The sequence below is a fragment of the Lepisma saccharinum genome, chromosome 7 (genome assembly GCF_977018435.1).
Source record: "Lepisma saccharinum chromosome 7, izLepSacc3.1, whole genome shotgun sequence".
Classification (NCBI taxonomy): Eukaryota; Metazoa; Arthropoda; class Insecta; order Zygentoma; family Lepismatidae; genus Lepisma; species Lepisma saccharinum.
The window spans coordinates 86856194-88009626 of record NC_139235.1 but is presented as its reverse complement, the minus strand read 5'-3'; the positions used below and the strand labels follow the sequence as shown (position 1 = coordinate 88009626).

General features: G+C 39.1%; 5 protein-coding genes, 2 long non-coding RNA genes and 1 other non-coding gene across 11 annotated transcripts; 5 read left to right on the top strand and 3 right to left on the bottom strand.

Annotated features, from left to right (window-relative positions):
• The first annotated feature begins 28073 nt into the window (after positions 1–28073).
• On the top strand, positions 28074–51855 carry LOC145990328 (uncharacterized). 2 transcript variants are annotated; one of them, XM_083126019.1, is made up of 7 exons: positions 28074–28168; positions 29376–29458; positions 35772–35873; positions 40263–40353; positions 44303–44385; positions 48786–48930; positions 51661–51855. In XM_083126019.1, the coding sequence occupies exons 2-7, from the start codon at positions 29420–29422 to the stop codon at positions 51720–51722; spliced, it is 522 nt and encodes a 173-aa protein (XP_082982145.1). In that variant the 5' UTR covers positions 28074–28168; positions 29376–29419; the 3' UTR covers positions 51723–51855. The 2 variants fall into 2 exon arrangements, with proteins under 2 accessions (XP_082982145.1, XP_082982144.1); XM_083126018.1 differs by having other exon boundaries at positions 44300–44385.
• A 4382-nt stretch (positions 51856–56237) lies between these two features.
• LOC145990548 (uncharacterized) lies at positions 56238–67630 on the top strand. Its single transcript, XM_083126240.1, has 5 exons — positions 56238–56389; positions 62142–62223; positions 64018–64129; positions 66268–66357; positions 67626–67630. The coding sequence occupies exons 1-5, from the start codon at positions 56277–56279 to the stop codon at positions 67628–67630; spliced, it is 402 nt and encodes a 133-aa protein (XP_082982366.1). The 5' UTR covers positions 56238–56276.
• Position 67631: 1 nt separating this feature from the next.
• LOC145990327 (uncharacterized) lies at positions 67632–71710 on the top strand. The gene is made up of 2 exons (XR_014441969.1): positions 67632–67779; positions 71583–71710. It is a non-coding gene; the product is annotated as an uncharacterized LOC145990327 (long non-coding RNA).
• Positions 71711–97384: 25674 nt separating this feature from the next.
• On the top strand, positions 97385–189240 carry LOC145990545 (pickpocket protein 28-like). Its single transcript, XM_083126239.1, has 9 exons — positions 97385–97575; positions 100116–100215; positions 102019–102170; positions 102817–103015; positions 104082–104352; positions 142120–142179; positions 147302–147464; positions 151256–151347; positions 188985–189240. The coding sequence occupies exons 1-9, from the start codon at positions 97385–97387 to the stop codon at positions 189170–189172; spliced, it is 1416 nt and encodes a 471-aa protein (XP_082982365.1). The 3' UTR covers positions 189173–189240.
• Positions 189241–192610: 3370 nt separating this feature from the next.
• Positions 192611–216209, bottom strand: LOC145990325 (uncharacterized). Its single transcript, XM_083126017.1, has 5 exons — positions 216151–216209; positions 201251–201466; positions 198019–198125; positions 195133–195253; positions 192611–193567 (listed from the first exon to the last, which is right to left on the bottom strand). The coding sequence occupies exons 2-5, from the start codon at positions 201436–201438 to the stop codon at positions 193000–193002; spliced, it is 984 nt and encodes a 327-aa protein (XP_082982143.1). The 5' UTR covers positions 201439–201466; positions 216151–216209; the 3' UTR covers positions 192611–192999.
• A 27409-nt stretch (positions 216210–243618) lies between these two features.
• LOC145990324 (uncharacterized) lies at positions 243619–264350 on the bottom strand. Its single transcript, XR_014441968.1, has 3 exons — positions 264232–264350; positions 247394–248196; positions 243619–244997 (listed from the first exon to the last, which is right to left on the bottom strand). It is a non-coding gene; the product is annotated as an uncharacterized LOC145990324 (long non-coding RNA).
• Positions 264351–321318: 56968 nt separating this feature from the next.
• On the bottom strand, positions 321319–991878 carry rho-5 (rhomboid-5). 3 transcript variants are annotated; one of them, XM_083125574.1, is made up of 18 exons: positions 991001–991878; positions 891017–891183; positions 742798–743853; positions 457698–457934; positions 415448–415637; positions 382445–382591; positions 371655–371789; positions 369038–369186; positions 367747–367902; positions 365802–365985; positions 358739–358813; positions 355403–355564; positions 343357–343377; positions 338234–338325; positions 334718–334961; positions 330067–330167; positions 326659–326812; positions 321319–324931 (listed from the first exon to the last, which is right to left on the bottom strand). In XM_083125574.1, the coding sequence occupies exons 3-18, from the start codon at positions 743823–743825 to the stop codon at positions 324494–324496; spliced, it is 3513 nt and encodes a 1170-aa protein (XP_082981700.1). In that variant the 5' UTR covers positions 743826–743853; positions 891017–891183; positions 991001–991878; the 3' UTR covers positions 321319–324493. The 3 variants fall into 3 exon arrangements, with proteins under 3 accessions (XP_082981700.1, XP_082981698.1, XP_082981699.1); XM_083125572.1 differs by lacking the exons at positions 891017–891183; positions 991001–991878 and adding an exon at positions 836461–836641; XM_083125573.1 differs by lacking the exons at positions 343357–343377; positions 891017–891183; positions 991001–991878 and adding an exon at positions 836461–836641.
• Positions 483192–483266, top strand: TRNAT-UGU (transfer RNA threonine (anticodon UGU)). The gene has a single exon. It is a non-coding gene; the product is annotated as a tRNA-Thr (tRNA).
• Positions 991879–1153433: the final 161555 nt, after the last annotated feature.

The window sequence follows — 1153433 nt, the reverse complement described above, 5'->3', positions numbered from 1 at the left end:
GTAAGTGTGACAATTCATACAGTCGATTAGTGATCAGTCAGCGTCCTCTGGTTGCTTTATAAGATATAGTGATTCGAAAATGAATACATTGACGACAGCAGAATTTCCGGGGCCTCAGTGTAGTGTTAGTTCGGGTCGAGGGCCGAAGAGATCAATGCCTCCCCTCTCTCTGTCTGTCTCTCTCTCTCTCTCTCTCAAGTGAATATTTCAGCAGTACCGGATATTTGAGTGGTTTATTAAAACAGAAATAAGCTGCATAGATCAACTGAAAATCAAAGTTTTGAGTGATGATTTAGTTTTGCCAGAACTAAATTTCGTATATGCAGTTCGAGAATTTCATGGTATAAAGAAATACTTTTGTTTAAGCCTACTGGGTTCGAAACACATTCAAACAATTAACTACCATAAAGAGACAGCCGAAAATTTTATGAATGTCGAGAAGGGAAAGCAAGAAGATGTTGCATATATAGACATTTTAGGCGGATGTTGCAGGCTCTACCAGGACCCGAATCAGGGCTCTACCAACTGAGCCACCTAGCCATCCTTGACTTCAACCGATTTTTCGTTAAAATGTCTACATAGTACATGTCCTGTGTATATCAAATCGTAAGGTGTTGCCTGTATAGTGAACAAGCACAGAAAATATAGGAGAGAGAAGAAAACTGAGGAGCATTCCCACTGGTTGAGGAGAATTTTTTTCTTCTGTGGTCAACAAGAGCTACTACCATAGCTACTACTTCGAGGTGACAATGACAGTGGCCTAATACAGGAGATTTCACACCGTGTCGCCTGAAGATTTCACAATTCGAAATTAGGTTTGTGCGGCCATTTGTGTCGCTACGGTGTGAAACGTTGCTGTTGATTGGCCCATTCCAATCGACATGTATCGCCTGTCCCTTCGGTTTGAAACCTTCCTAAGTCTTGAAAATCCAAGTCACAAGGATGGAAAATTAGGGCCTTGTTAAGGTTATATTTGAAGGTAGGCAGACAGCACCCTAAAGGATCATATCCAAAACTGCAGGAAGAGCGCATCTTACTTCAATCTCCAATACGGAATGATAAAAACTTCTGGTGAGTTGATTTAAAAAAAAATGTGTCCGAGATAAAGAGTGGCGTGCCCAGGATTTTCGGAAGGGAGAGGGGTTAGGCATACTATTTTTGGTGGTCAGTCCTGATTTTGACATTTTTTTTCCTGTCTTTGACGTTCTTCTTTTTTTAAAGAAAAGGAATACTGGATCAAATGGGGTTATGACCTCACCAACCCTACCTTGGGCACGTCACTGGAGATAAATGAATAAGCATTTGATCATACTGGGAGACGAAACATTAGATGTGTTGGGAACGGAAGCGTTTTCACTGTGCATTAATTGTTTCGTGATACAGCTGTATTCGAGAAGACTTCCTTTGTTTCGTGCCGATATATGACAAGACAGCGGAAGCTGTGACAGGCATTTTTGAACATTTGTGAGTGCTAAGGCCTGAATCTGAACAATTTGGTGGGTTTATAAGAGCTGCAAACATGAGAGGACAAGACATGTTAGTGGTGTTCAGGCTCGAATCAGAGATACATATTCGAGAGCTGGCTGCGTCCAGTTGGCAGCCCACAATTTGAATCTCGCGTTGTCGAGTGGATTGTCCATCCCGTGCATGTGTAACAGCTTCGTAAAAACACTCAAAGACACCATATATGTTTTTATGCCTGATGAGAAGAAATGGACAAACACACATGCTGAGATGGTTCCAGCACACAATGTTAATGCATGGAAACAGAGGAGTCAAGTGGTAAAAAATGTTCCGATTTCACGTTCTGATAAAAATGACAGCCTTACAGTGGCGACGATTTAAGGGATAGTTGCTCCCCATTTTTTTGCCTCAACATTATGGCCTCTTAACGTTAAGCCTTGTCTACCAAGAGAAAGTAAACTTTCCTTGCACCGCCCCCTCCCCCTCGTTTTTGAACCCAATTGCCACCACTGGTCTTAAACATACAATTGTGAGGTTCTTACTATACCCCTTAAAAAAATTGAGTTCAGCCCCCCCCCCCCCCCCGAAAGGAATTCCTGGATGCGTGCCTGCATGTGGCGACTAATACCATAAGTAAATTATTAAGCAAGAAAGGGCCGACTCTTCCTTCGGACTTGGCGTTCCCACCCGAAATGTCCATGCTACGCCACTGGTCGTTGTACAGATTTCTAATTATTTTAATTCGTTCCTCGAAATAGCGACGAGTTTGACTCGTAATCATTGCTCAGACCTTGTCACCGTTGGATTTACGGGGTGATCCGGACGCAACCCGAGAGTGTCGGTAGCAGGTGAAGGATGTTCAAACTCCCGGACCCCCACTAGTTACGCATATGCCTTTAATAACTGATTTGGTATTGGACTGTATTTTTATCACTTAACCCGGAACAAATAGCGATTATTCCTTTGACGTCTAATGTAACTACCATCCAGCCATACGCCTACATCTTAACTATAAATCATCAATTAACATAAGAATACATTTAATATCTAATGAAAGCATATGATAACAACTTATTTGAACTAGTTTCTAAATTCAAATATTTAGGAGTAATATTAATAAATGAAAATTATATTAAAGAGGAAATAAAATAAAAAGTAGGCTTAATTCAGGAAATGTATGTTACTTCTCTCTAAGAAACTAAAAGTTAAAATATACAAAACAGTAATTTTACCTGTAGTATTATATGGATGTGAAACTTTGTCTATTATATTGAAAGAGGAACATAAATTGAGAGTATTTGAAAATAAGATTGTTAGGAAAATATTTGGACCTAAAAGGGATGAGAAGACAGGTTAGTGGAGAAGGTTACATAATTTAGAACTACATAATTTATATTCATGTCCAGATATTATTAGAACAATTAAATAAAGAAGACTTAGGTGGGCAGGCTATGTGGCACGAATGGGAGAGGAAAGAGGAGTTTACGGGATTTTTGTTGGGAAACCTGATGGTAAGAGACCTGTAGGAAGGGCAAGACGAAGATGGAAGGACAACATTGAGATGGACCAAAAGGAAATCGGTAGGGATAGAAAAGAGTATATAGATCTTTTTCAATATAGGGACAGATCGAAGGCTTGTGTTGTTGCAGCTATGAACTTTTGGGTTTAAGAAGGCTAGAGAGTTAGTTAGTTAGTTATGAAAGCACATGTTACTCTATAAACTATAAAAATTACATCTCTGGCATAAAATGAATTTTAAAATATTACTTAATGAAATGAAACTTATTTCCACATAATGAACTTCAACCTATAGTATTGTACATTTTTTTTCATTCTGTAGTATTTAAATGAAACAGACTTAAATAAGAATTGGGAAGCACGTACATAGTAGAATAGAATCAACAGTTAAATAATGTATAAACCAAGAAAAAAGTAAGCAATGGTTCGCATAACCTAATAGAAATAGACTTAGGTGGTTAAAGAACAGCATGTTTAGAAGTAACCCGGAACAAATAGCTTGAAAAGTAAAATTAACGCAATTAAAATAAAAGTATCATAGGTGCAAATGTTTTTAGAAAGGGCTGGCAACCTAAAGTAAACTTGATAAAAAATGGCTGACTCAAGCGATATTTTAAATAGATGGAAGAATTGCTTTAATGTCTTTTTAAATGTTCGTGTAGGAGAAATAAATGAAGTACGCACAGCAGAACCTATAGTTCCAAAAAACTAACTTGATTGAAGTTAAAGAAGCTAAAGAGATAAATTATTCGAATTTGGAATACCTAAGAATCTTGTTAAAATATCTGAAAAATATACAATTTATGATGGATTAAAAAAAAAGATGCATTATCTCCATTGCTCTTTAATTTTGCCTTAGAATATGTTGTTAGGAAGGTAAAAGAAACTAACGAAGTACTAAAATTAAACGGTTAGTATATGCAGATGATGTAGACTTACTGGTGAATGATGTAAATACAATTAAGAATAATGCTAAAATATTTTTTCAAAGCAGATAAAGAGATAGGTTTGGAAGTTAGCAATGAGAAATCTAAAAATATGTGCTTACAGGCTAAAAACTAAGTGATAACAACTTGTGTGAACCAGTTTTCCAAATTAAAACACTTAGGAGTAATACTAACAAATGAAAAATGATATTAAAAAGGAAATGAAAGGAAGGCTTAATTCATGTTACTTTTCTGTGTCTTCTTGTTTCACATTTAAGGAATTAAAAAATTAAAAATATATATATATAGATAGATCTTGCTTAGGATAAGGATAAATTGAATTGTAACTATGAACTTTTGGATTCAAGAAGGCTAGAGAATTAATTAATTAATATTCAATGTAATATAGTTTCACATATTTAAAAAAACTAAAGATAGTAACATGATATTTATATTGACAAGGAAATTCCTACAAAACATATTTTCCTCGTAAGTTAACCAATATCAGTTTCATTCTTGTGACATGTTTGACTAATCGCGAAAATGATAATGACAGAACGTTCCATCGTTCTTATATAAACGTTTCAACGTTTGTTGAAGGACATTCCGGATTAGGACTTCCAAGCGTGGAAAACTCGTTGGCAGAAGTGTGTCGACGCCCAAGGGTCCTATTTTGAAGCTTTTTAATGGTTTGTAGCGATATCTTCAATACATTTTTCTCCCGAATTTGGTCTCATTACTTTTAATACAGCCCCGTATACCCATCAATGCAATAAATCTAAAAGAGTGAGATAAAATTAGGTTTTTCTTTCCCAACTGAACCTCCATCAAGGCTTTTGCCCCCCCTAATCAGAGGGTCTGCTCGCCTATGCTTTTTTACAGTCACGTGTCTCGTTCTCGTCTACACAAACCTCCAAGGGTCTGATCTCGCTCTGGTCTTTCTTAATCTGTGTTCTTTGTCTCGACCCATTTTCTAATTCTGAGGCGAGGTCGACACTATTTCTTTCTCAGCACAATGCCTTCATCATAATTTCAAGATCGAAAGAAAAGTGGATTATGTATCTCTGGCTGTTATGCATTTGCAGCTTGGGAACGATTCCGTCTTGTTCCTCAAGAAGAGGACTTCATTTCGAGTCCAACGAACTTTCAACCATCCTCCTAGCTCAATTAGGAACGGAGATATGGTGATTAATTTTTTTAAAAAAAGTGAAAATTTTATAAAACCCCCAAAAAATTTCAAAGGAACGCTGAAAGCGTTTGCAGATTCGGAATCAGCACGTCAAGACCTTTCAATAGAGTATATAGTAGACGACCCCTTCCATAATTTAAAATCGCCATATCACGGTTTCTAATTGAGCTAGGAGGGTGGTTGATAGCTCGTTGGACTCTGAATGAAGCCCTCTCTTTCCGATTCTACAATACAAAATGGGGTTTCCATTTAAAATTTCAAAGTTGGCACCCGCCTTAGCCCCAGGGGGCGGGGGTGGGGAATCAAATGTGATATAATTGAATATCTTTCTTTCACTTATTAAACACGTATTTTTTCGTTTTCCGATTCGATGTGTATTTCTCACGATATGTGACCGTTCCGGGACTTTTGGACCACCCGGTATATAAACAAACAATCGATGAATTTAGGGATACTGATTGTTCACATTTATTGCTAATCGTGCTTTTCTATACCCAACAGCAAAATTTGATTGATTGGTTTGCTTTATTTTACTTGGCTTTTGTGCCACTTTTGGCTAATTTGCGAAGATGGGGATGAGTGATGATATGATGATATGATGAAATTGATGAATGGACACTCACAAATATCCATGCCCAAGCCGGGATTCAAACCCAGAACCCCTGGCGTCCAACAGCAAAAGAAATAGTAGGCGAATTGTCTACCACCATTTCAGTCTGTTTTTACAATGTCATGATAATGAATAGAAATTAAAACATGAATCAGCAAAGAACAACAACTACTTTGCATCAACATAATTCCCTTCCTTAAAACAACACGGAATGTGGACAACAAGTAATAAACATAGTGACGGACAATTTGCATAGTATTATCTTTGCTGTCGACTGTACTCTAAATAGTCACCCATAAACATTAATGTACCATACCACTCAGTGGCGTAGCGTGATTCTATGAAAGGTGTAAGGCCTCCTTAGATAAACCTGACCTGAATATTGGATAAAGAAAACCTAAAAACATTTTAACTAGCATTTGTATTACTTAATGAAAATTCTCATTTATACTGTAACTCGATCCGACGATCCTTTAGTCTGAACACTTCCATCACGTCGTCGTAGAATCGGGAGTTTCTGGTCAATTTCTTTAGCAGCTCCTTTTCAATGGATATCAGTCCCAAGTCAGATTTCCTTGCCTGAGTCTGTGTGCTGCGTTGAAATGTATTAATCCTCTTCAGTGCAGAAAACGACTTTTCCACCGACAAGCTTGAGGCAGTAGTAGTGAGGAACAATTCTGTTAGTTTGTACACTTGTTCAACAGCTTCATTCAAATGGGTAGTACGCAAGTACTCATGAAGTTCAAACAAACTCTTTACTCGATATTCGGCTTCAGTAGACCCAAATAGAGAGTTCTGCGACCGAAAGTGAGGCTCGGTGAGGCTCGCCTTAATAGTTTGCTCTTGTAAGGCATAAGCCTCATTTTCTCGCAGTGTTGCCAACACCTTACTCGAAAAAAATCACCAAGGTTTCTCTCCACGTTCCGCGCCTTATTTATTGCGCTGACACAGCGTGATGAGTAAATGTACTCTCTCATCCTTGAAGGATGAATGCACCTTATCGTAATTTTTTTCCAAGTCCCGGGGACCAAAATGTTTATATATCGTGACCTTTGTAAACCTCTCTCTCTTGGGGGGGGGGGGGAAACGATGTGCCACACACGCGCGCGTATGCCTCTCATTATTTCCGTATTGTGACGCAAACCAAACAAATAATAATTGTTTTTTTTTTAGGATCCCTGGCCCCTATATAACCTCGCCAGGGGTGCGTGGTGCCCAACCAAAAAAAAAGTTCTAACGGCTGCGGTTATAGATTACCACACCTCTGTAGAGTTTCACGTGTCTCTTTTTTTTTCTCTCAAACTTCCATGAAACTCTACAGAGGACCTCCGTAATGCATGCAACGTGTACTAACGACTCTAGTGTTATTTTGATGTTGTAATTTTTTTGGATATAGAGTTTTATTGTGAGATAGATAAAAAAAATTATGTTTATTATAATATTTTCTTGATGAAGATGGAGAATATGTGTGTGTGTGTGTTACAAAATAAAGTTGCATGCTTTTTTTTCTAGTGTGTGTGTATGTGTATATGTTTTTTTGATGTTCGACAGCATCTGAAACGATAAAAAAAGAAAGAATTTTATTGTTAATTTTTTCTCGTGTAAAAAAAATAACAAAATTTTTTTTGTGCAAATTTCTGATTGTCTTGTGCTATAGTGATGTAACTGATAACTGATGAAATTGACATTGTAACTGATCTGAACTAGTGAAATTCGTACTGTGCCATTGTAACTGATTGTGTTAGTACTAAAAATTCCTTATTGTGCAAGAAAAGATGTTAAAAACCTGTTAAAACTGCTCTGTGACCCTCTCGTTCTTCACGTCGTAGGCGAAGGACTTCTCTGCAATCAGGATGACACTGCATAGGGTATCCTCGGGCAAGGCATCGTGGAACTCGCAGACGATCTTGATGTTGGTTCGATCGTTGACCACCACCTGCTTTCTCTTAGATGTGTTGATGACGGTCATGGGTCTCCGTGCTTTGAATTCGCTGGGCGTGTAGTACATGTCCACGCTTCCCTCGGTCACGCGTTTGTAAGCCGAGAACGCTTCGTAAAGTTTGAGGTAATCGTCTTTGGTCATGTCGAGGTTGTAATTCTCGCGCGGGAACACTTCGTTCCTACCGTTCTTCAGATAAACGTTCTTGATCTTGCAGTCGTCGAACTTGCTGGAATCTTTTTCCTGATTCTTGTCCCTCCCGGTCTGAAAAAGCACTACGACGAAATCTGGCATGTCGAACTGTATGTTGTTGAACTGCGTCGTCACGTCGAATTCCATGTGTCTTCCCGACGCCATCTTCTGCACGCACTGGTAACCGTGAAAGTGAATCGGCACCTGCGGACTTTTCAAGATCTCCGCTTTGTACTTGAGGGCGTAGTTCGTTTCGTATTCCACCACCGGCATTCTCAATTCCATGCTCCGGATGACGCATTTCGCTGCTTCGGGTAAAGTGTTGGCTATCGGCGTGGTGCCGTCCGGACCCAAAGTAGCGTATCGCATCAGTGCGTCGTTGTCGTTGGCCGCTCTTCGAAACGTGATCCTCAGTCCTCCCTTCCACATGATCTCCTTGTAGTCCGAGAAGAAACCAGGCAGCAGACGCATGGGAAAGAGCACCGTGTGACTTCTCGTCGATATTTTGGTCCCGGCTTCGAATCCCCCGGCCTGGTAGTACGCTGCGTCCGTTTTGGATAATTTCAACGTTCCCACTGCCGTCGACGTGATGCCTGGATAATCTATTCTGTCGATGACGGTGTTGTGTTTTCTCACCTCCACCTGCGAGAACAGGTGAGGCACGAAGTTGTCCACGAGTATTAAGTTTGCTGCTGCGGGAAAGGCGTCTCCGCTTTCCTTCTTCACCACGTCGAATTGAAGGTAGAGGTCCGCTCTGTGAGGATGAATGAACCCGTCGCCTACGTCCACGTCGTATTCGATCTCCCTGTTCGCTTCGTTCAGATTGGCGAACGTGCGACGGTTGGGAGGGAAAGATTGCAATTCGTAACTTTCGATTTGCTCCATTTTACATGTATGGTTATTTATTATATGTTGATCTCCACGATGGCCGTCGTAGTGGCACCTGCGAAATCCACCACGTCTCCTTTCTCGTTCGTCACCACCAACTCTATGTCGTCTATGCGGTTGCGACATACTGGGAAATAGATCGGCGAAGAGGGCGTGTAGATGATCGGTTCCATGAACTCGGAACTTGGTTTGAAAGTGGCTATGATTCCCGTCTGCTTGTGACTTCCTAATAATCCGTCCGAAGATTTCGTGATCATGCCTTCCGCCACGTTGCAGTGTACGTTCAGAGTCTCTATGGCCAAGAATTTAGGAATGTTGGTTGCTACGTGCTTGATGCCAGCTTCGAGTTTTGGGTGGTTGTTCTCGAAACCTAAAAGTTCTCCCATGGTGCCCAGGTCCACGGCCTCCGTCGCGGATAGGATTTCCACTCTGTGCGTGACCGAATTTTGAGAAAGGTATGTGCCTTTGGGTAATTGAGCTTGCAAAGTGGAAAGATTGTATTGTCCTGGCGTGACGACGATGTGTTCGCTTCCGACGCTAATTTTGTTGTTGTGCTGCGTGACGTTAGGTATGAGGTAGATGCTGTAGAATGCACGCAGAGCCACGGATTTAGGATAGACGATGTCGTCGTGCAGCGTGAGTTTCAAGATTGAAGATTCGCTCGTGAGATGGAACACGCCCATCCTAGTGATGCTGTTTGAGGTTCCACAATGCTTTCTGGAAATCCTCGATCGTAGGGTTATTTATTTTAGAGAGAAACGCGAGCACGGAGAGGCAGAGATGACCGCAGTTCACGTCTCCGAAATTTTGAATGCGTTCGTCGTTGTAGTATATAGAGGTTTTGTTCGTTTTCAGATAATGAATTAAATTTGTAGGTGGAACACCTCCGAAAGAATCGAAAACGAATGCTTTATCATCATTTTTGTGGTAACATATCCAATGCGTGCCTGGATTTTCTTGACCGTCCAAGTTGACTACTCCGCATTCTCTTCTTTTAACGCTTGAAGGTAACGAGTCGGACATGAAAACTCCTCTGAAGTGTTTGATTTGTAACGGTTCGATCAGAGATTCGATGTCTCGGTTGGTGAGTGCTGTTGTTTCTTTTTTTAAAACTTCTTCATCACGCCCTTCCCCCCTTTCTTCTCCATGGCCAGGTTGTGACGTTTCTCTTCTTCCAATTCCGCCTTGTTCTTCTTCGAGTCGATGACGGTTTTCGCGATGGCGGCACTTCCGCCAGCCAAACTTCCAACGGCCCCCAATGCTGCTAGGATGGCCGGGATGCTGAATATGAAACCTCCGATTTTTTGCTGTTTCCGCGAACGCTAGAAGCGTCTCAATTGAGGTGTGCTGAGAAGTAATTTCATTCCGTGTCCTTTGCTCAAGCAAGAACGTTTCTTCTCGCGTTGTTTCTTGGTGAGTTACCCATCGAGGGCACCTAGATTTTTAAGATTGGAGTATGGTATCTGGTACACGACACCCTTGGGCTTCATGTTGATGCTCTATGTGTTATTTTCACGGTATGTTATTTATATATAAATGTTCTGAGATTTTTTCTCGTGTAGTTTTTTTTTTTACGGTATGTTATTTATATATAAATGTTCTGAGATTTTTTTTTCAAGGCCTCGCAGTCGTTACACAAATTCTATTACGTGCTTCGTTTTCTTGCCAAGAAGTTCCTTTGTCCCCTTGTACACGATTCGAGTTTTGTTCTCGATTAAAATAGATAGCTTCTCGTCGGATAACATGTTAGCGTATCGATCTGGTAAAAATAGACTGTATTGTGCGTTGAGCAACAGGCGTACCTTGGGACCATACTGGGTAGAAACGATTGAACCGGAAGTTATCGTGTAAGGTTTGTCGACTTCCAATTCCTGAATTTTTACATAGTCGACTGACAAATTTAGCATTTGTTTTAATGCTTGGAGATCACTCATTTTTTCAGTCGTCATATCGAAGAGAAAAATTTCAGTGTTTTAGAGAGAAATTTAATTGTTTTTTTTTCACGATGTGTGTTATTTATATATACCGAAGATTATTTTTTTTTCACGATGTGTGTTATTTATATATCAAGTTTTTTTTTGACACGTATATATATTATTATTTTTTTTTAACAGAGGAAGAAAGTCCGTGCTTCGGAAAACGCGATGATGTGCGTAATGATATCTTCCGTCTCCTGCTTAGACTTGCGCCAATCTACTGTGTACCGTCTTCTTCCCTGCCTTGCCTCGTGCAATTCATCTAACCTATCGTTTAATTTTTCCCCTGCAGCCGAAAGCAGAATGTTGAGATCACCGCACCTCAGGCCGCTGATCTCCCGAAGATGGTCCTTGAGAACCATTTCACAAGGGATGCGAAATTCCGGCGTCGTTCTTGCTATGATTACAAGTTTCCCTACATCCTCACAATCTCCGTTTACTGCGTGTTTAAATATTTTACATAGTAGCTCGGGCGGCAAATCAGTTATACGAGACATGTTGTTATTATTATTATTTTTTACTCTATGTTATTTATATACCCCACCCCAATTTTTGTTTCGTGTTCATGGCGATGGTGGTACCCAGTGCGGCGACCCTTTCACCCAGCGATGCGTCTCTGCTCACGAACCTTTCGAAAGCTGCGTGCTCTAACTTTCTGTCTGCTTCGTGACGTGCATTCAGATCCGTCTGCGTGGTGTTGTAAGCGATGTCGTGATCTTTGCATGCGGCGTCCAACGGATTCACACCCTTGTCTCCTCTCTCCAATTTTTCTCGAGTTTGGTACCCGATCCGCAGTACTGGTAGCCAGGTAAATGCATCTCGAAAGGTAACTTGTTGATGATGTCGTTCACGAGTCCTTTTCCTTCGGCCACGTTCCAGAATCTCGGAGGCAGCGTGTTGATGATTTTGATCAGGTAACCTATGCCCTTGTCGTCGTTCACGATGAAGTTGGAAAGTTTCGTGCTGATCATGTCCACGATGCCAACCTTCTCGTTGTAGAAATTACGGTTGCCTGCATTCTCTTCGCCGGCTATCACCAACAATCGGTCCACGAGCTTCCTCACGTCGTCCACCCAAACGAATTCTTTGGGTAACGTGTTGTAGCGTTTGACGCCGCTGCCTGTTTTGACCTGGTTCCAAATCGGTTTGATGAGATTCCTGTACTTCTCGCCGCTGCTCGATTTCACCCTATTCTGCGAGGCGTCGTTGTTCTGGTACAAGGCATCCGTCATGATCAGAATTTCCTTGTAACGCTGGTAATCTTCGTCGGTGTAATCTTTCGGCTGCTTTTTGGCAACGAGTTCCCACAGTCCCACCGTACCCGGATACCTGGTCCAACTATCCTTCTCGCCTAAATTAACTTTAATGTCGTTGCCTTCGAAGGTCACCTTCGATTTCCCAATCTTCCACACCACACTACCGCCTTCGTTGGTTTCCATGCTAGGATACAATCCGAACACTTCATCCTTGTCGAATTTCCCCGTACTCAGGTAGTCTCGTGCCAAAGGTCCCAACTCGATTTTATCCGAAGACGACGTGCTACCAATGGCTCGACGTCGTGCCGGTGCATCCTTCAGTTCGAACGGTGTCGAAGGAATGCTCGAAATGGGCGTGGGTACAGCGTAACTTTTAGCTGCGAGCGGTACGAGTTCGTTGATCAAATTTTTATTTTGTTCCGTGACACTTTTAATTTCTTTACCTAGACCGCTGATGGCATCGATCACAGGTTGATCCTGACGTTTCTTCTCTTCGTAGAATCCGCGATTCTCGGATTTCCAACCTTTGAAGCGTTTCGCGAGGTAATCGCGAAGCTTGAGATTTTCGTCTTCGATTTTTCGTTTCGTCATAACGTTTATTTATATACGTCGTTTCTCACAACGTTGCAACGTTTAGAAAGTCGTTGATTTTGTTTCTGTATTTTCCGTCGTTGGGTTTCCTCGTCATGTCGATCGTCGCGAATCCGAAATCGTCACCGTTCCAGCAAGTAGAGCAGCAGCGTTCCGAAAATTGATTGTAGTTCATGTCTCCGCCTACGTAGTCATCGTACGCGTGCTTGAGGTTGGTGTGATCTTGACGAAACAAACATATGAAATTAGCGTTGTCGCGTACTAACTGTTTTGGAATTTTGGAAAACGTTTGAGCTAGGTAGAAGCAATCCATTCCTTTGTGACGACCTTGCGTGAAAAAGTTGCGAATTTCATTTTGATTTTCCAGGATGACGTCGTCGAACACAACGACTGAATTTTCACGACAATCGTCGAGTGGTTTTATTTCCGAGGCGAACGTTGCAATGTCCAGACCATCGTACAGTTTCATCAGTTGCTGGTATTTGAATTGCTCCAAACTTTTCGAGAACACGTACAGGTGCCTGTTCTTCCAATCTAACCAATTCGGTGCGAGGAGAAAATTGTCCACGAGCAGTGTCGTTTTCCCACACCCCGAAGGACCTACGATCAGACAGCGGATGCTGTCGGGAAGCAACTCACCGTTCTTTTTTTTTCTCGTTTGACTTTCCGGATCCGGTAGACGCTTCACCACGTTCCACGTACTCACAAGATCACTTCGTTCGCGTCGATCCAACTCTTTTCCGGAAGTCCCAGCCATTTGACAAACAGTTTGTCACCTTTCCTACGCAATACTTTCTAGATGAGGTACGTGTCGGGGTGTTTCGTTTTAGAGAGTTCCTCTTCGTAAAATCTTCCTTTCAAAATCTCGCCGCTACTATCTTTTATTATATACGTGTGTCGGTTTCCGGGTAAAACTCGAACCACCGTAAAGAGTTCCGTGCTCCAATTTTTTGTGAATCCCTTCTCGAAGGTGCGTTTGAATTTGCTGATCCTCACCTGGTCTCCAATTTTGTATTTAGCTTTTTTGTCGTGGGTGTGTATTTTGGACAGTAAACTGTAGAAATTAAACGCTGCTCGTCAGATTTCGTAACGTCAGCTGGCTTCATGCCTATCGTTCTGTGTACCGTATCATTATAGGTGTCGACGAGTTCCGGCAGGATGTCGACCCATTTGTAATTTCCCCGAAGCGTGAATCGTTTCCACATGTGTGTTTTCAAGGTTCGATTAAATCTTTCCACGATGCTGGCTTTGATGTGACTGAAGGTCGAATAATGTCGAATGTCATGTTTTTGAATAAACTTTTGGAATACGGCGTTGTAAAATTCTTTACCGTTGTCCGTTTGCAAAAACCGAGGTCGTCTGCCGCCGCTTTCGCGAAAAATTAATTTGAATGCTTCCGTGACGCACGATCCCGTTTTCGCTTTCAAAGGTAGAGCCCATGCGAATTTCGAAAATGTGTCTATGACGGTGAGGAGGTACTTGTTGCCCTTGTTCGATTTATGTACGTTTTTCAAATTGCCGCTGCTCATCTCCACGAGGTCACTTTGCCAGAGGTCGTCGATGCCCTTGGTTACCACCGCCAAACGTTCGTAGTTGCGGCGTGCAGGTTTATGCAATTCTTGGACGATGGCTTGCCTAGACATTTTTTTTTTTTTTTTTAGAGATTACGTTTGAAGAGAAGCACCAGCGTGATGGGATTCAAAGAGGGTGGCACCTCGCTCGTGTTTTGAATGATCAGCTTATCGCCGGCACTCACGTCGAAAACGGTAAGATCTTCGTCTTCGTGTATTTCATATATGTTGCGCGTTTCGTTCCAACGTGCCAGAGGAATGTTTCCTGCTTTCTGGACACCACGATTCGATATTAAGGTCATGGTGGGAACGCTAGCTTTTCTGCCGTGAGACCAGTACGAAAATTCGTTTATCTGAATTGTGCCATCGAGGAGAAACTTGTAGTACGGATGATAAGGATGCAACATGTACAGTTTGTTACCTTCGACGAACGTGGAGATTCTCTGTTGATTGGGAACGCTGTTGATTTCGATGGCTTGCAAGGTGAACAATTTGGCGAATTTAGTGTCGAAGGTGACGAGATTACTGTGAACTTGTCCGAGTTTATTTTCGATGGGCAGCAAATGCTCGATTATGGTATCCGTTACGGCAGAAAACGACGGTTTGATTTTCACTTCCACGTTCAACTGCTTGTAGTTTTCGTTGAGTTCTTGCAACTTGGCACCGAAAGAGGCCAGCGTCGATTCCTGCGTGGATTCCAGCACTCCAACTTGATCTCTGATGTTGACGACAATGTTCTGAAGGTTCTCGACTTGATTCAATTTCGAGCTCTTCTCGGTAAGATCGTTCACGATGCTTCGCATCTCTGTAAACTGCGTGTGAAGGTCGGCGACGCTCTGCGAAGTGGGCAGCGTCGACACCAGCGAACTAATTTCGTCTCGAATCTGTTCCACGTTCGACGTTTCCGTTTCTAGTCGTTTCAGCATTCGAGATATGTTTCTTTTCAAAGCGTGCAATTCTTTGGAGGTGGGGAGATTGGCCACCCTACTCTCGAGATCGCTCAATGAACTTTTGATGTCGCTCGAATCGGATAGTGCCGTCACCGCCGTTTTCAATTTTTTCAAATCTTCGCTCGAAGGCACGCTCGTCCGTAACGATTCCAAGTCACCCTGTATGTTGTCGAGTACGTGATGAAAATGAGCGAGATTCGTTTCGACGTTCAAATTTTCTAAATATTCGATCTTCTGCTGAACCGTGCTTAACGTGTCTTGAATGCTCGTCAACGCTCTTGCTTCAGCGTGAATATTTTTAATTTCTTCGTTGATCAATTCCAAGGACGCCTGAAGCGTAGCGATGGTGGTTTGAATGTGTTCGAAATCTCGATACGCCTCCAATTGAATTTTTATGTTCGCGACGCTTTTACCGATGACCTGCAGTTCGTCCGACGATGGTAGGTTCGTCATTGTATCTTCCAAAGTCTGCAACTTGGATTTAATTTCTTCCAACGTACTGGTGAATTCTTCTTGTAATTTGGAAACGACGACATGCAAGCGTTCTGCGTCTATATCGTTCACGACGGTTTGAAGTTCAGAGAAATTCTTTTCTATTGCGGAAGTTCGTTCTTCGATTTCGAGTTTCAATTTTTCCAAATCTTCATTTTTCGATTGAAATTGCTGTAATTTGGCCAAATCATTTTGAAGCGAATCCACGCTCAACTGTATATTTTGAACGTTGTCGTAAGAAGGTACGTCGACATAATTTTTTATCAGCGTCTTCAGTTCGGAATCGATTTTCAGAATGGGGTCGAGACATTGCGTTTGGAGCGTAGCGATTTCCGACTCTAAACTTTTGTTTAAGGTCTCCTGCAAAGCAATCAAATCGGTCCTCAACTTCTTAACTCGAATGTCCAACATGAGAATCTCTTCTGCGTGGTCTACACGCTTGGTGTTGCCGAAAATGTCGTTAGGCATTTTTGGTTAACGGTTATTTATAATAGGATAGACGATTCGTAATTCTACGAAGAGAGGAATGAGTTTGTCGTAATCTCCGAGGAGTTCCATGTAAAGATAATCTCCTGCAGAAACATCGTACGTAATGTTAGAAAGCATCTTGTCGTGCTTGATTCGAAAAATATTCTTGCCGGTAGAAATTTTGATTTCGCCTGCGTTTTCCGGATTCACGGTGATTTGAAGTTTCCCGTCGATCGGAATTTCGTAGAAATGTAAATTGTTATTAAAAACATAAAACATCTTGCCCACATCGTCATTCAGTTTCGTCCAAATGCTGTTGAGATGAACGATCAGTAAACCATTGAGTTTAGATAACACGGAAGGTAAGAGGTTATTGAAATTTGGTGGTGCAGTCTCCATGTTGATCTGTTTGCGGAAGCCAAAAAGATTCATTGTCCTTGTTAGTTATTTAAGAATACGGTCATAGTTTTTTTTTGTAATGACAGACAAAGTTTTTTTTTTTTTTTTGTAATGACTAACAAAATGATTTTTTTTTTGTTTTGTTTTGTTTTTATGAATCTTCTGTTGAAGATGGACATATGTTGCAGGTTTTGCTTTCTGCTAAGCGATAGTGCCCCCACGGCAGTGTGTGAATTCCGCACTTCAGGATGCACCTCTTATCATCGTGCGCATCCAAAGCAATCTTCCTGACAATGTTGGTTGTCAATTTATGGTTGACGCTCTGGATTCGATACTCTTTTCGTAGAACAGGTGAGCGAGTTTTCAGGCATTCAACATAATCCTCGAATGCGAGATGCTTTTGTACAACCTGCCTACCTACACCCTTGGCCTTCTTGGTGACAGACCCCTCGGCCCGAATTGCATAGGCTTTGGCCCGAAGTCCAGCAAACTCAAGAATAACATCCCCGTCCTTCTCGTCCTTGAGTTTACCAGGCACTTTTTTGTTTCGGGGCAGGATGCCGTACTGGTTCGGTTGGGGATAGCCTGATGTGTCGAAAAGCTCGATGAAAGGTGGAATCAACGCTATATCCTTATATGCATCAACTGTGCGAACATGGTAGACCAAGCTGTCCGTATCTGTATATAAAAGAGAAATGCCACGATCATAATGTTTGCACAGTGTACCATAATGTGTCTTAAACATATGCAACTTGCTCAAGTCCAGAATCGTGGCACCAACATAGATTGGCTTGTTTAGGTGCACCACAGGTTTATCCATGTGGACCAGAGCCAACTGCTCATTATAAATGGTCCTTGATTTAAACAACGGGCTTGCAATCAGCTTACGACATCGCTTCGCATTGGTAACCAGCCTAACGTCCACGCGATTTCTCACGTTCTCCATCGTTTTACCGAACACAGCATTGTTCATCAGCTTGAAGAAGTTTTTGTCAAGCTCCGAGGTTGCAGCGATGCGGTGTTCGGTATTGGCTTTGATGTAGGGTACTAACCAGTTACTGTGCTCGAACCTGAGGATGCGATGAATTTTACCAATTGTAACACCTTGCCTCATCAACCAAGCAAGATTCAGGTAATGTACCACATACCTCTCTTTGGGCTCAACATCCATGATGAGCTTGGGTTGATTCGAGTTAGGTAAACGCTTAAATTCTGGAGCAGGTGGTAACTCGCTGAATACATCATGGAGCTTCTCGGGGAATTTAATGTCCACCTCGGCAAAAAATCCGTATGTACAATCTTCGAAATTTTTCATGTCGAAATCCGAAGGATTAACCCACTCGAATCCCTTGTACGGAAGTTTCTGCATCATGGAAAATCCATACAGGTTGTTTACATCTGTGTGGAGGATGTAGCTTGTTGTTTTAGAGGGATCGTAACCGGTGGCCATGTATTGATTGTTAGCACGTGCATAGCGTTGCGTCACCTGGACCATACCGCCTCGGATGCCTCGTTCCAAAAAAAGTAACTTTTCCACATCATTAAGAAGCTGGAGTTTAATCCTGGTCATGAGCAGCATGGCCGACCATGCCAGTCCGGGGAGGCTGTAGAAGTAGGCAGGGTCTAGGTGGTAGATGTTTATTGCTGTCGCGCGAAACGCCTGCAAAACGTCCGCGAGAAGCGTCACGTCAAGCTTTAAATATGCGTCGTGATAATCTCCAAAATTTCGACAACCTAACTCTTGCCACATGGACTGGGCGTGCTGGTATTCCTCATTTGTTATGCTAGAGCCTCTCAGCCGACTGTAGAATTTATCCTGTGGAGGAAGCGATGTTTCCTCGAACTTGTCGGGGTCCGTTACGTACTCGTATGGGTAGACCCCCTTACGTCTGATGAGCCCAACATCCAAGTTTGGAAAACTAGCTGCAGTGATAGTCAGCTGCTCGTCCCTAAGCTTGCCTGCAAGAGCATCAAGGCTTGCATGGAGGAAACGCAGCGAGTCAAGAAACCGAAGCTCGATAGTTGCTTCCAATTCGGGGATAGACACCCACTTACTCACGCTAATATAGCGCTCCTCGTTCTGTGCTAAGACCCTGATACGACTATCATCGTAGCCGAGATGGGGTACCAAGTGATGAAAATCGTATCCCGAGCCGTTGTGAAAGAAGATGGGAATAAAGCGCGGGTCCCTAGCTTTTAAGTTGCACGTGTTGCACCACGGACCGATGTAGCTACCAGTACCATAATGGTCGTGGTGGTGCACTTTACTGTTATCGTCGGTGAAGACCAAGTTGCAAACAGGGCAGTTGGTTGCCTCCTCGTGCCTACGCTTATTCTTAGGAGAAAGTCGTTGCATGCGCTTGGGGGACAGCAACACCTTTCCTATCTTTTGGGCCTCCTCTACCATCCTCTGCAAGAAGTGCTTGACCGGGTCGGGACCGCGATAGACATACGGCTCGGGGGCAACACGTTGGTCTCGCCGCACTACAACGTAGGCGTAACTTGAGGCCTTGTGGAGTTGGTAAGGGGTGGTGGAAGAAACTTCGGGATCGGGATAGCAGGTGGAGAGAGGTTCGAGGAAGGCTTCGAAGTCCGCTACAATGATGGCAGGATGCTTTGCCATGGCGCTGTGCATGCTAAATTTTTCTGTCGCATCAGGATTGGGTAGAATAGTTCGTGCAGGTTTGTTGGTACTGCAGTAACGCATGTGGCGAGCGAGCTTTTCGGCAGCGATGTTTTCTCCTTGTAAGCTCTGGTGTTTTTGTTGTTGGTTGTCAAAAGTGATCAGACACCTTCGACAAACTTCTATCCTACCATGATGCTTGCTTTTTTGACTCGACACCAACCGGGAGAGCGAGCGAATAAGGGTGTAGTGGTGTTGTGTCTCGTCCTTGATGAGCAGGAGGTTGATTTCTCGTACCTCGTTGTTGTTGCTCACGTTGCTCACCCGGATGGGGTGGACCTCATTTTTGTTCTCGGTGAGACCGTAAACGTTTATGGCTAATTGTAAGTTGCGAGCACGTGCCTCAAACTTGCCAACATCCGAAAGCGCCACCGGGTAGTGGATTCCCACCATTGCATCCTCCAACTCCGACTCGTACTGCTCGTAGTGGGTAACGCGTTTTGGACTATTTTTTCTGTCGACGGGGTGCAACGCTGCCAGCACCGACCAGACGAAGCACTTGTTATCCCTGTTCTGAATATTCAGAACAGCCTTCTTTGCTGCAACATCTGGTGGTAGAGGGACGTAACTAGACCCGGACATTGGTGCAAACTGACTAAAAGTAACACACAATTTATGGGGTTCTCCACACAGCGAACCGCCTCGTGGCCTCGTGCTCCTCCTGTTTAACAAGCAGCTCCTCGGTAAACTTGTCGTAAATTTCCCCAATGCTGTCACCATCCGCCAGATGCAGCGTTTTTGCTTTCGTTGCATGAAAGAAAGTGTATCTTTCATCGGTCGGTTTCTTGTATGTGCAACATAGCGTACCGTAGAATTTAGTGGAGGAGTGCGTAGCCAGTGCATTACTAAGAATAGAAACTATCTCTGCTCGCTTCTCCTCTAAAAAGCTACGAACATCGCAAGAGCCGTCCGACAATCGGACATAATCTTCTAATATTCCTCCGAAAGCAGACCGGTCTGCTTTCGTCGCAGGCTTGACGCGTTTGGTGGGTGGTGCATTGATGGGGGCTGCTTCTGCCTTTCTCTTGGTGGAGGTCGAAGGCTGAGCCCCAGATGTATTTTCGCTTAGACAAGTAAGCTTATGCTTCTTGGCATACGCAATTGTGATGTGTTTATTGCATCCGGAACATAGTTCGGTGGCAGCCAAATGCTTGCCTGGCACGCAGGTGCGACAATGTCTTGCAAAATTTTTGCTTGATATGGTTCTTTTGCACACAGGGCAACTTTTCATGGAGCGCATTTTTTTTTCTTTTTCGGGGTATGTTTATTTATATGTGATCTGTTGGTGGTAGAGTGTTTACAAAACAAAAATGCCTTATGAGAAAAATTTTGTAAGCTAATTCTAATTAGTGTTAGTTTGAGGGGTTTATTTATATATGGGTGGTGTTGTCTTCCTCAAATATGTGCTTTAATCAACCCTATAAAAATATAAAAAATAAAAATATATAAGAAAAATATGATTGTAGATAGAAAAAACACAATAAATATTGTATGCATGTGTAATTCTATTTAGCTTATTTTTGCTAGACACGAATCTTCCTCAGATTTTATTGCCTACTAGTATATTTTTTCTACCAATCTAGTAGAGGTGTGAAACTATGAAAATGTTCTTGTTTAAGCACTAATCATTATGTTTCCAATAGGACTCCTATGGGACGTAGAACCTTGTAACTTTGCTCTATGTATATACTAGTGCTTTTCCAACATGTTCACAAAACCTTAGAACCTTCACAGACAAAAAGATAAAATTTCCCCCTGTGTACATGTATAATTCGAATCCCACTGTAGGTCCAGTTTCGATTAGCCTTACTGTGCATAAAGTAGAGTTAAAACAACAAATCCAACCCAGAGTATCAACAAATTCAAAAACATAAAATTTCCCCCCTGTACACTTGTATAATTTTAAACTCCAAGTTCGATACCCGGCGAATCCCACTGTAGGTCCAGTTTCGATTAGCCTTACTGTGCATAAAGTAGACTTAAAACAACAAATCCAACCCAGAGTACACGCGTCAATACCATCCACCATGAGTAAACTAACATGATCATGATCATCGTCCCTCCCCTCCCTCCGATTGTTACCTCGCTTTTATGTTATTCGCGATGAAGAATAGTTTTTTCAAGCGCACGTTATGTATGCTCATATTTTTTTTTGTTTAGCGTAAATTTCGATGTTTAATCAAAACACCACTTCCTGTTCACTAACGCAACTCGCAATTATTACACACACATGCAAAAGAAATAACAAGAAACAAAACTTACCTACAAAAAGCTGCTAGCAATTTAACACACACAAAACGGTTGTATAATCGCGTGCAGTTGCAAAAAAACGTTACTCTTCTCTACAGAAACTTTCACGCTACTGTGTTTGATCTGACCTACATCCACACCACAGAAACGAAAGTCATCTCTCCCCCTCCCGTCGTCGCATCCGGTTGCGATGACAATATAAGCAAAACTAGGTCGTGTCAGTATTGCCAACTCGCTAGGCCTCTGAGTTTAGGGCGACCCGACTTGTGCGAGGGTTGGGGTGCAGCCGAACACCGTCGCCGCCCACCATCAACTCGAACTAGACGGCATAGAAGTGGTGCGTTACCTTTTCGGGAACCTCTCCTCGTACACGCTGAAGTACGTTTCGTTGTATTTCAACCTGGGGGAGAAGATGATGCCCGAGGGCGAAACCGTGCAGACGCTCTACGAGAAAAACAAGATAGACGATCTGTTGCAGTACAACGTACAGGATTCGATGCTTGTGAGGGACGTGTTTCTGAAAAACGGACTCGTGCAAACGATCGTCTCCACGTGCTGCCAGAGCGTGTTGCGAGCGGACCAGGTTCGAGGGCATCAACTCAACTTGCATCTCTCGCATTACTATTTCAGCGAAGCGTTGCAGAACAAGCGATGTTTGTGTTTCCCACGACAGCATCTCGAGTACCACCACAAGCTGGTCGGGGGTTACGTGCACCGTAACCCTCACATGAACGTGGCGCTCAAGAAAAGGACGGAGGACGAGATTATTTTGGTATTGGACTTCACGTCACTCTACCCGAGCGTCATGGTCGCAGCCGGCCTCTCCCCTTTCAACGTGAACTTGGGGAGTGGCGCGAATTCCACGCCGGAACGTCCGTTCCGCCCGGCACGGAAGTTGATGTTTATCGCGGCGTTACGAATCCAACCGGTTGCACGGAAGCTGATCTTCACGTGTATTTCTCACGGGACACGCTCAATGCCACGTGCATACGCAAGATCATGGCCTTGCGTAAAAAAATCAAAGAATTTAAAAACAATAAGACTTTACCGCCGGGCAAACTGCTCGAAATGGACGCCAAACAGAACACGGCTAAATTGATGATGAATAGCATGTATGGTCAGATGTACGAATTGAAAGACATTCCGGAAGAGATTCGCCCGCACGTCAATCAATTCTACGTTCGAAGGCCGTACGGGAAAACTTGGGTCTCGTTCGTTTCGAAGAACCCCGCTTGCGCGTCCCTTGTTACTTTTCTGTCGCGAAGTTTGAGAGAAAAAAAAAAGAGACACGTGAAACTCTACAGAGGTGTGGTAATCTATAACCGCAGCCGTTAGAACTTTTTTTTTGGTTGGGCACCACGCACCCCTGGCGAGGTTATATAGGGGCCAGGGATCCTAAAAAAACAACAATTATTATTTGTTTGGTTTGCGTCACAATACGGAAATAATGAGAGGCATACGCGCGCGTGTGTGGCACATCGTTTCCCCCCCCCCCAAGAGAGAGAGGTTTACAAAGGTCACGATATATAAACATTTTGGTCCCCGGGACTTGGAAAAAAATTACGATAAGGTGCATTCATCCTTCAAGGATGAGAGAGTACATTTACTCATCACGCTGTGTCAGCGCAATATATAAGGCGCGGAACGTGGAGAGAAACCTTGGTGATTTTTTTCGAGTAAGGTGTTGGCAACACTGCGAGAAAATGAGGCTTATGCCTTACAAGAGCAAACTATTAAGGCGAGCCTCACCGAGCCTCACTTTCGGTCGCAGAACTCTCTATTTGGGTCTACTGGCTTCAGAATAAATTACCTGTAGCTCAACTTTCAACTGGTAGCAATTGACAAATTTTGTATACAGCTTAGTTAAGGAGACAAACTCTTCTTCTGGAAAGGTCATGTCATATTTTTATTCTTCTTATTATTTTTCTTTCACTAAAAAAGGCATTTGTGGGAAATGCGTAGAATACAATTTGCAAATGCAAATGCATTCGAGAATATTACTCATTATCATGGTTACGATGTGTGCGCAAATTTTGAAAAGCATATCAAGCAACTTAGTGAAAGGAAAAGGTCAAAAAAATTCTGTAAATCATAACGCTAAGTATTACGCGCATGCTTTAACATTACGGGCAACTGGGATGCACGCGCCAAACTTTGCGGGCGCTGCCAGATCTAGGATTGCCAGACATTCCTCTTTTATCGTTAACTTCGCTGCTTCTAATAGAGGTAATATCCAACATTATACCATCTCGTTTGTGAATTTAATAGTTAGTTTACACATTAAAAATGACACCCGTTTTGTTACATCTCCGTCAAGCACATGGGCGTCCGGAAGGGGGGCAAGGGGGGCCGTGGCCCCCCCTGGGAAATGAAAATCAATCAACAATTATGTATTTCACTCATATAATTTCATTTTAGGCACATTAATATGTGTTAATTATTGCATTAACATCATAAATTCAAATTTAAGCAATGTTTTTTTTTAGGGAACTACACTATTTTGGGAGAAAATGTGACTTGTTTGCCCCCCCGGAACAAAAATACCTTCCTTGCCCCTCCCTGGAAAAAATCCTGCGGACGTCCATGGTCAAGCATTGTTGAAACAACACGGGAGTCGAATGTCTTTGTTCTCTTCCAACCGTGGCAAGCATATGAGTCATACACAGCGGCAACCATGCCAGCGTAAGCTTCGCCTGCCTGGGGACAGAAATTCTCGCCAGTTATAGTTCTTTTCAGTTGCTACGGCGTGCGCTCTAGAAGCTGGCAGGGGAAGTGGAGAACGGGGAAACGACCTATCCAGCGCAACGAGACAGGCCGGTTAGAGAGAGAGACTGCAGCGTTGCCAGAGTAGCGGGAAAGTTGAAATCGAAAGAACCATGAAATACAGACGTCCCATTGTTCGCGTATGGCCTGAGAATGTGTATTATCCCCATCTTGTGGTCAGTAGAATACCGATAAGTGTATGATATCAAGTGTATATGTTGTAGGAATTCTTTCCAACTGTACCGAATGGTAGCTAGCATTGTCCATTACAATCACTGCGTCTTTGATGTTCCTTTCGTCAAGCGTATCTAAAAACTGCAAAAAACCACTGAAAACTAATTTACATTCCTGTAGAAAACCAGTGTGACTAGAACCTACGTGACAAACAATAATGCGCTCTCCTTTACCTACGGGCACTTTTAAACCCCCTGTACCCTCTTTATTTTGCCAGATTTTCGTTGGAGCGTAATTCTGATGTATGTACGTTTCATCTAAATGAAATACCTATATAGGGCAAAGGTTCCTTATTTTTTAGAAGATGCATTTTTCGCAAAAACGTTACTCTGGCTGTAACTATATCGGCTCTCTCCATCAGAAATCGTCTACCGTCATTGCTCTTTTTGTACTTGAACCCCCCATATACTTCAGTATCCTCCACAACGACAAAACTCCCCACTGAAAGCTTATTTGTGTTTGCAAATCAACGAAAACTTGTTCAGTGTTGGATATTCACCCTTTACATAATACCCGAGGATAATTCTTCTTGTTATATCTTTATCGCAACCGTCGATTGCCTTTGATACTGTTCCTTTTGATTCGTTTGCGCGGTGATTCAAATGACGTGGAACCCGACGCCTCAAGACTGTCTTTGCCTTCCCTAACAATATGCTGCACAGTTCGCGTCACTCCACAAGCTTCCGATACTCTCTGTAGCACTTTGTGCACACTTACCAAGAGACCAGTGTTTTCTGCTTCCTTTTGAAAGTATTCATGAACCCTTCTGATTATTTTCCTGCCTTGGCTACGAACTACCTCCTTCCTGTTCGCCATCGTACGATACTTTCCTGCGTTGATAAACACAAAGCTCCCAATGGAACAACGAGAGTACAAATAAACGTCACATCACATGCCACATACACGTTTATCGAAGAAACAATGTAGTTAGGCAATACACGACGCGACAACAATTACTCCCACGTATGTTATTCCTACATTCCGCTCATAACAAACAGGAATCAACACTGGGGCAAAAGACCATCAGCAACGCTGTGAACTGGCAACACAGCAACGTGCAGAACGAAGTTAGCGCTGCAGCTTTCTCCCGCAACTGCGTAACTCTCGGCTCCACCGCTAGGTGGTCTGTTCTCTGGTTGGTCAGCGGCATGTTCCCCGCTCCCCACTTCCCCTGCCAGCTTCCTGAGCGCACGACGTAAGAACTGAAAATGGCTTTTTTTATAGCACCCACTCGTATTGCGCCTTACATCTGGCTCAGAATCGGGGTGCCCTGTCATTGGTTGAGAAGATACTACGTAAGCAAACACACCCGCCATGGGCGAGTCCAAATCATTTCTTCCATTCACCTATAGTGGAACCACAAGGAAAGAAACCTGCGCACACCCCATCGCGCTGGTGGGTGGGGGAAAAAGACAGGGAGAAGGAGACTTCAGCCCGGCTCACGTTAGTGTTGCCAGACCTATTGATTTCTCGGGAGAATTCCTTAATAAACTATTGGTATGGAACCTCCAACGGCTTGCTCAAAAACACGTTTCCTGCCCATCTTACTTGAACATGGAGGGGAGATGTGGAGTGGAACTCCACTCAGCCGTGAAAAGTGCTGTTTGAGCTGTGAAATTATGTCAAACGCTACTCAATTGTGATAGGACATTATTTTATTACTTTTACTACATTACTATTTTTAGATGGCTGTATTTTATCCCACCCTAAACTCTATTTCTATTTTAGTTATTTTACGTCGCTTTTGTGCCTCTACGGGTAAGTACGACAACATGGATGAATGAAAAACTGATGAAATGGATGGAGTGACACAAACACAGTGAAACGTCCTTGCGTTACTAGGTAGAAACACTGACTTCGTAGCGAGGGCAAATTATTTTATACATGTGTGTGTGTGTGTGTGTGTGTGTGTGTGTGTGTGTGTGTGTGTGTGTGTGTGTGTATATTATATAATGTAAATATATATTGAATGCGGCAACATACAGGCAGCATAACTGACGAATAAAGCATGTGAGTGTTAATAACAAGAAATTTGCTAGAGAACGAAGCGGCATAGTTCAATCACAAAGGAAATAATGCACCCCCTCGCCTGTAGTTGCTTGAAAATTCTTAATTTTCTATCCTTAATATACTATTCTATACTTAATTGTCTACAAAATTATATAGCGGCATGGACGTCCAGAAGGAAGTGCAAGGATGGTCGCCACCCCCTCCCCTTCTGGAAAATGAATGTTGACATAAAAGTACCTATTATTTCAGACGTATGAGTTGATTTCAGTCGCAGTAATTTACATCCATTATTATAATAGGGATGTAGGAACGTGATAATTTCAAACTCAAGTAGTGTTTTCTGAGAGGGCAACATTATTACGGGGTAATATGCCTCGTTTACCCGCCTGATAAAAATATATTGTTTCCCCCTAGCTGGGAAAAAATCTTCAGACATCCCCTTGCCCCCCCCCCCCATCCAGTGCGCACGCCTATGCCGCCCCCAGAAGGTCGTTCATCCGCTACTTTTAGATCATCGGATATTGTAGCAGATCTTCTGGTTTCCCAAGGAACAATCTCCCGATTTTTTTAAGTCTGACCTGGTAACACTGCACCGAGCACCGATAACGGCAGAGAAGATGCGCGAACGCTTTTGAGGGAAGGTTTTTAACCTTGTGGTCGAGCTATACACGTAAGTCCTCTGAAGAAGCCTTACAGAGAAACAACTCGAATCAAAACAAGTCCTCGATTGTTTCTTTAAAAGTTCTACTTGCAGTCTGATATTTCTGTGTGTGTTCTATATAAATACGGGAATGAAATACGTTTTCTTCAATAATTTCAACTTGTAAGGTGGACTTACAAGCCTTACGTGGGCACTACGCCGCTGATACCACTCTATATGAGCATCGACGGAATTTTTTCTAGTGAGCTCAGGCTATTTATAAAACATGAATAGTAAAAATAATAATAATCCGTTGCGCAACAGCCCATGAAGGGCCTAGGCATACCTACCGACTGCCGATCTCCCTCCCACGCTTTCCTTCGTCACCTCTAAGCGTGGAGATCTTCAACCAGTATTGGAATAGTCGGGGGGTCAGCCCGACGTATCCCCAGCCGTTATAGTAGGTTTTCTCGACCGGATTACGCTCACTCACTCGGAGCTCCCCAATTTCCTCACGATGGTGGGTTGCCATTATTATGATTATTATACAGCAATAACTATAATAATCTAATAAAAATAAACCTTTTTTATTCCCAATTTATTATCATAGTCTCGGGGAGACGTTATCCAGAATAGGTTCCTTTTTTTTCTTTCTTTTTTTCATATATTTTGATTGTAACTTTTACATACTTCGAAACTTGGGGGAAAATTTAGTCAAAAAGTTCTCACGTAACACTCGATTTTTTTGGAAATTTGAAAACTGTGATATTATTTAATCTTTGGATTCTTATTTTGGTTCTTCAGTTTGAATAGTGTTGTTTACAATAAAAATAACAATCTTTCTGTCTTTTGTGTACTATGTAAATTTCCCGTGCCGGTTCGACATCTCCCCCTCCACCTCTCGACGTCCATACCACTCTACCATAATCAAACAATAGCAAAGATTGAACAGTAACAGAAAATAATAATAATACGTGGAATATTCATATATTATAGTTTGATCTTACTGTTGAGTCTATACCATGGAAACTGTGTGTTTCATTGTTAAAATCTACATATTCTTTAAATTATTTTCTACATAAGAAGTGTGTAATGCTATCGAGGATTGTGAAAACAATCACGTGCAAAATTCTTGTTTGATGTGATTCCCAGCAAATAAGTAAGACGCAGTTCCAAAAGTTGAAACACCGTACATAAGCTAGCATGAACGCTCCCTTTGCCTTCTAAAGCTTACAAACCACAAAAAATAATATTCCTTTCGATCTTCACTATAGGAACCCCACTTTCTTATCTTGTAAGAATTCAGAATATGTTGTTGATCGATGAAAAGGCTATTCTTATAGTCTACGTGACGCAGTGGACAGCGTCATGTTCTACAAAGCCAGAGGTTCCAGGTTCGAAACCTGGACAAAGCATAAAGGTATCGTGTTTGTTCCATCATGTGTTCATGATTCATCCTCATCGTCGAGATTAAGGCAAGAGGTGGAAATGCGACGTAAAATAGCACATGACTACAAGCATGACTACATCGATCATATTCAGCATACTTTTGCTTTTCAAGTTATGAAGAACTTCCTTTTACACTATAGAAGCTTTTTCTACACTCTGTCTCGAGAATCTGTGGAGCAAAGCCGCGCATTAGGGTAGGGAAGGGGAGAAAGTGAGTGGGTGGAGCAAAGCAGTGCGCGCTGCTGCAAACGACTGGTAGCTGAAGCCGCGCGCTTTCCCTTGCACGTCGTCAGTTCTCTCCCGCGTTCATTGGTTGAGACCTACTTGTTCGCTTGTTCCAGATATTCCCTGGACAGAGTGTAGGTACAGTGGGATCCATAAGTATTACCAAACAAATTGTCCATCACCACGTTTACTCCCTTTGTTTTATGCAAGGGGAGCTTCAAGAACTGACACAAAACATCAAACAATCTGTTTACAACCTCTGAACCAGTATACGTAAAAACACAGTTCATTACGTAGGCTGAAGATAAAACCAACGAAAATAGTCATGGACAATTTGCTGAGCAATACTTATGGATTCCATTGTACAAGGCTTTGTTGGCTGTCCCCACAAAGTGAACTAAGAAGTATTAGTGACAAAATATCCCACCACATGTTATTGATATTTGGAGTAAAGTAGTCCTACATATTTTTCAAATTTCATAGTATTTTTTTTTACCTATGACTCGTTTTTCTTACACAAATATTTCATCCCATTAAGAGAAACAATTTATTAATTAGTAATCTATATTGTATTAGGACAATTCCTTTCACACTTGTGGAAATTTTAGATCATAATTTTATTTTTATTTGACATATTTTGGTTATTTATAGGTCGTAAAGATCACAAACTAGTTGTTTTTTCTTGTTTTCAGGGATTACGGATACTTTTCTCAGAAACTTCTCTGATAGTGTAATAATGATTCCATTCTTCTTTTCTTCATCGTCATTTCAAGAGGTGTGTATTATATACTAAAATGTAGAAGAGTAATTATTATTTTACAGTAATTACAAAAAAATCTTCGGTAGAATCTTGTTCTTAAAACATTTTGCATGCATGCATGATATAAACTTACTTGTAATTCATATCAGTGTTTGGAAAATAACTAAATTACTGTTAAAGTTACTTTGCTTTAAAAGTAACTCAGTTACAGTTATAGTTGCTGATTTGGAAAAGTAACACAGTTATTTGGCGTGTTTTGCTAATTTTTAAACCATAAAATCCATAGCATTATTTCTTATATTATAGGTAGGGGAAACTGGCCTAAAATGACATAATTTTTGTAGACGCCTAAAAATAAGACAAGACTACAGGTTAGAAATCTGATTTTATTGTAATCCATTCCTACATTCTTTAGCTACAATATAAAAATAATTAGAATGATGTATGCTCAAAGAAGAACTAGTAATAATCGTTTGAAGTGCTAGATGCAATTTTTCAAGTACTGAAATAGTAGGGGAAGGGTAAAATGGCCATTGCGGGCAAAGTGGCCATGTGAGTTTTCTTCTCTGAATAGCGCTTCCGCCGCGCGGGAGCCGGGCGAAACAGTCGCCACGGATGCTGTCAGTGTTGTCTGTGACTTTAAAGCGGGAGGCTGCACTTTTCTAGATGTGAACTCATTTTATTGGGTTTTCGCAAGTCTGATTTTAGCTAAGTGGTACAAATTGTTGATTATAACTAAATAATAGTAAGTGTTATAAATATATGCTCTTGTGCTGTTTGATCAGCGTGAAATAACCTTTTAAATGATGTGTGTTTGAAAACGCTAAGTCATGTAGGTTAGACGTTAGACCACAGTTTTTGTAATGGCGTCATTCCGGGCAAAGTGGCCACGAAACGGACCGGGCAAAGTGGCCACGAAACAGACAGACTCGAAAGGCAATGAAGGATGGATTACATGTTTAAAATGTAAGAAGTGGGCACATGAAGAGTGCGCCGGTTGTGACGAAGAAGATGATGAGTTTGAGTGCGAATTTTGCAAATAGGCGTACGCCTAATCTTTTATTGATAGACTATTGATTACGAATTACTATTTACTTTATCTTGTAAAGATTTAATACTTAAGATAATATTAAAAAATATAATACTTATTCTTAATGTGTATTACTTCAGCTTGTGTTGATTAAATACACACTGCTACGACCCTCGTAGCGGTGCACTTCACAAGTACACTTACCTTGTAAGCTCAGCAGAGCATGCTGGATAATCCCAGGGTTCATGTTGAATTACTGCGTTCCTTTCCCTTGGATCCACAGGTGAAGTCCAATGACAACCTACGAGGTAGTTCTCCTGATGCAGGTATCCACAAGTACGAAATACACTTTCGAAATAAAGAAGAACCGCAATATGTTCAACTTTACGTTTATTATAGACACGCACGTATTTCACGTAAGACTAAAATTACAACTAAAATACTTTCGAACGGTACAGCACGAGATGCGTAAGCCTATCTTTCCCGTAACGCGAAGCACCTCTTACTACATGAAATCTCTCCGCGCAACTGCTAACCGTTTTTCTGGAAGTCGATTATACCTCCCCAGTTACACAGTGTTACCAGACGCAATAACCTTTTAATACTAGGAAGTTGATAAGAGCAAACAGTAATATATTAGAAATGTACAGTAATCTGGCACAGAGAATCTAGGTATGTGGTGGTAACAATGCAATGAAAAGCTCGTGATCTTCTCACACCACAAGAGTTTAAATAAATCAACAATGGCTTTCAAAATATAAGTAATAAGAGAAACGAACGGCGTTTGCCAAAAACATGAAACAACATATAGATATAAGGAATTTAACTCAGAAATTAATAACTTAGGATTCACTAACTTGATTAAAATGAAACTTACAACAATCTTTAGAACATTTAAAGGCAAATCAAACTATTAATGTTGAAACTATATAAATTGCTAAAATTTGCCGCTATTCATACTTGTAGATATATCAGTGTATAATGTTAACGATTATAAAGGCGGCCATATTGGAAAATTGACTGAAGGCATTAATATAATATTTATGGATATATATGAATTATTAACTGTATAATACGTGCTACTATAATTAGCATGAGATAATAATATAAGATATAATAATAATATAAAACCACGAAGTAATGGCCAACACGGGGTCATTACAACACACTGAATCAATGTGATTTGTTCATTTACCTATGCAGGTAAAATGGGAAGGGGCTGGCCACTTTACCCAACCTAGGCGGGCAAAGTGGCCACTTCGTACTTTTTTTAAAAAACGTAACGTGTACATTTCTAAACAACAAGAATTAAAAAATAATAAAATAGAAAGTTATTATACTTACTATTGGTCTATGTTTCTATAACTTTGCTGATTAAAAAGGTATGATAAGAATTCATCAAACCTTAGAGTGGCCACTTTACACTTCCTTCCCCTACGCCTAAAATGACATAGTAAGGGATGGTAAAATGACATATTGTGTAGTGTGTATGATTGAATTGTTGTTTTAAGTCCACTTTATGCACAGAAAGGCTAATCGGCATTGGACCTACAGTTTAAAGTGTGAACCGAACCACAGGGTATCGAACCAGGGACCCCTTTATTTCAAGGCGACGACGGTAAGTATAAGATAAAGTTTTCCTCATTTTCTCTATTAGGGGAAAATGACATACTGTAATTTTAGACTTATCAGTAATGTGCCGTTTTACCCGACAAAATGAAAAGAACTTCTGAAGTGTTTTTCTCAGACGCCAATAGAACATTCCACGCGACAGTACATTCTCTTTTAAGAAATTGAACACTATGCACAGACATTTCTATTGTTAATCCGATAGAGTACAGTTTAAGATGTGCAAATACATTTCCCGTTACTTGCACGAGAAAACTTCACCACCTACTTTTTCACAAAATCACTTGCATAGGCGCCGACTCCATGGGGCTTGGGGAGGCTCGAGCCCCTCCACAATGTTAACGATGTGGGGGCAGAGCCCCCCAAATAATTTTGCTTAAGAGAATCTAATGTATTATTTTGCTTCTCTTGTAAAGTTTACTCTGAATTGTGCCACATGAACATAACTTTAAATACACATTTGAAATGTTCTAGATTATCAACTTTGGGGGGGATGAGATCGCTAAACCATCAACTTTGGGGGGGCAATGACCAGAGACAGCAAAACACATGATTTATTACTATATACTAAGTATGTAATTATGAGTATTGTTAAATTTTTTACTAAAAAGAGTTTCAAAAGACGATTTGCATGAACTAGGGTAGTGGATGGGACGTTCGGGCTACAAATGGCTCTCGCATGACATTCAGAACGAAATCATTGATATATTAGGGAGATCTGTTTTGCGCTCCGTGGTAGCAGATATTAAAAGTCGGGAATATTTTGCTTTATTATGGTTGATGAAACTTGTGACATATCCATCCGTGGACAATTAATATTCTGCATTCGAACTGTGAATAAAAAGTTTTGATATTTTTGAGGAATTCATGGGCTTGTATGATATTCCGAACACTGAGGCCAAAACTTTAAAAAGGGAGAGAGTGAGTCATTCATTATTTTATTTCAGTGATCAGAGGCCCCCACCCAATAATTTTGACAACTCGGCGCCCCTGATCAGTTGCTAACAACAGCACATTCGTCGTACACATTGGCCATTTCACAGGTTCCCGTTTTTTCAGACTGTGCATCGGAAGGACTGAATTGCCCTCGCCTGTAGACCTCCACATCCGAGAAACACGCACTATGTCATTTTTACCTGAGTGTGTCATTATAGGCCACATTTCCCTACTTGTTTGGAAAATTACATCAGTATTTTAAAAGCCTACGTACTCTACCTTTGACTAGCCCACTACTCTATCTTGTGGGGTAATTCTGTTTCAGCTATTACATGCCAAAGTTAGTTGATATGGATAAGTTATAGAGTGACCAATCATTTCAATCAATATGTCAGTTTTTCCGGGACAGTCCAGGTTTTTTCTAGAGGTCCCGGTGTCCCGAGAAATATCATCGGGACACTTAATTGTTCAATCGTATCATTCTACAGAATGATGGGGATCTAGACCAGTCACTCCCACAATAAATCAATGGGTGATGCTTATTCATCATTCATCCTCAATGATGAGAGCACTCGTTATTGACATGACAAGTCAAATGCTTGGCAGTGCGAAAGGCACAACTAAAAGTAAATATCTTAACAACTAGAAAAGACAATGGTCACTCATTGGGTTTTATGAACCTTCGAACCTGAATCATGGCTGGGGTAGGATAATTACCTGTCTATCTGACTAATGAAGATAATTTCGAAGAATAAAATAAACTAAGTCCTCTGTAGGCTTCGTTGCAGGTTGACCAGGCTTCGCTTCACTTTCCCTCAACTCCTTTCTCTAAGCTCCTCTCTCTCCTCAATCCAAATCAAAAGTCAGTCCCTTCTCCGTCTGCCTCACCTCTATATCACCCAGGCCATGGAGACCTTCCTCCATGCCGAATCGTGATTTTTACTATTGCAAACAGCTGACTCCATAGGCTGATGGAACTTCCTATATCCTGAATACCTCAGGAAGTTTGCATAGCACAACACTGTGCTTTATTGACATACCACAGAGGTTGAGACAACTGAAGTAAACAAGTGAATGCCCTGGTCAACATGAAGCATCCAGAGAGAGTTTAAATAAAATATAATCTTATAGATTAATACGCTATCTTTAACCAAGAAGCGAAATACATCACATTTTCTAAATGATTTCATTTTATTATTCTCATCAGTACTAGATTTGGGGTGGTGTGCTATTCCCATAATTCTGGTCCATTCAAGCATCTATCCCCAAACTCAACCAAGCATACACTAAGAATTTCCACTTGGAACACTGATAGTCATCTGATAAAAATAACAAATTTTACCTTCTTTTCGTGTAAGATTAAGACTTTTCAATACTTCCTTTGTAGTGAACGTTGTGCAAAAATGAAGCAACGCAACGCATTATACCTAGGCATTAATATTTTACTTTCTAAAAAAATTAACTATTGTTGAGAAAATATTTGTAAACTCTTTTTTGTTTTATTTCATTTTTGCGTAATACAGTGGAACCTTGATAACTCGAACTTCAGGGGGAAAAGAAAAAGAATCGAGGTATCAAGGATTTCGACTTACCAAGGTTCGAGTTATTGAGGTCCTAAATCTCCGACTTCGAGTTATAGAGGTCTAAACACATTATACTCCATGAGGCCTTAAAAAGATCGCTTCGTGGGCTTGCAGCAGACGACAATATGGGGGGTGTGTCTGCGAGAACCAATCAGGTCCGCGAATGAGCTAGCCCGGTTGCCACAGCTAGCGCGCTGCTGCACCCTTCTGGAAGGGTGAGTGACCTCTGCTTTTGCTTCCTCGGCTTCTTTGTTCGGCTGAGGAGCAGACGACACGAGAGTATCGGCAACAGTGTGCGAGCGAAGTCTGCGGTTAGCTCGCAAAGCGTTCTTTCTAAGGCCTCCTTCAGTATAACAATGATGGTTACATACACGGCAGGATGGGGGAGTTCAAGTCCCGACACGATTGTTGATCACCTGACATTGTACGTACGCACCCTACACTTCGACTTATTGAGGTCCGTGCGACTAGAACTTCGAGTTATAGCGGTGATTAGAATTTAACTTCGACTCATAGAGGTTCTTCATACTCTACCTTCGAGTTATTGAGCTCGAACGGCATCCCACAAACTGTACAAAAATTCATCTTATCAAGGTTTTATCCGAGTTGCTGAGGTAAAATTAGTATTGGGTGTTATGGACAATTCAAGGGGATTACAAAAGATTCGACTCATCAAGGAATTCAATATGTTAAGGTTCGAGTTATCAAGTTTGCACTGTATAGATTTTCCTTGTGTACTTAGTCTGGTTTTGCAGCCGCTGAATTAAAATATTGAATGTTAAGCACTAAAGCAAAGTACGAATATAAAGTGAAGCGTCCAGGTAGAGAATATGGTCAGCGTAACAAGTAATGCTAACGGAATTTGGCAAGTCGGCCAGATCCTAGCCAAAGGTTCAAGTGTAAATATTTCTTCTCAAAGTTTTAAAGTCAATATTGTACTGCAGCTAGTTATTCTTCAAACTTGTAGTCATCACAACACTACACTATATGTTCTTGCAATGATTCTTATGCTAATATTTCTTGCAAAATCAAGAATAATTCACTTTCAAACATCCGGCAAACGGTAAGAGAAAATTAGCAACTTTAGAGAGAGAGACGTTCTATTTTGACTAGTGTCAAAATTGAAATGTGTCATTTCATATAATTTCAGATCTTCCTTTCTCCAAAGTGGTACGTTGTAGATAAAGATGCCCCTGCATGTTTCTGGACGTCCAGAGAAGGGCATATCATTGCTTTGGGTTTTCTGTGCCTTGTAAGTAAAAAAAAAAAATATTTACTTGCTATTATGATGTCTTATGTTAAGAGTCCTTCTATAGATTGTATTCCAAGGGGGCAAATTTTGTTGGTTCGCTGTGAATGAAATTATACGTTTGAAAGTTGTTATTTACATTGTAATAATATAATTTTGCAAGGCAGAATTTTAGAAATGTATGCATATTATTTGTATTTATGTTTATCTTAAGTTGCTTTTCTACTTTTTTATTTTAATCGTGGCAATGAAGATGACTGAAAATATCAAAGTTTGCTTTAAATCCACCATTTTCTCAAATCAGCTAACCACTGTGCGATTTACCTTCACCAGGAATCGAACCCGGACCCAGTTACTACTAGGCGAGGGCCTTACCACTGTGCCATTGTGTGATTGGTGAAGGGACAAACACACGAAAAGATTTATTGTTTAGATTACATACTCATGTATTGATCACAATTTCTACTTGATCTATGCCATTCTTCTGTATAACCACAACATTACACTAATACCAGAGATCATACTAATACTATATTGTAAAACTTTTTTTAAATTGGAAAACTTTTACTTCGACACTTTCAGAAATGAGCTTGAAACTAGACGAATTGCCTCACACCATCTTCAACCAGCCGCCACTTTTTTCATATAATGTAACCCCTTTTCTACTACTTCTGTGTCAAATATTTTTTTACATATTTCTCATTATAATTTTTTATATTTTTGCGCAAACACTCCTTCATATATGAACCGATCATCTCCCATAATAATTTATTTAAATTGCACATTCTGCTCTGCCATCTACAGTTTGTTTTTGCTCTGTGGCTTGTAACAACAATACAATTAAAGAATTTGAAGTATCTCTTCCTGGTTATTCGGTGGGGCATAGGAGTCTTGGGGGACATGGCCACCTCGATCGTTAGTTCTTTGTGGGAATTATGACATGATATTAGGGGTGAGTGCACTTTTCTCTTCATAAACTTTTATCTTCTCAGTTTAAATATATAAAACAGTAATTTTGCCTGTAGTATTATATGGATTAAAAATTGGTTCCTTATATTTAAAGAGGAATATAAGAGTATTTGAAAATAAAATCCTTACAATAATATTTGGACCTAAAAGGGATGAGGAGACAGGTGAGTGGAGAAGGTTACATAATTTAGAACTGCATGATTTGTATTCATCTCCAGATATTATAAGAATGATTACATCAAGAAGACTTAAGTGGGCAGGCAATGTGGCACGAATGGGAGAGGAAAGAAGAGTTTGCAGGATTCTTGTTGGGAAACCTGATGGTAAGAGACCTGTAGGAAGGCAAAGACGAAGATGGAGGGACAACGTTGAGATGGACCTAAAGGAAATCGGGAAGGATGGGAAAGATTGGATTGATCTTGCCCAGAATAGGGACAGATGGAAGGTTTGTGTTGCTGCAGCCATAAACCTTCGGGTTTAAGAAGGCTAGAGAGTTAGTTAGTTATTGGGAGGATGCGCCATTTGCTTTGAGGGGATGCATCAATTGCCTTGGGCGTGGAGCCAGTAAAGGTGATTGGGTCCCAAAACTGTGGGGGGAGGGGGAACAGTTTACTTTCCGTGGTAGATAAGGTTTAGCCTGGAGCAAAAGTGGCCAAAACTGGGGGAGCAACTACCCCCCCTCGCCCCCTAATCGCCATTGGCCTGGATGGTGGACATCCGTGATTGAATTTCCCAGTAGTTGCCAAAGTTTATGTTTGCCTATTTTATGCTCAGATAGGCTAATCGGGACTGGACCTACAGTTCAAAATGGAATCCGAACCGCTGTGCAATGTTTGACCGCATGGCTTTAATGAGTTGCATTTAGTCCAGCAAAATCGAGTAGCGGAGTGGAACTTGATACGTTTTTAATGTGCTAACTGCATTATTTTAATGGAATTAATGCACTTTTTACGATAAATGTATAATGGATTATAAATGTTAACATTCAAGTCAGTAGATTACATTACTTGTCTGCTCCATTTCTTATCTGTTTCTGCTAACTCGAAATCTGACCAATTCTTGTAAATGTTTGCACCACTTTCTTTCCATGATCTTGCATGACAATCCGAGTCCTCTTTTTGCCTACCACAGTGGAGGGGTAGTTATCACAGCGCGCTACGACGTCAGTTGTCCTAGATTCGAATCCCGGCCTGGCATCAATTTCATCATATCATCACTCATCCTCACCGTCGTGATCAGCCAAAAGTGGAAGAAAAGCAACAAAAAATAACTTAATTCAATCGATCAATACCGAATACTCTTTCGACCTCTTTCCCAGTATTCCCGTAGTGGTACTACAATCTGTCCCAGGAATTTCTGGAGCTAGCGAACGAAACCAAGCCCCTGAGTGGACCAATGGACGAGTGAGATGGGATGTGAGTACACAGAGAGTGAAACGCCCCTCCAGCTACCAGCCGATTGCAGTAGCGCGCACTGCTTTGCTCCGCCACTAGCTCTCTCCCCTTTTCTACCGTTATGCGCGGCGTTACTCCACAAGTTTCCTGATACTGTCTGCAGCTTCTCATGGATGGATTTATTAAGTACATCCACGTCTAGCTTGTCTTACCATAGTTGCAAGATATGATTCATTTACGAGCCAATCTGTGTTGAAACTAATTGATAATAGCCTCATCTAGTTGTCTGCACTTCGCTGTGACTCTCTTTGCACTCTCGCGTTTAGTTGGTTACCGGCCAGCGATTCCACTATTAGGGTTGGGGGAGTGCACCCTGGGTCAGAAACAAGCGCTGTGGTCTCGCTGTAAGCTTTAAGGCTTGATTCACATCTACGCTCAAATCACTGTCCGCGCACGGTCAGGGGGTATCCACATTAGCGGTAAAGATATGATCTTCGTCAATCTGGTGTTGATTTCTTGACAGAGTGCACCGATTTTTCTATTTTTTTTAAAATAAAGAGCCTGTCGGTTGTACTAACTATAACCTTTAAGATATTTTCAACGACGGAAATGTCTGTTACGGCACTGGCGTTCGAAGCAAATGGCAAAGACAAAGAGATAAACAGAGTTGCGAAAGCGGAGAAGGTTTATTTGCACTTACAATGTGCAAAGCTACAAATGTCAACAATGTCTAGGTGTGGCATGAAAATTCTCGGGATGATTGTTTCATATGGACATTGTTGATCATTTGTTTTATTCGAACGTTTCCGACAGAACACGGCTAAATAATGTACAACTACCATAACTCTTACAACACCACGAAAACCACGAAAAATGCCAAAGAAATCACAATTAAACACCCACGCAGAAGCACTTCCACAACGACAATGACTGCAGCAGAAGACTTCCTGCTACCCCTAAAATCTGCAAATAGACCGGTTTTCCCCTGTCCCTCTGCACGCCCTCCTCCTCATTTGGAGATCTTCTCGTGAACGGTGAGCTGGTTGAACACAATTTCCTTGCGCCTCCCCGATGGCGTAGTGTTAGCGTCGTCGCCTTGTAGCCTAATAAAAAAAAGTCCCGGGTTCGATACCCGGTGGAGGCACAAGTGGTTCGGATCCCACTTTAAACTGTAGGTCCAGTCCCGATTAGCCTTACTGTGCATAAAGTAGACTTGAAACAACAAATCAATCAATCAATCAACAATTTCTTTGCACCAGCCTGATAGTGGGATTCACCTGCACAATACCTAGTGTCAAATAGTGTAGCGAGCAACTGTGTCCGCCTCTCTGCCAGTCTTCTGCAGCAGATATGTGAGTGTGTAAGAGAGAGAGCGTGTGTGCGTGTGCATTTGAATATGTGTATGTATCTGATGTGTGTGTATTACTGATTACTAGGGCTCGTAAGTTGAGGAAAAATAATTTTTTCCCCTTGTGTCCGAAGACGAGGCCCAACATAATATATGTTTATTTTGGGTCATTGGAGGCCAGAAAAAGGTGGGTTTTATTTGTCGTTTTTTGCCTTTTTCGGCGTTTTTTGGCTTATTGGTCCAGTTTTAGATTTTTTTTAGGTCTTAACGGCTTCTTTCTGCAACTTCACCTTCTTCTGTAACCCTAGTGTGGTTAGGCCAAATATGATTCTTCAAATATGAGTTTTCAAATTATGTTAATCTAAAAAAATATATAATGTCTGAAAGATGATGCATTTCCTTCATATAGATTTTTTCGCACTGTGTGTTTCATACCACCAGAATTTTTTATTTTTTTTATTCATTAAATATGTAATTAAAACTGAAGTTATTAATTAATTTGGATCACATTTATACGTCCTTGTTTTCCGTTTTTAGGTTCTTTTTTGATATTTTTAGGTATTGTTATAGTTTTTTTTTGGCAATTTATAGGTCTTCAACTTCCGAGCACTACTGATTACTTTTATAGACCATATGTTCCTCTACTTACTACTACCACCACAATTATTATTATTATTACAGTTTATCAACATATACCAAGAATTGTCAGTTCTCATCGATGATATCATTGCAGAAACGCAAGACGCAGCCACACCTTCGAATCGCGAAGCTGGTGAGATTTCGCAAATAGACAAACAGTGCACTGCATATTGGTCTTACATACATACACAGATAGCAGTGGTCTAGTCAGTTCGCGTGACTGCCGCACGAGAGACCCGGGTTCGATACCTCACTCTACAGCCCACCCAAACATGGGCGTACCCAGATTTTTTTTTCCAGAGAAAACAAAACAATACTTTTTCCAGTTGGGAGCAAAACAAAACTTTATTTTTTTTTCAGGGAGAAAGCACACTTTCCCTGGTAGAGAAAGAAGTATGTACTTCGATATTGTGGCAATGCTTTATTTGAATTACTGGAGAAGGAAATAATATTTATTTTGCTTTGTCAACATAAGAAAAGACACAATGAACAAAATGAACATTTCTCACTACTCGTTTTCCAGTGGGGGGGAGGGAGGGCAAGTGCCCCTTGCTGGATACGCCCATGTACTCAAATATACTGCATGATAAATATTTAAAATTATTTAGAGTGAAGGTAGATCCACGAGCACACACTCGCAAAGTGATACAGAGAAAATAAGGAGGTAGGGAAATGGAGTAAGAAGAAAGAGAATTAGACAGAGAACAGAGAAAGAAAAAGAGAGAAAAGGAAATACAGAGAAAGAAAAAGAGGGGGAAAGGGAATAGTGAAGAACAGAGAAATAAAAATAGGGAGAAAGGAAATAGAGAAGAACAGAGAAATAAAAATAGGGGGAAAGGAAATGGAGAACAACAGAGAGAAATAAAGGGGGAAAGGGAATAGAGAAGAACAGAGAAGGAAAAAGAGGGGGAGGAGGAAATAGAAAGGAACAGAGAAAGAAAAAGAGTGGGAAAGGGAATAGAGAAGAACAGAAAGAAAAATAGGGGAAAAGGAAAGAGAGAGAGAAAGAGAAAGAACAATAAAGAAAGAAACAAGGGGAATGAACGACAGGAAGAAAGAAAGCTAGCAGCAAAGAGAGAACCAGAGTAAGAAATATATGGGAGGAAGGAAAGAAGGAGAAAGAGAGATAATCATGCAATCATAACCATCGAAGCAGAACCACCCTTTGGATATTTACTACCGGATCGTGAGTTCAGTTCTCTAATCATAGTGTAATAGTGATATTTTTTATTGTTATTACAAGTGTATAATTGTTAGGAAACGGATTTCAAGATGCAGCAACTTTTCAAAAATATAGCTGTTTTCATGCCGATCATTTGAGATATGTATTTTAGGACATGAAATCAAGTATAATGAACATACGTTGTTACACCTTTTCGTGATATTAGCACATTTATTCCCTTTTTACTCCCTCTTTGATGCTTCAGCTTCCTTCATTTTCTTTCATGTTTTGTTAAAAAAAATTGGACAGAAAAATAAATTATTTTCATTCTTCTTGAGCAGAACGTAAAATCCTATAGTCTCATTTTGTAGAGCTGAACGAGAGCTATAAAATGGTACAATATAATCACTGCAGCCCAAATAGTTCCCAAGATAATGTAGCAAAACCCGCGAGAGACAACAAACTTCAACAAAATCTATTCGGCAGAACTACAGTTCTCTATTCTCTATGCGGTCCGCGTGCATTATATCAAGAAGGCGTAGAAAAAGACAGCATTGAATAAAGGCATTTTACCAGCACCTTTTTTTTTTCTTTCCCGAACATAATTTTGCACCTTAAAATCCTTTCTCTAATAATAATAATTATTAGTATTATATCCATATTAATGGCGCTCCGTGAGGAAATACTATTAGTGCGAAATTTAAATTGAGTTTAACATTTGTTAATTTCAGTAACTATAAGAATAACTTACTAGCTCCACAGATAATCGATAATTGTAGGCTTATCCCTTCGCAGGCCTGACATTTAGCAGTGCCATCTATTGGTGATTATTACAAGTACAATTATAGAAAGAGTGCAAGTGGCGCCTCTCAGCGGATTATTGTGAACTTCTTGCGGAGAGTAATTCCCAGTAGAAGGCCAGCGCAGAGGTTTTCCTCAGTTCAGAATCTGCCTATAATACGTTTATCTGTGCTAGCACACATCGGATTAATATTAACTTAGTGAAAAGTTGGTGAAAAATTCAGAGCTCAACAAGGGATCTAACTTTGGTCTGTAGCAATACATGACAATGCTCTACCGTGATTCATCAGAAAATATTCATTAACTTTTCAGTAAGTTAATATTTATTTACTTATTATGTTCATCATTAATGAAACCTTTGATAGAAAATGTGTTTTTGACCCGAATGTACGTAATCCAATGTAAGATCAGTCAATTCAGGATGTAGTAAAATCGGTTAAAGTGAACATTTGGCCATAGTGAACCAAGTTCCGATCCAGATGCATTACATTTCGTCTATAATGATTGCTCGACTTAAGTGAACTTAAAAGCAAAATGTCCATGAAAAATTATCATACAAGTACGGCACAGTACAGTATAAATGTTCCAGATTTTTTAGTGTGTGTGCAAATGTCGAATTGAGTATAGAGGAAGCTACAGTACTAAAAATGGATTTTATGATCATTGTATTTCACATTCGGTGTCAATCAAACTAGTGCTACCTTAGGTCTTATATTTCCTCTGTTACTATAAACCTCAATTCAGTCTAAGAGAAGATATTTAGGTTTTATTGAACTTCGGATCGTATCACGCCGCAGGCGTGACTCGAACCTAGGACCCGGGCGTCATAAATAAATAAGCTAATCATGTTATAAAAAGGGGTTCCGCTAAGCATTGGAAAAGAGCTTCCTAAAAGCAAATCACGCCAGCGACCTTCAGTGGAGATGCGAAACTCCGCTGACATTGCACTAGGCCGGAAGAATATGAAAATCAGTAAATCAGCGTTTATGCGGTCGAGTCAACGGATTTAGCGATCAAAAGTTCGAATTTCAGTTAAATAGCTCGCGTGAGAAAATATCGCCCAGTTGCCATCAGAAATTTATATCGTGCACAGTCGTTGCCTCGGAATTATACTAGCTGTTGAAATAAGAAAGTTATGACGTGAATACACTGCTCAACAACAAAACTTAAGGGACACCAAGGGATTATGAGAGCAAGTAGAGGATTAGAGAATATTGCAAATCTTGAGAATAACATTACAATGACATATGCACATCATCGTCCCAAATTTATTTAAGCTTTGTCACGCTACACTGGCGTACGCAGATAGAGGTTGATAAGACTACAGCTCCTCCGAAATAGAGAAAAACAACCTTTGCGTTCATATATTCGCAATTTCCGTGGAGCATTTGGTCCATAGTTCCTGATTATGGATGAAAATGCTCGCCCGCACTGTGCACGTATTGTGTCGGAATTCCTAGAAACAGAAGACATAACCCGTATTGAGTGGCCTACATGCTAACCGGACCTCAGTCCTATCGAGCATGTTTTGGATGCTCTTGGTCAGGGCTTATGAACACCAATAAGGTACAGGTGCAACATGCAACGAAAATGACCAGCAACATTGCAGAATGGTATACAGGGTGAACCCTGTTTTTGTGTTTGTTTCCTTCTTTTCACTAGGTGTTCCTTACTTTTTGTGGAGCAGTGTAGCTGTTGCCTCCGACTTAAAGTCGGATTATCGATCGAAACTGAGGAGTTAAAGTGAGGGGTAGTGTGTTATCGAAGTTTAGTGCAGGAATCAGCGAGACGACCTTCACATCGAGATACAGGTAAACGAACATTCCTATGTCTTTCCTCACGCCGCCTGTACAGTCAAGTGAATTGTTTAAATCGAATGCTTGGTGTTGTCTTTATTTCACAGGGGCTAGCCCCCTTTTACAGGTACGAAGTCTCTCTCGCTTAGCGAGTTGATCGAGGCTGAATTAGCCTATCAACGATCCCCAAATCGCTTTAGATTTAGACGGAAGTAGTGAACCAATCACATGAATCCGTGGAGATTCATTATGAGCCGAGTTGAATCTTGTTTCTATAATATTGATTTCAACTGGAATATGATACATTTCTATTTTTTCAGAAGATATGTTCGACGAAGAGTTTAGGAATTTATCTCGTACGCTCCTTCTGATCTATGCAGTTCTGATTCTGTTCGGAGTTACACTGGTAAGATAAAGTTATTTAATGTAGGTAGTGTCATGAGAACTTTTGATTGCTTTCCTTTACATTACCACGTATGATTCTTATCAATCATTAACTTTAAATATTCAAATCAGTTTGCCTCAGTGATACGACAAGTTACACATGTTGACAATTAGCCTTGTATAGTTCCCAAAATTCAAAAATTGCACAAGCAAAAGCGCTATGCCCTCATAAGGAATGGGAATTTTGGATAGTAAATTTTAACTCAACGTCTGGCAAAAATTTATACATAATACATCAAGTTGCAATTCACTACCTTACAGAAAAATTCATTCTGTTAACTTACTATATTTAGAGGATTAAAAGTGGTAAACGTTGTAAGTGCCAAAAGCGAAAGTGTTGGGTAATCGTATTGTTCAGCACATCAGCCCGTAAGAACGTTCACACTAGTGACCTCTTTACACGCCCTTTCAACTACTTAGAGGGCTACCAGCCACATTTCACGTTTACCACATTATAAAGCATGGCACATTTCACAGTTTAACGTGAAAAACGGTATTTGAATCATTTTGGCACTTACAGCGTTTGCCAATTTTAGTCTTCATTTGTATTTTCTGAATTTCATTAAAGAATATAAACTATTTTAATAAGTAACTCATATTTAGGGAGACAAATTTATCGTAAATAAAAACTGAGGAGAGCGGTAAATAAAATGTTAGATCAGCGGTATATACCAGCGGTGGAAAAAAAATTGGCACACACTTTTTCATCAGGAGAGAAAACAACATACAAAAGAGCTATAAATTGATAAATTACTTCTTTTTTATATACTGTACACATACACAAGTACTTAGCTGTCCAACCAAAAAGAAAACATCAACACAAAATCACTTCATTTCTAAATTGCATATCTCAAGTGATTTATTCATTGTATGTATTTAAAGGATATCCTTGCTGTCCAACAAATAAAATAATCACTACTGCACATACACAAACACATGCTGAAAATCACATGATGACAAACAAAATTCATTCATGACTGGACACAAATGACACCATTGTTTCCCTTGATGTGCGGGAACAGACTAATCTTATCGCTGCTACAGCTAGCAAGTACAATGAAACTGGAAGTTGAGTAGACATTCGGGGGAAGAAAATAATGCAGCTTGACAGGGAGCGAAGTTTTCGAACTGAGATTATGTGCATGGGAAATCCCAATTTGCAGCGTTTCCTGATGTGATCGAAGATAAAACGTTCCTCAGCTGCAAGTGCTAGGAAACTTTAGGCAAACGTTTCGTTACAAATCGACAGTTTGCGAGCACAACCTCGAGCCGGTTTTTGCGTGTTTTCTACTTAATTTGACGATATTTCACGGTTATTTCGCGAAAAAGCGTTCATTTCGTGGAAAAGGACACATTTCGCATTACTTCGCGAATAATATGCATAGTTTATCATTGGGGGTGTAGTTACGTGCAGAATGTTCAAAATTGCATCTTCTTTTTTCATATTTCGCGATTTCGCGCATCGCGAAAAATCAATGCCTCTACTCATATTCAAGCTTTTAAAATCTACGTATATATACAATTATAGTTTAGTTTGGCCAAACAAATATATAGCAGCCTTCAACAATTAATATATACATATTTTGATCAAAGTCTTGACATATCTTCCATGATTTTTCAGATGTATGGGTGTCTGAAACTTTACTTAAAAATTCATTAAAAAAATTTTTCACTTAGAAGAGTTGAATTAAAACTATAAATTATTTTTATTATCAAATACGATACACTTCTGCTTTTATAAAGTCTATTAGAACTCAATTACTATGTATTTAGAATTTTTGAAAACTATTGACTTTAATGCTTCACTTACTTCTTTTTCTACAAAAAGAAAATTAATGATACTGTGCTGCCACCCATGAACTATAATACAAGCTTGCTATTTTAAGAGCTTTATTTCATTATAAATTGTTTATTGATTTGCTTTATTTTACTTCGTTTTTTGTGCCAATTTTGGCTAATTTGCGAAGATGGGGATAAGTCAAGATATGATGAAATTGATGAATGGACACACATAAATATCCATGCCCAGGCCGGAATTCGAACCCGGGACCCCTGGCGTCGTAGCCCGCAGTTCTAACCACTCCGCCATGGGTGCCGACTATTCCATTATAAAGAGTAGATTCATAGAGAAAATGGCGTCTATAATGTCAAATGGCAAAAGTGCTGTGGCGGGAATAAGGTATAAATGCCAATATATTCTCACGTATCTAGTGGCTTCTGTTTCTTGTTCAAGCTTATTTATTCGTACTCACTTACATTTTCTGTCTTTCCTTTCTCATTTTCTTCTTCATCCTCTCTCTCTCTTATTCTCGCACTCTTGTTTCTTTATTTATCTTCTCTCTCTCTCTTATTGTGGCACACTCTAAGAAAAATATCCTGTTGGGGGCTTTGCTTTAAATCCCTTTCTTAACTTTAAGGTAAGAGCTGTATATATGGGGATATTTCCTCTCATACTTAGAAGGGTGCAAAATGGCCATACGTGGCGAAACACCCAAAGATTTTAACTCAGTCAATGAACTGAGGACTACAAGTGGTAAACATAGTAAGTGCCAAAAGCGAAAGTGTTGGGAAATCGCAGAAAACTGTTTTTCCACATATCTGGCACTGACAACGTTTACGATTTTCACTCACCCTCAACGTGAAACCTCTTTTTGTACCTGAAATAATAAATTAAGTCTATTTTTATGAAATGTTCATTCTTGTGTATGGAAAAGCATGTTGCATTGCCTGTTCCTGTTTGTATTCTTTTATCTTGTTAATGTTGTTTATTTAAATTACACACAGTTGTCTCTCTTGTTATGTCCGTTTTATTTCAATTTATTGTATGTGAATTGAGGACTAAAAGTGGTAAACGTTGTAAGTGCCAAAAGCGAAAGTGTTGGGAAATCGCATCGTTCAGCACATCAGCCCGTAAGAACGTGCACACTGGTGACCTCTTTACACGCCCTTTGAACTACTGAGAGGGCTACCAGCCACATTTCACGTTTACCACGTTATAAAGCATGGCACATTTCACAGTTTAACGTGGAAAACGGTGTTTGGCACTTACAGGGGATGGACAAAAATATGGAAACGCCTGTGAAGAAAAGACAGAATGATGTAGCTAATAAGGTGCAGGACCACCTTTAGCTTCCAAAACGGCCTGCAGTCTCCGAGGAATGGACAAATACAAGTCGTGGATGGTGGATAATGGGATCTCGCACCATTCTTCATGGTCACAATCCTCCTCAGTGTCCTTCTGTCTCGGTCACTCAGTGTACATTTGCGTCCACGCAGGTGTTTATCTGATGATGTCTTTCCGGACACACTATTATGTCATCATGATCTTGGATAGAGTCCCCCTCGGTACGCCAAATAACATGGCTACTTTGGTAACAGAGGCCCCTGCAAGGCGGGCACCAACAATTTGCCCTCTTTGAAACTGCACTGCACGCTATCCACAGTGCAGCGGTGTTGCCAACCACTTTTCGACAATGTCCCTACAGACGTAGTCAAAATGTCCCTACAACTGACCAAATGTTCCTACGCCAAGTAAAACGACTAAAAAAGCAACAACACTTCATGCAAAACAAGATAAAATATACACATTTACTTATCAAATCTTTCTGCTCGATGCTTCCACAATTTATGAATAATGTTGAGTCGTTTACTGTTATTATTTATTATGTTATTTGAAGTCATACATGCTGCTGCTGTGAAGAGTTAGATGTTAGTTGATGATGCTCTATTTCCTGAAGTCTTCTTTATGTGCCTTAAGGGAAGAATTTATCACTAGCAAAGAATTTAACAATTCTGGTCTAATTTTATTTCTCTTCTTTTGTTTTTGTATCACTTAACATTGAAAATATTCTTTCCGTTTCCGCGTTAGAATGTGGCAATGTAGCACTATTTTCGCGAGAGTGGAAATGTTTTCAAGAAAGAACTTGCCTTCAAAGTTCTTGGTAACCGATAACATGTTCCAAAATTCTGATGGAGATTTGTTAGTTAGTTCTTTTTTTTCTCCTCCTCGCTAAAGTATACATACACAAAGGAAAACTGAGCGCGATGAAAGTGCAAGGACCGGTGAGTAAGCTTTGCACCTTTGCACAATAAAATGTTATTTTCCAACATTGAAAAAAGTCCCTATGCGTAGGGACATGTCCTTACGGTTGGCATCACTGCAGTGCAACTGTCGGCTCCTACCAGTCCGACAGGGTCCTATCTCACGGCACAAAACAAAAGAATGTCGCACCGCGTCCGATTTCAAGTGGAAAAATTGCGTCGATATCACCCGTTCCGATGTCGTGGTGTTTCCATATTTTTGCCCATCCCCAGTACATCGTTTACCAATTTTAGTCTTCAACTACTCTTGTTGTTTCGCAGCAAAGCCCATACCTCATGATGCCTTGGATTGCGTCGGCTACAAAGTCCATCACGAGGCACATCTTGGTGCAAGTCCTTTGCCTCTTGTGTTCAGAGGAGCCCTCGGTGCAAGGAAGAGATATTATTTGCTGCTTCCCCTTATTGGGTAAGATTTCCTTAAACTGATTTATAGCTGCTGCCAGCAATGCACCTAAACGACCGCATTCTACATCTATGCGTAGACAATGTAGATTTAGCCGTAAGGCAAGTATCCTGTCCAGTTTACTCCGGGGGACTGCCGAACAGCCTCGGTACTTGGTAGGGGAAGGAAGGGTAAAGTGGCCACTACTAGGTTTGATGAATTCATGTCATACCTTTTTAATCAGCAAAGTTATAGAAACATAGACCAATAGTAAGTATAATAACTTTACTTTTAATTTATATTTTATTTTTTTAAATTCTTGTCGTTTAGGCTTGTAATTTCACTCAGATAGTATGCACTTTATTTATTGTATTTTATATATATATATATATATATATATATATATATATATATATATATATATATATATATATATATATATACAGGGTGACCGGTAATTAGATGCATTCCCTGAAAGGGGTTAAAGTAGAGACAATTTGCAATAAATTTGACCATATGATACCCCGTCCGAAAATTAGTAGTTTTCGAGATAATCGAATTTCAATTGTTTTTTTTAAAAAATTACAATTTTCCACATAAAAAGATGAATTGAGAAAAAACTGCTCATTGTATGCCACTTATTTCAGCGTTTTCTGATAGCTAACAAATAAGTGGTTCGTTAAAAAAAAAGTTTTTCCCAAATAACAATCACATGTAAGTAACGGCTGGGTCTAAACTTACAAGTGATGATAAAAAAATGCACTCTTAGTTTACTTGGCAACGTATTAATAACAAAAATGGTATGACACGAAGCGTACAAATTACTTAAATTACTTCCTTGTGACATCTGCTATCCAACAAGGTACAAATGTTGCTAACATTCACATTGTGTACAAGAAATAATACTTCATTCATCTTCATGTGACTGGAATCAATGAACAATACAATTAAAGAACATTACACGTCTTGCTCAAAGTGGGCACCTCCATTACGAATGTAGGCACGCAGGTTTTTACGGACATTTGTTCTCTTAACTCGTGATCGATGGTGTCTTTGATGTGTTGACCAGCTGTTGAGATCCCCTCCCTGAGCTCTTCTTGCAAGTTTACCGTTGTCTTGTCATGTGGCTCCAAATGTAAAAGTCGCAAGGTTTCAAATCGGGGGATCGAGCCAGCCAGGGAACCGGGCCGCCTCGGCCAATCCATTTCTTTGGGTAATTTTCATCCAGCCACTGTCGCACGACCAGGCAGGAGTATGGATGGGCGTAATCAACAATCATCATTTGATCGAGCCATTTTTCCTGCCCCAAATCTTAAATGGCATCACTTATGAACATTTTTTGAGGAAAGGGATGGCAATGTTGTTGGAGGATGTGCCTCTATCTACAAGACGTGACATGATTTATCAGCATGATGACTGCCCAGCTCGATCCCCCGATCGATTTGACGCTTTGCGACTTTTACATTTGGAGCCACATGACAAGACACCGGTAAACTCACAAGAAGAGCTCAGGGAGAGGATCTTAACAGCTGGTCAACACATCAAAGACACCATCACATCACGAGTTAAGAGAACAAATGTCCGTAAAAACCTGCGTGCCTACATTCGTAATGGAGGTGCCCACTTTGAGCAAGACGTGTAATGTTCTTTAATTGTATTGTTCATTGATTCCAGTCACATGAAGATGAATGAAGTATTATTTCTTGTACACAAATGTGAATGTTAGCAACATTTGTACCTTGTTGGATAGCAGATGTCACAAGGAAGTAATTTAAGTAATTTGTACGCTTCGTGTCATACCATTTTTGTTATTAATACGTTGCCAAGTAAACTAAGAGTGCATTTTTTTATCATCACTTGTAAGTTTAGACCCAGCCGTTACTTACATGTGATTGTTATTTGGGAAAAACTTTTTTTTTAACGAACCACTTATTTGTTAGCTATCAGAAAACGCTGAAATAAGTGGCATACAATGAGCAGTTTTTTCTCAATTCATCTTTTTATGTGGAAAATTGTCATTTTTTAAAAAACAATTGAAATTCGATTATCTCGAAAACTACTAATTTTCGGACGGGGTATCATATGGTCAAATTTATTGCAAATTGTCTCTACTTTAACCCCTTTCAGGGAATACATCTAATTACCAGTCACCCTGTATTGTTTCTTTATCTTTGAATTAGATAATAATTATTTATTTATTTATTATTATTATTATTTGTAAGATTCAGTTTTATGCCACAGACCTGGCCCCCTCCCCCCCCACACACACAATTTCTGACGACGCTCGTGGTGTTGCTTTCATCTTCGTAAGTAATACACCCTTTAGATAAATTGAAAATACTGACTTCCGAATGGGAAAGTATTATACACGTAGTTAGCATAATACAGGAAATCTATAGTTTATTAATGACATTTTCTTTATTTATGCATACGAAATAAAACTTGCTTGCCCATTGTGTTTTCTATGTTTAATCTGGAATTTTAAAACAGTTATCTCAAATGTTGTCTTAGTTCAATAAACTCACATAACTGGTAACATTGAATTTTAACCTTGAAAACATTTGGATTCATGTGTTTGTGTGTACATATTGCAACACTGTCGTGTCGTATTACTTTAATACATTACACTTTACAGTCCCCTTTCTGATCCTTTAGTATGGGCTGAGTTTGGTAGAATGACATGAAGTGTATCTGCAAAATCTCTGTTGTATAAAGAAGGTTATTTACGTACATGTTTTGTTTTTCCTCTTCCAGGGATGAAAATTGCTCTTCTGGTGTGTTCGATTTCTTTCACGACAGAACTGGCAAAGAAGTAAATGTTTGAAATTAGCAGGTTCTACTGAAAAGATAATGGATATCAACATTTTATTTTCTTAAAAAGGGGGATTTTGTTACGACAATTGAATTTAGTTTTTTCTTCACAGTGAACAAATGTTCATGTAGAAGACAGCAAGGCTTATAACAATAAAAACATTCTTGTCAATCTTGTTTCGCTTTATTTGTCGAAGTTTATCTTGATTAGTCACACGGTGTGTCCATAGCGTGTTAATAGTTCCTTCGTTGTCCGACAGGTGGTAGTAGTAATCGTGTACCGTTGGTTAAGCATATATAGGATAAAAATTGCCGCTATCCAATGATACTTAGCAATGAAACGAGTGTTCAAAGAACAAAGCTGTATTAAGAAAAGTTGTTTATTCTGATGAAAGATTGTTAGAGGTGTATGGTGACAACCTGTATTTACCGCAAGGAAGTAGTGATTAGATTAGATTTATTCTTTCATGTGCGAGCCATAAGCTGTACGCAATACCTCCCTTTTGATTTTTCTTCTACAATACATATATACAGGGTGAGCATAAAGTCTTTCCCTCATTATGAATATTTATCTCTCAACTTCCACGGTAGATAGGCAAATATAACCTATGGCAATAAGTAGTACAATACATCAATACTTTTTTTCAATTCTTTGTTTTGTCTGATTCTTATTCTGATTCCCATATCATGGCCACCGCGTTCGCCGGATATAACCCCTCTTGACATTTTTTAGGGGTTACGTTATGGACACAGTGTTTAGTTCACCAGTTCCTGATATGCAAACTCTTCAGACACGAATACGGGATGCTATAGAGCCGGTGACGGAAGAGATGTTGGCAAGACAAAGACATTGAGAGAAATTAAGTATCGCCTAGACGTTCTAAGGGCAACATAGGAAGCACATGTCGAAGTGTACTGATAAAAAAAAAAAAACTTTATGAGTTAAGCTACCATTTCCAACAAACCGCATATGTGTATCTAGCATAGTTCTTTAGCAATAAAACTTTGTAATCAGGGAAAGACTTTATACTTAGCCTGTATATATTTTGCATTTAGTTTATCTTTTATGCTGTCTCTTGGTTTGTCACCTATGTATATATTCTTTCCACTCCCGTAACAGCTCATTCACTCCACCCGTTCTTCCTTCTTTCTCTCCTCACTTCTCTTTTCCTTCGCTTTCACCAAAAACACTCCCACTTTCTCCAACTTTTCAACACTAGCTGAACTCTGTTCCACAACTAATTTGAGTGCTTCTTCTTTTCCCACACCCTCCAGTCATTTGTCCTGCAGGGCGCGCGTTCCCGGGCACGCAAACAGATGATCCGTCCCGTCATTCTCTATACGTATTATACATTCATATGTACCTCCTTCTCTTTTCAGCGCACTGTGTCTCCACCCCAAGTCTCAGCCATACTAATCCCTCTCTTGCTTACTTTATTCATATAATTTGCTTGTCCCCATTCCCTTATGTCCCTTGTCTGGAGGTCTAGTGATATTTTAGTTGCAGTTTCCATCATTAATTCTTTCCGATTTATATCTTCTAGTCCCTGTTTAACGAGTTCAAGTGTTCCTTGGTCTTCGTGCTCTTCTTCCCATACCCATCCCAACCCGATCTCGAACAGTTTACCTTTAACTTCTTTTGCACACGAGCCCATTTCCCCTCCCCTTACTTGTTGTATGAGAGCCTTCCCTTTGATAGTGTCTCCCAATATTTAACCCTTCTCCACATTAGCCTGGTGCTCTCCTTCGCTAGCCCGAGTTCCCGTTGCACCCCGCTGTTTGCGGTGCCCCTGGCGACATGCAGGGCTTTTTTAAAGTAGCTACACTGTATTTGGTTGATTATGTTTTCCCCACTTGCCCCCCAGATTTCGCACCCGCACCCAACGGAAGCCATTAATAGGGCTCGATATAGCTTTTGGACAAAGCTCATTTCATAGTTTTGTAGTTTCCCTCTTATTCCCATTATTGTGCAGTTACAGCTCGCGCCTTCCCCCTCACTGTTTGTAAGTGCCTCGCCCATGTTCCTGTCATAGTGACTGTTAGACCCAAGAAGAAAATAGTGGAGAACAGGGGAGATATACTGTATTTTGTGAAAGGGAAGTTCGCCTTAAATATTGCAAGCAAATATTGTACATTGTAATATAGTTACTTTAAATATGATTATTGTAGTGTCTGCTGCGGGGTCTCCTGATGGCATAGTGGTAACGTCGTTGCCATATAATCAAGGGGTCTCGGGCTCGATACCCGCTGTAGGCAAATATTGCTTCGGATCCCATTTTAAACAGTAGCTCCAGCCTCCATTAGGCTTTCAGTGCATGAAGTGGACCTAAATAACAAAATATTGTCTGCTAGGATAGGTCGATTGGCAACAGGAGCAATCCAATCCCCACATCCTCCATTGCCGTTACTCATGCCTATATATATGTGTGAGACTTAGGAAATATGCAAAATAATAAAATAGACTTCACAATAACTAACTTGATCTTACTGAATTGAAGACTAAAATTGGTAAACGCGTAAGTGCCAAAATAATTCAAGCACCGTTTTCCACGTTGAACTGTGTAATGTTCCATGCTTTATAATGTGGTAAACGTGAAAAGTGGCTGGTAGCCCTCTAAGTAATTCAAAGGGCGTGTAAAGAGGTCACTAGTGTGAATCTTCTTACGGGCTGATGTGCGAAACGATGCGATTTCCCAACACTTTCGCTTTTGGCACTTACAACGTTTACCACTTTTAGTTCTCAATTATAGGCAATTAGGTAGATCTAGTGTACTTCAATTTTACTAAATTTAAGTACGGGAAAGAAGTTCTATTTAGAGAGTGCACAGAGTGACTGCAGTCTCAGCCAATCGAATGAAAATATTTCAGACTGTAAGATTCCACGTGATGTCATCAGCAAGATTACATTTCTACGCAATTAGGAGAAGATTGTGCAAGAACAGATACTAGGGTTATCACTAATTATTTTAAATAGTGTTAAATGTTCATAGATGTAGACGTAGAACCAACTATTCAAGAATACCAAGGATCTGCTTTTAATATATAAAAAAAATGCCAAAACCAAGAGCTTATCTAGAATTTTCTATCTGAGGGGGGAAAGTTCGTGGAAGGTGTAAGGGTACGTTTAGAGTCAAATAGACTCTATCTTCTCTTCATTCTCTCTTTGTTCCTTTGCTTTCCTCTCCCTTTCTTTCTTGCTATCTTTTCCTATCCCTCATTCTATGTTCTCTTATCTTCCCTATATTCTCTCTTTGTTCCTTTGCTCTCCATTCTCTCTTTGTTCCTTTGCTTTCCTCTCCATTTCTTTCTTGCTCTCTTTCCCTATACCTCATTCTATGTTCCCTTATCTTCTCTACGTTCTCTCTTTCGTCTCTTCCTTCCTTCCTATCCATTTTTCTCTTTCTTTCCTGCTCTGATGCTCTGTCTTTCTTTATGTTTCCTCATATTTTTTCTTCCATTCTCTCTTTCTTCCTCTGCTTCCCTATCTATCTATCCCCTTATTTCTCTGATGCTCCCTACCTCTAATGAGAATTGTGCCTAAAATGTGGAAATGTTAATGACTAATTTGGTTTACCTTACTTCTCCTTTCTACCACTTTTAGATAATCGCAAAGATGAGGATGACGAAATTTGTGAAGGAACACCCATATACAGACCGGGATTCGAACGCAGAACCCCTGGCGTCGTAGCGCATTGCGCTAACCATTCCGCCACGGAGGTCGGTGTGAGAATATTAATATATTTAGTAATATGTTCTATATCTTATTTTCTCATGTGTCACGTTATATTTTCCATTGGAAGTTGAACCAATGTGGTGTTAAGCACTTAAGAAAGAGAGAGAAAACATATTTCAGATCATGACTAGGGCACGGATAGTTATGCACTAAAAAAAACGAAAAATATGCACTAAAAAGTGTAAAATATGCACTTAAATATGCACTTTAAAAACACGTTTAATTGATAAATGCATAATTTATATATTGCAAACTATGAAAGATTACATGCCAGGCAATGAATATGCATTATTCTGAATGCTCATTCGCTACACAGATTTTATTTTTAATTAATATGATTCTGCGTTAAATGAAACACAATACATTACAGATCAAGAGCTAAACATATCGGGTTTCGCTCGCAGGAATTAACCTACATGAAATTTGTAAGCGGCGTTGCCAGCTTAGTCGTTTGTTGAGGTGAGAATGACGTACTTGCCACATTTCATACAATCCAGGAAAAAGGAAAGACGAAAGAGAAAAAGTGAAGAAAAGAGAAGCGAAGCGAGGAGAAGAAAAATAAATACAGTATATGCTCGGATGTGAGTACAAAAATATGCACAACATCAACTTTTTTTATACAAATATGCAGTTTTAGTTAAAAATCCTTAAATATGCATTTGCATATGCAAAATGCATAATTATCCGAGCCCTAATCATGGCTAAATTTCCACTAAGTAACAATAAATGATGCATTTCAAAGATGCATTGTTTGTTGCCTAGTGACTGATATTTGGGTTGAGAACACGCCAGCTAATCAGTGCAAGGAATCTAAATTTGTATTAGCATGTGGTCCCCGATCTGCCAGTACGTGGTGTCGTTTGCGACATGGGTCTATTCATGCATCTCTGGATTTTGGAGACAGAGACGCCCTAAGGAGGAGGTTTTGGACCCGGACAGGTTGTTTATCCTATATCTGAAAAACCGTATTATTTATATACAGGGAGGGTGATTCCTCGCACAACCGTTTGCTCGTGGCTCGGCGTACCAGGTATCGTGAGGCCAGCGGCGGTCTTTAGCATGCCCAGATGGGGTGTGAAATCCCGGGGAAGCGAGGTTTCATTTTTCAAACCAAGGACCTCGCCCTAAAATATACTCCCAACTAAAATACCACCAAATTTCTATAATCATTCCCAACCGGAGAACTAAAATTCACTCCCCTTCTGATTGATTCAAATTTTTTGGGTGCGCTGACACTTTAGTTCGTTTTGCACCCTTCAGTATATGTGTACGTGAGTAGAAGATCCCCTTATCTAAAACCCTTATCTCAAAATTAAAAACAAGGGGTGTAAACAGCTCAGAAACAGTGGAAGACGCCTGCTCTTCTCAAAAAGCTAAAACCATGGGCTAAAACAGTCATCGTCTCCCAACATAGATGACAAATCGTTGGGAAAGGCGAAACCCTACCTGCGGGTATTGAAATCGGCACATTCAAGAAGAATGTGTGAGTTGCAAGTACGGCATAACGGAGGGTACTTGCAGCAAATGACGATGTGAGAGACGGCTGTGTCCAATTCGGAGCCACTGAGAATGTACGTAATACTGCGCAACGTTGATAACTCGAACCTCAACATCTCAAATTCCTTGATAAGCCGAATTTGTTTGTAATCCCCTTGAATTGTCCATAACACTCAATACTAATTTTGGTAACACTTTACTATAGAGGTGACGGATTTCTTACTTTTTAGAGGAGAGAAAGTACTTACGCAAATCATTTTCTGTAGCGTTGTGGAAGTTCGTGAATGTAGTTTTGATCCATTTTAATGCGAATGCATGTTGTTTTCTGCGAAAATCTCTGTCCGACACGCTGTTCATGCTACCGTCATTTGCTTTCTGCACGAGAACACAATGTTCCGTGTGATAGATGACGTAAACCCCGTAGTCAGTGTTTCAAACTCGCCGTGTTTTCACTAAAACATGATGTGTCCAGTATTTTTAATTTTTTTTTTAACTATGCTTGCCTAACCTAACCTAACCTAACCTTACGGAAAATAGTTTGTGGGGCTAACGTCAATGGTTTGTGAGGCTAACGTCAATGGTTTGCGAGGCATTAGCATAATTTCAAATCCGGGCACGAAAGTAGGTATTTTCCGGTGAACAAGGTTGCAACACTGCATAAATCGACAAAACACTCGCACAACGCGCGATGAACCAGTACGCTATCGCCATAATGTGTGTTACAGAATCTAAATAACGAGTAACAGTAAGTACTCGTAAATGTAAGAAATATACATTATTTTCGTTAGAAATTCATTATTTCACCTAAAGAAATGTTCCGCATTCCAGAACAGTACGTTAGCAATGTAAAAAAGTGCGAAAGAAATGATATATAGGTGTCACCCCTATAGTAAAGTAGTACCCTAATTTTACCCCAACAACTCGAATAAAACCTTGATAAGACGAATTTCTGTACAGTTTATGTGATGGCGTTCGAGCTCAATAACTCGAAGATAGACTATGAAAAACCTCTATGAGTAGAAGTTAAATTCTAATCACCTCCATAACTCGAAGTTTTAGTCGCACGGATCTCAATAAGTCGAAGTGTAGGGTGCGTACGTACAATGACAGGTGATCGACAATCGTGTCGGGACTTGAACTCCCCCACCCTGCCGTGTATGTAACCATCATTGTTAATGTGTTTAGACCTCTATAACTCGAAGTCGGCCATTTTGGCCCTCAATGACTCGAATCTTGATAAGACGAAATCCTTGATGCCTCGAATATCTTCTTGTTCCTCTCAGGTTCGAGTTATGAAGGTTCCACTGTGAGCGATGCACAAGTATCGCTCGGCAAATTGTCCACATTAATCCTTCTCTTGCATCCTCCCTGTTGTGGGCATTCCAATGGAGTTGTTGTAGCGTCGCAGTCTGGTAATCAAGAGATCCCGGGTTGGATACCAGATGAAGGCACATGGTGGTTCAGATCCCACGTACGGTCACCGGCAATATAAATGAGACATCTAGATCCTGAAATACTCGCAATCGTGCAAGCCTTTATGTCTGTTGCCTAACTCTACGGCTGTGGCACAGTGGGATCCATGAGAATTACCGTGCAAATTGTCCATGACTATTTTCATTAATTATTCTCTTACATCCTATGTGTTTTTAAGAGATGGATTTATATGTGTTATTGCGTCAAATAAAGTGCACGAACATGGTGATGGACAATTTGCACGGTAATACTCATGGATCCCACTGTACATTACCATTGAACATTTGCTATTAACATCCACATATCGTCGCAGAGGTAGGTAAAGGTAAAACACCTTTCAGGGAATAGGGAATAGAGTATTTGAGTATGTCAGGAATTAGGTGTTCGTTTTTTATTGCCGGCGAGTGTACTTTTAAGATATTGATGCTTACGTATGCCGGTGTACAGGTTGTGAGCAGCTTGCTTGGCGCTTTGTTTCAATTCTTGAAACCCTTGTTGTGTGAAATAATGAGAATAAACAGGGCCATGGGCGCCCGGGAGGGGGTGAGGAGGGGACTTGCCCCCACTGGGATTTCTGGAAAGAGTTAATATAATTCGATTGGTGAAATTGTAGCGATATTTCATAACAAAAAAGTATTGTTTTCTGTGACTTACAGGCCGTAAGTTACATCTACTAATATTATTATTATTAATAATAGGTTTACATTTAAGCTTACAGCCCATTATCTAACTATAAAAAACAGCTTTTTGTCCTACATGAATTAATGTTAAGTACACAGTTCTGCACATTGTACATAGCTATACAGAATATGGGAATTACAAATGTATGTAATTTAAAAAAAACATAAGAAGTAGTAGAAGTAGTATGGCGCCGACTTTGGGGGGTCAAGGCACTTTCTACCCTCCAAAATTCAAGCAGAGGGAGAAATTATACTGTGTATATAAATGTAAATACTATATATATACCAGGTGGTTATAATTAAAGTGACGGTGTTCAGAGTGGTACAGCACGGGCTGTAATGAGAGTAGCAGTCTGAAACTTCGTAGATATGATAATGAAGCAATGCGCTCGCGAATTATGCAAAAAAAAAAAAAAAAAAAAAAAATAGTTCCAATTCTCGCCACCAGGGTAAAAAACGGCGCTGTAAGCAGTCAAAATGTGGAAATTTCCATAACTCTGACGTCAAAGTCGATGAAATTGCCTAACCATTGTGTGAGCTCCCTGGTTGTTGTTGGTGACGCTTGTTGCTTTTTCCTTTAGTAATGTTCATGTAATTCGAATAGTGAAATTGTAGCGATATTTTATTACAAAGAGTATTGTTTTCTGCGATTTATAGTGTTTTTCCTGTAACTATACCAAGTTTTGACTGCTTACAGCGCCATTTTTTACCCTGGTGGCGAGAATTGGAACTATTTTTTTTTTTTTTTTTTTTTTGCATAATTCGCGAGCGCATTGCTTCATTAGCATATCTACGAAGTTTCAGACTGCTACTCTCATTACAGCCCGTGCTGTACCACTCTGAACACCGTCACTTTAATTATAACCACCTTGTACTATATATATATATTGTTTAAGCTAACCTTGCCCCCAAAATTTATCTAAAGTTGAGTAGTAATAATAGTAGTATAATAATAATTAATAACAGCAATAAAGAAATTAATAATAATAGCAGTAATAAAAGCAATAATAATAATACGTTTCTGTGACTCTGCCCCCCCTGAGTAAAAACCTTGAACAGGGTGAAGGACAGTTTGCTTGATAATACTTGCGCATTCCTCTCTTGTGGGATAGTTTGTTAGACCTATGCATGTTTAGGTACACAGACGATGATAGGCGAGTGCCATTGTTGTATCAGATATTTCTTACAAGGTGTGACGTATCATACAACAATACGCGCCAGTTACCAAGGATAAACAATTTCATATAATTAGCGTTTTCGATATTATGTGTATTATGAATTCGACTCCTATTAGGTTTGTTGTTTTGATTTTAAACATATCTGTAAGTTTTGTTAATGGATTGATTGCTTTGGATTATTTCACTTCTCCTTTCTGCCAATTTTGGCCAGTCGCGAAGATCAGGATGAATGATGAAGTTGAAGAGAACATCCATGCCCAGCAGGATTGAACCTGGGACCAATCACGTAGCCACAGGGAGGGCTAAGGGGGTTGAAGCCCTATCACAAAATCCTAGAAATATCTCATTTAAATATTATTTTTATTGTTAATAACAGAAAGCCAGTTATAACCACAGTAAAATCTGCATTACATCGAAAAAAGTTTAGTGTATAATAGAGGAACCAGGCCATATTTTTATATTCTACCATTTAATCCAAAGAGTAAATGAATCCACAGCTTCCAAAACTTATAGTTTTCTTTGTGAGAGGTCACAGAATATAAACTTTATGAGTAAAATTTACCAATAACTGTTATAGCCTCTTTTTTTTAACGATTGTGTAAAAGTTAATAACAAAATACAATAACTATGATTTTCAGTACACTAACTGTACAAAATATAAGAAAAATAATGAACAGCAATTGTGTTAGTTATTCACTGATATGGTGGATCGAGTAGCAAATTATCTTCATTTATGTAATAATTACAATACAATTGGATTGAAATTGGTATATTTTAATAACTTATAAAATAATAATTATTATTATTATTTGTGCTAATCAAGTTTTATCTTTGGCCTGACCCTCTCTACAAATTTTTCTGGCGACGCCCGTGCTGATAAGGGATTAGCCCCCCCGAAATAAAATTCTTGCTACTGGCCTGCCCGGAACAGCTGGTGTCGTAGCGTGCTGTGCTAACCATTACGCCATGGAGGTCGGCTATTAGTCTGGTTAAATTATTATATGTATTCTTGTTAGTTGTTTATTGCAAATACTATGTAATTCAATGTAGATAGAGGAGGGGGATGCATAAGAATTACACATTTCCCATCAGAATGTTTATTCTCTGTTTTAACGAATGGGTCATTCCATGTCAAGTGGGCTCGTGGTCTCTGATCGACCCTCTTCAACAGCACATATTCATTAGCAAGCTTATCCAATCCCGATTAGAGGATCTTAACTCTCAAAACAAATTTTGAATGAAAGTTTGTTTGATTTGGTGTTTTAAATCCACTTTATGCACAGAAAGGCTAATCGGGACCGGACCTGCAGTTCAAAGTGGGATCCGAACCACTATGTGCCTCCACCAGGTATCGAACCGGGGACCCCTTGATTACAAGGCGACGACGCTACCACTGCGCCACCGGGAGGGCCCTTGAATGAAAAAATATTCCTAGGCGGAAACTTCCACATTTCCTTTGATTTCAGTCTCATACCCGAGAGGCCCCCGTGGCGGAGTGGTTAGCACAGTAGTCCCGGGTTCGAATCCCGGCCTGGGTATGGTTTGTGAGTGTCCATTCATCAATTTCATCATGTCATCATTCATCCCCATCTTCGCAAATTAGCCAAAAGTGGCACAAGAAGCAAAGTAAAAAAAAAGCAAATCAATCAATCAACCGAGAGGATTCAAAGTAGGCCATCAGAGTCTGAAAGCTTTGAGCAGCAGGAGAGCAATGAACAGGCCCGGATTTATATACGTGAAGCAGTGGTGGCAACAACATCAGTTCCCCGTGTACCCAATTTCAACTTTTTAGGCAAAGTTTTGTCAGCTTCACAATAAGTTTCAATTATCAGGATCTTTATGTCATGTTTTGAATATTTTCAGTGTCACCGAGCCTCCACCCCCTCCGCCCCCACCTCCTAGGCTGAAACGCCATGCAACGTTTCTCTTGTGCTTTGTCTGCCTGGTAAGTATACCTACCATAGTTCACACATGTAATGTTACAGTTATGTAGTATTCAGATTCGCATTTAAAAGTTATCGGATAATTTGAATGGCGAATAGCACCAAGGTTTCTGAAACCTCTGAAAATATGCGAACGCAGGCTTCTCCTGTCTCAACCTGGCGACACTAGCGCCGCTGCTTCCAAGACATGGTTTCATGGATTTATTATTAATGAGGTAGATATCCGCCTGGGATATTTTAAGAAGTCTCATCGAAACCAGGAATCTCGGATACTAAGTCTCGGTCTCGTGCTCGCCTCAAAGTTCGAGACAAAACTGCGAGAAAATCGAGACTTGTATCTTCTCGGTACCATCTCTAATTAAGATTAACTTTAGCGTCAATATCCTAACGAAATATGACTTTTCGTCAACTTCAGAGATTATAATACGCATTTACTACATTCAATTCACATATCATACAAAATCTGAACGAGGTAACTCAAGGGAATACTTCTACAATTCACTTCTTCACGTTTTCAAAATAATTGAAGATGTAGGACATAATAGTGGTCCAATTTAATATACCCTTATAATTTTAAACAACTAATCTAATCAAAATTGTTCCTTCTTACATTTTAATATTCGAAGAGGTTCAAAAGCTGTGCGACTCTAAATTTATTAGCATTAACTTTAAAGTCGAAAGAGATTTCAAATTTTTATTTTTTGTAGAAAGAAGTATCACCTACTGAGCTAAATGTTAAGAACTGACTTGCAGGAAAGAGTTTATTATTGTTCAAATATCCAAATCAAAGTAAAGTAGATATTTTAAGAAATTCTCTGACATAATTCAAAGTTTCTGACTGGTGCCATTTAATGCAGTGAAAGACTTCCTTCGACTGTCTTGGCAAGCATTGTATCATTTTAGGACCATATATTCTAGGATATAAACACTGGACGCTTTCCGAAAGTAGCACTAGTTGAAACTGCTCTTTCCTTAAGTTCTCACGTGAAGATTGTGAAGTTCGTTATGGTATTCCTAATGTCCATTTCCGTGCAATGAGTGATGTTTGTTCTGACAAACTGTGAGCCTCGTTTTTACGTGAAAATCGTCTGCTACTTACAGACAACGAGCATGCATGAAGACTTCAAAAAACCCTTGTTCGGAAAATACAATATACTCGTACATAAAACAGGAAGCGATATTAAGCAACATTCACAAGATGAATGTGACCTAGCTGAACTGCTCTTAATGTGTGATTAAAATGAGCAAGAATGCCTTCAATAGAGTTTATTCCCACCGAAAGGGCTGATCTCCTTCTGAACGCTAGCTTTTCACAGAAATTACACTTGCTTCTTAGTCTGCGCATGGTTTTAGAATCGAACCATCGCATTAATCCAAATATGTGCTTAACCACACTAACTGAATGTTGCAAGTGTTAGATAGGCCTATATTCTGACTTAGGTGCCGCGGAGAATTCTTGAAACACAAAGGGAGCATAAAAAGTTTGGTTTATTCGTCAAGTCGCTAAAATAACTGGTTTCACGAGGTTCGTGTAGTCAGGTGTTCTCTTATGATTCGTGCGTTTCGTTAGGATTTAAAGAACTCGTCCACTGGTAGTCTAGATATTCGTCCGCAGATATGGGAAACACATTTCTTTATACCGACATTATACGTACTTGCACTATATATCGTATACATTACATGTAAATTTCCAAATGGAATCCTCGCAGTTTCATGTTTTCTTTCACGTATATGCTCGCAGTGTTCAACCCAAAGGACCAACCGATTACAAGTTTTGTTCTGTTTCTTTGTCGCAGCTCTGCAGTTCATTGAGCATATTGGCTTTCAAGGTTATGAAGATTGGAATCAGTCCTCAAGGCACCATCACCAGTGTGCACTACTTGGATGAGAAAACGGACGATAAACCAGGTACAGAACAATATGTAAGCTGACATTTCACAACACACGTATTAATAGGCTTACCATATTTTTTTGGGTCCAACCCAGGACATATTCGCCATCAACTCATTACTGCTGAATTTCAGTTGAAGCCTTAACATTTTATTGGAACATTAAACTATAAATTGTACAAGAAAAAAATATTAACATTATTTTATAAAATCAATCAATTAATTTTCAAATCTTTAATTGAATAATATATTTTCTGATGTTTAGGAAGTCTCTCTGTTCTAGGTAGCATTCTCTGTTCGTTGACTCAGTTGTACTTTTCACTAGACATGACTTTCTCAGAAATGGCTTGTTTGTTTTAATAACATCATAAAATTCACAACATGAAAGTTCTGAATTAATTTGAACATTCAGCAGATATTTAACTGTAGATACTAGAATCTACCGCTTTCTGCAGACCAAATATTCACCATAATTGAAAATACTTTCTCAACTGGAGCAGATGTTCCAGGCAAAAACATAGCAAACTCGACCATTTTAGAAATATTGGTACATTATTTATCAGTCTTTTGAAACACCTTAAAATTGCTTGCCACTTCTCTTCAATAGTATCTGCTACTTTTTCAGAACTTGAACCACAACCTACCTTTTGGTTTTGAATTACCTTGTTCAACAATGTACGTTAATCAAATAGGTCATCAATATTTACAGCATCTTTTACAATTGCATTAATAACTTGTGCACTCTGTTGTAAATCAGAAAAGGGATAATCGATCCTTATAATCGATCGATCCTTGCCGGTCATAAATTTTGGTCGTAAATATTCTATACCGGTAGCTATTTTCATGTTGAGATTCTCAAAACCCCGGACATTTTGCAATCCCGGACATCACCCTGGAAAGCACTAAAAAACCAAGACTGTCTGGGCTAATCCCAGACGTATGGTAAGCGTATTAACATTCCAACCATCTTTAGCTTCTGTAAACGCTCTTCTTCATAAGCGTGTGCAGTCCTAAACACAATATTATTCTAGATTAATAATAATAATAACAGGGCGTGTTTCGGCATCAAGGATTGTTATTACAATGCAAAGATGGAATAAAGCGCATACATTGAAAAAATATGAAAAGGATTACATGTAAGCTTAATAGATCTAGCTTGAATACAAAAACAAAAATATATATCAAAGCAAAATAGGTTTACATGAAAATTGTTGAACATAGGTTATCTGGAAAAATTAATATAATAATAATAATATGGCGAAATAAAAAATTAAGTTTATAAAGTTAATATGCACACAGTTGTAAGTTGTTACAGTGGATATTATTATGATTAAAAAGTTGCTCGTGAAAATGTGACCTAAAATATATCAGCTTAGTTTATGATCACAGATCAACGTATGGTATGACAAGACACTTGCAACAATTTGATCAACTTATTCTCGAAATTTTACTCATTACAAAAAATAACAATTTTTTTGTGTGTGTAGCCCTAAATATTTTTACATTAGGCCTATGTCTACAGATGCAAGCATTTAAGCAAAACTTTATGTACATTAATTCATAAAACCAAACGTTATTTACTTTTCTGCACAATTTGTATTCGACACACCATAAGTTTATCTTTTCTGTATCCTTTTCCGATGCTTTCACTCTATGTTCAAATTGTTAGTAAATGTGACCTTTTTAAAGTTATTTAATCTATTGGTATTATTCATTTTTGTACTTATTACTGCAAGTTAATTGAATTGAGCAAATTTGAGAAATTGACAAGTAAATTTATAAAGCTTACTTTAGAGAGAAGAATCAATCAATCTCTTATATTGGACCTTACAGCTTTTAAGCCGCTTTATGTCCATCATTTATTTTTGGAACATGTACATACTTACTTTACATTTAAGTAATCGTTATATCTTCCGCCTCCATTATTTCACAGAAGTTGTATTAAAACTATTTTGAACAAAAGTAAAATAATTCCCTTTACAATTTCATGTTACATTTTCTCAAGAATGTTAGCGAACTATATCCCACTTGAACATCTGGATTGGCCACCAAACTCATCAAGTTTATAGGAAATTGAACTTTTAAATTTAGAGACATGAAACACCTACGTATTTACTTATTTCAATTATACTAAACGTATCCTGTATGTCATTTCAGAGATTGCCATAAGGTTGCATTTGCCTCCGTCCGGAATCCTTATTTCAATAATGACGTCAGTGTTAGTGTGGATGGGATCAATTTATGTAAGTGAGAGGATAAATCTTATTGGCAACGAATTTTCCCTTTGGGAAGACTACTGCACCATAAATAGAATAGAATGTACACCTTACGGTGTTATATAACTACTTAAACAACCTTATATTTGTGCATAGCATTCTGTGAAGGAGGAAATGTAATACCGGGTGTCCCATAAGTCTTGAACCATAGGAGAAGAACCAAACAAGTTCATGTTAGGAATTTATTTTTGTACAACACAGTTCAAGAATGTGTTCAATGTTCCTACCAGCAAAATAACTTGGATTTTCTCCTCCTTCGTCAGTGCCATGGTTTACCTATAACAGATATATGAACAATATCTATGGTTCCAGACTTATGGAAGCTGTGTAGTCAGCTATCTACCTAAATAGTATGACATCATTTGGTGTGTATGAGCACTATATTTGCAATTCTCAGTCAACATGGGATAAGACCCTTACCAGTATATCCTCATTAGCGTAAGGGTTAACGTTGCCATTGATTTATTCGCACATCCCCAACCAACATCTACATAACACCCCTCCACAAATTTTCTGCAACATATCCCAATTTTTTAAAATTAAAAGTCAATATATGGTCATTGTGACACCAAATTTACATTCATACCCTTCTAAATAAATATTACACCCCTCTACAAGGGTGTCAACTTTTGAAAATCATTGAGTGGGCTCAAACACTTGAATTATAAGTTCACAAAAAAATCCCTTAAATCCTCCCTTCCACGTATAATACACACCAAAAATTCATCCTTACATATTTTTCTTTAAAATCTGTTATTTACTGATTTCAATAAGCAATCCACCATGAATCACGATGACAAATATACAATAAAAACAAAAAGTTATTGGAAGGGCTCAGGCCCCACTGCCCCTCCAAATGGAAAATTCTTGATAAATCCTCGAACGTTGTGGTCTTATATGTGTTCAGAGTTACACAGAAGACTGGCGCAACAGAAGATTTGCCCCTTTAAGCGCGGATAAGACAAAAAATGAAAAGAAAAACCTGTTGCAACGTTGACTCGAAGTACAACCACAAAAGTACTTACATTCGAACTGAAATTCCGAGCGGTTTTGGTAAAATCTGAAGCTCGTAAATGAACAACCAGCTCAACAAACACAATATATAGTATATAATACCCCTCAGATTATTCTCACCTGTGGTTCCAGATATTGAGGCCCCGTTGACCTTCAACAATGCATTTTCAGTGATTTCATTAATGAAAAAGAAATGATTTTAATAAGTATTTGTATTCGTTTCAGGGTAAACGGATTTTGTTGCTTCCTTGGTTAGGGTTCACAGCTTATAGCCTCCTCACTAACCTTCTGCCCTCTCTGTTTCTGGCGACCCTGGACTTGCTCAAGTTGGAGCACCTCATGGCGATCCCTGTATTAGTCATTGGTGTTTGCTGTGTGAGTAAGTAACAAGAGGTTCAATTATGTTGTAATTACTACTATTACAGGGTAAAGATCCCATTATTTCAACACACTTTCGTTTTCACTACCATCATTAAAGATACACCAGCCATCTTTCAAGGACCAATTACAGTTCTCCCAGTCGATTTGGAACTATCTTTATTTGGCACTATATTCCACTTTGGGAACCGTCACTCTGTTCTTAGTTTAAACATAAGAGTTCTATCATATTCTTGTTTGGAACTTTATCTCATCCTACTATTTTCTTGATTGGAACTTGATCTAGTCTAACAGAAAATATTGCATCTCCATTTTAAATGTAATTCCACACGGTAGTACTTACTTGATAGCAGAATCCTTCTTTGGAACATATTCCAATCTGGTTTGAAACACTGTCGCCAGATTCACTTATTAAAACGATATTGCCCTTCAAAACTTGTTAAACTTCATGAGAACGTAGTGCAATTGTTTTTAGCCACATTCCTCAACTTCATCCTGTTGTTTCCATATTTTAAGCTTCATTAAGCCATTTTCTCTAAGCTTCCATGGCGGTGAATGATGAATCTTTCAGGGTATTGAGCAGGTGAGTTCTAGATGATAGGCTTCTGAGCTTCATTCCCTGATGAAGAGTGAAGTTAGCTCTAGAAAGCTCGGAATACTTTCCAGTACTCCAAACATTGATACCCAGATCTTCATTTCATCCATTGAAAGCGACAGTGACATTAGCTCTGAGTTCGGAAGATTTTACAATACGAACCACGTTGATAACCCGATCTTCATTTCATTCCCTGAATTGATTGATTCATTGATTGATTTGGTGTGTTAAGTCCACTGTAAGACTAATCGGGACTTGAACTACAGTTTAAAGTGGGATCCGAACCACTATGTGCCTCCACTTCATTCCCTGAAGATGAGAGTAACGTTTCCTCTAGATAGTAGTTAAAATACTAACCACGTTGATAACCAGATCTTCACTTCATTCCCTGAAGATGAGAGTGACGTTAGCTGTAGAAAGTTCGGAAGACAATACTCACCACGTCGATAATTCGATCTTCACTTCATTTTCTGACTACGAAAGTGAAGTAAGCTCTGGAAAGCTCAGAAGCCTATCACACCTGGTCTACAGCCTCATCTTCACTTTAGCTTGAACATCTGTGTAACGTTAGCAGCCTTTCCAACAGTCACCACGTTGATAAACCAATCATCACTTACTTACCTAAAGATGAGAATGACGTCAGACCAAGAAAATTCTTAGGCATTTTCAATTATCACCACTTTCATATTCCGATCATCACTTCATTTGCCGAAGATGAGAGTGACAGCAGGTGAATTTTGGAAATTGGGAATCCTATCCATTACATACCGAGAAATTCTCTTCACATATCAAACCCAGTGGGGAGGGGTGGGCAGTCACCCCCCCCCCCCACTTAGTGTGTGTCCTATCCACTTCCATTTTCTTCTTTTCATTTCATTTTTAATCTGATGCTCGTGTCAAAAGTTCTTGATTTGTGATTACTTCTGGCCAATGTACATTTAATACGAACTTGTAATCTGTTTTTGACTTTCCAGGATTCTGCTCCATATAGCAATACTGATTTAACGTTGACATCAATAGGAACGCTTTACTCTTATTTAGAAATTATCACATCTAATTGGGATTACATCACAAGAATGGTATGAGATACAAAGGTTGACGCAGTAACAATAGCTTGAATTACATTAATGGACTCATTATGTGATGCTTCATAGAAGTGTGGAGGCCGCGGTGGCTCAGTCCCCCCCCCCCCCCCCAGCGTCGAATAACATGGGTACCTGGGGGAAACCCTGGGGGGTAAAGGAGGTCAGGGGCGTGATGCTGATCACATAACCCCCACTCACGACCAGATCAAGAAAGTGTGGGGCGTTACCCCCACACCGCCTATACGCCTTCATGGCGTGGGGCACAGGGGAACACTTTGCCTTTTTTTTTTTTTTCAAAGAAGTGTATAGAAGTGATGCAGTGATTTTCCTTTGGAAAATGCCGTAAAAAATAGGTGTAGGAAAGTTTGTGGTAGAATGAAGATCCCTTGGAGAGAAAAATGTAACTTCAATAATAAACATAACAACCGATTGTATTGGGTGATTTTTTTAAAACTCGTGGTTTTCTTTGTTGTGTAAAATTTGTAGATGAAGTATTATTTCCATGCGGTTTGTGGCAAATGAATAAGGAAGGATGGGAGATTTATTGGAGTATGTTTACCGGTTTATATGCATCCCGGGTAATATCGCCCACGCCTCAACAAAAACAGCAAACATTCACCAGTGTACCTTTCGTGTCTATATGGTCTGGGGGTTTGGATGCAGTGCGGAGGTTTAAGTTTCCTCCTGTAGATAGCACCGTTCTCATTGTCAACAATAACCAGGAAACTGAGCTGTTATATTGTTGTGCTGGAAAGTTGTGTGCTTTTGCGTAATTGTTGTGCTGAAAAGTTGCGTTATTGTGATCAGGACACACAGTAAAAATGGTGTACTCCTTGCAAGAACGTGTGTTTATCGTGAAAAGTTTTTGGAAAAATGAATCTGTTGTTGCTACGCAAAGGTGTTGTGGAAGATGTCAGTGCTAGACTCTTGAGGTCGCCCAAGAAATATCTCCGTCGTTTGTCACAAGAAACCGGCTATAGCTATTCAACATGTCAAAAGGCAGCGAAAACTACGAAACTAAGGGCGTACAAAATTACAGCTGTTCAAGAATTGAAGGATCCAGATAAAGTTAAACGTGTAGATTACTGCAATTGGTTTTTAATGTTTATTGTGCGTAATCCTGATATTCTGAAAATAACGTGGTTTACTGATGAAGCCTGGTTTCATCTCTCTGGGTATGTTAATTCTCAGAATACACGGATATGGGCAGCTGAAAATCCACATAGTGTAATCGAAATTCCGTTGCACTCACAGAAAGTTGGGGTATGGTGCGCTGTCTCAGCATCACGTATAGTGGGTCCAATCTTCTTCAATGAAACAGTGAACACAGAGCGGTACAGGGCAATATTCATGGAATTTGTTGAAAGTTTGGACGACATTGAACTCACACAGGGTTATTTTCAACAGGATGGTGCTACATGCCATACATCGCATGACAGCATGGCACTGATTGAAAGTTTCTTTGCGAATAGGGTTATTTCAAAGGGATTGTGGCCTCCGAGGTCTCCAGACTTAACTTCACTTGACTTCTTTCTGTGGGGCTTCCTAAAGGGACGTGTGTACACAAACAACCCTACATCCCTGGAAATGTTGAAGCAGAACATTATCACTGAAATTGCGAACATTAGCGCAGAAACACTATGTCAGACAGCCTTTAACATGGAGCGGCGTGTTCGACTTTGTTTACAGGAAGGAGGTCGACACTTTCAGCACCTTCTTTAAAGGTGAGATGTTATGTCATATGTCTGTGCCATAATTTTTATGTTTTATTTATGTTTGAGTGAATACAAAAAAAATAACTCATTTTCATTAATTCAGTTAGCAAAAATCCAATACTTCAATGTTATTGTAGGGTACGCTGGTGAATATTTGCTGTTTTTGTTGAGGCGTGGGCGATATTACCCGGGATGCATATAAACCGATAAACATACTCCAATAAATCTCCCATCCTTCCTTATTCATTTGCCACAAACCGCATAGAAATAATACTTCATTTACAAATTTTACACAACAAAGAAAAAAATCACCCTGATATTAATATTCTATGCAAGTTTATAAATTTATTTGTTTATTTCTGTTATTTGAACACATTTTTCGTAACGATTTTCTGATTTTCCATTCCAGTTACGTGTGTACTGTGTTCCAATGTCCTCGTGTTGCTGTATTGGATGCTTGGAAGGTAGCCATGACAACAATGTATGCGTATGAAGAATTTTTTTTATAACAATGGAATAAAATTACTTTCAACTGTTCATTGAATTTTTGGTAGTCATGGAAATGGAAAAAGTTCGTTCATGATTAACAAAAATAAAGGGCCAAGGGGAAAAATATATACGGGAAAATCTGCTTAAAGCGGCAATCTCAAATAAAAGTAAATTATAAGAAAGAAGGGAAAAAGAAACAGGTAAGTAAATTTTCTGTCGTAGGCGAGGTAGTGGTGTCATTTCATGCTATTCTGGATTTATAACACACTTTCTTTTGACACTTCCATTTGCATATGTTTTTTGTACCTTTTCATTTACATATCGAGTAAGTTTTGCTATTTAAAGTACATTTTTCTGGAATTTTTCGAGTTCACTTACATGTGTTTCTTTCCCCTAACGCTTTAAATGAGAACAAATCTGTAGCAAATTCGAATTTAGGCAACATTTTTACTCAGAAACTGCCTGTACTCTTTCTCTCTCTCCCTCCTGAATTTTCTCTTCTTCTTTCTCTCTTTGTAAAGTTTTCTATCTTAATCTCCCTGTAGCTTTATTTCTCTTTTTCTTCGTTTGCGTTCCCTTTTTCATTTCTCGCTCTCCCCCTTTTCCTAATCTTTTCCCTTCCTTATTTCTTCGTCTCGTTTCTCTTTCATTTCGTATTGTTCTTTCTTTTATCCATCATTCTATCTATGCCTCTCTATTTCCCACGCTCACATTCACCTTTAATTTATTCCAATGCCTCTCTCTCTTTCTCTTTCTTTTCTTTTTCCACTTCTTTCTGCCTGTCACTCCTGCACAAAGGAAAGTGTGGCGACACTTCTGTCGAAGTACATTGCCTGATTGGCCAGTGTAGATGCGTAATCAGGCTGTGGAGGTCTATGCGCATGCGTCAATTGTGGGAAAAAAGACAGTTTGCTATGCGACGACAGTCACAAGCGTTTCTACATTCTAATGTCTTCATATAGGAGAAGTATTTATTTTACACGAGAACTCTGAACTAAGCTTATATCACATTTCTTGGATATGAAGTGACGCATGCTTCAATTGTGGGAAAAGAATTATTACTTTCTTTCACTTCAGATCCAAGAAATGTAATATAAGCTTAGTTCAGCGCTCTCGTGTAAAATAAATACTTCTCCTATATGAAGAAATTAGAATGTAGAAATGTTCATGAATGTCGTCGCAGAGCAAGCTGTCCTTTTTCGCACAATTGACGCATGCGCAGCATGCACCGCATGCGTTCACGAGACACCTATGGTACCGCGATGCAAATTTAAACTTGTGCAACAGCTACACCCAGAGGATAAGGTTCTGCCTGATGTTATTTTCAAAGTAGAGACATGATTTTATATGCATCCATAATGGCAATGTGGTGTGTCTGTATTGCACAGCCATGAATATATTTTGTGCATCATATATACCCTACATTATTTAATTTCGCCGTTTTATTTTGTACTATTTCCCTTGTGCCACTTTGTATGTATATATACTAGTGCTTAGCTGATACCGATACGACAGAATGATGGACATCCAGGGTTCGAAATCCTGGGGGGACGAGGAGGATTTCCCCCCACCAACAATCTTGGGCTCTTGGGACAGTTTTTGTTACAACAAACAAAAGATAAGCAATTACTTTTAATTTCAAATATACTGTACTAAGAATAATATCGAAAACATACACAAATTAGTATAGTTGTGAGTGTTCAGTGTTTTTTCTCTCTCCAGAGATCGTTAACAAATCTACATCAATACTCACTATAAAAGTAGAACAAGAATGCAAAACAATAATTACTATGAAATGTAGTTGATTTATATTAACATAAAGCAAAATCTAAATAAAAACTTACACATAATAAAACAACTTAAATTATTTCATAATTTATTAACATCTTTAACCAGTTAGTAAAGGACGTAGTTTACTACATTACATGAAAGTAACAACAGGAATTGTAGCTTTCCTGGCGACGTGATTCGAACAGGTGTTTTCGGATTACCAACCAGGTGATGAGAGCAATGTATGCTCTCGAAACGTTGGAAACTAACTCAAATCTAACCTGGTTGGTTAGTCGAGAACACCTATTCGAATGAAAGTAACAAATTGATTTCTTTGCGTGTAATTAATAATAATACTATTTTTAATTACTAAATTTAGTAATTTAGTTTTACTTTTAATAACATTATAAATATGTGTATCGTATAATTTATATGTATGTTTGTGGGGGAAGGGTGTTTGTAGACTAAGATCATTCTCCCCCTCCACCAGTTATAAATGATTTCGCACCCTGTGGACATCATTCCATAAACAGGAGTTATTTTGATAACGGTATTTGCATATACTTTTACCTCGGTTTTCTCCCTCTCCAGGTTAATGAAAACGACAAAAATGAATTGCCTTAAAGATACAAAATCCACTGTTTTTTTTTTTTTTGTAACTGTAACACGTTAAAAAGTCTTGCAACATTTCAAAAACTTCTTTCTTTGCATCAAAAGATTCCCAAATGTCACAAGGCATTTTAAAGTACGCTACATGAGAATAACCTGGGAGTTATTTAATATCATTAAAGGAATGTGATGTGATGAGTTAGTATGACTTGGTTACTAGCCTTTATTATTTCAAAATCGAATTTTACAAGTATCAGTACCGGCATCGGTATCGGTGGGTATCGGTGAGAGTATCAGCATCGGTTAAAAGTGGTATCGGCACAGCCATATACCATATTTGCCGGCGTATAAGACACACTCTTTCCCTTTCAAAATAAGTCTGAAAAACAGGGTGCGTCTTAAACGCCGATACTCAGGAGGAAGGCCCGATCTTGACCCTGGGTTTTTTATAACTTTGGAAAGGGGATGAGTATGGAACACAAAGTCGGGTGAGACGGAAGGGAGAGTGCGAGAAAGCAAGGCCGTAAGCGGCAAAACTGTTGTTCGTATCGGGCGCGAGTGGCGCTGCAGAACGCGAGATGCGCCGCTGTTCCCTGATCGCGTCATCTCGAAAACTTTGGCCACCGAGGTCGCCTGATCTTTCACCCCATGATTTCTTCCTGTGGGGCACGTTGAAAGTTAAATTGTACCGGAGCACACCACGTAGGATTGCGACACTGAAAGAAAAATTCATTTTTCGCGAAATTGAGCTTCTGATTGTCGAACTGCTGATACGAATCTTTGTTAACATGAAACATCGCGTTCAAGAGTGTCTGTATGCCAACGGCAGGCACTTTCAAGTAATCATCAGTCAACTAATACACCAAGGTTAGTACACCTATAATTTAACTTCCATGCATTGGTTATTTCGCACGTTATGTGGAAGAAACCGGGGTCAATAGCGAGTGTGACACCCGTTATTTATTACTTTATTTGCACTTATTTTCTGTTCTATTATCAAAATAAATATTAATATGCTTACTCTGTAAACAAACCGTCTCACCGATTCGATGTATCACTGAACACGGAGACCTTCCCGCACGTATAGAACCATTACCTTCTCTATCTGAAAGCCTAATGGCTTGCTCCGGTCACATGACTAAGCGTCATCAACTGGAGGCGAGATAGTCGCCATGTTTGATTTGTTTCTTCGGAATCAATGTTCAACCTTTTTAGTGAATATGGGATTGTAATGCAAATTTAAGAACTGTAATTGAGTTTACATGACGTGTAAATATGCTTAAATGTGCAAGAGGTCTGGTGTATAAGTGTTGTGTACTCAATTGCAGAGGCAATTATCATGAAAAAGGTAAGAGTAACGGTCACATTTCTTCAAGATGTTGTTGAAAATGAGAAATGTTTAGGGCAATTCCATGCCATTCGGTCCCTACGAAAAGATACAAGTTAAGTAACAGAGGTTTTATACTCATAAATAAATAAGAGTAATAGTTCATGATGTAAACATTTCATGTGTCCGGAATAGGCATGCAATATACTCTTAAATGTGTTCATGTTTTATCTCTTGTCAATAATTTTTTTAAAGTTTACCCTGAATTACAAACGTTGGTTGACGTTAAGATGCGTTGTTGCTTATGATTGCAAATCAATTTCAAGATTTAGTCAACGTTTAAAATATACGTTCGTGTCTACAAGCAGTTTGTTAGTGTAACTTTTATGCAAGCATTCGATAACATATTCATATTATTTGCACAAATTTTCAGTTTCGAAATATGCTTAATGAAAGAAAGCTATACGACAGGGCAAAGTTGATACATGTGTACATTTACATTCTTATTTTAGCTCGCTTTATGTTTCTTGAGGCTAATCGGAGGCTAATGGAAGATATGTTGTGCATTCAAATAGGAGGGTGCGATGTGTAACAAGAACTTCGATGAAATATTCGTGTGTAAAATTATCTATTCAAACACAAATGTTTTCACACAGAAAGCATTTTGTAACCTAGCTATGTTAATATGAACTACAAATGTATTAAATTTAATAAAACTTTCATATGAACTGCTTTTTATTTTTTGTATTTGTGAAGCTTCGATGTTCGTAACTTTGATTATTAAATCAGTGATATTGTTTATTGTTTCAAATTTTTTTAACATTCTTCACGATTTTATTAACAGAGTAAAGACAGTGTGAAGAAATATTCCAAATGTTTATTTCCCAAGTGAACGCTAAGATCGAAATATTAATCTGCTTTTTTGTTTTCAATGAAAATGTTGGAAACTCTAGTTATTGTCACAGATCTTAATAACTACAATGAAAAGATTCAATTCGCTTATTATCTTTCGTTCAATTAGTCAATAGGGTCGAAATTACAATGTGTAAAATGATTAACGTTTAGTCTTTATACACAGAAATGTAACATTGCCCTTGTACCAATAACTTTCGCTTTTGCTGCAAGGATATAGAAATTAAGTTTTTGTATTGAGATTGTATAGCTACACAGAATATCTGCATTATCTGGTTGATTAATTTGGTAAAGTTAAAGACAATTTAATTGATTAGGTAACTTGGAAAGTTTGCGGTCAACCTAACATGCGGGGTTTTGATTTAATCAATTGATTTTTACATACAACAGTCCATACAAAAGGGATTACGAGTTTTATTGTAGCTAACCAATTTCCCAATAATATTTTTCAAAGATATACAATGTTTAAATTTTTCCGCCAGGAAGTTTCTAACGGTTTTCAACCCGTTCTTTGTGCTATGCTAGGAATTTTTGTGGTGGCCATAGTGACTTCCTGAATGAAAATTTTGGTATAAATATTCAATATTCTACTTTTCTCTTCTAACTATATTCGTCGGGAAGGTAAATGTCAAAATTTAACTTCATAAAGGAAATAAATATAGCTTAATTCTCTATGATAAAAATACGACAAGGCGTTTATAGCGTTAAGACGATCGCCTCCAGATGATGACGTCTTGACTGAGCGCTGTGGCCTGAACCTCAAGATGGTCTTGATAGAACTCTGTGGTGAATCGGGACTTGTATATCCCGTTTCGCTACATTCTTCGGCCCACCCTGTATAGAGGAATTAGACCAATGCGCGAGATTGTTAGTTCGCGAAGAAACTTCGTTTGTTTTCAAAGAAACTCGCATGGCGGCGACTAGACTGCCACCTACCGAGTTTCTCGTAGTTCAAGTTTTTCCTTGTTGAGCGAACCAGTGTTCTCTCCGGGCCGATTCCGATAACAGGGAGCTTATTATTGAAACTCGTTACGGTAGCTAGCTGACGAGTTGGTGGCTGAAGTCGGTTGCAAGACAAACGACATCGAATATACCGTATTATTGAAACTCACTCGTTCGCTGGCTCTCGAGTCGTTCCGTTCGCTAGCACTCGGCAGCTCATACCCAACCGAGATCAGTCGTTCGGTCGAGTCGTTACCAAAATTGTCGAAGATGGATGTATATATATATGTTTGCTTTTGGTACTTGAGACAAGGATAATGTGAGATGCAAGAGAATACTTACATTCCGGGCCATCTTAGGGTGAGTATGTTACGATTTGTATTATTATTATTATAAACTTGCACATTAAAATAACAGTAATCAGCGATGTAAATATGCCGTTGTTAGTCAATGCATTTTTTTCGATTTCTTAAGGAAATATTGGTTTCCGCGTACGCATGCTTGACTTTGTTGAAGACATATTTGTCAATGTATATTGTATTGCAGTAGTACAAGGTGTAAATAAAAATATATTTAAAAAAATACAATAGGTTTTTCCAATGTTCTTCTAAGTTGCCTTCATGACACGGTGCTATATCCACGGAAAACATTGCCTTTGCCCTTTTCTTGTGTAAAAAATAATATAAAAGCACTTTAATGCTCATGGGGTAAGGCGTTAATATATGATTGTCTCATCATATATATGTCATAAGTTCGCAGTTCTTGTCGCGATTGATCCATATGATAGAAAAGCGGTGCAACAAAAATTAAATTGAAAATACAGAAGCACTTTAAAGGTCATAATTGAGAAATACAACACTAGCAGCTAACCTGAATTATGTTTAACTACAAGAACACGTTTCGTGTTGATCAGAGTTACAAATTGTATAGAGAAATTTTGAAATAATGGAATGGATATAAAATGCAAATGTATACACACTTACTACTGAGTACTGATAATGTAGAACTAAATTCGAACATTTTTAGAATGTTTAGTGATGTTTATATTTGCTTTTTTGCAACAGGCAGCTACTAGTTGGCAGTGGCAAGAGATTGCAGAATTTCCATTTCCTAGGCCAGAGTCAGGAATTGCATCAAGCAAGACTTTCTCCCAAGAAGAATACAGTGGAGAGGGTGAGTGTCTTTTTAAACACATTTATTCATGATTTCCAAAATTTAAGAAATGTTATTTTTGAAAAAGAAATGTAGAAAAAAATTATTTACCACACATATGTAGGCATTCTATTTTTCATTGATATGTGGTAAAATTTACATTTAGAGGTGTTCCACTAATTTATAACCATTGGTCCAATACTGACAATTTCAGAGGCCAACAAAATTAAAAATTAATATATACACATCAGTAATGTAAGTACTAATATAATCTGCATTTTTAAAAATATGTAGCAAACAAAACATTGGAACGTCAACTTATTCCTCTGTGTCTGACACATATACCTTGTATTAACAAAACCTTCCATGTCATCATCACTAAAACCCATAGCAGCCTCCCCGATGGCATAGTGGTAATGCAGTCACCTTGTAATGAAAGCATCCCAGGCTCGATACCTGGTTGGAGGCATATAGTGTTCCAGATTCCACTTTAAACTGTAGGTCCAGTCCCAATTAGTCTATCTGTGCATAAAAGTGGACTTAAAACAAAACTCAATCTCAAACTAAAGACCTCTAAAAGTTACAATTGAATGTATTACATAAATCATGACACCAGTATTCACTAGACTTTAAAAACTGAAACAAAATAAACAAGAGAAGGTAACGTCGATGTCTGAACTTATTCTAAGCAGTTAAGAACATGGTTGACTGGAAGATACTGAGAATCCTCTCTTCTATGACTATGAGACTGAACTAACTAGTGTTGCCCGTGGGACAGGCTTTTAAAAATTCGAGACGAGACGAGATTAATCATGTGTCCCGAGACAAATTAATATTTTTGAGGCGAGACAGGCCAAAGTCTCGTCTCGTGGGCAACACTAGAACTAACATGAAAGTTGGATGGTTAATGTAGCTACATAACAAGTTAGTGAATAACCACTGATTGAGATTTGCTGTGTTTATAACTGACAATACTCACAATACTTTGCTGCTAAAAAAAATCTGCTTCTAAATAACAAATTTCTTGCTGATTTACAATATCGGAGATGAAATGCATGACATTATTTTAGAAAGTATTTAGAAAATGGCTCTGTGAAAGTAACTTCCCTTTTGAGGTCCTTAAGTTATATTCAATCTTAAGATTTTATGTTCATATGAACTTGATGCACACCTAAACTCCCCTTGCCTTAACAATATCATCCAATTTGTATTTACTGCGCATGTAACCACAGTAAAAAAAAAGAAAAAAAAGTGTTCCCCTGTGCATAGCACCACGCCATGAAGGCGTATAGGGGGTGTGGGGGTAACGCCCCACACTTTCTTGATCCGGTCGTGAGTGGGGGTGATGTGATCAGCATCACGCCCCTGACCGCCTTTACCCCCCAGGGTTTCCCCCCGGTACCCATGTTATTCGACGCTGGGTGGGCGCCGGGGCCGCTTCCACCGTTAGAAAAGTTCCCGGATTTGAACCGGCCGGGGATCGAACCCGGGACCTTGAGCATGGTAGTCAGACGCGTTACCGACTGAGCCACCGCGGCCACCTCATGTAACCACAGTTAATATATATTTTATAATGTCAAGTTTCATGGATTTAGAAGGCCACAATTCTTGTTCTAGTACATAATGACACACTTATGCCATAAATGATTCCAGTAAATGTTTGAAAAAATCAATTTTTTAACACGGTTGTGGGATTACGGTATTGATCCACTCGTTTATTTTCACATGCTTCTGTAGTTTGGCAACACTAATCACTTTGACTCCCAGTGCACAGTGGGATCCATGAGTATTACCATGAAAATTGTCCATGACTATTTTAATTAATTTTTCTCTTAATCCTAAGTGTTTTTAAGCGATGTATTTTCATGTATGCTGGTGCAGAAGTTGTCAACAGCTTGTTTTGACTTTTCTTTTAATTCTTGAAGCTCTCATTGGGTCAAAGAAAGTGAACGAACATGGCGATGGACAATTTGCACGGTAATACTCGTGGATCCCACTGTACCTTTGTGGAAGAGTGCAGAAAGTCTGTTCATCCATTATGTGAAATATATCCATTGTTGACTTGTTATAAAGCTCACATTTCAGTGGAGCACAATAGGGATCCATGCAACCATTAACGGGAGTGTTTTCAGACACACAGTATTTCTACATATACTAGTAATAGTTTCTAATATCCGTTATAAATGTATGAAATCCAAACTACGAAAAGCATGTATGAATTTTGTAGGGAAAAGTAACAATAAATGTAACAAACTAAGTTGTTATTTTCATCATATTGAAATGTAATTCATTAGATTTAGAATTTCCTTACCTCTGTAATGTATTGAGTGAAATGACTTTTTTTGCTAACGAAACCAGAATACTATTCATAGGACATTATTGCTGTAAAACCATGCTAGCATTTCACATGCTGCTGTTATCAAGCTGGTGTGTGTGTTTCTTTTTTTTAATAATCCTGTGTAAACAAAAATGAAAAATCCAGAGATCAGTGGGAAAGTTTCTTTTTCCCATGACATGACTGGTCGTGAGAAACCCCTGATCATTGTCGTGGGTTTCCATGACCAGGTTACGCTACTCTTTCTTAGCTCCCAATTTCCTCACGACGGCTGGGGACCATGGGTTCCATACACAGGCTGAAATCTTGGGAAAATTTGTTATGTTTCCCCCAGGAGACCCAAACCTATGCATATCCCATAGTCGGAACCAAATGCATGACACAGTGCAGATTAAACTTTTTTCCATTTATGTGTATGATATATATTTTTATAATCACAGTTTGTTACGAATGGGACAGCCCTAACAGTTAAGCATTAGTAGCAGCCAACGTGAGCATATCACATTGGTCCACCCCAACCATATATATATTTTTTTTTCATTTGTCTCTTTGTGATGCATGTACTATTTATACTCTTTTATTTTTTAGGATTTGAATATACTGCATGGCAGACAGACATGACCCTGGAACATATTGACACTGTGATGTCAGATTACAGGAACTTGCAAAGTATTTCAAGTGTCAAAAAGCAAATTTTACTGAAGACTTTCAATGAGAGTGCAGTTTTATAGTGGTCCCAGCAAGTTAACCATTTTAATGGCGGTTTCCCTGTGTTGAGTGCACATGGGAGTTCTTCAGCATCCTGAATAGTAGACAAGTGGTCAAATGTCGTGTATATATGACTTTCTATCTGCAATACACTAGGAAACTGGCAAATTTCAGAAAACAAGTCGAGCAGGTGATTGGATATGTTTGTTTGATTACAGAAAATATAGTATCCTGATATCAACAATACCTGCCCAATTTGTCAGTGCTAAACCAGGTGATGTAACACAAACAAAATTTTTCAAGTGTGTTGTGCTTTAACAATTTTTTGTTTGTCAGTGAATAGCTACGAATGTTGTTTTGACAACAGTGGAATTGCTAAACCCATGCAATGAATTCAAACTAATCTATTCTCTAAATATACTATTGTGTATGGTGCACTTTGGTTATTCACAGATCAACCCATATGCATAAATATTTCTAATAATTGTAATTTTTTTTCTCTCTGGAAAGTGTGTATGTCTCTCCATATGAAATATTTTTGGATACAAATAAAGTACTATTATAGAAAAGTAGGATTTATTAATTTATATAAAAATAACAATCCTGTGCGTAACAGCCCATGAAGGGCCTTGGCTTACCTACCGGCCTCCCTCCTATGCTTTCCTTCATCACCACTAAGTGTGGAGATCTTCAACCAGGATTGGAATAGTCGGGGGGTCAGCGTGACGTATCTCCAACCGTTGTAGTAGGTCTTCGTGACCGGATTACGCTTACTCATTCGGAGCTCCCCAATTTCCTCATCATGGTGGATTGCCACCGGCCGAAAATTCCTGGAGACTGAACTTGGGATCGAACCCATACCCATACCCATCGAACCCATACCATCCCGCAGAAGGCACGGGCACAGAGGAGGACTTAATTTATTTAGGTTCACAAAATTAATATAATTGCAGTAAATTACAGACTATTTAGAGAAATATTGGATTGGTAAAAATATCTAATTTTACTTGAGAGTATAACTGCTCTAATGAAAGTTGAGGTTGGCAGTGTGATTGGTATCTCTGCACACTAATGTAAGTTATTTTTTTCTGTAAAATATATTTAAATATGCCCCCAGCATGGCAGTCAATGTCAAGGTTTAGTTGTGTGTGACCAAGAGCGGCTCTGCTGTAGTGCTTGTTAAAATATTGACCAAAGTGCTGCCTACAATGAAAAAAAGGTACAGCAGGTTTAGCTTAATTGCTTGTCAGTTTTGATTTGGTGAATCCTGCAATAACTGAACCGGTTACACGAATGCTCCCTTCATCAGACATTTATTTTTGAATAAATGTAAATAAAACTAAAAATAAGTCTGATTAAGGGAGCATATGATCTGCTGAAACGTCACAATGAAAAACTGTGTTTTTATGCTTGTAATGACTGTAGACTACAAGAGAAATAATTCTACAATGCAAGCAATGCGTACATACAAGAAAAATTATTTTCCAGAATATAGTAGTGGCACATTTTATGAAGAGATGGAAAAGTTTTCGGAACCATGGAACTTCCTGTTTGAGGTAAAATGTATAACAAAAACAACATGGGTGATAATTGGTTTTCTTGGGATATCAACATGGGTGATTGTTGTGCTGTTTCTGTGGCATTGGGTTTTTGCTGAATACAGCATTCATTGTGTGACCAACTCACCTCATGCAATTAAATTTCAAGTACATATACTCAAGAACCTTCATTTCCTCTCAGTAGACCAAATGAATATGTTACGTTTAGTTGTTCACAACCAAATAAGAGCCCTTCAGCTTCTATGGTGCTTTCCACAACCATTAAGACTGAAGGGTGGCTGTGTAAACAACGCTAACTGATAAAGTATCAGGGGGAGGGAAATGGTGACAGAATTAACTTTTGCTAAACTGATAAAGTATCAGGGGGTGGGAAATGGTGACAGAATTAACTTTTGCTAGCCAAATTAGGATGAAATTTCATTTCACATAGACGATGGTTCACCAAGTAAAATTTTAAGCAAAAAATACAGGCACGACCAGGACTCTATCAGAGCTACCGAAAGAAAGGTTCACCATGTATGTCAACCTCATCTATGATAAATGTCAGCACCTTAATTGTAAAGTACATTTCCTTCCTTTTGATGCACACAACAATCACCACCAGAGATCTTTCAGAAAAGCCATTCACGAATGTCTCGCTTCTCATGCCAGCAGCACAAAGACATCCAAGCAGATTTTCATCCGCACCCATAGGATGTCAGCCAAAGGGTTGCAGGAAGCTTTGAAATATATTTTGCTTGTGAATTATTGTATGTTTGAAAAGAAATTGAGAACACTTTCAAACACAAATAGAAACATTTCGTATAATTGAAAGGAACAGTCCACATAATTTGTCCTTTCAAGTTCCAACAAATGAATGAAGGTAGCTTTGTTACAGAAACCATTGTCACCAGAAAATAAGAAGAAATGTACTTTTAAACCATTGTACCACTTCGAGAGTTAATATTTTTCTTTTTAATCAACCAATTTTGATGCTTTACGAAATATATAATTGATTATTGCATGCAGAAAACACAAATAACAGATATTTGAACCCAAATTATGGCCAGCACAAGTAGAAACCTGCCATCTCCGAATACTTTTGCTGCTTTTTATTAGTAAAAAATGCTTGTATGCACACTAAAATAATGAAAAACATGGAACTTTCTATAAGCTCCAAACCTAAGGCCCCCAACACAGTTGTGGAATGTCTTATTGGGTGCTATATTCACTGCCGGGAAGTCTTTGGGCTGTGCTCCTTCACAGTAAAGTAACACGTTAAGGTATCAAATGTACTTTACTTCACAAAAACATGTTTCCGAGAGCTAAAAACAACTGAAAATGTTCACAGCAAAACATTTCACAGGTACAGAGGGTTAAGGGTACCAAACATACTTCAAATGAAGGAAGAAAATACCCAAACAAAATTTCTACTTTAGCAAACACTTTTATTGTACGTAATAAACTAAGTAGAAAAGATTTTTTTTAAAAAAAATTACTGTTTTAGTTATGCACGTTTCTGCACTTTAGTTTATTTTTGTGGGTAGACAGGTATCAATTGTATTTATTTTATTTTGTTTCAATGAATGTGATGGTCACATAAAAAACCTTATGTATCAATAGCACTGTTGAAAATTTGATTGAATGGTTGCAGCAACAAACTTAATTTTAAAACCAGTTTTCATTTTTAAAACATCATCAGCTAAAGTGAACATGTTAACAGCTCAAGAACATTCTTGTGATAAACAAAGCAACTGAATAAATTCACATCATTCCACTTGAAATCCCAGAACAAAACTGGAGCACATGCTGCATTAAGTAGATGCTCTAATTTTCTACATTACCGAAAACTATGTAAACTCACATTTATAACAGCCAGTCTCAGTGGCGGAGTGGTTAGCACAGCAAGCTACAATGCTAGGGTTGTCGGATTTGAATCCCAGTCAAGGCATTGGTGCTCTTTTTTGAAAATCCCTTCATCAATTTAATCTCATTACCATTCATCCTCACCTTTGCAATTAGCCAAAATTGACCGAAAAGCGAAGTAATATAAACCAAACCAATCAATCACATATATAACGAAAACGAGCACTATACTTATTAATGGTAGTGTCACAGCACCCTTGCTGACAAGACAATATCTATGCATGTTTGATTTGGAATGCCTGGTCTTTTAGTACAGTACACATTTCAACATCCCCCAGAATCCTACATATGAACATTTTCTTCTCTGTAAATTTGTCTTTGTACCTGAAAGTAATAGGGATAATCTAGTTTCAACTTCATGAGATCATTGTCTTTAGTTCAGCAAGATGATTTCACAGAGCAAATCTCATTCACAGTAAAGTTTCTCAAACTATGGGCACTTTATTCCATATACTCCCTTTCCACAGCATCAGCAAATACTATTAACCATTCCATCTAGTATTGCGCCCATGCAAGGACAATTTTTGTTTAGGAATAACAGACATGTAGACATTAGTAGTAAGACCTTTGACTGTGTTCATACTCTCTCATGGGTTATACCTTAGTTACAAACTTCAGGAGAAAGGAAGAACTTGGTCTCAGTAGCTTAAAAAAATAGCGAAACAGATGGTGAAACTACCAGTTGTTTGATACAGTGTTCATCCCTGATTTGTACTGAAATCACTTTGAACTTCCTGCTTGACCACAAAATATAACTACATTTATTTTCCAAGTCTGAGCACAAATACAGGTAGTTTGAGTGCAACCTGGCATATTAAAGCACTTTTGATCACTAAATTTTGGCCAGGTGCCTAAATTGAATAACATAATTTTGAAGAAATACATCTCACTAGTCTTTTGTAGGTTTCGGAATGTTTACAAGAGACTGATATTCATCGGTGATTTCGGTATCACTTGTCATGTCCAACCTTCTTTTCTTCTGCACGGAAGCAACGAAGTCCATGATACTTATTGAAATGGTTAGTAGTGTTTACATATGAGGAAGCAGCCATGCATTTTCTTTTTCAATGCATGATAAATTATCCCTTTATTGTACATCAGGTTCAAGCATGAAGATGATTGCAGCAAGATGAGACCTCTCCAATACCAGCCATACACAAACACAAGCCATATGTTACTTCCCCATCCTCTTTCAATTGGAGTTCTGGGAATGCTTAATCTGAAACGCTGAAAGAAAAATGAAACGAATTAGAATGAAAAATATATACATAACTATCTGAAGTAATACACTAGACAACATGGTAATGATTCAGATTGTGTAATGAAATTTGCAAGTTGTACAGAAAGATAAGAAATACATTTAGAATACTGAAAGTAAATTTAGAGAAACTGGTAACAGTTTAGTATATCGGAGACACATTTCTTCAATTTTACAGAAGAAACTACTTACGGAAATGAGTTTTTCCAAGGTTTACAATGTTCGTCAAGGTATTTTCTTTCATCGTGGAATATATTTGAGCAAGAAATCATGTATTTTTTAAGAGAAATATCTCACCAATGCACAATTGCCATTGCTTTCATTTGCTTGCCCTACGACAACCGGATGCTGCGTACGTTTGATAACGTAAGCCCCTGTCAGTGTTTCCAATCCCTTTTTTTTAAATATGCTTGCCTAACCTAACCAAACCTAACCTTATAGGAAATGGTTCGTGGGGCTATCCGTCAGCTACCCGTGCATAATGTACAATTTGCACAAGTGACAAACATGACAGTAGGTATTTTTGGTGAAGAAGGTTGGAAACACTGTATACCCACTACAGTAGTCAACCTCAGCCCGCCATATTGTGTGTTACGAAAGCGAAGAAATGAATCAAAAGAAGTACTCTGTATGTGATTTTTTTTTCTTTTCATGTAAAAAGCATAATGGCACCTTGAACTATGTTCCGCAATACACAATTGGTAAGTACGAACCATTCGAAACAAAATATTCGATTTAAATGTGTCTCCAATATACTAAACTCTTACCGAGAAACTAATTTGTACATTTTAAATATGAAGAATGCATTAATTCATGAGGAATTGTGAAAAGTAGCTTGTGCAGGCTATTCTGCCACAAATCACTGATGTATGAAAAATGTTCTATATTTGTGTAGCACATCAAGGAACATGTGGAAATGTTAAAGTATCCAAACACACTTAAAATGTAAAATTAGTGATACTGTATGTGTATGCACATAGGAGTATAATTATAACGCTAAGGGCACCAACCCTAACCTACTGATGTAAGCCTACAGAAACATGTTGAAAAATCGATCTGCACATAAAAACGAGTTAAATAATAATGAAACATGTTCAACATGTGCTTATAGTGATGTACGGAATTCGATTCAAGTAGAAAATAATGTGTATCATTATAACAATGGAATTGGAAAATTGGAAAAACACAGTAACAATAATGAAAATCATTCTTAAATACAGGTGGAGATTCAAAGTACGTAATACAAGCTTTCACGGTAGAATAACAAAATTAGGCTAAAAATGAAGAAAAGTGGCTTAAAATAGAAAAGAAGCAAAATACAGACACACATAAGCACAAGTTGTATTTTTTTGTGGTTACTTTCTGCTTGGAGTATTTTTGTGTCGAGCAATAATAGAAATGAGGTCTGTGAGTAACACAACATCCAGACCTGAATAACGTTTGTGTACCAAACTAAACTTTTTCACCACTAGGCACCGTTTTATTAGATTGTGCGTCTTCGCACAATTTCGCATGTTCGCAACAATTTAAATTAGATTAGATCGAAGACATCCTTGCTTATGAATGGTGCATACGGTTTTAATAAACTCATAACTGTATTTCCATTCAACAAATACAATAATTATTTTTATATTAAAAATAGAATGGATACTTGCCTTTACGCAGCAACAGAACTTCACTTATTCTTCATATCTTTGTCAACCGTGGAAGAGTTTTACTGCTATTTCCAGATGGCACAGCACGGTCATTAATTGTATGCGATGTCACCCACATTTAACACTTAACACATCCGTGCATTAAGATCATATGTGAAAAAGAGTATCGATACATCTCATTCTGTATTTCATTGCAGACGAAACAAAATTGTCCGCGATCAGCTGTGCATGACCGAGATGGAAAAAGTCGCAACGCCATTGGCTGATGGTACAGTAGCCTCTCTTGCCAGCCAACATTTCACTCACATGCAACTCGAGACCCCGAATCCGTTAGCTGCTCAACTCGTTTAGTTTCAATTATTCGCTTTTCGGCTGGCGACCGACTTGGCTACCGAACGAGAAAACTCACTCGTGAGCTAGGTGTTGACTTTCAATAATAAGCTCCCAGGAACTCCAGCAACGGTGTTCCACGACGTGATGGCAGGCTGGGTCAAAGTGGCGTGACTCAGCTTTTATCTTTCGATACACCTGAGAGCTCTGGCTAGCACGTGGAATCCTTGCAAACACGGAGTTAAGTATTATTACTAGAATGTTTTAGTTATCGAGTTACTTTAATAGATATTTTTTTTTTTGAATCTTTCATTTTTTTTTTTTACGTAAAAGATCTTTTTGGGCGAATATTTCTAACTTCATTCTTGATTAACAATTTCTTATTCCTCGGGTCTAATTCCTCCAAACTAAAATGTAGTCAAAAGAAGTGATGCAAATGATAGTGGGAATCAAAAAAGGAATTTATGACGTGGATCGTCATTGTAAAAAAAAAAAAGGTCTGTTTTTGAGAAAATCTGTTAAGAAAAGGGAGGGGTATTTAGTAACTGTTCTTTTCTGGAGAGAATGGAGTTTTAAATGAAAATACATTGTTAATACTGTTGTAAGCAATCAAATAACTGTGCCACTTGTTAAGCAAAAAATAAAAGTTATTTGTTTGAGAAATTATCTAACTTTAATTTCATGTAATTACGCAAAGCGCGGGGCGCTTTTTAAGATAAGTCCACCCCTTTTTCAACATAACTTCTTGTGTAGCAGATTTATTATATTTTCTTTTGGCAAAGGGTCATAAAAAGGGGGGGGAGTCGTATTTTTTTTGATTGCTCATATACATGTCAGTTCGTCGGGAGTGGGACTAGACGAGCCCGCTATAAAACTCCCGACAGCTGGCGGTATATGGAAGATATTGGAGCGACGCACTACTTAACACCAAAAAAAAGGTAAAACTGGGATTAGTAATTTTGACTTGTGCCCATTATGATGGTTAGGTCCTTTTGGTTTTCTCCCTACAGCACCGAAGACACCCGAGGTTGAAAAACTTAATATATATATATATAGTAAGTATATAAGTGGAGGGTGTGTTTTTTCTTTGTTTTACAGGGAGATAGCCAGGCAAAAAAAGCACGTACTTCCAAAAAATAAATAATGGCTTGTGACGGATTGTTCCAAACAACACCGAAAGCGAGCAAGACGTCACAAACTATATGGTAGCAGGCACGGCCACGTTTCCCGTGTTGCTTTCGCTCCAGTGTTGGACTTCCGCCTTTGACCAACTGCGTTTAGTTCTGTTAAACAGGTTTGCAGTGAAATTTTTTGGGGGAATTGAATTTATTAGTGATTTGTTGCTAACTTAAATGTATTGCCTTGCCGAATTGCAGAATTTTCCTATACCCACTATCTTTGATTATTAATAGATTTTTTTTCAGGGTTTTAAATTGTTTAAATTTCAGTTCCGATTCCCATTATTTCCTTAAAGTTTGACCTTATTTTTTTTTTTCATTATGTCACAGCTTCGAGGCAATGTCCAATTGGACCCGTCCACTACACCCAAGAGGGTGGATTATGTCAAGGTGCCTAAGGTCTTGTTTGTTAGCCCCGAAAGCGGGGGAGAACCTACAACGGACGGCAAAACGGAGCAATCTGTTTCTCAACCTTCTTCTTCATCAGATAAAGTAACCTTACGTAACCTTGATGCCGAAATTGATGAATTGCCTTTATGTGATGGGGAAAATGTTGATTTTTTGTTTGACTTCGTTTTACGTTTGCAATTACTTTTTAGTTTCAATATATATCCTGACCAACTTGTTCTCCGTAATGTCATTAGAAAGACTACGGGACTTTTGAAGACACTTTGGCGTGAGGCACTTGCCGCCTCCGCCTCTTGGTTTGCTCTAAAATGTCACATATGGTCAACCCTGGTTCCATCAAACACTGTAGCTTTACTTATTAATTCTCATGTTTGCAGAGTACAACACGCTACAGAATCATTATCTGCTTACGTTTCTTCGGTCATTGATTGTGCCAATGCCTTGAATTTGGTCTGGGAAGAAACACTTTTGATTGATGAAATTTTTCAAAATTTGCACCCGAATACACGGGGTTTTCTTTTGTTTCAAACCAAGCCAAAGAACTTAGCTGAATTGCTCAAATTGGCACGGGACATTTCTCCCATGGAGCGAAAATTTTATAGCTCTCCGCCATCGGATGAAAGGAAAATGAATACAAATACACATAGGTTAATCGCGACGACTTCAAATAATCAATTGGCTTCAGGCACCAATTTTAGAGGTGGTAATTATAATGTAAGTGGTATGTCTAGGCGTAATGTTCAGTGCCCTCGCTGTTCGAAATGGGGACATGTACAGGCTACTTGTAGAGTTCGCATGCCTAATGAAACCCCCCAAAATGTTCGACGATAAGAGCAGTTTTGTTAACTTGTATGTCTTGCTCTGTAGAATCTTGTTATTTCTACCTGTTCAATATTGTTTTCCAGAGTGTATATTTTTCTCTATCTGTTCTATATCTTTTCTTCCTTCTTCTCTTTTCTAATTAGTAATTTTGGTTAATTTTATTTTTTGCATGTACATTTCCTGGAGAATTTGATTTGTTGATGTGGCTTACCAACCCGGTTGTCAGTGACCAGTGCCACTAGATTCTGCATGCTACGCTGCGCCTTCTGTTTCCACCTGCTTCTCGTCGCTGCTATGGTTTTTTTTCTTCAGTACATCTGTACGCCCCTGCTTCCTGCTATACTGCATGGCTATTGCATGTTTGGATCTGGACTGGATTTTTGGATCTCCGCCTGGAACGGTATTTTGGTGTTCATGGATTGCACCAACCCGATGAATTTTTTGGGAATTCAGGTATGTCTGAAGGAACGCCTGTGGTTTTTATGTGTGAATTTTGGCTCGTACTCTCCTTGGAGTCACACAAGTGAATATTTAGTGCTTCGATCGTGGTGGTGATCCACCTTCTCCTGTGTTTTTGGGCAGTGCTACTTATATAAATTTTTGCCCTGGTTATTGTGAGAAGAATTTTCGCATCTTCGTCGTTGCGATCTTCAGTATGGTGTTTTGGAAAGTGTATTATTGTCTTGTTTCCTTCGACATGGTTTGGTCGAAGCTTGACTAGATTTCCAGCACCCTTTATGTTCTTCGTCTGAGCGTTGCTCTACGTTGTTTTGTTCGCAAGATGACGCTGGACTTCCATATTTATTTCCCTTTGCTGCGGGATGCGCGAAGATGATGGAAAAGCAGATCGACTGATAATTTCTTCATCCTTCGATGGATTCACCATGATGTGGAATTTTTGGGACTTGAATGCCGACCCTGTGGGAGTGTTTTGGTGGTCACCGCTGGATAGTTCTGAGATGTCATTCATGCAGAAACTTTACGGTGCACTGGACACTTCTTTTCCTTTTCAGGTGGATCGTGCTACTTTGATGATATAATATATATCCATATATATGTGTGAACTTAGATATTTGGCCACAATTTGTTGTTCTCCCTTGGAGTTTTTTCCTTTTGTTATTGCTCCAGGACGATATTTTAATCAGAGTATATATTATGCATGTAATCTTTATTATTATCATCATGTTTTGTCCAAGTGTCAGTTTTCAGCATCATTATGTGTTTGCAAGGCCCTTGCTTCATTTGTATTCATCATATTTATTGACATATTATTGTGCTCATTAGTTATATTTTTGCCTTGGTATTTTTTCGTCTCAACTACTTCATATTAATGGTTTCACTTATGCCTATTTTTATCTTTATTGGATATATATTCCATTATTTATTATACCTTGTTTCATATTATCTTTTAATTGGGCTAATCGGGATATCACAAAATATTGGAAAAAAACAAAAAAATTGCAAAAAACAAAATCAAACGAAAATAGTTTTTTTGAAGATATATGATATATGGCTATGGGTTTATACGCCTTTTTTGGCTTTGGTACAAGTGTATTGTTTGCTATTTGGTGCCTGAGTTTTGCTTTTTCGAAGGTGGGGGAGGTTGTGGTGAATCGGGACTTGTATATCCCGTTTCGCCACATTCTTCGGCCCACCCTGTATAGAGGAATTAGACCAATGCGCGAGATTGTTAGTTCGCGAAGAAACTTCGTTTGTTTTCAAAGAAACTCGCATGGCGGCGACTAGACTGCCACCTACAGAGTTTCTCGTAGTTCAAGTTTTTCCTTGTTGAGCGAACCAGTGTTCTCTCCGGGCCGATTCCGATAACAGGAACTCCAGCAACGGTGTTCCACGACGTGATGGCAGGCTGGGTCAAAGTGGCGTGACTCAGCTTTTATCTTTCGATACACCTGAGAGCTCTGGCTAGCACGTGGAATCCTTGCAAACACGGAGTTAAGTATTATTACTAGAATGTTTTAGTTATCGAGTTACTTTAATAGATATTTTTTTTTTGAATCTTTCATTTTTTTTTTTTACGTAAAAGATCTTTTTGGGCGAATATTTCTAACTTCATTCTTGATTAACAATTTCTTATTCCTCGGGTCTAATTCCTCCAAACTAAAATGTAGTCAAAAGAAGTGATGCAAATGATAGTGGGAATCAAAAAAGGAATTTATGACGTGGATCGTCATTGTAAAAAAAAAAAAGGTCTGTTTTTGAGAAAATCTGTTAAGAAAAGGGAGGGGTATTTAGTAACTGTTCTTTTCTGGAGAGAATGGAGTTTTAAATGAAAATACATTGTTAATACTGTTGTAAGCAATCAAATAACTGTGCCACTTGTTAAGCAAAAAATAAAAGTTATTTGTTTGAGAAATTATCTAACTTTAATTTCATGTAATTACGCAAAGCGCGGGGCGCTTTTTAAGATAAGTCCACCCCTTTTTCAACATAACTTCTTGTGTAGCAGATTTATTATATTTTCTTTTGGCAAAGGGTCATAAAAAGGGGGGGGGAGTCGTATTTTTTTTGATTGCTCATATACATGTCAGTTCGTCGGGAGTGGGACTAGACGAGCCCGCTATAAAACTCCCGACAGCTGGCGGTATATGGAAGATATTGGAGCGACGCACTACTTAACACCAAAAAAAAGGTAAAACTGGGATTAGTAATTTTGACTTGTGCCCATTATGATGGTTAGGTCCTTTTGGTTTTCTCCCTACAGCACCGAAGACACCCGAGGTTGAAAAACTTAATATATATATATATAGTAAGTATATAAGTGGAGGGTGTGTTTTTTCTTTGTTTTACAGGGAGATAGCCAGGCAAAAAAGCACGTACTTCCAAAAAATAAATAATGGCTTGTGACGGATTGTTCCAAACAACACCGAAAGCGAGCAAGACGTCACAACTCGCCATGTTGAAAGTGGCACTACTTCCTTGCTGTTCACACGATTATTTTTAGAAAATAACCAATGTTATAAAATATCATTATGTACACAAATCTCTAAGTTCATTGAAAGTTACAATACATATTCCTACAAAATGTTCTCACTTATCTCGCCTTGCCATGTCACCAAGTTATTTTACGAAGTGCACTATATTTGGCGGAACAAAAATCATTATTAGGATGCTTGTCAAAGTTTCCAACCGCAATAAATTTACGAATTTTCTTTGTCTTGTTTTGATCATCACCATCAATATATTTATTGGACTTACAGCATTGAATAGGCTATGGCTGTTTATGCCCATTATATATTTTATTTACATAAGATACAATTTACATAAAATCTACAAACAAATTTCAAATACACTCCTATCTATATCAAACCTTAGAAATATACATTACCATGTTATATCATTTTGTCTAAAAAAATGCAAGTAAAATATATTCAATTCGCATGCAAGAAAGAAGCCAAATTTATGGGAAATGATTACTGGTGCAAAGAGTTAACCATAAAGATGAAGCAATAAGTACAAAAGACAGAGCATTGGGTTTAAAGTGAGACGTCATTTGCGGCAGCGTATCACATACTACAAATTGGCCGTTGTTTTACCTTACGTAATGAATCCTGTAACAACGCTGGATTTTCGTGTGGATTATTTTACTTCTATGAGTTTGCAATGCTTTCTGCATGCACGCGGTTTTGTTTACAAAAGGTCTCAGGGTTGGTGATTTGAACTTTAATTATATTATTCCAAACGTTACATAATATGAAAACATTGTTGTAGATTTTCCAGTCAATTTGTAAAAATATTCTTACGGGATAGAATAAAATGGTTATTATTTCTCAAATCAAAAAATCTTAATTAATAAAATTCTTGAATTAAACTAAAATCAACTGGAGGTCAGTGCTAAAAGCACTTTTTCTGCTTCGAATATATAATGACGTGTTTAATTCTCGTCACGTGTGTGACATTTTTCAATTTTGCAGTCTGTGCATCGAACCCTATTGAATTCAATCAACGTTACAGTACTTCATAAATGTCAACGACGATGTATCATGGGACTCAGCATTCTTCTTGAGTCTGAATTATAAACTACTCCATTTTTGTGTCTGACAACTTTGCAATAGAATAGGAACCCTTGAAGAGACATCCGTCCTAACAACAATCTATAAAATATTGATTTCTCAAGTAAGGAAAACATCAACCCAAGAAGATTTTTACATTTTTTTTTTTTAGGCGGAAAGAATTAATGATATGCTAACAAGTTGTCTCATCACAGTCACCTAGTTACTGAACAAACACAGCATTTTTACTCGCTATTCGTTCGATACTAGATCTCGGTATTTCACTGCTGATGTAATTAAGACTGTCGAATTTCAGTTCGGAAAATCTAAAACATGCGATTTTCTTGGAGGCCAGGCACTCGATCCTTAAATGTTTCAGACTATCTGAAAGAATATTTCAGATGTTCCAGTTTTCACGGACTCCAGTACCTTGGAGAGGAAGGAAGACACTCCGTTGAAAGGTACAAATTTGCATGTCATTGGTACAGAATATTATGTAATTAATTATTATAGATTGAGAAATTATCTGAAAGATAACATGATCAAATCAGAGCCTCCGTTAACTTTCCATCACTTTGGTTGGCAGACCCCAGAGCCCCCACATTAACAAACTTTAAAATCCTGAAATTATGCCTTGTCTATATGCAACACATCAACGCCTAATGTAAGTTGGGTTGCCTGGCATAAAATGAAGTTGCCCCGAAACAATTGGTGAATGCTTTACGCAACATTATGATAAATAGAGCTGGGAAGTTGATGAAAAGTCATATTTTTTTCTGAGCCTTGAAGACGATACTAAACCTGATAGTAGTCCTTACACTTCAGTTAGAACCAGAAAACAATGTTGCTTTTTTATTTTGCATATTTGAACTTTTTTCGTCTTTAGGACATTTTTCAGTATTTTTTCCGATTTTTTGTTGCATTTTTATCATTTTTAAGTTTATCTTCGCTCCTTCGCTGTTGTTTCTTGAATTATAAATGAATTTGGTAGCATTACTTACATATTTAAATTTCCTAACTTAATCTCTAGCAAGTGCGCTATTAATCGAAAATATGGTCAATGCAAAAGCACAATATTATTTTATCTAAAATCTTTGGCGGTGTGTTAAATAATTAATTGCGGTAAATTTATTTTTCTTCCAGCAAACATAAAATATTTTTGGTGAAGCCTACTGTCATGTTCCCTTGATGGCCACTATAATCGGTTTAATCTGTGGATTTAAAGTAAAATTAGTCAAAACATTATATATATATATATATATATATATATATATATATATATATATATATATATATATATACACACACACACACACACAGGGTTATTCAAAAAGAATGGTACAAATTAAAGTTAATTTATTTTTAAGTTAAAAGAGATACAAAATCAATTTTGGTGGGAAGGAAGAAATGAAGGTTGTACATTTACCTGGGCAATTACAAATGTTGGATATGAGCACCCTGGGTAACACAGCAGATGTCAAAACAATAACCCATTTCTTGCCAGACACGTTCCAACATATCATTTATGGTTTATAGCATAGACACTTTCTTAGAATACGCCATACAGTAGGTTGTGGCACATTAAGTTATTTACTTCCTTGGGGGTTGTTTCTTGAATTTCGCACGAAAGTGTCTCTGAACTGTAACAACTGCCCCTGTTCGTGCAAAGTCCATTACGCAATATGCTTGCTCTACCTTCGTTGTTGCCATTTTAGCTATCAACTGCAAGTAGCGCCTCTAGCGGATTTTACGTCAACTACAACCACAGGCTATAAATTTACAACCTTCCTTTCTTCTTTCCCACCAGAATTGCTTTGTACCTCTTTTCACTTAAAAATAAATCAACCTTACTTTTGTACCATTATTTTTTAATAAATCTGTGTATATATATATATATAATCTGATACATGAGAAACACAACTGTATTCTCAGATGCTTCCCACCTAATGTATCGGTAATAATTAAGAGAACTACATTAGCTCATAATTGCTTTTCCCATTTGCTTCGATAGTTTAAACCACTAAACTTCGGGTTTTATCAAATTATTCAGCAAATCTCTTGTAGTTTGTGAAATGAAACTTTCATTTTAAGAGCAAAAATTATTTTTAGGTTATTTCTTTTAAAAAAGGTAATTCTATAGATCATTTTTTTGAAATTTTATAGGTCATCTACTTCTGAACACTAATCATTCTTCTTCTTCTTCTTCTTTGTGACCCTCACCACCGAGTATGTGGCAGTCTTGGTCAAGAATCGGTGGTGTAGAACACTGGGAATTGGGGAGCACAATAAAATCTAACTCTTAGAAATAGTTGTGGTTGTAGGGATATGGCAATATTATTCATAAACCAATAATACTATTTTCAAGCAAGCAAGCCTATCCTTTGACTAGATATTACTGATTGATGAAAGGTTTCACTGCAGGCGAAGCTCCAATACCAATACTTTCACAGGGTGTAGCGAGGTCAACATTTTTCCAACTTTTTCCTTCTTATGCTCATTCTGCGCCCCTTCTGATTCGACTACCGCCCCCTCGCCCCCACTCCTTTCTTTTCTCCCTAGCTACTGCCCTGCACACCAGCTCAGCATAACAAAATTGTCCACCGACGTCGCTAAGGTAAACACTGTTTCAACATTATTCACTTTGCCTTCCATCGCTGACAGTCCATGTAATTGTTTACGTGCAAAATAACAATGACCGAAAACCCGGGAAACTGCCATTGCACGTTTCAATGTGCCATCAAATATTTGGTAATTGCTGTTTCAACTCGTGTCACATTTTATGTTCATTTCCAGAATCTGGTGGATCGTGGCGATACTCACGTGTTCCGGAGTGTGTGGATACATGATACGCAGAGTGTGGGTGAAATGGGACACCTCCCCTGTGATGGTGACATTCTCCGAAATGTCCACACCTGTGTGGGACATCCCGTTCCCCGCCGTGACCATCTGCAGCGAGAACAAAGTTCAGCAGAATGTGTTCAACTACACAGCGGCAAGCCTCGAGTTGGACAACCACGACAAAAGGGAAGATCTGTAAGTATAGTTACCACTAAGCCCTGCGTCAGGTCAACCTTGCAGCAGGTTTTAGCATATGTAGATCCAAACGTGCGCGCAAGAATATAGTTCCACTGAGACGGGTTCTATTCCGACACAACTGCATACTTGCAAGAAAACAGTTATTTAATTTGTAATATACAGACAAAATAATACATTGATTAGCAGGTATGGACTTAATTGGTTGCAATCACTGTGCAGACGAACTTAGAACCGCAGATTCGCCAACTCGAATCTGTATTGCGTTGAAGAGACATTGAAACTTTAGAGCGAGTCGAGCGAGACTGAATGCGTTGCAGAGCGCGTGAAATCGCTGATACCAGTGTTGCACCTCCCACTATTTTAACCCTATGTTTATTGTAGAGCGGCGAGAATGGCTGAATCTCCTGTTCAGCGCGCGGTTTTACCCGAATGTTATTTTGGGCTTCATCCGAAAGGAAATGTTCTTCAAAGTCAAGCAAGTTGTTTTAAATGCATAATCCTCCTTGCGGCAACAATATCAAAGTAAAACAGGGCGTGAGGTGATTTGCCGTCAATGTGCACACGAATTGTATCACGGGTGTTGAATGATTTGCGGTTTGAGTTTAGCAAGAGGAAACGATTGTTTGTTGTTTGACGACAAAAGAATCTCCGCGGTATTAAAATATATCGCAGTGAGAAGAAACATGTTTATTATTTGGACGAGACGTCCTTCAACTCGGTGAGTGGGGGAAGGGGGAATAAACCATGGAAGGATACCACCATGCAAAACCACCGCCAGGGCTGAAGAAACCGACGATGAGGGGAAGGGGGAGGCTTATTGTTTCACCCACTGGCGGCAATGAAAGCTTTGTTGAAGGCGCATATTTACTGTTCCGCGCAAAGAAAGGGAAGGGTGATTATCAGCAACAAATAGACAGACCAAGATTTGAATCCTGGTTTAGTGAAGTGATTCATAAATTGAAACCAGAGTAATAGCGACAGACAATGCACCTGATTGTATATATCACCAATAACAAATCATGCTTTTTTGGTGGTACAACTTGAAGTGCGTGTGTCTTACAGTAACGGATGTATTGCGAACGAAGCAACCAAGTTTTTCATAAATCTATTTCTTTCTAAACCAAAAACAATAATTTGTCATTAAATTCAAGAGGGGCCTATCGTTGTTTACTTTTATATTTGTTTATTTTTATTTTTGCGTGCTCGAAATATACACACATGCTCTCATGTTTAGAAGTTGTTTCGCTCTTATATTAATGACACATTTATTAAATAATATATGCGCAGAAAGTACTTTTAAAATGTTATGTTTCAGGAGACAAAGAGAAGCAAAAATACAATCCACTTGACATGCATGCGGGTTTTGATGTGTTGTGCGGTTGGCAATACTGTAGATTTTCTCAGTGTCTCCGATGTAAGCAGCTCGGCGGTTGAGGAAAGACTGGCACGGAAGATTCTGAGCTCAGTTCTCGCGCGGATTGATACATAAAACCTGCTGCAAGGTTAACCTGACGCTTGGCTTAGAGCTGTGTTGAAAGTGGCGTATACTCAAGAGAGCCCACAGGGAGGGGCCAGGGAGGCATTTGCCCCCCCCGAGATTTCTGGAAAGAGTTAATGTTATTCGAATGGTGAACTTGTAGCGATATTTTCTAACAAAGAAATGTTTTCTGTGACTTACATGCCGTACGTTACAACTATTATTATTATTATTATCGAATAAGTTTAAAAAAATTATCAGGTTATTATGCACAAAGTTTAAAACAAAATTACTATGACCAACATTACTCTGAGTGGTTAACACAGTTGAACATGTTTACCTTAGAAGAAAGAGTATCTCAATTCTTACATGTCTAAATAAGGCCAGAGGTTTAGTAGCTGAACTTGTTGAAACCTACAATTTGAATTTGTGATGTGGTTGTGGAATCCACTGTATTATGTTATAACTATGTATTCAATTCTGTAATTTTGTATGAGCAATTTTGATATAGTGCTGTACCTGGTTGTCAAATCGTGCTCATCACTTAAATAAACAAATATTATTATTATTATTATGTGATGTAAGGTTACATTTAAACTTAGTCTATTTTGCACTGATTATATAACTATAAAAAACAGTTTTTTTGTCAATATACAGTTATGTAAATTGCATGCAGATATACAGAATATGGAAATTACAAATGTATGTAATTTAAAAAAAAAACATAAGAAGAAGAAGAAGAAATAGTAGTAGTAGTAATAAAAATAATAGCAACAGTAAGAGCAGTAATAAAATAATAATAATAATAAAAGTTTCTATGACCCTGCCCCCTGAAAAAATTCTGCTGGCGCCCTTGCAAATACTGAAAAGTTTACTGTTATATTTGCAAAAATCATAAACATTACTCCTTAATTTGTCCCTCAGGTTCCAGGGGGTTAATAAAAGTACCATTAACTTGTAGATTTTCATAAACCTTGACCCCCCCAATTTACGCCTACGCTGTAAAAAATACTAATTAATGCCTTTATGACATTTGTGATATATTTTCTGTTACTTTCAGGTGGAAGAACGTTAGTTATCTCTCCTTGGTATGTATAAAACCGTACATTGCCAGAGAAAGCACATTTCCAGATGACGAAGTTCTTCTGGTGCTGAAAGAGGTAAGATGAATTTGTGAAAATATTTCTGGCGCAACCGAAAGTAACGATTTTTACTAGTTTAAAAAATAAATTTTCAGCATTCACTCAAGTATTTCAAGTCAATAAGATAATTTGACACGTTCTTTTAACCAAAGAACATTATTTAAGTAAAACACAAGAAAATGTTCACATGAGAACTCACAGCACTCACTTGATGGATCTCAGGGTATGGGTTATTGAAATGAAAATCCAAGTGAAGTTTTTACTAAGAAGAAGAAGAAGTATATTTTACTTCTTACCAAGATAAATGCTTATATGTGCAATTCCATTGTAATTTAGAAGAAATAACAGCATCTTACAATTCAGCTTGACCACTCCTTACTTCTAATAACCTTGCTCCTTACCAGACTAACCAAAACTGAAAACAAAACACAGTCCCAACTCAACTCAACTAAGATTTATTGGACTTACAGCTTTACAGGTGGCTGTTTATGCCCAGCATACATTATAAGTACATAAGATACATTTTTAATATAAATTTTACACACAAAGTTCATTAACGCTCTTAAATACAATTTTATATAACTACATTAACTCATTCAGTAACAAAAATATATTATAATTTTATATCAGCTTTTCTCAAAAAAGCAAGTATAACATATCCAATTCTAACATCTGGAGCATACAACATTGAAGTCATATTAATGGGAAAAGGAACATTAATTTTTGACAAAGTTTTATATAAGGTCTTTCTTTTCTCTGAGTGAATTGGACATTTCAAAATAATATGATAAGCATCACCCCTTAAATCACCTCAGTCACAATTCGGAGATTTCAAAATGTGTATTTTAAATAAATGATGATATGTTCTCGCGTGACCACTTCTTAGTCTATTTATTAAAACAATTGCATTTCTTGAACCTTTACAATTATAAAACCAAGGGTTTTTCTAGTGTAATCAACATAAGGACGATAACTTTCACCAACACTTTGTAATGAATTATTACACCATAAGTTCCATTCTTCAAAAATTTTCTTCTTAACCCTCGGCAAAAGATCTGTGTAATGTAATGGTAACTGGATTGTTTCATTCAATTGAGCAGCTTGTTTTGCATATCTGTCTGCTTGTTCATTTCCGTAAATATTAATGTGTGATTTTACCCACACATAATGAACTACTTTTCCATTGCTTATTAAGCTATTAGTTGCACGAATACAATTGATGACATATGGTGATATTTTAAATATTTTTTTTTTAAACTAGATTGTATTGCTTGTAAAACACTTTGCGAATCAACCAGTATTAGACATTTCTGTTCAGGAACTGTACCAATATAAATCAAAGCTTGATATACCGCATATATTTCTGCTGTAAATATGGATGCCTCCACTGGTAACCTAAACATTTTTGATATATTTCTTTCAGTATCATAAAGAGCTGCTCCTACCACACTTTCAGTTTTAGACCCATCTGTATATATGTGATAAAAGTCTTCCCAAGATTCTCTAAACTCAGCTGAATGATTATATTTCGGGAAATATATATTTTGAATTGGTTAAAACACAGTCCATAATTACTACCGCAACATGTTTTTCAAGATATATACATACAGGTCATTCACTATTCTGTGACATCATCAGTAAGAGTAATATATAAACACAGAAATTAAGTTACAGAGATTAAAAATAACAATATATATTTGTACAACTGGAAAGAACAATATATATTTGTACAACGAGAAAGGAAAATAAGAACAATAAATATTTGTACAATTGGAAGAGACGTGTCAAATTATAACTTTGAAATGTATTATATGTTCACAGGTTGGATACAGCTGCAAGCAAATGCTGGCACAGTTGAAGTGGGGCGGGAAGAATTCGAACGCCTGCCAGTTTTTCCACTCTGTTTTCACTGAAGAGGGACTTTGCTACACATTTAACATGTTGTCTCCAGAGGATATGTACACAGAACAGGTGTAAGTAATCTTCTTATAATTTTTTAAAGCATTTTTCCGTTACATTAAGTACAGGATGATTCAAAAGTCCCTTAACACCCCCTATAAAATGTAAAGGAGTTGAATATACAAATAGTCATAATAGAAACAGTCTAGGCCTAGGGGGAACCATATTGTTTTGTACAAAGCGGACGTCCGCCATATTCAAGGGGGTGATGTGATATATCAAATCAGGCTAGAATTTCCCGAGGAATTCAATGGTGAAGGTTTCTTCGACGTATCTTGAACCAGTAAAAAGTTATGACTACATGATTGTAACAAATGCAAATGCCTAATTTTCAATGTGTAAGAAAAGGTGCTCTGTCTTAGAAACTGGTATATATTATGTTTTTCTTACTTTGAATTATTTCACCCATTGTTCTTGTTTTCTAAAACATGCTCAAATACTATGGCCCATCTGGTAGAAACATATATGTATTGAACTTAAACATCAACATTTCGTTATATCCCTCCTTTCAGTTCCATTGCTGTAGTTCCTCAGACTCATGTTACTTGTGGTCAGTATGGTATTGTAGTCCAACTATATGCCTAGAGAAAATAGCTTGGTTATCCTCACACGATTGAAGGTGTAACAATGGAAAACAAAACGCCTTTTCTACTTCAACAGATACACAGTGGAAGACGACAAATCATGGCCAAGATCGAACGAGTGGTCTCCTGAATCGGGGTACCAGGAAGATTTAGAAGTCGAAGCGTTTCCCAGGAGGAGTTCGGGAACTGGATCCAAAATAGGGCTCATGGTGCAGGTTAATATGAACCCGACCTACATTGACACCATCTGCTGTGGTACAAATTATGGATTTAAGGTTAGTGCACTTTGAAAATGTGTTTTCTCTCTCATGAAATCCCATGGCTAGCCCTGCTTTACATAGACACCTGTGCAATGACCTCGTTTTCGAAATGATCTGCAAATTATAGATATTTGATGTAAGGAAATCAATCTCTGTGACTGCGTCATCTTGCTATAATAGGCTTTGCTGGTCATCCATCGATCACTATTGCTGATCGTCCTTCACTATTTCTGGTCACTGATCACTAGGTCTAGGATTTTTGTGACCAAAAAATCACCAAAATATGCAAAATAAAATATGCTCTTATGACCTAAAATTTTACAAAATTAGCACTATAATTTGAAAAATATGCCCTTATAACTAGACTGCTTCAAACATCAATATCTAACTTATACTGTAATATTTTCATATGCATACTATTTTTAGTTCACTTTATGGGCCCTGATGAGTTGCAATGCACAATGAATACTTTCTGTAAATTTTCAATTAAAAATGAAAAATATTTTGCTGCAGACCAAAAAAAACAAACAAAAAAAAAAACTGGAGTAAACATGGGAGTAAGAACGAATCCACTTGGAAAATGACTGTATATTTCTTGAAAAAGCGAAAATATGCTGAATATGACCGAAAATCCATCAAAATATGCTTCATCACGTAGAACTGGGCAAATATGCCAAAATATGCCCTTGAATAGCACCTTATTTCAATTAGTTTCTTCACAATATGAATTTCTATATATTTAGGGAACACATCACGCTTACCAAAAAAAATATGCTAAGTCATAAAAATCCTAGCTCTCTGTCTCTGTGCTTCGATCACTGTTGATAACTTGAATTTATTGCAAGTCCGGCCTGGGCAAGGTTGTTCTTTGTGAGTGTATCTCATTTTCATCATATCATCTTTCATCCTCATTGTCGCGATTATCAAGAGTTGAGCCTATGATTTAGCATATGAAGTTAGTATGTCATTCAAATGAAATGACTGAACCTGTTGAGAGCGCCATTGCGTCCATATTTTTCACTTCCATTGCTGGTAGCCTTCCTTTGTTGAAACTAACAGTCAAGTAATTTCTACATTGCAGATTCTTTTACACAATCCAGCTACGTTTCCTCAAATTGGACAACAATTCTTCCGCATCCCCATGGACAGCAATGTCGTAGTTTCCATAAAACCGGATGTGATGACCACCAACCCCAACCTTCGAGGTTACCCACCAGGGCGGCGCTTGTGTCTCTTCAATTCAGAGCGCCAATTGAGGTATTTCAAGATCTACACGCAGGCCAACTGTCAAATGGAATGCGTCACAAACAACACGTTAGAGCAATGCGGATGTGTCGAGTTTTATATGCCAAGTAAGTTAGTGTTCAACAATTCTCAACCAGTAGATCTATCTTATTTGTTTATTTAATGAAATGCCCAGTACAACTGAAGCCATTTTAAACCGAACAATACTAAAACAGTAGACCGAACAGGGTGTGAAATCACGGGGGACAGGGGGAAATTCCCCCCACCAACGATATTGTCTTCCCCATACCAATTTTTTTTTCCGGGGGGAGAGATTTTGTTCTAACTACAAACAATTAGCTTGGGAGTCAAATATACTTTACTGGAATAACATCGAAACCATATATAGGGTGAGTCAAAAGTCCCTGACCACCCCTTATAAGATGAAACGGAGTGTAGATTACAGCAATTGGTCATGGTAGTAATATGTTACGCCTAGGGGGAAACTTTTTGGTGCATGTCATGAAAACGTCCGCCATCTTGGATCCAATTTCATTTCTTTAAATGAGAAGGGGGGGCATGTGGAGTATGGTATCATTACCTTTGAAATATTACGTGAACACAGCACGTAATAGACCAATTTACAATTAAACTATAATCATCTTTGTTCAAGGTCAAGATATGGCGTGTCATTAGAATAGTTTCAGTTGCAAAAAAACTTAGAAATGTGCGTCGAGGTAAAGTACATAAATAGCCGATTCCTTGAACTTTTCATCTTCATATTCAAACATTGCTACAAGTTTTGTTATTGTAATGCAAATATTACTATTATTGTTAAGATAGATGAACCGAAGGTGGCCCAAGTTAAAATTCTAGGGCAATTTACAAATATCTAATGAGAGACAAATTTCTGAAATTAAAAGAGATAACTCCTATAAAATTAACAACGTGTACGAAATGGGTATTTTGTAACATTGCTTGTAACTTTTAAAAAAAGAATTACAAAACCGTTACATCTGTTCCCAAGGTGGCCCACGGCTTATAGTTGGCTTAGAAAATGATGCTTGTGCTCAAGGAAACATATTTATACACTGGTGTCCAAAATTAAGGTGACAAAGGAAAGAAGTGGGAAAAGTCGCAAATACGTGTATGAAAATGGACAACACTTTCGGGAAATATGCAACCAGGGAGTCGTAACGTACCCAATTTGCGTTACACGGTACGTTCCATTTTGTAGGAGGAAGAGTATGGTTCAACTGCTGGTACCCATGTAACGTAACGAAATGCAATATCTTATAGATTGACGTTACAAGGAACGTAACAAAATGTATTGTGGTAGATATTAACGTTATAAAGGAACGTAACGAAATGAGCTCATTGGAACATAACGTAATATGCAATATGGTATATACTACCGTTACAAGGAACGTAGTAACGAAATGCAATATGGTATATACTAGCGTTACAAAAACGTAACGAAATGCAACATGGTAGTAAATAACGGTACATAGGAACGTAATGAATGCAATCCTCCGTAACGGAATGAAGTGAAAGGCAATATGGGTAATTAACGTTACATAGGAATGTAGCAAAATGTAAACCACTGTAGCGGAACGGAACAAAATGCAGTTGGGTACATACCATCTGCATAAAGAACGTAAATAAATTCAGTATGGTAGATGTTAACGTTACAAGGAAAGAACAATTCACAAATGTTGGCTATTAACGTTATAGGCGCGTGACGAATATAATCTATTTAACATCAAGGAAGAAAAAGGAATAGCCAAAATCTCTTACCTTTCATTGGAACATTGCGAAAAATAACTCAGTATATCGTATGGGATTAATGTGAAGTAGCCGTGAAAAATATGGTTGTTTGTAAAAAAATGAATTTCAACCAGGGTTGTTAAAGGGTCAGGAATTTTAAATCAATTCAATTCCTGTTCAGCAGGGAATATTAGCAAGCATAAATGGATCTGGACTGTAAAGAGCCTCTTTATGTATTTCAATTCGTTCCAGGGACATTTTCTCCTGATCAGTTGAAATACGGCACAGGGACCTTCCTTCCGGATCAAATTAAAGACGGTCTAAGTTCCATATTGAAATGAAAGAATACGCAACTTGGGACCGGTCTTGTTGCGGAACCCAATAGAACCCACTAGAATCTATGGGTTCGTGGACGTTAAACAACCCTGATTTGATATTAAATTACATTTTTAGCTCGAAATTGAATAAAGCTTCCAACTAGTGTAGAAATGAGTAGCAATAGGCGTGCGCACGGGGTGCAAGGGGGAGAATGCCCCCCTCCCTCGTCATGGACATCTTTCGATATTTTAGACGCAGGGAAATATGCCATATGCAATTGCATATTAACCCGATAATAGTGTTGCCCCCTCAAGAAACACCACTTGAATTCGAAATTATCGCATTCCTGCATCCCCATTATAATAATTAATGTAAATTACTATGACAAATCAAATTATACGTGTGAAATATATACATTTAGCTGACATTCGTTTTCTAAAGGGGAGAGGTGGCCATCCTCGCCCCCCTTCCAGATTTCCATGCCCCTATATTATTATACTTTATTCCAGAAATTTAGGGTAGAGGAATCATATCACCGGTTATTAAACGATATTATGCTCTTGAAGAAAATGAAGTATTTTGAAGCCGATGAAAGTTCACAAAGGAACAACGGCGGAAGAAGGTGCAGTGGCACAACCACAGGGGGCAGGGGAGATTAGCCCTCAAACTTATACAGGAATCAATTCTAAAGTCGTTTTCACGTTCAGAAGACACAACGGCGCTTATGGAGAAACCGCACAGTGTTGCCAATACAGCGCTAGCTCATGTCGCCGGGAAATGATGACCTTCCTTCACAATGAAGGTGTTATATATTTTGCATATATAATGATAATTATATGTAATTATTAATATTAATATTATACTGTGAACGTTACAGTTACCCTTTTTACTATGATCCATTGCGATCACTACACACGCGAGTGTAATGCACGAATATGACACTTCAGAAATCACTTAAAAAAGTAAAAATCACTCAGAGCTCACACAACTGAAAACACTTTTTCGAGAGAGGGAAAAAGTCTAAACAGACCAAAGCAGATCTCTCACTCAAGTAAGGGGACCCTGGCACATGGGTTAGATTCACGTTAAAACCCAAACAAACAAATGAGTTATGGCCCACGTGAACTGATAACACGTGAATGACTCAAGCAAGGCATGTCATATTTCTATCTTGAAGCCCCATATTTTGTCACGTGTTGGAAAGCCTTTCAAAGGTTAATATGGTGTCTATGAATTTATGTGTACGTTGGAAACTGAAAGGTGATCTTCATTTCAGTATTAATGTAAACAAAAACAACGTGTATTTGCGACAGCACTAATGTTGCTCACAACAGCAGCATTGGAAATAATTGTCAATTATTAAATTTAAGTAATTTCAATTCTATTATAACGAACTGCATGAAGTTCATATTTTTACTGAATGGAAATAAAATGACAACTCGAAAACTTGGTGGTGATTAGCCGGAATGCTTCGGCGAGTCAGCTCAAGTTTGCCAGACAACGTCTCCTTACTTCGCGCGCGGTTCGGGTTAAAAAGAAACTCCAAATGCATGGAAGTAATATTTCTGGGAACCTTTGAGTGGTTATAAAAAATAATTTCATTATTTTCTCCACAACTTTGTCGCTGGAAGTTTTTACTTGGAATTACAGAACAAAAAATGGCCAGCGACGACATTTTCTACTGCACGAATATAAAAAATCTCCACATACAAGTACTTTATTTGAATATTTTTTAATGCAAATATGCTTTAAAGTATTGATAAATTCTGAGTACCACCGTCACCTATGACAATTAAAAAACAGTGTCAATTTTTTTAATAATGAATGCTTAAATTTTACGGCATGTTTCAACGTTAGGAATGAAAACAATGTAAAAATTGTGTTTTCACAGAAAATTTGCGTTTTTAATTTATCTAAAATTATGTAAGCACGTTACCAGTTTTTTCTGTTCACCATCGTATTCTCTACAAAATTTCCTGCAAAACTGCAGGTACCGATTTTACTTAAGCTAAATTTGTAAATCCAGAAATTTAACAACAGCGCGCTCGTATTTCCCATAAGAAAAGCATTGCCCATAAGAGCCCATTGTGTCTTCTGAACGTGAAAACGACTGTAGGAGGTAAGGAAGGCAAACATTGGACTATAGAAAGAAAGGTTGCAGAATCTAAGAGTAGCAAGACAAAAGGATACTCAAGATGGATTTAGTTTTCACGTCTTTCGTGCACTATTTCTTCCAGACGGCCAAGAGCACCTGCAAGGGGGCACAGAGGGGCAATTGCCCTCTCTCGATTTCTATCTTTATACCAATTTAAAAATAGTTATATAAACTTGGACAGTTGCTGCTGATTACGGTGTACGTTTTGCCCGTGTAAGGTAATAAATAGATTTATTAATAATTTTTGAAGCCGCACCGTTCATTTATAAACACACTGTATATGAGCCATTGTGAATTCGAGTCAATTTAAACATTTTGCGTTGTTGCGAGATTATCTATTAGGATAAAATTTGGACATAAATAATCTAAGTAGAAAAAGTGCAACTTGTGTATCAAAATTGCCATGTCCATCTGATCTCCGAAAGTAGTGTTTAGCACGTCACATTTCAAGTATATGATTGATTGATTTGGTGTTTTGAGTCCACTTTATGCACAGTAAGGCTAATCGGGACTGGACCTTCAGTTTGAAGTGGAATCCGAACCACTTGTGCCTCCACCGGGTATCGAACCCGGGACCCCTTGATTACTAGGCGACGACGCAACCACTGCGCCATCGGGGAGGCCATTTCAAGTATAGTCCATGATTGTATCTAGTATATGAACGAGATTTGTCCCTCCTCTCAAACAATTCGTGGCTTGTCCCCACCGAACGAAGTGTGTCACTTATAAATTAAGTTTCCGAAAGCAGGCATTATGCATGAACAGAACAAAAAATACTCCTGAGAAATTACAAAAATTATAAGCCAGTTCGTGACCGGGAGTTATTGACGGTCTCCCCCCCCCCCACCTATCCGCTTTAGATTCCGGGTTCGAGTCCTGGTCTGTAAATATCTTTTTTAGGTGTCTCTTCATCAATTTCATCTATTTATCATCCATCTTCATAGTTTAATTATAAAGTGACATAAAAGCAAAGCAAAATAAAAACAAATAAAAATAATTGCAAAATGACTACAATGTCAGAACTACATTTGAAAAATAAAATGCGAGCAGAAGATTCATTTTCAAACAGGTATTTGTGTAGAATTGTGTAGACAGACAGCATGCTCCCGAAAGTTGCCGATCCACGTGTAGCATGACCTTCGATACTGGGGTTGCGCTTTTTCAGGAAAGTTTTCTCGACCCTCCTCAGGCGTCTTATCAAGAATGCCTCGGTGTTCGCAGCATTGCCAACTTATTTTCCGTCGGAAAAAGTCTTTTTCCTCCTATTTAATCTGCGGTTGGCTCTACAATACATCATATTAAACAAGATACAACAACTGAATTACGGCGAAGTAGGTTAGAAACCCTGCGTGCTCAAGAGCAGCTTCGATAAGGCACCTGAATTGTTTCGAGCTGAACCAGGAAATGGGCGATCTTTATTCCCGAAGGCCATTCCGTAAAACTAATGCCACAAGAAGTTTTCTGTGTGGATTTGAGAGCATGAAATTGTAGGTTGATGATAGTACTACAAGACGTCAAGTGGATTTTTTTTTCTGTTTCGTTATTTTATATAGCTTTGCTACCTACATAGTTTGAATAACTAATCAATCATTTGATGAGCAGACAAACACGAAGAAGCCGATCCCGTGGCAAATTAGTTAGCGTAATACACTGCGAAGTCTAATGTCGGATTAGAAAATATGGATGGGTCATTTGTCTTTATACCACTTCCATCACCTATCACATCCATTATCATCGCGATTAACCGAAAGTGGTAGACGCGAAATAAAAATAGAACCTTTGCATGAATGTCCGAAAGAGAGGCAAGGGCACGACCCACCTGGAAAAGGAAAGTCAACCAAAAATTATATATATCGCGCAATTGCATTTTAGCTATAATAATATATGTTAATTATTGCATGAACATGATAACTTCAAATTAAAGCAATGGTTTTTGAGGAGACAACACTGTTATGGGGGAACATGCACCTTGTTTGCCCCCCCCTGGAAAAAAAACTACCTTGCTTGCCCCTCCCTGGAAAAAAAAAATCCTGGAGACGTCCATGAACCTTTGGTATCGACTTCGGAGTATAAACTTGCAACGTGCCACCACTCGTAACTCCAGGGTATGCCGAATTGGCAACATACCGCTCCTTGCTCCCGCTGGTCAGTTGGGAGCACCAGTTCTCACCCAGGGATCGGGATTAAGACGATCCACCCTTCCTCCAGGAAGGAAACCACCGAATTGCGACACGTGACAGTAAATAAAATTCCAAATACTTTATAATTAAAATGTCCAAAATCTTTAATCACGAATCGCGCGCGTACATACTGATTCGCACAAGTTAAAAGTTATAATTTGTTGGGTCATGCACGCTCGCAGGCAGTCATAAGCAATTTATTTAACACGAGAGTCCGCGCACCGCCTTCACAGTTAATAGCAAGACCTCAACTGCTACCTCAAGCGCGAGGTGCAGCATAACAGATTGTTCTAACGTACAATACAAACTCATAACATAAAATAACACAAGAAAAACTGATAATTATATAACACTAACTAACTAACTAACTAACTAACTCCCTAGCCTTCTTAAACCCGAAGGTTCATGGCTGCAGCAACACAGGCCTTCCATCTGTTCCTATCTTGAGCAAGATCTATATACTCTTTCCCATCCCTACCGATTTCCTTTAGGTCCATCTCAACGTTGTCCCTCCATCTTCGTCTTGGCCTTCCTACAGGTCTCTTACCATCTGGTTTCCCAACAAGAATCCTGTAAACTCCTCTTTCCTCTCCCATTCGTGCCACATGGCCTGCCCACCTAAGTCTTCTTGATTTAATTATTCTAATAATATCTGGACATGAATACAAATTATGTAGTTCTAAATTATGTAACCTTCTCCACTCACCTGTCTCCTCATCCCTTTTAGGTCCAAATATTTTCCTAAGGATCCTATTTTCAAATACTCTCAATTTATGTTCCTCTTTCAATGTAAGGGACCAAGTTTCACACCCATATAATACTACAGGCAAAATTACTGTTTTGTATATTTTAACCTTTAGTTTCTTATATAACACATCAATGTTAATTAGCGATAGTAAGCTAAAGTTCAGGTTGGCAACAATTAAAAATGCCAAAGTGGAAGTTTTTACATCGCCAAGAACACGAAGCGTGGTTCGCCTACTCCTAACAAACAGCCAATAGGAATACGATATTTTATTGAAAACGAGGGAGAAATACTTTGCTATAATATTACAATATTAAACTATATAGAAATAACTAAACTGATTTTATCAAATAAATCATATTTGCCCTTGTACATAAAAAAATAATTAAATAAAGATTTAGTTTATAAGGAAGACAAATTACTTCAATCTTGTACATTGTTGAACAAAAATCGATATTAAGAAGAAATGTATTTAACTTGTGCTTCAAAAACAATTAAAACGTTGCATATATTATTTGGGATCCTATAAATTCTGAATAAATGTTGCAAAAATACGCGAAAAAGAAAGTCAAAAAAATACGTGAATAATATTATAAAATATAAAGAAACGTAATATATACATGAATTATAAAAACAATTAACTATAAATAATTTAATCCAAGTTCTTAACTTGAAAATATACGAATAAGATAAATGCCAATATACAACTGAAATCTGCCCAACATGGCGGTCGTTAGAAAGCATTGTTTCTTCAATGTATTGTGAAACGCCCTCCCTTGCCCGGGAAAACAAATGCTACCACTACCTAGATAGAGGCGGCAAAATCTCCCTCGGACAAGCGAAATAGCGTTACGGTCCAGGTTGAGTTCGTGTGTAGGAACCGGTGACCAACAGTGCATAGTAATTAGCCGTATCGAATAAAAAACATATATACTTTCAAATTACCACCTCTTTACCTGTAGCCGGGAATCGGCTAGCTGCATACCTGAAAATCACGGGTAGCGACATGCGTACGAAATGATATAGCCCAAAATTAACATGAAAAATAAAAAGTATATTTTATTCATAACCAACAAACGATGGAATTATTACAGGTCCCCACTCTTGCATTCCACACACATTCTCTCACAGATTCTCTCTACGGGGTCATCAACACAAAAATGATACATAGCATGTACAGGTTTATATGACGACAAGCCCTAATTATCGCATTCATATTTAAATTTACCTTGAATTTTTGTCTAATCAGGTCATTTGTGATTTTGCTCCAGTGCTACTCAAATCCTAGCCAGCCCTTACTTAAGTTCACCTTTTTAAAAAAGAAACTAGGTCGGCGCGGTGACAATACATTATTTGACCAGCATAAACAAAGGCGTCTCAACGGCAATTACATTCACGTGGGCGGACGTTTTCCTTTTTACAAGCCCGACCCTGTGGCCGAGTGGTTAGCACATCGCGCTGCGACGCCAAGGGTCCCGGGTACGAATCCCGGTCGGGTATGGTTGTTTGTGAATGTCCATTTTCATCCATTTCATCACTCATCCCCATCTTCGCAAATTAGCCAAGAGGCACAAAACGCGAAGTAAAATAAACTAAATCAATCAATCAATCAATCCTTTTTACAAGACCTCACGTGGTTCCAAACATAACAATAACCTCCGTTGAGTGACGCAAACATATACTCTCTAGCAGGCGGGACTTAAACACTTCGCCGCGACGAGCAATTCATATTACCAGGCAAATACTTTAACAAATAATCACATATGCGACCAGACGTAGCTAGCAGCGACACAGCACTGACACAAAGAAATGAACAAACCTCAGGTAGATTAGACAATTAAGTGGGCGGCGCTTTACTCTAATAGTACGCACTTTAAACAAATACAAAGGAGCACAAACAACAATGAATTTAAGATCATTAAAAAAATATCACAAGGAATAAGAAAAATTGACCTGAGACGAACAAATTACAAATGGCAAGCGCAACGGGAGTTTGGTATGACGTTTCGAGCTGTGTGGGCGTTTTCAAAATGTTGACGAATTTTAAGGGCGTTCTCTAAATCAATCGGGCCGTCACGTGCTGACAATCACACAGATGAATACATTACCATCTCTCAGCTTCCGAGGTGCATCCTGGCGTTTTTATGGGCGATTGAAAACACATAGTATTCACACGAAAGGTTTCCTTGGTCGCGACGATGAAGATGCGAAGAGCGTTCATACGTCTGGTTCCTCGGCTTCTCTTTCTCTCGGGATCGGTGTACATCTCCATGGTCTGGGCGTCGGGACATCAACATGGCGACGTTCAACATCTCTCTCTCTGTGGCGGCTGGTAGGCATCATCGGCGTATCAACAGGGCGGGGTTCGTCGTCGTCGTCTCTCTCTCTCCGTGGCGGCGGGTAGGCATCATCGGCGTAGCTCGTCGTTTCTCTCTCTCTCCGTGGCGGCGGGTAGGCATCATCGGCGTAGTCTCTTCTGACATCGGGCGAATCGACGGTAACGCCCTCATCTCTCTTCTTCCTCTAGCCCGCCATAGTTTCCGGTGTTCCTCGTTTCTCAAAAATTATAAACGGCGTAAGGTAATCTCGGAAACACGGTCTCGCTTCAACTTCCCCCAGCGGTTGAGGTAGGCGCACTCGTGTAGACTTACTGCCTATCACACACACTGGTGTTCACAAAACAAAACAAGGTCCACTGTACACGAAGAGGTAGGACGAAGGTGCTCTCGTTACAAGAATCGCGGCAAAACTGTATACGGAGAGGTAGCACGGAGGTGCTCTCTCTACAAGGATCGCCGTAAGACTGTGTATCGAAAAACCATGTCCTTCGTTTTATTTGGATTTTGAAAAATGACGCTAGGCGCTCGTTGAAGTGACGCTCCCCAAGAGGTCATTCCACTTCGCTCTATTGTCTCCCAACATGGACGGGCCGTGCTCGAAGTTCAGTTTCTGCGGATTAAGCCTCCGCCTCGCTGTCGCCCATAGCTCAATTGCTATCGTTGCCCACAAACTGATCAATTACAACCGATTTGATCTGGCGTCCGTAATTGTTGCTTGATCGCGACGAAACTCCACACATCCGTCCTTGCACACATGCCGCTGCGCTGGTATAAGTTTCACATGAATCTGACCGCTGGAAACCGAGATATTTAAATGTCTGTCATTACGGTCGAATTTCCTAAGCTTCGGACGCATTACGTGACCCTTCAGGTGCTCACCCTTAAGACACGCGAACGTCTCGTTCCTCCCGTCGGCTTGGCAAAAATCAAATATGTATTCTTACAAATTAAAACACTCAACACTTTGATTCAACACATTTTTTACCGCTATGGATATGAATAATAATAATAATAATGACGTCGGTAAATCTGACTGTCACAGTATAGCGCGGGAATAGACCGCGCCAGCCTCTTATTTGCCAGGAAATATCAACACAAGAACAGGGATAGGAATTCCTCTTATTTTAGATTTTCTCAAACTAATGGAGTGCATACATTGCTCTAAGCAGGATGCTCTCTACCTTATGATGGGAGCAATGTATGCGCTCGAAACATTGGACGCTAACGCCGTTTAAGCTGGCTCGCAAGCCGAGAACACTGTTCGAATCTCCACAGGAATATAATAAAAATGTATCATACACAAATGACACATCTGGTGTAATACCTAACGTGCCAAATTTTGGAAAATAGGAGCTGGTAGCGCCACTTCCCCAGGATTATTATCCGTGGCCTGCAAGCAAGGTTCTTGTATGTGTGACTTTTCTGTTTCTCAGACTGCGTGTGACTACCTACAAATTATGTGAAACAATAACAAACAACTTCCCGACCGATTTCCAAGGCTCGTTTCACCCTAGCTACAAACTACCACTTCGATCACTGCATGCACGAGTGAGTAGTGGTATTCGCGTGTCTTCCCTTTAAGGCAAAACCACAATTTGCTCCACAGCATGCTAAGATTTTCGAAAGCAATACTTGTGTGTTAATTTAAATTTTGCCCTGTTCATTCATCTATACAGTATTTACTACTTCCAAATTTGTGTGCCTGTCTTGAGTTTGCATTCTCGTGGCTGCTGCCATATTGCGTAGATGAACGAAAAACACACTCAATATACCAAATTGCTTGTATGTAGACATCAGACGATAAGAGATCAAACAATTGCAGCCTACAATTTCCCTCAATCAACTACAATTGCCATCTGAGTATGAGAAACCACTTGCATTCTAACCGGGTTCGATTCCTGGTGGAGGCACAGTGGTTCATTTCCCACTTTAAACTGTAGGTCCACTCCCAAATAGCCTATCTGTGCATACAAGTGAACTTAAAACAAGACAAACTTTCATTCTAACCTCAGTCAATTGTGGGAGCTGCTTAGAAGTAGTAGTGTTGCTGGCATGGTGGACTTCGGTTCTTACTTTTGCTTTTAACAGATAGATACATTTTGAATAATAGTGAAATCAAAGTAATCGATTATTTTACCGAATGACAAAGTTATAATGGAATTGTGTTATCTCCATTACAGAACAACTACCTAATATCATTCAATTCCAGTGTTCTATCTGGTAGATAGATATCAACCTTTGCAATGATGTAAACTTTCAGTGCAATGGCAACAAAGGTCCAATAACTATAATGTCAAACTTTAAAGGTTTCCTGACAAAATAAAAAATGGACAGATCATTTACATTCTCAATGGACATGTTGAAAAAAAGACTAATATTGATTTTTTTTTAAATTTCTTTTTTTAGCGTAGGTAAAAGGAAGTCACTTGAATAAAGTGGGAATATAATCAAAATGTCCATCAGGTATTCATTGATTTAAAAAAAGCATATGATTCGGTCAAAAGAGATAAATTATATAATATATTAGTCGAATTTGGAATACCTAAGAAGCTTGTTAATATGATAAAAGTATGCACCAGTGAAACAGAAAGTAAAATTCGTGTGGGTATTTATGTGCCTGACAAATTTACAATTCATGATGGGTTAAAACAAGGAGATGCATTATATCCATTGCTCTTTAATTTTGCCTTAGAATATGCTGTTAGTAAGGTAACAGAAACTAACGAAGGACTAAAATTAAATGGTGTGACTCAGTTGTTAGCATATGCAGATGATGTAGACTTATTAGGGGATGATATAAATACAATTAAGAATAATGCTAAAATACTTTTCAAAACTGCTAAAGACATAGGTTTGGAAGTTAACAAAGAGAAAACTAAATATATGCTTACAGGCCGAAACCAAGGGTTAGGTAATAATCAAAATCTAATTATTGATAACAACTCGTTTGAACCAGTTTCCAAATTCAAATACTTAGGAGTAATATTAACCAATGAAAATTATATTAAAGAGGAAATAAAAAGTAGGCTTAATTCAGGAAATGCATGTTACTTCTCTCTTCATAAACATTTGTCTTCTAGTTTAATAACTAAGAAACTAAAAGTTAAAATATACAAAACAGTAATTTTGTATGTAGTGCTCGTATTATATGGGTGTGAAACTTGGTCCCTTACATTGAAAGAGGAACATAAATTGAGAGTATTTGAAAATAAGGTTCTTAGGAAAATCTTTGGACCTAAAAGGGATGAGGAGACAGGTGAGTGGAGAAGGTTACATAATTTAGAATAATTTAGAACTACATAATTTGTATTCATGTCCAGATATTATTAGAATAATTAAATCAAGAAGACTTAGGTGGGCAGGCCATATGGCACGAATGGGAGAGGAAAGAGGAGTTTATAGGATTCTTGTTGGGAAACCGATCTTGCTCAATATAGGGACAGATGGAAGGCCTGTGTTGCTGCAGCCATGAACCTTCGGGTTTAAGAAAGCTAGAGAGTTAGTTAGTTAGTTAGTTTAAAAGGAAGTAGCTAAAAATGAGTAAATAAAAATATTACGTGGCAGAGTGGTTAGCACAGCGCACTAGGACGCCAGGGGTCCCGGTTTCGAATCCCGACCTGCACATGAGTGTTCTCTGTGAGTGTCCCTTCATCAGTTTCAGCATTCGTCGCTCATGCTCATCTTCGCTTTTTGAACTGCCAGGTGTACAGCACGTGGCGTAGCGTTTCGCGTCCGAATTCCAGGAACAGACAACTTACGGTTACCTGACCAAGTAGCGTTTCGTCTGAGGGCTACCATCCTAATAGTGTTTAATGAAGCAAACTCTTGCTAACACTCTTAAATGCTCCATCGAAGAAAATATTTTTTTTTTTGTTTTAATATTTCTTTTTCTCTGGAAATTGCAAATCTCACCTTCGTAGTTGTCAGATAGTAAGAAAGTGTTGCCATCTGCCATGACTAAAATTTCTAGATCCAAGTTCACTTCCTCTCGACGATTTGTTTTGATTTGATTTGTTGTTTTAAGTCCAGTTTATGCACATTAAGGCTAATAGGGATTGGACCTACAGTTTAAAGTGGGATCCGAACCACATGTGCATCCTCCGGGTATCGAACCCGGGACCTCTCTCTCGACAATTTGTCTTGAGTCTCACTCCGCTGTCTATGCAATGTAGTTTTAAAAGTTGCAAGTTGCACAGCTGCTTTCGGAGCTCTTGGTTTGGAAAGGGGTTAGGATGAGGAAAGGGTCTTGATTTTTTATACTGAAGCTCGTTCATTTCGTTCTCCTATTTCTCTTGGTTGAATTTTCTGAGATACGGAATCTACCTCATTTTGCTTTTCATTACGTTTTATTGCATCACCCACGGTACGCTTACATGTACTACTTAACATTTTCAATTTCCCTGTACCCTTTGGTTAGGTACGGTAAAAATAAATAGCTGCCATTCGTCAAATGTTGTATTTTTGTTTTTGTTACCCATTTTTCTCTTACTTCAGTTAGGGAGCAATGCAGCTACTGGTAACAAATGTAGTCAGGAAGTAGCATCAATTGTTCCTTCCCCGCACTGTAGTTGACCAGTAAAAAAAAACTATGTAAAGCCTCGTTTCTATTACCACAAATTTGCCGTGCAACATGACGCGCGGCATGCGACGTTGCATGTGCCAAGCATTTGTTGAAATGGAAACTGTCTGCAACATGCCGCGGCGCAAGTGCCGGGGACAAAATTGCCCCAACAATTAAGACGCTCAACATGCGCTGCGGACAATGGAAACAGCCTGCAGCAAGTTCCTGGGGCATGCGCACTAGAGTAGAAACAGACGACGCGACTACAATCTGTGGTCCAACAAGATTTAATAACAATGCAAAATCACTTACAGTCATTCTTACAAAGTTTTCGTATCTACTTTGAAGACGTAAGTCTCTCATCAACGAGTTATACGCTCCTTCCGAATTTCTTTTCGCTAGAAAACTTCTAATCCACCATCTAGGTCGTTTTCGCCTCTTATTTTTACAAGTTCATGGTACGCGCCTGCCATAACCACAAAACCCGCCATAGTTGTATTGTTCATCTTTACACAAGTTAAATCACTACCAAATTATTACAGTACAAGAGAAGAAACACTGACTACTCTAAAGCACAATGGAACAACGCTACACTCAAGTCCTGCACTCCGGTGCTGTTGCGGGCGTATTTTGCAGAAGTAGTTTTGAATTGGAAACAGTGCACTGAATGACGCGCAACATGCGCCGGCACATGTTGCGCGTCATGGGTCTGGAACTTGTCAGAATGGAAACGTAGCTTAACAGAAACAGAAGGCTTTCACGATTTGTCTGAATATTAAAGTGATCTCTTTTTTCACACCCAAACATAAATAACTATTTTCAGATTTGAAAACGTAACAGGGGTGTAAGGGGTGACCTTCCACGTATTACATCCAATCCTCAACTTCATTCCACGTAGCACACCCTGGACTGCCTTTTTCAGACTAACGAGACTCTGGCGACTGGCCTATGGCTATTATAATTCTGTGTGTTCTCCTGCTATCTGTCATATGCGCTGAGTGTCTCTTTACAGCCTCAGCTTTTAACCTGTCAGAATATTTTAATATTTCAGTTATGCGACATTACAGTTATGTTATTTGTTATGGTAAGGGGCTGCACCCCGTATAACGTGGCGGGTGCAAAATAGCCTAAGTGCTGACGCACCCAAAATTAAAAAAAAAGTTACATATAACTTTAAGAAATGCGTATAAATATTTCACCATCGTTTATATTTATGTACATGTTGTTAATTTTCAAATATTGTGAAGAAATGCAGCAAGATGCTATGTATTTGATTACTAATGTGAGCCACTGTATATGTTATGTTTTTATTTCATGAACAATGTATGGTCAAACATTACTTTGCAGAGCTCCGTGGCGGAGTGGTTACCACAGTGCAATACGACGCCACAGGTTCCGAGTTCGGATCACAGCCTGTGCATTATTTTCTTTGTGATGTTCTTTCATCAATTTTGTCATTTCATCACCCATCCTCGTCTTCGCGATTAGCCAAAAGTGGCATAAAACCAAAGTTAAATATAGCAAATCAAAATCAAACATTACTTGGCATGACAAGAATGGATAGGTTATTTTGAAGCTGCTGTTATTAAAAGCAAATTGTATGTAGCTTTCCTAGACAGAAGTTTCACACACAGAAACTGATCGATTGGATAACGGCTGTGGATTCCTACTCGAGCAGAAAATATATATATTTCAATTTATTACTTACAACAATAGCAGACTGATTTCCTGCTAAATCAAAGAAAACTTGCATTCACAGTTACAAATTGACATGTTGAATGAAGTTAACTACAGATTTCTCTCACTCCAATTCTGATTAATCGAACAGCACACCACAACGTGGGTCATTATATATTTCCAACTTACTCTCGAGTTCCTCAACTAAAAATAAATTGACTGCGAGACAAAAACTCCTCTCCGATAACACATTATATGCAGAGTATACGTAAGTTGAAATTCCATCATAATAATAATTTGAATTCTTCAAGTAGTAGCTACAAATATAATTTTTCATACATATTTTCTTAGCAAAATATGAAGTTCCTCACTTCACAAGGATAACATATAAACAGTATTTCACAAGAGTTTTTAGTTCGAGCTAGTCGTAGGCCTAATATGAATATAAACGTCACTTCATTACTTAGTTAAAAAAAAAAAGTGCCAGGCAATCAGAATTCGAGGGTTTGCCTGAAATTATTTGTAGTATCTCATGTATCAAGGGGGCTTTTTAAGTAAAATGAAGGATACATACTACATGCTTTGGTCAATTCAGAGTAGTAGAAACGTAATTATACTGCATGTTGCAACTGAAACCGTAGCCTCGAAGGCCGAAGTCGTTTAGTGATCCACTCATACACTCGGTACCAAACATTTCAAGTTCGAGTAGACATCTGGGCATGGCTGTTTTTTTTTTGTAAGCATCCCTTCATATATTTAATATGATCATCATTCATCTTCATCGTCGCGATTATCTACAAGTGGCAGAAAAGCGATATAAAACATGAATAATACAAAAGTATAACAAACAAAAGAGGATAAAAGGATGAACTGAGTTTGAGTTAATGATAGGAAGTTTTATAAAATTACTGTTTCTTGAATAATCTTGTCCTTTGTTCCGATTGTATTTCTCAGTCACACGTTGCTCAATGTCCATGTCGACTGCTGTTCTTGCGTTCTTGAAAATTACTTTCTTGTCTGTCTATGCCCTTCTTTCAAACGTGGTAGGTACGCGGGCGTTCTGTCTGTTTCTACACCAAAAAGTTTAATGCACCTCCTGTCCAAGAAGACAAGCATTACTGAAAGTAATTTTCAAAATTGTAAGTGGATGAGGGCCCTTGTAAATGATAAAATATACTGTCCTTTTATTCGCTTAGTTTTGAGAATCACTTTCCATACAATTCTTGCCTTCTTGAGAGTCCAATGGCCCTGTCTAGCTACAGACCAGTTGCACAAACGCGGTTTCGTTTGTTTCGTACAACAATTCCATCTAACATTTCGTTTCTACGTATTTTCTACTTGCCAAAAGTGCCTTTCATATAGCCCCAAGGCGTTGTCTACTCGGATGCTTCGTGATCGAAGGTCACGTGTACAAAGTTTCAGGATTCAGATTTTCCGATTTTGCATGGTGCTGCTGCTATCAGTTCGGTTCGCCTTCTCAAGGTCGCGCAACAAGCAATTATTTTTCGTCTTCCGATAGGAGAAAGCTTGCCTCTGCTTAGGTGGACGAACGCGTGACACGGATGATTCTTTGGTTGGTCCTTTATGTTTCGTCCTTCAGCAACTTAATCTAAGCACGAATCATTCTCATCGCCAAACAACTGTATTTTTTAAAAAAAAAAAATGATATAATACATGTAAACAGAGAGAGAGAGAGAGAGAGAGAGAGAGAGATATAAACGTTTTCCTTCAACAAACGTTTGCTTTGCTATCGTATAAAGTGAACGTACATGTTAAAATTCATCTAGCATAAATAATCAAATTAGAACAAATTCACATAAAGCGATTAAGTATGCAGAAAAGAAATATATTTGTGATAAATACATAGTTAATAAGTAAATTCCAATAACCAGAACTTTTGTCACGCCGAATCTTATTTACGGATGTTTTCAAACGTTTTGTTTTACAATTTAATTTTTTCACTGACATCCAAAACGAAAATACGTATTATAACTTAGTGACTTTCAAGGGGTCAAAGTACTGTAATGTTAGTATGCTGCCGATCATAATTATGAGGCTTCTTCGAAAACGCCTTCGATAACGGTATTTGCTATTCGTAACGGATATGTGTATCACTTTTTCGAAACAGACTTTTGTGGAGGAAAAGAACTGTAACGTTACAAAAGTAACGAGCACAATTATACGAGAGACCTATGTTATTCTCTCCGGAACACGGCATCGGACACGGTATTGCACATCGGAACGTCTGTATCATACCAGCTATAAATAACGTTGTTGCTTTGAAAAAAGGAGTGTAACGTTTTTACAGCCGTGACCTCAATTAAGTTACTGGTTAATTGTAACGTTACTATCACTTTCCACACACACTAAAGTTACTAGTCAATACGTGACGAACCTCTTTCTTACCCTGTAACGTTACTGGTTGCCAGCAATGGATGTAACGTTAAAGTGTCACGTGAAGACCTACTCCTTTAGAGATCAGTTATGGTTCGGTACCGTTATGCACACCTGTAACGTAATGTTCATATACCTGAGGTAACGTTTCTGTTCACGAAAAAAGTTATTCTGTTTCTGGTTGTAACGTAACGGAAACCGTAATTGAAAATACCGTTCCATTTCGTTACGTTACGACTCCCTGAAACCAAGAGCTCCGAAAGCAGCTGTGCAACTTGGATCAGGCATTGGGACTGCTGTACGGTTCAGTAGCGTTTCGTCCGAAAGAGAAAATTCTAGAAAAATGCTACAGTTCGTCTGCGACGGTTTAATGAGTTGCGTTTCGTCCGTGCCTGGCTGATGATGAGTCACACCTTGACTAACCACTAGCAGCGATGGAATTGGTGACTAGTATACCTCGGTTTACAACTTTTAAAACTACATTGCATAGACAGCGGAGTGAGACTCAAGACAAATTGTCGAGAGAGAGGTCCCGGGTTCGATACCCGGAGGATGCACAAGTGGTTCGGATCCCACTTTAAACTGTAGGTCCAATCCCTATTAGCCTTAATGTGCATAAAGTGGACTTAAAACAACAAATCAAATCAAAACAAATCGTCGAGAGGAAGTGAACTTGGATCTAGAAATTTTAGTCATGGCAGATGGCAACACTTTCTTACTATCTGACAACTACGAAGGTGAGATTTGCAATTTCCAGAGAAAAAGAAATATTAAAACAAAAAAAAAAATATTTTCTTCGATGGAGCATTTAAGAGTGTTAGCAAGAGTTTGCTTCATTAAACACTATTAGGATGGTAGCCCTCAGACGAAACGCTACTTGGTCAGGTAACCGTAAGTTGTCTGTTCCTGGAATTCGGACGCGAAACGCTACGCCACGTGCTGTACACCTGGCAGTTCAAAAAGCGAAGATGAGCATGAGCGACGAATGCTGAAACTGATGAAGGGACACTCACAGAGAACACTCATGTGCAGGTCGGGATTCGAAACCGGGACCCCTGGCGTCCTAGTGCGCTGTGCTAACCACTCTGCCACGTAATATTTTTATTTACTCATTTTTAGCTACTTCCTTTTAAACTAACTAACTAACTAACTCTCTAGCTTTCTTAAACCCGAAGGTTCATGGCTGCAGCAACACAGGCCTTCCATCTGTCCCTATATTGAGCAAGATCGGTTTCCCAACAAGAATCCTATAAACTCCTCTTTCCTCTCCCATTCGTGCCATATGGCCTGCCCACCTAAGTCTTCTTGATTTAATTATTCTAATAATATCTGGACATGAATACAAATTATGTAGTTCTAAATTATTCTAAATTATGTAACCTTCTCCACTCACCTGTCTCCTCATCCCTTTTAGGTCCAAAGATTTTCCTAAGAACCTTATTTTCAAATACTCTCAATTTATGTTCCTCTTTCAATGTAAGGGACCAAGTTTCACACCCATATAATACGAGCACTACATACAAAATTACTGTTTTGTATATTTTAACTTTTAGTTTCTTAGTTATTAAACTAGAAGACAAATGTTTATGAAGAGAGAAGTAACATGCATTTCCTGAATTAAGCCTACTTTTTATTTCCTCTTTAATATAATTTTCATTGGTTAATATTACTCCTAAGTATTTGAATTTGGAAACTGGTTCAAACGAGTTGTTATCAATAATTAGATTTTGATTATTACCTAACCCTTGGTTTCGGCCTGTAAGCATATATTTAGTTTTCTCTTTGTTAACTTCCAAACCTATGTCTTTAGCAGTTTTGAAAAGTATTTTAGCATTATTCTTAATTGTATTTATATCATCCCCTAATAAGTCTACATCATCTGCATATGCTAACAACTGAGTCACACCATTTAATTTTAGTCCTTCGTTAGTTTCTGTTACCTTACTAACAGCATATTCTAAGGCAAAATTAAAGAGCAATGGATATAATGCATCTCCTTGTTTTAACCCATCATGAATTGTAAATTTGTCAGGCACATAAATACCCACACGAATTTTACTTTCTGTTTCACTGGTGCATACTTTTATCATATTAACAAGCTTCTTAGGTATTCCAAATTCGACTAATATATTATATAATTTATCTCTTTTGACCGAATCATATGCTTTTTTTAAATCAATGAATACCTGATGGACATTTTGATTATATTCCCACTTTATTCAAGTGACTTCCTTTTACCTACGCTAAAAAAAGAAATTTAAAAAAAAATCAATATTAGTCTTTTTTTCAACATGTCCATTGAGAATGTAAATGATCTGTCCATTTTTTATTTTGTCAGGAAACCTTTAAAGTTTGACATTATAGTTATTGGACCTTTGTTGCCATTGCACTGAAAGTTTACATCATTGCAAAGGTTGATATCTATCTACCAGATAGAACACTGGAATTGAATGATATTAGGTAGTTGTTCTGTAATGGAGATAACACAATTCCATTATAACTTTGTCATTCGGTAAAATAATCGATTACTTTGATTTCACTATTATTCAAAATGTATCTATCTGTTAAAAGCAAAAGTAAGAACCGAAGTCCACCATGCCAGCAACACTACTACTTCTAAGCAGCTCCCACAATTGACTGAGGTTAGAATGAAAGTTTGTCTTGTTTTAAGTTCACTTGTATGCACAGATAGGCTATTTGGGAGTGGACCTACAGTTTAAAGTGGGAAATGAACCACTGTGCCTCCACCAGGAATCGAACCCGGTTAGAATGCAAGTGGTTTCTCATACTCAGATGGCAATTGTAGTTGATTGAGGGAAATTGTAGGCTGCAATTGTTTGATCTCTTATCGTCTGATGTCTACATACAAGCAATTTGGTATATTGAGTGTGTTTTTCGTTCATCTACGCAATATGGCAGCAGCCACGAGAATGCAAACTCAAGACAGGCACACAAATTTGGAAGTAGTAAATACTGTATAGATGAATGAACAGGGCAAAATTTAAATTAACACACAAGTATTGCTTTCGAAAATCTTAGCATGCTGTGGAGCAAATTGTGGTTTTGCCTTAAAGGGAAGACACGCGAATACCACTACTCACTCGTGCATGCAGTGATCGAAGTGGTAGTTTGTAGCTAGGGTGAAACGAGCCTTGGAAATCGGTCGGGAAGTTGTTTGTTATTGTTTCACATAATTTGTAGGTAGTCACACGCAGTCTGAGAAACAGAAAAGTCACACATACAAGAACCTTGCTTGCAGGCCACGGATAATAATCCTGGGGAAGTGGCGCTACCAGCTCCTATTTTCCAAAATTTGGCACGTTAGGTATTACACCAGATGTGTCATTTGTGTATGATACATTTTTATTATATTCCTGTGGAGATTCGAACAGTGTTCTCGGCTTGCGAGCCAGCTTAAACGGCGTTAGCGTCCAATGTTTCGAGCGCATACATTGCTCCCATCATAAGGTAGAGAGCATCCTGCTTAGAGCAATGTATGCACTCCATTAGTTTGAGAAAATCTAAAATAAGAGGAATTCCTATCCCTGTTCTTGTGTTGATATTTCCTGGCAAATAAGAGGCTGGCGCGGTCTATTCCCGCGCTATACTGTGACAGTCAGATTTACCGACGTCATTATTATTATTATTATTCATATCCATAGCGGTAAAAAATGTGTTGAATCAAAGTGTTGAGTGTTTTAATTTGTAAGAATACATATTTGATTTTTGCCAAGCCGACGGGAGGAACGAGACGTTCGCGTGTCTTAAGGGTGAGCACCTGAAGGGTCACGTAATGCGTCCGAAGCTTAGGAAATTCGACCGTAATGACAGACATTTAAATATCTCGGTTTCCAGCGGTCAGATTCATGTGAAACTTATACCAGCGCAGCGGCATGTGTGCAAGGACGGATGTGTGGAGTTTCGTCGCGATCAAGCAACAATTACGGACGCCAGATCAAATCGGTTGTAATTGATCAGTTTGTGGGCAACGATAGCAATTGAGCTATGGGCGACAGCGAGGCGGAGGCTTAATCCGCAGAAACTGAACTTCGAGCACGGCCCGTCCATGTTGGGAGACAATAGAGCGAAGTGGAATGACCTCTTGGGGAGCGTCACTTCAACGAGCGCCTAGCGTCATTTTTCAAAATCCAAATAAAACGAAGGACATGGTTTTTCGATACACAGTCTTACGGCGATCCTTGTAGAGAGAGCACCTCCGTGCTACCTCTCCGTATACAGTTTTGCCGCGATTCTTGTAACGAGAGCACCTTCGTCCTACCTCTTCGTGTACAGTGGACCTTGTTTTGTTTTGTGAACACCAGTGTGTGTGATAGGCAGTAAGTCTACACGAGTGCGCCTACCTCAACCGCTGGGGGAAGTTGAAGCGAGACCGTGTTTCCGAGATTACCTTACGCCGTTTATAATTTTTGAGAAACGAGGAACACCGGAAACTATGGCGGGCTAGAGGAAGAAGAGAGATGAGGGCGTTACCGTCGATTCGCCCGATGTCAGAAGAGACTACGCCGATGATGCCTACCCGCCGCCACGGAGAGAGAGAGAAACGACGAGCTACGCCGATGATGCCTACCCGCCGCCACGGAGAGAGAGAGACGACGACGACGAACCCCGCCCTGTTGATACGCCGATGATGCCTACCAGCCGCCACAGAGAGAGAGATGTTGAACGTCGCCATGTTGATGTCCCGACGCCCAGACCATGGAGATGTACACCGATCCCGAGAGAAAGAGAAGCCGAGGAACCAGACGTATGAACGCTCTTCGCATCTTCATCGTCGCGACCAAGGAAACCTTTCGTGTGAATACTATGTGTTTTCAATCGCCCATAAAAACGCCAGGATGCACCTCGGAAGCTGAGAGATGGTAATGTATTCATCTGTGTGATTGTCAGCACGTGACGGCCCGATTGATTTAGAGAACGCCCTTAAAATTCGTCAACATTTTGAAAACGCCCACACAGCTCGAAACGTCATACCAAACTCCCGTTGCGCTTGCCATTTGTAATTTGTTCGTCTCAGGTCAATTTTTCTTATTCCTTGTGATATTTTTTTAATGATCTTAAATTCATTGTTGTTTGTGCTCCTTTGTATTTGTTTAAAGTGCGTACTATTAGAGTAAAGCGCCGCCCACTTAATTGTCTAATCTACCTGAGGTTTGTTCATTTCTTTGTGTCAGTGCTGTGTCGCTGCTAGCTACGTCTGGTCGCATATGTGATTATTTGTTAAAGTATTTGCCTGGTAATATGAATTGCTCGTCGCGGCGAAGTGTTTAAGTCCCGCCTGCTAGAGAGTATATGTTTGCGTCACTCAACGGAGGTTATTGTTATGTTTGGAACCACGTGAGGTCTTGTAAAAAGGATTGATTGATTGATTGATTTAGTTTATTTTACTTCGCGTTTTGTGCCTCTTGGCTAATTTGCGAAGATGGGGATGAGTGATGAAATGGATGAAAATGGACATTCACAAACAACCATACCCGACCGGGATTCGTACCCGGGACCCTTGGCGTCGCAGCGCGATGTGCTAACCACTCGGCCACAGGGTCGGGCTTGTAAAAAGGAAAACGTCCGCCCACGTGAATGTAATTGCCGTTGAGACGCCTTTGTTTATGCTGGTCAAATAATGTATTGTCACCGCGCCGACCTAGTTTCTTTTTTAAAAAGGTGAACTTAAGTAAGGGCTGGCTAGGATTTGAGTAGCACTGGAGCAAAATCACAAATGACCTGATTAGACAAAAATTCAAGGTAAATTTAAATATGAATGCGATAATTAGGGCTTGTCGTCATATAAACCTGTACATGCTATGTATCATTTTTGTGTTGATGACCCCGTAGAGAGAATCTGTGAGAGAATGTGTGTGGAATGCAAGAGTGGGGACCTGTAATAATTCCATCGTTTGTTGGTTATGAATAAAATATACTTTTTATTTTTCATGTTAATTTTGGGCTATATCATTTCGTACGCATGTCGCTACCCGTGATTTTCAGGTATGCAGCTAGCCGATTCCCGGCTACAGGTAAAGAGGTGGTAATTTGAAAGTATATATGTTTTTTATTCGATACGGCTAATTACTATGCACTGTTGGTCACCGGTTCCTACACACGAACTCAACCTGGACCGTAACGCTATTTCGCTTGTCCGAGGGAGATTTTGCCGCCTCTATCTAGGTAGTGGTAGCATTTGTTTTCCCGGGCAAGGGAGGGCGTTTCACAATACATTGAAGAAACAATGCTTTCTAACGACCGCCATGTTGGGCAGATTTCAGTTGTATATTGGCATTTATCTTATTCGTATATTTTCAAGTTAAGAACTTGGATTAAATTATTTATAGTTAATTGTTTTTATAATTCATGTATATATTACGTTTCTTTATATTTTATAATATTATTCACGTATTTTTTTGACTTTCTTTTTCGCGTATTTTTGCAACATTTATTCAGAATTTATAGGATCCCAAATAATATATGCAACGTTTTAATTGTTTTTGAAGCACAAGTTAAATACATTTCTTCTTAATATCGATTTTTGTTCAACAATGTACAAGATTGAAGTAATTTGTCTTCCTTATAAACTAAATCTTTATTTAATTATTTTTTTATGTACAAGGGCAAATATGATTTATTTGATAAAATCAGTTTAGTTATTTCTATATAGTTTAATATTGTAATATTATAGCAAAGTATTTCTCCCTCGTTTTCAATAAAATATCGTATTCCTATTGGCTGTTTGTTAGGAGTAGGCGAACCACGCTTCGTGTTCTTGGCGATGTAAAAACTTCCACTTTGGCATTTTTAATTGTTGCCAACCTGAACTTTAGCTTACTATCGCTAATTAACATTGATGTGTTATATAAGAAACTAAAGGTTAAAATATACAAAACAGTAATTTTGCCTGTAGTATTATATGGGTGTGAAACTTGGTCCCTTACATTGAAAGAGGAACATAAATTGAGAGTATTTGAAAATAGGATCCTTAGGAAAATATTTGGACCTAAAAGGGATGAGGAGACAGGTGAGTGGAGAAGGTTACATAATTTAGAACTACATAATTTGTATTCATGTCCAGATATTATTAGAATAATTAAATCAAGAAGACTTAGGTGGGCAGGCCATGTGGCACGAATGGGAGAGGAAAGAGGAGTTTACAGGATTCTTGTTGGGAAACCAGATGGTAAGAGACCTGTAGGAAGGCCAAGACGAAGATGGAGGGACAACGTTGAGATGGACCTAAAGGAAATCGGTAGGGATGGGAAAGAGTATATAGATCTTGCTCAAGATAGGAACAGATGGAAGGCCTGTGTTGCTGCAGCCATGAACCTTCGGGTTTAAGAAGGCTAGGGAGTTAGTTAGTTAGTTAGTTAGTTAGTGTTATATAATTATCAGTTTTTCTTGTGTTATTTTATGTTATGAGTTTGTATTGTACGTTAGAACAATCTGTTATGCTGCACCTCGCGCTTGAGGTAGCAGTTGAGGTCTTGCTATTAACTGTGAAGGCGGTGCGCGGACTCTCGTGTTAAATAAATTGCTTATGACTGCCTGCGAGCGTGCATGACCCAACAAATTATAACTTTTAACTTGTGCGAATCAGTATGTACGCGCGCGATTCGTGATTAAAGATTTTGGACATTTTAATTATAAAGTATTTGGAATTTTATTTACTGTCACGTGTCGCAATTCGGTGGTTTCCTTCCTGGAGGAAGGGTGGATCGTCTTAATCCCGATCCCTGGGTGAGAACTGGTGCTCCCAACTGACCAGCGGGAGCAAGGAGCGGTATGTTGCCAATTCGGCATACCCTGGAGTTACGAGTGGTGGCACGTTGCAAGTTTATACTCCGAAGTCGATACCAAAGGTTCATGGACGTCTCCAGGATTTTTTTTTTCCAGGGAGGGGCAAGCAAGGTAGTTTTTTTTCCAGGGGGGGGCAAACAAGGTGCATGTTCCCCCATAACAGTGTTGTCTCCTCAAAAACCATTGCTTTAATTTGAAGTTATCATGTTCATGCAATAATTAACATATATTATTATAGCTAAAATGCAATTGCGCGATATATATAATTTTTGGTTGACTTTCCTTTTCCAGGTGGGTCGTGCCCTTGCCTCTCTTTCGGACATTCATGCAAAGGTTCTATTTTTATTTCGCGTCTACCACTTTCGGTTAATCGCGATGATAATGGATGTGATAGGTGATGGAAGTGGTATAAAGACAAATGACCCATCCATATTTTCTAATCCGACATTAGACTTCGCAGTGTATTACGCTAACTAATTTGCCACGGGATCGGCTTCTTCGTGTTTGTCTGCTCATCAAATGATTGATTAGTTATTCAAACTATGTAGGTAGCAAAGCTATATAAAATAACGAAACAGAAAAAAAAATCCACTTGACGTCTTGTAGTACTATCATCAACCTACAATTTCATGCTCTCAAATCCACACAGAAAACTTCTTGTGGCATTAGTTTTACGGAATGGCCTTCGGGAATAAAGATCGCCCATTTCCTGGTTCAGCTCGAAACAATTCAGGTGCCTTATCGAAGCTGCTCTTGAGCACGCAGGGTTTCTAACCTACTTCGCCGTAATTCAGTTGTTGTATCTTGTTTAATATGATGTATTGTAGAGCCAACCGCAGATTAAATAGGAGGAAAAAGACTTTTTCCGACGGAAAATAAGTTGGCAATGCTGCGAACACCGAGGCATTCTTGATAAGACGCCTGAGGAGGGTCGAGAAAACTTTCCTGAAAAAGCGCAACCCCAGTATCGAAGGTCATGCTACACGTGGATCGGCAACTTTCGGGAGCATGCTGTCTGTCTACACAATTCTACACAAATACCTGTTTGAAAATGAATCTTCTGCTCGCATTTTATTTTTCAAATGTAGTTCTGACATTGTAGTCATTTTGCAATTATTTTTATTTGTTTTTATTTTGCTTTGCTTTTATGTCACTTTATAATTAAACTATGAAGATGGATGATAAATAGATGAAATTGATGAAGAGACACCTAAAAAAGATATTTACAGACCAGGACTCGAACCCGGAATCTAAAGCGGATAGGTGGGGGGGGGGGAGACCGTCAATAACTCCCGGTCACGAACTGGCTTATAATTTTTGTAATTTCTCAGGAGTATTTTTTGTTCTGTTCATGCATAATGCCTGCTTTCGGAAACTTAATTTATAAGTGACACACTTCGTTCGGTGGGGACAAGCCACGAATTGTTTGAGAGGAGGGACAAATCTCGTTCATATACTAAATACAATCATGGACTATACTTGAAATGGCCTCCCCGATGGCGCAGTGGTTGCGTCGTCGCCTAGTAATCAAGGGGTCCCGGGTTCGATACCCGGTGGAGGCACAAGTGGTTCGGATTCCACTTCAAACTGAAGGTCCAGTCCCGATTAGCCTTACTGTGCATAAAGTGGACTCAAAACACCAAATCAATCAATCATATACTTGAAATGTGACGTGCTAAACACTACTTTCGGAGATCAGATGGACATGGCAATTTTGATACACAAGTTGCACTTTTTCTACTTAGATTATTTATGTCCAAATTTTATCCTAATAGATAATCTCGCAACAACGCAAAATGTTTAAATTGACTCGAATTCACAATGGCTCATATACAGTGTGTTTATAAATGAACGGTGCGGCTTCAAAAATTATTAATAAATCTATTTATTACCTTACACGGGCAAAACGTACACCGTAATCAGCAGCAACTGTCCAAGTTTATATAACTATTTTTAAATTGATATAAAGATAGAAATCGAGAGAGGGCAATTGCCCCTCTGTGCCCCCTTGCAGGTGCTCTTGGCCGTCTGGAAGAAATAGTGCACGAAAGACGTGAAAACTAAATCCATCTTGAGTATCCTTTTGTCTTGCTACTCTTAGATTCTGCAACCTTTCTTTCTATAGTCCAATGTTTGCCTTCCTTACCTCCTACAGTCGTTTTCACGTTCAGAAGACACAATGGGCTCTTATGGGCAATGCTTTTCTTACGGGAAATACGAGCGCGCTGTTGTTAAATTTCTGGATTTACAAATTTAGCTTAAGTAAAATCGGTACCTGCAGTTTTGCAGGAAATTTTGTAGAGAATACGATGGTGAACAGAAAAAACTGGTAACGTGCTTACATAATTTTAGATAAATTAAAAACGCAAATTTTCTGTGAAAACACAATTTTTACATTGTTTTCATTCCTAACGTTGAAACATGCCGTAAAATTTAAGCATTCATTATTAAAAAAATTGACACTGTTTTTTAATTGTCATAGGTGACGGTGGTACTCAGAATTTATCAATACTTTAAAGCATATTTGCATTAAAAAATATTCAAATAAAGTACTTGTATGTGGAGATTTTTTATATTCGTGCAGTAGAAAATGTCGTCGCTGGCCATTTTTTGTTCTGTAATTCCAAGTAAAAACTTCCAGCGACAAAGTTGTGGAGAAAATAATGAAATTATTTTTTATAACCACTCAAAGGTTCCCAGAAATATTACTTCCATGCATTTGGAGTTTCTTTTTAACCCGAACCGCGCGCGAAGTAAGGAGACGTTGTCTGGCAAACTTGAGCTGACTCGCCGAAGCATTCCGGCTAATCACCACCAAGTTTTCGAGTTGTCATTTTATTTCCATTCAGTAAAAATATGAACTTCATGCAGTTCGTTATAATAGAATTGAAATTACTTAAATTTAATAATTGACAATTATTTCCAATGCTGCTGTTGTGAGCAACATTAGTGCTGTCGCAAATACACGTTGTTTTTGTTTACATTAATACTGAAATGAAGATCACCTTTCAGTTTCCAACGTACACATAAATTCATAGACACCATATTAACCTTTGAAAGGCTTTCCAACACGTGACAAAATATGGGGCTTCAAGATAGAAATATGACATGCCTTGCTTGAGTCATTCACGTGTTATCAGTTCACGTGGGCCATAACTCATTTGTTTGTTTGGGTTTTAACGTGAATCTAACCCATGTGCCAGGGTCCCCTTACTTGAGTGAGAGATCTGCTTTGGTCTGTTTAGACTTTTTCCCTCTCTCGAAAAAGTGTTTTCAGTTGTGTGAGCTCTGAGTGATTTTTACTTTTTTAAGTGATTTCTGAAGTGTCATATTCGTGCATTACACTCGCGTGTGTAGTGATCGCAATGGATCATAGTAAAAAGGGTAACTGTAACGTTCACAGTATAATATTAATATTAATAATTACATATAATTATCATTATATATGCAAAATATATAACACCTTCATTGTGAAGGAAGGTCATCATTTCCCGGCGACATGAGCTAGCGCTGTATTGGCAACACTGTGCGGTTTCTCCATAAGCGCCGTTGTGTCTTCTGAACGTGAAAACGACTTTAGAATTGATTCCTGTATAAGTTTGAGGGCTAATCTCCCCTGCCCCCTGTGGTTGTGCCACTGCACCTTCTTCCGCCGTTGTTCCTTTGTGAACTTTCATCGGCTTCAAAATACTTCATTTTCTTCAAGAGCATAATATCGTTTAATAACCGGTGATATGATTCCTCTACCCTAAATTTCTGGAATAAAGTATAATAATATAGGGGCATGGAAATCTGGAAGGGGGGCGAGGATGGCCACCTCTCCCCTTTAGAAAACGAATGTCAGCTAAATGTATATATTTCACACGTATAATTTGATTTGTCATAGTAATTTACATTAATTATTATAATGGGGATGCAGGAATGCGATAATTTCGAATTCAAGTGGTGTTTCTTGAGGGGGCAACACTATTATCGGGTTAATATGCAATTGCATATGGCATATTTCCCTGCGTCTAAAATATCGAAAGATGTCCATGACGAGGGAGGGGGGCATTCTCCCCCTTGCACCCCGTGCGCACGCCTATTGCTACTCATTTCTACACTAGTTGGAAGCTTTATTCAATTTCGAGCTAAAAATGTAATTTAATATCAAATCAGGGTTGTTTAACGTCCACGAACCCATAGATTCTAGTGGGTTCTATTGGGTTCCGCAACAAGACCGGTCCCAAGTTGCGTATTCTTTCATTTCAATATGGAACTTAGACCGTCTTTAATTTGATCCGGAAGGAAGGTCCCTGTGCCGTATTTCAACTGATCAGGAGAAAATGTCCCTGGAACGAATTGAAATACATAAAGAGGCTCTTTACAGTCCAGATCCATTTATGCTTGCTAATATTCCCTGCTGAACAGGAATTGAATTGATTTAAAATTCCTGACCCTTTAACAACCCTGGTTGAAATTCATTTTTTTACAAACAACCATATTTTTCACGGCTACTTCACATTAATCCCATACGATATACTGAGTTATTTTTCGCAATGTTCCAATGAAAGGTAAGAGATTTTGGCTATTCCTTTTTCTTCCTTGATGTTAAATAGATTATATTCGTCACGCGCCTATAACGTTACTAGCCAACATTTGTGAATTGTTCTTTCCTTGTAACGTTAACATCTACCATACTGAATTTATTTACGTTCTTTATGCAGATGGTATGTACCCAACTGCATTTTGTTCCGTTCCGCTACAGTGGTTTACATTTTGCTACATTCCTATGTAACGTTAATTACCCATATTGCCTTTCACTTCATTCCGTTACGGAGGATTGCATTCATTACGTTCCTATGTACCGTTATTTACTACCATGTTGCATTTCGTTACGTTTTTGTAACGCTAGTATATACCATATTGCATTTCGTTACTACGTTCCTTGTAACGGTAGTATATACCATATTGCATATTACGTTATGTTCCAATGAGCTCATTTCGTTACGTTCCTTTATAACGTTAATATCTACCACAATACATTTTGTTACGTTCCTTGTAACGTCAATCTATAAGATATTGCATTTCGTTACGTTACATGGGTACCAGCAGTTGAACCATACTCTTCCTCCTACAAAATGGAACGTACCGTGTAACGCAAATTGGGTACGTTACGACTCCCTGCTTGGTTTGGAAAGGGGTTAGGATGAGGAAAGGGTCTTGATTTTTTATACTGAAGCTCGTTCATTTCGTTCTCCTATTTCTCTTGGTTGAATTTTCTGAGATACGGAATCTACCTCATTTTGCTTTTCATTACGTTTTATTGCATCACCCACGGTACGCTTACATGTACTACTTAACATTTTCAATTTCCCTGTACCCTTTGGTTAGGTACGGTAAAAATAAATAGCTACCATTCGTCAAATGTTGTATTTTTGTTTTTGTTACCCATTTTTCTCTTACTTCAGTTAGGGAGCAATGCAGCTACTGGTAACAAATGTAGTCAGGAAGTAGCATCAATTGTTCCTTCCCCGCACTGTAGTTGACCAGTAAAAAAAAACTATGTAAAGCCTCGTTTCTATTACCACAAATTTGCCGTGCAACATGACGCGCGGCATGCGACGTTGCATGTGCCAAGCATTTGTTGAAATGGAAACTGTCTGCAACATGCCGCGGCGCAAGTGCCGGGGACAAAATTGCCCCAACAATTAAGACGCTCAACATGCGCTGCGGACAATGGAAACAGCCTGCAGCAAGTTCCTGGGGCATGCGCACTAGAGTAGAAACAGACGACGCGACTACAATCTGTGGTCCAACAAGATTTAATAACAATGCAAAATCACTTACAGTCATTCTTACAAAGTTTTCGTATCTACTTTGAAGACGTAAGTCTCTCATCAACGAGTTATACGCTCCTTCCGAATTTCTTTTCGCTAGAAAACTTCTAATCCACCATCTAGGTCGTTTTCGCCTCTTATTTTTACAAGTTCATGGTACGCGCCTGCCATAACCACAAAACCCGCCATAGTTGTATTGTTCATCTTTACACAAGTTAAATCACTACCAAATTATTACAGTACAAGAGAAGAAACACTGACTACTCTAAAGCACAATGGAACAACGCTACACTCAAGTCCTGCACTCCGGTGCTGTTGCGGGCGTATTTTGCAGAAGTAGTTTTGAATTGGAAACAGTGCACTGAATGACGCGCAACATGCGCCGGCACATGTTGCGCGTCATGGGTCTGGAACTTGTCAGAATGGAAACGTAGCTTAACAGAAACAGAAGGCTTTCACGATTTGTCTGAATATTAAAGTGATCTCTTTTTTCACACCCAAACATAAATAACTATTTTCAGATTTGAAAACGTAACAGGGGTGTAAGGGGTGACCTTCCACGTATTACATCCAATCCTCAACTTCATTCCACGTAGCACACCCTGGACTGCCTTTTTCAGACTAACGAGACTCTGGCGACTGGCCTATGGCTATTATAATTCTGTGTGTTCTCCTGCTATCTGTCATATGCGCTGAGTGTCTCTTTACAGCCTCAGCTTTTAACCTGTCAGAATATTTTAATATTTCAGTTATGCGACATTACAGTTATGTTATTTGTTATGGTAAGGGGCTGCACCCCGTATAACGTGGCGGGTGCAAAATAGCCTAAGTGCTGACGCACCCAAAATTAAAAAAAAAGTTACATATAACTTTAAGAAATGCGTATAAATATTTCACCATCGTTTATATTTATGTACATGTTGTTAATTTTCAAATATTGTGAAGAAATGCAGCAAGATGCTATGTATTTGATTACTAATGTGAGCCACTGTATATGTTATGTTTTTATTTCATGAACAATGTATGGTCAAACATTACTTTGCAGAGCTCCGTGGCGGAGTGGTTACCACAGTGCAATACGACGCCACAGGTTCCGAGTTCGGATCACAGCCTGTGCATTATTTTCTTTGTGATGTTCTTTCATCAATTTTGTCATTTCATCACCCATCCTCGTCTTCGCGATTAGCCAAAAGTGGCATAAAACCAAAGTTAAATATAGCAAATCAAAATCAAACATTACTTGGCATGACAAGAATGGATAGGTTATTTTGAAGCTGCTGTTATTAAAAGCAAATTGTATGTAGCTTTCCTAGACAGAAGTTTCACACACAGAAACTGATCGATTGGATAACGGCTGTGGATTCCTACTCGAGCAGAAAATATATATATTTCAATTTATTACTTACAACAATAGCAGACTGATTTCCTGCTAAATCAAAGAAAACTTGCATTCACAGTTACAAATTGACATGTTGAATGAAGTTAACTACAGATTTCTCTCACTCCAATTCTGATTAATCGAACAGCACACCACAACGTGGGTCATTATATATTTCCAACTTACTCTCGAGTTCCTCAACTAAAAATAAATTGACTGCGAGACAAAAACTCCTCTCCGATAACACATTATATGCAGAGTATACGTAAGTTGAAATTCCATCATAATAATAATTTGAATTCTTCAAGTAGTAGCTACAAATATAATTTTTCATACATATTTTCTTAGCAAAATATGAAGTTCCTCACTTCACAAGGATAACATATAAACAGTATTTCACAAGAGTTTTTAGTTCGAGCTAGTCGTAGGCCTAATATGAATATAAACGTCACTTCATTACTTAGTTAAAAAAAAAAAGTGCCAGGCAATCAGAATTCGAGGGTTTGCCTGAAATTATTTGTAGTATCTCATGTATCAAGGGGGCTTTTTAAGTAAAATGAAGGATACATACTACATGCTTTGGTCAATTCAGAGTAGTAGAAACGTAATTATACTGCATGTTGCAACTGAAACCGTAGCCTCGAAGGCCGAAGTCGTTTAGTGATCCACTCATACACTCGGTACCAAACATTTCAAGTTCGAGTAGACATCTGGGCATGGCTGTTTTTTTTTTGTAAGCATCCCTTCATATATTTAATATGATCATCATTCATCTTCATCGTCGCGATTATCTACAAGTGGCAGAAAAGCGATATAAAACATGAATAATACAAAAGTATAACAAACAAAAGAGGATAAAAGGATGAACTGAGTTTGAGTTAATGATAGGAAGTTTTATAAAATTACTGTTTCTTGAATAATCTTGTCCTTTGTTCCGATTGTATTTCTCAGTCACACGTTGCTCAATGTCCATGTCGACTGCTGTTCTTGCGTTCTTGAAAATTACTTTCTTGTCTGTCTATGCCCTTCTTTCAAACGTGGTAGGTACGCGGGCGTTCTGTCTGTTTCTACACCAAAAAGTTTAATGCACCTCCTGTCCAAGAAGACAAGCATTACTGAAAGTAATTTTCAAAATTGTAAGTGGATGAGGGCCCTTGTAAATGATAAAATATACTGTCCTTTTATTCGCTTAGTTTTGAGAATCACTTTCCATACAATTCTTGCCTTCTTGAGAGTCCAATGGCCCTGTCTAGCTACAGACCAGTTGCACAAACGCGGTTTCGTTTGTTTCGTACAACAATTCCATCTAACATTTCGTTTCTACGTATTTTCTACTTGCCAAAAGTGCCTTTCATATAGCCCCAAGGCGTTGTCTACTCGGATGCTTCGTGATCGAAGGTCACGTGTACAAAGTTTCAGGATTCAGATTTTCCGATTTTGCATGGTGCTGCTGCTATCAGTTCGGTTCGCCTTCTCAAGGTCGCGCAACAAGCAATTATTTTTCGTCTTCCGATAGGAGAAAGCTTGCCTCTGCTTAGGTGGACGAACGCGTGACACGGATGATTCTTTGGTTGGTCCTTTATGTTTCGTCCTTCAGCAACTTAATCTAAGCACGAATCATTCTCATCGCCAAACAACTGTATTTTTAAAAAAAAAAAAATGATATAATACATGTAAACAGAGAGAGAGAGAGAGAGAGAGAGAGATATAAACGTTTTCCTTCAACAAACGTTTGCTTTGCTATCGTATAAAGTGAACGTACATGTTAAAATTCATCTAGCATAAATAATCAAATTAGAACAAATTCACATAAAGCGATTAAGTATGCAGAAAAGAAATATATTTGTGATAAATACATAGTTAATAAGTAAATTCCAATAACCAGAACTTTTGTCACGCCGAATCTTATTTACGGATGTTTTCAAACGTTTTGTTTTACAATTTAATTTTTTCACTGACATCCAAAACGAAAATACGTATTATAACTTAGTGACTTTCAAGGGGTCAAAGTACTGTAATGTTAGTATGCTGCCGATCATAATTATGAGGCTTCTTCGAAAACGCCTTCGATAACGGTATTTGCTATTCGTAACGGATATGTGTATCACTTTTTCGAAACAGACTTTTGTGGAGGAAAAGAACTGTAACGTTACAAAAGTAACGAGCACAATTATACGAGAGACCTATGTTATTCTCTCCGGAACACGGCATCGGACACGGTATTGCACATCGGAACGTCTGTATCATACCAGCTATAAATAACGTTGTTGCTTTGAAAAAAGGAGTGTAACGTTTTTACAGCCGTGACCTCAATTAAGTTACTGGTTAATTGTAACGTTACTATCACTTTCCACACACACTAAAGTTACTAGTCAATACGTGACGAACCTCTTTCTTACCCTGTAACGTTACTGGTTGCCAGCAATGGATGTAACGTTAAAGTGTCACGTGAAGACCTACTCCTTTAGAGATCAGTTATGGTTCGGTACCGTTATGCACACCTGTAACGTAATGTTCATATACCTGAGGTAACGTTTCTGTTCACGAAAAAAGTTATTCTGTTTCTGGTTGTAACGTAACGGAAACCGTAATTGAAAATACCGTTCCATTTCGTTACGTTACGACTCCCTGAAACCAAGAGCTCCGAAAGCAGCTGTGCAACTTGGATCAGGCATTGGGACTGCTGTACGGTTCAGTAGCGTTTCGTCCGAAAGAGAAAATTCTAGAAAAATGCTACAGTTCGTCTGCGACGGTTTAATGAGTTGCGTTTCGTCCGTGCCTGGCTGATGATGAGTCACACCTTGACTAACCACTAGCAGCGATGGAATTGGTGACTAGTATACCTCGGTTTACAACTTTTAAAACTACATTGCATAGACAGCGGAGTGAGACTCAAGACAAATTGTCGAGAGAGAGGTCCCGGGTTCGATACCCGGAGGATGCACAAGTGGTTCGGATCCCACTTTAAACTGTAGGTCCAATCCCTATTAGCCTTAATGTGCATAAAGTGGACTTAAAACAACAAATCAAATCAAAACAAATCGTCGAGAGGAAGTGAACTTGGATCTAGAAATTTTAGTCATGGCAGATGGCAACACTTTCTTACTATCTGACAACTACGAAGGTGAGATTTGCAATTTCCAGAGAAAAAGAAATATTAAAACAAAAAAAAAAATATTTTCTTCGATGGAGCATTTAAGAGTGTTAGCAAGAGTTTGCTTCATTAAACACTATTAGGATGGTAGCCCTCAGACGAAACGCTACTTGGTCAGGTAACCGTAAGTTGTCTGTTCCTGGAATTCGGACGCGAAACGCTACGCCACGTGCTGTACACCTGGCAGTTCAAAAAGCGAAGATGAGCATGAGCGACGAATGCTGAAACTGATGAAGGGACACTCACAGAGAACACTCATGTGCAGGTCGGGATTCGAAACCGGGACCCCTGGCGTCCTAGTGCGCTGTGCTAACCACTCTGCCACGTAATATTTTTATTTACTCATTTTTAGCTACTTCCTTTTAAACTAACTAACTAACTAACTCTCTAGCTTTCTTAAACCCGAAGGTTCATGGCTGCAGCAACACAGGCCTTCCATCTGTCCCTATATTGAGCAAGATCGGTTTCCCAACAAGAATCCTATAAACTCCTCTTTCCTCTCCCATTCGTGCCATATGGCCTGCCCACCTAAGTCTTCTTGATTTAATTATTCTAATAATATCTGGACATGAATACAAATTATGTAGTTCTAAATTATTCTAAATTATGTAACCTTCTCCACTCACCTGTCTCCTCATCCCTTTTAGGTCCAAAGATTTTCCTAAGAACCTTATTTTCAAATACTCTCAATTTATGTTCCTCTTTCAATGTAAGGGACCAAGTTTCACACCCATATAATACGAGCACTACATACAAAATTACTGGCTCACCTACCTTATTCTTTTTTCCTACTCTATGCATAGGCGTAACTTGGCGGGGCAAGGGGGGCGCTTGTTTGATTATGCCTCCTCAAAATTAGGCCCAGTTTGATTCTGCCTCCTCAAAATTAGGCCCAGTTTGATTCTGCCTCCTCAAAAATTAGGCCCAGTTTGATTCTGCCTCCTCAAAAATTAGGCCCAGTTTGATTCTGCCTCTTCAAAATTTAGGCCCAGTTTGATTCTGCCTCCTCAAAAATTAGGCCCAGTTTGATCCCGCCTTTTCAAAAATTAGGCCCAGTTTGATTCTGCCTCCTCAAAATTTAGGCCCAGTTTGATTCTGCCTCCTCAAAAATTAGGCCCAGTTTGATTCTGCCTCCTCAAAAATTAGGCCCAGTTTGATTCTGCCTCCTCAAAAATTAGGCCCAGTTTGATTCTGCCTCCTCAAAATTTAGGACCAGTTTGATTCTGCCTCCTCAAAATTTAGGACCAGTTTGATTCTGCCTCCTCAAAATTTAGGCCCAGTTTGATTCTGCCTCCTCAACATTTAGGCCCAGTTTGATTCTGCCTCTTCAAAATTTAGGCCCAGTTTGATTCTGCCTTTTCGAAAATTAGGCCCAGTTTGATTCTGCCTCCTCAAAATTAGGCCCAGTTTGATTCTGCCTCCTCAAAATTAGGCTTAGTTTGATTCTGTCCCCTCAAAATTAGGTCCCAAGTTACACCCATTACTCTATGTATGATAAACGTAAGGTAGTATATTTTCATCAATTTAGAGTGGAAATTAGAGTGGGATTAATGTACAGAAAATTCCCATATCTTTAATTTGCTGATTATTTCAATTTTTTAACAGGATCATCACTGACGCCAATATGTTCAAGATTGAAGTCAGAGTGTATCAACAACGTTTCAGGTATGTGTGTACATTTCTCTATCAATTTATAATTGTTCGTAAATAGTCATAGTAATTTAAATAAAATAATATACAGTGGACTGTGTTAATTCGAACTTCAAGTGGACAGGAAAAAGTTCGAACTACTCAAAATTCGAATTAACAAAAACGTTACATCATTAGAGATGGTTTCAAGGGAAATAAAGTTTTGTTCGAATTAAGGAGTAATTCGAATTATCCAAGTTCAAGTTCGAATTAAAGAGAGTCCACTGATTTTTTTTCTTTTTGAACTGCTTCACATTAATTGCAACACTACCTCATGACAAACTCCTCGAAATATACCACTGGCGTAAAAAAGATAGGTAAGATACAGTTAGTGCCATATGCTTATTGTGCACATCGCGCTGCGACGCGTGGAGTCCCGGGTTCGAATCCCGCTCGGGCATGGTTGTTTGTGAATGTCCATTCATCAATTTCATCATTTCATCACTCATTCCTATCTTCGCAAATTAGCCTAGAGGCACAAAACGCGAAGTGAAATAAAATCAATCAATCAATCAACCTATGCTCATTGCAGAGTGCCTAAAGGCTCAGGATGTGGGAAAAAATATTTTATGTAAAATAAAATAATTTATGCAAAATAAATATAACAACACCCTTCAAAGTACTCCGCAATGAGCGAAAATTAAAAATTGTCACAATTTGCAGCGGAAATGTGTTCGTCACCTACAAAAGTGGTAGCTTGCGCAGTCATGAAGACGTTTGCTGCCAGCGACGTTGTACCATTACAAGCGTTTGGTAGAGTACTGGTGTCAGGCTGATATCAGGTTTAGCATTGTTTTGAAGGCTCAGAAAAGAAGATGATTCATCAACTTCCAAGCCCTAGACATCATATTTCTTGTTTGACCAAATACCTTCTGTTTGATTATGACAACACAACAATTTTGGGTATTTTTCGATTAAAATTGATGAAAGTTCCTATTGTTGTTAAAAGATAATAATAAAAAAAGAATTGCTAAGAGTGAATGCTAACAATAATGAAGGACATGTTATGCAAATTAGTTTAAAAATAATTGCAGCAGTTGACGAGAATTCGAGAGAGAGTAAGGTGTGCGGATTGTGAGAAAGAAGCAAAGTGGAGATCGATTGTTTGACGATGGTGTGTGATTGGATCGATGTCTGACAGGGAGGTCAGACAAGTGATAGTTGAGAGGACAAGTGTAGGAACAATCTTCATCTATTTGTAAGGCAAGTAATATCCTTTTCTAAACCAATCCATATCGGTTCAGTCATGGAGAGTATAAAACCCATATCTAACCTAAGTTAATTTCTATCGCCATTCCTTTAAAAGTAACCTCTTGCATTTATCACATTTAGGCCAAGCGAGTGATAACCATCTGAAAGATGAATGAGGAATAGCTACATCACCCAATACAATCTAGAGGTTCTTGGTTCGATCCAAACGCAGCATGGGATCTAACATGCCTAGATCGAGTGGAAAGTTAGTGCTTTGAAATAAATCTCATTTCTGAATTGCCTTAATGCCAAGAAGAATGGGTAAACACAAATATGTTGAGCAAATGGAAACATTCGTGGAATTCTACACTGAATCAATTATTGCGAACATTCTGAAACAAAATTTTTCAACTAAATTCCTAAACTCCATGCTCAATGTACCTCAATGGAAAAAAAAAAAATTGGAGATCTTTGGATTTGAAACCGCGACCCTTCATTCCTTCGAAAAAAATGATAACTCTGGCGCCAGTACTCTACAAAATGCTCTACAGCGTCGCCTGCTGCAAATGTCTTGAAACGCATTCATGACTGCGCAAGCTACCACTTTTCTAAGTGACGAACACATTTTTGCTGCAAATTGTGAGAATTTTTAATTTTCGCCCATTACCGAGTACTTTGAAAGGTGTTGTTATATTTATTTTGCATAAACTATTTGTAATTACGTCCCATTGTGTTCAAACTTGAGAGCGATTTCCTCCAGGTGAACAACTAGCGAGTGCAGTGCTTCCAACCTCACAACAGTTTCTCTAATCCGGCGACAACACCCATCTCAATAATCCACCGATGGTCGTATGAAATCGAAAGTAGAGGATTCCCTGATAACAATATTATGTCAATTCACGTCAACACGGCGCTATATATAAAGTAGCTGGCGATATAAGAGGATGTGGGGCGAGGAAGCCAATATAACAATATCACGTCACGTGCATAATCATGGGAAGAGTTGGTCCATGTGGGCCAGAACCAGTGATGGCATCATAATAGGGCACGGGGTCAGGCGCCTCAGTTCACAGCCAAACGAGTGCAGGAAAGAGCCAAATCTGGCTCCAAGGGAGCTAAGTTGGCAACACTGCCACGGGGGAAGAGCCCCGTGGAAACTGTCCCGCATGCCCTTAAATAAGAATGTAAATGTTTCACCACAGTGTCTGTCGCCTAGTAGAGGGGCCTGTAGTACAGTTGGCTAATCACTCCTGGTGATCAAGAGCTTTGTTGCCAAATTAACGGTTTCAGGACTTAGAAATCTTTCAGGGTGGTCAGATAACATTTGGAGAAGTGTACCTAGAATAAATATGTCCTGTAGTCTCATCTCAAGTAAAATTTTGTTGTTGCTTTCTTGAATCGTACAAAAAATACAAAAATACCGCAAGTGGGCCCGCGGGATTTTTTCTCAGGGAGGCAGAGTAATATTTCATGTTGTGTCTTTCAGTCGTAAAAACTTACATTTTACGTTATTATTATTATTTTACAAATCATAAAACTCAAATTCAATTGAAAATACTTTGGCGTTGTAAACAAGTTCAGAACTGGAGTCCACTATTTAAATAGAAATTGGATTCACCTTGCTTTCTTTTCATAAGTATATATCACAAACAGTTGATGTGCACTTCTTTGTCTTTTGGTACTTTTTCACGATGCATAGATTTATTTATTTATTATTTATTAACCAGTCGCCTATAACAGAGCGAATGCTCCAATTACAATAAGCATTACAATTTGCTATATACAATATAATTTACATAAATATATAATACATGATACAAACATATAGTAATTATTACACAAAACCTTAGATAAAATCGAATACAAAAAGTTATACAAATACAAAAGTTACACAAATACAAAAAATTACATACATATATTACAAATTTTGAAAAGAGGAGAAAACTAAAGGACAGAAAAAACAAAACATAAAAGAGTAACAAACTATAAAAGCTTGAGAATAATAAAGAAATTATACGAATACCACTATTTAAATAAGAAACAGGAATAATCAATACAAAGCAAAAGTTCAAATTTGAGTTCGTTTATATGTATACAAAATTTAAAAAGCTATAAATTGTATTTGAGACTATAAATATATCACTCTAGAATTGGATCTGCTTTATTTGTATATCATATCTAATATGTTATTTAAACTATATAGAAAGTTTTAATATTAAAGGCAAAATCCAAATCAATTCCATTCGAGACAATATTATTATGTTTACTTAATAATCTAATGATTGGAGAATTTTGATGGAATTTTGTGTTTGATATATTGCAGTAAAATGGTTGTCTTACTCTTAATACCTTATAATTGACGTTAAAGTGTATCAACTGTAAAATATTTTCACACTCAAGTATACCATTGATAAGTTTGTATAGGAATATATGGTCAGCCGTTTCGCGTCTTCGTTGAAGTGTATCACATGAGAATTCATTTGGTAATTTAACATGGGAGATGCGATCTGCATATGAAGATCTCTTGTATTTTTTGTAGTAAATATGTCGTAAAAATTTATTCTGAACTTTTTCAATTTTATTGATATGGCATGAGATGTATGGGTTCCATACCGTACTCCCGTATTCTAATTTTGCTCGTACAAGATTATGAAATAAATATACTAAAGAGTTCATATTAAATAAATCTTTGGAGTTTCTTAAAACAAAGCCAAGTATTTTATAAGAGTCTTAATCTGCTCTCCTTCAGGATACCACTGATCTATGTTTTTACGCGACGAAACGTATTTTAAGAATCAAAATGACTGCACGTGAATTGTCAACGTTAGACTTCGGGAAATGTTTTCCTAACTTTTCGGAATCCCGAACTGATGACAAATTTAATTCTTGGTATTTTTTCTGCATTATAAATGTGTGAAATTTCTTGAAATTATTAACAGTTTTTATTCCATAAGACAAAAAAAATCACTTGGGAAAAATAGTGTGTAGAATTCGAGATTTTCAAGGCATCGTGAAATTTTGAATATTTCCTGTGCCGAAAATGTCCTGATCTGTTCGGAACATGGCGATTTTTTTCAGTATCGAACATCGGGAATATGAAAATTCCCCTTCCAAATCTCCTCCCGAACAAAAGTTTTTCGTCTCGCTCACCTTTAGTTACGGCAGTCTACATGATTCTTGTCTCTGGTGAAAACATCCCTATGGGGATAATTTCACGTTACGCTTCATTTGCACGTGAGTTTGATCTGTGTATGGATCTTTGTGTCACGTACTGTTCACGGAAAGTTGAGTACAGGTTCATTTAACAAATGCACAACAATTTTTTTTTCAAAACCAAAGGTAACTTGAAAAAAGGTAAACGAACCCTTGAAAAGGAACAAATCTTGGTTTTGGTCACACTTCTAGCGACTCGAAAACAATGGTATCGGCTAGTATCGATGCAAAAATATCAACTGATACTTAAATATCGCTACGATTTCACAATTTATTTATTTATTTATTTCGTCTTCTTTTACATGGCGAAGTTAAGGCTGTGGAGCCTTTTCTTCCACTTGACCATGTTGACAAAAAAAATTGAATATGAAATAATTAAAATATTGAAAAAGAAAAGAAAGAAAAAAATATAAAAATTACAGAGAAATAAAAAATACAAAGAAAAATTACATATAAGAAAGGTAATCTAACCTATAGATACGGGAACACACACTCACACTCACATATACATATACATATACATATACAATTCGAATTATATGTTCTTTTTACAGATCTCAAGGGGGAAACAAGTACCCTCTTACTGTCCTCTGTGGGCGCCTTTGCAGCAAGTCGATGTATATGAAACCTGTTACATTATCCATCCTGTTAATCGAACAAAATTTATAAATCTTGTTTCTTTTTATGTATCCAGTGAAAATTATTCAGCGAGATACTATGATCTATTCAAATGATGATATGGAGAATGAGAATTTGCAAATTCCTGGCTGTGGCTGTTTCCCATCATGCACTGAGATTGGCTACGACATTGAAATGTCAATGTCAGACCGCAAGTCACCGGAGAGCGATGAAATCCCGTAAGTTTCCTTTGTTTGTTTGTTGTTTTTAATTTTATTGATTACACCCGACTTGTATAAACAGGAAGCTCCGAATTGCCTTGACTAAACCTACCATCCTTATCTCTAGAGTCAGTGGTTGTCAATCTGTAATACGCGTTCCCCCAGAGGTACATGAACGACTTGAAAGGGATATGCGATGTGCTGGGAAGAGAAATGCCGATAATACCCACACGACAATATTTTTTGCTGCAAGTGTGTAGAGCAGACTTCATAGCATTGTTTCAAACTTCATAGCTTTAACACTCAACAGGAAATAAAGGCTCATTTTATCACTTATCTTTGCTTTATATGTTTTGAAATAAAATACTCGTTCGAAATCTCTCGTTTCTCATGTAGCTACCGCGCAATAAAGTGTTTGGTCCCTTTCTCCAACACATACTTATGTGACAGTGTTGTTTCATCCATGGTGTACCTAAAAGACAAGTACCGAAATGGACGGAGCCGAATCTCATCTCCGCTTGAAAGTTTCAAGTGCACAACCTGACCCCAAGAAACTGTCTCAGGCTATGTATGCAGGCATATCCTTCTCACTAGAAACGTTGAGGATTTATAATAAAAACTTCAAATTTGTGCTTGATAGTTTGTTTACAAAATTATTTTTGTTCTTTACTTTTTTTCAATAACTCTGAAACAAATATATGAAAATTAGTTTTTTATATACTTCTTAGCATACATGTGTTCCTCCTTCAATTCAGTAAATCAAACTAGCACTTAAGCAACAAAAGAATGGGAAAGCAGCTGGAATAGACCAAATTCCACCAGAGATTTTGAAGGTAAATGTAAACTTGATGGCAGAAATATTATATGAAGTGTTCGGGGCAGTTTGGGAAAAAGAGAAAATGCCAGAAGATTGGAAAAGGTGTCTTATAATAAAAATTCCAAAAAAAGGCGATATGACAAATTGTAATAACTGGAGAGGAATCACGCTGTTATCGGTCCCAAGTAAAATACTAACTAGGGTTATATTAAATCGCATTCAAGATAAAGTAGAAGCCAAGATTAGGAGAGAGCAAGCAGGATTTCGTTCTAGTAGATCCTGCACAGATCAAATCTGTACATTAAGGATGATCATCGAGCAATGTATAGAATGGAATACTAGATTGTATACCATCTTTGTAGATTTTGAGAAAGCCTTTGATTCTATAACAAGGGAAAAAATGTGGCAAATATTACAGAAGTTTGGAATACCACTTAAGATAATAAGGATAATCCAGGAGTCACATCGACAATACAAGAGTCAAGTTATTCACGAAGGAGATGTTACGGAACCCTTTGAAACAGAATCTGGAGTGAGGCAGGGATGTATTCTATCGCCTCTTATTTTTCTTCTCGTAATAGATACAGTAATGAGGGAAACCGTAAAGGGAAAAAGAAGAGGAATGCAATGGGGCCTTACGGATAGATTAGAAGATTTAGATTTTGCCGACTATGTGTGTCTGTTGTCAGAATCTTATAGAGATGCAAAAACTAAATTGGAAGATCTGGTTGTAGAAGCTAAAAAATTCGGACCGACATTAAATAAATCAAAGACTAAAACAATGCGAATAAATGCAAGAATCCAAGATTATATTCAACTACAAAATGAAATATTAGACGATGTAGACAATTTTACTTACTTAGGAAGTGTAGTTGCAACAAATGGAGGAGCAGAACATGATGTAAAACAACGCATCAAGAAAGCAAATGGGGCCTTTGTACAACTTTACCCAATATGGAAAAGTAGGATTATAACTACAGAAACAAAGATAAAGATTTTTAGAAGTAATGTTAAATCAGTATTGCTGTATGGAGCAGAATCCTGGAAAGTCACAACTGAAATCACAAATAGACTACAAGTTTTTATTAACAGATGTCTCAGGAGAATATTAAATGTACATTGGCCAGAAGTAATCACAAATCAAGAACTTTGGATACGAGCATCAGAAGACCAGATCAAAAACCAAATTAAAAGAAGAAAATGGAACTGGATAGGACAGACACTAAGGAAAGCAGACAACACAATTGAAAAACAAGCACTTTACTGGAACCCTCAAGGTGCTAGAAAAAGGGGAAGACCCAAAAGTTGAAGAAGAAGGAAAACAACAGGGGAAAAGTTGTAAAGAAATGAAGAAGATCGCATGCAACAGAGTGAGATGGAGACACTTCGTGGATGCCCTATGTTCCAATAGGAACTAAAGGAATTAAGTATACATGTGTTTCACATTTTTATTTTTGTAACTAATCTTAAAGATTGTAATTTTTTTTGTTTACCATCTTTCCACATACAGCCCGAATTCCATTTTTCTCTATGGCAGACACACCCCTCCAACATATAAAAAACGCCCCACCAATCAGACAGCCAAAACAATTCCCCAAAACCCACTATTCGGAGAAAACTTATGGTGGGGGTACATTAGACGTTTAATTACGACTAAAGGGTACAATGAGGAAAAAGGTTTGAGAACCGCTGCTCTAGAGGATATGTGCACTAACAATTCCAATATAATTACTTATTTAACAAAATATGCACTTAAACAAAAATAAAGAATGACCGACATCCTTGACGGAGTGGTTAGTACGGCGCGGTCGCCAGCGGTCCCAGATTTGGATCCCGGCATCTGCATTCTTTGTGAGTGTCCCTTCATCATCAATTTCATCATATCATCCCTCACCCTCATCTTCGCGATTAGCCAAAAGTGGCAGAAAAGCGAAGCGAAATAAACCAAACCAAATCAATCAATCGAAAAGAAAAATCCAAGGTGTGTTTTAAAATGCACGTTACATAACGAAATGAAGGAAACTGGCAAGTGATTTCTTGAACATTACAAAATATGAAGGTATTATTGTTGTGTATCATTATCACAGCAAACGTTTTACAACTTATGTTGCTACATGACTGCTACCATATTGAGATTACATTATGTGATTTATTTAAATACTTGGAGAATAAAATAAATACTTGGGAAGTTCAAATTTAGTGAAATTTTAGTACCTTGGCCTGGAAAAGTTATCTTTGTGCTTGTAGCCTGTCTCTACTCTAATCTAATTTGAAAATTTGTTAATTTCTGGCATTTAGGAAGGTGGAGTAATCCAATAATTATCCGTACGTGTTTTAGAGATGCGTAGAACTTGAGAATATTATTATTTTGAAACTACTTTCCAGAGCTTATACAAATATTTGTCTTAATATAACTAGATTTCTAACTTCAATTGTAAACTACAAAGATTTCGAAAACTGGCGGAACTAACAATGACCGCTTTTATACTGCTCGAATTTTCAGCTGGCGGCTGGCAAATAACGAATCAGCGATAAGTTGAATTCTCTTCGTCTGACATCGGGCATTTTCGTGTCACAAGGCACAGAAAGTTGCCGGCGTAATGAAACAAATGAACAAACGTACTGTAAAACGGGGGGGAGAGACAGAGTTGATCAGCTCCGTTACTGGATAAAAGTTGTACAATAGCATGGAAAATTAGTACCCAGAACACCAAAATACTGCACAAAGAAGCTAATAATAACAACTGACAAAAACAGACGTACGCTTGGCAACGTTGTAACGGGAGAGTGAGGTTGTTGACACATCTTCGAAGACGATTGGTAGACAGATATAGCAAAAAGGATCAGCCGCCATTTGGATCCGCGATCAGTATAGCGTCATGTCTAGTGAAGCATTGAATGAGTTTGGAAATTGAAATTTTATGGGTGGAGCTAGAAAGTAACGTTTTAGTGGCATGTGTGTAACATATGCGTTTTTTTTTCGTTTTTTCAGGAAGTCCAAGGCATCCCTGAACATTTTTTTCAAGGAGACCCAGTTCCTAACTCGCAAAAGGAGTGAAAGATACGGATCTACAGACTTTTTGGGTTAGTTCTTCAATGCAAACAACTTGTATACTTTGCCCCTGGAATCTATTGAGCAAGAGAACTAAAACAAGTCTCTGCGAAACAGGCTGGTATCTAGAAATATATTTCGAGGCGGGGGGTTCGAACCAATTGTCTCATAATAATAATAATAATTATTATTATTAAGTGATGAAAACGATTTGACAACCTGGTACATCCCAATGTCAAAATAGGTGATACAATATTACAAAATTCAGTATATAATTATAAAATAATACAATGAATCCTTATACATCATTACAAGTTCATATTATAGCTTTCCACAAGCTTGCTTGTATATTGTATATGTGTATAATAAAAAAAATAATGTTCAAGTCCTGCAAAAAACTAAAACTCTATAACTTTTTAGCTGTTGCGTTTAACAATACATATTTTTTGGGTGAGAAGGGTGGAAGTTTAAAGTTTTGTTCTGGCCACACTGCTCAGTGACGCTTGCACTGGTAATCACGTGATCATGTGACTTAAGATGGCGTCCATCCAGGAAAAGGAACAGTGTGTTCTGTCGTTTGCAGACTTAAAATCTTGTGTTTCAGTGCAGAGAAATTTCCAGACAACATATGGGAAACCACCCCCAGCAAATTCAAGTATCAAGAGATGGTATGAAGTGCAAACTCTGGGTAGTCCCAAAGTGAATGTGTGGTGTGCGATTTCAATGGACCACATCATTGTTCCATTTTTCTTCGAGGAAGACACGGTAAATGGCAACAACTATCTGAACATGCTACAGACATTCCTTGTACCAGAACTTGATAGGTTAGGCATCATCAATGACGTCCACATGCAACAAGATGGGGCGCCGCCGCATTTTGCCCTTGAAGTTCGGCAGTTTCTTAACGAACAATTTCAAGGTAGATGGATTGGCCGAAGAGGGCCCACACCTTGGCCTGCAAGATCACCAGACTTGACACCTTGCGATTATTGGTTGTGGGGACATGTAAAGACCGAGGTGTATTCACAGAAACCAGCTAATTTGGATGACCTAAAAGAAAAAAAATAAGAGATGTGATTCTGAATATCCCAGGAGAGCACCGTCAGCACGCAATTCTCCGTTTCACAAAAATACTGCAACAGTGTTTGGACGTGAATGGTGCACAATTAGAGGTTTGGCGATGAACCTAACAAGCAGGAAATAAACTTTGAACCTTGATGTTAAGTAGACACAAAATATTTTGTTAATAAACTTAATAGTTTTCAAGTTATAGAGTTTTAGTTTTTTGCTGGACTTTATGGACTTCCTCTCTTTCTGGCTCTACAGCCCTTGGTGGGCCTTGGCTTCCGCTACAATCAGCCTCCATTCCAATCTGTTATCAATTCTTCTCCTCCATCCTTTAGTTGTCATCGTCCTCCGCAAGTTTGCAGCGACGTCGTCTATCCATCGAAGTCGTGGTCTGCCCTTTCTTCTTGCGTGGTGAAGCTTTTCTTTCAACATTCTTCTTGGCATCCTGTCTTACATCATTCTCTCCACATGCTCTAACCACTTTATACTCCGGGCTTTGACAAATCTCACTATATCTTGGCATTATATCATCTAGCTCTGCATTATATCTTATTCTCCAGTCGTCATCTTCCCTCAGAGGTCCATATATATTTCTTGATAATCGTCTCTCAAATATTCTGAGGACATTAGTAGTGCAGGTTAGGGCATTCAACGCCCGAAAATGAGGCTCGGTGAGGCTCGCCTTAATGGATTTCTCTCGTAAGGCATGAGCCTCATTTTCTGGCAGTGTTGCCAGCTGCTTACTCGAAAAAATCACCAAGGTTTTTTTTTGGGTCTAACCTAGTCTCAAGCAAGGAGCTGGCAATCTTGCTTGAGGCTCGCCTTAATGGTTTGCTCTTGTAAGGCATAAGCCCTATTTTCTCGCAGTGTTACCAACATCTTACTCGAAAAAATCACCAAGGTTTTTTTTGGGTCTAACCTAGCCTCAAGCAAGGTTGCCAGCTCCTTGCTTGAGGCTTGCCTTACAGTGCATAAAGCAAGGAGCTGGCAACCTTGCTTGAGGCTTACCTTATAGTGTATAAAGCAAGGTTGCCAACCTACTGGTACTTTTGCCATAGCCTTTTACAAAAAAAAAAGAGAGAGAAGAGAGAGAGGGAAGAGTTAAACAACCGACAGCTGCCAACACCCACCTACAGCTTTTTTTTTGCTTGGTCTAACCTAGCCTAAAGCAAGGAGCTGGCAACTTTGCTTGAGGCTTGTCTTACAGTGCATAAAGCAATTTTTACCAACCTACACACACTAAACAAGGAGAGCCGGCAACAAATATGTACTGCCGTAAAAGAGAGAGAGATGGGTGGATGGTAATATAGTATGTGTGTGCGTGTGTGCGTATAATATGTAGCATTATTAACTAGAGTGTGTTGGCAATTTACTTACAACTAAAAAAAATAGAGATGCCAACTTTGCTGTAAGATGAAGAGAGAGAGAGAGAGAGAGAGAGATTTATGGCTGGCAACAGTGGTGTGCGAATGCGCCATATCGTAATTTTCCAAGTCCCGAAGGCCAATGTTTATATATCGTGACTTTTGTAAACCTCTCTCGGGGGAACGATGTGCCACACACGCGTGCGCGCGTATGTATTGTGACGCAAACAAACAAACAAAATAATAATTGTTGTTTTTTTTAGGATACCTGGCCCCTATAACCTCGCCAGGGTGCGTGGTGCCCAGCCAAAAAAGTAAAGGTTTTCTAATGGCTGCGGTTATCTACAACCGCACCTCTGTAGAGTTTCACGTGTTTTTTTTTTTTCTCAAACTTCCATGAAACTCTACAGAGGACCTCCGTAATGCATGCAACGTGTACTAACGACTCTAGTGTTATTTTGATGTTGTGATATTTTTGGATATAGAGTTTTATTGTGAGATATAGATAAAAATAATTATGTTTATTATAATATTTTCTTGATGAAGATGGAGAATATATGTGTGTTACAAATAAAATTGCATGCTTTTTTTTCTAGTGTGTGTATGTGTTTTTGATGTTTCGACAGCATCTGAAATGATAAAAAAAAAGAAATTTTATTGTTAATTTTCACGTGTAAAAACAACAACAATTTTTTTTTGTGCAAATTTTCTGATTGTCTCGTGCTATAGTGCAAAAAAAAGATATTGTAACTGATAACTAATGAAATTGACATTTGTAACTGATCTGAACTAGTGAAATTTGTATTGTGCTATTGTAACTGATTGTGCTAGTACAAAAAATTTCTTATTTGTGCAAGAAAAGATGTTAAAAACTTGTTAAAACTGCTCTGTGACCCTCTCGTTCTTCACGTCGTAGGCGAAGGACTTCTCTGCAATCAGGATGACACTGCATAGGGTATCCTCGGGCAAGGCATCGTGGAACTCGCAGACGACCTTGATGTTGGTTCGGTCGTTGACCACAACCTTCTTTCTCTTAGATGTGTTGATGACGGTCATGGGTCTCCGTGCTTTGAACTCGCTGGGCGTGTAGTACATGTCCACGCTTCCCTCGGTCACGCGTTTGTAAGCCGAGAACGCTTCGTAAAGTTTGAGGTAATCGTTTTTGGTCACGTCGAGGTTGTAATTCTCGCGCGGGAACACTTCGTTGCGTCCATTCTTCAGATAAACGTTCTTGATCTTGCAGTCGTCGAACTTGCTGGAATCTTTTTCCTGATTCTTGTCCCTCCCGGTCTGAAAAAGCACTACGACGAAATCTGGCATGTCGAACTGTATGTTGTTGAACTGCGTCGTCACGTCGAATTCCATGTGACTCCCCGACGCCATCTTCTGCACGCACTGGTAACCGTGAAAGTGAATCGGCACCTGCGGACTTTTCAAGATCTCCGCTTTGTACTTGAGGGCATAGTTCGTTTCGTATTCCACCACCGGCATTCTCAATTCCATGCTTCGGATGACGCACTTGGCTGCTTCGGGTAAAGTATTGGCTATCGGCGTGGTGCCGTCCGGACCCAAAGTAGCGTATCGCATCAGTGCGTCGTTGTCGTTGGCCGCTCTTCGAAATGTGATCCTCAGTCCTCCCTTCCACATGATCTCCTTGTAGTCCGAGAAGAAACCAGGCAGCAGACGCATGGGAAAGAGCACCGTGTGACTTCTCGTCGATATTTTGGTTCCGGCTTCGAATCCCCCGGCCTGGTAGTACGCTGCGTCCGTTTTGGATAATTTCAACGTTCCCACTGCCGTCGACGTGATGCCTGGATAATCTATTCTGTCGATGACGGTGTTGTGTTTCCTCACCTCCACCTGCGAGAACAGGTGAGGCACGAAGTTGTCCACGAGTATCAAGTTTGCTGCTGCGGGAAACGCGTCTCCGCTTTCTTTCTTCACCACGTCGAATTGAAGGTAGAGGTCCGCTCTGTGAGGATGAACGAACCCATCGCCTACGTCCACGTCGTATTCGATCTCCCTGTTCGCCTCGTTGAGATTGGCGAACGTGCGACGGTTGGGAGGGAAAGATTGCAATTCGTAACTTTCGATTTGCTCCATTTTACATGTATGGTTATTTATTATATGTTGATCTCCACGATGGCCGTCGTAGTGGCACCTGCGAAATCCACCACGTCTCCTTTCTCGTTCGTCACCACCAACTCTATGTCGTCTATGTGGTTGCGACATACCGGAAAATAGATCGGCGAAGAGGGCGTGTAGATGATCGGTTCCATGAACTCGGAACTTGGTTTGAAAGTGGCTATGATTCCCGTCTGCTTGTGACTTCCTAACAATCCGTCCGAAGATTTCGTGATCATGCCTTCGGCCACGTTACAGTGTACGTTCAGAGTCTCTATGGCCAAGAATTTAGGAATGTTGGTTGCTACGTGCCTGATGCCAGCTTCGAGTTTGGTGTCGTTCTCGAAACCTAAAAGTTCTCCCATGGTGCCCAGGTCCACGGTCTCCGTCGCGGATAGGATTTCCACTCTGTGCGTGACCGAATTTTGAGAAAGGTATGTGCCTTTGGGTAATTGAGCTTGCAAAGTGGAAAGATTGTATTGTCCTGGCGTGACGACGATGTGTTCGTTTCCGACGCTAATTTTGTTGTTGTGCTGCGTGACGTTAGGTATGAGGTACATGCTGTAGAATGCACGCAGAGCCACGGATTTAGGATAGACGATGTCGTCGTGCAGCGTGAGTTTCAAGATTGAAGATTCGCTCGTGAGATGGAACACGCCCATGGTGTTTTAGGTACCACAATGCTTTCTGAAAATGTTCCACCGACGGGTTATTTATTTTAGACATGTATGCGAGAACGGAAAGGCTTTGTCATCGTCAATTTTGAGGTAGCATATCCAATGTGTACCAGGATTTTTGTAACTGTCCAGGTTGACCACGCCATACTCCTTTTTCTTCACAGCAGAGGGTAGAGAATCGGACATGAAAACACCCCTGAAGTTCCTTATTCCCAACGGTTCGATCAGAGATTCAATATCGAAGTTGGACAGGGCTTTTTCTTTTTTTTATATTTCTTCAAAGCATCGAGGTTGTTTTTTCGCTTTTTGGTCACACCTTTCCCCTTCTTCTCCATGGCCAGGTTGTGACGTTTCTGTTCTTCCAGCTCGGCCTTGTTCTTCTTCGAGTCGATGACGATTTTCGCGATGGCGGCACTTCCACCGGCCAAACTTCCCACGGCCCCCAATGCTGCCAGGATGGCGGGGATGCTGAATATGAAACCTCCGATCTTTTGCTGTTTCCGCGAACGCTGCAATCTTTTCAATTGAGGTGTGCTGAGCAGTAATTTCATTCCGTGTCCTTTCGACAAGCAAGAACGTTTCTTCTCGCGTTGTTTCTTGGTGAGTAACCCATCGAGGGCACCTAGATTTTTTAGATTGGAGTATGGTATCTGGTACACGACACCCTTGGGCTTCATGTTGATGCTCTATGTGTTATTTTCACGGTATGTTATTTATATATATATATTCTGAGATTTTTTCTTGTGTAGTTTTTTTACGGTATGTTATTTATATATAAATGTTCTGAGATTTTTTTTCAAGGCCTCGCAGTCGTTACACAAATTCTATTACGTGCTTCGTTTTCTTGCCAAGAAGTTCCATTGTCCCCTTGTACACGATTCGAGTTTTGTTCTCGATTAAAATAGATAGCTTCTCGTCGGATAACATGTTAGCGTATCGATCTGGTAAAAATAGACTGTATTGTGCGTCGAGCAACAGGCGTACCTTGGGACCATACTGGGTAGAAACGATTGAACCGGAAGTTATCGTGTAAGGTTTGTCGACTTCCAATTCCTGAATTTTTACATACTCGACTGATAAATTTAGCATTTGTTTTAATGCTTGGAGATCACTCATTTTTTCAGTCGTCATATCAAAGAAAAATTTCAGAGTGTTAGAGAGAAATTTATTTTTTTTTCACGATGTGTGTTATTTATATATATATATTTTTTCACGAGATTTTTTTTTTGTATCGAATATTTTTTTTAACAGAGGAAGAAAGTTCGTGCTTCCGAAAACGCGATGATGTGCGTGATGATTTCTTCCGTCTCCTGCTTAGATTTTCTCCAATCATCGGTGTCCCGTCTTCCCCCCTGCCTCGCCTCGTACAGTTCGTCCAACCTCTCGTTCAATTTCTCCCCCGCGGCCGACAGAAGAGTGTCGAGATCACCGCACCTCATTCCACTGATCTCCCGAAGACGGTCCTTGAGAACTATTTCGCATCCCATGTGAAATGCCGGCGTCGTTTTAGCTATGATCACAAGTTTATTAACATCTCCGTTAACTACCTTTTTGAATATTTTAGATAGTAGTTCGTGCGGAAAATCAGTTATGCAAGCCATGTTGTTTTTTTTTTTACTGGATGTTATTTATATACCCCACCCCAATTTTTGTTTTGTGTTCATGGCGATGGTGGTACCCAGTGCGGCGACCCGTTCACCCAGCGATGCGTCTCTGCTCACGAACCTTTCGAAAGCTGCATGTTCCAATTTTTTGTCTGCTTCGTGACGTGCATCCAGATCCGTCTGCGTGGTGTTGTAAGCGATGTCGTGATCTTTGCATGCGGCGTCCAACGGATTCACACCCTTGTCTCCTCTCTCCAATCTTTTCTCGAGTTTGGTACCCGGTCCGTAGTACTGGTAGCCAGGTAGATGCATCTCGAAAGGTAACTTGTTGATGATGTCGTTCACGAGTCCCTTTCCTTCGGCCACGTTCCAAAATTTCGGAGGCAGCGTGTTGATGATTTTGATCAGGTAACCTATGCCCTTGTCGTCGTTCACGATGAAGTTGGAAAGTTTCGTGCTGATCATGTCCACGATGCCAACCTTCTCGTTGTAGAAATTACGGTTGCCTGCATTCTCTTCGCCGGCTATCACCAACAATCGGTCCACGAGTTTCCTAACGTCGTCCACCCAAACGAATTCTTTGGGTAACGTGTTGTAGCGTTTGACGCCGCTGCCTGTTTTGACCTGGTTCCAAATCGGTTTGATGAGATTCCTGTACTTCTCGCCGCTGCTCGATTTCACCCTATTCTGCGAGGCGTCGTTGTTCTGGTACAAGGCATCCGTCATGATCAGAATTTCCTTGTAAGTAGACCTAGTGTCCGGGTACTGAACCCTCAATTGGCGCTCGAATCATCATTTGGCGCTCGATCGCCTTAATGGATTTCTCTCGTAAGGCATGATCTCCACTTGATGGCGCAGTGTTGCCAACTTCTTACCCGAAAAAAATCACCAAGGTTGTGGCGCTTGTTGTAGCCTTTTATGATGTACATTTTGAGGGCAGAGTTGGCAACACTGTGGGCTCACTGTAGCCTTTTATGAGGGGGGGGTCTATCCCTCTGTTTACATCTGGCAACACTACCGTAGATTGACAGTGTTGTTAACCTACTGGGTTTTTTCACTGTAAATTTTTATCAAAGGACCTGAGGGGTCCATGTATTTTTTATGTCTGCCAATACTGTTGGGGGCCTAGTGTTGGCAACACTGTGGGTTTTTACTGTAGCCTTTTATGAGGGGGGGGTCTATTGCCCTCTGTTTACATCTGGCAACACTACCGTAGATTGACAGTGTTGTTAACCTACTGGGTTTTTCACTGTAAATTTTCATCAAAGGGTCTGAGGGGTCCATGTATTTTTTATGTCTGGCAATACTGTTGGGGGCCTAGTGTTGGCGACACTGTGGGTTTTTACTGTAGCCTTTTATGAGGGGGTCTATTGTCCCCTTTTTATATTTGGCAACTCTATTGGATGTTCTTTTTTTTGAGGCTTGGGTTTTACCAACCCATCCGAAGAAAATTCCACTATATGATCTTTTACTGGCTAAGCTAACCTACAAATAGAAATTGGCAACACTGACGAGGCTCGAATTATTATTTGAGGCTCGAAATCATCATTTAATGCTCGTCGGTGTTGCCAACCCACTCTACAAAAATTCCACTATATAATATCTTGAAGCTTTTCACGGTGTATGTTAACCTCACAATCAGTGTTGCCAACTCGGGGCGAGGCGTAGTCTTTTATGGTGTATGTTAACCCTACCAGCAGTGTTTCCAACTCGTCGTAGCTTTTTACGGTGTATAATTTTTACACGCGCGCGCGTGTATTGTGACGAATGTACTCTCTCATCCTTGAAGGATGAATGCATCTTATCGTAATTTTCCAACTGTGGGACCAAATGTTTATATATCGTGACCTTTGTAAACCTTTTTCGGGAACAATGTGTCGCACACACACACGCGCGCGCGCGTGCCTGTATTGTGACGCAAGCAAACAAAAAAAACTTTGCCTGTCATTACAAAAAAAACTTTGACCGTATTCTTAAATAACTAACAAGGACAATGAATCTTTTTGGCTTCCGCAAACAGATCAACATGGAGACTGCACCGCCAAATTTCAATAACCTCTTACCTTCCGTATTATCTAAACTCAATGGTTTACTGATTGTTCATCTCAACAGCATTTGGACGAAACTGAATGACGATGTGGGCAAGATGTTTTATGTTTTTAATAACAATTTACATTTCTACGAAATTCCGATCGACGGGAAACTTCAAATCACCGTGAATCCGGAAAACGCAGGCGAAATCAAAATTTCTACCGGCAAGAATATTTTTCGAATCAAGCACGACAAGATGCTTTCTAACATTACGTACGATGTTTCTGCAGGAGATTATCTTTACATGGAACTTCTCGGAGATTACGACAAACTCATTCCTCTCTTTGTAGAATTACGAATCGTTTATCCTATTATAAATAACCGTTAACCAAAAATGCCTAACGACATTTTCGGCAACACCAAGCGTGTAGACCACGCAGAAGAGATTCTCATGTTGGATATTCGAGTTAAGAAGTTGAGGACCGATTTGATTGCTTTGCAGGAGACCTTAAACAAAAGTTTAGAGTCGGAAATCGCTACGCTCCAAACGCAATGTCTCGACCCCATTCTGAAAATCGATTCCGAACTGAAAACGCTCATAAAAAATTATGTCGACGTACCTTCTTACGACAGCGTTCAAAATATACAGTTGAGCGTGGATTCGCTTCAAAATGATTTGGCCAAATTACAGCAATTTCAATCGAAAAATGAAGATTTGGAAAAACTGAAACTCGAAATCGAAGAACGAACTTCCGCAATAGAAAAGAATTTCTCTGAACTTCAAACCGTCGTGAACGATATAGATGCAGAACGCTTACATGTCGTCGTTTCCAAATTACAAGAAGAATTCACCGGCACGTTGGAAGAAATTAAATCCAAGTTGCAGACTTTGGAAGATACAATGACGAACCTACCATCGTCGGACGAACTGCAGGTCATCGGTAAAAGCGTCGCGAACATAAAAATTCAATTGGAGGCCTATCGAGATTTCGAACACATTCAAACCACCATTGCCACGCTTCAGGCGTCCTTGGAATTGATCAACGAAGAAATTAAAAATATTCACGCTGAAGCGAGAGCGTTGACGAGCATTCAAGACACGTTAAGCACGGTTCAGCAGAAGATCGAATATTTAGAAAATTTGAACGTCGAAACGAATCTCGCTCATTTTCATCACGTACTCGACAACATACAGGGTGACTTGGAATCGTTACGGACGAGCGTGCCTTCGAGCGAAGATTTGGAAAAATTGAAAACGGCGGTGACGGCACTATCCGAATCGAGCGACATCGAAAGTTCATTGAGCGATCTCGAGAGTAGGGTGGCCAATCTCCCCACCTCCAAAGAATTGCACGCTTTGAAAAGAAACATATCTCGAATGCTGAAACGACTGGAAACGGAAACGGCGAACGTGGAACAGATTCGAGACGAAATTAGTTCGCTGGTGTCGACGCTGCCCACTTCGCAGAGCGTCGTCGACCTTCACACGCAGTTTACAGAGATGCGAGGCATCGTGAACGATCTTACCGAGAAGAGCTCGAAATTGAATCAAGTCGAGAACCTTCAGAATATTGTCGTCAACATCAGAGATCAAGTTGGAGTGCTGGAATCCACGCAGGAATCGACGCTGGCCTCTTTCGGTGCCAAGTTGCAAGAACTCAACGAAAACTACAAGCAGTTGAACGTGGAAGTGAAAATCAAACCGTCGTTTTCTGCCGTAACGGATACCATAATCGAGCATTTGCTGCCCATCGAAAATAAACTCGGACAAGTTCACAGTAATCTCGTCACCGTCGACACTAAATTCGCTAAACTGCATTCTCTGCAAGCCATCGAAATCAACAGCGTACCCAATCAACAGAGAATCTCCACGTTCGTCGAAGGTAACAAACTGTACATGTTGCATCCTTATCATCCGTACTACAAGTTTCTCCTCGATGGCACGATTCAGATAAACGAATTTTCGTACTGGTCTCACGGTAGAAAAGCTAGCGTTCCCACCATGACTTTGATATCGAATCGTGGTGTCCAGAAAGCAGGAAACATTCCTCTGGCACGTTGGAACGAAACGCGCAACATATATGAAATACACGAAGACGAAGATCTTACCGTTTTCGACGTGAGTGCCGGCGATAAGCTGATCATTCAAAACACGAGCGAAGTACCACCCTCTTTGAATCCCATCACGCTTGTGCTTCTCTTGAAACGTAATCTCTAAAAAAAAATGTCTAGGCAAGCCATCGTCGAAGAATTGCATAAACCTGCACGCCGCAACTACGAACGTTTGGCTGTGGTAACCAAGGGCATCGACGACCTCTGGCAAAGTGACCTCGTGGAGATGAGTAGCGGTAATTTGAAAAACGTGCATAAATTGAACAAGGGCAACAAGTACCTTCTCACCGTCATAGACACGTTTTCGAAATTCGCATGGGCTCTACCTTTGAAGGCGAAAACGGGAACGTGCGTCACGGAAGCATTCAAGACAATTTTTCGCGAAAGCGGTGGCAGACGACCACGGTTTCTGCAAACGGACAACGGTAAAGAATTTTACAACGCCGTATTCCAAAAATTTATTCAAAAACACAAGATTCGACATTATTCGAGCTTAAGTCACATCAAAGCCAGCATCGTGGAAAGATTCAATCGAACCTTGAAAACACACATGTGGAAACGATTCACGCTTCGGGGAAATTACAAATGGGTCGACATCCTGCCGGAACTCGTCGACACCTATAATGATACGGTACACAGAACGATAGGCATGAAGCCAGCCGACGTTACCAAGTCCGACGAGCAGCGTTTAATTTCCACAGTTTACTGTCCAAAGTACACTCCCACGACAAAAAAAGCTAAATACAAAATTGGAGACCAGGTGAGGATCAGCAAATTCAAACGCACCTTCGAGAAGGGATTCACAAAAAATTGGAGCACGGAACTCTTTACGGTGGTTCGAGTTCTACCCGGAAACCGACACACGTATATAATAAAAGATAGTAGCGGCGAGATTTTGAAAGGAAGATTTTACGAAGAGGAAATCTCTAAAACGAAACACCCCGACACGTACCTCATCGAGAAAGTATTGCGTAGGAAAGGTGACAAACTGTTTGTCAAATGGCTGGGACTTCCAGAAAAGAGTTGGATCGACGCGGACGAAGTGATCTTGTGAGTACGTGGAACGTGGTGAAGCGTCTACCGGATCCGGAAAGTCAAACGAGAAAAAAAGAGAACGGCAAGTTGCTTCCCGACAGCATCCGCTGTCTGATCGTAGGTCCTTCGGGGTGTGGGAAAACGACACTGCTCGTGGACAATTTTCTCCTCGCACCGAATTGGTTAGATTGGAAGAACAGGCACCTGTACGTGTTCTCGAAAAGTTTGGAGCAATCCAAATACCAGCAACTGATGAAACTGTACGATGGTCTGGACATTGCAACGTTCGCCTCGGAAATAAAACCACTCGACGATTGTCGTGAAAATTCAGTCGTCGTGTTCGACGACGCCATCCTGGAAAATCAAAATGAAATTCGCAACTTTTTCACGCAAGGTCGTCACAAAGGAATGGATTGTTTTTACCTAGCTCAAACGTTTTCCAAAATTCCAAAACAGTTAGTACGCGACAACGCTAATTTCATATGTTTGTTTCGTCAAGATCACACTAACCTCAAGCACGCGTACGATGACTACGTAGGCGGAGACATGAACTACAATCAATTTTCGGAACGCTGCTGCTCTACTTGCTGGAACGGTGACGATTTCGGATTTGCGACGATCGACATGACGAGGAAACCCAACGACGGAAAATACAGAAACAAAATCAACGACTTTCTAAACGTTGCAACGTTGTGAGAAACGACGTGTATAAATAACGTCATGACGAAACGAAAAATCGAAGACGAAAATCTCAAGCTTCGCGATTACCTCGCGAAACGCTTCAAAGGTTGGAAATCCGAGAATCGCGGATTCTACGAAGAGAAGAAACGTCAGGATCAACCCGTGATCGATGCCATCAGCAGTCTAGGTAAAGAAATTAAAAGTGTCACGGAACAAAATAAAAATTTGATCAACGAACTCGTACCGCTCGCAGCTAAAAGTTACACCGTACCCACGCCCATTTCGAGCATTCCTTCGACGCCGTTCGAACTGAAGGATGCACCGGCACGACGTCGAGCCATAGGCAGCACGTCTTCGGATAAAATCGAGTTGGGACCTTTGGCACGAGACTACCTGAGCACGGGGAAATTCGACAAGGATGAAGTGTTCGGATTGTATCCTAGCATGGAAACCAGCGAAGGCGGCGGTGTGGTGTGGAAGATTGGGAAATCGAAGGTGACCTTCGAAGGCAACGCCATTAAAGTCAATTTAGGCGACAAGGATAGTTGGACCAGGTATCCGGGTACGGTGGGACTGTGGGAACTCGTTGCCAAAAAGCAGCCGAAAGATTACACCGACGAAGATTACCAAAGTTACAAGGAAATTCTGATCATGACGGATGCCTTGTACCAGAACAACGACGCCTCGCAGAATAGGGTGAAATCGAGCAGCGGCGAGAAGTACAGGAATCTCATCAAACCGATTTGGAACCAGGTCAAAACAGGCAGCGGCGTCAAACGCTACAACACGTTACCCAAAGAATTCGTTTGGGTGGACGACGTTAGGAAACTCGTGGACCGATTGTTGGTGATAGCCGGCGAAGAGAATGCAGGCAATCGTAATTTCTACAACGAGAAGGTTGGCATCGTGGACATGATCAGCACGAAACTTTCCAACTTCATCGTGAACGACGACAAGGGCATAGGTTACCTGATCAAAATCATCAACACGCTGCCTCCAAAATTTTGGAACGTGGCCGAAGGAAAGGGACTCGTGAACGACATCATCAACAAGTTACCTTTCGAGATGCATTTACCTGGCTACCAGTACTGCGGACCGGGTACCAAACTCGAGAAAAGATTGGAGAGAGGAGACAAGGGTGTGAATCCGTTGGACGCCGCATGCAAAGATCACGACATCGCCTACAACACCACGCAGACGGATCTGGATGCACGTCACGAAGCAGACAAAAAATTGGAACATGCAGCTTTCGAAAGGTTCGTGAGCAGAGACGCATCGCTGGGTGAACGGGTCGCCGCACTGGGTACCACCATCGCCATGAACACGAAACAAAAATTGGGGTGGGGTATATAAATAACATACCGTAAAAAAACTACACAAGAAAAAATCTCAGAATATATATATAAATAACATACCGTGAAAATAACACATAGAGCATCAACATGAAGCCCAAGGGTGTCGTGTACCAGATACCATACTCCAATCTTAAAAATCTAGGTGCCCTCGATGGGTTACTCACCAAGAAACAACGCGAGAAGAAACGTTCTTGCTTGTCGAAAGGACACGGAATGAAATTGCTGCTCAGCACACCTCAATTGAAAAGATTGCAGCGTTCGCGGAAACAGCAAAAGATCGGAGGTTTCATATTCAGCATCCCGGCCATCCTGGCAGCATTGGGGGCCGTTGGAAGTTTGGCCGGCGGAAGTGCCGCCATCGCGAAAACCGTCATCGACTCGAAGAAGAACAAGGCGGAGTTGGAAGAACAGAAACGTCACAACCTGGCCATGGAGAAGAAAGGAGGAAAGGGCGTGATGAGAAAGTTTAAAAAAAAGAAACAGAAGCACTCACCAACCGAGACATTGAATCTCTGATCGGACCGTTACAAATCAAACACTTCAGAGGAGTTTTCATGTCCGACTCGTTACCTTCAAGCGTTAAAAGAAGAGAATGCGGAGTAGTCAACTTGGACGGTCAAGAAAATCCAGGCACGCATTGGATATGTTACCACAAAAATGATGATAAAGCATTCGTTTTCGATTCTTTCGGAGGTGTCCCACCTACAAATTTAATTCATTATCTGAAAACAAACAAAACCTCTATATACTACAACGACGAACGCATTCGAAATTTCGGAGACGTGAACTGCGGCCATCTCTGCCTCTCCGTGCTCGCGTTTCTCTCTAAAATAAATAACCCTACGATCGAGGATTTCCAGAAAGCATTGTGGAACCTCAAACAGCATCACTAGGATGGGCGTGTTCCATCTCACGAGCGAATCTTCAATCTTGAAACTCACGCTGCACGACGACATCGTCTATCCTAAATCCGTGGCTCTGCGTGCATTCTACAGCATGTACCTCATACCTAACGTCACGCAGCACAACAACAAAATTAGCGTCGGAAGCGAACACATCGTCGTCACGCCAGGACAATACAATCTTTCCACTTTGCAAGCTCAATTACCCAAAGGCACATACCTTTCTCAAAATTCGGTCACGCACAGAGTGGAAATCCTATCCGCTACGGAGACCGTGGACCTGGGCACCATGGGAGAACTTTTAGGTTTCGAGAACGACACCAAACTCGAAGCTGGCATCAAGCACGTAGCAACCAACATTCCTAAATTCTTGGCCATAGAGACTCTGAACGTACACTGCAACGTGGCGGAAGGGATGATCACGAAATCTTCGGACGGATTATTAGGAAGTCACAAGCAGACGGGAATCATAGCCACTTTCAAACCAAGTTCCGAGTTCATGGAACCGATCATCTACACGCCCTCCTCGCCGATCTATTTTCCAGTATGTCGCAACCGCATAGACGACATAGAGTTGGTGGTGACGAACGAGAAAGGAGACGTGGTGGATTTCGCAGGTGCCACTACGACGGCCATCGTGGAGATCAACGTATAATAAATAACCATACATGTAAAATGGAGCAAATCGAAAGTTACGAATTGCAATCTTTCCCTCCCAACCGTCGCACGTTCGCCAATCTCAACGAAGCGAACAGGGAGATCGAATACGACGTGGACGTAGGCGACGGGTTCATTCATCCTCACAGAGCGGACCTCTACCTTCAATTCGACGTGGTGAAGAAGGAAAGCGGAGACGCGTTTCCCGCAGCAGCAAACTTGATACTCGTGGACAACTTCGTGCCTCACCTGTTCTCGCAGGTGGAGGTGAGGAAACACAACACCGTCATCGACAGAATAGATTATCCAGGCATCACGTCGACGGCGGTGGGAACGTTGAAATTATCCAAAACGGACGCAGCGTACTATCAAGCGGGAGGATTCGAAGCCGGAACCAAAATATCGACGAGAAGTCACACGGTGCTCTTTCCCATGCGTCTGCTGCCGGGTTTCTTCTCGGACTACAAGGAGATCATGTGGAAGGGAGGACTGAGGGTCACGTTTCGAAGAGCGGCCAACGACAACGACGCACTGATGCGATACGCTACTTTGGGTCCGGACGGCACCACGCCGATAGCCAACACTTTACCCGAAGCGGCGAAATGCGTCATCCGAAGCATGGAATTGAGAATGCCGGTGGTGGAATACGAAACGAACTACGCCCTCAAGTACAAAGCGGAGATCTTGAAAAGTCCGCAGGTGCCGATTCACTTTCACGGTTACCAGTGCGTGCAGAAGATGGCGTCGGGAAGTCACATGGAATTCGACGTGACGACACAGTTCAACAACATACAGTTCGACATGCCAGATTTCGTCGTAGTGCTTTTTCAGACCGGACGCGATAACGATCAGGAAAAAGATTCCAGCAAGTTCGACGACTGCAAGATCAAGAACGTTTATCTGAAGAACGGTAGGAACGAAGTGTTCCCGCGCGAGAATTACAACCTCGACATGACCAAAGATGATTACCTCAAACTTTACGAAGCTTACACGGCTTACAAACGCGTGACCGAAGGAAGCGTGGACATGTACTACGCGCCCAGCGAATTCAAAGCACGGAGACCCATGACCGTCATCAACACCACGAAAAGAAAGCAAGTGGTGGTCAACGATCGTACCAACATCAAGATTGTATGCGAGTTCCACGATGCCTTGCCTGCAGATACTCTGTGCAGTGTCATTCTTATTGCAGAGAAAACATTTGTGTATGACGTCAAGAATGAAAGAGTGACTGAACAGTTTTAAATAAATAAAAAAAAATAGCACACAATAAGAAATGTGGAATTTTATATATATAAGTACAAATTGCAATTAGCAGTTTCCAGAAGTTTAATTTTGCTGTGCCATGCATGCATGTAATCGAGGAAGTGGAAGTAAATTAAAAAATTTTTTTTTCGCATTGCCTATTACTTTTTGTTGCACTCTGGGCAGGCCTTACTAGTTTGGAGGCGATAGTGGCCCCACGGAAGTGTATGGACCCCACATTCAAGAATACACCTCTTGTCGTCGTGTGCATCCAGAGCAACTTTCCTGACAATATTAGTTGTAAGCACATGATCGACGCTTTGGATACGATGCTCTTTTTGTAGAATGGGCGATTTTGTTCTGAGGCACTCGAGGTAATCCTCAAACTTGAGGTGCTCCCGAACCACTTGCCTGCTTACACCCTTTGCCTTTTTTGTTACAGAACCCTCAGCCCGGATCGCATAGGCTTTGGCACGAAGTCCAGCAAACTCCACAATCACATCCCCGTCTTTCTCGTCCTTGAGTTTGCCGGGTATTTTTTTGTTCCGGGGCAGAATTCCATACCGGTTTAGCTGGGGATAGCCCGATGTGTCGAAGAGCTTGACAAGAGCTGGAACTTTGGCTATATCACCATACGCATCGGCCGTGCGAACATGGTATACCAAGCTGTCTGTGTCTGTGTAGAGGAGCGAGATATTGTGGTTGTAGTGTGCACGTAGTATGCCGTAATATGTCTCGAACATTCAAAACTTGCTCAGATCCAAAACTGCAGCTCCCACATAGATGGGCTTGTTGAGTAGCACCTTGCCCCGGTTCATGTGAATCAGAGACATCTGTTCGTTGTAAATTGTTCGAGACCCGAACAGCGGGCTTGCAACAAGTCGACGACACTGTGTTTTCTTCGTCACCAACCTCACATCAACGCGATTTCGCACATTCTCCATGGTCTTCCCAAATACCGCATTGTTCATTAATTTGAAAAAATCGCGATCAAGTTCCGAAGTGGCAGCAGTGCGATGGTTGGTGTTCAGTTCGATGTTCGGCTTCAACCATGGAGACTGCCTGAACAAGAGCACGTCGTAAACTGCTTTGACCGAGACCCCTTGCTGCATTAACCACTGGAGGTTCCGGTAGTGTAGCACATAATGCTTTTTGGGCTCCAAGTCCATGACGAGCTTCGGTTGATCCGAGCCAGGTGGACACTTGACTTCCGGAGCAGGCGAAAGGTCACAGAATGTATCCTGCAGCTTCTCGGGGAAGTCAAGGTCCACCTCGGCAAAAAACCCAAACTCGTCGCACTCTTTTTCGATGTCGTGGTATAAAGGATCAACCCACTCAAACTGTCCTGTTGGGAGTGGCTGCATCATGGAGTGCCCGTAAAGATTATTCACGTCAGTGTACATGATGTAGCTTGATGGTTGGGAGGGGTCGTAACCAGTGGCCATGTGGTGATTGTTGGCGTGTGCGAAGCGTTGCGACACTTGGACCATGCCGCCCCGGATAGCTCTCTCGATGAAAAGCATGATATCATTATCGGAGATAAGTGAAAGTTTAACTTTAGTCAGCAGGAGCATGGCCGACCATGCCAGTCCAGGAAGGCTGTAAAAATATACAGGGTCCAGGTTGTAAATTTTTATCGCAGTCGCCCGAAACGCCTGGAACACATCGGCAAGAAGCGTCACATCAAGCTTCAGGTATGCATCGTGGTAATCACCGAAAGTTCGGCAACCCAACTCGACCCACATAGACTGAGCATGCTTGTACTCCTCGTCGGTAATACCAGAACCTCTCAGCTGGCTGTAGAACTTATCCTGGGGAGGCAGCAACGCTTCTTCGAACTTGGAAGGGTCTGTGACGTATTCGTAGGGGTAGACCCCTTTACGTCTGATGAGTGCGACATCTAAGTTCGGGAAACTTGATGTGGTAATGGCTAGTTGGTCGTCTCTGAGCTTCCCAGCAAGAGCATCGAGGCTTGCCTGGAGGAACCTCAGAGAGTCGAGGAACCGAAGCTCGATGCTGCTGCTTGAGTCGGGGATCGGCACCCACTTGCTGATGCTAATATAACGCTCCTCGTTCTGTGCCAGGACATTGATTCTCGCATTGTCGTACCCTAGATGTGTGACCAAGTGATGGAAATCATATCCCGAGCCATTGTGAAAAAAGACCGGTATGAAGCGCGGGTCCCTGGCTCTCAAGTTACATCTGTTGCACCACGGGCCAATGTAGCTTCCGGTCCCATAATGGTCATGGTGGTGGACCTTTTTGTTATCGTCAGTGAAGACCGAGTTGCAAACAGGACAATTTAGAGCCATTTCGTGCTGATGCTTGTCTTTGGGAGACAGAGGCAGCATGGGCTTGGGGGCCAACAGCACCTTCCCTATCTTGATGGCTTCCTGTTGCATTCTCTCCAGGAAGTGTTTGACCGGGTCGGGACCGCGATATACATAGGGCTCGGAGGCAATATGTTGGTCTCGCCACACCACAATATAGGAGTAACTCGAGGCCTCGTGGATTTGGAAAGGAATGGTAGAGGATGTTTCGGGGTTGGGCTCGCAGTTAGACAGAGGTTGAAGAAAGGCCTCGAAGTCTGCTACAATATAGGCAGGATGCTTCACCATAGCACTGTGCATGCGAAAGCACTCTACTGCACCAGGTTCGGGCAGGATAATTCGTGCAGGCTTGTTGGTACCACAGTAGAACATGTGGCTAGCTAGCTTCTCAGCAGCAATGTTGGGACCTCTGATGCGCCGGTAATCCTGCTGTTCTCGATTATTAAATGTAGCCAAGCACCTGCGACACACCTCGACGTGGGTTTTGTCTTTGCTCCGTTGGCTCGAAACAAGCCGAGAGAGGGAACGGATAAGGGTGTAATGGTGATGGGTTTCGTCCTTGATGAGCAGGAGGTTGATTTCTCGTACCTCGTTGTTGTTGCTCACGTTGCTCACCCGGATGGGGTGGACCTCATTTTCGTTCTCGGTGAGACCGTAAACATTGATGGCTAATTGCAGGCCCAACAAGTCACGAGCACGAACCTCAAACTTGCGAATATGCGAGACTTCTACAGGGTAGGCAATCCCGGCCATTGCATCCTCCAGTTCCGACTCATACTGTGTAGTGGTTAACACGGCGTGGATTGTTTTCCCTAGGTATAGGGTGCAATGCTGCCAGCACCGACCAGAGGAAGCATTTGGTGTCTTTGTTCTGAATATTGAGAACAGCTTTCCTTGCTTCAACCTCGGGTGGCAGGGCAATATAGCTAGACCCTGCCAGTGGCAGGGACTTGCTAAGTTTCAGACGAAGTTCGTGGGGGTCGCCACACAGCGAATCGCCCGAGCCTTTAGCCTGATGCTCCTCGTGCTTTGTCACAAACTCCTCGACAAACTTGTCGTAGATGCTGTCGAGGTCAGTGACATCTGCCTGATGCAGTGTTTTTGCTTTTGTGGCATGGAAGAATTTATATATTTCATCAGACGGTTTCTTATACTTGCAGCATAGCACAGCATAGAATTTAGTGGAGTATGTAGCCAATGCATCGTTGAGGATGGATATTATCTTAGCTCGCTCGCTCTCCAGAAAACTACGCACATCGCAGAAGCTGTCTGATGTTATGTTAAAGTCTTCTAATAAATGCTCAAACGCAAATCGGTCTGCTTTCTTCGCCAGCTTGACGCGTTTGGCAGGTGGCGATGCATCGAGGGAGGTTACTTCTACCTTTCGCTTGGAAGGTTGCGGTAGAGATGTTCCAGTGCTCTTGCAAGTAAGCTGGTGTCGCTTGAAGTTGGCAATAGAAAAATTTTTTCCACACTTAGAGCACAGTTTGGTTGCACATATTCGCTTTCCCGGCACACAAGTACGACAGTGCCTTTGAAAATGTTCACTTGACATAGCAATTTGGCACGTAGGGCAATTTTTTTCAGAACGCATAATGCAGAGATTTTTTGGGGGTATGTTATTTAATACCGAATGCTGTGCAATGCAAAATATAATTGTTCACTTTTTTTTTAACTATTTTCTATGATCTTACTTGGTTTTTTTTTTTCGCCAAATTATATGCTTCTAGTCTCCTATACAATACAATATACGTACAATATTGTCAACAGTATCATATTTGAGCAGGTCGCTTGTCACCTAAACACTACAGCTCACAGGTTGGTAAAATCTGACATGAAAGCAGATAATACGCTTATGCCTTATTTATATGTAATTTTCACGGGCGTACAATATTGTCAACAGTATCATATTTGAGCAGGTCGTTTGTCACCTAAACACTACAGCTCACAGGTTGGTAAAATCTGACATGAAAGCAGATAATACGCTTATGCCTTATTTATATATAATTTTCACGGGCGTACAATATTGTCAACAGTATCATATTTGAGCAGGTCGCTTGTCACCTAAACACTACAGCTCACAGATTGGTAAAATCTGACATGAAAGCAGATAATACGCTTAAGTCTTATTTATATATAATTTTCACGGGCGTACAATATTGTCAACAGTATCATATTTGAGCAGGTCGCTTGTCACCTAAACACTACAGCTCACAGGTTGGTAAAATCTGACATGAAAGCAGATAATACGCTTAAGTCTTATTTATATATAATTTTCACGGGCGTACAATATTGTTAAGAGCGTCAGTTTCCGTAGAGCTCTCTTTTTCCATCTTCCCTCTATACAGTGAAGCTGTAGAAGACACAATTAGCTAACCTAGCATACAACATACTTTCCTAATTAATATGGATATTGTCACACATTCCTCTTATTTTATACTGTTGTAAATGGAAAAGATTATGTACGGTAAATGTTTTGTACATTATAGGGAAAAAATGCAAAATATCCCCCAACTTTAATTCGATCCACCTCTGAATCGAATTTTTACATATTCTCACGCCGGCACATATGTTGTTCTATTTTGCTTCTTTTACTTGCCTTGCTTAATTAACTCTCGCTAATTAGCATTTTGTACACGCAAACATTCACATGTGCTTTTTATTATTTTGTGTTCGGTAAGTACAAGTATATTCTTACATAAATTATTGTTTAATTTAATAAATTGTAAACTCCGAGCCTGCTATACTAACACTCCTTCTGTCTATTGAAAGCAAATGTTGCATACATGCGGAAATAACACAGAAAAAAAAGCGGATGGAAGCAATTTAAAATCAGTGGAGCAAGGTTAGTATTACGAGAGCGTAAAAACATGTGCTTTCATTCAACTTCGAAAAATAAGAATAAATGTGTGCATACAGAACACATATGCTTTCTTTTCACAGTTGTAAAATCATATAAATTGTACATGAAGTAAGTTGCGGGAAGGCTCTCTCTTTTATGTCTGTGTATATGTTGTACAATTAGGTACAAGTATTGTACAATTAGGTACAAATTGTTGTACAATTATTTCCCCCAGTTGCCCAGTTGGAGTTGGGGGCACAACACTGGTACTATTTGTAATCACAGTGCTTACTCATGTATTTTGTTTAATATTTTATTTCAAATTCACTGTCAGAAACTAGTGTTGCCAGTTCCTGGATGTAGGTTTACCTACTCTGTTGGTTGTCACTGTCAAGCTTCCAGTATTCGTACAGCATAAAAAAGCTATAACCCCCCTCTCAAAATATATACATTGTATACGCCAAGATGCTCAATAGCCTAGCAACACATCATGAAAAAACATGCCAAGAGAACCCAGTGGGTTTATAAGTCAGTGCTGCCAACTCCTATTTGTAGGTTAGCTTAGCCAGTGAAAGATCATATAGTAGAATTTTTGTAGAGTGGGTTGGCAACACCGACGAGCATCAAATAATGATTTCAAGCCTCAAATAATAATTTCGAGTCTCAAAAAAAGGAACATCCAATAGAGTTGCCAAATATAAAAAGGGGGCAATAAACCCCCCCCCCTCATAAAAAGCTACAGTAAAAACCCACAGTGTCGCCAACACTAGGCCCCCAACAGTATTGCCAGACATAAAAATACATGGACCCCTCAGGTCCTTTTATGAAAATTTACAGTGAAAAAGCTTTCATTTTTCATGATGTCAAGAGCATCTACCTCTAGCGCAGGTTGCTTGTTGCTGACTTACAGACTGATAAGAGCTTATGCAAGAGCACCCTGCTTGGCGAGCTGTAGAAGCCACAATTACCTAACCTATTTTTTTAAAAATATATTTGTAAAATCCATCTAATGTCTGAATTAAAAAAAATATATATTATATTTGTTAACTGTTTAAGGAAAATTTTTTGCAAAATACCCCGACAACGTTTCAGCTACTAGGACCTCATTACCATGAGCCTAATCCTAGTAAGCCACATACACACCTGTTCTTCGTATCGCATATACTAGTAAGTCAGATGACATCATGGGAGAATCACATTTCCCCCAATGATCCCACCACAACAAACGTCGCACATGCTAGAAGAAACAGGATCAGGATATTTTATGCTAAATTTACGGCTGCCTGTATGCAGTTATAGGCAAATCATTAAAAGAGCGCTCTAATATACAATGATTTCTCCTACCATGTACCCTAACATACAATTTAACATAACAAATAAAATTTCGATTCGTCTATATATACCCAACAAAACTCAAAAACTGTCATACGCGAGAGCTAATATTTTGCAACAACTATAATTACCCAACACTAGCAACAAGAACAAAAAAAATATATCAATTACTTGTATACTAATGATTAGTAACTTTAGATAATATTAATTATTAGTTTTCAGTTGTAATTAATTTTATAAAACAATTAATAACATGTTAGGTGATGATAACCAAGTGCAAAAAGCATTGCACACACAAACAAAGCACCACTTAGTTCACATAACCTCTAACAGATGGCAGATAGTTACATGGTTCTAGTTAGGATGATGATTTTTGGGTTGTTGGATTGGGGTTGAAGAAGACTATTTGTTGTAGTGACCACAGTATTGTTTTTTTTTGTGTGTGTGTGCTTTCTGTTCTCTTACGAGAATTAATATTGGTTGTCATAGAACCCTCCAATTCATGACTTAGGAAAAATCTGTTTGGTGATTCATCACGTACACCTATATGTGAGAAAAAGTATGAATAGTGGTAGTGTTGCCAGATGTAAACAGAGGGCAATAGACCCCCCTCATAAAAGGCTACAGTAAAAACCCACAGTGTCGCCAACACTAGGCCCCCAACAGTATTGCCAGACATAAAAAATACATGGACCCCTCAGACCCTTTGATGAAAATTTACAGTGAAAAACCCAGTAGGTTAACAACACTGTCAATCTACGGTAGTGTTGCCAGATGTAAACAGAGGGCAATAGACCCCCCCCTCATAAAAGGCTACAGTAAAAACCAACAGTGTTGCCAACACTAGGCCCCCAACAGTATTGGCAGACATAAAAAATACATGGACCCCTCAGGTCCTTTGATAAAAATTTACAGTGAAAAACCCAGTAGGTTAACAACACTGTCAATCTACGGTAGTGTTGCCAGATGTAAACAGAGGGATAGACCCCCCTCATAAAAGGCTACAGTGAGACCACAGTGTTGCCAACTCTGCCCTCAAAATGTACATCATAAAAGGCTACAACAAGCGCCACAACCTTGGTGAATTTTTCGGGTAAGAAGTTGGCAACACTGCGCCATCAAGTGGAGATCATGCCTTACGAGAGAAATCCATTAAGGCGATCGAGCGCCAAATGATGATTCGAGCGCCAATTGAGGGTTCAGTACCCGGACACTAGGTCTACTCTTGTAACTTTGGTAATCTTCGTCGGTGTAATCTTTCGGCTGCTTTTTGGCGACGAGTTCCCACAGTCCCACCGTACCGGGATACCTGGTCCAACTATCCTTGTCGCCTAAATTGACTTTAATGTCGTTGCCTTCGAAGGTCACCTTCGATTTCCCAATCTTCCACACCACACCGCCGCCTTCGTTGGTTTCCATGCTAGGATACAATCCGAACACTTCATCCTTGTCGAATTTCCCCGTACTCAGGTAGTCTCGTGCCAAAGGCCCCAACTCGATTTTATCCGAAGACGTGCTGCCTATGGCTCGACGTCGTGCCGGTGCATCCTTCAGTTCGAACGGCGTCGAAGGAATGCTCGAAATGGGCGTGGGTACGGCGTAACTTTTAGCTACGAGCGGCACGAGTTCGTTGATCAAATTTTTATTTTGTTCCGTGACACTTTTAATTTCTTTACCTAGACCGCTGATGGCATCGATCACGGGTTGATCCTGACATTTCTTCTCTTCGTAGAATCCGCGATTCTCGGATTTCCAACCTTTGAAGCGTTTCGCGAGGTAATCGGGAAGCTTGAGATTTTCGTCTTCGATTTTTCGTTTCGTCATGACGTTATTTATACACGTCGTTTCTCACAACGTTGCAACGTTTAGAAAGTCGTTGATTTTGTTTCTGTATTTTCCGTCGTTGGGTTTCCTCGTCATGTCGATCGTCGCGAATCCGAAATCGTCACCGTTCCAGCAAGAAGAGCAGCAGCGTTCCGAAAATTGATTGTAGTTCACGTCTCCGCCTACGTAGTCATCGTACGCGTGCTTGAGGTTGGTGTGATCTTGACGAAACAAACATATGAAATTAGCGTTGTCGCGTAGTAACTGTTTTGGAATTTTGGAAAACGTTTGAGCTAGGTAGAAGCAATCCATTTCTTTGTGACGACCTTGCGTGAAAAAGTTGCGAATTTCATTTTGATTTTCCAGGATAGCATCGTCGAACACAACGACTGAATTTTCACGACAATCGTCGAGTGGTTTTATTTCCGAAGCGAACGTTGCAATGTCCAGACCATCGTACACTTTCATCAGTTGCTGGTATTTGGATTGCTCCAAACTTTTCGAGAACACGTACAGGTGCCTGTTCTTCCAATCTAACCAATTCGGTGCGAGGAGAAAATTGTCCACGAGCAGTGTCGTTTTCCCGCACCCCGAAGGACCTACGATCAGACAGCGGATGCTGTCGGGAAGCAACTCACCGTTCTTTTTTTTTGTTTGTTTGACTTTCCGGATCCGGTAGACGCTTCACCACGTTCCACGTACTCAAAAGATCACTTCGTTCGCGTCGATCCAACTTTTTTCCGGAAGTCCCAGCCATTTGACAAACAGTTTGTCACCTTTCCTACGCAATACTTTCTCGATGAGGTACGTGTCGGGGTGTTTCGTTTTAGAGAGTTCCTCTTCGTAAAATCTTCCTTTCAAAATCTCGCCGCTACTATCTTTTATTATATACGTGTGTCGGTTTCCGGGTAAAACTCGAACCACCGTAAAGAGTTCCGTGCTCCAATTTTTTGTGAATCCCTTCTCGAAGGTGCGTTTGAATTTGCTGATCCTCACCCGGTCTCCAATTTTGTATTTAGCTTTTTTTGTCGTGGGTGTGTACTTTGGACAGTAAACAGTAGAAATTAAACGCTGCTCGTCAGACTTGGTAACGTCAACTGGCTTCATGCCTATTGTTCTGTGTACCGTTTCATTATAGGTGTCGACGAGTTCCGGCAGGATGTCGACCCATTTGTAATTTCCCCGAAGCGTGAATCGTTTCCACATGTGTGTTTTCAAGGTTCGATTGAATCTTTCCACGATGCCGGCCTTGATGTGACTGAAGGTCGAATAATGTCGAATCTTGTGTTTTTGAATAAACTTTTGGAATACGGCGCTGTAAAATTCTTTACCGTTGTCCGTTTGCAAAAACCGTGGTCGTCTGCCACCGCTTTCGCGAAAAATTGTCTTGAATGCTTCCGTGACGCACGTTCCCGTTTTCGCCTTCAAAGGTAGAGCCCATGCGAATTTCGAAAACGTGTCTATGACGGTGAGAAGGTACTTGTTGCCTTTGTTCAATTTATGCACGTTTTTCAAATTGCCGCTACTCATCTCCACGAGGTCACTTTGCCAGAGGTCGTCGATGCCCTTGGTTACCACAGCCAAACGTTCGTAGTTACGGCGTGCAGGTTTATGCAATTCTTCGACGATGGCTTGCCTAGACATTTTTTTTTAGAGATTACGTTTCAAGAGAAGCACAAGCGTGATGGGATTCAAAGAGGGTGGCACTTCGCTCGTGTTTTGAATGATCAGCTTATCGCCGGCACTCACGTCGAAAAACGGTAAGATCTTCGTCTTCGTGTATTTCATATATGTTGCGCGTTTCGTTCCAACGTGCCAGAGGAATGTTTCCTGCTTTCTGGACACCACGATTCGATATCAAAGTCATGGTAGGAACGCTAGCTTTTCTGCCGTGAGACCAGTACGAAAATTCGTTTATCTGAATCGTGCCATCGAGGAGAAACTTGTAGTACGGATGATAAGGATGCAACATGTACAGTTTGTTACCTTCGACGAACGTGGAGATTCTCTGCTGATTGGGTACGCTGTTGATTTCGATGGCTTGCAGAAAATGTAGTTTAGCGAATTTAGTGTCGACGCCGAGCAGATTACTGTGAACTTGTCCGAGTTTATTTTCGATGGGCAGCAAATGCTCGACTATGGTATCCGTTACGGCAGAAAACGACGGTTTGATTTTCACTTCCACGTTCAACTGCTTGTAGTTTTCGTTGAGTTCTTGCAACTTGGCACCGAAAGAGGCCAGCGTCGATTCCTGCGTGGATTCCAGCACTCCGACTTGATCTCTGATGTTGACGACGATGTTCTGAAGGTTCTCGACTTGATTCAATTTCGAGCTCTTCTCGGCAAGATCGTTCACGATCCTTCGCATCTCTGTAAACTGCGTGTGAAGGTCGGCGACGCTCTGCGAAGTGGGCAGCGTCGACACCAGCGAACTAATTTCGTCCCGAATCTCTTCCACGTTCGCCGTTTCCGTTTCTAGTCGTTTCAGCATTCGAGATATGTTTCTTTTCAAAACGTGCAATTCTTTGGAGGTGGGGAGATTGGCCACCCTACTCTCGAGATCGCTCAATGAACTTTTGATGTCGCTCGATTCGGATAGTGCCGTCACCGCCGTTTTCAATTTTTCCAAATCTTCGCTCGAAGGTACGCTTGTCCGTAACGATTCCAAGTCACCCTGTATGTTGTCCAGTACGTGATGAAAATGAGCAAGATTGGATTCGACGTTCAAATTTTCTAAATATTCGATCTTCTGCTGAACCGTGCTCAACGTGTCTTGAATGCTCGTCAACGCTCTCGCTTCAGCGTGAATATTTTTCATTTCTTCGTTGATCAATTCCAAGGACGCCTGAAGCATAGCGATGGTGGTTTGAATGTGTTCGAAATCTTGATAGGCCTCCAAATGAATTTTTATGTTCGCGACGCTTTTACCGATGACCTGCAGTTCGTCCGACGATGGTAGGTTCGTCATGGTATCTTCCAAAGTCTGCAACTTGGATTTAATTTCTTCCAACGTGCTGGTGAATTCTTCTTGTAATTTGGAAACGACGACATGCAAACATTCTGCGTCTATATCGTTCACCACGGTTTGAAGTTCAGAGAAATTCTTTTCTATTGCGGAAGTTCGTTCTTCGATTTCGAGTTTCAATTTTTCCAAATCTTCATTTTTCGATTGAAATTGCTGTAATTTGGCCAAATCATTTTGAAGCGAATCCACACTCAACTGTATATTTTGAACGCTGTCGTAAGAAGGTACGTCGACATAATTTTTTATCAGCGTTTTCAGTTCGGAATCGATTTTCAGAATGGGGTCGAGACATTGCGTTTGGAGCGTAGCGATTTCCGACTCTAAACTTTTGTTTAAGGTTTCCTGCAAAGCGATCAAATCGGTCCTCAACTTCTTAACTCGAATGTCCAACATGAGAATCTCTTCTGCATGGTCCACACGCTTGGTGTTGCCGAAAATGTCGTTAGGCATTTTTGGTTAACGGTTATTTATAATAGGATAGACGATTCGTAATTCTACGAAGAGAGGAATAAGTTTGTCGTAATCTCCGAGGAGTTCCATGTAAAGATAATCTCCTGCAGACACATCGTACGTAATGTTAGAAAGCATCTTGTCGTGCTTGATTCGAAAAATGTTCTTGCCGGTAGAAATTTTGATTTCGCCTGCGTTTTCCGGATTCACGGTGATTTGAAGTTTCCCGTCGATCGGAATTTCGTAGAAATGTAAATTGTTATTAAAAACATAAAACATCTTGCCCACATCGTCATTCAGTTTCGTCCAAATGCTGTTGAGGTGAATGATCAACAGACCGTTGAGTTTAGGTAACACGGAAGGTAAGACTTCATGATCTAGTATGGTTTCCATAATGATCTGTTTTTTGAAACCGAACAAATTCATAGGCATGCTGGTTATTTAAGAATACGGTCAAAGTTTTTTTTTGTAATGACAGTCAAAGTGTTTTTTTGTTTTGTTTTGTTTTTATGAATCTTCTGTTGAAGATGGACATATGTTGCAGGTTTTGCTTTCTGCTAAGCGATAGTGCCCCCACGGCAATGTGTGAATACCACACTCGAGGACGCACCTCTTATCGTCATCGGGATCCAGCGCAATTTTTCTAACTTTGTTTGTGGTCAACACATGGTCGACGCTCTGGATGCGCTGTTCTGCTCTTAGAACCGACGACCTGGTCTTGAGGCAATCGACGAAGTCCTCGAATGTGAGATGCTCCCGAACCACCTGTCTGCCGACACCCTTGGCCTTCTTGGTAACGCTGCCCTCGGCTTTGATGGCATAGGCCTTGGCGCGAAGACCCGTAAACTCGAGAATTACATCACCGTCCTTCTCGTCTTTGAGTTTGCCAGGCACTTTTTTGTTTCGGGGCAGGATGCCGTACTGGTTCGGCTGGGGATAGCCCGAGGTGTCGAAGAGGTTAACCAAAGCTGGTACCGTGACTATATCCCTGTATGCATCGGCTGAGTGGACGTGGTACACCAAGCTGTCCGTGTCCGTGTAGAGAAGCGAGATGTTGTGGCTATAATGTGGACGTAATATGTCGTAGTACGTCTCGAACATGTGCAGCTTGCTCAGGTCTAATACTGAGGCACCAACATAAATTGGCTTGTCGAGCCTCACCTCACTCTTCCTCATATGCACCAGAGCAAGCTGCTCATTATAAATGGTCCTCGATTTGAATAACGGGTTTGCTACGAGCCTGCGACATTGTGCTTTCCTCGTTACCAATTTTATGTCCATGCGATTCCGTACATTCTCCATAGTTTTGCCAAACACCGCATTGTTCATAAGCTTGAAGAAATCCTTATCAAGCTCGGACGTGGCTGCAGTGCGGTGTTTGGTGTTGACTTTAATATATGGACGCAGCTCGAACTTGAGGATGTGGTGAACTGCGTGGACCGCGACCCCTTGCTTCATCAACCACCGGAAGTTTTGGTAGTGCAGGACGTAACGCTTCTTGGGCTCGAAATCCATGACGAGCTTCTTCTGGTTGGAATCGGGTGGACACTTGAACTCGGGTGCAGGGGGAAGATCGCTGAACAAATCCTGCAGGTTCTCGGAGAACTCAAGGTCCACCTCGGCGAAGAGCCCATGTTCCGAATCGTCGAAGCTTTCGATGTCGAAGTTGGAAGGGTCAGCCCACTCGAAGCCTCTAAAGGGGAGTGGCTGCATCATGGAGTGTCCGTAGAGGTTATTAACGTCCGTGTACATGATGTAGCTGGACGGTTGTGAGGGGTCGTAACCGGTGGCCATGTGGTGATTGTTGGCGTGCGAGTGTCGCTGCGACACCTGGACCATTCCACCCCGCACGGCACGTTCTACAAACAGCATCATGTCCACGTCCGAAAGAAGCTCCAGCTCGATCTTCGTCACCAGAAACATGGCCAACCACGCCAGTCCAGGAAGACTGTAGAAGTAGGCAGGGTCCAGCTGGTAGATCTTCATGGCGGTCGCACGGAACGTCTGGAACACGTCGGCGAGGAGCGTCACATCAAGTCTGAGGTAGGCGTCGTGGTAGTCCCCGAGAGTTCGACAGCCCAGCTCGCGCCACATGGACTGGGCGTGGTGATATTCTTCGTCGGTGATGTTCGAGCCTCGCAGCTGACTGTAGAAGTTTGCTCGAGGAGGTAGCGTCGTCTCCGCGAACTTGGTAGGGTCTGTGACGTATTCGTAGGGGTAGACACCCTTACGCCTGAAGAGACCTGCGTCCAAGTTCGGAAAGTTCGCGGAGGTGATGAGCATTTGCTCGTCGCCAAGCTTCCCTGCGAGAGCATCGAGGCTTGCTGGGAGGAACCTCAGAGAGTCGAGGAAGCGAAGCTCGACGGTAGAGCGTAATTCTGAGATCGACACTCGTTTGCTCACACTGATGTAACGCTCCTCGTTCTGGGCGAGAACGTTGATTCCCTCGTTGTCGTACCCAAGATGCTTGACGAGGTGGTGGAAGTCGTATCCCGAGCCATTGTGAAAAAACACAGGGATGAAGTGCGGGTCCCGGGCCATTTGGTTACATCCGTTGCACCAAGGACCAACGTACCTACCGTTAAAGTGATCGTGGTGTTGGACTTTACGGTTGTTGGCGGTGTACTCCTTGTCGCAGACAGGGCAAGCGATGGACTCGTCGTGTCTACGTTGATCGTCGGGGGACAGTGGGAGCATAGACTTGGGGGCCAACAGTACCTTCCCTATCTCGATGGCCTCGACAACCATCCTCTCGAGGAAGTGTTTGGCTGCGTCGGGACCACGGTACACGTAGGGCTCGGGGGCGTCGTGCTGGTCACGTCGCACCACAACGTATGCGAAACTGGATGCCTCATGGAGTTGGTAAGGGGTGGTGGAGGAAACTTCAGGATCGGGATCGCAAGTGGACAGGGGTTTGAGGAAGGCCTCGAAATCCGCGATGATGATAGCGGGGTGCTCTACCATGGCACTGTGCTTGTGGAAACGCTCCACGACGCCAGGTTTGGGCAAGACTGCCACACCCGGCTCGTTGGCATTGCAATAAAATTTGTGGCGAGCGAGCTTCTCTGCAGCGATGTTGGGACCTCTGATGCGCTGATAATCCTTCTGTTTTTGATTATCAAAAGTTGACAAGCACCTTCGACAAACTTCTATGCTACTATGATGCTTGTTTGTTTGGCTTGACACCAACCGAGAGAGCGAGCGAATAAGGGTGTAATGGTGATGGGTCTCGTCCTTGATGAGCAGAAGGTGAATTTCCTGCGCACCATCGTCCTCTACGTCGCTCACCCTGATGGGGTACACCGCATTTTCGTCGGTGAGACCGTAAACGTTGATGGCCAACCGAGGGTTGTGTGTACGGGCCTCGAACTTTCGAATGTCCGGGACCTCCACGGGATAGTCGATCCCAGCCATCGCAACTTCCAGCTCTGGCTCGTAGGGTAGGTAGTGGTTAACCCGGTGTGGTTGGTTTTTCCAGTGGACAGGGTGCAACGCTGCAAGCACCGACCATACGAAGCACTTGGCGTCACTGTTTTGAATGTTCAGGACAGCCTTCTTTGCCACAATGGCAGGTGGTAAGGGGACGTAGCTGGAGGCGGAGAGAGGCACGAACTTACAAAGTTTGACGCACAGTTCGTGAGGCTCGCCACACAGCGAACCCCCCCGAGCCTTTAGCTTGATGTTCCTCCTGTTTTGCCATCAGCTCATCGGCAAACTGGTTGTAGATGACCTCGAGGTTGTCGACATCCGCCAGATGCAGCGTCTTCGCCTTGGTGTTGTGGCAGAAGCTGTAAATTTCATCAGACGGCTTCTTGTACTGGCAACGTAGCGATGCGTAGAATTTGGTGGAGTGCATTGCAAGCGCATCGCCGAGGATGGAAATGATTTTGGCTTGCACGTTCTCCAAAAAACTACGCACGTCGCATGAGCCCTCCGAAGTGATGACAAAGTCCTCTAACAAACGCTCGAAAGCAGTCTGGTTCGCTTTCGCCACAGGCTTGACACGTTTGGCGGATGGTGCATTGATGGAGGCTGCTTCTGCCTTCCTCTTGGTGGAGGTCGAAGGCTGGGCCCCAGATGTATTTTTGCTTAGACAATTAAGCTTATGCTTCTTGACATACGCAATTGTGAACTGTTTATTGCATCCGGAACATAGTTCAGTGGCAGCCAAATGCTTGCCTGGCACGCAGGTACGACAATGTCTTGCAAAATTTTGGCTTGATATGGTTATCTTGCACACAGGGCAACTTTTCATGGAGCGCATTTTTTTTTGGGGGGTATGTTTATTTATATGTGATCTGTTGGTGGTAGAGTGTTTACAAAAAAAATGCCTTACGAGAAAAATTTTGTAGGTTAATTCTAATTAGTGTTAGTTTGGGGGGGTTTATTTATATATGGGTGGCGTTGTTTTCCTCAAATATGTGCTTTAGTCAACCCTATAAAAAAATTTAAAAAAAAATATATAAGAAAAATATGATTGTAGATAGAAAAAGCACAATAAATATTGTATGCATGTGTAATTCTATTTAGCTTATTTTTACTAGACACGAATCTTCTTCAGATTTTATTGCCTACTAGTATATTTTTCTACCAATCTAGTAGAGGTGTGAAACTATGAAAATGTTCTTGTTTAAGCACTAATCATTATGTTTCCAATAGGACTCCTATGGGACGTAAAACCTTGTAACTTTGCTCTATGTATATACTTGTGCTTTTCCAACATATTCACAAAACCTTAGAACCTTCACAGACAAAAAAAATAAAGTTTCTCCCCCGTATACTTGTATAATTTTAATCTCCAGGTTCGATACCCGGCGGATCCCGCTGTAGGTCCAGGTTCGGTTAGCCTTACTGTGCATAAAACGACAAATCCAACTTAGAATATCAACACATTCAAAAAAATAAAGTTTTCCCTGTACACTTGTATAATTTTAATCTCCAAGTTCGATACCCGGCGGATCCCGCTGTAGGTCCAGGTTCGGTTAGCCTTACTGTGCATAAAACGACAAATCCAACTTAGAATATCAACACATTCAAAAAGATAAAGTTTTCCCCTGTGTACATGTATAATTTTAATCTCCAAGTTCGATACCCGGCGGATCCCGCTGTAGGCCCAGGTTCGGTTAGCCTTACTGTGCATAAAACGACAAATCCAACTTAGAATATCAACACATTCAAAAAAATAAAGTTTTCCCTGTACACTTGTATAATTTTAATCTCCAAGTTCGATACTCGGCGGATCCTGCTGTAGGTCCAGGTTCGGTTAGCCTTACTGTGCATAAAACGACAAATCCAAGTTAGAATATCAACACATTCAAAAAGATAAAGTTTCTCCCCCGTATACTTGTATAATTTTAATCTCCAGGTTCGATACCCGGCGGATTTTACTGTAGGTCCAGTTTCAGTTAGTCTTACTGTGCATAAAACAACAAATCCAACTTAGAATATCAACACATTCAAAAAGATAAAGTTTCTCCCCCGTATACTTGTATAATTTTAATCTCCAGGTTCGATACCCGGCGGATTTTACTGTAGGTCCAGGTTCGGTTAGTCTTACTGTGCATAAAACGACAAATCCAACTTAGAATATCAACACATTCAAAAAGATAAAGTTTCTCCCCCGTATACTTGTATAATTTTAATCTCCAGGTTCGATACCCGATGTTTAATCAAAACAACACTTTCTGTTCACTAACGCCACTCGTAATTATTATTATTAACACACACACACATGCAAAAGAAATAACAAAAAAAAAAAAACTTACCTACAAAAGGCTGCTAGCAATTTAACACTCACAAATGGTAGTATAATCGCGCACAGTCGCAAAAACTTCACTGTTCTGTCCAGAAACTTCCACAGAAACTAAAGTCATCTCTCTTTTCTCTCTTCTCTCCTCCCGCCGTCGCATCCGGTTGCAGCGACAATATAAGCAAAAACTAGGTCGTGTCAGTATTGCCAACTCACTAGGCCTCTGAGTTTAGGGCAACCCGAATTGTGCTGCCAGAGCGTGTTGCGCGCGGACCAGGTTCGAGGGCACAAACTCAACTGGCATCTCTCGCATTACTATTTCAGCGAAGCGTTGCAGAACAAGCAATGTTTGTGTTTCCCACGGTAGCATCTCGAGTATCATTACAAGTTGGTCGGGGGTTACGTACAGCAGCTGGCCTCCCCTTTTTCAGCATGAACTTGAGCGTGGCGCGACTCCCACGCCGCCAGAGCGGACGTTCCACCCGGTACGGAAGTTGGTGTTTATCGCTGCGTCACGAATTCCACGTCGCCGGTGGCGTGAACTTGGGAGTGGCGCAAATTCCACGTCGCCGGAGCAGACATTCCGCCTGGTACGGAAGTTGATGTTTATCGCGCCGTCACGAATCACCGGGTAAACTGCTCGAAATAGACGTCAAACAGAACGCGGCTAAATTAATGATGAATAGTATGCACGGGTAAATGTACAAATTGAAAGACACCCCCGAAGAGATTCGCCCCCACGTCAATCAATTTTACGTTCGAAGGCCATACAGGAAAACCTTTACTTTTTTGGCTGGGCACCACGCACCCTGGCGAGGTTATAGGGGCCAGGTATCCTAAAAAACAACAATTATTATTTTGTTTGTTTGTTTGCGTCACAATACATACGCGCGCACGCGTGTGTGGCACATCGTTCCCCCGAGAGAGGTTTACAAAAGTCACGATATATAAACATTGGCCTTCGGGACTTGGAAAATTACGATATGGCGCATTCGCACACCACTGTTGCCAGCCATAAATCTCTCTCTCTCTCTCTCTCTCTTCATCTTACAGCAAAGTTGGCATCTCTATTTTTTTTAGTTGTAAGTAAATTGCCAACACACTCTAGTTAATAATGCTACATATTATACGCACACACGCACACACATACTATATTACCATCCACCCATCTCTCTCTCTTTTACGGCAGTACATATTTGTTGCCGGCTCTCCTTGTTTAGTGTGTGTAGGTTGGTAAAAATTGCTTTATGCACTGTAAGACAAGCCTCAAGCAAAGTTGCCAGCTCCTTGCTTTAGGCTAGGTTAGACCAAGCAAAAAAAAAGCTGTAGGTGGGTGTTGGCAGCTGTCGGTTGTTTAACTCTTCCCTCTCTCTCTTCTCTCTCTTTTTTTTTTGTAAAAGGCTATGGCAAAAGTACCAGTAGGTTGGCAACCTTGCTTTATACACTATAAGGTAAGCCTCAAGCAAGGTTGCCAGCTCCTTGCTTTATGCACTGTAAGGCAAGCCTCAAGCAAGGAGCTGGCAACCTTGCTTGAGGCTAGGTTAGACCCAAAAAAAACCTTGGTGATTTTTTCGAGTAAGATGTTGGTAACACTGCGAGAAAATAGGGCTTATGCCTTACAAGAGCAAACCATTAAGGCGAGCCTCAAGCAAGATTGCCAGCTCCTTGCTTGAGACTAGGTTAGACCCAAAAAAAAACCTTGGTGATTTTTTCGAGTAAGCAGCTGGCAACACTGCCAGAAAATGAGGCTCATGCCTTACGAGAGAAATCCATTAAGGCGAGCCTCACCGAGCCTCATTTTCGGGCGTTGAATGCCCTAACCTGCACTACTGACATTTTCATCTGACAATTCCAAAGTCCAATTCTCTGATCCCTAAGTGACAACTGGTCGTACCAGTGTCTTATAAATTTTATGCTTTGTATTTCTTGTGATCAATCTATTTCTGAACAGCTGCTTATTTGCAAAATATGCACGATTGCCTACCTGTATTATTTCCTTTATTACTTTACTCATATCATTGTCGTTACATACCATTGTCCCCAAATATTTAAAACAAGGGACTCCCTCAAACTTATTATCTCCAATTGTCAGATCTTGAGATGCTCTTCTGATCTCAGAGTTAGACATTCTCGTGTACTTAGTCTTCTTTTCATTTACAGTAAGTCCCATTTTTATTGCTTCCCTTTCCATTTGCACATAAATTTGTTTAAGTGTACTTATTGTTCTAGAAATGATTGTAATATCATCTGCATATCCGCAGATTTGACTGGACTTTCCAAATATTGTTCCCTTCTGTCAACTACATTTATTACTTTGTGCAATGCTAGATTAAATAATACTGCCGATAGGCCAATCCCTTGTTTCACTCCTGTGTTGAATTCAAATTCTTCACTCAAGTAAAACTAACTTTCACTCTTGCTCTTGCCTTAGTATAACACTCATAGTCAGTCATTCATATTAGTCTTATTATTTTGAGGGGAATATTATACTCCTCAATTACCTTAAACAGTTCATTCCTTTTAACACTGTCAAAATTACATTTAATTAAGTATTCAAACTAATTAATATTATAATTTTATTACATGAATAGATAAAAGGACGGTATTAGGATAGTGATGTAACAGCACGTATTCATTATCTAGCTTTCGTATAGTAAAGGTCGGTAAAATTTGTAAAAGAAATAACTGCCGTGGCAAGGACATTAAGGTCAAATAGATAAAGGATTGAATATCAAAAAAGGATGCTAGATCAAGTTGACGGAAAGTAAAGTTCCTGGTAATGTTTTATGCATGTTCTTATAAGTAGTAATACATCTTATTTTGTACTGTCATTCAAAATCATTTGATCCAAACATAATCCTTGCCTTCCAATAAGTTTGGCGGGAAAAAATAACACTCGACTAAACAACAAGTATATTTTCATGAATCAATTTTAGTTATTTTCTTAGTTCATTATTTTCATTATTTAAATTTTGTACCTACTAAGTCTTTCTGGGGGGGGGGGGTCCGGACCCTCTGCACCCTCCACTAAATAAGTCCTTGCTGCTCAAGTAGTGACTCAAGATTGCTCGACCAATGAACGCGCGAGGGGGAAAGTTAGTGCATGGTGGGGAAAACGCAACTGCAGCTACCAGTTTTTGCAGCAGCGCGCACAGCCCCGCCCATGCGCTTTCTCCCCTTCTGTACCGTTATGCGCAATCTTGCTCCACAGCTGTCGAACCGTGCTGATATAGAAGTTTGATTTCTCTATTATTTGTTTCAGCTAACTGCGGAGGTCTCCTTAGCCTGTTTCTGGGGTTCAGCTTCCTCAGCGCTGTCGAACTGGCCTACTTCTTCACTCTCAGAGCCGTATGCGAGTCTACGAAGAAGAAGAACGCTTCAAATGTTGTTTTCATCCACGTGTCTCCTAAGCAACAACTGACAACACCCACTTTTAGGTTTGTACACTGAGAATGCAGTTGGTATGGATATACATTTCTTCACGTTCGGCAAGAGATCCGTGAACAATGCAAACATGTGTTTGGTGTACCCACTTATCTTGCAGCCACATTTCAAAACGAAATCTCTGCCATGCTTCCCATCGCCCCTTGAACTATGAAAAACAGTAAAACCTCGTTAATCCGGAATAATGTGGGGGGGGGATAAGTTTAATGTGAAGCTATGAAACCCTACGAAAAAGCATAGATGATTTTCCAGATTTTGCAAGGATTTCGATTTTGTCGATGCATATAAAGGAATGAGCAGTGGCGGCGATTGGGTTCCAAAATTTGGGGTGCAAGGTACCGTAACTTTGGGGGGGGGCAAATACAGTATATTTCCGTGGGCGTCACCAGAAAGTTTTGCAGGGGGTGACGGGCAAATGATTAAAGTTGAATAGTAGAAAAATAATAAGTATTATTACCACGGTTATAAATGTTATTATACAATAATAAATATTATAAACTAACAAAAATAAATTTCATTCGAAATAATAATAATAATAATTATTATTATTATTATATAAATATAGAGACTCGATCCATCAAACGAGTGAATACCAGTACAACTATTTTCCATTATTTATTTTGCATTTTATGCAGTTAGTATCTGAAATGCATCTTCATATTGACTTTTGCACGTCTCGTTCAAGAAAAGACTTTTTATGTTGGGAGATTTTTTTCCATAAAGTTTGTTGTATGACCTCTCACCTACAACTGTAATTATTTTGAAAACTGTTCTTTACATGAAATTGTTAAATATAACTTTGTTCCTCTAATTTTCAATCAATGTTTTCGATCCAATGAAATTTTACTTTGATTATTCCCTTCTAATACTGATTAAATTAACTTTATTTCTGTTCTTAACAAAAAGAGTAACAAACTTTCAGCTTTCTTGTATCTTTAAATCAATTTTCAGGGGGTCCACCGACCCATTAGACCCCCCCTCCCGACGCCCATGTATATTTCCCTTTGTAGATAACGTTTAGCATAGTGCGGGGACAAAAGTGGCGAAAAGTGGGGGCAACTGCCCCTCTCGCCCCCTAATCGCCGCCATTGGGAATGAGTTATGGGGAATTTGTGAAATAAATCGATCACCCTCTTCGATACTTCTGCAATTAACGATCACTTAACATACAAGGTTAAATGACAATAAAGGCCACCTTGACATCTAAAATTAAGCGATCCCCTCCCCAGCTGTCTAAGATGAACATTTAGATTGCAAATATATCCGGATATCTAAGCGATCAGCCTCTACCTAGATGTGTAAAAATTACAATAAATTGCCCTTCAGCATGAGTATGAATGACTATTGTCTACAATTTTTTGCCTAAAATTAAATAGAGCAACCCTGGACATTATCTAAAACTGACAAATGAAGACTAAAATTGGCAAACGCTGTAAGTGCCAAAAAAATTCAAACGCCGTTTTCCACGTTAAACTGTCAAATGTGCCATGCTTTTTAACGTGGTAAACGTGAAAAGTGGCTGGTAGCCCTCTAAGTCGTTCAAAAGGGCGTGTAAAGATGTCGCTAGTGTGAACGTCCCTGCGAGCTGATTTGGTGAACGATGGAAGTGCCAAGAGTGGTTACTGAAATTCTCCAACAATAAATTGAAAAAAAATGTTATTTTTTCTTTAATACTTTAACGTCGAAAAAAAATGATCCGAATCCACGAAACAAGACCGTTGATTCGCAAATATATTTTACGCCATTACTTTAACACCTTACGGTCGAAAATGTAATCTAGCAACCAGGAGAGAAAGTCGTCAATCCTCTCTGTAATTTACACTGATACTTTAGCACCTTAACGTTGAAAATTGCCGTCTGACCACAGGAGAGAAGGTCGTTAATCCTCTATTGTATTAGGGTGGATCAAATGAAAACTAAACAGGGCCTCCCCGATGGTGCAGTATTCGTTGCCTTGTATTCAAGGGGTCTCGGGTTCGATACCCGGTGGAGGCACATAGTGGTTCGGATCCAACTTTAAACTGTCGGTCCAGTCCCGATTATCCTTACTGTGCACAAAGCGAACTTAAAACACCTAATCAAACCAAACCGGAACAGGGGCCACAGAATGAAATCAACAAGGTTTATTTCAAACGTAATCTGCAAAGTTAGACGAGTACTTGTCCCACTTTTTCAGCAAGCGGTGAATACCCTGCTCGTAGAACTCCTTTGGCTGAGATCGGAACCGGTTGCGAACGTTGTCCATGACTTCATTGTCCGAGTGGAAGCGCCGACCCTTCAATGCATTTTTCAACGGACCAAAGATATGGAAGTCGCATGTCGATAGATCAGGGATATACGGTGGGTGTTCCAACACTGTCCACGCAAACGTCGCCAACGTGTTCATTGTAACAGCTGACGTATGTGGCCGCGCTTTGTCATGCAGCAAAACCACTCCAGAGGACAACAGGCCGGGCCGTTGTTGATTGCTGCTCGGACGATACTGCTAACCGACCGCCTACGCAATGATGTGCTCACGTGCGACTATCTAGAGCGAGTCCATTATGCAGTAGGGGTTTCCTTTCTTACTTCCGGCTCTACCTCTACACAGGGTTGTCGCCACACACATACATAAATGTAACCAAATATATCCACTGTTCCGTTTTAATTTGATCCACCCTCATATTTTATACCTTACCTTAGCTTAACACCTTAACGTTGAAGAAGATCGTCCGACCACAGGAGAGAAGGTCGTTAATCCGCTTTACATTTTACACTTTATCTTAGCTTAACACCTTAACGTTGAAGAAGACCGTTCGACCACAGGAGAGAAGGTCGTTAATCCGCTTTACATTTTACACCTTACCTTAGCTTTACACATTAACGTTGAAGAAGACCATCCGACCACAGGAAAGAAGGTCGTTAATCCGCTTTACATTTTAAACCTTACCTTAGCATAACACCTTAACGTTGAAGAAGACCGTCCGACCACAGGAAAGAAGGTCGTTAATCCGCTTTACATTTTACACCTTACCTTAGCAAAACACCTTAACGTTGAAGAAGACCATCCGATCACAGGTGAGAAGGCTGTTAATGCGCTACTGTTGTTTTCGTTCTTACTTGAACACCAAAATGTAAAAATTATTCGACCTGAAGAGGGAAGGTCGCTGTATTTAAAACGGTTACTTTAAAGTCTCAACGCCAAGCGCTACATAGTAATCTAAGCAGAAGTTGACGCGGAAGATGTGGTGTTACGTCATGATTCGGAAACATAAAAGGCCTATCACGTATTGCATAATGCTAGTGGTTCTTTGTAAGAGCACCGAAGTATCATTTGTTTCGGTACAAATTTCATTGCGAATACTGTCGATAGGGTACCTTTCCATGTCATACACTAATCAAGAAGATTATTTTTCAAAGGGCTAAAGCTTTTTTATTTACCACATATAAAGTAGTTTACACACCTTCTAATTAATATTTACACCAGTTTATAATTAGTACCAAATATGAATATATTATCTACCACAATCAGAGTGGATATGGGCGCGTACAGGACAAGGTAAATCCAGTGGAATATGGAAAATTTTATTTCTTATGTTTTTTTTAATCTCCTTTACCTCTTTCTGTCCTTTTTGTATCTTACTTTTTCATCTTCCTTTACCTTTCCTCCCTGTTTACTTTTATTTTATATATCTTTAGTTCTCTCAATTCTTTTATTTATCTTTTTACTCTATCTCTTGATTCTCTTTCTCTATGTCTGTCTGCTTCCTTTAAATATATCCTATCCTATTATCCTATTATGACCTGTAGGCACCCACATTTTTCTCATTTGTACTATCTGCAGGCGAACGAATCTATTCTACGGGCTCACGAATTGTATCTGCTGGCTTGTGATTTATTTCATATCCGCTTTGTTCTATACTGAATATCCTTTGATCCATTTGCATAAAAGTAGTAGGTGAGACTATCCCCTCTTTTTTCCTTTTACACAAAACAGCCACTAGCATAAACAAGTAGGCCAAAAAGCTAGCAAGAGTTTTAAAAATCCCCAATATAAGCTGTATTTTTAACTGAATTAAGTTTCGTAGCAAGCTAGAAGTAACTTTGAGTGTTTCTACGACAAGTGGTGTCAATTCATGTACTAGGCTGGAAACGCCATTGAAAAATCCCACAAACATCTTAATGACGACATCGAATATCCCCAAAACGAGGGGCGTGAATGCACGTAGCAGAAACGCAACTTCCCTGATAAATTTCACCACGAAATCCAAAATGATTCTCAAGAAATCTAAGGAACTCATGGTGCACACTAGTAGAAACTGGAAAATATAACCATGAGAGGAATTTTTCAATTTCGCCAAGGAAGTTCTTCCTCTTCCGCCAACGGGTTCCTCCTCTACGCCAGTCTCTGTTGTGACACGTCTACAAATGTAAGAGAAAAAGATAATAATAATAATAATATTTATTTAAGTGATGAGCACAATTTGACAAGCAGGTGCATCACAGTGTCAAAATAGGAGATACAAAATTACAAAATTAAATATATAATTATAAAATAATACAATCGAATCCTACAATCTTACACATCATCATAAGTTCATATTGTAGCTTTCCACAAGTTCAGTTATTAAACGTTTGCCCTTTTTGAGACATGTTAGAATTGAGATGTTCCTCTGGGAATGTCTGGGAATTTTATAAGATATATTATTAGAAAAGTAATCACTGTCTACATGGAAAGATATAGATCTTCTGTACAAAATTGTTCCATTTCATTTTCTTCTTTCTTTTAAGGTAGACATATTCAACTCTGTTAACCATTCAGAACATAATTATTTTTAAACTTCGTGCATAGTAACCTGATAAAAAGTTTTTGAAATGATCCAACTTTTTTGAAGGTAAATCTTGGCTGTCAGAAACCACAATTCATTAGCATATTCAAGAATAGGACGAACTATCGTTTTATACAGGTGCTTTCCTTTTGTAAAACTTCCCATGAGAGAAACCAAGCATCTTCTTTGCTCTTTTGTAAATTTCAGAAATGTGCTCATCAATAGGACAGGCGAGTCTATTAATACTCCCAAATCTTTATGGCTATCGCACACTTGAACACTCTTTACATTTCATTTTTATATTTAATAATAATAATAATAAATTTCTTTATTGAGCGGGCGAGGTTCATCCTGTAGGCTGCTCTGCTACCTAACCCTTGTCATTGTAATGTTGCATATGTGATAAACTGAATATGGAGCAGTAAACTACATGTAAAATGATACACATATGCACAAAATTAAATGAATACACAAAATGTTTCTGTCTCCCTCTGTCGTTCTCTCTGTCTCTAGCTCCTCTCCTTTCTCTCTCACACACTTTCTAACTGTTTTGGCACTTCTTGTTTCTTGTGTCCTTTACAATACCTTTCTTAGATTTAACTACGATAGTTTTTCTTGTATGTACGCATTGCTTTCATTGTAGAATTATTTTCCTGTAGTTTACGGTTATTACAAGCATAAGAAAACAATTTTTTGAAGTGGAAAAATCATTGTTATAACTGTATCTTTAGTCAAAATGAAAATAAATGTCTGATGAAGGGAGCATGTGTTCTCCTGAAACGTCACAACGAAAAACTGTTTTTTTATGCTTGTATTAACTACGATAACATGGTTGTTCATTGCCTCAGATACGCAGCACCTTATTTCAGTAGTAGTAGCACAGATAAGGGTATATAAGCAGATCTGGAACTAAAGCAGGAAACCGGTGCGCTGACCTCCCGCTGAGAACCTCCCTTCGCAAGGAGTTCTGCAATAATCCACTAAGAGGCGCTGAGAGCCATCACTCGCACTCTTGCTTCCACTTTTTCTGCCAAAAGGAATAAAGAGATGGCGCTGTTGAATTTCACCGCTGTCGAGGTCAAAAACTGTAGTAGTAGTAGTATAGCGCAGATAACTTCGCAGATAGTAGGGGTACTCTATGGTATAACTGAAGCTCACCTGATAACTTTGACTTCCAAGCTTGTTTGTCCCTTGTAGAACTGAGGTTCCTTTATTTCAAACAAGTAGGAGCCTAAGGTCACGGGCAGAAAGGGTACCAGAAGGCGATAGCTACCACTCTCTGAAAACAAAAAGTGAATAAAAATGAAAAATTATCGTATTTTGCTCTGTATGGCAGGGATCAGGTTGCTACAGATCATTCACAGGCAATAAACAAACGTTCGCATTCCTTGGGAGAATAACCTGCTGCGGCACAAAATTTGGTTGCTTGGTTGGTTACGCTATGCAACATGAAAGACTTTTTCGAAATTACATCTCTTTTTGAAAACCCGCTACGATAGCCCAAATTGTGGGGAATAAATGCATCTGTTTATACCTTCCACAGCAGATTTGGGCAACTGAAACCATTTGTGGAAGCGCGCTCTTGTATGCACGCGTTTTAAGAGGACAGAATGGGGCAGGAAGCCTTCAGGCAGTGTTGCCACATGCAGTGCAATTTACTTTTCGTAGGGATTTTCCCTTTTTGCAAGGAAAATTCCATTTTGAAGGGGAAATCGGACCGAATATTAAGCAAAAACGGAAAATGAATGAAAAAAACAACAGGGAAATGTGAATATACCAGACTCAATACTTGTACAGATTATATTGGGTTACAGTTTTGTATCCAGAACTTTAAGCTGTACTTTCTATTTACAATCAAATCTTTATGACTATATATTTATGTATTTTTATTTTGCTTATTTTAAATAACTTTTTTGCATCTTCTGTTAATATCGACTATGCGGATGAATGATGAAGAAATGGGCGATGCAACAGACACAACTGTACGTTCGTACCTGAGACCCATCTGACCCATTCAAAGCATGTATGTAATTAATTTATTTAAGGTTTGCATGTTCCAAATACGAACATGTGTGAACGAGAATAATACAGGGTGTTCCACTCGCTCTCGGCTCCTGATTTTCGCTTATAATAACACTGTCCAACAAAATTGAAGTTTTTGTCTGTTAAAAGATAAGTTGTGGGTGATTCTAATTGAATTTGATGTGCTGATTTCATATCTAATTACAGAATTTTTCCATCACCCATGAAATTTGAGTAACAGGGTACATGCAATATATCAGGTACATACAAATCTTATATAGCTTTATAGTGACACGATGCAATATTATTTACAATGGCATATCAAGAATGACTTCTAACTTGATTTTCGGCTGTACTTTGCCTGAGGAACATCACTTTTAGTGTCCAGCAATAATCTGCCAACATATTTGGAGTCCATTTTCCCTGGTAGCGCCTTTCCATTTCACCAATTTCCTGGTGGAAACGTTCTCCATGTTCCTCGCTCATTGTCCCAAGGTTTTGCGGGAAGAAATCGAGGTGGGAGTCTTGTAAAGTGTATCTTCAGAGACATATTACACTCCAGAGCATGATAGTTCTGAATCAAATTACTGACAAGTTCTCTGTAATTTTCTGACTTGTAGTTTCGGAGTAAATTTATGCTTACTTCCTTCAAAGATTGCCAAACAGCCAATTCCAGCTCATTTAGGCTCTTTTCAAAACCATTATCTTTCATTAGTTTCCTGATTTGAGGGCCAACAAATATTCCCTCTTTTAGTTTCGCCTCAGAAATTCGCGGAAACTTCTCTTTGAGGAACATAAATCCACTACCCTCACGGTCCATTCCTTTTACAAAATTCTTCATCAGACCAAGCTTTATGTAGAGAGGAGGCAGTAAGATTTTGTCTGGACTTACAAGTGGTGGATGAACAACATTCTCCTGTCCTGCGATGAGTGACTCTCTCTTCGGCCAGTTCTTTTTAACATAATGATTTTTTCTATCTCTGCTGTCCTATTTACACAGGAAACAGCAAAATTTGGTGTAACGTAGTTGCAATCCTAAGAGTATAGCAATAACTTTTAAATCTCCACATATCTGCCAAGAGTATTTACAGTACTGGATATTTGATAACAGTTTCATGTTTTCATAACTTTCCTGCATGTCCCAGGAATATGCTACGGGAATGCTTGGATATTTATTTCCATTGTACAGTACAACTCCTTTCAAACTTGTTTTCCAAGAGTCTAAAAACAAACTCCATTCTTCACTTTTATGGACAATATCTAGTCACTCTAATAGACCATCGATGTTACAACAGAAAACAAGGTCCTTATCTTCAGCATACATATCTACAAAGTATTTTTGGCGTTGCCTGAGAAAGTAACTCTAGTGTCACTCTCCAATAAATGCCATCCTTTTAATAGCGATGCAAGCAGTTCTGCTTTACCCTTACTTAACTCTAGATCTCAAACTAAATCGTTAAGATCCTCTTCAGTTATTAAGTCAGGTTCAGTTGAAACACTCCCCACAAAATCAGGATCATTATGCAATTCACTACATTCATGCAGACATCAATGGCCTAAAGTTACTAGTGTATTGTTGGAGCAAAGACATAAAAATATTTTAAATATTGCCTACCAATCAGCTGGACTGCATGCTGCAATAATAATTGTTATTGTTACAATAAAATGGTGGGTGATTGGCAATTTCTGACTTCATTTTCGAAATCAGCAGGTGGCAAAACATAAAGAACCGTTGAAATTTTACTTTTAACAAAACCATTGTTGGACAGTGTAATTGGTCATAATGTAATGAAATTTGCTCTGAACATACCTTGGTGGATGAGAAATATTGTGTATCACTAATGTGAAGGGAGGAATCTATGATACTCTGAATACATGTATATGTTTCAGCCCTGTACAATGCACTAAGCAATATTCAGCTCTGTTTTGTATGGATGCGGTAATATTCTCCATATGCTGCACTCTGAAATGTGATATCTGCAGTCGAACTTTGTAAAACTTCATTTTGCTTTTTCAACGTACCTGTAATATCGACCCATTTGAATCCTCTCAGTGAATTGGTCATTCCATACAAGTTCTCCAAATTATTGATGACGTCATCTTCTTCTGAATTCACCACAATGACATCTCTGGAAAGCAAAGTCACTCCAATGTTAGTCACTCAGAAGAACACGAAATTACCGTTCCTATTTATTTATTTACATTTTACTTGGGATTACCGCTAAGCAGTTTTTCCCATATCTATATACATATGTACTGTACATAAACTTACATTTTTTAGTACATTATTATTAAAGGATACTATGAACAATTTTTTTTCTATTAATAGTTAAGCCACATTTTCTAAAAAAAGATAACAATATATATCCAACTGTAAGGTTAGGTTCACAAATCAAAGATTCCAAACACTGAGGAAAAGGAATTTCACAGTTTATAAGAGTTTTATAGAATGTCTCTCTTTCTTGTGTGTATCTATTACACTCAAATAGGATATGGTGTATATCTTCCTTGTTGCCACATGTACAGTTTGGGTTTTGTACAATCCGGATCTTTTGTAAATGACTTTTAGTAGTTGTATGTCCTGACCTAATACGATTTAGTAATACTATCACATTCCGTGAACCTTGAACTTTTGTAAACCAAGGTCTCATTCTATTGAAATTAGCTATCCTCTGATAAAAGCTGCCTGCATTTTGAAATTCACCTTTGCACCATTCCGTCCAGTTTTCCTTCAACTTTTTCTTCACCCTCGGTAGAAGGTCTGTGTACCAGGTTTTCAGCTCCAGTACAGGTTGAATTACCCTAGCTTGTTTTGCATACAAATCTGCCATATCATTTCCTAAATTTTGACAATGTGCTTTAACCCAGGTTAAATGAATTATCTTTCCCCTGCTCCTTAAATTTTGTAAAGTTTTTACACAGTTTATAATGTATGGTGAGCATTGAAATAATAAATCATAATTGGACTGAATTGAATATAATACACTTTTGGAATCCGTTAATATTAATATATTTTTTTCTTGCAATTTATATGTATATATTAGTGCTTGGTAAATTGCATAAGCTTCAGCTGTAAAAATGGAAAAATCTTCCGGTAAATGTACCATAATTGATTCCTTCTTCTGTACATCATAAACAGCACATCCTACATTTTGACTACTTTTTGAACCGTCTGTATATATAAAGTAATAATCTTTCCATCTTTCCATGTAATCATATTTTGTATATTGTTCAGGAAAATAAATATCTCTATATTCACAAACAGGAAAATCTAGAGTATATATGGGCTTACTCCTTACTTTCAATAATTTTTGATGATCCTCATAGTACTCATTATATAATTGCACCCATCCTATATCTTCGCAGTTATTAATTTTGCCTGTATCATATAATTCAACCAAGTCGAATAGAATGTCGTTAAACGGATGATTAACTTCTGACATTGTTTTCGACGCAAGTTAATAAATGAGTATCCTAGATACTACCACGATTGTTACAACAATCCTGCTGTGTATATTTGCAACAATGGGCAAGGTCATGGTGAAACATGCATGCAACGATAAAATGAAAGTATGAATTATTACAATGTCGATTAAAAATCGTAATTGATTAGGTATCGCAAATGTGAATACCAACGTAACAGAGACGTATCCAGTGGCGTACGGGCATTTTTGATTCTAGGGGTCGTGCTGCGACACCAGGGGGTTCCGGGTTCGAATCCTCGCCTGGCCATGGATGTTTGTGAGTGTCTATTCATCAATTTCATCATATCATCACTCATCCCCATCTTAGCAAATTAGCCAAAAGTGGTATAAAGGGCAATGTGAAATAAAGCAAATCAATCAATCAATCAATCAAACATTCACAGGTGTGATAGATATGTAAGTAGTATGAGTCTGTATGTGTATATTCCATTCTAAAACAGGACGTACACCTTTCAATTTAAAAATAAAAATGTCAATAAAAAGTAATTTTCACAAAATGATTTTGGTATTTTTATTTTTAAAACGAATAGGGCAATGACTATTTCCAAAAGTGTGTTAACAGTGTCTATAAACATGTACAGTTCCGGAACAAATGAGGCTCTCGCCCTATTTTGGACTAATTTCAATTTTGGATTGCATATAAAGTGTTCCACGACCATAACCGACGTAACGAGTACCACAACGTTGTATTAAAAGGCTCACCGAGGTTTGAACGGTTTTCGACAGGTGGATAATGTACGCAAGTGAACAGTGGCGGCCATTGGGTTCCAAAACTCGGGGGGGGGGAAAGAGGAATGGGGCAAGAACAGTTTAATTTCTTTTGGTACATAAGGATTGGCATAGTGCGGGATCAAAAGTGGCAAACCGGGGGGGGGTGGGAGAGGGGTAATCGCCGCCACTGCAAATGAAGCTTTACATTTAGCTTACTTAAGACGAGATATTTTTAAACCACGGTATGTTTCGTCTTTGAGTTTGACGATATTTCGAGGGCTTAAAACTCACAGACCATTCTCCACTGATATATCATAATGTCACAGCGGCATTTATGACAGATCATAAGTTCTCAAGTCGAAAATGTTGTATATAAAAAAATAATCACGCTGTACAAATTACAACTTTACCAGCAATGTGCAAAAAGCCACAATGGCAATCACGCTGTATGAATTATAACTTTGACAGCGATGTAAAGAAAAGCCATTTTGGCAATCGCATTGTATAAAACAGAGTAATAGCAGTGGGGAGATATTCTGTGGCTTAGCTTAATGGAAGCCGTGGTTGTAAGTTTTTGCGATGCATGTCAACCGGATTGTTTTCTAATAAATTGCAAGCATGTTTGCATGTGAAAATTAATCAAAACCTGAAATTACTAACCCCAGACTTGTTTTTGACATTTTGCATGAGTAAGCGTATGTGGTTTAAGCCTGAAAGGTATAAATCCCAGTAAGGAAGTTGGTCTCCTGCGATTCTCCAGTTGCCAGAAGTGCTACGAGAATTGGTAGGGGTCACACAGTGAAGGGGGGCGTTGGATCGAGGAGTGGTTTATTTAATATTCCTGGACCTTTAACAATCCTGAGAAAAACATAAACTCTAACTCATACCAAACTTCGATTTCCCACGCTCACATGTATAGCCAATTAATGAACATGACATTCAATTTATTAATTCATGTCTTCCTCAATCTTGTGCAGTGGCGTGCACAAGAATTTAGCAGGGGGGTAAATGCCCCACCCTCAATCCCTCTTTTCCATACCATTCTGGAAGAAACTAACCTATAATCTTGCAGCGCCTGAACGTAAATTCTGTCTTCGTATTTTCCTAGGAAAGTTTTCTTTGTAAGTTGGTTGAAAAAACGACGAATGCATTCTTCTTCGTCGTTGCGTGCAGCACGTGAATCCTCATCATTCCAAAACTCTCCTAATGCCTTACCGCGGTTTCTCTGTCTATTATGTTGATTCATCACGGCTACTAAAGCAGTACCTTACAACCTGGAAGAGAGAGAAGAAAAGTCATTTTCTGTATTGGTGCATTTGTAACAAGTTGGATATGGACTGAAGAGTAGGTTATTATCGTTACGTTACAATAAATTGTGATGTAATTGGAAAACGTATGGAAGATAAAAATTTGAATCATTTGAATACAATTTTCTTGAGTTATTTCGTACACAGTACAATCCTATTATATGTAGTACCTGAGAGCTTGGCTTCTGTGGCGGAGTGGTTAGTGTCACACGTTACGAAGCTAGCGGGCATACTCCATAGTTTAGAACCCTGTAATGATGCGATCATTACTGGATCCTTTTTTACGTTATAAATTGTGTATGTCTATGTATTCCTGTACGTTTGAATCCTTGGCCGTTGGGGTAGGTAGATGTGTCGCTGGACAGCCGACCAGCTGTAAGTTTCCTGTAACGGGTTAGGTCATTAGCGGGGCCTATAAATAGGAAGGGCAGGGGAGCAGTGGGCCTCAGATGTTTGGCGGAGTACAGCGATGTAAGAGGTATTTCTTCTCTAAGGGGAGCGGCTGGGCGAGCTTTCTTTCCTTACTATGTGAACCGACGGGGATATTAACTTTGTTTCTTTTAATACACACACTTCCTTTTTCACATTATTTCAATAGTTTATTTCATGTGGGAAACCGGGTATACACGTACACATACCTTCAACCACCTTTTTTGGTACTGAAGGGTCATTTTTTTTACTCGTGGAGCCAGTGGCTACGCGAGTTCACACACTCTCTTCTGGAAGGGGGGACAGGGTACACCGAAATGTAGATTTTTGCGAATAACGGCCAAGAATTAACTTATGTAAATATAATATGAATAAACCTATATATATATATATATCTAAAAGGAAATGGGCGTTAAGTTATAATTTGCAGAAGTACGTGTCTATTGCCTAAACTAGCATCCACATAACTTCCGGTACTGCAAGTTTTGAACCTAGGGACAAGGATTCAAAAATGTATGGTTGTGTATGTTGCTGAGAATCGTCTTAAAAGCACAAACTATCCCTATACAACCCTGATTATTTTTTTTGACGTCTTCCTGCGTCTGTCTGTTTCATTAATTTATCCTCATATGTCGTAAATAATCCAAGAGGTAGAAAAGCTTCAGAGAGAGAGAGAGAGAGAGAGAGAGAGAGAGAGAGAATTTGAAGAAGATAAGGAAGATGGAGAGATTTTGTATGTTTGTGTGTGTGTGTGTGTGTGTGTGTGTGGGCGCGCACGTGTAAAGAAGATAGATAGATAGATGGAAGGAGAGAGTGCGAAGAAGATAGAGAAGAGAGGAAGAATAGGGAGATGGAAAGAGAGAGTTTGAAGACAATAGAGAAGAAAGTAGAGATATTGTGTTTGTTTTGTGTGTGTGTGTGAATAAGATATACAGTATAGATAGATGGAGTGAAGAAGATAAAAGGATGGAAAGAGGAAGCATGAAGAAGAAAGAGAGGGAAAATATGGAGACGGAAAGGGACAGTGTGAAGAGAATAGACAGATGGAAAGAGGCAGTGTGAAGAAGACAAGAGTCTGAAGAAGATAGATAAGAAGGTATAGATATTGTGTGTGTGTGAAAATGGACAGATAGGAAAATGGAGTCAAGAAGATAATAGGATGAATAGAGAAATGGAAAGAGAGATATGAAGGAGATAAATAGAAGATGGAGTGAAGAAGACATGAACAGAGAGAGTGTGAAGAAAATACAGAGTGAGAAGAGAAAAGTGGGGAGCGAGAATGTGAAAGGATAGATGGAAAGAAAGATAGAGTGGAGAAGATAGAATAGATGGCAACAGAGTGTGTGAAGAAGATAAAGAGAGCAAAGATAGAGGAGATACGATGATAGAAATTGGGAGAAAGAAAATTACCAAAATAGGATTAGGTTTCACTCTGCCTGGACAAAGAGTTCGAGATGATTTACATTGAAATTTTTCAAGGACTGCATTAAACTGGTAGTTTATAAAAATACATATGTAGGCTATATTTTTCTGTTTTTCTGATAACTTTGTTTTCAAGTTATCAGCTTGAATAAACGGGGAACTTATTATAAAAGTTAGTTATCTTGTCACGTTGTAAGGTGGTTATCTCCTATTTCGCCGAGTTCACATGGCTTCTTCAGGAATAGATTACGAAGCAGAAGCTGTAGGTTCCAACGTATGTGTTCTTCAAAAATCTAGCAAGGTGAGTAAGCACGTTTTATAATATTGAAGTGTCGTCACGTGGCGTGAGTTAAGCTTTAAGGGAAATAGCTTGTGTGTAAATGATAAAATATTATCAGCTAATTGATATAGATGAAAAAATAGGATGCTATCGAAAAGATAACTCATATCAATACGTGAGTTCTTCCGTTTTCTGTAACTTTCGTTCGCTTCCCTTGCTGCATCAAGAAAAAGTTGGAAAAACAAATGAAGTTAATAAAACGGCAAATGATCAGCACGTGCGCGTCCCCTCTCTGACTAAGCAAGTTGAGAGGTCGATTCATTCATTGTCTGCCTGGGCAATGAATGTTCCTCTGTGACTGTCCCTTCCAAGGGCTCCCGTAAAGGGGGCAGGGAGCACTTGCCCCCCTGAGATATCTGGAATTTTATTTTAAATTTCCTGATGCGGCGAAAATCTCGAATTGTATCCACTATTTTCCCCTCGAGTGATTGATTTTGCACTTCCGGAATATATATTTTTTAATTCAAAATTAATTGCAGAAAATATCAAGAAGATCCTTTCGAATTTTCAGGCCCTTCGAGACATGGGCGGAACTTGAGACTTAACTTTTTTTTGGGGGGGGGGGGGCAGAGTCGAAAAGTTTTTCATCCCATAAAAATAGTGTCCAGGATTATTTTATAAATAACTGTTACATTTGCGAAATCACCAACATTATTATTTATTATATAACTCCTCAGGTCTCAGGATGCTAACAAAAGTGAATTTTCGGAGGGCAAGTGCTCCCCATTCACCCGCTAAGTTACGTCTATGCTTCGGGATTACGAAAAGTCGGGAAATCATTTCCCAAAGTGGGGATCTGACTCATGGCCGTAGGCAGGAAAACATTTCGGGGGATTCACTCATAATTGTTCCCATGTGCGTCGTAAGAAATTGAATAATAGAAATAATAACAATAATAATTATTAAATAATAATAATTAAAATTTTCTAATAATAAACTGTTTTTCCAAATGTATTATTATTATTACTTATTATTGCTGTCCTCATATCCTTGAGGAGACTTTTTCTACTCTATTCATCAGAAGTGTGAATATGCAGCACAACTGGGTTTTTTTGTACGTTTCATGGAGTGTGTACTGAAATGCACAGTTATTATATTTTGTTATTAAAATGTAGATACCTTCAGGAAAAAACGTTAAAAGTAAGAGAAACTTTAGTCATAAAGTTTATGTTGTTTGAACTGTGGAACCAGTTATTGTTTGAATTAAATGATAAAACATAAGCTGGTGCCTGTATTGTAACCTCAATTTTTCGATCTAACGCTGTTTTTCTTTGGTTATTCTATTCGAATACTAACTAACTGGACTTTATTTCCGTTATTAACAATAAAACTAACCAACGTTCTTCTATTTTGTAACTTGCAATAAACGATGTCAATTCGGGGGAGGGTGAGAGGTTCTATGGACCAGTTCGATCCCACTTTCCGAGGCTCATATTGTTGCTATGTTTACTAAACAACATTATATAAAACCACTATGCAATATACAAGTACGTGCTTTATAGGACTGCATATGTGTTAAATGTATGTACTACATCGACCGCTGGGAGAAGGATAGTGAATGTAACGCCCTAAAAAGCTGGATATCCTAGGTTTGAACTCGAGGGGGATTTAAATCCATATCAAACAGGAAATTAAAAAGTTGGAACGAAATTTTGGTAAAAAAATGAAACATTCAAATGCTAACCAAGGCAAATTTATTCTATAAAAAAAATATATATGTTCTTTAGACAAAGATTCGCAATGAATTGAAAGAGATCTTTGTCTGAAGAAGACCCTGTTAGAGGTGGAAGCGTTACGTTTTTAGTGTATATTTTTTATACAATAAATGTCCCTTGGTCAGCATTTGAATGTTTTATTAACATGGAAACAATGTTTAACAATGTTACCATTGGGAATTTTGGAACAATCACAAGGGAATTTTCAGTCTGGACCAGGAACAGCACAGGAAAGAGGACAGCAGAAGTGGACATGAAGGGGTTGCAGGTGAGCTGCAAGAATTAAACCCGTTTCCCTGAAATTTCAGAATTCAAAATGTTTGAAAATTCTAGCTCGATCATTTCCCTGTTGTATATTTGTAAAACTGAGAATAATTTTTTGAAAATGTGTTACAAATTTTGGTTTCTGAACTTCACTTAATCCAACATGCCAGAAGTTTCGGGGGGGGGGGGTGAACCCTAAAACCCCCCTCTAAATACGGCCATGATCTGACCGTCATTTTGAATTATTAGCTGTTGTTTGTTATTTATCTGTGCATTGTGAAAAAGTGCAAAAGGACAAAAACTGTTCATCAACAAAGTGATAGATGTTCATGGAAAGGAAACAAGGCGAATTCAGTTTCTATCTAATGGTACACTCAACTCAATTTGACTTCTATGGTTTATAAAGTAGTAGTAGCAGTAATAGCATTAATAATAAAAATAAAAGCTTCTATAACTGAAGGGCAAGATATGAAATCATTGTCTGCCCACCCTGAGAGAAAATCCGTGCGGGCGCCCTTGGTCCCTTCCTGACTTTTACGTAACCATCATTTTATCGTCGTTGTAGGCATTAGTCAATAATAGAATACGACGTGAAATAAGAAATGTCAGTATCGGTGATTTGGTGCAAAAACTAAGGGGCAAGGACAGTTTACTATTTCTTGGTATAGACAAGGCTAAGCATTAAGAGGCCATAGTTAATGCAAAAGTTGAAAAAAAAGGGGGCAACTGCCCTCCCACGACCCCTAATCGTCACCACTGCTATCTGTTCTAAGACTGTTCGCTAAATTTATTTCCAGTAATCGCAATGCCCTTTACACACTTAAAATTACTGCAATGAGATATGCATTTTGAGAATTATGACTGTTGAATTTGTAGATTCCAAAACAAAAGGTGCATTGATGCTTGCTTAAATATTACATAATTGTCTTTTATTGGCTTTCTTCTTTTCTTATGTATTTTCTTATCAGTAATCTCTCCCCTTTATATTTATCTCTCTTTAGTTTCCCCGTTTGCTTCTCTTTTTAATCTTACTGATTAATCTCAATGATGGCGACAGAGGGGCGGCCACCCCCTTACCCACCACATCCCAACAAAATATAAGAACCATACTCCGTCCCAGAATCTGTGTAGCAACGCAGCACGTAAAGGCAGAGAAGTGGAGAAATCGAGTCGGCGGGCAGAGCAGTGCGCATGATACAAACGGCTGGTAGCTGCAGCCTCATTTTCGCCTCCAGGCACTCACTTCCGCTCTCACGAGTTCATTGGTGGAGCCCTCTCGAGCCACTACTTGCGCAGAAGACTCACTTTCGTTCGCTTCCTCCAGAGACTCCTGGAACGAAGTGTATATAAATGCTCTTTCAGCCCAAACTTTCCATTATTTCTGGTGTGGTACTATGGCACAAATTCAATCTGACGACTCTTCCATTAAATATTCCGCCCTCTGCCAATTTCTTCAGCATCAATTTTTTCTCATGTTTCTCTTTCCATGGTTACTTTCTTGTGCATCTATACCCTGTCCCATGTATCTGTGGAGCAGAGAACAAGTGTCTAGAACAAGTGTCTGCGCAAGTAGTGACGCGAGACGGCTCCACTAATGAACAGTAAAAGGAACGGGATTGTGTAATGGAGGGGGGAGGCGACTGGAGTTACCTGCTTCGCTCTGACCACTCGATTTCCCTCCTTCTCTGCCGCTATGCGCAGCTCTGCTCCACAGTCAGCTGGGACAGGGTATAGCTCCTTTTTCTGTTTTATGTAGTAGATTTTTCCTCTTCTGTCCATTCTTTCCTAGCTTTCTCATCTATTTTACATGTCCTTATAACTTGTTTCGGTGTCGTCGTGATTTTAGATAGCTGGATGTTCATCTAAAAGCTATATATTCTGATTATATTTTGACGATTTAAGTTTATTAAACAAATTTATCTGATTCGAAACCGGAAAACATATGATTACCCATCTAAACATGACTTAAACAAACTTATAGTATTCCATTTCGGGATGCAATCGCGATTATGATGGCTTTAGAAAGCTGCTCTATAACTATAGCTGCTTTCCAACGTATTCCCAACAACCTTTTTGCGTATCATGAGCATGCTCAAAATGTTCAATATGCATGAGGATCATGCATTAATTTGTTTAATATGGAATAAAGAAGAAATCCCTCAACAGTGGAAAGAATCCATAATTGTTCCTGTGTTAAAAAAAGGTGATAAAATGAACTGCAATAATTACCGTGGAATTTCTCTACTCTCAACAACATATAAAATATTATCTAAAATTCTTTTAACAAGACTAACCCCATATGCTAATGAAATTATAGGTGATTATCAATGTGGATTTAAACGTAACAGATCAACTACAGGTCAAATTTTTCACATTAGACAGACACTTGAAAAAAGATGGAATATAATCAAAATGTCCATCAGCTATTCATTGATTTCAAAAAAGCATATGATTCGGTGAAAAGAGATAAATTATATAATATATTAGTAGAGTTTGAAATACCTAAGAAGCTTGCTAGTATGATAAAAGTATGCACCAGTGAAACAGAAAGTAAAATTCGTGCGGGTATTAATGTGTCTGACAAATTTACAATTCATGATGGGTTAAAACAAGGAGATGCATTATTTTATTTATTTATCGAACTCAACAGGTACATCCCTAATTACAGAGCCCATGTGAAGGATACATAGTGAATACAATTACATATATTTCTGTAATATATATATATATACACACACCTACATAAAATACATTAAAATTATTTCCTATATATATATATACACACACACACTTGATCACATATTATTTCATTAGGAAATTATGTGTTTAAGCTTAGGTTATTGTGTTAATAGTGGCTTTACTGAGGTCCCTTAGGTTCATAGAAAAGATGTCAATGGTGTTATTCTTGATTAGCAATTTATTGTAACTGGTGCACATTCTCCACAATGGAGATTTCTTTTTAATTTCCGATCTAGCCTTCTTTATAAGAAAAATTTCGTTCTTGAGTCTAGTTTTCGACGACGGGATTCGAACATTTATCTGGCAGAGTAGATGTTCAGCATCTACCTCGTTATTTAACAACTTCCACAAGAATACTATTTCCTGTAACGTTCTTCTATGGCACAGCTTTGTAAACCGACTTTCATATATTAGGTTGTCGTAGTGTTCAAATGTGGGGTAAACTTTCTGAAATTTGTATTTTAAAAATCTTAGAAATCGTGATTGGACTCTTTCAATTGCTTCACTGTACTTTGCTGTGTCTGTATTCCATATAACAGATGCATATTCGAGTTTTGGTCTTACATACGAATAATACAAAACTTTTAGTGTCTCTATATTCTTGAAATCCCTCCCCATTCTAAGAATGAACCCAAGGTTCTTGAACGCTTCACTAATTATTTGTTCTACGTGTTTATTAAAAGTAAGATTTGAATCAAAAATAACCCCTAAATCCTTGACTAAAAAATTTCTTGCTAGAGTATGGTTGTATATTTGATACTGAAATTCAACTGGGTTTTTCTTTCGAGTATATGATACAAAATGGCATTTATTGATATTTAGTGTTAAATCATTGTTTATTGTCCACGTTTCTAAATTTGTAATATCATTTTGAAGTTGAACACTATCATCTTGTTTGCTTATTTTCCTGTAGAATTTCAGGTCATCTGCGAAAAGCAATTTGTGTGAATTTTCAAATGAATCAGGCAAATCGTTAATAAGTAACGTGAAAAGAAGTGGCCCAAGGTTAGACCCCTGGGGTACTCCAGAGGTGACTCTTATCTTTGAAGATGTGTGGCCTTTATACGTCACGTACTGCTTACGGTTCTGCAAATAGGAAGCGAACAATTGGCGCAGTGGTTCAGAAATATTGAAGCATGCTAATTTACTTAATAAGATATCGTGGTTAACCAAGTCGAATGCTTTGCAGAAGTCTGTATATATTGCGTCAACTTGACCTCCTTCGTCCAAGGTTGAACTTATAAAATTGGTAATATCGGAGAGATTGGTCAACACTGATCTACGTGGTACAAAGCCATGCTGAAACGATGATATTACAGGTTTTACGTGAGTAAATATGTAACAGTGCATGATTTTTTCGAATATTTTTGCTGGGGCTGATAATATACTTATTGGTCGGTAGTCTTGTACGTCATTAGTGTTATTGGTTTTGGGAAGTGGACAAATTGCCGTGGCTTTCCATTTTTCAGGGAATTGGTGCTTTGCAAGAATTAAATTGAAAATTAGATACAATGGGTATTTCAACACATCACTACAACCTTTAACTACATAGGGAGGTATCTTGTCCGGTCCGGCTGATTTCTTAGGTTTTAAATTTTTAATGGCTTTTTCTATGTCTTCAATTGCTATCTCTGTAATATTAAGATTATCCAAAGTTTCATATTGTTTATGGTTAGGCAATACTTTCATGTCGTACCTAGGGGGATCTTTTTTATACACCGACTGAAAATGCTGTGCAAAAGCTTCGACTACTGAACGTTGGTCTGACAACACTTTATCCTTGAACAGTACAGGATCTTTGTTGCTTTTCTTACGTTTATTTGCAACAAACGACCAAAACTGGGTGCTATCTTTTGCAATATTTATTTCCGAATTGGCAACATAACTATTGTATGCATCAATAATTTCCTTACTAACTATTGTTCGAAATTCGCTAAATTTATTGTAGTGGTATCGAAAGTCTCCCGCCTGTTTTTTCCACTTCTTGTGGTGGTAATGTTTCCTACTTATACTTTTAATAATGCTGCTCGTAAACCAACACGGGTACTGTCTTTTGCGGCTTTTCTTTAAGGGGACACATTCATCGAATATTTTATATATAATTTCATAAAACACGTCTGTAGCCTGATCAACGTCATTATTTGTTTTCAATACATCCCAGTTCGTGTTAAGCAGTTTGTGATAGATAGATGGAAAGTCGGCCTTACTGAAATTGTACTGTAGATTACGACAAGTTTCATAGCGGGTTTCTTTGACATGATTAACATCTACTAGCAGCGAGGGATGGTGTGTGTCTTCAGGAACTAGTGGCTGTGTGCTCCGTGTCACTGTTATTCCCTGTCCATTTGTCAAAATCAAATCGAGTGTCTTTCCGTTATTATTCTTTACGTCATTTAGGCTTATTAAGTCAGAGAAGTTTATGAAATTGTGTAATTCTAAATAAGGTCCAGTCGAAGTCGTTAAGTCATAATTGGAGTCAGTTATGTCAGGGAGATTAAAGTCGCCGGCCAAGAGGAGTTTAACTTTACCAGGTTGACAGTGCATTTCTATGAACCTAAAGAATTCGCAGTAAGTATTGCAGTTGCTACCTGGTGCTATGTACACTACACAAATATACAACATCCCAATGCCTTGAATTAACACTTTAACGAGGATGCAGTCTATGTTTGGATCCAAACGCGGAGAGTCGACTAACACACTCTTAAATTTACATTTTATCGCTACAGCTACCCCTCCCCCTTTTTCTTTTCCTGTTGTTATTGCGTTTCGATCTGACCTATAAACCACATAACGATCATCAAAAAGTTCACTGTCCATGTGCGATTCGGTTAACCAGCTTTCTGTTATCAATATTGCACTATAGTTGTTCGAAAGCAAGCTCTTATAAAATTCATTTGTTTTAGTTCTAAGTCCGCGAACGTTCTGGTAGCAGATTTGAAATACCGAGAAATCATAACCGGTTGCTGTGCATTTGGAACTGTTTGTACTTACTTTACTGATGTCTTGCTTGGCGAATCCGTCAGTCCTTTGTCAGCGAGGTTGCTGACCCCTGAGTTGGTAAGATGAGGGTCTCCGTGTATTGGGCCTAGGGGGTAGTTGATTGTTTCTGAAGGAGGGAGGGGGAGGATTTCGCGTCGCTCTGTCCCGAATTCCTGCTGGAGATACCTGGTCTCTGTTCCGCAACGTTGAACGTGGGTCCTGTTTCCTTATCACCTCGCTGTAGGACTTTCTATTTCCCTGTTGATTCTCGTAGGAAGGGGGAAGGGGGTGATGGCTCGTGACACACTGCGCTTCTGTGCTGGTGGATTCCTTCGGCACTTCCAGCGGGGGGGACAATGTAGAAGTAAAATCGACCGTTTCTTGCATAGCACCGAGGGGAATGTCACGCCTGACGTCGGAAAAAATACTCACTGTATCAGTAATAGACACATTTTCTTGCAACACGTTGTCCTTTACACATGGCAGTCCATTTGCGACTAAATCACTTAACGTATGGACTGTACCTTCTATCACCAGCTTATCGTACTTTAGTTTTGCAAATAGGTTTTGCTCTCGTGCCCGTTGCATATATTTTCCCAGCTCCCGTCGGGTATCCCGCACACGCTTTGAGAAATCTTCCTGTACACTGATGCCTGTTCCCTTGAAAAAGCGAGCTCGCGCAAGGATAATTTCTTTCACTTTGAAGTTTGCAAATTTTACTATAATGGGTCTCGTGGATCCTGATCCCAATCGGTGCGCTCTCTCTACATCGAAGTCACTCGTATTTATTTCGAGAATATCCCATAGAGCATCCCTCACCAGCTCCTCCGACATCGCCCACGTTTCCCCTTGCATTTCCCTGAAGCCGTGAAATACCAAATTGTTTCTTCTGGAGCGGTTTTCAAGATCGTCCAGCTTCGATTCACAAAACACTAATTTTTCTTTCAAGAAAGAGTTCTCAGCCTTCAGTTCTCGTAATTCTGCAGATAACGACCGTATATCGCCCTGTACACTAGTGGTTGTTTGAGACATGCTATCGAGTTTTTCGTCCATCGAGATTAACTTCTGAATAACATCCTCTGTTGTATATGGACCCGGATTTTGTTCTATTCCAGAGATAATTAGTACTATGGTGGTCACAAGTCCTAGGAAAAACAGACTACTAATGTTTAGACTGCCTTTGACCGCCATTCTTGTCATTGTCGACTTCCTGATGACCGCATTCCATGCCCCGATCGCACCCCGCCACTGTTCCAAGGAATTTCCCATCTTCACTCTTCACGCTTCGCTGAATACGGGAGCTTCGCGAAAACACGTCTAACCACTTCGTAACCACTCAGTATCTCCATTGCTCTTTAATTTTGCCTTAGAATATGCTGTTAGGAAGGTAAAAGAAACTAACAAAGGACTAAAATTAAATGGTGTGACTCAGTTGTTAACATATGCATATGTAGGGTGACCAGACATAGACATTCAAAAAAGAGGACAGAGCATGGTGAAAAAGGAGGACAAGGTCATAAAAAAGAGGACACTAAAAAAAATGGCAACTCATTTTGCCATTACTCAAAATGTAATCAATGTAAAAACAAACAACCTACCAACACTTTGCTCACATATAATTCTGATGATTTTTTCAATGATTTCTTCTTACCTTTAAGCAACGAAAGCAATCTCCTAATCTACTAATTAACACATGACAATCATAACTAAGAATATCTATATTTTGAAGCACAGAATTTTAATATTTTTCCAATTCTTGGATATTAGATATCCCCATAAGTGAAAGCAAATGTAAGAGCGATTTAACTTATTTCCAAAACCGAATTTAAAGTTTAGATTGGGTCAAGAAATATGATTTTATTGCCACGAACATTTCTATCACTCTTTCAACAGCAGGAGAAAGTGACAGCGCTCTTGCAATTTACCTCATATTCGTTTCTTCCATCCTTTAAAAACTAGATATTTTCTTGCAAAGATCATTCATGAATTTACACTTTCGCTTCGTTATTTCATAAAAGTAAACTTAATAGTCAAAATTCTCACTACGCGTTTCTCTATCGCCAATGTATGACTCGAAATTGAACTGGCCGACATCTGTGACGGAATGGTTAGCACACCGAGCAAGAAACGCCAGAGGTCCTGGGTTCGAATCTCAGAATGGGTATGTGTGTTCTTTGTGAGTATCCCTTCATCAAGATCATCATATCATCACTCATCCTCATCTTCGCGATTAGCCAAAAGTGGCAGAAAAGTGAATTAAAATAAACCATATCAATCAATCAAAAAGAACTGCTCAGACTACATGTGTTTCGCAAGTCTCATACAAGTTGGAATAATACGTACTCATGACTAGGGGTGTGAGGAACAGAACATTTTTTGGTTGGGACGGGAATTTTTTTTTTAAATTTCGACCTTCAGGACGGGAAAAATTCGCAATTTTCAGACCAAGTCGGGAAATTTTCGGGACGGGAAATGTTAAAAATTTCCCGATGCTGGGGAAATCACGAATTTTACACGTAATTTTCCCTTAAGCTTTTTTTTTTAAATTTCTTAAACAAGAGCTAACAATTTCTGAGAAGTGTCAAGACACTTACAATGCAAAAAAACATCAAGAATTAACCACTTTCAAAAATGACTATTTGGAACTTCCCGACTTTTCCGGATCCCGAGCACTCGGAAAATACCGAATGGTCATTTTAAAAAGTCGTTAATTCTCGAAGTTTTCTGCATTGTAAATGTCTGGAACTTCTCGGAAAATGTTAGTTTTTATTCCAGAAATGCAAAAACAATCACTTAAGGTGAAAAGGACGTGTAGAATTCGAGATTTCCAGAGCTTCGGGAAATTTCGAACATTTTCCGTCCCGAAAATTTCCGAGAAATTGCTAGTTTTTCCTGTCCCGAATATCGGGGTTTGAAAAATTTCCAGTCCAGATCCCGTCCCTACCAAAAAGAAAAAAAAATTGTCCCGCACACCCCTAGTTACTGATGACTCAGTCGGGAAGTGATCTTGTTCAGCTCCCAGATGCTAGGTGAGCGAGCATTGCTTGAATACTTAACGCGCCGCAAGTGATATGATGATCCTTATGTGTGGAGGCATTCTCTATGCAGCACATTTGCTACGGTCGATGCTATACTCTTCGCAAAAAAAGGAGGACATTTACCGATTTCTAAGAAATCCGCCCGGACGCCGGACAGACATCTAAAAAGGAGGACATGTCCGGATAAAAGAGGACGTCTGGTCACCCTATTACCTAATATAAATACAATTAAGAATAATGCTAAAATATTTTTCAAAACTGCTAAAGAGATAGGTTTGGAAGTTAACAAAGAGAAAACTAAATATATGCTTACAGGCCGAAACCAAGTGTTAGGTAATAATCAAAATCTAATTATTGATAACAACTTGTTTGAACCAGTTTCCAAATTCAAATACTTAGGAGTAATATTAACAAGTGAAAATTATATTAAAGAGGAAATAAAAAGTAGGCTTAATTCAGGAAATGCATGTTACTTCTTTCTTCATAAACTTTTGTCTTCTTGTTTAATATCTAAAATACTAAAAGTTAAAATATACAAAACAGTAATTTTGCCTGTAGTATTATATGGATGTGAAACTTGGTCCCTTACATTGAGAGAGGAACATAAATTAAGATCCTTAGGAAAATCTTTGGACCTAAAAGGGATGAGGAGACAGGTGAGTGGAGAAGGTTACATAATTTAGAACTACATAATTTGTATTCATGTCCAGATATAATTAGAATAATTAAATCAAGAAGACTTAGGTGGACAGGCCATGTGGCACAAATGGGAGTAGAAAGAGGAGTTTACAGGATTCTTGTTGTGAAACCTGATGGTAAGAGACCTGTAGGAAGGCCAATACGAAGATGGAGGGACAACGTTGAGATAGACCTAATTGAAATCTGTAGGGATGGAAACGAGTATATAGATCTTGCTCAAGATAGGGACAGATGGAAGGCCTGTGTTGCTGCAGCCATAAACCTTCGGGTTTAAGAAGGCTAGAGAGTTAGTCAGTTAGTTATCATGCAACTTTCTTGTGAGGACTCTCTAAAATTTTCAAAATGGTTCTATTTTTATGTGGGTACTAAATATACCTTCAAACCCCTTTGATTGATTGATTTAGTTTAATTTAAAATGGAAATGAGATGAACTAAATCAAAGGGGTTTAAATTGAACCATTTGAAAATTTTAGACAGTTCTCACCAGTGGCTTACGCAGAGGGGGCTAAAGGGGCTACAGCCACCTCCGGAATTTTGAGAAAATCAACATTTTCAAAAAAAAAGCAGTGAAGAACTCGGGGAAAAGGCAGAGTGGTAATTACAAAGTCCCTTAAAATAAACCTACTCCCGATTGCCATTTTGATAGAGGAAAAATCCAAAAATACGAAATATCTTATTGTGTATGCAACCCCCATCTCCCACTAGAAAGCATCTATGAACTATCCACCCCTACAATTTCAGCCCTCCCAGAAAAAAAAATCCTGCGTAAGGCAGTGGTTCTCACAAGAGAGTTGCATTGGGTTGTAGGGGTGTGTGGATAAATCACTAGGGAACCTTTTCCTTGTTGGGATAACCTGAAGGTAAGACACCTGTAGGGAGGGCAAAAAGGAAGAAAGGGATGAACCTAAAAGGGTACCTTTCAAGGATGTTTTTCAAGATAGGTCCAATAGCTGCGGCGATAATCTGTCGGGTTTAGGGAGACCAGAAAGTTAGTTATACAGCAAAACGTAAAAGTTCTTTACTTACTTCCTACTACCACAGACGAGCTGCATCAAATGGATTTATTTAGAAGAGCAACGGATACCTGAAGCGTTTCCTGAGAAACGCACAGATAACGCAGCATCACTTCTCTAATCTTATCCAATACAAACAGGTCAGATGTTAGAACGTATTTCTATGATCGAGTGTACATGGAGAACGGGAAATTTTACTCTCAGGATTATTGCGCAACAGCAATTGATGGGATGACTCATAACCACACAAGTCTTGAGTAGATCTTGACAAAATCAATAAAAATATTGATGTCTCTTGAAAATACCTGGAAACGAGATATTTTTCGCAATGACATGTTCCGTCAGGGAAAGAAAACCCTTATTCCATCGCATTTTATTGTATTGAAGGGCATGAAACAGACATGTACAGAATGTCTCCGGACCCACCGATAAACCCATTAGTGTAATTTAGTGTGTCCCAATCGCTACTTTATCCGGAATTTTGTCAAGACAGAAGACATCACAACGAAACAAGCTGCACAAGGTCATTCCGTAAGGACGGAAAAGGAAGGGGTGCTACTTCCATTTGGTGCAAGGTACATAAATCTTAATTTTAAACCTCAGCTAGAATATCTACAGGGTAGGGTTCTTTGTAGACAACGAAACCAGACAGGATGCCTTCCAATGGAGACGTTTAACCGTATATATTATTCGAACACAGGATTCATGGAATCAGAATATTTACATGATGAGCTACATTCTTCTGTAATTTTCATTTACAGTCAATTTTCATCTTAATATGCTTTTTATTATTTCTTTTCTCGATTTGAATATTCTTCTATATGGACTTCCTTCTTAATGGACGGTCTGGATCTGGACTTTCTTCTTAATGGAATATCTGGATCTGGGCTTCCTTCTTAATGGAATATCTGGATCTGGGCTTCCTTCTTAATGAAATATCTGGATCTGGACTTCCTTCTTAATGGAATATCTGGATCTGGGCTTCCTTCTTAATGGAATATCTGGATCTGGACTTCCTTCTTAACCTTTTGAGTCCCAAGGCCATTTTCACATGTAACCCCCTTGGTCCCGAGCCGATTTTGAGCAAAATGCAGAGTTTCAATTAAATGAGTGTAGATCGGAGACTAATTGCCCTAGAGAGATGAGTGATATACCGTTGTATGCGGAATGAACCAGAGATTCAGACTATATGACATTTAAGCAAATTCGGCGTATATGTGGCGGTGGGGAGGGGCTCTCAAAATTTCTAGGAAAAAATTGGGGTCCCTCCCCCCCACGAAAAAATACATGACAGTGTCGACATGGACATGGAAATGATCGCTGACATGTAAGGAACACATAAATTTTGGCATTATTGTCATATGACTAATGTAACGTGAGTTGTACCCCAAAAGGAATGGTCGGCACGCCACTGATTCAAGCTTCAAAATGCACTGGTACCTTGAAATGGCTATAGCTCAGAGAGTATTTGCCCTGGAGATATGAACGTGAAGCAAGCCTTTTACTTGAACTTCAACGAAGCATCCTAGTATTCACTTTTCAAAATTGCAATTAGGATTTTGATAACTTCAATGAGACTCGGACGTCATTATTTAACATTTCTATATATTTTTCACTTATTGATCTACTGTCTTTTGTTTTTCGTTGCTATGCTCAAAATAAGTATAGAAATTTATACATCGCAATTTCACATTATCAATAATTAATTATACATCTTATTAATTCAACAACGTTTTGGAACATAAGAAAATAGTAATTGATAACAACACAAATATCATAATGCATGTTAAACACAAAATTAAACAATAAAAAAATAAATGAAATAAATGAACATCTTTGGGTCAGTCACAATACGCACCCCTTCCGGGTGAAAATTTTCGACTTATTTAAGTTCTGTAAATATCGAAAATTTTACATTTAGTTACAAACTTGTGAACATTGCATTTTTAAATTACAACATAAATTATATTTTTTCAAACAATATTAATTCAGTTCACTATGATCTCCGTGAATCAAACTTGACTGACATATTCTTCATTTTGTTTTAGTTGCATGGATTCAGTACATTAAATGAATAAACAATATTATTGACTATGCAAATATCTAACATTTTTCATTGTAGAAGTGTCCGTAGTTACCTTAACCTAACTACATTCAAGAATTATTTAGGCAAATTCAAGCAACTCTGTTTTCCTGTCAGCTGAACAATTAAACTTCTTTACATTAGACAAATTTTGCTTATTTACAGATTTCCTTCCATCTAGAGACATAAGTTCCACATAATTGTTCTTAACATTTTTAACTAAGTAAGGACCTAACCATAAATCCAGAAATTTGTGAATTTTCTTATTAAGAAAGCTGCTCTTCTCGTGGTTTTTAACAAGAACAATATCGTTGACTGCGATTGTTCTTCCATCCTCTTTCTTCATTTTGGTTATAGCCCTTTTCTTCATTCTTGTTTTTGCCATTAGACATTTTTTCTGCTATATCACCTTCTCCAGTTCAGATGGCCAATTAATTTGATGAAATACTGTATTCTTGACATTATCATGAAGAAACAATTCATTCGGCGTAAATCCTGTAACCTCAGATACCGAACTGTTTAAAAGTCCAATGATTACACTTAAGTGTTTAAACCACTGCTGATGATTATCCTTTGTGTACAGTCTTACTAGCCTGATTATTTCCTTATTGTATCGCTCAATTGGGTTGGCGAAAGGTGAATACACTGATGTTGTAACATGTTTTATTCCATTCGATTCTACAAAACTCTTCCACTCAGCTGATCGAAATTGAGATCCATTGTCAGACAAAATTACTTTAGAAAGTGGATAGTGATAAAAATATTGCTGTTGGAACTTATTTATAATTTCCTTGGTTGTAGCTTTTCTCAAAGGGTAGGCCATTATAAATTTCGACATAACGTCCACTATTGTTATAATAAAGCTATAACCTTGTGATTTCGGTAAAGGTCCAATAAGGTCTATAGAAAGCATTCTGTGAGGGGTTGTAGTATGTACATGCAAAATTTCTTTATCAATTTTTAAGACTGCCTGCTTAGTCTTTGCACATGTTAAGCAGTTTCTGAGATATTTCTTAATAGTATCTTTCATTTTTGGCCAATAAAAACAATCTTTGCATTTATTATGAACCTTAAAATATCCAAAATGTCCTTGCTTATCGTGAATCGATGTAAAATTTTAGGTACCAACTCCCTTGGAACTACGAGTTTCCACTTATCGTCTGGAAAGTGCTTCAGAAATAGGACCGTCATGGAATGTGTAAATCTCTTTGGATCCTTTCGGAGTATTGCCTTCCTTTAAATGCCATATAATTTCAGAACAGCATAGATCCAGTCTTTGACTCTCCTTCCAAAAGTCAACTGTGTCCTCATCAACAATATCTAGATTCAAATAATTAATGTATAATTCATTGATGAGAGGAACGCCTGTAGATAAATCAGGATACCTACTAAGAGTATCGGCAGCTTGGTTACAAGTTCCAGATATATGATGCACGGAATAATCAAATCCTTGTAGTTTTAAGGACCATCTGTTTAGTCTCTGATTTAATGACTTCGCAGACTCCAGCCATGATAATGATTTGTGATCAGTATACAAATGAACTTTGGTTCCAGCAACATATATATAAAATTTTTCAAAAGCAAAAAGAATTGCCAAACAATCGATCTCGTGCGTACTGTAAATCACCTCATTACCACGAAGAACTCTACTTGCATATTGTATAATCTTGGGATCCTCTCCTGAAGTGTCGCCATTTTGCCATAAAACCGCACCGATCCCCTTCTTCGAGCCATCTACATTTATGTTGAAAGGTTTTGAAAAATCAGGTTGTGCTAAACCCTCGGGAGATATAACTAACTCACGTAACTTCTCAAATGCCTTTGAATGCAATTCCTTCCACATCCAAGGAACATCAGATTTCAGAAGTTCATAAAGTGGCTGAGCAGTTTCTGCAAATTTATTTATAAATTTTCGTCTCCAGTTGACCAAGCCAAGGAATTTGCGAAGAGCTCTTTTGTTATTAGGTGTCGGAAAATTTATTATTGCAGAATTCTTGCTTGGATCAACTTTAATTTGGCTTCCAGAAACTATATGGCCAAGAAAAGAAATTTCCTTACATGAAAATTTACACTTCGAAAACTTAATTGACATATTAGCCTCCTTGAGTTTCTGAATAACAGCTTCTCTCTCTCTTTCTGGCTCTACAGCCCTTGGTGGGCCTTGGCCTCCTCCACAATCAGCCTCCATTCCAATCTATCATCAATTCTTCTCCTCCATCCTTTAATTTTCATTGTCCGCAAGTTTGCAGCGACGTCATCTATCCATCGAAGTGGTGAAGCTTTTCTTTCAACATTCTTCTTGGCATCCTATCGTCCATCATTCTCTCCACATGCCCCAACCACTTTATTCTCTGGGCTTTGACAAATCTCACTATATCTTGGCCTTTTATTAAATCATCTAGCTCTGCAGTATATATTATTCTCCAGTCGTCATCTTCCTTCACAGGTCCATATATCTTTCTTAATATTCTTCTCTCAAATATTCTGAGGGCATTTTCATCTGACAATTCCAAAGTCCAATTCTCTGATCCATAAGTGACAACTGGTCGCACCAGTGTCTTATAAATTTTAAGCTTTGTATTTCTTGCGATCAGTCTATTTCTAAACAACTGCATATGTGCAAAATATGCACGATTGCCTGCCTGTATTCTTTCCTTTATTACTTTACTCATATCATTATCACTATATACCATTGTCCCCAGATATTTAAAACAAGGAACTCCCTCAAACTTATTATCTCCAATTGTCAGATCTTGAGGTGCTCTTCTGATCTCAGAGTTATCATATATTTTGTCTTTTTTCATTTACATTGAGCCCTATTTTTATTGCTTCTCTTTCCATTTGCTCATAGATTTGTTTAAGTGTTCTTATTGTTCTAGAAATGATTGTAACATCATCTGCATATGCACATATTTGACTGGATTTTCAAAATATGGTTCCCTTTTGATCAACTACATTCATTACTTTGTGCAATGCTAGATTAAATAATACTGCCGAAAGGCCATCCCCTTGTTTCACTCCTGTATTGAATTTAAACTCTTCACTCAGTTTACTACAAACTTTCACTCGTGCCTTAGTACCACTCATAGTCATTCTTATTATTCTTATTATTTTGAGGGGAATATTATACTCTTCAAGTACCTTAAACAGTTCATTTCGATTAACACTGTCAAAAGCCTGCCTGAAGTCAACAAATAAAAAATGCAAATCCACATCATGTTCATAAAACTTTTCCATCATCTGTCTAATTATAAAAATCTGATCAGTAGTGCTTCTGCCAGGGCGAAATCCACATTGGTACTCTCCCAGTATGTCTTCTGTGCAACATTTTATTCTCTCACTGATCAATCCTGACAAGATATTATAGACCACACTAAGAAGTGTGATGCCTCTGTAATTTCCGCATATCAATTTATCACCTTTCTTATAAATTGGGCATATTATTCCAGATTTCCATTTATGTGGCATTGTTTCATTTTCCCATATCATTACAATCAATCTATGTATTGCTGCCAACAATGCGTTACCACCAAGTTTGATAAGTTCAATTATCACCTCATCCTCGCCTGGAACTCTATTATTACTCATTTTCTTCATTACAAATTCAACTTCTTCAATACTAGATACTTGTACCTCATGACCATCCCTATTTTGTATATTCCTATTATACTGCTCTTCTTCTTCTTGGTCTTCCACTTTACTCAAAATCTCTTTAAAGTGCTCTGCCCATCTATTGAGTATCTGATTCTCTTCTACAATTACTTTCCCATTCTTATCCTTACATACTTCTATTCTTGGCTCAAATCCTATTCTCATTCTATTTATAGCTCTATAGAATTTTCTTACTTCACTTTGCTGATTTAGTTCTTCTATTTCTTGCATCTTCTTTTTATACATCATTTTCTTCTTTTCCTTGCATACCCTATGTGCTTTCCTTCTTAGTTCTTTATACCTCTCAGTATTACTTCGAGTTTCCCTCGGTAGCATTCTCTCTCTAGCTTTATTCTTCTCATCTATAACCTGTATGCACTCTTCATCAAACCACTCATTCCTTTTAGTTTTCTCTTCTCCAAAAGTTTCTTGTGCTGCCTCCTTTATCACTCCTTCTATTATTTCCCATTCTTCCTCAACCACTCGAAGTCTGTTATTCTCTTTCTCCTTCAGTTTACTCTGTACCTTACTTACATATTCACTAATAACTTCTTCGTCTTTCATTTTTTTCATATTCCACTTCTTTCTCTTGGCCATCTCGTTTCTTTGCACCGCTTCAATTTTTCCCTCATTACTAATTTTACCAGGTAGTGGTCGCTATCACAATTGGGCCCTCTGCAGCTTCTCACATCAATAACAGGATGAGGCATGACGTGCATGAACCAGTATATGATCAATCTAGCTTATTGTTCCGTTAGGTGCCTTCCATGTACCTAAGTGAATTCGTTTATGTTCGAAACAGGTACTTGTTATGATCATGTTGTTCCTGACAGCAAACAGCTTCTATATGCCGTAAATGTTCCTGCCAAGTTTTACTGAAGATCAAGAGGTCATCCAAGTAGAAAACAACATAATCATTAAATTCCCTTGTGAATATCTTATTCATTCTGTCTTGGAAAACAGAAACTGCAGATTTTATACGAAAAGGAAGATATCGAAAGAGATACTGCCTTCCACGATATGAGAAAGCAGTATAAATATATGAATCCGGACTTAACGGGATCTGAAAATATCCACAAGATAAGTCAATAGAAGAAAAATACTGAGCTCCCAAAAAGCGTTGCAACATTCCATTGATTGGTTCCACTCTAACTTGCGGACTAATAACATGCTTATTTAAATTCCTAAAATCCACAACTGGCCTCCACAGACCCCCCTGTTTCGGGACTATGTGCAAGGGATTTAAATATGGCGAAGATTCTTGGTAAATTATGCCCCAACTTTCCCATTTGGCAAGTTCTTCTTCCAAAGGTTTTCTTCTAGAAATCGGAATGGGATATGGTGCAGTAGATACAGGTATTTCCGTGTCCAATTGTATCTTATATACCTCTACATTTGCATGTCGTGGTCTATCGGAAAATTGGTTATGATACTTCCATAAAAGTGAAAGTAAATCTTGTTTTTGTACTTCATTTATGTCGTTAATTTCAAAAACTTTATTGTAAATATCGCTCTTAGATGGCATGTATTCGATATCTGATACAGGCACATAATTTAACAATCCACAACACTTCAATTTATTTGCTTTGGATTGAGGTTCATTCTTAATCGCAGAGCTACAATATTCATCACATTTAGAGTGTAACAAATTAGAATCTTCATTGTTTAATGTCGCACAAATTTCCTTACCTGAAGAGCTTACTAAATTTATGTGCTGTGTTCTGAGATCTACTATAGCTTTATACTTTCGTAAAAATGGAACTCCCAAAATAACATCAGCGTTAAGTTCCTTTAGAATAAAGAATTCCATTCGAAAATATTCATCATCAATTTGAAGGCTTATCGTTTTGCAACCAGCAATCTTGCACCTTTTACTTCCAACAAATCCAGACAATCTGATATCTTCAACCTTGTCTAATCTAAGATTACCAATCAATGATGTTATTTTGCACCAAACTTTGTAATTTAAAACATTTGCTTGACTTCCAGAGTCTATTATACAAGTAATAGGTAATTTACGTATGAGTCCATGTATGATTGGAACTTCCGTTACAGGAATAGGAACACCATCCTCATTAAAAGTTCAGTCGGGTTCATCGTCGAACCATTCTAACAGAAAGTTTATTTCAAACGTTTTGAAAGATGAACTCGCATTATTTACAACAATATTATGACCTTCTTCACTAACACTATCATCAATTGAACGTTGCCTCTTAACAGAACAGCAGAGGGACTGAGGCACTTCCTTCTGCGCAACTAATTTAAAGATGCTGAGTTAGGAATTTGTTGCTGTATCGATCCTTGTACTTGATCTATTCGCGAAGTATTTTGTTCACGTGCCATTCTTGTAGAATCAGAATTAATTTGTGATACCAAACCTGCTGCTTCTGGTTGAGAATTTAATGAATTTGAATTTGCAGGAAACTCTGATATGGCATTGTATTATTATTAGCACTGCGATTTTCATTCCTGTAATAGAATCGCGATTGATTGAGCAAATTTTCATCATTAAATTGTCCTGGAGCTGAGCGATAATTATCTTGCCTGTAATTATTTCGGAATTGTCCTCGGTTTCTAGATCCCAAGCCATTATAATTGTTTCGTGCAGTAAAATTTCCATGATGTCCATAATTACTAGAGGTTCGCCTAAAATTGTTGAAATATCGACCTCGAAGATTGTTTCCCTGCCGATTTTCGTAACCTTGATCGATAACAGCATTGGCTTCTAACTCACTACTAGTTGGAGTCTGAGTACAAACACTAGTGGTCTTCGAACGTCGAACATTAACTTGCCGCACATTTAACTTGCCTCTATTTTGTTCAGAGTTCTTAAAAATCTTTGGAATCTTTTCACGTTCGTTGTCTTCATTAGGAAGAACAACAAGCCCCTTTCTACTAAATTTTATTACATCTAATCTTCTTAACATGCTAGTCAGTTGATCTACTGAATGAATTTCGTGACAAGTAATGTGATTGGCAATATTATCAGGTAATTTGCTAAGTATTAACTGCACAACATCTATATCTTGAGGATTTTCAAAAAAATTACAATAACTGGAGTGAGTTTTTAAAGCAAAAGTCTGAAAAACTGCCATGTACACTGGGATCGTATTTGCGATTCCTCAATACGGAGAGTTGTGATTGGATAACTTCCGAAGAAGCAAACTGATTAATGAATTCTTGTACAAACTGATCATAAGAATTAAAATAATATTTCCTTAACCAATAACCAGCTCTTCCAATGAAGCATTGTTGAATACTTTGCAGTTTCATTTCTGTTGGCACTCCTACAACATTTAATATGTTATCCAGCTGTTCAATATATTCTCTCGCTGATTGTTGCTCTATCTTTCCCGAGAACTTAGGCAATTGAGATAATTCACTTAATTTTAAACGTCCACTTCTTGCATTTCCTTCTCCATTGCATGTATTTCTAGTTATAGGATGATCACTTCTTCCTCTCGAACTATACGGTCGATTATAGCAAATATGAGTTGCTCCGTTTAACCCTGTGTTACTACAGTTATGCAATCTCGAACCATTTACAGAAGAATGAGGATCATCGTGATTGTTCGAAACTAAATATGGTACACTTGCATCACGATAGATATTACTAACACAATCATTTTGTGGGTTAGGTTCTGATATTTGTGTGTTAAAATCACACCACATACAAGGAGAATTAACGCTTTGATCCAGATGACAATGTGGATTATTATGTACATTACTAACATTGTCATTATTAGATGTAAACAAAGAACTAGAAGTAGGATGTGCATTTGTACCAAACAGTTGATAGCAAGCATCAGTGTAGTTATATTTCTCAGCACCTAACTCTCGTTTTTGGAATGGACCTTCTGCGTCGTGACTTCGGAATTTCTTTACGAAAGTTTCTTCAGAGCTAGATCTTAAAGATTTATTATACTTGTGCTTCCAACGGACATGTTTACGAGCACGAGTGTTAGTAACATTCTTCTTACCGGAAACTGTCCTAGAAGAATCATCTGATACATCACTAGACGAAGTACTGAGTACAACATCACACTGAGTTCTTCCATTCCTACATGTATTAGATTCTGTATTATCCACAACAATTGAGTTTGTTCTACTATTACTATTTGTAACAACAGAATTATGAGCAGAGGAATTATGTGTAAGGGCTACGCTACCTTCATCATTATCGTTAACCTTGACTATTAAATCCTTGCCATCAGCTTAAAGTTTTTTGATATTTTGTTCTATACCTTCAATATGGGAATTAAACTGTTGGAACCTTTCTGTACAATGAGAAATATGCTTATGTACATCAGCATTAACATCGCTTTTACTTTCTAAAATAGTGACTGTAGATATAAGATCAACTATATTAGCAGAGCAGTCATTACAATTTGAATTGAGATTATCTAAACATTGGTCATAATCAAGAACGTGTTCTTTCAATGATAATTGCACATTTTCAAATTCAGATAGTTTGATATCAATATTACGACATTTGTTATCAAACACAGATTCAAGACGTGTAGTTGATTGTAAACACGCTGTACTAACCGCATCTATTTTGTCGTTAAATTCAGACATTAAAATATTGAGCCGATCGTTAACATGACTAATATCATGACTAACAGCTTCAAATTTGACATCAAGCTGTGAAGATAACTGTGTATGTGCACTAGATAATTCAGCTTGTTTTAAAGATATACCGTCAAGTTTAACCTGAATATTTTCATTAGACAGATTTAATTCTGATCTAAGTTCCTGATTAGACTGTTTAAATTCCTGATTAGACTGTTCAAACTGAGTCTTAAGTTCCTGATTAGAACTTACAACAGCTAATTGTATGCTTCTAATGCTGTTTAGTATGTCATTTAAATTGGGATTTATACTTTCCATATACACTGGCAATTGGCAAGGATTGAAACTGGAATCACATTTGTTACAACAATATTTTTCCTTAGTGGTTGAATAAATTGTCCAATGTGTGACGGAAAGCTTCAAACATGAAACATGATATCACGAATGACACTCAAAACATTGCACATACCTCAGGTCATTATCAAGTTTATCACAACACGCCACTCCTTCAATCTTACCTGACTGTACATCACAAAAGTCACCATCGTGAGAATTACTACTAATTAAGTAGGTTCCTTCATATGCAACATTAGATTTTAGCCTACGTGAATGTCTAGGCTTCGGTTCTTTAGATTTATCTGCCATGATTGCACAGAATAATAATAAACTTAAGAAATAAAATATTTAGGGTCGCCAATTTTGCCTTCGCAACATGTTCAACAAATTGCAACTCGAAGACAAAATAAAATTTTAAAAGTCTATAACAACCATTGCGCAAACCTCAAACCACGCATCAGAAGATTGTCCTTTTCTTCTTGAATCCTGGCTGTAGGCGTCAAATTATTGAAGCAAGCCTTTTACTTGAACTTCAACGAAGCATCCTAGTATTCACTTTTCGAAATTGCAATTAGGATTTTGATAACTTCAATGAAACTCGGACGTCATTATTTAACATTTCTATATATTTTTCACTTATTGATCTACTGTCTTTTGTTTTTCGTTGCTATGCTCAAAATAAGTATAGAAATTTATACATCGCAATTTCACATTATCAATAATTAATTATACATCTTATTAATTCAACAACGTTTTGGAACATAAGAAAATAGTAATTGATAACAACATAAATATCATAATGCATGTTAAACACAAAATTAAACAATAAAAAAATAAATGAAATAAATGAACATCTTTGGGTCAGTCGCAAACGATATACCGTTGTACGCAGAATGAATAACAGATTCAGACGATATATAATTTATGCACATTCGGCGTACATATGGAGTGGGAAAGGGTGGAAATCCCCTGAAAAATATATTTATTTAAAGAAAATAAGGGGTTTCTCCCCCGCTGCCGCCCCGAAAAAAAGGATATGAAAAGTTCAAAATACACATAGAAATTATCGCTGGCATGTAAGAAACAGAAAAATACTTTCATTTTTGTCATATGACAAATATTACGCGAGTTGTACCCCTGAAACGAAAGGCTTGTACGCAACTGTCTCAAGCTTCGGAGGGTGTAAGGGGGTGACCTTCCACATAGTACACCCAATTGTCAACCTCACTTCCACGTAGTACACCCTGGACTGCAGACTAACGAGACTCTGGCGACTGATCCCATGGCCAGTATAATTTTGTTTGTGTTGTCCTGTTTTGTCCTTATTAGTGAGTGCTAAGTGCTGAGTGCTCCTTTACAGCCTCAGCTTTTAACGAAAGTCAGAATAATTTAATATTTTATGATTTTAGTTCTGCAACGTTAGAGTTGTTATGTGTAACGATAAGGGGCTCAACCCCGTATAATGTGGCGGGTGCAAAATAGCCTTAGTGCTGACGCACCCACAATTTTAATATCAAAATCAAAATCAAATCAAGGTTCGGAATTGAACGAACTGCAGAGTTACATTGAAATGACTATAGCTCAGAAACTAAATGCCCTAGAGATATGAAAGATACACCGTTGTACGCAGAATGAATCACAGATTCAGACGATATATAATTTATGCACATTCCGCGTACATATGGAGGGGGAAAGGGGAAAATCCCCTCAAAAATACTTTTCTTTAAAAAAATGGTGTTTCCCCCCGCCTCCCCCGAAAAAAAGAATGTCAAAATGCACAAAATGCAAAATTTATGCAGATTTGGCGTATATATGGAGGGGGAAGGGAGAAAACCCCCAAAAATGATTTTAAAAAATTATGTCACTTCACCCAAAAAATGTCCTCGCACTTGGGCACAAAACGACACCTACGCACAACATTCACGGACGAAAAGCTAGAACGCAGTGAAAAATGAGGGCCGATTCTTGCAGCTGCTTGAAATTCTATTTTTAGACAATGCAGGGTAACCCGTGTTGCAACTTGTGGACACTTGTGCTTCGAAATTCCATTCTCACAACGCAGATTCAACAACCAGTCTTCCCTCTCCCCCACCCCCACCCCCTGCTTGCGCCCTCACGGAAAACTTTCATTTTGACATCGGATACTGATAAACAAGCTTCCTTCGAATGCAGTTACCAGGCAGGAGTGAAAAGCATTGCTTTAGAACAACAAGGACCGTCTTCCTTTGTCGGTAAAAATTTCCTTGAAAAGAGATGCAAAAGAGAAGTCCCTTTTCCCGCCTTTTCCCATCCATTTTCATGAAGAAAAAAAAAGGTGCAAGAAACATTTCTGTTAAATACATGTGTTAGGAACAATATATATATATATATATATATATATATATATATATTAGGGATGTGACGAAGCTGAAAATTTACCGATGCCGATGTACTCAGCGATAATTTTTGGAACCGATACCGATGCCGATATTTAACCGATTCCGACACATAGGAATATTAAACAGAAATGGGATGTTATTTTCTGCATGACAAAAATAAATTTGGTATGTACATTTCTATTGCATATCATATGTATATACATATATATTCTCAAGAGATGCGAATGTACATTTGCATCTCCAAAAGGTTATGTGAACCTAGAGATTAAACATTAGTACACAAGCAGTTCTTTGAAATGCAAAATGAATTCCTGTTCTGCCAGATTCAACTTCAGAAATACGAGATTTGGAAGCATTTCAGTAGGTAACCTACTTCTTCTCTTATCTCAAATCTGTTCAGCAACACTGAACACTCAATCACTGAATACTGATGCAGCAGGTAAGCTCAAGTATTTTCTCAGCACTTGCTTCAGTTTTGAATACTCTTTTTCGAATTTCCAATACAACAGCAGATCCTGGTTCAGCAATGTACTGTTTCATTTCTGATTTATAGTTAGGTTGATCCTCTTAATGAGAGTTTGCAATAATTTTATTACAAAAACTCTACAATAATGACAAATCATAACCAAATTTTCAATAAATCTTACAAAACGAGAATATAAAACTTATTAGAAGGTAAAACTCTAGTATAATCTGTACCGGTTTAAATATCGGATTTTTGCCGATTCCGATACCGATGCCGATATGTCAATTTCTGCCGATTTTCATACATCTGTAATCGGCTTCGGCACATCCCTAATATATATAAAATCGAAATTCTAGCCAAAAATAGAAAAGTTATAACGTAAAAACTACGACCTTGACACAGCGTCTCGATCGAGAAGCTTGGGACCCAAATTAATGGAATATCTAGATCTGGACTTCCTTCTCAGTGGATGGTTTGGATATGGAATTTCTTCTTTATTTCTTTCTATTTCCGCTTTTTATACTATTTGGGAATTCCTTTATCTTTCTTACAGCTTTTTCCTTCAGACTTTGGGAACTATACTAATTTCCTCTCTTGAGACTGCGATTGAAAAGCGAAAACACTAAATATGTCCAACCTAGTGAGTACCTGGAGCCAAACGATTGACACGCGCAAATAAGTAGGTGCCACGGCTGAAACGTGCAACCAAAAGTGCTGTGGGGCGTCGACTGGAACGCACCGCCACTAGGGTAGACAAAATTTCCACTATTGGAAAGGTAAATGAAATCAGACAGATTCAAGATCTGTTCAAAGACACAAATTTGTCTCAGTGCTTTGCCTTCTTTAGTTTTCTGATCAATTTACACATCATCACTAGTTTAATTTATCGAGAGTAGTTAAGTAGTAGCTTGGGCGCGATAATCAATCAGTATCGATTACCGTAATTGTTTTCAAATAATCGATAAATGATAAAATAATTTTTGGGAGGGCAAAAATATTTTATTTTTTTGTAATTTTTTGTATATTTTAGGTAAACAAGTGTTGCCAACTATGGTTATTGATTAATTTCTATGTTCGGTTTCTTTTCGCCAAACACAGGGTGCTGGGTTTAGCACCATTGTTACAAAAGTGTATGTGACGTTTACACCTTAAACAACGCGCGCCACTGCAGCAGGGGGCTTTTATTGTGACCCTTTGCTTGGCAACTCTAGGTTATTAACAACCTATATCGTTTCCTTCCCTTCTGGAAAATGAATGTTGACATAAATGTACCTATTATTTCAGACCTATGAGTCGATTTCAGTCACAGTAATTTACATCCATTATTATAATAGGAACTTGGTAATTTCAAACTTAAGTGGTGTTTTCTGAAAGGGCAACGCTATTACGGGTCAATATCCCTAGTTTACACCCCTAATAAAAAAAACCCGTTGTTGTTTCCCCCTCGCTGGAGAAAATCTGCGGACGTTCCCTTGCCCCCAAGTGCGCACGCCTATGCCACCCCCCCCCCCAAACGTCGTTTATCCACTACTATTAAATCATTGGATTTTGTAGCAGTTCTTCTGGTTTCTCAAGGAACAATCTCCTGATTTTTTTTAAGTCTGACCTGGCAACACTGCCCCGAGCACCGACAATGGCAGGGAAGATGCGCGAACGCTTTTGACGGAAGGTTTTTTTTCCTTGTGGTCGAACTATACCTATGCCATTCCCGAGGAAGTATTGATTGATTGATTTAGTTTATTTTACATCGCGTTTTGTCCCTCGTGGCTAATTTGCGAAGATAGGGATAAGTGGTGAAATGATGAAATTGATGAATGGACATTCACAAACAACCAAGTCCGAGCGGGATTCGAACCCGGGACCCTTGGCGTCGTAACGTCCGGCTCCTGAGGAAGTAGATTTTCACTTCCATAGCTATTTAGAAGTCGGTCTTTCGCACACTGAACTGAGCAGAAATAAGCCTGGGATATTCTTCATTAGGTATTAATGTAAGAAGGCTGTCTGCTGCATTCACCAGATGTACAGTTTCCTGATTCATTCATTCATTCCTTTATTTTGGACCTAACAGCTTTTATACCATTTTTCGTCCATTAGAAACAGTTTCCTGAATGAAACGTACAGTGGGGTCCATGAGTATTACCATGCAAAATGTCCATGCCTATTTTCATTAATTCTTCTTTTACATCCTATGTGTATTTAAGCAATGAATTTTTATGTATGCTGGTGCAGAAGTTGTCAACAGCTTGTTTTGAGTTTTCTTTTAATTCTTGGAACTCTTATTGCGTCAAAGTGCACGAACAGGCTGATGGACAATTTGCACGGTAATACTCATGAATACCACTGTACATCGATGATGAGAGAGCCAAGAAGGGGCAAAGTGTTTGTACATTGAATTCTTCTTGTTTGAATTGAACTGGATTTAATTTAGCCACGTATCATCACACTGTGGTATCATCTAATCAGCACCGTTTTCTTTTGACTAGAGAAATTTCTTCATCCAACATATTTCAGTGGTGTTTTTGAATGTGGTTCTTCATTTTCTTTAGAAAATAATATTGTTTAATAGCCAACGTCTATGGCGGAGTGGTTACTACACGACGCCAGGAGTCCTGGGTTCGAATAACGGCCTGGGCATGGGTGCCCCTTCATCAATTTCATCATATCATATCAGTAATTCTCATCCTCGCGATTAGCCAAAAGTGGCAGAAAAGTGAAATAATATAAGTCAAATCAATCCAGGCCCGGACTGGGACTGTTAAGACAGCTGTGGCAATTTTCCTCAGCAGGGTGCCGATTCCGAGCAGTTGAGAGAAAAAGAAATGGCGCCGAATGTGTGTTTTCGGAACGACACAGAGAGCGCGAAGGGATTTTGCCCGGTGGTGCAGTCTGGCCTCCTCACTAAACTTCTAAGTGAAAACACAGTGTAATGTACTATGTGGTGAAAGTATGGAGTGAGGCAGTCAAACGGGAAGATTTAACAAATTCACAAAAAATATATAGAGGAAATATTAGTAAATTTTTGAACATGAATGTACTGTACATGAGTTGAAATTACTAGTGTACCTGAAAAATGTTCATTTTTTTAATATGGTGTCAGTAAGATGGCGTCCTAGGTTTTGCACACATTCTCGGATTCTCAGAGTAAATCCGCTCATGACGTTGAGTAGCATCTCCAACGGAATGTTGTGGATCTTTTGCCGAATTCGTTCCTTCAAATTATCCCTGGTTCTTGGAGGGTTGTCTTTGAATACTTTGGATTTGAGGTAACCCCAAAGGAAAAAGTCAGGAGCCGACAAATCGGGTGAACAGGCAGGCCACGGAACATCGCCAAATGTGCTGATGAGACGACCATGAAATGCTCTGGCAGTATAGCTAGTTGCACCATTTTGCTGAAAGACTGTTTCTTCATCTGGGTCATAGTCATCGAGGACAGGCAGGAAAAAGGTTACCAATATGTCAGCATAACGTCATGGACGGATTTACTCTGAGATTCCGACAATGTGTGCAAAACCTAGGACGACATCTTACTCACACCATATTCAAAATATGAACATTTTTCAGGTACACTAGTAATTTCAACTCATGTACAGTACATTCATGTTCAAAACTAAATAATATTTGCTCTCTCTATGTTTTGTGATTTTTTAAAATCTTCCCCTTTGACTGCCTCGCCCTGTATTAAGGTGACAACTGTTCCCCCGTATGCATGCTCCCCTCCAACCCTCATCGCCATTCCAAACGCTCCCTTCTCCTCACATAAAAATTACCACACCAGCCACCGAATAGCGAACACTCCTCTCCCAACCCGGCATACACATGGACGTCCACAGGATTTTTTCCAGGGAGGGAAAAGCAAGGTACTTTTTTCCAGGGGGGGGGCCGAAGAGGCATATTTTCCACCATAATAGGTAATGATATCCCATCAAAAAACACTCCTTCAGTCTGAAATTATTATGTTCCTTCAACATCCTTATAATAATTAAAATTAACATAAATTATAAAGTTATGTGTAAAATATATAGCTACTTTTCTAGTGGACATTCATTTACCTGGGGAGCCGTGTCCCCCCTTTTCCCACCCTTTCCGGGCATCCGTGGGCATATATATGCACCACAAACCCAGGAGGAGACAACAAATTACCACTACAGTTTTCGACAAACGAGAGAACTAGGAGTGTGCGGGATTCCCATCCCGACTTTCCGACTTTTCGGGATCCAGAGCAGTCGGGAAATACCGAATGGTCATTTTAAAAAGTTGTTAATTCTCGACGTTTTCTGCATTGCAAGTGTCTGGAACTTATCGGAAATGGACATTTCCACTCAATGTTTTTACAACAATTTTAAAAACTACACCCTGGAAAAATGACCCCTGCAAGTTCTCGCGTTTCTCTGCGTCCAGTTTAAGGCAGAAACGAGACTTCCAAAGTTGCGAGGCTAGCGTTGCCCCTAAAACACGCCGCCGCCATGTTACAACGTCACTCCTTAGGGAGAGCACGTTTGTCGTCTGCTTCGAGCGTCCAGTTCCGGATGGGTAGCCCACGGTGAGCGAACACGTGCAGCAGTTTTACAAATCTGTACCGATTTAAATAATGGAAGAAGGAGCGATAGGAGAAAGGAAAGCTATGCTTTGTAATGATCATTCTTCTATGAAATATCCCTGCTGCTCACGTGCAAGATAAATGAAAGGGTTCAGCTGCGTGCGTGTACTCAGGCCATGCGAAAAATATTGCTTATAAAATTGGTTGCTGACTAGACACTCAAAAATATTTTTTAAACTTATATTTATCGTTATTTACCGCAACCTATGTAGTGCAAAATAAGAATTTTCACATTCTTCACTTTATTTATAAAGCCTATTTAACTTTATTTTCCATAAAGCAATTTTAGTTTGTGTTCCATTTCTGTTGCGCAAATTATGATCAAATATTTTTGTGCAGACAAGAGAAAATACACTGAGAAGATTACATTAGTTTCACAGTACATATCTATACTTAGTTTATGTATAATTATTACAAGGAAATAATGTGTATAACCATGGGCGTATTTAAGGGGGATTCAACGGGTCCGACCCCCACTTTTTTGGTTCACTAAAATTACCAGTTTCCTTGTTCTATCCGCTTGTTCATAAAAAATTCCTTCGGACTTATTTCATTCTCTTAAATTAGAGACGTATAGGACGGGATACGGATGTGAAGGAAATTTCGTAATTCCACACACCAGATAGGACTGCAGACTAATATCTGCAATTTCCTGATAGTTTCGGAATTTCTGCGATAAGAAACTACATTGAGACTGTCAAATCAGTTATTTTTTCCCCCTCGAATCATATTAAAGAAATTTGGTTCTTAAAAACGTAGTGTCACAAGATGAACAGAAAAGTATCAATACTAGTAAGTAGTGTGACTACATACACACAACTTTGTCGGGCCCAGCACCTCTTCCCCTCCCCCTGATCCCCAACAAGCTTCCGGCCAGCAGCGTCTTGGATTTCCACTTACGAAATAAAGCAACCCTAATCATACCAAAACTTGATCCATCCCTCCCCCACCCCCGTGAACTATATATACGCCCATGTGTATAACAATATCCCATACTGAAATGGTACGATATAATTATTTTGAATTTTGTACTGCGAAAAAAGCCGCCTCATCTCGTTACCCCGAACGCATTAATTGGTTGGTTCACAACTTCACCACTAAGGATCCTATCGAGACGAGACATGGCAGCCTTGGTCTCGTTCTCGTTGAGAGTTGTAAATGTCTGTCTCGTGTTTATTTGTAAATGTCTCATTGACAGTCTCGTCTCAATTTATAAACATCCGTCTCGGTTTGGGAGGGCAATTCTCGTTCTCGTTTCAAGTCTAGAAAAATATAGAATTAACAACGTACGCAAAGGCTTATCATTATAAATACAAAAAAACTTTCTTATTTATCTATTTTTTTTTTATTTATTATTTTTTTTTGAGAGAGAGAGAGACTCCTCATTTCGACGGTACAGCCCTCGAAAACTAAATATTATCCTGCTTATATATGCAAACCAAACCGCAGATTCAGAATTACCAGGAATGAACTGGCGTTGTAATTATTATACACAAAATTCATGATTTTTCTGAGGAAGTCGCATGTTCCAGGTTTGACTCAACCTGGGCATGACTGTTTCCTTGTGAGTGACATTTCATTGAACTGGATTGTGTAAATTGGAGGATGTTTGCTCGAGACTTTGGGGACAGCTAGGGGATGCTTCTATTGTTAATGTTAGTGTTGCTCACGAGACGAGGCATGTTCCGTCTCGTCTCATAAAAGGAGATGGGACAAGTGAATGATTTCGAAATGAGATGGGACAGAAGAAAAAGTTCGTCTCTTATCGTCGCAGGTTGGGTGATACTTAGATTGTGCAGTTGGTGGTAGAGTGTGGGGGGGGGGGGTGTACTCCTGCACCCCGACTTCGAATACTGCTTGTAGTTATTCATCTTCATTGTAGCGATTAGCCAAAAGTGGGAAGAAATGTGATGTTAGAGATGATACATAATAAATTAACCATGCGTTCTCATCGTTGCGGTTAAACAAAGTGAACGGAAAAGCGAAATAAAAGTAGGCTAAATACAAAAATTTGCAATATATATTAACTGAAGAAAACTGTCATTTACTGCAGGAAATTTAAAAACTCACCGTACCTATTTATACCGTATCACCTCTTATATTGCAGAAATTGGCGTGTAAACCAGTGTGTTCTAAAAGTATTATCTTAAAATTTGTGAAGAAAATATTATGACGAAAATAATTGTAATTCCAGAAAAGGCATTCCTATAACATTAAGTTCTTGCCAGTCAGAACTAACCTATGTATTCGCAATGAACAAGGCTGTTCACGTGTTCAGCCATGGACTGTTACAAGGTTTGCTTTGTCACCCTAATTCGAAAACTCCCTACCGAGTGGCTGAATTATAGTAAATACTACTATACTGCTAGGGCATAATTCATCTCCAAGAAATGGAGCACAGATTTTTGCACTGGAAGTTGTAAGATACTTGTTTTACACGGTAACAAGTGAATTTTCTGTCGCTTCCGCGGCTCATGCTAAGTTGACGGGACGAGCAGAAGCCCCGCCTGCACGCATTTCTAAGTGATGACGTCAGAGGACCTCCTGTCTGTGGAGAGGACGTTTTCAAATCCGTGATGTAGGAGATGAATTTCAGCGGTGTTTGAAGGCGTGTTTCTCGAGAACCGAAACAAATATCGCCGAGATATTTCGCACATCTCATGTTTGTGTCATTATCTGTAAAATGAATGGATTTAAAACGTTTTTCATGTCAAAGTGGAAATGTCCATTGTTTGTTTTTATTACAAAAATGCAAAAACAATCACTTAAGTTGAAAATGACGTATAGAATTCTTCGGGAAATTGCGAACATCTCCCGATCCGAAAATTTACCAATTTCGTCGGGAAATGGCGAATTTTTCCCGTTTAACACCCGCTTTAGACGAGAGCATTTTTCTTAAAATGTATGCCATGACCAAAATGCTACCGTGTAAAGCGAGAAATCTTATGGCATTTCAGATGCCATGTGCACGTATGGAATAATATTTTAGTTTTTCAATTGTAAACACCGCGCACTCGCCTAATATGGCGTAACCATAGGCGTAACTCGACCTGCCTTTCATGCTGTATATGTTATGCATTATAATCGCAAAAGATAGACGAAAAGTTACATGGAATGTTTGCGTTTCGTGTAAGGTACTATCTGCTATAAGATTTTTGGAAGCTTTTACATAGCATTTATGCTAACGAAAATGCTTTCGTCTAAAGCCGGTCTAAGAAAATTTCCCGTCCCGACCACAAAAATTATTTCCCGCACACCCAGCTATATTGGACCTGGCAACTTTGCAGAGGTCGAACACTCACTTCCGTTTCCGACATTTTTTTATCTGAAGAAAATGATCGCTGCGCGAAAATTAAATAAAATTTCCAGTGTCTGGTAAGTGTTTCCTATTTTCGTGTGCATGTTTTTTTGTAATTTGTGTTACCTCATTCTTACGGGCGTCGAACTGGTTCGTTATCCTCTCCTCTGCAAATAGACATCGTTCATTTCGGGCAGATAGCTTGTTTTTAATATTATTACAGAAATGACGTGCCTCTAATAAGTATGCCAACAGAATAACCAAAGTAGAAAATGCATTAGATTAAAAAAATCTAACGTAAATGCAAGGTTCAGGTCAGCAAAACTTCATGTTTTCATATTCTACCATTTAATCCAAGTATAAGTAGCCTAGTTTCATAATTTTCAAAATTTTAAAAAATTGAGTTTATGTGAAAAGTCATACAACAAATTAATGACTAAAATTTCCCAACTAACTTTTAAGGCTTTTCTTTGAATGCGGTGTGTAAAAGGGTAACACTTTACTATACCGGAGACGGATTTCTTCACATTTACAGTAGAAAGTACTTACGCAAATCATTTTCTGTAGCGTTGTTGATGTTCGGTAATGTAGTTTTTATCCATTTTAATGTGAATGCATGTGGTTTTCTACGAAAATCTCTTTCCGACGCGCTATTGCTGCTGCCGCCATTTGGTTTCTGCATGAGAGCACAATGTTCCATGTGTTTGATGACGTGTCGTTGTCCGTATATGCTAAATTGAACGAAAGGAGTGCTAATGGAACCTAACCTAACAGGCCTAACCTAACCTAGTAGGCATACCTCGCCCTGTGGGGCTATCCTGAATTTTTGGGCTAACGTCAGTGGTTTTTGGGGCTAACGTCAATGGTTTAATAATTACTCGGTAACAGTTTCATGCATCGGAGACACATTTAAATCGGATATTTTGTCTTTCTTGTGGTTTGTACTTACCAATTATGTATTGCGGAACATAGTGGAAGGTGCCAATATGCGTTTTGCACGAAAACAAAAACTTTTTCTGCTAAAATAAACCATTTTCCTTAATGCTACGGAAAGCACGTCACGGTGCGATATCGCTTGCTTTGCGAATTGTAACGCTTCTTTTGTTTTCGAATATCAATGTTTCCAACTCTATTGTGCATGAAAGTTGTAAAAAACCGGGGATCAAAAACCATGCACGGGTAGCCCCACAAACCATTGACGTTAGCCCCAAAAACCATCCACGGGTAGCCCCACAAACCATTGACGTTAGCCCCAAAAACCATCCACGGGTAGCCCCCACAAACCATTGACGTTAGCCCCAAAAACCATCCACGGGTAGCCCCACGAACCATTCACACGAGGTTAGGTTAGGTTCCATTAGCACCCATTTCACCCCTAAATTCATCGAAAAACCATTTTCCTTTCTCGAAAAAAAAACGCGCGTTTCTCGAATAAAAAAAACTCGCGTTTCTCGAAAAAAATCGCGCGTTTGGAAACCCTGATTCCACTAGCGAGATCGCGTGACTTCCGACGCTAGAGCCATCTGCAGGTACATGTTGGAAACAACGGCATGATGTTGTCGATTTTCACAAAATGCGCAATATTATTACATGAAAAGTGATTATTTATTGTTCTGCTGCATTGTAGGATGAAGTTTTAGGAAGAATATATATCGACGGAGGTTGTAAACCTTGGACAAACTCATTTCCGTAAGTAGTTTCTTGTGTAAAATTGAAGAAATGTGTCTCCGATGCATGAAACTGTTACCAATTACTCTTTATGTCAAAAATTGAACTTTTTTCGTGAGTATAGCAACCAGTAAAGTAATTACAGAATATCTCTATATTGTAAATTCGGTAAAAATTTACTATCCTTCGGACACCTCTATTTTTTTGGTTTCGTCAATTTTTGACATTGATACTTACGTATCTGCTTCGCGGAACATTCCTGAAGGTGTATTAACGTTGTTTTGATGAAATTAATTGCAATTTTTCACATTACCAGAACGTCTTTCTGGTAGGTGTTTTCCCTTGCCTGAGACACAATATCGCGAGTACACCTTCCTACATAATTGCGCGTCCGGCTTCTCTTTTGCCAAATTTTTGACATTCAAACTTACGTATCTGCTTCGCGGAACACTCCTGAACGTGTATTGACGTTGGTTTGATGAAAGTAAGAGCAATTTTTCACCTTACGACTACTTCTTCCTCCTACCTTTCCGTTTGCCTCACACACAACATGGCGCGCACACCTTCGTAAATAATAACGCGTAGGAATGACGCATCGGCCTTGTTTTTTCTCGATTTTCAATTGTTATGCAGTGTTTCAACCTTCGGAACCCAAGAAAAGCCCGTCGACAAACTTAATCAAATCTATTTCTTTTTAACTTTATTTTTCGCGTTCTGACACCAAATTTTAACTATGTATCCCAACCTAAACAACTAACCTATCCACGCACCAATGGTTCGTGGGGCTAGCGCCAATGGTTTGTGGGGCTAGCGCCAATGGTTCGTGGGGCTATCTTTTTCACTATTGAAACCTTTGCGTGGCCTACTAACCTATCCACGTGCCAATGGTTCATGGGGCTAGCGCCAATGGTTCGTGGGGCTATCTTTTTCACTATTGAAACCTTTGCGTGGCCTACTAACCTATCCACGCGCCAATGGTTTGTGGGGCTAGCGCCAATGGTTCGTGGGGCTATCTTTTTCACTATTGAAACCTTTGCGTGGCCTACTAACCTATCCACGCGCCAATGGTTCGTGGGGCTAGCGCCAATGGTTTGTGGGGCTAGCGCCAATGGTTCGTGGGGCTATCTTTTTCACTATTGAAACCTTTGCGTGGCCTACTAACCTATCCACGCGCCAATGGTTTGTGGGGCTAGCGCCAATGGTTCGTGGGGCTAGCGCCAATGGTTCGTGGGGCTATCTTTTTCACTATTGAAACCTTTGCGTGGCCTACTAACCTATCCACGCGCCAATGGTTTGTGGGGCTAGCGCCAATGGTCCGTGGGGCTATCTTTTTCACTATTGAAACCTTTGCGTGGCCTACTAACCTATCCACGCGCCAATGGTTTGTGGGGCTAGCGCCAATGGTTCGTGGGGCTAGCGCCAATGGTTCGTGGGGCTATCTTTTTCACTATTGAAACCTTTGCGTGGCCTACTAACCTATCCACGCGCCAATAGTTTGTGGGGCTAGCGCCAATGGTTCGTGGGGCTATCTTTTTAACTATTGAAACCTTTGCGTGGCCCTACTAACCTATCCACGCGCCAATGGTTCGTGCGGCTAGCGCCAATGGTTTGTCCACACCCGGCACAAACTTTACAACACACCCACCACACGTCATTCTCCAAACCCTCGATCCACAGTTCTAACTCTCGTCGCAAACGCAGGGAGTTCGAAACACTGGATACCAACAAAACACAATCACGACACGTCATGATAGTCACGACGGTGTATGAAGGTGATGGTGTATGAAGGTGTACGAACTTCATGGTATACGCAGATGTACGCGCCAAACGCTATCTCCGTCGGAGAATTAATTTTCAACGAACAACATGAATTTCAGCTCTGAAACATTCCCAAATCACACAAAACACCTTCCTGATGTTCGACAATGCTACAGGAACTAATTACGGTAAGTAGTTTCTTCTGTAAAAATAAATAAATGTGTCCGAAGGATAGTAAATTAGTACCGTAAATTCTTACCCTCCAAATCGACAAAACACTGGCACAACGCGCGATGAACGGGTAAGCTATCGCCATATTGTGTGGAAATAAGGAAGAACAGTAAGTACTCGTAAAGATAAGAAATAGGCATTATTTTCGTTAGAAATTCATTATTTCACCTAAATAAATGTTCCGCAATGCAGAATAGTATGTTAGCAATGTAAAAAAGTGCGAAATAAATCATTGACAGGTGTCTCAGGTAAGTAAAGTAGTACCCTGAAATAGATTATCAGTACAATTTATAAAAAAATCTTTTATAAAATACTTGAAAGTACTTACGTTGGTGAGTATATAATTTACGTGAAACTACGTTTCGGGATATAACTAATCCCTTCATCAGGAAGACATACTATGCCAATTTAATTACGACATTGGCTGCATCAGACAATGCGTGGATCAAGAGGTATGGTAAAATAGGTAAAAATGTTATAAAAATGACTTAAGGCTGCTGAACGCATAATAGTGCCTTATTCCTACCATTACGTTAAAATTCTGATGGGTGTTTCCATAAAAACACTAAAACAATCATACTCGTAACATGTTAAAAACCAAATTTTCAGGAGTGGCTCATTAAGATGCTGTACACTAGACTGAGGAGGCCTCTCATGGAATGTCAGAAGTTGTGCGGTGCAGTGCATTCCCCCTCTTACTTCCTTTCCCTCCCCTTTACTTCCGTTGGGTTACATCGTATCTAACTTGAAATCTATTATTTCGTGAGACGCGTTAACCATGGCCAAGGTGTACTGATAATTTATACTACGGGAGTAAGTCGCACCTGCATCAACATGAATACTAGAATAGATGCAGTTTTCTATTTGATTCTTAACCTGTTCAGAAAGCCTCTGCCTTACATGCCTTTTCATTCATAATAGTTACTAACAGGCTTCCTATGTCTTTCATATGTTGTAATTAAAAAATACAATACTTCTAATTGCATGACAGTTCATTAAAATGTAAATATTTCTTTGTAACTTAAATTTGCCTGCTTTTGACCAACTTCCCACCTGTTGTAACTTTATTAACCATGGAATATCAGTCCCGAAATGAGCATTCTTAATGAGAAAACCAATAACAGATCTCAATATTTTCTGCTAAAATTTGGGTGTATATGCTTTCTCTAAAAAAAACAACTTATAACTGATATTAAATTACTTCCCTACTAAAAAAATCTTAAACTTTGATTTTTTGGTCAAAACTTAATATCACTTTTGGGCCTAAATTTCAGACATTTGCATCAGAGATGGTGAAAAAAGGTACGGAACAAACAATGTTTTCATGCCAGCTTTCCATCGTTACCATAATTATTACAACTGTCTGCAAAGGCCAAAAATGTCATGAAACAAGAATGACTGCCATTTTTAAACAAAGTTAAGTTTTAGAAAAATAATGCTAGTTTTGAACTACCTTTGCATAGGGATTACAACAACAAAAATATGAAAATTTAAAAAATGGTGAAGCAACCAGTGCTGGACCATTTGGGTTGACCCAAATGCAAGAAACAAAAAATGATAGCTTCAACTTGTTTATTAGAAGAAAACTTTCATTATTACAATTCATACAAAAGGTGTACCAGGAACATCATTATTTATTTACAGAAGAATGAGATGGTCGGTACATTTTGGAATGTGTAAAAATTACTTTTTCCACTTCTTTATATGTGAAATATGATAACCGTTGGAAAAATATTTGTCTCAAACTAAAGCTGTGCTTCAAAGTAAAATAAAAAAATGCAGTCTTATAAACAGTCTCTCTCTCGTGAAAAACTAACCATTGTACATCTAAATTATGTATTCTATACTAATATGAAACACTTTGCACAAAAATAGAAGACAATATAAAAGTTTATTTGGGAGTAAGAACATAACTAAAATAATATGGTTCATAAGAATATGTTTTACAAGTAATTATTAGGCCTGAGATGATGCTGATGCATTTTTTTTTATAAGAATTGCATTGACGGACTTCAAATTAATCATAATACTTTTCCACATGTCACTTTCTTGAAGCCTAAGATCCTAGAACTTTTGTAAAATGCATAATTTTCATTATTTTGTCAAAAGCATTTGTCTGCAAATTTATTGCTATTTTAAAGCAAAACTCTGCTAGATTGATGTGACTTAGTTCCAATTTTTTAAACTATGTTTTAAATTCCAAATATTGACATCTATATCAGTTGGAAACTGTGTACTGGGATCAGCTCATCTCAGCCCAGTATTTATACAACTCTTGAGTAATAAATGCATGCTTTTCATCTCATAAAATGACGAACAATACTGTAAATCTTTTTATCATTTTCTGCAATCGTGCAAACAATTTTTTATTCAATCAGTCAAGCAAAGCACGTTATCATGAAGTATTTCATATAATATGAGAGTCATCCAGAAAAAAAGGAACGTTTTGGTGCAAAACACACACGAGAAATAATGTGTGCAAAAAAAAATTATGGTACAGAAACTACAAACCCCACTCTACTTTTCCACATATTCGGTATACCCATTCAAACACTTATCATGGCATGATACCAGTTTGTTGATACTGTCATTGTACACATTGTACTCTGTTGCTGTCAATGTGCTTTCCAGAAAGAAACTATAGCACACTCCACCTACGTCCCCTCAGTTTGAGCCAAGCAATGAGATGTGCACGGTATCGTGCTGTGAGCCCTGAATATGACAAAATTGAGAATCCTACCAAGTGTGAGGTGTGGAGTGTGATAAGGTTTCTGAATGAGAGAAAAGTTCGTGCCTGGGAAAATCATAAGCAAATAATATAAGTGTGCAAAAATGACATGATAAATAAAAAAAAGTCTTCTTCGCCCTACAAAGGTGACATCATTATACCATAACAAATAACACAATTCTCACTCTTGTATTTTCAGTCAGCTTTCTTGTGAGAAAGTTTTAAGAGTTGAAATACTGCTAAGTGAAAAACTGCAACATACAAAACATGATCTTGGCACTTTCAAGCTAACGAACAAACACATACAAATGATCAAAATGAATAATATATCTATGAACACTTGGCCAAAAAAAGGAATTTTACAGAACCATGGGCACGTGGAAGAAAAATAATAATAATAATAATAAAAAAATAATGGCGATGTGGAAAAGACAAATATAAGGATTAAAGATTGTCATGTTGAAACAGGAAATTTTCCCATAAAACTTAGTGACACTCTTTTGTACTGTTCACTTCCCTGAGTAATTATACTTGTTACTTTTACCATATTTTATGTTTGGAGTAGTATGTCCTCATGCTCATAAATCCCCTGAAAAAGCAGTTTTGGCCAAATGTGTTTTCTTTTCCTTAACACATGACTAGAATAAAAAGGAACTATATGCTTAAAAGAAGGAATGTACTCCAGTCAAGAATGCCAGATAGCACCTGCAAAGGACCTTGATGTGCTGACGACCCATTGCCCTACAAAAAGTCACTTGTCTCCTACTCGATTTCAATTGTATGTTGAACCATACAGGCATTCCTCTCATTTTCAAACAGCTATTCACCTCCACTTGGAGCAATGATATTCCTTATTCAATGACGGAGCAACATGCAGTTTGTTTTAAAATCAACATTTAAAATGTTCATATACTGTTCATATATCATGTAAATTAATACGGGTTATGTATGAGGTTATACAAACATGATTCTAGCTGTAATTTCTTTGCATAAATTCTTCAGATGAGTACAGCTAATCTACCATGTATTGAATGTGGAAACAATTCTATTGGCTCCATTTCCTTTCAATGGATAAATACTTGAAATCACTGGTTCTGAAAGACAAAATGAATTAGATGTACTTCTTTCATTCTCCCACAAAATGTTTATTTTAAGTTTAAAACTCAGAAGTTATCATTACTTAAGACATATTAATTTTTCCCAGGTAATAATAATCTGTTGACAAAAATATGAACCATACCTGATCATTGCTTACACTATTGCCTTCATATCAAAGAGTTCAAGGTTCAATCTTTGGAGGAGACATATTGGACAGTGGTTCAGATCACACTTTAAACTGTACTCCGGTGCAAGAATTAATTACATTTAATCCAATCTTGTATTAGTTAATAAATTAAATGTTTTAAGATAACATTTCAAAATTTGTAGCTATATTTTAGTTGGATTCACGGCTTTCTTAGCCTGCAATTAAAAAAAAATTAAAAGTTAGAAACAAAATGTTGTTATTCTGGGCATATTACGCATTGATGGTAAGCCTGTGGTGCAAATGGAAAAGTGCACCTCTACATCTCTCAAGTGGAGCCAAGCATCTCTTGAAGATGTCCCTTCGGCATTCTGGTGACACTAGGATAGTACAGTCACGGACACTGCCAGCTTGTAATGAATACACTGACTTTCAATGGAATCGTTACAAGCTGGCAGTGTCCGTGACTGTACATAATTAAAGTTTATATTATCACTTTGTTCAAGATCAGACAATATCCCTTCTCAATAACTGAACCACAGCATGTATTAGAGACAATTCAGCTATTAAGATTTCTACCTAAGATAGCTTTTGATATCATGCATTACAGTCTAACAATCAACACAACCTATGCACATCCAGTGGGCAAGTAGGCTTTCAAACTTTAAAGAATCAGATTCCGGGAAATTTTTTTGCAGGCTTCATATCCTTTAGATTAAAATTTTCTGGAAGGCTAATGCCCTGAATATCAGCTATTATCTCTTTGTGGTCTTGCTACCGAGAATACAAAATTGTAAATACCTGATCAAAACATTGAAAGTGTATTTTGTCGACCTCCGTGGTGGAGTGGTTAGCACAGAGTGCTTTGTATGCCAGGGATCCTGGGTTCGGATACCAGCCTGAGCATGAATGATCTTTACTAGTGTTCATTCATCAATATCGTTATATCATTACTCATTCTCATCTTTGCGATTACCCAAAGTAGTAAACCAAATCAAACAATCAATCCTTTCTTTTCTCGTGATTGCAACTTGACATGACAATATGAACACCGAATTGTATTTAATCCCACTGTAACGTACTATGAATGAAATCTATATGTGGGTTGTACCGAAAGTAATGCAAAAGTGGTCATAACCTCTTTATTAACTGATGTAGCTTGTTCAAATTGCACATCTATACAAACCAGCTACTCAACATAGTCTCCATTTAAAGCAATGCATTTGCACCATCGTTGAACCTAACTCTAGAATTCTCTTTGAAAAAAGTTTGGTGTGCACTTTCACTTTCACCTCATCTGTGTCATCAAATCGTTGTCCCCGAAGACTGTCCTTCATGGAACCAACCAAGTAGAAGTCTGAGGGTGCCAGATCTGGCTGTCCGGTGGATGGGGGACCTCGGACCAGCCCACTTTGCCGATCACCTCATTTGATGCCAAAGAGGTGTGTGGTCGCACATTGTCATGGTGAATGTGGATCGCTTTCAGATTCTTGTGCGGTCTCTTCCTCCTAATGGATTCTCTAAGCTTATGGAGTGTCTCAATGTACCGCTTGCTGTTGATGGTACGGCCGCATTCCAGGAAATCTAGGAGAATGACGTGCAATCAACTCATCCACTCACTGACGATTCGTGTCAGTGGTCGCAGTTAATGGTCTCCCACTGCGCGGTTTGTCTTGAATGCTGGTTTCCCCTTCTGTAAACATCTTCATCCACCTGTGCACATTGCTCTTGTCAATGATGTACACATTCTGTAGCCTTCTGTGGATGTCTGGCAGTGCACACCGGACTTTTTTTCAAAGAGGATAATAGAGTGGGGTTCAACAATGGCGGAAATGCATCGCTTTAAATGGAGACTATGTTGAGTAGCTGGTTTGTATAGATGAAGAGTCACTCCAACTACACGTGCAATTTGAACGATCTACATCAGTTAATTAAGAGGTTATGATCACTTTTGCATTACTTTCCGTATGGCCCTCGTATAATGAAGCAAAATTGGGTGGAGGGAAATTAATAAGTCTCAAGAGTTTGCCACAGCTGGCTTTGATTTTGTTCCCTGCAGCTCATGTGAAGATGCTTTGGCACAACAATGTGTGTAAACTTTGTTTCTTTCTGCTCCACTTATAAGAACAATGACTCATTTTCAAGAGTCTTCAAAATAATATTGTGAAGTTTTCACAACTTCTTTTAAAGCAAATTTCATTCTACATGCACATAAACACCTGAAAATTCAAAGAATAAATAATTTACCTTGAGTGATATGGAGCTGTGGTTATGGTGTGAAAGGTACAGTTTCACCTGAAATGTTATTGCTGATGCATCCTGTTAGTGTATCCTCCAATATGTCTGATGTCACTGACAGGAAACCACCTGCTGCCTTCACCTCACCGTAATCCAGTGTGATAGATTGCATCTTACCAGAAAACTTGTACTGATTTCCGCCTATATCTGTTAGTGTAATACTACAGTTAAAGTCTCCTTGGGGTGATACTAGCTGGCACCAGTATTTGAAAGTACCATCCTTTGCTGCATACGACTGATAGATAAATGTTGCAAATTCAGGAATTTTGTAGATGCATATATGATGTGGAGCTGCTTCTTTTGTAAATTTCCACACCCATTCAACATTGCCTGAATCTGAACGATTCATGATTCTCGTTGGTGTCTCGTGCACAGTGCTCAAATGATCAAGGACAGATGTTAGTGTAATGTTTTCACTGCAACCAAGAACTGGACACTTGAAGGATTGAAGTGTACACCACTTTGCGTGAAAGTCCCTTTCATTCAGCATCATTGATTCCCGGCACCCATTTGCCCTAAAGGGACATGGTAATGGAATGGCACGTACAATACATTCCATCCCATAGTTTCTTATGTTTGTGCTCTGACCTCTGCATTGTGGACACAAAGGGCACCTTATGTTACATCTGCTGCATATGTGGTGTCCCTGTTCACACATGTATGTTGGTGGTGTTACTGTATTGTAACACACAGGGCATTCCAACAGCTTCCATAATTTTTTTAATGGCATTGTAGGATGTTTGTCTTGAACCCTGTAATTAAAAAAAACGTATGAGCTTACCAGAAAACAAACAGTACAATTTATTATGAATTGCCATATTGCATTCATAGAACATTTTGATTTGTGTAGCCAGTTGTGAAAATACACAAGTCTCCCAATCCACAGGCAATCCTTTATTTCTATAAGGGACTTTTTCCACGTCAGCAAAATTTCAGAATGATACATACAGATGGGAGACAAAATAATACAAACACCTGTGAAAAAGTATGCCACATTTCACACTGGCAGTACAGCAGCACTACCTGGCACTGAAGTCTGCCACCTAGTGGCCGTGAAGGGGAAGGTATTAGTCTGTCAACAGCAGTCATTGGTGGTGCATTCATCTATCGTACGCTCTCAAGAGACGCTGCAATGTCAGACCTGACAGAGTTCCAAAGAGGCATGATTGTTGGAGCATGCTCAGCTGGAGCCACGGTGACGGAAACCGCAAACCTTGTGGGGTGTGCAAGGAACACAGTATCAGGGTTATGACAGCGTACACAATACAAGGTAAGATGGCGTCTTAAAAGCACAACAGTGGATGAAAGACAAAGCTTGCTGCTCGGGATATGAGGGTGTTGAAGCATATAGTGGCCCGAAAGCACAAACAATCGTATTCCGAGATAACATCTGAAATGAACAGGCATCTCCAGGACCCCATTTCAACCAAAACTGTCAAAAGGGAACTCCATGCTGCAAACATTCATGGCAGAGTGGCAATTTGTAAGCTGTTGGTGACATTACGTAATGCTGTCAAGCGACACCAATAGTGCAGAGTGGCCCGAAAGCACAAACAATCGTTATCCGAGATAACATCTGAAATGAACAGGCATCTCCAGGACCCCATTTCAACCAAAATTGTCAAAAGGCAACTCCATGCTGCAAACATTCATGGCAGAGTGGCAATTTGTAAGGTGTTGGTGACATTACGTACTGCTGTCAAGCGACACCAATAGCGCAGAGCTCACAGACGTTGGTCCCCACAGCAGTGGCAACAAGTCATCTGGTCTGATGAATCAATATTCACGTTATTTCAGACCACCAGGCACATTTATGTGTGGAGAACGCCCCGAGATGTGTTTCATCCTGACTGCCTCTTGACAACTGTGAAACATGGAGGTGGGTCCATTATGGTATGGGGTTCGATATCTTGGCATGGTGTGGGACCACTTGTATGGGGTTCGATATCTTGGCATGGTGTGGGACCACTTGTTTTTCTGCATGGGAAGATCAACACCAATCACTATCGGAGCATTCTGGGGGATCATCTCCATCCTTTTGTCCAGACTTTATTTCCTGCGGAGCGGCCGCTTTTTCAAGACGACAATGCTCCTATCCACACTGCTGGGTCTGTCCAAACATGGTTTAAAGAACATGATGATGAAGTAGGACATCTTGAATGGCCCCCACAGTCTTCTGACTTGAACATTGTAGAACATTTGTGGGGATATTTGGAATCCAAACTGCGTGCTCGAAGTTCGCCTCCAGCCACACTTTAGGAATTAGAGACTGCTCTGGAGGAAGAATGGCTCCATATTCCCTTAAACATTGTGCATGACCTCTATGTGTCCATCCCACGCATCATGGGCATTTTCTGGGGGGACACAATTTTATACCAATTCTATATGTATATCTTAACACAAAAATGGGGGGATCGTTTCTTTGATTGACTTCTTATTGATTTTTAGTTATGGTTATTATATACAGTTGTTCTACCTACCTGTGAGTGATCGCGGCAATTGGGTTGAAATGAAACACCACCTCTTATGCCTTTAGAATCAGTTTGAAAGGGGGAGGGGGCATGCTGTTCGCATTAATACAAGATTAGTCAAGCGGACAAACTATTAAGAATAAGGGTGATCAGTACACTAACAATGGCAGTGACCCTGAGCAATTTTGCATGTTTTATGTTAGCAAACATGAAAGTAAGCCGTGTTTTTTGTTTATTTAGTCTTTTAATTTCAACTGCAATGAAAGGAATCGAATTTCATGCACCTTTCAATTGTTGGTATCTTGGCAAGTGGTAAACTGTCCGGTGTTTCTTTGTGGTAGTTCCAAGTCTGCTCACAACTTCAGTTTCAGGAACGATTTGTTTCGTTGTGTGTGTTCCTGTGCTACAACTGACTGGATAATTGCAACATACTGTCAGCTTTCGTTGTTTAAAACTTACGTATTTCAAAAAATTAAATCTAATTATTCACAAACAAAAATCAATTACTGCATGTTTATCCACACTATATTTGTGTGTGTGTGTGGGGGGGGGTTATGATAAACAATTCTTTTAGGGGGGATTTTGATGAATGATTTGGGGGGGGAGATGGGCACCTCTGTATGTATGTGACATAAAACAAAGTTGTCACCAAGATTCCTTTGCACTGTGAGTCAGAAAAATTCTTGTAATCCATATTATATTTTTGTGTCAGTGTCTCATGTTATTAAATTTGTATAATTACTATAAGACACTGCAGTTACCATGCCAATGTTTTCTTTTAAAATTAAAGCTTAATTTCTCGGTTCTGAAAGGCTATGAAATAAAAGTGTATGCACTACTTCTATTAGTAAATCTTCTTTAACCCGAGAAAGCCCATGACTTTATTTCTGTGAGTTTTGTGATCATATTAACAGGGTTTATTGGTTTTGCATCAAAATGGAATAAAATGAAGAGAAAAAAAAAGATTTTATTATCCTGCTCGAAAATACAGGGGTGTCACCTGTAGGTGACATCGGGCATTCAAGGTACCAAAATGAACATGACGTTGGACATCTCTGTTTTATACCTCCCTTTTCATTTTTATGTAACACAGATGATATTAACAATGTCAGAACTTGACATAACACTGTTACACTTTTTCCTGTTCATGTATGTGCATGAAATTCGTACCAACAGTGTATGTGTAATGCTACACCGCACCTCATACATATTATCCGTGTCCTCTTGTGGCAGTGTTCACATGTTCTTTGAGAACACTCTACCTGTACATGTTCGGCAATGTTGATGTCTTGTCTGACTTCATTTGGTACACGCAAGGACACAGAACCAATTTGGGGACTTCTGTAAGGAGGTTTTCCATGTAAACGGCAGTATGATTCCACCAGTGATCGTCGGAAATCACAATATGTCACACTTTTGCCATTCACTTTCTTGAAAATCAACCATGCATTGTGGCATGCTGCATCTATTCCAAAGGCAAACAAGGAGAACCACCAGTTTTTACCCCTGAAACTGACCCTCAAGGAGTGAATGTTCTGGTCGAAACGATTGACGCCACCCATGAACATGCCCTCCCGATTCCACTAGCATCAATTGTTGTCTCTTCAATTGTTGTGGTCTCTTGTGAATCATGATAACTTCTTGTGAGAACTTTCGCCTCGGCGAGGAGCATTGCTGGAGGAAGGCGATTGACATCTGTGCAATTCTCATTCCCACTGTCTTCATCTGTGAATCCATCATCATCAGGTGGGAAAAGAACCTCATCAATGTCATCATCATTTTCTTCAATAAGTTGTAATGCTTCATCAAAATTCAACCTGAAATGATAGTAGATTCCAAGTTCAAAAATTTGTATTATTTTTCTATTAGTACTAGACTGTAATACACATACCACAACATTACAGTGTATATCAGAATAAGATACTATAGTATTGTTTTGCCCCCAAGATTTATCATTATTATTGATGAGGAAAGCATTTTCTTTGTGTTTATTTTTCAAGTCTCAATGTTTTTATTGTTGTTGTTACAATAATTATAAATCATTACTCACTGGAGGACTAAAATTATTAAAATTAAATTTTATTATTATTATTATTATTATTATTACATCATTGTTACAATATTATATTGTAATTATATTATTACTACAATTATAATTATTAAAATTAACGCTAAAATGCAATTATGTCCTAGTCCTTTATACATTTATGACTTCCAAAGCCCAATGTCACCTACAGGTGACACTACAAATTTAATCAACAATTACACCAACTAATTGTTCAGGGAGAAAATTTATTTTTACCAGACATAAACCTTAAACCTTTAAGAGTAAGTAAAAGTAATAAACTTCTAATCATCTTACCATTTTGATGTTTTTGAATGTCCTTCTCCAGGAGCAGGTGATGTGTCGTCCTTCCTAAGGGCAACCATATTTACTTCAATAGTTCCAGAAAGTTCCACAAGATGTCCCTCAGTTCAAAAGTGCAACAATTCAGTTGAGAAAGAGTGAATGAACAGTTTGACATAGAAAAAATATATGCCCGGCCACAACATACAATAAAAAATAATATTAAAAAGCTGTCACCTACAGGTGACATTGGGCTTTCTCGGGTTAAATAAGTTTTATGAACATGCATATGGGGTCATTCCAAGCCAAATCATCACAAGAAATTGAACTTATCAACCTGACCATTTCAAATTTTCATGAAATTTGGTAGGATGGTAGCTAACTAAGTCCAGATTTGAAGTTGATCAGTCAGTTTCACTGCCGCTGTCGCGACGTTAAGACTGGCCCCTTTGCTTTCCTTTTGCACCAAAGACAACCGCGTTTATTTTTTGGGTCCAGAGGTGTAGAGAAGGCGAAAATCCATGGAAAATTTTCAGCATAATACATGAACAGTGTGTGGCCACGAAAGAGTGTCTATGAATGGATTGAAAAGTTTAAAAATGGTCACACAAGTATTAAGCATAAAGAAAGAGCCAGAGGTCTGCCCATTGATTAAAGTATCCATCACCCATGTGACATTGTTCTATTTGGCAGACAAGCGAATACTGATTAAGTGGCAAATCTTTTGCAATTTAGTCACAGTTCTGCTCAACAATAAACATTGTTTGCTCCTTCCCAAGATGAATTGATTTAAAGCAAGTTGGTTTAAGCCGTGATTTAAATCACTTTTAAGAAATAATTTATAGAATAATGTACATAAGGGTTTTGTAGATATCAGAATCACTTTTGGTGAAAGTATATTAATCTCATAATCATTTAATGTTTATTAGGCTATAAGAAAGGAAAAAAGAAAACACACACGAGGTGAAGCTCATACGAAAGGAAATGTAATATGTAAACTGTAAACACACGTAAATTCTCTTGATTTAAAATTCAATAATATTTACAGGCAAAAATAGCAAACATTTTGTGTAGAAAAATGTTCAAAATACTAATCATGTTAAACTGTAAATAGTGTCATGGTAAAACAATCAAAGCCGGGAATCGGATTTCTTCAAATTTAAAGGAGAAAGTACTTACGGAATTGAGTTTCTGTGTAATTTCGGAAGGTCGTAGAAGTGTTTTCTCGCATTTTTCAATGTATTTGGCCGCTAATTCATGTATTTTTCTATAATAATGTCTGTCCGATGCATGAAAGCTGTTGCTTGCATTTCCATCCATGTACTTGAACTGGATGTTGCGAGCATCTGATGACGTAATCCCCGGTAAGTGTTTTCAAACACACAGTTTTTTCACTATATTGCCCAACCGAAAGCAACCTAACCTAACCTTACCGTTATGGTGCGTGGGGCTATCGTGATTGGTTTTTGGGGCTATTCGTGGATGGTTATACGATCCAGAATGGTTTTTGGGGCTATGCGTGAATGGTTTTTGGGGCTATGCGGTAATTTTTCTGTTAATAATTGCCGTTTGAAACACAACGCTAGTCAAGATTTGCCCGCCATTTTGCGTGTTCAGGAAGCGAGAAAAGAACTAATAATAATTACTCGATATGTCGACAATAGATACTTATTTCGTTAAAAAGAGCAAAATCCCTTCTTAAACAATCTTTCGCAATGCAGAATACGTAAGTACGAATGCCAACAATTACATAATAAACGAGTTACAGCCGATTCCCGGCTTTGACAGTTTTACCTAATGTCATTATCATTAAACTCTAAATAAAATTAAGTTAAAATTATAGAGTTCAACTGAAATTATTATAGTTTCATTAACACACTCAACAAACATTTCCACAGTAGGTTCATGCATACAGTATCAGAAACACAAAAATGTATATTTACATATAATATTTTATTTGCTTTAATCAAACCTGTTCAAATATTTTACAGGCCTGTTTACTAGATAAAGCTTTTCTATGAAAAACATATCTATATGCATGATGTCAAAAACCATACAAGCAATTTTAAGAATTTTTTTTAAAAATAAAAAAATCGATTTAAATTTAAAAATCTATTTAAATACAAAAAATCACCGAAATTGATTTTTTAAATAAAATCATGATATTTATCCACCCTACTCCTTACAGTGAAATGCTTGCAATTTGGAACATACGCCAGAAAATTATTGTGTTATTGTTTGACAAGGTCCATCTGTATCCTGATGTCCACACTGTTAAAAATAACCTCCAGATACTTAAGGTTGATATAGGGGGCCTTCCCGGTGGGGTAGTGATAACGTCAATGCCTTGTAATCAGGGGTTCCCAGGTTCGATACCTGATGGAAGCACACAGTGGTTCGGATCCCACTTAAAACTGTAGGTCCAGTCCCAGTTAGCCTCTCTGTGCATAAAAGTTAACTTAAAACAAAAACTCAAGGTTGTACCATTAGTCTATCTCTTGTTTGGTACACTCAAAGAGGCACTGAGTTGCTGTCGATTCATGTTGAACCACAAACCTAAGGAAACGGTGCATGCAATTTTTGCTACACAATCTAAAACGTTTTTCCTGAGGGTATTTAGATCTCTTGCAATGACGGAACAAATGCATTCAAAAGCAAGGAAAATATGTTGAAAACTAATTTCATGAAAAGTTGTGTATTTTAATTGAAACATTGTTCATAGCTGCAATGCAGATAATTGTTGACTTAATTTTATACATTTAACACTGAAAGTAACCACCATTTTGAACTTCACACAACCAAATATGTTTAATTATGTGCTTGTTTACATTTTTCAGAATTGCGCCCAAAGTAATTTTTGCCTATACAGAAGTTTCTAGAAGAGAGAAACATTAGAGGATATTTTTTTTAGACCAACAAATTCAAATTAATATTTCTGAAAGCCATTGGCATTTGCTAGATGGGGAGGGGGGTTATGAAATTAATAAAAAAAGTATTATATGCAAAACATAGGAAATAAAAATAATTATTGTTATTATTTAATGCTGCTTCTTACCCTTGATGAAGATGACAGATGGTGGATGAAGGAATGAACACAGTGACCATGCTTAAAGTTTGAAATGTTGGGAAAAACAACTTTTTTTTAAAAGGAAGATTTTCTCTACAACAGTTTTTTGGTTTGGTAATTTCCGCCATTTACTCCCATTTTTAATACCAATAACTCTCATTTCAGAACCCGCTAAACTCTTCAATGGACAAATCTTGTGCAAATATATTTCCAAACATCCTCTGGATTCATATCCATTCATATTTTATTCCCTTAACATTAGATACGGAAAAGATAGCTAATGTAACTTACACAGATTTTGTTTGATCGCGTTCATCATAGCATACTTCTGCAAAGCTTTATTATTATAACCGGTGGTCCTCGGAGAAGTTTCAGCATTATGTGCAAACAGTAGCAACACTGCTGCTACTCATAAATTGTGTTGGTCCATCTCTTAGGCAACTCAATCACACACTGCTATGTGAGATCTTGGCTGCCCAAAGGTCACCACTCAGCTGACGACACCGCAAGCTGGAGAAGGAGATAAGAAAATGCGTACCAGCATTTACGGCAATTGTTATAGGACCTTGGAGTATTATCATTTTCATGGAGTGGAGATGCAGTTAGCGTGAATAGTAACAATCTTAAAGTTTTGACAAATATTTATGCTATGTATGATTCAGGAAAGCATATGTCAAACAAAACCTGATTATCCCTCTATAATGCTGCGACTGAGCTAGGCAAGGTGGTGGTGGAGTCCACCAACTGTATTATAACTTTTGTGGCTTGTCCTGTTTCAGGGTGGCTACTCTCCGGGAATTATGCGTAAATTCTATGTGAATTTTTCTCCGTAGATGTGAAAAGTTGCAACTTCCACCAGTCCAAATCCCATTGAATTTATACATATTTATTAATACCCTGAGGCAAGTTTCTCACAGTTTAGCTTTTATTTTTATCAAGGAAGGAGAAGAAAGTTGCGTCGAAAATAAAATAGAATTATATCAACCCGTTTGCTTTGTTAGTGTCCTTTGCAGAACAATCTATTTGTTAGTGTCCTTTGCAGAACAATCTATCTGACAGATGAAAGATTATTGCAAGATATCTTGAAGTTGATTAGATGAATTTGAAATTCTTATACAATTAACCATTTTTCATAGATTAATATATCCCGTAACATTTGTGACTTGTGTGTGTAGATCTATTCCGACTCTTGAGCATGTGAAATGTCAAATGTAAACTCCGCAATTTTATATATACACACACACCATTTAATTGAATTAGAATTTTTTGATAAATTGGAATCACACAGGCCCTTTATGTTGTTAATACACTTGTGTGTGGGGGTGGGGGTGAGGCAGTAATACGTAAGGAAAAATAGAGAAAATAACTGCTTGCACCCTTGAATGTTTGGAAAATTCTCCTTGAAAACCAGGAATTATACTTGAATTTTATCAAGGTCCTAGAGTGGTCACCCTGTGTTTGTGATCTTTGTGATTGACGTGTGTCCCTTGGAAACTCATTAAGCAAAAGAGTATCTTGTTTGTTTATAAGTTGGAGACAATTACGGAGTGATGGTACTGCAACCAGCACACCAGCTGCAGTGTTAATTTTCCTTTTTTTGGTGTTTTTCTGTTGTCTTATTTGTGCCGATTAACCCAAATGTAAAATTTCCAAGACTGCCAAACAATAAATCCAATCCTTGATCAGGCCCATAGCCAGAATTTTATTTTGGGGGGTTCATCTCTTATCAGCAGCTGCAATCTAAAGGCAAAATTTCTCAGTATGTTGCAAGTTATTATGTAAGATATTTAATCAGGGCCTCCCCGATGGCACAGTAGAAATGTTGTTGCCTTGTAATCAAGGCATCTCTGGTTCGATACCTGGTGGAGTCACATTCCACAGTGGTTCGGATCCCACTTGAAACTGTAGGTCCAGTCCCAGTACAGCACCTTGAATAGGTCGTGTGAAAAACAGGACGGTTCTGAGCTCTCTGGTGGTTCCTCTGAATTATGATCCGCTAGAGGTGCTGGTGTTGGCACCACTATATGGTATTTGTCTATTTATAATGGAAGTAAACGGAGTCTCGCTGCAACATCTGGAGTCTCGCTGCAACATCTGATTCTTTTACATGAAGCATTTCTATGAATGTGATAACTGCTATGATATTTTGTACAATGCTCGTGAAGATATATCCGAACATTCTAGACATTCTGTTATCGTGACTTTCATTAATAATACGAGAGAAAATATATGCGTGGAATGCTCTTGGTAACTCTTAAATATTTGTGTATGTATGAATTAGGTTCATTATTATTATCATCATCATCACACACTGTTATTATCATCATTTCTTTTAAAGCAATACACACTGAAGGATTTGTATTTTTGATATTTACTGTCGCTTTTCTTCCACTTGAAACTAATCGCAGTGATGATGATAACTGATGATTGCATGAAACAACAAAGGAAAACCTACAAAATTCCCTTAGTGCCATCAACATGTGTGTAAGGAAACTCTCTGACCAATGGGACAAGTGACATGGGATGTTCACACTGATATGACTAGTGACACAGACACTTCCAGACTGTAAAATAGCATTCATTATGCATGAGGGTCCAGCAAACCATTCAGCAAGCGACAAGTTAAGCAAACGTTACTTTGGTTGGAAAGCTCCTTAAAAGAAGGGTACTCAGACCGAAGCGACGTGCCACGGGGGGGGAGTTCCCAATGAAGTGACAAGCGACTTGGTACCTTTAGTCTATTAGCAAGCATTTGCTGCTAATTGTGCAAACAACAGATCTAGGTGACACGATAAGCTGCACATTACAACAACAGATCTCAGCGACATGATAAGCTGCACGTGTCACTTTGTCACTTGCGTGTCGCTCAAACTGGGCCATTTCCTCAATAGCTTGCAGCGTGTTGCAGTGGTTTGTTTTTTGCACATGCACGATATGATGAGGACTTGCTTTAGGAAGATTGTGCACCGAAGCTGCACGCGACACTTGTCACTTGAGGATTTCACCAACAGAATGCTGGCCTGTGCTGCCTGTCATGGCGCTATGGTGTGAAACATTGCTCTTGATTGGCTTGATTCGCTTCGATCTGAAAGCTGCCTTGGACCGAAGGACCAGTGTCGCTTTGGTGTGAAATTCCCGTATCATTTGTCGTGTGCCGCTTTGGTCTAAAATCTCCTTGAGGAAACGGTGCAGTCAGAGCTTGTGTCCCTACAGTTCGAAAGGATGCATTGATTACCGACTGCTCGCTTCCAAGCGACACTTGTGGTTTGTCAACTTGGTATGAAATACCTCTCAGGATACTATTTATATTCTAATAACATAGAAAAATAAACTCTAGTACACAATCCAACACCTGACGTCTGGAATCACATTGCAATGTTACTTCTTGTGTTATGCATGTTATTTATTTATTTTATTTTACTTTTCTTTCCAACTTAATGCCATTTCATGACTGCAAATCACTCCACAAATATAACTGTTTCCATCAATTCACTTACCACCTTTCAAGGCAATCAGATCTACACAATATATTCCAAAAACTAACTAAGCTGTATTACTTTCATAAGAAAATTAGTAGTGGTACTGATTGGACTGCCATCTATGTTGTCATCCACCTCGGAAACCAGTTTTCTTTAGTCATTTTTCCACACTTCCTATTCAAGGTGCTTTAGTCCCAGTTAGCCTATCTATGCATAAATTAAACTTAAAATATAAATTCAATTCAATAAGATGTTTAATCCTGCTAAGGAAGTAAAATTAATTACCACTATGTACTATATCCAACGAAATATTCATAGGATTTCAAGGGGGGCTCAGCTGTATGACACCTGTATGTGCAAGTAAACATAATTTAAATTTTATTTTCGTCTCATTTGTTCTGCTCTATGCTAATCGTGACGATGAGAATGTATGGAGAATGATTTAAAGAGGATCAGGAAACACTGACATGACCACAATTAGGTCACCTGGCTTCGTAACATGTTAGGATGACCACTACGGGGCTTTCAAGAAAAAACATAGGTAAAGGTGACCTCTCTCATTCAGAGTATATACTTCGCAACCTAGTGATAACCTTTATGTGATAATAGAACATAGGATCCTTGTTTGGGACCTGGTAACACAACAGGTTACTATGTAACATATAAAAATGTTACAATAAATGTAGTTGCTTGAGAGAATAGAATTCCAATTTTTAGGCGCAATTTAGCTCTTTTCTGCCAATCCAATGTGACAACACTGGCCTGTTCCGCCAGACCTGAAACAGACTTGGCCCACGCAATAATCCCATAACACTCTTTGTCCTAAACCCAAAAAAGTCTTCCCTTGCATTGTACTCTCATTGCCCACCCTCTTCTCTTGTTATCCCTTCAGGGTAAACAAAACTTCCTACCTCTTCGCTTGTGTCGGCTGCATAAAAAAATGTCTGCTTGCAATATCTATTCGACGACAGTATTAACGCATTAAATAATGTTTCAACAACTTCCAATTTTTTTAAAATTTTGCTTGCCACTGCTACTTGCAAGAAGGAAACATGAAAGACCAAAAGTGGGTCCTACCTTACCGATGATTACATCTTCACTCAATTAAGAACTCCATTGTTCTTGTATTTCAGTCCAGCACTTTCTTCCATAAATCTGATCGCTATGCACGACACGAATCACAAACAAAGCTCTACCGCCACGAACCTCGTGCTCCGAGCCACGCTCCCTTGTAGCATCCTGAGCAGTGAAAGTAAAACTATTTTGTAAATATAATGCGTACCTAGCATTTTAATTTACATAATTTGGTATGAAGACTTACTTTACAAATATAAGTTCTTTAGACTTTCTGTTTACGCTATGGTGTTGGGTGAATCGACAAGACCATCAGCACTCTGACCAGAAAACGAAGTCAGAACTACAGTACTCCGTAACTTTCAATTTCACTTACACTTGTCGATGAAAGGAAGGAAAACAAGTTTCGTACACGATATCGAGAATGTACAATGAAATAGAAATATCTCTGCACGAACACAGGCTAATGTTTATAAAAAATGCTGGTACACCACAAATTTCCAACCCTGGCGGAAATGCAGTGTTGCTGGTATTATGTTCTTCCTAGTGGGTCGGCCTCATCAGCACGTTATAAGCATACGTACAGTACTCTTAAGATTAGGTTTCCCAGATATACAACCGTACGGCAGAATGTGAAGAGGAGAGGCTCCAGTAGATGTGTCTCACTCCGTGGAAAGTTCGTATACTGGACAGGGTTAGAATTTTTTTGTAATTATCATAAATGAATATACCAAATTTTTGCATTGCATTACATATGTTTTGACGAAATAAGTAAATACACCTTTAAAAGAGTAATGGCGTGGGTAGGCCCGGCCTCCTGGCCTCATAGGATGCTTCGCCACTGCATCGAAACCAGTGCTCAGAGTGGTTTGCACACTGAAGAATGCTATCTCCCAATTAAGAAAATTTCCCTAACCTCACTAGGATAATTTGCGGAGCAATTACAGAATACCGGAAGTATCTCAGATTGCTTTCAAATTTGGCATTCTCACTAATTTTGGCATCCTAATCACAAATCTGCAGTTAAAAATTGGCGGTCACGTCTAGAGAATGCAAAATAAGTAGAAACGAAGTAAACACCAGTGATTTATGAAGGAAACAACAATTTTTTGCAATTGATGAGCGTTCAAAAACTATGTTTATGAATACCCTGAATTTTAAATATGCTTGCCTAACCTAACCTTACATGAATGGTTCGTGGGGCAAGTACAGCTCACCGCCCAGGAGATGATCCCCAACGGAAGTGCAGTGATGAAGCGACTCCACTATTAGGGTTAGGGGAGTGCACCCTGAGTGAGAAACATATGTGGGCTCGCTGTAACCCGTGCAGCAATACAAGTCGTTTAAGGTTAGATGTCCTGTTTTACCTGGGCTAATCCTCTTTTTCGAGTCCTAAAAATGGTCCGTCCAGATTTTTAGGAAAATTTGGAAATATTCTCTTTTCTGTTATTTGATAATAATAATTAATATTCTTTCCGTCTTCAATTTCAAAGTAAAGAAATACGACACACTCAGTTGCAAGCGCAAAGAAAAGTTGTTGAACTTTTGCGTCTCTTTTGTTGTCGCTGCTCGTCGTGTAAGGTTTTGATTTCAAAGCATTTCTGATATCTACCGTGGCTCATGGTGATCAGCAAGTATCTAACAATAGGTAAGAATATGCGATACGCCGCGGCTTTCTTTGATTTGAGTTTCACGACATCAGAATTCAGAAATAAACAATAGTTTTTAACTGCTGTTCTCCTAGTTATTACATGTCAGTGGAGAAGTGAAGTAATGTGAATCAGCTATCTTAACCACGGAGATCTGAACCATGCCGAAACACAAATGTGATTTTAGTAACGACTTACCTTACAAAAATAGTTTCCTGACTTTAGGCCTGGAAGAAACACTCCAAGGCAGAATGTCTTGCAGAATGTCAATTTATGTTATTATTTTAAAGTAAGAGACCGAGTTTCACAACCGTATAATATTACGGGCATAGTGAATATATATTAGAATATTCAGACATATGCCTATAATGAGGCCTATTATTAGTTATACGGAAACGGTGTGAAATTGTTTTACAGGGGTGTGTGATCTATAAGCTCACCAAATGCCGTATATTATTTTTAATATTCTTTGAAATACAGTATAAATAATGCACAGGATAAGCAATACAAAAGTGTTCTGGCCACTGAAAAAAACAGCAAACTGTTGCTGCGGACACGCGTGTGATTGACGCAATCAACTCTCACCCACTTCGAAAAGGATACTAGACCACAGCGGAAGGCTTTCTGTGGTAACAGTTCGTTATATCGGAGACACTTTTCTTCAAATTTACAGGAGAAACTACTTACGGAAATCAGTTTCTGTAGTACTGTCGAAGTTCTTCAAGGTATTTTCTTTCATTACAATCTGTTTCAGCCGGAAATCAATTCCCGGTGCTTCAATTTAAGCGAAAACGTAACCATGCCGTTTTTTAACTATGTTTGCCTAACCTAACCTTCCGTGAATGGTCCGTGGGGCTATCCGGGAATGGTTTTTGGGGCTATTCGTGGATGGTTATACGATCCCAAATGTTTTTTGGGGCTATGCATGAATGGTTTTTGGGGCTATCCGTGAATGGTTTGTGGGGCTCGCACCATGACATGTGTTCCGTAACACTTTGAGAATGGCTTATTTCACTGTAAAAAATGTTTCTAATCGTGCGAAAACCTTAATGGCACCTTCAAATATGTTCCGCAATACACAATTGGTAAGTACGAACCATACAAAACACAAAATATCAGATTTTAAAGTGTCTCCAATATAACTAACTGATACCCTTTCTGCTACCCCTAAAATCTGCAAATGAACCAGTCCTTCCCTTCACCCCCGCTCCCCGTCTCCCCTCGTTTGGGGATCTTCTCGTGAACGGTGAGCTGTATGTTTTTCACATTTACTAAAGACGCCATATTGTCACATGTAAAGCAACGCTCCATGGAACGGATAGCGAACTTCACTTGTTCACATCATCAAACATTGCGACCATATTAGTGTATGCGATAATAGTGGTAATGTATGCATGATATTTCGCATTTTCTAGATGTGACTGCCAATTTTTAACTGCAGATTTGTGATTTTGAGGTCAAAATTAGTGAGTATACCAAATTTGAAAGCAATCTGAGATACTTCCAGTATTCTGTAATTATACCTAATTTGCACAGTATCCCTACTCCCACGTACTGTATGCTCCAACAAGCATCCACCACCTATCCCCTAACTCGAAAAACATACACCCAGCTAGGAATTTCCACTTCTGGCAGTGATCTAAACTGCAAGATTGATTTATTTGCTTTTTTTTCATAACTTTTCAGCAACTTTTGGCTAATTAGGACGATGGGAAGAATGGTCACAAACGCATATGGACGACACAATTCCTATGAAGAATTATCCTGGCTGCAGGTCCAGTCGCCAGAGCCTTGTTAGTCTGCAAAATGCAATATGTGGTTGATCTAAACAATACAGTTAGCAGTCTACTCTCTGATAGCAGTCGGTCAAAGTTTACATCCAGGACATGCTAATGTTCCTTTTTCAAATGTTAGTTTTTCAAATAGTCTCATATATAAAAAAAATATCGAGTTTCTTGGCTACATTTGTCCAATTTTTTTTGTCTGACTGCCCACCATCTTAAGAGGAGAATACAACTCAATATTTGGTAATCTCTGTATTTTCTACGTGATGGTTATTTTTAGATATAGCTACACACGAGAAAAAATACTGACCCTAATTTTTGGAAATTTGACGCCACCCAGTAAACGAACCTGCTCTGGCCAACAGACTATTTTTTTTTTTTAACTAAACGCGCATTTACTCCAAATCGTCGTTTTGCATGTGGATATATTAAACGTGACCTTGAAACGTCACTGCCACGTCACAAAGTTGAACCTACTTTTCCAGACCTTGTCATCTATCCTTGCCTTCTAAGTCATTGATGTTCATTGCTGGGTATTCACGATAAGCCCACAGATGCAGTGAAACATTTTAAAAAGGGAACAAGAATGGTAAGGATGATAATACACTTTTCCACGTCTCTGCTAGCTTCACTGCGTACACTTTTTTGTAACATTGCACGCAATAATACGAACATAAGCAACTTTTAATAAGAAATATTTTTCTCGTAAGAATTATTCCAAATCCTTTAATTTAATGCAAGGAAACACCATGTTAACTGCTGATAGCATATTGCAAATGTTGAGGATACGCAGCATTGCTTTCCTGATAGATGTGTCTAACAGCAGCTAGCTTGTAACTAACAAAGTCGGCTTACATTTACGGAATTAAGAAAACTTGTCAAAACTTTTGTAAATCATGAATGAATATTTGCTAACCTTAGATTTCGGAGCACAATATTTCGAAGCATTTGCAAAACACGAACACTGCAAAATGTTTGACTGTTACATTCGGCACATTCACAGCTGCTTCTTCCACTTTGTATAAACACCTTTGTTCTGGAAGCTTAACGTAACGAGTGTTACCATCTCGTAGACAAGGGTGTCCCAAGATATTATTTATTGTGGTAAGAATACCCCTGGTGGGTATTTTCGTTAGACGTGTCAGCGATTTGTTCCCACACTTCCAAAACAACCCCACCCGAAATTGTCGCGACTTGTGTGGATACAACACATTAACGGCGCCAGGAAAAAAAAAAAATATGGACATAGAAGTCCGGAAGAAGAGAAGGGGCAAGGGGTATCAGGACACCCCCTTGTTAAAGAAAGTTCATCTAAAATTATATATCTCGCACATTATTTTCGTTTCATGGAATGCAATTTATATTATTATTGCAGGAACATGATAACTTGGAACTGAAGGAATGGTTTTTTGAGGAGGTAACTCGATTATGGGGGGAAATATCTTGCTTGCCCCTCCCTGGACAATATTCTGCGGACGCCCGCAGAATATTGTCCATATTCTATATATATATAATATATATATATATACAGTGATCAGAACGCTACATTTTAAAAGTAGCTTCGCTACAGCTACAGCTACTCTTCCAAAATGTAGCTTCGCTACAGCTACAGCTACATTTACCAAAAAGTAGCTCGCTACGCTACTCATGTGCGCTACTCGCTACTTCGCTACTTTTTGCGCTAATTCTGCATAAAAAAAAGAAAACAACCATATGGGTATTAAAAAAATCCCCTACTACTGGTAAATAGATTCTCTTATTTATTATCATGATTCCAGTCATTCGATAATTTTGATAGCAGTGTTACTTCTGTTACTTATTTTTACTATAGTTTCTGAGAATACCATACCTATGCAAGTGGCATATCAATTCAAATTTGATATATAAATATTGCAATTAGGGTGTTACCCAAATTCATTATTACAACTATACAAAATAAAATTTGGTAGGATTACGTATTTATATTCACATCAACATATTTTTCTTGAGAATAAATATTTCATTTTTTATAGACTGATATGAAGTCAGCATTTTGAATGAAAAGTACCTGGAGCCTTTTGACTACAAAAGGGCCCCAGGTTCGATACCCAGCGGAGGCACATAGTGGTTAGGATCTTGTCTCAATCAGCTTATCTATGCATAAAATGGACTCAATACAAAAACTAGAAAAGACGCCAAGTTGGGAGGATGAGATCCTCCTGCTCCTCCATTCCCCACACTGCTCATCATTCATCATTCTTCCTCATTCTCACAATTAGCCGAAAGTAGCAGAAAGCGACTATAGATAAGAGAGTAACTAAAAAAACCATTCATCCTCATTGTCATGATTGAGAGAAGTGGAAGAATAGATGAGGAGGTAAGCAGAAGAAGACAAATGGTTGGTGGACTACATCAAAGCATCCGAAGATTAATATGGAACATTGATGTACCTATGAAATGCAAGAAGGTAGTATATAACACATACTAGTAGAATTGAAACGAGTTAAAACCTAACAATAGACCCTTTAATTGACATTAATGGCTTTTTTATTCATTTTCGAGGGGTGACGCTATTGTTAATTAATCTAGCGCCACGTGGCGACACGTGTCGGGGGTGGAGGAGGAGATGAGTCATCGATGACTCATGCACACGTGTGAGTTTGAAATTAATGGTTTTCCATTAGTGCACAAAAGATACTATTATGTATTCCGTTTTTGACCTAAGCTAACCTTTTGTTGTATATTATATATGCGTTTCTGCCGGATATGAGTCACAGATGATTTATACAGACGTTGGAGTTTGGAATTAATGGTTTCTCCATTAAGGTACAAAAGACACTATTGTGGAGTTCGTTTTTACTCTAACCTAACACTATTGTTGTATATTATATATGCGTTTCTGCCGGATATGAGTCAGGGGTGCTTTATGCACACGTGGGAACTTGGAATTAATGGTTTTTCCATTAAGGTACAAAAGACACTTTTGGCCTATTCTGGCCATTTTGGCGTCGGTGGTGAGGCATATTTGGTATAATTAAGGATCTGGATTTACCCGAATTCAACCGGTGTCGACGCGTTCGATCGGAGGTAGAAGATATTATAACACATGTTCGCTTTAAAGGCGAAGAAATTGAACGATGTATTCTATATGAAAACGAAGTATGCGAGCGGAATCCATGTTATTAATATTAACCTGTTATGGAAGAACCTGTTATGTGGTTGCATTCATCGGCACCCTCAAACCGCGCGCGTTCATGGATACGCGTGGCAGGAAGAAAGGGTCGCCATTGTTACGGCCCCCTTCGCTTGGTCTTCTTCCGAAGTTGAATGGAAGTCAAGTGTCGCCAAATTTTTACACACGAGTATTGATTTTCTTTGAGGTTCCAATTTTATTTGGTGGAAGTAATCTACGCGGTATTTCTGCCGCCTTTCGTAACATTGCAAAGACTATTTGACCAAAACCGTAAGGAATTTGGCTGAACTAAGAACATTCAGTTCCAGTATCTACAAGTTAAAGTGGATGGCATCCACTATTTGCCCTTATTTCGGGGTTGCGAACCACGGATCATTTGATTATTGCCTTATATACATCAGGATTCACGTAAAATTGACCAGATGTTTTTACTGTTAGGGACAATATTTCGCATTTTTTGTGTATTTTTACTCAGAAAACGCTATTTGAACGATTCAAGCAAGAGTTCGCATGGCAATTTAGACACACAAACTGTGTTTCTTCAACTTTAGCTGAAATTTAGGTTTATTTTTTACTCTAATATCACAATTTCTTCTATTCAGACAACATTTTTTATTAAATTTTGGACTCACAAAGACATTTTTCAACTTTTAACTTGTTATTTTAAAAGTTTATTTCCATTTTTTACTCTAATATCACAATTTCTTCTATTCAGACAACATTTTTTATTAAATTTTGGACTCACAAAGACATTTTTCAACTTTTAACTTGCTATTTTAAAAGTTTATTTCCATTTTTACTCTAATATCACAATTTCATCTATTCTGGCAGGAGTGTTTATTCCAGTTTAGACTTGCAAAGATAATTTTTTCAACTTCTTTTATTAATTTTTCTATTTATTGTCTTTTGTATCTTATATTTATTAATTCTTAACTTTGAGTTTTGTTCTTTATTTAAAGAATTTCTCTAATCACTAAGGAAGAAGTACTTTTAAGTAAAACTGTACCCACAAACTTTATTATTACTATTATTATTATTATTATTATTATTGTTGTTTTTTGTTTTGATGTAGTTGTTGAATCTTGTTGTTGTTGTTAGGGTTTATTGACTTCCACTACGGTATTTTTGGTTTGCTTCGTAGGAAAGTTTGTTTATTTTAGAGTTTCCTCGGTATTTTTTTACTGTTAGGGTAGGTAAAGTTTCCTAAATATATGAGTAGGGTTCCATATATTCTTGTTCTTGCATGTTTTTCATATGATGTGATCACCACAACTCTCCAAGTGCTTTTACTGCATGTTTCCATTTTTATTGAGGCTTAGTGATTCCTAGAGCCACTTTATGCATGAGAGAAAGCTTGAAAATTTTGATCTCAGATAGCCGTCAACCTTATGTCAGAGTATTTTCGAGTATATTTTAGTCTTATTATGGCCCACTAGAATATCACGGCTTGCTTATTTTTTAAGTATGTTGCGCAGTTATTGTATTTTTGCTTTTGCTTTCTAGATAAACTGTATGAAATGTTTAATATTTGTACTTTTTGCACTTATAAGAGGCCAAACTTTTACTGTAACTAAAATTATTATGTCTCTAGGCACTGAAACCCCTTTACCAAGAGTACTATAACTGCATGTTTATTAATATTGTTTCTTTCATCCCTCAAATATAACAATTTAACAATATAATGACTAATCACAGGACAAGTCGATGTTAGCAGATGACTACGTGGCTCTTAAGTCCACCTGCCAAACTTTTCTTACCATGCTATTTACTCTTATAGTTTTTTATTCGGGGTACATTTCAAGTACTACTTGACTTTTTGAGTGTTTGATTAACACCAGGGGTTATTTGTATCTGTTATGCTGTATTATTTGAGGCTTCTAATTTTTATTCTACAATCACTATATGTCCATGAGAACTAAATTCCACTGACTGAAGCTTAAAGCTTAGGCTCTGCAGCATGTTGAATGGTTAAGCACTGGGCAATATGAATTTTACAGAGGCTAGTAGGAGGCATAGGAACACACGCCAGAGCATTATTAGCATGCAAGAAGCACTTTCAGGGAGTACTACGAGGAAACGAAGTTGATTTTTTTGAGGGCTTTACCAGTTACACAGCCAATATTTGCTATTTCAAGTAACTACATGTACCAGAACATTTTACAGCCCATCACTAACTAGACTTCAATTTATACTATATTAGGGGCTAAATGTAGCAAGAACACTGATTGTACATACTTTTGAGAATCCAACTATATCAGGATTTTTTCTATGTAAGTATATTTTTATTGATTACTAACTTTAACAGACCATTCAGGAAGACAACAAAATTCACTAAACTTAGTACTATAGTGTAGGTGATTGCATGAAAAGTAGAAATTATAACATCCACAAGATTTCGCTTTTTTTGCTTTTGTGACTAATCGTGACGCTGAGGATGAATGGATGGCCAAAAATCTTAAGGACTGGATGTATTTTACCACTACAGACGCCTATGTAGAAACACTAGAGTACTGTTAGCTTTCAAAATTGAGGATATACTGTACTGTTTCTTAAATATTTTGTACTTGGCACGTTACAGTTATATCCATTTCAGGACAAATATTGCTAAAACTCTCAAATTTACTGGTACAAGTTGATATTTCTGCTATCAGAGGAATTAACAACCCTATTTTACAAACAAATGGTATTGTTTACACTTTATTTACTTCAATCTGAGACTAATATTTTACAGTAATTGAATCATTCAGCCCTAGTCAATACTTTACTGCATCAGAAAGTTTGTTATTAATCTAATAAGTATGCTATTTTGTGATATTCTAATGCAAACGTTGTTTAATTCACTGGTTATAATGCAAACTTTTGCACAAATTCGATATATTCACTACCTTCAAACCAAACAATTGTACTTATTTAGCGCATTTCATTTATATTTCTTGTAATTAACTTATGTTTCTTATAATTAACAAACTAAACTAATTACTTTGGCATGTTAAAAACCTTATTTTTTACTATTTCCTATTCTATCAGGTTCTATATTGCTGTTTTTATCAATTATGTAAGACCACACTCTGGTAAATGCACATAGAGTATTAGTAATCCCAAAGTGGTGTTTTTGGTGTCCAAGTTCAGATGAGAGTCTGCTATGTGCCTTTTGCAGGGGATTGCATGTGAAGTGTATGCATATTGAGCATTATTGAGTGTGTAGGCTTCCAAGTTTTGCTGTTATTTTCCTATAATTCTGCGAGACTGTAGAGAGTTCTCCCTTTTCAACCAGTTTTCTTTCATTGATTGGATACTTTTTGGGAACTTAAAAGTAAAGTAAAGTGTTCCCCTGTGCATAGCACCACGCCATGAAGGCGTATAGGGGGTGTGGGGGTAACGCCCCACACTTTCTTGATCCGGTCGTGAGTGGGGGTGATGTGATCAGCATCACGCCCCTGACCGCCTTTACCCCCCAGGGTTTCCCCCAGGTACCCATGTTATTCGACGCTGGGTAGGCGCCGGGGCCGCTTCCACCGTTAGAAAAGTTCCCCGGAACTTTTTGGGAACTTAGCAGTTTTTTATGTTATGAAGCAGATTGTTGTAGAATATTTTGCATGGTCTTTTGTGATATTAAGTGCCTGCTGTAACGGAAGTAAATATCTTTCCTTCTTGTGTTGATGTTCTCGTGTAGGTTTCCTATTTTCGGTCAAGTTGCAGTAGGGAACTTAACAGTTTTTTATGTTATGAAGCAGATTGTTGTAGAATATTTTGCATGGTCTTTTGTGATATTGAGTGGGTGCTGTAATGGTAGTAAGTATCTTTCCTTTTTGTGTTGATGTTCTTGTGTAGGTTTCCTATTTTCTGTCAAGTTGCAGTACTTAGAATAATCGCTATTGTCTTATTGATCTACGAAGCTCCTTTGAATAATCATTTGCATGTGACCCTATACTCCACGCTGTACTTTGTTCTGGGAGCTATCTTTTGAAGCCTTGGCATTCTGCTAGTACAGTATTATTATCGTAGAGGTAAATTAGTTCGTGAAAATATGTATTTTTCTGATTAACTATAGTCGCTTAGTTGTTCTAGCAGGTATAAGTAGTTACTGCTGATGTTGTTAATTTTCTATTCGCAGGGGCTATGTATGATGTAGCGTATTTGTGTTGGCTGTCCCTTTTATTCCTATGTTGTTGAGTTTCTCCATAAGCATGTCCTGTTTTACTCTATTCTATGCCTTGTTGCTGCTAGATATCTGAGGTATGTTGCTGGTTCATATCTGAGGTAGCTTGTTTGACTATCTATTATTTTTGCTATGGCTGTGGCTATTGATGTCCCTTTCTGAATTCCATGTTGGTTTCTGTTTATCCTTGTTGCTGCTTGTTATCTGAGTTAGGTTGTTTGACTTCAGGACTATCCTTTTTTAACTTTATTGTTGATTGCTGTTTTGTTTATTTCCTTATTTGTTTTTATTTGTTTACTGAATCTATTTGTTTTGTGTCTTGTAATATTATTTACTATAGTAACAAAATTATTTTTAAAAATTGATATTTATCAACATACTTGTATATTTCTTGTTCAGTATTTGTCAAAGTTTAATTTATTTTGTCCGCTATCTTTAGCAAATAACACTATTTTGAAATTTAATATATAAATTCATGAAAATTTACTGTAATTTTATATCATCTAACATATTTATTTTAACAACAATAACAAAATTGTACAAAAGTTCAAATAGCAGAAGAATTGTACTCTTAAATTATTAACTTTGAAAGAATAGTATTTTTAAAATATTAACTTTGTAAAAATTGTACTTTTAAAACATTCACTTTGAAAAAATTGTACTTTTAAATTATTAACTTTGAAAAAATTGTACTTTTAAAACATTAACTTTGAAAAAATTGTACTTTTAAACATTAACTTTGTAAAAATTGTACTTTTACACCAGAAATAATCAAATATATGGGAAAGAAGGAGAAGTTCTGTTGCTCAGAATAATAAATGTTGGATGGAAGAAAAATAATTTTGTTACTATAGTAAATAATATTACAAGACACAAAACAAATAGATTCAGTAAACAAATAAAAACAAATAAGGAAATAAACAAAACAGCAATCAACAATAAAGTTAAAAAAGGATAGTCCTGAAGTCAAACAACCTAACTCAGATAACAAGCAGCAACAAGGATAAACAGAAACCAACATGGAATTCAGAAAGGGACATCAATAGCCTTTTGCAGACTCTCATCTGAACTTGGACACCAAAAACACCACTTTGGGATTACTAATACTCTATGTGCATTTACCAGAGTGTGGTCTTACATAATTGATAAAAACAGCAATATAGAACCTGATAGAATAGGAAATAGTAAAAAATAAGGTTTTTAACATGCCAAAGTAATTAGTTTAGTTTGTTAATTATAAGAAACATAAGTTAATTACAAGAAATATAAATGAAATGCGCTAAATAAGTACAATTGTTTGGTTTGAAGGTAGTGAATATATCGAATTTGTGCAAAAGTTTGCATTATAACCAGTGAATTAAACAACGTTTGCATTAGAATATCACAAAATAGCATACTTATTAGATTAATAACAAACTTTCTGATGCAGTAAAGTATTGACTAGGGCTGAATGATTCAATTACTGTAAAATATTAGTCTCAGATTGAAGTAAATAAAGTGTAAACAATACCATTTGTTTGTAAAATAGGGTTGTTAATTCCTCTGATAGCAGAAATATCAACTTGTACCAGTAAATTTGAGAGTTTTAGCAATATTTGTCCTGAAATGGATATAACTGTAACGTGCCAAGTACAAAATATTTAAGAAACAGTACAGTATATCCTCAATTTTGAAAGCTAACAGTACTCTAGTGTTTCTACATAGGCGTCTGTAGTGGTAAAATACATCCAGTCCTTAAGATTTTTGGCCATCCATTCATCCTCAGCGTCACGATTAGTCACAAAAGCAAAAAAAGCGAAATCTTGTGGATGTTATAATTTCTACTTTTCATGCAATCACCTACACTATAGTACTAAGTTTAGTGAATTTTGTTGTCTTCCTGAATGGTCTGTTAAAGTTAGTAATCAATAAAAATATACTTACATAGAAAAAATCCTGATATAGTTGGATTCTCAAAAGTATGTACAATCAGTGTTCTTGCTACATTTAGCCCCTAATATAGTATAAATTGAAGTCTAGTTAGTGATGGGCTGTAAAATGTTCTGGTACATGCAGTTACTTGAAATAGCAAATATTGGCTGTGTAACTGGTAAAGCCCTCAAAAAAATCAACTTCGTTTCCTCGTAGTACTCCCTGAAAGTGCTTCTTGCATGCTAATAATGCTCTGGCGTGTGTTCCTATGCCTCCTACTAGCCTCTGTAAAATTCATATTGCCCAGTGCTTAACCATTCAACATGCTGCAGAGCCTAAGCTTTAAGCTTCAGTCAGTGGAATTTAGTTCTCATGGACATATAGTGATTGTAGAATAAAAATTAGAAGCCTCAAATAATACAGCATAACAGATACAAATAACCCCTGGTGTTAATCAAACACTCAAAAAGTCAAGTAGTACTTGAAATGTACCCCGAATAAAAAACTATAAGAGTAAATAGCATGGTAAGAAAAGTTTGGCAGGTGGACTTAAGAGCCACGTAGTCATCTGCTAACATCGACTTGTCCTGTGATTAGTCATTATATTGTTAAATTGTTATATTTGAGGGATGAAAGAAACAATATTAATAAACATGCAGTTATAGTACTCTTGGTAAAGGGGTTTCAGTGCCTAGAGACATAATAATTTTAGTTACAGTAAAAGTTTGGCCTCTTATAAGTGCAAAAAGTACAAATATTAAACATTTCATACAGTTTATCTAGAAAGCAAAAGCAAAAATACAATAACTGCGCAACATACTTAAAAAATAAGCAAGCCGTGATATTCTAGTGGGCCATAATAAGACTAAAATATACTCGAAAATACTCTGACATAAGGTTGACGGCTATCTGAGATCAAAATTTTCAAGCTTTCTCTCATGCATAAAGTGGCTCTAGGAATCACTAAGCCTCAATAAAAATGGAAACATGCAGTAAAAGCACTTGGAGAGTTGTGGTGATCACATCATATGAAAAACATGCAAGAACAAGAATATATGGAACCCTACTCATATATTTAGGAAACTTTACCTACCCTAACAGTAAAAAAATACCGAGGAAACTCTAAAATAAACAAACTTTCCTACGAAGCAAACCAAAAATACCGTAGTGGAAGTCAATAAACCCTAACAACAACAACAAGATTCAACAACTACATCAAAACAAAAAACAATAATAATAATAATAATAATAATAATAATAGTAATAATAAAGTTTGTGGGTACAGTTTTACTTAAAAGTACTTCTTCCTTAGTGATTAGAGAAATTCTTTAAATAAAGAACAAAACTCAAAGTTAAGAATTAATAAATATAAGATACAAAAGACAATAAATAGAAAAATTAATAAAAGAAGTTGAAAAAATTATCTTTGCAAGTCTAAACTGGAATAAACACTCCTGCCAGAATAGATGAAATTGTGATATTAGAGTAAAAATGGAAATAAACTTTTAAAATAGCAAGTTAAAAGTTGAAAAATGTCTTTGTGAGTCCAAAATTTAATAAAAAATGTTGTCTGAATAGAAGAAATTGTGATATTAGAGTAAAAAATGGAAATAAACTTTTAAAATAACAAGTTAAAAGTTGAAAAATGTCTTTGTGAGTCCAAAATTTAATAAAAAATGTTGTCTGAATAGAAGAAATTGTGATATTAGAGTAAAAAATAAACCTAAATTTCAGCTAAAGTTGAAGAAACACAGTTTGTGTGTCTAAATTGCCATGCGAACTCTTGCTTGAATCGTTCAAATAGCGTTTTCTGAGTAAAAATACACAAAAAATGCGAAATATTGTCCCTAACAGTAAAAACATCTGGTCAATTTTACGTGAATCCTGATGTATATAAGGCAATAATCAAATGATCCGTGGTTCGCAACCCCGAAATAAGGGCAAATAGTGGATGCCATCCACTTTAACTTGTAGATACTGGAACTGAATGTTCTTAGTTCAGCCAAATTCCTTACGGTTTTGGTCAAATAGTCTTTGCAATGTTACGAAAGGCGGCAGAAATACCGCGTAGATTACTTCCACCAAATAAAATTGGAACCTCAAAGAAAATCAATACTCGTGTGTAAAAATTTGGCGACACTTGACTTCCATTCAACTTCGGAAGAAGACCAAGCGAAGGGGGCCGTAACAATGGCGACCCTTTCTTCCTGCCACGCGTATCCATGAACGCGCGCGGTTTGAGGGTGCCGATGAATGCAACCACATAACAGGTTCTTCCATAACAGGTTAATATTAATAACATGGATTCCGCTCGCATACTTCGTTTTCATATAGAATACATCGTTCAATTTCTTCGCCTTTAAAGCGAACATGTGTTATAATATCTTCTACCTCCGATCGAACGCGTCGACACCGGTTGAATTCGGGTAAATCCAGATCCTTAATTATACCAAATATGCCTCACCACCGACGCCAAAATGGCCAGAATAGGCCAAAAGTGTCTTTTGTACCTTAATGGAAAAACCATTAATTCCAAGTTCCCACGTGTGCATAAAGCACCCCTGACTCATATCCGGCAGAAACGCATATATAATATACAACAATAGTGTTAGGTTAGAGTAAAAACGAACTCCACAATAGTGTCTTTTGTACCTTAATGGAGAAACCATTAATTCCAAACTCCAACGTCTGTATAAATCATCTGTGACTCATATCCGGCAGAAACGCATATATAATATACAACAAAAGGTTAGCTTAGGTCAAAAACGGAATACATAATAGTATCTTTTGTGCACTAATGGAAAACCATTAATTTCAAACTCACACGTGTGCATGAGTCATCGATGACTCATCTCCTCCTCCACCCCCGACACGTGTCGCCACGTGGCGCTAGATTAATTAACAATAGCGTCACCCCTCGAAAATGAATAAAAAAGCCATTAATGTCAATTAAAGGGTCTATTGTTAGGTTTTAACTCGTTTCAATTCTACTCATACTATGTGCCAATAATTACGTATGGAGCAGAGACTTGGACAATGACAGAGAGAGACAAAGTAAAGATGCAGGCGGTGGAGATTAAATTTTTAAGGAGACTTATGAGGAAGACTAGAAGGGATAAAATAAGAAATGAGGAGATCCGACAGACAGTAGGTGTGGTGAAGCTTCAGGACAGGATAGATCAGGCACAGATGAGATGGTTCGGACACATGCAGAGGTTGGATGCAGAAAGACTACCAGTAAGAGTTTACAATGCACAAGGAGTGGGAATAAGGCCAAGGAGGAGACCAAGATGCCAATGGAGAGAGCAGATAGTGGAGAGTGTTAGGAGAAGAGGACAAGATTGCAACACCTTGAAAAGAGAGGAGTGGTGGAAGACCTGGAAAACTATGGAGAGGCTTTACTTCTATGCCGACCCAGCCAGAGGCAGGAAACAGCGAAGGATTATGATGATGATTTCATGATTAGCAAAAGTTACAGAAAAGTGACGCAAAAGTAGAAGAAATACATAAATTTGAAAACTGTATATTAACTAAACAAAATTGTCGTTTCTGCAGGAAAGTCAATATCTCGCACATACCTTTTGCAATATGATGACATTATTGAGGAAACTATCGTGTAAAACTGAGTGTTCTAAACGTATTGTAATTTTAAAATTTGTGAACAAATACTATCGCGAAAATAATTGCAATTCTAGAAACTCTATCATTCTTGTAACAATAATTTCTTGCTGGTGAGATCCTATATACTGACGATGATCAATGCTGTTAACGTACTGAGCCATTTATTGCTGACACTATTCCCTTGTCAGTCGGGTGGAAAATCCATCGCTCGTTTTTGCACTGCAGGTTCTGTCTTACACAGCAATTAATGATATTTTGGTGTCTCTTACACCATGAATATCCACAGAATTTGTTCCGGGGGTGACGCAAACGAGGCACTTTTTTCCAGTGGTGCAGCAAACGAGGCATGTTTCTCCCCAAACTAGCGATGCAGATAAAAAAAACTTAGCTGTTAGCAGAGTATATTCATATATGTCAGTTAGTTATCTGGATATCTGAATTATTCAGATACTAATTAAATAAATTACGGAGATATCTATAATCTACAATCTAGATAATCTGTATCTCCATGTAATAGACTGTCTTTATGAACCTCCAGCAAAATTAAGGGTTATTGTCGATTTTTTCTGACGCTGTTGCCACATTCAAAATTCACCTCAAAACGCTGAGAAATAATGTAGCTGTAGTGAAATTTCGCTACAACTACAGGAATTTTGTAGCTTCGCTACCGCTACAACTACAATTTTCAAAATGTAGCGTCGCTACAGCTACAGCTACAAATTTTGTAGCGAGCTACAGTAGCGACGCTACAAGTAGCTCGCTACTTCTGACCACTGTTATATATATATATATATATATATATATATATATATATATATATATATATATATATATATTCAGCTAAAGGAGCAATAAATTTAACCGATTTTTCTGGGTATCTAGGGTGGTAAAGGGTGCCGGGGGTTGAACGTCTTTTAAACACCTCCCCTTTGATAGGACACTGACGTCAGATGATACACACAGTTTTTCTACTGTCTCTATATTCTAGCTTTCTCCCCTTCCTTTTCTCTCCGTCTCTTTTTCATTTCCGTGGTGAACACCCATATACCCAGGGGTATCGCGACGTTAGGGTTGAAATGAAACACCACCTCCCAGTGGTGGCGGGCAGTTGCCCCCCCTCACCTTTTGCCACTTTTGCTCCTGCACTATGCTAAACTTTATCTACCAAGGGAAAGTAAACTGTTCTTGCCCCCCTAGGTTTGGAACCCAATCGCTGTTTAGGGGATGGGTGGTCAGCTGCTGAGTCAAGCACTCGCCACCAGGTTTCTGTTCGCTTGAATAACAGCAAATTTTGCATAAAAGTTGTAATATTGAATTTCAAATTAGGGGGTGCGTGGGTGTAGCTTCCGCTATTCCTGTCTGAAACAGTGTTCAACACTGCCTATAGATATTGATAGACCCTATATTTTGTACTATTCTTTCTCTGCTCGTATCAGTGGTGCCCATCCCCCAAGGCACTCCCCCCCCCCCCAAGAACATTCGTCCCGCCCACCTTATGCCGAATTATTTACTCAAATTATTTTGGTAAGAAAAGAATTGCGGTACAATATAATACAGACATATTTAAGCAATATATGTTAACTTTAGGCTCACTTTCATGTTTGCTAACATAAAACGTACAAAACTGCTGAGGCTCACTGCCATGTTAGTGTACTGAACCTTATTCTTAGCAGTTTGTATGCTTGACTAACCTTGTATTAATGCGAACATGCCGCTTCTTACCCAAACAGGGGGTTACGGTAGGCCTAATTAGGTATTTGACCGCGAGTTTAAGAGCGGCAACAGCAGATGACAGCTATAAATGCGGTTCCCGTGCCGGTTATTATCCTAGCCTAGGTATATACCCTGTCCCAGGATCTGTGGAGGAGGCGAACGAGAGCAAGGCTGTGCGCAAGTAGTGACGCGACACATTCCACCAATGAACAGTGAGAGGAACGGAATTGCGTGATGGAGTGGGGAGGCGACAGGAGTTGCCCGCTTTCCTTGCTATGCTCTCTTTGCCCACTCAATTTCCCCATCCCCTTCTCTGCTGCTATGCGCGGCCCTGCTCCACAGTTAGCTGGGACAGGGTATTGGTGGGTATGCTTCCCGATCCTGGCCTACCCGTCAACGTTTGAAATACTCAGGAGAACCAGGGCAGATTTAAATTTTGGCCTCGTAGGTCTATTTTAATTTTGCTTCACTATTTTGTACTTTTAATTTTCATCGATCCAGTCGGTATGTCTACCTCTGTGTGTTTTAGCGTATAACCCGCCAGGGGCCCCGGTTCGAGTCGTGAGCAAGGCATAGATATGTTTGTCCTGAAGAAAAATTTAAGAACGAAGTGGAACATGCAGTGCTGCATGGTGACCATACGCCCCGTTTTGGCAGGGACAGTCCCATTTCAAAGGTGTGTTCCGGTTGTCCAGTCGATATTATTAAAAATCCACCATTTGTCCCTTTTTATAAAAGTCTAGGAGTTCTCTTGAAAACCAAATCTAAAGTTTGAGACACATTTCATGCTAAAAAGATATATTGTTTTGTATGTGTTCCGTTATTTGTAGAACAGTGAATAAACATTGCGAAGAAGCGTACATGTATTTTCAATACGGAATTGCAACAAGAATTTAAAGTTCCTTGGTCTGACACAAACACAAAAGAAAAATCTCGCGTTGTGTGTCAGATATGTGGGGAGATTTATAAACGGTTGGTGAACAATAAAGCTGCTCTCAAGAAGATTGGTTCTTCTGATAAATACTTCTGGCACTCAACTTCAGCGTAGGACTAACATCAAAAGTTGATCAGAAGGCACCAGAAACAATGTGTAAGTCATGGCGAGGACAACAGGCCTAACCGATATTTCAGGAAGAGGGGTAAACGGATCTCCTTGGGATGTCCCGTTTTTGGGTCAAAATATTATGGTCACCCTACTGTTCAAGCGGCTCCGGCGTCCACCCAGCGTCGTATAAAGTGGGTACCCGGAGGAAAGTGTGGGCCGTGATGCTGATAACATCACCCCCACCTTCGGCCGTGATCAAGAAAGTGTGGGGCCCTAACCCCACACCCCCTATACGCCTTCATGGCGTGGTGCATAGCACAGAGGAGCACTTTACTTTTTCACTACTGTATAAGGATGGTCTGGGGATAACCCAGCCTCTGATCAAAGGGTGCCTCCGGGGGGTTAAAGGCAATCGGGGCGTGATGGTGATCATGCCATCTCCACTATGACAGAGATTGGGAATGTATGAGTCCCTATCTCTGCAATTCTTATGTGACTTCATGGCAAGGTGTTTTAACTTGGCATCCTTTCGAACAAACTACAAACGAGGTTTCCCGTTTCAGGTGTCAGCAATTTGGCAAATGTTCGATATATTTTTTTTTACGACACTGGTTTGCCAAGGTATATTTACGATAGGGATCATAAACAGTGGCGTGCTATAGATTTTCGAAAAGGGTGTGAACGGTGTTCCGGTTTGTGAATATCTAAAACTTTCCCGTTCCGTGTCGCCAGTGTCGTATTTGGAGACAGACAACAGCATGTTTCGCTTCGTAAAAATCACAACTTCGTTCGAGCCCTGGGAGGTAGATAGGTCTTCTTTTTCTTGGCAGTCAGGCCTATATTTTGCTGCCTATTCCAGAATTCAACGTTTCTTTGCTTAAAGAATAACCCGAACCACTCCTCCACCCTGGATCTCCACAGCCGGAAATGTTTTGAACTAAACTGAATTCCGTATTGTTAGAATGTAGAATTTGTTTCATTTACCCCTTTCCAATAATAAAAGGGGCCATTGTACCTCTGTACCCCCTTCGCCACTGTTTGTATGGTATTTCAAGGTACATTAAAACTGACTGCTCCATCAGAAAACATTCCGTCTCTCTACTAATTTTTTTGAGTCACTAGCCTAGTCATAACCCACACCCCCTTTACAAAGCTCCTGGGCACCAAACTGAAAGCATAATGAAAGGGAAGATTAACATTCACCTGGTATCATCAGGAAGCTTCCTATAGGAATTTTTCCCACCTTCAACCGATATTGTGTATTTGAGCTCAGATTTAGTAACCTCAGTTTCGAGTTGGAAACACTTTTCGCGGGGACCCCCTTTCCGCGAAGGTCGCGTACGTGCTTGGCCATTGTGCAAGCATGTCGCCAGCCCTTGTAAATCCTACGCCATATCTTTTGACATCTTGTTATGACTTCAGTCAAAGAAAAGAGCGAGCTAGGCATAAAACTATATTTTATAAACCCGCTTCAAAATATGACTTCTGCAAAAGTTTCCTTCCTACCATAGAATAGTTAGGTTCATACATTCAAATTCTCCATGACCTTGAGCTGTCCTTTTGCTAGGACTGAAAGCCAATATTTCTAGCTTCCGTGGTTTAGTGGTTAGCGTACCGTGCTGTGCAGGGACGTCGATATCGGACGAGCGAGAGGTGGCCTGTGGCACTGATTTTTACGCCCCTGCCCCCACAAAATTTTCCAACTGGGGCTTAATTTCGTATTTAGGGGGTGTAAGGGCATGGGCTTCCGGAAGGGGAGTAAGTGGGGTCAAAACCCTCGTGGTGGAAAATTAATGTCAACCTTGAATTATATATACATTCCACATATAATTTAATTTTATTCACAGTATTTTGTTAATTATTATAATGGCGTCATAAGAGTGTGCAGACCCTCTGATTAGGGAGGAATGAAAAGCCTTGATGGAAATTCAATCGAAGAATGAAAAACCTGTTTTATTGTATTGATGGGTACAGTAGCGTACACAGGATTTCATCAAGGGGGGGGGGTTATTTCTAAAACTTTCTCCAAATTCACATTACCATTGTTTTATTACACTTTAATTAAATAATAATAGTCATAATTGATTAATAATACTTATAATTAATTAATTAGTTGAATTACTACTAATAATACTACTAGTACCACTACCACTATTAAGTAGTAGAGATCTATATAAATATAGTATTTATGAAAGCAATAGACCGAAATTAGTTTCAAGTCATTCGATTTTTGACAAGTTCTAGTTTTTTTTGTTTCCTTGTTACGAAATAATTGTCTAGTTAACGAGGTGAGACATTTTAAGTGTGAAGGAAATCCATAAAAACAAGAACATATATTTAAATAAATTGAAATAATCAAAGTATGGAAATCATCCAAGGAGCAGCGGTAGTCTGGTCGGTAGGGTGTCTGACAACCACTCAGGAGATCCGTGATCGATTCCTGGAATTGGTTGTAATTTTTCCGGCTTTGTCCCCGCATAAATGTCCCCGATAATTCACATCTGGATTGTCTTGCTGTTCTTACAAACAAAACATTTTACAATAGTTAAAATTGTTGTAAATTGAATTTAGAAATTGAAACGTGCCGCGGTAAACAATGGGAAAGTGGATTGGTTACAGTGTAGCTATTCTTGTCTGCCTAGCCTTTGTCTATACATTAGCCACTTACAACGAATAAAAAGAACTTTCTTTAGTTAATGCTCATTCTTCACACACACAAAAAAAAAATACATGTTCATTGAACATTGTTGCAGATGAGATACAAAACAACTTTTTTCTCTTTTAAATCATAGTTGCCGTCATACGAGGGTCACTATTTATATTTTGAGCCTAACAATGAAAAAACAGGAATTTGGCATTGAAAACTGCTTTATTGTTTTTTGAAGTATTCTCCTTTATGGTCAATACACTTTTGCATTGGTTCGAACCATTTGTCAAAGCAGTTTTTCCAATCTTCTTGAGACACCTCCATAATATGGTTTTTGAACGCATCAACGGCGTCTTCCGCCGACGAAAATCGTTGTCCACGCAATTTATTCTTGACATTCGGGAACAAGAAGAAGTCATTGGGTGCTAAATCAGGACTGTACGGCGGATGACCCATCAATTCGATTTTTTGACTGTTCATAAAGTCGGTTGTTAGACGAGATGTGTGACAGCTGGCATTGTCTTGATGAAGAATGATCCGACGGCGTTTGTTTGTTTTCCGTATTTGACCGAAGACCTCTGGCAAACAAATTGTTGTGTACCATTCAGAGTTGACCGTTCTACGTTCCTCTAAAGGCACAGTTGCCACATGACCAGTTTTCCCGAAAAAAAAAACAACAGGCGACCATTTGTTTCGATGTGCTTCGAGCGCGAACAACTTTTGTTGGATTGGGTTCATCTTGAAACACCCATACAGTCGACTGCTGTTTACGTTCCGGCTCATATGCATATATCCATGATTCGTCACCTGTTACAATCTTATATACGTCTTCTGAAGCACCACGATTGTATTTATTGAGCATTTGTTTGCACCAATTGACGCGAGCGTCTTTTTGAGTTTTTGTCAAATTGTGTGGGATCCAACGAGAACATAACTTTCTCACAGCTAAATGATCATGTAATATTTTATATATGCTGGTGGAACTAATGCCTATGGTTGCCTCAATCTCACAGTATGTCACATGACGATCTTGCATTATTAGGTTTTGCACAGCATCAATGTTTTCTTGAACAACAACTGTTTTTGGACGACCTTCGCGAATCTCGTCGGTGAGCGAATGGCGGCCACGATTAAATTCGTTATACCAGCGTTTCACAGTGGCAAAGGATGGGGCTTCATCGCCAAATGTGGAAGTAAGTTGATCGATGCACTCTTGTCTTGATAATCCACGTCGAAAATCGTAAAAAATCATCGCACGAAAATGTTCACGAGTTAATTCGATTTTATTGTTGTCGCCCAATCTCCAAGGCAACATAAACAACACAAATGAAGCTATTGACAAAACATTTGAAGTACGTTATGGTCAATAATGCCAGACGATTCCGTGCAAACGTCAAATCGCGCCTAACTTCAAAATATAAATAGTGACCCTCGTATTTTATTTCAAGAATTCTGTTTATTTTCAAGGCATTCACTCTGAAAGACGCGTGTGTTTGGAATGCTGTGCTTTTCTCAGTGCTGCATGCGAATAATAATTCAAATTATTAGCTATTATTTTTATTATACTACCAGCGTCGAATAACATGGGTACCTGGGGGAAACCCTGGGGGGGGGGGGTAAAGGCGGTCAGGGACGTGATGCTGATCACATCACCCCCACTCACGACCGGATCAAGAAAGTGTGGGGCGTTACCCCCACACCCCCTATACGCCTTCATGGCGTGGTGCTAAGCACAGTGGAACACTTTACCTTTTTACCTTTAGTAGTAGTATTGTCGCAGATCTTTGACTGTGATAAATCGGCCATTTTTATTTTTTTCCACAGAATTTTTCATAATATTTCAAAAGCTCAAGGGGGCGGGTTAAACCCCGTAACCCCCCCTTGAGTACGCCACTGGATGGGTACGAAATAGGGGCGTACATACAGTGTGTCCAGACCCGACGAAAATCACTGTATATTAGTATAATTCAGACTTTTCGAGGCACTAATGTTCTTTGCCCCTCTTTTTCATTTTTCCTCTCTGAGACTGATTTACCTATAAACAGAGGCGCAACCACTAATTTTTGTCTGGGGGGCAAGTACCAGGATAAACGTGCCACTGATAATAATAGTAGTAGTAGTAATAGTGGTAATAAAAGTTTGGAGCAAATGTACAATACCGGAAGTATCTCCGATTGCTTTCAAATTCGGCATACTCACTAATTTTTTCCTCGTAATCACGAATCTGCAGTTATAATTTGGCGGTCACGTCTAGAAATTGCAAAATAGGCCAAGGCGAAAAAATTGGGTCCGTGAATGGAGTAAACCGCCTTGATTTATGAAGAAAACAACTATTTTTTGCAATGATTAGCGTTTGAAAACTATGTTTATGATGTCCCTTAATTTTAACTATGCTTGCCTAACCTAACCTTACCGTGAATCGTTCGTGGGACAAACATTTTCTCCTCCTTTACAGGAGAAGGTCTAAATATGGGCGGAGGTTTAAATATGGGTTTTGGCGTTATCAGCGCTCCCGGGTGCTGCAGCCTGGCGGAGGCTATGGGAACTGGTTATCTGTCAAGGACAAAGGTTCCGGCGCCAATTCGCAAGAGAAAGTGGTGGTTAGTATCGGCCTTGGACGCTGTTATAGAATTTCGACCTTCGAAAACGTTTTGCAGGTATGTTTTAACTCGGAGTTTTCTGAATTCTCATCTCCTTTGTATAGGTTATGATATTAGCGGTACATAAAACAAATGTGGGCTTTTATAATGTCATGATTTGTTTGTGAAATATGTACCACAGAGAGCGAAAATAAATTCAAGAAGAAAAATATCATGATGGTCTAAATATGGGCTATGGCATGAGGTCTAATGTTGAGATCACATTTGCAACAAGTATTTGGATGTTTTTCTTAATTTAGATTTTTCCCATTCCGCGTGATTTTCAGAACAACAGATTATTCATAAATATGAATTTTATAACGTTTTAGCGATAAATGGCTGTTTTTTTAAAAATTTTAATTGCTTTTTGTGATATTGCCACTAGTAGCCCATATTTATACCACAATTTTGAAATACATTATTTTACCATTTTTTGGAAATTGCTTTTTTTTTTAAAAAAAAGGGGGGTGACCTTCTATACTTAAGCATGTTATTACATTTAAGTATATATTTCATAGATATGCATTTTAAAGGTAGGTGCTTGATATATTATTTTTTTTCCTCCGAAAATGACTAAATAAAGAGGGGGGCCCATATTTAGCGCTTTTCCTCTACGCAAGATGCCATTTTCTCACATGCAAATCAACGCTCTCACTTATTGCACAACACTTGAGCAACTTTGGTAGCAAGACCGTTGTGCGAAAAAGAAGACGTCTTCATATCGTTGCCATGTTAGTGTATGGAGATTCATAGCGGTAATTGAAAAGGTTATTTTGCAATTTCTAGACGTGACCGCCATTTTTAACTGCAGATTCGTGATTACGAGGCCAAAATTAGTGAGTATGTCGAATTTGAAAGCAATCGGAGATACTTCCGGTATTGTCAATTTATACCAAAAATTTTAATAATAATGTTATTATTATAATATTGTTATTATTGATTTGCTTTATTTTACTTCGCTTCTTGTGCCACTTTTGGCTAATTTGCGAAGATGGGGATGAGTGATGATATGATGAAATTGATGAATAGACACTCACAAACATCCATGCCCAAGCCGGGATTTGAACCCGGGACGGACCAACATTATTATTATCAGTAGTAATGTGCGTTCATTTCGATCTTCAGCCGAGAGATCGGGAGAAGCGTGGCGGGCGGCGCTGACGGAGATGCCGACATTTGCGGCCTGTAATGCCCGCTTATTTTTATGGACATATGCAGACATTTATATAAATATTGCAAAACGAGCACTAACCTGTGTTATAATTCATCATCTGTAATTCATCCAAGTTCTGCCCTTATATACACAAAAAAATACGCTTTAGAAACGATGTTAAGAGTCACAGATATTAAACATTTTAATCATAGTTTTGACCAGTAACGTCCTGCTTAAGTTTATATCCTTGAAAGAGTTTTGTGTCGATGGGGATCGTTTGGAGGTTTCGAAAGTGCAACACTGTATCAAGATTACGTTGCAGACGAAACCGTTAAAAGTCGATGGTTTTCATGAGCTTCCTTGCAATCCAAAATCTCCGAGCTCGAGTTTTTTTTGTTCCTTCGCGACTAGATGAAGACAGAGCTGTGAATATAGTGGCGAGCAGATGTAAACCAAGAGCGTGTTAATTTCGTATTGTGCTCAAGAGTGTTATTCTTGGTTACTTGCCGTTACTTGTTTGTGTTAATGCAGTGTGTATGTGTGTTGTGTCAGTGAGACGATTGGAATTTCAGCCGCAAGGTTCACGTTACGAGGGGTGGGGGGGTGATAAGTTCTCGGCCCGACCCAGAAGGACTTCAGCTACAGGCACGAAAGTTGCAGGCTATTCAACGTATTCTCCCCGAAGGTCTACACACTTGGCACTTTGCTGCTCCAACTTCTCTAACCCCTCCGAAAAAAAAAAGATTTCTCCTGGGCTGCAAAAAACTGTTCGGCAGCTGCTATGACCTTGTTTTCACTTCTAAATTTCTGTCCTTTCAGAACTTTTTTCAGTCTAGGGAAGAGATAATAATCAGAGGGCGCAAGGTCTGGTGAGTAAGGTGGGTGGGTCAATGCACTGAAACCCTAGGTCCTTCAGAAAATCCATTGTTCTTCCAGAGCCTTGTTAAATGGAGCATTGTCCTGCAGAAACAACACACTTCTTCTTAATTTTCCCCGGCGCTTTTCGTTAATGGCGTCCTTTAACTTAGCCAGAAGGCTGCAGTAATACTCTGATGTTATGTATGGTTTGTCCCTTTGGAAGGCGGTCTGATAACAAAACACCATCCTTATTCCAGAATATTGAGGCAAGCAGACCTGCGGACCTCTGTGCTTTGAATTTCTTTGGCCTGGGAGATCCTGAGTGGCGCCACTCGCATGATTACTGTTTGATCTTAGGATCAAAGTAGTGGAACCAACTTTCATTCTGGGTAACAAGCCGATTCAAAAAATCGTCCATAGAGTTCGCAAAATACCCAAAATCACCTGAGAAAATGCCACACGTTTGCATTTCTCATCGGCGTTCAAACGTTTAAGCACCCATTTCGCGGAAAACTTTTGCATGTCCAACTGATCATGGATTATTGACCAGACACGTTCTTTGGATATGTGCAAGGTCTCAGCTATGACTTGAAGACAAATTCGTCTGTTACTCAAAATCAGGTCATGAACTTCATCCACTTTTCTCCAGAGTTGACACTGACACTGGCCTCCCACACCTTCCATCTTCTGTGGAAAAATCACCACGCTTAAAGTTTGAGCACCATTTCTTCACAGTGGAGTGTGAAGGGCAATGTACACGCAATGTGTCTAGCATGCAACCATAGATTTACTTCGGCGACTTCTGTTACAGGAAGAACAACTTCATGACACCTCGCAACTCTTCGACACCTCGCAACTCCTCCTTGGTAAATTCCACATTTGGCTGCACCATGCTTCAATCAATGGCCTGTAAAGGAAAAACCGTTAGTGATACGATCATCCCAGCTGGCATTTAAACTTCCAAACGATCAATGGTTGAAATGCAATGCATGATTTCAGGATGACATGTGCGGAAGGGGGTCAGGCCGAGAACTTATCAGCCCCCCCTCGTAGAACAAAGAATTTGTTTGTATGACACTTACGTGAAAACAGACTCGTGTCGAGACGTGTGTAGGCAATTTGTACAGACAGAGATACGGTTAGACATCTTGTCCTTATATTACGAGAAACTGGATCGTTTAATTGTAAAACACCTAAGCAAAAACGACGGATTCTAACCGAAGCAAAACTCGATGAAATTGGTGCAGCGTTAGAACGTTCTCCAAACAAACCTCTTCACCGTGTTTCACAGGAGATGGGCGTGTCAAAATCATCAGCACATACAGCCACTAAGCTACTAAAATTAAAACCGTACAGAGTTTCTATCATAGGCGCCGACTCCATGGGGCTTGGGGGAGCTCGAGCCCCCAAATGTTAACAAGGTGGGGGCAGAACCCCCAAATAATTTTGCTTAAGAGGATCTAATGTATTATTTTGCTTCTCTTTAAAAGTTTACTCTGAATTGTTCCACATGAACTTAACTTTCAATACACATTTGAAATGTTCTAGACCATCAACTTTGGGGGGGGGGGGCTGAGATCGCTAAACCATCAACTTTGGGGGGGGGGGCTATGACCGGACAGGGCAAAACACATGACTTATTACTATATACTAACAAGGGAGGTTATCTAAGTGTCCCCCTCCGATTTCCATGAAACTTGGCAGATGTATAGAGGGCCCCAAAGGAAGATATACGTGTTTTTTTGTATGTGAGTATTGTTAACATTTCTACTAAAAAGAGTTTCAAAAGACGATGTGCATGAACTAGGGGAGTGGATGCGACGTTCGGGCTACAAATAGCTCTCACATGACATTCAGAACGAGATCGTTGATATATTAGGGAGATCTGTTTTGCGCTCCGTGGTAGCACATATTAAAAGTCGGGAATATTTTTCTATTACCTATATTTGACAAAACTTGTGACATATCTATCCGCGAACAATTGACATTCTGCATTCGAACTGTGAATGAAAATGTTGAGATTTTTGAGGAATTCATGAGCTTTAACGGGATTTTGAACACTGAGGCCAAAACTCTTTTTGACGTTGTAAAATACATTCTGGTGCGTCTGGACTTGACCATACAGAATCTGAGGGGACAGTGTTACGATGGTGCCTCTTGTATGAGGGGAAGATTTAAAGGGCTGCAAAAGTTAGCTACAGATCTGTAGCCGCAGGCTATTTATGTACACTGTGCAGCTCATATCTTGCGTCACCTGCCCTGTATCAGAGACATAATGAATTTAGCCAACGACTTGTTAAAAACTGTTAGGGAATCCCCTAAAGGAATGCAAATATTTAGGAATATTATTGATGTGAACGAGAAGACTGGCAATACTGGACTGCGACCACTTTGCCCTCATCGGTGGACGTTGAGAGCCTCCAGTATCAAACAGATCTTAAAGAACTTTGAAAACCTTCTCAATTTTTATGAGAAATTTCTGAAGAAGATTCTACTGACGCAGCATCAAAATGTGCTGGATACCTGGAGACAATGCTTGACTTCAAGACATTTTTCTTTCTCTTCCTCTACTGCAATGTGATGGACCCAATAGAAGAGGTAAACTGTGAGATTCAGTCTCCACGCATTGGTGCTACAGAATCGAAACTAAAATACTTGACTGACATCTTTTAAGAAAATCGAATGGGTTTTGTGCAGTTCTGGCAGAAATGCACAGAGGGCAAACCCAGCCTTGTTGATGAGCCAGTATTGGCCCGGCAACGTCACGTCCCTAACAAGACTTGAAAGTCCTGATGCTGCCAAACCTCACAAGTTCTACACTCCAAAAGAGTATTATAAATCAATATACACTGACGTGTGCGTGACACAGTAAAATCATGTGTTAAACAAAGACATGAATCTACAGGACTACAAAAAGTAACAGCCGTAGAGAAAGAATGCATCTCAGCTGTGAACAGTTGCACAACAAACTTTGAGCAAACGCGAGAATTCTCTCGCCAAGATTTGGATGCCGATAGGCTCTCCTTACACCTGTCCATGCTTGGTGATATCGCCAAACAGAAGAAAGTGTGACATAAGGAAGACAGCACCCTCCAGGAGCTTCTGCCTGAAGTTACCAAATTCATGATGCTCCTCCGCACTGTGCCAGTGACGACAGCCACAGCCGAAATGTGCTATTCGCCGACTAAAGACATATTTGAGATCTACAATGGGGCAGTAGAGACTAAGCAGCTTAGCGTATTCCACATACATCAAACTGTGCTTGATAATTGGGACCTGAGACCGCTCGTTAGTGAGTTCATAAGGAATAACCCACTGCGTAGAGCAACTTTTGCTTTATTTTGAAATCATGTTCATCTGTTTTTGTTGTGTACGTCACTTTATATCTTAGTGTACATGCTAGGTATTTTTTTATTATTGCAAAATTAAATTTAAAAGTAAAATATTGTAGCAAGAACAAAAAAGTAAAAATATTTTCCTGCGATTTGTGTTAGCATTTATGTAAATAATTAAATAAAACTGTTAAATATTGTAAATATTCGTTATTTGTATGGGTACGTCAACACTAAGGTTATTTGCATCCCTCACATGTCCTTTCTTTACAGGTCTGTTGGGGACATTAAAACACACCCATGCTCTCGCCGGGACTAGAACCCGAGACCACCGAATCAAAGCGAGTTGAGTCGACCACCCAACACGCTCGGCTACCGAGGCCGGCATCAAACTGTTAGGTGTGCCTCTTAATGTATATACACACTTTTCACTAAAAATGTTAATTGTTATCCAAAAAACATATGAGCAGACACACAAGACATAAAGAGACTTTGAAACATTTTCTAAACTTTTTCATGTTACATTTCATTTGCATGAGGAATATAATACTGCTTAACAACTGCTATACGAAGACGTAATTTTTATTTTTAAAAAAGAGAGGGAGTGAGTAATTCATTTATGTATTTCAGTGATCAGAGCCCCCCCCCCCCCAATAATTTGGTTTCTATAGTGCAAGAATTACGGCTCCCTGACAACGTAAGTAGAGTAAATTTCTGTAATTGGGTTTTGCAGAATATTGTAGATGGTATTGTTGATCCACAGTTAATATTTGTTTTCGGATTATGCATTTTTTCACTTGCGTGGTCATGTTTGTTCACGGAACAATAGATACTGGAGCACTGAAAATCCCCGAGTAATACACGAAGTTCCGTTACATGATGCAAAAATTAGTGTGTGGTGTGCTGTAAGTGCAAAAAGAATAATAGGGTCTATATTTTTTGAAGAAACAATAAATTCAGAGAGGTACCACACACAAATACTCGCGCCGTTTTTTCAGTTGTTATCAGATAATGAGACACAATATGGATATTTTCAACAAGATTCGGCCACAGCCCATACCGCCACTGATTCTTTGGACGCTATAAGGGAGGTGTTTGATGACAGGATAATTTCTAGAGGTTTATGGCCTTCACGTTCGCCAGATCTTACCGTATGTGACTATTATTTGTGGGGAACCTTAAAAAATAGAGTATCGAAATGACCCTCATAGCATCGACGAATTAAAAGACAATATAAGGGAGAACTTGGAAGAATTACGGAAGAAGAACTTTTGCGTGTGTATCAAAATATCATCAAACGATGCCAGGAATGTGTGAATGTAGGTGGACATCACTTTGAACAACTCTTATAACACAGGTTAGTGCTCGTTTTGCAATATTTATATAAATGTCTACAAACAGTTTCCAGTTTCTTCAAACAATGAACCCATATTAAACCTGAATACCGTCGTTGATGAATTTGCGAAATACTTTCAATCTGTGTACGCAAACAATACGGCAAAGTACAACCTCGAGATCATGGCGGGGCACACAGAGTGCAAAACGCTAGATTCACTCAACATTCAGATGATCAGTATGTCTGAAATTGAAGCAGCTGTAAAAAAATTAAAGCCAAAGAAGTCGGCGGGGCCAGACAAAATCCCACCCTACATCTTCAAAGGATGTGTAGACATTTTAAAAATTCCACTCTTTATTATCTACAATGCGATATTATCTTCTATGCAGTTTCCCGAACGGTGGAAACTTACTGCTGTATGTCCAGTACCGAAATCCTCGGAGAACAGAAACATACAAAACCATCGTCCTATAGCTCTTTTATCTGCCCCTGCTAAAATATTTGAGCAAATCTTATATTGCCACATATATAACCATGTCAAAGAAACTTTTTCTGAATACCAGCATGGCTTTCTGCCCAACTCCTCAATAGAAACAAACCTTGGCGAGAAACTGCATTATATAAGCACGGTGTTAGATGATGGGGGGCAGGTGGATGTAATATACACGGATTTTTCCAAAGCCTTTGACACCGTAAATCATGATGTACTACTAAGTAAATTGGGCACTTTCAACTTTTCCCTTCCCCTCAGGAAACTTATGGCGTCATATTTAATGAATAGAAAACAATATGTTTCGTATAAAGGCCACACATCCAGCGAATTTCTAGTACGTTCCGGAGTACCTCAAGGGTCCAACATGGGACCTCTTCTATTTCTTCTATTAATCAACGACTTACCAGAACATTTGATTAGTTCTAGGAAATTGTTATTTGCAGACGACCTGAAATTCTTTCAAAGAATAAAAAATATTGAAGACTGTGTGTGTCTACAACAAGACATAAATAGGTTGAGTGCGTGGTGCTTGCGCGACGGTCTTTCTCTTAATGCAGCAAAATGCTATTCCGTTACTTATTCTAAACAAAGAACGATCTTAAATTTTCAATATAAACTTAATAATACCAATCTAAAAAATCTGAAACAGCAAAGGACCTAGGAATATATTTTGACTCTAAGCTAACTTTCACTCACCATATTAACAAAGTAATAGGCAACGCTTACAAACTTATCGGGTTCATTATTAGAATGGGCAGAGACTTTCGAGACACCCACACACTTAAGGTATTATATTACTCATTAGTGCGTTCAAAACTTGAATTCGGGTCTGTTGTATGGAACACTGACAGTATAGTACAGACTACAAAAATAGAGCGAGTACAATCAAAGATGTTACGTTATATGAAGTATAAACTTGAAGGTACTTATCCAATATATATAAAGCCCCAATCCCACCACTCACTGACATAAATGTTCTCCGTGAAGGAAGCCCCGGAGGCCGAAAATGCCCGATTACGACCCCCCATGAAATCGTTCCAAAAGTCCGAGAAAATTCAAAAATCGCTCAATCGGCCCTTCCTTAAGGGCGAAAATGCCCTTTTTTCACGTCCTTAGCAACCGTTGCCACGGGCATTTCTTTTGCACACATTGTTTCCTTCAATTCTTAATTGTCTAGCTACATTATATTTCTCACAGATCTACAACACACAGATGAATCAACTCCTGGCTTTGAAAAGATGGCTCAAACAAGGGTGACATCTACATAATAAGGAGTTTCAGCCCAGATACAATTACGTATATATTGTTATACTCAATGCGTAAATATCTACATCGTGCTTGTTTTAACTAAATGTTTAGGGGGTATAATGACATGCAATTCCTTAGAGCTTGCCGTGCCTGTTGTTGTCCATGGAAACGGACGTTGCTAGGGAACTTAAAGAATGTTTATTTTTACCCCGAAAACTACTGTAAGGGAATTATGCTAGACTCTTCGAATTTCAAAATGCGAGCATCAGAATTTATTACAGAGGCAAGGTAGGCATTTGAGGGGAATGACGGAAAACAGTTATTATCCAATTACGTTCAAAAATGTGAAAATGACAAAAGAAGTAAATATAACATTTTCAATTTAGTGTCGCAATTTAATTCGTAAATGTAAAACATCCAACTAATTATCTTTAAACGGTTATTACTTACTCTGTTCATTATTAAGAAAATAGACAATAATAGTTTGAATATTTGTACCTTATTAGAGCCCATACACACAAAGTTACTTTCTAAACTTTTCAAAGTTATATGTTCCCCATCATCCAATACAACATGCAGACATTTTCGAAGTCATTAAGATCATTGAGGAACCCCATGTATAACGTGATTGCATTCACAACGTGGCCGAAGGTCAAGCCTTCGAGCGTACAAGACGTGGCCAAAGGCCACGTCGAAAGTACGCGAGTCCAATATATATAAAGCCCCAATCCCACCACTCACTCACTGACTCACTGACATAAATGTTCTCCATGAAGGAAGCCCCGGAGGCGAAAAACGCCCGATTACGACCCCCCATGAAATCGTCCCAAAAGGCCGAGAAAATTAAAAAATCTCTCAATCGGCCCTTCCTTAAGGGTGAAAATGCCCTTTTCTCACGTCCTTAGCAACCGTTGCCACGGGCATTTCTTTTGCACACATTGTTTCCTTCAATTCTTAATTGTCCAGCTACATTATATTTCTCACAGATAAGTAACACACAGATGAATCAACTCCTGGTTTTGAAAAGGTGCCTGAAACAAGGGTGACATCTACATAATAAGGAGTTTCAGCCCAGGTACAATTACGTATATATTGTTATACTCAATGCGTAAATATCTGCATCGTGCTTGTTTCAACTAAATGTTTAGGGGGTATAATGACATGCAATTCCTTAGAGCTTGCCGTGCTTGTTGTTCACCATGGAAACGGACGTTGCTAGGGAACTTAAAGAAAGTTTATTTTCACCCCGAATGCTACTGTAAGGGAATTATGCTAGAGTTTTCGATTGATTGATTGATTGATTTGGTGTTTTAGGTCCACTTTGTGCACAGTATTAGAGTTTTCGAATTTTAAAATGTAAGCATCAGAATTCATTGCAGAGGAGAGAGAGAAATTTGCGAAGAATGAAGGAAAACATTTCTTTATTTCAATTATGTTTAAAAATGTAAAACTGACTACAGAAGTAAAATGTTACTTTTCCAATTTAGTGTCGCTATTGAATTCGTTTACATAAAACATCTAACTAACTATCCTGAAACTGTTATTACTTACCCAGCTTATTATTAAGAAAGACACCAATAATATTTTGATTATTTGTACATATTACAGCGCATACACACATAAATTTACGTTCAAAACTTTCCAAATAAGCGAACCACGTCGGCGAGCGCACGAGACGTGGCCACAGGCCACGTCGAAAGTGCGCGAGTCCAATATATATATAGCCCCAATCCCACCACTGACTCACTCACTGACATAAATGTTCTCCATGAAGGAAGGCCCGGAGGCGAAAAACGCCCGATTACGACCCCCCATGAAATCGTCCCAAAAGGCCGAGAAAATTAAGAAATCTCTCACTTTGCCCTTTCTTAAGGGTGAAAATGCCCTTTTTTCACGTCCTTAGCAACCGTTGCCACGGGCATTTTTTGCAGCACACATTGTTTCCTTCAATTCTTAATTGTCGAGATACATTATATTTCTCACAGATCTACAACACACAGATGAATCAACTCCTGGCTTTGAAAAGGTGGCTCAAACAAGGGTGACATCTACATAATAAGGAGTTTCAGCCCAGATACAATTACGTATATATTGGTAAACTCAATGCGAAGTTATTATCTACATCGTGGTTGTTTTAACTAAATGTTTAGGGGGTGTAATGACATGCAATTATTTAGAGAGTTTGCGGTGCTTGTTGTTCACCATGGAAACGGACGTTGCTAGGGAACTTAAAGAAAGTTTATTTCACCCAGAAAACTACTGTAAGTGAATTATGCTAGACTTTTCGTATTTTAAAATACAAGCGTCAGAATATATTACAGAGGCAAGGTAGGAATTTTAAGGGAATGACGAAAAATTTTCTAATTACGTTTAAAAATGTGAAAATGACAAAAGACGTAAATATTGTTTTCTCAATTTAATGTCGCTCTTGAATTCGTTTATACAAGAAATCTAACTAATTAATTTGAAACGGTTATTGCTTACTATTAAGAAAATAGACAATTTTAATATTTTTTACATTTGTACCATATTAGAGCCCGTACACACACAGAGTTACGATCAAAACTTTCCAAATAAGCGAAACGTAAACTCAATGCGAACATATTTACATCGTGGTTGTTTTAATTAAATGTTTAGAGGTATAATAACAAACAATTATTTAGAGTTTGCCGTGCTTGTTGTTCACCGTGGAAACGGACGTTGCTAGGGAACTTAAAAAAGTTTATTTTCACCCCAAGAACTACTGTGAGGGAATTTTGTTAGACTTTTCGAATTTCAAAATACGAGAGTCCGAATTTATTACAGAGGCAAGGTAGGACTTTGAGTAGAATGACAGAAAACAATTATTATCCAATTATGTTTAAAAATGTGAAAATAACAAAAGACGTAAATATTGCATTTCCAATTTAGTGTCCCTATTGAATTCGTTTATGCAACACATCCAACTAATTATCTTGAAACTGTTATTACTTACTCAGTTTATTATTAGGAAAATAGACAACAATATTTTGAATATTTGTACCTTATTAGAGCCCATACAGACATAACGTTACTTTCTAAACTTTTCAAATTAGCGAACTTATACACTTGTTTGGCTTCATCCAATAAAAAATGCAGACATTTTACCCCATGTATAACATGATTACGCCCACAACGTGGCCAAAGATCACGCATGCGAGCGTACAAGACGTGGCCAAAGGCCACGTCGAAAGTACACGAGTATGAAGTATAAACTTGAAGGTACTTATCCCAAATTTGATTCGTACAGTAATCTAATAGAGGAGCTCCGAATGCACAGGCTCGACGATCGAAGGACAGTGCGCGACCTGCTGCTGCTCTGGAAAATATATAATGGAAAACTTCGCTCTCCTCTTTGGATCTCACAATTTAAATTACGCGTTCCTAACAATAAGACGCTACCCAATCATCAAACCTTTTTTGTGAATACAGCGCGAACAAACATTGTCAAGAAATCCCCTATCTGGAGAATGAGTATTCTCTACAATGCCTTAGAAAAGCGTAACAAAAATATTGATTTGTTCTCTATAACACATATACAATTTAAAAACTGTGTAATGAAAACAATATCAAATAACAGTCACTGAAGCATGTATGAAAACCTGTATCTCTGAACTCTCTAACTGGGGGCCAGCCTGTTGAGTTCATTATTGAAAATAAATAAATAAATAAATAAATGTTCATAAAAATAAGCGGGCATTACAGGCCGCAAATGTCGGCATCTCCGTCAGCGCCGCCCGCCACGCTTCTCCCGATCTCTCGGCTGAAGATTGAAATGGACGCACGGTAGCAGTAGTAGCAGCGGTAGTATCAAAGATGTTATTACCCTCGTAAATTAATGCAAAAATAGGGCGCAAATAATTTCACGAGACGCCAATGGATTCACACTTACAACTTTTGTGCCTCACCGATGGTGTAGTGGTAACATCCTCGCCTTGGAATGAAGGGGTCCCGGGTTCGATACCCGGTGGAGGCACATGGCACAGTGGTTCGGATCCCACTTTCAACTGTAGGCCTAGTCCCGATTAGCCTTTCAGTGCGTAAAGTGGACTTAAAGCCAAAAAATCAATCTTACATTTTATTTTCATTTAGATCGTTCGGCGCCCAGGGCCGACTCCCGCCGCCCCCTAGCTACGGTTCTGAACTTGATAAGACCAACAAAAACAGGCATTACGAGCGAAGCGAGCAAGAAAGTTTTACGAAAAGTATTTTTATTTGCATAAAATTTGAAGTTGCGGGCGGTAATTGCCCCCTCAGGTATACTTGGCCGTCAATGTTTGCCCCCCAGAACTCATATCAGTCCAAGGTTGGGAAGGCAATGTCCCCTGCCCCCCCGTTGTTGCGCCACTGCATATAAACATGGTTTTGTATATCCGATTCAAAACAACTACACAATTTATGCATTTTCTACAGTCACGGCCATTAGGTGAAGTAGGGGTGTAACCCAGTGACGACGCCAGAGGGGGCAGGAGGGCGGGCGGGCGCCCCCCAGTCATACACTTGTTTCCCTACTCTGGCAGTTTGTTTCTTTATATAGCATATTTGTAAAAGATACAATTCAACATACAAGTGTTTCCATATACAATCTCTAAAACACAACTTATAACTTATTACTAACTTCGTTGACCCTGTACACTCTGCAGTATTTATTTAGGGGATGCAGTGGGTCCGGAATCCCCCGAAAGACATACTAGGTAAAAAAGAAATAATGAAACAATAAAATAACTAAAATTAAATAATGGAAATATGCTGTAGGGAAGTATTAGATTAGGATCATATGACTATAATTAAGTACAGGGTGAGTCAAAAGTCCCCGGACACCCTTTTAATTCGAAAACGACTTGACGGAGGACGATGAAATTTCGGATATGGGTAATTGGGGTGGGGGCACATCAGATGGGGCTAATGTCTATCGTGGCGGCCATCTTGGAATCAACCCCGGTCGGTAGCTAAGGAGAGCTTCAATTTTTTTTTTTTTCCTTGCTTGTGATGTATCGTGGGATCAAATCTTCAAATCTCACATACGATAAGCGTGTAATGTTCTGCTTAAACGAAGATTCATGAATGAAAAAGTTCATTCTGTGTTAATTGCTCGTAACGAACATTGAAATCGAAGTTGAAATATGATAAATTTTCCTTCGCGTGATTAATTTGCTTGGTATTTGATTCTGAAAATTGTGAATATTTGTACTGATGCATTTTGTGGGAACGTTTCGTATTTCACAGCATGTATGGATTAATCAACCACAGACAGAAGAGAAATGCACAATGCCTGATCCGTCGTTCAATCTACTTTATAAAAAATACACACTTTTCTTGTTTCTAACGTCGGACAATTATCTGATACGAAATGTAGGACCACTCTTTTGCATTGAAGCATGCATTTCTACATGTCTGTGAACATACCTACAAGATGTTAAAGAACAGTGTTGGAAATATGCACGTAAAAAGAATAACGAACACAGATAATCGAAACAAATGTGAGAAACATGCTAATAGCAAAGAGTTCATTCACGTACTTAATGTTAATAGAAAGAAGTAATATTTTCACCAGACCTGATATATGAAATTAACGTTGCTGGATTTTAATAGGGAGAATGGCAGACGTTCAAAATCTTTTTTTAAAAAATCTGTTCCTATTTTGGGTCGGGTGAGATTACTTACACTAAAAAAATATATTGTTTATTTCCCTATCAGATCTCTTACTCAAATCTTTGCAGATGTATATCTTGTAACATATTAGATTTCAATGTCTTGAAGAAGATTACTGTACGGGTAATATATTTAAATGTTACTAAATTAAATAATTCAAGGCTTATACAAAATAATATTATTTGTTAATCTGTTACATTTAAGCTGTTTTGTGTATCCAAAATGATAATTCACAATAACTGCAATTTCGTATTTATTTATTTATTTATTTTATTCTTGTGCATGACTTTCTCGGAAGCTAATATACAGTAGTTGTTTTTAAAACGTTAATACAAATGGATGTCTTGTATTCGAATGAAGTTTCGATGGCTTAGATGTGTTATTACATTTGAATCAAGGTGTCCCGATTCGATTCAAAGTTTTACTAGGGACGTTCAATATATAAGTTTCCCTGTGCTATAAAATATTGTATAACGCAATGCCGTTAAAAAGAAGCACATGGTTGACAATCGCCATCCTTCGTCTACAAGGAACAACAATCGATTCGTTATCAGACGTGAAGGCGCATGCGCTCAAGGGCGAAAAGTAAATGCTTGTTCGGAAAACGCGGGCTCGCGTCATAAGGAGTTCAGAAGCATGTATGCTAAGGGCGTTCTGCTTATGGACTTTTTGGAAGAACAATTACTGCTGACCGTTATTGTCAAACATTGGATAAACTGAAAAACGCAATTCGACATAAGCGACCAGGTCTCCTGTCAGCTAGTGTCATTCTTCTTGACGATAACGCTCGCCCCCACTCAGCAGTGCAAACACAGCACAAAATTGAAGAATTGGGGTGGGAACGGCTGCCCCACCCTCCATACAGCCCCGATTTAGCGCCGAGTGATTTCCATCTTTTTCCGGTGTTAAAGTCTGAATTGCAAGGTTACCGTTTCGAAACAGATGAAGAAGTGAAGCGGAATGTGAGAATAGTACTCAATAGCCAGAGCTCTGATTTTCTTGCAAAGGGTATGGACAAATTGGTGCAACGGTAGGACAAATGCCTGAATCTCTATGGGGATTATGTGGAGAAGTGAGGAAGGATCCTCCTACACATCTATGTATAGTTTTCTAATGTATCTTAAAAATAAAAAAAATTACAGCATACGGAAACTTATATATTGAACGACCCACGTATATCCTAATTTAAGCTGTAAGTAGAATACCGATTAAACTATCGAAGAGAAAGGCGAGCTTAAATGGGGAAGAAGTTGTTATTAAAAAATTACGGAATGAATTGGGAAGTGACTAGGTTCATTTATATGCAGTGCAGGCGCGGCTCGTGCATTATTTACCCGGGGGTTCACTGAAGTGATGTGACATATATTCACTTTCCGCAAAATATACTTCCTTCGCCCAACAAAAGGATGGGGGAGGGTTTAAAAGCTTTGTCAAGAATTCTTTTTATCTGGGAGTATAAGGTTTTGTTGTAGGGGTGTGCGAATAAATTTAGGGCTGAAACTACAATAAATTGTGCCTTTATGAAAAAAGTTGAGTTTTGTTGGAATATCATGGACGTCCTCAAGTAGGGGCAAGTAATATATTTTTTCCCCACGAGGAGCAAAAAACACTCCTTCAGTCTGAAGTTACTGCAACGCTTTTATAATAATTACCAAAAATTGCTGTGACTGAAATTAAATTATATTCGTGTAATATATAATTTTTGGTTTACATGCAATTTCCATGGGGGGGGGGCGGCCCCTTTTTCCCCTTCCGGACGTCCATGCTGACTAATCAGAACTGGTCCTACATTTGTTAAAGGGAAATGGCAACTAATGGCATGCGCATACTAGAAATCGAACCTGAGACCCTTTCATTTATACGCGACAGGTTTGTTCAAATTTGGGGCTGGTCGACCAGCACACGCTTTTTTTCAGTGGACAAGGAAGTTTGTTTACGTTAATTATGTGCATTTCTATCGGTCATTTCTTACCTGCGCGGACAGCAACGCCTACACTGCATCAAATGACATAACCTAGGTAAAGTCCATCCCTCGTTTCACTCGCAGCATCACTTAATACTTTCCAACAAGTATCCAAGCACTTCAAAAACTAAAAAAACTTGAGACTTTGACACCGAGCGACAGCGAGTCACGTCTTCGCGCCATTCTTTCTCTTTCGCGAACCCGAAGTGTTTCCACCTTTAAGGAAAAACCTCAGAATGCATGCACAAGGTATTTTGGTAATGTATCTCCTTTATTTTAATTCATCGCATCTAATTTCAGCTTCTATTTGTTTCCACTCATCCATCTCTGACACAATCTTGCATTTATTCCAAGAAGTTCGGTGCAAAAATGATACAAGAGAAGATTGAATATGTAATGTGTGCGCTTCAAACTTGAACCGCACACAGCAACACTGGAAGGGAGGAAGCAGCGAGAAAGGAGCCTTGTCCCGCGGCTTCTGCGAGAGAACGAACTGCGCATGACCGTTGGGTAGAGACATAGGTTCTGGAATCTCATCTCCCATGTATTTTGTCCTATACCCTCCTCGCGCTTCTGCTCCCGCACGAAGCTTTCACAATGGCACGAGCTGTCCTGTGGGGGTTCAACTGAGGGTCTGTATCAGGGCGGCCGATTCGCGGTTTCTTCTTCTCAGCAAGAGAGTTCGCCGTGTTACGGGCACAAATACATGACTTATTGTGTAGAATTTTTAGCGAAATAATGTGAAAATTTAAAGACATTGTTCATTGTTCATTCTCGAGGTGATTATCGTATATTACTGGGGGTTCACTGATCCTGTGCGCTATAGGGCCAACCGCGCCTGATGCAGTCGAAAAAATTTATTCAAAGCTAGGCGCCAGCTCTGGAAATCAGGCGCCAGGAAATTACCTACTAGCAATTGTGCATACTACAGAGTGTTTCAAAAGTCGCACAACCCAAACTTTGAAAATGTATATCATGGAAACCGTAAGAGGTATTTACACCAGGTTTTCTGCACTAAACTAATCATGTACGCTATCACTGGGTTAATAAATTTATGTTAGCATGTATCCAAATAAAAGCAATTACATTATTTTAAAACAATATTGTTAATTTGCTGAAAACATCTGAGAATTGATTTTCAACAATATATACCAACGTAGAAATTTTAAGCGAAAAAATGCAGGTTCGACCAGGACTCGAACACGGGTCCCTGATATACCGTGCTATTGCTCTAACCACTAAGCTACTGAGCCGGCCTGGCCTCGCCTGATTTTTCGCTGTCGCTGTTTTACCTGCGTGGAATCTTCTCTGCCAGTGCTACCGCAACGGGGTCTGTTGCCTTTGAAATACAGTAGACTTCGACGTTGCCTGGTTCCTCCCAGCGTAGAGATGTTAATTATTGGAGATCAGGCACACACAGGAAATGTACTACGTAGAAATTTTCAGCGAAAAATGCATGAACATCTCTACGCTGGGAGGAACCAGGCAATGTCGAAGTCTACTGTGTTTCAAAGGCAACGCCGGCTCAGTACTTAGACAAATCGTACGGTATGCCAGAGACCCAGGTTCGAGTCCTGGTCGAGCCTTCATTTTTCGCTGAAAATTTATACGTAGTAGGTACATCTGTGTGTGCCTAATCTTCAATAATAATACCAACTCTTAACAATTTGTGGGATCATTTGTTGGTGTTTGACTAGTCGTAAAACAGTTGCTTTGTGAGGTACAGCAGAAGCAAGTGATTTTTCTTGGAAAACCTCTTGCACACGAGTGTAAGAATGAGTAGTAAAATTCTCTTCAGCAATGCACACGCACTGCTCCAATGTATACGCCATGCTGAATCAATTAAAAGAACAGGCATAGTAGCGTCGAAAGTGAGCGAAGAGAATTCAGTGTAACCAGAGGCAGACAAGGATTCTCTCAAGAGTCCAATTTCGGCACAAAATCTTGGTTTATGATTTTTCACATAAATGTATAGCCAATACTTAGGCACATGTGGCGTGCGTCTGTTGACAATATTTCGACCTACTACCATTGCCATATCTGTCCCAAAAATGGTACTTTTTCACTCAAGCCATAATATCGCCAATAAAAATCCATCAAATGTTGACATGACCAATATTGGTCGCAAATGACAGATTGACATAGCATCAGTCATCAGACATCTAATTATCACCCTTCGATAATTTCTTACGTATTTTTCTAATTGAAAAGTGCATTTCTGGAAAAATTTTAACGCTGCCTTCCGCCAGTTATTAATTTATCTAAATTTTCTGTATGGAGAAAACTGATAATTTTAGGCATTGAAAAATATCTTAATGAATGAGACTTTATAATGCAGAAAACCCGGTGTAAATCTCTCTTACGGTTTTCATGATAAACATTTTCAAAGTTTGGGTTGTGCAACTTTTGAAACACTCTGTATAAGAAGCTGAGCATCACGGTATTCAAAACATCGCTACATCATTCGAGAAAACAGGAAATGGGGGACAAAGGGTAAGAAATTGTTACTGACACTATGGAATGTTCACAACGTTGATAAAAATAATAATAATAATAATTTGCTAACTTACGCTGTACTGCAATTTGAACTTAGAATCATCAAAATTTCGTACATATTACAGCATAAGATCACAGTCGCCAGGCTGAAATTTCTAGTCGCCATTTCGACCTGGCAACCGGGATTTTTCGAGCCCTGTTTATATGCTATATTTAAAATTTATTTAATGCACAATGATCTTGTTAATAATTTGCGAATAGACTCATCATACAAAACGTTAAAAAAAAACAACAATAAAACGACTTTGTTGGCGTCAGCCAATGATCTAGCTTAGCTTTAAGTGCTTCTCTAAATTAAATTATCACCTATTTTATCCCCCATAACTTAAAGTTATTAACTTTGTCAAAAGATGTCCGGAAAACTTACTTTTTGGCCGATGGAGATTTTTTTGAAATTAGAGATGGAGAAATCTGTCCCCCCCCCTCCCCTGTCCCTTCTCGAATTTTGAGACTAGTTGTGATGATCTTTTAGAACTTGAGACGAAAATGAAACAAACCTTTAGAGAGTTTTTGAGATGGGATCGAAGAGAGTCCCCCCCCCTCTCTCTCTCTCTCTCTCCTAGCTACGTGGAGTCAATGCTGTTCGCATTTCCTGTGAACACATGTTTACGGACATAATGGAAGGTGAACAAGTCTTATTTAAAGAAGGCGTTTCTTGACCGGCATTCGATTTTAAAATCATCTTAGGCGCTAGGACGTTTAGATTCCGCCACTGGTGTACGCAGAGGGGAACTGATGGAGCTACAGTCCCTTCCGAAATTTTGATTGATTGATTTCATTTATTTTACTTCGCTCTTCCGCCACTTTTAGCTAATTGCGAAGATGGAGATGAGTCATGATATGATGAAATTCATGAATGAACACTCACAAACAACCATGCCCAGTGACCCTGGACATCTGGTGTCTTGGCGCGATGTACTAACCACTACGCCAAGGGGCTCGGTTCCGAAATTTTGAGAAAATTATATAAAAACAAAGTGATAAATGCAAAGTCCTCTTAAAGTGACACCAGATAAGCAACCATTCTTGTCTTTGAACAACTTTTAAGATGAAATATTTTATTGTTGTATCCTGCCTCCCATAATTACACCTTTACAATTCCAGCCCTTCCGAAAAAAATCCTGCTTCGTAAGTCTCTCGTGGAAGATTCGGACTCCCTGGACACCCCGCCTCCCCTAAATAGTCCTTGGCTCTCAGTTGTATTGCGATGTTCGTCAATGTGTGTTTTTCTTCTTACAGACACTCGGAAAAAGTTTTGTCTTGTAACAGGAAACCTGTTATGGTCAGACTCTTGAGTGGGGGGAGAGAAGCGGACAGGGAACCTTGTGGTCTGCTTCTTTCGACAGAGCAACCCCTCCCTCCAGCAAAGGTCTCCCATGCAATGGATTTGCCTTCGAAGGGGGAAATGGAATCAATATTGGTAAGACTAGGAAGAATAAATGACATCTGTCCGCTGCTTTTTTCGAGCGACGCTGATACGGGCTCTTAAGCTAGTAGACTCCTCACATAGTCTTCTGCATTGAAATATAAACTTAACGCATTTTTGCATGTTTTATATTGCTATTTAAAAATTTTGAACAATTAAAAAATGTAAGTATTGTTTTCAGAGTCCTCCTCCGTGACCGTGCGGTCTAAGGAGCTGTGTTTTGGACTCCGACTGTGGGACAGCATGGATTTGATTCCACCTGGGTTCAATATCCGGCTTCTCGGCATGTTTATAGGTCTGGTGGCAACCCACCATCGTGAGGAAATTGGGGAGCTATACTCTGTCCCAGCTAACTGTGGAGCAAGTGAAGAAAAACAAGTCTCTGCGCAAGTAGTAACGAGAGACGGCTCCACCAATGAACACATGAGAGGGACAGAATTGCATGAAAAGGGGGGGGAAGCAACTGCAGTTCGAGCAGCGTGTACTGCTTCACTCTGGCCACTCGATTTCCCTTGCTTCTCTAACGCTATGCACAGCCTTGCTCCACAGTTAGCTGGGACAGGGTATACGATAGCGTAACCCGGTCTCGGAAATCTCCTATAACGTTTAAGGATTCGACGTGCTGACCCCACGTCACCGCATTACCGGTTGAAGATCTCCACACCTAAGTAGTACCAGAGAGGAAGGAGACTGTCAGTCGAGAGATAGGCCAAGGCCCTTCAAGGGCTGTCGCACCACAGGTTATATTGCTAATATCTTGACGCTTGCAAGCACAAATTCACTGGTAACAAAGGAGACGAATCCTTTGGAATATTACTGTACGAAATGTTTGTTTCTTTGGACCTCAACGGCAGAAACTATATTATAACGTAACCATATAAATAAAACTGCTCAGTATATTTATAAGCACAATACAACTTTTCTCATGTGTAAAAACTGCTTATGAATTCTTTGTTATGGAATATGCTGCTTGAATACTCAGGGTGGCGACAGACCTGGAAAACCGGGAAAAGTCAGGGAATTTGTGGTGTCAAAAAAAGTCAGGGAATTTCGTCTTCATTAATTTTTTTTTCTTTTTTAATTTATTTATTTAGATATATCGTTGTAGAACTCTGCACGGGAACATGAAATCTCGTTCTTAAGTTTCGGCCTCAACTTTTAGACCCCTTTTATGCTCAACACAACCAAGGCGCCAGAAACCAGTGATGGCAGGAGGAGGAGGAGAGAGAGAGAGAGAGAGAGAGAGAGAGAGAGAGAGAGAGAGAGAGAAATTTCTCTCGCCCTGGCTTCTCGGCGGGAATTTTAAATTGGAACACTCTTTGGAGGAAAATTGTTATAACTCGGGCATTATTGGAGCAATCTACTTCGAATAAGTTTTGTTTTGCAGCTAAAACATCAGCGCATGCAACCGTGTACAATTCAGAACGCCGGACCGAGGTAGGGGGCTTGGGGGCACGACCCCCGAATTTCAATGGAAAAAACATAAAAATCTGGAGTTTGCCCCTTCTTCCCCCGCTATTTTGGAGAAAGGGCGCGAACTTTAGTATTATTTTCAAAGAATGGACATTTCTCAAGAGAACGTAACATGTTTCATGTTCTTGGGTGCCATACAAGTTCAATAATAAGCCAAAATGTGATATATTTTTTTTTTTTTTACAAAAAATAGGTAATTTGCATTTTTGGAGGAAAATCGTTATAACTCTGGCACTATGGGAGCAATCTACTTCGTCTAAGTTTTATTTTTCAGCTAGAACACCAGAGCATGCAATCGTGTACAATTCAGAACGCCGGACCGAGGAAGGGGACTTGGGGGCGCGTCCGCAGAATTTCAATGAAAAAAACATACAAATCTGGAGTTTGCCCCCTCTTCTCCCGCTATTATTAGTATTCTCTTCAAAGAATGGACGTTTCCAAAGAGAATGAAACATGTTTCATCTTCTTGGGTGCCATACAAGTTGAATAATAAGCCAAAATGTGAAACTCTGTTTTTACGAAAAATAGGTAATTTGCTTATTGCTCAGAAAATTGTTATAACTCTGGCACTATGGGAGCAATCTACTTCGGATAAGTTTTGTTTTGTAGCTAAAACAGAGCATGCAACCGTGTACAATTCAGAATGCCTAACCGGTGAAAGGGGTTTGGGGGCGCGACCTCCGAATTTCAATGAAAAAAACATAAAAATCTTGAGTTTGTCCCCTCTTCTCCCGCTATTTGGGAAGAAGGCGCAAACTTTAGTATTCTTTTCAAAGAATGGACACATCTCAAGAGAACGAAACATGTTTCATGTTCCTGGGTGCCATACAAGTTGAATAATGAGCCAAAATGTGAAACTCTGTTCGGATATGTTGCAGAGAGGGGGGAGGTTGGTCATCAATATGAATTTCCCAGGCTTGCTGCAGACCTGTATCAGAGTTTCCAACCAAACATAAGAGTATGAAGGTCCAAAAAGCACATTCATTTCGTAATCAGAACCATGATACCATATGGTATCATCGGGTGAGTACGATCTTGCTCTGGTGATAACCATATGGTATCATCGGGGAGTAAATATTACGTGGAAAATTCATTGAATTATATTTTTTTCTTGTCCGTAATGGGAGTAGTAAGGGGACTTGTTAACAGATGGATGGGATAAGAGCGGGTGGCGCCGTCCGATAGTTGTCGAACATCGTAGTAAGGCATTTTGTTGGGCAAACTGAAGGAACATGGAAACAAATAGGTTCCATTGATACATACGATTTTTGTCGAATATCGCCACCCGACAAAGATCTCACTCCAACATGCGACGGAAATTGCATGGACTGCAACATCTAACAAAAATCGCATGCATAAACAAGAAGAGCTTTAGACTGCAAATATGCTGCTGGAATTTTATTACTCTTCTGGCTCACTTCACCTTATTTAATGTAGCAGTGCTTACGAAGGTTTTCTTTCATCATCCTGACGTATTACCGGTTTCTCACAAGTTAACATACGTTTACAATGACATTGCAATATTCTTAGATATCAAGAAGAATCCAACCAAACGGGATATACGAGAAATACTATCACGAAAAAGTGAAACATAAAAAAAAAATTGCATTGGTGAACGTTTTAAAAATTGGCAAGTGCATACTTCCAACCTCAAATTTACTGCAACACTAGTATTGCAATGAAATTCACGCCACTCTCTGTCCTGTCTGTTTAAACTCGTGAGAGATGGTCATTAATAAACAGAGAAAAGTGGCAGGGTTCTAACAGGAGATCGAGTGCGTATCTACCGTCACATGGGAACCACATCTTCGTATTTGTCGCACGGAATATGTTTTGAATTACCAAGCTAAGTGCGCACCATCGACATTTGTCGAGCGAGTAATAATGGAGCTCAGTCGTTAGGGCGTCTGACTACTATGCAAGAGACCCGGGGTCGATCCCCTGCGGGGGAAAACCGGGATGTTTTCCACCTATTCAAACAGGTCCGGCGCCCACCCAGTATCATATGAAGCTGGTACCTTGAGGAAACTTTGAGGGATAAAGGTAGCCAGGAGAGTGGTGCTGATCACATCACCCCTACCTTCAGCCGTGATCAAGAAAGTGTGGGGCTCTAACTCCACACCCCTATACACCTTCATGGAAAAGTGCAGGGGAGCACTTTACTTTTACTTCCTCAAAAATCTGTTCCAACATATCAAACTGTCACGAAAATACGCAGACCATGTTACCTACAATTTAAAATAATAGTTTAGAAGCACAATGGAGTATTAAATTTCGGTATATTTGGCAGAAAAATGTTCTAAAACAAAAACGCGAATTTTGGGAAACGTAACACTAACAAGTCAAAAAAAGATAATGCCAATTTTTGGTGCCATAATATATCGGTATATGTCACGTGAGATTGATTGATTTTAATTTTTTGGGTGCGTCGCCCCTTATGGTCATTATGCACCCTTCAGTATATACGGAGAAAATTCCATTATCTAAAATCCTTACCTTAATATTTAAAGAGGGGAATTGAAAAATAACTTTTCCAAAATAACTTTCAAGATATCAAACTCTCACGAAGAGGCGTAGGCCATGTGACTTACAATTTGAAACAGTAGTTTAAAAACATCGTGAAGGTATAATTTCAGATATTTGCCAGAAAATGCGCTAAAATGATTTTTTGAAAAAATAACACCGTATAGTAAAAAATAAAAAATTAAAAAATACACCAATTTGAAAAAAAGATATCAAGGTCCCTACCGATTAGGCCTAAATACAACAAGAATATCAGTTGTAATTTATTGCATTAGTAACAGTGAGTCCAAACCTAATTTTCGGCATAATCACCACCGTTGTTCAAGGCCAGGGATGTACAGCGAGTGGTCCAAGATCTCTCACCTGAAGTGATGCAAAGGGCCCGTGTGTACTCAGCTGTATGGGGTTGTGCACATTCGATTGGCCTTCCGTGAATTGTCTGCACACCTCACACGATTGCTGGTGGCTCTGTGCCAAATTCTGAGCGTGCAATGTAGGCTACATCGCAGTCGGTGGGAGACTGTATGAGAGCTGCAATCTTTAACCTATAACTAAACTAAAACAGCTGCATTGCAACTGTACCAGATTACAGCTACATGCCACTTCTTCTTGCCTGCGTGTGTGTGTGTCGCTCTCCGACCACTAGTGCTGCGTATAGCACCATTGGAGCTTCTTTCAGGATGCCCCTCGTGCATGAACTTTCAGAAGCTTTTATTATTAGAGTGTTCCTGGTTTAATGTGTGGTTAGCTAAATCAGGTACCTATACAATGCAACTCTATAAATTCATTGCGTTAGATTTCTAATACCTACATCCCCTATTCGTCAGCATTAATGGTATAACTGCATGTTGTCAGTTTCACAGTACTTCACTTGGATGTACTGAAGCAGAAATCCCATTGATAATGTAAGAGAATATGACACTTTATTTTGTTCGATTCAATTGTTTCACTTATATACAAGAGTTAAGTTGTTTGCTTTACAGAGAAGAAGCTTTATGCATTGAAAAATGAGTCCGCACTCATGGTTCTTGCAAGCAGAGGGTTCCAAACCTCAGTGGAAATATCAACATATAATACCGAGAATGTATAAGGCAGGGACCTGTAACGTAACCCAACTTGTAACGCTGTCAAGTTACGAACGGAACTATCGATATGCGTTACAATGGCATTGGCGTTCCACACAGTACCGGACAGATTGGACCTACCTACAACCTGGGTAAATTAGGCGTACCGTTACTCAACGACCCATTCGCTTCAGGTACTGAGTGGAACGGGTCTCGGATGGAACGGGTACGATCGTACCCGTACATACTGTACCTGAACGGTGGCTACCGGGTACGAAATGGAACCACAAGTAGGTAACCGGTACTGAAGCACTATGACCAGCGCTTGTTATTAAAATACCGGTACGTGGATAGAAATGGATGAAGCGGGTAACATTTGTAACAGGAACTTACAGTACGTATCATAACAGTTTACTGTCAATCAAAATTCCACAGCAGAAAATGGAATACCGATAAATATACACTTCTTTGTTTAAAACTAATTATAATAACTTTAGAAAAAAGTAATTCGTGATCTTTCTGGATTTTATTTATCCGAAAAATATGTATAAATGCTATCTAGTTTATCTTTCATTAATTTGTTAATAATGGTATCAGCTATGCAAAAATTTTGTAGACCGTCACTCTGGCAAACTATTAACAATAGAAACAATTAGTTTCAACAAGCTCATGCATATTATACTAATTACAACGACCTGCGCAGAAGGTCGATATTCGTCATTCAGGCAACCTGTTACTAGGAGGCATGTGCAGTAGGCCCCATTACTTTTAAAATAGGTAGAGAAGTGAAATTGAGTTTGAAGGTAGATTATGCTAATTAGAGCACGGCAAATAAACATGATTGTGGAAAACCGGAAGTCGATGGACGCCATATTGAAAAATTTTACCTTTTAAGATATAGAAGTGAAATTCGGTTTGATGGTAACTTATGTGAATTAGAGCATGGCAAATCAACGTGATTCCGGAAAACCGGAAGTTGGTGGACGCCATATTGAAAAAATGTTATTTTCTAAGACAGAGAAGTGAAATTCGGCTTGAAGGTAGCTTATGGGAATTAGAGCATGGCAAATCAACATGATTGTGGAAAACCGGAAGTTAATGGACGCCATATTGAAAAATGTTACTTCTTATGATAGAGAAGTGAAATTCGGTTTGGTGGTAGATCTTGCTAATTAGTGCATGTTAAATCAACATGATTGTGGAAAACTGGATGTTGATGGACGCCATATTGAAAAATGTTACTTCTTAAGATAGAGAAGTGAAATTCGGCTTGAAGGTAGCTTATGGGAATTAGAGCATGGCAAATCAACGTGATTCCGGAAAACCGGAAGTTGGTGGACGCCATATTGAAAAATGTTACTTCTTAAGATAGAGAAGTGAAATTCGGCTTGAAGGTAGCTGATGGGAATTAGAGCATGGCAAATCAACATGATTGTGGAAAACCGGAAGTTGATGGACGCCATATTGAAAAATGTTACTTCTTAAGATATAGAAGTAAAATTCGGTTTGACGGTAGCTTATGTGAATTAGAGCATGGCAAATTGACATGATTGTGGAAAACCGGAAGTTGATGGACGCCATATTGAAAAACGTTACTTCTTAAGATAGAGAAGTGAAATTCGGTTTGACGGTAGCATATGCTAATTCGTGTATGGCAAATCAACATGATTGTGGAAAACCGGAAGTTGATGGACGCCATATTGAAATATGTTACTTCTTAAGAAAGAGACGTGAAATTCGGTTTGACGGTAGCATATGCTAATTCATGTATGGCAAATCAACATGATTGTGGAAAACCGGAAGTTGGTGGACGCCATATTGAAAAATGTTATTTTCTAAGACAGAGAAGTGAAATTCGGCTTGAAGGTAGCTTATGGGAATTAGTGCATGGCAAATCAACATGATTGTGGAAAACCGGAAGTTGATGGACGCCATATTGAAATACGTTAATTCTTAAGATGGAGTGAAATTCGGTTTGATGGTAGCTTATGGGAATTAGAGCCTGGCAAATCAACATAATTCTGGAAAACCTGATGTTGATGGATGTCATATTTAAAAACGTTATTTCTTCAAATAGAGGACTGAAATTCGGTTTTATAATATTATGGATATTACTGCATTTGAAATCAACATGATTAGGGAAAACCGGATGTTAACGGAAAAAAATTACTTCAATATTCCTCTTTCCTTTGGTGGTTGCTGATGTTAATTAGAACATGGTGAATTTATATGATATTATAAAACCGAAAGTCGATGGACGGCTTAATGAAAAATGTATTTTATTAAGATGAAGAAGTGAAATTCGGTTAGATTATTGCGCTTGCTAATTCGAACATGGACAATGCATATGCTGTCTGTAAAACTGGAAGGGGATAGACGCCATGTTGAAAAAGAAATACATTTGAGTGTCGATTTAGTTTTTATTTATTAAAAATTAAATATGAATTCCATCAAACTCAGGTTTTCCAGAATCATGTTCATTTGTCATGCTCTAATTCCCATAAGTTAGTACCATTAAACCGAATTTCACTCGTATATCTTAAGAAATAGCATTTTTCAATATGGCGTCCATCAACTTCCGGTTCTCCACAATCATGTTGATTTCACATGCACTAATTAGCAAGATCTACCACCAAACCGAATTTCACTTCTCTATCTTAAGAAGTAACGTTTTTCAATATGGCGTCCATGAACTTCCGGTTTTCCACAATCATGTTGATTTGCCATACACGAATTAGCATATGCTACCGTCAAACCGAATTTCACATGTCTTTCTTTAAAAGTAACATTTTTCAATATGGCGTCCATCAACTTCCGCGTTTCCACAATCATGTTGATTTGTTATGGTCTAATTCCCATAAGCTACCACCAAATCGAATTTCACTTCTCTATCTTAAGAAGTAACGTTTTTCAATATGGCGTCCATGAACTTCCAGTTTTCCACAATCATGTCAATTTGACATGCTCTAATTCACATAAGCTACCGTCAAACCGAATTTCACTTCTCTATCTTAAGAAGTAACATTTTTCAATATGGTGTCCATCAACTTCCGGTTTTCCACAATCATGTTGATTTAGCATGCACTAATTAGCAAGATCTACCACCAAACCGAATTTCACTTCTCTATCATAAGAAGTAACATTTTTCAATATGGCGTCCATCAACTTCCGGTTTTCCACAATCATGTTGATTTAACATGCACTAATTAGCAAGATCTACCACCAAACCGAATTTCACTTCTCTATCATAAGAAGTAACATTTTTCAATATGGCGTCCACCAACTTCCGGTTTTCCGCAACCATGTTGATTTGCCATACACGAATTAGCATATGCTACCACCAAATCGAATTTCACTTCTCTATCTTAAGATGTAACATATTTCAATATGGCGTCCATCAACTTCCGGTTTTCCACAATCATGTTGATTTAACATGCACTAATTAGCAAGATCTACCACCAAATCGAATTTCTCTTCTCTATCTTAAGAAGTAACGTTTTTCAATATGGCGTCCATCAACTTCCGGTTTTCCACAATCATGTCAATTTGCCATGCTCTAATTCACATAAGCTACCGTCAAACCGAATTTCACTTCTATATCTTAAGAAGTAACATTTTTCAATATGGCGTCCACCAACTTCCGGTTTTCCACAATCATGTTGATTTAACATGCACTAATTAGCAAGATCTACCACCAAACCGAATTTCACTTCTCTATCATAAGAAGTAACATTTTTCAATATGGCGTCCATCAACTTCCGGTTTTCCACAATCATGTTGATTTAACATGCACTAATTAGCAAGATCTACCACCAAACCGAATTTCACTTCTCTATCATAAGAAGTAACATTTTTCAATATGGCGTCCATCAACTTCCGGTTTTCCACAATCATGTTGATTTAACATGCACTAATTAGCAAGATCTACCACCAAACCGAATTTCACTTCTCTATCTTAAGAAGTGACATTTTTCAATATGGCGTCTAATTTCTAGTTTTACCAAAATCATTTTGATTGGCAATGCCAGGTCAACCCGAATTTCAGATCTGTAACTTAGATGGTAACATTTCTCAATATGGCGTACATTAACTTTCCCTTTTTTCCACATGTATTATTAGTTAGTAATATTCTAATTACATAAACTATCATCATGTCGAACTTTCAATATCTTGCTTGAAAATATATTTTTTAAATATGTTCACCTTGCACCCAATATTACGTGTATTGGTTATATAAAAGTAACATTATTAATAACAAATCTCACGATTCCATATTTATTTATATATATACAATTTATATTTTATTGCCTACAACCTCAATTAATATTAGTTCTTATCGATTTTTCAAGAATTCAACAATGAAAGTTTTAAAATGAAGAGTTACGTGACATATATTTTCTGATCCATTCAATACCCATTTGATTTGTTGAAAATAGGTTTTGTTACAATTGTACCCGATCCTAAAGTTCAGATATACCCATCATGAATTTGTACCGGTATGATTCTAAGGAGAGGTACGTACCGTAACGGAACCGGCATTCAGATAAGGAACAAGTTCCATGCTTTCTGGTACGGGTATTTTAACGTTCCACTCTGTGTACCCAAAGCTGTCGTCCCCGAAGCACTCTCGGGTACGAACGGAACGGTATAGCAGAAGCGTTACTGTTCGCCTTACCAAGAGTTTCTGGTATTTTCCTTGGAACGGTCCACAGCACTTGGGCCGGTACGCGGTACCCGGTACGGAAATAACGCGGAACGGTGACAAATACCAATGAATTGCGTTACGTTACAGGTCCCTGGTATAAGGAGACTGATAAATTACAAATTGTGTTTCTTAATCATTCGATCTTATCTCATTTAGTCGTAACTTTAAAAATAATCAAGTATTTTATTTTAAACTTGCTGTGTATGACAAAATTCCGTAATCCTTCCCTAGCTTGTAAATTGTAATAATTTTCCAAATTCACTATTTTGCAGTTTGAATTCAAATCATAGAGAATAGAGAAATTAAGTCAATTTCATAGAAGATAATATTGGTACTTAACAAAACCATACATGGATCTGTATGAGTTTATTATTTCTATTTGCAAAAACATCGATTTTGTTTAGTTTGTAATTGTCAGGGAAAAATGTAAATTTTGTCCTGGAAAAGTCAGGGAATTCCATTTCTGCTTGTTTGTAGCCACCCTGAATACTGTAAAAATCACATAAGCTTTCCTAATTCAGATGAATCACAATTTTGATAGTCTTCTATGTCGATAGAAATAAATTAAATGCTATTTTATGACACAACAGAAAATATGTAAAAACTTTAGTAGACTAATGTATTTTTCCTCAGTTGAAAGATTGCATTCTAAGACATCATTATTTTTTGAGAAATGATGAGGTTTTAATTTCACAATTACATAATGTTATAATTTTTCAAGATTCAATAAATATTGATCATTTTAAAATGGATTCTTACTTACTAATCATGATACAAATTATTCATAAATTATTTCTAACAGTTTTCACTAAAGTAAACACATATTTAAATTTTTCGAATTAAGTGAACCATACGATGTTTCATGAAAATATCATGTTATGCGATACGGTTAAAGTGACGAGGAATCAGAATGAGCAAAAAAAAAAAAAAAAAAAATCGCTACCGGATTCGATCTTACAACCTTCAGATTGTGAAGCAAAAACTGATATCACTGGACTAATTTGACACTACAAGATATACGAGTTATGAATCGAATATATATACTTCCACTGTTTTTAGGTTTGCACTAGGAATCAAAATACACTGCTTTATCAACTTATAATTGCTTTTCAGTTTAAAAACTTGCCTTTGCATGTTATTTTGTTTAACGTGTAGTACTAATTGTGTAAGAGAGTGCCACAAACCATTCATTCTGCAGATCTGAAATGTTAAAGCGTGGCCTCGGGTTCCACATTAGATAGCTTGCATTTAAATCTGAAAATTAGCAATTTAAAGCCCTTTGAAGTGAAAACCTATAAAGATTGTTAGTCATTAGGAAGCATAAATGAACTGGCGTATCAAGATATAAGCATTTCTGTACTCCATTTCAAGTTTTCACTTTGTGCTCTTTTTTTATATGTGGATAATGCAACACTTTTATGAGAACTTTCGGGGGTTAGATTCACTGGATCCCACGATTCATCAGATCACTGCATTTTGAGTAAACAAGCTTACGCCCCAACCTTATACAGGGTAGCACACAAAAATCTGGCATGAGTCTGCAGCATATGCTGCTGACCCAGGCCAGTTTTTTGTATGCCACCCTGTATAATTCTAATAACCTTGGTTATGGTTATTTCCGGGTTACACCAGCTCCCTTGACAAGGCTTTGGTCAGCTCTAGGGAAGAGACACTGCCATCTGGAAAATGTCAAACTGACCTCTCACTCTCCTGCCTGGGAGCACATACCGCACACAGTGTTGGCAGTTCAGCGTTTGGATACCTACATAAATATTTCTTAAATACGTTACAGATTTGTAAATTCAACCCCTGAGTCAATGAAATTTACATTTTGTTGCATTTTCCTTTCGATTCATTCATGTGAAAAGTTTATGATAAAAGTAAGGGAAGATTTGATTGATTGATTTGCTTTATTCTACTTCGCTTTTTGTGCTAATTTGCTAATATCTCACATATTTTGTATACACATGCAGATACAGACAGGCAAGCACACATGCACCCATGCAATCCATTCTAACTAATATTTCATCGATGAATTGGGCACCCCCAAGATATACGAGGCGCATCCAGAAAGTAAGTTTCCCTATTTTTTTAAAAAAAACAACAACACAGTTTCAGGAAACCATTTATTGGCAACACGTACAGCAAAGGTTCAGCTATTTTTCAACATAGCAAACACCAGAATTGAGACACTTGTCGTATCGTGGTATCAACTTTTGGATCCCACTGTCGTAGAACTCTGCCGCCTGTGAATGGAACCAGCATGTGACAGACGTCTTCAGCTCTTCGTCGTTGCCAAAACGCTCACCTGAGGACAGGAATTTCTTGAGGTGCAAGAAAACGTGAAGAACGCTGGGAGCCAGATCAGGACTGTAAGGTGGATGATCAAACAACTCCCAGCCAAATTCCGTCAAAACAGCTGCTGTGCACCGAGCCGTATGTGGACGAGCACAACACCTGCAGTAAGCATGCCACGCCTCTTGTTTTGAATGGCACGTCGCAATTTCCTTAGTGTTTCACAGTAATGGTCAGCGTTCACCGTTTCACCTCTGGGGAGGAAGTCAATGAGCAAAATGCCCTTCCTGTCCCAAAACATGGTGCACATCACTTTCTGTACCGACAGTGTCTATTTGAATTTCTTCTTGACTGGAGATCCACTATGCCGCCAATGCATTGACTGCTGCTTGGTTTCCGGGGTGAAGTGCGAAATCCACGTCTCATCGCCCGTGACGATCCTGTCGAGGAAATCATCGCCGTCATCATGGTACCGTTGCAGGAATGTCAGTGCTGCTCCTGAACGTTTCATTTTGTGTTCAGGTGTCAGGTTTTTCGGCACCCACCTGGCACACAATTTTTTGAACAGCAGGCACTGCGTGACAATCTCATGCAACACGGATCGCGATATCTGCGGAAAAAGGCTACTCAACTCCGTAATCGTGAAGCAACGGTTCTCTACGATGCGCTGCCGCACCAGCTCAACCAGATTATCAGTGATGAGGGACGGACGCCCACTGCGCTCTTCATCATGGACACTTTGACGACCTTCCAAAAACTGCCGACACCAGCGACGCACCATCTGCTTACTCATAATGTTCGGCCCATAGACCTCACAGAGCTGACGATGAATGTCAATTGGCGCAATGCTTTGTGCATTCAGGAACTTTATCACCGACCGAACCTCGCATGCGGTGGGAGAAGGAATACGAGCTTCCATTTCGGACCACTGCTGCCTCGCTACTGGCATGCGGCGGGAGAAGGAATACGAGCTTCCACTTCGGACCACTGCTGCCTCGCTACTGGCGCCGGGCGGGATCTGTCCACCTGGCATATTATTGATACGTCTTAGCTCTGCTGCGCATGCACAATTTACACGGCTCATTATGTTTACTTTCACGGGAAAAAAATAGGGAAACTTACTTTCTGGATGCGCCTCGTACTCCGAATTACACGAATGACAAGAACCATACAAATACAGTTAAAAAATATTGCTATTGCTCAAGTGTTCCAAATTTCTCTATAACTAGGTAAGAATTGCACGAAATGATTCCTGGTAATAATATGTTATAATTTTGTGATTTTCAGTGTCATCTTTTATGTTTTGTCTAACGATTGATTAAATCAAGTACTGAACATTATCGGACATCAATACTTGAAACGTAAGACTGAAATGTTAACATTTTCATAAAAATAAATCTACATGCATTAGGTGGCAGAACAGCTGCAGACTGAACCTCACCACTTAATAAAGAATAAGGAATTGAATAATACAAATTCTCCATAGCTATGTACATCCAGTTCGTTTAAGATACATAGTACAGTGGTGTAATTAAAAGAGAAACCTCAACAAATCAGAGGCTGTCCTTTTTTCTAGCATCAGTACAATTCATTCACATGCAAAGAAACTAAGTACACTGAAGTTGTGATGGTCAGTTTATCGCATACATAACACCCTCCCAGGTATGACTTTACAAAGGAAAAGGGTGGTGTTTATTTCTTAGCAATAGGTCACAACTATCTATTGTCCATCTTTTCCTACATTTGGCATATTTTTTCTTTCGAAATGTTACGTGAATGGGGGAAGGTTATATCTGGAAACAACTATGAACAAATTGAATTAGGGTGAACATTTTAAAAACGGTCCAAAATATGCACTTAACATCCCCAAACTTATACCCTCCCCAAAGTTTCCAACAACTCCACAAGGGAAAAATCCTGGATAAACCCCTGAGGTATATAACAATGTAAATTATTGAATTTAATTAAATTCAATATACTGAAAATATATATATATATATATATATATAGCAAAAATTCTTGACCACAAGTATAATATCCTGACTTTCTTGACCTACCTGTTGATTTCTTGACTGCTAGACACCCTGAGATTGTATTTAACGGAGACAATATTTATTCACCTTTGATTTCGTCTCTTTACATGCATTGCAACTGTAGGTTATGTGCTACTCCTCGTAAGAAATCCTGCATTGTTCTTTTGTTAGCACCGTAGTTGCATGTGGGTATAAATTCTCTTAGTTTTCTTATTTGTCAGTTGTCCTCTCTCAGCCTCCAGAATGACACTACAGATGACAAAACACTACAGATCTCAACAAGTGTTCGAACAAGATTATATGACAGTGACCCAACATATGTCACAAACACAGCCAGTTTTTAGTATCCGATACAAAAGTACTTGTGAAAACAAGAAGTCTGAAAATATACCGAACACATGGCATCTAAAAGAGAGGCAGCCAGTGGCGACAACTTTTCAAAAACGTTGGGTGGTCTCAAACAATTATTAACTTCACAAAAAAATATTGGGAAGTTTTGGGCCCATGGCACCACTGTACACAGTTGCAATAACTTGCGTAATGAAATTTTAGTATGTAGCTATGGTGCGGTCAACTTAATAGGAGCACCATAAGTACGATATAGTTTACAAAAGGATTGGATATAATGATTCTTGTTTGAGATGTACCATTCATAACCATAGATTTGATGAGTAATACAAATTAGTGCTGGGGGTAGATAAGGGTTAGTTTAAGTCATAGTAGTAACAAATACGTGAGATTTGTCAGCAGGTGTGCACAAGGCGTAAACTTGTTTTCAGCCAAGATGAAAACACCTACTATGCTTGCCTCAAAGTTTCATTATACAAGTTCCAAAATATTCACAAAGATCATCTTTTATTAAAACGCGATTCTATATCGACAGCAACTCTTGCCAGATTAAAGAATGAAGAATGGCATAATAATTATATTTGGAAACATTAAATGCAATGTGCCCGTTGAAAGTCAATTTAGTGTTAAAAGACACCAAAATTATATTCAGTTCTTATTTCAAATGATAAAATGCGGGGCATATAATTTCTCAATTTCCAGGTAAAATCATAATATGTTACATTTGCCATTTTTTCCGTTTGTCACTTTCACTTAGCTATTTTTTCTGTTACCATTTTTACCTAAACTCCCTCTCTAGGGTGCCTAAAGATAACAATAGATCTGTGAACATTGCAGCTTGGCAATTGACACTTAACACACTCCCGTCTGTAAATGACCATTGTCGTTTTTAAAGTATGTTTTTTTGTTTTGTTTTTTTAAAAAATAATTATTTTGACATTGATTGGCGAACGAAAAGGGGTCACCATGTGACTTTAAGGGAAGGAGTGATGCTGTACCTGTGAGCATGTCTGGGGTGCCAAATTACCAAGGGTTCCAGGGGGTCCAACACATTCTCATCCTTGGAAGACCAATGGGGGGTCATTGGTAGTGGACACCAGCAGGAACCCTCGAAGAGGTCAGGTTCCTGTCTGCTGGTGTGAAAAGTCGACAAGAAAGCACCATTTGCAACCTCCAGGGTGCCTTTTGAAAAACCCAAAAATTTACGATGGTGCCACATTTTTTCATTAGGTAAGTTTGGATTCAGAAAACATTTGGGCTGGCTGTTTAAATGCCCCTCCCAGAGTTGGGCATGAATGTGTTAATAAAAGCTTGTCAAACTTCCACCAGAGATCTTTAATCTGCTTCGTATAAAGTGTGTGTCAGTGAAATATGAGACTCTGCGAAGGCTAAAAAGTAGCAAACTAGAGTTGCAACATTGAAAATTGGATTGCTAAAAAGAAGACATGCTCACAAGAATGCATAAAATGATATTATCATGAGTAGCGAGTACACCAATCTTTCAAGCGATTAGGGCATTTTTAGCAAGTGAAGTTCGTCTCTTGAGGATGATAAGTATATAACTAACTAACTCTCTAGCCTTCTTAAACCCAAAGGTTTATGGCTGAAGCAACACAAGCCTTCCATCTATCACTATTCTGGGCAAGATCAATCCAATCTTTTCCATCCTTACCGATTTCCTTTAGGTCCATCTCAACGTTATCCTTCCATTTTCGACTTGGCCTACCATCATGTTTCACAACAAGAATCCTGTACGCTCTTTTCATCACCCATTCATGCCATGTGTAATTATGTCATTATCTCACCCCACCACAACCCCATGCATTCCAAAACTTATAAATACAGTGCACAAGCAGGCTTTTTTGCGAACGCTTGAGGTCCGTGCTTGGTTTCGTGTCACGGGGGGAGGAGCAGGTTCGTTGGGTGTGTATATTCCTGATAGCGGGAAGCCAGATTTTATTGAGGGACCTGGGATTAGTGTTAGGTCGGCGGGCATGGTCACTATTGCATAGGTTTCTTTTGAAAACCTGCGCACGTGAACAAGCACCATACCCACAAAAGCAGACGATGAGATCTGGCGTACAGCGCCAAAACCTCGATGTGCGGTAAAAGAAGGAAGCACTACACCCACACGAGAAGGACAAAAAGTGAAAGGGCTGCATCAACTAGCGCCGCCATGTGCACAAGCAGAAGAAGTAGCAAAATCGATCGCGAAAAAAACTTACATGGAAAAATGAATAGTAAGCTTATCAGAGTTAATTATATTAGGGTATTGTTCAGCAGTGCACTTTTTTCGGTAAATCTTGATCTATAATCTATAATATTTATTCATCCATTGACCCATTTTTTTTATATATAATATACAGGTATAATCATTATTTTATACTCAATCCTTATGTTTTTATTATTGAAGAATTAACTTTGTCTCAATTTTCTCAGAAATATGGATGGACAGCCAGCCCAAATTTAAGGATAAATATATATATATATATTTTTTACATAATCATAAACAAAACCAACTAAACTTCAAACTAGTCTATTTTGTAACCTATTACTACAAGTAAGAGTGGAAATAGACAAGAAAATAGCAACTTTCTTTAATATTTGTAATAATGTTTATTCATCGTTACACAAAAATTACCCCTTTCATTTTTCATATAAAAATCTAGGCTGGGGGAGAGAAAATCACAATATATTGTTTATCTTGATTTCTTAATACTAAAAGTCTGTGAACTCTACTAGAAATACAAAAGCAAATGTACATCAGTGTTGTCAGTTCTTTCATACAATAACATCATCATAATCAGTTCTCACTTAAGTCATGTCAAGATTATATAGATACCTGCATCAGGACAAAGATAATGTACAAGAAGACCTCTGAACAGATATTTTCATTGAACAAATCATCAAACTTCTGAACATTTCCATTCCAATAAAAGACGCAATGCACAAGATATATATGTATATATAAACAAAGTTGTATATATATTTATACAAATTGTATAATTCTGCTTGAGTTTATTTTTATTTTTCACAGGCCCATTTTTTTTTTTTCAAATATCAAGTCTAACATCAACATGATACAGGTTACACTGCAAGTTTCCTACAGGACATAATCCGCAGGAAGGTTCATTTTTTAAAAAGTAAACACGTAGGACAAAAACAGCTACATGTAATGCTCCAAGAGGGATAAGATTTGAAGTTAAAATTTATGAAACAAAGAAAATAGAACAGGAAGCTCCTTTCCTAAGATATAAAAGTTTGCAAGTCTAAATCTACCTCTGTAACAATGATTTAAGTATACTTTAAAAAACACAAGCAGAAATCATTATCTAAGATAAAAATGAGATCAAAATTTGTCGAAAGGAACGAATGAAATGATCGTTAGTGTCAAAAAGGCAGGAGCTTCTTGTTCTAAATCAGTCTCAATGGATATTACATTCCATTATTTCCTCTGAGTATATGTTACGTGGAAAATCCAGTTTTCAGTAAGGCACCTCCAAATATACCACTTCATGTAAGTTGGTCCACAAAATGAAATTAAGAAGTTTCATCACACTGATGGAGACAAAAATATGAAAAATTGAAGGGAATAGAAAAAAAAATCAACTGTTACAACATTTTGTATATTTGATATTACTATGTGTATTTTTCAAATCAACACATCACTACTTTTTTTTGGGCTAAAACACTGCTACCTCCTATTCATGGATTCTTTATTTTCACCACAATTACCTAGTGATGATATTAATGTTATTATATAACACACAAATAGCAAATGTTACAAAGTATAATCATATGAATTGTTTTATTTGATTTTTTAATTCACTACATTCCTTATGCAGTTCTTTTGCACAATTCCACACTGAAAAGGGCATATATTTTCTTTTCCAAATGTCAGTTTTTTTTACTTTTTTGAAATAACATCCACTTTCCATGACACTATCCCTTAGAAATTCGCCTCTTATAGAAAAATAATTTTCATGTTCATTAAAGCAATTGCAAATTGTAGTACATGGAGGGGCCTCTTTTGATAACCTCTTTCAAGAATAAACTTGAATGTATTTTTTTGTTTGTATGTATGTGTTTGTGTGTGTGTGTGTGCGAATGTTAAGTTTTACTTAGATATATATGTATATATTATATATTAATTTAATATTCTGCAATTGATAACAGTTCGAAGCATTAGGACCACATCTGAATTCAGCAGCAAATATGTACACGTTACATCTTATTAGCTACACAATTGCATGTATTCTTATGGAAGACTCTTGACCTAACCTTCTATAATTTGCCGTCTTTCATTACAGCCATTTGTCAAAGATGCTGCACAATTTTCATTGTAAATTATCATGCATAAACTTTGTTAACATACATACACATAAAATGGTGCAAGAAAGAAAAGAAGTACTTGCGTACTAACATAAAGTTTGGAAGATTAGTATTATATCGAGTATTACTTGCTGATTTTACAGTTTTTAGAAATTTGCCAGTAATTATGGTAAGTCGGAACACACAGAATAAGCTGTGAATAAAACAATGTCGAGAAAATATGAACACTTATGAAGAAAACCTGTTCTAATTCACAGCTCTTTCAAATTTATGCTACAGGCATAATTGCCTCAATTTACTTGGTACAAAAAAAAAAAATCTTACCATCACTTTCACATATGGATTTGCTACCAGAAAAAAAAAAATTAACCGAATAGTGCAAAGTAGCTTCCTTTAAAATGCAAACAGAATGATGCAACTATATAAACATGTATGTACACAACAGGTAACAAATAAATGTGAAAACTTAAAGATGTTAAAACATGTATTCATGGCACAGCTGCAATTTATTAGCATCAAAATGATTTGGCACTTAATTTATTATTGTTCACTTAAAATTCGTTCTGACACATTATGACAATAATCTCATGCGAAGAAAAGGGGTATAAACAAACATGAGTTTCCTTGCATTCTGTGAGTATATTACTTGTGTTAAAGTGGTTATCTGAGAAAAACGAAATGAACCAATAAATACAATCTCTGGAGATCTGGTACTGTTAACATTTTATGTGTTTTTATGAGCCCCAATGCATCTTCACAATAGGTATGTACATATAACAAACTGCAAGAAAAGAATCAAAGTTATCTGCAAATGAATTTCACTCAATTCATATAGATAACATTGGTTTCTTTCTCTTTTTTAAATAACATTAACTAACAACATCCATTGATGTTTTATCAGAAGGTTGATGATTTTGAGTGTGTACAGAGACACTTGTAAGGAAAAGAAAACAACCTTGGAACTGTTCATTACATTTCGTCACTACATCACATCGTTTGGTCCAAATGCACAATTGTGCACTAAACTCATTTCATCCCATCACATGCTCCTAAAGCATTTCATGCTTTGATGGTAAGTACGTTATTTGATCTTTTGTTTATTGACACGGTGTTGGAAAACAGTAAGACGAAAAAAGAACACTGTTCAATTGCACATTTGTTGTTAGTGTGCACTTTAACCACGTCCTTATGAAATGTATGTATGAATGAAATTTTTTTTTGTTATCACACGCTCAAAGCACTATGGATGAAATGAAAATTATCACAAAATTGTTTATGATTCTTTTACATTTTAGACACTTGTGTGTTTGAAAAAAAAGGACATTATAGACCTCATACGAAGACAAGTTCTGGAAAGAAATTTCCTCAAATTGTGAGGCTATCCAGAGCATGCTTTGTAATGGCAATATCACAAGTGAGATCTCACCAACGCACCAAAAGAAAAGTACGAATTTCCCACTTCGTCATACACCATCTATGCCTCTGTGCTTGAAGTTTATATTCTGTTCAGCGCAGAAGTCCCTCGTCAGCGGTAGACAGTTAAAATTGTTGCATACTTCACAATCATACACGGGAATCACATAAAATAACACCACAAGTGCTGTAAATAGAAAAACAACCGACAAGAGACACACCCATATGAGTACAATCTTTTTTCGTTTGTCGTATGGGCCAAATGAAACGAACGGGAGGAGGGCATAAGCTAAAAGGAAGCCAAATACAAATCCAAACAGGTGGGCGTAGTTGTCCACCCATGGTAAGAGGCCAATTAAGAAGAGCATCGTGGTGATACCGATTAACTTCAAGAGAGCCTGGTCGGGATGCCTCAGCATTGGCCAGACATTGATTACTTCAACTATGACGCACGCGAGTAGGCCAAACTGTGCTCCGGCTGGACCAACCTATAAACAATTATAAAATTGTATTAGTTTTTACCGCTTAATAACAATTGTTGATTAGTTCTTACAGACAGTGTGCATTTCTTACAAAAATTAACATGACTTTCGATACATCATGCAATTCATCATCAAGGTTGTAAATGTTTACATCTGCAGAGACGACACTAGTGGGCATATTTCATGTCTGAATTTTAGCTTTGGTGCACAGGATACTTATTTGATACCACCTGATCTTTCTGCATGAACACATTAAATTTAATTTTAACCCTCCATAACCCGCATGGTGGCAGTGTGCTGCCTTTTCTAAATTTTGAATTATTTTGCTTACGAGAAATAATGGTCAGGAAAGTACTAGGTAACCTATCTACACTATTCCCACGAAAACATTGAGGCGTTAGCACCTATTTTCTGGCATGCTTTTAGTTGATTACACACCTCTGAATGACCGGTCCCCCTTTGGCGGTACTCAGTACCATGCGTGGGAACGTTTCCTACCTTAAATCATAACATGCCAGCCTTGAATTTAGTGGAAATAAGAAGAATGAAATGACGGTACGTTGTTCGGAATGCAAATTATTTGTATGCAGAAACCATTGCAGTGCCCATATGAAATATCAGAGTTGTCAAAATAATGATATTGAAAAGTGATAACATTCGGTACCTTTTATTTGAGTCAGTACGTCTTCTTTTATGTATATCTTAAAAGTAAGAGAAACTGATTGAGATTTGAACATTCTAAAAATATTGTGTTTCTTCTAGTTGTATTTTATAGATTTCATTGCTTTTTCTGCAAGTCAGTAAGATTTAGACTGAGAATTTTGGAACAAATAGTTCCTTACTAAGCCCATATAAGTTGTATGATTTCAATTCATTTTGAAAAGTACGTTACAATTTTTTTCAAAAATACATTCATTTTTTTTTTTAAATAAGTTGACAATTTTGTGAATGGCGAGTTAATTTTTTTAGTTCCCTCATTACATGCTCTCTCTCTCTAGCCTTCTTAAACCTGAAGGTTCATAGCTGCAGCAACACAGGCCTTCCATCCATCCCTATCTTGAGCAAGATCTATATTCACTGTTTTCCATCCCTACCGATTTCCTTTACGTCTATCTCATGGCCAAGTTTTAATTATTTTTAGAATAATATTTTTGTGCATTTGCTTCAACAGTCTAAGCTTGTAATTCTATTAGACACTTTAATAATTTTTTTTTAGTATATTTCCATTAATAGCTAATAAAAATGGCCAAAATGGACATGTTTGCGTTCATATATATATATCGCCTGATTTCTAGTAAGAGCTAGTGTAATTAAACATCGATTTGCATTGATAATTCATGTAAATAATGTATATTTTGATAGGTCGGCACTGAGTGCTGCACACGGGACATTTGGGCTACTATGAGGATGCAGATGACAGTGAGTTAAATTAAATATAAAATGTTGTCCGATACCAATAACCGATATTCAACCGATCCGATATAAAGTTTCAAATGGTATGCACGCATGTTTCATGTTTTCTTTATTTTCAACATCTCAGCACCCCTATATGATTAATTCTGGCACTGCCACTACATTATAACTAATTAGTTGCCATTTGCTAGAAAATCTTTCCCCAAAATTCCATTTTAGAATGAACAACAATGCAAGGATATTAATCTGGCATCAACTCTGATCTATTTTTTAGACCTATGTATTTATTTCCATGCAGAGAAACACTTATAGCTACTTACCTCTGCTCTGTATGGAACGAAAATTGCACTTGCTAGGTTTCCTGCTACTCCAGAACCAAGATAAATGATACCAATTCGCAATGGTCCTGCCAACTTTTCTAAGTCTCTCATAAGGAAGAACTGAACTACCAAAGTGATTAACAAATGAACTAGCCTGTAAGAAAATGAAAAAAGATATGTACACACTGATGCAATTTTTAGTCTTAATATATTTTACACAAGCACAACATAACAAGTTTACATCTGGTAGATGACTGTTCATGATGGTAACTTTTTTTCTTCTTTTTAGCTGTCACCTTATGGGTTTATTCAAAGGAGTTACTGGATGCCTAATTTCAAACATCTTTGGAAAGTTACTTTTGAAATGTATCTGACTTATGTTACTTTGCTCAAAAAGTAAGTCCGTTACTTTTACAGTTACTCCCTTCATGATAACCTATAACTTGCAGAATGTGTTTAATGCATGAACTGAAAGCAGGCTGTCCTTTTCTTTAGTGATGACCATCCAAATTTAACACTAATTTTTAATAAATTATAATAATCTTCATATGTTTAGTTATGGAAATACAGAGGCAAGATACAACAAAATTCAAACTAACCTTTATACTTAAAAAAATTACACCATGCAAAACATTTGCTCGTAACAAATAGGTATATATTTTAACTGAAATGTTTGGCAATGCATTAAATAATTTATTGTGGTAAATTTATCTTTCCTCCAGCAAACTTAAAATACTTTGTGCAAAGCCTACTTTGAGGTTCCCTTGTAGGCCACTATTAACGCTTTAATCTGTGGTTTTAAAGTATAATCTGTGGTTTTAAAGTAACATTTGTCACAATATTTAAAATAATATAATGTGATGTATGGGAAACACAATGGTATTTTCAGATGCTGGCCAACTACTGTAACATGGAAGGTTCATTCTGAAAAAAGATGAATGATTTATACAGAAAAACCTTGCAGTATTTTTTTATGTAACCCTGAAGTAAAAATAAGTAAAACTACCTTAGCACTCAATTGCTTTTATTCCTTTGTTTCACTAGTTAAACAATGGGTTTTATCAAATTATTCAACTACTCTTTGTAATTTATGAAAAAATCCAGCTTTCATTATCATGACGAAAATCATTTTTTTGTCATTTTTTAAGAATTTTAAGGTCATTCTATTGGTCTTCTTCTTCTTCTTTTTTTGTTGTAAGTCATTGATTATCAGTTCATTAACTTCCGAGTCCCAGTCATAACTCTTGTCTCTTTCCTGCCAAAATAGCAGACAACAGTTTGAGGGTGCCAACGAAAACCAATCACGTTGATAGACTGCCCACCACTTTTGACAAAGCTTACTGCACCCCTGCATGATTGGCAACAGTGTTCAAGTGACTTAGTACTAAGTGGCAGGAAACTGACAAGTGCGTTGGAAAAAGGGTGGGGGGGGGGGGGGTGGACTGGTTCATTGACCCCAGTTAGAATTTGGCAACGTTCATTTCAAGTTACAAAAAAACATAAAGCTTGTTATTTATATTGTTATATTAATAACAGAAATAAAGTTAAATTACTTAGTATTCAAATGGAACAATGAATCAAAAAATACAGGGCTACTATAAATGATTAATTCGATTTCAAAAACACTGTATTTTCCAAAGTATTGCACATACAGATATGCATGATACAGGAAAGTAACTGTAAACTCACCAAGTTTGCATCGTGCCACACCAGATGGCAGCATGAGTGCAGTGCCTGTACAAAATGCCTACAAACCGAGAAAAGAGTTTTTGTGTGTTGGAATATGCGAGATGTTTGTTTGTTATTGCACTGCAGCGTGCATTCAGAAGAGAGTACAGAAAAGAACCACCATGTAAACGGAGCATTTTGCGGTGGTATCAGCAGTTGAAGAACACTGGTTGTCTGTGTAAACAGAAAAGGAGCAGAAAAGGTGAATATTTTCTGTGCGATGTCACAGACAAAGCTGTATGGGCCGTTTTTCTTCTGTGAGAAGACTGAGAGTGGTACCTCTTAGCTGGATATGTTGCAGTTGTGGTTGTTTCTACAACTGAAGGCTGATTCCGGGAATTTCATCTACCAACAAGATGGGGCACTTCCCATTGGAACATTCATGTTCGTCGCTACGTAAACGACAAACTTCCACATCGCTGGATTGGCCATGTTGGTCTGGATGACGTAGCTCTGTTCGCTTGGCTCCCCAGGTCGCCTGATCTAACGTCATGTGACTTCTTCCTATGGGGGTACGTTAAGGACTTAGTTTACATTCCCCCCACTGCCAAGAACACTGGTAGAGCTCAGGGAATGCATAAATGCTTCTATGATGACCATTGACAGGGGATTGCTACAAAATGTATGGGTGAAACTCTACTACCGCTTGGATGTGTGTTGTGTGGCTAGGAGGGCACACATAGAACATTTGTAGAAATGTGAGGAAAACTTGGTGAGTTTATAGTTATTTTCATGTATCACTCATATCTGTATGTGCAATACTTTGGAAAATACAGTGTTTTGAAATCAAATGAATCATTTATAGTAGCCCTGTACATAAAATTACGAAAGTCAAGTGTAAAATACAGTAAACAGTTTAGTTTTTCATATTCTACTGTTTAAAATAAAGAATTTCACAGCTGTAAAATTTCCGAAAATGTTAGTTTTATGTGAAAGGTCATACAAAAGAACACCATGACTAAAATTTCCCCCCTAATTTTTAAAGTTTTTTCTTGAAGGAGTTAAGTTAATAACCAAATACAATCTGTTGGATCGAATACAAAAGGGGATAAAAATAATAATGGAATTTGGAATAAAATTGGGTTACTTTCATTACTTTACAATAAATGATAAGCATAATAATAATAACTATTATCATTATTTTTTATTTTATTCAAGTTTTATTAATGGTCTGATCCCCACCCCTACAAAAATTTCTGGCGACGCCTATGTCATAGAGTTTTCTTAATCCCATATAGCATGACTACTATGCAAAATAGATCAAGTGAGATTCTGTAAGTTGTTCCCACTCTTTACTACACCCATCTGAGGGTTTTAACAAAATACTGAGTCTTTTTTGACTACAGAAGTTGACTTGGTGGATGCATGAAAGGATATATTAATGAATCCACCCATAATTACACAGATTCGGTGGGTCTGAGCGATGTGATTTTTCTCCCTGTGTTCCACTTTTTTTTTTAGTATGGATGGTGCAACCTACAAAACATCAAATTCCCTCCCCTGTCTGCATGAGTTGTAGTGTAGCACCCAGCTAAACATGTAGTGCCACCTGTGATGTCAACCACAGTAATGAGCAGCTAGAAAATTGGAGATAGAATGCCAGAAGTGGTTGTTATCATATTTCCATGCTACCTTGATTCAACACAACCAAGAAATTCATATTTAATGAATTTAACTTACCCAGCATGTAAAAATAAGGAAGTCCAAAGGCGATAAAACTGGTCAGGGACTTCAGGGTTATAGAAGGGAATCATACCGCACACATCATCGAGACAAGATACCTAAAAAGCAAGAAAAGAAAATGGATTAATAGATCTGTATCTATAGAAGGTACATATCAAAATGAAGATTACGCTTCCTCATTATGAGTAATGTTACATACGGATATAATTAATTTACTTATAAGTTGTTATTTTCTGCTCAGATAGCTAATTAAAACTGGAATTTGAACAGTGTTTTTTTTTTTGATTACAGAATAAAAATTAAAAAATATTTAGGTGGGTTGTAATTAGGACTGAGCCGATACCACTTTGAACTGATACCGATACTCTTACCGATTCCCACTGATACCGATACTTGAAAATTGCAATAATTAAAATTTGTGCAAAATATTGATCAATATCGGTGTGTAAAAATTCTTGTCCAATCATATGCATCAATTTACCAAGAAATTTGCTTTAGAATATAAAAGAATTACATAAGAATATTAAAATAGATATTATCTAATTACAAAATATGTTTTTTCTTGCAAAATTGGTGCAAAATAAAAAACAAGTTTGAATGTTGCATAATTTCCAGGATAATTAGACTCCGCGAAAGTGTCACGCAGCATTTTTTGCAGACCCCGTGAAACACCAATATGTCGGGAAAAGTATTGGCTGGTATCGGTAGATGAATTCCAACCGAAACTTTCTGATACCGATATATCGGCATCAGTATCAGCTCAGCCCTAGTTATTTGGTCTAGGAATTAATTCATGCGCCTGGGCAAGAGATGGCGTAACGAGCGTATCGTCCCACAGTTCCGTGTAGCCACACATGCGTTGAAAACTCCTGTCAGCGCAACATCGTTCGTAGTATAGGGCAGTTGATTGACGTGCCAACAACAGCATTTTGTAGTCAACTGAACATGGCGCAGTTCGTGCCAGATAAAGTGTTTTTGCAGGGTGTTCTGCTTCATTACTTTAACATGCAGAAAAGTGCTACCAAAAGTCATTGTATTTTGGTGGAAGTGTATGGTGACCATGCGCTAGCTGAGCGAACGTGTCAGAAGTGGTTTGCACGGTTTAGAAGTGGTGATTTCGGCCTGGAAGACCAAGAGCGACCTGGACAGCCAAAAAAATTTGAAGACGAAGAATTGAGAGCATTGCTCGATCAGGATTCGTGTCAAACGCAGGAAGAACTTGCAGAAGCATTAGGCGTTGATCAAACAAAAGTTTCCAAACGCCTCAAAGCCATGGGAATGATTCAAAAGATGTCACATTGGGTTCCACATGAATTGAAAGACCGAGACGTTGAAAGACGAAAAACCATTTGCGAATTGCTGCTTCAAAGACAGAAAAGAAAGGGATTTTTGCATCGCATTGTTACTGGCGATGAGAAGTGGATCCATTACGAGAACCTGAAACGAAAAAAAGGCCTGGGTGAAGCCAGGTGAACCAGGTCCATCACAACCGAAACGAGATATTCACTGTGCAAAGGTTATGCTGTGCATATGGTGGGATATGAAAGGTGTGGTGTACTATGAGCTGCTGCAACCGGGTGAAACTATTAATGGAGAACGTTATCGACGACAATTAATGCGTTTGAAGCAAGCTCTGGCCAGGAAACGACCAGAATGGGAGAACAGACATGACAAACTTATTTTTCAACATGATAACGCTCACCCACATGTCGCAAAACTGTTCAAAACCTATTTAGAAAATGTCGGATGGGAAGTTTTACCCCACCCGCCGTATTCACCAGACGTTACTCCTTCGGACTACTACTTGTTCGATTGCATGAATAACGATTTGATTGGACAGCGGTTCACTTCTTCAGAAGATATCGAAAAATGGGTCTCTGACTGGATCGCTTCAAAGGATGAGGACTTCTTTCGCCACGGAATCCGTAACTTGCCTGACAGATGGGCGAAAGTGGTGGCTTGCGATGGACAATATTTTTCTTAAGGTATTTATGTATTTTGTGTTTCAACTACAGCTTCAATGTGTGCGTAACAACCGCACGAATTAATTCCTAGACCAAATATAATCTTTAACTTGTGTTAAGATAGAGGTTCAGCCGACCTTCATGGTGGGGTGATTAGCGCAGTATGCTAGAGAGTTCGAATTCCAGCCTGGGCATGAGTGTTCTTTGAGTGTCCCTTCATCACTGATCCTCATCTTCATGATTAGCCAAGAGTGGCAGAAAAATGAAGTAAAATAAATCAAATCAATTAATCAAATATAGAGGTTCACTCAGATTTACAAATTTTCAATTACACAAAGTAACATAAACACGTCAGTTCAGGATAAACTTCCAAGTTTTCAAGAACAAACCTCACTATTATCTTCTGGGACTAAAGTTGAGATTCAGAAATAACCCCACAAATGTCCTGAGATAATGTCTTCATTTGCTGCTGTGAAAGCTTATGGTCATTTATTAGGGTGAATCAAAAAGTAAGTTACACCCGACCCATGTTCCTGTACTGAGAGAGATAAAATAATCACGCTTGGTGCAGCACTGTCCAGAATGTATTCTCCCCATACCCAAAGCAGCCATGCTGCAGCAGCTTTAATATGAGTGCAGTCACCGTGTCAGTATGGCGTGTTCTACTGAGGTGGCATCCAACATTGAGTGCACTCAGTCGTCCGATTTTTGTGGACACGGAGGCATAATCACAGTGAAATCCATCGCCAAATTGTCGAGGTGTATGGTATGAATGTAATGTCACATCCCATGATCAGTAAATTGCCAGATGTTCGAAAGAACGAACGTGAACGATGTGTCAGGCAGCCTGCAACTGGAACACTATCGACAAAACGGAGCATGTGAATGCAATCATCTTGCCAACCACCATGTGAAAATTAAGAGAGATTGCAAGTGAACTGAACATATCATACAATAGTGTGTGTGTGTCTATGCTGATTCATGACCAGTTGGGTGTATAGTACACTGTGCTCTCACTGGGTGCCACGATTGTTAACCGATGAGCACAAAAGTCAACTGAATTGAAATTTGACGTAAGTTTTACACACAAGAAATAAACAAACTGGTCACATGATTCAAAAAGTTTTTGGAATACCTTGGTGACTATGTCGAAAAAAGTTAGATGTTCATACATTTTTGTCCAATAATTATTTTCTTTCAAATGTGTTTTGATTGTTTTTTACAGGGGGGTGTAACTTACATTTTGATTCACCCACGTATAACCATCTATAGTCCCCCTAACAGCCTTAGTTTCAATCACAGATGTGCACCAGGCTCATGACTTTAGAGGCTCAATCTCGATTACCAAATTCCAGTAATTTGATCTACATGCAGTAGCATGCCTGGGGTTTTTATCATAGAGAAATATGATTCCCTGATGACTCAGTGAGTACTGTATTTTCCAAGTTTTCATGCATATAATTTAATTAGAATTACATGAAACTATAATGGGGACAGGGAGGGCATCTGCCATTGAAAGCAATGAGAATATAAAAATAATATCCCACCATTTCTTTTAGTAAGTTGTAAATCAGACCAAAAATATATCCTGAGGAACTGTTATTATTTTTGACTTTTTGAAATATGTTTCTCTACAAAAAATTAAGTCTATGTGAATTAGAAGAAGAAAAATGTTCGGAGGCACTACAAGGTGAAGAAGAACCAGATGGTATTGAAGAAAGTGACCATCCTACAGACACAGAGAACTCTGCTGAATCCGAAAACAAAGTATGTAACTTTGTAGTATGTTTTCTACTTTAACTATCATTAAAAAAATTTACCTATTAAACTTTTGTAAAATCGTGTTTCTTTGGCATATTATATTCTTACAAAAAAAAGAACAAAACGTTATTTTAAAAAGGTGTATTAAACTTTTGTAAACTCATGCCGGTTTATTATATATTGTATTATAAAAATGAAAAATAAACAAATAAAAGACACAAAAAATACAAAAACTAATTAAAAATATGATAAATTAGACCAATAGACATAAAATATTCGCATGGTCATTTTCACTATTTGCACCTCCTCACGTAAGATGTTGCAGTGCATGTTCTTCCAGGTTAATACACATATATACATGACAGAATGTATGGCTCAATACAGAGCCTTGAAATTGTCCACTCAACAATTGCTTCTCTGGAAAGGTAAAAAGGTAAAGTGCTCCCCTGTGCATAGCACCATGCCATGAAGGCGTATAGGGGGTGTAGGGGTAATGCCCCACACTTTCTTGATCCGGTCGTGAGTAGGGGTGATGTAAACAGCATCACGCCCCTGACCACCTTTCCCCCCAGGGTTTCCCCCAGGTACCCATCTTATTCGACGCTGGGTGGGCGCCGGGACCGCTTCCTGGAAAGTGTGTATTGTATAGACTGAAGACACACACAAATTGGCACCACATAGAATATGATATAAATAATAATAATAATGAAACTTAACTCCCTTTTTCAAAAAATGAAATCATAAATGTGTCAACAATGGTGTCCGAGAGTCATCTTGGTGGTAAAATGCACAGAGTGTTCGACTCAATCTTCCTATGGAAACTCTGGGTTTGAATCCTGGTCTGGGCATATCGATACATCAATTTTATCTAATTATCATTGGAGATTAGCCAGAAACTGATATAAATGAAGAATAAACCATACCTGAGCGCAAAGAGAAGCTTCCTCATGGAAGTATCCCTTTACAAAATCACAGTATTCCTTTGTGGTGATACGGCATTCACCATGAATGCCAATGCAGCAGGGGTGGCCGATTACTTCGCATATCATATGTTCTGCGGTCTTATCTTTAAAAAGTGGGATGGAACTGGTTTTCCTGCAGATAGGCCACTTGGTGATATCATCCGGCCACTCGTAGGGAGCTATCGAAGCTGGAGCTTCACAAAATCTATAAAAAAATGGATTCACACACATTAAAAAGATTACATTAATTTACTTATCAAAATTCCAAATATAGCACTTGGTCATTTTACATGTGAATGTGATAACAGTGAAAATATAAAGACACCAGAATTTCTACGAGATGTAACAACACACAGTGTCGTATTTCACTGCATAATCGTCACAGGCTTTATGCCAATTTTTTTGCAAAAAAAAAAAGGTGGGGTGTAACCATTATGTGAAGCTTTTTGAAAAAAAAAGTGTTGGTATTACCAGCACTTAAAAATAATTTATTACTAAACTGTTTTTGGTGCAAGAATAGTCCAAATCAATGCATATAATTTCTTCATGACAATTTAGCAAATATCTTTCTGATCTGAAAAAAGTTAAAATATCAGTTGTTATTGATTTGTGCATTACAGTCTAAATATTTCACTTGAGAAAATTTGCTACAGTGTTGTGAAACGAATTTTTGGATGGAAAAAAAGGATGCGATGAATATGTGGTGAAATACGGTATGAAAGTAAATTTAAGATTTTTCACAGCAAATTGCTTGAAAGGTTGTTGTATTGCCCATGGCAACAGTTGAGTAGTTCATGTAATTTGAGAAGGCACCAGGCACTCACTTCTTAAGTTACCAGCAGCTACTCTGGAGAGAAATTTGTGATCTGCCAGTTTGGGTGTTTAATGTTTTCACGAGCATGGACTTTTGCAGATAGGACACGTTGTCGGACATTAGCTAAGAAGAAATTAAATACAGAGTTCAATCTAGTTAGGTTTGACAGACACAAATTCAAATTTGGGTGCAAATTAAAGATTTGCAAAATGTACTGAGTAGAGAGAGATTATTAATTTTTGTAAGCTGATAGAGCAAACATTAGCATAGGCACAGAACCTTTCGTAATTGAACAGATACAGAAAAGGAAAGCTTTTCATCAAATGTAATGCCTAGATGCTTCTGTGTGCCAACTATTTGAATACAATTATATACTATCATGTATTTTCTGTTGAGTGTATTGGTCTTTAGAGAGAACATTTTTGAGGGTTTAGTTTCAAGTTTCATAAACCACATCATTTTATTGGAGAATCTATATTATTTTGTAGATGTGCCATATCAGTGAACCATGCGCATCATGGAGCATGGAAGTAAGATTTAAATTTTGTTTAATACGACATAGGAAAAGCAATACAAAATGTGAGCATTTTAAGATTATCTTTCTCGTACATATAATCTACATGAAAAATACATTTCAGACATTAAAAAGGTTTGACTCAGAGGAAATTGTATGACTTGAATGACTGTAACATCACTGAAAAGTAATTCCATGAATTATTTAATCATATTTATGTTTAATTATTGTCAGCATATAAATGGTGTGATTTATTAAACTTGAAACTAAACCCTCAGAATTAAGTCTGCTATGATAATACTTTGTTAATAAAATGTTGAGGATACACTTAAAATTAACTAAAAATACTCAAGCATCATTCTTAAACATTACAATATTTAAGAATCACACACAAGAAACAAATTTTTGGAAGTATGAAAATGTTGTGCAATGTTTGGAACTTAATGGTTTTCTAAACAATATCTTCATTATTAACGGGTGCTTAATTTCATAGTAAATATGTAAAAATTAGTTAATATGCACTTCATTGTTAGTTGCTTTAAGAAACATTTCTGCATTACGCTTAATAGTACTGCATACACCGTCTCATTATGTAACACGCTTGAACCCTTGTTTATGAAAATCTTGTAAGAATTACCAAAATTAAGCTTTAATGTTGACCAATGCAGCCAGGCCACTCATGACATAACTGATAGCTTTCAGATCGCACCCAAACCACAAAAATTTGTTTCCACTCCAAAACTACAACTAGGTTCACTTCATGGCCATATTTAGAGGGGGGAGGTTTAGAACTCACCCCTCCCCCAGAAACTTCTGGCATGATGGATTAATGGACATTCAAAAACCAAAATCAATAATTCATTTTCAAACATTTCTTTAAAGCTTTACAAATATACAACAAGGAGACAATGCTGAGACAATCGAGCCAGAACTTACACTTGTAATTCCTGAAACTTGTGTGAAACAGGTTTCATTCTCAGAGTTGCACCCCACCCGTGTGACCCCTCCACATTCAGTTCTGCCATCCTCTATCCAGTCTTGTTCCTGTTGCAGACTGAAAATTTCCCTAGGATTGTCCCAAAATTCCTTTCCCAACCTTTAAATTCCCCTTGACAGAAGTTACAACCTAGGACGTCCAGCTTCGCAGCTCGTTACATTCACCACCTTCCACCCAGAGGTCAAGGCAGTATATGCATATACTTGTATAGTGCATAGTGACTGCATATAACACTGGTTGGTAAGTATAGAAACAAATATGTGCATCGGGAGGGGGATCGAATGAGACCATAGACACCCCTGGAATTTTCATTACTTATTTCGTTGCAAAATAGCAGAAAGTTTGTTATTTTTATTGACAATAACAGAAATAAAGTTAATTTTGTTAGTATTCAAACAGAACAACGAAAGTTAAAACTGTGTTGGATCAAAAAATTCAAGTGTACATACAGGAATCAGGTTATATGTTATTTTCTTTCATATTCTACCACGTAATCCAAAGAAGGAATGGTTCCACAGTTTTCAAAAATTCAAAGTTAAGTTTTATGTGAGAGATCAATGGAAATAAACAAAAATGTTAATAACAAAATAGAATAACTATGCATTTCAGTAAACTAACTGTATGAAATATAAAAATACAATAAAAACAGCTGTGTTGGATATTCATTCATCGGGTGGATCAAGAAAAAAGTCTCCTGAAGGATATAACAACAACAATAATAATAATAATAATAGTAGTAGCCTGCCTCCATGGCAGAGTGTCTATTCATCAATTTCATCATGTCATCACTCATCCCCATCTTCGTAAATTAGCCAAAAGTGGCACAAAAGTGAAGTAAAATAATAAATTAATAATAATACATTTGAAATAAAATTGGTTTATTTTATGAGATGTTAATTATTATTGTACAATAATAATCATAAACACACTAATAATTATTGTTATTACTTCTATTATTCAAATTTTATTAATTGGCAGATCCCTCTTAAAAATTTCTGGCAATGCCCATGGGTGAACCCCCCTGAAAGTTTTTTCCTGTCTACGGTCATGGTTCACTTTGGTAAAAAAAAGTGTTAAGACAAATTCAAGAGACTATTTTGAAGACCAAATAGAAAACTAAAACGTAAATAAGCAACTGCGATATGAACTTACTTTGGATCCAACCCACACACAGAACCCGATATTCTTCCTCCTCCAGCATGGTTGTCCTGATCCAGCCACTTCTGCCACGTGGATATTGTTTTCTGAAAATCACAACAAGAATACATTGTATTATCACCAGAAAATGGTCCCTGTGGATAATGATCACTTAAAATTTTGAGCTTGGCAGCTACAAGATGGAGAGAAAACTAATGATAAACATTCCTTCAATTGTTTTCCATTTACTTAATACACATACTTTCTTTGCTATTGTGTCAACAAAGCAAACCAAACACAAAAATATATTATTTTAAAGATTATATATTTAAATAGTAGCAATATATTCACAAAATAATAACAGCCAAGTCAATGTGCCCTTATTAGATGATGGCATGCTGCTTTGATGACAACATTGAAGCCATAACATGCACATTTTTCTTGCAAAAACCAGAACAGAATCAACAAAACACTTTCAGTCAACATTAACATGCTGTTTTTCCCCACTCTCACAATAAATATGTTTATGTTTTAATTTCTTTTATAATCTCTGTACTTCAAAATTTTTATTCCCTAATTTGTATATGATCTTACTTTGGTTCTCACCAACTTATAATAATTGTAAAGAAGGGTAAAGAAATAGCTGCAAAACGAACGAACATGTTTTAAACAAATCACACAACATAGTATTTATATTGATCTAATTTATTACTTATTATGAATGTTGAATATTGCTGATTCACAGCTCATTCATCTTTAACAATTTTACCAGAATTCTTCTATCTTATGTAAATTATGTTTAGAATTCTTTCCAGAGAATTCATATGAATCTTCATGTGGTTTGTTCTTGCTCTTGCCTAGATAGTATCAGTAGTTTCGTGGCTATGTAAGTCTATTAAACTATTGGTAATATCTAGAGAACAATGAAAGAAAACAACATTAAGGTTCACGTGAATGCTCTGGAAAGAATTAAGGAGATGTAATTTTTTTAGATTTTGGAATGTCATAGCGGTTTTCCAAAAGGAGAGGAAAATTTGAAAACAGCTGCCATGGTGTTGGCCAAAGGTCTAACGAAACATAAAAGGGCAGGAGATTTTCTGTCCTGTTGCAGTTTACATACATAGACAGTGCATTAATAGTGAAAATAACTGTAAAACGTAAAATGTAGTAAGTTGACATTTTCCATGCCCTTTCAACAAGGGTCTATGGAAATTAAATAAATAAAAACTGAACTTTTCAATGTTCACAGTTTCATATCTTCCCATGCTTTTCAGAAGTAACTGTTATCATCTAGCTGTTGTTTAAAAACATGATCACAAATGAAACCTGTTAATAAAATCAGAACATTTTGTGGATAAAAATGAAAAAGGAAATGAATTGAAAAAATTACTGAATGTATTATGATAATAGTTCTATCATATTAAATACTTTTCTACATGAAAAGCAACACATGCCTTGATCAAGTATAACAAAATATGCAGCCTTAGTTGTACAAATTTTGCACTATTTCCTTTCTTTATGTTTACACGGTAGGTACTATCCGAGGGTAAAATACGACAACTGTTACCGAGTTCAAACATTAAAAATCTTGCTTAATATGTATTTTGTTTTCAGTGGAGAACTACAGTATGTACATTATATTAAACTTGATTTGCATAAATTAAAATTAATATTGTGCATTTATTGCTTGAGTTTTTACTTCCTTGATAGTACAATCACACATATTGTTGCCTTTGCATTAACCCTCTCCCAACCCCACTTCTCCCTCACTTCCAACCATGGGCATAACAGATGTTTATATTGGTTTTCATTATTTAATATTTCTTTTCTACCTTCCTAAGTTAATTGCAAGATGATATGCATATGTAAACCATACTGTAACAAATAGTGCAAAAAACAGTTAGCTTGGACAGTTTCATTCTACATGCCATTCCATTTCTTCAGCATTCAAGAAGGTTGCACAAAATGAAAACACTGCTATGTTTCAATTTAATTATTTACTAGGCATTAAATAATATTCTAAAATGATAAACAAGTTCTTCAAAGTCATCAAAACAATGGAAAATCACTAATCTTACTTATCAGGACCGAAATATAGATTCTTCTGAACTAGCTAATGAAATAGCATCAAGTTTAAATAAATTTTAGGGAGGCAAGATTTACATAGATATATTAGTATATGTAACTTTTCGAGAGCAAAAAGTGCCTTGGTCTCATAAAGTTGGTACCTACACAGAATATATTATAATTACATGTGAATTGTTGGGTCAGATGTTGGTTCTTAACTCATTTGTAGAACACTACCATGGAATGCCAAGTATCCCAATTGAATGAAAGTTGTCACATGAATTTTCAGTAAATTATAATGAAAAATAGACATTCAATATTTTTCCCCTAAATTGCTAACTTTATTTTAGAGAATCGTGAAGAAAAATGTGCATTCAACAATCACAAAAGTAATTATAGATGCAAGAAAAAATAAAGAAAAATCAAAACTTTGAGAATACTATATTTTTGGCTAAAAAGCATTTGTAAAGAAATTAATGTATATAATTCAATACATGTTCAATACTGGAGTGAAGCATTTTCTATTTTACATATCATACCAAAGTATAATTTAATGACAGTAAGGGAACAAAATTTAACATTTCAAGACAAGCAGACGAGAAATATAGCAAATATTTGAATTAGTGGGAAAGTGGCAATACTACTCTTAATAATAATAATAATAATAATATAGTTCACTTTGGATGAAAAAAAAATTAAATACACGAGAAGGCATACTTTAGAAACTGGAAGAGCACCAAGAAATATATATTGGGTAAGAGGTATTATGCAAACTTCTAGTTACTGAGAAGAATATTCATATGAAAGAACACTTAACTTAAAATATCCTTGTAAGATGAGCAATCATTTGTGGATGAGACAAACAGAACAGGCGTTTATTCAAAATTGTCAGTCTTCCAGAATGACCAGAAACTAGGTCTTTGTGAAAAACTTTGGAGGGGACGTTATGAAAATTTCGGATGGAGGGCAGAGACAGCTTCTGCCTATGTGCAATGCAATTAATTTTTATTTACGTATTCACTGAATGGATCTCCTTCAAAACATTCTTTCCACACCACTTCTCCATTTGCTTCCATGCTTCACCAGTGTTTCTACCTGTCTCTCACATCAACTGAGGTTCATCTTTTTCGTTCCTTGTTTTCAGCAAGCAAGTAGAGAAATCAGATATGCTCCTCTGACTCAGGTTAGTGGGATTTCAAAACAAACTTTGAACAAAAAAATTGTGAGTGAGTACCACAGACATACGCTTGCATCCCTTTTCCATCAAGTAATGTTGCAACCTGTTCCGTTCAGGACTGCTTGACGAGTTGAGAGCAATCTACACATCACTGGGAATTGAGGGAGTTTTCTCTAAGAAAATATCTTCTCCATATCATCCTGCTCCGATCGTGGCAGCGGCTTAAGAACCTGCGAGTGCTTGTTATCTTGCCTTCAATGCGGAACAATTTAACAATAGAGGAGAAATCAACTGACAGTGAATCCAGGGCTGTAAACATCATCATGTATTGCAACAATGAGCTACCTTTTTTTATTAAAAAGAAAGAACAAATTAATTTTGACGACCAGTTTGAGGTGAACATATTTTCTTGTCCTATGAGAAGGAGCAATTGTAAAAAATGAACAAAGGAACTTTGTTCAAAAACAGAAGCTTAATATTTTGAAGCAAACTGTGGAAAAAGAGAAAGAAATTAATTTTTCACTTTGCCTTTGAGAGCAGGAAGATAGGTTACAATAGCATAAGGCTTTGATATATGCCCATTTGTGATATGTAGTGATGCAGCACTTCATAAAGGTGACTGCATGTTTAAATGCCATTTTGCATATTGAATGAGGCGAAGTTGAGAATATTTCACAATTCTTGGTGCGTTTGGAGTACGGTTGTGTGATAAACCTGAGAAGAGTGGTGGTGGCTTTGGGTTTCAATTTCTACTGAGATTGCCTGGGATTCTGGTGGGATGTCATGGATGTCATGGATACCTGAAGCTTCTTGGATGTGAGAGAGAGCAGAATCTTGCATATGAATCAAATGCACTTGTCCTTGTGATAGAGAATAGTATGGTACTGGAAGTAATGTCTCAATTTTCATTACTGGAAACACAACAATGGGATATCACAATAGACTTATTTCTCAATGTAACCCCCTCTATACTAATACACATATCAGCATGCCAGAGCCCTTGTGACATTATACATGCTAAGGCCAGGTAGATACAATGTGAGACCCAAATTATGTATGTGGCTGATTGTAAGACAAGGCATGAGCATTGATCTCCACCATACAAAATAAGATATAAATAAATAAATACACCAAATCACATGAATTATGATGGTTAGGACATGTGTAGAAGATGGAAGACAGTTGGATGCCTAAAGCAATTTAAGAGAACATGTATGTATTAATGTCAAAAATAGAAAGAATTTAATAGATGATGTTTTTATTGAAGAGTTAGAATTTAAAAGGAATTAACAGTTTCTGAAACTAATGACTAAATTCTAGAAGGGTAATAAACATAAAAAATAAATGGCATAGAATCTTAAAACTACATATGTATGAACAGTGGCGGAGATTCGGTTCCAAAACTGGGGGGCAACTACCCCCTAATCGCCGCCACTGTGTATGAACAATAAAATGTTGTTGATACCACTTCGGCAACACATTTTACTTTTCAAGCTGACAAATATATTTTTCCCAAAAATTCTTTTTAAACAATATAATAACTTTAAATATTGGTCTATTAATCTTTCTCACTATGATGTGAGTAATTTAATATGTGAAGGAAAGAAATATAAAATCCACTTTCTAATTCCTTGATGACTGTAGAAGCAAGTTAATATGTAAAAGAAGCAGTTCATGCAGATAAAATGGCATTTTAATTACACAAGTACAGTTAATAAAGAAAAAAAAGAATTAAAAAAGGAAAATCAATCCACAAACACACTGACATGCAACAATTGCATAAGACTTTCTTCAACACAAATGCCTATTTGAACTACAAATGCTGAAACAAAACAGAACCAAACAGAAGTCCTACTATCAGGCAAGGTTTTACTATGGAAGTATCGTGACGTACCGTTGGTAGTAATCCTCGCACCAGTTGGTTGGAAAAGAAACAAGAAGGCATGGTTACACAAGAGTGTAGAGAACATGTAGGATTCATTATAATGTTCCTCTTTTAATCAATGGTGTTGCTACAGAACATTGACATCAAAATAGATTAAGTACACACATAGAAAAGTACACAATCATACAAACTTTCCTTCCTTGAAATTTGTCTAGTGATGAATAACGAAGAGATTCTCTAATGTCAAACATGTGTTCAAGGTTTTTGAGAGTTTAATATCCCGTCATTAGGGAGCTTTCAGACTGAAGCAACAAATGGAAAGCAACATGAGCCCTTCCAGTCTGTGAAAAAGGATTCGCTGGGCATGTTCAATCAACAGACTGAGGCAATGTGGTGTTCTCTTTTGAGAAAGTAGCTCAGTTGAGTGACATTGCAAGTCAAGCACTGCTTGTAATGTCATTCTGGCATGGAAGATTACATTTATTTCTGAAGATTCATTTCCAAGTGACACGTGTCGCCTTGGTGTGAAAGCTACCTTAGGGATTGATGTACAGAAGACAGTCAATTTAGTTACATTAGGGATGGTCAAACCTAAATAATTTTCTACCTGGATTTCAAATATCCAGATTATCCAAATCATCTGGATATCCAATATCAGGTTACTTGGATTATCTAAATTATCCAGATATTTGGATTATCCAAAATGTCTGGATATCTGAATGTGTGCATTATCTGGACAGTTTCATCATTTAAACATTTTACGGGCTATCCACATATTCTTATTCTTCATGTTCGTATTTCACTGTACGGATTTTCCATAAATCCTTCACCAAATTTGTACTATCCGGATATTGGAATTATCTATACTATCTGCATATGAAACTGATATTGGATAACTTGGCATCCAGATATCGATTATCCAAGATTGGTGGCCATGCCATACTTTACATGTATTTGTATTGATTAATTGATTGACTTCTTGCTTTAAGTCCACTTTATGCACAGAAAGGCTAATTACGACTGGACTTACAGTACAAGTGGAATCCAAACCATTATGTGCCTCCACCGGGTATCAAGTATGGTCAGTGGGGGTGATTTGGTCCCAAAACTGGGGGGGTGGGGCAAGGTGCTAAAACAGGGGGGGCAAAGACAGTACATTTCCCTTTGTACATAAGATTTAGCATAGTTTGGGGACAAAAACGGCAAAAATTGTCCCCCCCCCCTCTCCGCCACTGAGTATGGTGTGCTTGCAGTAATCTAAATGTAGCTAATTGGCTAAACTGTCCTTTGCATGTGTGAGCTCTAGGTAGACCATTTTAGTTAATGTTCTACTTTTAATTGACTGCTAGTATTACAGCAGGTTAGCAATAATCGACTTTGAACTGGGGTAAATTAGCCTTGCACCTACACTGGGCAGGACTCCCTGATGGCATAACACTCTCTGTTTAGACAAACTCTACTGGGTCTCGGAAAACTACAAAAACCTTTAGTAGGTCTAACGTACAGTTATAGTGCATGTATAGTAGAGGAACTAAACGTGAAAATATTCTCTTCAGTATTATACACCCGCCGCAAAATGACTTCGGACCTCATAACAAAAGCACAAAAAATACAGAAAATTTATGTGATAAGCTATTATTAAGCTATTAGATACAGCAAAAAATGCATACGGAGTCATGTTGCCTTTGCTTTTGAGAACCATTTGGATGCGCTTGGGCATCACTAAGACTTCGGAAGTAATATAAGTCCTAAAAATGAGATTCAACTTCCCATTGTTAGAAAGGTTTCCATGGAAATGAAGCCTAAATATTGGACATGGAATGAAATTTTCTACGGAATCCAATAGAAGGCATCGAGCTGAATCCATTGCGTGCAAAATCATTTCTCTATGTTAATTAGCAACGGATATATGGGCGTTTGAAATTAGGTAATTGTTTATTTCAAATCATCTCCATGGAAATAACAACAATGGCTAAAAGTGAGATTCAACTTTCCATTGTTAGAAAGTTTTCCATGGAAACCAAGCCTAAATATTGGACATGGAATGGAATTTTTTTACGGAATCTGAAATAATAGCTTTTCACATGAATTTTCTGTATTTTTTGTGCTTTTGTTATGAGATCCGAAGTAATTTTGCGGCAGGTGTATATAATAAATTATGTAGCATATATGTGTGGTGGCTGTAAATATAGCTTTTTTATTCCTCTTTATTAGCAATTTTTTTATATCTATTTAAAAATCTGAACACAGTATACAGAGTTTTCAGCCTGTAATCAAGGGGCCATGGATTTGAGACCTGGGGGAGGTACACCGCATAGTGGCTCAGATCCACTTTCAACTGTAAGTCCAGTACTGATTAGCCTAACTGAGCATTAAGTGGACTTACAACATTTTTCTTTATTTGACTGGAATCCTCCACCTAACACATACAAAATGTAAATAAGCAATGTCAATCCTGTCTACTAAACATTCATGACAATAAGAATGAATTCACATGATTGATATCTGAGAAAAATCTCTTCAATTCATTCCTTCTTTTATCAGTGAATTTTATTTTCTAGATGTTTCACCTTCTCTTCATTCTTAGTATTTTTAAAGAGTTTTATAAGTTTTAGTTCAATGAGGACAAATGTTTAATTTAAATTCAAAAGGATCAAATACATTAAATTCAACTTAAAAGTGAAAAAAATCAGAATTTTTGATCGTATTCCGTTGTAATCTTCTTTTCAGCTACTAGATGCTTGAGCTTCTATGTAAAACAGAACATTACAGCTTGTATGTGTTATTTGAAATAATATACCGCATCATTGCATAACTTTGGCTAGTTTTAAGCATGTATATCTTTAATATTAAATACAGTTGATTTAGTTAAAAGAAATATCATTCAGCCAAATTTAATACCACATTTCTGTGTTATTCAGTAATTTCTAAACTTTTAAATCAATTTGTTTCTAGATTTTTCACTTAGTTTATTTTGATTGTTTGAGTCTTAATTCAAAAAGGTAATACAAAATTACAGCGTAAAAGGCTCTGTACTCCTAAAGCAATAATATTTTTCTTTTTAATTGCAACTTGGGTTGATCATGATATTTGATTAATATACAATTTAAAAGCAATATATCTTTGTGGTATTATCTTTTCTATTCAATAGCTTTTCTTCATTGCTACAGCGAAAATAAGATGCATGTGGTAGAGAGATAAATGGACTTGACTTTAGAATTCGAAAAATTTGCTGTGTAGGAAAATATTTTGCCCTCATTTTCTGGCAATATATTTTCCAGTCCACACTGCTTTCCAATTGATTGAATTGTTGTTTTTAAGTCCACTTTATGCACAGAAAGGCTAATCGGACTGGACCTACAGTTTAAAGTGGGATCCGAACTACTATGTGCCTCCACCAAGTATCGAACCCGGGACCCCTTGATTACAAGGTGATGACGCTACCACTGCGCCATCTGGGAGGCCCTTGTTTTCCAATTGGTGCAGCATCCGAGACACAAATTCACATTCAATGTATGGATTGGCAGTCAAATCTTTCAAGATTTGGATATCTATTCCTAATATCATTGAAGATTTGGATATACAAGGGGCATTCAAATCAAACTAGATCTTTTGATTTTCAGAATTTCAGAATTTGGATATCTAGAAAATACTTTTATTTCTTAATGTAATTAGATTTGATTGGACTGCTTGCTTCACCTCTTCATTACTACTGACATGCTGGCCTCTGAGGAACTGTGTCTTGCAGAAACAGAACGCTCCTAGTGATTGAAACCAGGCTTTTTTTTTTTCTTTCTTCAGAGGGTCATGCGCATCTTGAAAACCTGACAGCCGTAACACTGTTGGTGATTACACCACTGGGTGGCATGTTACTCATCGATTTTCAAAGGACAGGAGTTCCACTTGTAGAATGTTCATGGGAACGACAGCAGTAACTCCAAGCTGCCTCGACCAGGATTATCTTGCTCTTATCTATGGCCGCCTTTCAACCATTTGCAACATTGAAATGTTTTACTGCAGATATGGACCCCATCATCATACTGTGCTTGAAGTCTTCTGTGAATTTCGCTCTGTTTTACACCTTCATTCACAAATTTTTTTCACAGTATGTTCCATTTTGTACTCAAAGGTTTGAGTGTCATCTTGTTTAACAAGTGACTCATGTTGCCTGCGACATTAGCACTCCATGTCGTAACACTTGTCTCTTATAAGTAAAGTTGGTAACACTTGTCTCTTATACGTAAAGTGTTCGGGTGTGTTCCATTATTCTGAAAAACCAATATTCCTAGTTTGACTTGAACGATTCTCGTAGGATCCAGGATTTGGGATTCAGAACCAGGGTTCGAGATTTGGATATCGGATTTTGGATTCAAGATTAAGATGTTGGATCCAGAATTTCAGATTCATATATCAGCTCCAGAATTCAAGATCCTACTGGATCTGGATAATTTGAATTCAGATTCAACAAATTCATTCAGTTTGAGATTCACACCGACTTAATGAGAAATATTCACTACTGCATCAAGATAGATTTACGTCCCAGTTTTGAAATATGCTCAAAGTTAACAATTTCTGGCAAGGGCAGAGTTATTTATATATATAAAAAAGCTTCCCATTCTTTTTAATAATAAAATTGCTGCGCAAGTTGTGCATGAAATGATAAACATATTTACTTGTATTGCTTAAAACATAATTGTTTGTTTGATTTGTCATCTTAAGTCCACTTTATGCACAGAAAGGTTAATCGGGACTGGACCTACACTTTAAAAAAGGATTCGAACCACTGTGCCATGTGCACTTAAAATAATTGTTGTGTACAGTTCTCAGTTCATGTTGATTGGTGGGTGAATCGAACCAAAACACTTCCCTTGTCAGAGGATATTTTAATTTTTCAGATGAACTCAATAATGAATTATTACCATACTAGATAACTTATGCATTGCCTTCATTATGCCTCAATGTTATTCCTGGAATTGAGCCAATAGTATTGAATGAAAGTAAACATGAAAAAAAGCTTATATGACGGTAATAGTTCTATATAAATATTAAATTTCAAACCATGTTAGTCAATACATATGCGTTTAGTATCTGGAAATAATTTACACACTAAATATTTATTTTAATGTTTATCAACATTGCTACATTTTTCAAATAAAATACTTATTAATTGTTAAGAAGGGTGTGTTAGTGTAAAAATATTTCGATCATTAACTGATGCTATGTAATTGGAGTTAGACTAAGTATATGAAAATTATGAAATAAATTAATAATGTTAAAAGAGAGGATGTCACAATTTCTTTTCTTTCCATCCATAACATAATTCTCCCACTGGATGTAAAAATTAATACTGTTACACTGACCTGTAGTTATGCAAGAGTTAAAGCAGTGGTGTTGCCTGATAGTACATGTTAGTGAACAAAACACTGCCATAGCACAAGTTTTGATGTTCAATGATCAAGAACTATTTATTTTTTACTGTATAAGGATTTGCATGTGTAATAACAATATGCTCATGCACACTAACCAAAAACTAGTTTCAAGTGCCAGGTTGACATTATCAATGATAACTAAGAAAGAAACGGAACTGTTCGGAATAAATGTTACAATGAATTAGTATTTAAAAAACATTCCATAAATGTTGCAGATATATCAATATGCCACTTGGAATCAATATTGCATCACACAAAGAATGAACTTTATATTTTTTTTCAATCTACCACACTATAATTTTGTCGAACTAGAAGTTTATGAAATATCTACAGTTGACCTGAACAACTGGACAAATTTCACTGGATGTAAGAGTAGTTAAATAGAGTTACTGATTAGCCCAATCACAAATAATTGTAGTAATGGTGAAATACAAGAACAATACATTCCACAAATATCCTTCCCTTATTTGATGCAATGATTGCAAATTTTTTTGTCGTATCATAAAGTTATAAATTGTTTACAGTTCTCAAAAGGAAAACTGAAAATAATTTCTGGAAAACAATATAGATATATAAATACTTTTAAAAAAATAGATCTTCAAACTTTTTATAATTTCCAAATTTCAACTAAACTACTCCATTACATAAATATTAGAAAAGTGAGACAAGTCTTATATTTTTAAAACAAGTTCACTCACAGTATTAGTAGCATTTATTCCTTTTCCACTCAAATTGTGCCACATTTATGACATGTTACACTGACTTGCACAATTTCAGCAGTCTCGGTGCCTTTAATTGTGGAAGTATATGCTCTTTTACAAAATATATGCTCAAGAACAAAACATAAAGTGACAAAAATTTTGGAAGCCAAAGTGGGACACTTTATGTGCGCAGCCGAAAACGTCATAAATGAACATCATTATACATTATTTGCAATGGCGAGTAAACAAACTATATTCAAACTGACTTATGATATGGTAAACCCATACATCTTCTGCAGCTTCCATCTATAAATCCTTAGTTTTTGTAGTCAATTTTTTTTTTTTTTTGATAGTCTTATTTGATTTGATTTGATATTTGTTATTTAGCATCACTTTTCTGCCAATTTCGGCTAACCTAGGATGAGTGATGATATGATGAAATTGGTGAAGGGGCATTCACAAAGAATACCTATGCTCAGCCTCGGATTTGAACCTGGAACTCCTGGCATCGTAGAATGATGTGCTAACCACACCACCAAAGAGGCTGGTGGTACTCTTACTTGAGATTGCACCGGATTCTTGTAGTTTACGTTGGCTGCTGTTTAAATGTTTATTTACATAAAGTGAAGCACCATGGGGAACACAAAAATCTGCACCACATGTTTCACATCATACATAACTTTCTGATATTGTTTTCTTAAGGAAAGGTTACTTGCTTTGTAGATCGTCATTTAAGGCACACCTCCACGTTGGCATTTTGTAAAGTATCTACAATGGATTACAGATGTGCCTCACTATACGTGGTGGAATATGGGACAAGAAAGAGCTATGTAAAGGAACACCAAGTGACATTCGATGTCAATATCATGAATTGATACCAATGATTGAAGCTTGGCATTTCTGTTCTTCATGGCAATGACCAACAATAACCTACAACAATCACTAAACTCTTCTAAATACTATTCTCGTAAAGCTGCAAATTTAGAGTAAATTTTGTGGAAAATAAGACAATTCTGCATCTAGTAGTTCTGTGGACACAGGAACATTTATACTAAAAGTGAGACTGCAGAAAAATTATGAAGAGATGCTGGAAAATGTACCGTAGAGATGCAAAGAACTAGATGAGTCATGTACCCATGGTACAACAGCTTGCAAGACTCAGGGCCTACCTAACAACTGGCAGCCTAACTCCCACATAACTCGGCAGAGATGGGCAATCATCCAACCAGTTGTGGTCAGCACAATGAACCCGTCATTGTTGAAGGTTTCCATGATGGGCTTTGCTATTCATTCATAGCTCCCCAATTTCCTCATGACAGTGGGTGGCCATTAGTCCCATACACTGGCTGAAATCTCAGGGGACCCGAATTGCCATGCATCCCTTAGCCTGAGCTCAAAGCCTGATGGACTAGTTATGTATGGACACTGATATTGAAAGAGGAGCAGTGAATGCACAATACAACTGCATGTAGGTTTTTCATTTAGCCCAGACTTCCTCACTGCTGACACAATACTTACAGGTTTATTTCACCTGCCAGAGGATTTATATGAAGGATCCTACGATTTTCTTGATCAAACGTGTGCTTAAGGTAGTTTTTGTAAAATGGAAAAAGGATAATGTCATAGAATTCAGATGTCACTCTTGTTTCCTATGTAAGTAAAAAAAAAAGTAACGTTCTCCCCTGTGTTTTTTACCATGTCATGAAGGCGTATAGGGATCATGGCCAAAGGTGGGGGTGATGTGATCAGCACCATGCCCCTGGCTGCCTTTACCCCTCAGTTTCCTCCAGGTACCCACTTATACCCCTGCCGGGGATCGAACCTGGGTCTCTCGCATGGTAGTCAAGATGCCCTAATGACTGAGCTACCGTGGCTACCTATGTAAGTGTAAAGGAAGATAAATCAAAGATAAATTGCGCAATGGAAGCTGTTGAATTTCAAGTTCAAAAACTAGCTTGGCATTTGCAACCATCTCCATGAACTTTGATATTTATATGTGAAAAAATGGTCTCCCAGATGGCGTTGAGGTAACATCGTCGCCTTGTAATCAAGGGGTGGTGGCACATGGTACCCAGTGGTGGCACATGCTGCAGTGAGTCGGATCCCACTTTAAACTTTAGGTCCAGTCCTGATTAGCCTTTCTCTGCATAAAGTGGACTTAAAACAACAACTATATGTGAAAATACGAAACATCAGCTACTACTTTAAAGATACAAGGGCAGATAACACATTAATAAGTGAAATGTTCAATGCAAAACACTCTTGAAAAGTATTTGTTTTCCTTGGTGCTTGACATGCTCTTATGGAGTACTTGTTTCAGATTTAGGCTTCCTTCGTTAAGTTGATGGCAAATTGTGTTTAAAAAAATGGCCTGAAATATTACTGATTGAATTACCCTTGTATGAAGGGATTTCAAAACATGTTTTTCTTATATATTTAATTTATATTAATTTCAGGATTTAAATTAATTTACTTTGGCATTTCATTATAAATTAACATAAGGGCATGGGTAAAATTTTCCCCATACTGAGGAGAAGTTTTTGTTTGTTAAACATAAGTTCCTTATTGATAAGTTACACTTCTTTTTCTCAATAACAATCTGCCTTAATGTTAAAAAAAAAATTATATAACTCTAACAAATGTGACATTTTTTTTTTAATGTCATAATTTAGTAAAGATCTCCAAGGTCTTACTACCCAGTACTTTGCACTAGTGAGGGGAAGGAAAGCTTGCATGTGTGTTTCAACTGAAATCCTACATCTTGCATGTGGAGGCTATGAACACAGGCTTGTGCACTTCTTTTGGTAATTCTTCATTTCTTTTTTATGAAAATGTGCTTTTACATATACATACATATACATCTATATGTACACTTAACTGAAAAACAGATCATATAGTGAACATTGTGCATAATTGGTGCATATTGGGACACAAATTCAGGCCAAAACCACTCTCACACTCACTCTCACCTCTTTCTCTTTCATTCGTATATTACAGACGTGATATCAAATTATATATTAAATGTATTGAAATAAACCCAATGCACAATGTGTATGCTGTGAAGTGTGGATAGCTTGCTATGACATATATTGTAATGCATGTGTTTTGTGCACGTGATTTCCATCAGTGATACTTTATTTGCACAGACATAAGAAATACACAGATATTGTATATATTGTAGCGTCAGCAGAAAATATTATATTGTAAAGTAAAAAATATATACCATTGTAAAAAAAAAAAAAAAAAAAACAATTTCTGACAGTTGAAAGTACACGATAATAGAAGCAAAGAAGTCTCAGTAAATATGGGTCTGCAAATGAGCCATTTGAGATAATTGCGAATATGTGGTTACAAGCTGACACTGACTTCAATGTTTGTAAACATCATCCTAGTTGGTAAAATGCTAATAATACAGTAAGAAAAGTCACTGGAGATCTCATTGCTTTTATTGAACATTCTACTTACTTTAACAAATGTTAGTATGTTACATGTTACAATTACTGTACACTCGTACCTGTTAAAGGAGGTGTTCAAAGTGTCGTCCTTGCATCTGGATGCAATACTGTACGCGATCCCGTATTGAATTTCGAATTCTTTTGAACACCCCCAGTTCATTTCGGAATTTGTCACAAGCATGTACAATTCTCTGTACTGATTGTATCCATCCTGTTTGATTACAACACCACCTCTCGGTTTTGTTCTGCTTTGTAAACAAAGAGCAAACCTCAGAAGAAGTAAAGCACTCTGTGTTTACAAAATACAATCAGTGACGGCTTCTAACCGCACATTCTCACACATTATTAACATTTTACCAACTAGGATGACGTTTATAAACAATGAAGTCAGTGGCAGCTTGTAACCACACATTCGCAATTATTTCGAAAAAGGCTCGTTTGCAGACCCATGTTTATTGAGACATATTTTTGCTTCTATTATTGTGTACTTTCATCTGTGTCAGTTTGCGCTATTACTTATGATACACCCTGTATACAGAAGAGAAGACGCACAGTGATGAACAAAATGCTTTAATAATATCCGACTCATTTTATCATAACCCTTTTTACAGCAGATGCTTATATAGAACAAGATGTAAGTAGAAGCACCATACCTCAACCATCATTTGCACAATGATGAGAAACCAGTCAGTAGTATTGATACACATTTTAATAAAAAACGTGATGCCCAAAGAAACATAACATAATTTGTTTCATTATATTATCTATTAACGTAGTTGGAATACATGTGGTTCATAAAGTAACGTAATAGCTAAGGATGATTATCAAAGGTCACCTATGTGGAGAATAAGTGTGTTCTACAATCCCGCAAGAAAAGATAAATAAAAACATCAATATGTTCCCCCAAATCATTTATGAAATTTCAAGGATCAGTAATAAAAGCATTGTAACAAAGCTTATTGAAGAATGTTACAAACTTGTACAATAATTTATTTTATTGTATTATGTATTATTAATTGCAATATTGACTTCTTAACTGTTGAGTTCACTATCTCAACATAAATAAATGACCCGACTATTGAAGGAATGCCGACCCAGCCAGAAACAGGAAACTGCGAAGGATGATGATGATGATGATGACTATTGAAGAAAGAGTATGAAAGTATAATAAATGAATGATTGATTGATTAGTTTATTTTACTTCGCATTTTGTGCCTCTTGGCTAATTTGCAAAGATGGGGATGAGTGATGAAATGATGAAATTGATGAATGGACATTCACAAACAACCAAGCCCGAGCGGGATTCGAACCCGGGACCCTTGGCGTCGCAATAAATGAATGAAAAAGGCATGGAAAAATACATCATCATCTCTGTTGGTGTCCATCAATTTTCTCATTCATCCTCATGGTTGTGATTAGCCTAGAGGTACAAAAATGACAAAGTGAGAAAAATACAGAAAAATGGAAAAACAACAAAGGAAATTGGAAATGATATTGGAAAATTAGAGATTAGAAGTTCCACTTCAAACTAAATGCAGTCGTGTTTTTTTTATTTGATTTCTAGGGAATTTATAAGAATTTTTGTGTGTGTTACCAGTGCTTGAAGGGGGAAATTCCTAGGTAGGGAGATGCTTAGTTGTGTTTGGAAATAGTTGGCGGGATTCTTGTATGGTTCAACAAGGAGACCATGAGACAGGTTGGTGGTGGGATTCTTTGTTACACCATTTGTAACAACAATTACATGTTTGGAGAGTAAATAATAGGGATACCGCAGTGAACCAATAATGCTACCGATGATGATTCTCTTATTGATTCCAATACATGAAACAATTTGATATTTCTTTAAGGTTTCCTGGTGGCGAATATTGAAGAGGTTTTCTTGGGCAATCAACCAGGTGATTTCCGGATAGGTTTCCGAGCTTTCGAGAGCTAACGTCACGTCAAGTTTAGCACTTCAATCCCTGAAGCTAATATTGATGTTAGCTCTCGAAACCTCGAAAGCCTATCCGGAAATCACCTGGTAATTGCCCGAGAACATCTCTTCAATTTGATATTGTTCAGAATATTTATACATTTTAATATGTAAGCATTCCATTCAAACTATACCATATCAATCTTCCTAAATTTTATTTTAAATATTTATAATTTCACAATGAGATAATCAGAATAATTAAATAGCAGAGACTTGATCAGAAAATCCATTTTTTCACACAGTATTGCAAATGTATTCTCCAGACTCCGTAAGGCAACCAAACTCTGGAAAAGTATTGATTAAATTTGAACCAATGCTTTCAGATATCACTTATATTGGCCCAGCTCTAATAAATAACACATGTATTACATTCCTCATATTTCTATCTGCAGAACACATTAAACTATAAATAGTTTCAGGCTAGTTTATACGGAATTTTCCCCTCATGTACAAACTAAAAGATTTGTGCATTCAAACTTAAAGGAGATAAATACTCACTGAGCAATCGGCACGAGAAGACTGCACACAGCCGGAATTATCATTTCGTATGCAGCATGCTGTATCCCGCTCCTTTTCCCTTGCATTTTCTATCCCTCTTATGATCTTATCGTCTTTCCTCATGCAGGGGGCGAATTTAGCACCAAGGTGAATTAAGTCTGCCTGTAGATATATGAAAAAGGATAATTTAGCAGAAGCCCAAAACAAAAAACAATATTTGGTACCTGAACTGCTCTAATCTTACAAAACATAAGTGTCTATCAGAAGACAGCAATCTTTCGTAACTACAGAGCTATCAATTGAAGTATTGACCGCCGCATCAGTGTTTGCGCTATCGGCAAGCAAGGTGCTTGCGGCCATATGTCGGCACTGTAGACTGTCTGTGAATCAAGTGAGTAAGTTTCCGTAACTAGTTAAAAAGTGATTTATTTACGACATGGAACTTTTACACACGGGAATCATGTTTCAAATCACCTTTGAACTTCATGTGCCAATTGAGTTAACACATATGAATCGTAAATAAATACACACTGTGTAGTAGAAAACATTTGCAGAGCCAAACACACTTTGTGGTTGAATACACTAGAAAACACACAATATGTAGCAAGCAATCTATTATTTTACAGTCGCCTGACTATGAAACAGGCCACACAATACTAAACAAGGACCCTTATCACTAGGGAACGGAACTTTATGTGCTAAAAAACTCAGAAATATTTATTTTTTATGTCTCATAAATGTTGAAAATATGTGATAAAAACAGGAAAATATGTGACAAAAATAAAAACATTTGGTAACAAAAATGCTTACCTCTTAGTGAGCTATTTTTTGGAAGAGTTGCAGTGGATCACCTTAGTTTTTCCAAATTCTCCATTGTAAATCTGTGACGATTATCTCTAAAAAGCATCTTATATTGTGAGAAAGATCGCTCCACGTCACAAGAAACAATTCTTGCATATTTGAAGCACGAAATGCCACTAACGCTGAAGTTTTCCAAAGCTTCCTCTTCCTCTACTTCACCTTCCAAAACATGTGCAATTTGGCACAAATTTTGAACACCTTGGTTTTTCCCAAAAATTTCTGTACATTTAGACATTAGCACTTGTGCGTTAGATCCAGCGGGGGTAATATTTCCCCCCCCCCCAATAGGATCGTAGGCGAGGCGCCAGAAGTTTGCCAGCGAGCGTGTTCAAAGACAAAACAAACCTAACACTCTCGATATGAAAGAGGTGCTGAGAATCAACATTTTTCCTTCGAGGATTTCGAGGTAGCTGAAGTCAATGAGCGATTTTATGTATTTAAAATGAAAATTCGCAAAATATGTATTTACATACGGAAAACTGGAAAATATGTGTTTTTATGTAAAATAAAATTTGCTGTGTTGACATATAAGGCTATGATCAGAATTTTGACAAAAACGAGCGTCTCTATCTTATCGCAGAAAAAACATTTATTTACCTAAAGTTCCGTTCCCTACTTATCACTTCACAGTCTCCTGTCTACATTCAGGACCTCCGTAAAAACCAGTTTCTAGCCCCCATCACCAGCTTACTTTAGTGGGTGTCTTCATAAAGATGTATCAAAAATGTGTGCGCATTGAAGGAGACTAGTTTGAACATTTGTTTTTATAAATCTGGTAAGGAATCACTTTTTAAAATAATTACGGAAACTGTTGTGCGCTTGTTTCATCGACACTATATGATGCTGACAAACGGCCATGAGTGCCTCCCTTGCCAATAGCACAAACACTGATGCGGCAGTCTACACTTCAATGGATCGCTCTGTAGAAATATAATTTGTTGTATTATCTTTTTGAAATTCTTAAAATTGTGAAATGCATTGAAATATATATACAAAAATAATTTTGAAAATGTACGTAGCAGTAAGAATTCAAGACGAATGAAAGATAGTATTAATATGCATTGTCACATAAGCCAGCTATACGAGGGGTAGTCGTAAAGTTTTAATTATCACCTCGAAAAAATGAAGTTATGTAATTAATTTTTTGTATGTTTGCAGGTGCATGTCTGCAGTCCTGGAACACATTGAAATCTCCGTGCCACAGTACCGTAGCATGCCGCTAGAGGAGCCAAAACAAAATGGTGCAGCCCATTGATAAAGTGGAGTATTGTGCGGTAATTCGTTTTCTGCATTTGAAGGGGAACAACGCTGCAACAATCCATGCTGAGCTGGTGGAAGTGTGCGGCTGCAATCCACCATCATATGACACAGTGGTTAGGTGGCGCAGACGCTTCCAGTGTGGTCAAACAAGTCTGAATGACGAAGAACAAAGTGGCAGACCATCTCTCTCTGAAGAACCTGGAATCGCAAGAGAAGTGGAGGCCCTGGTGCTCGAAGACCAGTGTATCACAATCGAGGCGATAGTGGAAAAAGTGAAAATCAGTCATGGATCAATTTTCAACATCTTGCACAACATTTTGAAAGGTTGCCGCTCGCTGGGTCCCGTGACTGCTTACACCCATTCAAAAAGCCCGCCAAACTGAGGCAGCAGCAGAAATGTTGCAGCTGTGTCAGACCAATCCAGATTACTTCTTTAGCCACCTAATCTCCATGGACAAGTGCTGGAGATGTATCACTATGACCCCAAGACAAAGGAGCAAAGCAAGCAATGGAAACATGTGGATTCACCACCGCCGAAAAAGGCGAAGACCCAACCATCATCGGGCAAGGTGATGCTGAGTGTTTTTTGGGACTGCCATGGTGTGGTGCTAACAGATTATGCTCGTAAGAGGCAAACCATCACAGGAGCATACTACCGAAATCTCCTGACGAGGTTACGGGAGGCTGTCAAGACGAAGCATCGTGGGAAGCTGTCCAAGTGGTCTTTTTGCTCCATGACAACACCCCAGCTCATTCTGCACAGGACACAGTCACACATGCTGCTTCTTTGGGCTATCAAATTTTGCCTCACCCCCATATTCACCTGACATGGCACCCAGTGACTTCTTCCTCTTTCCTCAGATAAAGAAACCATTGCGTGGCAGGCATTTCCAGAATGACGACGAGGTGATTTTCGAGATGGAACGTTTCCAGAACAGCCAGAATGCAGACTTCTACAACCAAGGTCTCCGCCAAGTCATCCATCACTGGGAAAAATGCATCGCATTGAAGGGTGAATATGTAGACAAGGACTAACACCATCACCAAGTTTCATGGTCGCAGCTTGATTTTTTCGAGCTGATAATTAAAACTTTATGACTACCCCTAGATATAATGCATAAGAATCTTTGGATACATTAGTCTTTTATTATCACTTGCACATTTTTTCGTTGAATATTGAGAAATGTTTTACTACATTAAAAAAGTTCTACTTACTGGCCGTGGTCCTACCCAAAAGTTGGCAGGTTCAAAATAATCCACTTGCTGAAGAGATAGACTAGTAACAAGTACCTATAATAAACAGTAAAGTAATTACTCATTTTATAAACAAAGAATAATTAATTTACACAGACATAACATTAGAGAACAAAACACACAAATGCCAATGTTTTCATATCAGGTAAATAGAAGATAGGGAAAAAAAGTAAGGTTTGTTCAAAGTTGCAACATTGGGTCAGATATGATAATGGTCTTCATTTCCCAATATTTTATAAGAAATCAATAAATATTTTAATGTTATTATTGCACATCATAATGTACATTCTACAAGACTTTAAGATTGTTGATCAAGTATTTAACTATTGTGCTTCACCTGAAAGTGATAGGGGATTCATGGAACTATGAGAAAAGTTGGGAGATGAAGAATACAGTGAAAAAATGTAGTTGAGAATAGATAAGCTGCAATTTGTCATTCACAATGAGTTATAGACAATACTCATCAATGTTCTAAATGCTTAACTTACTATCATCATGGTATAAACCTATCGGTAGCATACCCACAGACTTGATAAGACAGAAGGAAAGGCAGGGATCTTCCTTTTGACCACTTAGTACAATATTTTAGCAATCTTTTCACTTATCCGATGTTCATTTATTTTCACATGAAGTTGTGTCAATAGGGAAGGGAATAAACCATAGACCCATACATGTTTATAACTATATATATTCACACATTACTAATAGAACAAAGGATTTAAATACCGGTAACAAAAGTGCATATGCTTCTTCTAGAGGAAACACTGGAAATAGTACAGGGTGATTCTTATACATAGAACTGGCCCGACAAAATGACTTGTAAAAATATACCATATAGATATTAACCTAATTTATTTAATTCCAATGGTGTGTTGGCCATCGATTGTGTCACCCAGTATGTGCGCATGAGAAACACTTGCTGTTCTACAGTGTACTCTGTGACTGTTACCTGGGTATTGGAAACATGTTCATACATGCACCTCTACATGGCCTTGAACCTTGCAGCATAAGTGCTTCCACCTGTCGGACCATCCACACACCATTCCACTCAGCACGGCACATGGATTATTATGTAGTAATTGTGAGCGGTTACATGTATCAACTGCAGTACTATTAGCAAATTCATCAGATCTGTTCTATAAGATTTGATTTGTTGTTTTAAGTCTACTTTGTACAGAGTAAGGCTAATCGGGACAGGACCTATAGTTTAAAGTGGGATCTGAACCACTTGTGCCTCCACCGGGGATTCTATAAGAATCACCCTGCATACACTATGATTTAATTGAACTAGCTATACAATATTAAGTCAATATACGGAAATCTTGGATTTTAATTGTTTTGATAATTATGGCTTGACTATTAACAGTAAAATCATGCACCATCAACCTAATTTGAGCTATTATGTAACAAAAATCACGTTTCACACCACTTTCAAAATTGGTACTTACAGGGTTGTTATTTTTTTTAATGCTGTCGATAATCAGCAGTTGTTAAATGAGATTGCACTTTTGACCCCTGTTGTTTATATTTTGATGTTTCTGAGACTTGATCTGTCTCCTTCAAGACATGGAGGAGACTTGGACACCATTAAAATTATTCTTCTATACTGTTTACTACACAACACTACATCCAAATCCATGAATACAGACAAATCAAGCCTCCGAAAAGTTCATATAAACAACAGTTGAAACAAGACCAATCAATATCAATGATCATTAATGATATTCTGCGATTTTGCCCCAAACATTTAAACTATTTCAAGGTGTCTACCAAAATAACAAATCCAAAATTCTTGAGTTTTTCATAACTTTCTCTTGACCTTTCCTTCCTTTTCTTAACATTATTTAATCGCCCCTGTTTAGGTATAATTGCAAATTAAGAAAAATTTATTATTTTTTTTCAATGAAAAACCCCATTCCACAAGGCCGGTTAAGATGAAAACTGAAGCTGTAATTATTAATGCATGTAAAATGTAATGATTCAGATTTCATCCTAGATGGAGAATGGTCATATTACGTTATTTAATATTTTTTACAAAACTTCACGCATACAAGATTTAAATTGTTAAGAAACAAAGTAAACAAATCTTAACAACAACCCAATACAATTTTCAGTTTCCAAATATTCAATTTTATCAAACCCCAGTACAGTTATAAAACAATCGAAACTCACTATACTGTAAAGAAAATAGCAAATATTATTGACCACAAGCATAAGTTCTTGACTTTTCTTGACTTTCTCGATCTACCTGTTGACTTCTTGACTGGTAGACTGTATTTGTTGTTAATGTTCCATCCCTGCTTCAAGCACTGCCTTAAACACTATTACAATCTTAGATGATGTCACGTGACATTACAGAAACATTTTTGTACATACTACACTTCTGTGTACCTCTACTAATCTACTAGGATCATCAATTCTACAGGAGCTCTGATTATAACTAAATGTAAGCAGTTTCTCCTTCTAGACACATGTCAATTTTATGAAAATGTGACACATGATTTGATCCTTCTAATGAACAAATAAAACTTTATTCTTGCTAATACAAATGCGTTTAGTCTCAGAAATTATGAAAAATCTATAAAATCATGATTTGTTAAAAACAACAAAAAAACACGATAAGAAACACTTTAGGAGTTCTTCCAAGCTTTCAATTTTATCTCGGAATCATCAGGGTTAGTCGAGCGAAGACGAACGGAACATGGTCGAAGTTCCACTGGCGGTACTTGTTGTATCTTACGGAATATGTGTCATTGCAATCTTGCAGTGTTGGTAAGTTCTTGTATGTTGGGATTGTTGGCTGGGGTTGGGTGAGATGGATTTTTAAGTTTTACTGTGTTGTATCATGCTAAATAAAGATTTCCACATAAATTGCCATTAAGATTATTTGTGTTTTTCATCATGTATACACCTTCCTTAACATCCCGTTCTATTTTTCCTTTCACCTGTGCTTGTATCATGGTACAACAGAGTAAAACTTAACATTCCATCTCCCTCAGTCAAGAATCCCAACATACAAGAATTTACCAACACTGCAAGACTGCAATGACATCTTCCAGAAGATACAACAATAGCATATTGTAGGTTAGTCGCATGTTACTCACAAATCCAAAATATAAAAAAGGAAAGTTAAAAATTGTACTTACGTATGTGAGTATATTGTTCCTCCTGTAGAATGTTTCAGAGATTGACTATCTCCTTCTTCAGGTTCATAAAAAAACTAGGTACTTGACATAGTACTGCGTCAAAAATGTAATATGAGGTTTGTGGTTAAGGGTTGGTTTGGATACATTTAAAATATTATGTTTTTTCTATTAGAAGTACGTAAAAAGCATGGATAAGATCGCGGGAAGAGCACAGAAAATTATTAGGAAAGAAACCAAAAAAGACGATGGGGATCAAAAAGAAAAGGAAAAAATCGAAAATAGGAAGGTAAAGTACGTTGGCATCCCTTACCATCAAATTCTATCGGAAAAAATCGGAAAGTAACGAGAGATTTTGGAATCATTTGTGGGATGAAAGCACCAAAGAATTTAGAAAAATACTTTACCGATTATAAGAAAGGAAAGACAACTAGGGAAATACCGGAAAAACAGAAGGGGGTTTATCGAATAGAATGTCAATGCGGGAAGGAGTACATAGGACAGACGGGTCGAAATATGGGTAAAAGATGGGGCGAGCATGAAAATGATATAAGGGAAAAAGTTCCCAAAACGGGTCTCTCAGAACACATTTTGGAAAGTGGGCATAGAATCGCAAAAAAAGAGATAATTAGAAAAGAAAGGATGAAGTTAGGAAGAAACGTGTATGAAACAGCGAATATTTGTAGGGGGGGGGAAGAATAATCTTAATAGGGACGAAGAAAATTTGGAAGAAGGGTGGATCAATTTCCTCAAAAAATGGGACAAAGCCTGGAAGATTGAACCCAATATCGGTTTCCACGTCACTCCGGAAGTTATGCAAGCTGCACAGGAGGAACGTGAATTTACGTTGGATTTGTGACGTAATAAGGGGAAACGAGAATATTAAGGGGAGGGGAAACACTCGTAGAGAACTGACCTTCATGTGGATTAGGATGCACAGTTGGGTAGGAATGGCCGAACCTGCAAGTTGCTTTGTTTTTCAAGCAGGTTTTTTTAGATTTTTAACTTTTTTTAAACTTTTTACATGTGAATAGGTCTATTGTACAAGTTTTCTTAGGGAAAGACATGCTTTTTACGTACTTCTAATAGAAAAAACATAATATTTTAAATGTATCCAAACCAACCCTTAACCACAATCCTCATATTACATTTTTGATGCAGTACTATGTCAAGTACCTAGTTTTTTTATGAACCTGAAGAAGGAGATAGTCAATCTCTGAAACGTCGTTCTACAGGAGGAACAATATACGTAAGTACAATTTTTAACTTTTCTTTTTTATAAGATACAACAAGTAGCGCCAACAGAACTTCAACCACATTTTCTTCGTCTTCACTCAACCAGCCCTGTTGATGATTCCGAGATAGAATCGAAAGCTCCTAAAGTGAAGAACTCCTAAAGTGTTTCTTATAGTGTGTATTTTTTGTTTTTAACAAATATGTTGCTGACACGTGACGTAAGAAGTTTTTTACTGTCAAAAATTATGATGTAAATGACTAAGCTACAAATAAGAAAGAAAATCCTTCATGGAGGACTCTGAACCACAGTTGACTGGCAATGTAATCATCTCTTCATCATCAAGTACAGACTCAGTTGATGCACTTGGAACAGTCATAATGTCATGTTCCATAGGCCTCATGGCAGATGACGACATTATGGCTTTTGTATGTTCTTTGTAAGCACCTCTTCATCAATTTCATCATACCATTATTCATTTTCGTAATTAGCCAAAAGTGGCAGGAATGAAAAGTAAAATAAACCAAATCAATCAAGTAATAATTTTCTGGAAAACAAACATATATACCTAGGTATATACACAAAGGCTGTCGCAGAGAAGGAGAGACAGATTTTTTCCTGGCTTGGCAACACTGCCTATGGTTTCGGCACTAGTCGCGTCGTGTAGGATGACCCATTCTGTTTCCGTAGCAAGTTGTCACATGTTGCGAAACCACGTTAGTGAGCAGCTGTGTTGATTTACGTGGAACGTGTTTCGTTTACCCCTCCAGGTTTTTGTGTATAACATTGCTTTTTGCGATGAGTATTTCAAGATGAACAGCGACATGCCATAAAATTTTGTTGGCGTTTAGGGAACAGTGCTGCGGAAACATATGCAATGTTTCACCAGGCATATGCCTATCAAGACAGACTGAGTAGAGCCACAGTATTACCAAGGAGTAATTGAGACTCTGTACCAGCACGTAGCAAAAAAGAGGCCGCATTTGAAAAACTCCTTCATATTGCACCACGATAACGCACGCCCGCATACCTCGCGGGCTTTTCAAGATTACGCGACGAAGAGAAAAATAGAAATTTTCCCGCATCCAGCATACAGCCCGGACCTTCCACCCTGCAACTTTTGGATATTTCCATTATTAAAGGCCACAAAGAAGTGATCACCGCAGCGCAAGTTCTCTTCAGTTCGCTACTTTTCAAAGACATTCACAAAGTGGCAGGAGCCTATGGTCGCTTGCTTAGCTGTCAATGGTGCCTATTTTGAAAAAGATGTACGTCTACTCGATATTGGCTGATTCTGAATAAAAATTTTGTGGTTTGTAATTCTTTTGTTTCATTTTAATGATTCTTGGAGGGGTCCATGTAAATTCTTGTCTTTTAACTGCTACGCAGTCACGACTTTTTGACCTATTGCGCTCATTTTGGTCTCAATCGGCAGCTACTGAACCAAATTTTCACCCTAGCTAGCCAATGGAGGTAGCTGTTTTCCTATACAGGAATTAGTCTCACCTTCTCTGAGACAGCCTTTGTGTGTGTGTGTGTGTGTGTGTGTGTGTGTATATATATATATATATATATATATATGAAGTGCTTTCATGTAAGTAATTGTTGATGCTGGTGAAAAATCTACTGGAATTTAAACACACACTAAAAATCTTATTTTCTATTTCCACCTCATGGGTTAATTATGATGAAGAAGATGGATGATAAACTGATGATATGATGATGGGACAAACACAATGATACATCCCTGCCATGACGAGGGTTCGAACCTGGGACCTCTGGATTCATAGTACAGGGTGTTCGAAAAGTCCCCGTACCCCTTATCGTGTTGCAACAGTGTTGAAAATTGGTCAGCATTCGGTTCCTAGAGAATGATTTAGTTTTCGTGGTTGGCAACCCCGCTCTAAAGGTCACATGGGACGGTCGCTTGAATTCATATGCGAGTTGTTGCACCATGAATGATGTGAGCGGACTTAATAAATATGTCATGTAGAGATACGGAAACTTCTCGGACAACGTGTATGTTACACTGACCACTACCACAGAGAATAACAATATACAGGGTAAGTAAAAAAGAATGGTACAACTTTACACAGTTATTATGACATGACTATTTGCGATAGAAAATTAAACAAGGCTTCAATATAAAGAAAACCTCTGGGAGTTTTATTCCCACTTATTCTGCCTAGCGGCTGCTCAACCAGAATCGCCAGTGTCGCAAAATGGCTAATGACCAGTAGAAGGCATATTGTGTGTTGGAGCTATCAAGAACTGATTCAATTACAATGGTGCAAAGACATTTCCGCATGCATTTCGGTAGTAACGCACATGTTTCATCCTTCCGAAAGATCTGCCAAAGTTACAACTGCAAATTTTTAGTGGACGACGACTTGCTGTATCATGCATAGCAAGTACTTGATTATCGTTTAAGACATTTTCTGTATTACACGTGGTTTCTATTTTGAATCTTTGTAGTGTGAGTCATGTGAGTTAAACTTCCAGAGTTTTTCTGATTTTCTACCATATAAATAGTAATGTCATAATAAATGTGTAAAGTTGTACCATTCATTTTGACTTACCCTGTATATTAAAAAGAAAAGGAGCTGATAATTTAGGGAAATAAACACAGGACATTTGCGATACGTACCAAACCAGATCGTGGCTGCATATTAAATCCTATTGGTCCAAATCCATAGCATACTAGTGATATGATCATAATCAGGACCTGTACTGTTGTGACCCAATATGTGAAAAATGGGCGATGGTCCTCTATGTCATCTAGCTGTCCTTTAACATCTTTGCTCTCTACCACTGACTTTCGAAGTGATCTCCTGAAATAGTGGAAAACATTCTTTTGTTACACATGTACGGCAATATAATACATATAATTTGCGGTTCTGTTGAATGGAAAAACATTATTCACCAATAATGTGATTAGCAACTTTCCATGCTTGAGTTGATCTAACAGCTATAATACCTCTCCTAAGCACATAATTATTAAGATAAAAGTCAAATATAGAGAATAAAACAAAATACCTAGCCTAATATAGCAAACTTATTAAATTAGTGTTTTATTTATACAATCTGCAAAAGATTTAATTTCTGAAAGACTTCCAGATATATCACACATTGGCTATTTTGCACTGCAGTTAGTGTAAACACATGTATTCTTTGTGCTTTAACCCTGACACTCTTCCTAAACTGTGCACTATTTAGCACAAATGTACACAAAATCAATTACATGGCATATTGAGTTTTATGAATTTCAGTTTAAAACCTTTAAACTGTCTATAATTATCATGGTTACAATATTGAAGTTTTTGCCATTTTGATCTCACACATCGCCTAAACTACAAACTATTTTACAAAGATTTTATTGAATATTGAAGCTCAGATGATGATATAAAGTTGTCAGGAATTTCACATGTGAATAGAATTTTATGCATAAAAATGCAGTCCGGGATTAGTTGAAACGTCGAGTGATACCACAAAGTACTTTTTTTTTTTTTAAACTTCCTTTATATTCTTGATTTGTTACATTCAACATCTTTTACTTTGAAAAATATTAATTATATAACAGGCATTTTTATTTAGAAATAAAGTGTGTTATTTAAATAAGTTTGGTTTCTGATGAAAAGATTCTCTTGGGCTATCGACCAGGTGAGTTGTGGAAAAGATTCCAAGCTTTCGAGAGCTAACGTCACTTTCATCTTCAGAGTACAATCACCTGGTCGATAGCCCAATAGAATATTTTCATCATTCGTCACCAGGAAAGCTTCAAGGGTTACTTCAAGTTTGACTCCATTCTTCAAAATGTATCATACCTCATATTGATGATGCCACAAAATAAAGTCTTTGTAATATGCAGGGTTGTCCTGCACCATGGCTGTGCAGCCTAAGGCATAATGCTTTGGGCTCCGGCTACAAGACACGTGCAGGTTCGTGTCTCCTGGGGGGAGCGTAATATGTTTTCTTCTGAGATTTCAGCCCGTGTATTGGACCGGTGGGCGTCCACCATTGTGAGGAAATTGGGGAGCTACGATGTGTAGCATAACCCAGTCATGAAAACCTATAACAATGACTGGGGGTTCGTCGTGCTGACCACACGTCACCCCATAACCGATTGGATGATATCCCACCTTGGAGGAGTGAGTGGGTAGGATCTGGTGTCCATCGGTAGGTAGGCCGAGGCTCTCAATGGGCTGTTGCATCATGGGTTTTAAATATACAGGGTTCTCACACACCTTTTCGTTAATACCACTACCTGGGAAACCTCAATGTAGCTAAGAAACATTAAAATGCTGATAAAGGCAAAACTTATTGTATATAAAAATATACACTAAAGAAGACCCTGTTAGAGGGTGGAAACGTTACGTTCTTAGTGTATATTTTTTATACAATAAATTTTGCCTTGGTCAGCATTGTAATGTTTTATTAACATGGAAACAAGGCTCAACCGTGTTGCTCATTGTAGGATATTTGATTACTTGTGCTTACAGCAACAGGGACAAGGGTAATTCCCCAGAGGTATGTCGCAACTTCTTTTCATGAATCTACATTTTATGTTGTAGTCTCAGAGAAGATGAAATTACCTGAAAAGCCTGCCAACAAAGCCCATTCCATACTGGCGTCTGTCTGAGTTGTCAAAAGCACGATCTAATACACGACTCCATATCCTCGACATGCCAACCTCAGGACCTGCTTCGTTAACTTCCAATCCCTCTTGCGCACGACGCCAACTAGGTGGTCTGAAAGTACAGGCAAATTTGTTTATAATAATTATTAATTATTACATATATAATAAAATATTAAACATTTATACCACAATAAAACCTAATATTACAAAGAAGAAGGCCTATATTACATAATAGGCCAGAATTACATAAAGATTACCTTGCAACAGTTATTTAGTTTTAACACTGTACTTGGGTCTAATATAGATTCATGTGGATACATAACACATCTGTACTATATCACTTGAGATTTATAGTGCCAATCAGTGGCGTATTCTCCCATGTTATCTGGTTTACTGCCGGTAAACCAACTTTCTCCATATACAGTAAAACCTCATTAATCCGGACAGGCAAAAGGCCAAAGAAAAAACAAAGCAGAATGCAAGGTTTTAAATATGGCTAGAAGTCAACAAGAGAAGTTCCCAAAGAAAAGGCAGTCAACCACTGATGAAATTCTGTTTCCCGCCGACTTTGTACTGTACTGTATAGTGTATTTAGGCCTATGCCCTTTAAATACACCATAATAAACGTGTTTTGTTGTTATAAACGGAGTTTTAATGCACTTTCTACTGTTATTTTAGATTATTTCAGTTAATCCGAACTTTCGTTAAATCGTCAACTTATCCCCCTTATTAGTCCGAATTAACGAGGTTTTACTGTATTTAGAAATTGCCACAAAATGTGAAGTTGTCGGACTTCTGTATTTGTTTTACTTGTATGCCTGCATTGGTATTTTATTTGTATTTAATAAATATATATATATACAATAAATAATTGTTGGCGTAAACCAGGTCAAATATTCCGAATATGCCACTGGTAGTGATATATCAACTTAGAAGATACAGCAACATCTCAAACTCTTACTGAAAAATGTAATTGTAAACAAACTATAATGTACTGAAAAAAAAAGTTTTATATTTTGAATTCATTGGTGTTTGGTCTTTATTAATTGAGATATAATTTGGTTACTAAGTTTTCAACATGGTGACTATGTTTGATGTGTTAGAAGTTGAATTACACCTAAGTGTCATGGCCAAGTTTCAAACACATATGTTAGAAGCTATCAAATCAAGTTAGTTGGTCGCAAACAAGTTTCAGGTTGACTTGAACAACAGCACACAATTTTTGGAAGAATTTATCAGCACTTTACCTATGATACAATTCTCTGATGGGTCCTAAATGTTCCCTGCTGGAGTCTGGTGATCCAAAACCACCATGGTCTGGTTCCAGGGCACCACTATCCACATAGTCTGCTGGAGTGACCGGCTGCTGGGCACTTGTGGGTCTATCGAAAAATACCTGGAAAGAAGCAAAGAAACATTTCGTACACTACTTCTAATTTGTCAAACATGCATTTATAGAACTCCATATGAATATTACAAAAGGAAAAGATTTAGCTTGCAATGCTGAGACTTTAAGGAATTTGATTCTAATCAATGTACACACAAGGTACTTTGTGTTTTACCCAGGGTGCGAAATCCTGGGGGGATCTTGGCCTAAACCCCCCTCCCACCAAAAATTTCCAGGGGGGAGAATTTTTGTTACAACAAAAAATCAGGAATTACTTTTAATTTCAAATATACTATACTAAGAATAATATCGAAAATATCCACAAATTAGTGTGGTTTTGAGTGTCCAATCCTTCTCTCTCTCAAAAGATCTAATCAATATCTATATCAATATGCACAATAAAAGTAAAACAAGAATGCAAGGCAGTAATAATTATGAAATCTAATTGATTTGCATCAACATAAAGCAAAAACTAAATAAAAATTTACATATAATAAAACCACTTCAACTATTTCATAATTTATTAACATCTTTAACCGGTTATTAAAGGAATTATTTGACACTTTATAATATCTGATATATATAAAGGTAACAAATTGATTTCTTTATTTATAATTATAATAATAACAATATATATATATTTAATTTAGTATTTTTTACTTTTAATAACATTATAAATATGTATATCGTATAATTTATGCATATGTTTGTGTGGAGAGGGGGTTGTAGATTAAGATCTTTCTCCCCCCACCAGTTTTCAATGATTTCGCACTCTGGTTTTACCCAACAATAACAAAAAAACTGCTGGAATAAAAAAGTTATTAATCATTTTTTGTTTTCAATAACATGAGTCTTTCTGTCTGTGCAATGCATGCCAAATGAACACCCCAGAAATGACTAGAGCTACAAGACCATCTTTATTGTATAAGGCTAAGTCAAATGAAAGTGAGCCAACCTTTCCCTGGAGCGAATGGTTTCATCCAGTCACGTGGCATTAGGTGGGCAGCCTGCAGCATCCCCTGTGCTATCATTCTTGCGCATGTTCGCATGGCAAGGCATAGCAGCACTGCAGTTAGTGCATGTTTAACTCTGGTCTATCATCGAACAAGGGCTCCAAAAAAGGAACAGCGTGGTGTGGTGAGATTTTTTACAGCCGAAGGTGTGTCACAACACAAGATTTATCTCCGCATATGGTGTACTCAAGAAGAAGCTGAAAGGTCACCGGTTTGCTTCAGATGAGGATGTCCAGGAGGCTGTCACAGACATTCTCACCCAGCTACCTAGGGAGTTTTATGAGGCACATTCAACAATGAGACAAGTGTCAAACTACTGTACATATGTTTCTGTATGTGTATGGTTCTCTTGCAGTACTGTATCAGAATAAATATATTTGTATTCCAGTATAAAACATCGGCTTGGCTCATATTAATTTCACTCGCCCAGAATTCACTATTAACCACACACACCCTATGGGCTTCAGATATGAACAATAGGAATATGTTCAGAAGCAGTCATTAGGTAATAAAACCAGGTAAAACAAAATACAAAGACAGAAGATAGATATATAGAAAGCGGGAGGAGGGAGAAAAATAACTTCCTGGAGGTGGGACTCTGGTTGTGACTTCTGCACACTTTGGGGTGTGCAGTTTGTGAAATGTCTGTTGCAACTTTCTTGTTGTAATTGGAAGTACAATGTCCTTGCCATTTTGGTGTGTGAAGTTTGTGGTGAAGTGTCCCTTGCAACTTTGGTATGTGCAATTTGTAGTGAAGTGTTCGTTGCCACTTTGATATGTGTATACTTGTACTTTGTGGTGAAGTGTTCCTTGCCGCTATGGTGTGTAAAGTTTGTGGTGAAGTGTCCCTTGCCAGTTTGGTATGCGCAATTTGTAGTGAAGTGTTCGTTGCCACTTTGATATGTGTATACTTGTACTTTGTGGTGAAGTGTCCCTTGCCGCTATGGTGTGTAAAGTTTGTGGTGAAGTGTCCCTTGCCACTTTGATATGTGTATACTTGTATTTTGTGGTGAAGTGTTCCTTGCCACTTTGGTATGCACACTTTGTTGTGAAGTTCCTTGCCGCTATGGTGTGTGAAGTTTGTGGTGAAGTGTCCCTTGACACTTTGATATGTGTATACTTGTAATTTGTGGTGAAGTATCCTAAGTCACTTTGGCATGTGCAGTTTGTGCTGAAGTGTCCCTTGTCACTTTGGTATGCACACTTTGTTGTGAAGTGTTCCTTGCCACTTTGGTATGTGAAGCTTGTGGTGAAGTGTTCCTTGCCACTTTGGTATGTGAAGCTTGTAGTGAAGTATCCCTTACCACTTCGGTATGCACAGTTTGTTGTGAAGTGTTCCTTGCCACTATGGTGCGTGAAGTTTGTGGTGAAGTGCCCCTTGCCACTTTGGCGTGAAACCCTCGTGTCACATGAAATCTCCCCCAAAATCACATTTCTAGCTGCTCCAAATGTGGGAAGACTCACCTCTTCCACGAGAGAGGAACCGCGGTCCGCTGGCGTGCTTGCGATCCGTGGTTCCCCCTGAACGGAGGAGGGCACATAGCTCCGGGACCACTGACGACCACGGGATGTTCGTCTGGGCCGTCGCCTCGTTAGCGTCTGCAGAATTGAAAGAAAAATGGGTAACAATTAAAAGATCAGAAATCACAACTCAACAGTACAATACATCTTATGATTATTAATAATTGGGATGGTGTTGGGTGGTGTGTGTGTGGGGGGGGGTGTACCTTAAACTTTCTTTAACTCGTAGACCCTAATTATATAAAGTTTACACCAGCAGTAGGTCTCCTGGGTTAAAGTCAAGAATATACATATAATCTGAACCTCTGGCTGTGTGGTTTAGCCACATCTAATGTTAACAACTTTGTCCACAGCAGTAACGCATACAGTTTTGTGCGTGAGTGTCCGGAAGGTGGCAGGGGGTTGGGGGAGACGCCTTGAAAACTAAATATCAGGTAAATTCTAGGAGTTTGTGTACGTAATTTCAGTTGAATAACAAACAGCACATTGCAATAATTATTACAGGAGAAAGAAGTCGTGGGTAAGATTAATACAAGTTCGTCGCAAAAACGTCAGAATTTCAAATCTGAAACAGTGTTAGGGAGAAAAATGCAGTGCTTATGCCCAGTGGAAGTGACGGCGATGGGGGGGGGGGCAGTTGCCTCCCCCTACTTTTGCCCCCGAACTATGCTAAACCTTATGTACCAAGGGAAAGTATACTGCCCTTGGCCCCCACTTTTTGCACCTTGCCCCCATGGTTTTGGAACCCAATCGCTGGCACTACCCAGTGGCGAGCCTAGGGTTTTCGAAATGGGCGGTACGCATACTTTTTTTAATAGACAGGACTTATTTTACCATCTTTTCATTTTAGTTCTTTTCTTTTCTAGAAATACTGGGGCCAAAGGGGCTATTGACTCACCAATTCCCCCCTTGGGCACGCAACTGCTTATACCTGCCTGAACCACTTAAAGGACCTGTCAGCAAGCGCGTATCCAGGGGGTGGGTCCAGAGGGTTCGGACCCCCCAAGTTCTTATTATATATATATATATATATATATATATATATATATATATATCAGACACTTGATGTGGCAGGTGTAGAAAATTCTCTGTGTGGACGGTTGTACTCTGTGAAAAGGTTTTCTAGTTTTACTGTACAGTTGTCAAAGTATTTAGAACCCTCATCACAACTGCTTCAGAAACTTCGTGAGATGTCAGATGAATAGTTCAGCCAAATATTTCAAAGTGTTTCTGAAAAGTGTCAACAGACATTCAATTCTGAAATTACGATTCCAAGAAGAAAAAGAAAGATAATTATAGGAGACGCGCCATTGGCCTTGGGGGGATGGGCACCTCTGGCTGGACCCCCCCCCCCTCCCCAATTTACTTTCTGGATACGGCTCTGCCTGCCAGCCAGTTTTAAGTGGAAAAGAATAAACTTACTCGACAGATCTTGCCTTTTCCCTTCTCAAGACCAAGTCTGGAGCTTGTTTTCAGTTGATAGCATCAACACGGAACTCTCTAAAGACACTGACATGTTACGAGTACGGCAAATGCCACTAACGTTCACTTGAATGCTCTAAAATGAATTCTAAAAAGATGTAGGGGTATAGTCGACGCGCTAGCTACGTTAACGACCGGCTGGCTTTGAAGTCGACGGAGCGCGACCACCAGCTCCAACAATCAAATTCACCGCACAGTGTTGCCACACATCTACCCTCCGCCACCTTGTACCTCCGCGCACAACAACCTTTCCACGGCCTCCACATTGAAGTTGCAAAGTACGGCAACAGTGTATCAGCAGTCATGTGACTGAGACTCCACGTGGATTGGACGAGCAGAATGACAGCTGCGCCCATTGGCTCAAGGACTCCACGTGGAGTAGACGAGCAGAATGACAGCTGCACCCATTGGCTGAAGGTTGAGTGTAATTGGACGAAAACAACTCGCCCGCTATTTATCCCCACCCACGTTTCTGGCGGCGGGTTTCTTTAGTCTTCGACGTTAACGAAGTAAACACGTGGACTATATCTGGGGATATTCTTTGCGAAGACACCCAAATATCAACCTCTCTTCCACATAGTAATCTGGACTGCATTTTGCACACTAACGAGGCTCTGGCGTCTTGTCTTTTAGCCAGTGTAATCGTCTGTGTGGCTTGTGTTTTGTTCTGTCCATGTGTGTTCGTGATTATCCCTTCGGCTTCATCCATTTCATTTTATCACCATTCATCGCAATGGTAGTGATTATCCAAAAGTGGCAGAAATGCGACGTTAAATAAACTAAATCAATTAAAAAGATGTATTTTTTTAGGATTTGTAACAGCTTAGTGGATTTTCGAAGGAACATACAGGGGATGGACAAAAATATGGAAACACCTGCGAAGAAAAGCCAGAATGCTGTAGCTAATAAGGTGCAGGACCGCCTTTAGCTTCCAAAACGGCCTGCAGTCTCCGAGGAATGGACAAATACAAGTCCTGGATGGTGGATAATGGGATCTTGCACCATTCTTCATGCAAAACATGGTCACAATTCTCCTCAGTGTCCTTCTGTCTCTGTCACTCAGTGTACATTTTCGTCCACGCAGGTGTTTATCTCGTGATGTTTTTCGGGACACATTATTATGTCGTCATGATCTCGGGTAGAGCCCCTCTCGATACGCCAAATAACATGGCTACTTTGGTAACAGAGGCGCCTGCAAGGCGAACACCAACAATTTGCCCTCTTTGAAACACTGTCAGGTCCGACATGATTCAGTATCAACTGCACAGCACGCTATCTACAGTGCAAATGTCGACTCCTTCCAGTCGGACAGGGACCTATCTCACGGCACAAAACAAAAGAATGTCGCACCTCATCCGATTTCAAGTGAAAACATTGCGTCGATATCACCCGTTCTGATGTCGTGGTGTTTCCATATTTTTGTAGGTTTTGACCAAATAGTGTTTACTGGCACAACCTAAGGCCGGAACTCTCCGATGATGTCACGTCGTTGCCTTGTAATGAAGAGATCCCGGGTTCGATACCCGGTTCGCATCCTAATTTAAACTGTGCTCCAGTACCGATTAGCCTTCTGTGCATAAAGTGGACTTAAAAACTAAAACTCAAAGTCAAGGGTATCTTGAAGTGCAAAGCCTTGATTAGAAGAGTCTCAGCATCGTGCCTTTCACTGAAGAGCAGAGAAGCGAAGATGAAAAATAAAATCCAATCTCTTGCAGATCCAAGACCTTCAGAGGAAATCCGGGGCAGCTCAACAAATCCCAGCCCTCGCAGAAGACGGCAAAACACATAATGGCGGTTCCTCTCGGAGCGACTCGCACATTTTCCGTCGTCAATCTTTAACGAAGGTTCTTGGTTCAATTATTCGGGTCAGATTTTGAAATCAGGGGCCTCTGCGTCACGCTAAGAGATTTGCGAGGGGGTGGGGCTGAGAAGGAAAAGTTTCATGAGTTGGAATAATGGAAAACGTTCCCACGGTCCATAAAATGTCACCAACGCAGAGAGAGAGGGCGCTAGCCGACCGATGGGTAATTCCCAGCGACTTCTACCCTTTACCTACTCTGGCTTTCAGCCAACGTACCAGTAACCCCCCACCCTCTCTAGCCCCCCTTTCTCTGTCGTTAACGCCGATTACGGTCCTTCAGGCTGTTCTCCGCAATTCGAACACGCTGAGAAGTCGAACAAATGATTCCCAGAACTTCCTTTCCCCCCCTGATTTACTCACGGATTAGTTTTCAGTATTTCGGAATTAAACAGAGGAAACTCGTGGACGTTCTTTTGCGAACGTGAAAGCCGTACATGACAACTGTTGCTGCAATAAGACCCACTGCAGCCCCGGAGGAGGATAAGTCGATCGGAATTTATGAGATGTGCAACACGATTCTGCTCCGATGGTGGTGTTCAAACGTTCAGAGAGAAACTGAGTCCTTTTGTTACGTAGGGCAAGAGGATGTTACGCACCCACATAAATTACTAATTCAGTGTTGAATATGTTAATAATATAAGAAGAAATACCTACTTGTGTGCAGTAGAGCTCAAATATTTTCTGCCAAAACTTTGGATGCATATGTTGCATCTAAATAAAAAATATAGCTCCTACATTATATTACTTCCCTACTAAAAATAATCCTAAACTTTGACTTTTGTTCAAAATTGAATTCAATTTTGGCCTTAGTTTTCAGCTATAAGATGATGTAAAAAGGCACAGAACATAAAACAATGCTTGAAATGTACTGAAAACAATGTTGTTTACCACAGCTTTCTATCATTTTTCTTTTTATTTATTTATTTACTCAGAGTTTCACATACAGTCTTATTTGGCCATTTTACACTGAAACAACATAAAGTAGAAACAAAAAATAACAAAAGATAAAAACAATAACAAGATGGGACAGATTTACATGTTCTTGGTCAGTAATATACAAAAATTACGTTCTGGAAGGAAAATATCTACATTGAGGGGACGTTTGTTGTAGAGCCTGTAAAACAAGGAGCGTTGTAGAAGGGATAGCCTAGTGGTTGGGTTGTGGAAGAGTTGCAGGTTGCGCGTTTGCTTTTGGGGTACCCTAAGTGTCAATTCACTGATTAGGAGATTTGTTCTGATTTTGCCATTTATTATCTTGAAAAATTTCATGTCAGCTAGATCACGACGAAAGGATGGAGTGTGAATATTCAGAGCAGCCATGGTGTCTGATTTGGATACATGTCGAAAGGAAGGTATTCCATGGCGAACAATTGCAAGAAAGAAACTGAGAACAGAATCTATTCTGGTGAGATTGGCTTTTGAGGCCATTGCCCAAATTGGGGAACAGTATTCAAGGATGGGTGAGATGAAAGATTTAAAGAATAAAGCAAGAGATGATGGGTTTTGAATTTCGCTAAATCTGTATAGAAGACCGAGAAGGCGCATGGCTTTTTTAGTGGTAGCTATAATATGATAATTACAAGTGAGATCTAGGTCCTTTTGGGTGGAGACGAGCTATCATAATTATCGCAACTGTCTGCAAAGGCCAAAAATACCCGAAGTCATGGAAAATACAAATATGGCCAGCATTTTTAAACAAAGTCAAGTTTTAGAAAAATAATACCGGCTTCGAACTACCCCTGCATATATTGCATATATGTTAAAACAACAAACATATTGAAAATTTTAATTGGTCAAGCAACTAGTGCTGCAACATTCGGTATGGACTGACCCATATCCATTCTGGACAAAAATTCTACTCCTAGTACAATTTCTATGAACTCAAAATGGATTAACATCATAGTAATGCTTCTCCCACTTATTCAACATTTCTAATAATATTATGTGATCTCACATTAGTGGTAATTTGTTAGTGTTTTAGGACCATTTGTCAAAAATATAGCTGTATGCCAGTGAAAAATTGGTTCATACACTTTACTAAAAGCTGTGATATTTTTACTATGAAAAATATTACCTCCATGATTTTTTTTAATATTGTTTGACATGTATTGATTATGCTGCGCAACAATTTTCATTGTGATAAAACCTGCGACTCCCTATCAAACAATTACCTGAAATAGAGTGTTTTTTTCATCACAACATATTACTTTACTAAAAGATTTTTCTACTTTCTGAGTAGGTAAGAGTGGTACTATAGTCATTTTCTGTTAGGACTCTTCTTCTCCTCTCCAAGAATACCTAAATAATCAAAATACTCAACATACTTTCCGAGATATTACATGTTTTGGGTCACATGGTGCGTTCGTTCGTCCACCCAATTTCTGAAATTCTTCCAATTTTTAAAAAATTCGTAACTTTCAAAATATTAGATTGGACAAGTCTAATATTACATATTTGTCATATTGGACCAAGCATCTATCAGTAAAAAAATATGAATCAAATCCATGACTATGAAGCAACTTTTTGTCTTTCAATTGGGTGATTTCACGTGGAATGACCCAGAGGGAAAAAAGGTAAACCAACAAAAGCGCCAAAGAATAATAAATATACTGGAAAAGGAATTTTAAACGTAATAATGAACATTGGGGTAAAAAAACCACTAAACCTCGTAAGCGAAAAAATAATAATGAATAAACTTTAAACGAATCAAACGTAATGATGAACAATGGGAGAAAATTACATGGTGTGAATGGGAAAAGGTTAAAAAAAACTTTTTAAAACGCCAAAGAATAATAAATAAATGTAAAAATGAACATTGGAAAATAATTTCCAGCCGGCCCCCGTGGCGGAGTGCCTATCACATCGCGCAACGACGCAAGGGGTTCTGGGTTCGAATCCTGGCCTGAGCATAGATGTTTGTGTGTGTCCATTCATCACTCATTTTCGGAAATTAGCCAAAAGCGGCACAAAAGGCGAAGTAAAATAAAGCAAATCAATAAACAATAATAAAAGAATTTCCTAGAAGTGACTGTGAAAAGGGGGAAAACGCTAAACCAAATAAGAGCCAAAGATTAATGAATATACAAGAAGAGAATGTACCAAAGGCACGAAAATAAATTCATGTTACAAACCGTTCTCCTTCGTAGGAGGAAAAAATGGTTGCACGAAGCAGTGCGAGAAGATAAAGATTTCTTTCTTCGTTTGCAGAAGACGAAGGGAGGAGCGGAGAGATAAGAGCGGAAAAATGAGAGAACTTGGCATAGCAGAAGATGGGGAAGAGGTGGGCCTATGATGGATGTGGCTCTTCATCGCAAAGAGCCCGGATCTACGCTACATTTAGCCGGAGGAGGTTGAGACGGAACCTTCCCTCCCTGTCCAGCAACACCGACGCACGGGATTTCTCACCCAAACAGCGGCGTCTGCCAACAGCCATCACCCAGGAGAAGGAAAGGAACATCCATCCTGTTCTATGGCGCGAAAAGACACCCTAGGAACGAAAACACATTTTATTGTCGTGGAATATGCAAGCATCGTTCGTGCTGTTTCCAAACATCTAGTATCCTGAGACACACGCAACCCGATACGTAAGAGTTGAGCGGGTTGTCGAGAGTACAGGATATCCATCTGAAGTTTAACGGGAGGGCATTCTGAAGGGACATATTCACATGTTGCATGCTTGCACATACCAAAAAAACAAATCCTGTTGATTTTTGTTGCGTTTTTCCACTAGCGTGAAAATTCCAGAAACAAAGATAAGGAGAACAATATTTTCCTTCCTGCTGCAAGCGTGTCTTTACGTAGTCTTATCAAAAAATTCCCGGAATGGCTTGCTGTGTGTCTAAAATAAAGAGATGACGCAAACGTGTTACAGGGTGTTTCATATAAAACTGACACATTTCATTATAAATGTATTTGAACAAGTATGAACTAGCAACAAGCTATTACATCTGAAATGTAGCATGGATATGGGAATTTCATAACCTTTACATTATATGCTACAAATGTCCCCCTCCCCTTTCCATGAAGTTACAGCTGGACACGTCGTTCCATGTTCCTAGTCGTTCGTTGGATCATGTTGTTGTCACCACCGGTGACTTAGATTCTAATGTTCTCCTTCAATTCGTCAAATGTCCGAGGTCGTGTATCGTACACTATTTCCTTAAGATACCGCCACAAAAAGAAGTATTGGGATGTTAAATCAGGTAATATTGGTGGCCATACGTTTGAGAACATTATTCGGTCTTTAAAGAAACTTTGGATCAGCGCCAAGATGAATCACTCTGTACGTGGCGTGGCTGAGTCATGTGTGAGAGAGAGTCTGCTGAGTGAATCCTGCACCGTGCGTGAGGTGGATTGTCGTAATGCATAGTTCCGGCGGAAAAACACGTCTCATTAGTACCTCAGCCACCTTACTCGCCAGACCTGACCATTTGCTACTTTCACGATGGCGCTCCACAGCAAATGTTTCCAGGCGATCGAAGACATCAGAGCGAATACGGAAGCTACTTTGCAGTCAGTTCAAAAAAGAGACGTCTCGAAATGCTCTCAGCAGTGAAAGAGGAACGTTTCTTTGCATACGTCTTGTGGAGGAATTCGAGATATTTTTGATAATACCTCGCATATACTTTAAAAGGAAAAATAAACTTTCCAGGCGAGAAGAAGGAGAAATACTTTGAAATTGGAAAGTTTAGGTGTTCTCGGGATGTTTTGTGGAGTCCCTGCTTCCTTCTTCGTTTCACCCTGTTCATTTTGGTTACAATAAGTTTCAAAATGCCACCTTGAACGTTAGAGTTCTTTATTATCCCTTAGTCGGACATCCAAAATAATTATCCCACCAAAAGTTCCACAATGAAAATATAATTTTCTTTTACCTTTGCACATGTGCATTATTGTCGACAAAAATATGTCAGTTGCATGGGCGTCGGGAGGGGGGCTCGAACGGGTCGGTCGACCCCCCCCCCCGAAAATGACATCCTTAATTTAAAGATACAAGAACGCCGAAAGCTTGTTGCTCTTTTTGTTAAGAATATAAATAAAGTTAATTTTGTTAGTATTCGAACAGAATAATCAAAGTAAAAATGCAGGTCCATTGAGTGAAAAATACACAGAAACAAGGTTATATTCTACCATTTCATCCAAAGAACAAATGGTTTCACAGTTTTCAAAATTCTAATAATTACAGTTATAGGTGAGATGTCACACAACAAACTTTATGAAAAAAAAAATCCCCCTAACATTTAAAGCCTTTTCTTGAACTAGATGTGCAAAAGTTAATATCAAAATGATTTTCAGATACAAACTGCATAAAATGCCAAATAAATAATGGAAAATAGTTGTGCAGGTATTCACTCGTTTGGTGGATCGAGTCTCCCCATTTACATAATAATAACAATAATTATTATTATTTCGAATAACATTTATTTTTATTGGTTTATAATATTTATTATTGTATAATAACATTTATTACCGTGGTAATAATACTTATTATTTTTCAACTATTCAACTTTTATCATTTGCCCGACTCCCCCTGCAAAAATTTCTGGCGATGCCCATGGTCAGTTGGCAACAAATAGCACACCCTGTGTATAAAACATGGATAATGATATGACAATAGAAAGAACTGTACTGCGCATGCGCTAAGTTCTGCGGTACACAAATCCCATGGTATTGATATCATGGGTTTGTTAGAGTTCAAATTTGTTTAATTTGCTCCAAACGTTTCTAGAAACACACAGAATGTATGCGCGCATATGTTTGTTCATACGACCCTTAAAGTAAATAATGCAGAAAACTACAATCAATGATGAAAAGCGTACAGAGAAAAAATGAATACAATGAGAGATTAACTTTTTTTGTTTGCATTTCCACGTTGCACGAGCATAGAGACGAATTGAATTAATTAAAAAATGCAATGTGGAAAGTATCTCGTTCTCGACAGGTACCTGGATGTTAAGGTGACCGGAGCGCGGTGCTCATCATATCACCTCCACTATACCCGATTTCAAGCATGGCTCCTTCTTAGGTTTATTAAAATTTACAAGTTAACCTTTGTTAACCTCCTGGGACCTGAAGAGCAAATTAATAAAGAGTAATATTTTGTGTTTTTTGTATTATTTGGTTCTGATACCCATATCAACCGCAGGTCAAGTTCCGGTTAGCCTATCTGTGCATAAATTGGATTTAAGGTGAAGAGTGAAAGTTTCGCAACGGATGTGAATTTCAATATCGTCGGAATCGGTAATGCAACTAAAAATAACCCCACCCCGACTATACAAGAGAGTATGAATTTCTAACCATGTTGCAAGTGGAAGATGTTTTTCAAGTTGATTATTAAGCTAGAAACGATGTTTGAAAAATATGATGAATAAGTAATTTCAGAATCGGAAGTTTTGGACTTTTCCGGCGACAAATAAAATCTTCAACGTGACCTCTTTCCGTTCATGTGTTTTTCTACGTCATCGGAAGTTTGATATTACCAAGAGAACAAGTAAAATAATACTCCCATAAGCGTAATGCTAAGATATCTCCCCCTCTCATACAACCACTCAGCGCACATAACTCTCTCCAACTCCACGCAGGAAAATGTCGGTGGGGGAGGGACGTTTTAGGGTATTTCCACTGAAACTGTTCCTCCTGGCCTTAAATAACTATGTTAACTAGTACAAATTAAATACTTTGATTACTAAAGTGACCATTGAAGTAATTCTTTAATAATCCACCCCCACACAATTCATAAACACTCACCAGAAACAGTATGGGAGGGGCGACATTTTCATGCTGGCACGGCAATGTTCAACAACATAGCATAGATGCATATCACATGATCTGGGAGCTCATCTTGCACCATGATTTTATTTTGGACAATGCTAAAACACAAGCACAACAGAAAAAATCAAAGTTTCAGCTATACAAAAACCGTACTGGTACAGTGAGATCCATAAGTATTGCTCAGCAAATTGTCCATGACTATTTTCGTTGGTTTTTATCTTCATCCTACGTATTTTTAAGGACTGTATTTTTACGTATACTGCTTCAGAGGTTGTAAGCAGATTGTTTGGTGTTTTGTGTCAGTTCTTGAAGCTCTCATTGCATAAAACAAGGAGAGTAAACGTGGCGATGGACAATTTGCTTGGTAATACTTATGGTTCCCACTGTACACCCAACGGCGAAAGAAACAGTAGGCGAATTGTCCACCACCATTTTCATTCGGTCTGAATTACACAGTGTGATTACAATGAATTGAAATAATGACGTCAATAAGCAGAGAACAATGGTTTCGAACCAACATAGTTTCATTCCTTAAAACAACACAGGATGTAGAATAAAAATGTAATGAAAATAGCGGTGGACAATTTGCTTACCATTACCTTTGCCGTTGACTTGCACTTACCGTTACTACATATGCAAGGCCACCCATGGTCATACTGGCCACCGATTCTTTCCGTCGAACCGGTGGCTCCGCCCAGCGGGTTTGTCCGGAAGCTCCATCGGGCACATCACTCGGAAGGCGGTCGGGTCGGGCGTAAGGATCCCGGATCTGCAAATTGAAAAATAAATCCGTTGTAATCCTGCCTTTTTCAGTGTAAAAATTGCGTTACAGCACTATAAATTAAAAATAAAAGGGAAAACGAACCAAGATATATGAATATATTTGTTTCATTTATAATATTTTGTGGCAATGTTTGCACAAACTTTAAAGACACAGATTAGAAAGTGACGCCATGTCATCAAAGTTCGAAAATTATTTAAAACCAACAAAGGACTCATGTAAAGTTGGTGAATGAGATAAAAATTTACCCGATTATACACAGAAACATTTAACCAAATATTAGAAATGTTTTTTTTTGTTGGTACGTCCTTTTTTGTTTAAGAGTAACACGCTTATACAGAAGGTTGTTTCACGTTGATGGTAACGATTTCGATCACCAGGGAGCAGCACGTAGGCACAGCACATAGCAGCCAGAGCCAGTAAGACGAAAGTACTGTGTGTTGACTTTCAAAGACGATGGTTGGTGTGTGAGTGAGTGTTTATATGGTACCAAAAATTCCAGTCTTTTGGGAGGGGTACATCTGTGCCTTTTCCGACGTTGGTTATAGTTATAGCCAGATAATTAAACAGTGCCACATGAAAGCATTCCATGTGTCAAAGAAGGGCATCAATGCAGTGTTGAATTGCCATAAAGCCTGCACTGTACCTGTTGCTGAAACCAGTCAAAGTGAGCTTCGGACATATCGGAAGCCCAAGCGTTCCTCCTATGGTGTGCGGAAAGTGAGATCCTTGGTGTGATGTGAAAACCCTGCAACGCAAAGAGTGATTGCACAGGCAGTGCAATGTTTCCCTGCAACTGTAAATTTCATCATAGCCCAAGATTTACAACTTGTGCGGAAGCACAAGCCTCAAGTTCATAAGTTGCGTGCCTCACATGTCCAGGAGAGGAAGACCAAAAGTCGGAAGCTCTACGAACGCCATCTGGCAGGGGACCGCTGGAAGTATGTGGTGTCCCTGGATGAAGCATGGGTGTATCTGTCGGGATGTGGTAATAAAAGGGCCATCTACTATCGTCCACGTGATGCAAGAGGTCGATCTGAGTGGGTACGTGAATGTGCTGAAAGTTTTCCACTTGGGTTCATGGTTGTTGGTGGTTACTGCCATAACGGCAAACTTCCACTGCGCAGAGTGAGAAAAAAGGCTAAAATAAATGCAGCCTATTACCAGACAAATATTTTGGAACCACTTTACAGACATGATATTCCTTCTCTCTATGGCAGCGACACATCTCGTGTTGTCATCCACCAGGACAAGGCTTCCAGTCATACGGCAAAGTCCACGCAGGCATACATGGATCGGATGGCACGTGAAACGGGCATTGATGCAATCCCCTTTACAGACATCCCTGTGAAATCCCCCGATGCCTCTTCCATGGATTTTTGTGGGTTTCCGTTGTTGAAAGGAGCCTTGGGAAGCAGACGGCCCCGCACAATTGAGGGTCTTTGGAAAGCTTGTCAGGAGGAATATGATCGTTTGGACCAATGTGTTCTTCAACGCAGTCTCCTCCAATGGAAACTCCGCTGCAGGGCCATTGTTGCAAGGCAGGGGTATCACGTGGAGCAACACCGCTCGTGGCGTCACAGTTTTTCTTAATGTGAGGTGGGTTCTAACTTTGTTACCATGGACGTGAAACGACCTTCTGTAATTGAAGAATAAAGAAAATGTGCATTTGTCTAACAAACATTGCAAATATGTGTGTGTTTTATGTGGTATAGAATTTGGTAAATATGATTTAGTTACAGTGTTCAGAATGTATGGCTTAGCTATGGGCTCATATACAAATGATAATATACAGGGTGGTGCAAAAAAAGGTAACTGAAATTCTGAAACACGCACTAATTCATTTGTCTGCTACTTCTTTGTTCACGGATTGTTGTCTAAACATGCCACAATATACTTTGGAACAACCACCTCCACAAACTATACACGAGCTTCGCACAAACATTGAATCAGTTCTCTCTGACATAACGCCCGAACAGTGCTCTGGAATGGTTTCCAGAATAACCGAACACATGGAATATGTTATTCAAAAGGAAGGAGGACATGTAGAACATGTAATTGTACGGTAGAGAGTTGTAACTTGAATAGTAGAGTGTATAAATTCATATAACACAAAGTAAAATTTCGGATACCTTTTCTTTACACCACTCTGTACTTGCAAAAACTTGGGAGTCCCAACAAACATGAACACTAAACACTTTTCCACACTAGAAGTCATAAACAGTGAAAACCACGAAAAGGATGGTTTTAGATGGTTTAGAGGGTCCGTCTATCTATCTATCTGTCCATCCTGTCAATTCATGGAAGTCCCAAGTATCAAGTGAAACGACAAACAACCAACTAGTACGTTCTAGTTGATTAATTGTTTTTACTAAGCTTTTCTTTCACTTTCGTCTAATGGCGAACATGTGATACGATGAAATGGGTGAAAGGACAGTCACAAACATGCAACACAAACCCGTGAGACCAGACGCCCGAATCCCGTTTCCAGGCTCAAGAACGACGCCAGAGGTCATGGGTTCGAATCCCGGCCTGGGTGTTCGTCGTGAGCGTCCCTTCATCATATCATCATTCACCATCTTCGCGATTAGCCAAAAGGCAGAAAAGCGAAGTTAAATAAATCAATCGAGAAGGGCATCCCCGATGGCGTAATGGTAACGTCGTCGCCTTGTAATCAATGGGTTCGACAGCCGGTAGAGGCACATAGTGGTTCGGATTCCACTTTTAAACTGTAGGTCCAGTCCCGATTAGCCTTACTGTGCACAAAGCGGACTTAACAACCACAATTCAAACAATTTATTCAATTCGAAACTAGAGATGAGAATGGTTTGATTGAGTTGGTGTTTTAAGTCCGCTTTGTGCACAGTAAAGCTAATCGGGACTGGAAATACAGTTTAAAGTGGGATCCGAACCGCTATGTGCCTCCAGCGGGTATCGAACCCGGGACCCCTTGATTACAAGGTGTCGTTGCTATCCCTGCGGCATCGGGAGACCCCAAAAGATGAGAATGGGACAGAGTTTCAGAAATCGAGAATGATTTAGGTGCTTGTAACCGAGACGAGACGGGAAATGAGGCGGGCATCTCGTCAGCACTACCCCTCTCTGTCACTCACCCCCTTCCCTGCCTTGACACTCATCTGCAGCGACAACGCTCGCAGCAGAAGAGGCGAGGAAATTCGACACTTGACAACAACGTGGGCCTTGCGATCGAACGAAGAGCGGGACAAAGATACGGCGCTCCAAAAAAAGATAAGATACGAGAAAAGATCTCCCGGTGCAGCGTGGAAACTGAATTTACCGTCGCGAGAGACGCCACTCGGAGACGCTTAATAGGCCGTAACGCTGCACGAGCGTCGGGCAAGTGATGTGATGAAGTAATGGGTACCGTCTTCCCTGGTTGGCAAATGCGTCCCGCAGGAACATTCGGGAGGAGGGGATGCTGAGGGAACGACGGATAATTAAGAGAGTTGCTTCTCCAGAGAGAGAGAGAGCGAATGAGGCCACAGAAAAACACACACACACACACACACACACACACACAAAAAACGCCGAAGGTCTCCGAGTTAATTGGAAAAAATTGAAGGTGGTGCAAGAGGATCATTGAACCCGCAGAAGCAAAAACGGTCGTACGCTCAAAGAATTATAGTGGTGCTTCTCCTAAGTTAGTACACTCGAGTTGAGTTGGTGGTTTAAGATGCACTTTATGCACAGAAAGGCTAATTGTGACTGGACATACAGTTTAAAGTGGAATCCGAACCACTATGTGCCTCCACCGGGTATCGAACCCGGGACCCCTTGATTACAAGGCGACGACGCTAGCACTGCGCCATCTGGGAGGCCCGGTTAGTATACTAGTCTTTCCTGTTGTGCGATTGTCGACCTCAGTGGCGGACTGGTTAGCACAGCGCACTACGTGTCCCTTCATCAGTTTCATCATATCGCCGTTCATCTTCATCCTCATTGTCGCGATTAGCCAAAAGTGGAAGGAAAGCGATGATAAATAACAATAATGAAAAAAAAGTGTTGTACAATTGCGTGGACAAAACATATGCTAGTGCAGTGGTTCCCAAAGGGGCACCGCGAAATGTTCCAATATGTGCTTACTTAGTACCGTGTGAATTAAGCTTACTTCTTTGGAGGAGGATGCCAATCAGTGGCGGATTTATAATTTTACTTCGGGGGTAGATTTTTTTTAAGGGTATGCAAATTTGTATACGTTACCAGCCAGTAAAATAAACCGAGGGGGATATAAAACATCTCTGACAGGGATTAAATTAAATTTATTTTGCCGGGGATAATATTTTTGTTGCGGGGGGGAAGGTGAATTCCCGGCATCCCCCACATGAATTCGCACAATGCTTTTTACATATAAAATGTTTCTGAATTTGAAATATGTGTTGGTTTTGTGACTTAAGGCAAGCAACCTAACCACAATAAGTGAGCGTTACAAGTGTTAGAAAGGTCTACATTCTGACTTGGATGCCGTGGAAAAATCTTGAAACACTAGAGTTGACGAGCTGTATCTTTGCGGGTGGCCTTGGCTACTCCGCGCAGAGAGTGAGAGAGATACGTTTATGTAGTTGCCACCTAATCGCCCTTTGGGTGGTCGACAGCAAGAACAGAACGCAAGGATAATGACGCGCAGCCGGTAGCTCCTCCCCCTTGCTACTGCGCAGCCGTGCTTGGGCAGGGTTCACCCGCAAAGATAAGCTCGTCAACTCTAAGGGTGCCGTGAAACCAAAATGTTTGGGAACCCCCGTGCTAGTGTGAAGGAGGTGCTTAGTAAAAGTTGATAAGTTCAATATGAAATCATGGAAAATTATTTTTGAAACTAGGCAACCAGGGATGGTATCGATACGAAAGGTTGTGCCATCAATTTCCTGTCAGTGCAGAGAAGCTAACCAAACACTCAACCATTTATTTTTCGAATGTCCCTTAAGGCAACAACACCGAGAGTCTTTATATAAAAACTTACACAACACGCACAGGTTCCGTTTTCGATAACCTTATCTATCTGCAGTTATTTGGATACTCACGAGGCGTCGATACCCGGTCTAGGCAAATGGCACAGTGATTCAAATCCCACTTCTAACTGTATGTCCCAGTCCCGATTAGCCTTTCTGTGCATAAAGTGGACTTAAAAACAACAATCCAAACAAACAAGACAGACAGTGTAGCCAGTACTTACAAAAGACTGAAATCGTGTAGTGCACGCGGAAACTTCTCGTCCGGGAATAGCGTAGTGTCCTCCACGTTAAACTTGCACGTGGCTGCTCGAAAAATGATTTCCAGAACGCCATATTTGCATTCAGGAAAAAGGGCGGAGGGTTTCGTCTTCGCTAATAATTCCTTCCGATTCGCCAACCTTCTGAGAGAACCCAATTCGATGGAAAAGAACAGGAACGTGTATTCTTCCGCGAGTCTGTTTCTTTCCATTTTTCATCTTCCGAATGGCCGGGCGCCCCTCTCGGGAGAGACTGACGGTGGATACACTCTCTTCCAGATACCGAGCTTCACCACTCAGCTAACAACAATGCCTGTCTCCTCCAGTTCCTTTTCTATTCTTTTTCTCCCTCGCTTTTCGCCCTGTCTTATTTGCCAACTTGAACCCAACGTCTGCTAAGAAGCTCCCTTGAAGTTTGCATCAGAATGGAAACTCCAGAATAAAGCACGAACGGAACAGTAGCAAACTTCAGGCCCAACGAACAGGAAGGAATAGAATGCATGCAATATCACATATATAGAGAATACATGCAGCATCACACACACACACAGGGTGATTCAAAAGTCCGGCACCACAGAACAACTCCGTTATTAGTGCAGATAGCGAAAAATGGAAATAGGGGAAAGTTGTTGGAAATATGTGGTTTTCAATCTAATGTGCTTGTATTTTCAATGTAGAATGCACTGTTGTGGCTGTACACTGGCTTTTTAGTTTATAACAATAACCGTGCTTGAGGGGCAGGGCCTATTTACCGACTGCTGCCCTCACACCCACATGCCTCAGCAGAGGTGGGCGATCATCCAATCGGTTACGGAGTGACGTGTGGTCAGCACGACGAACCGCCCAGTCGTCGTTGTGGGTTTCCATGACCGGGTTACGCTACTCATTCGTAGCGAGTCCCTCACGATGGTGGGTGGCCGCCGGTCCAATACGCAGACCGAAATCTCAGGAGAAAAGTTGTGACGCTTCCTCCACTAGGAGACTCGAAGCAGCGCGCGTCCCGTAGCCTCACCCCTTAGATCACACGGCCATATTCCGAAAACAAGTGTCTCATAAACATCGACTATGGAAAAAGTTGTATCTCTCTGCGTATATAGTTGAATTTAAACGATAAAAATTGTATGGAATAATTTTTGTACTTATTTTCTTATTCCAATAGTTTACGCTATGAGAGTACAATATTACTGTGTCTTAAGTCCACTTTATGCACAGTAAGGCTGATCGGGGCTGGGCCTACAGTTTAAAGTGAGATCCGGACCACTATGTGCCTTCACCGGGTATCGAACCCGGGACCCTTTGATTACAAGGCTACAACGCTACCACTGCGCCATCGGGGAGGTCCATGTGCTTGAATAAGTACATTTTTAATTTCAATTAATAATAGTACTAATTTAGATGGAAATGATGATGATGCTAATGCATTTTGTTGCACCCCTTCGATACCTCCAACACCACACTTGAACATTGTACAGCACAAGAAGCGAGGAGATGATGTTTTCCAGCAGATTTCCTCTCCCTGTTTGACTGTGACTGTACGAGTTCTCCCATCGCTGCGAGTTACACACGCACGCACGCACACGACACAAGCCACACCACATTAAGGTCAGGTGGTTAGCAATTAGAACAATCAACCGACCAAAAAAGCATTCTGAGGTGTCTATCAATACCCACATTAGCAACAACTCTGAACTCACGACGGGTGTAACGAAAGGGGGCGAGATTGAAACGTGTGCGTCTTTGATAACGTGTCAGCCACCGTTGTCAAGATCAATGAGATTTCTGGGAAAGAGGAACTCACTCTCACTCTATCAGCTTGCGACGTGCTAAATGAAAATTCAACCGTCATTCAGTTCGAATGTCTTTTTGTAAGACACGTTTGAATCACAAGGTTAGACTCATTCCTCAGATTTGTCATGGCATCAAGAAAAGTACAAACTCTGGTTTGATTTGTAGACAAAATGCATAGTTATGGGCCAACGAAACTTAAGTGGTTTAGTACGGTAAAAAACATACCGCGAAAAGTTCCAAATAAAATTACTGGAGCGTCGAGGTTCGTAACGTGTTAGCGGTAACTTCTCCAGGTAGGTTGATCGCGCGACGGGGCCTTATCCCCTGACCACCTCGTTCCCCTGATATCACACCCCTTCAAGGATTTGATATCCGGTTGAGGAACATAGTGGTTCGGATCCAACCTTAAAGTGTAGGTCCTGTCCCAATGCCATGTGGTATGTCTGGAAGATTGGACGGCACAACCCGTTGGACGTAGGAAATAACCACTGGGGGGATAAATCTGGCGAGTAGAGAGGATGATTCAACACACTCACTTGTTTTTGGACTAGAAACACCTAGACAATCATAGCTCGCCGCCCGGTTAATGCATGATGAATAATGCCTTTGCTGTCGTTAAAAAGCACAACATTGTCTTCACCCTTGATTTTTGGAGCTTCTTCTACGTTCTACGACTTGTCGTTTCGTAGGAGGATCGTAGCGAAAATGCCCTGTTTCGTCCTCCACAGCAATGGAATCCATGAAATGTTTGATCCCGCACCTCCTCCATGGCGATAATGTGACGTCATCCCTACACCTCCCTCACGACATGGCGGCATAATTCCTAGCATGCCCATCGCAAGTGCATGAGGTGTTACGAGGTTGTGGATTACGGACCACACTACACCATTAACACGTTAATCCGGAAAGTCTGTTAACATTTTTAACAAAGTGTAACATTGTAAAGGGGAATGTTTTTATTTTCGAATCTAATGTCTGTGAAATAGGGGGGGAAGACTGATATTTGTAATGTAAAAGCTGTTAGGTCCAAAAATAGAATAATAACAATACTTCACAGATAGAATGCACACGTGGGGCAACATAAAATAAGTCTCATTACTTAATTGTCGGACTGTGTAGAATTGAATTTATTAGCAAGCATATAATTTACCTCCTTACGAGTGTCTACTTTCAAGTTTTTTTTTTAAAAAAATGTAATTCTTCTTTACGAATAATAATGAAAGAAAGCTTGAAACGAGGTCGAAATTTTCAGACCAGATAATCTTCCGAGCCAGATCAACTTGCATATCTTCTCACGCAAACATCGCGTCGTAAATATTAACATGACCTATATTAGGCAAACAAAATGCTAACGAGAGGCTACGGCGCATTCATTTATGGCACATTTCCATAATATGGCTCGGTGCATCTCATTCTCCGTTTCAACGATCAAGGGAGAAGGTTTACGATTTGAAAAATAACGTTGAGAAACTGACAACTGAGCAAATTAACTTTTTTCTTTGATGTCTGTGTTTGTGGGGGGGGGGTATGTAAGATACATTGCTATATTCAGGTATGACCGAAGAATAGCGGGTGTTTCGTCAACAATTTTGGGGTTACATGCAAACTATTGAACTTACGTTAATGAAACCAGTCCAGAACGAACAAGGAACTCAATTTTTTGTACACCTAAAGGGTGTCCCAATAAGAGCGACGGATTTAATATGCTTCAGAAAATACTGTATATTTACAAAATGACAAAATTTACATCATTACAACGGGTAAATGTTCCGATTTAAGAATGCCAAGTTTGATTTTCACAACATGTCTTGTGGTCGGGTTGGTAACACTGTTCTTACAAGTTTCTGTATCAGTGATTGGTGCAGCTTAGTGGACGTGGAGCGTTAAACAAAGGAACAACGAGTTTTGATAGAGAAAAATCCTTACAACAATGGCGAGTGTTATGCAGAGAGTGTTAGGAAGCTTCGTGCAATCCTTGGACGTTAAAGTGCGACTAGTGAGAGAGTACATTTCGCAAGTTGGTCAAAAAATTTGAGACAGACATTAAAACAACGCGCTCTCGATATAGTCTGGGGACATATGTCGGCTGTCATCTTTCGTTCTTAAATCGGAACATTTACCCGTTGTAATGATGTAAAATTTTGTGTCATTTTGTAAATATACAGTATTTTCTTAACCATATTAAATCCGTCGCTCTTATTGGGACACCCTTTACAAATGTGCAACATGTGCACCATGGGTGACAAGGCATACATCGACACGGTAGTCTAGTTCTTGCCACACACGCATTAACACGGGCCTGTCGATAGTTAGACATCTGTGAGACGAATACCCTGTACGACACCCCAAAAAAGAAGTCACATGGTGATCTTGCAAACCAAAACATTGCACGAAACACTGCGAGTGATGTGAGTGATTTGAGTGTCGCCTAGCGGCAGGGATGTGAACTCTCAGCTTAACAAAACATACACGCACAAACTGTTTTCGTTCCTCGACCGTTCTGAACTAGTATCATTAACGTAAGTTCAATAGTTTGCTTGTAACCCTTCAATTATTTATGAAACACCCGGTGTATATATACTAAGAAGAAAATACATGTACACATTATATACACACAGGCCGAGACGAATGTGCCCTGAAAGACTGATGTTGCTCGGGATGGGAGCACATGGACAATTGCTTTAGCAGTACACCTTCGGGTTTAGGAATGCCGAGAGTTAATTACTTACACTTTAATAACTGCGTACAAAAGGTGCGATTTAAGTCTGTACACGTTATGCTCTTGTATTAGCACAGAGGAAAAAGTTTTCCCCTACAGCATCCTTTCCAAAGGGTTCCTCTCTGGACCCGATGTGTTTCTTATATCGTGCGGGGCTATTCTGCTTGCTTCCTTTCATCTTTTGTCTTCCAATTCTCTCCCTCGGATTCCCTTCAAGAGAGAAGATCCCTCGCCAGACAATGCCTCCCTTTCTTTCTCTCGCAAACCCACTCGGCCGATCCACCGTGGACCTTTCTTTTTTTCCCCGCGTGACGTCGTCTGCACGGTTAAATAGCATCTTTGTGAACACACGGCTATTCGCTGCCCAACTGCGAAACTTGTCACACTTAGGCAACCAGGAATACAGCAATGTTGTTTTGGGTTGCGTGCGTCAAGGATAAAGCAAATTTGAGTAACGGCATGATGCTGAGCCCCTTTGGGCAGCGGCGTGTCGAGGGAGGTCGGTTGAGGCTCTGGGATTCTTAACCCAAAGGATGGACGTGCTAACAAATGGAAAACATATATGTAGACAGTCCCAAAAGACTCCCTCCCGTTAGGAAAATCACGGACAAACTACCAGGGTTGTTAAAGGTCTGGGAATTTATAAATAGATTCACTTCCGGTCCAGGAGAGAAAATCAGGAAGCGTAAATGGGTTTTGGACCGTAAAGAACCTTTCTATCTGTAAAGTATTTCAATTCGGTCCAGGAACCTTTTATCCGGATCAATTTAAATACGGTCCATTGACTTTTTTCCATCTGAATTTCAATTCGGTCCAAGAACCTTTTATCCGGATAAATTTAAATACGGTCCATGGACCTTTTTTCCAGCTGAATTTCAATTCGGTCCAAGAACCTTTTTCCGGATAAATTTAAATACGGTCCATGGACCTTTTTTCCAGCTGAATTTCAATTCTGTCCAAGAACCTTTTTCCGGATCAATTTAAATACGGTCCATGGACCTTTTTTCCAGCTGAATTTCAATTCGGTCCAAGAACCTTTTTCCGGATAAATTTAAATACGGTCCATGGACCTTTTTTCCAGCTGAATTTCAATTCGGTCCAAGAACCTTTTTCCGGATAAATTTAAATACGGTCCATGGACCTTTTTTCCAGCTGAATTTCAATTCGGTCCAAGAACCTTTTTCCGGATAAATTTAAATACGGTCCATGGACCTTTTTTCCAGCTGAATTTCAATTCTGTCCAAGAACCTTTTTCCGGATAAATTTAAATACGGTCCATGGACTTTTTTCCAGCTGAATTTCAATTCGGTCCAAGAACCTTTTTCCGGATAAATTTAAATACGGTCCATGGACCTTTTTTCCAGCTGAATTTCAATTCGGTCCAAGAACCTTTTTCCGAAAAAATTTAAATACGGTCCATGGACCTTTTTCCAGCTGAATTTCAATTCTGTCCAAGAACCTTTTTCCGGATAAATTTAAATACGGTCCATGGACCTTTTTTCCAGCTGAATTTCAATTCGGTCCAAGAACCTTTTTCCGGATAAATTTAAATACGGTCCATGGACCTTTTTTCCAGCTGAATTTCAATTCGGTCCAAGAACCTTTTATCCGGATAAATTTAAATACGGTCCATGGACCTTTTTTCCAGCTGAATTTCAATTCGGTCCAAGAACCTTTTTCCGGATAAATTTAAATACGGTCCATGGACCTTTTTTCCAGCTGAATTTCAATTCTGTCCAAGAACCTTTTTCCGGATCAATTTAAATACGGTCCATGGACCTTTTTCCAGCTGAATTTCAATTCGGTCCAAGAACCTTTTTCCGGATAAATTTAAATACGGTCCATGGACCTTTTTTCCAGCTGAATTTCAATTCGGTCCAAGAACCTTTTTCCGGATAAATTTAAATACGGTCCATGGACCTTTTTTCCAGCTGAATTTCAATTCTGTCCAAGAACCTTTTTCCGGATCAATTTAAATACTGTCCATGGACCTTTTTTCCAGCTGAATTTCAATTCGGTCCAAGAACCTTTTTCCGGATAAATTTAAATACGGTCCATGGACCTTTTTTCCAGCTGAATTTCAATTCGGTCCAAGAACCTTTTTCCGGATAAATTTAAATACGGTCCATGGACCTTTTTTCCAGCTGAATTTCAATTCTGTCCAAGAACCTTTTTCCGGATCAATTTAAATACGGTCCATGGACCTTTTTTCCAGCTGAATTTCAATTCGGTCCAAGAACCTTTTTCCGGATAAATTTAAATACGGTCCATGGACCTTTTTTCCAGCTGAATTTCAATTCGGTCCAAGAACCTTTTATCCGGATAAATTTAAATACGGTCCATGGACCTTTTTTCCAGCTGAATTTCAATTCGGTCCAAGAACCTTTTTCCGGATAAATTTAAATACGGTCCATGGACCTTTTTTCCAGCTGAATTTCAATTCTGTCCAAGAACCTTTTTCCGGATAAATTTAAATACGGTCCATGGACCTTTTTTCCAGCTGAATTTCAATTCTGTCCAAGAACCTTTTTCCGGATAAATTTAAATACGGTCCATGGACCTTTTTTCCAGCTGAATTTCAATTCGGTCCAAGAACCTTTTTCCGGATAAATTTAAATACGGTCCATGGACCTTATTTCCAGCTGAATTTCAATTCTGTCCAAGAACCTTTTTCCGGATAAATTTAAATACGGTCCATGGACCTTTTTTCCAGCTGAATTTCAATTCTGTCCAAGAACCTTTTATCCGGATAAATTTAAATGCGGTCCTTGGACCTTTTTTCCAGCTGAATTTCAATTCGGTCCAAGAACCTTTTTCCGGATAAATTTAAATACGGTCCATGGACCATTTTTCCAGCTGAATTTCAATTCGGTCCAAGAACCTTTTTCCGGATAAATTTAAATACGGTCCATGGACCTTTTTTCCAGCTGAATTCCAATTCGGTCCAAGAACCTTTTTCCGGATAAATTTAAATACGGTCCATGGACCTTTTTTCCAGCTGAATTTCAATTCGGTCCAAGAACCTTTTTCCGGATAAATTTAAATACGGTCCATGGACCTTTTTTCCAGCTGAATTTCAATTCTGTCCAAGAACCTTTTTCCGGATAAATTTAAATACGGTCCATGGACATTTTTTCCAGCTGAATTTCAATTCTGTCCAAGAACCTTTTATCCGGATAAATTTAAATACGGTCCATGGACCTTTTTTCCAGCTGAATTTCAATTCGGTCCAAGAACCATTTTCCGGATAAATTTCAATACGGTCCATGGACCTTTTTTCCAGCTGAATTTCAATTCGGTCCAAGAACCTTTTCCGGATAAATTTAAATACGGTCCATGGACCTTTTTTCCAGCTGAATTTCAATTCTGTCCAAGAACCTTTTTCCGGATAAATTTAAATACGGTCCGTGGACCTTTTTTCCAGCTGAATTTCAATTCGGTCCAAGAACCTTTTTCCGGATAAATTTAAATACGGTCCATGGACCTTTTTTCCAGCTGAATTTCAATTCTGTCCAAGAACCTTTTTCCGGATAAATTTAAATACGGTCCATCGACCTTTTTTCCAGCTGAATTTCAATTCGGTCCAAGAACCTTTTTCCGGATAAATTTAAATACGGTCCATGGACCTTTTTTCCAGCTGAATTTCAATTCTGTCCAAGAACCTTTTTCCGGATAAATTTAAATACGGTCCATGGACCTTTTTTCCAGCTGAATTTCAATTCTGTCCAAGAACCTTTTTCCGGATAAATTTAAATACGGTCCATGGACCTTTTTCCAGCTGAATTTCAATTCGGTCCAAGAACCTTTTTCCGGATAAATTTAAATACGGTCCATAGACCTTTTTTCCAGCTGAATTTCAATTCGGTCCAAGAACCTTTTTCCGGAAAAAATTTAAATACGGTCCATGGACCTTTTTTCCAGCTGAATTTCAATTCTGTCCAAGAACCTTTTTCCGAAAAAATTTAAATACGGTCCATGGACCTTTTTCCAGCTGAATTTCAATTCTGTCCAAGAACCTTTTTCCGGATAAATTTAAATACGGTCCATGGACCTTTTTTCCAGCTGAATTTCAATTCGGTCCAAGAACCTTTTTCCGGATAAATTTAAATATGGTCCATGGACCTATTTTCCAGCTGAATTTCAATTCGGTCCAAGAACCTTTTTCCGGATAAATTTAAATACGGTCCATGGACCTTTTTTCCAGCTGAATTTCAATTCGGTCCAAGAACCTTTTTCCGGATAAATTTAAATACGGTCCATGGACCTTTTTTCCAGCTGAATTTCAATTCTGTCCAAGAACCTTTTTCCGGATAAATTTAAATACGGTCCATGGACCTTTTTTCCAGCTGAATTTCAATTCTGTCCAAGAACCTTTTATCCGGATAAATTTAAATACGGTCCATGGACCTTTTTTCGAGCTGAATTTCAATTCGGTCTAAGAACCTTTTTCCGGATAAATTTAAATACGGTCCATGGACCTTTTTTCCAGCTGAATTTCCATTCTGTCCAAGAACCTTTTTCCGGATAAATTTAAATACGGTCCATGGACCTTTTTTCCAGCTGAATTTCAATTCGGTCCAAGAACCTTTTATCCGTATAAATTTAAATACCGTCCATGGACCTTTTTTCCAGTTGAATTTCAATTCTGTCCAAGAACCTTTTTCCGGATAAATTTAAATACGGTCCATGGACCTTTTTTCCAGCTGAATTTCAATTCGGTCCAAGAACCTTTTTCCGGATAAATTTAAATACGGTCCATGGACCTTTTTTCCAGCTGAATTTCAATTCTGTCCAAGAACCTTTTTCCGGATAAATTTAAATACGGTCCATGGACCTTTTTTCCAGCTGAATTTCAATTCGATCCAATAACCTTTTATCCGGATAAATTTAAATACGGTCCATGGACCTTTTTTCCAGCTGAATTTCAATTCGGTCCAAGAACCTTTATCCGGATAAATTTAAATACGGTCCATGGACCTTTTTTCCAGCTGAATTTCAATTCTGTCCAAGAACCTTTTTCCGGATAAATTTAAATACGGTCCATGGACCTTTTTACCAGCTGAATTTCAATTCGGTCCAAGAACCTTTTTCCGGATAAATTTAAATACGGTCCATGGACCTTTTTTCCAGCTGAATTTCAATTCGGTCCAAGAACCTTTTTCCGGATCAATTTAAATACGGTCCATGGACCTTTTTTCCAGCTGAATTTCAATTCGGTCCAAGAACCTTTTTCCGGATAAATTTAAATACGGTCCATGGACCTTTTTTCCAGCTGAATTTCAATTCTGTCCAAGAACCTTTTATCCGGATAAATTTAAATACGGTCCATGGACCTTTTTTCCAGCTGAATTTCAATTCTGTCCAAGAACCTTTTTCCGGATAAATTTAAATACGGTCCATGGACCTTTTTTCCAGCTGAATTTCAATTCTGTCCAAGAACCTTTTATCCGGATAAATTTAAATACGGTCCATGGACCTTTTTTCCAGCTGAATTTCAATTCGGTCCAAGAACCTTTTTCCGGATAAATTTAAATACGGTCCATGGACCTTTTTTCCAGCTGAATTTCAATTCTGTCCAAGAACCTTTTATCCGGATAAATTTAAATACGGTCCATGGACCTTTTTTCCAGCTGAATTTCAATTCGGTCCAAGAACCTTTTTCCGGATAAATTTAAATACGGTCCATGGACCTTTTTTCCAGCTGAATTTCAATTCTGTCCAAGAACCTTTTATCCGGATAAATTTAAATACGGTCCATGGACCTTTTTTCCAGCTGAATTTCAATTCTGTCCAAGAACCTTTTATCCGGATAAATTTAAATACGGTCCATGGACCTTTTTTCCAGCTGAATTTCAATTCTGTCCAAGAACCTTTTTCCGGATCAATTTAAATACGGTCCAGGAACCTTTTTGCAACGAAACAATACGCAACTTGGACCGAATTTAAATTACGCGAGAAAAAAAGCTTCCGGTCCTGTAGCGGAACCCAATAGAACCCTTTAGAATTTATGGGTTCTTGGACTTTTAACAGCCCTCCAAACTACTACTATTAGTTAACCACGAGCGTTTACCTGGTAGAACGGTGGCCCGACTCCGTAGGGTAATGGTTGTATAGGCACTAATTCTACACATCATACAATGATAACTAATTACACTAATTATGCATGATAATGGTGAATTTGCAATAATGGGTAAAATACAATATGCTGTGAACAAGAACGATCTCTGAATAGTTCAAGTTTGTACGTGTTACATGTAGTTTCCTTACTACTCCACACACACACACACACACACACACACACACACACACACACACACACACACACACACACACACACACACACACACACACACACACACACACATAATGCTCATTGCCTTGCTCGTTTTATTGTATATATGCATGTATGTGTGTGTGTGTGAATTGAAAAAAATATTCTGATACAGTCAATGACACTTCTGGATTGTAACGATCCAATTGGCTTTCCACGGGATCGTTACAATTCAGAAGTGGCCGCGGTGGCTCAGTCGGTCCAAAAATGTATGAGTATTTTGGAAACTACCTCAGTGTTGTTTAACAATAATTGTATACTTGTGGTGTGAAAGTGTAAACAGGTATTTAATATATGAAGAAACGTATATTTGTATTACAAGTACAACTGCATGTTTACGCCAAAAATCTTGTATCAGATAGCGAAAATGGGACTCTTACTATATTACTTACTATGTTAAAAATTCTATACAATACTTTTAACAGAATTTATGTAAGAAAGCAGATCTATTTTGTATATATGCTGATAAAAGAAAAGTTTGTTAAAAAAAAAAGTCGGTAACGCGTCTGACTACCATGCTAAAGGTCCCGGGTTCGATCCCCGGCCGGTTCAAATCCGGGAACTTTTCTAACGATGGAAGCGGCACCGGCGTCCACCCAGCCTCGAATAACATGGGTACCTGGGGGAAAGACTGGGGGGTAAAGGTGGTCAGGGGCGAGTAGTGTAAAAGTACCTATAACCAGGACGAGAAATGATGAACCCCTCTCAGGCAGATTTGCCTACACTTAAAACTAGCTCAACATGCCTATATGAGCTTTTTGCTCAAGTGTGGTACCCTGTCTAATCCAAGATTTTTGTAAAAATGCCCTCGGGAAGTTCCTGTGAAATGATGAGCCCCCTCAGATTGATTTGTCCACGCTTGCAAAAGGCACTTCTGTCAGATTGTTGTCCATAATCCTGTCAAAAATATGCCCCTCTTGATATTTTTTTTTGCCCACACCTAAAACTAAGCCACCCTCACCCACACCCACCCACATACACACCCACACACACCCCTCACACACACACACACACACACACACACACACACACATATTTACTTCCGGTTTAAGTTTAATTATACACCAGGCTCAACTTGTGCAATATGCAGAAATCTTCTAGAATTGCTCTGTGACTCTCTCATTTCTTACATCATAAACATATGATTTTTCACCTATAAGAATAACACTACATATGGTGTCATCAGGGAGTGTATCGTGGAATTCACAGATAATTTTAATGTTTGTCCTGTCATTAACCACAACTTGTTTTCTTTTTGAAGTGTTGATGACAAACATGGGTCTCTGTGCTTTGAATTCATCTGGTGTGTAATACATGTCAGTATTGCCAGTAATGACCCTTTTGTATGCTGTAAATGCTTCATATAATTTAAGAAAATCATCCTTGGACATGTCTAAATTATAATTTTCTCTAGGAAATACCTCATTTCTGCCATTTTTAAGATATATGTTCTTGATGTTGCAGTTATCAAATCTACTTGAATTTTTTTCCTGATTATTGTGTCTTCCAGTCTGAAACAGTACCACCACAAAATCCGGCATGTCATATTGTATACTTGAGAATGAATTTGTAGCATCAAACTCATAATAGGTACCAGCGGCAGGCTTCTGTACACATTGATATGTATAAAATTGTAAAGGAATCTGTGGATTTTTTATTATATCTGCTTTGTATTTAAGAGCATAACTGGCTTCATATTCAACAACCGGGATTCTTAGCTCCATAGTCTGAATAATGCATTTGCCTTCATCAGGTAGGGTATTGGGCAGAGCTTCCCCTGTAGAGTTTAATGTGCTGTACCTCATCAAAGCATTATTATCATTGGCAGCTCTTCTAAATGTGATTCTTAAACCACCCTTCCACATAATATCTTTGTAATCTGAGAAGAATCCTGGCAACAGGCGCATGGGGAACAGCACTGTGTGGCTCTTAGATAATATTTTATCACCAGCCTCAAATCCACCTAATTTGTAGTAAGAAGCCTCGGTTTTGGATAATTTTAGTGTGGCCAAAGCTGTGTAGGTAATGCCGGGATAATCCACTCTGTTTATAACAACACCATGCTTTCTGATCTCAATTTCAGAGAACAGATGCGGCACAAAATTGTCTACCAATCTTATATTTGAATTTGCCGGATAATCTGTACCATCGAGCTTTACAACATCAAATTTGATGTATAGATCTGCTCTGTGGGGGTGTATAAAGCCATCCCCTACATCAAGATCAACCTCAATCTCTGTGTTGGGTTGATTTAAATTTGCAAAGGTCCTCCTGTTTGGGGGGAATTATTGTAGCTCATAACTCTCAATATTTTCCATTTTTTTTTGTATGTATTTTTATTTAAATATTAATCTCTATGATAGCAGTTGTTGTGGCTCCAGCAAAATCAACTAATTCTTCTTTTTCATAAGTGACCATCAACTCAATATAATCTATTCTATTATGGCACACAGGAAAATATAATATTGGGGATGGAGTGTAGATGATGGGCTCCATAAATTCAGAATTAGGTTTGAATGTTGCAATGATGCCAGTTTGTTTGTGAGTGCCTATGCCATTTGATTTTGTGATCATACCCTCAGCCACATTACAGTGAATATTCAGAGTCTCTATGGCTAAGAATTTAGGTATATTAATAGCAGTGTGTTTGATGGCTGGTTCAAGTTTTGTGTTGTTCTCAAAGCCTAACAGCTCTCCTATAGTACCCAGATCCACTGTTTCTGTAGCAGATACAATCTCTACTCTGTGAGTGACAGAATTTTGAGTTAATATTATACCTCTGGGTAATTGAGCATTTAGAGTGGACAGATTATACTGCCCTGGAGTGATGACAATTTTTTGATCACCAACTGCAATTTTGTTGTTGTGGTGTGTAATATTAGGGATCAAGTACATGCCATAAAATGCTCTGAGAGCTATTGTTTTGGGATATACTACATCATCATGTAATTTGAGTTTCAATATTGAATTTTGGCTGGTGAGATGGAATACCCCCATGATGTTTTAAATACCACAAGGCCTTTTGAAAATCTTCAATTGATGGTTTATTTATTTGAGACAGATATCTGAGAACAGATAAACACAAATGTCCACAATTAACATCTTTGAAGTTTTGAACACGGGCATTATTGTAATAAAGATTAGCTGATTTTAGATATTTTACTAAATTTTCAGGTGGAACACCTCCAAATGAATCAAACAGAAATGCCTCATTGTTTAAATATTTAAGATAACAGATCCAGTGAGTGCCCTGATTTTTGTACTTATCCAAATTAACAATGCCACACTCTTTGTTGAGTGGTTGTTCTGGTAAAGAATCAGACATGTACACACCTCTAAAATTTTTGATGCCCAGTGGCTTGATTAAAGCTTCAATATCTTGGTTTGTAAGCGGCTCTTGTTTTTTTAAAACTTATTCATGGCTCTCTTAACACCTTTGCCTTGTTTCTCCATGGCCAGGTTATGGCGCTTCAATTCATCTAATTCTGCCCTATTTTTCTTGGCATCTATTACTGTTTTTGCTATGGAAGCTGATCCCCCAGCCAAGCTCCCAACAGTCCCAAGTGCTGCTAAGATGGCAGGGATAGTAAATATAAATCCACCCACATGTGATTTTTTCCTGGATTGCTGTAATTTTTTTAATTGGGGGGTACTAAGCAACAATTTCATACCATGGCCCTTGGCAAGACAAGAGTTTTTTTCTTGCGCTGCTTTTTGGTTAAAAGGCTATCAATAGTTTTAAGAGATTTAAGACCTGCATAAGGTATTTGATACATAACACCCTTGGCCTTCATTGTAGGTTTATTATATACATATTCACAACCCCCACCCCAGTTTTTGTTTGGTGTTCATAGCTATGGTGGTCCCCAATGCTGCTATTCTCTCACTCAAAGAAGCATCTTTGCTTACAAATCTACCAAATGCAGCCTCTTCTAATTTCCTGTCTGCAACATGTCTCTTGTCAAGATCAGAATGTGTGTTGTATGCTATGTCATGGTCTCTACAAGCAGCATCTAGGGGATTAACACCAGGATCACCTCTGTTTAATCTATGGTCCAATTTTGTACCGGGACCACAATACTGATAGCCTGGAATATGTAGTTCAAATGGCAGCTTGTTTATAATGTCATTAACCAACCCCCGACCCTCAGAAATATTCCGAAATTTAGGTGGTAGAGTATTAATAATTTTTAAAAGATATCCAATCCCCTTAGTGTCATTCACTATAAAATTAGACAATTTGGTGCTTATCATGTCCATAATTCCAACCTTTTCATTGTAAAAATTGTGGTTGCCAGCATTTTCCTCACCAGCTATCACCAATAACCTATCTACAAGTTTCCTGACATCATCAACCCAGACAAATTCTTTAGGCAGGGTGTTGTATTGTTCGATTCCACTGCCAGTCTTGATCTGTGACCATATGGGCTTGATTAAGTTGTTATATTTTGCTCCACTGCTAGACTTGACTCTTTTTTGTGTGGGATCATTGTTCTGGTATAGAGCATCTGATTTTATTAATATTTCCTTGTAGTGCTCATAGTCTTGATCTGTATAGCTGCCAGGCCTTTTCCTAGTCATCAGTTCCCACAATCCAGGTGTGCCGGGATATTTAACAAAACCACCTTTTTCTCCAAGATGAGATTCTGAATATACAATGAGATCATCTCCCATAAATGTTACTCTGAAATTGCCAATTCTATGTATGATGCTACCATCACGCTCTGTGTCAGCATATAAGCCAAATACCTCATCTTTGTTGTCTTTAGGTGTGCTTAAATATTTTTGAGTAAGAAGACCCAATTCAATAGGATCCAGAGTAGCTTCAATTCTTCGAGGAGCAACAGGACTAGGTGTATGAATACTAGTATGAATTGGATAATCTAATATGTTCCTTGCAGCTACAGGTACAAGCTCTGTGATCAAATTTTGATTTTGCTCTGTAACAGTTTTGATATTTTTACCTAATTCACTAATAGCATCAATAATAGGCTGTTCTGTTTGCTTGTGTTGTTAATAAATTCCTCGGTTCTCTGATTTCCATCCCTTAAACCTTTTTACAAGATAATCTCTTAATTTAAGATCATCAATAATTGGCCTTTTCATGGTTATTTATATATGTTTCAATGTCTAGAAAATTGTTAATTTTATTTCTATATTTCCCACTATTGGGTTTTCTTGTCATATCAATTGTGACAAACCCATAACTGTCCTGGTTCCAGCACCTACTGCAAAACTTCGAAAAATCATTGTAGCTCAAGTCCCCACCTACATATTCATCATGTATGTGTTTGAGGTTGGTATGATCTTGATGAAACACACATATAAAATTGCTCTTGTCTCGGATCAGCTGTTTCGGTATTTTAGAAAAAGTCTGTGCCAGGTAGAAGCAATCAATGTTTTTGTGTCGGCCCTGTGTAAAGAAATTTCTAACCTTGTTTTGATTATCCAGTATAATGTCATCAAACACAACAACAGAGTTATCAAGACATTCATGGAGTGGCTTAACATCTGGTTCAAAAGTGGCAATATCCAATCCATCATATAGCTTCATCAACTGCTGATATTTTAATTGTTCCAAGCTCTTAGAGAAGACATACAAGTGCCTGTTTTTCCAGTCTAACCAGTTGGGTGCCAATAAAAAAATTATCAATCATTAGTGTAGTTTTACCACAAGCCGATGGCCCAACAATAAGACATCTAATATTTTCAGGCAGCAACTTGCCATTTCTCTTAATCTGCTGTTCAGGTTCTGGCAGCCATTTTATAACATCCCAGGTGCTCATATTATCACTTTGTCTGCATCGATCCAGCTGTGTTCTGGAAGTCCTAGCCATTTGACAAATAACTTGTTGCCTTTTCTGCGGATGATTTTTTCTATGAGATATGTGTCAGGCTGTTTAGTTTTGTTGAGTTCTTCTTCATAGAACCGGCCTTTGAGAATTTCTCCTCGGTGGTCTTTTATTATATATGTGTTAAGGGTCCCAGGTTTAACTTGAACCACTGTAAATAATTCAGTGCTCCAGTTTCTTGTAAAGCCTCTTTTGAATAAGTACTTATATTTGCTGATTCTTACTTGATCACCCACCTTGTATTTGGCTTTTCTTGTTGTTGGCTGGTATCTAGGATAATAAACAGTCCTGATCAATTTTTGCTCATCAGATGAAGTTACTTCAGAGGGTTTCATGTTGATTGTGGAATGGACCGAGTTGTTATATTTATGTAGAAGTTCTGGAAGAATATTAAGCCATTTATAATTACCTTGAAGTGTAAATTGTTTATACATAAGATTTTTTAGGGTTTTGTTGAATCTCTCTACAATTGAGGCTTTGAGATCACTGTAACTCGAATAATGTTGTATTGACTGGCTTTTAATAAATTGTTGGAACACAGAATTATAAAATTCTTTGCCATTATCTGTTTGCAAATAGCGAGGTGATCTTCCACTCTGATTGATGATTGTCCTGAAGGCTTCTGTAACACATTTTCCAGTCTTGGATTTGAGTGGCACAGCCCAGGCAAATTTTGAAAATGTGTCTATTACAGTAAGTAGATACTTGTAGCCCTTGTTGATTTTGTCTAAGTTTTTCAGCTGTCCACTTGCCATCTCAATCAAGTCGCTCTGCCATAAATCATCTATGCCTTTTGTGACTACTGGCAGTCTCTTATAATTATGTCTGGCTTGTCTGTGTAATTCATCAACAATAATTTGTCTAGACATAATATGAAAACAAGAATATTGCAACTATGGGGTGTTCAGCAGCTGATACTACAGGATTTTCTAAATATAATTTGTCTCCTATTTGTATATGAAATTCCAGAGAGCCATCATCTTCAGCATAAGATGTTTCTAATGTATTGGGATCTGTAAAATCCTCTAACTCTACACTGGTGATTTTTGGTTTGTTGTCAGCATTTGTTATTGATAAGGTGGGGTAGTGATGTGCCTGTGGTTGAAGCCAATATTTGATCTTGATTGGTCTCAGTGTGCCCCCAACAAAAAAATGGTAATAAAATTGTGCAGGGGACAGCATATATATTTTGCCACCTGGTGTAAATGGTGAATCATATTCTTTGTTGGGGATGCTGTACAATTCAAGAATTACTGTATGTTTTGGATTTTCAATTATGCCTGTTATTTCTTTTTCTGCTGTAAGCAATCTGCTTGTTACAGATTCAAGGTGCTCATTGATGGTCCTAACAACATCATCATGGCCTGGCTTGATTTTTATGTCCACAACAAGTTTCTTGTATTGTTGCACAATCTCTTGAAGCTGGGTGGCAAAAACAGACAAAGCATTTGCTTGATTGGATTCCATGGTCCCTAGCTGTTGCTTGATATTAGCTACAATTTGTTGCAAATTTTCAATAACTGCCAATTTTGAATTTTGAGCAGTAAGATCATGGACCTGTCTTCTGATATCCTCAAACAGGGCATGCAGTTCATTAATATGTTGATTAGTTGGTAGAGTGGCCACTGTCTGAGTAAGTTGTTTGATCTCTGTCTGGATATTCTTGATATCTTCTGATTTCAATATGCGATTCACAGCTCTCTTAATATTTTTAAGTTCCTGTGATGTAGGCAGATTTGTTACAGTATTTTGCAAAGATTCAAGTGCCAATTTCACATTATTTAATTCAGAAGCATCAGCCACATTTTGCATAGCATTTTGGAGCAGGGCTATATCTGCCTGAGTGGGTGTTGATTGTTGTAAAATTTCAAGCTTTGTTTGGATATCATCGATCAAGTGATGAAAATGAGATAGCTCAGATTCAGTGTTGAGGTTTTCAAGCTTTGTGATCTGATGCTGGACACTGACAAGTGTGTCTACAATACCAGGCAGGCGGGATTCTAGAGATTCTTGTACATTTGTCAAATCACTTTGCACTGCTGCTATTGTACCCTCAAGATGGGTTATGGTACTTTGAATTTTTCCAAAATCTTCATATGTTTCAAGTTGCAGCTTAATGTTGGCAACACTCCGAGTTATTGCACTCAAAGCATCAGAAGAGGGCAAGTTGTTCATAAAATTTTCAAGTGTCTCAATTTTTTCTTTAACCTCGGCTATGGCATTGTTCAAGGGGTCCAGATTAGGTATCTGGAGTGATTGAATCTGTTCCTTTAGAGTGGAAATCACTAGATCAAAATCTTCTTGTGATTTTATGCTTTTGACAATTGTTTGGAGCTGTGTCTGGACATTATTTATCTGCTCTTCCAATTGCTGTTTCAATTGCTCAGAGTTGGTGGCCTGGGTCTTAAATTTGGCTTGAAGAGCTGCTACAGCTTCTTCTAAATTTTGAAAATTATCCAATGTGGCCAAGTCAGTATATTTCTGAAGCAGCAATTTGAGTTCAGAATCAATTTTAAGAAGAGGGTCCATGCATTGTGATTGTAAATTTGTAATTTCTAGTTGAAGACTGGCATTGAGTGTGGTTTGTAAAGCTTGTAAATCACTTCTTAATTTCTTGACTCTGACATCAAGCATCAGAATCTCATCACTGTGATCTTCATGTCTTGTATGGCCAAATATATCATTAGGCATTTTGATTTAGTGGTTATTTATTATTGAATATCTAATTCTTAATTCTATAAAAAAAGGTATAAGCTTGTCATAGGATCCAGGGACCTCAATATATAAGCAGTCACCAGCAGAAACAGTATATACAGTGCCAGAAATCATGTTTGAGTGCTTAATTCTATAAATATTTCTCCCTACTGAAATCTTGACATTACCCTCAGGGGTTGTAATAAATTGCAATTGACCACCTACAGGTAATTGGTAATGATTTAAATTATTGTTAAATATGTACAATATTTTACCTGTTTCATCATCAACATCTGTAAGTATGCTGTTCAGATGAATAATTAACAAAGCACTTAGTTTAGATATTATATCAGAAGAGGGTTGTGGTGTTGGCAGGTCCATAATAGCCTGTTTTTTGAACCCAAATAAGTTCATAGGCATGTTTATTTATTTCAAATCATGCTCTGTAATTGGGCATTGATTGCCACTTTTCAAATCACAATGATCCCATGGTAGAGTATGTATGCCACATGATAAAATGCATCTCTTATCATCATGTGGGTCCAGAGCCACTTTTCTTACAATATTTGTAGTCAACAAGTGATCCACACTCTGAATTCTGGATTCTGATGTTCTGATTGTGCTACATAATTTGAGGCAATTTTTGTAATCTTCAAATTCAAGCTCTTTGTCTACAGTCACTCTGCCAATGCCCTTGGCCATTTTGGCAACAGCGCCACTACATGTTTCAAAACTGTACATCCTGGCCCTTAACCCAGCAAATGCCACAATAACATCACCAAGTGTCTCATCTTTTAACTTGCCAGGCACCTTTTTGTTGTGGGGTTGAATCTTTGTATGTTCACTGGTATCAAAATATTCAAGCAATTCAGGCTGTGTTATATCTTGATAAACATCTTCTGTTTGAATATCAAGAACAAAACTATCTGTGTCCATGTACATCAGTTTTACACGATCCTTATAAAAAGACTTCAACACATCATAATACAATTTTAACATGTGTAATTTGGCCAATTCCAATATCACAGCCCCTACATAAATAGGCTTATCAAACTTAATCTTTGTTTTTTCAGGTTGAAAAGTGCCATATTCTCATCATAAATTCTTTGAAGTTGGGCTTTGCAATCAATTTTTTGCTCCGGCTGGGGTCAGTAATTATTTTAACATCAATATGTTTTCTGACATTTTCTATTGTTTTGCCATACACAGAATTGACCATCAATTTAAACAAAGTTTTATCAAATTGGCTCAATGCAGATGTTCGAAGCTCTGTGTTTGTATCAATATATGGTTTCAACCATCTTGAGTGCCTGAACCTCAAAACTTTTCCAACTTTGGTCACTTGAACACCATGATGCATCAGGAACTGGAGGTTTTTGTAATATATGACATAATCCTGTTTCGGCTCTAGAGTCATCATCAATTTCTTCTGTTTACAGCCAGGTGAACACTTAACCTCAGGAATTGGGGGCAGATCAGAAAATGTGTTGTGTAAATCATCAGGAATTGTCAGATCAACCTCTAAGAACAGGCCATAGTGACTGTCATCAAAATCCTTAAGATCTTCAATGTTGAAATCTTCAACCCACTCAAGCCCTGCCTATGGCAATTTATCCGTCATAGCATAACCATAGAGGCTGTTGGCATCTACATACAGTATATAATTTGATGGCAGTGCTGGATCATAATCAGGAATATATTTATTTGCTCTGGCATATCTCTGAGAACATTGCACCATGCCTCCTCTTATACATTGTTCCATAAACAGATACATATCTTGATCCTGGATCAGATCCAATTGCATTTTAGTGTTTAAAAACATTGCAGACCATGCTAGGCCCGGAGCACTGTAAAAATACATTGGATCCAGCTTATAATTTTGCATGGAAGATTTTGTAAATGCCTGAAGTATATCAGCTAAGAGAGTGACATCAAGTTTTAAATATGCCTTGTGATAATCACCAAATGTCTGGCATTTTAAATTGTTCCACATCAACTGGGCATGGTGATAATCTTCATCAGTGATTCCAGATCCTCTGATTTTGCTGTAAAACTCTTGTATATCATATGGATATACACCCTTCCGCCTAATTAATTTCAGCTCCTGATTTGGAAACAAAGCACATGTGATTTTGAATTGATCATCAGATAATTGAGTGGCCAGTGTAGCCAGGCTAGCAGACAGAATTCTGTATGAATCAAGAAATCTTAAGTGAATAGGAACACCATTAACTTTAATTATTTTGCTAATGGCAATATATTTCTCATTATTTTCAGCTAAAATATTTAAATTCTGCTTGTCAAACCCCTCGTACCTGATCAAATGATGAAAATCATAATTGGATGCACCATGGCAAAATATAGGGACAAATTTTGGTCTCTGGATCTTAATATTACAGCTATTACACAGGGCCATTAAGAATTTACCATCTGTATGAGAATGGTGATGAACCTTGATATTTGTATCTGAAAATTCAGAACCACATACCGGGCATTTTTCTGCATTGTTGAAATCTTCAATCTGTTTCTCTGTTAAAGGCAACATAGGTTTTGATTTTAATAAGACATTAGATGCTATGTCATGGCACTCATTTTCTATTCTATCTGTAAATTTTTTGATGGCATCTGATCCCATGTATAAATCTTCTTTACTAACAACCCCATCCTGTACAACCACATAATAAAAACTAGAAGGTTCATGTAGCTGGTATGGTGTAATTGAAGATTCCTCAGGATCTGGACTGCAGAATGCAAGGGGTTTGAGGTTTGATTCAAAATCACAGACTATATATGCTGGGTGTTCCAACAAGGCTTCAAATTTTTTGAATTTGGCATTTTCACTTGGATTAGGCATCACCATATGAACAGGTTTATGGTTGCCACAGTATTTCAGATGCTCAATTAACTTGTTTTTAGCAATTTCTGCATTTTTTCACGGACCCCATTTATTATTTTTTTAACATCAAATACAATTAAACATCTTCTACACAACTTGAATATTGTATTGGATTTGTCTAGTTGTGTTCTGACTAAAGCTTCAAGATTATGTATCAGAGTATAATGGTGTGTATCATCCCCTTCAATTAAGAGCAGATCAATCGGAACAGCAGAATCATCATCAAATGTACTGATTCTGAGAGGTGCTATCAAGCAATTGCCACGGCCAGTAGAACAAATAAATACATTAATAGATAATTGTTTACCATTGATATTCCTGGCCTTTTTTTTTCAAATTTATCAATATTCTGAACAGACATTGGATATTCTAAACCCTCCATTGCTTCATCAAAATCATTTTCATGTTGTTTATAATAACTTATTCGCTCAGGATGCCTTGAAACTGGATACAAAGCAGCTAAAATACACCACAAAAAGCATTTCTCATCATTATTTTTTATATTAACCACGGCTTGTTTGTTTTTAATATTGGCAGGTAATGGCAAATATGTAGATCCTTGTAATGGGCTGAATTCAGAAATATTAACATATAACTTGTGTGGAGATCCGCATAGGCTCCATCCTGACTCTTTTCCAGCAAATTCAGAGTGTTTAATATTCAATTGATCTATCAAACTGCTTATTATTTTGTCTGAATTTGCATTTGAATATACAGCTACAGTTTCTGTTATGTGGGGCTGTGTAAATTTTGTGCCATTTGACTTCTTATATTGTGTAAACAATTTGAGGGACAGCTTATAAGAGCCATTTTGTGCATTTAGAATTGCCTGCACAACTGGTTTTATACTGTTCAAAAAATTCTTAATATCACATTTTGGCTCTGATACAAACCGGTGATCCCTAAGTTGGCCATTAAAACTGCTATGGATGGGTTCATAGCGTGGCTGCTTTGCTGGTCCAGCATTAACAGGTGTTTCATGCTTCCTTTTCAGACCAGATGTAGATGGTTGTGGGGGCAATGTTGATGACTGTGCAGAACAAGTACCTTTATGTTTATATGTGAAATATTCCAGACTATATTTTCTATGGCATTTACGGCATATTTTTGTGGGAGTTCTGCATTTGTCTGGATTACAATTCTTTTGGTGCCTGGCCCAATTGGGGCTGGTTATATTCTTATTGCATTGATTACAATATTTTTGATTTGGCATTTTAGTTGTTGTTTATTATATAAGATTTCCTGGGGTCCAAATCAAAACTTTATACTTTAAAAAAAATATCAGTTGGGTTCAGTAGTGTGATTTGTGTGTGTGTGGGGGGGGGGGTGTGTATGTGTGTTAATATTTTTGGCTTTGGTATTTATATAAAATTTCTTGGGGTTCAAATCAAAACTCTATACTTAATAAACCTATGACAGGTTGTCAAAAATTCTGTATATTAAATCAAATAGATTTGTAATTCAATTTATACAAATCTGCAATATTTTTGTGTTTAAAAATATGAGCAGCACTGCAACAACACACCCTTACTCTTCAACAACTCTCACAATACTGGCTGATATGCGAAGCAAAATCTCTTTATATAGCCTAAGCACATACCGCATTGAAAACATCTGAAACAATAAGCCAATCAGAATATAACACATCATCACATTATGTCATAACCAACCAATCAGAAAACAACACATGTCTAATAATTTATTGCATAATAATGGGTAATAATTTGTTGCAAAACATGATGCAATATAAATAAACCAGAAATAGGCCACAAGTGGACCGGAAGTAAATATGTGTGGGTGGGTGTGGGTGTGTGTGTGGGTGGGTGTGGGTGTGTGTGGGTGTGTATGGGGGTGGGTGTGGGTGTGTATGTAGGTGGGTGTGGTCAAGGTCAAGGTCATCTCAAGGTCAAGGTCAATGTCAAGGTCATCTCAAAGTCAAGGTCAATGTGGGTGGGTGTGTGTGTATGTGGGTGTGTGTGTATGTGGGTGTGTGTGTGTGTGTGTGTGGGTGTGGGTGGGTGTGTGTGTGGGTGTGGGTGTGTGTGGCTTAGTTTTAGGTGTGGGCAAAAAAATATCAAGAGGGGCATATTTTTGACAGGATTATGGACAACAATCTGACAGAAGTGCCTTTTGCAAGTGTGGACAAATCAATCTGAGGGGGCTCATCATTTCACAGGAACTTCCCGAGGGCATTTTTACAAAAATCTTGGATTAGACAGGGTACCACACTTGAGCAAAAAGCTCATATAGGCATGTTGAGCTAGTTTTAAGTGTAGGCAAATCTGCCTGAGAGGGGTTCATCATTTCTCGTCCTGGTTATAGGTACTTTTACACTACTGGGGCGTGATGCTGATCACATCACCCCCACTCACGACCGGATCACGTTACCCCCACACTCCCTATACGCCTTCATGGCGTGGTGTTATGCACAGGGGAGCCCTTTACCTTTTTTTACCGTGACTGTACATATCGTGTCATTCTATAGAATGAAGGGATCTGAACCAGTTAATTGATGGGGTGATGTAAACTACTCATCATTCATCCTCTTGATGAGACCACTCGTCATTGACATGACGAGTTATTGCTTGGCATGCGAAAGGTACAAATTACACAAAGGAATTAAACTACTGAAAAAACAATGGACACTCGTTGTGTTTTGTGAACCGTTGAACCTGTATCATGGCTGGGTGTAGGATAATTACCTGTCTAACTGAAGTCTCTTAGCTGAATGAAAATAGCGAAGTCCTCTGTAAGCTTGTCTCCTATTTGTTGACCAGAGCCTTGTAGTACTCCTCACCTACTGACTTGCTGACCACCTTCACTCTCCCCACTCAATCTCCAAAGTCAGCCACCTCCCAGCTTGTCTCACCCCTATATTCCCTGGCCATCGAGCTCTTCCTCGATGCCGAATCGCCGAATCGTGTGATTATCATAATTGCTACCATGCAAACCGCTGACTCTAAAACCAGAAGTGTTACCTGTTCCTGAATGCTCAGGAGGTTTGCATGGCACAACACAATGCATTGTAAACATGCCTAAGAGGCTTGAGACAGCTGAGAAAAACAAGTGAATGCCCTGGTCAACATGAAGCGTTCAGAGAAACTTAATAAAATAAACATACAATCTTAGGGATTGATACGATATATCAAACTACATAGCAACCAATGGATGCTTGATGCTTGTCCCGAGCAAGGTATTGACGTTTCTGTTTCAATAGAAACAAAAATATTTTCTGTTGATCTCTGAACAAAGAACAGAGGAAAAGACGACATGCTTTGTATGGAGTGTAGCTCTATATGGTGCGGAAACATGGATACTGAGAACAAGTGAGAACAAGTGGAAGGTCTGGAAATGTGGTTATGGAGACGAATGGAACAGGTGAAATGGACAGAAAAGTGAGCAATGAAAGAGTGTTAGAAAGAGTTGGGGGAAATGCTGAAGATAATCATGAAGAGAAAAATAAATTGGTTGGGTCACTGGATGAGAAGAAACTGTATCCTAAGAGAAGCTACTGAAGGAATGGTCAAGGGAAAGAAAATCCGTGGTAGAAGAAGATACCAGATGCTTGACATCAAAATAAATGGGTCTTACACTGCTACAAAGCGAAGGGCTGAAGATCGAACAGCATGGAGGTTGCAAGGGGAGACGTGCCCCCGGGCAGAAAACAATGAATGAATCCATGATCATGAAGTGGGTGTAAAATAGTGGTCAACCTTGTTGCCTTCTAATAAAAGGGTCCTGAGTTCTACTCTCGGTGAGGGGACATTACAGCGATCCTGACCCAACTTTAAACTCTATACTCAGTCTCGATTATCTCGCTGTGCATAAAATTTAACAGCCAATAGGCGTACGAGAGTTGTAACCAAATAGCTTACGCTTGCTGTCGTTTCCAATTCAGTCAACAGTAAAGTACACTGCTCCACAAAACTTAAGGAACATCAAGGGCAAGCAAGTAGATTATTAGAGATGGAGAATAATGTAAATCTTGAGAATAATATTACAATAAAATATCTCTTCTCCACATCATCGTCCCAAGTTTATTTAAGCTCTGTCACGCTACACTGGCGTACGCAGAGAAGGGTTGATGAGGCTTCAGCCCAATCCGAAATTGAGAAAAACAACATTTTGCGTTCATATGTTCGCAATTTCCATGGAGCATTTGATCTACAGTTCCTGTTTATGCATGACAATGCTCGCCCGCACAGCACACGTATTGTGTCGGAATTCCTGGAAACAGAAGACATCACCCGTATTGAGTGGCCTACATGCTCACCGGACCTCAGTCCTATCGAGCATGTTTTGGATGCTCTTGGTCAGGGCTTATGAACATCATTAAGGTACAGATGCAACTTGCAACGAAAATGACCAACAACATATTGCAAAATGGTACACAGGGTGATCCCTGTTTTTGTGTCTGTTCCCTTGGTGTTCCTTGAGTTTTGTGGAGCAGTGTATTCCGTTCTTAGTCGTTCTGAACCCTGCTTAAAGGAGTGTCTCTCTGAATACACTCGAATGTTGCTCCAGAGAACCCACTCAATTGGGAAGAGTTAAGCTGTTGTGAGTTAGCACTGTTATCGTAGCAGCCGCCATGTTTCCCAGCAAACTTATTTTCGCTACCTAAAATGTGTGCGTACCCTACTTTCACAACCCTTGTGAATGGTCTCTCACTACCAGTCAAGAAAAGTCAAGAAAAAGTAAAGAAATTATACTTGTAGTCAAGAATTTTTGCTATCACAATGACTGATTCATTGATATAGTTTATTTTACTTCATTTTTCTGCCTCTTTGGCTAATCGCGAAGATGAGGATGAATAGTGGTAACATAAAATGGATGAAGGGACAATCGCAAATATATAGGGACGACCAACACGCCAGAGCCTCGCTACCCTGCCAAATGCAGTCTAGGATGCATTAATAGACAAAGAAAGTCTAATTCTACTTTTAAATACAAATTTTCATATTAACTGGCCTATAAATATTAATTTCTTAATTGCTAATTTCCAACTTTACTTCTGTAGGGGTCGTATAAATAAAGGTTAAGAAAGGAGAAAAATAGTAAAGAAAAAGTCAAGAATTTTGGTAGACACCCTGTTGTGCCTTCAAGGTGTATGGGGAACTTTACCTTTTACCTTTACCTACAGACTCAAATTGGTGCTAACGATCCATTTCAAGTACCTTTAGGTGCCCGCTGGGTGTCCCTTTCAATTCATTGAGCAGGCGTCAGCGCTTAGGTCTCAACTGTTCGGCTCGAGCACTCAACCGTGATCAGACAGTTGGGTGTCTCTGGATGCACCCATTGCGATTTCCCATTAAAACGCACAGAGTAACAGTAAAAGCCTACCTGTTGAGCTGCATAGGCACTTGATTGGCGTGGGAAGGTTTGGGCGTGGCCGGCGCCCAGGAACTCGTCTCGTAACGGGCCATATTTCCGATAGGCGTGTCTTTTCCGTCGATCCAACCATCGGCATTGCTGCTCCTGCTCTGTCTCCTCGTCGAGACCGAAGAAAGCCGCGGTGCTTCGCTTGATGTAGCTGGAAGAGAAACAGATGAGAAATTAGTCCAAGAGAAACAAGTCCAACATGTGTACAGATATCTCTTGCATCACTCTTACTCACATTCCACAATACATCTCACAAGTAATACCATCCCTCACATCGAACACCTGCTTAATACAGTGTGTTTCAAACGCATTTTGTACAATATTAACAAAAATATTTTGTACATTTATCTGCCAAAACCAAATATCGTTTTTTGGTCTAATCGAATGATCTTGCTAAAAATGTTAACGCAAAATGATAATTACTTAAAAGACACTGGAGTACGATGGGGGCTGATGGGGCTACAACCCCTCCCGAAATTTTGAGAAAATCCCAATTTTCAAGCGGAAGCGGTAAAACTGCAAAAAAATGGTGGTAAATGCAACCGCCCCTTTAAATTATTGTCGATTACCAGTTTGTCTTTGAATAAATTTAATAATTAAGATTAATTACGAAATATTTTATAGTGTATAACGCCCCCAGAAAGTAGCTATGGAATATCAATCTTTATAATTCCAGCCCAGTACTTACAGGCATTAAAATCTAAAAGAAAAAGTATCTATTGCTATATACTCGTAGTAAAGATAAGTCTTAAATCGTTTTTTAATTGTTTTAATCTTTCTATATATATATAAAAATGGATGTATGTGTGTATATATATGTATGTATGATTGTTCCCGCATAACTCTCGAACGCCTGGAGCAATTTCAACCAAACTGGGTACACATATGACTTACAATCTGGAAAGAAATACTGTGGGAGTAAGACACCCCTGGCACCCCTAGGGGGTGGGGGTGGGAAGGGGTGACATGTAAAAATAATCGAAAACGACCGACATTAGAGTGGAATCCATAGTTTTCGGGGTCGCTAAGATGAATAGTGACACCCACAATGCCGTTCAACTCCAAGTTCATCACCTATCGGCATGGGGGGGAGAGAGGGGGTGAAAAATAAAATGTCAAAAATGACCTACATTAGTTTCGAATCCATAGTTTTCGGAGTCGTTAAGCTAATTGGTGACATTCACGATGACATTTGAGTGAGTGAGAGAGAGAGAGAGAGAGAGAGAGAGAGAGAGAGAGAGAGAGAGAGATAGAGAGAGAGAGATATGTTAATATAAAATCGAAAATAAAGGATTCCCGGATAATAATATTGTCATCTTCACCTTAGCCACAGCGCTGTATATAAAAATATATGGGGAGGAAAGAGGGGTTGGGTGACGCAGCCTATATATGAATATCACGTCGCTTGGTACACTCATGGCAAAAGTTGGTCCTTATGGGCCGGAGCTAGTGGCGGCATCATGGTGGAGCAGAGGGCGGGTGCCACAGTTCACAGTCAAACGAGTGCACGAAAGAGCCAGATCTGGCTCCAAAAGAGCGAAGTTGGCAACAGTGATCGGCAGCTGCCCCAGTGAGAAAGACCTAGGGGAAATTGTCCCTCCTCGCCTTAATAGAAGATTGCGATAAATAAATACCCGGGCAACGTCGGGTGATCAGGTAGTTATCCTTATAAATTACCTTATTTAATGAAGTGTACTTGAAATGCACTTTGATCACTCTTACCAAAATATATCAGCCTTGCACTTCTACGAAATTTCAGTTGCAAAAACCAAATATATTAAGGTTTTTGAAAAAAACAAAACAAATAGCTCTAATTACGAAATTAAAACGGATTAAAATTTGCATCAATTTGCATAAAACATAAAATAGTTTCTTTTGTGCGTTTTCATGTAGTCTAGTACGAGTACATAACTTTTATTGTATCATTAACTATTACCAAGAATATCAACCAACTTGCGAAATGTAGTTTCTCTAAACCAGTGCCTTGTAATTGCTGAATGGACAATAATTGCGAAACTGACCACAATCACTAATAAAAACATTCGCGATATTGTTGGGTGTCTTTCGAGAAGGCTATGGCTTAATATTGTGAGCACCCTGTATTTGACAGTCTAATGAAACAAAACTAATAAATGAAATATGACACAACTGCCCTTGAACGTAAGAGACAGAGATTTTGCTGAGCAGAATGTGACAAGGAGTTCAACGGAGCACCAACAGATGGCACCACACTCGTCTTCCTATGGGAAAGGTCTTTTCTCTCCACAACCTTACGGTACTTCCTATAACGGCCACGGTGAAGTATAATGTCTTCAAGAGCTGATAACATATTGGCCTGTCAGTTTTCTCCTTTCATATCGCCTTTGCATGCTGAATAACAGTTATTTTCAAGGTTATGAAAGCATTCCTGTCTTGATCTGGACTGTAGAAGGTGATTAATTATTAAACTTATGCTAATTTTGGTATCATCTGATCAAATACCAACCTGGTTTATAAATATCTTCTCAGTATGTTGAACAAAACGGTGGGAATGTTAAGTTACTACCGCCTGTAAGATATGCCTTTGTTCCCGTCCCGCCAAAATAATGTCACGTGCATCAAGTAGCCAATCGCCTGCTACTGAAGCGCTTTCCGATTGGTTGTCCCTGTGGCGCGCTTGCTCATGAAGTCACTTTTGGGCGGGAATAACATTATGGTAATAATTAGTTTCGTGACTGTTATAAGACCAGTACGTCATCCAACAGATGCTCCTTAAGTTTATTAGAAAGATTTACACCGAAATCATATCGTGGAACAAGGAAAGACTGCGAAGACGGGCATACACAAGGGGAAAAATCAAGAACCAAAAGAGATTAAAGTCATTTAAATTCGTCGCATGCATCTGTTCGGCCGTTATTCTTCCGGGAGACGGAGGGGGGGGGAAGGAGGGAGACATGTTGATAACAAGTGAATTAATGTTGCTGCAGCTTAATCATTCCCTTCTCCGAGTCATTTTTTTTTCATGCACAGGGAGTCTAGAAAGAACGTAGTTTATTTTAAAAATACCTTCCACTACCTTCTCCGAACAGTGTAATTACTAGAGTCTCCATAAGAATCTCCACTTGGCAAACACATGATTTAAATTCTCTCTCTCTCACACACACTAATAACAACACAACGAGAAGAAACATAAACCGTTGTCAAGTGCTGATGCTTTTTGCTCCCAATAAGATTCATGTGTAGCCTACTGCACACAAAAAATTCAATGCATCAGTTGAAACAAAAGTCTAGCTCAGACCAAATGTTTAATTGCATCATCGAGAAAGATGCAGGCAGCTGCATCATAAACGGATCAACTGATGCATTAAACAACAGTTCGACATAGAAATAAATACTCACTTCCATCATATGATGAATTTGGCGTTATACCTTTACAAACGACATACGAAAATGCATCACACAGTCAGTAAACCTGATTCTTCGGCAAAGGACAAAAAATACATTTTAGTGCATCAATGCATCAGATAAAATTGATGCTTTTTTTTTTCAAGTGTTGCAAACTTACCAATACAGACTATCTATGGTCATATTCGTAATCAGTAGGTAATATACTACATCTTATAACATTTTTTATTTGGCATCGGATCGAATAATGGGGTGAGATCTTTACGTATCTGATGAAAATCAGCCGAAATAGACGAACTTGATAAGGCATATTTTGACATATTTTACCAATTTCGCGTTTTTTACAACATATTTCTTCTATTTTCTCGTAATAAGACATATTTCTGTATAATTTCGTAATAGTCTTGCACATAGTCGGTTATTTTATATTTTTTTCTTCGTACCTTTAGCGCAACGGATAGTTTATAGTATCGATGGCAGGATAAGGAAATTACGGACGAACAAATTAAAAGCAGATGCCGTCTTTTCTTACCAATTAGTTCAGAACAATAATACACCCCCCCCACTTTATTTATCCCGTGGACAATTGATAGCCTTGCTAACATTATTGAGGAAAAATGTTCCCCGTCATTGTTGTGTGGGCACAAGAATCACCGTAAACAATTTTAAATTGTTCTAATTTACAGTAAAACCTCGTTAATCCGGACTAATGGAGGGGGGGGTAAATTGATCGGTTTAACGAAAGTCCGGATTAACTGATATAACCTAAAAGAACAGTAGAAAGTGCAATGAAACTCCGTTTATACCAACAAAACACGTTTATTATGGTGTATTTCAAGGACATAGGCGTAAATACACTAAAAGTCTGCGGGAAACAGAATTCCATCAGTGGTTGACTGCCTTTTCTTTAGAAACTTCACTTGTTGACTTCTAGCCACATTTAAAAGCATTCTGCTTTTTTTCCTTTGTCTTTTGCCTGTCCGGAGCGAAGTCCGGCTTATCGGGCTCCGGATTAACGAGGTTTTACTGTATTTACCTTTTCTTCGCTTCTCACAATAACCAGTCAAAAGTAAAAATAATATTCGGTACACTACAGCCCCTACTTTATCGGCAATCGAGTATGGGAGTTTTAAGATCGCTTGTCGTTTGAGCCAAGCACTTATCAGTGTGTTTTTGTCTCTGGAGCAGGCGAACTCTCTGCGCAAGAAGTGACGTGAGACGGGCTCCACCAATGAACACATGAGAGGGAATGGGATTGCGTGGAAGGGGAAGCGACTGCAGTTACCAGCCTTCGCAGGAGTGTGTACTGCTTCACTCTGCACACTCGATTTAACCACCTTCCCTGTAGTGCATATTTTTGACTTGACTGGGAATATTTCTGCATTTTTAACTTTTTATGATATATTTTTCAATTTATGTGACATATTTTTCAATTTCTATGACATAATCACATACATATTTTACAGTTTTATAGGACACTAGATGATTATCCGGTGTTGGCCGGGTATTTATTTATCCCAATCTTCTATTAGACAGGAAAATAATGAATTCTAACTATAGTGTAAAATGTAACTAATTTTATTTACAGATATTTAAAAGTATAAGTACAGTATACGAAGTATGAAGTGAAATCTTTTACAAATTCACTATAATATTAACCTAACTCAAAACTTGATTATACACAACATTTTTAGTTTCACTTCCAGGAGCAAGAATAAACAAATTGAACGGCATTGGGAGTGTCACTATTCATCTTAGCGACCCCGAAAACTATGGATTCCACACTAATATCGGTCGTTTTCGATTATTTTTACATGTCACCCCCTTCCCTCCCCCCACTCCTAGGGATGCCAGGGGTGTCTTACAACCACAGTATTTCTTTCCAAATTGTAAGTGATATGTGTACCAAGTTTGGTTGAAATTACTCCAAGCGTTCGAGAGTTATGCGGGAACAGACAAACATACATCCATTTTTATATATTAGAAAGATAAAGTCGGGGGGCCTAGTAATCAGCAACCTAGAATTATTACGCCGACAATTGGTTCCTCGGACACTAAATGTCTGTGGTACAAGTGTAATTGGAACTAAAGACTGTACTAAAGGTAAAAACGGTGCGTAGAAACAGAACGTAGATGCTATTCACGGTTAGAAATGAGGTAGCGCGTGGGCGCAAAGAACTTAACAATCTCTAGACGTGGGCGGGAGGAGCAGTTAATTGGCAGATGCAACGTGATGTGCAGCGTTGTTTATTTACGCGCTGTCAACGCGTGGTACACAACGGGAAGTAATTTATGCAATCTACGTAAACAAGCAGCCCGCTCGGCTTAGCAGTAAGCCTTGCAAACACATTCAGAACCCAATTTTCAGCGCTGACATGTAATGACACCATCAGCAACGCAGATTCGAATTAACTGTGAATATTTTCCACGGTGCAGGAAGGAACATGAAGAACACTCGTGGTGCGGCAGACTCTAAACAGTTTGGGACAGTGTTTACAGTGAGGGTACGGATAACAGTGCATTCCGAGAAACTGTTAAGTCGCATAGTATACGCTGGACACGACGGCACCAATTGAGATAACTTTTTCTATACTCTAAACACTTGTAGCGTTCAAAGGATATTTAGGCTGTGAGGCTCTAGAAGGTCACTTTATACATTGACAACTCAGGCCTCTCGGATGGCGTAGTGGTAAGGTCGTCGCCTTGTAATCAAGGGGTCCCAGGTTCGATACTCAGTGGAGGCACATGGCAAAGTGGTTAAGATCCCACTTCAAACTGTAGGTCCAGTCCCGACTAGTCTTCCTGTGCATAAAATGGACTTTAAAAAAAACAAATCGATCAACCATAGTTGACGTTAAACTGATTGATTCATTTGGTTTATTTTACTTCGCTTTTTTTGCTACTTTTGGCTGATCGCGAAGATGAGGGTGAGGGATGATATCATGAAATCGATGAAGGGACACTCACACCGATGTCCAGGCCGGGATTCGAACCCTGGACCTCTGGATATTTTATCTTGGGACAGGTTTATTTGGGCATCATTCGTAGAGGGCAACGTCATCAATTTTTGAAAACACTGATTGTTGTACAATTAAAGGGTTCTTTTAAACTGTTCGCTACGACGACAGTGCCTCCTCGATGGCGTAGTGATCACGTCGTTGCCTTGTAATCAAGGGATCCAGGGTTCGACACCCGGTGGAAACACATAACGGTTCCTCTTCCAGTGTAAACTGTACGTCCAGTCCCGATTAGTCTATCTGTACATAAAGCGGACTTTAAAAAACTCAAGAGGAGTCCCGGGTTCGAATCCCGGCATGGGTATGGGCGTTCCTTCATCATATCATCACTCATCCACGGGATTTGCCAAAAGCGGTAGAAATGCGAAGTAAATTAAACCAAATAAATACATCTTTCAAACAGTTCTTTCTTTCGTAGGTGTCTGGACAAAAGGGATCTTAATATCTTACTACATTTATTTTAACGACCGAAAAAATCTAGGTCGAACTTCAGATAATCTTGACGTGTAACACGCATGTCATTTCACATTTCGCATGCAACATTTTCGCCGATCAAGTCTTCGAAACGACGCCCGTAATTGCACCGATTATGCCTCAGGAGGAGGAAAATTAAAATTCAGACGGATCGGCAGGGTAGGGTAGTTTATCTTGATGAATGCATCTAAGGGTAAAGACTATCGCATGCGGCTCAGATCACGTACGGTCCACCTCCTTGCGTATCGTTTTACGGAAGTTTGTGTGTGTGTGTGTGTTCAGAAAGACCAGGACGGGTTCGTGTCTAGCCATGTATATATATTTTTTTTAACCCTTCGGGTTCTCTTGTGCAACTGGTGTCAGGGCTACCATGAAAAGTTTATAGCGTGTTTCATATCTGCTAATATTATGTTTCGCTGAAGTTCAGAAAGGATTTTCCAGAGGAAAAATAAAACGAAAACGAGAGCACGCAATGCAAGAAATCGATAAAGAACAGCCAGACTTTAACGCTGGGTGCAAAAAAGTTGCAGCACAAGAATGGTAATTTACCATGGGTTCGCTGTGTACAGCAAACATGTTACCGTGTTGCGTCCTCATTGCAGTGGTCGATACGTAAATAGGCTGGCTTAATGTTTGCATTTAGCCCATGGCCGGCACCCGTGGCGGAATGGTTAGCACGTAGCGCTACGACGCCAGGGGTCCCGGGTTCCAATCCCAGCCTGGAATGTCCCTTCATCGATCATTCCTCATTCTCACCTTCGCGATTAGCCAAAAGTGGCAGAAAGGCGACGTTAAATAACATAGGTAAAGTTCCCCGTGCATGTAGCACCGTGCCGTGAAGGTGCATTTAGACAATGTGGGATGGTAGAGCCCTAGACATTCTCCATCTCGGCCATTTTGGATCTGATGTGACCAGCACCACGCTCCAGCCCCCTTTACCCCCCAGGGTTGCTCCCAGGTACCCATTGATTTGATGCTAGGTGAGCCCCAGAGCGGGGACAAGGCCGAAAAAATCTGACTTTAGATCGCCCACCACGAGAATCGAACCCGTGACTCCCGCGTGGCAGCGGACGCCCTACCGACTACACCACCGCGGCTCTAAAAAACAATTGAATCAAACTCTCAAGTAAGCATCTAGCACATGGATAGCTTTCTCGGTACAGTTTACAGTGGGATTCAGAGCTAAGAAATGAGACAGTGTCGGTAATCGTCACACTGTAAAAAAAATGATAGTGATTTTACAGTGAAATCACTAGGTCACCGTAAAATTAGCATGATATCGCCGTAAAAAAAACACCAAGGGTGCGTTTCATAAGTCCCCACCTGACACTCATCGGACGAAAACAACTGACCTCGTGAAACTAGGGAAAGTAGTTTGCGCGCGCGTAAATACACATGCCGGCTCTGTGCCGGAGTTGTCAGCATAATGCGCCTGGAAGCCGTACCGCCCAAGTTCAAACACTGGGTACAGCAGTGGTTCATATTTCTAGAGGGTTCAAGAAAAGACACAAGGCGCAAACTGCTATTTTTGTTGCTTTAAGTCACAAATTGCTATTTTTTGTTGCTTTAATTTAAGTCACAAGTCACAAACTGCTATTTTTTGTTGCTTTAATTTAAGAGTCACAAGTCAAAAAACTGCTATTTTTTATTTCTTTAATTTAAGAGTCACAAGTCACAAATTGCTATTTTTTGTTTCTTTAATTTAAGAGTCACAAGTCAAAAAACTGCTATTTTTTGTTGCTCTAATTTAAGAGTCAGAAGTCACAAACTGCTATTTTTTGTTGCTTTAATTTAAGAGTCACAAGTCAAAAAACTGCTATTTTTTGTTTCTTTAATTTAAGAGTCACAAGTCACAAATTGCTATTTTTTGTTTCTTTAATTTAAGAGTCACAAGTCAAAAAACTGCTATTTTTTGTTGCTTTAATTTAAGAGTCAGAAGTCACAAACTGCTATTTTTTGTTGCTTTAATTTAAGAGTCACAAGTCAAAAACTGCTAATTTTTGTTTCTTTAATTTAAGAGTCACAAGTCACAAACTGCTATTTTTTGTTTCTTTAATTTAAGAGTCACAAGTCAAAAAAACTGCTATTTTTTGTTGCTTTAATTTAAGAGTCAGAAGTCACAAACTGCTATTTTTTGTTGCTTTAATTTAAGAGTCACAAGTCAAAAACTGCTAATTTTTGTTTCTTTAATTTAAGAGTCACAAGTCAAAAAACTGCTATTTTTTGTTTCTTTAATTTAAGAGACACAAGTCAAAAAACTGCTATTTTTTGTTGCTTTAATTTAAGAGTCACAAGTCACAAACTGCTATTTTTTGTTTCTTTAATTTAAGAGTCACAAGTCACAAACTGCTATTTTTTGTTTCTTTAATTTAAGAGTCACAAGTCAAAAAACTGCTATTTTTTGTTGCTTTAATTTAAGAGTCACAAGTCAAAAACTGCTAATTTTTGTTTCTTTAATTTAAGAGTCACAAGTCACAAACTGCTATTTTTTGTTTCTTTAATTTAAGAGTCACAAGTCAAAAAAACTGCTATTTTTTGTTGCTTTAATTTAAGAGTCAGAAGTCACAAACTGCTATTTTTTGTTGCTTTAATTTAAGAGTCACAAGTCAAAAACTGCTAATTTTTGTTTCTTTAATTTAAGAGTCACAAGTCAAAAAACTGCTATTTTTTGTTTCTTTAATTTAAGAGACACAAGTCAAAAAACTGCTATTTTTTGTTGCTTTAATTTAAGAGTCACAAGTCACAAATTGCTATTTTTTGTTTCTTTAATTTAAGAGTCACAAGTCAAAAAACTGCTATTTTTTGTTGCTTTAATTTAAGAGTCAGAAGTCACAAACTGCTATTTTTTGTTGCTTTAATTTAAGAGTCACAAGTCAAAAACTGCTAATTTTTGTTTCTTTAATTTAAGAGTCACAAGTCACAAACTGCTATTTTTTGTTTCTTTAATTTAAGAGACACAAGTCAAAAAACTGCTATTTTTTGTTTCTTTAATTTAAGAGTCACAAGTCACAAATTGCTATTTTTTGTTTCTTTAATTTAAGAGTCACAAGTCAAAAAACTGCTATTTTTTGTTGCTTTAATTTAAGAGTCAGAAGTCACAAACTGCTATTTTTTGTTGCTTTAATTTAAGAGTCACAAGTCAAAAACTGCTAATTTTTGTTTCTTTAATTTAAGAGTCACAAGTCACAAACTGCTATTTTTTGTTTCTTTAATTTAAGAGTCACAAGTCAAAAAAACTGCTATTTTTTGTTGCTTTAATTTAAGAGTCAGAAGTCACAAACTGCTATTTTTTGTTGCTTTAATTTAAGAGTCACAAGTCAAAAACTGCTAATTTTTGTTTCTTTAATTTAAGAGTCACAAGTCACAAACTGCTATTTTTTGTTTCTTTAATTTAAGAGACACAAGTCAAAAAACTGCTATTTTTTGTTGCTTTAATTTAAGAGTCACAAGTCACAAACTGCTATTTTTTGTTGCTTTAAATTAAGAGTCACAAGTCAAAAAACTGCTATTTTTTGTTGCTTTAATTTAAGAGTCACAAGTCACAAACTACTATTTTTTGTTTCTTTAATTTAAGAGTCACAAGTCAAAAAACTGCTATTTTTGTTGCTTTAATTTAAGAGTCAGAAGTCACATCTGCTATTTTTTGTTGCTTTAATTTAAGAGTCACAAGTCACAAACGGCTATTTTTTTGTTGCTTTAATTTAAGAGTCACAAGTCAAAGAACTGCTATTTTTTGTTACTTTAATTTAAGTCACACTGAATCAATGATAGAAAACGTTAGAAGGATAATATTATATTGGGCTTGTGTAAAGATTCTTAACAGTAATGATCCAACACGTATGAATGTCTGTAGTTGATGGATTTGGTTTACTTTGCTTTTCTGCCACTTTTGGCTAATCGCGAAGATGAGGATGATATGATAAAACTGATGAAAGGACTCACAAAGTACACCCATGCCCAGGCCAGATTTCGAACCTGAGACCCTTGTCATGTCTGTAATGATTGCTATTAAGTCTCGACTAGACTTTTGACAGCCGTAAGGGCGAATGTTTTCAAATTTTTCTCTCCATTCGAAAAATCTCTTTGATATTCCAAAATATGAAAAATTACATGCACTTAGAATTCCTTCTAGAGCATTGACGTGAATTTTCGTGTAGTTTTCTTCCACTGTAATCTAGACATTATCAATAGTTTAACAGTAAAATTGCATTTCGTGGCTTACGTGCCTTTTCAGGAACAGCCTAGGAATGTGTTAGTTCCGTCGTCCATTTCATCATCCATCCTCATCGTCGCGATTAACCAACGAGATAAAAAGTGGCGCAAAAATGACCGAAATTGAAAATTAGAACAGGGTCTTTGCAAATTAAATTCAATAGTGTAACAGTCATCTATTTGCAAAATCCAGAAACCCTCACAGCACGTCATAAGGTTGTGCATTCAAGGCTTGTACTTGTTACGCAAAATCAATACTGTGAACAGTGGTACGTGCAAATGAAGACGCCTAAGATATAACATTCCGCAGTGTCGCGTGACTTGAAGATGCTTCCTATTCTCGGTTATGCTAAACGTCCCGCCGAACAGCAGGGTGGTAGCGATTATTTAAAGGCCTGAAGAAACGCAGCCCCCCTTCCCCTTTGCAGGATTTTCGCCAGCCACTTCTTTTACACCGTCCGTCGCGCCTCGCTTCTCCGTCTTTCTTCTTTTCGTAATTATGGCGTTGCCAGAATTAGTGGCCTTCAAATACGAGCCGCGTGATTTACGGCGCCGGGAGTTGCCTTATTGAGGACAACTTTTTGATTTACGCCCTGGTCCTCGTACCCTTTTCTTTCTCTGTACGTTCTCATGGTCTCTCCATCTCGCTGCCTCTCTCCCCCTCTCATATTTCTCTTTAGCTCTGTCTTCACTGGCCTTCTATTCAGTCTTCCTATTCCTTCTCTCAATTTCTACTTCCTCCTGTCTCTCTCATTCCATCTGTCTCTGTATTCTTCCGTCTCCCTCGCCCTTTCTGTATCTCATTTACCTCCCTTCCATTACTCTCCCTTCAATCTTATTCTCGTTCCTTCCTTCTCTGTCCTGCTTTCCAAAGCTACTTCTCCTTCCTTCTATCACTTTACCTTCTACCTTCCTCTCTTTCCATTTCTCCTTACTTCAATCTCTTTCTCTCATATCTTCCTTCTACTAGTCTCCTTTCTATCTCCCCCCGTTCCTTCCTTCTACTTTGTCCTTTCCAAAGCATCTACCTCCCTCTCCTTCCCTCTATTTATCCCTTCTGATATCTCCTCACCCTTCCCTTCTCTTATATTCCTTCTATTACCTACCCTCCTTTCTAGTCTCTTCCACTTTCCATCCTTCTATCACTGTCCTTCTTTCCAAAGCTTCATCTATTTCCTTAGCTTTCCCGTCTACCTACCTCCTTCTATGTTCTATTTCTCGTTTCTTCTATCTCCTTCTCACTCTTTCCTCCTCTCTCTTACCACCCCTCTCTGTTCCTCATTCCAAAGCTTCTTCTTGTTCCTTGAATCACCTTACCTTCTGCCTTCCTCTCCTTCGATTTCTCTACTTTTATCTCCTTCTCTCTAATCTTCCTTCTACTAGTCTCCTTTCTATCTCCCTCCCGTTCCTGCCTTCTATCTTTATCCTCCTTTCCAAACCTTCTTCTCTTTCTTTCTATCTCTTGCAGTTCTATTTCCCTCTCCATCTCTCTATTTATCCCTTCGTATGTCTCCTAACCCTCCCCTTCTCTCATATTTCTTCTATTACCTAATATCCTTTCTAGACTCTCCCACTTCTATATCTGTCCTTCTTTCCAAAGCCTTATCTATTTCCAATTCCCTTCTACCCCCTCCATCTATGTTATATTTCTCGTTTCTTCCATCTCCTTCTCACTCTTTCTTCCCATCTCTCACCTTCATTCTACTATTCTCCTAAAGCTTGTTCTCTTTCCTCTCTATCTCCCTATATTTCCTTCCACGTCTACATTCTTTTTATGTCTGTCTTCATTCTCTATCATTCCATCACTTTATTTTTCTCCTCCCTATCCCTTCTCTTTATATTCTCTCATTTTCCACGAATTCTTTCAATTCTCACACCTATGTCAAAAATTCAATTGAATGAAATCTAGCACAAAACTAAAAAAAAAATCACCCTTACGTGTTTCAGTTCACTTGAACCATCGGTACTCCACAAGCTCAAGAGACTACAGAGACAGCATTTGGTAAGCTAATCTCGTACCTTAACTTTAACATTTACGTTGCTCATTGCAGCATACATTATCTCAATCCGCTCATCGGTTTGTCCGTCAGAGGAATCAATTAACACGTGATCTAACCCATCATGTTCTAGGAATTCAATGAAAACCAATCAACACGTAGACGTTACTCAGAAAAAATAGTCACTCAATTCCGACATCTGCACGTGCAAACTACTTGCTACTAGTGTAAATGGTATCAGGTATCTGATCTGGAATTAGCTCTCATGTTGCAATATTCAAGTGAACCTATTTTCTCGCAATCACAATGTTTGTAGCTCTATCACAGATAAGGTATTTTACATTTCGCGACGATGAGTATGAATGATGATTGGATGAAGCTGCCATTTTTCCTCCCCCCTCTCTCTAAAAGAAGGCATCTCACTCTTTCTACCTCTCTTCTCTTTTTCAGGAGGAGGATTGTGAAATACAAAGATAGAGAGAGAGAGAGAGAGAGCAGAGAAACAAACTCTCTCTCTCTCTCTCTCTCTTAAATTATTTCTCTCTTTTCACTCTTTCTTCCGCATTTTATCTTTTAGAGAGAGAGTGTGTGTATGTGGGCGGGGGGGAGAACATTCAATGAAATAATTCTAGTAAGTTTCAAGCAAAGAATTAACCTAATGCATAGATTTAACATTCAGTTAAATAAATCTAACAATTTTTCACTTAAGGAATTACATTTCTTGCAATAATCAATTAGTATCTACACTGAAAAGTTCCTTTTGTATAAATCATTATCATAGCGTTAGCGTATTTATAGATTTCATTTGAGTTTCGCTAATTAGCGTCGCTTTTCTTCCAGTTTTGGATAATCGCGAAGATAAGGATGAATGATGATAAAATTGATGAAGGGATACTCACAAAGGACACCCATTTCCAAGCCCAGGATTCGAACCGAGACCCCTGGAGTGGTAGCACGCTGTGCTAATCATTCCGCCACGGCGTTCGACAGCATTTACATACCTGAAACATTTTCAACAATCAATCATTGCATGCGCGTGTTTCTGAATTTTTTCAGAATTACGGACTGATTTCAATTTTTCCCAGCGAGAATGAATATCAAAAAATTCATCTTGAATACCATGTCGAAAACATTCACTTCTTAGTTTCCGTCGAAAGAAGTGAGAAATTGAATCTTCCTCCAAACAAACAACACTGTAGAAAATATTACCCAAATATTTTTTCCAGTACTTTCATTAATTCATCTCACAGTTTATTTCCATCAAATGTCTTCCTGCGCATATACATAGAAATTCAGCAATGCTGAATGAAGGAAAATCTAGCCCGAAGCTTCACTCCGTTGGAAGAGACGTGTTCGGAGGGGGAAGGGGGCTGTTTCCAAAATCCTTCCGATTAAACTGATGCCGAAACAAACTGCAGAGAGAGGAGATTATCACAATTATCGCTTGGCGACAAGTAACGTTGCGTCTCGCAAATTAATCATCCGTGCTTAAAACGTAGCCGCAGATGGAATCAATTCACTTCAAACATTCTGACATTTATGACCAACTTTTGGTACTTTTTTTTGCCTTTCAAAATGAAAAAAAAAAATACTTGTCCTAGCTAGTCGTAATATCAGAGGTGTATACGGATGCAAGGCAAGAGCTACACATACATATTAGCGAAATTAAAACCGTGAGAGAACAGCGTGCCACGGCGGAAAAAGGTCCCGGGTTCCAATCCCGAACTAGACATGGCTGTTCTTTGTGAATGCCGCTTCATCAATCTCATCTCATCACAGAGAATAGCAGCACGTCAAACGTATCAAGATAATGTTTCATTATAGCAAATGTATCCATGAAGGGAACTACCTGGAAGTTATGCAACCCACACAACTCTACATTGTTGCGGGTTTGCATAAGATGCAGGATTCCTAAATTTTCAAACTCTCAGGCCAGCAACGTATAGATCAACGACAAACAAAAGAACCTTCGACGAAAAGTTTCCGCGCAGCTTTCACTTCTTCCGTTCAGCTCGGGCCATGAGGAAGCTTGCTCCCCTCTGCCCCTCCCCTCCACGCGGGAATAGGATGCACAGGAGTCGCGGGTCTGCGCAGGATTTTTTTCTTGTGGTTCCACTATAGAAATTTCGGAACATTATTCTCGAGAATTTAACAAAGATTTGAAAGAGGATTAATTCATTTGGATTTGAAATAATTTTTAAAAATTGATTTAATAACGTCTGCTATTGATACAATTCGGTGAATCGCGACTGACCAAGAGGTGAAAGGTCAATAAGGAAAGTGGAAAAAAGACGATCGTAGTATTGACTTCGAGATCTCAATAAAAAACGGAGGATTTTTAGTCACGATGAGCAGCCACAAGATTTTATACCCGTGTACATCGTTACTCACTCTAATAACGCTTGGGTCTTTTGAAGTTTCACTTCGAGACTTCGACAAAGCCATATTTTAATTATACAGGGTGACACACATTGTACCGACCATTGTCACTTTGCAACCCTGTCCTGTGGACAAGAATATCAAATGCTTGAACAACTTCTGGGCTCGCAATCACTCTGCCATGGGTTGTTGCCGGTTTGAACACGAATCACGACAGCGAAGGTGTTCAACCGAACAGGTTCGATTCAAGAGAAGCCGCGTGAACAGGCAGGGTCCAATGTGGACAGCCATCAGCCCTTGCCAGAGTGGCACAGCAGATTGATTTGCTTTATTTTACTTCGCTTCTTGTGCCACTTTTGGCTAATTTGCGAAGATGGGGATGAGTGGGATATGATGAAACTGATGCATGGACACTCAAAAACATCCATGCCCAGGCCGGGTGCCCTGTACACAGCAGAAAGAGGTGTGGGGAGAGTCAATGGCAGTATCCTTATACCCTAGAAGATTTAATCTGGCACAGTTGGCGCCAAAACGTAGATTTCCTTCTGCTAGCCGACTTTCTCGGGTATCACGTGGGTGATTTCATCCACTGACAGAAGGTTTGGAGGTAGCACGTGCTTTCTTTTCTGTCTACCACGGAGCGTCCTTTCCTTCGCGTGGGGAATCCGAGTCCTTTGTTGCCACATTGTCATGGTCAATGCTAGTGGTTGTCACAATGGAAATAGATAACTTTGCTTTGTTTGGTGTTCATTGCGTTCGTGTTGTGTGTGGTTTTAGTTGGGAGTGTGAGGAATCCTTTCCTTGCATTCAGACGACCGTGAAATAATTGTCAATGTGTACAGGTTCTTTGAAGAAGAATTTAAATGTCACGTTCTCGCGAACCGTTCCCGTGTGTGAGCCTCGTAATGGATAGGACTGTGAAAGCCACGGCGGTGTCCAAAAGGAGTGGGTGCCGTATCTTCATTAGAATATTAAAAGGTCAAATACCTTCTTAGATAATTTATTTTTCATCAACTGATTTTTTGATTTGATTTGATTTATTTCACTTCGCTTTTTGTGCCACTTATGGCTAATTTGCGAAGATGGGGATGAGTGATGATATGATGAAATCCATGAATGGACACTCACAAATATTCATGCCCAGGCGGGATTCGAACCCAGGACCCCTGGCGTCGTAGCGCGATGTGCTAACCAATCCGCCACGGGGGCCGGTTCAGCAATGTTAAGTTCAATATTTCATTGTACAGAAACTGCAAGAAAAATGTTGCTTAACTATCATAGAATAGTTACTTTAATATCAAAAATGCAGTCAGCGTGTCCCACCGCGAGAATGGAGAATGATCCTGCTAAATGGATTAGATCGTTGCGTTCCAGTCGTAAACTCATTCCTGTTACGAGCTTGCACTCCCAACTGACTGCTCGCAGCACAGCCCGTCTCCACGTTTGATCGCTTGGTCCGAAATCAGCCGCAACAACGCCCTGCACACGACAGAGAAGGTTTTGGCAGGAGACTTGTCAGGTTAAACCTTTTACCCTATAGCCAGAAGTCTCCGGTTCGGTGAAGGTGCATTCTCCGGCGTCTTGATACTCCCCGCGGTCTCCGAAATGGAACCTGTTCGGATGAACGTCCACCTTCAATACGTGATCGAGAAATAAAAATACGTCAGGTTCGTTCTCGCACGAAACGCACCGAGAGGCTGGTGTGTTCGGTGGAAATCGTCTGCTACTTGGAGACAATGAAAATGCATGACGGGACTAGTTCGGAAAATAAATTATAATTCTACTTTACAACCTTCCTCTTCTCGCAGCAGCAGATACACATTAGCATCCATGTTGAAAATGAAACATCTACGTTCCCACTTTCAGCTAACTCGATAGATACCCCCCCCCCCCCCGTGTGACTGGATTCCAGTCGATTTCGTTCGCGCCTTTGTCACCTTACACGTTAACGAAAAGTGGAGACTGCACTATTAAAGAGGGTGCATAAAGAATTCATGTTCTTCAAGGAATATTTGCAATGTTTGATTTGGTTTATTTTACTTCGCTTTTCTGCCACTTTTGACTAATCGTGAGGATGAGGATGAGTGATGATATAATGAAATGGATAAAGGAACACTTAAAAAGGACACCCAGACCGGGATTCGAACCCGGAATCCCTGGCTTCGTATCGAACTGTGCTAACAACTCTGCCAAGGAGTGCACTGGATCAGTAGAATGTTGGATAAAGATATCTTCACATGTGCTTCATTGACCAATTAGATGATATTCGCTTTCCAGGTGTGAGGGAACCACATATGCACACTATTTGCACATTGTGATGCAACTCTACACCACTGGAGAATTACTCCACTGCTCCTCCTGCACTAAGCAAGAGGACTGAATAGGTCTACACGGAGCGCTCTCGGGTAGAAGTAACAACTAATCGTCCTCTACATACAACTTAATCTTCCTCGATGTTAACTTTACTAGCAATATTGCAGATTTTTATCTTTTCTTTGAGTGGAGACGGTTAAGGTCGGGGGTGATGGAAAGTCAGCATCATATATTTTTTCATCAGCTTATAGTTGTAAATTTCTAATGATGACACCTCGCTGACTTGAAGATGCACAGATGTTGACACATTTATATTTTCCAATGTGCGTCGTTGGGCGGTTACATAAAGGATGGTCCATCTACTTTGATTGGTATACTGTACGCATGACGTCACCAGATGTCATGTTGCCTTTTAACACAGCAATTGAGTAGCATTTCCTTCTAAATGCAAATCTCTGTGACGTACTTAATATTTTCTGAAGTAAAACGAGTAGAAAATTAAATAAACTTTTCAAGAAACTTTAAATTGTTGCGGATTTTTTTATGTTGCGTTGCTTTTCTACATCTACAGTTGAAGATGAATGAAGAAGGGACGCACGCTACGTTAAACATTTCCCATGGAGGCTGACCGACTCATGATACAGGGTGTTCACTCGCTCTTGGCCCCTGATTTTCTCTCATAAAAATCAAACTACTGGTCGTAATGTAGTGAAATTTGCTACGGACATACATTGGTGTGTGAGAAGCATGGTGACGTCACAGCAGTGTTGGAAGTGGTCGCCATTAGCATCAATGCATGCCTGCACACGCCTCTCCATGTTACAGAAGGTAGCCACCAAAACATCAGGAGTCACAGCGTCAATTTTCCGCCGAATGCTGTCTTGCAGTTCTATAGGAAGATATCCGGTGGGGTAAGGTCAGGCGACCTGGGTGGCCTACGTCCTTTGGAAATGACACGATCTACAAAGGAGTAAACAATTTCTTGCATGCTGGCGATCGAAGTGTGGCAAGTGGCGCCATCCTGCTGAAAATAGCCATTATGTAGTTCCTCGTCATCCAACTGCCAAAAACTCAGACTGAAAGCACACGTCCGTACGATTCGCATTTAACGCCAGAATCGCCCGGACGCACGCGCATGCCCACGCAAGACTGTGGCGCCATCTCCAATGACGTCACCTTGCTTTGCATACACCAATGTGTATCCGTAGCAAATACAACCAATAGTTTGATTTTTACAAGCGAAAATCAGGGACCGAGAGCGAGTATAACACTCTGTACTAATTCCATCCAAAGTTTCCAAGCTCCAATACCTATACACCCGTGCACAAATGAATGTTAAGTAAGAAACTACAGGTTTTTCCGCAGCATGGCTGCGTTTAGGGGGGTGGAAGAGGCGCTAAGAAACGAAATGGATGTAAATGGTCGCATTGTGCTTAGGCAGAGCCAGGCCTTTTCCGCATCCTCGAGAAAGCGCGGAAGACGAAAATTTCGAGGACTTTTCATCTAGCGCGGAGGAGATCAAAGGGAGGAAGGAACTCAATTCATCTCCCGAAGTTTCTGAGAGGCAAACGCAGAGCATCTCTTTGTGATTCGCCCGCAGGAGACAATGGATGGCAGATAGAGCGAGAATGAAAGGAGGGAGTAAGAGCCAGGTGATGGAGGCGGCCATACGTTCTCGCGACGTTCCGCATTTAAAGGATTATGTACAACACGCCGAGAGATTTATAAATGCATTAGCAGTGGCGGGAAAGGGCGCAAATATCGAATGGGAAGCTTCCATTAGACATTTCAGTGAGTGTAATTTCTTCACATTTCATCCTGCTCAAGTCCCTGCCATTACGAACTTCTTGAAAGACTCCATTCAGAACCCTGGGTTCCTCCAAAACCAGGTATTATTATGTTATACAGTCGTGAGCAAAAACCACGGCACAGTTCTGAAGCAAAGCAATAAAGAAAAGTGAACTTTATCATTAGAGTTATGCAACCCGAAAGACATAACGAATTGGAAAATTGCATAATATTCAAGGATAACAATGAAATATTAACGGATACTTTTTTGTATTTAATGCTTCATTCCAGTATTTACAGTGGATTGCACGTAATATCTGTACTAAGAAAGTCACGTCGAAGGTCAAAATTTTGGAAGCAATGCTACAAAACAAGACTACGATGTGAAAAATGCTTTTGTAAGTCTCCTCGAAGGTCTGTAATTCTAATACCGTCAATATTACAATACATAAGGAAGGTTCCGTGTGGTTGTCGTTGATATTTGAACCAAGACCAGTTGAATAGTGGAAAAGAAAAGACGCGTGGTCTAGTTTGACATACTATGTACGGTCACCGGCAATGAAAATTGGACACCTAAACCATGAAAATACTAGCTTCCCTGAAAAGTATTATGCGGGTTGCCTAACTCTACGGCGGTAGTAGAAGTTCCCATTGAAAATTTGAAATGCATTGCATATAAAGTGGTAATTTAGGATTTAGGTGTTCAGTTTTTTTTTGCAGATGACTGTACCTTTGGTCAATGAGTAAACAATAACATTTTCCGTAGATATGTTTCCATAATCGAGACTACTTCTCACCTAGAATGTTATTAATTAACACCTAAAGCGACTCCAGTGTCGTTATTTTGTGTATTTTTCCCATCTAGATAACTTCAACCGCTAGGTTACCAGAAAGGCTATGCCACAATCTGCCTGGAACTTCGGGTGTAGCGTTCGAAGATTAAAGAACCTTGTGGTGGAGAAAAACAAAAGTAGATCAATCAAGGCCATTAAGACACTACGCTCTGGCATCGGTGACCAGATGTGGAACGAGGCTGAAATAATAGCAGCGAGGACATTCAATGGAGTTGAAGACGCGATGAAAAATGCATCCTTCCATTTTTCCCCCAAGGTAAGGAATTATCGAGGGAGCATAATTTATAAATTTCTAACTTTATGCGGTTAGTATGAGGGAGAACGAAAATTAAAAATATGTCCTTCATGGCAACCGAAAACCCTCGAACATTTTTCAAAATACTAAATGGCTACTTAGAGATAGCGTGGGTGTGCACAAACTTAAGACTTGAGCAACAACGTTCCATAGATAGTTCTCATATATTTCAGTCAAGTGGATGTTTGTAATGGTTTCGAAGATGAAATCTGACAAATTACAGATAAAGTTTCAACCCATGTGCATGCATGGGTTCAAGTACAAGGGAATGCCATTTTTTGGTGAGAAAAATATGTAAGAAGTTATCGAAGGGTCATAATTAGACGCCTCATGATTCATGGCATGTTAATCTACCACTTACAAGCAATATGGGTCACGCGCAGCATTTGATGGGTTTGGGACGTGCGATTATATGGGTTAGGCAAAAAAGTGCCATTTTAGGGGCATACCACCGTAGCTGGCAACACTTGCAGACATCTGGAAAAAAATAAGGCTTACTTCTATCACTTATTAACTTTTGGAATTGTCTGTATAGAATAAAACTGCTAATGTTAAGCATTGAAAACTATGGCTCTATAATGTATAAAACTGGTGTAAATACCACTTACGGTTTTCATGTTATAATCGGTCAAAATTTGGGTTGCGCGACTTTTGAAACATACTGTACTTCCGTTTATAAAATTGAATCATCATTCTTCCTCCACTAATTAACTGAAAACGGTAGAAAATAGAGGAAAAGATGTTGGCAGTTTAATGTACTTTGTGCTCCACAGCAACGGAAATTTCTTACTGGAACCTTACTATAATTAATATAGAATCCGGCAGAACCCTTCTTACAATTTCCAGTAACCAATTAACTCTGTGGTGTTGCTAATACCGGAGCTTTATTGCCATAACAACGCAGGCTTCTCCCTGTTCCTATGCTGAGCAAAGAGATTTATCTCAACACTGTCTTTCTATCCTCATCTCGACCCTCCTGTAAATCTTACAGTTAGCTTTCCCGTATTTTTTCACATAGCTACCTAAATTTTTATTGTGATAGCGTTACAAAACTAGACGGAACAATACTAATTATTAGATCACCGCAAAAGTCGTAAAAATCGTGAAATTTGCTTCGGTGGTCTACAAGCTGCAAGCCGTGAGCTTCGTTCCCACAAGGAGACAATTGTTTGCTAAGGCGTTTTGCAGGTAATATGGCAGTTTCAAACTTGCACAACCTAAGAAACTGCAAAAACAACTGTAAGAGTACAATACTGTAAAGCAACATTCACAAGAGTAGTCTCAATCAAAATGAACAACATCGTCTGCGGTGAATTTGACGATTGCGGAAACAACATACTGCACCCTGACGTATCACGACGTTTCCTTGGAGAGCCATTTAATTCGGTTAGAAATCATGCATTTACATCGAGTCTTGGATGATGTTACGTACGTGTATTATTGAAGGTACAATTAAGTAACTTTACAGTTTTGTAGAGAAACTAAGCAAGTTTTCAAAAACTCAATATGCTGACAAAGACACAAATTAATTACGTTTTAAAAACATAAACTAAGCGCTACGTTTTAACCTTCTAGCAAGCACATGATAGAAACAGGACATGACATAGAGTGGGATGAGGCTAAGCACATAGGAAGGGAAAAGTGAGTACTAGTGAGAAAAGGGAAGGAGGCCAAGGAAATAGAGAAGAAAGGAGAAGAAGACACAATGAACTGGAATGGGGGACTAAAGATAAACAAAGAATGGAAGAAGGTGTTAGAGTGGAAGGACAAGAGCGAAGGAGGAGAGAAGAAGGAAGAAAGGATAAGGAAAAAGAGCGTGAGATAAGGAGTCCAACCACGTTCCAGATGAAAGGAAATGTTTATCTAAATCGCCTGTCAGGTGAAACTAAAACAACAGTTGACAGGAAAAGGCCATCTGCTGGAAAACCTGGAAAGGAATGTTTTAGATAAACAACTTTATAATAATCTTGTGTCTGGAGGGGGGTGATTTGTGTGTGTGTGTGTATAGATATATACCGGGTGTCCCAGAAGTCTTTCCCTGATTACAAACTTTATTCATACCCGCTATATGCAAGGTAGAGATGTGAAAGTGGTGCCAAAATGTTAAAAAAACTAACCGGTTTATTTGTTGCAGGTTTCAGCAATGTGGCTGTAGTGTAGCAGTGTCAGTGCCAAGGAATCCGGAATTAATGCTCTTGTATCGGGTAACATCTTTCCATACAATGTTTCTTGGACTTGACAGAATTTGGGAATGAAGATAAATTCCATTTCTTAAATACCAACTTATTGATGGCAGATATTCTAGACGAAATAATTTTGTACATTTGAAAGTTCCTCTGCACTGTTATTGGTAACCGGGTCTCGTAATACCAGAGGACATGCTGAGCTTCTTCCTGATTTGAGAACATTTCCGGTTTTCTGGGCACTGACACTGCTACACTACAGCCACGTTACTCAAACCTACAACAAAAAAAACTTGGTTAGTTTTCTAACATTTTGGCACCACTTTCACATCTTTACCTTGCATATAGCGGATATGAATAAAGTTTGTAATCAGGGAAAACTTCTGGGACACCCCGCATATCTTCCTGTTTTGTACCTTATTTAATTTGTATTTGGTACAGAGTCTGAAGAAAACTTTGCTAGAAGGTTGAAACATAACGTTTAGTTTATGTTTTTTAAATATACGAGGGTCACTATTTATATTTTGAGCCTAACAATGAAAAAGCAGGAATTTGGCATTGAAAACTGCTTTATTGTTTTTCGAAGTATTCTCCTTTATGGTCAATACACTTTTGCATTCGTTCGAATCATTTGTCAAAGCAGTTTTTCCAATCTTCTTGAGACACCTCCATAATATGGTTTTTGAACGCATCAACGGCATCTTCCGCCGACGAAAATCGTTGTCCACGCAATTTATTCTTGACATTCGGGAACAAGAAGAAGTCATTGGGTACCAAATCAGGACTGTACGGCGGATGACCCATCAATTCGATTTTTTGACTGTTCGTAAAGTCGGTTGTTAGACGAGATGTGTGACAGCTGGCATTGTCTTGATGAAGAATGATCCGACGGCGATTGTTTGTTTTCCCTATTTGACCGAAGACCTCTGGCAAACAAATTGTTGTGTACCATTCAGAGTTGACCGTTCTACGTTCCTCTAAAGGCACAGTTGCCACATGACCAGTTTTCCCGAAAAAACAGGCATCAGACCAGATCAAACTTGAAAATACAACCATGCCTTACTTGGAATTACAGCTCAATTTAGTTCACTCTTCAGCCTATTCGCTAATTGGGTAATTTTGTTGTTTTCATTGCCTCTAAGCATACTCGCTTTTAATGGTGAGCGGAAAAAGAGATATAATCAACACGAGGACGTCAGAGTTTTAGTACTGTAAAAAGGGAAAAGGTTTCTTACCAACCAGTCTCCATGCTAAGTCTTCCAAATATCAGTAGGATCTCTATGTCTGCCTGCTCTTTCTGACATTGCAAAGTAGTGCACACTACTACAACCAGTCTGTCTGTTTCCCTCACACCTCGCTCCAGGTTTAGCGCCTGAGAAGCTGTCTCTTCTTTGAACAGAACAGAACAGAAACAGCCACTGTTTTGTCTCCGAGGTTGTCCCTGAGTCGACCCTCATACCTGGCCATAGATCTCACCGTGGGCGTAAGGTTAAAAATCGCAGGGCGTCTTCTACAGTGTTACACTGATCGCAGGCCCATCTGGCGGCTGACCTACGTAGCTCTATCTGTCCAGCAATTGTTTGCGGAGTTAGGGGGGGCTCGATGGGTGTAAACAATCTCAGTTGAGAAGTGAAAGCTGTAGGGGTAACATCGCTCTTCATTTACAACGTTGCCAAGCGTACGTCTGTTTTTGTCAGTTGTTGTTATTAGTTTCTTTCTACAGTGTTTGGGTGTTTTGTGGGAGCGAATTTACAATACTGGAAGTATCTTCAATTTCTTTGGCGGTCACGTCTAGAAATTGCAAAATAAGTAAAAAAAAAAGTGTGTCCGTGAACGGAGTAAACACCCTTGATTTATGAAGAAAACAACTATTTTTTGCAATGATTAGCGTTTCAAAACTATGTTTATAATTACCCTTAATTTTAACTATGCTTGCATAACCTAACCTAAATTAACCTTCTCGTGAATGGTTCGTGGGGCAAACATGTTATCCACCTTTACGCAAGACGCCATTTTCTCATATGCAAATCAACGCTCCATCCAACGGGTCTCACTTATTGCACAACACTTGAGCAACGTTGTGTTATGACTACGTCAGAACACACGGTAGCAAGACCACTGTGCGGAAAGGAAGACTCTTCATATCAGAAAACATCGTTTCCATCTTAGTGTATGGAGAATCATAGCGGTAATTGAAAAGGTTATTTTGCAATTTCTAGACGTGACCGCCAATTTTTAACTGCAGATTCGTGATTACGAGGCCAAAATTAGTGAGTATGCTGAATTTGAAAGCAATTGGAGATAGTACTTCCGGTATTGTAATATTATACCGTTTTGTGTACTAATTTGCGTGCTTTGTGTACTATTGTACAACGTTTATCCAGTAACGGTGCTTATCAACTCAACTCTCACCTCCCCCCATGTTTTACAGTACGTTTGGCAACAGCCTGTGTATCCTACGCTCATTTGTTTCTTCCCGCCAGCAACTTTCGGTGCCTTGTGACACGAAAATACCCGATGTCAGTCTAAGAGAATTCAACTTTGCTGATTCGTTGTTTTCCAGCCGCCAGAAATGCGAGAAGTATACAACACGAAACAATTCAAATTCTGTGAATTGTTCCGATTTCTAGTGATAGAGAGAAAGAATGATTACGTCAGAGAAGAAATAAGGCAATTATCTAACTAGTTTGGTGAGGTAATGAATATTTTCACAACTTTTCATGGCATATAAACTCAAGAAACGTGTGTATTTTTAACGTTTAATAATGTAGATATTGACACCGTCAAGTCACCCGGAAGGACTTGCTCTCGCTAATCTGCCAACTTATCTTCGGATAGAAAGACGAAAGGTAGGGAGGATATGACAAGGATCCTGTGCGTTATGCAAGCCCGCACAAGTGTAGAGTTGTGTGTGTTGCATACGACGCAGGTAATTTGCGTTCTGTACTGTTTTCACCTATTGTTTACCGTTTTATTGTAAACTCCAGCTTTCCAAAATGGTTACTTTCCCAATTGTCCGCACTTGTTACTCAATGAGAAGTCACCTGCTATGAAAGTCCGCAGGGAGGGTTAAAGTAAGTCACTTGACATGCTTCCTCCCCCCCACAAAATAAAGAAAATTGTCTGCTTATTCTCCCTTCCTCTTTTCACACCATCTAAATTTTGTGCTTCTTTCCATTTGGATCATATCCTTTCTATTATTTTCTCCCTCATTTTCATCTTTATTTTCTCTCCCTTGCTCTCTCTCCGTGTATGTGTGATCTCCTCGTCTCCGTCTTTCTCTCTCCATCGACTCTGTTATTTCCCTTAATTACATTTCCCTCTCTCTCTCCATCTGCTTTCCTTCATATTTCTCTTTCTCCCTTCGTCTTTCTGTTTTTCTTATGTTCCTTTCTTATATTTCTTTGTTTATCTATCTTCCCCTTCCCCTTTCTCTCTCTCTCTGCCTTGCTTCTCTATTTATACTCTCTTTCCTTTCTCTATATTCTTTGATTTTTCGCCCCTTCTCTTATTCTCAACGATATCTTTCATGTCTTCTTTTCTCTCTACAAACAAAGACATGTAAGAAACATACCCACATGACAACCCAAACATTCAATTCTGACTCTTCTTGGAAAAATGTTTGCCTGCCTCCCACGTACTTGGCAACGCTTGGTTCTCAAAGATCTGTTCTCTTTTAATACACCTACGGTCGGTCGTACCGTGTGCCCAAGTTGAAAGAAAATAGTATTCTCCATAATGACAGTTGTGACTGTTACTTAATTTTTCGTGAGAGAAATACTAACGTACTTGAAGCTGATTTCGGTGTAAAGATGCACCAGGCTTTGAAAAGTTGAATCAGCACGAAAGAAAGCAACTCGCCCTATTTGTTGAAAAGATCGGGACATAAAAGATTCGGCTTCAGTGCGGTAATGCACTATTTCACTTCACTCAGACTTTGTAAAACATAAAGTGCAAGTTTCCCAACCACGAATTATCAATATTTTGCGTTAGCGCGTTGAAGATGATATTGTTGCAATTCGTGAAGACAGCAGCTCCATAGGAAAAAGAATGATCAGGTAGGACTATTGGTATTAAATTGGAAAACGTATTAATACAATGTGCCTTGATTACTCTGACATATTGGAAAAGACGAAGGAATGGTGCAGTATTGTGCTACGACGGTGTTTTCAAAAGATATAAAGAATGAAATACTCCTGTACGTAACAGGTGCAACGTCCTTCAGTTGGAGACCAGTCACAGAGATAGTCCGCTGCTCCTTGTGTCGGGAACATGAGACTCCTTGTAACTCATCAGGGCTTGCTGGGTACAAAAAAACACAATATGGTTTTCAAACTTAGACACAGTTTTATAATCACTTATATTTCCTATCGTATGTGGACTTACAAGCAATGTACAGACCTACTCCTGTTTCTTTGGTTTGCCTGAAAAGGCGAAAAGAACAATTCTTACAGCATTTCAAATCACAATCATTAACACACAACTTCATATAGTGTTAACGTTGGACAAAACAAATAAAAATATACGAACGTTTCTGCAAGTAGGGCCTCCCCGATAGCGCAGTGGTAGCGTTGTTGCCTTGTAATCAAGGGGTCCCGGGTTCGATACCCGGTGGAGACACATGGCACAGTGGTTCGGATCCCACTTTAAAACTGTAGGTCCAGTCCCGATTAGCCTTTCTGTGCATAAAGTGAACTTAAAACAACAATTCAATCAATCATTCAATCAATGTTTCTGCAAGTAATCAATATTTCAGCGTATCGCCAAGAAGAAACTAAATTAATGGAAACCAAAAACACTATTTTGGCATTCCATTTTCCGTTACCACGTTTCTGTTGATTCCCCTACCTTCTCTTGTTTTCCAACACTGCCCATCGTGTTCAAAATATTCACTTTTCTCAGCCGTGACGTCAACACTAACAGATTATGACGTATTTCAAATCGTATGTACAAGTTTCAACAAGAACTTTACCAGTCAAATATAGTTGTCTGTGATATTCTGAACATTATTTGAAATAACAAACATTTAACATTTTACAAATATAAAACCTTATACACTCAGGTTCGTTACACAGCGCCAAGGGTCCCGGGTTCGAATCCCGCTCGGGCTTGGTTGTTTGTGAATGTCCATTCGTCAATTACATCATTTCATCACTCATTACCATCTTCGCAAATTAGACAAGAGGCACAAAACGCGAAGTAAAATAAACTAAATCAATCAATCAATCGTTACACAGGGTAGTGAACACAGCGTACGCAGCTGTGTGGCCAGTCAGTTTCTCCCTGCAATATCCGTTTCAAAAATGTACCGACAACTGTGGAACACTCTGTACATATTTCTGGCTTTGCGCGTCGACATTGTGCACAAGTGTCGCTGACACCCATTAATTTCAACATCGTGGATTATGATGATAAGGACATGCAGACATCTGGTGATAATCGACCTCCCATCTCCTTGATTCTCAATTCAATAACTACGAAAAAAATTGAGAACTTCATAAATCTCACGATTCCAGGGGCATCGAGGTATCATGAACAAGTTCCGGAAAATCTTTATTTAGGGGAGAACAAAGGTGGAAGTGGGTGGGGGGAGGCGAGATCCTCCATTTTCTCCAGAAATCTCGGCCAGAAAGTAAAATGGCATGAGATGAGGGTGATGAAAGAAATGTCCATGCTCGTTTGCGGGCTTTGGCGCGGAAAAGAGCCGGAACTGCCAACTGTCACCGATCAATAGGACTTCTCCTATTCCCAACTTCTGCTTCCTTCCTTTCTTTTCCTCTTCTTCTTTCTCTATCTTTCTCGCCTTCCTTCGTTTGTTTCAGAAGCAGAAACACTTCCTAAAACTTTAGGTGGACCTTATAACGTCTCCCCCTTCTCCCCCCTCGCGAACCTTTTCCTGGACTTCAACTTTTATTCGCTTTCAGTGTTTACAAGGAACGGAAATTAACAGAAATCTGCCCTGTACAAAAAAAGTTCTACCACTTCCAGGAAAGTAGCATTTAACATTTTATGCGATCAATTAATGGAGCACATGTACTTAGTGATTCAGTGAGCACCTTCAGTTAAAAAAACGACAGTGAGAAAGAACGTATCCAAAAAATGAAAATTGTTTACTGTTTTCTCTTTGCATCTTTACTAACTTTACAGAAGCACACAGACTGTAAAAAGCGAGTGCAAAGTAGCACCAGGCTTGGTTCTATAAATACTCATACTTGGTGTAATAGAAAGCTCCCTTAATATGAAACCGGCTTTGTTCGACATCATCTTTGGTGCGTTTTTACGTCACTGTCTGACAAACAACATGTTTATCTGACATCCGTGGTGGAATGATTAGCACAAGCGCCATGACGACAGGGGTCCTGGGTTCGAATCCCGGCCTGGATATGGGTATTCTTTGTGAGTGTCTCTTCATCAATTTTATCATAACTCATCTTCATATTCGTCGTTAGACAAAAGAGGCAGAGAGAAGCGAAAATAAACCAAATCACAAGTGTATAGGAATTAAACCCTTGATAAGGTGTTGCGTTACACCTGTTGTAGTGGCAATTCCAATGTGTGTTTAGAGTATAGAGTATACATCATTTTTGTCAATGCCTCCTATTTTTTTGTGACGGTGTAAATACATTTTGGATTTTGAGCAACCATGCATTGTACTCTTTAGACTTCTCCCCTTCTCCATTCCAAGTTTCAAACTTCTATCACCATGGGTTGCTGAACTAGAACGAGGAAATTGGAAGCATGTAACCACACTCTGTCGGTGCACTTGAAACTGCGTGTGGTGACCGAGTTTTTAACTGCAGACAATGTGTCCCCCATTTCACATTCATCAGAGAATGAAGGCTTTTTATGGCAATGAATGTGTAACGTGAGTACTGTATGATGTTGGGCTGTTCATGCTCACAATGAAAACCCCTGCTGAGGAACGCTTAACTCTCAATAAGTATCTTGTCACACAGGTTGAGAGTTCCTCGACAGGGGTTTTCATTGTGAGCATGAACAGCCCAACATCATACAGTACTCACGTTACACATTCATTGCCATAAAAAGCTCTGATGAATGTCAATTGGGAGACACATTTTCTGCAGTTAGAAACTTGGTAAACACACGCAGTTTCAGGTGCACCGACATAGTATGGTTACATGCTGCCATTCTCCTCGCTCTAGTTCAGCAACCCCCGGTGATAGAAGTTTGAAACTTGGAATGGAGAAGGAAGGAAGTCTAAAGAGTACAATGCATGGTTGCTGAAAATCCAAAATGTATTTACACCATCACAAAAAAATAGGAGGCATTACCTTTCAGCACGCCCTCGTATATTGACAACTCCGGCCGCCTTTACCCCAGGTACTCATTTATTTGGAGGCTGAGTGAATCCCTTAGGCACTCCATGCAGCGACATTACTTTAAAAATTCCCTACTGAAATAATCAACCATCCCGGAATCGAACACGGATATCCTGTGTGTGGAACAACGTATCCTCAATATGACATATGAGCATGGCACCGCGGCCAGCTACGTATGTATGTGTGTGTGTGTGTGTGTGTGTGTGCATGGTGTAAGTATTCGCATGTCAACATTCTAATTTCTCTTTCAAATGATTGATTTGGTTTACTTTATTTCACTTTTGTTCCACTTTTGGCTAATCCCGAAGATGAGGATGAATGATGAATTGCAATTGATGACTCTCAAAACCAATGCCCAGGTCTGGATTCGAACCCAGAACACCTGGCGTCGTAACCCGCTGCTCTGCCCACTCCGCAACTTGTCTTTCAAATGTGTCCAAATTGCTCTTTATAGGCTACCGTTTCAACACTTTACTAGGTACAGAAAACAGACTGGAAAGAGGATAGAGCATTATTTCAGAATCATCATCTGTTTCTGAAGATTGGAGAAAACGATCACAATTTAACTTTCCGAAAAAGACATCATGAAACCAAGGAGAAGGAATGAATACATTTGGCACCCATTTTGCTACCTTCCTTGCTCCTTAGGTTAAAAATGTTATCATTCTGCCATAACATGATAATGATGCTTTCTATCCTGAATGGGAACAATCTCTGTTCCTCTCATTATCACGTCCAAATTTAACTCACTCCATCCAATTCCTTCTCAAATTCTCTCTTCCTCTTCAAACTTTCTTTCCCTACGTTTCTAACTTCACCTTTCAATGTTTCTCTCAGACACTTTTCTTTCTTTTTTGGAACTTCACTGTAAAGGTTAACTTCAACAAGCTCTCTGTAGTTTCGCTGTGGCTTCCTCTGTAACCAAGCGCTCAGGGCAAATTCCTCTACTTAGACCTCTCTGCGTTCACGTGCTTTGAGCAATCACCTTGACTTGCCTATTATCCGAAAACAACTTACAAATTCCTCAAAACTCAATTTAAACCTTGTAAAGTTCAAAACCCTCTTCTGTAACCCATCGCTACTTGCGATGTCGTATGTGTTCATGAACTTTTACCTTTAAACTTATTATGAAGAATTCTATGACAAAGCAAGATGTTCAGGAGAACAACGGAACTCAAACAAAGATGACAGGAGGAATATACTCAGTAACTACATGCAGTATCATTCAATAAGTAACGTTATAAGTAGGGAAAGGATTTTAAGGTGCAAATTATGGTCTGAAAAGGGTAAAAAAGGTTCCGAAAATGATTTTTAAAAGGTACAAAAGAATGTGCTAAAATGCCTTCATTCAATGCCAGGGCTCGATGTCGCCATGGTGACTAAAGTTTTCAGCCTGGCGACTGTGATCTTTTGCTGTCCACACAGAAAACTAAATGCATCATATCGATTGATGCACCAGAATGCATCGATTGATGCACTAAAGTGTGTTTCATGACTTCTTCAAAGAATCAGATTCAGATTTGATGCATTTGTGTGCATTTTTGTAAGTCGTGAAAGAAACACCAAAGTGCATCATTTGATTCAAGTGAAGATTTATTTCAGTCGAGATGCACTTCAATGCATCAGTTGATGTTCCTTGATGCATCAGAATGCAACGTTTAAGTGCATAATCAAAAAGATGCATTCTGGTGCATCAAAACGCATCAACTGATACATTGAAGTGCATCTCGACTGAAATAAATCTTCACTTGAATCAAATGATGCACTTTGGTGTTTCTTTCACGACATACAAAAATGCACACAAATGCATCAAATCTGAATCTGATTCTTTGAAGAAGTCATAAAACACACTTTAGTGCATCAATCGATGCATTCTGGCGCATCAATCGATATGATGCATTTACTTCTCCGAGTGTAATATGTACGAAATTTTGAAGATTCTTTATTTGCGTGAGCGAGGTTCAGCCTGAGGCTGTTCTGCCACATAACCCGTGTCATGGAGTATGGCTAATATTTAAGCACGTCTTGCCTGCGTCTGTTCACAAAATTTCGACCTGCTAGTGTTGCCATATGTAACAAAAAATGGCACTTTTTCACTCAACCCATAAAATCCATCAAATGCTGCACATGATCAATATTGGTCGCAAATGACAGGTTGACATGGCATCAGACATCTCATTATGACCCTTTGATAATTTCTTACATACCTATTTTTCTCACTCGAAAATGCATTTCTGGAAAAATTTTAACACTGCCTTCCGCCAGTTATTAATTTATCTATAATAATAATAATAATAATAAAGGAAAAACCCCGCCCACAAATGAGCTCGAGGAGATGAGTGGTGCCCGACCTGAGTCAACCGGCAACTACCCCTTTCCAGCTTTTAACCTCGCCTAGGGTCTTAACTTTGCCCCGTAGGGCTCATTAAGGCGGCCGGATTTGGTTGCAGCCAGGGGGCAGCCCTTCTGGGAGAGTCAAATCCAGGTTTAGCGCTGGATGTGGCCCCTTTGAGGCCATTCATGCAGGCATGCACTAGCAGCTAACTACCTACAGGATGTCGGATATCATGCTTCCTGGTTTATAGTCTTGCTAAAGAAGACTTTTACCAAGTGTCGAAATTAGAAAAGATATTGAAAAAACTAGACGAGAAAGAAAAGGGAAGCTCCGAGGATAAAAACCAGCGAGCCAGCAAAAACCTCGCCTGCGTCTGATTTATTAATGTATCTAATTTTCTGTCTGGCGTAAACTGATATCTTTTTAGATTTGAAAAGTATCTCAATGGATGACGCTTTCTAATTTTGTAAATATCTCTTACGGTTTTCAAGATATATATTTTCAAAGTTTGGGTTGCGCGACTTTTGAAACACCGCAGTATGCACAATTGCTAGTAGGTGGTTTCCTGGCGCCTAGCTCTGAAGAAAAATTTTCCAGCACTGTTCAATGCTCTCTCTTTCTGCGCCTTCTGTATATAATGCGCGCGGACCGCGTAGAGAACTGTGGTTCTGCCGAATAGGTTTTGTTGAAGTTTGTTTTCTCTCGCGGCTTTTTCTACAATATCTTTGGAACCATTGAGGCTGCAATGATTATATTATACCAACTTATAGCTCTCGTTCTGCTCTACAAAATGAGACTATAGGATTTTAGGTAGCTGCTCACGAAGAGTGAAAATCATTTTTTTTCTGTCCAATTTTTTAACAAAACATGAAGGAAAAAGGTGCTGAAGCATCAAAGAGGGGATAACTGTGCTAATCTCACGAAAAGTTGCAACAAAGAGTGTTCATTTTACTTGATTTCATGTCTTAAATACATATCTGAAACGATCGGTGTGAAAACAGCTATTTGTGGAAACACTTTCTGGAAAAGTGCTGCACCTTAAAATCCGTTCCGTAGTTATCAGAATATTTTCAACCACGAAGATATCCTCTTACTAATGTCATTACTGCATTCGATCAAGTCCATACACGTGTCATTTTGCCCACTAACTGTTTTCTTGCAGGTTGACAACAGCGTCAGGGCGTCCTGATGGCGAAGTGATAGCGTCGTCGCCTTGTAATCAAGGGGTCCCGGGTTCGATACCCGGTGGAGGCACATAGTCGTTCGGATCCTACTTTAAACTGTAGGTCCAGTCCCGATTAGCCTTACTGTGCACAAAGTTGACTTAAAACACCAACTGAATCAATCAATCAACAACAGCGTCAGAACAGAATTTGTCTAAGTAGTAAATCAAAACTAAAGGCAATTTTGTGTTTTCGCTGGGAATGCTGGGTGTGTCTGACGTCACCACATGTATACTTGGAGTGACGTAGAAGTAGGGGTATCCATCACTGCCCCATTCAGTCGAGTGTCGCGGACCAAAAAGGTCGCACGTATGGACGCACCAATCCACGAATGCACCATCAAGGGAGAGCGTGCCATAGTGCGCTTTCTGTAGGGAGTCAAACCGGCCGAAACCCACCTTCGGCTCTTAGCACAGTATGGAGCAAGCACCGTGACTCAACGAAAGGTGTACGAGTGGGTGGACCGCTTTAAAGCGAGACGCACAAGTGTAACGGACGAAAGTCGAAGTGGACGCCCAAAAACATCCCGCACAGAAGAAAACGTCCAACGCGTGGATACCATTATCACGGACGATGGAAGAATCACAATAGCACAAGTGGCGGAACTCTTGGACATCAGTTTCGGATCAGCATATGCAATAGTGAATTAGGGCACCATAAAGTTTGTGCATGGTCATCGGTTCAGGTCAGATGACGAGGTCTAGCAGGCGGTGCAGACGTGGCTTCGTGAGCAAACAAAAACGTTTTTCGCGGATGGGATAGAGAAACTGATTGCACGATACCAAAAGTGCATTGCCGTGTAGGGGCAATATGTGGAAAAGTGACATATGTTGTTCTTCTTGTGTGAAAATAAAGATGTTATGTGAAAATTGCCTTTACTTTTTGATTTACCTAGTATATTCTGCGCGCACGAATAACTCTTGGCTTGCGAAACGTCACTGCAGGGTTGACTTGTCTCGGAGCATAGGAACCCAGGCTTCATGGATATCAAGGAGGATTCATTCGGAGGAATGTGGCACAACAGCTACTGGGAGGGAGGGTGTTACGAGAACGACAGGGAGAGCTGGGAACAACAAGAAGTGAAATCGTGAAATATGGGAGCATCGTCTGGCAACATGGCCCCGACTTATTTCCCGACGAGTCCGTGCATGGAATGGAGGCCATGAGCAGAGTTGTCGCTCGGAATTCTAATGCCCTTGCCCCCGACTATCTATCACAATGCACCCTGCAGTTCCTGAAGGGAAAACCAATTAGTATGAGGGAAGGGAGACGGTTCCCATATCGTATGCAAGGAGCGGCGCTAGTTTCGCGGAGGATCGCTGGAAACGCCGTGAAAAGTTCTTGTCGGAGAGAAGTGAATGAAAAGAGGCGAATCGCAGTCAGCACCATCTGTTAACAGATTTTTAAATTATCCTTTGTGGACGCTGTTCTCGACATCTGCCGCTTTAAGGCGTGCTGTACAAAAATTGTCGCTCGTTTAAAAGCTCTGATGAGATTGTAAGGATGGATTCTGTATTGTTTCTTTCTACTTCCGTTACTTTATGCTGACTTTATATTCATGAGGTTAATCGCTACGATGATTGATTGAAATTGTTGGTGCGTCGGCACTTAGGCTATTTTCCAGCTGTCATCCTGTCACATGTCTCTCAGGAATAAAATCTCCTTGCCAAATTAAAATCTGAGGCTGAAAAGGAGCACATATGACAACACACACAGCTCTACAGATGATTATACTAGCCGCAGGTCAAGACGCCAGAGCCTCGTTGACCCGCAACTTTGCATTTGGGCACCTCCTCAGAAGGTCACCCCTTAAAACTTCTTCAGCACGAGCAGTGAACACGCTAAGCTGCTTCAAAAGTAGTTATCGTCCGATATAGTCTCCCAAAAATTTCATCGTTTGAAATACAGGGTGATTCATGTAAAACCAGCCCGACAAAATCAGCTGTAATATGAAATATACCATACAGATATTAACGTAATTTATACATGACGTACCTTTAATAGTGTGCCGTTCATTGTTCATTGTGGTCAGAGCATGTGTTCAAAGTGTCCGCCGTTTTCAAGAAGGCAGCCTCCGTCCGCGTTTGCATATTCGCTGTGACTCGTTGATGTTCCTGATTTCAGTCGAATTGTTGCCTTCTTAAGTTTGTTACGTACTCGATTTGTTTGCACACACCCTGTCCTTCAGTAAACCACAAAAGAAAAAAAGCCATCTTGGGGGCCTGACGCCTAGACACTGAGAACACATTCGTATGTGCCCTTGAAACTTGCAGCATAAGTGCTACCACCTGTCAGATCATCTGCACACTATTCGACTCAGCACAGCCTACGGATTATTATGTCGTAATTGTGAGCTGTTGTTTGCATCGCCTGCAGCATTATTAGCAAATTCATCAAGCCGGTTCTATAAGAATCACTCTGTATTTCTCTTTCAGTTTAAATTGGGGCGAAATGGGAAAAAGACGAAACAGGAAATCCCATTTAGATTAAAATGGCTATTGAGTCATAAATCACAATACCGTGCAAGGCATAGGCGTAACTTGGCGGGGGCAAGGGGGGCACTTGCTCCCCCAAAAGTTTCATGTTTATTAAAATTTAAAGAGGTCGTCCTTTTTGAATGACCACTTTACATCAAAGAAACTTACAAAAAAGATCAGTTTTCCCCCTAACAATCAGATGTCCCTCAAAAGTAGGCCCAGCTTGATTCCACCCCCTCAAAATTAGGCCCAGTTTGATTCCACCCCCTCAAAATTAGGCCCAGTTTGATTCCACCCCCTCAAAATTAGGCCCAGTTTGATTCCACCCCCTCAAAATTAGGCCCAGTTTGATTCCACCCCCTCAAAAGTAGGCCCAGTCTGATTCTACCTCCTCAAAATTAGGCCCAGTTTGATTCTGACCCCTCAAAGTTAGGTCTCAAGTTATGCCCATGGTGTAAGAATAAACCATTAGGCAAAACTAGAAAACACTGCTTTAACCATTTCATTCAATTATTCATAGTTATAAATAGGGCCGGATACTTATGCATTTTACATATGCAAATGCACACATGAATCATATATATGAATTTTTGGCATATCTTAGAGCCAACAACCAGTACTAAAATTGTATTTTACGTCTGTGCGTTGGGCGTGTTGTCTTCTTCATAAAAGAACTTCCTATTTCCTTCCACGATTGCTATTTATTCTCCACTAAAACTTGAAATGACATTAGTAGGACGATATCTTCGTGGTTGAAGACAATCTGGTAACTAGGGAAAGGATTTTAAGGTGCAGCACCTTTCAAAAGTAAAGTTGGTTGTATTTTAGGACATGAAATCAACTGAAATTAACGCTCGCCGCCGGACAACCGCCAGGGGTGTGGGTGGAATGGGGAAGGAAACTATACTTTGATACGTGTACGTACCAGCAAAGAAGTGGACTTGTCTGGTTCCTGCTAGGGAGGTGGACGCAACACAAACTCAAGGGGCCGGACGGTCTTGCCATCTACACGCTATGTGGCGAAGAGGATACCCCGGTTGACTACCCTGTGGAAATTTCCATTTATTGTTTTCAATTTATGGCAATTTATAAACGAAGCACTTTATTCACCTCATTTTGCGTCATTTTGTTTAAAAATGGTCTTCAGATATCGAATTTGGTACGAAACTTTCATAGTTTGCAACAATGAAATTCTGTTAATTTGTAACTTTCATATGTTTTGAAGTTTCTTATACTATTGCGTTTTCTGCTACTGCTCCTAATGCTACTAATGTTAGAAGAAACTATTATGTAATCTTGATTGTAACAAGTACTATATTATCCATATAATAACAAGTACTATATTACTCATACAGTATAATAAACTTATTGGATGCTAAAATAACTAAACTAAAACTGCTACTGCTACTACTAGTAGTAGTAATAATAATAATAATAATAATATTATTATTTAAAATACTGATAATGCAATAATTTTAAAAATGAACCCCTCTTTAACAAACTTATGCATATGCCACTGGTCTGTATGATAATATTTTTGAGGAGAGGGGGTGTTCTCGACATATTCGATTCGACCCTTCCCCAGGAAAATTTCTGGCGACGCCCATGAAGACGAGAGTTCAAATCCTACTTGAGTGTGCTTGGTCGGCGCCCTTCAGACAACGCAAATAGGGGGACAATGCAAGGGACAGCATGGAGCAGACAATCCAGGCAGTGTCTAGGGAGGAGTGGGGGATAGAACGGATGAGAACATCAAAGCCCTGGGCTCCTATTTACATGCAGTCTGCAGGGAGCGCAGAAATATGCTGCAAGGTGTATGTGAAAGTGAAGAGTATAGAACAGTGGCTCAGGCATAGGCTGAGAGTGAAGTGCATAGTTGTGATGGTGAGCAATTTCAAAAATTAGAAGAGTGACATATTTCCATTTATACATGTACATACCAGGTGGCCAGAATTAAAATTACCCAACTCAGAGCCCTCTGTAGCCTGTTTGAGGCATCGTAGAACTCTGAAATTTGATGAATCCACTATCCATGGGGAAGAGGATGGCCATAATAAATAGTTCAATTTTCCGCCACCAGGTTGAAATGTGGCGCTGTACTTCCATGATGGTTTGTAATAATGACGTAACCTGCTCCAAATGGTTATGGATTTGCCTTTACCTTGCAATCTTGCAATAAACGAGAGATTATTTTCTCGCAAACTTCCAGCCACTAACAAATGTCTTTCTAATTAATAACTCAGCTAAATCACTTAACGTGATTATTTGTACAACCCATCATGGAAGTACAGCGCCACATTTCAATCTGGTGGCGGAAAATTGAACTATTTTTAAAAAAATCGCCATCCTCTTCCCCATGGTCTGCATAGTGGATTCACCAAATTTCAGAGTTCTACGATACCTCAAACAGGCTACAGAGGAGTCTGAGTTGGGTAACTTTAATTCTGGCCACTCGGTATATATGTTTTCTAAATGTTTCTGTTTATAAATGTTTATCAATGTAGCATCAATGGGATATAGATTGAAGGCCGTGTGTGCCATGGACTTGTATCTTAAATGGTAATAAATATCATATCATATCACCCAATGACTATTCCTTTTGAGAGTGAAATGACAACAATGCAATGGACGCGTCAGATACTGTTGCCTTAAAATGTTGTCCAACTGTATCTTGTGAAGTAGAGAGGGTTTTTTTTTCTGAGTATAAAAATATTGTTTCAAAAGATAGTAGTTTCAAGGTTGAAAATTTCAGATATCTTGTAGTAATCAAGTTCAATCATGATGTGTAAGGAATGAATTTTTTCTTTCATTTATAAAACATCAGTGTAAAGGAAACAATAGTGTGTGGAAGGATATATACGAGGGTTAAGTCATAAGTCATGGCAACTATTTTTTTTCTCGCAAACAGGGGACAACACGAATAATCTAACATGTACGTTTGAAAGTGTATGGAAAGTACTTTCGAATGAAGCCACCAGATGAAGTCTGGATGCAGGAGACTATCGTAGGGTAGAGGCAGAACACAGGATATTGGACAACAGTGTTTTATTATGAGGCAGATCGGCAGTTGACACTCTGCCCGTTTGAAGGCCTCAACCCACCTTACCACTTTTCGACAGGGCATGGCATGCACACCCAGAGCTTCCCGTAGCTCTGTATGGCATTCCCGTGCATTTCTGCCATGGAGAACTGCTATTTTAACGTACGAACGTTGATCCTGCTTCATGACCTCCATTTTCGAATGCTGTCACTCACCGACTGAACTTGGGTGCGTGCTTACTACCCCACCGTTGTTCACATACACCATCTGGTGGCTTCTTTCGAAAATACATTCCATACACTTTCAAATGTATATCTTAGATTTTTCGTACTGTCACCTGTTCGCGAGAAAAAAAAATAGTTGCCATGACTTAACCCACGTACATTCTTGACATGGTAAATTGTATGAGCTGAAAAAAAGAACAAATATCGGTTTACATGTAACGTTTTTGAGGTAACTGAAAAAAACATTTAAAAAAGGTAATGTGCTCTTTTAAAGGGTATATTTATTTGCATATTTTTCACCTGTTTAAGGCATGTAAATAAGGATTGAAATGTATATCGGAGTTCCGAATGCAGACTCGAATCTGAGCCCCCCCCCCCCTTGGAAAAGCCCTACACGCATCATCGTCCGTGCATCTCCGATGGCAGAGAAAGTGGATAAGTAAGTAAGTGTACCTCAAGTACACTCATACTTAACAGTCTTAGTTTTCACCGTGTCGCTCTTTGTAGCGCTCGAAAAGAATGAAAGCCACAGTACACTTTTCTGTGCAGAACAACATACGAAAGTCCTCCTGGTGGAGAGGTCGGGAAACATGCTACAAAACAATAGAAGCTCTGGAAGGATTCCACGCATCGAACGCAGCACTAAATGCCTTGGTGGGCCACTTCAGAAATTCCAGGAATGCTTGCGAAGGTTTCCTTACGAGTCTGTGGGAGGAGAGAGAGGAAGGAAGCAGAAACCCGAGAGGGACAGAAGGGGTTAATGCACGACCGGAACAAAGCTATCCGATATAAACCCAAAACGTTTTTTTTCTTCACAAAATACCGTCACCCGTACCATCAAAAGCAAGAGAAGATTTGGCCAAGTTTAATTTTCTCGCTGTGAAATATTTTTGCTGATGGTTATTACCCAACTATCCTGTGAACCCGCGGCTACGAGTAATAGATGATATTGTAGCCCTTGGCAACATATCTGACAACATAATATCCGAATTTGAGAAGAGTAATTTCTATCACATTTTCAAAGTGAGTTTTACCGTTTACGAATGGATTGGATTGGATAGATTTGTTGTTTTAAGTCCACTTTATGCACAGTAAGGCTAATCGGGACTGGACCTACAGTTTAAAGTGGGATCCGAACCACTATGTGCCTCCACCGGGAATCGAACCCGGGACCCTTTGATTACAAGGCGACGACGCTACCCGTTTACGAATGCGACCACTCCATTACTTCTAACTATCCACTCGCTGCTACGAAATAACACATCATTGCGGTTGATGCAAGGGATATATCATATTCAGATACAAATGAATTTGTATATATACGAGAGAGTGTCAAAATGTTCGTGCAAACACCTTGAAGAAGACGAATTAGAAACTCCCGATTGTATGTGTATTGTACGCTGGTCCTTCTAGGTTAAGCACACAAATTTTTGTCTCTTTTTTGTGTTTAAGCCCCGCGACAGGTTAAGTTTGCAGCAGGTTTTATGTACTAAACCGCCTGAGAACGACGCTCTGCAAATCCCGTGCCAGTCTTTCTTCAAGCATCGAGCTGTTCATATAGCAGACATTGAGAAAATCGTCAGTATTGCAGCAGAACTATATTCTGCGTGCACGTTTGGGTCTATATATGCAAAACGTTGCTGCAAACTTAATCTGTCGCGGGGCTTACTTCTGTACTTCTTGTACAGGTGAATACAGGAAGGTGTCGTGCTTGACAAAAATTGAGGCACGGAGCAGCGAATAATGGCACTCCCCTTATCGTCAAGTTTGTCTTGTCCAAATATTACGATGGCGGTACCTTTGTAGTTCAGGCAGTGTCTGTGGAAGTTGATGAACGTAAACACTGTCTTTGATGAAACCCCACAGGACGAAATCGCACACTGTGAGGTCCGGCGACAGAGGAGACCACTATCGGAAACGTCACACAAAGCATGCTTCAGAAGGTTTGGCGAGATTTGGAGTACCGCTTGGACATCTGTCCTGCCGCACGTTGGGCACACAACAAATGCATTTAAGGTCTGTGTGAAACTTCAAATATTGATATTTCAAATGGTGGTATTATCATGTATTTCTGTGCAGCATTAGTGAAAATATGGTCTTACAAAATCGTCCAATAATTTGAACTCACCGTGTACTTACATCATTCTTGGTATGTATCAGTGATTTAATCTACACTTTTCACATGCTTTAACTACAGAAAAATTCTGTCCTTTGATATTTTAAACATATATGTTCATAAATAGAGGATCACTAACTGTTAGCCCCGGGTTCGATACCCGGTGGAGGTACAAGTGGTTTGGATCCCACTTTAAACTGTAGGTCCAGTCCAAATTAGGCTTACTGTGCATAAAGTGAATTAAAATATCAAATCAACCAACCAACAAACTGTTAGATACCTCTTTTCTACGTTTGAATCAACCATAGGAATGGTTTTATCTGGTTCCATTGTATAGAACAATTACCTAACTTATTTTGGCGCCAAAATTGCATATGGCCATTTTATGCGCGATTGAATCACAAAATGGCAGCGACGGATAAAGCATACCACAATAAAGAGACACGCAATCTTTATATGTGCAGAAAACCATCAAACAACAAAAAAAAACCTTGATAGCTGAAAGCGTATGACTACCTAAGGATAGGTAAGAAGGAGGAAAAATGCCTTTTCACACTTACTTTTTGACAGCTTCCGTCCTGGACAGCGACCTGGACACTCGAGGTGGATCTTGTACGCGCGGTGTCACCTGTCTGGTTGGGGCGGACACAGAGCGGTGCAACTCCGGGGGTGGCTGCTGGGGGGTGGGTGGCGTGGACGATACCACCTGACTCCCAGGGGTGGAAGAGTCCGCATGAGGAATCGACACGGGGGTTGCCACTTGAGGGAGGGACTGATTTGACTGGGACACCGCCCTCCTGTAAAAAAAGAAGAGAAATAGTGGATATAGTACATGGCAGAAAAAGCAACAATACATATATTTATATAGTAAGTAAAGATAAGATGCAGTTATATCATATGCGAGGTACCATCTTACTTAGATTTAAACTATACTTGGAAATATGAAATTAGTCGGCGGGTAGAATTTTTCGTTGTTGCCACGTCGCTGCTCGCAACTGGATTTATTCGGAGGTTTGCAACAATGTATGCTGTCGCTTTGCGGCATGTCTCAGTAACGTAGTACGGCTACTTGACCCAAAATATGGCATCAACGTCTGTTAGAAAAATCATGGATGACAGCGGTCTATTTTCCTTTGGAGAAAAGATTAGCACTAGGAGTAGGCAACACTGCGTAATGAACGTTGCCACATCGTGTACGAGAACCAACGATTCTTGAACTTCCCTCACTTTGCCATTCCCATATATGGTACAGCCATGGACACATTTGGGTTGTAACACTCCCATTAAATTTCAATGGATTCATTCCTTATGTTTATTTATTTATTTATTTATTTCACCTATAACAGAGCTTTGGCTCCAATTACAATAGGCTTACATACATTATAAACAATTAAAAATTACAATTTCAATAATACAAAACAAAAAAAGAAGAAAGAGAGCAAAACTACACTAACCATTGATTAAATAATACTAGCACAAATTTTATAGAAAACACAAATCTAAAAATGACATTTACAGAAGTGTAACAAGATGCATCTGTAGGGTAGGAGAAATGCATAGTGAAAACGCACAGGTCCACACAGTTGCTTCGTTATTGCTCAGGAGGTGAGCGTAGTGAAAAGTGTGTTCCTCCAGCATTGGAAATGGAGGCAAGCAAAGAAGAGCAGAGAGGTGTGGTTCGTTTCTTGGTGGCTTAGGGTTCTGGAACACCCAAAATCAATGGTCGATTCATGGAAACGCGTCGATTCTCCCCCGCCAAAGAAATCCAAAGCTGTTCATACGAGTTTCGGTAAAGTCATGATGAGCTTCTTTTTGGATTGCAAGGGCCCGCTGCTTGTCGACTTCCTAGAGCATGGAGCCACAATCAATGCGCAGCGCTATGCAGACACGTTGCAGAAACTGCGACGCGCCATAAAGTCAAAATGCCCTGGAATGCTGTCGGACGGAATCATCCTTTTGCATGATAAATCCCGTCCCCATACTGCCAATCTGGTGAGGGATAAGCTTCAGACATTTGGCTGGGAAACGCTTGAACATCCTCCGTACAGCCCAGATCTTTCCCCCTTGTGACTTCCACATTTTTGGTGACCTGAAGAAAGACATTCGTGGACGTCGGTTTCATTCGGACGAGGAAGTGCAACAGTGGGTGAGGTTGTGGATCCGTCAACGACCTACCTCTTTCTACAAAACTGGAATTGATCGCCTCGTCTTCCAGTGGGATAAATGTCTTAACACTTGTAGCAATTACTTTTGAATAAAACAAACTCCATTGCCACTTTTTAGCGGGTGTTCGGTTTTTATTTGACTGCCCCTCATACGGGCATACTTATATATATAAACATATCCATGTACACAGAAAACATCTATAACTGTTTGACTTGTTCATGACGTTCTTCGAAGGACAGACAGAAATTGCTTGAATGGCATAGCGAAATCCAAGTCTCCACCGTTTCTGACTATGTCATTGTGTTTAATACTTAGTCTTAGAATGGGTGAATTCTGGTGTACTGTTGAGTGGGATTTGCCGTAATAAAGAGGCTGCCTGAACCGTAACATGTCCCTCTTAGCATTAAAGTTTAATGTTTGGAGGAGACTTGGACTGTCGACTAGCCCGTTGACTAACTTATTTAAGAATAATTGATTTGATACCACTCTCCTATTGTACAAAGGTGTAACACTGAATTCTCTGAGTAAATGTTTATATGATACATGATCCTGAAAAGAGGATCTTTTGAATTTTTTGTAATACAAGTAACGAACAAATTTCCTCAGAATGCCTTCTATCTTCTTGCTATTACATTGTGTGTAAGGTGACCAGACTACACTTGCATATTCTAATTTTGTTCGAACAATGCAACTAAACAGGCTTGTCAGTGCTCTTTCACTATGCATGTCTTGTAAATTTATAATTAAGAACCCTAAAGTTCTGTAAGCATCATTACAAATCTGATCAATATGTGTTCCAAAAGATAATTTATTATTTAATGTAACTCCTAAGTCATTTATTCTGTTTACTCTTTGTAATGCATGATTATTCATTGTATACTGATAAATATTAGGTTTGGTTTGCCTGGAAAAAAAATATTGAAAAGCATTTTGTGACATTAAAGTTTAATTTATTCTCGGTGCTCCATTTTCGTGCATTTTCCAAGTCTTTTTGCAAATTAAGTGAATCGTTTTTGGATCTTTGATTACTTTATACAATTTTAAATCATCAGCAAAAAGTAAACAATTTGAGTATTTAAAAATTGCGGGTAGAGAAAGAATAATGGTCCCAAAATTGCAGCCCTGTGGAACACCGGAACAGACTTTGTATGTGTATGACTTAGCTTGATTATATATCACAACCCAGAAGTGTCCGTGACTGTACAAGGGCACTTCTGCTCAGCCGACTAATATTGGGACCCCAGCTATAGTTAATATAGGTTTGACTGAGTAATGACGTAATTTCTGACGTATTAACTCACGTCTAGGAAATGAAGGAAGGAGAGCCTTTTACCTATCTATACTCTGTCCCGGGAATTTAGGTGAGGGAAACATCCACGACATAAATTACGCCATCTGGCGGTTGGCAATATTGCCATTTGATTATATATGAACGTTTTGCATACAACACAATATTGCATAGCTAGAGCAACTACATCTTGTCATGTTGACTTTATAATCTTAATACTTGTCAAGTCTTTAACACATGCTATATCCCGCGTTTCGTTACCTTGTGCGCGTCCCTATCACCTAACAGTGGTAATTTTCTCCTGAATGTACATTAAATTAAGAAAAACTAAATATGCTGACCAAGGCAGTAATTTATTCTATTAAAAACATAAACTAAACGTAACGTTTCAACCTTCTAGCAAGGTCTTCCTCAGACTCTGTATCAAGTACAAAAGTAACAAGATACAAAAACAGGGCATTATATATATACACAAACATTACTCCCTCCAGGCTATTTAGAAAGTTGTTTGGAACTTTCTAGCAGGTGACTTTCACTTTCCAACTTTACTTTCACCTAAAAGGCTAAACACAATTACTACCATATAGAATGTGGTTGGACTTTTAATCTCACGCTCTTTTCCCTTCATTTTTCTTCTTTCTCCTCTCCTCTTTCTCTCTTGTCCTTTCCACTCTTTCTAACATCTTCTTCCATTCTCTGTTTATCTTCAGTCCCCCATTCCAGTTTATTGTGTTTTCTTCGCCTTTCTTCTCTATTTCCTTGGCCTCCTTCCATTTTCTCACTAGCATTCTCTTCTCCCTTCCTATCTGCTTAGCCTCATCCCACTCTATGTCATGTCCTGTTTCTCTCGTGTGTTTAAATATCGCATTTCTCTCTCTCTTAAGTCGTACATCATCCCTATGTTGTTTCAACCTGTCTTTCAGTCTCTTTTTCGTTTCTCCTATGTACACACTCTGACATTCTTTACATTTCACTTCGTAGATAATCCCTTCCTCTTCCTCTTCCTCTTCTCTGTTTTCCTTTTTCTTGTTTGCATTCCTCACTATTCCTAAGATGCTTCTCCCTCCCTTCCTGTAAGTTTTAATTCCCGCTTTCTTAAGCACTTTGCATATCTTTTCTGTGGTCTTCCCCATACTCCTTATTCCAAACCTTCTCTCTTTTTCTTTCTCTTCCTCTTTCTTTTATCTTCCAATTCTCTTCCTTCTTCTGTTTATGTCCAGTCTATCCTGCTTCTCATAGCCATTCATAGGCTGAATGCAAACAAGAAAAAGGAAAACAGAGAAGAGGAAGAGGAAGAGGAAGGGATTATCTACGAAGTGAAATGTAAAGAATGTCAGAGTGTGTACATAGGAGAAACGAAAAAGAGACTGAAAGACAGGTTGAAACAACATAGGGATGATGTACGACTTAAGAGAGAAAGAAATGCAATATTTAAACACACGAGAGAAACGGGACATGACATAGAGTGGGATGAGGCTAAGCAGATAGGAAGGGAGAAGAGAATGCTAGTGAGAAAATGGAAGGAAGCCAAGGAAATAGAGAAGAAAGGTGAAGAAGACACAATGAACTGGAATGGGGGATTGAAGTTAAACAAAGAATGGAAGAAGATGTTAGAAAGAGTGGAAAGGACAACAGAGAAAGAGGAGAGGAGAAAGAAGAAAAATGAAGGGAAAAGAGCGTGAGATTAAAAGTCCAACCACATTCTATATGGTAGTAATTGTGTTTAGCCTTTTAGGTGAAAGTAAAGTTGGAAAGTGAAAGTCACCTGCTAGAAAGTTCCAAACAACTTTCTAAATAGTCTGGAGGGAGTAATGTTTGTGTATATATATAATGCCCTGTTTTTGTATCTTGTTACTTTTGTACTTGATACAGAGTCTGAGGAAGACCTTGTTAGAAGGTTGAAACGTTACGTTTAGTTTATGTTTTTAATAAAATAAATTACTGCCTTGGTCAGCATATTTAGTTTTTCATAATCATGGAAACAAGGCTTAATGGTGTTATAATTAAATTATATGTACTGAATCCTGCAATGACCATTTTAAGCAATGCCATTGGCTGGTATCTGCACGAATCAAATTGAAATTCAATTTATATTGAACTTTTACTTCAAAATGTAGTGGAGCTTGCAATTCTCAGCACAGGCTGAAAGAAGAATATTTTGACCTTAGAAGAAGACGACGAAAGATGCAAGTCGTTGTAGCAGAAATAACGACCTACAGACCTGTAAATTACAAAAGGTATAACAAGATATCTAAATTTCAAACAATTATCATCTCTATCTAGTTGCAACATTAGTATTCACTGCAAGTTTTCAGCTCTGAAATGGGATTTCTACACAGTAATATCAGTAAGTGTGTGTGATGTGAGGACATCACCCGGCTCATCTGGGCACAATTTTTCAGGGAATTTGGCGCAACGGACATTTGATCACTGGAGCAAAAAAAGAAAAAAAAAGTAGGGCACAACCTTAAAGCTCAAATCAAAGACAAGTTTAATGAGAACTGCCAGAGAGCGGATAGGGAGGCTGTTGCCATCTATTATTCACGCTCCATATCACAGCCAGAAGAATTAGCACGGAGTAACATATCGATTCGGAACAGAAAGCAGGGGAAACTCTACAAAAAATACTCTACAGAGCAAGATCGAGTATAAGTTTCCAGTGCGGTTTACACATCTGTACCCAGAGAAGAACCTGCCCCCTCCCCCTCCAGCCCGAAAAATGAAAAATAATTTTGTACACTTTATACGAATAGTGAGTGTGTCATGCATCCAAATCAAAATTAATGAGTTGGACATTGTACAAGGTTTCTAACTATATAAACCCTTCTATTGATTCATTTGGTTTATTTAGATTGATTGGGTTTGTTTTGATTAATTTGGTTCATTTTGATTGATTGGGTTTGTTTTGATTGATTTGGTTCATTTTGATTGATTGGGTTTGTTTTGATTGATTTGGTTTAATTGAGTTTGTTTTAATTGATTTTGTTTATTTTCATTGATTGGGTTTCTTTTGATTGATTTAGTTTATTTTGATTGATTTAGTTTGTTTGGATTGATTTGGTTTATTTTAATTGATTTGGTTTATTTTGACTGATTGGGTTTGTTTTGATTGATTTGGTTTGTTTGGATTGGTTTATTTTGATTGATTCGGTTTCTTTTGATTGACGGATTAATTTTCTTTATTTTACTTCGCTTTTCTGCCACTTGTAGATAATCGCGAAGATGATGATAAGTAATGTTATGATGATTGATTCATTCATTCATTTGCTTTATTTTACTTCGCTTTTTGTGCCACTTTTGGATAAATTTTGCGAAGATGGGAATGAGTGATGACATGATGAAATTGATGAATGAAAACTCGCAAACATCCATGTCCAGGCCGGGATTCGAACCTGGGACCCCTGGCGTCGTTGCGCGATGTGCTAACCACTCCGTCACGGAGGTCCGCATAAACCTTTGTAGCTCGCATTATTTAACGCCAACAGTGCATATGACCTGTAAGTTTTTACATCAAACATCTAAATACATGAGATACGGAATATACATGCACGAAAATGTATGTTTTTATATAAACATTCTTCCAAACAAAACTAATGAATTATTACAAATCTACCCTGATGCTTAGAAGAGAGTTTTCCTTTTCGGAAAGTGGCCAAGAAATGTTATACATGGCATAACATATTAAATGTTAGTAATTTTCAAGTTCTTGTTTGAGAGATCTGCTTTTCAGACCTTAGAAACAAATTAACAAGAATGGAATAATTGAAAAAAGGCAAGGAAAAATAAACCATTTGAACTAAGAAGGAACGGAACGCATAAACGCAAGGAATGGCATTAGATTTTCCATCAGTACAAAAAAGCATTACAGGGTCAGTATTTAATGTATCAATTGATGCATTTTTTCCTGCGTGTTGTTACTGGATCAATCAAAATCGTTGCACACGCTATAAAAGCGCAAGATTTGGTATAAGTCAGACTTCTCTGGAAACACTCTTAGGTAGGTCTTGAATGTATGAAATAATCTGTTTTATATTACGAGAGATTCGTGTTTTGTTTTTTAAGTTTAAGCCTAAACAACATCATGATTCGAGGTCATTACTCTGCCCAATGGACAAGGTTTTTTATTGTAGCGTTTCTGACTTCGTGCCTTAAGTTTCCTAACAGCAAGGACCCATCTAACTTAACGCCATTCATGTTTGAGGAATAAAAGACGCAGTTTTATAACAAATAACGTAAACGAGTTACTGACTTTATCCGCGAGACATATTTTTTAAAGATTCTATTAATTTCGGTGGCCCTCGCCACCATGCACTTGGTAGCGCCATCTATGAGTGGATACCTTATTCATTCCAGTAGCCCTTACTTCTAGCCATCTTACAGGAGGCAATTTCTAGTTCTGTTCTTTATCATTCCCAGCCACTAAAGTGAATCGTTAGATTATTTGGGGGGGAAGGGGTTTGTGGAATCGTAAAGGTGGATATTAAATAGATTGGCTTTTTCCAAGTTCTTTACAACATTCTTTAGAAAATATTGATTTTCTCAAAATTCTGGAGAGGCTGTAGCCCCATCATCTCCCCTACGTGTATGCACGTCCTTCCAGCATTACTTTGCACCTTTATTTCAGTCTTTATCTGTACATTTCACATGCTCTGTTCTTCCTCATAATCACAATTCTAAGGCTACTATTCTTCGTACACTGATACAATGAAGTTATTGTAAACAAAAGGCACGTGACTTCAGAGAAATAGTTCCTGTGCTGTTCTGGTGTTATTTTGCCCATGAATACATTGGTCGTAGCTCTACAGATTTTAATATAAGGACCCACAACTTCTTTATGACAGCTACGTTGAGTGGTGCGGTTTTATCACATGTACTATTTTCCTACGCGCAAGAATCCTTCACAGCTGCCATTCGAACGACCAATAGGATTTACCAGAAGCCAAGTGTAGAGGAGAGCCGTTCAAAATGGGGAGACTAACATATTTTGGCCCATCAAAAGCAAATTCATCGATGAAAAAAATGTTTCAAACATTTTATTTTCTTAGTATGGACTAGGCTATCAGGAAAAAAGGTTGTTTGTGTAAAGAAAGCATTAGGAGAGGCAGAAAAAATATGCAATGTACCCGCTTTGGACAACCGGTTGGGTTAAATGGGTTATTCATATGAAGCAACGTACATTCAAGAACTAATGCAAAATGTTGTTACAAAAACTTTTTTGAAAGAACAAAAGTCAAGTTTACCATGAAAAATACAATAAAATTATATGACAGGAAGTACTTTTGTCTTTTGTCATTTTTGTTTTATTTAAACACCTAAAATAACAAATAATATCTTATACTCATTTAAAACACTTAAAAAAACAACATAATATCAAAGATTTGTGCGAGAATTAAAACATAGGTTTAGTAAGTAAAACATATTTCGATATTAGTTGGTGATATATCAAAATCTAACGAATAACTGTAGTGTCGTCGCCTTGTAATCAAGTGGTACCGGATTCGATACCCGGTGGAGGCACATAGTGGTTCGGATCCTACTTTAAGCTGTAGGTCCAGTCCCGATTAGCCTTACTGTGCATAAAGTGGACTTAAAACACCAAAGCAAACAATCCATCAATCTAACGTATAACTAGAAGAAACAATGCTGCAGTTGTCAAAATTGAATGTTGAAAGGTGGCTCAAGATAATGATACGTTCTTGCAATTACTTCACGCGTCGTATTATTTTATTATTAATATTAACTTAATAATACTCAGCGGTGAACGATGAGACTCAGTGAAGTACACAGACTCCTCTCAGGTACAGGGATAATGTTAGGCAAAGACAATATTCACAGCACAGAGAAATAAAACCACATTACTGCAGTATGTATAAACTGAAAGGGTTTATTCTTTATTTATTGCAATTATAATGCAAATATACTTGAGACGAAGGCGAGGACTTCGCTTTGTCGATGAATTTACTCGATTAAAACGCATAAACTCAATACGTGGCTATCGGCAAGCCTATGATCACATAGGCCTAGCTTGCGCCCCGAACTACCACACCAAGATGTATGCACAACACCGAGGAGTTCCTTTTAAGTTTAAAAGCTTCGTCGATCCGGGGCGAAAGAGTGTGATGATTTCGTACGCGATATCCTCGCTTTTATACTATTTTCGAGAACACAGATTAAAGTACAGATGAATCACTCACTATCTACAAAAGGATACTATCAACAAAACTGACATCTATTCATCTTTAGAAATACAAATTCGTATAGTGCACTCTTGCAAACATGAAGATACATTAAACCACTCATAACAGAGCATACAATACAATAAACATTAAACAAAATATATATATATATATATATATATTACAAACTGGGAGCAATATTACATATAATAACACAACAGTTACGCGTCCTTTCATAAAAGTATAATATATCAGTGACATATTTTAAAGTTGTGACGTCACATAAAAATATGGATCATATCAATAAAAATAAATTGGGTTAACACAAGGGAGAAGAGTGAAGAACCTATTGACAAAAAAATTCATAGAAGAGAAATTACAGAATTCTCATGCAATTCTCGTTCCAGGTGAGTTTGGCGATGATGGAGTAGGGGGCAAAATATCGGCAATAAGTTATGCTCGCACGCATAACATCCCATTTTTTGGAATGTCTTGGTATGCAGTTTGCGGTCATTGAATTTGCACGCAATGTCGTTAAGCATATAGTATAGAGGCAAAATATATTCTTTTTTCACGAAAACTTTAAAACTTCGTACAAAATAGAAGGTCGGACAATCCACGATGCGATTCAAACCGCCATCTAGACGGCCACGAATGGTAGTACCCCGTTGGGTCCCAGGTAGCAGCACTAATCAATGAGAAACTGAACGTCCCCATTTGACCCGCCGTCTCCGTTTTAGACGATTCTCCCCTGTTTGTTTGCATCGACTTTGACCGTGCAGAGGACAGAGAATAGTTGCATTTCCTCACTTCTTCGCAACATCCAGGTTTCTGCGCCAAACATCGGTGCTATTAAATTACTAGAGAATTTATTTCACGAAACTACGGCGCAATACAGTGGAAACATAAATTGCATACACATTAAACTATTGCAATTCAGTCGGTTCCCTGCTTCTCATTGCATGGTCAACCACTACCGTCGAGGTCCATGGGTCCGAAACTCGGTTATCAAACGCATACCTCCATAATTATTGGCTGCACAATACAGCCGTATGGAACACACTTGGAAATCGACGTGTCGCCATATTGTGACACTACCGCCATCTGAAACATTTCGAATGGGGCTGCTATAAAGATCTTGTTAACAACATTAGGTCAACACTGGTGATGCTTAATCGATTTTACCAGTGGAAAGTAAATCACAGACTAGGAACTTGGAAAAAAAATCATGCAACAATAGCGAGCAAAACATAATTGGTTTTCGAAAGTTTTATTAGGTGTTCAAACCTGAGGTAGAAACGTCGAATTACTTTCGGAACATCTCCAGCGGACTGCGCGAGTCTGTCTAGCGAGCCTAGTGGGCGTGTAGAACCTGAGCAAGGGGCATAGCGATAGGTTCTGGGTTGAGAAGACGTCAGCGGCTCGCTTGGTTAATTAGCTGGTTCGAGAGTTGTGACTCGTTCCGAAGCTTCAAATGCATAACTGCCAAAGATGTTATGGAAAAACCTCCCTCTAAGCCGCATTTACGTTTTCCTCCCGCTTGAAGAGTACCTGATTGTAGAAGCTTATTTTAAAAAATACCACAGTTTTCATGTTATGAAGTACGTGGCACGTGAAACTTTAAATGAAAGAGTCGAAATTGTCAATGTTTACCAGATAGAGAAACTCAGATATATATATATTTTGCACAATAGTATGTACATTATGGAATAGTGAATACATGAATATGGAAAATTCATGCACATCATAATCTTTTTCCCGTTAAATTTAATACAAATTAGAAGTACGTATTTAAATACATTAAATATTTTGTTGCACAAATCAAGTTTTTACAGCATTCTCACTCCATTTCCGGCAAGCGGACAATTCTCAATAACGGGTATTTTTACGTCTCTCTGTACCTATATACAACAGAGGTAAAAAAAACATAATGTCAGGTCAATAACACGAAGTAAAAACTTTTTCTATTTTTTGTGAGATAAAAAAGAACAATTTCACACTCTTGAGATACAGCAGTCTTATCTCAAGTTGTACTGATCCACATTTTGTGCAGCTGACTGTCAATTTATTTTGCACAAATGAATAGTTGCTACACGTTTGAAAAGGGAAAAGTAAAATGGAACATTCTTATGTTACAAAAATTGCACATACTCCAGTTTGCTAACCTCATGCCATCTAACGTCTTAGTTTGGAACTAAGTTGGCGAAATAAGAGCATGTTTTATTCGGCAAAAAATAGTTGAAACGTGATTTGAAAAAAATATATATATATATATATATATATATATATATATATATATATACGTGTATTACGCCAGTTTCAATTGTTTCAAGTGTTGTTCGGATCCCACTTTAAACCCTAGGCCGTCCAACCAATCAATCAATTCTTTCAAGGAGCCGCGGTAGCTCAGTCGTTAGGGCGTTTGACTACCATGCGAGAGCCGGGTTCCACCTGTTCAAGCGGCTCCGGCGCACACCCAGCGTCGTATAAAGTGGGTACCTGGAGGAAGCTGGGGAGGGGGGGTAAAGGCGGCCAGGGCGTGGTGCTGGTCACATCATCCCCACCTTCGGCCGTGATCAAGAAAGTGTGGGGCCCTGATTCCACACCCACTATACGCCTTCATGGTGTGGTGCAAAGCACAGGGGAGAAGTTTACAGTTACTTTTCTTTCAACTGTAAAATATTCAAAGTTCACAACAGAACAATTAAAGACAATCCTACACTCATGTGTAAATAAACAATAAAAATAAGCAAGATATGTTACTACTTTATTTGAAATGTGTAACCTATTTAAAGACTTCTCTCTTCAATTTTTTACATGAATGCCGAGAGATGGTAGTCGAGGCATAGTATGTCAACATCTTATATTCACCATGTGTCCGCAGCGATTGGATAACACTGAAACAGCTGATTGAGATTTAAAAAAATGTTATGCAAGTATTGTATAAGTATACAACAATGCATTGGAGCCATGGACGATATTAACTACAATTTTCCTTGAAAAGGGTATTAGATAATGTACAATTAGAAGTAATATGTGGATTTTATTTTAAGGTGTATTAGTGTGTGGGAAGTCGAGTTGAATCGAGAGAAAAACCCCGGAAACCTCTTTAACTACAGTGGACAGTCATTTGTTTTCTTCTCGGCTTATCCTTCGCTTGTTCCCGAGTGCCCCTGCGTTGCCATACACACAACTTCCCTCTCTTGCTTCGTGGCTAAAAAAACAACTTAACAACGTTAAATATTACGTCTCTGCTTCGTTGTATACCATTTTCCCCTTCACTGCACTGAATAAAAGTGACGACGATGTATTGAAGAACGCCGTGGCAACGCAGGGGCAGGATTGCATGGTAAGTAGCCGATTGCATCGTCCACGCTCCCTCCGCTCGCTTACGGTTGAAAATTCTACTACAGCCCCACTAGGATATATTGGTCACGCTGCATCTGTTGTTGAAAGAATCATATATACGAGGGTTGGGGCATAAGTCATGGCAACCATTTTTCTTTTTTGAGATAATGCGGGACCGGCACGAAAGTCCGAAATATACAAATGGAATAGGGGAATGTTTGGTATTGTGGAATGTATGAACAATGCAGATTATGATTACCATGTGTACGATAGGGAAGCGAGCACACATCCTTAAAGATAGTACTGTGCCATGTGTGTTTACAAGTCTTATAACATACATTAGCATTGCAGGAACAAAAGAGACGCATACTACGGTAGGGCACTATTACTCACAGTTTTCACCAGCTCCCTGTGGCATTCTCTGACATTTCTCCCCTGAAGAAAGGCTATTTGATACACGAACGCTGTTCACGCAGTGGCACGCCGTTTGACTCAACACTGCCTTCTGAACTATAACCGTTCGTCACACATCCATCTACTATCCGTGACAAAAATATTCAGCCCTCGGTTTGCGTGCTTGTAAAATTGTACTCCGTGGGAGGAAAAAAGTCAAATATACCTCATTGGAAAGCTACAAGTGCCTGCTTTTAGACAAGAGCAAGACAAAGGGATTTTAACTCTCTCTGTTTTCTATTCAGACAAAAATGTTCTTAAAAGTGTAGTTTTTTCGGGTGTTTTTTACATAAGTCGAATTCAATTGTGTGTAGCTTCGTGTAAAACCGTCGAAAAAATATGATTTTTTTTTGTGACTGAACCTTGTTTATGTGGAAATATCTCGGCCAAATATAATAGTGCTATCATGTATGGAACAGTCACAATTAATGATTAATTATGATGTTGGAATTTCGGTAATTGTCAGCCCCATGGTCATGAAATGCATATCAAAATGATGACCGTGGAATAAAAATCAAAATTTTCATATTTCATTCTTGCACACTGTGCGAATTGAAAACAACATAGAGAATTGTTTTCTTGGCAACCGGTTCCCGCGCAATTCACATCGTTGCTAAGTACGCATGTAGAGCGTTGCCAAGCGTCGCCGCTTGCCCTTTGAACTCCGCGTCCAAGCAGCTTTGACACGGGAAATGAGCCGAAACAATGTGTTGCGCAAAGGAAATCATTGTAGAGATGCCGAAATTTTATTTTGCCACTTCTGTGTTTACATTCCTGCCATGAATGATTGCCTGAACTCCCACATAGCCATAATAATTCTTACGTGCATTCTATCCAGGCAGTCGGTTTCTCACAAGTTCGCATGTTTGTTCGTACGCACTGTATTGAGTGATGGCGGTTCTGTGAAGTGATTTATTTCTTGCATGAAAATGGCAAGACGGTAATATCATAGTGGTGCAAAAGAAATTATAGTCAGTGCCAAGAAATATTTCGACCAGGGGAAACGAATAGGCGCATATCACGACATAAACCAAGGTGTCAAGTGCACGGCGGAGTGTTTGGGGGTTACGTCAGCACAGTATGTAAAGAAAAAGGGAACAACAAAAATTTGCATCGACCCAATATTTTATTGGGCGAGTTTTTCCAAGGTGTGGTGAGAAGAAAGATACACGACTTTTATTTTAATTATCCAGTTCAACAGAATCCATTATGAACAGCATTTTATACTTTTACCTTTCACTTATATTTATTGAAAATTTATTAATGTTTTTAGTCTTTTGTCTCTCGTAATGAACCCACAACTCCTTGTTTACTACAAGAGTTGCAGCTGTGAAACAGACCAAAATATAAAAGCAATATTTCAGGTGCGTTAAATGCTGAAACCACAACCACTACTCGACACGATGATTAAGTGAATTTTGCGAGATAAACACAATTTACATGCGTTTTTGCTCGAAATATATTTTATTAAAATGTTAGTTGCCATGAAGGCTTCAAATGCGCAATTTTTAAAATATAATTTCTATGCATTGCTATCGCTAGTATACACCTCGCTCTGTTTCCCTTTCTTATGAAATCGCTGTACACAGCAGGTGCGTTATCATTGTATACAGAGAAGACTGGATCTCTCATCGACTTCATTCAAATCGTCCTCATCGTACATCGTCTTAGTCAATATAACTGTTTAAATGTGCGACATAAAATAATACTGGGAAAATGAGGTTCTATATAAGTCCACTTTATGCACAGGTAGGCTAATCGGGAGTGGACTTAAAGTTTAAATTGGGATCCGAATCACTATGTACCTTCGCCGGGTACCGAAGGAGACGATGTTCATATGAAGATAAAAGCTAGAAAAAATGGGGTGAGAAAACCTGCAGTACAGCAGTACTCCATTTGCAATATGATAAATATTTCATTCATTATTTTATGCTGCGACAATACTTTGTACCGGCTCGACGGAACGCACCTGCGCGATTCTCGCAGCGAAGCGGCAACGCTGTGGAAATCGCCTGCTGCCCGCGGGGTCTGAGATTGGCCGCATTCCGCCATACGTCATGCGCCCGTTTACCATATTGGGAGTGGTCAATAATAATTTATATCTGGAACCATATTTGATGTACAGTCAGAGAAAGAATTACCTGGGCCACGGGACCTAGAATTTCGTAACGTCTTAAAGCCTGTTGTTTATGCAACCCAAATAACAAAATATTCGCTTAAGTTTGTCTGGTGGATCAAAGTTCTCGGCAAGGATTGAGCATTGATAGCATGCGTCACATGACTCATGCCCCAGCCACAACACACAACTGGGTGCTACGAGTCCTCCAGAAGAAAATTTCAGGAACTGGTTTCTTAACAAGAGATACTCGTAAGGAAATAGTCTTTCCTGTATTATTAGTCATTGTCAATAAGTTTCACTGAAATGATGGTTCTCATCACAGACCACATACCACACGCTAATTGTTTAAGTCCAGTTTATGCACTGGACCTACAGATTAAAGTGGGAACCGAACCAAGTGTCCCTCCATCTGGTATTGAATTCCTAAGCCTTTGATTACAATGGCGAAGACGCCATCGGAGAGGCAATGGAACGCCTTGAGAAAGAGACTGAAACCATATTTGGCGTAAATTTTAAAAATAAGAAAATAATTTGTGGTCACAGGTTCGAAACGTGGGAGCGGCATAGATTTTTGTGCCATCGTCCATTTCACGAGTTTATAATTCTTCTTCACCGACACGATTAACACGAGTGGTAGAAGAAAAGCGAAGTAAAATAACTGAAACAGAAATAAAAGGAAAAAGCGAAACAAATTTTATCTATAATATTCTGCAGTCACTTCAGTCGTATTCACGGAATGCCGAGGTCTCTAACTTGTCTTTTCCCCTTCCTTTGTGCTCTCGATTTCCTCTGTCACGATTGGTCTAAACTAATTAATGCGACGTTAATTAAGCAACCCAAACAACGAATGCACAATCAACTGCACAAAACAACATTCCAATTGTTTTCGAATCGGAAAACAATTGAGATGCTGTAAAATGAAGCAAGATGCAGTAATAAAGTGGGATTTTGGTACGGTATAGAATTAAATCGGTGAAGATGTTCGATTTGATTGGATGCTTGTTATTTAGTGGCACTATTCTTTCACTTTTGGCAAATAGCGACGATGAAGATTAGTAATGAGTGATGATATGATGACATTGATTAAGGGACACTCACCAAGAACACCCATGGCCAAGCCGAGATTCGAACCAGGGGCCCATGCTGTCGTAGCGCGCTGTGCTAACCACTGCGCCACGGAGGTCGGTTAGTAGTGGACATTATACCATATTTTGTGTGCGCAATTGGGATCAATCAATGAAATGACTAGGCATATTATATTATTAATACATTCATTTCATAATATCACGTCATATTATTCGGCACGAAGTAACATCAGAGACATTCAATCTTGCATTTTTGCCTTTCAGCTAATTCTTCGACTTCAGATTAATCACATCAATAAGATAAATTATGAAACAAATGATAATGAATGTGGGATATTGGCAGTTATTACAAATTGTCTGACACAAGCAACATTAAGCAGACTCGGTGGGCAAGCTAATTAAGTGGTCGACATTCGATCTCGTCACCAAAGTTCCCGGGTTTGAGTACCGTCCTTGTCACAGGTGTTTTGAGTATTTCGTCATTAATTTCATGTATTGGTCACTCGTCTGCGACTAGGAAGAAAAGTGATGTTACGTAACAAAAATAATAAAAATATACAAGATCGAAGGGTACTTATTTCATCTCTCACGAAATCTCCTACAAAACCGGGATATATGAAATAGTATATGTATCTTTACATACGTTTTCGATTTCTATATTTAACTAGTCGAGACCGAGAACGAGACAGCAATTTTCAATTCGAGAGACCGAGAGACGGAGACACTGTCAGGTCTTGTTTATTTCTTGACATCTTCCTAATTGAGTTGTTGTTCTGTTTGTTATTGGCTTTGTATTGGCAATTATTGTCATTATTCTTCCCCTGTAGGTAAACCATTACGACGATTTATGATAAAATAAAGCAGATAAAAGGGAAAGAACAAGAAAGTCATGTCTGCCCGGGACTTCAACCCAGAACCTTACGTAATGAGATTTGAAATTCTGGAGAAGGCATCCGTGTTTTCCTTGGCTTTCTCTTTCCTCTACTTCTGTTATTTTATCATACATGTATAATCAAAATGGATTTGAGAAAATATGTTGCGATCCATAACTTTGTTGATTAGATGCTACAAATGTGAACTCCAACATGGAATAAATTATTATTTTTTGTTTCGTATGTGGTTGAATATGAAATTTTCTTACACTGTTACAATTTATTACTTTAGTTTTTGTTTTGTGCACAGATAAGCTAATCGGGACTGGACCTTCAGTTTAACATGGATACGAACCACTACGTGCCTCCACCGTGTATCGAACCCGGGATCCCTTGATTACAAGGTGACGACGTTATCATTACGCCATCGAGGAGACTCCGTGACAAAATGTTATTTACTCGATCTCTACAATAATTTATTTCAACATTTACATTTTCGTTTTCTTCTTTCTTTTTGTTAACTAATCTTAAACGGCTCTTTTTGCGTCTTGGAATTTCTTCTTGTTTCAGGAAAAGAAAAATAATACATGCAGGCTGTATAAAAAACACCCGTTCAAATAGATAGAAAGCTCACTCTCGAGAACTAATTTATAAATAGCGTAACCATTAGGAAACTATTCGAACGTTAATTGATATAACTGCAGATGAAACAATACTTACAGACGCTAACGAAATATCTATTCTTGAATAAGCTCACAGGCAACAAGTATCTGGTGAGTCATTCACTCTTGCTAACTACGAGCGAAGGTCACTGAACCAAAGGGTGGCAAACAAGCGTCTGCTCTGCGAAACTAGGGTTAGCAGACGAGGCCACGTGTTCCTGTTATCAATATCGTACGAAATAAGGAGGAACACAGTACGTTTTGGTCCTATCATTGCACACTTTCTCGTCGTGGCCTTGAAGGCCTACGTAAAGGCTTCTCTGCAAGAAGGATAGCTTACCATTGAGGGAAGAAAACGTGTGTGTGTATCGAGGTCCTTCCACTTTCGTATTCTTCTTTATTTCAGAACGCGTGCTGTATCGTTGATTTAATACAATCTATCCGTTGTAGTTTTTAGGTTCTGTTTCTGTTCGGTAATTTTACATTGTGTTCCAGCTTATGTTATTTGCGACGAAGGTTCTGGATTCGATAATCTGGACAATAACGGGATTCTGTTGGTTGGTTGATTTTATGTCTTGAGTCCACTTTATGCACAGCAAGACTAATCGGTAATGCACCTACAGTTTTAAGTGGGATCCGAACCACTGTGCCTACACATTACTTTGCTACTAGATATTTGCATGCTAAGATGTAGGAAGTGCTACATTTTCAGTGTGTGGAATTGAGAGTTATTTTGGATACGAAGGATCTGACAATGGAGTAGTGGGAAAGGATCACTTTACATGTTTGAATTATAACCCCCCCCCCACACACACACACACAGGATATCGCCCGTGGTTTTTATAACGAAATATAAAATGGATGAATTGGGTCAAGAAAAACTGGAGCCTATTTACATCCCTACGGAATTTGGAAGAAAGTCCACGTAGAGATTAGAAAGTTCTGTTCCGACAAAATCTGACGTACAGTAAATGAAAATGCAAAGTGCTGCCTTGTGCTTTGCACCAAGTCATGAATGCGTGTAGGGGGTGTGGAATTAGGGCCCCACACTTTCTTGTTACGGCTGAAGGTGGGGATAATGTGATCAGCACCACGCCCCTGTCCGCCTTTACCCCCCCCCCCCCGAGTTTCCTACAGGTACCCACTTTATACGACGCTGGGTGGGCGCCGGAGCCACTTGAACAGGTGGATAAAAATTCCAATTCTCCCCAGTCGAAGATCGAACTCAGATCTCTCGCATGGTAATCAAACGCCCTAACGAACAAGCTACCGCGGCACATATAGTACAGTAGCCTTTGTAATTAAGGCAATAATTATTTTAGCGTTTCGTTCAACGCTTTTAGGCGAATCATTTTCGGACATGTAACATGTAGTTCATTTCGGTTCTGCGACTTGGTTTGAGAACAGGCGATATTCTGAAGAACAACATTTCACCTGACAAGTCACGTGACTTTCCTACATTTCCTGTGTCTGTTGGCTATTGCATGAAAGACGAGTTGCTCTTAAGACAGACAGAATCACCCGATCACCTAAACGTGCAATGTGTGTTGCCTACCTTTCCGGCATTATTTACTACCATTAAAGTCTTATGGGGAAGAACTTTTTTCCACCACTGTACACACGCCAAACTTCTGGAATTTGTTCAAATGCGTTATATGAACAGTTTTTTGCAATTTCATTGAATTTGTAATTATCTATTTCAAGAATGCAAGTTTCCCTAAAATTTAATTTTTGAAGTATCTAGTAAAAATGTGCATTTGATTTTTCTACAGAGGTGCAAAAATAATCAAACTTCAAATTCACAAAATCTTAAAATTTTATGTACAGTCGATTATGAACTGTGTGGTGTTACGGTAAGTTCCCCGTTCGTGAAAATTTGAAGGAAAAACTACACTTTTCAGTGAATTTTTGATTATAGCAAGAAAACAAAGTTAAGAAAAATTTCAGTTAACGCTTATTAAAAAGTACATACTTGAAGCTTTCCAATGAGGTATATTTGACTTTTTTCTTCCCACTGAGTACAATTTTACAAGCGCGTAAACCGAGGGCTCAATATTTTTGTCGCGGATAGTAATCACATAATACGTGTACAATGCTCATGTTCTCCGTGGCGTACGATCATATTATGGTACCCAGAGGGCTGCACGAGACCCGGAAGAAACCCGTCCACAAGGAGTCGCGCCTACAATAATATGCAACACGCACGTCGAACCAGGTGCGCAATCGAGCTTCCCCGAACAAGGATTCACAGGCCTCTACGACGGAATATATCTCTGCAATGGTGAACATTTCAAGTGCTCCTTGAACAGTTTAGAATCTATTAGTTGGCAACAGTGACTAGATGACTCACGTATCTGAGGACTGTGGAAAACCGGAATGAGCGTTCGCTGCAGATAAGCGAGCTGGGTCTTGCAAGGCCTGCCAGTTATCCGTAGGCTTTCGATGCTTGACGGTCCAAACCCCAGACGTACTACTCGCTCACTCGCCAGCCGGGCGGGCCTAGGAAGCGAATCTTGCCGATGTGCAGCGCTCTGATGGTACCGCATTCTTTCGCTCTCTCTCTCCCCCTCCCCTGTCCTTTTCTCTCTGTCTCTCTCTATCTCTCTCTATCTCTCTGTGTGTATTTATCCTCTCCTCTTTCCTTCACTTTTTCTCTATCCTCTCTCTCTTTTCCCTTCTTTCCGAAGGAAAGAAAGAGAGAGGAAAAAAGGGAAGAGAGAGAGAGAGAGAGAGAATGAGAGAATGAGAGAAAGAGTAGAGAAGAAGGAAGAAGAAGGAAAGAAAATGTTTCCTTCTTTCTTCTTTCATTCCTTCTTCCTTTCCTTTTTCTCTTCACACTTTTATTTTAACTTTCTCTCTCTCTTTCTTCATCTGCTCTCTCTCCTTCTTTCTTTCTTTTTATCGGAGGAAACAGAAGAGAAGAGAGAGAGAAATAGAAAAGAGAGAGAGATAGTGAGATAGTGAGAGAGATTTCTTCTTCTTTTTCTCTCATTTCGTTCTCGAAAGAAAAAAGAAGGAAAGAAAGAAAGAGAGAGAGAGAGAGGAGGGGTGAGAAAGAGAGAGAGGAGGGGTGAGAAAGAGAGAGAGAGAGAGGGGAGGGGGTGAGAAAGAGAGAGAGAGAGTTCTTCTCTTTCTCTCTTAGCCACGACTTATGCCCCAGCCCTCGTTTTTCGAAACCGCACAACCCTCTCCGTACATTTCCTACCAAACATGTAAAAGCATGTTAGCCGTGACAAAATCGTTCTCAGAAAAAGTAACCTTTTTCTCCACCCCGGCGACAATACAGCGGATTTGCGCCATCAAGTACAGCTCCGTGTCTGCCCTTTTTGGTACTCTGTCAAAGTAGGGCAAAAAGAAAGGGCTGGAAAAAAAGTAAAAAACAAAACTTTTGCATCAATAGCAGCTCTCCAGCAGCCTTTCCAGCTTACTCGTTCCAGGAGAACGAAGGAAGACTTTTCCAGTTTCCTGGAAGAGAGAGAAAGGTTCCATTTTTCCTCCAGGTTCTCGTTCCCAATACGGGGCAGACAGGGAACGTTTTAAAATATTGAAATATTCGTCCACTTACCTGACGTAACGTTGCTAAGCAACAGTCTCCCTCTCTCAGAAGGACCGGTGCTCATCTTGAGAAGAATCAATTTCGGAAATGTGGGGGCTAAATTTAATACTCCACCCTCCCCCCCCCCCCCAGTGCTTCCGCGCTCACGATAATTTCACTTCCTATTCTTTTATTAAATCCAAACTGCAGGGGTACCCGTTGTTGGGGACAAAAGGAACTGCCATGTATAAGTGAGGGGACATACAAGTAATCGGCCCTGTAACCATGGCGATGAATGGCGAGTTGAATAGGAGGAGACATTCTGGGTTTGACGCGGGGAAAAAAGCGCTGAACGCACTACTCCGTGTAAAACAACGAGTCATCTCTTGCAGAACGAACTGGTGGTTGAAGTGCGGTCATTTGGCGAGTTTCAATACTTGCCGTATGTTTACGCTAGCTACTATGGGGCTTTGTGTTAACAGCTCTTCTGTGGCTATCGCTATGAAGAGTTTAGAATCAGCACGTTCCACATTGACAAGAACGTTACAGAACTGCAAATGATATCTTAAATGATCGTCCGTATATACAGTGTGTCCCAAAATAGTGTTTACAATGTTTGCAGGGGCGGCACCAGGGTGACCCGAAGGGGGTGCTCCCCCTTCAGCACCCCATGTCCAAAAACGATATTCTTCTGAAAACATTACTTCTTACAGTGTCATATTATGTCATGTCGTTGCCATATTGAGGGCCGAATGTTAGGTACTGAAGTGAGACTGCTGTTATTATATACAACAGGCAAGCATGGATTCTACTCTCAAAGAGATTCCGCATTTAGTACCCTGTACTGTCAGCAGTCTATAAAGATCATACCGACTACCCGCTCTTGCAATACTGCCACAAGGTTTTGAATGTAATAACAGAATATGCTTTGATATGTTGTAACTAACTAACTCTCTAGCTTTCTTAAACCCGAAGGCTGGCTGCAACAATACAAGCCTTACATCTGTCGCTATCCTGGGCAAGATCAATCAAGTCTTTTCCATCCTTACCGGTCTCCTTCAGGTCCATCTCAACGTTATCCCTCCATCTTCCTACAGGTCTCTTACCATCATGTTTCCCGACAAGAATCCTGAAAACTCTTCTTTCCTCTCCCATTCGTGCCACATAACCTGCCAACCTAAGCCTTGTTGATTTAATTATAATAATAACTGCACTGTTGCAACACCCCATGGATATACGTTAAACGGATATATTGTGTACAGAAAGCACTAATCATTGTTCAAAATTACCACCTTTGCACCGTACATATGCCTTAAGTCTCTGTGGCCACTGATCAATTGCAGTACGCTCTGTATCGAGAGGAAAATCAGCCACTGCCCTCAAAAGAGAGGGCTTCAGACTGGGATGTTCTTGCAGGACATATCTTGAAGTACAGACCCCAATTTGTAGCTCAGAGGGTTGTGCTCTGGATTGCCAAATGGCTAATATGAAGGGAGAAATTAATTTCGGCCACATTCGTCTCAAATCACTATTCGAGTTGGTGCATGATCCTGCTGAAAGCTCCATGGAAAGAGAGTGTTGCTGAGATCATTGACCATTGGCTTCAGGACTGCCTCCTGGTACTTTCTCGCAAAAATGGAGCTCAGTAGTGCCATCACAAAGAAGAATTGCGAGATTTCATTGGTCAATTCAAAAGTTACCAATAACAGAACAAGGACTTTTTGTTGAACCATCAGCTCAAATTTGAGTGTAATTTAGATATTTTATAATAATCCGACATGGCAACACTGAACGCCCAAAATCAACCTATTCGCTACGCAAACATTTGGAGCGATGTCGTTTCGTTTGTGCTCCTTCGCTGCCTCTTACGAACACCCGTCATGGCGTATGATACATTAATGTTCACGATTGAAAATTGCACGACCACCCTGAGGCTTGGTTGTAATTGACGATGCTCGGAAGCAAAGCGAATTCGTGTAATTGGATTGTTCATTGCTCTCTTGGAAATGCAATTGTTGCGTGAAATATTAATCGGCAAACAATAATGGAGGCTCGGATTCTTAGCTATTTGATTAAAATATGAGCTGCATGAGGTGTAAGGTGGGTAATGTCTCCACAGCAATCCAAACGAATTTGATTTGAATTTACACATTATACACAAACTATTGTTATGTACAATGATAGAGACAAACCCCAGAAAACAAGATAGAACCGATAAATAAATGTTCTTCGAGTCCATTAATGACCATTAATTGTAAAAAAAATATATATGTAGACTCACATGTGGTTTATTTATGTCTCCGATACAAAAACCCTGACGTCCTCAAGTGCAATTAGATAATCGACGAATTGCAACAGAGTGTGGATAGTTTAAAGTTAGCATGCAACAAAGCTTACCTTTCTTCTCCTGGGAGATTTCACGAAAACACTTTCACCTCAGCATCCAGAGAAGACACATAGTTAGAAAAACTGGTGCAAAATTTAGCTCTTCCCCGGAAGTTACAAATTTTCAAGTTAACAATTTTAAGTGTCGCAATGTAATCGCTGAAAACGTGATTTCTATTTTAAAAAAGGAACTAAAGTATGATCTAGTTACTTTTAAAAGTAGCTAAAGTTAGATTTCCTATAAAAAGTAGCTGCTACATGCAACTGTGTTAGAAGCAATTTGTTGGGGTCTGCCCGGTGGCGTAAGGGTAACGTTGTCATCTTGTAATCAAGGGATGCCGGGTTCGATACCCGGTGGAGGCACATAGTGGTTCGGATCCCATTTTAAACTACACAGGGTGAACCAAAAGTCCCATTACCCCCTGTTTATTTTTCACATATTGACGAATAATATTCATGGTCCAGTATAGTACCGGGTGTCCCAGAAGTCTTTCCCTGATTACAAACTTTATTCATATCCGCTGTATGCAAGGTAGGATATGTGATAGTGGTGCCAAAATGTTGTAAAAATAACCAAGTTTTGTTGTTGCAGGTTTCAGTAATGTGGCTGTAGTGTAGCAGTGTCAGTACCAAGGAATCCGGAATTAATGCTCTTGACATCGGGTGGCATCTTTCCATACAATGTTTCTTGGACTTGACAGGATTTGGGAATGAAGATAAATTCCATTTTTTAAATACCAATTTAATGATGGCAGATATTCTGGACGAAAGAATTCTGTACATTTCAAAGTTCCTCTGCACTGTTATTGGTGACCGGGTCTCGTGATACCAGAGGACATGCTGAGCTTTTTCCTGATTTGTGAACATTTCCGGTTTCCTGGGCACTGTCACTGCTTCACTACAGCCACGTTACTCAAACCTGCAACAACAAAAAAAACTTGGTTAGTTTTCCAACATTTTGGCACCACTTTCACATCTCCGCCTTGCATATAGCGGATATGAATAAAGTTTGTAATCAGGGAAAGACTTCTGGGACATCCTGTATAAAAGGATATACATTTGATCAGATAAGGTTATAGAAAACTTGTTCCAGTGTGTCTGTGTACGCCATCATTTTCATAACAGAGAATTATTCGCCTCCAAGTACGATGAGAAATTCTCCTCAGCATTGCTGGAGTGATTGAAGCAAATGCATTAAGAGCGGCTTCTTTAAGTTTGTCAGTTGTCTCGTAACGTTTGCTAGTCACCTTCTGTTTGATCTAACCCCACAATGCATTATCACACGATCACAGACAGATCCGGACTTCTGGGTGGCCACTTCAGAGATGCTGGCAAATGTTCAGAACCTCTTCCAATCCATTTGTTTCCAAACCCTTAATTGAGATATTCTCATACGGCAATACCATAATGTGCTGGTGCACCATCCTGCTGGAACCAGACTCGACCGAGAAGTCCTCAATTGTGCCGTTCAGCAATAAACCAGTCATGTGACATGGTGACATTGTTTAATTAGGTTCACAGCACCTACAAAGAAATATGGACCAAACAGGAATGTGGTAGACATTGCAGCCCTTGAAGGTGAATAATTCTCTGTTATGAAAATGATAGCGTACACACAGACACTCTGGAATACGTTGTTGTATATAGCCTTATCTGATCAAATGTATCTCCTGTTATACATGAATATTATACATCAATATGAAAATAAATAATTGGGGGAAATTGGACTTTTGGCTCACCCTGTAGGTCCTGTCCTGTCCGGATTAGTCTATCTGCGCATAAAGTGGACTTAAAACAAAAAAAACTCAAACAAATAAGTAACTTCTTGCTTCCAAACAATGCTCCAAATTAATGTACAGTCACCGTCAATAAAAATGGGACACAGAGATCCTGAAATACTCGCTTCCCTGCAAATGTGTTATGTGTGTTGCATAACTCTACAGCGATTTTCAATGGCAACTTGGGGCCTCCCCCATGGCGCAGTGGTAGCGTATTTGCCTTGTAATCAAGGGGTCCCGGGTTCGATACCCGGTGGAGGCACAAGTGGTTCGGATCCCACTTTAAACTGTAGGTCCAGTCCCGATTAGCCTTACTGTGCATAAAGTGGACTTAAAACAGCAACTCAAAGCAACTCAATGGCAACTTCTTCCATTGCTGTACAGTTAGGCAACACACATAACGCCTTGCATAGAAGCGAGTATTTTTTTGCTGGCGACTGTACACTGTTCTCATATCTAACACAAAACATTGATACTAACTGGACTGGTATTATTCCTAACAGCAAATTCACACGTGACATTTCCATCACCCAGTTGTCCATTTAGCAAACTGACCCTTTCTCTACCTGCACAATTGACCAGACAAGTAGTAATAGTAACTCGATAAAAAGAATCCACGTCGTTGTACAGCGGTCAATCCTTTTGAATGCCGATGGTGGTCGACTGCAAACAAAAACCTGCATGTGAAGTTGCACACGGCCCATTTCACCAACAGTCCGGGATGGAAGCTGCAAACAATGGATCCTCTGCGAGGATAGGTCAACAATCGACCTTTCATTCGATCCTCAACAATGTGCCGGTACTGGTATCGTTTGTTGAAATAATCTGTTCTAAATAAGCATTTATGTTATCCAACTGGCACAATCGTATGAAAATAAACTGAGATAGAAAATAATCTAACTTTTGTAGAGAGAAATCCGAGGGGGTAATGAATTCCACACACACGGGGGAAAAACCGTGCACTAAATGAACTATGTTGGCAGTTGGTAAGGGTTTTCCTCTAAACGGAACATGTAATAGTGCGAATGCACTATTGTGAAAACGTGAAAACAAATTTTCTATTGAATAACATGGCTTTGTCTTGGCATTCTACTATTCTGAACAGTTATACATATTTTTGAATTTCTTTCGGATGTTGCCTACCTCTATACACATTGTTTCTGGAAAATAACATAGTTTTAGACAGCATTGTCAATGTTAAGGGATTAGGCAAGAATGCATAAGGGCTAGATTCAGCATATGATCGTTACATTCGTACCTTGAATCGCTGCCACATAGGCTATAAGCGCAATTCTCATCAAATGTGTTTACTACACGCTCCGAAACCTCTGCAGAAAACATGGCGGCGGGGCGTGATTTCGCGCAATGAATAATGGGGGAAGTTGCACATTGAATATCTTATTTGTTGCTTTGTGTAGTTTGTTCTTCCCCAATTTTCATTCCTTCTGTTAATGGAAAACTAATGCATGTGTGTGTGTGGACCTCGTATATAATCACAACTAAACAAATACACTATGGATGTCAAATCACGGACGATCGGCCACACCATCTCTGTCCAATTTTAACCACATTTGCAAGATGTGATCCATGTGCTACATATTATCTATCAGGCTCCAATTTTGATCCTACAAGTCATTATGAGCCAGAAGATTTATCCTGGTGCAAGAAATGGTCTATCGTCTATGGACCAATGTTGACAAACGTATGTTTCGTGCACACACCATGGCTGGTTCGTCATCTGAAATGCCTCCTCCCCGTGTGTTGGTTGCCTTCCCGTTCACTTCTCTGTGAATGTGGCAAACCAAGTGTTCAAAGTCCCCTCGCATGGGAAGCGCCGAGCTCTGGTTGGCTGAGAACAAAGCGCATGGAGTTTCCAGCGCTCCTCTCAGTGGCTGGAAGCACTCACGTGATGGCTACAAGGTCTTCCGGCATACGACAGACGAGTGGCGGGAGCGGTACCATACTAAACCTTCTGGGTTTGGTCATTGTTATTGTTTTGTTTTATTTGACTTCGCTTTTTGCGCCACTTTTGGCTAATTTGCGAAGATTGGGATGAGTGATGATATGATGAGATAGATGAATGGACACTCACAAACATCCATGCCCAGGCCAGGATTCGAACCCTGGACCCCTAGCGTCGTAGCGCGATATGCTAACCACTCCGCCACAGGGGTCGGCATTGCAAGTCTTGTTGTATAAATAAACAGGACTAGCATTCCTCCTAAAAATATTAGGAACAACGCAGCAAAATCATGTAGATTTTTGAAATATAGATATAGTTAAGCAAGCTATAATGCTTTGTATAATTAATGTAATTCCTATTAATAGTGGATGTTTTATCTGCAGCAGTAGTACTGTGGAAATGATTTAATTGAATTTTAATATCAATAGTTTAAATAGATTATTGACTTTGGGAGTTATTGGTGGTATCGTTAACTCGTTTGGCCCAGCCGAGACTTATGACCAAAAACTCAATATGCTGACCAAGGCAGAAATTGATTTTATTATAAAACATAAACTAAAAGTAACGTTTCAACCTTTTTTTTTTTGTACTTGGTGCAGAGTCTGAAGAAGACCTAGCTAGAAGGTTGAAACGTTACGTTTAGTTTATGTTTTATAATAAAATCAATTTCTGCCTTGGTCAGCATATTGAGTTTTTCATATCATTATCATAGAAACAAGACTTAATGGTTATAACTGGGGCTCGGAAGTTGAAGGCCTATACATTGCCAAAAAAAAAGACCTAAAAATATCAAAATAAAGGACACAAACGAAAAAAAGGACGTATAAATGTGATCCAAATTAATTAATAACCAGTTTTAATTACATATTTAATGAATAAAGAAAATACAAAATTCTGGTGGTATGGAACACACAGTGCGAAAAAAACTATATGAATGAAATGCATCTTCTTTCAGACATTATATATATATTTTTTAGATTAACATAATTTGAAAAATCATATTTGAAGAATCATATTTGGCCTAACCACACTAGGGTTACATAAATAGGGTTACAGAAGAAAGTGAAGTTGGAAAAAAGAAAAAGCCGTTAAGACCTAAAAATAGGCTAAAAAAGGACCAATAAGCCAAAAAACGCCGAAAAACGCAAAAAAATGGCGTATGCAGAAGTTACAGTTGGGAGGGGCGAATTTCAGTCGGTTACCATATCTCACCGAGAATCAATTCTAACGTACAGTTACACTGTTCTATGTAAACAAAATATCCTACTGTAAATAGGAACCAAGCTGACTTCCATGTTCAAGAGATCAGAATATTGCTTTGCGAAAATAGAGGTCCAGGACTGAAACAGAGTTACATTATTGTATGTCGTTATCAGTGGCGTATACTCAGTCAAAGATCTGGGCTATCTCACTATGTCACAAGGTCCTAGGCTATGAATAGAAATAAGTTTACAAACTCCTAAGAAATCAGGTTGCCAACTCTTAAGCAATCAGGTTGCCAACTCATAAGAAATGAGGTTGCCAACTCATAGGAAATCAGGTTGCCAACTCATAGGAATTCAGGTTGCCAACTCATAAAAAATCAGGTTGCCACCTCATAAGCAATCAGGTTGCCACCTCATAAGCAATCAGGTTGCCAACTCATAAGAAATCAGGTTGCCAACTCATAAGAAATCAGGTTGCCAACTCATAGGAAATCAGGTTGCCAACTCATAGGAAATCAGGTTGCCAACTCGTAGGAATTCAGGTTGCCAACTCATAAAAAATCAGGTTGCCACCTCATAAGCAATCAGGTTGCCAACTCATAAGAAATCAGGTTGCCAACTCATAAGAAATCAGGTTGCCAACTCATAAGAAATCAGGTTGCCAACTCATAAGAAATCAGGTTGCCAACTCGTAGGAAATCAGGTTGCCAACTCCAGAATCACCATCATCATTTCACTGATATGAATAATTTTATTTACAATTTATGATAGATTTTTCGCCTGTATTTTATTCTCTAGACTTCAGGCTTCGCAGATAGCCTAGAATATACGCTCCTGGTCGTTATCATAATTTCCTCTATTACCATTGCACGGTAAACTGAACGATCAGATTGGAGTAAAATGAATAAAGAAAGGGGGGACTATTCTCTATAGGAGTCTAGGGTTCGATGCCCTTTTGAGGCATATTACAAGTGGTTCGGATCCAAAATTTAAACTGCACGTCCAGTTCCGATTATCCAATCGTGAGCATAAATTGAACTGAAGTTTTAAAGAACATTCTCGAGCCTTGTAAACTTGGTGATAAAATAACAATTGAGTCGACAATAATATATCCTTACACTTGGGAGAGGAGATCGCCCCTATCACCCCCCCCCCTCTTGGATCAGCGCCTGCCTTGGAAGGTCAGGGGCTGACCCCCTCCCTCCAATATCCTGGTCTGCTCCAACCGTATTTTATGCACGCCAGCATGCTCGCATCGCCGCAGAAACCCTAAGCTGGTGCCCCACCAGAACAATGGACAAGCGGAGACTAAGTTCGTTGAACAAGAACCCAAGAAGATAAGGAACGGGGGGGATGGGGGGGGGAGCAGAGGATGAAAATAGAAAGACGACGAACACGTGTGATTAATACCGGCGAAACTTCACGAACTAGCAGCGAGAAGGAGAGGGGGGAGGGACCTCCCACAGTTCGGTGCACTTTGCAACCCATCTTCTCCAATCTGGGTCCGACATGGTCTAGCGCGGGAGGGTGAGGAGAGAGAGTTGGGGCTTATCCTGTAATTAGTCCACCCGCTAGACCCACAACTTCCCTCCGGTAATAATCTGCGTTGGACGGGGAGGAAGTTTCGACTAACTGGCCTCGGCCAGGAATAACTAAATGATGGCGGAGGGCTCTAATCTGAAGGATTCTGGGAAATTTCTATTCCAAATTTCCGCTTAGAGAACTTTTCTTTTTTGTCAAATTTAAAATTCTAATCCCTGGGTGTCTCCTCCCACCTATTATTATTTTTTTAAAAAAATCAAAAAAAATCCGCACTTTTCGCAATACCCAAAGGCGATCTTGAGTTGTTGAGGACCAAGAAGAGGAAGAAAGTTTTCAGAAAGTCCACTTTATGCACACGTAAGTAACACCAGAGTAGAAACCGAGGTGTGGAGTAACTTCTCACATTTGAAGATTCAGGACGAGTTTCCAAAAGGTGCACTGGATTTCTTGGTTCATAACTTTTAAATGTAACAGACAGACAGAGCAATACCTTTTGTAGTGTCAAATTTCAATTTGCAAGATTTGCAACTTTTGAAAATGTTATATCTTCACGTTCATTAGTTCCGAGATGGATTGTTGTCTTTTACGGCCAGACAGAGGGCGATCGCTTCATTTTACGTTGCCTTGAATTCACCAAAGTTCATCTTCATAGCCCTTGTAGTTACTAAGATAGAGTGGAGATTATATTCATAACATCTCTGGCTGTTATGCATTGTTAGCTTTGGAGCGAGTCGTAACTTCCGTAGCCACCAATCAACGAGCGAGTCGCTGACGTCCTCTCAACCCTGTACCAATCGCAAACGCTCTTGCTAGCGCGCTACGCTGTTCGTAGGCTCGCTAGCAAGACGCGCGAAAATATTAATACTCCAGCCTGTATTTGATTTAGATTTATTCTTTCATGTGCGAGCCATAAGCTGTACGCACTACATAACATACTGCATTTAGTTGATCTTATATGCGGTCTCTGAAAACATAATTAACCAAATACAGTGTAGCTACTTCCAAAAATCCCTGCATGTCGCAACAGGCACCGAAAACAGCGGGGTACTACGGGAACTCGCGCTAGGGAAGGAGAGCACCAGGCTAACGTGGAGAAGGGTTAAATATTGGGAGACACTATCAAAGGTAAGGCTCTCGTACAACAAGTAAGGGAAGGGGAAATGGGCTCGTGGGCAAAAGAAGTTAAAGGTAAACTATTTGAGATCGGGTTGGGATGGGTATGGGAAGAAGAGCACGAAGACCACAGAACACTTGAAATCGTTAAACAGGGACTAGAAGATATAGATCGGCAAGAAATAATGGCGGAAACTGCAAATAAAATATCACTAGAACTCCAGACAAGGGACATCGGGAATGAGAACAAGCAAATTATATGAAGAAAGGAAGCAAGAGAGGGACTAGTATGGCTGAGACTGGGGGGGGGGACACAGTGCGCTGAAAAGAGAGGGAGGTACACATGAATGTATAATATGTAAGGGGAATGACGGGAAGGATTACCTGTTTTCATGTCCGGGAACGCGCGCCATGCAGGACAAATGGCTGGAGGGTGTGGAAAAAAAAGAAGCACCCAAATTGGCTGTGGAACAGAGTGCAGGTAGTGTGGTAAAGTAACAGAAAGTGGGAGTGTTTTTGGTGAAAGTGAAGGAAAATAGAAATGAGGCGAGAAAGAAGGTAGAACGGGTGGAGTGAATGAGCTGTTAGGGGAGGGGAGATAATGTGTACAGTCATGGAAAAAAGTTCTTCCCCATAAGGCTTTAATAGGAGCAAGTAATGCAGGAGGGTAGGCAACACATATTGCACCCTTCGATGATCGGGTGATTTTGCCTGTCTTAACACCGAGAAATGTGTTCCACGCGAAGGTCAACATGACAGGAAAGCAAAGAGGGTCACGTGACTATTGGTTACGTGGAGTGTTGTGCTTCTCCACGTCCCCAGTTCTTGAATCACATTGCAGAAAAAGTAGAGCTGCATGCAATATATGAAAATAGGTTGTTTTCAACTACACGCTTAATTATGATTTTCCCAATTGTAAATCTATCAGACGTGTCTCCCGATTTAGTCGGGACAGTCTTTTACTTTGAATTCCTGTTTGTCATAGGCGTAACTTGACGGGAGCAGAAAGGGCATTTGTAACCCCCCCCCCAAAAAAAAAATCAGGTTTCTTAAAGCTGCTAAAACAGGAATTAAATACTATGATTTGACGCGTCCAAAAAAAGTATTATATTGAAAGATTGTTCCCAAATACGTAGATAGCAATTTAATACTTTGAAAGTGTCTCAGATTTGTTTATTATGTCACATCTTAGTGTGGCACAGGTCTACTACAAAAGTGGAATTTCGTAACAGAAATATGAACCCACTCCTTTTATTTCGTAGCCGATTTCATCTTGAAACTGAAATTAAGAATATTAGTTAACAAGGTAAAAAGGTAAAGTGTTCCCCTGTGCATAGCACCACGCCATGAAGACGTATAGGGGGTGTGGGGGTAACGCCCCACACTTTCTTGATCCGGTCGTGAGTGGGGGTGATGTGATCAGCATCACGCCCCTGACCGCCTTTACCCCCCAGGGTTTCCCCCAGGTACCCATGTTATTCGACGCTGGGTAGACGCCGGGACCGCTTCCAGCGTTAACAAGGTCATTGGTAAACAATAAAAAAATGTGTTAGACCCAATTCTTTAATACCTTATCATAATCTTTATCGCAATTTTAAATTTTGTTGTAAGTCCACTTTATGCAAAAAAAGGTAAAGTTCTCACCTGTGCTTAGCGCTACGCCATGAAGGCGTATAGGGGGTGTGGGGGTAACGCCCCACACTTTCTTGATTCGTTCGTGAGTGGGGGTGATGTGATCAGCATCACGCGGCCCCATACATTCTTGATTCGTTCGTGAGTGGGGGGTGATGTGATCAGCATCACGCCCCTGACCGCCTTTACCCCCAGGGTTTCCCCCAGGTATCCATGTCATTCGACGCTGGGTGGGCGCCGGGGCCGCTTCCAACGTTAGAAAAGTTCCCGGGCTTGAACCGGCCGGGGATCGAACCCGGGGCCTATAGCATGGTAGTCAGACGCGTTACCGACTGAGTCACCGGCACAGATAGACTAATCTGAACTGCATACAGTTTAAAGTGGGATCCGAACCACTATGTGCGATCACCTGGTATCGTACCCGAGACCCCTTGATTACAAGGCCTTACCACTACGCGATCAGTGAGGCGCACACAATCTTTGTATTTCGACCTTTTTAAACCTATATGTATCATATAAGAGGTTGTTTAACGTTGCTATGCCTCTATGGATTATATATAGCCAGTATTCGAGCACATAGCGTCAGGTTTCATAGAATATAAGCTTCTCTTGCATGTTTATGGTTTCCTGTCTGCAGTAGAAAAACTGGCAGGTTCCCGTAGCTTTTCTTTCAATAGTCTTCCAATGGTTGCATATCATATCACTCAAATTTGATTCATTCGTTGCGAACACAATCCCCGATGGCGGAGTGGGATCGTGGGCGCCTTGTAATTAAGGGATCCCGGGTTCGATACTCGGTGGAGGAACATAGTGGTTCGGATCCCCCTTTAAACTGTAGGTCCATTCACGATTAGCCTAACAGGACATAAAGTGAACTTAAGACACCAAATCAAGCAACCAACACAATCCCGTTATTGTCCAGATTATCGAATCCAGAGTCTTCGTCGCGAATAACATAAGCAGGAAGACAACGTGAAATAACCGAACAGAAACAGAACCTAAAACCTACATCGGATAGATTGGATTAAGTCGACGATACAGCACGGGTTCTGAAATGAAACAGAATACGAAAGTTGAGGGACCTCTATACGCACCCACTTTTCCTCCACTCAATGGGGAAGATATCCTTCTAGCTGAGAAGCCTTTACGTAGGAGTGCCCTGAGTGAACTTCAAGGCCACGACGATAAAGTGTTCTACGTGCAGCGGCGTATACTCTGGGTCATCTAGGTAATCGCAGATGACCCGGCTGTATTTCTTTTTTTTAAATATATATATATATATATATATATATATATATATATATATATATATATATATACATATATATATATATATATATATATATATATATATACATTTCCTCGCAATATTCTTCCAAACCAATTTTGATGCATACATTTCCTTGCTTCCAGCGCGCGAATACTTCAAATCGTTTGCAGCCGAATGTCCGGGAACCTTTCTCCAGCCGGTGGAATGACTTCAGGGAATCTCACCCTGACGTCATTCCTCCCGCTTTCCTTACAACCCTTGGCGAGGAGGGAGGAGAAAGGAAAGAGGGGGAGGAAACACTGCTTTTCAGGCGCGGTGATTCCGTGCCCAGGGTAAGCTCCTTCTTGTGAGAGTCCACCGGTCGCACTCTCAACCTTGAGAGCCTTTACCGTTTCCTCCGCTCAACTTGGGAAAACATACCCGGTAGAGTGCGAAGAACAGGAAAACTGAATAACATGGGCAAACCAATTCTACGCTAATTTTCACTTTACATTTGCTTCTGTCTTGCTGGTTTCTGTTACTTGAACATAAATTTATCAAAAGGGAAAAGCTTAAATATTGAAGATGAAGCAAACTGAATTAAAATTCAAGGCTTAAGCAATTAAAGCACCTATTTGCTGACTCCCCCCATCCTTGTATTTACAAAAATAGTGATTGTTTCTCCTCTCTAATCTTCAAAAGCAGCGAGAATACTTCTCTCACGGAACTGAATATTTTTTTAAAGGGAAACCCCCCTCCCCGAAATCCTACAAATATCTAATTTAAAAAGTGTATAGTGGTAATTCATTTTACTTCATTAGCAGGATTAAACACTTTGCTTAATACGTTGTAATAATCTGAGATTCATCTTCAGGACTTCTAACCCCACTGTTTCAAATTTATGTGGCGGCTGCTAATAAGGGATGATCCCCATCCCGAAATAAAATTCTGACTCTGACCTGCAATGATTCGAACTTTTAAAAACCTGTCATTTCGAGCTCGGAAAGGGATTTTTTTTTATTATTCATAGGGAATTTCATTCTGAGCCAGGAACACAACAACAGAAGTTTGGCGCGTGAAACTGAATGCGTGTAGTCGTTGGCTTCGTGCTGTGCTTCGTGTTTATTATTTATTTAGGTGTTAGTGTTTGTCGTGATAGTGCTGTGTTAAAGGGTAATGGATGTGATACAAGATTTGCTGGTGAAACCTTTTGGAACAAGATCTTTTCAGGAGAAGTTGCAAATTGTTAATACAGGTAGGCCAGTGTCATCGCTTGAACTTATTTCTACACACAAAGACAAAATCGGGAATATGTGAGGCATTTTCGCAAGCAAATTATGACAAAACACCATGGTTGACAGGAAGTATAAATGTTAATAAGCTTTGCATTTTTGTTCGCCGTGCTTACTTTTCGGGGCTGAAAAGAATGTATGGACGCGTGACTGTAATCTTTGCAACACTTGTGCCAAACATGAAAAATCCGAAAGTCACATAACTTCCTTTGTTAAGCTGCAATCTTTCGCCCAGACACGTATTGACGTGCAACTGGACAAACAGCGTGCTTTGGATGTGGTACGGCACAAGTAATCGGGTCCTGGAGTAAGTTGAATTTTGCACTTAAATTAATATTGCGGGTTTTTATTTCACTAGTGCACGTCTTTCATTTTTATATTTCACAGGCTGTTTTTTTATAGCTTTATAATACTGTCTTGTTTTATTATTTGAAATTCTACGCGTATAGTAAACTGCAATAACGAGAATTAATTGATTGTGATCGTAGCAATAAGACAAACATTCCGACACAATATTCCTAAATCCAATATGGAGCGTGACATAAATTGCACGGAAACTTTTGGAGTTTGAGGATCAAAAGGTCGGAGATTACCCACTCGTTAGAACCAGCATACGCCACTGTCTACGTGCAATGACGGGACCAAAACATACGTCAGATAGCTGTGTTCCTCCTTATTTCGTACGCCATTGATAACTGGAACACGTGACCTCGTCTTTGGTAGAGCAGAAGCCTGCTTGCTTGCCACCACCCTTTAGTTCAGTGACCTTCGCCCGTAGTCAGCAAGAGTGAATGACTCACCAGATACTTGTCTGTGAGGCTACACAAGAATAGATATTTCGTTAGTGGCTGTAAGTATTGTTTCATCTGCAGTTATATCAGTTAACATTTCAATAGTTTTCTAATGGTTACGTTAGTGATAAACATGTAAATTAGTTCTCGAGAGTGAACGTTTTATCTATTTGAACGGGGGATTTTTATAGAGCCTGCATGTATTATTTTTTCCTGAAACAAGAAGAAATTCGAAGACGCAAAAAGAGTTGTATAAGAGTAGTTAACAAAAGGAAAAAAGAAGAAGAAAACGAAAATGTAAATGCTGAAATAAATTATGGTAGAGATCGAGTGAATAACATTTTGTCATGGGGCCTCTTCGATGGAGTAGTGATAACGTCGTCGCCTTGTAATCAGTGGATCCCGTGTTTGATACACGATGGATGCACATAGTGGTTAGTATCCCACTTTAAACTGAAGGTCGAGTCCAGATTAGCATATCTGTGCACCAAACCAAAACTAAGAAAGAAATTGTCACAGTGTAAGAAAATTTCATGTTCAACCAGATACGAAACAAAAGGGAATAATATATTGCAGGTTGGAGTTCACATCTGTAGCATCTAACCAGCACAATTATGAATCGCAACATATCGTATCAGATCCATTTTTATTATACATGTATGATAATATAAGAGAAGTAGAGGAAAGAGAAAACCAAGCGAAACACGGACGCCTTCTCCAGAATTTCAAATCTCGTTACATAAGGTTCTGGGTTGGAGTCCCGAACAGGCATGACTTTCTTGTTCTTGCCCTTTTATCTGCTTCATTTCATCATAATTCATCGTTATGGTTTACCTGCAGGGGAAGAATAATGACAATAATTGCCAATACAAAGCCAATGACAAACAGAACAACTCGATTACGGAGGTGCCAAGAAGAAACGAGACTTGACAGTTTCTCCGCCTCTCGGTTTGTCGAATTGAAAATTGCTCTCCCGTTCTCGGTCTCGACTAGTTAAATATAGAAATCGAAAATGTATGTGAATGAATATACATGTATTTTATATATTCCGGTTTTGTAGGAGATTTCGTGAGAGATGAAATAAGTACTCTTCAATCGTATTTATTTTTATAATTTTTATTCCCTGTTCGATGATCGCGACGATAAGGACGAGTGACCATTACATGAAATTGATGACGAAATAGTCAAACACCCCCGACAAGGACGGTACTCAAAACCGGGAACTTTGGCGACGATATCGAATGTCAATCACTTAATGAGCTTGACCACCGAGCCTGCTTAATGTTGTTTCTCTCAGGAAATTCGTAATAACTGTCAATATCCCACATTCACTATCATTTTCTTCATAATTTATCTTATTGTTGTGATTAACCTGAATTCAAAGAATTAGTTGAAAGGCAAAAATGCAAGATTGAATGTCTCTTATGTTACTTCGTGCCGAATAATATGACGTGGTATTATGATATGAATTTATTAATCATATAATATGCCTATTCATTCCATTGATTGATCCCAATTGAGCACACAAAATATGCTATAATGTCCACTCCATGGAGGAGTGGTTAGCACAGCGCCCTACGATGCCATGGGCCCCTGGTTAGAATCTCGACTTGGGCGTGGGTGTCCTTGGTAAGTGTCCCTTCATCAATTTCATCATAGCATCACTCATCTTCATCGTCGCTATTTGCCAAAAGTGAAAGAATAGCAAATCTAAATAACAAACATCCAATCAAATCGAACATCTCTACCGATTTAATTCTATACGGTACAGAATTCCCACTTTATTACTGCATCTTAAGTCATTTTACAGCATCTCAATTGTTTTCCGATTCGAAAACATTTGGAATGTTGTTTTGTGCAGTTGATTGTGCATTGTTTCGTTGTTTGGATTGTTTAATTAACGTCGCATTAATTAGTTTTAGACCAATCGTGACGGGGGAAGCAAGAGCACAAAGAAAGCGAAAAAGACAAGGAAGAGACCACGGCTTTCTTTAAAGATAGCATCCCGTGAATACAACTCAAGTGACTGCAGAATATTATGAATAAAATTTATTTCGCTTTTTCCTTTTATTTCTGTTTCAGTTACTTTACTTCGCTTTTCTTCTACCACTCGCGTTACTCGTGTCGGTGAGGAAGAATTATAAACTCGTGAAATGGACGATGGTACAAAAAAATATATGCCTCTCCCACGGTTCGAAACTGTCAGTACAAAATATTGTCTTATATTTAAAATTTACGGGCAAATATGGTTTGTCAGGTAGCAATTTTCACTTATCTCTTTCTCAAGGGGTTCCATTGCCTCTCTGATGTCGTAGTAGTAACGTCTTCGCCATGTAATGAAAGGCTTCCGAATCCAATACCAAATAGAGACGCATTTGGTTCGAATCCCATTTTAATCTGTAGGTCCAGTGCATGAACTAGACTTAAACAATTAACGTGTGGCATGTGGTCTGTGATGAGAACCATCATTTCAGCGAACCTTCTTGACAATGACTCTAATATCACTTGATAGAATAGTATTTCCTTACGAGTAGCTCTTGTCAAGAAACCAGTTCCTGAAATTTTCTTCTGGAGGCATCGTAGCACCCAGCTGTTTGTTGTGGCTGGGGCACGAGTCATGTGACTCATGCTATCAAAGCTCAATCCTTCCCGAGAAGTCAGAATCACCAGGCAAACTTAAGCGAATATTTTGTTATTTGGGTTGCATAAACAACAGGCTTTAAGACGTTACGAAATTCTACGTCCCGTGGTCCAGGTATTTTTTTCTAAGACTGTACATAGGGGACAAACTAGGAGACAGCTTGTATTTGGTATACGTAGCGTCGTATAAAGTGGGTACCTGGAGGAAACTCTGTGTGGTAAAATCGGCCAGGGGCGTGGTGCTGATCACATCATCCCCACCTTCGGCTGTGATCAAAAAAGTGTGGGGCCCTAACTCCACACCCTCTATACGCCTTCATGGAGTACTGCACAGGGGAGCACTTTACTTTTAATTTTACTACAGCTAATGTTGAGTTAATATTAACTGTTGTCGTAACGATTTTCATATTTATTACATATTCGCAAAGTCTAAATGGACATTGACACTCTTGTAATTCCATATCATTTTTTTTAAGGTCATCTTTTTCTAAGACGTATAATATCTTCGAAACTAAGTCGTAGAAGAGTGGGATTCCTATTCTTTGAAAGTATTATCGCATTAGGTTTAATAACAATACGATACAGCGTTATGAAAACTATAATAGCCACACGGAGGGAGGGGCAAAGGCCAGTATGTGTCGAGTTATATTGTGGTTCTCTTGTGAGCGTAGTATAAAATATAGAAGATGTTTACGCTCGAAATGTTTTTAGTCCAAATATGCATCAAATAAGGTAATATTTAGCTTCAAGATAGCAAAAAGGGATGGCTGAAAAGAGCTGATGGTATTTCCAATTTCCGCTTACCGGAATGGTACCCCCCTACTATTCGTTGGTCTAGCCTATATTCTACTAACCAATATACAATTTATTGACATTAATAACCCATAATATTAACATCGTAAATAAAAATAAAACTGGAAAAGTAATTAAAACAATGAATGTTTAATTGACTTAATTAATGGATGTAAAGAAAAATGCAATTGGTGTAGCCGTAGACTGAGGGTGGGGGGGGGGTATTTGGGAGGTTAATTCTTGGACATATGGTGCAGGAATTACGTATTCATGTTAACAAGAGCAAGAGAAAGAATATTGTGTGCTCTTTACGAAATACACCGTTAAAACTGTTTTGTCAAAAACTGAATAAAAATTAATCATTTTAAAAATTTAATCGGATAGTCAGAAGTAACAACCAGTGTTTACCACGTAAGGTAAAAAAAACCTTTGAGGATCCAGGATGGTAAACTCGATGGTAAGATACCTGAAGGAACCCCAACACAAGGATGAAAGAGTGTTCTGACTTTCCTGTAGGAAATTGGTAAAGACAATCAAGAATTGATTGGTCTTGCTCACGATAGAGACAGATGCTGCGTTAATAAACTTCGGGTTTAGGAATGACAGAGATTTAGTTCCTTATAGATTGGCTACCTACATATTTCCCGTGGCCATTGTTATCAGGTGTCACGACAAGAACGTTAAATCGGGGTGTCGCTGTATTTCGTGGCAATCTAAACCACTGCGGATGACCATGGGAGTCTGGAGGCAGTTCCTCTCACGGTTGCCAGCCCAAAGTCAATGAATCGACTTCCTCTTTTAAATGCAAATAGCCCACGCGGTTCCTTCCACCGTCCAAAGTGTTCGATAAAAACTCTCACCCGGTTCGCGAGGGGAATTATGAAAGAAGAATGAGGATCTTATGGGCAGAGGAAACGTGCTAGGGATCTTCTTAAAAGGGGTCGAATGCCGCCTTATAATTGGCACGGAAATTAGACCAATCGGAAAGTCCCTGAGCGACGTCCATTACCCGGAGATAAAAAATGGCCGACCCTCGAATCGCGAGGTTCGGAACCAGCTAGCGACTCCCCCCCGTATTTCACGAATGGATCCGCCCATGGGGACTCCACCCTGTTCTGTGACGAATGTGCACTGTTCAGATGAATTTCGGGGATTCCCCAGAGGGAGCGAAAGGTTTCCTTCGTTTTCGGCGCTCATCTATCATCATTACAAGCCGACTCGAATCTAGGCTTTAACCGCGGTGGAACCACGACGCTTATTACGTCATGAGAGCCACAATCACTTAGTAGGAAGGAATGGATCGCTACGAATCGGGAACACAACTGACATTTTCCCTGGCTGAGTGTTTAGCGTGGCATGCTATGCAGCCAACGGCTGTACATTCAGTACATACGTTCCATTCTGTTAGTTCACCAATCAGGATGGCCACTCTGGGACCATCATAAAATTCAAGTATAATTACAGGCAGGGTTGCTAAAGGTTCAGGAATTTTAAATAATTTCAATTCCGGTCCAGGATAGAAAATCAGCAAGCGTAAATGGGTTCTGGACCGTAAAGAACCTTTTTATCTGAAAAGTATTTCAATTCGGTCCAGGAACCTTTTTACCAGATTAATTTAATTACGGTCCAGGAACCTTTTTTCAATGAAACAATACGAAACTTGGACCGAATTTAAATTGTGCGAGATAAAAATGTTCCGGTCCTACAGAGGAATCCAATAGAACCTATAAGATTTTATGGGTAAAGAGGAAATAAAAAGTAGGCTTAATTGAGGAAATGCATGTTACTTCTCTCTTCATAAACATTTGTCTTCTCGTTTAATATCTAAGAAACTAAAAGTTAAAATATACAGAACAGCAATTTTGCCTGTAGTATTATATGGGTGTGAAAGTTGGTCCCTTACATTGAAAGATGAACATAAATTGAGAGTATTTGAAAGAAGATCCTTAGGAAAATATTCGGATCTAAAAGGGATGAGGAGACAGGTGAGTGGAGAAGGTTACATAATTTAGAACTACATAATTTGTATTCATGTCCAGATATTATTAGAATAATTAAATCAAGAAGACTTAGGTGGGCAGGCCATGTGGCACGAATGGGAGAGTAAAGAGGAGTTTACAGGATTCTTGTTGGGCAACCTGATGGTAAGAGACCTGTAGGAAGGCCAAGACGAAGATGGAGGGACAACGTTGAGATGGACCTAAGGGAAATCGGTAGGGATGGAAAAGAGTATATAGATCTTGCTCAAGATAGGGACAGATGGAAGGCCTGTGTTGCTGCAGCCATGAACCTTCGGGTTTAATAAGGCTAGAGAGTTAGTTAGTTAGTTAGTTAAGAATTTATGGGTTCCTGGACCTGATTACAGGTGTTTAAGGCCAACTTTCCAAGAATTCAGGGGTACAAGTAGATACTTTCTCCATTTCAACCCTCCGTATTAACGCCTCTCACCATCCACACACAAATATTACTAGGGAAAGGAACTTTAAGTAAATAAATGTTTTTTTCATAGCCTTATATGTCAACACAGCAAATTTTATTTTACATAAAAACACATATTTTCCAGTTTTCTGTATGTAAATACATATTTTGCGAATTTTCATTTTAAATACATAAAATCGCTCATTGACTTCATCTACCTCGAAATCCTCGAAGGAAAAATGTTTATTCTTCGCACCTCTTTCATATCGAGAGTGCTAGGTTTGTTTTGTCTTTGAACACCCTCGCTGGCAGACTTCTGGCACCTCGCCTACGATCCTATTGGGAGAAAATAGCTGTAAGTAGCTGGGGCTGGCTACACGTAACGATAGCAAGGCTTTTTAATGAAGCAATGCAGCTATTGTGGCCAGAAGGCATAAAATTTGACAATGTTCTTCTCTTGACAGATGCTGCAGCTTACATGCAGTGGTCTTGCCGTTAGCTACCCCAAAATGGTGCACGTTACATGTGTGGCGCATGCATTGCATAGAATATGTGAAAAGATAAGAGCTCTTTATCCCGATGTCGATAAACTGGTTTCAAATGGGAAGAAAGTTTTTATCAAGTCGCCTAGAAGAATAGACATTTTTAAACAAAAATGTCCTGAGGTTCCCCTTCCCCCTACACCTGTAGTTACGCGATGCAGATGTTATGCCCAGAACTTTGAAAAAAATTGTATCTGTTGTAAATGATCTCGACAAAGAAGAATTCTGCAAGAACTGTTGATGGAGCCCTCCTTAAAAGTCGAATTGGCATACATTTCAACAAACCTGTCCATTCTCTCTAATTCCATATGAAAGCTTGAATCGTCCGCGAACACTTTGGCTGCTTCCATTGGTGAAGTCCGTATAGTAGAAACGAAACTGAAAGAACTCACTGGATCTAAATGTCTAAATGTACAGAATTTTTGGGGAAAAACCAAGGTTTTCAAACAATGTGCCAAATTGCATGTGAGGTGAAGTAGAGGAAGAGGAAGCTTTGGAAAACTTCGGCGTTAGTGACATTTCATGCTTCAAATATGCAAGAATTGTTTCTTGTGACGTGGAGTGATCTTTCTCACACTATAAGATGCTTTTTAGAGATAATCGTCACAGATTTACAATGGAGAATTTGGAAAAAACTATGGTGATCCACTGCAACTCTTCCAAAAAATAGCTCGCTAAGAGGTAATCATTTAGAAACTAATTTCAGGTGTTTAAAATGCATGTTATAGTTTGTTTTTGTTACCAAATGTTTTTATTTTTGTCACATATTTTCCTGTTTTTATCACATATTTTCAACATTTATGACACATAAAAAATAAATATTTCTGAGTTTTTTAGCACATAAAGTTCCGTTCCCTAAATATTACAATCAATATAAAGGGTCTGAGCGATTCCAATGTATCCAAAAATTCTAATTCAATTCAAATAAACGGCACATATTTAAAATGTTAATTTAAGGCGAGGAGTTTACATTTGCCATTTCACATACTCAGACTCGAAGTAGGCCTCCCCGGCGGCGTAGTGGTAGCGTCGTTGCCTTGTGATCAAGGGGTCCCGGGTTCGATACCCGGTGGAGGCCTACAGTGGTTCGGATCCCACTTTAAACCGTAGGTCCAGTCCCGATTAGCCTTCCTGCGCATAAAGCGGACTTAAAACAACAAATCAGACTCGAAATACATCTACAAACGCAAATAAAAAATCTGCAAAAAAATGTTAATTGCATTACAATTTGAAACTCAAATTTTACTAAGCAGCTTCAAGGTATCTTATCTTCCAATAATCTTCTGTCTGTCAGATAGATTGTTCTGCAAAGGACACAAACGAAGTAAACTGATTGAGAGAATTCTGTTTTAATTTCCATGCAGCTATCATTTCCTTCTTCGATGAAAATAGAAGCTAAACTGTAAAAAACTTACCTCGGAGCATTTATAAATATGTATATATCAGTGGCGTGCGGTGACATTTTCCGTTGGTGAAGCAGATCCCGAAAAATTAAGAGAACCAATAATTCATTGCTTCTACATGGTACGTTATAATGAATACTGTTTCCATAACGTCTCTAAGGGAAAGATGAATGTCCTGGCGCAGTTGTTCATTTTTCGAATTTCCGTTGGTCTGTTGTCAAACGTATTTAATGCAACAGAAGATCGCGGATGACTGAAACAATCTTCAAGATTTTCACACATTGCAATATTCACAAATCCACTTTGGCACCACGCAGTTCTTTCCGCAGTAAATAGTAAACAATGGCAACACTAAAGTTTTTGAAGCAAAGAAATAGAAATTCACCCGCCTGAAAAAACGTAACTTTTCACCTCGCAAAGCGCTCGAGAAAAGTGTAAGCGCGGCCAGCGAGCTTTACCAACTCTATTTGGCGGATGTGTCCATGGGCATGTTAGTTGTATTAGTAGACCGAACGCTCGGAAACTTTTATCTTCACATAGGTCATCCGTATGCGTTTCTCCTGTGTTTTGAGACATTATAGTTTAATTTTGAATATAAATTTAAACTAGCTTGGTGGATATGCTACATCGCTGACAGTATACAGTACACTTTGACACTTAATCGTGCAGTTCGCAACACTGAGGACATCAGTACACTGAAGCGATGGCACTTTGGCTTTCTTTCGGAGTTACCGGTTGGAAAACAAAATTTGGCTCCACGCAACCTACTCTCTCATTGGACCTTCAAGGTTGCCGGGGTATTTTTCGGGCTTCTGGTGGCATTGCCAGGGTGATACACTACGCAGATGTTTTGTCAACACGCCGCGAGAGGGTGTTGATGGCCCCACATCGGAAAAAGACGAACCTTGGAGGCTTGCAGGTTGATTCTATTGAGGCAACACGGAAGAAATAATGAAAGATCAAAAGTTAAAGAATTGATTTGTAACAGTTACGCTGTGTGCCACCACTGCTGACCTTGCTGTACCGGAGTGCACACGCATGGTATATATGGGGTTTGGAAGTTGCAATTTTTCACGTCTACGGAGAAAAAATCAAGCATAATTCCCAGTAAGTGGCTACCCTGCCAATTCAACAATCGTTGCGATTAAGCTGTAGAAGTAAAAAGGCTAATAACGAACTATAACACTTACTTGTTTCCTGCTGCCACAAGTCTGGCTTCCTTGTGCACCACTGAAGCGTATGTCTGAGTGGTGTAGTCACCCTAAGTACAGTAAAACCACGTTAATCCACGTTATATCGTCTCCACGATATATATCGCTAAAATATCGTGACGATATATCGCCAACACGATATATCGCCGACACGATATATATCGCCAAATAACGTGACTATATATATCTCTGACACGATATATATCACTAACATATACTGACGATATATCGTCTAGTTGATATCGCCTGGACAATATTTCTTTAGTATCACGATATACCGTCTGGACGGTATATCGCCTAACACTAAAGACTACTTAACTGGCCTCGGAGATCACGTAAGTTTCTACCAGTTTAGCGGAAACTCAACAGATGTCTCTATCTTAGGCATCTCTTTATAGGTACATTAAAAATTAAAATGCCCCACCTCTGTTATTTCTCAATAAGGTAAGATAAGAAAGAGTCATCTGTCCAAGTGGCAACGGTGGAAAAGTAGGTGTTACAACTACCAAACTGGAGGATTTCTGCAATGGTTGCGTAGCATTATTCCTCTATCTCACTCTTCCTCTGGTCTTTCACTTTTATCTCACTTAGTCGACCACTCTCTTTATCTCTCTTTACAATTTTCTTTCGTTCTTTCACCCTTTCTATCAATCTCTTTCTCCTCTGTTTTCTAAAATCTACCTCTCACCTCATCCCCCTCTCTACTTTTACATATATTTTCTTTATGTCACTCTAGTTTCTTCTCTATCTCTCTCTCTCTCTCTCTCTCTCCTCTCGCTTTCCTTCTTACTTCCCCTCCTCCTCTCTCTACCTTTACCTTCACACTTTTCTTATCTCTACATATCTCTCTCTCGCTCTCCAGTAAATTTAAACACCAGAAAGAGTAAAAATGCGTGCAGGGCAAACTTGTTTCAACAATTAATATTTCACCTGGCAGTCAAACTCCATTATATACGAAACATGATAACAGCTGTCACCTTGCAATTGTTCATCCAAATGCCCATCAATCGCTTTTGAACCATTATGGAATGGAGAAACAATAACCAAAAAGCAAGAGCTGCGGCATACATATAAATAGTTTCGCGCCCAGGGCACAGATGGCAGCAGTGAAAACATGATGCGCTCAGGTACATAGAATCACAGCGAGTCGAAGCGTCTTCTTACTCCATGCACTACTGGTCTTCCCTTAAGAACAGACTTAAGGCGCCTCAATAAGTTTCCAGAAACGACAACACCGAGTCCGAGATTAAAGGAGTTTCCACTTCCGCCGTCTATACGTGACAGTTGAGTAGAGGGGAGGGTTTTTTTTTCATATTTTTTTTCTGGGAAATCTCAAGCTGTCAGACCCACACTTCTGCGTTGTGGCACGACTCCACTGGACGTCCCCGCACAGCAGCTGGCCCTGACACTCTCTGCCGCAGGGAGGTCCGATGTCAACCGGTCCCCTCTGGCTGAAGACACGACCCGCTACCAAAATCCCCAAATTTCAGTTTCTCCAGAGGGAACAGAGAGCGTTCTTCTTGATGCGAGCAAAACTAACCTTGGGAACTTGCGGACAGATTCTCGCACCAGAGCCTTGTCACGAGAAGCTATGTCGGGGAAGATTAAGATGCAAGGTGTCAAGTTGAGTAAATGAAGAAGCATTCCTCGTTCTCCGTCTTCTCGATATTTCAATTCTTACCTATTAGTTATTTATTTAGTCACTTGCTATAACTAAGGGCCAAACAATCTCGATCTACGTTATTGATTTAATTATAATTGTTATTAACCGTGGCCGCGGTTGCTCAGTCGGTAACGCGTCTGACTACCGTGCTAAAGGTCCCGGGTTCGTTCCCCGGCCGGTTCAAATCCGGGAATTTTCTAACGTTGGAAGCGGCCCCGGCGCCCACCCAGTGTCCAAGACATTGGTACCTGGGAAACCCTGTGGGGCGTTACCCCCACATCCCCTATACGCCTTCATGGCGTGGCCCTAAGCACAGGGGGGCACTTTACCTTTTTTTAATTTACCGTCGTTTTCGTGCCAGTTTTGGGTAATCACGACGATATGATGAAATTGACGAAGAGACACTCACAAATAACACCGATGCCCAGGCCGGGATTCAAACCCGGGCCCCCGTCTTTCTTGGTTACATTGTACGTGATGTGATCAACACCACTCTCGGTACGCTCCGGCTGCCTTTACCCCCTCTTCCCCACGAAAATATAAATTACAGGCAGAGTGACCTTGCAGTCGGTTTAAGCTGGCCAATGTTGAATGTTCCCACCTGATATCAGCCACTCCCGGTTTCCTGCAAAAGGAGAAGGTTATATTTCGATAATTGCTAGGAATACATACATTTCTGACTGTACATGCAGGGCGTACATCGTATACCCTCTGGGTATCCTTACTCAATACCGTATACCTACCACTTTCGGTTACTGTAGATTTTATCTTTAAATTCAATACGGTGTATTACACCGACAATGAGAACGTGGATTTTTCTTTCGATTTACCCGTTGACTCCGAAACGAAGAAATATCAAATTTTCGTTTGCAAAACCGATAGTAATAGCCGCTTGACAACAGCTTGCAAGCACTTGTTAGTAGACTGTTCTAAGCCTTTTGGAAAACATTGAATTCCCCAGCACACAAACGAATAAGAACATCTGCCTCTGGGGGCTGCTTTTAACATTGATTAGCCACGTCCGATATTGAAGATTCCTTCGGGCGATGGCTTCCAGCATCGGAATTCATGAAGACAGACCTGTACACTCGCAGTCTCCCCACCCCAATGCTTCTTTAAGCAAATGAATGCTGCCATTGCTGGAATTTTGCGAAATTTTCGAGCGGCTTCGCTTGGTTTCGGCCCCCTCGAGCAGAACAGCCGGTTCCCTTCGGGTAATGGGGAGGAATTCTTATAATGTGCTGTCTCCCTAGCTCTGAACAAACATCGATCCTGGTTACGACTTCCAGAGAAGATAAAACGATATTCCCATCAACGGAATGGTCTACCTCTCTCTCTCTCTCTCTCTCTTTCATTCTTCAATCTATACTATTCTCTCTCGTCTTCTATCTCTCTTTCCACATTCATTCTCTTTCTCACTTCCAACTTTCTCCATTCTCTTCCTCTCTCCTTATATTTTTATTTCTTTATTACCCTCCTTCTATCAATCATTTCCACATCTCTCTCTTTCAACATCTACCTCTCATCCTTCTCTCTCTTCATCATCATCTCTCTTTCCTTATCTCTCTCCATCTCATCTTCTCCCTCTCTCTCCTCATCGCCCTCTCCATCTTTTCTTTATTCTTCTACGCCGTTTCTCCGTTTTCTTCATCTCTACCTCTCCTCCTTTCACTACATCTATCTTTCGGTCTCTCTCATTCCCTCTTCAGTTATTTTCATTATTTTCGGGATGAACTGCTAAAGGCACCGAAGTACAGCCTCACTTTCACGTAGTACACTCCGGTAAACTGCATTCCTGCAAAATTAGCGAGGCTCTGGCGTGTGGACCTGCAGCCTATAAGGTTGTGGGTTGTCCTGGCATGCGCTGAGTGCTCCGTTACAGCCCAACGTTTTAACTTCTGTATGGAGATTTTAAACGTCGGAGAAACTTGTTGGTCTTACTTAAAGTAAGTTGTTTGGCCTTGTATAATGCGCAGTCGAGCACTAGCTTCAGGTCTGACGCCGGCTTCACAGACGAGATGCTTTGTCGGACCTTTTACCTCCTAGATCTGATGCTTGTTCCCGTTTGCCTTTCGGGACAGCATCGTTTCGTGGGACCCCTCCTATTTCTCAGCTTTTAATGAGTGCAATTTAGCGGGATCGCGTTACACAATAGTGAAGTGGTTAACTAACACTGTAGCATTGTAATCAAGAGGGCCAGATATAGATTTCTGGTGGAGGTATGTATAGTCACCGGCAATAATAATGGGACACATATATCCTGAAATACTCGCTTCCCTGCAAGGCGATATGCGTGTTGCCTAACTCCTACGGCGGTGGTAGAAGTTGCCATTAAAATTTCCTATTAAAATCTAATTATCGCCGTAGAATTAGGCAACACAACGCCTTTAGGGGCATGGAGCGGGTATATCAGGATTTAGGTCTCCCATTTTTTATTGCAGGTGACTGTACATTGCCCGGTGGTCTGGACCGAACTTTAAGCTATAGGGCAGAGTTGCCGATAATGGACCGGTTTATAAATTGGGCCACCCAGTTTCTGAGGAAATGGAGGTAGCGAAAGAAAAAAATGGCAACGCTGCTGCCAGGAATGTCGGGTGGAAAGTTCCCGACCGGTTGCAGAAGGAGTGTGGCCAGTGGAGCTGAGTTCTCGAATGTTGTGCAGGTGGGACACTATTTGTCGTGGTATTGCCATCGATTGTCCAGTAGTATCGGGTAGGTACTAATGTTTTCAAGTTTACTAGTTGTAAGTGTAATGTTTGAACGTGAATATGATGTACGGGATGGTCTATTGCATGTGAACGTATGTCTACAAACACGTGTGTCATGTGCCACCTGCGAGTTGCCGTGGTTCGACTTGGACCACAATGGAATTGGAATGGTCCATTGTAGGCAACCATGTCCTGTCACATTTGTCTGATGTGACGTAGTACGTCGTATCATGCTTAGTGATTCACAACTAACGAAGAACGTGTTGTAAAGTTTTTCCGTTTCATAGTTGTGTTTGTTTGTTCCAGACTCAGAATGGCTCGAAGGGGAAAGTATGGGCTGTGGACAGGGATGGAAGCGCAAGACAAGTTCTTGGCCACATTCAAGGGCCATCAAATCCGACAAACATATCAGCTCTCTTGAACGAAGCCTACGGCCGAGCGGCTACTGTTGGCAACGCTCACAGCGCTTTGAAAATGCAGCGATTTCGCCCGTTCATCGCAACGAATTTCAAGATCATCACTTCGCTCCAGCGGATGCTCTGCTTCCTCCTGAAGCCAACATCCTCTGCAGCTCAACATTCAGGAAAACGGAGAGAGACATCACTAACACCATTTGCCTCGGATTCCGACGATATGGATGACAGTGACAACGATGAAGATTATGTGCCAACTTCTATTAAACTTAAGCGCATCACAAAGACTTCAGCAGATTTCTCCATTGCCGAGCCCTTCTGGAGATCCACGACCAACATTACCACGGACAAGGCAAGGACGAGCACAGAAAGCAGTTGTCACCACTAGCAGTCCTTATAAACGTCAGCTCCAACTTTCGCAGAAGAGAGGAAAGAAGACTACACAAAGGGGAAACGTATTGGTCCAGCCCAAAGATGCTACCAGTTAGGAGTCCAGTTGGTTTTGCTTCCTGTGTGATAACATCCAGGAAGAGGACATGATCCAGTGTCTACAGTGCCGTAGCTGTGTCCACACTCGCTGTGCAATGGTGAAACCCACTAAAAGCAATTCTATTGCCCACAGTGTACCAGGGCTTAGGGTATTTGCTTCTTACAACCCCTGTCCTGCGGCACATTGTTGTTTTGCTGATTGACCTATTTCGTCTCCATTTGTTTGTCTGTTATGTATCATCTTTTCTATTAGGAATGTCTAGTTTCGTTGTTCCACCTTACATTGTAGTAGTTTTGCACATTTTGCCTAATGTTTTGCTGAAGAATCAATGCCTTTTGTGAGCGGTCCAACCTAAGCAACCTGTGGTCCCAGTTTTGAAACCTGTTGCCTATAATGGACAGATCCCACTACTTTCGTTTATGTGCCCTACTATATTGGTTCCGGCATTTTTTGTTGAAATACATATATGAAGTGAAAGCTAATAGTTTGTTCATCTCATACCTACAATTTCGTTCTTTTTCTTGTCTTTTTTTGATGTAGAAGCAAAATCGTACCAACTGGTCAAATTTCGGCAACTCTCCCCTTTGTCTTTCTCAGTCTATCTGAGGAAGTAATAGGCTCCAAAAAAACCCCTTTCTCTCTCTCTCTCTCTCTCATATATATATATATATATAAATGTATGTATGTATGTATGTATATGTATATGTGTGTGTCCACAAAATGTTATTTGTTTGATTGAACAAAACACTTTTGGTTAAGCTATTTGGTAATCATAAAAAAGATGCCTTTGGTGCATTTACTAAATCTGATAATTTTGACTATTTTTTTTGTAACTAAACAAATGTGCATGATTTCTAAAAAGCATTTGATACTGTGAACTATAATTTTTTGTCGAATCTAAACGAATGTTTGTTTACCAGAAACTATTTTTTGGTAATTCCAAACAAAGCTCTCTCTCTCTCTCTCTCTCATCTGTGGGTGTGTGTGTGTTCCTGTCTTTCTATCATGAGGAGGGGGATGGGAAGAATGAGAGACTATAATAAATATATATTTTTAATGAAAACAGATAAATCATGATATATACGAGCTCGTAGCTCACTCGGGTGAACCGCAGAGAGACCAATAAGACAGCAGAAGGCCTGTTCCCACGGCATGCCCCAATTCGGAGGTCCACTTTAGTTTTCGCCCACACAGGCCACGAGCAAACGGACAATGGTTGGTGTTGGGGGGAAGGGGCAGAGTGGAGGATCCTGTATTAATTATAGGAATGTAATTATTCTCATCCAATGTGCGCAACGCAGTGTCTGGCGGAGTGAAACTTCCGCACGACGCTGATTAACAAAAGCACCATAATCACCGATTTCCTCCCTCTGAATAACAATATTGACGGTAGGGGGGAGGGTTCGAAGCGAATGAATATCGACGTTTGCTGCATTTCGTATCGGTTGAAATCGCACGGCGGTTGTTGAGGAGTGTCGATTGAATATCCTCGTATCCACTGTTGGTGGCATAACCATTCGCCAGGCAAGTCGTCGATTAGCAAAAACTATTTGTAAGCCTTGGTTCACATTACGAAATAGCGTAACGTTCTACCCTGTAGAACTGGAGATCGAACCAATTGGGTTGTAGTCCATCCTTAAATTACAACACTTGCTGACTGCGATGGCCCTAAAGGGCCAGATGAGAGATAAACTAAACTACTAAGCAAGTAATAACATGACAGATGTTGAAGCCCCAAATCTTCTGACTAAGAATGGCAGATTACAGGAAAAGGGATACCTTACCCCTTTCGGTACGAGCAGGGTCTCCCCTAGCAGTGTTACTCCTCTCAGCGATGACAAAAGACCCCTCGCTTGCTAGATTACCTGATTTTGTTCCTCTTTCCCCGACCTTCCATTCACCTTCCTCAAGGTGAGCCACGGCCGTTTCCTGTGTAAAAAACCTCTCTCTCAACAAAATCTACAAGCATGTCAAGCAGGTTCTGACAAGTCTGGACAAGATTCTATTCGTACCGATGGGGTTTTCGGAGTTTAATTTGTGTCGAAAGTTATGTTAGGACGTGTAATTCTGCTTCTGAAGGAGGTGCTGGTTGGTCAACGAGAAACCAAGTGTTGCCACCATAGAGGTATAATTTCCCTTTCCAAGGGGCAAAATTTCCCTTTTTGCACTCAGTTTTTCCCTTCACTAAAACCTTTTAAAATAATAGTAATAAATAAAGGCTGTTCCGTATAGGACGTCGAATTTGAATCGAGTGCTATTGTTTTGTTTTGAGGTTGGCAGACCTGTTCTTACCAATGTTGGTATCTGTTGTCATACCGATAAATGTAGCCTCAATTGTTTTGACTCGTTTCTTGGTGTTACGATACGGAACAGTTTACGATTGAGCAACGTGTTCTCATTGTGAAGACATTTTACCAAAGTGGTGAAAGTGCAACGCAGACAGTGCGAAAACTTCGTACGATCTTCGGAAGGAATAAACCTCCTAACGAGTCTACAGTTCGCAGACTAATGTTGAAGTTTCAGTCAACTGGTTCAGTGTCAACGGTGACAAGGAATGGCTGACGATGACTCTTACACAAAGAAGAAATCACAGGGTGTAATTTTGTGGAGCGTATAAATGCATGCAGACTCAGTAGGGGTGGACATATGCCTGACCTTGTCTTTCATACGTCATCAACCGCCACTGGTCATAATGTCTTTGAGAATCGATGCTAAATTGTTAGCTTGATTCTCGTCAAGTGTGGAGTACCTATCCTCGCCACAGACTTGCAATATTGCCAACTACAGTAATATATAATGTACACAGTTCCGATTTTATATAAAACAACAACTTAACCAATAACTAGAAACCTTACAGCTTTACTTGACACATCAACAAAATAATTGAACACGAACTTACAATAACATTCTAGATGTTCAACAATCAATCCTATACAGTTGACAGCCATGTTAGAGAGAGAACACCCTGGGAACGGTTCATTTTCATTGAATTGCAGTGCAGTTGACTTCATATGACTTTTGAAGGGGGCGCTGGTTCCCTTGGCGGAGTGGTTAGCGCTATGACGTCAGGGGTATCGGGTTCGAATCTTGGCCTGGGCACGGATTCTTTGCGAGTGTCAATTTCATCATGTCATCGCTCATCCCCCATCTTCGCAAATTAGCCAAAAGTGACACAAGAAGCGAAGTAAAATAAAGGAAATCAATCAATTTTGAAGGGGGAAGATTGATAAACTTATACACACGTGCTATATACATATATAATATTTACTTGGCGGGTCAGTTACGTTAGTATGGTCATGGAAGTAACTCATGTAGGGGGGCAGAATTGAACGTAGGTCTTAGCTTCTAAGGGGGGGGGGGGGCAAAATTGAAGAGAAGTTTTCTATCACATAAAAATAATATCCAGGATACTTTGCTAAATAGCTGTTACATTTATGAAATCACATATAATACTCTTTATTACTTTGATCCTCAGTTCTCATTAGGTTAACTCAAGTACCCTTAACTTGTTAATTTTAATAAACCTAACAATTTGGGGGAAGGCAAGTGCTCAGCCTTGCCCCCGCCAAGTTATACCTATGAGTATGGTTGCATACAATGGCTTTCCACCGACAGTTAACCTAACTTATCTAGATTCAAAAATGGGTCTTAGCTCTACGAGTATTTGTTCAAGAATGAGTTGTGTTGATTTCCAAGTACAGACTTGAAGGGAAATGTCGAGCCTCTAATATAGGCACTGGGGGGGGGAGGGGCAACACTGGGTCGGGGAGGGAGTACTGGTCCCATTACCTCCACAAATATGAATGTTTGAAGCCCCAACTCCACACCCTCCCCCGCAAGGGTCTCTCTTATCGCACGAGCCCCTAGCAACTTCGACTTCTGACGTCATCGCGGAATGCTTTCCTTGTTAGGCTAAATGCCTTCATTGTTAGGTTTAGTGTACATGGTGAGCTTAAAATAAACAAGACAGATTAAACTCTTCATAAATCGAAAACTGCTTTATCAGGAAGAATTTACCGTAGTACTGTTTTATAGAGAAAGTCTTCAAGTTTACGATCACCACTTTTCGTTCGTCTTCGTGACGTCAGCATCACGTGAGCACCCTTGACGTCAGTCGAGCAACATGGCCGCTAGCCAGGTAGAGAAGGCTTTCCGCGTGCTTGAATGTGCAAAAACAAATTGCGTTACTGTCGTGCAGCGTCGCTTTAGAACACGGTATGGCAGACAACCAACCTCAAGGCAGTCCATCAACGATTGGAGCAAGACATTTGAGGAAATTGGTTGTCTGTGCAAGGAGAAAAGTCATGTTTGGGGAGAATTGGACTATCGCATTGATATCCGTCGTGTTACAAAAGGGTCGCACATTTGTAACTTAGCCCTGTAAACTTCAGGGCATACTCTTCCAACCATTATATTTTCAGCCATGTTATTAAAACCCTTGTTTCTGCAAAACTTTGAAATTGTCTATTTCCTTTAGGCTCACCCTGTATTTATGATAAACTGAACCTAACATAACAACGAAGCCATTCCGCGCTGACGTCAGAAGGCTTGTGCGATAAGTGAGATAACCTACAATATGCCTTCACGTCAAGTTGCAATATACAGGGGATAGCTTCACCATTTACCTAATACTAATTAATACTTTATTACGGTCATGTTATTTACCGTACTTTTATGGCGGATATTGACGGTATTGGACCGTCATTTAACTGCCAATTTTACAGCGTAGGCCTAAAATCTCGCATCTAGCGGAATTGGGACTCCCATAAATATTTCTGATAGCAAAAACAGCCTAAAAAAAGGCAAAGGTAACGACGTAAAACATGCTCGCACTCAAACCGCTTTCCTCGCTAGAATACGGCACAAAAAAGACGCGGAATTAACCGAACCGTGGGGTCCTTTGTTCAGAAAAACCCACAACTTTCCACACATCTTTCCTGCCGCGAAAAGGTCGAAGACAGGACCGGCATATTCTTTTTTTTTTTCTTTCGGGAGGGGGCAAGAAACGTCGTGGATTCGCATTTATGAGTTATGCCGTTCAGCATCCAAGAATAATGCTTCTTTCGGGCGAAGGTGGGAAGGAAGCAGAGAAGTGGAGCAGAAGAAGCAAGGGAGGCAAGGAATGCCATATTTCCTTGTATCGACCCGCTCCGTTCCTTTGGCGCGGATCGTCTTAAATCTCGCGAATGTGGAAAGGAGCAGGGGGGGGAGAGGGGAGAGGCAGGAAGATTGGGAAGAAGTGTTGCGAACGGAATGGAAAGCCATTCCTCACGATCGGTTCTGATTTTTTTCCTTAACTTTTTACTAGTACTATAAAACACACAGAGTACAAGAAAAACCTTTACTTTCTATTATACACACACACACATACATACATTATATATATATACACACACACACACACACAGGGTGTCTCATAAGTAGGGCTCGGAAGCTGAAGACCTTAAAATAGCCAAAAAAAGACCTAAAAATATAAAAAAGGACGTATAAATGTGATCCAAATTAATTAATAACTTCAGTTTTAATTACATATTTAATGAATAAAAAATACAACATTCTGGTGGTATGGAACACACAGTGCGAAAAAACTGAAAGCTTCAAAACAAGAGAAAGTTGCCAGTTACAGCGCCACCTTCCAGACAACTTACGGTTTAAGGACCTTGTACCGTACCTGCTTCAGTCGTCCAAAAATATATTTATTTATTTATTTTTTATTATTTCTTTACTGCAGAAAGGATGTTTAAGAGGTGATGAACTGATGATGATTCGAACTGAGAATAGACAGTAAAAACGTAGTCGAAAAACGGTGAAGTTGCAAAAAAAAAGGCCGTTAAGACCTAAAAAAGAGCTAAAAAAGGGACCAATAAGCCAAAAAAACGCCGAAAAAGGCAAAAAAGGACAAATAAAACCCACCTTTTTCTGGCCTACAATGACCCAAAATGAACATATATTATGTCGGGCCTCGTCTTCGGACACTAGGAAAAAAAAGGATTTTTTCTCAACTTGCAAGCCCTACTCATAAGTAATAGCGCAAACTGACCCAGGTGAAAGTACACGATAATAGAAGCAAAAAAGTCTCAGTAAACATTGGTCCGCAAACGAGCCCTTTTCGAGATAATCGCAAATGTGTGATTACAAGCCGCCAGTGACTTCATTGTTTGTAAACGTCGTCCTAGTTGGTAAAATGCTAATAATACAGTAAGAAAAGTCATTGGAGATCTCATTGCTAGTGTGTGTACTGATTGTTTCCATCCTGTTTGATTCCAACGCCACCTCTCGGAAATGTTCTGTTTTGTAAACAAAGAGCAAACCTCGGAACGCGCAGGGAGTAAAGCACTCTGTGTTTACAAAATGCAATCAGTGATGGCTTCTAACCACACATTCGCACACATTATTAGCATTTTACCAACTAGGACGACGTTTACAAACAATGAAGTCAGTCGTGGCTTGTAATCACACATTCCCGATTATCTCGAAAACGGTTCGTTTGCGGACCAATGTTTACTGAGACTCTTTTGCTTATATTATCGTCTACTTTCACCTGGGTCAGGTTGGGCTATTACTTTTGAGACACCCTATATATATATATATACAGGGTGTTGCAAAATACCTGTTACAACGCTTGGGAGGTGATTCTACAAGTAAAAACAAGGAAAAAATGTCATGTGAAAAAATGTCGAAATCGGCACCGTTTTCGAGTGACAGGCGTGCGAAAATCGCCTCACACCATGTGTAAAGTACAATAACTCAAGAAGGAAGAAATATATCAATGTCGGAATAAAATAATACAAACAAAATCGTACCTGGTGAATACAATGGTGCATCAATTGAGGCCCAGTGTAAATTGCGCAAGGGGACTCTCAAAGAAAGTGGGGAATCCCCTGATGGAAAATACAAGAAATTTACTACTATCTTCTACATAATGTTGAGATCGGAATGTAGCCAGTAAAAAATGGCGACGTATGTCCACATGTCCCACTACTGCTGGGACACCGTCCCACACCCGGGAAATAGGAAAATAACTGCAAATCTCCTGTTGTACACGGTTCACATTGCGGTTCGAAGAAAAGAAACCAATTTGTCGCATGTCTCACTACTGCTGGGACACCATCCCAAATGGAAAAAAATACTGGAAAATCATAAAAAAAAGTTTTCAATCCCTTAATGTTGACACACTACTTTGCAGTACGAAAAACAAAAGTTAAACAATGGCCACATGTCGTTAGGCTGTACATATACTACAAGAGAGCTCCCCAAAGAAAGTGGGTAATCCTCGAAGGAATGAAGACGGAGAATGGCGAGAAAACGCACACAATGGCATGTAACATTTCCAGGCACAGCATATCTGGAAGGGATTCCACTGAGAAGCGCACAACCTCCGCACATGCAGATCGACGGTATGAAGTACAGCGATATCCAGCATCTTCACTCGTACCTTTCACTAAAGGACACTATGTGGTGCTGATAGGGGCTCACACAAACACCGGTATACTCAGAGACGTTGTTGAAAATGTCCGCCATTGACTTCAAGACAAAGATGGCATCGGCGAAGCACTGATTGTCTGGTACGTGCAAATACCTCTGGCATGTCACCAATTGTCCCAGCAGCGGCACTAACACGAGCAACGAGATCCTCAGCACTTTCCACAGGGGTTTCATACACGAGCCTTTTCATTTCTCCCCACACAAAGAAATCCAGTGGTGTGAGGTCGGGGGAACGAGGTGGCCACGGTAAAGGTCCACCCCTGCCAATCCAACGATCGCCGAAAATATCGTTGAGTAAGGCTCTGGCTCCCCGGTCGAAATGTGCGGGGGCGCCGTCGTGTTGAAACCAGATACGTTGTCTACCTGCCAGTGGCACGTTTTCCAAAAGTTCAGGTAATACGTCATGTAGAAACACCCGATAATTCCCACCACACAAAGTAGATGGCAAAATGTACGGGCCTATCAAGTGGTCACCTACTACGCCACACCACACATTCACTGCGAACCTATGTTGATGATGGCGCACAATGATTGCATGCGGATTGTCCATATCCCAGACGTGGCTGTTGTGGCTATTGAACATGCCGTCCCTGGTGAACATTGCCTCATCGGTCCACAAAACTATTGTTGGGAACTCTGGAATGGAAAGAGTTTGTTGCACGTACCATTGGCAGAAATCCATGCGTAGGGGAAAGTCCGTGGGCAGTATGTGGTGCACCTTATGCAATTTGTATGGGTGCAATCCCTCCTCTCGAAGAACGCGGAACACATTGCTATGGTGGGTTTGTTGAGTACGAGCAATGACACGTGTGCTGGTGTCAGGACGGTCTCGTATCGCGTCCAACACGTCCTCTTCAAATTGCACAGTGCGCACAGTGCGGGGTCTTCCACAATCCCACCTACGGGGTAGTAGAGATCCAGTTTCACGCAGTCGAGCATCAAGTCTTTGAAAGAGTGCATGTGCTGGTAATCGCCTATTGGGAAAACGTTCGTGATACAAACGACGTGCTTCACGGCTGTTTCGGTTTGCCTCTCCATAAACGAGATGCATATCAGCAAGCTCGTGGGTAGAGTACTCCACCATTGTCTTGTTCGAGAACTGCCCAGAAACAGGGGCACTTTCCCTCCGAGTGACGGATCACAACTACCGTGATTAGCACCCACGTAATGTCACACAGGTGTCCACGCAGTTGTTGCAAACCGAGAAAGAACACGGGAATACGTACTCTACGTACAGTATTCCTTAGCGCAATTCAACCATACACACACGCCAGACTAAACTCCACGCTGCGAGACGCAGAACAAGACAGGAAAAACAACGGTCGACTACAGTCTCTACGTAGTATCCACCAACACTAATACGTAACAGGTGACCTACACTCACAGCGCCTCTAGTGGAGCTTTCTGTACCAATTAGCTGAAATCAATCTGAGCGTAATTTGACGGCATAGCGTCATTTTCGAGTGAATTTCCTATTTCCCGAGTGTGGGACGGTGTCCCAGCAGTAGTGGGACATGTGGACATACGTCGTCATTTTTTACTGCCTACATTCCGATCTCAACATTATGTAGAAAATAGTAGTAAATTTCCTATATTTTCCATCGGGATTCCCCACTTTCTTTGAGAGTCACCTTGCGCAATTTACACTGGGCCTCAATTGCTGCACCATTGTATTCGTCAGGCACGATTTTGTTTGTATTCTTTTATTCCGACATTGATATCTTTCTTCCTTCTTGAGTTATTGTACTTTACGCATGGTGTGAGGCGATTTTCGCACGCCTGTCACTCGCAAACGGTGCCGATTTCGACATTTTTTCACATGACATTTTTTCCTCGTTTTTACTTGTCGAACCACCTCCCAAGCGTTGTAACAGGTATTTTGCAACACCCTGTATATATATATATATATATATATATATATATATATATATATACACACACACACACACACACACACACACACACACACACACACACATACATACACACACACACACACACACACACACACACACACACACGCACAGGGTGGGCAAGAAATAGGTAAACGATTTTAGCGATGCTGCCAATTCCTAATAAATGATCTTAAATACAGTAATTTTGCCTGTAGTATTATATGGATGTGAAACTTGGTCCCTTACATTAAAAGAGGAACATAAATTAAAGAGTACTTGAAAATAAAATCCTTAGAAAAATATTTGGACCTAAAAGGGATGAGGAGACATGTGAGTGGAGAAGGTTGCATAATTTGTATTCACGTCCAGATATTATTAGAATGATTAAATGAAGAACACTTAGGTGGGCAGGCCATGTGGCACGAATGGGAGAGGAAAGAAGAGTTTACAGGATTCTTGTTTGGAAACCTGATGGTAAGAGACCTGTAGGAAGACGAAGATGGAGGGATAAAGTTGAGGTGAACCTAAAGGAAATCGGTAAGGATGGAAAGGATTGGATCGATCTTGCCAAAGATAGGGACAGATGGAAGGTTGCTGCAGCCCGAAGGCTTTAAGAAGGCTAGAGAGTTAGCTAAATACATAGATTCTTTAGTGATGAACAACAACTTTAAAAAACTTGGTTTTTTTACAGGTAAGCTGGTTAGAACAGCGAGCTACGACACCAGATGTTACTGGTTCGAATCCCAGCCTGGCCATTAGTGTTCTTTGTGTTTGCGAGTGTCTCTCATCAATTTCATTATATCGTAACTCATCGTCAGGATTAGCCAAAGTGGCAGAAAATCGTTGTAAAATAAACAAAAGCAATCAACCTCTCTTTCACATAGTACTAGTAGCGAGGCGCTGGCGGCAAGACTAACAACCAGCATAATCGTTTGTCAAGCTTGTGTTGTATCCTTTACATGTGTGTTTGCAATACGAACCAGCGTCCACCCAAAGACATCCAAACTAAAATGTAACACTTCATTCACGGAAAGGGAGCCATCATTCACACGGAACGCCAGCCATCATGCACAAAGAACGCCAGCCATCATCCACAAAGAACGCCAGCCATCATTCACACGGAACGCCAGCCATCATTCACACAGAACGCCAGCCATCATCCACAAAGAACGCCAGCCATCATTCACACGGAACGCCAGCCATCATCCACAAAGAACGCCAGCCATCATTCACACGGAACGCCAGCCATCATCAACAAAGAAGGCCAGCCATCATCCACAAAGAACGCCAGCCATCATTCACACGGAACGCCAGCCATCATTCACACAGAACGCCAGCCATCATCCACAAAGAACGCCAGCCATCATTCACACGGAAAGCCACCCATCATTCACACGGAACGCCAGCCATCATCAACATAGAACGCCAGCCATCATTCACACGGAACGCCAGCCATCATCCATAAAGAACGCCAGCCATCATTCGCACGGAACGCCAGCCATCATCCACAAAGAACGCCAGCCATCATTCACACGGAACGCCAGCCATCATTCACACAGAACGCCAGCCATCATTCACACAGAACGCCAGCCATCATTCATACAGAACGCCAGCAATCATCCACAAAGAACGCCAGCCATCACACACGGAACGCCAGCCATCATCCACAAAGAACGCCAGCCATCATCCACAAAGAACGCCAGCCATCATTCACACGGAAAGCCAGCCATCATCCACAAAGAACGCCAGCCATCATTCACACGGAAAGCCAGCCATCATCCACAAAGAACGCCAGCCATCATTCACACGGAACGCCAGCCATCTTTCACACAGAACGCCAGCCATCATCCACAAAGAACGCCAGCCATCATTCACACGGAACGCCAGCCATCATCAACAAAGAACGCCAGCCATCATCAACAAAGAACGCCAGCCATCATCCACAAGGAACGCCAGCCATCATTCACACGGAACGCCAGCCATCATCCACAAAGAACGCCAGCCATCATTCACATGGAACGCCAGCCATCATCCACAAAGAACGCCAGGCATCATCCACAAAGAACGCCAGCCATCATTCACATGGAACGCCAACCATCATTCACACAGAACGCCAGCCATCATTCACAGAGAACGCCAGCCATCATTTACACGGAACGCCAGCCATCATCCACAAAGAACGCCAGCCATCATCCACAAAGAACGCGAGCCATCATTCACACGGAACGCCAGCCATCATCCACAAAGAACGCCAGCCATCATTCACATGGAACGCCAACCATCATTCACACAGAACGCCAGCCATCATTCACAGAGAACGCCAGCCATCATTCACACAGAACGCCAGCCATCATTCACAAAGAACAGCAGCCATCATTCAATCGAAACGCCCGCCAGCTAACAAACTATTCGTCCGCCCTCACGAGAGAGAGGAAGTCGTTAATCCACCACCGATTTAAGTAGGTACAATCGAGTGCCGATCTTAAAGAAAGCGCCGCAAGAGGCCACTGTGTGCACAAGGGCAACATCGACTCTGCAACCGTGTCGCAGAGGCAAGACGGGGAAAGCCCAGCATAGAGATAAAAAAAAGGTTTGACGTGAAGGCGGAGGGCTGAAGGGCCCCATTAAGTCGCCCCAAGTGAGGCTGTGGAGTGGAGGAGGGTCTTCGGGGCGGCAGTTTCCAAAGTTCTTTGTTCACAAACAACTCGTCACTCACCTCGGCTGATTCGATTTTTGGTGCCGTCCAATCGAAGGTGTCCAGGAAAAAGAAGGCCTCTTGCACAAAGAGATGGAAGAAAGTACTCCGACGCCAGAACAAAGAATCCAGCCGAAGCCAGATTAGTGAAGAAAGAGTAACATGGTCACAAACAGTGAAATGTGTATTGAAAAGTATTTATTGTAGGGATCGAGCAGAATAATTGGTAATCTATTGTTAATTTTGCACATGTTAATATTAATAATTATTATTATATGTAAAATTGAACAGTATCTGTTATTAATCCAATTGCAATTTAAATTCCTGTATCCTTTGTGAAAATATTTGGCATCATTATGATCACACAGTTTCTCTTACATTTATAACAATCAAATACATCACAGTTCTTTTGAGTTTTCCATACATCTTACTTTGGAGAAGAAAATTAACCTTCGTTGCTGGTAATATATTTATTTCTATTGTTTGCCATACACACTGCCATCTTTTGGTAGAAAATGAAATTGTACGAGTGCAATTTCAAACCTTTCAAGATTTCGAATAAAAAACGTTGTTTCAATGCCTTACAATTGTTCATCTTGTTTTCAATGCTCTGTTTCTTGACCATTGAATAGAATATGGACTGATTGAGACATTTTGACGTCGAGGTAGAGTAAGATTATTTCCGTAACATCCCTGACTGTTGTGCATTTGCAGCTTGGGAGCGAGTCACAACTTCCGAAGATCCAATCAACAAGCGAGCTACTGAAGTCATTCCAACCAATCGCAGACACTCATCCTCACGCTCCTCGCTGTCTGTAGACTCACTAGCTAGACTCGCGCAGTCAGCCAGAGCTGTTCCGAAAATAATCTGACTCTACACACAATCACGAAAGAAGCTGCAACAATTTGGTCCTTGTTTTATTCATAGTAAAACATACTAAAGGCAGACTAGAGACTAATCCAAGTTCTCAATTTTCATTAGTGTTGGTATTATTTATGTCCTCCTCCGTAGCCGTGCGGTCTAAGGTGCTGTCCTTTGGACTCCGACTGCGGGAAGACATGGGTTCAAGTCCGCGTGGGTTCAGTCTCCGGGTTCTCGGCCTGTGTATAGGACCGGTGGCAACCCACCATCGTGAGGAAATTGAGGAGCTACAAGTGAGTAGCGTAACCCAGTCGTTGAAATCTCCTATAACGGCTGACATGCTGACCCCACGTCACCCCATTACAAGTTCAGATCAAGTGTTGGTTGTATCTTACAAATTTGTATGGTTTGTTTATTACACGTTGTATAAAAGCAAAGTAAAAAGCAAAAGAAACAAATTTAATCAAACTAAATAATACAGGGTTATTATAAATGATTGACCCGATTTCATAAATTCACTGTAGCTTTATTATTTGACATATTGTCAAGAAACTTTGCAGACGTATAGAAAAACTCAAAAAGTTTTTTTGTGTTGCAGGTTCGCTTCTGATTTCTGCCACGAGAGCGCAACAGTGAGTATTTATTCAATATGGCAACAGACAGAGAGAAAGCTTATGTTGTGCTCCGGACCTAACCCCATACGATTTTTTTATGTGGGGTTATGTGAAGGATACAGTGTTTACACCTCCGCTAACAACACACCTAACAGAACTGAGAGCTCGCATCAACAGTGCTTTCCAACGGATTGATAGGGACATGCTACACCGAGTGCGGGAAGAACTTTATTATCGACTTGATATTTGCAGAATTGCTAGGGAGGGGACATATAGAGCACTTTAATATGTCCCAAAAAAGAAACTTTTTGAGTTTTTCTATACGTCTGCAAAGTTTTTTGACAATATGTCAAATAATAAAGCTACAGTGAATTTATGAAATCGGGTCAATCATTTATAATAACCCTGTATATTGTAACCAAGGGGAACCGAGTTTAGATACCCGGTGGAGACACACAGTGATTCGGATCCCACCTTAAACAGTTGATCCAGTCTCGATTAGCCTTACTGAGCATAAAGTGGACTCAAACACCAACTCAATCAACAAATCAATCGAAACCAATAAGTATTTGTAGTGGTGGAAGGGTTGGAGGAATTTATGTGCAATTAAATTATTTATTTATTTACTTAAAGTTTAAAGTAGTGGGGGAGACACGAGGACGTGTCCCCTTTCAATAATCCAGAATCATGAATTATTTATGTACGTGCTATGTCGTGTATTATATACAGGGTACACTGTCTCTCCTCTAATATTCAAAGCTGACGGTTCTGTGTTCCCGAGTGTGTATCTACATGCGGAACCATTTCACTAGTATGGTGATGCTTCAGCATAAACTAGAATTTGCAAATTAAAGCCATGATGTAATGATGCTTACAGAACTTTAGAGTTGAACTATAAATGCACATAGGATAGTAAGCATTTAATCTTCACAAACATATGGACATGAAAATTGTAAACTTTGGTTACGTGAATTCGATTTTCGAAATCCCTCATAAAAATTTCCTTCACAAAATATCCAAAACTCAATGTTATAATATAGTGGGTTGATTGAAAGTAACGTGAAGAAAAATCCTGATCTAGGGAGAAATTCTAACGCGATGGGAAGAAATTTATGTCATATCCGTGATCAGCATTCAAAATACTTCCAGAATCACTATTGGTTTGTAGACAACCTAAATTTCCCTTGTTTAAATTTATTTTGTTGCGTTCAGTAATAGCGAAATGGAATGGCGAATATGAGAATTTTGATTCTGAAATTGTGAAAAATCCTGACGTGATGGGAAAAAATGGATGTCATTTCCGTGACATGTCATTTCAACTATTCATTTTAAATCATCCATTTTTTTTCCACAAAATGCAGGGCAATTATTAGTGTAGTTATGTTTTCTCTCTTTCTTTCTTCTTCTGTTGTATTTGCATTATTATAATTGGTATTTTTGAATTGTTATTATTCTATCTACACCTGTTTTATTGGAGCCATAGTTCTGTTATAGGTGACAAATAAATAAGTAATGGGCTCTAGTATTGTAATACAAGTTCTGTCATACTATGAAATACCTCTACACTAAGGTTGTTCGTTCAGAGGAAGAGATGGAGAAATTGAAGTTTCAAAAACAGATAAAACGTCCATGCGTGTAGAAATAATATCATCTCCCTCGCGAGTGCGCAGCGGATATGAGTAAAAGTCTGCAAAAAAGAAAAAAATTGCAAGTTCACATGTGTTTTCGTTGCAGAAAATCCAGTGCATGGTAGTTGCATCTCTTATTTTCTTTTAATTAACTTTTCCAATCGATATCTCTATTAAAAACTCCAGTTTCCAGATTCTAGAGGCCTTTCTCGAATTTCTGGAGTTGTATGTAAGCGCTGGACAATGTTAAAAAACCAACATTGTTGTAGTATGCTCAGTATAAAAAAAAGGTATTGCCCGGCTCTTTAATTCATTTGTATGATGTAGACAGTGCAAATAATGCTATCTCAGTGATTTTGTTGTACAAAATACACGGTTTTCATATTTTTAACTATAAAATCACGGGTTTTGTAACATTTGTGTCACTCCGTGGAAAAGTATAAGTTCATTAAAAAGTATGTATTTCACATCTGCAAGCTGTGTTGATATTGGTATCAACTTGAGACTGTTCCCTATAACGACCGACATCCATGGTTCATTCAGGTCCCATTGCCGCTGTTACCTGGCTTTCCAGACCGCATTATAACTTTTTTTTCCTTCCCAGTAGACCTTCAACTGTCCTCAGCCACGACCAGCTCTATTACAGGTCGGAATCGTTAAATTTGGCAACACCGTCTCTCCGGCCTAAACATCAAGCTACATAACATGGGCGCGAATAGCAAAATTGATGTTGACTCTTAAAGAAACAAGGAAATCTGTGTAAAATGTTTTTCTTTTTCCAAATCTGGACAGCAGATTCACAAGTGATTACTGGATGAATAGGCTACATAAAATTATTACTTTTTTTACATCTGTAAGTTCGTTATCTAATGTTTTTTCCGAGTAGCATCGGCCGGCTGATGTCACGGTTTACAGGGTTGCCAAATTGAAGGCACCGGCCTCCAATCAAGCTGGCCGTGCCTCAGCACGTTGGGTCGAACAGGAACTTTTGGGTACTCGAACCCTGGACCGCTCGTACCAAAGGAAATTAAGTTATCTAGGAGATCGTGTTGTTGCATAGAATTTCTGCATAAACCTAAGCCAAACCAGTAATTAGTTCTTTGGTTATTCTTATACCAGGATGTTTATGTATATGCCCATGATGTGGCAACGTTCACCGTGCAGGGTTGCCAATCACAACTGTTAACCCTCCTGCCATAACGGAAAGAGAGCGTTCCCGCACACGATGTGGCAACGTTTACTGGACAGAGTTGCCAAGTAAAAGCGTCACAAAACAATCAAGCCAATGTCATCTCCGATTTTTTCGATTTCTTTGTTATCATGTACGTACATTACAAATGTGGACCGTGAAAGGAGAATATACAGCGTGTCCACAATGAGACTCCAACATTTTGAAAGTCTATAACTTTTTCATTTCAGATTGTACAGCTGTGATTCCGGAAGAAGCAGAAGCAGAAACTCAAATAGTTTATGTGGTAACGTTTTAGTGCGCACAATAGCCGTAGTGGCGCTGCAACAATCGATTGTTTGAAAATGGAGATTCCAAACGAGCGTGCACAGGCTGTGTGGTGATATGCAGAAACGAAATCAGTTTGGTGTACTATAATTACTATACATAAAAATGATAATGTAACTCATCAGGTTTTCAGTGTAACTCACAAAATTCAGTTCAGTGCACTTGTACATGGGCGCCTCGGTCGATTTCACGCCGTGGGTTTACCACCACCGTGTCCTTTCAAAACATTGCCGGTCGCCAAAAACTGATCGCACCACTTCTTGATAGTCTTGAATGTCGGAGGATCCTTATTGTACACACGAAGAAAGTTTCGTTGCACTTGAATAACTGATTTTGTTTCTGCATACCAGCACACAACCTGTGCACGCTCGTTTGGAACCTCCATTTTCAAACAATCGATTGTTGCAGCGCCACTACGGCTATTGCGCGCACTAAAACGTTACCACATAAACTTTTTGAGTTTCTGCTTCTGCTTCTTCCGGAATCACAGCTGTACAATCTGAAATGAAAAAGTTACAGACTTTCAAAATGTTGGAGTCTCATTGTGGACACGCTGTATTGTTGTAAACCTGGGAACAAACCAGATGCAGAGGAACCGGTTTGGCAACACTGCAAATTCTGCCTGCCGCCTAGTTTCGTGAGCACAAGTGTAGTTGTACAGTCGATACTAACAAATACGATGATCCCTGTATAGAAAATAAAAAAGCTAAAAAAATAATAATAATAAAGAACTTTCAAAGGAAGCACGTGGAAACTGTATGGATTTAAGGATCTCTGGGCAGAATACTCTTCGACCAATGGCAAGAGACTTCTCTGTGCCGGTTGCAGGGCTTTCGCGATCGACAATAACAATGGCGCGAGATGAATACCGAATGGCAAAAAAGGAAAGAAGAGGAGAAAAAGAATCAGTGAATTGTTTGAGGAAGTAGTTCAAGGGAATGAAGAAGACTGTCAGATATCGATTCAAAGGCTTTCTAATGCTTGCAGATGTGAATGTTGAAAGGTGCACAAACAGATTTCCAATGAAATCAAATGTGTCTTTTGTGTGCAAATAGCCTCTTGTATTATTTTGTTATTGACAACTTCATTCCATTGCATGCAATGTCCCAAAAGTAAATTCGAACAGATCTACGATTTCCTTTATTTTAATACCATTAGTGTTCAGTATTTTCCAGATTTCGAGATGTCGCATGTATGTATGTGTGTGTAATATTCAGGGTAGTATTTGTATGGGAGGAATGAGAAATTCCCTCCCTGGTTGCAATTTTTTTGGCCTTTTGGGGGTAATTCAAAAGTATAATTCATATACGTGGGTTGGACATTTAATAGTGGCAACACTGCTGTATATACGTCATGAAACGGAACCGGTGTTTCTCACTTATACCACACGTTAGTTTGATACCTAACCTACCTCCCCGTAAATGGACTCTTCCTTCCAACACTAGGCGCATGCGCAGTGACGAGAGGAATAGAGTATTGTTTGAGTTGACGGTCTAAACTTGTGTAGTCACAACAATGTTTTCGAAGCAGGAACAGCAGAGTTGGATAAAAATTGAATGTGGCTGTGCAGCACTACATCAAGGTCCTCGTGAGGCGTGCGGGGAATCTGCGTTGCCAAAGAAGAGGCTACACCTTCTGCAAAATCCTCCCATCATTTGGCAAGACAATGCTCGGGCGCATGTGGCACAACCTGTGGCTGATTTGTTAGCTCGATGGGGCTGGCAGGTGCTCTACCATCCGCCATACTCGCCGGACTTAAGTCACTGTGACTTTGATTTGATCCCTAAGATGAAGGGCATTCGCTTCCGGACTGTTCCAGAGATCCTTTAGGCAATAGACCGCTCCATTGGAACCATCAACAGAACAGGCACTGCTACAGAAATACTATGACTTCCACATCGATGGCAATGGGTTGTACACAATGCTGGTGACTACATCAAGGGGCTGTAAAAGTTTCACAGATATATCTATTTTGTATCATTTGAGAATAAATAGTTGCCACTACTAAATCTCCAACCCACGTATTATCCCGGTGCTTTACAGATTATGTTCAGGTAGACTAACTAAGATTGGACGAACTTCTCTACAGCAGGAATTCATCTAGAAATATCAATATAGGCGTCAATAATGACTTTTTTTTTATTTGAATGAACATTTGAGAAATTGATGAAGGACACTAAAAAAAAAACACCCATGCCCAGATCGGGATTCGAAGCCTTAACCCCTGGGGTCGTAGTGCGCCGTGCTTACCACTAGTACTAGCTGACTGCCCGGCGTTGGCCGGGTATTTATTTATTCCAATCTTCTATTCAAGTTGTCCGTTGGAGAGACATGGCAATCTTAAATCCACTCCGCAGTACTTAATAGACTGCCCCTGTGACTTGTTGATCGTGATCGAGAAAGCAAGTTTTTCTCTCTCTCTCTCAAATGTCATCGTGAATGTCACCAATTAGCTTAGCGACTCCGAAAACTATGGATTCGACACTAGTGTAGGTCATTTTTGAAATTTTATTATTTTTCACCCCCTCTCAACCCCATGCCGATAGGTGATGAACTTAGAGTTGAACTGCATTCGTAGTGTCACTATTCATCTTAGCGAACCCGAAAACTATGGATTTCACACTAATATGGGTCGTTTTCGATTATTTTCACATGTCACCACCTTCCCACCCCCAGCCGTAGAAGTGACAGGGGTTTGAACGGTATTCGTAGTGTCACTATTCATCTTAGCGACCCCGAAAAATATGGAGTCCACACTAAAATATGTTCTTTCGATTATTTTTACATCTCAGCCCTTCCCACCACTACCCCCACCCCTAGGGGTGTCAGGGGTTTGAATGGTATTCGCAGGGTCACTGTTTATCTTAGCGACCCCGAAAACTATTGATTCCACACTAATATCGGTCGTTTTCGATTATTTTTTCATGTCACCCCAGCCAGCCCCAGGGGTGCCATGCCAGGGGTGTCTTACCCCCACAGTATTTCTTTCCAGATTGCAAGTGATACGTGTACCAAGTTTGGTTGAAATCGCTCCAGGCGTTCGAGAGTTATGCCGGAACAAACATATATACACACCCACACACATCCATTTTTATATATGTACCTACGTAGAAGATACGTAGAGATAAAGTTAGTTCCAAAATAGACATAGATAAGATCTTCATGAAAATTTTTGAGGGAGCGTCGATAAAATCACTTCTGTACAACGTCCCTCCACCGTGAACTAACCTAGAACCTCTACTAGATTTCCTGCTGGATTTTCCAGTTGGACTAGTTGCTCATCTGCTAGTTTTCGCCTCACACGATATTCGTTACCGTATTTGTCGGTACACTTTCGTTCCCACAAGGCATTGCGCGGAGCAGACAAGCTAAAATGATGAACGAGCGATTTGAAGAAAGTCGTAGGAGAATACATAGTAACTGTTCTTATTAAAAATGAAAATTAAAAGAAAAGTATGGGCTAGAAATTAGCTCGAAAGAGAATTTGGTAATCAAGGATATGCATATTCACACATGAGAGTCACAGGGTTCGTTCATAAAAAACATATTTTTTTCTCTAATATGTCAAACATTTAATAGATTGGTGATAATAATGGCACGAATGGGAGAGGAAAGAGGAGTTTACAGGATTCTTGTTGGGAAACCTGATGGTAAGAGACCTGTAGGAAGGCCAAGACGAAGATGGAGGGACAACGTTGATATGGATTTAAAGGAAATCGGTAGGGATGGAAAATAGTATATAGATCTTGCTCAAGATAGGGACAGATGGAAGGCCTGTGTTGCTGCAGCCACGAACCTTCGGGTTTAAGAAGGCTAGAGAGTTAGTTAGTTAGTTGGTAATAATAAGGATTTTTATTATCGGCTAATCACATCTGTACAAATCTCATCGCTTTCGATAATTCCAAAATATTAATGAACACGTATGCACATCATCTCTTTTTTTCCATCATCGAGCATCGAACAAAAGCAGCAAACACACGGAAACGACAGGGTGTAAAAAATACTCTTTTGCTTTTCCAAGCTCACAGATTATCTTCACATGATCAAACCTTCGCTCAGGTTGACTGTTCCACAGAATGTAGCAGAGAAAGCCAGTTGCAATTAGAGCACGGTCTAGTTGTCAAAACTAGTCTAGCAGTCAACCTATCAGACAGCATTTCCAGCCAGTCCAGCGAAAATTCCTACTGGAAATCCAGTTGCGTGTGATTCGGTCTTTAGACACTGCCCTATCGGAGAGAATTCCATTTCAGTTGCATCCACTGGAATCTCGTAAGGTGGGGTGTGTCCGTAAAGGAAGTAGGGGTTGTTCTCATGGGCATAACTTGGGCCCTGACTTTGGAGGAGCAAAATCGAACTTGGGATTTAACTGGGGGGGGGGGGGGTAAAACTTTGGACTTAATATTGGGGGGCAGAATCAAACTTGTGATTTAATTTTTGGGGGGCAGTATCAAACTTGGGACTTAATTTTTGGGGGCAGAATGAAACTTGGGACCTAATTATTGGGGGGCAGAATCAAACTTGGGACTTAATTTTTGGGGGGCAGAATCAAACGTGGGACTTAATTTTGGGGGGCAGAATGAAACTTGGGACCTCATTTTTGGGGGGCAGAATCAAACTTGGGACTTAATTTTTGGGGACAGAATTAAACTTGGGACTTAATTTTTGGAGGCAGAATCAAACTTGGGACTTAATTTTTGGGGGCAGAATGAAACTTGGGACCTAATTTTTGGGGGCAGAATCAAACTTGGGACTTAATTTTTGGGGGGCAGAATCAAACTTGGGACTTAATTTTTGGGGGGCAGAATCAAACTTGGGACTTAATTTTGGGGGGGCAGGATTAAACTTGGGACTTAAGTTTTGGGGGCAGAATCAAATTGGGACTTAATTTTTGGGGGCAGAATCAAACTTGAGATTTTGGGAGCCAGGATCAACAAGTTTTCCATCCTGTAAAAAGTCCAGGGCTATTTTGATAAGTAACTTACATTGCGCAATCATAAAATATACTCTTCAATTCTTTGCTACTCAAGTCCCAGGAGGTTAAGAAAAGTATCCTTAATTTTTAAGTTTAGTAACTTTAATATTTTGGGGGGAGGCAAGTGCCCCCTCTCCTTGCCCCCGCCAAGTTACGCCTATGGTTGTTCTTTCTTAGTACCGAGTGCCCAGTTATCATTTCTCATATATTGGGTGTTCATTCTCTGTAGGAACGTGCGCAACAAGCTACGTATGTAACCCGAATCGTCCTCCATCCATTAAACAAGATCAAATCATTTAATAGCGAGCGAAAATGATTTGGAGTTTGTCTCTGATCAACGACTCCTCGTATGTCAATACACCGTCAAACACGCAAATGGGGCTAGTATTTACAATTCTCTGTTTTACAATTCATGGAAGTTGATAGTACTTTAATCGCGTCATCGTTGAACAAATAATAAGCAAGCATGGATGCGAGTGACGCCATTTACAATGTGCTTTCATTTACTAATAAAAGAAAATGAACAACCACGTTTTTTTTTAGTTTTTTTTTTAAATGAAAACAATCAGGTTGAAATTTATGATTTTGAAAACGCAGAGAGACCCACTTGTATTCGGGGTAGTAGCGAGACGGCAATGTGACAGATGTCTGTAAAATCGACACTGAAGGAAAAAAAAACATTGTGAAAGATCCAGTCCAAAATTGTGAAGGAGAGCTTATTAGTTCGTGGTAGTTGGAAATTTTGAGAAAATGAACTGAAGTGGTAAATGCAAAATGGCCCCCCAATTACCTTTATTAAGTACTTTCAAAGCGAAGGTTAAAAATAGTAATTACGAAATATTTTACAGAGTATCCCCCCCCACCTACAATCTATACAATTCCGGGCTCCTAATGAAACATATCCTGCATACGCTACTGGCTACAACTGTTGGAAAATATTAATATCGCAAGGATATTTTAAGACAAAGCTTCCGGTAAGCATAGAGTAGGATACTTAGAAAGTTACTGCTGGAAATTAATAAAATATTTACAAAAATGTGGTGCTAAGGGGTATGCGCCTTCGCGTGTGATGGCGTCATGAAAGGAACTTGTGCACTGTTGTGTTAAACTGTGCGTTCAGTCCCGATTAGCCTGTGCGAGCATAAAGTGGATTTCAGGCAAACTTAGCGAACCTCGTCTTGCCTCAACTCCCACCTTGTTTCAATATTGATTGATTGATTGATATGTTGTTTTAAGTTCACTTTATGAACAAGAAGGCTAATCGGTACTGGCCTTGTTTCAATAGCTGGTATCCTTAAATATCTGTGCACCTGCTTAAAAGTGAAAAATGCTGCATGGTTCATGAAGATTATGTTGTTTACGAATATTTTCTGTTTGGTTTGAGCTCGCGTAGATGTGTTGTGGTGAAGTAATGTACCTCTGTTAACTTAGCCTGAAACAGCACATCCCGAAAGCTACGCGCAAGTGAATATAGCACCCAACAGCGCAATCCAAATAACACCGAAAGGGACGTTGACTACGTTGAGCTCGCGTAGATGTGTTGTGGTGAAGTAAAGTACCTCTGTTACATTAGCATGAAACAGCACAGTCCGAAAGCTACGCGCAAGTGAATATAGCACCCAATAGGGCAATCCAAAACAACACCGGAAGGAACGTTGACTACCACTTCATAAACCTAATACAATAATAACAAAAGCCAATAACTGAAAAATTATTAATAACTATTTTGTATTGAAGTGTATTATATAATAAAGAATCAAACACATACGATTGAAAACTTACGAAACCAAAGCAGGAAAGGAGTGTTAGATTTATTGGTGTTCATAATTTTTAATTGTTAGGTTTCACGCTGATGAACATTTTCAATGCTTTTCTTACGGTGTCTTCCGTTATATGAGTGCGCATACAACCAGTTTTACGAATAAAAACGGCGAGAGTACTGAGAGATGAGAGGTTTTATACTTCTGCGGGGTCCCGCACCGTGGCTGTGCGACCTAAGCTGTCATGCTTTGGGCTCCGGCTACGGAACACGCGCATGTTCGAGTTACCTAGGGGAAGCGTAACAAATTTTCTCCTGAGATTTCTGGCATTGTATGGGACCGCTGGCCACCCACAATCGTGAGAAAATTGGGGAGCTCCGAAGTAGCAGCCTATCCCGGCCATGAAAACCTAAAACAAGGACTGGGGGTTCGTCGTGCTGATCACAAGTCACTGGTTGGATGATCTCCCACCACGGCAGGTGGTAGGTAGGCCCTGGCGCCACGGGTTATTATTGTTATTATTATTATACTTCTGCGGGCCATACATTTGGATCAAATATCTCGAGAACTTGTGGTTTCAGCGCTGAAACACATTTTATATTGAAATCAATTAATAAAGATTTCCACAAAATTTTCGTTGGTCTAGGACTCACAATAGCTCCTAGCGACATTTAATAATTTAACAGCCGGCCAAGGGTTCGAATCCTGGCCTGGGCATGGATATTTGTGAGTGTCTATTCGTCAATTTCATCATATCATCACTCATTCCCATCTTCGCAAATTAGCCAAAAGTGGCACAAAAAGCGAAGTAAAATAAAGCAAATCAACCAAACCAATAATTTAACAAATATTTTGTTGCTGCAACCAAGACAACGATGTTTTCACTGTGTCACGTATCGCACATTTCTCAAACACCTGTTTGGTCCAGCCCCGCCCTTCATCTTCTGACGTAAACGTGTGTTCTTTTCGTTGTTAGGTTAGGCAATTTTTCGGAGCTTGACGAAATGGTTATTATTTATGCTAATAAATCCAACAAGGAAAGCAATCCGCGCTTACGTCAGAAAACGAAGGGCGAGGCTTGACTCAAAAGGTGTTTGGGCATTGTGCGATACGAACAAGTGCCAAATCGGACATTAGCTGCGCACTGTACTTATGTGAAGTTATACGTATACACATATGCTCTCCCTGCGCAGACTCTCACGTGAATCAAAAAGCCCCACCAAACCCACTTTCAACGAAGCGTGGAACAAAGCAGCGTCCCGATTTATGAATAACAAACCGATCCTCGGTAAGCGACTACGAGACAAATAGCATCAGATTCTAACGAACATCTGTAAGCCCATTACGGAACGTGACGCCCTCGCAATATATTGATTCCCAGGCTTCATCTGTCGCCTCACACAGTTATAAAACCTCGCCGAGCTCCATCGTCGAAATCTGTGCTATCGGATGACTTTTTCCGCAACATCACCTTCCGATCGCATGATAGTAAAGACTGCTAGAACGTTTCGGGGAAATATGGATGTAAGGTGCATCAGTGCGTGACGTCACGCCAAGACTTGTAGGAGTGGAGACAACCACGTGTTGTGGTAGAACGGCATTTTCTGTCAACAGCCAGTGTGTGTGTTAAAGAGAGAGGGAGAGCGAGGGGGGAGGGGGAGGGAGAGAGAGAGAGAGAGGAAAGATGGAGACGAGAGATAAAAAGATAAAGAAAGAGAGTTGCTGTGTTTGTGTACAGTTAGGGTAATTTGGACTGGACCTACAGTTTAAAGTGTGATCCGAACCACTATGTGCCTCCACCAGGTGTCGAACCCGGAACCACTTGCTTACAATGCGACGACGTTAAAACTGCGCCATCGGGGAGGCTTAGAGGAAAAGGGAGGGGAACAGAGAGATAAGCAGGGGGGAGAGAGAAAGGATATATAGTATATATACTATATAAAGAGAGAGTATTCAACGAACATTTCCAAAACACAGTCCTATTGATATATGTAGTGATATCACTGTGATTGTACACCAAAATAAAGTGTAGATAAATAAAGTGGGTGTCGAAATATATAAATCAAATACAAATAAATAAATTATCGTTCACTAGCGCTAGCTGTTAGAAGTATGTTTAGAATTACTAAATAAAGTAATTAGTCAAGATGATTAAATTTGGTAAAAGTTTAAATAGTCAACCAAACGTTGTTCCGTTTTAAATTCAAATAAATGCACGGTAAGAGTATTCACGAACACCATAGATAAACGTATCTGTGTGAATAGTAATGATCTGTGAAAAATTCGAAGCATCCTCAAAATTTAATAATCTAGGGAGCAAGGGTGATACTTTTAAACATACATTTTTCTAAGAAATTACAGTGACAGACTCAAGGTCAAGAGAGACTAAGTTTTCTGGCTTATCTCTCTTGTTTTTAAGATGGACGAAACAGAAGATTAAGTAAGGAATAGATTTACCGAGGGTGAAGAAAGAAGTCCTGACATGGCTATCGGAGGCTACACGCGATGTTCCCATTTGGCGTTGGAGAACAAGCACACAAAGAGTCCGCCAAGGTCATATGTAGGCGTGTGATTACGCACAGTAAGTATTATTAACACGTTTTGAGACACGAGGTAAAATAAAGGAAGACTTGCGTTATGTCCATGTAAAATGTATGTCCGCATTGCATCAGACAAGCTGAATTGAGTAGCAGGAGAACGAGGTGATTGCAACGTTCGATTCAAAGTCCTCCTCGCGCACAGATCTTTACAGGGGTACAAGATGTGAAGACACCCAATGTCAACCTCTCTTCCACGTAGCAGACCCTGGACTGTATTTAACAGACTAACGAGGCTCTGGCGCCTCACATCCAGGAGTTTGTGTCAACACCATGAAACCTTGTTTCCATGATAACCAAAAATCAAATATGCTGACCAAGGCAGAATTTATTTTATTTTAAAAACATAAACTAAACGTTACGCCTCAACCTTCTAGCAAGGTCTTCTTCAGACTCTGTACCAAATACAAGTGAAATAAGGTACAAAACAGGAAAATATATATATACACAAAAATTACTCCCCTCCAGACACAAGAATATTAAAAAGTTGTTTATCCGGAACATTTGTTTCCAGGTGTTCCAGCAGGTGGCCTTCTCCTGTCAACTGTTGTTTCACCTGACAGGCGATTTAGATAAACATTTCCTTTCATCTGGAACGTGGTTGGACTCCTTATCTCACGCTTTTTCTCCTTATTCCTTCTTTCTTCATTCCTCTTCTCCTTCGCTCTTGTTCTTTCCACTCTTTCTAACACGTCCTTCCATTCTTTGTTTATCTTCAGTCACCCATTCCAGTTCATTGTGCCTTCTTCCCCTTTCTTCTCTATTTCCTTGGCCTCCTTCCATTTTCTCACTAGTACTCTCTTCACCATCCTATCGGCTTAGCCTCATCCCACTCTATGTCATGTCCTGTTTCTCTCGTGTGCTTAAATATTTTCCTGTTTTGTACCTTATTCATTTGCATTTGGTACAGAGTCTGAAGAAGACCTTGGTAGAAGGTTGAAACGTAATGTTTAGTTTTATGTGTTTAAAATAAATAAATTCTGCCTTGGTCAGCATATTGGACCTTTGTGTTGTGTCGTCCATAATATGTTTGTGATTTCCCCTTCATCCATCTCATCATATCATCATCGCCATCGTCGAGATTAGCCATAAGTGGAAGAAAAGTGACGTAAAATAATCTAATTCATTTAATCAAAGCTTAACTGAAACTAGAGCTACAGTTTACTGTATGGATCACTGGACAATGTGCCTCTAGCGGGTGTAAAACCTACTGGCAGATTAAGCTTAATGCCAACTGAGACGCAATAGAAGCTGACGCACGCTGTTGTCAGCTTCTATTGAAATCAAATGGTGTGACGCCCATTACAGGGAAACGAGCAGACGAAGCGCGGAATTTCCGTGCCAGAAGTCTGTTATCTTAAAGGTTATCGATAGACACCGGATTTTTATATATGTACATAAATCTATCTATCTTATATATATATATATAAATATATATAAATGGATGTATGTGTGTGTGGGTGGGTGGGTGTGTATATATGTTTGTTCCAGCATAACTCTCGAACGCCTGGAGCAATTTCATCCAAACATGGTACACGTATCACTTGCAATCTGAAAATAATATTTTTGGGGTAAGACACCCCTGGCACCCCTAGGGCTGGGGTGGGAAGGGGTGACATGTAAAAATAATCGCGAACAACCGATATTAAATTCCGCACAAACAGACATCCGTGACTCTATGCTATCCCGCACAACAATAGTGTTTATCGGGTTGCCTAACATTCAGGCTGTTATGACTTTGTGTTCCGAATATGACCGATATTAGTATGGAATCCATAGTTTACGGGGTCGCTAAGATGAATAGTGACACTCCCAATGCCGTTCAACTCCAAGTAAATTTGCACTTGTAATGATAGAATCACTACAAGATCCTTTTTATTATTAGTTTTGCATATGATTTTCGTTGTGTACTGCAACTTGGTACTCAAAGTGTAAAAGATGACGAAAAGTCAACTTTCTTAGTTGTACTACCACACGCAATGAACATGTGATACATACTGTAACGTTAATTTGTAATTTGAATTTCTCTTGGTAGTTTATAATATGACAGATCATAAGTTCTCTAGTTGAAAATGTTGTATATAAAAATAATCACGCTGTACAAATTACAACTTTGCCAGCAATGTGTAAAAAACTACAATGGCAATCACGCTGTACAAATTATAACTTTGACAGCGCTGCAAAGAAAAGTCATATTGGCAATCGCATTGTATAAAATAGAGGAATAGGAGGGTGGAGATATTCTGTGGCTTGGTTGAATGGAAGCCGGGGTTGTAAGTTTATGCGATGCATGTTAATCGGATTGTTTTCTAACAAATTTCAAGCATGTTTGCATGTAAAAATTAATAAAAATCTGAATTTACTAACACCAGACTTGTTTTTGACATTTTTCATGAGTTAGCGTATGTGGTTTAAGCCTGAAAGGTAAAAATCCAAGTAAGGAAGTTGGTCCCCTGCGATTCTCAAGTTGCGAGAAGTGCTACGAGAATAGGTAGGCGGTCATAAAAGATTTTATGAGACTCAGTACGCTGTCTCAAAGATTATTCGTCTAAAGATTATAATGTGAAATATTTTACATTATCATCGCAACTAGTTTGCAAAAACGAAATATGTGATTCCACGATTGTGATAGTGTTCAACTAGTTCTTGTTTGGTGCAAAGTGAATTTAAGTGGTTTTACGTGAAAAATAAGAAATATGGAGCAAATATTGGCTGAATTGCGAGCTATCTCGAAGTCACAAGAGGAACTTAAACAGGAGTTAGGACAAGTGAAAGCAGAATTTAAGAGTGATCTAAAGAATCTAGAAAAAAATATAAGAGCTGATCTGAACATCCGACTGAATGTCATGCAGAAAGATGTGTCCCTATACAGGCAAGAATGCATTTCTAGGAATGAGAAGGTTAGGAGTGAAACCCATAAAGTTGACATGGAAGTGAGAAAATTGATAGAAGAAAAGGATGAATTGCGTCAGGAACTGGTGGTTGTGAAAAACAAACTTTTTGAACTGGAAGAAAGAATAGAAAACAATCAAGCCAAGACAGTATGGTGTCATCGTCAAGTACAAGTACCAGAGGCTGTCAAAAAGAAGCCTGCATTTTCACCTGTAGATCACCAGGAATCTACTGAAGAGCCATCAGAAGCTGAAGAATGGTTTAATTTTATTGCTGGTAAATCCCACACAAGTGAAAATATTCCCATCGAAACTAGTGAATTACAAAATGGTAATGTTTCCCATGAGGTAGAACATTTAGTGGGTATTGTGAACAATACAGTGTTGCCCGTTTTGTCAGGTGTAGCTCAACAAGTTAAAGTTCTACAGAATTCAACTACTACCATGCTACACAGGTTTCGGGAAAGTGACTCAGATAGTTCACCCAGCACAATTAGCTGTCATTCATCTGGGCTTAAGAGTAGAAAAAAGAATAGGTCTAGGAAAAAGTCTCCCTTAGTAAATGTGAATAATAATGATAGTGTAACAACACTTTTCCCTAATGGAACAAGTAAGAGTGTTTCTAGGTGCAAAGAAAATCAAGTTTCCTCACATGTTACTAAAATAAATTTCTTGAAGTCAGATCAATTAAATAGGTTTCCGAAATTCTCTGGAGTTTCTAGTGAACTAATCCCATCTGAATTCTTAGATGATGTCGAAGAGAATTTCGAGTTATTTCAAATAGCAGAAACAGATTTTATGACTTATGTACCAACACTGCTAACAAAGGATGCTAAGCAATGGTACAAGATCTCAAAGCAAAAATTTTCAGATTACCAATCTTTCAAAATTCAGTTTCTGAATCATTATCAAAATTCTAATTGGAAAACAACGATGCTCACCAAAATCTTGAATTCCCAGTATCAAAAGTCTGTTCATGGGTCACTGCTAACATTTTTCATGGACCAATGGAAAATTTTGCAGATTGTTCAACCTACCACTGACGAAGCACAAAGGCTAGCTCAAATTGCTACTTTGATGCCTTTCAAAATTAAGGAAATTTTCATAATGAAACCTGTTACCGAGCTGAGTGAAGCCATCACGGTAATAGAAAATTCCGAAGCCCTTAGCAAAACTTCATTACGTGAAAGGCCACAGGCAGTATTTAACAGTAGAACTAAAAACTTTGATAGTAATAGAAACGTAGCAGTTATTCAAACTAAATGTACTGATCAGTCTAAAGACAGAGGTGACAAACTCAAGTGCGAGGTTGTTGATCATTCCAGCACACAGCGTAACTCAAAAAGAAATGTAATCGCCATTGCTAATAAGTCTACTTTTTCGGGAAACGAGTAAGTCGCTCATGTCGAGAGGGAGGTGTCATGAGTGTACCTGCTAATCCTCCTTTGCAACAACCCAACTCTAGTAATCTTAATCACACACACAAAAAATTTTACAATTCAGTCAAAACAAATACCGAAGCACAGGTCATTCAACCCTTGTACAATAATGTCCATTTGCTAGGTGATTCCATGATGATCCGCGTAGCAGAAACCTTGGCAAACTACACTGTTTCATATGATTCACTAGGTAAACGGAACATAGGGTTATGTACTAGCGGCCAAACTATTTCCAACCTATCTCAAAAAATCTGTCCAGATACCAAAGTTGGTAAAAAAGTGATGTTGCTTATTGGCACCAATGATTTTTTGAGATATACAGAGCTACACAAAATGAAAAGTGACCTCAAAGGTTTAATACACAAGTTATTACCTTTAACGAATCAGTTAATATTACTCACATTACCACCAATCCCAAAGTTATTAACTGCTGACAATCCTGATTTGTGGAGTAAGTGGAGTCAGTGGAATAATTTTCTAATGGAGTTGGGGAATGATGAGAATCTCATTGTAGTGAATATTAGTCATCTGTTTTTGAATGCAGATTCCAGTATAAAATTGGATCTATTTGAAAAACACTTGGGAAATCCAAGGAATGGCCGAATTGATTTAATTCATTGGTCAAAGTCTGGGATGAATGTAGTTTTTGATTTCTTGAAACAAAAAGGTCTGTTCAATGATGTCAATCAAAATGAAATCACAGTCCAGGCAGACATACACCAGTTTAACTCGTTAAACTAGTTACGAGCTCATGTCAAAAAGCAGGTGATGTGAGTGATGCGATAAATCCTGCTATTCATTTTATAAACTTAAGTGAATGTGATGAAATAGATTGCAGTGCAGAAGTCAAAAATTGTAAGCAACCCATAAATACTAATAGCAAGCGTAAACCTTCTGCTCACATAAAAGTAAGAATAAACAATAAGGAATATACTTCTTTACTCGATAGTGGCGCTGAGGTCAGTGTTCTCTCGGAAACCCTGTGGAAGTCTATTTGTACTCAGGCTTCTAAACCACGGCTATTGCCAGTTACGGGAATTAAATTAGTTGATTATACAGGGAAAAGGAAAGACAAACTAATAGGTTCCACTCATTTGAACGTTGAAATTTGTGGACTTTCTTTTTACATTAAATTCCTGGTAGTCAGACATTTAAAAGTAGACATTATTCTCGGTTTAGATGTCCTATACAATATTGATAGTACTTTAGACTTTGTCCAGCGAGGCTTACTCTTGGAATCGAGCGAAGGAAGCAAATTCTCCAAATTTATCGCTGTCTCAAATGAAAGTTGTCCGGAAGAAGAGTTAGATTTCAGACCTTCTGTATCTAACATATCCCCACGGTCATCCTCTCATCCTTCTGATGAAGACTTGTGGAGAAGGGTTAAAGAGTGTGAACATTTAAATGAGTCACAAAGGATAGCTTTATTTCAGTTGTTAAAACAATATAAAACATTGTTTTCTGAATTACCAGGTCTCTGTAACAAGTATACACACACAATAGAACTGGATACTTCCACACCAATAGTTAACAAAAACTATCCAATACCATTAGCATATAGGGATGAAGTTGGCAGGCAAATAGAACAAATGTTCAACTTAGGCATTATTGAATATTCTGAATCAGAGTACCTATGTCCTCTCCTAGTTGTAGTCAAGCCCGGAGGAGGCATTCGTCTCTGCTTAGATCAAAGAAATATCAACAAACATGTCAAGCTTGAGCAATTACATCCTATGAACATAAATGAACTCTTAATGAGTTTCCATGGATGTCAATGTTTGTCCTCCCTAGATTTGGTTAATGCTTTCTGGCAGGTCCCCTTACACCCCAAAGCAAGAAAGTATACTGCTTTCAGTTTTCAGGGAAAACTTTACCAGTTCACAAGGGTAGTGTTCGGATCAATCAATGGAACGTCTGCTTTCATTAATGCTCTGACACGAACCTTGGAAGGTACGGAATCTTTTACAGTATGTTATGTAGACGACGTAATTGTCAAAAGCACGTCTTTCGAACAACATCTTTTTCACTTAAGACTTATTTTTGACAAGTTACAAGATGCCAACATGACACTGAGACTGGACAAATGTAGGTTTTGTCAAGTCAAGGTGGAATTTTTAGGGCATTCTATCAGTGCACAGGGTTATGAGAAATCTCCCAAGTATGTTCAAGCCATAAAAGACTTACCTGTCCCTTGCAATATCAAGCAACTGCAGAAAGTCTTGGGAAGTTTCAATTGGCTATCAAAATATGTTAAAGATTATGCCATCATGGCACATCCCTTGTACCAGTTATTGAAAAAAGGCAAAAAGTGGGAATGGGATGAAAGTGTACAATGCTCCTTTGAGTTGTTGAAACAGTCCATTATTGCAGAAACAATGCTTTACCATCCAGATTTGAACAAACCATTCTTTGTTCAAACTGATGGATCAAATATAGGCATTGCAGGATATTGTTTTCAACTGGTAGACAACAACATGCGTCCGATTGGATTCGTGTCAAGGATTTTGAAACCTTTTGAGAAATCATATACGTCCACTGAAGTAGAAGTGTTAGCAATACTCTTTACACTGGACAAATTTAAATCACTGTTGTTAGGTAGAAAATTTACTGTTATCACAGATCATAAATCCCTCACGTGGCTAGAATCTGCACACACTTGGAACAATAGGCTGACTAGATGGTTTATTCAAATACAACAGTACTCATTCCATGTCGAGTATTGTAGAGGTAAAGAAAACCTCTTGGCAGACCTGTTGAGCCGATCTTTTAATGACCATAATAATGAACTCATATTCATGAATAACTTTGAGTATCTTGATGAGTCATTAATATGTGATAAAAACAATTTTGTTAATGAACAAAACAGTGATCCGTATTGCAGTGGTGTTAAATCTGTTCTCGCTGGTTGTGAAAGTTCACAACAGAGCAAACATCGAAACTGGAAAAATATATACCTTATTCACAATGATCTACTTACAATCAAAGATTTTCACAATCCAAACCGGATAAGAATATGCGTGCCTCAATCATTAGTAAATCTTGTACTGCACAAGTATCATGATCAAGGTGGTCATTTTGGTACAGACAAGACACTCGGTAAAATTTACCAAATATTTTACTGGCCTCATATGAAAAGAGACACAAAGTCTTACATCACTGATTGTGAAATTTGCATGAAAAATAAACCAGATAAACATCCTCCTAAGTATCTGGAAATCATGCACAAACCCTCAAAACCAGGTGAAATATTATTTATTGATTTACAAGGTCCATTCATACGTTCCTCCAAAGGTGAAAAATATTTACTAACAGTATTAGATTCTGCTAGCCGTTATCTTGTGGCATATCCTATTGGCAATAGTACAGCTTCCATCGTAACTAGAAAACTAACACATTCTTACTTCATCCATTTGGGAATACCAACAATCATTATATGTGACAATGGTCCACAATTTCGTGCAGAACATTTTACAAAAGGTATGCATGCTCTCAATGTAAAAATTTTTTACATACCCAGTTATCATCCAAGTGCTAACTTAGTGGAGAGATATCACCAGGAAATAAATAGATTGATGCGTATATTTTGCAATGGTAAACATAAGCAATGGTCTAGCCATGTTGCTGCCATTTTACATCTGTTAAATAATTCAATTTGTTCCAGTACAGGTTATGCTCCTATAGAACTCAGGCTAAATATTGAACCTCAAAATATCTGTAAAAAAGTACTAACGGATCGCATTCCTGATGTAGAGATGTGGAAAAATAAGCTGCTTATGGCAGAAACATGTAGTTTCAATAAGAGACAAAAACATATTATAAAACAGCATGAAAAACAAGCAACAAAAAATCCAGTAAAGCAAGGCGATCTGATCTTCATAAAACTGCATCCTCAAAGTGACACTATCACTTGCATTATAAAAAAATATTGTAATTTATACCAAGGTCCTTTTGTTTGTATGCAAATTCATGATGATAACACAGTGAAAGCCATATGCTGCAATACTGGAAAAGACATTGCAAATATTTCCGTAAAAAATATCAAAGCTTGGCATTGTTCATTGGACAAACAAAAACTTTGGATAAACAAACTTTTAAGCATGCGTAACGATTTGCAACTTCATGAGTTAGGTTTGGAGCAGTTGCATGATGCTGTCTAACGATATTTATTAAGAGCATGATAAGAAATTGTAAATTATAGTGGTACCATATTTGTGATATGTGGAGTTTGTGCATACATGTTGTCTATTGCATGTTATGAATGTATGCATGCTAATTTATGTATGCGAGATGCATATGTTATGATTTTATCTCTGCATGCAAATTGTACATGATGTGTTTTCTTTTTTTTTACTGATGCATGTAAACTGCACGTGTGTTGTTTTGTGTTTATTCTTGAAAATTGTACAAATTTGGTTCTGCGATTATGCATACAAACTGTACATATGTGTATTCTGTTTTGTGTTTATGCATGTTAAGTTATTTAATATATGAATCTGATATTTTGTCATAATCTTACATGTTATATCTTTGTTTATGTGGTGTTTGTTTTGTAACTAACTTCTTGCATGTAGACAATGTCATAATTTTAGTAATGCATGAAGTATTTGACATTTCTTCTTGATTCTCAGTAAGAAAGTCAAATTTCCCAACCCCGGGGAATTTATGACAGATCATAAGTTCTCTAGTTGAAAATGTTGTATATAAAAATAATCACGCTGTACAAATTACAACTTTGCCAGCAATGTGTAAAAAACTACAATGGCAATCACGCTGTACAAATTATAACTTTGACAGCGCTGCAAAGAAAAGTCATATTGGCAATCGCATTGTATAAAATAGAGGAATAGGAGGGTGGAGATATTCTGTGGCTTGGTTGAATGGAAGCCGGGGTTGTAAGTTTATGCGATGCATGTTAATCGGATTGTTTTCTAACAAATTTCAAGCATGTTTGCATGTAAAAATTAATAAAAATCTGAATTTACTAACACCAGACTTGTTTTTGACATTTTTCATGAGTTAGCGTATGTGGTTTAAGCCTGAAAGGTAAAAATCCAAGTAAGGAAGTTGGTCCCCTGCGATTCTCAAGTTGCGAGAAGTGCTACGAGAATAGGTAGGCGGTCACAATAAATTTGTTATACAAATCCTTCAGAATTTTTAGGTCATTTTTTAAAGTTTATAGGGCATTTTCTTGCATGTATTAGGTCATAAATGCATTTTTTAAAGGTCATTTTTTTTGGCAATTTTAAGGGCATCAAAATCCGGGCTCTCGTTACCGCCCACTGAGACGCCGAAAACGCGTCTGTTACCGTGGTTCTCCGCGTCTCAGGGGGCGCTAAGCTTTATGTGCCGTACAATAAGATTTGCACGCAGCTCCGGGGTATCAATCAATCCGTGAACTGCCTCGTGACGGGAATACTTTGAGAATAAGTAGTAAAACTTCGGTTCCTCTGGTACGGACATTTCTTGGTACTAAGCACGCGAGCAAACAATTAACCAGAAGGAAATTTTCTCGCCGTGTTCTTACAGGTTACTTGGCCCTTCGTTTGTTCCCGTACACATTGGGTTAGGTCGACACGCGAGATCGGCCGGCCTCGGTGATCAATATCCACTACCAAAGGGTTGATCTCACTCCCGCGCCTCGCAAGGGAACGTTTCTGGTTACGACAGAGGCTGAGTCGATTCCAGAGCTAAAAGAAATCCGAGATACCATTTTCCCATCTTTCTCTCATTGTTGACACTTTCAAAGATCTGGGATGCACATATCGTAATATCCCTCATAAAACTGAGACACTTTATGAGGCGTGAAGTTCATAAATCCGATCGTAGACATCTAGAGTTGACGAGCTGTATCTCTGCGGGTGACCTTGACTAATTCGCGCAGATACATGTCCGTAGATGCTACCTACTCGCAGTTGAGTGATCGACAGCTCTTACAAAGTTGGAGGAGAATGACACCCATTGGCTAAGGTAGCCGGTAGCGCCTCCCTTTGCTACTGCGCAGCCAGCCGTGGTCAAGATTCAGCCGCAAATTTACAACTCGTCCACTCTAAGGAATGCCATGTTAGAAGTTAACCAACCTTCCTGAATTAGTGGTATTGCAACAGATAAATAAGGTGCTGAGCCAAAAGGTATTAGAGGGCAATGACTAGGCATTATAGAGAAAGGCGAGGAAATACGTATTTGAGTGCAATGGGCGGTGAGGGGAGCAAGCAACAGGGGTGTCTTGGGAGAACTGTACAGGTTCACGCCAAAGTGTTCACTCTGAAGATCAGAGCTATGAGCAAAGACAGGTAATCACCTCATCAAACCATGTGTGATCCAAACTTGAAAGTGTGAAATCCAAATACTTGTGTTTTCCATCTCTTGAATATGTTTTTCACCTCCTTACCACCGAGATATCAGATAGCAGGGTCGTTAAAGGTCCAGGAATTTTAAATAAATTCAATTCCGGTCCAGGAGAGAAAACCAGCACGTAAATGGGTTCTAGACCGTAAAGAACCTTTTTATCTCTAAAGTATTTCAATTCGGTCCAGGAACCTTTTTTCCCCGATCAATTTAAATACGGTCTGGGAACCTTTTTTCTGAATGAATTTAAATACGGTCTGGGAACCTTTTTTCCGGATGAATTTCAATTCGGTCCAGGAACCTTATTTCCAGAATGAATTTCAATTCGGTCCAGGAACATTTTTTCCGGGAGAATTTCAATTCGGTCCAGGAACCTTATTTCCACAATGAATTTCAATTCGGTCCAGGAACATTTTTTTCGGGAGAATTTCAATTCGGTCCAGGAACCTTATTTCCACAATGAATTTCAATTCGGTCCAGGAACATTTTTTCCGGGAGAATTTCAATTCGGTCCAGGAACCTTATTTCCACAATGAATTTCAATTCGGTCCAGGAACATTTTTTCCGGGAGAATTTCAATTCGGTCCAGGAACCTTATTTCCAGAATGAATTTCAATTCGGTCCAGGAACCTTATTTCCAGAATGAATTTCAATTCGGTCCAGGAACATTTTTTCCGGGAGAATTTCAATTCGGTCCAGGAACATTTTTTCCAGAATGAATTTCAATTCGGTCCAGGAACCTTATTTCCACAATGAATTTCAATTCGGTCCAGGAACATTTTTCCTGGAGAATTTCAATTCGGTCCAGGAACCTTATTTCCAGAATGAATTTCAATTCGGTCCAGAAACCTTATTTCCAGAATGAATTTCAATTCGGTCCAGGAACATTTTTTCCAGAATGAATTTCAATTCGGTCCAGGAACATTTTTTCCAGAATGAATTTCAATTCGGTCCAGGAACCTTATTTCCAGAATGAATTTCAATTCGGTCCAGGAACATTTTTTCCAGAATGAATTTCAATTCGGTCCAGGAACATTTTTTCCAGAATGAATTTCAATTCGGTCCAGGAACCTTATTTCCAGAATGAATTTCAATTCGGTCCAGGAACATTTTTTCCTGGAGAATTTCAATTCGGTCCAGGAACATTTTTTCCGGGAGAATTTCAATTCGGTCCAGGAACATTTTTTCCAGAATGAATTTCAATTCGGTCCAGGAACCTTATTTCCAGAATGAATTTCAATTCGGTCCAGGAACATTTTTTCCGGGAGAATTTCAATTCGGTCCAGGAACATTTTTTCCAGAATGAATTTCAATTCGGTCCAGGAACCTTATTTCCAGAATGAATTTCAATTCGGTCCAGGAACATTTTTTCCGGGAGAATTTTAATTCGGTCCAGGAACATTTTTTCCAGAATGAATTTCAATTCGGTCCAGGAACCTTATTTCCAGAATGAATTTCAATTCGGTCCAGGAACATTTTTTCCGGGAGAATTTCAATTCGGTCCAGGAACCTTATTTCCACAATGAATTTCAATTCGGTCCAGGAACATTTTTTCCAGAATGAATTTCAATTCGGTCCAGGAACATTTTTTCCAGAATGAATTTCAATTCGGTCCAGGAACCTTATTTCCAGAATGAATTTCAATTCGGTCCAGGAACATTTTTTCCGGGAGAATTTTAATTCGGTCCAGGAACATTTTTTCCAGAATGAATTTCAATTCGGTCCAGGAACCTTATTTCCAGAATGAATTTCAATTCGGCCCAGGAACATTTTTTCCGGGAGAATTTCAATTCGGTCCAGGAACATTTTTTCCAGAATGAATTTCAATTCGGTCCAGGAACCTTATTTCCAGAATGAATTTCAATTCGGTCCAGGAACATTTTTTCCGGGAGAATTTCAATTCGGTCCAGGAACATTTTTTCCAGAATGAATTTCAATTCGGTCCAGGAACCTTATTTCCAGAACGAATTTCAATTCGGTCCAGGAACATTTTTTCCGGGAGAATTTTAATTCGGTCCAGGAACATTTTTTCCAGAATGAATTTCAATTCGGTCCAGGAACCTTATTTCCAGAATGAATTTCAATTCGGTCCAGGAACATTTTTTCCGGGAGAATTTCAATTCGGTCCAGGAACCTTATTTCCACAATGAATTTCAATTCGGTCCAGGAACATTTTTTCCAGAATGAATTTCAATTCGGTCCAGGAACATTTTTTCCAGAATGAATTTCAATTCGGTCCAGGAACATTTTTTCCAGAATGAATTTCAATTCGGTCCAGGAACCTTATTTCCATAATGAATTTCAATTCGGTCCAGGAACATTTTTTCCGGGAGAATTTCAATTCGGTCCAGGAACATTTTTCCAGAATGAATTTCAATTCGGTCCAGGAACCTTATTTCCAGAATGAATTTCAATTCGGTCCAGGAACATTTTTTCCTGGAGAATTTCAATTCGGTCCAGGAACATTTTTTCCGGGAGAATTTCAATTCGGTCCAGGAACATTTTTTCCAGAATGAATTTCAATTCGGTCCAGGAACCTTATTTCCAGAATGAATTTCAATTCGGTCCAGGAACATTTTTTCCGGGAGAATTTCAATTCGGTCCAGGAACATTTTTTCCAGAATGAATTTCAATTCGGTCCAGGAACCTTATTTCCAGAATGAATTTCAATTCGGTCCAGGAACATTTTTTCCGGGAGAATTTTAATTCGGTCCAGGAACATTTTTTCCAGAATGAATTTCAATTCGGTCCAGGAACCTTATTTCCAGAATGAATTTCAATTCGGTCCAGGAACATTTTTTCCGGGAGAATTTCAATTCGGTCCAGGAACCTTATTTCCACAATGAATTTCAATTCGGTCCAGGAACATTTTTTCCAGAATGAATTTCAATTCGGTCCAGGAACATTTTTTCCAGAATGAATTTCAATTCGGTCCAGGAACCTTATTTCCAGAATGAATTTCAATTCGGTCCAGGAACATTTTTTCCGGGAGAATTTTAATTCGGTCCAGGAACATTTTTTCCAGAATGAATTTCAATTCGGTCCAGGAACCTTATTTCCAGAATGAATTTCAATTCGGTCCAGGAACATTTTTTCCGGGAGAATTTCAATTCGGTCCAGGAACATTTTTTCCAGAATGAATTTCAATTCGGTCCAGGAACCTTATTTCCAGAATGAATTTCAATTCGGTCCAGGAACATTTTTTCCGGGAAAATTTCAATTCGGTCCAGGAACATTTTTTCCAGAATGAATTTCAATTCGGTCCAGGAACCTTATTTCCAGAACGAATTTCAATTCGGTCCAGGAACATTTTTTCCGGGAGAATTTTAATTCGGTCCAGGAACATTTTTTCCAGAATGAATTTCAATTCGGTCCAGGAACCTTATTTCCAGAATGAATTTCAATTCGGTCCAGGAACATTTTTTCCGGGAGAATTTCAATTCGGTCCAGGAACCTTATTTCCACAATGAATTTCAATTCGGTCCAGGAACATTTTTTCCAGAATGAATTTCAATTCGGTCCAGGAACATTTTTTCCAGAATGAATTTCAATTCGGTCCAGGAACATTTTTTCCAGAATGAATTTCAATTCGGTCCAGGAACCTTATTTCCAGAATGAATTTCAATTCGGTCCAGGAACCTTATTTCCAGAATGAATTTCAATTCGGTCCAGGAACATTTTTTCGAGAATGAATTTCAATTCGGTCCAGGAACATTTTTTCCGGGAGAATTTTAATTCGGGCCAGGAACATTTTTTCCAGAATGAATTTCAATTCGGTCCAGGAACCTTATTTCCAGAATGAATTTCAATTCGGTTCAGGAATATTTTTTCCGGGAGAATTTTAATTCGGTCCAGGAACATTTTTTCCAGAATGAATTTCAATTCGGTCCAGGAACGTTATTTCCAGAATGAATTTCAATTCGGTCCAGGAACCTTATTTCCAGAATGAATTTCAATTCGGTCCAGGAACATTTTTTCCGGGAGAATTTCAATTCGGTCCAGGAACATTTTTCCAGAATGAATTTCAATTCGGTCCAGGAACCTTATTTCCAGAATGAATTTCAATTCGGTCCAGGAACATTTTTTCCGGGAGAATTTCAATTCGGTCCAGGAACCTTATTTCCACAATGAATTTCAATTCGGTCCAGGAACATTTTTTCCGGGAGAATTTTAATTCGGGCCAGGAACATTTTTTCCAGAATGAATTTCAATTCGGTCCAGGAACCTTATTTCCAGAATGAATTTCAATTCGGTCCAGGAATATTTTTTCCGGGAGAATTTTAATTCGGTCCAGGAACATTTTTTCCAGAATGAATTTCAATTCGGTCCAGGAACGTTATTTCCAGAATGAATTTCAATTCGGTCCAGGAACCTTATTTCCAGAATGAATTTCAATTCGGTCCAGGAACATTTTTTCCGGGAGAATTTCAATTCGGTCCAGGAACATTTTTCCAGAATGAATTTCAATTCGGTCCAGGAACCTTATTTCCAGAATGAATTTCAATTCGGTCCAGGAACATTTTTTCCGGGAGAATTTTAATTCGGTCCAGGAACATTTTTTCCAGAATGAATTTCAATTCGGTCCAGGAACCTTATTTCCACAATGAATTTCAATTCGGTCCAGGAACCTTATTTCCAGAATGAATTTCAATTCGGTCAAGGAACCTTATTTCCAGAATGAATTTCAATTCGGTTCAGGAAATTTTTTTCCGCGAGAATTTCAATTCGGTCCAGGAACCTTATTTCCAGAATGAATTTCAATTCGGTCCAGGAACATTTTTTCCGGGAGAATTTCAATTCGGTCTAGGAACATTTTTTCCACAATGAATTTCAATTCGGTCCAGGAACCTTATTTCCACAATGAATTTCAATTCGGTCCAGGAACATTTTTTCCGGGAGAATTTCAATTCGGTCCAGGAACCTTATTTCCACAATGAATTTCAATTCGGTCCAGGAACCTTATTTCCACAATGAATTTCAATTCGGTCCAGGAACATTTTTTCCGGGAGAATTTTAATTCGGTCCAGGAACATTTTTTCCAGAATGAATTTCAATTTGGTCCAGGAACCTTATTTCCAGAATGAATTTCAATTCGGTCTAGGAACATTTTTTCCGGGAGAATTTCAATTCGGTCTAGGAACATTTTTTCCAGAATGAATTTCAATTCGGTCCAGGAACCTTATTTCCAGAATGAATTTCAATTCGGTCCAGGAACATTTTTTCCGGGAGAATTTCAATTCGGTCTAGGAACATTTTTTCCAGAATGAATTTCAATTCGGTCCAGGAACCTTATTTCCAGAATGAATTTCAATTCGGTCCAGGAACATTTTTTCCGGGAGAATTTCAATTCGGTCCAGGAACATTTTTCCCCGCATCAATTTAAATACGGTCCAGGAACAATTAAAAAACGGTCCAGTGACCTTTTTTCAATGTAACAATACGGAACTTGGATCGAATTTAAATTGTTCGAGGAAAAAAATTTCCGATCCTGCAGCAGAACCCAATAGAACCCTTTAGAATTTATTGGATCCTGGATCTTTAACCACCCTGTCAGATAGAGGTGAGTGCTCTTTGTCATGAGGATGAATGGTGATCGAGCTACGTCACCCATCGGAACAACTAAACGTCCCTGGTTCGAACTCCGTTCCTAGGAGAACGTTACGTGGTGGAGGCGTCCGATTTTCACGTATTTCATTTCGAAATACGTGAAATTAAGAGGTTCTATCAGATCAAATTTTTCACCATATCACTATTGCTCTACGGGACATTTAGAGTAGAGAACCTGTAGAGTAGAGAGTCTTTGGAAACGAAATCACAAGTGGTTTAGAGCATCATTTTGGCTACAATTTGACAATAAAATCTTTAAAAATAATGAGCTTATCCACGATAAGTACCTTTTGAGCTGGATTAGTAGCTACATAGACCCGCCGTCTACCTTGGAAGTTGAAGATTGCAATTTGTTTTCATTCTTTCTAACTTTACGTCAGGTTTTCGCATCTTTAGTGCCTTCCCGAATGATTTTCTTTGATTTTTCTTATCTAGCGTCGCTTTCCTGCCACTTTTGGCAAATTGCGACGATGAGGATGATATAATGAATTTGATGAAGGGACACTCACGAACAACTTCCCTAGGCCGGGATTCGAACCCGAGACCCTTGACGTCGTAGTGCGCTGTGCTTGCCTTCACGAAGATGAAGATGAGAACTGTATGAAAGGACAGTCACAAGGAAAACCCGGGACTCGAACCTGGAAACCTTGGATGCGGGATCCTGACTCGACGCAGTCCGCCACCGAGGTGAACCAAGGAACAAAATTAGATTTTTCTACGCGTTGCATTAATGAGTGATTCAATTAGATTACTTGACGTCTCGTATCTGCCACTTTTATCTAATCGCGACGATGAGGATGGTTTATGATGTGATGAAATTGATGAAAGGACACTGACAAAGGACACTCATGCCCATGCCGGGATTCGAACCTGTGACTCTTGGCGTCGTAGCGCGCTGTGCTAATCACTCCTAGATATTTAAAGATTTTAATATGATAGCTTCACATTAAGAATTGTGCACTAGTAATGATAATTGTATGTCATACGAGGGCTGCTGGAAACTTTCTGCAATCAATATGAAAAAAGACATGTGAAATTCTGGGAATGGCTTTATTGGTTTTCAAAGTATTCACCTTTAAGATCGATAGACTCTTGCATACGCTCAAACCAATTTTGAAAGCATTTCTTCCACTCTAAAGCTGATACCGCAGAAACCGCTGTTCGGAATGCGTCAACAGCTGCTTCAGGCGACACAAATCGCTCACCACGCATCTTATTTTTCATGTGTGGGAACATTAGGTGATAAATCAGGTGAGTACAGACAATGAGTTATTAATTCGACGTTTTTACTGGACAAAAAATCAACAGTTTGGTGTGTTGAGTGGCAACTGGCGTTGTCGTGGTGTGAATTATGCGACGATTTGAGTTTGTTTTACGCAATTCATCCATGCCCTCTGGCAAACAAATTGTTGTATACCACTCAGCATCTACAGTCCTTCGATCTTCTAAAGCTATTGTTGCCACATGTCCGGTATAACCGAAGAAACAAGCCATCATTTGCTTGGCAGCACTCCTCGAACGAACAACTTTTGTTGGTTTCGGCTCACTTTGAAACACCCGAACAGTGGAGTGCTGTTTAGTTTCGGGTTCGCATTAATAGATCCAAGTTTCGTCCTCTGTAACGATGTAGTACACCAAATTTGACTTCCTTTGATGGAATTTTTTGAGCATATCTTTACACCAATTTACACGAGCCTGTTTTTAAGCTTCGGTCAAGTTGTGTGGGATCCAACGGCTTGAAAGTTTCCGTACGTTCAGATGACCATGCAAAATCGTATGTATTGCTTTCATGTCAATGTTCAAGGATGTCTGAATCTCAAGGTATGTCACATGCCGATCTCTTTCAATCATTTCACGCACAGCATCAACATTACTGGCAACAACAGACGTGGATGGACGACCTTCACGAAATTCATCACTGAGAAACGTGCGACCACGCTGGAATTCGGAAAACCAATTGTACACATTCCTATCGGATGGTGCTTCATCCCCAAAAGCCAAATGAAATGAAGTCGCTCGATGCATTGTTTCGGTGTTAAACTACATTTGAAATCATAAAAAAATCATTGCCCGAAAGTGTTCACGAGAAATTTCCATTTCTCACACGAAACTACTTCTTCAAACTGCTGTGAAAAATAAACGAATAGGCTTAAACAAACAATCAAAGATAATTTGAACATAAAAAAGGTCTATTCTTCCGATTTTCATAATAGCGGAACACTAGCGCCACTGTTGGTGGTAGCTTGCAGAAACTTTTCCAGCAACTCTCGTATAACCAGCACTGTCTAAACAAACCTACTCTCAGTAAACTAAAAGAAACCTTGCACAGAAAAAAAACTGATTTGGTTAAATTAACGTTTCGGTAACAAAAAAAATGGTACTCTTTACAAAATTTCGTAGTTTTGACTAAATGTTTGGTAAGAATACACAAATATGCACGATTTCTAAAAAGCATTCGTTTTAGTGATGAGAATATTGGTTATGACCCGGGACTTTACGTCCTATAAAACTGTCAAATATGTATGTAATTATGTCATATAAATTGGAAAATATGTCATGAAAAATTACAAATATGTCAGAAAAATGCAGAAATATTCTCAGTAAAGTCAAAAATATGTACAACAGTACTCTCGAATTTCTCCCATACCCGATAGAGTAGAGTAGGGGCTGAAATGTACAGAATGTTATTTTTACTTTTGACTGATTTTTGTGAAAAGCGAAAAAGGAAAAGAAATGAGAACGAAACTTCTTTACTTCCCGTGCAACAATGAGAGAGAACATTTTGCCTCAATAATGTTTGCATGGCTATCAATTGTCGGCGGGATAAAAAAGTGGGGTATTTGTGTTCTGTACTAAGAAAAGACGGCACTTTTCTTCCTCCGCAATTTTCATATCCTGCCATCGACAATATGAAATATCCGTTGTGCTAAAGCTACGAAGAAAAAAATATGAAATAACCGATTATGTGCGAGAGAATTACGAAACTATACAGAAATATGTCTTATTACAACAAAATTAAAGAAATATGTTGTAAAAACGCGAAATTGGTGAAATATGTCAAAATATGTTATGTCAAGTTTGTCCATTTCGGCTGATTTTCATCAGATATGTAAAGATCTCACCCCAATAATAGATCCGAAACCAATTGAAAAATATGTTATGACATCAAGCCCTTATGAGAAACTCTCTTTTGGTTACTCCAAACAAACCTTTTCCTCTGTGCAAGCCTGAAAAGCGGTTTTTCATTGAATAACGCGAAGTCAGAGCGTCGATGTTTTCTGGCCTTCGAGACAGAAACCGTTACTTCTTATACTCTGTCCCAGCTAACCGTGGAGCAGGCAAACGAAAACAAGTCTCTGCGCAAGTAGTGACGCGAGACGGCTCCACCAATGAACACGTGAGAGGGTAGAATTAAAAGGAGTGGGGGAAAGCGCCTGAAGTTACCAGCCTTCCCTCAGCGTCTACTGCTTCGCTCTGGCCAATAGATTTCCTTCGCTTCTATGACGCTATCCGCGGTCTTGCTCCACAGTTAGCTGGGACAGGATATAGGCGGCGATTCCTCGCGATGTTGAATCAACACCGAATTGAACCCAGGACCTCCCGCACCAAAGACGAGAGCGCTTCGCAGGAGCACTTCGCTAGAGTGCTTATAATTAAGCTATCGAGGCGTTCCATATTATCTGCATGTCCCATATTACCACCATCTCCTTTTCAAATAGTGACGATAAACGCTGGAATATACAATATCATTTAGGCATGTGTGATGTGGCATGAGAAGTGATCTAAACTGTAGTTTCTAGGCGCTGGTATCTGAAAGAAATGGCGACAATTAAAAGATGCGGTTTGAAATTACATGCTTCGCGGTCGCATGCTCTCTTTATCGACCTGTTTCTATATTTTTGCGCATGTTCGTTGACATTTTTTTCACCGGCAGCGCCATCTTTGTTAATGTCTCTATTGAGGCTGGGATAACCCACCTGGGAAAGGTTATCGTGGTCGTTGAACTCGCACTGGACATTAACAGAACCTTTTTGCTAATAGCCTGGCCACGTGCATGACGACCAGATCACACGCACAGATACACGGGAGGCAAGTTATGAGGTGATATGCTACATATATACACACACACATGGTAATATTTTTGTAGCGATCACTGTGGTATGAGACAGCACCACTAGCTGTAGTGTTTAGCGTAAGGATCTGCGACACAGAATCTTGCCCAGGTACTATTTGGTGGGGGGAGGGTGGTTCAACCAAGAGCGTAATATATCCACGTGTATGAAGCCCCTACCACGTGTCTTGCGAGTTTTTCTTCAGCCCACTTTATGCACAGATATGCTAATTGCTACTGGACCTACAGTTTAAAGTGGGATCTGAACCACTGTGTGCCATCTTACATGGCGGAGTGGTTAGCAGTGCGCTACGACTTCAGACGTCCCAAGTTCGAATCAGGTTTGGGCAGTTTCATCGTATCATTCATACTCGCCTTCGCGATTAGCCAGAAGTGGCAGAAAAGCGAAGTATAATAAACCAAATCAACCATTTTCGAAAATATAGTTTAGAAAAATATATGCACAGTAAAGTAAAAAGTAACGTTCTCCCCTGTGCTTTGCAGCACGCCATGAAGGCGTATAGGGGGCGTGGGGTTAGAACCCCACACTTTCTTGATCACGGCCGAAGGTGGGGATGATGTGATCAGCACTACGCTCCTGGCCACCTTTACACCACAGTGTTTCCTCCAGGTACCCACTTTATACGACGCTGGGTGGGCACCGGAGCAGCTTGAACAGATGGAAAAAATCCCGGGTCTCTCGCATGGTAGTCAGACGCCCTAACGACTGAGCTACCGCGGCTTAAAAATATATTATTTAAAAAAATGTACCTCCCCAAATGTTGATGTAAGTCGTTCCCTGTGTAAGTCAGTTGTGTGCTCATATTTATGTGCAATAATAATAATATAAAAAATTATACTAAAATATCAGAGCCATGGTAATATTTATTATTGTTTGTTACCTAGGGAGCCATGAAAAAACAGAAACAATAAAAGCGTGATGCACGGAACTAAAAATGACAACTGTTTTAGACCTTCTAATAACGGCACACCCTGTACATGACAGTGGAGCAAATTTGAACATCTACGGAAGAGAGGACTTCCAAGAATAAATCTCGCTGTTATCTCCCGATTCGGAAGATTACGTGGCATAGCAATAATGAAATCCCTTCCGACAAGACGAGGTCGGCCCCTGGAGTCCCGTGATCGATCATCGGAGGGAGCGGGTATTTTGACTGCGCGTCACGGCCATCTGGACAGCCGGGTCGATCGATGGGGTCAAACACAATCCTATATTACGCTCGTATCACGAGCAGGGCCGGGATCCGTAAGAGGCATCGCGGGGTCGGTCGGTGACATCTCCGCCGCAGAGAGAGAGAGAGAGAGGAGAAAAATTTAAGGAGCGTCGTTCCGTGTATCCCGGACGATCGCTTCACGGAGATGGACTGCTGGCTGGATGCTGGATGAGGACCTTCATCTTCTCTCTCTTTCTCATTTCTCAGTCTCCCTGTTCCTTTTTCGATTTCCTTTTCTCTTCGTGACTTCTCTTTGTCATTTCTCAGTCTTTCTGTTCCCTTTTCCTCTTTCCTTTTATCTTCGTGACTTCTCTATCATTTCTCAGTCTTTCCGTCCCTCTTCCTCTTTCATTTTATCTTCGTGGCTTCTCTGTCATTTCTCAGTCTTTCTGTCCCTTTTTCACTTTCCTATTCTCTTCGTGACTTCTCTTTGTCATTTCTCAGTCTTTCTGTCCTTTTTTCACTGTACTTTTCACTTCGTGATTTCTCTTTGTCATTTCTCGATCTTTCTGTTCCTTTTCTCTTTGTGATATCTGTCTCTCTTCCGTTTTATCTTCGTGGTTTCTCCTTTTTATTTCTCACTGTCTGTTCCTTTTTATCTTTCCCTTTCTTTCGTGAATTCCCTTTGTTATTTCTAAGTCTCTCTCTCCTTCTCTCTTTCCCTTTCTCTTCGTGATTTCTCTTTGTCATTACTCTCTTTGTCATTACTCAACCTTTCTGTCCCTTTTCCACTTTCCTATTCTCTTCGTGACTTCTCTTTGTCATTTCTCAGTCTTTGTCCCTTTTTCACTTTCCTTTTCTCTTCGTGACTTCTCTTTGTCATTTCTCAGTCTTTCTGTTCCCTTTTCCTCTTTCCTTTTATCTTCGTGACTTCTCTGTCATTTCTCAGTCTTTCTGTCCCTTTTCCACTTTCCTTTTCTCTTCGTGACTTCTCTTTGTCATTTCTCAGTCTTTCTGTTCCCTTTTCCTCTTTCCTTTTATCTTCGTGACTTCTCTATCATTTCTCAGTCTTTCCGTCCCTCTTCCTCTTTCATTTTATCTTCGTGGCTTCTCTGTCATTTCTCAGTCTTTCTGTCCCTTTTTCACTTTCCTATTCTCTTCGTGACTTCTCTTTGTCATTTCTCAGTCTTTCTGTCCTTTTTTCACTGTACTTTTCACTTCGTGATTTCTCTTTGTCATTTCTCGATCTTTCTGTTCCTTTTCTCTTTGTGATATCTGTCTCTCTTCCGTTTTATCTTCGTGGTTTCTCCTTTTTATTTCTCACTGTCTGTTCCTTTTTATCTTTCCCTTTCTTTCGTGAATTCCCTTTGTTATTTCTAAGTCTCTCTCTCCTTCTCTCTTTCCCTTTCTCTTCGTGATTTCTCTTTGTCATTACTCTCTTTGTCATTACTCAACCTTTCTGTCCCTTTTCCACTTTCCTATTCTCTTCGTGACTTCTCTTTGTCATTTCTCAGTCTTTGTCCCTTTTTCACTTTCCTTTTCTCTTCGTGACTTCTCTTTGTCATTTCTCAGTCTTTCTGTTCCCTTTTCCTCTTTCCTTTTATCTTCGTGACTTCTCTGTCATTTCTCAGTCTTTCCGTCCCTCCTCCTCTTTCATTTTATCTTCGTGGCTTCTCTGTCATTTCTCAGTCTTTCTGTCCCTTTTCCACTTTCCTTTTCTCTTCGTGACTTCTATTTGTCATTTCTCAGTCTTTCTGTCCCTTTTTCACTTTCCTTTTCTCTTCGTGACTTCTCTTTGTCATTTCTCAGTCTTTCTGTTCCCTTTTCCTCTTTCCTTTTATCTTCGTGACTTCTCTGTCATTTCTCAGTCTTTCCGTCCCTCTTCCTCTTTCATTTTATCTTCGTGGCTTCTCTGTCATTTCTCAGTCTTTCTGTTCCTTTTCCACTTTCCTTTTCTCTTCGTGACTTCTATTTGTCATTTCTCAGTCTTTCTGTCCCTTTTTCACTTTCCTATTCTCTTCGTGACTTCTCTTTGTCATTTCTCAGTCTTTCTGTCCTTTTTTCACTGTACTTTTTCACTTCGTGATTTCTCTTTGTCATTTCTCGGCCTTTCTGTTCCTTTTCTCTTTGTGATATCTGTCTCTCTTCCGTTTTCTCTTCGTGATTTCTCCTTTTTATTTCTCAGTGTCTGTTCCTTTTTATCTTCCCCTTTCTTTCGTGAATTCCCTTTGTTATTTCTCAGTCTCTCTCTCTCTCTCTCTTTCTCTCTTTCCCTTTCTCTTCGTGATTTCGCTTTGTCATTACTCAGTCTTTCTGTCCCTTTTCCACTTTCCTATTCTCTTCGTGACTTCTCTTTGTCATTTCTCAGTCTTTCTGTCCTTTTTTCACTGTACTTTTCACTTCGTGATTTCTCTTTGTCATTTCTCGATCTTTCTGTTCCTTTTCTCTTTGTGATATCTGTCTCTCTTCCGTTTTATCTTCGTGGTTTCTCCTTTTTATTTCTCACTGTCTGTTCCTTTTTATCTTTCCCTTTCTTTCGTGAATTCCCTTTGTTATTTCTAAGTCTCTCTCTCCTTCTCTCTTTCCCTTTCTCTTCGTGATTTCTCTTTGTCATTACTCTCTTTGTCATTACTCAACCTTTCTGTCCCTTTTCCACTTTCCTATTCTCTTCGTGACTTCTCTTTGTCATTTCTCAGTCTTTGTCCCTTTTTCACTTTCCTTTTCTCTTCGTGACTTCTCTTTGTCATTTCTCAGTCTTTCTGTTCCCTTTTCCTCTTTCCTTTTATCTTCGTGACTTCTCTGTCATTTCTCAGTCTTTCTGTCCCTTTTCCACTTTCCTTTTCTCTTCGTGACTTCTCTTTGTCATTTCTCAGTCTTTCTGTTCCCTTTTCCTCTTTCCTTTTATCTTCGTGACTTCTCTATCATTTCTCAGTCTTTCCGTCCCTCTTCCTCTTTCATTTTATCTTCGTGGCTTCTCTGTCATTTCTCAGTCTTTCTGTCCCTTTTTCACTTTCCTATTCTCTTCGTGACTTCTCTTTGTCATTTCTCAGTCTTTCTGTCCTTTTTTCACTGTACTTTTCACTTCGTGATTTCTCTTTGTCATTTCTCGATCTTTCTGTTCCTTTTCTCTTTGTGATATCTGTCTCTCTTCCGTTTTATCTTCGTGGTTTCTCCTTTTTATTTCTCACTGTCTGTTCCTTTTTATCTTTCCCTTTCTTTCGTGAATTCCCTTTGTTATTTCTAAGTCTCTCTCTCCTTCTCTCTTTCCCTTTCTCTTCGTGATTTCTCTTTGTCATTACTCTCTTTGTCATTACTCAACCTTTCTGTCCCTTTTCCACTTTCCTATTCTCTTCGTGACTTCTCTTTGTCATTTCTCAGTCTTTGTCCCTTTTTCACTTTCCTTTTCTCTTCGTGACTTCTCTTTGTCATTTCTCAGTCTTTCTGTTCCCTTTTCCTCTTTCCTTTTATCTTCGTGACTTCTCTGTCATTTCTCAGTCTTTCCGTCCCTCCTCCTCTTTCATTTTATCTTCGTGGCTTCTCTGTCATTTCTCAGTCTTTCTGTCCCTTTTCCACTTTCCTTTTCTCTTCGTGACTTCTATTTGTCATTTCTCAGTCTTTCTGTCCCTTTTTCACTTTCCTTTTCTCTTCGTGACTTCTCTTTGTCATTTCTCAGTCTTTCTGTTCCCTTTTCCTCTTTCCTTTTATCTTCGTGACTTCTCTGTCATTTCTCAGTCTTTCCGTCCCTCTTCCTCTTTCATTTTATCTTCGTGGCTTCTCTGTCATTTCTCAGTCTTTCTGTTCCTTTTCCACTTTCCTTTTCTCTTCGTGACTTCTATTTGTCATTTCTCAGTCTTTCTGTCCCTTTTTCACTTTCCTATTCTCTTCGTGACTTCTCTTTGTCATTTCTCAGTCTTTCTGTCCTTTTTTCACTGTACTTTTTCACTTCGTGATTTCTCTTTGTCATTTCTCGGTCTTTCTGTTCCTTTTCTCTTTGTGATATCTGTCTCTCTTCCGTTTTCTCTTCGTGATTTCTCCTTTTTATTTCTCAGTGTCTGTTCCTTTTTATCTTCCCCTTTCTTTCGTGAATTCCCTTTGTTATTTCTCAGTCTCTCTCTCTCTCTCTCTTTCTCTCTTTCCCTTTCTCTTCGTGATTTCGCTTTGTCATTACTCAGTCTTTCTGTCCCTTTTCCACTTTCCTATTCTCTTCGTGACTTCTCTTTGTCATTTCTCAGTCTTTCTGTCCTTTTTTCACTGTACTTTTCACTTCGTGATTTCTCTTTGTCATTTCTCGATCTTTCTGTTCCTTTTCTCTTTGTGATATCTGTCTCTCTTCCGTTTTCTCTTCGTGGTTTCTCCTTTTTATTTCTCAGTGTCTGTTCCTTTTTATCTTCCCCTTTCTTTCGTGAATTCCCTTTGTTATTTCTAAGTCTCTCTCTCCTTCTCTCTTTCCCTTTCTCTTCGTGATTTCTCTTTGTCATTACTCTCTTTGTCATTACTCAATCTTTCTGTCCCTTTTTCACTTTCCTTTTCTGTTCGTGACTTCTCTATGTCATTTCTCAGTCTTTCTGTCCCTTTTTCACTTTCCTTTTCTCTTCGTGACTTCCCTCTGTCATTTTTCAGTCTTTCTGTCCCTTTTCCACTTTCCTTTTCTCTTCGTGACCTCTCTTTGTCATTTCTTAGTCTTTCTGTCCTTTTTTCACTGTCCTTTTCACTTCGTGACTTCTCTTTGTCATTTCTCGGTCTTTCTGTCCTTTTTTCACTGTCCTTTTCACTTCGTGACTTCTCTTTGTCATTTCTCAGTCTTTATGTCCCTTTTTCTGTTCGTGACTTCACTTTGTTATTTCACAGTATTCTGTCCCTTTTTCAATTTCCTTTTCTCTTTGTGATTTCCTTTTGTCATTTCTCGGTCTTTTTGTTCCTTTTCTCTTTGCGATTCCTGTTTCTCTTCCATTTTCTCTTCGTGATTTCTCCTTTTTATTTCTCAGTGCCTGTTCCTTTTTCTCTTCCCCTTTCTTTTCGTGAAATCCCTTTGTTATTTCTCAGTCTCTCTCTTTTTCTCTTTCCCTTTCTCTTTGTCATTTCTCAGTGTCTCTGTTCCTCTTTCGTTTTCCTTTTCTATTCGTGAGTTGTCTTTGTTATTTATCGGTCTATCTGTTCCTTTTTCTCTTGATTCGTCAAGATCCAACAGAGAGAAGCAAATGGGTATTGTAACTGACGAATAACAGTTTGCAACTTCACAATTCAATTGACATCTTCCTACGTCTGTCCTACATAGCAATATGTGTAAAAAGAATGTCATAGTCACGCCACATTTCGCATAGAGATTCTTTCCTCTTCTCTTCATGGAATTTTCATGTCTCCTTTATGGGACCTAGGGGGGGGGGGGGGGGGTACGCGAAAAAACGTCTTGCATTCAAGCAGCCATATATTTACGACATGCAACTGGAAATGCTCATAGGAAGCCTGCGGCAAAAATGTGAGAATAGAGAACGCTCGCAAATTCATTCCCAGCTGAAGAGATGCAGCATCCCTTTTCGTCTCGTACATCATCTCCAGAGGGGAAGGAGGGAAGGGTGCTCTCTCCGCTGCAGCGTGGAGGCAACCGCTTAAGTTACAGCATCTACAAATTTTTAAGATAAAACAGCAGCGTATTTCATCTCCTGAGAGACTCATTAAAAGGAAACAGGAAGAGCTGAGAGCAGGAGGATGGAAACAACAACCTGGAGATCAAGAGGCAGCCGCAACATCCGAGCGTTTCTTTCTCTGTTTTTTTCCCGGGCACTCAAGAGCTCTGGCGCTTCCATCAACAGGAAGAATCAGGACGAGCTCTACAGGAAACGCATTGAAAATCACATCCCTGTAACTATCCGTGACGCACGAAGCTCAATCACGTCGCTGCTAGGTGAGTTCAATGACTCAATCACACGACACGAGGCTAGATTTCATGCTGGATTCTCCAGTTGGACTTGGACTAGTTGTGTGGTATTGACTCATCTGCTAGTTTCGCCGCACACGAGACTTGTTACAGTACAAGGCACTGCAAAGAGCAGACAAGAAATAAATATGGATGAGCGATTTGAAGAACGTCTAGGAATATAGCTATTGCTTCTCTTCCTCTATCTCTTGATCTCTCTACTTGTCTTCCTCTCTCTTTTTCTCTCACTGCTTCTCTTCCTATCTTTTTCTCACTGCTTCTCTTCCTCTATCTTTTGCTCTCACTGCTTGTCTTCCTCTCTCTTTTTTCTCTCACAGCTTCTCTTCATCTCCTCTTCTCTCACAGCTTCCCTTCCTCTCTGTTTTTCTCTCACAGCTTCTCTTCCTCTATCTTTTTCTCTCACAGCTTCTCTTCCTCTATCTTTTTCTCTCACTGCTTCTCTTCCTATCTTTTTCTCACTGCTTCTCTTCCTCTATCTTTTGCTCTCACTGCTTGTCTTCCTCTCTCTTTTTTCTCTCACAGCTTCTCTTCATCTCCTCTTCTCTCACAGCTTCCCTTCCTCTCTGTTTTTCTCTCACAGCTTCTCTTCCTCTATCTTTTTCTCTCACAGCTTCTCTTCATTTATCTTTTTCTCTCACTGCTTCTCTTCCTCTCTTTTTCTCTCACTGCTTCTCTTCCTCTATTTTCTCTCACTACTTCTCTTCCTCTCCTCTTCCCTCACTCCTCCTCCTCTTCTCTCTTTTTCTCTCACTCCTCCTCTTCTTCTCTCTTTATCTTTCACTGCGTCTCTTCCTCTCCTTTTCTCTCACTGCTTCTCTTCCTCTCTCTTTTTCTCTCACTGCTTCTCTTCCTCTCTTTTTCTCTCACTGCTTCTCTTCCTCTCTCCTTTTCTCTCACTGCTTCTCTTAGAAATTAAAAGAAAAGTATGGGCTAGAAATTGAACCCAAAGGAAATATGGTGATCAAGGTGTACTCATTAAGCTTTTTAATGAACTCGGGTATGTATATTCACACATGAAATTCGCAGGATTTATAAAATAGCAATTTGTTCAATTAAATATGTCAAACATTTAATACACTGGTAATATGGATTTTCATTATCGGCTAACCACATTAATTTCACAGAATTAGGTAAATATTAATGAACACGAATGTATATCCTGTCGGTTTTTCCTTTCTTTCGCGAACGAAAACAACCAACACTCGAAAACCACAGACAGAAAGCTTCCCCTTGCCAAACCCACAGATTATCTTCACATGACCAAACTTTCGTTTTTATTGGCTGTTACACATAATCTAGCAGAGAAAGCCAGTTGCATTTAGAACACGGTCCAGTCGTGAAAACCAGTCAAGCAGCCATTTCTAGCCCGTTAACGAGGGAATTCCCACTGGAAATGCAGTTCCGCGCATGAAAAGGTGACCGTTGATATGATGAGAGGCTGATTAGTATTGAACCTTACCCAGAAAAACATTGAGCTGGGAGACTGAAATTTGCAGGGTTCACCGATCAATTCCTCTATATGTAATGGTGCAAAAATATACTTTCTGTGATTTTAACTTCCCTTTGTTTTTCAGTTCCAAAATGAAAATGGCAGCAACTTAAGAAAAGTTGTCCAAAGGCGTTATTCTGTTGCATGACAATGCCTTGCCCCACACTGCAGGTGAAATATCCTTACGCTTTCAAGCGTTGACCCATCCACCCTATTCGCCTGACCTGGCTCTGAAAAACACCTAAAGGGACAACGAATCGGGAGTGTTCAGAAGGAAACTAATGCTGCAAATGAGTGCTTATACCAGCAGTCGGAAGAAATTTATTTGCAGTGACTTAAGAAGCTGCACGACAGATGTCGTAAGTGCATCGACTTCCTGGAGGATTATGTAGAATAGTGTGGCACTTACAGCTACCTAGCTTATTTTTTTTCTGGGTAAGGCTCAATACTTACCAGCCTCCCCTCGTATCCAAAGTACAACGATCACACCTCGTGGCGGATAAAACTACAACAACTGATCGGCCCCACTCGCGATGAATTTCTCACCATGTTGCAAGTGGAAGCGATTTTCCAAGTTAACAATTAAGCTGGGCACGTTGTTTGAAAAATGTAATACCGGTAAATAAGACTTTACAGATTCCAATGCATTTCATATGGAAAGAAATACAACGCAACAACTTTACGTTACGGCTAATCAAATGGGCGTTTTCGACTCTTTCCTACGACAAATCAAATCTTCAACGTGTCCTCTTTCCGTCCATGTACTCTTTCTACGCTAACAGAAGTTTGGTATTCCCAAGAGAACAAGTAAAACAATACTCCCGTAATGCTAAGTTTTCTCTTTCTCGAGCGCGGCTCGGGGAAAGGTCGGTGGAGAAGAGCAGTTTGGGGTCCTCCGAACTGCAGCGTGATTTTCGGCCGAATACAGAACCACACCGCCCAGATTTGCCGTATGTTCGGGGATATTGCCTACTGCTTAGTTCCACAACGAAAGCCGGAAGTACACGAAGATAACCGAAACGACACGAGAGCGTATTCGGGTGCTCACCAGAACAAAATCTGCAAAAACCTCCAGACTTCTGGCATGGAAATTCCACACATCACCTCGGCGAGGAGCCCGGGTTCGAATCTCGGCCTGGGCACGGGATCTTTATGAGTGTCGCGTCACCATATCATCCTCATCGTCGCGATTAGCCAAAAGTGACAGAAAAGCGACGTTAAATAACAAGGAGGGCTCCAGTATAATCTGCCACTCTTCACACCTAAAACTCTAACCAGCACAACACAGCTCGGTGGTATATTTTTTCAAGGTCGTTGCCCTGTGCCTAATTTGTTGTTAGCATGTAGTGACACCTTAGTTCGTGTCCGCGCCTCCAGAGGGCAGGGGGGAGAGGATATGTCACGCAATGGAGCGTGACCAGCAACATGCAGCCGCCAGGTACCGCAGCGATAAGGGGATGTTTGTGGCTCCGCGGGATGACATCACGAATCTGTGCAATGAACCTTCCCTGCAATCGATACAAAGCCGAGAGAGAATTGTATGCACTGGTCGAGATTAAAGGATGTATTCGCAAACACTGCCAAAGAAACATTTTGCAGTATGCAACTCAAGGAAGCCTGCAGAGGGGGCACTTGTCTCACCTGAGATCTGGAAAAAAAATATGAAATGCCAATGGTGAAAGTGTAGCAATATTTTACTACAAACGATGTGATTTACAGGCTGTAAGCAACTAAAAGAACCTGACATGTCTGTTGTTTAATATCATAAAATGAAATGTAATAATCGGTGGTCTTTGTCACATTTGCCCCTATAAGTGCCTCATTATTGTGCGGCCTCCTGAACTTGTGTCGCCTAGGTTATAGCCTAGAATAGCATATTCGCATATCCACCTTGCGTCTTGGTATCATTCTCGCCTCTCCCTACCTCTCTGTCTCTATATCACTTTCTATCTATTTCACTTTCACTGCTTCTCTTCCTCGCTCATTTTTCTCTCACAGCTTATCTTCCTCCCTTTCTCTCTCGATGTTTCTCTTCATCTCTTCTTTCACTCACTGCATCTCTTCCTCTCTCCTTTTCTCTGATTCTCTTCCTCTCTTCTTCTATCACTGCTTCTCTTCCTCTCTTTTTCTCTCACTGCTTCTCTTCCTCTCTCTTTTTCTCTTACTACTGTTCTTCCTCTCTTTTTCTGTTACTGCTTCTCTTGCTCTCTCTTTTTCTCTCGATGCTTCTCTTCCTCTCTTTTTCTTTCGATGTTTCTCTTCATCTCTTTTTTCACTCACTGCTTCTCTTCCTCTCTTTTTCTCTAACTGCTTCTCTTCCTCTCTCCTTTTATTCCTCTATTTTTTCTCACTGCTTCTCTTCTTCTCTCTTTTTCTCTCACTGCTTCTCTTCCTCTCTCTTTTCTCTCACAGTTTCTCTTCCTCTCTCTTTTTCTCTCACTGCTTCTCTTCCTCTCTCTTTTTCTCTCACTGATTCTCTTGCTCTCTCTTTTTCTTTCACTGCTTCTCTTCCTTTCTCTTTTTCACTGCTTCTCTTCCTCTCTTTCTCTCACTGCTTCTCTTTATCTCTCTTTTTCTCTCACAGTTTCTGTTCCTCTCTCTTTTTCAATCACTACTTTTCTTCCTCTCTTTTTCTCTCACTGCTTCTCTTGCTCTCTCTTTTTTTCTCACTGCTTCTCTTCCTTTCTCTTTTTTCACTGCTTCTCTTCCTCTCTCTTTTTCTCTCACTGCATCTCTTCCTCTCTCTTTTTCTCTCATTGTTTCTCTTCCTCTCTTTTTCTCTCGATGCTTCTCTTCATCTCTTTTTTTTCTCACTGCTTCTCGTCCTCTCTTTTTCTCTCGATGCTTCGCTTCATCTCTTTTTCTCTCATTGCTTCTCTTCCTCTAATTTTCTCTCACTGTTTCTCTTCCTCTCTCTTTTTCTCTCACTGCATCTCTTCCTTTCTCTTTTTTCACTGCTTCTCTTCCTCTCACGCTTCTCTTCCTGTCTCTTTTTCTCTCATTGTTTCTCTTCCTCTCTTTTTCTCTCGGCGCTTCTCTTCCTCTCCTTAGCTCTCGATGCTTCTATTCATCTCTTTTTTCTCTCATTGTTTCTCTTCCTCTCTTTTTCTCTCGATGCTTGTCTTCCTCTATTTTTCTCTCGATGCTTCTCTTCATCTCATTTTCTCTCACTGCTTCTCTTGCTCTCTCTTTGCTTATCTTCCTCTCTCTTTTTCTCTCACTGCTTCTCTTCATCTCTATTTTTCTCTCACTGCTTCTCCTCCTTTCTCTTTATCGCTTTTGTCTTCGACTTTCTTTATCTTTCTTTCATTCTGTTTCTATTTCAATCTTCTCTTCTCTCTTCCTATTTCTTTCACTCTTTCGCTTATCTCTTTTTTCTCACTCTCTTTCTCTCACTTTGTTCCTATTTCCATATTTCTACCTCTCTCTTTTCTTTCTCTATCTCCCTATAGGAATCTCTCTCTCTCTCTCTCTTCTCTTTTTCTCTCTCTCGTTGTTTTCCATTCTCCCTCTCTTCTTATCTCTCAGTCTCTCTATAGCTTTCTATCGCTCTCTCTTTCTATATATATATATATATATATATATATATATATATATATATATATATATATATATAATTCTCTCTCTCTGTCTCTCTCTCTCTCACACACACACACACACACACCCACACTAAAAGACCGCGATCTTGTGTGGTTTTCAAATCCATAAGTGATATTGTATTTCACGTACACTTTCTTGTCGTATTTGAACCTACAGTTAGAAATAGGTTTCCGAGCTTTTAAGCTTTTCACACTTTTAGTCGGAAATACGAATACTGTCGGAGATACGTGCAAGGGTAGCAAGCAGGTGTACATCGATATTTAGATTATGAATATTATGCTTTTTTTTCAATTTTCTTATTTTGCTCACTTAATTGGATCTTTTTGTAGAAATTTTGGCTTACAGCTGTGAGAGCGCGTTCCAATCGCAGCACCACTGCACTTTGGCTGCGTGTCCCAGCCGCTGCACCGAGTTTACACTTGTGGTTGATACAAGTATAGTTGGGGGCGCGTTCCAGCCGACGCCGCAACGTTTGGGAAAGTTAGTTTAGTGGAATCTTAAAGAAAAGTAGAGGAACTGAAAGTAACGCCCCCAATATTGCTAGCGGATACATTGGGACTTGCTTGGGATGCAGAATATGAAAGTCCATTCATAGAGGTCGAGGATAGACCTAAATGCAGATTACAACCTTTGGAGTTAAGTGACGTCAGGAAGAATATATACGAGTACCTGCCAGTAAGTAATCCAACAGATCAGGAGAAGGAAGTTCGTCCCAAAGGAGGAAATCCCTCCGTCTGTAGAGAATTCCGTCCGGAAAAGGAAGGATTAATATATACGAACAGTATAATAAGCAAAGTGAAATTAAAATGTTAGTGTAGCGAGACGAATACTGGGAATATGTAAATATTTCAAAGATTATGATATATTTAATGGACATATAATATCTTAAATGAAAGTGGTTAATATATACATAGATGCAGCAAGATAAGGTTAATACTCGTATAACCGAGTTATATAAAGAAAGAAGATCATATAATAGATTCTACTTCTTGTCTCCATTGGAAGATATGTATAGGAAAAGGTCTAAATATGGGACCCCCCTCTTTATTTTGTCATTTTCGAAGGAAAAAAATAATATATCAAGCAGGTGCCTTTAAAATGCATATCTATGAAATATATACTTATATGTAATAGCATGCTAAAGTATAGAAGGTCTCCATGTTGTTGTTTTTTAAAAAAGCCATTTCGAAAAAATGGTAAAATGACGTATTTCAAAATTGTGGTCTAAATATGGGCTACTAGTGGAAATATCACAAAAAGCAATTAAAATTTAAAGAAACAGTCTTTTATCGCTAAAACATTATAAAATTCATATTTATGAATAATCTGTTGTTTTGAAAATCACGCGGAATGGGAAAAATCGAAATTAAGAAAAACATTCATATATTTGTTGAAAATGTGATCTCAGCATTAGACCTCATGTCATAGCCCATATTTAGACCATCAAACTATTTTTCTTCTTCAATTTATTTTCGCTCTCTGTGGTATATATTTCACAAACAAATCATGGCATTATAAAAGCCCACATTTGATTTATGTACCGCTATTATCATAACCTATACAAAGCAGATGAGAATTCAGAAAACGCCGAATTAAAACATACCTGCAAAGAGTTTTCGGAGGTCGCAATTCTATAACAGCGTCCAAGGCCGAAACTAACCACCACTTCTCTTGCGAATTGGCACCGCAACCTTTGCCCTTAACAGATGACCAGTTCCCATAGCCTCCGCCAGGCTGCAGCACCCGGGAGCGCTGATATCTCCAAAACCCATATTTAAACCTTCGCCCATATTTAGACCTTCTCCTCTACTGTTTGATTCACAATCCTACAAAGAACCAATTACCCTAGAGATTTAGCCGTGGAAAGGATTTGCACCTCTAAAGGGTTCAAGGGAGGTAGCAAGGCGCCAGAGCCTCACTAGTCTGCAAAATGCAGTCTAGGGAGCTACGTGAAAGAGACATTTGGGTGTCTTGTCAAACAATAGCTCCTTACACTCTAACCGCGGCCAACACTATCAAATAATAGTAACAACGGAAGTTACAATAGAGTATCTAGTCATAAACAAATATGTACTCACACATATGACAATTACTACCCCGTCAAACCTTCCGTTCGATGTATTCCACGGGTACATCCTGTTAGTAACATAAAATTTTCTTGCCATCACCGATCCCCATCAGTCGTCACTTCCTTAGCACCTCCAATGACCCTGAACCCCATCGTCAAACCTTCCTCAACATTATTCGAATGTTTCACATATCCCCAAAGTATCACATTCGGCACGGCGGTTAAGGGTATTTCTCCACTTTCAGCCGGCCGGATACGACCTGTTTTATATTCCTCCGGCGGGTCATTAAGCTTAAAATGAAGCAACCCATATTTGCAGAAAATTGATTGAAATCACAGCATACGCTACCGTTCTTTTTGATGGCCCTCGTGGCGAAGTGGTTAGCACATCGCGCTACGACGCTAGGGGTCTCGGGTTCGAATCCCGGCAAGGGCATGGATGTTTGTGAGTGTCTATTCATCAATTTCATCATGTTATCACTCATCCCCATCTTCGCAAATTAGCCAAAAGTGGCACAAAAAGCGAAGTAAAATAAAGCAAATCAATCAATCAAACTACCTTTCTTTCCTCCTCCACACCTTTTTCGCAATCCTCTCAACTATCTCGACACGATCGAATTTTTCAACTTTTAATCAACATTATTTCAATCATAATCATTCTTGCCACTTTCCTTCTGGCTCTCTTTAACACTTTCATTCAATCTTCATCTTGGTTTTCCTGCAGATCTCATCATTTTTTGAAACAATCCAACAAGGATGAGTACTTTACGCCATTTCCATCCAAGTCTTCTGGATCACATATTCATATACAAACACATGCACATACGTATGCACGTATATGTGATAGTGTATATACAGGGTACTTCAAAATGAATGGTACAACTTTACACAGTTATTATGACATAACTATTTATGATAGAAAATCAGACAAGGCATCAATATCAAGAAGAACTCTGTAAGTTTTATTCCCACTTAGCAGGCTTATTCTGCTTAGCCGATGTTCCACCAGGATCGCCAGTGTCGCAAAATGGCTAATGACCAGTAGAAGGCGTATTGTGTGTTGGAGCTATCGAGAAGTGATTCAATCACAATGGTGCAAATACATTTCCGCATAATTTTCGGTAGTGATGCATATGTTTCACCCTTCCGAAAGATTTGCCAAAGTTACACTGCGAATTGTTAGTGCCTTCGAAACCACTGACAACGACTTGCTGGAAGGGGAAGGGAGGTTGAACCGTGCCACCGCCCGAGTGGCAAATTTTCAGGGCGGCAAAATTTGAAGAAATAAAAAAATAAGCCTATTGAAAACTTGAAAGTTATAATATTATATTATATAACTTGGGAGTTAATATATGCCGATCCACCGTTTTGAAGAAACATATCAGTAGTCTCACTTTAAAACCATGAGTGCCACAAGAGGAGAAAGCAGATTCGATGCCTTAACTCCGGTGAGATATGATGCGCCCCTTCAAATAATTGGCGACAATAAAACTGTTAAAATGGTCGCACATGAGGCTCAGTGTATTGCAAACCAGTTGTGTGGTTTACATTCCTTTGACCACTAGTTATCTGGTATGACTTTTTAATCCACGTAATGTAATGAGGAAATGTCTTGAAAACATTACTCTACGATGTGTTAGATGCTGTTAGATGATTTCTTGCACACATATCAGCGCTTTGAAAAAAGCAAGAGTAATGAAAAGTTTCTTAGACGCCACTTGGCAGCCTGGCAGGGCCTGTCTGCCTCCACTCGTGGAGGCGTCGGGGGGCGGCGACCTGTGAGTCCCGGTTGATGAGAAAGAATTGACATCAAATTTAGATATAGATGATCCAAAGATAGGCAACACTGTACAGGGCCGAAATCGAAAGAAGCAGTTTCAGTATGATGAAACTGTTGAAGATCCACAAAAACGGTAGAAAGTTGATTTTTATTACCAGGTCCTAGACGATTATTTTAGCTATAAGAGAAAGATTTAAGCAGCTTAAACATCATAGCGAATTTTCAATTTATTTTATGATATTAGTAAGCATAAAGACATGGCATCTGATCTTTTGTTTCAAAAGTGTAGAAAACTCCCGGAATGTTAACACATGAAGGCTATTGAATTAAAAGATGAACTAAAAGTGCTTTCGGCTATAATATAACAATTACACCAAAGGAGAGCTTAAACTGATAAAGGGTCATGCTCATGATTTTGCACCTAATTTGAGTTTAGAACTTCGAATTTATTAACTTCCTCGGTAACCGTGGCAAGTGGCGAACAGAGTTTTTTGTTGGAAATTAAGAGTAATAAAAATACTATCTTCGGTCAATCATGTCTGAAACTGCTTGTTTCCATGTTAAAAAATATAGCATTATACAAATGAGAATATTACATCAAAAGGTAAAGTTCCCTGTGCATATAGCACCATGTCATGAAGGCACATTTAGAAGATGTGGGGGTATGGCCACACAAATTCTCGATCTAGGCCATTTTGAGGGTGATGTGATCAGCACCACTCTCCGGCTGCCTTTACCTCCCAGGGTTACCTCCAAGCACCCATTAATTTTAGGTTGGGTGAACGCCATCACCGCTTTATCGGGAACAACGCAGGAAAGAATTCAGACCTCAGATTACCCACGCGGGAGATCTGGGAATATTCATGTAATTCTTTTAAAAATCCAATCATATATCACAGACCTACAACGGTAAACGTATGAAGTGAAGCCTTCATTTCTTTCCTAATACTTGTTACATTTAACATACGTTTAAGAGAGAGCGAGAGAGCTTTCACAAAATATAATAATAATATAAAATTAGTGTGGCATTTTTTAAAGATTAACTGTGGTCGAGCGATGTATCCTTTTGTGCTTAATAGTATTGAAATAGCGTAACAAGTCTCATTATTTATTTTATAGTTTGATGTTTTACTTAGTAATATATTGATTTTCAATATCCCGTTGCTGCGTAATGACGGGGGGGTTGAAAAAGAGCTGCGTATAGCGTAAAGTGGAATCGCAACTACTGAAATGTACTCCTCCAAGGAATCGAAAGAGGAACTCCTTGATTACAAATCCATACTGATGATCACGCTATTATAGAGGTTTAGAGGCTGTTCATATCAACTGGTAAGGGGAAGCAGTACAGCTACACAGGGTGTACAGTGTACACTAACGAAATTAACATTATTATTGTAAAACAGTCTTGAGAAACATTAACAGGGTGTCCACTAAAATAACAAATCCAAAATTCTTGACTTTTTCTTAACATTATTTAATCGCCCCCTAGTTAGGTATTGTTGGAAATTAAGAAAATTCATATTTTTATTCAATGAAAAATTCCTACCACAAGATCGCATAAAAGCTGTACTTTAACAAGAGATTTAGACTTGCTTTAATTATTACTGCATGTAAAAATTAATGCCTCAGACTTCATTCTGGATGGAGAATGGTCACATTACTTTATTTAATATATTTTATAAAACTTCAAGCATACAAGAATGTGATTCTTAAGAAACAAAGTGAACAAATCTTAAACACAACTCAATACAATTTTAGATTTCCAAATATTCAATTTTATCAAATCCCAGTACAGGGATATAGCAATATAAATTCTCTGTACCGTAAAAAATATTTTAAAAATCTTGACCACAAGCACCATTTCTTGACTTTTTTTTTTTTTTACTTTCTTGACAGGTAGACACCCAGATTAAGTAATGAATATATGTGTACGTTCCACAAGTGGAAGCAAGGTTTTGATATCCCTTGTATTTTTTTTAATGGGACACACCACCGTTTTTACTAATAACGCTAGCACTGAATTCTAATTGTGCCTCGTTTTCGCTTATACATCCTGACTTATCTCCGAAAACAATTTTCTTTTTTTAAAAATCTCCAAAAACCAAAGTAGCTGCTTTGTCAAGAGTACGAACTGTTGTCCTTGACTCCGGGCTTGTCTAGAAGTGAAAGTAGAGTGAAAAGCAGGAGTGAAAGTGCAAGGGCGATTTTTAAAGAGGGACTTAAACGTAATTCTAGTGTCCAAATAACACTAAATTAGGCCTTTGGAAAACTACCCCATGTCCCAGGTACTCTCTCTTCGTGCACCAAGCGCAACTGGTACAGTGGGATCCATGAGTATTACCGTACAAATTGTCCATCACCATGTCCGTGCACTTTATTTGACCTAATAAGAGCTTCAAGAATTAAAAGAAAACTCAAAACAAGCTGTTGACAACTTCTGCACCAGCATACATAAAAATCCATCGCTTAACAACACATAGGATGTAAGAGAAAAATTAATGAAAATAGTCATTGGATAGACAATGTGCACGGTAATACTCATGGATCCCACTGTACAGTACGTATAGTGTGCGCTTATTTTCAAAACAACAAAAATAGGAACCCGGCTCGTCGGTGATGTTACATTTTATCTTTTTTAGTGTCATTACTTTTAATTTTTATGTTTCTTGTTTACTGTCCCTCGTGACTAAGAGACGATTAGAATGGCTGGTAAGTTTTCTGCATCCACTGCAAGAACGTGTTGGTATTTTTTGTTATTTAGCGTCACTATTCTTCTCTTGGCTAATCGTGACGATGAAGGTGAGTGATGATTAGATGAAACTAATGAAGGAACAAATATGTCCAAGCCGGGACTCGAACCCAGAAACATCAGTGGCGAGTTCGAAAGTCGCGCTTAGCCACTGAGTAGGCTACACTGCAAAAGAGAAGTTAATGTTAAGCAGCCCATGTGATTGTTTATGTTACTTCATGCTTACAGCGCGCACAAAATATATGAAATTTAAGACCGGTACTAACAACCGGGATTCGAATTCGGATACTTTAAGAGTTGACCATGGAATGGACTCGATAACCGAGGCGGCTATAATGATTTTTAACTGGTACATGTTATGCTTAAATTGTAAATCCTTTAGACATTGTATTTCAATAACAACAATTTATTGTCTGATAAAGACATTTAAGTTTGCATCAATTGTGTTATGGCGTTAATTTCAGTAAATAGTTTAAACAAAACATGGGTATTTAATAGTTATTGTGCTATAAAAAGAGAAACATGTTACACCTCGTGACAAGCTGGAGTGGCTCACAAAAATAACTAAAAACGTTTGGACGTAAGAATATAATTACAAGTTGGGATATGATTTTTTTGTTGGTAAGCTTGATATATTCCTGAAATACGAGAGGAATTCATGTTATGAAAATAATACTTTATTAAGGTGTATGCATATTCGGTCGTTCTGTACTTGACGAGCATATTTTAACTATTTTTCAGTCATATTCAGCATATTTTTGCTTTTCCAAGTAACAAAGAACTTTCTTACTTAGTTATTGAAGGAGTGGATTTCAATCTGCTCTTCTTGTGAAGGTTTTGTGAAGGTTTCTCTAGACACAAGGCTTTTGGTGTTGACAATGTGTCTCGTTTACATGTGAAAACCAACAATGCAGTCACTGCACATTGCAAATCGATGTTCTTAAACTGTACCAACAACAATTATAAGAAAATATTCCAAATAGACGTTGAAAATTTGGAATATAATAGTCCTACGTGTTTTCATACCATTCTTTTTTACTCGCTTCATTTCAGTTTTTCTAATCTTTCATAAATAGTTCAGCAGAAGAAAAAATACTATCCATTAATTCAGAGTTTGTTAGGACATACTTATGAACATTTTAGGTCATAAAAACCTAACTAATAATAAGTAACAAGGGGCTACACTCTTACCTTATTGGTATAAGAATAGGATCCTTGACGTCAGGATATCCTGTAGCAAGAAATAGCGCCATGTTCTTTTACTACAACACGGAACACTCACTACAAACCATCTTCACATCAGAACGTGACTTGAACAATTCATCCACCTTTACTCACTACTTTCACAACAACACGTCGCAGTGACACTTAAAATCCACACTGAATGTTTTCCACTCAGGAACTTGTTCAAGAAATCCATGCTTGGATATCAACACCATAGCGTGAAAGCTTTAGTAGAGTACGTGCAAAGGTACCCACCTCGTCCTGCATCGATAGAGTCATTAGCGATCATTAACGACAATGGAAAAGCGTTAATGATCTGCTCACTGTAACAGCAATGCTGGGAGTTTGTCATCGAACCGAATATGAATCTATTTCTAAGCATTGTTAACGTTTCGAACACGCCTAATGAACGCTGTGATTTCTTCATTTTTGTAGAATTAAGGTGTTTTAACCCAGAAATATTCTTAAGAACACCTCAGTGTAGTTGTCCAGTTAATATTGTTTGAAAGGACAACTCTCTCGATGAATCTTCATTCACAATAAATAGCTGTGTCGACAAATGTACATGATATGTGCCTGAGACTATGCTGTTGATAGAAAACGTTTATACTTAAACAATCTACATATTTGTTAGTGCCACTTTTTGTAATCAATCCAGCTTTTTCAAAGCATCCAAATCTACTTTCGTTTTTCCTGTTATGTAGTGTGCAAGGGCAAATTCAAAGCGTTTGTTTGGTTCGCTGAAGGCCATTTTTGTAAGGTTGTGAATCATACTAGCTACACAAGACGGTAACGTGTCCTTGTAATCAAACTTCTACACAATCAGGTGTGGAAGGTTTCTTGTCAATTCATTAATCTCTGGCGCAACAAATGTGTGTGTAGAATGTTATTATCCTTTCAGCCACTAATTCGAACTTTAAACTACGTATCCATTGGACTAATTTAGAATACACATTCGAAATACTTGAGGTAATCTTCGAGTTGTATTGTGTTGAAACACTAACTTCATAAAATCACATTCAGTAGAAGGTTGTCAGAAATTTAAACTCGCCGTACACGTTTGCACACCATGATCGCATACTCCAGATGTTTCAGATCGTATAAAAACCATGGGGAACATCCAATTCCACCAACTCTTTTGTTCTTTTAACACCACGTATTACGCACTAACGAACCACACACGACGGACACACGCCGAACAAACGTACCGCGTACCGTACTTCGTCATTTCCGCAATCGTAACGGAGGTGTTCTGGGTTCGCATCCACGTCTCGATGGGGGGCCGTTGATCCTGTTCCGTCGTCTCCGAACAGAATTCTCGGTGTGACCCAGTACCCGCTACTCGCCTTCTGGCCCCCTGTTTGGTCCGGTTCGTGGCGGCCCGTTGTAGTCCGGGATCGATACCCGACGTGGGGAAGGAGTAGCGGCACTCGGCACGGCCCGGCAAGGCCAGACCAGCAGAAGCATCCGAAGAATGAAGCGTGCCTGGTTCCACGCCAGCGACCATTCGCCGAAAACCAACGAGAACACAGTCATCCTGCTTCCTTCTTTTAAATGTAAATATACTAACTCTGTTACTAACAATAATGATCCTGTACTAGGGGAACTCTTTTGATCCGTAGACAAGCATGTTTCAATATCGTTCCTCCTGACTACCACAGGAACACAACATCCCTTTTCTTATACGTTTGGGCTAATCGTGACTGCAAGAATGAATAATATTAGATACGGTTAGTGAAGGAACTCACAAAAGAAGCACCCATGTGCATGCCAGAACAAACCTGGAACATTCGGTGAGCTGGCCGTTCAATGAATGCTCTCTATCATCAAGGTGGAACTTATTTCAATCTGCTCTATCATCAACGAACTTATTTCAATCTGCTCTATCATCAAGGTGGAACTTATTTCAATCTGTTCTATCATCAAGGTGGAACTTATTTCAATCTGCTCTATCATCAAGGTGGAACTTATTTCAATCTGCTCTATCATCAAAGTGGAACTTATTTCAATCTGCTCTATCATCAAGGAACTTATTTCAATCTGCTCTATCATCAAGGTGAACTTATTTCAATCTCTCTATCATCAAGGTGGAACTTATTTCAATCTGCTCTATCATCAAAGTGGAACTTATTTCAATCTGCTCTATCATCAAGGTGGAACTTATTTCAATCTGCTCTATCATCAAGGTGGAACTTATTTCAATCTGCTCTATCATCAAGGTGGAACTTATTTCAATCTGCTATATCATCAAGGTGGAACTTATTTCAATCTGCTCTATCATCAAGGTGGAACTTATTTCAATCTGCTCTATCATCAAGGTGAACTTATTTCAATCTCTCTATCATCAAGGTGGAACTTATTTCAATCTGCTCTATCATCAAAGTGGAACTCATTTCAATCTGCTCTATCATCAAGGTTGAACTTATTTCAATCTGCTCTATCATCAAGGTGGAACTTATTTCAATCTGCTCTATCATCAAGGTGGAACTTATTTCAATCTGCTCTATCATCAAGGTGGAACTTATTTCAATCTGCTCTATCATCAAGGTGGAACTTATTTCAATCTGCTCTATCATCAAGGTGGAACTTATTTCAATCTGAAGCATATGAGCACTGAAGTTACGTTAGTTATTCGTACGTACAGCGGAAATATCGCCTTCTTAGATTTTATGCGTACAAAAGATAAGAAGGAGATTTGCGACCTTAATACATTTAATGGTAAAATGTGTTTCTAACTGTAATTATATCAAGTCCATGTTTTCGGACGGTTTATCTTTTGTGACCGTCCGCCAGATAATCGGAACTCTACTCCAGGTGACCATGTGCAGGCACCAAAAAACTGACTGAACATGATACTAATGTAACCGTTTAACATAACTACTGTCACATGACACATGTGAGAAATGCATTGTCGTTTCATCGCAAACTTCACATGTTTAAAAATTCACTTCTATTACACTGTGAAATGTGATAAGAGTATAGTTGGTTTCACAGTCAGCCTTGCCAGGCGTGGCACGACATTGGTTGGTTATTTCTGGTAAGATGCATGATTTGTGTAGGAGAATGCGTTCGCATAATGAAAATACTGTCATGAAGTTTCGTGACATCCTGCATTTCTACAGATGCCTTGCGAATAGTTCCATCACGTTCGTTGCAGTTCTTCTGTTATCGGAGCGATTGCGATATTCCACAGTGTCTGCATCATGATAACACTTAATTTACACTATTTTGTCAACATTGTTGTGCTATGGAAACGCGGGAATTCCCGGGATAAATTACATTTATTATAAACTCACAGAGAACGTACAATTTTACACATTATGACACTATATTCAGACTTTGTTTGCACAGTTTTACATAGTAGCAGTTGTGTGATTCTGCTTCCTCTAGGTGACAGCACTACAAACGTTTCATCCATTTATGAGTAGGTGAACTCACACACCTTCCATGCAATTTTTTTTTTCGTCTGTATAAGTTTTGCGGGTTAAGTGTTATAGCAGGGAAAAAGTCGAACTTTGCCCACGAATAAATAATTTCTAATTCTAATTTGTAATACAGTAGGGAAGCGGTCCTCAAACTATTTTCTCATTGTACCCTTTAGTCGCAACTAAACTTCTAATGTACCCCCACCTAAAGTTTTCTTTGAATAGTGAATTTTGGGAGATTTTTTTTGGCTGTCTGATTGGCGGAGCGTTTTTGATATGTTGCAGGCGTGAATCTGGAATAAAGCAACAAAATGACATTCAGGCTGTATGTGGAAAAATGGTAAGCAAATAAACATTAGAATCCTATCTTTATTATTATATTGGGTGTTCCTACGTTTACAATCTTAATGATTAATAACAAAAATAAAAATGTGAAACATATATGCTAAGAAGTACATAAAAAAACTATAATTTTCATATATTTTTCACAGAGTTTGAAAAAAATAAAGAACAAAAATAAGTTTGTAAACAAACTGTCAAGCACATTTTTTTTATTTATTGTAAATCCTCAGAGTTTCTAATGAGAAGGATGTCCCTGCATAGCCTGACACAGATTCTTGATAATCTTGTTGTGCACTTGGAACTTTCAAGCAAAATTTCGGCTCCAAATTTAGTCTATTTCGGTGGTAAATTTCACCAACAATATATCCAGTCTATCTCGTGACGTTTTTACACTTTAATAAATGAACGTTTGTGGGATTTTGAGTTGAAGAATAAAATGGGTACACATTTCAAACGAGTATTTTATTTCAAAACAAATGAAAATAAGATAAAGAGTGTCAGTGACAAACAACCTTACTGTCGTGTTGAGTGTTAAAGCTTTGAAGTCTGCTCTACACACATGCAACAAAAATGTTGTCGGGTGGATATTCTTGACATTTCTCTTCCGAGCTGATCGCGTACACCCTTCAAGTCGTTCATGTACCTCTGGGGGTACGCATACCACAGTTTGAGAACCACTGCAGTAAGAGAAACTCTTAAATAATGAGTCAAAAATTTTATGTACCTTCAGATAACTTGAAATGCACATTATATTTGTATTCTAATACTTTTTTTTCCAAATATTTCGTTTCTTCGTCTTAATGGGAGTGTGTTGAATGTTGGAGTGCATTTAACGATACCATTGAAATTTTCACCAGCTGAGAAGTTGGTAAGCTGTAATCATTACTCTTTATGATGAAAGTTTTTTCTTCTTCAGGCTTCAATCAGTCCAAAAAGTATACACGATATAGTAGAGGATGTTGAGTTGATATCCCAATCGTTGAGTATTCAAATATCCGAGAAGTGTTGAAGTATTCGTGAAGAAATATTCGAATTCAATTCGTTCTGATGAAATTGTAAAATCTTGTACGTCTGGTCAAACCTCTTAGAGGAAGACTTCTGTGCAAGAACTTTCTCCTTAAAGGAATCCAATTTCACCTAGCAGCTTCCCTCATTTACATATCCTAACGTTCGCGTAGCACGTTCGAACCTGCCACATCTAGTTTATAAGGAAGCATTAGCCCGCATTCTCTTCAGAAGGAATGCACGTCCCAAATTAACTCCACCTTGGATGTCCAAATATCCTTGTTGTAAATAGGATGACGTGCTTGCGATCATTTCCTGGAGACAATTTAGGTGGAAGCAATGCGCACGGGGAGATCGGCTATACTTCATTACATCCCCAAAACAATGCCTTGTGGTATAGAAAGAAGAAGTTGGAGCTGAGTCTACCGGTTCCTGCTTTCTCATTTTAGTGTGAGGACCAGTGGTGCCAACTTTATATAACTTTTAGGGGGAGGCAACACTGACAAACATCGTGTGTAGGGGGGAAGGGGGTAAAAATGTAAACTACCCCTACGCATTGCAAGTATACTGAGTGTTGGAAGTCGAACGGCGTTAGTTGGAGAGCAAGAGGAAGCCCTAGAGCCAACGGCGTTAGGAAGGGTACATTTTTACTCTTTCCGTTAGGTTCTTTCCCATTTTCTATATTCTTCTGCTGCTTCTGAATCTCTCCCTTAGGAGATGATTATTGGTTGGCAACTGAGCACCAACTGCCTCTCCGGATAATAAACCTTTTCTCGAGCAGGCCTTATCTCCAGGAAACTATCAACTCGGGGCAAGCCCCGGCACCTGACGACCTGTTCGGTGAGATGAGTCAAGGCAAATGTATTACAGACCTTTTCCTGCTCCCACAAAAATAGGCAATAGTTAGGCTGGAGAGCTCAATGAACTAACCGATCTCCTACCGACTGCCTCTCCGAGGCTGTGCATGCTCTTATATAGCATTCTGTGTGGCGCTGATGAGCGGCGCTCCGCGGAATTACTTGCAGGAGAGTATCGTGCGCGGAAAGATGCGCACAGGCATAGAGCGTACAACGCGACCTCAATCTGAACGAAGTGGAACTACATGTTCCATGTAATCCACAACCAAATAAAACGTGTTGTAACTGGATACCAAATGGTATAGAATACACGATAATAGTATGGATCGCACGACTTGAATATAATGCAAATAAATGCACTCCATTATAAGTAGAATGTAAGAATAGCAAGCCACTTGGGATTTAACTAAAGCACTATCTTTTAGGTTGCCTTCTTAACAATTAAACACTCAGTTGTAAGGTAACAAAATACAGACTTTACAGAGGTAAACGAAGCGATGGATTTATGTACTGAAATAAAAACTGTGCGTCCTTGTAACGTCTTACCATTGGTTAAAATTTACGATGGTCGAAACAAAGAATGGCATAATAATGGCATCGAAATGAGACAAGAGGGGTGGTTAGCAAAGAGCGCTACGGTCCCAGGTGCCCCGGGTTCGAATCCCGGCCTGGGCATGGGTGTTCATCATAGCAACACTAATAATCATTTTCGCGATCAGCCAAACGTGGCAGAAAATCGAAGTTAAATAAATCAAAACAATCAATCAGACAAGGCGACTGTTTCAACGCTACGAACCCTGGAAAAATGAAATTTTATCCTAAATATATACAAACATGCAGCACAGACTCACAATTGCTATCAACAGACTGACTTCTCAATCAGTGTAAACAAAATGCATGATGTATAGCCTATATAAATAATTAGGCAGATATTTGTTCACAATGTATGAAAAAGTCTCACAGTAAGGTAAAGGTAAAATTTTCAAGTATTGTGCCAAAGTATCGAACAATACTTCCAGTCTCGTCTCGATTTTAAAGAGATTTATCTTGTTTTAAATCTTGTCTCGACAAGTTTGGGAAGGTCTGGTCTTGTTCTCGCATTTCACAAGGTCGTCTACGTCGCGTTTCACTCGCTTCGTTTACTCGCGACGATGAGGATATAATAATGATTAGATGACACCGATGAACTGCTCAAAAAGGAGTCTCCATACCAGAACTGAGAATGTGAGTAGACTAATACACGCACGACCACTAAGGTGGCAGACAGGAAGTAAATGACACCCCACGTAGGAGCATCAGGACGTAGAGAAAAATTGCAAAAGAAAAACGACCTCCTTTGAAAATGCACTGACGCTCTGGTTTCCCTGGAGGGTGCTGCCATCTATACGTGACGCCTGTCATAGCGGATTAGACGACAATTTTATCAACGTCCGCGCAGAAATGTTTCCCTGCTGCGAAAGAAGAACAATGAGCCACAGTCTCTCACAGGCGACCTCTTTCGTTCGACGTTCCGTCTCTAACTCATTCCTCCTTTCATTGTTGTATGATATATGCTTCTTTTCCTAGCATTATTAAAAGCAGAAGATGTCTACGGTGGCCTGCATTCAGAAAGTTAACACGCTACCTTTATGTTAGGTACAGTCACCGCCAATAAAAATGGGGCACCCATATCCAGAAATACTCGCTTCCCTGCAAAGTGTCACGTGTGTTGCCTAACTATAAGGCGTTGACTTTGAATATTTGCTATTAGAATCCACTTATCGCCGTAGAGTTAGGCAACACACATAACGCCTTGCAGGAAAGCGAATATTTCAGGATCTAGGTGTCTCATTTTATTGCCGGTGACTGTACCTACCAAATCCTCACGTATTTCAGAAATCAGTGTGTTAAAATATGTGTTCTACATCCATATGCACGTACACCCAACGGCAAAAGAAACAGTAGGCGAATTCTCCATCTCATTTAGTTTGTTTCCAAAATGGCACGATTAAATAAAAACGTTAATAAACGAAGAACAGCATCAGCTTCGCATAAACAGAATTCAATTCCTTAAAATAACACTGAATGCAGAATAAAAGAGAATGAAAATAGTTATGGACAATTTGCTTACTTTGCTGTTGGCTGTACCTGCCAATTTCGTGTGTGTGAATCATATTCACAATTATCTATAATGCTTTCTTGCATCAACCAATCTTTGTTTTCCTACCAAATCCACAAAAATCCACAATATCTATGCACCCAATAAATTATTGGGGCGTGTGTCAAATTTCCACACAACTGCTATCTTTGCGTGCACCTAACAAATGTGTATGCCTCTAGCCAATTTCTGGGCTACTATTATCTTCGTGCGCTCCTACTAAATGCATATATATCTATCTACCTTTCTTTTCCACACCTTCCAAATGCGTATATATCTACCATTTTTGTCTTCTTTTGATTCTGCAAAAGTCTTGTATCACTACAAAACAAATTTGTACATGCCAAACGCTGCTTATCTGGCCAATTTCTGTGCACCTACCGAATTTGTGTATGTCTGCTAACTTTTGGTGGACCTACATAACTCGTGCAGTATGTCTACCAAATTCTTAGCACATCGCGCTACGAAACAAGGGTTCCCGGCCTGGGCATGTGTGTTCTTTGCGAGTGTCCCTTCATCAATTTAATTGTATCATCACTCATCCTCATCTTCGCGATTAGACAAAAGTGGCAGAAAAGCTATCAATGGAACTTACGAAATTCATGTATTGATCCGCCAAATTTTAGTGCACTTACAAAATTCGAGTGTATCTACCATATTTTGGTTCATCTACCAAGCTCATGTATATCTTTCCGTGTCAAACGTGACCATTAATGCAACTGCGCATGCGCGAACTGGACGAATCCACTGGCAAAATAGAGGCGAAGGCTGCAAGTAGAACGTTGAAATAGTATTTGTTCCACTTCGAGATGGTCTGTTAGGAATTGTAACAACCATCGTAAATAAAAAACGAAATAATAATAAACAATAGCACGCTTACAAGAGATATATTAATCTGAAACCAACTGGATAGTTTCGTATTTTCCACCTATTTTACCTTTTTTGTTTGAATTCGTCCACTGGAGCTAGGTACGTCTTTCGTGGTCGAACAGTACCAAATTCTTGTGCACCTACAAATTCTTGTTCACCTACCAAATTCTTGTGCACCTACCAAATTCGTGTGTATCTAACAAATTCTTGTTCACCTAACAAATTCGTGTATATCTGCCAAATTCTTGTTCACCTACCAAATTCTTGTTCACTTACCAAATTCGTGTATATCTGCCAAATTCTTGTTCACCTACCAAATTCGTGTATATCTGCCAAATTCTTGTTCACCTACCAAATTCGTGTATATCTGCCAAATTCTTGTTCTCCTAACAAATTCTTGTGCACCTACCAAATTCGTGTTTATCTAACAAATTCTTGTTCACCTACCAAATTATTGTTTATCTGCCAAATTCGTGTGCACCTACCAAATTCTTGAATATCTGCCAAATTCTTGTTAACCTACCAAATTCTTGTGCACCTACCAAATTCTTGTATATCTGCCAAATTCTTGTTCACCTACCAAATTCTTGTGCACCTACTAAATTCGTGTGTGCCTACCAAACTTCTGTGCACCTAGCAAAATCCATCTCTGTTACAGTGGGGTTCCACGGACGTTCTATTTGCGCATTTTCTTTTCGTTCCTCCATCCCGCCGCCTTTATGCTCAACCGAAAACTCCGAGGACAGGCTCTCAGGAAATGAGAGTCCGAAGAAAAAGCCCCGATCTGCCAATTGCGCCCCCGAACCACTTTACATGCCTCGACCATACCTCGAGAGCCGAGGGTCCCCGGTCCCTTCGACGAGTCAAAAGATCAAAACTCGCCCCGCTCTCGGGGGACCCGGGGTTCAATTCTCAAGCGAGATAGTGGAACGGTTCCTTCCCTTCTCCCCCTTTCTCGGAGTACGAGAGTGGCTTTGAAGACTTGGTTTTTGAAAACCCCTGGGGGCATACTAGGTGAATACTGAGCATCCCTCGCTCCTTTTTTCTTCCGAATCCAGTCACACGAAAATATCTCCAACCGTTGCCATGGAGACCAAGTTTCATCTTACCGTTCTTCCATCTTGTGTATTTACCCTCTTGTTATATCGCTCCAAACAAAAGAACCGAGAGAGAGACGAGAGGGACATTATTTACTTCTCTTGTTGTATCCTTTTTACGTATGCAAGACGGAGGGTTAGGGAGTGTTGCTGGTTTGTCTAATCTCCCAGGGGTACATCTGTGCAGCGCTACTTTTGCACAGAACGGTATAAAAGAAAACGAAGTTCAAGTAAGATACTATAGAAACGGAAGAGGATAACATGTCAAGAAACTAAGAACCATATTTAGCGGGGTAGAGAGGAAGTTACTACATTTCTACGTCCTCTTATATGTATCTGTGCATTTGCAAACCTTATTATTCATACGAAAATTTGAAAAAAAAATCCTTGTAACGCGGCAGATGTTTTCTCTGTTTCAGCCTTATGTATTACCGCCTCTCACCACCCACACACGTATATTAATGTAAAGAGTACGTGTGATTCCAACATATCCAAAAATTCTAATTCAATTCACATAAACATTGAATAAATTTAACATATAAAAATGTAATATATATTTGAAATACAGGGTTACTATAAATGATTCATTCGATTTCAAAACACTGTATTTTCCAAAGTATTGCACATACAGATATGAATGATACATGAGTGGAACCACGGCCTGCTTTATAAAGGTCGGAATCCTGAAATGTGGCAACCCTGTCTCGCCGGCCTAATCATCCAGCTATATAGCATGGGCGCGAATAGCAAAATTGATGTTGACTCTTAAAGAAACACGGGGATATGTGTAAAATGTTTTCCTTTTTCCAAATGTGGACAGAAGATTAACATTACGATGTAAGTGGAAAGCACACATTAACAAATATAAATTTGCCGTTAAATAACTTGAAATAAGCAGAAAATACAATTCCAACTTTGCATTTCATACGCAGTATCAAGTATGGAACTTTCCAATAATGTGTAGCTTGCCCTTATTTTATTTGCTAGCACTTCGGAATGACATTCGAATCTAACAACTAAATATTTAAATGATGGAAGATCTAACACACTGGACTTAAAGTTCCAAAAGTAAGACGTACAAAGTAGTTGTGGATGTGATAAACCAGTATGAACGAGTGTTACATTCAGAGTTTAAATAAATGTTATGTAGCCTACCTATTTCTGTACAACGTCTTCATTTTAGCAGTCTATGACATAATTGCCAAGATTTTGTTCAACAGACAGTACATTGTAATTACGATGTGCATATGTACAAATATTTGTTTTGTTTGCATATAGCCCATCTATGTACAACACTAAAATAATGCCGACTGCTGGTGACTATCTATAGTCCCTGCAAGAAAGTGGATAATTTTGCATGGGGGTCATTCCATGTCAAATCATCCAGAATTTTGTGAAAATGTCACCCACCATTCCCGATTTTGATGAAATTCGGTATAATTATAGAACTTTTGATGCTGATTACAAAAATTACAACTTTTTTAAATTGGTAAAGGGGTTCAGAAGTTACGCGCTTTTTAAGATCTCCGTGTACGCCACATGCGGGTCCACTTTGAATGACACGCATTAGGTTATAAACGATCGTATCTTCCCTCGGGTTTGCCGTAGAAACTTCAAGTTTGTTTTCTTTTGTTCAGAATAGTATAAGCTTTCATTTAAATAACGTTTCAGATGAATGCATCAATAAACATGTATTTTTATATATAGTTTAATGTATTTTTTTAGAAAAATAAATGACTAACTTCAAGAGCGAATTTCATGCAATGACCCCCCTTCAATTTTCCCCCAATTTTATATGTAGGTAGCTCAGAGTATGTACTAATGCCTGATGAAAAAATTGGGATGGGCGGTTCAGAGACAGGGTGATAAAAAATAATTTGCATAAAATGACATTAAAAGTGAATCTTATTAAAAATGCTTATGTATTTAGCACAAAGGCTGAAGTACAATATGTTTAAAGTTACAATATTCAAAATTTATGTTCACTATGTGTGAATGTAAGCATAGGCGTAACCTGGCGGGGGCAAAGGGAAGCACTTTCCCCCTCCAAAATTTATAAGTAAAATATATTTTGTGATCCTCCTGGCACTTGAGGAACAAACGAATAAAGAGTAATAATTGTGATTTTTCAAATGTATTTATCAAATAATTCTGGACACTATTTTTATGCGATGGAAAACTTTGTGATTATCTCAACCCGAAGATAGTTTCCAAGTGACCAATTAAGATAGTACCTAGAAATTGTACTCTATGCATTGCCAAAATTTCATGTACTATAAATTGTGCCGTTCACATTTTAGATGGATATTTTGACCATTTCAAACACACTAAAGTATTTGACTTATCACTAAGTACATATGTCCATCCATTTGTGTTGTTAATGTCCACTGGACAGAGCATACTTTTTGGCCAGTAGTGGGAAGTTGATGGACCAAGTGGATGCAAGAATTTAATAGCTGCATCGCCATTTTCACGTGGACTTTTGAAGCAATCCTACAAATAAGTTTGAGTCACGCACACACATGCTACTACATAACTGTTTACTGTTGGAATTCGGAAAGCTACTTCTTCACAAAAGTCAAACCATACAGTTATACAAAACATATTACATCAGCACTTACTATTTTTGCTCTGACTGTTAAACAACTAGTGTTTCGAAGTAAATAGTTACAAAGTTACAAGTAAGGTTACTTTTTATTTAGGAATTCTAACTGTAACTAGCTACTTTTAAAAGTAAGTACCTGTAACGTTAACAACGGTAACAGAGCTACTTTTTGCAGTAGGGAAATAGCTAAATTGGACAATTCTGTTCCATACTATAAAAATAAAATATGTACCTTCTCCGGATGCTACGTGAAAGGGTTTTCTTGGAATTGCTGGCAAGGAAGCTATACTTTGTTGCATGCTAAATTTAGAACATCCACGCTTTACTGTAATTCATTTCTAATTGTATGTGAAAACTCCATTGTTTTTGGTAGACTGCTGCGTTCGTTTTGGAATGTTGTTGTCCAGCTAGGAAAAATTCATTGTCGAGTGAGTGGATCTTTGGATATTGTTGAACTTGGAATGGAGGAGAAGGAAATAGGTGCAAGTGGAATCAATGACACCATATTCAAAATACCGTGGTCAGCATACAAATGATTTTTAATTATAATCGTTCAAGCAAAGCTGTGTTTTCCATAATTCATTAGCAGTAATAATGTAAATATATGAATACATATTATGTACTAGAAACATAAGTAAAACATGGAAGTCTTCATGATCATTGATTGTGTGTAACGTTTACTCAAATCAATGATCATTAAAAGTACGTTACTGTTACAGTAACTGTAAAAGAAACTGTTACTTTCAAAGTACCAGTAACAATAACTTAGTAACTTTTTTAATGATTGACTGTAACTCAGTTACTTGTAAAAAGTAACCTACGGAACTTGTAAGTTCAAAATAGTGCATACTTCCTGGTACTGTTGTAGTACTTTGCAATCGCTGACACATTGTACTGTGGGTTGTTGTCATTTCACTCTAGATGATTACTAAGAAATTTATGCCTTGAATACTATTTCTACATAATTACCGTACTTGTTGCTTTATACTATAGAAGTCTTTACAAGTATTTTTACTGCTCCAACCATCCAGTCAGAAGGATATTTCCTGTGGTATGTGGCGAAAAAGCTCCATTTGAAAAAACTTCAATCAGCACAAATGTGTAGTATTAATTCTTACTTCATATTACGTATCCCCATGAAGAGTAGCCAAACAAGAACTTCCGTATTGAGATAAAATGCACAAAAAGAATGAAAAAATATAAATATGCTGACCAAGGCAGTAATTTATTTTATTAAAAACATAAACTAAACGTAACGTTTCAACCTTCTAGCAAGGTCTTCATCAGACTCTGTATCAAGTACAAAAAGAATGTTCTCGAAGATAAATTTGCTAAACTTGGGAATGTTAATAATAATTATATATATAATTATATAATATATAAGATTTTAAAAAATGAAGACTGTTGAAACTAACTCAGATACAGTGGAATTATACGTTATCCAGGAGACCAAGCTAAAAAAATTTAATACGCGGGAAAATATAAAATCTTGGAAAATTTCTAACCAGACCATCAAGATTGAATGCAAAATGAAGGAAAATGTAAAATCGAGGAACTTAAATCGGGGTTCCACTGTAATTATTACTTGCAAATTTTAAATTAATCTATAAATTTGGGAGAGGGCAAGAGCTTCCCTTTGCCCCCGCCAGGTTACGCCTATGCTTAGTGAACATAAATTTTGAATATTGTAACTTGAAACATATTGTACTTCAGACTTTGTGCTAAATACATAAGCATTTTTAATAAGATTCACTTTTAATGTCAATTTATGCAAATGATTTTATATAACACCCTGTCTCTGAACCGCCCATCCCAATTTTTTCATCAGGCATTAGTACACACTCTGAGCTATCTACATATAAAATTGGGGGAAAATTGAAGGGGGGGCATTGCATGAAATTCGCTCTTGAAGTTAGTCATTTATTTTTCTAAAAAAATACATTAAACTATATATAAAAATACATGTTTACTGATGCATTCATCTGAAACGTTATTTAAATGAAAGCTTATACTATTCTGAACAAAAGAAAACAAACTTGAAGTTTCTACGGCAAACCCGAGGGAAGATACGATCGTTTATAACCTAATGAGTGTCATTCAAAGTGTACGCATATGGCGTACACGGGGATCTTAAAAAGCGCGTAACTTCTGAACCCCTTTACCAATTTAAAAAAAAAGTTGCCATTTTTGTAATCAGCATCAAAAGTTCTATAAGCATACCGAATTTCATCAAAATCGGGGATGCTGGTTGATATGGCCTGGATGAATTGACGTGGAATGACCCATGGTTTAGAAATTAGAAGGTGTTACATTTTCGTTGTTTTTCTCTTGCAGAGATATATTGCAGTGAAGGAATTAGTGATTTTGTGTTCTACAGTTTTTGTTAGGTTAGGCAATTTTATGCTCTTAGAGGTTTGTTTGAATTTGTATTGTTTACCGAATTCTTGTTTGGTGTTGTAGTATAACCCTTGTACTTAATACAAGTAAAAGCTTAGCGTGTGGTGCCTAATGCACACAACTTTTCTCAGCGTGGAATTTGCTTTCATTCGTAAACATGTTTTAAGCCTCCATGTCATGGTTATAGCTCTTCGATGTCGCTAATTTATTTTGCACATGATAATTAAGAATGTTAATGACATCAATATGGGATATTTATTTGTATATTCGATGATTCACCACATGTGAAACGTACGGAATGCTCCGTGAAATACTGATATGCCGCTCAAAACATGTAATATATATTTTTAACAACTTGATAACATATTGCTTTACTTAGGAAAAATAACGTTCAATACACTAGCGAATACAATTTGAGCCAATGAAGTTATTACGGGATGAATAGGCTACATAAAATTATTACTTTTTTTTTTTTTTTTTACTTTTGGACGTTCATTCTCTAATGTTCCTTCTGAGAAACATCGGCCGGCTGATGTCACGGTTTACAGGGTTGCCAAATTGAAGACTTCGGCCTCTATTAAAGATGGCCGTGGTGCAACTCTACTACCACTTGGATGTGTATCGTGTGGCCAGAAGGGCACACAGAGAACATTTGTAGAATGTGAGAAAAACTTGATGAGTTTACAGTTATTTTATAGCCATTTCAAATACTCAGGCTCGAATTTCGAAACACAAGTCACAAATGTTATGGGATATACTAATCCACGAAAAATTGTTAATTGTATAAGAATTTCAAATTCACCTAATCAACTTCAAGATATCTTGCAATAATCTCGCGTCTGTCAAATAAATTGTTTTGCAAAGGACACTAACAAAGTAAACGGATTGAGAGAATTCTGTTTTATTTTCCACGCAGCTTCCTTTCCCCTTCTTGTGAAACTGTGAAAAATTTGCATCAGGCCAAATTGAATGGGATTTGGATTAATAAAAGTTGCCATTTTTAACGTCTATACGTAGAAAACTTTACGCAGAATTCCCGGAGCCAAAAATTCACGCATAATTCCCGGAATTCAAGGAGTTTCCGGCGAGTAGTCACCCTGTTTTAGCATACCACTTGTCGTGGATAATAGAAGTTCATGGATATAGGAGAAATATACAACAAAATACTATAATAACTGTAATACAACTGCTCATTATTTGATTATCACATAATGTCAACTACAAAAATTAATTAAAAGGCGAAGATTTTGCCCTAAATGTTCATTTTCGTCCAGTGACGGGCTAAGAGATAGTTTATTTACATAGACTACTTTGTGTTCTAGCAGATGGTAAGGGGGGTAAGCTGATTAACCGGAAGGGGGACTACTCCCTATGCTGTCGGCACTGATAGAAACTATTTCGAACTGATACTAAAAGGACAGATACGACAATGGTTTTGTAACCAAGGGCTCCTGGGTTCGATTATTGATGTAGGAACATTGAACAGTGGTCTGGATCCCACTTAACTGGGACTCAATCTATAGTTCAAAGTAGGAGCCGAACCAATGTGCCTCCACTTGGAATTGAACCCGCGTCCCCTTGATTAGAGGACGAAAGTGTTGTTCCGAATTTTAATAAGAACCTTTGTATGGTTAAAAAATGTACACAAAAAGACAATTTTAAAAAGTTTTTTCTTCAGTTAAGGCAATTCAATTCATACAAGAATAATCGTATTTAAAAACTCTTAATACTCTAATATTATTATTATTTAAAAGGCAAAAAATCTCTACGTGGCGTAATGTAATAGTGCTTGTTGATTATCTCAGGACGGATACACCTATATGAATTCAACCTTCCCGATTGTAAACTTCCTTTACCATTAAATGACTGTAATTTTATCTAATCTCTGACACACACACAATTTGACCTCGTTTTAAGCAGTTGACATACCAACTGGAAAATATTTGTTATTCAAGTTACGAGAAACATTAGGAATTTTTTAAAAAAACTTGAGCGAGACAATTATTATCTACTTTTTCTTACTTCAAACTTACTTAACTAATGTTAGAAACAAAATATGCACACATAATTAACATAATATATGTACGATTGTAAGCACTAACCTTATAAGTAATGAACTTTTAAAAACTCAAAACTTGAGCTCCCTCTAATTTCAAAAAAAAATATATTCATGCAAAGGACTTTGTAAACTTGAAAGATGTAACTACTCACAAAGATAACATGTATTTTCCAATGTTCCACTTCTGCGCAATAAATCTTGTACTTACCTAGAAAGAAAGAGAAAATTTTTGTTATTTACAGCGTGTATAATGAGAGAGAAAGGAATTGAATTTTAAAAAAAAAACGTCCACATTAAGAAAACGTACAATAATTTGAATACAGCATCCAAATAAGACATTAGCATATTATTATTCATTATAATTGAAACTACAAGTATTACTGAAAAAAGTACAACTCTTGAAAGATATTTAACATCTAAGTACTTTGAACCTATTACAATTTATCGATTTTGATCACTGGTTAAGACAACGAGATTATTTCCTCACGTAGGCTTATTTCAGGAATTGATTCCCATCACTACGGTTATTCTAGGCTAGCATGCCGACCTTCGTGGCAGAGTGGCTAGCATAGCGCGCTACGACGCCAGGAGCCCCGGGTTCGAATCTTGGCATGGGCATGAGTGTGAGTGTCCTGTCATCAATTTCATCACATCATGACCCACTCTCATCTTCGCGATTAACCCAAAGTGGCAGAAAAGCGAAGTAAAATAAACCAAATTAATCAATAAGTCTAGGCTAGCTATGCTACTTGCGAACCCCGATGCCAAGAGGCTAAATTACGGATGAGAAATGGAAAATGTGCTTAAAATTGTTTATTTCAATGAAAAGATGAAGGTGCTTCAGGAGTTGGGAACCCTGATTGTTTGGGAGTTGACAACTTATCTGCCGTTGGCATGGCGACATATCTTCCTTGAGGACGCCGAAAAAGAACGAAAACGCAGCCCTGGTCATCTCCCTTCCTCCATAACCTAGAAGCAAGTTTCATTGAGGTAATCCAGATCATAGCTTCGTGATACGCCACTGATAGGCAATAAAGCAACCGAAATAAAATACGCACATTGCAAGAAATTAAACAGGCAACATCGAAACCAAACTATAGGGTGTCCAAAAAGTCACGCAACCGAGATTTTGAACGTACGTAACTTTTGGACAAAAAGCGATAGACACATGAACCTTTAACTTTGTCTATGTGGATATTTTTTTTAACATTAAACAAGAAAATTATTGTTGAAAAGATTCTGTCGGGCTATCGATCAGATGAGTTGTGGAAAAGATTCCAAGCTTTCGAGAGCTAACGTTACTCTTATCTTCAGGGTAGAATCTTGGAATCTTTCCACAACTCATCTGGTCGACAGCTCGAGAGAATCTTTTCATCATACGTGACCAGGAAATCTTCAAGACTTACTTCAAGAAAATTATTCTCTACATGAACGTTCAGTATGGAGGAAAGTCCTTCAGGTGTACAAAAGTTATTGTACAAAGTAAAAACAAGCATGAATAAAACACAGTTATGGAGTAGATCGAAATAATTTTCGATGTATATCTATGGTCTCCGTTGGTATTTTATCGAATTCATGAAAGAATTATAATTTTTAACATGTTTTGTGCATTTAAGGGGTTAGTTATGTCATTCATAAAAATGTGTCTTTTTTTCGAAATTACGAAAGGTACTGGCAACATTGGTCGTGTCAGAGGGCAGTACCAGGTGTGCCAGATATCTGGCTGTTATTCAATCAATGTTAAGATGATATAAAATATTAGAAATTTATCGTACAAGAAGATAGGTGGGTTAGTCTTATGTACTATAAATTTCGACTACAAGACTATAAACATATATGTTCTAGAATGAATTCTAAGGATATGTAATTTTTAGCAATTGAAATATCATAGCGGTTTCTCGGAAGGAGAGGATTTTCGTCAAAAGGACAGTTCACCAGGATCAGCAGCCTGGAAGAGATGAAGGTGAACCTTCGAAAGATGTAGAAAGCAATTACTTAAAGAGGGAAGAGAAAACGACCAATCGGGAAAGAGTTGACGTCACGCTCTACGTCACAAGTCTTGACAGACATCAGGGAGACATCAGAGGGGGAAAAATCTCCGAGAAAGGGAGAGAGATTTCTTCTTTCGATTTCATCTCCCGGGAAGAGAATCGTGTTGCAACGATTTACTTCGACTCTGCGTGGGAGATCGGTTAGATTCCAGGTACTCTTACAAACCTCAAGAGGGGCCTGGAGATTCCTAATACCCTTTCTATCGCTTTGTCTGCCCGAGGTTCTTCTCCTTGAAGCTTTCCGCTGGGTCTCGGGATAACCCTACAATGTGTTTATTTACGTCTTAGAGAGTACCTCTGGAAAAAAATGTTCCTCTTCCATCTTCGTTAAAGGTCAGGCTACTAGCTGCATTACTTTTTATTTGTACTTCCTTATTTTACGTCGCTCTTTTGCCTTCTCTTCTTATTTTACGTCGCTCTTCTGCCTTCTCTTCTTATTTTACGTCGCTCTTCTGCCTTCTCTTCTTATTTTACGTCACTCTTCTGCCTTCTCTTCTTATTTTACGTCGCTCTTCTGCCTTCTCTTCTTATTTTACGTCGCTCTTTTGCCTTCTCTTCTTATTTTACGTCGCTCTTCTGCCTTCTCTTCTTATTTTACGTCGCTCTTTTGCCTTCTCTTCTTATTTTACGTCGCTCTTCTGCCTTCTCTTCTTATTTTACGTCGCTCTTCTGCCTTCTCTTCTCATTTTACGTCGCTCTTTTGCCTTCTCTTCTTATTTTACGTCGCTCTTCTGCCTTCTCTTCTTATTTTACGTCGCTCTTCTGCCTTCTCTTCTTATTTTACGTCACTCTTCTGCCTTCTCTTCTTATTTTACGTCGCTCTTCTGCCTTCTCTTCTTATTTTACGTCGCTATTCTGCCTTCTCTTCTTATTTTACGTCGCTCTTCTGCCTTCTCTTCTTATTTAAGTCGCTATTCTGCCTTCTCTTCTTATTTTAAGTAGCTCTTTTGCCTTCTCTTCTTATTTTACGTCACTCTTCTGCCTTCTCTTCTTATTTTAAGTCGCTCTTCTGCCTTCTCTTCTTATTTTACGTCACTCTTCTGCCTTCTCTTCTTATTTTACGTCGCTCTTCTGCCTTCTCTTCTTATTTTACGTCACTCTTCTGCCTTCTCTTCTTATTTTAAGTCGCTCTTTTGCCTTCTCTTCTTATTTTACGTCGCTCTTCTGCCTTCTCTTCTTATTTTACGTCGCTATTCTGCCTTCTCTTCTTATTTTACGTCGCTCTTCTGCCTTCTCTTCTTATTTAAGTCGCTATTCTGCCTTCTCTTCTTATTTTAAGTCGCTCTTTTACCTTCTCTTCTTATTTTACGTCACTCTTCTGCCTTCTCTTCTTATTTTACGTCGCTATTCTGCCTTCTCTTCTTATTTTAAGTCGCTCTTCTGCCTTCTCTTGAAATGTTGTGGTTGAATAATAAGTAGAGAGTGTCCTAAAATAGTGTTTACACTCTCTGAATGTCAATAACAGGAACATTAATAAGATCAAGCACGAACTTTTTTTTGTGTTACATACCTTAACGTTATAGATGTTCAAAATGACCAGCATTGACAGTAATACATTATGTGCAATCTGAACAGATCGATAAACAGCAGATACGGTTTCTGCAGGAATGTAAATCTAGATTGTCTCAATCGCATGTCACACGTCACTCAATGTATTTGTCCTTGTGGCGTACACAGCATGCATCACAGTTCTCCACAGGTAGGAATTTAACTGTGTTAAATCAGAAGATCTGGATGGATAATCGACTCTTCTTACGTTTTTCTGAAGAAAAAATTCTCACCTCTGCCATTTTGGCAGGCTGTGACAAGACTAAAACCAAAAGAAGGCTTATATGCTCTCACACATGCTCAACACAGACATTGCAGCTTCATTCAAGTAATCTGTAATAGTTTATATGTTATTAAAGTTCAAAGAGTGTAAACATTATTTTGGGACACTCTGTATAAGTAAAAATGACTAGACAATGAATAATTAACATTGCATGCTAATAAAGAACTATAATCACTAACGTTCAGAAAATTATTCTACATGATCACATGTGCTGTCCCGGGAATCTATGGAGGAAGTCCGCGCATCACGGTAGAGGATGAGAGAAAGCGAATGGGCGGAGCGAAGCAATACGCGCTGCTCCCACCAGCTATAGCTGCAGCCGTATTTTTCTCTTCATGCACTCAATTCCCCTCTCGTGTGTTCATGTAGCCCTATCGAGTCACTATAAGACTTTTTTTTGTTCACAGGCTCCATAGATTCCCGGGATAGAGTATACCTGTTTTGCTTTTGTTTGTTATTCTGTTGAAAAGATGGATGAAGTCAAGATAGAAGCTATGGTGTTCGGCACTATCATAGTAGTGTTCGTTTTACATTTCAAGTATACGTGTGTATAATACGTGTCCATATTAGCCTGTGCATACAAGACAGCTTCCACTGTGACACGGGATACCAGAATAATTCCAAGTTTGTTCAAGTATTGTACAGTCACGAACATTTCTGACTATTTACTTTCAATGGAGTCGTTACAACCCAGACGTGTCCGGACTGTACTATGATTGCATATTTGGAAAGATATTAACAATTGAACTAAGCACGTTACATCATAGGATAATGTTCCTACATTGATTATTGTAATTGGATCACAACTGTGGCGGTGATTAAGGGACATGGTGGGCAGTCCCCCATTCACTTTTTGCCACTTTGGTCCTGCACTATGACCTCTTAATGCTAAGCCTTGTCAACCAAGAGAAAATAAACTGTCCTTGATCCCCAGTTTTTGCACCTAATCGCCGCTACTGGATCACAACCTTATAAAGTTCTTTGCGAATTGTTTTCTCACGTTTTACCGGAAGCCAAGATGCACGACAACCAAGTAGGGATAAATAGCAACTTAGCAAATACAATTACAACTTTCCAAGGAAAAAAACAATCCTTGGTTCGAGAATGATTATTGCAAAACCATTAAAACTTTGGAATTAATTCCTCCTTCAGTCGTCAAGATACAGTACAACTTCTCCTAACGAACACCTCTGAGTAGCGGACACATCTAAATTACGCTACCTCCCCAACGCAAATAAAACTTCTTAATAACGGACAGCCTGAAAGAAGACGGTCGCAATTCCTGGAATTCGACACAACAATGGCCAGTATTTTGAACTTGCGCGCATTTTTTCATGTTACACCGAACGTCTTTTTAAAAGTGCAAACAGTAGACAGTATTCTTTGTGGTTATCTTGAGAAGTGTGTCATTTTGAATGCAGTAATTTAACAAAGGATTACACTACGTGTACTGTATATTTTTTTTTGAAATTTGTAATGTATGTAGGGATACTTTAGTAAATTTCAATTCACCGTATGTAGTACAGTATTTTGTTCTTTGAATGTAGGGGAAAAGAAACATTATGTTCAAAAAGTACCTACCATAATATGCTTATCCTATTGTGTAACATCCTACACTTCTATCTGAATAGCGGACACTTCTTAATAACGGACATTTATTTTTCCCCAAGGCCTGTCCGTTATTGAGAAGTTTTGCTGTAATTAGTTCATTTTAGGGATTAAAGATGGCACTGTGCTCCTACAGAGTCCACATAACTATTATTATAATTTTATATCTTCGATGAGGAAAATCAAAATCTTTGATTAATGGTGCCACTTGTTTTCTCTAACCCTAATATTGGCGACAACTACATATGACATCCTGAACAGATGAAGGAATTGATTAATTTTGCTTGCCACAGAAAGAAGGAAGGGGTTCTCAATGACAAATGTGATTTTGAGTACATTTTTTAATTGTTGGATCTGTTTTAAATGAATCATGAATGAACAAAATTTAATTTCCTGTGTAAATAAATTCCTGTGCATTGATCTGTTGCAAGTTAATCATCTTTTATAATTTGTGTGAGCGAATGGAGTTTATATATATTTGTCTCCACTGATTACGTTACATGCAATATCACTGTTTGGGGCACATCAAACCAGATATGTTTCAATGTTTTGGACAAAATTAACGTAGCCTATTATTTCAAGTAATCCAGATCATTTTTTTGCGGAATTTCAAGGCTCAAATGTGATTTTTTTATTATTATTATTAATAATAATAATGTTGTTCTTGCTATAATATAGATTGACTCATCGTTGATCGAAAGCAGTTCACGAGGATACTTTCAGGGATTCATGAATGGATGTTTACTCACTACAGGTGATGGTTTTAAAAACCAACCTAAAAAGCATTAAAAACACTCAAAGGGAGGTTTTTTTCCTCAGAAAATTTGTAAATTATTGCTTTAAAAACTTGACTACCTCACTTCTCCTCTTCACTCTATTTATCTTCATCTCCTCCCTCTATCTCCACTCGTCCTCCTCTGCTTCTATCTCACATCACCTCCTGTTCTTGCCCTTTGTCTCCACCCCACTCCTCTAACTTCCTCTCCTGTCTTCGATTCCCTAATTCACTGCACCCTCTCCTCTTCGTTCTTCCATTTCTCCCTCTTTTACTCTACTCTCCACTTCCCTCTTCTTGTCTCCTCCTCTCGTCTCATCTCTTCTCGTTTATTCACTCTCTTTTCCTCTTTCCTCTCTTTTCTTCATCTTTCCTTGCATCTCTTATCCTCTCTTCTCATTACTTCTCCTCTCCTCTTCTATTCTCTCCTTTGTTTTCTCCTATACTTTTCCTCCTCTGTTCTCCTCCCCTCTCCTCCCTTTTCCTCTTCTCTCTTCTTTTCCTTAGTAGAAAATCGATTTTCTTAACTAGACAAACTCTATTTTTTTCACAAAGAATATCTTCATTTGCGATATAGTACTGATTTTTATTCCTTTCGCGTATTTCACACATATCTATTGTGCACGTGGTAACCCTGAAATTGAGCCTAACTCTACACGCAACCCAACAACGCCTTGTGTAAGTTGGGTTGCCTAGTATCAGATGTCGCTGTCCTAAGACTTTTAAGATACACTGTACAAGGGTACAAGACTTGCGAAAATGTTGATCCTCTGTAATCAACAGAAATCAAGATTACTTTGAAAGTCTGCAAAGATGTAAAACAATTTTTACGAAAAAAATACTTGCGTCCATGAGTTTTGAAATTACCCTCGTGTACTTCTCCCATCACTTATTTTTGCCAAATGCAACTGTTTACATGCAATTGGCTAATTACGATGTCTTGTTAAGAGAAGTTACTTGTTTCAGATAATAAAAAAGAGAAGAAACGTATCACTTAGGCTGTTCACTTGACAGTAGCTGTTATCGTCCACAGGTTATAAAAGTTTGGTTCTTTTCGTGTCGGCGATTTGCGAAAGCACGAACATTGGAGACCTCTTTCTAAGATTTCGCTCCAAGAATAGTTCCCTAATTACACCGCTGCAAGTAGCAAGTGTCACGGAAGCGAACCCTAAAAGCTATAAAAATCTCTCTCTCTCTCTCTCTCTCTCTCGTCAGCATCACGTAACTTACAAGTACTCTGTAGACATTCAATCAATACTGACAAGGTAAGTAATGGTACATTTATTTCAGGAGCAATTTAGAAATCAACTTTTACCCCTCCATTCTCTGACTTTGTTAAAGCAGCATCTCTGTTCTCTAATGCTGGATTAATATGCTTACAAGAAATATTAGAATGTTAAGTGTAACTGTAAAATAAGTATTAGGATTTTGTATTAAATCTCACATTTCACCATATTTTGTTACATATTTATGTACATAAAGGGTGTTCCGTATAGGACGCCGAATTTGAATCGAGTGCTATTGTTTTGTTTCGAGGTTGGCAGATCTGTTCTTACCAATGTTGGTATCTGTTGTCATGCCGATTAATGTAGCCTTAATTGTTGTGACTCGTTTGTTGTGGTTTCCTTCCGAAAATCCTCGAATAATCCAGGAGCGGAAATCCATCCATCCGCTGAGAACGATTGTGCGGTGTGGGTTTTGGCAGGTGGAGTGTGATCTTCCACCCTGTGATTTCTTCTTATGGGGATTTGTGAAATCACAGGTGTAGAGTCCAGCGCGGATAATTCTGCCGTGCGATGCGCGAAACAACTAAAGAAGCAGTGTTGCTAATGGAGCAGATAGAAAAATCGCTGCAGTGCGCCGATGCACAGCTGTTACGTACAACAATAAAATTAGAGAATTCAGGTCTATCTAACGTTGAGTTTTAAACGTCATGCATTATACCAGGACTAGGATTAATATGTACTAACAAGTGGCTTTGTATGTAGCTACATACATATGGACTAAAAATTCGCAAAATATGAACTAACACATAAGTAAAATTACCAAAAATGCTGCAAAGAAGACTTCTTCATACGATTTATTTATTTGAGTGATTTCAAACAAAATAAAAAAATATATATATTATTTTTCATTGCATTAATGCACTGGTGGCGTTCTAACTTTTCACTCCCAAAACCCGTATACACTGGTATGGAACTGCAACGGCAGATAATAACATTCCAACGTGTTAAACCGCTACAATTGCACCATAACACTCCTCCTGAAGCAGTATTATTATTTCCTCTCTGAGATCGGCGACAGTCGGTTGCCTTTGTTGTACATTTACAAAGGATGCCGGCTTCCACAACAATAACAAGTACATATACTGCCACTAGACGATAAGCTACGCGGCTTTTTCTTTTGTTATGAACCAGGGCCGGCGCCAGTCATTTTGCCTCCCTGGGAGGTGGCGGCAGATGCCGCTCTATTTCGACCCCCCCCCCCCCGGTCATTACGCAGCAACGGAAAATTGAAAATCAATATATTCCTAACTAAAACATCAAAATATAAAATAAATAATGAGACTTCTTATGCTATTTCAATACTATTCAGCGCAAAAGAATATCTCGCTCGATCACAGTTTTCAATAGGCTTATTTTTTTTCTTCTCTTCAAATTTTGCCGCTCTGGGCGATGGGACGGTTCGCCCTCCCCTTCCGCCGGCCCTGCTATGAACTTGGTCACCCATCAAAGCATGGCAATTTTAACACAGAAAACAATATGTATCGCATTAAGCAGCAAAAATGACAGCCTCCTCTATGCAATTTCTACAAGAACACGTGCCGGAGCCAGAGTTGAAATGATGTTGGAGCCACATAATTTATTTATTTAGAATAATTCCAAAATTATGAAATATGAACAATTTGTTGCTGCTGTTCGCTGCTCTCTTGCCAAAATGCTTTATTGGGATGCTAACACCATGACTGACTTCCTCCTTCATGAACTCGTGCACGTTGCTTAGAATTTCCCGAGCTTGGCTATGCAAGGTTTTTGATTTCAACTTCGACAGAACTGGAGGCATTATGGAATTTAACGTTCATTAGCAAACACACACTTTTACATACACACACGCAATACACGCACACAACGTCAAACCGGTCAAATACTTAGTATAAAATAAAAATATGGTGCTTCCAATCCAACAAAACTCACCGCCACTTTACCTGCCTTTTCCCCTTCCGTGACAGAAATAGAGCTTCATTATTACAGTTGGCAACACTAGTTACTAGCTAGCCAATGAACATGCACTGCATAAAAGAAGCAAGCACTACGCCGTGCTATATTGCCACATTAGCGTCCCTACCGAACGGTGGGAACCGCGAGCTGGAGCGCTATTCAATTGTTTTCAATGATGTTTGCACGAGTGTGTCCAGGAATGGAATGACAATGTGGCAACAATAGCGAAGGTTTTCGAGCAGGGTAGAACACATGATGCTAAGAGAGAGGGAGACGAAACGAAAATTCGTTTCTACGCAACGGCAAATTTACGTGTGTGGCACTCTACGCCAACAAACCACGAACCCTTTTGGAAAGGAAGGCGGAAATCATACGGGTAATTGGAGGCATCGGGACAGACATCTGGGAGAGGGTTATCAATAATTTTGTGGAGCCTTTAAATGCATGCAGACTCAGTAAGGGTGGACATATACCTGGCATTGTCTTTCATACGTACATGGGATATATTACTGCTTACATATATGTGAAATATAACTATTTCCATGATATTTTCCCTATTTTTATTTAATTTTCTAATTCGGCGTTCTATACGAAACACTCTATATTAGGTAAGCTAGTAAATTATGCATTCTGTTGCCGGAGCTAACGATCCATATAATAAAAACTTTGTATGTTTTAGGCTGGCAATTGTATTGGTTTATCATGCTCCTTATTGTTAGCTTAACAATAGACCATAACAGTCGCGAAAAGTAGAGCTTGATTTAGTTTTTGAGAGAGAATGCAACAATTCAATCGTTGCATGGAAACATTTATTTATAATTAAGCAAAGTAAACTTTATCGATTAATATGTACCAACGAAGAATATTAGAACAATGTTGCTGTTGGTTTGTTTAACTTTGTTGATGTAATGAAACTTATGGTGCTGGGATATATTCCAACAATTTAAAGGTTTCATACGTAAACAAACAAAGCATTTTAAAAAAAAACTATAAAGTTAGCAAGCAGTCTTAACGAGAGATGGCAGCACCATACAGTTGCAAGTTATTGTCCGTGGTTAAACAGGGTGTATCATAAGTAATAGCGCAAACTGACACAGGTGAAAGTACACGATAATAGAAGCAAAAAAGTATCAGTAAACATGGGTCTGCAAACGAGCAGTTTTCGATATAATCGCGAATGTGTGATTACAAGCCGCCACTGACTTCATTGTTTGTAAACGTCGTCCTAGTTGATAAAATGCTAATAATGTGTGCGAATGTGTGGGTACAAGCCGTCATTGATTGAATTTTGTAAACACAGAGTTCTTTACACCTTGCGCGGTCCGAGGTTTGCTCTTTGTTTACAAAACAGAAGATTTCCGAGAGGTGGCGTTGTAATCAAATAGGATGGATACAATCAGTACACAGTCTAATCGTACTGTGGGAGTCACTTTTCTTACTGTATTATTAGCATTTTACCAACTAGGACGACGTTTACAAACAATGAAGTCAGTGGCGGCTTGTAATAACACATTCGCGATCATCACGAAAACGGTTCGTTTGCAGACCCATGTTTACTGATACTTTTTTGCTTCTATTATCGTGTACTTTCACCTGTGTCAGTTTGCGCAATTACTTTTGAGACACCCTGTATATCGAGGAAAAAATATGACATTGACAACTTTCTCCAGAATTTATGTATCGAGGAAGTTCACGTTAATAATTTTTTGAACAATATTTGGAATAGGTTTGTGCTGTTTTTTTCCTTTATATTGCTAACCTATACAAGACAAATTTGTTCTCGACGTTATAGAGAAATCGGCAAAAACGAAACTATTTAGGGAATTAGTGTACTGTGTTGGCCAGCCTAGCTGCATTTTTATTTTAGAGGGGGAGTAGAATAATGCTAAACTTGTCTCATTTTCACTGATATCGCAAATGACTGGGGGTGGTATTGTATCTGGACAAAGCCAGACGGAAAGTTTCAAAATTCTGTTAAAAGTATAATGAAATAAACCCACAGTAGTATTAGGGCATATATTTGAAGAAACTTTCTCGTATCGGACAAACGGCTGAAATTTGTTAGTTCATTTAATATGAATATTCGTACTTACGTATTCTGCATTGAGAAACATTGCTGAAGGTGTCATTTCGCTTATTTCATGGAAATAAGCTCTATTTGCGACATATCGAGTAAGTTTTCTTAGTTTCTTTTTGCCTTTGGTAACACGCAAAATGGCGGTCACAATTTCGCTACCGTACTCAGCATGCAGTGTTTCCACCCCACTGCATCCAAAAATACCTACGTAGCCCCACAAACCATTGACGCATAGCCCCACGAACCATTCATACATAGCCCCACGAACCATTTCCGGTAAGGTTAGGTTAGGTAGGGTCACGTATAGGTTACAATAGTTAAAAATTGGTTTCGAAAAAAATATGCGTAGCCCCACACACTATTCTCGCATAGCCCCACGAACTGCTTCGCTCTGGCCACTCGATTTCCTTTGCTTCTCTGACGCTATACGCGGCCTTCCTCCACAGATAGCTGGTACAGGGTATACCATATTTTTCCTTTATCTTCATTTATGTACCGAAGCAAAGTATTTCACTTGTAGCTGGCTGTGATCTCACTTCTGAGAGTTCAAAAGTTCTCGTAAGATGGCACAGCCGCTCGCGAATTATTCATTTACAAAGCAAGTTAACCACCAGCCGGCCATCTTGGATTTTATAGCGGCCATTTTGAAATATTGGTATATTATCAATATCTCGGCTTCTAAATCACTTAGGACCACAAACTAGGTGTCTAAGTATACATATTTGGGGTCAGAGCAAATAACTACACAATATTTAAATGTATCATACTATATATTTATTCACTAATATATGTACCAATTACAAACTATTCACCGATTGACTGTTTTGTCCGGTGTGTCCACATTTAGAAATAGAAATAAGGAAGGGCTGCGAGAGGTAATCAATGTCTACTCATAGAGGATGAAATAGGTGGATGTTCACCTTTGCAAAAGGAACGAACATACACCCACGAATTTAACCAGAACACCTACGTAAAAACGAGTGGCATCAAAATATAGGATAATAATTTCTGTACTAAGCAATGTTAACCAAGTTTGTTTTTTTCGGGTATGCTTTCGATGTTTTATCGCCGTGAGAACAAAAAAGTGCCGGATTTTTGTGTTTTCCAAACGATCATTCTTTTTGAGATTCTATAAATAAAAAACTTGAGGTCCGACCGTGATGAAATTTAAATACAGCAGGTTTTAAATACAATTTCTGTTTTCCTGATTTTTTTTAATCGGCCAAAAAAAGAAAACTACTTTTTCTTACCATTGGATAGTCCTACAAATACGATATTGCTCTTCTTTTGAAGCTATTTGCTGCTGTTTTTAAAACCCATTATCATTGTCAATTCACGTGGAGAAACCGCACGCAGCAACAGCCCGCAGTCTCCACGGTTCAACGTGCGAAAGCACGTGCGGTGTTGCCACGTTCAACACACACAGGTAAAACTGCGACAGCGAAAAATCAGCTCGGTAGCTCAGTGGTACGTGGCAGCGTTGGCTTGTGGTTAGCGGATCTGTTCCATGTGCGCATGTTCAAAGGATCGAATCCCTGCATCGAAGAATGAATTTTTGTCGACATCCGTGGCGGAGTGGTTAGCACAGCGCGCTACGACGCCAGGGGTTCCGGGTTCGAGTCCCGGGTAAGGCATGAGTATTTGTGATTGTGCAAATGAGAAAAACCGAGAAATGAAAATTTGAGAAAAAAACCAAAGGCATCCTCGAAAAAATTGCTTACCATAGCTTAACTCGTTTTTATGTAGGTTTACTGGTTAATTTTTAATTGAAGCCAAACTCTAGTATCCATAATGTTTAATCCGACAGTAGACAGGCTACCCTTTCAATCTGTTCTAATCGTCTTCTCTTATCAGAGGAGTAAAAAACAGTGTCGCCACAACAGAAAATTCACCTTCCTTTACAGAGGTACAATAATTCCCTCTTTCATTCATTTTCCCTTCACCATAAAAAATTTAAATCGCCAAACTTTATCAACTATTATTATTATTACTATTATGTGGGTATCACAAAAGTCGATACTAGGACCAATTTTATTTACTATTTTTATCAATGATGTTACGTTTTAAATGAAGCATAGGTTTGTCATCTACAGATGATACTTTTTTATTTGCAGATTTTCAGGTACCACCTTTGAAATCTAGAAGATTAATAGCTCAATATTTTATACTTTATAAGATTATGAATTACTTAATAGATTCACCTGAAGTGTTGCAATATTTTAAACTTAATGTTAAGTAAATAAATTTTAGGTGTTGGCTTCCTTTTTTTATTGATAAATCGGGAAACAATGTACACAAATTTTAAGTTGTTATCAGACTACGCACAAATTATAACAACCTTCTTCAAAAAGGAATTAAAGTAGACTTCGCGCTTACTTTTATAACATATAGCTCAATAATAAAAAATACATACGAGGGTCACTACTTATATTTCGAGCCTAACAATGAAAAAACAGGAATTTGGCATTGAAAACTGCTTTATTGTTTTTCGAAGTATTCTCCTTTATGGTCAATACACTTTTGCATTCGTTCGAACCATTTGTCAAAGCAGTTTTTCCAATCTTCTTGAGACACCTCCATAATATGGTTTTTGAACGCATCAACGGCGTCTTCCGCAGACGAAAATCGTTGTCCACGCAATTTATTCTTGACATTCGGGAACAAGAAGAAGTCATTGGGTGTCAAATCAGGACTGTTCGATTTTTTGACTGTTCATAAAGTCGGTTGTTAGACGAGATGTGTGACAGCTGGAATTGTCTTGATGAAGAATGATCCGACGGCGTTTGTTTGTTTTCCGTATTTGACCGAAGACCTCTGGCAAACAAATTGTTGTGTACCATTCAGAGTTGACCGTTCTACGTTCCTCTAAAGGCACAGTTGCCACATGACCAGTTTTCCCGAAAAAACAGGCGACCATTTGTTTCGATGTGCTTCGAGCGCGAACAACTTTTGTTGGATTGGGTTCATCTTGAAACACCCATACAGTCGACTGCTGTTTACGTTCCGGCTCATATGCATATATCCATGATTCGTCATCTGTTACAATCTTATATACGTCTTTTGAAGCACTACGATTGTATTTATTGAGCATTTGTTTGCACCAATTGACGCGAGCGTCTTTTTGAGTTTTTGTCAAATTGTGTGGGATCCAACGAGAACATAACTTTCTCACAGCTAAATGATCATGTAATATTTTATATATGCTGGTGGAAATAATGCCTATGGTTGCCTCAATCTCTTAGTATGTCACATGACGATCTTGCAGTATTAGGTTTTGCACAGCATCGATGTTTTCTTGAACAACAACTGATTTTGGACGACCTTCGCGAATCTCGTCGGTGAGCGAATGGCGGCCACGATTAAATTCGTTATACCAGCGTTTCACAGTGGCAAAGGATGGGGCTTCATCGCCAAATGTGGAAGTAAGTTGATCGATGCACTCTTGTCTTGATAATCCACGTCGAAAATCGTAAAAAATCATCGCACGAAAATGTTCACGAGTTAATTCCATTTTATTGTTATCGCGCAATCTCCAAGGCAACATAAGCAACACAAATGAAGCTATTGACAAAACATTTGAAGTACGTTATGGTCAATAATGCCAGACGATTCCGTGCAAATGTCAAATCGCGCCTAACTTCAATCAGTGTTGCCAAGGCTCAAAATATAAATAGTGGCCCTCGTATATTGTCATTGCCTAATCATTTAAATTCACAGTAAATTTGATGGAAGTTATGTTTGTGTTATATTATTTTTATCGATACTATGTATATAAAGTCATGCCTTATTTACTCTCATATGGATTTGATATTTGAACAAATTGTGTAATTAATCTTAGTGTTCATCGACTGTTGTGCGATGTATAATATGTATGTATCTGAAAGTATTTAGCAGTACTCTGTTGTGATTGTACTATATTGTGTTTGTATTTTGTTCTGTTACTTTGTGTAACATACCTACTGACATTTTTATCTTTTTATCTTTTTCTTATCTATTGTATTTTGTAATATTGTAATTCTGTAGTTTTGTACTTTTGTATTTTTGTAATTTTTAAAATGTATATTTAATCTTTATTATAAATGTTTTAAATATGATACTTTGTAATTGGAACTATTGGATCTGTTAAGGATCTTTTGCTAAATAAATAAATAAATAAAAAATAAATAAATAAATAAATATGAAACAAATTTTAAGAATATTTTAATAAGTTATGATGTCGTTAAACTACAGTCTGACTAAAAGAATATAAATTAATTTAAATAAGTGTAAAGCTTCAAGATATACTAGGAAAGTTCGTTGCATAGTGTGTATTACATTAATGAACGTAAAGTGCAAGTCTGCGCTACCTATTAAGAATTGGGAGTGTTATTAGACTCCTCTTTTCTACTTTGTTTTTTAATTAATTCTCTCACTATCTATTTTTCATCAGTGGTGTGTTATCATTTATTATTCTGTGAATTTTTGGTGATTCATTCTACTCCTATTTTATCCCAGTTGAACAATCTGCATCCAGTTTTCTTGCATATTGTGTTTCACCTGCCACGTCGTTTCTCTCACTGCTTCCTTATTTTCTTCAACATTCTCTTTCACTTACCACATCTTTTCCATCCTGCTTTCTTACTTTCTTCCACATTCTCTTTCACTTACCACATCTTTTCTATCCTGCTTTCTTATTTTCTTCCACATTCTGTTTCACTTACAACATCTTTTCTCTCCTGCTTTCTCAATTTCTTCCACATTCTGTTTCACGTACCACATCTTTTCTCTCCCTACTTTCTCATTTTCTTCCACATCTTTTCTCTCCCTGCTTTCTCATTTTCTTCCACATTCTGTTTCACTTACTACATTTTCTCTCCCTGCTTTTTCATTTCCTTCCACATTCTGTTTCACTTACCACATCTCTTCTCTCGCTGCTTTCTCATTTTCTTACACATTATGTTTCACGTACTACATCTTTTCTCTCTCTGCTTTCTCATTTTCTTCCACATTCTGTTTCACTTACCACATCTTTTCTCTCCCTACTTTCTCCTTTTCTTCCACATTCTGTTTCACTTACCACATCTTTTTTCTCCCTGCTTTCTCATTTTCTTCCACATTCTGTTTCACTTACAACATCTTTTCTCTCCCTCTAATTTTCTTCCACAATCTGTTTCACTTACCACATCTTTTTTCTCCGTGGTTTCTCATTTTCTTCCACATTCTGTTTCACGTACCACATCTTTTCTCTCCCTACTTTCTAATTTTCTTCCACATCTTTTCTCTCCCTGCTTTCTCATTTTCTTCCACATTCTGTTTCACTTACTACATTTTCTCTCCCTGCTTTTTCATTTCCTTCCACATTCTGTTTCACTTACCACATCTCTTCTCTCGCTGCTTTATCATTTTCTTACACATTATATTTCACGTACTACATCTTTTCTCTCTCTGCTTTCTCATTTTCTTCCACATTCTGTTTCACTTACCACATCTTTTCTCTCCCTACTTTCTCCTTTTCTTCCACATTCTGTTTCACTTACCACATCTTTTTTCTCCCTGCTTTCTCATTTTATTCCACATTCTGTTTCACTTACAACATCTTTTCTCTCCCTCTAATTTTCTTCCACAATCTGTTTCACTTACCACATCTTTTTTCTCCGTGCTTTCTCATTTTCTTCCACATTCTGTTTCACGTACCACATCTTTTCTCTCCCTACTTTCTCATTTTCTTCCACATCTTTTCTCTCCCTGCTTTCTCATTTTCTTCCACATTCTGTTTCACTTACTACATTTTCTCTCCCTGCTTTTTCATTTCCTTCCACATTCTGTTTCACTTACCACATCTCTTCTCTCGCTGCTTTCTCATTTTCTTACACATTATGTTTCACGTACTACATCTTTTCTCTCTCTGCTTTCTCATTTTCTTCCACATTCTGTTTCACTTACCACATCTTTTCTCTCCCTACTTTCTCCTTTTCTTCCACATTCTGTTTCACTTACCACATCTTTTTTCTCCCTGCTTTCTCATTTTCTTCCACATTCTGTTTCACTTACCACATCTTTTTTCTCCCTGCTTTCTCATTTTCTTCCACATTCTGTTTTACTTACCACATCTTTTCTCTCCTTGCTTTCTCATTTTCTTCCACATTCTGTTTTACTTACCACATCTTTTCTCTCCTTGCTTTCTCATTTTCTTCCACATTCTGTTTCACTTACCACATCTTTTCTCTCCCTACTTTCTCATTTTCTTCCACATTCTGTTTCACTTACCACATCTTTTTTCTCCCTGCTTTCTCATTTTCTTCCACATTCTGTTTTACTTACCACATCTTTTCTCTCCTTGCTTTCTCATTTTCTTCCACATTCTGTTTTACTTACCGCATCTTTTCTCTCCCTGCTTTCTCATTTTCTTCCACATTCTGTTTCACTTACCACATCTTTTCTCTCCATGCTTTCTTAACATCTTCCACATTCTTTCCCTCCCTGTTTTCTTATTTTCATTGATATTTTGTTTCACTTACCATATCCATTCATCTCCCTGCTATCTTATTTTCTTGCACCTTGTGTTTCACTTCTTAACTGTATCATAGCTTGTATACCATTCGGAAAATATAAGCCAATATTTTTTACTTTGGCGCCAGAGCACTGCAAATGATCACGAAACACTAGTTTTCTAGTTCTTCCCGGCACAACGTAAAACTATCACGTACAGTAGGAAAGAACTCGTGAAAGACTAGAAACAGGACACTTGCGATAGATACTAAAACTTTGCTTAAGAAAACCGTCATGTAGGTAACAGCATCAAGCAAAAGAAAGAAAAGTTCCCAACTTCACGTGGAAGTTGCTTCGTTCTTTCTAACCAAATATTTACAGCACAAAAGTTTCGCGACTGGATTCGAGGAAGAGAACGAGTGGTTTATCGGCCGGAAAACGGTTTATGCTGAAGTTCCACGGATGAAGTTTCCGGAAGAGGAGGAATGATAACTTTCAATCCCACATAAATTTGAACGGGAACATCACGGGGACGCTGAACCAAAGAAACACAAACTGAACAAAGAAGGATTCCTCGTCAGTATACACAGCACTTCTGAATTCTACAGCCTCAGTAAAAAGTATCAGCAGCGACTGCAAAGGAAATAAAAGGTACATTTGTTAACTGAAGATACATTCGGTGGAATGCACAACATTCCCACAGGCTCAATTGTATTCTTTGTAAATACTCAAAGAAGTTGTGTTACATCATCGCAACATAAGCGAAAGTGCGGCAAGATGGACACTCACATACGTACACACCCTCATGCATACATACTTGTATACTTATATGTGTGTGTAAGGGTATACGTGTACAGGGTCAACGAAGTTAGTAATAAGCTGTATTTTACACAGCGTATATTGATGCACTTGTAAGTTGAATTGTATCATCTGCATACGTATATGCTGTATAAAGAAACAAGCTGCTGGAGTACTAATTGAGGCGAGTGTATGTTTGTGCATGTGTGTGTTTGTACGTGTGTGTGTGTACTATACAGGGTCCGATAATATATACTTACCACTTTCAAAGGTTGATATTTCCTACGGCCCCGCAGTATGGATGAAACCTAGCACGCTGGATAAGAGCAAGAGGGACGCAATTTCTGTAGTATTGAAGCGTTGAATCTCTGAACACCGTGCTATTGTGGTAGAGGTGTATTTTAAAATTAATGATTGTATGGTAGCTGCGCCGCGTAAATGTCGACAGCAGTTTAACACTGGGAGACATGGAAGAGTACCAAAACGACACACAATACAGAGCTCATTATTTCCAACAAGATGGAGCACCTGCACATATAGCTCAAGAAATGATGGCAACATTACATAACGTGTTCGCAGGAAGAATCATCTCACGTTTCGGGAACATAGTGTGGCCTTCGAGATCACCAGATCTGACTGCTTGCGAGATCTTTCTCTGGGAGTACCTCAAGAGCCGAGTTTTTGAACACGTTACAACATGCCGTGATGTGGAGGCCATTTGAGAAGGTGATGTAAACAGCACCACTAGCAGACCGCCTTTAACACACAGAGTTGGCTCCCAGGTACCAATTTACTAGAGGCTGGATGAATCCAGGAGCTGTTCCATGCTCAGGGGAATTGCTTGAAAAATTCCCACAAGAAGTGATCCATACCGGGAATTACCCAAGTGGCAGTAGTGCAACCTACCGAATTGAATTCTGCGGTGTGTGTGTGTGTGTGTGTGCATGTAATGATAATAAAAAATGTTAATAAAAGTTAAATATATTCATGTAGTCTACCAACAGTATAAACGCAGGTGGAACAAAACAAAAGTCTTCTAGGAGAAACACAACGTTGTTTACTCATCTTTAAATATGACACCTACGGCAAAATATTCTAATGAATCTTTTGTATGAGTAGCTACACTGATTGATTATTTGCTTTATTTTACTTCGCTTCTTGTGACACTTTTGGCTAATTTGCAAAGATGGGGATGAGTGATGATATGATGAAACTGATGAATGGACAATCTCAAACATCCATGCCCAGGCAAGGATTCGAACCCGGGACCCCTGGCGTCGTAGTGCAGTAGATAGCTACACTGATATTATCCACTAAACGATTACGTGATTTAGAGAAGGAAGGTTACCAATGGTTTTGATACATACTGTATTCCTCTATATACATTAAAAGTAAAAATTCTTAACCAAGGGTGAAAATTTGGGGCGGCGCCTGCGTGTACTTCCGCTGACACAGTATCCTTCAGCCAATGGACTGGCGGCAAAAGTGTATAACGAGGGTATACCAAAAGTATACCGATCGCGGTCTCAACTGGCACCTGACCTACATAGCTCCATCTGTCCACCAATCGTCATCGAGGGTGTGTGGCTCGATTAGTGTCAACAGCCTCAGTTGCGAAGTAAAAGCTGTAGGTGTAACATCGCTCTCCGTTTGCTAGGTCGCCAAGTGTACATCTGTTTCTTTTTACAGTTGTTTCTATTAGCTTGTTTGTAGTGTCTGGGCGTTTTGTGTACTAATCTTCCGTGCTTTGTGTAGTCTACTATTGTACAACTTTGATCCAGTAACGGAGCTGAACAACTCTCTCTCTCTCTTCTCACTTTTACAGTACGTTTGACAACATGCTGTGTATGCGACGCTCATTTGTTTCGTGCCTCGTGACACGAAAATGCCCGATGTCAGTCGAAGAGAATTCAACTGATCCCTGATTTGTTGTTTCTCAGCCGCCAGTTGGAATTGCGAGCGGTATACTATACCGGTACGATAAGTGCCTCAGTGCCATGGGTGCCTATGTGGAAAAATAGCTCAAGGCTTGTACTTTCAGAGTAAAAAGGGTTTGATCAACTAACTTCTTTATCTTATTTTTGTTACTAAACGGATACTACTTTCTGAACGTGCCTCGTATATATACACAGACGTGCACATTCAGCTGCCACATCTTAACTTCCCAGCAGCTCTCACCGTTCCAGAGTTGTGAATAAACAACATACGGTCAACACGTCCATGATATAGGGAGATTTTTTTTATACCTCCTTCCCCACGTATACCCTACAGGGAAAGCATATTTAATTGAGCGCAATAATACATCCCGACACGGGCCCTGCACTTAAATATTTTAATATCTAATTAACTCGCCGCGGGTAATAAAATAATAACAGGTAATGTAAGCCAGACAAGATTGCATAATGACATGAGCATGTAGGCGAATCAATACATTCGCATATGCAGCTCACGTCCATACATGAGGTGCGAAACACGCAGGCACAACGCTCTGTCTGAAATATTAAGAGAATTCAACGCATCAGTTTTATATAGGTATATTTATTTATTTGGAGATCTGCAACGTGTTTCGGCAATATCGCGCATAACATGAGCTGTTGGAAGTGTCGTATGTGTGACGCTTATTGTGTAAATAGTCTGTATGGTTTATAAGACCTTTGAAATTGTCGATATGTGGATAAAAACAGATTGTGTTTTGTCTTGTACGTATAAATGGAGTTCGTTACAGTTATTGAATGGTAAATTTGAGGTCAATTAAATAATGTTGAATTATGCGTGCATATCATTTATAATATATTCGACACCTTGAGTGCGATCTGCGTGTGTTGCAATACACAACAGATGTATTAAATGGCGACGATAAAAAATATTTAACGGCGCAGTACAGATTTAGGTGAGTTTTGTTTATAAATTAATTGGATTCAATCGTCGCTGTAGGCTTCATGTCATACGTGCCAGGATTTGACAAATATGATCCAGAGGAAGGATCCATAAACTCTTATTTGGAAAAATATGATAATTACTGCCGAGTGTTGAACATATCTGAGGAAAGCAAAGTTTATCGATTCATATCTGTAATTGGCCAAAAACCTTATGAAGTTTTACGCGAGTTATTCTCTCCAATACTACCAGAGAAGAAATCGTTCAAGGAAATCTCTGATAGGCTCATTTCTTATTGCAATCCTAGTTGTAATTTTATAGTTCAACACCTAAAGTTAAGAAAATGTACGCAATTGGATGTGGAGAAGGTTGAAGATTTTACAAGAAGGCTCCGAAAGATAGGTGAAGCATGTGGATAGGGTGAGTGTTTACCTATTGCTTTGTTTGACACGTTTGCTAGCGGCTTAATGTCTGAAGCTATTAGGAAGAAAGTAACAGCAGAAAACATCATGGAATTCCAGAAAGCTTTTGAGTTAGCTAGACAAATGGAAAAACACGAGAGTGAAATGAAGGATTATTACCGTGAAGTGAACTTACATGGCACAATGACTATTAAGTGCAAGGGCAATGACAGAAGATTTCATGAAGCGAATAAGATTTCACGTATTAATGAGAATGATTCCAAATTTAGGGATCAGCAAAGTAATCTTCATGGTCAAGGTAATAATTCAAAATCATATGAATCTAAGTCCAAAATGCAAGGGCATTATGAAAGAAATTACTGCTCGTTCTGTGGGAAGCAAGAGCATACTTATTTGAAATGTTTTAAAAGGATTAACACTGAACGTAGAAAGTCCACAAATTATGAACACAACAACTGATTTAGGATCCGCACCTAACTCTGAAGCTAATCCAACAGACAAAGTTGGCAGTCAAGATTTATTTATTGCCAATATTTTTACGCATTCCAATGATGCACAAGTCAACGGTAATAGTAAAGTTGATAAAGAAGAAACCGCGGATCAGACATCCAACCTTCCATCATCAAAACATGTGATCAACGATTCGGAAAATGATATAAAAGTGTGTACAAGGGAACTATTTTCCAACATTAACCAGCACACATATTTAGTAGAAATTAATGTACATGGACATGAAACAAAGTTTGAGATTGACACTGGATCCTATGCATCTGTAGTTACTAAATATTTTTATCAAACGTTTCTGCAAAATGTACAAATGTCTGAACCTAACTGTACATTGAAAGGTGCTGGTAATAATGTCATACCTTTACTGGGAAAAGTTAACGTGAATGTTGCGTGGAGAAATCAGTTGTATCGTCTAGATTTGTACATAATTAACTGTCATTTAGAATATCCGCTTTTAGGAAGACGTTGGATTCAAATTATGATCCCTAAGTTACATTGTAATTTGATTGAAAATTGTGCAAGGGAAACTTGTTCTCCGCAGTCTGATATTATTGCACGCAATGTCACAGGAAATAATGCAATGAACTCGGATGTTCGTAATGTCATGCGTATATTAAATGTGGCAATTGTATAAAAACTAATAATATACAAGGGATCGTTGATATTCTAAAGGGGGGGGGGAGATGGGAACAACACTACCATGCAATGGAAGGGAACTATCAAAATTCTGAGCCAAATCTTAAAATAAAATGTATTTTGATATTCAAAATGCTATTACGAAAACCCAACGAGGAATGCTCCCACAATGTTTATAATTATTTATACATTTTCATCTTATTTTTCCCGTGGCGGAGTGGTTAGCACAGGGCGGTTCAACTCTAGTAGTCCCGGGTTGGAGTCCCGCTCTGGTGTTCTTTGTGAGTGTCCCTTCATCAATTTCACCACACCATAACTCATCCTCATCGTCGCGAAGACGATGGTGGAAGAAAAGTGACGAAAAATAAACAAATGAATCAATCCATGAACCAATCAGGTTATTTTTATCCTGATTTTAGGCGATTCATGGCCCATCATTAGCGCCGCCTATCCATCAGGTGGTGTTAAGAGAGTCGCGCGTACACCGTGGAAGCCAGCGACGCCTAGGAGAATGTCCCATGCGGGGAAAACAGGTCATTTCCATTCCGGTACTTTCACACGACGTGGGTTTTTCTTGTCATCATGACTCGGAAGACGAAACTCTCTCAAGAGAGAACCAAAAACATTGTTACTAAAAAGGAAGGAAAGAAAAACGAATCTAATGCACTAAATTTATTACAAACTGAGACAACTTTTTTTTTTCCACGTCACGAGAAAATACTGAATGTCCTTCAGAACCGGAGCACAAATGTCTTTGTTTACCTTGAAGAATGCCGAGACTGCCATCTCGTGCGCGACATATGCATTCATATAGTCTTCTCAGCACTGGAGGAGCCACATCCTTTGTCAAGAGGACTATCTGCCTTTGTAAACATCGCAGAGACCGGCACAAAACAGATCTATTTAAAGGGAGACACTGGATAAACATAAAGATAACGGAGGGAGACATAAGGAACGCTGTTACACGTGGACGAACGGCCATAAAAGGGAAGGGGAAACAAAATTGAAAAATTGAAAATGGCAGAAGGTTGGAAGTCGTATCCATTGGCTGGGGGTATATTCCAGGGCTCATTTCGGACCAATGCGCGCAGGCGACGGTCTCTTGTTTCATCTCCCTTCTCCCCAATCGTGCAGTAAAACAGAAAACAGTAAAGGATGTGGTTCTTGATGTCTTGTGTCGGATGAAGGGTGATTCGTCTTCTTGCGGTTTGCGTATGCTGAATAGCATTCGACGTTGTCTTTTTTAGGCATAGAGAAGTATACCACGGATTGGGGGGAGTCGAAGGGATTGGGGTGGGGAGTTGAAGCGGGTGCAATATACTTTGGATGGTAGGCAATAACATATTATACCTATATAAATACACACACGGATGCCCGTGAAATATTTTAGAAATCTGCTATAATCTATCTCAGGAATCTCTGGAGCAATGTCGCCCATTACGGCAGGAAAGGGGAGAAAGCGAGTGCGCGGAGCGATGCTGTGTGCGCTCCTGCAAACAGTTGTTAGCTGCGGTGGCTTTTTCCCCTCCATGCAATCCCGTCCCCTCTCACGCGCTAATTGGTCGAGTCCTCTCGATTCATTACTTCCGCAAAGATCTTTCGCTCGATCCAGAGATACCAGGGACAGAGTATACATTTATAAAAGATACAACTGACAGTGGTCATTCTGGTGCCGATAGAAAGTTCTTTTTTCACACGTCACAAATGTTCTATATGTGACCACCTTTTCTGATGTGGCAGATATCTATCCGAAACTGCATTTCGTTCCACACGCGTGTTAGCATATCACAGACAGCCTTCATCTCAGAATATCTCATTCCACTTCTTCATGCGGTTGTACACGCGAACATTTTGAAATTCTGCTCGAAATCGTCCCCTCAGTCATAGCGGACAAGGTTTTTGCGAATATCAAGACGAAAACGTCCTCTAACGTTAACTTTACACCATATTTGATACACTGCGTCCTAGCGGTAAACCATGCTAACTATTCGCTCATGCGGTTTCATACAAAAACGTGGAGAGTTATATATAATAATGCTTCGTAGAGAAACGGTACATAAATGGGATAAGATTATCCAAGAGTCAGCGGATCGACCAGCTACATTCTGGGAATTAGCCAGACAACTGCATGAGAAGAAAAAGAGACAAAGAACACCTGTACACGCGGGAAATGGACTTACATTCCAAACACGTCAGAAGGTTGAGCAATTTGCCAACAGATGTCTCCCAACGCGTGGCCATACGACGATGAAACCATTGAAGAAGTGGACAACTGGGCAGATGATTTCTTCCAGGAACACTGTTTACACGGAGACAAGTCGCAGCGGTGTTTTCAAAAATAAAAATCCGTCGTGCTGCTGGAATAGACCAGATAAAATCGGAGGATCTCAGGCACGGAACTAGGAAATTGCTACTTTACGTGACCCGAATTTTCAATGCCATGCTGACCCGAATCTACTTGCCGCAACAGTGGAAAGTGGCAGTAAACTCCGTACCAGCTAACTGTAGACCAGGCGAACGAGAACAAGTCTCTGCGCAAGTAGTGACGCGAGACGGCTCCACCAATGAACAGTGAGAGACATGGGATTGTGTAATGGGCGACGGGAGTTACCCGATTTCCTCCTTCGCTATGCAGCGTTGCAAACTTTTGAAAAGGATGATACAGAACGCACATGGCAAACGGACCGTATTTTTGTCTCCAGGTCCGTACGATTGGTTTAAGAATTTCTTAGGGAAATATTAGGGATAAAAATGCAAGAGCAAATTTAGTGTACGGACTAAGGTGTGGTCAGGACTGTACGGTTGGCAACGCTGCGCTTTCACCACTTGATTTTCCTCCTCGTCCTCCTCTGCCGATATGCGCGGCCCTGCTCTACAGTTTGCTGAGACAAGGTATAGTGTGCCCCGTACTGAAAGATGGAAAGAGTCCTATCTTCCCCCCATAAGCCTTCTCAGTCATCTAGGGAAGGTTTTCGAACGCCTGCTCTTGCAGAGAATGTAAGGTTTCACTCTAGAGCAACAGCTGCTTCCGGATTTCCAGCACGGCTTCAGACCGAGGCACAGCACGGAAACGCAGCTCCTCAGAGTTGTAGACGTAGTGACTATCAACTATGTACAATAGGAAAGCATCCACGCTAGGGGGTTTTCCTGGACGTGGAAAAAGTATTCGACCAGGTCAGACACGAAGGTCTCCTGTACAAACTTCACCGCCTTGTTTTCCCTGAACCAGACACCTATTTTATCCACTCCTTTTCCCAAAAACGCCAACTACTATCCCTGACAAAAATATTGAGCCCTCTGTTTACGTGCTTGTAAAATGTATTCCGTAGGTGGAAAAAAAATCAAATATACCTCATTGGAAAGCTTCAAGTGTCTATTTTTCTAATAAGCGTCATCTGAAAATTATTCTTCATTGCATTTTCTTATTATAATGAAAAATTTATTAAAAAGTGGTTTTTTCTTCCATTTTGCAAGAACGGGGAACTTAACATCATAGAGTTCATAATCAACTATTGATATAAAATTGAGATTTTTTGTACTTAAAGATTGATTATTTTGGCACCTCTGTGAAAAAAGTCAAACGAAGATCTTCACTACATTCTTCAAAAATCGAAATTTTAGGCAAACGTGCAATCTTGAAATGCATAATTGCAAATTCAATGAAATTGTAAAAAGCCGTTCATATGACACATTTGATCCAAGTCCAATAGTTCAACGTGTGTTTCTCAAGTATGACCACAGATATATATATTATTATCGACTACTCCTAATATGGAAAAAGCGCGGATGACGTATGGCGAGATGCGGCCAATCTCAGACTCCGCGGGCTGCAGGTGACTTGCACAGCGTTGCCGTCTCGCTACACGGCCTGTGGGAATATTGAAAGTGCGTTCCTTTTGTCCGATCCAAAGCATTGTAGCAGTGTTAAATAATGAATAAACAATTTGTCATATTATGAATGAAAAACATTTTCTTTGTATACTTTAGTTTTTGTTACATTTTCTAGGTTTTTTTCCAATATTTATAAGAACGTCATTTTCTCCGATTCTGTATCATTTTATGTCGCTCATTTCAACAGAGTAAGTGCAAGGAAGAGCACGATTTGATGAAGGCGATAAAAGATCTTAACAAATATTCGAACCCGTGACTTCTGGCTTCGCAGTCTCCTCTGTATAAAGAACATAACGTGGCTATATGTATAGCAACTGCATAACAAAGGAAAACAGAAAAGAAAAAGTGCATGTAAGGGATCTTATGTATATGTGCGAGTTCAGGCAAGAATTCATGGTAGGAACACAAGAGTGATAAAAAAAAAAATTGCATTCGTCAATTACAGTATCTGAACAATGCTTCCCTATGAACAAAAATTCGCTTTGTAACCAAAACTTTCGGCTTACTTTCCGTGTCAAAGATCAGTCTGAACAGAGTTTAAAGAGCTGCCGGCGGCGTGTGGCAACAAAGCGCACTTCGTCGTAGCAACGAGAAGGAAAACGCGCGAACCGGTTGCCAAGAAAAACAATTCTGTCTGGCGTTTTCAATTCGCAGAATATGAAAAGATAAGGGCATCGAAATTTGATTTTTATTCCATGCTCATCATTTGCATATGCTTTGCATCGCCATTGGACTAACCGTTACCGAGATTGCAACACTGTTATTAAACATTAATTGTGGCTGTTCCACAAATGATAGCAACATTATATATGGCCGAGATATTTCCACATAAACAAGCTTCAATCACAAGAAATGTCACATTTTTACGACTGGTTTACAAGAAGCTACCCACAATTGAATTCGACTTGCATAAAAAACACACGAAAAAACCACACTTTTATGAACATTTTTGTTTTAATAGAAAACAGACAGAGCTAAAATCAATTTGTCTTGCTTTTGTCTAAAAGCAGACACTTCTGCCTTTCCAATGAGATATATTTGACTTCTTTCCTCTAACGAAGTACAATTTTACAAGCACGTAAACAGAGGGCTCAATATTTTTGGCATGGATAGTAGTTGTCAGATTTAATCGCGAGGCGAACAATTACCGCAGTAGTGCCTCAGGACTCTTTACTGTCGCCACTATTATATGCACTACATACGCATGATATGCCAGCGCCACCCTCCAACCATGGTTGCAGTCTACGCAGATGACACCGCGATATTTGCTTCCAGCTTAAGAGACTTACATGCAACGCTACCTGCGGTTGTATGAAGATTGGACCACCAAGTGGAGGATAAAGATTAATCCGGACAAGAGTTCTGCAGTCCTCTTCACCAAGAAGAGAGATATTCAACCCACAACAACAGCTTCACCAGAGGAACATTCCATTGCAAACTTCAACAAAATACCTAGGAGTTCTACTAGATAAAGGGCTAACATTCCGATCACACATACTAGAAATAACCAACAAAGGATCGAAACGCATCGGACGACTCTTTAGCTTATTCAAAAGTCAAGTGCTGCCTCTGAATACCAGAGTGTCTATATATAAAATAATAATAACATCCATGCTAACCTATGCGTGCGTGATGTGGATCATGCAGCTCGGTGTGGATCATGCAGCTCATAGCACACTGCAAAGACTGCAACTGTTCAAAATCGGGCACTCCGAATTATTTCGGGAGTTGACAGGTACACTAGTAATGTACAACTCCACGAAGATCTAGACATAGAGACGGTGTATGAACGCACAAGGACAAAAGTTTGGGCGATGCTGCCGCGCCACTTCAACCCAACTATGCACCTTATTGGCCAAGTCCAACCTGCCAGACACGTACACCAAATACCAAGACTCCAATGAACATACATAAATTCAAAAATGTACCGAAACACAGAACTAAACTCTCCGGACTACAATTCAATTTCTACAAACCAGAACCCTCCGACCCACACCTAAATCCCTACGACAGGTGAAGGCTATGACAATCGACTGTAGAAAAACCGGCAAGAAGAAATGACAAAGGGTATGGCAATCGACTCTAGAAAAACCGACAAGAAGAAATGACAAAGGATATGACAATCGACTCTAGAAAAACCGACAAGAAGAAATGACAAATGAAAAAGGGTAAGACAATCGACTCTAGAAAAGCCGACAAGAAGAAATGACAAATGAGAAAGGGTATGACAATCGACTCTAGAAAAACCGACAAGAAGAAATGACAAATGACAAAGGGTAAGACAATCGACTCTAGAAAAGCCGACAAGAAGAAATGACAAATGAGAAAGGGTATGACAATCGACTCTAGAAAAACCGACAAGAAGAAATGACACATGTTATGACATTCGACTCTAGAAAAACAGACAAGAAGAAAATAACAAATGACAAAGGGTATGACAATCGACTCTAGAAAAACCGACAAGAAGAAAATAACAAATGACAAAAGGTATGACAATCTACTCTAGAAAAACCGACAAGAAGAAAATAACAAATGGCAAAGAGTATGACAATCGACTCTAGAAAAACCGACAAGAAGAAAATAACAAATGACAAAGGGTATGACAATCGACTCTAGAAAAACCGACAAGAAGAAAATGACAAATGACAAAGGGTATGACAATCTACTCTAGAAAAACCGACAAGAAGAAAATAATAAATGGCAAAGAGTATGACAATCTACTCTAGAAAAACCGACAAAAAAAAATGACAAATGACAAAGGGTATGACAATCTACTCTAGAAAAACCGACAAGAAGAAATTACAAATTACAATATACAAAATACAGAGGCATAGTCCAAAAGACTAAAACTCTCCAGATATCAGAACCGTCAGATACAATGACTGACTGACTGAGGCTACATTTAAAGCACACATCATTTTTTCAATGATCTCTTTTAAAAATACTACTGTGTATCACACAGTAACGCATTGTAAATTACGCAGTAGAACACAGAGAGAGACGTGTATACATTTCGCAGGGCAGTTTGATCTTAATGAGTGAACTTTGCTCCAGATAAGACGCAAAGAGTTTTGCTATAGAGGAGTGCTCCTATCCGAGAGAAACTTGTTACCTTTTTTGCCAAGGATTCCTTACGGGGTTGGGGACTTCCTGTTTACCCGCGAATATTAAAACGGAAAGTAAACAAGAACAATGGTGCTTGTATCAAGAAGGGGAGGGGAGGGGGCTGAATTCTAGTCTCGTCCCGGGCCATAGGGGTCTCTAGCTACGACACTGCAGGAGACCAACTCAAGCAATTGCAGATTCGTCTGTTTCAAGAAACTACTACATTGAACATTTCCGTTTTGCATAAACAGTAAGAGTCTTCGTCGAATCCTTATCGTACACAGTACTTTCTTAATTCGTGGTTTCCTCTCTATTTATATAATGGCATTTCCAGTTCAGCAGAGGCCATTTTAAACCGGAAACAGACAATAGTGAAACAGTGTTAAAAAACAAAACTAAATCAAGGTTTAACAGAGCTTCGTTTCACAATACTATTACTTATGTACAATTTTACTGTAGGTTGGTGATGAAAGACTAGTAAGAGTTCAACATACGTATTTATTTGGTTTGAGATGTTGTTGAACTGATTCGGTAGCCTGTGGAATAAGAAGCGTTGTACACCCAACGGCAAAAGATAAAGTAGGCGAATTGCCATCACCATTTTCATTCGGTTTGTATTGCACAATATGATGATGAATGGAAATAAAGACGTCAATAAGCAGGGGGCAATGGCTGTTTTGCACCAACATAATTTTATTCCTTAAAACATCACAGGATGTAGAATGAATATAACGATGAACAATTTGCCTATCATTATATTTGCCGTTGACTGTCCGAGTGAGAGTCTGAGTTGCAGAGTGGAATGTTTCCATGTTCCGTGTTATATTTCCAGGCACTCTGAGGGAAAGTTAATTTTTAAAATATTACGTCACGTTCTATGTCATTATATTAATAGTGAAAATGAAGATGCATTGGTGAAACCGATACAGTGACAAAATGTAAAGGAAATACACGTGCCCACAATTTTTGAAGTTACCATAATATTTACATAATTCTACCGTTAAGATTTAAAATCTGGCTGCTAATTTTTAAAAAAAGACAGCACGCAACCATTTTTTCATTAGCGGATGCGCATCCATGCCGTCACCTCTCTGCTAGGCTGAGAAATAAACATGACGTCGTTAATATTAAACTCAAACATACACTTAGCTATGAACGTTATATACAATCACTGGCGTACGCAGAGGAGGGGCTGATGGGGCTGCAGTCCTTTCAGAAATTTAGAGACAATCAACATTTCAAAAAAAAAGAAAGCAGTGAAGGACTCGGGAAAAATCAGAGTGTAAATTTCAAACTCCCCATAAAATGATCTCCGATCACCCTTTCTGAGAGTAGAAAGTTCTAAACATAGGAAATATCTGATGGTGTATACCATTTTCTCCCTAGAAAGCAGTTACGTACTATCCACCTTTATAATTCCTCTTCCTCCAAGGGGAAATAAACCTGCGTATACTTGCGTACAATAGGCTTAGAGTAAAGCTTTTGAGATATACAAGAAAGAATTTCCAAATTTAAATCTGATTATTATGCATAGTAACAATTATGAACTGCAGTTATTGGGCACAATAAATACATTATTATTTTTTTAATGTAGGATTAATTCATTACATAATTAATGTAATTTACACAAAAATAAGAACATTTTGTTTTTTAATTTTGAATTACAATGAATGTTCTGTAATCCTAATGCAATCCATTCAGCTAGATGAGTAGTGTTGCTCACGAGACGAGATACGAGAAGGTACAGGCTTCTGGAAATTCGAGACGAGACTGAATACCTCGTGAAAAGTCTCGTCTCGAAAAAATATAAACAAAATATTAGAGTTTGAGATCTGGTTTTAAGTGCACAGGAAGGCTAATCGGGACTGGACCTACAATTTAAAGTGAGATCCGAACCATTTGTGCATCCAGCGGGTATCGAACCCGGGACCCCTTGATAAACAAAATATTTACTCGGATTACAGTGTTTTCCTTGTTTTAAGAAAGTGAAAAAAGGTAATGTGGGCTGAAAAACTTGTCAATCAAGGGTCTAGATAGGAAAATGGTTTTAAGAAAGGGAAAAAACGGAATGTGGGATGAAAAAGGGGAGTTAAAACCATGTAATCTTGCTGGTTGAAGATAATTATCAACACTGTTGTTATATATTCTATGATCGTGTTGAAAAATATAAAAATTCGGTCTCTTAGTGATTATCAATCAAAGCAAATGTAATTCTCCGTACACCACGCTCTGGTTAGTATAATCTGAAAACGGCGGTAAGGGAGGAGGGGGGGGTTGCTATAGATAGAAGCGCCTAAGGGAGACGCCACAAACCCAAACGGGAACATGTCAAGTCTAGTCAAAACGCTCCCAGGTCTGCAAATTTGCACTGCGCGAAATGAAACGAGATACAACTCTGCCTCCATTCCGTTTGCACTTCAACGACTGCCTCTTCTCTTGGGAGGCAGAACAGTGGCTTACTTCATGCGCCTCATATTCAACTTCAACTTCCAAAACTCCAATAATGATAGATCCGACAGTCTCTAATCCGGGAAGCGAAGCTGCGGACTTTATCACTAGCAAGATCAATAGGCCATGAGAATCCAGTTCCTCAAGCTTAATATCTCCCGAAATCCTGACAGGTTTCATCCTCGAGTCTTTCAAACTGCCAAATCCCTATAATTCCGTGGTCTTTCTCTCAATTTCCCATTTCTCCCGCTCTTTCGATTCGTTGTTTTTTCTTCTTCTTCTATACCCTCGGCCCCCTCCTGTACCTTCTGGGTCAAAGATATACATTATCTGATGAGATTTTCAAAAGTAATAAAACCAAGATGGTGAGAGAATCGACAAATAGCTAAAGAGAACACGGATCCGCAAATTGAATCGGTCCAGGCTTGCGCAATGAGAGATGAAAGCATAATTTGCATCTGGACATTGCTTCAGCAACTGTTGTTATGTACAGGGTGGTGCAAAAGTAGGCTGACAAGTCTTTCATTTGCATTTTACAGGTTGGTGATTCGTAATGGCGGGCGACCAGACAGTCCAGGACTGAAAGTGGATCCTGAAGAATTACTGGAAATATGAAAATGTCGAAACGGTGCGCCAGAAGTGGAGAAAAACCTTCCACACTATAACAATACTACTGTCAATCTACTTTTGCACCATCCTGTATTTCTCTCTATTCAAGACGAGATTGAGATATCGAGACGAAAAGAAGAACGAGACAGCCTTGTGTAAGCCAATCTCGTGGCGGAGTGGTTAGCACAGCGCGCCACAACGCCAGGGGTCTTAGGTTCGAATCCCGGCCAGGGAATTTGTGTTCTTTGGGAGAGAATACTCTCATCAGTCCCACCTTATCACCATTCATCCTCATCTTCGCAATTAGCCAAAAGGGGCAGAAACGCGAAGTGAAATAAATACATTCACAGTCAACTCAACATGTGCCATGAACACAAGTTAGACGATATTTCACACATGGGCATGTGTGAGCAATATCGTTCCGCTAACTCAAAACTGCACGCTACAACGTTTCTTTAAACACTACACATTATTCTAAACAAAGGGCTAACGTAAAAAGAGGTGGAACAATCTTCTGGTACAAACCGGTAGCCGGACAATTGCGATGAACACATTTAGAAGTGAAAGGGCGGGTGGGCAATTGCGATGACATTCTAAATCTTCTATCAAATTGAAGGATGACCCCGCACAATACCTCTTACAAGAGAATTATGTGAAATATTGATATTTTCGAAATGAACCCTGATTCCTCTCACACTTTCTCCAAGCTTGAGACTGGCAAGGTAGCTTGGGTAAAACTGTCATATGCGGGAAATCGCTCTAACTCGTTTATTCTCTACTTCTTTACATTCGTACATACCTATTCTGCATTGCGAAAGATTGTTTAACAAGGAATTTAGATTTTTTTCAACGAAATTAGTATCTATTGTAGACACATCGAGTAACTATTGTTCGTTCTTTTCTCGCTTCCGGAACACGCAAAATGGCGGGCAAATCTTGACTAGCGTTGTATTTCAAACGGTAAAGCAGTGTTTCAACCTTCTTAACAGAAAAATTCCCACATAGCCCCGAAAACCATTCACGCATAGCCCCAAAAACCATTCACGCATAGACCCAAAAACCATTCGGGATAGTATGAACATCCACGAATATCCCCAAAAACCATTCACGATAGCCCCACTAACCATCACAGTAAGGTTAGGTTAGGTTGCTTTAGGTTGGGCAATATAGTGAAAAAACTGTATGTTTGGAAACACTTACCGGGGATTACGTCATCAGATGCTCGCAACATCCGGTTCAAGTACATGGATGGAAATGCAAGCAACAGCTTTCGTGCATCGGACGGACATTATTATAGAAAAATACATGATTTAGCGGCAAAATAGTTTGAAAAATGCGAGAAAACACTTCTACGAACTACACAGAAACTCAATTAAGTAAGTACTTTCTCCTGTAAATGACATTTTTACCGTAGCTTGTAAACGTACTTGCATTACAACCACTTTGACGTGTTTAAAACCAGTGTTACTCCACACATAGTCAGTCATAGTAGTTCTCGTATTCCTGTTATTTCTTTTCTGTCTTCTCTTATTTCTTGTAAACACGGAAGTGCTTCGTCAAACTTGGCTGGGAATTGGTTCAATCAAGTTTCTGAACATGGGATTGAGCCAACAGACACCTTTTGAAGTCACCCGTCCGTTTCACCATACGTGCGAATACAGTTTCCAACTCTCTCGTCGATTTTAATGTCGCGCTTCTTCCTTTTCTGACCTTCTAGATTAAGTTCCATCCGCATGGACTTGATGTTGGTGTATTCTGCTTGGCTCTTGAGGCAGGCCAGAACGTCATGAATTTTTGGATGCGGTCTCCCAAGCCACCTATTTATTTTGTTGTTCCAACCTTCTACAGCATTGTTAGTTCTGTGGAGACTTTGATTAAGTTAGGTTATGTCCTGATCGTCGTAATTGTCCTACTATTAATTTGTAAAATGACCTTCAGCGTCAAAATCATCGCAATTGTCCGCGATTTTGACGTCATCGCAATTGTCCTAGATTCGTACAAACCAACCCTGAAAACTAAAGCATTATAACCTTATCTTCTAAAAAAGAAAACAATAACCCGTAGGTAACCACTGCAAGAACCACACGAACTCAACCGAAGCTTAACACGCAAAGGAACCCCTTCCACCTGCATTTAGACGTGCGCAATCTCACCTAACTTATTTATCAGGACCTGTACATGGGATAGGGAAGAATTTCGCTTTAAAAATGATGTATCACGCACATCGGTCTGCGGCACTTAATATATAAAAAAAAATCTTGCTTCAGATCAAAGGGATCGGATCCAACAAGGCAAATTAGGTTATCAGGTGACTACCCGTTCGGCACTGCATATCTCTCTAGAGATCAAAGCTATGCAATCAGGACCCGACCTCTGTTAGGGCTTGTGTACGCCTACGGGATGCTTGATTTATTTATGTGCATATTTATCATCCCTTAGTTCTGGAATATGCACATAATAAGACGTGAAGTTCGTCGTTGAGGCAAAACTCCATGAAGGTAATGAACTGAATTATTTTTTAAAGTAACTCTAATGCATGTTACTATCCCTCTGCAGATTTGATTGAATCTTTCAGTCCTCGTCGTCGCGATTAGCCAAAAGAGGCACAAAAGCGAAGTAAAGTAAACCAAATCAATCAGGAAACAAAGAATAGGTTTTATTAAGCAATGGAGAATTCCATTTGCCAGACATTCTTGTACAGGGGTGCCCGCCCATAGGGGGGGTTGCGCCTGCGTCATGGAATTTTTTTTTTGGGGGGGGACAAAATTTTATACCAATTCTATAAATGTTCACTCAAAAATGGGGGGATCATTTCGTTTGATTGACTTGTTACTGATTTTTAATTATGGTCAATATGCTCAGTTTTCTTACATGCCTGTGGGTGATCGTGGCGATAGGGTTGAAATGAAGCATCACCTCTTATGCCTTTAGAATCGGTTTGGATGGAGGGGGGGTGTTATTCGCATTAATACAAGGTTAGTTAAGCAGACAAACTGTGCAGAATAAAGTTCAGTACACTAACAATGGCAGTGAGCCTGAGCAGTATTGTACGTTTTATGTTAGCAAACATGAAAAGTGAGCCACAGTACCTAAAGTAAACATATAGTGCTAAAAAGCTATATTATATTGTTCCGAAAATTTTGTCTGACCAAAATAATTTGAGTATTTTTGGGGGCGGGACGAATGTTCTACCTTTCTTGGGGGGGGGTGCGTCATAGACCTTGGGGGTGATGGGCAACCCTGTTCTTGTATAATATTGAATAAGCTTTTCTGCGAAGGAAAACGATTCATCGTGACGGAGAAAATTCCTCATTAACTCGCCCCTCGTCCGAGAACAACATGGAGTTAAGTGCTCTGATTAGTGTTGCCCACGAGACGAGACGAGACGAGACTTTGGTCTGTCCCGTCCCGTCTCGTGAAAATGCTGTCTCATCTCGTCTCGAAAATATTCGTTTGTCCTGTCTCGTGTCCCGTCTCGAAGGGTACTGTCCCGTCTCGTCTCGTCCAGTCTCGTTTTGTCTCGTCTCGTCTCGTAAAAGTGATCCGGGATATCATGCCAACAAAAGTCAAAAGTAGCAGAAACACGAAATATTTTTCCGGAAAGTGGGATAAATCTCCAAATATTTTACCCATTGCGTGGTGAGAATAAATAAGGTTCGTTAATCATGAGGACATTAATATTAAAAATGCAGTTTCTTGGTTACTGATTGCTAGGTATCTTATGAAATCTACCTTGTGGTTTTTCTGGCTTCCTTACAAGAGTGCTCTTTTCATTACTGCTATACCTTTTGGAAGTCTTGAAATGTTTTCCACTAGACCTTCTTTCTTTCTGAATGTCGAACTTCCGTGCACTATGAAAATTTACATTTCTTCTTTAAATTCTAAGCTTGGCGCTCGGGAGCAACAAAAAAGTTTTTAAATGTGTAGTACGAACACAAAAGACTATTTAAAATTTCAATACTTAGTATATTACAAATAGAAAGCATTTATTGTTTTTAATATTGTTAAACATCTTCTATGACATAAGTTTCAAAAAGTGTTTCTTTGTGATATTGTGCTGTTTCTTATGCTCAGCTTATGACGCACATACTTCTTGTTTTCCCTTTAGCCTCTAAGTCCGGTACCACCACCGCTTGATCTAATTTATCCTTCGGCAGGCACGCATCTAGAAATATATGTCGGGGGAGGGTGTCCGAGCCAAGTGTTTCAGAAAAAATGATAATAATAACATTAAAGACAACAATTAAGCAAATGTTTAAATTAATACATTAATATAATTCACTTGAATATGTAAATTAATCAATTCTATCATTGTTAACTAACTAACTCTCTAGCCTTCTTAAACCCGAAGGTTCATGGCTGCAGCAACACAGGCCTTCCATCTGTCCCTATCTTGAGCAAGTTCTATATACTCTTTTCCATCCCTACCGATTTCCCTTAGGTCCATCTCAACGTTGTCCCTCCATCTTCGTCTTGGCCTTCCTACAGGTCTCTTACCATCACGTTTCCCAACAAGAATCCTGTAAACTCCTCTTTCCTCTCCCATTCGTGCCACATGGCCTGCCCACCTAAGTCTTCTTGATTTAATTATTCTAATAATATCTGGACATGAATACAAATTATGTAGTTCTAAATTATGTATCCTTCTCCACTCACCTGTCTCCTCATCCCTTTTAGGTCCAAATATTTTCCTAAGGATCTTATTTTCAAATACTCTCAATTTATGTTCCTCTTTCAATGTAAGGGACCAAGTTTCACATCCATATAATACTACAGGCAAAATTACTGTTTTGTATATTTTAACTTTTCGTTTCTTAGATATTAAATGAGAAGACAAAAGTTTATGAAGAGAGAAGTAACATGCATTTTCTGAATGAAGCCTACTTTTTATTTCCTCTTTAATATAATTTTCATTTGTTAATATTACTCCTAAGTATTTGAATTTGGAAACTGGTTCAAACGAGTTGTTATCAATAATTATATTTTGATTAATACCTAACACTTGGTTTCGGCCTGTAAGCATATATTTAGTTTTCTCTTTGTTAACTTCCAAACCTATCTCTTTAGCAGTTTTGAAAAATATTTTAGCATTATTCTTAATTGTATTCACATCATCCCCCAGTAAGTCTACATCATCTGCATATGCTAACAACTGAGTCACACCATTTAATTTTAGTCCTTCTTTAGTTTCTTTTACCTTCCGTACAGCATATTCTAAGGCAAAAATAAAGAGCAATGGAGATAATGCATCTCCTTGTTTTAACCCATCATGAATTGTAAATTTGTCAGACATATTAATACCCACACGAATTTTACTTTCTGTTTCACTAGTGCATATTTTTATCATACTAACAAACTTCTTAGGTATTCCAAACTCTGCTAACATATTATATAATTTATCTCTTTTGACCGAATCATATGCTTTTTTTAAATCAATGAATAGCTGATGGACATTTTGATTATATTCCCACTTTTTTTCAAGTGTCTGTCTGATGTGAAAAATCTGATCTGTAGTTGATCTGTTACGTTTAAATCCACATTGATAATCACCTATAACTTCATTAGCATATGGGGTTAGTCTTGTTAAAAGAATGTTAGATAATATTTTATATGTTGTTGAGAGTAGAGAAATTCCACGATAATTATTGCAGTTCATTTTATCACCTCTTTAAACACAGGAACAATTATGGATTCTTTCCACTGTTGAGGGATTTCTTCTTTATTCCATATTAAACAAATTAATTTATGAATTTGACATATTAATGAATTTCCACCATATTTAATTAACTCAGCTGGTATTAAATCAATGCCTGGTGCTTTGTTATTCTTTAGCCTTTTAATAGCATCTTTAACTTCAGTCAAGTTAGGTTCTGGAACTAAAGGTTCTGCTGTGTGTATTTCATTTACTTCTGATTTATCTCCTACATGAACATTTAAAAGGTCATTAAAGTAGTTCTTCCATCTATTTAGAATATCGCTTGGGTCAGCTAGAAAATCACCGTCTTTATCTTTTATCAAGTTTACTTTAGGTTGCCACCCCTTTCTAAACTCATTTACACCTTTATATAAATATCTGATATTTTTATCTTTGCAGTTTGTTTCGATTTCGTTAATTTTGCTTTTCAAGTAATCTCTTTTTTTACTTCTAAACGTGCGGTTAACTTCTCGCTTTATTCTATTATAATTGCTTAGATTTGTATCATCAGAGTTATTTAACCACCTAAGTCTAGCCTGATTTCTTATTTCTATTAGATTATGACATTCATTACACTGGTCTACGTCCATTTTGCTGACTGGAGTCTGATGGTTGTTCTTTAGTAATTCGAGGGTGGTAAATCCAAAACCGAAATCCGTTTTTTTCTATCACGTCAGGTTTCGGAGGAAAATAGAAAATTATCTAATATTAGGGATGTATATTTAGAGCAATGAAACAACGTAGTCCGTAAAGAGGTCACAAGATGGCAGCACATGGAACATTATAGTGATTATTATTTAAATCAGTTATTCGAACATTGTTAACCTCAAAACAAAGGACAAATATTACTAACTTAGTAAGGAAAGCGTATAGTGCATATTTCGGGATTAAATTGGGTGACCAAGATAAATCCTGGGCACCTCATAAAGTATGCAGGACCTGTGTAGAAAAGAAGGAAAGAAATATGTTAGCGTCTGGAACAACCTTCATGTATCTGGACAGAGATAGGCATGTATTAAGATATTTTCAAAGGGACGAAGAATATGTGTATTGTACAGATGTGAAGGGACTAATTGAAGCTATGGGATGTACGTATAATGCAGAAGAATTGAAGTGTGTGTTGATACATAATGGCAATAAGTTAGCATCCATTCCTGTTGGCCACTCCGTACATTTGAAGGAAAGCTACGAAACAATGAAAGAACTGCTTCGAAAGAAAAAAGTATGCAAATGACAGTTGGCTTGTGTGTGAAGATCTCAAGGTCATTTCAATGTTACTTGGTCAACAAGCAGGTTTCACGAAATATCCATGCTTTTTGTATTTATGGGACAGTCGAGCAAGGAACGAACATCGGGTACGAAGACTGTGGCCTGCCAGGAAAAGCTTTGAAGTCGGGGCGAAAAACATCCAGAACAAGCCGCTTGTTGATCCTAAGGAAGTGTTACTTGCTCCACTGCACATTAAGTTGGAATTAATGAAGCAGTATGTAAAAGCTCTGGATAAGAATGGGGCTTGCTTTAAATACATTTGCTCAAAATGTCCTGCATTGACGCATGAGAAAGTAAAAGCAGGTATTTTGATGGTCCTCAGATAAGGATGCTAATGGAAGATGAAGAATTCTTACAAACAATTAACCACACAAAGAAAGATGTATGCTGGGCATTTTCTGATGTCAATACAAACTTTCTTGGAAACTTCAGGGCGCACAACTACGAGGTTCTAGTTGAAAATTTGTTGGTGACGTTTCAAAAGTTAGGTATGCATGTTGTGCTATTCTGTGGTGTATGTTAAGTTTAGCATAAGAACAGGCATCAGGTGCTGACTGTATGTGCTCGTGAAACAAATTGATCAATTTGCCGGAATTACCTAAACTTTTTGTTCATTAAGAACTCCCTATTGAGAAAATAGAAACGTATGTTTGTTAAACAACGTGACGTGATACTCTGATTGAACATCTGACTACGTCGCATTCTCTTTGCAAGTGCTGTTGGAATGTAGCCGGATATAATTTTCTGAAAATTTTGAAATGTGACTTGTCAAACAATGCAACTTAATACCTGTTATCAGCTCCGCCACCTTATGTATAGTCCTATAATTTCATTATGTGCAGATATCTATATGGAAAATTGTTGGAGTTTAGCCCAGTATTATAATATTGTGAAAATTTTCAAATGTGATTTGTGAAAAATTGTGACGTGATACACTTTTTCTGACTACATATTTGGAATCAGCGACCTCAAATTATATAGAATCAGTTATAATATGTAAGTCAGCAGAAAAAGAAATTTCATTATGTGCAGATATCTATATGGAAAATTGTTGGAGTTTAGCCCAGTATTATAATATTGTGAAAATTTTCAAATGTGATTTGTGAAAAATTGTGACGTGATACACATTTTCTGACTACATATTTGGAATCAGCGACATCAAATTATATAGAATCAGTTAAAATATCTAAGTCAACAGAAAAAGAAATTTCATTATGTGCAGATATCTATATGAAAAATTGTTGGAGTTTAGCCCAGTATTATAATATTGTGAAAATTTTCAAATGTGATTTGTGAAAAATTGTGACGTGATACACATTTTCTGACTACATATTTGGAATCAGCGACCTCAAATTATATAGAATCAGTTAAAATATCTAAGTCAGCAGAAATCTTTTTTTCATATGTAGACCAGTGTTATCAAACCATTGCTTACTTTTTCTCGGTTTATGGTATCCTATACTTTCTTTAGCTGCTGATTCTATTGCATTACGTATGTGCTCCCAATTCTTATTTACGTCTGTTTCATTTATATTTTCATCATCATTTAAATCCTGCAAAGCATCAAATCTATTTGACAGTTTAATTTGGTAATCTTTCTTAATTCTTTCATCAGTAAACTTTCCTGTATCAAATTTTAGAACTTTTAGATTTTGTTGCTTATGATTTATCACTGAGAGTCATTCTCTTAATTTAGCAATTACTAAGTAATGGTCACTGGCACAGTCAGCACCTCTATGTGTACGAACGTCAATTATACTAGTATGCCTTCTCTTATCAATGAGAATATGATCTATCTGATTATGAGTTTTACCATCTGGAGAAGACCAGGTATATTTATGGATATCTTTATGTTTAAAAGTGGTACTTTTCACAATTAAATTCTTTGAGGTTGCAAAAGTAATCAATCTTATACCATTATCATTACTTAATTCATGAAGACTTTCTTTACCAATCGTGGGTTTAAATGTCTATTCTTTGCCAATCTGTGCATTACAGTCACCTAACAGAATTTTCATATCATACTGAGAAAATTTATCAAAGACCTGTTCTAACTCTGTATAAAAATCATCTTTAGTATTATCATCTTTATCTTCCGTTGGTGCATGTATGTTTATTAAAATAATTTTACACCACCTACCCTGTAAAACTGCATATGATATCCTATCATTAATAAATTCTACTGTTTTAAGAGCCGAGATAATTCTATTATTTATGAAAAAGCCTGTTCCAAAATTATGATTTTCAGTACCAACATAGAAAAAAGTATAATTTTTAGTTTTACAATTCCCTTCTCCTGGCCACCTAACTTCCTGGACAGCTACTACATCTAATTTATACTTAACTATCTCATTAACTGTACACTGAAATGCCCCACGCCGGTAAAGGCTCAGAACATTCCAGGTGCCTAATTTAATATCTTTATTCCTAATGTAGATCTTATCCTTAGTCCAGGGACCTCCCAAAGTAGTCCCCACCCGGAGATCCGAACGGGGGACTATTTTACCTCCGGAATATTTTACCTTGGGAACATCCATGGCCTTATATTGCTGATTCTTGACATGGCTTTTTACAGTGCAGAGTTGTCAGCTCTACGCCTAACCCCCAATATGAATGGAGGAACTACTACACAAGACAAACACAAACACATTAGACAGCACAATTACTACATAAGACGAACACAAACACATTAGACAGTACAACTACTACACAAGACACACACAAACACATCACAACTATAACACAATATAAACACAAACACACCACAACTAATACACAATATAAACATAAACAAACTATACACCACAACTACTACACAAGACAAACACAAACAAATTAGACAGCACAACTACTGCGCAAGACAAAACAAACATACTAGACAGCACAACTACTACACAAACATACTAGACAGCACAACTACAACACAAGACACATACATACACATCACCGATACTACACAAGACAAACAGAAATACATTAGACAGCATAACTACTACATAAGATAATAATAATGTTCAATACATGATTTATTATTGTTGTTAGGGTGCCCGGAACATGGAAAAATTGCCTACTAATAAATCCTCTCTTCTCCCTCTTATTTGTAACTCTCTTTCCTTTGGTCCTTTGTTCTCTTTCTTATTTTCATTTAGCTCTCTCTTTTTGTTGTTATGTTATGTTTCGTCTTTGTTGTCGGTCTCTTTATTCTCTCTTGTTCTCTCTCCATCTATTATTTCTCTCTTTCTTAAATTTAAATGCCGATGACATGGATTACACATCATTTGAAACTTGCCCAAAGAACGTGATATTAATAACTTAGATGATCTATCATTCATCAGTTTTACTGCTATGAAAGCCAGAAGGATATACTTTTAGGTGAGTGTTCTCTTGTTAAATCTAAGTGTATTGTTCCATAGAAGTTTAGTTAATAATTTTTAATCAGATATGTCTAAAATTTAAAGTTTACAAGTGTTATGAGTGGAAGTGATGTACTATGATAACAAAACTGCTAATAATAATAATAATAATAATAATAATCCCCCCTCTCTCTCTCGCTCTGTGTGTCTGTGTGTATCTGATTCTGATACGATGTTTTGATCTTTCAAACTATACTTCTAATTTTATTTTCCATGTTTCACACTTCTACTTAAATAAGAGTTTTGTCTTCATTGTATAACAAGGGAGATATGTAGAAACGAAAATAGAAAGGAGAGAGAAATAGAGAGATGAGGAAAAATGCTGCATGCCATGACATATAATTGCACAATGATAGTGAAAAGGAATGTAAGAAGTAGAAATGAGAGTCAATGAGAAGAGTCCAATGAGATGTAGTGAAAGTGGAAAAATTTATCTATTTCCAAAAGAAGCGACGATAGATGGCAGCACGCCATATAAAGAAGAGCAGAGCTCATTTTACAAACTAGGAGTGGAGAAGAGCGGTTATATATATTATAGTAAATAAAAAATATATAAAGGAAGAGTATAAAAATTATAGAAGGAGTGAATAAAATGTTGTATATAGCAAATTAAGATAATTAAGAACATGCTCATGTATGAAACGTTTAGGAAAGTCATTAGGTGAGCAAATGAATTCAGAAATGTATCTCTTTTAATTTCTCAGACGAGGAGAACATCTATTATTGTTATTACATGAAATGTTACAAAGATTGTAGAAGAATAGTAATATAACAGCACGAATATTAGCTAATATCTAGCTTACGTGTAGTTAAGATCGCCTAAATTCGCATAAAAACAAATGTCCTGGCAAGAAGTTTAATGTCAAAAAAGGTGATGAATTGAATATTTGCTAAATAACAAAAAAAGGATGTTAAGTCCACTTGACGAAAAATAAAATTCCTGATTAATATTTTATTCTCATTATTATAAGTAGTAGTGTACATAAATCTTCATTGATACTGTCATTCAAAGCCGCATGATCGCAATAAAATCCTTGTTCGGCATAAAAAAGTAACCCTCGATTATGCTAAAGAAATATATTTTTGTTTAGCTAGAGCAAGGCCCCAGGATGATGCAAGAAGCCGTTCCTGCAAAAGTGTATGTTGTACGAAGCGAAGAAACGTGACAAAACCACCACGTATGGAAGGCAAACCTGCATATATTTTATATCGCACATTTACAGAGCCGTGCCTCCAGAAGTTATAAAAATCCCAACTTCAATGATTCTTTTAGACATGCTATAGTTGAAAAAATATGTTTAGATGCACCAAAAGTGCATCATTATCAGATTATGCATATAACGTGTTATTGGAATCAACATATTTGTGTAAATTGGGTGCCTCCCCGATTACGTAGTAATAACATCGAGGTCTTGTAATCAAGGGTCCCCGCGTTCGATACCCAATGGAGGCACAAAGATGATCGGATCGCATTTTAAACTGTAGGTCGGTTCGCGATTTAGCCTATTTGCGAATCAAGTGGACTTAAAACCCAATATCAACCTTAAGAATATTAGAACCCACTAATTCACCAGCAGCTAAGTCAAATTTCACATATCCCTCTTCATCCTCGTTCATAGACTTCCTGCAATACTCTTGTGCATGTGGGTTGCATCCCACCAGGTGCGAGAAATGTGAAGAGTTATTCTTTCCCTGTACTGCGTTATTTCTTTTCATAAGAGTAAGGCTAAATTCTCGTTTTATCTGAACTTTTAAAAAATGTGCAAAATACGTCTCTATCTTTAAACAACCACCCTTTCTCATGTATGTGTAAAATAATCCCACTCTGTCTCAGAAAACCTCTTCCTACGATCAAATGAAGGAAACAACTCTCAAGTCTCAACAATTATAATTTTTTGCTTAAATTTCCTATAATTTATACAAACAGTAGCACACATCACGTCCTTTGGTGCAACACTGTCAACAGCTAATGTTAATTTCCTCGTCCTAATAAATTTACTTCCAACCAGTGACGGCGCCAGGGAAATGTGACTGGGGGGGGCGGAAGGCTGGCAACAAAATATTGTAAGGGGGCAGTCACATTAAAAGGCCCGAAAACACTACACATATATATACATATATAATAATACTTATAATAATAATAATAATAATGTATGGTGTTTTGTGTTTGTCTTTTATTTAGAGTGGACGTTTACTGCCTAAATTTACTTCTTGATTACGAGTTTATCTCCACATGATAAATGTGGGGTTCAAATCACAATGTGCCTTCACCGGGTATCGAACCCGGGACCCTTGATTAAAAGGCGACGATGCTACCGCTGTACCATCGGGGAATCCCCTCATAGAACAAAGTTTCCTTCTACGACGATTATACAGAATTTAGTGCACTTCCTTCATTTGAAATCTATTCTATATCAGCCTCAGTATTTCGTTATTACAATCCAAGGAATAGTATTCTGCTTAAATAAGAAATAAAAAAAACATTGGAAATAATCTTCAAACGGACGTAAAAAAATCGAATCCAACCACCTGCAGAATGCCTGAGGGAAACAACAAGAATTTTATCAACAAAGACATTTCCGAAATTTCCATAACATTCTAATAATTTCGCAACCCGTGCAAATAATCATGTGGCAAAATCTTGTCATGGTTCCCTGTAAACACTAAAATCACCAAATTAGTTCTTTCCAAATTTCCCGTATTTTCTCCTCCTCTTTAGCTCTCAGCTGTTCGGAGTGGGATAATGCAAGATTATTTGTCCCTAATTATATCTTTCTCTTAGTCTTGCTAATATCTTGGACTCCTTAATAACTTTCCCAACAACTCCTTATCAATTTGTACTGCCATGTTTCCCACAATGTTTTTCCTACTTCCTAATAACATTCACTTCTGTTCACCCTTTGATGTAAAAATTAAATAATAATAATAAACCCTATCCGTCGGTCCGTTTATCTTTCCAACCTATAGAGCTGAGACTATGTTTACAAGATAAATCTCGGACTCAGATACTCCACGATCTTTTGGCCCCTCCTTCCACCTTCTCTACCTGCCCTTTTACTTGATGTTATTCAGAGTTGTATTAGTATCTGGAGTACTATCGTAACATAAAATTATTAACCTGGAATGAATTGAAAATTAAAATGGGGAGTAACCCTGTGTTTCGAAAGAGTATTGAAAATAAGTTTAGGTATTCATTCATTCATTCCTCTTTCTAGAATAGTCTTCTTTTGACTTAACACGCGCTTATCAACGTTTCTAATTGAAATACCTTTTTCCAAGCAAACAAGTATTTGCAACTGATTAAATATTTTGCTTTTATTTTTTCGAGACATTCGAGACGAGACGAGACTTTTCAAAAGCCGTCCCGTCCCGTCTCGAAAACGAGGCGAGAAAGGCATTCCGTCTCGTCCCGTCCCGAATTTCAAAAGGCTTGTTCCGTCCCGTGAGCAACACTAGCTCTGATAAGGTTGATTGATTTTGATTGGATTGATTTGGTTCATTTTACTTCTCTTTTCTGCCCCTTTTGGCTAATAGCCAAGATGAGGATGAGTCATATGATGAAACTGATGAAGGGACACTCACAAAACAACATGCATGGCCAGGCCGGAATTCTAACCAGATACCCCTGGAGTTTAACCACCCGCCAACAGTGTCGACAGGAAAAGACTTCTTCGTGACAATACGAATGGTGAACCATTCTTCCCCTTTCTCTCATCTTCATTCTTTCTCTCTCTCTCTCTCTCTCTCTCTCTCTCTGAGCTCTCTTCGATGTCCACTTCTTTCCCCTCTTCTCACCCTCATTTTATTTCGTATTCTCTCAAGAAAACAGCTTCCAACACAACGGTCACGATTCCACATTTATTCACCACAAGTTCAAGAATAACATCAGAGTGACCACTCCAGGACCATGATGAAATTCAAGTATAATTCCCGGCTTCCAAGGCGAACTTTCCAAAAATTCAAGGGTACAAAGAGATATTTTCTCTATTTCAACCTTACATACAAACGCCTCTCACCACCCACCCACAGACAAATATATTCAATGTAAAGGGTTTGTGTGAATCCAATGTATTTAAAAACTCTAATTCAATTCAATTAAAAGGTATAGGAGGAATCAATATATATTTGAAATATTTAATTCAAGGTGAGGAGTTTACCTTTGCCATTTCACATACTCTGACTAGAAATACATCTACACACACAAGTCTCAAATGTAACGGGATATACTAATCTACGAAAAATGGTTAATTGTATAAGAATTTCAAACTCAAATTTACCCAATCAACGTCAAGATATCTTATGTTGCAATAATCTTCCGCCAATCAGATAGATTGTTCTCCAAAGAGCACTAACAAAGTAAACGATAAAAATAAAACCTAAACTAAGAGAAACTTGCCTCAGGGCATTCATAAATATGTATAAATTCAATAGGATTTGGATTAATAAAAGTTGCAATTTTTTCACGTTACGACAAAAATTTACGCAGAATTCCCGGAGCCAATTCACGTAAAATTAACCTAAACATGGAGTTCGTTGTTCTGACAAGGAAAAGAATACATCCTGACAAAATGAACGATGACCAGCTTTCAACATAAGGGTCAAAATTCAACATTTATTCCCGCACGTCCATGTATAACACTGAGTTCAATCAATGTTCTAACGAGTAAAGAAAAAAACTAGCAACAGATTGCCACGTAAGCGCAAGAAATCGAAATTTTGGGGTGTTGTAAGCTCCCCGAAGACCAGCCGAAATAAAGCTTTTATAGTCTTATTAAATGTACAAGGGTCTCATAAAAGACTGCTGTTAAAATACTTTACGACTTCAGCAACTGACGTAGACACTTTGCCCAATGCCTCACACGGTCTCCAGCAGAATCGCCGGGGAGTGGGGTCGACAGGATAAAAGCAATTTCTCAAAACCCAAATAGCCAATATCTGTTTTCTCTCTTCTATCAATTATTTTAGTTGTTACGGTGGAGAAATTAAACCATCCACCGCAGTACTCTCGTCTTTTTATGATATTCCGTTTCTGGCGGGTGTAGAAATGAAGGTAAGCCCAATCTATCTTGCTCAGGAGCATTTATTATTATTTTTCTCTTAATGCTATATGTAGGCTTTGAGATAGATGTTTCGAGATCAGCAGGGTGGCTACAAACAACCAGAAATGAAATTCCCTGACTTTTCCAGGTTTTCCAGGACAAAATTTACATTTTTCCCTGACAATTACAAACTAAACTAAATCGATCTTTTTGCAAATGGAAATAATAAACTCAGTCAGATCCACGTATGGTCTTGTTAAGTACCAATATTATCTTCTATGAAATTGACTTAATTTCTCTATGATTTGAATTCAAACTGCAAAATAGTGAATTTGGAAAATTATTACAATTCACAAGCTAGGGAAGGATTACGTAATTTTGTCATACGCAAAGTTACGACTAAATGAGATAAAAGTGAAGAGTGATTGATTAAGAAATACAATTTGCAATTTATCAGTCTCCTTATACATTCTCGGTATTATATGTTAATATTTCCACTAAGGTTTGGAACCCTCTGCTTGCAAGAACCATGAGTGCGGACTCATTTTTCAATGCATAAAGCTACTTCTCTCTTCTCTGTAAAGCAAACAACTTAACTCTTGCATATAAGTGAAACAATTGAATCGAACAAAATAAAGTGCCATATTTCCTTACATTATCAATGGGATTTCTGCTTCAGTACAGTATATCCAAGTGAAGTACTGTGAAACTGACAACATGCAGTTATACCATTAAAGGTGACGAAAAGGGTATGTAGGTATTAGAAATTTAACGCAAGCAATTTATAGAATTGCATTGTATAGGTACCTGATTTAGCTAACCACACATTAAAACAGGAACACTCTAATAATAAAAGCTTCTGAAAGTTCATATACGAGGGGCATCCTGAAAAAAAGCTCCACTGGTGCCTATACGCAGCACTAGTGGTCGGAGAGCGACACACACACATGCAGGCAGGAAGAAGTGGCATGTAGCCGTAATCTGGTACAGTTGCAATGCAGCCGTTTTAGGACAGTTCTAGGTTAAAGATTGCAGCTCTCATACAGTCTCCCACCGACTGTGATGTAGCCTACATTGCACGCTCAGAATTTGGCATAGAGCCACCAGCAATCGTGTGAGGTGTGCAGACCGGACGTCGTGAGTGATAGTAGGCCTATGGTGTATGGTCAGACGATGGTGCAGACAATTCACGGAAGACCAATCGAATGTGCACAACCCCATACAGCTGAGTACACACGGGCCCTTTGCATCACTTCAGGTGAGAGATCTTGGACCACTCCCTGAACAGCCCTGGCCTTGAATGTACCGACTTTCATATCTTTGTTTAACTGAAGAGGTTTCTGGCAGGGCAAGGATTTGACACCTACACTGAGATAGAGATAGTCCAGTCTTTGCTGTCAGACACATATACCATGGACATACAAAATTTAGTGCCATGCTACGACAAATGCCAGAACAACGGTGGTGATTATGCCGAAAATTAGGTTAGGACTCACTGTTACGAATGCAATAAATTACAACTGATATTCTTGTTTTATTTATGCCTAATCGGTAGAGACTTTGATATTTTGTTATTTTTTTTCAAATTGATGTATTTTCTTATTTTTTATTTTTTACTATACGGTGTTATTTTTCCTAAAATTCACATTTTCATTTTAGCGCATTTTCTGGCAAATATCTGAAATCATACCTTCATGGTGTTTTAAAACTACTGTTTCAAATTGTAAGTAACATGGCTTACGCCTCTTCGTGAGAGTTTGATATCTTGAAAGTTATTTTCCATACTCCTTTTTTAATTTTAAGGTAAGGATTTTAGATAATGGAATTTTCCCCGTATATACTGAAGGGTGCATAATGACCATAAGTGGCGACGCACCCAAAAAATTTAAATCAAACAATCTCACGTGACAGATGCCGATATATTATGGCACCAAAAGTTGGCATTATCTTTTTTTGACTTGTTAGTGTTACGTTTCCCAAAATTCGCGTTTTTGTTTTAGAACATTTATCTGCCAAATATACAAAAACTTAATGCTCCATTGTGCTTTTAAAGTATTATTTTAAATTGTAGGTCACATGGTCTACGTATTTTCATGACAATTTGATATGTTGGAACAGATTTTTAAGGAAGTAAAAGAAGTGCTCCCCTGCACTTTTCCATGAAGGTGTATAGGGGTGTGGAGTTAGGGCCCCACACTTTCTTGATCACGGCCGAAGGTGGAGGTGATGTGATCAGCACCACGCTCCTGGCTACCTTTATCCCTCAAAGTTTCCTCAAGGTACCAGCTTCATATGGTGCTGGGTGGGTGCCGGAGCAGTTTGAATAGGTGGAAAACATCCCGGTTCTCCACCGCAGGGGATCGACCCCGGGTCTCTCGCATAGTAGTCAGACGCCCTAAGAACTGAGCACCATTATTACTCGCTCCACAAATGCCGATGGTGTGCACTTAGCTTGGTAATTCAAAATATATCGTGCGACATAATACGAAGATGTGGCTCCCGTGTGACGGTAGATACGCACTCGATCTCCTGTTAGAACCCTGCCACTTTGCTCTGTGATGCAAATGGTTTTGATAGAAGTTGAAAAAATCGTAGGAAATACATGATATAATGTGGCTGTCGGAATTATTTCATGTACGTATAACTCTATAGTTTACTCTTCAGTAAAATGTTGGAAAACTTGCATGTTCCATGTACACAAACATGGCCTAGAAAAGACAAGAATGTTGGATTTCATGGAATTTTTCGTTGTTTTAGGACATTTCTTTTAAAAAAATCGCTAAAAACGCCAACAACTCGTATTTTATGCCAAATTCTCATTATTTCGATATTTCGAACGGGCGAAAAATGTGTTCAGACATCACTGCATATTCCTGAACATAACTTCGCAGCAATTACCATTTTTCACGGTTTTGGAGTTTGCGAAAAATCAATGTCCCTACTAATCGGAAATTACTTTCTGGCCACCCCTCGTATAAATCAGTAGATGGAAAGTGAAAATTTAGCAGGGCTGGCAGAGAAAAGTCATTTCTTGAAGAAAGTGATTTGCTTTTATGATTGAATGATTAGAGTAAATATGATATTAAAATATTTACGTATTTATTATTAGTATTTTATTTCATAATATTTGCAGTCTAAAGCTCTTCTTGTTGGATGTTGCAGTCCATGCAATTTCTGTTGCATGTTGTAGTGAGATACTTTGTCGGGTGGCGATATTAGACAAAAATCGTATGTATTAATAGAACCTATTTTTTTCCATGTTTCTTCAGTTTGCCCAACAAAATGCCTTACAACTATCGGACGGCGCCACCCTCCATCTGTTGACAAGTCCCCTTACTACTCCTATACGGACAAGAAAAAATGATAATTCAATGCATTTTCCACGTAATATTTAGAGGCTTAACCTTTACTCCCCCGATGATATCATATGGTATTATCAGAGTAAGGTCGTACTGGCCCGATGATACCATATGGTATCATGGTGCTGATTACGAAATGAATGTGCTCTTTGGACCTACATACTTTTATGTTTCGGTGAAAACTCAGACATAGGTCTGGAGCAAGCCTGGGAAATTAATATTGATGACCAACTTGCCCCTCTCTCCGCAACATATCCATGCTACATTTCCGAACCGAGTTTCACATTTTGGTTCATTATTCAACTTGTATGGCACCCAGGAACATGAAACATGTTTCAATCTCTTTGGAAACGTCCATTCCTTGAAGAGAATACTAAGGTTTGCGCCTTCTCCCCAAAATAGTTGGAGAAGAGGGGGCAAACTCCAGATTTTTATGTTGTTTTTTTTATTGAAATTCGGTTGTCGCGACCCCAAACCCTCCTTCCTCGGTTCGCCGATCTGAATTGTACACGTTTGGATGCTATGATGTTTTAGCTGCAAAACAAAACTTATCCGAAGTAGATTGCTCCCATAGTTCCCGAGTTATAACAATTTTCTGAGTAATATGCCAATTACCTATTTTTAATAAAAAACAGAGTTTCACATTTTGGCTTATTACTCAACTTGTATGGCACCCAAGAACATGAAACATGTTTCATTCTCTTTGTAAACGTCCATTCTTTGAAGAAAATACTAAGGTTTACGCCTTCTCCGCAAAATAGTGGGAGAAGAGGGGCCAAACTACAGATTTTTATTTTTTTTAAAAATTGGAATTTGGGGGTCGCGCCCCAAGCCCCCCTTCCTTGGTCCGGCGTTCTAAATTGTACACGGTTGCATGCTCTGATGTTCCAGCTGCAAAACAAAACTTATCCGAAGTAGATTGCTCCCATAGTGCCAGAGTTATAACAATTTACCTCACAAAATGCAAATTACCTATTTTTCGTAAAAAATAAAAAAATAAAAACAACACATTTCGGCTTATTCAAATTGTATGGCACCCAAGAACATGAAATATGTTTCATTGTCTTGAGAAATGTCCATTCTTTGAAAAGAATACTAAAGTTCTCGCCTTCTCTCCAAAATAGCGGGAGAAGAGGGGGCAAACAGCAGATTTTTATGTTTTTTCCATTGAGATTCGGGGGACGTGCCCCCCCCCCCAAGCTCCCCTTCCTCGGTCCGGTGTTCTGAATTGTACACGGTTGGATGCGCTGATGTTTTACATGCAAAACAAAAGTTATCCAAAGTAGATTGCTCTCATAGTGCCAAACTTATAACAATTTTCCTCCAAAGAGTGTTCGAATTTAAAATACCCGCCGAGAAGCCCAGGCGAGAAATTTCTCTCTCACTCTCCTCTTGCCATCACTGGTTTCTGGCGCCGTGGTTGTGTTGCGCATAAAAGGGGCCTAAAATTTGAGGCCGAAACTTGCGAACGAGATTTCCTGTTCCCGTGCAGTGTTCCATAACGATATCTTAATAATAATAAAAAAAATGAAAAAAAAAAATCGATGAAGACGAAAGTCCCTGACATTTCCCTGACTTTTTTTGACACCTCGAATTCCCTGACTTTCCCGGTTTTCCAGGTCTGTCGTCACCCTGGATCAGGTACAAATGTAGACATATCTGTATTCAGACATATTTCCTATTACAGAGGCTGATCCGTCTCCATCCGAAGAAAATGAAAGTGGTGCTTACCTAAGAGATTCTAGCCCGCCACCATCGATCATGCTCGATGTGATGGCCACCCGTGTGTACTACTGCACGAATTCGCAGTTTCCACTGCAGCAGACTTCGTTGCAGCTGTACCAGGGGTAAATTGTTCCACTCCTGCTTTCATGCTTTCCATGGGCCATGCACGGTGCGACACCGACGTGTTGAAAGGCGTCGTTTCAGAAGTCCAAAAGCACAAAAATCCATCGGACTAGCATCTGGGCTCTTCACTGGAATGTCCTCGAACGGAATAGCATGGATACCAGTTTCAGCTGCGTCGGTAGAAGGCCAGCGATGTTTTGCCCGTGTGACTTGAAGCTTTATCCTCGTGCAGTTCCACACGATTGGTGTCTGCTCCATACAACACCGGTATTTCTTTTGTGTACACTGGTGATAAGACATGTTCTTGGTAATACGCAGCATTGATTTTGACATTTTTTCGACCCGACGAATCGTCAGCTTCCCTCTGTAGCAAAATCCAGTCAGAATCATGAAACCTTTGGGGAAACTTTCTTCGCATTAATGCACAAAGTGACACCGGTTGCGATTTCGTTGGTGGTGTGGGCTGTGGAGGCGGCTGCTATGCATTTCGTTTAATTATATCACTAGAGGCATGCATATTTCGTTTTTGACGAAAACACGAAATGTGAAATAGCACCTTGTTATGTTAATTTTTTATGTTTCTGAATGGTGTGAGGTGCATTTCCCTACCCTGTTTTGTCACGAAATGATGCGAAATGAACTGCAAAGTGCGAAATAGACTCTTAAACACGAACCGACGCGACACTTTCTGAAGTCTGAAGTATCCTGTGAGTTTTGCAATTCACGGAAAATTGATTAATTCTGCTGTATATATTTGAGAAGCAAAAATGGACCCCTTTATACGGGAATAAACTTAATATTCTGGTAATGATTTAATGTGTTATTAGAAGGGATATGTTTATTTTGGGTAAAAGTGATTTTTAAATCAAATTTGAGATTCTATTCATATTTTTATAACCAAAATGTCATTTTATATACCGCTTTTCACCGCTATAACAGAGAAATTTCATTTTATTTACCGCTTTTGAACCCGAAATTGACTCTGTTTTTATACCGAAGTTTTTTTCCTTTTTTATTTACCAAAAATATGTACCTCAAAGCCCCGCGACCGGTTAAGTTTGCAGCAACTTTTCGCATATATAGACCCAAACATGCATGCAGAATGTAGGTCCGCTGCAATATTGCCTATTTGCTCACTGTCTATGACGTGAACAGCTCGGCGGTTGAGGCAAGACTGGCACGGGAGATGCTCAGCCCTGTTCTCGCGTGTATTAATACATAAAACCTGCTGCAAACTTAAACTGTCGCGGGGCTTATATATCACTAACAGTGGCCCGTCCTAACACCAATCCATTGTTCCGACACTGTTCTATAGAATAGTATACTATGCTGGAAATGCTAAATTTGGAGAAATCATATACATTTGGTATGGAAAAGCGACACAACGTGTTCCCAATAGCGATTTGATTTCGGCGGCATTCTGCCCACTACAACACCTTCAGTCTGCTAGACAACAGCTTACACACTGCTCATCGTGTGCGTGGAGTTTGGGTGAACTGTGCAAAACGATTTCCCAGGTGGCGCTGTCTGCATGTTGTTCGGATGGAGACGGATCAGCCTCTGTAATCCTGTGGTAAAGATGATTGATCGGCGGTTACACGTCTTTACAAGAGTCAAAGCATTGAGATCTGGCCTATGTCCTACTGGGATACGGAAAGTTGATTCATTGTTTGGTTTGGTTTATTTTACTAACCCTTTCTGCCACTTTTGGCTAATCGCGAAGATGAGGATGAATGAAATTGATGAAGGGACACCCAAACAGCCATGCCCAAGACGGAATTCGAACCCGGGCCCCCTGACGTCGTAGCGAGCTGTGATAACCTTCAGTTAGTGAGGCCGGCGGGGATATGGAAAGGTCAAGAGGCTAAAATCGCATTGCCACAGTGTTTCCCCCTTTCTAAAAGTGTCGCTGAACATTGGATTGTGGCTGCATAGACATTTTTTTCTAAAAAAATTTCTGTCGCTTCGAAAAATCGCCATGTAGTCTGATTTTGAAAACTTTATCTCTTTATCAATTCCTTCTACAGCAGTCAAGTGAGTCGATTTCTTTCGCTGCACTCTAGATATGTGTGATAGAAAAGATACTTATGCGGTGCCCCGAAAGTACGATGTGTAGTTTAAAAACAGGGAGCTCCTTTTGGTGTTAACGTGGAATAATGTTATTTAGCACCATCTTTGGTGTCTTGTTACACCATTTGCTATAAAACCACACCAAGTTTGGAGGCGTCTAACACTCGGTTAGGTACTGTGTTACACCAATTAAGGAAGTTAAACCAATATTGGTGGCACCTCAGTTGCATATTTTGTAGAGTGTAGGCAACAACGAAAGGTAACCACAGGAAGATTCACATCGAAGCTGTAGAAGAAACTAAGCAGATATAATTTTTAGAGAAAATTACATGTTTTTTTTTTTCGAAATGAGAGAAAGTTTTGAAGGACTGATTTATCTCAACAACTTCCAAGTTTTATACTGATGGTAATACATATAGTCAGTGGCGGCGATTAGAGGGGGCGAGGGGGGCAAGCCCCCGAAACATGCTAAATCTTATCTATAAAGGGAAATATACTTCCCCTCCTAGTTTTGGCACTTTGCCCTCCGGTTTTGGAACCCAATCACCTCCATTGCTTACAGCCGGTGTGCGAAATGAAGTACGTATTTGGTTCATGAAGGTGGAAGGGAAGTGCCATACAATGCTGAATTAACATGTAAGTAGGAAATGTTGCATACAAGCTGCAGCACATCGTTTTTAATCGAGGGGGGAGATTAAAATGCTTGATAGTACGAAGTAGTAATAATGAATTCATACATTAAAGTAATTACATCACTAAACGCGTCATTTATTTCGATATGTATTTACGTTTGGGTCTAGAAGCACATGGTAATAGGTAATGCTACAAAAAGAGGGCCGTAAACCCTAATCGTACATCCGCCACTGCCCTAAATATTCGCTGTTCAGTTGTCTAATCTAGCGAAGGTTCATTTGCTCCCACTGTTACTGAAATACTTGCCTTAGAGTACCAAAATGAACGCATTCTCTACTGGCGATTCACCGAAGAACCTATTGGTATCTGGCGATCGTCTTCAAGGGCGTCTGAGCTGGAGCAGGTGGCAATCTCAGTTGCGAAGTGTGGGATGAACATCGCTGAACTGTAGCAATGCTGCCATTCGACCGTTATTTTCCGCCGCGCTCATGAAGGTCTGTCTACAACTGCCGGAGTGAGGAAACTGAGTTTACAATAGGTTCGGCAACTTGGGATGTCTCCGACTCGAGATTGTTTCCTATCGCGAGCGGCGTTCGGCACCTTGGGGCACGAAAGTAATCGATGACAGCCGAACAAAATTGAAGTGATCGCTGATTTGCGGATTTTCAGCCATCATTAAGAAATGCAGAGGAGTGCAGCCGCCTGTGCGACCAAGCAAGTTGAGATGTCGACCCGAGATCTGGACACCGAAGATTCTGGGTTGAAATCCCGGCCTTGACACGGGTGTTCAAATTGTAGGAGTCCCTTCACCAATTTCATCTGATCGCAATTCATCATAGTCATTCGCAGTGACAAGCCAAAAACTGAAGCAAATGGCGTAAAATAAGCAAGATCCAGTGGCGGCGATTAGGGGGGCGTGGGGGGAGTTGCCTCCTTTTTGCCACTTTTGCACCCTCACTATGCTAAACCTCATCTACCAAAGGAAAATAACTGTCCTCTCCCCCTTACGTTTGGCACCTCACCTTGCCTCCCCAGTTTTATTATTATTATTATTATTATTATTATTATTATTATTATTATTATTATGTAACAGTTTCATACATCGAAGACACATTTCTTCAATTCTACACAAAAATCTACTTACGGAAATTAGTTTCTCCAAGGTTTACAACGTTCGTCGAGGTATTTTCTTTCATCGTGGAATCTATTTGACCGGGAAATCATGCATTTTTCAAGAGAAATATCTCACGGACGCATAATTGCCATTGCTTTCATTTGCTTGCACTACGACAACCGGATGCTGCGTACGTTTGATGACGTAAGCCCCTGTCAGTGTTTCAACCTCCTTCTTTTTTTACTATGCTTGCCTAACGTAACCAAACCTAACCTAACCTAACCTTATCGGAAATGGTTCGTGGGGCTATCCTTGAATGGTTTGTGGGGCTATCTGTCAACTACCCGTGCATAATGTATAATTTCCACCGGTGACGAACACGATAGTAGGTATTTTTCGGTGCAAAAGGTTGAAACACCGCATACCCACAACGTGAGACAAGATGTGCCCGACATATTGTGTGTTCCGGAAGCAAAGAAAGGAATAAAAAAAGCACTAGAATGTCAAAAATTGTGTTTGTTGTCGTGTAAAAAGCATAATGGCACCTTCAACTATGTTCCGCAATACACAATTGCTAAGTACGAACCATGCGAAACACAAAATATCCGATTTTAATGTGTCTCCGATCTATGAAACTGTTACCTTATTATTATTATTATTATTTATTTATTATTATTAAAGTAGGGTTGCAATTAAGCTTACAATTTTCTTTACATAGAATCTGTAACTACAAAGACAGCTTTTTGCCCTACATGAATTAATATACAGTTATGCTATTTGTTTATAAGTAGAGTGCGGATTTTGCATATTTGCATATTTTATTCCGGTCCTCTAATTAATATGCAACCGAGTTCTAAAGTTGTTTCAGAGGATTCCGAACCGAAGTAGGGGGGTTTTAAAGTGCATATAAATGCATATTTAAGGTGTTCGTGCATATTTACTGCGTAAGCGCATATAAATGCATATTACGTGAAAAAATCATTAAATGATAGTTTTTTTATTAAATATATTTGTTTACTTGGTTAATGTTTCGTCTGTGGAGTGTTTCTGAGAGTAAAATTTTCAAGCACAGGTGTTCGAAAAACCCTGTTTATGCGCTGCAGTCCCCCCCCCCCCCTGCCTCGCGCATACCTGGCAATGACACAGAGAACACGTGCATCCCCTCCCCGGCCTTCGTCCTTGGGCTATATAAGGCAACGGAGATTTTTGCTCGTAAACAGTCTGTACTCCGTTGAATTAGTGTAGTTTGCATTGTGTGAAGATGCAGAAGAAAAAATCATCGAAGATTGTTTTACTGAAATAATGGATTATAGGAGAGTGAAAGCTGTGCTACAAGGTGAATTAACAGAACTATTACAAGATCTCACGCCAGAGGACATAGCTGCATTGAAATATTGTCCAGTGACAAGTTGTAGTGTGGAGCGCACCTTTTCTTCATACAAGGATATACTAGCTGATAAACGGAAAAAATCACCATAACCAATTTAGAGAGATAAGTTGTAGTGCACTGCAATTTACATAAATTCAAAACTACTTAACGATTTTCGTTATATTGTGTTTAACAACTGGAAATAGTAAATTCAATTTAATACAAGATTTTGCAACATTACTTGACATGGAAGCTGTTGTTACTTCGTCTTTAACTTCAATGGTCACTATGTGTGTGTAGTACTTTAAAAAATAAATGTATTTCGAGGATTTTTTTGTGCCTATATTTTTCCTTTAGTGCATAATTTGCATATTTGAGTGCATATTTTACTTGTTTTTAATGCATAGATGCATGCATATTTCCACTTTTTTAGTGCATATTGATCCGCACTCTATTTATAAGTATACATAAAATGGAATATTATAAACTTATATAATTGAAGAATGTAACAACTATAATAAAATAAACATTCTTGCAGCTACGTTATATGAAGGAGGCAATGAAGTAGATGAGGCACGGTATCAGTATTCATAGATTAATGTCCTAATCTGTTGTTTAAATTTGGCCAAATTTCTGTTTAAATTTGGCCAAATTTCTCTCCTTTCTGCAATTTACAGGTAGTTGATTCCACGCTTTACTTGCCAGTGATGACAGCGATTTTGATCCGTATCTTGCCTTGTTACATTTTGGTACTCGGATACTGTTGGTGTTGTTGGATCGCAGATTGGGATAATGTATATTGCTAGATATCATTACTTTGTCCCTTAATAGTGGTGGTGCGTGTTAATTGCCTGGTAAAATGCATATTTTCGCCTGAATTCCAGCGTGGGTGGTTGCAGCTCTTCTCTGCTTGCACGTGAGGTCGTGTGCGCCGTATTTCTTATGCTACGAATAGCCCAATTTTGCATTTTCTCTAGTTGGAATTAAATCGCCGCCACTGGGAAGGCTTTCTTTTCCCCCAACAAGCTTAGTTGATTGTAATGTTTCATGTAAGTTCAGTAAAAAAAAAAATATTGATCTTGTTAACTTGAATTTCGAAATGTTAAGTCGTTCCTCTGGATAAAGCATGATGTGTATGTAGTCACCCTGTGTGCCACAATGGTTTTAACATGATGCTTCTTGATGTGGAGAAGAAAAGTTCACGACTTGCCTGTCGATGACCGGGATGAAACCTTAACTCGCGTGCGGCTACAAGGTTCTTTCCGGCATGAACACGCGCCGCCTGTTGCTGTTGTGCACAGAATACGATCACGGCATAGGTCAATTTGTTACTAGCAAGACGTGACGTTATTGTTAGTCCATCGGTATCAAGTAAGACAAGATCACTACATAGGAGTGCATTATATTCCTTTTCCGGAATGTCTGGGGTAAGAGAACGCGAACGCGTTCTGGGCGCACGTTGCGGCTGTGTGCCTCGTCCAATGAACGCGCGGAGGGGGGGGGGGTACCCCGCGGGAGGGGGCGACTCCACTGGTCCAGTAGTTCTATAGTAAACATGACAGCTCGCAAGCCTACTAGGGGAATTCTGCATTCTGCACCCTTCCCCACCTAGTCTGGCCCTGCCCACAAGCTTTCCCCTCTGCGCGTCGCTACTCCACAAATTCCGCAAAAGGAATATAAGTGTTCGAAGGGATGCTAGGGAAATCCTCCCTTACCTCTGCATTTTCTTTCCTAACCTGGGACAAAGCCAAAGTGTTCCTATACGTTCTGCCGTTGGCGAAAACAGATACTTTAGCACAGAATATTCACTTCCACGTACCTCAGAATCTAAGAACAGATGTTGCAGTGGCTACTTACCTGCAAGGGAAAAGAAATAAATTGTTAGTAAAAACATCAATAGAAACACGCAAGAAAAATTTAACCTACATTATCATCAAATCCACCCAAAAAGGAACGATTAAAACCCTCTCCAGTTTGTCCTCTTAATTACCAGACTTGCGACTACCAGGAAAGAGTTCCCTACAATGCTATCTGTAAGAGCTGTTCGTACTTTTATATAGTTACTTCTGTTTTGCAATAATTTACCATATCTTAGAAAGATCAATACATTTTCTCTTAGTTACTAATCAATCAAATCCTTAATTATGCAATAAAAGAGAAAAATGTCATTCGTGGTAGAATAGTGATGATGATAATGATTCTAAATCCATAATCTTCATAAAAGAGGCATATTCTTTTAATTTAAAAAAATACATGAAACGCATACAATGTTATTGTATTTTATTATTACAAAGTGGCCACTCTAGGCCCATCATGTGTGTACATATGTATGTATGTTTGTTCCGCCATAACTCTCGAACGCCTGGAGCAATTTCAACGAAACTTGGTACACAGATGACTTACAATCTGGAAAGAAATACTGTGGGGGTATGACAACCCTGGCACCCCTAGCGGTGGGGGTGGGAAAGGGGTGACATGTAAAAATAATCGAAAACGGCTAGTGTGGAATCCATAATTTTCGGGGTCGCTAAGATGAATAGTGACACTATCAATGCCGTTCAATTTGTTTATTCTTGCTCCTGGAGGTGAAACTAAAAATGTTTATAATCAATTTTTGGGTTAAATTAATATTATAGTGAATTTGTAAAAGATTTTACTTTATAATTTGTATACTGTACTTTTAAATACCTGTAAATAAAATTAATTACATTTTACACTATAGTTAGAATTCATTATTTTCCTGTCTAATAGAAGATTGGGACAAATAAATACCCGGGCAATGCCGGTTAATCAGCTAGCTCAAGTGTAATTCCCGGTTTTCAAGAAGACGTTTTGAAAAATTCAAAGGTCCAAACAGATGTTTTCTCTATTTCAATCTTACGCATTACCGCCTCTCACCACCAACACACACATACATTGGCCATATAAAGGGTCTGAGATTCCAATGTATCCAAAAATTCCAATTTAAGTCAATTGAACGGTGTATAGATGCCGAGTATAAATTTGCCATTTCACATACTCAGACTCGAAATACATCTACAAACACAAGTCACAAATGTTAGGGAATATACTAATCTAAGAAAAATTTTCAATTGTACAAGAATGTCAAACTCAAATTTACGTAATCAACTTCAAGATATCTTATCTTCCAATAATCTTCTGTCTGTCAGATAGATTATTCTGCAAGGGACACTAACGAAGTAAACGGATTGAGAGAATTTTGTTTACTTTCCTCGCAGCTTCCTTTTTCCTTCCTCAATAGAAATAAAAGCAAAACGGCCAAAAGGTTACCTCGGAGCACTTGCAAGTGTATAAATTCATTTGGATTTGGAGCCAATACCCCACGCACAATTCCCGAAATTCAAGGAATTCCCGATGAGTAGCCACCCTGTATTAATATTGCTTTCTTGAATTATCCGTTTGTATACTTTTAATAACTTTAATAATAATAATTACACTAAAAATGAAAAACTTGGAGAAATACTTACATAAAAAGAACAAAGATTTAACAGAAAAAGCAATAATTCCTTCATTTTTTCGTACTTTTCGTGTTTGAAACTGTAATACAACAATTAGTTTAACGATTAGAGACCAGTGGCGGCGATTAGGGAGAGTGTGTGGGGGTGCAGTTGTTCCGCCACTTTTTGCCCCCCCCCACAATGCTAAACCTTATGTACAAAGGGAAGTAAACTGTCCTTGCCCCCCCCCAAGTTTTGGAACCAAATCGCCGCCACTGCTAGAGCCTTTATAGTCTGCCAATTGTTACGAAAAAGAGAAACAAGAACATTGTTGAGACTCTCGCAGGGACTTTCTTGAGGCTTCTAAATCTCAAGTCATGTAAAGTCAAACTTCCACCTTGGTTTTGATAACAAAAGGCTGTTCTCAATAAGCTCACTGGAGTTATGGCCAAATTAGACAAGAAGAAGTTATACGCTAATGATTACAGTTAACCATAGGGTATACGGCGTATACACTCGACTACAGCCTTGACCATAGATATACATACATGCAGATGAATCAGTAACAGTACGTAATAGTCGAAGCGACTGGGGCGACACACATCGGTCGGATTGACAAGCACGTATTGAACAAATCGTGGGAAATAAAGTTGCGAATTTCCTCCTTCCTTAACTCGATATTTGCTATTTCTTTTTCAGCTGTTCAGCCCGTTTCCTATTTCTTTCGACCTTGACGAATATGGGTGATAAGAAACTGAACAACCACGGTACAAAAACCCCCACAGGCGGGGGAGGGAGGAGGTTGGGAGGAATCCAGGTTGCAATCTTTTTTTTTCTTTTTTTTTACTTCCACCAAACTCTGCCCATGAAATAACCTCGGCCACAGTGGAATTACCCCGGCTGCTCAATCAATTACCTCGACTTACCCTGGGGACCCCGGTTCGCTGCTCCGCTTCGAAAACAGTACATTTCATTTAGGAACAGGGGCCGAAGCACAAGACCCTACCTGCTTTCATTTCGCCAATCGATATGAAAAGAAAGGAAGAGCAGATACTCTTCCTTGTCCCTCCTACATATGCACGGACGTGCAATTGATAAAAAACCTAGTTTCCGACTGAACAATACCGGGGGGGGGGGGGGTTACTAATTCTGAAATCTTTCCGTGTTGTGCCACTGGCTTTCACAGTCGATTCGAGGACTTGAGTGGTTTGTTATTGTACAATCACCGCCATTAAAAATGGGATATCTATACTCGCTCTTCTGCAAGGTTTTGTGTGTTTTGCCTAACTCTACAGCGTTGGTACAAGTTACCATTGAATATTTGCTTTTAACATCCACTTATCGCCGTAGACTTATGCAACACACATAACGCCTTGCATGGGAGCGAGTATATTAGGATCTAGATGCCCTATTTTCTTGCCGCTGACTGTACGTAGACATGATAATGTGTCCAGATATTGTGAAGCGTGAAGGTGGGTGTACGGTATTGTTGGTTTGTTAGTTTTTTTTTAAGTTTTAAGTACACATATAAGCTAATCGGGACTGGACCTACTGTTTACAGTAGGATCAGAACCACAATGTGCTCCACCGGATATCGAATCCTGGATCCCTTGATTACAAGGCGACCACATTAGGGTACGTATTACAGAAAGTAACAGTCATAATTTACCATCTTCTCGGGCATCGATATTCTCTATTTAAGCCAAATAAAAGCAGGGCCATGGCCCCACCAGCCCCCCAAATGTAGCAAAGTTTTCTTTAATTCAATATTATGCTCAGATAGACTGAAACCGGGCCTAGAGTTGAAATTTGGATCCGAACCTGTGACCACTTAATTACTAGCGTCCCCCTTGCGGTGACAATCACCACATTTGGGGGAGGGCTCAAGAAGTTGACTTTCCGTCGCTCTTTAACATTTTAGGTTAATCACTGCGAAGAGAGCAAATTGTGATTAGATTAAATGTATGAAGAGATTGGATCTCAAACCCACAACCTTTTGTGGTGAGAAGAAGTTCGGATAAAATAATCACCACCATCTTTCACTTTTATTCAGTGTGCTTTTGGGGGAGGGCGGTGGTTGCTCCCTAGAAAGTCTGTCACGGGGGAGTTCCGGATTCGATTCCCGGTGTAGGCGATTTCAGGCGGGAATTTTGCCAGCACTGCCCTAGGCTTTGGGAGTTCACAATGAACGGGTACCTGGATTGTGAAGGTAACAAGAGCGTGGTGTTGATCACATCACCTCAATAAATAACCGAACTCCACATCCCCTCCGTATGGAACTTCGTGGCACGATACATTACATTACTTTACATTACCTGCCTATCTTGTTTTGGGATTGTCCTGAGTTTAATTTCCAGTGGAGGCATATAGTGGTCCAACTTTAAGCTGTAGGTCCAATCCCAATTAGCCCTTCTGTGCACAACGTGGACTTAAAAGAACAAACACAACAACAAACTCGATCGAGAGGGTACTTTTTATATAAGTAATGTAACCCACAATTCCATTATCCAGAAACCGAATAGTCAAATTTAAGCCACAATATCAAGATCCAATTAGTAAGTAGCACGTAATTATAAAGAACTACTTTAGTACAATAATCAGTACGTGTAAAAAATTAGCTTCCGTATCGAGAATTTTAAAACATTAGTTTGGTACAATATAATGCAGTTGGTATCAATAATTATTATTCATAATAATAATAATCTATTTGTTAATTAATAAACACAGCGCCATCTCTTGACGACTTTTGTTGAAATAATTTTCTTGTTTCTAGATGCAGGGGTTTTGATATCATAACTAACTCTCTAGCCTTCTTAAACTCGAAGGTTCATGGCTGCAGCAACAAAGACCTGTTGTCTGTCCCTATCTTGAGCAAGATGCACCAAGAAAGGCCTTCCATCTGTCCCTATCCTGAGCAAGATCTATATACTCTTTTCCATCCCTACCGATTTCCTTTAGGTCCATCTCGACGTTGTCCCTCCATCTTCGTCTTGGCCTTCTTACAGGTCTCTTACCATCAGGTTTCCCAACAAGAATCCTGTGAACTCCTCTTTCCTCTCCCATTCGTGCCACATGACCTGCCCACATAAGTCATTGGTATAAAATCTTGTCCCCCCAAAAATTCCCATGACACGGGCGCGTCATGAATAATCCCTCTGTGGGCACCCCTGATGAGAGCTTACGTCATAAGAGGAAGACCCTCCTAAAATTTTCATGTTAGGACCAGACGCTTGGGCTGCTAGTCATTATAGCCTATTGCTATGAAGGATAAATGGGGATGCTTATGGGCGTTCCTTCCGACATCATCCCACCCCTCCTCTCTCCAGTCACAAGCGTACGTATGATTTTTTCTCAAAATTTCAGGAGGGACTTTAGCCCTATCAGCTCCCCCCCCCCCCTGGGTACCCCAGGCCCCTGCACCTACGATATGTCGATTCACATTGTTCGTACGCTATCTCTGACGGCGATGTAAAAAGTGCCTAAAGTTAAACTAATCGCATAATGTTTTCTATTGCACTAGAGCTCCCTTTTGCATAACCTCGGTTATTTGCACGTGCATAAAAGGGTCTTTTTCTCCGCGTTTATGTGCAGTATGCATCGCTTTGATACTCAAGTGGAACTTCTATTAGTACAGAGAGTGAATACAAGATGTCTCTACCTCTCAGCGCCAGGTAGTGTAGTGTCGCCATCTGTTGCGAATAGGCCGAAACAAAACGCAGAGGGAGCACCAGAACTGTAAGCCGCACAGAAAAGTGAGAAACTTAACTTTTCCCCCTCCCCTCGCCCTTTACGGGTGTTGCACAATGACGTAATGCGCTTATGAGAACATGACACATACTGTTTTTTTTTTACGGCAACCGAACAACTACCTCCGTCAAGTTTCTCAGATAGATATCCTGGTGATGTAATCTTACTTAACACCATGTTTTAGCTATGTTCTTATGGGAGAGCTTCTCTTCACGTAGGCCCATAGGCGTGCATGCAGGCGTTGCCAGTGGTGCCATGGTACCACCAAATCTTCAGTGCTATTTTTCTTTTTTAGACAGAGAAAGAGGCTGTTTTAGTGGCATTTCAATCCTACCTGTCAAGTTATGATTACCCTCTTGAATTTTAATATACAGTAAAACCTCGTTAATCCGAACTTCGCTTAATCCGGACAGGCAAAAGGAAAGAAAAAGCAGAATGCAAGGTTTTAAATGTGGCTAGAAGTCAACAACTTCCACAGCAAGTGGGTATCGCGTTTGTACGTACTGCATTGTATCTACAGTATTGCTTTGCATTTTACTGTACTGTATAGTGTATTTAGGCTAATCTCCTAATGCACTTTCTACTGTTCTTTTAGGTTATTTCAGTTAATCCGGACTTTCGTTAAACCGGTCAACTTATCCCCACCATTAGTTCGGATTAACGAGGTTTTACTGTATCTGATGTGTATTCTCACCGTGTATCAAATATGACAAAATAAACTGTTTTGGTGTATTTTTTATGAGATTGTGATTATATTAAGTGTTCTGATGCCACCGAAAATAGACCCGAAGTGAGAAAAAGTGAACGCATAATCTTTAACAAACTAGTCTTAATGTTTTTAAATCATATCATAGGTGGCACCACCTATGCACAGGCCTGTACCTAGAATTGAATACAGGGAAACAATTGAAAATGTTTATGATTTGTTTTTATTTTGGTTTGGTAATTATTTGTTAATATAATTGTGTACCTTAAAATAAAAGGGTTCACCGAGGGCGTAGTGGTAACGTGGTCGCCTTGTAATCAAGAGATCTCGTGTTCGATGGCCGCTGGAGGCACTACAAGCTCAGTCCCGATTAACTTATCTGTGGATAAAGTGGATATAAAAATGAATTCAACTATATTTATGTAAAGATCTCAATAAGTATCATGGTATTGGCAACGGCTTCATCAAGGTAAAATATTTGCAGCAGCCTCATTTGTAACTTTTGAAAGTGTTTGCGGGGGGAGGGGGGGTTTGAAATGCAAGATCTAATCTGAATATAATTAGATATCGTTTGACTTTAAACACATATGAAAGAATACACAGCCCTGCGTAGTCAATTAAAAAAACGCACACAATTTACTTGTTATTTGGAAAAAAGAAAACAGTAATGGAAAAACTGGAAACGTCTTTTTTTTTTAATACAGGGTGATTAAAAAAATGTTAACACTATATGCAAAATAGAAAATTTGCTTAAAGGTGGAAACTTTGCTGCAATGACACGAATCTATTTGTCATACAGTATGTTTAGTGTGTGACAGTCTATGCAAACATGGGTGTTGAATATAATTCAATCAAAGAAGTAAACGTAGACAGTGAGTGGCACATTTTACTTCCCATATAGTGTTAACATTTTTTTTGAATCGGCCTGTATAACTGAATTTAAAAATTACGTGCCCAAGTGAAAATTTTCAGGCGGCATGGCGACCGGGCGGCTTGTATTTTATACCCCTTATATATGCCCCCATACGCATCTAGCTACATACCTATTTAGTATGCCATTTTATTAACTTTCAAGGAATTTCGAACAATAGTTAACGTTTCTCGATGCTATGCCAAGAGTCAATGAGATGGTCATTTTCTTATTTCGAGGCCTCAAAATCTTCCTAAAATATACTTTTCTGTAATTCTTTGTAGAGGCGATGAAATTTGACAAATTTTCTGGAGCATTCGAGGCCCAGTAACTGGCTATGCCAAGGGATACAGACATTTTTCTAAAAAAATACTGTTTCGGAAACTGTTTAAAAATATTTAAAAAAAACTTCTCTTTTGAACTCCTTAAGGAGTTCCAGCCCAAAAGCCACCCTCTTGGTTGCGCCTATGCATATCACACAATAGTGTGGACTGTCCTCGTGCACAGTAAAGTTCTTTTTAAGGCCAATAAGCACGAACACTTGATATATATGGAGGAAAAACACGAGATCTTCACATTGTGCAACAATTTTTCATGCTTTTTCCTGCTTGCTACAGGTAAATAAAAAAAATGTGTACTCTAATAAATGATTATTTGAATGACTAGGTATGAAGATAGAGCTCGAACACGATACAGAAAAAAAGCACGTACTTGAGATAAGAATAAAACTGGATTCTTAAAACACAATCGTTTTACTGATAACAGCTATCGCACAACCCAAGCCGTTATCTTTCGAAAATTTGGTGAAGTCAATCCAACGATCTTACAGCAGGTAACAAAAGCGCATGTTTATGCACACCGTAATTGTATGACTACCTACAGCACATTTGTTCCAAAAAATTTAGTGGAATACAGCACGTTATGTTGAGTAATGGTGCAAAGGTCCCCTTTTTTTGTGCAAAATAATTTAAGATGTTTTTAAAAAATGGTTTAGCATTTCCTTCTTAAGAGTTTGAGATCTATTTCTTCAGTAGATCTTTGTGGTCTAGTGGTTAGTATGATATCCATTAGGCGATATGTGTGTTGCCTAAAGGCCGAAGCACACGGAACTGGATATCCTGTTAGTTGGCGCTCGACTGGCTACCTGCCCGGATGTGATGGCTGGCTGCTTGACTGGTTTGGGGGAATAGGACATGTTCTAATTGCTACTGGCTTTCCTCGACTGGATTCTGTGGAACAGCCAATCAGAGCAAAGTTTGGCCATGTGAAGATAATCTGTGAGTTTGCAAAGGGGAGTTTTTTGTCTGTGGTTTCCGAGTGTTGGCTGCTTTTGTTAGTTTCTCGACTTTAAAAAAAATGAAAAGAGATGGCGTGCAGTGCATTCGTGTTCAGTTCATTAATATTTAGATATTTATGCAAAGCGATGAGATGTGTACGTGACAAATATGATTAACCGAAAATGAAAATACTTATTATTACAAGTGTATTAAATTAAACGTTTGATTTTTCTTAAAATTTATAAATGAATCCTGCGAATCTCATGTATGAATATGCATACCCGAGTTAATTAAAAAGCTTGTTCGGTACGCATTGATTACCATACTTTTTCGAGCCAATATCTAGTCCATACTTTTCTTCTTTAATTTTAAATAAAAGCACAAAGCAGTAATTCTCCTACAACATTCTTCAAATTGCTCGTCCATCTTTACAGATTGTCTGCTCTGCGCAATGTCTTATGGGAACAAAAGTCTATCGACAAGTACAGTAAGAAGTATCGTGTGAGGCGAAAACTAGCAAATGGGTAGCCAGTCCAGCGCCAACTAGGGCATTCCTACTGGAAATCCAGTTCCGTGTGATTCAGGCTTTACTATACGGCGATAAGTGGATTCTTAATAGCAAATTTTCTATGGCAACTTCTACCACCGCCGTAGAGTTAGGCAACACACAACGCCTTGAAGGAAAGCAGGTATTTCAGGATCTACGTGTTCCATTTTAATGCCGGTGAGTGTACCTCTACCGAGTATATTCTCAGAACTCTGCGTTGAGGTTTGTTTAGGCTGCGTACGATAGAAATAAGGACATAACGAATAAAGAATATGTGCGAACAGGTCATCTCTTGTACAGCCACGGACACTTCTGGGTTGCAACAAAAACCATTGACTTTCAATACGATTACTACAACCCAGAAGTGTCCGTGACTGTACACAACCTTACTGCTCAAAGGTTTCTAAAACAAAACAATGTACCGTGATTTATTTTTCAATAACTTCCCCGATATTGTCAGACAAGAGCATACAGGTCCCTAAATGAACAATTAGTACGCTAGAAATAGGAAATTCCTCGTATGGTCTATTTGCTACCTTCTCAAATGTAAAAGAACGGAATGAAAGAAGGGACTGTCTTTTAGCACCCACCCGCTTGCTTTCCTGAATGGTGGAAATGTTGCGGAGGGTAGGGAGGGAAACAAATCACTTGAAGCAAGGGAGTTTTATCTCTTTAGGGGGAAATTGAGGGATATTAAAGATCCCATCAGCGGAGTGCAGAGGGATGCGTTGGCCGGAGGGTGGATGTAGAGTTGCCAACTTGGCAAACTTTATCAAAGTTATTAGTAATCAAAAATTTGGTAGGCTTGTCTCCAAATGCTACTGTAAGAGAGGAATCCTGTGGAAATCTATGATAATTTTGCTTTTAACACCAGAGACGAAAAAAATTACGAAAATGCCTTCCACTGGTTGAGCTGTCCGTTTCCTAGCAGACAAATAAAACCAGAAAAATATGCTAATTCAGCCTATATACAGGGCAATTCAAAATTAATGGTGAAATTTTCGACAGTTATTATGACGCTACTATTTATGATAGAAAATCAGACAAGGCATCAATATAAATCAAATTTCTGGACGTTTAACTCACATTATAAAGATTCAACATGGGAACCACGTGTAAAAGGAAAAGGTCCAAACGATAATCAAGAACTTGCTATGCACGAGACAGCAAGTCGTTGTCAACGGTTTCGAAGGCACTAACAATTCACAGTTGTTAACGTTGGCAAATCTTTCGGAAGGGTGAAACATGTGAATTACTACCGAACCGCATGCGAAAATGTCTTTGCACCATTGTGATTGAATTAGCTCTCGATAGCTCCAACACACAATATGCCTTCTACTGGTCATTAGCCATTTTGCGACACTGGTGATCCTGGTGGAGCATCGGGAAAGCAGAATAAGCCCGCTAAGTGGGAATGAAACTTCCAGTGTTTTTCTTTGTATTGATGCCTTGTTTGATTTTCTATCATGAATAGTAACGTCATAATAAGTGTGTAACGTTGCACCATTAATTTTGAATTATCCTGTACATTATATATGGCTGTCCCGAAGAAAATGTTACTGATAAAATCACATGAAAATGACAAAGGATAAATAAGTTGTGCTTTTTTTTGTCATAAGACGAACGCCGAACTCAAAATCGAAACGCGTAATTTTGGTTCCTTGGAACTTTTCAACTGATGTATTTTAGTGCATCACACGAAGCAGCACTTGATAAAAAGTATTATTCCATGCATTTCTCTGTGTATTAGGATGAACCAAAAAATACATCATTAGCAGTTCATGTCCTTTATTGTGTTGCTGGAATCAATATATTTGTGTCCATTGGCACGCTTTGGGTTTTGTGATCAGAAGAAATGGTTTACTTTCTAAATACAGTAAAACGTCGTTAATCCGGACCCCGATAAGCCAAACTTCGCTTAATCCGGACAGGCAAAAAAAAATGTAAGGTTTTAAATGTGGCTAGAAGTCAACAAGAGAACTTCCCAAAGAAAAGGCAGTCAACCACTGATGAAATTATATTTCCCGCAGACCTTGCCCTTTAAATACACCATAATAAACGTGTTTTGTTGCTATAAACGGAGTTTTAATGCAGTTTCTACTTTTATTTTAGGTTACTTCAGTTAATCCGGACTTTCGTTAAACCGATCAACTTACCCCCCTTTAGTTCGGATTAACGAGGTTTTACTGTACCATACAATCCAAAACCCTCGATTTGTTACCCAAAACGGTTCAAGTTACTTCTTTGTACATTAGAACACGTACCCTCTTCCCTCTCTCTCCATTCGTATACCATAGAGAAAGACACACACTATAACACGAGCAAAAATTCTCCCCGATGGCGCAGTGGTAGCGTCGTCGCCTTGTAGTCAAGGGGTTCAGAGTTCGATACCCGGTGGAGGCATGTAGTGCTTCGGATCCCACTCTAAACGGTAGTTTAAAGTATAATCCGAATCACTAGGGTATGGAACCAGGGACCCTTCATTACATACATGGCTACGACGTTACCACTACGCCATCTAATATGCATGTGTGTTCAAGCCCAGATTTATTGAGGCCGATGTAAAGACACCCCCCTGCCTACAATTTCAGTTATAACTTTTAGCCCGGGGCTTTCCAGATGTTGTCGCCTTGTAATCAGGGGGTTCCTGGTTCGATAGCCGGTGGAGACACATAGTCTGTCAGAAGCCATTTAAACTGTAGGTCCAGTCCGGATTAGCTTATCTTTGCATAAAGATAACTAAAAAACAAACTCCATAACTTTTCGGCCAAGTTTATATCAGATTGGAAGTTATACTTTTTTACAAGGTAACACATTTAAATATCTACTTCTTAATTTTGTGGACCTTTTCAAAGTATTTCACCCCCAGTGAAATGATTTGCATATGGAGATCCGTGATTGTACCTCGCAACTCCCCTCCACCCCCCTTCTAAACCGGGCGTGGTTGTGTTAATTACTTAATGGTCTAGTTTGGTGCTGCATTCTAATATAATTTTTGGGGGTTACGTGCGTGTATATGCCACAGTTGTACATATAGCCTATTTATACAACACCTTACGCCATCAAAATTTGCATCTTTTAAAGAGATTTCTTAACACGCAACTTGGCAACACTGCTGGAGGTTTGCGTCGCCAAAATCGCTCGCAAGGAGGAAGGAAACGCAGCCAGTAATTGAACACAAATTTGATTCGAAAGAAGAAATTGGAAGTTTTCGCCGCTGAGGGGTCCCGCGGACGCTGCCAGCAGATGAGGACCGAATATCTGAAAATTGAAGTTCAGCGCCCCTTGCCGTGGAAAGAGGAAGCGTATTTCATGCTCGGCTGACCCCTATGCTGGAATCATCATTTTCCCTTTAACAGATCGTTCTTACCGCTATTAATAGGATGTGGAATTTTCCATAAATATATCTTCTCTTTTCAAACATCTAAATCCTCCATGAAATCCATATGGTTCAAATTCCACAAAAAAACATACAAATTCCATGAAAAACATGTGCTGTGAACATTAAATTCTCCGTGAGGAACACATGCTTCAAACAAATATTTCATGAAAAAACATATGCTTCAAATATAACTTCCATTAAAAACATGTGCTGTGAACATTAAATTCTCCATGAGAAACGCATACTTCAACATAAAAATCATGAGAAACACATGCTTCAGCATAATCCTCCATGAAAAACATATGCTTCAAGCATTTAAATATTCCATGAAAAAACGTATGCTTCAAATATAAATTCCATCAAAAACGTGTGTTGTGAACATTAAATTCTCCATGAGAAACGCATACTTCAACATAAAAATCATGAGGAACACATGCTTCAGCATAATCCTCCATGAAAAACATATGCTTCAAGCATTTAAATATTCCATGAAAAATATATGCTTCAAATATAAATTCCATTAAAAACATGTGCGTCGAATACTCCATGAGAAACACATGCTTCGACATATAAATCCTCCATGCTTCAAACATACAAAGTTTCATTGAAAAAACATGTTTCTAATTGTTTTATGGTAATTGGATAGCAGCTTACAGTGTGTATATATACACTTCTGATTTTCTGAAAAAACTGTTGTCGATTTATGCAAACTGCCTCTATGCAGAAGTTCTACATTAAGAACTTCTCGCACTAATCATAGGAGATGCGTAACTTGCACTTCTCCAAATGCAGCGTCCAATTTGGATTGAAGGCTTTAAGGTTGTACAATCTTTTACAGTTCGCCGTAACGGTGAGGAATATACAATTTGACGCAAAAGTGTTCATTTTTTTCGTACTTCCGAATGCCACCGCAACCATTTACTGTCAGCAATGCGAATTAAATTATAGCCAGCGAGACGCGGTTTATAACGACTGCCCCATTTCATTAGCCAAAATAACATCCATCACACACGTACGTCCCACAAGTAATCGATACTAACTCGGCATGATGACTGTGTTCCGGACAGAACGGCGCAAAATGCTGATGTTTGATGATGCGCCAGATATATCATTCCCTTCCCACGGGCTATCAAGGAACATTTTTGCTTGCAAAAGCAACGGCAAGTTTGTATGTATAGTACGAGGGGGGTAGGGGGTTCAACCTTCCTAAACATGTATGAAATAGTAGTGGTAGAAATGAACCACATCTTTTTTATTCGTACACAGAACCCTAAAGGTGTCAACGTGGCACATGTTGACTCCCAATAACACGTTACCGTACATAAACTGCAAATAATGCACTTTTTGGTGCGCCAAAACGCACAGAGAAATGCATAAAATGCCACTTTTATCAGCTGGTGTTCTATGTGATGCACTAAAAATGCATCGACTGGGAAGATCAGACAAGATCATTTCAAAGATAACAAATTTCACTTCTAATGCATCAATTGACGCAGCTAAATGTGGAATTTTGTTATCTTTGAAATGGTCTTGTCTGATCTTCCAATCGATGCATTTTTAGTGCATCACACAGAACAGCTGATAAAAGTGGCATTTTATGCACTTCTGTGTGCGTTTAGACGCACCAAAAAGTGCATTATTTGCAGTTTATGCACGGTAACGTGTTATTGGAGTCAACATATATGTGTCAATTGACACATTTTGAGATTTGTATGCGCAATATATAAATCGCAAAGCTCATACATACCAACCTCCGTAGTGGAGTGATTAGAACAGCGCGCTACGACGAGAGAAGTCCCGGGTTCGAATCCCGTTCTGGGCATGTGTGTGTGTTCTTTGTTAGTGTCCCTTCATCAAATTCATCATATCATAATCTTTAAAATAAGCTAAGTAAAATAAACCAAATCAATCAATCAATAATATTACCCACAGATGGAGCAGAACGTTCATATTTAGAGCTGACTGCTAGACACGTATCTATAAATATATTTCTGGAGAGATCATTCCATGCTTGCAAGGAAAAGTAACAAGATGGTGTAAAAATTGAGATGTGACTCAATACATTCATTATCTAGCTTATTTCTATTAAATAACACAAAAATTCGCATACAAAACATATAATTGTGTAAAAATAAAGAGGAAATAGGTAAAAGTATAAGAAATTTCTTGAAACATTATTAATATTTCCAACACATATAAAATGAAGTCTCCAATTATTGTTGTTGCTATTTTTCATTCATTTTCGTACACACCCAATACAAAGGAATCCTATTTTCGTGCAAGTGAGGAAGAAATTAACTTCATGTTATGCAATAAACGGAATCCAAGTGTTTGGTAAATTAATTTTAGTGTTGAAACACCAGTTTCAATTTTATTAAGCAAAAAAATCTAATTTTAATTTTAGTTGTTTTAACCCTTTTGGGGAGGGGGGTTCGGCCCACCTGGACACCCTACACCTTTAATAACGTCCTTGCTGACTGGACTATGTGGTGATGAGAAATTTTCTTCAACTGTAAACTAACTCAACTAACGACTGCATAGTAAGAAGAAGAGCACACTAGATCTCTTGAAAAATTATTGAAAGCCAATTCCATTTGCATTGAAAGTGTCAGGGTGAATGTTAACACACATTTCAAGGTTTTGTAAACCACTAGAAGTATGCAGCAGGTTACTGAAAGTTTCGCACTGAAATCGGGATGAAAATCTCCTTGTGCCCATTTCGACTTCGGGAAATTATCTGATTTTCTCCTATAACGGCTGAGGGTTCGACGTGCTGACCCCACGTCACCCCATTACCTGTTGAAGATCTCCACACCTTTAGGTACGATTGTGGGAGGGAGACTGGCAATCAGAAGATAAGCCAAGGTCCTTACGGAATGTAGAGCCACGTGTTATAAACATTAAAATATGTACATCTGATTTAAAAAATTATCAATAACTTCGATAAAACAATACACTTACAAGGGAAGTTATCTAAGTGGCCCCCTCCGATTTCCATGAAACTTGGCAGGTGTATAGAGGTGCCCAAAGGAAGAAATACGTGTTTTTTCCTTCGGCTAAAAAACTGTTTTAGGGGGCAAAACCCCCCTCAAATGTCAAGATGAGGACAAATTGACGTGGGGATCTGACCCCTGTGGCCCCCTCTTATTTCCATGAAATTTGGCAGGTGTATAGAGGGGCCCTATGCCCCCTGTTTCTTCCTATGCTATATTTACGTGGTTTGGGGTCAGATCCCCACTTCAATTTCTTCTCATCTTGACATTTGACCGGGTGTGTTGCGCCCTAAAAGCGTTTTTTAGCCGAAACAAAAAAACACGTATTTCTTCCTTTGGGCCCCTCTATACACCTGCCAAGTTTCATGGAAATCGGAGGTGGACACTTAGATAACCTCCCTTGTTAGATTTAACAAGAGAACGATCGCTTAAAACTGTTTCCTTCTGCCTTTAATGAAAGCAAATTAATGAATGAGAGACGAAGTCAAATCATGTTGTTTTATTTTGCTATTATCACAATATTAAGAAATGTTAATACTCGATGGTCTGTCACTTCTGCTCCATCAGCGTCTCAATTTTGTGCGGCCCTGAGTTAGCCTAGTGGCAAATCCCCTCCTGCTCCGGACATTCTAAGGCTAACAGCAAACGTTCGATGAAAATAGCTGGAAGCAGCTAAAAGAACATCACGGTCTGCGGCCCCCCTCCTCCCGGAACTTTCAGTTGTGCGCCCCTACTCGTTAAGAAAAATCTTTCTCTTCTAAAATATTAATTCACGCCTACATTTAGGCTATATGAGGTATACAAATATGAAAATACATACATGAATTTGAATCAATGTAAAAACTGGTACGAAAGGTTATGACAACAGAACTAAAAACTTAGATATTGTAATTACATATGACAGTACACTGTTACTAGTGTTGCCCACGGGACGAGACGGGACAGGCTTTTAAAAATTCGAGACGAGACGAGATTGATCATGTGTCCCTTTGACAAACGAATATTTTCGAGACGAGACAGTATTTCACAGCATTTCCACGAGACGAGACAGGCCAAAGCCTCGTCTCGTGGGCAACACTAACTGTTACTACAAAAATTACGATGCTGTTGAATGACCATTACTAGTTCTGTGTGTTTTCTTATGGAAGCAAGTTCTTGTGCTAGTTTGGTCGAGACCAATTTTCGAGCTAGCTCGTTTTCTATTATTAAGAGCGCAAGTCCACTCAATCTTGCTCTTGTCATTGTGTTTCAATGTTTGATCAATTTTTGCTGATGAAGACCTCACATGTAGGGTCAAATACAGCATATAATGCGTTAGATATGCTAGTAGCCAGAATTTTGTTTTCTACAAGAGCAATTCTGCAACTTCGCTGATGTTCGACATGTTTCTTCTTTTGATTACATTCCGAAAACAAACGATTTCTGTAGCTGTAGTGCAAGATACATCTTCATGGGGGTTAAAAACGAAGAAGGTGAGGCTTCCTTTGATTTGTTTCATGCCCTGAAATCTATTGTTTATTTGATTTACAAGAATATCTAAAGCACGGTAGAAAATCTTTACTTTAAAACAATCCAATGGGTTGAGACAGTTACTGCTATGATGTTGATAACATAAGAAATTGTAAGTGGGGAGCGGTGAAAGTCAGCGTTGCCAACGTATTTTCTTGCTTGTCGTCTACCCTTCGGCGACGTAAACTATTCAGCTTTTACTTCTAATCTGGTAATCCACTTTCTACTTTTCTAGTGATTAATTTTTCTGTTTGTAGTTGTAGGGGCATAGAAATATAATATGTTCGGTTGAAAATACATTTTAACGCGGAAGGAAAACTTTTGTGAACCGTTAGTCTTTCTTAATTTATCATTCTTATTGCCCCCTTCCCCCGCGGGGGTGCTATTTACGCCACTGAGAAACCCACGAAAGATGATTGTTAATACTTCACTGAATGGCAGTAAGTACCCAGAACGCAGTGTCCATGCAACAAGGCAGCACAACAACAATGCCCTGACGCAATTCGCGCTTACGTGGACGACCTTTGGTCGCCTCGGCCACTCCTCTGGAACTCGTAAGCGGCGAACAAACAGAAAACTTCATGCGATGTTCTGCTCACAGGAGTAAACGTGACGAGGAAATTCCAGTTTCGTGTTTCTTCCAATGTAAGTTGCCAAGGACGAATGGAAGCTTGGGGGAGCGTCAAGTATCTGTTCGATGCTCACTGAGCAAGATTTTCGCTCGTTGAGCAGACAGATCATTTACTTGACGCTGAGTGCTCATTGCCCCGTAGTTGCTTTGAACTTTAAACGGCTTGAAAATACTTAATCATTTAATAACGGCGATAGGATTCCTCTCCACTAAATTTCTAGGTGAAAGTGAAATAATGTAGGAGGGACATGGACGTCTGGAAGTGGGGGCAAGGGTATCCACACCTCCCCGAATGTCAACCTAAAAGTATACATTTCACACGTATAATTTGATTTATATTATTGATGCCATAATTTCAAATTCAAGTGGTGGTTTTATTTATTTTATTACTTATTTATTTATTGAGAAAATTCCAGATACAGCACAGGTGGCCATTTTACACTGAAATTGTCAACAATGAAAATGCAATAATAATAATAATAATAATAATAATAAGCAAAAAGATATTAAAAAATAATTAAAAGTAACAAAATAACACAAAGAGAATAGCAAATTGACAAAAAAATATTAAAACAAACATTTCTTCTAATACAAGACCGAAAGGCAAACTCGGAGGAAAATATATCGATTCTGGATGGGAGGTCATTGTATTGTGTGGCAAGTCTGTAAATGAGGGATCTTTCTTGAATTTGTAGTCTAGGTTTTTTTTGTATAAAATAATCTTGTGTTGCGAGTTGTGCGCATAGGTACTCGAAAGTGGAATTCTTCAAGGAGTGTGTTGCAGCGGATTTTGCCATTCACAATTTAATGTAAATAACTGAAATCATTCTGCAAACGTCGCTGATAAGCAGGGAGCAACACTATTATCGCTGTACCTGTTTCTCCCTTCGTAGAAAATATCTGCGGACGTCCATGATTAGGGTGGGCAATTTCCCCCCTTTCTCACCCGTGCGCAAGCCTATGCAGCTATCACTTGCTGTTCTCTGACTGATAGGGTCGCCAGAACAACCGCGAAAGTTAAATTTTCGCTGTTATTCCGTTCGAGCTTCTTCCGTTTAGTTCTTGTTCCTTTTGCGTTTAATCCAGTGTTATGTTTCGGGATCGTGCCCTTTCCCAGTTATTCGAACCCCCTCTGCCAGGCAGAGCTCGCCGCTCCCTTTGTGAGGGGGATTTGAACACCTGGTTGCCACAGTCAAAGAGGAGGGGGAAGTACCCCACCCCACACATAGGGAAGAGGCAGTTCAGGTGACGACCTGAAAAGAATTTGACCTCAAACGGTTGAATGACTCATTGATATGATTTGCTTGCCCTTTTGAAGGACTTGGGCACCAGCACAGTCGGTAACAAAGTTTGTATGTACGTACAACAGCCTGTAGACAACATACTATGCAGGCATTTAACTCCTGCCACGTTACTAATTTAAGGATGGCCAAATTCGGATGGTTTTTGTATCCGTATATTTGATATTTTTATATTCGGAATATCCTACATTCGGGTTATCCCGAAATGTAAGAATATGCGAATTATCCAAATCATCCTAAATATCAGACAGTTTTATCATTTATCCGTATAGGTGTGTTTCACCTACGTCATAAACTGTTGCATTGTGGGATCGAGCAGCCATGATTGAGGCCAGTTCTTGTAAACACACGAAATTCAAGCTGGCGGGCAGGAGATTTGAACCTTGCTTACGATGGCACATTGTGCAGTATTCGGTTGTTTAACAGAAACAATTTTCCGAGAAAGAACAGAAGGTGCGCTTCACGTCACGGAAAGCGTTGATCAGAAGATTGGCGAGAATAAATTGTGCTAACATTAATGCACAAAGAAAACATTACAGGCTGTGGAGTGAACATTTCCTCTCAGGTAAGTTCATATATCACCTTTCCCCGTGACTTTCAGTACAAATGGATCAATCTGGTGTGTTTAATCATACTTGCAAGTAGTGTTTCTTTGTTTTTGTTTGGTAGAAAGGTGCTGATACTTCCGATAAATTTGACGATAAAAATGATAACATTCAACGTTAAATTCATCTTGATAATTTTACGTTTGTACTTGATTATTTATATTTCGTTCGTTAACACAAACTGTTATTAATTTTTAACCGACCCATGAGAAAAGGTGCCGGTAGTAGGCTTTGCGTACTGTCAGAAAAAAAAAGCACTGCTTGATTAAAACATATTAATGATACATCAAAGTTTCTACAATTGATTTGGTTTATTGTACTTCGCTTTTCTGCCACTTTTGGCTAATAGCGAAGACGAGACTGAGTGACGATATGATGATTAAGGGACATTCACAAAGAAAACTCATGCTCAGGCAGGGATTCGAACCCGGAACCCCTGGCATCATAGCGCGCTGTGTAAACCACTCCGCCACGGAGGCCGGTATATCCGAAATTGTTAAAGCAAGGAGTGAAATTACTGTTTTTGAGAAACTCAACATTTTAAGTTACAGCGCTTGAACAAACCTTAAAGGGAGACAGAGACGATATTGGCAGAACCTTGGAAATATTAGTAAATCTGTACTGGATGTAAATATTTCTAGCGGAATCCGAACCACTAATAAATACGAAAACGAATTGATTCCAGGTAGGTGGGTCAAGTAATTAAACACACGTGAACTAGAGTTGGCCAAAGGTTTAGGCCCCTTTTCATTTCGTTATCGTCTAGTTCATATGGATCTAAGTATACCGCAAAACTTCGCTTTTTCTCCGTATCTTTCTGTGTCGACTGTGCAAAGAGCTTGTCATTTCCAGATGACACAACATTGTCAGTAATTGTATCCAATGTTACCGAAATTTTACACAGTACTAACAAGAAACGTACAGTTGGCGCAGGTGCATTCTCCTACGTGGTGGGTATTTCCTTGCACACGACAAACAAAATTAGCCCCAAACATGACGGCGGTGCGAATTCTGACGTCACTTGAAACCCACCTATATCGGCTCTATGCATATTCTTTTATTTCCCATGTTCTTTACGGATTCTACATTTTTGCCGAAAACAGATCTCTGCATTACTAAATTTAGTGTAAATGTACAAAGTTTTCCGCCGTAACAAAAAAAAACGTAAAATAGATACGGTTTAGAATATAACATTCTCAGTTAGGTGTAAGAACTTACTGAACTTGAAAAAGTACGTAGCGATATCAATACACAGGTTATCTGAATACTCGGATATCAGGAATAGCCCCGTATTGGTCCGAAAGTGTGTTTCAATAACATTTCAGGACATTTGCATGTACATCTCCCTGTCCTAAAATGTGATTCGAGATCACGCAAACACACAAAAGAAATGATAATTGCGTTGCGTTTAATCTTCCATTTCTATCAATGACGCAACGCACACACACACACCTTCTAAAGATAACGCCAAGGAAATCTTATCAGGCTCAGATACGATTTCTCAAATATTTCGACAGTCTAGGGAAATCTTACAAGCAGCAGGAACAAGGCATATCGTCAAACATTTTGTTCAAAACTAATAAAGGCTCAGTGCAAATAATAATACAGCGAAATATGCAACGTTCCTGGGTTCGAATTATTAGAAACAAATTAATCACGAATAGTATTTTGCTCGGATATTTTGGGACTAAATTAACGTGTTTAAAAAAGTGTAAAATAATTGCCAACTTTCCAGCTTTGAAGGTTTTCTGTAGCCAAAGAAAAATGCCGTTGTTCTGCCATCTGTGGTCGAAAATACAAGCGTTATTTTTTTAAGCCTAATTTCATTTTAATCAAGATCGTCTCTAAAGTGCGTCTGAAACTTGTATCTGAAATGATCCAGGTTATGGACATCCGGAAGGAGGGGCGACATTCCATGTAAAATGAAAGTCAACCAAAAATTATATATTTCATGCACATAATTTCATTTCAGTCAAAGTGATATACTATGTTTATTATTGCGAAGACGTTGCAGAAACTTCAAACTGAAGAAGTTTTCTTTTTATTTGGTTTGATTCAGGAACGTAGCTAAGTTATTCAGCTGGGGGGGGGGGGGCAAATCTGAAATTTTGAAATGTGTTCCTGTGAAACTATTAGCAGAAACGAAAGCAAAACAAAAGCATATGCGTTAGTGTGATTTATGTAAACATTATCTCAAAAAACCTGAATTTATCCATTAAAAATGGAAACGTAACATTGATTGCATATAGGACAACTGGAGACGAGATACTTGCAAGAACACAAAGCTCTGAAGTTGAAGCAGGGAGAACATTTAAATCTCATAACATTGTCAGTCATTGGAGAACTCCATGTATCTCTCGATATCCTGCTATTGGCCGCTTGGCAGAAACTTTCATTCCATCTGTAAGGGAAGGGTTCGATTCTCTGATTTCTAGGAACTTGTGGCAAGGGTAAACTCAAGGCAGGCAGATTATATGACTGGTTAGAAACCAGTAAACAACGAAGGAGTGGAAATTTTGGATCAAAATTTTGTTTGTTGGCACAGTGCAACTGCTGAGGCCAGAGCCCCCCTCTGGCTCCTCCACTAACGAAGTCCCTGATTTGATTTGGTTCATTTAACGTCGCATTTCTGCAACTTGTGACTAATCACGAAGGTGGGTATGATATGATGAAACTCGCAAAGAACACTCGCGCCCAGGGCGGGATTCGAACCAGGGACCTCTGACGTTGTAACGCACTGTACTAACCACTGGGCTACTTGTTTTAGGGGGGGAGTGTGTCTCTTTTGCCCCGTCCCCTGGAAAAGAAATACGTTGTTTACCCCTTCCTGGAAGAAATCCTGTGTACGTCCATGACCTACGTACGCTGTTCTTATGACAATAGTGTATAAGCTAGCTATTAATATGCATGTTTCGGCACCACGATCAAAGGGCGCACTCTATACGATCTTGCCCTACGTCCCGCCGGACCAGTGCTGTCCTGAAAGGCACAAAACAATAATCTAGGGGAACTAGCGAAGTTGACAGCTTTCAAAATGTCCACCAAAAGATGAAATTTAGCCACCGATTCATATCTCTCACTTTCAAATTCCTTGCCATGTCGTAATCCACTTCTCACTTCCTTCAATTATTTCTAAACATCCAAAATACAGAACTGAACATGTTGCTCACAACACTGTATTTACCACTGGCAACACTTCGATTTACGAACAACTTGTAAACAAATCGATATTTTTAGGGACGAAGCCCCCTACGGAGCATCAGTACCGCATTGTCAAACTACTTACATGTCAGACATTCGTGAGTCCAATAATAATACTGCTCCCTGAAAGGACACATGCGAAACACAACACTTGCACTACGCACTACTCGCACGCAAACACAACACGCACGCGGGAAAGCGACACACTGACATTCAGCCTTGGATTGGAATCCGCTACAAACAACCGGCTCAGCCAGATGAAGAAACCACGAGGTGTCACTCAGGGTTGCCAGTACTGATAAAAAAATGTATACTGTTGTAGCAATGATCACAATAATTTGGGTATTGTAAGTAAAAGTGTGATGAAGCGCAGGTAATAGAAGCAGCGACAGTACCAGTGTTGCCAGATGAAGGAAAATTTCAGTTTGTGAGGGAAAATAAATTAATGGTGAAAATTAGGGGTGTGCAGGACGGGAAATTATTTAAATCAAGACTATCGTGGAGAATGTTCGAAACTTTTTGACACTGAAAATATAGAATTCTACACGATATTTCCTGCTTACGGATTTGTGGTGCTATTCTAGAAATAATAAAAAAAATGCTACTTTTTCAATGAATTTCAGACACAGTGCAGAAAACATTCACAACGAATCCATTTTGCACACGATCTTTTTGGATTTTCCCGACTGTTGGGAATCCGAAAAGTGGGGACGTGGATGGAATCCCCCCCACCAATTGTTGTACCGACTTTTCGGGATTCCGCACACCCCTATTGAAAACGGAAAGAGATAACGTAAAAAATAAATCAAAATTGCAGAAAAGTTGGAAGATATCCGAACTATGATTAAGATTCTTAATACACTAATCAATACGGTAACGTAACTGTTGTCATGAAGGTTTTCGAAATTCGTATACTTTCCGCAAAATGGTTAATTTGGTATCAGTAATCTCAATAGTTTTTTTTTCTATATTTACGTTCATTCATAGCCAAGTATTTTGTATGTATTTGTTTTCTGTGGGCAATGGAAATAACACTGTCGAAATTTTGTGATCACGATTTCACTTTTTTTTCGGAGAAACAGAGTATGAAAGAGAGAGAGAGAGAGAGAGAACGGAAGTGATAGGGAAAGAGAAAGAAAATAGAGAAAATAGGGATAGAGAGGGAAAGATGTAACAAGAGAGCATTTCACAGTATCCAATGACCATGAGGCAGAGGCAAACCCGTACAATGTTTCTTCCACCTTCCATAGGCCCAACTTGGCGGGGCAAGGAGGGACACTTCCCCCCCCCCCTCAATTTTCAGGTTTATTAAAATTTACTTTTGTTAACCTTCTAGGACCTGAGAAGCGAGGTAATGAAAGTAATAGGCCTATTTGTGATTTAGAAAATATAACAACCATTTAGTAAATAAACCTGGTTGCTACTTTTATGGGACTGAAAGCTTTTCGCGTGCGGCATCCCAAAATTAAGCTGCAAGTTCGATTCAGCCCCCTTCCAAAAAAAACAACAAAAAAAACACTCCCCTAGCTACACCCATGCTTGGAACTCCCGCCTCTCACCCTCCAAAATACTCTGGTGACGTCATTGCAGTAGTGGTTCTTGGTGGGTGGCCTTTTTGGCTAACAGGAATGAGGTACAGTGGGGTGCACAAGTATTACTCGGCTATTTGTCCACAACTATTTTCGTTAATTTCTCCCTTGCATTCTTGATTTGGTTTATTTTACTTCGCTTTTGCGCCACTTTGACACGTCCTTTCCCATTGCACTAATATTTATTGTTTATTATTTTTTCCTTATACCTATCTCGTTGTAGAAATGTTTATTGTTATTAATCTTAATCTCTGTTATTCATTTTGTAATTCTTATGGTATTTAATATTTAAACCTATCACTGATAGTGTCAGGATAGCGACTGACCTTTATGTACATATCTTGTATGAGCTGTTGCCGTGGGAATTACGTTTGTGTTTTGTCTTGACTTTTAGTTCGGGCTTTGAGTTTTAATGACTGGTCAAGTTGAATTGTAAGAAGCTGTTATTTCTTTGAGCGAAATGTATTTTATGCACATAAGTATTTCTTGTGCTAAGAAGTAAAATATGCTTCTTTTCTCATTGTAAAAACTTGAGTTTGATTTTTATTTGACGAACGAACAGAGATATTATTACCCAATACCCTGAGAGGCATCACGTGAATGCTACGAGTCTTCATGTGATCCGAAGATGAGGATGAGTGATGATATGATGAAATTGATGAAGAGAGACTCACAAAGAGCACCGTGCCCTGTCGAATCCGGGATCCCTGGCGTTGTGGTGAGCTGTGGTAACCACTCCGCTACTGGGGTTGCAATGGGTGTTCCTTTTTAGTACCCCTTCATTTTCATCACATCATCACTTGTATTCATCGTCGCGATTAGCCAAAAGTAGCAGAAATACCAAGTTAATCAATCAATCAATGGAAAGAACATTAAAACCTGTTTTTGTGCCTCGTTACTTCATCTAACACTGGGCAAATAATTGCTTATAAGAAACCATTATGAACGCCCATAACAACCTCCTCAAATTTTTACAACCCCCATTCGATGTCTCACAAAGGTCTACGTTACAGTTTATGTATCACTGAATTATATCCCTTACCAGTGGCGTGCCCAGGATTTCCGAAAGGGGGGGGGGGGGTACGACGAAGACTTTTTTAGTAGTCAGCCCTCATCTTGCCATCTTTTCCTGCCTGTGACGTTCTTTAGGGAAAGCTGGGTCAAATGGGGGGTATGACCCCACCAACCCCTTTTGGGCACGCCACTGTCCCATAAGCATGGACCTTACCCCCCACTCCCTCCACAGATGAAAAGTTCTGCATAAATTCCTCTTTATGAACATATGAGGACAGGACCCCACAGTTTAAACTTGAAAAACCATGGAATGGTATGTGTGCATGTTAGAACCACGATTCTAACCCATAACTTCGATTAGAAGCATGGGCCTCCGGAAGGGGTGGCAAGGGGGGCAGTGCTCCCCCTGGAAAATGAAAGTCAACCAAAAATTATGTATTTCACACATATAATTTCATTTTACCCACAATAATATGTGTTAATTATTGCATGAACACCATAAATTCAAATTTAAGCAATGTTTTTTTAGGGAACAACACTATTTTTGGAGAAAATGTGCCTTGTTTGCCCCCCCTGGAAAAAATACCTTCCTTGCCCCTCCCTGGAAAAAATCCTGCAGACGTTCATGATTACAAGGCGACAAGTTAGTTACCAGTCGAGAAGGCTGTACTGTTATGATGACGAATAGGGCACTTTACTGCTAGCTGTGTTAAACGCAAAGTCCTGAAACGATTTTTTTTTATCTATTAGCAGGAATGTTTTTAGAAATTAATTTCGGAGAGGGGGTCCGAACCAAGTATCCCAGAAATAATAATAATAATATAATTATTTTAATTTAAACGTTTATATTAAATTAAAATAACAATTAATTAATATTGTATTACTATTATTACATTAATAGGTAAAAAACCGTGTAACAACAATAGAGATATAAAACCATGTACGCCTATTCATTATCTATCGTGTAGTTAAGATAGCTAAAATTTTAACACCATTAAGCCTTGTTTCCATAATTATGAAAAAATAAATATGCTGACCAAGGCAGAAATTTATTTTATTAAAAACATAAACTAAACGTAACGTTTCAACCTTCTAGCAAGGTCTTCTTCAGACTCTGTATCAAGTACAAAAGTAACAAGATACAAAAGCACTACAAAACATTACTCCCTCCAGACTATTAGAAAGTTATTCTGGAACTTTGTAGCTGGTGGCTTTCACTTGTCAACTGTACTTTCACCTAAAAGGCTAAACATATTTACTTCCATATAGAATGTGGTTGACTTTTTATCTCACGCTCTTTTTCCTTCATTTCTCTTCCTTCTCCTCTCCTCTTTCTCTCTTGTCCTTTCCACTCTTTCTAACACCTTCTTCCATCCCTTGTTTAACTTCAGTCCCCCATTCCAGTTCATTGTGTCTTCTTCTCCCTTCTTCTCTATTTCCTTGGCTTCCTTCCATTTTCTCACTAGTACTCTCTTCTCCCTTCCTATCTGCCTAGCCTCATCCCACTCTATGTCATGTCCTGTTTATCTCGTGTGTTTAAATATTGCATTTCTCTCTCTCTCTCTCTCTTAGGTCGTACATCATCCCTATGTTGTTTCAACCTGTCTTTCAGCCTCTTTTTCGTTTCTCCTACGTACACACTCTGACATTCTTTACATTTCACTTCGTAGATAATTCCTTCCTCTTCTCTGTTTTCCTTTTTCTTGTTTGCATTCTTCGCTATTCCTAAGATGCTTCTCCCTCCCTTCCTAAACGTTACGTTTAGTTTATATTTTTAATAAAATAAATTACTGCCTTGGTCAGCATATTTATTTTTTCATAGCTAAAATTTGTATGAAACCAACTGCCCTGGCAAGGAAATCAGTACCAAATAGATAAAGAATTGAATATTTATTAAATAACAAGAAAGAATGTTACATCCAGTTGAGGAAATATAAAGATTCAGATTAATATCTTTGGTGCTGTAATTCAAAGTTCGGCAGAAACAAATAACCCTAGATTATACAGCAAATGCTAAACAAGTATATTTTCATTTTTTTATGTTAGTACTTGGTAAGTCTTTCGGGGGAGGGGGTCCGGACCCCCTAAAAACGTCCTTGTCTACTGGGGTGTCTCCTTCATTTTTTGCACAGTTGCCGCAGGCACTATCGTCGGATCAATGATCCCTTAACATATTTATACCCTGGCAACCTTGACACAGCTGATGAGTAAAACTCCCAGCTTTGCACCCGGTATCGCGGTGTTGCCATGTCGTTACCTGCAGCTGGGAAGCAGGGTTGCAAGTACACATTACTTTTTGGTTACAAACATTACAAATGTTTTGGCCGACCTCAATTATGGCGGCAGTGGCGGGCGAATTTCTCTAGTTAAAAACTTCCAACTGAAGGTTTATTGTTTGTTTTCGACGTGACTTCGATTTTCTGCCTCTTATGGGTAATCGCGACGATGGGGGTGAATGGTGATATGATAAGAAACAAACATGGGATAGCATATGGAACAGTGTTGGCAGACCCGTAGCCAGAATTGATCTCCAGGAGGGGGGGCTCAAGGGTTATCAGGCGGGCTTGGTACATCAAGTTTATTTTTCAAAAGTTTAACAGTATTAAGTGAACATGTCTGGGGAGAGGAGGGTCATTAAGTTACATAAAGTTTAGAAATATCACACAAATACTACATTTTCCCTATATATCTTTTAAAATATCGCTTGAAGTGTTAATTGTAAAACCTGCTCCTCCCGTCCTTCTCAAAATTGTTCTTCTTGCCCGTTGTTGATTACCTACTAATTGATTAAAATTTCTTCCCTTTAAATCGTTGCTTCCCCTGAGTTAAGTTATTTCTTCCATTATTATTTTTCCCTGGAGTGTATAGCAGCCACACCCAGATTCCCGCTATCCTTGGGAGTACCTCTATTACGTGTAAAAATCTCGGTCCAGTCAGAACACTTTTAAAACTTCCTCGCTTTGGCGTGAAAAGTCCAGCTTCCTCTTAATGGAGGGTGGGAAAACAGGTGTGTGTGTGTGTGTGTGTGTGTTTTGGTGTTTATATTGTGTAGTAGTTGTGGTGTGTTTGTGTTTATATTGTGTTATAGTTGTGATGTGTTTGTGTGTGTCTTGTGTAGTAGTTATGCTGTCTAATGTGTTTGTGTTCGTCTTGTGTAGTAATTGTGCTGTCTAATATGTTTGTGTTTGTCTTGTGTAGTAGTTCCTCCATTCATATTGGGGGTTAGGCGTAGAGCTGACAACTCTGCACTGTAAAAAGACATGTCAAGAAACAGAAATATAAGGCCATGGATGTTCCCAAGGTAAAATAGTCCCCCGTTCGGATCTCCGGGTGGGGACTACTTTGGGAGGTCCCTGGACTAAGGATAAGATCTACATTAGGAATAAGGATATTAAATTAGGCACCTGGAATGTTCTGAGCCTTTACCGGCCTGGGGCATTTCAGTGTACAGTTAATGAGATAGTGAAGTATAAGTTAGATGTAGTAACTGTCCAGGAAGTTAGGTGGCCAGGAGAAGGGAATTGTAAAACTAAAAATTATACTTTTTCTATGGTGGTACTGAAAATCATAATTTTGGAACAGGCTTCTTCATAAATAATAGAATTATCTCGGCTCTTAAAACAGTAGAATTTATTAATGATAGGATATCATATGCAGTTTTACAGGGTAGGTGGTGTAAAATTATTTTAATAAACATACATGCACCAACGGAAGATAAAGATGATAATACTAAAAATGATTTTTATGCAGAGTTAGAACAGGTCTTTGATAAATTTTCTCAGTATGATATGAAAATTCTGTTAGGTGACTGTAATGCACAGATTGGCAAAGAAGAGACATTTAAACCCACGATTGGTAAAGAAAGTCTTCATGAATTAAGTAATGATAATGATATAAGATTGATTACTTTTGCAACCTCGAAGAATTTAATTGTTAAAAGTACCACTTTTAAACATAAAGATATCCATAAATATACCTGGTCTTCTCCAGATGGTAAAACTCATAATCAGATAGATCATATTCTCATTGATAAGAGAAGGCATACTAGTATAATTGACGTTCGTACACATAGAGGTGCTGACTGTGCCAGTGACCATTATTTAGTAATTGCTAAATTAAGAGAAAGACTCTCAGTGTTAAATCATAAGCAACAAAATCTAAAAGTTATAAAAGTTGATACACGAAAGCTTGCTGATGAAAGAATTAAGAAAGATTACCAAATTAAACTGTCAAATAGATTTGATGTTTTGCAGGATTTAAATGATGATGAAAATATAAATGAAACAGACGTAAATAAGAATTGGGAGCACATACGTAATGCAATAGAATCAGCAGCTAAAGAAAGTATAGGATACCTTAAACTGAGAAAAAGTAAGGCATGGTTTGATAATGAATGTCATAATCTAATAGAAATAAGAAATCAGGCTAGACTTAGGTGGTTAAATAACTCTGATGATACAAATCTAAGCAATTATAATAGAATAAAGCGAGAAGTTAACGGCACGTTTAGAAGTAAAAAAAGAGATTACTTGAAAAGCAAAATTAACGAAATTGAAACAAACAGCAAAAATAAAAATTTCAGAGATTTATATAAAGGTGTAAATGAATTTAGAAAGGGATGGCAACCTAAAGTAAACTTGATAAAAGATAAAGATGGTGATTTTCTAGCTGACCCAAGCGATATTCTAAATAGATGGAAGAACTACTTTAATGACCTTTTAAATGTCCATGTAGGAGATAAATCAGAAGTAAATGAAGTCCACACAGCAGAACCTTTAGTTCCAGAACCTAACTGGACTGAAGTTAAAGATGCTATTAAAAGGCTAAAGAATAACAAAGCACCTGGCATTGATTTAATACCAGCGGAGTTAATTAAATATGGTGGAAATTCATTAATATGTCAAATTCATAGATTAATGTGTTTAATATGGAATAAAGAAGAAATCCCTCAACAGTGGAAAGAATCCATAATTGTTCCTGTGTTTAAAAAAGGGGATAAAATGAACTGCAATAATTACCGTGGAATTTCTCTACTCTCAACAACATACAAAATATTGTCTAACATTCTTTTAACAAGACTAACCCCATATGCTAATGAAATTATAGGTGATTATCAATGTGGATTTAAACGTAACCGATCAACTACAGATCAAATTTTTCACATCAGACAGACACTTGAAAAAAAGTGGGAATATAATCAAAATGTCCATCAGCTATTCATTGATTTCAAAAAAGCATATGATTCGGTCAAAAGAGATAAATTATATAATATATTAGTAGAGTTTGGAATACCTAAGAAACTTGTTAGTATGATAAAAATATGCACCAGTGAAACAGAAAGTAAAATTCGTGTGGGTAATAATATGTCTGATAAATTTACAATTCATGATGGGTTAAAACAAGGAGATGCATTATCTCCATTGCTCTTTAATTTTGCCTTAGAATATGCTGTAAGGAAGGTAAAAGAAACTAAAGAAGGACTAAAATTAAATGGTGTGACTCAGTTGTTAGCATATGCAGATGATGTAGACTTACTGGGGGATGATGTGAATACAATTAAGAATAATGCTAAAATATTTTTCAAAACTGCTAAAGAGATAGGTTTGGAAGTTAACAAAGAGAAAACTAAATATATGCTTACAGGCCGAAACCAAGTGTTAGGTAATAATCAAAATTTAATTATTGATAACAACTCGTTTGAACCAGTTTCCAAATTCAAATACTTAGGAGTAATATTAACAAATGAAAATTATATTAAAGAGGAAATAAAAAGTAGGCTTAATTCAGGAAATGCATGTTACTTCTCTCTTCATAAACTTTTGACTTCTCGTTTAATATCTAAGAAACTAAAAGTTAAAATATACAAAACAGTAATTTTGCCTGTAGTATTATATGGATGTGAAACTTGGTCCCTTACATTGAAAGAGGAACATAAATTGAGAGTATTTGAAAATAAGATCCTTAGGAAAATATTTGGACCTAAAAGGGATGAGGAGACGGGTGAGTGGAGAAGGTTACATAATTTAGAACTACATAATTTGTATTCATGTCCAGATATTATTAGAATAATTAAATCAAGAAGACTTAGGTGGGCAGGCCATGTGGCACGAATGGGAGAGGACAGAGGAGTTTACAGGATTCTTGTTGGGAAACCTGATGGTAAGAGACCTGTAGGAAGGCCAAGACGAAGATGGAGGGACAACGTTGAGATGGACCTAAAGGAAATCGGTAGGGATGGAAAGGAGTATATAGATCTTGCTCAAGATAGGGACAGATGGAAGGCCTGTGTTGCTGCAGCCATGAACCTTCGGGTTTAAGAAGGCTAGAGAGTTAGTTAGTTAGTGTTAATTGGCTGATACTGAAATCATCCTTTACTACATACTCCATACTACGTTTGATGATGAAGATATTTATATCACGCAAGAATTGATGGACAATAAATATTCAATCATTGTGCCTAGCGTACATTCCACTCCCCGGCCGAAACAATAAAACTCCCCTTCGTTCCCAAAACTTGGGAGCTGTTAACCTTTGACGCAGATGCGGAGGGAATTTGCATAATGACATCAGAGTCACAGATTTCTGTATAAATGGGAGGTTGAAACACGGGTAGCGAAGGTACAGATAAAGAAGCTCCCCTGTGAAGGAACTTTCTGAAGTCTAGAGAAGAGAATCTCCTAAATACTTGCCGCTACCAGACATCTTATAAATAAGATGAACGAATGTAATAGTTGCTGTTCATGCTCCCTGAATTTATCCTTCACCAAAGTTGCGAGCAAAATAATATCTGCTGTCTACATTTTCACAAATTACACAAAATAGTTTTACCTAATGTCAAGAGGGCTGACGGTAGTTCCAGGGGAGGCTCAGCCCCCGGTTCTCTGGCCCCTGCCTGGCCATGGGCCTTACTGTTGGTCCAACATTAGTATGAACTTCCGCAGTCTATCCTATCCACAAGAGTTCTAAATATCTTCACCATGTCCCTAATACGCCCAGGTGCATAAGAAATAATGCACGGGTTAACATTCATTGGCTTGCAAATATTTCATTATTTAAATAGTAGCTCTGTAACCAAGGGTCCCCGCAGGATCTTTCTCGGGGGGGGGGGGGGGGCAAAGTGACTGAAACTTTTATTATTATTATTACTGTTATTATTATTGCTTTTATTTTTGTTGTTATTATTATTATTTACTCTGTAAATCGTAAAATTAAAATTGAATTGAAAATTCTTTGGCATTGTATACAAGTTCAGACTTGAGTCTATTACTTTTTCACAATGCAAAGAAATCAGTCAGTCAGAGACTGCTTAATCTACTGTCCTTCATGCAGGATCGTAGCCAGAATTTTATTTCGGGGGGGGGGGCTCATCCCTTATCAGCACGGGTGTTACCAGATATACCAATTTGTAGAGGGGGCTCAGGCCATAGATAAAACTCGATTAGTACAAATAATAATAATTATTATTGTTATTTTACAATAATAACTATAATAATAAAAAACAATTTCCATCCAAATTTATTGTTATTATTACATAAATTGAAAGACCTTGCTACTCAATCCACCGTATCAGTGAATATCGAGCACAATTGTTGTCCATTATTTTTCTTATATTTTGTACAGGTAGTGTACTGAAAATTATAGTTCAGAAAAAGTCTTTACCAGTAGTGGAAAATTTTGCTCATAAAGTTATATTCTTTGACCTCTCACAGAGAAAATTATAAGTTTTGGAAGCTGTGGACCCATTTATTCTTTGGATTAAATGGTAGAATCTAAAAATATAGCCTGGTTCCTCTTATTATACACTGAACTTTTTTCGATGTAATGCAGTTTTTACTGTGGTTATAACTTTATTTCTGTTATTAACAATGAAAATAACATTTAAATTAGATATTTGTAGGATTTCATGGGCGGGCTTCAGCCCCCTTAGCACTCCCCCTGGCTACGTGCCTACCTTCAAGGTACCTCTGATCCATGGTTTACTTACGGCCTGTAAGTAACAGAAAACAATATTCTTATTGTGAAATATCGCTACAATTTCACCATTCGAATTTCATGAACTATTTCCAGAAATCTCTATTTCCCTGCCCCTCCCCTGCCGGCGCCCTTGTCTAACTTTTTTTTAATTTACGGCGATAAATAATAGAGATCAACTGTCCTCCCTGTACGCACACCAGCATCCACAGTAGCCGCAAAGTTCCGCTTGTGTATGGCTGACCTTAGAAAACGTGAATGCACTTGTGTGTTTTGCCCATCTGTTTCCGGTTCCTAAAGCGCTTTCCGCGTCGGCAGATACCTCTGTGGGCAGGAAGCAAGTTCCACTTACTTGGATGACGGCAGAGTCGCATCATCTGTAACGAAAAGGGGAGGAAGTCATTCGCGGCAGATGCCGCTTATTCTGCTTCCTCCTGCCCTTATCGGTCAGCGCTCACGAGGAAGTTTGGCAACGCCGCCCTAGTCCAGTTTCCTACGTTCGACGTCAGAGACCGCCAGTTGACTGGTTGGGACCTGCTTTGCACTTGGATGAGAAATCGAAAGGCGCGGAACGGTATACCGCAGGGTTGCCAGGACTTCTTTGTTTTGCAAAGGAGCTTGGTATGCTCAAATCGAATGACGTCGGGGTAAAATTTGCCGCGTGCGTTCACTGTTCAGAACGCAATAATCAGTGATGTATTTAGAAGGGGGTCAAGGGGGCTGGACCATGCCCGAAAAACGTACCAAATCCACAATCAAGTCAGCAAAAAGCTTGTTTTCTGTTGTACAACTCGTATCAGTGGCGGAAATCACGGGAGACGGGAGGTAGGGAGGGACAGTTCACGGTCTCAATGCTACCAAGAGAAAGTAAAGTGTTCTTGTCACCACCCTCCCCCCAGTTTTGACACCTAATCGCCGCCAGTGATTCGTATAACACCACTTATTTCCACAGAATGGCGTTGCCAGTGGCGCAGGAACGGGGGGGGGGGACAGGGGTACATTGTACCCCCTAAATTTTTGAAGGGGGTACTATACCCCCTAAATCCGTAAATCGAGTTGTACCCCCTGTACCCCCCTTGCTAATTTGACAGCAGACGCAAGGTGAAAAAACCTATTTTAAGTTCACCCAATAAAAAAAAGTGTATAATGTTTATAACTTATAGGCCTAAACATTATCTTGCTTACCACAGAAATTCAACCATTCTAAACTTATTCTACTACATTGTGCTTGCTACTAGTTAGTTCATTGACCTAAGTTCTTGGAAACCTCTTTAAGGAGATGAAAATTGTTTAAAATGTGTGTGGAACGATGGAATCAGATTTGCTCTCAGACAATTACGCTGCAGACGAATGCTCCTTTGCGTGAGGGGGGGGGGGGGTACACTTTCCTAAAGAAGTGGTCGCGTCGATTCGAAGCTAAGAGACAAATCTTCATCAGAAGAGTATACGAGTGACCCCATTTTCATTTGAATATTTAAAATTGAATTTTCCAAAACGAAATACTTACACGAACGAGACGAGACACTACAGACCAACTTGGGTGTACAATGTACTGCTGTACCTCACCCATATATTTCTTAACCTTGTAAGAGGGTGTTCGGAAAACTATACTTAAACCTATATAGTATTAAGAGATTTTGAAAATAGAGTCCCGATTAGCCTATCTGAGCATGAAGTGAATCTAGAATAAGTTTTAATAACTTCAGACTGGAAACTCTGCAGTGTAAAAAGACATGTCAAGAAACAGCAATATGAGGCCATGGATGTTCCCAAGGTAAAATATTCTGGAGGTAAAATAGTCCCCCGTTCGGATCTCCGGGTGGGGACTACTTTGGGAGGTCCCTGGACTAAGGATAAGATCTACGTTAGGAATAAGGATATTAAATTAGGCACCTGGAATGTTCTGAGCCTTTACCGGCCTGGGGCATTTCAGTGTACAGTTAATGAAATAGTGAAGTATAAATTAGATGTAGTAGCTGTCCAGGAAGTTAGGTGGCCAGGAGAAGGGAATTGTAAAACTAAAAATTATACTTTTTTCTATGGTGGTACTGAAAATCATAATTTTGGAACAGGCTTCTTCATAAATAATAGAATTATCTCGGCTCTTAAAACAGTAGAATTTATTAATGATAGGATATCATATGCAGGTTTACAGGGTAGGTGGTGTAAAATTATTTTATTAAACATACATGCACCAACGGAAGATAAAGATGATGATACTAAAGATGATTTTTATGTAGAGTTAGAACAGGTCTTTGATAAATTTTCTCAGTATGATATGAAAATTCTGTTAGGTGACTGTAATGCACAGATTTGGCAAAGATGAGACATTTAAACCCACGATTGGTAAAGAAAGTCTTCATGAATTAAGTAATGATAATGGTATAAGATTGATTACTTTTGCAAACTCAAAGAATTTAATTGTTAAAAGTACCACTTTTAAACATAAAGATATCCATAAATATACCTGGTCTTCTCCAGATGGTAAAACTCATAATCAGATAGATCATATTCTCATTGATAAGAGAAGGCATACTAGTATAATTGACGTTCGTACACATAGAGGTGCTGACTGTGCCAGTGACCATTATTTAGTAATTGCTAAATTAAGAGAATGACTCTCAGTGATAAATCATAAGCAACAAAATCTAAAAGTTCTAAAATTTGATACAGGAAAATTTGTTGATGAAAGAATTAAGAAAGATTACCAAATTAAACTGTCAAATAGATTTGATGTTTTGCAGGATTTAAATAATGATGAAAATATAAATGAAACAGACGTAAATAAGAATTGGGAGCACATACGTAATGCAATAGAATCAGCAGCTAAAGAAAGTATAGGATACCATAAACCAAGAAAAAGTAAGGCATGGTTTGATAATGAATGTCATAATCTAATAGAAATAAGAAATCAGGCTAGACTTAGGTGGTTAAATAACTCTGATGATACAAATGTAAGCAATTATAATAGAATAAAGCGAGAAGTTAACCGCACGTTTAGAAGTAAAAAAAGAGATTACTTGAAATGCAAAATTAACGAAATTGTTTTTTTTCTGCTATTAAGTTTTCAATGTTACATATTTGATACTAGCGACACTGCTTCAAAGTCAGACGTACGCATATACCGGTAGATCTATAGGCAAAGCCTCTGAAGATGTTCAGCGCCTTTGGAAAGTACTGGAGAGTGGGTGACATCTTCTGGCCAGTGTCAAAATTAAGCTAATTGCTTCCAGGTGAGAGGGAGCAACCATTACTGGATGGCGTTGCTATATTTCATAAGTGAAAATGGCGTTGCTATACTGGATACTTGCATTACCATTGCAAGGAAATTCACCTTTTTTTAGGGGAGTAAATGCACATTAATGTCATTCAGAATCAGTGAAAGAAAACAGTTACTACTCTCGTTTCTTGGATAGGGATTTAAAACCATACTAAGAAAACATGAAAGTACGCGCGGTTGTAGATTTTCCCATTTTATGAACCTTTTTTCCTTAAATTTATTAATATATTACTTATATTTTAGCCAACAATAACAAATACATAAAACATTGGGTGTTTGTTATTGCAAATCACAGTCCTGAATTTACATAGTGGAGGTAGAGAGCCAAAATCATCGTGGCGCCATCTACACGTATAAACAACGTAAACGTATAAACAATTGAAGACTAAAGTTGGTAAACGCTGCAAATGCCACAATAATTCAAACGCAGTTTTCCACGTTAAACTGTGAAATGTGGCATGCTTTATAATGTGGTAAACGTGAATGTGGCTGGTAGCCCTCTAAGTACCGTGCGTTCATTTCGATCTTCAGCCGAGAGATCGGGAGAAGCGTGGCGGGCGGCGCTGACGGAGATGCCGACATTTGCGGCCTGTAATGCCCGCTTATTTTTATGGACATATGCAGACATTTGTATAAATATTGCAAAACGAGCACTAACCTGTGTTATAACACGCAAAAGTTCTTCTGTAATTCATCCAAGTTCTGCCCTTATATACACAAATAAATACGCTTTAGAAACGATGTTAAGAGCCACATATAATAAAACATTTTAATCATAGTTTTGACAAGTAACGTCCTGCTTAAGTTTATATCCTTGAAAGAGTTTTGTGCCGATGGGGATCGTTTGGAGGTTTCGAATGTGCAACACTGTATCAAGATTACGCTGCAGACGAAACCGTTAAAAGTCGATGGTTTTCGTGAGCTTCCTTGCAATCCGAAATCTCCGAGCTCGAGTTTTTTGTTCCTTCCCGACTAGATGAAGACAGAGCTGTGAATATAGTGGCGAGCAGATGTAAACCAAGAGCGTGTTAATTTCGTACTGTGCACAAGAGTGTTATTCTTGGTTACTTGCCGTTACTTTCTTGTGTTATTGCAGTGTGTATGTGTGTTGTGTCAGTGAGACGATTGGAATGCCAGCCGCAAGGTTCACGTTAGAACAAATAACTTTTATGTAGGACACTTGCGTGAAAATAGACTCGTGTCGAGACGTGTGTAGGTAATTTGTACAGAAATTCAGAGGCGTTTCACCTCCACATAGAGATATGGTTAGACATCTTGTCCTTAAATTACGAGAAACTGGAAAGTTAAATTTTAAAACACCTAAGCAAAAACGGCGGATTCTAACCGAAGCAAAACTCGATGAAATTGGTGCAGCGTTAGAACGTTCTCCAAACAAACCTCCACGCCGTGTTTCACAGGAGATGGGCGTGTCAAAATCATCAGCACATACAGCCACTAAGCTACTAAAATTAAAACCGTACTCTTATAACACAGGTAAGTGCTCTTTTTGCAATATTTATATAACTGTCTGCATATGTCCATAAAAATAAGCGGGCATTACAGACCGCAAATGTCGGCATCTCCGTCAGCGCCGCCCGCCACGCTTCTCCCGATCTCTCGGCTGAAGATCGAAATGAACGCACGGTACTTCAAAGGGCGTGTAAAGAGGCCACTAGTGTGCACGCAAGTTCTTACGGTCTGGTGTGCGGAACGATGCGATTTCCCAACATTTTCGCTTTTGGCACTTACATTGTTTACCACTTTTTAGTCCTCAATTTTAGTTATGACACTTAGACCAAGTTATCTCAGATAGTTAGTTACAATTTTTATGTATTTATATTTTAAATGTATCAATTTTTCACACACTGTGACCCATTCACAGCCCCTCCCCCCTTCTCCCAGTGTAGGTGGTGTATTAATCTACACCAGTGGCGTATTCTGACTTCAAGATCTGGACTATGGTATCATGATACGTGGTCGTAGGCTATGGAGGAAGGTAGACGAATAGGCTCCTTTAAACGCCGTGTGTATGTGGTTAGACACGCCCATTTTGCTCCTTTTCTGCGTCTTCAAGGAAGCCACGTTGCTATGCCAATGATATCCTAAGAAATAAGGTTGCGAACTGTTACGAAACAAGGTTGCCAACTGCTACGAAACGAGGTTGCCAACTGCTACGAAATGAGGATGCCAACTGATACGAAACGAGGTTGCCAACTGCTACGAAATGAGGTTGCAAACTCCAGAAACACCATCAACAGCTCATTGAAATGCATAATTTTATTCACAATTTCTGATGGGTCTTTTTCTCGACTTCAGGCTTTGCAGATATCCTAGCTACTCTAGAATATACGCTCCTGGTCTGCACGTTGCGCGTATAGATTGTTACAAACAGTATTTGTTTTTTGTTTCCTTTTGTGTTTGTGTATGATTCTGTATGCTTGGGTTACTTCCATGGTTCTGTGTAGTTTAAAAGAGCCAATAAGATTTGAACTTTCAGCCCTCCCCATGCAACGAGGGAGGAAGTATAAATATGACCTCTGACAGAGGACAGGACAGAGAGTGTTTATGAACCGGAGCAGAAGGGAGAGTGATCTTCAGTCTACAGTGGCCTCCCATGAGAAAGATCATCCCGAGGCGGTTCTGCCGATGATAGCTTCCACTTGGCAGTTCTGCCGTGGGGCTCAAGTTAGAGGAATGTAAATAATGTAAATTAGAGAATTATTGGAAGAATCCGAGCCTTGTTTAGTTAAATTGTAAATAAATGTATAAAGCCCATTTCTGCAAGTTTTCAGCAATCACCCTGCAACATTAATTCAGTAAGTTCTTGCCTGTGATTGATTCTTTGGTTCCGAGCGCTCTGGTGAGGAACGGGATGAGAACCCAGGACTAACGAGACTATTTAGTTGTTTCTATGGGTTTTTCCTGCCAGAAGCGGCCCGGTAAGGGTGCAGTGTTGCGGAACAAGATGTAGATTGTTCTTGTTTACGCGTGGACGCACATCACTGTGGGAGTGGTACGTCGACTGAAGCTGATTTGCCACACTGCCGCTGCTGTTTCGGTCGTAGACGTGACGGACGCGGGACAACCCCGTTGCATTTGGCAACCGCGGCACCACGTGACGGATTTCACCATAGCAACCGCCTGCTTCGCTCCTCCCCCGTGCACGACCTCCTACGCTTGGAGGAATGTATAGAGCATCTCGATGGAAACTCTTTTGGCTGAAGACTCGTAGAGCAATGACAGGTAATCTTTAAACGACCCGACTTTGTAGTAAACAGGCGACGCAGACAGGTTATTTGGTTACTGGCTTGCAAATGCTTGGCTCCGGGCCAGAAGTCCTTATCTTGCGAATGCGATGCTTTCCAAAACTGTGGAAGCTATATCCAGAATGTCAATCCCACGGTCTGTTGGGGGAAGAGTGACGAACGGAATCGTCCGTTATCAAACAGGGGCGGAGAGGCACGGTTGACAAGGGGGGCCATCTGCATATTCCTCATGATTGATTGATTGGACACCTTATCGTTCCGGGAACTAGTGGATGACAACACGAATAGTCTTTTGTGTGTCATTTTGTTTGTTCCATGTCAATTTTCCATCTCAATAGTTTAATCGTGACGATGGGGTTGAGCAGTGGCGCATCTAAAGGGGGGCAAAGGGGGCCACGCCCTTCAGAGCTGACTCCTATTGCACACCTCAGCTCTCAGAAAAAAAAACACATAACGTTCAATGTTAAATTCTAATTTTCTGAGAAGTTTTGTCCCCTCTGACACCCCCTTCCACTTTTTTTCTGGTGCTGCTACTGGGAATGAGTGAACAGCTTACCCAGGACTCGAGCCAACAATCATTATTTTATATTTTTGTGTTATCCCTCATATGTTTTAACAGGTATTTCGAAAATGACCTAATATATAATTTTGACTTTTGCAAAGTTTATAATTAATAATTTTGAATGGTATACATCTTGCAACATGCAAGATTTCTTGATATTTCTGTTTCTGAATTTGAAATTTTGAAGGCGGAAGAGATACTTCGCTCATGACATGTTCAGGCTTGATCATTTACATGCCCTATATCGTAAATATCGAATAATAGCTAGTATTATGTTGTATATCAGACCATAGATAAAATTGATTTCCAGGAAACCAGTTGGTTTAAAATAATCCTGTTTTCGTGGATTTCGGAGTACAAAATAATAATTATGTGTATGTGTAATGTGCATATACGATTATAATTATATTGCTTTAATTATATGCAGTAACATACATATTACATATTAGTGCATTTTGTTTCTCATTTTTCACTTTACTTATCACCCAACACGTGTTGAGACCTTCATCAGTAAGTAAAGCTATTAAAACTTAGTGTTAGATTAATTGGCAATACACAAATTTCTAATTTTAGAAATATGACAACAAAATTATTTCCATTATCTTGAAAAGATTGATTGGTTAGTTGATTTGGTGTTTCAAGTCCACTTTATGCACTGTAAGACTAATCGGGACTTGACCTATAGTTTAAAGTGGAGGTAACAGTCTGATATAGTGAAAACACATTTCTTCAAATTTACAGAAGAAAAGACGGGAAACTGCTTACGGAATTGATTTCCTGTGGACTTTTGGAAGCTGGGAATAGTGTTTTTTCCATTCGTGCAACTTATTCGGCCGGTAAATAATGTCATTTTCGACATTAATGTATCTCCGTTGCACGATAGCTCTTGCCACCATTACCGTCGACTACGTGAATCAAATGTTCCGTGCGTTCGATTATGTAACCCCCTGTTAGTGTAGCAAACTCGCGGTAGTTGTACAAGATGACGTGTGAAGGTTGCATTGTGAAAATGTTCCCGGATATTGAAGACCCACGAGATTTTTTAATTGAACATGGAATCGTGAAGGAAGAAATTTTCCACTAGAGAGAAGAGTGCATACATTTTTTAAGCTAGCCGGTAGCATGCAGTACATTTAAGTGTAGTGAAAGTGAAACAGCGTGTTTTTTTTTTTAAATTTAATTTTCTATGTTTGCCTAACCTAACTGAACCTAACCTAACCTTCTGTGAATGGTTTCTGGATCAATTTTCGCTTAAAAACCTTTTGTTAATAGTTTGTGCGGCATTGTTCGGTTCATAAGTTTGGAAACACTGCATATCAGCTGACGATAGACAACATGAGTCAAGATTTGCCCACCATATTGTGTGTAACGAAAGCGAATTAGCAACGACCAATAAATACTTGTAATGTGAAAAATTGCGCATTTTTCAGTGAAAAAAACATAATCCCTAGTTGAAAAATGTTCCGCTATATATATATATATATATATATATATATATATATATATATATATATATATATATATATATATATAGGTTAAGTACAAATGTAAATAATTCGGAAATAAACGAGTGAAATGTGTTTTCACTATATAAGACTGTTACCAAAGTGGAATCCGAACCACTATGTGCCTCCGCGGGTATCGAACCCGAGACCCCTTGATTACAAGTCGGCGACGCTACCACTGTCTTGGAAAGAAAAGGAAATCATCTGGGGCAAGGGGGCCAATCCACCACTCCCCTTCCCGTCCCCAACTCCCGCCATCCGCCGTTGAAGTGTCAATTTAACACCTCGTTGCATTTTCAACGAAGAGCACAAATATATCTGTGAAAGATTTAGAAAAATGTAAAGAAAATATATGCTCACACATATAACATTGTGCATTCTTAGGTGTGACGTCTTTACTGGGGACGACTGTACTAAATTGGAAAACTTAGTGAGTGATTTGTATCAGTGTTTGGAAACTTACTTTTTAAAAGTAACTTAGCTATAGTTACTGGTACCTGAAAAGTTGTTTTACTGTTGCTCTGCTGGAAGTTCTCTTGCAAACAATTTACAGTGAATGATCACAGATTGGGACGAGACAAATATATGAAGTGTCCCTGGTACGTAAGCATTCATATCTTAAGATGGGACAAAATACTGAAGTCTTGAAGTGCAATTAAAAATTGACTAAGTGCAATAAAAAGTGGATGTTCTAAATTTAGCATTCAACGAAGTATAGCTACCTCCCCTTAGGCGATTAAACGAAAATTCTTTCACCTTAGCATCCAGAGAACACACAGAATTGGAAACAGAGTTGCAAAATTTAGTCTTTCCCTTCGTTTTAAAAGTTCATTTAACTGTAAAAATAACTGTTGACAACGTCACTGCTATTGCCGTAGGCCCAGACGCCAGAGCCTCGTTAGTCTGCAAAATGCAATCCAGGGTGTACTATACCATGTCCCATCTAAATGTGGAGCAAGGCAGCGCATAACGTCAGAGAAGCGAGTGAAATATATTGGCCAGAGCGAAGCAGTAGTCGCTGGTGAGAAGGCTGGTAACTTAGTCGCTTTGCCCCACTCCACACAATTTTGTTCCTCTCACGTGTTCATTGGTGGAGCCGTCTCGCGTCACTACTTGCGCAGACACCTGCTCCACAGTTACCTGGGACGGAGTATACGTGGAAGTGAGGTTGACAATTGTGTGTACTATGTGGAAGGATCACCCACTCACACCCCATAATGACTTTGGATGATGTTTTTTTTTTATTTTTAAGTTCGTGAATGGCTAGTGAATTAATATGTGGCGTGCCCAAGGGGGGGGGGGGTTGGTGGCGGTCATAACCCCCTTTTGGCTCAGTATTCCTAAAAAAGAGTGTGAAAGGGAGGAAAATATGACAAATGAATACTGACTACTAAAAACAGTAAACGTACCCTCCCCTTCCCCTATTTCGAATATCCTGGGCTCGCCGCTGGTAACAATGGTACATCATCGAACATCACGTGAGACTTGAACAGTGATGACCGGTGCACATTTTTTATGATCTCTTCTGAATTAATTTAATTCTCACCTAGGTATGAAATAAATGCAACTTTCTACAAAGAAACAGCATTCTGCAGGTTATATTTCTCGCTTCAAGTAGTTACACGTTTCTCCAACAGGTGGCTCCTAAGGCTGGCGAACTCAATTTGCAAAGTTGCATGAAAGGCAACGCGAGCACACTTCGATCCATTTTCGAGAATGTTATTATTTTTTTGGATTCGCCCAGGCTAGTTAAGTTAAAGAACGCCTGGAAACGAAATTAAAGAAAGAGAAATGGGGCAAATAGAGGGGGAATACTCTCAAAACATGCTCAATGCTTCAGAAAGAGTGTTTCCTCTTCCCTCGTGCAAACCCCTACTATTGATCGCTTGGCAGTCTGTGTTTATTCTGCGTCCAGTTTATGCAGAACCCTCTCTTATCAGGAATGGAAGTGGTTGTTTAACGGAAAATTGAATTCCGCTGAGAATCGAACTCTTGAGCCTCTATATATAGGGATGGTAAAGTTGAAGTCCTCATTCGAACGCCAGTTCGGTACTTTTACCTGCAGTGTTCAGACATCCAAGGTCTCCACATTGTATACATAAAATATAGCACAAAACAATATCACGACCTAGTAAAGAAAACCGCAACCTCAAGTTATGAAGTCCCTATAGAAACTGAATTGGCAACATTTCATTTACTCCACGTGGACTTGACAAGAGCTGCCAGTTCCTAAAACGGACGCTATTGGTGGAGAAGGGTTGAGGGGAGGATATACTGGGCTCCACGTGGACTTGACATATGGTTGTCAGAGAGAAACTGATCTTTCGGAACTTTCTTTTAAGGAAAGTGGCGTTCGAATCAGGACTTCAAATTTACCACACACCGAGAACAATCGAAAACTGAACGAGACAGACCTAAAGTTGAAATCACCAACCCTGAGACCTTCTGTAAACAAAACCACGTGCATGCAGAAAGCATTGCAAACTCATAGAAGTAAAATAAGCCACACGAAAATCCAGCGTTGTTACAGGATTCATTACGTAAGGTAAAACAACGGCCAAATTTGTAGTATGGAATACGCTGCCGCAAATGACGTCTCACTTGAAACCCAATCTCTTTCTTTTGTACTTATTGCTTCACCTTTATGGTTAACTCTTTGCACCAGTAATCATTTCCCACAAATTTGGCTTCTTTCTTGCATGCGAATTGAATATTATTTTACTTGCATTTTTTTAGACAAAATGATATAACATGGTAATGTATATTTCTAAGGTATGATATAGATAGGAGTGTATTTGAAATTTGTTTGTAGATTTTATGTAAATTGTATCTTATGTAAATAAAATATATAATGGGCATAAACAGCCATAGCCTATTCAATGCTGTAAGTCCAATAAATATATTGATGATCATGATCAAAACAAGACAAGGAAAGTTCGTAAATTTATTGCGGTTGGAAACTTTGACAAGCATCCTAATAACGATTTTTGTTCCGCCAAATATATTGCACTTCGTAAAATTAACTTGGTGACATGGCAAGGCAAGATAATTGTGAACATTTTGTAGGAATATGCATTGTAACTTTCAATGAGCTTAGAGATTTGGTACATAAAGATATTTTATAACATTGGTTATTTTCTAAAATAATCATGCGAACAGCAAGGAAGTAGCACCACTTTCAACATGGCGAGTTCTATGCGTGCGGGAAGGTCTCCGTGTTCAGTGATACATCGAATCGGTGAGACGGTTTGTTTACAGAAGGTCTCAGGGTTTGTGTTGTGAAATCGTAACCTAGATGTAGCGACTCGCCGTTTCAGTCAAATTAAATTTACGGAGTTACTGGGGCATAAAAAGCGGACATTTTTCTCATTATTAGTAGATCAATCATATATTTTATTCACAGTAATTACAAAGCAAGTCCAACAGTGTCAAATGTGAGCATGTGTTGCATGATTGCATATCTTCAGGATAAAATTCCGATTATTAAGAAAAGTTGTTAGCCGTACGGTGTTCTATTAGTCGGGCAAAATTTCACTTGAACCGTCAAGTAGAGTATAAAGTTTTTTTATTGACTTTATTTTACAAACACTATTTACTAATAGTTTTTCTTGTATGTACGCATTGCTTGCATTGTAGAATTATTTTCCTGTAGTTTACGGTTATTACAAGCATAAGAAAACAGTTTTCGTTGTGACGTTTCAGGAGAACACATGCTCCCTTCATCAGACATTTATTTTCAATTTGACTAAAGATACAGTTATAACAATGGTTAGCAATTTTTTAAACAAAAAGAATCCGTTATATAATGGATGTTGTCAATGTTACATTGTTGTAATATAGCAACTTAACTGTGAAAAGAAGCAGTCTGTTTTATTTTTATCTCAGATTTTTTTTTATTTGAATTACCTGATGATATTTGGAATTCATAATTTTAAAAAATCTGAAATAAAAATAAAACAGACTGCATCTTTTCTCAGTTAAGTTGCTATATTACAACAATGTAACATTGACAACATCCATTATATAACGGATTCTTTTTGTTTAAAAAATTACTAACCATTGTTATAACTGTATCTTTAGTCAAATTGAAAATAAATGTCTGACGAAGGGAGCATGTGTTCTCCTGAAACGTCACAAAGAAAAACTGTTTTCTTATGCTTGTAATAACCGTAAACTACAGGAAAATAACACTATTTACTGACTCGGAAACAGAATGATGCCCACCCTGGCATATTTGAGCATTTTCTGTTATGACGTCATTAATATATCGTCATAAAAAATAAAATATCACCTCATAAGGCCAGGAAAATCATAAATGTTTCAAAAAATGTTCAAGTACTTTAAAATATTTATGTACCATGGTAACAGTGTTACACAGACAAAAAAAAGCGCGCCCGAAGGTATGGCTCCACCCATTATAGATCTCAGAACTGAAAGTAGTAATCGGAAATGCAGCACAATCCAATCTCCTTCGACGGCAAGAAAACTGATGTTATAGTCATCCACGAAGGCTCATAGTCTGACTTAGTGAGAAAAAAACAGCTGAAAGTTTCATAAGTGATATTTAGAAACACATGATATGGTTAATTCTTGTAGTCTTGGAAACAAATACCAGTGAATGATGAACTAGTCCGGTTATATGAGTAGATTGGCACCACGAGAAGGTAATGTTTCTAGTAGTCATTCAATGCGACATGTTGAGTTTTAAGTCGACTTTATGCACAGATAGTTCAATCCGGACTGGACCTACAGTTTAAAGTGAGATCCGAACCACTATGTTCCTCCACCGGGTATCGAACCCAGGAACCCTTGATTACAAGGCGAGGACGATACCACTGCGCCATCGGGGGGGGGGGGGCTCACTATAACATACAGGGTGTATCTAAGTTCCCATTACAGACTTTGAGGGCTTTTAGTGGGGACCAAAACGGTTAAGTTTTGCATAGGAACTCATGTCCGGAAACGTACAGTTTCCCCGCTACAAGCAGAACACAAAAGTCAAGCTCACTTCCCCGTAGTGCACGCCGGGTAATGCTTCTTGTAGGCCAACGAGGCTCTGGCGTCTGAATCGACGGCCAAGTTATTCCTCCGTGTAGTCGTGTTGTCCTGTGTGTTGCTGAGTGCCCCTTTAATAGATAAGGAGATTCTATCCTCGGAAATAGTATAGGTTTAGTTCTCTTTAAGTAATGAATGAATTAGTTTAAAAAATTGAGTGAGGAAGTTTTTAATAGATATCCTTTTTTAACTTGTTAGGAGCCTGTCCGCAATACTTAAGGGACTTATCCCCATAGGCTATTTTTGCCGTCACACACTATGTGCACCATGCCCAGAATATCAAAATCAATCAATCAATTGCCGGCCCCCGGAGCGGAGTGGTTAGCACACGACGCCAGGGGTCCCGGGTTCAAATCCCGGCCTGGGCATGGATCTTTGTGAGTGTCCATTCATTAATTTAATCATAGGGGAGAGTGGGGCAAGTGAGACCCCTTAAGAAAAGAAAGGTCATAGTGTGCATATTATTTATTTGAGAACAAACAGGCTACACGTAGAACAGTTATGAACATTTTGCACCGGGTGGGGCAAATGAGACCAGCCAGATACAGAAATTGAACAATAAAACTTGCCAAATAACTTTCACCAGACAAACGTTCTAAATCAATTAAATCATGTGTCCAGATTAATGGAATGTGCTGGAGAGTCCTTCAGACAGCAAAATTAACTGGCAAAAGGAATGAGTGGGCATTCTCCAGAACGAAAAATTTAGCACGCATACTGCTCAATTCACATGGGGACATTGTTGTTAAAATTGAACTATAACTGTAGTAATCCAACGGACAATAACCTACTAGTGAATCAACCAGACTTGGAACAAGTGTGACCGTCTAAGATTCTAGGTGGACTCTCTTACCCCACAACACATGTTTTATTTACTTGACGCCTGTATGCGAGTCTAATTCACCGGATGCCAGTATGAGGTTCATAAAGACATATCTATGCAATAAATATATTACAAGTGTTAAAATGTATTGACAAAATTGAATGTAGACTTCTGTATACACCATCATCCTTATAAAGATAACACCGCAAATAAATATATACCTACAAAATCGTCAATTTTCAAGTGAGCGTACAACTTCTTCGCACAGAGCCTTTCCAGCTTCCATGACACAAACTAGCTTCTCGCGGAGTAATTTTCTAGCATGGTCTACAATTTAGCTAGGATGGATGCACTTGCCCGACCTGTCTCACTTACCCCACCCTCACCTATCATCACTCATCCCCATCTTCGCAAATTAGCCAAAAGTGGCACAAGAAGCGAAGTAAAATAAAGCAAATCAATCAAGTTCCCATGCACAACTCTATCACCAGGGCTATAGTCGAGGGTACATACTGCGATATACGCCTCATTGGCGTAAACTATTTACTTTCTTCTCATATATATTTGATTATGTAACTATTTGAGTTACTCTTACAACTACTTGATGCTTACTTTTCTTGCAAACAAATTACACACTATCAATTATTGTTAATTGCAATTAAGCATATATAAGAAATGTTTCAGGTGTTTAATTTATGAAGCCTAGCTTCCTTGCCTCAGGCATATCGTTAAATTTATTTCACCTTAGCATCCAGAGCAGACACAAAGTTAACTTCTATTGCAGGAAAGTAACACTGTTACAGCTACTTACTTTTCAAGGTAACTAATTATAGTTGAATTACTGAAAGTAACTGTTACTTGTAACTTCTAAACACTGCAAAACAGCAAATCTAGCCTCGTGTAATTCAGTCTTTAATTACTACTTCTTACTTTCTCCCTGTTTGTGTTTTTGATGTTTTATTCACTACCACGAGTACTACAAATAACAAATATATTATGGTATATATCGCAATGCACACCGGAGCTGCTTTTGCATAAAACGTCCGAGCAGCCACACTGTTCGCGCGCTCTCGCCTGACTGGCGCAACGTTCTTACTGGCGTGCGTATAAAGAAAACAAATGCATGTTGCTATGCGCGCTAAGCGCTGTGTTCTTGATGTGACATTTCCAATGAAAATAACACATGATTATCATACATTCTCCCCCCTCTTGGTCGTACAATAGACCAAAATAATATTATACTGTACTTCTCTGACGTGATTAAACTTGATCACTTAATAACTGCAAATTGTTATAATGACACTAAACTGCACTAAACACTAAACTATTGTTCAAAATCATCTTCGATGGGAAGTGGTACAATCTTGACGACTGGTCTTCTGTATAAACCTCCTTTAGTCTTGACGTCGACGACGCGTACAAGTCCATCCTTACCAGGATATACTGCTTCGATGATGTCGAGATTCCAATCAAGGGGAGGAAGTCTTTCATCCTTCAGTATCACAACGTTACCTGCTTGAATCTTCTGCTGACGAGTCCACTTGGATCTCTGTTGTAGTCCATGTAAATATTCTGTCGACCAACGACGCCACAATTGTTGGTGAAACTGCTGAATTCTCTGCCATCTTGTCAGTCTGTTGACTGGTAATTCGGAGATGTCTGGCTCGGGTAACGAGGATAAAGGATGACCTATGAGGAAGTGACCAGGTGTAAGTGGGGTTGGATCTGTTGGATCTTGTGAAATTACAGAAATGGGTCTTGAATTTAAACACGCTTCTATCTGGCACAATAATGTTGTCAATTCTTCAAATGTTATCGATGACTTGCCTACTATTCTTACCAAATGATGTTTCATTGATTTAACTGCTGCCTCAGCGAGTCCTGAAAAATGTGGTGATCCAGGTGGCATAAAGTGCCATTGTAGACCTCCTAGTGATAAGTAGTCCTGTAATTTCTTATTAAATGCTTCTGATTGAAATAATCGTAAAAGTTCTTGTAACTCTTTGTTCGCGCCAACAAAGTTGGTTCCATTGTCACTGTATATATGACTACTCTTTCCTCTTCGTGGTGTGAAACGTCTAAGGGTAGCAATAAAAGCCTCGGAGGTGAGATTGCTGACTGCTTCTAAATGTATCGCTCTTGTTGATAAACAAATGAATACGGCGACGTAGCATTTGGTACAGATTATGCATTTATGTAGTATTTTCTTAACTACTTGTTTGCCACGTGGAATCCAATATTTGTCTCTTAAAGAGCTTAATAATAGCTGTGGTCCTGCATGTAGAAGTCTTTTGTGCTCTGCTTCGACAATCAATTTTGTAAGGTTACTTTTTGGTGGTAATATCATCTGATGCTGCTGTCGAATGATGATAATTGACTGTTATCCAGACGTCCTCCAACTCTTAGCATCTGATCTTTGTCTAAGAATGGATACAATGTTTTCAAAGAACTTTTATTTGAAAGTTCGTGGTTCGAGTTAAGTTCTTCGATTTCCTTTGAATAGAACGCTTGTTGTGCAATTTTTATACATGTGTGTAATGCACGTTGCACTTCATTGTGTTTGAGATGGCCAATCAGTCTCTCATGAGAGTTCTTGAGATTGTAAATAAACCGTTGACAATATGCCACGACTCTTATTAATTTAGACAATTTTGAAAATTTGTCAATGATGTGAGTCTCTTTGCTCTGTATGAACAACGATAATGTTGATATTCGTCTCATTTCTGGTGCTTCATTTTCAAGCTTTATTGATGAATGAGGCCACCAATTTGAATTCTCTTTCAACCATTCGGGTCCTTGCCACCATAATGGACACTGTTTCATGATGCTTGCATCAACACCTCTTGATATTAAATCAGCTGGATTATAGTTTGAAGGTACATGTCTCCAATTACTGATTTCTGTTAAATCCTGAATTCTACAAATGTTTTCCATTTTGCAGGTGATGCTGATATCCAGGACAGAACAATTTGAGAATCTGTCCATAAATGTATGCTTTCAATTTGCAAATGCAATGCTGGCATTGCTTTATGCACGAGTTCTGCTAAAAGTAATGCTGCACAAAGTTCTAGTCTGGGTAACGTTACTTTCTTTATTGGAGCTACGCGTGACTTTGAACATAGAAGTTTTACTGAAACTTGACCTTGCTGATTGATGGAACGAATATATCAGCATGCACCATATGCTTTTTCACTTGCATCTGAAAAGCCATGCAATTGTATTTGTGTCACGTTACCTTCTTGAAGTACAAATCTTTCGACGTTTATTTCATTGATGAGTGGAAGTTGCACTTGTAGTTTGTGCCATTCGGTAATTAATTCTGGTGACAGCTGTTGATCCCAATCAACTTCTTTCTGCCAAAGACGTGAAGAAACATTTTGTATTTGATGACCATTGGACTAACAAGCCCTAATGGATCGAAAATGGATGAAATGACGCCTGTTATTTGACGCTTAGTGGAAATGCTGACTGTTGTAGAACTAGAGGTAAATTTACTGCTAACGATGAATTTGTCTTCTACAGGATTCCAAGAAATTCCTAGTGTGTTCACTCCTTTTTGCGAATGTAATTGGACTGGAAAGTTATCTTCTCTGTATTCTGGTGGAATTGATCTTAATAACTCAGCGTTATTACAACACCATTTGCGTAATACAAATCCTCCTTTAGCTAGTAGCTCGATGAGTTCGGCTTGCAATTGTGTCGCTTGTTGTACGTTTTGAGATCCACTAGCTAAATTGTCGACATAAAAGCTCTCTGCTAAAATGTTCGTTGCTTGAGGATAATTAAAACTTTCTTCTTGTGCTAGCTGCTGCATACAGCGTGTTGCTAAAAATGATGCTGGTGCTGTCCCATACGTGAGAGTCTGTAATTCAAATATTTTGATCTCTTCGTTTGGCGTTTCTCGCCATAAGATTCTCTGCAACGGAGTATCATCTTGATGTACTTGTATCATTCGATACATTTTTTCGATGTCTGCCGTGGAAGCGATTGGATATGTTCTAAATCTTAAGACTATGGACATCAAATCAGGTTGAATGGTTGGTCCAATCATGAAAATATCATTCAATGATTTTCCGTTGTCTGTCTTGGCGGACGCGTTGAATACGACACGTACCCTTGATGTAGAATTGCTAGGTTTTACTACAGCGTGATGAGGCATGTAATACGTGACTCCTTCTGAGGTGTTACGTTCCTCTTCAACTTGTTTCATGTGTCCAAGTTCTTCATATTCATGCATAAATTTTACGTAATCTTGACGTAATTCTGGTTCACGTTGCAATTTCGCTTCAAGTTGATGAAACCTGATTGAAGCTAGGTTGTATGATTGTCCTAATGTTTCTTTAGACTCCTTGAATGGCAAATATACCGTGAAACGCCCTGAATGGTCACGAGTGGTGTGGTTTACAAAGTGCTGTTCGCATGCCATTTCTTCTCTTGTTGTCACCGATGTTCCTAATTCTTCAAGCTCCCAAAAGGCTCTTATCTGCCTATTTAGATTGTCATCTGTCATTGTGAAACATGAAGTAATCGATGTGTTGGCGTTACATTGTTGTGGGATGCGTCCTGATAGAATGAAGCCCAATTGCGTGTCTTGAAGTACTGGGAAGTTCTTTGGGTGAGTCATACGTTCTGGCTTCAATATTTGAAAGAAGACATCTGCACCTAACAATAACTGTATTTTGCCTGGAATAGCAAACGTAGGATCTGCTAATGCGATATTTTTTGGAATGTTCCATTCTTCATACGGAACCTTTTCTGTAGGTAAATTGCCCGTGATGGTTGGCAACACTGCACATTCTATGATTGTAGAATAATCGTTTATTGTGGATTGCAAACATACTTCAACACTTGATCTGGTTTCTGATGTGACACCGTTTATTCCTCTTATTGGAACGACCCTTCTTTGTTTCGCGAGCCCTAGAAGTTGAACCATATCTGAAGTTACGAAATTCGATTGAGAGGCACTGTCTAATAACCCTCTACATTTTATCCATCTTCCTGTTCGATCTTTCAGCTTAACTAACACAGTTGCTAGCAAAACTTGTGACTGAGGTTTTCCCTTTATTGTGCAATACGAAGCTTGCGGTGAAGAAAATTCATTCTGACTGTGCTGAGTTGTGTTAGAAGGCTCTGCAGGGGCGGCGCCAGAAATTTTCGACCGGGTGGGCAGAAGCTCCTTATTGATAGATTAGGGTGGGCAGTATAAATGTAAGACCATATATAGTATATACGTATGTGTATGTAAGACGTATGTATCTCCTCTCTATTACACTACCGATTTTCCTCTTACTTCTTTTCCCTTTGCTTGTTTTCCTCTTTATTATTTTCTAATCTATTTTCGCATCTTGTTCCATTTCCTTTCGTTTTGTCTCTGATGGACACAATTATTTCAAGGAAGTGTTTACCCGTGCGCAGCCTACCCCAGCCATACATTCTAATCACATTCTTTCATGCATGTTTTAATACAGTGAAATAAATGTGAATTAGGTTTAAGCTTGTGTTGCAAATACAAGGCACATACTTGATTTTATGCATTCGGCGACAATGATAGAAAGTGCGATGGTAGACAATCGTGAAGTTTCTCGTAATTTAAATGCATGTTCCTGAGCATAGTATTTTCGTCGTATGCGTTTTTCACTGAAAGAGTTTTCTTACTCCTTAGGGGTCACTTTCCTTAGCTTACAAGGTTTGTACAACTGAGAAATCTATCTGAATGTTTGCAGTAGGGGCGATTGGGTGCCAACATTTGAGGGGCAAGGACAATATACTTTTTCTTGGTAGAAAAGGCTTAGCATAAAGAGGCCATAGTGCGGGGGCAAAAAGTGGCAAAATGTGGCGGGGGGAACTGCATCCCCCACTTCCCGCTCCTCCTAATCGCCGCCACTGAATGTTTGGATTAAAATGAACGTCTTATTGGGAATGATTTAAAACACACACGGAAATCAAATTCTTTGTTCATTGTCCATGAAGTATTCCTAGGCTAATGAAAAGCTATTTTGACAGAATATCACTCACAAACAAGTAAGATCGAAAAATCTGTTCAGAATTGAAGAGATTATTAGCTAAGTTGCTATTCATTTTCTGAACTGTCATGTTACTAATGCGGGAGAAGCAATACACGTATGGTTTGTTACATGAACATATTTTTTGAGGTAACAAAATGATTTAGGACACAAGGAATTCATCGAAGTTGATCACCGTGCCAGTAATAATTCATCTATTTTTCATAATGATTTGGGTTGCATGGTGTGACCATTTCGAACACACTAGAATGTCAACCTCTATCCTGTGCAGCACACCCTGGAAACTTGATTCTTTCAGGCAACGAGTCCCTGGCGCTTGGAACCATTACCCCTTCGTAACTTTAAATCTAATCACCATTGAACCTTATCGTCGTCATTATCAAAATTAGCAGAAAAATGACTTTAACCTTTGAACAGCCAATGGGTCATATATGACCCATAGAAAGTATAGGCGAAAACAGCCAATGGGTCATATATAACTCATGGTGCCGATTACAACATTCACGTGCTTTTAGGACCTTCATACTTGTGTGTGAGGTTGTAAACGCTAACAGATGTTGAGATAAGACATTGAAATGTCATGTGGAAGAAAACAAACCCCTTCCCCCTTTCTCTAATATGCAAATTAGCTATTTTTAGCCAAAATGCAAATTGTACATATTGCGTCATATTTCAGCCTGTATGAGAACTAGGGACTTGAAACAAGTTCCACTTTGTTGCAAGAGGTCTACTCTTTGAAAACAATGCAAAAGTTTGCGCCCTTTTCCCAAAATAATGGGAGAAAAGGGGGCGAACGCCAGATTTTTTCATTGAAATTTGGGGACTTGGCCCCTCCCAACCCCGTTTTTCTCACTTGGGCTTTCTGAATTGTACACGGTCGCGTGCTCTGACGCTTTTGGTTTCAAACAAAAGGTATCCGAAGTAGATTGCTCAAATAGTCTCAGAGATATACTAATTTATTCTCTAATATGGAAATTAGCCATTTTTGCCAAAATGCAGGATTGTACATATTGCGTCATATTTCAGCCTGCATGAATAGAAACTTGAAAGAAGTTAAGTTCCCTTTGTTGCAGAAAGTCTATTCTTTGAAAACAATGCAAAAGTTTGCGCCCATTTTCCAAAATAACGGGAGAAGAGGGAGCGAACAGCAGATTTTTTTTCATTGAAATTTGGGGACTTGGCCCCTCCCAACCCCGTTTTTCTCACTTGGGCTTTCTAAATTGTACACGGTCGCGTGCTCCGATGATTTTGTTTTCAAACAAAAGTTATCCGAAGTAGATTGCTCAAATAGTCTCAGAGATATAACGTTTTTCTGAAATAAGTGTAAAAATTTAAAAATCGCGCGCAAAGGCCGCGGCGAGAGAGGGGTTACTTTCGAAAACCGGCTCGGCTGTTTAAAGGTTAAATATAACAAATCAACCACAACTTACTCTTCCAAAAATGGAGTTGCATTAGTTCATACCTCTTAGAAAGTTGAGATGGTAGTTTCAATTGCACAGCGTTTCATTAGCAGATCAAGGCAGCTAATTCCATGAACAATGATGTTGTTTTCCGAAAGTCTCAAATATTTGTCTCAGGCAATCACCCTCCTAAAATGGACGCATCTTCTGTGGTGATAAAATGCCACGTTTGGTGCGAGTTCTTTCTGTATATCAGGGTGGCTACAAACAAAAAGAAACGAAATTCCCTGACTTTTCCAGGTTTTCCAGGACAAAATTTAATTTTTTCCCTGACAATTACAAACTAAACTAAATCGATATTTTTGCAAATAGAAATAATAAACTCATACAGATCCACGTATGGTTTTGTTAAGTACCAATATTATCTTCTATGAAATTGACTTAATTTCTCTATTCTCTATGATCTGAATTCAAAGTGCAAAATAGTGAATTTCGAAAATTATTGCAATTCACAAGCTAGAGAAGGATTACGGAATTTTGTCATACGCAGTAAGTTTAAAATAAAATACTTGATTATTTTTAAAGTTACGACTAAATGAGATAAGAGTGAAGAGCGAATGATTAAGAAATACAATTTGTAATATATCAGTCTCCTTATACATTCTCGGTATTATATGTTGATATTTCCACTGAGGTTTTGAACCCTCTGCTTTCAAGAAACATGAGTGCGGACTGCGGACTCATTTTTCAATGCATAAAGCTACTTCTCTCTTCTCTGTAAAGCAAACAACTTAATTCTTGCATATAAGTGAAACAATTGAATCGAACAAAATAAAGTGTCATATTTCCTTACATTATCAATGGGATTTCTGCTTCAGTACAGTATATCCAAGTGAAGTACTGTGAAACTGACAACATGCAGTTATACCATTATTGCTGACGAAAAGGGTATGTAGGTATTAGAAATTTAACGCAAGGAATTTATAGAATTGCATTGTTTTGTATAGGTACCTGATTTAGCTAACCACACATTAAAACAGGAACACTCTAATAATAAAAGCTTCTGTAAGTACATATACGAGGGGAATGCTGAAAAAAGCTCCAATGGTGCCTATACGCAGCACTAGTGGTCGGAGAGCGACACACACACATGCAGGCAGGAAGAAGTGGCATGTAACTGTAATCTGGTACAGTTGCAATGCAGCCGTTTTAGGACAGTTCTAGGTTAAATATTGCAGCTCTCATACAGTCTCCCACCGACTGCGATGTAGCCTATATTGCACGCTCAGAATTTGGCACAGAGCCACCAGCAATCGTGTGAGGTGTGCAGATCGGACGTCGTGAGTGATAGTATGGTCAGACGATGGTGCAGACAATTCACGCCAATCGAATGTGAACAACCCCATACAGCTGAGTACACATGGGCCCTTTGCATCACTTCAGGTGAGAGATCTTGGGCCACTCCCTGTACAGCCCTGGTCTTGAATGTAGACTTTCATCTCTTTACTTAACTGAAGAGGTTTCTGGCAGGGCAAGGATTTGACAGCTACGCTGCGGTAGAGATAGTTCCAGTCTTTGCTGTCAGACACATATACCATGGGCATACAAAATTTAGTGCCATGCTACGACAAATGCCAGAACAATGGTGGTGATAATGCCGAAAATTAGGTTAAGACTCACTGTTACTAATGCAATAAATTACAACTGATATTCTTGTTTTATTTATGCCTAATCGGTAGGGACCTTGATATTTTGTTATTTTTTTTAAAAAAAAAATGGTTTATTTTCTTATTTTTTATTTTTTACTATACGGTGTTATTTTCCCCAAAATTCACATTTTCATTTTAGCGCATTTTCTGGCAAATATCTGAAATTATACCTTCATGGTGTTTTTAAAATACTGTTTCAAATTGTAAGTCACAGGGCTTACGCTTCTTCGTGAGAGTTTGATATCTTGAAAGATATTTTGGGAAAGTTATTTTCCATACGACTTTTTTAATTGTAAGGTAAGGATTTTAGATAATGGAATTTTCCCTATATACTGAAGGGTGCATAATGACCATAAGTGGCGACGCACCCAAAAAATTTAAATCAATCAATCTCACGTGACAGATACCGATATATTATGGCACCAAAAATTGGTATTATCTTTTTTTGACTTGTTAGTGTTACGTTTCCCAAAATTCGCGTTTTTGTTTTAGAACATTTATCTGCCAAATATACCGAAACGTAATACTCCATTGTGCTTTTAAACTATTATTTTAAATTGTAGGTCACATGGTCTACGTATTTTCGTGACAGTTTGATATGTTGGATCAGATTTTTGAGGAAGTAAAATTAAAGTGCTCCCTTGCACTTTTCCATGATGGTGTCTAGTACGGGTGTGATGAGTTAAGGCCCCACACTTTCTTGATCATCGCTGAAGGTAGGGGTGATGTGATCAGCATCACGCTCCTGGCTAACTTTATCCCTCAAAGTTTCCTCAAGGTACCAGCTTCATATGATGGGCGCCGGAGCAGTTTGAATAGGTGGAAAACATCCCGGTTCTCCCCCGCAGGGGATCCAAAAAATCGTGGGAAATACACGATTTAATGTGGCTGTCGGAATTATTCCATGTACGTATAACTATAGTTTACTCTCGAGTAAAATGTTGGAAAACTTGCATGTTCTTTGTACACAAACATGGCCTAGAAAAGACAAGAATGTTGGATTTCATGGAATTTTTCGGTGTTTTAGAACATTTCTTTTTAAAAAAAATCGCTAAAAACGCCAACAATTCGCATTTTATGCCAAATTCGCATTATTTCGATATTCGAACGGGCGAAAAATGTGTCCAGACATCACTGCACCAGACATCCTAAACATAACTTCGCAGCAATTACAATTTTTCACGGTTTTGACGTTTGCGAAAAATCAATGTTCCTACTACTTAGAAATTACTTTCTGGCCACCCCTCGTATAAATCAGTAGATGGAAAGTGAAAATTGAGCAGGGCTGGCAGAGAAAAGTCAATTCTTGAAGAAAGTGCTTTTATGATCGAATGATTTGAGTAAATATGATATTAAAATATTTACGTACTTATTATTAGAATTTTATTTCATAATATTGGACATTAACTTTACTCAGTGAGAGATTAATGACCATCTCTAATGAGTTTAAACAGACAGGACAGAGAGTGGCGTTAATTTCATTGCAATACTAGTGTTGCAGTAAATTTAAGGTTGGGAGCATGCACTTGCCAATTTTTATAACGTTCAGCAATGCAGATTTATGTTTCACTTTTTCGTGATAGTATTCAATATATATCCCATTTGGTTGGATTCTTCTTGATATCTAAGAATAGTGCAATGTCATTGTAAACGTATGTTAACTTGTGCGAAACCAGTAATACGTCAGGATGATGAAAGGAAACCTTCGTAAGCACTGCTACATTAAATAAGGTGAAGTGAGCCAGAAGAGTAATTGAATTCCAGCAGCATATTTACAGTCTAAAGCTCTTCTTGTTTATGCATTCGATTTTTGTTGGATGTTGCAGTCCATGCAATTTCTGTCGCATGTTGTAGTGAGGTACTTTGTCGGGTGGCGATATTCGACAAAAATCGTATATATCAATGGAACCTATTTGTGTCCATGTTCCTTCAGTTTGCCCAACAAAATGCCTTACTATTATACGACGTCCGACAACTATCGGACGGCACCACCCGCTCTTATCCCCTCCATCTGTTGACAAGTCCCCTTACTACTCCCATACGGACAAGAAAATAATGATAATTCAATGCATTTTCCACGTAATATTTAGAGGCTTAACCTTTACTCTCACGATGCCATATGGTATCATCAGAGTAAGGTCGTACTCGCCCGATGATACCATATGGTATCATGGTGCTGATTACGAAATGAATGTGCTTTTTGGACCTTCATACTCTTATGTTTAGGTGGAGACTCTGACACAGGTCTGGAGCAAGCCCGGGAAATTCATATTGATGACTAACCTCTCCCCCTCTCCGCAACATATCCATGCCACATTTCCGAACAGAGTTTCACATTTTGGCTCATTATTCAACTTGTATGACACTCAGGAACATGTAACATGTTTCAATCTCTTTGGAAACATCCATTCTTTGAAGAGAATACTAAGGTTTGCGCCTTCTCCCCAAAATAGCGGGACAAGAGGAGGCAAACTCCAGATTTTTATGTTTTTCCATTGAAATTCGGGGGTTGTGCCCCCAAACCCCCTTTCTTCGGTCCGGCGTTCTGAATGTTACATGCGCTGATGTTTTAGCTGAAAAACAAAAGCTATCCGAAGTAGATTGCTCCCATAGTGCCCGAGTTATAACAATTTTCCTCCAAAAATGCAAATTACCTATTTTTCGTAAAAAAAAACACATTTTGGCTTATTATCAAACTTGTATGCCATCCAAGAACATGAAACATGTTTGATTCTCTTGAGAAATATCCTTTCTTTGAAAAGAATACTAAAGTTTGCGGCTTCTCTCCAAAATAGTGGGAGAAGAAGGGGTAAACTCCAGATTACTATGTTTATTTCCATTGAAATTCGGGTGTCGCACCCCCAAACCCCCTTCCTCGGTTCGGCGTTCTGAGTTGTATGCGGTTGCATGCGCTGATGTTTTAGCTGAAAAACAAAAGTTATCCGAAGTAGATTGCTCCCATAGTGCCCGAGTTATATCAATTTTCCTCCAAAGAGTGTTCGAATTTAAAATTCCCACCGAGAAGCCAGGGCGAGAGAAATTTCTCTCTCTCTCTCTCTCTCTCTCTCTCTCTCTCTCTCTCTCTCTTCTCCGCCATCACTGTTTTCTGTCGCCGTGGTTGTGTTGCGCATAAAAGGGGCCTAAAAGTTGAGGCCGAAACTTACGAACGAGATTTCCTGTTCCCGTGCAGAGTTCCATACCGATATATTTAAATAAATAAATAATAATAATAAAAAAAGGTCAATGAAGACGAAATTCCCTGACATTTCCCTGACTTTTTTTGACACCTCAAATTCCCTGACTTTTCCCGGTTTTCCAGGTCTGTCGCCACCCTGGTATATTTCTCCCCAAAGGCATAACGCTGTCGCATTATAATGAAGACGTCCTGTGTTCGACTCCCCCTCCTCTGGTGGAAGCACAATGCACACTGGTTCCACGTTAAACTGTAGGTTTAGTCCCGATTAGCCTATCTGAGCATAAAAGTGGATTTAAAAGCAAACTAATAAAATCGTCTTCTGGATACTTCGTGACATAACTTTCTTTCTTTACTTCAGCTGCATCTACAGATTCTGTTGACATTTTCGGCTGATTCATATGGCAAAATTTATGTGTGGGACGAGGATTTCTAAATAGGATAAGTCACTCATTAGCAATTGAATAATTCTGTAGCTTTTCCATACATAACTGGTTTATTAAAGTTTATTCACTGCAGTATTGTAGTGATTATTGTGAATCCTTCTTATTAGTAGAATGAATATAAAGTTGATATTTCGCATACCATATTGATATTTGAAGATAACAAGTATATAAAAATTGTAATGAAATAAAAAAGGGACACTTCTGGAATTTTAATGCCGAGCTAATTAAAAAGTCAAAATAATGTATTGTGTTGCCGGAGGAAGTAGCGCTAGGATGATGATTTTATTTGTTTATTTAGAGATTATTTTAACCATACCCAGACCGGGATTTATATAAATATGTGGAGGCCCGGAGCTGCAGTTCTCAAGTTCACCCTAAATTCTGATCTAATCTTGATCATACCCTGCATAATTTTGAGCCTCCTAAGCTACTAACTGCTTTTACTCATGGAAGTATTAATTTGATCACAGTTTTTGTTTCAATAGCTCTAGTATTAACTTTCACTTTCTAATGACAAAATTGGCTTTTTATGGGTTGATAATATGTGAATATTTCAAGCATAGATAATATTTACAAGTAAAATATACATGTTATGAACACCAGAATACAGTTATTTATCGAATTATTCATATATCTCCAAGTATATGTACTTATTGAATTTGATTGGGTGGGCAATCGGGTGGGCACAGAAATTTTTGGGTGGGCGCTTGCCCACCCGTGCCCACCCCTGGCGCCGTCCCTGAGGCTCTGAGTTATCAGAACGAGTATCTGATTGTTGCGATCTTCTTGACGCTTCTGTTGCGCGATCTACGTGCAATAAGGTGTTGTGGTTCTTTCGGCATTTTCTACATGAGCTTGATTTACATACGCTTGAAAAATGTCCTGTCTTTAAACAATTAGTACAGATATTGTTGTCTCGCAAACATTGATATTTCTGCACTTGATTTGCATTAATGAAGTCTTTACATTTGTAAATAGCATGTGACAGTTTACAAAATGCACACGTTGGAGACGACGTAGTGACGTATGCTCTTGTGAATTTGTCTTGCTTTGCATTAACGTACGATTTTTTGCCTGCTTGTTTGTTATCAGAAGTTGAATTGACCGTATTTTTGATGGATTCTAACGCTTGGCATCTTTTTTCTAAAAATGACAAAAAGTCCTTCAAACTGGGAAACGAAGATTCTGTGCATTGTAATTCCCATGCCTTTCTAGTTGTAACGTCTACTTGTGAAACGAAATGTTGCGTAAGAATCATGTCTTCTAACGACGCGTCTGTTTGTATCGCTCGAAGTGCATTTAGATTACTCGTTGCAGTGTTGACGAATTCCCTGAGTTGTGTCGCATTTTCTTTATGTACGGGTTTAATGTGAAGGATTTCATCAATATACGAAGCTGCAATCAACCTTTTGTTCGAATATCTTTCTAATAACAGCTCCCATGCAACCTTGTAATTTGCTTCGCTGATCTGAAGATTTTCAATGAGACGCAACGCTTCCCCCTTGAGCGAAGTGCGCAGATACTGAAACTTCTGTATTTGCGGAATGTCTTTGTTGTCATGAATGAGCGAACGAAACGTGTCTTCATACGCCAGCCAATGCTTATAATTCCCCTCAAAAGTAGGTAAATGCACGGTTGGAAGTTTCAAGTGTGAACTCGAAGCCGACGTTACATTGTTTTGAAGCTTTGCTGTGTTATCGAGTTCGTGATCTTTAATGATTGTTCTCATTGTTGACTTAAGCGAAAAATACAGCTGTTCTATTTCCGCCCATACCTCTTCCTGACAAGAATCAGTAGACACGTGCACGTCTTGAATCTTATTCCATATTGTTTCTAAGTGCTGTAAACGGGTGCATATTTCCTCTACGTTCCCATGTTCAATGTCAAAGGCACGTATAAATGTTTGCATTCTTGTCATCTGTCCCTTTTGAGTTCCCCTTTGCTTTACTAACGATTGTAATTCTTCCATTGTTGTGCGTGTTTATTACGGGATACAAGGAAAACAAGGAATTGAAATTGACGTAAAAAGAGCCAGACATAAACAATGAGCATGCAACTGACCTGCTTGTTGCCAAGTCGCTGAGGTGTTTTCTGCGGCGCTCTACGATGCTGTGTGAAGCAATGCTTTCCGGGTGTCGCTTGTGGTCGATGCGGCAACGCTGCTGGATGAAACTGCGTATTCGCTGAAGCCACTGAAGTCTGCTGAATGATCGTTGCACAATCAACTTGTACGTACGCGTGATAATGTTTGTGCACTGATTCGTATCACTATGCGGCTCGACGGAGGACCATATGTTTGTGTTTTTGATGTTTTATTCACTACCACGAGTACTACAAATAACAAATATATTATGGTATATATCGCAATGCACACCGGAGCTGCTTTTGCATAAAACGTCCGAGCAGCCACACTGTTCGCGCGCTCTCGCCTGACTGGCGCAACGTTCTTACTGGCGTGCGTATAAAGAAAACAAATGCATGTTGCTATGCGCGCTAAGCGCTGTGTTCTTGATGTGACATTTCCAATGAAAATAACACATGATTATCATACACTCCCTATTTACTGAACTGATTACAAAATGCAGTAAACACAGAACCCAAACAGCTCCCGGGCACGACAAGACCTTCCCTACTCGCCAGATTCCTCCCATCACTCAGGAACTCGGGGGCAGATTTTCGATAGCGCTTACCCTGAAGGAGGAAAAGAGGCTTATTGAAAAATGGCTGGGAAGGAAAATGGGCGAGGAAGGCAAGACTAAAAGAATTTCAGCTATAAATGAAATTTCCGGTCGATCACTTTTCTATAACTCTCTCTTTCTCTGTTCTCCGATAATATAGAGAAAAGAAGAAAAAATCGGGGGGAGAACCTTTCCAATAGCATGCTGGGTAGGCAAACAATGATTTCCACTTCTCTTCCACAGAGAGGGCTCTTCAAGCCGGCAGTGATGTATCTAGACCTAGATAATTTTCAATCTTCTTCGCTTTTCTTTAATTACTAATTGTTCCTATCTTAATGGTGAGGATACAAGGAGAAAATTTGTTCTCAAATTATCTATTTTCTCTTCTAAACCATGGATGGTCAATGACGACAAAGGCTATTTACAGATTAGTTTTCAATCCAGCTCCCTCTCTTGTCTAGAAAGTTTGTCAATGTACTCATATAGCCTAATCGGGATTGAACGTGCAGTTTAACCCTTAAGCAGCGAGGCTTTTCCGAGCGGTACTAGCCTCAACGCCAAGCCTGTTTTCAGCGCGAAATTTGAAATTATATTCTACTCCAGTTAATAACTTAATATCTTGGACATCATTAATGCTATAGTTACGAATCATACCTCGCTTTGTTCCTCATGGATGAGGCTATAAGCCTGTGCTAATAGTGACCATGATGTCTAAAAACTTAAAAAGAAGAAGACGGAGACGAAAAGCAACGGGTAAACTAATTTTTTCAAACGAAAAATCAAAATTGCACCCGTTCCCCTGTGAACATCGGCAGCACACTAGTGCTGGAAACCGTCCCAATATATTGACTGCCGTATTGTTCAATCTTTACAAAGGATTGAGCATTTGTTACTTTCACATCTTAACAAAAAAAGTTTTTGAAAAAAGAACACGCCTCGTACATAGTAAATGTCATTACTCCAAATAAAATTAATATCTCTGATACTAAAAACAGTAAAGCTTTGATCCATTTTTTAGTATGCACAGAAGGTTAATCGGAACTGGACCTACAGTTTAAAGAGGAATCCGAACTAGAATGTTTCTCTACCAGGTATCGAACCCGGAACCCCTTAATTAGAAGGCCACGACATAGTGTCATGAATCATACCTAGTTTCATTTAAGGTGAAGAAATTTCTAAGTTGGGAGAGGCGGAATGATCACGATCAACATCAAGTGCTGAAAGGATCTCGTCTGCACGGGCACGGAATGGTCTTGTGAAATTAGGATATAGCCAGCACATGGGCAGCCTTCTCTCATCTGAGACGACGTGACATGACGGATGCAAAGGCAACGAACGAAGATGAAATGAATCCATTTTCTTCGCAGTGTGATGCGGGAGAGTTAAGAGAGACCTAATTTAATGGTAGGGGGTATCCGTTATATCTTGTCCTCCACTTCTTGCAGCAGTAACATACAAAGTGCAGGTATACTGAGTGTTCAAAGTCCAACGGCGCCGACCGAGGAAGCCTGAAAGTTGCATGGCAGTCGCATACTACTTATCTTTTTCCCCTTTTCTTTTTCTGGCTTCTTCTGGAACTGTTCTTTACGGGTTGTTCACTGAGTGGCAACTACGCACCCACCAAGGTAGATAGAGATTAGGTAAAGCCATCCGAAGATTGCCGATCTTGCACGAACGCGTGACGTCACCAGAGAGGGAGTGAGCTCGGCTCAAGCAGACGGCCCCTAGAATTTATATGGGAGATTCAGAGAGCGAAAGTATATTATTACTTTTAGGAGGGGAAAATTATTAATTGTCATCCTCCAAGATGGTATTGAGGCATCCTTTTAATGATTAGTAACATAATTGAAAACGCGCTACTTTTAAAAGGGGGCAAAGTACATGTTTAAAAATGTATTTTGAAAATCCATATTCCTGAAACTTTCTGACCGATGCGCTACAAAGAAAGTTGCGTGTTCTCCTTTAGAATTTTCATTTTACAAATCGTAATATAATTTTAACAAAAACGTGACATGCTAAAGAAGAATGAAAGAGTTTTAAAAAATAATTGATTGATTGACTTAGTTTATTTTACTTCGCTTATCTGTCACATATGGCTAATCGCAAAGATGAGGATGCGTGATGATATGATGAAATTGAAGAAAGGAAAGTAGACCCATGCCCGGGCGGGGATTCGAACCTGGGGGCCCTTGGCATCGTAAAGTGTTGTGCTAACCACTTCGCCACGGAGGTCAGCATTACAAGGAAATAAACAGAAAATGACGATCATATGGCATCTACGTTTTAATATGCGAGAAACATTTGCGAGGAGGTTATTGAAGTAACAAATAATTATTACTAGACGTTGTGATGAAAATTATTAATATATCTGAAATATCGAGAGTTGACCTTGCAGTCTCTAAATGTACTTTTAGTTTTACGTAAAACCTTTACTCAAAATTGCTAGTGTAAATTTATAAGCTATTAAAATTTAAAACTTATTCCTGTTCGAAAAAAGAAACTGCCAAGTCAAATTAATATTTCGTATCAATACATATATTTTTCTTTCATGAGGCCAGGACAGTATTTGGAGGAGACTGTGGCTTGGGAAGGCTATAGCCCCGGATCTCGAACTGCAAAGGGGCTTCCAGTGGGAAAACATCGTCCAGAAGAAGGGGCGAAATGATTCTTTTTAAATGGCTCAAGAATACAAAGATATAAGTGGACATTTGACAAGCTTAGTCTAAAACTTACAACTGAAATCGTACATACGCGCGTGTGTGTGTGTGTGGGGGGGGGGGGGGGTGGCTACGTGAGGTAACACAGTGGAATATGATTCACAATACTAAAATTAAAATAAATATGTGGGAACAATAGAAATCAAAATATGTTGTAGCTAGTGACTGCGCAATAGAAAAGATGGAGGGGTAAATCATATTTTCCCGGGGCAATCATGTTTATTATTCCGTTACATACGACACAAAAATGCATATTTTGGCTAAATGAGCATTCATTTATTTATTTATTTTTGTCGTTATACTGGGGGCAGATAAGAGAGAGAGAGAGAGAGAGAGAGAGAGAGAGAGAGAGAGAGAGAGAGAGAGAGAGAGAGAGAGAGAATTCTCCTGCCCCCCCCTTGTAGTGTGGTCACTGTCTATAGCTATGCTGGAGAAGATTGCACCAATTAATACGTTATTAAATAAAACAGATACTTTTAAAACTTTTAATCAAATTATTTGTGAACTATGTTTAAATTTAGAGAGAGCACATACCTATTTAATTTAATTTGGATGAGTTAACTTCTGAAGCCTGCCATTTCCGAGCCTTCTTCCGGTGTAACTGCACTGCCCTTTGAGCCGTAGCTGCTGCGTTCAGGTGGCGGAATGAGCAGAATACTAATTAAAACAAATATGTGACAAATATATATAAAAGAAACAACGTGTTGAAGCTATTGACGGCGCCAAAGAAAAGACAGAAGAGAAACGTGGAGAGTGCAGTGATATTTTACGGGAAGTAGTCACGTTTATTACACCCTTACATTTACATACAATATTAAAATGTTCTGCTTTTAGATCTCGCACAATGCCTTTTTCACAAAAATGGACAATCCCGCATTTTTTATAACAATCTTGTCTTTTCGTTTACTTACGCAATTACCGACTGGAAAGGCTGTGATATTTTAGATTTCTTCCGTTAGTTTTCTGATAATAGTTTTCACAACTTTCCATAGCATTTAGGCATGAATTCAGTTGACAAGAACAAAATAATCTTATTTTAAAACATAGAGCAAAAAGAAATCCAACGCGCTTAAGTTAAAACTCCCTTATATTGGAAGCCTGGAGAGAACAGAACAGGGGTTCCTTCGTAACACGATTTCTTGAAAACCATTTTACACATTTGAATCAACTTTGTGATAAATTGATTAGAAAGGATGAATCTTAACAGTAAAAGTTGTAACTTTTCCCCTGTTACTATATTTTAGAAGATATTCGTTGTCAAATATCTCAATATTTGCATAAGGAACCAGCCTTTTCCGCGCCGAGCTTCTCGATGATGACGTCATGTATCCACGGACAACTGCGCATACGATCTGCGCCGCCGAACGAGCACCCCCTGCGCACCCACTACCACTCCGGGACTGAGCACGCTCTTATATAACTTCCAGAATGGCGCTGGTGAGCGGCACTCTGAGGAACTACTTGCGGCAGTACCGTGCATAAGACAGAGAGCTTACAACGCGCCCTCAGTTTGACCGAAATCGAACTACGTGCTCTTCGCAATACACAACCATATAAAGTGAGTACAATCACAACAATGAATACGTGTGCTAACAGGATACAAAATACAATAGAATGCAAGACAATAGCAGGGCATAATTTTAACGGAAAGTGCATACTGATTAAAAAACATTAACATACTCAATTGCGGAACATACGAATATAATACTAAGCCGCGTAGGGTTTAATTTAAAGCATGATGCTGTATGTTGAATTGTCAACAATGAAACGCTCAGTACGATAATGAAATTGAGATAAGGTTTGTACTGACAATGGTAAATATGATGTTACGCAACAATAAATGTGTACATAAATGTTCAACTGTGCTCTTGTAACGAGGTAATACGGCGTTACAATCACCTAACGAGTTCTAGGGCATATCTCCGAACACATGATCCCCTTATGGTCTCATCTTTCAGTTATGTTCTATATGGTCGCTTCGAAGCGGCAAAGCGACCTACCCGCCCCATCAGTGCTGGGAAATCAATAATCAGTGCAACGAACTTCCATTCATCCTGCCAAAGCCAATTTTGGGAATTCCCAGATCCGCCTGGTGTAGAATTTCTGTCTTGCATTTATTTTTCTGTTGTGGAGGGGCTCAGACAAAGACTCCAATGCTTATAAATCAAGATCTCCGATAAGTTAGTACAGGGTGTCCACACTTAAAGTTGTCCTACTCAGAACCCCCTGGAGCCCATTTCTAGCAACGGATTGCGGTGAAACTTGGTTTAGATGCTATGGAGACCATGGGAAAACAAATGCTGACGAGAAAAATAATTCAAATTTTCACCAGTAGGTGCAAATGTGGCGCTGAAGTTCTATGAGGTTCAAGAATGGATGCAATCCATCCCATGTAAACACATGAAGAGCTCCTGTACGAAAGATCCCGGGTTCCATCACCGACGCTATCTCCAAAATTTGAGTTGACACATTGTGAGGACAACCCTGTGTAGAACGCCAGATAGAAGAGCCACTGAGATTCGATCGGCCAAAGAACAAGCCACTTGGAAAGACTGGCTCTAAAAGAGCTCTTGGGTAATATATGGGGTGCGAAAAGTGAATAAGAATATCGACGAGCAAGTATGTTTTCAGATAATAAGGGAATCCATATTATCTCTTGGGAAAGTTCACCGAAGCCCAGTAACTCTACCACAAGAGCGATGACTGTCTCAGCAGTGGAACATCACAATTATAAATAAGTTCAAATTGAGTTTCCTCTGAACCAGGTAGTCTACTTATCAGCGGTTGTAAAATTTTGAAAGTATCAAATCAGGTGAATTTGTATGGTAATATACTTGCATTGGTATATCTTTCAGTGCATTAAATTTCAACTTTGTAGGTGTTGTAGTTTGAGTATTCAATAGGATTCGATTATTGTTTATAACGAACAAATATACAGACCAACAGAGAACATGATATCCCACCAAGTTGACAACTTTTAAGTCTTTCATTTCACAAAATATCAAATACGTATATGAGATACAGCAACGTTAACGATAACTAAATTATCCATAGTCGATTGATTGATCTGGTTCATTTTACTTCATTTCTTCTTCCGCTTTTGGCTAGTGAGTAATGATGTGATGAAACTGATGAGACACTCACAAAGAAGACCCATGCCCAGATAGGGATCCAAACCCTGGGCCCCTGGCGTCGTAGCGCGAGGTGCTAACCACTCCGCCACGGGGGCTGACTTATGATGGTTGACACGGATGCTTTTTCTGATTACTTAAACGCAAAACCATCAAATAAAGGAGCAAAAAACTTCATCCTCACTGATGGAAAATACTGGTAAAGCTACTCAGGTTGAGAAACCAGATTTAAGGATGGAAGAAAATTACTTAATTCCTCTCCTGTCTCGTTGACTACTCTACAAAATAGGTAAATAAGTGGAGAGAGCGACCAGAAAAATTCTCCAATCAAGGGAACCCATTAATTATTAAACGTCGTGTCTTGCCAATTCGTGACTGCCAGTTACTAGAGCGTGGTTCTTAGGGGCTTCTCGATTGCTACCGCCCCTCGTTACAGTTCCAACATCCGATACTACTGAAATATTTATCACCGAAAGACCTACATGGAAGGATTTTTCGATTTTTTTACCCTCTTGATTTGACCGCAACGGGGGTTCCTCGACGAACAGAAACAGTCGACGAAAAAAGTATAGAAAAGCGTTTCAAACCAAATGCTATATCGAAATTCCACATATGCCATGTGGAGTGTAAAATAATGCTTACAAATCATAATTATCGAGAGATTATTTCCTAAATTAGACTGCAAAACAATTTAAAGCTCATGTGCAGATTGTTTCATTTGCAATTCAAATTGAAGAAAGCTGCAGACCTAACCGATCAGTATGTTTTATTTCCAATTCAAATTGAAGACAGATACACAACATACGTTCAGTATGTCTTAAGTTCAATATAATAAGAAGGCATGCAGAAGAGAGTTATAAATATAACATGAAGATTGTTTTATGACCAAAACTGAAGAAAATACAATGTGTAATATAAAAATATGGTCTCATTTTCATTTTTGTCAACCCGGGTTCGAATCCCGCTCGGGCTTGGTTGTTTGTGAAAGTCCATACATCAATTATTTCATCACTCATCCCCATCTTCGCAAATTTGCCAAGAGGCACAAAACGCGAAGTAAAATAAACTAAATCAATCAATCATTTTTGTCAAAGCACATAAGAAAACAATAATTTATTATTTATGAGCATTTTCAATAAAACCATGTACTTAGAAATAATCTAGTTACGAACCAGTAAATAGCTAGTAAAAAGCAGGATCGTAATACATTACAATTTAAAATGGTGGCAATTTCATTTTTCTATTTAAGAAGTAAATTTTGGAATTCCCACCGGAGATCGAATCCATTGCTACTAACATCTAAGCCGATATATACATATAGCATATATATATATATATATATATATATATACACACACACACACACACACACACACACACACACACACACCCACACACACACACACACATATATATACAGGGTGTCATTTTAATGGCGCCCACGGACCACAGATTCGTATAGAGGACATCAAAACAAACAACTTTTCTCAGTAACATTTTTCTCGTTGGTGCATCATTTTGCTGCTACAGCCGTTCAAAAAAGACCGTTTTGCCGCCTGGATGCTGGCAACCCAACCCAACATTTGATCGTATCTGTGATGTCATTTCCTGCGGAGAAACAGCGCACGGCAGGGTTGCAAGGAACACACAAATTTTGTGAAAATTGACAAACTACCAACCACATGATTAAGTGTAAAACGAAGCGAGAAATGCGTCCAGTAGACCTAACATCATAGCCTACCAGCCAGAAGGTCATCAGTCATCTCAGTGGAAGGGGGAAGTGAACCAACGATATGAGAAATGGTAAAAACTTATTCAAAATGAAGTGTCAATATGGGATTTTGTCTCAGCCTACATGTCAAATATCAACAACAATACATTTTATTGGACTTACAGCTTACATGTGGTTGTTTACGCCCAGTTACTTGTCAAATATTTGCAAATCTCGTTGCAAAGTTGATATCTACAGGTGTGTGTCCAGATACCTTGTGGTGCTTTTGTGCTGATAACGGAAGTATCCGAGGTTCGCGTTGTTACATTACGACTAAAACACATACAACCACAGTAACAATTTAAATATGAATCAGTAGCGAATATACTGCCCTGTTCACAGTTGCAGACTATTACATGTGTATCCGGTGCGTAGATAAACACAGTCTACTACTGCATATCCCTGTATTTTCAACCATTTTTGCCACTTGCCTCATAATGTCCTGAATATACATTATATTATGTGTTGCTTACCTTTGGAATTTTGAGTTCTTTAATTTCAATTTTGTCATGTGTTGAGCGTGTCACAGACAACTAGTATCAGAAGGACGAAGTGGCTAGACTAAATTGTAGATGCCAACTTGGTAACTAGATTTGCAAATATTTGACATGTAAGCTGACACAAAATTCGTAATGACCACTTCCACTTGAATTCTGTTTTCTTTCTACAAGTTTTCGTGTCGTTTGTTTACTTCCTGTTAGGTTAAAGAACGTGTTTTCTCGTTTTCTTTTACGGTACATAATGTGGCTGATTGTAGCCATGCAATTTTTCACAGAATATGAGTGTTCCTGGCAACCCTGGAACGCATCGCTTCAGGACGGGATATGACGTCACAAATGCAATCAAATGTTGTGTGTGGTTGCCAGCATCCCGGCGGCAAAACGGTCTTTTTTGAACGACTGTGGCGCCGAAATGATGCACCAACGAGAAAAATGTTACTGAGAAATGTTTGTTTTGATGTCTTCTATACGTTTCAGTGGTCCGTGGGCGCCATTAAAATGACACCCTGTATATATCTTGTGTACCGATTCGTACCTTCATCTCTAATATACCCTCGTAGTTTAATCGTATTTTTGGTACGGAACAAAATTTGGTGTGCAATTATATATATATATATATATATATATATATATATATATATATATATATATATATATATATATATATATTCACAAACATACATAAAGACACACACACACATATGTATTGCATTTGTATTTGATATAATGACGCCGTTCTCGGTATTTTGAAATACAAATAAATGTCATGCACTAACGTCCATGCGAGGCGTCAGAAGCTGTTTCCGGAAGTAGTAAGCACTTTCCGTCCGACTTCCTCTACTGCAATCTCTCGTCCCTCGCTCCTTCAAGGAAGCGGCTCCCTCACCTGCTTCTACCTCAGTTCCTGGCCGCCGCAGAATTCTCAAACACTTCGTTCCTTTACCTCGAAAAAGAAAAAAAATGCAATCTGCAAAACGTTAGCAGATCAATAACATATATTCCAGCGAAACGCTGCATCTTTGGCTAACCAGGAAGGCCATTTCGACATGGAAAAGCTCTTAGAACGCTGGTTCTCGCTGGAGGAGCTCTTCTCGCAGCATCAGAAGCTGGATGCTTACAAGATTCTCCACAGAGACGCTGGAAACTGTGATTCTGCGTCAGGCATCATACGAACACGCAGTGAATCCATAAAGGTTGCGTCAAACTTCAGAACTTTACTGTTTTCCATAACCACCATGGGACATAAAACCCTCCTGATATTTTCGTAACTCACTTCGCACTAGTGGCGTATTCTGAAAATTTGATCTAGTTTACCCCAATAATTCTATTTCATTACACACTCCATATAGATTAATTATAATTATAGATGTAATATAAATAAAACGCTAATGCAGGCATTTAAGTGTAACAAAAACAGAACAGCAAAAACAAATTTTCTGGATCTTTTTTCCATGCTACCTCATTGACTGCCCGTAAACCAATATTGGTCATATCTTCCTTTAGATATCTAGCTTTAACACGTAATGGAAAAGTGCTCATTACATATTACGAAAATTATTAAAACAAGCCTTTAAACTAGAATTTAAGCAAATTGTTTAAAGAACTTAGATACTTGTTAAATACTGTGTTATCCAACGAAGGCTGCTGACGACAGGGTGTCCATCCCGGTTGTACGCGGGGAAGTTTAGGGAGACGAAGAGAGGCTCAAGTGCAGAGTTCCATTGCTGCCCAAAACGTTGGCGGAAGTATGTTGTTTGTTCCTTCCTGTTTCAGTGCCGCGCTTGGCTGAGGCAGTGTTGCTACATGTAGGGAAATTTTCCTTGGTGAAATAAAATCCAGGCCCAATTTTCGGTGAGAGGGGAAATTCTATGAAGAATATTGGTCTTGAAAACGTAAAATAGAATATAATTATTCTAGTAATCTTCATAGAAAATTTCCCCTTTCACCGAGAATTGGAACTGCATTTCCCTCCACCGAGGGAAATTTTCCCCACATGCAGCAACACTGGCTCAGCCAAGCGCGACACAGAAACAGGAAGGAGCAAGCAGTTCAATCACGACAACGTTGTTTGCAGAGCACGTGAGCCGGGTGTATTTGAATAACCACTCGCCAAATCTCTCTTTAAGTCCCTCGCCCCACCCCACGTACAACAGAGATGACATGGAAACCCTGTCATAAGCAGGCTGAGTTGGAGAACGATCAGTGGCGAACAAAAAACAGTATTTAAGGTCTTTAAACAATGCTTAAACTTCTAGTTTAAAAGCTTGTTTTAATAGTTTCCGTAATATATAATGAGCAATTTCCCATATATAAAAGCTAAATATATGAGAAAAGTTGGTTTACGGCGTAAATTACGTACCATGGAGAATACAGTACTGTTTCGCACCAAAATCGCAAACCATGTACTAGATAAAAGGTTGGCTGGACTTTAACGTGATTTTCTGTGTCGCTACCTTTCCCTGTTTAGATATTAGCAATAATTTAATAGGTTAATATAGGCACGAACTGTTGCGAATATCTAGACAATAGCAAAAGCGAATGACTCTAGAAGGAATTCAGACTTTGGAATGTCATGGTTTTTGGACACGGTAGAAAAATACCGGACTCATTCAGGTAATATACCTTACTTTCACATCCATAAATTTGTATCCTGAGACTTTAAACCAATATCAAAGAATCTAAAGATTAAGTATGTAGATTTGTACACTAAAGGAGCGACATAAATTAAGAGTTTTTGAATGTAAAATCTGATAGATATTTGGATCTAAAAGAGATGAAAGAAAACAAAGAAGTGGAGAAGTTTACATAATTCTAAACTTCGCCATCTGTATTTATTCTTTGATATTAGAAAAATTAAATCAAGAAGACTGGTTATAAGGCAATGCAGCACGTGTGGAGTGGATAGAAAACCCATGCTGCTGTGGCGATTTACGAATTGTTTTAGAATGACACACAGACTTTATTGTGGTATCGGATTGGAAAATAATTTGAAAAGAAAAAAACATATCTCCTCTTGCGATATTGCTGGGTAAGTTAACTGATTAAAAGCAAATATATTTGCCGCCCATGAAAAGTAAATAAATGTGTAAAAAGACTGAAGAATCAACAGTCTATGATCACACCACCAACATATGCTGACTGTACAAATAACATATCCAACATATTCCAAACTTCCCTGACTAGTAAAATCAGTTTGTTTACATGGTTTATATGTAAAAAATCAATTCAGCTGATTGTGTTTGTTCATTTCCTATTTTCCTATGCAATAAGTGCTTTTGTTATTCCTCCTACCATGAATGCGGCATTTCTATCAATACTTGAAAACTACAGGATGAGGCTAAAGTCCAGCACCACTCTTTTAATTTGAAAACAGCTTAACGGAGGACGATGGAACTTCAGATATGAGCAATTGGGATGGGCACACCAGATGGGACCAGTTTTCATCATGGTGGCCATCTTGAAAGTCGCCATTTTGGAATTACCTCAATATTTTCAACTGGGAAGGGTGTCATGTGGTACCGTCTTATTCCAGTTGGTGCCAAGACCCCGGGCCTCGTTCTGGCCCCGAACGTGGTCACGAAATATATAGCTTAATGAACATATAGCAAAGTCTCAAACGTGAAAGAGACTATAAGCCAACAGAGCGCAAATTCTTTTCCTCTCGCCACCTGCAAAAACGTATGTTGCGCCCCCCTCCCCTTCTCTGTGAATGTGGCAACCAAGTGTTCAAGTGGGGAAGCTCTCGCGTGATGTCTAGCAATGTTTTCCAGCGGACCACAGAGTGGCGGGAGCGGTACCTTCTAAGATATAAGAGCTCAAAATAGGTTTGGTAACACGAAGTACTTCCGGTTCAAGTTTGTTTCTTACCGCGAGCGGCGTTCGGCACTCTGACACACGAAAGTAAACGATGTCAGTCGAAGACAACAACCGAATCGATCGCTGATTCGTTGCTTTTTTCTCGCCATTACTGGCGTACGTACAAGTGACGTCGCTGAACTAAGTCCAACATAATGCCCATTCCTGGCCGTATATTGACGTGCAAGTGCCGACACGCGTTACACCAATGAAAGAAAACTGCCAGAAGGTGGCGCTAACTTCGTGCGAGCGCCTTGTTGCGAAAATGGAGAAGTTGACACCCATTCAGATCGCTGCAGGCCATCTGTCATGTCTTGAACACGGAGCCCGGCTGCCAATCAAAAGCCGGCTTGCGTTTAGTCAGGAATGATTGATCCGTCACCTCCCGCGGGTGGGAGGTTCAACGGTAAACGCATCCGTGTTTCCGATCAAACTTTTTCGAATGCCACCCCCCCCCCCTCCACAAGCGCTCGTTTTGTTAATTCAGTACCCAAAACGTTGCTCCCGTAAATGTCGTGTCAATCGCTTCGCTTGGCATGTTCAGATGCACTTTTGTACCGTCGGAACTGGTTGATCATAAAAGGTATTGAGATCGTTTCAGAGTGTCATGCTTTGGAAACTAGCGTTGGGGATTTCATTCATTTTGTTTTATTTGTGTCTACTGCTCGATTTATGTAGATTATACGCCTGGTGCCTAGAGGATATAAGAATTTTGTTTGTTTGTTTGTTTATTCGCATGTTTGATTATGTTTACAAACGTTCAAGGATGGTTTGTTTATATGTGGGTTGTTTGCTTTGGGAATGTAATGAATAGCTATGAAGCATGTAATTACTTAGAGCCACAGTTAAGCTGCGTACATCTACTTCACAGTAAAAACTGTGATGGTTGTATGAAGAGACAATCGCGTATTTACAGAGAGAGTGTGGAAGTAATAGATTACCATTATTAGCTTACAAAAGAAAAGCTTGTTTACTACTAGTTAAGATCGGCAAAGGCACAAAACATTCAAGCATTCAGCCCCACAGCCAGGATTTGTTTGTTCGGAGTAAAGATAATATTATTAGCATATTTAGCATGTACTGCAGACAAATGTTAAATATGCTTGATATGTTACCCTTGGCAGACTCAGTAGGTTTCTACTAAAATTCACACAGCTACATTTACACACACACACACACACGTGTAAAACAATGGGTGTCCTATTATATTTTTTAGTTCTGTTTTGTATAGTCTCTTCTACTTCTAGGGTTAATCGAGGATGAGGATGAATTATGAACGATGATGGGAAAGGTTAGCAGCTTCTAGACTTGGTTTTCATGATAAGACATAACGAGGCATTTGAACACAACTGAATTTGAAACTTCAGATCAGATCAGTGGAGCGATCACTTTTGCCCCCCACACTATTCTAAACCTTATCTACCAAGGAAAAGTAAACGGTCCTTGCCCCCCCCCCCCCCAGTTTTGGCACCTTGTTTTAGAACCCAATCGCCGACACCGGCTCAGATTGTTTCTTCATGGTTTTAAAATGTGAAGGCTTTTAAATTAAAAGTGAAACTTTGAGTAGATCCATTGTGTAGAATTAGTCATTTCTCATTTTGTCCGGAAAACCAATTGTTAATCTGTGTACCTGATTTAAGCCAATAGTCGTCTGAAGTAAAGTAAAATAAAGTAATAAAAATGAGAATTTGAAAGCAAATTTCAAGACTTCAAAGAGTCCAAAGGGCAATTTTCCTTGTTCAATGCTTACTTCTCGTGTTATGCAGCGTGAGCAAGTCCCTACAATCAAAGGAAACTATTGAATGACAATGTAACTCGGTACTGAAAGCGGAATATTATGAGGTGGGCGTTCCTTAATTTATCTCATATTTCCCACAGGAGTGTCCTTTCTGCTGATATTTTAGAGATGTTTGGCAACATTTATCTTTGTGAACAGCTGCTGTCCTTTATGAAGGTTAATACGTAAAACATTCCACGATCAAGAATCACTGGCAAATATTTATCGGATGTGTTGAGAATTTCTTGTTTACAAAAATGTAATGAGGACATTGAGAAACTAGAATATAATAAAAATTGTGTCAAATTGCTGTGATACGAAACCAGAATTGTTCATGAAAAGTTTGCTGCCGAGGTATCTGTATCTGAAACAAGCACGTTGGCTTCCTGATAAAACGAAATTGAATAAAATGTATCATTGGTAACATTTGTTAAACGTTTTCTCATGTGGATTATAATCTTCTAAGATGTCACCGAAGACTTGGACGGTGGTGTATGTCAGTGCAGGTCTAACTTAATATGAGCTTTTTCATTGGATACTAATTTTTAGTTTTACATGTCAATGGGGAGGAAGGGGCGAAACCCTTAATTTTTGATTTGAAAGGGGTGAAGTTAGAAATGTTATACCCGAAGGATTTTTACAATATCGCTATGCGACCCTACTTACGTATTACTCTCATGAATTATTGGATCGAACCAAGCCACTCCCAATGGGTCATGTAGTTAATCATCATTCATCCTCATAAATGATGAGAGCAGTTGTCATAACGGCAAGTTAAATGCTTGGCAGCAAAAGGCACAACTGAAATAAAATACCTTAAACAACTATAAATGGCAAATAGTCACTCGTTGGATTTTAGAACCTTGAACCCGAATCATACATGGTAAGGATTAGGATAGTTACCTGTCTACACTTAGAACAATGATCATAAAATAAAACCAAGATCTCTGTAGGCTGACTCCAATCCTTCTCCCCTTCTCAAAGTCTTCTTCCCTCTCCCTGCTCAAAACGAAAAGTGAGTCCCTTGCCAGCCTGTCCGTTCCCCTAAACCCCTGTCCGTGGAGTTTCCTCCACACTGACACGTGATTTTTTCCTTCCTAGTATTTTCCACAGCTTGCTGCTTGTCAACCTTTCGTCAACCTTGCAGCCTCAATACATCAGGAAGTTTGCTTGATACAGTGCATATCTCACGTACCTGAGAGGAATGGACAGCTGGTAACTAACAAGTGAATTGCCTGGTCAGTTCAAAGCCTCTAGAGAAACTTTTAAATGAAATAAAGTATAATCCTAAGGAGTGATACGCTTACAAATTGAGATTGTCATGGCTTATGTAGGTGGTAGAACAGTTGCGATGACTTGCACTGAAGTTGTAAGTGGAAATTTTCATCTGCCAAATCATGCTTGTAATAACTATTTATTTAAGGAAATTTCCATTACAGTTGAATTCGTTTTAAACAAGAACGAGACAATACTAAAACGGTAGACACAACCATGTTGAACAAAACAAAAAATAAAAGAGTGCCAATTAAAGAGATCTCAGCTTCACAATAACATTATGTACGTACATTTTTTGTAGGTTTGGGATAAAAGGACAAGAGCTGAAGATATATATTTGGTTTAAGGTGTTGTTGAACCGATTCGGTAGCTTATGGAAAAGGGAACGTGTTGCGAGTGACAGTCTGGAAGTTGCAGTGTGAAAAGTTTCCTTGCTCCGTCCTTTATGTCCAATCACTGAGAAAATGTTCGTGGAGTAGGGTGCTACATCTTAAGTTTCCATAATCTTGTACAGTAATTTGATATCTCCAGTGTATCTACGAGATTCTGCGGTACGGTTTCAAGCCGAACTCTCTTAGGTAGGTGTCTCACGTCTGGTACCCTATGATACTCTATGTCGAAAGATGGAGAGGAAACAATATGAGGACATTGTGGAACTTGTGGGTACGAGAATGGACAGCCCTGCTGCGCATGGGCATAGTTTCTTTGAGGGCTCACAGACTTGGAATGTATCTTGAACGAGCAAATCGTTATTCCGAATACGTTAAAGTTTCTCAGTTTTCTTCTGCGTCATCCTGTATATTAATGTAGGATACAGAGAGCATGGATGAATCTACTTTCCTAATTTCAGAGACCATGTCTCTCTTTAATTTATGCAGATGTAATATTTTGGCAATTTAAATTCGTTTGACTTGATGCGTAAATCGTTGAACTCTTCCTACGTGACATATTGGTATTTTTTTTTTTTAAAAAAAAAAACAACTTCATTACAATTCTGTACGCGGTAGTGAACCCCCCAAAAAATGCATCGGGTTAGAGATGAAATGCACCACATTCGGCAAAAACAAACTTTCGGGCGAAACTGAACAAAATAAACCTGGGTGGAACAATTGACAACCTCGCAAAGCGAAATAACATCCTGTTCGCAATTTGACTTGCAGATTCGTCGTGCTAGAACATCACGCAAAATGCAAATGGGAACATACATAAGGCATCCGAGGGCCAACACACAAAAGCTCACAACAATTACTATTTTGGAAATATGTATCGGAAGCCCTTGCGAATCTCAAACGAGGCTTTTATGCGATGACTTCAAACCATGGGAAAATCTTTGTGCTACATCTTGGCAAGAGATCAACATTATCTTCTTACTTCGGCCAATTCGTCATCTCTTTGCTGTAGCAAAGAAGTGTTTCGTTTTGCCCGGACATTGATTCTAGAGAATTGCCTAACCCTTGGAGAGCGAAGGTAGCAAGAGGTACACTGTATTATTTCATAACATGATAATTCCTGAATGCCAGTTATTTTGACAGCAGAGCAGAGGAAAGCATCAGATTAACAGATTAGGCTCGAACGACAGAATTTAACATATTAGCATATTTTCCAAAGGATATATCTATCCTAACGATGGAATCTTAACCTCGGTTAAGATTTCATTCATTGATTCTTGAGGTATAGAATACAAACATATGTGCCGTTCAAAATGTCCTCAGTAGCGATATGTATTTATCAACATTTAAACAATTTCTGGTATCTTCAAAACTCTATGTATACGTTACAATTTTTGAGCGTTGGGTGAGACTGGCAAGTGGTCAATTCTTTTGAACACAATAACTGCCATAAACGTAAAGTTAAATGCACATAATTGTTCCTGCAATTAGATATCTTGAAAATCAGGTACGATACTGCATTTGTACAAAATCGGACGACGTGCTTCAAGATGGCGAAATAAAAACCTATTTTCGCTGTTTCGCCCGCTCGACAGTGCATATACTTCTCGGAGTAGAAGGGACTAAATACACATTAATCTTGGATTTTACTGGACAAGATCTGTAATAGTAAGAGTCAACTGACAAACATTGTAACTACGATAATAAAGACAGCGTAAACTTAAAGCTCTCGAATCGCAGTTTATGTCTGCTGTAGCTTCGAGAATTAGCCTCCTTTTGCATTTGAATGATATTGGTCAAGATACGTGGGTGAATCAAATATAAACGGGAATTTATTTCTTACTTGCAGGGAAAGTGTAGTGAAGTCCTGTGGCCTTGAGGTGATGATAGTGGGTGTATCTGGAGTCTGTTCCTTCCCTGGAGTCCTTGTCAACTTTTAACATCAGTCAGTAGCACGATGAGTGAAGAAGGTACAACCGTCCATTGCGCAACGCATCATTATCAAATTTCTTACAAACGAAGGGGTAAAACCAAGTAAAATTGTGACCAGACTTCGAGCACAGTTTGGTGACTTGGGTCCACCACTACGCACCAGAGTCAAAACAGGCCAGCAAGGAGTGGCGGAAAAAAGTAGAGGCTGGGCCAGACAAGGCCAAAAGCCACGCATCAGCTGGGAAGATTCTTGCCACAGTTTTTGGATTTCAGAGGTGTCATTTTTATTGATTATCTTCATGAAAGAAGAACAGTAAATGCTGCTTACTATTGTCAACTCCTGGAAAGTGTTAAGGCTGCTTATCGGACCAAATGACGTGGTACACCCATCAGAAGTGTTCTGCTGCTTCATGACAACGCCAGACCTCAAATAGCTGGTGCAACACGTGACAAACTGGACGAAATTCATTGGACACCACTTGAACATCCTCCATACAGTCCAGACTTATCCCCTTGTGATTATCACTTGTTTGGAACCCTGAAGGAAGCACTCGAAGGTAAGCGTTTTCAGGATGACGCAGAAGTGGAAGAGTTCGTGTGCAACTGGCTGCACACACGACCGAGAACTTTCTGGGACGAAGGGATTGCCAAACTCCCTATCCGCAAAAGTGCATTTCAGTTCAAGGGAGCTATGTAGAAAAGTAATCACTTTGTTTTGTATTTGTATTTTATTTCAATAAATTATGAAAAATAAATTCCCGTTTACATTTGATTCACCCTAGTATTTCAATATGCCAGACAAAACCACGAATTGTTGTGTTGGTAGAGCTTCAATTTCTGGTCATATTAGCCTAGGCTTAATTTCTGTTGTTTAAGAAGGTAAAAACTCATGGATTTTACATCTGAGCTATTATTAGTTTTAAAAATATATGGATTATCTAACATAGTGCATAGTGTATGTCAAAATTGGTGCTGGGGTAACAATTTTCCAATTTTAATATTTTCAAATCTTGGTCTGGACCATACATTCGGAGATTAAGGAACGAAAATCTCAGTTCTTTTTAAGACACAACTAGATCTACATGTTCCTTGTAACAATGGCGGAAGAAAAGTCGAGATTCTCTATTGTGCGAGCACATTCTACATTCTAGTGATACATTAATAAATTTGTGTCTGTGTAACATTACTAACCGCTTTACAATCAAAACCCAGTTGTTTTAAACCATCATTTGCACTACAATGTGGTAAATAGATAACACCCTTAAACTCAAAGCTATGAATCTTAGGATCTAATAATATCAAAATATATTTGGACGACATTGGTCAACATGTTTCAAGATGGCTGATTTTATACCTACATACAGGGACGTCGTTAGGGAGGGGCCACGTTCACGTGGCCCCGGCAAACTGTTCTACATTTGCTGAAAATCTTACTTTCATGATAAATATTGCAAAATAGTTTTTCAGTATTTTTTTCTTTCAGTTAGAAACACTGTTCTTAATTTGAGTGGCACGACCCCAAAACCACATTTCTTTCTCGTTTTCCTGGTTCTAGCTATAGTGGATGTCAGTGTAGGAACCTAGAACTTCGTTGTTTCTCTGAATTTTGTGGGAGCTGTCTTTCCACCCCTAGCAGTCGGAGGTCAACAACAGGCAGGGTTGGGCGTTGAGTGTTGCCGTTGCGTCCAAACAATGTTTTGAGCTTGAGTAGATTGAAGAACGACCGCTTGTGCAGCGGTAAACCACATATATGCAAACACTTACAACTGGTCCCGAATAAGAGCGCAATACACGCTAAATAAGTATAATGGTGGCAGAATGCTTCATATCTCTGGGTAAGTAGTATTATTCGCACCAAATAACTATTCTACTATTGAAACAGTCTAAAACACGCAACGTGTTAAAAGTAATTATCTTCACAAACTGTACGATTTCTCGAGTCGCATATTTTTCTCGATATAGTGAAGACCGATTTTGAGAATCCTCCTTAACAAACGATGCCTCCCCGATTGCGCATTGATAGCATTGTTGCCTTGTAATCGAGGGGTCCCGGGTTCGATACATGAGTGGAGGTGTACAGTGGTCCGGATCTTACTTTAAACTGTAGGTCCAGTCCCGATTTGCCTTACTGTGCATAAAGTAGACTTAAAATCACCAACTCAACTCCTTAACAAACTTTTCGAAGAATCGAAAATTTAAACAAGAACAAGTAAATACGTTTTTGTAATTTTGAAGTAAATTATTATTATTATTGTTATTATTTTGGATATTTTTGATTCGTATGAATCTGCCTCTCACAGTAAGCTTATTTTATTGAGTCAAGTACAACCCTTGAAATAAGTCACTGGAAAGACATGTGAGGTTGCACATATATTTAAGCATCTATAAATAAATAATAACCCGTGGTTCGACAGCCCTGGTAGGGCCTTGGTCTATCTCCCGACTGCCAGTCTCCCTCCCACAATCCTACCTAGAGGTGTGGAGATCTTTAACCAGTAATGGGATGACGTGGGCTCAGCACGTCGAACCCCCAACCGTTATAGGAGATATCCGTAAAGAATAATTATATTCTTGTGATAAGGAGTCGTTGTCATTTAACAAACTTTATTGATTTATTCCATCAGCATTATTTAAAATGTAGTGCATACTGAACTTACCAACTTAAGAAAGGCACATTGATTGCTAAATGAGGCATTTTCCTTGTGTTGCAGAGCAAGTTCAGTTTTTGGAGTATTGCAATGTTTTACACAGTCCGTTCGAAGAATTTTGAGAATATTGATGTTTTGTCAAAGGGACCACCCCGAATAAATATCTGTGGATGTTTTACAGCTTTCATCGTATTTAAGAAGGTAATTTTTCCGGTGCAACTTTCCTCCGTACAACATGTATTTTGCCACTCAAGCTGAAGAGCCGATTCATAGGTGCAACGACCTTGGCAGAAAGAAACTCTGATTGGCACCATGTTGACAAAAGACTCAAGAAGTCCCGCAACCGACAGAACTCGAAGTGTTCGGATCCTACGGTGACATACACTTTGGTTGAACACAAGCGGATGCATTGGTAGGAAATGCAGTGATTTTATGGGCCGTCCCTTTCTGGGAAGTCGGGGACCTTTTGAAAACACACTTTCCCTTCATGGACACCAGGGGCCCTAAGCCAGGTCACCCCTTCCCACAAAATCTTCTCTTCATCTGTCTCTGGTTATCGGCCGCGCCGAAACGCACTGCATGTAGCTAGGACTTTCTGGGTTAATTACTTTATGGTTCACCATGGACATAGGCTTTTCAAATTGCAAGACACAAAATTCTACTGTTTGTCCCTTTTCTGTCGGGAGATGAATGACAAAGATGTCGCGGTTCCTTCAGGTTCCCACACTCAACCCTTGTGCTCATAACCTGCAATGAAGGGAAAGGCCATAATAAGCCTTTGTAATGTACCAATTTTATATCCTTCCTTGGTAACTTTCCACTCATTTTCAAGAAACATCTGCTTCTTTTTGCCCTACTGTGTTGATTGGTCGACAATTGATGACTGTCAGCTAGTTCGAAGAACAGTTTGATCCAAGCAGTTGTTTCGTAGTTAGCTTCTGTAAACGTGAGATTCCGGTAGGATCACGGAGTGCTTGAGATCTCATTTCCATGCTTTGCGAGTGAAATTTCGATTGATTTGGTTCATTTTACTTCGCTCTTCTGCCACATTTGGCTAATTGCGAAGATGGGAATGAGTGATGATATGATTAAATTGATCAATGGACACTCACAAACACCCATGCTCAGTCCGGAATTCGAACCCGGCACACCTGGCATCGTAGCACGATGTGCTAAACACTCCTCCACGGGGGTAGGCGAAGTGAAATTTCGAGTGTGAAGCTGCCAGCTTGTTTTCCTCTCGAAAAAGGTGAAGTAGGATCGACTGATCGACCAAATGTCCAACACATTAACTTTCTAAATTGGTGTCCGACTACCACACAGGAGACCGGGTTTGACTCCCAGGGCGGTTGATCTCACATGTGATGAAGAATAAGTCACATTTCAATTAAGGAAGGAAACGAGGTATGTAGTCAACTTTATATAGTAATGTGCATGCTCTAGAAATAATAAGTTTCAAAATTCTGCATATTTTGTGATTTTTCTTCATTTAGCCTCCACCAGGGTTGTCAAAGGTCCATCTACCCATAACTTCTATGGGTTTTATTGGGTTCCGTTGAAGGACCGTGACCTTTCTTCTCGCACAATTTAAATTCGGTCCTAGTAGTGTATTGTTCCATTAAAAAAAGGTTACTGGATCGTATTTAAATTGATCCGGAAAATAATCCTGCACCGAATTTTAATTGATCCTGGAAGAAAGGTTCTTGGACAGTGTTTAAATTCAGCCGCAAAACAAGGTTCCTGGAGCGTATTTAAATTCATACGGAAAAAGGTTGCTGGACCGAATTGAGGCCTAGAACCCATTTACACTTGCTGATTTTCTCTCCCGGATGGGAAATGAATTTATTTACAATACTTGGACCATTAACAACCCTGGCATTGTTAAAGATTAGGGAACGCATACATTCTATAGGTTTCCGTTATAAGACCAGAACCTTTTCTCTCGCACAATCTAAATTCGTACCAAGTTGCGAATTGTTTCATTTCAATACGGAACTTTGACCCTATTTAAACTGATCCGGAAAAAAATGTTCGTTGACCGTATTTAAATTCTTCAGGAAATAAGGTTCCTGGACCCAAATGAAATTCATCTGGAAACAAATTCATGGGACCGAATTGAAAACGTTACAGATGAAGAGGTTCCTTACGGTTCAGAATTTTCTCTCCTGGATGGGAATTGAATTTATTTAAAATTCCTGAACCTTTAACAACCCTGGCCTCCACCCGCAAATGCAGACGCTGTGGCTACTGCTTAGGCGGGAAACTTCACTACACATACAAATAAAATTAATCCAAAGTTATATAGCGAATAATAGTTACTTCCACAAAAATATCATTAAATTTGGAGAGCCAAATTACTTATCAAGCATTTTCTGTTATTTGCCTATCCTAGTGGGAGCGAAAATCTTTTGCCCTTGCTGGTGAACTCGGTTCCTGCAAATTCAAGACTGCATTTGCTAATTTTCATTTCTATTTGGGCCGACAACTCCGTGGTGGAGTGGATAGGTTACGCTACGAAGCAGAATGTCCCGTGTTCGAATTCCGGCCTGAGAATGTGTCTTCTTTGTGATGGTCCTTTCATCAAGTTAATCTTAACTCATTGTCATCTTTACGATTAGCCAAAAAGTGTCAGAAAAGTGAAGTAAAATGAACCAAGTCAATCAATAATTTCTATTTCGTTATTTTACGCCGCTTTTCTACCTCTTGGGTTAAATGCGACGATGAGATTGAATGATGATCCGAAGGAATCGCGATGCGAGACATGATGCAACCACACCTGTCCAAGGTCCGAACTTTGAATCTCTGGTTTAGTAGTGCGTCATGCTCATGCTTCGGGAGGGGAATCCTTTGAATGAAAAACTATAAAAGTAGGGTGAAAGAAAACAACATTGTACTGTGCAAAAAAGCCATGTTTAGGTCCTCTAAAGAAAACTACAATTATTCAATAAAATTCATTTGAAGGACAAAGCCTCCGAAGTGTTTTTCCATTCGGTCATCACATCGAGTCCCATCTAGTTTTGAGAGTGGACTTCGCTTACGTATTGATTTCAAGTAGCTTCCCAATTGTCCTCACGATGTTAGGCTATCACAGAAATTTTGGAGTTCCTACCAGGGATCGAACCTTGAAAGACTACCGCGCAACAATTTGAGCGCGCGGGAATTTTGTTGTTTCTATTGCCATCGTATATTCAGTTTTGCACGCGCAAAGAGGATTACTTTTAAGAAATTAGATGTGTGCATAAAATTTCATATATATAGTCATCATTCTCCAATGTGTACAGTACGACGACACAAAAGACTCGTGCATGTCCCATAGAATTGTGGTTAAGGGTGTCGCCTTGCATTAAAGGCCCCGCATTCGATGCTGGTATAAACAATATACATGGGATGCCTGTCTTGAACTCATTACAAAAAAAAAAAAAAAAACATTTCATTTTCGCACCGTTGTCATACTTGTACGTACACCTAAACCCACGGAAGAGAATTTTCTCTACTTCTCAATTTTCTTCGAGCAAATTTACAAATCTAAGGAGTAAGGACTAATGACATTGTTCTTGGTGTCTCAAAAATCTGACATAAGAGATAATACATGGATTTTTAAAGACTGTCTAGATGACATTAAGTTAAAAAGTTCATTCTGCATTTAGATTCCCGAATAATGGCCGTGGATTTCGCGAGTCTATATCCGTAAATTTTTGAGGGCTACAGGAGAAAATAATGTTCTCTTCAAATAAGATTATATATATACACACACACATACTGTACATATACTTATGTAGGCCTATATGGTATATTAATAATTTGTTAGTTTTTAATGGTTTGATAAAAAAAATCTTAAGTTTTGCCCCCTCCCGAACTGATCATCCTAGCTACGTCCCTGCCTACATAACTGTGGAAAGTACACTTAAAGGCTATTCATATGTCGTAGTGATAATTTTAAAATAGTTTATTTTCTTTCTTTTGTTCTTGTACAAATAATGCCCACAGTTTCTATTCGCTATTATATTCCATTTTTATTTACAAGCGTTGATAATATTGATTTGCGGGTTCGTATACACTTATTTTGGTTTGTAAACAGCGTCGTTTACCACAGCGGACCATGTGACATCGAAGATTAAACAGAAGCACACATATGATTATGAAATATAACTGAATGTACCTTGCTTTGTTGTGGTTGTCCAGTTTCAACCTGGTTCAAAAGATGTTTTATTTAAAATTCATATTAATGGTAGCATGCAACAAATGTGGAGAAAATATGATTTGTGATTTTTCACGTAAATGATTAGCCAATATTTAGTCACATACTGCTTGTGTCTGCTGACAAAATTCCGTCCTGCTAGTGTAAGGTTATATGCATTTAAAATGACACTTTCTTACTTAACCTATTTAATCGCCAGTCATAAATCCATCAAATGTTGCACATAACCAATATTGGTAGCAAATGACAGATTGATATGGCATCAGCCATCAGACGTCAAATTATGACCCTTCCATCATTTCTTATATTTTTTCTCACCGAAAAGTGGCGTTTAAGATAAAATTAAGCTGCCTTCCGCCAGTTATTATATTGAAAAACATCTCATTGGATAGACTTTATAATGCAGAAAACCCGGTGTAAATATCTCTTACGGTTTTCCTGATATAAGTTTTCAAAGTTTGGATTGCGCCACTTTTGAAACACACTATACTATACCATTATGTGGTGGTATTTTGTGAGCGCAGTGTTGCCAACATTGCTCCACTAAGTGTTCTTTTCCTTGAACATACGCATGGAAACTGGTCAGAAATTGTGTCTTTTGAGCTTTTGGAGGAGCACTGACATATTGTGATGGGAGACGTGGAGGGGCAAAACTCGTGGACAATTGGGTGTGTATCAGCATGCCCGTTAGTGAGGGAGCAGCAGAAGGCAGTTGTGCAGGTATGCGTTTCCTCTCATTAGAGTCCCACCTGTAATTCGATAAATGTGCTCGTTGCTCCTTGATTAACTTTCCTATTCCCTACTTGGGTCATCTTGGTGCGAAGCTGATTGTGGATGACTTCGCAATATCTCAGGTACACTCACCGGCAATAATAATGGAATACTCGCTTTCCTGCAAGTTGCCTAACTCTACGGCGGGGGTAGAAGTTTTCATTGAAAATTTCCTATTAAAACCGTAGAGTTATGGAACACACACAACGCCTTCAGGAGAAGCAGGTATCGGGTGGCCAGAATTAAAGTTACCCAACTCAGAGCCCTCTGTAGCCTGTTTGAGGCATCGTAGAACTCTGAAATTTGGTGAATCCACTATGCAGACCATTGGGAAGAGGATGGCGATAAAAAAAGTTCAATTTTCCGCCAACAGGTTGAAATGTGGCGCTGTACTTCCATGATGGGTTGTACAAATAATCACGTTAAGTGATTTAGCTGAGTTATTAATTAGAAAGACATTTGTTCGTGGCTGGAAGTTGCGAGAAAATAATCTCTCGTTTATTGCAAGATTGCAAGGTAAAGGCAAACCCATAACCAATTGGAGCAGTTGACGTCATTATTACAACCCATCATGGAAGTACAGCGCCACATTTCAACCTGTTGGCGGAAAATTGAACTTTTTTTATCGCCATCCTCTTCCCAATGGTCTGAATTGTGGATTCACCAAATTTCAGAGTTCTACGATGCCTCAAACAGGCTACAGAGGGCTCTGAGTTGGGTAACTTTAATTCTGGCCACCCTGTATGTCAACCTAAAATTACGTATCTCACACATATAATTTCATTTAAGTTGCAGCAAGATGATAACTTCAAACAGAATATGTAGTGTTTCAATTGTGCAACGCAGCTATGGGGGGAAATGTCTCTTTCCCATCCCCTTGGAAGATTGTAAGTGATGACGTTTTGAAGACATCCAAATGTCAAGCTCACTTTCACATAGCACACTAACGAGGCCCTGGTGCCTGGACTTGGAGCCTCTGTGGGGGCTGTGTTGTCCTTTAAATAAAATAATCATATCACCTTTCATTCTCGTCTTCGCGATTAGCCAAAAGTAGCAGGATATTGAAGTAAAATAAAACAAATCAACACGCTCTGGAAAAGTACACTGCTTTCCTCTCCCTGGAAAAATATTCTGGGTACGTCCATGCTCGGATATTTCCATTCAGTCTGCTCCAAAAGGTTTCCGTACAGGGGAAAATATTGAAATCACGTAACATTTTGTCAATTTTATCGTTTGAAGTCACTTAGAATTGTATCTAAATCATGCCCTTAAAATCTGAATAATTTATCATTCGCCATGGTCGAGTAACTTTTAGTTGCTATACATGACTAGAATGTTAAATTATTACGACTGGCATTTTAACGCACGCAAATTTTCGAATATTCTTCATGTCACACATTTCCTGTGGAATATTAATTCGAATTACGTTCTAATTATATGGATTATAGTCGATTAATTTGGTGCAATATGAATATTTTAAACATAATTAATTATAAACTTAGTGTCATTTATATCCAACACGTAATATGTAAATAATGTGCGTGTCTATGCAATTCGAATATAAAAAATATCGCAGTTTAACTTCCATGGCTGAATACGAATACAACCAAATCCAACAGGACTGCGGTTGAACGTGAAATATTAATCATTTCTGCCGATGTTAATTAATTAATTGAAATATTGACAAATGTAATGTTGTAAGGGATCTTTCATAAAGTCCTGTCTCCTTCTGCAGCGGTGCTGCACCGTGCAATGAACTAGACACGTGACTGCAGAGAGAATCAAAATGTGCAGCTATTTTGTAAACTCATTTATGGCAAGCGGATCACTGTTTTTTACCCGCTCAGAGATGGCGCTGTCTATCGGATATCTCTATTACCTCATTTCCAGCTGCAGAGTGGAATAGGTCCATTTTCCAACAGTCCTCTCGATTAAAGAAAAATATGGAAATAAACGCGGATCAATTCAAAACTTAAGTAAAAGACAAATAATCTTCAATTCTCTCTTTCATTTTCAGTTACTCGTGGATATTTCTATCTAGCAGAGAGATGAAATAAAGTTTCTGAATCTCGAACTGTTAAGGGTTCTGGGTAGCGATACTTCATAGGCGTTTGCAACATTAAAGTTTACGATTTAATACAAGGAAATAAAAAATACAAATAGGAAAAAGTCCGCATTCTACATATAAAACTAAAGAAGACATTGTGTGCATGGGGCCCTAAGAAATACAAAATACGAAATTTACACGATTAATAACCTTGAATCTGTTCAAATTCAGGTGTACACCGGTTGCATAATAGTTTACCACAACATAATATGCAATTCTGGACAGAAAGAAAGAAACTTAATTTTTAACTTCCTCCCAATGTTGTCCAAGCTTCAGGCGGCACGTGTCCAGCATGTGTAAGGAGGACATCTAAAGAAATCGATCTGTAACTATTTCCTTTGATTCTCTTCAACGACTTAAGATATCATTCCACATTAGTTTAAGTGTAAAAGTGGCAATTCCCGAAATGTTCTCGTACATAAAACTCATTCAAAACATTGCCCACACGTGATACTATCATGGCCTTACAACCTACAACGGTTACATCTGAAATGTAAAAATGTTCTTACTTACCATTGGCTAGCATGATGTCCAATAAGCGACTGCCTCGAATCAGGTCTCGGCTGCACGTCTGGAAGCGTTCTCCTTGCCACAGGCTCAGTCTTTTCCCTCCTGCTTACGTCACACATGGGATTTTCGATGACGTCATTGTTCCTACCAGGAGCAACACCAGGAGGCGGCTGAGGAGGAGTGGCGGGTCTTCCGACCTCCGTCTGTCCCCTCAGTCGTTCGTCCAATCGGTTCGAAGGCACGCGACCATATTCGTCGACGCGTCCCGCCGCCGGCAACCTGTCGTCCATCCTACTTGACGTCCGTCTACCTTCGTACTCGTCGATCGGAATATTGCCAGCATTATTCCCATTCTCGTCGTGACGGTTCCGCACGTACTCTCTCGCCACCCCGCACACGCCACCGCTCGCACCGCTGGACGCACCGGCGGAAGAACAACTCCCTGCCGAACCAACAATAACACCACCAACACTAGCACTGATAGAAACACCAGGAGATCCGCACGCCACCGCCAGCATGTCCTCGAGCCTCCCTCGGCCGGTAACCATGGCGACGGACTCCTCGCTGGCGGAGCTACCCCCACGGTGGCCGCCACCGGACGCGCCGTTGCCGTTACCCCCGTTCGCGCCGCCCCTGTCCTCGAGGCACAGGCGGGAAGTTCTAAGGTACGGATCGGAACGCATCGGAGGGTCGTACCGGCTGGTCCTGACGTACTCCTCGGGAGGGCGAGGGTACTCGTCCATTCGCGGCACCACACCCCCGCCGATGACCACCCCGCCGACCAATCCCGGACGAGCCCCCATGTGGTGGTAGTCCCGAGCGCGACTGAACGCGTGGTGGTACGGTGGCAGCCTGTAATGGTGGTGGTAGCCCAAGTCTCGCCGCATGTACGGGTCACCACCCAGGTAGCGTTCGGCGGCCGTTTGCTCCCCGTGCAGCCTGGGTGGCGGGTAGTCCCTGTCCGGAGGCGGCCGGTGGAGCGGATGCAGCAGACGCTCACGTCTCCCATAGTCCTCGTCAGGAGCTGTCATCCTGGCCGCCTGCCCGTTGTCAGGACATCTGCAAATAAACAAAAACATATATGTAACCCATATGCTAGCAATGGAGAAAGTGCAAACAAATATTTCCTTAAACCCTACATAATTCAGACATTACAGTTAAAAGTTTTTAAAATGGAAACCACGTCGAGGATGTCTCAGAAAGACGGGGCATTTTGAAACCAAGATATACAGAAGAGAATAAATAGTTGCAAGATATTTAATAATGGAATTGAATAGTGCAGAGGATGTCATTACATGATTGCATATATTTACGAGGAGATGGGTAGGTTTATGGTCTGATGACGACGTCCAGTAGATCACGACCTTTTCAAAGCAACCATTCGTGCAGTCGTCGAGGGAAAACCGCATAACTCGACGTAACATGTCCACATGAATTTGGGCGGTTTTTCCCACTCGACCTAATACAACTCAAGAATCACAAATACATTGACACATTATAAAACCGATTTCAACTATACATGGTGGAGCAAAAAGTCAGGTTACGTAGGTGATACCGATTTCAACTATACATGGTGAAGCAAAAAGTCAGGTTACGTAGGTGAAATCGATTTCAACTATACATGGTGAAGCAAAAAGTCAGGTTACGTAGGTGAAATCGATTTCAACTATACATGGTGAAGCAAAAAGTCAGGTTACGTAGGTGATATCGATTTCAACTATACATGGTGAAGAAAGAAGCCAGGTTAAGTAGGTGAAATCGATTTCAACTAAACATGGTGAAGCAAAAAGTCAGGTTACGTAGATGATATAGATTTCAACTATACATGGTGAAGCAAAAAGTCAGGTTACGTAGGTGATATCGATTTCAACTATACATGGTGAAGCAAAAATTCAGGTTACGTAGGTGATATCAATTTCAACTATACATGGTGAAGCAAAAAGTCAGGTTACGTAGGTGAAATCGATTTCAACTATACATGGGGAAGCAAAAAGTCAAGTTACGTAAGTGCAATTGATCGTGTTCGTTCGTTGCAGGTTACTGGCATGTTATCGAAAGACGAGAGGGTAGGCATTCGAAGCTACTGGGAGAGAGTTGAGGAAATCAATCGGCGACTTCGAGGCAGAGAGGCAATCACCCACAATGCCGTCGCAAGTTGGAGGGATGACTGGTGCTGTGCACGACAGATCGAATTCTGCAAACCAACGAACAGCCACAAATGAGGAGAATGTAATCGTGGCAGCAAGAGCCCTCGAAAAAGCTCTCGACGTATGTCAATGAACAATAGAAGTGTGCCCCGTGTTACGCAGGTATATCGTTGTAGGTGCTGCAACATCTTAGTAAATATGCCGACCGCCGACTAGAATTTTGCTACTGAGCATGTCAACTGTTTCCGTTCTGAAGCTAATTTTTATAATGCCGGAGCCAGTAAGAAAAGTTAACTGTATTGGAATGATACTAAGCCCCATGGAATGGATCCGTCGAAAATTCAGGATGAAGAAAGGTTTATGGTTTCGAGTGGTATATGAAGAGCAACAGTCGTCGGACCTTTTTTACATCGAAAGCAAGCTCAATGCTGACAGACGCAAGGAAAGACTTCAATACATTGTTTTCCCGAGCGTCCTGATTGAAGAAGGGAATTTTTCCCAGCACGTCTCAACAAGGCAGTGTCCGACCCAATACAGTTCGAGGTTACGGTCCTGTTGAATGGCCATCACGGCCACCAGGCCTAACACACATGGAATTTTACTTGTGCGTACAAGTGTACGCTTAAAGAAGAGAGCCTGGACCACCTCAGAGAAAAGATTACAGCATCAACTCCACGCCCCCTCAGCAGAATCTTTCGCAACTGGGAGCGTCGAATTTAAGCATGCATTCAAGCAGATGGTGCACATATTGAAACTCTAATCATGTGTATGTTAGTCTACACGTATTTGTTTGACTTTTGACTCACCCTGTACTTCCCAGTTAACGAGAATGTATACACTGTACTGTAGCAATAATAATAATAATAATAATTTATGAAAATGAAACTATTCGGATATGACACAGGACAAATAGAGCTCTCTCCGCCTACTTCTCTATACAGAATACAGAGAACGTCACATTGGTATTGCCCTTACAACGGACAGGATAATACCAACTACCGCAGATGCATTGATGTTTACATAGGCACGAAATTAAGTTCATCTAAGATACGGTTCAAAACCTTGTTCAAGGATTACAATTTCTTCTTTCGCCGAAACGGCTCCGTACGCCTGAATAGGGCAAGATAACAAAAAGCACTGAAGGGATCTTCCGTTGCCATGGAGACAGCATGTCTGCCCCGATATTGTAGATTTCAATGTATTTCTAGCGGAAACATCTCTTCTTGGAATTCCGCCGCACTGTTGCATAATGTAGAAACACATTCATCAGAATCCCCGCACGGTTACATTGAGAAGACGTGATGCGAGTGAAATCATTTCAGTGCATCAACATGCTAGTATGGATCTGATGAAATTATATTTTTGTATTCAGCTCAAGTTTTGCTATTGCAATTGATTGTGGGCGCTCCAATACATTGTATATATTTCCTTCTGTTAGATCATATGACAAGACTGGCGACGGGCTGGGCTCTCTTTTGCCATTTCTTGTAATCTGATTCATAATCGAAACACCGTGGAGATAGGAGTGTTCATTTTAAATCACCTCCCTAACTCTCACCATCTCCACTTACCCTCACCCTCCGGCTCGCCATTGCCTTCACCCTCACCTTGACATGCACTCACCCTTACGACTCACCCTCACAAGCCTTCCGGAGCGTGAGATCTGCCCCCATGCTTCTGTCCTAATTGCGAACAGTCCTAATTGCGAACAGTCCTAATTGCGAACAACGCCTTAATGGCCTTATTTGCGAACACATAAAAGTGAGAAAAGATATACAAAGTGCTTAGGAAAGCGGGCATTAAAACTTACAGGAAGGGAGGGAGAAGCATCTTAAGAATAGAGAAGAATGGAAACAAGAAAAAAGGAAATCAGAGAAGAGAAAGAGGAAGGGATTATCTACGAAGTGAAATGTAAAGAATGTCAGAGTGTTTACATAGGAGAAACGAAAAAGAGGCTGAAAGACAGGTTGAAACAACATAGGGATGATGTACGACTTAAGAGAGAGAGAAATGCGATATTTAAACACACGAGAGAAACAGGACATGACATAGAGTGGGATGAGGCTAAGAGGAATAGGAAGGGAGAAGAGAATACTAATGAGAAAATGGAAGAAGGCCAAGGAAATAGAGAAGAAGGGTGAAGAAGACACAATAAACTGGAATGGGGACTGAAGTTAAACAAAGAATGGTAGAAGATGTTAGAAAGAGTGGAATGGACAAGAGAGAAAGAGGGGAGAAGAGGGAAGAAGAATGAAGGAAAAAGAGCGTGAGATAAAGAGTCCAACCACATTACAGATGGAAGAAAATATGTTTATCCTTTAAGGTGAAAGTACAGTTGACAAGGGAAAGCCACCTGCTAGAATGTCCCAGAACAACTTTCTAATAGTTCTGTTCAGGCAGCAAGTGTTCGAAATTAGGACACAGACCTTCGAGGTTATTTCTGTTCAGGCAGAAAGTGTTCGAAATTAGGACACAGACTTTCGAAATTATTTCTGTTCGGGCAGCAAGTGTTCGCAATTAGGACAAATACCTTAGAGGTTATTCCTGATCAGGCAGCAAGTGTTCGCAATTAGGACACAGACCTTCGAGGTTATTTCTGTTCAGGCAGCAAGTGTTCGCAATTATGACACAGACCTTCGAGGTTATTTCTGTTCACGCAGCAAGTGTTCGCAATTAGGACGACGCTGCCTCCGTGAGGGTCGCCCTCCAGATTGGCCTCTGGGGAGAGACAACCCATGATTTCATAGTCAATTCTAAATGTCCTCTTTTTGTTAGTGTTTGTAATAAGTAACTTAGGGGCCTCTACGTAGCCAAATGGATGACGCCAGGGGTCGCGGGTTCTCCTAAAGGAACTTTCAAACCGAAGCAAGAAGCGGCAAGAATATCATGGGAAACAATCTCCAGAAAATAAATGCAACCTCTCGTAACTAAGCTGTCCTTAGTGCGCAGTGAATGTGTTTTTTTTACTGGCTGAAGACGTCCGAGTCGCTTTAATGTCAAACCCTATTGTAGCTTATGTCTGTAAGCTCCCTAAGACGCTAGAGATGACACAATAGCGTCGTCTAGTTCGCTGCACCTTTTGACACTAGATGCAGTGGAGGGGAATCGCGGTGTCAGGCTGGTGCAAGCAAATGACGTTCAACCAAGTAGATGAATAGCTGTGTTCATGTTCAGAATGTTCAACAAATGCCTTTCTGCTGCTTTAAATGTTCATTTGATTAGTTAGCATGCACCACGTGACCGTACACCACAAATTACACCGCTCCGGATCGTAGTGCAAACGGTGCAGACACCAAATACACTACTTGACACCAAATCAACGAAGTCGGTGTTGCACCGTGCAATCAAGTAGACGCTCGAGTGCAGAGAGCAGCGAACAAGGCGGGAAAATGTTAGCCTCTGCACCAGCGTTCTTTTCGAAGCGTCATTTGAAATATTACGCTAAATCAGGAAACGGTGCTAAAATATTGGCTAGTAGGCGCTCCACTACAAAGAAATACGCATGTGACGTACAATTTCTGAGACATAACTGATGCCATGTTAAAAGCCATTTAAATTACTCAGCATTTAGAAGTAGGGGGAGTTCCTCCACCCCCTTTACGCCACATAACCACGACAGCAATCAAATTAGTCATGATACAATTTAAAAACTCGCGTTACAATGCAAATGTGAATCTCTGGAGCGTTAAATTAACTACAGGGTGTTCCCAAATCAACAAATTACATTACGTCACCTCATGGGACACCCGTTGTTCAAAGCTGACATTTATAACATACCAGACAACAACGTTAAACACTGAAGCATTATAGGAGAATCCAGCAAAACAAAGAGTAACACAGGAAAACAGCATACGGGATTGTCCTGGATGTTCATCCAGACGCCATAGCCTCGTTATCCTAGAAAGCCACTCTGATGTGATATTAAGGGGAAAGGTTATGAGGATCCAATTATTGCATTGAAACTTTATGCTTACTTATTTAATAATTAATGATCTGTCAATTGTGCGTAAGAACGACTATCCCAGCACCGAAAAGATTGATGTTCATTTTCATTTCTGTGCTTCAACATTTACTCTTTCCGGAGGATAAAATATACTATGATTACACTCATGGGCGTATTTAAGGGGGTTCAACGGGTCCAAATCCCTTCTTTTTGGTTCAGTAAAATTACTAAATTATCTGTGCTATCCGCTTGTTCATAAAAATTTCTTCGGACTTATTTTATTTTCCTAAATTCCTATAGGACGAGATATGAATGGGAAGGAAATTATGTAATTCCACACACCAGATGGGACTGCAGATCAAATGTCTGCAATTTCCTGAAAGTTTCGGAATTTCTGCGATAAGAAACTACATTGGGACTGTCAAATCAGTTACATTTTTCCCCCCTCGAGCCTTCTTAAACAAATTTGTTTTTTTAAAAACGCAGTGCAACAAAACCAGGTAAACATCGTAGCATTCACAAGTTGTTTGAAACAAGATGAAGAGAAAAGTATCAATACTAAATAGCGTGAATTCGTGATTACATACACACAACTTTGCCGTATCCCCCTCCAACAAACTTCTGGTCACCAGTGCCCTGGATTTTCACTTATGAAATAAAGCAACCTTAATCATACCAAAAGTTGAACCCTTCCCTTACGTGAACTATATATACACGCCCATCATTAGACTAGACTTAAGGGTGAAGAACTATGATTGTGCATGCTATAAAAGCCCCCACGTTATAAAACTTTGAACTACAATATTTGCGTCGATTTATATGATCTCCCATCTGTATATCAAACAATAAAATCAATTTCATACTGGGGCCTCCCCGATGGCGCAGTGGTAGCGTCCTCGCCTTGTAATCAAGGGGTCCCGGGTTCGATACCCGGTGGAGGCACAAGTGGTTCGGATCCCACTTTAAACTGTAGGTCCAGTCCCGATTAGCCTTATTGTGCATAAAGTGGACTTAAAACAACAATTCAACAATTCAACATTCAATTTCATACTAAGCTAAATCATCTATGTATATCCATCTAGTGGTGTACAATCTACAGACTTTGGATAGACATTTTCATCCACACTTCGATATGATTCATATTTTGATGACGTCATCATTGGTAGTCTGCGATGGTGTACTCTGTTCTACGAAACATGTGATTCTTATTTTGTTGCGTGTTATATTGCACATTTTCTTGCAATCTCTTTTCTTTATTATATAATTTGTCATGTAATCCATTTTGTGCATATATAAATATGTAGCAAGTAATAAGTTATAACTTTTTGTGTAATCTTATGGACTGAAACTTATGTAGATGTCACTCTTGTTGTGGAAGCGTTTTATGTTCAAAATCTTCGCGATTAGACAAAGTCAATCAATATATTCGAAATCAATTAATCTATGGTAATGTTGGAAAAGTATAAATAGACGCATTTTGCCCGAGAATATCACAATCACGCGAATCGTCAACCAGGAGAACACGTGTGGAATTCAGGACGAAAATCAGGTCTGTTGTACCATACATCTGCCGATAACCAAGCTCAGGAGTTACAATAAACAATAAGGCCATTATAAATGCATCACATATTTGCATAACATGAGTAAGGTAATACAGAGTGAAAATGAAAGAATTGGCTGACACGACCTACCCACATAATAAAGTTTATAGCTGCTACATTAGTAAGAAGGAATCGCCCCTTCGAAGGCCTCCAAAGGCACCATGGCATATGGACCATGTATTGATTTTCGTGCAATTAATAATTGGGTCAAGCTTGACATTTCTAGTCAAGACTGTTATGTCTATAGATCATTGTTGCCTGCAATTACAAAGCTGGCATGTGATACCTAATGGTCGCGAGGACACGCAACCTGCAATATGTGAACCTCTGTGCGTCCGTGGGTGTGGTGCTAGTGCTGTGTGCACATATAAAAGTGAAGGTTCCAGTGAAAGTAACGTTAACGGGCATTTTAAGTTCCCCTTGGGATTTCAGGACCTCGATAGTGTGACTAAAAGTTATATTTGCCGATCAATCTTATTTGCACCAGTGACGTACCCTTCAAGGGAATTGTATTGCAGATAAGCACGAGTCAATTGCCGTCTCCTTGGAGAAGGTAAATATTTTTTACTCATTACTAGTTTCTTATACGTATCATTATTTCTTCCACTATCTACTCTTCTTTTTGTAGTGTGCTACCTTCCTTCCTAAGTTTTAGAATTTTATGTCTTCCTGCTCAATCTCTCTCTGCTGATGAACATTTCCTTTATTACCTTTTCTCCTTCAATTTGCTATATTCTCTTTCTCTCTTTGCTTATTTTATTTCTCTTCTCCTCTCTTCCTCGACCTTCTGTATCTCTCTCGACTCTTATCTCCTTCTCTATCCAGATCCCTCTTTCACTTGCTTTTATTTCTGTTCTATTTGCTCACTCTTTGTTTGAGCAAAGTTCGAAGTGCCACGGCGTGCCCCCTACCTGTAGTAGAGTGATGAAATTTGATGTGTGTAATAATTTCCTACGCTTCTCTCTTTGAAGGTATAAACCTATCCTATACTGAGCATAGATAGCTACGCAATGGCTGTTCAAAATTCAGCTTCTTCGGAAATGTGATCAACTGTGGAATTGAGCAAAACGCAGGTCAACATCACAAATTCAAATGTTGGTAATCGTTTACCGTATTGGTACAATGCCAAGGTAAGGCAGTGCCTAGATATCTGGTGTCCAGGTAGCGTGGAAAGTCCAGGAAAGTGGAAAGTCCATGTCGCACGCGTAGAAGAGAGTATTCAAGATATCCGTTGAAGGAAGAGACCTGTGCCTGGACAGTTTCAGAGCAATGGAGATGTGAAGTTCGATGATGGCTCCAGCAGCTTGACACCGGTTTCTCTTCATCAGGAATAGACAAAAAACTCATTTCACGTTCTGATAAGTGTTCGAATCGACAAGGCAATTGTGCAGAGTAGTAGTTACTAGGAAATTCTTTCATGCCATAGCTTCACTTCCAGAATACATTACGAACATCATCATCCGAATGGCAGGTCAAGTAAACATTTCCTTCTCTCTTTGGTCATCTGAAAAGGTCACTGCCTTTTCCATTATAAAATTATTTTTCTGACTGCAGTGTCAGGCCGAAACCAAGCGTTAGGTATTAATCAAAATCTAATTACTGATAACAACTCGTTTGAACCAGTTTCCAAATTCAAGTACATAGGAGTACTACTAACAAATGAAAATGATATTGAAGAGGAAATAAAAAGTAGGCTTAATTCAGAAAATGCATGTTACTTTTCTATTCATAAACTTTTGTCCTCTCGTTTAATATCTAAGAAACTGAAAGTTAAAATATACAAAGCAGCAATTTTGCCTGTAATATTATATGAATGCGAAAGTTGGTCCCTTACATTGAAAGACGAACATAAATTGAGAGTATTTGAAAAAAAGTTCCTTATGAAAATACATTTGGGCCTAAAAGGGATGGGGACACAGGTGAGTAGAAAAGGTTACATAATTTAGAAGTAGATAATTTGTATTCATGTCCAGATATTATTAGAATGATTAAATCAAGAAGACTTAGGTGGGCACGAATCGGAGAGGAAAGAGGAGTTTACAGGATTCATGTTGGGAAACCTGATGGTAAGAGACCAATAGGAAGACCAAGACGAAGATGGAAGGATAATGTTCATATGGACCTAAAAAGATGGATAATAAGAGTATATAGATCTTGCTCAGAATGGGGACAAATGGAAGTCCTGTATTGCTGCAGTTATGAACCTTCGGGTTTAAGAAGGCTAGAGAGTTTGCTTTCTGACTGCAGTGCTGTGTTTTGATACACCTATGCGGTTTTCATGTTTTCAGCACTACACCCTCCCCCATAGGTGTGTGTGTGTGTGGTCAATGTTGTAACCCATTTATTCACCAGGTCGTTATTTGTTAAAAAAAAACAATTGCACCTTCTTAAAATATAACTGCAGCGAAGTCAACCAATCACATTTCATTCCTGATAACCCGTCGGCTTTCTCCCCAACTCTCTTTTACAGCCCTTGTCGGTTGTTCACCCCAAAAAACCCTTTTGCTGATAATATTTGTATGCTATGAGTCACTGGGAAATTCCCTATCGTGCAGAATTCCTCCCAAGAAAGGAGACACGAGTCTTTAACAGGCGATATCCCCAACCTCATCCACAGGGGAAGGATTCACTGGAACGAGGTACATTCACTTTTGAACTGTATATTAAACTGTCGGACGGTGCAATCCAAGTCAATGAATCCGAAACAAGGAAAACGAGGGGGAGGAAACCGAATCACTTCACCGCATGACAGAATTAATTTTTTGCAAGTTGCATGTTTCTTCATGGTGTCGTGACGAGACAAGACTCGATTCCGTCTCGGCTAGAACGAATTAAGACGAGACCAGGAATTAGTGTCCACGATTCTCATCTCGTTGGTGGCATTAGACTTTTATCTGGCTTCCCGTTTCACAGTGACGGCACCAAAATAAATTAGTGAGGACGCACAGGGAGGAAAGATTATTTTCTGGTGGCCATTTTTAAACACTTCTAAAATACATTATAAAGAATGCATAGGTATTGCCAGATATGTTTGCAGGCGGGGTTAGGCCGTTAATACATAACATTGAATACAGCAGAAATAAAAATACAATAATAAAACGATTACGAAGTAATAACATCGCCGTATGAAGCGACGTACCTGGAGGAAACTCTGTGGGGTATAGGCGGCCCGGCCTATCCCCCAACCTTCGGCCGTGATAGAGAAAGTGTGGGGCCCTATCTCCACACTCCCTATACGCCTTCATGGAGTAGGGCAAAGCACAGGAGAGCACTTTCCTTTTCTTTTCTACTTTTTTTAATAATGAAATTATTTTCATTGCCAATTTATTACTACAGGGTGATTCAAAAGTCCCTTAAAACCCCCTATAAAATGTAAAGAACTTGAGCTGGGTACAAATGGTCATGATAGAAACAGGTTAGGCCTAGGGGGAACCATATTGGTGTGTTCCAAGCGGACGTCCGCATTATTGAAATCATCTCAAAATTTTCAAATGGGAAGGGGCTGATGTGATATATCAAATCAGGCTAGAATTTTACGAGAAAATCAATGGTGAAGGTTTCTTCAATCATCATTAATCAGGAAAAAGTTATGACTGCATGATCATGCATGATATATTTTCTTGTTACCTTTTACATATCTAGTTCAGAAAAAATGATATGGGGAAAGTATACGTTTTGTAACTTGTCACATAGAAATCTCATATTTTGGAATTCCAAAACTCATGGAACCATTTATTCTTTGGATTAAGTGGTAGAAAGTGAAAATATGAAATTCCCACTTGATTAGTACACTTTACAATCCTCTTTTCTTATGGAGAGTTTTTTTGAAATACAACCTAACGATGCACTTTATTTCTGCTATCGACTATCGAAATAATATCGATTTTGCTTTTTTTGTTCCAAATTCGACACAAGGATGTTTGACTGAGCGTTTCGACTCTACCACGCTGCTGTCTGCAGCCGTCAATGCCCTTTCAATTCGAATCGAGGACCACAGGAATATTTATAAGAGGGAGTTATCCAGAATTTTTAATCTAGTTGGTGCAAGTTTTTAGGATGGTGTAAATGCAAATTTAGGATCTAAATTACCATAAATTAGACACTTGGAAAAATTTGAAATGAGGGGGTGGAAAATTTCCGAGTGTTAGGGAGGTGTGGGGATGAGTGAGGAAATCAACAGTTTATTACATGAAAAACAAAAAATAAACACTAATAAGTACTTATCTAATCAAGAGATTATAATTTATTAACTATGAGTTTATTGATTAAGGTCATCTTACGTTGGTTTTCTGCAACTTTTGGCGAAGATGATGATGAGTGACGATATGATGAAATGGATGAAGGGAAACTCACAAGCAACACCAATGGCAGATCGCGATTCGAACCCGTGACACCTGGAGTCGACGAGTTGAGTTTTTGGCATTTTGGACTAGTAATGAAAAGTCAAAGTTAAAAATAATAACCTACTTCTTGCTTAGATAGGCTAATCGGGACTGGACCTACAGTTTAAAGTGAGATCTATATATCTGCACACTGTGCAGCCACCATGCATCGATTATATGGGAGGCTCAACCACGGATGGACTTAGCTTAGTCATAAAAAGACAATCTTACTTGCGCACAAAATTCAAGTTATTGGAATCACACGTGCAAATTATAAACGTACATGAAAGTCTAGTGCGTGTGATGTAAGTCTTCCGTCACCGAGACAGTTCCAATTTGAAATTATTACTTGCGAAACACGCACACGTTATTTATTGGTCTGCCAAGATAGACCCGGACCAAGTATAGTATATAGGATAACCATCCCTTAACCCAGAGTTAAAATATTTGAGCTTCAACGTGCGACGAGACTGGCTGCAACCGTTCAGAACTTCCTCTCTTATTTCTTCCCTTCTGTTCCCAAAGGATGCAATAATAATTTCCACTCGCAAGGGGAATTAACTTTGCTACACGCTAGAAGATGCACGTTTTTCTTTACCAAACTTTATTCGTAATTCCAGGGTCACCAAGATATTCCAGTGCCTGCTTCACAACTAAATTTCTCGGCCAGAAACTGTTACCTTTGAAGCTCAGTGTGAATTACACCTTCTGCTTTCGGGGATGCTGTGCATAGCTAGATTTATATATAATGTCAATGTGCAATTGGCGAACAAACTTAGAAGTTGGCATTGTTCATTGCAAGTCACAAAGTTTCTTCGTTTCACTATAAATAAAGTTCAAGTAGTTAGTATCCAAGCAGAATAACAACGTAAAATATGCGAAAAACGTGAATGTAAAATAGGAACCACTTTAATTATTCATATTTAAACATTTAAACGAAAATAATAATTAGGTTCATATTTTTCAAAATTGAAAAACTAGTGAGAGATGACACAACAGAAACGCCGTGACTAAACTTTTAAATGTAATGCAACGAAATGTGAAATAAATATATATTTGGAGTAAACTTCGTTTATTTTTGTTAGTTTATAATGGTAATTTTAAAATAATCATAAGCATAATAATAATAATTGCAATATTCGATCTGTTTGGGGTAATCGCGAGGTTGAACACGAAAGGAAATGGGAAGAAGTTAATAAAGGGAGAAAGTCCTGACTTGGAAACGGGTGTTGCTTTGCGAGTGTTACCCCGCCAATTTCATCTATCTAGCTAGTCATCATTCATCCTCATCGTCGCGACTGGTAAAAATGGAAGAAAAGCGACGTAAAAAGAGGAAAATACAAAATGGAAGACCGGAATCTTTGATGTCAACGGTTACCGAGGCGGCTCTATTTCTGAAACGATACATTTTGGCATTACGTAAAGCGCACAAGATACATTACGATCCATTGCATCTCTTTAGAAATATGTACCATTACTTAAATTATGGCGAATACAAGCAGCTCGATACGAAAGAGTGTAAAAAAAACATCGGCTTGATGAAAAAAATGCTTTTGGGGATGAAAGATAGCTTTATCCGCATTCCGACAGCAGTGAATATTCCCTAATTAAGTATCTATTTTAAGTTACTCGCTAGGCCCTCTGTGCTAAGTTCGGACGTCGAGATTTCAATTTCTGGAAAGTTCTCTCGAGAAGCTAAGTCATTACGGAGTCTCATTAATAGGTAATTAATTTTAATCGTTGATAAGAAACTTTTAAGAGGGCGGCCGTCTTCTGGAGCAATTCGTTGTTCCCTTCATCTCGGCTTCTTCCAATATTGAAGGCAGGCACTAAGGGCTCGATTTAAGCCGCAGGAACCCCCACGGACTTACGGCGTGTGATATTACCACAGCATGGTAATAAGCACACTGCGGTATATCATGCAGCAAATCATACGAGAATGACTTAAATTTTTTTTATATAACTGAAATATTCAGTAAAATTAGATTGATTTAGAAATGTTTTTTACACGAAGTAAAACAGGCAGTATACCTGAAAATGATTTAAAACACTTCTTTGATACGAACTAAAACATTCTGTAAACATGAGATAGATTTAGAAATTGTTATTCTGCGAACTAAAACATAAAGTAAACATTAGAATGATTTAGAAACTGCTTTAATATAACTAAAACCTGGAGTAAACATTAGAATGATTTAGAAATTACTTTAATACAAACTAAAACATACAATATACATGAGAATCGTTTAGAAACTGCTTTCATACGAAATACAAAACGTGAAGTAAACAAGAAAATGAATTTGTAACTGCTTTAATGTAACTAAAGCGTAGAGTAAACATTAGAATGCGAACTTAAACATGAAATAAACATGAAATTGATTTAGAAACTGTTTTTATACAATAAAAAGCATGCAATAACATGATAATGGTTTAGAAACTGTTTATATACGAATAAAAGCATGCGGTAATGAGTTCGCTTAAGAAACAATTTTTATTCGTAGTAAAACATGCATGCCAAAACTATGGGGGTGGGGGAAGGGAAAGCAAGGACAGCTTACTTTCCATTGGTAGATAAGGTTTAGCATAGTTCTGGGGCAAAAGTGGGGGCAACCGCCCACCCATGCTCCCCATAAACGCCGCCACTGAATATTTATACATTTACACACACACACACACACACACACACATATGTGTGTATGTATAAAGGCTAGTTAACTTTTCTTCCAAGCATCTATCTATTTGTACAATTGATGATCACAATGAGCTGCCACTCCCAGCGTTGAGAGAGATTGATTAGAATGGAATGTCCAAAGAGAAAGACGATTTCTATTTCTGAAGCGTATATTCGTCAATTATTTTACAATCGGCAGCGAAGGTAATAGAAGTCAATTGTCCATCGCTATTTTCCTTATTTTTCTTCTTCATCTTAAATATAAAATAACCCATGACTCGACAGCCCTCGAAGGGCCTTGGCCTATCTCCCGACTGCTAGTCGCCCTCCCACAATCCTATCTAGAGATGTGGAGATCTTCAACCGGTAATGGTGTGCCAGCCGTTATAGGAGATTTCCGAGACCGGGTTACGCTACTCACTCGCAGCTCCCCAATGGTGGGTTGCCACCGGTCCTATACACAGGTCGAGTACCCAGAGACTGAACCAATGCCGTTCCGCAGTCGGAGACCAAAGCACCAGTGGCGTAGCATGGACATTTCGGGTGGGAACGCCAAGTCCGAAGGAAGGGTCGGCTCTTTCTTGCTTAATAACTTACTTATGGTATTAGTCGCCACAGGTATTGTTTATTTGCCTGAAGTCAGCTGGGTTTTCAATAAAACATCATCCATGCATGTTTTAGCTAGACAATTAGATGCCTCACTATGCCACAAATGTTTTGAACTCTGGTGTTTTATACCTTTCTGCATGACGCAAGTCAATAGAAAACCTACCTGAATCACAAGCGCCTTTGAACAACAGCAGACGTCATTGTTGTGGTTGATCCAACTACTCATTGATTGGGTTTATTTTACTTCGCTTTTCTACCACTTTTGGTTAATCGCGAATATGAATATGAGTGATGATATTGATGAAGGGACACTGACAAAGAACACCCGTGCTCACGCTGGGATTCGAACCAGGGACCTCTGTCGTCTTGGCGCACTGTGCAAAGCAGAGTGGATGATCCAAATATCGTACACTCTACTGACGTAACAGTGCCGATTAGTAATTCAGACCACTGTTTATTACATCTTGAGAATGCTGATAAACATTTTAAAATAATTTTGTCCAGAGACAATTCGATGTTAAGAGTTTTCAAATGAATGCTAAACATTTCCATTAACACAATATTAAGCAGTTAGATAATAACGAAAAAATACAATAAAAAAAATTAATAGTTTTGCGGGTTAAGTGGTAGAGCAGCAACAGGCTGAATTTCTACCACGAGGACTTCACCAACTTACTTCACAAAAACTGTGTTGATCTTTTAGTTTGTAATGCACATCGCTGTTCGTGCGATAAATCATACAATGCAGTGACCATTAAGAAGCAGTATATTTGAGATTGGTAAAGTTACGTCAGTCAATATTGCGTATTGTAGCATCACATAGCACGAGTTGCATGAGAGCGAAGAACCGGGTAGGAATTCTACCGCTGTCGTCTGCTTCAGAAGGCAGGAAGGGTTACATGAACCAATCACGGTAGACCTCTCGTACGCCGGCGTAAGATAGCCCATTTACGCGCGTGCTGTAGAAATGGAAGCTTTCCCTCCATAAAGGCAGCAAGGAATATAGGAGTCCTGTACGCCGAACCTGCTCGGCGTCCGGCCGGGAAAGGCATTGAAAAGAGATGCTAGAACGAGTGTTGAGAGTGGAGCGTTGCAAGCGGATCGCGAAAAATAGCTATTATAATGCCATGAAGGTCAAACATATTTGAAATTAGTCACGTTTTACTTTATAATCACAGCATTTTAGCATTTTTGACATTTTAAATCTGGGAACGCCGGGCGTAAGGGCGTACTATAACGCTACGCCACTGCAAAGCACAGTGCCTTGGATCTAACGGCCACGGAGGAGGACTTATCTTAAATATAAGGAATGGAATTGTGATTAGCAGATGTCATCTTCATATTGGTAAAACGTACTCGTTGCGAAATTACACATTATAACAAGAGATGCTGAAATTATCATGGTGAAATTTTTGGCGCTAATCGAAACTACCATTCTTAAATAACTGGTGCTGAAATCATGTAAATAATTACCAGTATAGAAATTACCTTCTAAAAGATTACTGCTCCCGAAATTATCATTCCAAAAACTATCGGTACTGAAATTGCAGCTCAAAATTGCCGCTTGTTAAATCACGACGCTATACTAAGGTGCAACCTATCTTGACAGTGACGTCATAAAAGCATTGCAAACCTATAGCGTTGATACTTTCACTGTCTGCACTCGGAAAAAAGAAATACAAGGGAATGAAATTCAATAGATTTAGATACAAGGGAAGGAATTTCAAAATGTCGCAATGCGAGGATTCTTGCAGAACATTATAACGTATAATAAATAACCATTAAAATGAGCACGAAACATAAACATAATAAACTGTACGAAACTGATTTGGATTCAGATAATAAATGCGGGATGGCAACGCGCCTTCGAACGGCAAGTTCGCGAGATTTGAGAACAAAAATATAGTTTTTTACTTGAAGCACGTTGCATCGCATACAGTACATGGAAATGTATTACAGATGCTAGATTCTGAAAAACCTGTTGAAATGAAGATTATCTGGTACGATTGTTTGCTGCAAGTCAAAATTTTAAAAAAATATGCGTGGGTTTGTTGACCCGAATCTCGGAGCAGGGTTGCAGGTCGAAGTGAGGGTAAGAGCGACTCTACATTTGTCTACTGGTTGCCTCAGCGAGCGAGATCCGGGCAAGTGTTCCCCTTCAATAGCTTGCTTTAAATCGCATTGTAAAAGGAAAACTTTGAATAGTCATGTGTGTGTGTGTGGGGGGGGGGGGATGTGTAAACGTATTCGTATTTTCGATGTACTTCTGATGAAACGCCGATTTCAATTGTCACAAAAACGTTTAGGGGCAATGGGAAAACTAAGTTTCCAACAGTGGGAAAAGTGGCTGCCGCAACTGATTGAGATCTTGATCCATAAGCACATCAACAATGAGGCGTATTTTGTACGACCTGGGTTTGTATTGAGATAACGAAGAGTTCGTAGACGACATTGTTGCTTGGCTCCACCAATATCTGCGCCAATAAAGCGATATCGGATTGCTGTGAAAGAATGAGACATGAGTTAATGTCGGATTCGACCATTCTGTAAACAAAGCTTGGGAGGGCACATCATTTGTTTCACATTGCGAGCATGTATTTAGGGGGGGTCCATGGGAATCGGACCCCCACCCCCCGGAAGACTTAGCAAGTACTAACATAAAATATTCAAAATTGTTTAGCATTTGTTGTACAATGATGCTTATATCCCGCTGAACTTATTGAAAGGCAAGGAATTTGGCTCATACGGCTTCCAAAGATTTACGCACACTCCTACGTATGATAATATGCATGAAATGTTAATCACGAAATTTACTTTTCGTCAATTCCAATAGGCAATTAAAAGAGATCACAGTACAATTATTTTTGCCTATTACAATACGATCTAAGTCCTTTTTTTGGTTATTCAATAAATATCCAATTCTATGTCTATTTGACATAAATTTCCTTGCCAGGGCTGTTGCTTTTACACAAATTTTGGCGATATTAACTACACGTTAGTTACATAATGAATAGATGTTATATATCTTTTACCATTTTTTACCAATTCATGTAATGACAACAATGCAATATTAATTAATTTACATATTCAATTACTATTATTTTAATTCAATATAATTATTCTAATTATATTATTATTATTATTATTGAGAAACTAGGTCGAACCCCCCGCCCCCTGAAATGTATTTCTATATAGATACGTGCCTGTCACATTGGTATGCTTTCCGTCTAGGCTCAGAGTTCAGATCTAAGCTAAAATGGAAGGTTCGTTGTTGTGTATGTAGGAAGGGAAGATGGTTTTGTGGAAAGTATTTATTTGTTGTTTCGTTCGAGAAAAGGCGTCGAGGCAGCGTTTTGAGATGTGGTTCGTCGATATTCTACTCAAACTGCAACCAAATAGCGTAATTGTCATGGATAATGGATTATCCGCATCATTCTGTTCGCAATGAGAATGTACCAAACAATGCCTCGAGAAAAAAGTACTTCAAGAGTGGCTGTCGTGGAAGACTGGCAAAGACAAAGTTTACTTTATGTCAGTAATTCGTTTATTACGCGTATTCAAAACATTAAAAGGCCGTTACTTTCTCAGTCGAAATATATTTTTAACTTTGTAATTTGTTTATCTTTTCGTGTTCGTATTTCGTTAGCGCCAAGCATTGAAATTTCTCCGCATGGAGATCAGCTGCACACAAGAACGTTCCGCTCCTTCTATGTGCTTTCTCTGCGGACTCCGAGACGCAAATGTGACGGAGAAAATGTTTCATGCTTGGCGCGGAGTGATACATCAAGTTGCAGTGCGGTCCCAGCTGACGTCACTGTCAAGATAGGTTGCACCAAGGCATATACATCAGTGGCGGCGATTAGGGGCGAGGGGGGCAGTTGCCCCCTACTTTTCGTCACTTTTGCCTCCGCACTATATTATCTACAAAGGGAAATTTACTGTCTTTGCCCCGCTAGTTTTGGCACCTTGCCCCCCCCACCCCACCGGTTTTGGAACCCAATCGCCGCCACTGCTAGACATTATTGGTGCCGAAATCTTTACACGAAAATAAACAATGAGAAAATCACCATGATAAAAATTACAAGTACTGAAGTTACCATTCTAAAATAACTGATGCCGAAATCTTGTCAAAAATTACCGCTGTTGAAATCAGTTTGCTAAATATTAGCAGCGTCGCAGTGCCGGAACTACAAATCTTGCCCCCGCCCCCGAAAATTATTACCAAAGCCCCCCCTACCTCTACTATATATATGTAGTGTGTGAAATTCTTGATCTCATATTGACAAAGTCACATATAAGGGCCTACAGGGTGATTCAAAAGTACCTTAACACCCCTTACAAAAAGTAAAGGAGTAAGGCTGGGTAAAATTGGTGAGGATAGAAACATAGAAACAGATCAGGCCAAGGAGAGATCATGTTGGTGTGTTCCAAGCGGACGTCCATTATATTGAATTTAACTATTTTTTTTAATGAGAAGAGGTTGATGTGACATGTACGTGACACTTTTTTCTCACACCTGGAAAATGAGAAATTTGCTACAGTCATGCAGTCACTACATTTTTCTAATTAAAAATAGGTTGAAAAACCTTCACCGCTGCATTCCTCCAGAAATTCTAGTCTGATTTGATTCTAGGTACACTGCTACGTGGAATTTTTCCTGTCTCGTCTACGAATATAGTGCCTCCAGGGCTCACCCGGCCTCAAATCGACAGGAACCTGCTAAACATCTTTCGCGCCAAAATTAACAGTGCCACAATCACCATGATAAAATATTACAAGAACTGAAATCATCATTCTAAAACAACTGATGCGGAAATCAGGTCAAAACTTGCCGGTGCTAAAATCACCACGCTAAACATTATTAGCACCAAAATCATGACGTCAAAATTAACAGTGCAGAAATTACCATCATAAAAACTAAAAGAACTAAAATTACCAATCCAAAAAAACTGATAATGAAATCATAAAAAAATAGCGGAGCTGAAATCAGCATCATAAAAATTAGAAGTGCCGAAATTAACTAAAACTAACTCTCTAGCCTTCTTAAACCCGAAGGTTCATGGCTGCAGCAACACAGGCCTTCCATCTGTCCCTATCTTGAGCAAGTTCTATATACTCTTTTCCATCCCTACCGATTTCCCTTAGGTCCATCTCAACGTTGCCCCTCCATCTTCGTCTTGGGCTTCCTACAGGTCTCTTACCATCAGGTTTCCCAACAAGAATCCTGTAAATTCATCTTTCCTCTCACATTTGTGCGACATGGCCTGCCCACCTAAGTCTTCTTGATTTAATTATTCTAATAATATCTGGACATGAATACAAATTATGTAGTTCTAAATTATGTAACCTTCTCCACTCACCTGTCTACTCGTCCCATTTAGGTCCAAAGATTTTCCTAAGGATCTTATTTTCAAATACTCTCAATTTATGTTCCGCTTTCAATGTAAGGGACCAAGTTTCACATCCATATAATACTACAGAGAAAATTACTGTTTTGTATATTTTAACTTTTAGTTTCTTAGATATTAAACAAGAAGACAAAAGTTTATGAAGAGGGAAGTAACATGCATTTCCTGAATTAAGCCTACTTTTTATTTCCTCTTTAATATAATTTTCATTTGTTAATATTACTCCTAAGTATTTGAATTTGGAAACTGGTTCAAACGAGTTGTTATCAATAATTAGATTTTGATTATTACCTAACACTTGGTTTCGGCCTGTAATCATATATTTAGTTTTCTCTTTGTTAACTTCCAAACCTATCTCTTTAGCTGTTCTGAAAAATATTTTAGCATTATTCTTAATTGTATTTACATCATCCCCTAATTACCATGTGCCGAAATTACCATGTGAAAATAAGTACTGCTCGTTCCGGATGCAGCAGTGAAGAAAGGAGAGAAACGTTAAGAGATGATTGGTGAAGAAGCGGAAAAGAAACCAACAAAAGACAGTCAGGACCAATAGATACTCTGGGAAGTCCCATCTTCTTCAGACCTTTCTTTCTCCAAGTCTATCGCTACCCGCGGCCAAAGGCATTAAAAAAAAAAAAAAAAAAAGACCTTCTCCCACTTCTTTCCATGGCGTGTGTTTGAATTACCCAACTTGAATTTTTCAGCACTCCGCTTCATTCTGGACCTAGCGTAAAGATCATCTCTTCTCTTCCCCTTTCTATCTTTGCCTTTGAAAGGCCCTTCAGCTTTCGTGCAATTTCAAAGGGGTCTTTGGAACCAATAGAGCGTCTTACGTGAAAGAAAAGGGGATGGAACTGGAGGAGCAGAGATGAAAAGGGGAATTTGCTCTTTGCAAGTTACTGTTTCTCGTACTAGCATAAAAAAAAGGGTAGAAAGGTAAACTTTTGTGCATTTTTCTTGTAGCAACTGCAAGTAAACTACAACCTTATAAGGGAAACTAAAGCTGTCGAGATGCTATTCACAGAAGAATTCCGCCACCACTTTCGAGTTGAGTGGCAAACTGCAGGAAAAACTAAGTTGGGAATGTTGTGGTGATGTGATGATGTAGGGGGACGGGTGGAATTTTTCAAAACCTTTAATAAGACTGGTGGATTTTTAGATATTTAGCAAAACTTGTTTCACTGAGAATTATATTCCTCCATGTTATTGTGGTTATTTATGAAAAAAACCCTCTTATTACCAAAGGGGTTTTGGTGTCCATGTGTGTGTGTGTGTGTGCGTTTATAAAAGCGTTGACACATATGTAAAATATCCATCCGTCATTGTAGTTTCAGCCCACAATCATCTATTTCATTTTCACATATCACTGTATTGGCAAGACAGACTAAACTTAAGTTTCAGCTTCACTACGTCTTTCACTTCACGATCCAGATTTAAGGGCTAATTACCAAAGACAAATTACGGTTCTTACGTTTCTGTACTGGACTTCGAGTGTATACCGCTCGTTTTGCCTGTTCGAGCGTTATTCGCTCGAGCGAAGCTATCGAAGAAGCTATCTGGCGTCTTCTGTGCGAACTGTTTGGCGCTCGAGCGAAACCATTACACTGCAGCATTCTAATCTGCATTTCTTGGATTAAATTTCTTTATACAAAACCGTTGGCATATTTTAGCAATGAGCGGAGTACATGCTGTTGAAGAGAGTACACAGGTCAACCTTTGCACTTCGACATTTGAAAGCAGTGTTTAATGCGTTCTAATAGTTCCTGATATAGCCACTGCTGAAACAAATGCCATGTTCTCATATTTCTTTTTCTAATAGCACAGGCAGCGAAACAGCTGACATCTTCGCTAACTCTGTAGTTTCGCCCACTAAGGACCATACACGATATATCATATACATTAGTTAAAAGCAATTCCCCTAATAAGGCTAATTAATAATAAGCCGGCGGCATTTACGACAAAGGGACGTCGATCCAGATATCCAGTAGGAGCGTCTGGAAGCAGCGTACATAGCAAATTTCTTCTTCGGACTGAAAGGTCAGGACAAGTTTTAGTTTGGCGTGGGCGCTTGTCATGAGTAGGTGGGAGTCCCTTTGACTTCTCGGTAAATGTTTAACTTTCTTTCAGTTTGTTACTAAAAGAACCACTTGGAAAGACGAGGGGCGTTCAGTATGCTCTAATACTCGCCCCCTTCCCCCTCATGTAGAATCATAATTTTAACATGCGTAGAAAGGAGACATCTTGTGATGACTTTATGCCGAACTGCAAGATGTTTTACCATGTACTTTTTCCTTGGCAGATGTTGACAGTAGAGCATCTGTAAGAACGTGGTGAAAATGGAAAATAGTGAGGTTCGTGCTGTCATCAAGTACTGCAAATTGAAAGACCTACAGCCAAAGGAAATTCATGAGGACTTGCTACAAACATTAGGGCAGTCTGATCCATCATTTCCCACCGTTGCGAGATGATGCCGAGAGTTCAGATGTGGCAGACAGTCATGCGAAGATGCCCATGTAGGTGGGCCACCAGTAACAGTGACCACCGAGGAAAACATTGAGAAGATCCTTGACATGGTAATGGCAGGTATTTAGCAGAGAGTACAGGGTTGTCAACCGGCACAGTTCAACATCTTAACCAATCATTTGTGTATGAAGAAAGTTTCGGCACGAAGGGTTCCGCGAAACCTGAATGCTGATCAGAAGAGAAGCAGAGTGACATGTTCAAGGCAACTTTTGGACATGTGTCACGCAGATCCAAAGGACTTCTTGGCTAGATTTGTGATGGTGGACGAAACATGGGTCCACACTTTGACCCCGAATCCAAACAAAGCTCCATGCAATGGAAGCACACCAGCTTCCCAACCCAGAAGAAATTTCGTGTTCAACAGGCAGCCAGAAAGGTTATGGCAACTGTATTCTGGGATGCCAAGGGAAAACTGCTGTTGGGTTATCTGGAATATGGAACCACCATTACGGGCCACTATTACGCTGGCCTTATGCAAAAATTGCGAGCTGCAATAAAGAGCAAGAGGCGAGGAATGTTGACACGTGGAGTGCTGCTGCAGCAGGACAATGCTCCCGTCCACAAGTCCGGTGTTGCCATGGCTGCAATTCATACAGCTGGATTTGAATTGGTGCCTCATCTCCCCCTATTCGCCTGACCTAGCCGCAAGTGACTTCCACTCGTTTCCACATTTGAAGCACCATCTCCGTGGGCAGGTTTCTCGGGATGACAATGCCGTCATGGATGCTGTGAATGCATGGTTGGAGGAGCAAGAGGACATCTTCTTCCAACAGTGTACAGAAGCTTTGGAGCGCCGATGGACAAAGTGCATTGAAAGAGCAGGGGACTATGTTGAAAAATAACCATATTTCCATTTCTGTTATATTTTGTTTTCTTGGAGAAACATACTGAACGCTCCTTGTATCTCTAGGCTCGGAATGTAGAACCTTTCAGGGATTTCGAGACATTTTTTTCCCTCTGAAATATGAACAAAATTTTTCGACTAATTTGGAATGATTTTTTAAATGAATTTTGTCAGATTTTTAAAATAGTAATTGACCTCAGTGATATTTTTGATCTTGTAGTTATCGATGCTGTATATTTCGACACAATGGCCACTAATGGCCTCCACTGACTTTCGAACACTGGACCCGTTGATTACAAGGCGATGAGGTTCGTTCTATGACATCGGGAACCCTCAACCTTGCTAAATTTTACCATTGTCTTTGTCATATTATGTCCTAGCTTTTCCATGACATTTTACAATTACAGTGTGTCTCCCAAAATATCAAATCCAAAATTCTTGACTTTTTCATGACTCTTTCTTGACAATTTCCTTTTTCTTGACCTTTTATTATTTTTTCTTAACATTTATTTTATCGCCCCTAACAATGAAAACCCCTACTACACGGCCGGTTAAGATGAAAACTGAAGGTGTACTTCAACAAGAGATTTAGACTTGCTTTAATTATTAATGCATGTAAAAAATAATGCTTCAGACTTAATCCTGGATGGGGAATGGACACATTACTTTAGTTAATATTTTTACAAAACGTAACGCATACAAGAATGTAATACCTAAGTGAACAAATCATAACCACAACTCAATACAATTGTATATTTCCAAATATTCAGTTCTATCAAATCTCAGTACAGGTATACACAGTCCGACAATTAAGTAATGAGACATTCGTTATCAGATGAAAAGGGAAAAAAATAATTGAAAATTGCCCGTTTATTACTCAAAGTACATCCCGCCTGCATCAATACAGCAATTGGCACGGTTGGCCAACGATCCATACGACATCTGCAAGTGTTGATGTGGTATGACTTGAAGAGTGGACGTCACAACCTGTTGGATGGTCCTGTGTTCATCAAAACTGCGTAATTTCAGCAGCAGCTTCACTTTCGAGAACGGGAAATAATCATAGAGGGGATAAATCTGAGGATTAGAGACGAAACTATCACTTGTTTTTGGACTAGGAATACATTGACAACCACTGCTCTGTGGGACCGTGCATTATCGTGGAGGAGGAACCAACTGCCCGGTTCAGGATACTGAGGTCTCATATGGTCATTTCTCTTCCATAATCGTTCAGAGCACTACGATAGTAACAACCAATTACACTTTCACCCTCTGGAACAATTACATGATGAATAATGCATTTGCTGTCGTTAAAAAAAAAAAAACATTGTCTTCACCATTGGCTTTTGGAGCTGAATTGTCTTGCCTCTTGGTAAATTTAGTGACTTCCATTCAGCGATTTGTCAGTTCGTACAAGAACCGTAGTGAAAATGCTCTATTTTGTCCTCCACAATAATAGAATTAGATGTTCACTCGCTGCTCCATATTAGGTACATGACGATATCTTTACACCTTCCTCTCGATATGGCGGCACAATTCCCAGCATGCCCATCGCAAGTTCATGAGGTGTTGCCAGGTTGTGGATTATGGATCATACTACATCATTAATGCGTTACTTTACAGATAGAATGCGCACGTGGAACAATATAAAAATCAGTCTCATTACTTAACTGTCGGACTGTGCATAACAATGTAAATTCACTATATTATAAAAACGTCTTGACCACAAGCATAAATTTTGACTATTTCTTGACTTTCTTAACCTACCTGTTGATTTCCTGACTTTCTTGACTGGTAGACACCATGAATTATATGTTACATGAGATATCCAGTTAACTTTTACAAATTACTTGACGTTTGTATATTGTTTTCATTACGGAATGTTCATCTGTCAACCTGCTCCGTTTCTATTAGGCGCATCCAGAAAGCAAATTTCCCTGGGGTCGTGCACAAAAAGGAAACATTATTTCAATCAATGATTTATTGCCACAGATACAGCACTTATCCAGTTACTTGTCAACATAATTCCCGCCGGAATTCAGGCACTTGTCATAGCGTGGGGCCAACCTCTGTATACCTGCGTCGTAAAAGTCCGCCGCCTGGACGCCGAACCACTGTGTGACAGCCCTCTGAACCTCTTCGTTGATGTGAAATGTTGACCGGACAGGGACTTTTTCAGGTACATGAACAGGTGGTAATCACTGGGAGCGATATCCGGGCTGTACGATGGGTGATCGAACACCTCCCAACCGAACCTGTCCAGAAGGGCTGCCATATGCGCCTAGCCATATGCATATTTTGCCGGCCTTCAGTAAATGTCCTGCACCAACGACGCACCATCTGATTGGTTATGAAGTCTGGCACATACACCTGGCACAGCTGAGGATGAATTTCGATCAGCTGTATGTTTTGTGCGTTCAAGAACTTGATCACCGAGCGAACCTCGCACGCGGCGGGAGATGGAATAAGAGCTGCCATGTTTCATCGCTGCCGCGACGCTACTGAGGACTTTCGGGAGACGTCTTCAAGGACATTCACTAGCCAGGACATGTGCCTCTCACGCATGCGCAAAATCGGTTTCAATACGCTTGGCCTGCCACCTGTTGGCGAGTGGGAAACTTACTTTATGGATGCGCCTAATATTTGCCATGCGGATATTCCTGCTGTGCCTTACTTTACTAACACCTTTAGCGGTTTTCCAACCACTCTGTAAGATTCTGACAAGCAGCTCGAGACAGTTTTATCAACATATGTCCGGAGGACCACACTTCACGTACCTAACCTACTCACGGAAGCATATATTAGCCCCGCCTAGTTCGCTGCACTCTTTGACTCTCTCTACACTCACTCGTCTAGTTGGCTACACAGTGCAACACCGACTCATCCACATAATTGATTTGGTGTCAAGTAGTGTATTTGGTGTCTGCAACGTTTGCACTACGTTCTGGAGCGGTGTAGCATGTGGTTACGTGGTGCGTGCTAACTAATCAAATCAACGTTCAAAGCAGCAGACAGGCATTTGTTGAATCTTCTGAACTTGAACACCGCTATTCGTCTACTTGGTGAACATTTCCTTGCATCAGCCTGACACCGAGATACACCTGCACTACACCTAGTGTCAAAAAGTGCAACGAACTAGACGCGGCTAATTGCAGGAATGAACATTCTAGTAGATTAGCCAAGAGTTTCGAGCACACGATAAAGAAAGTGACGTCAGGACAACCGCATCCTTTTCTCTGGTGCACCTTTGTAAGAACTGTATGCAAGGGTGTCCGTAGAAGGGGGGGCAGGGGGAGGGGGCACCTGCCCATTCATCCACTCCAAGATATCAGTAAGAACAGTATATAAATTGAATGGTGAAATTGTACCATGAAAACATGGATGAAAGGTGACTTGAAAGACAACATATTAAGTGGTCTCTGATATAATTATGATGCTTTATGAGAATTTCCTTAACTCTATCAACTCACTTCACCACCACTTTTAGCACTGCTGCCTCCCTGACAAAATAGCCTTCGGACGGCCTTGACTGTTTGTAACCTCGATATATAGTCTTGCATAGGGGTGTATCGCAATTTTGAAGCTGGTGCTGTAAACGTAGCTCTAACGCATTATTTCTTTAATGATACCAGAGCTAAAAAAAAATCCCAAAATTACACGTGGGGAAAGGGAGGGAGGAGGGGGGAACTGCTAATTGAAAAGTACAAGCCATTCTACTGTTGCCACTCAAACGAAGTTACAGTCTCCGGTCTTTCGCAGGAAAAGAGGAAAAGATGCAGCCGGGCGATAGGAGGGGGGAGGGGGGCTGAAGCTAACAGGCTACACTCATCACAGAATTGGCGCCGTGCCACTGAACCGTGTACAGATTAAATCAGGAAGACAGTTCCCCTGTTTTTCAATTCCGGAAGCAAGTTGGAAACCCTATGAGTCAGTTCGAGGCTATTTGTGATAGATTTATTAAAAAGCACACACATATTGGCTGCATTTGAGAAAACAAACACACCTACCTACATGCACTCTTCTTTTAAATACAGATCGCTTTCTCTGGTTCGAATCTCGTCCACAGCCCAAGTGTTTCTTTAGGTTTGTCCGTCTGCCCACTTCACATAATCATCATTCATCCTCATCGTCGCGATTAACTGAAATATGCCGAAAAACGGCTTAAAATACCAACCTCTAAACAATTACAAACTACAATCTCATCACTAAAGGATATTTTGCATAACTTTCACTGAAAAAAGTGAAGTGTTTTGAAGAAAGCAGTTAATGTACTTTATACTGTAAACTATATAGGGTGATCATGTTGAATGTACGGTCACCGGCAATAAAAATTGGATACCTAGATACTGAAATGCGTTATGTGTGTTGCCTAACAAACGGCGATAAGTGAATGTTAATATCAAATTGTCAATGGCAACTCCTACCACCGGCCTAGAGCTAGAAAACATACATAACGCCTTGCAGGAACACTAGCAACAAAATACAGTACAACCTCGTTAATCCGGACAGGCAAAAGGCAAAAAAAAGCAGAATGCAAGGTTTTAAATGTGGCTAGAAGTGAATAAGAGAACTTTCCAAAGAAAAGGCAGTCAACCACTGATGAAATTCTGTTTCCCGTAGACTTTGTTCTGTACTGTATAGTGTATTTATGCTTATGCCCTTTAAATAAACCATAATAAACGTGCTTTGTTGCTATAAACTGAGTTTTAATGCACTTTCTACTGTTCTTTTAGGTTATTTCAGTTAATCCGGACTTTCGTTAAACCGGTCAACATATCTCTCCCATTAGTTCGGATTAACGAGGTTTTACTGTACCAGGACTCGAATGTGGGGCTGTTGGTTGTGATATCGTCAGTCCAGCGCTCTACTCCACGTTATTACGACAATTCAAATACTTATTATGCTTGTTTGGGTACTAACTCTCCCATCGGTGTCAGCATCTCAGAATCTACAACAGCTATAGATAAATTTTAGTGGACCAATAAGCCTATCAAATACTAGCTCATCACCCGTTAGAGAAAACAATTGATCCAAAGTGACATGTCGATAATTCAAAATCAAATATAAGAGATTTGAAATGTTGTGCAGTTGAAAACACATGAAACGCTAATTTAAAGTGACATAAATTATGCAATTCGGTTAAATTTTTAAGTTCCGATATCAACGGAAGCTATTCAAACTATAAATATGAAATTTGGTGAATTCTGGTTAGTGCCCATAAAGTACATCGCGGAAAACTAAATGCATCAAATCCATCTGATGGATTATTGTATATCGTTTGTAAAGGTAACGTCAAAAAAAAAAATACACCATTCTCGTACCTAGCAGCGGTAACCTGGAATTCACTCCCGACGAAGATCAAACTCAGTACCAGCAAAGCGCAGTTCTGTCGTCTTCTACGTTCACATGCATATAAATTCTAACTCACAGTAATATTAATTTCAGTGCTTAACCCCCCCCCCTTCTACACGCACATATGATTTAAATTTTCATCTCTATCCTTTTCAAACAGTAATTCCATACACGCTCATATCTAAACCCATACACCTTCTTTTCTTTAAAATAACACACAAACTTTCCTTAATTCATTGCTACTATGTAACACTCTCCATGCTCATGTAAATTCATCTCATTTTCCTTAGATGCAGCATTTGTATATATATATATATATTTTACAACATAGGGCATCAAGTCATTATTTGTATTAATATTGTTCTAAATGAAATGTTGTATGGCTTAATTGTAACCCTATTGAGATAATAAATAATAATAATAAAGTGAGTATTTATTTCACTGTCGAACTATACTTTAATGCATCAGTTGAAGCACTTTCCTGCATCTTTCTCGACGATGCATTTAAAATTTTGGTCAGAACTACAGACTTGATGCATTTTATATTCAACTGATGCATTTACTTTTTTGCATGGCAGCAAACATAGCCTCCATTGTTTATTGTTGTAACTGGACCATCCAAACAGAAGGAAGACAAATTATTAGTATTAATTAATACATCAGTCATACAGACGCATTTAGAACTTTGGGAGGGGTTCGCACACACTCAATCGGGCATTAAAGACACAGTTACAAAAACAGACGACCATAACAAACCCAGTTTCCATGGCAACCATGTAAACTAATACCTACATGCTATTCGGATTTCTCTCTGTGAAATCGCTGACCGTGCACCAACGCAAAATTTTGAAGGCTTCTCGAAATTGGATTCGCTGTCTTTTTTCACCCTTCCGTAATGATGAGAATGGCGTTAATGTGCTGTTATTGCGGTTACCTTATCATACACGAATGAAAACCATGCTAATAATGCTGAAATGGCATGCGTTACGCTACTTTCACACGTGCGTAATGGTTGATTCTGTTTCGGGGATAATCCTCTTGCTCATCAGGGAAATCCAGCTTCTTCCGATTGGAGCCAAAATGAAAACAAGCCGATTCGGTGAGGACCCCATTTGATGTCTGTAGTATAACCATATCCAAGGCCTTTGAGTGTAAAAAAAGATAAATGTTTAATTAGTTTGCCACCAGATGGGTCTGATTTGGAAAGGGGCGTGGCTATGAAATACCGGAGGTTGGAGGAAACCAAGCCTCGTGTGGGAACTTCACTTCCCACTGATTAGCTGAGGTTAAAGCACGTTAAGTTGAGTTATTTTTGAGTGTTAAAAGGGACTTACTCGGAATGGAACAAAGTCCAGGAAGTAGTGGTTTAGTATTATACGCGTAAGTTGTTTTATGTAGTATATTTAGTTGGGATATTTTAGTTAAAGCACAGCACACTTTGTTCTATTCTGAGCTAGGTCTCTTGGGGGGAATAATGAATATTAAAAATGGATATTAAAGTGAAATTACTATAATCCCCTTTTGGATAATAAAGTGTTAGGAAGTCTTAGTTATGTAAAGATTTAATTGTACGAGCGTCATCCAGGAAAGAAAGACCGTTTGGTTATACAAAATAAAAAACGCAATATTTATTGAAAAAAACAATTCTGTTACATATCTGAAGCTTCCTTCACTTCTCTACATAATCACCTCCTACATTTAAACATTTGTCGTATCTGGGCACTGCTTCAGAATTCCCATGTTATACTCTTCTGGAGCCAGTTCATTAAGCCAGGTGGTCACTGCATTCAAACAAAAGACCGCCAAAAGGCACTACGATCAATGCAAATCGTTACTGTGAGTCTCTGAGAAAACTACGGCGAGCTATCCAAAACAGGAGGCGAGGAATGCTTTCTGGAGGAATTGTGCTTCTGCACGATAATGTCCGCCCTCACACTACTGGTGCAACTCAAGAATTGCTGGATCAATTCGGATGGGATTTTTTTTATCATCCACCCTATAGTCCGGAGCTTGTTCCTAGCGATTTCCACCTTTTCCCTAAGCTGAAAGAGTTTATATAGTCTCAAGTCCTTCAGGCATGATGTTGAAAAATCTTCTTTACTATCAAGCCTTTACGTATAATTCCTTAAAACCTACAACTTTACAGCTTAAGCCTTCCACTGCCATTTTTGAGTTATATTTCTGCTAGGTTATTGTACTGGCTTTAGTTGCAAGCCTTGTGTCCTACATTAAAGGACAATATTTCTTGTGTAAATAATTCTAAAAGACGCGCAATAAGAAGCTGGTCGTAGTAGTCATTCGTAGTGTGACATCTAAAAACCAAGCAAGGAATTATACTCTGTCCCGGGTATCTGTGGAGCGAGCGAAAGAAAGCAAGTCTCTGCGCAAGTAGTGACTCGACAGGGATCGACCAATAAACAAGTGCGAGGGGACGGAATTGCGTGGAGGGGGAAAAGGGACAGCAGCTTCAAACCTTTGCATCAGCGTGAACTGCTTTGCTCTGCCCACTCGCTTTCTCCACTTCTCTACCGTTATGTGCGGCATTGCTCCAGAGTTATAGAGTATAAAGGGTCAGAACTGAAAGGTTGAACTCTGAAATGCATTGTACAGGGTGGCTCAATAAGTCACTTAACACCTTCAGTACAAGGCCACTGCGGCATGGAATGTGAAAATGGCGATGACCAATCATTGCCTGGCCAAGGGGGAACCACATTGACGCCACCCACACGGTCGGCGGCCATCTTGATGTCCGCCATCTTGAATTCAACTTCAGATTTTTAAATGGGAAGGGGGTCGTGCGACATATCACAATGGGCTAGAATTTCACGAGAAATGCAATGGTGAAGGTTTTTTCGACGTATCTTTAACCAGTAAAAAGTTATGACTGAATTCTTGTACCAATTTGCTCCTTTTCGAGGTGTTAGAGAAATGCCTTAAAATTTGTTTAGCGCATCGGTAATGCATCAAGATCAAAGTGACGTCTAGGGAGAGAAGTTCGCATGCCATTGCACACGATTTTAATCGGATACATCCATGAAGAGCTGCGCATTATGAATGGTTGTCGCGAACAATTACAGTGTGACGCTTCCATTGAATTATAAGTCCTTCACAGTGACAAGGCTAATGTTTATGTTCATAAGGAAGTTCATAAACAGAATATTCGATGCTTTTTATCTGATATCATCAAGATGGCCGCCGACCGTGTGGGTGGCGTCAATGTGGTTCCCCCTTGGCCAGGCAATGATTGGTCATCGCCATTTTCACATTCCATGCCTCAGTAGCCTTGTACTGAGGGTGTTAAGTGACTTATTGAGCCACCCTGTACTTATATTGAAGATCGTGTGACGCTGTATTTATGGTAAAATATATATTTTTTTAAGATAAGATCAAGAAGTTTGATTGATTGATTTGGCTTATTTTACCTCGCCTTTCTTCCACTTTTGGATAATTGCGAAGATGAGGCGCTTGTTACCACACATCATTCGCAATTATCTGGAAAACGGCTCGCTTGCAGACTCATGTTTACTGAGACTTTTTTGCTTCTATCATCGTGTACGTTCAACTGTGTCAGTTTGTGCTATTACTTATGATACACCCTGTATTCGCTTCTGTGTAGTTTGCTAAGGTAATAAGTGATAAACCTATAAGTATTGAGTGTTGATAAATATTATTAGTGTTGTTATAATGCCACAACATAAGCACACTTTAGAATAAAGAATATTGATGTACGATTCTCATGTTAAAACGAACTTGTGCATAAGTGGGAGGATGCGATTATTAAGGGAACTTTCTCAAAGGATGTGAAAAATGTGTGACCGTACAAGGAAAACATTTCCAACATCATCTGTGAGAAGAGTACTTGATTACTTTACTTGTAATTGTGAAAATCTATGCACTTCAATTGAGAGATTACGCACATTCAATTTCGCCGGCAAGCGCCGTGATTTCAGCCGCTACATGGGCACGTGTTCGAGGGGCACAATGCTAAATGATGGCACTGCGTGTATATCGAGAGACAGATTCCTGTTGGTAGGGAACGTACCAAAATCATATTAAGTTGGTTACACTGCACGTGGGAACAAAGCATGTAAATATATGCTTCGAATACCACGAAGTGATAACGTCTTACAGAGAGTTCCAAGGGAAACTTAGGAATGCGGAGAGACAACAAGACGCCGAATACAGTGTCTGCCTTGTTGCGAAAGAGTCTCGCAGACACTTAAAAGCATCCGGAGTCTGTAGTGTTATCATTCGCCTAGCGTCTTTATATTGCGCGTGGTAAGTTTAAATTAGGTGAGATAACAAGATTTCGCGGGACAAAAGGTGATATCTTTTCATCTCTTGTTTATGCTTCCAACTCTGCGAGTTCTTACTCAGAGAGAGTGGGGGAGGGGAGAGAAATAGAATTGTTCTTATTTGCTCCTATCACGGAAAAGCATCTTTCCTTAACATAAAAGCTTTCCTTAATAAACTCCATCTGAAGTAGAGACGGGATGCGTTTCTTTATCATGCAAATATATGAGCTCCCTTTTCCTTGTCTTGATCCTTGCTTCAGACGGATAGGATAAAGGGAAGATGGCGGGGGGAGGGGGTAAAAACAGTCTGTGGAGACTGTTGCAGCAAAGCAGCTGTCATCGTAAGCTTCGGGATCTGGCCTCCGCAGAGAGATTCGATTCGACTGTCTCGTCCTTGCGCACGCCTTAATTATCAGAACTCGGGAGTGCGTCACTCAAGAAGATAATGAAGATGTGAAGAATGATTCGCAAAGTTCGAAATGGAGGGGAAAGTGTGTTAAGTAATGGTTATTGCTCAACCTACATTTCATTCCCTCTTTTTCCTGTCTTAGTGCTATGTAAAGCAGCCAGACACACACACACACATATATACATACGAGGGTAATTCGGAACGTAACCACCGTTGTGGCGTGGCGCTAGTAGTAGTGGACAGAGTGCAACCATTGTTAAATCACGCAATCTGTGATTCAGTAAGCTTCCAGCTGTGCTAGTGAGAGCATCGTAGTACAGCGCGTGTGCTGGTTATAATGTCACAAAATGTGTGCTGCGATTGAAAATCCCGCCAAATGCGAGGTACTCGGAGTGATAAGATTTCTTTGGGCAAAAAATATGTGAGCGGCAGACATTCAGCGTGAATTGTGTGACGTATACGGCCCAAACATTATGGGTGAAGGTGTTGTGCGTCAGTGTATCAGATTTTTCAAACAAAGAAGAACAAACATTTATGATGAACCTAGCAGTGGTAGGCCTTCTGTAGTGAGTGATGATCTCGTGAAGAAAATTGACGACAAAGTTCGTGAGAATTTCCAGGCGGCCGAGTTTTATGGAGAAGGGATATGACAAGTGCTTGAATTTACATGGCGACTATGTTGAAAAATAGAGGACAGATGTACCTTTCAGATGTAAAGTAAAAATTTGTTGTATCTATGCGGGTTTTTTATTTACGGCCAAACGGCTGTTATTTTCCGAATGACCCTCGTATATTGTGACATCCACTAGTCAATCATTTGCACGATTACCTTTCGTTCATAAATATTTCAAGCAAAAACGCTAAGGTAAAGATACAACTTCTATAGGTCTATATATTAGTGAAATAACTGAGCAATATGCAGTTCACTATTACCTATATTTCCATTTTGTCACACACATTACCACATAATGACTATTGATTCTCGTTGCTATAGCAACGTTAGAATTTCAAATATCTCGTTTATACAGCGTATAGCGCAATAAATAACATAAAACATAATTAACGTTGTACAAAGTAGTTATTATACATTTTTTACTGTTATTTGAAATTAATAATTTCAATAAACATGTAATTAATTATATTGTGCGGACCCACAGGACCGTTACAACATACGCGTAGATTCATTGATTAAATTAGGTTGTTTTCAGGGCTGAACCGATGCCAGCATCGGTTCAGCCTGAAAATAACCTAAATTATATGCAAATTTTGCAAAATTCAGTTTCACACTATTTTGCACTAGTACTGCGTGAAAACACATTATATTGGGAGAACATGTCCTTCAATATTCGAATGTATTCTTTAAATATTTTAAGGGGAAAAGTGACAATTTCGCACCAGTTGTGCATTTATTTCAATATCGTCGGAATGGACACTGCTACTTAAAGAAAAACCCTTGACTACACAAGAGAGTATGAATTTGTCCACATATTGCAAGTGAAAGCGTTTTTTTTAAGGCGATTATTAAGCTAGACACGATGTTTGAAAAATATGATGAATAAGTCTTTGCAGAATCCCATGTATTCCTTATGGGGAATCAACTTCAAGTTACTGCTAATGAAATGGAAGTTTTGACTTTCCCGAAGACCAAGAAATAGTTCAACGTGTTCCTTTTCAATCCATGTACTTTTCTACGCCATTGCATGTTTGATATTCAAATATTGTTTGATTTTGATTTGATTTGATTTAGTTTATTTTACTTCGCGTTTTGTGCCTCTTGGCTAATTTGCGAAGATGGGGATGAGTGATGAAATGATGAAATTGATGAATGGACATTCACAAACAACCAAGCCCGACCGGGATTCGAACCCGGGACCCTTGGCGTCGCAGCGCGATGTGCTAACCACTCGGCCACAGGGTCGGGCTCAAATATTGTTTGAGAACAAATAATAACGTGTGTATTTCAGCTCTATAAGTATCAAACTAAATATGGAGGGACGGCCCCACACACATTCCTCAACTCCAAGACTGAATGCCGGTCGTTTTCACCAAAAGGATTGGTCTATCAGGGCACTAACACATGCAAGGTTGGGTGAACTCCAGAACCGCTTATGTGCCGACAGGAAAACGCGCACGGAGGTCGGACGCCATACCGGTTGTACCACCGCGGTTCATCACGATATAAGAATATTTAAAACAAATACATCGTTTCCGAAAATGACTGGTGAGGTTTGGTGAGGTTATAGTGAGTGCATTCGTACTACGTCAATTTATTTGCAGCATTGCAAATAGAAATATTGCTCCTGTAGAAATAATCGACATTTGACGTAACAATACGCATTCTCTGGTTAATGAACTTCCGTTTCTAGTAACATAGTTAGCAAGTATGTACTACTGTACAGTGGTATCCATGAGTATTACCGTGCAAATTATTCACGACTATTTTCATTAATTTCTCTCTTAAATCCTGTGTGTTTTTAAGCGATGGATTCTTATGTATGCTGGTGCACAAGCTGTCAACAGCTTGTTTTGAGTTTTCTTTTAATTCTTGAAGCTCTTATTGGGTCAAATAAAGTGCACGAACACGGTAATGGACAATTTGCACGGTAATACTCATGGATCCCACTGAACCACTCGAAAATACTGGCTACTATTAAAAGAATATATTATTGTACATACAGGGTGACTGGTAATTAGATGTATTCCCTGAAAGGGGTTAAAGTAGAGACAATTTGCAATAAATTTGACCATATGATACCCCGTCGGAAAATTAATAGTTTTCGAGATAATCGAGTTTCAATTGTTTTTGAAAAAAATGACAATTTTCCACATAAAAAGTTGAATTGAGAAAAAACTGCTCATTGTATGGAACTTATTTCAGCGTTTGCTGATAGCTAACAAATAAGTGGTTCGTTGAAAAAAAAGTTTTTCCCAAATAACAATCACATGTAAGTAACGGGTGGGTCTAAACTTACAAGTGATGATAAAAAATTGCACTCTTAGTTTACTTGGCAACGTATTAATTAAAAAAATGGTATGACACGAAGCGTACAAATTACGTAAATTACTTCCTTGATTCATCAGCTATCCAACAAGGTACAAATGTTGCTAACATTCACATTTGTGTACAAGAAATAATACTTCATTCAAATTCATGTGAATGGAATCAATGAACAATACAATTAAAGAACATTACATGTCTTGCTCAAAGTGGGCACTTCCGTTAGAGAATGCAGGCACGCAGGTTTTTACGGACATTTGTTCTCTTCACTCGTGATGTGATGGTGGCCTTGACGTGTTGACCAGCTGTAAAGATCCTCTCCCTGAGCTCTTCTTGCGAGTTTGATCGGGGGATCGAGCTGGGCAGTCATCGTGCTGGTAAAGCATGTCACGTCTTGTAGCTAGAGGCACATCCTCCAACAACATTGCCATCCCGTTCCGCAAAAGATGTTCATAAGTGATGCCATTTAAGATTTGGGGCAGGAAAAATAGCTCGCTGAAATGATTGTTGATTACGCCCATCCATACTTCTGCCTGGGCGTGCGACAGTGGCTGGATGAAAATTACCCAAAGAAATGGATTGGCCGAGGCGGACCGATTCCCTGGCCGGCTCGATCCCCCGATTTGACGCCTTGGGACTTTTACATTTGGAGCCACATGACAAGGCACCGGTAAACTCGCAAGAAGAGCTCAGGGAGAGGATCTTTACAGCTGGTCAACACGTCAAGGCCACCATCACATCACGAGTGAAGAGAACAAATGTCCGTAAAAACCTGCGTGCCTGCATTAGTAACGGAGGTGCCCACTTTGAGCAAGACGTAATAATGTTCTATAATTGTATTGTTCATTGATTCCATTCACATGAATATGAATGAAGTATTATTTCTTGTACACAAATGTGAATGTTAGCAACATTTGTACCTTGTTGGATAGCTGATGAATCAAGGAAGTAATTTACGTAATTTGTACGCTTCGTGTCATACCATTTTTTTAATTAATACGTTGCCAAGTAAACTAAGAGTGCAATTTTTTATCATCACTTGTAAGTTTAGACCCACCCGTTACTTACATGTGATTGTTATTTGGGAAATTTTTTTTTTTCAACGAACCACTTATTTGTTAGCTATCAGCAAACGCTGAAATAAGTTCCATACAATGAGCAGTTTTTTCTCAATTCAACTTTTTATGTGGAAAATTGTCATTTTTTCAAAAACAATTGAAACTCGATTATCTCGAAAACTATTAATTTTCCGACGGGGTATCATATGGTCAAATATATTGCAAATTGTCTCTACTTTAACCCCTTTCAGGGAATACATCTAATTACCAGTCACCCTGTATATGGCACCTGAAGTACTAACATGTGACATACAAACAGCATTTATTTCTCACTTTCAAAATACTATGAAGTTAATCTTTTTACGATGAATAATCAGTTCATTAACTCATAGCTTAGACTTGCATTTCTATATTGCAAAGTGTGAAGAGAAAATTGAGAATTCCATTAAAAGGTAAAACAGTTAATCATATTATTCTGCTGTAATCTAAAACTTGTGGAATAAAAGGTACATCTTTGAATTCGATATGCAGTACCATCTAGTACTATCTGGTTAAAGCTACGTAATGATCCCAAGTAGGTTTTAAGATGATGCAATTTTGTTACTAGTATTTTTAAATAACTTAATTTTTTGAACTATTCTCATCTAGAGAAAATGCAATTTGGTCTCTCCGCTTCTTAAAAAAGGAAAGGTTTCAATGTTTATGGTTCATCAAAGGTTAGGAATATTGATTTTTCGTAAATTTGGTAGCTGGTCAAAACCCTTTGTTGCAAGATATTGTTTACTTAGTGGCGCGAAGTTATATGGGCCAATGGGACTCAATGTTGTTATTAATATTATTGTTAAATAATCTTATTTATTTTTGTACCTTTACTCAATTCCATGTATGAACTTTGTTTGGTATCAGTTATGTACAGATTTTGCGAACTTTATCACCAACACAAATTTATGTATTTCCTGTAAATGTATATTGTAAATTGTTGCTGTTAGATATATATATAAATGAATAAAGAGGGACTGTAAAATTGTTTTAAACATTAAATCATTCAAATACTCAGAGCGAATGGGTACTTCAGTTCCAAAAGGAATTTAAACATTAATTTACTATAGTACATAATGTACTAGGTTACATATTTCATCCTTGAATTTTACTGTGTTTATATAAATTTTATCTTTCATGAAAATTATAATGCATTATATTAGCATCTCTTCATATTTTGTTTCTGTACTTGGTGGTTCAGATCTGAAACATTGAATGTAGAGATAATATTTGTACATTGTTAAACTATTTTTGTATTGGATAGTTACATCTGATATTTTATGTTACTCTTTCAATCAAACTTGTGTTAATGTATTGTTTTTAGTAACTATACTTTCTCTTGTGTCCATTTATAATGTACTTTAGCGTTGACATGTTTCATGTTCATCAGAAAATATAGAACACTGTAATTGGGCATTCGCCTGTTGTGGTCAAATAAATAAATGCAAAGTGATCAGATATACGAAAAAAACACATCTTATTGTTTCCGATGGTTACATTAAACTTCGAAAGGTTCTAATGTTCTATCAAAAGGACATTAGCGCAACCACAGGGGGCAGGGAGGCATTGCACCCCCACCCTTCGACGGAAGTCAATTCTAGGGGGCAAGGGGGGAAACATTGACGCCAAGGGCACCTGCAGGGGGGCCAAATAAAAGTAGGGCTACATTTCGTAAAATTTTGTTGCTCGCTTCGCTCACAAAGCCTGCTTTTCTCAGTTTCGTCAAGTTCAGAGCCGTAGCTAGGTGGCGGCGCGAGCCGGCCATGGATGCCGAGTGATCTAAATGAAAAAAGTTGAAAAAGAGAGAATGCCATCGCGTCCTGTGAAATTATTTGTGCCATATTAAATCAATATTGTTTTCAATTGCAAAAATTGGATCTAAAAATTTTCTTGCTCGCTTGGCTCGCAATTTCATTGTTTTCTGTAAAGTAATGTATCTTAAAAATAAGTGTTGTATATATATATATATATATATATATATATATATATATATATATATTGAATAAACTTTGAATACGTACACAATTAATGTTAGCATGTTGCATATGTATTTTCGGTAACGATTAGATAAGCCAGAGACGGATTTCTTCAAATTTAGAGGAGAAAAGACGAGAAAGTACTTACGGAATTGCGTTCTTGTGGACTTTCTGAAGCCGGGGAAATAGTTTTCTCGAATCGTTCAACTTATTTGGCCTGTAAGTACGGTATTTTTCGTCATTCATGCATCTCCGTTGCATGATAGCTCGTGCCACCATTGCCGTCGACTACGTGAATCAAATGTTCCGTGCGTTCGGTTATATAACCCCCTGTCAGTGTAGCAACCACGCGGTAGTTTGACAAGATGTTAATTTTTTTTTTTGTTGAAATTTGTCTCATTTTCCTAACCTAACTGAACCTAACCTAACCTTACGTGAATGGTTTGTGGAACAATTTTCGAATAAAAACGTTTTGTGAATAGCTTGTGCGGCATTTATAGGTTCATAGCATGCAATACATTTAAGTGTAGTGCAAGGTTATATTATTTTGTTGAAATTTATTTTTCTAAATTTTCCTAACCTAACTGAACCTAACCTAACCCTCCGTGAATGGTTTGTGGAACAATTTTCGATTCAAAACGTTTTGTGAATAGCTTGTGCGGCATTTATAGGTTCATAGGTTTGGAAACACTGCACATCAGCTGACAATACTGCATATCAGCTGACGACAGACAACGTGAGTCAAGATTTGGCCGCCGAATTAGCAACGACAAATAAAGAATTATAATGTTAAAAATAATGTGTTTTTCATGGAAAAAAGTGATCCCCAGGTTGAAAAGGGTTCTGCTATGCATATGAGGTAAGTAGAAATGATTTTTATTTAAGAAAAACCGAGTTGAATGTGTCTCCGACTTATCTAACTGGTACCATATGTTTTTATTTTATGTCACTCCATGTTGCATATTGTAAAACATATGTTATAAATGAAAGTTGTACATGTTATATGTACAAAAATAATTATCTTCGGAAGACATTTATCAATAATTTTCTGCCATTCAAAAATACAGTTTGTGTACTTGTTTTCCATTATTAGCTAATGTGAAATTGAACGTGTTGAAAAAATATTTCAAATCGTTTGTTCCAAACAAATGCTTTAGCACTGACTTCTCTTTGCGTAATTTATGAGGATAATAACGTTTTTGATACTACTACTACTACCACTAGTAATAATAATAAAAATAATAATGGCACTATTGTTATTGTTATTATTATTATTATTATTGGTACGTTTATCCTGGTACTTGCCCCCCAGACAAAAATTCGTGGTTGCGCCTCTGCAAAAGGATCTAAGTATAATTATCGATTCATCCATATTATTTGATGATCACATAAAAGAAACTTGTAAAAAAAATACAAAAATTAATATGTTTGATATTTTTTTAATTGAACTTCCTTTAACAAATTGGAAATTCCAAGGTTTTGAGTTGTTACTGTACACCCTCTTTGTGAATTGTCGAGCTCAGCAATCCAATGTCACATGGCAAAAACAGAATCATCAGAAACTGTTTCAGATTTTTGTGCATGACAAAGCTGTTACGTAACAAGTCTCCCCAAGGATATAATATCAATAATAAATAATAACAATGAGCGTGGAATAAAATTTGTTTATTTTTATTAGAATAAACTAGTTTTATATTATAATAATGATAAACATAAAATAATTATTATTTTACTATTATTTATTTTTCAAGTTTCGTCAATGTCCAAAGGCCCCTTCAAAAAATTCTTGCGACGCCCATGATCTGTGGGTGTAAAGTTCCTTTGAGTTTGTTTTTAAAGTCCACTTTATGCCCAGAAAGGCTAATCGAGACTGAACCTGTGTTTAAGATGGAATTTGAACCTCTATGTGCCTCCACCGCGTATCAAACTCGGAACCCCGTGTGTATTTGTTCGTATTTGGAGGGGAATGTACAGCCAAAATGAACATAAATTGGGCCTTCGTGAACAATTTTAGGAGGGTGTTAAAGGGGTGATGAGGTACATGAGTAAATCACTGATTTTTCTAGCCTAATGATAGCGTTGGAAGCAACGATATTCCAAACTATAAAGTAATTATTTAAAAAGCTAGTTTTTGAAATTAGCAATTCAATAGAATTGCGAGCGCTGCTTGAAACGCAGACACAAGCGGAATGAGATTTGCAAATTATTTTCGCAACGCAGCGTAACATCTCCCCCACCTTGATGCAGGCCGGTTGATGTATTTCCTGCTCGACGACAGAGCGTGTTCTGCGCATGCGTCGATCGATGCTCGGCGACCTCCCCCATCCCCGAGAGAGCGGAGTTCCACGTGTTCGGCGTTGCCCTAAGCTTGCTGGGAGGGAAAGGACAGAGATGAAGGGCCCAAGCCCTTACCTTGGTGTAAAGAGGATAGGGGTGACTCTTGATGTGAGGGCGGTGTACATCAAAAAGGGCTGGTGTATCGGTTAGTTTATTGAAATCTGTTAGAATTGAATTGGTTAGTTTATTGAAATCTGTCAGAATTGAATCGGTTAGTTTATTGAAATCTGTCAGAATTGAATCGGTTAGTTTATTGAAAACTGTTAGAATTGAATCGGTTAGTTTATTGAAAACTGTTAGAATTGAATCGGTTAGTTTATTGAAATCTGTCAGAACTGAATCGGTTAGTTTATTGAAATCTGTCAGAATTGATTCGGTTAGTTTATTGAAAACTGTTAGAATTGAATCGGTTAGTTTATTGAAAACTGATAGAATTGAATCGGTTAGTTTATTGAAAACTGTTAGAATTGAATCGGTTAGTTTATTGAAAACTGTTAGAATTGAATCGGTTAGTTTATTGAAAACTATTAGAATTGAATCGGTTAGATTATTGAAATCTGTCAGAATTGAATCGGTTAGTTTATTGAAATCTGTCAGAATTGAATCGGTTAGTTTATTGAAAACTGTTAGAATTGAATCGGTTAGTTTATTGAAATCTCTCAGAATTGAATCGGTTAGTTTATTGAAATCTGTCAGAATTGAATCGGTTAGTTTATTGAAAACTGTTAGAATTGAATCGGTTAGTTTATTGAAATCTGTCAGAATTGAATCGGTTAGTTTATTGAAATCTCTCAGAATTGAATCGGTTAGTTTATTGAAATCTGTCAGAATTGAATCGGTTAGTTTATTGAAAACTGTTAGAATTGAATCGGTTAGTTTATTAAAACTGTTAGAATTGAATCGGTTAGTTTATTGAAAACTGTTAGAATTGAATCGGTTAGTTTATTGAAATCTGTCAGAATTGAATCGGTTAGTTTATTGAAAACTGTTAGAATTGAATCGGTTAGTTTATTGAAAACTGTTAGAATTGAATCGGTTAGTTTATTGAAAACTGTTAGAATTGAATCGGTCAGTTTATTGAAAACTGTTAGAATTGAATCGGTTAGTTTATTGAAATCTATCAGAATTGAATCGGTTAGTTTATTGAAAACTGTTAGAATTGAATCGGTTAGTTTATTGAAAACTGTTAGAATTGAATCGGTTAGTTTATTAAAACTGTTAGAATTGAATCGGTTAGTTTATTGAAATCTGTCAGAATTGAATAGGTTAGTTTATTGAAATCTGTCAGAATTGAATCGGTTAGTTTATTGAAAACTGTTAGAATTGAATCGGTTAGTTTATTGAAATCTCTCAGAATTGAATCGGTTAGTTTATTGAAATCTGTCATAATTGAATCGGTTAGTTTATTGAAAACTGTCAGAATTGAATCGGTTAGTTTATTGAAATCTGTCAGAATTGAATCGGTTAGTTTATTGAAAACTGTTAGAATTGAATCGGTCAGTTTATTGAAAACTGTTAGAATTGAATCGGTTAGTTTATTAAAACTGTTACAATTGAATCGGTTAGTTTATTAAAACTGTTAGAATTGAATCGGTTTGTTTATTGAAAACTGTTAGAATTGAATCGGTTAGTTTATTGAAATCTGTCTGAATTAAATCGGTTAGTTTATTGAAAACTGTTAGAATTGAATCGGTTAGTTTATTGAAATCTGTCAGAATTGATTCGGTTAGTTTATTGAAAACTGTAAGAATTGAATCGGTTAGTTTATTGAAATCTGTCATAATTGAATCGGTTAGTTTATTGAAAACTGTTAGAATTGAATCGGTTAGTTTATTAAAATCGATTGGTTTATTGAAATTGATTGGTTCATTACAACAGATTACTTTAAAACGGTTTATTAAACGGGTTCTTAGATTGAAATCTATTAATTTATTAAAATTATTTAGTTTCACATCAGTAAGTTTATTAAAATTGCTTTGTTTATTAAAATCAGTTAGTTTATTGAAATATGTTGGTTTATTAAAATTGGTTTGTTCATTACAATAGATTACGTTAACACAGTATATTAAATTAGTTTGTTTATTCAAATCTGTTAGTTTATTACATTTGGTTAGTTCAACATCGGTAACATTATTATAATTGGTTAGTTTATATAAATCCGTTAGTTTATTAGAAATCTGTTTATTTATCAATATCTCTTACATCATTAAAATTGGCCCGGTCTGGGCATGGGTGTACCTTGCGAGTCTCTCTTCATCAATTTCATCATATCATCACTCATTCTCATCTTCGCTATTAGCCAAAAGTTCTTACGAATAGAATAACTCAAAGAACGCTAGTATTCGTGCAATCTTATGTGCTGCTACTTTAAAGTTCTTGTTTCAATATGCTCCACATGCACAATGTATTTTCCCGAATTATTTGAGAGACACGTCCGCACAATGGCGCGACACTTGGAGTATATCAAGTTTACATCTAGCGTCCAAAGATGGCAACACTTTACACCTAATTCTGGCGACACAAAGCACAAATAGGTTTAAGGTTTAATGTATAAGGTTTAGAAATATTAAAACTTTAGTAAATACTAAAAGCACATTGAAAAGTTTGGTTCTTGAAGAACTAGTGTACATAGTTGTTATATACGTCCAAGTATTTGAGGAATGGGAACGGTTTGATGGATTTAAGTAATAACATTGAATGTCCATTGAAGACGGTACGTTCATTCAATATTTGGTTCATTTCTCTTTCATTTAATAGTGTTTGGCTTTGACCGAAAAATAAATCTTGCCGATTTACAAAAGTTATAAGAAACACGATGGATAAAGAGGATATTGCCATTCAGGAGTTGGATGGTTGATTGAATGTCTTGGTTTATTTTACATAGCTTTTCTGCCACTTTTGGCTAACTGCGAAGATGAGGATTATGAAATTGATGAAGAGACGCTCACAGAGAACACCCATGCCAAGGCCGAGATTCGATCCCGGGGCCCCTGGCATTGTATGGCGTTATACTAACCACTCTACTACGGAGGTCGTCAGGAGTTGGGTGGGTCCGAGATTAACATCGAGAAGGGGTCATTCATAGTGCATGTTAAATTGTGTTCCAGTAAATTGGGTTGTGATCGGGATGCTACTTAAATTACACAAATAAGGACTTAGATATATTTAAATTATTACAAACTAGAGACTACCACAAATGTCAAATTACTACGAGGGGAAGTCATTAAATAACATGAGTTTTATTCTAAACTTCATGGAGATTTATGCACAACGAAAATTTGTATTTCGGGACTCAAAATGGTTCCTTAGGAACACGTCATGTAGGTGTGACGATCGAGTAGTATGCGCCTGCGCAGTAGCTCGTACAACATGGCCGCTACACTGTTGATTTGCACCGTAGAAGAGCAACGAAGTGTTATTAGTTTTTTTGTGGGCAGAAGGAAGTGAAACCTTCTGAAATATAGAGCAGAATGAAGGTTCAGTACGGAAACAATTGTTTAAATCAGTAGAGAGTGTACTAAATGAACGGATTCGCTGGTCGACCTGCTGTTTCACTCCCACGCAAACTGGCCTACCATTCCGGTTTCATTACTGTCATTTCGTCTTCCGTTTTTAAAATTGGATCTTTCCACCCATTCATAAACTCTACGTGACTTAAACAATTGTCACAGTACTAAACCTTCATTCTGCTGTAGATTTCAGAAGGTTTCACTCCCTCGGACCACAAAAGTAAAAAGTAAAGTAAAGTGTTCCCCTGTGCTTAGCACCACGCCATGAAGGCGTATAGGGGGTGTGGGGGTAACGCCCCACACTTTCTTGATCCGGTCGTGAGTGAGGGTGATGTGATCAGCATCACGCCCCTGACCGCCTTTACCCCCCAGGGTTTCCCCCAGGTACCCATGTTATTCGACGCTGGGTGGGCGCCGGGGCCGCTTCCATCGTTAGAAAAGTTCCCGGATTTGAACCACAAAAAACGAAAAACACTTCGTTGCTCTTCTACGGTGCAAGTCAACAGTGGAGCGGCCATGTTGTACGAGCTACTGCGCAGGCGCATACTGCTCGATCGTCACGACACCTACATGGAGTGTTGCTAAGGAACCATTTTGAGTCCCGAAATACACATTTTAGTTGTGAGTAAATCTCCATGAAGTTTAGAATAAAATTCATGTTATTTAATGACTTCCCCTCGTATTTTGCGGTTCACTTTGCTTTTTTGTGGCATTAATACAGGGCCCAAAAACTTTTGGGTGGTTTGGTTAAATATCAATTTTACTATTGTATATACTGAAGCTCGAAGATACGTGTCCATTACCAAGTAAATCTCATCATCTCTAACGCCACCAATTCAAAATCATGGAGTCACGGAGAATTTTCGTCCACGTATATTTGAACAGGACTGTACAGGGATTTCATACGATTAGAACAGTCGAATAAATTATCGGACAAATGAATATTTACGGCTGAAATCTAACGTAACTGCGTAAAGTATATTTTCTTTCAAAGAAGAAAACGACCGGATTATTTTCGCACCCTTCTCCTTTCACCAATTGGGCATGGGAAATGCCTTGTGCAGCTCCTATTGAATTTCATCCCTCCCACCCTTCCAAAACGAAGGGGGAAAACGATTCCCCGCATTCAGTGTGTGGGTAACACCAGATGGCTCTGGCAACGCTGATTTATCGCAGTTCTTTGCACTTTATAGACCTCCCCCGACCCTTTCCCCACCATTACGCCACGAGTCTCTCACGCACCCATTGATTACGCACAATAACGTCTACACGCAGGCCGTGTGATGTTTCTAACCACAAGCGCGAAGCTGATGCATTTAATAATTTTCAATGTACATTATCTTTTATTGCTTGTAATGAATATCACAGCGCATGCAGCGGCGAACTTAAGGGCGGCATCACCCTCCCCCCCCCCCCGTTGAAATGATGGCTACAATCACTTGTTGACTAAAATAACTTCATTTGCAAATACACCCTCCCCCGAGATGAAGCCATCAATGCGCCACTGTGCTTAAAGAGTAAGAGCTCAATCTTTACTTTCATTGTGGTATGTAGCCTACTGTAGTAACGCAAGCATTTTGAGCATCATAATTCGCATTCAGAAAATACATATTTAGTTGTAGAGTTAAAAAGCCAGAGATATTATTTATTTCCTGATTTATGTTATTAGATTTTCTACAATAATTTTCTCACACATTCTACAAAAGCTATTAAGTGCTCCATATTGTTATGTTGTGTTTGTGAGTTTATTGATAGTATGGGTTGAATACAAGATAAAAGTATTTAGAAATTGACATGTCTTCTTGTGAATATTGCTATTTGCAATCTTTGTAACTAAGCAACTAACTCAGGTGACATCTGGGAAGAATATATGAATTTTATAGTGGCTGTCTTTGCCTGTTTTAGTCTAAGTGTCAATTTCGAAGATGACTGCTCTTCAGTGCCGAATCCTGGAAAATAACTAAAAATCTGTCTATGTTTATAAATTTTGTGCTTATTTTGTATTTTCGGTGTTCTTTTGCCTGCCTCTCAGTGTTCTTAAAGATCCAGGAACACATAAATTCTAATGGGTTCTATTCGGTCCAAGTTGAGTATTGTTTCATTGAAAAAGGTTCCTGGACTGTATTTAAATTCAGCTGGATAAAATGTTTCTGGACCGAATTGAAATACTTTATAGGTGAAAAGGTTCTTTACGGTCCAGAATCCAGTTACGCTTGATGATTCTCTCTCCTGGACCGGAATTGAATTTATTTTAAAATCCTGGACCTTTAACAACCCTGCCGCCTATTTTACCGAGTCCCGATTAACCGAGGTTCTGGGTTGGAAAACATCGCGCTTCATAACGCATAAGATCATGGAGAAAGCTGTATGGCTTGGCGAAAATGTCTCTCAACTCGTCCAGCTAGCTAATGAGCTACCAGTGGAAACGCCAATCCAAAATAAAGACGTCCTCGAGTGGTGTAACCAACATCAACAAATGGAGCTGACCGACGACGCTATTGTTGATATGGTCATCAATCCTTGGGAAAATTACGAGGAGCACGACACCGACGAGAACACCCCGAAAATATCACAGTCTGAGGGACTGAAGGCGATCGAAGCTGCTATAGCCTACATTGAATAGCAAGAAGAGTCTACGCCGCTTGATCTACTCTCCCTACAGCGTTGGCGTTACATCGCAGCATCGAAGAGAGGAAAGAGGTTAGTCCAAAAAACTATGAAAGACTTTTTGAAAAAGTAATCTTCTCATTCATGATGTACTAGTAATAAATAATTACTATACAGTTTTAAGTGTTGTTTCGTCATTTACGACCTATTAGCACATTATCTCCGTATTGTCCGAGTTTTTCCGTATCCGAGGTAGTCTCGGTCAAAATTAGCTCGGATAATCGCGAGTCTACTGTATAACAAATTATTATGAACAATTTGGTAACAGTCAGTAAATAGATTGTGAGAATTCTTTAGGTGTATAATTATGAAACATTTTGTCTTCTTAAGCGCGGGAACCTTATTTCAGTCAAATTATTGGATGGGCTCCATCCCCACAGGCTCATGTACGTAAGTTCACGACCCTTAACGTCTTTGGAAATAAACACAGCTCCGACGCACAAAATAACCTCTGAAAGCTGATACCTAACACAGACCACTCCATGAGCAGCAACTCCAACCAGTACCGATGACAGTGGCTGTCGAAATTTGAGAAGACAACCCACAGCATAACAATTTAGCTCCGTTGTCCCAGGGGTAGACGATTAATAATTGTCTCCCGACCGGGGAGGGGGATGCAAATTGACAATGGGAAAACACGTCACCGACGACGCTTTGTTCTTTGAAATATTTGATGCTCTTTGTGTCAAACTCCCACATTAATTTTTCTGTCTCGCCGCGAAGATTGGGTGGATGAGAAATGGCCGAACGCCATAAATTTATATTTTGATCTCTTCTCTTCGCGTGCCGGTCGGGTGTAACAAACCCCACAAAGGCCACGGGGAGGCATGCCTCGTGGAGATTGATGAGCAATGTATCGTGGATGATAAAGCGTGTAGTGCGCAGGAAAGGGCCTTTGGAGGTAAAACATAGTTGCCCGAGTTAAGATGCGGACAAATGTGTTTCTTCGCTCGGATGGCTGATGTATTCAACGATTTGTTTTCATTGAATTTCTTTTTGGTCAAATTGTTTCTTTCCATTTGCAAGATTGCTAAGAGCGCTCGCTTATTTAGTAATTTCTTCGTCAGATGTTATCGCAACATGAAACCCAGATATCTAGAACAGTGTGCGAATTGACGGCATGCTAGGGATTTCTCCCTCCCGCAACAAATAATTTATCCGCAGCAAAATAAAATTATTTTTATCCCTCCAGTGATGTTTTTATCCCTCTCAAAGAAAATTGAATTGAAAGCATACAGTATACCATTTCTTAACTATTAACAAACACAATTGAAAATCATTTGTGTCCATTAATGGTCCATTCATCAAAGGTTTCCATGTGGAAAAGTATGCAGCCTTGTGGAGGACGCCATTCTACAACCTCAGCGAGCATGTATAATATATTGTAGTTAATAAATTACCCAATTGATTTTCTTTCATTTGGTGCAAAAACGAAGGTTGTATCTCTATTCTGTGAGAAGTTATACGCGTTTAAAGATTGTACTACAAATTCTGACGACGGCCATATTGATGACGTCATATCTCCTAAATCGCAACGGGATTATTTGGGACAAATACCCCTACACGCCTGATGGATATGCAACATAATGTGGCGTTAGGTCGGGCAGGTTGCATAAGACCAAGGATAGAGTAAAAAGTACTAATCTGCGTGACTGGCACTGTTATTACTGCCTGGGACCACTTCGCTCGCTCGTGCTCGTTCGAGCCTCCTACCCTCAGAGCCGGCGGAAGGGGAGGGAAAACCGTGCCACCGCCTAGAGCGGCAATTGGAAGAGAAGAAGTACACCCAACGGCAAAAAAAAGTAGGCGAATTATCCACCATTATTTTCATTCGATCTGTATTACACAATGTGATGATAATGAATTGAAGTAATGACGTCCATAGGCAGAGGGCAATGCCTGCTTCGAACCAACCCAGTTTCATTCCTTAAAACAACACAGGAGGATGTTGAATAAAAAGTAATTAAAATAGCGGTGGACAATTTGCAATATTCACATGCAAAATGCGCTTTTTTGTTGTTTGCAAAAGAATAGATTACTAAATTTTGTTTTATGTGCTGAAACGTGAATCTCCTCCTGTTGTCCCTAAAGGCAGGTTTATATTAGCTGAAACTGCGTTCAATATAGCATGAAGAAATTCGAATATATTTAAATATATGCAATGGATTTCACCACGAAAGCTTGAACTTTCATTCTCTATTGTTGACAAAAATGTTAGAATCACAGATGCATTGTTTGTTTTGAAGATCAAAAATAAACAGTGTACAAAATGGACAGAATGCAGATGAACCTTAGGTATTTAACCCAAGAAGGAAAAATTTAGAATTAGCATGAAAATGGAACATAGGTCGGAGAATGTTTCAAAATATGGAAATTATATGTGAAATATGTGCAAAAAGATAGCAAATGCAAAAATAACATTTTTCGAGCTTACATGCCACCATTAGCAAAGATAATAAAAAAATACTTTGATTTTAGTATCATATTTTAGTATTTACATAAAAATCACTTCCCTGATAAGTAATATAGTCCGTTATAGTTGTTACACAACTGATCGTGAGTGTCAAGGTGTAGTGTACAGAAAATTGTGTTGTTATTTCTTCTCAAAATACAGTAAAATCTCGTTAATCCGGACCCCGAAAAGCCGGACTTCGCTTAATCCGGACAGACAAAAGGGGAAAAAAGCAGAATGCAAGGTTTTAAATGTAGCTAGAAGTCAACAAGAGAACTTCCCAAAGAAAAGGCAGTCAACCACTGATGAAATTCTGTTTCCCGCAGACTTTGTACTGTACTGTAGCCTATAGTGTATTTAGGCCTATGCTCTTTAAATACACCATAGTAAACGTGTCTTGTTGCTATAAACGGAGTTTTAATGCGCTTTCCAATGTTCTTTTAGGTCATTTCAGTTAAACCTACTCTGCCTTTATGCGCGGCCTTGCTCCAGAGATTACCGGGATAGAACAATCGAATCCACAAGACACGACAAATAAAGAAGTGAAAACGATGCAACGTGCCACCACTCGTAACTCCAGGGTATGATGATCCGAATTGGCAACACACCGCTCCTTGCTCCGGCTGGTCAGTTGAGAGTAGGGATGGCCAAACGGATCCGGATCCGGATCCAAAAGTTACGGATCTGGATCCGGATCCGAAAATTCCGGCCGGATCCGAGAGTTCCGAATCTGGATCCGGATCCGAGAGTTCCGGATCTGGATCCGGATCCGGGTCTGAAAGTTTCGGATCTGGATCCGGATCCGGGTTCGAAAAATCCGGATTTTTTGGATCCGGATCCTAGAGTTTCGTATCTCAATCCCATTATAATATTACCACACCTTAAAAGGCATTATGATCTTCGATTACAAAGAAATTTTTCATTAGTTAGTCCTACAAGAATTTTTTTCAAGTGTTGTTCCTAAAATACTTTGCTACGCATCGACTAACACACTCGTGCACAAAAATAATCTTACTTGTTTAACATAAAATGTCAGAGGTGATTTTGTAAATGCCATTGAAACGAATATGTATTCATTCGAATGTATTGGAAATGGAAACACACATAAATGTGAGACATTCCATTCCAGGATGAAACCTTTAACACATATAACAAGATAGAAATGTTATACAAAAATTATACAATTGTTCTACAGTTACAGTTTTACAAATTAAAATAAAACATTATAATATATGCAGTGTTATATAATTACAAAGTGTAAGACTAACAAGGGAGGTTATCTAAGTGTCCCCCTCCGATTTCCATGAAACTTGGCAGGCGTATAGAGGGGCCCAAAGGAAGAAATGTGTGTTTTTTTGTTTCAGCTAAAAAACGGTTTTGGGGGGCAAAATCCCCTCAAATGTCAATATGAGGACAAATTGAAGTGGGGATCTGACCCCTATGTTCCCTTCCGATTTCCATGAAACGTGGCAGGTGTATAGAGGGGCCCAAAGGAAGAAATGTGTGTTTTTTTGTTTCAGCTAAAAACTGTTTTAGGGAGCAAAATCCCCTCAAACGAAAAGATAAGGACAAATTGAAGTAAGGATCTGACCCCTGTGTCCCCCTCCGATTTTCACAAAACTTTGCAGGTGTATAGAGGGGCCAAAAGGAAGAAATACGTGTTTTTTTTGTTTCGGCTAAAAAACTGTTCTAGGGGGCAAAACCCGCATCAAATATCAAAATGAGTACAAATTGACGTGGGGATCATCTGACCCCTGTGTCCCCCTCCGATTTCCATGGAATTTGACAGGTGTATAGAGAGGCCCTATGCCCCCTGTTTCTTCCTATGCCATATTTAATTGGTTTCGGGGTCAGATCCCCACTTCAATTTCTACTCATCTTGACATTTGAGGGGGGCCTCTATACACCTGCCAAATTTCATGGAAATCGGAGGGGGAGACGTAGACCTCCCTTGTAAGTGTATTAATTAATTACAAATCGCACACACACACACTATATATATATATATATATATATATATATATATATATATATATATAGGTATATTAGCAGGTAACAATATGTTATAAGCAGATTCTTACTTTCCAAAGAAGCGCATGTGGGATGGCAAAACGGATCCGGATCCGAAAAATTTTAGGATCCGGATCCTTAGGATGCGGAACCAACCGGATCCGGAACCAACCGGGTCCGGATTTCGGATCCGCTAGGATCCGGATGTGGCCATCCCTAGTTGAGAGCAAGTGGATCGGGATTAAGACGATCCACCCTTCCTCCAGGAAGGAAACCACCGAGTTGTGTCACGTGACAGTAAACAAAATTCCAAATACTTTACATTAAAATGTCCAAAATCTTAAATCACGAATCGCGCGCGTACATACTGATTGCACAAGTTAAAAGTTATAATTTGTTGGGTCATGCACGCTCGTAGGCAGTGATAAGCAACTTATTTAACACGAGAGTCCGCGCACCGCCTTCACAGTTAATAGCAAGACCTCAACTGCCTACCTCAAGCGCGAGGCGCAGCATAACAGATTGTTCTAACTTACAATACAAACTCATAACATAAAATAACACAAGAAAAACTGATAATTTATATAACACATCAATGTTAATCAGCGATAGTAAGCTAAAGTTCAGGTTGGCAACAATTGAAAATGCCAACGTGGAAGTTTTTATATTGCCAAGAACACGAAGCGTGGTTCCCCCACTCCTAACATAATCAGCCAATAGGAAAACGATATTTTATTGAAAACGAGGGAGAAATACTTTGCTATAATATTACAATATTAAACTATATAGAAATAACTAAACTGATTTTATCAAATAATTCATATTTGCCCTTGCACATAAAAATGATTAAATAAAGATTTAGTTTATAACGAAGACAAATTACTTCAATCTTGTACATTCTTGAACAAAAATCGATATTAAGATGAAATGTATTTAACTTGTGCTTAAACAACAAAATTTGCGTGAAAGGTAGAAATAATCCTAGCCAGTTTGGATATGAAAAACAATGAAAACGTTGCATATATTATTTGGGATAATTATTAGCCTAGAAAGTCTGAATAAATGTTGCAAAAATACGTGAATAATATAATAGCATAAGATAAAACATAAATATATACATGAATTATGAAAACAATTAAGTATTAATAATATAATCCAAGTTCTTAACTTTAAAGTATACGAATAAGATAATTGCCAATATACGACTGAAATCTGCCTAACATGGCGGTCGTTACAACGAAAACCACAAGGCAATATTAAGACTATCACACTCTGCTATGCTCACTCGCTGTAACAATGCATCTCCACGTACAGAGGGAAAGCTTATATGAAATAATATGTACTGTTAAAGAGTTTTAAGAATTTAGTTAATACTGAAAAGGAAAATGTAGTGAAATATCTAAAAAAACCGAATTTACCGGTCCCCCCGTTTTTCTTCTATGTGTGCTTTATTTATGATATTACATATTACATGTATTATACTAACTTTAAACATTGTTTGATTTATGTATTTTGATTACAAAATTTTAGATTACAAGACTTGTTCTGGCAGCCAGAACAGGCCTTATTTACAGAAGTACACAAATAAAATAAGCTGCATTTTTTATTCCTATAACAAAAAAATATTTTAATATTTGTGCTTGCTGTTTCTTTTTTGTGTTCGTGGTATGTTCTTTATTATTTTTAATTTTATGGATTGGGGTGTATGTAAGAGTAACTGAAATGAAATTTCGAAAAATGAAATTTAAAGCAAAAACAAGAGTAAGTGTAATTGTATTGCAGTAATAATAATATAAACCATGAAATATGATAGGGAAAAGTGGTTGAGGTTAGTGTATCGGTTATGATCACAAACCGTAACGCCGCTGCGGTACATTTCGAGCCCTAAAACTAAAGCCATGAAAACAATCCAGTCAATATCACGCCGCCCACCTACAGTGTTGCCAATAAGCATTAATTTCAACCGACGAAATCAACCGTACAGTTGAGAGCTGAGAAGACTGCGAGTGCGGGGTGAGGTTCGGGGTGAACGGGGAGGAAGTGTGGGGAGCGAAGCTTCGACTTGGTGTTCAATTTTTCAGTGTTGCCAGACATACAGAAATTCCTGTAGGAAAGGGTGAGAATCTGATAATGGAATCGGGACTCTCCGGTTGCTCACATCTTTCCCGAGGGACGACCGTGTCAGGTGCTCTCGCGAAGAAGCATTAACAAGACGCTAGGAAATACACAAAAAGCACACACCCTTACTTTCTTAGACACGTTGGAAGCAGATTGCTTTAATTTGTGAAGTTTTACAATTGTTGCCTCAAACGTTTATTGCTAATTTGAACATTCTTCACTTTATATAATAAACGATTGCATTGTTTCTTTACTTGTTCTTCAGCACATTTTAATTTCTTTTTCACAGTTTCAACTCACTATTATTCTTGGAGATTGGGTATATGAGTATATTTCCAGTACTCAAAGTCTCTGAATTATTGTGTGCCATGCAAATTCTTTTGCAAGAAGATAACTTTTCCACTGCTCGCTTTCGAATCTTGACGTTTATTGGCACGTCCACTTCGATCAATTATGTAATTTGGCTGTTGCACACTACAATTCACCACACAACCAGGTAAATTTAAACTTGGTTCAGCATTTTTATTAAGCTCCGTTCTACAGGCATTGCTCAGCAGTTCTGCTTTTAAGTTTCGTTCGTAATCGGCATCCAGAAAATGCGATGAGCATACTGTGGCTCTTTTGATATTAACAAGATCTAATCTCGTACACTTTGAAACCCACATCTTGCACATAATCGGATCCTTTGGGACATGGCCATAGGCAGGAAAAATGTTGGGGAGGGGGTTCACTCTTAATTTTTCCCATGGGCGTCGCATAATCTTTAGTCATAAAAATTATGTTGTTTCACCATTCACACGAAACTTAATTTTTGGAATTTTGAAAACTGTGGAAAGCAGTAATTCTTTTGTTTAAATGGTAAAACATAACCTGGTACCTGCATTGTAACCTCAATTTTTATATCTAACGCTGTTTTTCTTCGGTTATTCTGTTCGAATGCTAACTAACTGGACTTTATTTCAGTTATTAACAATGAAACTAACAAACGTTGTGCTATTTTGTAACTTGCAATAAACGATGTCTATTCTATAGACCAGTTCGATCCCACTTTCCGACGCTCATATTGTTCCTATGCTTTCCAAACAGCATTATATACAACCACTATGCACTATACAAGTATGTGCTTTATAGGACCGCATATAGGTTAAATGTACAGTATGTACTACCGTATATCAACTTCTGGGTGAAGGATAGTGAATGTAACACGCTATGAAGCAGGATATTCTAGGTTTGAACACTTATAAAGGGGCATTTAAACCCTTATCGAACAGGGAATTAAAAGTTGTAACTGGAATTTTGGGACAATCACAAGGGAATTTTAAGTCTGATCCAGGAACAGCACTGGAAAGAGGACAACATAAGTGAAAATGAAGGGGTCGCGGGTGGGCTGTGATTCTGAGAATGAAACCCATTTCGCTCAAATTTCAGAATTCAAAATGTTTGAAAATTTCAACTCGATCATTTCAGAATTGTGTGTCTGTTGTATTTTGTGCAACTGCGAATATTTTTTTAAAAAATATGTTACAAATTTTAGTTTCTGAACTCGCATTAATCCAACATGCCAGAAGTTTCGGTAGGGGGGGCTTCAACCCTAACCCCCCTATGCTTTGGGAGCAAATAGCTTACACCTACTATATTTCTTGCGTTGTTCTGGCACAAAGCAACAGCACAATTGCGCGTCATACTGAAGTGTTACTGTTGTTGCAAAAAAAAAAAAAAAAGGACATCCCCACTATCACACAAGCTACAGAAAAGGAAACACAAGGCACTTTCAAGTTCCCTCGCACAAATGCAGATCCTATAACAAGCGGAAAGGTCAGTGACAGCGTCACCCCTGTCCCGTGATTGACGTCAGGGTTGGTTGGTTGTTCATTGGCGTGCCAAATATCTAAGGGCAATTAAAAAATTGAGATCGGAGAATCGTGTGATAGTATATATCGACGAGTCATGGGTCGACAACAATCTCACCTTTGGGAAATGCTGGCAAAGTGATTCAGTACAAGGAGTGTCAACCAACACCAGTTCCTCCAATAGGTTAATTTTAGTTCATGCTGGTTCAAGGCACGGCTTCATAAATGTAGCAAACTTGATTTTTAGGGCAGGAAAGGCAACCGGAGACTATCATGGACAGATGAATTCCATTAACTTTGAGAAATGGGCGAGGGAAAAACTTCTGCCGGCCCTCCCGAGGGCAAGTGTTTGTGTATTGGATAACGCTCCCTACCATAACATACAGGTGAATAAGCCTCCGACTAAATATTCTGTGAAGCAGGAGATGATAGACTGGTTAAGACTAAACGAAGTGCCATTTTCAGAAAGCATGAAAAAATTTGAATTATTCCAATTGATCGAAAAGTACAGGCCGCCAGATAAGATTTTTCGTGTGAACGAACTTTTGAAGACGAATGGTCATTCAGTGCTTCGGTTGCCTCCTTACATGTGCGAATTGAATGCCATTGAACTAGCGTGGGCTAAAATAAAACGACTTGTGAGGGAGAAAAATATAACAGGAGATTTGACGTTGTCAAGGTTGGAGGAAGTGACAAAGAGTGCGGTGGAATCTGTGACGCCAGCTGACTGGGAAGGATATGACAGGCATGTCATCACTGTCGAACAGGACTACTGGCAGAAAGATGGTCTGATGGAGGACACTGTGGATAGAATCGTTATTTCACTAGGTGGTATTGACAGTGATGAAGACGACAACAACAGTGACAGCGATTCATCTTCGGGATCGGAATTGGCACAAACCTTATCAGATAGTGACGATGACTGATGAAAGGTGAGTGGAAAGCATGTTATTGTACAAATACTTTAATCATCAAAATAAAATTCCTCCATTATTAGTATTGCTTTCACTTGTTGCTATGTAATATCTTCCATTCATTTACAATGCGTTTTCGTACCATGCCTTTTTCATTTATGCCGCTGCCACCCTGAAAGGAAGACTAGCTGGCTGCGCACGGCGACAACAGTTTCGCATTCCTCAGCCTTGCAGTCTTCTCAGCTCCCAACTGTACAACGCGCGAAGTGTCGACCCAGCAACGTGGAAGAAGTGTGGCAACCTTGGAGGACCAGGGGGTGTGCAGGAGGCAAGGGGAAGCTTTGACCTTGACTGGACTGTTTTCGTGGAGAGAGCAACTTTGCACCGTCTCTCCAGAACAACGAAAAAGAGTGTGAAAACGCTTGGAGCGACCGAGTAATGCAGAACTACATGCGCAACTAGGAGTTTCACCGCAAACAAAATTCGGCGCAAGCTCAATCAGGAACAAGTGACACGCACTCTCCCGCAACCTGGTAGTCTTACCGACTCTCTTGGGCAGAAGCTTTAAATTTTCATTACCCGTGCTGCTCCACTCACTACTTCCCTCTCCCCCCGTTCCCTCTCCCACTCTTCCTAAGTTAGCGTGTTCTGTTAAAAGGTATTTGCTGTACCAAGGTATGAACCAGCAACTTCAGGCGAGCCTAATGTTGCAACTTCGTATGAGTTAACGATGGGACGTGCGTTTTCAACAGAAGTTCACCGCATAATAACATATTATTTGAAACAAAACAGCCTTGAAAGTAATGTCTGGAAGTTATACACTTAGGCTTGTTACTATCTGAGTGATTTTTAAATCAGTTATAAATATCCCCTAACTGTGATTCGGACTACAAACTTACTCTACTAATTTATGCTGTGATCAGTGCCAGATTAAATATCTGTAACGCTCTAAGCTGAAATGTTTGTTGGGCAGCTGTGGAAAGAGTTTTAGTTGATCCTGGAGTGATTTTAGTCGATTGTGGAGGGATTTTAGTCTATTGTGGATGGATTTTAGTCTATTGTGGATGGATTTTAGTCGATTGTGGAGTGATTTTGGTCGATTGTGGAGGGAATTTTAGCCGATTGTGGAGTGATTGTAGTCGATTGTGGAGTGATTTTAGTCGATTGTGGAGTGATTTTAGTCGATTGTGGAGTGATTTTAGTCGATTGTGGAGGGATTTTAGTCGATTGTGGAGTGATTTTAGTCGACTATGGAGGGATTTTAGTCGATTATGGAGGGATTTTAGTCGATTGTGGAGTGATTTTAGTCGATTGTGGAGGGATTTTAGTCTATTGTGGAGGGATTTTAGTAGATTGTGGAGGGATTTTAGTCGATTGTGGAGGGATTTTAGTCAATTGTGGAGGGATTTTAGTCGATTATGGAGGGATTTTAGTCTATTGTGTAGGGATTTTAGTCTATTGTGGAGTAATTTTAGTCGATTGTGGAGGGATTTTAGTCTATTGTGGAGTAATTTTAGTCGATTGTGGAGGGATTTTAGTCGATTGTGGAGGGATTTTAGTCTATTGTGGAGTAATTTTAGTCGATTGTGTAGGGATTTTAGTCGATTGTGGAGGGATTTTAGTCGATTGTGGAGGGATTTTTAGTCGATTGTGGAGGGATTTTAGTCGATTGTAGAGTGTTTTTAGTCGATTGTCGAGTGACTTTTAGTCGATTGTGGAGTGATTGCAGTCGATTGTGAAGTGACTTTTAGTATTTTGTGAAATGACTTTTAGTCGATTGTAAAGGATTTTTTAGTTGATCATGGAGTGAATTCGAGTCAACGTGAAGCGATTTTCCAATTCTGTGGTGATAAACCACAAGAAGCAGAGAAACCGAGTAAAATTTACAATAAAAATAACTAAAGAACATATTGTAAACCATTAGTCACAAATATAATTTCGAGTTGTACAGATGTTTTCTCCCCCGAATCATTTCCTTTACAATTTGGTCGACCAACAGGCATTTAAGTGCCCTATAAGATCCGTATCTGACTTTGTGTTCTAAGTCCACTTTATGCACATAAAATCTAATCAGGGCTGGACCTACAGTTTAAAGTATAAAGTGTTATCCGAACCACACTGTGTGCATCCACCGGGTATCGAAATCGTAACCCTTGATTACTATGCGACGACGTTATCAATATGCCGTCGGGAAGGTCCACATCCGTCAAAGACAAGAACAAGGTCAAATACAGTGAGAGGGTTAGGTAAGGAGGGGTGACGTGACAGGGGATACCGTGATGTCCCAACTCAGGACGTTCCAATTCAAGAACTATGACGAAATTTCCCAACTAAGACACCGATGCCTCGGGAGGATGGGAGAGAGGTAAGGAGTGGTTCTTGAGAATTTTTATTGTTACTGCACGTTACCCTGAAATACAGGGTACAGATATATATCTATTTGCATAAAAAGTAGTGTGTACGAGGATTTTCTTCTTTCCTCTAATATATTTTGAGTATATTGAAGATGTTTTGCTTGTAGGTTAAGTTAGCAGTTAAGCAGGTGTGTGTAACAACAACTATTTCATCGCCAATTCATCCTCCCCCGAGCCAATTAATTAGTTGGGCGTCCTGAGTTGGGAAGACATTTCACTGATTTTTTTTTTAGTATACAAGAATTTTATTTTATTTTCCTAAACAGTATGCAAGATATGGTTACATAGAACGATTATTATTTTTATGTATACGGATGGATAAAAAAAAGTAGTCAAACTACTTTCGGAGGTATGCGCTTATGCCCAGGTACCTGAAAATTATCCCAGACCGTCAGTTCCCCGAATTTTGTACGGATTCTCCCGCTTTTCTTTGATTCATCCTTTATTTTCCATTTTATATTACAATAATTTGCTGTGACATTGGCATGAATGCCCCAGTGTGAAGAACCAAATTTGTTCGGTTTTCCTGAACAAAGTACATCATTCTACAAGGTAAGAGGATTAGGATAAAGGTTAGTAATAGTAGGAAGTAAGTATGTGTTAGTGTTTAACATTAATATTATTTATGATCACAGATACGAAATTACATAAGTGTGTAATTTGGTGGGTAATGTTTTGTTAGGATAAGTTTTATTGTGTGTCGTGTGCATTAGTGTTGATGGATGAGATGAGGGATAGACATTAACACGATTCTATGAATGTTAAGGAGGGTCTATGTTCTAGTATGTTATGTTTGAGATAGTGAGAATATTATTGGCTAGGAAGGGATATGAAAGAACGAGTGGTACCTGATACAAGGAGACTTTCGGGAGACCAGCAAGAGTTGGTCGGACTGGGATGAACATCGGTACGACGGTTGGTACCCGGGACATCAGGAAGGAAAGAGGTAGGGATAATTCCTGGGAAGTATCGGGCACTTTAGTACGTTCGATAGTGGAAATATGGAGAATTGTCAAGAATCAATTCACTGAAATATCCAACTGGTAGAGAGAAGTTCCTGAAATGTCACTATTTCCTGAGTTTGGAAGTCCTGAATGGGAAAAGCACGTGACATGGCCGGATGGAGAGGGGAGTGGAACGGCCGTGTGTATGGGAGAAAGAACAGTTTCGGACAAAGTGAGTGGGGTCGGTTTTTTTTTTATGCCCAAGCCTGTATCTGTGGTTATTTCTATCATGAGAATTGAGCATTGAATTTTAACATGTTTAAAAAAGAACATACTCTCTCATAACTTTACCGGACTCAGAATATTTCCTAAACAATTCCTCCTTTTACCGATTTAAGAGGAAGAGTTACAATTTCGCACCAGTTGTGCATTTATTTCAATATCACTGTTACTAAAAAAAGAAATCCTCGGCCGTGCAAGAGAGTATGAATGTCTCTCCATGTTCCAGGTGGAAGAGGATTTTTAAGCTAGACACGATGCTTGTAAAATATGATGAATAAGTATTTACAGAATACCATGTATTCCTTATGGGAAATCAACTTTACGGTTAAACAAATGGAAGTTTCGACTTTTTCGAAGACCAAGAAATTGTTCAACGTGTCTCTCTTTTCAATCCATGTACTTTTTTACGCCATTGCATGTTTGATATTCAAATATTGTTTTGAGAACAAATAAAATAATGCTCCCATAAGCGTAATGCATTTCTCCTTGCCTCCCACGACCAGTGTTGCCAAACGTCATGCGCAAAAAGGAGCTAAATTTCACCTTATATGGAGCTAAAGTTGACTTTCAATGGGCTAGATCAGGAGCGTATATTCTAGGCTAGCTAGGCTATCTGCGAAGCCTGAAGTCTAGAGAATAAAATTAAGGAGAAAAATCGATCAGAAATTGTAAATATTATTATTCATATCAGCGAGGTGATAATGCTGATTCTGGAGTTGGCAACCTGATTTCTTATGAGTTGGCAACCTGATTTCCTATGAGTTGGCAACCTGATTTCCTATGAGTTGGCAACCTGATTTCTTATGAGTTGGCAACCTGATTTCTTAGGAGTTGGTAAATTTATTTCTATTCATAGCCTAGGACCACGTGACATAGTGAGATAGCCCAGATCTTGGGCTCCGTATACGCCACTGGGCTAGATAATTTGAGTGTCAAAGGGGTGGAGGGCGCTGCTATTACCGTTAACTTTAAAGTGAATAAATTTATTCTTAGTTTTCACGTCTAGATCTGGCGATATCTCAACAATCCATCGATGGTCGTATGAAATCGAAAATAAAATATTCCCGGATAACAATGTTATGTCATCAACGTCAGCCACGCGCTGGGGATGTAAGACGGGGTGGGACGATGCAGCCAATATAACAATATCACGTGCAAAATGTATATTTATTGCAAAAGTTGATCTATGTGGACCGGAGTCAGTGATGGCATCATAGTGGGGCAAGAGGGCGGTCGCCCCAGTTCGCAGCCAACCGACCGCATGAAAGAGCCAGATCTGACTCTAAAAGATCTAATTTGGCAACAGTGCCTGCAGCCACCGCAAAGGAGAAGAACCTCGCGGAAACCCTTCAACTTCACACCGAAGCCTTCTTCGTGCACCACACTGCCTCTTACTGCAAGAGCAGCTCAAGTTACACAACACGTCAACAAGTTATCGCTGAAGCTAATACATTAAAAAAAAAATGCTACACCCTTCCGCGTATCTGCTCATGCATATTCTGTGCTCCTTTTTATGTCATCCGTCTGGAGTTCCGGGCCCTGCTCTTCCGCTCTTCCATAATTTAGTCTTTCGCTTCAGACACGGTCTTATGACCTCCGACTCGGTACACACACTTTTGGGGAAGCGCCACATTAAGAGGACAGGCTCGAGGAAGGGTCGTTGGTGGAAAGAGGTGATATTCGGTGGATGGAGACACATGGCAAGTAATGAATTATTCGCCGACCTCCACCTAATCCTCTAGGCCGACGTCTTCCCAATTTACGATGGTGTACCGTATTTCATACCCCCCCCCCACACACCTCCTTCTCGCCCCCCCCCCCCTATGCGCTAAGCGTCAAGCAAGAACGGTTGACTTGCTTGAGTGCCTGTGACCTTGAGCTGAGAAACGGTCAGATACGCGTAAAAATTACGGTCGGTTTACTGCCCCCTTTTTACGGCATTGCTTGTTCTTTGCAGTTTACCGTTGAACGTTACAGCGGTTGCCAGAAGCATATAAATTGTCGTTAATGCTGAGCAAATCTTCTGGGTGAGTCATTACTTACAAGGGAGGTTATCTAAGTGTCCCCCTCCGATTTCCATGAAAGTTGGCAGGTGTATAGAGGGGCCCAAAGGAAGAAATACGTTTTTTTTTTTGTTTCAGCTAAAAAACTGTTTTAGGGGGCAAAACCCCCTCAAATGTCAAGATGAGGACAAATTGAAGGGGGCATTTGGCCCCTGTGTCCCCCTCCGATTTCCATGAAACTTGGCAGGTGTATAGAGGGGCCCAAAGGAAGAAATACGTGTTTTTTTGTTTCGGCTAAAAAACTGTTTTAGGGGGCCAAACCCGCCTCAAATATCAAGATGAGGAGAAATTGACGTGGGATCTGACCGCTGTGTCCCCCTCCGATATCCATGAAATTTGGCAGGTGTATAGAGGGGCCCAAAGAAAGAAATACGTGTTTTTTTTGTTTCAGCTAAAAAACTGTTTTAGGGGCCAAACCCACCTCAAATGTCAAGATGAGGAGAAATTGACCTGAGGATCTGACCCCTGTGTCCCCCTCCGATTTCCATGAAATTTGGTAGGTATATAGAGGGGCCCTACGCCCCCTGTTTCTTCCTATGCCATATTTACGTGGTTTCGGGGTCATATCCCGACTTCAATTTCTCCTCATCTTGACATTGGGGTGGGGGGAGGGCTTTGCCCCCTAAAACAGTTTTTAGCCTAAACAAAAAAACACGTATTTCTTCCTTTGGGCACCTCTATACACCTGCCAAGTTTAATGGAAATCGGAGGGGGACACTTAGACAACCTCCCTTGCTAGTTCAATTTGCTTTTCTATCGCCGCTGCTGTAGGGTAACACCAAACGATTTGAAATGAGAGCACTCGACGGACGTTGCCGAACTAAGCTGCGGTGCTCTCATCATAACCGAATGACCTGTACGAAGAGAAGACACGACCAGTTAAATGCACCTGGCCACGCTGTCAGGCTTTACCGTATATCCGCGCTTTCCAGATTTCACCAGCGTGCATCAAGACTAGTGCACCAAAAATGACGTCAATTTCGGTGAAATTCGGAAAGCTTCATACTGAAAGAAATTACAGTTATATTCGGAATGCGCACGCATATCTGCGCCAGTGACTAAATCACAGAAGATATTTCATGAATATTATATATTTTCACTTAAATTCGTACTGCACATGCAAAATAAGATGTCGTTAAGTGGTATTATTTCGAAATGATATCGAATTTAGTAAATGGATGCTTTCCTGGATGTTGCAGCACAAGATGGATGCATGTTTTGATGCATCGGCATACTTTTTTCACTTTGAAACAAAACAGCCTTGAAAGTAGTGTCTGGAAGTTATACACTTAGGCTTGTTACTATCTGAGTGATTTTTAAATCAGTTATAAATATCCCCTAACTCTGATTCGGACTTCAAACTTTCTCGACTAATTTATGCTGTGATCAGTGCCAGATTAGATTTCTGTAACGCTCTAAGCTGAAATGTTTGTTGGGCAGCTGTGCTATTGCCTACAGGACGCACATCACGATTAAAAACAAATTTTGATTCACGAGCCGCACCAGCTCTTGAGGCTGGTGTAAATTGATGACGTCATGGTTTGAGGACTAAAAGTGGTAAACGTTGTACGTGCCAAAAGCGAAAGTGTTGGGAAATCGCTTCAGCACATCAGCCCGTAAGAACTTGCACACTAGTGACCTCTTTACACGCCCTTTGAACTACTTAGATGGCTACCAGCCACATTTCACATTTACCACATTATAAAGCATGGCACATTTCACAGTTTAACGTGGAAAACTGTGTTTGAATCATTGTGGCACTTACAGCGTTTACCAATTTAATTTTAGTCTTCGTTTAACTTGGTGGAAGCTTTGGTTCGCCCCAGTGAAATACGGAAAGCCGAAGCGTGCATCAGCGGTGCACCAGCCCGTCCACCGGTGAAATCTGGAAAGCGCGGTATGCTTCCTGTATTAGCACGTCTAGTTTGCTACACTTTTTCACACTAGGTGAAGTGCAGATGGATCCCAGTGACAGGCTGGTGCAAGGAAATTGCTTGCAAGGTAAAATTCCCCACTTATCGTACATACTGTAGAGTATAAACTTTTCTTCACATATAATTTAGAAAATACATACCTGTTGAATCTTAGATTATTCTAAGGAACAAATCCGCATGGCGCGGTCAGTACCACCGAATCATTCGAGGATGGCAAAACGGAACTGACATTAATGGAGTCACTAACAAACATATTTAGTACACCACAAACACGGTTTACACAACACTTAATGTCTGGAAGCGGTGGCTTTGACAAGTTTTTAAACATCGTCAAGTACTGAACTCCCAATTGGAGGAAAACAGGGAAACTTTGCTCTCAAGATTAAAGCTAATAAGCAATCCTGTCAGGTCCCCTAAATGGGGTCTCCTTCCCCCCCGAATGTAAAAAGAAAGAAGCCTGGGCAGCAAGCGTGATTCAATTTTAAAGAACTTTCGCAATAAGAATTAAGCAAAGCCGGAAGGCTCTTTCAACAGATTAAAACTTCCCTTTGAAATATTTTCTCCTAAAGTTCTGTGTAGTAATTAGAAAGGCATCTTGTGTCGCCAATCGATTCTGAAGTATTTTCTCCAGGAATTTCGAGTCGAGTGAGCAGTGCATTAAAACTGGCCATGCATTATAATGTGGAGTCCCGGTAGGGTGTCTGGCTGGCGCGCGGGAGTCCCGGGTTCGATTCACCGAACGGGAGATCTAAGGTGGGAGACTTCCTACCTTGTCCCCGCATAAAACGGCTCTGGAATTCACTCAGTCTCTAAAATATGGATTCTGGGTGAGAGTAAAGGTGGCTGGAGCGTGTTGCTGATCGCATCACCTTCACAATTGCCGTGCTTAAGGTTATACCTCTACATCTTCCCGCATCTGCAGTAATAGGCACGAGTAAGATAACTTGAGGACTGATTTAGTGTTGGGCGATATTGAAAAAATATTGGCCATACGATATCAACTAGACGATATATCGTCACGATATTTTGGCGATGCATATCGTATCGGCGATACATCGTCACATTTTGGCAATATGATCCGAGGTCATTCGCTTTGGTGGTAAATAGTTGCATTGCTTCTTCAACGTTAAATTTTGGTCCCACATCTTATTCGTGGCGGTCAAGGTGCTCTTGTATGAGCCGCAACTGGGCATGGAGCTGAGCGACGGTTTGCTGCAGTTGTTCAGTCATGTCGGGTGTTTCCAAGTGTTGATCCATCGTGGCCTGTCTCAAAGGTCGCTCCAGAAGCGTAGTTCCTGTAGAATATGTTATAAGCACGATTGAGGTTTCCTGGGGTTCTTCGCAGGAGTCCTGCCACTCGTTCCCGTGGAAAACTGGGCACAAAACACACCATTCCCACACCGAACTACGTCTTAGCGATCCAGTGCGTCCACGAGATATACCATGTCGGCGATATATCGTCATGATATTTTGGCGATATATATCTTGGCCACGATATTTTGGCGATATATGTCGTGTTGGCGATATATCATCACGATATTTTGGCGATATATATCTTGACCACAAAATTTTGGCGATATATATCGTGTCGGCGATATATTGTCACGATATCTTAGCGATATATATCGTGTCGGCGATATATTGTCACGATATCTTAGCGATATATATCGTGTCGGCGATATATCGTCACGATATTTTTGCGATATATATCGTGTTGGCGATATATCGTCATGATATTTTGGCGATATATATCGTGTTGGCGATATATTGTCACGATATTTTAGCGATATATATCGTGTTGGCGATATATCGTCACGATATTTTGGCGATATATATCGTGTTGGAGATATATTGTCACGATATTTTAGCGATATATATCGTGTTGGCGATATATCGTCACAATATTTTTGCGATATATATCGTGTTGGCGATATATCGTCATGATATTTTGGCGATATATATCGTGTCGGCGATATATTGTCACGATATCTTAGCGATATATATCGTGTTGGCGATATATTGTCACGATATTTTAGCGATATATATCGTATCGGCGATATATCGTCACGATATTTTGGCGATATATATCGTTTTGGCGATATATCGTCATGATATTTTGGCGATATATATCGTGTTGGCGATATATTGTCACGATATTTTAGCGATATATATCGTATCGGCGATATATCGTCACGATATTTTGGTGATATATATCGTGTTGGCGATATATCGTCACGATATTTTTGCGATATATATCGTGTTGGCGATATATCGTCATGATATTTTGGCGATATATATCGTGTTGGCGATATATTGTCACGATATTTTAGCGATATATATCGTGTTGGCGATATATTGTCACGATATTTTAGCGATATATATCGTATCGGCGATATATCGTCATGATATTTTGGCGATATATATCTTGGCCACGATATTTTGGCGATATATGTCGTGTTGGCGATATATCGTCACGATATTTTGGCGATATATAACGTGTTGGCGATATATCGTCACGATATTTTGGCGATATGTGTCGTGTTGGCGAAATATCGTCACCATATTGTGGCGATATATATCGTGTTGGCGATATATCATCACGATATTTTGGCGATATATATCTTGACCACAAAATTTTGGCGATATATATCGTGTCGGCGATATATTGTCACGATATCTTAGCGATATATATCGTGTCGGCGATATATTGTCACGATATCTTAGCGATATATATCGTGTCGGCGATATATCGTCACGATATTTTTGCGATATATATCGTGTTGGCGATATATCGTCATGATATTTTGGCGATATATATCGTGTTGGCGATATATTGTCACGATATTTTAGCGATATATATCGTGTTGGCGATATATCGTCACGATATTTTGGCGATATATATCGTGTTGGAGATATATTGTCACGATATTTTAGCGATATATATCGTGTTGGCGATATATCGTCACAATATTTTTGCGATATATATCGTGTTGGCGATATATCGTCATGATATTTTGGCGATATATATCGTGTCGGCGATATATTGTCACGATATCTTAGCGATATATATCGTGTTGGCGATATATTGTCACGATATTTTAGCGATATATATCGTATCGGCGATATATCGTCACGATATTTTGGCGATATATATCGTTTTGGCGATATATCGTCATGATATTTTGGCGATATATATCGTGTTGGCGATATATTGTCACGATATTTTAGCGATATATATCGTATCGGCGATATATCGTCACGATATTTTGGTGATATATATCGTGTTGGCGATATATCGTCATGATATTTGCCGATATATATTGTGGAGACGATATATCGCCGATATCACGATATGGAAAAAGGATCGTATCGTCTGTGATGATATATCACGATATCAAATTTCCGATATCGTCCATCCATACTAACTTTATGTGGGTAGGGGAGAACATGAAACACAGGCTCCAGGAGGATAACATAACTTGTACATTTTAATAAACCTGAAAGTTTGCCGAGAGCCACCTTGCTACCTCGTAGACACTGAGCAACGTGCGTAGGTTTACATATAATATACGTTTAAATAAGTTGTTGCGCGATGGCTGATGTTGCTGAGGAACAGCTAGTGGCGTGTGGGGGGGTTTGCACCAACGACAAGGCACGGGGTAAACGATGTATTGTAATGTGAACTTCGCAAGTACGTTATAAAGTAATTTGATATAATCTAGGGGTACGGAGACTTCTCGAACACCCTATACATAAGAATATTGGGGGGGGGGGGTTCAGGTGACTATGTAAATATTACACTTAGCACAGTCCACGATTATAGCAATCATGGAAAATCTTGACAGTTGAAAATTTTTATTCCACCTTCTTCAGATCGAACACAGAACAAAGTTTATTCAGTGAGAGCCCTAGGCATAACCATGGCATATCGCCGGCTGTTTTGTCTATATCCACTTTCCGTCGGAAGTGAGTTGATGACTTTATTGTGTTCCGTACATGTTAATGTGTCACGTTCCGAAGCGACGTACCTGGATGTCAGGTGGTGTGAATTATCAACATTAATTAAATGTTTAGCAAATCATGTCATGCTTTATTTTACTTCGGTTTTCGTGCCACTTTTGGCTAACTTGCGAAGATGGGGATGAGTGATGATATGATGAATGGACACTCCCAAACATCCATGCCCAGGCCAGGATTCGAATCCGTGACCCCTGGCGTCGTAGCGCGAGGTGATATCCACTCCGCCACGGGATCCGGCATGTACGAGGGTTATTGTTTTTCCACCTCCGATGGTCCGTGAAGCGGTAGGAAGCGGGACGTCAGGCATCGAGATTGGCGCCCCCCTTGCCAGCACTGCCAAGGCTTCAGTTGAACCTGAGCGACGGGCGTGTAGAGATGTCTGTTACAATTTACTCTCCCGCCAAGTGCGAGGTATGTTGCTGGTTGACTTGATGGAGCCAGGGATCACAATCAATGCGGCTGCATACTGTGAGACATTGCGCAGACTACGCAGAGCCATCCAGAACAAACGGAGAGGCATGCTGTCTTCATTGTCTTGCTTCATGACAATTCCCGACCACATGTTGCTGCGTCAAACTCAAGACCTTCTTCAAAGATTCCACTGGTAAGTGTTTCATCACCGTCCCTAGATCCCAGACCTGGCGCCGAGTGAAGTGGTTGGGAGGACGGCGCTTCCACACAAATAAGGAGATTCGGGAGACTGTGCAGACCTGGCTCAACAGGCAGGCGGCGCCCTTTTTTGCAGAGGGCATTGGAGCTGGTGCATCAGTTAGATAAATGTCTGAATTTTCTTGTTGATTCCGTTGAAAAGTAGATTATACATGTATGTAACTTTAGTCAATATACCCATTTTGCTATTCACTGTGGTTTTGATTTTATGCCATATTGGAGGTTGAAAAAAAATAGTCCTCGTGTATTCAAAATCCATGTAAATCCAATTTCACTGAGCATCTATTGAAAAGTTAGTGAAGACGAAACAGTATTCAACCGGCGAAATGAAAACACGAAGTAGCGTCCGCTCTCGTGGGTGCAGAGGCGGGGCCAGGAAAAAAAAGAAATGACACAATTAAGGTTTCTTGTACGCCCACGAGAGGGAGAATTAAAATGCGGAGCGTGCAACTGCGTCCATCCAGCTTCCCCCCGTGCGAAAGACAGGAAAGAAAATGACCCAGTCAGCCGAGCGACACGGAAATGCATTGTTGCAACACGACCTGCGCCTATTATGTCGCACGTAGCAACCCTATCTACTTTACATTATTGATCCGCCCGAGCTTCCGGCCGTCTCCCAACACAGACAACAGCGGGGAAAAGTTCTGAATTTTGTATTTGAACTTTCCTTGCTCGAGCTCGCTTCTTTCTGTCAGCTCTTATGGCTGCTCGCGACGTGAGGATGAATGATGAGTGGATGACATTGATGAAGGGACGCTCGCAAAGAAACCTCTTTCCCAAGGTTGGTCGGGACTCGAACCAATTTAACGCAACTGCTCCATGCAGCTCTATTAAAGAAACTACTGATATAATGAATGACTAGCAATTTTACACATATATTTGTGATAGATGTAAAAAAAAAATCTTTCCGATAGCGTCGCTATCTATGCTCGAGGTCGAGAACTTGCCAGACCACCCTCGTACTTTGAAACGTAATTTATATTAATTTAACATTATATACAGTGACTCCGCTTGTTATTGTTATTATTTGCAAAATGTTCTTGTTTGCAATAAAGTTGCACTTATTGCATGATTAATTTTGCATATTTTATAACAAAACGCCCTGTATACAGTAAAAGTAGAATTTTAATACTTACCTAATAGTGTACTTATATGCTTATACTGTCTAAGTACGAGGGGAAGTCAGAAAATAAGGTTCCCTAATTAATATCTAATGATATAGTACAGATATTGAGCTCCTTCTTAACCAAGATGAAGTTCAGACCTTGACTGGTAGATGGCAGTGATTTTCATTGTCAGTTTCAAATTAATCCTAAAAGTACTATTTAAAAATGACTCATACAGGTAGAGGTTTGATCAGTTATTCGGTTTCTGTGTGCAAGCAACAACTCAAATTCATCGCACAATCTGCAAGTTGTGACGTAAACAGTTTGCAGTATTTTTCAGGATTTAAGTAGATGTGATACTCGAAACCACTGCCATCTACCACTCAAGATCTGAACTTCATCTCAGCCAAGAAGCATCTTAATTTCTGGATTTCATTTTATTATTTTTATTTAGCGTCGCTTTTCTGCCACCATTGACTAATCACGACGATGAGGATGAGTGGTGATATGATGAAATTAAACACTCGTGCTCGGGCCAGGATTCGAACCCAGGACCACTTAATGCCTGGAACAGAAATACAATCAGGAAAAGCACGTGATTTTGTTACTAATATATGTAAGCAACTAAAGCTAGAAAACAATAGAAGTGGTGTGTTTATGCGTTAATATCGATTGTTTCTTCGTTGATTTTTTTAAAACTATAGCTATATCATGAGGAGGCCAATTGGGACTGGATTACACTTTGGACACGCACATCGCCACCAGAAATTGAGGTCAGATTACTTCATTGCGGTATTATAGTAAACGTTCTTCCATCATATCCACTTATAATTTTTGTTATTAGTACTATTGAGAACTGGGGGTGCTGGCCGGAGTACAAGGGGTGCACTACCGTGTCGTTAACTATACCGTTAGTGTACAAGCAAGGACGTATTTAGGGGGATCCAGGGGGGTCCGGACCCCCCCGAAAGACTTATCAAGTATTAAAATTAAGTAATGAAAATATTAGCATTTGTTGTATAATCAACGGTTATGAATATCCTCTGATCTTTGAAGAAGGCAAGGATTATGTTTGAATCATACGGCTTTGAATGACATTACAAAGAAGATTATGTACACTACTACTCATAACGATAATCAGAAACTTTACTTTTCTCTAACTGCATCCAACATCATTTTGGCTATTCAATAAATATTCAATTCTTCATCTATTTGATTGCCAGGGCACTTGTTTTTATATAAATTATTCCAATATTAACTACAGGGAATCTACATAATGAACAGGCGCTGTTCTATCTCTATTCTTATACAGTCTTTTTACCTATTCATGTAATAATAATATATTAATTTATATATTGTAATTAGTAGTAATTTGATTTAATATAATTATTTTAATTTAAACATTATTATTATTATTATTATTATTACTGTTCGTGAGACACTTGGTTCGCAGCCCCCCCCCCCCCAGGAACATATTTCTAGATAGGCGCCTGTGTACTACTGAGTTCGTGATGTCCTTCACTTTGCGAAAATTGGTTACGTTCCCGGAAAAACAAAGGAACGCTTCGTACGTAGCGTAGCTCAAAAGACACTTTTCAGATTAATTAGTCTCTGGTTTAATTGCATTCCTCGCCCTCGAAAAACAAAAACATTCGCTCAGCAAATGAAATCAAATATCATTTCCAGAAATAGTTCCCCAGTTTTGACCGTTAATCTCGTCCCTTTTGTCTTGCAACGGAATTGGTAAACTCTGGTAGCAGAATCCAACAAGTACAAACCAACTGATCATTCTGTCATTGCGTTTCATTCGCAGAATTGTTACAAGCCACCCAAGCAGACCTCCAATTACAGACTGAAAACGTTGCGCTTTTGTTTGAAGCCGCGCATCTTCGCTCGCGCATAGCCCGGGCGATAGAAATATGGCGGAGATGCGCATGCTGAATTAAGTCTGTAGAATAAGCCATTGTTGGTTTCAACATGTGAAACGTTCATATTACCTATATTCATTTAAATTTGTTGTTTTGCTTCTCATAGGAACACAGTGTTATTTAGATCAAGAGACATCCCTCTTACTACTTGCTATTTGATTGTATTTAACCGACCCAGAAAAATAGAATCTGATTCGAGTACAGTGTAAATTATGGTCGTATTTATATGTATAATGTCGATGTTTAATTAGATTCATATATGAATTGTTATAAAGATTCTTAATTAAATTTTGTATGGAAACTTATTGTCATTTCTAATGTTACAGGGAAAAAATACTCCAGGTTTGGCCTTAATCAATACATAATTGAAAATTACAATAATTTGTTATTGTTATTTTTCGACTCTTAATATATAATACAAGAGGACTTGATCAGTCGTCCAAATCTAAATTATATGCATTAATTCTAAGGGTGGTGACAATATAGTGAAACGTTTTCAAACCTTGTCTCTGAAATGTCATGCTGGGCACGTCAGTGGGTTTAAGGGTTGAAGAAGGAGGCCCAGTCCTCTTTACAGATACGTCATAACCTAACCTGCATAATTTCTGCATTTCCTGCCAAAATGAGAAGCGAGGAAAGATTGTGCGGCCCGGCGTTCGTCAGGAGAAAATGTCAATTCGCACATTCATCGTAGAGACCCAAAGCAAGCCATCAACCAAACCCTTTTTGGAAGATTAAAGTCGATTGCTTCGGCGGAAGTACGAGCATTTCCCTCGCCTAAGAGTTGGTTGTCGTACCAAGTCCTGGCGATGCTGAAAGACCTGTCATTTCAGCCGGCTGAAAGCTGTTATTTCGAAGCATCACGGCCGCCTTCGACAGGAAGAACGAGAGGGGGAGGGATGTAATCAGGCGGTCGATATGGGAATTCGTAACTTCTCGCTAGGATCGCAGTCCCCCCCACACGCGCTGCGTCCAAAGAAAACAGAAAAGGGAAAGATCAACGAGGTAGGAGATTAGGTAGAGTGGCAGAAGGCCTGAAAACGATCGTCTTTTGTTGGAGGGAATCGAATGGTGAAGTTTTGCCTAACTATCGGTAGTGGAGGGGCCAGCGTCATTGGAGGTAGCCAATGAAGAAAGTGATGTACAGCTGCGTGCGAAACTCCTTCCGTTCTCTATCAATAGTCGATTGCTCCCCTACCAGTAGTTAGGCTAAAATTCTCATTCTATTTGCTTCAGGTGGAGAAATCGGCTCAGCCACTCTAGATACTTCTACTTCAATGATCCCTTCCCTGCCGATAGTTAGGCTGAAATTGCTTTAGGTGACACCGGTTCAGCCACTCTAGAGACTTCTACCTCATTAGCCCCTTCTTTGCCGATAGTTAGGCAGAACTTCGCATTGAATTTGCTTTAGGTGGGAAGCAGGTTCAGCCACTCAAAATACTTATATTATACTTCATTGGTTCCTTCCCCGTCGATAGTTAGGCAAAACTTCTGTCTAAATACAATTTTAGCCATTTGAGTATTTCATAGATCATTGGAAAAGCTAGTTGTTTCCTGTTCGGCAGAAAACTCGCTAAAAAATCTCAGGCTTCTTCATTTCACAACCACTGTGTGGCGTGAACTTATCTTAATGTTATCGCGGAGATGAACATGTTTAAAGGTAATAAATACACTTCCATGTATCAAATAGCCATTTACGAAACAGGATGGAAAGAGTTGATAGTCCAGAGTGGTTGACTTTATGCGTTCACAGGAAGTAAAGAGGTTTTCAGTAGGAAGTGCAGATCCCCTTCCGAAAGTTATCGAATTTGTGGTTATTTTAAAGTCCACTTTGTGCTAATGCTAATCTGCATTGGGCCTATATTGTGATTCAAAATAGGCACGAAACTAATGCTAATATCTAGACAACAGCGAAAGGAAACCACACGAGAATTTACGTCAATGCTCTAGAAGCAATTCTAAGCAGATGTAATTTTTCAGAATTGGACTTTCAAAAAGAGGATTTAAAAGAAGAAGAAAAAAAAGGCTTGACACTTGACCTGCGCGAGCCAAATGCGACCATAATTTAACGTCACACTACATGGATGACTGACAAAGTAATAGGTTTTTATCATTATCATATCTCTCAATCAGTAAAGATAATACGGCTCCATTACAGTCCTCTTAGGTCATCTACCTCCACCCTTAGCCGGAACAAACTCCCAACTGACTCGCAGTTGCTGCTAAGGCTACTGGGAAACCAACAACCATCACGTGATTGCAACGGTCCCGCCTATTGGCTGCGGTTCACGGTATCAGATGGGAGCGGCTGCTATATTTTGTTCAAATAAAATAGGAAAATTACTAATAAATGAGTCAAGTGTTAGATTCGGCGAACTTCAAATACAACCGTTGCCGATTAATTCTGTGTTTACCAACCCACACATACATACACAAACTTACACTCAAAGGTAAAACTTATATCAACTTACTATGGTTGATTCATCCTTCCTAATGATCTTAAACACCACACGATTAACTAACCTGAAATAAATAAAAAACAAAGTATTAATAACGTGGAATTGGAAAGATGAACTTGCAATTTATCAAATGTTAGTGAACATATTTCTATATTCCAGTATAACATTTCTTATTATAACACCATTAACCCTTGTTTCCATGATATGAAAACTCAATATGCTGACAAAGGCAGAAATTTATTTTATTATAAAACATAAACTAAACGTAACGTTTCAACCGTCTAGCAAGGTCTTCTTCAGATTCTGCACCAAGTACAAGTGTAACAATGTACAAAACAGGACGATATATATACACAAAAATACTCCCCTCCAGACTATTTGAAAGTTGTTCTGGAACATTCTAGCAGTTGGCTTTCCCTTGTCAACTGTAACTTTCACCTGAAAGTGAATGTGGTTGGACTCCTTATCTCACGCTCTTTTTCCTTTATTCTTCTTCCTTCTTCTCTCCTCTTTCTCCCTTGTCCTTTCCACTCTTTCTAACACCTTCTTCCATTCTTTGTTTAACTTCAGTCCCCCATTCCAGTTCATTGTGTCTTCTTCACCTTTCTTCTCTATTCCCTTGGACTCCTTCCATTTTCTCACTAGTATTCTCTTCTCCCTTCCTATCTGCTTAGCCTCTTCTCACTCTATGTCATGTCCTGTTTCTCTCGTGTGTTTAAGTATTGCATTTCTCTCTCTCTTAAGTCGTACATCATTCCCATGTTGTTTCAACCTGTCTTTCAGCCTTTTTTTCGTTTCTCCTACGTATATACTCTGACATTCTTTACATTTCACTTCGTAGATAATCCCTTCCTCTTCCTCTTCTCTGTTCTCCTTTTTCTTGTTTGTTTTCTTCGCTATTCCTAAGATGCTTATCCCTTCCGTCCTGTAAGGAATTACTGCCTTGGTCAGCATATTTAGTTTTTCATTAGCAAACATATTCTAGCATAACATTTCTTATGTAAACAGTACATTGCAAATACATAAGTGCTTGTTTCCTTGTTGCTCAACTTTACAAATCTTGGATAGTGATGTCAAAATTAAGGCAAGTGAGTAACAGGTTAGTCAATAAAGATACTGAATTCCAAACGTTGATAACAATGGCATAACATGACGAAAGGAAGTTGCTTTTATCTTTTCTTAAAAAAATGTGGGGGTGTAAACCGTGCATTCTCGATTTTTCATGGTGACAGAAGGAAGAAATAAAATAATTATATCACACATGAAACAACGAAGGACTACTTCTAACGAAAGCGAATAAATAGATGGCAGAAAGTGAAATTTAGGTGGATGCTTGCCTCCCTATTGGCGTAGTGGTAACATCGTCGCCTTGTAATCAAGGGATCCCGAGTTCGATACTCTGTGGGGGCACACGTGGTTCGTATCCCACTTTAAACTGTAGATACTGTCCCAGTTACCCTTCCTGTGCATAGAGTAGACTTAAAAGCAAAAATCAAATCTCAAATTTTTAAAAAAATGTCTTGGGTGGATGCTGAATGTAAGGCACGGCCAAAGTTTTAGGCTGCATTTATATCTAAATATGTTCTTTATGTTTCAATTGCCTTTGAACTTGGGGATTGACAAAGCACTTCACAACTTTCCTTACTTTACAATTATTAAAATACTAACAACCTACGTCAGAGACGAATGCAGCCGAAAGTTTCCGAAGTGCCTTTTATCCGAACTATCGGAAAAACATTTTAGAAGCGAGTTTCAATAATTGGAATTAACTGAAAAGAAAAAGTCTTGTGTTAAAATGAAATTGGAAAAGTGGCTTATCATTGTTCGAAAGCCAACCCGCTCGAGTTTTGGAATTAAAAGAGCATCAAGAAGTTCTTGTCCGGATTGACGAAGCAGCAAAACTAATTGAGTGCAAAGAAAGGGGTAAAAAAAGAGAGAAATGGTGAATAATGCAGGTGAAATTCTAAACAAAAATAAATGGAATCAGGTATCATAGCGTATGTTTCCTGACATTGAGGTGGATGCAGGAAGAAGCAACTCAACTGAACTCTGAAAACTCCCGTCTAATCTTAACGTTCCATTTCCTCGGGGAGGTTCATTATTAAAGGTCCTTTTGTGTCTGGGAAACTCCCCGCTATTTACAATTCTCTTCCCTCAATCCCCATCGCATCTTGTCGTTTTGTAGATTTTTCCACCCCCATCTTCTACCCTCTTCTCTTCCTCATCCTTCCCTTTATTCTCTGCGTGTTTGCAATTCCTGAGGGGTAAATGTTTTAAAAGCAATTCCGCTCCGTCTCTGTCACCGTGTAGGCTTTTCTCTCCCCCGCCCCCCCTCGAACTCCTTCACTCTGAATTCGAACCAATCTTCCTGCAGACTACGCAAGAGATTACTGGGGGATGCGTTAATCTTCATCCCGCTTGGATCACAATGCTCCTGCGATTCGAGCATGGCGTCTTCGCCTGCAGCATCCAACAGCGGCGACATTGTTTTAGCAGCTCCGGCCAACCTAATCTCCTGCGTTAAATCCTCACGTTAATATTAAACTCATTACGTTTCTTTGTGAAGCGGAATTACGTACCGAAATTATAAATTTGGCAGCTTTCAACACTGTGGATGCTTAGTGGCGTATTTGAGATGTGTTTTTTGGGGGTAAGTTTTTTTTTGGGGTATGTAAATGTTGCCAGTCAGTAAACTAAACAATTCCCTTGCGGTTCAATATACATTAGAACATTGATTCTAACCTAAAAAAGGTAAAGTGCTCCCCTGTGCTTAGCACCACGCCATGAAGGCGTATAGGGGGTGTGGGGGTAACGCCCCACACTTTCTTGATCCCGTCATGAGTGGGGGTTATGTGATCAGCATCACGCACCTGACCGCCTTTACCCCCAGGGTTTCCCCCAGGTACCCATGTCATTGGACGCTGGATGGGCGCCGGGGCCGCTTCCAACGTTAGTCAATGTTATGATAACATTTAAGATTAACATTTACTTTTCATGCCTTAGTAACTTTTGCCGATTCTGGACGTTCATGTGGAGAATCATTTTCTGGTTTAATGTTTAAAAATACATCCTCATGGACATGGCCGTAACTTGGAACTTAACTTTGAAGGGGCAGGCACGAACTTGAGGCTTAACTTTGAAGGGGGGGGGGGGGGCAGAGTCGAAAAGATTTTCATCCCATAAAAATAGTGTCCAGGATTATTTTCTGAATAACTCTTATATTTGCGAAATCATAAATATTACTATTTATTATTTAGCTCCTCAAGTTTTAGGATGTAAACAAAAGTATCATTAACTTGTAAATTTTAACAAACCTGAAAATTTGGGGGGGGCAATTGCCCCCTCTTGCCCCCGCCAAGTTACGCCTTTGCTCATGGACAAAGGAAATACCAATTGTAACATTCATGTTCTATCCCTTTTTGTACAAAAGTTACGTCCGTTTTAAGTTTTAGTTGCGTGACTTTTAGGACATCCTGTATATGCTTTCAATTCAATTTTCCTTGAGGGGATAAAAACATCCCTGTAATTTTCATCTACAGGCGATAAATTTGTTTGTGTGTGTGTGTGTGAGGGGGTTCTCACCATCTCTCCGTTAATTCTCGCACTGCTTTTCAGGGTATTTTTCAGCATCCATTTATCCGTCTGTTAAAACGAAAAAAGATATTGTCACTGAACTCGCATCCGGAAGAAGTGTTCAGTGTCCGGAGGGCGACCCTCATGAGGGCAGACCTCGCCCTCCGAAACACCTGTGAGGGTGAGGTTGTGCTGTCGTCGTCTATGATTAATTAATTATTCGTGTACTGTTATTGAATGCGAAATATCTTTCCCAATTCGCGAACGCGAAAAAAAATCTTCTGTGGGCTGATTACATATCTAAATTACCTGAATATTAGCATAAATAGAAATGCAGCAAATCACTTTTTGAAAATAAATTTTATCACAAAACTTCACAACTCTTACATCGAATTCTTGACTGTTATCTCTGTTACCATAGCAACGACAATGTTGCCAAACACATTAACGTTAAGGCGTTCATTCGTCTTGAGATCGTTCGCTGCGGGACGGCGTAGGTTCGAATCCGGCTCTGGTCGGAATTTATTCGGCCTACGTATAGGGCCGGTGGCAACCCACCATCGTGAGGAAATTGGGAAGCTCCGAATGAGTGAGCGGTAACCTGGTCGAGAAGACCTACAACGGCTGGGGGTTCGTCGGGCTGACCACCCGTCACCCCAATACTGGTCTAAGATCTCCACGCTACAACAGGTGACGGAGGAACAGTGTGGGAGGGAGACCAGCAGTCGGTAGGTAAGCCAAGGCTCTAACGGGCTGTAGCGCTATGGGTTATTATTATTATTATTATTTTTATTATAATTTAACATAAATAGAAAATAAACGTTATTAAACAGCAACTCGAACATTAACATTCGAAGTTAAAAATAGATGACAATTATAATTGTACATTTACAAACGAACATAGTAAGTAAAATAAATTTGTGCTGTAGAGAACAGTCATAAGGTGAGGACGAGGCGTGAAAAGGGGAGGGCGAGTTGTGAGGGTGAGTGAATGAACACATCTGCTATCCCTTCGCTTCGGTGCCGATCATTGAATGTACTCTGTCATCACGGCCGATCAAAAATATTCCTCTGCGGGGTTTTTTGTTGTCATGTGCTTTGACATTCTGCATTCCCAGCGCCCTATACACCTCAGCATAATTTGAATTTGAATTTTCTTTTGGTGCGTCAGCACTGAGGCTATTTTGCACCCGTCACACTATACTGGATCCAGCCCCTTATCATAATAAAAATAAAAGCGTGTCTGAAAACGAAAATTCCCTTACCTTGGTTAAAAGCTGAGGCTAAAAAGGGCGCTCAGCACAAATAAGGACAAAACACAGGACGACACAGAATTATACTGGCCATGGGGCCAATCGCCAGAGCTTCGTTAGTCTTCAGTCCAGGGTGTACTACGTCACATCTCAGCATAAGATGGATAATTTGGTTTTATTTGATCCCTGTATTAGTTTTAATGCGTGAAATAATTTAAAAGACATGATTTATGTTGCAAGAGCGCCCATACCATTATTTTCTTTTCAGTAAGCCGCCGTATTTTGCGATGGACTCGATTAGCAATTGCACCAACATATCTAGATATAAGTTTCAAATAAATAATCTGTGATAACGTTGCAGCCTGAGTCTTGGAAACGAGGCGGCGAACACATTACGATTGCATTTGTCCATTTCATCATCTGTCGCACGTGTCTCTTGCGGTTATTGATATTGCATGACACACGGAACACGATGGAGACATTTTAGACTGAACAGCCTTGAATTTCATTCCACGCTTGTTTGAAGTTCATTGTCTTGATCACTTTGTGAATATGTTGTTCTCTTCTTACATCGTCGCATTATTAGACCTATAAATTGCCAAAAAAAAAAGACCTATAAAAAGACTTAGAAATATCAGAAAAAGGACATAAAAACCGAAAAAAGGACGTATAAATGTGATCCAAATTGATTAATAACTTCAGTTTTAATTACATATTTAATGCATAAAAAAATTCTGTTGGTATGGAACACACAATGCGAAAAAACAATATGAATGAATGCATCTTCTTTCAGACATTATATATTTTTTTATATTAACATAATTTGAAGAATCATATTTGGCCTAACCCCACTAGGGTTACAGAAATAGGACTTCGGAAACCTTACCTCAGTTAGGTAAATGTATGTGTATATATATATATTTACTACAGAAATGATGCTTAAGAGGTGATGAACTGATGATGATTCGAATTGAGAATGGGCAGTAAAAACGTAGTCGAAAGAAGGTGAAGTTGCAAAAAAAGCCGTTAAGACCTTAAAAAAAGTCTAAAAAGGACCAATAAGCCAAAAAAGGACAAATAAAACCCACCTTTTTCTGGCCTACAATGACCCAAAATGAACATATATTATGTTGGGCCTCGTCTTCGGACACTAGGAAAAAAAGAATTTTTCCTCAACTTCCGAGCGTTAATCATTATTCTTTTGAATTTCGCTCAGATAGAGTCCCGAGTTTGTTTTCAAGTCATCTCTCATAACAAGCATAACGATATCGATACATCAGCATCGGCTCAGCTATAGTTAATAGAGTTATGAACAGATGCAACATAACTTTACAAAGGTCCCGTTTAGTTCGCTGAGGCGTATTGCAGGAGTATGCCGGCGTCAGACTGGTGCAAAATGATGTTCAACCAAGTAGACGAATAGCGGTGTTCAAGTTCAGAAGATTCAACAAATGCCTGCCTGCTGCTTTGAACGTTCATTCGATTAGTTAACACGCACCACGTGACCATACACCAGAACGTAGTGCAAACGGTGCAGACACCAAGTACACTACTTGACACCAAGTCGGTGTTGTACACCCAACGGCGAAAGAAACAGTAGGCGAATTGTCCACCACCATTTTCATTCGGTCTGTATTGCACAATGTGATGACAATGAATTGAAAAAAGACGTCCATAACCAGAGAACAATGTCTGTTTCGAACCAACATAGTTTCATTCCTTAAAACAACACAGGATGTAGAAAGAAAAAGTAGTGAAAATAGCGGTGGACAATTTGCCTACCATTATCATTGACGTTGACTGTACCGTGTAACCAACTTGACACGTGACTGCAGATAGAGTCAAAAGTATAACGAACCGGACAGGGCTAAGTAAATAAGTGTCTGATCGTCTTTCAAGATACAGAAAAACTTCTAACGGACACCTCTGAATAGCGGACATCTATAAATTACGGACATTTCTAAATTCCCTGGTAGAAATACATGGGGTTTAATTAGGGATGTGCCGAAGCCGATTACAGATGTATGAAAATCGGCAGAAATTGACACATCGGCATCGGCATCGGAATCGGCAAAAATCCGATATTTAAACCGGTACAGCTTATACTAGAGTTTTTACCTTCTAATAAGTTTTATATTCTAGTTTTGTAAGGTTTATTGAAAATTTGGTTATGATTCGTCATTATTGTAGAGTTTTTGTAATAAAATTATTGCAAACTCATTCAGAGGATCAACCTAACTATAAATCGGAAATAAAACAGTCATTGCTGAACCAGGATGCAATAGAAATGTACATAGCAAATTTATTTTTGTCATGCTGAAAATAACATCCCATTTCTGTTTAATAATCTTATGTATCGGAATCGGTATCGGTTCCAAAAATCATCGGCGAGTACATCGGCATCGGTAAATTTTCAGCTTCATCACATCCCTAGGTTTAATGCAATATTACTTCTCAATAACGGACATTCTTAATAACGGACGCGGACATTGAAAACTCCCACCCCAAAACAAATAAAACTTCATAATAACGGACGGCCTGAAAGAAATCGGTCCGAATTCTTGGAATTGGACACAACAATGGCCAGTATTTCGAACTAGCGCGCATTGTTTCATGTTACACCAAAGGTATTTCTTTTTAAAACTGCAGACAGTAGACAGTATTCTTTGTGGTTATCTTGAGAAGTGTGTGTCACTTCTGCTTCCATGTCGCAGAAACGCAAACGACTGACTTTACGAACATATTGTTGATGACTTCAACTTTTTCCTTTAAAGTACGTACTGTAATATGCTTATCCTATTGTGTAACATCCTATACTTTTTTCTGAATAGCGGACACTTCTTAATAACGGACATTTATTTTTTCCTCAGGCTTGTCCGTTATTGAGAAGTTTTACTGTATAAGGAACAAGATGCGGTAAGTGTCGATTCGGGTCTATAGATTCAAAAGTGGGCTGTAGTGCGGCGTCCCTCGAGTATTGCTGGTCTAGACAGTCTATTAATGCAAGTCCACACCTCCATTACTTCACCCACCACCGACAAAGCACTTGCTTCCACCTGCAAGCTAGTTTTTGCCGCTTAGGAACTCATTAGCCATACCCGGCATCCCTGTTGCTCTCTCCTCCCCAGCAACGGCTTCTTCGAAACCCTCCCGGAGGTACGGTCCCTGCAATACAGATCACATTTCCTTCGGAATATGGCGAATAATGGGAAAGGATGGGGGAATGTGTGTGCGGGAGAAACCTTGTTTGCAATTTTAATTGGGAAGGAGGGGAAACAGATCACCATGGAAATTAGGTTCGCAGAGTCGTAATACTAATTTAATACAGGATGTGGAGCTTTTAGTTCAAAGCGAGGAACTATCCTATAGCTGGAAACGTCGGCTTTCCCTTAGTGAACTGCGACAACATGCCTAGTTCATTGTAGGCGAGTTGTAGTTCACAACATTGTGAACACTGCCACAGTTGAAGGTGTTGATAATTGGAAATTTATTTATGTAGCTCTAATATGGGAGACATTAAGTCTCATGCCTCGTCTTAAAGTCAACCATAATATTATATGATAATTCAAAATATAATACAGAGTAAGTCAAAATGATGGACCCGATTACAGAAACTTATTCTGTGAAATCTAATAAACATATGTTATTGTGAGACATGCGCTTCGAAAGGTTAACTTTCAAAGTTTAGTTTCCACGCAGTGTTTCCACTGTCTACTGCTAGGAGTCAGCAGCGAGCAGGAAAATGGCGTTGACTGGAGAACAGAGATCTTTCTGTGTGTTTGAATATCATGTGAACAAATCTGTGATTAGTGTGCAACGGCGTTTCCGTACCAAATATCGGAGAGAACCACCTACGGGGAAGGCCATTCGTAAGTGGTATGAACATTTCAGAGATTCGGGCTGCATCTGTAAACGAAAATCGACTGGCCGTCCGTCGACTGGGGAAGAGACAGTGGAACGAGTGCGCACATGTTTCGTGCGGAGTCCACAGAAGTCCACCTACCGGGCAGCGAGAGAACTTCAACTTCCACAGAAAACTGTCTGGCGGGTTCTGCGGAAACGTTTACAAATGAAACCCTAACGCTTGCAACTAGTTCAAGCCTTAAAAGACACTGATTATGCTTTGCGCGCGTCCTTCTGTGCTGATTTCCTCGCATTAATGGAAACGGATGGGTTCTCCGAGAGGTTTATTTACAGTGATGAAGCAACTTTTCACCTTTCAGGGAAAGTGAATAGACACAACGTAAGGTTTTGAGGAACTCCTAACCCCCATGAATTTGTGGAACACGAACGCGATTCTCCCAAAGTGAATGCCTTTTCTGCCATTTCCCATGAAAAGATTTATGCATAAATTCGTAATGTGATTTACATGTAACACAGAGAGAAATGAATATGTCAATACTTTCGCAACAGACAAAGCACAGTAGGAAAACAAATAGCATTTCATGAACACATAATGTATATTGAACATAAAACACGTCATTTTAAATGTATTTTCAACAGTGTTCAACATACCTGATTCATTTGATAAACTTGTAGTTTAAGTAGCTACATATAACAATTACTTAATGGAAAGTTGAATCACAATACAGTAGTGTAGAAAGTTATTTTAAAATACCTGGAAAAATCAGGAAATTTCATTTTGCAAAATGGGTGTGAACCCTCATTATCACCTTGAAGGTTGCTTATCGTAGGTTATTTCATGCGTTTGCATGAAATAATAATTCTTAAGATATATTTACACTGCCCAGATCCCTACAGTCTATCCGTATCATACTACAGTTATTTTTGCTCTCTGACAGAAGTAAAAGTCAATATCAACCGTGAATTTCTGTCATGTGGTTGCATTATATAGGTTATAAAATGACTTTCTAAGAGGATTCAAAGCATCGAAATTAGCGAAACGTGATAGAATACATTAATATTGTCTATAAACATACATTGCCCGACCTTGTGGCCGAGCGGTTAGCACATCGCGCTGCGACGCCAAGGGTCCCGGGTTCGAATCCCGGTCGGGCTTGGTTGTTTGTGAATGTCCATTCATCAATTTCATCACTCATCCCCATCTTCGCAAATTAGCCAAGAGGCACAAAACGCGAAGTAAAATAAACTAAATCAATCAATCAAATCAATCAATCTATAAACATACAGAAGTGAACAAGATATTATATAGCATCAACATGTGTGAAACGAAATAAGACTCCTGTAATTTATCTACACCTCTACACACCCACCCAATAATTATATTTGTGTGTGTGTGTAAAAAAAAAACTTGTAAGGTGAAATAACTCAGCATAGGTAGCACGAAAAACCTGTAATGTGAAACAACCCAGCGCAAGTTGCACAAAAACCTGTAATGTGAAATAACCCAGCGATAGTTGCACAAAAACATGTAATGTGAAATAACCCAGCGGAAGTTGCACAAAAACCTGTAATGTGAAATAACTCAGCGCAAGTTGCACAAAAACTTGTAATGTGAAATAACCCAGTGGAAGTTGCACAAAAACCTGTAATGTGAAATAACACAACGCAAGTTGCACAAAAACCTGTAATGTGAAATAACCCAGCGATAGTTGCACAAAAACATGTAATGTGAAATAACCCAGCGGAAGTTGCACAAAAACCTGTAATGTGAAATAACTCAGCGCAAGTTGCACAAAAACTTGTAATGTGAAATAACCCAGTGGAAGTTGCACAAAAACCTGTAATGTGAAATAACACAACGCAAGTTGCACAAAAACCTGTAATGTCAAATAACTCAGCGCAAGTTGCACAAAAACTTGTAATGTGAAATAACCCAGCGCAAGTTGTACAAAAACCTGTAATGTGAAATAACACAACGCAAGTTGCACAATAACCTGTAATGTGAAATAACCCAGCCCAAGTTGCACAAAAACCTATAGGCCAAGGTGAAATAACCCAGCCCAGGTTGCACAAAAACCTGTAATGTGAAATAACCTGTGTAAGTAGCACGAAAAACCTGTCAGGTAAAATAACCGCTCACGTAATACGAGAAACCTGTCAAGCACAAATAACCCTGCGAAAATAACACGGAAAACCTGTAAGTAGCTAATAACCCGCGACAGTAGCAGGAAAAATCTGTCAAGCGCGAATAACCAGTGCAAGTAGGACGAAATATGTGCCTGTCGCAAGTAGCAAGAAAAAAACTGACCGGCACAAATAACCAGCACGGTTAGCATACGAGGTTCAAATAAATCGCGCAAGTATCACGATTCATGGGAAGAGTTTTAGTGGTGCGACTGGAACCTATGTTGGACAATATCTTCAAACAAAGCAACATCAAACATTTGGAAATATTTGAAAACATAGCAGTGACTACACGTACTAAAAAAAGCCATCAGGACATTTTATGAAATACGATGTTTGATCACGTATTAAATTACATTAATTTTATTTCAAATTCCCTCACTGGAGAGCCCAAGGACAGGCTACACCACACCATCACAATATAAATGTGAATTTTAATTAGAGAGCAGCATTTCCTGGGGTCACGTGACCACAATTTACAGCTATGAAAAGCTTTCTGCTCTAACACCTATTCCGACGATTCCAACTTGCCAGCAAAATGGCCTCCACACATTAAACCACCAGAAACTTTGTTAAAGGCCTTTGTTTTCATTAATCACGTCTCATTGTCGACTAATGACTGTTGTAACGACATGGTATTCAGGACTCGAACTGAAACACCCTGCGTTTGACAAACTACTATGTTTTTATGTGTCATGTCTTATATTTGTGAAGTCATAATAATTATACATCATCAATTTCCTGTCAAGAGTGTGTGTGTTAAACTTATTTATCTGACGCTAATTATCAATTATAATATATTTCTCAGTGGTTGTTTGAACAGCATGACACTGCTATTTAGTATTAATCGATTTTTTTAAAAAGTGACGTTTGTGTGTTATGCGTAAAGAAATTAATTACTTTAAACGTAGTGCAAGTTGAAAATTAAACAGAACAAAAACGGTTTGAATTAAACAAAACATTTGGTTGTTAACCATACACAAAAAGCATGGCAACTTTACTACATTTAGTAATTCTGGCTAGATTATTTTGTTGTTCTAATCAAATGAGCTTGCTGACTTTTTATTTCAAACATACGTTTACAGGATTCTTGTTGGGAAACCTGATGGTAACAGACCAGTAGGAAGATCAAGACGAAGATGGAAGGATAATGTTGAGATGGACCTAAAGGAAATTGGTAGGGATGTAAAAGAGTATATAGGTCATGCTCAAGATAGGGACAGATGGAAGGCCTGTGTTGCTGCAGCCATGAACCTTCGGGTTGAAGAAGGCTAGAGAGTTAGTTAGTTAGTTATTTCAAACAAATATTCATTTCTGTGTACCATACAGGTGATCATTAAGCCAAAAGTTAAGTTATTTTAGAAAGCATCTAAATGTATTCATCTAATAATGCTGGAGGGAGAGGATTTCGTTCGAGGGCCAAATAGCTCGCACACACGACGCTAGATAGCGTTCGGAATTGACAACTTCTTCGCTCGAGCGAATAACGCTCGTGCACACAAAAAACATTTGATAATTCCGACTAAATAATTCGATTCCAACAAACAAACATTATTTATTCAGATATCTGGAAAACATATCTAAAACGTGACATCATCAAATACTTGACAACAACCAAACATGAAAACTTGATGAAATGGTTTGATCACCACCAAGCACCAATTTTCCATCATCTCAATTCTTTTAATGTGCAAATAAAACATTTCTAAACCGAAGTTCCAGGTTTCCACGGAAACTACTATTTTCGAGCCAGATATCGGAACAAGGAATATGAACCCTTTCGCTAATATCATCTTCTGAGAAGACCGGAAACCTTATATTTTACCGAAAGCTATTTTTCACCCCTGTTCCCTTGATTAGATATTTTCTCGCCCTATATCTACACCCCTCCCTAGCAATATTTCTTCTTGCGGGAAAAGAACATCTCAATTCTCTGGTTTACGGAAGGGCGAACGGTATACAATATGCATCCTATGAAATTATCAACAAAAAAATTTCATAAATAATATCATTTCTGGATAAATGCATTAGAAATGAAAAATAAAAGCAATTTAAAAGCTTAACAAATCATTCAATTCCTTGTATTTTGAAATTCGGTATATTCTGTCCCGCAGATCCTTGTGTAAGCTATTTTTTTAAGAAAATATTCCTCAAAAAACGCTCATTGATATTCACACCACCAGATTAATCTCCATATATTACATATAAAAAAGTGGATGTATGGGTGTGGGTGTGGATGTTTGTTTGTTCCGGCATAACTCTCGAATGGCTGGAGCAATTTCAACCAAACATGGTACACGTATCACCTGCAATTTCGAAAGAATACTTTGTGGGTAAGACACCCCTGGCACCCCTAGGGTGGGGTGGGAAGGGGTGACAAAAATAATCGAAAACGACCGATATTAAATTCCGCAGAAACAGACATCCGTGACTCTATGTAAACCCGCACAACGACAGTGTTTCTCGGGTTGTCTAACATTCAGGCTAATATGATTTTGTGTTGCGAAAAGTGTGGAATCCATAGTTTTCGTGACACCCCCAATGCGGTCCAACTTCCATCACCTATCGACTACTGTGGGGGTAAGACACCCCTGGCACCCCTAGGAGTGGGGGTGGGAAGTGGGTGACATGTAAAAATAATCGAAAACGACCGATATTAGTGTGGAATCCATAGTTTTCGGGGTCGCTAAGATGAATAGTGACACTCCCAATGCCGTTCAACTCCAAGTTCATTTTACACTATAGTTAGAATTCATTATTTTCCTGTCTAATAGAACATTTTGATAAATAAATACCCGGACAACGCTGGGTAATTAGCTAGTATAGCAAAAACATTGAAATGGTTGTAAAAAGTAAAGTGCTCCCCTGTGCATAGCACAACGCCATGAAGGGGGGTAACGCCCCACACTTTCTTGATCCGGTCGTGAGTGGGGGTGATGTGATCAGGGTTTCCCCCAGGTACCCATGTTATTCGACGCTGGGTAAGCGCCGGGGCCGCTTCCAACGTTAGAAAAGTTCCCGGATTTGAACCGGCCGGGAATCGAACCCGGGACCTTTAGCATGGTAGTCAGACGCGTTACCGACTGAGCCACCACTTGGTTGGAATGAATGAGGGGGAAATGTTTATGTAGAGGGTACAACATCTCAAAGATTCCCTATCTTGTAATATATATGGTTATTCACGAGAAGGGTTGATTACTGATCAGATCACCTACCCCTACTGGGCAAATAGAATATCGCATTGCCTACATTTCTGCATATTATATGTCCAACACGTGGGCAGAGTAACTCTTCTCCGTTCATTGATTCATGCGGGAGATTATTTCGAAGGTTTGTCATAATCAGACATGTTTTTGTAACATGTGCACATGTGTATGTCACAGGGTCAGACAGGTTGTTGTAACTTGTACATTAATACATGTGTATGTCACAAGGTTGCTTGGGTTTTCTTTCATGATTCCTACCAACAAAATATCCATAATGGATACTCTTTCAGTTGTATATAACACATTTTTAATACATCCTTCGATTGTCGAATTATTACTGGGTTGCCATGACATACTCCCCAACCCTCGTAATTATATACTTTGTTCTCCCCTTTCCGCTCCTCAAAATATATGTGCGCTACCAGCGTGTACAATTCGAACGACCTAGGACAGTTAAATATTTTTAACTAATGATTTTGAATTAGTCCAGAATGGAGCTTTAGGGCAAATCATCTGCAAATTAAACTCAACAAATTACGAAGAAGATCCATCAAAATACTATTTTTACGGAGGGGGAGCGACTGACACTTGTGAACGAGGACTTAGAAGAATCTTACCCGACAATGACAGGATAAAATGCACACATATGACAGCGTATATATTTTCCAATACGCCCAGCTTTCCAGTTTCCAAAAAGCCTGGACTGATTGTGTCTCGTTGCTGGTTGAGCGAGCTCCCCCCCCAGATATGGCAACGGGCGTATACCTGGCGCTGACACCCCGTGAGCCAAAGTGACGGTGACAGATGAAGAGCTGCTTGCGCGAGGGCGTTGTGTAAACTGAAATCCGAGAGCGATTCATCAAAACGTCACATCCGGCGATGAGGAGGGTGGCGGTCCAATATTTCAACCCTCCGAAAGTCTTCCACTTAAACCGCAGTCCGTGGAAGTAACTGATTGTTTAGTGCTACGTGGGGGCAGAATGAACGTACGGTCTCTCTGTACCGTCTCCTTATGTTCCTTTGTAAACAAAAGCCGGTCACAATATACAGCTAACTTATGCTTGTACTACTCCTGCCTTGTATGTTAGTGGGAATATTCAAAGCGAGTTGCTTATAGATGTTAGACAAGGATGTATCCACATACCGTGCCTCTTTCTTCTGCGCAGGCGCGGGAGACAACGCCGCATCTTTCTGCGCATCGACGTAGAACAGACAGACCCATTCTAGTGATGCATTTCGTTCTTCTGCGCATCGTAGCAAAGACGCGTAGTGCGCACAGAACAATCCACTTAGTACATCATCTGCGCAGGCGGAAGAGACTACAACGCATTTCTCAGAGCATCGACACAGCAGAAATTTTAACGGATAGTGTCGCTTTTATAGAAACAATCGATTTACAAAACATGTTGTTCGTTTGTTTGTTTGATTGATTTGATTGTGAATTACTGTATTTCTTCGGGGGGAAGGATAAATAATGAAGTCACTGTGGTTAAACATTACTGGATCAACAAGTTCCATCCACTAACAGCTTCACCATCTAAGCACGTGTATGAAGCTACTGTGCATGAAATTGCATATCGTCCATTGTGGAGTTGTAGAGGAACTCCGGATATTAGTCAACAATGCATCATATATAGGGGGGGGCTCTGATCACTGAAATAAATTAATGAATGACTCCCTCCCTCCCTTTTTTAGGTTTTGGCCTCAGTGTTCGGAAACTCGTAAAAGCCAATGAATTCCTCAAAAATATTAAAATTTTAATTTAGAGTTCGAATGCAAAATGTCAATTGTTCACGGATGGATATGTCACAAGTTTCGTCAACTATAATAGCAAAATATTCCCGACTTTTAATATCTGCTACCACGGAGCGCAAAACAGATCTCCCTAATATATCAATGATCTCGTTCTGAATGTCATGTGAGAGCCATTTGTAGCCCAAAAGTCTCATCCACTACCCTAGTTCATGCACATCTTCTTTTGAAACTCTTTTTAGCAAAAATTTTAACAATACTCATAATTATATACTTAGTATATAGTAATAAGTCACGTGTTTTGCTGTCTCTCGTCATAGCCCCCCCCCCCCCCCAAGTTGATGGTCTAGAACATTTCAAATGTGTATTTAAAGTTAAGTTCATGTGGCACAATTCAGAGGAAACTTTACAAGTGAAGCAAAATAATACGTTAGATCCTCTTAAGCAAAATTGTTTGGGGGCTCTACCCCACACCGTTAACATTGGGGGGTTCGAGCGCCCCCCCCCCAAGCCCCATGGAATCGACGCCTATGATCATATATTTCCAAAACACCGAAATAATGGCAACTCTGAGAGAGGGTCTGGAAAGGAGTTCCTCCCTCAGAAACAATGTCTACAGTCACGCATTTTTAAATGTCAAAATGTGGAAAATATTTTTATGAGGCGCAACAGAAACAGCTCTTAAGGGCAAAGACCTACCTGCCAATTGCCGGCCTCACTCCCACATGCCTCGGCAGAGGTGGGCTTCATCCAACCAGTTACGGGGTGACGTGTGGTCAGCACGACGAACACCCAGTCGTTTTTGTGGGTTTCCTTGACTGGGTTACTTTACTCATTCGCAGTTCCCAAATTTCTTCACGATTGTGGATGGCCACCGGTCCCATACGCTAAAATCTCAGGAGGAATGTAGTTACGTTTTCCCCAATAAAAAAATAATATGCACTAAAATTGGATTGATTGATTTGTTGTTTTAAGTCCATTATGCACAGAGATGCTAATCGGGACTGGACCTACAGTTTAAAGTGGGATCCGAACCATGTGTCTCCACCGGGAATGGAACCCGGGACCCCTTGATTACAAGGCGACGACGCTACCACTGCGCCATCGGGGAGACCTCACTAAAAATTGGAAAAACAAATGTATTCCATATGTTGAAGAATGTCAGTAAGCATATACGAAAATTGACTATTTGAATTTGAATTTAAAAAATTTGGATGCGTAAGCACTGAGGCTATTTTGTACCCGTCACACTATACGGGGTCCAGCCCCTTATCACACAAAAATAAAAGCGTATTTGAAAACTAAAATCTCCTTACCTGAGGCTAGAAAGGGCGCTCAGCACAAATAAGGACAAGACACAGGACGACACAGAATTATACTGGCCATGGGGCCAGTCGCCAGAGCCTCGTTAGTCTGCAGTCCAGGGTGTACTACGTGGAAGTGAGGTTGACTATTGGGTGCACTATGTGGAAGGAGCACCCCTTACACCCCGAAACTTGACTATTATGTGTTAATATGACAACATGCATGAGATATTTTTAAAATATTGCCAATTTTCTTCTCCACTAAAAATTGGCAAAAAATGGCAATATTTTAAAAACATCTCATGCATGTTGTCATATTAACACATAATAGTCAAGTTTCGTATATGGTTACTGACTTTCTTCAACATATGGAATACATTTGTTTTTGAGTGTCTATCCACTTTAGGTAGCAACATATCACCTGATGCAAATAACCTGCAACAAATTGGCGAACGAAGCAGAAGAAATGTAGAGAATAGCCAATAAATATAATGTATTGCAATTCCATCCCTCTCTGAAAAAAGTCGCGTGTACGCTAGTGCCTGATAAGAAACTTGACTTAGAAGAAACAAGCACAAAGGCGAAACTTCATATACCTTCTCTCCTCAATCCCATGAGGCGGGGTCCATTGTCGTCGGTGCCACCAACGCATCCTGGTCTCTCACACGAAGCACACACTTCGGATCACAAAACATCCACAAAAACACTGCACCTTCACCTGAGACACCAACATCTGGTGCTTCTCGAGAGGAAGCACGAGCCATCCACGTTCTCGCAAGTTGCACCACACAGCTCACTCACTCAACCACGCAACGGACTGACTCGTTTCCGGCTACCAGTGACGCCCAGCAAGATCATCGGACTGGAAATACCGAGAGGGCACAATAACATTGATGTGCTTTGGCCGAACGCGCCCTTCCGGTCAGCCTCAAAAAGGTTCACACACACTGCAACAGGCGGCGCTATCAAGAGACAGAAGATTGCAGGATTCCATACGAGAAATCTCTCCATCCCATACTTGTTTATGACTTCATTAACCGATTACCTAGAGCGTGTCAAGAATCTAAGTGATCCTCCTCGAGAAAAGTTCCCACTGGTCCCCAATTAGTTATTTCATTCAGTTTCTAAGAATAATCCAAGCATAGACCTTTTAAATGTAATTGTAACATTAGATCTATTCGCTGAATTTCTGCATGTTTTGTTTTGTTCATTGAATTTTGGTTTTCATTCAGCTTGTAAGGTTATATCCAACAGTTTAGCGTCATTTATTATTGTATTATCTCTGTGTTTCTTTTGTTTCTATAATCTAATAATTAATTTCTTCTCACAATTGTTCTTAAATGTAAAACGTATATTACTTCATTCATATTTCTTGTTAATTTTCTTAGTTACGTTCTTGTTTATGTAATTGTGTCATCCCATATTGAGCACTGTAATTGGGCATGCGCCTGTTCTGTTTCAATTAAATAAATAAATAAATTGGTTCATTCCGACGGTATCACGTACACAGTGGGATGCGCAAGTATTGCTCGGCAAATTGTCCATGTCGATTTCAGTTTTTCTCTTGCATTTTACGTGTTTCGGGATATGTTGGTGCACAAGTTGTCAGCAGCATATATGGTGTTTTGTTTCGATTCTTGAGGATCTCATTGCGTAAAATAATGAAAAGAAGCCACAATTTGCCTGGCAATGCTGGTGCATTCCACTGTACATCTTTTATACAAGTATTTTCATTAGATCAAGAGTTGCGGTGGTCCAGTGTGTGGGCGGGTCTGATTGATTGGAGATGCTAAGGTAGGAAGTTTCGACCGTGTCCCTTAATAATGTGGCTTTGGGGTCCACCCAGCCTCTAATGAATGTGTACAAAGGACCGGAGCGTGGTGCTGATCGCATCGCCTAAAAAAAGCGCCTCAATCGTGAATGTGTTGGGGATCTACCTTCAATTCTCTCTCATATATGCGTTCATGGCACGGAGCAAAGAGCACAGCACCGGATGGGTGTCCAAGCCACTTTAAGTAGTCGACTTTCGATCTTGTCATCGGAGCCTCCGGGTTTGAGTCCTCACCTGGAACTGGGTGTTCCGTACGAGCATCTTTTTCATCTAATCGTCACTCATCTTCATCGTCGCGATTAGTCAAAGGTGGCAGAAATGAGACGTAAAATAACAAAAAATGCAATAAGCAGAGTGAATATCTTACTTTCAGTAGATCTAGGAATAGTATTGAGACAAGACAAGACTTAGCATAGCCTGTCTCCGGGTCGGTCTCTTGCCGTATCTCGACCGCGCCACCGAACACACTTTCACAGCGTACACAGGTCATGAAGGCAAATCACTATTCTTAATAACGTTTTTCTGTTGGATTTAACAAATTCCCATGCAGATAAGTCAAAAGGAGTCAGATCGGGTGGCTGGGGTTCCCCATTCTTGGAAACCCCTACATATCCATTTTCGGGAAGGTGTCGTTTACGTATTTGCGAACACAGAATTAAATTCTAACGTTTTCATTGAAATAGATGTTGACTTTAGGGGCATGGTGTACTAGAACGTTATTTTTTTAAAAACTCCTTTGCATATGTTATGATTGCGAATAGACATAAAATTACTTCGAATTTTAACTGTACATTTCATACCAAATTAAGCACTTTGATTTGTTTTTTTAACGTAGAATTGAAAAATGTTTATATGAGCAGAAATATGAGGGACGAGAAACTATTTCCGTAAACATTATTGCAATGGGCAGTAGCTTCGTGATGTGGGTCAGAATTACAGGCCACGCATTGTACCTTTCACAATCAACAGGAGAATTGTTATCACGAACGGAACTTCCAACAAAGTAAATACAACAATAAAGCTGATCCTGATCCGTAAGGAAAAACAATCGGCAGTGCAGTAAACAGGCATTGTTATTTCTTCGCCATAGTTATGGTGCTACAGATATAACTTCCATTACATTGCCCCTATGATAGTGTGTGGGAAATGCGGTGATACAATCAACTACAGCGCTGTTTAACAACTGCCTTTTCTCTGTGATGCGAAGAACAGAAAACACTGTATTCCATTTTAAGAATGCAAGAGCCATCTACCACAGTCTCAGAAAATTTACACAAAACACGATAACATTTATGCAGTGTGGACTGAATGGGCCCATTAGAACTTTGCAGTACTTTACAGGGTATACGTAGAAATATCGATAAATTGATATGCGTATATCGGTCGGTAGACTGGGGCATACCTAACGGACGTCTCATGGGACAGCAGCCATTCCCCTCAAAATACACGACTGAAATAAAAACAAAATTAATGAAAAGATTGAGGAAATTGTATGTTCAATGTACAGAAAAAATATATATCTTGTAAAGTGGGAAGTTCATAAGAGCAAAAATTTTGTTGAGACTCATTAAATGTATACCTTTTTGATAATCAAATTGTGGTAACAGCACACACAGGCCCCACTTTGCACGATAACCAATTTTGTAAGTAGCTTTCATTACGGGCTATGTGGAGCGCGGCGTTGCCAGATCAACAAACGGAGAAGCATCGTGTCGCTGTTAATCGCTAATGATTGTGACAAATTTGCTTCCTTAATATCGTATAGGAAATCTTCAAAATCTATGTATTTGATGCATTTTTGAAAAAAAAAAACAACTATAGTTACCTCGAGATTTGCATGTAAATGTTTATATTTCGACGTAACTATTTACTATTTTACATTTGCTTTATATGTGTAATACAGGCAACTATTGTTAGTTCTTTCGTTGAATGTTGTATCCTTTACATACACAGAATTAAATAAATACAAAAACAAACATTAAGATGTATACAAACCGAAAAGCTTTTCGCTAACCAACTTTTTCGTGTTACGGTCTGATGATTTATACGAAATATCCAATGTATATATATATAACTCTTGTCGTAAGCAAATTATTTCACTCTGGCGAAGAATATCATATCTACAAACACCATAGATCCCATAGAAAAAAAAAACTGACGTAGTTGTTCAAGAGGTTTCATATTTATGGCTTTTGAAGTATTTACTAGAAAAAAATTAAGCGTTTTGCAAAATTGCATAATTATGGAAATTTCAGATCACATGAATTTTTGACAGGTTATATAATGCCGTCATTAAATAGAGCACAAAAACTCTACAGGATAATGATTTCACTGTTTCAAATTTATTAGTGCTGCAGTGAGAGAATGACGCGACGCTCGAGCGCCAAATAGTTCGCACGGACGACGCCAGATAGCGTACGGCATTGAGAGCTTCTTTGCTCGAGCGAATAACGCTCGAACAGGCAAAACGAGCGGTATACACTCGAAACCCAGTAGTACACGTATAACCGTAATTTGTCTGTGGTAGTGGACCCTCAAATATGGATCGTGAAGGGAAAGACGCAGTCAAATTGAAACATAGGTGAACATACTCAACATCTCCATGTTTTGTGATTTTGTGATTTGATTTGCTTTATTTTACTTCGCCTTTTCTGCCACTTCTGGCTAATTTGCGAAGATGGGGATGTGTGATGATATGATGAAATTGATGAATGGACACTCACAAATATCCATGCCCAGGCCAGGATTTGAACCCGGGACCCCTAAACATCTCCATGTTAATATGTAGTTTAACATATCTTACTAATACAGAAAGTGAAATAGATGATTGTGGGCTGAAACTACCAAGGCGGATATTGCACATATTATGTATCTGCGATTATTGTCACATTAAATTTATATTCTATTGTAAAGTTGGGTTTCATGTGACGTCATGATGAGCCACCATCTTTGCGGTCAGTTTTGTTTGTCGTGTGCGAGGAAATATCGTGAAATAACGAGAGCTTCTGTTTGAAACACCGAATACTGCACAATGTACCATCGTAAACAAGGTTCAAATCTTCCGCCCACCCGCTTCAATTCCGTATCTTTACAAGAACTGGCCTAAAACATGGCTGCTCGAAGCCAGAATTCAGCAGTTTGTGACGTAGGTGTAACACACACACATACGCTCCAGCGCAGCACGCTCGAGGGTGGGAGACTCGAACGAGTACGAGCGAGCGAGAGAGGTCCCATGCAGTAGCTACTTCCTGCTGTTTTTACTATGCTTACAAATGACAAGATTGATCAAGATTTTTGTTCTCGAGGTGATACAGTAGACATACTTACTCAAACAGAACCTTTACATTAACATATCTTACTTTCACACCAGGGATGGCCAAAAATATCAGGATTTCGGAAGCAATTCGGATTTTGGAGAGAGAAGTTTAACATATTTTCCCTTCTTTATTATTTTTTTATTTTTTTTTAAGGATGGATTTCGCCATCTCTACTTCACACATCATGTACGAACACTGTTATCATCATTATCAATGTAGGAATGCCCCCCTTCCCCTTCCCCGGTTGAAAGATTGACCCTGACGTTTGGCAAGTCTAGCGATGACTACGTAAAAATGTCACGCTTCGCCACATAAATAAGGTTTCGAACAATGCATGTCAGTGAATGTTGTACTTTTTACAACACGCGCCTTCTCGCGTAGTATTTTATTTTTGGTTGTACTTTTTGCGAGAGTTTTTATTTTATTCAACATGTCACATGGATTAGATACATGTCAAATAGAACGATTTCTTCAAGAATCTTCCGGCGAGGCGAACGATGTAGGCGCAATTGCTGGTGTAGATGAAAGGGAAAGTGTCCTGAGTGAAGAAATTATTGAGGATGACATTTTCAAGAAGCAGCATGTCCAGAAACAAAACATTTGCTTAAGTGTGTGGATGGCATATTCTCCTGTATTCTTGAAAAAATCTTGTCGGCGATATAAAATAATAATTTTAATACCACTTTATGCACACATAGGCTAATCGGGACTGAACCTATAGTTTAAAGTGGGATCAGAAGCACTGTGTACTGTGCCTCTAAAGTTAATAAAATAATCTCACCCAGCAAAATAAATTAAAACAATTTATAATAAAAAAATTCAATATAATATAAATGTAAAAACATAAAAGAACGTAGTCAAAAAAATACAAGATAAATTAAACTTGTAAAAGCTGCTAATTTGCATATGTTGTATAAAGTTCAACACGCGACTGCTCGTGGAAGTGAAATAAATGCGCTTCACGGAAGGCTTAAGGCAAGCAACCTCACCACACTACTGAGCGTTGCAGGTGTTAGAAAGGTCTACATTCTGACTTGGGCGCTGTGAAATGAAGGCGTTTCGGAACCCCTGTGGTATTGGGACTCTCTTAACGCCGTGAAGTTATGCAATACACATAGTACACCATACAGGGAAGCCAGTATTTCAGGATATGGGTGTCTCGTTTTTTATTGCCGGTGAGTGTACATATTGTCATAGGCGTTTTTTCTACTATTGGTGTACATGATCTCGCCAGCGCCTTTTAAACGGTACAACCACTAAAGCTCATTACAAAAGTAAAAAGTTGCGTTGTTCCAAAGTCACAACTACAGTTATACTTCCGAAAGATGTCTCTACTGTGGTATCATGAACGAATTATGCTTCCTTCGAGAGAAAAAGATCGGAATAGTGTCTCCTCTTAGTTGAGACAGCGGTTTTAATGTAATGGCTAATTTCCGCGAAACTAATTCCTGGAAACGTTCCTTTTTGTTTCCCGAGACAAATTTGTGCCTCCCTCTCTTAGGAGAGAGTCCGTGGATCTGCCATGATAAAACAAACTTTCCCCGCAGTTTCGTTTCATGATCACCGGAAGGAAAGTTTATAACTGCGCCAAAGATACTCTTGGCTTCTCTTTCTCTCTTTCTCTCGTTCTGTCTTTTCTTTTTGCGGGGACCGGGGAGGGAGGCGCGGGAGGACTTTCTGATCTTCTCGAGAACTCAAATCAGGGTTTAATGAGACTTTTCCGAGTTCTAAGACACGGACGTCTTTCTGAAGGCTGTTTCTACTGCGCAAAAGGCTGTAATGAGGTCAAGATGTTTTGTGACAAGTTTCTCTTGACTTAAAATGTCGATTCGCTCCTGGATGTCTTCGTAATAGGTAGGACGTACCAAGGTGCTTTCGAAAGTCATATTAGGATGGTGCTAATTGTTTCTGAAACTCTCTGCGGAGCGGAAGCCGGAGCGTGGCCTCGAATATCATAAGACAGGGATATGGTTTTCTTCTTGCGTTTTCTGTTTTAATCCATTAACTCCAATATTCGAAGCTCCTTCGTTAGAACATCCAGGAAACAATGAGAACATGAATGTTAGTGGAAAATGGATTTTATTTTCTTGATTGTGACTTCTCTTCGTGCGTGTGAGGGGGAGAGTGTTGTAACCTACTTAGGTTACTTTACATTTGTAGAAGGAGTGTAATGTATGCTTAAGATTTACATTTGCAAATGGATTTTCCACCGCAATATATATCTGACTTCACCACTGAATTCCTGGTGAAATTCTAGCCCAAAACCACACCCCACATGACCCCCTTCCCATTTAAAGAAATTAAGTTGGATGCAAGATGGCGGTCACCAACATGGCTGACGTTGTCATGACATGCACTAAAAAGTTTCCCCCCTAGGTCTAACATATTACTACCGTGACCAATTGCTGCAATCAACACTCTTTTTCATTTTATAAGGGGTGGTCAGGAATTTTTGAATCACCCTGTACATAGATTCGCAATAGAGTAGCCTACTTCGTGTTTTGTAAACCAAGAACATTTTTTTTTACCAAAAAAATCGATATTTGAACCCCATGATCCAAAAAAAAATTAAAAGAAGAAATACTATGAAGAAAATATAATGGATCCAGAACTGCTTTTTGAGTTCTTTCTAGCACTAACAGCTTACTTATATTTTTTCTAGCACCATTACTTTCATCATGTATTCTGTGTAAGTTACGTTGCGATGCTCTTCAATATGTTTTTTGCTCTTAAAAAACAAGAGCGTTGCATGCTTTACAGTGCTGGACATTCTGAGAAGTTTCATTTTGATGTCACAGAAACCTTGCCGTGTATGTAAACAAGGAGGCTGAAAAAAAAGGTCTCTTATGACCAAACCTTCAAAAGCTGGGGAAAAGCGGTCGAAGGAACTTGGATTCGCAGACCTGCTGTGATGAGCTGGCCCGCCTGACACCATACGCTGCTGGGTCCGCGCATGGGTGCGGCCATATTGGCATTAAACAACCGGTTGCTACGGTGGTTGCTAAGGTCGGTAACATGGCGTTGGCTATAGAGCGTTGCTGAGGTTTTGGAAAGATGAGCTGAAAACAATGAAGGAGGGAGGGTTAGCATGTAAGGAGAACCACTTTCGTAGTTTCAGATGCATAAGATAAGAAGGCGTCGTCAAAGTAAAGGTGCAAGCAAGCATGAAGGAAAGAATTTGACGTTAAGGAAAGCGATACTTAGATGTCGCACGTGTTGTGACTAGCACTTTTTCAAAAATTTTGCAGTGCTTTTCTTAATAATAGCTTCGTGTATGTGCGAAGAGATGTTTATTACCTTTCTTTATATTTACGTGAACCAGATTAAATATTTTGCATAACCAACGTAGCCTCTATTCCTTTGTTATGAGACTATTACGAGGACAAAAGGGTTGAACACAAAATGTACGGTTACCTCTGTCCATCATTATCTTGTTATTATTACAATTTATCACTTTATCATGTTTCTTTATGCAAAAATATTAGAATGAAAACAATTTGTTGTAATTAATAATGGGCTGCCAGCCAAGCTGAAAACCCCTTCAGGTTGGTCCAGTAGGCTCCAGGCGCCAGGCACTTATCCAGTAGCGTAACTAACCTTCTCTGCGTTCCCCACTCCCCGCGCAACTTTCAATTGTGCGCCCATACTCGTTTAAAAATATACAAATATATTTCTTTTCTAAAATATTAATTCACGCCCACATTTATATTAGGTATATAAAAATATGAAGATGCATACATGTAATTTGAATCAATGTAAAAACTGATACGAAAGATTAAGACATATGAAAACGGACCGTTACTATTAAAAAAATTACGATATTGTCAAATGATCATTAGCAGTCCTCTGCATTTTTTCATGGAAGCAAATTCTTGTTTGCTAGTTTTCGAGCTCGATCGCTCTCACTCCTGACATTGTGCTTCTCAAGTAATTTTGGATGAATTTTAGCTTGGAAAATCATTTCGTCGAGTAAGATTTTTTTTAACATCTCTTTTCCGTTTGGTAAAAATTGTAAGTAGGGTGAAAATCAGCGTTGCCAGTCTCTTGCCTGTCGTCTACCCTTCGGCTACGTAAACCATTCAGCTAATGAAGTTTTGTTTTTCTAATCTGGTAATCCACTTTCTACTTGTGATCAACATTTTCTGTTTGCAATTGTAGGGACATAACATATAATATGTTCGGTTGACAATATATTTTAACGCCGCGGGGATTGCGGGGGTGTTATTTACACCACTGCATTTATCACATGTTCAATCTTTCGTTCAATCGTCCTTAATGCACACAGCGATATGCATAACCCGGAAAAGGGGTGAATTTCTAAGAAGCGGGAAGATAAGCTTCTAGGGGAATTTTTTTTTTGGTATTGCTGTCTGTTTGCCATTGTCAGTTGTGTTGTGTTCCTGTGATAAAATAACGTAATTGTTTCAACGTGATTTTATTTATCTCAATTCCTCATCATCTATAAATGGGAGTAAAATATTTTCGGTTAGAAATCGCTTATTTACGAGTTACGATTATTCAGAATTTCTGGAAATTCAAGAACATAATACATTTTGGAAAGTGCCATTCGTTTAAGATGTAAATGCGAACCTAATTTCCTGAAATAACAGACGTGATACACCTTCAGTTTACACATTTACTTTGCATGCAATAATAATAATTATAATCATAATACGGTGGAGGCACATAGTGGTTCGGATTACTATTTATACTGTAGGTCCAGTCCCGATTAGCCTTACTGTGCATAAAGTGGACTTAAAACACCAAATCAAATACTCAATAATAATAATATACCATTGTTATCTTCATTTGCATTTATTATTGTTGTTGATATTAGCAGTAGAAGTACTCGTCCCTATTCATTTGTGGTTGCTGTTCCGGCTATTGACTGAAGTCACTTTAGACACTCCCAATATTACTACTACGACTACTATTAAAATATGTCAATGGCCTGACTACCCCTACAAGAATTTCTTTCGACGTCTATGAACTACACATATGTATTATTCCGATCGAGAAAATGCATTGTAGTTTTTGAATACCCATTAGTGCAAAGGCACGAAATATGCCTAATGTGCACAATGATTGTAATCATACTCATAGCAATAAGACTTATCTGACCACAGACAAAAAAACCATGCGACTTACGTTCATTTACCCGTCAACAGGCCTGTGTAGCGGAAACCGAAGAAATTGTAAGTTGCCGGTCACTTTCATGGAGAGTGTCTGCTTTTGTTCTTCCATTTCTTGTATTTTATGTACGTATTCTTCTGAATCTAATCTTTACAATGGTGTAAGATACATATTACCATTTTCGTTGAAAAACCCTGTCACTAAGAACAAAAGGTATCCCTTGCGGTCCGTTTCCAACACTAACTGCATGGGGAAAGTACGGACAGCGCGTTGTATATTGCCAGGTATACCGTTGCTATGGCGACAGCGCCGAAAGTGAAGTTCACTAGACCAGCGTATTGCACTCAACGGAAACGCAGCGGGACGGTTGGGCACGGGGGGAAGGGGGGTGTAGAACTGGGCTCTCCTTTCGATGCGCTAAACTTAGCGAATCTCTTGCGTATTTCTATCTGTTTAATGGTGTTACTTGGCTAATTTCGCTCAAATATGCGAATATTCTGATTTATTTTTTTTTCCCTAAAATATTTAAAGAGCAATATTTTTATTATTTTGCTTTGTCTTCGCCGCATCTCCCGATGACCGGACGCCTCGCCAAACAAAAGACACAGTGCCACGTTGCAACGATAACAAATGCCTTCGTTATTAACAAAAGAACAACGCTGCGGTATAATTTACAACAGCGAGCGTCCCGAAGGGTTAAAAAATAAGCACATATTACAAATTCAGAAACATTTTGTATGTAAAAAGTATATAACCATGTGTAGACGGACAAGTAAGTGTCATTTCAGTGAAAATGTTGGAACATTTCACGGTGCCCCTGTAAGCCAGCCACAGCAATAGCAGATTCGACTATCTCCTTAGACTTAGGCAACACATGAAACACACAGTTACAAGTGCCTTAACAGTTGCCTTTTAAAGTAATAATGAAATTAGTAGTTATTTTTATTGTACGTTTAAAAAAAATTAACAAACTTTTGGTTTGCGTGACGTAATTTCATCTATAGAACAGTAGGAGTGTCTGGGGCACATTTGAACATGGGGCAAATTTGAACATCAGTGAATTTCCAGGCAAAACAAAGAAATTGTGCGAAGTTGACAAAAGTTATAGTAGATGACAGCATTGCAGATGCGCTGTCAGGAGATAGTCGGACCATTCATCAGTTTCTGAACACCGAGGGTGAGATCATGTGTCTAACTCCTTGAAAACATTCTTCTCGTCAAAAACTGAAAGATAACAACAACGTAGAAGGCTAAAAGGTGTGTTTAGTTACAGAATATTATTGCTTACGGTTAGATTTGTGTGCTACTATTGTGAAATGTTTATCTATGAAACGTGAATTTGTTTGTCATAGCCCTGATGTGCAGATTTGAACAGCACTTGCGAAGGTCTCGGAAGTTCATCATAAAAATATTAACTAATGCATTTCACGCGATTTTGCACACGTTTCACCATTTTGTAGAACTTTCAATTCATCCCGCACCAAAGTTGTTGCTTGAGAATAAGAGCCATGTCAGTTTTGTTTTTCTTTGTTTGCGAGATGCATGTTATGGCAGACTTATATTTTTCACTTGGTTCTCGGACCGTGTGATTTGCAAAACGTTCGCCTATGACGGGAAGATGGCTCTTGAACTTCTTTCTTTCGATCAAGACGCGAGTGAGTAACAACGCAAGAGGCCTCGATCGATAGAACAGGCAGAAGGTCGCGAGGAGAGCTCGCGTGACGACATGTTCAACAGAACACAGAACTGGCAGCACGCTGTTGCAGAGCGTGAACTCAGGAAGGTGACAGTGTTGCCAACGGCTTCAAAATTACCCTAAACGCAGTGATTCTCTCTCGCCCCGCGGATGTTGGCCGAAACATGCCGGGTGGCTACAATTGAAGTTGAGCTCTGGAGTCCGTTCGAAGCAACGGATTTCGATGAAACTTGGTATAAAGACTATGGAGATCATGCTGAAGCGAATGCTTAAATAATAATAAAAAAATAATCAAATGTTCACCACCAGGTTCAAATATGGCGCTGAACTACAAATTTGAGTTTATATCGATATGTACAACAGTGTTCAATATGCCCCTGCCAACGTGAATGACTCTTTGGTTGGATTGATTTGATTTATTTTACTTCGCATTTTGTGCCACTTTTGGCTAATTTGCGAATATGGGGATGAGTGATGATGTGATGAAATTGATGAATGGACACTCACCAACATCCATGCCCAGGACGGAATTCGAACCCAGGACCCCTGGCGTCGTAGCGCGATGTGCTAACCACTCCGCCACGCGGGCCGGCGTATGACTCTTTGCAACCGTAAGACAGTGTGATCAATATCGCACTGGTGGGGGGAGAAAGATCTTAATCTACAAACCCCCTCCCCCACAAACATACATATGAATTAGACGATATACATATTTATGTTATTAAAATTAAAAAAATAATTACTATATTAAAAATATATTAGTATTATTATTATTAATTACACATAAAAAATTGTTACTTTTACTTATATCAGATATTATAACGTAGCATAACCCTTACTAACTGGTTAAAGATGTTAGTAAATTATGAAATAGTTGAAGTGGTTCTATTATGTATAAGTTTTTGTTTAGATTTTGCTTTATGTTAATATTAATCAATTAGATTTCATAGTTATTATTGTTTTGCATTCTTCTTTTACTTTTATTGTGCGTAGTGATGTAGATTTGTTAATGATCTCTTGGGAGAGAAATGGCATTCGAGTACTCACAACTACACTAATTTGTGTGCGTTTTCGATATTATTCCAAGTAAAGTATACTTGAAATTAAAAGTAAATGCTTATCTTTTGTTTGTTGGAACAAAAACTCCCCCCGGAAATTTTTGAGGCCAAGATTGTTGGTGGGGGAAATCCACCCCGTCCCTCCAGGATTTCGCACACTGAAGCGTTCCCTTCGTGAATAATCCGGATAGTAGAGACTTGATGAAGGATTTGTAGAAAATGAGTACAGTGAAATACGAACATGAATAAATGGATATGTATAGCCCACTGGCGTACCAAGCATTTTCTTTCTGGAGGGGCTGGAATTGTAAAGATGAATAGTGAATACCTGCTTCCTAGGGAGACGGCATACACAATGATATATTTCGTATGTTAATTTTCCACCCTCAAAAATTGCAATCGGGATTCGGGGGACCGTAGCCCCTTCAGCCCCCCTTTGCGTACGCCAGTGGTATAGCCCGTAGAAAAATTGATTGATTGATTGATTTAGTTTATTTTACTTCGCGTTTTGTGCCTCTTGGCTAATTTGCGAAGATGGGGATGAGTGATGAAATGATGAAATTGATGAATGGACATTCACAAACAACCAAGCCCGACCGGGATTCGAACTCGGGACCCTTGGCGTCGCAGCGCGATGTGCTAACCACTCGGCCACAGGGTCGGGCCCGTAGAAAGAAAAAACGATAAAACTGTCAGGATATCCGGATAATTCTAGTATCCAGATAATCCCTATATTCGGATAGAAAATTATCCGATATCCCTAGTCTCGACAACGTTGAAGAAGACCTGAAGATCCGAACGTGGAGATATCTGGAGGACTATCCTCAGGGAGGTCAACTTCCTTCAAGGAATGTCGCACCAAAGAGAACAAAACTCCGAAGTTTTTTTTTAAAAAAATGTTTTCATCTGAATGAACATTTTCAAGCTTGCATATAAAGATTGGATGTAGAAACTTTTTGTTCAAAGTAGGGATATTTTGTTCAAAAGCAGATGGCAACACTTATCAAGTTGATTGTCGTGAAGTACTGTAGTGAGAGTTCTCGCTTGGAATTCAATACAGTAATCACTCATCTCTTTGTTTCTTATACAAGAATGTTGCCGTTTTGCAATGTCTTAAGCTTCTATTTATTGCGAATGTACGGGTGAATGTTTTCAAGTGTCCATTCATCAATTTCATCACTCATCCCTATCTTCGAAAATTAGCCAGAAGTGGCACAAAAGGCGAAGTAAAATGAAGCAAAATCAATCTTTGTTTTAATGACAGCACCACGACACTTCCAAACGGAGTTTTAAGTTCACATTGTGCTCAGGTAGGTTAATCGTGGTTCAGAGGTTGCTGAAGATAAAATTTTCCACCGGGCGGGAGGTGGATTTTAGGCCTCCCACTTTCCACCCTGCTCCCCCCATCTTTGTATCCTGGTGTTCCTACTCATCACCTTCCTCCAATAGAAAAAAAACACGACCTTGTCATATATTTACGGTTTTGTTGACGGAAAATAATACCCTTATCCTTTAAATACTTAAAGCGTCACTGTTACAGAACACGTTTATTGCAGGTATGTGTTTATTTAATATTAACATAATGACATCAAAATAACAGTAAAAATCTTATCTTAAATGCTACATGATTTTGCAATATACTGATTATGTTATGCAGCAGTAACTTCAATTAATTCTTGTCAACAATAAATCCATAACAAATAGCCACGCACCCGGAACACACACCTATAGTGCGCGTCAAATCTCCTGCATATGGCCTTGAACGGCTAGACAGCACCAGCGAATCACAGACATGCGGCGTTGCCGTGCTCTCCGTGACAAGGCGTTTCGCTCAACCACGCTGTCTCTTTTCCGTGTGAGATTTCGACATGGCACCGCTGCAGTACGCTGCTATTGGCTATCGCCATATGTAGGAGATTTGACGCGCAGTCTAGTGGTTCGGATCCCACTTTAAACTGTAGGTCCAGTCCTGATTAGCCTTTTTGTGCATAAAGTGGACTTAAAATTAACTCAAACAAACAAATAGCCACGCCAATGTAATGAGAAGCAATGTTTCCGCGCGTATCAAGGGGGTGCGTCTCGATTTGGCGTCCCACCCCCTCCTGAGGACGGCGCCCTGGGCAGTCGCCCATTCTTAAGCCGTCCCTGTCGGTGTTAGACCTACAGTTTAAAGTGGTTTAGGTTGCCAGAGATTTGTTGCCCTGTAATTTCATGCATGCACTGTCTGGGACAGGTCCTTCCCGATAACGTAGTGGTTTCCTCCTGTAATTTACAGTTTAGATTCAGGATGGACATTGCAAAATATTTACAGTGCTCATTTTCTGAATCGGACTTTATCTAACACATGACTGTATGGAAATATCGAATAATACCACTCATTACATAATGCACACCGAAATTGTACGAAAAATATATTTCGCGAAACTACCGAAGTGAGAGCCTTGCGTATACTTTTAATTCGAACTCCACATACTTATGAAGCATTCGTTTAATTCGTTTACAACAATACCTGTACGTATCTGAAATTAGCATAAATATCAATAACAATGAAGCATTATTTTAGTGCAATATGAGTTGGTATCAGACATCAGTATACGTAAGGATAATCGGCATGTTCCGTAATCCGTTTATGAAGATCTCCACAAAACACAACCATATTAGATGTATATTATACACAGAGCCATCTGTTGAGAACTTCGTTTACTATGTCCAAGGTTTGGTCTTTAAACGTATCAGAATTTTTAAATTTTTAAATTAAATTTTAGCACCCTTTCCCTCTTAGGAGTTGAATTTCGAAAAATTGTCTCTTAGTGGGTCCTCACTTCATCAGAGAAAGGCAGCACCAAACCTTCAGGTTTCTACAGTCAGTTTGAAGCAACGTCGCACATAACTGTAGAGAAGGAGAGAAAGCGAGTGGGTGGAGCAAAGTAGTGCTCGCTGCTGCAAACGGCTGATAGCTGCAGTCTTGTTGCTCCCTACACGCAACCCCACTCTCACTCGCGCGTTCATTGGTCAAGTTACTACTTACCCATAGGGCTTGCTTTTCGTTTGCTTGCTCCATAGACTCCCGAGACAGAGTATAGGTCGATGGTCGTGGGCTGTGCGTTAATGATTGATTGATTTGGTTCATTTTACCTCGGTCATTCACTCATTCTTCGAAGATCACTTCTACGTTAAAATAAAAAATTGTTAAAAGTGTTGCTGCAGCCATGAACCTTCGGGTTTAAGAAGGCTAGAGAGTTAGTTAGTTAAACAAAAACTCAATATGCTGACCAAGGCAGAATTCATTTTATTTTAAAACATAAACATGACGTTACGTTTCAACCTTCTAGCAAGGTCTTCTTCAGACTGCACCAAGTACAAATGTAACAAGGTACAAAACAGGAAGATACACTAAAATGACTCCCCTCCCCTCCAGACACAAGATTATTAGAAAGATGTTTATCTGGATCATGCCTTTCCAGGTGTTCCAGCAGGTGGCCTTCTACTGTCAAATGTTGTTCACCTGACAGGCGATATAGATAAACATTTCCTTTCATCTGGAAAGTGGTTGGACTCCTCATCTCACGCTCTTTTTCCTTATCCTTTCTTTCTCCTCCTTCGCTCTTGTTCTTTCCACTCTTTCTAACACATTCCATTCTTTCAGTCCCCCATTCCAGTTCATTGTGTCTTCCTCTCATTTCTTCTCTATTTCCTTGGCCTCCTTCTATTTTCTCACTAGTACTCTCTTCTCCCTTCCTATCTGCTTAGCTTCATCCTACTCTATTTCATGTCATGTACAACAATTGTTGTATTCTCTCTCTCTCTCTCTCTCTCTCTCTCTCTCTCTCTCGCTCTCTCTGCATCGACAATATTTCCATTGTTTCCGCGTTGCCATGCAAATAAAACGATTCAGACCAATACGAAACAGTTTATTCCACAAAAATAGTAACTGTATACTGTTCATCTTGTTAATTTTTTGACAACTGTACCTTGCATTATCGTAAGCGGGCCATCGAATTCTCTCTTCAATTCGTAGTGCGAGGGACACCAAACCAAAATCCTGTTTAGGGCGCCAAAATATATATCTGTTATAGATTTCGCTTCATGTGTACAAATCATGACGATGAAGGCATGACAGGCTTGGGCGGTAATAAAGTGAGTCGACACTCAACGTGATTGGGTACACATGAAGAGACGTTCCGTGCAATTTCTCCATATACGTATAATTAGTTAGGTGCAGCCAGACGTCATCCCAAACCTTTCGCGTCTGGTGCGGGACACACCCAAATTGCAACAAACGCCAAAACAAAATGTTAGAGTGATCTAAACCGGCCCCTTCTAATCTAACAAATCCGCTTAGGCCCAATAATATACTATATGTGGTTAGGTTATGAGACCCAGGTTTGGAGCTCGTAGAATTTAGTTTTGGTGTTCGTTGCAAGTGTGCCCCGCACCAGACCTCACACCTTTTCAAAAAGAGGTTTAGCACAGTGCCTACAATCCGAAGTAGCGTGCAGTTCATTTACTTCGAGTCATCTTTAAAGAGGTCTACAAAAATCTCATCATGGAATTAAGTATGGTTTGGTATGAAACTAATAATGTTTTCCAACAGTTAAAGGAAAACTACACGTAAAACCAGACTTACTTAGTCTATATATACTGATCTAATATTAACGTTCGAAAATGTGTACATTTTACGGAAATTACGCAGTTTTCATAAAATTTGTTAATCCTACCATCTAGTGGTGGAGATTTGAATTCATAATGTGCATTTGCCATGTACATTACATGCCATGTTGCCATGACAAACGATGCTGCCATCTGTTATCGAAAAGGTACCGCAAAATCGGCTTTAGCACGGCCTTAAACATAACCTATATCTTTCTTAATGAGTTTTTCTTATTTCCCTAATTTCAAAACTTGTAGGCTGTAAATACACAAACCATGTTATATGAAAACATACATATTTAAATTAGTTAGGTGCGGTCAGACGTCATCCCACACCTTTACAAAAAGAGGTGATGTACAGTGCATGCACAGTTGCACCAGTCAGAAGTCCACTTACTTCGAGTCTTCTTTAAAGATGTCTACAAAAATCTCCTTATGGATGTAAGTATGGCGTGGTATGAAACTAATAAGGTTTTCCAACACTTAAAAGAAAAGTCCCACGTAATATAATATCTTCTTACTCTCTATATAGTGATCTAATATTATGCTTTAAAAACATGTACGTTTTACGGAAATTAAGCAGTTTTCATAAAACTTGTTAATCCTGCCATCTAGTGGTGGAGATTTAAATTCATAATGCGCATTTTGTATGTACACCCAACGGCGAAAGAAACAGTAGGCGAATTGTCCACCACCATTTTCAATCGGTCTGAATTACACAGTGTGATGACTAGACTTCAAATTTTAGGTTTTTAACCTATTTTTTCCTTTAAAGGTATATAAGAAATAATAAGATATGTCAGCGTTTCGTTAAAAAACCGCAACAACTAATGAAGATTTATAGTGCCTAAGAAAACCTATTTTGCTTGTCAGAACCTATATTAGGTTTATGTGCCTAAATCAAGCCTATTTTTAGATTTTTATATATTTTTAAAGGTTTTACAGGAATTTTATGTCACACAGAGGCATTTGCTCTGTTTGGTAACGAAAAAATTCAATGACGAACGTGTTTGGAACGTACCCTCTGTCGATTTCTCTTCCTCCAAGTGCATGGTGATTTTTCAAAGCTCTAAACAAAGCAAAATGTCTGGTGCCACTGTTACCTGTACAATCCAAAGTGGTCTGATCTGCGTGTCTTGCTCACTTTAGCGTCACTTCGGTGCTTTGTGGCATTCGCGCCTTTCAAACTAACATTTCGGCATTGAAGTTTGCACCACTGACTATGTTTCTGTTGAAAGATTATTTTCAGCATATAAGATGATCCTCACAGAGTTTGACTGTGGATATCATGTTTTACGATTGTTATACGGTGAAGAGTGGATTTTAATAGCAAATTTCCAATGGTAAGTTCTGCCATCGCCGTACGGTTAGGAAACATACATAACGTTATGCAAGCTAGTGCGTATTTCAGGATATAGATGTCCCATTGACTATACCTAATCAGCATTTTTCAGGAATTTTGAACTAGTTTAAGGTTTTTTGAAATTACTTCAGGACTTTTCGAGCCTAACTTTAGATTTTTACGACCTATTTTAGGATTTTTAGAGCCTATTTTAGGATTTTTAGAACATATTTTAGGATTGTTATAGCCTATTTTAGGATTTTTAGAGCCTATTTTAGAATTTTTAGAACCTATTTTAGGATTTTTAAAGCCTATTTTAGGATTTTTAGAGCCTATTTTAGGATTTTTAGAACATATTTTAGGATTTTTATAGCCTATTTTAGGATTTTTAGAACATATTTTAGGATTTTTAGAGCCTATTTAGGAATTTTTAGAGCCTATTTTAGGATTTTTAGAGCCTATTTTAGGATTTTTAGAACACATTTTAGGATTTTTATAGCCTATTTTAGGATTTTTAGAACATATTTTAGGATTTTTAGAGCCTATTTAGGAATTTTTAGAGCCTATTTTAGGATTTTTAGAGCCTATTTTAGTATTTTTAGAACACATTTTAGGATTTTAGAGCCTATTTTAGGATTTTTAGAGCCTATTTTAGGATTTTTAGAACACATTTTAGGATTTTTAGAGCCTATTTTAGAATTTTTGAACCTATTTTAGGAACCTAAAAGCACACACTTTTTAGAACCTAAAAATCCGAGGTCTAGTGATGACAATGAACTGAAATAAAGACGCCAAATAACAGAAAACAATGCCCTGCTTCGAACGAACATAGTTTCATTCCATAAAACAACACAGAATATAGTAATGAAAATAGCGGTGGGCAATTTGTTTACCATTATCATTGCCGTTGACTGTACATGCAAAGAAAAAAATTCTTGTTCCGCGACAGGGACTGCATTCTTCTTAACAAACCACAGTTTTTTTTTAAAAAAAATTATCACAAAATTGAAATGGAAATCATATCCTACATTTGATGAGCGTTTACGTCCGTAACTCCAAAAATGTAACTCTCGCCTGGGGTTTGAAAATATTGGTAAGATTCAGAGCGTGATGAACATAGGGAAAATAGATTTTTCTTTCCGCCATCTTGAAACGTGCTGCTTGTGGTGGTTATTTTGGTAATAGCGAGGATGAAGATGAATTACAATTAGATTAAATTGATGAAGTTAGAGCTCCTTCCGCGGATCCACATTCATAGCAATTGGCGTCATTCTGATAGAACTTGATGCATTTCGTCTTTGATACTTAAAATTTCACTGCGTCGCTTTTCTGCTATTTTTCTTTTGGCTAATCGCTACGATGAGGATGTAGAAATTGATGAAGGGACACTCACAAATTACACTCATGTCCAGGTCAGGTTTCGAACCTGGGACCCTTGGCGTCGTAGCAAACTGCGCTAACCAAGGAGGTCGGCTATATTGCACTGAGGCTTAGTAACAAGTATACTCCGTCCCAGCTAACTGTGGAGCAGGCAAACGAAATAAAGTCTCTGCGCAAGTAGTGACGCAAGACGGCTCCACCAATGAACACGTGAGAGGGAATGGGATTGCGTGGAGGGGGAAAGCGACTGCCTTCTCAGCAGCGTGTACTGCTTCGCTCTGGCCAATAGAATTCCTTCGCTTCTCTGACGCTATGCGCTGCCTTGCTCCACAGATAGCTGGGACAGGGTATAGTAGAATTAATTCCTATTTTCCAGGTTCTTTCCCGAGGTGCATTGCCTTATTTTAGAGAAGTTATCAGCGGAGAGGAGACAATCTGCCGGAGGACAAATTCCTAGACAAGAATCAGTCCATCGGCAATTTCTGTAGGCTCCTCTTTGTTCAGCAATTATATTTATTGATAAACTGAAAAATCTGGGGTTTCTTTCCAAGCGTTTCGAGTACGTATATGGCTAGAGAATTTGTAAGGCAAGGGGAATATATCTGGACTCTAACCGCATTAATGTAGCTATCGACCAGACCATGTGTTTGATAGTAGCATTACTTGTGACTTCTTACTTTACTTGTTACTTGTTACTTTACGAAAGTTAAATTTTTGACCTGAAAATTTGCACCATGGCCAGGCCAGGATTCGAACCAGGGAAGAGAGCTAAATTCCGCAACTCTGTTTCCATCTACAGGGCTACTATAAATGATTCATTCGATTTCAAAACACTGTATTTGTCAATGTATTGCACATACAGATATGAATGATACATGAACATGACTGTAAACTCACCAAGTTTTCCTCACATTCTACAATGTTCTGTGTGTGCCTCTCTGGCCACACGACACACATCCAAGCGTTAGTCGAGTTTCACCCATACATTTTGTAGCAATCTCCTGTCAATGGTCATCAGAGCAGCATTGATCCTTCCCTGCTTCTTTTCTGTACTCTCTTCTGAATGCAGGCTGCACTGCAATAACAGATTAACATCTAGCATAAACTATTTTCTCGGTTTGCGGCCAATTTGTACAGGCACTGCACTCGTGCTGCCAACTGGTTTGTCACGATGCAAACTTGGTGAGTTTACAGTCATTTTCATGTATCATTCATATCTGTATGTGCAGTACTTTGGAAAATACAGTGTTTTGAAATCGAATGAATCATTTATAGTAGCCCTGTATATATCTTCTCTGGATGCTAAGGTGGAAGGATTATCGTGGAATCGCCGAAGGCAAGGAAGCTAAGCTTTGTCGCATGCTAATTTTAGAACATGCACGCTTTATTGTGTTTCATCATTTAAATGAAATGAAGATAAACACTACTGATTTCAATAGGGATCCACCACGAATTACGATAACAAATATATAATAACAATGCGACAAGGGCCCCACGGGCCCATGTAAGTTAGCGTCACGGGGGGGGGGGGGGGGGGGCAAACGTCACAACCGTGTTAGGAAGCGCTAAATACTGATTCATTCTGATAGTTGGGGCACACGCGCGCTTCACATGGTATAACTCACTCCAGTGAGTTTAATGCAAGAGGAACCGACAAATTCCAACCGGGGGTCCAGCCGCCCGCAGCCCTCCCCTCTGGAACGAACACGTGCAGCACGCGTATGAGTGGACTTGGCAACAATGGAACGCTGACAACAATCAACCACTGCGCGAAGTCATGCAGGGGTTCGAGTAATAATTTATACGCATCACAACGAGTGTTGGTACCGCCCAGGGTGCTGTGTAATGGAAGATTTGCAGCTCTGTACGAACATCCGGGACAAGAGTTATGCGTGCATCCTCTGCAACCCCCGTAAAAAGCATGGATCATAATATCCCCGCACAGTGTGGATAATAAAACAATGATATGAATAAGTACATACATTACAGTATGAGAGACTACAGATAAACACAGGTGGCGCTAAGAATCCGAATTTACGGCTGTGGATTGAATACGAAACTTCCTATCATCGACAAAAACGTCGTGATTTAAATTTATTAAGTCTTATCAGCTTATTATTATTATAAGTATTTTCTTGTTTGCAGTAATATTTACGTTACTGATCTTGCATCTTCTTGCCTAATATTGGAAGCAATATGTTAATATTTATGAACCATATGGTAATACCGTGTAGCATATTATAGATGAGAGTAACATGGAGACAAACAATGTACTCTTAAGTAATTTCGTAACTCGTTTATATAGGCGAAACCTTGCTCGTTACTGCCTTATAAATATCTTGGAATGGTATAGTTCTATTACACTTTGGACATGTATATCGCAACCAAGAACTAAGCAGGCCACTTTATTGCAATACATACTAAATTTTATTTCCTATACATTCCCTACTTACTTTTATTATTATTACTATTATTTACATGAAAAGAGGGGTTGGAAGGGAGTGCTGACGCGAATATTATGGGTGCACAGCCACCCCTCGAACCCCGTTGGTGCCATCAATAAAGATAAAATCAACGCTAAGTAGGGGGCGCAGGGGGTTATATCCTCGTAGTTAAGAAAATTTTACAATGCATCAATTCCAGTTAGATAATCTCCACACGCATTACCCGCCTACTGCACTGTCTCCATGTTGAATCATACAAGCATTCCCATTCTTATCTCAAACTTGGACCAAGCATTCCCCAACTAGGCTTCCACTTCGAATAGAGCATTGCACCATTTTACGTATCCAAATAAGTGCAATATCGCTCGCTAGATATGCGTAACTTACCAAAAACCGCACTTGTAAACTTAGTTACAAATATATGTACCTCTTGAGCTTCCCCAGTGGTGTTGTCACTTTGTAATCAAGGGGTCCCGGGTTCGATACCCGGTGGCGGCACATAGTAGTTGGGATTTTACTATAAACAGCAGACGTAGTCCCGATTAGTCTCTCTGTACATAAAGTGAACTTAAAACTCAATCAATAGATGCAGACCTTGTGAGTTTAGTGAACCCTATACCCCCTGTGAAACTTTTCAAGCATCACCTGACTTCACGTCGAGTTTCGTTACTCCTGTATAACAAGTCACATGCCCTAAAGGGTCACCCTTGTATCACTTCCATTCCCTCAATTTCAAAAGAGGGAAAATTTCAAGTTCCTTTCATGCACTCTCCTCGAAAATGGCAGTTTCTACTTATTCGCCTTTTCTTTTCCCCCATTTCAGACTTTTCTCGTGTTCGAAAATGGAGTCAAAAGTTTTTTAATTTATCGCTTCACCTGAAACGCCTAATCGAAAAGCTATCTTAATTATCGGTTGTAATCCTCGCTCAAGTCTGGAGATCAGCTCCTCAATAATACGAGTTAAAAATCTCTTCGCCAAATTATTAATCCTTTTTTTGTATCCACGAAATGCAATAATTCAGACCAGTTAATGAAAACCCCAAAAACAATAGTGGAAAAATAAGTAAGCCTTAGGTGAAGTGAAAATGATTGAAAATCAACATGGCTTCTTTGAAGCCAGCAAAAGTGTCAATCATACGCCAAATCGAAAATCAATTTAACGCTCCATACAAGACGACAAATTAATTAGGAGTAATCTAGAAAAGTTGTGGATTTTTTTTTTTTTTCAAAAACCTAATCAATTTTTGGTGGTCCAATTTAGACTACATTCCCATCTTCTCATATAGTTTTGCTATGCAGAACAATCTCATCTATTACACAACGTGGGGACGTAATGGATGCAATCTAGTACTAATTTCACCTATCACTGTGGAATCTACTACACTAATGTAGTCAATCTGGGAGCGTTGTGCATTAATAATTACGATGCTCATGCGTAGAGACCGGATTTAAAAAGGAATTCCTTTCTTTTATTTTTCAACACGGATCATGAAATAAATAACAACAGTGTTGATAATTATCTTCCACCAATAAGATTACTGGGCTTCGATTTCGCTGTTTCAGCCCACATTTCACCCCTCACTTTTAAATACATTTTCCTTTCTGGTCTCTTTATTGACTAGCTTTTAGCGGACATTCATCTTTTTCCCTTTTTAAAAAACATCTTCCTTGGTCCCAGGGGTCCCGGGTTCGAATCCCAGCCTGGGGATGGATGTTTACGAGTGCCCATTCATCTATATCAGTGGTTTCCAACTTCAAAAGGTCCGAGGGCCAAAATTATATCCAGCAGTTGATTGGCGGGCCGCATTTTTTTTGGGGGAGGGGGGGTGGGAGGTGGGGCGGGGGATTAAAAATTGTAAGTACTGAACTGAGAATGTAGTACTTACTTTCGCATGAACTAAATTTCTAAAATGAGGCATTAAAAACAATGGAATCACAAATCAAAATTGTATAATTACAATTTATTTCACAAAAACCCAATACTTATGAATGAATTGAAAGAAATGAAAAACACACCATACAAATAAGAATCCTTCATAGTAAGTGTTCAATGTGAAAATTGAGGCCGAACTCCTTCTTTTATTAAAGTTGGAATGTCCACTTCAATTTCTGTATTTGAAAGTCTCAGAAGGTGAAGCAGTGAAGAATCTACCAATCGACTTCTGTAGCGGTTCTTGATGAACTTCATTGAAGAAAAAACACTTTCACACGTGTATGTGCTGCCGAACATCCATGTCATTCTTTGTCCAAAACTACGAAGGTTTGGAAAGCGTTCGTTTGAGAGGTATTTGAAAAACTCTGGCCCCTTTTCTTGGCTAGTTTGAAGGAACACATCGCCTTGCAAATCACACAATTCAAGTTGGAGAGAAGCTTCTTGTTCTTCGATGTTAACGCCAAGAGGATTGCTAAATAGCTGGATGCTGCTTTAAGTTCTTCAAAATATTTAATCTGGAGTCAAACTCATCCATTATGTATTTAATATTTGCACTGAATTAAAAAATGTCCAGTGTTTCTTCATCATCTGCTAGCCGCAGACAGCTTGGAAAATGGACCAGATTATTCCTCTCCAAAGTAACGTTGAAAATCTTCAGTTTATTACGAAACCCATCTATGTTTCCCATTAAATCTGACACCAGTTGGTTTCTTCCCTGCAGTTTCAAGTTCAGTTCGTTCAGATGACCTGTGATATCTGTTATAAACGCCAGTTGTTCAGTAAAAATAGAACGTATTTTAATAAAAATACATAAAATTAATGTATTTTGCAAACTGGCTTCGCGGGCCGCAAAAAAAGGCATCGCGGGCCGCATGCGGCCCGCGGGCCGCCAGTTGGAAACCCCTGATCTATATGATCACATCATCACATGTGCCACAAAAAGCGAAGTAAAATAAAGCAAATCAATCAATCTATCAATCAAATCTTCCTTGGCCCCTTTATTAATAAGATATCAAATATTTTGCTCAACTGTTTTTTCCCTGAATAAAACATTCAACAATTGTCTATTTGGTGCAGCTTAGAGGAAAGAAAGAACAGGGGCCTTCTGCCTTACCTTCCCTCCAGGAGTGTTGGGAGTAAGTTGCAGCGATTGTTGCAACAATGCGATCTGGGCTTAGGCAGCAACAAACACATTGTAAGCGGTGGCACGCCTGTTGGGTTGAAATTGTACTTCTCCGCTAGATTTAGACTTTTATTGTGAAGTTTTTTAGAATAGTTTTAACTTAGATGGAACAGTGACGACAGTATTGAGTGTCAGTGAAATGACGAAGGCAGGTACAAGTGGCAGCAAGCTGTGGAATGCGGTAAGCTGTTTCAAGGAAGATGTTTTATCTATAAAACAAACCACGATTATTCTTTCTTTATATATTTTATATTCACATATAACTTCAATTGTTTTTTGTGTATATCAAATACTTTAATGAACCTGCACTCTCATTGATTGATTCATTCTGAGCGCGGTGTCTTGTTACCGCCATATCTTTGCACTCTGCAGTTTTCACTGTTCGTGGAGAAGCCACTCGGGCAACAACCGGAAACCGTCGCGGACAATTATGGATATCGTAAGCCTAACGTGGCTATGTTTCATTAGTGGCGTGCTATTGTGACACCAGCAGCAAACTTCGTGCAAACAGTTTTCCCTAGACAGGAGTGTAGGGAAGTATGATTACGTGTTGTGTGTATAAATTATAATACATAGTTATGGTTTTCAGTGTGCACCTGTATTTTCTTTACAACTCCCAAGAAGATCACAGTGAACTTAGCCCTGTAGTGCTACAATCCATTCCAGAGAAACGTAAGTTGTAGTCTATAAATACGCTTACATTTAGATCCTGCCGACCAGGATTCACGTACATTTTGGTCATTCAACGGGCAGGATTCGCATTCATTTCGGTCCTCTACTGACCGGATTCACAGTCATTTTATTCCTCTACGTACCGGATTTCGTATTCATTTATTGGTCCTGCCAGTCCGGATCACATTCAGACGATTTTATCGAAACGGATGGTAAGGTTATTCGCAGTACTTTACCTTCAAAAAGAAGGAAATGAAAAAGGGCTATAGTTTATTTTTGCACTCCACTAAAAATATTATTTTAAATGAATGCACAATATATATACCATTCATACATAGGGGAGAGTTGCCGAAATTGGACCGTTGCCTAAGTTGGACCGCATTTGTTTTTGCCTATTGACAAGTATTTGAAACAGGTGAGTTGGCACAACTGGTTGGCGTCAGTGCAATGTACAAAAGACTGAATTGTCAGTCAACTAGAGACGTTCGACGAAGTAGGAGTGCTGTTATTGTGTTTCCATTGTTCGCGTTGCAATTATTGTGCTTCGGATATTAAGCTGTTGTGTAGACTAGGGGTAAGTAATCAAATGCCCTGTAGTATATTATGAAAGTGCCATTCACTAACCACTAACTACATGTGGTAAAACTATGGTTTACTTGCGTATGTTCCTGTAGCGTCATATTTTTATTAACGGGGTATAATTGCCTAAGTTGGACCACCACGTGCTTCCCAAATTAGACCAGGGCAAACTATGGGCTGTGGACAGATATGGAATTGCAAATGGTTATAGCAGCATTCAATAATGGGGACTATGGCTTGAACGAGTGTAGTAGAAGGTATGGTTTGTTTGTTTTTACAGCTGACCGAATATTCAACGTGGATGAGTCAAGTTTCACCACAGTGCAGAAACGTCTACAAGAAATTGTAGCAAAGAAAGGAAAATCACAGGTAGGTGCTGTTACAAGAGGAGAACGGGGAGTAAATACCACAATGGTGTGTGCAGTGAGTGCTGCAGGTGTCTAGATACCGTAGACAAACATACGTACATGCCTTTTGTGAGCGGTCCAACCTAAGCAACCTGTGGTCCAAGTTAGGAAACCAGTTGCCTATATTGGACCGATGTCACTACTTTCGTTTATGTACCATATTATATTGGTTCCTGCATTTTTTGTTGAAATACATATATGTAGTGAAAGCTAATAGTTTGTGCTTCTCGTACCTAAAATTTCGCTCTTTTTCTGTGTCTTGTTTTTGATGCAGAAGCAAAATAGTACCAGCTGGTCCAATTTCGGCAACTCTCCTATAAAAAGGGATTCATTGAATTTCTTTCATTATTTACTTCATTTCACATGAAATTTAATGTATCCCTTTTTATATATGAATGGTATATATTGTGCTTTCATTTTAAATAATGTTTTTAGTGGAGAGCAAAAATAACTAAAGTCATTTTTCACTTCCTTTCTTTAGTAACAATAACTTTCCTCTTTTGTCCCCTTTAGAGTAAAATTTTTCCCTTTAAAATCTACTCTTGAGGATGGTGTACTATATTTTTCAGAAGTGGCGATGATACATGTACGCAAACTAAACCTTAGATCAACACAGTAAGAACAGTGTTATAAATGAATACAACTATTTCTATTGCTGTTGTGGATTGCTTCCTCTGTAGAACAAATATGTGTAGACCGCACTTTATCTACAGATTATTTTTGTGGGAGGCTCTTGCTTCAGTATTATAAATTGCCGTCAGTGGGGGAGATTACGCACGAGTGTTGACTGCAGATATGGATATAGCAGATTTTTTCTTCGAATTTTGAATTATAATTAAAGTCATATGTGCCTAAGTTTGGTGATCTACTGTTTTGGTAACAGAAAATAAAACACATTTGGTATTTGAATTTGGATTGCATTTAATATCATGTAAGCCTAATGCATTTTATTTAGCTAGATGAATCGCTAACTTAATGAAAATTTCTATTTTTTTTTACAATCGTAAGCACATATTTAGATTAAAATAATTATGAAATACCTTTTTGGATCATGGTCCATGGTTCGAATCACGGTCTGGATATGGGTGTTCTTTGTGAGTGCCATTTCATCAATTTCAACATATCATCACTCACCACGATTATCCAAAAGTGGCAGAAAAGCGGAAGAAAAATAAAACAAATCGATCAAGTTTTTGGCACATATAAAACCCTTTCTTGGGCCATTTCTTTTTCTGAAAGTAGGACGAAATTGGTTTCTGCGGATTATTTGGTGTATGCGCATAGTATTTAAGACTCTGTTGTTACTTTACGTCTTTTCCATGGTTTCCCATAATTTTATGGTGTGGGAGGTATTCTTCCCACTGGACCAGTTCACGTCACAAGTACTGAGAAAAGTTTTCATTTCCATTTGCAACATTATGTGATATTGTGTGTCCAATATGAAAAAGAAGATTAAATTTCAAATAAAATTACATTTCCTGCAAAATATTGAAAATAAATTACATCGTAAATGGAGAATAGCAATGTGGCAACCATGACAATGATACCCTTTGAATGGTTTATTGACATTGGTTTTCATGTGTTGCTGCTTTTTTTTAGAATGGGAACACACTTCACGTTTGTAGTTTTGTTACATTTGTTTGAATATTCATTTTCATGTGACAACATTTAATTATTAGAATATACTCTGAGTTTTCATAGAAGGAAACAAGCCATGACTTTTGCTTTCCATGGAACTGTCTGAAACATGGTTCCGTTCATAGTGGAACATTACATTCACTACATATGTTCTTCTTTCATCACCCCTGGAGCTACATCTACGGCATCTTCTGTAAGTACGTAGTTGTTTTGTAGGAACTAAAAGTTGGCGACAAGTGCTAAAAGCCACAACACACAGATTACTCACAACTTTCAAGATTGCCAGAACCTGTCCAACAACTCCACTCGAATACTGAATAGAAGTTTCAATTACATTGCACATAATAAAATACCACAAATTACGACTCCCTATCCATTGAAGGTCGTTAGTGACATTTTCCGTTTGTTTATAAGAACAACAATACAATTTTAGTTGTTGCAGAACAAAAGAAAGAGAACAAAGTTTGTGATTGTTGCTTCGCAGGAAAGAATGGGGGAAAATATAAAAATATGATACAATACTTGCTCAATAGATGGCACCAGAGCCACGGAGGCCATTAATCAAAATAATCAAATGTTAAGATATATACGACTACATTATCTAATTTGAAAATCAAAACATGTTGGTAGTGGTAATAATGCTTCCCAGTGGACCAAACACCATCCAATTTATGGAAATATTTTTGGGAAGTATGCTTCCTATTGCCCACGAAAGGGTCGAAATACAAATATGTCGCTCTTACGATGCTATCGTACATATTTCTGAACTTTTGCAATTTTTATTTCTTTTACTTGGCTTTTGTACTAGTGCTTTTTGTTAATAGAAAACAAATTATTACTATTCCTTGTTTGCGATAAGGTTACACTTAATTTACATGATTGATTTTGCATTTTTGCTAACGACATTAAACATTATGTCCTACATACATTAAAAGTACTATAAATTATATATTCAATTACTTTTATCATTATTAAATGAAAACTGAGGAGTTCAACTTAATATATGGCGCTGCCTGTGCTACGAGATGAATTGTCTACCCCCTTTTGACAAATTGCTTGCGGTAGCCTCGTTATGAAAATGCAATGCATGCTAAGTCACAGAGACTGGGAATATTGTCAAAGAAAGGGAAGCTTTACTTGCAAGTTCAAAACAAGAGGCAGTCGTCCTCGGGATGAATAATTGAAACTTCTCCAAGAGGAGTAGAGTCTCGTGCAGGTCGTAGTAATTGATTTCGAAAATCATTTATCTTTGCTCTTTGCTTTCATGATCCATATCTCCCTATCTTCGTCATCCTCCATTCCTTTTTACGCAACTGTTTGAAGTCTCCTGAGAAAGAAAAATTTACAAAGAGTAAAGCAAACTACCTCCTCAAGTTTATGTCAAGGTAGGATCCGAGCACTTCGAGTTCTGTCAGTCGCGTGGCCAGTGATGCCAAAAGCAGGGAAATTTCCCTCGGCACAGGGAAATTTGTGGGTAAAAAGGGAAAAGGGAAATTTAATGAAAAATAGCTAAAAAACAGGGGAATTTTAACTTACATTTTCGTTCTTTTAAAAAGTTTGAAAACATTTTTTTTCAGCGTGTACTTTTACCAAATGAATAGTTAGCGACAGTGACACTTTTCAGTAAGCTTCTTTCTCCCTGTTATAGATGACCTTGACCGGTCAGTCTTATATTTGTTGCGTTTCCTAGAAAGGCCTCAAGGCACGAGCCGCGCTGCACCTGGAAAGAATTTGGGACGCGATTTTCAACTTCTTTCCTTGTTCCATCCATCGTCTCAGAACGTGTCTTTGTGGCTGTGTGTGTGTGACTTTGTGTGTCCTGTGTCGTTGCAAGGAGAATGGAAAGGTGACTGATAGGAAGCTACCTGCAACTCCCAAAAAGTTTAGAAAACGTCCAGGGGGTTCGGACACCCCACCCTAAAGACTTACCAAGTACTAAAATTAAGTAATGAAAATTTTCCTCAAAATGACAAAGCAGTGGCGGCGATTGGGTTCCAAAACTGGGGGGCAAAGTGCAAAACTGGGGGGGAGACAGTATATTTCCCTTTGTATATAAGGTTTAGCATAGTGCGGGGGCAAAAGTGGCAAAAATTTGGGGGGCAACTACCCCCCCTAATCGCAGCAACTGCACAAATGTATTTATCTGTTTAAATTTTTGATTCCTCGAAAGGTTTGTTAAGGAGTTGAGACAGGATTCAAGTCTACTTTATGCACAGTAATGCTAATCGGGACCGGATCTACGGTTTAAAGTGGGATCCGAATCACTATGTGCCTTCACCGGTATCGAACTCGCCATCCCGGAGGCATCGTTTGCTAAGGACGATTCTCAAAATCTGTCTTCACGAAATCGAGAGAAATAATGTGCTACTCAAGAAATCGCACAGTTTGTGAAGATTTTTAACACGTTGCGTGTTTTAGGCTGTTTCAATAGCAGAATAGTTATTTGGTGCGAATACTGCTACTACTATGATAATGTACATAGGCATCCTGCCACCATTATATAATACTTATTTTAGCGTGTGTTGCCCTCTGATTCGAAACCACTTCTAACTGTCAATCTTCAATCTGGTGACAAACTACTCAAGCTGGAAACATTGTTTGGACGCAACGGCGATACCCAACCCTGCCGCTTGATGACCTGCGAGGGCTGAAAAGGCCGCTCCCTCAAAATTCCGAGAAACATGGAAGTGCTCGGATCCTACACTGACACACAGTTCAGTCTCCAAAATGCTGTCCAGGGTGTACTATGTGGGATGAGTGATGATGTGGTGAATTGATGAAGGAGAGATTCGAACCCGGGACCCCTGTCGTCGTTGTCGTGCGCTATACTAACCAATCCGTCACCTCGGGCTAAGATTTAGATACTAATGCTCACTCAATCGGTCCTTCACTTCTGTTCATTTACCGTCCCCTCCACTATGTAGGGGTAAGTGGGGCACTTCCCAGAGGCTCCGGTATCAGATATATACTGTATTACAGTAAAACCTCGTTAATCCGGACCTCGATAAGCCGGACTTTACTTAATCCGGACAGGTAAAAGGCAAAAAAAAAAAAAAAAAAAGCAGAATGCAAGGTTTTGAATGTGGCTAGAAGTCAAGAAGAGAACTTCCCAAAGAAAAGGCAGTCAACCACTGATGAAATTCTGTTTCCCGTAGACTTTGTACTGTATAGTGTATTTAGGCCTATGCCCTTTAAATACACCATAATAAACGTGTTTTGTTGCTATAAACGGAGTTTTAATGCACTTTCTACTGTTCTTTTAGGTTATTTCAGTTAATCCGGACTTTCGTTTAACCGGTCAACTTATCCCCCCCATTAGTCCGGATTAACGAGGTTTTACTGTAATGGTTCATTTCATAGGGCACCTGTTTTTCAGATTCTGAAACTGACTTTTTATTGGTTACAGTTATAGTTTAAAAAAATAAAAGCCTTCGTGGCGGAGTGGTTAGCACAGCGCACTACGACGCCAGAGGTTCTAGGTTCGAATCCCAGCCTGGATTCCTTCATCAATTTAATCATACCATCACTCATCGTCGCGATTAGTCAAGCGTTCACAAAGACGACGCTAAGTAACAAAATCAAAAAATAAATGAAATATCCGAGATGTAAAAATATTTTCTTAAAAATTGAATTGTTGTTCGAGTCCACCTTGTGCACAGAAAGGTTAATTGGGACTGGACCTACAGTTTAAAGTGGGATCCGAACCACTATGTGCCTACCCGGAATCCTTTGATTACAAGGTGACGACGTTACCACTAAGCCATCGGGAAGACACTCAAAAATATATCTAACCCCCTGACACAACTTTGTCTAAAAGCTATAGCTACTATCTGACGAAGTGGGGCCCCGGGCATCCACATATAAAATCACAAGCCTGCTGGCAGCACAAAGATTACAGTTCCCTATGTAAGGCACTGTCTATATTCCTGTCTGTATATAGGAAACAGCAACATTGGAAAAGATTAAAGAAAACACAAAGCTTGCAATTCAATACGTTAAAGGAAAAGGGAAATGAAACTTCTCTGTGGTTGCGACCAGGAGACAGCAAATTGGAACAAAAATATTTGGTCACATAAAAACATTGTTTCTGAGCACCAAGGCAACGCGCATCCAAAACCAATGAGAGTCATCATTGTGAAGAGCAGGAAAATTAAACGCGCAGCTCTAATTAATTAAACGGGGTTTCCATCCGCGGGAGAAATTCTCGTCGCCCATACTAATGAGTTCCCCATGTTTTTTCTACGCATGAAAGTCTCCGTGTGATGTATATAATTTTTCACAGCGAGTTCAGTTTTTCCGTGCGGTCGCTGTGGCGTAAAGAGATATACTGTGTTAGTCAAGACCATTGACTGAACTGCGCATGCGCAAAGTGGACAAGTCCAGTGGCTAAATAGGGGAGACGGTTGCAAGTAGAACGCAAACTGACGAGTCCACTGGCAAAATAGGGGTGACGGCTGCAAGTGGAAGCTAACTGGACGAGTCCACTCGCAAAATAGGGGTGACGGGTGAAAGTAGAATGCTAACTGGACGAGTCCACTGGCAAAATAGGGGTGACGGCTGCAAGTAGAACGCTAAGTGGACGAGTCCCTGGCAAAATAGGGGTGACGGCTGCAAGTAGAACGCTAACTGGACGAGTCCACTGGCAAAATAGGGGTGACGGCTGCAAGTAGAACGCTAACTGGACGAGTCTACTGGAAAAATAGGGGCGACGGCTGCAAGTAGAACGCTAACTGGACGAGTCCTATGGCAAAATAGGGGTGACGGCTGCAAGTAGAACGCTAACTGGACGAGTCCACTGGCAAAATAGGGGTGACGGCTGCAAGTAGAACGCTAACTGGACGAGTCCACTGGTAAAATAGGGGTGACGGCTGCAAGTAGAGCGCTAACTGGACGAGTCCACTGGCAAAATAGGGGTGACGTCAGTAATTGGAACGCTAACTGGACGAGTCTACTGGCAATATAGGGGTGACAGCTGCAAGTGGAACGCTAATTTGACGTGTCCACTGGCAAAATAGGGGTGACCGCTGCGAGTTGAACACTAACTGGACGAGTCTACTGGAAAAATATAGGTGACGGCTGATTGGAGAACCAGTTGCTGCGAAAATAGTCCTTGTTCTATCTTGAAAGCTTCTTTACGAATTGTAACAGGAACTTAAAAAAAGAGCAATTATAAACAACAGACTGTGTACATGCGAAACCCACCGCGTAGTTTCGGGTTGTGTTTCTACCTATTTCCCCTTTTGTGTTTGAATCCGGACACTTGAACTGGAATTGCGCGAAATACGAAATTCTTTCGAAATAAAGTAGACCATTTCTCGGAGTCCGAGACGACAAACGAGACCAGACATTCGAGACTTGCTTTCAACCACATCGGTAAATTTGAATGTGAGGTGTATGAAATTTTCACCTGAATCAAAATTAGTTTACTATACACCTTATTCAGACACACTGGTGTACGGGCTGCAGCCCCTCCCGAAATTGAGAAAATCACAGTTTATAAATGAAAGCAATAAACAACAGGTCCCTCTAGCATTTTTTTGAAACTCTCAGGTACCAATTTTCCTCCGTATACATTGAAGGGTGCAAAATGACCGATGCACCCAAAGTATCTGAATTAATTCATTCATTAACAATGATGAAAGGAACTAAAAGGAATTAATAAGTAGTACCTCACCTAATCGGTACTGCTTTCAGCTTGATGGTTAGAGTTTATCTATAACCTGTCTCTGAAGGGGATTTTGACATATCGAAAAACAAAATCATGGCTGGAAAAGGGTTAAATCCGTGGCAGGAAGAGCATAAAATGAAAATGAGTGCACTCCAGACGAACTTGGATCTGCTATTACCCTTAATGGATCCCCCATTCAGGACGCCAAATGCAAGACATTAACCGACACAATTGCCGAAGCAGAGAAACAAGGGACGTCAATCGAAGCACGTCACGTGACCCTTGCTTTATTCGTTCCGCCCACAGGAAGAACAATGGATGCTTCTCGATGCATGGGGTGAGTGGCGCAAGGGCTTGTGTGTGGTAGTTAAAGGAACGTGTCACTCGTTCTAGGGGAGATTGGAGTCATACGTGGAGCATCTCGCATGACCAGTGGGCGGCGATTGGATTCCAAAACTGGAGGGGGGAGGATACTTTACTTTCCATTGGTAGGTAAGGGTTAGCATAGTTCCAGGGCAAAAGTGGCAAAAGGTGGGGGGCAACTGCCCCCTAATCGCCGACACTGTGTACGACTCTGCCAAAGTTGTTCTTCATTTTGGCAGTGTCCTGATAAGGGCACGAGAACGCAAAGGCCGCCATCTTGATTCCGCCATTTTGAGTTTCGTATTACAGGGTGTTTACCAAAATAATAAATCCAAAATTCTTGACCTTTTTATGACTTTTTCGCCCCTTTTTCTTAACATTTATTTAACCTCCCCCTGCTTAGGTATAGTTGGAATATAAGATATTTTCATTCAATGAAAAACCCCTACCACAAAGCCGGTTAAGATGAAAACTGAAGGTGTATCTAACAAGTGAATTGGACTTGCTTTAATTATTAATACATGTAAAAATTAATGCTTCAGACTTCATCCTGGATGGGGAATGGACACATTACTTTATTTAATATTTTTACAAAACTTCACGCACACAAGCATCTAAAGGCGTGTAAAAAATCCCTTATACCTAGTTGACTATTTGTTAATTAGGGAAAATGCCGAATATCACCGAGATAAAAACCTAATCTGTAATCTGACAAGCAACCGGGATAATTTACATTCATACGAAGGCACAAAAAAGAGATTTTGATGGAACGTTCCCGACATGTTCTATAGCTTCCACCCGAATCAATTCGACCACATCCTATCGTCAACAATATGATTTGAAATCGCTGAAGATCGTTGCATAATTGTTGTTGGATCGCGTACGCTTCCTCGGCTAAATTAAATCACCTTACAACAATGTGGGCAGACAGAAATGAGATTTCATTGTTCTTCGGCCTGCATGGGCGGGCGAATTGATTTCAGGAAAGTCAGAGTGAATAAGGTAGATGTCGCTCTCGTAGTATAATTATTATTTTTGCTGTTGTGTTCATTATTTGATTGTTTTATGCTTATTACAATGGACATTTTATAATAATTGTAGGTTTGGTACAAAGGACACAAAACACGGCTGTTAATCGGAGCCAGTTTCGGTGGCGCATACATACTATATTAATGTTCCTATGGTCATTTGTATTGGAAATACTTCTCATAAACATCCGTCTTTCCGAAAAGCCACTATGATGTCATCTCTATTAGATTCCGTTTAGTACTCTCAGGTGAATCTTCGCATAGTTTCCTTTCGTTGTCTTGTAATAGTTTTGCTGTAGTTTGGGCGTATGTTGTATCACAGATATCCACACAACAGTGAAAGTAAATCACATGCAGATTAACTCCAATGCTCTAAAAGGAATTGAAATAATAATAATAATAACAATAATAATTATTATAATAAAATTTGGTATATCGTAACGGTTTATCGAAAGGAAATACTTTTCTTAGTGAAAGTGAAAGTTGAAAGTTCCAGCGAGTGGCTCACATCCAACCTTCTACTGTAGTTCCAATGCCCCAAACGTGATTAAAGGGCTTGGAATTCATGTACTAGCAAACAATTGATTGAGTTGATGTTTTAAGTACACTTTATGCACAGTAAGGCAAATCGGGACTAGACCTACAGTTTAAAGTGGGATCCGAACCACTATGTAGAGAGGCACAACCCGCAGAGTTATACATGCACCCAATCTATCTATTTCCTCCGTGTCTCTTTTCTTTCTTTCTTGCTATATAGGTCTTTCTACCAATCTCACTAACCACCGCTCTCTCTTTCATTCATTCATGCTACATGTCTATCTACCAATCTCTCTAACTTCTCTCTCTCCTATTTTCTCCATCCCTTTCTTTTCCTTATCTTTCTCCCCTTGTCTCTTCCTCCATCTTTCCATCTCATCCTATTTTCTCTTCCTTTCTCTTTCTTCTCTCTCTTCATTCCTTCTATCTTTCTCTTCCTCACTCTCATTCCTTCTTCCCTTCTCTTTCTCTCTCCTTATTGATATAAATCTTTCTGGTTATTGCCAATACCCCTCTACTCTCTCCACTACGCAGTCTTCCAATTTTCCTCAACTTCTTTTCCCTTCCGCGCTGTATATTCTCGACCTTTCGCTTCTATATTTCACTTTCCATTTTTCCTCTTCGTCTTGCTATGCATCTTTCCGTAACGTGCATGCAATCTGCTTTCACCTTTTTCACCGATTTCCGTAAGTATGCACACAGAAAAGCGAAGGAAGAGTAATATCTCTGGAATGAGAATGCGGTGGCATTTCCAGCATCGAAAATATAGACAAGAAAAACACGCCTAAAATTCAAATCAGTTTTTTAAATGCTTATTTCTTGAATTTGGGGAGGTGAGTGAACATGTGGGCAGGGTAAATTATAGATGGACCACGAGTCTGGTGCGGACCACTCCCAGCTTGCGCAACAAATGCTAAAACTAAATACTAAGAGCTCTAAATCTGGCCTTCCTAATTATAAGCGGAATTGTTAGGTTAGGAAGAAGCTCTGAACATTTAGTTTCGGCGTTTGTTCAAACTGGGTGTACCCCGCACCAGACACGATGAACCATCATGACGGCAGTTAAAGATACCACACATTTGCACCATCACGCAACAACACCGTTCCCATCGCACCTTTTCCACAGGAGATTTCTATCATCAGGTTATCAAGGAAAGTGCGAAGAAGAGACGATTAGCATCCTTTCATCCTTGAGGAGAGATTTAATTAGTCGCTTCATTAAAACGGCAAGGTGGTGGAGCAGGGGGTGGGGTGGGAGGGATGCGCGGGTAACAAAAGAAGCGTTTAATTCCGAATGAAACAGACGAGGGGTTTCGTTAACTTTAACCGTGGTTAAATAGGGGGAAAGGAATCGGATTGGGAGAACAGTTGACACACGTTATCCGTTAATTGGACTGCGTTCGTTTAACGCCGTTGTTCGGAGCGGAAGACACGGATCCATGAAGAGGGGAGAAGAGACGGTGATCAGGAGATGTTTGCTAGCTATCCTATCGCCACTCGGGTGTTGAAATCGAAGCAGTTGGTGCGTGTAATTAATCGTTGGATTAAGTCTACGTTTACATCGGCTTGTTTGAATGCAGTCTACATGCAGTTTACATGAACATGCCCGTATTTGGCTGTACGGAAATTAAAGTTTAATGCCATATTTAACATTCTATTATTTGTTGTATCGGGGAGAGGAGGATGGGCTTTCCGAAAGTATATTTTCTTGCCGGGTACAGTCGGTCGCACTGGCGTACACAGGATTTTTCCGAAGGGGCTTGAATTAAGGTGGATATTACATAGCTGCATTCCGGTGGGGGGGGGTGATAAAATATTTTATAATTATCATTTTTAATAGACAAACAATGGTAATCGGGGTTTATTTTTAGATTGGTGGTTTCAGTTGGCACTTTTTCCCCCTCGAGTTCTACTTTATTTTAAAAAAAAATCTTAAAATTTCCGGAGGGGCCGTAGCCCCGTCATCTCCCCTGGTCAAATTTGTTACGCTCGGTTTATTTTTCAAAGAAATGTGTTTTATTTGTTTGTTTTGCTGTGGTTGTTAAGTGTTGATATTGAATTTACGTTGCAGTTTATACGCAATAAAATGGAGTTGTCCAAGATTCAAGGTTCTCAACACCAAACTGAACTCATTTCCGGTTTCATAGTGTAAGGGTGACCTTTTGAGAAGGAACCCGAAAGCCAACCTCACTTCCACGTAGTATGCCCCGGTAAGTGCAGTGTTGCTGGTGGAGTTGCAAAAATACCGTTTTTTTTTTGGAAAAAAAACAACAGAAATTTTGGCTTTTTTGGCTTTTTACCAATTACAGCTAACCTATTTCACTTGAAGTTACTGTTATGGGTTTACAGGTTTGTAGCAACATATTTTACAACTAGCTAAAGAAATCTACATGATGTAGCAGCCAAGAGACAGATATTGTGGCCAATCCCAGTGGACACATTGTATAGTGGTTCAGATACAATTTTTACCCTAGCTTACCGAGGGGGTGCTTGCAGGCGAAAAACCTCTATTTTTTAGATTTTTCAACTGTTTGAAAATAAACTACATTGTTCCCTAGGATGTTCCCATTATTTCTGTATTATTTTTGTTCATAAAAACTGTAATTAGGAGGCAAAATGCACTTGGTAGTCATATCAGGCGCCATCTTTAAATGCGTCACATTTGAGACACTCATACCAGTGACAGTAGTGTATATTTGGTTTGTAATGATGGTAATTATTGAAATTATTATATTTAATAAACAACTACACTTCTACAAACAAAAAAGCATTAATAAAAAATTATTATGGATTTTCATAGTTTTACTGAATGATAAAATATGACACACACTCGTGCAATAATTATTATTTTTTATTAATGGTAGCAATTCTTGTGATTATTATAATTAATAAATAACTGCACATATATAATCAGCAAAGGAAGCAGTGATTCAATAATAAAATGGTTTCTTGAATTTTAATGATAAAGAAAGTGTTGGCCTTTTAGCCGCGCCTCCGGCAGTGACGGCGATTAGGGGGTAGTTGCCCCCACTTTGCGCCACTTTTGCCCCCGGACTATGCTAAACCTTATCTTTATCCCCAAGTTTTGGAACCCAATCGCCGCCACTGTCACTCGGTATGTAAGTTTCTTGTACGGCATGGATAAGCTAGGGTTAAAACGTGTAGTCCTGATGAGCACATCTGACTATGAAATGGACTTAAAACAAGCTTTTACATGTTGTCTCAATTTAAATGTTGATGTCATAAAATATGAAACAAATGTTATCATAATATTCGGCACAATTAAAAATTTTCATTGTCCACAACACACATGCATAAGTATACGTATTACGTGACCGTCTGAATTTATCCTCTTTAACGGAGCTTTGAGACGGAAGCAACATACCAACATGGAAACCAACGCTTAGAAGTAAATGCAACCTTTCGAACCGAAGCTGCAAGTATCGCTTGTTACTTGGTCTGTACCGTTTACTCCGAACTTTCAGACCGAAGCAACAAGTAACATATCTCACTTGGAAGCAGACCCTCAGTAATCCATTCAACCTTTAGAACTGAAGTTCAAGTGTGGCAACGAGCTAAACATGTCACTTGCATGTAGCTTGGACCATACCGTTTTCTCAATGGTGTCCATCGTGCCGGTTCGGTCTGTTGTTCTTGCATGCACGACCATGTTTTGCTTTACACTAAAGGAGACTGCGTCGCTTGCCATCTGTGACTTCAGTCTGAAAGCTCCTTCAATGGCACGCATCATGTCACCTCGGTCTTGTTTGTGCTTGCGTGGTGAATGCTTGCTTACAGACTGAAGGGGCCCCGTCATTTGTCACTTCAATGTGACACCCCACTGTCACGTGTAGCTCCAGTCTGAATGTTCTCTATACTTAACAAGATTGTTAGCTACTTCATCAGACATTAAGATTTAATTTAGAGAACAAATTGCAAGTATTATTGTTCGAAAAAGGCCGGCTTTTTGATAGAAGGTTCATTTTATAATCATGAATGGACCTCTGGAGTGGAATAAAGTAATGCTGTTGCCTTATAATAAGAAGGGGTCTGAGGTTCAATCCTCAGCGGAAGCAGAGTGCTTAGAATCTAATTTCAAACTGTAGGTCCAGTACAGATTTCTTAAAATAGATTTTTTTTTATCATTTCCAGCCAGTCTTATTCGCTTCTGCTTCAATTTTAGTGCCAGTGATTTTCAACAGTCCGTTGCACCCAGGGGTTGACGACTAATTTAAATCTAATTTTATATTTGACAGCAAGTCTATATATAATTAAACTTTGATTATGCTATAGTTGATATATTAATATTAATTAAGGGTGCATATTAATTTCCATAAAAAACTTTAAACATCAGAAATGTATTCGTGAGAAATTGTAGGAATCAGGGCATCGACTTGTAAGAAATAAATTTACTGGGCTGTGGTCTCACAAAGTTTGAGAATCACTGTAACAAGCAGCCAAAATACATCACTAGTTGCTCCGTTACCAGGTTTGGCGGCCTTTTAATCAAATTGTACATGATGTACTGGAAAGCCAGAATACAAATATATTTTACTGAACACAAAATTTAATGTAAAGAGATTTGATACTAGATTTCCAAAAGGTAGAGCAGTATATTATTTTTTGCTTCATCTACATGTTCGTATAACAAATTCAAACATTGAAAATCATATCATACTATTAGATTCTATTAAAAACACATACAAAACTACTCTAGTTATGTGAATATGTTAATATTACATAGATATATTTTATAAGCCTACCGAAATATGAAGATAACATTCGGAAAGAACCGACCATTAAAAAATTAGCTTTCTTGAAAACACTGTTTATAGCTAGCTAGAAAATTCATATTGTAAATTGTATTCTATATTTAGAAATGAGTGTGTATTTTACAGTAGGGAGATAAACGAAAACCATGGAACATTAAAAATACTGCCAACTCTTGCATTTTCATTGATTTGAGACACTTTTGTGAAAAAGCAAAAAAAAAAAAAAAACAATAAAAGAAGCCGCGGATAAAAACTTTTTTTGTTGTTTTTTTTTTAAAGAAACGCCGATTTTTTTTTCGACCACTTTCAACTCTACTTGCAGGTCAAAGCGGCTCTGGCGTCTTGACCTACGGCTAGAATAATCCTCCTGTTGTCCTGTGTATGTGCTGAGTGCCTCTTTACAGCCCCAGCCAGCATTTCCCTTTTGGTAAGAAGTTTTTGGTCCTCCATGACACATGTTGATTTTAGCTAAGGCAGGTGTTTCCAACTGGCGGCCCGCGGGCCGCATGCGACCCACAATGCCATTTTTTGCGGCCCGCGAAGCCAGTTTGCAAAATACACTAATTTCATGTATTTTTATTAAAATACGTTCTATTTTTACTGAAGGAACAGTTTCAGAGTATAGACTTCCTCAAACAACTGGCGTTTCTAACAGATATCGCAGGTCATCTGAACGAACTGAACTTGAAACTGCAGGGAAGAAACCAGCTGGTGTCAGATTTAATGGAAACATAAATGGGTTTCGTAATAAACTGAAGATTTTCAACGTTGCTTTGGAGAGGAATAACCTGCTCCATTTTCCAAGCGTCGGCGGGTAGCAGAAGATGAAGAAACACTGGACTTTTTTTTTTTAAATTCAGTGCAGATATTAAAGAAATAATGGATGACTTTGACTCCAGATTAAAGATTTTGAAGAACTTAAAAGCAGCATCCAGCTATTTAGCAATCCTCTTGGCGTTAACATCGAAGAACAAGAAGCGTCTCTCCAACTTGAATTGCGTGATTTGCAAGGCGATGTGTTCCTTCAAACTAGGCAAGAAAAGGGGCCAGCGGTTTTCAAATACCTTTCAAAAGGAACGTTTTCCAACCCTTCGTAGTTTTGGGCAAAGAATGACATCGATGTTCGGCAGCAAATACACGTGTGAAAAGGTTTTTTCTTCCATGAAGTTCATCAAGAACCGCTAAAGAAGCCGACTGGCAGATCATTCACTGCTTCACCTTCTGAGACTTTCAAATACAGAAATTGAAGTGGACATTCCAACTTTAATAAAAGAAGCAGATCGGCCTCAATTTTTACATTGAACAATTATTATGAAGGATTCTTATTTGTATGGTGTGTTTTTAATTTCTTTCAATTCATCCATAAGTATTGGGTTTTTGTGAAATAAATTGTAATTATACAATTCTGATTTGTGATTCCATTGTTTTTAATGCATGATTTTAGAAATTTAGGTCATGCGGAAGTACTACATTTTCAGTTCAGTACTTATGATTTTTGTAATTTTTAATCTCCCCCCCCCCCCCAAATGCGGCCCGCCAGTCAACTGCTGGATATAATTTTGGCCCTCGGACCTTTTGAAGTTGGAAACCACTGAGCTAAGGTAAGGGGCTTGGCCCTGTACAAGAAACTAGGATTCATAAAAAGATGTGGGGAAGATCTACCAAGTACGTCAATAGTATTAATAACTTTGTATGTCTCCCTAGTATGCTCACTCGTAGAATATGAATCGTAATATGGCAGCCTTTGGACAAAAAACATATGAGGGGAAATGGAGGTGATCCAGTCCAAATTCTTGAGGTACAAAGTGTATCCTAAATTCACTCCGTACTCTGAGCTCGTATCGTAGTTTAACATCGAAAATATTGAAGAAACGTTAAATCTAAATTTGCTATATAAAATTGTAAATAACAAAATAGACTGTATGGGGTTAGTATCTGCATTACAATATCGTGTACCTCAAATGACAACCAGACCGAAACCCGGGTTGCTTCATGTACCAAAATCTAGAACCAACTATGTAAAGATATCTCCGATGTGGAAAATGGGTAAAAATTATAATGAAGTGGTAGCAAATGATCCGAGCGTTGATATAAACAGTCTGTCGCTTCAATCATTCAAGAGAGCCCTACTGGATCAATGGAGAGAGGCGCAAGGGGTTCGTCTGTATAGTAATTAGTACAACCATTTATGTAATGTACAAAATGTATGTATGCCTCAGTAGAACAATGTTCTGTGGCATCATTTGTATAGGGTGAGACAGTCAAACGGGAAGATTAAAAAGATTCACAAAAATAGAGAGAGCAAATATTAGTTAATTTTTTAACATGAACGTACTGTACATGAGTGGAAATTGCTAGTGTGCCTGAAAAATGTTCATTTTTTTAATATGGTGTCAGTAAGATGGCGTCCTAGGTGTTGCACACATTGTCGGAGTCTCAGCGTAAATCCACCCATGACGCTTCGTAGCATCTCCAACGGAATGTTGTGCATCTCTTGCCGAATTCGCTCCTTCAAATTATCCCTGGTTCTTGGAGTGTTGTCCTTGAATACTTTGGATTTGAGGTAACCCGGAAAAAGTCAGGAGCCGGAAAATCGGGTGAACGGGCAGGCCGCGAAACATCGCCGAATGTGCTGATGAGACGACCAGGAAATGCGAGTCTAAGCACATCCATAGACACTCTGGCATTATAGCTAGTTGCACCATGTTGCTGGAAGAGTGTTTCTTCATCTGGGTCATAGTTGTCAAGGACAGGCAGGAAAAAGGTTACCAATATGTCAGCATAACGTCATGGGCGGATTTACTCTGAGGCTCCGACAATGTGTGCATCACGTAGGACGCCATCTTACTGACACCACATTAAAAAATGAACATTTTTCAGGTGCACTAGTAATTTCAACTCATGTACAGTCCATTCATGTCCAAAAATTAACTAATATTTGCTTTCTCTGTTTTTATTGATTTTTTTAAATCTTCCCGTTTGACTGCCTCACCCTAATAAATAAATAAATACATAAGTAATGTTACCGATGGAAATAGCCTAAGTGCTGACGGACCACAATAATTTCACTCAATCAAACCATCTCCAGTTTCCAAAAATTTCGAGAAAGGCACATAAGTTAGCAACGAAAAATCTATCGTGGAGACAATATCGAGGGTGACAGGGGTTTGCACAGGCAATGAGACGGAATGCGATACACAGTACTCCGGATTGTGTCACGAAGAAACATTTTTAAAAATATATTTGCACTGAGTTTGTGTATAGCTAATGTTAATAGAGTTCTCGAATTATTTGGCGTGTGTAAGTTTTGGTAAGGTCTAAATAAACTCCGTGTTTAGGTCAAGAAGTACGTTTTTATTTCTTCTTGGCAATGACGTGATGAAAAAGCTCAGTACAGCTTTTATACGAACGCTTCTTCTTCTTCTTTATTTTATGGCTCACACCGCGTTTGCAGTTTCTAGCCAAAGTTGCTGAGTTCAGGTTCTATTGTTAATATCTATATTCCAAACTGTTGTTGAATATCAATCACTTTCTTCGAAACACTAATGTCTTCCTGTGTTATACGAAGGCGAGTCTCATAACTCTGCCGTGGGAAGAGATTGGCCAGGTTACAGTGACGTATTAGCCTGAACTCTGAAACGAATAAATTGATAAAAAAAGGAGAAGTGGACCGTCACGCTAATAAGCCTCAAACCCTGCTTGGGTATTGTCAAAGCTATTTGTCATACCTTGGACCTGAAAAGTGTGTTGGGCCACGGTCGAAAACAAAAATTTATCAGTATTGAAATGAACTACTTCTAATGTAGAATTTTGCACTTGTCGGACAAATTTATCGCGTACAATTTCCTTTTATCACTCTAGTGAGGATACGTAAATCCCTTCCCCAAAATTTGAGAAAGCGGAAAACTTTTCCTCCAATTCCTGTGCCGCTATGTAGAGTCATGAGCAAAAATGTGCTGTACAGTCACAGGTACTACAAATGGAACATTTACATGCTGAAGGGGAGAAAGTTGATTCAAAAAATGAACGAATTTTAATGGTAAATTTGAATTAGAAAGTTCAGCCATCTTCGTAGAGTTATTTTCTTGTTTGTATGATAAACAGGATTGGTTGAAAATTCCCTGTTAGAATAGCATTTAGCAGTAAGAAGTCACTAAGAAGCACGATATTAAACACTAAACCAGAAAAACCCATAAAATGAATTTATAGGATAGTAATCAGCTGGGAACGGATTTATATAAAGTAAAAATGTGCCAAATATGTAAATACCTATTTAATTATTTTCACCAAAATATAGAGTTAAATATGGACTTAAACTTGTAAAACAATATAATTTCAATTAAATAAGACAACACGAGCTACATAAAATACAGTACGCTTACATTGACATTAATTGTAAAAAACACAAAATGTGTTTTTATTTTCTGTTTCCAAAACAATGAATAAGAAAATTTTGTTGTAAATGTTCGAACGTGAATTTCCGTCTGTTATTGACTAAAACTGCGTTCAATATCGCAAGAAGTAAAGAGAGTGTATTTCAAATTTGTGAGATATTCGCAAGAAATCCACCCAACTCTTTTGGTCAGACATGTAGAAGTTATTGCGAGAACATGGAGTATATGTTGAGAAATGTTCTAAAATATGGAAAAAATATGAAGAAAATAACTAAAATATGTAAAATATGAGCCAAAACCTAATATATGTACAAATAGGGAAAATGAAAACTGAATTTTTTGAGTCTACATGCCATGATGTGCAGAAATAATACAAAATATAACTGATTTCAGCTTCATCCATATACATATGCATTTACATATAAATCAGTTCCCTGGCATAATCAGTAAATCTGAAAAAAGAGCAATTATCTCAGTAACAATCAGAACAATAAAGATACATTTTAGCGAACTTAAAGTAGGGAATAGTAACTTAAGACAACATAAATTATCTCTGTCAACCTGTGCGGCCACGAAAGACAACAAGAAATCGAAAGAATTTGTCGATATCTGAGAAAGCAAGGTAAAGTGCCCCGTGCATATATAGCACACTGCCATGAAGGCGCATCTATTGGATGTGTGGGGTAGGGCCTACACATTCTTGATCGAGGCTATTTTGGAGGTGATGTGATCAGCACCACGCTCCGTCAGGTTTGGCCCCAGGTACCCATACCGACATTAGTGAATCAATTTCTTTTATGGCTGAATATCTTGCAAATGTAACTTCAATGCAACATAATATTTTTGCCTCCTCGGTCTATGCTTTCATGAAGGAAGACATTATCATAAATAATTCAGTCTATCCTTGAATCTCTTTCAGGGTGGAAGGGACTTTCGTCATGAACTGAACTTCCCTCGCACGCTAAATCAAAGAGATCTATACCCGTAGAAAGACTTAATTGCCAATAACATTACTCTCCCTTCCGTTAAGCTTGGATTAAGCAACCTTTCTGATTCATTATACCCCCTCCTCCAACCCCATCTCGCGCCTAACTCTGCGATACCTGGAATCAGCGCAGGGCTAAGAATGGACGGGCCATCATTAGGCGAAATTGATTTCGGGAAGCTTCATTTAACTCCGGTGGAGCGAAGGGAACTGACATGATTGCTGGAGAGCTAAGATAGCAGTCAGCTAATGTTTCGCGCATATATCACGAATCTATTCCATGAAGGGAAAATTAATTCCCAGAAAATCTACTTATCTTCCCGCGCCCTCTGTGTGCGGGCCGCTGATTCCATACAGGCAGGGAACATCCGTGCCAAAGAGATATCGTTCGAGATTCACGTCACTGTTTAAGCGCTCAAAAGTTTCAGCCTGTCATGTCATGACACGAGCGTTCCAAAATCAAAAAGCCTCTTTGAATATGTAGTTTTAAATCTGATATTTTCACTGCAATTTTTAAAGTGCAAAGTGTGTATATTAGAGTACTGCATGAAAAATCTTCGCTCGATTGTTTCCAATGGAATAGCATTTTAACATGACAATAATATCCTTTACACTCCCGAGAAGGTTTACGCCCGGGCTTCTCGGCGGGAATTTTAAATTCGAACACTCTTTGGAGGAAAATTGTTATAACTCGGGCACTATGGGACCAATCTACTTCGGATAACTCTTGCTTTGCAGCTAAAACATCAGCGCATGCAACCGTGTACAGTTTTGAACGCTGGACCGAGGAAAGGGGGCTTGGGGGAGAGGCTCGATCCCCGAATTTCAATGGAAAAAACAAACACCTGGAGTTTGCCTCCCTCTTCTCCCGCTATTTTGGGGAGAAGGCGCAAACTTTAGTATTCTCTTCAAAGAATGGACATTTCTCAAGAGAATGAAACATGTTTCATGTTCTTGGGTGCCATACAAGTTGAATAATAAGCCAAAATGTGATGATTTTTTGTTTTACGGAAAATAGGTAATTTGCATTTTTGGAGGAAAATATCAGTTTGTATGATGTTAATCTAAATCTATATTATTTTATATTATATTATATATATATATATATATATATATATATAAATGGATGTATGTGTGTGTGTGGTGGGGGGTGTATATTTGTTTGTTCCGGCATAACTCTCGAACGCCCGGAGCAATTTCAACCAAACTTGGTACACGTATCACTTGCAATCTGGTAAGACACCCCTGGCACCCTTAGGGGTGGGGTGGGAAGGGGTGACATGTAAAAATAATCAAGAACCACCGATGTTAAATTCCGCACAAACAGACATCCGTGACTATGCAATCCGCACAATGAAGTGTTTCTCGGATTGTCTAACATTCAGGCTGTGTTGCGAATGGAATCCTCAGTTTTCGTGACACTCCCAATGCGGTTCAACTTCATCACCTATCGGAATGCGGGGTGAGAGGGGGTGAAAAATAAAATGCACACAAATGACCTAGATTAGTGTCGAATCCATAGTTTTCGGAGTCGCTAAGCTAATTGGTGACATTCACGATCACATTTAAAATTAGTTATATTTTACACTATAGTTAGAATTCACTATTTTCCTGTCTACCCGGGTAATCAGCTAGTAACCACTAAAAATAAAAAATATATAAAAACGTTTAAAAGAGAAAAATTCAAAGAGAAAAATTCACAGAGAAAACAACAATTATCTCTTTTTTCGTTCCCTCTGTTGCGTTCAACGATAAAAACCTTTATAGTCCGCTGCCAATTTTTGCAGTAAAACGAAACACGAACATTGTGGAAACTTTTCATGGGCTTAAACGAAACTTCAATACTTCACGTTAAATAAAACTTCCTCATTGGTTTTGATAACAAAACACAGATCGCATGTTACTCAAGACCTGACCAAAGGGACCAACCAAACTAACAAAGGATCTGTTAAAATTAACTACACATTTTTGCTAAGTATCATAGAAGTCAAACGATGGCGATAAAATGTTGACGTTCATCGCGTATTCATACCCCCTCCCCTTCTCAACATTATGTTCCCGGTCACGTGAAACCTGACGTATTTGACATAATAAGCATAATGTAATAAGGAGTAGGGCTAGGAAGTTGATGAAAAATTATCTTTTTCTTTTTTCCCTGGGCTTTCAAGACAAAAAGGGGGGACCCCCAAAATAGGCGCTTATGCCCTGGTATACCTGAAAATTAACCAAGGACCTCACTTCCGCGATTTTTAAATTTTTTTTACGGATTCCCCGTTTTTCTTTCATTCATCATTTATTTTCTCTTGCTTTGTACGGTACGGTAATTCTCTGAGACATTGGCATGAATGCCACGGTGTGAAGAACAAAAGGTGTTCGGTTTTCCCTGAACAAAGTTGGTTACAGCATTCTACGAGGAGATACGTGGGTAAAAAAAAAAGGTAAAGTGTTCCCCTGTGCATAGCACCACGCCATGAAGGCGTATAGGGAGTGTGGGGGTAACGCCCCACACTTTCTTGATCCGGTCGTGAGTGGAGGTGATGTGATCAGCAGCACGCCCGTGACCGCCTTTACCCCCCAGGGTTTCCCCCAGGTACCCATGTTATTCGACGCTGGGTAGGCGCCGGGGCCGCTTCCACAGTTAGAAAAGTTCCCGGATTTGAACCGGCCGGGGATCGAACCCGGGACCTTGAGCATGGTAGTCAGACGCGTTACCGACTGAGCCACCGCGGCCACTGGAGATACGTGGGTCGTTCAGTATATAAGCTTCCGTATGCCGTAAAAAAATTTATTTTTAAGATACATTAGAAAACTATACATACATGTGTAGGAGGATCCTTCCTCACTTCTCCACATAATTCCCATAGAGATTCAGGCATTTGTCCTACCGTTGCACCAATTTGTCCATACCCTTTGCAAGAAAATCAGGGCTCTGGCTATTGAGTACTATTCTCACATTCCGCTTCACTTCTTCATCTGTTTCGAAACGGTTACCTTGCAATTCAGACTTTAACACCGGAAAAGATGGAAATCACTCGGTGCTAAATCGGGGCTGTATGGAGGGTGGGGCAGCCGTTTCCACCCCAATTCTTCAATTTTGTGTTGTGTTTGCACTGCTGAGTGGGGGCGAGCGTTATCGTCAAGAAGAATGACACCAGCTGACAGGAGACCTGGTCGCTTATGTCGAATTGCGTCTTTCAGTTTATCAAATGTTTGACAATAACGGTCAGCATTAATTGTTCTTCCTCGTTCCAAAAAGTCCATAAGCAGAACGCCCTTAGCATCCATGCTTCTGAACTCCTTATGGCGCGAGCCCGCGTTTTCCGAACAAGGATTTACTTTTCGCCCTTGAGCGCATGCGCCTTCACGTCTGATAACGAATCGATTGTTGTTCCTTGTAGACGAAGGATGGAACTTGTGAACCATGTGCTTCTTTTTAATGGCAATGCTTTATACAATATTTTATAGCACAGGGAAACTTATATATTGAACGTCCCCATATACAGATACAGAATTACATAAGTGTGTAATTCGTTATGTGATGTTTTGCAAGGATATGTTATATTGTGTGTGGTGTGCATTAGCGTTCATGAATGAGACGAGGGCAGTCGTTAACACGATTCTATGAGTGCCAAGCAGGGTCTATGTTAGAGTATGTAATGTTTTAGGTAGTGGGGTATTATTATTGGCTTTGAGGTGTAAGTATTAATACTAGGAATGATGAAGAGATATGAAAGAACGAGTGTGCTTGATGCAAGGCTTTCAAGACAATACGAAACCTAATTGTTCGTTTCACTTCGGTTAGAACCAGAAAACACTGTTCTTATTTTGCATCTCTTTGTACTTTGCAACCTTTTTTTGGTTTTAGGTCATTTTTCAGTACTTTTTTGCCGTTTTTATTGCATTTTTGTAATCATTTTCAAACTTTCTTTTTTTCTCCTTCCTAGTTGTTTCATGAATTTTAAATAAATTTGATAGCATGAAATGAAGTAAAATTATGAAAAAACTGCATTAGCATTTAATGGATTATTCCCCTCTGCTTCGATAGTTTAAACCACCAAACAGGTTTTGTAAAATTATTCAACTAGTCTCTTGTAATTTATGAAAAATCAAGTTTTAATTTTAATTGCGGAAATTATTTTAGGTCATTTTTTGACAATATTTAAGGTCCTTCTATGGGTCATTTTTTAGGTACATTCGGTCATCAACTTCCGATACCTACTAATGAGTAAGATTAGCGTATACCGCTGTATGCGCTCTACATTAAGATGAAGCAATGCAAAATAATAATAATATTTGTTTAAGTGATGAGCACGATTTGACAACCAGGTACATCACTATGTCAAAATTGGCCATACAAGATTACAGAATTTAATACATAATTATAAAAGAATACAGTGGATCCTATACTCTTATACGAGTATACGTATACGTACATAATTATATATTCAAATTGTAAGTTTCAACATGTTCAGCTGCTAAACCTCTGACCTTATTTAGACATATAAGAATTGAGATATACCTCTGGGTTTACAAGGTATATTTTTCAAAAAGTATTCACTATTTGGAAAGTTAAGATCTACTGTACAAAATTTACCCTTTTCATTTTTCTTATAAGGAAAACATATTCAACTGTGATAACCATTCAGAGTAATGTTGGTCATAGTATTTTTTTTAAACTTTGTGCATAATAACCTGATAAAAAGTTTTTGAACTGATTCAACTTTTTCAAGGTTGACTAGTGGTTGTCAGAAACCATAATTCATTAGCGTATTCAAGTATAGTACGAACTATCGTTTTATACAGATATATTAAGGCATCTTCTTTTTGAAAAACTTTCCATGAGAAAAATATATAAATAATGCTCGTAATAGTAAAATCCATTCTTCGTCATCTTAGCGCCTCTTTTTAATTTCTACATGCGACGCTCGAATCGCACAACCAATAAAGAATTGAATGAAGTTTAAATTGCTTTCTGAAGTCGCCTGAGAAGTTTGGAGAGCATATTTATCCCCAGGGTCATCGGTTTCAGATAACAGGAAGACTTACTACACAAATGTTTTCCAGATTCTCCAAGCCGCGATGCGTGTACCAAGGATCGCCTTGCGTCTCTTTGAGAGGAAGTAAAGATCCGCTAAACTTAAATCCGGTTTCCTTCCCTTCGCAGGAAACTTCCCAACGAACAGCAAAGTTGATGATCAAAAGCAAATACTATTCCCAAGTTTAGCAGCTCTTTCAAAAATTAATTAAACATTTCTCCGGTAAGGAAAGACCCTTACCTTGCAGTTCTTTATTTGCTGGAACGGTCAATTTTGCTGTGCATGTTTCTCACTCCTAATAAAACGTGGGTTTTGATTTCATAAAACAATTTCCTGTTCAAATCTTACACGTAAAACTATGTCCTACTGTTCATGAAGGCTGCAAAGTTGTACAATTGCGTATAAAGAAATGTTCTAATGATGATAACTGTAAAGGTATGTCTGTACACATATGCAGACTTTAGAAATATTCAGTCTTGTTCTAATCTTTATGAAGATTATAAAGAATTTAAATTGTATATAAATCTAATTCTAATCCTTGTGAAGAATGTGAATTCAATTTTTTTGAAATCTAATTCTAAGCCTCGTGATGATTTTGAATTCAATTTTATAGAAATCTATATTCTAATCCTTATGAATATTGTAAATGAATTCAATTCGGAAAAAACCTATATGCCATTAGCTTATGAATTTATTGAGTTGGTGTTTTAAGTCCGCTTTATGCACAGTAAGGCTAATCGGGACTGGACCTACAGTTTAAAGTGGGATCCGAACTACTCTGTGCTTCCACCGGGTATCGAACCCGGAACCCCTTGCTTACAAGGCGACAACTCTACCACTGCGCCATGGGGGAGGCCCTAAATAACATCTTATGAAAATTGTAAATAAATTACATTATGTAGTAATCGATATTGTACTCCTTATTAAGGTTGTAATTGAAATCAATTGTGTACAACTCGATATCTTTATGAATATTGCAAATTAATTCAGATCTATAGAAACAGATATTCTAATCCTTATGAAGATTGTAAATTAATTAAAATTTTGTACAAAACCATGTCCTTATACAGTTATAAAGACTGTAGAGGCAAACTTTGTACAAAGCTCAGTCGAAGCGCTGACGAAGACAGCAACAATCAACTGTACAGGTGTGTTTCACCTACGTCACAAACTGCTGAATTGTGGCTACGAGAGCAGCCACGATGGAGGCCAGTTCTTGTAAATACACGGAATTCAAGCGGGTGGGCAGAAGATTTGAAACTTGTTTACAATGATACATTCTGTAGCATTATTCGGTGTTTCAAACAGAAGCTCACGTTATTTCACGATATTTCCATGCATGCAACAAACAAAACTGGCCGCAAACATGGCGGCTGCGCGCATCATGACGTCACAAGAAACCCACCTATTGATATTAATGCGGAACTTGTACATTACAACAACATTACTCAAAAGGTGTCATTGCCTATTGATGGCAAAGCACTTCTGTTCCTAAAATGCGGGGTAGGGAGGGGGTGGTAGTCGAATTTCTGAAATGAGAGCGGTCCAAGGTTTTATACAGAATTTTTCATCTGCGGGGGTGTACTGTCAGTTTAAGAGTGCAAAGTAAATTTTGTATCAGCAAGACCATAAATTCTACTTTTGTCAGCTATTTTAGGGAGATGTTGGAGAAAATTTGGGAGGTTCTTACCAGTGTTGCCACAATCTGAGGGCACAATTTCCCATTTCAAGGGACAAAATTTCCCTTTTTGGACCATATTTTCCCTTCACCAAAACAAATATAATAATATTTATTATTGTTATTATTATTATTATTATTAGCAGTGGTAGTAACAGTAGTCTTTGTAGTAGTAGTGTTAAATTTCCGTTGGTCCATGAGTGTATGAATTTAAAAATGTTACACAAATTTTTCACATACATGTAAGCTTCATCGCTTTCTGGTCAGATGTCCCTGGTTTAAATCATTGTCAGGAATCCATTAAATCGTTAATTCTAATCGTTACAATTATCGGAAGATAAAAGCGACGTACAATAAACTTAAGAGAAATATAAATAGAAACAGGCTTTTATTCAAGGGAGCAGAAATAAGAAGGATCAGAAAAAAATAAAAATGTGAATATGAAACTGGAACTTAACATAAACTATAATTATGTAGAGTCAGAAGCCTTAAAATTTCCCGGAAATTGTGATATGTTTAATCGAAATTCCCTTTTTCCCTTTGGCTAAAATTTCGGTCCGAATTTCCCTGCAAAAGGGAAATTTCCCTTCATGTGGCAACACTGGTTGTTACTATCGTATTAAAAGTTATAGATTCTCGAGTTTGGACTCGAATTAAAAATTAACCAGTAGACCTACGTAAAAACCAGTTACTTCAAAATTTAGCTCATTCAATTCTGCGTTAATCTATGCTAACCTAGTTTTCTTTCGAGTATGCTTTCTATTTTTATCGTCGTGAGAATAAAAAAGTGCCGTTTTTTAGATTTACAAACGATCGTTCATTTAGAAATTCTATAAATAAAAAAACGGGTTCTCCGATCCTGACGAAATTTCAGTATGGTGCAGGTAGCAAGGTTTTTGAACACAATTCTTAATTTTCAGATTTTTTAAATTTGTCAAAAAAATCGTTATCAATTTTTGGAAAAAAAAACATTTTCTTAGTATTGGATAGTCCTACAAATGCAATATTGTCTTGTTTTGAAGCTCTTTGAATCTGTTTTCAAAATCCATTATCACTGTCAATTCACATTTCGAAACTGATTTTATACAAATTTGTATTCAACGGAGCAAAGATGTCCGTTGAACCGTGGAAACTGCGGGCTGTCAATGCGAGTCTGTGCGTCCGGTCTTGCCACGTTCTTTGTTTTTATGTAGATCTATGGTTAATTTTTAATTGGAGTCCAAACTAGAGTATCTATAATTTATAATCCGACAGTAGGGGTGTTGGGGGTGAGTGCATAAATCACTGGAGTAGCCCTTTCTGGGACAACGTTAGCGTCGCTGAGAAACTGCAAGGGAAGTTCTCATTTCGGCAAAAAAAATAACACCAGGTAATTATGATTGCACCCTCCCCGTTACCCATAATGCAATGTAAATGTTATGTACTCACCTGTAGCGGATCTTGGCGTGGTAAGCCGTTCTTCAGAACACAGCTCCACGACTCCAGCCCACTTCCTCTGTCGTCACCGCTCGACCTTGTCCGCGTGACGTCACACACCACTACGCCATTTTACGGAGCACGAAAAACCGACGTTGGCATAACTACCACGTGATATCCTGCAATGAAAGGAAAAAGGCAGCGTTATCGAATGTTTGACATTGCACTAAAATATGGAACATTCTACAATTTTGCAAATTGCTATCGCAGCAGCGCTTGAAGTGCACATTTGTTAGCTGGGGGATGTTTGGTCGAGCCTTGGGGTAGCTTGGGGATTGCCCCAATTGTTGAACATGGTGACGGTAAGGCAGATGGAGGATACCATCCCCCGCATTCCTCCCCTCACTTCGCAGTAAACATAGCTGTGTTTCAGAGGAGTGTTTACCGGATCAAGACCCTTTCCATCGGTTTAGTAAACATTTGGCATTAATAAATAATAATAATAGTAAAAATAAACAAGACCTATAACGTCATCGCCTTGTAATCAAGGTATCTCGGGTTCAATACTTGGTGAAGGCACATACTGGTTCGGACCCCACTTTGAACTGTAGGTTCGACTACCCTGTGCATAAAGTGGACTTAAAACCACACAAACAAGATATAACAATTTGGACGACGTTTGAAAGGTCTCGGCAAATGAACATGAAAACACCTTCTCCAAAGATGGGATTAGGAAAGGCAAATTCATCGAAGTCATTCGTACATCTCGAGAACCGATCAGGTCGTTGCGCTTGTCAACAATTCATCAATCTGCTGTTTTCCACAACACAGTGGAAACATAAGAAATAACGCCGGGATTTCACAGGCGTTGAGGATTTTACGGGACAGTCCCTTATTTAAGTAATATGTCCCGCGACCCTTGACAATCTTTGTCAATTGTCCCGTATTTGAAAATTATATTTTCCCCAGCTGTATCCGTATTTCTGAACGCCTACACCACCAACTTTTATTTCACCGGTGGCGGTGCATTGTGGGACAGACGTCAATATCAGTTCCGCTTCCTCTACTGTGCGTGGTCGGTACTTGCTTCCCACCTAGGCGTAGGCGCCGTTTCAAATTCTGTTCAACGTGTTTTAAGATGAATGGTAAACGTAAAGTCTTCTGATACAAAGAAAACAAACTGTTGTTGGAGGAAGATTTTTACTTGTGGTTGAAGGATATTGGTAATATACAGGGTGATTCTAAAGGTAGGGTACAAACGAAAACCACAGATACCTCCCATGAAATAGAGACGAAAGTTCCCCTTCCACTTTGCCGAGAGATGCCTCCGTGAGGAGCTAGACAACGCCGAAAACGTGTGAAAATGAACTTCACACCTCTGTACAGCCAGTACCAGTGAAGATAGAAAGGCGGAACAAACGAAGTCAAAAGGAACACCAAAGTCGCCCATCCGATAAACACCAGGCGGCAGCTGCGCAACGCATGCGCATGGGGTTCCACAAAGGAAATAGGAGTGTCCCGCAAGACAAGTGAAGGGAAAGGGTAGCGATCGACAACAGTAGGGACAAAAGAAACAATGAAGCATGATGTAACAATTGCACAGCGGGATAAAAACACCATGACTGAAGCAGTGCAGTCTAGAAAAGTAGTGCGAGGTTGCAGAACCACGGGAGAACGACGTAGGACGAAGAAACACACCGAGAATGCAAGCAAAGTGATCCTTGACACTCAACAGGCAACAGACGCGTACATGGTTCGGGGCAGAAATGGCAGCGCTGGCGGTGCAACGCATGGGGAGTCCCTAAACACAGTGTAGAGACACCGCAGCAAGAACAAAGCACGGTGCAACAAAAGAGAAAGAGGACCGGACGGGGAATGGTACCTGCCAAGGAGACAACAAATGCAGGACGAGGGATTCCCCGTAGCAGCACCGAGGGGATGTCACACAGAGGTCGTGCGCCAGCATGACAAACACAGCAACTACGGACACAGGAGGTTATTGCCAATGAAATGTGCACGTACAGATAGGACCACGTTCCTCGTACAGACGTTGTTACAAACGTCGTGATGGGGCCCAATCAGCCTCTTAGAAATGAAGCCGGAGGCACATCGCTGGGTGGGAGGGGGCGAAAAGCTGCTGGAATGTCGTACGAACCCCACCACTCCACTTTGCTTGCATTCTCGGTGTGTTTCTTGCTTCTTTTGTCCCTACTGTTGTCGATCGCTACCCTTTCCCTTCACTTGTCTTGCGGGACACTCCTATTTCCTTTGTGGAACCCCATGCGCATGCGTTGCGCAGCTGCCGCCTGGTGTTTTTCGGAGGGACGACTTTGGTGTTCCTTTTGACTTCGTTTGTTCCGCCTTTCTATCTTCACTGGTACTGGCTGTACAGAGGTGTGAAGTTCATTTTCACACGTTTTCAACGTTGTCTAGCTCCTCACGGAGGCATCTCTCGGCAAAGTGGAAGGGGAACTTTCGTCTCTATTTCATGGGAGGTATCTGTGGTTTTCGTTTGTACCCTACCTTTAGAATCACCCTGTATATAAAGCAGATTGAAAACACTACAGCAAAGGATAATAAATGTCAAAATCAGAACTGATCTCGTAATCAGTGAATTTACACTTAGGGTACCCCAAAAGCAAACGCGCAACCTGCAACTCTTCCACAACCCAACCTGTAATAATTGTATTCTAATTGTGGTTTTAGATTTAACTCTGTACCTTCAGTACATTAATTGTTTACATTATAAGTAGGAATGCTTTTTTAATTTCTTTTTTATTTATTATTTTTTTTTGTATTTTTATTCTTTCTACTGCAACAAAGATTTTCAAGAAGTGGAAAGTGTCAATTGTAATATGTTTTTTTAAAGGGTTTGTTGTAAGAACGGCCCGCAAGGCCGAAACACGCCCTCTCAATAAAGACGATATTATTATTATTATTATTATTATTATTATTATTATTATTATTATTACTAGGCTATCCCTTCTACAACGCTCCTTGTTTTACAGGCTGCCAGAAATCTACAACAAAATTCCACTGGATGTAGATATTTTCCTTCCAGAAAGTAAATTTTGTACGTTACTGACCAAGAACATGTAAATCTATCCCATCTTGTTATTGTTTTTATTTTTTGTTATCTTTTGTTTCTACATTATGTCGTTTCAGTGCAAAATGGCCAAACAAGACCGTATCTGAAACTCTGAGTAAATAAATAAATATCCAATGCCACATGGCAGTCGCTGTTATGTAATGCAGCATGCTCAAGGAACGGAGCACAAGAATAACAAATTGTTAGGGAGAAAAATTTATGGTAAATAAAAACTGAGGAGAGCGGTAAATAAAATGTTAGATCAGCGGTATAAACCAGCAAAAAAAGTAAAGTGCTCCCCTGTGCATAGCACCACGCCATGAAGGCGTATAGGGGGTGTGGGGGTAACGCCCCACTCACGACCGGATCAAGAAAGTGTGGGTATAAACCAGCGGTGGAAAAAAAAATTGGCACACACTTTTTCATCATGAGAGAAAACAACATACGAAAGAGCTATAAATTGATCAACTACTTCGTTTTTATATACTGTACACATACACAGGTACTTAGCTGTCCAACCAAAAAGAAAACATCAACACAAAAGCACTTCATTTCTAAACTGCATATCTCAAGCGATTTATTCATTGTATGTATTTAAAGAATATCCTTGCTGTCCCACAAATAAAATAATCCCTAATGCACATACACAAACACATGTTGAAAATCACATGATGATAAACAAAATTCATTCATGACTTAACACAAATGACACCATTGTTTCCCTTGATGTGCGGGAACAGACTAATCTTATCGCTGCTACAGCTAGCAAGTTCAATGAAACTGGAAATTGAGTAGACATTCGGGGGAAGAAAGGAATGCAGCTTGACAGGGAGCGAAGTTTTCGAGCTGAGATTATGTGCATGGGAAATCCCAATTTGCAGCGTCTTCCTGATGTGATCGAAGATAAAACGTTCTTCAGCTGCAAGTGGTAGGAAACTTTACGCAAACGTCTCGTTACAAATCGACAGTTTGCGCGCACAACCTCGGTTTTTTGCGTGTTTTGTACTTAATTTGATGATATTTCACGGTTATTTCGCGAAAAAGCGTTCATTTCGTGGAAAGCACACATTTCGCATTACTTCGCGAATAAAACTCATGCATATTTCATCTTTGTGGGTGTAGTTACGTGCCGAATGTTCAAAATTGCATATTTTTTTTCACATTTCGCGATTTCGCGCATCGCGAAAATTCAATGTCTCTACAAATTGTGTTCTTAATCTACAGCACCTATTACTAGTTTTTCAAAAGAAAAAGTGTTCTGAAGATAACACTTGAGCAGAAATGTTTTTGCAATTTCACCTTATAAATAAAATATAAACTAAAAATGAATTACTACTACAATTAAGTCAATTAACCTTCCACTTATGCTTCCTCGTCTTACAGCGGCAGCTGACACGACTTTAGCATGAAAACATACAGGGTAATTCAAAATGAATAGTGCAACTTTACACAGTTATGACGTTACTAAAATCAGACAAGGCATCAATATGAAGAAGAACTCTGGACGTCTTACACACATTATAAAGTTTCAACATGGGAATGACGTGTAACGCGGAAAGCGTCCAAACGATAATCAAGTCCTTGCTATGCACGAGACAGCAAGTCGTTGTCAACGGTTTCGAAGGCACTAACAATTCGCAGTTGACTTTGGCAAATCTTTCGGAAGGGTGAAGCAATGCATTACTACCGAAAAGCACCATTGCACCATTGTGATTGAATCAGTTCTCGATAGCTCCAGCACACAATATGGCTTCTACTGGTCATTAGCCATTTTGCAACACTGGCGATCCTGGTTGAGCAGTGGAAAAGCAGCATAAGCCCACTAAGTGGGAATAAAACATCCTGAGTTTTTCTTTATACGTGTAACGAGGCCTTGTATGATTTTCTATCATAAATAGTAACGTCAAAATAATTGTGTAAAGTTGCACCATTCATTTTGAATTACCCTGTACGTAGGCCTATATTAAACATCAAAATCCTGTAATCTAAATTGCATGAAACCAAAACAAACTTATACACTGCGAACCATCAAACATTAACCGCCACCCACCAGGAGCAGCGGAAATTTAACTAAAGAAATTTAAGCCAGAATAAAACTTTAATCTAAATTAAAAAGAGAGGCACAATTTGTTACATAAAAAGAATTGTAACTGAAATTTTGTCCCGTACTTCTTTTTTCTTGACAACCTGGCAACCCCGAATAACGTTCATAGAAAGTGAGAAGTACGAGCATATTCCAGATCACGCCTTTCATTGCTACACCTGCAACGAGGACGAGAGGGGTTACAGAAAGAACTTGCAGCTCTCGGTCACAGCAGCCACTGGTGGAAATTTAAACTGTGCATCACAGACATCATGATTGTCTCATTCCGCGCAGCCTAGTAATAACAGTACGGGAGCAGCACACACGCACGGAGAGACAGAGCGAATGTATTTACATTCCTGTTCACCCCCCCCCCCCTCCTAGGCTGTGCAACAAAGAACTTACGTCCCACACTGTACCTACGAGCAAGAAAGTTACACCGTGATCATCCCGTAAATCCAGGAAGCATAATAAACCCCACGACCCGGCCCTCAGCCAACAACGCACACGAAGTACCCTCTTGCGCTGATAAATATTTTCCCTTTAAACTGTGCAACCCTAAAGCACACAGACCTGAGTGTTCCTGTAATTTTCATGCTCCGAGCGTCGGTCCGACCTTGTCGCCCAGCTTTGAAGGTTCGTTACACAAGCAATCTTATCCCCTACCCTCCGTCACAGTAAACCTACCCTCCCACCAACCCTCCATCCGCAAGCACAGGGTATCTGAGAAACGCATTCAAATTTTATGATGTCATTATGGAGTTTACAATCCGGAAGCCTTACCTTTCACCCCTCCCGTTCATATCATAAGGGAGACTGGGAAGTCTTTATTGCCTGCGCGGTTGCTAATATCAAAGTCCTCTAAAATCAGATAATGCAGTTTCAATTTAGCCTGTGTGTGTGTGTGAGGATCCGGTGTGCCTTTGTGTTACAAGGAAGGACGTTTAAAATGCCACGGTTCAAGCCTGGAGCTGTACATGCACAGAAGACGCAATGTTAACAGTAAGTCGTGCTTGACAACAACTCGAAATCTGCAATGAGATAAAAACGTCGCGGTTTGCTCATTTTCGGATGTGCTCTTTCAGCCAGATAACACAAGGTCACACACAGTACATGCAATATTGTAAAAAAAAAAAAAAAAAAAAAAAGTACGGAACTTCGTTTGGAGCGTCTACCACATCCTGCATATTAACCGGACCTAGCAAAGAGTGATTATCGCGTGCTTGGCCTCCTTAAGAAGGTACAAGGTGGCAAAAAGTTCCGTTGAGATTGTTGAGTTGTGTTTTAAGTCCACTTTATGCACAGATAGGCTAATAGGGACTGGTGCTACAGTTTAAAGTGGGATTCGAACCACTATGGTCCTCCACCCCTTGATTACAAGGCGACGACGTTACCACTACGCCAACGGGAATGCCCGTTCCGTTGATGTGAAACAGGCGGTGCATGAGTGTTTAGCCAGTCAGTCAGAACATTTTTTTTTCGTGGAATCCAGGCATTAGTGAAACTCTGGCACACCTGCATTGAACATGATAGAGACTATGTTGAAAAGTGGTGAAGTGTTTTCAATCCTATTGTGCATATTCTGCTAATTAGAAATTATTAAAGTAACTTTTTGGCTCTCCTATGTATATGCAGTTCAAAATGTCCTCGTTGAATATATATACGAGGGAGAGTCAAATTTCTACCTCCTAAGTCGGTAAAGTGGTGTCTGGGCTTCAGGTGACATGTTATAACTTTCGAACGAATTGATAGAAATGTGCAAGCAAATACTCATTCGATAGGAAATATGTTCAAGATTTTATATCCAACATGGCAACACTGCAACAGCCACGCTGCGCGATGCATGATGGGAAATCGCAAAATCGTTAGGCATCGGAGCGCGCTTGCTTGCTTTGTTATTCATGATGTGGACCTCGCAGCGGAAAGTGCTTTAGCTAGCTGAATTGAATTCTACGATTATGAACAGTTCATACATAGTTTCCTTTCGTTATTTGTTACTTGTAACGTGAAAATCATTTCATTCATAACATGGCTGCTTAAGAAATTCTGCTCTTTTCATTTGTATACCTAACGATTTTGCGATTTTCAATCATGCAGCGTGGCAGTTGCAGTGTTGCCATGTCGGCTATAAAATCTTGAAGATATTTCCTATCGATTGAGTATTTGCTTGCACATTTCTATCAATTCGTTCGAAAGTTATAGCATGTTCTTTTCGTTTACCTGAAGCCCGGACAGCCGGTATATACAGAACAAATTTACATGAGGCATGAAGTGTTATTTACAAAACAACCTGCAGGGTGCAACACAACAAGTGAGCTTCAAAACGCCATTCTTGTCATTGTGAAGACGTGCACCATTGGAGAGCAGTGTTTTTTCTCCTATGGAAACATAAAACGTTAAAAAATTATCCGGAAAATGAAAATTCGGTATCTCTATGCATGCTTACCACAAATTTACGAATGGAACGGTTATAAGCCTCGTCTAGCTCGCTGCACTTTCTGACTCTCTCTGCGCTCGCGCGTATAGTTGGTTGGTTACACGGTGCAACACTGACTCGTCTACGTTGATTTGGTATCAAGTAGTGTATTTAGTGTCCGAACCGTTTGCAGGAGGGGGGGAAGGACCAAGGGCGTATTTATTGGGGGGTAAGGCTTTTACGGTAACTGGAAGAATGAAAAAAAAAGAGTAAAGTGCATATTTGCACTGGGATAAATTATACCATTCCGGGTCTGTTGTAGCAACCCTATTAAATAATCACTCACACTCATTTGTCACAATTAACTAGATGTGGCTGAAAGGTAAACTTCCATCGCTTCGATTAAAACATCGTCTTCATCGGACAGAATGGGAGATGGTGACACAACAGCTTGTCTTAACCACTCTAATATTTCATCGTCAGAGGGTATGTCATAGATTGGTGACATGGGTTCAAATCAAGTTGGAAGAAGCAGACAAGTTGAAAGTAAGAGTAACGAGTGTGGTACCAAGTTCAGCGCCGAGCAGATCGTTTAAGTAGGAAATTAGTTCAGATGGCAACACTGATTAGCTTATTTGTGCACAAAACAAAAACTAAAAAAAGAAATTGTCACAGTGCTTAAATTATACTCGTTGACTGAGCAGAATTCATACCACATGGCACCTGGAAAAAAAAATATATTGAGCGGTGTAGCGTATGATGTATGATCACGTGTTGCGCACTAACTAATCGAATAAACGTTTAGAGCAGCAGACAGGCATTTGTTGAATCTTCTGAACTTGAACACCGCTTCCCGCCTAGTTGGTTGAACATTACCTTGCACCAGCCTGACACCGGGATTCACCTGCACTACACCTAGTGACAAAAAGTGCAGGGAACTAGACGCGGCTACTATGATACTACTCGTAAATATCGTATCCTGTTTGCGGCCATTCAGTTAACCTTTTATTCAGGATCTTTGTCCTCAATGTTGTTGTTCCATTTCGAGGGTAAACTCTTTTGCAGTCGTTCGATCATCCTTGGAAAGCATGTTAAAGATTTCCCATAACTCCTCAGGGATAAAAAATCTTACTGGTACAACTGAATCCCATAGTCTTCATCCTATCAGTGACGATGAACGTAGAGAAAGTGTTCTTCACATCTTTCTCCAGCTTCTTATTACTTCTTATATTCAGCGTAGCGATGCGTCCGCAACCACATCAGAACACCAAATACCTCTTCTCACTTTTACAGCGGCTTTTATACTTCATTACTCCGCCTTGCCACAAAGAAAGCATCTAAATGGGTGATCTTCAGGATAGCATTTCTTCCGCCACTTACGCTTGATCTTTCCCTCAGCATGATTGCCAACTGACCATAAAAGTCACTAAATGTTCCCCGATAAACAGTCCAACCGAACTTCAATGTCTTTATATCTTTATGGGTTCATTTGGGCTCGCAGCCTCATAATGGAAACAGTAAATTGATGCTGTTCTCATAATGTGAACAGATTTCTCTGTTCATGATATGATAATTGATGCGTTATATGACAATTACTAACATCTTTGTTATGTAGCTCATTTTCTTCAACTCTCTCTCTGAAGGTGCACAAAGCATGTCCATCTGATCCTAATCTTATTGATTTGCTTCACTTTATTTTGCATTTATACCACTTTGGCTAACCGCGAAGATGAGGATGATAGATAAAACTGATAAAAGGACACTCCCAAAGAATATCCATACCCTGGTCGGGATTCGAACCCGGGACCCCTGCCGCCGTAGCGCACTGCGAGAGCCACTCCACCACACAGGTCGGCTGATCTTCATATATATCTATTTGGTCTTTTCACACTACTTTTATCTTCCATTAGCCCTTTCCAAGTTGGTCCGTATCTTCCATTAACTTATGTTCACTCGTTTTTATATTAATCGCGACAACAGTCTCGATTATCCTATCTGTGCATAAAGTGGGCTTAAACGAAACTGCCTATATTGACTGTTACTAATTGTGTTCTCTAACGGTACCTCAAACCTATAAAGACAGGAAGAGATAATAATGGGAATATATGATTCCTTATGTGCCATTAGTGACTAGTTAATAAGTATTAGTGCCTGTATTCCTGCAGATTTTAGTCCATAGAAATCTGCATCTTACTTATGATTCACCCTGTACATTCATTCATTCATTCATTGTTTTCTGCCTAATTGGCAGGTTTTTCACTGCAATCTCCAGCTTTCCCTGTTCTCTGCCTTACGCTTCGTAATAGCATACGACCCAGTTAATTTAATATCATCCATAAGCTGATATCTCTTTCTTCCACGGACTTTTCTTCCTTCAACCATTCCCTCCAAGGCATCTCTTAGCAGGCAGTTTCTTCTTAGACAGTGCCCTAACCAGTTTCTTTTCCTCTTCTTGATGGTCTCCAGTATAGATCTTTTTTCACCAACTCTTTTCAGTACGGCTTCGTTTCGTACTTTGTCCGTCCATTTTACACGCTCCATTTTTCGCCATGTCCACATTTCAAAAGCTTCGAGTCGTTTCTCTTCATTTCTTCTCAACGTCCAGGTTTCTGCACCATATAGTGCTACACTCCACACAAAACATTTCACTAATCTCTTCCTTAGACCTATGTCCATGGGTCCACAAAAAACATTTTTTCTTCTATTGAAAGCTTCTTTTGCTATTGCGATTCTCATTTTCACTTCTTGGTTGCAGCTCATGTCACTGCTTATAGTGCATCCGAGGTACTTGAAGCTATCCACTTGCTGGATTCTTTCACTGTTTGCTCTCACATTAATATTCCTTGGTTTCCGTCCTATAACCATTGCCTTTGTCTTCTTTACATTAATCTTCATCCCATACTGCTCACAGCTGCTGTTTAACTCTTCTAACATACTATTTATGGTTATTTCATCCTCAGCGAATAATGCCATGTCATCAGCAAATCTTATGCAGTTTATTTTTCTTCCTCCTAATTTGACACCTCCTGTGCCCTGGAAACAAGTTTTCACTATATCTTCTAAATAAATATTAAACAAAGTAGGCGATAGGCAGCATCCTTGTCGTACTCCTCTTCCAATTTCACAGCCTTCTGTCATTTCGTCTCCTGTTCTCACTTTAACTCGTTGATTCATGTATAAGTTGCTTAGAAGTCTTCTCTCTTTCCAATCTACACCAATTTTCTTCAGAATTTCTAAAAGTTTAACCCAATTCACTCTATCAAAGGCTTTCTCCAGGTCTACAAATACTACAAACACCTCCTTTCCTTTCTCTAAATATCTTTCCCCAATGGTCCTCAGTAAACCAATTGCATCCCTTGTACCTCTTCCTTTCCTGAAACCAAACTGTTCTTCCTCTAACTCGCCACTGACCTTCGAGTATAGGCGTCTGTTCTAGAATAATTTTTGCCGAGTGAGATATCAAACTGATTGTCCTGTACTCAGAACATTTTCTGGCATTGCTTTTCTTCTGCAGAGGTACCAAAACAGTCTCCGTGAAATCTTGTGGCCAATCCCCTTTCTCATAGATTTCATTGCATAAGTGCAGTATTTCTCTTTTTCCATCTCCCAGGTATTTGATAAGTTCAACAGGAATTTCATCAGTGCCCGTTGCTTTCCCATTCCTCATTTCTTTGAGTGCTTGCTCAAATTCTTCATTCAGGATATAGTATCCTTTCTCATCATCAGGCACGTCGTCTTCATTTTCTACATTCAGACTGTCTGGGCGATTCTCTTTCTGGTAGAGCTCTTCAACGTACTTTCCCCACACATTCGATATTCCTTTTTTGTCTGTGATTTCACATCCTTCCTCGTCTTCTATCATCCACATTGTTTTCCATTTCTTCTTTTGGAAGCCCAAGCAGTTTACTTCACGATACATCAAGTCATACCTTCCTCTTTTTTCCGGTTCTTCAATTTCTTCACATTTTTGTTTCATCCATTGTTCTTTTGCCCTGTCAGTTTCTCTTCTTAGCTGGTTATTCAGTATCCTGTAATTATGTCTTCCCTCTTCTGTATTTACATTCTTCCATTTTCTCCGTTCCTCCATTTTTTCCAGCATACTTTCAGTAATCCATGGTTTCTTTGCACTTTTCCTTTCCCTGTAGCCTATTGTTTCATCCACTGCCTTCTGTAAGCAGCTTTTTATTCCATCCCACATCTCATCCTTATTGTTACAACTAGCTTTAAACTTATTATAGTTTCCTTGGAAATGTTCTGCAAATTTTTGTCTTTCGTCTTCTTCCCTTAGCTTCTCTAAGTGGGGTTTCTTGCTCACCTGGTTTTGGGTTATCTTCTTCAATGTAAGATTGATTTCTCCTATTAGCAAGATGTGGTCTGAATTAATGTCAGCTCCTGGCAATGTCTTCGCATTTTTCAAACAATTTCGAAATCTTTCTTGTACCAGTATGTAATCTATCTGGTATCTTTTACAATCTCTTGGACATATCCAGGTGTACCTCCTTCTCTTATGTTGTTGGAACAGTGTGTTTCCAACAATTAGGGAGTTTCTTTTACAGAAATTTACCAGGCTTTCCCCTCTCTCATTTCTCTCGCCTAATCCATATCTTCCTACTGTACTTCCATCCTGCATTTCTCCTACTACAGCATTCCAATCACCCATTACGATAATGCACGAACCCTTTCTCTCTTTTTCCATCAATTCCTCTATCTTCTCATAGTTTTCCTCCACTTCTTCTTCTGACAACCCACTATGTGGCATATACACTTGAATTAACACTAAGTCTTTCTTCTTTCCTTGAAGTTTCACCATTATAATCCTGTCATCCACATAACGCACTGCTATAACTTTATGTTTCACATGTGGTCCTAGCACTATTCCCACACCACGGTTTCCTTGTTGATCACCTCCAGAATAAAACATCTTGAACTCATCACTCACTATTTCACATTTTGTTCCCACCTCACTTCTGATATTCCCATAACATCTACTTTGTTTCTTCTCAAAACTAAATAAAACAAGAGAAAGACAAGTTGTAGTTTTTAAAGCCAACTTTATACTTGCATACGCTAATCGGGACTGGACTTACAGTTTCCCATTCGATTCAAACCACTTTACCTAGGCATGTCTCTACTGGGTGTCGAACACGGGAACCCTTGATTACAAGGCGACGGCATTACCGCATTACCACTACGCCATCGTGGAGTGTACGTAAGCAAGTGAACACAGTGAACAAGAAATACTTTCTTTTCACAAAATTCTCTTACAGATATTTATGTATAAAGCGATTTTCAATGTTCGTCAGTGAATGTTGAACATCCACCTTCTTTCCATGCCAACCCCTCCCCCCACCTCCCTTAGCCACTGTTTTACATACAGCGTTCTGCCGCTACATCACGATGCACAGAGATAGTAATTTGCATTTCAGGTGGCAAATAGCATCCGCACTCATTGTTCTAAAACAACACTGAGTTCAATGCAAACGCATGTTTTCCGCGTCGTATTTGCGTCCATGTTACGTCCTGTATGCGATTTGATACTATTGTTCTAAATGCAATGCGGCATCGAGTCTGCATATACTGTCACGTGATGCCAGATGCTCCTGTACCACAATTTCAGTGCATCGTGTTCATATTTGAATTTTTCTATTCCTCCAATGGCCATTGTTACTGTATTCTGAAATGTGTGTTCCTACCACAAAGGTATCCTTGCAAATGAACAGCCGTGGTGGGGTAATATGCAATTTGCATGTTTCAATCGTCACATTCAGTGGCGTATCCATGTATGACAAACGGGGAGGGGGGTATCCGCGGATTCAGAAAAATACAATTATTGTTGTTGAGATCATCATAATGGAAAACGAACCCTCAGACAACATCTCTAGCTCTAGAAAGCGAATGTTCTTGCCTTGACCCAAATGTTTAAAACAAATACGTATGTATTCGTGTCCAGATATTATTAGTCTCTCTCAATATAAAAGTGGATGTATGTATGTTTGTTCCGGCATAACTCTCGAACGTCTGGAGCAATTTCAACCAAACTTGGTACACATATGACTTACAATCTTGATAGAAATACTGTGGAGGTAAGACACCCCTAGGGGTGGGGGTGGAAAGGGAAAGATTTTGATTGATTTGGTGTTTTAAGTCCACTTTATGCACAGTAAGGCTAATCGGGAGTGGACCTACAGTTTAAAGTGGGATCCGAACCACTATGTGCCTACACCGGGTATCGAACCCGGGACCCCTTGATTACAAGGCGATGACGCTACCACTGCGACATCGGGGAGTTCCCGGAAGAGTGTGACATGTAAAAATAATCGAAAACGACCGATATTAGTATGGAATCCATAGTTTTCGGGGTCGCTAAGATGAATAGCGACACTCCCAACGCCGTTCAACTCTAAGTTCATCACCTATCGGCATGGGGGGTGAGAGGGGGTAATAAAATGTCAAAAATGACCTACATTAGTGTCGAATCCATAGTTTTCGGAGTCACTAAGCTAATTGGTGACATTCACGATGACATTTAATGAAGCTTGCTACGAGGGTAATATCTTGTGTGGAAAGGTGGATTAAATACCTGTAAATAAAATTAGTTACATTTTACACTATAGTTAGAATTCATTATTTCCCCGTCTAATAGAAGATTAGGATAAATAAATACCCTGGCAACGCCGGGTAATCAGCTAGTAATTAAATAAAGACGGCTTAGGTAGGTACAGATGCCAGAGCCCCGTTAGTCTGCAAAATGAGTCCAGAGTGTTCTACGTCGAAGTGACGTTGACATTTTGGTGTACTTCGTGACTGATGACGGATTCATATACCTTGTCCCGTTATCTCTGGAGGAAGCGAACCAAAACAAGTCTCTGCGCAAGTGGTGACGCGAGACTGCTCCACCAATGAACACGGGAGAGGGAACTGCATTGCGTGGAGCCGGGAGGAAAGCGACTCGAATCCTCCCTTCTCTGCCGTCATGCGCGGCCTTGCTACAGAGATAAGCTGGACAAGGTATAGAACTTGACGTACGCTCACGAAGCGCTCTTCTGAGCGGAGGCACCCTGAACCAGATCTAGCTTGTGGCATAAATTTGCCTGTAACGATGCAACCAGACTGACAGTAGAGTCAACTGGGTTGCCTATCTTGTATCTTGTGTACTCCGCACACCAAGGACAGCTCTATATAGCAGCAAGCTCGGTTTCCAAGTTAGCAGAATTGATTTATTTAGTGTTTAGTCCACTTTATGCACAGTAAGGCTAATCGGTACTGGACCTACAGTTTAAACTGGGATCCGAACCACTATGTGCGTCCACCGGGTATCGAACCCGGGACCCGTTGATTGCAAGGCAACGACGCTACCACTGCGCCATCCGGGAGGCCCTCAAGTCAGCAGAAATTTTATGGCCTATCCTGGATGCAGAGTTGAGATGTAGCTTGTTTTCAGATTGACAATCATTTCGAGATTAACGCTTCTCATTCATTCCCCGCAGATTTAGGGTAACGGCCATGATAGAGGAACAGGCATAACTAAAGGGTGTCCCGACAAGAACGCTCGGTTTAATTTTGTAATAAAACGCATAATTTATCGAAAAAAGTGGTATGACTTTTATTTCAATATGAACTGCCATTAAGTATGGAATACAATATCGGTCAAATGTCCCCAACGACTCTTTTGGCTCTTACCATTTTCACAAAAAAATTCCTCACGTTCTTGCACATTTGCAGCTCAATTTCACAAATAACGAGTTGAACCTCTGCATTCAGCTCCGGAATTGTTCGAAGGTTGTAGTCTTGGATTTCACATACCCTCATTGGAAGCGGTGTTTAATCGCAAGATCACGGAGCAGTTATTGCGACAGGAATTTCGTGGATGTCCGACCTCACGGAAAGGAGACCACAGTTGGCCCCAAGATCTTCGGATTTACACCATGCGATGTCTTCCTATGTCAAACAAACAATAAGATGTCAATTAACGTGATAAGGATTGGCGATCACCTCCTCTTTTTGATGTCTAAAATTAGGCGTTCACCCTCAAGGACAATATGAGGTGTAAGAATGAGACTTTCTGCAGACACCCACGTAGTACACATTGAACTGCATTTTACAGGCTAGTGAGGGTCTGGCGGCTGGATTCACGGTCAGTATAATTGCCAGTGAGAGTCGTGTTGTGTGCTGTTCTTGTGTATTTGTGATTGTCCTTATCTATTTCATCCTCATCTTCGCGATTAGGCAAAAGTGGCAGAAAAGCGAAGTAAAATAAATCAAATCAAAGACAATATCTACAACCAGCAATACGTGGTCAACTAACATTACAAGACACTGCGATCAATTCCTCCCCTTGACGTCTAAAATTAAGTGATCATCCTCAAAGACAACATCTAAAACGTCATTTGACCCAACATCATCAATTATGAATTTATCACTAAATTGAACAAGAACATTCCTGGGATTGTTAATAATTCCTACTCCGTTTTGATTAATACAATAACGAGCCTCTATAATATATAATATAATGATAATAAAATTACATGAAGAATTCAAAACATTTTTGAGAATACTTAATCACCAAGAAAGAACTCTCATATTTATTAGTATATTTTCAATAATTCTATTCAACAACTCAATAGGGCTACTACCATATGTATTTACCAGATCAAGTCACCTAGTTTTTATTTTAACATTAGCCTTACCATTATGACTATCATTTATACTATTTGGGTGAATTAATAAGACAAAGCACATATTAGCACATCTAGTGCCATGCCAGCACTATTAATACCAATTATGATAGGTATTGAAATAATTAGAAATCTAATTCGTCCAATAACTCTATCAGTTCGACTAGCAGCAAACATAATAGTCGGACACTTAATAATATCAATAATTGGAAATACAGGAACAATATTAGAAATTATTGGACTTTCAATATTAATTTTAGCACAAATTATATTAATTATTACAGAAACAGACGTAGCATTTATCCAGTCTTACGTATTTGCATTATTAATTGCTATTTATTCCAGAGAATCAAAATAACTAATGTCAACAACCCAAAACCAACCATATCACCTAGTAGATCAAAGCCCGTGACCAGCAACAGGCGCCGTCAAAGCAATAATACTAACAACAGGCCTAATTAGATGATTTCATCAACAAAATATAATACTTTTATTAATGGGAATAATAACTATAATTCTTACAATAATTCAATGATGACGAGATATTTCACGAGAAGGAACATATCAAGGATTACATACAAGTCAAGTCATAATAGGTCTACGATCGGGTATAATTCTATTTATTATTTCAGAAGTATTATTTTTTTGTATCATTCTTTTGAGCATTTTTCCACAGAAGCCTATCCCAACAATTGAACTGGTTCAATAAACCTAATGACGTGGGCGACAACTAACAAGGTATAATCAACCCCTGTGGTCATTAAGCCGCTACTGAGCTTTTAAGGATAGATAGTATATGCTTCTTCTTCGAACGAAGGAGGATCCTAGTGTAAATATGGTGTTTTCACAGTTGCTTAGCCTGCACACATAACAGACTGAGTTAAACCAAGGTGGGGGAAAAGCAGAGCCATGTAGCTCCAAGGCCATTACTGATGTAAAGTCGATTAGTGGGAAGAACAAATTACTCGTCACCAAGATTTTCTCAAAGGGTACTTTGCAGCCACCTATTAAATGGATAAATGTTGTTTAATAAGTCTCGTCATATATTACGAGAATTTTTAGTTTGACTTGTATTATGTTTACTAGAGTGGAGAGAGAGAATTTCCCTCGAGCGCCAAATAGTTCACACGGACGACGCTAGATAGCGTACGGAATAACGCTCGAACAGGCAAAACGAGCGGTATACACTCGAAACCCAGTAGTACGAGGCTTCATTGAATAGTAATGCCTCCATGGCTGTAACTTTTTTATTTGTTAACCGATTTTCAAAATTCTTTTTGTACCTGATAGCTACATTTATCCTCTATGTAATGCATTTGTTTACTTTGTTCCCAGGTGTCGTTGCTGTGCTGAAAACTGAAGAAGATGGCGACCTATGTGAAGATTAGGTTGAAGCTGCGAGCCGTCATTGAAATTCTGACAGCTGAGGGTTGCGAGCCAATCCAAATTCTCCAGCGCATTCTTCAGGGGGATGAATCATGGGCGCATCATTTTGAGCCGGAGAAGAAAAAAAAAGACAATCGATGGAGTACCGCCATAGCACATCTCCACGTACTAAAAAGTTCAAGGTGGTCCAATCTGCGGGGAAAGTCATGGTGACCATTTTCTGGGATTTCCAAGGTGTGCTCATTGACTTCTTGGAACAGGGAACAACGATAAACTCTCAACGCTACATGGACACGTTGCAGATGCACCGCGTCCGGAAGGATTTGGACCCTATTCTGCAGCACGCCCGCACAAGAGTCGCGAAACACAAGAGGCGTTGCAGCGCCTGCAGTTCAAGAAGGTTCTACAGCACCCACCGTACAGCCCAAACCTTGCATCTTGCGACTTTCACCTCCTTCCAAAGATGAAAGAGCACCTTAAGGGAAGTCACTTTCGTTCTGACGACGAGGTGAAAGCTGCCATTCAATCCTGGTGTCAACAACAACCACCGGACTTCTTCTCCGACGGGTTTGCCTGACTAGTCACGCGTTGGCGCAAGTGCGTGGATAGGGATGAGGAATAGTGCATTACATAGAGGACAAATATAGCTTTCAGATACAAAATGAATTTTGAAAATCGGTTAACAAATAAAAAAGTTAAGCCATGGAGGCATTACTTTTTAATCAACCCTCGTACAAGTATAACCGTAATTTGTCTGTGGTAGTGGACCCTCAAATATGGATCGTGATGGGAAAGACGCAGGGAAATTGATACTTAAGTAAACATAGTCATCATCTCCATGTTAAAATGTAGTTTAGGCTATCTTGCCAATACACAGTGATACATGCTTTTTTTTTATTTGGTTTACTTTGCTTTACTTTTCTGCCACTTGGCTAATTGCAAAGATGAGGATGAGTGATGATTACATGAAACTGATAAAAGGACACTCACAAAGAACGCCCATGCTCAGACCTGGCGTCGTAGCGCGCTGTTCTAACCACTCCACCACGCGGGTAAGCTTAATGAAATAGATGATTGTGGGCTGAAACTACCAAGATGGATGTTATGTATCTACGATTGTAGTCACATTAAAATGAAATTCGATTGTATACGCTCGAGGGTTGGAGGCTCGGACGAGTACGAGCGAACGAAAATGGTCCAACGCTGAACTCTAATCCTCACTCAAAGTCATACTCAACGGCATGGAGGATTGGGCGCCTCCAGGATCACTCAGCAACTCAACATTGTTGAGTAGCAAGAACCCTGGAGGCGCTTGCTACCTGGTTGTTGAGAAGGAGCGACCGCGGCTTCACTCAACATAAAATTCCCTCGCAACCTGCGGTCAACAGTCTGCAAGTCTGTGGTCGTCTGCTAGTTGCAACATGGCGCGGCGGAACTAAGATGCGTGGAATACAAAGTATATACTTGCAAATTTGATTACGTAGGCCAAGCGCACTATTAGGTCGCGCATCCGATAGGCTTAAATAGTAATAACTTTATTATCGGAGAATGAGTCATCTGTCAACGAATAATTATGACTGGCTTCAACTCAGGTATATTTAAAAATACCAACCAAATAACGCAGTTAAAAAAATGTAATGAACCTAGGTACTGTTCAAAACATTAAGTTTTTTGGCAAAACGGGTGAGCATGCTCTTGCCAACACGTGTCCAGCTTGAGGTCGAGAGCACCTTTTATCTCGCTATCTAAGTTCCGGGTTCGAGTTCCGGTATAGGCATGGATGTTATTCGATTGATTTAATTTATTTTACTTTGCATTTTTGCCACTTTTGGTTAATCGCGAGAAGATGAGGATGAGTGTTGATTTGATGAAGGAACACTCACAAGGAACAGAATGCCCAGGCCGGGATTCGAACCTGGAACCCCTGGCGTCGTAGCGCGATGTGTTAACCACTCAGGGATGTTTTTTTGTGAATGTCTCTTCTATAAGTGCGTTTATAACACCATTAAGCATTGTTTCTATGATTATGAACAACTAAATATGCTGACCAAGGCAGTAATTTATTTTATTAAAAACATAAACTAAACGTAACGTTTCAACCTTCTAGCAAGGTCTTCTTCAGACTCTGTATCAAGTACAAAAGTGACAAGATACAAAGACAGGGCATTATATATACACACAAACATTACTCCCTCCAGACTATTAGAAAATTGTGCTGGAACTTTCTAGCAGGTGGCTTTCCCTTGTCAACTGTACTTTCACCTAAAAGGCTAAACATATTTACTTCCATATAGAATGTGGTTGGGCTTTATATCTCACGCTCTTTTTCCTTCATTTCTCTTCCTTCTCCTCTCCTCTTTCTCTCTTGTCCTTTCCACTCTTTCTAACATCTTCTTCCATTCCTTGTTTAACTTCAGTCCCCCATTCCAGTTCATTGTGTCTTCTTCAACTTTCTACTAGTCTGGAGGGAGTAATGTTTGTTTATATATAATGCCCTGTCTTTGTATCTTGTTACTTTTGTACTTGATACAGAGTCTGAAGAAGACCTTGCTAGAAGAATGAAACGTTACGTTTAGTTGATGTTTTTAATAAAATAAATTACTGCCTTGGTCAGCATATTTAGTTTTTTTTATAAGTACGTGTCCAGCTTATTTTTGCAAGAAATATTGGCATCAAGTATCGAGGCTATTTCCTGTGCGAAATACTTACTTTTCAAGGGAGCGTAATATCAAGAAATGCACAGTTTAAGAAGTGTGATATTTGTAAATCCATTGCAAGGAGGGTGGTATTACAATAACTTAACGATGATCATGCAAAGTTAATCATAAAGACAACTAACAATATTGTGGCATATTCATGCATAAAGGCCAGTTCGTACGTGTTTATTTATATTACTTTAATTTACATTCTTTTCGCAGCTACGCAAGCATAATTAGTAATTCATAATTTAAACTATATCGAACATTATTGCATGAAAACAACGTGATTTGTTATAGACACAACACCGTTATACAATTTTAGGTAACAGTTCGTTATATCAGAGACACATTTCTTCATTTTTACAGAAGAAACTACTTACGGAAATGAGTTTCTCCAAGCTTTCCAACGTTCGTCGAGGTATTTTATTTCATCGTGGAATATATTTGACCGAGAAATCATGTATTTTTCAAGATAAATATCTCACCGACGCACAATTGCCATCGCTTTCGCTACGTGAACTGCATGCTGCGTACGTTTGATGACGTAAGCCACTGTCAGTGTTTCCAACCCCTTTATTTTAACTATGCTTGCCTAACCTAACCAAACCTAACCTAACCTTATCGGAAATGGTTCGTGGGGCTATCCGTGAATGGTTCGTGGGGCTATCCGTCAGCTACCCGTGCATAATGTATAATTTTCACCGGTGACAATCACGATAGTTCGGTAAAGAAGGTTGGAAACACTGCATAACCACAACATGAGTCAAAATGTGCACGCCATATTGTGTGTTACAGAAGCGAAGAAAGAAATAAAAAAAATCACACTGTATGTGAAAAATTGTGTTTGTTTTCGTGTAAAAAGCATAATGGCACCTTGAACTACATGTTTCGCAATACACGATTGGTAAGTACGAAGCATGCGAAACACAAAATATCCGATTTTAATGTGTCTCCGATATAACGAACTGTTACCCAATTTTACACACATCTTGCAGCTTATACTCACTGTTTAACATTTCTGTTCGTACGCCGACCTCCGTGGTTACGACGCCAGGGTCACGGGTTTGAATCCCAGCCTGGGCGTTCTTTGTGAGTGTCCTTTCATCAATTTCATCATATCATCACTCATCCTCGCGATTAGCCTCCCCGATGGCGTAGTTGTAGGGTCGTCGCCTTGTAAACAAGGGGTCCCGGGTTCCATACCCAGTGGAGGAACGTAGTGGTTCGGATCCTACTTTAAACTGTAGGTCCAGTCTCGATTAGCCTTACTGTGCATAATGTGGACTTAAAACAACAACTCAAACAAACAAGCTCTTCGCCATTAGCCAAAAGAGGCAGAAAACAGACGATAAAAAATCATATCAAATTACTGTTCTCAAATCGTAACTGTTATTGTCCAATTAACAAGGGGTGATTGATTGATATGTTTCATGTTACTTCGCTTTCGTGCCACTTTTGGCTAATTTGAGAAGATGGGAATGAAGTGATGATATGATGAAATCGACGAATGGACACTCGCAAACATTCATGCCCAGGACATTCGAACCCGGGACCCCTGGCGTCGTAGCGCGATGTGCTAACCACTCCGCCACGGGGCTCCCGGCCTATTCACAATGGCATGAAACTATTGAGGAATAATGATCCCATCCCAAAGCATATTCTCGAAATTAATCTTCCTTTCACTTACAGTGTAGCGTATGTTATAAGTGTTTTAACAAAGATATACAACCAATAACAAAAAGGTCACACACAAAAAAAAAAGCTGAGTGTTGCGTCGAACTTACGCTCCTATACGAAAATATTTAATTTAAACATGTATATCCTTAAATAAAACAGGCCACAACCTTTCTACACTCAACGTCACTCCTCCATGGTTATTTCTTGCTCCCTCTGTCCCATAATTATTGTCCGGTACATCTTTGTTTGTTGTCTCATAATAATTGCCCGATATTCAAACTGTGACATTGGTGTATACAGAAGAAGAACATGAAACACGGGAATGAGTCATACAACTTTATTACTCCAGGATCAGTACAAATTGTGCTTTCCATCTGCCTCTTCGTCTGTCATTTCTGTACTACCATTTTGGCATACCGGACTATAATTATGGGACAGAGGGAGTATTATTTTGTAGAAAGAAAATTGCAACCACAGAGAAATTGTTGTAACCAAAGCTCTCAAGTTAGGAATATAACATTTCCTCCCAATTGTATCTCTAGACACAGATCTAGATCTATTCATGTTTTACTTTGAGATTTACCACACACTATCTTTTTTAAAATAACATCCATATATATGTCATCACATCGATTCATAATGCATGAATACCACCGTATTCAACATCCCAACACGCCCTGTCATTTTCGCTGCAGACGCCACAAGGCAACGCAATGCGATTTTCAATTGTTATCGGGTGGAACGTCGCTACTTCTCAACTCTTGCATCCAGGAAAGGCCATAAAACAGTGTGACTTAGCAGGTCAACATTTTCTACTATGTTGAGCGATCGTGGAGGCGTCCATTATCATCAGTCTATGAGCCTAGGCGCCTGAGCTTCATTACCCTGCGCGAATTCAACGTACAGCGTGTATTAAGAGGAAAACAGGTTGGCATTTGAGAACCTTCACAAACGGAAACTAACTTATACCTCACGAACTGTTATTCAGCATGTATCAAGTTCTTCACTTTTAGCATCTCACATGCTCCGTTTCAATGAATGATTTTTTTTTTGTTTGAAGTCCACTTTAGTTTAATGTGGGATCCGAACCACTGTGTAATGTACGTTAAGTGTTCTCACTATGGTCCCTGGTTCAAGTCCCGGCCTGGACGTGGGTGTTGTGTCCTTTCATCAAATCATCCCTCATCGTCGCGATTAGCCAAAAGTAGCACAAAAGCGACATAATTAACGAAAATACAAATACACATGCAGTATATTGAATAGAGTCCAGTTTCAAACAGATTCGGTAAAAACAAATTGAATTTGGTTCTGCTCTTCAAATACGCCGAAATTTCAAAAGTTCCCATTTGGGATCGAACCCAGGACCGTTCGCAAGAAAGGGTAGAGCGTTAACAATACGGCCATGTGGTTGATGCTTACTTTTTAAATGTTGTGAATATTAAGTAACAACTCCCCGCCAAATAAAACACACAAATCTCGAAACGAATACTAATAAAGAAGAAAGTGTAGCAGGAAGTAAGTAATAAATCGTCTGCGTATGGAAACTTCACCGAGGAAGTGACACACACTTCTCGATTAAGTGGCGTGTTTCACGCGAAGTGCATGATTCATCTAACAGAGACGCTGGGCGATCGAATTTATTTCGTTTGTAAGCTTCCTGTGTCAAGCGTTGGTAACGTTCTAGTTAGAGGCGCTTTAGAGAGGAAGAGCAAGTGGAAGATTGAGAGGAAGGAAAGGAACAGAGAGAGAAGATAGAAAGAGAGCAAAAGAGAGGGGGGGAAGGAAAAGAAGAGAGGAAAGAAACAGAGCAAAAGGGAGAAGGAAGGAAAGGTGGAGAGAGAAACAGGGCAAAAGAGAGGGGGAGGAAGGAATGAGAGAGGAAAGAAACAGAGCAAAAGAGAGGAGGAAGAAGGAAAGGACGAGAGAGGGAGAGGAAGAAAAGGAAGAGAGAAACAGAGCAAAAGAGAGGAGCGAAAGGAAAAGAGAAACAGAAAAAGAGCTAGGGGGAGGAAAGAGGAAACAAACAGAGCAAAATAGAGGAGGAGGAAGGAAAGGAGTAGAGAGAAACAGAGCAAAAGAGAGACAGGGAGTTAGAAAAGGAAGACAGAAAGAGAACAAAAGAGACAGAGAGAGAGAGAGAGAGAGAGAGAGAGAGGAATGAAGGAATAGGAGAGAAAGAAACAGAGCAAAATAGGGGAGGAAGGAAAGAAAGAGGGAAACGGCAAAAGACAGAGGGGGAGGAAAGAAAGGTAAAGAGAAGAGTGAAAACAGTGAGACACAAAATAGCGAAACCAAGAAAGGAGGATGAAACTGAAAAGGGGTGAGAAATTGGGAGAAGAGAAATAGAGCTGGAGATAGAGAAAGAAATGTAAGAAATTAGAACAAGGCAAAAAGATGGATGAAAATGCGGAGAGGACGAATATAGGTAAACAAAAAGACAGAAAATCTGACGGAGAGAAAGAAACAGTAGCACCGTTCGTAGTATTATCGCCGGAATTGGTGGTGCAGGGGTTAGCATTTACCTACCTGCTAGAAATTCATGGAACCTAGATTCAAATGCTAGGTAAAACAGATATTGTTTTCTTTCTTATTTATTGGATCACTTCATCATTCATTTCTATTGTCGCTGTTAACTTAGCACAATAAATACAATAATATTAACAATAATAATATGCGCTCGTTTGTGGCTTAACTTCTTCTCAGAGGCAGGAAGTATACACGCACACAGATACGCAGAGAAGAGGGTAGTAGGGTCAAGTAGATGGGAAGAAAGAGATAAATCAAAGAATATGGGAGAAAATTTCGGGGGAGGGATAGAAACAGCGAAGAATGTTCCAGAGATGGAGAGAGAGAGAGATAAGATTATGGACACAGAGAGTAAGAAGATAGGGGGACAAATAGAGAGAAAGAAATATAAATCGAAGAGGAATTAGAAAACTGGAGAGAAATAAACCGAGAGAGAGAAAGGAAGGAACACACGGTGTGAAGGAGAGAGAGAGAGAAGAGAGAATGGTAAAAACACAGGAACGATGAATATCGGAACGAAGGAGATGGAATGAGAAATTGTGGGAAAAGAGAGAGAGAGAGAGATAAAAGGGAAGTAGACAGAGAGAAGGGGAAAAACAAGATGAAAATACAGAGAGAGAAAGATAAAAGGCAAGTAGACAGAGAGAAGGGGAAAAACAAGAGATGAAAATACAGAGAGAGAGAGATAAAAGGCAAGTAGACAGAGAGAAGGGGAAAAACAAGAGATGAAAATACAGAGAGAGAAAGAGAGAGAGAGAGAGAGAGAGATAGAAAGGAAGTAGACAGAGAGGAAGGGAAAAACAAGAGATGAAAATACAGAGAGAGAAAGATAAAAGGGAAGTAGACAGAGAGAAGGGGAAAAACAAGAGATGAAAATACAGAGAGAGAGAGAGATAAAAGGGAAGTATACAAAAAGAAGGGGAGAAACAAGAGATGAAAATACAGAGAGAAAGGAAAAAGGAGAGAAATAGAAACGAGAGAGAGATAAAAGGCAAGTAGACCGAGACAATGGGAGAAACAAGAGAAACAGGAAACAGAAAACAACTGACGGAGATCGAGAGAAAGAGAGAGAGGGAATAAATAGAGAAAAATTGGGAGAGAGACAGAGAGATAGCAGAATGGTGTGGAAGACAGATAGAGAGCCAGAGAGAGAACAGAGTATACAGATGGAAGCCATAACGCTTCCATGTTTCATCTTGTGTGGTGTAAAATTTTCCCGAGAGATATTGCTCACCGTTTTATTTTTTTTTAACAAAGTGTAGTTTTTACCTTCAGGCACCGCGAACTTCGTTTTCTAACAAGAGTTAATTTGCTTTAATTTTACAGTATTCCTTCTTGCCCGAAGCAATTTTGTGTTGCAAATTAGTTCTTCATGTTGTAGAAATGAGATATCCACGTGAACAAAACTATTTTCAGAATATAACCGTTTAAGTTTTCTTTATGCATGGAATAATGTATTCAGAACAAAATTATTTGCAGACTGCCAAATGATACATTCCAATATAATTTTGAATGAATGAAAAAATGCAAAACAAAACATTTATAACAGTACAAACACTATAAGCAGTGCTCGAAAAATCATCTTCAGAGCTAGGAGCCTGGTCTGAAATTCAGGCGCCAGGAGACCACCTACTGGCAATTGTGCATACTATAAGAAGTTGAGCATCACCTTATTCAGTACATCGCTAAATCAGGTGAGAAAGCAGAAAATTAGGAGTTGGGGGACAAGAAGTAAGGAATAGTTACTAATTCTATGAAATGTTCACAACGTTGATAAAAAAAAAACATTTGCTAACTTACGCTGTACTGCAATTTGAACTTAGAATCTTCAAAATTTCGTACATGGAAACTTAAAATAATGTCAATATTACAGCAAAAGATCACAGTCGCCAGGCTGCAATTTTTAGTCGCCATAGCGACCTGGCACCGAGGTCCTTGGTTCGATTCCCGGTTAGGACATGGATGTTTGTGTTTGGATTTGTGTTTCTCCGATATGAGAAAATAGAGAATTTAGTAAAAAAAAAAAAAGCATACATGTGAAAACTGAGAAAAAGCGAATAACGGGGGATACTACTGCTTAGGGGGTATTCCTTTTCGAAAAAATAAAGTCGGTAGGATGCCTTATTGCCAGGTGGGGTGCTCTGGTTCGAACCCCGGGCTGGGTGCTCTGATGTGGGAATTTTTCCAACATTCTTCTTACGTACAGTGGTCTGAGGTTGGAGCAACACGAGGAGGTAAAGGCGGCTGGAGCCGTGGTGTTGACCACATCACTTCCATAATGGCCAATATTATTTATACGTGGCATAGTTTCATGGGCACAGGGTAACTTTTACCTTTAGGAGGTTTCAAAAACAGGTTCGTCCAAGCTGCTTTCAAGTCCGGTTCTGTTACCTTCAGCCGACGTCGTATAGATGAGGCATTAACTGTTTAAAACGCAGGCAAGCTGCGTGCCCGACAGCGGTAAGTTCTAGACTTTAGACAGCTGCGGCGCTAGGATGAATCATCTACGGGTGCTGGGGGGGGATAAAAATTTGATGGTGCGATGTCAAATAAAACACCAATCAACTTTCAGTAAGCTTTGTGAAAATACGCCAATGGAACTAAAAACTGATTGATTGATTTATTATCATCCATTCAACTGCAACCTCCTGGCTATCCAATCTATTTCACCAGATGTCTTATGCCAGTGAAGATTCCACTTAAGTTAATATCATCTGATATCTTCATCTTCCCAGAATCCTTTCCCCGTTGTGCCATTCCTTCTAGTGTGTGTTCGAGTAGGCAGTTCCTTCTTAGCCAGTGTCACAGCCAACTTTCTCATCTTATCTTGATCACTTCCAGCACTGCTCTTTAATCAACTCTTAACAGTTCTATTTCGAACGTTGAATATCCATTTCACATTCTCTAAAGCTTTTAGTAGCTTCTCCTCACTCCAAACACACGCAGATCTAACTCAAGGTGTCGAGTATACATCAAAAGGTATGCACTGCATAATCATACATTATTTATTCAAGACCAAAATGCCACTAAACTTTCTATAGTAAAAACACATATCAGTTTCCAAAGGTCTTATAAACTGTACGGTTCATTTACACACTTTGAACGATTGTAGCGTCACATATGACACTTAGCTCCCAGGTTTATATTATTAACAATGTCATTAGTATACAGGGTGTATCATAAGTAATAGCGCAGACTGGCACAGTTGAAAGTACACGATAATAGAAGCAAAAAAGTCGCAGTAAGCATGGGTCTTCAAACGAGCCGTTTTCGAGATAATTGCGAAGGTGTGGTTACAATCCCCCACTGACGTCATTGTTTGTAAACGTCGTCCTGGTTGGTAAAATGCTAATAATGTGTGCGAATGTGTGGTTAGAAGCCGTCACTGATTGCATTTTGTAAACACCGAGTGCTTTACTCCTTGCACGTTCCGAGGTCTGCTCTTTGTTTACAAAACAAAACATTTCCGAGAGGTGGAGTTGGAATCAAACAGGTTGGATACAATCAGTACACAGTGTAATCGTACTGTGGGAATCACGTCAGTTGTGCTGCACTGCGCAGTGAAAATGGAACCTTACAGCAACGAAGAGTACATTTTACCAACTAGGACGACGTTTACAAACAATGAAGTCAGTGGCGGTTTGTAACCACACATTCGCGATTATCTCGAAAACGGCTCGTTTGAAGACCCATGTTTACTGAGACTTTTTTGCTTCTATTATCGTGTACTTTGAACTGTGTCAGTTTGCGCTATTACTTATGATTCACCTTGTATACTAAGTGTTGAGCACAGTATAATTATAATAATTTATTATTTACACCTGATTCCAGCAATAGATTTTATCTCCCTCAAATTTTTATTTTTATTTTGCGTCGCTTCTTTACCTCTTGTGGCTAATCGCGACGATAAGGGTGGGTGTTAAGAGAAAATTAGTGAAGGGACACTCACAAAAAGCACCCATGCCCAGCCGTGGACTAGAACTAAAGAACTTTGGAAGCCGACCACTTAACCCTCTCCGTCACCGAACGCAAACCCCTCAAAGCAAGACAGTTTCATCCGCACCTGTTTTTAGTACAAAACAGCTAAAGTTCAAATCACCAACCCTGAGACCTTCTTAAACAAAACCACGTTCATGCAGAAAGCATTGCAAACTCATAGAAGTACAATAATCCAACCGAAAATCCAGCGTTGTTACAAGATTCATTACGTAAGGTAAAACAACGGCCAATTTGTAGCATGGGATACGCTGCTGCAAATGACGTCTCACTTTAAACCCAATGCTCTTTCTTTTGTACTTACTGCTTCACCTTTATGGTTAACTCTTTGCACCAGTAATCATTTCCCATAATTTTGGTTTCTTTCTTGCATGCGAATTGAATATATTTTACTTGCATTTTTTTAGACAAAATGATATAACATGGTAATGTATATTTCTAAAGTTTGATATAGATAAGAGTGTATTTGAAATTTGTAGATTTTATGTAAATTGTATCTTATGTAAATAAAATATATAATGGGCATAAACAGCCACATGTAATGCTGTAAGTCCAATAAATATATTGATGATGATGATCAAAACAAGACAAAGAAAGTTCGTAAATTTATTGCGGTTGGAAACTTTGACAAGCATCCTAATAATCATTTTTGTTCCGCCAAATATAGTCCACTTCGTAAACTAACTTGGGGACATGGCAAGGCAAGATAAGTGTGAACATTTTGTAGGAATGTGCATTGTAACTTTCAATGAGCTTAGAGATTTGTGTACATAATGATATTTTACAACATTGGTTATTTTCTAAAAATAATCATGTAAACAGCAAGGCGAGTTCTATGCGTGTAACAGCAGATGATTGCGGTAGTCGGCGGTCATGAATCAGCTGACGCGGAGTAATACATCGAATCGGTGAGACGGTTTGTTTACAGAAGGTCTCAGGGTTGGTGATTTACACTTTAGGTACCGTGTCTCAAACTTTCAAAACAAAAATATACCGAAAACTGTAACCCGCACCGGATTGACTAAAAAATCTATGCGACACGTGGACTTCCACTGTTGTTGCATCAGGAGAAGGGTGAACTTTTATTCCCCCACCCCGTCTCTTATTCTCTCCCGTGCTGTATTCTTTATGACCTCCCTAAGACCTCCAACGGTCACGTGGTTTATGGTTTATGTATCCTCCCTAGCCTTCTCACATGTTTTATGGGGTCATCAAAGATGGTCCATAGCCAAAGGTTGAAATGGCCACATAACGTATATGAAAGTTCAGCGTTCGTCTGATGAGGATACGGCTCACGCACTTTCCCCACGCACTATTTCTACCCTTTTTTTCTCCATCGTTTTCCATTTTTGGTCTTGAGGAAACGAGAAAATGAAGACATCAAAAAATGGCGCGAGATTTCTTCAATTTTTTTTTTTTTTCTGGTTATCGTCGCAGAACGTCCTCATTTTCTCATCTGACTCTTTGCAATCGCGTTTTGGATTTGAGATTACTTCTCAGAGGTGAATTGTTGCGTTGTTTACATTAATGTAAACTGAGATTGTTCTCGTAATATCTCTGGTTATTATGAATTTGCAGCCTGCGAGCTACTTCCGAATCAACCAATCAGCAAAGCGAGCCGCTGACGTCATCCCAACGGAGCACCTATCGCTAGAGTGCGCGTCAAATCTCCTGCATATGGCCTTGAAGGGCTGAACAGCACCAGCGAATCACAGACGTGCGGCGTTGCCTATACCGCGTTTGTTACAACCTGTCCCGGTTCCCGCGCTAGTTGCTCCCTGGCTTTTCTTGGTGCTGGGGAAAGTCAAAGCCAGGCAGCCAATTAAAATACGCAACGTCGCAACAGCGTCTACGTAAGCGCCTCTCTTCTGGCTTCCAATCGCGCCTCGCTGTCCAGCAGACGATTTTTTCCTCGTTTCTCATTGGCACCGAAACTGTCGAGCGCTCCCTAGCGCGGGAAAGGGGGCAGGTTGTAACAAACGCGGTATAGTTCAGTGACAAGGGGTCTCGCTCAACCACGCACGCTGTATCCTTTCCGTGTGAAATTTCGACATGGCACCGCTGCAGTGTGCTGCTATTGGCTATCGCCATATGCAGGAGATTTGACGCGCACTCTAATCATCATGCTTGCGTTGCTGCAGCCATAAACCTTCGGGTCAAATTCCTTACCAAGTTATCCATGCAATTTTAATACAAGTTTCCAAACTATCCTCTGTTTATGTACCATCAACCAGCTTTTAAGTGTTCAACTGTAATTATTATTCAAGAGAATACAGTCTATTCAACATTGTTCAAAATAAATTAATAAAAATAACGTTTGGAAATATTTTTATACAGAATATTTCCCTCTATATTTCTCTATTTCCTTCTTTTGGTTTTCCCCTTTTTCTTTGTGTTATAAAGAAACACGGAAAAAGAGAAAGTGAAAACAAAGGAGAAAGCAAACAGAAAGAGAGAGTACGAAAGACAAATATGCAAGATACAGAAAGTGAATAGAAAAGACAGACAAAATGTGAGAGAAAATAAAATGAGGAAAATATATAGAGAAACTTGCAGAGGCAGAGAAAGAATAAGACAGATAAACAGAAGTTCATAGAGAGAGAGATACAAGCAGATAAATAGACATTTAACTAGAGAGAGAGAAGTGGTGGAGATAGAAAGAATGTAAGAGACAAGCAAGAGTGCAAGAGAGAGAGAGAGAGAAAGAGAAAGAGAAGCGATCACAGGAAGATGCAGTGAAATAAAGACAGGGAAAACACCACGAGCGAAGAAAAGGAGAAAAGAGATAAAAAAGTGAAAACAAACAGAAAAAGATAGAGAGGAACAAAGTAAGTAAGAATGGCAGGCAGGCAAGAAGATAGGGACACAGAAATTGAATAAGAAAGACAAACATAACTATACAGAGAAAGAAGAGGAGTGGTAGAGACAGAAAGGAGTGTGAGTGAGAAAAGAGAGACAAAGACAAGAGAGGGAGATAAACAATAAAAAAGTAGAAATCTTGGCTGGTATAAAAAACACTTTATTTTCCATAACTCTCCTAGGCTTTTGTTTGTATTTGCAAAATTGCCTGACTTCTTCACTCACAAGTTGATTTACCTGACTTTTGCAGATTTTCTAGGTCAGTAAGAATCCTACCAATAAATCCTCAATAAATATGATAGGTGGTAGCTAAAAAAAGGAGTGGGGAAGCCATTGGAACATGCCACTCCGTAACGGTGCCTGCTAGAAACAAGCACGATTTCTTTATGAGCCGTTGTTCGCTTCAAGATCCTCACTCAATTCTAGGTCCTTGCCCTCGGTGTGTCTGAAAGCCCCAAATGGTCAGTTCAGACAGAAACCGTCGCTTACACGGTAGGAGAAAAGCTGACATCATGTAATTCAAAAGTCGAATTTCTTGTCGTGAATGAGGCGAAGAGAGGCTTTGAAATTTCCTCTGATCTTCCGATGCAGCGTTGATCCTGTCATGCTATTTCCTGTTCCGCGCTGGGGGGGATGTTGACCTTTCCTTTGACACGACCGCCCTCCTCCCACCCTGGAAACAGCTTTTGGTCGTGACGCAGCGGACGTGTCTGAGATGTTGACCAGGAAGAAAAACGGCCGGCTAAAAGCGAACTGTCCCTGGGGATGACGTTTCAATTTCATCACGAATACCGGCAAGGTTGCGAGGCACGTTGGAGAGAGAGAGAAACAGGGGAAAAGTGGGGGAAGAAGAATGGATAGAAGGGGAAGAAAGAGAGGGAGAGATATTAAAGAGAGAAAGATACATGTACAGAGAGAACAGAGATAAGGGAAAGTATAGATCAAGAAAGAACAAGAAAGATGATATGAAGATGGAGAAAGAGAGATCAAAAAGAGAATATAATCTAAACTGTGGATAAGAAAAGGGAGGGAGAAATAGAGAATGCAGTAAAAAAGAGAGGAAGGGAATTTGTGGAAATGGTCAATACAAAAAGAATGAGGAAGAAAGATAAAAACAACAAGAAAGAGAGAGAGAATAGACAGAAGGAGGAAAAAAGGGGAAAATATAGATGAAGGAAGAGCAAGAAAGAAGATATAAAGATGCAGAGAAAAGCAGACAGAGACAGGTGGAAGAGATAAAACACAATGTTGGGAGAGAGAAAGAGGGAAATGCAGTAAGATAGAGAGAGAGAGGGAGAGATACTGAGAGAAAGACGGAGGGAGTTAGTGGAAATAGTAAATACAAAAATAATGAGCAAGAAAGAGAAAGACAACGAAAAAGAGAGATTAATCACAGGAAAAGCGACAGAGAAGGAGGGAGAAAGAAATCACGAGACTGGACAGGGAGACAGAAAGAGATAAACAAAGTAAGACGAATAGACAAAGGGGGAAGAGAGAGAAAAACTGAGTGATGGAAAGAAAAAAGAATGAGCGAGAAAAGAGGGAGAGGTGAACAGGGTAAGACAAATAGAACAGCATACAGAGAAAGAGAGAAGCAAAGAGAAATAAGGACCACAAAAGAGAAACAAAAAAGAGCGAGCGAGAAAAGAGGAAGAGGTGAACAGGGGAAGACAAATAGAATAACATACAGAGAAACAGATAATAAAAGATAAGTAATGACCAGAAAAGAGAGAAACAAAAAAAGAGGTAGCGAGGAAAGAGGAAGAGGTGAACAGAAGAAGACAAATAGAACAACATCCAGAGAAAGAGCAAACAGAAGTAATGACCACAGAAGAAAGAAACAGAGAAGAGCGAGCGAGAAAGAAATACAGAAGCAAACAGAATAAGAAAGATACACGGAGACAGAAAAGCGGATCAGCAGACAGAAAACAGGGGTAATTGCAGAAAAAAACCCACAACTCACGTCTCGGTATGCAATAAAAAGTGATGCATGTACGCTGCTGACAATTGCGTTCCAATATTTCTTCATATGCTGTTGGTTGCCCCTCATCTGTTGACGTGTTTTCCAGCTCTGGTGGTGCGAAACCAGTTCTCCAGTTCCAGATTGTGATTTGTGAGATTCGTTTATCATTTATCTTATTTTATTGGATGACACGTAACCCGTTCACGAGGATGTATAGAAAATTCATGCGATTTCCTCTGATATTGTTTCTCAATTTTCATGTTTAATCGAATTCTCTATTGTCGATAAATATAACACACATTCCCATGTATTAATGACTTCTAAAGGATTTTCAGTTATTCTTAAAATATAAGCAGGTCCAGTGGCGGCGATTGGGTTCCAAAACTGGGGGGCAAGGTGCCAAAACGGGAGGGGGGTAAAGACAGCTTACTCTCCCTTGATAGATAAGGTTTAGCATGGTGTGGGAGCAAAAGTCGCAAAAAGTGGGGGGCAACTGCCCCCACTATCCATAAAAGTGCACAAATGAAGTTCATTTTAACAAATATTTAGAGAGCTATTTGGAACATTTAGAAAAGCTTTACCTTCGGCCGTGAGCAAGAAAGTGTTAGTGAAGCCCATAATAATTGGAGAATAATATAATATACAGGGTGGCTCAATAAGTCACTTAACTACCTCAGTACAAGGCCACTGCGGCATGGGATTTGAAATTGGCGATGACCAATCATTGCCTGGCCAAGGGGGAACCACATTGACGCCACCCACACGGTCGGCAGCCATCTTGATGTCCGCCATCTTGAATTCAACTTCAGAATTTTAAATGGGAAGTGGGTCGTGCGACATATCAAAATGGGCTAGAATTTCACGAGAAATGCAATGGTGAAGGTTTTTTCGTCGGCAATGGTGAAGGTTTTTTCGACGTATCTTTAACCAGTAAAAAGTTATGACTGAATTCTTGTACCAATTAGCTCCTTTTCGAGGTGTTAGAAAAATGCCTTAAAATTTGTTTAGCTCATCGGTAATGCATCGAGATCAAAGTGACGTCTAGGGAGAGACGTTCGCATGCCATTGCACATTATTTTAATCGGATACATCCATGAAGAGCTGCTCATTATGAATGGTTGTCGCGAACAATTTACAGTGTGACGCTTCCATTGAATTAAAAGTCCTTCACAGTGACAAGGCTAATGTTTATGTTCAGAAGGAAGTTCATAAACAGAATATGCGACCCTTGTCATCCGATAACTAACTTTGGACAAAAACTGGTTCATAACGTTCCCATAAGTGTTCTGGTGTTCTTCCCTATTGAAAAACTCTGTAAAAAGTACCTTCTTCCATAAACAAGGATGAAAAAACTGTTTATTTAACAAATCCAAGTAGCCCTAAGCATTTAATGTTCCGTTGATGAAAAATTGACTAACCAATCGCGTTCCACACAGCACGTCACACCATTAACTTACCAACACTAACCATTCAGCTTTGATCTGTCAAAAATGGGTTATCAGATAAAAAGCATCGGATGTTCTGTTTATAAACTTCCTTCTGAACATAAACATTAGCCTTGTCACTGTGAAGGACTTTTAATTCAATGGAAGCGTCTCACTGGTAATTGTTCGCGACAACCATTCATAATGAGCAGCTCTTCATGGATGTATCCGATTAAAATAATGTGCAATGGCATGCGAACGTCTCTCCCTAGACGTCACTTTGATCTCGATGCATTACCGATGCACTAAACAAATTTTAAGGCATTTTTCTAATACCTCGAAAAGGAGCAAATTGGTACAAGAATTCAGTCATAACTTTTTACTGGTTAAAGATACGTCGAAAAACCCTTCACCATTGCATTTCTCGTGAAATTCTAGCCCATTTTGATATGTCATACGACCCCCTTCCCATTTAAAATTCTGAAGTTGAATTCAAGATGGCGTACTCAAGATGGCCGCCGACCCTGCGGGTGTCGTCAATGTGGTTCCCCCTTGGCCTGATAACGATTGGTCATCACCATTTTCATGTTGCGCGCTGCAGTGGCCTTGTACCGGGGTGTTAAGTGACTTATTGAGCCACCCTGTAGAACTAAAGGGAATCTTTCAACAGCCAAGTACAATGATAACACCATAAAGCCTTGTTTCCATGATAACAAAAAACTCATTATGCTGACCAAGGCAGAAATTTATTATATTTTGAAAACATAAACTAACCGTTACGTTTCAACCTTCAAGCAAGGTCTTCTTCAGACTCTGTACCAAATACAAATGAAATAAGGTACACCAAAATCACTCCCCTCCAGACACAAGAATATTTGAACTCGTAACATTAGGTTTCACAACAAGTATCTTGTAAACTCCTCTTTCTTCTTCCATTCGTGCCACATGGTCTGCTCACCTAAGTCTTCTTGATTTCACTATTCTAATAATATCTGGACATGAATACAAATTATGTAGTTCTAAATTATGTAACCTTCTCCACTCACCTTTCTCTCATCCCTTTGATACGTTCTAATGCACAATTATTTATACTATTAATATTAACTTAATAATACTCAGCGGTGAACGATGAGACTCGGTGAAGTACATAGACTCCTCTCAGGTACAGGGATAGTGTTAGGCAAAGACAATATTCACAGCACAGAGAAATAAAACCACATTACTGCCGTATGTATAAACTGAAAAGTTTTATTCTTTATTTATTGCAATTATAATGTAACTATACTTGAGACGAAGGCGAAGATTTCGCTTTGTCGATGAATTGACTCAATTAAAACGCATAAAACTCAATGCGTGGCTATCGGCAAGCCTATGATCACATAGACCTAGCTTGCGCCCCGAACTACCACACCAAGAGATATGCAATGATAACTGAGCCAATATTTGCTCTTTAGCCTTTTATTTCCAAATTAATCTTTAGGCTAACTTTATTATTTGACGTAGAATGGTTGCAGTATTGTGCATATCATCAATGCATGGATATCGGCGTACCTATGTTCACATAGGCCTAGCTTGCGCCCCGAACTACCATACCAAGATGTATGCACAACACCGAGGAGTTCTTTTTAAGTTTAAAAGCTTCGTCGATCCGTGGCGAAAAAAGTGTGATGATTCTTACGCGACATCCTTGCTTTTATACTATTTTCGAGAACACAGATTAAAGTACAGATGAATCATTCACTATCTACAAAAGGATACTATCAACAAAACTGACATCTATACATCTTTAGAAATACAAATTCGTATAGTGCACTCTTGCAAACAAAGATACATTAAATTACCTATAATGTAGCATAAATACAATAAACGATAAACAAAAGATATATATTACAAACAAGGTGCATTATTACATATAATAACAAAGAAATTACGCTTTCGTTTACAAAAATAAATACATTAGTGACATATCTTCTACTGGTGACGTCACATAAAAATGTGGATCATATCACCTTTTAGGTCCAAAGATTTTCCTAAGGATCTTATTTTCAAATACTCTCAATTTGTGTTCCTCCTTCAATGTAAGGGACCAAGTTTCACATCCATATAATACTACAGGCAAAATTACTGTTTTGTATATTTTAACTTTTAGTTTCTTAGTTATTAAACGAGAAGACAAAAGTTTATGAAGAGAGTAATAACATACATTTCCTGCATTAAGCCTACTTTTTATTTCCTCTTTAGTATAATTTTTAATAATTTTTATAATAGTAATTAAAAAAATATAACGTTTAGTTTATGTTTTAAGATATAATAAATTTCTGCCTTTATCAGCATATTAAGTTTTTTTTTAGCAAAGTACAGTAAAAAGCATAACTGCACAAGAAATACAAGAGCATGCAATGTTAATAGGACATTATCCATTGGCTAATGCTTTTATAAAGTACATGACAATACCACTACATTCTAGTCTTCAAATGAAATTTCTCTTGCCAGTGGTTGGAGTCGAACATACGACAGACCTGTGATTTGAATACAACTATTCCACCTATTTTTCAAGTACTAAATAACTAAAATAATATATATTTCAACCCAGAAATGTATTCCTCGTACATTCTCTTATTCCCTGCAAACAGATGCTAACGGAAGGTTCCAATAACCTGCCGAATCGGAACACTTGTCCTAATGGCTCTGCGGTTAGGGAGATGTGACCGCAGAACGATTTTAATTAAATGCCCCGATATGCTCCACTTGCCCTTTGTTACCTCTCGTATTAATCCTTTCATTATAATTAGACCATCGCCAGCCACAGCATGCGAGGAAAAAGTGCTGGGAATCAGCAGAGTCTGCCTCGTATGAAGCGCCTGCACAAAAGCCACGCAGCAATGCGGCTGCGGTTACGGCATATGCTTTAAGACAATTATGCATTGAAGTGATTGGTGTGTTCAGACGAAAAAATCAAGACCTGTACGAATATAGCTGTTGTAGTCGTATACTCAACAGGGAGTGGGGAAAAGCTGAGCAGGTTAATATGGCCGGATTGCGCACACTTTTCCGGTTTTATCAGTGGTATCTGATAAGCCGTTGACAAGATGTCACAATGTACAGGATTGCGCACAAAAAAATGAGGCGATGTCGTCAGATGTAAAATGTTCTCAAGCCGTTCTCACTTCTGTTGTGTTTGTTTGTGTGTGTGTGGACTTAACACGTGTTTTTGCTGGAAGGGTAGCATTAGATAGGCATAGAGGATGAACCTGATTGGTGGACTAGAATGTAATGGTCCGTATTTATACCGAAGGTCACGAGCTTCGATTGACAGAAGTGTTTGTATCTGGCCTTGGTTGTGTTGTGATTCCCTTCTGACGCTGAAGAATAGGGGATTAATGATTAATTGTACCTGAGAAAAGAGTTGCTTGTCTGGTTAAGGATGGATTTAAGTTTTTAATTACTTGTTTGACGACGAAAAAGAGCATATAATAATTCTGATATTATTCTAGTGCACAAGGGAAGTGCACAAAGGAAGGACGAATTGAAAAGACATAACTTCACAGTGGAACGGTAACAGAAACTTAAAAGTTGCAGACTTTCAGAATATGAGACAGGACGTATTAAATTTCTGAGAACTGTAGGGTTAAAATTACAACCAAGGAAACGTTAAAAGCTTGATGGTGTCAATAGTGACTTACTGTATTATGTAAATTGGTATGAAAATTGTATCTTGACTTGCTACATTTACTGGTCAAATTATATATTTTATTTAATCTTTCAGAGATTTACTATTTTATTTATAATTTCTTTCTCTCTTCTTGTTTAAAGAAAAAAACAGTTTTGCGCACAGACTTTAAAGCTATCAAAGTGGCAACGTTGGTTCAAAATCGGTGCGCAAAACAGGTCAGTGAGATTTGTGCGCAATTCTGGATCTAAAGTGTGCGCATTTCGGTTGCTGCGGTTAATATCGTGTATTGTATATGCAATTAGCCTTAGGAAGTGCTTACTATCCTCCAACATGAGAATTTCGATGTCTTGTTCTCTCTTGGTCTTTGTATCTATTATACTCACACTGCTTCCCCCCTTTCTTTGCACTTAGCGTTTCCTCGCTGTCTTGCTGTACTTCTTTACCCCTCTCTTCCTTTATATGTCGCATTGTAATCAAGGGTCCCAGGTTCGGTACCCGGTTGACTCATGTCACAGAGGTTCGGATACCAATTTAAACTGTAGGTCCAGTCCCGATTAGCCTTTCTGTGCACAAAGTGGACTCAAAACAAGAAATCAATTAATCAAACCTTTCCTTCTCGGGATGTAAGGAGTGACTTTCTCTGAAGGCAATTACAATATCAATCTCTCTTCCACGTATCTACACCCTGACTGTATTCGTGTAGGCTAAAGAGATCCTGGCTACACGGCGATGTATTGTACATTAGATATTTGATTTTGATTTGATTTGTTGTTTTAAGTCCACTTTATGCACATAACAGCTAGTCGGGACTGGACCTACAGTTTAAAGTGGGATCCGAACCAATATGTGCCTCCACCGGGTATCGAACCCGGGACCCCTTGATTAGAGTTAGTAATTTTGTCCCTTCATCAATTCCATCTGATCAACGCTCCTCCCCATCGTCGCGATTACCCATAAGTGGCAGAAAAAGGACGTAAAATAAATCAAATCTTTATTCTCTCTCCCTCTCTGTAGCGGAGTTGTTATCACAGCGCGCTACGACGCCAGGTGTCCTGGGTTCGAATCCAGGCCTGAACATGGGTATACATTGTGAGCGTCCCTTCATCAATTTCATCATATCATCACTCATCCTAATCTTCGAGTTTATCCCAAAGTGGCAAAAAAAAGAAATATAATGAAGCAAATAAATTAATCAATCTCTCTTCCTACATGTCTTTCACTTTTACCATCTCGCTTAGTCTCCCTTTCTCCCCCCCTCTCGCTTCCTATACTTCAATCCTGCTTTCTCTGCATAGCTTCCACTCTCTCCCTCTATCTCTCTCATATATATATATATATATATATATATATATATATATATATATATATATATATATATATACACAGTAAAACCTGTCTATCCTGGAACATGATGGTTCCGAGCAAAATTTTTCGTCTTAACAGTTTTGCTCCTTATACAGGGTTGACTTTAAATACAGTATAGAGCGCTGCAGGAAATAATGGAAAGACAGATTTACATTTCGCATTGCTTATAATGTAGATAACTAATGCATGAATAAAAATGCGATACAGTCGCAATAAGCATAGCAGAGATTACAATTATGTAACTACACAACATGTTGGTACACTTTTTACAGTATTGTAAGAACGTACAGTACGTACTTATGTATCCTTTCCAACCCCGAATCCCTGGCGTCGTACCGCGATGTGCATAGAGGGAAAGAGAAAGATTGAAAGATGGAATAAGAGAGGTGAAGAAAGACTGAGATAAAAGTGAAGAAAAAGGAAAGAAACAAAGAGAGATAACAAGAAAAATAGAAAGATGACGAAAGAACAGAGGAGAAATAGACAAGGAAAGGTGGAGAAAGAGGGTAAGAAATGAAAGAAAGAAACGGAATCGTAACAGCTATGAGTATTGTAGCGCATTCTTTCATATCGACAATGTTACCGACAAGCGAGTGGCAACAGAGGAGTGTTCCACTTACAGTATTGCATTGTTTTCTTGCGAGCGAAAGAAAATAAAGGAAGAAATTTCCGTCTTACTGAGAATAAAAACATCTCGTTGGTCTTTAAATGGTGTTCCGTTTCCACGTTAAGGAGGTTTCCGCCTTAAGCAGGTCATTTTCAGGCATAAAATCTGTCCGATCTGGGGACTTTATTTACGTATTTACAGGTATCCTTCTTATAGAGGTTCCGGGATATGCAGTTTTTACTCTATAAAAAGGTAAAGTGCTCCCCTGTGCATAGCACCACGCCATGAAGGCGTTTAGGGGGTGTGGGGGTAACGCCCCACACTTTCTTGATCCGGTCGTGAGTGGGGGTGATGTGATCAGCATCACGCCCATGACCGCCTTTACCCCCCAGGTACCCATGTTATTCGAAACTGGGTGGGCGCCAGGGCCGTTTCCAACGTTTTTACTGTATATGTATATATATAATCTTGTTCTAGAAACAATGCAGATTACCAGCTTGTTTGTACAATACGAAATATTATCTATTACATCAAACCACCAGTTGTTTAGTCAAAAGTATAAACATTTTCAATTCACAGAGAAGCCACTTACAAAGCATAAACGGCACCTTACACACATGAAATTCGCTAATCTATGCAATTATACAGCATTTGACTAGCACCTAACTCCACGCTGTAGTTACCAAAAGGTCGACAGCTCCACCGGACGTCACACATGGATACGCAACAACCATCACCGCCCACAATACCGCACCCACCTTTCCGTCCACGCAAGCGATTCTCCCCTTTATCTTGCAAGATAAAGACAGAATCCAGCAACATCAAAATTCCACCTCCCCCACCCCCTCACTTACCTGCGGAAGATCTGGAGAGGGAAGGGGGACTGGGAAAGAATGTCGGAGGGAGGAGGAGACTGGATGCTGTTGCCAGGTAACTAAGTTTCGGTCTCTCCTCCCTCCCCCAGATCCCATTACTTTTAAGGCCGGGTGCCGCGGAGGGGAGGGGTTTTGGGGGAGAGAGAGAGAGAGAGAGAATATTGATTTTTGAGGCCCCCGCGAGACCGTAGAAAAACTGGGCGGTCGGAGGGAGGATGAGGAATGGAGGACAATCTAGGAAATGCGCCCCGGAGCTGAGAATGCGAAGGGGGAAGAGGCATGTTCCGAGGGGAATGGCCATCAACAGGCGGTGCGTACTCCAGGAATGCTGGGACTTTTAACTCAAACACAACGTGTGGATGATGATGACGCCCGTCATCTCTGAGAGATTTCCTGTCGTTTGTACCCAGAGATGAGATCATAAAGGATGCTGCGAGTGTTATTTTTGCTCTTTCTGTTGCCAGAGACTGAGAAAAGAGATTCTTGCGGACATATGTGCAGCAGCGTATGTGGTGGTGCAAGGAAATGCCCGACAGTAAAGCAAGGAGGTTGGAATACAAAGCTGAACTATCTTGGAGCTGCGACAATGACGATACTTTAACGGGGCTGTAAAGGGTGACATTTCCGGATTCTGTTCCCAATTTTTTTTGAGGGGGCGTGAGTATAATTCTCCCCGCCCCTCCCGCAAATTATTCATTCTAAGAAAACTTTTATTATAAATAGATTGATATAGAACCAAAAAAATGGTAAAAAAAGGCTTGCATTCATTTGGTGGATAACCGCATTCAAGTTTTACTTCCAGAGTTACACGAGGTTGAGTATGATTAAATACCGCAGAAGATAGACGAATTCATTTCAAGCAACAAGCCATCCAGACGACTTATTTTTAAAGCAACAATTCTTTTTGTATTTGCTTTAACAAGTTTTCCTTGTGACAATCTTTCCATCAACATTAATGTTCTCAGTAAATACTTTTAGTTTGTGACACACATACCAAAATTGATTGGATGTCGGGCAACTGCTCAAGTAGGTTTACATAGCAATGAAAGTATTGCGAATATTGAGACGAATACGCGACCGACAAAAACGTACCATCGACAAAACGTACCTACCACCTGACCGGCTACCTGCGAAGGGTCTTCTAATGAGTCTAAAAATATTTGCGACGTGTCAGAACGTACCAATTGATGGTTTTGCTGATTTCCATCACACTTGATCCACGCTTTGGACTGGCAAAATTACTATATAATGCATATATATCTATTTTGGCGTGTTTGAAATCAGCTGTGGTTAAGCTGTCCTACACATTTTTTTCTTATGTTTTATCATTTCGTCTTTTTTTTTTCAATTTTAGTTTTAGTTATGTCAGTTCTAACCTAACCTACCCTAACCTAACCTTTGTCGTGTAGGTTGCCTAGAGTATCGTTGTAAATCTTGGTAATTGGCGTGTCTTCCTCTCGAACCCTTTTCTTCGCCTCTTGCATACGCTTCTTCACATCTAACTGAGCATCATTCGGGACTCCACAAACGTGATCACTCGAGACGGGCCACTAACCACTTTATTCTCTTTTGATTTTAAGTTCAAGCGTTTTCCTTGAAGTGGTACGCTTTGTCGCGGAGTAAATATCTTGAAGGTAGGTGTTTATCTGAGTGGTACGTTTCGTCGCGAAAACCCAAGTGGAACGTTTTGACGCTAGCACGTTCTGTCGGGACACCATTGAGACATAACTAACATTAAAATCTCATCAAGGTGATTTCTAATTTCTAAGGTCACTGAACTAAGCAATATAAAAATTGAACAAAATATGATAGCAATGTCCATCCCAGTAAGAAAAACTTTTCCACTCCTAACGCAGAATATTAGGATTAATATTCAAATATCCAACTGATCAGAAGATTCAACCCTTTAAGCAACACTTAGCTCAGTATTATAATCTTCTAGTTAAATAAAATAATTCTTCTAGAAACTGCAAAACACTTTTTCAAGCTTCATGGTTACATATAGAACATCATTTGTTTAAATCAACAAGAATTATCTCTTCCCTACAGTATATATATATATATATATGTATGTATGTATATATGTATGTATGTTTGTTCCGGTATAACTCTCGAACGCCTGGAGCAATTTCAACAAAACTTGGTACACATATGACTTACAATCTGGAAAGACACCCCTGGCACCCCTAGGGTGGGGGATGGGAAGGCGTGACATGTAAAAATAATCAAAAAAGACAGATATTAGTGTGGAATCCATAGCTTTCGGGGTCGATAAGATGAACAGTGACACTCCCAATGCCGTTCAATTTATTTATTCTTGATCCTGGAGGTGAAACTAAAAATGTTGTTTATAATCAAGTTTTGTTAAATTAATATTATAGCGAATTTTTAAAAGATTTTACTTTATAATTTGTATACTGTACTTATACTTTTAAATACTGTAAATAAAATTAGTTATATTTTACACAATAGTTAGAATTCATTATTTCCCTGTCGAATAGAAGATTGGGATAAAGAAATACCCGGGGAACGCCGGGTAATCAGGTAATAAAAGAATAAAATAGAAGAAAATGTACATACTGATCAATTGGCAGTTTCAGCCCGTAATTGTGTTTCATATTACCACACAGTCTTTCGATTGAAAAACAAGATACACATAAAATATAAACTCAAATATTAAATTATATGATAGGATTGGCTTCGTCTCAATATATAGACAACAGTGGTCGCAAACCACACGAAGATTCACGTGTAAAAAATTGTAATCCTATTTTGGAATATCATAGCAGTTTTTCGAGAGCTGAATAAATTTCAAAAATAGCAACGCTGGCATCGGCTAATGATCCAGCCGAACCTTAAGGAAGATATTTACACAAATTATTATAACAACATCAATTGTAGTCAAGTCACTTCTGGCTTCTAACAACCTTATTGACTTCTATTGGTAGGTTTGTGAACGAAAAGACGCAACGTTCTGAAGGGAAGACACTTGACCATTTCTTCAAGTATAAGTTCAATATTGTTGAACAATTTTTATCCTAATGTTATTGGCACTACTGTACTGAGCAATAAAAGTACAATATTTTCTATATATATATATAAAAATGGATGTATGTGTGTGTGTGGGTGTACATATTTGTTTGTTCCGGCATAACTCTCGAACGCCTGGAGCAGTTTCAACCAAACTTGGTACACGTATCACTGGCAATCTGGAAATAATATTTTGGGGTAAGACACCCCTGGCACCCATAGGGGTGAGGTGGAAAGGGGTGACATGTAAAAATAATCGAGAACCACCGATATTAAATTCCGCACAGACATCCGTGACTCTGTGTATCGGCACAACGATAGTGTATCTCGGGTTATCAAACATTCAGGCTGTTGCAAATGGAATCCATAGTTTTCGTGATACTACCAATGCGGTTCAACTCCAAGTTCATCACCTATCGGAATGGGGGGGGGGGGGTGAGAGGGGGGAAATAAAATGCCCCAAATTACCTACATTAGTGTCGAATCCATAGTTTTCGGTGTCGCTAAGCTAATTCGTGACATTCACGATCCGATCACATTTAAAATTAGTTACGTTTTACGCTATAGTTAGAATTCATTATTTTCCTGTCTAATACAATATTGGGATAAATAAATACCCGGGCAACGCCGGGTAATAAGCTAGTTAAAAAATAATATTGTACATACTATATTTTACATACTCTAGTCTCGTGTAATATTATTTTCTCTTTCGCCTCTTCCAATTTTCCCCAGGCTATTCCATATAGGTAGGCCCTGGCCTTCACGGGCTGTTGCAACACGGGTTTTTGTAATTTCAGGTAGTCTAGATCCCGTCCATATCGATTTAGCCAGTTTCTACTGTACCATTACATCCATTAATATTCGTGCTTTACTTAATTCTAAATTACGATTATTGTTAGTACGTTTGAACGAAGAGATAAACGATGGTACAGTACTTTCCAAAAGTGGGATTTTTAAAAGAAAAACATCCATGGCGTCATTTCGCACAAACCAATAAACATACAGAGCATTTAATGAACCCACTTGTAAGTATACCATCTTGGATCGCACCAATGAACACAAAAGGACAATCCTCCTTACACCAGCCTCATTGCAATTCAAACATGGGTGCGAGAAGGCTTGAGTGTTGAACGTGCAACTGCGTAGATTCTTAAGAATTTTTATTTTGTTCGGAAGCTTAGGCACCTGGGAAGAAGAAGAAACGATAGGCAGAGAACCGAGAATGATGAATTAAAGATCGTCTATTGATTCCTGAAATCAATATCTGCTTCTGAATGCAGAAGGCTGTGGAATTCTGGGCATTATCTGGAGACTGTGCTAATATGAGAGAAGGGGCGTTCTCCATGCTATGAATCTTACGCTGCCTTGCTATGGCATCCTGTAAATTGAACTCTGATCAATTTACAGGAAGGGGGATTTACAGTCACCGAAAATTGTTTAATGATGTACAGCGGATCTGAAGGTGTGAAAATTGAAATATCGAGCATAAGAGGATTGGGATAATGTAATGATGATTCGCTTTTTTTATTGATTGATTTGGTTTATTTCACTTCGATTTTCTGCCACTTTTGGCTAATGGCGACGATGAGGATGAATAATGATATGATGAAATTGGTGAATGAACACACACAAACAAGGCCCATACCCGGTCTGGGATTCGAACTCTGGGCTCCTAGCGTTGTAGCGCGCTGTGCTGACTACTCCGTCACGGAGGTCGGTTAAGGACGATTCGGAAGTGAATAAGTATTGAAATATCGAAATAGGCGACGAAAATAAGAAAAATGTACAGATAAGAGAATAGCATGTAACCATTTCAGACAGAATGAACCAATAAAAGGGGAGAACTATCCAATGGAAAGAAATGAAATGTAGACATATTATAGTGAAATATCGCTAAAAAGAGAACAATATGAACTATGCAGTGAAAAGAGAAACAATATGTAGTCATTTCAAAGACAGGAAGAGAGGAAACAGAAATATAACATAAACAAGGAAAAATATATAGTGAAAAGTAGTGAAATGTGGACTGAGTATAGTCAGAGTAGTCCAAAGAAAGAATATATCGCTCAAGAAGAAAGAGATGAAATATGGACTGAAAAAAGAAATAATGTGCATTCATTTAAAATAAAAAATGATGTAAGAGAAATATTACACAGAAAAGAGAAAATAAGCAGTGGAAAGAAGTGAATTGTGGATTGAGGAGATAAAAAGAATAGCAAAATAGTTAAAAAAAAATTAAAGAGAGAAAATAGCATGAGCAAAGAAGGAAAATATAATTCGAGCAGGAGATATGAATGCCTGAAAAGAAAAAGGGGGGGCGAAATATGCATTGTAAGAGGAGAAAATACAGGCTAAGTAAAGAGGAAATATATACAGAGCGAATAGGAAAAATATAGTTGAAGATAAAATATAAGATTACTGAAAGCAAAGATATGTGCAATGAAAAAGGATAAATGCAAACACACAGGAGAGAGGAAAAGAGGATTAACATAGCTGACGTGACAACAGCGGGGAAAAGAGAAAATATGGATTGACTAGGGAGAAAGGGTAAATAACGATGGAAAAAAGAATACAGCAGAGAAAAGTGAAACTATGCATTGGAAAGAAATGGTAGCCACCGCAAAATGGCACCAATGACTAAAAGATGATAAGAGAAAACAAAAAGGGGTGTAGCTACTGCAAAAGGGGAGTGTGTACATCGAAAGAGATTAGGTGCTGTAAAAACCCACGATTTGAAGCCAGCATCAAAAGGCAAGCTAGTCAGACGTGCCAGTTTGTTTACTTTACTTCACATCCACGTCAACATCTAACGCTACAGTGTGAAAGAGTTGTAATTCAGTAGAGATACCTCTGTTTACCGTTCCAGTTAGGTGTTCCACATTGAAGAAGAAATCTTTATGACCGAAACAGGAGTGCAAGAAAGAACTCGAAGCAAGTCTCTCTAAATGCCATGTTTTCCGCCGAACCCTGGGCAACTTATCTAGAAAGCAGCCAAAGTGATCAGCCGACAGTAATAGCCTTTATCAGCTGATTTACACAGCACGCCACCAAAGTAACCCACATTCAACGCTCTGCACCATTACGAGGAGCTAATTTACCTCAGCGCTGATATACTACAAGCCAAATGGAGGCCGGTCCCCCACCTCTACATTGCCGATACAGATTAGGTAAAAGGGCGGGTAATGGTGTGATTTGTTACCCGTGACAGGGCATCACTTACCGTAACAAAAGACGCATAATTATGGTCTCTAATGGCGGAAGATGAAACTGATTTGCATGAAAACCAGGAATTGGGCTTAACAATAAAGTTTATTGGTTGTCCTCTTCTGAAAGCCTTACTTTATAACATTGGCAGTTAAATGCTGAAATTTCAGTTTTGCAGGTTCGCCGGTGGTTTGATGGTCGGGATTCTCAAGAGCTAGTGTTAATCTCATGAGAAGCTTTCGAGAATTTGCATTTCTCATCCTTAAAACTCAAATTACTGATACTTAAGGACACCTAGAATTACCTACAGTGTTCATTTTGATCGTAATGCTTTATTGGACTTGTGAAGTATGTGAAAAAAAAAATTCTAACATTTCACTGCTTACTCATTCATTCATCTGCCGGTCCCCGTGGCAAAGTGGCTAGCACATTGCGAACATTGACAGGGTTCCCGGGTTCGAATCCCGGCCTGGAATGGATTTTTGTGAGTGTCCATTCATGAGTTTCATCATATTAACACTCATCTTCGCAAATTAGTCAAAAGTGGCACAGAAAGAGAAGTAAAATAAAGAAAATCAATCAATCATCCATTGTTCTGTGCCTTGATAGGCAGGTTTATCACGGCAGGTTCTCCGATCTTGAACCTTACGCTTCATGCCAGCGTAGGATCCACTTAATTTAATATCATCTATCACCTGATATTTTCTGCTTCTCTGTATCATTTCCTAGTTAACAATTCTCTTTCTGTGCGTCTTTAAGCGGGCAGTTCCTTCCTAGCCAGTGTTCCAGCAGACTTTTATAGCTATCAATATCAATATCAGTATTTTTTTTATATTAAATACCGTTATTACTTTGCCAAAATGTTTTCAAGTCCTCCATAAGTTCACGTATGCTTTAGGCCGACAGTTTGAAGTTGGAACCAAACGCACTGTTCTCCAACCAGAAATTAATACCCTCAACCACCCACTTGATTATAGTGGAAACGTTGGCCACTACTCTTTCTCGAAGGACATAAAGTTTCAGGAGATAATGCCATTCGCAGCTTAAGGACAATTTTCACAACTAACATTATGTTCAGTTAAGTTTTCGTTAGTTGGCATCATGTTCTTCTTCAGAAATATTTCGAGATTTGGGTAACTGACTTCATTGTCATTTTTAGATAGCCTCGCTAAGCTATAATTGTGAAATTTCACTTGGGAAGAACACCAGGGAATGTAGTCAGAAGAAAGATTGAGATGGTCTGTACATTGAAAATTAGTACTTCTCAAGTTACTACATTTGAGCTTACTTCAAGGTTCAAAGATATCAGTGAAAATCGATTTCATACAATAAATTTGAAAGAGATGGGGAGCGGGTATGAATTGAGACTGGCCAAAATTGCTCCCCATTAGTGCAAGCTTTATAAAATACGAATTACATAATATCTGCAACATACCGTGAAGAGGTATGGGGAAGTGTGGAGGTAGGTCGCCACACATTCACAATCTTGGACATTTGAGGGGAGTGTATGCCCCCAGGGGGTAGACTCCAGTGATCTGAACTCAAGAGTCGCTGGAGCCCACTTGAAATCACCCATCCAGGGAATCGAACCCGGATATCACACGTGGCAGTCAGACGCCATATCGACTGGACCGTCACGGTTCTTAAATACAGACACACACACACGTACGTACAGTGGGATCCATGAGTATTACCGTGACTATTTTCATTAATTTTTCTCTTCCATCCTATGTGTTTTTAAGAGATAGATTTTTATGTGTGCTGGTGCAGAAATTGCCAACAGCTTGTTTTGAGTTTTCTTTTAATTCTTGAAGCTCTTATTGGGTCAAATAAAGTGCACGAACATGTTGATGGACAATTTGCACGGTAATACTCGTGGATCCCACTGTACGTACGTATGTGTGTGTAGGGAGGTGTAAGAACTACATTGGCGATCAGTGGACCCACAGACCCTGCAAATTGTTTGTTTCTTACAACAGGCAATAAGGAAGTTTTGTTCAACAAATCTTAAATTTTATAACAATTGAATAATAGGAAAAGTTTCGAATGATGGAGTTATGATATTGACAAAAAAATTTCATAACGTAAAAAGCAAGAAACTTGTTTCTGTGCATTCAATAATAACAACAACATGAAATATGGCTGATATTATAATCGACAAAATCGTTCATTATTCAACTGGTTTCTGTTTGTTTATCGAGTGTCAAATTAACGTTCCTGACAGTTTAAAAATTAACACAATTCTAACAGCAGGCACAATATGTAGCGAAATTATTAACCATATCAAATATAGTTCGAGCTACAGATCAGCGTAAACACAAAAAATCTATGTTACTATTTGAACGTGTTCAAAAAATCCACCCAAGTATTCCTTTGCCCATTTCAAAGTTCCAACGGAAAAATCTTAGTTGAATATTGCAATATTAAGTATTGAATTATTACCACAGATCAAAGGAAACGAGACACAATATGTATATAGAGTTGGGGTTTTACCAACGGGTTCTGTTCAGGAGGACAAATACCTTGCATACCGCAGATTATATTCCTCGGGTACTAAACCACCTGTGATGATCTCAACCTCCGTTGCGCAGTTGTCACCGCAGAGCGCTATGACGCCAGGGGTTCCAGATTTGAATCCCGTGTAAGACATGGATGTTTTGTTTAACCTGTTGGAAATTAAAGAGCAAAAAAGAATAACAGAAAACAAGAAAATTAAAAATAAAAGTTTTTTATAAACAAAACAAAGATGGCGTGCTGGTAACATTGTCGCGTTGTAATCAACGGATCCCGGGTTCGATACCCAATCATACATATTATACAGGGTGGGTCAAAATAATGTTAGCACTTATATGGTGTTTCGGTGGGGCAAAATAATGTTACCACAAGATCACCAGACCTCAGCCCGTGCGATTTCTGGTTATGGGGGATGGTAAAGGAGCGTGTTTACGCAACAAAACCGCGGGACATACAAGACCTTAAATAAAGAATATCGACAGTGATACGCTCTATACCGCAAGACATGTGTTCAAGGGTCATAGACTCAATGGTTGACAGAATTCTCAAATGTATTCACATTTCTGGTTCGCAGGTTGAAGGGGTATATTAAATGTGTATGTTTCCCTTTCGGTGGTAACATTATTTTGCCCCACCCTGTATTATAAACAAAAAATGAAGAATTTCCAAATGAAAAAAATAATATTATAACCTAATCACAATCCTTATAAAATAGCAATAATTGCCTCAATCCTTAAATATTGCGGGAAAATAACAAATATTGATGGGAAAATTAACCACATAGTGATTCGTATACTTGAAACTGTAGGTCCTGTTGTTAAAGTTCACTTAGAGCAATTCATCCCCCTCAAAATAAGGCATAGTGTGATTCTGCCACCTCAAAATTAGGCCAGTCTGATTCTTCCCCCTCAAAATTAGGCCCAGTTTAATTCTGCGCCCTCAAAGTTAGGTCCCAAGTTACGCCCATGATTTGGCCTATGGTGCGGGACATTTCGCCTATCTTAAGTATGCAGCCTTGTGGATTAAAGAAGGACTCCATTCTGCAACTGACCAACCTCACCGAAACAACAGCTGGCTCCTTTGCACTAAGTTTCCATGGCATTGTGCTGATTTCTTACATGTAGTAAAGTGTTTACAAGAAACTTGCAGATAGCTTAAATGGACATTAAGTTTGAACTTGGCAAGAGATATTTGGTCACGTTTTCGGTGTGACTAATTCGATAACTCTTTTGTGTATGAGTTTGGGTTTTCTTAGAATGTAAATATCAGGTGATTCCCTCGCTAGAGGCCCCAAACTTTTGTCTATAAAACTGGCATTTACTCAAAGTTTGCACATATCTTGAACAATGTAAAAACAGAATCTAACCCCGCGCAATAGGTTTGGACTCTTCCAGTAACCTTCATTTGTTTTGTTCCGCGACAATGCATCTCGGTAGTGTTGGCTTGAATGTATAGGGATTACAATGTACACAATCAAAGAGCGTGTGTTCCTCGTTCGGAAATACTGGCGAACTGGTTCATTTAAAGCTTGTCAAAAGGCATTTCAGACTGAATTTCGTGTGGGACGTGTACCTTCAAAGTGTTGTATCCAGAAATTGGTAAGAAAGTTAGAGACAACGGGAAGTCTTGTCACACAGCATTCAGGAGGCCGGAAAATGTCTAAAGAGACAAAACAGGATGTAAAGGAGCGATTACTGGCATCACCATCAAAATCATTGCGAAGGCTTTCCCAAGGAACTAATCTCCCATATTCCACGTGTCAAAAAGCTGCAAAAAAGTCAAAACTATCGCACAATCGCAGCCTTGAAAGAAGCTATACGTCAAGAGATTGAAGCCATTACCGACGCCATTTTAAGAAAAGTGTTCCAGAATTTGGAGACGTGTACAAGAGTGCTTGCATGTGGAAGGGGACCATTTTCAGCATCGGATATGAGCGGATAATGTTTCTAAGTTACCTGTAAATATTATCATGAGATTTAATTAGCTAGGCTAGAACCAATGTTCCAAGGTACTCAGGTACTTAGAACTGCGAAATAAATTTTAGTTCACCGACTGCTAACATACAAATTTGCATAAAACAAAACTACCTCAGGAAATTATATCACAAATACGCCACTGAGTGGTCATCCCCCCAAAGCAAGAAACCTTCATTCGCACGGTGCCTGTAAAAACCTTATACTGGAAATTCCAAGAAAAAGTCATGATTATAGACTTGTATGGGCTTCTTAATAAGCTTTGCGGTAAGGCCACAAAGCCTGTCTGCCAGCCACATAAGAATAAAACATGCAAGCATCTTTTGAATAACATGCTATCCTCTCTCTTTACGTAAGGAAATACTGCATATTTACCCACATGTCACGAGGTTGAACATGTTATCCATTCTGTTTGCCTTTGTTCCACATTTCTCCTTACCATGTTTCTTTTCAATTTTACATGCGTTTTCGTGCGCATGACATGTGTTAACTTTGGACAGTTATGCGAAGTCACGGCGTATGCTATCATGAGTTATGTGCGTTCCTGGCCTCGTAACGTCACGCATCTCGTGCGCAGAGAGTCCCACACCCAATGTCTCCCTGCATGATCGTACTTTCCGGCATAAAAAATTCCGCTTGCGTTGCTATTAGTTGTCTCATTCAACGGGAGAAAAGACAGCTGTTATTGATTTCCAGCGCCAAAACTGAGCGGCGGTTGGTGGGGGTTTACGAAATTGCGCATTTGAAATAATGCTAATGGCTCATTGCATACGGAATCGAACAATTGCAATTAGTGAAGGATCCCGACCCCTTCTTTTTTTACTGGAGTGGTTACGTCAGTGTCTGTAGCATTGGATGTAAAATTGTAGTCTGTGTAGATGCACTTGCATATTAAAAGTGGATCGTTATCCACCACATATGCATAAAACATTTGCTCATTGGAGAGCACTTCACATATGGACTTTATAACGGAAACGTTAGCCTTACTGTGAGAGTTTTCCCCTTCTAAGCTGACTTACAGTAATTTCATATACCCAGCTGTAAACCATACCCTACAACAGTACAACATACAATATCTATAAAGCAAACAATTAGCCAACTCCCTTTTAAATTAATAACATCCTGTGTTGCCACAGTGCGGAGCACTTCATCAGGTGGAACTGGCCGCCAGTGGTTTGACAGCAATACCCAGCCAGACCCGTCTGTCCATCTCTCTCGTCCGGTTTAGTATGGGTGTCTATCGTGGAAAGCCAGTCATGTCATGTACCTCCACGAAACAAATAGAAGGAAATGAGGATAAAAGTGGTAAACGTTGTAAGTCCAAAATGCGAAAGTGTTGGGAAATCACATCGTTCCGCACATCAGCCCGTAAGAACGTGCACACTAGTGACCTCTTTACGCGCCCTTTGAACTACTTAGAAGGCTACCAGCCACTTTTCACGTTTACCAAATCATAAAGCATGGCACTTTTCACAGCTTAACGTGGAAAATGGTGTTTGAATTATTGTGGCACTTGCAGCGTTTACCAATTTTAGTCTTGAAATATTCTCGGACACAGTAGGGTCGCCAAAGAAATCGAATGCACCATGAAACCTGTTTCGTTTCGTCTCTCAAAATGGTACGAAATCAACTCGGGAACATTGTTTTCATCAGCTCACCACACGTTTTATCACTTGCTTTTGGCTAACTGTGAGCCGCAGTAGCTCAGTCGTATAATGAATTGATTGACTGATTGAGTTGCTTTATTTTACTTCGCTTCTTGAGCCACTTTTGGCTAATTTGCGAAGATGGGAATGAGTGATGAAACTGATGAATGGACACCCACAAACATCCATCCCCAGAACAGGATTCGAACCCGGGACCCCTGGCGTGGTAGCGCCATGTGCTAACCACTCCGCCACGGGGGCCGGCAGTCGTATAATCAAGGCGTCCCGGGGTCGATATCCGGTGGAGGCACATAGTGGTTGTTCGGATCCCACTTGCAACAGGCTGCCCCCCCCCCCCCGCAGAAACTACTACACACAGGGAGTTACACAGAACCTTACAAGATGGGGGGAGCGAGGCAAAAGTCTACCCATAAATGCTAACTTCTTACCAGTCGTTGAACACAGATTCTAGATATCTCAGGGCTTGCTGGGTGTAACTTGAATAACAGTGAAGCTCGAAATGAAAAACATGAATATCCTATTTGAGTGTGAGCAATGGTCATTTATATTTTACCGCAAAAAGTGAATACAAGGTATTTACAGAAATGTTGTGTTAAATGATAATCAGTTCGACCCCCGGGTAAAGCATTGACCCGTTAACAAACTTATTACATGACAAAATAATTTACCTTACATTTACTCTGGTGGTTGCATACAATTTTATCCCTGATAGATTAGAGTTAATTACAGTACCAGTTGGATCCAAATAGCCAAAGTTTATTTCAGTTAGGGACCTCCTGTTTTCATGCCACGTGACAATTTTATTCAACTTAGGCACCAATAATAATAATAATAATAATACAAACCTTAGCCCACATGGGAACAACACACTACTCTACTTTATCCCAGTTAGGGTCTCCCACTTGATACAAATACGCAAGTTCCGTAATGTACTAATAATTATCCGGGGCCACGTGACTAATTAACAAAAACCAATTAACAGTAAAAAGGGTCCCACGTGATTACATAAAAGAAAACCCCACGTGACCAAAAGAAACGCCCTCTATCAAAATTGCCAACTGGGGGGGGGGGGGGGTTAGAAATAGAAGTTAGAGAAACAGGATGCACAGGGTCCGCGGGTACCTCCTTTTGGGCGTGAGCCAGGTGACAAGCGTCGGTACCTCCCAACGAATCAGGACGGACGGTGTGCGAGAACCTGGTCGGGGACTCGTCCGAGGTTTGAACCTGGAACCAGGATCTACGGGGAGAACCGGTCGGGGGCTGTCCAGGGTTTGCACCTAGGAACCGGTTCGTGAGGGACACATCCATTTCAGTTCCTTGGTCGGGGACCTTCCCGGGGTTTGCACCTGGGAACCAAGGTACTGTTGAAGAAATGACCCGGTCGGGGGCTTGTCCGAGGTTTGAACCTGGAACCGGATCAGTAAGGGTGAAACATCAGTTAGGGAAGATCTGGCCGGGGACTTATCCTAGACCGAAGTCTTGGGGACCAGATCTTCCGATCCTTCCGCAGTTGGCATCTGGCAGTCAAGTGAGCTCTCGGTGCTTTTTTTTTTTTTTTTTTTTTTGCTTTGACGTCAGGATTTGTGTATCCCAGCATATTGTTTATTTAACATTAACTGGAATCGACAATAATTTACAATACTGTTACAATAATTACTTTTCTTTACATCAATATTTTACAAAAACTAACGCAACTGTCGCGTTAGTGCAATTTACAATGTTCCCAGAAAATCCCCAAAATCTACTCACTACTACATATATATGAACATTCACAATCACAATCATTACATTAACTTGATTGTTATTTCATTTATCTGGTTTATAAACAGTCATGGACGGGGAAGTGAAACCCTCTCTACTCTGGGTTTTATTTGACCTATAGCTTGCATTAATGGGTTTGGATGCATCGTAATCCGCCTCCACAGGTTATCCCGTGCAATATGTAGTAAATCTTCAATCCTGGGCTGGTCCATGTCTTCGTGGAGTTGTTGTATACGTGTCGCTAACGGGTAATGTCCAATGTATCTGAGTGCTCTGTTTTGTACATATTGCAATTTTTGTAAATGTGTTTTAGCGGCCTGTAACCATGTAGGGCCGGCATATAATAATATAGGTCTAATCATCATTTGATACAGATGGAGTCTTGTTTCAATTGACAACGCTGGTGATCTTAGTAGAGGCATGAGGTATCCTGTTCTTTGTTTTGCCCTTCTTGCCACCTCATCTAGATGTGGGCCAAAAGTCAGTCTTGTATCAAGGCTTATTCCTAGGTACTTTATCTTATTGACCGTAGGGACTGGCGTCTGGAATATTTCGAGTTTGATTTTCTCCCTAGCTCCACTCGATGCAAAAACTATGGTGTTGCTTTTTGTTGGATTTATTTTTATTTTCCATTTCTGAGTCCATTTTATTAATTCTGGCACATACTTGTTAATTCGTTTTTCGCAAGTGGACAGTAATTTTGCATGTACTAACAATGCAGTATCATCTGCATATGTTGCTAGTAATCCTTCTTTCGGATATGGAATATCTGCCGTATATAATGAGTATAACGTAGGGGAAAGGACAGAGCCTTGAGGCACCCCTGCTTCAATAGATCTGGAAGTAGATTTCTGCCCTTGCACAGTTACTATAAACTTTCTGTTTTGCAGATAATTCATCATAACTTTTAAGTAGCACTGAGGTAGCGGAAGTTGTTGTAATTTGAGCATTAGTCCACCGTGCCATACTCTATCAAATGCTTGCTGCACGTCCAGAAATAGACCAGCGACACGATGCTTTCTGTTGTTATGAACAGCAATATAGTCAACGACTCTGACAAGTTGTTCGGTAGTACCGTGATTTTTCCGAAAGCCAAATTGGTGGTTTGGTATTAGCTGATGTTCGTCTATAATAACTGTGAGACGCTGGCACAACACCCTTTCGAAAAGCTTACTAACATGAGATAATAGACTTATAGGCCTATAGTTTGTCTTCTCGTGCGGATTCTTTCCCATTTTTGGAATAGCTATGATCTTTGCCATTTTCCATTGTGTTGGAAAATAGCCCAGTCGTATAATGTTAGTAAAAAGTTTGGCAAGATACACAAACCCCTTTCTTGTGAGATTCTGAAGTGCCGCAGGTGGAATACCATCTAGACCAGGTGCTGCTTTCGGTTTTAGCTTTTTTGTCAGCCTTTGGACTTCACGAGGTGTTACGTGTGGAGCATCAAGAATCGATGGAAGTTGTAGAAGTTGGTCAGATATATTTTGAACCTCTTGCTCTGTTTCTTGATCATTAAGTTCTGCATTAAGTTTGAAATGCGTTTGGAATTGGTCTGCAAGAGTTTCCGCTATTTCCTGAGGATTCACTATAGGTCCTTCTGGAGAATTTAAGGAATTCAACGTTGGCTTATCTCTTGCATTGAGAGTGCGCGCTAACTTCCAAAATTGCCTATCTTGTGGTTCCAGTTTTCGTAGACGTTCATCCCATTGGGAGGTCCGCTCTCTTACTAGGAAATTATGTAATTCTTTGGCAAGCAACCTCCAGTCGTAAAGATGGTGGGGTGATTGAGTTCTATACCAGCGACGTCGGGCCCATCGTGTCAAACAAAGTAAAATTTCCAGTACTGGAGAAGTGTTTGGCGTAGGTAAAGTAGACATGGTAATCGTTGTTCGGCTCCAAGATGTTTTAATAACCTCTGTAAAGTTGTTTACTGCTTCATCGATCTCCTCAGCCGTATTCATTGATTGATGGAGGTTCAGTCTCATATGTGATTGCCGGCGAAAAGCATTCCAATCTGTTTTGGGTTCCTGTAGTGCCTGGAACCTATGATAGTAGATGCCTTGGGCAATAGCTGCGATAACAGGGAGATGATCCGAGGTAAGAGCGTCTTCAACATGTGGTGCAGTACTAATGCCTACTCCTTTGTTCAATAGTACGTCTAAGACATCAGGTGTTCCTCTACCCCTAGGGTAGAAAGTAGGGTCCAGTGGAGCAGATATAGAAAATTCAGTATCTGGCAGCGCTTGCAGTAGAACATTTCCAGACGGGTTAGATAGTCTGGAATGCCATATAGGATGCTTGGCATTAAGATCGCCACCAACAATAACGTTGGATCCCAGTGTGTCCAATTGTAGTACGTCTTGATAATCCAACACTGTAGCTGGAGACCGATACGCTGCAACTAATATCAGATCTTCTGAAGTAGTATGCACCTTAATTGCAATTGCCTCAATTGATGTAAATGTGGGTAGTGCTATTCTTGCCGCGTTGATTCCTTGTCTTGTTAATATGAGAAGTCCGCCTTTTCTTTGTTGGAGTCGGTCTTCACGGAAAATTCTATAACGAGAGATGGTCCATTTCATATGTGGTTTCAGGTGAGTCTCGTTAATTAGTGCAATATCTATATTTTTTTTGCAAAGTAGATGAGTGAGTTCAGGTGTCTGATTTGCTATGCCATCGGCATTGTATATCAGCAAATTGATATGTTGAAGCAAATTATGTCGACTAAAAACAGCCATCAGATTGCATTTCCATCAGTATTTGTATTATGATTGGTATTATAGACATTCCCGAGGTTGCTTGGGAGATCTTTTGTAGTCCTCGGGATACATGTTGCCATATCTTGGTAAAGTTCCATGTATTAGCCAGATCCAGGAGTATTTGCAGACCTTGGCCAGCTTGTCCAGTATTTGTTGTAGGTTGGTGACGTTGTCCCATTCGAGACTGTGGGTCAGCTCTGTAGGCATAAGATGTATAACGTGCTGCTTCAGTGGGCCTGATAGATGTTGAAGCTGGAGCTGGAGCTGAAGCTGCTGGAGCTGCAGTGGTGGTTCTGACAGGTTGACTGGCAGTTATCATCTGAGGTTTTCTCTGTTGTTGATCTATTACAGTGAAGATCCGACAGCCTCTAAAGTTTGCGGGATGTTCTCCCCCACAGTTCGCACATGTGGGGGGATCATCCCTCTTCTTCTGACATTTATATGCTTCATGTGGTTTACCACATTTAACACAGCGTGGTATGGTAAAACATTGTTGCTGGGTGTGGCCTAGACGTTGGCATTTATGGCATTGTATGACTGTTGGGGGAAGATATTCTACGACCTCAATCCTATAGATGTTAATACTTTCCAAATCGTAGATCGTTGATGCTGCTGGTGATCTCTTGAGAGTAATCAGGAATAGTGGTATGTTCTTCCTTCCGGGACCTTTTGGGTTACGCTGGCTCATTTGGTGAACAGTCATAACTTCAAATCCATAATCAATGAGCTCCGACATGATGAACTTCGTTTCTAGATCTATAGGAAGATGTCGAATGACAACCCGAAGTGGACGATTTTGACGATTCGGAGCTATGGCGAATCTTTCTCTGTTTGTTTGAAGATATGTTTTCAATTTGTTGAAATCATTTGATGAAGTACATTGGAAACGTATACTATCCATTGTGTAACGCACCCTTGGGTTAATCTTGGTAGTTTCGATAGTTTTCATGACAAAATTATGAGGTGCCGGTTGATGATAGACATAGATCAACGGCTCTCTGGTAGGTTTTGGTGTGGAAACTGAAGGTATTTCGTTTTCTCCCTCTGTTTGAATCTGCATATTTTCAGGTGGTAATTCCGGTTGGTCTGATGTGAACGCATCATATCTATTTGATGTTTCAATTGTTGATGGTGGATCAGCAGTCACAGTACTGGCCGGAACTGTCTTTCTTGGAGGTACGAGTTGAAACCCATCGGGATCAACGGTCTTGTTTTGTGTGGATTGCATATAACGTTCTCTTCTATCCGTTGGCTTCATAAATAACTTTTCGGAAGATCTGGAATATACTCGTCGTGGTGTGCGCATTTTCCCTCCTTGCGATTTGGAGATGGCTCCGGTGTGAGCGGATACTCTTCTCTCTTCATTTACAACAGAATCTGATGTGTAACCGTACTCCGATGCAGTGCCCTGAAGTTCCCGGTTGTCGATATTGTGCATTTCAGAATCGCTAAGGCGTTCTGTATCTATCATTGGTTGCCTCGATATCCTATCAGAGGGAGGAATTGGGAACACGAATTGTCCCCCCTGAATGGTTGAGCTCGTTGGCCTATCGGATGATTGGGTTGTTGGACGTCTTCCATTATTTCCCTGGACGGGGTCAGGTAGGTTGAGGTTCTTCACTGACATCGCGCGAACGCGTGTCTCTGGCGCGGCGATCTCGACGTTCGATGATCTGGAGCTTCGTTGGGCACCGTGAGGTTTCCACTCCAGGTCCCTTCGGACAGAGGGAGCTCTCGGCCCGTCTACGCTGCTTTTATAACGTTTGGGAGTGGCGCATGGGCGGCGAAAAACCTAACTATGAGTACGCGTTGCCAACTCACTTTAAACAGAGATACAAACCGTACGTTCAAAATTCTCTCAATCCTACTCGGTAAAAATCCCTAACATAAAAATAACTAAAAGCACATTGCATTGTACCGATTTTATACAGAAGAAAATAGACAATTCTTTATCAGTTACAAACCAACAACAATAGGAAGAACACATTCTTTGACCGAAAGAGAGATAACTTAAATCAATAGCGTCCTTCTTACAAAACTAACATGTGAGCCATCGACAGTGTGCCGGCAGAATGTTTTTAAATATATATACATCATTATACCAAACCATGCCACACTTTACCATACCACCATGTAACTGTGGGCACGTTACACACTTTAAAATGTAGGTTCAGTACCGATTAGCCTTACTGTGCATAATGTGGACTTAAAACACCAAATCAATCAATCAATCAATTGAAGGATAATTCTATTTTATTTTCAAAACATCAGGTCCTGCCTCACAATATGACAGACAATGTTCCGGTTTAAAACCGCTGCATGTACCATTAATTTATAGTCGGCCTCCGTGACGGAGTGGTCAGCGCATCGTGCTAAGAAGCCAGGGGTTCCGGATTCGAATTCCGGCTAGGACATGGATGTTTGTGGTTGTCCGTAATGAGAAAAAAAAACGAGAATATAGTAAAAATTGATATGTGTGAAAGTTGAGAAAATGGTCAATGACGGGGGATACTACCGCATAGGGGTATTCCTTTTTTTTAAAAGAAAAAAGTCGTTAGGGCGTCTGACTACCATGAGATAGACCCGGGGGAGAACCGGAATTTTTTCCACCTGTTCAAGTGCCCAGTCAGCGTCGTGTAAAGTGGGTACCTGTAAGGAACTCTGTAGGGTAAAGGCGGCCAGGGCGTGGTGTTGATCGAATCACCCCTACTTTCGGCCGTGATCAAGAAAGTGTGGGGCCCTAACTCCACACCACAGGGGAGCACACAAGCTTTTGGCGAACTGGAACTAAGTAAGATGCGATTCTACTGCAGCTCTGGATATCATCCTTTAGAGCACTGTCCGCTGTATTCACACGAAACCTTAACCTCGACATCTCCAAACGGCAGCTCCTGTTGAACACAAATTATCTTCCCCTGTTAATATTAGAGTAACCATATTTTATTTTTAGGAGACACAAACCAAATTTGTCCCAGAAAAAAACTAAAATTTCGAGGGATGACTCGAGCTTCCCTTAGGGATACGTGCCTGCAGTAAAGTAAAAGTAACACTAAGGCAATGAGTGGATTAAACTTTTCCTTTTGCGTGGTTGCCCCCTTTGCTGGATTTGCAAGAAATACGGCCCCGAGTATTTCCCCTTGCTTTGTTTCCTCTTCAATTTTACAAGCGTTTTCGTATGTATGGCATGTGTTAACTTTGGACAGTTATGCGGAGTCACGGCGATGCCTGTAATGAATTTACATGTCTCACGAATTGTTAATGCATTTTTCTGCACAATATTATTGATTTTCTCATCTACATTAGTTTTTTTATGGAACAGTTCTTCAGTTCAGTCCCTTTGTGCAAGGATTTAACGTGAGAACAACGAAACGAAAGCCTTTGCGAATAAAGTTATAAGTTTGATTTATGGCACTTGAGCAACAAACAATTTTCTTCCTATTAATGGGAATGTTGGTGTTATTGTGTTAAATGTGGCTGTTACGAGAATATTGAACGACCGCGGTAGCTCAGTCGTTGTCGACCTCCGAGGCGGAGTGGTTAACAAAGCGCGCTACGTTGTCGGGGATACTACCGCATAGGAGTATTCCTTAAAAAAAAGTCATTCTGGCGTCTGACTAGGATGCGAGAGAGCCGGGATTTTTTTCACTTGTTCAAGCGGCTCCGGCGCCCACTCAGCGTCGTATAAAGTGGGTACCTGAAGGAAACTCTGGGCGGGGGGGGGGGGGGTAAAGGCAGTCAGTGGCGTGGTGCTGATGACCCACCCCCACTTTCGGCCGTGATCAAGAAAGTGTGAGACCATAACTCCACACCCCCTATACACCTTCATGGAGTGGTAGAAAGCACAGGGGAGGACTTTACTTTTACGAGTTTATTGTTATGGAAGATGAGATCATCCCTTGCCGGGGTGGAAAGTTGCCTCTGTTCAACGGCAACTCCGATGAAGGTACTTCTACTATAAACGTGGGGTAAATAATGAGGCTTGCCTTTAATGGATCTCAAACATCCATATTTTCCCCCCCGTACTCTCTGCAGGTCCCAAAGCATATTACAACAGTACGTAAAGTAACGCCTTTTACGGAGATTGTCACTTGACGGATGCCTGACCAATCTACCTGTTTCTTGTCCTAAGGGCACAATTGCACACGGACGGTGAAATGAGCTAGCGCACCGTCTTGCTGAAGCTTAGCGTGTTGCATATGTCTGGAGATCAGGAAGCAGCTGTCCGTTAACCATACGTACATAAGTCGTCAGATCTACAGGGCCTTCTAAAAAAAGGCGGTCCAAATACATGATCTTCGGTTATTCGCGTCCAAACCATCACACGAAGTGGATATTAGATTCCTGATTTAGAACGGTGTTCTCCTGTCATTGAAACGACGATAAATATTGTGTATTCAAATTTGTTGACATAATTCAAATGCGATTTACTCAATATCATTTACATTTACAATCAATAAATAATAAATATAAATAAAAAGCGCAACAAAACAAGCCATATTCTGGCCGGGACTCTAGCTCGCAACCTCTGGACCTGAGAGAGTAAGCCTGTGTCTGCACCAGGGCATTATGAAAGGAAAAATTGTCTGTCTAACTTTTCCCCCTACGTCACTAACTCCGCAACATGCAAACAAGCATTCTAATGTCCTCGCGTTTGTCACAGGGAAGCGACCGTTACAAAGAGAGAGAGAGAGAGAGAGAGAGAGAAAGAGAAACACACACATGTACATGGCGACGAGGAAGGCGAGGGAGGGAGGGAGAGGAGGCCGATAGCTCGTCTCCATGGCAACGGGGACCTGACGGATCGCAGTAATTCGATCCTGGGCGGGCACGGAGGCAGCAAGAGAGGCTTTCCACCAGATCAGCCCCGTGGCCCTTCCCTGTGCGTGGTCGGCGTATTTTCGTTTTTTTGGGGGGGATGAGGGGTGTACCGATCGTGCAATTGACGAAAAGATTGCCAAAAAAAAATCGATTTACCTGCTTATCTAGCTTCGGGCCGTAATGCAGTTTGCGTATTACGTCATACGGTTCCTCATGTGTAAACAAGTTTGGAAATTTGCCGTGAGCGTGTATATTTATTTATATATTTTTTTAACATGGAACCCTCCAACAAATTACGCCTGCGGGAAGCGGACGTAATTTCAGTGGAAAAAATACACCCCGAATGGTATGTTAGAGTTAAGTTTCCGGCACCAGACACGTATTAGCAATACCTTTAGAGGATAATGATCAATACTCTCGTTTGGAATGTCCGTGTTTGTATTTGTCTTATTTTTCGTCACTGTTCTGCCTCCTTTGGCTAATCGTGACGATGAAGATGGGTGATAAGATTAAATTGATGAAGTTCAGCCCGGACTCAGTTCCTGAAGCTTCCTTGTTTCGCATTCAGCCTGAAAGGTGGCTATGTGTACACAGCCCCCCTCCCTTACCTAAAGTTCAATTAACTTTGGCCCGGGGTAAGCTACAAATGCTCAAGCGTAGGACACCATGCACAGAGGGTGCAAAACTTTTTTAATTTTTTAAATTTTATTTTAACTGTTAATCTTAACTTTTTTCTTCTTTTACTTGTAGTCTTATATTCTATTAACACACTGCTGGAATATAGACACAACTGTAAATATAAAAAATGAAAACATTAAATTTGAAAATTCCACAAAATTTCTGGGCATATGGATACAAGAAAATCTCAATTGGGACACCCATATTAACTATCTAGCAGGAAAATTAAGCAAAATCATATATGGCATAAGAATCATGAAAGATATAATAGAATAGAGCACAATAAAAACCCTATATTTTAGCCTGTGCCAATCGGAACCAACACATGGCATTATATGCTGGGGAAAATGAACCATGTAGGGAAATATTCAGGGAACTTGACATTCTACCACTACCCTGCCTCTATATACTTAATTTATTATGGCATGTAAGAATAAATCTGACAAAGTTCTCCAAATGCAACAAGGAAGTAAATTATTACAACACGAGGAACAACTCCAATCTTGCAGAAAATCTATTGAACCAGTAGCAAAATTCAAAAAGAAATTAAGAAATCATCTGTTGTACCATTGCTTTTACTCAGTGAGTGAATTTTTGAACGTCTAATCCATCAAATCACTTGTGGGTTGATTGACTGGAGGTGCATGGATTCATCCACAAGAGTGCTGGATGCAATCTTACATGTTGTACCTGTTATATTATATGAGTGCAATTTTACTATCATTTTATAATGTTATTAGTCTTACCTTTATATTATCTCTCAATATTTAATGTTTTAATCCACTACAGAATAGTAATTTTATATTGTAACTTTAATATGTCTTACTGGTGTTACTTTTATGTATAGCCAGTATAACTAATACGAGTACACACCTCCAAGCATAAAACTGTAGGCTAAGGTATCATTTCATTGTATATTACATTATTATATTTCATTGTATTAGTATATTGTAATGTTTGACTGGCATGTCCAATATCACAGCATGAAAATGCAACTGTGATTCATGCATGAACTAAATCTAAATCTTTTGTTTTCCAAAGTAGTAAGGAAGACTGAGACACATTTGAACACACTACAAATTTTATTGATTTATTTCATAGTCAAAGAAGTCTTCTAGTACATGTAAACATTTCTACACGCAAAAATTAAAGTTATTTTTCAAGTTCAATGAATTAAACAAATCATCTGCCCCGTGCATGGAGGACATTTGAACAGAGATGGGACAGTTTTGAACAATGTCATGTTTTTATGGAAACCAAATGTTTAATACTAGAGTAACTTAGGGTGAATCGGGTCAAAAAATCAAACGATCTAAATATTTCGTATAGTTTCATTGAAATTTAAAATTATCAGGAATATGGTAATAAAGCAATCATTTAACTATAATTTCCAGTCATTAATAATTTGTTAACTTCTCTTATTTTTTTGCCTGTAGCATTTAAACTTCGACTCTGCATGACCCTATTCACCCTTAAGAGTTCGGGTGAATCGGGTCACATGTAAGGGTGAATAGGGTCAGATAACGTTGAAATATGCATTATCAGCATTTAATTTCCAATACAAACCTTATGTTTAGAGTGTAGAACCTTATTTTTGCTCGCACATCTTCCATAAATAAACTTTGTTCTCTCTTGTGCAGTCGCACATTTCCTGTCATAACCATCTTTAGATTTTCTTGCCACTGTACCCATTGGACCAGTTTCACAGATACAGGATCGTTGTATTAGTACATCACATTAAGGAACCCACAACCAGTATTGTTCACTTCATCGATGACGTTTTGCGACTCTGAACATGACAATGATGAGCCTGCGAGCAACTTGACAAATTCGAAAGTAAATTTCCTCACATCACTGGGGTCGTGGTAAAAACCACACGAACATAATTTTAGTAACTGCGATACCAGTTCATCCATATGCTTCGCAGTCAAAGTAGTTTACCTACATTTTTTTTCAGAAATTTGTCCTGGCCACTCTGTATTCTTCTTTGGAGATACGAATACGGAACGCCAAACAGTTCTGCGGCATGTCGTTGGTCCTAAACTTCCCCAAATGCCTTAATCGCTTTCTGGATGTCCTCCCCATTCCAAGAAGTTGACATTTTCCTTGTATATTCCTCCATTTGAAGGAGACAAATTAATTTATAACCCTGTTTGAGGGCAAATGGGCATATCATGTGTTGACCCTATTCGGCCAAAAGTGCAACATTTTTCTGTTCATCAGTTGGATCCACTGTATGAACGACAAAGATGGCGGTAAATCTCATAATGTCTTCTACGACAACTCAATACTATGTTATGCACAAATGGTCTCTAAAATAGCATGTAATACAGTACAACGCATATAAATACAAAGAGCCATTTTTAAAACAAGCTTTCCCTCGTCTACTTACATGTAACACGAGTATTATTTGTAGTTTTTGGCAGCTCCAAATACACTACTTCTTGGTAGCTTCTACGTTCAACAGAAACTAGAAGTTCCAAACTTCACTGCCAGATCAAAACATTTCGATCAGTTCGTTTGGTGACCCGATTCACCCTAAGTTACCCTATATACAGTACGTACTATTATTGTACATGAACTTCCCTTTCGTGTTGGTTACAGACGACAGTTCGAAATCTTTAAAGAATAGACATATTTCGGGCTCTTCAAATGCCGATACAATATTCTTCGTCGTAAATGAAGTTAAATAGGCTGTGTTTATGAAAGATGCCAAATCGGAGCAGTGATGACGTAGGGCCCGGAATTATATGTCCTATAAAACTGTCAAATATGTATGTAATTATGTCATATAAATTGGAAAATATGTCATGAAAAATTACAAATATGTCAGAAAAATGCAGAAATATTCCCAGTAAAGTCAAAAATATGTACAACAGTACTCTCGAATTTCTCCCATACCCGATAGAGTAGAGTAGGGGCTGCAATGTACAGAATGTTATTTTTACTTTTGACTGATTTTTGTGAAAAGCGAAAAAGGCAAAGAAATGAGAACGAAACTTCTTTACTTCCCGTACAACAATGAGAGAGAACATTTTTCCTCAATAATGTTTGCATGGCTATCAATTGTCGGCGGGATAAAAAAGTGGGGTATTATTGTTCTGTACTAAGAAAAGACTGCACCTTTCTTCCTCCGTAATTTCCATATCCTACCTCCGACAATATGAACTATCCGTTGTGCTCAAGCTACGAAGAAAAAAATTATAAAATAACCGATTATGTGCGAGAGAATTACGAAATTATACAGAAATATGTCTTATTACAACAAAATTGAAGAAATATGTTGTAAAGACGCGAAATTGGTGAAATATGTCAAAATATGCTTTGTCAAGTTTGTCTATTTCGGCTGATTTTCATCAGATATGTAAAGATCTCACCCCAATATTTGATCCTAAGCCAAATGAAAAATATGTTATAACGTAAAGTCCCGGTCCCTAGAGTTTTCCACGTTTTGTGCCACTAGAAGTTTTCCCTTAAAATGTCCATCAGTGGCTGGATTCGATGCGTTCCCTGAGGAGGAAATGTTACTACTAGAACTATTTCATTCTCTTTTGCAAACGTGGCTGTCCATTAATAAAATAGTTTGCTACATCCAGCAACTTTCTTAACATGTTCAAGAAATTTTGTAAAAAAAAGTTCCTGTCGTCCATGAACTACATCGATTGTTCACCATTTAAAATTGCGTGAAATGCATTAGTTAATAGTTTTATGATGAACTTAAGGGATCTTTATCATTGTTTAAATGTGCCCCAAGAGTTCTGTTTAAATATGTGCGGAAAGTACTGTTCAAATTTGCCCCACAGGCTATGACAGACATATCCAATCATGATAGGGAAAAGCAAATAGATAGACCGGATTTTAAAGGGAAGTTTTTTTCATTTTTCAACACAGACCATGGAAATACTAACAACAGTGTTGATAATTAATTTTCACGAACAAGATTACATGGTTTTGACTCCCCTTTCCCCCCCTTTTCAGCCCACATTTCCTTTTTTAAAACATTTTCCTTTCTGGTCCCTTATTGACTAGTTTTTCAGCCTACGTTCCTTTTTTCTACCTTTTTAAAAAACATCTTCCTTGGTCCCTTTATTGACTATGATTTGATTTGCTTTATTTTACTTCGCTTTTTGTGCCACTTTTTGCTAATTTGCGAAGATGGGGATGAGTGATGATATGATGAAATTGATGAATGGACACACACCAATATCCATGCCAAGGCTAGGATTCGAACCCGGGACCCCTGTCGTCGTAGCGCGATGTGCTAACCACTCCACCACAGGGGCCGGCGGTCCCTTTATTGACAAGATATCAAATAGTTTGTACGACTGTTTTTTTCCCCTGAACAAAACATTCAACAATTGTCTATTTGGTGCAGCTTAGAGGAAAGAAAGAACAAGCGCCTTCTACCATACCTTCACTCCAGGAGTAATGGAGTAGGTTGCAGCGATTGTTGCAACAATGCGATCTGGGCTTAATCTGTAACAAACACATTGTAAGCGGCGGCACGCCTGTTGGGTTGAAAGTGTACTTATCTGCTAGATTTAGACTTTTATTTTGAAGTTTTTTTTTAGAATAGTTTTAACTTAACTGTGCGACAGTGACGGCAGTACTGAGTGTCAGTGAAATGGCGAAGCCAGATACAAGTGACAGCAAGCTGTGGAATGCGGTGAGCTGTTTCAAGGAACTGATTCTCTGTTCATCATTCATCGCCAGGAAAGCTTCAAGTCTTGTTTCAAGCAAGATTTCATCGAAGCGGATGGTAAGATTATTCGCTGTACTTTAACTTAAAAAAGAAGGAAATGAAAATTGACTGATGTGGTTTATTTTTGCACTCCACTAAAAATATTTTAAATGAAAGCCCAATATATACCATTCATATATACGTAAAAAGGGATACATTAATACGAAATTTAATGTATCCCTTTTTATATATGAATGATATATATTGTGCTTTCATTTAAAATAGTATTTTTAGTGGAGTGCAAAAAAACTATAGTCCTTTTTCCCTTTTCTTGGCAATAAATTTCCATTTTTTTGTCCTTTTTAGAGGAATTTTTTTCCATTTAAAATCTGGTCTCTACTAATAGATATGTACGTTTCACAATATTAGCACACAAACATATCCATAAGCAATAATATTATGTAACTAAACACACCTTTTAGCCTTCCACGTGGTTGTTATCTTACAACTTTTGACGAGAAGAATTAGTCTTCAAGGAGTTAGACACACAATCTCACCCTGAATGTTTATGAACTGATCAATGGTCCGACAGCGCATCTGCAGGGCTGTCATCTATTACCACTGCTGTTACTAATTCGTCACAATTTCTTTGATTTGTTGGGAAATTCACGATGTTGAAATCTGCCATGTGCTCAAATGTGCACCAGTCTCCCCCAATAGTACGTTTCTAAAGATGATCTTCTGACAGTAAAACATACTGAAATATTCCTATATATGCTAAACTTTTTTTAAATTCAGAAATATAAACTACGAATCTTTAAATAAACCTATATTATTTTTAATGAGTTTTTCTCTGTCCTAGTCTCAAAATTTGCAGGATGTAAGTAAAACAAAACAATAGTACAAAAAAAATATCGATCCTTGTTAGTGCGCAAAGCGTCAAAAGTTTCTACAGGGAAAGGATTTATATGTAAATACATATTTATGTACGAAGCTGAAATCCGCTATATTTTGTATTATCCTCGCTCATCATGACATGTAGGCTCGAAATATGCAGTTGTTATTTTCCATATTTGTACATATATTAGGTTTTGGCTCATATCTTATATATTTTAGTTATTTTTACATATTATATCCATATTTCGGAACATTTCTCAACGTCTACTCCTTATTCACGCAATAACTACATGTTCCCGTGTGACCGAAAGAGTTGGGTGAAATACACTCCCATTACATCTTGCGATATTGAACGCAGTTTTAGTCAACATAAATCCATTTTAAGAGACAACAGGAGGAAATTCACGTTCCAACACTTACAACAAAATTGTGTTATTCTTTGTTTTGGAAACAGAAAACGAAAACACATTCTGTACTGTTTTACAATTAATGTCCATGTATTTTATTGTAGGGTGTCCCAGAAGTCTTTCCCTGATTACAAACTTTATTCATATCAGCTATATGCAATGTAGAGATATAAAAGTGGTGCCAAAATGTTGGAAAACTAACCAAGTTTTTTTGTTGCAGGTTTCTGTAATGTGGCTGTAGTGTAGCAGTGTCAGTGCCAAGGAATCCGGAATTAATGCTCTTGACATCGGGTGGCATCTTTCCATACAATGTTTCGTGGACTTGACAGGATTTGGAAATGAAGATAAATATCATTTTTTAAATACCAACTTATTGATGGCAGATATTCTAGACGAAAGAATTCTGTACATTTGAAAGTTCCTCTGCACTGTTATTGGTGACCGGGTCTCGTGATACCAGAGGACATGCTGAGCTTTTTCCTGATTTGTGAACATTTCCGGTTTTCTGGGTACTGACACTGCTACACTACAGCCACGTTACTCAAACCTGCAACAAAAAAAACTTTGTTAATTTTCCAACATTTTGGCACCACTTTCACATCTCTACCTTGCATATAGCCGATATGAATAAAGTTTGTAATCAGGGAAAGACTTCTGGGACACCTGGTATTTTGTGTAGCTCCTGTAGTGTCTTATATTATTAAAAAGGTATTTTCTACAATTTTAAGTCCATATTTAACTCCATGTTTTGGTGAAAATAAGTAAATATGTATTTATATATTTGGCACATTTTTACTACGTATAAATCCGTTCTCTGGTTATCAAATTACCAGGCCCGTAGCCAGGCAGGGGCCAGGGGGGCGCCCCCTGGTACTGCCCCCAGCCCCCTTGACATTAGGTAAAACTATCTTGTATTCTAATTTGTTTGAGATGAAGAGTGAAAATGTAGACAGAATATATTATTTTGTTCCCCACTTCGTTCGTTCATCTTGTTTATGAGCAGAAGTCGAAGCAGCGGCAAGTGTTTATTTAGAAGATTCTTTAGACTTTAGAAAGTTCTTTCATAGGGAGCCTTCTTTATCTGTACCTTCCCTGCCCCTGTTGCAGCCTCTCGTTTGACAGAAATCTGCGACTTTGATGTCATCATCCACATTCCTTCCGCATATGCGTCAAATGTCAACAGATCCCAAGTTTTGAGAACGAAGGGGAGTTTTATTGCTTCGGCCGGGGGTGGAATGTACGATAGGCACTATGATTGAAGTGAATATTGTACATTTTAACATTTATGATATAAATATCTGTATCATCAAAAATAGTATGGAGTGCTTTTTAAAAAGTATGGAAAGACGAGGAGGAGTCTTCATTATCAATTCGGAAGTGTGTCTTTCTCGAAATGGGAGCACGCATTGTTCAGCCGCTCCAAATCTCTCCTGCCATTTGGAAAAAAAGAACTCTCCAAGGCTGTGGAAGGAGCAGAAGAGAAAAAGGAAGCCAGTTAAATGTTTTACAGAGATTCCGTGATTACGATTTTATTGGGTCGGTTAAGGCGTTCAGGAACGTAACGAAATTACAGCGTGCATTGTGCGGAACAACTCCTCAGCGGGCCAAAAAACCGTTGAACTCGAGGGGAGTCTATATTTAGCAGACAGGTCACGTGGTACGGCAGCGGCGTCTCTTTTGATGAGCACCCACTACCAGTCTGCTCCTTTGCAAAATAGCGCTCACAGAAATATAGTCGCGGCTGGAAGAAGCGCCAAAACTAACTACCACCATACAAAGGTCGGCGATTACATCGTTTCCCTGACCCTGGGCCTTGTACCGAAGATCTACATAACTAAATCGATAGCACAGGCGGATCTAGATTTGGGTTCTGATTTCCTTTTTTTAGAGTCATGTCCTGCGGTCTGTGCTGCTGCTCCAAAAACCAGATATGTCATATTTTTCAATGCCGTCCTGAAAAACATAGAAACGAATTGTTTACCTCTTTGAAACTGTTAGTGTCTTTTAAATTAATACTTTTGTTAGTTTGCACTCGCTCCCGACCTTTTCCTTAAATATAAAGCTTATATTTATTGCTTAGAAGCAGATATTGTATGCAGTCTGTTCATATGCAAGGTACCGAGTGATTACTATACTGAACGCAACTCCAAATGGCGGTTGACCTTGATGGTTGTTTCTGGCGCGTCCTGACCCCCAATCACTTTCGGGGGCGTGTGGTCCGATGGGCGTCAACAAACTCAGTTGCGAAGTAAAACCTGAAGGAATCACATCGCTCTCCCGAAGCAACGTTGCCAAGCGTGCTTCTGTTTTTGCCAGTTGCCTTAATATGACTGTGTGTCCGTCTGCATTCCGACCTGTGGGTGGTCCTTTCGGAAACTTCAACGTGCAGAACCCGCTGATTTCTGGTGTTGACCGAGAAAACTCTTTCTCGCTTTACAGTACGATTGGCAATATGTGGTGAACCCAACGCTCATTTGTTTCGTCCCGCGAACAACGCTCGGTACCTTGTGACTCGAAAATGCCCGATCTTAGTCGAAGAAAATTCAAGTGATCGCTGATTCGCTGTTTCCCAGCCGCCAGGTGGAGTTGCGTTTAGTTATAAAAGCATATGCAGGGACGCTTTGAAAATTGAAATAGCCCAATTCTGTGGATTTGCATGTTTGATACATTGATGAGATGATTATTACGGCTGCGATAAGAGACAAATATACTCTCAGTATTGATTAATATTTTAATATTATTTCACAATGTATTAATATTTTATTGTAAGAAAGTAAGGAAACGCACAAAAAAAAAGAACGAGGGAGATAGGAAGGTTAAACATAAGCAAAAGGAGAAACGAAAAAGAGAGAAATGAAAAGGGAAATATACAGGATGTCGCACTCGAAGGTAGCCCCAGAAATTGTTGTGTAACAAGGGTAGGTGGAGAGGAAATGAAACAAAATTCGTACCGGATATACCTGTATATGTGAGAAATGAAATCACATGAGGTGCTGGAATTGTCCTCCCCCAGCGACTAAACACTTTTGAACACGACGTTGCAAGTTTGTGAATGTGTCTGCCAGAACGTCGAGTGTCACTGCCTGGATTTCACGGCGGATGTTCTCCCGTAACTCATGGAGGATGCGTGGTTTGTTCCCATAGACCTTGCCCTTCAGGTGACCCCACAGGAAAAAATCTGGTGGGGTTAAATCCGGTGACCTGGGAGGCCATAATCATAATCCTCGTGAAATGACCCACTAATCCAATAGTGTTTCACAAGAAACACGCGCTCTTCAATAGGATAGCGATACATTGTCACTACGCCTTGAAAACAAGCAAGCACCTCACGATACTTCTTGGACTTCACTGAAAACCCGACGCCTACAACAACAACCACTCGCGAAACTTGTTTGTTGACCCCTTCCTCAACAGCTACGGCGTACAGTGTTGCAGCGTCACCTTTCTCTCATGGAATACATTATATTCTCTCAAAATTTCATCGCAAACGGTCAAATATTTACGCAATGACGTGATGTTTTGCGGGGTACCTTCCGAGTGGGACAACCGTGATAAGAAAAAAGGGAAGACCTCCGTTGCTGAGTGGTTGACCTCTAAGACGCCAGGGGTCCTTGGGTAGATTCCCGGCTTGGGCATGGATGTTCTTTGCGAGTGTCCATGCATGAATTTAATCATATCACTCATATCAATTGTTGCAATTAGCCAAAAGTGAAAGGAAGGCGACGTTAAACAACAAAAATAAAATCAAGAAGAAAACAGATTAAAGAGAATTGCGTAATATTTCAGGAGACATGTAAGCAGCAAGACCTTTCCTTTACCAAAGAGGGTGGGAGGGGATGCACTTGACCATGTGCTCTTTTAGTTACAGCTGCAATCACCCCGGACGCATCCATGGATGTCCTGTTGTTCGATTCAGATAATCTGGTCACCCTAATCTAGATTCATTTCTTGGAGTGGCACAAATTATGTAGCAACACAGCGTTTCAATGGAAATTCAATGTGCAAATTCTTCTCCATGCTAACACAGCCCTCATGTGTGTGTGTGTGTGTGTGTGCAATAATAAAACATTCAGGTCAGGGCAATTACAAGGGCCATTCATGTACAGTCACGGACACTTCTGGGTTGTAACGATTCCAATGAAAGCAAATGGCATCGTTACAACCCAGAAGTGTCGATGACGTGTTGAACGTATTACCAGTTCGGCATCTTTGACACAACCCCAGAGGAAGCCGACCGGACCCGTATCTTGTTTAGAGCCACCACCTGTTTTTCGGCAAAGCGCTGTTGTCGCTTTTGCCTGCAGTGTTTAGACATCCATTTATTCACTGTGACGTTTTACTCCCAAGGTCTTTATATTGCATAAAATAATAGCCCAACACAATAACACAACCTAGCAAAGATAGAGAACCGTAACCTCGCGTTTAGAAATCTCTAAAGAAACTGAATTAACAACATCTCATTGAGTCCACGTGGACTTGACGAGAGCTGTCCTTTCTTGGACTGACGCTATTGGTGGGAAAGGTTTCAGGGGACGATTTATTGCACTCCACGTGGACCTGACATGTGGTTGTTAAGGGGAAAACTGACCTTTCGGAACTTTCTTTGAAGTAAAGTGAGGTTGCTTTGGGGACCAGCACTATACGAAAACACTCGTTCAGTGGGTCATTAATTCCAGGTGAACAGAGAAGAAACTTTAAGGATATTGGAATATTCTTGACATCGAAATGTGAAATAATTTCTACTCAACAATGCCATAGATCATAGTAACAGTAAAGAAGGTGTAATTGTTGCAGTAATTCTATGGCGATAAGTCACTGCCGTAAAAAAGGTTTTTTTTTTTTGTTCCGCTTAACGTTCAAAAATATAGGGCAGAGACTGAAAAAATGAACTGTCCCTGTTAATACGGTACACCTGATGGCCTCATTCAATGTACATTTGACATTTTGGGATTAACTTGACGCATTATTTAACCCAAAGTACAGTTGAAGGGCTCGGGAATAAAAGATGGTAAGTAACATTATTGAGTTACAAAGTAAAAAGAGCCATCCTTAAATTTTCACGTGTAATTGCCATGTCATGCAAATTGCATTGAACGTATTGAACCTTTCTGAAATTGGTAAACAACACGAAAACAATTTATCTACAGTATAGCTTCTAATAACCTTTCTGCTCAAACTCAATAATACCAAAATGTCGCGTGTTTTGTACCCGAGTCCTTCATTTAATTTCCCGTTACTTACTATAAGATTACAAACAAGACGCAGACCGCCATTAGCGATATTCCGGCTGCATGTAGCGTCTTTAGAGTAGTTGCAATGGGACAAGAATAGTTAGCCATTTTGAACAGCGATTTTAAGGAATAGCAATATCGTAGACCTTTTGCTAATACTGGTAATAAGGAGTAGATAATTGCAAATCGTCGTTTTGTGTTTGCAGTTCATGAATAATTTGATCAATTTTCCTATGCGTGATCTTTAACTCCACGTTTTTAAATCGCTACGTCGAGAGAAATTCATAAGGGACAAACAGTGGGGACGATTAGGATCCAAAACTAGGGGTGCGATATTTAAAAAGTGGGGGGCAAGGGCAGTTTGATTTCCCTTGGTACATAAGGTTCCCTTGGCCGCAGTGGCTAAGTCGGTAACGCGTCTGACTACCATGCTAAAGCTCCCGGGTTCGATCCCCGGCCGGTTCAAATCCGGGAACTTTTCTAACGCACACCCAGCGTCGAATGACATGGATACCTGGGGGAAACCCTGGTGCTGATCACATCACCCCCACTCACGACCGGATCAAGAAAGTGTGGTGCGTTACCCCCAAACCCCCTATACGCCTTCATGGCGTGGTGCTAAGAACAGGGGAGCACTTTTTACATAAGGTTAGCATGGTGCGGGGGCAAAATGGGCAAAAACTGCCCCCTAATAGCCGCCACTGGCCGGATAATATTTGATTGTTTAAAACTTAGTGAAATCTAGCACAAAAACTCGAAGCGAAATTTCATGTGTCACAATGATAGCTGTTCAGTTCATTGGCAAGTAGCGGTTCATCAAAAAAAGGATTATCGCACATACCTAAACTCCATATGTTCAGTCGTGCTAGAACTTTCCCCAACGTTGGCGTAGTCTCACTGTCCCACAGCAAGTAGGAGCATCAAGGAAAATGTGTGTTCGGAAGTGCCGTGGCTATCCAAAGCCACGGCCGACTTGCCTTGTATCACCGAGCTTGATGTGGAGATAGTGATTGACGGCCAAACAACTGTGGGATTGCCGTCCCTGGATATCGCTTATCGCACCAAACACAAACACCTTGGTCACGCGCCGTATTTCGTCTTCACATGCTTTTGTTGTTAGGCTAAATGTAATGTATTTATGATAAGTGATTTAAACGTAATAAGCCTCTAACCACGAAAGCATTTCGCGCTTACGTCATAAGATGAAATACGGTACAAAGGTGTTTGAGTTTGGTGCCATGAGTCACACCCGCCCTGCCATTTATACGTGATCGAAAATGAAGCTTACAGATGGCGACAGTATACAGTAATGTTAAGGCTGGCCATCTGATTGGTGGTATATTTAGGAAGTAATTTTGCGGCAAGGATCTTAATGACAAGAAGATAATCCTAGTTAAGTTAGATTGAAGAGAAGAACATATTATTTCAGACTACCGTGTATAACAATAGCCTACATGCAAACACATATTCCAATATGCAACAAAGTAATATTTCAGATCTGAAACTAAGTAATATAATTTTCAACTTCTTGCAAGACTTGGTACCTTACATTGAAAGAGGCACATAAATTGAAAGTATTTGAAAATAAGATCCTTAGGAAAATATTTGGACCTAAAAGGGATGAGGAGACAGGTGAGTGGAGAAGGTTACATAATTTAATAACCCACAGCTCTACAGCACCTTGACGGGCCTTGTCTTACCTACCGACTGCTGGTCTCCCTCCCACACTGTTCCGCCGTCACCTGTTATAGCGTGGAGGTCTCAGACCAGTGTTGGGATGACGGGTGATCAGCCCGACGAACCCCCAGCCGTTATTGTAGGTCTTCTTGACCAGGTTACGCTCACTCACTCGGAGCTCCCCAATTTCCTCACGATGGTGGGTTGCCACCGGCCCTATACGTAGGCCGAATAAATTCCGACCAGAGCCGGATTCGAACCTACGCCGTCCCGCAGCGAACGATCTCAAGACGAGTGAACGCCTTAACACGCTCGACTACGGACGAGGACGGTTACATAATTTAGAAGTACATAATTTGTATTCATGTCCAGATATTATTAGAATGATTAAATCAAGAAGACTTAGATGGGCAGGCCATGTGGCACGAATGGGAGGGGAAAGAAGAGTTCACAGGATTCTTTTTGGGAAACCTGATGGTAAGAGACCTGTAGTAAGGCCAAGAAGAAAATGGAGGGATAACGTTGAGATGGACCTAAAGGAAATCGGTAGGAATGGAAAAGAGTATAAAGATCTTGCTCAGGATAGGGACAGATGGAAGGCTTGTGTTGCTGCAGCCATGAACCTTCGGGTTTAAGAAAGCTAGAGAGTTAGTTATACCGCGTTTGGTAGAACCTGTCCCGCTTCCCGCGCTAGGGAGCGCTCAACAGTTTCCGTGCTGGGGAAAGTCAAAGCCAGGCAGCCAATTAAAATACGCAACGTCGCAACAGCGTCTACGTAAACGCCTCTCTTCTGGCTTTCATTCGCTCCTCGCTGCCCAGCAGACGATTTTTTCCTCGTTTCTCATTGACACCGAAACTGTTGAGCGATCCCTAGCGCGGGAAGCGGGACAGGTTCTACCAAACGCGGTATAGTTAGTTAGTTAGTTTTTAGTTATTTCTTATTTTGCTGTCTTTTCTGACTTATATTTCAATTGCAAACTCTCATTTGTGTAGTGTCCAACAGAAAAATAAAATATGAGCTTTGGTGATAAAAAAAAAATATTTTAAGAGAGTTACTGAGAAAAGTTGTTTGCCTGGTAGTCTGTACAAACTATAAAAGTTCAGATAGTATAATAGTAACGATGTTCGCTTGTGTTCAAGGGTTCCGGGTTGGATCGCCGGTTCGGAAGCATTGCACAGGGTTTTGGATGCCACATTAAACTGTACACATGAAAAACTAAATCAATGAAATCTATTTGAAGCTTTAGAAACACATCGACTGATGCACTAAAGTGTTTTTTTTTACCTTCGCCAAGAATGAGGTTTACAGTTTGATGAATTTTTGTGAATCGTTTGTAAAGGTAACGCCAAAATGCATCATAAGATGCGAGCGAGTGTTTCTTTCTACGTCGAGCTGTACTTTAATGCATTCATTTATGCATTTTTGTGCACTTAAACATTTCGTGTGAGCTAAAGACTTGATGTATTTTTTTTTGTTTCAGCTGATGCACTTTTGTTTCGGCTGATGCATTTTATGTTTCACCTGATGCATTTTTGTTTCACCTGATGCATTTTTGTTTCACCTGATGCATTTTTTGTTTCACCTGATGAATTTACATTCCTATGTGTAGGTTCAGTCCCGATTACCCTATCTCAGCATAAAGTACACGCGAACAAACATTCACGTTGAAAGTGTGGCTACATTGTCCTATGTCGACACTAAGTGATACACCCACCCAGGGTAGGCAACAGCGATGTGCCGTATAGTAAGTTTACATATGCATGTGTTGTCTACACGTAATCTACGCGTATATTATATTTGGTTGTAGCTTACATATACTACGTAGACAATCTACACTACATTAAAAATAATTTAAGACTTTCATGAAAGGAAAGTGACATTTTCAACTATATTTGATCCTAAAGAATTTAAAAGAATCCTATTTACAACAAAATTTCTTTCTTCTGTTTCTATAAATCAACTGTGAAAAAAGCTAAATTGTAAGACAGAAAACAGATGGCAGTCGTGGGGTAAAAGTAGTATTTTCCCCATAAAACACTAGTATATTTCCTATCGCAATTGTAAATAAGAGTACGGGTGATTCAAAAAGAATATACGTATTTTAAAGAGGTATATTTTAGACACCGTAAATAGTAAATGTGTGAAATTTTGTACATAGACTCACAAACACTACAAGTTTTATCTACAGATGTTCAATATGTCCTCCACCAGCGGCATGAACAATATCACAGCGGTTATCAAATTCGTCACAAACTCGGGCACGCATGTCTTTCGTGACTGAAGCAGTGATTCCATTTTTCAGCTCGTCCAGGTCATTTGGTGGTAGTGGTGGTACATAAATGGTTTCCTTAATGTACCCCCAGAGGAAGAAGTGACACGGAGTCAAGTCCGGTGACCTTGCAGGCCAGCTGAAAAGTGCCAAGTCGTTAACTACCTGACGACCAATCCAACGTCTTGGAAGAGTTTCATTGAGAAAAGTACGTACTTGACGATGCCAGTGAGGGAGGAGGGGGGACCTTGTTGGAAAATTATGTTCTCAAAACCTTCTTCATGCAGGCTTGGAAACAGCCAATTTTGTAACATAGCAAGATAGTTCTCACCATTTGTTTATTGAAGAAGTACAGACCGTACACAGATGAACGGGATATTGTACAAGAGACATTGATATTTTGGTGAATCTCTTTCATGTTCAATGTACGCATTTGGATTTTGTAGGCCCTAAATTCTTACATTCTGTTTATTAATCTTACCACTAAGGTGGAGACTAGTCTCGTCACTAAACACAAGTTTTCCCGTGAAACTGTTATCCTCCTCAACAGCTTCCAGTATCTTGCCAGCAAATTCCACTCTCTTTCCCTTGTCCTCATGCTTCAGCGCCTGTAAAAACTAACTTGTATGGCTTCATCATCAGACGACGCCGGAAAACTCTCCACACAGTTGTCTGAGGCCGTTGCAACTCCTTGACTTGCACGACGTGTTGATTTGGAAGGGCTACGTTGAAAAGACGCTTGGATTCTCGCGACATTTTCTTCCGACACACGCGGCCTCCCTGTGTTCTTTCCTTACATATGCAACCAGTGTTTATGAACTGTCTACACCACCTGCGAATGTTCCACTCACTTGGAAGGATTCACTTGGTAACGCAAGCGGAAACGTGTTTGCACTGTAATCGCAGAGTTACACTTACTGAACTCGACAACACAGAATGCCTTTTGCTGCTTTCCCCCCTTCCCCCCCCCCGGAATTTCGCACCTTGATATAATCCTCTCCCTTGCTTTCCATCACTCCACACTCATCTTCGCGATCAGCCAAATTTGGCAGAAAAGCGATGTAAAATAAACCAAGTCTAGTAGCTTTACCTTGCTAAAGGATACAACGCACGTATTCGACGATGACGGCTGATGGTAATTTCAAAATCGATGAAAAAACGTCGCAAACATTCTCTCGCTCGGGTTCCGAACCCCTGACCTCGGAACGACACATGCACGTGCAATCCGTCATCTCCAGAACGAAATTACATCCTGTTTCCTTGTGCAATATCATGTTACACGGAAGAAAATACGGGCACGAATGCAATGTATATTTTTCTTCCTCTCACAGTCCGACGGGGGAGAATTAAATAACGCTGAATTAAGGCTCGCACCCCGACCAGTGCGCCCTCTACACGACGCCGTAACTCCCCCCGAAGTTGAAGGAGGTAGCGTGTCACCGCTACAGGAGCCGGGACGTAGAATTTACGAGGCTTCGTCGGGTGACGTAAATCGTACATCTTCCACACGGTTGAGCCAGGAAGATAACAGACTCTCTCCTCCTCTCCCCAAGACCTGGTTCCCACTCTTCTTTTCCCTTCCCCTCTCCTCCTTGCTCGCGCCTGCACTGTTTTATACATCGCGTCTTGATTGAATGCGCCAACCCTCGGGTTCCCTGTGAACCAGATGGATTCCCTTGATGTACGACTGGCTTCTTTCTTTACAACGATGTACAAAAAATGAACCTTCGTGCAAATGCTTGATTGTGTTTCTCGCGGTGTTAGACTAGCTCTGCCTACGCTGTCTCTGTAATGTGTGGAGCAAGGCCACGCATAACGGCAGAGAAGGGGAGAAGGCGAGTGGGCGGAGCAAAGCAGTGTGTGCTGCTGCTAAGAGCTGGTATAGTCCACGAGTTTACTTCGTTAACGTCGAAGAACTGAAGAAAGCCGCCGCCACAAACGTGGGTGGGGATAAATAGCGGGCGAGTTGTTTTCGTTCAATCACACTCAACCTTCAGCCAATGGGCGCAGCTGTCATTCTGCTCGTCCAATCCACGTGGAGTCTCAGTCACATGACTGCTGATACGCTGTTGCCGTACTTTGCAACTTCAATGTGGAGACCGTGGGAAGGTGCTTGTCCGCGGAGGGACAAGGTGGCGTAGAGTAGATGTGTGGCAACACTGTGCGTTGAATGTGATTGTTGCAGCTCGTGGGCGCGTCCCGTGGACTTCAAAGTCAGCCGGTCGTTAACGTAGCTAACGCGTCGACTATAGCTGCAGCCGTATTATCCTCTTCATGCACTCGCCTCACCTCTCACGAGTCAATTGGTTGAGCCCGCTCGATTGATTTGCTTTATTTTACTTCGCTTTTTGTGCCACTTTTTGGCTAATTTGCGAAGATGGGAATGGGTGATGATATAATAAATGGACACTCATAAACACTCACACCCATGCCGGGACTCGAACCTTGGACCCCTGGCGTCGTAGCGCGACGTGCTAACCACTCCGCCACGGGAGCCGGCTCGAGCCCTCTCGACTCACTACTTGCACAAAGGCTTGTTTTCGTTCGCTTGCTCCAGGATTTATCGGGAGGTCACGTGGGAGATGATTAACTATTATGTATTGAAAGTATTATAGCAAGAGGGCTGTGGGAAGACCAAAACTAATATTAAGATGTACACTCAAAATCAAATGAAAGACCTCACCTCTTATACCCAAAGAAGAAAAGAACGCGATATTGAATTAGAAACACTGCATCGTAAATATCGAAACTGTATGCAAGACTGAGGGAGAGCTGCACCGCTCTCAAGCTCGTCAGCAGCCGAAGAGTACAAGCAGTGTTAGCCACGAGTCTTCAAGGCACGAACAGTGTTTCGTTCTGCGGCCTTGTCTGCAACTACCTTCCTTCCCTCGCACTCTTATCACAATAATGGAGTAATATAGTGTTTGCAACTCCCTTCTGTAAGAAAATATATCTTTCTTCTGGTTTTCTCTGTACCTGGAAGAAATTGTTAACGATGGTCGAGAGTGGATTTCTTGCACAGGATACTGTAGCACATATGGAAGACTTACGTTGCTGTAGCAATAACTTTTAGGGTTTAGGAATGCCAGAGTGTTAGGTAGTTCCTGTTTCGCACATATAAACCTTTGGATTCTCTAATGTAAGAAGAGAGGATAATAATAGAAAAGAAACAGGCTCTATCTGAGTTAAACCTGCTTTCACATTTTCCTTTTTGTTAATATCGTAACAGGTTCCCCTGATTAGAGAAAAGTAGCAAGCCAAAAGCAATAACCTCCTTCGTCGGCCGTTACTCTCTGAAGAATTCAAAGAATGCTAAGTCAGTATCAAATCGATCTTCCTGGTTGATTGAAAGTAAGTTGCTGATCAACGGGTATCAGAGAGCAATAACCAGGTGGTGGAAGAAAGGATAAGTGAGAGTGTAACGGGCGACTTGGGGTCTTTTGCTTTGGAACGAGGAAGGAGAAAGATCGGGGAGCTTGAGCGAGTCTGCATAGAGCACTTCTAGGAGTTTTCTCCGAGGATATCTTCATCATCGAATAGACAGGTAATATCCTTCTCTAACCATGTTGATCTAAACTAGAAGATATAAACCCAAATGCTTAGTGTTGTGCCATTTCAAGTGTGAAAGTAACCTCTCGCCCATTACCATCAAGTTATCTGCCAAGGGCGAGTGCTCACCAGTGAGGATGAATGAATGACGAAGCTACATCACCCAAGCATAATGGTTAGGATTCTGGTAAGATCCCAACGAGCAACAGTTCGTTACGATATTACTCCAAATTTCGATTTGGTCTTGATCTCAAACTTGGTTTCAGCATGAAAGCACATATGCTTATTTTTTCTCTTTAGTGCCTTCCACTTCATCTGCCTTGCTGCTTCACGAGTAATTAATCCAATACTGCTAAGTTCAAAAGATAAATTCAGAAGAACGTGAGGCCCTCCCCGATGGCGCAGTGGTAGCGTGGTCGCCTTGTAATCAAGGGGTTCCGGGTTCGATACCCGGTGGAAGCACACAGTGGTTCGGATCCTACATTAAACTGTAGGTCCAGTTACGATTAGCCTTACTGTACATAACGGGGACTTAAAACACCAAATCAACCAGAAGTACGTGATAAAAAATTGCATATCTGCTTTTTATTTTTCCCTTGATACTTCTTCATAGAGTTAGTAAAAATATAAGAAATAACATTGGAACACTGCCATCCGAGCTAAAAATTCGTCTATTTGTGTGAACAATAAAATCATTCTTCGGTAAAAAGTTAATATATTATACGGAATAATATTTTTACGTGGAATATCTTATCTCCAACGTGTATGTGTACATATAGTTTTTGCATCATATTACCTAATGCCTCGTCAAACATTATTATGACGCTAAGGGAGAACGAATGATTAATCTTAAAAGTGAGTAAAGTATGCAATTTTTCCTCTCAGGGTATTTTAGAACTGATATTGCAATTAGAACCTTACCTGCCAGTGATGTGCTTCTACGCGTACACAACAATAGTCTACATTCTACACGTAGACTATTTTATACACGTAGATAACGTAATCTATGTAAACAAAATGGAGAAAGATGATGAACAAAATTTTTAGATCCAATTTTTACAAACTGAAAACAATATTGATTTAATAGGGCGCAAATAATTTCACTGGGCGCCATAGCATTCTGTCTTTTACAACCTTTTTCATTTAGATTGTTCGGTGCCCAGGTACGACAGAGCTACGGCTCTGAACTTGATGAGACTGTAAGAAAAGCAGGCATTACGAGCGAAGCGAGGAAGTAAATTTTACGAAACACATTTATATTTGCATAAAATTTGAAATCGAGTGTGGGAAATTACCCCCTATGTGCCCCTTACCCCATTGCAGGTGCTCTTGGCTGCCTGGAAGAAAAATGCAAGAATACTTGCATTCCATCTTGAGTATCAATTTGTTATACTCAGATTCTGCTAGAATTCTGCTTTTCTTTACTTCAATGTTTGCCCCCCTAGGATTGGTTTCCGTTCAAGGTTTGGGGTGCCCCCTGTGGTTGCGCCACTTTGTTCAGTAAAGCTACGTTTCCATTCTGACAAGTTCCAGACTCATGACGCGCAATATGCGTCGGCGCATGTTGCGCGTCATTTAGTGCACTGTTTCCAATTCAGAACTACTTCTGCAAAATACGCCCGCAACAACACTGGAGTGCAGGACCGCAGTGTATCGTTGTGAAGTCCTTTAGAGTAGTCAGTGTTTCTTCTCTTGTATCGTAATAATTTGGTGGTGATTTAGCTTGTGTAAAGATGGTGACATTCCACAACACTGACTCCTGTTCATATTGCTCTATACGTTTTACAACTTTATCTTTCGAGCACTCCATATTGTCCACAAAACAAACACTCACGTACAACTACACAACCAACTACAACTACACTCAAATAACAGGACGTTGTGTCGTGACGCCGGTTCTGTCCGAACACCGAGCACGTGGTTGTAGTCGCGTCGTGTGTTTCTACTCTAGTGCGCATGCCCGTGCCCCAGGAACTTGCTGCAGGCTGTTTCCATTGTGAGCGGCGCATGTTTTGCGTCAAAATCGTTTGGGGCAATTTTGTCCCCGGCACTTGCGCCGCGGCATGTTGCAGACAGTTTCAATTTCAACAAATGCTTGGCACATGCCGCGTCGCATGAAGCGCGTCATGTTGCGCGGCAAATTTGTGGTAATGGAAACGGGGCTTCACGGACCATATTAGTGGTGACGTCACAGCAGACGGCTGAGCAGGATTTGAGACCAAAGAAAAGGGACATGTGGTTTTAGCCTATTCAAAATCATTGCATTTTCCATCGGAAGGGATAATAATTTGTGACAGTAATTTTGAAACAAAATTGTGATGTGTATCGTACATCAATGTAAAGATGAGATACAAGGGGACATCAATAAGTTTTGCCTGTTGAGGTATAATTTGTTTAAAAATGGAAAGATTGAAACAATGAACATACATATAGTTTGCCTGTAGTGTCCTCTACAGTAATACGTAAACTAAAACAAAACAATCTAAAACACCTGTTAACACCTAAACACTTCACAAACACGTACAAACTGGACACCAGCTGTCTGGATACTGAAGCACTGACGCGTCCAGTGCCAAGGTCAGCGTACAGATGTGGGTCTAAATGCCGGCAGACGCGCTCCCACCTGCCGGGCGAGCTGGTCGCCGCTCCACGGATGACTGGACCGTGAAAGGCACTGTATAAAATCAAATGCTTACACGCCAAAAAGCCCTGTTTTCGGGGTGAATGAATGAAATATTCAAATACAACCATGCCGGAATAACTACCTTGAAACAGCGAGTAGGAGGTGAATGACAATAATAAACAAACACTGGCACATACGCGACAAGGAAATGTGTTAGTCCACGGCCATCTTTATTCCAAGGAAGGCCGGAGACCTGAAAATTGACATCGCCGTTCCTCCGGCTTAAAAATCAAGCAACAAGCGAATAGCGAAAGTCATGTTGCTTTTTTAAAAAAAACAAGGGAATCTGCGTAAACTTTGTTGTTTTTTTTGCAAATCTGGGCAGAAGATTGACATTACGGTGTAAGTGGAAAACATGAATTAACAATAGAAATGGAAATTTGTCGTTAAATAACTGGAAATAAGCAGAAAACGCAAGGCCAACTTTACATATCATATGCAGCATGGAACTTTCCTATGATGTGTACAGTAGTTTGACCTTATTTATTTACTAGCATTTTGGAGAAGCTCTCTAGAAACTAAATATTTAAATGATGGAAGATCTAACACACTGGCTTTAAAGTTTTAAAAGTAAGATGTACAACTAGTTGTGGATGAGATAAATCACCACGGGCGAGTATTACAGTCAGAGCGTAAAATTAATCTTCTTTACATAATATTTCTGTACGGCGAATTCATTTTAGCAGTCTATAACAATTTACCATGATAATACATTGTAATTACGATGTGCATATGTGCAAATATTTGTTTTGTGTGCATATATATGTACGTACAAGGCTAAAATAATGCCTTCCTCGAAATTGATTGATTGATTGATTGGCATTTCGGGTGCTGGTGACTACCTACTCCCTGCAAGAAAAGGGATAATTTTGCATAGTTTTGAAACTTGGATTTACATTTCCGTTGTTGCTTTCTTGCGGAGATATGTTACAATCAAGCAATGAACGATTTTGGGTTTTACTTTTTTCGTTAGGTTAGGCCCGACTTACGGGTTTGTTTGAGTTTATATTGTATTGTAAAGTAACTTGAAAGCTTAGCGTGTGGTGTCTCATGCACACAACTTTTTTGTCAGCGTGGAATTTGCTCTTTGCGTAAATATATTTAATATTTGTCTGCCTCTATGTCATGGTTATAGCTCTTCGACGTCGCCGATTTAATTTGCGCATGATGATTAAAACTAATAATGACATCAAAACTGGATGTTTATTAAATTTAATGATTCACAATTTGAGAAAAGTACGGAATGCTCCGTGAAATGCTGGTATGCGGCTCAAAAAATGCCATGTATATTTTTAACTTAATAACATGCTGCTTTTGTTATGAAAAAGAACGTTCAATACACTAGCGAATACAATTTCGGAGAATGGATCGATTACGGGATAAATAGGCTACAGAAAATTATTACTTTGTTACGTCTGGACGTTCATTCTCTAATGTTTCTTCCGAGTAACATTGGACGGCTGACGTCACGGTTTACAGGGTTGCCAAATTGAAGGCTCCGGCCTCCCTTGGATTAAAGATGGTCTTGGTTAGTCACAAGAGTTAACAGCCTGTAAGTACACAATTCGGAAGTTGATTCAAATTAGTTTTAATCAATAAGTTGTTTCGTTTCTTTATTTCTTTAAAATAGGGGGTTATGTACCCAGGTAAGTTTTGCTACGATACTCATTAATGTTGGGGATATTGAAAATGTACAGCGGGAAATAATTTCATGTAGAACCTGGCAACAACGGTTGTGGTTTCGCATTGCTAAATTTCTTTCTCATGTATACCTATAAACTGCGGCGTTGCCGGTCCCAAACCCGGATGAGAATGGAGGAGGGTTGGAGTGAGAGACATTACCTCTACCCGTAAAACATAGAGCAGAACAGCTATGTTCACTGCAAGCCCAGAGGCAGAAAGGAGGCAGCCCCTTCACTGGGCTAAAATGCTGTAGGCCAATCCCCTGCACATTTGAACCTACAATGATTAAAAGAAGAACAAGAGAGCAAGCCGGACAGATCACGACGACGACGAATTGGCGAGGATATGGCTCAGTGAATGTTGGAACATGAAATGTAAGGTGTCTAATTGGGAAATAATGTGAATTAGTAAGAAAAATAAAGGAACAAAAGTGAAATACCTTGCAGTTACGGAAACAAAGAAGAAAGGTAATGGAATTGAAGAACTTGATGAAAACTTTCTACTATTCTACAGTGGAGTACCAAAACAAGAAAGAGCAAGAGCAGGAGTGGCATGTAAGATACATAAAGAGAGAAAGGAAAATATAAAGGGATGGAAATTTAATAATGACAGTAGACATTTTAGAGCAGAAAAAATAACTTTAGTGATAATGTATGCCCCTAATGAGGATGAAACTTCAAACAACAAAGATCAGTTTTATGAAATACTACAAAGAAGTATTGAAGACATAGATAAAAACATATTTACAAAAAGTTATACCTATGCTTTATACTCTTGGAAAAGGCTATCGATAGGGTGTCATGGCAAGAGCTATGGAAAACCCTAATGAAAAACAACGTAAACAAAGAATTAATAGAAGCAATACAAAGTTTCTACAAAACACACAGATGCTATGTCAGAAGTGGCAATGACAGATCAGAGGAATTCATAACAAGAACAGGAGTAAGACACGGTGATATCTTATCTCCATACTTGTTTATCATTCTGATGGATGACGTTCTGAAAGAAATAAAACCAAAGATGAGAATATTCAAGGTAGGAAATTGAAAACTGAAACCTGTAACTGTATATGAACTTTTATATGCAGATGATATTGTATTGTTTGCAAATTCACAAGCAAACCTACAAAGAAATTTAGAAATAATAAATGGTAATATGTCAAAGAAATATATGGAAATAAACAAAGATAAAACAACTGTGTTACGGATAGGGATAATAGAAAAAACCTGCATTCTAAGCCTTGGAGCTTCAGAGCTAAAACACGTACAAAGTTTTAAGTATCTAGGTGTTACAATCAATAGTAATGGAAAAACAGATGATGAATTAAACACTAGAATAAAGAATACAAACAGATTATATTATGCAATAAACAAAGGATTTTTAGGGGAAAAGGAAATAAGCCAGAAAAACAAAAATTATTGTTTACAAATCAACTTATGTGCCAACATTGATATATGGAAGTGAATCCTGGATCATTAATGAAAAACAAAAACAAAACTTACAAGCAGTGGAAATGAAATATTTGAGAACAGTGGGAATGACCAGAAAGGACAAAATCAGAAATCAAACAATCAGAATAACATTAAACCCAAAACCAATATATCAGGATGTTGAGCAAGCACAACTCAGATGGTTTGGACACCTCAGCAGAATGCTTGAACATCAAATACCTCAACAGGTATGGATGTGAAGAGACCAAGAGGAAGACCACGTAGCGCATGGAATGAGGGAATAAAGGATATCCGTGAGCAGGAGGAACATCTCGTGGAGTGAAGGAAGGAAGTTGGCAGAAGATCGTGAAACCTCTAAAACATCGACACCAATCGGTAGAAGAGGACCAGAATAAGTAAGTAAGTATACCTATACTTAGTAAGCTCACCTTTATTCTTCTGTGTTCTTTAGTGCAGAATACGTTAGACTTTTGAAACACTTAGTAGGAGTAATATTAACAAATTTAAATTGTCTTAGAGAGAAATTTGAAATCACACTTAAATCAGGCTTTTCCACAATAAACTGTTGTCTGCTCGTCCAATACCAAAGAATCTATAGGTCAAAATACACAAAAAAAAAAAAAATTGGAGGCAGTTCTGTGGATGTGAAACGTGATGCCTTGAACAGTATGTTTTTTTTTAAAAATAATATCTTTGAAAAAAAATAGCTATTTGATTCTTAAGGAGTCGATTGAACAAGTGAATGAGTACATGAAAATTCTTCTCCTAATATTATTAGAATAATTGAAACGATACGCTTACGTCATAAGATTCATCTTGGGGGACATGTTATTGGATCTTGATAATATAATTGTCATAGGTTATCTACCACTTCTATTTATAGTAGCGACGGTGGTGATGAGAAGACGATTAATGAAGCTATGTAAGGAACACACCCGAGATTATAACGCAGGACTATTTATGGGGCTTGAGTTTGATTTCCAAGAAGTGTATATTTCCCTGTTTTCATAAATCAGACAGTCTATTAAGCTGTGGTACTTGACCTCCCATCCTTTGAAAGGAGTACAATTAACCAGTGTTGAGATCAAACACCTATCGCTACACATCTGGCTGTTTGACTTTGCCTTCCACAAAGGAAACGGTATGTAGAAATGTTCATAGGACTCAAACTCAGAGAGCGTATATGTAAAAACTTCTAAATACGAGGGTTGTCCTCAAAGTTAGTGACCTGACCAGGAAAACCGTATCGTTCGACCTCGTGAAACTGCATGCTAATCTTACGTCTTTAGTCAAAAACTGACCAAGACTTGAACGTTCTGGGACTAAGCATTATTTTCTTCGTGGTGCTGTAAGCGGACAGGGTGTATCGCCTGAAATGGAGAAGGAAGACGTTTGTACTATGATCAAATATTTATACATATAAGCAAAATACATTCATGAGGTTATAGTGGCTACATTAGGGAAGTCACGTGCCTTTTCTGCTACTTATTGGCAGATGATATGATTAAATTGATGAAGGGACATACACAATAACACCCATGCCCAGGCCGGGATTCGAACCCGGGAAACCTGACGTGTAGCGCACTGTATTAACCACTCCGCCACGAATATAGGCAAAAAGGCCTATGGAGAACTCATGTGTACAAGGTGCATGATTTGGTGATGACAGGTGGAAGGTTAACAATTAACCAGATTGAAAAGATATTAGACATTCCAAAAACAACAATGCATCGCATTTGGAGTTGGGAAATGTTTCTGCACGTTGTGTGCCGAAACTTTTGACTGAAGGTCAACAGGAAATGGGGAAATGGATTTCCAGCCAATCGAGTAGATTTCCAGTCCAGCAAGTCACCCCCGCTGGGTTCCAATTGATCTAAAAACACCCCACACAAAGTCTAGGATTCGAGCGACATTTTCCGGTCCTGCCCCACGCATTTTTATTTTATCCATAAGGATAACATATCTACAGGGTGGTCACAAAGTGGGCGTACCCCCTTTAATTTCGACAATACGATGGTAATAGTTGGATTACTTGATATGAACACATACCTGTGTCATTGATTAACCACCTCTGGGACTTCTTGGAGGCCATTCAGAACGTTATTGACGAAAAAGGTCTAATTCACACTTGCATCGCGAAGTGTGCCACAATATGGCGCAGAGTTCGGCCGTGCTACGAAAAAGACGGTCTCCATACCAATGTTCCAGTCAAGCATTCAACCATAACCACCAAGTGTCGAAAATACAGGGGAGGGGGGGGGGGTACGCCCACTTTGTGATATCCTAGAATGTAGGCATCCCGCCAGACCTGCTCTATGACCTTCAAAGGATGCACGTTAATTATGTTTAAAACTTGAGATCATAGATATGCAGTATGTACTTGACACCCACAACTATTGTTCCCCCTGAGCCTAACCTGTTTCTATCATGACCATTTGCACTAAGCATAACTTCTGTACCAGGTGGATTGATCTAAATCAGGTGATTGTTTAAAAAAATCACTGATTTAAATCGCTTTAAGTAAATAATTTATAGAATAATGTACATAAGGATTTTGTAAATATCAGAATCACTTTTGATGAAAGTACATTAACCTCGTAATCATTTAATAGTGTTTATTAAGCTCTAAGAAAGAAAAGGAAAGCAAACAAGATATATGTACTGATGGGGTGAAGCTCACACGAAAGGAAATGTAATTTGTAAACTGCGAACACACTTAAATTCTCTTGATTTAAAATTCAATAATTTTTATAAGGAAAATAGCAAACATTTTGTGTAGAAAATATACAAAACACTGATGTTGAACCGTAAATAGTGTTATTATGATTAAACTGTAAATAAACATAGTAATTGATATTTTTCAAAGTATAGTTTTAAAAAAATTACCAAAATTCAGCTACAAAAATATTTTATGTTACAATTATAGAACACATCCAGAATGTTTTATTTTCATTGGTACAAAATTTACTGAAATTATGTATTATAGTATCATTAACACACTCAACAAACATTTCCATAGTAGGTTCATCTATAGAGTATCAGGAATAGAAAAATGTATATTTTTTATTTGCTTTAATCAAACTGTTCAAATATTTTACAGGGCCGTTTTCTATAAAAAGCCTTTCTGTATAGGATAAAAAAAACAAAAACAAAAACATATCTATATGCATGGTGCCAAACACCATTCAAGCAATTTTAAGCGTGTTTTGTTTTTTTAAGAAATCGATTCACATAAAAAAATAATCAAATATTATTTTTTAAATAAAAATAACGATTTTTATATAGAATACTGCCTTTATGAGTACTTGCCTAACAATCAGCACCCAATGGGAGTTGACTTGCTAAATTCTTACAATTTGGAAATTTTGGACCAGGGGATTCATCACATTACCCCCGAGTCCAAGCAACAGTCAACGCAGTGGAATAACTCCAGTTCTCCCTCCCTTCCAAAGAAGGTGACGGTGTGTGTTTTCTTTTATTTCTGAGAGTGCACTGCTTCTAGATTTCCTTAAAATGACCACACTTTGAAAGAGGAATACTATGCTAACCTTGTAAAACAACTGCGATGGGCTATCAAGAATAAGAGCAGAAGGAAGTTGCCGAAAAGGGTTCTGTTTCATCAGGAGAATGCTCCCATAAAAAAAAGGCCTCAGAAAGATCGCTTCGCGGGCTTGCAGCAGACGACAATATGGGTGTGTGTCTGCGAGAACCAATCATGTCCGCGAATGAGCGAGCCCAGTTGCCACAGCTACCTCGCTGCACCCTTCTGGAAGGGTGAGTGACCTCTGCCTCTTGCTACCTCGGCCTGTTCGTTCGGCTAAGGAGCAGACGACACGAGAGTATCGGCAACAGTGTACGAGCGACGTCTGCTGTTAGCCCGCGAAACGCTCTTTCTAAGGCCTCATGCAGTATAGTAACAGGTCTCTCGTTACCATGGCTGCTAATCATGAGTTCCAATTCAGGGTTGTTACGATATTTTGATTATGAAATTCCCTGACATTTCCAGGTTTTCCAGTCCAAAAATGATTTTTTTCCGGACATGTTTATCATCATGATTTTTGCTTTGGAACCTTGTGTTTTTCGATTAAATATATAATCCATTAATTATTATGAATATTCACTTTCACAACTTTCTTGTAGCAAATTTCATTCTACACGCACAAAAATTCGAAGAGTAAAATGTAAAATTACAATCTGCATCAAATGTATTGGGTCTACAATTACGTGCATCTAGCCTTCAGGCTAAGGTAACAGAGGTACATTATTTCACCATAACAGATCTCCATAATATAAAAATAGAGAAAGTTCATAAACTATACACAATTTTTCATTTTCTGGCAGAATTATAGTTTAGAAAATGCTGCTTTTGTGCTTACGTACATTTATGAGTACACAGCATCTGAAGACATTTTTGTTGCATAGAGGAATTCTATAGGAAATGCCAAAAGACTAAGGTCTATAAGATAATAGACTATAACCTCATCTTCACCAACCTTTATTACGATCATATTGTCAGTGTACTTTAGTTATCAATCAGATATCTGGACTGCAAGTTTTACTTTGATATTCTTTCTAAAACCTAGTATTATAAAAGTGAACATTTATTACAGAAATTCGAAGGAATTTGCATAACACTGAGAATCATAAGAACGAAAGAAACAAGTTTCTAAACTGAATCCTTTTGGGAGTGGAATCACAAGAACCCAATCCAGAAGTGGAAGTGAACTGCTTATTCATTTTGCAACTTTTTCTCTTGCAGACTCCAAAAATGTACGTAAATGCCAGACGATCTGCAAAACTACCTGGCATTTCCCTGATAAGTCAAATTCCTTGAGATATCCCTGTTTTCTAGGTTTTCCAGACGCGTAGCAACCCTGAAATTGGTGCCGAACCTCCCCTATTCACCCGATGTGGCCTTCCTCAGATTTCATTCCAAAGCTTAAAAAGAGTATCTGTCTGGCACTCATTTCAAGTCAGATGATGACGTCATAGATGCTGTCATCTCATATTTTAACACCCATCATAAACCTTCGCTGAGGATCTAAATGCATTGGAGGAAGTGCGTGCAACTAAGTGAGGAATACGTTAAAAATGAAGCAAAGCTTGTTTGCCTCGTGCACATGGCCCGGCCACGAACTTTTGGTCAAGCCTCGTATAATCATTGTTGTTTCGTAAAGGTTAGAGATGTTCTAATTATAATTAAATTACATTGTTCTGATAATACATGTGGAAGAAAGAATATCACGCTCATTCGGCAATTTCAGTCCATTTGCATTAAGTCTCCTAGGATTTAGATAATTAGTCGGGGGACGGAATTTTGGTGTCGTGGTTCGGATTCTTTGTAAAACTATAGATGTAGCTCCAACTAGTGTATGTGCCCAAAAAAGACTTTAATACAAATAAAAATAAGTTTTCTAAACTTAGCCAGCGTAAAATGATTTACGTAAATTTAGCATAAAAGAGGAGGATGTAGTACCCTGTTGGGGGGAGTACGTCTTAGGATTTGAGGGGGAGGAAATGGACACATTAGTTTATACGTAATGAACTTCACACACTCTGTTCGGGAGAGTTTATTCCATTGGCGAGGTGCATCAAAATACAACTGATTCATTAAAGCTAAGCGCTCCTGGAATTATAGGTTTACAATGAATCAATGTAATTTGGTTTAAATACAAGACAACAGATGTTTCTCTAAAGTTTAACCCCTCACTTTATTACAAAAAGAGACTCCCTCATGTGAATATGTGCTATAATTGCAAATGATGAAGTACAATCCCCCACGGGGTATCGGAACCAAAACTACTGGATTACGAGATAATCTGCGAGATTTTATGATCATGAAATCCCAGGCACTAAAAGGCAACGTCCAAATTAATACCACAATGAACTGTATTGTAAACGTTTAGCACTTCACACTAGCAATATTTCAAAGTTTACCCTGCTGCTTATGCAACCCATAAATGAGTAGTGTATTACTGGAAGCCTACAATAAGGGGTTTTATTCCAATAAAAAAATAGTATGGTCCCTTTTATAGGTATTTTCTCCTAGTATGAGTTGGAAAAGATTTTTTCAAGCAATATATGAACAACTGAAATATCCTATTTGAGATATCGTAAAATATGGGGAAGTATACAGCTCTACATATTCTAGATCTCGGCCATAGTTGGGACGACGCGATCAGTATCAGGCCCGGCCGCCCTTACCCCCAAGTTTGCCTCCAGGTAGCCATTTACGAGGCTGGGTGGACCTCAGAGCCGCACAGAAACAAGGAAATGCTGGCAAAATCCTGGTCCAGATCACTTTGCCCGGGATTTCAACCCAGGTCTTCCGCATAGTAGCCAGATGCTACAGCGTAATGAAGCTTTTATCAGTCACGTAGCTATACATATTATTTTGTATCTGCTGATCCTATTACAGTCCCAGTTTGATTTTGTTCGTAAGTTTTATAGTACAGCATGGCGCACCAAATATATTATTTCACAACTTTTGTCTACGACGTGTCTTGAGATTTTCAATGTCAAGGTCATGTGACAGATATTTTTTTATATCCAAAGATAGGTTTGTTACATATCATTGGAAAGCTTGTTCCATTCCCTGTACGATAAACTTTATTTCAGTTTCCTAGTCCAAATAAGTAGAGTTCTAACACATTTAGGGTAGCTAAAGGGGCTAAAAATTGCAATTTCTGCGCACTTTGGCCTTGAATAATTATACAATTACACGACATATGGGATACTCTCAATTGTCACTGGGACTACGTTCCGTAAATAGTTTAAAATTCCCAAAATTTCATGTAAATCTGAGATGGTCAGATTGTGGGCTGTCTTGATTTCGTATGAAATGACTCCTCAATATTCTTGTGTGTTTTCAAAACTTTAACACAGCAGTGTCACGTGAATTTGAGCCAGTTGAAAATAGCCAACCATTTCATCTATTCTCCGTACGATCTAAGAATAAAGTTACTTTAAACAAGTACACATGCTTTGTTAGAAATTCTATTGGTCGATTCCGTTGTGAGCTGCTCTGCAGCCTTGGAATATAGTGCATATGGTAGTCATACCACTTAGCTAAGTTGATATAGCGAGGCAGTGGTATCGTATTTTTATGAACGGTACACATACTGTCAATGTACTTGTGAAAAAGCTCAGTTAACAAGAAGACATAAAGCTGCTTCTCACAGGTCACGTGGTTTTAATAACATCGGCTTCTATCCTCAAAGGGTGCAGTAGTAGACGGGTTTGTTCAACGCACAACGTGAACTTTCTAGCAACTAAACCTAACCTAACAATTACGCTTAGTTCTAATTATCGCTGCAAGGTTAGTGCTGTTTTTTGCAACGATTTTGTCGACGATTCGTGTGGGCATAAACAAACTAAAGTATCAATTCTCTCTTGTAAATAAATAAGTCAATATATAATTTAAGATTAAACAGTTACTTTGTTCTTACATAATATGGCGTTCTAAGTATTAAATGCATTATGTGGTAAATTATGTGCTTTTGAGACACAAACATTTCAGTTACAAGAAGATAGTGTTAATTTAGCTATGCATAGAAAACGTGCCATTGAAAGATACCAAAGCATCCATTCACAGAGATACACAAATCAAACAATAAGACATCTGTTGTGAAATGAGAAAGAATATATTCCAAACTGAACGATGTCTGTTTTTTTATGTATGGAGCGATGTAATTTTATTTGTACAATAAAATTGGAACCGTTACAATCACCACAACGAGTAAAATTACTTCTCGTAGAATATAACAATGAGCATTTCGAATCAGTGATTGCATTTGTTTCTGTAAGAGCTTACTAAATATCACTGCTTGACTTCTTAAATGTGTGGTTTAAGAGAGTGAAGGGTGTTCACTTACTAATTGTGAAAAAATATTATTTTTAATGGTTGTTTTCAGTCTATTCTGTGCAAGAACTGGACCTACAGATTTAATGTTCGTGTGCTGAAATGTACCCCAAATCTACCTTGACATGTTACAAGACGAGAGCATGAACTACCGAACCACCAGGTTATCGAGGAGGTCTTGAAACTGAGCATTTTAATAAAATCTGTGTCGCTTGAAGATTGAGTAGAGTTGTAATCCACAAGTCGAAAATTCGTAAATGACTCGCACACAATTATAAATTAACAATTCTACACAGGAACTAGGGTGTAAGATGTGGTACTAGAACGTTTATTATCCGAAGAAAAGGCAAATTTATACACAGTTTGTGTTCAATTTAACCGCTATGTAATATAATCCTGCGTGAATACCCTGTACTATATTATGGAGTCAAAATTATTGGCCCCAATGATCCGTCGATTAGTACAGAACAGTACTCCGAATCCTAAGGTTTTCTTCCGTTCCTGTCAATTACTACCATTGGTGCGCTTAATCAACAAGGGTGAGTCCCGCAACGCGACGTTTGAGCTCAGAATTTTGAATCATACTCTGACGTGATCACTTCTAGAGTATGGATTTTACCTTCTAGAAAATGTCAGGTGCGATTTAGCTTCGATTTGGCAACACTGCACCTTACTACAAGAAATATATATATTGTGGCTTTGAAATATAAGAATAGTGCCAATTCTGAAAGACATGCATGGCAAAATCTTATCGCGTTTCGTGTGTAAGGCCTGCCTCGTAATCGCTCTCGCATCTTTCTCTTTCTCGTTTCTGGCCTCGAAATAATAGATATAAAAGTGTAAAAAAGGTACGTATTGAATCAAAACAAAAGAAAATATGATTTTAGCACATTCAACATTTCTATCGTCGCGAATAGCCAAAAGTGGCAACAACGACGTAAAATAACATAATTCATTAATTAAATAGCACCTGTAACCTTTCTATAAACAATCTGACAGTCACTCTCTTGATAAACCTCAATAAGTTGGATAGTAACCCGGGTTCGATACCCGGTGGAGGCACATAGTGGTTTGTATCCCACTTTAAGCAGTAGCTCTAGTCAAGATTAGCCTTTCTGTGCATAAAGTACATTAAAAATAAACACTCCAAAGTTGTACAGTAAAAAAAATATGATTTAGACGAAGCTATCTTTAAAATTTACCAACACTCCGAAAGAGGCAAGACTTTCAAAGAGCAAGTATCGTCTAGTGTCCATTTTACAGTCAACTGTTTCGTCCTTGGTATAGTTTCGGTTATGGTTAGTGACGTACGCAGAGGAGGGGGTTATAAAGCTACAGCCCCCGCCGAAGTTGAGAAAATCAAGATTTTCTAAACAAAAGCAGTGAAGAACTTGGGATAAACCAGAGTTGTAAATGCTAACCCCCCTTTACAATGACCCCCGATTGCAATTTTTGAGTCTAAAATTCTAAATATACAAAATACCTTACTGTGTATGCGGCCCCCATAGAAAGCAGCTATACGCTATCCACTTCAACAATTCCAGCATCCCCCGAAAAGAAATCCTGTGTACGCCAGTGTTTACGGTGAAGATTTTTGGGAGTAACTCAAAATACAAAGTATGTGTATGCAGAGTGCAAAGTCATTTCTGATTTACCCAATTTCTTTACTTTTTAGTCAATTTTAAAATAAATTTCAAGACCATTTTGTAGTGCTTTAGCATGAGAATAACCAATTTTAAGCGGTAAAACTTCAAGAGAGTAAAGCTCATCCAACACTGTTCACAGTATGTGAAGAGAAATACTAAAAACTGTGTACAATATTTCCCATCAAGAAACAGGTTCAAGGGAATTTTCCCTGCCTTTCCCAGGGTTTTTTAATGTATTTTGAAATTCCCTAGGTTGATTTCCTGGCTATCGCAGGTTGCATACATTGGCGTACTCGTGGAAGGGTTCATGGGTTTATGCCCTCTCCTAAAACCATACCATCATTCCTTTAAATAAAGGATCATCTGTTACGTCAACAAGGAAAAATAGTGCATTGATTGGCAGAAAACAGGAAACGTCACTGGATGCAAGGACACACAACTGTACAATCTTTGATTAATTAACGCAAGTTCCTTGATAAATACTGCAATATTCGTGAATAATGTAAGCATGATGCCAACATGCTATGGAGGTCAGGATGCCACCTAAGTGAATCTGATCGTTTTAATCCACTTGAGAGTTATTGATCTTTCTATTCATGTAACCAGTTGGTTATTTTCAGAACAGAGCCAATTAGAACTGACACCATGAAAGGGTTTGTTTATCAACTCATTGCTCTAGGCTTTATCTGGATTTAAACTCTAACAAACAAATTAGTGGTTCTGTACATTGCTGCTACTCTTGTTGAGTAAATTTTAGTGTTATGAAAAAAGATGAGTTTATTTCTATTTCTGCTATTGAATATCGGTTTTGTGCCACTTGTGGCTAATCGCGACCATGAGGATGGTTGATGCTGTGATGAAATTCATCAAAGTTGATTGATTGATTTGCTTTATTTTACTTCGCATTTTTGCCACTTCTGGCTAATTGCGAAGATGAGGATGGGTGATGATGAAACTGACGAAGAGACGATTCCAAACAGTACCAATGACCTGGCAGGGATTCGAACCCGGAACCTCAGGCGTCGTAGGAAATTGATGAAGGGCCATTCACAAAGAAGACGCCCAAGTCGGGATTCGAATTCAAGACTTCTGGCGTCGTAGCGCGCTGTACAAAACACTACACCAGGGCCTCCGAGATGGCGCAGTGGAGGCGTTGTCGCCTTGTAATCAAGGGGTCCCAAGTTCGATACCCGGTGGAGGCACATAGTGGTTCGGATCCCACTTTAAACTGTAGGTCCAGTCCCGATTAGCCTTGCTGTGCATAAAGTGGACTTAAAACACCAAATCAATCAATCAATCAAAAAACACTACATCACGGTTAGAAAAGAGAGAGAAGGAAGAGATGTTCTATAAATCCAAGGCTTATATCCAGAAGACCCAATTATTCTAACTTTTTAAACCGAGAAAGTCGTTACATTTTACACAATAATCTGTTACAAATTCACTGCTCCTTGAGGCACGAACATATCCACCCACTAAGCTGTCTTCTTAATTGTGTTTGCTTCTCAGCCGTCCCCTTTTACAAGCACTGTAACGTTAATACTTTTCTTAATAATTTAATTCACGTTATTCTCCTTTGAAACCTTCGTGCAACAATCTTCACGTTGCTCTTTCCTATGAAAATATTGCCCATGCCCTACTTTCGCTTCGTTAATGATCGCAAACTGGTTCGACAATACGACCCAGCCATGTTTCTGAGCCTCGCATCCCGGCTGACACGAACTGCACTCGCGAGGAAATAGAATGTAGCCAATAAAAACATCATATTGTACTTTCCATCCCGGATCAAGTCGCTTGTGCCTTTCTCAAGTGGCAAAGCACGGTTTGCGTCGCGCGGAGAATACAAAAAAAAAAAAAAAAAGGAGGAAGTGAGATTGGTGCACTTCCGTTCCGTCAACAAGGACACACAAACCGTGCCCTTTCACAACCAAAAACTGGAAGTTGGGTGTGATGCCTGTCGCAATGGCTGAATCCTGCCTGCAATATTGTTACGGAGGACGGATGTATTGTTTTGCGAACGGTTATCTCGAGTTATAAAGCGTGCGCTTGCACTACCATGGTGGTGAAATAAGGTATCACCATGACATGCAAGCTTCCAGTGCACCAAGAGACTGGGGCAGAACAGCTGATTATGGGCGTGTCTGAACCATGCGAAAACGTTCTCCCTTGTTGGAAATTATAACAGTGCTAAACATATGTATTGAAAACACATATTAGGAGAAATGAAAACAAGGCACTTACCTTTAATTCGAGGTCCTTGCAGCAAACCTGCTAGTTTATAATCACTCGAAAGGTTGAACACTAAGCACGTAAACCCCAATAAAAAATGCTTGTTCCACTAATATACCACTGATACCAATCACAAGAAAGCACTTTCTTATAAGCACATATCAGCCCTGAAAACAACAGACCCGGCGCAGCCTGTTAACACGCCTGTTCCTATGCAACGTTGTTGAAAGATATTCACCATCGATAACAAGTAGTTAATTATGCTTCAACACAAGATTCACTCTATGATATAAACTTCCAGGTACCAGCAGTTAAACGCAATAAGGAAGCAAGTGGACCACTTCGGCATGCATTGTGTAATCCCAGTTTTTCAGGATTAAAATGGGGTTTGTTTACGGATGCAGATCAAACACATCACTGAAAAGGATCCTAGTCAGAATTGCACCATGCAAGCAACCTGGGGGAAAGATCAAGAAACACTTTTTTCTTCTTGCCAGGAGGCACTGAATTTCTTTTACCCCACAGTACGTAAAGATAGATTATTCCACTGGATACAAACGGCACTTAACACTAAAAAACACTGCCAATATACACTGTTGCACGACCACGATGGTGTGTTTCGCACACACTTCTACACCATGAACTGGTTTGTGCTGAAACAGAAAAAAAACTGGGGCACCGATATTCTCCTGCGGGAACTTATGAACGGTAAAGGCTCGATGCGGCAGAAAAGGTGATGTTTCGAGAACGAATTGGCATAATTTTCGAGCTACAGACGCACCACACAAATGCTGTAGTTCTGTAGGCCTACTCCCCAAACATTCAGCAGCCGTCCAGGCGCCTGTGTTACGGGAACACCTCTGCCATCTTGTGGGAAACAGAAATAGCCTTCAATGGCGGATTTGCCGAGCCGTCGTTCAATAACACAGCAGGCGAGGGTAGTCTCGACGCCAGATGTTTTAGCGGAAGCGAGATTCAGCGACGATGACACAGTTCCATACCCAGGTTCTTCAGTGTGTTTTTAATATAAACTTTCACAGAATTAAGCAACAGAAAATGCATTTTAAAGCACTTTTTCCTCTTATATTTCGTTCTGATATCAACGCGAGAGTGAAGAAAAGGGTCAAAGGTAAGGTAAATGAAAATTCAGTCACAAAAAAGACCTGGGGTCGAGATTTCACCTTTCAGAAGTGGTCGCACTGGCGGATGGGGAAAATCAATATAGTTCGCATTTCCGTCTATTTCTCACGAATGCTATTGCCTATCAGATAGAGCGCACACATCGCAACTACCTCCGGACAGCCTGCACGTATACGTCATGCTCCCTTTACATGATTCATTGTGGCCAATTTGTAGCAAAAACATTCACGCAACGTATCAGAAAAAAATTGCAACAGGATCACGTCACAGCGAGAAAAAAAACATTTCAATATTTAAATTTATCATTACACCGTTACGTTATGCGTTCAGGATTTGGACTAAGGGAAAACCTTAAGTAAGTATAAATCAGAGTGTGTGAAATGATCTGAGGTCCTTGTCAAACAGGGCAGAGAGTATAAGAGGGGAGCATTGAACTCATCAAGGTGGAAGTGGGGGTTGCAGGGGCAGATTCCCCAATACCTCTGATAATTTCTAACTGCTCGTTCTCGTGACTTTTAAACTTTTCATTTACTGCTGAATTTCAGTTAATGCCTCATCTACTAACGAATATGCGTCTGGTTATTACGCAGTACGATAATACGCGCTACATTGTAGATGCATACAAGAGGCGGCATATAGTCACTAAGGGATTTATATGGAAAACAAGTGCGTATGCAGTGGGATGCACAAGTAGGGGAAACTGGCCTAAAATGAGATACTCAGGTAAAATGACATAGTGCGTGTTTCTCGGATGTGGAGGTTTACACGCAAAGGCAATTCAGTCCTTCCGATGCACAATGTAAAAAAACTGGAACCTGTGAAATGGCTAATGTGTATGACGAATGTACTGTTGTTGGCAAGTGATTTTGTGAAAAAGTAAAAAGGTAAAGGTAAAGTGCTCCCCTGTGCATAGCACCACGCCATGAAGGCGTATATGGGGTGTGGGGGTAACGCCCCACACTTTCTTGATCCGGTCGTGAGTGGGGGTGATGTGATCAGCATCACGCCCCTGACCGCCTTTACACCCCAGGGTTTCCCCCAGGTAGCCATGTTGTTCGACGCTTTTGTGAAAAAGTAGGTGGTGAAATTTTCTCTTTTCAAGTAACGGTAAATGTATTTGCACATCTTAAACTGTACACTATCGGATTAACAATAGGGATTTCCGTGCATAGTGTTCAATAGCTTAAGCGAGAATGTGCTGTCGCGTGGAATGTTCTATAGGCGTCTGAGAAAAACACTTCATGACTTTTTTTCATGTTGTCGGGTAAAACGACACATTACTGATGAGTCTAAAATTACAGAATGTCATTTTACCCTAATAGAAAAAATGTGGAAACATTTATCTTATACTTAGGGTCGTCGTCTTGAAATCAAGCGGTCCCGGGTTCGATACCCGGTGGAGGCACATAGTGGTTCGGATCACAATTTAAACTGTAGGTCCAGTCCCGATTAGCCTTTCTGTGCATAAAGTGGACTTAAAACAACAAATCAATCAAAATTACACAGTATGCCATTTTACCATCACTTACTATGTCATTTTAGGCGTACTATTTCAGTACTTGAAAAATTGAATCTTGCACTTCAAACTATTATTGCTAGTTGTTGTTTGAGCATACACCATTCTAATTATTTTTATATTGTAGCTAAGGAATGTAAGAATGGGTTACAATAAAATCAGCTTTCTAAACCTGTAGTCTTGTCCTATTTTTAGGCGTTCTACAAAAAGTGTCATTTTAGGCCTATTTCGGCAAATTGTCCATCCTACGTGTATTTAAGGACTGGAGTTTTACGTATGGTGGTGTAGTGGTAGTAGTTATTCACCCCCGTTGAGGTCGATAAATCAATTGATTGGAAAAGATCGATCAAAGATCAATTGATGACCAAGCAGTGTGGGCAAGCAAGGGTGTTGGTTTTGAGCGTTTTGATTGGTTGTTGGGAAAAAGTGGGCGGGGCTTAATGATATGGACTTCCTGTTGTTAATGAGGAGAGTGATAAGTGGGGGGCGTTTTCGGGGCTTTGATAAGTTTGGCGGGAAGTGTTTCCTGTTGTTAATGAGGGATTGATATGGGTTTTAAGGAAAAGATAGCGGCGAGAGTCGGTTTTCTCGTCTGGGTGATGAGTCATTCCGGGGAGGAGGAAAAGTAGGCGGTGACGGTTGGTTTTCTCCGAATTGGAGTATGTGTTTTCGTGGGAGTCACGTGACTGTGACGTCACAAAAAGGAAGTCACGTGACCAGATTATATTATTAAATTATTATTAATTTAAATATTAGTATTATTATTATGAATTGTTTTAATTTCTGTGACGCCATTTTGTTTTTGTTATGTTATTTTGGCGTCTGACGTCATATATAAATTGGAGTACGTGTTTCCGGTGTTCGAAAACAGATGGCGTTGATGAGTCTGAAATTCTCGGATTATTATTATTATTATTATTATGAATTGTTTTAATTTCTGTGACGCCATTTTGTTTTTGTTATGTTATTTTGGTGTGTGATGTTATATATAAATTGGAGTACGTGTTTCCGGTGTTTGAAAACAGATGGCGTTGATGAGTCTGAAATTCTCGGATTATTATTATTATGAAATGTTTTAATTTCTGTGACGCCATTTTGTTTTTGTTACGCTATTTTGGCGTGTGACGTCATATATAAATTGGAGTACGTGTTTCCGGTGTTTGAAAACAGATGGCGTTGTTGAGTCTGAAATTCTCGGAAATGGGTACGTGTATCCGGTGTTTGAGGAGAGATGCCATTGATGAGTCATTCTGGGAAATTCGACAGTTTTCGTCCTGTAGTCAAAATGTAAGAATTAAAACGCTTTTCAGGCTCTGAAAAGCATAATAATTCAACATTTTCCTGAAGATCATCTTTGGTTTGCTTTGGGGAGAAAATGAGTTTCAAAAGAATATTAGCATTGAACGCGATTTGTTGCAACACTGATATTATATAATTACTCCCCTGTAGAGTTTCATTACGTGTAAGAATTTCTGTGTATATATTTTGTAAACTGATGATCGACACCAATAAATGTTGCGATGTGTAAATATGAACTTATTATTTGACAAAATGAAATTAATATAAGGTACTTACATCGTCCCCGTTCTCCATTCTGATCCTTTGTTAACAATTGCAAAGTGTGAAATGATCGTAGAGAAACATATGCAGCTGCCGCAAACACAGATTCCAGTATCATATCGCCTTTCAAGATAGTAAGTTAATTGCTGAATCTGGCTAATTGGTATATCCGGTAAACTCTGATTGCAGTATCATATCAAATTGGTGTCAACACTTGCGAGATGAACTCACTGCTGGCTAATCGGCATATCCGGGAAATTTGGATCGCAGTATCATATCAAGTTGGTGTCAACAGTTGCGAGATATCTAATTGCTGCATGTGGTTGATTGCTTGGCAGACTCTGATAGAAAAATAATAAGGGTCTAATTAAATATACAGCTCTCTGACAGCCCTGTCGAGAAGTGTTGAGATAAACTGTTCTAATATAAAGTTCCTTCTTTCTGTTTCCCAATGTAATGTTATGAACCGATCGGCAGGAAAAGTCTACAAATATGGATGTTATTAGCTGAGGCAGGTGTTTCACATAATAAAGATGTATTTTATAATATTGGTTATATATGTTTTATAATGGGTTTGGTGTTATAAGTCCACTTTATGCACAGTAAGGCTAATCGGGATCGGACCTACAGTTTTAAAGTGGGACCCGAACTTCCATAAGCTCTCACAGGGAAATGCACAGTAAGGCTAATCGGGATCGGACCTACAGTTTGAAAGTGGGATCCGAACTTCTATAAGCTTTCACAGGGAATATATATAAGTATAACATATATATATAATATATATGATATATATAATTTTTTGAACTTGACCTCGACCTTTGACCTTGATCTTAACCTTCGACCTTGACCTTAACCTTTGACCTTGGCCTTAACCTTTGACCTTGACCTTGGGATTGACCTTGACCTTTGACCTGACCTTGACCTTGAAAATTTCAAATTCGAATATCTCGGCTTCTAATTGAGGTAGAGGGATAATTCAAACGCTATTATACTCAGAAAAACATGCTCTTTCAGATGAACCAGGTTTCATCCTCCGCCAGTTTTCTATTTTCTTTATTTACGGTCGGAGACTTTTGATGTTACAATCAAATGAAAGGTCTTGCCGTGCAGATTCCGAATATGCAATCACTTCCGGTCTAGCTGAATTAGGACCGGCAGGACGACTGTTTAAATTTTATTTCCGGTCGGAGATCTTTGATGTTACATTCAGATGAAAGGGCTTGCCGTGCAGATTCCGAATATGTCATAACTTCCGGGCTAGCTCAATTAGGACCGGCAGGACGACTGTTTAATTTTTTTGCATTTATGTAAGTAGTTATGCACCCCCGTTGAGTCGAGTAGTTATGCACCCACGTTGAGTACGATATTTTTTATTCTTTTTTTGAAAATTTCAAATTTGAATATCTCGGCTCCTAATCGAGATAGAAGGATGATTGATAGTTTGTTGGACTCGGAGTGAAGTCCTCTTTCCGGTGAACCTGGTTTCATTGTTCAGGACCGGCAGTTTCCTACTTTCTTCATTTTCAATCGTAGACCCCCTTCCGACCACTCTACTGAAAGGTCTCGACGTGCAGATTACGAATATATAATCAGATTCGCTCGCAGGAGTTCCTTGTTCCGTGTCGACTCAACTTCTTCAACGAGGAACGAGTGATGCCTCTTAAATGAATATAACGTAAAATGTGAAATGTCCTACGGATTGAACTAGTGTTTGAAATCCGTTTATGCACCGGGGGTAATCGGTACAGTAATATACGACGGCATGGTAGAAAATGTGGAATCCTCTTAAGAGCTGATCGATTGATTGAACTGATGTTTGTAATCCGTTTTATGCACCAAGGGTGATCGAAACAGATATATACGGGGCTTGGTATAAGTTGTCCTATGTAGTGATTGAGTGACGGATTGAACTGATGTTTGAAACCTGTTTTATGCAGCGAGGATGAACCGTTTTATGCACCGAAGCTGATCGGTACAGAAATATACGAGGGTATGGTATATCAAATCGCTGTATCTCCGCTACTAATTGAGCTAGGAGAATGGTTGATTGCTTGTTGGACTCGCAGTGAACTCCTCTTTCCGGTGAACGAGTTTTAATTGTTCTGGTGGTTTCCAACTTTCTTTATTTTCAATTGTTTGAAATCCGTTTATGCACCGAGGGTAATCGGTACAGAAATATACGACGGCATGGTAGAAAATGTGGAATCCTCTTAGGGGTTGATCGATTGATTGAACTGATGTTTGTAATCCGTTTATGCACCGAGGGTGATCGATACAGAAATATAGGAGGGCTTGGTATAAGTTGAAAAATGTAGTGATTGAGTGGCGGATTCAACTGTTTGAAACATCTTTTATGCAGCGAGGATGAACCGTTTTATGCACCGAAGCTGATCGATACAGAAATATACGAGGGTATGGTATATTTTTTGAAAATTTAAAATTGCTGTATCTCCGCTACTAATTGTGTTCTTAAAATGAAAACAAATATTGGTAGTATGTATTGTAAATAGAGTAAAATGTGTAAGTCGTGTCCAAGTAATAAATAGAGCGGTGTTTACATACAAAAGTAATATTATTATTATTGCGTTGCACTATACTATGAATATTGTAAGAAATAATGCTGATTTAGAAGCCCCGTTTAATTGTGGAGTTCTTATTTGGTCGAATAAAATGCAGCATAATACTGATGTGATACATGGTGTTTTTAAAATGAAAAGAACTATTGGTAGTAAGAATTGTAAATAAAGTAGAATGTGTAAAATGTTCTGAATTTTCAGGCTTATTTCGCCGAATAAAATACAGCATAATACTTATTGAGCCCGGTGTACATGGTGTTCTTAAAATGAAAACAAATATTGGTAGTATGTATTGTAAATTGAGTAAAATGTGTGTTTTTTCTGAATTTTGAATCTCTTATTTCGTCCAATAAAAGACAGCATAATACTTATGGAACCCACTGTACATGGTATTCTTAAAATGAAAACAAATATTGGTAGTATGTATTGTAAATAGAGTAAAACGTGTAAGTCGTTACCAAGTAATAAATAGAACTGTGTTTACATACAAAAGTAATGTCATTATTATTGTGTTGCACTATACTATGAATATTGTAAAAAATAATGCTGATTTTGAAGCCGGTTTTGGAGTTCTTATTTCGTCGAATAAAATGTACACCCCTGTACATGGTGTTTATAAAATGAAAATAACTATTGGTAGTATGAATTGTAAATAAAGTAAAATGTGTAAAATGTTCTGAATTTTCAAGCTCTTATTTCGCCGAATAAAATACAGCATAATACTGTATTGGTAATAAATTGGTTCCATGCAGTACTCTAGTTTCGACAGTGTGCTGTAAGTATGACAAAGACTGTAAATGACGTAATCGTTGATGAGCAAACCAAACTGTTCTTGTTGAATCGTCTATACTGGCCCAACTAGCGGCTGACCTACATAGCTCTATCTGTCCACCAATCCTCTTCGGGTTGTGTACCTGGGTGAGTGACAACCTCAGTTGCGAAGTAAAAGCTGTAGGGGCAACATCGGTCTCCTGTTACAAGATTGCTAAGCGGACGTCTGTTTTTGTTAGTTGTATTTATTAGCTTGTTTGTATAGTGTTTTGTGTAATAGTAGTGGTGATGTGCTTGTATGTGGGTTTGTCTTGTGTAGTAGTTGTGCTGACTAGTGTGTTTGTGTTTATCTTGTGTAGTAGTTATGCTGTCTAATGTGTTTCTGTTTGTCTTGTGTAGTATCGGTGGTGTGTATGTATGTCTTATGTTGTAGTTGTGCGGTCTAGTATGTTTGTGTAGTAGTTGTGCTGTCTAGTATGTTTGTTTTGTCTTGCGTAGTAGTTGTGCTGTCTAATTTGTTTGTGTTTGTCTTGTGTAGTAATTGTGCTGTCTAATGTGTTTGTGTAGTAGTTCCTCCATTCATATTGGGGGTTAGGCGTAGAGCTGACAACTCTGCACTGTAAAAAGACTTGTCAAGAAACAGCAATATGAGGCCATGGATGTTCCCAAGGTAAAATATTCCGGAGGTAAAATAGTCCCCCGTTCGGATCTCCGGGTGGGGACTACTTTGGGAGGTCTCTGGACTAAGGATAAGATCTACATTAGGACTAAGGATATTAAATTAGGCACCTGGAATGTTCTGAGTCTTTACCGGCCTGGGGCATTTCAGTGTACAGTTAATGAGATAGTTAAGTATAAATTAGATGTAGTAGCTGTCCAGGAAGTTAGGTGGCCAGGAGAAGGGAATTGTAAAACTAAAAATTATACTTTTTTCTATGGTGGTACTGAAAATCATAATTTTGGAACAGGGTTTTTCATAAATAATAGAATTATCTCGGCTCTTAAAACAGTAGAATTTATTAATGATAGGATATCATATGCAGTTTTACAGGGTAGGTGGTGTAAAATTATTTTAATAAACATACATGCACCAACGGAAGATAAAGATGATAATACTAAAGATGATTTTTATACAGAGTTAGAACAGGTCTTTGATAAATTTTTCTCAGTATGATATGAAAATTCTGTTAGGTGATTGTAATGCACAGATTGGCAAAGAAGAGACATTTAAACCCACGATTGGTAAAGAAAGTCTTCATGAATTAAGTAATGATAATGGTATAAGATTGATTACTTTTGCAACCTCAAAGAATTTAATTGTGAAAAGTACCACTTTTAAACATAAAGATATCCATAAATATACCTGGTCTTCTCCAGATGGTAAAACTCATAATCAGATAGATCATATTCTCATTGATAAGAGAAGGCATACTAGTATAATTGACGTTCGTACACATAGAGGTGCTGACTGTGCCAGTGACCATTATTTAGTAATTGCTAAATTAAGAGAAAGACTCTCAGTGATAAATCATAAGCAACAAAATCTAAAAATTCTAAAATTTGATACAGGAAAGTTTACTGATGAAAGAATTAAGAAAGATTACCAAATTAAACTGTCAAATAGATTTGATGTTTTGCAGGATTTAAAAGATGATGAAAATATAAATGAAACAGACGTAAATAAGAATTGGGAGCACATACGTAATGCAATAGAATCAGCAGCTAAAGAAAGTATAGGATACCATAAACCGAGAAAAGGTAAGCCATGGTTTGATAATGAATGTCATAATCTAATAGAAATAAGAAATCAAGCTAGACTTAGGTGGTTAAATAACTCTCATGATACAAATCTAAACAATTATAATAGAATAAAGCGAGAAGTTAACCGCACGTTTAGAAGTAAAAAAAGAGATTACTTGAAAAGTAAAATTAACGAAATTGAAACAAACAGCAAAAATAAAAATATCAGAGATTTATATAAAGGTGTAAATGAGTTTAGAAAGGGGTTGCAACCTAAAGTAAACTTGATAAAAGATAAAGACGGTGATTTTCTAGCTGACCCAAGCGATATTCTAAATAGATGGAAGAGCTACTTTAATGACCTTTTAAATGTCCATGTAGGAGATAAATCAGAGGTAAATGAAGTCCACACAGCAGAACCTTTAGTTCCAGAACCTAACTTGACTGAAGTTAAAGATGCTATTAAAAGGCTAAAGAATAACAAAGCACCTGGCATTGATTTAATACCAGCTGAGTTAATTAAATATGGTGGAAATTCATTAATATATCAAATTCATAAATTAATTTGTTTAATATGGAATAAAGAAGAAATCCCTCAACAGTGGAAAGAATCCATCATTGTTCCTGTGTTTAAAAAAGGTGATAAAATGAACTGCAATAATTACCGTGGAATTTCTCTACTCTCAACAACATACAAAATATTGTCTAACATTCTTTTAACAAGACTAACACCATATGCTAATGAAATTATAGGTGATTATCAATGTAGATTTAAACGTAACAGATCAACTACAGATCAATTTTTTCACATCAGACAGACACTTGAAAAAAAGTGGGAATATAATCAAAATGTCCATCAGCTATTCATTGATTTCAAAAAAGCATATGATTCGGTCAAAAGAGATAAATTATATAATATATTAGTAGAGTTTGAAATACCTAAGAAGCTTGTTAGTATGATAAAAATATGCACCAGTGAAACAGAAAGTAAAATTCGTGTGGGTATTAATATATCTGACAAATTTACAATTGATGATGGGTTAAAACAAGGAGATGCATTATCTCCATTGCTCTTTAATTTTGCCTTAGAATATGCTGTTAGGAAGGTACAAGAAACTAAAGAAGGACTAAAATTAAATGGTGTGACTCAGTTGTTAGCATATGCAGATGATGTAGACTTACTGGGGGATGATGTGAATACAATTAAGAATAATGCTAAAATATTTTTCAAAACTGCTACAGAGATAGGTTTGGAAGTTAACAAAGAGAAAACTAAATATATGTTTACAGGCCGAAACCAAGTGTTAGGTAATAATCAAAATCTAATTATTGATAACAACTAGTTTGAATCAGTTTCCAAATTCAAATACTTAGGAGTAATATTAACAAATGAAAATTATATTAAAGAGGAAATAAAGAGTAGGCTTAATTCAGGAAATGCTTGTTACTTCTCTCTTCATTACTTTTGTCTTCTCGTTTAATATCTAAGAAACTAAAAGTTAAAATATACAAAACCGTAATTTTGCCTGTAGTATTATATGGATGTGAAACTTGGTCCCTTACATTGAAAGAGGAACATAAATTGAGAGTATTTGAAAATAAGATCCTTAGGAAAATCTTTGGACCTAAAAGGGATGAGGAAACAGGCGAGTGGAGAAGGTTACATAATTTAGAACTACATAATTTGTATTCATGTCCAGATATTATTAGAATAATTAAATCAAGAAGACTTAGGTGGGCAGACCATGTGGCACGAATGGGAGAGGAAAGAGGAGTTTACAGGATTCTTGTTGGGAAACCTGATGGTAAGAGACCTGTAGGAAGGCCAAGACGAAGATGGAGGGACAACGTTGAGATGGACCTAAGGGAAATCGGTAGGGATGGAAAAGAGTATATAGATCTTGCTCAAGATAGGGAAAGATGGAAGGCCTGTGTTGCTGCAGCCATGAACCTTCGGGTTTAAGAAGGCTAGAGAGTTAGTTTGTTTATAATACTTATTGAGCCCGCTGTACATGGTGTTTTTAAAATGAAAACAAAAATTGGTAGTATGTATTGTAAATTGAGTGAAATGTGTAAGTTTTTTCTGAATTTTGAAACTCTTATTTCGTCGAATAAAATACAGCATAATACTTACGGAGCCCACTGTACATGGTGTTCTTAAAATGAGAACAAATATGGGTAGTATGTATTGTAAATTGATTAAAATGTGTAAGTTTTTCCGAATTTTGAAGCTCTTAATTCGTCGAAGAAATTACAGCAAAATACTTATGGAGCCCACTCTACATTGTGTTCTTAAAATGAAAACAAATATTGGCGGTATGTATTGTAAATAGAGTCAAATGTGTAAGTCTTGTCCAAGTAATAAATTGAACGGTGTTTACATACAAAAGTAATATTATTATTGCGTTGCACTACACTGTGAATATTGTAAGAAATAATGCTGATTTAGAAGCCGCTTTTAATTTTGGTGGTTCTGATTTCGTCGAATTAAATGTAGCATAATACTGATGGACCCCACTGTACATGGTGTTTTTAAAATGAAAATAACTATTGGTAGTATTAATTGTAAACGATGATGATTCTGGTAACTTTACAATCCGCTAATCCTTTACATACCACCCTTCCGATCTACGTCATCGATACACATTGCTCGCATCCGTTCCCGCAAAGCGTCCAACGCCCACGTGCCTCTCCTATCTTCTTCCTGTCCTGGTAAACTATACACAGTCACTTCTTCCGCGAAACCTACTCTTTTTGCTCTCTTTATTTTCTTTACATCCAACTCTCCAACTCCTTTTTCTCTTTTTGCTGTACTTCCTCCATTATATGCTAGCAGACTTTTATTCTCCTTCTCTTTAACAGTATGATGATGTCATAACCTCTTCTTAATCACCAGACATATTACCATTCCACCCACCCCATCCCAACAAACACGCCACACATATCACTCACTAATTCCAAGAATTGTAGCTATACAAGTGACGGCTTGAACCGATATTGCAACTTCGTTTTATGCAGTACGGCTAATAGAAACATAAATATATGAGGGCGTGGTAGAAAATGTGGTATTTTCTTGAAGGTCCGATCGAATGACAGATTGAACCGATGTTTCAAATTTGTTTTATGCACAGAGACTAATCGGAACAGAAATATAGGAGGGCATTTTAAAAATGTGATATTTTTTGAGGGGCCGATCGAATAACGGATTGAATAGTTGTTTCAAATCCGTTTTACACACTGAGGCTAAATGTAACAGAAATATACGAGGACATGGTAGAAAATGTGGTACCTTCTAGAGTTATTTTGACCGTAGACCCCTTCCATTTTCTGCGGTTGCATTCGAAGAGATAGATGGGAAGTTAATTGATTTGTTGCAATACAATTATTCACCTGTAGAGTTTCATTATGTGCAAGAATTTCTGTGTATATATTTTGTAAACTGATGATCGGCACTATTGATTTGTTGCAACACCGACATTATATAATTACTCACCTGTAGAGTTTCATTATGTGTAAGAATTTCTGTGTATATATTTTGTAAACTGATGATCGACACCAATAAAGGTTGCGATGTGTAAATATGAACTTATTATTTGACAAAATGCAATTAATATAAGGTACTTACATCGTCCCCGTTCTCCATTCTGGTTCTTCGTTTACAATTGCTAAGTGTGAAATGATCGTAGAGAAACATATGCAGCTGCCGCAAACACAGATTCCAGTATCATATCGCCTTTCAAGATAGTAAGTTAATTGCTGAATCTGGATAATTGGTATATCCGGTAAACTTTGATAGCAGTATCATATCAAATTGGTGTCAACACTTGCGAGATGAACTCACTGCTGGCTAATCGGCATATCCGGTAAATTTGGATCGCAGTATCATATCAAGTTGGTGTCAACAGTTGCGAGATAACTAACTGCTGCATGTGGTTGCTTGCTTGGCAGACTCTGATAGAAAAATAATAAGGGTCTAATTAAATATACAGCTCTCTGACAGTCCTGTCGAGAAGTGTTGAGATAAACTGTTCTAATATAAAGTTCCTTCTTTCTGTTTCCGAATGTAATGTTATGAACCAGTGTTGTAATATCGGCAGCAAAAGTCTACAAATATGGATGTTATTAGTTGAGGCAGGTGTCTCCCATAATAAAGATGTATTTTATTATATCGGTTATATATGTTTTATAATGGGGTTATTGATTTAGTGTTTTAAGTCCACTTTATGCACAGTAAGGCTAATCGGGACCGGACCTACAGTTCTAAAGTGGTATCCGAACTTCTATAAGCTTTCACAGGGAATATATAAGTATAACATATATATTATAATATATATGAAATATATAATTCTTTGAACTTGACCTCGACCCTTGACCTTTAAACTTGACATTGACCATTGACCTTGACATTGCCCTTGGTATTGAACTTGACCTTTGACCTTGACCTGAACTTGACCCCGACCTTGACCTTGACCTTGAAAATTTCAAATTCGAATATCTCGGCTCCTAATTGAGGTAGAGGGATAATTGAAACGCTATTTTACTCAGAAAAACATGCTCTTTCAGATGAACCGGGTTTCATCCTCCGGCAATTTTCTATTTTCTTTATTTCTGGGCGGAGACCTTTGATGTTACATTCAAATGAAAGGTCTTGCCGTCCAGATTCCGAATATGCAATCACTTCCGGTCTAGCTCAATTAGGGCCGGCAGGACGACTGTTTAAATTATTTGCGTTTGTATAAATAGTTATGCACCCCCGTTGAGTCGAGTAGTTATGCACCCCACTTGAGTACGATATTTTTTTTTTGAAATTTTCAAATTTGAATATCTCGGCTCCTAATTGAGATAGGAGGATGGCCCAAACGTCATTTTTCTCAGAGAAACATGCTCTTTCAGATGAATGGGTTTCATCCCCCTAGGTCCAGAGGTTTCCTAGTTTCTTTATTTCCGGTCGAAGATCTCTGGTGTTACATTCAAATGAAAGGTCTTGCCGTGCAGATTCCGAATACGCAATCAGTTCCGGTCTAGCTTAATTAAGGCCGGCAGGACGACTGTTCCGATTTTCAACATTTCAAATTTGAATATATCTGCTCCTAATTGAGATAGGATGATGGTCCAAACGTCACTTTTCTCAGAAGAACATGCTCTTTCAGATGACCGGGTTTCATCTCCCTAGGTCCTGCGGTTTCCTAGTTTCTTTATTTCCTGCCGTAGATCTCTGACGTTACATTCACATGAAAAGTCTTGCCGTGCAGATTCCGAATATGCAATCGCTTCCGGTCTAGCTCAATTAGGACCGGCAGGACGACTATTCCGTTTTGGAAATTTTCAAATTTGAATATATCTGCTCCTAATTGAGATAGGATTCGAGGCAATAAGAGAAAGCGAATTTTTAAGGCGCGTAGGCGGTTGTCTCCAACTTGTATCGAAGTAGTGTTTTGAGAGACATAAGATACAAGACATGATTGCATATTCGGAATCTCCACGGCAAGTCCTTTCCTTTGAATGTAACATCAGAGATCTACGACCGGAAATAAAGAAACTAGGAAACCACTGGACCTAGGGGATGAAACCGGGTTCATCTGAAAGAGCATGTTCTTCTGAGAAAAATGACGTTTGGACCATCATCCTATCTCAATTAGGAGCAGATATATTCAAATTTGAAAATTTCCAAACCGGAATAGTCGTCCTGCCGGTCCTAATTGAGCTAGACCGGAAGCGATTGCATATTCGGAATCTGCACGGCAAGACTTTTCATGTGAATGTAACGTCCGAGATCTACGACCGGAAATAAAGAAACTAGGAAACCACTGGACCTAGGGGATGAAACCGGGTTCATCTGAAAGAGCATGTTCTTCTGAGAAAAATGACGTTTGGACCATCATCCTATCTCAATTAGGAGCAGATATATTCAAATTTGAAAATTTCCAAACCGGAATAGTCGTCCTGACGGCCCTAATTAAGCTAGACCGGAAGTGATTGCATATTCGGAATCTGCACGGAAAGACCTTTCATTTGAATGTAACGTCAGAGATCTACGGCAGGAAATAAAGAAACTAGGAAACCGCAGGACCTAGGGAGATGAAACCCGGTCATCTGAAAGAGCATGTTTCTCTGAGAAAAATGACGTTTGGGCCATCCTCCTATCTCAATTAGGAGCCGAGATATTCAAATTTGAAAATTTCAAAAAAAAATATCGTACTCAAGTGGGGTGCATAACTACTCGACTCAACGGGGGTGCATAACTATTTATACAAACGCAAATAATTTAAACAGTCGTCCTGCCGGCCCTAATTGAGCTAGACCGGAAGTGATTGCATATTCGGAATCTGGACGGCAAGACCTTTCATTTGAATGTAACATCAAAGGTCTCCGCCCAGAAATAAAGAAAATAGAAAATTGCCGGAGGATGAAACCCGGTTCATCTGAAAGAGCATGTTTTTCTGAGTAAAATAGCGTTTCAATTATCCCTCTACCTCAATTAGGAGCCGAGATATTCGAATTTGAAATTTTCAAGGTCAAGGTCAAGGTCGGGGTCAAGCTCAGGTCAAGGTCAAAGGTCAAGTTCAATACCAAGGGCAATGTCAAGGTCAATGGTCAATGTCAAGGTTAAAGGTCAAGGGTCGAGGTCAATTTCAAAGAATTATATGTATCATATATATTATAATATATATGTTATACTTATATATTCCCTGTGAAAGCTTACAGAAGTTCGGATCCCACTTTAGAACTGTAGGTCCGGTCCCGATTAGCCTTACTGTGCATAAAGTGGACTTAAAACACTAAATCAATAACCCCATTATAAAACATATATAACCGATATAATAAAATACATCTTTATTATGGGAGACACCTGCCTCAACTAATAACATCCATATTTGTAGACTTTTGCTGCCGATATTACAACACTGGTTCATAACATTACATTCGGAAACAGAAAGAAGGAACTTTATATTAGAACAGTTTATCTCAACACTTCTCGACAGGGCTGTCAGAGAGCTGTATATTTAATTAGACCCTTATTATTTTTCTATCAGAGTCTGCCAAGCAATCAACCACATGCAGCAGTTAGTTATCTCGCAACTGTTGACACCAACTTGATATGATACTGCGATCCAAATTTACCGGATATGCCGATTAGCCAGCAGTTAGTTCATCTCGCAAGTGTTGACACCAATTTGATATGATACTGCTATCAAAGTTTACCGGATATACCAATTATCCAGATTCAGCAATTAACTTACTATCTTGAAAGGCGATATGATACTGGAATCTGTGTTTGCGGCAGCTGCATATGTTTCTCTACGATCATTTCACACTTAGCAATTGTAAATGAAGAACCAGAATGGAGAACGGCGACGATGTAAGTACCTTATATTAATTGCATTTTGTCAAATAATAAGTTCATATTTACACATCGCAACCTTTATTGGTGTCGATCATCAGTTTACAAAATATATACACAGAAATTCTTACACATAATGAAACTCTACAGGTGAGTAATTATATAATATCGGTGTTGCAACAAATCAATAGTGCCGATCATCAGTTTACAAAATATATACACAGAAATTCTTGCACATAATGAAACTCTACAGGTGAATAATTGTATTGCAACAAATCAATTAACTTCCCATCTATCTCTTCGAATGCAACCGCAGAAAATGGAAGGGGTCTACGGTCAAAATAACTCTAGAAGGTACCACATTTTCTACCATGTCCTCGTATATTTCTGTTACATTTAGCCTCAGTGTGTAAAACGGATTTGAAACAACGGTTCAATCCGTTATTCGGTCGGCCCCTCAAAAAATATCACATTTTTAAAATGCCCTCCTATATTTCTGTTCCGATTAGTCTCTGTGCATAAAACAAATTTGAAACATCGGTTCAATCTGTCATTCGATCGGACCTTCAAGAAAATACCACATTTTCTACCACGCCCTCATATATTTATGTTTCGATTAGCCGTACTGCATAAAACGAAGTTGCAATATCGGTTCAAGCCGTCACTTGTATAGCTACAATTCTTGGAATTAGTGAGTGATATGTGTGGCGTGTTTGTTGGGATGGGGTGGGTGGAATGGTAATATGTCTGGTGATTAAGAAGAGGTTATGACATCATCATACTGTTAAAGAGAAGGAGAATAAAAGTCTGCTAGCATATAATGGAGGAATTACAGCAAAAAGAGAAAAAGGAGTTGGAGAGTTGGATGTAAAGAAAATAAAGAGAGCAAAAAGAGTAGGTTTCGCGGAAGAAGTGACTGTGTATAGTGTACCAGGACAGGAAGAAGATAGGAGAGGCACGTGGGCGTTGGACGCTTTGCGGGAACGGATGCGAGCAATGTGTATCGATGACGTAGATCGGAAGGGTGGTATGTAAAGGATTAGCGGATTGTGAAGTTACCAGAATCATCATCGTTTACAATTAATACTACCAATAGTTATTTTCATTTTAAAAACACCATGTACAGTGGGGTCCATCAGTATTATGCTACATTTAATTCGACGAAATCAGAACCACCAAAATTAAAAGCGGCTTCTAAATCAGCATTATTTCTTACAATATTCACAGTGTAGTGCAACGCAATAATAATATTACTTTTGTATGTAAACACCGTTCTATTTATTACTTGGACAAGACTTACACATTTGACTCTATTTACAATACATACCGCCAATATTTGTTTTCATTTTAAGAACACAATTTACAGTGGGCTCCATTAGTATTTTGCTGTAATTTCTTCGACGAAATAAGAGTTTCAAAATTCGGAAAAACTTACACATTTTAATCAATTTACAATACATACTACCCATATTTGTTCTCATTTTAAGAACACCATGTACAGTGGGCTCCGTAAGTATTATGTTGTATTTTATTCGACGAAATAAGAGTTTCAAAATTCAGAAAAAACTTACACATTTCACTCAATTTACAATACATACTACCAATTTTTGTTTTCATTTTAAAAACACCATGTACAGCGGGCTTAATAAGTATTATGCTGTATTTTATTCGGCGAAATAAGAGCTTGAAAATTCAGAACATTTTACACATTTTACTTTATTTACAATTCATACTACCAATAGTTATTTTCATTTTATAAACACCATGTACAGGGGTGTACATTTTATTCGACGAAATAAGAACTCCAAAACCGGCTTCAAAATCAGCATTATTTTTTACAATATTCATAGTATAGTGCAACACAATAATAATGACATTACTTTTGTATGTAAACACAGTTCTATTTATTACTTGGTAACGACTTACACGTTTTACTCTATTTACAATACATACTACCAATATTTGTTTTCATTTTAAGAATACCATGTACAGTGGGTTCCATAAGTATTATGCTGTCTTTTATTGGACGAAATAAGAGATTCAAAATTCAGAAAAAACACACATTTTACTCAATTTACAATACATACTACCAATATTTGTTTTCATTTTAAGAACACCATGTACACCGGGCTCAATAAGTATTATGCTGTATTTTATTCGGCGAAATAAGCCTGAAAATTCAGAACATTTTACACATTCTACTTTATTTACAATTCTTACTACCAATAGTTCTTTTCATTTTAAAAACACCATGTATCACATCAGTATTATGCTGCATTTTATTCGACCAAATAAGAACTCCACAATTAAACGGGGCTTCTAAATCAGCATTATTTCTTACAATATTCATAGTATAGTGCAACGCAATAATAATAATATTACTTTTGTATGTAAACACCGCTCTATTTATTACTTGGACACGACTTACACATTTTACTCTATTTACAATACATACTACCAATATTTGTTTTCATTTTAAGAACACAATTAGTAGCGGAGATACAGCAATTTTAAATTTTCAAAAAATATACCATACCCTCGTATATTTCTGTATCGATCAGCTTCGGTGCATAAAACGGTTCATCCTCGCTGCATAAAAGATGTTTCAAACAGTTGAATCCGCCACTCAATCACTACATTTTTCAACTTATACCAAGCCCTCCTATATTTCTGTATCGATCACCCTCGGTGCATAAACGGATTACAAACATCAGTTCAATCAATCGATCAACCCCTAAGAGGATTCCACATTTTCTACCATGCCGTCGTATATTTCTGTACCGATTACCCTCGGTGCATAAACGGATTTCAAACAATTGAAAATAAAGAAAGTTGGAAACCACCAGAACAATTAAAACTCGTTCACCGGAAAGAGGAGTTCACTGCGAGTCCAACAAGCAATCAACCATTCTCCTAGCTCAATTAGTAGCGGAGATACAGCGATTTGATATACCATACCCTCGTATATTTCTGTACCGATCAGCTTCGGTGCATAAAACGGTTCATCCTCGCTGCATAAAACAGGTTTCAAACATCAGTTCAATCCGTCACTCAATCACTACATAGGACAACTTATACCAAGCCCCGTATATATCTGTTTCGATCACCCTTGGTGCATAAAACGGATTACAAACATCAGTTCAATCAATCGATCAGCTCTTAAGAGGATTCCACATTTTCTACCATGCCGTCGTATATTACTGTACCGATTACCCCCGGTGCATAAACGGATTTCAAACACTAGTTCAATCCGTAGGACATTTCACATTTTACGTTATATTCATTTAAGAGGCATCACTCGTTCCTCGTTGAAGAAGTTGAGTCGACACGGAACAAGGAACTCCTGCGAGCGAATCTGATTATATATTCGTAATCTGCACGTCGAGACCTTTCAGTAGAGTGGTCGGAAGGGGGTCTACGATTGAAAATGAAGAAAGTAGGAAACTGCCGGTCCTAGAACAATGAAACCAGGTTCACCGAAAAGAGGACTTCACTCCGAGTCCAACAAACTATCAATCATCCTTCTATCTCGATTAGGAGCCGAGATATTCAAATTTGAAATTTTCAAAAAAAGAACAAAAAAATATCGTACTCAACGTGGGTGCATAACTACTCGACTCAACGGGGGTGCATAACTACTTACATAAATGCAAAAAAATTAAACAGTCGTCCTGCCGGTCCTAATTGAGCTAGCCCGGAAGTTATGACATATTCGGAATCTGCACGGCAAGCCCTTTCATTTGATTGTAACATCAAAAGTCTCCGACCGTAAATAAAGAAAATAGAAAACTAGCGGAGGATGAAACCTGGTTCATCTGAAAGAGCATGTTTTTCTGAGTATAATAGCGTTTGAATTATCCCTCTACCTCAATTAGAAGCCGAGATATTCGAATTTGAAATTTTCAAGGTCAAGGTCAGGTCAAAGGTCAAGGTCAATCCCAAGGTCAAGGTCAAAGGTTAAGGCCAAGGTCAAAGGTTAAGGTCAAGGTCGAAGGTTAAGATCAAGGTCAAAGGTCGAGGTCAAGTTCAAAAAATTATATATATCATATATATTATATATATATGTTATACTTATATATATTCCCTGTGAAAGCTTATAGAAGTTCGGATCCCACTTTCAAACTGTAGGTCCGATCCCGATTAGCCTTACTGTGCATTTCCCTGTGAAAGCTTATGGAAGTTCGGGTCCCACTTTAAAACTGTAGGTCCGATCCCGATTAGCCTTACTGTGCATAAAGTGGACTTATAACACCAAACCCATTATAAAACATATATAACCAATATTATAAAATACATCTTTATTATGTGAAACACCTGCCTCAGCTAATAACATCCATATTTGTAGACTTTTCCTGCCGATCGGTTCATAACATTACATTGGGAAACAGAAAGAAGGAACTTTATATTAGAACAGTTTATCTCAACACTTCTCGACAGGGCTGTCAGAGAGCTGTATATTTAATTAGACCCTTATTATTTTTCTATCAGAGTCTGCCAAGCAATCAACCACATGCAGCAATTAGATATCTCGCAACTGTTGACACCAACTTGATATGATACTGCGATCCAAATTTCCCGGATATGCCGATTAGCCAGCAGTGAGTTCATCTCGCAAGTGTTGACACCAATTTGATATGATACTGCAATCAGAGTTTACCGGATATACCAATTAGCCAGATTCAGCAATTAACTTACTATCTTGAAAGGCGATATGATACTGGAATCTGTGTTTGCGGCAGCTGCATATGTTTCTCTACGATCATTTCACACTTTGCAATTGTTAACAAAGGATCAGAATGGAGAACGGGGACGATGTAAGTACCTTATATTAATTTCATTTTGTCAAATAATAAGTTCATATTTACACATCGCAACATTTATTGGTGTCGATCATCAGTTTACAAAATATATACACAGAAATTCTTACACGTAATGAAACTCTACAGGGGAGTAATTATATAATATCAGTGTTGCAACAAATCGCGTTCAATGCTAATATTCTTTTGAAACTCATTTTCTCCCCAAAGCAAACCAAAGATGATCTTCAGGAAAATGTTGAATTATTATGCTTTTCAGAGCCTGAAAAGCGTTTTAATTCTTACATTTTGACTACAGGACGAAAACTGTCGAATTTCCCAGAATGACTCATCAATGGCATCTCTCCTCAAACACCGGATACACGTACCCATTTCCGAGAATTTCAGACTCAACAACGCCATCTGTTTTCAAACACCGGAAACACGTACTCCAATTTATATATGACGTCACACGCCAAAATAGCGTAACAAAAACAAAATGGCGTCACAGAAATTAAAACATTTCATAATAATAATAATCCGAGAATTTCAGACTCATCAACGCCATCTGTTTTCAAACACCGGAAACACGTACTCCAATTTATATATAACATCACACACCAAAATAACATAACAAAAACAAAATGGCGTCACAGAAATTAAAACAATTCATAATAATAATAATAATAATAATAATCCGAGAATTTCAAACTCATCAACGCCATCTGTTTTCGAACACCGGAAACACGTACTCCAATTTATATATGACGTCACACGCCAAAATAACATAACAAAAACAAAATGGCGTCACAGAAATTAAAACAATTCATAATAATAATACTAATATTTAAATTAATAATAATTTAATAATATAATCTGGTCACGTGACTTCCTTTTTGTGACGTCACAGTCACGTGACTCCCACGAAAACACATACTCCAATTCGGAGAAAACCAACCGTCACCGCCTACTTTTCCTCCTCCCCGGAATGACTCATCACCCAGACGAGAAAACCGACTCTCGCCGCTATCTTTTCCTTAAAACCCATATCAATCCCTCATTAACAACAGGAAACACTTCCCGCCAAACTTATCAAAGCCCCGAAAACGCCCCCCACTTATCACTCTCCTCATTTACAACAGGAAGTCCATATCATTAAGCCCCGCCCACTTTTTCCCAACAACCAATCAAAACGCTCAAAACCAACACCCTTGCTTGCCCACACTGCTTGGTCATCAATTGATCTTTGATCGATCTTTTCCAATCAATTGATTTATCGACCTCAACGGGGGTGAATAACTACTGTGGTTATCAGCAGCATGTGTAGTGTTTAGTTGCAATTCTTCAAGCTCTTCTTGAATAAAACAAAGAGATTAAATATGGTGATGGACAATTTCCTTAGTAATACTTATGCATCCCACTGTACAGCGGTGGAAAGAAACGCCTTTCTAGTAACCCTACGGTGTAAGTATTTCTGCACACCACTGTACATTCATATTCTGTTCTAGAAATATTTTTCTTTCTTTCAACTTCTACAAGTCCCGAGACATTTTGAGCCTGTAAAATGTTTAGGGAACAAAAGGGTCTGTGAAGTTTTAAAGGATATAAATTTGCCTTACACCAGTCTGAGTCGCTTCGCTGACTGGGCGGGTGGAGAGGTCGACTCAATGATCTCACCACCAAAGTTTCCGGGTTTGATTCTGCGCCTGGACTTACATGTTCCTTTGTGAGTGCTCATTCATCAATATCATGCAATAAACATTTATCCTCATTCTCGTCATTATTTTAAAGAGCAAGAAAACGTAAGAAAATTACAAATAAACAAAGTAAAGAAAAGTACAAATAATCAAAGTACAGGAAAGTACAAATAATCAAAGTAAAGAAAAGTACAAATAATCAAAGTAAAGAAAAGTGCATATAATCAAAGTAAAGAAAAGTACAAATAAACAAAGTAAAGAAAAGTGCAAATAATCAAAGTAAAGAAACGTACAAATAAACAAAGTAAAGAAAAGTACAAATAATCAAAGTAGAGAAAAGTACAAATAATCAAAGTAAAGAAAAGTACAAATAATCAAAGTAAAGAAAAGTACAAATAAACAAAGTAAAGAAAAGTACAAATAAACAAAGTAAAGAAAAATACAAATAATCAAAGTAAAGAAAAGTACAAATAAACAAAGTAAAGGAAAGTACAAATAAAAAGTAAGAAAAGTACAAATAATCAAAGTACAGGAAAGTACAAATAATCAAAGTAAAGAAAAGTACAAATAATCAAAGTAAAGAAAAGTACAAATAATAAAAGTAAAGAAAAGTACAAATAAACAAAGTAAAGAAAAGTACAAATAAACAAAGTAAAGAAAAGTACAAATAATCAAAGTAAAGAATAGTACAAATAAACAAAGTAAAGGAAAGTACAAATAAAAAAGTAAAGAAAAGTACAAATAATCAAAGTACAGGAAAGTACAAATAATCAAAGTAAAGAAAAGTACAAATAATCAAACTAAAGAAAAGTACAAATAACACAGTTCGGCAAAATTAAACTTTTTGTCGCTCCCATGAACCAAAATAGGTGATTCTTATAGATTTCGAGCTCCTGAGTTCGAATCCGCAACCCGTTTTTCTCCAAGACGTACCAGTGGGGGCGGGTTTCAATTACCACGCAAAGGTGCTATTCTCCCCCCATATAAAATTGCCTGCTATCATCAGAATTTCAATATAAAACAAGCAGATACAACTATATAAAGAGTAAAAGTTCAACATTTACATGTCAATTGGTGTTCCTGCTCCTCTTGTAATTTGTACAGGGTGTCTCGCGTGTCGCATTCCAACAGAAGTCGGCCAACATATTCACACTCCATTTCCCACTGTAGCGCCTCACCATGGTAGCTATTTGTTGATGAAACTTTTCACCGTGTTCATCGGAGACCTCACCCAAGCTGTACTGTTCGGGGAAGAAGTCCAAGTGACAATGCAGGAAATGTAACTTGAGGGACATATTACATCCCATGGTACGAAATGAAGTAATTAACCTGCCCACAATGTCTTTGTAATTGGGTGACTTATGATTCCCGAGAAAATTACTGCACACGTCTCGAAAGGCCTACCTAGCCTCACGTTCCACATCACTCAGCTTAGAAAGAAATGTAGGATCCTTCAAAACGTCTCTGATTTGAGACCCTGTATAAACACCTTTTTTCACCTTGGCCTCGCTAAGTCTTGGGAACAGTTTTCTGAGATGAGTAAATGCTTCACCATCCCGCTTCAGGGCCTTGACAAATAACTTCATTAGACCTAATTTTATATGGAGAGGTGGTAAGAATACTTTCTCCGGGTCCACAAGAGGTTCATTAGCCACGTTCATCTCTCCTGGGACCAGTTGGTTCCTTGGTGGCCATTTTGTGATGGTATACTGCTCTTTGGCTCGACTGTCCCAATGACACAAGAAACAGCAAACCGGTGAGGATGGCAATAACCTTAAGGTCAGCACATACACACCACTTAAACTGTTCGTAATTTAATTTCTGTAGTAGGTTCTGCATGTTTTCGTATGTTTCTTTCATATGCACAGCATGAGCAACAGGGTAGGCAGGATATTGATTGCAATTGTGTAGTAACTCTGCCTTCAGGCTAGTCCGCGACGAATCTACGAACAGTCTATATTATTCAGTGATGTAGTCAAATTTCAGTTGTTCCATAAGCGACGGAATGTCACTGGAATACACCAAATCAACATCCTTTGTAAAATTAGGAACTTGGCTCACCTCTCTTTTTCTGTACATCGATATATTCACATCTCGGTCAAGTATATTCCATTGTTGAAGTTGTGATGCAAGCAACAGGGCCTTGGTCTTCGGAAGGTTTAAGTCTCTGTCAGATCATTCAGTTCTTCCTGACTTATCACATGTGGTTCCTTACTGTCAGACACTGGGGCGTAATTGGGATCTGAATGCGTACTCGAAGATTGTGCAACATCCTGACAAGTCGCAGGTTCTTCGTCGGATGAAACACTGCTCAGTGTGTATGAGTCTGGTGGTACGGGTACAGGCAGAAAAACATTATGTGGGACAGGTCTCCTCGCGGAATCCAAGTCAGGATACTGTATTTTATGCTTCGTGCCTTTTGAGAAACCTGTAATATTGGTCAGGCAGAAGTAACAGTCTGCAACATGATCCCGGGGCTCGCGCCAAACCATAGGTACAGCGAACGGCATCGATTTATGTGTACCTTTCAACCATCCCTTTAGAGTACGCGCACACGAGTTACAACTTTGTTTGGGAGCCCAATCGCGATCCTGGTCGCCGACTTTACACCCAAAGTACAGGTGGTACGCTGTCTTTAGGAACAGTGACAATGCCCTACTTTGCCCCTTGAAGACCACTTCCCCACATATGTAGCAGAATGAATCTACCGAGTTTTTGCAACTTCGTGGCATGTTGGTTTAACACAAATGTCAATATTTCACCCAGAAATATTTTTCCTTAACGGTATACACAGACACAGAGTAACGCGACTCTCTTACACCACGATCACCTCGGAAGTAAAATATCTGCTTCATGGGACAACGAGGTGGATGTCTTGGCACCTTTTTCCAGCCACATCCGGTTTGTCGTCTAGACAAGGGGCTGCCAACGAATGACCACAAGTGATTACGAATCCTTTTACCTTGAAGGAAGCCGAGGTGACAGTGTAGGAAGAGTGTAACGAAAATAAAACGTTGAACTCCAATGTGCACAAATAAGCCTGTCACACATAGTTAAAAACTGTAAGATACCATTCATTTTAGAGCCAGTCACTTATGGCTCATGGGACATCGTGAAAATATTTCTTCCAGCAGTAATGTTAAAATGCAATATTATTCACATTTTTGTTTTGACATTTACCTGGAATTCTCAAAAAAATGTGCGTTGTGGCAGAATTCACTGTTTTTTTGGAGTGAGTAGGGTGTATTTGGATTTTTTTCTATTTTGGGGGGGCGGGGTTGTGGGGGCAGGGGAAAGAATGTTCCTAGGATATAGTAACAATTCTTGGATTGAGGTAAAAATACACAATTATGCATTCCAAGCATAAAAAATACAATTTCATTAAAAAAAATACAATTTTTTGGTAATTTTTTATGGAAAATGCCCCCTAAAAAAACCTTACGTGCTGGAACTTTTTCAATGCGATATTCGTAATCAGCGACTCGAAATCTATAAGGTACACCCTTTTATCCTCGTGGGAGGATTTTCATGCCGATCAGTGTAATCAAAGTAAAGAAAAGTACAAATAAACAAAGTAAAGAAAAGTACAAATAATCAAAGTAGAGAAAAGTACAAATAATCAAAGTAAAGAAAAGTACAAATAATCAAAGTAAAGAAAAATACAAATAATCAAAGTAAAAAAAGTGCAAGTAATCAAAGTAAAGAAAAGTACAAGTAACCAAAGTAAAGAAAAGTACAAGTAACCAAAGTAAAGAAAAGTACAAATAATCAAAGTACAGGAAAGTACAAATAATCAAAGTAAAGAAAAGTGCAAGTAATCAAAGTAAAGAAAAGTACAAGTAATCAAAGTAAAGAAAAGTACAAGTAACCAAAGTAAAGAAAAGTACAAATAATCAAAGTACAGGAAAGTACAAATAATGAAAGTAAAGAAAAGTACAAATAATCAAAGTAAAGAAAAGTGCAATTATCAAAGTAAAGAAAAGTACAAATAATCAAAGTAAAGAAAAGTACAAATAATCAAAGTAAAGAAAAGTACAAATAATCAAAGTAGAGAAAAGTACAAATAATCAAAGTAAAGAAAAGTACAAATAAACAAAGTAAAGAAAGGTACAAATAAGCAAAGTAAAGAAAAGTACAAATAAACAAAGTAAAGAAAAGTACAAATAATGAAAGTAAAGAAAAGTACAAATAAGCATTCATACATACAAACCAGCATGCATACTACATTTTGAGATTCAGTTCTAAGTTCATTTTATGCACAAGAAAGCTAATCAGGACTGAACTTACAGTTTAAAGTGGGATGCGAACCACTTGTTCCTCCCACCTAGTATCGAACATGGAACCCCAGGATTACAAGGCGACAACTTTACCACTACGCTCTCGGGGAGGCCCACCAACATACACACACACACAAAATAGCAGAAATAGCTTTATTCATTATCCGCGAATATACAACTCTCTCCTTCTTCAAAACGTGTTTTGTGCACGTTAAGTTGAATTTATAATTTTGTTCATTGAGGTATCTTCTACATTTTCCCCTTTTGGAACACAATGATGAGGAATCGTCTAGGAAGCGATAAAATATGTGAAAGGTGGACATAAGCATACATATATGCAGTGTTATATTTGAAAAATTTCAGGGGGGAAGATATTCCTTCCATCATGATTATAATTTCATCAGATAAAGCCAAAAATCAGCACCCAGAGATGTGAATTCGTCTTCCAATACCACCTTGCATGTATGATACTGATATTGTAGATTAATAGGTACTTTAATGGGAAAGATGACAATGCTTTAGGAAAGAAAATATAAGGAATTCATTTCCTTAAGAAATAGTAGCTGCAGCGAAATTGCAGTACACGATAGCATATTATATTGTTAATTTAATAAAAGAACTGAATTAAATAAGTAATAATAATAATAATAATAATAATAATACATTTGGAATGCAATTGGTTTAGTTTTAATAGTCATTATTGTTTGGTAATAATTACACTTAAAACCTTGGTAATTATTATTGTTATTCTATATAGGGCGTAGGGATGTCACGACCTCATCGCCCAGTGATTTGTTCAACCAACAGAGTGAAATGGTCAACATTTTGCTCTGTTGGGATTTACATGGTTCCATGAGCGTCCCATAATCGACAGAAGTGGGGTATGGTTGGTGGACTACCATTTAATCCTCCCAGCTAAATCCGAGGGATCCGCTGACCAACAATAGGTGCGGTCCTCCATTCATATTCGGGGTTAGGCGTAGAGCTGACAACTCTGCACTGTAAAAAGACATGTCAAGAAACAGCAATATGAGGCCATGGATGTTCCCAAGGTAAAATATTCCGCAGGTAAAATAGTCCCCCATTCGGATCTCCGGGTGGGGACTACTTTGGGAGGTCTCTGGACTAAGGATAAGATCTACATTAGGAATAAGGATATTAAATTAGGCACCTGGAATGTTCTGAGCCTTTACCGGCCTGGGGCATTTCAGTGTACAGTTAATGAGATAGTTAAGTATAAATTAGATATAGTAGCTGTCCAGGAAGTTAGGTGGCCAGGAGAAGGGAATTGTAAAACTAAAAATTATACTTTTTTCTATGGTGGTACTGAAAATCATAATTTTGGAACAGGCTTTCTTATAAATAATAGAATTGTCTCGGCTCTTAAAAGAGTAGAATTTATTAATGATAGTATATCATATGCAGTTTTACAGGGTAGGTGGTGTAAAATTATTTTAATAAACATACATGCACCAACGGAAGATAAAAATGATAATACTAAAGATGATTTTTATACAGAGTTAGAACAGGTCTTTGATAAATTTTCTCAGTATGATATGAAAATTCTGTTAGGTGACTGTAATGCACATTGGCAAAGAAGAGACATTTAAACCCACGATTGGTAAAGAAAGTCTTCATGAAATAAGTAATGATAATGGTATAAGACTGATTACTTTTGCAACCTCAAAGAATTTAATTGTGAAAAGTACCACTTTTAAACATAAAGATATCCATAAATATACCTGGTCTTCTCCAGATGGTAAAACTCATAATCAGATAGATCATATTCTCATTATGAGACAAGGCATACTAGTATAATTGACGTTCGTACACATAGAGGTGCTGACTGTGCCAGTAACCATTGCTAAATTAAGAGAAAGACTCTCAGTGATAAATCGTAAGCAACAAAATCTAAAAATTATAAAATTTGATACAGGAAAATTTGCTGATGAAAGAATTAAGAAATATTGCCAAATTAAACTGTCAAATAGATTTGATGTTTTGCAGGATTTAAATGATGATGAAAATATTAATGAAAAAGATGTAAATAAGAATTGGGAGCACATACGTAATGCAATAGAATCAGCAGCTAAAGAAAGTATAGGATAGCATAAACCAAGAAAAAGTAAGCCATGGTTTGATAATGAATGTCATAATCTAATAGAAATAAGAAATCAAGCTAGACTTAGGTGGTTAAATAACTCGGATGATACAAATCTAAGCAATTATAATAGAATAAAGCGAGAAGTTAACCGCACGTTTAGAAGTAAAAAAAGAGATTACTTGAAAAGCAAAATTATCGAAATTGAAACAAACAGCAAAAAACAAAAATATCAGAGATTTATATAAAGGTGTAAATGAATTTAGAAATGGGTGGCAACCTAAAGTAAACTTGATAAAAGATAAAGACGGTGATTTTTTGGCTGACCCAAGTGAAATTTAAATAGATGGAAGAGCTACTTTAATGACCTTTTAAATGTTCATGTAGGAGGTAAATCAGAAGTAAATGAAGTACACACAGCAGAACCTTTAGTTCCAGAACCTAACTTGACTGAAGTTAAAGATGCTATTAAAAGGCTAAAGAATAACAAAGCACCTGGCATTGATTTAATACCAGCTGAGTTAATTAAATATTGTGGAAATTCGTTAATATGTCAAATTCATAAATTAATTTGTTTAATATGGAATAAAGAAGAAATCCCTCGACAGTGCAAAGAATCCATCATTGTTCCTGTGTTTAAAAAAGGTGATAAAATGAACTGCAATAATTACCGTGAAATTTCTCTACTCCCAACAACATATAAAATATTATCTAACATTCTCTTAACAAGACTAACCCCATATGCTAATGAAATTATAGGTGATTATCAATGTGGATTTAAACGTAAAAGATCAACTACAGATCAAATTTTTCACATCAGACAGACACTTGAGAAAAAGTGGGAATATAATCAAAATGTCCATCAGCTATTCATTGATTTCAAAAAAGCATACGATTCGGTCAAAAGAGATAAATTATATAATATATTAGAAGAGTTTGGAATACCTAAGAAGCTTGTTAGTATGATAAAAATATGCACCAGTGAAACAGAAAGTATAATTCGTGTGGGTATTAATATGTCTGACAAATTTACAATTCATGATGGGTTAAAACAAGGAGATGCATTATCTCCATTGCTCTTTAATTTTGCCTTAGAATATGCTGTTAGGAAGATAAAAGAAACTAAAGAAGGACTAAAATTAAATGGTGTGACTCAGTTGTTAGCATATGCAGATGATGTAGACTTACTGGGGGATGATGTGAATACAATTAAGAATAATGCTAAAATATGTTTCAAAACTGCTAAAGAGATAGGTTTGGAAGTTAGCAAAGAGAAAACTGAATATATGCTTACAGGCCGAAACCAAGTGTTAGGTAATAATCAAAATCTAATTATTGATAACAACTCGTTTGAACCAGTTTCCAAAATTCAAATACATAGGAGTAATATTAACAAATGAAAATTATATTAAAGAGGAAATAAATAGTAGGCTTAATTCAGGAAATCCATGTTACTTCTCTCTTCATAAACTTTTGTCTTCTCGTTTAATGTCTAAGAAACTAAAAGTTAAAATATACAAAACAGTAATTTTGCCTGTAGTATTATATGGGTGTGAAACTTGGTCCCTTACATTGAAAGAGGAACATAAATTGAGAGTATTTGAAAATAAGATCCTTAGGAAAATCTTTGGACCTAAAAGAGATGAGGAGACAGGTGAGTGGAGAAGGTTACATAATTTAGAACTACATAATTTATATTCATGTCCAGATATTATTAGAATAATTAAATCAAGAAGACTTAGGTGGGCAGGCCAATGTGGCACGAATGGGAGAGGAAAGAGGAGTTTACAGGATTCTTGTTGGGAAACCTGATGGTAAGAGACCTGTAGGAAGGCCAAGACGAAGATGAAGGAACAACGTTGAGATTGACCTAAAGGAAATCGGTAAGGATGGAAAAGAGTATATAGATCTTGCTGTAGCCATGAACCTTCGGGTTTAAGAAGGCTAGAGAGTTAGTTAGTTAGAATAATAGTAAAAAAATAACCTAGTATACCATTTTCTGAAGAATGAGTCTATTACAATATTAATTGTAAAATAAATTACGTTCAATTATGCTCATGTGAACTTATTTTTTAAAAAAAATGATCCTATACAATTATATCGTTTTGGGGAAATTTGTGAGAGCATCGTAGACACAAAAAGTTTGTTTTGAAATACAAGTTGTGTTCAGACTGGACCTACAGTTTAAAAAGGGATGTAAACCACTGTGTGATGTTTCTCCACGAGATACAACTTACATCAAACGAAAATTCCCAAAGTCAGTAAGCTAGGCTTATGTATGCAGAGAAGCAGCGTCTACGAGCTTGACTTGCCAATTAGGATACTCCATCAGGCTAATGATATACCTTAATTTTAACAGCTTATAAATGCAATTTCTTTCTTAGAGCGGGTGTGTACTGCGCGAATAAGGCGCTGCGAATCGCGGCGGCTAACAGAACTAAGCGTCTGGGCGTCATGCAGGGAAGCCATTGAGTGCCCTGGCGACGAGTGATGAAACAAGAAGTTAAGTGGCAGGTCAAAAACAGAGCATGCAGTCTGGAAGATGTTTTCTGGTGCATATTGAGCTCGGTGTATTTTTGTTAAAATTGGAAAAAGAATTAACAGCAAATTTCTATACGGAAAAATTTATTACTGGGAACGAAAATCGCCTAACCCACTTTAAACTGTATATCCAGTCCCGACTTGCCTATCTGAACACAAAAGGAACATAGAAATTTGTTTTTGAAAGTTGGATGCTCTTACAAATCACCGCAAAACGACATACACAGTAACTCTAGAAGATCTATAGTTTTTTTAAAAATTTAAGTTCGTATAAATATGATTCAAACTTAGTGTACACATATTTGACAAATTAATTTCATAATTAAAGTTATAATACGTAGTCTCACACGCATACACACAGCCATACTCGAACACACACACGTATGTGTGAACGCGAGCAATGTCCATGGCCACTTCGATGAGTGTAAAAATTATAAACTTTATATAATTATCGATAATTATAAGACAAAGACAAAATCTCTTGTTTGAACTGTAGAACTATGATTCAAAATAATAGGAGCTTGCGTAATTAATAGGGGTCCCTGCCTCGAACCGGATCTTGTGCTGCTACGTTCAACTGCTTAAGATTAGAATTGAACGAGTTCTGATGTAGATATTTGTAATCCGTGAAGAAATAAGGCAAAAAATAATTTTGTTAAAGTGAACCATGAATCATTACAGTTCACAGCTAAGCAAAGATGCCATCAATTACTTTTCTTTTGAGCTGTGTTGAACCATGGGGGGGGGGGGGTCATTAAACGCAACTTCCTCCTCCCTCCGCCATTTCATGCAGCGGGTCTCTCTTGTTCAAACGCTTGTTTCCTGTTTCCGTGATCACAATGATTTTGAATCATGCCATTCAGTTTGATGTAATCCCTCATTAATCTTTCGTTTCCCGTGGTCTCGTTAGAATTTCGTTTTCTTTTATCCTGTACCCACCAACACGACGCAAATTTGGCTGATCAAATTGCTTCTGACTTTAATTGTTGCACATGCATCAGCAAAATCATGGCTTCAGCAGTCGCTCTCGTGTTAACCCTAGAACTTCATGTAAATGGTGGCACAAGAGGTAGTTGTAGTTTAAAGAGAGATTTGAATTCTTGAAACGTGACTTTAGTGGAAAATGAACCCGCTAGGTCCCGGCTACAAGATGAAAGCGATAACCACTACAGCATCTACGAGGCACACAGTACTTGTCAAGGCAATATCTGTGCATGCATGGCATGTATTGGTAGATTTCAGATTCTGAGAATTCTACTTACCAATTTGGCAGAGTATGAGGACTATTCACTGCATCTACTTACAAGTTTGGCAGACTATGAGGACTCTTCACTACACCTACTTACCAGATCGGCAGACTATGAGGACTCTTCACTACATCTACTTACCAGATCGGCAGACTATGAGGATTCTGCACTGCATCTACTTACCAGATCGGAAGGCTATGAGAACTCTTCACTACATCTACTTACCAGATCGGCAGACTATGAGGACTCTTCACTACATCTACTTACCAGATCGGAAGGCTATGAAAACTCTTCACTACATCTACTTACCAGATCGGCAGACTATGAGGACTCTTCACTACATCTACTTGCAGATCGGCAGACTTTGAGGACTCTTCACTACATCTACTTACCAGTTCGGCATTCTATGAGGACTCTTCACTACACCTACTTACCAGTTCGGCAGACTATGAAGACTCTTCACTATATCTACTTAGCAATTCGGTAGACACTGAGGATTGTACGACCTCACCCTCGCTCCAGGCGTTTATAAAATGTGCCAATTTAGAGCGAAATTAGAAATGAAAGGGGTTAAGAAACGAAAGTGAAATCCCTCCACCGGTTCATACCACAACGAACAACTTCACTCAGCATTTATCGCACCCAAAATCACTCAACATCTCTTGTTCCATCAGCTTGTTCGCTAGCGCATTGTTTGTCGTCTCAGACCTTAGTCTAATATTGATCTTCTAGGAACTCTTGATTCTAGTTCCAGAAAAAGAAACTGCTCAAAGTTTGCCGTACGTGGTTAGATCATCTTCTCCCAGATTTACAACATTATAGCGAGGGGAGGGGCGTGCAATGGATCAAGTTATAAGTACACCATAATCTTTCCAATTCAACCACATAATGGTCCATCTAAGGGAATGTGAATCTTCTTTACCCGGAACTCGATTGTTTATTTTGAAGTAGCCGTTTCTTTTTCTTCTTTTAAGCCGATTTCTATTGGTTTGACGATAAGATTGATAAGACAGTTCAGCAAACACAAAAGCCCCATCTAGTTCGGTGCACTTTTTGACTCTCTCTGCACTCACGTGACTAGTTGGTTACACGGTGCAGCACCGACTCATCTACTTCGTTCATTTGGTGTCCGAACCGTTTGCACTACGTTCTGGAGCGGTGAGGCGTGTGGTGCGTGCTAACTAATCCAATGTACGTTTAAAGCAGCAGACAGGCATTTGCTGAATCTTCTGAATTTGAACACCGCTATTCGCCTACTTGTTCGAACGTCATTTACTTGCACCAGCCTGACACCGGGATACACCTGCACTACACCTAGTGTCAAAGAGTGCAACGAACTAGACAGGGCTAAAAAATGAAAACGACGAAGAACGACGTTAAGAATAGGATAACTTTTTTGGCATTGTCGTCATTCTACAGGATCCTGAACAATAAGGAACCAAGATATTTATGTGATCAAATTGCTCCGTACAGGAAGAAAGGACAACAAATTAACCTTCGTCAAAAAACACACTTCACGATTCCTGAACACAGAACAACATTCTATGGGAATTCTTTCATAGTCACCGCAATAAAAGAATGGAATGACCTCTCCCCACCACTGACCTTAGGGGAGCTCCACCCTGCAACATACATCTAAAGAAGCATCTGCTGTCCAAACGATAATGTCTGGATTTGTCTTTTCTGTAATGAATGGGAATGAGGTATTGGTTTTAGTTTTAGCTGTAATAATTGTATTCTAATTGTGGTTTTAGGTTTAACTCTATACCTTCAGTATATTAATTGTTTACATTATAAGTATGAATGTTTAATTTTTTTTATGTTTATTCTTTCTACTGCAACAATGATTTTCAAGAAGTGTAAAGTGTCAATTGTAATATGTTCTTGTTAAGGGTTTGTTGTAAGAACGGCCCGCGAGGCCGAAACACGCCCCCTCAATAAAGACGATATTATTATTATTATTATTATTCGAGAGCAGAATATGCTAATGTCGGTTTTATAGATATGGGAAAAACTGCTTAGCGGTAATCCCAAGTAAAAGTAAATAATGAATAAAAATAATTATGTCGGTTTTGTTTTTAAAGTGCGACGGATATGCCTTTCCTTTCATGGCACTAATTTATCGAGGAAAACATAGCATGAAACTTTTTTATTACTAATGTGGGTGTTGATTTCAAATTTGGCCATGAAAGTTATAACAGGTAATGTGTTTTTATAATGATGACTTAAGGTGTGGGTACATTTACAACGCCTAAACCACAATTCAGTCATTCAAGTAGGGAATTCAAACGATCAAAACATTGACAAATGCATATAATTCAATTTAAAGTTTATAACCTGATCACTGAATTACCTTACTTTACGGAGAGAGGAGAAGAGGGGTAATGTTGCTAAAATGTTTCGAATTTGCCGCTTGAAAACTAAGAAATAATGTTGTATACTGGGGGTGGCATTGGTAGTTATATGATTTAATGGCCTTCCTGGTCCCCTGACTTAACCTTTCTGGGGCTACTTAGAGGACAAAGTTTATCAACATCTAACACAAAACCTGCATTAACATTCCTTCAGGCTTGCATTGACACCGAGGGGGATATGGTTGGTCACCTCGTGGAGAAGATATTGATATTTTGTTTCATTATCATGTCAACAATGCAATTTAAATACAGTGTACGTTTTTAAAAGGAACAAGAGTTCAGCCAATACGCAGCCAGTGCTATTGCCAATGTAACGGCTAGCGAAAGAAAAATACAGAGAATTCGCTGTGTCCAATATTCAACTTTCTTGTAATGCACACACAGTATATATGAGTACAGTGAAATATTGTAGTGAATATTTCTACACAGGATTATAATATCATATCACTGCAGCATATAAGAACTCAAACTGACTCAGACTCACAATATTCGAGAATGCCCACGACAATAAAGGGTGATTGTGGATATTGAGACGAATTTAACACCCATTGTTTTCCCAAGACACAACTCAGCTGTCAACACGGAGGCAATGAAAAAACGTACGGAAGGAAAATGAAAGGGTCATTATGTGTGTGTTGAGATGTGTTGTTTACCAGTGTTTCTTCAAGAAACGTTAACTCCGGCTGTAGGCGACGGAAATTTATGGAACTTGGACAGTCAGGATCAAAACGTCTTGCCCCATCTTATGATGAACCTTAATTTAAGGGACGAGTTTTATGAAAACTTCTTGCGCGCAAGAAAAACACGGCATTTAACTTGCGCGCCGCAGTTTTCTAACTGTAAAACGTTGCACTCCTGCCATAGGCAGGTCGCCACGGACACTCTCCGCGTGCCCCCGCCCAATATCGCTTCTAAACCGTACGCCGTATAGTGTTCATTAACCATTAACTTTTGCCTCTGCCTATGAACAAACATAAAGCTATTGGTTTCTTTTAACAATGACACAACCGGCCCCCGTGGCGGAGTGGTCAGCACATCGCGCTACGACGCCAGTGATCCCGGGTTCGAATCCCGGCATGAGCATGGATGTTCGTGAGTGTCCATTCATCATACAGAAAATAAAACATAAAACTACCAACCAGAATGAAATTACTTTGTCTAGTTCAAGTTCTGGAACCCAGAGCGAGTACAGAGCGTCCGAACATGCCAAATCGCATCCCAACCTAACTAACCTTTCCACAACACTTCATCCCCTTTTAACATACGCTCGCCACGCCCCATACGTCATCTAAACCACTGTTCTGGACCCCAGAATGTTTATCAAAAATGGATAACTCAACACTAATTTATCATTAAATTGAAATAGACGCATAATTGCAACAACACTCTATAAATATTCATCTTTACTATTATCTCAATATAATACATATATTAAGACTGATAAATGTACGTACAAGACCTGTTCTGGGCACCAGAATGGGTCAACACTTTGTGCTATTTGTTACTTGTATCACCATGATATTATGTATTATATGTTCTATTTGATTGTATATTATATGTATTTGTAAATTATAATAAATAAATAAATAAATATGAAAATAAAAAGGCCGATCAAATTCAAACAACTGACGTCCTGGTTTATTTAAAGCCACCAGGACTTAAGCGCATAGGCTACCCTCGAATGTATGTGAGAGGAGGCGGCTTACTTTGGGGGTTCCCCCTTTTAATTTAATTTATTTCTCTGTCCATTCATCAATTTTATCATATCATCACTCATCCCTATATTCGCAAATTAGGCAAAATTGGCACAAAAGCTAAGTAAAATAAAGCAAATCAATCAACAGCGACACAGCTACTCGTACCTCCTTTTAGAGGGTTGTAGCATAGTCCCATGTGATATTAACTTGGTTACCACGCTATTTGCCGCATCGCATCGCCTCGCTGATAGAGACCCAAATGAGACTGCACTTCGTTTAATTCAGACCTTCCAGAAAACAACTCGAGCGAAAGTGAGAGGTTGTTGAAAATATTCAGCAACAACAATGGGGAATGGATGTATTGTAGTCATAACAACGCTTTCAGCCTCGGTTTCCTCACTGACTGTAATTTTAGATGCAATGTAAACGAAAACTGACTCAGCCCCTAGAAAAAGATCTCGTAATATCATAGAAGCAGAAAGGACAACATCATTCAAAAAATGAATGCCATAACTTCCTGAAGAAAGCAAACTATATCATGTGTTGGAACATTTATAATAATACTAGATCTTGCACCGTTGGCTAGAAATCGCTAACAAATAAGCGGTGTGAGCCAATGACGACGACGACGTGGTTCTTCTTTTTAACCACATAAAAGATCAAACTAAATGAACATTAGATCAACAGATGGTACCGATGACTGTCCTAGAATAACCTTGGACAGATGTGATTGTGCAAGTGATTTGTTGCAAAGATAATTTTGTGTTCTAAGTTAGAATTTGAGACATTATAGTTTATTGTTTGAATATTAGTGTCGTTTTAAATATATGTGCGACAATGTGAACATTAATTCATGAAAAAATCTAAAGGCCGTAAAGCCAAATTTGCTGGTACAAAACCAGCTGAATCCAACATGGACACGGACATTAGTGCCATGGAACTTTCCAGCAACGTGGAAATCATAACTTCTGTAGAAGAAGTTAATAAGTTGAATTCTCAGTGTAATAATATAGATTACACCCAACAAATTACTAAATCAAGTTCCAAAAAAGTTTATGAGCAACAGGTATTGAAGTACAGAAGTAATCATTTAGGTCCGTATGAAATATTTGTGAAATCTAAACATCAGGATGCCTCAGATGGAAATGGCAAAGGAAACATTGGTCAACTTCACATTTTAAAATTAGGCCAAATAGTCAGCAAAGAAAATATTAGAGGTTTGAAAGAGATAGATAGCCTTGGGAAAAATCTAGCTAGACTTACATTTACGACATCTAATTATGCAAATGATTTCCTTTCGAATCCATTACTGTTACAGAATAATTGGGAAGGTTTTGTTCCATCACACCGAGTACGAAGAATGGGAATTATGAAAGATGTACATCAGTCAATAAGTGAAGATGAAATTTTGCAAAATATAAATTCGTCAACAGCCAAAGTAATAAAGGTAAAACGCATTGTGAAGTATAAGTACGAGGAGGGTACTCGCGTTGCTGTTCCAACTCGAACGGTAATTGTAACATTCGACTCGCAATCCTTACCACAATATGTCACACTGTTTTACAAAAAGTTTGATATTGATAGGTACATTCCCTTGATTAAACAGTGCACTAATTGTTTTTATTATGGGCACTTCAGGGCTAATTGCAAAAGTAAATTAAAATGCAAACGCTGTGGTGAGAATCACGAATCGTCCTCTTGCACAAATAAGATCAAGTGTTTCCATTGTAATCAGGAGCACACTGCAATTGACAAAAACTGTCCTGAAAAACAACGCCAAAAGGAAATAATCAAAATTATGACAGTTCAGAATGTTACGTTTAACGAAGCTATGAAGACAGTCCCAAAAATGAACTATATGTATGGATATGAACAGATATCTACTGGCCATGTTCAGGAAATAGAAAAGACAGTAATGCCATTTACATATGCTTCGATATCTAACAATTCGAGTAGCACCTCATATCATAATAATATAATACAAGATCAATACAGTGTATCTAATAAAAGGCCATTGTACAGTTCAAAGAAAGCTGGAAAATATTTGGAAGAAACTGGGTCTTCTCAAGGAAAACGCCAGAAATCTTCTCAAACATTGAAACCATCTGGACAAAATGAATATAAAAAGAGAATGACAAACCCTGATTATTCTTTGTCAGGATCTCGAAAAGACAATGCTCCGGATTTGTCGACAACATGCCAACAAAATAAACTATTTGTTCTTGCAGAGGCGGCTCAAGCTATCCAGCCAAATCGGGCACAAGAACAAAATTCTACAAAATTCCTAAATAATTTTTCATTATTTATAGAACAATGATGTAGCCTAGCAGGAAGTTCGACATTGAACGTTAACCAGGACTGGATTTGCATTGCTACAAGTATTTTGCAATACTTATTTCAACAACCAGCATGCCAGACAAAGTCTTGAAAATATTACAATGGAATATACGAAGTTTAATTCCTAATAGACATAATTTACAACATATTTTATCTTATTTTTCTGCAGATGTCCTTCTTATACAAGAAACGTGGTTGAAAACTGACTCAACATTGAAGTTTAAAGGTTACAATTGGATAAGAGATGATCGTTTAGATGGATACGGTGGTTCAGCTATAGGTGTTAAAAGAAATATACAGTATGACATTATTTTTTTTTCAAAATATAAACAGTCAAATTCAGATTACAGGTGTACGGATTGCTGATACGTCTTATGTATCAATTTACTGCCCTCCCACAGTGCACCTCCCTGTTACAGTGTGGCAGAATATCGTTGGGCAGCTTCCACCAAACACTTCATTTGTGCTGGCAGGGGACATTAATGCACACCACCCTATGTGGGGCTGTTCTCTAACTGATCGATCAGGTAAAGATTTGTATAATTACTTGCAAGATTTCTCAGCTGTATTACTCAACGACGGAACACCTACAATAATCTCAAGACCTAATGAACAGCCGAGTGCTCCAGACATAACTATTACCTCAAATGATATAGCTTCAAAAATCCATTGGAGTGTATTAGAGAAGTGTTACAACAGTAATCACATGCCAATTATGATAACCTTTCAACATAATAAAAATATAACGTGGTTTACTATGCGCTCTGAACAAAACAATAGTTAATATATATCAAGAAGGGTTGAATGGCAGAAATTCTCCGGAAATGTAAACAATGCAATAAAGAATGAATTGTTGAAAAAAGAAGTATCGTATGACACATTGGTGTGTCTCATTCGACAAGAACAAATAAATGCAACAGTATCTAATTTTGGATCTAGAAGAAAAGTGACTCCGTGGTGGACAACGGATTGCCAGAAATGGGTAAGCGAACGACAAAAAGCATACATAAATTATAAGGAGAATCCTACCATCAATCATTTTATTAAATATAAAAAAATTGCAGCAAAAACTCAGAGGTTCCTAAAGAAATCAAAATCATACTTTTGGAAGTCATTTTGCTCTACATTAACTAAAGATTCTTCTATTTCAGTGACTTGAAAAATAATAAGAAGTATGTCCAATAATAATACTTGTCATTATTTTGGATGAGATATCAATTCAGATTGGATAAAAGAATTTCACCGCAAGTTGACACCAGATACGGTTGAAACTAATCTTTGTCAATTGTTAAACTCTATGAAATATCCAGAAACATCCACGTTAGAATCGCTATTCACTATGGATGAATTAGAATATGTTGTTCATAAACGAAAGAAAACGTCTCCGGGTTTAGATGGTATTACATACGAATGTATTCAACATTGGCCTTTGAATGGATATGAAATTTTACTAAATACATACAATTCAATATGGAATAGTGGAGAAATTCCATCACAGTGGAAAGAAGTGGTGATAATACCCATATTAAAACCAGGTAAACAATCAGGAATACATACGAACTATAGACCTATTGCAATGTTATCATGCCTTGCTAAATTATATGAACATTTAATACTGAACAGACTCACATGGTGGGTCGAATATAATCAGAAATTACCGAAACATCAGATGGGATTTAGGAAAGGAACTGGAACAGTAGATGTATTAGCGACACTAATTTTAGATATATGGCTATCTTTCATACGGCGGGAATTTTGTATCGTAGCTTTTTTTGATCTAAGTAGCGCCTATGATTCTGTCCTTCCAAATATACTGTTACAAAAATTGGAGAAAATGAACGTTCCACGTAATTTTATAAAAAGTATTCTTGGATTATTATTGGCACGTAAGTTATACATTCGATATGGAGGACAGTTATCCACCGCACGTTATACACATACAGGTCTACCACAAGGCGCAGTGCTGAGTCCCATGCTATTTAATATGTACACGGCAGATTTAGGCTCAAAAATTCTTCAACACACTCGTCTATTACAATATGCAGATGATATTGTTATATACACTAGTAGTAAAAATATTCAAGAAGGGGCTCAAAAAATTCAAAAATCTCTGGATGAATTATCATCATGGTGTGATATCAATGGAATTGAAGTAAATCCAGATAAGTCTTCGGTGGTAGTTTTTAATAAGAAGAGATCTCATTCATGCATATCAATAAATATAAACGGAAAAACTATTAGTCAACAAAGAAGTCATAAATTTTTGGGACTTATATTAGATGAAAAACTTAAATGGAAGTCACAAGTAGAACTGGCACATTGTAAGGGATCTCAAGTGTTTAACATAATAAAAATGTTGACAGTTAAGAAAAAGTGTGGTGCTGATCCTAAATTATTACATCAGATCCATAAACAGATGCTAAACTCAAGACTAGAGTATGGTTCCTTTATGTACAATGATAATTTAAGTTGGGCTTTTAACACGCTATCTTCTATCCAATATAGCAGTTTATCCAGGATTTATGGCCTTTGGAAAGGAACTCCAAAACAAGCAACTTTCGTAGAAGTGGGAGATCCGCCACACAAACTTAGAGTTAAATATCTTGCGAGCAAATTTTTACTTAAGAAAATTGCCAACACGACATCTCCGATCATACCAAAACTTCAATTGTTAGACTCTCTGATGCTCAACAGACGTACAGCAAAATATAAATCCAGATTACCTATACTATATTATGCTTATAAGGACATTAATAAATTTCAAGCTAATATTATTCGTTTACCTAATGCACCATGCTTCATGACAGACTACTTCAATATGATATCTCCCATGAGGATTCATTTTCCTGCCTACCCAAGTAGAGTTTTCAGAAAGACAATCCCTACAATTTCAAATAATATATATCAAGACTACATACATTCAAAATTACAATGTGAATATCACATATATACAGATGCTTCAAAATCAACGTCTGGAAAAACAGGAGCAGCATTTTACTGTGATAATTCTGCAGATTTCAAAATTTTTCCTTTGCCATCGTATCTGTCCATTTACACTGCAGAAGCTTTTGCAATACGACAGGCATTGCTTTATGTACAAAAGAAGAAGTTAAATTCAGTTCTAATTGCAACCGATTCAGCCTCTGTGCTAAATTCTTTACAGTTTGCATCATGGTCATGTCATACGGAATGGTACATTGTTAACATAAGAATACTCACACTGAAATTAACGAGATTGGGATATGATATCAACTTTATTTGGACACCTGGACATTCTTTAATAGAAGGGAACAATATAGCAGATACTTTGGCAAAATGTGCAGCGAATCAAACAATCCAACGGCCGCTTTCAATAAAGATTCCGTCCATAGTTTTGAAATCACACAATAGAAAAATACTATTTACTGACTGGCAAAGCTTGTGGACAAATACTGGCACTCAATGCGGTAAGGCCTACTATTCTATACAAGAAAGAATTCCAAAGGAATGTTGGTTTAAACAGATTCAACTCTCCCGGAGTTCCCTCACAACTATAATGCGCTGCAGGTTAAATCACACTATCGCCGCAGCTCACCTCTACAAGAAGAATTTAGTGACTTCACCAGTTTGTTTGTGCAATGAATATACTGCAACTCCAAACCACATTATATTTCAATGCAAACTTTATGAAACTTACAGAGAACCATTTTTACAGGAATTGTACAGGAGTGGACATCTAGCGCCACTGACACTGCCTTGTTTACTGACTTCACCTTCATCCTCGGTAATCCATATTCTTACAAAATATCTTAATAAGTCTAATATAATTCTGTAAAAGTGTAATGAAATTTGGAAACTATTTATTATGAAACGAATAATTGTGAGTAAATATTAAGTTCATACATGTATATAATACCAATTGATAAATTGTTAACTGGTGCATGGATTTTGTCCACAACCAATAAATATTTTAATAAAAAAAATTTAAAAAATGACTGTCCTAACCGATTGAATGCTAAAAGAACATGAATGAACAAAGAATTGAACATTAACAATTATCCGGATAAACAAACAATTGAACATCCTAGTGTAGGGTCATGGGCAGTAGGAACTTCACTTCCTCTCGCAGTAGGAACGCAGATGATATGCAGGAAATATTTTGTCCCGATTTGCTGTAGGGTACAATCACAGTGATTTTATCCCAATTTGAACTACAGGTCTGGAATGAAGTTTAACGAACTTCAACGAAGAAAGCCACCTCTCTTCAATTTCAGTTATCAGAATTCCACATTCCAAAGAAAACCACAAACATATAAACCACGGTCAAATTACAAAAAAATTGCGTCATCTACCGGAACTGACGTCATAACAGATGAAGAGTATTAAAAGTACAACAGCTTACTTATGCGTATGCGGAAATATTAAAGATTAGACAAGTGATAATTTTCAATAATGAATGACATCACACCTTGATCGATTCATTGATTTGGTTCACTTCGACTTTCTTCCACTTTTGGCTAATCGCGAAGATGAGGATGCGAGATAATATGAAATTGATGAAGGCACACTCACAAGGAACACCCAAGCCTGGATTCGAACCAGGGACCCCTGGCGTCGTAGCGCGCTGTGCTAACCACTCCGCCACGAAAGGTGGGCTTATTTAACAACTAAGATAATTTCCACGCACTGATTTTTAATATTTTCAAGTACAGCCGTTCCTGAGACACCACTGCTTTAAGGAAAACTAAATATGCTGACCAAGGCAGTAATTTATTTTATTAAAAACATAAACTAAACGTAACGTTTCAACCTTCTAGCAAGGTCTTCTTCAGACTCTGTATCAAGTACAAAAGCAACAAGATACAAAAACAGGGTATTATATATACACAAACATTACTCCCTCAAGACTATTTAGAAAGTTGTTGGCTATGAGAAGCAGGATAGACTGGACATAAACAGAAGAAGGAAGAAAACTGGCAGGGAAGAATTGGAAGAGAAAGAAAAAGAGGAAGAGAAAGAAAAAGAGAGAAGGTTTGGAATAAGGAGTATGGGGAAGACCACAGAAAAGATATGCAAAGTGCTTAGGAAAGCGGGAATTAAAACTTACAGGAAGGGAGGGAGAAGCATCTTAGGAATAGCGAGGAATGCAAACAAGAAAAAGGAAAACAGAGAAGAGGAAGAGGAAGGGATTATCTACGAAGTGAAATGTAAAGAATGTCAGAGAGTGTACATAGTAGAAACGAAAAAAAGTCTGAAAGACAGTTTGAAACAACATAGGGATGATGTTCGACTTAAGAGAGAGAAAAATGCAATATTTAAACACACGAGAGAAACAGGACATGACATAGAGTGGGATGAGGCTAAGCAGATAGGAAGGGAGAAGAGAATGCTAGTGAGAAAATGGAAGGAAGCCATGGAAATAGAGAAGAAAGGTGAAGAATACACAATGAACTGGAATGGAGGACTGAAGTTGAACAAAGAATGGGAGAAGATGTTAGAAAGAGTGGAAAGGACAAGAGAGATAGAGGAGAGGAGAAGGAAGGAAAATGAAGGGAAAAGAGCGTGAGATTAAAAGTCCAACCACATTCTAAATGGAAGTAATTGTGTTTAGCCTTTTAGGTGAAAGTAAAGTTGGCAAGTGAAAGTCACCTGCTAGAAAGTTCCAAACAACTTTCTAAATAGTCTGGAGGGAGTAATGTTTGTGTATATATAATACCCTGTTTTTGTATCTTGTTGCTTTTGTACTTGATACAGAGTCTGAAGAAGACCTTGCTAGAAGGTTGAAACGTTACGTTTAGTTTATGTTTTTAATAAAATAAATTACTGCCTTGGTCAGCATATTTAGTTTTTCATAATCATGGAAACAAGGCTTAATGGAGTTATATCACTGCTTTAAACAGAGACATCCTAAAAGTGCCGTCTCAGCATTGCTTACGTGAAACCTGACTTTTACAAATAATGCAGCTAACATACGGCTGAAACGTCATCTTTTCCATGGTTACTACTTGTTCCGAGAAGCGCCGGAAGACAAACAAGCAATGATTGTGTTACATCTCAAACAAGAAAATGTAACAACCTCTCACGCGCTTCCAGCTTCCACGAATCTCAAAATGCGAGAACATTCCGGGAAGTAAGATGATTGTGTTTTTTCCAAGTACTTATCGATTTCAATCCAAATGACGTGCTCTTTCTCAAGCCCCTTCGAGTATCTGGAATCCCTTTACTTCAGTTTCTAATGAAGTCTTACTGTTCTATGCCGGTGGGCTACGTAATAAGTTATCTCCGGAGCTACTGCTGGTAGAGAGTATTAATTTGGTTTGCAGAAGGGTGGAGCAACATTACTTTTTTCGCGTGATCCAATATGTGCACAAGGCAAAATCTAGAGATGTGTATGTGAAAGAGTTCCTAGAATATAATCTTACGCACAGAACTCAAAATTCATCAAAGCAAGGCTGAGTTGGCACAACTGGACGTGTAATTTTGTTTCCTTCGAAATTACAATGTAGATGCATTTTTCGCAATATTCGGAAAGTTATTTTCTTTAAGAATAACTGAGTTACAGTTACTTGGAGCAAAAATTAACTGAATTACAGCTACGGTTACCCAGATAACTTGAAAGGTAAGGGTAAGTTAATTTTAGTTACTTTCCACTTGTAATTCACTTTCAAATAAATTTCCATAGAGTGAGAGAAGAAGGATCGAGTTGGTGTTTTAAGTCCACTTTATGCACAGTAGGCTGGACTGGACCTACAGTTCAAAGTGGGATCCGAACCTCGGACCTCTTGATTACAAAGCGAAGACTTACCACTGTGCCATCGGGGAGGCCGGAGAGAAGAAAGAAAAGAGCAGGATGGAGAAGGAAAAAAGAGAGGGGGTGTAGGGAGAGAGGGGGAGAGAGAGTCACAAAGGAAGGAGAAGAGAAAGAGAGAGAGAGAAAGAGAGAGAGGGGTGAAGAGGAGAGAGAGAGACAAAGTGACAAGGGAAGGAGAAGAAAAAGAGAGAGAGGGGTGGAGGGAGAGAGAGAGTCACAAAGGAAGGAGAAGAAAGAGAGAGAGAGGGGGTGAAGGGGGAGAGAGAGACCAAATGACGAAGGAAATGACAGAGAGAGAGGGGAGGAGAGAGAGAGAGAGGGGGCTCCTCTCTTTTTTCATATACGAGTGAGATGGAGACTGTGACATAAACTGAAAGAGGAAGGATATATATATAAGTATTTTTGTCTTTCCTCCTCTCTCTCCTCTCTTTCTTTATCTTATACAAGAGAGATCGAAATGGAGTGAGTGAGAAATGTGATAAAGTGTGATAAAGACACACATAGATACAAGAGAGAGAGAGAGAGAGAGAGAGAGGGAAGGAGAGAGAGAGAGAGAGAGAGAGAGAGAGAGAGAGAAGGTGTTCCACCTTGCTTTAATGTAATCCAACGACCGTGAGAATAGTACTGCTTAGAGTTTCCAAAGTAAATTTGATTTACCCTTGCATTACCCAGAAAGCCATTTATTCCCCTGATACTACAGAATACATAGAGCCTCCATAATTTAATGTATTGTCCACCTCGAACGTATCAATTCACTCGTGATGGGTGGAAACCTTTTACTACCATTACGAAGCGGGATTGCATGAGCTATTTATCAACTATAACTATGAATATGTTGCACGGTGTCGGGGGACAGTGGTACATGGAATATGCGCACGAGCAAAATTCGTGGACTTTGTACAGGGAAAGGCTAGAGAGCAGATGGCCTTGTTGGAAATGGTAAGTGACGTGGAATTTGCGTACATGTATCTCGAGAGCAAGAAGGTAATTCGCTTATTATAACTTTGCAGGCAGCTTCTCTATACAACTTTTCCGGAATATCTTGAGTAGTGACGCGCAGAGGCGAAAGCTTGTGGGCGGGGTCAGACTAGGTGGAGAAGGGTGAGATTGGCTAGTCGACTCGCCCCCTCCCGCGCGACCCCTCCCCTCCGCGCGTTTATTGGACGAGGCACACACCCGCAACGTGCGCCCAGAACGCGTTCGCATTCGCTTACTCCAGACATTCCGGAAAAGGAATGTATGCAGGCAAGTGATCGAAGACAATTTCCTATAAAATGACTAGGGGACGGATTTGAGCATATTTGCATATCGCCCCTCCTTGGATATCAACGTATTCATTCGGGAACATTCTGCCAAAGTTATATTGCATTGAAAATGCATATATTGGAAGTAATTTTCATGGAATTTTTCATTTCAAGTTTGCCTCTTCCATTGTTTGTTCTGTTGTGTCGAGAGCAACCGATATCGCCTAACCGTGGGCTCTAGTTGGGCTAAGGCATCCAGTAACGGGAGTAAGCCTCGCGACAAGTTAAGTTTGCAGCAGGTTTTATGTATTAATCCACTTGAGAACGGAGCTCAGCATCTCCCGTGCGAGTCTTGCATCAACCGCCGAGTTGTTCATATCGCAGACAGTTAGAAAATCGCGAGTATTGCAGAGGAACTATATTCCGCACGCACGTTTGAGTCTGTATGTGTGAAAAGTTGATGCAATCTTAACCTGTCACGGGGCTTACTGTTGTTACAAAAGATCGCCGGCCACCGTGGCGCATCGAGCTGCGACGCCAGGGATCCCGGGTTCGAATCCCGACCTGCGCATGGATGTTTCTGAGTGTCCATTCATCAATTTCATCATATCATCACTCATCCCCATCTTCTCAAATTAGCCAAAAGTGGCAGAAGTAAAATAAAGCAAATCGATAACAATAAGTTACAAAATATCACAAAACCACCCTGCAACCGATCAGCAACATCTAAAAGAAATAACTCCCAGTTTGTACAGACTTGGTGGTACACGGTTAGATCACAGATCACATGTTTACCGTTTTCTGCCCTGCTTTCAGGTAGTAATTGTTATCCATGTAGGTAAATTCCACGACACCTGCTACTTACAGTATTGTATGTATTATTCCCCTCTTTACTTTCTCCAGTACTCAAAATCCACGAGATTTGCTACGTTTGTTCTCTCCACTTGGTCAGAACTAGAACTAGGATTTGTATATAATTACATATTCCATTCATTTCTAGATATATACCGTGAACACGAAAATATCAACGAATTATGTAACTGACATCATTTTGCATAAATTTTATATTACATATTTTTACATATTTGCCAGGATATTACATTTTTTTACATATTTGCTAATTTACTTTACATAAAACAACATATTTCGGCAATTTGTTCCTATCTTGACCCTATCTCCTATATTTTCGATCTCTGAAACATGAAGAAAATTTCTACCTCATATGATGTCATATTCTCTAATCAAAGAGATCGATAGTGCTTACATTTACCTAAAATCGACTGCCAAGTCGAAAGACAGGCTGTAGACCATACAAAGGTAGCTATGTATTTTCATTCGATTGTTCTTTATGTAGATGTTGTTTTTTTACAATCTGTTTCGAAAGTTACGAAGAGCTCTCGTACATATTTACATATTCTACAATAATTTGGGATGTGAAAAGTAAATAGTTTTCAAAATTGCTTTCTTAAATATGTGCACGTTGCTGTGCTTTTTTGAGTTTATAAATTGGATACAAATTTTAATTTGAACAACTCATGTCTTTAAAATTACTTTGAATATGTTCAAATAAAATAAATATCTAGCAGAATTCTTGGAATTGCTTCGATACTCGATTATTCATATTACATATTCTATTATACTACATATCCTTTTGATAATACATATTTTATCAATTATTGTTACTTATTTATGTACATATATTGTACTCTTATATTACACAAAAATCCGGGGTATGGTGATAACGCTTTTTCCTTCGTCTGTCCCCTATGCATGACCACCTGTCGTTAGGAGCGTGACAAAGGGACATTTTGGGAGTTCAATGACCCGATATAGCTTTAAACATCGGTTTTCGTCGAACACTTCTGCAAGGGCGTACCAAAGCAAGGGGTGTCGCTAAAATGCCTGAGAACAGGTTGCCAAGATGAAAATACGGGACAAAAATTGCAATCACAAGTTGAAAATAAGGGACAAATTTTCAAAAATACAGAGGGCATAGTCTTATTGAACATGTTTACTAAGTTCTTCATCTTCAGAACTCCTTTTTTAGAACCCCCCCCCCCCATAGATGACGTAGATGAGGAAAACACGATGTTATTCTTATGCTCCATTCCAATAGCATGCTGGATTACGTCCCTACGACCGCCATGTGCTATTGAAAATTCTTTGTTGCAGTGTTTCCATCCTGTTATTTATTACCACAATCCTTCAACCAAAGGTGAAAATCCTGATCCTCCAATCAACTTTGTATCTGAAGAATCTGCTTATGTTTACGATTCCTCCCAAAACACGTCATAGATAACTTACAACAACGCTCACACTCTGTAAATAAAGTAGAAAGAGCACAGAAAAGTTGGCGGTCACAAACAGGTGGGGAAGCGGAACTGCAATCTGCCCCACAATGCACAGGCACCGGTGAAAGAAACGTTGATGATCTAGCTGTTCAGATACGTTGATACAGACGGGAAAAATACATTTTTCACATACAAGACAATTGGCGTCCCGGGAAAGATTTTCACTTACCTTAAAAAAAAAAAAAGGACTGTCCCTTTAAAAATCCTTGACGACTGGCAACTCTACTCTACTGCTGAACCCCCAAAATCATAAGTGCAAAAAGAAATGTGGGTAATATGTAAGTATATTGTAAAACGTAAGAAATCAATAAAGCTTTGATTTATCATCACTCAAAAGCAGTGGCAGCGATTAGAGGGGGCGAGGAAGTTGCACCCCCCACTTTTCGCCACTTTTATCCCCGCACTATGCTAAACTTTATCTACAAAGGGAAATATCGTATAAAGTCTAAATATTTGGGGATCGTTGATGGGTTATGACAGCCTTTAGCCGCTCGCTTGCTAAGCGAGAGGAACGTTGTAAGAAACAGGGGGTAGCTCTGAAGAGCAACGTCGACACTCAAACCGCAAGGGGACTAGCCCCGTGAAATAAGAACACACGGACATATATTTAAAAGCACTACCTTTGACTGAACAGGCAGGGGAAGGAAAGACAAGGAATGTTCGTTACCTGGAGTTCTACGGCGATCTCTTCTCCGCTGGTCCTTGGATCGACGTGGCCCTACTCTGTAAGAAAACGGACGAGGGAGCAACTCCGGGCTCCAAACTCTGTACTTCGTAGACCGATATTCTAGACGATAACTTTAACTTCCGATCGTTCGTTCGCTCCTTTTCTAAACTTATGATGCCTGTGGAGCTCTCTCGCGATAACCGGATTCAACGTAAACTGAAAACAACTAGAAACGGAGTTCTTTTGTAACTACTTCATCTGACGGAAAACGGAAGACAACTAAGACTGATATTTTCTCACGCGATCTATTTAAGTGAAATTCGAACTATCGGCCGTTACGACGGTTGCTTCGATCGCGTCCTCTCGCAACGGCCATCCTGAGGAAGAACGCTGATTCCCGATTTCATTTTCTAATGCAATGTCAGCGGAGTTTTTCCAACTTCGCTGAAGGACGCTGTCGCGATGAGCTTTTAAGAAGCTCTTTTTCAATGCTTCAGCGTGACCCTTTTTATAACGTGATTTGCTTATTTATTTATGATGCCCGGGTCCTAGGTTCGATTCACGTCTGCGGCGTGATACGATATACTGTCTTTCCCCACCCCCCCAGTTTTGGAATCCAATCGCCGCCACTGCTCAAAAGCACTCTCATACGCAGGATTTTGTTTCGTAGGGGGCTGGATTTGTACAGAGGATTGGGTTCCACTTTAAATTGTATGTTCAAACAAGCTTCATACACGCAGACACTCACACAGGAAGGGGTTCAATAAATAACCTTCTCTTCCAGTTAAGCTTTACATGTGGAGTTCGTACAAAAGAGTACATACAACTTTGATTAATTTCATGTGACTTCTGAAAACGTGAATTTTGGACAACAATAACACTAAAAAAATCAGTGGGCTTCCGAAACCAACCAGTAAAAATAAGCCACTGATACCAACCAATCGCAACCCTTCACGCTACATCAGTGCAGACGTTACAGCGATTGTTGAAACACCTACATGCCATTGTTAAATGTATGTGTTGACTTCGCAGAAGAGATAACTTTAGCATGAGTTCCACCAGGACAAACCTTGTTCATTATTGGAGAGTCGTTTATGAAGCGCGGATGCTATTTGCACTCTCAGAATAGGAAATATTAGTTCAGTGATTAATTAACACGACTGTCAAGTCTCAGTTGTGCGTCTTCTATGTAGATTTCCTGTCCATGCTTAATTCTCTCTCTCCGTCGAATGGATCAGTAAATGTACTCAGGAAGTATGCATGGATTAGCTGCACAAAATTGTTTTGTTTTAGTCGATTTGCTTCCTAGGATATAGAAAAGTATAATTCTAGCTTTTTTCTTTATTTCAACGCGATGTTATTTTGGGGTTGTGTGTGGGCGCCTCCAGAACATTTTCAAAAAGGGTTAAAAAAAACTGCGTGACGTCTTGTCTGCGGTTCGACGACTAAAATAAAAAAAAATTAAAAGAGAAATAGGAGGAAAAGGAGTGGGAGAGGGACCCTCACACAAACACAAATAGAGTGAGAGATAAAGGAAAAGGAATAATAGAGGGAGACAGTGTGTAAGAAAATTAAAAGAGGCAACATAGACAAAAGGATGTAAAAGCGAGAGACGGAGTGGAAGAAGGAAAATTTAAAATAGAGACAAAAAGAGAAAGAGAGAGAGAGAGAGAAGGAAATAACAGCGGGAGATTCAGTGAGAGAAAGAAAAATGTAGAAAGAGAGAAGAGCAAACAAGTAAAGGGGAAGGCAGAAAGAGAGAAAGAGAAAACAAAAGAATTAAAAAAACTCAATATACTGACCAAGGCAGAAATTTATTTTATTATAAAACATAAACTAAACGTAACGTTTCAACCTTCCAGCAAGGTCTTCTTCAGACTCTGCACCAAGTACAAATGTAACAAGGTACAAAACAGGACGATATATATACAGAAAAATTACTCCCCTCTAGACTATTAGAAAGTTGTTCTGGAACATTCTAGCAGGTGGCTAGAATGGAAGGGAGAAGAGAATACTAGTGAGAAAATGGAAGGAGGCCAAGGAAATAGAGAGGAAAGGTGAAAAATACACAATGAACTCGAATGGGGGACTGAAGATAAACAATGAATGGAAGAAGGTGTTAGAAAGAGTGGAAAGGACAAGAGAGAAAGAGGAGAGAAGAAGGAAGAAGAATGAAGGAAAAAGATCGTGAAATAAAGAGTCCAACCACATTGCAGACGAAAGAAAATGTTTAGCCTTTCAGGTGAAAGTACAGTTGACAAGGGAAAGCCGCCTGCTAGAATGTTCCAGAACAACTTTCTAATAGTCTGTTTTGTACCTTGTTACATTTGTACTTGGTGCAGAGTCTGAAGAAGACCTTGCTAGAAGGTTGAAACGTTACGTTTAGTTTATGTTTTAAATTAATATAAATTTCTGCCTTGGTCAGCATATTGAGTTTTTCATATCATGGAAACAAAGCTTTATGGTGTTATAAGAAATAAAAGCGAGAAAAAGGAAACAAAAGAGGGCGACACAAGAGAGAAAGAAACAATAAGAAGCAAGATGGAGAAATTTGGTTTCCTACTTCTCTGCACCGAGTAACTTTAGGACATAAGTCTTGTTCTGTATAGAGAGATTTGCCTTGTCAATTCGCTATATCGAGTAACTTTAGGCCATACGTTTTGTTCAGCATGGAGAAATTTGCCTCTCATTTCGCTACACCGAGTAACTTTGGGACATAAGTTTTGTTTAGTATTGTAACGAACCTGAGAGTTTAATGTTTTGTATTTGTAAGAAGTTAAGATTTATAAAATGTTTGTTACTTCAAATAATGTGCAAGTTGTCAAGGACAACGATAGTTAGATTGATACAGTTGTGTTTGGAACTTGTATATATGTTTATAAATACGTCATAATCTGTTCGTGTTGACGTCACTTTCTCATCTCAGCAGAGGAAGTGAACCCACCTGAATGTTTTTCACCTGACGACAGACTCAGTTAGAAAACAGGTGAAGGTGAGAAATCAACAGAAACGTGGTAACGGTTAATGGAATGCCCGAATAGTGTAATTGGTGATCGTTTCATTCTGGCTATACTCGGAAATAATAATTAAGTACAGAAACTTTCGTGTATTTACGTTTGTCTTGTCCAACGTTAATTCTATATGCAAGTGTGTTTAGTGATTGTGATGTGATTTAATATGCTATAGAATTGTTCCTCTTCAGGCAGAAACGTAAGCAAATCTGTACCTTGCTTGTAAGTCCACATACGATAGGAAATATAAGTGATTATAAAACTGCGTTTTAACTTTGAATACTGTGTTGTGTTTCTTTTCTACCCAGCAAGCCCTGATGATTTGCAAACATTCTCATGTTCCCAACTAAAGGAGTAGCGGACTAACTTTCTGACGAAAGGTGTACAGCCGGGGGACGTTGCAGTATAAAGAGAGAAATTTGACTTCTCATTTCACTACACCAAGCAACTTTAGGGCATAAGTTTTGTCTAGCATATAGATACCTCTTACTGCCACTTTTGTTCAGCATAGAAAGAGATTTACCTTCCTACTTCCCTATATCAAACAATATTAGGACATACGGTTTATTCAGCATGGAGAGATTTTCTCGTAACCTAAGAGAGCGGACGGAATGCTTCAAGTTCTGACATTGGGACATATATATAGGACGCGTCCCGGTTTTCCTGAGTGTGAATTATCGACTGCTACTTCCCTGTGCCATAAATTCACGTCCATGGATTGCTCCTCCCAGATGGGAACTCTTGTTCTTCCTTCGGGACTCTTTGGAAACTAAGCGGGAGAGAAATCGGCAGCATTTCAATCTCGGAAGCTCTTCATAGGCAATGTTTGGAATCCCGGAAATTTCGTGAAGTTCATCGGATATGTTCGGGAGTTCGAAGTGGGTTATAGTGATTCGTGACCCTACTCTGCCCAGGGATGGTGTCAAGTTTCAGTCTTGTCTCGTAGAGGGTTTGATAAGAATCGACACGAGATCGATACTTAAGAAGTCCGAGATTCTTGGTTTCGTATTACATTCCATTTGAAATTTTTACCTAAATAAAATCATATCACTATGCAGACTTCTTCAGATATGCCATGCTGATATCAACGTGATTAATTATAAGCGTGGTACATTTTGTTTATAGTAATTGCAAAGTGATACTATTCGTGTGAATTGTGCATCTGTGCTGCAAGGTTGCTTATAAACAGGATCAATTTACGTTTATCTAGGGTTCGTAGCGTCATTTACCTATACCGAGTAACTTCAGTATATAAATGCACGCGACAACGCCAGGGGCTCTTGGTTTGAATCCCGGTCTGAAAAAGGGTGTTATTTGTGTATATGCCTTCTTCAATGTCATCATATCATCACTCATCCTCATCGTCGAGATTATCCAAAAGTGGCAAAAAATACGACGCTAAATAACAAAAATCAATGACGTCAATTTAGCACACGTTTTGTTAAGAACGCAGAGACTAACTTTCCTACTTCGCTAAACAGGGTAACTTTAGAAAATACATTGTGTTCAGCACGGAGAGATTTGCCTTCCTATCTCGCTACACCGAGTAACTTTAGGGCATTCGTTTTATTCAGCATGGAGAGAGATTTACTTTCTTACTTCGCTTCACTGAGTAACTTCAGGGCATACTTGTGTTCAGTGTAGAGAGAGATGTTTACATTCTTACTTCGCTTCACTGAGTAACTTTGAGCATAGATCTTGTTCAGCATTGAGAGAGATTTACCTTCTTACTTCGCTTCACTGAGTAACTTTAGGGCATACTTGTGTTCAGCGTAGAGAAAGATTTGACTTCCTACTTCGCTACACAGAATAACTTTAGGGCATACGTTGTGTTCAGCGTTGAGAAAGATTTGACTTATTACTTCGCTACACCAAATAGCTTTAGGGCATACTTGTGTTCAGCGTAGAGAGAGATTTGCCTTCCTACTCCGCTACACCGAATAACTTTAGGGCATACGTTTTGTTCAGCATAGAGAGAGATTTACATTCTTATTTCGCTTCACTGAGTAACATTGAGCATAGGTTTTGTTCAGCATGGAGAGAGATTTATCTTCTTACTTCGCTTCACTGAGTAACTTTAGGGCATACTTGTGTTCAGCGTAGAGAAAGATTTGACTTCCTACTTCGCTACACCGAATAACTTTAGGGCATACGTTGTGTTCAGCGTAGAGAAAGATTTGCCTTCCTACTTCGCTGCACCGAATAACTTTAGGGTATACGTTGTGTTATACATGAAGAGAGATTTACCTTCTTACTTCGCTTTACTGAGTAACTTTAGGGCATACATTGTGTTATGCACATGAAGAGAGATTTATCTTCTTACTTCGCTTCACTGAGTAACTTTAGGGCATACTTGTGTTCAGCGTAGAGAAAGATTTGACTTCCTACTTCGCTACACCGAATAACTTTAGGGCATACTTGTGTTCAGCGTAGAGAAAGATTTGACTTCCTACTTCGCTTCACCGAATAACTTTAGGGCGTAAGTTTTGTTATGCATGAAGAGAGATTTACCTTCCTACTTCACTACATCGAGTAACTTTGAGCATAGGTTTTGTTCAGCATGGAGAGAGATTTACCTTTTTACTTCGCTTCACTGAGTGAGTAACTTCAGGACATACATTACGTTCCGTACAGAGAGAAATAGAGAAAGAAATTTTCCTAAATACTTCGCTACAACGAGTAGCTTTGGACCTACGATTTGTACAGTATGGAGCTATTTGTGTTCCTACTTCGTTACACTGAGTAACTTTGAACATAGGGTTTGTTCAGCATGGAGATATTTGCCTTCCTATTCGCTTCACTGCGTAACTTTGAGCATAGGGTTTGTTCAGCATGGAGATATTTGCCTTCCTGCTTCGCTACACTGAGTAACTTTGAGCAAAGGTTTTTTTTCAGCAAGGAGATATTTGCCTTCCTACTTCAGTACAATGAGTAACTTTGAATGTAGTTTTTTTTTGTTTTGTTCAGCATAGAGAGTGATTTGCCTTCCTACTTTGCTACACCGAGTAACTTAAGTCATACATTGGGTTCAGCATAAATAGAGGTTTGCCTACCAACACTAATTGTTTTTCTTAATGATCTCCACACGCTGTGAAAATTTGCCGGTGACATGTTTTGTATAATACCTTATACTATATATTTCGAGACGAGACCAATAATATAAATTTTCTCAAACGCGACAAGAGAATCTGTCAAGTCTCGAGTTGTCTCAATACCATCATTAAAAGTTTTTAATCTTAGTTTTTTTCCCAGTGGTGCTTCTAGGGGAATATCTGTAATTAAAATGCAATGAATATCTTACAATGGGGACAATGTTGACGCAATCTAGTTCCCACACACGTGCGTTATACTCCCTGCGGGATATATCTGTTACATCACATTTCTCGGAAAACAAGGTATTGCCTTTTCGCATTTTGTAGCCAATAATCAGCGGAGGTTAATTAAAAACACACACTGTTACAATTTCACGTGAACGACTTGCATGAGGAGCTTGAAACAATTGTTATTGCGTGTAACATGAGTTTCTAGATATTGTCTCTCAGCGTTTGCAACATGCAATTAATTATTAATACTATCTGATTTTTAATTACTCATGTGTAATGGTTAGTACCTCGAAATTGCAAACTTCATTGTGAGTTCCAAAAGAAATCTGTAATGAAAATTAAAACGAGTTGTCGTAAATTGTAAAAACAATTTGACATAACAATGAATGTACAGGATTTTAATGTTTTATATTTATTCTACTAGTCATAATCGTGATGAACGCAGGAGGGAGAAAACCCCTAAAATAACCAAAATTGAAATAAAGAAAAAAGTAGTAAGAAATGTGAAAACGTAACTAGAGGTTCCAAGGTTTTAAGTCCATCCAACACACAGAAAATTAAATTCTTCTTTGTAGCTAATCAGTGGTGATTTATTCATTCTAGTTTTTTGGACTTTTAACCCCTGTTATTTAACCACCATTTATGTGACCTAACGACTACACGCTACCCTGAAGACGGAGGCAGATTCAGCCTCCGAAACGTAGGTAAATATCTTTTTTAAAAAATAACAGTGGTTAAAAGTCCAAAAAACTAGAATGAGAAGATTAAATGAATCAAATCTATTTGATACACCAGAACAAGTGGCAAAAACAGTGAAGCAAAATAGAACCAAATCAATCAATCAGAACTTTCAGGAATCTCGCTAGTGGGCGAGGACGTATTTAAGGCGGAGATCCAGGTTGTCCGGAGGCCCTACCCCGAAAGACTTACCAAATACTGAAATGAAATAATGAAAATATACTTCTTTAGTATTTTTTGTGCAATCGAAGATTATTTATTCCCGCCGTACTTATTGGAAGGCAAGGATTATATTTGGATCATACGGTTGTGAAGGCCATTATCAAATAAGATTTATTCACGCTGCTATGCATGAAATATTAATCAGGAACTTAACTTTTTGTCTACTGGATCTAACATCCTCTTTTTGTTATACACTAAATATTCAATTCTTTATATATTTGACATTAATTTCACAGCCTGGGCCGTGTTCTTATGCAAAATTTTGCTATATTAACTACACCTAAGCTACATAATGAACAGGTGCTGTTATATCTGTATTCTCATACCGTCTTTCTACCTATGCACGTAATTATAAAAATTCATGATTAATTAATTAAATTCAATGTGATTATGCTAATTTAATCATTTGTATTATTATTATTATTTCTGAGACTTGGTTCGGACCTCCCTCCCGAAATCTGTTGTTAGCGTTGTTGTGTGTGTATATAATTCCTATCTGTACTTACACAAGACATACAAAATGCGTAGGTTCAACATAACTTTAATGCCTGGAAGCCATTCGCATACATCTTAGAAATTGTTACCATGACAACCAATCAATAACATGCTATAAAATACAAATTCTTCTTCCTCTTATCTATCATATATTTCTAGATACGTGCCTGCTCGTGGGTTGAGCACAATTCGGTCAAACCAGTAGGAAAGCTCGAAAGTCACGTCAATAATCCGTCTTCATGCCAGAATACATAACATGAACAACAAACAAACCAGATACCCCCTTGATTAAAAAAAATAAGAACAAAAATAAAAATAAGTAACAAACCGATAGGATAATTAAAAATAGAACTATGCTTTTTTATGCTAGCATATGAATGAAACACAATGGCTGCACCAATGTTTTCCACAACAGAAAAGGGAGGTCATTAATTGATCACCTAGTTCGGCCGAATGCAGTGTCCAATTACATTCTGTTTTGGAGCTTCGTTGCAGTTGGATCATGAGAACCAGCTTGCTCATTAACCCATAATTACTGTGTACAAATGGTTTTACTTGCGGATACCAATAACAAATATCGTGTTATTAGTTCCCATGCCATGGACGGTGGGCATTAATTTTTCCTCATCCTGTTTATTACCCACCTTCATATTGATTGAAAAGCATTCACTGAAAGTATTAATGTGGTAATCAGTAAATTATATATGCAGACCTTTAAAAACAGTGTTGGTGGAACAAGCAGCTAATTATGATAACTATTCAAACATTAATGAGCTGTATTTACATTTCAACACATTTCTCTCTATGCGTACATACACGCGCATGCATGTGTGTTTGGGTCATCATCTTCCACTTTTGGCTAATCGCGACGTTGAGGATGAGTGGCATGATGAAATTGATGAAGGGGCAGTCACACAAACGACATCCATGTCCACTCAGGGATACCACCATAAACATTGAACGAATTAATGAATGGTTTATTTTATTTTGCTTTTCTGCCACTTTTAACTAATCGCGAAGATGAGGATGATGAAATGGGAAGAAGAGATAATCAGAAACACATTATGGTCAGCACGCAACACAACCCCCACAGAGGACCATATGGCTGCGAGTCCAGATGCCAGAGCCCCGTAAGTGTGGGAAATGCAGTCCAGTGTACTGGCGTACGCACAGGGAGTGGGCGTACTGATGGGGCTACAGCCCCTTCCGAAATTTTGAGAAAATCAGCATTTTGAAATAAAAGCAATGAAGAACTCGGGGAAAATTAGAGTGGAAAGTATTAAATATACGAAATACTTTATTTTGGTTGCCGCCCCTCTAGAAAACAACTATCCACCTTTACAATTGCAGACCCTCCCCCCCGAAGAAATCCTGGGTACAAGAGTTGTCCAGGGTGTATTACGTGGTTAACAAATGGGTGACTTTAGACATCGTCAAACACTAAAGTGCCACTATAGATAGGGCTTCAAGATACATTTGAATGTGAAAGTAGAGGAATATGAAGTATAATGGGAAATCGTACAAGATTGTATTTTTATCTTGGATCGAAGTTCTGAAAAGTGCAGAAGTGTAGGTTTCTCGTACACATTAGTTTTGATATCACATGCGTTATGTAACTCTCTCGGGAATCGTGGAGCATGGCTGCGCATAGCGGTAGACAAGGGAAGAAAGCGGCTGGGCAGAGCAAATCAGTGTGAGCTGCTGCAAATGGCTGGTAGCTGCAGCCGCGTTTTCCCCTCCGTGCACTCACTTCCCCTCTCATGCGTTCATTGGTCGAGCACTCTCCCATCGCTACTTGCGCAGAGACTTGTTCTCGTTCGCCTTCTCCAGAGATTTTCGGGACACAGTGTACCCTTGCCTTCCACACCCCCCATCCCCCCAAAGTCGGCGCTACTGATCTCTAAGTCTCCTTCAAGATAACATGCTTTGTAGAAGAGACATGACCTCCATCCCCTTTTAGACTGACTTATTTCGTCACTTAGATCATGCTAAAATAAATTCCTTTTGGCACAATTACTCCCAATACAAGTGAGAGTAGAAGATTGACAGAATCTACATCTGGTGAATATGTTCTGAAGAGGCATTTCGTTCCCCTTCTGGCAACGCAAGCCACCTTTAATCTAATTTCCCAGAATTCCAAGAGGCCAATGATAAAATGGATTTACCCTCCAGGGAATTTGGTCTTTCCCCTCCAGAGACCAAGAAAAAATGGGGAGGTTTTCGCACAAGATCGAAAGACAGTGTTCTTGTAACAGTTTCTATTCCTCCGCCTTCAGACTGGTGACTTCTCGACTGGCCCTCCGTCAACAAGTTCTTCTGACTATTCCAACTTCATCTTTCGCTGGGGGGCCGCACGACCGTTTGGGGTGGGGAGGGGTCGGTCGAGGCGTGGATACGTCTTGCTGATTCCCTACAAACTATCCCTAATGTCCTTCGGGAAATCTCCCGCCGTCAAAACACATTTTCTCCACCATTTCTTCGACGTTCAACCTTTGACACTCAGCTGAATCGTAAGCCACTTTCTGGACCGAGCAGAAGACCGCCCCCAGACGAACGTCTGAGAGGCTGTTCTGAAACCACGCGAGGAGCCAAGGAGGAAACTTGGCAAGTCCTGTCTTGCAACGAATGAAACTTTCATTTTGCATTTCTTTAATAGCAAAGTTTTTTTTTTTTTTAGATGGACACAAATTACTGAAAGAAAAAATATACAGTCTGCCTGTTACCATAGTAAGCCAACAAGAACCAACAAGAGCGATATGAAAATGAAGCTAGAACAGTGTTAGGAAACTTACTTTTTCAGTTAACAGTTACTTGGTTCAAAAGTAACTGAATTACAGCTAACTCGGTGACAATTACCACTATTTGAAAACTTACTTTTGCAATTACTTTCTGCTGGAAATTTTCTTGCAAACATGTTACACACAATCAATGAACATTATTTGTATTGAAATAAATATATCAACACTGGTACATAATATAGCTACATACATTTGTATTTTATTTTACTCTGTATATACACATACCTTAAATAGTAGTAATTGTAGCTTTCCTGGCTGGTAACTCGAGAACACTTGTTCGAGTACTTTAAATACTTTATCTTATTAAACAATGACTTGTAGCACCCCTTGACCCCGCTAAATTACGCCTATGTAGTGACACACATACCAGAAAGACTAGCGTCACCCCAGTTTGAAGGCTTCTCATTTTATAATTCTGACATTAATTTAGGTTTTCATTTGTAAGAGTCTACCATGCGAGAGACCCTGGTTCGATTCCCGGCTTGGGGAGAACCGGGATATTTTCCACCTGTTCAAGCGGCTCCGGAGCCCACCTAGCGCGTCGTATAAAGTTGGTACCTGAAGGAAACTCTGGTGGGTAAATGCCATCAGGGGCGTGGTGCTGATCACATTATTACCTTTTTCGGCAGTGATCAAGAAAGCGTGGGGCCATAACTCCACACCCCCTATACGCCTTCATGGTGTGGTGCAAAGCACAGGGGAGCACTTTATTATTTTTGTAAGAGTTTACACAGGCGAAAACAGCTCACAAAGCCTTCTTCAAGCTAAGCTAATACAATATACAAATCGTTAAAGAGAAGATATCGTTGAAATGAACCTCCTCGATTCATTGGTTGTAACGTTGCCGCTTTGTAAGCAAGATGTCCCAGGTTCGATCATCGGTGGAGTCAAATTGCACAGTGGTTCGGATTAAATTTTTTAACTGTATAAGTCCTTTCCCGATTGGCTCATCCGACCATAAGATGAATTTGAAAGAAACTTTCACTTTGACAACCGCTGAAACTCAATTCTCATCAAAGAAACGAGATGTTGCAAATTCACATTGAAATTCCAGAAGCCTTTATGAATGCCTTGACTCCTCAACAAATGTTTGAAACAAGTGTAACATAATGGGAGTCCATTATCATCCGGCGGGAGATCGTCTGTGAACGTGAAAGCATATACAAAGTTACGTTTTGCTCACAAACACAGAGGGCTCATGAATTTTCAATACCACCGCAGTTTGCCTTATGAAATTATGAAACTGCAGTCTGAGAAGTGGGGAGTGAATCTAGACTAATGTTAATGCAATTATCATAGTTTCCTCGGTCATGGCTTCAGTAGAATACATCCGTATTCTCACGATGTGCTTATTAAAGAATTCACTTCAGTTGGTGTTTTCTTGCTACTGTGGTAGCAGAAATGAACCTGCAGAAATAAATGCAGCCTTTCGTACAGAAGTGACACTACAAGCTGCACGTGTAATTTGTAGCCTGCTCATCGCTCGTGTGGTCCGTTTTCTCAATATACGAGGGGGTGCTGATAAGTCCTTAGCTTTGCCCTCTTCCAATTTTTCTATTTTAAGAATTAAGGACTAGAAGTGGTAAACGTTGTAAGTGCCAAAACGAAAGTGTTAGGAAATCGCATCGTTCAGCACATCAGCCCGTAAGAATTTAATTTTGTCAAATTTAGAACAGGACATTTTGTAACTGAAGATGAACCCCGCCGTGGGAGACCCTCCATAGTGATTATGGCCGAAACAACTGAGCAGGTGCATGATATGATTCTCGCAGATCGACGAATTTCTACACAAAGATAGCAGAGGACCTAGGCATATCCCATGAACGCGTTGGAGTCGTTATTCGTCATCATCTTCACATGACAAAACTGTCGGCCAAGTGGGTGCCGAAATGTTTGCATGCCGACCAAAAACATGCAAGGGTTGCAATGCAAAAATTGGCTACGTTAGGGTTTGAAACCTTGGATCACCCACCCTATTCACCTGACCTGGCCACATCGGACTACCACGTATTCCCAAATTTAAAGAAACACTTGAAGGGACAAAAATTCAGCAACATTTCTGACGCAATTGTAGTTGTAAATACATGGTTTGACACCCAACCTAAAGATTGTTTTGTAGATGGCCTAAACAAACTGCAGGCCAGCAGCAACAAATGCATCGAATCGAAGGGAGATTGTGTTGAATAAATCCTTCATAAAACTTTAAATTTGTCTTTTCTTTTCTTAAGAAAGCTAAGGACTTATCAGCACCCCCTCGTAGTATATAGTGATGCCTCAGTCTGATCGCGTATGAGCAGTGAATGCTTCTCTACACACTGATGGTGCCCGCGATCCTTGTCACTTTCACCTGAAAGCTCCCTAAAAATTAATTCACACTTTTGTGAAAGAAAAGGCTCATTTCTCAATCATGTTGATTCATATTCTTATCCATATTCTATTTTCAACAAGTAATTCTCACATTCTTTTCCAAACATCGAATGTTGGGGAGAAGTTTAAATGTAGGAAGGGTGGTTACTCTGGGACCACGATAAAATTCAAAGATAGTTCCCGGTTTGCAAGGCTACAAGCACGTTTTCTCTATTTCAACTTCCGTATTACCGCCTCTCACCACCCACACACATACCTATATTTTGTGTGTGTGATTCCAATGTATTCAAAAATTCTAATTCAATTCAATTACACGGTATATATATATATATATATATATATATATATATATATATATATATATATATATATATATATATATATATATATATATATATTATATATATATATATATTATATATATATATAAAATAATTAATTTAAGGTGCGGAGTGTACATTTGCAATTTCACATATTTAGACTCGAAATACATCTACAAACGCAAGTCACAAATGTTATGGTTTACTATATTCTAATCTACGAACAATTGTTAATTGTATCACAATTTCAGACTAAAATTCACCTAATCAACTTCAAGATATCTTGCAATAATTCCTCGTCTGTCAAATATATTGTAATGCAAAGGACACTAACAAAGTAAACGGATTGGGAGAATTCTGTTTTATTTTCCACGCAGCTTTCTTTTCCTTCCTCTATAAAAATAAAAAATAAACTGTGAAAAACTTGCATCAGGGCATTTATAAATATTACAATATTATTGGATTAATAAAAGTTGCACTTTTTAACGTCTACCGAGAAAAATTCAAGCATAATTCCCGGAGCCAATAATTCACGCAGAATTCCCGGAATTCAAGGAATTCCCGGTGAGTGGCCATACTGACAAAAGTATCATATGCCTTCATCAAACAGGAGAATATTTTATCCACTGGTTTCGATATTTTGAAGAGAAATTAAAGTACTAATTAGAAAGAAATTGAAAAAAATGTATAAAAAATTTAAAATGTATTTATAAAAAAATAAAATAAAAAAACAACCAAAAATCAATTTCATATTACCCAGAATCCCTAGACCTTGTTTCCCTAATTATAACACTGATTTATCAAGCTTTGATAATTAAGTTTCTGGATACCGGAAACCAGAGCATAACAACCAAATGCACAAAACTATAATGAATAATAACATATATACATTCTTAATATTAAAAATAATTAAAACAAATTATAAAATATAAACAATTGAAATTAATTTCATGTAACCGAAAAGGGGAAATAGCTACCTACTTACTACTTAAGCAACTTTTGGGCTCTGGGTCAGCTTTAAGGGTTTCTTGACTATATTTTAAATCATATTTATAATACACCTAATAGTCCCCTTTCTCCCTCCTTCTTCTTTATTTAAGTATATATATGCACTTTCAATGTAAATTTACTCTAATTCAGACTACTTTCTGTTTATTGTTACTACGCTAATATCTTGAAGAACCATATCCAATTAAATATTCACCCTAATATCTCACAACCACTTAATCCTCAGTCTTCACAGAAATGTATTCTCTCATACCGACGCAATAATATTACAAGCACAACATACACTGATGACACAGTACAACAAATAATACATACTAACAACATAAGAAATACACAAATTCACGAACACACACTGATAACAGAAAATATACAAGACACAAATGTAGTACTGTAATATACGTATGTCTGTAACCAACAGGGTACACCATATTCATTATTGGTTACCAGAAATGAGTAGTATGGTACCCAATCAAATTTCTTGTGCATATTATAAATTACTTTTCTTATATATATATATATATATATATATATATATATATATATATGTATATCAATGAAACAATAAAGCGCAATATAAAGCGGAGGAACAGATCAATTTCGCGGAACTGACGTCCTGGTTTATTTTAAAGGTGCCAAGACAATATGCGCATACCCTAGAAAGTATTGCGGGTGGAGGCGGGCTTTTCTCAGGTGTTGGCCCCCATTTTTTAAAAATTTTAATCTTGGCAATTGGAAATAAGAGTAAAAGGAACGCAAAATTATTTCAACAATGTCCTTTGATAAACCTCGGCTCGAACTTTGGCAGACGAATGCGAAGCCGTTTTCGACATTTCCTCTCCTATCCAGAAACTGTTATGATATACCAAATTCTGAAACATTACATCTACTCAGAATTCCTTCTAGAGCATTCACATGAAACTTCGTGTTGTTTGCTTCCACTGTCATCTAGAAATTCACAATAGTCAATAGCTTACGTAGCCATTGCGAATATGTAGACAACAGTGAAAGCCAACCACACGAAGATTCCCGTGAATGCTGTAGAACATCGTTTCTCAAACTATGGGACGCGACCCACTGCTGGGTCCAGGGAGAGCATATTTATTTATTTATTTCCCTTCAACAGGGACAAGGACCTCCCCCTATGGCGCAGTGGTAGCGTCATCGCCTTGTAATCAAGGGGTCCCGGGTTCGATCGATACCCGGTGGAGGAACATCGCACAGTGCTTCGGATCCCACTTTAAACCGTAGGTCCAGTCCCGATTAGCCTTACTGTGCATAAAGTGGACTTAAAACACCAAATCAACACAATTCAACAGAGACAAGTCTCCAATTACAGAAGATAATATCAAAATATTACATTTTCATTTACAACTTGTACGTACGCACATACACACTCTCCCTCCTTCCTCCTTTACACAAACACACATTCACAAACATAAGACAGATAATACATAATATATATATATATATATATATATATATATATATATATATACATACATCTTGGTGACAGAACAGGTTTACTGCTCAACTGTAACAACAGAAATTTTCAGATATTTACACATTTCATCTGAATTACACAAAACAAGTTTCACAAACACTGGTGCAATACATCATTTCAACAAACTTCAATATGACAAATCCAATTCTCATAATACATACATTATTAAGAGAGATATCCCTTTAACATATTCATACATTTGTTTTGTGTCATACCGAAATCCAAGTCCACCAAATGATTTGAGATCTTGTTATATTCAAGGGTCATTTTTTGTAGTGGAAACCTTTCATACATTTCTGTTCTTGGGATTTTGTATGAGAGTAAACGTATATTACGTAAATGACCCTGTCTCACATTCAACATTATTCCCTCTAGTATAGAACTACTATCAATATGTCCATTTATTATTGTATACAGAAACATTTGTTGAGAAATTTCACGTCTATTTGACAGGCTTACAAAATGAAATTCATTTAACAAATCATTGTATGGTATTTTAGGGATCATTGGCGATATTCGATACTTCTGGTGGGTCGCTAAGTCGGGCTCAAAAATGTATTTACTGTGTCTTAAAACCTATTACATCTAAATTACTAAAATACGATAGGTCACACTAAAAGTTTTTAGACACGCGCAAGTAAAACACTGGAGACCAAAAGTATGAATGCTATAATTTTTCAAAGTATTCTCCATGACAGTTGATACACTTGTTCATCCGCTCAAACCAAGTGTGAAAGCACTGGGACCACACATCTGCAGGCACCTCTTGATGCACTGAACGAAGGCGGTGACTGCCTCCTCGGGAGTAGGAAATGAAGAACCTCGTAATGTATCCTTGATTTTAGGGAACAGGAAGAAATCACAAGGGGCGAGGTCGGGACTGTAAGGAGGATGAGTCATTTCTTCGATGTTGGAGGCTTTGAAGAATTCAATTGTTCGTACTGCTGTATGGCTGCGCGCATTGTCTTGATGCACAATAATGGGCGTTTTTCACGAACTTTCCGTTCGATATCCGGTAAACAAACCGTAGTGTACCATTCAGCATTAACGGTCCGACGTCCCTGTAGCGGCACTGTTGCAATATGGCCCGTCCGACTGAAGAAAGTGGCAACCATTTGTTTGCCAACACTTCGTCCCTTCCTGACTTTTGTTGGTGGGTCTTCATCCGAGAAGATCCACTGCGTCGACTGTCGTTTGCTCTCGGGTTCATAACAGTACACCCAAGTTTCGTCACCTGTTACGATGTCATACACTGCATTTGATTGTCCTTGGTTAAATTTGTCCAGCATTTTCATGCACCATGTGACCCGTGCCTGCTTTTGCTCCTGAGTAAGATGGTGTGGGATCCATCTGGCACAGAGCTTCCTGACACCAAGGCGGTCATGCAGGATCGTTTGAACCTGACTCATACCAATACCCAGTGTTGCACTAATAACTGCATATGTCACCCGGTTATCCTCCTCTATCATGCGACGCACTCTGTCGACGTTTTCTTGAGAAGTTGCTGTCACAGGACGACCATCACGTAATTCATCACTGAGTTTCTGACGTCCACGTCGAAATTCTAAAAACCAATTAAACACAGTCGCACGGCATGGGGCTTCCTCCTGAAATGCATTTCGGAGCCTTTCATAACATTGCTGCTGCGTTAAACCTGCTCGAAAATCGTAAAAAATCATTGCTCTGAAGTTCTCCCGTGTTAAATCCATTTTACTGTACACACACGACAATAATTGACTAATTTCTGGCACACAACAATTAACAACTATAAATTCTGCAGCATTATCACACTTCACAGACTACTAACTTCAACATATCCTAGAGACAATGTATTGCTGCAATCAATGTTGCCGCATCTAAAAACTTTTAGTGTCACCCACGTATATTGTTTTAACAATTTAAATTCAACTCATGCTGTAGTAGTCTAAACTCTACATTTCTGTTATTTGCGCTCTACCATTGATTTTTATCGCCATCTCGGTAAAACATAACCGGTGTTTAGTTAGATGTTAAGCTAGAGTAAATTAGTATTTTAAATTACATATTTACTTTTTAGAATGAAGTATGTGCAATTTGTTTGAGACAGGGCAAAAGATGGCTTCTTAAAGTACTCGATGCTAGCAAAAACATGATTGTAAACCTGGTGCACACCCCTACAAGCAATTCTTCAGCGCCCAGGCTTATGGGTCCCATGAAGTGTAATGTCTAGGGAACGGAACTTTATGTGCTAAAAAACTCAGAAATATTTATTTTTTATGTGTCAAAAATGTTGAAAATATGTGATAAAAACAGGAAAATATGTGACAAAAATAAAAAACATTTGGTGACAGAAACAAAATATTACATGCATTTTAAACACCTGAAATCCGTTTCTAAATGCTTACCTCTTAGCGAGCTATTTTTTGGGAGAGTTGCAGTGGTTCACCATCGTTTTTTCAAAATTCTCCATTGTAAATCTGTGACGATTATCTCTAAAAAGCATCTTATATTGTGAGAAATAACGCTCCACGTCACAAGAAACAATTCTTGCATATTTGAAGCACGAAATGTCACTAACGCTGAAGTTTTCCAAAGCTTCCTCTACTTTACCTTCCAAAACACGTGCAAATTAGCACAAAGTTTGAAAACCTTGTTGTTTTTTCCAACAGTGTCTGTACATTTAGACATTAGCACTTGTGCGTTAGATCCAGTGAGTTCTTTCAGTTTCGTTTTTACTATACGGACTTCACCCACACGGAAGCTGCACAAGTGTTCGGGGACGATTCAAGCTTTCGAATGGAATTAGAGAGGAAGGACAGGTTTGTTGAGATGTATGCCAATTCAACTTTTAAGGAGTGATCCTTCAACAGTTCTTGCAGAATGTCTATAGACTTCTATATGCGTCTTCTTTGTCGAGATCATTTACAACAGATACAATGTTTTTTAAAGTTCTGGGCATAATATATGAAAGAGGTGCGGAGAATAAACATTTTTCCTTCGAGGATTTCGAAGTAGCTGAAGTCAATGAGCGATTTTATGTATTTAAAATGAAAATTCGCAAAATATGTATTTACATACGATAAACTGGAAAATATGTGTTTTTATGTAAAATAAAATTTGCTGAGTTGACATATAAGGCTATGATCAGAATGTTGGCAAAAACGAGGGTCTCTATCTTATCGCAGAAAAAAACATTTATTTACCTAAAGTTCCTTTCCCTAGTAATGTCTTCAAGGTGAGTACCGGACTGAAAAAGGTTTAGAACCACTGCTCTAAAAGGAAGGTCATTTTTCAGATATTGTTGATTTGGTTTATTGTAATTCGCTTTTCTGCCACTTTTGGCTAATCACGAAGATGAGGATGATGTTATAAAATTATCTCTGTTGCGGTACGCTAACCAGTCCGCCACGGAGGTCGGCTTTTTGAGATCTTGAAATGTCATAACGATTCTCTAAAGGAGAGGAAATAACGAACACTGCATCGCTGACGTCGACCAAAGGTGCAGCAGAGCCTTAAGCACAAGCTCGTGGACATGTTGTTTACATTGTTTACACATAGAATGTAGGCAATCGTTGTTTACGCGTAGACGAACATCACCGAAGGCGCGATCGATGCACGATGCGAAAATAACATGAACACCCTTCTCCCTTTTAGCGAAACCAAGAACAATCCTTAGGGACTACCGTAACTTGTTTTCCCAGACACGATACACCAGACGACTGAACTCTTCTCAACTGCTAGGCCTTGGCCGGAAGGGGGCGGTTATGGTAAAATAGGGATAGTGGTGAGAATGTGTTTCGTCTTTAGTGACCAACACGATTTTCGAAAAAGGGACGCACACACCCTCAACTGATTGATTGACATTGTTATTTACTGTCACTTTTCTGTCACTTTGGCTAACGATGAGGATGAGTGATATGATGAAATTGATGAGGGGACACTCACAAAGAACACTCATGGCCAGGCCGAGATTCGAACCCGGGGCATCTAGAGTCGTAGCGTGCTGTGATAACCATTCTGCCACGAAGGTTGGCCCTTCACACGTATATGTGTAGTGTAGGATAGTATGTATGACACTTTATCTTCAACTTCACACTCACTGTGTTGACAAAGATATTCAATGCCAGTTGACCACCCACCCCATACGCTCTTCGTAAAGGGTGTGCCAATAAGAGCGACGGATTTAATATGCTTTAGAAAATACTGTATATTTACAAAATGACACAAATTTTTACATCATCACAACGGGTAAATGTTCCGATTTAAGAACGAAAGATGACAGCTGACATATGTCCCCCGACTAGATCGAGAGCGCGGTGTTTTAATGTCTGTTGTCGAAGCTTTTTTTTTTTTATCAACTTGCGAAATGTACTCTCTCACTTAGACGCACTTTCACGTCCAAGAATTGCACGAAGATTCCTAACACTCTCTGCATAACACTAGCCATACTTGTAATGATTTTTCTCTATCAAAACTCGTTGTTCCTTTGTTTAACGCTCCACGTCAACTAAGCTGCAACCATCACTGATAAAGGAACTTGTAAGAACAGTGTTACCAACCCGACCACAAGACATGTTGCGAAAATGAAACTTGGCATTCTTAAATCGGAACATTTACCCGTTGTAATGATGTAAAAAAATTTGTCATTTTGTAAATATACAGTATTTTCTTAAGCATATTAAATCCGTTGCTCTTATTGGCACACCCTTTTTTACAGGAATGCCGGAATAAACAGCTATGCTCTATCCCTGGAGCCTCACACAGAAAACTAAATGCATCATATCGAGTGATGCGTGTGTCTTATGGCTTCTGCGAAGAATCAGGTTTAGTTTGATGCATTATTGTGCATTTTTGCATATCGTAAAGGAAACACTTGATATGATGCAAGTGAGTTATGAATTTCTGTCAAGTTGCAATTTAATGCATCAGTTGGTGCGTTTTGATGCATCTTTCTCGAGGATTCACTTAAACGTTTGATCTGAGCTACAGACTTCTTCATCTTCTCGTATATATTCTTCAACTTCTATATTCTAATGTATTGATCAAATTGTTTCTATTGTCTTATGATTTTATTCCTATTGTATTTTATTCTCGTTTCATTTCTTTTGTAACCCTTAATTTTATCATTATTTTGATCTGTACTTTTTGAGGATAGGTGGTAGACCAGCAACAGCTGAACCTCAGCCAGAAATAAAGTCAATTAAATTCAAAGTCGATACAATACTCGGGAATATAGCCTATTTTTTAATGAGAGAATGAATATGTGGTTACGTTCCCGGTAACTCTTCTAACCCTTTACCCCAGTAGTCGAGAATATCAAGACTCTAATGGTCTTCAAGGAAACCCATCTCAAGTTAGTTTTTAGGAAGAATCCTACCAAAGTTGTAAAGTTTAGATAAATGTTTATTATACCACTGAGACACTTACAACGAGTAGGTAGGTAACTCGAAAACCGGAACTTGAAGTATTGTTTCTCGTAGATAAAATTATATTCCCTTGGACGTCAACACTAAGGTGGCCCAGATCTAGGTTTTACAGAAGAACGGCTTAAACCTATTTCACTTCTTCCTAAATTGCGTAACGAACTGTGAGGATCAAACCAAGAATCTTATCCATTATGCTTGATTGATGTAGCTTTGTCATTCATTCATCCTCACTGGTGAGCACTCGCCCTTGGCAGATAAGGTACTACTTTACTATAACGGAGACACCTATCAATGATTTATTTCGCAATTTTTTACATTGCTAACTTACTATTCTGCATTGCGGAACATTTCTTTAGGTGAAATAATGAATTTCTAACGAAAATAATGTATATTTCTTACAATAACAAGTACTTACTGTTGTTCCTTATTTCCCACAAACATTCCACGGGCAGCCCCAAAAACCATTGACGTTAGCCCAAAAATTCACGATAGCTCCACGAACCATCACGGGGACGAGGTATGCCTACTAGGTTAGGTTAGGTTAGGCCTGTTAGGTTCCATTAGCACTCCTTTTGTTCAATTTAGCATATACGGACAATACGGAGCGTATTGTGCTCTCGTGCAGAAAGCAAATGGCGGCAGCAGCAATAGCGCGTCGGAAATAGATTTTCGTAGAAAACCACATGCATTCGCATTAAAATGGATCAAAACTACATTCCCGAACATCAACAACGCTACAGAAAATGATTTGCGTAAGTACTTTCTCCTGTAAATTTGAAGAAATCCGTCTCCGGTATAGTAAAGTGTTACCGCAGATAACTTGATGATAATGGGCGAGAGATTACTTTTACACATGAAATGGCACAATACTAAGAACTTGGGTTTATATTTTCTAGTTTAGATCAACATGGCTAGAGAATGATGTTACTGTCTATTCGATGATGAAGAGTTCCTCGGAGAGGACTCTTAGAATTGCGCTATGCAGGCTCGCTCAAGCTCACAGATGTTTCTCGTTCCTCGATCCAAAGCAAAGGACCCCACGTCGCCCGTTACCCTCTAACTTATCCTTTCTTCCACCACCAGGTTATTGCTCCCTAATAACAGTTGATCAGCAACTTACTTCCAATCAACCAGGAGGATTGATTTAATCCTGACCTAGCATTCTTTGAATGCTTGAGAGAGTAACGGCCGACGAAGGAGGTTATTGCTTTTGGCTTGCTACTTTTCTCTAATCAGGGGAACCTGTTACGATTGGAACTTTCATTCCATTCGGCCAACCTAGGGTTTACAGAAGAGCGGCTTAAACCTATTTCACTTCTTCCTAGGTTGGAACCGTTCCTACTTGGCCATTCTAGGTTTTACAGAAGAGCGGCTTAAACCTATTACACTTCTTCCTATAGGCTGACCTCTTTTCAAGCCAAATTGCGTCGTATTTTTGCTCAAATTTCCAGCCTTGAACTCTGGTCTTTAGGTAATTTTCTGATACAATATTCTGAATTACAAAATATATAACAGATAGATATTTAGAATATACATAGTTTTACTTTGAGTAATTTTCAAAGTAAGTTTACATATTCATTTGAGTTAGCAATTATTTCTTTAACGTTGACAAACTTCTTACATTTTGGAAAACGATCAACAACAACAAATTTTATGGGACTTACAGCATTACATCTAGCTGTTTACGTCCAGCATACATTTTAAATACATGAGATAATTTTACACACAAAGTTCAAATATACTCATAAATACCTTATTTTTATATTACTACATTCACTCATTCATTAAAAATATATATTACAATTTCATATCAGCTTGTCTCAAATATCCAATTCGAATATCTGGTGCGTACAACAATGAAGTCAAATGTATGGGAAAAGACACATTAATTTTTGATAATGTTTTGAATAAAGTCTTTCGTTTTTCTGAGTGAATTGGAGATTCCAAAATAATATGATGAGCATCACCTCTTAAATTACCACAGACCACATTTTGGAAAAATTACAATCTTAAACGTTCCACCATTATCTAAACACGATCTGGTTAGTTAATTAACATTGGAAAACTTGGATTGGCGGGTTTATATTTACATCATAACATTATGCATGTTGCGTTAAACGAATTGAGTTCATTAGTATATTACATAAAGGTTAGTTCATTAGATCATAAACACCCTGATTGGTGCGTTCACGTTTACGTCCCAAACTGTGTTATACAACATGTAAATTTATAAACATTATCAAGAAATCAAGGTGATACTACATCTTTCTTCTTTTAACTTGTACATTCACAATCATAATGCAAAGTTACAAAATGTGCAAGGACGTAACATGTTATTATAACTGTTTATTCTTTAAAGTACACTCATAGAGGCTGATTGACCTACAGCTTAAAGTGAAATCCAAACCACTTTGCAATGTGCTTCATCGGGGATCGAATCCGGAACCGCTTGATTACAAGGCACCGGCGTTACGACTATGCCATCCTGGAGTTTATTATTATTATTATTAATAGTAATGATAATAATAACGTAGTGTACCTCACATCCCTGAGCTACCCTGGCCTTCGTAGAGAGCAGGATATACAAAGAATGTGTTTACGACAGCAGAATACATTTCCAGTATCATGGGTTGTAAAATAGGAAGTAGGGGAGAAAAGAGGGGGGAGAGAGCGAAGGTAGGAGATCGGAGGGGAGGGGAGAGGACATTCGGTGTTTGGCTTGGAAAGGAGGAGGTACATTGAGAGGACGGGCTGATCAACTATTTTAGGACGAGATTATGTCCCTGCCGGTTCAGTCTTAAGGATCATAAAACGCAATTTGTGTGTATCGCCATTCATTTCATGAGTATCGACAGTCTATTACATGTTCAGGTACCTCTCCAGAGAGAAGAAGGGAGCTTAAGCCCAAGCGAGTAGCGATTAACTAACGCCATCCTGCTACGATCTCTGCACCGTTGAGGCGGTGTTATACGATAATAACTAAGGCTAGGATTTTGATGGCCTTAAAATTGCCAAAAAATTGCCTTTAAAAAATGCATTTATGGCCTAATACATGCAAGAAAATGCCCTATAAACTTAGAAAAATGACCTAAACATTCTGAAAGATTTGTAGAACAAATTTATAAACTGCCAAGAGAAATTCAAATTACAAATTAACGTTACAGTATCTATGACATGTTCATTGCGTATGGTGGTACAAGTAAGAAAGTTCACATTTTGTCATCTTTTACACGTTAAGTAATGAGTTGCAGTACACAATGAAAATCATATACAAATTTTCAAAAGTTAATGATTGTTGTTGTCGGACAAGATAATTGAATTGCTACACAACACTTGAATCAACAACACTGCACAGAATTTCTTTGTTTCTTCAAACACAGTCGTTCAGAAGGCAATGAGACGAGAGTCGGGAACCTCTCTCCTTCAAAGGGTTGCCGTTGCATGTAAAATGACCCTTCTTTCACCAAAATGTAGAAAAATGCATAAGATGACTTCTAAAAGGCCGAAAAATCACTTTAACGGTTTAAAAAGTTTACAAAAAGGGTCAAAAAATGCAAAACAATGCTCTAACAAAGGCATCCCAATTTATTCACTTACGTGTAACACACGTTTTTTTTCTACTTAACATTATGATGCAACGTTTTTGCCTTACCAAAAAAAATGCATTTCCATCAAAGTCCTACCCCTAATAATAACAATTCCTGCATACAAACACCAAGCAATGAATGACATCCTCTGACTACAGTGTGCGAATTAAACGTTTTGCTTTAGGAGCGAGGGGAATGCCCACTCAGTGGCGAACTTCTGATTTTATTTTGGGGAAGTAGTTGTTTTGGTTATGCAAATTTGTATATATGTTACAGTAAGTAAGCAAAACTATTAGCTATTTCCTTGCGGTTCTAAGCACCTTAGAACATTGGTTCTCACTTAAGTCATTAAATCTTATTTAATGCATTTACACGTAATTTAAAAACAGTATATTTACATTCTGAAAAAATCCCGTTCACAAAAAGAGCTCTCGAACCAGAAGCACCGAAAAGTTATCCGGCAGGTTCAAACTAAATGTCCATTTAACCTATCTACAAGTTTCTTGTGAAAACTTTAATGCATGTTGGGAGAAGTTGGTCGGTTACAGAATGGTGCCCTTCTTTAATCCACAACGCTGCATACTTTTCGGTATGGAAATCTTGGATAACAGGATCATTAATGAACACGAATTACATTTTAATTTTGTTTCTCACATAGTTAAGAAATGGTACATGCTTTCTATTCCATATTCTTTGAGGGGGATAAAAACATCCCTGGCGGGCAAGGGCGCCTGCGGGGTGGGGCAGAGTGGGCACATGCCCCCCTGGGATTTCTGTAAAGAGTTAATATAATTCGAATGGTGAAATTGTAAAGATATTTTATAACAAAAAGTATTATTTCCTGTGACTTTATTTTCTGTGACTTACAGACCGGAAGTTGCAGCAACTATTATTATTATTATTATTATTATTATTATTTGAAATAGGGTTACATTTAAGCTTACAGTCTATTTTACACTGACTAACTATAAAAAAAACAGCAGGGACGGCAACAGGGGTGGGCACGGGTGGGCAAGCACCCACCCAAAAATTCCTGTGCCTTCCCGATTGCCCACCCAATCAAATTCACTAAGTACATATACATATGTGAATGTTGCAATATATAAGTGTACTCTGGTGTTGTTCGTTACATGTGTATTTTACTACTGAATATTATCTATACTAGAAATGTTCGCAAACCATCATCCCATAAAAACTTGATTTAAATTTGTGATTAGAAAGCAAAAGGAATTACTAGAGATCTTGAAACAAGAAAACTGTGACCAATTGAATACTTCTATGATTAGAAGCAGCTAGTGGGCTTAGGAGGCGCAAAATTATGCAGGGTATGATAAGGATTTAGGGTGAACTTGAGGGCTGCAGGTCCGGGCCTTCACTGGGGGGAAAAAACTGCTTTGAAAAGTACCACATAAAGAAAAAAAATAGGTACTTCGGATGTGATGAAAAAATGTAGAAATACGTAGCTTGTAACTAACCACCTCATGAACCTTGGCGAAAAGTTATAACAAACTGTGGAGGATTTTGGAGTGGGGATCTTGGTGTTGTAAGTTCCGAGTATTCACATACATAAATCCCGGCCCGCGTATGATTAAAATAATCTCTAAATAAACTAATAAAAACCCCAGCGTTGTTTCCTCCAGCAACACAATAAATTACTTCAACTTTTTAATTAGGTCTACATTGAAATTCCAGAAATATCTCTTTTTTTATATAATTACAATTTTTATATTTATATTTATATTTTTACATACCTGCCATTTTCAAATAACTACACGGTATGCAAAATGACAACTTTGTATTCATTCTACTAATAAATACTAATAAGAAGCAATCACAATAACCACCACAACACCGAGGTATATTAATTTTGATGTAACAGTTATGTGGGTTTGGAAAAAGCAACAGAATTATTGAATTGATAATGGGTGGCTAATTCTACGAGTATTTAGAAATCCTATATCCACACATAAATTTTGCCTATCAGTTACGTAATCATGCGACTTTTCTTGTAATTAACTTACGTAGAATTAAGAGAAGAAGGGGTTGGAAGGAAAGCTTTGTTTTGAGGGCGTCAGAGAACTAATCAATCACGATGAGAATGGTTTAAACTTTAGAAGCATCAGAGGTTTAGCCGAAAAGGTCAACAGAATCTGGAGATGCAGATGAAGTAAAGAAGAAAAGGTATGTCACGAAGTATCCATAAGAAAATTTTGTTTATTTGTCTTTTAGTCGAGTTTTATGCTCAGATAGGCTAATCGGGACTAAACCTACAGTTTAAAGTGGAGTCCGAAACCAGTGTGCATTGTGCTTCCACCAGGGGAGGTGACAGTAGAAGCCAGAACCTCTTCATTATAAGGCGACAACGTTATGCCATTGGGGAGAAAAATATACAGAAAGAACTCACAGGAAACGTGTCATTTCATCACCACAGAAGATGCGTTCATTTAAGATGGTGTATTGCCAGATACAAATATTTGAGAGTTTCGGAAAACAACGTTATTGTTCACGGAGTTAGCTGCCTTGATCCAACAATAAAACATTGTGAAATTGAAACTACCACCTCAACTTTCGAAGTGGTATGAACTAATGAAACTCCACTTTTGGAAGAGTAAGTCGTTGCTGATTCGACTTATTTGTTCTATGTGAAGTCACTTTTCTGCTAACTTGGCTAATGGCGACGATGAGGTTCAATGGTGATTAGGTGAAAGTGACGAAGGGCGAAATCAAATACACTCAGACACTGAAAATACAACCCCCCACAAATTATTATTTTGACTGTGGTTCCATGCGCCAGAGATTCGTTCACCTGCAAGATTAAAGTTTCCAGGTTATACTGCGCAGGATAGAGGTTGAAATTTGAGCGCTTTCGAAAAGGTTGTGCCATACAACCCAAGTCATCTGTGAAAAAGTGATGAATTACCGGGTATGGTGATCAATTTCGATTAATTTCTTGTGTCCAAAATCACATTCTACAAAATGTAAAATATTTGTTACCTCAGTGCATGTGTTTATCTAACTATACGTGCATCACATCTCCAGCATGAGTAACGATTCTTTAGAAAACGAATAACAACTTAGCTAACAGATTTTTCAATGTTACTTGACTATTACTTTTGGGCGATCTTTTGTCAAAATAGCCTTTCATAAGCCTGGGGATACTTTATGCAGAATGAACAAAGAATTGGTTTTTCAGTGTGTGTGTGTGTGTGTGTGTGTGTGTGTGTGTGTGTGTGTGTGTTTACATTCCAAATAAGATATTAATTTTAATGCAAATATCTAATGGCGGCGATTAGGAGGAGCGGGGATCGAATCCTCTCGCCACATTTTGCAACTTGTTGCACCCGCACTAGACTTTTCTACCAAAAAAGTAAACCGTCCCTGCCCCTAAGTTTCGGCACCCGATAGCCGTTACTGCAAACATTCAGATACATTTGTTAGTTGTAATAACCTTGGAAGCCAAGAAAAGTGATCATTAACCCACAAGTTTCAGTCAAAAATTCATATGATGAAAATAATATGATCAGGAACATGCATTTATTTACGAAAAATGAATTCAATCCTTCACTATTGTCTACCATCACAATTTCTATCACTGTCGCCTAATATATATAAAGTGGAGTAGGTATGTGCCTTGCATTTTTGCACTTGAAGGACAAATGTGATGCAACCAATTCACATTTATTTCATTACATTGACATAAAGGAATGAATGTGATTATAATGTATGGTTGCGCACACACAAACACTTCCTTGAAATAATTGTGTCCATCGGAGACAAAGAAGTGGAACAAGATGCGAGAATAGATTAGAAAAGAAAGAGGAAAGACACCAAACACACACACGTGTGTGCCAGATAAGAGAAATACTTGAAGAATGCAACGAGAGAAAGTGAAAGGTAGAAAGCGGAAACAAGCTGAGAAAGAAAGATGTAAGAAGGTATTAGGGAGTAAAACAGAAAAGATGAAACGGAAGGGGAAAAGATGTGAAGGGAAATCGTGAGTGAGAGAGGCAAGGGGATACATATGCATGTATGTCGTACATATATGTGTCTTACATGTATATACATATATATATATATATTTGGCCTTACATTTATACTTGCCCACCCTAATCTATCAATATACAGCTTCTGCCCACCCGGTCGACTGTTTCTAGCGCCGCTCCTGAAAAACAACCTTTTGTCCTACATGAATTAATGTTATGGACGTTTGACGTTGATCTTACGTGGGCATTAGGGAAGGTTCGTGCGTCGCTTGCACCCTACCGTCTACAGTACACAGTTATGCAAATTGTGTACTGATATACAGAATATGGAAATTACAAATGTATGTAATTTTTTAAAAAAAACATAAGTAGTAGCAGTAATAATAGTATTGTAATAATAATAATAATAATAATAACAAAAATAAAAGTAATAATAGCAGTAATATAATAAAAGTTTCTGTGACTGACCCCCCTGAGAAAAAATCCTGCGGGTGTCCTTGCTGGCATGGATATTTTTCTTTTTGCCGTGGGTAAAATGTTTTGTGTGGGGTGAAATCCCCCGTTAATTTGTAAACTGCCGGACTCCATCCCCTTTCCCTAAAAGTAAGAGTTGAATTCGCACGTTGCGACAATGGCGTTATCACGGTTAATAAAGAAATGTTACTCTCTCTCGCTCAGTGGATTCCCCCACTGGATCCCTCCCAATCGAGGCTTGGTTTGGTGGCGGCGTTCTCGTCCTCGAACCAACGTTTCCAAGTGTCAGAATTTAATAACGAGGGAATGGCCTGAGAATGTAAAAGGAAGGGCATTTTCTCCTTCCTTCAGCGAGAGATGTTGAATAAAATTTGCATGCATTTCCATGAAGACATTCGGAATTACCTCTCCGCCTGACAAGACCTGAGTGAAACCCCGGCGTTCTACAAGGCCCTGGGGATACAGTTCTCAGTCTCTATAGCGTTACAAGATATTAAAAGCTTCTCCTTAAATATCCGTTGTTTTCATCTACTTTAATTTTTTGCATCAAATTTTCCCGCTGGTGTTTTTAAAAAGCTAATAACAATTTATCAAATAATTTTGATGTTAGTTGACATTACAAGTATGCATATGTCCTGCGTATTAGCCATTTAAAATAAGCAAGCCAATTAGTATCTAAATATACAGGGTGTTCATAAAGTCCCGGTACCATTGCAAAAAAAACATATCTCTGAAACTAAAGGGTGTTTTTTAAGAGTGATAGAACTTTCGATAGGGATAGCTGTCATTTGTTTTGTTTTGATGACATGTTGTTTTGTCATTTCATATCAGTGAGCATTGGCAAATGATCGTGGAAAGACTGACGCCGCAACAACCTTTACAAATTGTCGAAATATATTTCCAAAATCAATGTTCTGTTCGCCAAACGTATAGAGCACTTCGGAAATATCGGTGCTGTCAGTGAATTGGCCTCAGAAGATGATGGGACCTAACGCCACTGGATTATTTTCTTTGGGATATCTAAAGTCTCTGGTTTATGCTGATAAACCAGCAACAATTGACGCTTTGGAAGCCAACATAACTCGTGTTATTAACGACATACGTCCCCAATTACTTGAAAAAGTGGTTCAAAATTGGACTGATCGAATCCGGTTCATCACAGCTAGTCGTGGTGGACATATGCCGGAAATTATTTTCAAAAAGTAAATGTCAGAAAGTTATCTTTCAAATGAAAACACAATTGGCTTCAAACTTATTTTTTTATGTGTTTTATTTCAATTCAAAGTTCTATCACTCTAAAAAAACACCCTATACATGCAATAGAACAATGCTGTTGATTGCAAAATGAGCTACAACTCTCCACGTTTATATGCCACACCTCAATGTGTGCCCCTCTAGTTGCTCTCAGAACATCAAGGCGGTAATCCACTTCTGCCCATACAAGTCCCACCATATCACTAGGATACTCTCCGTTATTCTTCTTCGAAGAGTAACAATACAAGTGCGGTAAACACAATCTTTGACATACCCCCAGACGAAGAAATCCAATGGGGTGATATCAAGAGAGTGCGGTGGCCAGGGGATAGGTCCATCACGGCCTATCCACCTGCCAGGAAAATGCCTATCGAGAAGACCTCGTACATCCTTGAACCAATGAGGGGGTGCCCCATCTTGTTGAAAAATTATGGTTGGCTGGAATCCCTCCAACTGTTCAGCTATGTTGTAATGGTACCGCGATTTTATGAAAACCCTGTACAATCCGTTCACTGGGGTGTTGCAAGTACCATAAAAATTAACAAAACCTTTACAAACACAGCAAACAAAATAACTATGGTATTTCTTTCCAAAATAGTTTTCGTCTATTTTGTTCCACGTTACCTCACGCTTGATACGTAATTGTTCAGTCAGTTAAGGTGTCTTATTGAATAATTTACTGTCTTAACCACTACACTCTGTTCCAATTATCTCTGGAGCAGTCGACTCCCCTTCTCTGCCGCTATGCGCGGCCTTGGTCTAGAGATAGACGGGACAGAGTATAGGTCATTGATAGTTCAAACAACTTAATTTTTAAACAAATATATTGGAGCTAATGAGTTTGAACCCGAGATCTAAAACAATTTAGGTTTTACCGAGTAGCTAATACGCGTATGTAGCCGTTTCCAACATCTTTCTGAACATCTTGCATTCAATCGTTTCCAAACATCTGGCATGCAGTTATTTCCAAACCATTTGCACGTGATTGTTTCCAAATGTCTTGCATGTAATCGTATGTAAACATATTGTATGTAGTTTTCAAGATGTTCTAAACAACATTTAGTATCATTACACCACTATGCTTCAAAATACTTTCCTAGTTTAAACTCTCAAACATTGGATTATAATGCAATTAAATTATGTATAATCTACATTTCTTTTCCCACTAATATCATTATACATTTTCCTAGTTCTTTACGATTCTACGCAACGTAAAACTTTGCATTCTAATGAAAATTACAAGCAGTTCTCAAAAAATAGACACATTTATGTACAACTGAATGTACAGTCACGGACACTTCTGGGTTGTAGCAACGCTATTGACTTTCAATTTGATCATTAGCCAGAAGTGTTCGTGACTGTACATTCGTAACGCTATGAAAATCAGTTTCAAATTAATTCCAAGGAACGTCAAAACTATATATTTGCAAATTTTATGCACAGCCTTCTGCAAATATTATCTCAAAAACAAGATAAAGTTGTAAAGTTTTCCTTTCAGTTTACGAACAGAAATTGCAATAACATTTCCGGTCTGGGCTACGCTTGATAAAATTATATTTTTTAGATCGTGTATTATCCGCGGCTTCTCTAGCTCTTTATGTTAATCGCAACGACGAGATGAAATCGGTAAAGGTGCAAACAATAAGAAAAAACTACGCAGGGTCTCGAATCCAGAACCTTTGATGGCGAGGTTGTGATAGAAAACTCAAGCAGCTCTCCCACCGAGACGATATCTTTGACAAAAGAAAAAACAATATGTAATGATATTGTTAAACCTGTAACGAAATCTTTTCTGCTCGTTTATATTATCATGAAAAATCGCCTTCGTCTTAAGTTCGCAAGAGAGATTCATATCTAAAGATTCATATACGCAATCTGATATTTACCGTTGAATGTCTAGCATTACCTACTGAACTGTTTTCCCACAGAAGATAACTAATCAACCCAAATGCTTAGAAGTCAAGTTCAGAATATACAGATGAAATTCCGGAATTTATGAACAGAAGTAATTTGACTTTTGCGTGACTGCGCACCGCCCCATACTTAGAACGGAAAATTGAGATACTTGTCGCACTGTCGAGGGAAACTGAAACCTGATCATGGCTGCAACCTTGCAGCGCAAGATTGATTGTTCCGGAGTACTTCTCTCTTTCCTCACTTCACTGTATTTGCGTAACGATGATCATTCAGTTAAGGAGTCACATTGTTTAGTTTCGCGATTTTCTCGTCTGCTCAAATTCCATTAGCCTATAGGTCAATGGGGAAATGCCATGGAAATAATTTCGCTGATAACAAAGGCTGAAAAATTAGCTTGTTCCGTTCACTCCGTTTAATGTATAATATACAGTATATAAACCGTATAGAGCTGCCCTACGATATGGAGGTAACTTTTTTGACTTGTAATCAAAGGGTCCTGTGTTCGATCCTCGGTGGAGGCATATTGCACAGTGGTTCGAATCCAGTTTTGACTATTAGCTACACCTTTTTCCTAATAGAAATGTTTTCGTGTAAAGACTTGACTGTACTTGGTGTGATGAGAACTTCCTAAACTAAACAGCTTGGGAAGAAATTTCATGCAACACAAAATGGAAACAAATGTAAGTTTCATCTGAAAGTGTAGGAATAAGTGTCTTCCAAATTTCATCGATTTGAAATCACTCCAGTAGCGGAAGGGAATTTTAAATTCTTACAAAGAGTACTTATTTTGTATATATAATTACGTTTTTGTATTGTTATTACTTTGTGTGTGTGTGTGTGTGTCTTTTGGCCAGATCGTTCACTAGGTTTTAGCTTAATTTAAATTTGTAAATATGAGCCAAAGTAGTTGTTAATTTGGGGTTTCCTGCCAGAAGTAAATAAGTTAAAAGTTACTAGAAACAAATTGGACAATTTTCCATTTACACTCTAGATATTTGTAGAACAATTTAATGATTTATTGACTGATTTCGTATATTTTACTTCGGTTTTTCTGACACCTTTGGCTAATCGAAAAGATGAGGATGAAATTGATTAAGGAACACTCACAAATAACAGCCCCACGTTTCATAAATATTGAAAGGAAGGTGGTATTCTTGGTATTGTCGCATAGTATAGAGAAGAAGACGAGACTCTCGGAACGTAAGTCTCGATCTCGTACTCTCTTGACAAATTCATGTGAGTGTACGCACCCGTTTCCCCCTTGAAAAATATTCCACCTCTTCCATGACAGTACTAACTAACTAACTAACTCTCTAGCCTTCTTAAACCCGAAGGTTCATGGCTGCAGCAACACAGGCCTTCCATCTGTCCCTATCTTGAGCAACATCTATATACTCTTTTCCATCCCTACCGATTTCCCTTAGGTCCATCTCGACGTTGTCCCTCCATCTTCGTCTTGGCCTCCCTACTGGTCTCTTACCATCAGGTTTCCCAACAAGAATCCTGTAAACTCCTCTTTCCTCTCCCATTCGTGCCACATGGCCTGCCCACCTAAGTCTTCTTGATTTAATTATTCTAATAATGTCTGGACATGAATACAAATTATGTAGTTCTAAATTATGTAACCTTCTCCACTCACCTGTCTCCTCATCCCTTTTAGGTCCAAAGATTTTCCTAAGGATCCTATTTTCAAATACTCTCAATTTATGTTCCTCCTTCAATGTAAGGGACCAAGTTTCACACCCATATAATACTACAGGCAAAATTACGGTTTTGTATATTTTAACTTTTAGTTTCTTAGATATTAAACGAGAAGACAAAAGTTTATGAAGAGAGAAGTAACATGCATTTCCTGAATTAAGCCTACTTTTTATTTCCTCTTTAATATAATTTTCATTTGTTAATATTACTCCTAAGTATTTGAATTTGGAAACTGGTTCAAACGAGTTGTTATCAATAATTATATTTTGATTATTACCTAACACTTGGTTTCGGCCTGTAAGCATATATTTAGTTTTCTCTTTGTTAACTTCCAAACCTATCTCTTTAGCAGTTTTGAAAAATATTTTAGCATTATTCTTAATTGTATTCACATCATCCCCCAGTAAGTCTACATCATCTGCATATGCTAACAGCTGAGTCACACCATTTAATTTTAGTCCTTCTTTAGTTTCGTTTACCTTCCTAACAGCATATTCTAAGGCAAAATTAAAGAGCAATGGAGATAATGCATCTCCTTGTTTTAACCCATCATGAATTGTAAATTTGTCAGACATATTAATACCCACACGAATTTTACTTTCTGTTTCACTGGTGCATATTTTTATCATACTAACAAGCTTCTTAGGTATTCCAAACTCTACTAATATATTATATAATTTATCTCTTTTGACCGAATCATATGCTTTTTTGAAATCAATGAATAGCTGATGGACATTTTGATTATATTCCCACTTTTTTTCAAGTGTCTGTCTGATGTGAAAAATTTGATCTGTAGTTGATCTGTTACGTTTAAATCCACATTGATAATCACCTATAATTTCATTAGCATATGGGGTTAGTCTTGTTAAAAGAATGTTAGATAATATTTTATATGTTGTTGAGAGTAGAGAAATTCCACGGTAATTATTGCAGTTCATTTTATCACCTTTTTTAAACACAGGAACAATTATGGATTCTTTCCACTGTTGAGGGATTTCTTCTTTATTCCATATTAAACAAATTAATTTATGAATTTGACATATTAATGAATTTCCACCATATTTAATTAACTCAGCTGGTATTAAATCAATGCCAGGTGCTTTGTTATTCTTTAGCCTTTTAATAGCATCTTTAACTTCAGCCAAGTTAGGTTCTGGAACTAAAGGTTCTGCTGTGTGTACTTCATTCACTTCTGATTTATCTCCTACATGGACATTTAAGAGGTCATTAAAGTAGTTCTTCCATCTATTTAGAATATCGCTTGGGTCAGCTAGAAAATTACCGTCTTTATCTTTTATCAAGTTTACTTTAGGTTGCCACCCCTTTCTAAACTCATTTACACCTTTATATAAATCTCTGATATTTTTATTTTTGCTGTTTGTTTCAATTTCGTTAATTTTGCTTTTCAAGTAATCTCTTTTTTTACTTCTAAACGTGCGGTTAACTTCTCGCTTTATTCTATTATAATTGTTTAGATTTGTATCATCAGAGTTATTTAACCACCTAAGTCTAGCCTGATTTCTTATTTCTATTAGATTATGACATTCATTATCAAACCATGGCTTACTTTTTCTCGGTTTATGGTATCCTATACTTTCTTTAGCTGCTGATTCTATTGCATTACGTATGTGCTCCCAATTCTTATTTACGTCTGTTTCATTTATATTTTCATCATCATTTAAATCCTGCAAAACATCAAATCTATTTGACAGTTTAATTTGGTAATCTTTCTTAATTCTTTCATCAGTAAACTTTCCTGTATCAAATTTTAGAACTTTTAGATTTTGTTGCTTATGGTTTATCACTGAGAGTCTTTCTCTTAATTTAGCAATTACTAAATAATGGTCACTGGCACAGTCAGCACCTCTATGTGTACGAACGTCAATTATACTAGTATGCCTTCTCTTATCAATGAGAATATGATCTATCTGATTATGAGTTTTACCATCTGGAGAAGACCAGGTATATTTATGGATATCTTTATGTTTAAAAGTGGTACTTTTCACAATTAAATTCTTTGAGGTTGCAAAAGTAATCAATCTTATACCATTATCATTACTTAATTCATGAAGACTTTCTTTACCAATCGTGGGTTTAAATGTCTCTTCTTTGCCAATCTGTGCATTACAGTCACCTAACAGAATTTTCATATCATACTGAGAAAATTTATCAAAGACCTGTTCTAACTCTGTATAAAAATCATCTTTAGTATTATCATCTTTACCTTCCGTTGGTGCATGTATGTTTATTAAAATAATTTTACACCACCTACCCTGTAAAACTGCATATGATATCCTATCATTAATAAATTCTACTGTTTTAAGAGCCGAGATAATTCTATTATTTATGAAAAAGCCTGTTCCAAAATTATGATTTTCAGTACCACCATAGAAAAAAGTATAATTTTTAGTTTTACAATTCCCTTCTCCTGGCCACCTAACTTCCTGGACAGCTACTACATCTAATTTATACTTAACTATCTCATTAACTGTACACTGAAATGCCCCAGGCCGGTAAAGGCTCAGAACATTCCAGGTGCCTAATTTAATATCCTTATTCCTAACGTAGATCTTATCCTTAGTCCAGGGACCTCCCAAAGTAGTCCCCACCCGGAGATCCGAACGGGGGACTATTTTACCTCCGGAATATTTTACCTTGGGAACATCCATGGCCTTATATTGCTGATTCTTGACATGGCTTTTTACAGTGCAGAGTTGTCAGCTCTACGCCTAACCCCCAATATGAATGGAGGAACTACTACACAAGACAAACACAAACACATTAGACAGCACAACTACTACACAAGACACACACAAACACATCACAACTATAACACAATATAAACACAAACACACCACAACTACTACACAAGACAAACACAAACAAATTAGACAGCACAACTACTACGCAAAACAAACATACTAGACAGCACAACTACTACACAAACATACTAGACAGCACAACTACAACACAAGACACATACATACACACCACCGATACTACACAAGACAAATAAAAATACATTAATGTATCATTCTCGTCCTGGACACTGAAATCTCTAGCTACAACTCTGATAAGGAAATATTTTGCAATATCCATGACAGTACGGATATTGCAAAATCGGCCGCTACGTCTCGGGCAAGGATCGGAAATTCTTTATGTCTATGACAAGATCAAAGGGATCAATCCAAAACGCAGAACATTGAACTATCTCATGTGAGAAGGCCCAATGAACTTCCACGTGTCGTGTCGTCGATAGCGTGTGCAAGGAAACTGTCAAGGATGGACTAGACTTAAATTCTGTTTTCAGAATCCTTTGTTCTTCTCGGTTGAAAGGCCGCTTATGAAAAATATCTGAACTAATACATGAACATCATCTCCACGCTCTTCAAATTGACTGATTTGCTATATTTTACTTCGCTTTTTGTGCCACTTTCGTCTAATTTGCGAAGATGAGGATGAGTGATGATATGATGAAATTGATGAATTGACACTCACAAACATCCATCCCCAGGCCGGTTGTAGCGCGATGTGTTAACCACTCCCCTGTTTTCACGAGAGAGTGTATGCAATAGTCTTGAAATTAAGATGTACAGTGGAATCAATGAGTATTACCGTGCAAATTGTCCATCACCATGTTCGTGCACTTTGTATGACCCAATAAAGCCCGGTATCCACTTGTTGCAAACCAGCGTATCGTATCCCAGTTCCTTATCAATTTGTTTGAAGAAACTTGCAACGCTCCGTTTTAAAATGTGACAAAAGATACGCAACGGGCACGATCGCTCATTTGGCGGTTTTCCCCGTCACATCAAAGGAAGGGTACGATATGCGGTGGAGGGTCAGTGTGGACGGGCATGCGCGCGTTCCGTTGCCTCTTTGCGTCATCCTTCAGTGTGTAGTGAGCTCTGTGAATGACCGTACGTTCCATTGTCAATTTATTTTCTGTATTATATTTATGCAGTGGGATAAGGAAAATATTATTGCATTTATTGATATACCTATATATATATATATATATACAGGGTGTTTCTTGGCTGATGATACAAACTTTCAGGGATGATGGAGAAGGACACATGTATCAATTTGAGATATGGAACCCTGGTCCGGAAACAACTTAGTCGAAAGTTATAAGCGAAAATCGGTGGATTAAATGTTTTTTTTAAATTAAATTTTTTTGGATTAAATGTTTCAGTATAAATATAGCATCTATACAAGTGTGTTTATTCGAGAAAAAAAATATTGCTCTTTTTCAATGATATTTTCCGTTTTTTTTTAAAAAAAATTATACACACACAGTGGTACAGTCCGTTTACTTTCAAAACATCTCCAGCTTCCTGTCCGAGTCCAGCAAGCGAGCCTACCAACAGTGTAGAGCGTGAGCGGGAGAGTTAGCGATAGGTGCTGGGTTGAGATGACGTCAGCGGCTAGCTTCTTGATTGGAGGCTTCGGACCTTCAGACTCGCTCCCAATGTGCAAATTGCAGAACACCCAGAGATGTTACGAAAATAATCTCACTCTACTATAGATAAGCAAAATTAGCTGCCACATCTTTAATAGCGCAGCCTTTAAGTCGCAATGCTCTCGATTACTTACAAATCTTACTGATTTGACCACCAGGTATACCAACAAGGATCCTTTAAACGTTTCCGTCCTCTCCAATGCTAGGCACAGTCTCCCCCAGGAGTCTGTGGAGCAACGCCGCGCATAACGGTAGAGCAGGGGAGAACGCGAGTGACGGAGGATAGCAGTGCGCGCTACTGCAAACGGATAGTAGCTGCAGCCGCATTTCTCCCTCCATGCACTCACTTCTCCACTCATGCGTTCATCGGTCGAGTCTTCTTGAGTCACTGCTTGCTCAGAGGACTGACTCATTTTCGTTCGCTTGCTCCAGAGACTAAAGAACATTTTTCTCCGAACATGGTGGAGGGTGCGTCGCAATAAGGGCCTAAGGGCCACCTGAATATATGGGCCTCCCCGATGGCGCAGTGGTAGCGTCTTCTCCTTGTAATCAAGGGGTCCCGGGTTCGATACCCGGTGGAGGCACAAGTGGTTCGGATTCCACTTTAAACTGTAGATCCAGTCCCGATTAGCCTTACTACTGTGCATAAAGAGGACTTAAAACAACAAATCAATCAAAAGTAATAGCGCAAACTGACATAGATGAAAGTACACAATAATAGAAGCAAAAAAGTCTCAGTTAACATGGGTCTGCAAACGAGCCGTTTCCGAGATAATCGCGAATGTATGATTACAAGCCGCTACTGACTTCATTGTTTGTAAACGTCGTCCTAGTTGGTAAAATGCTAATAAAGTGTACTTTCACCTGTGTCGGTTTGCGCTATTACTTATGAGACACCCTGTATATGCATACATAAATAAATATATATATACATAAATATTCTAGGATAAAGGAGGAAAGATTTTCCATCTCCAGCCAGCCGGGAACGATTTTAGAACTGAAGCAGTTCGGAAAGAGAATTTAGAGCAGGGGGAATTCCCCGCGCCTCTCCTCTCCCTTTAAAATTCGACCTGGCGACAGTAATATTCTACCGCTGCAACTCAGAGATACCAGATCGTGCGTAGAATCTGGCCTTAAAGTGTCAGACACCATCGATGTTGCACTCTGTAAAAACGATAAGATTTTCAAGATTAAATAAAACTTTTTTTAAACACGCACCGGTTACTTTTGTGACGAAAATGTCCTTCGTCTCTTCATCGTGTCAAGGCAAAACCCGCCTTTCAGATATGACGTTGAGAAGCCGTGTAACACGCAATATAAACACGCTGAGTTACATACTCCAATCAAATTAGGCTTCGAGCCAAGCATTAAAGGGGGTAAAAGAGGCACTGGGACGGCTGCAGAATTTGGAATTTAGGAGTGCACACGCGGTGCGATTTTATACAGGGTGAGCATAAAATAAATATACAGTTTCAAAGTTTTGCAACAACAAGAGTTTTAATAACATGGCTGAAATAGGTTACTGTCCTGAAGTTTACATGGCTAAGTTACAAATGTTCTATGTGTGACCCTTTTGTAACACGACCGTTTGTAGAATCTGTCCCGGTAGGACCAAGAAATGAAACGATTTCCTCTGGGGCTTACGCCATCTTGGACGCTTTGCCATGGAGCTGGAACTACGGACACAGTAACAATTATGTTTTAATATAGATCCTTTAATGCAGTTGACATACTATACAATAATGAAAACACGTTTGCACACACTGATGATTACACAAAAGCCCATATTCGAGTAGGCTAACTGAATTGACTTCCTCGCTGTCGCGAGCCGACATGCACCATGCCGCTATGAAAATCGCTCCCAGAATTCCGCTTTCTCACAAGACGTTCCCAGCGGGAGCAATATGAAAACAAATGAGGAGCGGAAAGAAGAACTACATACAATCTTAAACGACGCAGATATCAATGTGATAGTACAGTTCTCTCCAAACACGTCTCAGCGTGTACATGTCAACAGTCGCAGCAGCTGTTGTGATACGTTGTTTAAGATCGTCCACGCTTGTAGGAAGTGGATGATGTATCCCCACAATAAGTAGTCACACGGTGTTAAATCATAAGCACACAGAACATCTCTTCTACCTGGCTTGCGGTCATATTGCTCGACTGACGTCAAGGGCGCTCACGTAATGCTGACGTCACGAAAACAAACAAAAAGTGAAGGTCCAAAATTTGAAGACTTTCTCTAGAAAACAGTACTAAATTGTTCCTGATAAAATAAACAATTTTCGATTTATAAAGCGGTTTTTAATCTGTCTATTTCATTAAGACTCACCCTCTATTAAAAAACCTATCCTTATTTATACGTATATTTATTTACCTTTATACAGATCGATTCAGATTATTATTATTAGTAGTAGTAGGATTTCTTGCAGTAGTTTCACTCCTATACTTTATGACCATAAGGTGTGTAGTACATGTATATTCCGCCATTGTGTGAGGGCAGCACTGCCAAGTGGCAACAGCTGCCCGGCGGGGTCGAGTGATTCACGTCAGACACTTGCTTTACAGACTGTGACGCTATGTCCAACGTGGATACGTGCAGCATGGTGCGTGCGGTGTGATGCGAGCGCCGCACCGCAGATATGTGCGTGAACGCCGGGAGTGTCCAACGTTACTGCGTGTGATTGTGATGAGCAGTTGCGACGAACATGGCTTCCAGTTCGGTGCTTTTGGCCGTTGTTGATGCAAGGTACAGATTTTTAATGATCGATGTGGGTGCATATGGCAAAGAAAGTGATGCTGGTGTATATTCTAACTCAGCACTTTATCAAAATGTCGAAAATGGTTTCTTACCAAAAGATTTGCAGCTGTCCAACTTCCATCAAAAAGACCCATTTGTGTTTGTAGGAGACGAAGCATTTCCATTACGAACATATCTTATGAGACCATATTCTAAAAGAAGAGTTCAAATAATGCAGCCGCGTCATATTTCAATTATCGTTTATCGCATGCTCGAATGACAGTGGAGTGTGCTTTCGGCATAAGTTCTGCGAAATTTAGGATCCTATTGAAACCAATTGAAACTAGTGTACAGCATGCTGTTCATATTGTTAAAGCAATTCGCATTCTGCATAATGTTATAATTGACATAGAAAAAGATTCTCTTGTAAACGTCTTGGACGAAAATGTGATGGACAGGAACCTACAGCTCTCGAAGGCAAACAACCGCGCTTCGAGAGCAGCAGAAAATGTACGAACCGTATTCTGTGATTCCTTCTCAGTGAATACAATTTGATGTTTTTGTTCATCCACTCACGACTTTCAAATACTTAAAACGTGAAAACTGTTACGGAATCCCACTCCTTATCAACAATTAAACGATCTTTGTAACGAGGGTTTGTTTTATCCCACAACACATTTCTTCTTTGCACTTCTGCAATAAGCCCTTCCATCTTTCTCGGCGACTCGCCACCGGACGGCAAATGCGATACAAAACAAACCTGTTTGAAAATCAAACGTTGCGTGCGTTGCGAGCGGACGAATCGCACGCGTAACGTGTCCACGTAGGACGGGCTCATTGCTGACTACAGGTTTGATCGGATACGACTGCCGCGTTGCTCGCATCGCACCGCACGCACCGCGCTGCCCGTATCCACGTTGGACATAGCGTGAGCGATGCACGATGTTTGTGTGCGATCCGCGTTTCAAAGTGGGCTGGCTGTTAGTACTCGTAAAGCTGTAGTATTCGTGTACTATGTTATCTTTCTATTTCCTTTTGTGAAATAAATCTGTTGTTCAGCATATGGGCTTTCTGTGCAGTGTGGTGATAACTTACAAGATTATGGTGAAAGGGGTGAACTTTGAGAGAGCACCCAAAAGTCAATCTCACTTTCACGTTAGCACACCACTGTAACTGCAGCCTTGCAGGTCAACGAGGCTCAGGCGTTTTACCTACGGCCAGTATAATAATAATCTGTAAGGTTGTGTATTATCCTGTATTTTGCCTCCTTGGATCTGTCTCTCTTACTTAATAAGTGGTTCAGCCGGCCCCGTGGCGGAGTGGTTAGCACATCGCGCTACGACGCCAGAGGTCCCCGGTTCGAGTCCTGGCTTGGGCATGGATATTTGTGAGTGTCCATTCATCAATTTCATCATATCATCACTCATCTTCATCTTCGCAAATTAGCCAAAAGTGGCACAAAAATAAAAATAAAACAAGTCAATCAATTAATGTTCAGGTGTATTTCCTGAACTCTTCAAACGTGCCAATATTGCCCCAATATATAAAGCTGGAGACAAAACTTTTGTAAAATCTTATGGACCAATCTCTCTCTTGTCACCTATCTCTATTGTCTGTGAGAAAATAATCAAAGACAGGTTCCTAAAGTTTACATCCACCTATATAAATACTGCTCAGCATGGTTTTCTTCCAGACAGTTCTTGCTTAACCAATCCATCAATACTAATTTATCTTGCCACTCAATCAATTTCAAATAATTCGCAGCTTGACGTTATACAGGGTGAGGCAGAATTAGGTGAACGCTTTTGAGATGCTATAAGTTTTTAATGGACGATATTAAAAGTATACAGTTTCTTTATTAATGAACAATAACGCAAAAATGCTTGTTTTCTTCAGAGGTAAGCAAGACGTCAGTTCAAGATGGCGACCAAGTACGAAAGGAAGCTTCGTGTGTTTCTTGTGGAAAAGTATTTGGAGAGTAAATTGCCAACATTCGTGCAATTTTAACATTTGGAGGCTTTCGTCCATGTCCATTCTGAAAGGTATTTGCACTATCGCTGAAGATTTACCTTCGTGGTACCACAGAACCGCGCTTTCTCCTTCATTGACGTCACGATGAAACAGATGATCGCAGCGAATGGTGCAATGGGATAAGAAAACAACAAAAAAACCTCGATGAGTCTGTCATTGTAACGTTACAACATATCCTTCATAATTTTTAAGACACGATTTTCCTTAATTCGGGAAATACTTTGTGCTCACCCGGTATAATGCAAATGGCAAAAACAATATAGTAATTATTTCGCTGTTTATAGTGCTGGGATTGGGTATGGGCTAAAGCAACATTACGGATAAATAGCAGAAAAATATTTTGGCCATTCTCAAGGCTGTCGCTAGGAAACGAAGATTATCTGCGAGCCAGTGGCGGCGATTGAGTGCTAAAACTTGGGGGGGGGGGACAAAGACAGTTTACTTTTTCTTGGTAGACAAGGCTTGACATTAAGAGGCAACTGCCCCTGGCCCACCCTCTTATCGCCGCCACTGTCAGCCATACACTCGAGGCCTTTATATTTTTAAAAGTGAAGATATAGACAACTTCCTTATCTCGTAAAAATTCTACATACTTAAAGCAACATTGCTATTGGTATTGTGTAATTATCGTTCGCGGGGACGGAAAAATGCCGCAGTCTCATTATGCTGAAAGTTATTAAAAATTTGAAGTTTCCATTGATTTTGCACCAACATTATATGAAAAAACAGTATTTTGCCATTACAAGAAAGGTATTTTAATATTCGGATGAAATTTTCCAATATTTTAAAGCAAAATTCTGGTAAATTCGCTGCTATCACTAAGATGATGATAATTCAAGGAACAAACATAGCTAGACTTTGTGGGAAAATCATGTGAAATACTACGTGAGTTAAACTGGAAGAGAAGGTTTAAACTTTAACATTCGGAACAAGTGTTTAGGTGCTGGAAAAAATACATACATTTTAAAGCCTTCAAATATTTGATAATGATCTTTTGACAACAATGTCACATGAAAATATGTGATTTGCCAATCGGCCGAATGGATTTCTTAATTTTTACACAAGATAATACTTACTGGAATGAGTTTTTCTAGCATTTGGATACTACGTGGAGATATTTTCTGTCATCGTAGAATCTGCTGGAGCGGTAATTCATGTGTTTTTCACCATATTACTACGACCACTATGTTTGCCTAACCTAACCTAACCTAACCTAACCTTGCCGTGAATGGTTCGTGGGGCTATCCGTGAATGGTTCGTGGGGCTATCCGTGTATGGTTCGTGGGGCTATTTATAAATGGTTTTTGGGGCAATCGTGAATGGTTCGTGGGGCTATCCGTGTATGGTTCGTGGGGCTATTATTGACATTATTTTCGTCAAAAAACGTCAGGAAAGCAATATTTCACCTCAAAGAATGTTTCGCAATGCACATTAGGTAAGTACGAATGTAAAAAGTGACGAAATAAACGAGTGAGAGGTGTTCGGCAACATTTAATAATAAATCTTGTCAAGTGTTCAGTCGATAGCCACTGCCATCTATTGTCTAATTTAAGAAGTATTTAAGATATTCCAACTATGATTAAATGTACCAGTTTCTCCTTTTACTGTATGTGTGTCGTGACTGCTTTATCAATCCAAATCTGTATTTAATTAAGATGCAAACGTGCTAATTCTGAAATGCGTTCGTGTCTCCTCGCACACGAGGGCAGTTTGTACGATATTCAAATAGGTCACTGTTTTTTCCCTAAGCAAAGAAAGATAAGGTTATTTATATTCGCGTTTAGTATTTTCTAGTGGGGAAATCAATATTGTTGGGAAAATATAGCTATTTAGCAGTATGGCGTTCTTCTTTGTCGATTTATTTGACGTCTCTTATTTGTGTTAGTGTTTGTCGCATAAAAAACTAACCTGCCTATCTTCATTTTTTTCTCGATTAAATTTGAACTCATATCATTGAATAACATACCCATCTGACGGGCAAACCTGGTATTGACGTCTGACACGCCCAGTGTTGCCAGTACACCTCCTAATTTTTTTACAATAACTTTTTTGTGAATATGCCATAAATCCAATATATCGTCTGTAATGCATAATATGCATAAAAATGTATCATAGACAAAGTTAATACCCAGGGCAAGTTTCATGTCTCTCATCACTTTTTGTACAAAAGTTACGTACGTTTGAAGTCTCGGTTGCGTGACTATTTAGACACCCTGTATTTATTTTTGGCAATACATAACATTAAGGCCACGAAGAACAGTTTCAATTTCCTGGAAAGACCCTAAACCGCCCCGCCCCGCCCCGCACGACCTTTCTCCGCGGCGAGTTTAGAAGGAGAAGCCTGTGCGCTGAACGGTTCTTGGAGGGCGAGATACGTAACATTACGCTTATGGGAGTATCATTTCACTTGTTCTCTTGGAATATAAAACTTCCGATGGTGTAGAAAAACACATGAACTGAAAGATGGCAACTTGAAGTTTCAGTTTGTGGTGGGAAAAGTCGAAACTTCCATTTGATTAGCCGTAACTTGAAGATATAGTTGCTTCTCCATAAGGAATACATGGCATTCTCTAAATACTTATTCGTCATATTTTTACAGATCTCATCTAGCAATTAAAAAAATCGCTTCCACTTGCAACATGGTTGTTTATTTTCAGTAGCATTGCCCACCTGGTGCGAGACTGTCACACTTCGCCTTAAGTGAAACGCCATTTCCTTGCAGGAAAATTGTCAAAATATTGTAGTTCTCCCCATCCCCCACGTCTGTGTATCCGTGCCATTCTTAAAGGTGTCGTCCTAGCATTCGTCCGAAAAAAAATAATTTTACAAGGAAAGCTATTTCTTTGAAGTAGCTAACTGACCTTACAATTCTGGGTAAACATTAAGAAAGGGAATGTCCCTACAAGAATGGAACGCGGAACCCCTTGCACCAAAGTCGGGAGTACGGACATTACAGTGGCGTATACTGAATTCAAGATCTGGGCTATCTCATTATGTCACGTGTTACCAACACCTAAGAAATCAGGTTGCCAACTCCTAAGAAATCAGGTTGCCAACTCATAAGAAATCAGGTTACCAAACTCATAGGAAATCATGTTGCCAACCTATAAGAAATCAGGTTGCCAACTCATAGGATATCAGGTTGCCAACTCATAAGAAATCAGGTTGCCAACTCCAGAATCAGCATCATCATCTCACTGATATGAATAATATTATTTACAATTTCTGGTCGATTTTTCTCCTGTATTTTATTCTCTAGACTTCAGGCTTCGCAGGTAGCCTAGTATATACGCTTCTGGGACATTAAACACTACAAGTAAAGAAAACGTTAAATATCTGAAAACACCACCATGCGAACTATCCAGACAAGTGCGTCACGTAGTGAGGGATTTCTAAAACTCGAAACCGGAAGTGACGCGTGGAGAAAGTCACGGCAGGCGAAAGAAAGTCCGCGGTTCGTGATACCCGGTCTTCGTGGCGTGCCACACGCCGCTGGACGATTACTTGACCGAGTGACACTTCCAACAGGTTAGGCCTGTCTCCTCTGGACCGGACGGACTGGCACTTTGTGCAACGAGCCGCGTAATTTGCATGCCCTTCCTGTTGCTTATATAAATAGGTCCTGTCTCGCTATCTCCGCAAGATATCTTCCGCACAAAGAAATGCACGTTCCAGACGGAAAGCATTGTGCAAGAATCTTGTGGTATGTTCTCAATGCTCCTTCGTTTCGTGTGCATCAATTTGCATAAACAAGGAAGAAATATGATATTAAGGCTCGACTGGACTTTTGGTGGACGCCAATTTTCGAAAAACCTCTATCACATCCCAAAATCTGAAAAATTACCTTTAGAATTACTTCTAGAGCATTTACGTGAATCCTCGTGTAGCGTAACAAAGCGTGATTCCATTCAATATAACCGTAATGTAAAATAATATCACTGTAATATAGCTGAAATATCACAAATCCTAACGGAAATGTATCTGTAATGTTACACTGACATGTTTCTGTAACATTACGAATGTTATGTTATATTCGCGGTCATTTTTACATTGCTAAAACATACCTGAAACGTCACTAATGTTTCGCAATCTTACAATGTTTCACGAGTTACGTACCCGTAATATATCTGAAACCATGTTATGCTGTATGGGAATAATGTGAAATAATATCACTGTAATGTAACTGAAATATCACAAAACCTTACGGAAATGTACCTGTAATGTTCCCCTGACATGTTTCTGCAATGCTACATTGACACGTTTCTGTAATGTTGCACTGACATGTTTCTGTAACATTACGAATGTTATGTTAGATTCGCGGACATTTTTACATTGCTGAAACATCACAGTAATGTTTCGCAATGTTGCTGCAATGTTACAATGTTTCACGAGTTACGTATCCGTAACATATCTGAAACCATGTTGTGCTGTATGGGAAGTCTGTGCATTTTCTAAAAGCTACAATCTGATCAAGAGTCGTTCACTTATTCTACCAGCCAGTTGCTCTTCTTAGGCATGTCAAATATGCAGAATCAAGTGTAAAGAGACTGTTTTGCTTCTTCTTCTTCTGTTATACAGTAACCTGCCTTGGCTCTACCTGTTACATGTTCCGTTACTGCCACAGGTGAATAAGCTGCAAAAACATAATATACTAACAATACGGTTCATTCGAAATAACATACCTTGCTACGCCCCTTGTGGGTACGTACTTACATGTTATTTACCAAGGCTACAGATATCTTAATCTCAGGGGATAGGTTCTTTGTTTGAGAATTCCAAATAAGAAAGCGTTTTATAGCCAAGAGGATATAGTTAAATGCGGATCTATATTCTGAGAACTATACAAAATACAGAGAAAAATATATAGCGACATTGAAATATATTGAAAATTTACATCGGTTACATTCTTCTTGAAAGGAAATCTTCTTCTTTCTCTTCGTAATTATGGAAAGGCTTCTTCTTCTTCTCTCTCTTGATTATAGAATAGGCTTCTTCTTCTTTGATTATGGAAAAGGCTTCTTCTTCTTTTCTTCTTTTGTTTATGGAAATAAGCTTTTTCTTCTTTAATTATGGAAAAGGCTTCTTCTTCTTTTCTTTTTTGATTATGGAAAAGGCTTCTTCTTCATTTCTCTTTTGATTATACAATAGGCTTCTTCTTCTTTTATTATTTCTTCTATATACAAGAAAATCTAGTAGCGTCGTCTCGCTTCCTTTTCTTTATGCCTTATATATGTTTTCTTTCCTTTCCCCGTGGGTCTTTCTCATTACTTCCCTGGCAATTCCCCAGCAACCAAGCTATACTTATATAAAGGAGTAGGGTCGGCTAAACTGACACTAGCGCCACCTCCTATGTAACGACCAAAAGGGGATAACCAGGATCGCTAATAAAAAGCGCTGCCAATGGCCCAGTGCGACTAAAAAGAAGCGCAACCGTAAAGTGCTTCGGGGCGTCTAATTTGACACAGCGCCACCGGGGAAACGGACAAATGCAAAAGCTGACGATGTTCTCCTCGTCAGAGAATCAAAAAGAAATTGAGATACATTTCTGAATTCATTTGCTCGTTTAATAACTTTCCTAAACGTTTCGTATGCGGCCATATTCTTAATTCTTTTAAATTACTACATACATCATTCTATTTACTTCTATTATAGTATTTGAACTCTTCTTTTATATATTTCTCAATTTACTATAATATATATCATCCCTCTTCTCCGCTTTAAGTTTTTTATAATTTTTTTCACTCCTCTTTACATAGCGTGCTGCCATCTCTTGTCGATTCCGAGAAACCATTCCTCCTTGCAACATTCATTGTGTCGTGTGAAACTGGCACGTGACAACCTTACAATAACTACCATACAATTTCTTGTTATTTTTCTGTACCATGGATATAAGGGAAACTCCTTCTTTTCTCATGAATGAAAGCTCGGGCGTTCAGATTAAAAAGATATAAAAATACTATTTATTTCTTGTTTAAATATGTACAAATGAATTACAAATGCAACAACCCCCACATGATCCAAATTAGTTGAAATGAGGGAGAATCAAATGAAAACCGCAATTATTTTTTCCCCACTATTTTAATGCAGGGATAATGTTTGATTGTACATTATTTTTCTACATAGTCCCCTCGCAGTTCAATGCACTTACGCCATCGGAAAGGTAGTGCTTCGATACCGCGTGAGAAAAATTCTTTCGGTTGACTGTGTAGCCACTCGTGCACGCCGATTGGACATCTTCATCAGACTTGATCCTCTGCCCTCCAAGGTGCTCCTTTAATGAACCAAAGATGTGGAAATCAGGTGGTGCCAAATCTGGTGAGTATGGCGGATCTGGTAGGCACTTGAAGCGTAGGTCATCGATGGTTTTCATGGTTGCACGAGCAGAATGAGGACGGGCGGTATTATGTTGAAGCAAAACACCTGCACTCAGCAACCCCCTTCGTATATGTAGAATAGAGGTTCGTTCGTTGACCTAGACCATCAGAACTATCTCTATTTAAATATGGTTACCCGTGACCGCCAGCCCTCTTACACTAGCCACAGATACTACTAAAAACGCAGTTTCTTTAATATAAAATTAAAACTTGGGTGCAAAAACGAGATTCTGTACGTTGGTCTAGATCATCAGTACTATCTCCATGACAATGGTTGACTCGTGATCGCTAGCCCTCTAGACTAGCCACAGCCACAACCGGCATCGAGAGAACTTCCAATGTCTCTCCTCTTTCCCAAGCAACGAAAAAATGCCAACCCCGCTACTCAATAGAAACCCTATATACAGGCGATTCGAAAAAAGAACAGTAAACAACTTCTTTTTCACCCCTTCAGGTTTTGAAAAGACAAGTTTCTTAAACTACCCGCTTTCTGAGCAACTGGCTTTCCCAGACACGTAGACCAGCTCTGTAGCTAGTTACATTAGAAACTGCATAACAAATATTACCTTCACCAACCCATGAAAATAATATTATTGAGCATACACCAACATTTAATAAAGGAAAGGATCATGTACTGGTTCTACCATTACAAGACTTTGTGGAGTTCTGCTCACAGGTTGTAATTCTGCTAAGATACAGGAAGTCAAAACTTGACGAATCGGCGTGGAGGAAGTCTCCACTGGCAACAGGGACAGAGGAAAAAGGCAGAGCGATCACTCTTTGGTTTGATCGAGAATAGTCAACAGCTCTTCGGTTTTAGCTGCGAACAAAGTCAGTGTTACTGACTTAGCCTGACAAGCAAGCCTTCAGTACAGGCTTACACTCCTTTCTATAACTTCATCTCAACTTAGGGCCTCCCCGATGGAGCAGTGGTAACGTCGTCGCCTTGTAATCAAGGGGTCTCGGGTTCGATACCCGGTGGAGGCACACACTTTAAACTGTAGGTCCAGTCCCGATTATCCTTACTGTGCCTAAAGTGGACTTAAAACACCAATTCAATCAATCAATTCATCTCAACTTGATCATCAGACTTCATTTAGGCAGGTAATTAGCATACCCTTCCATCTATGATTCAAGTTCGAAGGTTTTAAAATCGAAGTGTTAACTGTTTTCTAGTTGTTTATTTAGTGTACCTTTTACTTTAGTACATTTTGCTCATTACCACCGAGCTCACTATGAGCAGCAAGTTGCTCTACCATCAAGGATGAATGATGATTAGTGAGCTACATTCCCAATAAGATCCCTCATGCCTAAGGGTATGAAACGGTAGTTTATTTCTGCTTTTGTCTAAATATTCGCAATAGTTTCTTGGCTATGTAATCCTATGAAACTATAGAGGTGCGTGCAATTCCAGAAAAATTTCAACATTAATGGCCAAGATTATCAGTGAAGAACAACGTGCTATACACTATTTAAAGAACATCTTTAGATTGCGAACATACAATGTATTTTCTAAACTCTAAAACATGTCTGTAAAAATTAGATCAAGTACTGTTCCACTAACTTTGATTGATTGATTTGATATTTTAGGTCTAATTTATGCAAAGTAAGGCTAATCGGGACTGGACCTACAGTATAAGGTGGGATCCGAACCACTATGTGCCTCCACCCGGTATCGAACCCGGGACCCCTTGATTACGCTACCACGGCGCCACCGGGGAGTGTATTTACAAACCCTATAGTGCTGCAGAACAAGAGGTATATAACGCTTTCTTATTGGCTGTGTGCACCGGAAGTGTTTATGTTCCGTGTCCATTGCTCGTTGCTTCTTTATTTACAGCAAAAGTATGGAAAAATAAGGCTTGTGATTGTATAGTAATAAAGTTTGTAATCAGATTGTCGAAATTATGTTAAAAAATATACGTTTATATAATAAAATATAATATTTAAAATGCTATTCGTTGGATATACATAATTTTCTCAATAGTCATTGGTAGTTACAATGTTTGCACTGATGTGACTTTAAATAGAAAAATCATTCACTTCAAGAAGAGTTCTGATTTCTGTCTTCTAAAACATTAATTTAAATAATTTTGCTTAAAAAAATGAACCTTAGTGTAAATGTGTTTCTTATCTAGTTGGGACGGATATCTGAAATCTACACTGTTCATCTGAACCCTGCCATCTAGTGTTAACTTGAATGAACGCTGCATCAACTTCCAGAATGGCAGCCAATCAGTAGTCAGATATCGCTGGAGGTTCTGCAGTACTATAGGGTTTGTAAATACGCCACCGGGGAGGCCCTCATTAACTTTGATTCAGAAAATTCAGATTCATAGATTGCCAATTGTGTCATTCTGTCACTTTCAAATTTATTTTTACACGTGTATAGTTCTGGCTGAATACATTTGAAGAAATGTTGATATTCAAGAAGTAAGACTACTACTTTTAAATTTCCTGCGCTATATTTTCTTCATTATGTTTCATGAGTCGCATACAAAGAAATAAAACATAAATAGAACTGTTTCAAAGGGGCAGTCTGTTACATATGGCGCAACAACCCTTGATGGCCAGAGCCATACTGCCTGCCGAACTCACTCCTACATACCTCAGCAGAGGTGTGCAATTTAGAGTGCTGCAATGAGCGTTTCTCGCTCGAGCGGCAAATAGTTTGCACGGGCTACGATAGATGGCACACAGAATTGGTAGTTCTTCCGCTCGAGCGAAAAACGACCGAACTCTCGAATCCTGTTAGTACACGCATTTCCTTAATTTGTCTATGGTAGTGGGCCCTCAAAAATATGGATCGTGAAGTAAATGACGAAGTGAAATTGAAAAAATATGTGAACATAGTCATCATCTTCATGTTATACTAATGGAGTTTTGTATATCTTACCGAGATATGTGAAAATGAAATAGATGATTATGGGCTGAAACTTCTTAGGCTGACATTTTATGTTTTTCTTTATGTTATTTTATTGTCACATTAAAATTATGTTCGATTGAATGTTATAACTGCATTTTATTATTTCGCAGAATATTATTATCCTTTCCGGTAAGTGAAAAATGATGTACACGTACTTCTTGCACTGTGATACGATATTTGGAATTGCTTAGGCAGGTCTGTCAGCATATGTATCCATTTTACGTTTCGGTCTGTAGATATTGCATACTTTCATATGTGCTGTATTTGAGTCTTACATAATATACGAAATTATTTTTTAGAATTGTAATTGCATAGAGTGGTTTCCTTCCATGTATGGGTTTTAGGTTGACAGTGCTGCATATTAGGCTCTGAAATACGAGACGTTGCCAATCATTCCACTACGAGTGCAGTATGACCAGCGTAGCACGCTCGAGCGTGGGAGATTCGAACGAGTTTGAGCGAGCGAAAATGGTCCGATGCAGTTCTCTAGTGTGCATCGTCCAACCAGTTTTGGCCTGACGCCTATGGCCACGGTGCGGGACTACTTCTGGAATTGCTCTGAGAATATCTACACAGCAGTGAAAGCAAACATAACTAAGATTCATATGAACGTTCTATTGTTCTAGAAGAAATTCTAAAGGTTTGGAATATTATATAGTTGACGCGCTAGCTTCGTTAACGACCGGCTGGCTTTGGAATACACGGAGCGCGCTCACCAGCTACAACAATCACATTCAACGCACGGTGTTGCCACATCTACTCTCCAGCTGCGAAAGGAGAAAGGTCTCCACACTGAAGTTGCAAGCAACAAATTGACACTACGGCAACAGCGTATCCGCAGTCATGTGACTGAGACTCCACGTGGAGTAGACGAGCGGAATGACAGCTGCGTGTGATTGGACGAAAACAACTCGCCCGCTATTTAACCCCACCCGTGGCGGCGGCTTCCTTCAGATCTTGGACGTTAACGAAGTAAACGCACAGACTATAACAGTTCTTCGAAAGAAGAGGAAATTTCGACAACAGGTTCGCTGGCGTCGGCCAAAGGTGCAATCGAGCCTTAATCCAGAGTATTAAGTTGAGAAGATATGACGTTCCTCTAAGCTTTACGTCACAGCAAGAAATAGCTCTATACTCTTCTTGCAAAGAGCTTAGAGACTCGTACAGCCTGTTGCGTGACTATTCAAAGCATGAGAAGTAAAACAATATGAGAAGCGAATGCCTTTTTCAGATTACTTATTCACAGTATTTACTCAACTCTCGATTAGCTATCTTTTTACATAAAGCGTAGTTCTGGAACCTGCTGTAATCTCAATATATCGTCTACTTAATTAGTTATCAAAGAAAGAATAGAAAAGTCACGAAATGCAAATCCCAGTAGTATTCATACCCGAGTTTCAGATCATGTAAACTCTTTTGGGTGCTACGTACTATGACGTTTTTAAGCACTCCAGGCGTAATACACCAATAATACACGTCACTTTGCTTCGGTAAAACACAACCCGGGATAAAGAAATAAGATACTTACAATTTTTTGATTTCAGCTTCAACCATCTTTCTTTCAGTAGTGCTCATGATAATTTTTCACCTCATTCTTTATTGATATTTTTTCTTTCCAGAATCGAATACAAGTGAACATAATTTCTACAAAGTTTTATATTAACAAATTTGAATAGTTTTTTTTGTACAATATTGTCTCATTTTAACTTATTATTGAATAATTTGAAATAAAATAGGTTTTAAAAGAATCACTGTTGGGATATGGTTTGCTATGGTGAACAATAGATGGCTCTGGACTTATGAGTATTTTTCTAACATTATTGTTTATTATTTCTGAATGTTTTACTGTGGTGGAAATGAGTTAATATCTTGATCTTTTTTACAGCATTTAGAATTTTATTTGAAATTGAGAAGATAAACCACATGTAGAAAGATAACAAAGTTTAATTTCTAATTGCCATAAAGAAAAATGTATGTAATTTCCTTTTATAGAAGTAATAAGAAAGCTAAATTTTTCTTGCGAAATGGCTTTCATATCAATATTATGATTATATTGATATAGTACAAACACACAACTAACACATTCCACACGATAACAGAAATCATAACTTGAAATGATTTCATTCATTCATTCTTTTATATTGCTTTACATTTAAAATATCCTTACATTATTGCCTCCTTATTTCATAGAATATATATTAAGTCTATTTGGACAGAAAGAAACACTTACAGTTCTTTGCTACATTTCCTTAGGTATGTTAACAAGCTATATCCCAGTACAACATCTGGATTGACTACCAAGCTTGTCAAATATATTGGAAACTGAACCTTTAAATTATGTAAAGTTTTGTATAAAAGTTGTTTTGTTCCGCAGATTCGCTACTTCGCTTTGAAAAATAATTCTTCTGCTTTTTGTTCTTATATTGTGAAATAGTGAAAAAATAATAAAATTGTTCATTTTGAAAATCAACAATATTCCAACAATATATTTCATGAAATGTATCAGTATTTTTCCATTTATCTAAAACCAGGATCTGTAAATGGGTTAAATGCTTACGAAGAAGAGAGCAACTGGCATCAGGAAATGAACATTTGCGTACTGGATTTCTTGTGTTCAGTCGTTGTGTGACTTCTTGTTCTGCATATTTCAATACTACCTCACTGATAAATGTCCTGTCTATCGTTATTACGTGGAGGGGGAACACAAATTAAGAGTATTTGAAAATAATATCCTTAGAAACATATTTGGACATATTAGGGATGAGCAGACAGGTGAGTGGGGAAGGTTACATAATTTACAATTACATAATTTGTATTGTCCAGATATTATTAGAATGATTAAATCAAGAAGACTTGGGTGGGCAGACCATGTGGTACGAATGGGAGAGGAAAGAGGAGTTTACAAGAGTCTTGTTGGGAAGCCTGATGGTAAGAGACCTGTAGGAAGGCCAAGAGGAAGATGGAGAGATAACGTTGAGATGGACCTAAAGGAAATAGGTAGGGATGGGAAAGAGTATATAGATCTTGCTCAGGATAGGGACAGATAGAAGGCCTGTGTTGCTGCAGCCATAAACCTTCGGGTTTAAGAAGGCTAGTTAGTTAATCGTTATTACGTCATTGCAAGAAAACAACCCATTGACCCAACCAACTTTTTATAATCCTGAGAAAATGTACTGAAAAAACCTTCAGAATCTCAATAACAAAACTTCATGTCTTTAAATTCAGTCACCAGCAAGTAACATGAAACACGCTCTAAATAAAATAATCATAGTCTCAGGTTATTTTATGACCATTCTTGTATCGTTTAGAAGTGACGTCACAACAAAATTCCAACATAATATCAAATTGAATTGTTTATGCACATATAGGCTAATAGGGACTGGGCCTACAGTTTCAAGTGGTATCCGAACCAATATGTGCCTCCACCGGGTATCGAACCCTGGGCCCCTTGATTACAAGGCGACGACGTTACAACTACACCATCACAAGTATCTTTAAACATAGAAACAAAGAAACAGTGTGGAGTGTCACAAAGCCTAAGTGGTGTTCTACTCAAAAGGCGTTATTACTCCTCAATAGCGATGTGGCTAATGAAGAGAGTCCTGGTCAGTGTTGCCACAAGGGAAATTTCCCTTTTGGAGGGAAATTCGGACCGAAATTTTAGCGAAAAGGGAAAAGGGAATTCGATGAAAAATACCGCAATTGCAGGGAAATTTTAAGGCCATCTGACTACATTATTATAGTTTATGTTAAGTTTGAATTTCATATATACATTTTTATGTTATTCGTTGCTTTTATGCATCTTTGGATAAATAGTAACGATAAGGATTAACGATTCTGGACCAGGATTCAAACCTGGGACATCTGGTCAGGAAGTGAAGAAACCGAAATTTGATTTTTTTTAAATATTTTTCATTCAAACGAATAACGAATTCAGCGGAATACTTAACTATGTACTACTATTGCTTCCACCACCACCACTAATAATGCTGCTACCACCACTACTACTACTAATTATTATTATTATTAATATTAGGTGAAGGGAAAAATTGGTCCAAAAAGGGAAATTTTGTCCCTTGGGAAGCGAAATTGTGCCCTCTTATTGTGGCAACACTGGTCCTGGTTCGAAAACTGCGTAGTGGATAGAGTAACTACTTTAAACTCTAGCCAGATTAGCCTACAGGAATACACAAGTGATCTTGCAATAATCCTTGACTCTTATATATTTACTGGAATATTACTGTACTAGACGTAAAACTAGGCTGTAAAAACCATTAATTTTATCTCTGTAGCTTTAAAGGTATCTTATATGTGGATATGACACGTCAAATCGACTGTTGCATGTCACCGCCGAACAGACTATTGTTGCTGAAATAAAGTTTTTCGTTGGTCTATGGAGCGATGGAAAATTTTAGTGTTGCCCACGGGACGAGACGGGACAGGCTTTTAAAACTTCGAGACGAGACGAGATTGACCATGTGTCATAAGACAAACGAATATTTTCGAGACGAGACAGGCCAAAGTCTCGTCTCGTGGGCAACACTAGAAAATTTGCATGTCTTTGCAATAATAATGTATTTCTAAGAAGCTGGAATTTCTCAACAAATGCCACACGCCCAACGCGTACGTCTTCACTCGACGGTGTCTCTCGCTAGACTGAGAAATATGACCGCACTGCCAACTCCATCAGTGTTGCCAATTGACAAAGCAGGGTTGCCAAACTCCGTCCGTTTCAAGTGCTCTTCCGGAAACTTTTTGATACTGTCTCGTACACCCAGCACCATCTGTATTGAATTAATCCGGCTGAGGTTCTCCAGGAAATGCACAAGGAAAAGAGCTAAATCGTGTCCGACGCCGGTGCATTAGAGGAAAGCAGCTCTAACAGTAGAACTTCAATCACCAAGAGACAGGGGCGGAGTAGGGAGGATGCGGCCATTAAATTTCCCGTCATTCCCCGGGAAAGAAATCACGTCATTACAAACCAGTAACTTACACACCAGCGGTTCCACCAGGATGAGCTACAAAGCAAGACTTTAATCCCTCTAACGGCAGATGCTCGTAACTTTCTACATTACCGGACGTTTTATGTGCCACGGGCATTTTAAACTGACCATTTGCGTACAGGAAGTTTTCACCCCTCCTTCCCCCCTCAATCCACTCGTCAATGTGACGCATTACGAATGTATACCTAGGACAAACGCGTTCGAATTGTAGAACATGGAACAAAATGCAGATAGAATATTATTGTTGATGGCTGATTCTTTTATTCATTTTCATCTGTAGAGACCGTTCTAGATTTAAAAGGGGTTATAAATTTAAGAATACTTTTGAAGGCGTTGCTACTTTATTATTTTATTTTAAAATTTTAGATCATCATCCATACTGAATGCCACGATTAATAGAGACCGTAGCCATGGACGTCCGCAGGATTCTTTCTAGGGAGGGGCAAGGAAGGTATTTTTTTTCAGGGAGGGGCAAACAAGACACATTTCCCCCAATAATAGTGTGGCTTTCTCTAAACAACATTGCTTAAATTTGAATTTATCATATTCATGCAATACTTGACACATATTATTGTGATTGAAATAACATTATATGTGTGAAATATATAATTTTAGGTTGGCCCCCTTTCCCTCCCCCCTTCGGGACGCCCATGACTGTTGAAAGGTAGTTATAGATGAAAATAATAATTACATACAGAGACATGTACATTTGTTTTAGTTTACAGAAGCAAACTAAGTCATGACATTACCACTTGGGCGTTCACAGGAACGTTGGGGTTGGGTCACTTGTCTTTCCCCCCAACCAACGCTTTTTTAAATAAGGAAAAGTTGCCTATTTCTCTTCCTCCCTCCATTTGAATGTAACTCTATTCTATGTTTCTTTTCTTCAATTGTTTCTATTCATTTTCTCTCTCTTTTCGCCTGTTTTGCTTCTGTATTTCTTACTTTCTCTCTCTCTCTCTCTTCTGTTTCTCGTTCATATTTCTTTCTGTGTGTGTCCCTTCTTCAGCACCAATCCTCATCGCCGTTGGCCAAAATTGGCAAGAAAAGCGGCGCTAAATAACATACAATAAAACTTCGTAAATCCGGACCGCGATAAACCGGACTTCGCTTAATCCGGACAGGCAAAGGAAAAAAAGAAAAAAGGCAGAATGCAAGGTTTAAAATGTGGCTAGGAGTCAAGAAGAGAACTTCCCAAAGAAAAGGTAGTCAACCATTGATGAAATCCTGTTTCCCTCAGACTTTGTACTGTACTGTATAGTGTATTTAGGCCTATGCCTTTTAAATACATCATAATAAACGTGTTTTGTTGCTATAAATGGAGTTTTAATGCAGTTTCTACTGTTATTTTAGGTTATTTCAGTTAATCCGGACTTTCGTTAAACCGGTCAACTTATCCCCCCCACATTATTCCGGATTAACGAGGTTTTACTGTATTAAGAAAAAAATAGCAGAAACTATTGTTAACGTTAAAAAAACTAATAACTGAATCCGTGTTGTCAACCAAAGCGGGCTTGACAGAAGTGCTCGCGTTATATCCTCAAGGTTAAGGGCTGAAGGGATAACCGCAGGCATCCCCCTCTCCTGTCAGCGATACAAGCAAGTGTGTGTGACCTTTTCACCGCCACCCGACGATCTAATCGGCTTTTCCTTCACGCCGGTGTCTTTTGTTGAGGTCGCAAAGACTGAGACTTATCCCGACAGGCGACCTCGGAAGACCGAACTTGTTCATCAATGCTCCTCCCCAGGAGCTGGTCTGATTGAAGGATTTCCCATCCCTGTCATGGTGATTGGGGTGGATAATCTCTTCCAATCTTTGCCACAGGGATGATCGATATCGCATCCCTGAGCTGAAATTGCATCTTCCCACGTTGTAGGGCTGGATTTCGATGCTTCCCTTCTCCGGTGTACAGTCACGGACACTTCTGGGTTGTAACGATTCCAATGGGATCATAACCAAGAAATGTCCTTGACCGTACATCCTCACACTGCTCCAACATTTACGATCTTAAAAACAGAATGTTCAGTGTTTAGAACTGACGAATTATGTAACTTCAACTCCAGGCTGGCTACTTTAGGACCATGATAAAAGTCAAGTACAATTCCCGGATTTCAAGGCGAACTTTAAAAAAATTCAACGGTACAAGGAGATGTTTTAACCTTACGTATTGCCGCCTCTCACCACCCACACAAATATATTAACAATATAAATGATCTGCGTGATTCCAGTGTAAATTGTACAAGAATTTCAAACTAAAATTTACCAAATCAACTTCAATATGTCTTATCTTGCAATAATCTTCCGTATTTCAGATACATTGTTATACAAAGGACACCAATAAAGCAAACGGATTGAGACAATTGTTTTATTTTCCAAGCAGCTTTCCTTTCCTTCCTCGATAAAAAATTTTAAACTGTGAAAAATCTTGATTCAGGGCATTCATAAAGATGTGCAAATTCAACTGGATTTCGATTAATAAAAGTTGCGAATTTTCACGCCTACGGAGAAAAATTCAAGCAGAATTCACACATAATTCCAGGAGCCAATAACTCACGCATAATTCCCGGAATTCAAAGAATTCCAGGAATTCAATGAATTCCCGGTGAGTAGCAACCCTGAACTCGTTACTTTCTGAAATGACTGATTTGTTTCATTTAGAGGAAGGGCGATTGTTCCTCCCAACCTTAGTTTACTCGAAGGGTGGTGGGGGGGGGCTTTCAGGCCCACCTAATTTTTCAACTGTGAAAAATTTTATAAAATATTTAAAATAAATTACATTGTTCCCTATAGTGTTCCCGAAATTTCTGTATTACTTTTGTGCATAAAAACATAAAATGTAACGTACATCGTGGGCAAAATTTACTTGGTGGGCATATCAGGCACATATCAAGCATTGATTAAAAATTAATGTTTTTTGTGGGTTTTAGAGAATAATATAGCTAAAATATGTGTGTGACACTAATGCAATAATTGCTGACTATATTTTATTACTAATGGTAACTTTTGTAATTATTAGCTATAATTAATACATAACTACACCGAAATAAACAAAAAGGATTGATGAAAAATTATTGTATTTTGTGGGTTTTAGTGAATAATATAAAATATGTGTGATACTAATGTGATAATTGCTGACTATATTTTATTACTAATGGTAACTTTTGTAATTATTACCTATAATTAATACATAACTACACCGATATAAACAAAAAAGCATTCATGAAAAATTAATGGTTTTGTGGGTTTTAGTGAATAACATAAAATATGTGTGTGGCACTAATGCAATAATTGCTGACTATATTTGTCACGTACCAGTTTCGATGACACAATGAAAGTTGCAAGGAGGAATGGTTTCTCGGAAGCGACGATAGATGGCAGCACACCATATAAAGAAGAGCAGAGCTCATTGTACAAACTAGGAGCGGAGAAGAGCGATTATATATATTATAGTAAATAAAAAATATATAAAGGAAGAGTATAAAAATTATAGAAGGAGTGAATAAAATGTTGTATATAGCAAATTAAGATAATTAAGAACATGCTCATATATGAAACGTTTAGGAAAGTTATTAGGTGAGCAAATGAATTCAGAAATGTATCTCTTTTGATTTCTCTGACGAGGAGAACATCGTCAGTGTTTTGGTTGTTTGTCCCCGGTGGCGCTGTGTCAAATTAGACGCCCCGAAGCACTTTTCGGTTGCGCTCTTTATTAGTCGCACTGGGCCATTGGTAGCGCTTGTTATTAGCGATCCTGGTTATTCCCCTTTGGTCGTTAAATAGGAGGTGGCGCTATTGTCAGTTTAGTCGACCCTACTCTTTCTACAAGTATAGCTTGTATTGTTTGCCAAAGAAGCGGGGAAAGCGAGCGCATAAATAATATTACGCTTTAAAAAGGAAAGATAATAAATTAAAAGAAGAAGAAGCCTTTTCCATATTAAAAGAAGAAGAAGCCTTTTGATAATAAAAGAAGAAGCCTTTTCCATATTAAAAGAAGAAGAAGCCTTTTTATAAAAAAGCAAGAAGAAGCCTTTTCCATATTAAAAGAAGAAGAAGACTTTTGATAATAAAAGAAGAAGAAGCCTTTTCCATATTAAAAATAGAAGAAGCCTTTTGAATAATCAAAGAAGAAGAAGCCTTGTTGATAGTCAAAGAAGAAGAAGCTTTTTCGATAATCAAAGAAGAAGAAGCCTTTTCGATAATCAAAGAAGAAGAAGCCTTTTCGATTATACATACATATGTGTGTGTATATATATATATATATATATATATATATATATATATATATATATATATATATATATATTCTCTGTATTTTGTATAGTTCTCAGAATATAGATCCGCATTTAACTATATCCTCTTGGCTATAAAACGCTTTTTTATTTGGAATTCTCAAATAAAGAACCTATCCCCCTGAGATTAAGATATCTGTAGCCGTGGTAAATAACATTTAAGTACGTACCCACAAGGGGCGTAGCATATTTTATTACTAATGGTAACTTTTGTAATTATTACCTATAATTAATACATAACTACACCGATATAAACAAAAAGCATTCATGAAAAATTAATGTATTTTGTGGGTTTTAGTGAATAATATAAAATATGTGTGTGGCACTAATGCAATAATTGCTGACTATATTTTATTACTAATGGTAACTTTTGTAATTATTAGCTATAATTAATACATAACTTCACCGATATAAATAAAAAAGCATTGATGAAAAATTAATGTTTTTGTGGGTTTTAGTGAATAACATAAAATATGTGTGTGGCACTAATGCAATAATTGCTGACTATATTTTATTACTAATGGTAACTTTTGTAATTATTAGTTATAATTAATACATAACTTCACCGATATAAATAAAAAAGCATTCATGAAAAATTAATGTTTTTTGTGGGTTTTAATGAATAATATAAAATATGTGTGTGACACTAATGCAATAATTGGTTATTATTTATTATTAATAATGGCAATTCTTGTAATTACTATAATCAATAAATTTCTGCAGTTAGTATATAAACAACGAAGGTAGCAGTGATTTAATACCAAAATGTTTCTTGAATTTTAGTGATAAAAAGTGTGTTTTACCTTTGTTGAGGGCAATAAATTAATAAAAAGAAGTGAATATGCAATGTGAATCCAGAAATTATAGGCATCGTTCCATGTAATCATAAACAAAGTGATTATCAAGGATAAGTATGAGATAACATTACTTATGGGTAAAATTTTCTTTGGTGAACTTCAATATAAACCTTTCAGATGCAGGGTTGGCAATTTTTTTTTAAAAAAAGTTATTTTGTTTTAAACATGTTTAAATGTTTTAAACAGTGTTTTAAAAAAACCGAAAAAAAACATGTTTGAAACAAATTAAACGTTTAAAACATAATGCCAAGAAGACTTATTTTCTAAGAATAATGATTAATAAAGAATCTGTTAATCATCCAAGGATGGACTGACTGTTTCTTTCTTTTTTAATACGTCATTTAATCGTGAATGCAAGTAGAAATGACATCAACTACAATGTACACATTTTGCAGTGTGTTAAGTGAGGAACAAAACAGTTTCATCCATGTAGTATTCAATTTTAAAAATATTTTAAACATCTGTAAAAATGAAAAAAAAAACATAGTCAGGTGCTTTAAACGTGACCCATGGGTATTCATCACGATACGTTTCTTTCTTTGTTAATTTAATATACATTTTCACCCACTGAACAGATTGAGATTTCTATGCACAGTAAACAGAACGACACTAATTGAATGAAAAGACATAGTTACAACATGGAAATAATAATAAACTTTAAAACATCAAGTATCAAAATGTGTTTTTCACAAATCTGAAAAAAAACATGTTTAAAACACTTTGTTTTAAACGTTTTAAACATTTGTGAAAAATGCCATGTGTTTTAAACGTTTAAAACAAGTTGTTTAAATACTTTTGTTTTAAACATGCCAACCCTGTTCAGAAGTAATTTCGTAGGTCTCCTTATAGTTATGCAACACGCTTAACGCATTGCAGTGAAGCATATATTTCAGGATCCAGGTGGCCCAATTTTATTTATTTATTTATTTATTTATTGAACTCAACAGGTACATACCTAATTACAGAGCCCATATGAAGGATACATAGTCATTACAATTACATATATTTCTGTAATATAGAGATATAAATTTTATATATATATAAAACGCGGAATATCGATTACGGAACAAGTTCCTCTAAATAGAATAAAGCACCGCCATATATATATATAAAATATATTAAAAATATTTATTTTATATATATACACACTTTATCACACAATTTAAATACGAACTTATGTGTTTAAGCTTAAGCCATTGTGTTAATAGTGGCTTTACTGAAGTCCCTTAGGTTCATAGAAAAGATGTCAATGGTGTTATTCTTGATTAGCAAGTTATTGTAACTGGTGCACATTCTCCACAATGGAGATTTCTTTTTAATTTCGGATCTAGCCTTCTTTATAAGAAAATCTTCATTCTTTAGTCTAGTTTTTGAAGACGGCATTCGAAAATTAATCTGGCATAGTAGATGTTCAGCATCTATTTCGTGATTTAACAATTTCCACAAGAATACTATTTCATGTAACGTTCTTCTGTGACACAGCTTTGTAAACCGACATTCATATATTAGGTTGTCGTAGTGTTCAAATGTGGGGTAAACTTTCTGAAATTTGTATTTTAAAAATCTAAGAAATCTCGATTGGACTCTTTCAATTGCTACACTGTACTTTGCTGTGTCTGTATTCCATATAACAGATGCATATTCGAGTTTTTGGTCTTACATATGAATAATACAAAACTTTTAGTGTCTCTATACTCTTGAAATCCCTCCCCATTCTAAGAATAAACCCAAGGTTCTTGAACGCTTCACTAATTATTTGTTCTACGTGTTTATTAAAAGTAAGATTTGAATAAAAAATAACCCCTAAATCCTTGACTGTAAAATTTCTTGCTAAAGTATTGTTGTATATTTGACAATGAAATTCAACTGGGTTTTTCTTTCGAGTATATGTTACATAATGGCATTTACTGATATTTAGTGTTAAATCATTGATTTTAGTCCACGTTTCTAACTTTGTAACATCATTTTGAAGTTGCACACTGTCATCTTGTTTGCTTATTTTCCTGTAAAATTTCAGGTCATCTGCAAACAGCAATTTGTGTGAGTTTTCAAATGAATCCGGCAAATCGTTAATAAGTAATGTGAAAAGAAGTGGCCCAAGGTTAGACCCCTGAGGTACTCCTGAGGTCTCTTATCTCTTCGGATGTGTGGCCTCTATACGTCACGAACTGCTTACGGTTCTGCAAATAGGAAGCGAACAGTTGACGCAGTGGTTCAGAAATATTGAAGCATGCTAATTTACTTAATAGAATATCGTGGTTAACCAAGTCGAACGCTTTGCAAAAGTCGGTATATATTACGTCAACCTGACCTCCTTCGTCCATGTTGAACTAATAAAATTGGTAATATCGGAGAGATTTGTCAACACCGATCTACGTGGTACAAAGCCATGCTGAAACGATGATATTACAGGTTTTACGTGGGTAAATATGTAACAGTGTATGATTTTTTCAAATATTTTTGCTGGGGCTGATAATATACTTATTGGTCGGTAGTTTTGTACGTCATTAGTGTTATTGCTTTTGGGAAGTGGACAAATTGCCGTGGCTTTCCATTTTTCAGGAAATTTGTGTTTTGCAAGAATTAAATTGAAAATGAGATATAACGGGTATTTCAATATATTACTGCAACCTTTGACTACATAGGGCGGTATCTTGTCCGGTCCGGCTGATTTCTTAGGTTTTAAGTTTTTAATTGCTTTTTCTACGTCCTCAATTCGTATCTCTGTAATATTAAGATTATCCAAAGTTTCATATTATTTATGGTTAGGCAATACTTTCATGTCATATCTAGGGGGATCTTTTTTATGCACCGACTGAAAATGCTGTTCAAAAGCTTCGACTACTGATAGTCGGTCTGCCAACACTTTATCTTTGAACAGTACAGGATCTTTGTTACTTTTCCTGCGTTTATTTGTAACAAACGACCAAAACTGGGTGCTATATTTTGCAATATTTATTTCCGAATTGGCAACATAACTGTTGTATGGATCAATAACTTCCTTACTAACTATTGTTCGAAATTCGCTAAATTTATTGTAGTGGTATCGAAAGTCTCCCGCAGTTTTTTCCGCTTCTTGTGGTGATAATGTTTCCTACTTATATTTTTAATAATGCTGCTCGTAAACCAACACGGGTACTGTCTTTTGCGGCTTTTCTTTAAGGGGATACATTCATCGAATATTTTATATATAATTTCATAAACCACGTGCAGGTGGGGAAAGAAAAGTCATAGGGGGAGATTCCTGACGTCATCCTCTTCAATTCAAACTGGTCATTGTAGTAAACAATGCATAGGTAGGGCTCATCAATAATCACTAGTTATACAGGTTAACAGTTACCCAAGTTGACTGCATGTGATCGTTTAGGGAAACGGCTCTAAAAAGTTTAAAATGCAACACAAAGAGATCCCTCCTGTTAGAATGCCCGTCTCGTATCTCATCGTTTTTCCTGTCAACCCGTAATTTGTTTCCTTTGTCTTTCTCCATGCTCTCGCTTTTGTGTGTTCCTTTCGGGGACCTCTTGCCGTGTTTACAATTGCACGCCCATTTTAAATTTACAAAATGGTGGATGGGTGTCTTTTGACCCTATGAGGTTTTTCTTTCCTTGCAGTTGAATTTTCGGTTTTTCCAAAGGGAAAGACAAATTTTGGGCAAACAGTGCTTTTTGCATGCGGTCTCTTCAAACATGTACAGCACATCTTTTGTTGTTGTTCTCGCAGGATCCATTGCGAAAAGAAGGATTCAAAGAACTTATTTCCTCAAATGTATTCACTGGTGATAGTGCAAAATATGTGGCAGTGATAAAAAGGCAGTTGTGGATAATAACGTGTGTGTGTAAAGAATTTTATTCATTGTATAAAGTACATCTGGAGTGCGGAGATACACATTCTCGATCTAGGATATAGTGGAGGTGAACTGGTCTGCACCAAGCATCGGTCACCTCTACCCTGTACCATGTACCCACTGATTAAAGGAAAAGTGTGTCCCAGAGCCGGTTATATGCAGGAACATTATCGGAAAAATTCGACCTAGGTCACCCACACACGCGCAAAAACACGAACATACACACACACGCGCACGCACAGACTATGAATGTCCTAGAAACCAATGGAGGTAGAAAAATAAACCTGAAGACGCGGAAGCAGTATCAAACATTTTCATATTGCTTCTTTGATCGGTAAAGATGCGGTGACGGAGTGGATAGTTTGATGTTCTATGACGCCAGAGATCCTAGATTCGAATCCTAGCTAAGGCATAAATTATGTGTGTGTGCTTACTCTGATGCAAGTTAAAGTGAGAGACGAGGACAGTGATAATACATTATGGTTTCGGAATTCTAGATTCGATTTCCCTGGTGGATAATTTCAGACAATAATTATTCGTCTATGTCCGTTCCTGAGCGGTTCTGGCGTTCACACAGCTTCCCATGTATGGGTGCTGGGAAACGACCCTGGGCTCAGACCTGAATCGAGAACGTTTGAAGCCCTACACCCACACCACTTACGATACTTTCTCCGACTTTACCCGGGGGCAGTAGCTCAGTCGTTAGGGCGTCTGACTACCATGCGGGAGACCCGGTTCGATCCCCGGCGGGGCAACACCGGGATTTTTTCCACCTGTTCAAGCGGCTCCGGCGCCCACCTAGCGTTGTATAAAATGGGTAACTGGAGGAACTATGAGGGTAAAGGCGTCCAGGGGCGTGGTGCTGATAACATCACACCCATCTTCGGCCGTGATCAACAAAGAGTGGGGCCCCAACCCCACACCCCCTATACGCCGTCATGGCGTGGTGCATAGCACAGGGGAGCACTTTACCTTCTTTTACCTCCCGATGGCGTAGTGGTAACGTCGTCGCCTTCTAATCAAGGGGTTCCGGGTTCGATACCCGGTGGAGGCACTTGACACAGTTGTGCGGATCCCACTTTAAACTGTAGGCCCAGTCCCGATTAGCCTCTCTGTGCATATCGTGTAATGACCCCGAGTTTGCCATTACTTCGTGGTTTTATATTATTATTATAATATTTTATATTATTATTATTAGTATTATACAGTTGTTGATTCTTATATATATTCAATAATATATTAATGCCTTCAACCAATTTTCTAATATGGCCGCCTTTATAATCAAAATTATACACATATCTACAAGTATGAATAGCGGCAAATTTAAGCAATTTACATAGTTTCAACATTAATCGTTTTATTTGCTTTTAAATGTTCTAAGTTTTGATCAGTGAACTGAAGCCGAAGTTAATCATTTCTGAGTTAAATTCCTTATATCTATTTGTTGTTCCATGTTTCTGGCAAACGCCGTTCGTTTCTCTTATCTTTTGAAAGTCATTGTTGATTTATTTAAACTCTTGTGGTGTGAGAAGATCACGTGCTTTTCATTGTATTGTTGCCACCACATACCTAAATTCACTGTGCCAGATTACTGTACATTTCTAATATATTACTGTTGGCTTTTATCGAACTTCCTAGTATTAAAAGGTTATTGTGTCTGGTAACACTGTGTAACTGAGGAGGTGTTTTCGCCTTCCAGGAAAACGGTTAGGAGTTGCGCGGAGAGATTTGAAGTGGCAAGAGGTGCTTCGCGTTACGGGAAAGATAGGCTTACGCATCTCGTGCTGTACCGTTCGAAAGTATTTGAATTGTAATTTTAGTCTTACATGATATACGTGCGTGTCTATAATAAACGTAAAGTTGAACATATTTCGGGTTTTTCTTTATTTCGAAACTGTATTTCGTATTTGTGGATACCTGCATCAGGAGGACAACCTCGTGGGTTGTCATTGGACTTCACCTGTGGATCCAAGGGGAAGGAACGCAGTAATTCAACCCGAACCCTGGGATTATCCAGCATGCTCTGCTGAGCTTATAAGGTAAGTGTACTTGTGAAGTGCACTGCTACGCGGGACGTAGCAAACGTGGACTTAAAACAAGAATTCAATCAATCAATTCAAGTCCTATTTTACCCAACACAACAAGGGAAGTGCTTGAACTAAATTTTTTTACTTCACTGCCGAGAAATGTCCAGCGAGTAGAATATACTGAAACATGGACTTTCCATATTGGCACAGCGGGTTATATTCAACGACCTTCATTCGTTCAGAAGATAAGCATCACAGAATACTTTCATTTTCCTCTCCTTTCTTTTTATTTCGAAGAACCGAGAGAGCAGAGACTGTGAATGCTATTTTCAGCATGAATTTCAATTCCCCTGGGAAAAGGGTGAAAACAAATGGCCTGATCTGGTACCACTGCGATGTGGCTTCTTTGCTATCGCGTCATCCAAGCTCGCAGTTTTATAACTGGATGGACAATGCTGTGTCTCCCCCAGCAAGTCAATTGCTACGTTCCCCCCCTTTTTTTTAAAAAAAAAAAAGCAGTTAGGCTTATCAGAGACTCGCTGACCTTCTATGTCGCTGACAGGATTTTCAATCTCACACAGTCAACATTGCCCCGCAGAGCACTCTGGTGGCCGTATGATGAAACGCTGTGACAAACCACAGACTATATTATGGAATCCAAGAACGCATGCTAATGCGAGTCGCAGGGCTTCGACAAACCACTTCACAAAGCTTGTACTCGCTCTCTCCATGCGCCATTTTGAAACTGTGCATGGGAAATGTAAAGTCTTCTAGATAAAGTCAGACCAATGACCATCGCTGTGAGCTCATAACCACAAATTATCGTTAGATCTGATTTATCGGACGAATGTTTGTTTTACTAGCATTCAGAGGTGGGGATGAGCCAAGTATCTATTAATTCTGTGCAAAAGTGATACTTGGCTCGTCCCCATCTAAGAACTCTGTGTGTATAGTTACCGGCAATAAAAATGGGACACATATACAGGGTGTATCTAAATTCCCATTACAGACTTTGAGGGCTTGTAGTGGGGACCAAAACAGTTAAGTTTTGCATAGGAACTCAGGAACTCATGTCCGGAAACTTACCGTTTCCCCGCTACAAGCAAAACACTACCACAAGACACGTTGAACTCTCCTCGCGTTTTCGGCGCTAATGACCAGGGTATACGTACGTTGGCCTGCACGTTTGCTGGACTTGACTCCGCTCGATTATGATGAGCCTGATTTGCGAGACCCCGGTGTAATCAGAGGAAGACCTGCTAGCGCGGGTTATGGCACCGGCGGATGTTGGACTAGAAGGTGTTGGTGATCGTGTGTACCAGAACATGATACGTAGGTACGGTGTTTTTTGTGTTGAAGTCAATGGTCGCCACATCGAGCCCTTCTTGTAAGTGGACGCTGCAGCTATGCAAAAATAACGTACAGTAAGCAGCAAAAGTGGGAGTGTTCAACGTGTGTTGTGGTAGTGTCTTGCTTCCCCTTTTCCGGACATGAGTTCCTATGCAAAACTTAACCGTTTTGGTCCCCACTACAAGCCCTCAAAGTCTGTAATTGGAATTTAGATACACCCTGTACGTATACTCGTTTCTCTGTCGAACGTTATGTGCGTTGCCTACCTCTACGGTCCAGAGAAAACTTGCCATTGAAAATTTGCTATTATTATCGCCGTACAGTTAGACAACACACATAACGCCTTGCAGGTAAGCTAGTATTTCAGGATAAAGGTGTCGCATTTTTATTGCTGGTGACTTACCCCCCCCTTTCACACACACACACACAAAGTGTGTCGTACAAAAATATTCGCCATACTAATAAGAAATGGCGTATACAGGAAAATAATTTATTTTTCTAAAAAATACAATAACATATTTGAATTTATCTACATCAAGAACATGTGCATATTAAGTGTATGAAGTACAGAGAAAGGACGTTCCAAAATTGAAATGTCTACATAAGAAAAATCTTAAAATAGTCACGTTCGTCAACGAAAACTTGCAAAGCAATTGCTTACACATATAATTTTATACGGACGTCTATTGTGGATCCTAGACTGCAAACTATACCCTGTCCCAGCTAACTATGGAGCAAGGCCGCGCATAGCTCCAGAGAAGCGAAGGAAATCGATTGGCCAGAGCGAAGCAGTACACGCTCCTGGGAAGGCTGGTAACTGCAGTCGCTTTCCCCCCTCCACGCAATCCCATTCCCACTCACGTGTTCATTGGTGGAGCCGTCTCGCGTCACAACTTGCGCAGACACTTGTTTTCGTTTGCCTGCTCCACGGTTAGCTCGGACAGAGTATAGTGTAAAGTCAAAATAGTCAGTGTTTGGAAGTAGAGTCGAATTACTTTCGCAACATCTCCAGCGGACTGCGCGAGTCTGTTAGCGAGCCTAGCGGGCGTGTAGAACCTGAGCAATGGGCTTAGCGATAAGTTCTGGGTTGAGATGACGTCAGCGGCTCGCTTGTTAATTGGCTGCTTCGAGAGTTGTGACTCTTTCCGTTACTTCTTTTTAACAATTCTAAATGTAATTAAGTAATTCTACAAGTGAGTAGCTGTAACTGTAATGTAGTTACTTTTCTTGCAATAGAAGTAAGATTACCAACAGTTACTTTACGGCATCTAAATTCTTAACTTCAAAATCTGTAAAGTTGGGGAATAACCAAATTTGGAAACTCCGTTTCGTACTCTGTCCTCCCTGGATATTAAGGTGAAAGGATTTTTAAAGAATCTCCTAAGGAAGCTAGGCTTCGTTGTATGTTTTAAGTCCACTTTTATGTACACAGACTAGTTGTGACTGGACTTACATATTTAAAATTCGATCCGAACCACTATGTGCCTCCACCGGATATAGAAACAGGGACCCCTTGATTACAAGGCGAATGCGTTACCACAGCGCCACACGTGAGGCCCGGTCGGGACCTTTTCAAACGCGCTTTTCGAACTCGTTGCGATGTATAAAAAGATCGGAGCTCGATAACTAATTGTAGGAGAAACATTTTTTTCTTTCGGAATGACAGAGCTTTTGGTGGAGGTGAAATGTATACATTGTTCAGTGGGATCCATGAGTATTACCGTGCAAATTGCCCATGACTATTTTCATTAATTTTTCTCTTGCATGCTGTGTGTTTTAAGCGATGGATTTTTATGTATGCTGGTGCAGAAGTTGTCAACATCCTGTTTCAAGTTTTCTTTTAATTCTTGAAGCTCTTATTGGGTCAAATAAAGTGCACGAACATGGTGATGGACAATTTGAACGTTAATACTCATGGATCCCACTTCACCTCTTAATAATGAAAGTTAAAAGAAGAAGATCGAAATTTACAAAAAAAAATTGTTACGTCATCATAAAGGCATTGAAAGAGAACCATGTGTTGTTTTGTTCTGTGATATCCATCATTGTCATATATAGAATTGCTGGTGGGAGCCGATGGTGTGAGGAAGAAATTATGGGAAAGGGTTATTCTGAGTTAAAACACAGGCCAGCAGCACTGCACTGGTGAACCTCCCGTAGCTGCTCTTCTTGCATGATGGATGGACCAGAGCAATCAAGATATGATTGGGTGTGTGGCCGATGATAAGGGCCCTGCTTGTGGACAGAGGGGAGAGAGAACTTCGTAATGTAAACATTCGCCTATGAGATGACAGGGTTCGGGATGGATTTTTTTTAAAGCTAAAAACGTCGTCCCAAATGGAGGCATTACATCCGTGAAGAAGGTTACGTTTTTGTTCGTGTTTGTTTGTGCGTCCCGAGTATGATTAGTTAAAGTGGAGTTTTAACTTACCGAGTACAAAATCGTAATAGTGTATAATACGATTCACAATCGGGGATAATTAGTAAACACTGGACTGGACTGGACTGGATCTTTTTTCAAATTTTTCCTCTTCATTCGAAAAACTGCTCTTATATTCCAAAATATGAAAAATGACATACGCTTAGAATTGCTTCTAGAGCAATGACGTGAATTTTAGTGTAGTTTCCTTTCACTGTAATTCTCAATAGTTTCGGGATTGATAATATCTCGATAACAGTGAAAGCAAACTACACTAAAATTCACGTCATTGCTCTAGAAGCAATTCTAAGCGTTTGTCATTTTTCATATTTTGGAATATAAGAGCGGTTTTTCGAATGAAGAGGAAAAATTTGAAAGAAATCGCCCTTACGGCTGCCAAATGTCCAAATGTCCAGTCGAGCCTTAACTTTGGAGGGGCAGGTACGAACTTGAGGCTTTATTTTTTTTGGGGGGGGGGCAGAGTTGAAAAGTTTTTCATCCCTTAAAAATAGTGTCCAAGATTAATTGCTAAGTAACTGTTACATTTGCGAAATCACATACAAATATTATTATTTATTACTTAGCTCCTCAGGACTCAGGATGTTAAGAAAAGTATCCTTAACTTGTACATTTTAAGAAACCTGAAAATCTTGGGGGGGGGGCCTTGCCCCCGCCAAGTTATGAGTAAACATCTCAGGTTTGCAACACTTACAAAACGCTACTCGCCCTCTAAAAAGTTGCCTGGAGGAATGACGGTCCAAAACCATCAATTTGCACAAATGTAAAAAATACTATGACCGTTTCTTTAAAATGTGAAGAGCCATAAGAAAGTTAACCCCATATAATGATTCAAGTTTTTACACACACACACATATATATGTGTGTGTGTGTGTGTGTGTGTGTGTGTGTGTGTGTGTGTGTGTGTGTATATATACACACATATATATATAGGTGCACACTACTGCAATCTTTTAAAAAAATATTTATCTTTACGCAAGATACAGTACTGAAACTTAAGTTTTTAAAGTTGCATCTTCCATGCCTCATTGGTGTGCGATAAGCCTGTACGTAACATACATCAATGCAACTTTCGAACCGAAGCAACACGACATATGTCGCTTGCGTGCCGAACGGATTCTGGTGTTTCCTCAATGACGTGAATCGCGTTGCCTCGGTATGTTGTTTCCGCATACGCGGTGAAAGTTTGTTTATTGACTGAAGAGGCCCATGACGCTTACCAATTCCGTGTGAATCGCCCCTGTCGCTCCAGTCTGAAAATTTACCTATCTTGCCAAGGGCTACTATGGCGCCAGGATATCTGTGCCCTACGTAAATAAGAAAAAGGGCCTCCCTTGTTGCACAACACTTTTGCTACCTTGTGTTCTGACGTCAGACGAGGAATGCCTACGTTGTTAGGTTAGGTCTGTTAGGTTTGGTTCTATTAGCATAAATACACTGAAAAATTATTATTGGTAACACTTTACTATAGGGGTGACGGATTTCTTACTTTTTATAGGAGAAAGTACTTACGCAAATAATTTTCTGTAGCGTTGAGGAAGTTCGTGAATGTAGTTTTGATCCATTTTGATGCGAATGCATGTTGTTTTCTGCGAAAATCTCTGGCCGACACGCTGTTTCTGCTGCCGCCATTTGCTTTCTGCACGAGAGCACAATGTTCCGTGTGTTAGATGACGTAAACCCCGTAGTCAGTGTTTCAAACTCGCCGTGTTTTCACTATAACATGACGTGTCGAGTATTTTTTTAAACTATGCTTGCCTAACCTAACCTAACCCAACCCAACCTTACGGAAAATGGTTTGTGGGGCTAACGTGAATGGTTTGTGTGGCTAACGTGAATGGTTTGTGAGGCTAACGTCAATGGTTTGGGAGGCATTAGCATAATTTCAAATCTGGGCACGAAAGTAGATATTTTCCGGTGAACAAGGTTGCAAAACTGCATAAATCGACAAAACAATCTCACAACGCGCGATGAACCAGTACGCTATCTCCATAATGTGTGTTACAGGATCGAAATAACGAGTAACAGTAAGTACTCGTAAATGTAAGAAATAGACATTATTTTCGTTAGAAATTCATTATTTCACCTAAAGAAATGTTCCGCATTCCAGAATAGTACAGTCGGAGAAAGAATTACCTGGGCCACGGGACCTAGAATTTCGTAACGTCTTAAAGCCTGTTGTTTATGCAACCCAAATAACAAATTATTCGCTTAAGTTTGTCTGGTGGATCTGAGTTCTCGGGAAGGATTGAGCATTGATAGCATGAGTCACATGACTCATGCCCCAGCAACAACAAACAACAGCTGGGTGCTACGTGGCCTCAAGAAGAACACACGCTAATTGTTTCTCTATCTGGTATTGAATTCGGAAGCCTTTGGTTGCATGTCGAAGACGTTACCACTACGTCATCGGAGAGGTAATGGAACGCCTTGAGAAAGACACGAGTGAAACCATATTTAGCGTAAATTTTAAAAATAAGACAATATTTTGTGGTCACAGTTTCGAACCGTGGGAGAGGCATAGATTTTTTTGTCCCATCGTCCATTTCACGAGTTTACTCACAGACACATTTAACACGAGTGGTAGAAGAAAAGCGAAGTAAAATAACTGAAACAGAAATAAAAGAAAAAAGCGAAACAAATTTTATCCACAATATTCTGCAGTCACTTCAGTCGTATTCACGGAATGCTACCTTTAAAGAGAGGCGTGGTCTCTAACTTGTCTTTTCCCCTTCCTTTGTGCTCTCGATTCCCTCTTTCACGATTGGTCTAAAACTAATCAATGCGACGTTAATTAAACAATCGAAACAACGAAACAATGCACAATCAACTGATCAACATTCCAGTTTTTTTTCGAATCGGAAAACAATTGAGATGCTGTAAAATGAAGCAAGATGCAGTAATAAACTGGGAATTTGGTACGGTATAGAATAAATCGGTGAAGATGTTCAATCTGATTGGATTTTTGTTATTTAGTGTTGCTATTCTTTCACTTTTTGCAAATAGCGACGATGAAGATGAGTAATGAGTGATGATATGATGACATTGACTAACGGACACTCACCAAGAACACCCATGGCAAAGCCGAGATTCGAACCAGGGACCCATGCTGTCGTAGCGCGCTGTGCTAACCACTCCGCCACGGAGGTTGGTTAGGAGTGGACATTATACCATATTTTGTGTGCGTAATTGGGATCAATCAATGGAATGACTAGACATATTATATTATTAATATATTCATATCATAATATCACGTCATATTATTCGACACGAAGTAACATCAGAGACATTCCATCTTCCATTATTGCCTTTCAACTATTTCTTCGACTTCAGGTTAATAACATCAATAAGATAAATTATGAAACAAATGATAATGAATGTGGGATATTGACAGTTATTTCGAATTACCTGACACAAGCAACATTAAGCAGACTCGGTGGGCAAGCTCATTAAGTGGTCAACCTTCGATCTCGTCACCAAAGTACCCGGATTTGAGTACCGTCCTTGTCACAGGTGTTTGAGTATTTCGTCATTAATTTCATGTAATGGTCACTCGTCCGCGACTAGGAAGAAAAGTGATGTTACGTAACAAAACTAATAAAAATAAACATGATCGAAGAGTACTTATTTCATCTCTCACGAAATCTCCTATAAAACCGGGATATATATGAAATATATGTATCTTCACATACTTTTTTCGATTTCTATATTTAACTAGCCGAGACCGAGAACGGGAGACCAATTTTCAATTCGAGAAACCGAGAGACGGAGACACTGTAAAGTCTTGTTTCTTTCTTGACATCTGCCTAATTGAGTGCCAGTGGCGTACGCAAGGGGGGGTTACGGGGTTTAAACCCCCCCTTGAGCTTTTGAAATATTATGAAAAATGCTGTGGAAAAAATAAAAATGACCAATTTATCACTGTCAAGGACCTGCGGCAGTACTACTACTACTACTAATAATAATATAATAATAATTTGAATTATTATTCCCATGCGGCACGGAGAAAAGCACAGCATTCCAAACACGCGTCTTTAAGAGTGAATGCCTTGAAAATAAACACGAATTCTTGAAAATAATATATAAGGGCAACTATGATTTTAAAGAGCAAAAAAGTTGTTTTGTATCTCGGCTGCAACAATGTTCAATGATCATGTATTTTTGTGTGTGAACAATGAGCATTAACTAAAGAAAGTTCTTGGTTCGTTGAACTTGGCTAATGTATAGACAATGGCTAGGCCGACAAGAATAACTCAGTCACCAGTCCGCCTTCCCGCGGCACGTTTGAATTTCTGAATTCGAACGACAATAAGCTTAACTATTGTAAAATGTTATGTTGGTAACAACAGTGAGACAATCCAAATTTGAATTATCGGGGATATTTATGCGGCGACAAAGCCGGAAAAATTCCAACCAATTCCGGGAATCGAATCCGGATCTCCCGCATGGTTTTCAGATGCCCTACTGACCAGACCCCCCGCAGCTTCTTGGATGAGTTCCGTACTTTGATCATTTCAATTTATTTTAATATATTTTCTTGTTTTTATGGATTTTCTTCACACTTAAAATGTCTCATCTCGTTGAGTAGACAATTATTTCGTAAGAAAGAAAAAATGCTCTAGAATTTGTTAAAAATCGAATTACTAGAAATTAATTTCGTTTTATTGCTTTCATAAATACTATATTTATGTAGATCTCTACTACTTAACAGTAGTAGTAGTAGTAGTGGTATTAGTAGTATTATTAGTATTAATTCAGCTAATTAATTAATTATAAGTATTATGATTTAATTGTGAGAATTATTATTTAATTAAAGTATCATAAAACAATGGTAATGTGAATTTCGAACAAGTTTTATATATAACACCCCCTTGATGAAATCCTGCGTACGCTACTGTGTTGTTCTGTTCGTTATTGGCTTTGTATTGGCAATTGTCATTATTCTTCCCCTGTAGGTAAACCATAACGATGATTTATGATGAAATAAAGCAGATAAAACGGCAAGAACAAGAAAGTCATGCCTGCCCGGGACTTCAACCCAGAACCTTACGTAACGAGATTTGAAATTCTGGAGAAGACATCTGTGTTTCACTTGACTTTCTCTTTCCTCAACTTCTGTTATTTTATCATGCACGTATAATTAAAATGGATCTTAGAAAATACGTTGCGATCCATAATTGTGTTGGCTATAAATGTGAACTCCAACATGGAATAAATTATTCCCTTTTGTATGTGGTTGAACATTAAATTTTCTTACACTGTGACAATTTCTTTTTTATTTTTTCTGCACAGATAAGCTAATCTGGACTGGACCTTCAGTTTAAAATGGCATACGAACTACTACGTGCATCCACCGTGTATCGAACCCTGGATCCCTTGATTATAAGGTGACGACGTTATCATTACGCCATCGAGGAGGCCCCGTGAGAAAATATTATTCACTCGATCTATACAATAATTTATTTAAACATTTACATTTTCGTTTTCTTCTTTTTTTTTTTGTTAACTACTCTTCTACGACTTTTTTTTTGTCTTTGAATTTCTTCTTGTTTCAGGAAAAAATAATACATGCAGGCTGTATACCCCCCCCCCCCGTGCAAATAGATAGAAAGCTCACTCTCGAGAACTAATTTATAAATAACGTAACAATTAGGAAACAATTCGAACGTTAACTGATAATAACTGAAGATGAAACAATACTTACAGACGCTAACGAAATATCTATTCTTGTATAAGCTCACAGGCAACAGGTATCTGGTGAGTCATTCACTCTTGGTAACTACGAGCGAAGGTCACTGAACCAAAGGGTGGCGAACAGGCGTCTGCTCTACGAAACTAGGGTGAGCAGGCGAGGCCCGTGTTCCTGTTATCAATGACGTACGAAATAAGGAGGAACACAGCTTTCATATCAAACTAGACCTGTGTTTCGGTTCCGCCATTGCATGTAAAACGCTTTCTCGTCGTGGCCTTGAAGGCCTACGTTAAGCCTTCTCTGAAAGAAAGATATCTTACCATTGAGGGGAGGAAAAGTGTGTGTGTATATCGAGGTTCTTCAACTTTCGTATTCTTCTTCATTTCAGAACGCGTGCTGTATCGTCGATTTAATCCAATCTAGCCGTTCTAGGTTTTAGGTTCTGTTTCTGTTCGGTAATTTCACATTGTCTTCCTGCTTATGTTATTCGCGACGAAGCTTCTTATTTCAATAATCTGGACAATAACGGGATTGTGTTGGTTGGTTGATATGGTGTCTAAGTCCACTTTATGCACAGTAAGACTAATCGCGAATGCACCTACAGTTTGCCTACCTGCTGCTAGATATTTGCGTGCTAAGATGTAGGAAGTGATACATTTTCAGTGTGTGGAATTAAGATTTATTTCTGATACGAAGAATCTGAGAATGGAGTAGTGAGAAAAGTATCATCTCACATGTTTGAATTTTAGCGCCCCCCCTCCACACACACACACACACACACACACACAGGATATCGGCCGTGTTTTTTATAATGAAATATAACATGGATGAATTGTGTCAAGAAAAACTGGAGCCTATTCACATCCCTACGGAACTTGGAAGAATGTCCACGTAGAAATTAGAAAGTTCTGTTCCGATAAAATCGGGACGTATAGTAAATGAAAAAGCAAAGTGCTACCTTGTGCTTTGAACCAAGCCATGAAGGCGTGTAGGGGGTGCGGAGTTAGGGTCCCACACTTTCTTGTTACGGCCGAAGGTGGTAATAATGTGATCAGCACCACGCCCCTGGCCGCCTTAACCTCCTCCCCCCCCCAAGCTTCCTACAGGTACCCATTTTATACGACGCTGGGTGGGCGCCGGAGCCACTTGAACAGGTGGACAAAATTCCAATTCTCCCCAGTCGGGGATCGAACTCAGATCTCTCGCATGGTAATCAAACTCCCTAACGACCGAGCTACTGCGGCACATATAGTATAGTAGCCTTATAAAATTAAGGCAAGAATTATTTTAGCGTTTCGTTCGACGGTTTTAGGGGAATGATTTTCGGACATAGGCTATAACTCTTGTCGGTTCTGCGACCTGGCTTGAGAAAAGGCGATTTTATGACGAACAACATTCCACCTGACAAGTCACGTGACTTTTCTACATTTCCTGTGTCTGTTGGCTATTGCATGAAAGACGAGTTGCTCCTTGAGACAGACTGAATCACCCGATCACCTAAAGGTGCAATGTGTGTTGCCTACCTTTCCGGCATTATTTACTGCCATTAAAGTCTTATGGGGAAGAACTTTTTTCCACCACTGTACGTTAGCAATGTAAAAAAGTGCGAAATAAATTATTTATAGGTGTCACCCCTATAGTAAAGTAGTAACTTATTATTTATTCTAGAGAAATAAACCAAGCTAGCCTAACCAAACAACATAGGCATTTAGCCTAAAAATAAAAAGCAGTCTCTGCTGACATCAGGGGCGAGTCAAGCATCTGAGCGCTCAGCGAGCAACGTGGTCGCTCAGCTACTTGACGGCCAAATAGCGCCGCTCACTTGATCGCTGAACGAAATTTAATCTTGCTCACCACAGGTTTGAGCCACAGAATATATGTTTTTTTCTTTGTGTTTCGATCTCGTGAGGCAAAAGGAAGAAGAGGAAAAGTAGAGAGGCAGCACTTCGTTCCTACGCGTCAGCAAAAATTCGATGCGACTGGTGTTATGTTACATCCGGTTGTAGCGGTGTACGAGCGATTTTATTGTTGAGTCAGCAGAACGTGTCTGATCACGTTGAAGACATCGGAAGCGGTGGGGGAGGGGGTTCAATGGATTTGTCACGTTGTTTCTTGATGTATGCTAACCTAACACGTGCGTATGTTTGTGTGTGTGTGTGTGTGTGTGTGTGTGTGTGTGTGTGTGTGTGTGTCTGTGGAGGAAATGCGCGCGCAACCATTGCGTATGATGCAAACACATGAAGAAATGATTTAAAGATGGCGCCGAATTTTGCTGTACCCCCGAAAGTTTAGCGGCTAAGGTTATTGCTCTGTAAAACAAGAGGCGTCGAGGGTTCGATTCCTGGTAGAGTCAATATTGATTGATTGATAGATTGAGTTAGTTTTTTTAAGTCCATTTTATGCACGGTAAAACTAATCAGGATTGGACCTACAGTTGAAAAGTGGTGATTCGGACCACTATGTGCCTCCACCGAGTATCGAACCTGGGACCCTTTGATTACAAGGCGACGATGTCAATATTGAATGGTCTCGATTAGCCTGTGTGTACATAAAGCCAACAAAATGGTTGAGTTCGAAAATCGAGTTGGGTTAGTGGTTAATGTTGTCACCTGGCAATGAAGAGGTCGCGGGTTCGATTCTCTAGGTAGTTAAATTAGGCCATTTGTTTAGTCCCGCCATTATAGGTCCCCGATTAGTCCATCTGTGCATAAATAGTGTTTGAATAAAATCAATATGGCGGCCTTGGGTTAGTGGTTAATGTTGTCGCTTGGTAATGAAGAGGTCGCGGGTTCGATTTTCTAGGTAGTTAAATGAGGCCAATTGTTTTGTCCCGCCATTATAGGTCCCGATTAGTCCATCTGTGCATAAATAGTATTTGAATAAAATCAATATGGCGGCCGCGTTTTGTGTTTAGCGGCGGCGCGGCGCGGCGCGGGGGGTGTTTTTTATTCCGCGAGATGTTTTAACCAAGTGGTTGAGGGTTCGATTCCCAATGTTGGTGAAAATTGGATATTCAATTGTATTTGTTTAAAAGTTCCGATTAGCTTTTTTGTGCACAAAGAGAAAATGAACTAATTGGAAATAGGATGTTTATGCTGTAATGAAAAGGTCCCGGGGTTCGATTCACAATGCCAAATTGGCTGATAATGATGTTGTTTTTAAAATAATAAAAAAAAAGAAGTGTCCCCATTAGTATTTATGCAGGAACAAATATTAAAAATCAAAACAAAATGCCTTTTGATTACAACGCAAAGATAAATTAGAATCTGTTGTTTTGCCGTGTGGGGCCCCAGTACCGATTAGCTTAAATGCATAAAGAGTAGGTAAAATAAGCAAGATGGCCGTCACTATTGTTTTGTGATCAAAGAGGAGTCACAGGTTCGATTCAATCAAAGGAGGCAACATTCTATGTTTCAATTCCATGTAAAAGTCTAAAGTTATGTTTCGATTAACCTCAATGCATAAAGAGGAATTAAACAAAAAACAAGCAAAATGGCGACAGATGTGATAAAAGAAAAATTGAATTAGTTTTTTTATAGTGACAAGAAAAAATGGCGAATCATTGTTAGAAATAGAATGAAAATAAAGATATTTGCCTTTGCGTGTCCAGCGCTGTGCAGAAAAGCTCTCATGCTTTATCTCCGACAAGTCCACAATACACATTTTTTTTTATTGTATAGTTAATTATTAATGTTGTTATTAACACAGATTCTTACCAGAGTGAAGAAAAGCTCTCATGCTTTATCTCCGACAAGTCCACAATACACACTTTTTCATTATATAGTTAATTATTAATGTTGTTATTAACACCGATTTTTACTAGTGTGAAGAAAAGCTCTCATGCTTTACCTTCGACAAGTCCACAATACACACTTTTCCATTATATAGCTAATTATTAATGTTGTTATTAACGATTGTTACCAGTAAAAATATAAACCATGAGGATTTTTAAAGGGGTGATAAGTGAAAAAAAGCCAAGACATATATTTTATCCCTGTTTATTACCAATATTTACAAAATTCAAAAGAGCCGCACACACACACACACATACATATGTAAAATGTTTATATTGTGTCACCAGTTTATCAGCATGTTATTTAACAAGTTTTTATTCTTCAAGTTTGTTCACTCACCCACATAAGGAATTGTGTCACTATCATATCCATTTTCTGCTGCAACCACTGAATTAAAATGTTTCACTATTTTTTCCACAAGCATGTTCTCGCAAAAAACAAACACTTCTTTGGAAAGTATTTTTCCGTCGATGTTTTGTATAGACAAAGGCTCAGGTTTTGTACATCCATGTAGATGGGAAAGCACAAACTTCTCCTTATTACATGCATGGACAGGGGAAATATCTGTGCAACCGAAACATTGTTCGCGATGGTCGAGAATGCAAGATTCCACACAGTTTCCAAAATATGATTTCAGATACGGCGACACTGTTTCACACATAACTTTCGCATGCTCGATGCACACAAATATCTTCATAAAGTTCCGCCACGAACTTTCTGCGATGAACACTATCTCCAGGGAACCGTAAGCTGGTTTCTTCCTTATAATGATCTGACGGCGATTGTACAGTGTGGTTATCAGCAATTCATGTTGCTCACTTAGTGGGAAGGAAACACGAGGCTGGAATAGCGATGTAATTGTCGATTACTGGAAACAATTCCTGAAGAGCGTGCCACTCCTGCAACTGTAGTTCAACACCGGCCGCCCCGCTTCTGTGTAGCCTGACCACAGGTTGGAAATCCAGATGAGAGGAAAGTCCGATTGAGATAACCTTTGTTTTCGAAGCATTCAAATAGTAGACGTGATCAAATAATATCGACTGGCGTATAAGACTAGTTACTTGTTTTTGTTCTTCAGGTAAATGCTGATCGCTCTCTTTCTGAAGAACCCCCTTGAAATTAGTGTACGGTTGAAATCTTTTTTTCAGCGGCATCGAAATAGAGGATTCCATGACTAAGAACTGCGAGATACTGCATGTCGCAGCGTGCAGGTATACATTTGAAGAAATGCGTGGGTGTGTTTTTGAGACGCATGCGCGCGTAGCAAACCAAGCATGTGCTGGACAAAAAAGGTGGAGGGGGCGGGGCGTTACAAAGATCAATGGTGAGAGAAAAATCAGCAGAATATCATAAACGTCATATTGAGGAAATATTGGATAACAAATATTAATTAATTTAATTAAAGCATCAACCGCATTGTCGATCTGAAATTAGGTTTATAGACAGGGGGCAAAATGGAAAATATCGACGATGTTCTAGTATTGGATTGTTTCTGTATTTCCATCGGTATAATCCTCCACCACATTTGAAGCATACTGTTTTATCCTCTTTTTGAATGTAAAATAATCCTGCTTCGGACAGAGCTTCTACAAACGGGAATTCTTTTGATTGCCAGTTTCTGAAAGAGGACAATCTAATATTGAAAGATCCCATCTCTGGATATTGCGTCATTGTTCTGTAAAGACACAAAACAAGATAAAAATTATAAGTAAGCTGTTGTAAACTGTAACGCTACAAAATTATTAATATACTATTAGAACTATATGTAACTTGTATAAAATTTCAAACAGTATTTACTGTCAATATTTTCTAGTATACGTACCGAGTATTATAAATTTAATTTACGAGTCAGCAAATAACTTGTTATAATATTGTCGTTTTTTATCGGTACTGGGAATAAAATTTGAAATTTATGCATGGGTTTACCAGAGGCTCTATGGAATAAATACAGAAAACAGTAATGCCCACAGTACACAGACCCGCAACTTTGTATCTGATGAGTGTTGTACGTATAGAATTTAGAGTTACTTTCCAAAAATCGCAAATGGTTATGCACATGTGGAGGTTTTCCGTAACTATCAAAAATTCCCCCCGAGAGTTACTGTCTATGTAAATTGCTACCCAGTGCTTCCCGGGAGTAGATAGTAAATGTACCTTTGACTGCAATTCTGATTTCTTGACCAAACGACCGCCAAAACCTCAAAAACTCATTTTCTCTCCACGTTCGGCGCCTCATTTATTGCGCTGACGATGTTTCACGGCGCAAAAAAGCCGTGATGAGTGAAAGATGAGCTCTCATCCTCTCATCCTCTCATCCTCTCATTCTTGAAGGACCAAATGTTTGTAGATCGTGACCTTTGTAAACCTCTCTCTCGGGAACGATGTGGCACACACATACACACGCGCGCGCGTGTATTATTTTCTCTCCACGTTCCGCGCCTCATTTATTGCGCTGACGATGTTTCACGGCGCAAAAAAGCTGTGATGAGTGAAAGATGAGCTCTCATCCTCTCATCCTCTCATTCTCTCATCCTCCAAAATGTTTGTAGATCGTGACCTTTGTAAACCTCTCTCTCGAGAACGATGTGCCACACACACACACACACATACACTCAGTTTCTCTCCTTGTTCCGCGCCTCCTCTCATCCTCTCATCCTCTCATCCTCTTATTCTTCAAGGATGAGTGCACCTTATCGTAACCAAATGTTTGTAGATCGTGACCTTTGTAAACCTTTCTCTCGGGGGAACAATGTGCCACACACACACACACACACACACACATACACACGCGCGCGCGTGTATTGTGACGCAAACAAACAAACAAAATAATAATTGTTGTTTTTTAGGATACCTGGCCCCTATAACCTCGCCAGGGTGCGTGGTGCCCAGCCAAAAAAGTAAAAGTTTTCTAATGGCTGCGGTTATCTACAACCGCACCTCTGTAGAGTTTCACTTGTTTTTTTTTTTCTCAAACTTCCATGAAACTCTACAGAGGACCTCCGTAATGCATGCAACGTGTACTAACGACTCTAGTGATATTTGATGTTGTGATATTTTTGGATATAGAGTTTTATTGTGAGATATAGATAAAAATAATTATGTTTATTATAATATTTTCTTGGTGAAGATGGAGAATATGTGTGTGTTACAAATAAAGTTGCATGCTTTTTTTTTTCTAGTGTGTGTATGTGTTTTTGATGTTACGACAGCATCTGAAACGATAAAAAAAGAAAGAATTTTATTGTTAATTTTCACGTGTAAAAACAACAACAAATTTTGTGCAAATTCTGATTGTCTCGTGCTATAGTGCAAAAAAAAGATATTGTAACTGATAACTAATAAAATTGACATTTGTAACTGATCTGAACTAGTGAAATTCGTATTGTGCCATTGTAACTGATTGTGCTAGTACAAAAAATTTCTTATTGTGCAAGAAAAGATGTTAAAAACTTGTTAAAACTGCTCTGTGACCCTCTCGTTCTTCACGTCGTAGGCGAAGGACTTCTCTGCAATCAGGATGACACTGCATAGGGTATCCTCGGGCAAGGCATCGTGGAACTCGCAGACGACCTTGATGTTGGTTCGATCGTTGACCACAACCTTCTTTCTCTTAGATGTGTTGATGACGGTCATGGGTATCCGTGCTTTGAATTCGCTGGGCGTGTAGTACATGTCCACGCTTCCCTCGGTCACGCGTTTGTAAGCCGAGAACGCTTCGTAAAGTTTGAGGTAATCGTTTTTTGTCATGTCGAGGTTGTAATTCTCGCGCGGGAACACTTCGTTGCGTCCATTCTTGAGATAAATGTTCTTGATCTTGCAGTCGTCGAACTTGCTGGAATCTTTTTCCTGATTCTTGTCCCTCCCGGTCTGAAAGAGCACTACGACGAAATCTGGCATATCGAACTGTATGTTGTTGAACTGCGTCGTCACGTCGAATTCCATGTGACTTCCCGATGCCACCTTCTGTACGCACTGGTAACCGTGAAAGTGAATCGGCACCTGCGGACTTTTCAAGATCTCCGCTTTGTACTTGAGGGCGTAATTCGTTTCGTATTCCACCACCGGCATTCTCAATTCCATGCTCCGGATGACGCATTTTGCTGCTTCGGGTAAAGTGTTGGCTATCGGCGTGGTGCCGTCCGGACCCAAAGTAGCGTATCGCATCAGTGCGTTGTTGTCGTTGGCCGCTCTTCGAAACGTGATCCTCAGTCCTCCCTTCCACATGATCTCCTTGTAGTCCGAGAAGAAACCAGGCAGCAGACGCATGGGAAAAAGCACCGTGTGACTTCTCGTCGATATTTTGGTCCCGGCTTCGAATCCCCCGGCCTGGTAGTACGCTGCGTCCGTTTTGGATAATTTCAACGTTCCCACTGCCGTCGACGTGATGCCTGGATAATCTATTCTGTCGATGACGGTGTTGTGTTTCCTCACCTCCACCTGCGAGAACAGGTGAGGCACGAAGTTGTCCACGAGTATCAAATTTGCTGCTGCGGGAAACGCGTCTCCGCTTTCCTTCTTCACCACGTCGAATTGAAGGTAGAGGTCCGCTCTGTGAGGATGAACGAACCCGTCGCCTACGTCCACGTCGTATTCGATCTCCCTGTTCGCTTCGTTGAGATTGGCGAACGTGCGACGGTTGGGAGGGAAAGATTGCAATTCGTAACTTTCGATTTGCTCCATTTTACATGTATGGTTATTTATTATACGTTGATCTCCACGATGGCCGTCGTAGTGGCACCTGCGAAATCCACCACGTCTCCTTTCTCGTTCGTCACCACCAACTCTATGTCGTCTATGCGGTTGCGACATACTGGAAAATAGATCGGCGAAGAGGGCGTGTAGATGATCGGTTCCATGAACTCGGAACTTGGTTTGAAAGTGGCGATGATTCCCGTCTGCTTGTGACTTCAACGTTGCAGTGTACGTTCAGAGTCTCTATGGCCAAGAATTTAGGAATGTTGTTTGCTACGTGCTTGATGCCAGCTTCGAGTTTTGGGTGGTTGTTCTCGAAACCTAAAAGTTCTCCCATGGTGCCCAGGTCCACGGTCTCCGTCGCGGATAGGATTTCCACTCTGTGAGTGACCGAATTTTGAGAAAGGTACGTGCCTTTGGGTAACTGAGCTTGCAAAGTGGAAAGATTGTATTGGCCTGGCGTGACGACGATGTGTTCGCTTCCGACGCTAATTTTGTTGTTGTGATGCGTAACATTAGGTATGAGGTACATGCTGTAGAATGCACGCAGAGCCACGGATTTAGGATAGACGATGTCGTCGTGCAGCGTGAGTTTCAAGATCGATGATTCGCTCGTGAGATGGAACACGCCCATCCTAGTGATGCTGTTTGAGGTTCCACAATGCTTTCTGGAAATCCTCGATCGTAGGGTTATTTATTTTAGAGAGAAACGCGAGCACGGAGAGGCAGAGATGACCACAGTTCACGTCTCCGAAATTTTGAATGCGTTCGTCGTTGTAGTATATAGAGGTTTTGTTCGTTTTCAGATAATGAATTAAATTTGTAGGTGGAACACCTCCGAAAGAATCGAAAACGAATGCTTTGTTATTGTCGTTTTTGTGGTAACATATCCAATGCGTGCCTGGATTTTCTTGACCGTCCAAGTTGACTACTCCGCATTCTCTTCTTTTAACGCTTGAAGGTAACGAGTCGGACATGAAAACTCCACTGAAGTGTTTGATTTGTAACGGTTCGATCAGAGATTCAATATCTCGGTTGGTGAGTGCTGTTGTTTCTTTTTTTTAAACTTTTTCATCACGCCCTTGCCCCCTTTCTTCTCCATGGCCAGGTTGTGACGTTTCTGTTCTTCCAATTCTGCTTTGTTCTTCTTCGAGTCGATGACGGTTTTCGCGATGGCGGCGCTACCACCGGCCAAACTTCCAACAGCCCCCAATGCTGCCAGGATGGCCGGGATGCTGAATATGAAACCTCCGACCTTTTGCTGTTTCCGCGAACGCTGCAGGCGTCTCAATTGAGGTGTACTGAGAAGTAATTTCATTCCGTGTCCTTTCGACAAGCAAGAACGTTTCTTCTCGCGTTGTTTCTTGGTGAGTAACCCATCGAGGGCACCTAGATTTTTAAGATTGGAGTATGGTATCTGGTACACGACACCCTTGGGCTTCATGTTGATGCTCTATGTGTTATTTTTACGGTATGTTATTTATATATATATTCTGAGATTTTTTTTCAATAGATGTTATTTTATATATACTCCGCGTAGCCCCGTTACACAAATTCTATTACATGCTTTGTTTTCTTACCAAGAAGTTCCTTTGTCCTCTTGTACACGATTCGAGTTTTGTTCTCGATTAAGATAGCTAGCTTCTCGTCGGATAACATGATAGCATATCGATCTGGTAAAAATAGACTGTATTGTCCGTTGAGCAACAGACACACCTTGGGACCATACTGGGTAGAAACGATTGAACCGGAAGTTATCGAGTAAGGTTTGTCGACTTCCAATTCCTGAATTTTTACATACTCGACTGACAAATTTAGCATTTGTTTTAATGCTTGGAGGTCACTTATTTTTTCAGTTGTCATATCGAAGAAGAGAAATTTTCAGTGTGTGTGTTAGAGAAATTTAATTTTTTTTCACGACGTGTGTTATTTATATATACCGAAGATTATTTTTTTTTTCACGATGTGTGTTATTTATATATATTTTTTTTTCACGATTTGTATCGAAGATTTTTTTAACAGAGGAAGAAAGTTCGTGCTTTGGAGAACGCGATGATGTGCGTGATGATTTCTTCAGTTTCCTGTTTGGACTTACGCCAATCATCAGTATATCGTCTTCTTCCCTGCCTCGCCTCGTGCAATTCATCTAACCTATCGTTTAATTTTTCCCCTGCAGCCAAAAGCAGAATGTTGAGATCACCGCACCTCAGGCAGCTGATCTCCCGAAGATGGTCCTTGAGAACTATTTCGCATCCCATGCGAAATGCCGGCGTCGTTCTAGCTATGATCACAAGTTTATTAACATCTCCGTTAACTACCTTTTTGAATATTTTAGATAGTAGTTCGTGCGGCAAATCAGTTATGCAAGCCATGTTGTTTTTTTTACTGTATGTTATTTATATACCCCACCCCAATTTTTGTTTTGTGTTCATGGCGATGGTGGTACCCAGTGCGGCGACCCGTTCACCCAACGATGCGTCTCTGCTCACGAACCTTTCGAAAGCCGCATGTTCCAATTTCTTGTCTGCTTCGTGACGTGCATCCAGATCCGTCTGCGTGGTGTTGTAGGCAATGTCGTGATCTTTGCATGCCGCGTCCAACGGATTCACACCCTTGTCTCCTCTCTCCAATCTTTTCTCGAGTTTGGTACCCGGTCCGCAGTACTGGTAGCCAGGTAAATGCATCTCAAAAGGTAACTTGTTGATGATGTCGTTCACGAGTCCCTTTCCTTCGGCCACGTTCCAAAATTTCGGAGGCAGCGTGTTGATGATTTTGATCAGGTAACCTATGCCCTTGTCGTCGTTCACGATGAAGTTGGAAAATTTCGTGTTGATCATGTCCACGATGCCAACCTTCTCGTTGTAGAAATTACGGTTGCCTACATTCTCTTCGCCGGCTATCACCAACAATCGGTCCACGAGCTTCCTCACGTCGTCCACCCAAACGAATTCTTTGGGTAACGTGTTGTAGCGTTTGACGCCGCTGCCTGTTTTGACCTGGTTCCAAATCGGTTTGATGAGATTCCTGTACTTCTCGCCGCTGCTCGATTTCACCCTATTCTGCGAGGCGTCGTTGTTCTGGTACAAAGCATCCGTCATGATCAGAATTTCCTTGTAACTTTGGTAATCTTCGTCGGTGTAATCTTTCGGCTGCTTTTTGGCGACGAGTTCCCACAGTCCCACCGTACCCGGATACCTGTTCCAACTATCCTTGTCGCCTAAATTGACTTTAATGTCGTTGCCTTCGAAGGTCACCTTCGATTTCCCAATCTTCCACACCACACCACCGCCTTCGTTGGTTTCCATGCTAGGATACAATCCGAACACTTCATCCTTGTCGAATTTCCCCGTACTCAGGTAGTCTCGTGCCAAAGGCCCCAACTCGATTTTATGCGAAGATGTGCTACCAATGGCTCGACGTCGTGCCGGTGCATCCTTCAGTTCGAACGGCGTCGAAGGAATGCTCGAAATGGGCGTGGGTACAGCGTAACTTTTAGCTGCGAGCGGTACGAGTTCGTTGATCAAATTTTTATTTTGTTCCGTGACACTTTTAATTTCTTTACCTAGACCGCTGATGGCATCGATCACGGGTTGATCCTGACGTTTCTTCTCTTCGTAGAATCCACGATTCTCGGATTTCCAACCTTTGAAGCGTTTCGCGAGGTAATCGCGAAGCTTGAGATTTTCGTCTTCGATTTTTCGTTTCGTCATGACGTTATTTATACACGTCGTTTCTCACAACGTTGCAACGTTTAGAAAGTCGTTGATTTTGTTTCTGTATTTTCCGTCGTTGGGTTTCCTCGTCATGTCGATCGTCGCGAATCCGAAATCGTCACCGTTCCAGCAAGTAGAACAGCAGCCTTCCGAAAATTGATTGTAGTTCATGTCTCCGCCTACGTAGTCATCGTACGCATGCTTGAGGTTGGTGTGATCTTGACGAAACAAACATATGAAATTAGCGTTGTCGCGCACTAACTGTTTTGGAATTTTGGAAAACGTTTGAGCTAGGTAAAAACAATCCATTCCTTTGTGACGACCTTGCGTGAAAAAGTTGCGAATTTCATTTTGATTTTCCAGGATGGCGTCGTCGAACACAACAACTGAATTTTCACGACAATCGTCGAGTGGTTTTATTTCCGAGGCGAACGTTGCAATATCCAGACCATCGTACAGTTTCATCAGTTGCTGGTATTTGGATTGCTCCAAACTTTTCGAGAACACGTACAGGTGCCTGTTCTTCCAATCTAACCAATTCGGTGCGAGGAGAAAATTGTCCACGAGCAGTGTCGTTTTCCCACACCCCGAAGGACCTACGATCAGACAGCGGATGCTGTCGGGAAGCAACTCACCGTTCTTTTTCTTCGTTTGACTTTCCGGATCTGGTAGACGCTTCACCACGTTCCACGTACTCACAAGATCACTTCGTTCGCGTCGATCCAACTCTTTTCCGGAAGTCCCAGCCATTTGACAAACAGTTTGTCACCTTTCCTACGCAATACTTTCTCGATGAGGTACGTGTCGGGGTGTTTCGTTTTAGAGAGTTCCTCTTCGTAAAATCTTCCTTTCAAAATCTCGCCGCTACTATCTTTTATTATATACGTGTGTCGGTTTCCGGGTAAAACTCGAACCACCGTAAAGAGTTCCGTGCTCCAATTTTTTGTGAATCCCTTCTCGAAGGTGCGTTTGAATTTGCTGATCCTCACCCGGTCTCCAATTTTGTATTTAGCTTTTTTTGTCGTGGGTGTGTACTTTGGACAGTAAACGGTAGAAATTAAACGCTGCTCGTCAGACTTGGTAACGTCAACTGGCTTCATGCCTATCGTTCTGTGTACCGTATCATTATAGGTGTCGACGAGTTCCGGCAGGATGTCGACCCATTTGTAATTTCCCCGAAGCGTGAATCGTTTCCACATGTGTGTTTTCAAGGTTCGATTGAATCTTTCCACGATGCTGGCTTTGATGTGACTGAAGGTCGAATAATGTCGAATGCCATGTTTTTGAATAAACTTTTGGAATACGGCGTTGTAAAATTCTTTACCGTTGTCCGTGTGCAGAAACCGAGGTCGTCTGCCGCCGCTTTCGCGAAAAATTAATTTGAATGCTTCCGTGACGCACGATCCCGTTTTCGCCTTCAAAGGTAGAGCCCATGCGAATTTCGAAAATGTGTCTATGACGGTGAGGAGGTACTTGTTGCCCTTGTTCCATTTATGTACGTTTTTCAAATTGCCGCTACTCATCTCCACGAGATCGCTTTGCCAGAGGTCGTCGATGCCCTTGGTTACCACAGCCAAACGTTCGTAGTTGCGGCGTGCAGGTTTATGCAATTCTTCGACGATGGCTTGCCTAGACATTTTTTTGTTTAGAGATTACGTTTCAAGAGAAGCACCAGCGTGATGGGATTCAAAGATGGTGGCACCTAGCTCGTGTTTTGAATGATCAGCTTATCGCCGGCACTCACGTCGAAAACGGTAAGATCTTCGTCTTCGTGTATTTCATATATGTTGCGCGTTTCGTTCCAACGTGCCAGAGGAATGTTTCCCGCTTTCTGGACACCACGATTCGATATTAAGGTCATGGTGGGAACGCTAGCTTTTCTGCCGTGAGACCAGTACGAAAATTCGTTTATCTGAATTGTGCCATCGAGGAGAAACTTGTAGTACGGATGATAAGGATGCAACATGTACAGTTTGTTACCTTCGACGAACGTGGAGATTCTCTGTTGATTGGGAACGCTGTTGATTTCGATGGCTTGCAAGGTGAACAATTTGGCGAATTTAGTGTCGAAGGTGACGAGATTACTGTGAACTTGTCCGAGTTTATTTTCGATGGGCAGCAAATGCTCGACTATGGTATCCGTTACGGCAGAAAACGACGGTTTGATTTTCACTTCCACGTTCAACTGCTTGTAGTTTTCGTTGAGTTCTTGCAACTTGGCACCGAAAGAGGCCAGCGTCGATTCCTGCGTGGATTCCAGCACTCCAACTTGATCTCTGACGTTGACGACGATGTTCTGAAGGTTCTCGACTTGATTCAATTTCGAGCTCTTCTCGGTAAGATCGTTCACGATGCTTCGCATCTCTGTAAACTGCGTGTGAAGGTCGGCAACGCTCTGCGAAGTGGGCAGCGTCGACACCAGCGAACTAATTTCGTCTCGAATCTGTTCCACGTTCGCCGTTTCCGTTTCTAGTCGTTTCAGCATACGTGATATGTTTCTTTTCAAAGTGTGCAATTCTTTGGAGGTGGGGAGATTGGCCACCCTACTCTCGAGATCGCTCAATGAACTTTTGATGTCGCTCGAATCGGATAGTGCCGTCACCGCCGTTTTCAATTTTTCCAAATCTTCGCTCGAAGGCACGCTCGTCCGTAACGATTCCAAGTCACCCTGTATGTTGTCGAGTACGTGATGAAAATGAGCGAGATTCGTTTCGACGTTCAAATTTTCTAAATATTCGATCTTCTGCTGAACCGTGCTTAACGTGTCTTGAATGCTCGTCAACGCTCTTGCTTCAGCGTGAATATTTTTAATTTCTTCGTTGATCAATTCCAAGGACGCCTGAAGCGTAGCGATGGTGGTTTGAATGTGTTCGAAATCTCGATACGCCTCCAATTGAATTTTTATGTTCGCGACGCTTTTACCGATGACCTGCAGTTCGTCTGACGATGGTAGGTTCGTCATTGTATCTTCCAAAGTCTGCAACTTGGATTTAATTTCTTCCAACGTGCCGGTGAATTCTTCTTGTAATTTGGAAACGACGACATGCAAGCGTTCTGCGTCTATATCGTTCACGACGGTTTGAAGTTCAGAGAAATTCTTTTCTATTGCGGAAGTTCGTTCTTCGATTTCGAGTTTCAATTTTTCCAAATCTTCATTTTTCGATTGAAATTGCTGTAATTTGGCCAAATCATTTTGAAGCGAATCCACGCTCAACTGTATATTTTGAACGCTGTCGTAAGAAGGTACGTCGACATAATTTTTTATCAGCGTCTTCAGTTCGGAATCGATTTTCAGAATGGGGTCGAGACATTGCGTTTGGAGTGTAGCGATTTCCGACTCTAAACTTTTGTTTAAGGTCTCCTGCAAAGCAATCAAATCGGTCCTCAACTTCTTAACTCGAATGTCCAACATGAGAATCTCTTCTGCGTGGTCTACACGCTTGGTGTTGCCGAAAATGTCGTTAGGCATTTTTGGTTAACGGTTATTTATAATAGGATAGACGATTCGTAATTCTACGAAGAGAGGAATAAGTTTGTCGTAATCTCCGAGGAGTTCCACGTACAGGTAATCTCCAGCGGAAACATCGTACGTAATGTTAGAAAGCATCTTGTCGTGCTTGATTCGAAAAATGTTCTTGCCGGTAGAAATTTTGATTTCGCCTGCGTTTTCCGGATTCACGGTGATTTGAAGTTTCCCGTCGATCGGAATTTCGTAGAAATGTAAATTGTTATTAAAAACATAAAACATCTTGCCCACATCGTCATTCAGTTTCGTCCAAATGCTGTTGAGGTGAACAATCAGTAAACCATTGAGTTTAGATAACACGGAAGGTAAGAGGATATTGAAATTTGGCGGTGCAGTCTCCATGTTGATCTGTTTGCGGAAGCCAAAAAGATTCATTGTTCTTGTTAGTTATTTAAATTTTCAATATGCTGTGCCCCTTTGTAGATCGAATAAAAAGAAGAGAAGATTTTATCTACGGCGATGCAATTCAAAAAACTCGAACGTGTAATTATGTCATTAGATCGGGATGAAGAAGAAAAAAATAAGAGTTGAATTTAATGAGGCCTCGTTTAGAGCGAGCTTAACGACATAATAACAACTTCTAACTTTTAATCCCCCGAGGGCTCCTCTTTTCCTCCATATGTTTTTGAAGAATAGCAAAAGACACAGCGGACTTCATGGCTATGGGGTTACGGTTAACACACGTCACATTTATCGCTTCCATTACAGTGGCCCCACTCTCTCGTGTGGATTTGACAATCGAGAACACGTAACTTGTTGTCTCTGCCATCCAATGCGACCTTGGTTACGCGCGTCGTGTACAGTTCGTGTAATTTATTCGCAATGCGATGATCTGTGCTGAGTTGTCTTTTACCTTGAAACAGGCATTCTTTGTAGTCTTTCATGCCAAATTTGCTGGTACTTATTTTTCCTACCCCTTTCGCTTTCTTGATCTCTTTTTCTTCTGCAATCTTGACGCAGTACATTTTGGCACGAAGCCCCGCAAATTCGCTGATGTAATTACCAGCCGCTTCATCTTTGAACTTTCCTATGGTCATTTTATTTTCTGTCGAATGCAAGTGATGGTCTGATGGTAAGTTGCTAAAATCAAAAACATGCTTCATCGAACTCAGATCATGTACGAGGCTTGGTGTTTGGATTAGAAAAATAAAGCTATCCGTGTCAATGTAACATATTTGGATGTTATCTCCATAAAAGGGTTGAAACTGATCGTAGTACGATTGGTACATGTGCAATTTTGATAGTTCAAGGACGGTAGCACCTATGGCAATCGGCTTGTTGAGCATCACTTGCTTCTTGTTCTTCTCGACGAATACTAGATTCTCGTCGAAAATGGTGAAGTTTTTGAAGTAGGGGGACGCGACGATCTTCTCAAATTTCTTTTCGTCCGTGACCAACGTTGCGTCGATGTAATTACGCACGTTTTCCATCGTCTTGCCGTAGATGGCGTTGTTAAACAGTTTGTACAGATCCTTGTCTGCAGGCGATGTCGATTGCGCTCTGCGTTGCGTGTTCTCGGCCATGTAGGGTTCGAGCCACCTACTCTGTCGGAACTTCAATCCTCTATGAACTTTCTTCAGCTGCAAACCGTGACTTATGTAAAATTGGAGGAGTCGGTAGTGCAGAACGTAATTCTGCTTGTTCTCCATGCTTAGTATTAGTTTTGGCTCCGATGATCCTCCAGGTGGCTTCTCTTTGGTAGGGGCCAGGGCCAATCCGTGATGTTTCTCGTGAAGCGTTTCGGGATAATCGAGATCCACTTCCAAGAAACAGCCCCATTCGTTATCTTCGCTCCAGTTGAGAAAATCCTCACAGGAGAGTTCCTCCTCGGTCATCCACGCGTAGTCGCTGATGGGAAGACACTGGGACATGGAGTGGCCGTACAGGTTGTTGACATCCCAGTAGACGATGTAGGTGTTGGGCTTCGATGCATCGTAACCAGGCGTATGAGGATTGTTTGCCTGAGCATGGCGTCGGGGACATTGGACGATGCCACCGCGTATCGCACTCTCCATGAATGCATACTGTTCCTTCTCTGCGATGAGTCCCAGTTCCACGTTGGTGTATTTCATCATCGATTCCCAAGTCAATCCCGGCGTCGTGAAGAAATACGCAGGATCCAACTTGTAGATCGAGATGCATCTCTTGCGAAACGACTCGAAAATATCCATGAGAAGTGTCACGTCCAATTTAAGATAGAGATCGTGATAATCACGAAAAGTTTGGCAATTGAAGGCCGTCCACACACTACGAGCGTGTTCGTAGTCCTCTTCGGAACAGACGTCCTCTGTGAGATGAGAATAAAATGCCTCCCGGGGTGGAAGTTCCGCCTCGTCAAATTTGTCGAAATCGTTGACGTACTCGTAGGGGTAGACGCCCTTGCGACGCAACAGATTCAAATTCTCATCTCTCCCCGAAAAACATTTTTGGTTGGTGGCCACAAGATCTTCGTCGCCAAGTTGAGCTGCAAGAGTAGCAAGGCTGGAGGACAGGAAATTGTAAGAGTCCAGGATTCTAACTTCCACACTTCCTCCTTCTTCGAGAGGGATCCACACTCTCACTGTAATATACTTCTCGCTCGTTCTCGGAATGATGCTGATTCGAGTCGTTATGTTGTAGAGCTCTTTGACGAACAGATGCGTATCGTATTTTTCCGTGTAATGCAGAAACACGGCAACAAAATGCGACTCCTTAATTTTAAGATTGCACGAATTACAGATCGTGTTCAGGAATAATCCATTCTGGTGGTCATGGTGTACGACCTTGTGATTTTCGGGGGTGAAAGCCTGGTTACACTCCGCGCATTTCGTTGCCGTGTCATGTCTCCGCTGTTGTTCCGTCGTGAGAGCAGGTGGAGAAACGTAAGAGCCTTTCAGGCTGGGTGCAAGTTCTCTCGCGCATTCCGCTATCTTCTTAACAAAATGTTTTGCCGCATCAGGTCCGCAATACAAGATGACATCATTTAATTTTTCTCCGTAGATGGAGAAACTGCAAGGCTCGTGGTGAAAAATTTGGATCGTGCTTGAGGTAGAGGGATCAGGGTCGCAAGACGTCATGGGAACTTGGAAGCTTTCAAAATCGGCATAAAGGACGACAGGATGGTGGAGAAGAGCCTGGTGTTTCTGAAATTTCATCTTGGTTCCGGGTTCCGGCATGACATCTTCGGGTTCCGCATTCACAGAGCCAAAACACTTGTGCTGTTCTTTCATCTTCTTTCCCACGCGAAAAATTCTCAAACACCGATCGCAAATTTCGATCTTATCGTGATGCTTGCTCATCTGTCTTCCTACTAATCGTGAGAAATTCCGTATCAAACTGTAACGACCATCTACAAGCAAGAGTCGAATTACATTATTCTGGCTTCTCGCAGGTCTTAACACACGAATGTTGTCGCAATCGTCAACCCCAAACACAGAAATATCGATATCTTCTCCTTTTTCCTCTCTATAGTTTTTTTCAAATTGATTGATCTCATTCAGAGGCACAGGATAGGAAATTCCTCGCATGACATTCTTGTATTTCCTCTCGTATCGTCTGTAATTGGACAGGCGTTCGGGGTTAACATTATTAGCTGGGTGTAATGCGGCGATGACAGACCATAAGAAACTCTTCTGATCATTACTTTGTATGTTTAACACTGCATTTTGCTTTTTTTTTTTTTTTTTTTTTTTGTTTTTGTTTTTTTGAGCACTGCGTAAGGGTTTGAAATTGCACACTCGAAGGTCTAACATGTGGCTGCGACCGCAAAGACTCCATCCACTTCCTCGACCTTCAAACGCTTCTTGTTTTTGTGTCAGATGCTCAAAAAGCCGTGTAACTATCTCGTCAAGATCCTCGTGATTGCCCTCATGTAAGCCTTCACACCCTACGTAAAAGCTGAAAGTGCTTGACTCGGACGAGACAACTTTCTCATACAGCAGGGTCAAGACGAGATGAATTTTAATTGCAACATTAACGAGGCAATCCCCTAGTTGATCAACTACCCGCGATTTCACATTGTCGAGGAAGGTACTCGAGTCACATTTACCGTCACTTCCAGATTTATACGTCATGATGCGTGCGCTTTTATTCAAAGCACCCCATTCTTCTGCATCAGTGCGAGATTTCTTTGCCGGGGGGGCGTCATCATGTTCCGGTAGACGACATTTTTTCAAATGCCTAGCAATATTAGGTTTCGAAATTAATTTTCCACAGTTACGACATGCCATTTTCCCGCAAAGACCGGAGGGACCTGCTTGCGGTTCCATTTTTTTTCTCTGTTATTTATATATACAGAGAAATTTTTTGGGGTTGGTGGTGGTAGGGGAAAGCGCACTGAAACAGAAGGAAAAAAAATAGATCAAAAATGCTAGACAGTTTTTTTCTTTCCACAAGTGCATATATATATATATTAGACGCGATCAGTGTGTGCACTGTTGTAGGAGGTGTGTGTCAATTTTTATGACTCCTCTCAATATGTGTGTGTGTGTGTGTCAGACGCAAAACAAAATAAATATATGATGAAAAAAAACACTTGAAAAACAACTTACCTTTCAAGAGAGATAGAGAGAGTTCAAAAAAACTTGTAGCTCACTAAAACTTCCACGATGATATATATGTATACTGCCAGACAAACAAATTAAAAAATACTGAACTGCCACAATTGACGTTCACCTTTCAAGAAAAATAGAGAGACTTCAAAATAAAACTTGTAGCTCACTAAAACTTCCACGATGATATATATGTATACTATCAGACAAACAATTAAGAATACTGAACTGCCACGATTGAGGTTCACTATGATAATGATGTACAAAAAGAGAAACTGGTGCGTTATATAGGAACCCCCATCCCACGCGACCCCCTTGGTGAAAACACAATGAGCGCTATAGTCAATGTCCTAGCAATAAACCCCGTTGACAGTTCCACCTCATGCGTGTTTATCATAGTATTCGATCATTTTTTCCTCGCATCCTCTTACAGATTCGCTTCGGGCGGAAGCGGATGCGAGATAATTAGGTTCGGGGAGTTTGTTGCCGTTTGTGGTTGCCGAGGGTGGAGTCGTCCACTGCGGAAGCGGATGGCAATGAACCCCGTTGACAGTTCCACCTCATGCGTGTTTATCATAGTATTCGATCATTTTTTCCTCGCATCCTCTTACAGATTCGCTTCGGGCGGAAGCGGATGCGAGATAATTAGGTTCGGGGAGTTTGTTGCCGTTTGTGGTTGCCGAGGGTGGAGTCGTCCACTGCGGAAGCGGATGGCAATGAACCCCGTTGACAGTTCCACCTCATGCGTGTTTATCATGGTATTCGATCATTTTTTCCTCGCATCCTCTTACAGATTCGCTTCGGGCGGAAGCGGATGCGAGATAATTAGGTTCGGGGAGTTTGTTGCCGTTTGTGGTTGCCGAGGGTGGAGTCGTCCACTGCGGAAGCGGATGGCAATGAACCCCGTTGACAGTTCCACCTCATGCGTGTTTATCATGGTATTCGATCATTTTTTCCTCGCATCCTCTTACAGATTCGCTTCGGGCGGAAGCGGATGCGAGATAATTAGGTTCGGGGAGTTTGTTGCCGTTTGTGGTTGCCGAGGGTGGAGTCGTCCACTGCGGAAGCGGATGGCAATGAACGTGGAGAGAAAGTGATACACGCGCGCGCGTGTGTGTGTGTGTATGTGTGTGCACCACATTGTTCCCGAAAGAAAGAGGTTTACAAAGGTCACGATATACAAACATTTGACCGGGATTTGGAAAATTACAATAAGGTGTATTCATCCTTCAAGGGTGAGAGGATGAGAGTTCATCTTTCACTCATCATGGCTTTTCTGCGCCCGTGAAACATCGTCAGCGCAATAAATGAGGCGCGGAACGTGGAGAGAAAGTGATACACGCGCGCGTGTGTGTATGTGTGTGCCACATCGTTCCCGAAAGAGAGAGGTTTACAAAGGTCACGATATACAAACATTTTGACCGGGATTTGGAAAATTACAATAAGGTGCATTCATCCTTCAAGAATGAGAGGATGAGAGGATGAGAGCTCATCTTTCACTCATCACGGCTTTTTTGCGCCGTGAAACATCGTCAGCGCAATAAATGAGGCGCGGAACGTGGAGAGAAAATGATACACGCGCGCGCGTGTGTATGTGTGTGCCACATCGTTCCCGAGAGAGAGGTTTACAAAGGTCACGATCTACAAACATTTGGTCCTTCAAGAATGAGAGGATGAGAGGATGAGAGGATGAGAGGATGAGAGCTCATCTTTCACTCATCACGGCTTTTTTGCGCCGTGAAACATCGTCAGCGCAATAAATGAGGCGCCGAACGTGGAGAGAAAATGAGTTTTTGAGGTTTTGGCGGTCGTTTGGTCAAGAAATCAAAATTGCAGTCAAAGGTACATTTACTATCTACTCCCGGGGCTATCTTTGGGATCTGTATTTACAATCAACGCTGCTGGTAGTTCCACATGCACAGGTAATTCATTAGCTGCGAAAACCCCAACATGATGATTGTCAAAGGCTCTATTTGATATTAACCCGTGAAACAAATTTAAAGTCGACAGCATTGCTGGACACTAAATAGTAATATTGTGCAACTCACCTTTTTATACTTCAAGTAGACGGTACACGTCACAGTAGATTCCAGAACCAATTTGATGTGGACCACCAAGCTGTTTATCGGTGTTGAAACAATGGATAGCTATCTAACACAACGCTGATGCTCGGAATATGTAGGCGGGTTTTACAAACGCGCATGCGTACAGTGGTAATGCTACCTGGCATTTGTTGTGCTGTTGTAAAATAAATTTTGTACTATAAGAAAATTGTCTGTATGTGTGTGTGTGTGTGTGTGTGTGTGTGTGTGTGTGTGTGTATACACAGACACACACACATATTTATTTATTGATGAAGTATATATATATAATACAATACAATATAATATATATATATGTAATTTGAAGATACAACATATCAGTAAAATCTAACAACTAGAAAAATATTCATCACATTCGACTTTTATATTATATGTAATTTAAAACATTCTTCACAGTTTGAGAAATGGAGTGCTTGTGGAAACACCCGTTCCCTGCAATATTGGCTGGTCCATCAGGATGCGGAAAGACATATTTTGTGAAGCATTTTCTCCAGTGTTTACCCCAAATGGTAAATGTAAAATTCAACAATATTTTGGTGTGCTACGGGGAATAGCAATCTGCATACAATGATTTCCCTGGTTTTGTACAATTTAGGGAAGGAATGCCTAATATTGACCAATTTGTGCCAAATTCTGCACCTCATCTTATTATTATCGATGATGAAATGAGGGAATGCGATCAAAGAGTCACAGATTTATTCACAAAAGGGTGTCATCATCGTGATATTAGTCTTTTCTTTATCACTCAAAATCTATTCCATCAGGGAAAAGGGAATAGAGATATATCTTTAAATAGTCATTATATTGTATGCTTCAAAAATCCAAGAGACAGAGCCCAAATTAATTATTTATCTAGACAATTATACCCGGAGAATCCAAATTTTATAAAAGATGCATATTACAATGCCACCGCTGAACCCCATGGATATTTGCTGTTTGATCTGAAGCAGAACACTCCGAAAGAAGTACGTTTTCGGTCGCGGATATTTCACGACGATGATATCAATTATGTATATATTCCTACAAAAAAAGCAAGCATAATCACTAGTCGTTTATTCTGTCATCATGGCTCCAAGAGTGAAACACGCTAAAGTGCTCCAAGTTTTGTCGGATGCTAAACCAGCTCTTCGCACAGCGATATTACAAGCTGCTGATTCTTCCTTAGTTAATTCAATCTGTGAGTGTTGTTACAATGTTCTAAAAGGGAATGTTCCTCTTTCAACACCTCAGAAAACAAGATTGAGCCGGTACAAGAAGGTGATACGTAATCTCTCTGCCAAAGGACACTCTACAAAGCAGAAGAAACAGATACTAGTGCAACACGGAGGATTTCTACCTGCGTTATTAGCCCCTTTAATAGGAGGTGTGTTATCAAGTTTATTTAAGTGAAAAAAAATCTGAACATGGAGCATGCCAAAAAAATGGTTATAATACCTCAAGAATTTATGGATAACATGAGACATCCTGTTATGTCTGCACCGTCTACATCCTTATCGCAATTGGATCAGGATATGCAAGTAATTTTGAATCTCAAAGGTCTTTCGGATGATGAAAAATGGAATCGTTACAGCATTGTGCTCCAAAAATTTCTGTCTATTACTCGAAAACAAAGAGAATCTGTGTCGCTACCGATTACAGAATCTACTGAGAAGTTGACTGATATGAAAGAAGAAATTCTAGCTGCTACACCTAGCATGTATCGTAGAAAAGCCGAACTGTTGTATGAACGTCTTTTACATAATAGTAATATTGATTGGGATAAATATGGGGCAGTTTTTATTAACAATAATAAAATTGAAGGCTCAAATATTGTCGATCTAGTATCGGATATAATTCGACCACGAAAAACAAGCAATCCTGTTGGATGGCAACTGTTCAATAGAGCTTTGGCGTTATATAATATTCCTCAAGAATATATTGGAAACCCCCGGAGACAGGAGTTTATTCAACAGATTGTTTTTGGCAACCCCGGACGCCATATTCCGCTGTCCGGAGCTAACCAAGAAGAGGCACAAGAATTAACAGAAGCAGAAGAAGAAGAAGAAGAAGAAAAGGAACCAATTTCTTTTGTATCATCATTTCCAGGGCATAAACGTAAACGTACTGTTCCAGTTTGGTCAAGATACAAACCATGAGCGAAAAAATATTAGAGAATATCTGGTACAATCCATCTCATCCAGCATCCTATTCTACAGCTTCAACACTATGGAAAGCTGTAAAAAAATCCATACCATTGTCAGCAATCAAACATTGGTTGACAAAGCAAACTGCATACACTTTGCATAGACCTGTAAAGCGTCAATTTCCGAGAAACTTTTATTTTGTGCATAATATCGATGACCAATGGCAGGCTGACTTGAATGACATGCAGAGTTTGCGGAATCACAACAAAGGGTACAGATATATACTCACAGTTATCGATATTTTTAGCAGGCATGCTTGGGCTGTCCCTGTAAAAAATAAAACTGGTGTATGTATAAAAAAGGCTTTCCAGCAAATTTTCTAACAAAGCAAAAGAAAATCTTTGAAATTACAAACTGACAAAGGGCGTGAGTTTACCAACAGTATTGTGCAGGAATATCTCAAAAAACAAAATGTAATTTATTTTACAACAAAGAATCCTGATATTAAAGCTAGTATTGTTGAAAGATTCAACAGAACTTTAAAGGAACGCATGTGGAAGTATTTTACTAAGCAAAGAACCAGCTGTTATGTTAATGTACTCCCAAAGCTTTTGAAAGCTTATAATCATAAAATTCACTCGAGTATTAAAATGGCACCAGCAGATGTTACTCTTGAGAAGGTTTTGAAAGTATGGCACAATATGTATGACAAAAAACTCAAATCTGATTCATCTCCACTAGTGTCATTGAAGATGCCATTCAAAATAGGAGACACAGTGAGAATAACAAAAACCAAAAAACGCTTTGACAAAGGTTACATGGAAAATTGGACAAAAGAAATATTTGTGATGGAACGTATTTTGAAAAGAAATCCTCAAGTGTATGAATTAAAAGATCTACAAGGACATAAAATCGATGGAACATTTTATACGGAAGAGTTGCAACTGGTCCGCTTACCGGATATGCATGAAATTGATAAAATCCTTGCGACCAAAGGTAAAGGAGCCAGAAAAAAGTTGTTAGTTCATTGGAAAGGTTACTCCAGATTATTTGACAGTTGGATTAGCGCATCGTCTTTGGAGTCAGAGAGAGAGAGAGGCATAAATTTTTGTAGGTATTCTCATCAGTGGTACAAATAACCTTCATAACACATCATGAGAAAAGCAAACGCTTTCTACCTTACTTTGCCTAGTAACAGTTCCATGAAATATTTCCCAAGTAATACTCTAACTAATTACACCACAAAGCTTCAGAACCGTGTGGAGTTGGACACCAACAAATGGGAGATGGCATTGGTAGAAGTGCATTATCCTTATTCAATACTAAACATTACAAGATTTAACAACTATATTCAATATAAATCTATGGATGATGTCAAATGGAACGAACTTCGAATATCCGAAGGCTATTACGCATCTATAAACAGCATTGTTGCAGAAATCAATAAATATTCTGAAACATTAAATTTTTGTCTCCGAAATCATCCTGCGTACAAACATGTGACTGTTGATATATCTACCAAGCAGAGAAACATAAATGTACGATTGTCACCTCAACTGGCACGGATATTAGGTTTTAAACCGACCGATGATCTATCAGAAGTAAAAATTGGACGCTCGCCTCCAAATGTTGTGAGAGAAATTCCTTCCCAGATGTATATTTACACAGATATTGCGGAATCACATATGGTGGGAGATGCTGTCGCCCCTCTATTACGTATTATAAACATTAATCCTATGGAACATACTTTTGGAAGTGATGGTGTGCAAATTTTCGATTCACCACATTACATCCCAGTGCAGAAACATAATTTCGAACAAATAGAAATTGACTTAAGTGATAGCACTGGTGCACACATCCCATTCTCCTTCGGACTAGTGTGTTTGAAACTTCATTTTAGACGTTGTGGTGAAAAGCTCTGATTATGAATGACCCATATTTTCAATACTACCATCAACAAGCTGGATCTGGTGTGGGTAACATATATTACGGTGCTGCCTATCAAAAAGGACATGGCATTGGAAGTTTTCTTGGAGGACTTTTTCGGTCAGCTTTGCCTCTTATCAAGAAAGGAGCGAAAGCTGTAGGGAAAGAAATGTTAAAAACAGGGGTAAATGTGTTAGGTGATGTTGTAGACAAAACACCCCTAAAACAGTCACTACAATCCAGAATTTCGGATGCCAGATCAAATCTTAAAAGAAAAGCTGAAACAAAGCTAAAGGGAATGATTGGTTCAGGTTATCAGGGGCATAAACATTCCAAAAGGAATCACTCTGCTTCGGGACAGCGAACTGGAAGGACCGCTCAGAGAAAGAAGAGATCCAGTGCCAATACAAACACCAAGAAAACAACCAAACGCAACCGTAAGAAAATTCAAATAACATCAGATATTTTTGATTAGATATGGCGCTAATTAGGGAAAAATCATGTGAGTGTTTTAAAAGTGAATTGGATATTTTCTCGGTAAAACCTACTCAGACAAGCATCTTAGAACACCACACCATCGGATACAAACCTGTTAGTTCTCTGGCAGATAATGCCCCCACCGAGTTTGTAATACCTGGACATTGTGATGATTATCTGGATTTAGCACACACAATGTTGAATATAGATGCCAGAATTGTAAAAGCGAATGGTCAGTTATTGTTACCCACAGATAAAACAATTGGGCCTGTCAATGATTTTCTCAATGCAATGTTCAGTGAAGTACAAATATACTTAAATAACAAACTCATCTCGTTTCCATCTCACATGCACCCATACAGGTCTTATTTTGAAAAAGCACTGAACTATGACATATCTGCAAAATCATCTCATCTCCAAAGTGCATTGTGGTACAAGGATACAGCAGGCGCTTTTGATAACGTTTCGGAAGACGACAAAGGCTTTACAAAACGTAACCAAGTAACAAAACAGAGTAAAACATTTGATATGTTTGGTTACTTGCATTCTGATATTTTCAATCAAGAGAAATTTTTGATCAATGGAGTGGAAATGCGAATAAAACTGATTCCTTCGAAAAACACTTTCTGCTTGATGGGATTAGATGACAGTGAAGGCAAAGTGGAAATTCTGGATGCTATACTATATGTGAGAAAAGTATCGGTCAGTTCATCCATCAAACTTAGTCACAATCGCATATTGCAAAAACATACACCAAAATACCCTCTAACAAGAGTAAAACTTAAAGCTGTAACTATTCCAAAAATATTGTTTCAAAAGCAATTGACAATGTGATACTTGGACGTCTTTCGAAACGATTAGTTGTGGGGTTTGTTACCAACGATGCATTCAACGGCACTCTGTCTACAAACCCATTCAATTTCAAACATTTCAATTACAACTTCTTTACTTTATATGTTGATGGAGTCCAAATTCCCGGCAAACCACTTCAACCAGACTTTGAAAACAACAAGTACATAACAGCATATCACACATTATTCTCTGGAACAGGAATACACTATATGGATGAACTAAACAATATATCGCGTGAGGAATACCCCCAGGGATGCGCATTACTTGTTTCCGATATAACACCAGACGCAGCTGCAAGTGCCATATCCCACAGCAGTCTTCAACGGCAAGGGGCTGTTAGCTTGGAAGTCCACTTCAAATCGGCTTTGGAATCTACTGTGACTTGTGTTATCTACTCTGAATTTGACGCTCTCAAGGAAATTAATAATCAAAGAGATATTCATCTGGATTAATTGTATAAAAAGGTGAGTTGCACAATATTACTATTTAGTGTCCAGCAATGCTGTCGACTTGAAATTTGCTTCACGGGTTAATATCAAATAGAGCCTTTGACAATCATCATGTGGGGGGTTTTCGCAGCTAATGAATTACCTGTACATGTGGAACTACCAGCAGCGTTGATTGTAAATACAGACCCCAAAGATAGCCCCGGGAAGCACTGGGTAGCAATTTACATAGACAGTAACTCCCGGGGGGAATTTCTTGATAGTTACGGAAAACCTCCACATGTGCATAACCATTTGCGATTTTTGGAAAGTAACTCTAAATTCTATACGTACAACGCTCATCAGATACAAAGTTGCGGGTCTGTGTACTGTGGGCATTACTGTTTTCTGTATTTATTCCATAGAGCCTCTGGTAAACCCATGCATAAATTTCAAATTTTATTCCCAGTACCGATAAAAAACGACAATATTATAACAAGTTATTTGCTGACTCGTAAATTAAATTTATAATACTCGGTACGTATACTAGAAAATATTGACAGTAAATACTGTTTGAAATTTTATACAAGTTACATATAGTTCTAATAGTATATTAATAATTTTGTAGCGTTACAGTTTACAACAGCTTACTTATAATTTTTATCTTGTTTTGTGTCTTTACAGAACAATGACGCAATATCCAGAGATGGGATCTTTCAATATTAGATTGTCCTCTTTCAGAAACTGGCAATCAAAAGAATTCCCGTTTGTAGAAGCTCTGTCCGAAGCAGGATTATTTTACATTCAAAAAGAGGATAAACCAGTAAGCTTCAAATGTGGTGGAGGATTATACCGATGGAAATACAGAAACAATCCAATACTAGAACATCGTCGATATTTTCCATTTTGCCCCCTGTCTATAAACCTAATTTCAGATCGACAATGCGGTTGATGCTTTAATTAAATTAATTAATATTTGTTATCCAATATTTCCTCAATATGACGTTTATGATATTCTGCTGATTTTTCTCTCACCATTGATCTTTGTAACGCCCCGCCCCCTCCACCTTTTTTGTCCAGCACATGCTTGGTTTGCTACGCGCGCATGCGTCTCAAAAACACACCCACGCATTTCTTCAAATGTATACCTGCACGCTGCGACATGCAGTATCTCGCAGTTCTTAGTCATGGAATCCTCTATTTCGATGCCGCTGAAAAAAAGATTTCAACCGTACACTAATTTCAAGGGGGTTCTTCAGAAAGAGAGCGATCAGCATTTACCTGAAGAACAAAAACAAGTAACTAGTCTTATACGCCAGTCGATATTATTTGATCACGTCTACTATTTGAATGCTTCGAAAACAAAGGTTATCTCAATCGGACTTTCCTCTCATCTGGATTTCCAACCTGTGGTCAGGCTACACAGAAGCGGGGCGGCCGGTGTTGAACTACAGTTGCAGGAGTGGCACGCTCTTCAGGAATTGTTTCCAGTAATCGACAATTACATCGCTATTCCAGCCTCGTGTTTCCTTCCCACTAAGTGAGCAACATGAATTGCTGATAACCACACTGTACAATCGCCGTCAGATCATTATAAGGAAGAAACCAGCTTACGGTTCCCTGGAGATAGTGTTCATCGCAGAAAGTTCGTGGCGGAACTTTATGAAGATATTTGTGTGCATCGAGCATGCGAAAGTTATGTGTGAAACAGTGTCGCCGTATCTGAAATCATATTTTGGAAACTGTGTGGAATCTTGCATTCTCGACCATCGCGAACAATGTTTCGGTTGCACAGATATTTCCCCTGTCCATGCATGTAATAAGGAGAAGTTTGTGCTTTCCCATCTACATGGATGTACAAAACCTGAGCCTTTGTCTATACAAAACATCGACGGAAAAATACTTTCCAAAGAAGTGTTTGTTTTTTGCGAGAACATGCTTGTGGAAAAAATAGTGAAACATTTTAATTCAGTGGTTGCAGCAGAAAATGGATATGATAGTGACACAATTCCTTATGTGGGTGAGTGAACAAACTTGAAGAATAAAAACTTGTTAAATAACATGCTGATAAACTGGTGACACAATATAAACATTTTACATATGTATGTGTGTGTGTGTGTGCGGCTCTTTTGAATTTTGTAAATATTGGTAATAAACAGGGATAAAATATATGTCTTGGCTTTTTTTCACTTATCACCCCTTTAAAAATCCTCATGGTTTATATTTTTACTGGTAACAATCGTTAATAACAACATTAATAATTAGCTATATAATGGAAAAGTGTGTATTGTGGACTTGTCGAAGGTAAAGCATGAGAGCTTTTCTTCACACTAGTAAAAATCGGTGTTAATAACAACATTAATAATTAACTATATAATGAAAAAGTGTGTATTGTGGACTTGTCGGAGATAAAGCATGAGAGCTTTTCTTCACTCTGGTAAGAATCTGTGTTAATAACAACATTAATAATTAACTATACAATAAAAAAAAATGTGTATTGTGGACTTGTCGGAGATAAAGCATGAGAGCTTTTCTGCACAGCGCTGGACACGCAAAGGCAAATATCTTTATTTTCATTCTATTTCTAACAATGATTCGCCATTTTTTCTTGTCACTATAAAAAAACTAATTCAATTTTTCTTTTATCACATCTGTCGCCATTTTGCTTGTTTTTTGTTTAATTCCTCTTTATGCATTGAGGTTAATCGAAACATAACTTTAGACTTTTACATGGAATTGAAACATAGAATGTTGCCTCCTTTGATTGAATCGAACCTGTGACTCCTCTTTGATCACAAAACAATAGTGACGGCCATCTTGCTTATTTTACCTACTCTTTATGCATTTAAGCTAATCGGTACTGGGGCCCCACACGGCAAAACAACAGATTCTAATTTATCTTTGCGTTGTAATCAAAAGGCATTTTGTTTTGATTTTTAATATTTGTTCCTGCATAAATACTAATGGGGACACTTCTTTTTTTTTATTATTTTAAAAACAACATCATTATCAGCCAATTTGGCATTGTGAATCGAACCCCGGGACCTTTTCATTACAACATAAACATCCTATTTCCAATTAGTTCATTTTCTCTTTGTGCACAAAAAAGCTAATCGGAACTTTTAAACAAATACAATTGAATATCCAATTTTCACCAACATTGGGAATCGAACCCTCAACCACTTGGTTAAAACATCTCGCGGAATAAAAAACACCCCCCGCGCCGCGCCGCGCCGCCGCTAAACACAAAACGCGGCCGCCATATTGATTTTATTCAAATACTATTTATGCACAGATGGACTAATCGGGACCTATAATGGCGGGACAAAACAATTGGCCTCATTTAACTACCTAGAAAATCGAACCCGCGACCTCTTCATTACCAAGCGACAACATTAACCACTAACCCAAGGCCGCCATATTGATTTTATTCAAAGACTATTTATGCACAGATGGACTAATCGGGGACCTATAATGGCGGGACTAAACAAATGGCCTAATTTAACTACCTAGAGAATCGAACCCGCGACCTCTTCATTGCCAGGTGACAACATTAACCACTAACCCAACTCGATTTTCGAACTCAACCATTTTGTTGGCTTTATGTACACACAGGCTAATCGAGACCATTCAATATTGACATCGTCGCCTTGTAATCAAAGGGTCCCAGGTTCGATACTCGGTGGAGGCACATAGTGGTCCGAATCACCACTTTTCAACTGTAGGTCCAATCCTGATTAGTTTTACCGTGCATAAAATGGACTTAAAAAAACTAACTCAATCTATCAATCAATCAATATTGACTCTACCAGGAATCGAACCCTCGACGCCTCTTGTTTTACAGAGCAATAACCTTAGCCGCTAAACTTTCGGGGGTACAGCAAAATTCGGCGCCATCTTTAAATCATTTCTTCATGTGTTTGGATCATACGCAATGGTTGCGCGCGCATTTCCTCCACAGACACACACACACACACACACACACACACACACACACACACACAAACATACGCACGTGTTAGGTTAGCATACATCAAGAAACAACGTGACAAATCCATTGAACCCCCTCCCCCACCGCTTCCGATGTCTTCAACGTGATCAGACACGTTCTGCTGACTCAACAATAAAATCGCTCGTACACCGCTACAACCGGATGTAACATAACACCAGTCGCATCGAATTTTTGCTGACGCGTAGGAACGAAGTGCTGCCTCTCTACTGGAAAACTACGAGGATGGCGAGTTTGCGACAAATGAAGAAAGGAAATACATGATTAACGGCTTGCGATGCGATATAGCCTAATTACAGAGGAAGTTCAAGTAACAGAAGGAAATGTAATAATCTAGTTCTTGTAATTGTATTAAAATGAAAGTTTTGTTTATTCCAAATAAAAAAAAATTAAATATACACCGTTGTTTTGGAAAGTTGTGCAAGGGTGTGAAAATGAAAATTTCGACAATTTTGTTCACATCAACTATTTTATTTCCATAATTAACAGCTTTTCAAACATCGAAATCTTGTCCACTCGACCCAGCCACATTTATCACGGATTATTCAAAGGCTCTGATATTTTGATCCAGGAGCACACACCGTCAAGTAAATGATCTGTTTGCTCAACGAGCGAAAATCTTGCTCAGCGAGCATCGCTCAGATACTTGACGCGGGCCCCAGAATGCAAGGTAGCAAAAGTGTTGTGCGATAAGGGAGACCCGATAAGCGAACTACACGCTTCCCCGTGGCTTAACAGTCGACGCTAGCGCCACTGTGGATTAGTTGAGGAAAAACCAGGCAGCTCCGTTTATATGCACCGTGGACAGGAGACATACATATGTATTACGCTGTATATTGGATGAATTATCAGTTGTTGCCCAACCAGTGGACAGCAAAACATGAACCATTTCAGTACGAGCCATTAAAAAAAACAAGGAGACCAACTTCAATGACAATGAAACCATTGATTTCTACGAAAGTTTCCCAAACTTTAACATGAATCTTTCATTCCGCTTGCTTGATACTAGTTTTATACCTAAAGTTTGGGTATTCTTATGAAAACTTCGAGACGACGTTCGTTTTCTGGGTAGGACGGATTGCGTGAAAGGGCAGCCTAGTCAAGAATAAACGAGTTCCTAAAATAGATCCAACCGAGTCAATAAATAGAAATTGCCTCCCTAAAATAAGGAAACACGAAACATCTGATTAATTAGTAACGCAGATAGTGAAGGAAAACCGAAGGTAAGGTACAATCGTAGTTTCTTCATTAACTTTCAACGTACGCAATGGATAGTAAGCCTTAAGAATGTGTCCCTATGATCATTAATCCTTCCAGAGTTGCCAAATTTTCGTAC

Bases quoted from the DNA above. Each gene is read 5' to 3' on its own strand.
- LOC145990328 (XM_083126018.1), top strand. From the start codon at position 29,420: ATGATTCCATTCTTCTTTTCTTCATCGTCATTTCAAGAG. The intron at 29,459-35,771 runs GTGTGTATTATA...ATATAATTTCAG, and splicing joins CTTCATCGTCATTTCAAGAG to ATCTTCCTTTCTCCAAAGTG. The intron at 40,354-44,299 runs GTGAGATTTCGC...CTATTTTTTCAG, and splicing joins ACCTTCGAATCGCGAAGCTG to AAGATATGTTCGACGAAGAG.
- LOC145990548 (XM_083126240.1), top strand. From the start codon at position 56,277: ATGTGGTCCCCGATCTGCCAGTACGTGGTGTCGTTTGCGACATGGGTC. The intron at 56,390-62,141 runs GTTGTTTATCCT...GAATATTTTCAG, and splicing joins GAGGTTTTGGACCCGGACAG to TGTCACCGAGCCTCCACCCC. The intron at 64,130-66,267 runs GTACAGAACAAT...ATGTCATTTCAG, and splicing joins GAAAACGGACGATAAACCAG to AGATTGCCATAAGGTTGCAT.
- LOC145990545 (XM_083126239.1), top strand. From the start codon at position 97,385: ATGATACGCAGAGTGTGGGTGAAATGGGACACCTCCCCTGTGATGGTG. The intron at 102,171-102,816 runs GTAAGTAATCTT...CTACTTCAACAG, and splicing joins GATATGTACACAGAACAGGT to ATACACAGTGGAAGACGACA. The intron at 151,348-188,984 runs GTTAGTTCTTCA...TATTTGTTTCAG, and splicing joins CGGATCTACAGACTTTTTGG to CTAACTGCGGAGGTCTCCTT.
- LOC145990325 (XM_083126017.1), bottom strand. From the start codon at position 201,438: ATGAATCAACATAATAGACAGAGAAACCGCGGTAAGGCATTAGGAGAG. The intron at 198,126-201,250 runs GTTAGTTTCTTC...TTTGCTTTCCAG, and splicing joins CAGGCGCTGCAAGATTATAG to AGATGTCATTGTGGTGAATT. The intron at 193,568-195,132 runs GTGAGCTTCAGT...TTACATTTGTAG, and splicing joins TTGGAAGTCAAAGTTATCAG to ACGTGTCACAACAGAGACTG.
- rho-5 (XM_083125572.1), bottom strand. From the start codon at position 836,516: ATGCGTTGGTGGCACCGACGACAATGGACCCCGCCTCATGGGATTGAG. The intron at 369,187-371,654 runs GTGAGTCTTCCC...GCTTCTTTCCAG, and splicing joins GTTCCTCTCTCGTGGAAGAG to GTATTTTTCGATAGACCCAC. The intron at 358,814-365,801 runs GTACGTATCGCA...TGTTTATTATAG, and splicing joins TGCAGCCACGATCTGGTTTG to GTACTTGTTACTAGTCTATC.